The 810,182-nt window shown below is 41.6% G+C and overlaps 5 protein-coding genes, 3 long non-coding RNA genes and 1 pseudogene across 13 annotated transcripts in view; 3 read left to right on the forward strand and 6 right to left on the reverse strand.

Moving 5' to 3' along the window:
- Positions 1 to 4,218: 4,218 nt before the first annotated feature.
- On the reverse strand, positions 4,219 to 35,691 carry cimip2b (ciliary microtubule inner protein 2B). Its single transcript, XM_043701453.2, has 6 exons — positions 35,515 to 35,691; positions 31,227 to 31,465; positions 29,548 to 29,723; positions 25,805 to 25,943; positions 19,382 to 19,603; positions 4,219 to 4,611 (listed from the first exon to the last, which is right to left on the reverse strand). Exons 1-6 carry the CDS (start codon positions 35,580 to 35,582, stop codon positions 4,523 to 4,525), a joined length of 933 nt encoding a protein of 310 aa, XP_043557388.2. The 5' UTR covers positions 35,583 to 35,691; the 3' UTR covers positions 4,219 to 4,522.
- A 2,626-nt stretch (positions 35,692 to 38,317) lies between these two features.
- LOC122554900 (protein FAM221B-like) lies at positions 38,318 to 63,574 on the reverse strand. The gene is made up of 6 exons (XM_043700288.2): positions 63,327 to 63,574; positions 56,532 to 56,675; positions 55,320 to 55,430; positions 47,255 to 47,458; positions 46,544 to 46,663; positions 38,318 to 39,683 (listed from the first exon to the last, which is right to left on the reverse strand). Exons 1-6 carry the CDS (start codon positions 63,514 to 63,516, stop codon positions 39,499 to 39,501), a joined length of 954 nt encoding a protein of 317 aa, XP_043556223.1. The 5' UTR covers positions 63,517 to 63,574; the 3' UTR covers positions 38,318 to 39,498.
- A 36,082-nt stretch (positions 63,575 to 99,656) lies between these two features.
- Positions 99,657 to 102,030, forward strand: LOC148152191 (uncharacterized). Its single transcript, XR_015757899.1, has 2 exons — positions 99,657 to 100,605; positions 100,884 to 102,030. It is a non-coding gene; the product is annotated as an uncharacterized LOC148152191 (long non-coding RNA).
- Positions 102,031 to 117,525: 15,495 nt separating this feature from the next.
- LOC122548584 (uncharacterized) lies at positions 117,526 to 121,716 on the reverse strand. Its single transcript, XR_006311266.2, has 2 exons — positions 121,390 to 121,716; positions 117,526 to 118,115 (listed from the first exon to the last, which is right to left on the reverse strand). It is a non-coding gene; the product is annotated as an uncharacterized LOC122548584 (long non-coding RNA).
- LOC122548576 (uncharacterized) lies at positions 117,961 to 119,905 on the forward strand. Its single transcript, XR_006311263.2, has 2 exons — positions 117,961 to 118,099; positions 119,166 to 119,905. It is a non-coding gene; the product is annotated as an uncharacterized LOC122548576 (long non-coding RNA).
- Positions 121,717 to 131,682: 9,966 nt separating the features above from the next.
- Positions 131,683 to 679,171, reverse strand: pdzd2 (PDZ domain containing 2). Of its 4 annotated transcripts, XM_043687429.2 has the most exons (29): positions 678,977 to 679,171; positions 673,840 to 673,953; positions 561,004 to 561,106; positions 543,334 to 543,428; positions 533,776 to 533,853; positions 533,047 to 533,688; positions 355,293 to 355,752; positions 340,007 to 340,149; positions 333,465 to 333,597; positions 320,673 to 320,843; positions 299,677 to 299,788; positions 296,780 to 296,928; positions 288,973 to 289,092; positions 288,187 to 288,301; positions 284,295 to 284,368; positions 280,699 to 280,909; positions 276,768 to 276,885; positions 266,526 to 266,658; positions 227,272 to 227,359; positions 213,805 to 213,905; positions 198,129 to 198,300; positions 193,110 to 193,924; positions 190,950 to 191,094; positions 166,730 to 170,516; positions 160,462 to 160,579; positions 152,648 to 152,749; positions 148,244 to 148,517; positions 141,775 to 141,909; positions 131,683 to 139,834 (listed from the first exon to the last, which is right to left on the reverse strand). In XM_043687429.2, the coding sequence occupies exons 6-29, from the start codon at positions 533,529 to 533,531 to the stop codon at positions 139,671 to 139,673; spliced, it is 8,325 nt and encodes a 2,774-aa protein (XP_043543364.2). In that variant the 5' UTR covers positions 533,532 to 533,688; positions 533,776 to 533,853; positions 543,334 to 543,428; positions 561,004 to 561,106; positions 673,840 to 673,953; positions 678,977 to 679,171; the 3' UTR covers positions 131,683 to 139,670. The 4 variants fall into 4 exon arrangements, with proteins under 4 accessions (XP_043543364.2, XP_087845959.1, XP_043543371.2 ...); XM_087989833.1 differs by lacking the exons at positions 533,047 to 533,688; positions 533,776 to 533,853; positions 543,334 to 543,428; ... (1 more) ...; positions 673,840 to 673,953; positions 678,977 to 679,171 and adding an exon at positions 495,827 to 496,021; XM_043687436.2 differs by lacking the exons at positions 533,047 to 533,688; positions 533,776 to 533,853; positions 543,334 to 543,428; ... (1 more) ...; positions 673,840 to 673,953; positions 678,977 to 679,171 and adding an exon at positions 486,389 to 486,656.
- On the forward strand, positions 523,699 to 531,870 carry LOC148152192 (uncharacterized; annotated as a pseudogene).
- A 15,268-nt stretch (positions 679,172 to 694,439) lies between the features above and the next one.
- On the reverse strand, positions 694,440 to 760,834 carry golph3a (golgi phosphoprotein 3a). 2 transcript variants are annotated; one of them, XM_043687465.2, is made up of 5 exons: positions 759,871 to 760,385; positions 743,451 to 743,521; positions 722,289 to 722,420; positions 714,643 to 714,757; positions 694,440 to 695,443 (listed from the first exon to the last, which is right to left on the reverse strand). In XM_043687465.2, exons 1-5 carry the CDS (start codon positions 759,884 to 759,886, stop codon positions 695,019 to 695,021), a joined length of 759 nt encoding a protein of 252 aa, XP_043543400.1. In that variant the 5' UTR covers positions 759,887 to 760,385; the 3' UTR covers positions 694,440 to 695,018. The 2 variants fall into 2 exon arrangements, with proteins under 2 accessions (XP_043543400.1, XP_043543393.1); XM_043687458.2 differs by lacking the exons at positions 743,451 to 743,521; positions 759,871 to 760,385 and adding an exon at positions 760,434 to 760,834.
- A 32,301-nt stretch (positions 760,835 to 793,135) lies between these two features.
- Positions 793,136 to 810,182, reverse strand: part of mtmr12 (myotubularin related protein 12) — an 86,124-nt gene continuing 69,077 nt past the window's right edge. The window contains exons 14-17 of one of the 2 annotated variants that reach the window (XM_043687445.2): positions 809,309 to 809,479; positions 803,620 to 803,778; positions 799,057 to 799,113; positions 793,136 to 797,584 (exon numbers count right to left, since the gene is read on the reverse strand). In XM_043687445.2, the coding sequence (XP_043543380.1) occupies positions 797,006 to 797,584; positions 799,057 to 799,113; positions 803,620 to 803,778; positions 809,309 to 809,479 (966 nt within the window). In that variant the 3' untranslated portion in view covers positions 793,136 to 797,005. The remainder of the gene's footprint in view (positions 797,585 to 799,056; positions 799,114 to 803,619; positions 803,779 to 809,308; positions 809,480 to 810,182) is intronic. The other variant, XM_043687449.2, reaches the window with a different exon arrangement.

Genomic DNA, 810,182 nt, shown 5'->3' on the forward strand with positions numbered 1-810,182 from the left:
AAGTCACAAATCCTTTGCAATGCAGATATTGTCCAACTTTCATTTCCAATTCTTATAATCCATAAATATATATGTATTCCCAATGATGTGCCTCTAACATACACATAGCTACACTAGGTTTCAGGCTCTATGTGTTTCTCTTTTCTCCTTTAACTCTTCCCATGCTGTACTTTTTACATCCAGTGAGGGGTGGCTCTATGATTTCCTTTCAAGATTGTTTCAGGTTTCTAAACCCTTCAGGCAATAACCACTTGTTCAGGAGGCAGGGTTGTGGGGTGGGGGGAGGTGGAAAGAGGTTATGGCTGTTAGGAATAGGGTTTAGTTTTGACATTGTTTGGATTTCAATTGGGTCACAAAGAAGGAAACTTTCCAGCTCAGCTTCTGCCTTTCTGTAAAAAGTCCTCAATTTAAGTTCAGTATGGGAACTGAAAGCAGCTGATCTTCTGAGAACCACCTGACAGCGTTCTTCACAACAATTCTTGAGTGAATTGTATCTGCAGAAGTCTCACAGAGATAACTGCCTAACCTTGGTGGCACCTACCTGTTTGTGGCAGGATGTTGACTGAAAGTAATTTTATTTTCTAATCTTTTTTTCCTTTGAGAGATATTATTATCAATCATCTCAATCTCTGCAGGGAAAATCATTATGTTTCTTTACTTGGTGTGCGCTTGTTGACTTATTTATATTTTTACGTTTCAAACTACTCTGCATCATTACTGAATATATCATGCTTCTGTTCTTTATTAAAACACCTTACTGATGCATTTTTTAAACTCTGAACCTGATGTAGAGAAGGCATACAATTTGTCACAATGTGCCTAAATATCTGTTGTGCTTTTGAAGTATTGAGATGGTAGAGAGACCATGCACTTCTCCAACCTTGATCATAACAATATTATTTTTGTTTATTCTTGACACATGTACTTTACTGGCTATGTCAGAATTTATAGACTGTCCCCAACAGCCATAGAGATGCTGGTATTGAGTTGCCTTGCTTTCTTGAACCACTGCCACCCTTGGGATGTGCGATCACATACAGTGTTGTTAGGAAGGGAGCTCCAGGATATTAGCCAGAAAGTGGGTGATCGTAGTGGTTCCATACATCCACTTACCTTGTCCTTCCAGGTGATTGGGGTCATAGGTTTGTGTGAGTTGCTCTACCCTATAACCTTCAAGGATCTGCATACATGTAGCCCCTTCCCCTCTCTTTCTGAAATGTGCCATTTAATCTATATTGCCTTTCCCTATCCTTTCTCCCAAATTACATCAGTTCAAACTACTTTGTATTACCATTCACCTACCACTTGTCTGCACTTTTCTTTTGTCCTATTGCAGTCAATTGATATCATCATCGTAGTCAGCTCTGCCTCCAAATTTGGTATCATCTGAAAATTTTGTATTCCAATATTTATGTCATAAATCAATAGATTCAATTGCCTGATATATTGGAACTTTATTGCTCTGCATTTTCTATCCAACTTCACTCAGTATCTTTGGATATATTTCATTTGATTCTGGTGATTTATCAATTTGACCTAGGGCCAGCTCCTTATATATATTCTTCTTACCATTGAGTACATCCAGCACCTCCTCTTTCACTATGACTTGGGCAATATCTTCTTCCTTGGTAAAGGCAAAAGCAAATAATAATTTAGCTTGGCAGACATGCCCTCTACCCTCATGCAATCTCTTTTAGTCCATAATCAGTTCCATTCCTCCCCTTACCATTTTTGATTTGTAGTATTTACCTACCTACAGAAGACTCACATTTTTTTAATCATAGTTGCCAGGTTTCTCTCCTACTCTTTGTTTACATCTCTATTTTTTCTTTTCAATGCCCCTTTGAGCTTCCCACACTGCACATGCTTCTCAATTACATTACCCACCTGACATCTGTCATACAGTCAGTTCTTCATTAACGTGGTGGTTGCATTCTTGTGCAATTGCCTTACAGCCAACACCTACTTCAAAAGTTCTTGCTGTAGAAACAGTGCCCCAATTTGTCAATCGCGTTACAACGAATTCACATTGATGTAACGTGCGTTATAACAGAATGGCTTGTATGTACATTTTTTCTGCTTAATTTTACTCTCTATCTCTTGCATCATCTAAGAAGCTCAAGATTTATTTGCTCTACTATTTTCCTTTTGTGGACCTGTACTTTCACAGCATTCAAACTATGCTTTTCTGTTGTGAGGTTACTGTTTTGCCTGTCTATCTTTGATTTCAACTTATTTGGGGAAGATCCATTCCCACACCACTGATGTTTGCCCTCCCCCAATGAATTTCCTGGTTGCTCATTGTCCTTTTCCATAGGGAGCCTAAATTTTATGATACAATAACAACAGCCGCCTAAATCTTTCCTCCATTGGCAGTTGATGTAATTGTTAAAATAAAAAGTGGTGTTTGCACTTAACCTTGGGGAATATACAGCTTAGCATCCTTTTGTCTGAAAACAACCATTTACCATAACTCTAATGCAAAAGCAAAATACTGCAGATATTGGAAATCAAAAATAAAAAACACAGGAAGTGCTGGGAAAGCTCAGCAAGTCTGGCAGCACCTGTGGTGAGAGAAGCACGGTTAATGTTTTAAGTCCAATATGACTTCTTTTTTGGAACTCAGTCACCTTTGTTTTGTTGTTTTGGGTCCTTAGGGCATTTCTTTTAATCCAAGTTGACTCTAATGATTCTATTCCATTGTTAACCAGATTTTCATGTATTCAGCACATGCATCAACGGGTATTGATCAAGAATGAGACACATGGGCCAAGATGCAGAGAACCTATCATCTAATTTGATGGTGGGGCAGGGTAAATGAATTATTCATGAATTTAGAACACAAAAAATGAATTTCAATTGATGAAAGGAAGTCAGTCCCTCATTACATTTTTCTGAAAGCAAGGAATCGTCCTGGGAATCCGTGTGTTGGAGCTTCTTAACTTGGCAGTAGACTGGTGCTGTGTAGTTTATCCCCTTACTTTTAGCAATAGCAGTCAAATGTTGCTGAATGATGTGGACAGGCAAGAGATAGCCTAGCTGCAATGGTAATTTTCCTGTCTTACTACTAGAATCTTCTAATATAAAAGAAAAATACTGCAACTGCTGGAAGTCTGAAATAAAAACAAAATGCAGGAGAAACTCAGCAGGTCTGGCTGCATCTGTGGAGAGAGAAAAACAGAGTTCATATTTCGAGTTGGCTATCAGTTCGTTAGAACTGAAAAAGGTGCTGAAAATTATGTTTTTATGCTGTTGACGGGGGGTTGGTGGGACAGCAAGTGCCCAAAGCAAAAGATAAAGGTGGTAAAAGAGAGATAAAGATGTACACTAGGTGTGAAAATGAGTGCTCTGCTGAGACCAAAGCCAATGAAACTCAAACCAGACACAACAGGGGTAAGAGGCTTTTTAATTAAAATGGAGGATGATAACAGTCAGGCTCTGGAATTATTGAACACAATGTTGAGTCCTAGAGGCTATAAAGTGTCTCAGGGTAAATGAGATTTTGTTCCTCCAGCTTGCATTGAGCTGCCTACATAGAGCAAGATGGTTTACTGCATTTGTTTGCTTTGTATTATTCTTTCTTGCCTGTATTTCTCCAACTTCCCACATATCTCCCCGTCAACCTTCCCAATATTCACCTTCACTGAACATGTTGGGTCCTGTAATACAGTTTGAAAAATGTCTGCTGCCCTCTGGTGTCCTGACCAACTATTCTTCATGGTTTGAGAGTGCTACCAGGTTTTGCAGCTATGCAAGACATTACAACTGCTTGCCAAATATATTTTCCATGAACAAGAACTGGGCAGTGACTGGGAACAGACACTGGTGAACTACTTTCCTTCTACAGCTTGAGAGACGGTCCCTCTAGTGGAGATGGATATAACTGTTGATCATCGGTACAAGACAGTCACCAAGAAGTGTCACAGGGAATTTAGAAGAAACTGGAATGTGGAACCCACTCCCACATAGAGGCTGGTGGACGTGAATAGAACACAAACATTTAAGGAGCAGTTAGAAAAACACTTGAGGGAAAAGAGGAATCATGATAAATTTAGATAAGAAAAGATGGGAGGAGACTCAAGTGGAGTGTAAACACGTTAATGGAACTCAGAGCCTAAATGGCCTGTTTCTATGTTGTAGATCTTATCTAAATGTAATCCTGGGAATGTTCAGGTTGCTCTTAGCCCAAATTGTAGAGAAAACTGTCCAAAATACCTTCAAGTAGACTTTATTTCTTTATGCATAAGACACTGAACAATCAATACGCTTTAGCAATTCACAATGTGATTAAAGTGCCAAAATTATCCGCATTAAGTCATGTCCAGAGTGGAAGGACTGTTTTCTTAAGAATCCTTTTGAATCTTGTAAGTGCTTTAAATCACTTTAAAATTACAGTGGATCACTATCATCCTTGCAAGAAATTATAGCAGTCTTTTAGTACAAGTTAAATGTTCTCTAAATATTGATTATGTTTTAAACAATATTGATCATCAGTACGATATTAATCTGCTCCATTAGATTTTCAATCCAAGACTTGTTTCTGGATGGTGCTCATTCCTAATGCATTCTGAGTAAGATGTCCAAAAGTGTGGCCAAACTGGTATTTGTATCCTTGAAGTAAAATCAGAACAGGGTCATCATTTGCATTACAGTTACAGGTGCTTAAATCTATTACTTTAAATCTATTATTTTTTAGAAATGCATGAAACAGCTCAACCAAAACTGTATAAATAAAATTCTACAACTGCTTCAATTCAATCGAGGTCCAACGAACAATAAAAAGTAAGCAATTTTATTTTACTTCTACTAAATTTGCATATTTATTTAGAAAAGCAAAATGTTGTGGTTGCTGGAAATGCTCAGCCAACCTGACAAGACCTGAAACTGAGTAAATGTTTCAGATCCTGTCCCTTTCCTGCATCTTCCAGCATTTTTCTGTTGATCAAGACACATTGAGAACTTGGCATAAAAATAAGATGCTGGTAAAATAAAAGATAAAAAATAAGATGTTAACTCAACAGGTCAGACTAGCTTTTGTAGAGAGAAACAGGTTTCATGCTTGAGATCAAGGTAGCCTTTCATCAGAACCCAGACAACTTGAGAATTTGGTTATTGGGTCTGCCTAACATACTACTTCCTGGGTCTGAGTGCACACCTGACTCAGGAACAAGAATAAAAATAATTTAATCTATCTTCACTGACAGAACAATTTATTGATCAGTTCCTCATGGATTGTACTGCCAAGAGGTTTGGGACTTGGGAGTTCTGTCCTGTACTGCTAAGAGTCTATGCCCTTAGACTGGACTGTCTCCATCTTAAGTGCATCAGCTCTTGGCATAACCTAAGCATGATTATTGTCTGACTATCTGAAATTCTGGTGATCTCTCATACGTAATTCTGATGCTTTGTAACACAGTTGTTTGTACAGGTTAGTCTGTGCACTCTTATATCACACCTATCTTATCCATCATATGTTTTATTATAAGTTCTGTCATAAATCAACAATGGCAAATACATGTAAAAATAATGCCTGGGCAAAACTGGCGAATGTCACACTGCTGAGCTGGCATCTTCAAGGTTTGATGTTAAGAGGGGTAAGGGATTGGAAAGAGCTGTAATTTGTGTTTCTAGCAACCCTATGGGCTTCACTGCGTTGAACTTTCATGGATTTAAACTACAAAGACAATTGGAGCATGTGATTTGGAATAAACCTTTAATGGGAATCCTGTTTCACCTGTCACTGGATCAGTATTTAGATATTTAAGGTAAAGGTTGCCTGAGAGATGAAGGCGACAACATGAATGACACTTGGGACCTCAAAGCATTTTGTTAATAATCATTGGGTGCTACAGTTCTGTCATTTCTTCCAGGTTTACAATATAAACTAACTCTGCCATCTTGTTATATCCACTGCCAAATCCAAGCCACCCGACAATTGGAGGAAGAAATCCCCATCTTCCTCCTTGGGATCCTTCAACCACAAGGCATCAACATCGACTTCACCAATTTCCAAATCTCCCCTCCCCCTACTTCATTCAAGATCCAACCCTCTAACTTGGCACCACCCTCTTGACCTGTCTTACCTATCCATCTTCCTTCCCACCTATCTACTTCACCCTCCCCACCGACCTATTACTATTACCCCCCGCCTGCATCCACCTATTGCCTTACCAGCTACCTTCCCCTCAGCCCCACTCTTACCCCTCCACATCTCTCAGCCCCCTTCCCCCTCCACATTCCTGATGAAGGGCTTATGTTGAGTTTCGGATGCTGCCTGACCTGCTGTGTTTTTGCAGCACCACACTCTTTGACTCCATCTTGTTATAGCATGGCAATCAACTATTTCCAAATAACATAAAACAACGTTACATGAGTGGCAAAGGTGTCAAATACCAATTGAATCTTTTCTTTTACTCATAGGATGTGAACATCACTAGCTAGCTACCGTTGAGAAGGTGAGCTGCCTTCTAGAACTGCTGCAGTCCATGTGCTAGATCCACAGTGCTCTTTGGGAGGGAATTCCAGGTTTTTGAGCCAGTGACAGTGAAGAAACAGAGATATCTTTCCAAGTCAGGATGATTATTGGCTTGGAGGGGAGCTTGAAGGTGATGATGTTTCCATGTATCTGTGGCCCTTGTACTTCTCGATGGAAATCGTTGTGTGTTTGGCAGGTGCTGTCTCAGGATCTTTGGTGAATTTCTGCAGGGTAACTTTTAGATAGTACACGCTGCTGCAACTGAGCGTCAGTGCATCCATAAACAATTATCAGACTGCTTTGGCTTAATAGCATCAGCATCAAGGTTAAAAAAGTGATGTAGGGCAAGAGGATTGGCAGGCTAGAATCCAGCTTTAGGGACTGAGAGATTAGTACCAGGTGGGAGACAGTGTGTAAAGTCCTTATTTTTGTGGTTTGCAGTTTGTTAGCAATAGAATCTGATTGGGTGAGTACGGGGTAAGATTGAGTAATTTGCCCCTAGTTTAATGTTTGTAGTTGATTTGGCAGAAGAACCCAGCTCAATGAAATGACATATGTGGGAATTCAGGGACACTTCCAGTCTCCATGGTGACCGCATATGTAGGAAGTGTATTTAGCTGCAGCTCCTGATTGACCACATGGGGCCTAGCAGAGACCAAAAGGGCAACCTGTGCACAGAGCCAGTGGATGTGGGTGAAGTCTTAAATTAATACTTCTCACCTGTACTCACAGAGGAGAAAGACATTGTAGCTGGAGATTTCAAGGATGGTGAGATTCTAAAGCATGATAAGATTAATGAAGAGGAGGCATTAGATGTTTTAACAGCATAGAGGTACATAAAACCGAAGGGCTTAATATAAATATTCCAGGTTGCTATGGGAAGCAAGGGAAGAGACTGCTGGGGCACTGGTGGAGATATTTAACAATGCTCTGGCTATAGGTGAAGTGCCAGATGACTAGTGGATAGCTAATGGGGTTCCTGTTTTCAAGAAAGGCATCAGGGATAAACCAGGTAATTACAGTTTAGTTAGTCTGACAAAAGTGGTCCGGAAATTAATGGAAAACGTTCTGAACGACAGGATTAATCAACATTTAGAAAGGCAGCGATTGATTAGTCAGCACAGATTTAGAGTCATAGAGATATACAGCAAGGAAACAGACCCTTCGGTCCAAATTGTCCATGCCAACCAGATATCCTAAATTAATCTAGTGTCGTTTGCCAGCATTTAGCCCATATCCCTCTAAACCCTTCCATTCATGTACCCATCCAGATGTCTTTCAAATGTTGTAAATATACCAGCATCCACCACTTCCGCTGGTGCAGCTCATTGCATAAGTGCACCACCCTTTGTGTGAAAATGTTGCCCCTTAGGTCCCTTTTAAATCTTTCCCGTCTCACTCTAAACCCATGCCCTCTAGTTCTGGACTCCCCCAACTCAGGAAAAAGACCTTGTCTATTTACCCTATCCATGCCCCTCATGCCCCTAAGCCTCTGTAACTTCATCACTCAGCCTCAACGCCCCAGAGAAAATAGCCTCAACCTGTCCAGCCTCTCCCTATAGCTCAAATCCTCCAACCCTGGCAACATCCTTGTAAATCATTTCTGAACCCTTTCAAGTTTCACAATATCCTTCCAATAGGAAAGCAACCAGATTTGCACACAATATTCCAAACATAGCCGAACCAATGTCCTGAACAGCTGCAACATGACCTCATAACTGGTCAAAGAAGTGGCTAATGAAATTCAACGTGAGCAAATGCGAGGTCTTGCCCTTTGGAAAAAAAAGAATATTTTCTAAATGGTGAGAAAATTCATAAAGCCAAAGTACAAAAGGATCTGGGAGTGTTAGTCCAGGATTCCCTAAAGGTTGAGTTGCAGGTTAAGTCCGTGGTTAAGAAAACAAATGTAATGTTGTCATTTATCTCAAGAGGGTTGGAATATAAAAGCAGTGATGTGCTTCTGAGACTTTATAAAGCTCTAGTTAGGTCCCATTTGGAGTACTGTGTCCAATTTTGGGCCCCACACCTCGGGAAGGACATACTGGCACTGGAGCGTGTCCAGCAGAGATTCACACGGATGATCCCTGGAATGGTAGGCCTAACATGTGATGAAAGGCTGAGGATCCTGGGATTGTATTCATTAGAGTTCAGAAGGTTGAGGGGAGATCTAATAGAAACTTACAAGATAATGCATGGCTTAGAAAGGGTGGGCACTGGGAGATTGTTTCCGTTAGGCAGGGAGACTAGACCCATGGGCACAGCATTAGAATTAAAGGGGGTCAATTTAGTACAGAAATGAGGAAACATTTCTTCAGCCGGAGAGTGGTGGGCCTGTGGAATTCATTGCCACAGAGCACAGTGGAGGCAGGGACGTTAAATGTCTTCAAGGCAGAGATTGATAAATTCTTGATATCGCAAGGAATTAAGGGCTACAGGGAGAGTGCAGGTAAGTGGAGTTGAAATGCCCATCAGCCATGATTGAATGACAGAGTGGACCCGATGCACGAATGGCTTTACTTCCACTCCTATGTCTTATGGTCCTTTAACTCCTATACAGAGGAACTTTGATTATTCGAATGACACAAGCAACGAGTATTTTGTGGGATAATTGGATGCCGGATAATACAGTTTAGTCAAGCATCGGGAGCTTGCGATCTTGCCGGATAAACCGAAATTCAGGTAATCGAATGCCATATAATCAAGGTTCCTCTATACTCAATGCTCTGGCCAATTAAGGAAAGGAATGCCTTCTTCACTATCAAGGAACTATGAACCTGCACTCTAAGGTCTCTTTGTTCAGCAACACTCCCCAGGACCTTACCATTAAGTGTATAAGTCCTGTCCTGATTTGCCTTTCCAAAATACAGCATTTATCTAAATCAGACTCCATCTGCCACTCCTTGGACCATTGGCCCACCTGGTCAAGATCCTGTTGTACTCTCAGGAACCTGCTTTGCTGTCCATTACAGTCCAATTTTGGTCTCATCTGCAAACTTTCTGACTGTACCTCATATGTTCACATCCAAATTGATTATATAAATGATGAAAATCAGTGGACCCAGCACCAATCCTTGTGGCACACCACTGGTCACAGGCCTTCAGTCTGAAAAGCAACCCTCCACCATCACCTTCTGTCTTCTACCTTCGAGTCAGTTTTGTATCCAAAAGGCTAGTTATTCCTGTATTCGTGTGATCTACCTGTGCTAACTTGAATACCATGAGAAAACTTGTCAAATGCCTTACTGAAATCCATACAGATCACATCCATCACTCTGCCTTCATCAATCCTCTTCACTACTTCTTCAAAAAACTCAATCAAGTTAGTGAGACATGTTTTCCCTCGCACAAAGCCATGTTGACTATCCCTAATCAGTCCTTACCTTTCCAAGTACATGTACATCCTGTCCCTCAGGATTCCTTCCAATAACTTGCCCACCACTGATGTCAGGCTCACTGGTCTATAGTTCCCTAGCTTTTCCTTTTTCACCTTTCTTAAATAGTGGCACTATGTTATCCAACCTCCAGTCTTCCAGCACCTCTCCTGTGACTATCGATGATCCAAATGTCTCAGCAAGGGGGCCCAGCAATCACTTCCCTCGCTTCCCACAGAGTTCTAGGGTAAACCAGATCAGTTCTTGGGCATTTATCCACTTATGCATTTCAAGACATCCAGTACCTCCTCCTCTGTAATATGGACATTTTTCAAAATGTCACCATCTGTTTCCCTACATTCGATATCTTCCATGTCCTTCTCCACAATTAATACTGATGCAAAATACTCATTTAGTATCTCCCCCATCTCGTGCGCTTCCACAAATAGCCTGCCTTGCTGATCTTTGAGGGGTTCTATTCTCTCCCTAGTTACCCTTTCGTCCTTAAGGTATTTATAAAATCCCTTTGGATTTTCCTTAACCCTATTTGCCAAAGCTATCTCATGATCCCTTTTTGCCCTCCTGATTTCCCTCTTAAGTATACTCCTACTGCCTTTATACTCTTCTAAGGATTCTCTTGATCCCTGCTGTCTATACCTGTCATATGCTTCCTTCATTCTCTTGACCAAAACCTCAATTTCTCTCATCACCCAGCATTCCCTACACCTTCCAACCTTTTCTTTCACCCTTACAGGAATATAATTTCTCTGGACTCTTATTATCTCATTTTTGAAGGCTTCCCATTTCTCAGCCGTCCGTTTACCTGAGAACACCTGCACCCTATGACCGTCAAAATTGGCCTTCCTCCTGTTTATAACTTCAACTTTTAGATCCTGTCTATCCTCTTCCATCACTATTTTAAAGCTAATAGAATTATGGTCGTTGGCCCCAAAGTGCTCTCCTGCTGACACCTCAGTCACCTGCCCTGCCTTATTTCCCAAGAGTAGGTCAAGTTTTGCACCTCCTCTAGTAGGAACATCCACATACAGAAACAGAAATATTTCTTGTACAACTTAACAAATTCCTCTCCATCTAAATCCTTAACACTATGGCAGTCCCAGTCTATGTTTGGAAAGTTAAAATGCCCAACCATTGCCACCCTATTATTCTTACAGATAACTGAAATCTCCTTGGAAATTTGTTTGTCAATTTCCCACTGACTACTGGGGGGTGTTTAGTACAATTCCAATAATGTAATCATCCCTTTCTTATTTCTCAGTTCCATCCAAATAACCTCCCTGGACGTATTCCCAGGAATATTCTCCCTAAGTACGACCAAAAATGCCACTCCACCTCCTCTCTTGCCCCCCTTTCTATCCTTCCTCTCTCATTTGTATCCTGGAACATTAAGCTGCCAGTCCTGTCCATCCCTGAGCCATGTTTGTGTAATTGCTATGATGTTCCTAACCATGCCCAACGTTCATCTGCCTTCCCTGTTAGACCTCTTGCATTGAAATAAATGCAGTTTAATTTACGTCATTCTCTGCTTTGGACCTGTCTGTCCTGACTGTTTGATTTGCTCCTTTTCCAAGCTGTACCAATCTCAGACTGATCTCTTTCCTCACTATCTCCCTAGGTCACACGTTGTGCCTCCCTACCCCCCCACCTTACTTTGTTGGTGGGAGTTCTTGTCTGACTAATTTAATTGAGTTTTGTTTAGAAAAAGCGACGAAGTACATTGATGAAAGTATTGCATTTGACGTGATTACATGGACTTTAGTAAGGCCTTTGACAATGTCCCACATGCCCAAAAGTTAAGAACCCATGGGATCTAAGGCAAGTTGGCAAACTGGATCCAAAATTGGCTTACAAATAGGAGGCAAAGGATTATGGTGGAGGATTGTTTTTGTAATTGTAACTGTGACCAGTGCTGTACCACAGGAATTGGTGCTGGGGCCCCTGCTGTTTGTTACGTGCATGGCGACATATAATTAGTAAGTTTGCAGATGATATGAAATCTGGTGGTGGTGTTGATAGTGAGGATAGTCTCAAGCCACAGACTGATATTGTTCTGTTAGCAATTCGAGCAGAAGAGTGGCAGATGGAATTTAATTCTGAGGTAAATGGGAGGTAATGCATTTTGGGAGGTCCAATGAGGGAAGGATATACACAATGAATGGTAAACCCCAATCGAGTACTGGGGAATAAAAATACCTTGAGGAGAAAGTGAGGTCTGCAGATGCTGGAGATCAGAGATGGAAATGTGTTGCTGGAAAAGCGCAGCAGGTCAGGCAGCATCTAGGGAACAGGAGAATCGACGTTTCGGGCATTAGCCCTTCTTCAGGAATGAGGAAAGTTGGTCCAGCAGGCTAAGATAAAAGATAGGGAGGAGGGGCGTTGGAAATGTAATAGGTGGAAAGAGGTCAAGGTGAGGGTGATAGGTCAGACTGGGGTGGGGGCGGAGAGGTCGGGAAGAAGATTGCAGGTTAGGAAGGCGGTGCTGAATTTGATGGATTTGACTGAGACAGGCTGGGGGGAGGGGAAATGAGGAAACTGGTGAAATCCGAGTTCATCCCTTGTGGTTGGAGGGTTCCTAGCCGGAAGATGAGGCGTTCTTCCTCCAACCGTCGTTTCGCTGTGGTCTGACGGTGGAGGAGTCCAAAGACCTGCATATCCTTGGTGGAGTGGGAGGGGGAATTGAAATGTTGAGCTACAGGGTGGTTGGGTTGGTTGGTCCGGGTGTCCCAGAGGTGTTCCCTGAAACGCTCCGCAAGCAGGCGGCCCGTCTCCCAATATAGAGGAGGCCACATCGGGTGCAAAGGATGCAATAGATGATATGTGTGGAGGTACAGGTGAATCTGTGGCGGATATGGAAGTTTCCTTTGGGGCCTTGGAGGGAGGTGAGGGGGGAGGTGTGGGCGCAAGTCTTGCACCTCCTGCGGTTGCAGGGGAAGGTGCCGGGAGTGGAGGTTGGGTTGGTGGGGGGTGTGGATCTGACGAGGGAGTCACGGAGGGAGTAGTCTTTATGGAATGCTGATAGGGGAGGGGAGGGAAATATATCCTTGGTGGTGGGGTCCGTTTGGAGGTGGCGGAAATAGCGGCGGATGATGCGCTGTACATGGAGGTTAGTGGGGTGGTAGGTGAGGACCAGTGGGGTTCTGTCCTGGTGGCGGTTGGAGGGGCGGGGTTCAAGGGCGGAGGATCGGGAAGTGGAAGAGATGCGGTGGAGGGCATCGTCGACCACGTCGGGGGGGAAATTGCGGTCCTTGAAGAAGGAGGCCATCTGGGATGTGCATTTTTGGAACTGGTCCTCCTGGGAGCAGATGCGGCGGAGTCGAAGGAATTGGGAGAATGGGATGGCGTTTTTACAGGGGGCAGGATGGGAGGAGGTGTAGTCCAGGTAGCTGTGGGAGTCGGTTTGTTGTACAAGTTCATAGATTCCTGAAGGTGCCAGCACAGGTAGATAGAGTGCTGAAGGCATGCAGGATGCTTGCTCCTGTATTCTACACCTTGGCCAATGAAGGCAAGTCTTGTCACAATTTTATGAAACATTGGTTAGGCCACACATAGAATACTATGTGCAATTCTGGTAGCCACACTATTGGAAGGATGTGATTGCACTGGAGAGGGTACAGAGGAGATTCACCAGGATGTTGCTTGCGAATGAAAAGTCTCAATTATGAAGAGAGACTGAATTGGCTGAGTTTGTTTTCCTTGGAGCAGAGGAAGCTGAGGAGGGATCTGATTGAGGTAAACGTAATTACGACAGTCATAAATAGAATAGATCATGAGAATTTTTTCCCCATGGCTGATGTGTCTAAGGCTAGATGGCATAGGTTTAAGGTGAGCAACAGTGATTTAGAGGTTTCTGAGGAAGCGTTTTTTCATCTAGAGCATGGTAGAAATTTAGAATGTATTGTTTGAGAGGGTGGTGGATGCAGGTACCCTCACAATATTTAAGAAGCAGCTGGATGAGCACTTAAAACGTCAGGGCATGGTTGACAATGGACCAGGTGCAGGAAAACGGGATTAGTATAGTTTGGAGCTTGCTGGTCAACATAGATATGGTGGACCGAAGGGCCTGTTTCTAGGTAAAAACAATGACTGCAGATGCTGGAAACCAGATTCTGGATTAGAGTGGTGCTGGAAAAGCGCAGCAGTTCAGACAGCATTCAAGAAGCAGGAAAATCGACGTTTCGGGCAAAAGCCCTTCATCAGGAATACAGGCAGAGAGCCTGAAGGGAGGAGAGATAAATGAGAGGAGGGTGGGGGTGGGGAGAAAGTAGCATAGAGTACAATAGGTGAGTGGGGGTGGGGATTAAGGTGATAGGTCAGGGGGGAGGGTGGGGGAAGGTAGCAAAGAGTACAATGGGTGGATGGGGGTGGGGATGAAGGTGATAGGTCAGAGAGGAGGGTGGAGTGGATAGGTGGAAAGGAAGATAGGCAGGTAGGACACGTCATGGGGACAGTGCTGAGCTGGAAGTTTGGAGCTGGGGTGAGGTGGGGGCAGGTGAAATGAGGAAACTGTTGAAGTCCACATTTATGCCCTGGGGTTGAAGTGTTCCGAGGCGGAAGATGAGGCGTTCTTCCTCCAGGTGTCGGGTGGTGACGGAGCGGCAGTGAAGGAGGCCCAGGACCTCCATGTCCTTGGCTGAATGGGAGGGGGAGTTGAAATGATTGGTGCGGGTGTTTCCCTAAAGCGCTCTGCTAGAAGGCATCCAGTCTCCCCAATGTAAAGGAGACCGCATCGGGAGCAACGGATACAATAAATGATATTGGTGGATGTGCAGCCTGTTTCTATACTGTATGGCTATGTGTTGGAATGGCACTTGTTCAGACATGTGGGGAACATGCCATCACACTCTGGTCTTGTGTCTTGTAGATGGTGGACAGACTTTAACAAATCATAAAGTGGGTTACTCACTAGAGGATTCCTAGCCTTGGACCTGCGCTTATAGCTATTGTATCATATGGCTAGTTCCAGTTCAGTTTCTGATCAATGTAACCCCCAGGATGTTGATAGTGGGATTCAGCGATGGTAATGTCATTGAATGTCAAGGGCCAGTGGTTAGATGGTCTCTTACTGGAGATGGTCATTGCCTGGCATTTCTGAGGCACAAATGTTACTTGCCCCTTGTCAGCCCAACCTGGATATTGTCCAGATCTTGTTGGATTTGGAGGAATCCAAATCTTGTATCTGAGGAATCGAGCATAGTGCTTAGCATCGTTCAAAAGTTAAAATATTTGCAAGTTAATCTTACGAATGATTGTCCTATGGAGCACGTGGAATAAGTTATTGTGGAACTTGAATAAGTGAATTGTGTACCTTTTCAGCTCACAATGTTTACCTGCAGCAGACGCAGTAGAAGCTGTCCAGTGCCAGAGCGGGACTCCCAAGCTGCAATAGGGGCTAGCGAATTTTGAGAAGATTTATAGCTCAGGTTAAGGTTCTGGATGTAAATTTGCTCGCTGAGCTGGAAGGTTCATTTTCAGACATTTTGTCACCATACTAGGTAACATCATCAGTTAGGAGATAGTGAGATCGGCAGATGCTGGAGATCAGAGATTCCTGATGAAGGGCTCTGGCCCAAAACATTGATTTTCCTGATCCTCGGATGCTGCCTGACCTGCTGTGCTTTTCCAGCAACACACTCTTGACCGACATCATCAGTGACCCTCTGGATGAAGCACCTGTGGCAGTGCTAAACGCATAAATAGAAAGTGGGCCATGCCACCAGTGCTTCATCTGGAGGCTCACTGATGACGTTACCTAGTATGGTGACGAAACGTCTGAAAACAAACCTTCCAGCTCAGCGAGCAAACCTACCTCTGCAATAGGTGTTATTTTATCAGAGTTAACCATCACAATGCAATCTTGTCTGATGAGAGGAAGGCAGCTACAGTATTAGGGAAAGTTACTGGTGAAGAGTATAAATGGGTGCAACAAATGACCAAATGTAAATCTGGAAAAAGGATTTTGGAATATGTTGAAAAAGGTCACCAGGAGCTCAGAGTTATCAAGAAGTGAACATGTGTTCCAACAGAATTCTTTTAACAAACAAGAATATTCTATTTGTTGTTATTCCTTTCTCTACTTTGTGCTAAACAGTAAAATGTGGATTCACATTTGACACACTGATATGTTCTTCCTTCAGTCTGAGCTGGATTGTGTAGGGTTGTATGGCTGGGGGAAGAGTGCACCAACAACCCTACCAGCTATTTGTCAGGGATGTATAAAATGCAGCTCATCATGTATTGAAGTGTGGCCTGTGAAGGTGCAACTATTCCTTATACCAGAGGTATACCCCACCCCTCCAACCGTAACAAGAACAGATACACCCTGGTGCTCACCTTCCACCCTACTAACCTTCGCCTAAACCACATCATCTGTTGACATTTCCGCCACCTCCAAATGGACCCCACACCAGGGATATGTTTCCCTCCCCACCCCTTTCCGCCTTCCGCAAAGACCGTTCCCTCAGTGACTACCTGGTCAGGTCCACGCCCCCCAACAACCCACCCTCCCATCCTGGGACCCTCCCCTGCCATCGCAGGAATTGCAAAATCTGTGCCCTCACCTCCTCCCTCACCACCATCTAAGGCCCCAAAGGAGCCTTCTACATCCATCAAAGTTTTACCTGCACATCCACTAATATCATTTATTGTATCCGTTGCTCCCGATGCAGTCTCCTCTACATTAGGGAGACTGGATGCCTCCTAGCAGAGCGCTTTAGGGAACATCTCTGGGATACCCGTACCAATCAACCCCACCACCCTGTGGCCCAACATTTCAACTCCCCCTCCCACTCTGCCGAGGACATGGAGGTCCTGAGCCTCCTCCACCGTCGCAACCTCACCACCCGATGCCTGGAGGAAGAACGCCTCATCTTCTGCCTTAGAACACTTCAACCCCAGGGCATCAATGTGGATTTCACCAGTTTCCTCATTTCCCCTTCGCCCACCTCACTCCAGCTTCAACCTTCCAGCTCAGCACCGCCCTCATGACCTGTCCTTCCTTTCCACCTATCCACTCCACCCTCCTCTCTGACCTATCACCTTCATCCCCACCCCCATTCACCCATTGTATTTTTTGCTTCTTTCTCCCCACCCCCACCCCCACCCCCCTCTCATTTATCTCTCCACTCTCCACTCCTACCTCTATTCCTGATGAAGGGCTTTTGCCCAAAACATCGATTTTCCTGCTCCTCAGATGCCTGGCCTGCTGTGCTTTTCCAGCATCACTCTACTCCAGAATCTGATTTCCAGCATCTGCAGTCCTTATTTTTACCCTCTTATACCAGAGGTTGTCAACTTTGGGCATGTCATCCCCTCACGGTCCACCAAAAAGTTGCAAAGGATCTGCCAACGCACATCTACTGTATTGTGGCTTCTCTCAATATAAGAGTTAGATCAAGGGCTTAAAGTATGTTGTCAATTAATTTATGTATTCCAACTTGTGAAATCTTTACTGGCTTTATTTGATTCACTGGAATTATCTAATAATGCATTATCCTGCATGGTAAGTGTCCTAACTTCATAGTCCTGCATTTGCTGCATCTTTCTTAATAACTTTGCTTAACAAACATCTATTAAGTAATCAACCTCAGCTTTAAAATTAATAACTGATGTTGCAACAATTGCCATTTGCGGAAAAGAGTTCCAAATTTCCAATGAGTTCAAGAGTTCCAATGGAATGTCTCCCAGGGTACTAAAAGAGATGGTGGGAGAAAGAGCAGGTGAACTGCTGGTAATTTTCCAAATCGATGGAAGTTCCAGCAGATTGGAAAATAGCAAATGAGACACCACTGTTTAAAAAGGGAAGTAGACAAAAGGTGGGGAATTATAGATCAGTGAGCTTAACCTCGGTCGTGGGGAAGATGCTTGAGTCTATTATCAAGGAAGAAATAGCAGCACATCTCGAAAAACATTGTCCCATTGTACAGACACAGCATAAAGGGCAGGTCATGCTTCATAAATCTTTTGGAATTCCATAAAGACATTTCAATCAAGGTAGACAACGAGGACCCAGTGGATGTGGTGTACCTAGATTTCCAAAATCATTTGACAAGGTGCCCCACGTGAGGCTGCTGCATAAGGTCGGGGTAGGCTATTAGCGTGGATAGAGGATTGGTTGACTGATAGGATGCAAAGAGTGGGGATAAATGAGTGCTATTCTGGCTGGCAATCAGTGAGTAGTGGTGTGGCTCAGGGATCAGTGTTAGGACCACAATTATTCACAATTTACATAGACAATTTGGAGTTGGGGACTACATGTATGGTGTCAAAATTTGCTAATGACACGAAGATCAGTGACAGAGTAGAGTGTGCAGAGCACTGTGAAACTTTGCCGAGGAACATAAATACATTGAATGAGTGGGCAAAGGTCTGGCAGATGAAATACAATGTTAGTAAATGTGAAGTCATACATTTTGGTAGGAGTAACAGCAAATAGATTATTACTTGAATGGTAAAAAGTTGCAGCATGTTGATTTGCAAAGGGACCTGAGTGTCCTTGTGCATGAATCGCAGAAGGTTGGTCTGCAGGTACAACTAGTTAGGAAGGTGAATGGAATTTTGTCTTTTATTGTTAAAGGGGTTGAGTTTAAAAGCAGGGAGGTTATGTTGCAGCTGTACAAGGTGCTGGTGAGGCCACACCTGGAGTACTTGCATGCAGATTTGATCTCCTTACTTAAGAAAGGATGTACTAGCACTGGAGGGGATGCAGAGGAGGTTCATGAGATAGATTCCAGAATTGAGTGAATTGGCTTATGAGGAAAGGCTGAGTAGATAGGGGTTATATTCACTGGAATTCAGAAGACTTAGAGGGGATCTTGTAGAAACATATACAATTATGAAGGGAGCCAATAAAATAGAAATAGATAGGATGTTTCCACTGGTGGATGAGACCAAGAAAAGAGGGCATGGCTTCAAGATTAGAGGAAATAGGTTTAGAACTGAAATGAGAAGTAAATTCTTCACCCAGAGGGTTGTTAATCTATGGAATTCCTTGCCCAGGGAAGTAGTTGACGCTACTTCAGTAATCGCTTTTAAAGCTAACATAGATACTTTTTTGAAAAATAAAAGAATTAAGGGATATGGTGAAAAAGCGGGAAAGTGGATCTGAGTCCAAAGAAAGATTAGCCATGATCTTACTGAGAGGTGGAGCAGGTTCAAAGGGCCGAACGGCCAACTCTTGCTCCTAGTCCTTATGTTCTTATATTCTTTCTACCAGGTTTTGTGCAGATGTGTTTCCTAAGTTTACTCCTAAAGCGATTTGACAATAACGCCTGTACCAGATTCCCCAACCAGTGGAAATAGTTCCTCTCAATTACTATATCTGCTCACCTTAATTTATTGAACATCTAATCAAATTATCCCTTTCTAAATTCAAGATAATACAATCTTAATTTGTGTAACCTTTTCTTGCAATTAACACTTGAAATTAAGGTAACATGCTTGTAAATTGATGCTCTTTAAGGCTAATATGTCTTTCCTAAGCTATGGTGCATAGAATTGTATTAATCCTATATCTTACCTGGTATATGGCCTGTATATTGAGGCAACATGCCTATTTCTGAAGGATAAATGTGACTAATCCTGGGTAAAGTTTCATTCTCTTTCACTGAGTTCTCAGTTGGAATTGATGCAGATTTTGTCTTATTAAGCATTTGATCAAATTCAATCAACGCACAATTAGTCAGGGTAGGATAGCTGGATCCAAGCAGAAATTGAGCTCGAGGTACATACCCTGTGTACCCTGTGAAACAAAAAGTACAGCTTTAAACTCTGCTCACCAAAACACAGTAGTAAAGTTTGCAATCAATGTGCTGTCCTTGGAAAACTAAGTACCATGTGGCAGACCCTTTAAATCACATAGAGAAACAAAACGTGTTGGAGAAACTCAGCAGGTCTGACAACATCTGTTCTGAAGAAGAGTTATTGAACTTGAAACATTAACTTTGCTTCTCTTTCTCCACAGATGGGTCTCTCCACCATTTTCTGATTTTATTTCAGATCTCGAATATCCAGAGTTTTGCTTTTGTTTGAATCATATTCAAACATCCGTCCTCCTGGAATTCTGTGGCAGATAGCTCACATTCTGACTTCTCAAAGACTTTTTGCCATCTCCAAGGCACAAGTCAGGGACGTGATGGAATATTTGCCACTTGCCTAGGTGCTTGCAGATCCAACAACACTCAAGAAGCTTAACACCATCTAGGACAAAATAGCCCACTTGACTGGCGCCACATCTAACACCGTCAACACTCACTCTCGCAACCAGCAATGCACAGTGACAGTAGTATACAAGATGCACTGCAGTAACTCACCAAAACTCCTCAAACAACATCTTGCAAGCCTATAAACTCTACCACCTAGAATGACAAGGTGGGCATATGCATGGAATCTCCACAAGCGCAAGTTCCACTCCAAGCCACTCACCATCCTATCTTGGAAGTATATTGGCATTTTTTCACAGTTACTGGGTCAAACTTTGGGTTCCAACAGCATTGAAGGTGAATATATACTTCAAGGACTACTGTGATTCAAGAAAGTAGCTCATGATCACTAATTCCAGCACATTAGGAATGAACAATAAATGTTGACCCAGCCAGTGACACCCACATCCAATTAACGAATAAAAAGGAAAATTGGTGCAAGATGTAGCTTGGCAAAGGGGCTACATTAACTGGGAAGATGTCAACACTTCTCAGCTGGGTTTCCATTAATGCCTTGATGTTAATGCAGTCATTCAGATTAAGTGTATGGTTAGCAGGGTTTTATTCATGAACATCATGGAGATTCTGAACGTGATGCTGAGGAGGATAGTGAGAGCTGAGCTGCAGAATCTACAGAAAAGGGGGAGTCGTAAGGGAAGGAAATTGCGAAAGTTAACAGTCATCTGGCACATGGAGCAGAAAGGTCAATTGGGGAGGGAGATGGAGCAATTATGGTTGTTGCTTATACTAAGCCAATCAGAGGATGCTAAGGGATGCACAAAAGGGCTCAATAGAGTTTTACAACAGGGAGAATAATCTGGGATAAAGATGCTGGATGATTGAGGAGCACTAGGGGAAGAAATGGGGACAGCAGAGTGGACAAGTGGAAGGAGCCATGATCGGAGAAGTGAGGGGGAAATGAACAGTAACTGGAAAATAAGTTAAAAAAAGACCAAAAATGGAAATAGATTTTGGGCTTGTGCTTGGAGTGGGAACCAAAAATCACTTCTGGATAGATTGGGAGAATGCAAGTTTTTGGTTTAGTTACATAAACATGAGGAATTATAAAAGACAGGGTAAATGGGCAATAAGAAATAAACAGTAATAATTGGTAGGAGTTCAGAATTAAAGCCAGAAGATCATTAGTAGGAGAATGATAGCTTTGAATCAAAATGAAACATCGGTGAATTGATGCCCGGATTTGGAGACAGGTGAAGCGAATGAAGCCCAGAAGCTCTTTGGTGGATGGTCTGCTGAGGATGTTTTCACAGGAACGATGGTCTCAGGGATGGGACAGGATGATGACGATAAAATCAGAGGACATCATAAATTCCAACCCCTATCATTTTTGTCAATGACTGAAATATCGAGTAGGCTGTGTGTACATACTCCAGCTGCACTGTGGATGCCAACATGCATTGATGAAGTGAGTTTTTAAAAAGTCATTTTGGAAATTATGAAAACCAAATAGAACTTTTTCCAAACTGCATGTGAGCAGAAGTTTAATAAAGTTTGTGCAGGCAGTTGTGAAAGCCAGGTTACAAAGACTTTAAGTGGAGCAACTTCCTGTGGATCCTGATTGGCTCAGTTAGTAATTAATGGCACTCTTAATTCACTGTAATGGTCTCATTGAGAGATGATCTTTTATTTTAATTTTAATTTTAATTTAAGGTGGTAATAAATTGTGTTCAATAAACTCAGCAGGAAGTATTTAGATCAGGTAATTTGATCACAGCTCATTGGCAGATGGTTTATTCCATTACAAAATGTTTTAACTGGAATATTCTTTGGGAGTCTCTTGAATTTACTATGAAATAAAATTAAAATACTGGAGATCTTAAATAAAAGCAGCAGCTTCAAAGAGAGAAACAGAGTTAATGTTTTGCACCCAATATCACTCTGGACTCAAAATATGAATGTTTCTCTCTCCAGGGATGCTGCCCGACCTGCTGAGTTTCTCCAGCAGGAGACAAACAGGAGGCTGGAAGATCACAGCGAGCCAGGCAGCATCAGAACATTTCAGGTCAAAACCCCTCATCAGGCCTGGGAGGGAGAAGGAAGCTCAGAGATAAATGAAGGGAGAGGGTGGGGCTGGGGGAAAGGTAGGTGGCATAGTGATAGGTGGATGCAGTTGGGGGTTATTTTGGTAGGTCAGTGGGAAGGGCGAAGCAGATCGGTGGGAAAGAAAATAGGTAAAGTCAGGTCAAGGAGATGGGGAGGAGAGTATGGGTTGGGCACAGGATGAGGTTGTGGGTGGGGAGGTAGTGAAGCTAGTGAGGACTATGCTGAGGCCAGTTGGGTCGATAGGAGGGAAGAGTCGGGAGATGAAATGGAAGGGAGGAGGCGGGGCTGCAAGGGAAGTTGGGGGATGGGTGGGAAGGTTATTTGAAATTGGACAGCTCAACATTAAAACCTGTAGGCTGTAGGCTGCCTAGGCGGAAGATGAGATGTTGTTCCTGCAATTTGCAATCGAATTCACTGTGGCAATGGAGGAGGCCAAACATGAACATGTCAGAGGGGGATTAGGAGAGGGCATTGAAATAGATGGTGATCGGGAGGTCAGATTGGCTGTTTCAGGCCCGGTAATGAAATGGTCACCTAGTCTCCAGCATTTCCTGTGTTTGGGGAACCAGTAATAGTTGCTGGCATTGCTGCTACTTTCTCACTGGTATTTTCCTTCTTATTCTGTCATGGTTTAGCACTGCTGGCCTTCATTTTCAGGCATCTCTTTAGAGTGCGGTGTGCAGGAAATGCAACTTTAGCTCCTATCACTGTAACAATCTGCGTGAGAAATGCACCCTCGCGCACCGCCCCCTCCCCCGACACCCCAACCCCCACCCCACCTGCTATTACAGCACCAACAAATGTAATCAAATCTAAAGGCAGCATTTCACCATTGAAATATCTGGCCAGGAACAGACTGAACCTGAGAAACCAGTAGAACCAGTGGCCAGACACTGCCAAGTTCAGCAGGAGACCAAACTTGCTTACCAAAGTTGTGTTGGGGGAAGGGCACTAAGCTGATGTGACATTTTTTAAACTCACTCTAAAAGATGAAGGATTTAACAGCAACCTAGGTTTGTTCAATATATTATTTCAGTTGCATTACACTGTAATCTTTCGCTATAAATTCTGTGTCCTGCTCCACAGCTACCTGATGAAGGAGCAGTGCTGCGAAAGCTAGTGCTTCCAAATAAACCTGTGTTGTGTGATTTTTAACTTTGTCCACCCCAGTTCAACACCAGCTCCTCCACATCATTCTTTAAACAGCACAACCGTTTGGCTCTAACGACGTTGCAACAGGCGACTGATTTAATTGCTGAAGGAGGGTCGCTGGATATTAATTCTGCTTTCGTGTCACAGATGCTGCCGGACCTGCTGGGTTTTTCCAGCAATTTCTGGTTTTGCTTCTGACTTCCTGCATCCACAGCTATAGAGTCATACAGCATGGAACAGAACCTGCGATCCAACCAGTCCATGCCGAACATAATCCCAAACTGAATTGATCTCACCTGCTTGCTCCTTGCCCATATCCCTCCAAACCTCTCCTAGTCATGGACTTATCTAAATGTCTTTTAAATGTTGAAACTGTTCCCATATCCACCACTTTCTCAGGAGGTTCATGCCATGTGCAAATCACCTCTGTGTAAAACCACTGTCATGTATTTTTTTAAATCTCTCATTTTAAAAATATGACCCCTAGTCTTGAAATCCTTCATCTTGGGGAAAAGACACCTCCCACTAATCCCATCTACACCCCTCATGATTTTATAAATGTCAATAAGGTCACCTCTCAACCTCCTATGCTCCAGTGAAAAAAATTCTGGTCTTTATAACTTCCATACCTGGGAACATCTTGGTAAATCTCTTCTGAACTCTCTCCAGCTTAGTGACGTCCAGTTCTTTTGGTTTTTACAATAACGGTAGTGTCTGAGGAAAAATGGTGACCAATCATCTTGATTTTCACAGGGTTACCAAGATTTGGAGAAGGCAATGATATTATTGCCAGAGTATTAATCCAGAGACACCAGCAATGTTATGGGTATCTGGGTTCAAATCCTGCCCTGGCAGTTGATGGAATTTGAACTCAAGAATAAAAGAAATCTGGAATTAAGAGTCTAATGATTGACCCATAGTAGGAGAATAATAGCTTTGAATCAATATGAAGCATCGGTGAGTTGATGCCCAGGTTCGGAGACAGGTGAAGCGAATGAAGCCCAGAAGCTCTTTGGTGGATGGTCTGCTGAGGATGTTTTCACAGGAACGACGGTCTCAGGGATGGGACAGGATGATGACGATAAAATCAGAGGACATCATAAATTCCAACCCCTATCATTTTTGTCAATGACTGAAATATCAAGTAGGCTGTGCGTACATACTCCAGTTGCACTGTGGATGCCAACATGCATTGATGAAGTGAGTTTTTAAAAAGTCATTTTGGAAATTATGAAAACCAAATAGAACTTTTTCCAAACTGCATGTGAGCAGAAGTTTAATAAAGTTTGTGCAGGCAGTTGTGAAAGCCAGGTTACAAAGACTTTAAGTGGAGCAACTTCCTGTGGATCCTGATTGGCTCAGTTAGTAATTAATGGGACTCTTAATTCACTGTAATGGTCTCATTGAGAGATGATCTTTTATTTTAGTATTAATTTAAGGTGGTAATAAATTGTGTTCAATAAACTCAGCAGGAAGTATTTAGATCAGGTAATTTGATCACAGCTCATTGGCAGATGGTTTATTCCATTACAAAATGTTTTAACTGGAATATTCTTTGGAAGGCTCTTGAACTCACTATGAAATAAAATTAAAATACTGTGGTTGCTGACGATCTTAAATAAAAGCAGCATCTTCAAAGAGAGAAACGGAGTTAATGTTTTGCACCCAATATCACTCTGGACTCAAAATATGAATGTTTCTTTCTCCAGAGATGCTGCCCGACCTGCTGAGTTTCTCCAGCAGGAGACAAACAGGAGACTGGAAGATTACAGCGAGCCAGGCAGCATCACCTCGAGGCTCTCGAAACTGGGAGACTGCTTTGGAATCACCTCAAGGCCAGAAATCTACAATGAGACACGCTGGGCGGACAGACCCCTAACAGGCCACCGAAAGACCATCATGCCGGGCTGACAGACTGCCATGTACTGAGAGACCACCATGCTGGACCAAGGGGATGCCTTTCCAGAGACTGGGACTGGGAGTTCAGGATGTCACCGAGAGGAAAGACGAAAGAAAAAAAAAGATGAGAAATGAAAAGAAAAGAAAAAGAAACAAACGGATTGGACAAGCTCTGGCTGAAGCATCCTACTCTGCCGCCATCTTGGAAAGGATATAGAAACTTTAAACGAAGGCAGAAAAGCAAAATGTGAGTTAAAGGTAAAACAGCTGAAAGAGAGAAAATTAAATAACACAGAGACAACAAGCATTGCGACATTTGCTATCCAGTTGCATCTCCAAGAAGAAAGTGGATACAGAAAGTTGTAAGAGAGTTTGTAATAACAGTGATACTGAGGATACTTGTATGACTTCAACAACAGTCCTGTTTCAGACCAGCTAATTTAAATCAGTTGAGTCCTATTTGTGATTTTCATGGACAGTATGGATCAGTATTGCACTACATGGTTATCGGTCAGCCTTGAAAAAGATTCAATGCCGTTTTAATCTTAGGCATTCCATTAATCAATATTAATATCAGTATTAACAGCTACAAATTCACAAATCAGCAAACAACCTCACATACTCACCTGAAATAAAATGTTTATTTGGGTCTTTATTTTGCATGAAGTATGGAGAGGTCAGTGCTTTGTAAGAATTATCGAATTTCCAAGGAATGGGATTGTTCGTAATTGCTTTAAGAGGGGTCCTGTAATTGACTGTTAAAAGCTGAGAAGAAAGAAGAAATATTAGTTTCAAGTGCAAATGACATTAAAAAAAGTATGTTTTAATGTTCTGAAAACAAACAAACCAGCAGCCTAGTGGTGATATAGTAGCATGATAGTAATGCTGGACAACTAATCAATAAATTCAGACTAATGGCAGCTAGTGGAACTTAAATTCAATAAATATGTCTGAAATATAAAGATATTGACAGTAACGGTGACAAATTTCACTTTTTATTATACCATTCCAATAATACCCATTAGGGAAGTAAATCTGCTGTCTTTATCTGATCTGGTTTACACTAGACCCACAGCAGTATTGAAACTGCCTAACAAGTCCCTCAATTTTATGGCATTAGGGATAAGCAACAAATGCTGGCCTTGTCAGTGATGCCAACATGCCATGCTTCAAAAAAAATCATAAGATGTGGGTGTCACTGGCTGGGCCAGCATTTATTGCCTCTAAGAAGGTGATGGTGAGCTGCCTTCTTGAACCACCGCAGTCCATCTTTTGCAGGTAGACCCACAATGTGGTTTAGGAGGGAATTCCAGAGTTTTGACCTAACAACACTGAAGGAATGGCCATACAGCCAGGATGGTGAGTGGCTTGCAGAGGAAACTTGCAGGTGGTGGTATTCACACGTATCTGCTGCCCTTGTCCTTCTAGGTGGAAGTGGTTGTATGTTTGGAAGGTGCTGTTTGAAAATCTTTGGTGAATTTCTGCAGTGCATCTTGTAGATGGTACACAATGAACTTATTAGTGGTAGGCAACATGAGTTGTGTAAGGAAGGTCATGTCTCACCAACTTGATTGAGTTTTTTTGAGAAGGTGACAAGAATGTTGTCTACATGGACTTTAGTAAGGCATTTGATAAGGTACCTCTTGGCAGGCTGATACAGCAGGTAGAGTCTCATGGGATCTAGGGTGAGTTGGGTAGATGGATACAAAACTGGCTGAGTCATAGAAGACAGAGAGTTGTGGTGGATGGGTGCTTTTTGGAATGGAGATCAGTCACTGAGTGGTGTTCTGCAAGGATCATGCTGGGACTTATATTGTTTGTAATATGTATAAATGATCTGGAGGAAAATGTAAGTGGTCTGATTAGTAAGTTTGTGGATGACCCCAAAATTGGCAGAGTTGCAGTTAGTGAGGAGGATTATCAAAGCAATATTGCAGGATAAAGATAGATTGCAGATTTGGTCAGTGAAATGGCAAATGGACCTTAATCCGGACAAACTTGAGGTGATGCATTTTGAAAGATCAAATTCAGGCTGAAGTTATACAATAAATGGCAGAACCCTCAGAAGCATTTACATACAAAGGAATCTTGACGTACAGATCCACAGATCCATCAAAGTGGCAAAGCAGTTGGATAAGGTAGTCAAGAATGCATACATGCTTGCCTTCACCAGCCAGGATATCAAATATAAAAGTTGGCATGTTGTGTTACAGCTGTATAAAACTTTAGTTAGGCCACATTTGGAATATTGCGTGCAGTTCTGGTCGCCATGCCACCAGAAGAACATGGATGCTTTGGAGGGGGTGCAGAAAAGGTTTACCAGGATATTGCCTGGTGTGGAGGATTTTAGTTATGAGGGCAGGTTGAATAAACTCTGATTGGTTTCACTGGAAAGACGGAGACAGACTGGTGATCTGATAGAGTTCTACAAAATTATGAAAGGCATCGACAAGATGGATAGTCAGCAGCTATTTCTCAGGGTAGAAAAGTAAACAACAAAAAGGCACAGGTTCAAGGAGAGAGTGTGAAAGCTTAGGGGAGAGGTACGGTGCCTGGAATGCACAATCAGTGGAGGAAGTGGAAGCAGGCATATTAGCAACATTTAACATGTACCTTGATAGAAACGAGGTAGGGGACAGAAGTATAGAAACTGAATATGGGCAATAAGTAGAGGGTCTAAATAAGGATTAGGAATCAGGACAGGTTTGGTGGGCCGAAGGGACTGTTCCTGTGCTATATTGTAATGTATTAGTGCTGTTACTGAGCATCAGTGATGCAGGGAGTAAATGTTTATGAAAAGTAAATGAAAGAATGAAAAAAATGCAGCAATAACTAAAAAAATGTAATCAAACTTCATTATATTTGGGAGCAAGTCAAGAAACATAGCAAGGTAGTTCAATTAGTTCAAAAGATCAAAACACGATCTAGAAACCTATCACTTTTAATATCAGCTTTCAAGAGTAATATTTTATAAAACTATTTCACAGAATGTAGTAGGGAAAAGCCTGACAAGGCAGAACTTGTTAGAGAGCCATCAAAGTGTATTCAAGAAGGGAAAAATCCTGATTAAGGTCATGACTTGATCTTTGGCTACTGCCATGGTGAACAAATGGAATGCAACATGTGTAAAAACAAACAGAAAATGAAAATCTGTACATCTGCAACTAAACCAGAAGGTACGCAGCAGTTTGACCGAATACTGTACAAGCAATAACACAGGGCAGTGCATATGTCCCAGAAGTGTTCTCTGAAATGTTCCGCAAGTTGGCATCCTGTCTCCCCTGACCTGTGGCCAAAACTTTAACTCCCCTCCCACTCCGTCAAGGACATGCAGATCCTGGGTCTCTTCCACCACCAAACTCTAGCCACCTGATGCCTGGAGGTCCACCTTGGGACCTTCCAATCACACAGGATCAATGTGGATTTCACCAGTTTCCTCATTTCCCCTCCCCCGCACTTTATCCCAGATCCAACTATCCAACTCAGCACCACTCTCATGACCTGTCCTACCTGTCCATCTTCCTTCCCACCTATCTGTTCCACCCTCCTCTATGACCTAACACCTTCAATCCTACCTTCATCTACATTCGCATTCCCAGCTGTCTTTCCTCCAGCCCCACCCCCTCCCATTTATCTCTCAGCCCCCCACCTCGGGCATACTCCCACATTCCTGATGAAGAGCTTTTGCTCAAAACATCGACTCTCCTGCTCCTTGAATGCTGCCTGCCTGCTGTGCTTTTCCAGCACCACACTCTTCAACTATAATAGACAACTGGGTGATAAATAAAGAATCAAATGTGAGGGTATCAATAAATACATTTTTTAAAATGGAATAATTGTAGTTGCCAAGGAAATCAAATTTGATATCCCTGTTGTTTATAATATGCCATATCATAAATGGAGGTTTTGAAATTAAGATCTTGCAAACAACAAAGCAGGAATTGAAGGAACAATGTCGAAAATTGCAACTAGATACAGAGTGAAAATTAAATAATTAGATGACAAACTAAACCTAAATTAATCCACGATATGGAGCTGTTGGTGTTAGACGGGGGTGGATGTCAGAAGTTACACGACACCAGGTTATAGTCCAATAGTTTATTTGAAATCACAAGTTTTTGGATGCTGCTCCTTTATTTGGTGAAGTTTTCACCTGATGAAGGAGCAGCACTCTGAAAGCTTGCGATTTCAAATAACCTGTTGGACTATAATCTGGTATCATGTGACCTAAATGAATACAAATAGTGGTAGAAATGAAGGAGAGAAAGTGGGAAGGAGAATTTTTTTTTCTTTGGTGTGCAAGTATAAAGGTTAACAGGAATGTATACATTCTATTCAAGTGGTTAAAAATAAACAGGGATGCTGTTACTTTTTTCTCTTGCTCTGTCTGTGCTCTAGTTCTCCCAGTCTGTAATGCATTTATTAATTCCATCTCCTGTTTTTTCGCAGCAATCCTAAGCTGTTCTCTCTCAAAATCTGCAACAGCATCAGCACAGGTTTCTCTGTAAGTTTTTGAAAAATAGCTTTTCTTTCTGGGAATAAAGCCTGTTTTGAAATATGGAAAAAACAAAAACATACATTAGCTAAAGTTTGATAAAAATTTTGAATGTGCATAGTACGATTAAGGACTCAGAAGAGCAATTATAAAGTAATAAAACAATCTTATCATGTAACAGAAGAATGGAATAATAAAATGAGACTGCTATTTCCATAACTTGGAGGTGCTGGTGTTGGACTGGGGTGGACAAAGCTTAAAATCATACAACACCAGGTTATAATCCAACAGGTTTATTTGGAAGCACTAGCTTTCAGAGCACCACTCCTTCAGGAGGAACAGAGCTCCGAAAGCTAGTGCTTCCAAATAAACCTGCTGGACTATAACCTGGTGTTGTGTTATTTCCATAGACCGTGATAGTCAAAACATTAATCTCACCTCATTCTAGCCATATTTTCCTCTGTTATCAGTCAGTTCCTGTCTTATGTCAGACACCTTGTTTGGAGAGGGGTGGTGTTAAATGGGTAGGCATTTCAGATTAGTGAGGCAAAATACACAAGTGCTCATCTTCAGAAACAATATCAATCTTAGGCTTGGATCTTCTTAACTGTAGATTGAAATGACTGACTGCTGACAGGAGAAATTGAAGCAGCCCAGACCATTCTCCGCAGTGAGCTATGCCATTTTTGGGGGAGTCAGGTAGGATCTCACTGGTGGAAAGATGGAGCATCTCGGGGGGCAGTAGAGACTTGCAGGAGCTGGAGGAGCAATTGTTCTCCCTGACCCCACAAAGCCAGTATAAATCTAATTATTTTCATAGTCTTCACCTCATCACTGGTAGTTTTACATTGTGACAGCCAAATGACATCATAGAAATTTGATTTATAAATATTAATGAGATTAAGGTTGAACCAGACAGAGGACATTGCTGCACTAAATAAAGGGCCCAGTTAAACAGCAGAGTGTCTGATTTGACTGGGAATAGGGTGATGAATTCTTAAAGATGATTTTAACATTATTGCTATTAACCAGCCCTCTTCCAATCATTTCTTATGTGCTATAGGGTGTCATATTCTTGGTCATTCACCAGTGCTGCTTGGTAACTATTTTTTCGAGGAAAACAACAGTTGGTGATGAGGATATCCTCTGCTTTTTCCTTCTCTCTTTCTCAGAAGAGTTGCTTAGGTTAAAGTTAACCAAGCTGAATGATCCTACGTGGGAAGAAAACTTGTGAGTTGAGAGCTACAACAGATTTGCTAATAGCCCTGGTCTTGTAAAAATTAAGATAGGCTGGATGATTGCTGGTCTTAACTTTATATTACATTCTTCTATCACCTTTCTCCCCACCCCCTCCCTTTATTTATTGCACAGCCTCGTTCTCCTCCCCCAGTCCTGATGGAAGGTTTCGACCTGAAACATCGATTCCCCCTTTCCCCAATGCTGCTTGATCTGCTGTGCTTTTTCCACCTCCACTCTTTATCCACTCTTCTAACACCTAATCAACCTTTAATTTCATGAGGTAAGATAGATATGAAGTACAGTAAGTGACTGACCAGTGTATCCAGAAACCATTAAGTCAGTTGGTTTCTCGCCTTTCCTGATCACCTTGCGACTCTGAAGTAGACTTTGATGTTGTTCAGCACTCACGTCATTGATAGTTTCTTGATCCTGATTTGGCTGAAGAAGTAATTGTCGAGAATGTGCTATTGTAGGATCTGAGAGCAGTTTAGAGGTCAACTTGCTGTAGCGTTGTCCAATATTGTATTTATACTGAGGACAATAACCAGCATATCTACAAAGATATCACAGAGCAGCTGTTACGTTTTCTGAATATCACTATAGTTCGACTTCAGAACTATCAAGTCAGCAACCTGAAACATCAAGCTGAATTTTTAACCTCGAAAAATGAGTGGGCTGGGGTTATGTCAGAATTAAATTCAAAATATCTGAAGGAGAACTTCAATATGGGCGAGGAGCAGGAAGGTGGGACTAGTTATGTTTGGCATGAAAGGTCTGTTTCCATGCTGTATGACTCTATAACTATGACTCTATGATTCTATTGAGTTGTGGGATTCAGTTTGGTAATTTCAATACAATAATGGCTATATCAACTGACACCACGCACATGCTCACTCTGCACTGCTTCAACATTCACGTCCCAGAGTTGTGCACAAGTTCATTTGGGACAGGATATACATGTATTTGGAAAGACAAGGACTGATTAGGGATAGTCAACATGGCTTTGTGCATAGGAAATCATGTCTCACAAACTTGATTGAGTTTTTTGAAGAAGTAACAAAGAAGTAAGGAGTTTAACAAGGTTCCCCATGGGAGATTGGTTAGCAAGGTTAGATCTCATGGAATACAGGGAGAACTAGCCATTTGGATACAGAACTGGCTCAAAGGTAGAAGACAGAGGGTGGTGGTGAAGGGTTGTTTTTCAGATTGGAGGCCTGTGACCAGTGGAGTGCCACAAGGATCAGTGCTGGGTCCTCTACTTTTTGTCATTTATATAAATGGTTTGGATATGAGCATAAGAGGTATAGTTAGTAAGTTTGCAGATGACACCAAAATTGGAGATGTAGTGGACAGCAAAGAAGGTTACCTCAGTTACAACAGGATCTTGATCAGATGGGCCAATGGGCTGAGAAGTGGCAGAAGGAGTTTAATTCAGATAAATGCGAGGTGCTGCATTTTGAGAAAGCAAATCTTAGCAGAACTTATACACTTAATGATAAGGTCCTAGGGAGTGTTGCTGAACAAAGAGACCTTGGAGTGCAGGTTCATAGCTCCAAGAAAGTGGAGTCGCAGGTAGATAGGATAGTGAAGAAGGCGTTTGGTATGCTTTCCTTTATTGGCCAGAGTATTGAGTACGGGAGTTGGGAGGTCATGTTGCAGTTGTACAGGACATTGATTAGGCCACTTTTGGAATATTGTGTACAGTTCTGATCTCCTTCCTATCAGAAACATGTTGTGAAACTTGAAAGGGTTCAGAAAAGATTTTCAAGGATGTTGCCAGGGTTGGAGGATTTGAGCTATAAGGAGAGGCTGAATAGGCTGGGGCTGTTTTCCCTGGAGCATCGGAGGTTGAGGGGTGACCTTATAGAGGTTTACACAATTATGAGGGGCATGGATAGGAAAAATAGACAAAATCTTTTCCCTGGGGTGGGGGAGTCCAGAACTAGAGGGCATAGGTTTAGGGTGAGAGGGGAAGATAAAAAGAGACCACAGAGGGTGGTATGTGTATGGAATGAGCTGCCAGAGAATGTGGTGGAGGCTGGTACAATTGCAACATTTAAAAGGCAGCTGGGTGGGTATATGAATAGGAAGGGTTTTGAGGGATATGGGCTGGGTGCTGGCAGGTGGGACGAGATTGGGTTGGGATATCTGGTGGGCATGGACGGGTTGGACTGTAGGATCTCTTTCCATGCTGTACATCTCTTTGACTCTATGACTCTATTTGCAAGCCACACCAGGGTGTCAGCAGATATTGGTATCATAACTCAGCCTGCCTTCACCTTAACAATCATTCTATTTTTAAATTCATTAGCAGGTTTCTCAGGCCATGGTAACAGGTAAAAGATGACAAGAGGGGCTGAATCAATGAGCCAAATGCCTTTATAGCACAGAACATGGGTGAGGCAGAGAAGGGGTGTTTCCCTCTTGTTCAGCAAGCTACCCAGTAGACAACACTCCTACTCCCAGCACATCATTGAATTAACATCCAACACTGTCAAATCCTACCTGAATACCACTGACCCTGTGACTACTGCATCCCACCTCTTATGATGAGGAATTTGCGGTGTTTGGGGCACACCCTGCCCTTCCCCAGATCTTTACAATCAGAGCTCCACACTTTCAATTCAGACTCCCTTCCTAACCTGCCATGGGTGTTTATAGCAATAAGGGAGGCTATCAAATTGAAAGTGAAGGCCAAGATCATCGGGAAATTAGAAGAATGGAAAAGCTTCAAAGGTCCACAAAAAGCCACAAAAAGAGCTATAAAGGAAAGTAAGACAGATAATGAGACTAAACTAGCTCAGAGTATGAAGACATATAGCAAAGGTTTCTATAAATATATAAAATGAAAAAGAGTGGCTAAAGTAAACATTGATCCTTTAGAGGATGAGAAGGGAGAATTTAGTAACATGATGTGAGGAAATGGCCACGGCATTGAATAGGTATTTTGTGTCAGTCTTCACAGTGGAAAACACAAATAACATGCCAGTAATTGATGAAGAGACAAAGGTATGAGGAAAAGAGGTAATGTTGGGCAAGCTCATGGAGCTAAGGGTAGATGAGTCTCCTGGCCCTGCTGGAATGCATCCCAAAGATGGTGGGAGAATTAGCAAATGCACTTGTGTAATTTTCCAAAATTCACTGGACTCTGGGGCAGTTCCAGCAGATTGGAAAACAGCAAATGTGACACCACTGTTTAAAAAATGGAGGTAGACAAAATATGGGGAATTATAGACTAGTTAGCTTAACTTCTGTAGTGGGGGAAGTGTTTAAGTCTATTATCAAGGAAGAAATAGCAAGACACCTAGAAAGGAATTGTCTCATCGGGCAGATGCAACATGGATTCATGAAGGGAAGATCATGCTTAACTAATCGATTGGAATTCTATGAAGACGTTATGAGCATAGTGGACAACGGGGACCCAGTAGATGTGCTTTATCTAGATTTCCAAAAGGCATTTAACAAGGTGCCACACAAAAGGCAGCTGCATAAGATAAAGATGCAAGGTGTTACAGGCAATGTATTAGCATGGATAGAGGGTTGGTTAATGAACAAGATGCAAAAAGTGGAGATAAATGTGTGTTTTTCTGGTTGGCAATCAGTAACTAGTAGTGTGCCTCAGGGATCAGTGTTTGGACCACAATTATTCATAATTTACATTGATGATTTGGAGTTGGGGAGAAGTGTGTCAAAATTTGCAGATGGAGTACAATGTTAATAAATGTGAGGTCATCTATTTCAGTAGGAATAACAGTAAGAAGGATTATTACTTGAATGGTAAGAAATTGCAGCAAGCCACTGTTTTGTGGCCCGGTGGTACTGTCCTGCTTCTGAGCCAGAAGGTCCAAGTTCAAGACCAACCTGTCCATGGTCTTGTCATTGTATGCATGAATAGGATGACTCAAATAATTACATGCTTAATGTATGTGGGCAGATACTTTTAATTTAACCCTTTTAGCCTCAGTATCATTCTGATGAATATGCACTGCATTGTCTGCAGACCCAACAGATTCTCCCTGAGGTACAGAACTCAGAACTCTGCAATAATCCAGATGTCGGTTAAACAAGGCTTTATACAGACATGGCAAAACTTCCAGTCTCCTGGAGATTCAAGCGCCATTCCATTGGATGGTGTCGTCAGCAAATGGATAACTCAGATAAAACCAAGAACTACGAATGTTGGATGAACTTTAGGTGAAGAATCACCAGACTCAAAATATTAACTCTGCTTTCTCCCAACAGATGTTTCCAGACTTGCTGAATTTCTCCAGTAATTTGTGTTTTTCTCCTAAGTTGCTAAATAGAAGGAAGACTGAGTTCCCGATGATAATAGAGATAGTGTCCTGGTACTGAGTACAGAGTCATTGCTACAGGGATGAGATTGTTTTGATGTGTGTGTTAAAGGACTGCCAGGCAGGTTACTATAGAAACATTAAACACAGTATCGCCTCTGCTGCTCGGAATGTAAAAGATGATAAAAGTCGTTCGGAAAGGTTCATGTCAACATAAACAAAACGTAACCAATGCACCTATCGATCAGTACCATTTAAAACCGGAGTTTAAAACAGTTTAACTGTTAGTGAACTCGGTTACACCACTCACCCCGGGATATAGTGAGGCTCCAGAGTCAGCAGCGGGGCGCTTCCTTTCCGACGGTACACGGTTGCCATCTGGCAAGAAGCGGCGAGTCTGTGCAGCGGCTCTGCTTTACCGAGTGTCCGGGAGCTGACTCCGGGAAACCCTCTCTCTCCCGGGAATGGGTCAGTGCTGACTCCGGGAAACCCTGTTCCCCCACCGGGGACCGGTCTCATTGGTTCTGGGGGCGGAGAGATGGATCGCTCCGGCAGCACGGATACCGCCCACGTCTATTCCAAAAGGCAACTGATCCCGGAGAAACAACGTATTCAACGATCCCTGCAATGGGAGATCTCTCCCGCGTCAGAAACATTTAACCCAGCCAGACCTGCTCTGCCATTGCATTCGCCATGAACTGATCCCTTTTTATTTCAAAAATATACTTTATTCATAAAAAGTGTATATATATGTATATATATATATGATTTGGAGATGCCGGTGTTGGACTGGGGTGTACAAAGTTAAAAATCACACAACACCAGGTTATAGTCCAACAGGTTTAATTGGAAGCACACTAGCTTTCGGAGCGACTCTCCTTTATCAGGTGATTGTGGAGGGCTCGATCGTAACACAGAATTTACAGCAAAAATTTACAGTGTGATGTAACTGAAATTATACATTGAAAAATTGATTGTCTGTTAAGCCTTTCATCTGTTAGAATACCGTGACAGTTTCACTTCTGTCATGTGTAAATCACAAAATCTTTTTTTTAAAAAGTTGCATTCTCAGGTTAGCTGTTAACAATGGTGATACCACTGCTTTTTGTTATGTATATAAATGATTTGGATGCAAATATAGGGGGTATGGTTAGCAAGTTTGCAAATGACACCAAAATTGGAAGTGTAGTATACAGTTGAAAAGGTTCTTCCTGAAGAAGGGCTTATGCCCGAGTACATTCTCCTGTTCCTTTGATGCTGCCTGACCTGCTGCGCTTTTCCAGCAACACATTTTTAAGCTCTGATCCCCAGCATCTGCAGTCCTCACTTTCTCCTAGTTGAAAAGGTGACTTCAGAGTAAAACAGGATCTTAATCAGATGGGCCAATGGGTTGAGAAGTGGCAGTTGGACATTAATCTAGATAAATGAGGGGTGTTGCATTTTGGAAAGACAAATCAGGGCAGGACTTAATATAAAGCACGGTAACAGACCCCTAGATCCAACTTGTCCATGCCAACCAGATATCCTAAATTAATGGTAAGGTCCTGGGGAGTGCTGCTGAACAAAGAGATCTTGGAATCCAGGTTTATAGTTCCTTGAAAGTGGAGTCCCACGTAGATAGGAGAGTGAAGAAGGCATTTGTCATGCTTCCCTTTATTAGTCAGTACATTGCGTGTAGGAATTAAGAGGTCATGTTGTGACTGTACAGGACATTGGTTTGGCCACTACTGGAATACTGCATGAAATTCTGGTCTCCCTGCAAGAGTGGTGTGTGTATAGAATGAGCTGTCAGAGGAAATGGTGGATGCTGGTACAATTACAACATTTAAAAGGCATCTGGATGAATATATGAATAGGAAGGGTTTAGAGGGATATGGGCCAATGCTGGCAAATGGGACTAGATTAATTTAGGATATCTGGTTGGGATGGATAAGTTGGATCTAGGGGTCTGTTTCCGTGCTTTATATTTCTATGACAATTCTATGACTCTATTCCCTTCACACACAAGCACTCAGAAAATTAAAGAAGACAGGAGAGGACAGAGTTTATAAATGGTGAATTTTGATGAATTCTGAGGTATTAAAAATTAGATGGGAGTTAGAATTTCCCAGAGGTCAATATCTGATAATACTCAGCAAACTGGGCCCAGTAGTTTTTCTGCTTGCAGGTCAGTAAGCTTCTTACTAGGCAGCAATCTATGGAAGGTCTGCGATGCTCAGCCTACAGTCCTCCTCTCTGGAGGTCAAACAGCAACTGAATTGTATGCTTAAATAATTCAAGTTCCAAACTCCACCGTGTGATAAAAGACAGCATTTCAGGCGTTGTTGGCCCATCTCAGTAGTTTACTTGGAAGTTAATTCAGCTAACAGTGTAGCTTTATATTCCCCATCAGTGTTTCCATTACAAGGTGGAAAGGCGACTGAAAGCATCAATATGCATTTTAACATAATGGGTTTTGATGTTTTCCTTTGGTTCGAATTGGCTGAAGGTAGATGCCTTGTCTCTCAGCCCTTCGTTAGCTTTAGCTGGAATATCTATACAATTCAGGTTGGTTCCGAAGCTCCTGAAAGTATAATCATGTAATCAGCTTCAGCTTTTTTCTGAATCCAGCAAGGTTCTCCATTTCTTAAAATAAACATAAAAAAATGAAAGACACTGTTTTCTTTGGGATTTCTGTTCATGTCATGAGACTAGGAGATATTGTTGGAGAAGTCTCAGTATCTACTGAGATAGTACTTATCACAGCTACAGTACTGTGTCAATGGTAGAGGAGATGGATCCTGAGTCTGACTGAAATGCAACATATTTTAGGAAAACAACACAGCTATTACCAATCATCATTTTTTAATTAAAGTGTAAAGTTTACAAAGACATTGCTAAGAAAATCAACATAGAGAATCACAGTGATAAATATCCCACAGCAGATTACCAATCTTTAATCTTATTTTACTTTCCATATCAAAATCTATGGTTTTTGATCCTGTACGTATAATCTCTTATGTTTTCAATTCCATTACCAAATAGATTTATTCAACCTAGGTTTGTTCAATATATCGTTTCAGTTGCATGACACTGTAATTTTTTGCTATAAATTCTGTGTCTTAAGATCCTGTTCCAATGCTACCTAACGAAGGAAGAGTGCTCCAAAAGCTAATACTTCCAAATAAACCTGTTGGACTATAACCTGTTGTTGTGTGATTTTTATCTTTAAATTGTGTCATTAGTAGGTATCTTACCAAACCTCTTCAATATTAAAAAAGTACAATTTACCAAGGGGAAACTGACCAATGTACAACATGAAACAAATATCTGGTTCTGTATAGTTTCTTTAAAATTAATTTCAGACTTTTAAAATGAAGTTGTTCACAAGTAATTTGCCAGAAATTCCAATTAAAAAGGTCACTTTTTGTGATAATCTTAGTTTAAGTGGTTAACTATACGATGTACAAAATTACCATGCTTAAAAAATCAAGGATTTTTAAAATGCTAGAGAAAATAATAAAAACTGACATTTTTAAACATTGTTTGATCACAATTACGCAAATAGTTAAGTGACAGCTAGCTCACTTGGTGACTTCTTGTTAAGCAGTGCATCAGACACGTAGAGCTTGAGTAAGTATTTTAAAATCTTCTCACAAGTTAGAAATAAACAAGTGAACTAGCCTCCCTCAAAATGTTATTTTATTGCTCCGGGTGTCAGTTAGCAAACTATATTTTAGCAGGAACAAATCGGCATAATATGTTAAGTTAAACTGTTTTAATACGACAAGGGGGAACATAGGTTCAAACTAGTAAAAGACCAATTTTGGATTGATGTGAAGAAATTCTTTTTCTCATGAATACCAACATATTTAAGGAATAATCCTCTGTAAAAAGAAGGAGACGGGAGAAAAGCGCTTGATAAATTAAAAAACTGTTGGATGCTGTGGCCGGCAGACGTTAAGATCTTTCTGGGCAGATGAATTAAGTTTTGTTCAATAGTCATTTTTATCTGTTAACATCTTGTGAACTGCCACTATGTTCAACAACGTGATATGCTCATTGGCATGTTAAACAAAAAACAGGGGGCAAAATGTTTCCAGGTGCTTTTTGGTACACATGTTTCAATAGATTGATCAGTTTACTTTTATAATTCTAAATTGTTTTCCAAAAGTATTAAATGCTCATTCAAGTACTGCTATCAGTTTTTTAAAAGTGAGTTATAAATGTTATGGATCTTCAACAAAACCAGAAAAAAATGATGACATGAACTTTATTCAGACAGTGACATCAATTGATGCTAATTACAGATTGCTCAAATCCCTTTTGGATCCCTGTTTGGTGGTAAAGCAGGCCAGGCTGGTTCGGAAGAAGGCCCTAAACGAGAATAGGATCCAGTGCCACTAGTAATGGCTTGATATGCAGAATCATCCTCCTCATTCCCTGACAGGACTGCATTTCGTAAGTTGGGCATTTCTGCAAAAGGCAGGTAAGCTTCACCTGAAACCATGTTAATAATAAAAATATTAGGAATCACAAACGTTTTGGATGTAATGTTTGGGTGGGAAGTCTCGGATTCTGGCAGTGTAAACAAGAAATCTGTGTGCCTCCTGAACCAGTGTTTCTAATCACTTATTTTCACAGTTAAAAACTGGTAGACTTTTGGTATTTCCAACTTGCACTGCCAATGGATGAGGTCCCTGTTGACAGCATGAACTGCAAAATTATAGCTCCTGTATCATTAAAACAAGCTGTTACACTGATGACTGATGCTATGTGTAACTGACACATTATGTATTATGGAATGAAATATCATCACATTTCTACTTATTCACATACCTTCCCCATTGCATAGGAGATTGTGTATTGATAAACCCTCAACATTTACAGTGTCCTCAGAACGAGTTTTGGAATCTGTGTCAATAGGGCAAGCAGCTGTGTAGAAACACAAGCAATCTGAACAATACAATTTCACAATTAATGAATCAAAACAAAGCTTTACAGTGGATGCCACATCCAGTCATGAAGAGTGGTGACCAATTTAAAAACAAAGAGCAGAACACACCATGAGCATTCCCATCATAATCCATGAAGCCCTGCAACTGAGTGTAAAGGTCAAGGCTGAAATGTACACTGAGAACATGTCATTGACAGTGCTGTCAACCTTCTCATCCATAATCTGCTCTTTGTTCAGGTACAGTTTTCAAAAGGAAAGGTATAAGTAAAGTGAATGTTGGTTCTCTTGAGAATGAAAATGGGAAATTGATAAAAGATAAAAAGGAAATGGTAGGTGAAATTTTGCTTCTGTGTTCACGATAGAGCATGCAAACAAAACATTCCCATAATAGCAGAAGATCAGAGGGTGGGAGGGAGAGAGGAATCTGGTGAAACTACAATCATGAGTCAAGAGGCACTAAGTAAACTGATGGAACTGTAAACTAACAAGTCTGAATTCAGATGGATTTTACCATAGGATCTTGGCGGGAACAGTCTCCTTTCCTGGAGTGCCAGCAGCAGCGGTTCCTTTGGTGGTCCCAGGAGGCAGCAGTGGCAGCAACTTAAGCCAGAACGAGATGCCGGCTGCTTCATTGTGGTGGGCCCAGCATCAGGTTAGAGCCCAGTCCGGGAGCCGGCAGCTTCAGCGGTGTTTGTATTATCGAGGTCATCCCCAGCCTGGACTCATGGCGGTGATGACGTCAGTGCAGGTAAGATGGCGCCGAAGGATAGTGATAGGATTCCAATGGCGGCGGTGGTACAGCTCCAGGCCATGGCTGGGCCCTGATACCTGACGGTGGAGGCAGGGACTTGGGGCATCTGAGCATTTATAACTGAAGGATGAGCCTTCTGACCTTGTTTATCTTGTGGTGACGACTCATGGCAGAGGCGGGGGAGTGATGTGGACATTTCCTTTACTTTTGGCTGTTTCTTTTCTTTCTGTTTCTGTTTTTAATACTGTCTTTTGTGTATGAGGATGATGCGGGAGAATGGCGACTTTGGACACTTTGCACCCGAGTACATGTGACAACAAAATCTAGACATACATCTAAAAGAGGTTGCTGATGAGATGTAGATTTGGTGCTGTTAACTTTCCAAAATTCCCTAGATTCAGGAAAGGTTCCATCAGATTGGAACGTATCAAACAAAACTCTCCTGTTCAAGAAAGGGGAGTCAGTAACAAGAAACTATTGGCCGATTAACCTCTTGAAGAAAGTGTCAGAATCAATCTTAAAAAAAAATTGAGAAAATACAAAAGGTAATCAGCAAAGGTCAGTATGGTTTTATCAAAGGGAGGTTATGATTAACCAGTGGTGGATACAGCTTCGTTTACAACATTTAAAAGATATTTGGACAGGTACACGAATAGGAAAGGTTTAGAGGGAAATGGGCCAAATGCAGGCAAACTCAACTAGTTTAGTTTGGGAAACATGGTTGGTACGGACGAGTTGGACCAAACGGTCTGTTTCCATGCTGTATAATTCTGTGACTTTATTCATTGGAGTTCTTTGAAGAAGTAGCATGTGCTGTGGATAAAGGGGAGCAAGTAGACAGACAGACTATAGCAGAGTGTGCAGAAATTGGTCTTTATCTGATTGGCAGGATGGATAATAAGACTCCTACAGGGATCTGTGCTAGCTCAACTTTTTACAATTTACAATGTTCATTTTGACAGAGGGAGGGAAAGCATGGTTCGCTAAACTTGCAGACAACCCCAAAGTATGTTGTGAAGACAACATAATTAAGTTGCAGTTGGCCATTGATACTTAAGTGAGTGGGGAAAAATCTGGCAGATGGAGTAGAACATTGGAAAATTGTTGGAAAATATAAACTTGTTCACTTTAGCAGGAAAAGTAAAAAATGCAGAATATTACTTAAATGGAGTAGAAAGTCTGGTGCTGGAAAAGCACAGGTCAGGCAGCATCTGAGGAGCAGGAGAATCGATGTTTTGAGCACGAGCCCTTCATCAGGAATGAGGCTTGTGGGCTGGGGGAGCTAAGAGATAAATGGGAGGGGAGTGGGGTTGGGGGAAAGGTAGTTGAGAAAGCGATAAGTAGATGAATGTGATAGGTTGGAGGGGGAGGTGGAGCGGATAGATGGGAAAGATGATGGACAGGTCAGGAAGGCGGTGCCGAGTTGGAGAATTGGGAATGGGGTAATGTGGGGGGAGGGGAAATTATGAAACTGTTGAAATCCACATTTATCCTGTGTGGTTTCAGGGTCCCAGGGCGGAATATGAGGCGTTCTTCCTCCAGATGTCGGGTGGTAATGGTTTGGTGGTGGAGGCGGCGGCCCAGGACCTGCATGTCCTTGACACAGTGGGAGGGGGAGTTGAAGTGTTCAGCTATGGGGTTGATGGGTGCAGGTGTCCCAGAGATGTTCTCTGAAACAATCTGAGAAGGCGTCATATCTCCCCAATGTAGAGACCACCACATCAGGTGCAACGGATACAGTAGATGACATTGGTAGAGTTACAGGTAAATTTCTGTCGGATGTGGAAGGATCCTTTGGGGCTTTGGACCCCCAACCCTATCAGCATTCCGGAGAAACCATTCCCTCCACAATTCCCTTGTCTGGTCTATGCCCCCACAAGCCCACACCCCATTCCTGGCTCCTTTCTCTGCCACTGCAGGAAGTGCTAAACCTGTGCCCACACTACTCCCCATCACCTCTCGGGATAAGGTCTGTTTGGAGGTGACGGAAGTGGCGGAGGATGGTTCGATGTATGCGGAGGTTGGTGGAGTGGAAGGTGAGGACTGGGGGTCTTCTGTCGTTGCTGCATTGGGAGTGGTGGTGCAGGATATGGAGGAGATGTGCTGGAGGGCATCATCAATCTCATGAGAAAGAAAGCTGCGATCTTGGAAGAAGGAGGCCAGCTGAGATTTTCCAAGGTGGAATTTGTCATCCTGGGAACAGATGCAGTAGAGGCGGAGGAATTGGGAATAAGGGATGGCATTTTTACAGAAGGTAGGGTAGGAGGAGGTATAGTCTAGGTAGCTGTGGGAGTTGGTGGGTTTGTAGTAGATGTCCGTGGTTAGTTGGTCACCGGTTGCCTGCCTCTTGGTCGGGTACATGGAACAGTCTATCTTCCAGAGTTAGATCGGCACCAGTCCCCCACCTCTTCCTCTGCTATATCGATGACTGTATCGGTGCTACCTCGTGCTCCCATGAGGAGGTTGGACAGTTCATCACCTTTACAAATACCTTCCACCCTGACCTCATATTCACCTGGACCAGCTCAGACACCTCTCCACACTTCCTGGACCTCCCCATCACCGTCTCCGGTGACGGACTAACCACGGACATCTACTACAAGCCCACTGACTCCCACAGCTCACTAGACTACACCTTCTCCAACCTTACCTCCTGTAAAAACACCATCCCTTATTCCCAATTTCTCCCCTTCGCTGCATCTGTTCCTTCCCAGGATCCACCTTAGAAGATCCCAGATGGCCTCCTTCTTCCAAGATTGCAACTTCCTTTCCCATGTGGTTGGCGATGCCCTCCAGCACATCTCCTCCACTTCCCACACTAACGCCCTTGAACCACAACCATCCCAATGCAAGAACGGCAGAATCCCCCTGGTCCTCACCTTCCACCCCATCAACCTCCGCATATGTCGCACCATCTCCTCCGCCATCTCCAAACGGACCCCATCACCAAAGATATATTTCCCTCCCTACCCATATCAGCGTTCCAGAGAAACCATTTCCTCCACAACTCCCTCATCTGGTCCACGCTCCCCACAAGTCCACACCCTACTCCTGGCACCATCCACTGCCAACACAACACCTGGACCCACACCACTCCCCTCACCTCTGTCCAAGGCCTCAAAGGATCCTTCCACATCTGACAGAAATTTACCTGTACCTCCACCAATGTCATCTACTGTATCCGTTGCACCCGGTGTAGTCTCCTCTACATTGGGAGACAGGACGCTTTCTTGCAGATTGTTTCAGAGGAGATCTCTGGGACACCTGCACCCACCCAACCCAATTATCTCCTAATTTAAAGAATAATGTAAGCACATTTTATGTGGTTCAGAGAAGGATTTCTAGATTGATTCCTGGAACGAGTGGGCTTTTGAATGAGGAAAGGTTGGACAGGATTGACCTGTTTCCACTCAAATTTAGAATAGTGAGGGGTAATTTGATTTAAATGTGTAAGATCGTGAATGGTCTTGACATGATGGAGATGGAAAGGACTTTTCCTCTTGTGAGTGAATCTAGAACTAGTGAACACTGTTTTAAAACTAGTGGATGCTCTTTCAGGAAAGATGGGGGTGTGGGGAGAGTAAACAATAGGTCAAGATAGAGCTTAGAGAGAGAACAGCATCAGAGAGATCAAGGGATAGATAATGGTGAGTTGGGGGAAAAGAAAAGCTACTAGTGGTAACCTTTAGTGGGTGAAAATGATTTGGCTGTTATGAAAGCAGGCCATGTGGCAAGAAATGTTACACACAAAATGTTGACTTCTCCACCTCCTGATGCTCCTGGGCTTGCTCTGTTCTTCCAGCCTCATGTTTATCTCTCTTGGATTCCAGTATCTGTGGTTACTTTGTCTCTAATAATGTAACAGTAACAGCTGGTTTGTGTTGTCGCTTTATGGTACAAAAATGTTTATCAGCAGATGACCATGATTGCTCAGAAGCCACCAAAATTGTTGCCAAAATGACCAGTTTCCAGCAATTCATCATCAAAAAGTAATTTTTAAAAAGTTTCCATTAAGTCACATTTGCAACATCCATGGATTTTGATTGGCCCAGCAGTTAAATGGTAGAGTGAAAAGATTACAAAATGGTTTTGCTGATCATCACAGCACATGAGGAGACAACTTGCCAACTTGACCATCAAAATTAAGTTAAAGCCTATGGTAGTTCTTAAATTAAAGCCAGGCCAAAATCCCACTTCCTGGAGGAGTGTTTGTGTAGGGCCATGACAGTGGTTGGAAATAAGATGACGATGTTAATTTGTGGATCAATGAAGTATGGAGTAGTGTCCAGTTGCCTTTGTAAAGAATACAGCTTATTAGTGTGGAATATGGTTTCATTATCAAATGAGGACATGCTGTTAGTGTACAAACTGGCATCAGATCATTAATAAAGTTCTGAATATCCAGTTCAGTGGATGGAGAGGAGAAGGATGAAGGGGGGGACAGTTCTGAAACCAAAAGTGCTAAATCTGGTCCAGAGTGGGATCTTTATGACTATGTCATTGCTAAAGTGCCTTAATAAATTCAATGAAATCTTTTGCGTCAGTCAGTGAAGGCAATAAAGGTGATGTCTTTAGTGCCCTTTGGTTGTGGTTAATCTTTGTATATTTCCTTCAATAAACCATTCCATATTACTCTTTTTAAAAAATTATTATTCATTTATGGGGTGTGGGAATTGCCAGCACTATTGTCCTTGAGAAAGTAGTGAGCTGCCTTCTTGAACCGCTGCAGTCCACCTGGCAGGTTTTGGAAATGCTCAGCCCATCTAGCAGCATCTATGGACACAGAATCAGAGATCAATGACCATCAGAACTAATGTGGAGTACAGATCTACAGTGTTGGCTATGTTTGTTTGTCCATATATGCTGCTCAACCTGTGGAGTTTTTCCAGAATTTCCTATTTATTTTTCAGATATTCAACATCTGAAGTATTTCACTATCCTATAATTCCCTCCATAGTGGACATTTGTAAACGTTGTTAGTTTCAATTAAAAATGAAGAAATATCTATCATTCAATGCAAATTTTAATTTTTCTGATATCAAAGTGCATTTGTCTGGATAAAATAGCGCATTAGTACAATTGAATTGATTGATACTAATCTACTGCAAGATTTTGTCATTTTTCAATCTCAAAATGAAAACCAGGAGCCATGTGCCAAAAGAATTCATCACTGTTAGTTCAAGATATTCTCACTTGTACACAGAATTGTTGTCAATGGTGTTTGTGAGATTCAAGTCTTTTGGATGGTGCTGTTTGAAGCTGGCCCTATGCAGCATCCAAAGAAGCAGAGCTGACTTTGTAACATAAACAACCACTGTGTAATTTCCTGACAAAGCCATGGTTGTAAATTTATTATACCGAATCTGGTGCTTTTGTTGGTTTTTCTAAATAGACCATGGAGTGCAAAAGCTACAATGTTTTACTAAACCTATACAAAACCATTTGACTCCTATGCAACTATAGTTTCTAATTCTGAACACTTGAAGAATGTGAGAGAGAAGTTTAAAGAAAGAGAATAATGGGGCAGAGAAACAGAAGTATCATGGCTCATGATATTTCTCCATCTTCCTGGTCTTCAATCTGTTGAAGGAGATAATCACTTGTATGTGAGAACATGAACAAACATGGTCAACTACAGTGTCACCTCCTTACCGTATGGGAGCCCGGCTTCTTTTCTATGTGCTTCTGTTTCAAAGAATGTTTGATGTTGTTCCCAATGTTTATCGCAGGCTGCACAGAGGAAATTAGAATCAAAACCTTGGCAAGGGCAACCTGTTTAAAGAGCATATAGATTAAAACACAGTTTAAATTAATTCTATGGTACAATTTTTGGTGGATATTTTTATACTAAAATATTATTAGAACTTTAGACTTGTATTATTAAATATCATTCAAACTTCATTGTTGCAGAGCACTGTCATGTATTTTACTGAGTTGGGGAAGTTTCTCTTAATTTCTCATTCTTTACTGAATACCATTGGATAGACTGCTGTTGCACAAAATGAAGGTTACATGTAGCAACATATAGGTTGAAATGTATACCTAGGGAAAACCTTTAGAACATGCCTCTCACCATATCTTACTCAACTCATCTCACTAACTACCTGATCATACCCTTATGGGTATTGTACACCAAGACAACAAGTATCACTCTGGAGATACTCTGAATGTTTCCTGATGTTTGCTCCAGATTATAGTGACTTTGCTTTATCTATTTTCTCACATTTGATTAATATAAGTGATTCGAATGATGGAACAGTGTAATCTATTTTTCCTATGAAGGATTGTTAACTGACTCACTGTGTAGATACCAGAAATCTCATCCAAACCCATTAATAATAGATGTTTCACACGTAGACCTACCCCCAATCTTGCAACTATGGATTCCATCAGTATTATGCTCCTCATGGTTATGTTTACAACGACATTTAGCTCTCCACGTCCTTGGGTCAAAGTTTCTTCGTTTTCTCAGCCAGAATTCACCGACATCTTCAGGACGGGAAGGGATGAAGTTATAGGCTCTACATTGGCAACCAGCAACTGCACAGGGCACTCGAACACTTGTGCCTGTTGCAAAGGAATAAGGAGAACTCATCAACACAGCAAACTGCAGGAGGTCATCTTTCAAATTGATAAGATTCATCCTCAAACACAGGAACTTCACTTCTAATCCCGTCTTGCACAGAGTGCAGCTTAGAAAGTCAAGCAGAATAGGCAGTACTGTATACTCTGTAGTGTTCCTGATTTTCCAGCCATGGCCAGAAGAATTGGGCAGGCTGAATTCAATGCCTGAGTCTCCTAGCTGCATTCTTGTTGAATCAGCAAGAACAACCATAGGTGCTGAAAATCTGAAATAAAAACAGAAACTCAGCAGATCTGGCAGCATCTGTGGAGAAGGAAATAGAATTAAAGTTTCAAGTAGAAAACACAAAAGAACAGGATTGGTAGGGAAGCAAGGGTCTAATAAGAATGAAGAACTGCAAATAATTAATACCAATAAACAAAGTGTGCTGGAAAAAAAAATTAAAATCAAACAAAACCTGGATTCTAGCACTCTAAGGAAAGTAGCTGTAAAGAAAATAATAAAATTGATTGTGACTTTCCGATACTTACTAGATTCCAGGATTCAAAGTCAGTAAATGCAATTCCGATTATTCAAGAAAGGAGGGACAGAGAAAATAGGTAATAACTAGGGACAGTTATTCAGGAAAACGTTAAAATCCATTACAAAAGGAAATGATAACAGCACACTTTAAAAATCACAGCAAAATCGGCAAAGTTAACATGGTTTTATAAAAATGAAATTATGCTTGACCTAAATTTATTTCAGTTCTTGAAGATGTAACTAGCAGGGTGAATAAAGGAAAACCAGTGTATACTGGTGCATATTGACCCTCCGAAGAGCATCCCTCCCATCCAATCCTATAACCCTGCATTTCCCATGGCTAACCCACCTAGCCTGCCCATCCACTATGGGCACTATGGGCAATTTAGCTTGGACTGTGGGGAGGAAACCAGAGCATCTGGAGGTAACCCATGCGGACATAGGGAAAATGTGCAAACTCCACACAGACAGTTGCCTGAGGGTGGGATTGAACTGGGTCCAACGCACTGTGACGCAACTGTACTAACCACTGATCTATTGTGCCACCTGATATGGCCTTCTCCTACTCCTGTTTCTTATATTCGTATGTTCAGCTTTGAATTGTAATTAATTTAATCTGGGAATAAGACATGTATAAATAAATCAAACTGCTAACCTTGTAGTTGGGATAAAATTTAAAATGTGATTCCTGCTATAAACAAGTGCAGAAGGAGCAAGTTCATTTATCCCATCATGTTTCTTCTTGAATCCATGTATAATTGTTCCATCAAGCTCTTCCTTATTCATTAGCTGTTGAGTCTCCGTTTTGGAGAAAACAACCTTCCCAACCCCTAGCTCCTTTGAAATAAGTGAATATTTCTCTGAAATACTTAAATATAAATGGTTTAATTGTAACTGCTATGCTGAGATTGACAGTGATTACAAGTTAACCATTAGATTTGAGTCAAAGAAGCAGAATTTAGGTAATCTGTGCCAGCTTACTTGTTTTTATAAATATTTTTTATTGAGAAAAAAAGATTAAGTTTTTTTACAAAATTACAAAACCACTACAAAATTGTGTAACAACTTTGTAATTATAATAACAATAATAGGAAACAAACTACTCCTCTACTCCACAATCTACCGAAACGAGAGAAAAGAAAAAAAATCCCCTACAAAAACTACAATTCAATAAATAACTAAGAAAAATAAAAATAAATAAACAAACAAAATAAAATTAAACCAAGTTATACCAAGGTAACTTAAATCATATTCAATTAAATTAAATTACTACACTCAGCGCAATCTCACCGAAGCTTCCCACCACTGGGAGCATGAGTAAGCAAACGCGTATTTGTTCAGGATTCTTCGCCCCCAGGGGCCCGTAGACCACCAGACATAACCCTCACAGCTACACAAAGGCCCTGATCAGTATAGCCAATAATTCTGCATCAATATAATTCGAGAAGGGCCATGTTCTGTAAAACAGTTCCGTTTTCTGGGGCACCACACTCATAAGGAAGTCTGAGATGTGCGCTCCTTAACTAACCTATGCCAGCCCGAAAGGCCTGGGGGATCGGTCACCCAGCTCATTAGAATGTTCTTCCTCGCTCAAAATGAAAGAATATTTAATAATTTCTTCCCATGCATGTCCAAAGAGGGGAGATCTGGAAGACCCAAAAGGTGGGATATCGGATCCAACTTAACCTCAGTTCCTAAGACGATTTCCAAAACACTCGCTATCGCATCCCAATACTTGCGAAGCTTGCGGCATGACCACAAGCAATGAGTAAGAGCGCCAACATCCATTTTACACTTGGGGCACATTGGGGATACTCTTATCTTGAATTTCGCAAGCCATTCTGATGCCAAATGAGTCCTGTGGAGTACTTCCAATTGGATAGCCTGGATCCTATTGCAAATCAAAATTTTCCTAACATTTTTCCAAATATCCTCCCACATCTCCTACAAGATTTCCACCCCAATTCTTGAGTCCAGATTCTGCATAAACGCTCAATGTCCTTCAAGACATTACTTCCTAACAAGTGGTAGAGAGTACTAACCAAGAGGGCGCCCAAAGACCGGAGCACTCTCCTCTCTATATCTGACTTGTAGGGACTAACCATCAATGTTGTCTTTTTTGTTTAAAGTCTCCAACTTGGAAGTAGTGAAAGAGGTCTCTCCTAGGTACCTCAAATTTCGGACTCAGCTGCTTGAAGACATCATGACCTCACCATAAAATAAATCTCCCAAACAGGAGATTCCTCTAGATTCTCAGAACTTAAAGCCAGAGTCATCGCCCCTGGCTGGAATCCCAACATTCCCATAATGGGAGTGAAGGGGGAAGTTTTTTGTAAATTGCCCTCACCCTGCCATATCATTCTCCATGCTTTAATTATGTTTAGGTCAATCAGGTTTCTGCAGTGGTCCATAACAGTTCTCATCTTGTCCATAAACAACAAATTAATGAGGGGGCATTTTGTTTGGGAGGTCTCAATGTCCAACCAGATTGATTGCGGGTCTGGCAGGCCCAGTCAGCCACACAGGTTAGTAAGGAACTCAATTGCTATTTCTTAAAGTCCAGGCAATCCAGACCGCCCTTCTCCTGCAGAAGCTGCAATTTATCCAATCTAATAAGAGGCTGCCTATGATGCCAGATAAAAGATCCAAGCCAACTGTAAAACCTCCATAGTGCTTGCCTTGGCAGCATCAAAGGGAGCATTCATATGGGATATAATAGGCGAGGAAGAACATTCATTTTAACCAGAGCTATTCCACCCAACCAAGCTATCAGAAGATCCTCCCAGCGCCCGAAGGTCCTGTCTTATCTTCTCTAGCAACTGCACATAATTGGCTTGATATAACTGATCGAAGACCGGGATGATAAAAATATTCAAGTACAGGAAGCCTCTCTGTGACCACCGGAAAGGGAAATGGGTTTCATCCCCAAAACTGGATATACTGGTAAGGTTCCCCCACAGGCATCGCCTCTGACTTTAGGAAATTCATTTTATACCCTGAGAACAAATCAAATAGATTTATCATGATGTCATTAGATCAGTTAAAAAGGACATTGTCTGCATATAGGTAATTTTATGCCTGCCTGATCCTATCTCCGGGGCAATTATGTTGGGATCCCTCTGGATGGCCTCTGCCAGCAGCTCAATCACCAATGTAAATAATAGTGGGAAGAGAGGGCACCCTTGGCGGCAACCTCTGCTGACATTAGAACTATCTGACCTTATACCATTGGTGAGAACCACTGCATTCGGGTCACTATGTAACACTGCCACCCATTTGGCAAAAACCCCTCCAAGACCAAACTGTTCCAGGATGTAAAAGAGGTACAGCCACTCCACACAATCAAATGCTTTCTCTGCATCCAGACTACCAAACCCGGAATTGATCTTTGCTGGCATACTTGGACCATATTTAGTACTCTTCTAATATTGTTGGTAGACCCACGACCCTTGATAAAACCTGCCTGGTCCTCCTTTACAATAAAAGGCAATACTCCCTCCAGCCTTAACGCCAGTGTTTTTGACAGAATTTTAAAATCCACGTTCAGTAATGATATGTGCCTGTACGAAGTGCAATCTTCTGGCTTTTCCATTCTTAAGATAAATATTTGCTTCTCTCAAAGAAGATGGGAAGCAGTCCTGACTTCATGAGTAATTGTACATATCCAAGAGTGGCCCGGCCAGCTTGTCTATAAACGTCTTATAAAACTCACTTTGAAATCCATCTGGACCGGGTGTTTACCACTGGAGCAGCCTCACCGCCTCCTATAGTTCCTGAATTGTCAGGGGGGCATTCAGAAAGGACGTCTGCTCTGAGGTTACACCCATAAGGTCCAGGGTCTTAAAAAAGGATTCCATATTCATCATTCTGTCCTCACAGCCCTCCGACCAGTACAGCTCAGAGTAAAATTTCCTAAATGCTGCATTAATATTTTTGGCATTGCAAGTAAGAGTACCAGCACACACACTGATGGATTAGGAGTCATTCTTCTTTGTGGCTAAATACGCTAGATACCTAACTGGTTTATCACCATACTCAAATAACCTCTGCTTCGCAGAAGAGATTTCCCTCTTTGCTGTCTGGGTGAGTGCAGCATTCAAAGTAGCCCTAAGGGCTGTAATCCACAGCAATTTGATTACAGACAGTCTGTCAAAGTATGCTAACTCAGCTGCCGTCAGGTGAACCTCGAGCAAACATTACTGTTCTCCCTCCTGTTGCTTCCAGGTCGTGGAGTAAGAAATAATCAAACCCTGTGCATAGGCCTTGGCAGTCTCCCACAGCACTAAAGGTTTTGTGATGAAACAAGTGAAACTATCATGGTATTTGAACAGATGAAAGACTCAACAAACAATCAAGGTATTTTTCAATGTATAATTTAAGTTACATCACACTGTAAACTTTTGCTATAAATTCTGTGTCTTACAATTGTGTCCTCCACAACCACCTGATGAAGGAGCGGTGCTCCGAAAGCTAGTGCTTCCAATTAAACCTGTTGGACTATAACCTGGTGCTGAGAGATTTTTAACTTTGTACACCCCAGTCCAACACCGGCATCTCTAAATCATCCCACAGCACCGATGGATTACTGGCCGTACTAAAATTAATATCCCAAAAGATTTTAAATTCCAGCAAAAATTACTATCAACTTGCTATCTTTCAGGAGGAAAGGGTCCATGTGCCGACGCCAGGAGCCCGTCCTGCTACCACCGGCCTTAACCTCCATGTACACTGCCACATGATCGGAAACAGCTATGTTCCCTATTCTGCAAGACAGCACCGAATTCAAAAAGGTCGATAGATCAAATAGCATGTCAATTCCATAACACTTGTGAATTAGAGAAAAATGTGAAATCCCTACCTTCGGGGTGAAGACATCTCCACATGCCACCAACCCCAGCTCTGTGTTTAGGTCCACCAGCTGCCTGGATTGCGAAGACATACCTGCAAGACCCCTAGGAATCCTGTCTACCTCAGGGTCAATAATACAATTAAAGTCTCCCCCTAAAATTGTAATACTTGCACCAAGGGCCATCAATCTGGAAAGTGCATCCGTTAAAAATTTAAGGGGGTGCACCAGGGCGGGAGGCAGTATACATGCAGAATCCCATATTCCAATCCATGTATTAAAGCTTTTAAGATTTATAAATCACCCGCTGTCATCCTTAATTTGGCCTAGCATTTGAAATGGAAAGTTCTTCCGGATGAGAATAGCAACTCCTCTACTTTTTGAATTAAAAAATGAGAAAAATACCTGTCTGAATCCTCCCTGCTGTAACTTCAAATGCTCCTTATCAGTCAGATGAGTTTCTTGCAGCAAGGCTACATCGACCCTCTCTTTTCTAAGGCTTAACAGTATCTTTTTTCTCTTAATTGGTGAGTGACTCCCCTTAACATTCCAGGTGCACCATTTAAATTAATGGCTAGCCATGATCATCCAAAACAGTCTGTGGACCCCCCGGGAGGAAGAACCCCACTCATACTGTGCCGAGTGAAAACCATAATCAGTTCGTATAAATTTTAAAATGCAACTTCCAAAGCTACCAAAGCAAAACTTCCAACAGCTATTTCTGCAACACACCAATATCTAACACAAATGAAAGGAGACTTTCCCCCTTGCCCACAGGGGGCACTCGTACCACCATTAGCCCCTCCATGACTTCTTCTAGCTGAAGCCATGCCCCCACCCCAGACAACACAAAGTAAGTAAAAAAACAAACATAACAAGAAAGTTAAAAGTGGACACTCAACCTGTCCCATCCAGATTGTTACCTTAGGCACACCAGGTAGAACAAAAAAACCCTCTTCCTCCCCCTCCCCCATTCCCACACCAGAAAAGAAGAACAAAAAGGAAATAATAAGAAAAAAAGACAGGAAAACAAAGGGTGATGGGAAGGGAGAGAGAAAGGAGTGCCCCAATTTGTCTGGGTTCTGATGCAGAGCTCAGCAAGGCAGACCTACTGGGTCACCACCATCTTGAAACACCCCACAGCTTATTTTAAAATTCAATCAACTGATCTCCTGTCTTTCCAGTGCCAGTTGACAAGGCTCAAGTCAGGAGTATGATGGAATACTCACCACTTGCCTGGAAAGTTGCAGATCCAACAATATTTAAGAAGCTTGACACTATCCAATGCAAAACAATTGATTGGCACCCCTTCCACCATCTTCTTCATTCACCTCCATCACTGACGTTCTGTGCCACAATGTATACTATCTACAAGCCACCTTCAATACACCTTTCAAACCCATCGTCTCTTCCACGTATATATATTTTAAATTTATTCACAGTGCACCAATGGCTGGACCAGCATTTAATGCCCATTCCTAATTGCCCAAAGGGCAGTGAAGAGTGAACCACATTGCTGTGGGTCAGCAGTCATACATAGGCCAGACCAAGTAAGGATAATAGTTCCCTTCCATAAGGACATCAATGAATCAGATAGTTTTTTATTGTGATGATAGACAATGGTTTCATGGTCATCATTAGACTCTTAATTCCAGATTTTTATTTGAATTCAAATTCCGCCATCTGCTATGACGGGATTCAAATCCAGATCCCCAGAACATTACCTGGGTCTCTGGATTAACAGTCCAGCGATAATACCACGAGACAATTACCTCCTCTCCCTTTACCTCCACCTTGGAGGACAAGGGCAGCAGATGCTTGGGCTCACCAGCAAATGCAAGTTCTGCTCTAAGTTGCACATTACACTGGCTTGGAAATATACCACTGTTCCTTATCCTCGTTAGGTTGAACTTGAAGAACTCCCTTCCTAACTGCATTGTGAGTGTCCCTACATGACAATGTCTACGGCAATTCAAAGCTGAAACTTTATTGCTGGAACAGCACAGCAGGTCAGGCAGCATCTAGGGAAGAGAAGATTCGACGTTTCGGGCACATGCCCTTCTTCAGGAATGAGCAGAGAGTGTTCAGCAGGAGAAGATAAAAGGTAGGGAGGAGGGACTTGGAGGAGGGGCGTTGGAAACGCCCCTCCTCCAAGTCCCTCCTCCCTACCTTTTATCTTCTCCTGCTGAACACTCTCTGCTCATTCCTGAAGAAGGGCATGTGCCCGAAACGTCGAATCTTCTGTTCCCTAGATGCTGCCTGACCTGCTGTGCTGTTCCAGCAATAAAGTTTCAGCTTTGATCTCCAGCGTCTGCAGACCTCACTTTCTCTACGGCAATTCAAGACAGGAGCACATCACCACTACCTCCAGGGAAATTAGGGACAGGCTACCTCAACCAATAATGTTTTTATCACATAAACTAATAAACAAAATCAACAATACTCAATTCAGATTTTAAAAAAAATTCAGTTCATACCAGTAAAACGTCCATGTTCAGCGAGGAGGTGTCCACAAAAACATTTTGACTTTACTCCGACTCTGATGCAGTCCCAGTTGTTTTCAGAGCAACGCCATCCAATATAGATTCCTTTTGAGCAACATTTCGAATTGGTTACAAATACAATTGCTGAACAATCTGCCACCCACTTACAGTATAGGTGATGAAAATCCCTTCAAGTAACACTAAAATGTACTCAAATCCTGCTTGAAGGTGAGAAAGAAAAGGAGGAATTCATGCACAAATACACGGAAAATAAGATGTCAATCCTTTACATGATTAATAACTGCCAAAATGCAAGCCTAATGTTGTGCTTCATGGTTAAAGTCAACTTCCAGCTATACTAACCAAATATGTGCATTCAGCAAAGCTTTCAGGCAGAAACCTTCACTACCAATGGAATTTTCTGTCTCTACATCAAGGGAAAGATTTGCTTTGCAGTGTTTACAACAACATTCAAACATTTTTTTTAAGTTCACAATGTTCTAAATATTCAGAAATCTTTGCCATATGGCCTTTCCAATCTTGAGCAGCCAATTTAGTAACAATAGTGACTATTTTATATTGATAAATGAATGCTTAAGCTCATTTCATATAAACATTTATAAATTGCAGAAGGAACAGGTCTCATTTTGTCTGTCGGAAATTAAGCCCAGAGCTTTGAAATTAAAGGATAGTGTGCAATCTTACACAACCAATTCTGTTAACCTATTAATAGACATTCTTATGCTGACTTTTAAAAAAAATTCTAAAGAGGAAATAAAAGCACTGAAGAAGAACTTAATCAATTAAGTATTAAGTTCCTTTAACATCCTCACTATTCTGTACAGACCTGAGGCCTAAAGAAGTGACTTACTTGGGCACAATTATTGTCACAGATCTACTTTGCTGTAAGATGGTAAGATATTCAAACTCATGACAGACATGAAGCAAGACCCAGAGAGAAGAGAAATTTATCCTTCTCTAGCAACAAAGCAACTGAATATTTTCAAGAACAGAATAATTCCCAGGCTAAACTGCACTTCCCCTTTAAGAGGTACAGGCTACCTTTAAGTGGTATTATCCGTAAATGCAGCCACTTATTGGCTTGTGTAACACATAAACAGGTGTAGGGTAACCATGTACTGCATCAAATACCACCTTGCCAGTACGACCCACATCTACAGAACAAATAATAACAATTAAACTCACCTGTTTGAAGAGCATTCAGCGCTGCTTCTTTCTCAGGATCAAATAGCTCCTTTACCCGGGTACCAAATTCTTCTCTATGCATTGCTTTGGCAACAGAGATGAGCTCAGCCTTTTTGGCTGGAACAATGGGTTTTACTGTATATCCTGTAAAAGGTAATTGTAGGAAACCTCACAGTAGATAAATTTACTTTTTTTCCAACTACTTTTATACTGCTATTGTAAAATGTTATTGTTTTTCCTTTCTGGTTAATAGGAAAACAGAGAATAGGAGCAGGAGAAGGCCATTCGGCCCTTTGAGCCTGCTCCATCATTCATTATGATCTCAGCTGAGCAGCCAACTCAATAGCCTGTACTTGCCTTTCCCCCATATGCTTTGATCCCATTAGCCCCAAGTGCTACATCCAGCTCCTTCCTGAAATTACAATGTTTTGGCCTAAACTACTTTCTGTGGTCGAGAATTCCACAGGCTAACCATTCTCCGGGTGCCTTGTCCTTCCTAAATCTCCCTGGCCCTACACTCATCCCTGGAACATCTGGATAACAAGGACATCTATGTCAGACTCCTATTTATTGACTTTAGCTCCACCTTCATCACCAGAATTCCAACAAAACTCATCCCCAAACTCTAGGATTCTGCTCCTCCATCTGCAACTGGATCTTCAACTGCTTGACCTGCAGACTGTAATCAGGATCAGCAATAACACCTCCTCCACAATAATCCTCAACATCAGTACCCCTCCAGGGCTGCATATTCCACCCCTTGCCATACTCCTTTTACACTCACAGCTGTGTGGCCAAATTCAGCTCTAACTCCATTTATACATTTGCTGATGACACCACCATTGTAGGTTGGATCTCAAACTACAAGACAGGGTATGGGAAAGAGATGGACATTTTAATGGCATGATAGAGACAACAATCTCTCCCTCAATGTCAGCAAAATAAAGGAGTTGGTTATTGACTTCAGAAAGCAGAGTGGAGGACACACCCCTGTCTCTATCAAAAGTGCTGAGGTGGAGGTGATCAAGAGTTTCAAGTTCCTAGGTGTAAATATCACCAAACATCTGTCCTGATCCATCCATGTTGACATGACAGTGAAGAAAGCATACCAAAACCTCTACTTCCTCAGTAGGTAAGGATATTTGGCATATTCACAATGATTCTTATTATGCATCATAGAAAGCATCCTGCGATGCATAACAATTTGGTATAGCAGCTGTTCTGCCCAAGACCACAAGAAATTACAGAGAATTGTGAATGCAGTTCAATCCATCACAAAAATCAGCCTTTCTTCCATTGTCTCTGTCTATGTTTCCCGCTGCCTCTGGAAAACAGCCAACATAATCAAGATCACTCCCATCCCAGTTATACTATCTTCCATTGGGCAGAAGATGCAAAAGTTTGAAAACACGTACCAACAGATTCAAGAACAGCTTCTTCCCCACTGTTATCAGAATTATGAACAGACCTCTTCTATATTAGAGTTGACCTTTCTCTGCACCTGCTGTGTAGCTGTAACACTACGTTCTGTTCTATTACCCTAATATATTAATGTAAGGTATGATTTGTCTGGTTAGCACACAAAACAATACTTTTCATTGTATCTTGGTACATGTGACAATAACAAAACAAATCAAATCAAATACTGATTATCCCTGGATGTTCAGTTCCCATCTTTAGTCATCCTGCAGCCATGTCTCAAAATATCCTGACTATATCATAACCATTTTCATCTCTTTGCAAGATTAATTTATCCATTTTATTTCCAATGCTCCACAAAGCCTTAAGGCTTGTTTTTTTAAAATAATACTTGTCCGGTTCATGTTATTTTTCACTGTTTCCCTGTTTGATTATATTAGATTAGATTCCCTACAGTTTGGAAACAGGCCCTTTGGCCCAACCAGTCCACACCAACCCTCCAAAGAGTAACCCACGCAGACCCATTTATACCTAACACTATCGACAATTTAGCATGGCAAATTCACCTGACCTGCAAATCTTTGGACTGTGGGAGGAGACCGGAGCACCCAGAGGAAACACACGCAGACACAGGGAGAATGTGTCAAACTTCACACAGACAGTCACCTGAGGCTGGAATCGAACCTGGGACCTTGGCGCTGTGAGGCAGCAGTGGTAATCACTGAGCCACCGCGCCGCCCATGGCTCTTGTTTTCTATCTATCACTTTTTAAATTCACCTTTCTGTCTTTTGTTCTTTACCTTGATCACTCCTCCTCCTGAGTCCTTGCATAGGTTTCTGTCTCCTTGATTATTTGGTTTAAAGCCTCCCCAACCACTCTAGAAAATATTCCTCCTTGGACATCAAACCTGTTCCTGTCCAAGTTGTCCTGTTTGTACTGGTCCCACTTTCCCCAGACCTGGGCCCAATGCCCCAGAAATCTAAAACTCTCTCCCTTGTATCATCTCTTCAGCCATGTGTTCATCTGTTATATCCTGGATTTCTATCTACTCTTACTAGCATGTGGCACTGAAGGTAATCCTGAGATCACTACCTTTGAGGTTCTACTTTTCAGTTTACTTCCTAACTCCCTATATTCTGCAAGGAACACGGAGGTCGAGGCCCAGTCATCCCTGGAGTATCCTGAAGAGAGACCTTTGGGTATATGGGTTCTTCCTTGGGCTGGGTACCTTTTGGTACTGCCCTGTATTCCTGTGAGGAAGGGGCACCTGGAGTGAAGTCAAAGTCCCTTCTCCATTGTTGTCTAGCTTTGGTGCTGAGCACGAATAGCTAGAGAGATGGGGTGTAGGTCTGGATACATATTCAGGAGATTCTCAGATTTCTTGACTTGGCTGTCAATGGCAGCTGCCAAACTGTTCGTGGAGGCAACCTGATGTTCAAATACCTGAGGCAGCATTATCCCAACCACATTGCTGCAGTCCAGCTTTCCAAGTGCTCCTGCTACTCCTGTGCAGGCCAATGAAGTCACCAAGTACCCACACCAAGGAGATAACCTCCTGCCTGGCATTGAGGTGGTGCCTGGTCTCTGGCAGTTCTCTCAGTGCTAGTGAAGTGGGCCATTTCTTCCTCAACCAGCTGTGGAGATGTGGCAGTGAAGTGTTTACTATCAGGTGCTCTAATTTAGTGACAATACCCATTGAGGTGGCAGTGTCAAAACTGCTGGGTGGATTTGGGGGAGGGTACAGAAAGCAGCCTTGCTGCTGCTTCCACATATCTTCCTCCTCAAAGGGTGAGGAGGGGATATGTTGCAGTGAGAGAGCATGGAGATCCCACTGGTAACTGCAGGAGGCAAAGAGACCATGCATCAATGACCAAGGGGTATGAGTTGTAGCAAATGTCTCTAGCTGTACAGAACTGCTGTGGTCTTCTAGTGCTTGATTGGGTGCATAATGGCCTTTTAAATATGGTGAAAATGAGGACTGCAGATGCTGGAGATCAGTCAAAAGGTGTGGTGCTGGAAAAGCACAGCAGGTCAGACAGCATCTGAGGACCATTCCTGATGAAGGGCTTATGCCTGAACTGTCAATTCCCCTGCTCCTCAGATGCTGCCTGATCAGCTGTGCTTTTCTAGCACCACACATTTCAACTTTTAAATATGGTGCCAGTGGCAGTTTGCTACAGAGACATATTCAAAAATGAGGAGTAACATCTAGGAACTTGCAGTAACATCCAGGCAAAGACTTGCTCTCTTTGCCAGAACTGCCAAAAACTGATGAGGCCTGAGAGAAAACTTACTGTGAACCAATAACATTCAATAACTATAACATTCACTATGACTGACTGCATCCAAAAAAAAAGTTAAACAACCCTGGCGTTGTGTTCAAGAACCTTCAGCCTTAAAGACAACCAAAGAAGTCTAAACTGTGTGTGTGTGTCTGTGTCTCTCAGGGTGATAAATTGCCAAATAATAAAATTTCAATCAAGAAAACCTTGTTGATCGGCTCCTTAGTACTCATACTACACTTTTAATTGGACAGAAGCCTAGCCTTGGGCAAGAAAGAACAAAGTTTAGTTGTAACCAATCAAGGAGTTTGAAAAGAGGGGAGCTAGTTCACTCCTCAGCCGATCATAACGCATTGATCAACTTTGACGGGCAGCTAATTTTTTCCAGCAGCCTAAATAGACTGCCCCTGCTCACATGGCCGAATGTCTTGGATAAACTAATGACAGCAATACACAATGGTCCCTTTTGTTCATGGCATTTCCTTTACAGCTGCCAAAATGAGAAAATCATGTTAATTCTAGATCTTGCAATTCTGAAACTATGCTGGAATTCAGAATGGATACATCTAGCCAGGCTCTGCAGTTTCACAAGTGCATTACATTTTCCAGGAGAAAGTGAGGACTGCAGATGCTGGAGTTCAGAGCTGAAAATGTGTTGCTGGAAAAGCGCAGCAGGTCAGGCAGCATCCAAGGAACAGGAGAATCGACGTTTCGGGCATCTTCTTCCTGAAGAAGGGCTTATGCCCGAAACGTCGATTCTCCTGTTCCTTGGATGCTGCCTGACCTGCTGCGCTTTTCCAGCATTACATTTTCCACAACAGGCTGCTGGGAGATGTGTTGATAGTTGTTGTAATTGTTATAGTTATCCTTATTCCTGCACAAGGTCACAACCTTTACATCACATGTATCCTGGGACAGTGCCCCCTTTCTCTTCAGGGACATTGCCATTCACACAGATGTTGCAGGAATGTTGGTTATCTGCAAGCTGGTCAAAAGCTTTGCTTCACTCCTTAACATGGTTTCAATATCTAGCTCTGCCAGGTAGACTTTCTATGGTGACAGAGTTCTCCCTAGAGTACAACTCAAGGTAGTGTTTTATCCATCTCTTGAACTATTTATTGCAGTCAGTGATGACCCCCACTGCCCTTGTTTTCAGCAGAGTTGTCCTGTTTGGTGCTTTTTTGATACCTTTATACCTGTTCGTAGCAATCTGTGTCAATGGACATCTGGAGGCTATGTTAAAGCTATAGCAGTACTCAATGGTACATAGCGTTGCAGCTAGCTAGACTTAACACATTTAGACTCTCTTTGTCTGCAATGTCTTGTTAGTTAGAACACATTGCTTGGCTTCAATTATAAGTTCCATCTCTGTGAGTACTTACACTTGCCATAATTTTATTCTTTTCACTTGACATCACAGACGTGGGCTTCTAGTGGAACTTAACTGGATAGATTTCAACAGCACACATCTTGGCTCATTTTTCATTTTCTTAGGCAGGGGAGCGTTGATATCAGTTCTAATATGCTAATGGTTGAATTTAGATTACTCAATTTTTAAATGCATGTATAAAAAGAGTTATAAACATCCTGAAATTTTAACATGAAAATCTGCACTGGAGTTGCTGTGAACCATAATTCCAGACACGGCAGATCCAACCTCCACTTCGCACTACTCTGCAACTTCATGATAGAAGATTGTAAATTAAAGAGGCTGTCTTGGTAACATTAGGTTGATTCCATGATACAGTTAACATGGTTATCACTGAGTGATTGGAATGTTTACTACAGAGTCACACACACCTCGGCAGGTTTCAGTCCTCAAGGAGAGAGGAAGAAAAATAAATCTGCCCAAATGTTACTAAGGTTGGGTTGCATTTGCGTTGCCTCCTTAGATTCTCACAAGCAACAAACCTCTTAATAAACAGGAAATTTAACTTGAAATTCCTGACAATTGGTTCTTTAAGATTTCTGTGGCCTGTGCTTTAGCGTGGGAATGTTTATCATAGAGTCATAGAGCTGTACAGCATGAAAACGGCCCTTCAGTCCAACTGGTCCATGCCAACCAGATATCCTAAATAAATCTAGTCCGATTTGCCAGTATTGGCCCATATCCCTATCATAGAGTTATAGATTATACAGCATGAAAACGGGCCCTTCGGTCTAACTGGTCCATGCCAACCAGATATCCTGAATAAATCTAGTCCCATTTGCCAGAATTTGGCCCATATCTTTCTAAACCCTTCCTATTCATATTCCCATCCACATACCTCTTAAATGTTGTGATTGTACCAGCCTCCACCACTTCCTCTGGCAGCTCATTCCATGCATGCACCACACTCTGCCCCTTAGGTCCCTTTTAAATCTTTTCCCTCTCATTTTTAACCAATGCTCTCTACTTCTGGACTCCCCACACAGAGAAAAGACCTTGTCTATTCACCCTATCCATGCCCCTCATGATTTTATGAACCTCTACAAGGTCACCCCTCAGCCTCTGACGCTCCAGAGAAAATGGTTTCAGGGAAAATAGCCTCAGCCTATTCAGCATCTCCCTATAGTTCAAGCTCTCCAACCCTGGCAACATCCTTGTAAATCTTTTCTGAACGCAGTCATGTAAATATTTTTGGGGTTACACCAGAGGCCACAAAATAGAAAGGTTATATTTTCCACATTTCTATTTCCTATGACAGATATGCATTAATTATTTATTTATTTTTATCTTTAGAGGCTTTTTATCCCCACAAAGAAAACATTAGAAATTACTCCTTGACATAATGCATCTCCCCACACAATTAATGAAACAGGCTCCTGTGCTATGGTTCCATTGCTCTGTTGATATTTTGCTTGCTGCTTGGTTTTGATCTTGACTGGAGATGGCAGCTCTGAATATCTATGGTTACAACCCCAACTCCTGTCACATCTTTTCTGGAGGTTCTCCCACATGTCTGCTAAAAGGGCAAGAGACCAGCACAATCCATGTGAAAGTTTTGAGTCATCAACTATTGACCCAAACCCTCGTCCTTGCTTTTTTATAACATGATGCACTGCCAACCTAAAGAGATAACAAAGGTGAAGTTAAAGTATTTTTCAGATTACCTTTTGGAACAAGCATGGTGTTTTGTTGCTGAGTTTGTGATGGTTGGTGTGGGACCACAGCCTGGCTAGTTCCAGATGTGTTGCCTCCTTTGTTTCCTTGTACGATTTGTTTGGACTCATGACCTTCGGCTTTTGGGGTAAAACTTGCCTTTTTTGCCTTTTGCTTTCCTGAGCCTTGACCTGAAGACATTGTGTCTGGGGGTTCCACTTGTACTCAGCCACTGTAGCCAGATACTGAAATAATGACAATTAAAAATAAATTTCCATTATACAAGGTTTTTTAGAAAATCATTTGCTTTCATATTTTTGTTTCATCAGTACAGATGCTAACACTTTTTTTTAAAGCTTTAAAGATTCTGTAACATTATGAAGTGCTACCTGACTGGAAATGTAAGTATGGGAGGTAGCGTTGTGTTTCAGTTGCACAGTAACCAGGTTGCATTACTAACAACAATGTAGATAGCAGTCAATGGTAAGACACTTCTGGGGAGCACTGGCACTCATGTAGTGACAAAGCAAGGCAAACATTATATGCAGAAGTGGTAGCAGTTTAGTGTTTGGTTTAAGGTACGCATTGCAGATAGAGAATAAAACATTTTTTAAAAAACTGGTTGGGAGCCTATCAGACACTGATGTGGGTTAATTAAGGAAATATTGGTAAATAAAGGCAAATAATTTCTCTCAGTTTGTTGAGATTAAAAATAAAGTGTTGATGAGGCTATTACAATTGATGCGGTGTACATGCACTGCCAAAGAGCATTTGATAAAATGTCACATAACTACCTTGCCTGCAAAGTTGATGCCCAGTGAATAAAGAGGACAGTAGGTGGCAGCATAGAAGACAAGAAAATGTGTTAAATGGTCTTTTTGTAGTGTCAGAAATATTCAGTGGGATTCCCTGAATAGAGTAATAGAGCTTTTGTTTTGGTATGTATTAATAACTTCAAACCTTGGAGTTCCGGAGCTCAATTTCAAAATGTGCAGTTGATACAACACTTGGAATAATTGCAAACTTTGAGGAAGATGGGGTTAGACCTCCAGAGAGTGTAACAGATTGGTGGGGTGAGTGAATAATTAGCAAATAAAAATTAATGCAGATAAATGTGAAATAGTACACTTGGTCATTAGGAGTAATGTGGCCAATTGAAATACTGCAATGAAATGAAGTGAGGTTTGGGCTGCTAAGGAGAGTCAATGGGCATACTCTGTTGGAATACGAGCCAACAACAGCCTACAATTTAATAATGTATCCAATTATAACTGTGTCACAGGGTGTGCTCTCAGTGGGTAAAACTTCGCTCCTATGATCTCAAATGTGTTTAGGTTCAATAATTTGGTCCATTAAATTGAACTTTTTCTATCAGATTTCATCTTATTGCAATGGGAATTTATTGCTGCCTTAGTGAAAACATACTTCTTACTGAGGACGGGTCACAACCCAAAGAGCTAACCCTGATTTCTCTCCACAGATGCTGCCAGACCTGCTGAGCTTTTCCAGCAATTTTTGTTTTGTCACTCCTTACTTTTCTCCCTTTCAGAGAATGAACTTCATACCTAACCCATGGGGAGTTTATAGTATAATCCCGTACAGGGCTTGCGTGACTCAGCCACGATCTTAATAAATGACTACACTGGATGGACTGAATGGCCCATTCGTGTTCGTATATTCCCATGTGTGCATAGTCACACAAAGGTGCTTCAGAACATCAGTGCAATCCTATTTTATTTAAGGCACTCTGGCTAAATACTTAATGTATTCAGTACCTACCTCAAAACCATGATTTGGAGATGCCGGTGTTGGACTGGGGTGTACAAAGTTAAAAATCACACAACACCAGGTTATAGTCCAACAGGTTTAAGTGGAAGCACTAGCTTTCGGAGCGACGCTCCTTCATCAGGTGTTGTGTGATTTTTAACTTTGTACCTCGAAATCAGCTAACTCAATACAGAACATAGACAAGTGAGGGACTACATTAACCCAGGAGTCGGTAATTATACTAAATTTTTGATGCTTGTTGCACAACACTGGAGTATATCAGAAAGGCTCCCCAATAACTCACTTGTTAAATGCACTCCCTGGCTTGTAATCCAGATCCTCCCCTCTACTGTGCTACCTCCCATGTCGCTGAAGGCTTCACCGTCCAAATACAACAACTGTACAACTGTAATTCGAGTTAAATTAGAAAGTTTACCTGGTTTTTGTTGTCACACCTTCTTACAACACGAGCAATAACTTCTTCTATTGGTGCTGAGCTACCTCGCTGACTGAGTTGGCAGCCCCAGGAGGCAAGTCACTATTCTCAATTTGTCAATGATCCTGGCAGCGATCACTCAGGCTGCTGGTTAAATCCTGTCTGAGATGTACTGTCCATCCATGTGGGCTTGGATCCGCTTTCAGTCCCTGCAATGGAATAACCACAGGGGTATGGAAAAACTCATTCCACAGTGTCAGAACTTAGAATTTAAGGTGGCATTGAATTTTGCACATTTACATAATTTGAAAACTGAATTGGAAATATTGGACCCACTCTTGACACAAGAAATGAATTATCATACATCATGTCCTATGCTAAGATTTTAGTCAACTGAAAATAATTGTTCATTTAACATATTACACTTTTGACTGATCAGCATGAAATTATGACAATACCTATTTACCAAATGATATAACAGTTTATAGTAGAACTGGGGAAGGAAGAGCCTTATCAAATTATAGCTTTCTGAAATGTACTCTTTTAAAATCTTAAACAAACTACATTGGACAGTTTATTCTGTTTGTGCAAGCATTCTCAGTCTAAAATGTCAAAAAACACACGTCATCAGGTTATAGTCCAACAGATATAGTCCAACAAGCTTTCAGAGCTATGCTCCTTCCTCAGGAAGCTAGCTCATAAACCTGTTGGACTATAACTTGGTGTTGTGTGATTTTTGACTTTGTCCACCCCAGTCCGACACCAGCACCTCCACATCGGTCTAAAAAGGTGAGTGCCTTACAGGATAAATATATGAGGATGAAAAGACACTGAGGATAATGTTTAATACACAGTAAAGTAAATCATGATTTTTTTACAATTCTGCTGTACTTTTGCCTTGAAGTGCTTGCAGTCCTATGAGTGTCCAGGCACTTAACCTGATTTCCAATGAGAAATCTCCATATTGACACTGACTGCAATTAAATAGGTTCAAAAAGTGTGGTGCTGGAAAAGCCCAGCAGGTCAGACAGCATCCAAGGAGCAGGAGAGTCAACGTTTCAGGTGAAAGCCCTTCAGGGCCTTGCTGAGACCACACCTGGAGTATTGTTTAATTTTGGTCGTCTCCTCGAGGAAGGATGTTCTGGTTGTGGAGGGAGCACTATGAAGGTTTACCAGACTGATTCCTGGGTTGACAGGACTGATGTATGAAAAGAGTCTGGGTTGGTTGGCTTAGTGGCAGGAAGCAGAGGGTGATGGTCGAAGGGTGTTTTGTGACTGGAAGCATGTGTCCAGTGACATATAGCAGTGTTCAGTGCTGGGTCCTTTGCTGTTTGTTGATCTAGTTGTGAATGAAAGTGGTATGACCAGAATAAGTCAGGTGGACCTCATAGAATATGAATTCCTATTTGGAGCTGGTAACCTGGTTCAATCAGGGAGCCTTGACTGACAGATATAAACAGGAGTGTGAGGGTCTGTTCACTCTGAGAAAACCAGCTCAGTCTCAAGTATTATGCACATGTGAAAGGGTGATTTGCACATGGGAAACTGGCCTCTGGGTTTGTTTCAGATATGGGCCAAATGCAGATGGGGCTAGTTTAGTTTGGGAACAAGGTTGGTGTGGACTAGTTTCCATACTGTCTGACTCTTTGACCAGTAAATTCATCAATGACATGAAATTAGTGGTGTGGTAAATAGTGAGGAGCAAAGCCTTAGATTACACAATGATATTAGTGAGCTGGTTAGATTGACTGAACATTGGCAAATAAAATTTAATCCTGAAGAGTGTGAGGTGATGCATTTTGGCAGGACTAACAAAGCAAAGATTTACACATTGGATGGTAAATGTTAAAAAGTACAGAGGATCAGTGGGACCTTGGTGTGCATGTCTATAGACCCTTGAAGGCAGCAGGATGAGTAGATAAGGTGACTAAGGCAGCATATGGATACTTATTAGTTAAGACACTGAATACAAGAACAAGGAGGGCTATATAACTTTAGTCAGGCCACAGTTGGGATACTATGTTCATTTCTGGTCTTCACACTATAGGAAGATGTGATGCACTAGAGAGAGGGTGCAGTGGAGATTCACCAGGATGTTGCCTGGGCTGGAGCAATGCAGCTAGATAGGCTTGAAGTTATTTTCCTTTAAGTCGACAAGATTGACTGCAGAGGGATTGATAACCAGCGAACGCAGTTTTAATGTAAGCAGGAAGTTTAGAGGGGATTTGAGGAAAACAATTTTCACCCAGATGGTTTTGGGCATGTGGAACTCACTGCGTGAAAGGGTGGTAGTGGCAGAAAACCTCAAGACATGAAGAGCATTTGAAATGCCATAGTATACTGGAAATGGGATTGAAGTGATGATGTTTGACTGGTACAGACATGATGGGCAGAAGGGATTCTTTGCTGTAAAAACTCCATGTTGGTCAGTGTATTGAGTATAGGAGTTGGGCGGGTCATGTTGTGACTGTACTGGTCTTTTCCTTGGGGGGGGAGGGGGTGGTGGGGAGGGAGAGAGGGGGGCACAAAACTAGAGGGCATAGGTTTAAGGTGAGAGGAGAAAGATTTGAAAGGGATCTAAAAGGCAACTTTCATGCTGCGAGTGGTGCGTATATGAAATGAGCTGCTGGAGGAAGTGGTGGATGCTAGTACAATTACAACACTTAAAAGGCATCAAATGGGTATATGAACAGGAAGGTTTTAAGAGGGAAATGGGCCAAATGCTGGCAAATGGGACTAGATTTGTTTAGGATGTCTGGTTGGCATGGACAAGTTAAACTGAAGGGTCTGTTTCCATACTGTATATCTCTACAACCCTATGACTATGACTCTAGTCCCAATTCTTTGTGACCTGGTTTTCCCAACAGTGAGTCTTCTCTCTTTCTGTTGCTTTGTGCTTGAGACAAACAACATGCGAGCAAAATTATTTCATCATAAAATCATTTGTAATGTTCAACTTCTCTAGGGTTTTTTTATTGGATATCAAAAGCTTCTTTTTATTGAACACAGAAAAACCTAAATTTTATCCTGTCTTTGGAATTCTGCTTTTTACCACTCTGTAGGATTAGGATGTAAACTACATTTCATAAGTGACTTAAGTTTAGTTATAATCAATCACATAATTAATGTATATTCATTGAGCAACCTAACATTATATTGTTCTGCTTTGAGTAGTAGGTCCTTCAGCCCATTGAGTCTTCAATCCATCCACACTAATCCCATGTTCTACCACATGACTCATAGCTTAAAATGTTATGACATTTCAAGTGCTCATCTATGCGATTTTTAAGAGGTTGTGAGGATTCCTGACTCTACTACCTTCCAAGTAGACAGGCAGGAGGCTGGAAGATCACAGCAAGCCAGGCAGCATCAGGAGGTGGAGAAGGCTACATTTTCTGTGTAACCCTTCTTCAGGGCTGGAGATGGGTGTAGGGGGAAGCTGCAGATAAAGGGCGTGGTGGGGGCAGGATGGTGAAATGGGTATTGGTTAAGACAGGTAGAGGGTACAGCCTAGTTGGTCAATGGGAGGAATGAATCCGGTTGGCCGCAGGGAGGAGTGGAAGAGAGGGGGGAAGGGTCTGGGAAGGGAGGTTATTTGAAGTTGGAGAACTCGATTTGGAGTCCTCCAGGCTGAAGATGAGGTGTTGTTTCTCCAATTTGCAGTTTGGTTCACTGTGGCAATGGAGGAGGTCAGGGATGGTCATGTCAGAAAGGGAGTGGGAAGGGGAATTAAAATAGACAGTGACTGAGGGTCCAGTCAGCCCCTGCCTTCTGCAAGGAGTGTTCCCTTTGACAGTCCTTGGTTTGTACCACTCTCCCCACTAATGCCTCTGAACCCCCAGATGCCTTCCCCTGCAAGGAGAAAAGATGCAAAACCTACCAGTACACCACACCCCTCACCTCCATCCAGGGCCCTAAGCAGTCCTTCCAAGTGAGACAGTGGTTCACTTGCCTCTCTTCCAACCTAGTTTACTGCATCAGGTGCTCCCAGTGTGGTCTTCTCTACAATCAGGGAGACTGAATGTAAAGTTAGGGAATGGTTCACAGAGCATCACAGCTGGGCCCACAACCTCCCTTCCCAGACCCTCCCCCTCTCTTCTACTGCTCCATGCCACCAACCGGTTTCATTCCTCCCATTGACCAACCAGGCTGTACCTACTACTTGTCACAATAACCAAATTGGAGGAATAACACCTCATCTTCAGCCTACAGCCCAGAGGACTCAACATTGAATTCTCCAATTACAACTAACCTCCCTTCCCAGCTCCTCTCTTTCACTCCTCCCAGCCACCAACCCATTTATTCCTCCCATTGACCAACCAAGTTGTACCCTCTACCTATCTTCACCGAGACCTACTTCACCATCCTACCCCCACCACCCCCTTTACCTACAGCTCCTCCCAGTCCTGAAGAAGGGGTACACCCAAAACATCAACTTCTCCACCTCCTGATGCTGCCTGGCTTGCTGTGTTCTTCCAGCTTCCTGCCTGTTTACTTGAATTCTAGGATCTACAGTCTTTTTTTTGTCTCTACTACTTCCCCAGGCAGTGTACTCCAGATTCCCACTGCCCTCTGAGTGAAAAACATTTTCTTTACATCCTCTCTAAACCTCCTGCCCTTTATCTTAAAGTTACACCTCTCATTATTAACCCTTCAACTTAGAGGAACTGCACTTGTTTTAAGTATAGCCAATGTAGTTCTTAATTCTGGAACACCATGTGATTCCAGTTATCTTCATTTGACAAAGAGGTACACCATGGGATTGCAAACAGGATGAAACAAGAACCTTACGTTAGAGCCCGGATGTCCTTGGAGAAGGAGCACGCGGTGTCGACTAACACCCTGGAGTTGTTCAGGGAGAGGTGGGCGCCGCAGGGAGTGGAGTGCATCATTTCTCCCTCCAACTCTATTTTGATTTAGTCCCTACCCTCCCCTTCACTGTTTTGATCACACAGCACTGCCCTTTGATGTGAAGGGCAGTGCTTGTCACTGGCCACCCGGGTGTTTTCCTATCTTCCTGGTTTTGGAATTTGAATAAAGATTCGTGTACTTTGTATCTTTCACTGTGTCTCACACCTGCACACACACACACACCATGGGTGCTGGGGAAAAAAATAAGCACTACCGCACTTAGGTGGTAGTGTAGGGATTAAAAAGAAAAATTTTAAAAAATGAAACAAGAACCTAAAGACTCAAGTTACAGCTGCAAGGCTGAGAGATGGCTGTTTAGTTTCATATCCAGACTTCTAAGGTTAAATAAGACAGAAATGGTACACCCTTGAGCTTGTTAGCTCTAATGAAGGAATCATAACTACAACTGTGCCCATGTCCTGATATATTGGAAATATATAAATTAACTAAATTATAACCTTATATTAAAGTTTACTTTGTAACAATGAATTTAAGTTATTAGTTGTACAAACTTTTACATATCCTATATAACAATTTGTAGAAATTAGTATACTTTCTAATCTCTATTAAGGTAATGTAAGGAAAATAAACCATTTTCAATCTTTCATGTAACAAATGCAAATAGTCAGTGATAAGTAAGTGTCTGATTTAATGGGAACATTGCCAATTAAGTGAGGATTGAGACATGAGCTTATTGCATATGCCTCCTTTTCTTTCTAACAAGGAAGCAAAGAGTGTTTATCATTAAGTGACAATAATAAAACTTAATGAAGAAGATGGACCCATTGATAACTGGCAACTTAAGGAACCAGTCAGGAGATACTGGGGGTGGTGGTGACATCCATCAATGCCTGTCACCCTTAGGAACCGATTAGTGATTGATCATGCGTCCCTTAAATCACTCAGCTGAAGCCAATCAGAATGTAATCCTGTTGTGGGCCGTGGCTGGGAAAGGGTTAATAAGCAACAGCTTTTGATGATTGAAGTAAACATGAGAAAAATATAAATTATTCTGCTTTAAATTGAGAGTGTGAGGCTTTCAAGGCATTGTAGAGAGAAATGGAGGCTAGAGAAAGCAAGGAAATAAATGTTGCTATTTTGAAAACAATTCACATCAGAGGCTGAAGATCTTTGAAAATATAAAAGTGGATAAATCTACAGGACCTGATCTAGTGTATCCCAGGATATTGTGGGATGTTAGGGAGGAAATTATGGTGCCATTTGCAGAAATACTTGTATCATCTGTAACCACGGGTCAGGTATAGTCAGGAGAGATTGAGAGAATCCTTAGAGTATAAAGGTAGTTGGAGAAAATTAAGAGGGAAATCAGGATTGCAAAAAGAGGATATCTAATAGCTTTGGTCAATAGGATTAAGGATAATTCAAATTAAGGACAAAAAGGTAACCAGAGAGAGAATAGGGCCCTCAAAAATGAGTAAGGGCAACCTATGTGTGGAGATGCAGAAGATGGGGGAGATACTAAACATATATTTTGCATCAGTGTTTACTGTGGAGAAGAACAAGGAAGATATAGAATGTGGGGAAATAGATGGTGACATCTTGAAAAATGTCCATATTACAGAGGACGAGGTGCTGGATGTCTTGAAATGCATAAAAAGTGGATAAATCCCCAGGATCTGATCTGGTTTACCCTAGAACCCTGTAGGAAGTTAGGGAAGTGATTGCTGGGCCCCTTGCTGAGACACTTGTATTTTGTTTATTATTCATTCAAGGGATGAGGGCATCACTGGCTCGGCCAGCATTTATTGCCAATCCCTAATTGCCCAGAGGGCAGTTAAGAATCAAACACATTGCTGTGGATCTGGAGTCACATGTTGGCCAGACCAAGTAAGGATGACAATTTCCTTCCCTGAAGGACATTAGTGAAGCAGATGGGTTTATCCAACAATCAACAATGGATTCATGGTCATCATTAGACTCTTAATTCCAGATTTTTGTTAAATTCAAATTCCACCTTCTGCTGTGGTGGGATTCAAACCCAGGTTCCCACAACATTACCTGGGTCTCTGGATTAACAGTCCAGCGATAATACCACTAGGCATCACAGGTGAGGTGCCAGAAGACTGGAAATTGACTAACGTGATATCACTATTTAAGAAAGGTGGTAAGGAAAAGCCAGGGAACTATAGGCTGGTGGGAATGTTGTTGGAGAGAATCCTGAGGGACAGGATGTACATGTATTTGGAAAAGCAAAGACTGATTAAGGATAGTCAGCATGGCTTTGGGCATGGAAATCATGTCTCATGAACTTGATTGAGTTTTTTTTTTGAAGAAGTAACAAAGAGGATTGATTAGATTAGATTAGATTCCCTGCAGTTTGGCCCAACAAGTCCACACCGACCCTCCGAAGAGTTACCCACCCAGACCCATTTCCCTCTGACTAATGCACCTAACACTTTGGGTAATTTAGCATAGCCAATTCACCTAACCTGCACATCTTTGGACTGTGGGAGCAAACCGGAGCACCTGGAGGAAACCCACGCAGACACGAGGAGAATGTGCTAACTCCACACAGTTGCCCAAGGCAGGATGAGGGCAGAACAGTAGATGTGATCTATATGGACTTCAGTAAGGCATTCGACAAGGTTCTCCATTGGTGGCTGGTTAGCAAGGTTAGATCTCATGGAATAGAGGGAGAACTAGCCATTTGGATACAGAACTGGCTCAAAGGTAAAGGCAGAGGGTGGTGGTGGAGGGTTGCTTTTCAGACTGAAGTTCTGTCACCAGTGGAGTGCCACAAGGATTGGTCTTGGGCCCACTACTTTTTGTCACTTATATAATGATTTGAATGTATACATAGGACGTATACTGTAGTTAGTAAGTTTGCAGATGACAACAAAATTGGGGGTGTAGTTGATAGTGAAGAAGATTACCTTAGATTACAATGGGATCTTGATCAGATGAGTCAATGGGCTGAGGAGTGGCAGATGAAGTTTAATTTAGATAAGTTGAGTTGTAGCATTTTGAGAAGGCAAATCTTAGCAGGACTTATACACTTAATGGTAAGGTCCTAGGGAGTGTTGCTGAACAAAGAGTCCTTGGAGTGCAGGATTATAGATCCTTGAAAGTAGAGTTGCAGTTAGATACGATGGTGAGGAAGGCGTTTGATATGCTTTCATTTATTGGTCATTGAGTATAGGAGTTGGGAGGTCATATTGTGGCTGTACAGGACATTGGTTAAGCTACTTTTGGAATATTGCATGCAATTCTGGTCTCCTTCCTATCAGAAGGATGTTGTGAAACTTGAAAGGGTTCAGAACAGATTTATGAGGATGTTGTCAGGAGGGTTTGAGCTATAGGGAGAGACTGAATAGGCTGGAGCTGTTTTCCCTGGAACTTCAGAGGCTGAGGGGTGACTTTGCAGAGGTTTATAAAATCATGAGGGGCATGGATAGGATAAATAGACAAAGTCTTTTGCCTGGGGTGGGGGGAGTCCAGAACTAGAGGGCATAGGTTTAGTGTGAGAGGGGAAAGACATAAGAGACCTAAAGGGCAACATTTTCATACAGAAGATGGTGCATGTATGGAATGAGCTGCTAGAGGAAGTGTTGGAGGCTAGTACAATTAGCATTTTAAAAGGCATCTGGATAGATATATGAATAGGAAGGGTTTGGAGGGATATGGGCAAATTGCTGGCAAATGGGACTAGATTAGGCTGGAATATCTGGTTGGCATGGACGAGTTGGACCGAAGGGTCTGTTTCTGTCCTGTACATCTCTATGACACTAAGGTGCTGGATGACTGGAGAGTGGCTAATGCATTTGTTTAAGAAGGGATGTAATGAGAAGTCTGGGAACTATAAATCTGTGAGTCTGACTTCGGTGGTAGGTAAGTTGTTGGGGGTGATTCTGAAAGCTGGGAATTAGCGATGGGGCGGGGCAATTATAATGCGATTAGGCAAGAATTTGGGTGCATAGAATGGGGTAGCAAAATGCAGGGGATGCAAACAATGGAAATGTGGAGCTGGTTTAAGGAACAGATATTGCGTGTCCTTGATAGGTATGTCCCTGTCAGGCAGGGAGGAAGTAATAAGGTAAGGGAACTGTGGTTTACTACAGAAATTGCATCTCTTGTTAAGCAGAAGAAGGAGACATATGTGTTGATGAGGCAAGATGGTTCAGATGAGGCAATGGAGAGTTACAGATCAGCTTGCAAGGATTTAAAGAGAGAGTTAAGAAGAGCACAGAGAGAACGTGAGCTGTCTTTAGCAAATAGAATAACGGAGAATCCTAAAGCTTTCTATAGGTATGTGAGGAATAAAAGGACGATTAGAGTAGGAATAGGGTCAGTCAGGTCGGGTGCTGGCAGGTGGGACTAGATTAGGTTGGGATATCTGGTCCGGCATGGACAGGTTGGACCGAAGGGTCTATTTCCATGCTGTACATCTCTATGACTCTATGACTCTATAAGTGGGAAGTTGAGTGTGGACCCTGTGGACATCGGAGAGGTGCTAAACGAACATTTCTCATTGGTTTTCACTCAGGAAAGGAAGAATATTGTAGAGGAGAAGAATGAGGTACAAGATATTAGACTAGAAAGGATCGAGGTTAGTTACAAACAGGTGTTATCAATTCTAGAAGGAGTGAAAGTAGACAAGTCCCCTGGGCTGGATGGGATTTATCTAGAGGATTCTCTGGGAAGATAGGGAGGAGATAGCAGAGGTTTTGGCTTTGATATTTGAATCGCCATGGTCTACAGGTTTGGTACCAGAGGACTGCAGGATTGCAAATGTTGTGCCCTTGTTCAAGAAGGGCAGGAGAGATGACCCAGGTAATTATAGACCAGTGAGCCTCACTTTTATTGTAGGGAAGGTTTTGGAAAGGATTATAAGAGATAAGATTTATAATCATCTCGCAAGCAACAATTTGATTTCAGATAGTCAACATGGTTTCGTCAAGGGCAGGTCGTGTCTCACAAACCTCATTGAGTTTTTTGAGCAGGTGACCAAGCATGTAGATGAGGGTAGGGCAGTTGACATGGTATACATGGACTTCAGTAAAGCCTTTGATAAAGTTGCATATGGTAGGCTGTTGGAAAAAATGCAGAGGCATGGAATTGAGGGTGATTTAGCAGTTTGCATTAGAAACTGGCTTTCTGAAAGAAGGCAGCGAGTGGTGGTTGATGAAAAATATTCAGCCTGGAGTCCAGTTACTTGTGGTGTGCCACAAGGATCTGTTTTGGGACCACTGCTGTTTGTCATTTTTATAAATGACTTAGACGTAGGCATAAGTGGGTGGATGAGTAAATTTGCAAATGACACTAAAGTTGGTGGAGTAATGGTTGCAGGGGGACTTGGATAAACTGCAGAATTGGGCTGAGAGGTGGCAAATAGAGATCAATGCAGCTAAATATAAGGTGATGCACTTTGGGAAGAATAACAGTAAGGCAGAGTACTGGGTCAATGGAAAGATTCTTGGTAGTGTGGATGTGCAGAGGGATCTTGGAGTCCATGTACATAGATCCCTGAAAGTTGCCACCCAGGTGGACAGTGCTATTAAGAAGGCATACAGTGTGTTAGGTTTCATTCATAGAGGGACTGAGTTCCGGAGCCACAATATCATGCTGCAGCTAGACAAAACGCTGGTGCGGCCACACTTGGAATATTGTGTACTGTTCTGGTTCCCATATTTTGGGAAGGATGTGGAAGCATTGGAAAAGGTGCAGAGGAGATTTAACTGGATGTTGCCTGGTCTGGAGGGAAGGTCTTATGAGGAAAGGCTGAGAGACTTAGGTCTGTTCTCATTGGAAAGAAGAAGGCTAAGAGGGGATTTGATAGAGACATACAAGATAATCAGAGGATTAGATAGGGTAGACAGTGAAAGTCTTTCTTTTCCCTAGGATGATGACACCAGCTTGTACGAGGGGGTATAACTACAAATTGAGGGGTGATAGATTTAAGACAGATGTCAGAGGCAGCTTCTTTACTCAGAGAGTGGTAAGGGCATGGAATGCTCTACCTGCCAATGTAGTCAACTCAGCCACATTAGGGAGATTTAAACAATCCTTGGATAAGCACATGGATGATGATGGGATACTGTAGGGGACAAGCTGAGGCACAGGTCAGCGGAACATCGATTGCCGAAGGGCCTGTTCTGCGCTGTATTGTTCTATGTTCTATATGTATTTGGAGAAGCAAGGAACGATTAAGGATTGTCAGCATGGTTTTCCAAGAACTTCCCACCTACGTTCGTGACACCACCCACGCCCTCCACCTCCTCCAGGATTTCCGCTTCCCCGGTCCCCAACGCCTCATCTTCACCATGGACATCCAGTCCCTGTACACCTCCATCCCCCATCACAAAGGACTCAAAGCACTCCGCTTCTTCCTTTCCCGCCGTACCACCCAGTACCCTTCCACCGACAAAACCCTCCTTCGACTGACCGAACTGGTCCTCACCCTGAACAACTTTTCTTTCCAATCCTCCCACTTTCTCCAAACAAAAGGAGTAGCCATGGGCACCCGCATGGGCCCCAGCTATGCCTGCCTCTTCGTAGGGTATGTGGAACAATCCATCTTCCGCAACTACACTGGCCCCACCCCCCATCTTTTCCTTCGCTACATTGATGACTGTATCGGCGCTACCTCGTGCTCCCACGAGGAGGTTGAACAGTTCATCCACTACACTAACACCTTCCACCCCGACCTCAAATTCACCTGGACAGTCTCGGACTCCTCCCTCCCCTTCCTAGACCTTTCTGTTTCTATCTCAGGCGACCGAATCAACACGGACATCTACTACAAACCAACCGACTCCCACAGCTACCTGGACTACACCTCCTCCCATCCTGCCCCCTGTAAAAACGCCATCCCATTCTCCCAATTCCTTCGTCTCCGCCGCATCTGCTCCCAGGAGGACCAGTTCAAAATACGTACAACACAGATGGCCTCCTTCTTCAAGGACCGCAATTTCCCCCCCGACGTGGTCGACGGTGCCCTCCACCGCATCTCCTCCACTTCCCGCTCCTCTGCCCTTGAGCCCCGCCCCTCCAACCGCCACCAGGACAGAACCCCACTGGTCCTCACCTACCACCCCACCAATCTCCATGTACAGCGCATCATCCGCCGTCACTTCCGCCACCTCCAAACAGACCCCAGCACCAAGGATATATTTCCCTCCCCTCCCCTATCAGCTTTCCGTAGAGACCACTCCCTCCGCGACTCCCTTGTCAGATCCACACCCCCCACCGACCCAACCTCCACTCCCGGCACCTTCCCTTGCAACCGCAGGAGGTGCAACACTTGCGCCCACACCTCCCCCCTCACTTCTCTCCAAGGCCCCAAAGGAATCCGCCACAGATTCACCTGCACCTCCACCCACATCATCTACTGCATCCGCTGCAGCCGGTGTGGCCTCCTCTATATTGGGGAGACAGGCCGCCTACCTGCGGAGCGATTCAGAGAGCACCTCTGGGCCACCCGGATGAACCAACCCAACCACCCTGTAGCACAGCATTTCAACTCCCCCTCCCACTCCACCGAGGATATGCAGGTCATTGGACTCATCCACCGCCAAACCACAACAACGCGACGGTCGGAGGAGGAGCGTCTTATCTTCCGACTGGGAACCCTCCAACCACAGGGGATGAACTTGGACTTCACCAGTTTCTTCATCCCCCCTCCCCCCACCTTGTCTCAGCCGAATCCCTCCAGCCCGGCACCGCCTTCCTGACCTGCAGTCTTCTTCTTGACCTCTCCGCCTCCATCCTACTCCGACCTATCACCCTCACCTTGACCTCTTTCCGCCTATCACATTTCCAACACCCCTCCTCCAAGTCCCTCCTCCCTACCTTTTATCTTCTCCTGCTGAACACTCTCTGCTCATTCCTGAAGAAGGGCCTGTGCCCGAAACGTCGAATCTCCTGTTCCCTGGATGCTGCCTGACCTGCTGTGCTGTTCCAGCAATAAAGTTTCAACTTTGTGTGAGGGAAGTCGTGTCTCACAAACTTGATTGAATTTTTTTTGAGGAAGTAACCAAAACGATTGAGGGCAGATTGATAGGTGTTATTTTCTTGGACCTTAACAAAGCCTTTGGTAAAATTCCACATGGTAGACTAATTAGTAAAGGTAGATCACATGGGATTCAGGGTGAGCTTCCCAATTGGAAACAAAATTGGCTTAACAGCAGGAGAAAGAGAGTGGTAGAGTGTTGTTTATCGGACTGCAGGCCTGTCACCAGTGGTATTCCACTGGAATCAGTGCTAGGTCCACTTTTGTTTGTCAGTTATATAAATGATTTAGATGAGCTTCAAGATGGCGGTGGAGTAGAATGCGTCAGCCGGAGCTTGCCTGCTCTGCCCAGTCGCCGTTGTCTTTTCTCTTTTTCACCTCTTGGTTTTTTCTCTCCTTCTCCTCTGGTCGACCCCTGGCCTCTGGTCGTCTCCCGGCCTCTTAACACTCCCAGCTTCTGACAATGAATCCCAGCCTCTGACGACTCTCGGCCTCCAGTCAACTCCCAGCCTCAGCACAGACATGACAGGGGGCCTGCCGGTGTGGTGTGGTGACCTCCCAGCCTCATTGAGTATATGTGACAATAAAGCTAATTCGAATTATAAAAATATAGAAAGCATGGCTAGTTTGCAGATGACACAAAAATTAGTGGTAGTAAAAGCAGGTTTGACCCAATTGATCAAGATATCTTTATAACCCTGTTAAACACTTTCTTAACCACCCGGTCTCCCTGGAATACAAACTTCAAATAATTATATATATAATTCATTGCCCAGATTGTTGGGGATTGGAGCTGGGACATGATGTTGATGGGATGTTGGTGAGGCCTCTTCTGGAGTACTGCGTGCAGTGCTGATCACCCTGTTATAGGAAGGATATTATTAAGCTGGAGAGGTTTCAGAAGAGATTTACCAGGATGTCACTGGAAACGCAGGGTTTGAGTTATAAGTAGAGGCTGGGATAAGCTGGATCTATTTTCACTGGAGCATAGGAAGTTATGGGGTGACCTTATAGAGGTTTATAAAATCATGAGGGGTAGAAGAATTAGAATCAGAATATCCTTTGTTGTCACGTATAATCCATTTCAGAAGTTCTGTGAAAATCTTTTACAATATCTGCCTCTTATGGCGCCATCTTAGGTTCAAGTACCTAGATACACATCATGGACACAAAAGAGGAATAAAAAGTAGTTGCATTACTTGACAGTTTAAAAAATAAGTTAGAAATAAGACATCACTAAAGGATTGACATTACAAGTCAGGTAAAACATTTCAAATAAGTATTACATTGTAGTAGCTTAGTGCAGGGCCACTGCATGTGGTCTGATTGCCCGCACCACACCCCAGTCCAACAGCTGTCCCCGCTCCATTCCAAGCTTCCAGTCCACTCCATACCGGCACTCAGCTACTCCAAGGTAAGTTCCACGACTGCCTCCCCGCAACAGTCTCCCCCCGGGACTGGCTGCTGCTCCAGGATTTGTCTCTGGGGCTAAGGGGAGAGATAAAGAAAGAAAAAGAACAGATTGAGCAGAGGAGCTCCGGCAGGAGCGTCATACTCTGCTGACATCTTGCTGCGTATAGACAAGGTGACTGGCAGGTATCTTTTCCTTAGGATGGGAATTTCAAGATTAGTGGAAATATTTTTAAGGTGAGAGGAGGAAGATTTAAAAAGAAATGAGCAACAATATTTTTACAGTGTTTGTGTGTGAAATGATCTTCCAGAGGAAGTGGTGCATGTTCGGATTGGTATATAAGACCTCTAAAACTTATGACTTCTTCCCATGACCATAACCATCAACTGCTTCAGCAGTTCCGTGTTGACTGGGATATATTCATATTTAAAGATATATATTCAGCTAGTACACCACAGGTCATCTTTCTACGAATGTACATACTTTGCACAGATGTTTCAGCACGAGGTCGTTTTTCAGTTTCTGGTAAATTCCAGCCACTGAAAATTGGTGGTCTTGATTTTATATTGTACATGTCATTGTGAAACAGCATTTCTTTTTGATTCATCATAAACAACACCATTTGATCAACCTCTAATTTAAAACTGTAGCATTATTCAGGATAAATAGAAGTAGCCCTGAAGATGTGTTTTTGGCTATTCTGGAATAATGAAGTGCACAACCACATAACATAAAGATGGACACCAGATGGAAACTATTTACTTTTATAAATGTCCATTTGGAATCCTTCTTACCATGTATTAATGAACTGATATGATATGAATTGAGCTGAAGAACCTAAAAAGAGAAAAATTAAGGAGATACAAGTTTTCATGTTGATATAAAGAGATGAAGGAATAAATTATAGGGTAATTTTGTAAATTTACGAATCTTGAAATTCAACATAATGTAAAATTAAGGGAAAAATATAAAACTAATACTGTCATGTGACTCTCTTTTTATATCAGTATAAATTAATTTGTGACAGTTTATATCTAAATTAAATTTTGAAGGTTATAAGGTAGATTTTGCAAATTTGGACTCGTGCAGAACTTGAGCTGAGTACATATTGAGAATTTGGAGCAGAAAAGTCATTCAGCGGAATATTCCTCTTGGACGAGAAGATTTACAACATATCTTTACTATTTGTGGCTGATTTTCTAAAAAGAGGACTTGCTAAGTCAATTGAAAATTCAATCCACAAAAACATTAGTCAGCTAATTGTATGGCCATTTTCCACAATGTGCTAATCACATGCCAGAACAAGTGACAGCTTCAGACTAAGGACATGAATGAGATTCAGAATTCCACTAAGTGCAGAAAACTCCTGATACCTTGCTTTTTCTCCTTTCCCACTGTACCAACCAGTACCCTTCCACTGACACCCTCCTTCGACTGACTGAATTGGTCCTCACCCTGAACAACTTCTCTTTCCAATCCTCCCACTTCCTCCAAACCAAAGGAGTAGCTATGGGCACCCGCATGGGCCCCAGCTATGCCTGCCCCTTCGTAGGATATGTGGAACAGTCCATCTTCCGCAGCTACACTGGCACCACCCCCCACCTTTTTCCTCCGCTACATCGATGACTGTATCGGCGCCGCCTCGTGCTCCCACGAGGAGGTTGAACAGTTCATCCACTTTACCAACACCTTCCACCCTGACCTCAAATTTACCTGGACTATCTCAGACTCCTCCCTCCCTTTCCTAGACCTCTCCATTTCTATCTCGGGCGACCGAATCAACACGGACATTTACTATAAACCGACCGACTCCCACAACTACCTAGACTACACCTCCTCCCACCCTGCCCCTGTAAAAATGCCATTCCATATTCCCAATTACTTCATCTCTGCCGCATCTGCTCCCAGGAGGACCAGTTCCAATACCGAACAATCCAGATGGCCTCCTTCTTCAAAGACCGCAATTTCCCCCCAGACGTGATCGACAATGCTCTCCACCGCATCTCCTCCACTTCCCGCTCCTCCGCCCTTGAGCCCCGTCCCTCCAATCGCCACCAGGACAGAACCCCACCCACCAACCTCCATATACATCGTATCATCCGTCGTCATTTCCGCCACCTCCAAACGGACCCCACCACCAGGGATATATTTCCCTTCCCTCCCCTATCCGCATTCCGAAAAGACCACTCCCTCCGTAACTCCCTCATCAGGTCCACACCCCCCCACCAACCCAACCTCCACTCCCGACACCTTCCCCTGCAACCGCAAGAAATGCAAAACTTGCGCCCACACCTCCCCCCTCACTTCCTTCCAAGGGCCCAAAGGATCCTTCCATATCCACCACAAATTCACCTGCACTTCCACACACATCATTTATTGCATCCGCTGCACCCGATGTGGCCTCCTCTATATTGAGGAGACAGGCCACCTACTTGCGGAACTTTTCAGAGAACACATCTGGGACATCCGCACCAACCAACCCAACCACCCTGTGGCTCAACACTTCAACTCCCCCTCCCACTCCACCAAGGACATGCAGGTCCTTTGACTCCTCCATCGCCAGACCATAGCAACACGACGGCTGGAGGAAGAGCGCCTCATCCTCCGCCTAGGAACCCTCCAACCACAAGGGATGAACTCAGATTTCTCCAGTTTCCTCATTTCCCCTCCCCCCACCTTGTCTCAGTCCCAACCCTCAAACTCAGCACCACCTTCCTAATATGCAATCTTCTTCCTGAGCTCTCCGCCCCCACCCCCACTCCGGCCTATCTCCCTCACCTTAATCTCCTTCCACCTATTGCATTTCCAACGCCCCTCCCCCAAGTACCTCCTCCCTAGCTTTTATCTTAGCCTGCTTGGTACACTTTCCTCATTCCTGAAGAAGGGCTCATGCCCGAAACGTCGATTCTCCTGCTCCTTGGATGCTGCCTGACCTGCTGCGCTTTTCCAGCAAAACATTTTCAGCTTTTTCACATGAGTTTTGATTACCAGAGTAGACCATGTCTTTGACTGAGGAGTGAGTTTCAAAACAGAAGTAACTCTAATTGAATTGTTTAATTAAAACTTATAGTCATTGAAAAGAACTACACATTGACCTACACAATCAGCAAAAGACCAAAAACATTAGAAAACTAGCAACTTGGAGCAGGAGTATTTGACTCTTTTGAGCCTGTTCTACCATTAAATATGATGATGGCTGATTCTCTATCTCAATGCCATATTCCTACTTTCTCTCCACATCATTTTGATATCTAATATTATATCAATCTCTTTCTTGAATATACTTTATGGCTTGGCCTCCACAGCCTCTGTGCTAGTGAATTCTACAGGTTAACCAACCTCTGGGTGAAGAAATGTTTCTTTATCTCAATCCTAAATGGCTGGGTAGGCTGGGTCTATATTCACTGGAGCATAGGAAGTTGAGGGGTGACCTTATAAAGGTTTACAAAATCATGAGGGGTAGAAGAATTAGAATCAGAATATCCTTTATTGTCACGTGTATCCTAAAACTGTGATCCCTAGTTCTAGACTCCCCAACCAGGAGCTCTGTCAGAATTGTAGTCTTTTCAATTAGATTCCTTTTCATTCCTCTAAATCTAGTGAATACAAGCCCTGCTGAATCCACCTCTGTCCATACAACAGTCCTGCCATCCCCAGTATCAGCCTAGTGAACTTGTGCTGCACTCTCGCTGTGGAACGTATATCATCTCTTAGACAGAGAGACCAAATTTACAAGCAATACTCGAGGTGTGGTCTCACCAAGGTCCTGTATAACTGCAGTTAGACGTCCCTACTTCTGAACCCAAATCCTGTTACAATGAAGCCCAACATACCATTTGTCTTCCTAACTGCTTGCTGAACCTGCCTGTCCACTTTCATTGACTTGATGTCACCCAAATCCCTTTATGCACATTACCAGTGGCCCGGTATGGGTGGTCTGTTTCGGCAATGGCTTCCAGCCCGGTATTCCAGCTGACTGGTTTGGCGGTCTTACAGCGGTATTGTCTTTTCCCAAACCCAGGAGCTGGGAATTGAACTAAAATGGGCTTTGTCTTAATTTTTAAAAAAACCTTTGTTATCTATGCCTTCTGTTATTAATTTAGGTACCGTGGTATGGTGACTTCAATATATCACTATTTAAATTATACTTTTCCTTTCAGTTTTCACACCAATATGTATAACTTCACATTTATCCACATTATATTGTATATGCTGTTTTGTAGCTAGGGAAAAGGGGGATTTATACTAAAGATAGTTTCTAACTGCTAACAGTTCTAATGAAGAGTCACTGGATTCAAAACATTACTTCTGCTTTCTCTCCACAGATGCTGCCAGATCTGTCATGTTTCTCTAGCTATTTATATTTTTGTTTCAGATCTCCAGCATTTGCATTTCTTTGTTTTATTTATCACAATTCTGTCCAGTTCTGTGTCATCAGAAAACTTAGAAATACTGTCTTTGGTTCCTTCATCCAGACCATTTACTGTATATATACGTCATGAACATCTGGAGCCCAAGCACTGATCCTTGCATACAACGTTAGTCACCGCCTGCCACTCTGAAAATGACCAATTTATTCATACTTTCTATTTCTGTTTGGTATGATTTATAAAAAGTCTTGAGCTCTGTGTTATAATAGTTTGATTGTCACTAAATAAAGTACATTTACCTTTTAAAAAAATCTGTTGAGAACAAATTGTACTTTCACTGGCTGAAAATTGAAGGAAAGAATGATGACTATTTTACTGTGTTAAAGATATGAAAATGCTTTCATATAAAATACAATCATTGTTGTTAAATAGGCAAAACACAGCACCAATTTGTACACAGAAACATCCCACAAATGATAAGCAAGAAAGGTAGCAGTAAATGTACATGTTGATATTAACTAGGACACCATCAATGGAGGTTTTGTGGTGCAGAGGTGGCATCCTTACCTCTTAGTCAGATGCACCATGTTTAAATTCCATCCAATTCTTGATGGCCAAGGAAGGTAAGTTTGTAATGTGGCCAAACAGCTTGAGTATCAATGTGTAAGACCTTCCAAAATACAGTAATGGTAGGAGCGGGAGAAATTCATGATCAGCCATGAGATAGAAAGAAATCAGAGCCACTGTCATTGCCAGTGGGAGGGGAGGGGAGGGGGTCAGATAATCTGCTCAGATGACTGGACAGCGAAGGAACAGACCTGTTCTAGTCAGGGTCAATTCTAGACCTACCTTCTTTCTCTGCCCAGAATTGAGATCATGGCACTGGGGGTTGGATCTGCCTTTGGACAGGGAACACAAGGAAGACCCAGTTATTTGCTCCTGCCCTTAAGGATTCCATTGCTTTTCTTCAATTAGTGTATCAGATCTTTCACATCCACCAGGGGGCAGACTCAGTCACCTAAAAGTCAGCAACTCATTTTGTACTGATACATATCAGGAAAATAGGCATAAAAGCACAACTTTCTAACAGATAAGAAAAATATAATTGTCACTAATTAAAATACTATTGGTCAAAAATAATTTATATTTACAGCATAGGCTTTTTTAAAAACGTAAACAATAATTAGAAATGGAGAAATGACACATGAACAGGCAAGGAAAAGAGGGATACCATGTGCAGACAGTTGGGATTAGCTTCGAATGGTATCGTGGCCAGCACAGGCATGGTGGGCCGAAGGACATATTCCCGTGCTGTACAGCTCCATGTTCTATATAAAATAAGTAACGAAGAACAAAAGTGAAACCTCCTAGCAAAGAGCTATGTGAAGATGCGAAACAAATGTTGATTCATTCCCCATGACACATTCAAAACAAAATTTACTTTTGGGGAAGTACAAATACGTAAGTAAAAGCGCATTCGTAAGAACTTCACCTTTGGAGGGGCAACATTCCATGCCGCCCTCTCATTTTTATGAATGTGTGAAAATAAGTCTTTGTCAGTATTGTGGTTGGGTACAATTCCCGCCGATATTGATGTCCCTTTATGCCTGGGGTTGCACTGCTCCATCTGTTCAGAATCTATCCCACTTAACACAATGTGTGGGAGAAAATGACATACCCAGGGGGTGGTAACGGATAAATTTGATATTTTACCTGAAAGATCCAATGAAAAGGGTTACAGAATAGAACAGATATTTATTGTCTCGTGTACTTTTACATGAAAAATGCAGTGAAAAGTTTTGTAAGTCGCCCCAACTCGGCGCCTGCATCAATGACAGAAGTCGCGCTTAATTTAAAAAAAAAGTTAAATTAGGACAAAGTTCATCACATTTCAGTTAACAGCGCCCGGGCTCAGGGAAAGCCGATGAAGGAAAGATGGAACCAGCTGTTGTCGGATTTATCTGTGTGATAGTTCCCTCAGTTTGGGGACAAGTTTTCAGATGTTTGTGAGAAGATCCTTGCCGAGTTTCCTGGGCTCAGCATTGCCTTTCTTGTGTTTGGTTCCTCAGTTGGCGCGCCGCAGCCTGCCCTGTTTTATTCTGACTAGAGCTTTCTGGGTGGCTGGCTCGATAATTTTGGAGCGTGGCCACAAATTATGCGGACGGAACAGGTATAGACAAGGGACTATCTTCTCTAAACGATAGTAATGAACTGGATTTTTTTTTCATGACAACTTGGGGGTTTTATGTTCTTTCACCCTAGCTTTTTTGTAAAATTTTTGCTTTATTTAATTAACTGCATTTAGATTCCCCAGCTTGAAAAATGAGTTGAATTTATATCTCTGGATCATTAATCCAGGCCCTCGAATGACTAGCTCAGTACATTAACCACCATGCCAGTCTACCTGTGTTGGACCTCTGCAGAAATGGGGTAAATAATATTTTCAGCTGAGGAGAAAAGCAGAAGGAAATCAAGGACAACGTATCAATATTGTAGTTGGATGTTGTCGTCCACAACAATCTTTGTATCTGTTTAGACTAGGATATATAATTACAGTAGGAGCATGACATTGTGCCCAAGATTTTGAAAATCTAGAGTCTGTTGATTTTAACCAACAAATCTACTGTTTAATTAAATTAACTAAATTTGTTTAATTAAACAAAACCGTTTAATTAAATTAAACAGCACTATCAGTGGCTGTTAAAATGGGCACTTTTTTTTATGCACAACCTCCAGAATAGAAATTTGATGTCTTGGAGAAGGAAGGTGGAATACAGTTGAAGCTGAAACAACATTGTATACCGTAAGAGTCATAGTCATAGAGAGTCGTAGAAATGTACAGCAAGGAAACAAACCCTTCGGTCCAACCCATCCATGCCAACCAGATATCCCAACCTAATCTAGTTCCATTTGCCAGCACTTGGCCCATATCCCTCTAAAGCCTTCCTAGTAAGGAACTTGATTCCCAGCTCTTGCTGAAAGTTTTCACTAGCATCTCCCCAATTTCAGGCAGTACCATGACAGTGGATGGCAGTCCCCCATTGTGCATCATGCAGCAGAATATTGGCTAGTCTTATTTACAGCCATTGGATTAGAAGAGAATGGAGATCACTTTACATCTCCCAATGGATTCATAGAAGTCTTTTTTTATTATTTAAGAGTGCTCTCATATACCAGAGTGTAGACAGATTTAGTCAGTTACCGCAAAATCACACTAAGGAAATTAACAAAAATGTACAGGATGAAGTAGAAGCTCAGTAATATCGCCCACGTGAATATATTGTTTGTAACTGTTTATAAGTGTGTTAACACTAACACAAACAGGAAAACATCAGGGTTAGGAGGAGAACAGCCAAAACCCAAAACACATAAAATCTGTGCTCTTCCATTTCAAATAATATCTTACTCAAGGCCATTGCTAACTGTTGAGATACAGCTTTTGTTTAGCAGCTTTGCAGAGAATTTTCTATTAATCAATGCTTGTGACTTCCTTTATGTTGTTCCTAAATACAACTGGTTTATTTTCTTTGATCATGTTTTTAAATAAAACTCTCTCACCTTTTTTCTGCCACAATTCTTTTCGCCCTTATCTTCAAACCTTCATTGAGTCTTCATTTTTACTTGTTTGGACTTGTGGAGCTGACTTATTTTCCCAGCCTCTAACTGATAATCTCTACATACATATTGTATCATTACAAGTTAGTGACATTACTGACAGGTCTTCTTATTTCTAGACCTTTATGACATCATTATGGTTTGTCTTAATGACTCCATAGAAACTCCCATCTCTTCAGCTACACCCCAACAAGTAGCAACAATATTCCAGTATCTCACTTCAGACAGCACTGCCAGGCTATTTTCCAACAAATCTGGTGCCAATCCTAACTGCATTCGACAAATAGGGTTGTAGGCATCTGTGCAGAGTCAGTGGACTAAGAATGGGCAGGAAACTTGGTTAATTTTCTTCTTTTATAGAAACACTTTGTATAGTTGAAACTTTAAGTTCCAATACATCAAAATATTAGAAAAGAAAGCTAGTATGATAGAAATAGTTTATTTTAAAATCATAGTCCCGGAAAGGGAATAAGGATATTTGGAATACACTTATCACCATTACACTGATAGAAATAGATCAAACAATTGCTGTGTGTATGTTATACTCCAGTTTATATTCATGTTCTTGATATTTTGCAATTACTGCCTAGTGTATTTGTTTTAAAATGACTTCCCCCAATTTCTGCCCCTCGTCCCAACTTCTGTATTTTCTCAACTCTTATTCCTTATTGTTTTAATACTTTATGTATTATTTTAATGTAGTGTGAATAGTTTTAAAAATATTGATCAAAGTTAGATTTTCATGGTGTGCAATTTTCCTTTCTTTTATGTACTTTTTAAATAATAAAGCAGTGTACCCAAAATAAATTTCCAATAGATAATAAATTATATTTGCTGGTTAATACTGAATTGATTTTAATGGCAGGCCTTCCTCTTTGAACTCTTGCAGTCATTGAGCTGATAGAGGCTCCATGGTCTCAAGTACGAAACTCTAGGTTATTGACTCAGCAATGTGAGAATCCTATATGCCAAAGTCAGGCTGATTCATATTGAGGTAGCAGGTTGAACACACAGTATCAGTACCAAAGCTAAAATGAGGGGTGAGGTCTTAAAGGCATATTTTATGGAACTAGTAAAGGAATTTAGACATAGGACCTCAAAGGTAGCAATTTTTGAAACATGTCCAATGCTTTGTATTAGGAGCACAGAGATAGTAGAGAACAGAACAGCAGAATGCATGGCTTGGTCAGATGATGCAGAAGGGGGCTTTAGATTGCTGGGCCATTTGAAGGAAATCAGATATATTTGGAAGCTGAATAGGGTCAGAAATGGTTGAACTGCCCCCTCATCATTCATTATATTTGGTGTGGAATTGCACATTTACATGGCAGCACACGGGCACCAATAGACAGCACTGACAAAGCCAGTGTTCATGCTTGCAGGGGGAACATCAATGCACAATAACTGAAGTAGCTGTTATTGCAAACTTGACACTGATGCAAGAGGAAGCAATGCGAATCAAACTTGTCATTACAAGACAGTCTGTCAGAGGGTGAGACTTGTAAAAGATAAGGAGAATGTGCAATGATTTGGTTGTGTTAACACTCCCTACATCATGTCAGGTACAGGACACCTCTGTGGGCTCTTACTGCCACTGGAAACTGAAGGGAGACTGGAGGCCTTGTTTGTAAAACTACCTGTTTTATGTCAATCTTTCATCTCCCCTAGCAGATAAGGGGCAGGCTAAGAATACAGCCACCCTGAAACAGGCATGAGATATGATATCATCGGAAGAGACTATACATAGGGTCCTGTGCTACCCTCCACTAGCTCAACTATGCACTTGTTTCTGGTGTCTGTCATGCGTGTAAAATTGTTAAGACTACCTAGCGAGCACTTCATCGACATGCAAGAGGAGGTAATGGAGATAGTGACAGCAGCAGCCATTTCTCGTTGAAGGAGTGAGGAGAGGCCAAGTGACGCTCAGGTCCATGCTTATGGTAAATCTCAGGTGTTGTCAGCCAAACAACAAAGGATTCAGCTCACTGAGCATATTCTGAGCAGATGTCAAAGTTTCCTGAGGCAGCAAAATCCCATACTCAAATGATGTAACAGCCAGTGTCCTATTTGTAGGACATGGGAGCTGGTGGTGGAGGGGACAGCGGGTTGAACTGTTCCTACATATTAATCTTACAAAGAAGTACCGATAAATTTGGAGTGAGGTAATCGGAGAGCATAGGATGGGAGCGTTTGTTCATGTTATGGAAGGTGAGTATGAGGAGGGGGGGGAGATGTGGGTTTTGTGCAGCAAGTATTAGGAAGAAAATGGGTACAATCTCCAGGGTGGAACAAAAGGTACTCACACCCCCTTCCCAAAATATGATTGTACCTCCCACTTCTTCCCACTTTATTAAAAAACACTGTCTTCCACCTGCCTTCCCATGCCAATTAATATTATCTGCCATTCCAACTCTTTCAAGTGAAAACAACACCAGCTAGGTGTTGTTAAATATAGCCTGACATGACTTCCTCAATTAAGACAGTGACATGATACATACAGCATGACACCATGGGAGCAGCGCTTGTAAAAAGACAACAGAAGTAAAATCTCATCCATGAACTGGAATGACACATGGATGAAATGGACCAGCTAGAAATTGCCCAGAGCTCACACATTTAGGCAACCAAAGAGTTAATGGAAGGCCTCAAAGGGCAGAAGAGGACAGGCAATGGAGATTCTTCTCAAGGTGTTTCAACAGCTGAAGCTATATTCTCAACCCCTTCAACAGTGAAAGTACTCCTTTAATGACTAAGACAGCCTCTGCACAGACTAAGGCCATCACTGGGCAAGATAAGCAGCAGGAGAAAGTGAGGACTGCAGATACTGGAGATCAGAGCTGAAAATGTGCTGCTGGAAAAGCGCAGCAGGTCAGGCAACATCCAAGGAATAGGAGAATCGACGTTTCGGGCATAAGCCCTTCTTCAGGAATGAGGAAAGTGTGCCAAGCAGGCTAAGATAAAAGGTAGGGAGGAGGGACTTGGGGGAGGGGCGTTGGAAATGCGATAGGTGGAAGGAGGTCAAGGTGAGGGTGATAGGCCGGAGTGGGGTGGGGGCAGAGAGGTCAGGAAGAAGATTGCAGGTTAGGACGGCGGTGCTGAGTTCGAGGGATTTGACTGAGATAAGGTGGGGGGAGGGGAAATGAGGAAACTGGAGAAATCTGAGTTCATTCCTTGTGGTTGGAGGGTTCCCAGGCAGAAGATGAGGAGCTCTTCCTCCAACCGTTGTGTTGCCATGGTCTGGCAATGGAGGAGTCCAAGGACCTGCATGTCCTTGGTGAAGTGGGAGGGGGAGTTAAAGTGTTCGGCTACGGGGTGGTTGGGTTGGTTGGTCCGGGTGTCCCAGAGGTGTTCTCTGAAACGTTCCGCAAGTAGGCGGCCTGTCTCCCCAATATAGAGGAGGCCACATTGGGTGCAGCGGATGCAATAGATGTTGTGTGTGGAGGTGCAAGTGAATTTGTGGCGGATATGGAAGTATCCCTTGGGGCCTTGGAGGGAAGTAAGGGGGGAGGTGTGGGTGCAAGTTTTGCATTTCTTGCGGTTGCAGGGGAAGGTGCCGGGAGTGGAGGTTGGGTTGGTGGGGGGTGTGGACCTGATGAGGGAGTTACGAAGGGAGTGGTCTTTTCGGAACGCTGATAGGGGAGTGGAGGGAAATATATCCCTGGTGGTGGTTGCAGGGGAAGGTGCCGGGAGTGGAGGTTGGGTTGGTGGGGGGTGTGGACCTGATGAGGGAGTTACGAAGGGAGTGGTCTTTTCGGAACGCTGATAGGGGAGTGGAGGGAAATATATCCCTGGTGGTGGGGTCCGTTTGGAGGTGGCGGAAATGACGGCGGATGATACGCTGTACATGGAGGTTGGTGGGGTGTTAGGTGAGGACCAGTGGGGTTCTGTCCTGGTGGCGGTTGGAGGGGCGGGGCTCAAGGGGGGAGGAGCAGGAGTGGAGGAGATGCGGTGGAGGGCATCGTCGACCACGTCTGGGGGGAAATTGCGGTCCTTGAAGAAGGAGGCCATCTGGGTTGTACGGATTTGGAACTGGTCCACCTGGGAGCAGATGCGGCGGAGATGAAGGAATTGGGAATATGGGTTGGCGTTTTTACAGGGGGCAGGGTGGGAGGAGGTGTAGTCTAGGTAGCTGTGGGAGTCGGTCGGTTTATAGTAAATGTCCGTGTTGATTTGGTCGCCCGAGATAGAAATGGAAAGGTCTAGGAAGGGGAGGGAGGAGTCTGAGATGGTCCAGGTGAATTTGAGGTTGGGGTGGAAGGTGTTGGTAAAGTGGATGAACTGTTCAATCTCCTCGTGGGAGCACGAGGCAGCGCCGATCAGTCATCGATGTAGCGGAGGAAAAGGTGGGTGTTGGTGTCAGTGTAGCTGCGGAAGATGGACTGTTCCACATATCTTACGAAGAGGCAGGCATAGCTGGGGCCCATGCAGGTACCCATGGCTACTCCTTTGGTTTGGAGGAAGTGGGAGGATTGGAAAGAGAAGTTGTTCAGGGTGAGGACCAGTTCAGTCAGTTGAAGGAGGGTGTCAGTGGAAGGGTACTGGTTGGTACGGCGGGAAAGGAAGAAGCGGAGGGCTTTGAGTCCTTCGTGATGGGGGATGGAGGTGTACAGGGACTGGATGTCCATGGTGAAGATAAGGCGTTGGGGATCGGGAAAGCGAAAATCATGGAGGAGGTGGAGGGCGTGGGTGGTGTCCCGAACGTAGGTGGGGAGTTCTTGGACTGAGCGGGACAGGACTGTGTCGAGGTATGCAGAGATGAGTTCGGTGGGGCAGGAGCAGGCTGAGACAATGGGTCGGCCGGGGCAGTCAGGTTTGTGGATTTTGGGCAGGAGGTAGAAACGGGTGGTGCGGGGTTGTGGGACTATGACGTTGGAGGCGGTGGATGGGCGATCCGCTGAGGTGATGAGGTTATGGATGGTCTGGGAGATGATGGTTTGGTGGTGGGAGGTGGGGTCATGGTCAAGGGGGCAGTAGGAGGAGGTGTCCGCGAGCTGGCGTTTAGCCTCAGCGGTGTAAAGGTCAGTGCGCTCAAGATAAGCAGCAGCCTCCTTCCATATCAACCTGAGATGCAAAGGAGATATCTTGTAGAAGTTATTGTAATTTTGATCTAAAGACAGAGTATCATTGAGGGTAACTGTGATATTAATTTCTCCTTTAATAACTTAATGTATTAATAAATTATTGAGTTGCAATGTAGAAGAATGTTGATTTCATTGCAATAGTTGATTTCAGCCAGATGTTGAGTCCGATGAGTACTTGGTGTGTAAAAGTAAGGCATTCAAGATGTGATGGAGTCTCCTGATTAAGTCCAGCAATAATACCACTAAGCCATTACCTTCCCTCATTTCCCTCCCCTCAGTTCCTGTGTAACTGATCATTTATCTTTTTTGCTGCTTCTATTTACTGTGCACAAGATGCTGCTTTGCCTACATAAATAATATCAGTTAATTGATTTGGTATAAAGTACTTTGTGACAGCCTGAAGATATAATGGGAAGGTGTTAATGTTGTGATATGGGCAAGTAAAGGTTAATAGATATTTTAAAATAATGGCTGGAGTTGAACAAAGAATCACATGTTTAATATTCCTGACTGGAATCTAAAACCTATGCTGAAGAACAGACACATGCCTCATACTTATCTCATCCAGTAAGAACTAACCCAATCATGATACTGTGTGAAACTGAAGTTAGTTTGTGACCTGGGATGAAAAAGATAAGATGTATAGGAAAATGAAGGGAAATAAAAAATGTGATGAGGTCATTCAGTCAATATTACAGTCACGTACAGAGAAAGCTGGAAAAGCTCAGCAGATCTCACAGTATCTGTGGAGAGAGAAACAGACTGTTTCAGATTTCCAGCATTTGCAATATTTTGTATTCTGTACAGTTGTATAAGTTGGTGAATTGGATATATAGACACATAGCTTAAAGTTTAAAAGAGGTAGTTGCTTCAAAAATCATTTACATTCTCTGCAAGCCATTCATGATTCCATGACACAATAACCTGTATTCACAGTTATCTTAATTCTTTCCACTTTAGAGAATTTCCCAGTATCTTGTGCCAAATCTTGCCAAACCTACCACCTTATCTACCTCCCCTCCACTCTCACCCGATTCTAGCCCGATATTAACCACTCACTGTATCTGGAACAACTTGCCATTGCTGGGATATCCCAGAATAGACTAATATCCTTGGCACAGGTGCCACATTATGCACCTGGACAAGCACTGTCAGTCCACAGACACCCTGCACAGTTGTTGACATTTTCCTTAGACATGGCAGTGCAGTGAAAACTGGCTCTCTGCTTTGCAGGCAGGCACAAGCATATCAAATGCCTTCTTCACTATCCTATCTACCTGCGATTCCACTTTCAAGGAACTATGAACCTGCACTCCAAGGTCTCTTTGTTCAGCAACACTCCCTAGGACCTTACCATTAAGTGTACAAGTCCTGCTAAGATTTGCTTTCCCAAAATGCAGCACCTCACATTTATCTGAATTAAACTCCATCTGCCACTTCTCAGCCCATTGGCCCATCTGGTCCAGATCCTGTTGTAATCTGAGGTAACCCTCTTCGCTGTCCACTACACCTCCAATTTTGGTGTCATCTGCAAACTTACTAACTGTACCTCTTATTCTCGCATCCAAATCATTTATGTATGCTTTCCTTTATTGGTCAGAGTATTGAGTACAGGAGTTGGGAGGTCATGCTGCGGCTGTACAGGACATTGGTTAGGCCACTGTTGGAATATTGCGTGCAATTCTGGTCTCCTTCCAACGGAAAGATGTTGTGAAACTTGAAAGGGTTCAGAAAAGATTTACAAGGATGTTGCCAGGGTTGGAGGATCTGAGCTACAGGGAGAGACTGAACAGGCTGGGGCTGTTTTCCCTGGAGCGTCGGAGGCTGAGGGGTGACCTTAAAGAGATTTACAAAATTATGACGGGCATGGATAGGATAAATAGACAAAGTCTTTTCCCTGGGGTCGGGGAGTCCAGAACTAGAGGGCATAGGTTTAGCGTGAGAGGGGAAAGATATAAAAGAGACCTAAGGGGCAACTTTTTCACGCAGAGGGTGGTACGTGTATAGAATGAGCTGCCAGAGGATGTGGTGGAGGCTGGTACAATTGCAATATTTAAGAGGCATTTGGATGGGTATATGAATAGGAAGGGTTTGGAGGGATATGGGCCGAGTGCTGGCATGTGGGACTAGATTGGGTTGGGATGTCTGATTGGCGTGAATGGGTTGGACTGAAGTGTCTGTTTCCATGCTGTACATCTCTATGACTCTATGACCTGGAGGTCCTGGTGGACAGGGCGGTTCAGGGCACTAACCCTCCAAGACTGCCAGTGGAGGCTATGCCACCAGCCATCCACCAGCATGTGCCACTCCCTTCCCACTTCACACTCACTCACCTCCAACCAAGGCTCATCATCATTCTCGCTATTGTCTGCAACATCTTCCCTCAGTTGCTTTCATCCAACCCTCAACTCTGATGCCACTAACTCTGCATGTTCTCTGTCTGCAAAAGCATACTGTAAGTGGATGGCGGTGTGCCATGAGGTCCACTGGAGACTGTTACATGTCAATTGCCAATGTTCATGGACAAAGAATCCTTGTGTCAGGAGTCAGAAGTGGTGTTTATGTCTTGTTTTTAACATGGATGTCCTTTGAAGCAAGTGGTGAGCTGAAGTTCCAGGTAACTGCTCTGACTTCCAGGTCGAGAATTCTTAGCACCTAGTTTTCTTGTGGTAAGAAGTACAATAGGAAACTGCATATTGATTCGGTTATAAGTGCAGTTAATAAGGTCACCAACAACCAATAGTCCCCTTTAATGGGCAACTCACTATTGCCTAGTGAGAATCTCACCCCAACGCTCAGAACTTACTTAAAACATACAGTCGGTTGCTCCTGACATTAAGGCCTCATTGGACTTCTCCCACAATTTCTTACCATGGCCCTCATCTTTCAGCCCTGATAAGATTCCACCCATCATTTGTTCAAAGAAGTTCAGTAATTTTGTTAAGCAAGAACTCTCTCTCCTCATCTATGTGGACTCCCTCTGATTCTGCACTTATCCAGCTGGAGCCATTACATTTTCATTCAGGATATCCCTAATACAATATGCACAATAGATATTAGATTCACAGGCCTATAGATACCTTCATTGCCCCAATTAATATTTTTAAAGGTGCAACTGTAGCTACTTTCTAATCCATGATCACCCACTTTCATTTGCAGTGGGATGTACAGCATGGAAACAGACCCTTTGGTCCAACTCCTCCATGCTGACCAGACATCCTAAATTAATCTAGTCTTATAAGTGGTGACATATGCATAGCCAATTTGATTGGCTATTTATTCAAATAGTTCTATACTCATGGCAGAAGGTTAATTTTGAATTCAGTATTTAAAAAATCTGGAATTAAAGGTCTAATGATGATCATGAAACTGGGTCGATTGTTAGGAAATCCCATCTGGTTGGAGAAAGTGAGGACTGCAGATGCTGGAGATCAGCGCTAAAAAATGTGTTGCTGGAAAAGCGCAGCATCCAAGGAGCAGGAGAATCAACGTTTCGGGCATAAGCCCTTCTTCAGGAATGAGGAAGGTGTGCCATCTGGTTCACTGATATCTTTCACACTCACAGAGTCACAGAGATGTACAGCATGGAAACAGACCCTTTGGTCCAACTCCTCCATGCTGACCAGACATCCTAAATTAATCTAGTCCTATTTGCCAGCGCTTGGTCCATATCCTTCTAAAGGAAGGATTAGTCCTTACTTAGTCTGACTTACATGTGACACCCGACGCACAGCAATGTGGTTAACTCTGAACTACCTTTTGGGCAATTAGAAATAGGCACAAATAAATGCTGGCCATTTCAGTGACACTAACATCTTGTGAATTATTTTTAAAAATTTATACATTTGCCAAACTGTTTTAAAATAGATCTAAAGCAAAATCACCATAACTCCAGAGGACATAGTACTACCCTCCTTAGAGAGAGATTGGCGGTGGTTTAACCTGACGGTCTCCATGCCTCAGGTGAGGGGAGACGTTGAGAAGGAGACTCCTTCAAGATAACTTTAGCTGGTGTGGGAATTGATATCATGCTGTTAACATCATTCACCAGTCTAGCCCATCTGGTTCACTAATGTCCTTTAGGGAAGGAAGTTGCCATTCTTACCTGATCTGGCCTACATTTGAATCCAGACCCACATCAATGTAGTTGACTTTTAACCGCTCTCTGGACAATTCAGGATGGCAATAAATGCTGGCCTAGCCAGAGATGCCAATATCCCATGAATGAGTAAAAGCCAACTGAGTGAACTGAATCCCCCTTAAAATAGATCTAGGATTGAAGGAGGTATTAATAAGGATGACCAAAAGCTTCAGACAAGTTAGTTTCAAGAAATTTTGAGTAAGTGATGAGGCAGAGAGAACTCCATCGCATATAGTTTAGGGCTAGGCAGATGAAGGCAAAACTGCCAATTGATGGATTCACTGCAAGGCATAGGCAGGAAGCTGAAAATGTGGTACAGAGTAAGTGTAGGATTAGAGGTAAGCACAAAGATATTGCAATGCAGGGCTATGAAAGGATATAAACAAAGGGATGATACTTTAAAATCTAAATGTGGGGTTGAAATAAAATGGGAAAGAAAAGGTGATGCGATAAAATAAGATAAACAGAAGTTTCTACAAGCTGAATGGTTAAGATGGAAGGTTGGATGCGTCAGGGTTGGAATCATTAAGGTGGAGCTGATACTGAGGTGGAGCTAAGTGATGGTGAGCATTTGGAATAAGAAACAAACTGCCCGGCTTTCAGGACAACACCATACAACCCTGTCACAGCAGACGCTGCAAAATGTGTCAGAGTGTCAACATGGATACCACCATTACACGTGGGGACACCACCCACCATGTACTCAGCAGGTACTCGTGTGACTCAGCCAACATTGTCTATATCATACGCTGCAGGCAAGGATGCCCTGAGGCATGGTACATCGGCAAGGCTTTAGCAACGGATGAATGGACACCGCACAACAATCAATAGACAGGAGTGTTCCCTCCCAGTCGGAGAACACTTCAGCGGTTTGGGACATTCAACCTCGGATCTTTGGGTGACCATCCTCCAAGGTGGATTTTGGGACAGGCAACAACACAAAGTGGCCGAGCACAGGCTGATAGCCAAGTTCGGTACCCATGGGAATGTCACACTAGAGGTGACCCACACTGCACTACACACTCTCTCTCTCTCTCCCTCCCTCTCTCTCTCACTTACTCACACACACTCCTATAGACCCATACATTCATGCAGACCTTCTCTCATACACAAGCTCTCTCATATGCTCACATACTCACACCCACACATGCGCCCTCTCAGACTTATACCCCTTTACACTCACACAAATACACACAAGTTTGTGGGGTGAATTATATTTTAGAATTATATTTTATTTTGCTCGTAATCCATGTAAGATTCTGAAAATCTTATAGAATCATGGATGTAGGTTTGCTTGCTGAGCTTGAAGGTTTCATCACCCGACTAGGTAACATCTTCAGTCGGGCTCAGGCGAAGCACTGCTGAAAATTCCTGCTTTCTATTTATATGTTTGGGTTTCTTTGGGTTGGTGATGTCATGTCCTGTGGTGAAGTCACTTCCTGTTCCTTTTCTCAGGGGGTGGTGGATGAGGGTGTTTGTTGATAGAGTTCCATGCTTCTAGGAATTCTCATGCATGTCTTTGTTTGGCTTGTCCTAGGGTGGATGTGTTGTCCCAGTCAAAGTGGTGACCTTGTTCATCCATATGTAAGAATACTAGTGAGAGAGGGTCATGTCTTTTTGTGGCTAGTTGGTGTTCATGTATCCTAGTTGCTAGTTTTTTGCCTGTTTATCCAATATAGTATTTGTTACAGTCCTTGCACGGTATTTTGTAAATGACATTAGTTTTGCTTGTTGTCTGTATAGGGTCTTTCAAGTTCATTAGCTGCTGTTTTAGTGTGTTGATGGGTTTGTGGGCTACCATGATGCCAAGGGGTCTGAGTCAAACTACTCAGACACTCACGAGAATTCCTAGAAGCATGACATTCCAACCGGGACTCTAACAACACCCATATCAAGTTAGACCCCATCTACCACACACTGATAAAAGGAACAGGAAGTGACTTCACCACAGGAAATGACATCACCAAGCCAAAGAAACCCAAACACATAAATAAAAAGCAGGAATTTTCAGCAGTGCTTCGACTGAAGATGTGACGAAACATCTGGAAATAAACCTTCAAGCTCAGTGAGCAAACCTACATCCACCTGATGCTACAAATCTTCTCAAAACTCGCTAAGAAATAGAATCAGTCTGAACATTGTTAACAATCACCCAACACCAGGTTATATTCCAACAGGTTTATTTGGAAGCTCACCTGATGAAGGAGCGGCACTCTGAAAGCTAGCGCTTCCAAATAAACCTGTTGGACTATAACCTAGGGTTGTGTGATTTTTAACTTCGTCTACCCCAGTCCAACACTGGCACCTCCAGGTCAGTCTGAACATTGGGGCACAGACAGCCTCACACAGGGCACCTCACACCTTCAATGCATTACTGAAACAGCATGGCACCTATTAGATTAGATTACATTACATTACATTACAGTGTGGAAACAGGCCCTTCGGCCCAACAAGTCCACACCGACCCGCCGAAGCGAAACCCACCCATACCCCTACATTTACCCCTTACCTAACACTACGGGCAATTTAGCATGGCCAATTCACCTGACCCTGCACATCTTTGGACTGTGGAGTATTGTTAAAGTTCACTTGAGAATGTAACTAAAAATCAGTTCTGGAATTTACATATGACAGAATTGAGACCAACATGGTCATTCTAAACAATGAAAGACTTGACAAACAATCTAGGTCTTTTTCAATATATAATTTTAGTTGCATCACACAGTAAACCTTTGCTATAAATTCTGTGTTTTACAATCTTATACTCATCAACCACCTGATGAAGGAGCAGAGCTCCGAAAGTTAGTGCTTCCAAATAAACCTATTGGACTATAACCTGGTGTTGTGTGATTTTTAACTTGGAATGAGAAGCTTAGTTTAGAATCAAACAGGACATCAAAGCTTAAAGCTGTCTGAGAAATCAGTCTAGAAATGGAATGACACCCAAATTAGGCTGGCAGGAATATGGAGTGTACAATAGAGATTCATAAATCTAGAATGCAGGGGAGGTTGTTCAGAGTGTAACATAAACAAAATCATTTGGGTAGTTCAGGTTAATGTTGAAGTTGCTTTTTTTTTCAGAATCGCAAGTAAACTGACTTCTAGCTCTTGTTAAAAACCATTTATTATGCCCATATAAGGACGAATAACAGCCGACCAGGCCGCCATCACGATTCCTTGATGACGACAAGAATGACATTTTCAAAGCAGGTTCCTTTTCATCACGTCCGCTACATTCAGCTATAAATTAGCTAATTTCCTGGTTGCGTTTAGTGAGACATCTCGATCAGTGTTTGTTTATTGGAGCTTCCCTCATTGGTATTCCCCGACTTCAGGCAGCGGCCAGAACCGAGGGGGCTCTGTCCCGGTGACTACAGGCAGCGGCCAGGACCGAGGGGGGCTCTGTCCCGGTGACTACAGGCAGCGGCCAGGACCGAGGGGGGCTCTGTCCCGGTGACTACAGGCAGCGGCCAGGACCGAGGGGGCTCTGTCCCGGTGACTACAGGCAGCGGCCACACAGACAGAATGAAAGTCCGTGTGTATTCATCGGCGAAAAGCCCGGGCCGTCGGCCCAGTCCGGCCGGGAAAGGTAGGTGTCCCTGAGTACAGGGAGGGGAGCTGACCGGCCCGGGCTGGGTGTTGTGTCCCTGTGGGTCCCATCGGAGCTGGACACCAAATATATCACCAGGGCCCAGGGCCCAGGGCCGACCGAGTGTCTTTAATTGTTTTTTTTTAAAGCGGCACGTACCTCTTTTGTTATTTAAAGCGGTGACTCCCATTTATACACTTTCTTTAAAAAAAAGACAAACTTTTAAGTTGGCTTTGAACATAATCTTGAAGTAGAACAATCTTTTTGTTTCTTTTCAGATCCGAAGGTTCTTAAGGAGTGTGGAGTGGAGCTGAGGAATATTGGTGATTTGGTTAACTTCCGGCAGCTCATGCTGAACACCATCAAAGTCCTTCAGCTGTCTACCTGAGCTGCCCTGACACAAAATTAAAGAAGATACAACCGATGGTTATTACCGAAAATGGTTATATATTCAAAAAAAAAATCGCGGCCTGTGCTTTCTTTACCGGTTTCTGGTCTGAGCTTTCCTCCTTTTTAAGGTCTTGCGGATACAGGATGTCGTTGGGGCCCTCGGGATGATTCAAGCCTGAACATGTCAGTAACCCAGAGCGGGAACTCGGTAACGGTGGGCAAACCAAACAAAAACACACCAGAGGATTCAGTTGGACAGTGTGGTCAATAAATCATTGTGGAGGGAGGACTGGACCGCTCGGCAGAAAAAAGGTGCGAAACGTTGCAAAAATAGGAAGCAGTATGTTGCATCATACATTTGTGAAATGGCAATGGCTCAACACTATAAAGTGTAAACTTTCAATGACTTTGTGTCCCTTTTTAACAGTTGGAATTTCTACATTAATGGAAGTTTGTTAATAAAGTGGTTTTTCACGACTTGAGTGCACTTGACAATAATGAATCAAATCTAATTGTCACATGTATTTTTAGTGAGGAAATGCTTCCACTTGTCGCCATGACCCAGTGCCATTTTGAATAGTTTAATGAAAAATAATATATAGCTTCAAGATTGTGTCTGAGTCTGAATGTACAATGGTAAGATCTTTGTGGGGGAGAAGGTGGGAGAAGCTAAAAGTATTGGTTACTTATGAAATAAAATGGTTTAACCTGTATGACAGGTCTACGATGGATTTTTGAACAACTTCTGGTTTTTATGGTTTTTATTCTTGCTGAATATCTATAAAAGAGCATTTGAGAAGTGTTTGAATTTAAGTCATGCTGTGTGTAGTGTTAGTTTAATTAAATACATAATTGTTTTGATTTAATTGTACCTACTTATGAGATAAACATGTTGTAAAATGTTTTTAATGGATTCACTGGGTCTCCAGTTTAAAAAAAACTATTATGTAAGCTTATCATGTATGTCTAACAATTCTAAGTGTTTTATACTGTAATTCTTGGCAAATTGCATTAAATATTTTTAGTCAGCAGTCATTGTGACAACTGCTATGGTCTGATTTGTATTGTGTTTTATACCCTAGTTAGGAATTTGGTACCAGTGAGTCCATTCCATTATAATCTGTTGGCTTCAGTAAGACAAATTTTAGAGTTCAGGAACTAGACTCTGTGCTGGAACAACTGCACCAGAACTAGGTGAGATCTGTGCTGGAGGACCCTTTCAGAAACCAAGGGTAGAATAGGCCATATCAGTGCTGGAGTGACTGTGACATAATAGAGAACAGTTCTTTTGAGAAACTGGTTTTTGTTATGTGGATCTTTTGTAGGTAGCAATTCTCAGCGTCAGGCAGTTACTAGAAAGCAGTCTTCATTAACCAGATGTAAGACGTTCCAGGAGGAAGAGCAAGGGAGTTGTTCCCTACCACCTTGTCTGGAGAGCAGGATGCTGCCCCGTGACTTCAAGACCAAAACATTCACTTCTGTTTTGTCCTCCAGATATCAGTGAACCATCCCCAATTGTCACCGTTATATACTTTCTTTATCTAACTAATTAATATATTAAAGTTGCTTAACAAACTCATTATCTGAAAATTACTTAGTTACCTCATATAGGCAGTCAATGATTTCTATGTGATGAAGCTGTTTATTTGAAAGCAACAGCATAGATATGATACACGTGGGAGCCTGTGCCCCACAACCTGAGCCGCCTCCGAAATTTTAATTTTGTTTTGTTTAAGGAAATAAAAAGAAGAGCCCTGTATCGACTGCTGCTGCACACCATCCACCTCTTCTCCCTCATCCACCGTCCGGACACGTCTTGGCGTGCCCATTTGCCGCCGGGCGGTGGGGATCCCCAGTGGAGGGCTCTCTACGCGGGAGTCCTCCCCCTTTCGGGGATCTGGGGTGGAGGGTGCTGCACGCAGCAGTCCCCTGCAACCGCAGATTGCGGTGGTTCACGGACTCCCAGCCCAACTGCTTGTTCTGTGGCGCTGTGGAGTCCGTGGACCATGTATATATTGGGTGTGGGCGTTTGCACTCCCTTTTTGATTTCCTTAAAAACCTTCTCCTCTGTTTTTGGCTGCACTTCAGTCCCACGCTCCTGATCTTTGGGCACCTGGTACGGAGGAAGGAGGGCAGGTCTGAAGACCTCCTCGTGGGTCTGCTCCTGGGCCTGGCCAAACTGGCCATCAACAGGTCCAGGCAGCGGGCCGTGGAGGGGGTCGTTAGGGCCGACTGCCTGCCCCTCTTCCGCGGTTATGTTAGAGCCCGAGTGTCCTTGGAGAAGGAGCACGCGGTGTCCACCAACACCCTGGAGTTGTTCAGGGAGAGGTGGGCGCCGCAGGGAGTGGAGTGCATCATTTCTCCCTCCAATTCTATTTTGATTTAGTCCCTACCCTCCCCTTCACTGTTTTGATCACACAGCACTGCCCTTTGATGCGAAGGGCAGTGCTTGTCACTGGCCACCCGGGTGTTTTCCTATCTTCCTGGTGGTGGAAATTGAATAAAGATTGGTGCACTTTGTGTCTTTCACTGTGTCTCACACCTGCACACACACACCATGGGTGCTGGGGATAAAATAAGCACTACCGCACTTAGGCGGTAGTGTGGGGGTTAAAAAAAAAGAAAAATAAAAAGAAAAAAATATATATATATAAAAAAAAGAAAGGGAAAAAAAAATAGATATGATACATTAAACTAAATAGGCTGAGCAGGTGTATGGTTCCCTGTTTCTTCTTCTTTTTGAAAGAAGGATAAATTAAACAAGATGACAGTGATACCTGTAGTTTAATAATATTTTCCTCCAGAATAGTTCACTGCCCTAAATCAACAAATGGACAAGTGAAGTTTTAATTGAATCCCTACACTGTGGAAAGGGGCCCTTTAACCCTACAAGTCCACACCGCCCCTCCAAAGAATGTTTCACCAAACCCATTCCACTACATCTACCCCTAACCTACACATCCCTGAACACTAGGTAATTTAGCATAGGTGAATTGACTATGCTGCACATTTTTGGGCTATGGGAGGAAACCATATAGACACTGGGAGAATGTGCAAACTTTGTACACAGTCCCTGAGACCGGAATCTAATCCGGATCCCTGGTGCTGTGAGGCTGCAGTGCTAACTGCTGAGCCACCCTGCCACCCTTTAAGCTGGGGAATACTAATCTCTAAAGGTGGTGCCAGCAGTCCCTTATATAAACTAGAAGTAGGCAATTCAGCCCTTGAGTCTGCTCCGTCACTCAAGATTATGGCTGATTTGAATGTAACTCCAAATCCAAAGTCACACCCCTATCTTGATTACCTTGCAACCCCCTTGCTAAACAGGAATCTCTGCCTCTGTCTTAAGAATATTCGCAGTCTTCTTGAATCAACTAAACATATAGACTGAAGCCAGTGTGGCCTGAACTCAAGAAGCTCTTCTCAGTATAATGTTTTTTAAAAATCTCCTAAAAGGCCCATTTACAGAAATATTTCTACTCCATTTCTGGTGGACGGGACATGAACCTAGACCTCTGGACAAGAGATGGGGAATACCTCTACATTATCTATTTAGAGATGTTCTGACACCTCCAGGGCAGGTGGGGCTTGAACCTGAATCTTCTGGCCCAGAGATAGGGAAGCTAACTTCAAGCCCATTTATATTTTATAATCAACTTACTTAGAGATTTATTGCACACCTCTGCAACAGGTGGGACTTGAACCCAGAGCTTCTGATTTAGAGGTAGGGACACTATCACTGTGCCAAAGAGCCCTCAAAGACCAGTTATATGCTTTATTTCTAGGGAGCTAGTGCCTGGTGTGAGATAATCTAAGAGATATCAAAGGAATTTCTCACAGTACGGGTTTACATGAAAATATAAATAAAGATTTTAAAGTAGACTGCTCCATTTTCTGTCCAAAACGCACACTGTTTCCTGTGGCTGATGGCGTGTCAACACATAGAGATGTACAGCATGGAAACAGACCCTTCGGTCCAACCAATCCACGCCGACCAGATATCCCAACCCAATCTAGTCCCACCTGCCAGCATCCGGTCCATATCCCTCCAAACCCTTCCTATTCATATACCCATCCAAATGCCTCTTAAATGTTGCAATTGTACCAGCCTCTACCACATCCTCTGGCAGCTCATTCCACACACGTACCACCCTCTGCGTGAAAAAGTTGCTCCTTAGGTCTCTTTTATATTTTTCCCCTCTCACGCTAAACCTATGCCCTCTAGTTCTGGACTCCCTGACCCCAGGGAAAAGACTTTGTCTATTTATCCTATCCATGCCCTTCATAATTTTGTAAACCTCCATAAGGTCACCCCTCAACCTCCGACGCTCCAGGGAAAACAGCCCCAGCCTGTTCAGCCTCTCCCTATAGCTCAAATCCTCCAACTCAGGCAGCATACATATAAATCTTTTCTGAACCCTTTCAAGTTTCACAACATCTTTCCGATAGGAAGGAGACCAGAATTGCACGCAATATTCCAAGAATGGCCTAACCAATGTCCTGTACAGCCGCAACATGACCTCCCAACTTCTGTACTCAATACTCTGACCAATAAAGGAAAGCATACCAAATGCCTTCTTCAGTATCCTATCTACCTGCAACTCCACTTTCAAGGAGCTATGAACATCTATTTAACTTCTACTCAAGACAGTTTGGATATTGAGATTTTGGAGAAGATTTGTAGCTCAGGTTGTCGGTTTGCTTGCTGAGCCAGTGGGTTTGTTCTCAAGACATTTTGTCACCATGCTAGGTAACATCATCAGTGAGCCTCCAATGAAACGATGTCTTGTCCCACTTGTTATTTATCTTGGTTTATTGTGGTGGGTGATATCATATCTGGTTGTGTTTCTGAGAAGTTGGTAAATGTGGTCCAAATCTATATGTTTGTTAATGGAGTTTCAGTTTGAATGCCAGGCTTCTAGGAATTCCCTCGTGTGTCTTTGTTTGGCCTGCCCCAGGATGGATGTATTGTCCCAGTTGAACTGGTGTCCCTCTTTGTCTGTGTGTATGGATACCAGTGATAGTTGGTCATGTCTTTTGGTGGCTAATTGGTGTTCATGTATCCTGGTGGCTAGTTTCCTGCTGATTTGTTCAATATAATGTTTGGTGCACTCTTTGCAGGGTATTTTGTACATCATGTTCATTCTGTTGTTTGTGGGTACGGAGTCCTTTAACTTCATCAGTAGTTGTTTTAGTGTGGTAGTGGGTTTGTGGGCTACCATGATGCCTAGTGGTTGGAGTAGTCTGGTAATTATTTCAGAAATGTCTTTGATCTGTGGTAGGCTGACTAGATTCTCTGGGCCCGTTTAGGTCTGTTGTGCAGGAATTGATGGATTGCGCTTATTGAGTAACCATTGTTCCTGCAATATGTTGTATAGATTTGGATAGTGTTTGGGTTGGATGTCCCCACCACTAATGACCAGGATTTGAACTGGACCAGCCACAGAAATAGTGTGGCTACAGGAGCAGGTCAGAGTCAGACAGCACGGAAACAGACCCTTCGGTCCAACCAGTCTATGCCGAACATAATACCAAGCTAAACGAGTCCCATCTGCCTGCTCTTGGCCCCTATCCCACCAAACCTTTCCTATTCATGTACTTAACTGTTGTAACTGTACTTGCATTATCATTTCCTCAGGAAATTCATTCCATATGCGAACCACAGTTTGTGTTTGCCCCCATGTCTTTTTTAAAAAATATATTTTTATTGAAAAATAGGTTTTTAATATTACAACAAATACAAAACAATAGAATTCAAAACAATTCAAAGAAAGAACTTTAAAAACCCAAACCACCCTCATATACAAATGTATAAATATATATCAAAACATATTGAAAAAAACTGGAAATGTGTTGCTGGAAAAGCGCAGCAGGTCATGCAGCATCCAGGGAACAGGAGAATCGACGTTTCGGGCATAAGCCCTTCTTCAGGAAACGTCGATTCTCCTGTTCCCTGGATGCTGCCTGACCTGCTGCGCTTTTCCAGCAACACATTTCCAGCTCTGATCTCCAGCATCTGCAGACCTCACTTTCTCCTCCATATTGAAAAAAAACCCAATTAACTACTTAACTAAATAAACTATAACAACAAACTAATAAATAATAATAATATAGCTCAGCAAAACAAAACACTAACTCTCGAATATCAAGAGCATTAATTTTCACATATATTCTCAGTTCCCCCTCTCTGGATATTGGACTCGTAAAGCACAATTGTTATGACTATATAAAAGCCCTTATTAGTGTGGCAGACAAATCTGTGTCCGGGTATTCCAAATAGAGCCACCATGTCTGAGAAATTCTCAGTTTTGTGATGTACCATACTTGTAAGAAAGTCCAAGAGGCTATGCTCCATAACAATCTTACACCAGCCGATAGGCCTGAGGGATTTTCGGACACCCAACCTAGCAAGATATCCTTTCTTGCGCAGAAAGTAAGGATGTTGAAAAGTTTTTTCTTATACATATCTACAGGGAATACACTGGGCAGGCTAAGAAGAGAGATTGGGTCCTTCTCCACTCTTACACCCAAAATCCCCTCCATTGCATCTGCCACAGCGCTCCAGTATGTTTGAAATCTGCCACAGGACCAGCAATAATGGGTAAGAGTGTCCGTACTAACTTTATACTTGGGACATGTTGAAGATACTCCTGGTTTAAATTTTAACAAATGATCCGGAGCCAAATGGACCCTGTGGAGAATCTTCAACAAAAAGCCTGGGGCCTATTGCTAATTGATACCTTTTTGCGTTTTCCCAAATATCTTCCCTTGCCTCTGAGGAGACCTCAATGCCTAGTTCTTTCTCCTACACACTGCAGAGTCGATCAAACTCATCTGAGGGGCCGTCCCCCCAATTGATGATATAAAGTGCTGACAGAAAGTGTGCTCTTAGCACTGAGAACCCTCCTCTCAATGTCGGAATCAGTCAAAAGTGTAGTCTTATTTTGAATTAAATACCTAACTTGAAAGAAATGAAAGAGGTCCCTGCTAGCTAGCTCGTATTTCTGCGCTAACTGATCAAAATACATCATTGTGTCTCCCTCAAATAAATCACCCATTCAAGACACACCCCTAGCTGCCCAATATTTGAATGCTGAATTCATCATCCCCGGTTGAAAACCCGGCATACCCACCATAGGTGTAAGGAAAGATATTTTGCCAATATTGCCTTCCCTCTGCCAAATTGCCCTCCATGCTTTAACAGTTTTGATAACTATTGGGTTATGGCAATATTCCTTAACTGTCTTCATTTTGTCCAAAAACAGCAAACTAGTAAGGGGGCACTTTGCCTGAGAGGTTTCAATATCTAACCATATTGAAAAAAAGTCCCCACAAGCCAAATCACTCATCTAAGATAAAAGCGAGCCTAGTTGATAGTTTTTAATGTCTGGAAGATCCACTCCCCCAAGTCTGTGAGGCAATTGCAGTTTAGCTAATTTAATAAGGGGCCGCTTATGATGCCAAATAAAAGAGCTGAACCAGCTGGTCAATCACCTGAACATTTGCTTATCGAAAATCAGGGGGAGCATCCGTACAGGGTACAACAAACGGGGGAGAATATTAATAAGAGCTATCCGACCTAACCATAAGACCGGAAGTGCATCCCATCTTTGAAGGTCTCATTTGGTTTTGTCGAATAATTGATCAAAATTAGCTTTAAACAATTGATCAATAACTGGAGTTATGTACATCCCCAAACACATAAAACCCCCCGTGACCAATTTCATGGGAATCGAGATTCGCCCTCAAGATCTAACACATTTATATGTCCATCCAGAGGCACAGCCTCTGATTTTGCAAAATTAATCTTGGAACCTGAAAAGGTGCCAAATGAGCTGATGCATTGTATCAGGCGAGGCACCAAAACTGCTGGATTTGACAAAAAAATGAGGACATTGTCCATGTTCAACGAAATCTTATGTAATTTTGACCCCATTTCTGGAGCTGATATATTGGGATCCCTACGAATGGCCTCCACCAACGGTTCAATCACCAACGTAAAAAGCAATGGCGAAAGGGGCAGCCCAGTTGGCTGCCCCTAAAAATGCTAAAATTGCTTGATTGTATCCCATTGGTGATGACCACAGTGAAAGGATCACTAGAGAGAACATTTAACCATCTAGTAAAGGCTTTCCCCAAGCCAAACCTCTCTGGAGTGAAAAAAAGGTACAGCCACTCAACTTGGTCAAATGCCTTCTCTGCATCTAGGTAAACCACCTGTTGACACGCTTGAATTATATGAAGCAGCTTCCTAACGTTATTGAAGGATCTTCGGCCCTTTATTAAACCTGTCTGGTCCTCTTTAACAATAGTAGGTAACACAATTCCAGCCTTTATGCAAGAGTCTGAGAGAATTTTCAAGTCAACATTTCAGAGTGAAATGGGCCCATAAGAAGCACAGTCCTCCAGGACCTTCCCTTTTTTAAGTAACAAAATATTGGCCTCTCTTAGAGATGGCGGGAGACAATCATGGCTGTATGAGTTATTGAACATGTCGATCATCGGGTCTGACAATATGCTTATAAATTCCTTATAGAATTTGCTAGGAGGTCCATCAGGACTGGGCACCTTTCCACTCTGAAGATGCTTTACAGCCCCCTGCACCTCTTCTTCTGCTAAGGGGGCATTGAGAAAAGACTTCTGTTTGAGGGTCACACCCAGGAGCTCCAGATCCTTGTAAAAGGACTCTAATTTGGCCCACCCCTCCTCACAACCCTCAGATTGGTATAATTCAGAGTAAGATCTCTGGAATGCTGCATTAATCTTTTTGGAATCATGTTAGGTTCCCAGACCCTTCCTTAATCGACATAATGGCTTGAGGGCACTCCTTTTCCTGGCGAGATATGCTAGGTACTTGCCCGGTTTGTCACCATGCTCATGTAACCTTTGCGAAAGTAAGCTCCTTCTTTGCTGTCTGCGTGTGCATGGAATTCAGTGCAGACCACAGTGCTGTAATCCTCTGTAGCATGGCCAATGAGGGCCTGTCAAAGTAGGCCTTCTCGACTGTCTTCAACCGTGCTTCGAGGAGGCGTTGCTGTTTGCCCTTCTGCTGCTTCCTACTGGCAGAGTAGGAACTAACTAACCCACTGCTTTAGGCTTTGTCAGTTTCCCAAAGGACGAGCAGGTAACTAACTGAGCCTAAATTAATGAGGTAAAAACAATGACTGCAGATGCTGGAAACCAGATTCTGGATTAGTGGTGCTGGAAGAGCACAGCAGTTCAGGCAGCATCCAAGAAGCTCCTTGGATGCTGCCTGAACTGCTGTGCTCTTCCAGCACCACTAATCCAGAGCCTAAATTAATGTCTAGGAATGCCCTAAATTCCTTAGAGAAGTAGTCCACAAACTTATTATCCTGAAGGATAAAGGGATCCATTTGCCAGTGCCTCAGGCCCACTATAACATCCTTCAGCTTAACCAACAGATACACTGGAGTGTGATCAGAGATGGGAATATTATCAATTGTACAAGATGTCAACAAGTCCAGGGTTGCCACAGGGGTCAGAAAAAAATCAATCCTTGTATGACATCTGTGCGGATTGGAGAAAAACATAAAATTCCTGTCTGTAGGGTGGAGACGCCTCCAGACGTCCACCAACCCTAACTCCACACACAGATCCACTAACTATTTAGTTTGTACAGAGGGTATCGAGGGGCCTTTGGGAACCTGTCTACCATGAGATCCATAAGACAATTAAAATCTCCCCCTCTAATGATATGTCCGAACTCAAGACTGATCAATTTAGAAAACACATCTCCCAGAAATTTGAGGAGATGGGCTGAAGGGCAGTAAACATTTAAAACAGCATATTCTTCCCCATTTATCAGGGCGTTGAGGATTACAAACCTCCCGTGTGTGTCTTTAACACACTTTAGTAACTTAAATGGAAGATTCTTCCTAACCAATATAGCCACTCTCCTACTTCTGGTATTAAAAGATGAAAAGTAAACCCGATCAAAGCCATTCTACTGTAGTTTCAAATGTTCCCTATCATCCAAGTGTGTCTCCTGTACTAAAGCAATATCTACCTCTTCCTTTCTAAGACTCGAGAGTATTTTTTACCTCTTAATTGGTAAGTGACTCCCCTTGATGTTCCAGGTACACCATTTAATCAAGTCATTATCCTTAACCTCTGCAGTAATATTTAGAGTCCAGAGAGGAGGAACTTGAATTACAAATCGCCACGCCTTAATGTCACAAGATCCATTGAGTATAAAAACTACATAAATTAAAACCACTACAGTTAACAAACCTACAAAGCTATCAAAGACTATAATCAACAACAAAAACCAAAAAGCAAACTAACATATAAAGTGCCAATGGCACTGAACAGGGGAACTCAACCCCTGCCCAAAGGGGCATCTACGCATCCTAAAATCCAATTTCCTATCCCTCTGCCAATACTGCAGCCAGGGCATTTAAATACCTGACCCGGGCATAAACTGCCCATAAGTAGGCATCTAGCCATCACAATGCTTTTCTCTCCTCCTAGCTACAGCTTCACCACAAACACAAGCAGAAAAGAAAGAAAATACACCATGAAATAACAATGTGAACAAAGAAATTTTGAAAGGAAGGAAAGATAAGTACCCCACCCATCCTTTGGTATAACTTAACTTAGAAATTGAAAGTACACATACCAACTGCCCCTGAACATAGTTTAGTCCAGGTTATTACCAATAAAAAAAAGGGAAGGAAAGTCCCAGCCGAACTTCCTCTTTTTTTAAAGAAAAGCAGAGACATATACTCAAACAACATTACTATTTGTACATACTAAATTGTTCAGATTAAGTTAATTTGTCCACAAAGTCTCTTGGCTTCTCCAACGTGTCAAAGAGATATACAGATCTATCTAAGATGATCTGAAGCACCGTCAGATACCTCAGACAGTACAGGATCCCAAGCTCCCTCAGTCTTTTCTTGATGCCATCATAGGATTTTCTTTTCCGGATCACCGCCGCTGAGAAGTCCTAGAAGAACATGATCATAGAGCCCTCATAAACTAGGGCCTTTGGTTCCTGCCCCTGGATTCTGGAACATTCCACGATTCTCTCCTTATCTCTATAGTGATGAAACCGCACCAAGATAGGACGAGGATGTCGATGCAGACCTGACCTCCGCTCCGTGACCCAGTGAGCCCTCTCAATCTTAAAGCCTCTCATTTCAGCCTCTAAGTTAAGGAATTTTGGCAACCAATCCTCAATAAATTCCACTGGCCACTCACCTTCCTTAACATCCGGCAGATGATCCGAATATTTTTTCTCCTTTTTGCAAGGTTTGTGAAGGTTTTCTCCTGCCCTTGTTCTCGAGGCCATCGACCTGGTCAAGCAAATTACGGACCTACGTCTCCAGTGCCTGGATCCTATCCTGGGAAGAATTGGTATCAGCTTCCACCACTGTGATTCTGTGTTCTACCTCATCCGTCCTTTTCTCCACATCTTCCAGCTGCTGTTCATGCTTCTGCAGCATGTTAGATATCAGGGCCAGCTTTTCCTCTACTTGCTTGTCCAACATTTAGCGAGATTTTGTGAGCACCTTTACCAGGGCCTAACAGGAAATCGAGTCTGAGGATCCTGTAGGCTGGGCCGCAGACCTGGTCTCGGATATACCTGTTCCCTTCTTTGGCATTCCTAGACGGCGAAAACTGAGGTAAGTTGCTCTCTGACAGTTTCCTGGGACTCCATGACCTTTCCAGAGTCCCAGGATATCATGGTGGTCCGGGTTGAGCAGATTAGGACTTTGTCCCCCTTGTGATGCGGTGCGGAGATCTGCAATGTGATCTTCCTAGATCGTCGCCATTTTGATTCCCCCCCGTGTGTGTCTTTTTAAAATCTCTCTCCTCTCACCTTAATAGTACGCCCTGTAATCTTGAAATCCCACATTCGAGGGAAAGATACCTACTGTCTATACCCCTCATATCTACTAACTCTCCAAAGCTGTCCATCATCTACATGGCACAAGCCAGGTGTGTGATCAAATCCTCTCAATTTGCCTGATGGGTACAGCTACAATAACATTCAAGAAGCTTCAAGGAGAAAACAGTCTGCTTGACTGGCACTCTATCCATTACCTTAAACATTCACTCCCTTGAACACCATTGTAGAGCATTCCATCTACAAGGTGCACTGTAGTAACTCAGCAAGGCTCCTAACATAGCACCTTCCAAATCGGTGGCTTCTATAAACCAAAAAGATAAATACAGCAGATGCATGGGCACGCCACCAACTGTAAAGTTACCCTTCAAGCCATGCACTGCCCTAACTCGGAAAACAAAATCAAAGTTCTGGAGAAACTCACTAGATCTGCCGGCATTTGTGAAGAGAGAAACTGAGTTCACGTTTTGAGGCCAAAGACTCTTCTTTGGAACTGACTTCACTGGTGCTAGGTCTAAATTCTGGATCTCCCTTCCTACCAGTATTGTGGGTGTATCTATATCTCAACGGTGATGTTTCAAGAAGGTAGCTTACCACCATTTTATCCAGAGTAATTACGATGAGCAATACATATTGGCCTTGCCAGTGATTCCAGAATCTTGTGAATGAATATAAAAAAAAGTGTCGTGAGATCGCAAGTCAGGCTGGCAGAGACTTTGGTGACCAATGCTGCCAAGCAGACTGTTATATAAACTTTCTTAATAAGACTGAATAAGATTTCATAAAAGCAAAATTAAGCTGGAAATCTGAAATAAAAACAGAAAATGTTGAAAACAATTAGCAAACTAAGTAGCATCTGTGAAAAAAAACAAAGTTAACATTTCAGATCAAAGACCTTTCACCAAGAGTCTGATTCCAATCTTTTGCACATTCTCTATTCCCCTCAATACTCCTCCTTTTCAAATAAGTACCGAATTTAGTGAACTTGTATTGAATCTGCGCTACAAGTCGTCGGAAACAGTGAAATGATTTACAATATTGTATGCAAATTTCAGGAACTTCAGTTTTGAGAGTAGCTTGAAGAATCTGGTTGCTCTCCTTGGAAAAGAGTAGGTTTATAGGGAATTTGATAGTTGTTTTGAAAATGATAAGGCATCTAAGCAGACAGAATAGAGAGCTACAGTCATGAATCAGAGCAGATTTATGGTGATTGGCAAAAGGCAGAAAGGTTATATATAGACAAACATATGCAGTGAGTGGTTTGAATCAGACGTGTATAGCCTGACAGTGTGAAGGACATAGATTCCATTAAGGGTTTTAATGGAGAATTTCATAGTTACCTGAAGCACAAAAATTGTTGAACTATGGGAAAAAGTTGGGGCAGTAGTACTAAGTAAGTTGCTCCTGTGGAGAACCAGCATGGACATGACTGGCTGAATGTAATAACCACATTATGATTCCATAATGTGTCTTTGTTTTTGGCAATATCTTTGCAACATCAAGTATTGCACTGCTACATCTAGAATTGCCAGCTAGAATTTGTTAAAAATGAGACATATTTAATAACTTTTACAAAGGGGGAGCTACTTGAGCACATTTTGCTATTAAACTAGATCATGGCTGAACTGTTTCTTCATTTATCCTTAGTTTTGAATGTTTTAATTGAACACAAGAGCATTATTTCTCTGTTCTATGAAGAAATGCTTTCTGACATCATTGCTAAATTGTTTAGCTCTAATTTTCAGACTCTTTGTAGAGGACTCCTCCTAAGAGGAAACTGTTTCTCTTTATCTTTCCTGTCAAATCTAATATTAAACACCCTATGTAATCATACAGTCATACAGCACGGAGAAAAATCCTTCGATCCAATTTAATTCTTTTATTCTAAAAATCAAATTCTTCCCATCTCTGATTTCTCTTCTGTGAATCACCCCTTCACTTTCCAGTTCCCCTCTTTTCCAGTGTTGGTTTTTTTTTCCCCTTTACCCTGTCTCAGGTGGCCTCCCTGCTCTCAGGTACTGGCATGAAAATACAGGCAAGGACACTAAGCTGCTCTGATCCTAACCTTGATATGGTCCATACAATAACATTAATTTGCAAGTAACATTTCATTTTTACCACGTGAGCATGTGTCTTGTGAGTACATATCACACGATCAAGTTTCTAAGAATGCCCTCCACAGTGTTGGTAACCATAGTTTGGATCTGGACTTCCACATATAATGTGAATTAACTGCTGACTCTTTAAATTTGCTGAGCCAGTGAACACAATTCTCACTACATTTCTCAATGTGATTTCAGGCAATCAATGTTTACTGTTTCTAAGAAACTACAGAGGAACCTCGATTATCCGAATATTAATTATCCAAATTTCAGATTATCTGAAGGAAATCTCAAGGTCCTAATAGAAACAGTACATCAAAAAGCTGTTTTAACCCTGATCGTGCCTTTTGTTTACAGACACGATGATTAAAAACAAGTCAGCTCACTCAAATGCTGCCGAGAACAGCCCTGGACAGTCCAGGCACCATGTCCAAATGACTGACCGTCCACCCTCTCTCTCTCTCCCCCCCACACTTTCCCTGGAGTTCTACATAGGAGTGAACCCTAAACCCCCCTTCCCCAGATAATTTCCCCAACATCGTCCTGTACAGGGCAAAGATGGAACCTGTCAAAAAATTGCAGTAAAAGGATGTGTGTGCGCGCTATTTGGAGACTCACCTCACAAAGGTAGCAGCAGTCTTATTGTTGGTGTACAGTCCAGCTGTCCCGGGGTGGAGGGGGGACCTGACAGGGGGTGGGGTGGACGCGGGTGGTGCGCGTTGGGTGGGGTGGACGGAGGTGCGGGGTTGGGGGGATGGACAGGATTGGTGGACAGAGTTGGGGCAGGCAGACGGAGTTGGGGAACGAGCAAGGGGCGGATGGGGTTGGGGACACAGGTGGATGGGGTTGGGGACACGGGCGGGCGGGGTGACGAACGGGATTGGGGGCAGGTGGGGACGGATGGAGTTTGGGGTGGGTTGGGGGTGGATGGGTTTGGGGTGCAGGCGGGAGGGAGTGGATGGAGTTGGGGGGGCGAGGGGCGGATGGGGTAGGGGGCGCGGTGGGGCTCACGTGTGGTGTTCTGCTGCCTAGTCTCCTGAATGGGGAGGGGGACTTCACAGAAAACCCCGAGCCCCAGAGGAAATTAATTAACCGAATAATCAATTATCCAAACGAAATAGTGCCCACCCATCTTGTTTGGATAATCGAGGTTCCTCTGTATACTGTAACATTAGATCTGATTTATCTTACTTTATTGCATTTAAAGTGAAGTACTTTGTACAATATGTGTTCTGTGTGAATTTGTATCATTATGACATTATGCTTAAATAACAGCCACATCAATTTCAATTTATGAACATGTGACCAAATATAAATGCCTATTTAATTTTGGAATAAACTGAAATTTCTCATTGCATCTGAATGCCTGATATTCTTTGCAGCAACTCACTGAATGTACTTCAAGAGCATTTCTCTCCCCACTGACCATTACCACCAAAATGGACAAGTTTATGAAGGTGAATGTAACTTCTGAAGTCCCCTCAAGGTCTGGTCCATTTTTGACGTAGGGTGGCACAGTGGTTAGCACTGCTGCCTCACAGCACCGGGGTCCCAGGTTCAATTCCAGCCTCGGTGATTGTCTGTGTGGAGTTTGCACATTCTCCCTGAGTCTGCGTGGGTTTCCTCCGGGTGCTCCGGTTTCCTCCCACTGTCCAAAAGTGTGCAGGTCAGGTGAATTGGCCATGCTAAATTGCCCATAGTGTTAGGTGCATTAGTCAGAGGGAAATGGGTCTGGGTGGGTCACTCATCGGAGGGTCAGTGTGGACTGGTTGGGCCAAAGGGCCTGTTTCCACACTGCAGGGAATCTAATCTAATCTAATCATATGTTCTATCTTTGTTGCTGGGCCAAAAGATGTGCAGGATGGGTGAATTGTCCCGTGCTAAACTGTCTGTTGTGTCCATGGCATGTGTCGGCTAAATGGGTTAGCCATGGTAAATGCGAGGTTGCGTGGATATGGTAAGGGACTGGGTCTGGATAGGATGCTGTGCAGAGGGTCAATGCAGATTTGACGGGGAAATGGCCTCTTTCCACACAGTAGGGATTCTATCATTCTAATTGCTGGGAAACCATCCCTCTTCTGTGCTGTGTCAAATAATCTGTAACCATTGTGTTTACATTCCTATTATAATTTCTTCTGTTTGACTCATTTGTTCAGTTTAGTTTTAGTAATCTGATTGCTTTTTGGTATGATACTAGGCCAGTCGTCCTGAGAGCTGAACTAATAATAGCCATGAGTTCTTAATCCCAATATAGCAGTTGGGAAATTAAATTAAATCAATTAAATAATTTTGGAATAAAAAAACTTGTATCAGTAGTAGTGACCGTGAAACAACAGTTTGTCATAAACACCGTCTGGATCACTGGTGTCTTTTATTGATCCTAACCAGGCTGACCCATTTGATGGCTCAAAACTATCCTTTGTAATTCCCTGGCTGAGTCCTTCACCGGTAATTAAGAAGACAGCTCAATGCTATCTTCTCAACGGAATCCCGAATGGACAGGAGACAGCCACACACATCCTATGAATTACTTAGAATAACTTCATCACTCAAAAATAGCTACCTATCAATTTATTTTGGATCATTTATATTTTGAGTGCCTCAGTTTTTTTCTTGAATATTCACACAATCCCACAGACACATACGCCACTTAGTTTATCTCGGCAAATGTTGCTGACCAAACCGATGGCCAAATCGGATGAAAAGTCATTGAGCCAATAAATTCACACAGCTATTGCGTGACTTGCTGCGATTCCCCAGCTTCCTGTTTTTGTTTCACGGTGGGCGGTTTCCAGGTGTCTTATGACAACGTCGCTCCCTCCTGGGAGATGTTGAGAAGCAGTGGAATTCCCGGAAATGTCGCTTGCTAAGGTGCTTTCCCAACCACGGGGTATTCACAGAAATTGCCACATACACAACTCGTGTCCAATCAACATATTTACATAGATCGTAGCATCGATTACAAAAGCCGACTGAACTCAAACGAACCATTGACGAAAGTGAACTCTCTCGCTTCTGTTTACACAGTTCGGCTGAAGAATCTTGACTAATTTGTATCCAGAGTAAAAATTGATGAAGCCAATAAAACGGGTAAGCTTCAAAAGATCGGCGTCTCAGGATCTCCCCGCTGGTGAGTATACTGCATCCTGGAAAAAACAAGTCAAATATTGCATATGTGCAGTTTACGATGCTAATATTGCCAACAGTAGTCATCATTCGGAGATGCCGGTGTTGGACTGGGGTGTACAAAGTTAAAAATCACACAACACCAGGTTATAGTCCAACAGGTTTAATTGGAAGCACTAGCTTTCAGAGCGACAATTCGGTGCTTCCAATTAAACCTGTTGGACTATAACCTGGTGTTGTGTGATTTTTAATATTGCCAACAGCAGCCAGACCTTTACCATGCTTTTCACATTCTATGTTGGTGAGGTTTCTGCTGAGACTTAAGTTTCTATTACCAGTCAGACGCGCTTAGTATAATTGCCATCGAACATATTGTGTAAACATGTATTTATTTTATTGCACTTTCCGTGATGACTAACTTCTACAGTTTGTTTCCAAAGAGTCATAAGGATGAAGGTAGGATAGCATGTCAATACAATACTCTGTTATTTCCTAAAGACCAGGAATCCAAACTGATAGATGGAGTTTTCTCTCACACTCGCAATTTGTTTATTGAGGGACCTATTTGAAACGCGCCTTTGAATATTTTCACGCAATGAAACACTTTCAGTGCGGATCGCTGTTAAATTTGGATAATCTGAAATTTGTTCCTAATGAGGATGTAAAACTGCTTAAAATGTGAAGCAATCGGCACTGATGCAGAAACGGGAGTTAAAATAGAGCAACAGCAGAGTGGAAGTTTCATTCTGCATATAGTCTGCCTTATTGATACGAATAATGTGGAGTGAGTAGAAAATTACATTCTTGATCAGTTGGGAAAGCAACGGTTGGAGGAAAAGTGCAGGAAAGTGGACTGTGATGTCGGATTAATCGTGAACCTATTGAATGGCTGGAGTAAGCTCATGAGCCAAAGGGCTGACTCTTGCTCCTATTTCTTACCGTCTTATTATGGTCTGAAAAAATGCAAGTCTTCAGTACTGTATTCCCTAACTCTAACTAACATAAAACAAAAATACTTAATTTAGAAGCAGATTAAGTTGATAAAAGTAACAATGATTTGTTTATTTTAGATTCAAAAGTCATAAAGGAGCTGGCACAAGAGGTGAGGAAAATTGGAGACTTCCTGCACATGAGATATATACTACTCAAGTCTCTCCAAGCTGAACAGAACTCCAGGAAAAAAATGTCAAGCAATCAAGAAAATTGAAACATTTAACAGATTATTTTATTTCCAAGTTTTTGGAAAGCAGTAACAGATGGAAGTCATTCTTGGAGGACGAGAGAATGACAGGCTCAGATTCCTGGTACTTTCAACCATGTGACTGAAAGGAGCAGGGGAGATACAGCTTCAGTGAACTAATGCTCCCCTGTTAGGCTCCAAGGAAAATAAAACAAAACAGAGCCACAAAAATTACTTTGAATAAAGGCACAATTTTACAATTTCTTGAATAGACTCTAAAGTTGAGTGAACTTCTGCCATTGTTGGGAGCAGACAAACTAAATTGTGTGGACATTATGTAAAGTACTTTATTAACTCAAGAATTTGTAACAACAAAAAGAAATACTTGGTAAAGTTAATAAAATTGAGAGTTGAAAGAAATGAATATTTTTATGTTGGAATATACTTTGAAATTTTTAATCCATATACTGCATTGTTTCATGTTTCAATTAACGTGACTTTTTTGTAAACTAATTTAAATCACTGTTACTATAATCTGGTGATTGTTGTTGTTGGTACAAAGTTGTTTTCATAACCTTCACACTGTTAATGTATTAACTTACCTAACAAATAAAGTCTACAATTCCTTCATGTCACACTCTGTACTATTGTACTATCAACATATAGGGGAATTATATGCACTTTTTAAAAAAATCAAGGACTACTTCTAAATTCCAACTGTGTGTTCTCTTTCACGGCATCTACCTGGGAAATCTTTCTGGACTTGATCAATTGAAACACTGCATCCATGACTACCATCCAATTCGGGATGATAGCTATATCCTGTGGCTACAATCCAAACAGGCAGCCCACAGTCTTAGAAGAGTAGACGAATATCACTGCTCCTGTATCAGGAAGTAGGGTTGAGCAAACTGATGCAGCTGTGAATTGATAAGTTTCTGGGTTCTGATGCACTTCATCCTACTGTCTTAAAAGAGATTGCTAATGAGGTAAGAGATGCAATCATGTTACTTTTCCAAAATCCTTTAGGTTTTGGAAATGTTCCATCAGATTAGAAAATATGAACTTCTGGTAAAGAAGTGAGAGAGGCAAGAAACTATAGGTCAGTTGGTTTCACATCTTTTGCAGAAAGGTGTTAGAATCGATTATTCAGAAGGTTGCATTTGGGAACTTGGAAAACTCAAGGTGATCATGAAGATTCACAAAGGTTTTGTAAAAGAGAAAATCATTTAACTAGCTTATTGTAATTCTCTGAAGGAGTAATGTCACTGTGGATATAGGGGAGCCTGTTGGCTTCCAGAAAGCATTTGACATGTTGCCACATTTAGGTTTCTTTCTTATTTATTAATGGACCTCGGCTTTGCTCTCTAGAGCAGCATTTATTGCCCATCCTTGTTGTCCTTGAGATGCTGGTACTGAGTTGCCTTTTTGAACTACTGTAGCTCATTTGCTGTAGGTACAGCTACATGCTGCCATAAAGTCAGGAAGACTTAACAGGCCATTTCAGAGGGTCTCAAGAATCAACATCATTCTTTGGGTTTCCTCCCATTCAAGGCACTAATGGACCAGATGAGATTTTGTGAAAAAATATTTTTTGCATTGTTTTGTGGCTCATACTAGTCTTCAATTCCAGATTTATTTAATCAATTGAATTTAAATTAATTCAAATTCCCCATTCCCCAGTGCTAAAGGTAGGTACATTACCACTGCACTACAACAGAGTCCTCAGCATCCCCTATTTTTCTCAACCTGTTCACAGATGTTATTACACACATCCTGGAGCAGGTGGAACTTGAACCTCGGCTTCTTGGTGCAGGGATCGGGACACTACTATTGCGCCATAACAGGGCGTTCAGCATTTCCCCGCCACCAGTAAACCACTCTGACCTGGTACAGGGCTGTACGTCTTTTCTGCTTATTTAGCTAACATCTAAATTGTTGCTTTATAAACGGCTACAAAATTACCCATAATTTCGGCTTTTCTTGGGTAAAGTGCAACACTGAGACTAAATCTTTGATCTCTTCGCTCCATTAGCTTTCATCGAAGCTTCTTTTGCTCCTCTATTTATGGTCACTTTTAAAATTCTGACAAAAATTTATTGAACTTTGCTCACATTTCCCGGTGTACGAGTTCCATTTACCGCGTTTCTTTTCCGATGTGTGAAAAGTACCACACATTTCGCAAATTGTGTTTTAGAATATACGTCAGCATATCTGGAGTGACGAAGCCCGAATCTACACACAAAAAAAGGAAAGATTTGGAGTAGATAATGTTTTCGTTCCCGGCCAAACAAAAGGAATTTCCTCCCTTTTGAAACGGCAAACCTTTTTTACGAAAAGGTCAACGTTTGCCAAAGCAAGCAATACATACCACACCCTTCCGCATCACTGGCTTTCCATATCATCGGTGCACCCAAGAAACTGAAATGGAATCAACTGGACTGGAATAGACTGGGGTGTGTAACTGAACTGGAACAAAGTGGGTTGGATTGGAACTGGAATAGGTTAACATGCAATCTAGTCCGGATCTCTCCACCCCGAAGGCTCCCTGCCTCCATTCCTGATAATTGGCTTTCGCCCGAAAAGTCGATTTTCCTGCTCCTCCGATGTTGCCTGACCTGCTGTATTTTTCCAGCACCACTCTAATCTAACCTGCAATCTACTGGATTGAACTGAGCTGAGATGAGTGGTTGGACTGAAATGGAAATGGGCTAGACTGGAATCAGCATGAGGTCTGAAGAATCAAAGAATCTCTACAGTGTGGAAAGAGGCCATTTGATCCATCGAGTCAACATGGACCCTCTCGAACGGCCAACCCCAGCTTTTTCCCGTAACCCACATTTATCTTGGCTAACTCACCTAGCCCACACATCCTTGGACACTTTACTAAGGCCAATCCGCCTAACCTGCACATCTTTGGATTGTGGGAGGAAACCCACGCAGACATAGGAAGAATGTGCAAAGTCCACACAGAGTCATCCAAAGCTGGAATCGAACCTGGATCCCTGGTGCTGTGGGCCAACAGTGCTAACCACTGAGCCACAGTGCTACCCAAGGCAGGGTTACTTGACATGAAATGTTAATACTGCTTTCTCACCACAGATGCTGCCAAACCTGCCGAGTGTCTCCAGCAATTTCTGTTTTTGTTTGGAATCATCTGGACTGGACTGGAATAGGCTAGACTGAAATGAGCTGAACTTGATTGGGCTGAGATGGGAGTCTGGACAGGAATAGGTTGGGATGGATTGACTGGGATGGGAAGTTTTGGACTAGTCTCTACTGGAATGGGCTGAGCTAATACTGAAGAGCTTCCCGGAGAGTCATTTAGAGCAGTGAGCTATATTTAACAGAGCTCAGTGTTCACAATCTACATCTGATAATCAACACTTACAGAGACTTCCATTGTGAATAAAAAGAAGATACTACCTTAAACATAGCAGCAACTCAAAAGCAAGTTTATAGTTGGTGACGAGGAAGTGTTAGTGATGAATGAGCCTCCATCCTATAACTCGTCTCACCTGTTGTGAGCATTTGGATTTCTCTTCAAATAAAGGTAAAGAATCTGAAATAAAGGAAAGAATCTGACTGGAACAGGGAAAAATAGGAAATCTATTCCATAATGCATTAGTCATAAAGACGCCAGCTTTGACTTAAGCAAAACATTAGTTTAGTGATTGGAATGAAGTTGGCTAGGTGGATCTCATTGAGTATGAGTTCCCTGTTTGTGGCTGTTAACCTGGCCAATCCGGGATCCCTGGCTGACAAATATAAACTGGAGTGTCAGAGAGTCTCGTCACTACGGACTGGCTCTGAGCTAGCTGGTCAGAGTCCATGTACTGTGCACATGTAAATAAAGGGTGACTTGGTGATGGGATTTCAGCCTCCATGGAGTTATTTCAGTTAGAAAAACAATTTTAACCTGGCAGCCTCAACTCTGACAGTACTTTTCCAGAATCACAAGGCTTGTTCTCATCACCTGCATCTTAAAGACTTGACTACATCATCTAGTTAATGTTCTAAAGTCCTTCTTTGTACAAAGGTTTATGCTTGAGTATTCTCTCTACTGTATGTAAAATCTTCCCTCACTCACTTTCACCCACTCACTCTAAACCTGCATTCCACTCACTCTTTGGGATGCACAGCCTTCCCTCCCTTCCCTCTCGACCCCTCAGCACTAACACTAATAACTGTGCCACCTGCTTTCATCTCACTCAATCCCTCTCTTTCACATTCCATGCCACATTTCAGCAGAAAGGGCCATGACGGTAGTGGGATGTTCAACATTTACCCCACCCTGCCCCCACAATAAGATTAAGATCCTGACCTGAACCATCCCAGCAGCTGACCAATCATATCTAAGTCACTGGACAGATAAAATAGGCTGCCTCTGTTCTACTATGCACAGAATGTTTGATGTAATACTGGCTCCCTTGACATGACTGAGGACTGCTCCCTATAGCCTTTGAGATATTGGTTGAAGTTTAGGCAGTATGTCTGCTGTGTATGTAGCTGTCACCTCATGTAGGTGGGAGCTTGCTGTAGCACAGTGACAACACATTTATCCCTTTGATTGATTATTGCTGGCAACCATGACAGGCCGACTGGCTTTGTTTCTGCACTAAAACACAAAGCAAGGCAATGCAGACAAGCTGTAAGCATCAAAGTAGGCTCAAAGTGAGTGAATACTAAGAGAGCAAGCAGGCCTGTGATGCATCTGGTCTAATCTGTGAGTGGGTGCTTGTCCCTGTGCATACTCACCTGGGAGGAGAAAATGAGGACTGCAGATGCTGGACATCCAGAGTCCAGAGTGTAGTGCTGGAAAAGCACAGCAGGTCAGGCAGCAACCGAGGAGCAGGAGAATCAACGTTTCGGACAAAAGCCCTTCATCCTGTGCTTTTTCAGCACTACATTCCCATATTCACCCACCTGTAGCATTTAAATAAAAGCTAGTCCAAAGTGCAACATTATTTAATAAAACTGGATCAGAGATGATGCACAGAAGCTGGAATCGCCAAACTCACCCTCTCATTTTCATTTCAGGAATAATTGGCATCTAGTTTCTATCTGGCAATGGAGGAATTGGAGAGTGTTCATTTATGAGCTGAGATTAAGTGATAATGAGCAGTAATCCTGCTTAATATATCTCTTGCAACTCACTAGTGAGAATCATGCCTTGATGTCCTGGACTTGTTTGTAAATTGCAACGTTTTGGTCTTGATGTTGAGTATGGCCTTGCTCAGAATGTGGCCTAATTTACCTAAATTTCTCACCATAGCCAATGCTGTTCAAGGCCTGGGAAGATTTCATCCCTAGTGTAATCAAGATAAATTCAAAAAAGACTTAGGACTTCAGCACACTTGTTTGGCATGAGCATTCTCTTCTCCCTTCAATAGACCCCATTAACATCCAACTGGAGGCTCATTTCATTGAACATACTGGCCTCCATTACCACATTTCAAATGAGCCGGGGAAGTGATATTTTCTACCCGACAGAATTTCAATTGTTTACAACACCTGACAAGTAAGGTAGGCTAGAAAACCCCAATAATAATGGGCTTTGCCATCACATGTATTCCTAAAAAACCCTTGACTGAGTGATATCTAGAAATTTGCTGGTGTAATCTGGCCCGTGGGAGGAAGGATTATTGCAAAACAGGTTGCAGGCCATTCCTGAAGGTTTCATCACATGATAATCCAACCACATGACACTGGACAATAGTATATGATCTTGTGACACCTGATCTGTGATGTCTGAAAATGTTACTGCACCTAACTTAGAATAAATGGGTTTCCTGTAGTTGAGTACTTTTTATTTTCACAGCATGTGAAGTTTCAAGAAACAGACTGACATGCAGGAGCAGCTAAAGATGGAAAAATAAAGGCTGGGAAAAGAGTGAACCAAAGATGAGGAATTCACAGCAGGGAATTCAGAGATGGGAGAAACATTTTCATTCTATATTAACTTCTGGTAATTAATTTGTTATGATAACTAATACTGGTGACACTAAGATCAGTATTTAACAGCAGTAATACAACACTCAATAATTTATATATTAAAAAAGTAATGTTACATATAATGCCTTGATATTTTACCTGTAAATAGTTGAAATTCTTTACCCTGTTAAAAGTGCAGTCAGATTTTCCCTGTAATGTACACAATGAGGGTCATCAAGGTAATGACACTGGATTGCTAATCCAGTGACCCAGACTAGAGAAGATGGATTCAGTGACCCGCGCACCCCCATTGTTGACATTTAAGTTCAAGTAATATGATCTGGAATTGAAAGCTACTCTCAGTAAGGATGTCAATGAAATAACATTGATTGTTGTAAAAATCTATTTGGTTAAGTCCTTTTGGGAATCTCTTCTTTACTTGGTTTGGTTTTTGCAGCAAGGTAATAGACTCTATTACTGGTGACACTAAGATCAGTATTTAACAGCAGTAATACAACACTCAATAATTTATATATTAAAAAAGTAATGTTACATATAATGCCTTGATATTTTACCTGTAAATAGTTGAAATTCTTTACCCTGTTAAAAGTGCAGTCAGATTTTCCCTGTAATGTACACAATGAGGGTCATCAAGGTAATGACACTGGATTGCTAATCCAGTGACCCAGACTAGAGAAGATGGATTCAGTGACCCGCGCACCCCCATTGTTGACATTTAAGTTCAAGTAATATGATCTGGAATTGAAAGCTACTCTCAGTAAGGATGTCAATGAAATAACATTGATTGTTGTAAAAATCTATTTGGTTAAGTCCTTTTGGGAATCTCTTCTTTACTTGGTTTGGTTTTTGCAGCAAGGTAATAGACTCTTAGCTGTCTTTTGACATGACTGTGGAAGCCAAGGGAAGTTCAATGGATTGTCTGGGCAGAAAATACTGACTTTGTCAGTAATGCCTACAAGAGTTGCAAAACAAAGGTTTCGTGACTTCTGACAACGTCCACAATAATCCTTATTTCCTTGGCATAAAAAAAACATTTTCCGAACTACCATCAGTTCTGATGAAGGGTCATTGGAAATGAAATGTTAATTCTAATGTCTCTCCACACATGTTGCCAGACATGCTGAGCTTTTCAAGCATTTACTGTTTTTATTTCCTATTTCCTTGGGTCCTGGTTTCAACTCAAGTTGTTTGTGAGGGTAACAAATCTGAGCTGGAGTGAGTCACAGCCGATTTATACTTGGACATAAAATGGCAAACCTGGTTGACACACGTCAATCTGAACTAAATTGCGAGATCGCACAAAAAAAATGCAGGCTCAGTGTTCTGGCTACAGTACTTTGCACTGGGGTGGTGTCCTGGACTTGTACACTGAGGCACAGACTCTGATATTATAGTATACGAAGAAGCTGTTTAACCTACTCAGAAATTCTCATTAGATACAATAGCTAACACTGATTAACTGAGGAGAATCCATGAGTACAGAGGAGAAGAGATTCTTTTTTTTAAATAGATATTTTATTGAAAATTTAACATATTTTTACAAGTTTACAAGTAAAAAAGCCCAAGTATAAACATTAATTTACAATTAAATCTTAAATAAATAATAACCAAAAGCTATCAAACAGAAAAAAAGAGATACTGAGAGAAAAAAAAACAAAGCTCAACTAACTACTAATCTAACCTACAACTAACCAGCGTGTATAATTAAGTCTCTTACATTATTCAGGGGAAGAAAATGACGAATAACACAGAAATTGAGTAGTAAGATAAATGCTCGGAATGTGTTAACATCAAATCATAACAAAACCCGTATTCGTGCGGGATTCCTCTCCCAAGGGGCCCCAGACCAGCCAGGTTCGCCATCTCAATTAAATAAAAGCACTTGTTAGAATGGCCAAAATATCTGTATTTGTGTAATTCAAGAAGGGCGGCCATATTTTATGGAATAATTCGGTCTTTCGGTGCACCATATTTGTAAGGAAGTCAAGGGGAATACATTCCATGATTATTCTGTGCCAATTCAAAAGTCCAGGGGGGCCCTCAGCCATCCAGTTTACCAAAATATTTTTCCTTGCACAGAAAGAGAGAATGGAAAATAATCTCTTCTCGTGCATATCCAGGGAGGGTAAGTTCGAAAAGCCCAAAAGGAGAGATACTGGATCCACTCTAATTTCCGTTCCTAAGATTTCTGTCAGAGCACTTGCGACTTTAATCCAATATATACGGATCTTATAACAGGTCCATAAGCAATGTACAAGAGTGCCCACCTCTATTTTACATTTGGGACACATTGGAGATGCTCCTGCCTTAAATTTTGCCAATCGGTCCGGTGCTATATGGGCCCTATGAAGTATCTTCAACTGAATAGCCTGAGTTCTGTTGCAGATGGAGATTTTTCTGGTATTTTCCCAAATGTCATTCCACATTTCTATAGAGATTTCCAGTCCCAAATCCTGATCCCATGTTTTAAGCAGATTGTCCATATCTCCCGATACTTCATCAGGTAATAAATGATAAATAGTGCTTACCGAAGGTACCCCCATTGGCCATAACACTCTACGTTCTCTATCTGATTTATAAAGACTATCTAATAGCGTAGTCTTCTTCTGTATGTAATCTCGAATTTGGAGGTATCGAAAGAGATCACCATTGAGTAATCCAAATTTCTGATGCAGCTGTTCAAAAGACATCAGGACCCCTTCTTTAAACAGATCCCCTAAACAGGAGATACCCCTGGATCTCCAGAGTTTGAATGTGGCATCTGTAAGTCCCGGTTGAAACCCCCATGCTCCCACTATCGGAATATAGGGGGATGTTTTATGTGAGTTGCCCTCATTTTGCTGCATATTATTCCAAGCTTTAATTGTGTTTAGTATTATAGGGTTTTTACATTGATCCGTGATGATTTTCCTCTTGTCTGAAAACAAGAGGTTAATAAGTGGGCATTTTACTTGAGAAGCCTCGATGTCCAGCCAGATTGATTGCGGGTCAGACAAGACCCAATCGGCTATGTAGCTTAATAGGGAACTTAACTGATATTTCCTAAAATCTGAGAAATCCAGTCCTCCCCTTGCCTGTGGAAGCTATAGCTTCTTCAGCTTAATGAGGGGCATCTATGATTCCAGATAAAGGAACCCAGCCAGCCATACAATTTACGTAGTGCCAGCCTTGGCAGCATCACCGGAAGCATTCTCATAGGGTATAGGAGACGGGGTAGGACATTCGTTTTAATTAGTGCTATTCTACCTAGCCAGGACATTGGAAGGTCTCCCCATCGCTGGAGGTCCTGCCTTATCCTTTCCAGTAAATGCACAAAGTTAGCCTTGTATAACTGACCAAATACTGGGGTAATAAAAATGCCTAAATATAAGAAACCCTCCAGGGACCACCGAAAGGGAAAGTGTGATCCGTCTAATAGATGGGATATACTAGCAAGGCCGCCCATTGGTGTAGCTTCCGATTTTGAAAAATTAATTTTATAGCCTGAAAATGCACTAAATGTATTAATAACTTGGATTAAACAAGGCACAGACATCAAAGGATTACTGAGAAATAGAAGAACATCATCTGTATTGAGGGTAATTTTATGTTTACCTCGGGGGTGTTATATTAGGGTCAACCTATATCTTCTGTTAGAGGCTCAATTATTAGTGTAAATAGCAATGGCAAAAGAGGACATCCCTGACAGCACCCCCTATCCACACTGAAGCTATCCGAGCCTAATCCATTGGTAATCACAACTGCTTTGGGATCATTATACAGTGTTGAGACCCATTTGGTAAACACCTTTCCAACGCCAAACCTTTCCAATGTGTAAAACAGATATGACCATTCAACCCTGTTGAATGCTTTTTCCGCGTCTAATGAGACTACTACACCTAGTATCTTTCCCTGATGGCAGGCTTGAATCACATTCAAAACCCTTCTAACATTATTGGATGATCTACGGCCCTTAATAAACCCCGTCAGATCCTCCTTTATGATGTGTGGCAGTATCCTTTCTAGCCTCAATGCTAACGTTTTAGAAAGGATTTTAAAATCTACAGTTAGCAAGGATATTGGTCTGTATGACCAATCTTCTGGGTCCTTTCCTTTTTGAGAATAAGAGAGATATTTGCCTCTTTCAGCGAAGGCAGGAGACAGCCCTGACTGTATGAATAGTTAAACATGTCCATAAGTGGACCAGCCAATACTCCTGTAAATTATAGAATTCAGCTTGAAAGCCATCTGGACCAGGGGCCTTACTGCGCTGAAGTTGCCTGATTGCGTCAAGTATTTCTTGGCTTGTTAAGGGAGCATTCAGATCCAATACCTGTTCCGGAGTTAGGTCCGGAAAGGTCAGGTTTTTAAAAAATGACTGTATCCTCCTAGCTCTGTCTTCGCAATCCTACAATTTATATAAATTAGAATAAAATTTTCTTAAAGATTGTGTTAATTCTTTTTATGATCATGAGTCAGAATACCCGTACTTTCCTTGATAGATGTAATAGTTTGAGGGGCCTTTTTTTTCTTCGCGAGAAATGCTAAGTATCTACCAGGTTTATCGTCAAATTCATATAACCTTTGTTTTGCAAATAATATTTCCCTCTTAGCCGTTTGGGTAAGTGTGGTGTTTAGAGCTGTCCTAAAGGCCGTTCCTTTGTAATTTAATAACAGGAGGTCTGTCAGCGTATGCTGTTTCAGCTGCTTTTAAGTGAGCTTCGAGCAGATGCTGTTGTTCTCCCTTTAATTTTTTCTGGGTCGCTGAGTATGAAATGTTCAAACCTAGCGCGTAAACTTTGATGGTCTCCCACATCATTGATGGGTTGCTAGCTGTACCTGAATTAATTTCTAAAAAAGTTTTAAATCCTTGAGAGAAGTACCTTACAAATTTACTATTTTTCATCAGGAAGGGATCCATACGTCATGCCTGGTGAATGTCTCATTGTTCCTCGCCTTGATTTCCATATATACAGCAGCGTGATCAGAAATTGTTATACTGCCTATTTTACAGGATAATATGGAATTTAAAAAAATCGAGGGGGCAAAAAACATATCAATTCTGGTATGACATTTATGTGGATTGGAATAAAAAGAAAAATCTCTGCCCTGTGAGTGAAGGCATCTCCATACATCTACTAATCCTATTTCTTTGTTCAAATCCACCAATTGTCTGGATCTGGGAGATACTCCTGCAGTACTCTTGGGAATCCTATCTATTTCCGGATCCATAATACAATTAAAATCTCCCCCTATAATTGTATGACGAGCACCGAGAGCCATCAATTTTGAGACCTCCGTTATAAATTTAAAATGATGTGCCGGGGGACAATACAGATTTAAGATACCATATTCCTCTTCATTTATAAGGGCTTTAATCAGAATATATCGTCCAGATTCATCTTTTATCTGGTTTAGGATTTTGAAAGGGAAATTCTTCCGAATAAGAATAACAACTCCCCTACTTTTTGAGCTGAAGGAAGAAAAGAAGGCCTGATCAAATCCACCCTGTTGTAATTTCAAGTGTTCTTTATCCTGTAGGAGAGCTATATCAATCCTTTCTTTCTTGAAGTTTGATAATATTTTCTTCCTTTTGACTGGTGAATTACACCCCTTGACATTCCAGGTGCACCATTTAACCGACTGATTAACCATAATCGTCCGGGCAAGTCCGAGACCCCTCGGGAGAAGAAACCCGATCCAGAACATCCCAAGCATATAAAATTCACAAAAATAAAGGTTCTTTAATACACTCACATCAATATAATAAAAAACTATTTCTAAATAAAAAAAAACGTATTTAAATGGAGATTTTCCCCCTTGTTCCCAGGGGGCATCACTTCCTTTCCAAAAGCCCATCATATCCTCTCCCAACCAGTGCCCCACCCTTGACCCAGGCACCCCACGATAGGATGAAGAAAATTCAAATATACTGCAGAGCTAGAATTAACAGTGAGTACCCTACCCCACCTCCCCCAACACACACCAACACCTGGATATATTTGGTAATGTTAATCCCATGTATAAACATATATAACTATAAAATTACATAGTCTCAACAAGGGAGAAGAGATTCTGAGCAGCAAACAAATCAGCGAATTAAAAAAAATCCACTTAAATACAAAATAAAATGGAGTTGGACAGAACCACAATATATGATTAGGATGCATTTTTATTTCATAAAATATTGTTTTGAATCAATATAAAACCTTGTTTACAGATTTTCCAGCCTTAAATAATGAGCGCAAAGCCACTTTTAAAAATATACAGTCCATCTAGTAGTATTGCACTCTTTTATTCCCCAAAGTTCATGTAAGACAACTGTTGATAAAGCAGTCATATTAATACACAAATAAAAATATTTTTACAACAGTATTTTACAGATTATTGTGCACAAAAATGCTTTTTGAAACATAAGCAAGTTGGTCTAAAATTTGAAAAGTTATTAGATGTTACCTTTAATGACTTTTTCATTGAATCAGTGAGAAGTGTACAGTTGAATTGGTGAAATTATAATGCTAGAATATGCTAGTTTACAGAACTCATTTGTAACTCTAATGGCTGTCTTTACATTAAATTCATTCATGTTTTCAAAAAGGATGTGAATTCATTGCATTTCCAAATAGATGCTGGCAATTTGAACACAACAAAACAATGAAAATAAATACGGATGGGACAGAAATTAGAGGCTTAACTGTTCTTATTTGTTAAACACTGTGAAATTGAGGCTCCTGTAGTGCAATGGTAGTGTCCTTACCCTTGGGCCAGAAGATCTGGATTCAAGTTCCACCTGCTCCAGAAGCGTGTCACAACACTTAATTGAAAAATATCGACACTGAAATCTGGTGTTGTTTCTTGAGACCTATGTTGCATTTTTCCAAATCCTGACAAATAAGCTATTGATTACCGTCATATTGTACTTGCATGAATCTAGGAGCACTTAAATAGGTGTGCAAATTAAACTAAACTGGGATCTATAATAGGGGATTTCAACTATTATAAATTTAGGGAAAGAAAGTAGCATCATAGAAAAGTAATTTCAGTCCAGATATTCGCGTTCATAAATCTTTCTCCCGTTCATAAATCTAGTAACATGATAATAAGAAATTCTTAAAATAACGTGAGTACAGAGGCTGATTGATTAGTACATTGCTCAAACATAATATTAGCTCTTTGAAACTGTCGACTCCAAACAGGGGATTATCAAAACAACAGAGCACACCAGGGTAAACAAAATGATCAGAGTGGAAATTCAAATACTTGAAATACTCAGCAGTTCAAGTCGCATCTACAGAGAAAGAGTCAAAGCTAATATTTCAGAACAATAATCAGCTAAATAAATCAGAATTGATGAAAAAATTGACCCAAGGTATTAACTCTTTCCTACTACACTGTCAAATGAAATGATCAATTTTTATTTTAGATTTTGAACATTTGTGATGTTTTGGTTTTTTATTAGTCTGGAATGTAGTTGCTTTCAAACAGTCAGACATCCAAGTTAATAGCTTCATATGAGATTCCAAATAGATATTTCAGATTAAAGGTGCAACTATTTAATCTGTATACTGACTTATATCACCATGAATTAATTTAAAAGGGAAACTAATCTCATTCAGTTTCTAACGTGGCTTGATTCATAACAAGACATGCAGCTCCTCATCTGACCACTTCAGCTTTGCTAAATTTAGCTTCTTGTTGATATGGGTTAAAACACAACTTTAAACCATATTTACCTTGCTATAAAAGCTATCTTGAAACAAACACCATAAACTTTAAAATGAAAGATTGAATTGAGCTAATTATTTTTTAGGAACTCAATTACTGGTGTTTTGAATCTTGCATTTAAGTGATGCATCTTATCCTTTGCAAATGCACTGAGCTATATTGCTGCATGCAAGGGACAATATACACATAAAATTTTAACTAATGATAATATTTGGAACAGGAATAGGCTATTTAGCCCCTTGAGTCTGTTCTGTCATTCATTTAGATCATGGTTGATGTTTACCTCACTATTCAGAGAAAATCCTGCTAAGTAATGTGTGCTGAAGAGCTCCTGCTGAAATCTCATCTGGTTATAGTTACGCTATTTTGGAATGATATTTTATCATGTTCTATTCGCTAAGTTCTGGAATCTCTTCCCTAAACTTCTCCAACTATTTGTCCACTTTTTAAGATGCTAAGTAAACCCACCTCTGACTAAACCTTTAGTCATTTGCCTTAATATCGATGGCAAATTCTGTCTGATAATATTCCTGTAAAGCACTTTGTGATATTAATATGTTAAAATGCTACATAATGCAAGTTATTGCTTTCTTAGCACTGAATGCACGCATGGAATTGTTGGACTTCCTGTATAAGACCATTGTAGAAGTTCCAATGCCTTCAGGACTGCAGCAGTTTAATAAGTAAAAACTATTAAGGTAATGACAGATGGGCATAAAATGTGTTCTTTCCAGTGCAAATAAATTCAAAATGTTTTGATATCTTTATAAATGGAATGATAGCTTCCTTTACAGAAAGGGTTTCATGAGAAAAGATCTGGTACTACTGCCACCTACAGGCAAACAATCTAATGATATGACTCCAGGCACGGAGTAAACTGTTGTACTCTTGATTATCTGGCATTTGATTATCCTCATATCGGATTATCCGACAAGATTGCAAGGTCCCAATGCTTGGCTAAACCATGTTATCTGGCATTTGATTATCCAGAATTTGATTAACCAAACGAAACCCTTCCCGCTCATGTCCTTCGGATATTCAGTTGGGTGTTGATATTATAGAGCTGGTTATTTATTCATTCCTTTACATCTACAAATTATTGTTAGTGATTTACAAATGACATGAAATTTTACATGTAGTTTTTGTTATGAGTGATTATGCTTGAGGTTCCCATTCCATTATTTTAATGGTGAATTTAACCTATTTATGATACCTTTTGCATCATATGCTAATAGCATAGAGTATAATTCCACCCCATTAGTTTTATTCACCTTTTTACATTTGTTCCTGATATGGAGGTTCGAATTACTAATGTCACTTTAGTCAGGCTGCATGCACAATGCATACTACTGGCTTCGGGACATAACAGAATGTCTGGATACACATCTGGAAAAAGAGGGTGAACAACTAGTGTTTGTGCTTTCTGTGGGAACCAACAACATAGAGAGGGGAACTTGGAGATCTTGCAGAATTAGTGCCAGGAGTTAGGGAAACACAGAACCTCCAGGACAGAAATCTCAGAAGTATGACCTGTGCGATGTACTTCACCATTTAGGCAAAGGCTGAGCAGGGAAACAAATGCATGGCTTAAGGGATGGTGTAGGAGGTAATAGTTTAGATTTTTGGGACACTGTGATCACTTTTGGGAAAGGAGAAAGCTGTTCAGAAGAGATGGTCTTCAACAGAGGTGAAATGGAACTCATCTCCTGGGCTGAGACAGTAAATAATGCAGTGGGGGTGGATTTAAATTTGTAAGGCAGGGGAGCGGGTTGACCAACAGGCTGAGTTTTGGAAGTGCCAAAGAAGACAAAAGAAGGAAATGGGGAACAGGTAAAAGGAAGTGAGGGAAGGCTTTGAGTGTTGACAGTGAACAAAGAAGTGGTCACCTCCCAATGGGCATGAAAGAGATAAAAGCAGGGATAAACTATTTGTATGTAAACACATGGACTATACTGAACAAAATAGGGGAATTGCAAGTAGAAGTTGCTCTATGCGGATATGAAATGTTAGCATGATCAGAAATGTGGCTCAAGCCAGAAGAGGACTGGATGCTTAATATTCCGAGTTTTACGTTTTTTAGTAGAAACAAGGTGGGTAAAAAAAGAAGCATAACATTCTTGGTCAAGAGTAGTATCATAGCCTTTCAACAAGATGCAGTTCCTGAATTAGAATCAATATGGTTAGAAGTGAGAAACAGGAAGGAAAAGGTGACCTTGTTGGGTATTTATTTATAATCCTCCAAATAATGGGGAGGAAGTAGAAGATAGCATTAGTAGGTAGTTTATAGAAATCTGCAAGATAGTAAAGTTGTGATACATAGAGATTTCAATTATTCTCAGGTAGGCTGGAAAAAAGGTAGAGTAAATAGCATGGAAAAGGAGAAATTCCTGCAATGTGTACTGAAGAACTTTCTTGGACAGTACATTTCCTGTCCTACTGGGGAGGAGGCTGAGTTGGATTTGATTCTAGGAAATGAGGCAGGCCAAGTGGAGAGTGTCAAAGTGGGGGAGTATTTGGGAAATAGTGATCATAATATAATAAGTTTCAATATTAAGTTAGAAAAGGGTAAGAATTAAGGATCAAGATCCCAGACTGGAAAAGTGCAGATTATAGGAGTCTAAACGTTGATCTTGAGGAAGATGATAGGAAATAGCTTTTGCTGGATTAAACAGTGAATTCCAAGCTAAGGCTAGAATAAGGAAGGCCAAGAAGAAAGGATGGCAGGCTGTGTTAAAACAAACAGTAAAATGTTTTTCAAACATATTAACAATAAAAGCCTAGTGAAGGATACATTGGGGCCCATTCGGAACAAGCAAGATAAATTTGCTGAAGCAAAGGGTATGATAGAGGTACTAAATGGGTACTTTGCTTCTGTCTTTACCAAATTTGAAAATGGTGACAATAAGTTGAAAATGTGGGTGTTGAACAACTAAATAATAGAATAATAGAGAAAGGTATGAAAAAGGCTGGCAGCACTCCAGGCAGAGAAGTCACCAGGCCCAGATGGGATGCCACAAACACAAATTGCTGAAAAAACTTCAGAATGTTCTAAACAAGGGTTGCTAGACCCAAATGTTAACTCGATTTCTCTCTCCACAGATGCTGCCAAATCTGCTGAGTTTATTCCAGTAATTTCTGTGTTGTTTCAGATTTCCAGCATCTGCAGTTCTTTGGTTTATTTTTGTCCAGATGGGATGCATCCTACATTGCTGACAGGTGTAAAGGAGCAAATTGCAGAACCGTTGGCAAATTTTCCAAGCCTCTCTGAACACAGGATTAGTCCTGGGGAACTGCAGAATTGCGAATGTGATGGCCTTGTTTATGAGACAAAGGAAAACTGATGTAGGCCATAATACAGGAGAAGATAAATATATAAAAATAAGTTCATACTATACAGTCAACATCATTGTGTTAAAGGCAGGTCATGTATGACAAATTTAATTGAGTTATTTGATGAAGTGACATAAGCAGTGGATGAGGATGGTGCTGTGGATGTTGTATTTGGACTTTCAGAAATAATTTAATACAGTACATGGAGAGACAATAGTACAACTTTAATGGGAGAAGGAGGACATCAGGGTGCAAGTGCATAATTCTCTGAAGGTAGCCAGGTAAGTGGAAACAATTGCTAGGAAGGTTTATCGGATCATTGGAATAATAAATAGACACAATGAGTATAAAAACAGGGAAATGAGATGCTCTTCTACAAATCTTTGGTCAGACCATATTTGGAGTAATGAGTTCAGTTCTGGGCACCTTATTTAGGAAGGAGATTTACTAGAATTATACCAGGAATGAGAGATTTTACATATGAGAAAGGTTACAGAAGTTGGGCTTATTCTTTTAGAGCAGAGAATATTAAGAGGTGTTTATGAACAATTTCGACAGGATAAAGAAGAATATTCTGTTTCCACTAGTTGGTATGTCAGTAACTAGTTTCAAGATTGTCAGCAAGAGAGCTAAGAATGAGATGAGGATAAACTTCTTTTTTCATCAAGTTGTTTGATTTTGGAATGTGCTGCCTGGCAGAGTGGTGGCAGCAGATTCCACACGAGGTTTCAAAAGAGAGCTGGATATATATTTGAACATGATGAATTTAGAGTGTTACGCAGATAAGACTGGAGAATTGGATTAGCTGGGTAGCTCTTTCAGCAGCTGGCAGATGCATGATGGGCCAATGGCCCCCTTCTGTTCAGTAACATTCTATGATTCTATTCTTTACAACCTGTTCTTGGGGCTGGATTTTCATGGAGCTGGGGAAGCTTTTGAAACAATGTGGGCGGGATCCAGATGTGTAAGTCCTGATTGCTGAGACAGAAAAATTGATGGGATATGATTCACATTGGAAGGAAAACCAAACTCAGCAAGGCCACTTGAATTCAACATTGAATTAAAAGAGATCCCGTTAGACTTATCCAAAGACCTTAGTTCACAGTGTGAGAGTCACAAATTGATAAAGAAGCTATAAATGCTGCTTAGAATAAGGTCTGCAGAACTACCATAATTTTCAAATAAATTAAATCCCCTGCTAAATGTTAAAACAAAATCAACTACATTGACAGCTACAATTTGATTAATTGACAGGCCATCCGCTACATCCTCTTTCTTTAGAAAGAAAGGTTAGCATCTGGTTATGTGGTTTCAACAGAACTCTTCATTGACATTTTGTGAAGGGTTATCATCTGTCATTTTGAATACTTGACTGAATTTCTAAAGCTAAATTTATCTCCATAGGAGTTCTGGGTTCAATTTGATTGATGTTTAAAGAGATTATTAAAGGATTACAAAGTTAAAAATCAGACAACACCAGGTTATAGTCCAACAGGTTTAATTGGAAACACGAGCTTTCAGAGCGCTGCTCCTTCATCAGGTGGTTGTGGAGTAGAGTCCTTATACTCCGCAATCATCTGGTAAAGGAGCATCGCTCTAAAAGCTAATGTTTCCAATTAAACCTTTTTGACTATAACCAGGTGTTGTGATTTTTAACTTTGTACACCCCAGTCCAAACTGGCATCTCCAAATCATTAAATGATTTGTTGTCCTTGATGTGGTGTGTGAATAAAATATTTTTTAAACCATCTGAGATTTAAAAGCTTTGAATGGATTTCTAGAATGAGAGATGTGTAGAAATGACAACTGTGTTATTTTGTTAGAAATTTTCTTCTCTAGATGTTTCATGTAATCTGCCCAGGGTGAATACTGGGCCATTCAGAATTGAGCTGGCAATGGACAGTATGAAAGACCATATGCTCCAGCACTCATATACTCCTATAGTCTCCTATGCTCTGCTTTCAGGACTGGAGGCCCAACTATTTTGTACTTCTGCTCTTCATGGAGTGAAGTCTTTTTAGTATATACTTAACTGAGGTAGGTCCTGAGGGCTGGGACATTTCCCAACTGAAGCTACCCATTTTAACAGCAAGAGATGTCCTGATGTCACACTGTCATTAGCCAGTTTGAAGGAGTCAGGGAAAAAGTAGTCCTGTCATGTCATGCCAGTCTAAACTCCCTTTCAGCTTTTGAAGCACCACAGATCACTGCCTCTTGAGCTTTAATTTGATAACTACAGGACAAAAGTACCTCATTGCTCAGGATCATTTGCTAATGAAAAACAGCCTTTGCTCCTGTAGACACTGAGGCAGTGGAGTCAATTCCCTAATCACATTAACTGGGTGCAAACTGCTTACAATATACTGCCTATTGGAATAAATGGATGGAAGATTGTGAACAGCTGGCATGGCACTATGCAAGAAAAAAGCTTCCATCTTACCTAGTTCTTTTGCTGGGATCCTAAAGAGGAACATTGCCCCACTGTTCTGAAATATATTGAACAACTAGTTTTAATAAAGGGGTCTCTTACATTGTTTGAAGCTAGATTCACACTATTATTGCTGATGCATGATGCTTTCTTCACATGCAGAGACCTCATAAATTGAAATAACTGGCGTTACAAGGCGTAACATTTCCTGTTTGAGAATGCATGCTCCAAGATTTGTTACTTCTGGTGATCAAAGATGAATGGTTGCCAATGGACAAGCAGCTCCTGTATGTTTCAAATTTCCAACCAGTGGTGTCACAGTGCTCTGGACAAAAAGGTGGTGGAATGTTGTTTGCTGGTAGTTTCTGGTTCCTCCTGCCTTGAACTTGGCTGATATTTAAAATCCAACTAATGACTATTGTCCTTTGATTTGTGCAAGTGAGCAAAACTGCATTAGCTCAAAGTCTCCCATTGCTGTGTCAGTAAACTGCTTGGAAGTAAACATGGTAAACTCCAGCAGTACAACTGTACAACTGGAGGCTCCTTAGCTTTGGATTCTAAATATCTCTATAGATATCTTTCTACAGAGAAAGTATCTACTTCATTTCAGGCAACGACTTTCTGAGATTTTTAAGTGTGGTAAAGGTTGTGTGCAAGCATCGATGGTGAATTTAACAAATGTAAGTCCTTAGTGTTGGATTATTTGAACTCCAATCTCGGCTCTGGAATACAACAAAAGTCTCTGAATTTTGTTTTCCCTTTAACCTTTCTCTTGTCACAGATTTATTGTAATGGAAAGGTCTTTGATTCTGGAAGATACACAATTATGCTATAATCTGTCTTATTATTTTTACCAATTCTCTTTCTTCAAGAAAAACAGTGACAGAGGTCATTTTGATGGAATTTGAGGATTTTCATTTCACTTTGGCATAGCTATGTTATGGGTTGTGCTCCAATCCACCGAACAAACCTCAATCATTAAACTGTTTTAATTTTTCGAATCACTAACTGGACAGGTCCTTCAGGGACAGACTTGATAATGTTCCAAGCATCATAGTGCATAAGGCCATTCAGGAATTTTCCATTGATTGCAAGCAGTTCATCCCCGACATTGATCCTTCCAGACTGTTCAGAAGCACCACCTGTAGGTGACAACAGATAAAATATCATGTGATTAAGTCATGGAATTCAGCACTCCTGAGAAATCTGCCTGTTTTTAAGGGGCTTAGGTCTTTTTTTTGCCTCAGACAGAGTGCAGCTAGAACAGGAACTAAAAACATCTGTTGTGACATTACAGGGAAAGACAGAATACCAATTTTCCAATTGTATATCATCCTTTGACATGATTAGACTAAGAAGATATTGAATGCACAAACCTTATTAGAAATCTGCCAAAACTTTCATATGAAAATGTAACCCATTTTAATATATCTCACCCCTAAAATTAAACAATTTCCTGAAGTTTGGTCTGAAACCTTTTTGATCATCAACCTCGTTCCTGACAGTTCCCTTGTCTTGTCAATTGTATTTCTGAGTAAGGTGTTCCATTGTAAGTTACATCTTTTCAGAGATAATGAGGTTTGTAAGAGACCCTAGTGAAACTAAATATTTCTTGAGCAGAAAATGTGGAACATATTGAGGGACAACAACTTGGGCCTTCCAAACTCAGCCACACAGAATTGTTGGGTGACCATAGTTTGCCTGATTAGTATCTTCCTCGGTCTCTGACCCTCACCCTGCAGGTAGTGACCACAATATTGAGCCTGGCCATTATTGCTGGTCACAATTCACTTTCAAGTAAGGTACCAATTCAGGTAATCTTCCTTATACTCATTTCATGTAGCAGAAAATCCATTTGCCATCAACAATCAGCTGCCATAGGTCTCCATATTGGGTTTTACGTTATTTTGCTTTTCACCTCTCATGTCTTCGTCTTTCCAAACATTGTTTTCAAAACCAGCTAAGTTTTTTAAAGTAGTTGTTTAAGCCATTTGTACTTACAGATATTTTAACCAAACTTTTCAGATGTGTCACATCACATCTGTGCAGCAGGTGGAACTTGAACCTGGGTCTTCTAGCCTAGAGCTGGGAATGCTACCACTGCACTGCAAGATCCTCTCCTTTAGTGCATAGATTTAAGTGAGTGCAATAAGTTTCAGCAGTAGCCTTTTATATACATTTAGCACAGATTTATAACATGCACCATTCTCACGGGTAACGACATGGGAGAAGATGCTTAGGCCTTAACATTGATGCTGGTCTGCGAAAATATTTTAGTAAAGCCGGGAAGTTTAGACACTGAGAAAAATAACAGGTTAGACATGTTGGATTGCAGTATTCTAAATACTCGAGTATTTTGTTAAAAAATTCACCAAAGATCCTTCAACAGCACCTTCCAATTCCAAATCCACTACACATCTAGACAGATAAGGTTGGCAGATACGAGAACACCAGCACCTGCAATTTCCTCTCCAAGCCACACTCCATCCTGTTTTGGAAATATATCATTGTTTCTTCTGTGCCAATAGGCCCAAATCCTGGAACTCCCTTGCTAACAGCATTATGGGTCTCCCTACAACACACGGACTGCCGGTTCGAGGATGCATCTCATTACCAATTTCTCAGCCCGCAAAGCCCACTTGCGTGAATGAAGGCCAGTTTTCTGGCAGAGGGCTAAGCTCAATGGTTTTGCTGAAGGTGAGATAGCAAATACTTTGCCCTCAATTTTTAATTGTTTAGTTGATGGACAGCACTGAGTCAATGGCTTTTAAATATACACAGCCAGATAGGGTAGCAGATGTGGGTGAGATGGGCAGAAGAATTGCATGGCTTATCATAGCAACACTGTTCCTGGAAAATCAACCCATGACATACTTCTCTTCGCATAATGTTGCAGGTTGGAGGTTGCACCTCACGTTCAGATGGGCCTGTGGCAGTTACATTAACTGCTATAATTGGAGCTGGTTATTATCGCATCAATATAAAATTATTATTTAAAAGATTTCAATTAGTAGACTTTTGCTTTGATTGCATGTATTAAGGAAGGCTTTCATATATGCTGCATTTTTAGAGGGAATATTACCTTGAAATATTCGTTTAATATACAGAGGTCTGTCTCCATTGATTGAAGCCTTCCCACCATCGAGGCTGAATCCTAGGCCAGCAGATGTCTTCAGCAACTCTATGGTGATGGCCCCTCTAAGGTCCACATTCATGCCTGTAATACCCAAAACAAGTACAACTTGGTACAAATTACTTATTTCTATAAGTAATCACTTGACTTTGCTTGTCTCCTCTCACTTGATGCTAAAAGCCTTAATTGTGCCTTTGTTAGAACAAAGAAAGCACAAAGAAAATTTACAGCCGAGGAACAGGCCCTTCGGCCCTCCAAGTCTAAGCCGATCCAAATCTACTGTCTAAACCTGTTGCCCAATTCTTAAGCATCTGTATCCCTCTGCTCCCCACCTACTCATGCATATGACCAGACACATCTTAAATGAATCTACCGTGCCTGCCTCTACCACTTCTGCTGGCAACACCTTCCAGATGCCCACTACCCTCTGTGTGAAGTACTTACCACATGTATCCCCCTTAAACTTTCCACCTCTCACCTTGAAAGCATGACCTCTCGTTAGTGAATCCTTCACCCTGGGAAAAAGCTTGTCTCTATTCACTCTTTCTATACCTTTCATGATTTTGTAAATCTCAATCAGGTCACCCCCAATCTCCTTTTTTCTAATGACAACAAGCCTAACCTACTCAACCTCTCTTCATAGCTAGCACCTTCCATACCAGGCAACATCCTCGTAAACCTTCTCTGCACCCTCCCAAAGCATCCACATCCTTTTGGTAATGTGGCGACCAGAATTGTACACAGTATTCTAAATGTGGCCGAACCAACGTCTTGTACAATTTTAACATGACTTGCCAGCTCTTATACTCAATACTCCGTCCAATGAAGGCAAGCATACTATATTCCTTCTTGACCACTCTATCCACCTGTGCAGCAACCTTCAGGGTACAATGGACCTGCACTCCCAGATCTCTCTGTCCATCAACTTTTCCCAAGGCTCTTCCGATCAATGTATAATTCGCTCTAGAATTAGACTTGCCTAAATGCAACATCTCACATTTGTCTGGATTGAACTCCATCTGCCACTTTTCTGTCCAACTCTCCAGTCTATCTATATAGTCCTATATGCTTTGATAGTCCCTTATGCTTTCTGCTACTCCACCAATCTTTGTGTCTTCTGCAAACTTGCTGATCATACCAATAGCACCCTCTTCCAGATCATTTATGTATATTACAAACAACAGTGGCCCCAACACTGACCCCAGTGGAACACCACTGGTCACCTTTCTCCATTTCGAGAAACTCCCTTAAACTACTACTCTCTGTCTCCTGTTGCTCAACCAGTTCTTTATCCACCTAGCTAGAACACCCTGCACGCATGTGACTTCACTTTCTCCATTAGTTTACCATGGGGAACCTTATCAAATGCCTTACTAAAGTCCATGTATATGACATCAACAGACCTTCCTTCATCTGTCAACTTGGTCACTTCCTCAAAGATCTCTATTAAGTTGGTAAGGCACGATCTTCCCCGTACAAAACCATGTTGCCTACCATGGATAAGCCCATTCTTTTCGAAATATAAATAGATCTTATCCCTCAGTACCTTCTCAGCAACTTTTCCACCACCGACGTCAGGCTCACTGGTCTGTAATTACCAGGAATTTCCCTACTACTCTTCTTGTACAGGGGGACAACATGAGCAACCCTCCGGCACCTCACCTGTGTTTAAGGATGCCACAAAGACATCTGTCAGAGCCCCAGCTATTTCCTCTCTTGCCTCCCTCAGCAACCTGGGATAGATCCCATCCGGTCCTGGGAATTTGTCCACCTTAATAATCTCTAGCCTACCCAACACATCTTCCCTACTTATCAACACATCTAATCAAACTTCTATCTCTAATCTCAACATTCATCATGTTCCTCTCCTCAGTGAACACTGATGCAAAATAATCATTCAGAATCTCACCCATTCTCTTAGGTTTGACACACAGCCTTCCTTCATTATCCTTTACGGACCAATCCTTTCTCAAGTTACCCGCTTGCTTAGTATATAAGAATAAAATGCTTTGGGATTATCCTTAATTCTGCTTGCTAAAGCTATTTCCTGACCCTTTTAGCCCACTTCATACCTTGTTTAAGACTTGTCCTACTCTTCCAATATTCCTCTGGGGCCCATTCGGTTCTTAGCTGCCTAGACCTTATGTATGCTTTCCTTTGCCTCTTGGCTAGTCGTACAATTTCTCCTGTCATCCACGGTTCACAAATCTTGCTTTTCCTATCCTTAGCCTTCAATGGGACATGCCTATCCTGCATTATCTTTAACCTATCTTTGAAAGTCTCCCACATCTTACATGTGGACTTCCCTTCAAATAGCTGTGACCAATCCACATTTCCCAGCTTCTGCCTAATTTTGATATAATTGGCCTTGGCCCAGTTTAGTACTCTTCCCTTAGGGCCACTCTCTTCTTTATCTATGAGTGTTCGAAAACTTACAGAATTGTGGTCACTGTTCCCAAAGAAATTCCCCATCGCAACTTCTACCACCTGTCCTGGCTCGTTCCCCAGTACCAGGTCCAATATGGCCCCTTCCCTTGTCAGACTATTGACATAGTGCTCTAGAAAACTCTCCTGGATGCTTCTTACAAATTCTACCCCATCCAGACCTCTGACGCTAAGTGTATCCCAGTCAATGTTGGGAAAATTAAAATCTCCCATCACTACTACCCTATTGCCTCTACATCTTTCTATAATCTGTTTACCTATTTGTTCTTCTACCTCATGCTCACTGTTGGGAGGCCTGTAATACAGCCCCAACAATGTAACTACACCCTTCTTATTTCTCAGCTCCACCCAAAATGTCTCACTACCCAAGACCTCCATAGTGTCCTCATTTAGCAAGTGTCCTCTGTTACCTCAAGCCTTAGCTTTCCCTGTCTAATAAATGTGGGCCTGGCCAGCAAATACCCACATTCCATGAAAGAATAAAAATTAAAATAAAACCTCTCTGTAAACATCCAAAGCTCTGCCATCCATTCAGCAAAATTAGGCACCAAGCCACAAAAGGCAATATTAAGGCAGGTAATTAAAAGTTCCGTCAATGAAGGAGGTTTTATGGAGTGTGTTAAGGGAAGAAAGATTGATGAAGAGGCAGAGAAGTTTAGAAGGAGAATTCCAGAGTAGGCCTTAGGCAGCTGAAGTGATGACCACTTAAAGAGGAGTGATTAAAATTAGAATGCTCAAGCTCATGAGATCGGTCCAGATATCTTCAGGACTGGGGCTGAGGAGACTGAAGAAACAGGCAGAAATGACGGCATGGAGGAATTTGAAAACAAGAATGAAAATTTTAAAATTAGGATGTTGCTTGACTGGGAGCAAATGCTGATCTGAACAAAAGGGTGACAGAAGGACAGAACATAGTTGGAGGTCAGTCAGGAGGGCAGTAAAATAGTCAAGTCTGGAGGTAACGAAAGCAGGGATGAGGATTTCAGCAGCAGCTGACCAGCAGCAAGGATAGAGTGAAGCAATGACAGGAAGGTGGAAATAGCAAATCTATACACTTAATTGTGGAGTCGTGAGGAGTGCTGCCGAACAAAGACACCTTGGCGTGCAGGTTCATAGATGCTTGAAAGTGGAGTCACAGATAGACTTGCTGGCGAAGAAGGCGTTTGGTACGCTTGCCTTTATTAGTTAATGGGTTAAATATAAGAGTTGGGATGTCATGTTGTGGCTTTACAGGAAATTAGTTAGGCTATTTTTGGAATACTGCCTTCAATTCTGGCCTCCCTGCTATAGGGAAGGCGTTGTTAAACTTGAAAAGTTCAGAAAAGATTTACAAAGATGTTGCTGGGGGTTGGAGTATTTGAGCTACAGGAAGAGGCTGAATAAACTGAGGCTTAGGGGTGACCTTATCGATGTTTATAAAACCATGAGGGGCATGGATAGCATGAATAGCCACTATCTTTTTCCCAGGGTACTGTCCAAAACCAGAGGGCATAGGATTAAGGTGAGAGGGGAAAGATTTAAAATGGACCTAAGAGGCAACTTTTCATGAGAGGGTGATGTGTGTACGGAATGAACTGTCAGAGGAGTTGGTGGGGCTGCTACAATTACAACATTTAAAAGACATCTGGATGGATAGATGAATAGGAAGGATTTAGAGGAATATGGGCCCAAATGCTGGGACTGGATGAATTTAAGATATCTGGTTAGCACGGATGAGTTGGACCGAAGTGTCTATTTCCATGCTGTACATCTCTATGGCTCTATGATTGGTTGGAAGTTTATTGCAGATGCAAACATAAAACTAGGATTGTGAAAGTTAGGTTTGGTCTTTGACAGTTGCTAGAGAGAAAAATAGAATCTGTTATAGAGAATGACGCTTGTAGGAGGGATTGGAAACAATTACTTCAGTCTTTCCAATGTTTAGCTGGAGGACATTTGTGCTCATTCAGCACTTGAAATTGGACAAATAGTCTGGTAATTTAGCAAGAGTTCAGGAAGGATTAGAGGTGACAGTGAGATAGTGCTGGGTGTTGTTTGCTTTCTCATGAGAACTCACACTATGGTTTTGGATGATGTCACCAAGGGGAAGCATGTACTGTAGATGGGAAATAGGAGGGAGTCAAGAATAGAACAGAAAGCATTGTACTTAATTGGAAGAACTTCTTTCAGAGATGGGTGGATGCACAACATAAACTGGGTACACTCTACAGTTCTGTTACAAGTGGCGGGAATATTGGTTGAAATCAAAATCACCGAAGAAATGTGCTGTTGAAGATCAAAGAACTTGCATTTGCATAGATAATTTTACGTCCTCAACTTATCCAAAATGTTTTACCTTTTGAAGCTTAATTTTTAAATGGATATGCATGTCAGCAAGGTCTCATAAGCAGAGAATGAATAACAAGATAATCTGTTTCTTGTAATGTTGGTTGAAGGATGCATGTTGACTATGACATAAAGAGAATTCCTTGCTCATCTTCAAATTGTGCAATGAGATATGATAAATCTTCATTGCATTCCTAATAGATACATGGTTTTCAGTTTAACCACATTGTCCATATCAGTGGTGGAAGGAATTCTTGAGCCAGATCTAATGCAGGGGCAGGCTTTGCCACCTCAGAATCAGCCTTTGGGATATCACAGAGCTCAAAGATAATGGTCACAGCTGACTGACCCAGATTTCATGTATCATGCTTGCTGCCAGGATACCATAATGTCTAGCTGGGTCTGCATTTTCATGGCGAGGGATGCCTTGTAGTTGTGATAGATCTCCCCCAGTATATTTGGGGTCCGTGAGCAGTCGATGGTTCCTACACCATTCTGTACAATTGGAACCTGTATTAACCTGGGCAAAGCCATATGCTCATTTCTTGTATTTCTCTCCCGTAGGAGGAAAGATGATAAATTTTACTTTCCTGGCCTATAGGTCCTCTGGCACCTCCTGATTCAGAGGAGCACTGTGAACTGTGAAATACTGGCAGTGCCACCTGATCCTGCCTGAAAGAAGCTGCTGATATAGAAATTGAGGCCACATTAATCTCCACAGCCACTGTCCTGTTGTGAGCACGCAGATCCAATTGTAGAAAGTGAAGCAGCTCAGAGCCTACCTCCTTGGTGAGGCATACTTGCCTTGTGTTGACTGGGAAGTGGAGAAGTGCTGTCTGAAAACACTTTGTGTGTACACCTTCTATTAGGAACTCTCCTCTTTTTCCCTCTATACACAACCTCCTCCATTTCTGTTGACTAATCCATTTCCAAGCTATAATTCAGCCCAAAATGAACTATAACTACCTGCTCTTACTGAAAGCAGGCTTTGTCAAATAGCACCACTTCCCTATGAATCTAAGAAATGTTTCCAAACTGTTCCAATCACACACAACTGGGAATTTCAAACAAACCTAATTTAACTTTGGTTAGCAACTGGAAGAGCACTTAAAATGGCAGGGCATATTTGGCTATGGACCAATTGCAGGTAAATAGGATTACTGTAGTTTGGTGTTTGTTGGGCAGCACAGACACGATGGGCCAAAGGACCTGTTTCTATGGTGTATGACTCTATGATCTCACCTGGAAGTCGCATGCATGTCCCTTTATATAGAATGAATGGGGTGTCCCTTCTGAAGCATGTTCACCAAAGTAAAGGTAAAGTCACCATAGTCCCAGAGGAAATAGGGCTGCTCTCTCATTAGAGAGAGACAATTGGTGGTGGTTTAACCTGAGGATCACCTCAGGCGAAGGGAGAAGTTGAGGAGGGACCATTGTGATAACTCTAGTGGTCCAGGAATTGAACTTGTGCTATAGTCTCCCTGCATCCTGATTCTCCCTGATGTCTCTCTGCTTTGCAAACCAGCTCAGCCCATTGTGCTAACTGACCCTCCGATTAACTGTTTAGCTACGAGTGACTAATGCAAAGCATTAACAGAATGGACAACCTTCAGAACGGAGTTTATACTGAGAACTGATGGACTCCTACCTGTTCCTATTATTTCTGTAGTCGCATCTCTTCCATCTGTGAGATGGTTTCCTTTAGGAATTGGTAAATCTGGCTTGGAAGAAATTTCTTCCTGTTCCTTTCCTTTTTTAATGACAATGATGGCCTGTTTATGTAAGCGGGCCCGGTGAAGTGCATTCAGCACATCTACATGTGTAGTGCCTATTACAGACATTCCGTTGATAGATAGAATGTAGTCTCCCCGCTGAATGGTGCCTTCTTGAGCTGCCACCCCTCTTGAAAATACTCTGTGAATCTGCAAGGAAAAGAACTGTTGAAAGGAACAACTTTCTTTTGCAACATATTTAACAAAAATGTACCATACTGATTATTTGCAGCATATTTAAATTATACTTTCAATAGTAATAATTTACTATTAACATTTCCATCAGATGTTAATTTCTCTGTTTTTAGTATTTGGACCCTTGAATTGTAAAGTCATTAATGGAAAAATACTAGGTGGAGAAGTAGATCAGACATTTAATATTAATATCAGTTTTGGGCAAAGTCATATACCACTAATATTAATGGTTGACATAATATCAAACCTGTCAATCACCACAAAGAATAACTTTTTTACCTGCTCCTTCTATCTTCCCATCTATCTATTTCTATCTCTCATCATATACATATTAAACATCCTTGTTCTCTACATTAATTTGCATATGACCTTTAGCTTTTCTTTGTTTCTCTGTCTTGTTATTTTTTCTTTACATTCTGCTGTCAGTAAATTTGTAGCAGGGGCCCCAAAAATTCTCCTGAAAGACTTGCCCAGCATCTTCCCATCGGCTCCTGCACCTGTTTTTTGCACTCTTATGACCCACCCTCTCTTACCCGAAATGAAGCCTTCACGCTGCCAATGGGATTAGTCTTCTGTGGGTTTCCTGGGTCTCATTTTGAGCTTCAATTCAGGAGGAAGGACAGTGAGGAAAGGGTGGACAGAGGAGAAGGGAGAGTGCAGAGGGGAAGGAGGACAGAGGGGGAGGGTCAAAGATTGGTAGTTCACACTGCTATAGCGGAGTATCTCCCTCCCTATTCCCACTCTCTCATGAGGCTATAACCTTTTCTCCCATCTGAAAAATTCCATGGTTTCCACACAATGTCTTTATTCTTCACCGTTTTCCTCAATCTGTAACATTTCTTTTCTAGACTTCCTTCAGGTAGTGTCATCTACCTGAATCTTAACCCAAATTAACTCGCATGCCAAGTGAAAACAGCCTAAACAATTTCAGTGTATAGGAAATTAAACTGAATATTTTCATTTTAAAATACTGCCACTTGGCTTTGCTTATCACTTCAGGAGTCTGTCTTTCTTTGTTCCTGTAAAATATCCCTGAGGCCCTGCACTGATCTCAGCATAGCTTCTGTCCTATTTCTATCAGTTCATGTCAGCCTGATTTCCTTTTCCTTGTTTCTTCCCCCTCTTTAATTGCCATTCTGTTCTGTGCCCACTCGCTCAACACTGTTCCCCTACAATGTTCCATGTTTTATTTATCAAGAAATAAATGAATAAATTATCTTCACAGCACGATTCTTTTACTCCCTGCCAATCCTTGGATATGTTAATCAATAGAATACAACTCTGCAGCTGTTTCTGATGTGGAAACCTATTTTCATACTATTTACATCTTATTGGCTATATGTTCCTCTGTTACAGGCTGTAGCTGTCCAAATATCACCCTGAAGTCTCTCTCTCTCTCTTGTCTGAGCTGAAGTTGATGAGGGATGAACAGTATGCTCACCACTACTCTGAAGAAAGGCTTGGCAGTGAGCTGACATATTTAGAACAAGCCTGCTCTATAGTCATATCTTGCCGTGGGACGGCTCAATATTTGTTGATTCCAAGTAGATTACCTTTCATTCTTCTAAACAGAATATAGTCCTATCAACCCAACCTCTCATTAAAACCATAAGACCTGGGAGCAGAAATTAGGCCATTCAGCCCATCGAGTCTGCTCTGCCATTCAATCATGGCTGATAAGTTTCTCAACCACATTTTCCTGCTTTCTCCCTGTAACCCTTGATCCTCTTGATGCTCGAGAACCTATCTCATAGGACAATCCTGCCATCCCAAGGACCAATTTGGTGAAATAAAACAAAGAAATGCAGATTGCTGGAGAAACTCAGCAGGCTTGGCAACATCTATAGGGAGAAAACCAATTTAATGTTTCTAGTTCAGTGATTCACCATCACATTCCCATTTTGGAAAATGACCATTCTGGGATGGAAATCATAAGATCCAGGTGAATTTATTAATTTCTCCAATACTACTTTTCTACTAATGTTAATTTCCTTCAGCTCCTCTTTCGAGCCAGTTCCTTGGAACTCTAATATTCCTGAGAATTTTTTTATTTTCCTCCTTGAAGACAGTATTTAGAGTCTTACAGATGTACAGCATGGTCCAACCCGTCCATGCCGACCAGATATCCCAACCCAATCTAGTCCCACCTACCAGCACCCGGCCCATATCCCTCCAAACCCTTCCTATTCATATTCCCATCCAAATGCCTCTTAAATGTTGCAATTGTACAGTCTCCACCACTTCCTCTGGCAGCTCATTCCACACCCATACCACCCTCTGTGTGAAAACATTGTCCCTTAGGTCTCTTTTATATCTTTCCCCTCTCACTCTAAACCCATGCCCTCTAATTCTTGACTCCCCTGTTTCCTTACTCTCTATTATCTAACTCTCTTTTGTCTGTGTCTAGTGGCCTCATATTTATCTTTTCTGAATGTTTTACATATCTATTGAAACTTTTAACCTGTTTTGTTTATTCTTGCTAGTTCCTCTTTCTTTAACCACATCTTCATTCACTTTTACTAATTCTAAAAGGCTTTCAATCCTTAGGCTCACGACATTTTTGGCAACTTCATAAATCTCCACCTTTGACATAACAGATAGCTCAGCTGGGTGGATGGCTGGTTTGTGATGCAGAATGATACCAATTGCATGTTGGACTGAGGTTATAATGAAGAACACAACCTCTCACCCTCTCTTCTCACCTGAGGCATGGTGACCCTCAGTTAAACCACCACCAGTCGTCCCTCTCTAATGAGAGAGTGGTTTTATGATCTAATAGGATTCTGGTGATTTGACCTTTTACTCATCACTGATTGACAGCTTCAGGAGCTGCCTAACCCTCTGTTGTCCTTTTAGGGGTTATTGTGTCTAACCCTGAGCCAGACTATTCTAATTCTTCTCTTTCATCACAGCAGCAAAAAGCAGTGAGAGTATGAAAAACCTGAATTGAACTACAGACAGAAAGCTGGCAAAGATCTGGTCAGCACAGTCGATTTAGCTCTGCTTTCTGACAATGACCGTGGCCCAAATGGGAGCCCTTTGATGCACATCAACTACATCCACTGTGGTGTATCCTTGCGTCACCATGGTCAGATCTTCCAGCTGTCGCTGCTATGTCCCTGGACAACTCCCTTGTAAGGCCAGGGCTGCAAGCTATTTCCTTGCACCTTCTCTCAGTCACTGCTGTTCTTCCCTCTATCACCCCTAACCTTCCCTTCATCTCCCTAACCCTGCCTTCTGGGATCCTTCAGTCATTCCCTGATCATGCTAGAGCTGCTCCATTTATTGCGATACCCTACCCAGCATCATGTCCCATCCATCCACCATTCTAAACTCTCCCAAGCTTGACATTGTGTTGCTCCCTATAGCTCTTGATCTCTCTTCTATTATGCCTTCAGTAGAAGCTAACTTTCCATTGGTTAATCCAGTTCCCTCCCTCTGTTGTCTATGCCTTTTATTTGGGCCAGCACTAGTGTCCTTCCATTGTACTGCCCTCACTAGGCAGCCACCATCTGAGCTCAATGCACCAACTCGGCCTCCTTTCCCTTGGTCTGTCCAAGCTTGCCATCCAAGCAGATCCAAATCACCGGGCCTACTACCTTAAACCAGTTGTGAATCCAAGGACTTGTATTTCTTGTTTGCTGCTAATTTAGTGGCAAAATACAATTTAATCTGGTGAAATTTTGTTTTAACTGGCATACACAATATGCTGATACATGAAAAATGAGTTTTGCCATTTGTTATGGAACCACAATCTACCTTTAATCCACCACCAAATGAATTCCCAACTCTCATCCTGCCCTTGGGAAGCTGGTGTTTTTCCTCCTGCACAACTAAATGCCACTGACAGCTTCATTCTCTGCTCCTGGGAGCATCTCTAGATTTCATCCTATATGTTACGTTCACAGCAATATATCTGTAATCCTGCAGGTGGCGCCAGCTAGCATTTCCATTACAATAGATAATGTTGACCAGAACCTTACACAATAGCTGCTTTGTCAGAGAAGAACGAAAGATCAAATGAGACGAACCAGGTGAGTGTCAACAGGTTGTATTAAATGTAAATGGGTTTTCATGATACTTACAGTTACAGATTTATGTTCCTGGTCCACCCCTCCTGCGACACTAAAACCCAGTCCAGCACCTTCATCTTTGGTCAACACAACGATATTAATGTCTTCCTTATTCTGTTCTCATGAGTTAAAAGAAAAATAGTGCTCACTTATTTCTGCATTACAAACAATGAGTATTTTCTCTTATTATCAGCAAGTCCTACTCAGAGTGTCACATATCCAATTCAATGTAGAGCTGTGTGACCAAACCCTACATTTTCCCCAATTTTATTTGTTTAAAAGTTTGGTGAAGGAGTTCTGAAGTCTAAAATGTTAGCTCAGGGCTACAAAATGAACTGAAGAAAACCTGCAAATGGGAAGAATGGTGTTAGATGAAAATCTAATATCTGGAGGGAAAATTTGGACATAACTAAAGCAGAAGAAAATGAAAATTGACATGTAAGTTAATTACCAACTAAGTCCCCATGGTTGAATTATTGACATGCCTGGGAGGGCTTTGTCAGAGCCCCACTCCAGACTACCAAGAGTGGGTTGACAGCACCACTCAGTCCTAAATGTTCAAGGGACCCGTGGCAAGTGGCAAAAGAGAATTACCAAAAGGATAATGTACTTTGGCCTTATTCCCAACAACCAACCTCTAGCAGATGCATCTATCTATACATCAGAAAGAGTAAGCATTGCACAGCTCATTAATTCTCATAAGAAATAGTTCTAACCCTCACTGCGAACCCTTCTCTCTCTAGGTGCTCATCCAATCCTTTTTTGCAAATCTCAAAGTGAACTTGTCTCCACCACACTCAGGCAATGCCTTCCAGATCCTAACCACTTACTAATTCATGAGGAATTTCCTTATGTCATTATTGTATCTTCTGCTTTTCATCTTAAACCTATGTCTTTAAATTCCTGATCTTTACTCTAGTGATCAGTTTTCACCAGGATGTTGCCTGGGGTGATAAGTCTCAGTTATGTGGAGAGAATGGATAGGCTGGGTTTGGTTTCCTTGGGGCAGAGGAGGCTGAGGGTATACAGAATTATGAGAGGCATAGAGAAGGTAGATTGTAAGAATCTTTTATCTATATGTAGATATTAGATTTTCATCTAACACCATTCTTCCCATTTGCAGGTTTTCTTCAGTTCATTTTGTAGCCCTGAGCTACATATAGACCAGAGGAAATAAGTTTAAGGTAAAGAGTAAGTGGTTTAAAGGATATCGGAGGAAAATCTTTTCTCACCCAGAGGTTGGTTAGAATATGGAATGTGATTTTCAGATTAGATTCCCTACAGTGCGGAAACAGGCCTTTCGGCCCAACCAGTCCACACCGACCCTTTGAAGAGTAACCCACCCAGACCCATTTCCCTCTGACTAATGCACCCAGCACTATGGGCAATTTAGCATGGCCAATTCACCTGACCTGCACATCTTTGGACTGTGGGAGAAAACTGAAGCACCTGGAGGAAACCCACATGGACACAGGGAGAATGTGCAAACTCCACACGGACAGTCGCCCAAGCCTGAGAATCGAACCTGGGACCCTGGTGCTGTGAAGCAGCAGTGCTATCAACTGAGCCACTGTGCCACCTGAGAGGGTTGTATTACTCTTGCAATATTTCAGAAGCATCTGGATGAGCACTTAAAATGCCAGGGTATAGTAGGCTATGGATCAAGTGCAGGTAAACGGGATTAATGTAATTGGCGTTGTTGATCAGTGTAGACATGGTGGACGGAAGGGTTTGTTTCTATGTTGTATCACTATGGCTGAAGTATCTAATTCCTTGAAGCATTCATATAAATCTTTTCTGCACTCTCTCTAATGGCATTACATTCTTCCTCAAGTGTGATGCGAACAGCTGGACACAATATTCCGGGATAGCTGATATGGAGTTTCATAAAGATTCATCATAACTACTTGCTTTAGAATTCTATGTTTTTATTTATAAAGTCCAGGATCATTTGTGGATTTTTAACCACTTTTACAACCTGCCCTGCTACATTCAATGATTTCTGTGGATTTACATCAGACCTCTATATCCTTGCACCCATTTGTACTCCTTACACTGACTCATCTCAGCCTTCCTGATTAAAATATATCACTGGACACTTCACTGTATTAAATGTCATTGTCATGTGCCCACCCATTCTACCAGCCTGTCTATAACCATTATTCTCTTCACTATTAACAATACTTTCACATTTTGTATTATATGCTCACTTTAAATTATGTCATGCATGTCCCCATCTAGGTTGTTAATATCATCAAAAAAAGCAATGATCCTTGTACTGACATCTGGGGTCCCACATAGTTTCTTCCAGTAGAGGAGTCAATTGCTCATCATATCAAGCTAATGTTTAATAATTAGACGTCTAAACCCTCTGCTGAGTTGCTCCCTCTATAAATGTGTACTTGGTATAATTCATTTCAAGAGCAGAGACAGAATTACATAAACAAAGAGGTCTGACAAGAAAAGTAAACAATTCCATGGAAATTTCCTGGCACGGAGCTTGCTTGACGACCACCCAATTTTCCAATTATTAATATTAATTCTGTTAGTGCAACCTCAAAATGTATTATGATTTTCTGTGAAAATGACATACAAATCATTAGAAACTGATCTGTTATCTCCAGTATTTCAAAGTACTATATCCAGTGACAAGAGACAGAATTTTTATTATTTGACAAAAGAGATATGGCTGAAATGCAACAAGTGACATGCTGAATCCCCAGCAACATAGTACGAAAAACATGCATAGTACGAAAAACATGTTTCTCAATATTCTTTTATTGCACAGATCACTTGTGTGGCAAACTGGTAGCAGTGGAATACAAATAGCAAATTTGGTGAGGTAATGGTAATGCTGCTGACCAGGTAATCCAGTGGCTCAGAGGTCATGCTGACTCAAATCCCAATACAGCAACTGCTGAAATTTAAATTCAATTAATAATTCAGGAATTGAAAGCCAATCTTGTAAAAGCATAGTGGCTCAGTGGTTAGTATTGCTGCCTCACAGTGCCAGGGACCTGGGTTCGATTCCACCCTTGGATGATTGTGTGGAGTTTGCACATTCTCCCAGTGTCTGCATGGATTTCCTCTACGTGCTTCAGTTTCCTTCCACAGTCCAAAGATGTGCAAATTAGGTGGGTTGGTCGGGAGTGTCCAAGAATGTGTAGGCTAGGTGGATTGGCCATAGGAAATGCAGGTTTACAGGGACAAGGTAGAGGCTTTGGGTATGTGTGGGATGCTCTTCAAAAGGTTAGTGTGGACTTGATGGGCCAAATAGCCTGCTCCTACACTGTAGGGATTCTAGGATTCCATTCAGTATTCTCAGTGAATGTTGTAAAAGCCAAACTCTGATTCGCTATTGTCTGGTCCACTTATTCCCTTTACAGAAGGGAATCGGTCAGCCTTGCCTGGTCTAATTTACACCAGACTCCATAGAAATGTGGTTGATACTTAACTGCCCTCAGAAATGACCAAGCAAGTCTATCAGTTCAAGGGCAGTTAGGAATGGTCAACAAATGCTGGCTTTGCTAGTGACACCTGTCATGATAATGGTCTGATATTAAATGGTTAATTCCGTTGGTTTGTTTATTTAAATCGAGAAATAAAATTTATTGCAAGTCATGAAGCAGACATTATAGCAAACCAATTCAGTAGTGAATGCAGTTTGCAGACACATAGCAGAGCATGCTAACTACTAGGAAATGTTACAACATGACATACCCACAGCACGTGGAACTCTTAAAAGATGAGATATCTTAAGGGCAAAGTAGACATAAAACAGCAGACAAACCCCATAAAAGAATAAAGAAAAAAAAATCAAAGCCATTCCTGAAATGGTACTGCTGCTAAAATTAGCAGGCAATTCCCTTCTAAGGTGCTTGCAGGAGAAATGATTTAGTCTCATTGTGTCAGTGCTATCTATTCTGTCACCTTGACAGAAAATGCATTTATGGTATCACCATGCCATTAGCATCTATTATAAATATACCTGCCCTTTCAGATACCCATTGGAAAATCTCAGTTTAAGTTTCCAAGTCTTCATGTTAATCAGGCATTATTCATAGGAAGCCTGGGTTTGGATTTGCAATTGCATTTGGTTGCACTAAGTTTAAGATAGGGAAATGAGATATTTAGAACACCAGGAAAAAAGTGAAATAGTTATGGGACTTCAACCACTGTGACTTGGACTTGATCTAGTTAAAATGATGTGATGAAAACTTCATTTAATATTTATGTGAAATTCACTAGGAATATTCCATTATGTCACAGTGTACAGGGATCCAGAGCAAAGAATTGCATTGCTTTAGCCACGTTACTGCTGTGTTGCTTTTGTTGGGAGCACCAGCAGCACAGTAAAGAACAAACAGGAAGTAAAATTCCATTCCCTGTCCTCTGTGTTGAATTAAGGCTAAAAATCCTCATGCAACAGACTAAATCATGAAGATCAAACCATCTTCTGACTTATTGCTACATAAATATGATATTAAAAATCACACAACACCAGGCTATAGTCCAACAGGTTTATTTGGAAGTACTAGCTTTCGGAGTGCTGCTCTTTCATCGGGTGAAGGTTCCTGATGAAGGAGCAGCGCTCCGAAACCTAGTACTTCCAAATAAAGCTGTTGGACTATAACCTGGTGTTGTGTGATTTTTAACTTTATCCACTCTAGCCCAACCTGGCTCCTCCACATCCTAAATATAATATTGTAACTCAGAAAGGCCACAGAGCAAATTTGTTGGATAAGAGGAAAATGTTCTATCATCTGAGATTGAGTAAGGCTGAAATATTACCCATTAGTTTTCCGTATAACAAAAGAAATAAAATGAAAAGGAATAACAAAATATGTTTTTAAAAATTGCAGCAAAAACTGCTGCAATAAGCAGGGACAGGATAGCAAAAACTATTTCAAATCTAGCGAAAACACACTTGCCATAGAACATACAGCATTACAGCGCAGTAACAGGCCCTTCAGCCCTTGATGTTGCACTGACCTGTGGAACCAATCTGAAACCTACCTATCCTATCCTACACTATTCTATTTTCACCCATATGTTTATCCAGTGACCATTTAAATGCCCCTTAAAATTGGCGAGTCTACAACTGTTGCAGGCAGGGCGTTCAACGCCCCTTACTACTCTGAGTAACGAAACTACCTCTGAAGTCTGTGCTATATCTATCACCCCTCAATTTAAACTATGTCCCCTCGTGCTAACCATCACCACCCGAGGAAAAGGCTCTCACTGTCCACCCTATCTAACCCTCTGATTATCTTAAAGGTTTCAATTAAGTCACCTCTCAACCTTCTTTTCTCTAACGAAAACAGCCTCAAGTCCCTCAGCCTTTCCTTCTAAGACCTTCCCTCCATACCAGGCAACATCCTAGTAAGTCTCCTCTACACCCTTTCCAAAGCTTCCACATCCTTTCTATAATGCAGTAACCAGAACTGTATGCAGTACTCCCAATGGGCCACATCAGAGTGTTGTACAGCTGCAACATGATGTCATGGTTCCGAGAATCAATCCCTCTACCAATAAAAGCTAACACACCATATGCCTTCTTAACAACCCTGTCAACCTGGGTGGCAACTTTGAGGGATCTATGTACATGGACACAGAGATCTCTCTGCTCATCTACGCTACCAAGAATCTTACCATTAGCTCAGTACTCTGCATTCCTGTTGCTCCTTCCAAAGTGAATCACCTCACACTTTTCTGCGTTAAACTCCATTTGCCACCTCTCAGCCCAGCTCTGCAGCATATCCAAGTACCTCTGTAATCTGCAATATCCTTCAGCACTATCCACAACTCCACCGACCTTAGTGTCATCCACAAATTTACTAACCCATCCTTCTACGCCCTCATCTAGGTCATTTATAAAAATGACAAACAGCAGTGGCCCCAAAACAGATCCTTACCGTATACCACTATTAACTGAACTCCAGGATGAATATTTCCCATCAACCATCAGCCTCTGTCTTTTTTCAGCTCGCCAATTTCTAATCAAAACCACTAAATCACCATCTATCCTATGCCTCTATATTTTGTGCAATAGCCTATCATGGGGAACCTTATCAAATGTCTTACTGACATCCATATATACCACATCAACCACTTTACCCTTATCCACCTGTTTAGTCACCATCTCAAAGAACTCAATGAGGTTTGTGAGGCACGACCTACCCTTCACAAAACCATGTTGACTATCCACAATCAACTTATTCATCTCTAAATAAATATAAATCCCATCTCATATAACCTTTCCAATACTTTACCCACAACTGAAGGAAGGCTCACTGGTCTTTAATTACCAGGGTTGTCCCTACTCCCCTTCTTGAATAAGGGGACAACATTTGCTATCCTCTAGTCTTCTGGCACTATTCCTGTAGTCAATGATGACATAATATCAAAGCCAAAGGCTCTGCAATCTCCTCCCTGGCTTCCCAGAGAATCCTAGGATAAATCCCATCCTGCCCAGGGGACCTATCTATTCTCACACTTTCTAGAATTGCTGACACCTCCTCCTTGTGAACCTCAATCCTGTCTAGTCTAGTAGTCTGTATCTCCGTATTCTTCTCGACCACATTTTCTTTTCCTAGTGTGAATACTGACTAACAATATCATTTAGCACTTTCCCTGTCTCCTCGGACTCCACGCACAACTTCCCACCACTACCCTTGATTGGCCCGAACCTTTTTCTAGTCACTGTTTTATTCATGATATACCTATAGAAAGCTTTAAGGTTTTCCTCGATCCTATCTGCCAATGACTTCTCATGTCCCCCATGTTCAGTAATTTTACTACACTGATCCAGAAATAACTGGGAGTCATTTATATCCCATTTATTTTACTGAAATTCTTTGGATAAGTAACCTGGTTCTTTGTGTTGCACTCTAAATTTTATACAACAGAATCCTAGTTGACAGTTCATATTCATAACTTCAATATTCTAAGGTAGACCTTCTACAATGACAGCCTGTATATCCTGGTAATTTTCAGAACACACCTCTACAGGTAGGCCGTGATTACAACCTGCCCATAGCTAGAATAAACATAGATGATCTGCCAGTAAGCAGTGGGTCTGTAACAAAAATTAGATATTACCTTTACATTCAGCATGACTGGAATGACCAACACAAATTGCCCACAGGACCATTTATTGCAGTCAAATATGAAAAAAACTTTCAACTAAAAGTATGAACGGGATCATAAATACAGAATTGACTATTACTTCCTGATAATGGATTGTTTTGAGAACTGAACTTGCCATGGAAAATATTATTGCATGCCCACAGATCTCGCAATAGGACACAAAGGTGCTGAAATTGGCCACTGGTGGCAACAAGTCTATTTATAATCTAATGGGTGTTGTTTGGCATTTAGGGCAATGGAGGAAGAAAATCAGACAGAGTTTAAAGACCATCAATTCAGAATCATCCAGGTTGTACTGTCCACAAGATCTTTGTAGGTGATAAAAGACAACTGCTGGAATAATGCTACTATAAACACAAATTGCCATTTCTGAGTTACAGGCATACAAATTGAGACACAAGCATCTATTTCCCTGCTGTGAACTTTATGTAAACAACTGATATACATTGTTGCTAATAATTAGTTTACCCCAAAAGAACTGAAAAACTTGAATAATGCTAAAACAGGCAATAATGCTATTAGCACTTTTTTTCAACAGTTTTTGTCTTGCAGTGCTCTCTTCCATGGTTACAAGCACAAACAGCATACCTGCTCACAAGCAATGGGAACTAACAAAAATCTGCAATGTTAGGCTCCAGCTCTGACATCTGGGGATTCAGAATGTTGGAACATCTCACCTCAGCTACTGTTTCAGCTTCCTGTATTACTTTTTCGATATCTGCTTTAGCCATTATTGAGGACAAAACAGCCTGTAATTTCTGTTTCTCCTGGGTGGAATGGGATAAATCTTCAAGACTGAAAAACAGATTTTGAAGGCTTAAGAATGCTGTAGGTGAAAAGACATTACGAAACTTATCAAATAGACAACGCAGTTTAACAGAAGTACTTCATAATCAAAACAGCAACAATAGTGTATTTCAGCTGAAACATGACAGCCCAGATTGATTGGTTGCATGTTCTCTCCTCATGGATCATCTGGTTTAGAAATCATATTTTTGTGTGGAGTTTCAAAGCAGAATCCAGAATTCTGCTCCACAGGCAAAGTATGAGTGGCCTGTAGAGAATAGACAAGCAGAAGAAATTACCTCAAAACAAAAATAAAACTCTGACTTCCCATTTTGTACATAAATTTAATTTTATTTAAAGCTTTCACATAGAGTGTGGAAACTCAGAACTGAAATGCTTCAAAACAATAGTAAATATATCTCCCTGTCCCAGCAAGGGGCTGAAAATTAGCCCTGGATCTCTCGGTACCTGATAGAACAAAGAAAATTTACAGCCCAGGAACAGGCCCTTCGGCCCTTCAAGCATGAGCCAATCCAAATGTGCTAACTAAACCCGTTGGTCAATTCCTAAGCATTTATATCCCTCTGCTCCCCACCTACTCACGCATCTGTCCAGACCCATCTTAAATGAATCTACCGTGCCTGCCTCTACCACCTCTGCTGGCAACGCGTTCCAGACGCCCACCACCCTCTGTGTAAAGTACTTGCTGCGTGTATCCCCCTTAAACTTTTCACCTCTCACTTTGAAAGCGTGACCTCTCGTTATTGAATCCTTCACCCTGGGAAAAAGCTGGTCTCTTTCCACCCTGTCCATACCCTTCATGATTTTGTAAACCTCAATCAGGTCCCCCCTCAATCTACTTTTTTCTCATGAAAATAAATCTAACCTACTCAACCTCTCTTCATAGCTAGCACCTTCCATACCAGGCAACATCCTCATAAACCTTCTCTGCACCCTCTCCAAAGCGTCCACATCTGTTTGGTAATGTAGCAACTAGAACTGTACACAGTATTCTAAATGCAGCCAAACCAATGTCTTGTACAATGTTAACATGACTTGCCAGCTCTTATACTCAATACCCCGTCCAATGAAGGCAAGCATACCAAATGCCTTCTTGACCACTCTATCCACCTGTGTAGCAACCCTCAGGGTACAATGGACCTGCACTCCCAGATCTCTCAGGTAAAAACAATGACTGCAGATGCTGAAGCCAGATTCTGGATTAGTGGTGCTGGACGAGCACAGCAGTTCAGGCAGCATCCAAGGAGCTCTCTGCCCATCAACATTTCCCAAGGTTCTTCCATTCATTGTATAATTCGCTCTAGAATTAGACTTGCTTAAATGCATCACCTCACATTTGTCTGGATTGAAAGCCATCTGCCACTTTTCCGCCCAACTCTCCAGTCTATCTATATCCTCCGGTATTCTCTGACAGTCCCTTATGTTTCTGCTACCCACAAAGAAGTGATAATCAGCAATTAATACAAAAAACATGGTTTTGTGTGGAATAATTTCTGACTCTGACAACCTTGCCACTAGGAATATGCTTTTAAAGCAGTCTCCTCTGTGAAATCCTGCCTTATAAGCCTGAGTAAGCAAACAATCAACTTGCAAAAAGCATATTCCTACTTTAAGAGACACACAGTTTCTGTAGCACATTTCCATTATTATACCTCTATCCGTTATACATTAAATTTAAAACAGAAGTTTAATAAATACAGGGTACTCATTCTAAGTTACTGTAACATCTGGCACTCTGATAGTTTTTTATGGAATGTCAAAGATATTACCAGCAACAGTTATTGTTTATTAGTGATTGGATACCATCTGTGATTGTACAAACCTTTCAGTTCACTGGAAGGGTTGTTCTCTGTTGTTGAAACTTATTATTTACAACATGTGTTAATAACTATACAATGAAATGTATTATAACCAGGTTTAGAGATGACACAACAATAGGTGGGAAGGCAATTGATGAGAATGACACAAAGAGTCTGCAGAGGAATACAGACAGGTTAAGTGAGTGGGCAAAACGTTGACAGATGGAATATAAGGTGGGGAAATGTGAGGTTATGCACTTTGACAGAAAGGATAGAGGAACTTATTATAATTTAAATGAAGAAAAACTGCAGATAGTTACAGAACAGAGGAATTTGGGAGTCCTCACCCTCAGATGACAAAAACAACTAGCCTCCAAGTTCAGTGAGTCATAGGGAAGTCAAAGGGAATGTTCACCTCTATTTCAATGGAATTGTAAGGTTTTGTTAAAACTATACAAGGCACTAATCAGATTACAGCTGGAATGCTCTAACCACGCTTGGGCTCCTTATCTAAGGAAAGACATACTGATATTGGAAGCAGTCCAAAGAAGGTTCACTCAGCTGATTCCTGATATGGAGGGACTGTCTTAGTAAGACAAATTGAGTAGGTTGTACTCATATAAAACCTGTACCTGGTAAGGATTGAAATTTCGAAGAATGAGAGGCAACATTCTTAAGGGACTCAACAGGGTAGATCTGGCTATAGTACATTTCCTCATATTGTCATTAACATATTTAATAAGAGTTCTTGGACCAGAGGGCATTATCTCAGAATAACGGAATGAACATTTAAGCCAGAGATGGCAAGGGTAGCAAATCTGTGGGATTCTTTACTGCAATCTAGGTTCTTAAGTATATTCAAACCTGAATTAAATTTATAAGAGGCCTAGACAGAGTGGATATAGATTTCACTCCCCAGTAGCAAATTCAGGGTATATATTTATGGGATGGAAGGGGTGGGGGAAAACACAAAATTCCATTAGATGGTCCTCCCACCAATTACATGCCCTCCCCAACTTGTCTGAAATATTATGGCATGTGAAGGAGGTTTCAGGTGGCCCACTCACCTTTGGACATATTGAGGCCCTTAGTGGACAATTATTGGTCACTTATGGCCCATCAGAGGCACCCGTCCCAAGTCCCTCAATCCTTATAACTAACCTCTCAGACCGCTTGCACCTAGTTCTTCTTACCACCCCCACCAGCTGAAGTCCCATTTGCAAATCCCACTCCTGCTCACCAAGAAACCCAGACCCAGAGTTACCTGAGCTCCTTGGGAAAATGGGTCTGTAGTCCCAGCAAGTTTCACCATTCCTGCTGGCACTGGTGGGACTACAGAACAATCCCATGTAATGTCGTCCCAAGAAAGGTTGGGACTTTCACTTTAAAGTAATTAATATTGCTCCCAGTGATAAATTACTGCGTGGCAGCTGTCAGGATCATGCACCGACTCCTTCTGACTTTTTAGCCGGAGTGTGGGCAAAGTTGCACTCCATAAGAATCACGCTACAGTAATTGGAGATGTAGATATGAAGTGAATGGTAAAAGGGTTAGAGGGGAGTCGAGTAACATTTTCACCCAGAGGATGGTGGGGCTCTGGAACTCAGTCCTGAAAGGATGATTGAGGCAAAACCTTCATGGCATTTAAAAACATTTGGACATGCACTCAAAGTGCTGTGATCTACAGGGCTACATACCAAAAACTGAAGATGGAATAAGGTCGGATAACTCTTTGCTGAACGGTATGATCATGGCTGAATAGCCTCCTGAAATGCAAATAATTCTTTGTAGGTTGGACAGTGTTTCTCCCGTTAAAGTACTTTCTGTTCAGTAGCTTTCCTTAAAATTATTTCAAGGAAAGAACCAAAACAGGGCAATGAGAGTGAATGGAAAATGGGAAGGAGAATGAAGAGTAAAAAAGGTGAAAAAGAAAGAAGACAGATCACAAGATTGGAGTTGAGGGAGAGACACTGAAGCCTGCACCCTAACATGAGTGTAATACAACAAACAGGCTTCTATCTTTGGTGACTTTTACTTCAGCTGCACCAGGCCATCCCAATTACTTCCCCAGCAGAGAAAGAAGAAAAAGGCAAAGTGAAGAAAGCAGAAAGGATAGATTAGCAGGCCACTTCTGGAATATTGTGTGCAATTCTGGTCTCCTTCCTATCAAAGGGATGTTGTGAAACTTGAAAGGGTTCAGAAAAGATTTACAAAGGTGTTGCCAGGGTTGGAGTATTTGCACTATAGGGAGAGGCTGAATAGGCTGGGGTTATTTTCCCTGGAGCATCAGAGGCTGAGGGGTGATGTTATAGAGGCTTATAAAATCATGAGGGGCATGGATAGGATAAACAAACAAGGTCTTTTCCCTGGGGTGGGGGAGTCCAAACTAGAGGGCATAGGTTTAGGGTGAGATGGGAAAAATTTAAAAGGGACCTAAGGGGCAACATTTTCACGCAGAGGGCGCTGTATGTATGGAATGAACTGCTAGAAGAACTGTTGGAGGCTGGTACAATTACAACATTTGAAAGGCATCTGGACAGATATATGAATAGGAAGGGTTTAGATGGATATGGACTAAGTGTTGGCAAATGGGAATAGATTTATCTAGAATAACTGGTCGGCATGGGCGAGTTGTACCGATGGGTCTGTTTCCGTGCTGTACATCTCTATGACTCTATGACAGGAAGAGATGAGAAACAGCAACATGAAGACTTCAGAAGATTAACTAATTATTCTAAATATAATATTCACTAATTGTGAAGGATCAAAAGAATGGAAAACCAAGAATTTAACTCTTTTGCTCTGTCTCTAAATGTGATTGAGGGCTAATAGAAATAATACAAGGCAATACTGTAGACAGGCAGACTAAACTGACTGAATTATATCTGCCCAAAAGTGTTATTATGTTTTAACTTCTACTTAGAGTTGATTGTCTAGCAACAATGGATCACTACAACATATGGGCAAGATTGCAATTACATCAAAAGAGATTATTTGTCCAGGTATTGAACAATGTGTCATACGGGCACATAGAATATCAACCTTGACTCCTAAGTTTCAGTAATGAAATGAGTTGGGCAAGAAGGTGGTTCTCAAAGCTGGGTCCCTTGATCAAGCAGTGAGTGCCTTTGAACAGGGAATTCCTCCCTGCCCAACCCTGGGACCCTGCAAGAAATTCTGATCACCTTTGTTTTTCAGGTTTCCAGCTGATGTCCCCTGCCACCAATTGATGCCACGTGAGGAAGGGCATCAATTTCTAAATTGAGAGTGTGGTGCTGGAAAAACACAGCTGGTCAGGCAGCATCCGAGGAGCAGGAGAATTGACCTTTCAGGCATAAGCCCTTCATCAGAGATTTCCTGATGAAGGGCTTATGCCTGAAACGTCGATTCTCCTGGTCCTTAGATGCTGCCTGACCTGCTGTGTTTTTCCAGCACCACACTCTCGACTCTGATCTCCAGCATCTGCTGTCCTCAATTTCGCCCATCAATTTTTAACTATAGGTCAAGAAGCAGGTTCAATTTGTGGTTTAAGTTACTCAATCTTTTGTCTATACTTCAAGATGCATTACAATAGAGCTAAGTTTGTGTTAGTGAGGAGAAAGATTAATTTAGTTTCTGTGTCTGCTCGCTACTTAGAGAATGTTGCATGTCCAAATGGATGAAGGATGAGCACAGGGAAAGCACTCATTTTGTGCAAATGTGATCCAGACCTCTCAGGTGAGTGAAGGAAAAGATTTAAAAGTCTTCTTTTAAGTTGGGTGCAAATAACAATTATTTATGATTGTTGATTAAGTAATATAAAATTGATTTATAATTAGCTGTATTTTGTACTAAAGATAGTCAACAGTGGAAAATATTATCAAAGGTTTGGAAGACCTGGTCTTCCCTCGAGCTTTGAGAAGTTTGGCTCAGGTTCGTCCAAGACTAACCATCTCGGGGAAGTCATTTCAATTATCTGCAATAAGATGTCCTTTTGAGAGTCAGAAAGGATTCCTTAAATAATTTGAGCGTATTGTTCTTTTACACATGTGTCTGCTCTTGACATTTACGGAACATCAATGAATTACAGGGTGTTCTGGTATAACACGATGGTTGCGATCCTTTGCAGTCTCATGCAATAGAAAATCATGCGATGGAAAGCCGCTACAGAAAATCGCTGCAGAAAATCGCAATACCCGTTCAGTAGAAAGCTTGTGTTATCCAAACAATGTCCACAATTCGTCAATTGTATTACAGCCAATTTGTGTTGACAAAATACACATTATACCAGAACGACCTGTATTCTCTACTTTAAACCAATATAATCCAATATGCAGCTTCAGGCATTATTCTCACTAACCTGACTGACCAACTTCTGCCTTTGCTCTCTGACAAATTCTTATTATTTGCCAGCTCATCATCAGACCACGAATCTAGTGTTCCATTGCTGCTTTTCCAGGAATTCTTTGATCTGAAATTAGGAATTCCAGATCTATAGATTTTCACTAAACCTGAACCACTGGTAGCAGAAGCAGTTCCAGAAGACACATTTGTAAGGCTTTCAGCAGCAAGACCAATAGATGTTCTTGGCTTGACTTCCAGTTCAGTTTTAAAACTCTGGGTCATTGGATCACTAGAATAATCACTGCACAATTTGTCAAGATCTGGCATGCTTAATGCTCTCAGTTCCCGCAGTTTGGACCTAGACAAAGCATTTGGTCGATGGTTGACTGACGATCTACTTTTACTGTTGTTAACTTTGCATGAATTTAAGCCTTGCTCCTGAGACCTTTCGCTACTGGACTCACATTCCTTTTTAACTTCCTCAGTATGGTTCTTCGAATAATTTGGTTCAAAGTTGAGAAAAGCCACACCAGATGGAGACTTTTCTATTTGTGATGATGGAAAGGCAACCTCAGACCTTCCTTCAGTGTAGGAGCTCAAACTACGTCTCAATGCACGTGATGCATCAAGGTTTCGAATAGATGAAATGTTTGATGTTGTTAGAGGTATTGCACTTCCTGATATTCGCCTTCCTATTGCTGGCTTGGTAGAGGAGTTGGTATTGCAAATAACAAAGGATGAGTCTAGAAAATGTGTGTCTATTTTCCTGATTACTGGTTTGTCAAAGCTCGCTAGGCTCTCAAAAGACTTAATTCTCTGTCTGACAGAAAAAGAGCCTCCTTCTGGTGGACAATTCAGCTCATTTGTTAAACTTCCAATATTTGATTTGTCCTTGTCTCTTTGATAGAAGATAAAATCAGTGCTGGAGTGCTTTTCTTCACTCAAAGATTTCTTTAAGGTTCCTGTTGCCTCAACATTTGGTTGAACATTATCTATACTTTTAACAGTGGTGTGCAATTGTGATGTGTCAAATGATATTACCTTTCTCTCCGGTAACAGTTTCTGTCTTTGAGAAGTTTTAATGGGATAGGATTCAGATGGATTCTTATCAAATTGTGTGTCATCACTACTTAATTGATCTGGATTCTGTTCAAAGCCCACAGGAGGTTTTGGAGCTATTTTTGGTTTCTGGGCATTATCCTCAACTATAGACGATTTCTTTGACTTGTGCTCTAAAAGCTCTGTAGGGGTAGCCATGTTATTAATTTCTTTTCTTTCCAATGGAGGTGATGTTAGTTTTAATTCAATAAAGCTCCGTCGGGTTGCTATGCATTCACGATCATCCTCATGCAATGAAGTTGAAGAGAGAACAGTAGAGTCTTCCAATGATTTATATCCTGAAGGTGGTAAACGTTCCTCCACCTGTTCTTTTTGTAAAGGTTTCTGCTCTACTCTCTGTGCTTCATGAGCCAATTTGTCCCGATTTTTGTTGGTCATGTTAACATTCTCACATAATTCTACTGGAGATCTTATATGTAGTTTAGCCGATGTTTCACTGGATACTTGGGAAATGCTTTCTTCATTTCTATATTTTTCTGATTCTCCAGATGGTTTATGAGGATCTTTAATCCATACAGTTTCTTTGGGTTCTTTCTCTTTTAATTTATGATCCAGTATTAATTGTTGACCTGTCTCTTTTTGGTTTTTAGGATCTTCTTTCAAAGCTTGTCTTTGCTGTTCATTGCACAAATCCACTTTACCTGTGATATTGGAGGTCTTTGTCTCACCCTTATTTTTCTCTCCTGTTTGGAGTCCAGTATCTACTGGTAAATGCACTGAAAGCTGTTCTCCCAAAGAATGTACAGGAACATTACAGACTTCTTTCTCATTCTTTGTTTCAGATTTATTTTTCTCAGGATGTTTATTTGCTTTTATATTGCATATTAAGGATGCTCTTTTAGTGAAGAGTTTTGATAATTGATGATCACAAACTGGTAACTTTTCTGAACATTTCTGCAATGTTTCTGATTTTTTGAATCCTTCAGATTTTGTTGCATTCTTCTCATTGGTTTCAGATGGTGGTTTGTTTTTACTTTTAATGCTGAGCCCCTTTAATTTTGGTGCTGAATAAAACTTCTGGGCTTTGTCCTGAAACTTCGATCTAGTACACATTTGAGATGCTGTACCACTTTCATTTTGTCCTCTAGGTGGCATGGACGATTTCACAATTTGTGCGCCAAAGGATTGTTTGAACTGATTTTGTCTTTGTGGCGGGGGACTAGAATCTTTGCCACTACCTGACAAAGTCAGTCTTTCTTTTCTGACCTGAATCATGGATAACGCAACATCCTGAGTACCCAGATTTGGCTTACTTGTAGCGGATAACCTGGGCTTGGGCACTGGATACAAGGAATCATGATTTGCTTTTGTAATTTCTGCTTTTTCAGAATGCTCCAAGGAATCTAGCGATGAAGAAAAATCATGGTCTGTCCTATTCAATTCCAAACATGATTCTGACTGAAGTCTTGATACAGAAAAGGCAGAATCACTGTGATGTTCCAATTTTTCATCAAATTCTCTAGTGACTTCTTTGATACATTGGCCTTTGTCTGAATCATTTTGATTATGTAAGGTCATATCTGTGTCTTCCAAAGAATTTATTGGTAGATCCTGCTTGGAAGAAGGATCAAATCCCACTTGTTTATTTTGTGAATCATTTAAAAAAGAAGCTGTAAGGATACTTGTGCTTTCAGATTTGATTGGTTCAGCAAGTCTATGATTCACAGAGTTTAGCATTGGACTCTGTTTGGCAATCTCTATCCCCGTCATATCAAAATTGGAAGGTGGTGAGGAATAGCTTAAACTATGCTCATTTTCATAGGATGAGGAAGGCAGATTTGAATTTGTCTTTTTATCTGCCGAAATTGTCTCCTTACTTGTTTCTGGAGCAAGCCTAGTCATTGGCAAATCACTCTCGTGCACAACCTCTTGGTTCAGATTTGTTGGAGGTTGCACACATTGCTGTGATATTTGAGCTTGATCACTAGGCTGGAAGCAGATTTCAACCTCTTCCGTATCTGAATCTGCAATACTGAGGCTTTCACATTGAGTGAAACCAACATCTCCAGGTAAACCCACTTTAGTACAGGATGAGTGAGGGCTATCCAAAGATTCAGTCTCTGAATCAGAGTCTACTGCAGCAGCATACATAGATTGTTGTTTCCTATTTTCCTTGTTGGCTGTTAAACCCAATGGTTTGTCCTTCTTCTCAGTTCTTAAGTTTCTGGAATAGTTAGTCAGACATGTTTTGTTTACTGAAAATACTTTTCCTGTGTTGACTGAATTCAGAACAGAGTAGTCAAGAACTTCCTGTTTGATATCTATTAAAGAATCACCTTTATTACTGATACAATTTGTGTTGTTGGTAGCTTTTACTGTATGAGCAGCAACATCAACTTGGCTCCTTTCCGAATTCAAAGACAAACTATTTGGGATGTCACCCTCAGCAAAATCTAGCTGATTTATAACATCATCAATATCTGTAACTGGGATGTCAGGTTTGTTACCGTGTAGCAAGGTATTGCAATCCTGTGAATCTACTTTGTTCTCCACTACATTGTCCACAGTATGTTTTTCCAGAGGCTGCACTTTCAAGTTTGTTGTTCTGTTCTGCAGGAAGTCCTCCATCATTTGTGCACTGTTTTTGTTGGCAACCAAATTTTGATCAAGTTCTACAGTATCAGGTTCTACCAAATTCAAATCTGTGGAAGATGATGAGGTGAGCCTTGATAATCTGTCCACAGCTGCAGAAAAAAATAAACATCAGGCAATATTATCATGTTTCAAATCTCATTATATATTGGATCACAATTAAGTCAATCTGCAATGGTCAGCACTGGAATGACAGGATAACCCATGCCTTATACTAACCCTGTCCTTCCTACAGTTGGAACAGGAAGAAGAAATTATGCAATTGGTGGAAACATAATTTCTGAGCTCCTACCTGCATTATAAAGCTTATAAGTACAAGTAAGGTTGCAAAAAAAAATCATTAAAGGCTAAAAATTGGATTGTTCCAGTTGCATTTATGACCAGCCTGCACCCAGATATTGTTGAGGCAGGCTGTATGTAAACTACATGCTACCTGATTATTTCAATGATTGCAGAATTAATTGAATGTAACCTACGATCCTGGCAGGCTGAACATTCTATCAGGCACATGTGCCCAACATGTGTTTCAGCTGGCCCTGCCCCTCTTTAAGGAGAATTGTACTAATTACACAGAAGATACCACTGACTGCATGTAGTGTAAGTGGCTGCGAGGAGAGGGCCACGAAATGGTACAACAGGCAAGAGAAAGCTTTTCTCAAATGTGCCAATGGTCTTGGCTCCTCTGGGAAGAGACCCTCTCTCCTCAGGTAGAGGATCTCTGTCAACTCCCTGATGTAGGATTGGCTGGTGAACTGGGAAATGTGTGTTATGTTTCCTGTTTCTGCCTGAAAGGACCTACTGTTGACGTTGAGGGAAACAGTGACAGCTCCAAGCAATGCCACCATTGCCCTACTAATTTTCGATTCTGTTGATGAAGATGGCACAGTTACTTGATCATTGTAACATTTGTAATTCTGCAGAGAGCATGCTATAAAGCATATAAATGGCGTATTGTGGTTATCAATGGTGTTTAGACATTATTAAGGGTTATCTTTTGTTTAGCTTAAAATATTATTAGCCTGCTAATTAATGTTTAGTTGATGTTGCTTTCAGTTTGGTTGGTAGAGCAAAAGTCTTAAAATTTGAAAAAGTCATTTGGGAGTGCTATATTGCTGAAAAGAATTGTCAAAGTTTTTCATGTTGCATTCCTCTCATATTGCATAAATGTTGGTTTTCAGCTTAATCTGATGTTCTTGTAATGGTCCTTATGATGGCAAAATGAAAAGCTCTTATAAAATGAGCTGGATCTTAGTATTTTTGAGTAAGTGTTAGTTTGTTGAGCTTCTTTTGGAAGGATTTTTGCAATGAAGCTTGGCGTGTTCTCTCACGTATCTTTCCAACTTGTCTCATTAAGTACCTACCCTACTCCTATGGCATTCTTCATATCTACTTTACTCCATCTTACCAAAACTTGCCAAAAGACCAGTATCATCATCTTTAAAAGGTTGCTGAGCACCCGGACAAACATTGGCAGTCTGGTGTCGCCCCTTACCAGTAATGTCATAGCACAGAGCTGCTGTGGTATATAGCCAGCTTGGCTGACACACTCTCATCCATTCAACCCCATTCTCTCACACTAATGGAGTTTCTTGAAAGTGGAGTCTCAAGTAGATAGGATAGTGAAGAAGGTGTTTGGTATGCTTTCCTTTATTGGTCAGAGCATCAAGTTTAGGAGTTGAGAGGTCATTTTGTGGCCGTACAAGACATTGCTTTGACCATTTTTGGAATATTGCATACAATTCTGGTCTCCCTCCTAAAGGAAGGATGTAGTGAAACTTGAAAGGGTTCAGAAAAGATTTACAAGGATGTTGCCTAGGTTGGAGGGTCTAAGCTATAGGGAGAGGCTGAATAGACTGGGGCTGTTTTCCCTGGAGCATCAAGATCTGAGGGGTGATCTTATAGAGGTTTATAAAATCATGATGGGCATTGATAGGGTAAGTGGACAAGGTCTTTTCTCTGGGGTGGGGGAGTCCAGAACTAGAGGGCATAGGTTTAGGGTGAGAGGGAAACGACTTAAAAGGGACCTAAGAGGCAATATTTTCACGCAAAGGTTGGTACATGTCTGGAATGAGCTGCCAGAGGAAATGGTGGAGGCTGGTACAATTACAACATTTAAAAGGCACCTGGATGGGTATATGTGCAGGAAGGGTTTAGAGGGATATGGGCCAAATGCTGGCAAATGGGACTAGATTAATTTATGATATCTGGTCGGCATGGTCGATTTGGACTGAATGGGTCCATTTTCATTCTGTACATCACTATGACTCTAACTGCATTTTCTGCTGTTTTAAGCCCTTGGCATCTACCTTTCTATTGCTCTTTTTTTTTCTTATCCAATTCTGTACATTCCTTGACATTTTGAGTTCTCTTAATGTGTTAGTCTCACTCTTCAACTGTACAAGCACATGTTGGCCTTCTACTTTCACTATTAGAGCTGAAAATGTGTTGCTGGAAAAGCGCAGCAGGTCAGGCAGCATCCAGGGAACAGGAGAATCGACGTTTCGGGCATAAGCCCTTCTTCAGGAATGAGGAAAGTTTGTCCAGCAGGCTAAGATAAAAGGTAGGGAGGAGGGACTTAGGGGAGGGGCGTCGGAAATGTGATAGGTGGAAAGAGGTCAAGGTGAGGGTGATAGGTCAGACTGGGGTGGGGGCGGAGAGGTCAGGAAGAAGATTGCAGGTTAGGAAGGCGGTGCTGAATTTGATGGATTTGACTGAGACAAGGTGGGGGGAGGGGAAATGAGGAAACTGGAGAAATCCGAGTTCATCCCTTGTGGTTGGAGGGTTCCTAGGCGGACGATGAGGCGCTCTTCCTCCAACCATCGTGTTGTTGTGGTCTGGCGATGGAGGAGTCCAAAGACCTGCATATCCTTGGTGGAGTGGGAGGGGGTGTTAAAGTGTTGAGCCACAGGGTGGTTGGGTTGGTTGGTCCGGGTGTCCCAGAGGTGTTCTCTGAAACGCTCCGCAAGTAGGTGGCCGGTCTCCCCAATATAGAGGAGGCCACATCGGGTGCAGAGGATGCAATAGATGATGTGTGTGGAGGTGCAGGTGAATCTGTGGCGGATATGGAAGTTTCCTTTGAGGCTTTGGAGGGAGGTGAGGGGGGAGGTGTGGGCGCAAGTCTTGCACCTCCTGCGGTTGCAGGGGAAGGTGCCGGGAGTGGAGGTTGGGTCGGTGGGGGGTGTGGATCTGACGAGGGTGCAGAGGCGAAGGCGGCGGAAGAATTGTTCGATGTCACGCCGTGTGTTGAACTCATTAATCCGAGAGCATAGGGGAATGAAGGTGAGGCCTCTCCTCACCTACCACCCCACTAACCTCCATGTACAGCGCATCATCCACCGTCATTTCCGCCACCTCCAAACGGATCCCACCACCAAGGATATATTTCCTTCCCCTCCCCTATCAGCATTCCGTGAAGACCACTCCCTCCGTGACTCCCTCGTCAGATCCACACCCCCCCACCAACCCAACCTCCACTCTCGGCACCTTCCCCTGCAACCGCAGGAGGTGCAAGACTTGCGCCCACACCTCCCCCCTCACCTCCCTCCAAAGCCCCAAAGGAAACTTCCATATCCGCCACAGATTCACCTGCACCTCCACACACATCATCTATTGCATCCTCTGCACCCGATGTGGCCTCCTCTATATTGGGGAGACCGGCCACCTACTTGCGGAGCGTTTCAGAGAACACCTCTGGGACACCCGGACCAACCAACCCAACCACCCTGTGGCTCAACACTTTAACTCCCCCTACCACTCCACCAAGGATATGCAGGTCTTTGGACTCCTCCATCGCCAGACCACAACAACACGACGGTTGGAGGAAGAGCGCCTCATCTTCCGCCTAGGAACCCTCCAACCACAAGGGATGAACTCGGATTTCACTAGTTTCCTCATTTCCCCTCCCCCCACCTTGTCTCAGTCAAATCCATTGAATTCAGCACCGCCTTCCTAACCTGCAATCTTCTTTCTGACCTCTCCGCCCCCACCCCAGTCTGACCTATCACCCTCACCTTGACCTCTTTCCACCTATCACATTTCCGACGCCCCTCCCCCCAAGTCCCTCCTCCCTACCTTTTATCTTAGCCTGCTGGACAAACTTTCCTCATTCCTGAAGAAGGGCTTATGCCCGAAACGTCGATTCTCCTATTCCCTGGATGCTGCCTGACCTGCTGCGCTTTTCCAGCAACACATTTTCAGCTCTGATCTCCAGCATCTGCAGACCTCACTTTCTCCTCAAAGACTTTCACTATTACCCTTTTGAACGACTCCCCTGCTCTGATGTAGATTTTTCTGTAAACAGCTGATTCCAGTCCACTTTGGTCAGATCCTGTCTTAACATACTAAAGTCTGCCTTCCCCCAGTTCAGAATCTTTATCTTCTGTCATAGAATCATAGTGATGTACAGCATGGAAACAGACCCTTTGGTCCAACCTGTCCATGCCGATCAGATATCCCAACCCAATCTAGTCCCACCTGCCAGCACCCGGCCCATATCCCTCTAAACCCTTCCTATTCATATACCCATTCAAATGCCTTTTAAATGTTGCAACTGTACCAGCCTCCACCACTACCTCTGGCAGCTCATTCCATACACATATCACCCTCTGTGTGAAAAAGTTGCCCCTTAGGTCTCGTTTATATCTTTTCCCTCTCACCCTTAACCTATGCCGTCTAGTTCTGGACTCCCCCACCAAGGGAAAAGACTTTGTCTATTTATCCTATCCATGCCCTTCATAATTTTGTAAACCTCTATAAAGTCACCCCTCAGCCTCCGACGCTCCAGGGAAAACAGCCCCAGCCTGTTCAGCCTCTCCCTGTAGCTTAAATCCTCCAACCCTGGCAACACCTTTGTAAATCTTTTCTGAACACTTTCAAGTTTCACAACATCTTTCTGATAGGAAGGAGATCAGAATTGCACGCAATATTCCAAAAATGACCTAACCAATGTCCTGTACTGTTGCAACATGACCCTGTACTCAATATTCTGACCAATAAAGGAAAGCATACCAAACGCCTTCTTCACTATGCCTTTTCCATTATGACCTCCAATCTTACATGTCTCTGTGATAGCATTTTCCATGAGTAAAGCTGCATCCTCAACTCATATGCCTTACTGAATTGAGGGTTAAATGTTGGTCTGAACACCAAAACCTCTCCCTTGTTCATTCTGAATAGTGCAATGGGACCTATTATGTGTATCTGAGAGAATAGACAAGGTCTTAGTTTAACACCTCCCTTGAACATTTAAACTCTTGAATTAGAACTTAAATCTTCTGACCTGGAAATGGCAGTACTACCACTGAGTCATTGCCGACACCTGTTCTTGCACCATTTTCTAGTATTCCCTTTATGTGGTGTATGTGTGTGTGTGTGTCTCTCTAGAGGGGCAGAGGAGGGCAAGGTACTTGATTTCTCTCCTACAAAATGTGACCTAGTGACCTAAAATGACAGAGCACCTTCCATGAGTACGCTATTTGTGTCACAGTAAGCAGATTCTATTGGTTTACACTAACTCTGACACAAAATAGTTAAGCAAGTAACTTAATAGCTTAACTCAGAAATTCTGCAATCTTGTTAAAAAGCTTCCTCTTTTCTATTTGACAATGGATACAGCACTATCCACCCATTTAGGTGGATGAGAATCTAACTTCCTAACCTCTGTCAATGCACTCTTTCATAGAATTCCAGAACTGTGAATAATTTTCTCTTCATCCCTGTATGGAAATAACAAATGTCTCTGATTTGGGATCAATCAGTCTGAGACAGAGATGATGGAACTCTAATTCATCTGCTCTCAGGCTGCCAAATGATCTATAGGTTATTATTATGTGGGTGTGCTACATAGGGCAGCACGGTAGCTCAGTGTTTAGCACTGCTGCCTCACAGCGCCAGGGTCCCAAGTTCAATTCCAGCCTGTGTGGAGTTTGCACATTCTCCCCATGTCTGCGTGGGTTTCCTCCGAGTGCTCTGGTTTCCTCCCACAATCCAAAGATGTGCAGGTTAGGTCAATTGGCCGAGCGAAATTGCCCATAGGGATGTGTAGGTTAGATACATTAGTCAGGGGCAAATATAGGATAGGGGAATGGGTTTGGGTGGGTTACTCTTTGGAGGGTCGGTGTGCACTTGTTGGGCCGAAGGACCTGTTTCCACACTGTAGGAATTCTAATAGAAACTTTTTATTTGGTATTAGAGACTAAGTACTGGGAGCTATGTAGAAGTGGAGGAGAGGTATTTCACTTGGTCCCATTTGCTGATGTGAGGCCTCTTTCTAATCACCAGCCCCCAGGTTCCAAACATAGGGCATCCAATTGAAAGACTGCAAGAAGATGCTCCTCATTTGCAATACATGAGGGAGAGAAATAGCCTCTGATTGGAAGAAATTTGAGTAGCTTCATTCAGACCTGCACACAAGGAACATCGACAGCATGCCTGTCCAAGTCGGGGAGACACCACAAGGGTTGGCCTGCCTGCCAGCTGGCTGTAGTGACAGGAGGGGTGGAGAGACTCCAAGTCAATATCGGGGATGACAAGGTACCTGCATGCCATAAGAGAGACTGTGAATGCTCCTCTCTCTCCAAAACGCCCTTATCCACAAATTAGGGTGGAAAGAGCAGCGATTCCAAGCTGAAAAACAACCTGCTTTCAATCCTTGACTTAATATGAATCTCATTAAGGTTAGCTAAGAGTGTGCACTACTGGACGCAAAACAAAGCCAATGTTAGTTAAACCCTGTTGAACTCGGGCACTGATGTTCAGAAGGCCATAGTCATAGGGGATTCTATTGTAAGGGGAGTAGATAGGCAGTTCTGTTGCTGAAAATGGGACTCTCGGATGATATGTTGCCTCCCAGGTGCTCGGGTCAGGGATGTCACCGATCGGCTGCAGAGCATTCTAAAAGGGGAGGGTGAACAGCGAGTTGTCTTGGTGCATATAGGCACCAACGATATAAGTATAAAATGAGATGAGGTCCTGAAAGAAGAATTCAGGGAGCGAGGAGAGAAGTTAAAGAGGAGGACCTCAAAGGTAGTGGTCTCAGGATTATTACCAGTGCCACGTGCTAGCCAGCGTAGAAATGAAAAAATAGGCAGGATGAACATGTGGCTTGAGAGACTGTGTAGGAGGGAAGGGTTCAGATTTGTTGGACATTGGGATCGGTTCTGGGGAAGGTGGGACTATTACAAAATGGACGGTCTACATCTGAACCGGAGCGGAACCAACGTCCTTGGGAAAGCTTTTGCTACTGCAGCTAGGAAGGTTTTAAACTAATGTGGCAGGGGGCTGGGAACCAGACGATTAAACAAGTAGGCAGCAAGGTGGAGACTAGAGACTGTAAGAATCATGAAGACAGCATTAATAAAGGGAAGAATAGGCAGAGAGCAGGTGAGCGCAAAAAAGCTGGTGGCCTGAAATGCACCTACTTTAATGTAAGGACTATAATGTGTAAGGCAGATGAACTTAGGGCTTGGATTGGTGCCTGGGAGTATGACGTTATTGTAATCACAGAGACTTGGTTGAAGGAAGGGCATGATGATTGGCAATTAAATGTTCCAGGATATAGACACTTCAGACAGGGCAGGGAGGAAAGTAAAAGGGGGGAGGTGGAGTTGCAGTGCTGGTCAAGGACGATATCACGGCTGTGCTAAAGGAGTACACTGTGGAGGTCTTGGGTAGTGAGGCATTATGGGTGGAGCTGAGAAATAAGAAGGGTGCAGTCACACTGTTGGGGCTGCATTACAGGCCTCCCAACAGTGAGAGTGAGGTAGAAGAACAAATGGGTAAACAGATTATGGAAAGATGTAGAGGCAATAGGGTAGTGGTGATGGGAGATTTTAATTTTCCCAACATTGACTGGGATACACTTAGCGTCAGAGGTCTGGATGGGGTAGAATTTGTAAGAAGCGTCCAGGAGAGTTTTCTAGAGCAGTATGTGAATAGTCCGATGAGGGAAGGGGCCATACTGGTACTGGGGAGCGAGCCAGGACAGGTGGTAGAAGTTGCGGTGGGGCATTTCTTTGGGAACAGTGACCACAATTCTGTAAGTTTTAGAATACTCGTAGATAAAGAAGAGAATGGTCCTCAGGGAAGAGTACCAGACCAAAGCCAATATCAAAATTAGGCAGGAGCTCGGAAATGTGGATTGGACACAGCTATTTGAAGGGAAGTCCATATATGAGATGTCGGAGGCTTTCAAAGATAGGTTAAAGATAGTGCAGGATAGGCATGTCCCATTGAAGGCTAAAGATAGGAAGGGCAAGATTCGTGAACCGTGGATGACAGGAGAAATTGTATGACTAGCCAAGAGGAAAAGGGAAGCATACATAAGGTCTAGGCAGCTAAGAACAAAACAGGCCCTGGAAGAATATCGGAAGAGTAGGACAAGTCTTAATCGAGGAATCAAGTGGGCTAAAAGGGGTCATGAAATAGCTTTAGCAAGCAGAATTAAGGATAATCCCAAAGCATTTTATTCTTATATAAGAAGCAAGCAGCTAACTAGAGAAAGGATTGGTCCACTAAAGGATAATGAAGGAAGGCTGTGTGCTGAAACTGAGAGAATGGGTGAGATTCTGAATGATTACTTTGCATCAGTGTTCACTGAAGAGAGGAACATGATGAATGTTGAGATTAGAGATTGAAGTGTGATTAATCTGGACCACATTGACATAAGTAGGGAAGATGTGTCGGGTAGGCTAGAGGTTATTAAGGTGGACAAATCTCCAGGACTGGATGGGATCCATCCCAGGTTGCTGAGGGAGGTGAGAGAGGAAATAGCTGGGGCCCTGACAGATGTCTTTGTGGCATCCTTAAACACAGGTGAGATGCCGGAGGGTTGCTCATGTTGTCCCCCTGTACAAGAAGGGTAGTAGGGATATTCCGGGTAATTACAGACCAGTGAGCCTGACGTCGGTGGTGGAAAAGTTGCTGGAGAAGGTACTGAGGGATAGGATCTATTTATATTTAGAAAAGAATGGGTTTATCCGTGGTAGGCAACATGGTTTTGTATGGGGAAAATCGTGCCTTACCAACTTAATAGAGATCTTTGAGGAAGTGACCAAGCTGATAGATGAAGGAAGGTCTGTTGATGTCATATACATGGACTTTAGTAAGGCATTTGATAAGGTTCCCCATGGTAAACTAATGGAGAAAGTGAAGTCACATGGTGTGCAGGGTGTTCTAGCTAGGTGGATAAAGAACTGATTGAGCAACAGGAGACAGAGAGTAGTAGTTGAAGGGAGTTTCTCGACATGGAGAAAGGTGACCAGTGTTGTTCCACAGGGGTCAGTGTTGGGGCCACTGTTGTTTGTAATAGGTATGATCAGCAAGTTTACAGATGACACAAAGATTGGTGGAGTAGCAGAAAGCATAAGGGACTGTCAGAGAATACAGGAGGATATAGATAGACTGGAGAGTTGGGTGGAAAAGTGGCAGATGGATTTCAATCCGGACAAATGTGAGGTGAGGCATTTAGGCAAGACTAATTCTCGAGCGAATTATACAATGAACGAAAGAGCCTTGAGAAAAGTTGATGGGCAGAGAGATCTGAGAATGCAGGTCCATTGTACCCTGAAGGTTGCTGCACAGGTGGACAGAGTGGTCAAGAAGGCATATAGTATGCTTGCCTTCATTGGATGGGGTATTGAGTATAAGAGCTGGCAAGTCATATTAACATTGTACAAGATATTGGTTCGGCCGCATTTAGAATACTGTGTACAGTTCTGGTCGCACCATTACCAAAAGGATGTGGGCGCTTTGGAGAGGGTGCAGAGAAGTTTTACGAGGATGTTGCCTGGTATGGAAGGTGCTAGCTATGAAGAGAGGTTGAATAGATTAGGTTTATTTTCATTAGAAAAAAGGAGATTGAGGGCGGAAGTTTACAAAATCATGAAGGGTATAGATAAGGTGGATAGAGACAAGCTTTTTCCCAGGGTGAAGGATTCAATATCAAGAGGTCACGCTTTCAAGGTGAGAGGTGGAAAGTTTAAGGGGGAATACACGCGGTAAGTACTTCACACAGAGGGTGGTGGGCATTTGGAACGCGTTGCCAGCAGAGGTGGTAGAGGCAGGCATGGCAGATTCATTTAAGATGGGTCTGGACAAATGCATGAGTAGGTGGGGAGCAGAGGGATACAGATGCTTAGGATTTGACCAACAGGTTTAGACAGTAGATTTGGATAGGCTCAGGCTTGGAGGGCCGAAGGGCCTGTTCCTGGGCTGTAAATTTTCTTTTCTTTTCACTTTCTTCGCTTGACCTTGGTCCCCTTCCCTTCTATGGAACAGCAGTTAGGGCCTAATCTGTCTCTCTCTTTCAAACAGTCATAGCATTGTTATGGTTCAAATGGAGGCCATTCAGTCCATTCTGTCTGCACCTACTTGCAGAGTGAGCATTTTGACCTAGCACCTTTCTCCTGTCTTTTCACTGTAATGCTGACATCTCTGCTCTGCTTTTTGTCAGAAAAGCTCAAAACTAGTTTCTTAATTAGCTTTGACGCTTCACACTTTTCAATGGCCATTTTTATTAATTACTCATTTATATTATTCAGGGGTGGCATTGTGGCTCAATGGCTAGCACTGCTGCCTCACAGCGCCAGGTACCTGGGTTTAACTCTACTCTCAGGTGACTGTGTGGAATTTCCATGCTCTCCCTGTGTGTGCATGGCTTTCCGCCGTTTCCGTCCACAGTTCAAAAATGTGCAAGTTAGCTGGATTGGCCATGGTAAATTACCCATAGTGTTCAGGGATGTGTAGGTTAGGTGTGTTAGTGATGGGGAATGCAGGGCTATAGGGACAGAGTAGGGGGATAGGTCTGGGTGGGATGCTCATCAGAGGGTTGGTGTGGACTTGCTGGGCTGAATAGCCTGTTTCCACACTGTAGGGATTCTAAGGATTTAAATGATCAATTTAATAGCTTAGAGTTGAACAGGCTGGGGCTGTTTTCCCTGGAGCGTCGGAGGCTGAGGGGTGACCTTATAGAAGTTTACAAAATTATGAGGGGCATGGATAGGGTAAATAGGCAAAGTATTTTCCCTGGGGTCGGGGAGTCCAGAACTAGAGGGCATAGGTTTAGGTGAGAGGGGAAAGATATAAAAGAGACCTACGGGGCAACATTTTCACACAGAGGATGGTACGTGTATGGAATGAGCTGCCAGAGGAAGTGGTGGAGGTTGGTACAATTGCAACATTTAAGAGGCATTTGGATGGGTATATGAATAGCAAGGGTTTGGAGGGATATGGGCCGGGTGCTGGCAGGTGGGACTAAATTGGGTTGGGATATCTGGATGGTATGGACGGGTTGGACCGAAGGGTCTGTTTCCATGCTGTACATCTCTATGACTCTCTAATTGTTTATTTCTTGAAATCCACGAACTTTACCTAACTCTGCCAAACTTTACCTTTTTGAAATTTGGTAACCAACCACCTCCAATTAGAGTAAAATAGAAATAAGGCATCTTATGCAAACATTTGCCATTGAATCCATGTTCATTAATCCATGCCCAACTCTATCTTGGAGCTGGCATCAATCAAAGGAAGAAAAATTGTATCATACTTCTCATGACCGTCAGGCATCTCTGAGTGCTTTTCAGGCATTTTTAATGCACTGCACTGCTATAATATAGGAGACTCAACAGCCAACTTTGTCAATAAAAAATTCTTATAAATGTGATAATGATCAGATAATCTGTTTCTTGTGTTGTTAATTGAGAGGTAAGTATTTATAGACCTGGACACCAGAGATAGCATTGCTGTTTCTCTGCAAAACACTGACATGGGAATTTTTACATTCATCTGACGGCCTTTATTTAATATCTTGTTCAAAAATTGGAAACTCTGACAATTTAAAACTTCCACAGTACTGTATGAGCAATGAGTGATGATGGCCCAGGTGTGGGGAATCAGTCAAGTGCAGCAAGTGGACAGAAATAGAGATAATCAGGTAAGTGGTTGGGAGCGAGAGTCAAAATTCAAGTTACGAGGGAGGACCGGTACTCAGGGGTTGTTGAGTGAGGCTTGGTCAAGCATGCCTGACCACAACTTGGTACGTAAAGAAACTTCCATTTTTAAAACATTTATCGTTTTGACCTTTTTTTTTAGGGATTGTGCTCCTCAGGGTAGAATATAAAGGAGGATAGTAAAGGCTTTTTTAGGTATGTGAAAAGAAAAAAAAATGGTTAAGACTAAAATTGGGCCCTTGAAGACAGAAATGGGTGAATTTATTACGGGGAACAAAGAAATGGCAGAAAAGTTGAATTGGTACTTTAGATCTGTCTTCACTGGGGAAGACACAAGCAATCTCCAAGATGTAATAGAACATAGAACATAGAACATAGAAGAATACAGCGCAGTACAGGCCCTTTGGCCCTCGATGTTGCGCCGATCCAAGCCCACCTAACCTATACTAACCCACTATCCTCCATATACCTATCCAATGCCCGCTTAAATGCCCATAAAGAGGGAGAGTCCACCACTGCTACTGGCAGGGCATTCCATGAACTTACGACTCGCTGAGTGAAGAACCTACCCCTAACTTCAGTCCTATATCTACCCCCCCTTAATTTAAAGCTATGCCCCCTTGTAATACCCGACTCCATACGCGGGAAAAGGTTCACACTGTCAACCCTATCTAACCCCCTAATCATCTTGTACACCTCAATCAAGTCACCCCTAAACCTTCTTTTCTCTAATGAAAACAGCCCCAAGTGTCTCAGTCTTTCCTCATACGATCTTCCTTCCATACCAGGCAACATCCTGGTAAACCTCCTCTGCACCCGTTCCAGTGCCTCCACATCCTTTCTATAGTATGGCGACCAAAACTGCACACAATATTCCAGATGCGGCCGCACCAGAGTCTTATACAACTGCATCATGACCTCAGGACTCCGGAACTCAATTCCTCTACCAATAAAAGCCAGTACGCCATATGCCTTCCTCACCGCACTATTTACCTGGGTTGCAACTTTCAGAGATCTGTGTACATGGACACCAAGATCCCTCTGCTCATCCACACTACCAAGTATCCGACCATTAGCCCAGTACCCCATCTTTATTGTTATTCTTCCCAAAGTGAATCACCTCACACTTAGCTACATTGAATTCCATTTGCCACCTTTCTGCCCAGCTCTGCAGCTTCTCTATATCCTGCTGTAACCTGCCACATCCTTCCTCACTGTCAACAACTCCTCTGACTTTCGTATCATCCGCAAACTTGCTCACCCAACCTTCTAACCCCTCTTCCAGGTCATTTATAAAAATGACAAACAGCAATGGTCCCAAAACAGATCCTTGCGGAACACCGCTAGTGACGGCACTCCATGAAGAAACTTTGCCATCAACTACTACCCTCTGTCTTCTTCCATCCAGCCAATTCTTAATCCAAACCTCCAACTCTCCCTCAATGCCATATCTCCATATTTTCTGCAGTAGCCTACCATGGGGAACCTTATCAAACGCCTTACTAAAATCCATATATACCACATCTACCGCTTTCCCCTCATCAACCTCCTTCGTCACCTTTTCAAAGAATTCAATACGGTTTGTGAGGCACGACCTGCCCTTCACAAAACCATGCTGACTATCCTTGATCACATTATTCCTATCCAGATGTGCATAAATCCTATCCCTTACAATTCTCTCTAAGACTTTGCCCACAACAGAAGTGAGACTCACCGGCCTATAGTTACTTGGGTTATCCCTACTCCCTTTTTTGAACAAGGGAACCACATTTGCTATCCCCCAGTCTTCTGGCACTACTCCTGTAGACAAAGAGGACATAAAAATCAAGGCCAATGGCTCTGCAATCTCCTCCCTTGCTTCCCAGAGAATCCTAGGATAAATGCCATCAGGCCCAGGGGACTTATCTATTTTCACCTTTTACAGGATTTCCAACACCTCTTCTCTACATACCTCAAAGCCATCCATTCTACTTATTTGTGACTCAGTATTCACATCGACGACAATGCCCTGTTCCTGAGTAAATACTGAAGAAAAGTATTCATTCAGTGTCTCCCCAATCTCTTCCGCCTCCACACGCAACTTCCCACTACTATCCTTGACTGGACCTATTCCTACCCTAGTCATTCTTTTATTCCTAACATACCTATAGAAAGCCTTAGGGTTTTCCCTAATCCTACCGACTAAGGACCTTTCATGTCCCCTCCTTGCTGCTCTTAGCTCTCTCTTCAGGTCCTTCCTGGCTACCCTATAACTCTCAATCGCCCCAATTGAACCTTCACGTCTCATCTTGAGATAGGCCGCCCTCTTCCATTTAACAAGGGATTCCAATTCCTTATTAAACCACGGCTCCCTCGCACGACCCTTTCCTCCCTGCCTGACAGGTACATAATTATCAAGGACACTCAATAGTTGCTCCTTGAACAAGCTCCACATATCATTTACACTCTTGCCTTGGAGTCTACTTTTCCAAGCCACACATCCTAAGTCATGCCTCACCGCATCATAATTTCCCTGACCCCAGCTATAACTCTTGCCCTGTAGTACACACTTATCCCTCTCCATCACGAGAGTAAAAATCACCAAATTATGGTCACTATCCCCAAAGTGCTCACCTACCTCTAATTCTAACACCTGGCCTGGTTCGTTACCCAGAACTAAATCCAGTATGGCCTCACCTCTTGTTGGCCTGTCTACATATTGTGTCAGGAAACTCTCCTGCACACATTGAACAAACACTGACCCATCTAACGAACTTGAGCTATAGCTTTCCCAATCAATATCAGGAAAGTTAAAGTCCCCCAGAACAACCACCCGATTACTGTCACTCATCTCCTGAATCACCTTCCCTATCCTTTCTTCAATGATTCTAGGACTATTAGGAGGCCTGTAAAAGACTCCTAACAGGGTGACCTCACCTTTCCTATTCCTAACCTCAGCCCAAACTACCTCAGATGGCAAGTCCTCATCCATCGTCCTTTCCACCACTGTAATACTATCTTTGACAAGCAATGCCACACCTCCCCCTCTTTTACCCCCACCTCTGACCCTACTAAAACATTTAAATCCTGGAACCTGCAACAGCCAATCCTGTCCCTGTTCTAGCCATGTCTCCGTAATAGCCACAACATCGAAGTCCCAGGTACCAACCCACGCTGCAAGTTCACCTACCTTATTTCGTATACTTCTTGCATTGAAGTATACACACTTCAAGCCACTTTCCTGTTTACAGACACCCTCCTTGGAAATTGATGCCATGTTCCTAACCTCCCTACACTCCAGGCCCTGCACCCTGAAGCTACAATCTGGGTTCCCATGCCCCTGCAGAGTTAGTTTAAACCCCCCCCAAGAGCACTAGCAAACCTCCCCCCAAGGATACTGGTGCCCCTCAGGTTCAGGTGTAGACCATCCTGTTTATAGAGGTCCCACCGTCCCCAGAAAGAACCCCAGTTATCCAAAAACCGGAATCCCTCCCTCCTGCACCATCCCTGTAGCCACACATTTAAGTGTTCTCTTTCCCTATTCCTCGAATCTCTATCACGTGGCACAGGTAACAAACCAGAGACAACAACTCTGTTCGTTCTAACTCTGAGCTTCCAACCTAGCTCCCTGAAAGCCTGTCTTACATCCTCGGCACTCCTCCTACCTATGTCGTTGGTGCCAATATGGACCACGACTTCGGGCTGCTCCCCCTCCCCCTCCAGGACCCGGAAAACACGATCAGAGACATCACGTACCCTTGCACCTGGGAGGCAACATACCAAACGTGAGTCTCTCTCGTTCCCACAAAACCGCCTAATAGTGGCTGAGTGGACTTAATGGGCCGAATGGCCTTACTTCCACTCCTATATCTTATGAAGGACCTGAACTGAAGGGAATTTATATTAGGCAGGAAATGGTGTTGGAGAGACTATTAGGTCTGAAGGCTGATAAGTCCCCGGGACCTGATTGTCTGCATCCCAGGGTACTGAAGGAGGTGGCTCTAGAAATCATGGATGCGTTGGTGATCATTTTCCAATGTTCTATAGATTCAGGATCAGTTCCTGCGGATTGGAGGGTGGCTAATGTTGTCCCACTTTTTAAGAAAGGAGCGAGAGAGAAAACAGAGAATTATAGACCAGTTAGTCTGACCTCAGTGGTGGGAAAAATGCTGGAGTCAATTATAAAGGATGAAATTACGACACATCTGGATAGCAGTAACAGGATAGGTCAGAGTCAGCATGGATTTATGAAGGGGAAATCATGCTTGACTAACCTTCTGGAATTTTTTGAGGATGTAACTCTGAAGATGGACAAGGGAAATCCAGTGGATGTAGTATACCTGGGCTTTCAGAAAGCCTTGATAAAGTCCCACATAGGAGGTTAGTGATCAAAATTAGGGCGCGTGGTATTAGGGACAAAATACTGACATGGATTGAAAATTGGTTGGCTGACAGGAAACAAAGAGTAGTGATAAACGGCTCCCTTTCGGAATGGCAGGCGGTGAGCAGTGGTGTGCCGCAGGGATCAGTGCTTTTTACAATGTACATTAATGATATAGATGAAGGTATTAAAAGTAATATTAGCAAATTTGCTGATGATACAAAGCTGGGTGGCAGGGTGAAATGTGAGGAGGATGTTAGGAGATTACAGGGTGACGAATGCATGGCAGATTACTACCTAAATGGAGTTAAGTTAGGTAAAGGGGCAGTACAACAAGATCTAGGTGTTCTTGTACATCAATCAATGAAAGCAAGCATGGAGGTACAGCAGGCAGTGAAGAAAGCTAATAGCATGCTGGCCTTCATAACAAGAGGAATTGAGTATAGAAGTCCGTCTGCAGCTGTACAGGGCCCTGGTGAGACCGCACCTGGAATATTGTGCGCAGTTTTGGTCTCCAAATTTGAGGAAAGACATTCTGGCTATTGAGGGAGTGCAGCGTAGATTCACGAGGTCAATTCCTGGAATGGTTGGACTATCTTACGCTGAAAGATTGGAGCAACTGTATACACTTGATTTAATCAGGCTGAGAGGGGATCTGATTGATACATATAAGATTATTAAAGAATTGGACACTCTGGAGGCAGGAAGTATGTTTCCGCTGATGGGTGAGTCCCGAACCAAAGGTCACAGTTTAAAAATAAGGGGTAGGCCACTTAGAACAGAGTTGAGGAGAAACTTCTTCACCCAGAGAGTGGTGGGTGTATGGAATGCTCTGCCCCAGAAGGCTGTGGAAGCCCAGTCTCTGGATACTTTCAAGAAAGGGTTGGATAGAGCTCTTAAGGATAGTGGAATCAAGGGTTATGGGGATAAGGCAGGAACAGGATACTGATTGAGGATGATCAGCCATAATCATAATGAATGGTGGTGCTGGCTCGAAGGGCAGAATGGTATACTCCTGCACCTATTGTCCATTGCCAGATTTCTTCAGTGGGGCGACAACATATGTCAGTCGCTCAGTAAAAAGTTAAAAGAGTATTGATGAGTAAGTGGATGTTTTCAGACCCTCACCTTTCATATTTCACAAAGATCTTTGGCCTTTTCCTGCAAAGGTCTAATAAGTACTGAGACACACAGGAGTTAAAAGACTGTCAGGCACAAATGTGGCATCAACTCCTGGGCAGGACACTCCAGTTTTGTCCCATACACATCCCATTTCTTGGACAAAGCAACATGCTTAAGTAGAGACAAGGGAAGAATAAATTCTGTGATGCTGGCTGAATGTAGGTCTATTATTACAGGGCCAATTTTATCTTGATTTGGAGATGCTGGCGTTGGACTGGGGATTACAAAGTTAAAAATCACACAACACCAGGCTATAGTCCAACAGGTTTATTTGGAAGCACTAGCTTTCGGAGTGCTGCTCCTTTATCAGGTGGTTGTGGAGCATAAGATCGTAGGACACAGAATTTCTTGCAAAAGTCTACATTGTGATGTAACTGAAATTATATATTGGAAAAGACCTGGATTGTTTGTTTAATCTCTCACCTTTTACAATGGGCATGTTGGTTTCAGTTCTTTCATACGTAAATATCAGAACTTTCTTAAAGTTACATTCTCAAGTGAACTTTAACAACAGGTGCCATGTTGGCCCAGATAAAGCACTGAAGGTGGGAGTTGCCCTGTGTGAGGTGTCTGTGTGAGGAGCCCTGTGTGAGGTGTCTGTGCGAGTTGCCCTGTGTGAGACTGTCTGTGCCAGAATGTTCAGACTGTTTCTAATCTAAAAAAGGGTTTACAGAATCTTACATGGATTCATGCAGTTTTTGAGCAAAATAAAATGTAATTCTGCAAGTACAAGCTCACCCCACAAACTTATATATATGTGTGTGTGTGTGGGGTGGGGGTGGGGGTGGGGGTGTGTGGGATGAGTGTCTGAGAGAGAGTGTCTGTATGTGTGAGTGTAAAGGGGCATAAGCTGTGAGAGGGTGCATGTGTCAGTGTGGGAGTGTATCTGTGAGCATATGAGAGAGAGCTTGTGTATGAGAGAGGGGCTGTGTGAGTGTGTGCGCCTGTGCATATGTGTGTGTGCGCACGTGTATATGTCATGCAGTGCAGTGGGGTCACCTGTAATGTGACATGAACCTGAGGTGCCAGTTGAGGCCACCCCCATGGGCACCGAACTTGGCTATCAGCCTCTGCTCGGCCACTTTGCATTGTTAACTGTCCCGAAGTCCGCCTTGGAGGACGGTCACTCGAAGGTCTGAGGTCGAATTTCCCAGACTGCTGAAGTGTTTTCCGACTGGGAGGGAACATTCCTGTCTGTTGATTGTTATGCGATGTCCATTCATCCATTGCCTTAGCCTCTGCTTGGTCTTACTAATGTACCATGCCTCAGGGCATCCTTGCCTGCAGCGTATGAGATAGACAATGTTATCTGAGTCACATGAGTACCTACCTCGTACATGGTGAGAGGTGTCCCCATGTGCAATGGTGGTATCCATGTTGACCCTCTGACACACCTTGCAGTGTCTACCATGACAAGGTTGTATGGTGTTGTCCTGAAAGCCGGGTGGTTTGCTGTGAATGATGGTCTGTTTGAGGTTTGGTGGTGTTTGAAGGCCAGAAGTGCAGGTGTGGGGAAGACCAGGTTCGTGATAGGTACTCATTGTCTATCTCAACATTGTCTATCTCATACGCTGCAAGCAAGGATGCCCTGCGATTTACATATGAAAGAACTGAAACCAACATGCCCATTGTAAAAGATGAGACACTTAACAAACAATCCAGGTCTTTTTCAATATATAATTTCAGTTACATTACAATGTAAACTTTTGCGAGAAATTCTGTGCCCTACAATCTTTTACTCCACAATCACCTGATGAAGGAGCAGCGCTCCAACAGTTAGTGCTTCCAAATAAACCTGTTGGACTATAACCTGATGTTGAGTGATTTTTAGTTTTATCTTGAATTTGCTCCTGGAGTAAGAAAGTGAAAAACAGATTGCAATAAATAATGATTATCCTACCATTCTGGTTTTAAATACAGGCTAGATTTTTGGATAACTGCAGAATTAATTGCTGTTATGAATAGTCATCTGTACAATTCAGGAAATGAATAGTGCTGAAAAAAGTGAAAAGCTTTGACAAAATGTGTCACTTTCAGCAATATCGTTATTACAGAATTTGCTGGAAAATGTATAATAAAACAGTGCTTTTCAGTAAAACATCAACAACACAAGCAGCACTTTTTCAATCAACCTTTTATAAAAGTTAAGTTGCCATAGTCTTTCCAAACCCTAGGGCTGCTCCCATAACAGAGTTAAAAATCACACAACACCAGGTTATAGTCCAACAGGTTTATTTGGAAATAGAAATAAACCTGTTGGATTATAACCTGGTGTTGTGTGATATTTAACTTTGTCCACCCCAGTCCAACACCAGCACTTCCACCTCATAAGAGAGAGATGACTAGTAGTGGTCTAACCTGACGGTCATCATGCATCAGGAGAGGGAAGAAGTTGAAAAGGAAAGCCCTTTATTATAACCTCAGCCAGTGTGAGAATGGAACCCATGCTGTTGGTGTCACTCTGCATTGTAAATCAGCTCTCCAGCCAACTGAGTTAACCAAGCCCCTAATGTTATAACACATCCCTCGAGGAGGAAGGACTTGAACCCAGACCATCTGGCTGAGGAGGAGGATTACTACCACTGCACTATGACAGCCTGCTCATTTCCTCATTTATTGACTGAATTTAATCAGGTCAATTAAATAATTGGCATCAGCTTCCTGGACAGTCTCGTTGGCCATCTTGTGATACAGTGGCAGTGTACCTAACTGTGAACTGAGAGACATGGTTCAAATCCCACCTGCCCCAGAAGTGTGTAATAACATCTCTGAACAAGTTGATTGGAAAGTAGGTCCTAGACAGTCCTTTTGTGAAAGGGTTTTTATAAGATGAGCAAGTAAGTAATTTCTATTGGGTGCATTTGGTATACAATCTCATGGCTACACAATAGGAAAGCAAAATGGTTGCATTTACATTGGAATGCAACCATTTTGATTTGCTTGCATCCACCTTTCTCATGAGAGAAGGCACCCTAATAGGAGAAAATAATACTTTTTCACAAACACAAACTCTGCTCAAAACCTAACTCTTTACTTACCTGATATTGGTTTGCGTACTTCGAGTGTGATGGAAGGTGGGAGGTTGTACACAAAGTTACAGGTTTCTTGGTAAGACATGCTGAAGACAGGTGTGTTATTAATCAAGACAATTTCATCTCCGGGACCAAGCTTTCCTTTAGATTCCTGGAAAACATAATGCCATGGTTATGTGTGTAACTGTAATTGTCTCATAACAAACGGGCAAAGTGTAAAGTCTAGGTAATGAATAGTGAGACACACAATTACGATAGAAACTCAACCATCAGAAGTTTAAAGTACACCATTTATAGCACAATTCAGACACAGTAATGATCTGGCTACAATTTTGAATTGTTCTGAGTTTACTGGCTACAAGTGAAACTTTTGAAACAACAATTGCAAAATTTAAATATGGAAATGTAAGTTCACCATGTGAGATACTGCTTGATGTTGAGGTACAATCTGTCTCAGCTCGATAAGTGTTACCTGATTTCAAACATGAGGAGTAGAAATAAAGCTGGTTTCAGGTTACTGTTGGACTGGGTGGGGGAGGGTGGGGTAGATTAGGGCTTCCTGATCATCTTCCGGTTAACTCCAGCACTAAATGCTGGTATTGGAAGAGCAGAAGGTGACTGCCAGCTGTTATGTTGACTCACCTGCTCAGATAACTTGTCGAAACTCCCTATTGTCGTTGCTCATACATGACAACTGGTCACCCAAATAAGCATTTCAGTGTCTATGGAAGTAAGGTAAAGTTGCCATAGCCCCAGAGAACCATAGGGCTGTTCTCTCATTACAGCGAGAGAGAGAGAGTAAGATGACAGCTGGTGATTTAACCTGACAGTCACCACACTTCAGGTGAGGAGCAAAGTTGAGTAGGTGGGACCTTCATGATAAGCAGGAAGCAGTGCAGGAATTCAAATTGCGCTCTTGGTGTTACTCTGTCATCCAACTAATTGAGCCAACTGACTGTGGAAATAGACTCCAGTAAAGCATCAATCCCTACAGAGGGCAGGCATAAAACAAAGAGGGAAAAATCCCAGATCATATAAAAATGCACTTGGTCTCTATAGCTGCTCATGCGACTGAATTCAGTTAAATGTCGACATCAATGTTCTTGTTCCTTACAATGTTTATATGGCCTTTAAAATGTTTTTGGAACTCAGTGTCAGTGGCCACTTTCAACAGCACACCTCATATCTTCTATTGTCCATGGTAGATTGTTCACTCCACAGCATCTCAATAAATTAAAACAATGCTCAGAGATCATCTCCAAGAACTGATACTCAGTACAAGAGGCCACCAGACCCTATCATAATGTGCTAATTGAATCTTTTTCACAGTAGACTATGATGACATGCATTCTATTTAGACTGAGCCTTGGGTCAATAAATAGTCTTAATTAAAGAAAGTAGATGAATGAACCATATAGTACATTGAAATAGCCTTTCCTGTGTTCTGTAAAACATAAAATACCATAAGTGCCATTTATTGTCCAACATAAACTTCAAACTGAAATCAACTCCTCAATTTTATTCAGATTTGATCAAAATACCATGCTAATCTGACAAAATCAACAATTACAATTGCATATGTTGGTTATGATTCCAGCGAAGCCAGACTGTATATTGAACCACTTGTCCAATCCAATCCAAGCCATAATTCAATATCTATGGCCATTGAGCTCTCCAACAAAATGACTGCAGCTAATCATTGGCCTCATTCCTTGTTCAAGGTTCTCAGACATGTCTGTCGATTACATCCACCACCGAACCAGAAGTGGTGGAACATTTCACAAACAAACATCACATGATCTGCATTTACAATATTTCAGTTACGTTAATTGCATTATTCTTAATACCGGCTAAGGGAACAAACGCATATTTGCACCTGAAACAAAAACAGAAATTGCTGGAAAAGCTTAGCAAGTCGGGAAGTATCTGTGGAGAGAAATCAGAGTTAACATTTCAGGTCAAGTGACCCTTGCTCAGAACTCCTCTGCTTTTGTTTCTGATTTACAGCATTCGCAGTTCTTTCAGTTTTTATTCCATATTTTCACCTTTTTATTGTCACTTAGATTTACTAAATTCCCAGGTAGTTTGAGCGTTATTTCCCAATTAGTAGGTTAATTTATTTATACATTATAAATAATGAAACAAACAAGTAAACTGTTAACTTACTCTCTCAGCTGCTCCACTTGGTTGTAAGCCTCTTATCAGAACTCTTAAAGGAGAAACCTTGATTTCCAAATCCAATCCAAATGATTCTGATTTTTCCCGTGTGAGATGTATTGTTTCTGTGCAGCACATTACTGAGGTGTCTCCCATCTCAGTCTTTTTGCTATGAGGCAGTGGCCTTGCAGTGGGTTTGGTGGGAGGGGAATGATGCTCCTCATTCTTCTGCTTCAAGAGGTTTGGTGGGCATTCAATGCTCATCATGCTCTTCACTCGAGTGACAGCTTTGTGTTCAAGTTTGGGTGATCGCTTGGACTCCACCTGAGACTCCTTGATCACAAGGTTGCTATGATTAGTGTCAGTGGAACTGGATGATTCAAAGAATTTAAGTGGCATGAAGGGAGAGTCAACCATTTGCTCCATTGAACTGTCCTCAGACTCTAATGAGCTGCCGTACTGAGGTAGGGCACCATTGCTGCTGACATTTCTCAACAACTCACCATCTTGGCTTAAATCATCCACTTCAACAGAAGATGTGGCTATAATAATTCCTGAGTCTTCCTCGGGCATCTTCTGTGTGATTTGAAGCATTTTGAGTCGAGCGCTATCCTCAACCTTCACAAAGTCTTCATCATCACTGATGTCATCATAGCAAATGACCCTTCTCTGCCGTAGAAGAGGGCTGCGAATGGATTTGGGGCTCTCACTTGGACTGGCCTGTCGAGCCAATTCCATGTGTTTGTTCTTAGGTACAACAGATTTCCCATTGCTGAGGGACATGGAGGACACCTCTGGCTTCGGCACTCCAGTTTCCTTGGGCACTAAAAATACATGTAAATTTTTTTTGTTATATTCATTTGGAAGTACCCACCAAGTTATTTCCTTAAAGAAAAGTTAAGACAAATTATGACCAAACTCGGTGGGAATATAAGTTGTGAGGATGAAAAGGGGACTTGGACAGGCTAAGGGAAGGGACAAGAACATGGCAAATGGAATATAAAGTAAGTAAATGTAACATTACCAACAGTGAGACAGCGTATTTATCAATTAGTGACAGGTTGGAAAGTACTGCTGTCACAAGTGACCTGGGTGTCCCGTTCATGAGTTTGTAAAAGCTGTAGCAGAAAATTAGAAAAACTAACAGTATAATCATCTTCATTGCAAGAGAATTTGAGCAAAGATGTTATGGGAAGTTAGTAAAGAAATTGTGGGGCCCCTAGAATGATATTTGCATCATTCAAAGACATGGTGAGGTGCCAGAGGATTGAAGGGTGGCTAATGTAGTGTCTTTATTTAAGAAAGGCTGTATGAAGCCTGGGAAATGTAGCTCTGTGAATTAGACATCAGTGATTACTAAGTTGTTGGAGAGTATTCTGAAAGAGAGAATTTATGCGCATTTGGAGAGGCAAGGACTGATTAGGGATAGTCAGCATTGCTTTGTGAGTGGGAAATCATGTCTCACAAACTTGATTTGAGTTTTTGAGGATGTAACCAAAAGTAATGATGAGGGCAAAGTGGAAAACATTGTCTACATGGATGTTAGTAAAATCTTTGGCAAGTTTTGTATGGTAGACTAATTAGGAAAGTTATATCACATGGGATTCAGGGATAGCTTGCCAATTGGATACAAAATTGGCTTGATAGTAAGGGGCAGAAAATGGTGGTGAAGGGTTGTTTATCGGACTGGAGGCCTTTGACCAGACATCAGTGCTGGGTCCACTAAACAATTAGGGTGAGAATTTAGGAGACATGGTTATTACATTTGCATATGACACAAAAACTGGTGGCATAGTTGACAGTGAGGCAGTGAGGAAGGTTATCTCAGATTACAAAGGGATCTTGATTAATTGGGCCAATGGGCTGAGGAGTGCCAGGTGGAGTTTAATTTAGATAAATGCAAGGTACTGCATTTTAATAAAATAGACAAGGGCAGGACTTATACAGTTAATGATAAGTCTGGGGTACAGGTACATAGTTCTTTCAAAGTTGCATCACAGGTAGACAGGGTGGTTAGCATGCTTGCCTTCATTGCTCAGTCCATTGAATATAGGTGTTGGGACGTCATGTTGCGGTTGTACAGGACATGGGTGAGGCTATGTTCAGTACAGGATATTATTAAATTGGAAATGGTTCAGAAAAAAATTATGAGAATGTTGCTGGGATTGGAAGATTTGAGTTATGACGATAGCCTGGGACATTTTTCACTGGAGCGTAAGAGGTTGAGGAGTGATCTTACAGGGGTTTATAAAATCATGAGGGGCATAGCAAAGGTCCTTTCCCTAGGGTGGGTGAGTTCAAAACTAGGGGGCATATTTTTAAGGTGAGAGGAGAAAGATTTAAAAGGAACCTGAGGGGCAACCTTTTCACACAGGAGGATAGTTTGTGTATGGAAATGAACTGTCAGACGAAATTGTAGATGCAGGTACAGTTACAACATTTGAAAGACATTTGGATAGATACATGAATAGGAAAGGTTTAGAGGGATATGGACCAAATGCAGGCAAGTGGGATTAGTTTATCTGGAAAACTTGGTTGGCATGGACGATGTGTCTGTTTACAGGCTGTATGATCCTATGACTCTATGACTTTCTGCAATTCTATAGAGCACTGGTGTGACTGCATCTGTAGCACTGTGTATAATTGTGGTCTCTGCATGTAATTAAGAAAATATTTGCTTTAGAGGGAGTGGATCAGAGGTTCACCAGACTATTTTTGGTTGGCAGATATGTTTCATGGTGAGAAACTAAGCTTGCATTCTCTAGAGTTACAAATAATAAGAGGTGATCTCATTGAAACTTAGCAAACACATACAAAGCGGATGTGAAGAAGATGTTTCTGCTGGCTGGTGAATCTGGAACCAGGGCATGTAACCTTAAAATAAGGGGTAGACCATTTAAGACTGAGATTAGGAGACATTTTTTCGCTTGGAAGGCAGTGAATCATTGGAATTCTCTACCCTAGAAGTTGTCGAAAGTCAATCATTGACCACATTCAAGATGGAAATTAAGAGTCTTCTGAATCTAATTAATCATGTGATATGGTGGTTCTATAGCAAAGTGTGTTAAAGTACAGTCAGTTCTGATATAACGCGATAGTTCTGTTCTTGTGCGATCTCATGTTATAAGAAAATTGCGCAATAGAGGCACCATTTAAACTAATGTGGCTGGAATCGTATTATAGCCAATACAGGTAAAGAAAGTTCACATTCTACAAACAATGGTCAAAATTTTTGTTGAAGAAACTCATGTTACAGCAGAACCAACTGTAAACGATCAGTCGTGAGCAGGCTTGATGAGTTGAAATAGTCTACTCCTGTTTCTAATTGCCTATAATGAAAAAAAATTACTGTACGCCTAACAACCCATCAGTTAGAAGAAGGACTTTGTTCAATCCCTACTATTAAAGCCTTTGCTATTTTCAGGGCTACATTGACCAAGGCTGCTTTAATCCTTTTGACAGGTTAAGCTGGTCCTCAACTGCCCTTCAACTGAAGTCATGAAAATCTTGTGACAATCCTATGAAGTAACATACTTTCCCTCTCATTTTCTATATCTCATGGGGGAGATAGTAAAATTGGTCCCATCAGCTCCCACCTCTTTTTTCAATTCTATCATGGAAGATCAGCAATTGTTGGCTATCCCTAAATGTCCTTGAGCAGTTGGTGGTTAAGACGTCTTTTTGAATCACTGCAGCCAATGCAGTGTAGTTACGCCTACAGTGTTGTTAGGAAGGGACTTCCAGGATGTTGACCCAGCTACAGCAAAGGGGCAGCATTTGTTTCCAAGTCAGGATGCTGTATGGCCTGGAGAAGAACATGCACTTGATGGTCTTCCCATGAGTCTGAAGCCTTGTGCTTCTAGATGGTAGAGGTCGTGGGTTTGGAAGGTGCTGCTGAAAGGGCCCTGGTTAGTTGGTAAGTTCACCTTGTAGATAGCACTCTATGCCATGATGGAAGAAGTGAATATTTAAATTAGTGAATGTGTGCTAACTAAGCAGGGATTTTTTTTGGATGATGTTGGGTTTCTTAAGTGATGTTGGAGATGTATTCAACCAGGCAATTGGAGAGTATTCCACCAGACACTTGGCTTGTGCTTTGTAGATGGTGGACAGGCTTTGGAGATTCAGGTGGTGAGTTAGTTGCTGCAAAATTCCCACTCTTTGACCTTATCTTGTAGCCAATTTTTTTTTTGGCTATTTCTGGTGCGTTTCTAGTTAATGATAATCCTTGCTTTTTCCCATATCTTCCACAGATAGTACCAGGAAAATGGCTCATAATCCCAACATTTCTTTCTCAGATGTCCATAGATTTAAGAAATATTTCTAAACCAAAGACATCAATGAAATAGGGAGAGAATGGGATCAGCCATGATCATTCTGAATGGTGGGGCAGGCTCAATGGGAGGAATCACTTACTCTTACTCCTATTTTCTATGATGCTATGAATTAGTCAAAGAGACATCTACTGTTCTCATTTCCTGCATTTTCTGATTCACAAACTATATTCCCATAAGTTTTTAGTTTGTGCAAAGCTCAGTACAAAATTAGGAAAATTATTAACTGTAACTATTATTTAAACAGAAGAGATGAAATGGTAAATTTTGAAACAAGAACAGCTGGAAATACACAGGAGTCAATCAGAATCAAAGTGTTATTTAGAAGCAAAACTCTCTCAGAACTTTTCTACGAATCAGTCAACACGAGCATTTCACTGGGGTCTTCCTCAGATCAGGATGCTCAGATTCAAATCAAGCCTCTTTGATAGGTTGGACAAAGATCGTGGAGTCAATTTTAACCTGGCACTAATGGGCCTCAAACTGGATTGTTACGTTTTAGAAGTAAGTATAAGGGATTTGAACTCATCTCCCCAGAACATTACCTGGATCTCTGAGTTACCTGTTCAGCGATAATACCACTAGGCCTTCTCCCCTGATTCGCGCCCCCCCCACCAACTCCAAGAAAATAAATCCTCTGATTTCTGATTTCATCCCAGTATCATTAAGAAACAATAGTTAGAATAAGTCATACCTGAATTCAGAGGAGAAACAACACTGTCATCTAAAGAGTTACTTGTGCTCTTCTGCCGCAGGTGTTCTTCCTCACTGGAAGCTGTTAACATTGTGTCTGAGAGTGACGACTGGCTGGGAACATGGTGGGAAAAGTACTGGGAGAGTTCCGTTTCTGAACTCAGTGACCCTTGCTGAAAGAGAACAGGATTAGATGAAAAATTACAGTATATTGTAGAAACAAGCTTTTCGATCCAACATGTCTCTGCAATGTTTATGCTCTACATTATCCTCCTTCCATCTTACTTCATGTCACCTTACCAACACAATAATTATGAAATTCATGACAAAGTTTTGAGAGATTAAAGCATGATATAGGAAGACTATTTAAATGATCAGAGTCAGTGCAGGAATTCATGACTGGGAAAATACTTGATGTTTTTGAGAGTTATTAATTGAGACCTTAGATTGTCAATAAAAATCTCATCCTGGTTTTCAATTCTTTTCAATGGTCTTGACTCTATCTGTCTCTTCTCCAACATAATACTCTCTGAGATATTAGCATTCCTCTAATCCTGGCCTCATGGGTATTTTCAATTATAACTGCTCTACCATAAGTGGCTGTTTCATCAGATGCTTGGCCATAAGCTCTGAAACATACCTGTACCTACATCTCTACCACATTCCTTCTTTAAGACACTCTTTAAAATCTACCTCTTTGTGCGAGCTTTTGTTTATCTGACCTATTATTTCCTTACGTGCCTATGTCACACTTTGATTTATAAAACTCCATTGTTGTATGAGTAATTGTGTTGTGTAAGATGCTATAAGTTGTTCTTGTTATTGGTAGAACGCTCAAGAACCAAATTTGGGTGGATGGCAAAATAACAAAGGTAACATGAGGAAAATTTATTTTATGCAGTGAATGGTTCGGATCTGAAATGTACTCTTTGACAGTGTGGCAGAGACAGTCTCAACTGTAGCCTTTTTTTTGGATAATTAGTGGAAGAGAAAAGATTTGCAGGACTATCGGACAAGGATATAGGATAGCTGAACTGTTTTTGCACAAGGCTAGCATGGACACAACTGATTGCGTGGTCTCCTGCTGTGCTGTAACCACCCTAAGATTCAAGCTTTAATGAAAAAGTCAACTGCAACTTTGGCCCATATCACTCTCTCACTAATTTACTTTTATTGCTATTCATAAAAATTCCTACCTACAGCATGTTGCAACCCAGGAAACCTTTCATTAAAAGTAAGACTCAGAGTATGTGCCTGTGCTGGTTATTGCCAGAAAGTGATGATGCAGGCCTCAAATGTTAACTGTTAAGTGTGATATCTTCATTATTGCAATCACTGAGTGTCAAAAATGGCCCTGATTAATATGTTGCAATTTGCAGACCAAACTGAACACCGTAGGACAAAATCAATAAAACAATCCCACACTGGTCTCCTCTAAGACACACAGGCTGGTGCTTTTTGATACCTTCTCTGTAAAGTAGAAGGGGGGCAGGATGGGTGAGATCGGAATATTAATTCTGCAGACACAAGCCCAGTTACACAAGTTAAGGTTCCTATAAAATTTCTGTTCAGCAAATATGGGGGCGGATACTGGAGATAAGAACTCTCTGTTCTTTTATCCTGCACCTGGAAACAGGATGTCGTCAAGGTACAGGAAAGAGGAAAATCTCTCCTATATATTCTAATCAGATACACAATACTCTTTTGTAAGGTTGCATAAGCGGACCTTCATCTGATTATAAAAGGGTGTGATTTAGGAGTACAGTTACCAATCTTTTCACCATTGAGTGAAATGTACTAAGTCTGGCAACAACAGAGTAGCACTGTCTAATTGTATTCATTACTCAGCCTTTGATTAAAGATCCTAAGAGAGTTTGTTACTATATATCCCACTCCAACAATAAGTGTTTAAGTGAAACATGAATTGGATGATTCAAAGCTTGCAGGTCTTTTTAAAATAAGAACATGATGTACGGCTCATTTTTTGCAGTTACTTTCAACCCATGCCAAAAATTTCTTAATTTCACTACGTGAGTATCTTTAGGTCTCCTGATGCCACTTAGTAATTTGATGACAGCAAATTTCTCTCAGTAAATATTACTGTTTTGTCCTGTTGCTGAGCATGTGCTTGGAGTACCTTGTTCTCTCTCTGTTTGTTAGGATTGTATTAATTTATCACTAGGTCCCTCCCTCTGATTAATCCATGGCTAACATCCAGAACTCAGACTCCAGTGTTTTCAGGGAGGGTACAAGAAAATACTGTAGCATGAGTCTTACAAAGTAAAGGACTCTTCAGCCATGGGACCAGGGTTGTGAGTGGCCATAAGAGCTGGAGATATATGGGGAATGATGAGCCTGATGACTATCAGCCACTATGCACATGATTAAGGAAACAAAAAGGCAAGTGGAAGAGGAGACTTCCAAGTTCAGTCTCCCTTGGGCTGTTGAGATAACGAAAATTAGGGAGAATTGTTTAATTTATGGGACAACAGGTCAAACTGTGAGACCAACTTTGAAAAACCTGGTACACAGTTAGTAGCACCTCATTATTGGTAGTTTCCTTCACTTCTCACATAACCTGTGTTCACTTCACTCAAATATGCTAAACAATTGTGAACCAAAACATGCCTCCATAAAAACCACCATCAGCATGTATGACGAACTGAGAATATATTTCAGTTTTAAAACTTTTGATTATCTCAATACAAATCTATTTATCAATGGAGATGGGGGGAAAGAGATGGTTAATAGAGGAACATAAGAAATAGAAACAGGAGTAGACTATTCAGTCTCACCCTCCTGCTCTCCCATTTGCAAGATTATGGCTGGTTGTCTATCTCAATACCTTTTTCCACACAATCTGCATACACTTTGATATTTTTATTATGTAAAAATCTCTCAAATTCATCTCGAATATTCTCAATGACTGGATCTCCTCATCCCTATTGGGTAGAGAGTTTCAAGATTTACTGGCACTTAAGTGAAGAAGTTCCTCTTTATCTCCAGAACTAAAGTATATAACTAAGGGCAACTCATGCTTAAAAAGTTTGATGCTCTATTCATGCTTCACATTGAGTACACTGTCCAATGATGGTTCAAGACACATTAAGATATAAATACACAGCAGACAATTTAGAGGCAAGTCAAGCTGATTCCTAGGCTGAAATTTCTGGGCCACCACCAGTGGGAAAATAGTCAGGCATAAGTCAGACTACAAGACATAGGAGCAAAAGGTGGCCATTCAGCCCATTGCCATTCAATGAGATCATGGCTGGTCTGATAAACATGAACATTTGAACAAGAATCTAAAATAGGCCGCACGGCCCTTTGAGTCTACTCTGCTGATCAGTAAGATCATGGATGATCTGACATTAGCCTCAACTCTTACCAAAATTCTTTCATTCACTTGGTCGTCGAGAATCTGCCTACCTCTGCCCAAAAAATAATTAAAGATCCTGCATTCACTATATTTTGAGGAAGGGAATTCCAAAGACACACAACCCAGACAGAAAAAATGTTTCTTAATCTCTGTTTGTAATGGGTGCCTCCTTATTTTTAAACCATGGCCCTTAGTTTTAGATTCTTCCACAACAGGGAATCTTCAACATCCAACCGGTCAAGTCCCCTTAGAATCCTGCATTTTTCAACTAAGTCATCTCTGACTCTTCTAAACTCCAGAGGATGCAGGCCTAGTCCATCTAACCTTTCCTTGCAAGGTAATCTGTTCATTCCAGGTATTTGTCTAGTAAACCTTGTCCCTTTGCTTAAATATTCCATTTAGGTTCATTTTCCACGTGATATGTGTCTTTCCTACTTTACTAACCAAAAAAAAAATTTTATTTGTGTTTAAATTCTTTTGGCAATTTTATACAAAAAACAGACTTCAGATATAATCGTCAACTTCACTTTCCTGCCTTTTCCCTATAACACTTGATTTTCTGGCTATTTAAACATCTATTTCAGCATTGACCCATCTTCTACAGCCCCTTGTAGTCAAGAATTTCACAGATTCACTACTCTCTAGAAGGTCAAGTTCTATTAGCTGTACCACATGAAGAGAGGCAATTAATTCTCAATTTAGGGCCTCGTCTCGTAAATATATCAATTTGCCAGATGGCAGAAGAGGCCTGCACTCAATGTGTAACTGGGTAGGTTTCATCTTGCGGGCTGCTGATAGTGTAAGGGAGGGAGGGAGGATCTTGTAGTCCTGTGAGTCTGAGCCCCACTGAATCTGAGGTTCATCAAATCTTTATTTACAAAATCTCTCACGTGCGCATCTCTTAAGATTCAAATATAGAAAATAGGAGCAAAAGTAGACCATTTGGTCCATTAATGTCTACATTCCAAATATTATCCAGTTGCTTGAATAGTTTGGAACATATTTTTAAGTGAACTTTCCATCAATAGTGGGTTATCAATGTTAGGTAATGCAACAAATCTCTTTTTGGGCACATAGTGCTAGCATTAAACATGTTAACTAATGTACAAACAAGAAACTACATGTCAATAAATGTTTCTGTATTTAAAGAAAATGCTTTAATTCCAATGATAGCAACCTTCATTGTTGCTAGTGTTAGCCATCCCATATCAGACACAATGGCCTCTCTGAAGAAAGTTAAAAATCACACAACACCAGGTTATAGTCTAACAGATTTAATTGGAAGCACACTAGCTTTCGGAGTGACGCTCCTTCATCAGGTGATTGTGGAGGGCTCGATCGTAACACAGAATTTATAGCAAAAATTTGCAGTGTGATGTAACTGAAATTATACATTGAAGAATTGATTGTCTGTTAAGCCTTTCATCTGTGATACAGTGATAGTTTCACTTCTTTCATGTGTAAATCACAAAACCCTTTTTTTTAAAGTTGCATTCTCGGGTTAGCTGTTAACAATGGTGAAGAAGGTTGCTAATTTATGATAGACTTGTGAACAGTTTGTAATGTAGCTACATACTCTTTGCGGCTGTTATTGCATATAGGCTTCCTACAGTTAGCAGGAAGAGAAGGTTTTCATCCCATCAGTTCAGACTTTTTATAAACTTCCAGAGGCAGAAGCAGAATATATTAAATTTCTAGTTAACCAGAATAAGAAGGGAAATCCCTGGCTCAATGAGTGAAGAGAGAAACAGAGCTAACATTTTAAATTGAATATGTTTCTTCTTGAAGACTACTTGAAAAAGAATAATGATAATTGAAGAGTATTGCATAAGATAAAGATGCATGGCGTTCCGGGTTAGAGGATTAGCTAACTAACAGGAAGCAAAGAGTGGGGATAAATGGGTCCTATCCTGGCTGGCAATCAGTAATTAATGCTGTGCCTCAAGGACCAATGCTGGGACTGCAATTATTCACGATTTATATTGATGATTTGGAGTTAGGGACCACGCGTAGTGTGTCAAAGTTTGCAGATGACTCTAAGATGAGTGATTTGGAGATGCCGGTGTTGGATTGGGATGTACAAAGTTAAAAATCACACAACACCAGGTTATAGTCCAACAGGTTTATTTGGAAGCACTAGCTTTTTGAGCACTGCTCCTTCATCATCCCACACTCAAGCACATACGCACCGTCTCACAGACTTAAATCTCTTTACACTCACACTCAGACACATACACGCACTCTCTCACAGTCATTCATAACGCCCCAACACACCCACCCACATGTACGTGCACACACACATATAAATTTGTGGGATAAATTTGTACTTGCAGAATTACATTTTATTTTGCTCAAAAACTGCATGAATCCATGTAAGATTCTGTATATGCGTTTTTTAGATTAGAATCAGTCTGAACATTCTGGCACAGACAGCCTCACACAGGGCACCTCACACCTTCAATGCATTATCTGGGCCGACGTGACACCAATTGTTAAAGTTCACCTGAGAATGTGAAAAAAATTCTGCAATTTACATATTAAAGAACTGAAACCAACATGTTCATTCTAAAAGATGAGAGACTTAAACAATCCAGGTCTTTTTCAAGATATAATTTCAGTTACATCACACTGTAAACATTTGCTAATAAATTCTCTGTCTTATGATCTTATTCTCTACAATCACCTGATGAAGGAGCAGTGCTCTGAAAGCTAGTGCTTCCAAATAATTGTTGGACTATAGCCTGGTGTTGTGTGATTTTTAACTCAGAGGAGTGGCAGAGCAAAGTGTGCCGATGACTGTGAAACATTGCAGAGTAACACAGATACTTTAAGTGAGTGGGGAAAGGTCTGGCAGATGGAATACAATGTTAATAAATGTGAGGTCATCCATTTTGATAGGAGTAACAGTAAAAAGGATTATTACTTGAATGGTAAAAAGTTGCAGCATGCTGCTATGCAGAGGGACCTGGGAATCCTTGTGCTTGAATCACAGAGAGTTGGCCTGCAGGTACAACAAGTAATTAGGAAGTATAATTGGAATTTTATCCTTCATTGCTAAAAGGATCGAATTTAAAAGCAGGGAGGTTATGTTGCAGCTGTTCAGGGTGCTGGTGAGGCCACACCTGGAGTCCTGCATGCAGTTTTGGTCTCCTTACTTGAGAAAGAATGTACTGGCACTGGAGGGGATGCAAAGGAGGATCGCTAGGTTGATTCTGGAGTTGGGGGGGGGGGGGGTGTTGGCTTATGAGGAGAGACTGAGTAGACTGGGATTATATTCATTGAAATTTAGAAGAATGAAGGGGGATCTTATGGAAACATATAAAATTATGAAGGGAATAGATAAGAGAAGTAATAGAGGATATTTCCACTGGCAGGTGAAACTAGGACAAGAGGGCATCGCCTCAAGATTAGAGGGAACAGATTGAGGACTGAATTGAGAAGGAACTTCTTCACCCAGAGGGTTGTAAATCTAGGAATTCCTTGCCCAGTAAAGTAGCTGATACTACTTCAGTAAACATTTTTAAAGCTAAGCTAGATTTTGTTTTGAACAGTAAAGCAATTAAGTGATAGGGGTGAGAGGGCAGGTACATGCAGTTGAGGCCATGAAAAGATCAGCCATGATCTTATTGAATGGCGGAACAGACTCAAAGCGCCAGACAGCCTACTCCTGCTCCTAGTTCTTATTTCAGTACTTTTGGTTATTATTTCAGATTTCCAGCACACACAGTATTTTGCTTTAGTCTAGTTAACCATTTATTTTCAAATAACATTAACTCATTCAAACAGAACTAAATCATACACTGCAATACTTGGAAGAAGTTCTACTAAAATCTTATTAACCATTCTACAACAGATCTGGGTTCTGCCAGAGCCACTCAGTGTCTGTATTCAGTGTCTGGAGTTGAAGTTATAAAAGTCCAATAATGTTTATCATGTCATAGCAACGCATGAATCACTACAAGAGATTATACAATTATTGCATGTTATCTTGAATAGCTATCAAACAGGAATGTACAAAGTGAAACATTTTACTGCCTCAAAATTGGAAGGCTTACCCATCATAAGTTTTACTTTTAAGTTAAAGGTGATTGAGTTGATCTTTGATTTAGAAGTAAATGTAAGTCCAAAATCTGACAACTGCACTGTAACAGATATTATTGCTGGACTATTAATCCAGAAACTCAGCTAATGTTCTGGGGAACTGGGCTTGAATAGTAGATAGTGGAAGTTGAATTCAATAACAATCTAGAATTAAAAATCTACTGCAGACCATGAAACCATTGCTGATTTCAGAAAAACCCATCTGGTTTGGTAATGTCCTTCAGGGAAGAAAATCGATCATCCTCACACGGTCTGGCTTACATGTAACTCCAGACCCACAGCAATGTGGTTGACTCTGAACTACCCTATGAAATCTCAATAAAGAAATGAAATCTGACACACCACCTGGCATAGACCTAAGCAAGAGCAAAGACAATAGCAGAAACACCCTGTAAAATCCTTCTTACTAATATCTGGGGGCTTGTACCAAAACTAGGAGAGCTGTCTCACAGACTAGTTCAGCCATAGCCTGACGTAGTCAAACTTACAGAATCATACCTTACCGGCAATGTCCCAGACACCATCATCATCAGCTCTAGATTTGTCCTGTCGCATTGGCAGGACAGAGCCAGCAGAGATGGTGCTACAGTAGGAATGGAGTTACCCTGGGTGTCCTCAAATGTTACTCCAGACACTATAAAGTCTCACGGCACCAAGAAAAGCATGAGCAAGCAAACTTCCTGCTGACTCTTACATGCCATTCTCCTTCAACTGGAGAACCAGTTTTCGTTGATGTTGAACAATACTTGGAGAAAGCACTGAAAGTGGCAAGGGTGCAAAATGTATTCTCGGTAGGACATTTCAATGCCCACCGTCAAGAGTGGCTCAGTAACAACATGATTAATTGTGCTGGTCAGGTCCTAAAGGACATAGCTGATAGACTGGGTCTGTGGCAGGTGGTGAGGGAACCAAGAAGAGAGAAAAACATACTCGATCTTATTCTTATAAATTTGCCCATGGCAGATCCATCAGCTCTTGACAGCATTAGTAAGAGTGACTACCATAGTTTCTTTGTGAAGATGAAGTCCTGCCTTCACATTGAAAACACCCTTCATCATGCTGTGTGGCACTATCACCGTGCTAAATGGGATAGATGTTGAACAGATCGAGCAGTTTAAGACTGGGTAACTATGAGGCGCTATGGGTTGTCAACAGCAGCAGAATTGTATTCCAGCACAATCTGCAACCTCATGCCCCAGCATTTCCCCACTCAACCATTACCATCAAGCCAGGGATCAACCCTGGCTCAATGGAGAGTGCAGGAGGTCATGCCAGGCACATGTAAAAATGGGGTGTCAGTCTGGTGAAGCTACCAAACATGACCATTTGCATGCCAAATAGTATAAGCAGCAAGTGACAGAAAAAGCTAAGCAATCCCACAAACAATGGATCATATGTAAGCTCTGCAGTCCTGCCACATCCAGTCATGAATGACGGTGGACAATTAAACAACTCATTGGAGGAGGAGGCTCCACAAACATCTTCACCCTCAATGATGAAAGAGCCAGTGCAAAAGATAAGGCTTCATCATTCCCAACAATCTTCAGCCAGGAGTGCCAAATGAATGATCCATTTCGGCTTCCTCCAGTGGTCTCCAGCAAAACCGATTTCAGTCTTCAGCCAATTCAACTCACTTCATGCAATATCAAGAAACGGCAGGAGGCATTGATTACTGCAAAGGCAATGGGCCCTACCAACATTCCAGCAATAGTACTGATGACTTGTGCTTCATAAATTGAGGCTCACCTAGCCAAGCTCTTCCAGTTACAACACTGTTATCTACCTGACAATGTGGAAAATTGCCCAAATATGTCCTGTACATAAAAAGTAGGACAAATCCAACCTGGCCAATTACTGCCCCATCAGTCCACTCTCTATCATCAGTAAAGTTATGGAAGATGTCATCACAATAATGCTATCAAGCTGCACTTTATTTCCAACAACAATGATGACAATGAAACCATTGGATTATCAGGAAAGAAAAACCTACCTGGAACACTACTGTCCTTCAGGGAAGTAAACCTGCCACTCTTACCTGGTCTGGCTTACATGTGACACCAAACTGTCTTCTGAGCAATTAGTGATGCACAGATGAATACTTATCTAGCCAGTGATGCCCACATCCCATGAATGAATAATAAAAAAAACCTTGCTCACTGATGTCCAGTTTAGGTTCTGCCAGAGCCAGTGTCTGCACTCAATGGAGTTTAGAAGGATGAGTGGATCTCATTGAAACTTAGAGAATACTGAGAGGCCTGGATAGGGTGGATGTGGAGAAGATGCTTCCATTAGTTTGACTGACTGTGACGATGCTGTCACTTTAAAAAGGTTACTTTGTCCTTGGTTTTTTACAAGAGATGTTGTAAAGGTAGAAGTGCTGAGGAGTCTAGTTTAATAATGGAAGGAGAGTGCCCAGTTTTCCCAGTTCAGGTTTTTTCTGGATTGTTTTAGGTGTAGCAGTCACAAGATGTGAGTGTCCAGGGGAATTGCAAGCTTCAGTAAAGAACTCTGAGCTTTGTCTGAAATCTCTGTAGAAGTTGTTTCCACCTGCCTTTAAGATTCTGTGTTTGAATTTACCCGTTAGCCAAGGGGTGTGTTTATAGAATGTTACTGGATTGGAACAGTTAATTAGTCTTAGTTAGTATATCGGGTCAGTTAAGTTATTCTAAATTCCATTTTCTTTTGTCTATGTTTCAACTATAGTGCTTAAATACATTTTGTTTTGCTCAAAGCCAAGTGGTTTGATCAGCTAAACACACCTGGAATACCCACTTCACATCTGCCTTAAAATAAGAAAAAATTAGGGCCTTGGCTACCTTCTTAAAATATTTTGAGGGAGTCTGGCCTGATCCATAACAAAGACTAGGACCCGAGTGCACATATTCCGAACGGAGAGACAATCCTTTCGTCATAGAGTCAGAGGTGTACAGCACAAAGACAGACCCTTCGGTCCAACTTGCCCATGCCGACCAGATATCCTAATCTAATCTAGTCCCATTTGCCAGCACTTGGCCCATATCACTCTAAACTCTTTCTTTTCATATACCCATCCAGATGCCTTTTAAATGTTGTAATTGCACCAGCCTCCACCACTTCCTCTGGCAGCTCATTCCATACACTCACCACCCTCTGCATGAAGACGTTGCCCATTAGGTCTCTTTTATGCCTTTCCCCTCTCACCTTTACTTCTGGACTACCCACCCCAGGGAAAAGACTTAGTCTCTTTATCCTATCCATGCCCCTCATGATTTTATGAACTTCTACAAGGTCCACCCCTCAGCCTCTGATGCTCCAGGGAAAACAGCCCCAACCTATTCAGCGTCTTCCTATAGCTCAGACCCTCCAACCCTGGCAATACTCTTGGAAATCTTTTTTGAATCCTTTCAAGTTTTGCAACATCCTTCCAATAGGGATGAGACGAGGAAGGATTTCTTCAGACAAAGGGTGGTTAGTCTGTGGAACTCCTTGCTGCAGAGGGCTGTGAAGGCCATGTCATTGAGTATATTTAAGTCAGACATAAGTCTTGATTCATAAGGGGATGAAGGGTTACAGGCAGAAAGCAGAAGAATTGAGTTGAGAAACATATTAGCCATGATCAAATGGCAGAGCAGGCATGATGGGCTGAATGACCTAATTCTATCCCTGTAGAGTCAGACAGCACAGAAACAGACCCTTCGATCCAACTAGTCCATGCCTAGCAAGTCTCCCAAAGTAAACTGGTCCCATTTCTCTGCTCCTAACCCATTTCCCTCTAAACCTTTCCTATTCACGTACCTATTCAAATGTCTTTTAAATGTTGTAACTGTACCTGCATCGAACACTTCCTCTGATTGGTCCTCTGCAACAAACACTACATTGGACAAACAGACAGAAAGCTAAACACCAGGAAACTAGCCACAAAAAGACATGACTCACTATCACTAGTATCCTTACATACACTTGAGGAAGGACACCACTTTGACTGGGACAACACATCCATCTTAGGACATGCCAAAAAGAGACATGCACAAGAACTCCTAGAAACATAGCATTCCAAATGGAACTCGAACAACAAACACATTGATTTGGACCCGATCAACCACCCTTTGAGAAAAAGAACAGGCAATGACATCACCAACCCAGGAAATGACATCATCAACCCAAGGAAACCTAAACACAGAAACAGAAAATGGGACATAACACCAGCACTTCACTGGAGGCTGATGTCACCTAGTATGGCGTCAGAAAATGAAACTTCCAGCTCAGTGAGCAAACTTACATTCACACTTCCTCTGATGGTTCATTCATTTTACACAGGCTAATTTCTGTGTGAAAAATTTGCCCGTCTGATCTCTTTTAAATATTTCTCCCCTCACCTTAAAAATATGCCCCCTAAATTTGAATTCTACTCTAGGGAAAAGACCTTTTCTATTCCACCTTATCTATGCCCCTCATGATTTTATAAAACCTCTTTAAGGTTACCCCTCAATTTCCTATGCTCCAGCAAAGAAGTCTCAGCTTATTCAGCTTCTCCTTATAACTCCTTATCCAATCCCGTAAGATCCTTGTAAATCGTTTCTCTACCTTCTCTAATTTAATAATATCCTTTCTGCAGTAGGGCACCAGAACTGTACATAGTACTCTAAAAATGGCCTCACCAATGTCCTGTACAACAGCAACACGATGTCCCAACTCCTACACTCAATGGTTTGAACAATGAAGGCATGCATGCCAAATGTCTTCTTAATTGCCCTGTCTACCTATGATGCAACTTTCAAAGATCTATGTACCTGAACACCCTAGGTCTCTGTGTTCTACTACATTTGCCAGCGCCCTACCACTAACTGTGTAAGTCCTGCTCTTGTTCTTCTCACCAAAATGCAACATTTTGCATTTATCTAAATTAAAGTCCTTCTGTCACTCCTCAGTCTAGTGGCCCAACTGATCAACATCCCTTTATAATCTCAGATAATTTTCCTCACTTTTCCGGCACTTTTGCAGTCATTCGCAAATTTACTAACCATACCTCCTATATTCTCATTCAAATCTTGATATAAATGAGAGTGGTTTCAGGGATGTGGGACTTCAGTTATTTGGACAGATTGAGAAGGTGGGGCTGTTCTCTCTGAAGAGAAGCTTGAAAATGAGGTTTGTTAACAATGTCCAAAATCATGAACAGATACAGAAAGAGCAGGTAGGGAGAAACTGTTGGCAGAACCAGAGAACACAAATTTAAGGTGAATAACAAAAATCAAAAAGGCAGCATGAGGAAAATCTTTTTTTTACAGCAAGTGATTACAATCTCGAATGAATGCCCAAGAGTGGTGAAGGCAGATTCAATCATGCCTGTCAAAAGGGTAATTGGATAATTATCTGAAGTTTAAAAAACTACAGGGCAATGGGGAAAATACTGAGTTGTTCTCATAGGGAACTGGCATGAATGTGAAGGGCCAAATGGCCATCTTCTCTGCTGTAACCATAAATGATCTCAGGTTTTTGTGTTGTCTCTGATCAGTCAGAGCTTTAAAAGAAATAAGATCACGTTATCTACCAGCAGAGATACTAATTTACCAGTATTGTGGGTGGTGATGGGGTCAGATACACTGTCTTATACATTCATAGTTTTAGGTCAGAGGCTAGAAATACAGCATTGAGTAACTCACCCCCTGGCTCCCCAAAGCCAGTACACAAGCTACAAGGACTGTGACGGAATGTTCCCATTGGCTGGGCGGGTATATCTCCAACAGCACTCTTGACACTCAGCTTGATAACATCCAGAACAATGTAGCCTGCTTGATTGACAACAAATTCACAAACATCTACACCATCTATCACGGTGATCAGTATCAGCAGTAGGTACTATCTTCAAGATGCACTGCAGAAAATCACTTGAGATCCTTAGACAACACCCTTTGAAACCCATGACCACTTCCACCCAGAAGGACAAGGGCAGCAGATACATGGGAGCATCATTAGTTGCAAGTTCCCCTGCAAGCTACTCATCATCCTGACTTGGCAATATATTACCATTTCTTCATTGTCACTGGGTCAAAATCCTGGAATTCACTCCCTAAGGGCATTGTGGTTCTACCTACAGCACATGGATTGCAGCAGTTCAGGAAGGCAGCTCATCACCACCTTCTCAAAGTGCCCACATCACACGAGTGAAAAGGAAAAGCTTCACTTTATTGAGATCAAGAAAGTTTTAAACCAATTTTCCCTTTACAAACAAGGTATGAATTTATTTCCCTGCCCATTGCTTCGTTCCACTGAATGCCGGAATCTTGGCAAAATGTTTTTCTTTGTAAGAGCCTGAGCACTGAACATGTTGGTTGCCTTTCAGCAGGAGTGAACTGATAGCAGCAAAGGTTAAGGCTCATATGACATTTCACACTTACGCACCTCAGCGTACTCAACAGTAAAACACTATTATTGATTTCAGTTGAGGTTAGCTAATGTAACACACACCCAGTGCTTAAACATGATGTCGTCTTGGTTTTTTGTTGGCTCAGATCCAAACAGGATGCTGCACTTAACCAAAGAAGCCCTAGCGAGTTCAATAAATTTGCTATATTGGATACAAAGTGAACAGAAGGACAAGATCCAAATTTTTAAAATGTTGGAAATCTGATTAATGAAACAAAAGAGGGTTGCATAACCTATGTATCTAACTGAATAACTGGGAATTGAAGAACTCAAATGCATCACTGACAAGTAAAACTAGAGTACCATGAATTATTTGCACTCATATCATCCCAATGTGAAAATATACCTCAACAACAATGGGTTTCATCCTAGTTCAATGCTAGATTTGGTTTTGAGGAGAAAATCTCTGAAAATATCTTGGTTTTACATTGGTCTTAGAGATGTTTAAAGGCCCACATAATGACACAACAGGTCACATAAACATAAAGAGGTCCTTCAGCAGCTGTACAGGGCCCTGGTGAGACCGCACCTGGAATATTGTGCGCAGTTTTGGTCTCCAAATTTGAGGAAAGACACTCTGGCTATTGAGGGAGTGCATCGTATGTTCACGAGGTCAATTCCCAGAATGGCAGGACTATCTTACGCTGAAAGATTGGAGCGACTGGGCTTGTATACGCTTGGGTTTAGAAGGCTGAGAGGGGATCTGATTGAGACGTATAAGATTATTAAAGGATTGGACACTCTGAAGGTAGGAAGCATGTTTCCGCTGATAGGTGAGTCCCGAACCAGAGGACACAGTTTAAAAATAAGGGGTAGGTCACTTAGAACAGAGTTGAGGAGAAACTTCTTCACCCAGAGAATGGTGGGTGTATGGAGTGCTCTGCCCCAGAAGGCTGTGGAGGCCAAGTCTCTGGATACTTTCAAGAAAGATTTGGATAGAGCTCTTAAGGATAGTGAAATCAAGGGTTATGGGGATAAGGCAGGAACAGGATACTGATTGAGGATGATCAGCCATGATCATAATGAATGGTGGTGCTGGCTCGAAGGGTAGAATGGCCTACTCCTGCACCAATTGTCTATTGTCTATATTCACGTAAATTTAGAATATTAAGTATTTATCTATTTGAGGTATTTAAAATGATAAATTCCACTAAAAGAATCATTTTATTGGTGAATGACAAGGTGCACAAAGATGTGTTTGTATCATATAGTAAAGATTTTTGTTTTCATCAGTTAACACTGAAGCAGGTTGAGCAAAACACATAAATTAATTCTATCTTAATACAGATTGTATGATTCTGGTTGTATCTGGGAAAATGGGAGCAGAGTAGATATTCAGCACATTCACCTCTGCTCTGATTTCGAACTGTCATCTACAACAAAGTATAAAACCTTTATTCTAAATTCCTACTTTGTCCTTAACATGAAAACATGTCTGATTTCATTATGTCAACACCCCTCAACTACTGAATTGCCTTTGAGTTGCTTCACACTCACTAACTACAACTGCTATAAGTTAGTGCTGATTCAGAATTGGGCTATTAATTCATTGTATCGGCTGCATATGTTCAATCTTCTTCACAGACCAGTAACTGTGGAAGCAATGAACATCTGCATCTGACTGACGTGATAGAATTATACAATTTTGTAACTCAGCAAGAAACTTTAATTATGCTTTACGATTAATATTGAATAGAATAAAACCATTAAGTAAAAAGCTTTTGCAGAGATCATGTCTAATGATGTTACAATAACTATCATCCTGCAAAACTATAGAAAATGTTTCACTTACCCGACTTGTGGGTTCCAGAAAACGTTTCATTGTCCAACTGAGAGAAGATCCATCACCCTGCTTGGATTTCACACTAGGTGATGGACTCTTTGATGATAACCCTGTGGGCAAAGAACATATAAATGAACTTTATAAATGTATCCTCTGTAAATATTCTGAACAATAAATCAGGACCATTCCCATTTTATCATCTTGAACTATTCACTGGTCTTATATTGGCAAATTTCTATAGGAAGAATCTTGCAGTACAAAAAAATCTTGGCAGCCTGCACTGGAATCATGCCAATGTGAAAAATGCCTCATTCGCACTGGTTTTCATACTAGTACAATAATATGTTCAGTTTTGGGCTGTGAACCTCTGAAAATATACATGAAACTGGGTCTTAGAGGACAATATAGTGTGTACTGATGAGACTAATATAAGGGTTTAAAGGGATACTTAATGACCCAACAGGTCACATAAATAGGCTCATAGTCTTTCATTTAGAAGATTCAGCAATGATCTAAGTAAGGTATCAAAAAATCACTAGGGTAGATCAAGAGAAATTACTTCCTCTGGTCCTTCTTCAAATTCTATGTGATGATGCTGTCACTTTAACAAGGTTAGGTTTTTTTTTAAGAGATATTGTAAAGGCAGAGGCGCAAAGGGGTCTAGGAAGAATCTAGTTTCACAATTGGCAGGGAAGTGGCCAGTTCTCCCAGTACAGGTGTTTTCAGGTTTAGTTTAGTTGTGCCAGCCACAAGATTCTGGAGACCAGAAAGGTTACAACCTACAGCAAATGATTCCTGACTGACTTTCTCTGAAATCTCTTTGGATGTTGTTCCCACCTGCCTTAAGAATCTGTGTTTAAATACCTTTTTTCCAAGGGGTGTGTTTATGGGATGTTACTGGAATGGAACAGTTCCTTAGTTAAGTTGCTGTATTGGGTCAGTTATGTTTTCCAATTGTAAAGTTATTCTAAATTCCACTTTCTTTTGGTTGTGTTTTAACTGTAGTGTTTAAAATAAATTATTTTTTGCATAAAGCCGAGTGGTTTGACCAGCTGCATCCCACCTGAAATACTCACTTCACATCTGCATTTAAAATAAGGTTAGGGCCTAGGCTTCCTTCTTAAAATATTTTGAGGGCGTCCGACCTTGTCTATAAAATCTGGGCACAGGATATACCCCACTCCACCCATGATCTAGGCCAGAAATTCAGGCCATCCTGTTTCTCAATTCAATTTGATAAATTCTATTTTCAAACATGACTTTGAGGTGCCAGTGTTGGACTGAGGTGGACAAAGTTAAAAATCACACAACACTTGGTTATAGTCCAACAAATTTATTTGGAAGCACTAGTTTTTGGAGCACCGCTCCTTCATCAGGTGGTTGTGGACGTTAAGGTCATGCTCACAGAATTTCACCAACACATTCCACCCTGACCTTAAATTTACCTGGACCATCTCTGACACCTCCCTCCCCTTCCTGGACCTCTCCATCTCCATCAGTGACAACCGACTTGACACTGACATTTTCTACAAACCCACCGACTCCCACAGCTACCTGGATTACACCTCTTCCCACCCTACCACTTGGAAAAATGCCATCCCGTATTCCCAATTCCTCCGCCTCTGCCGTATCTGCTCCCAGGAGGAGCAGTTCCACCATAGAACACACCAGATGGCCTCCTTCTTTAGAGACCGCAATTTCCCTTCCCACGTGGTTAAAGATGCCTTCCAACGCATCTCGTCCACATCCCGCACCTCCGCCCTCAGACCCAACCCCTCCAACCGCAACAAGGACAGAACGCCCCTGGTGCTCACCTTCCACCCTACCAACCTTCGCATAAACCAAATCATCCGCCGACATTTCCGCCACCTCCAAACAGACCCCACCACCAGGGATATATTTCCCTCCCCACCCCTCTCCGCCTTCCGCAAAGACCGTTCCCTCCGTGACTACCTGGTCAGGTCCACGCCCCCCTACGACCCACCCTCTCATCCTGGCACTTTCCCCTGCCACCGCAGGAACTGTAAAACCTGTGCCCACACCTCCTCCCTCACCTCCATCCAAGGTCCTAAAGGAGCCTTCCACATCCATCAAAGTTTTACCTACACATCCACTCATATCATTTATTGTATCCGTTGCTCCCGATGCGGTCTCCTCTACATCGGGGAGACTGGGCACCTCCTAGGAGAGCGCTTTAGGGAACATCTCTGAGACACCCGCACCAATCAACCAAACTGCCCCGTGGCTCAACATTTCAACTCCCCCTCCCACTCTGCCGAGGATATGGAGGTGCTGGGCCTCCTCCACCGCCGCTCCCTCACCACCAGACGCATGGAAGAAGAACACCTCATCTTCCGCCTCGGAACACTTCAACCCCAGGGCATCAATGTGGATTTCAACAGCTTCCTCATTTCCCCTTCCCCCACCTCATCCTAGTTTCTAACCTCCAGCAACATGATCCCCTTGACTTGTCCGGACTTGTCCGACCTGCCCAGCTCCTTTTCCACCTATCCACTCCACCCTCTCCTCCCTGACCTATCACCTTCATCTCCTCCCCCACTGACCTATTGTACTCTATGCTACTCTCTCCCCACCCCCACCCTCCTCTGGTTTATCTCTCCACGCTTCAGGCTCTCTGCCTTTATTCCTGATGAAGGGCTTTTGCCCGAAACGTCGATTTCGAAGCTTTTCGGATGCTGCCTGAACTGCTGTGCTCTTCCAGCACCACTGATCCAGAATCTGGTTTCCAGCATCTGCAGTCATTGTTTTTACCTATAGCCAAAAGTGTCCAGTGTCATGGAGATGTGATACAGTAAACAATCTTAGATTAAAACTTTCATCTTTTAGAATGTGATATGGCTTCTGTTCTTTGATCTGTAAATCTCAGAAGTTCTTTTAAATTACATTCTCAAGTTAGCTCACGTTTTTAAACAATCGGTATGAAGTCTGTCTGTGTCCCAATGCTATGTCAGATTGACTAACCCTCTGTATAGTTTTACAGAGTTTTACTTGGATACAGTTTTTGAGCAAAATAAAATGTAATTCTACAAAAACAAATTCACCCCATAAGGTTATTTGTGTGCACATGTCGGAGCGACAGATTGAGTGTGCATGTCAGTGTGTATGTGTGGGTGTGAGTGCACATGATAGAGTGTGTTTGTAAGCTTGGTTAAGTGAGTGTGTGACTATGATGGGGAATGTGTGAGAGGGTGCGTGTGTTGGTGTGAGTTTGGGGGTGTATGTGCATGCATATGCGAGAGAGCTCACACTTAATCAAGCTTACACACACACACATATATATATATATATATATATAATATATACATACACACACACACTCTATCATGTGCATTCACACCCACATGCAACACTCACATGCATACACAATCTGTCATTCTTACATGCGCACACATATAACCTCATGGGGTGAATTTGTTTTTCCAGAATTACATTTTATTTTGCTCAAAAACTGCATGAATCCATGTAAAACTCTGTAAAACTACACAGAGGGTTTGTCAGTCTGACATAGCATTGAGACACAGACAGACTTCACACCTATTGTTTAAAAACGTGAGCTAACTTGAGAATGTAATTTAAAAGAAGTTCTGGGATTGACAGATCAAAGAACAGAAACCAGTATATCCCATTCTAAAACATGAAAATTTTAATCTAAGTTTGTTTACTGTATCACATCTCCATGACATTGGACTCCTTTGGCTATAAATTCTGTTAGCATGATCTTAACCTCCACAACCACCTGATGAAGGACCGGTGCTCTGAAAGCTAGTGCTTCCAAATAAACCTGTTGGACTATAACCTGGTGTGTGATTTTTAACTATTTTCAAACAGGACGTTTGATACAGAAACTTTGATAGATTCCTGCAGGACCCCTTTATCAATACAGATGCGCTTAATCTAGGAAATAGATGTCTTCTATGTTCTTTATCTGAACACAAGTTGTTGATCATAATCTTCTTAGCAATAAAATTTGTAACCAGTAGCTTGTAATCACAATCAACAGTTATAAACAATAGGTGGTCTAGCTTTCCAACTTTGCTATTTACAGTGTTGTAAAAGTCTTGCCACTATAGACTGGCTTTAATGTCGAAAAATAATTTGTTTTTCAGAGGTCGAGAGAAATAGATAAATTAAAGGAAATAAAAATTATGGTGCACCTATCAGGAACTAGTGAGAAACTTCTGTCCTTACCGGTCTGACCTATAGGTGACTCTAGACCCATAGCAATGTGATTGATTCTCAACTGCCTTCTGAGCAATCAGGGAACAAATGCTGGCCTTACAAGTTCCATCCAAATCCCATAAATGAATGAAAAAAAATTAAAATCCTAATTGAGAACTTTTTTTTTCCAAGTGTCTTTGGAAAGTCAGCCCATCCATAATTACCTTTGAGAAAGTGGTAGTGAGACTGGCCTCCTAAACCAATGTTGTCTATCTGATGCATGTATGTTCCCAGCTCTATTACGGAGGAAGTTCCAGGATTTTTTTCCAGCAATAATGAAGGAATGGTGATATCAAGCCAGGATGGTGAATAGCTTGATGGGAACTTGCAGTGTCCCATGCAACTATTGTTCTTTGGTTCGGCTACATTTGGAATACTGGTCATCACATTACCAAAAGGATTTGGATGCTTTGGAGAGGGTGCAGAGCAGGTTAACCGGGATTTTGCCTCATATGGAGGGCGCTAGCTATGAAGAGAGGTTGAGTAGATTAGGATTATTTTCACTACAAAGACAGAGGTTGAGGGGGACCTGACTGAGGTCTACAAAATTATGAGGGGTATAGACAGGGTGGATAGCAAGGAGCTTTTTCCTCAGAGTGGGGGACACAATTACTAGGGGTCACAAAAGAAGGGAAAGTTTAAGGGAGATATGTGTGGGAAGTTTTTTACACTGAGGGTGGTGGGTTCCTGGAACGCATTGCCAACGGAGGTGATAGAGCCAGGCACAATAGCGTCATTTAAGATGTAACTAGACAGATACATGAATGGGCAGGGAGCAAAGGGATACAGATCATTAGAAAATAGGTGACAGGTTTAGATAGAGGATCTGGATCGGCTCAAGCTTGGAGGACCAAAGGGCCTGTTCCTGCGCTGTAATTTTTGTTGTTCTTTGTTCTCTTTAGTGTTGTGAACCGGCATTCATCCAGACAAGTGGAGAGTATTCCATACACTTAACTCATGCCTTGTGGACTTTAATGGATCGTTTTTGGGGAGACATGAGATGAGTTATTTGTTGCAGAGTTCACAGCATCTAAACTGCTCATGTAGCCACTGTGTTTAAATGGCTGGTTCAGTTAGATTTCTGTAGGATTACTTGGCTCTGTCTTTTGCATGATGATTGGTTTGCAGACTGTTCCACTGATTTGTAAGTTCACTGATTAGGCATTTTTCTTCTTGGTTTTCGCTACGCTCAGTGTTGTTCCTGAAATGCTCTGCTGCATTCATTATTGAACCTGGGTTGATCCACTGGCTTGATGATAATGGTAGAGTGGAGAATATGTCAGTTCACCAGGGTAAATATTATGGTTACATACAATTCCTCTGCTGCTGATGACCTACACCATATCATGAGTACCCAGTACAAAGGAACCTCGATTACCGAACATCAATTATCTGAATATCGGATTATCCGAAGAGGATCTCCAGCTGCCGATAGAAACATTATGTCAAAGAGCTGTTTCAACCCTGATCGCGTCTTTTGTTTACAGGTACAATGATTAAAAACGAACTCGGCTCACTGAAGTGCTGCCGAGAACAGTCCTGGATAGTCCAGGCACCGTCTCTAAATGACTGACCTTCCACCCTCTCTCTCTCTCTCTCCACATTTTCCCTGGAGTTCTACACACAGGTGTACGCTAACCACCCCCCCCCCCCCCCCCCCTTCCTCAGATAATCTCTCCAACATTGTCCTGTTTTGGAGACTTACCCCACAAAGACAGCAGCAGGCTTACTGTTGGTGTACAGTCCAGCTGCTCTGGTCGGGGGTGGGGGGGGTGGGGCGGGGAAGTGGGGGGGTGCGGGGTCGCAGACTGGGTCGGACAGTGAGTGGGGATGGATGGGGGTGCGGGGTTGGGGTTGCGGGCGGGGGGCAGATGGGGGCAGTGTTGGATGGGGTTGGGGCAGGCAGGGGGGCGGAGTGGGAATGGACAGGGTTGGGGACAGGCGGAGGGGGTTGGGGCGGGCGGGGGGAACGAGGTGGGAGCAGACGGGGTTGTGGGCAAGTGGGGTGGGGGCAGGGTCTTGCGCACAGTGTGTTTTTGCCTAGTCTCCTGAACGGGGAGCAGACTTCACAGAGAACTCCGAGCCCCAGAGGAAATCAATTAATCGAATAATCGATTATCTGAATGAAATAGTGCATGCCCATCTTGTTCGGATAATTGAGGTTCCTCTGTATTTGTCCCACATCTACAGTACTTTGATTTGCATGTTCTTCAGATTTGCTTGGTCAGTAGTGGTGCTACCAAGCACCTTTGGGTCACTGAAATCCCTAATCAAAATGTACTCCATGCCCATGCTATGCCCTTCTTCTAAATGTGTTTAATATGGATGAGTACTGATTCATCAGCTGAGCGACATAGGTGGTAGGCTTCTTTATCTATGTATTTCCTGACACCATGAGACTTCATGGAGTGTGGTCAATATAACCACTCCCAACATAACTTTCTTTTGACTCTATTCCATTGTGCCAATGTCTCCACTGACAGAATCTATCCTGTCAATGGGACCGGATCTACCCAGGAATGGTGATGGAAATGTGATATTGGCTGTAAAGTAAGTTCCTTTGAAAATGACTAAATCAGTCTGAAGAAGGGCTCATGCCCGAAATGTCGATTCTCCTGCTCCTTGATGCTGCCTGACCTGCTGCGCTTTTCCAGCAACACATTTTCAGCTCTGATCTCCAGCATCTGCAGTCCTCACTTTCTCATAAATCAGTCTGTAGCTTGACCCATCTGGTGGGACAGCCTTCCCAGTTTTGGTATAGTCCCATCAGGTTTCACTGAAGAAGACTTTGCAAGGTTAGCAGGGCTGGTTGTATTATTATCGTTTCCAGGCACTAGATTACTGAGGTAACTGCTCCAGTTTTATTCGTTTTTGTCCTTTCTATAAAGTTTTGCTAGAACTGATTAGCTTGCTAGCTGTTTCAGAAACAACTAAAAGTCAAACACATCATCTGGGTCTGGGATTACATGCATACCAGATGAAGTAAGATTGGCAAATTTGCTTCAATGGAGGGCATCAGTGAACCAGATGGAGTTTTCAACAATCTGATACACTCAATGTTTCTATCACTGAGATTGGCTTTAAATATAGATAGTCTTGAATGGACTTTGCAGGGTGTAGAAATAGGAGACCCGCAAGGAAAAACTGGCAATAATTCTGATTTTGGATGACAATATAATATGTGTGCTTTCAGATCATTAAATCTTTCTCCCAAGTTCTGTTTTCACTGAATTGATTATGGTGGTTTTATATCCAGGACACAGGATTCATATTCAATACGAAGACATATTCAATATTTCAGCCACCACTGGAATTTTATTTAACAATTAACAGCATTGTAATATTGCTTTTGAAGAGGAATTATTTTCTAAATTTGGAAACTTATTAACTCAATCAGAAAACCAAACAAATCTTAGTTGATATCTCATGTCTATTATAATCCATTCCACTCTCAAGCAGAGGTGTACAAATCCACAGATCCCTGAAGGTGGTACCTTCATTAACCAGGGCATAGACTATAGGAGGAATGAAATCTTGTTACAACTTTAAAAAATATTAGTTAGACCACAGTTAGAACACTATGTGCAGTTCCAGTCACTACACTATCAGCAGGATGAGTTTGCACTGGAAAGAGTGCAGAGGTTATTAATCAGGAAGTTGCCTGGGATACAAGATGTGCCAGTTATAAGGGCAGACTGAATAGGCTGGGTTTCCTGAAGAACGGTTACATCCCAAATGCTGACTTCTCCACCCACTGATGCTACCTGGCTTGGTGTGTTCTTCCAGCCTCCTGTTTGTCTACTTGTTTTCCATGGAGCAGAGGAAGTTGAGGGGGAATGTGAATAAGGTATACAAAATTATGACAGACATAGACAGATTGGATTGTGATAACCTCATTCCCATGGCAGAGGTATCTAATAATAGAGGGTATAAGTTTAAGGTGAGGAACAAGTGGATTAAAGATCTGAACAATTTTTTTTTCACCCAGAGGGGGATAGATGTATGGAATATGCTGACTGAGGGTGTGATGGAGGCAAGTACTTTTGTGACATTTAAGAAACATCTAGATGAGGATGAAAAATGCCAAGGATTACAGTAAGCTATGGATCAAGTGCAGGTTAATAGGATTGGTATAGTTTGGTGTTAGTTGGTCAGCATATACCCAGTGGGCTATGACTCTGTTTTCCCTGGTATTAAAAGTAAAATCAGTTTTCAGGATTTGTCATTTGCTGTGTCAACTTCATGGAGTTGTGATTTATCAGGGCGAAGATGCACACAAATTCGATGTTTCTAATAAGTGTCTTTTACGTAAGGGTATTTGTGATCAGACTTACACTGAAATTTTCCAAGATTAGGGTTCACAAAATCAGCTATTTCCACTGAACTTCAACCTGCAAGTGTGCATTTTAATATATTTTCACAGACCATCGGTGAAGTCAGAGTGCTCATGAATACGGTAATTAGAACATAGAACATAGAACATAGAAGAAAACAGCGCAGTACAGGCCCTTCGGCCCTCGATGTTGCGCCGATCCAAGCCCACCTAACCTACACTAGCCCACTATCCTCCATATGCCTATCCAATGCCCGCTTAAATGCCCATAATGAGGGAGAGTCCACCACTGCTACTGGCAGGGCATTCCATGAACTCACGACTCGCTGAGTAAAGAACCTACCCCTAACATCTGTCCTATACCTACCCCCCCTTAATTTAAAGCTATGCCCCCTTGTAATAGCTGACTCCATACGTGGAAAAAGATTCTCACTGTCGACCCTATCTAAACCCCAAATCATCTTGTACACCTCCATTAAGTCACCCCTAAACCTTCTTTTCTCCAATGAAAACAACCCCAAGTGCCTCAGCCTTTCCTCATACGATCTTTCTACCATACCAGGCAACATCCTGGTAAACCTCCTCTGCACCCGTTCCAGTGCCTCCACATCCTTCCTATAGTATGGCGACCAAAACTGCACACAATACTCCAGATGCGGCCGCACCAGAGTCTTATACAACTGCAACATGACCTCAGTACTTCGGAACTCAATTCCTCTACCAATAAAAGCCAATACGCCATAGGCCTTCTTCACCGCACTATTTACCTGGGTGGTGACTTTCAAAGATCTATGTACATGGACATCAAGATCCCTCTGCTCATCCACACTACCAAGTATCCGTCCATTAGCCCAGTACCCCATCTTTTTGTTACTCTTACCAAAGTGAATCACCTCACACTTAGCTACATTGAACTCCATTTGCCACCTTTCTGCCCAGTTCTGCAGCTTATCTATATCCCGCTGTAACCTGCCACGTCCTTCCTCACTGTCTACAACTCCTCCGACTTTCGTATCATCTGCAAACTTGCTCACCCAACCTTCTAACCCCTCCTCCAGGTCATTTATAAAAATGACAAACAGCAATGGTCCCAAAACAGATCCTTGCGGAACACCGCTAGTGACGGCACTCCAAGATGAACCTTTGCCATCAACTACTACCCTCTTTCTTCTTCCGGCCAGCCAACTCCTAATCCAAACCTCCAACTCACCCCCAATGCCATACCTCCGTATTTTTTGCAGTAGTCTACCATGGGGAACCTTATCAAACGCCTTACTAAAATCCATATACACCACATCTACCGCTTTCCTCTCGTCCACCTCCTTAGTCACCTTCTCAAAGAATTCAATAAGGTTTGTGAGGCACGACCTGCCCTTCACAAAACCATGCTGACTATCCTTGATCACATTATTCCTATCCAGATGTTCATAAATCCTATCCCTTACAATTCTCTCTAAGATTTTGCCCACAACAGAAGTGAGACTCACCGGCCTATAGTTACTAGGGTTATCTCTACTCCCCTTCTTGAACAAGGGAACCACATTTGCTAGCCTCCAATCTTTTGGCACTACTCCTGTAGACAACGAGGACATAAAAATCGAGGCCAATGGCTCTGCAATCTCCTCCCTTGCTTCCCAGAGAATCCTAGGATAAATGCCATCAGGCCCAGGGGACTTATCTATTTTTACCCTTTCCAGAATTTCCAACACCTCTTCTCTACATACCTCAAAGCCATCCATTCTACTTAATTGTGACTCAGTACTCACATTGACAACAATGTCCTGTTCCTGATTGAATACTGACGAAAAGTATTCATTCAGTGTCTCCCCAATTTCTTCAGCCTCCACACGCAACTTCCCACTACCATCCTTGACTGGACCTATTCCTACCCTAGTCATTCTTTTATTCCTGACATACCTATAGAAAGCCTTAGGGTTTTCCCTAATCCTACCAACTAAGGACCTTTCATGTCCCCTCCTTGCTGCTCTTAGCTCTCTCTTCAGGTCCTTCCTGGCTACCTTATAACTCTCAATCACCCCAATTGAACCTTCACGCCTCATCTTTACATAGGCCGCCCTCTTCCATTTAACAAGGGATTCCAATTCCTTATTAAACCACGGCTCCCTCACACGACCCTTTCCTCCCTGCCTGACGGGTACATACTTATCAAGGACACTCAATAGTTGCTCCTTGAACAAGCTCCACATATCAATTACGCCCTTGCCTTGAAGCTTACTTTTCCAAGCTACACATCCTAAGTCATGCCTCACCGCATCATAATTTCCCTGCCCCCAGCTATAACTCTTGCCCTGTAGTGCACACTTATCCCTCTCCATCACTAGAGTAAAAGTCACCGAATTGTGGTCACTGTCCCCAAAGTGCTCACCTACCTCTAATTCTAACACCTGGCCTGGTTCATTACCCAGAACCAAATCCAGTATGGCCTCACCTCTTGTTGGCCTATCTACATAGTGTGTCAGGAAACCCTCCTGCACACATTGGACAAACACTGACCCATCTAACGAACTTGAGCTATAGCTTTCCCAATCAATATCAGGAAAGTTAAAGTCCCCCATAACAACCACCCTATTACTTTCACTCTTCTCTTGAATCATCCTCGCAATCCTTTCTTCTACGTTTCTAGGACTATTAGGAGGCCTGTAAAAAACTCCTAACAGGGTGAGCTCACCTTTCCTATTCCTAACCTCAGCCCAAACTACCTCAGATGGCGAGTCTTCATCCATCGTCCTTTCCACAGCTGTAATACTATCTTTGACAAGCAATGCCACACCTCCCCCTCTTTTACCCCCACCTCTGACCCTACTAAAACATTTAAATTAGTTTGAAGTTTGCTCAAAGCTCATGAGATGAAATTTAAATCCTTTTGCTTCTATTTTATGTGTTATGTGAGTAAGTGAGTAAGGGAGTGAAGGCCAAAAATCTGTTAAGAAAAGGTTGGAATAGAAGGAATAGCTGAGGATTGAATTGTAATTGAAATACTTCCCAAAATTTCAATTGAGCTACCATTTCAAATCAAGTAGTCTTCTTTCAACTATGTCAGCTTTCCAAAGCTATGAATGTCAATGCTGAAAGATAAAACTTCATATCTCAACCTTAACATAATGTATTGAAAGCAAACTTTGAATTGTGTTGGCAAGAAGAAGTTTTACCCTCCAACAGCAAATAAATTAATATTGAATGCTAGGAAAGATATGAAGACATTAGAGGGAGTCCTACAGAATGGTTCCAGGAATGAGGTACTTCAGCTATGGGACAGATTGGAGAACTTGGGACTGTTTACATTATGAAGATTTAACAGTGTATTTCATAGAGCCATTCAAAATCATGAGGAGACAGGACAGCGTCCGTAAACATAAACTGTCCTCATTGGCAGGAGGATTGAGATCCAGAGGGCCATGATTTAAGTCGAGAGTGTGTTGCTGGAAAAGCATAGCAGGTCAGGCAGCATCTGAGGATCAGAAGAATCGACTTTTGGGCATAGGCCCTTCATCAGGCGAAACGTCAATTCTCCTGCTCCTCGGATGCTGACCTGCTGTGCTTTTCCAGCAACACACTCTCGATTCTGATCTCCAGCGTCTGCAGACCTCACTTTCTCCTAATAATCCAGAAGCTCAGGTCAATGATCTGGGGATAAAGGCTCAAATCCCACGGTTGCAGCCAGTGGAATTTAAATTCAAATGAATAGAAGTCTGGAAAGTAAAGCTGGTCTCAGAAACGGTTACCATGGAACTATCATTAGTTGTCATAAAAATCCACCTTGTCCACAAGCATCCTTCAGGGAATGAACTCTGCTGCCTTTACCTCGTGTAATCTACAAGTGACTCAAGTTCCACAGCCATGTGGTTAGTGCTCAATACTCTGAAATATCTGAGCAAGCCACTCAGTTCAAGGCCAATTAAGGATGTCAAACAAATGTCAGCCTTGTCAATGACATCCACATCTCATAAAAGAAGAATAAAACTTTATTTTTAAAATTTTGAAGTAATAAAAAAAAAACAAAGATTGAGAAAGTCTGTGAATTTGGAGCTGTGATCAAACTCCGGTTTACAGCTGAAACCACTAAAGTGACCCCGGCCTTGAATATCAGTGGAGCATCTCTTCACAACACAATCAGATATCTTGCTGCCATTTGACCACTAATTGGTCTCCGACACTTGAGGCTGCAAGTTGAGACAGTGGGGTGGGAGCAAGCAGACCACTCAGTTTCTACTTACATTAGCCTACGCAAATATTTAAAATCCAGCCCCACATATTGATTGGTTTTAGCTTTTCTACCAAGCTTTTATCCTAACCATTGACAAACTCAAATATAGCAAGATTGAGCAACTCATAGGTTAAACAGTTCTTTTCTTTTTAACTTCTATTTTATTATTATGCCATCGCAAGCTGCTGATGGTAAATTACAATAATAGGGATAACCTTGTGGGACAAGGTTATTAGCAAGTTAAAATCCTGGGTAGAAGCAAGACTCTTAGTCTTCTTGACTCTAGATAAATAAAAATGAAAATTGTTCATTTTTGTTTCCATCATACTCCATTGAGTGTTGGGATACTCTCGGCTGAGTTCTCTCGCAGACAAGAAACTAGAGTTTTACATACAACATAGATTTTTTTTATGTAAGCTGTACTTCTATCGTCTGAGACGCCCACCACCTTGGTTACGAATGGATCATTTTTAAGACAGGTTTGTCAGATCAGAATTGAGTATAAGGTCATAAAATTTTCACGTAAGTTTCAATGCACAATAATCTTGTTTCCACCCAACAGGTTTGGTGAAAATTTCATCTGGGGTTTCAGAAAAGAAAATTTTTATATTGTTCAAAGCACATATTTCACAAGAAGAAAAAAATTGAAGGCAAAAGGAAATTCAAAAGCTGTTGGTACCTGTGGCATGTGATAGTTGTCCATCTTTGTTTATGTTCTCCCGGTGTGTAGTACGTGATATCACCTCATCCATTTCCTGTTCTGAGACCTGTAGGACACATGGGAATAGGAGAAATAAACTTACTTTTAATAAACCAGTTTACTGTCTGGTTATCAAAATAATTGCAGATTAAACTTGTCAGGATTCACTGTGGGATTCATATACCAGTACAGAGTGAACTAATCAGTTCATTGGAAAAAATTACAGACAGCAATTAGGGAAGATTTTATAAAGTCTTGCTCCCACCTAGAGCTTTATGCATTAGTAATGCACATTAGGAATTTGGATAGGGAGATCAGTGGGTTCCACTGGGTTTCCACAATTGAACTTCTAATATGCATGTCCAAGTTCACACCTTTACTCACTTATTACAACAATACTAAAATACTGTGAACCATTTTGTATTACCCTGAACAAAGTTAAATTCTCTGAGGTGCTATGCAAACTTTATTTAATTTTATCTCTGAACAAATGGATTCTATCAGCTTCTAAAATAGCATCTGTCTTCCAGGTGTTGTATTATCTATCCTTGATTTAACATCATAAGAAATAGGAAAAGGGTAGGCCATTCAGCCCTCGAGCCTCCTCCGCCATTCAATAGGATCATGGCTGAGCTAACATTCCTCATATCTACTTTGCTGCATTTTCCCATAACCTTTGATTCTCCTATTATCAAGAATCTATCTATCTTAGTCTTAAATATACACAAGGACTCTGTCCCCACATCTCCCTTTTGCAAGAAGTTCCAAAGACACTCAACCATCTGAAAAAAGGAATTCCTCATCATCTTACTCTTCAAATGCTGCCCCTTGAATTACCCCTTTAAATGCCTGGCACTGCTTGTTTACTGCCATTCCTGTTAATCTATCCACCCAGTTCACTTTTGCTAACTCTGTTCTCATTCAATTATAATTCCCTTTATTTAAGATAAACACAGTTTCCGACCCAAGTTTCTCACTTTCAATTGAATATTAAATTCCATCACATTATGATCACTAATACCTAGGGGATCTTTTACATTGAGCTCATTTATTAAACCTGTCTCATTACTAGATTCAAATGAAGGGCTTTTGCCCGAACGTCGATTTTCCTGTTCTTCGGATGCTGCCTGACCTGCTGTGCTTTTCCAGCACCACTCTAATCTAGACTCTGATCTCCAGCATCTGCAGTCCTCACTTTCGCCTAGCTTCAAAACAGCCTGCTCCCTGGTTGGCTCCAATCCATATTGCTCTAGGAGAACATCCCTGATGCACTCTATGAATTCATTGTTGCAGCTAGCTACCTTTTTCAATTTGATTAACCCAATCAACATGAATAGTGCTCTATTCTTTTTATATGTTCCTATTATTTCTTGATTTATAACCATGCCCACAGCATGGCTACTATTTGAGGGTCTATATACTATCCCGACCAATGTCTTCTTTCTCTTGCTGTTTTTTAACTTCAGACCTTCTGAGGCTGGATCATCTCTCACAACTATCCTCATTTAATTTCTTAGTAACAGTGCTACCCCACCAACTCTTCCAGCCCTCCTGTCTCTTGAAAGGTCAGATATCCCTGAATGTTACATTCCCAGTTTTGGATTTCTTTGTAGGTATGTTTTTGTAAGGGCAATGAGAACATATTCATTTACCTTGATTTGCATCTTCAGTTCATCGACCTTTTTCTGAACGCTTTGTACATTCAGATTCAAAAACTTTTAAGTTAGTTCTATTGTCAAATTTCCCTACATTCTTACGGCTCCTTAGCATGACATTCACATATTCCACCCCCATCCGTTTATATTCTGTTAACAAATAGCCCCATTACTAACACGCAATCCTACTGAAATAAAAACCGAAAAGACTGCAGATGCTGTAAATCTGACAAAAATACAAATTGCTCGAAAAGTTCAGCAGGTCCGGCAGCATCTGTACAGACAAATCAGAGTTAACGTTTCGGGTCGAGTGACCCTTCCTCAGTACTGGTACCAATGTCCCATGAACTCAAATCCGTTTTATCCCACACCAATCTTTGAGCCCCACATTTACCTCTTTTAACTGTTGACCCTGTGCCAATTTGCTTGTAGCTCAGGTAGTAACCAGAGAACTTTCTGGTTTTGCATTTTAATTTATTCATATTCCCTCAGCAGTACCTCATTCCTCTTTCTACTTATATCATTGGTGCCTACGTGGACCACGACAACTGAATTTTTCTCCTCCCACTCCAAGTTCCTCTGCAGCACAAATGAGATACCCTGAACAGGACACCAGGCAGGCAATGCAGCCTTCAGGACTCTTGATCCTGGCCACAGAGAACATTATCTATTCCACTGACTAAACTATCTCCAATTACAATTACATTTCTCTTTTCTCTCCCCTCTTGAATGGCTCCCTATACCACTGTGCAATGGTCATTTTGCTCATTCTCCCTACAGCCATCACTCTCATCCATAGTGAGCAAGAATCTCAAACCTGTTAGACAAGCTCAAGAGCTGTTTTTTTTATTCACTCACAGGATGTGGCCAGTATTTATTGCCAATTCCTAATTGCCTGGAGGGCAGTTAAAAGTCAACCACATCACTGTGGATCTGGTGTCACATTAGACCAGACCATGTAAGGATGAGTTTCCTTCCCTAAAGAACATTAGTGAACCAGATGGGTTTTTCCTGACAATCAACAATGGTTTCATGGTCGTTGTTAGAGCCTTAATTCCAGATTCTTTATTGAATTCAAATTCCACCACCTGCTATGGTAGGATTTGAACCCACCTTCCCAGAACATGAGCTGAGTTTATGGCTTACTTGTCTAGCATTAATACCACTAAGCCATTGTCTCCTTCAGGTGCTGCGGCTTCTTCAGCACTACCTCCTGGATCCCTCTATTAGCCATGCTCGTAGTCATACACTCCTATCCCTGACTACTGACTAAATTTGAGGTAGTTCATCGAAGGCATTCATCAGGACAGCCTCCTGAAACACAGCATCCAGATTACTCTCCCCCTACCTGATGTGTCACAGTGTTCGAAGTTCAAACTCCAGTACATCGACTCTGAGCCAGTGTTCCTCAAGCAAGCTATAGTTGCTCCAGGTGTGGTCACCATGAACCACAGTGTGGTCCACCAGCTCCCAAATCATGCAGGCACAATGTATCACCTGGCCCTGCATCTCTATTTTGTTTACTTGACAGCACTGTCCATTACTTTACTGATGATTGAGAGTTGACTGATGGGGTGGTAATTATCCAGGTTGGATTTGTCCTGCTTTTTGTGTACAGGATGTAGCTGGGTAATTTTTCACATTGTCAGATAGATTCCAGTTTTGTAGCTGTACTGACCAGCTTGCCTAGGGGAGCAGAAAGTTTTGGAACACAAGTATTATTGCTGGAAGTTGTCAGGACCCATAGCATTTGCAGTGTCCAGTGGGTCTGTTTCTTAAAGTCATATTGGGTGAATCAAATTGGCTGAAGATTGGTATCTGTGATGCTGGGCACCTTTGAGGAGGCAGAGAAGGATCATCCACTCGGCACTTCTGAATGAAGATTGTTGCAAATGCTGCAGCTTTATCTTTTGCACTGACATGTTGGACTTTTCCATTTTTGAGGATTGAGATGTTTGTGGAGCTTCCACCTCTCGTGAGTTGTTTAGTTGTCCACCATCAGTCATAACTAGATGTGGCAGGACTGCAGAGCTTAGAAATGATCCATTAGCTGTGGAACCACTGGTCTACCACTTGCCACAAGTAATCTTGTTTTGTGGCCTCTCTAGGTTAACATCTCATGTTTATGTGTGCCTGGTGCTGCTCCTGGCATGCCCTTCTGCATTATTCACTGAACTAAGGTTAATGGTAATGGTAGAGTGGAGAAATGCCAAGCAAGGAGATTGTAGCTTGTGTTGGAACATGATTCTGTTGCTGTTGATAGCTCACAGTGCCTCATGGATACCCAGCCTTAAGTTGCTAGGTATGTTTAAAATAATTCCCATTTAGCATGTTGATAGTGCCACACAATACAATGCAATGTCCTGTCAATGTAAAAGTTGGACTTTGCCTTTACAGGAACTGCGCTGTGGTGACTTTTACTGATCATTTCATGAATAGATGCATCTGTAGCTGGCACGTTGGTGAGACTGCAGTCTGGTATGTTTTTCCTTCTTATTAGCTCCCTCATCACCTAATGCAGACTTACTCAAGCAGCTCCGTCCTTTATGACTTGAGCAGCTCGATCAGTAATGCTATGTACAGCCATGCTTGAAATCCCCAACCTAGAGTACATTTTACCAGCCTTAGCCACCCTCAGTGTATCCTCCAAATGGTGCTCAATATGGAGGAGTGCTGATTCATCAGTGAAGGGAGGATGTTATGTAATAGTCAGCAAGAGGTTTTCTTGTCCATGTTTGAGTTGGTCCCATGAGACTTCATGGTGCTTGGAGTCAAAGGGAAATTATGTTTGACAAATTTATTAGTCATACAGTCATATAGTAGTGAAATAGGCCTTTCGATCCACCACATCTATGCTGACCAGCATTAGAGTTTGTTGACAATGTAACTCTTTGGGTACAGAAAAACATTTGATAAGTCAGGTTTCTGATTTGTCAAGGCATTGCCCTGTCACCTATTTTGCTCAGCTGAAACAGACATAGTTTGTATACATGTAGCTTCTAGTACACACCAATGTGCAACCCTTCAAGCCTGACTGACAATCCTAAATTGATTGTCAGTGTAATTCTTCACACACTCAGGATTAACAAAGAACAATACATCACACGAACAGGCCCTTTGGCCCACCCCGACTGCATTGACATATGAAGCTATTCTAAACTAAAAAACTTGTGCCTCTATGTGGTCCATATCCATCAATTCCCTGCCTATTCATGTAGCTGTCAAAATGCCTCTTAAATGTTGCTGTTGTATATATTTCTACCACCTCCACCGGCTGTGCATTCCAGGCATTTACCATGGGAAAAAGACTCCAACTATCAATGTTATCCATGCCTTTCATGATTTTGTAGACTCCTAATAGGTTGCCTCTCATTCTTCAATATTTAAGTGACAACCAGAACTGTACACAATATTCCAAATGTGGCCTAACTAAAGCTCTATAACATCCGCAACAATTTTTATACTCTATGCCCTGACTGATGAAGATAAACATGCCATATACCTTCTTCATCACCTTATCCACTTGTGTTGCCTCTTTCAGGGAACTGCAGAGCTGTACACTTAGAACCCTCTGTATATTGATGCTACTAAGGGTTCTACCAAAGGCCATTTAATGTATATTTCTCTTCTGCATTAGAGCTCCAAATTGCATCACTTTACATTTGTAATTCCTTTGCCTATTCTCCACTCAAGTCTCCAGCCTACCTATATCTTCTTGTAACCTCAGGCAATTCTCCTCATTCTCCCTTGCTCCAAATCTTTGCGTTGGCTGTAAACTTAATAATTAGGTCACCCACATTGTCCTTCAAATCATTCATATATATTACAAACAACTGGGGTCCAGCAATGATCACTGCATAACTACTGGTCACAGATCTCCAGTCAAAAATACACTCTTCCACTGCTACTCTATGTCTTCTAAGACTAAGCCAGTTCTGCATCCATCTTACCAACTCACCGTGGATCCCATATGACTTCACTTTTTCTATCAATCTGCCATGTGGGACCTTGTCAAAAGCCTTGCTAAAGTTCACGTAGACAACATCTATCGCCCTGCCCTCATCAATCAATCATTATCCAGCATTGTCTAATTGCAGAATCATATACAATGTTATACACCGAGTTTCTAGTTTTGTAAGCGCAGGCTGGATGAGTACAATCTGGTTTATTGAGAACAGCTGAAGGGATATGCTGTCTGGTCTGATCATCCAGTTGTTGGAATGTACAGTCTTCATACTTGGTATCACACCAGTATTGAAATTCATATACTATATTACTCAATTTTGCTGTAAGAATAAACAAGCAAAACATTGAAAATGGTTGTACTTGTACAAATAACACAAAGTTTGCATATAGGTACAGCTAGCAATCAGAAACGCAAATGGTATGTTGGACTTTATTGCAAGTTAATTGTAATTCATAAATCTGTCTTACTTCAATTTTACAGGCCTTGCTTGTAAAGGGCTTTGGTTTAACCAGATCTAGAGTACCATGTGCAGTTTTGGTTGCGATTTTTAAAGAAAAATATACTTCCATTGGAGGCCTCGCTGTGAAGATTTAGTAAGTAAGTCAGTGGGATGACAGGGTTGTTCCATGATGGACAACAGTGAAAACTAGTTCTACATTCTCTGGAATTTAGAAGAATGAAGGTGATCTCATTGAACCGTACAAGATTATAAGGGGGCTTGACAGGACGGATGGTGAGGAATTGATTTCTTCTGACCGGGGAATCTAAAATATGGGGGCACAGTCTCCTGGTCTAAGGATAAGGGGTCAATCATTTAGGACTAAGGAGAAATTTGTCCACTTAAAGGGGTGCAAATCTTTAGAATGATCTGCCCTAGAAGACCATGGAAGCTTCATCATTGAAGACATAAAAATGAATAACAGACTTTTGGCTTCCAAGGGTATCAACCACAGCATGCGTTGGACATGAGGCACATTCCTGATGAAGGGCTTTTGCCCAAAATGTTGATTTTCCTGCTCCTTGGATGCTGCCTCACCTGCTGTGCTTTTTCAGCACCACTCTAATCTTGACTTTGATCTCCAGCATCTGCAGTACCAACTCCGCCTAGGAGTGTACTGTATCCCATTCATCCTAAAATAGAGCTGTTAAATGAGGCTGACTGGGTAGGAAGGTGGATTTGAAGCTGAAAGTCAGTCATGATTGAAATGAAGGGTGGAGCAGGCATGGATGATCTACTCCTGCTCCTAGTTTTTATGTTCTTATGGAAAAGTGAGTGGCAAGTGACACCTCATTTTTAGGTTTAACTCTGCATACAACGTTAAAAGTCACAATACCAGGTTATAGTCCAACAGGTTTATTTGGAAGTACAAGCTTTTGGAGCAGTGCTCTGAAAGCTAGTGCTTCCAAATAAACCTGTTGGACTATAACCTGCTGTTGTGAGATTTTTAACTTTGTCCACCCTAGTCCAACACGGGCACCTTCACATTAGATGTGCATACAGCAACATGCATGTGAACACACCATACTCAATAACAATATTCTCTTTACCTTTGTCCGATAAGTGGCCAGTTGCACTACTGAAGTGTCAGCAACCCTAACATATGGGTTCAAATGAACATTGCCCTAAGCAAAGCCCAATCTCATGTGAACATTACGAGGGAGACCAGCCCTCTCATAAATCTGGTTCTATTCATTATGCAGGAGAAGATAGTGCACAGTTTGAGGAAAATGTATGAGACAGATCATGATATGCTGGTGTTCCACATTTTAACCCTGACAGAGAAGGTAGCAATTGAGATTCTGAAGGTGCCATCAGTCAGAACTTGGGCAATGTTAAGATGGAAGTCATCCAGAACAGGGTAATTTGATAGCTCTATACGTGGAAAATGTGAGGTTATTCACTTTGGCAGGAAGAACAGAGGAGCTGAATATTATTGAAATAGAGAAAGACTGCAAAAAGCTACAACACAGTGGGATTTGAGAGACTTCATCCATTAATCAAGAAAATCTATCATTCAAGTTCAAGAGCTAATAGGCAACGCAAATTGAATGAACGGCCTTTATTTCAAAGAGAATACACTATAAAAGAAGGGATGTTTTGCTGAAACTCTGCAAAGCAGTAGTTATACAACACCAACAATAAGGAAAGGTATACTGACACTGGAAGCGGTCCAGAGAATGATCACTAGGTTGAACACACGTTTGGGCTTTTTTTATACATGAGAGGTTAAGTAGATTGGGCATGTATTTAAAGTTTAGAAGAATGAAAGGTGACCTTATTGAAACATTTTAGATTCTTACAGGACTTGACAGGGTAAATGCAGAAAGGTGGTGTCCCCTTGACTTAGAGAGTCTAGCAGCAGAGTGCATTATCTCTGAATAAGGGGTCTCACTTTAAGACAGAGATGAGGAAGAATTCCTTTTCTCAGCTGATAGTGAATCTATGGAATTCTTTAACATGTGGAGTTATGAAGGCAAGGTCATTAAATACATTCAGGGCTACGATAGATTTTTAATCAGTGAGGGAATTGAGAATTATGGAGAAAAGACAGGAAAGTGGGGTCGAGGATTGTCAGATCAACCATGACTTCCTTAAATGGTGGAGAAGACTTGATGGGTTGAATGGCCTACTTCTGCTACTACATTTTATGGCTTTAGGGTTGGGGCAGAGATCAGCAGCCATCCAAAAGATTGCTCTTTGACGCAGGCAGCTACTCACAGTGTCTCTGGCCAGTGACATCACGGACAGTGCACCTGGATGCACAATAAGTGCTCCCTCTACTGCAGAGGCAGCATACAAGGCCTTCCCTTTTCCCCTGTAATGCTATGCGATCATTCAAATCAACTCCCATGGTAAATCATTCTCTGTCCACTGAGAAAGAATGAAACAGTAGTTCCCTCAACATTCCTGGGGCAGCTGCACTGCACATTTCAGATGATGGTAACACCACATCATCATACGACTTGTGAAAGTTGTAATATGGTATGCTAGCCAGTGTCAACCAGCACAACACAGCTAGTTCATGACTTAATATAGCATTGCAAGTCACCCCTAAAACCTCTAATAGCAACTTCTCAAAAGATCAATAACCCTAGGCAGTAAGTATGTGACATCTTATTCTTCCAAAACTCCCATTTACAATGATATAAATGTTCAGGCTATGTTTTGATTTCCATTCAGGAATTTACGGTAAATCACATTTATACTGGTTCCTTGTGCAGAACCAGCTGCATTCATTGCCTCCATTCACTGAGATTCACAAAGAGTCCCTATGTAAAGTTATGAAAAGCAAACAATTCATTACTTTATCCACCTGCACAAACATAATGAATTGTAAAAGGACAACTAATTAATCAACACTTGAGACACTCATTATCCATTGTGCTGCGAACAGTTGCATACTTATATTGCTTAATAGTTTTCTTTTGGGAGGGGGATTATATTAACATGTTTGCACTAGTGGCATTAATGTCCTTAGTTCTGTCATTTTGCTGCCAATATGAATCATTGACTTAAGAGCCTGCTTCTCATTTATCTTGAATGGTATGTACGTTGATCAGATTTCAAATACTTTGCAGTCTTGCTCCAGTTATTTCCTTCCAGCCAGGCTCTTTGGATTCCACACAGTAAAGGAATACATGCCAGAAGTTATGCAAGAGTGACTTGTTTTTAAGTGCGCTATGAGATCCTCAAAAAAAAAAAAAATCAAAGTCCACTCGTTTCATTCTCGGAAATTGAAAACCTACCACTTCATGTTAGTTTTTATTGGCATTTAAGACCAGTAAGTAGAGTTTGGTATGTCAATGGGGAAACATTTTCAATTAAAATATATTTTCCTTTGATTAAAAACATGGGATGATTTGAAACAATGCTTAAAATCATTGTGTGTGAAATCATTATTACAGTATACATGGAGCTGTGGCTCATCTCTCTAACTAAACAATTTTGAGCTTTTTAAAAGTAGAATGTATTCATTTAAAACGCAGGCAACATAAATGCCAGCTTCCGGTTAATGTCCGTAAGATATGTCGCAGAATCACAGCTGTTACTGAGATGCAATTCTACAGAGTGTAACCCAGGAATCTCAAACTAAATACCGCTCTCTAAAAATGTGGACAATGCTCCAACATGAGAGGGATCTGTTTTAGGGAAGGAATCAGTTTGGCAGCCACTGTAAGGCTGCAGTGCAAAGTTTTTGACTAACCAAACAAGCAGCCTTAACCTGTACACAATAATAAAAAACACTCTTTTCCAAAAGCATAATCTCTGCATAATTGATGCCAATTTATCAAGAAGAGCAACATATGTAGATGGATAATATTTTGGTCATTGTTCTACCGCCCATACAGTGAAATGCAGTCAAAAAAGAAGCAAATTCAATTGTGCAAAATAATTTTGAACTTTCTGGGGTATGTGGATCAGTACTAAGCCAAAAAAAGCATAAAGTTCATAAATTCAATTCCTTGTTGCGATTTTTTTTCCTTATTCTATCATGGGATACATGGGCCTCATTGGCAAGGCCCACATGTGTTGCCCATTACTAACTGCCCTTGAAGTGAATGTTTTGCTAAGCCACTTCAGAGGGCAGTTAAGAGTCAATGTATCTGGAGTAACATTTGTCTCATCAGGTAAGTCCCTCTCTACAGGACATTACATACAAACTGGAGCAGAAATAAGTCATTCATCCCTCGACCCTACTCTGCCAATCAATAAGATCAAGGATGATCTATTCGTGTTTCAAATTCCACATTCCTGTCTACCAATAACCTTTGATTCCAATGCCTAACAAGAATTTATCTACATCTGTCTTAAAAACATTCAATGACCCCACCTCCACCCCGTTCTGAGCCGGAGTATTCCAAAGTTGTGTAATACTCAGAAAATAAATTAATCGTATCTCTATACTAAAGGGTGACACCTAATTTTAAAACAGTGCATTCTAGTTCAGGACTCACCCACAAGAGGAAACACCCTTTCTAAGTCCACATTGTCAAAGATTATTCAGGATCTTATACGTCTTGATAAGTCACCTCTTGCTCTTTAAAACTCCAGTGGCTTCAAAACTCAACCTGTCCAAATATCCTCAGAATTCACAAATTCAAGGGATCTATCTAGTAATTCTCTTGTAATAAAGAAGTCTTCACATTACTGCCTTGATTACACACTGTATCACTTGTTGTGACCCATGCATCAAGAACATCTAAATCCCTCCCTTAAAATTCTACAGTCATTTTCGATTTAAATAATACTGTTCTTTTTCACTCTTGCCGACAAAGTGAACAACTTCACATTTTTCCACATTATACTCCCTCTGCCAGAAGGTTTTCACTCACTCGAGCTATGTATATCTGTCTGCAACTTCCTTCTAACTTCTTCACAATGTACTTTTCGACCTATCTTGGGGCTGTCTGCAAGTGTCTGTAGTGTGCCTTCACCCCCTCATCTAAGTCATTGATGTAAATTGAAAAACGTTGAGGGATGAGCACAAACAACTCTGGAACTCCACTTGTAGGGAACTCCTACCAATCAGACAAAGAGCAATTCATGCACACTTTCTATTTTCTGCCAGTCAGCCAATCCTCTGTCCAAGCTACTACGTTACTTCCTTTGCCGTGAGCTTATAATTTCTGCAATAATCTCTAACATAGCACTTTGTCAAATGCCTCTGGAAGTCCAGTACAGTATGTCTACAGGCTCCCCTTTTACCACAATACATGTTACTCCATCAAAACTCCAATAAATTGGTTAAATATGATTTACCCACCAGTTCTTCCTGATTATTTTGAGTTTTTCAAATTGTGCAGTTATCACCTCTTTAATGGTCAATTCCAACAGCTTCCCGATAACAGATGGTCAAGTTAACTGGCCTACAGTTTCTTGTTTTCTATCTGCCTGCTTTCTTGAATAGAGGCTTATATTTGCTATTGCTGAAAATGTATTGCTGGAAAAGCGCAGCAGGTCAGGCAGCATCCAGGGAACAGGAGAATCGACGTTTCGGGCATAAGCCCTTCTTCAAGACGTCGATTCTCCTGTTCCCTGGATGCTGCCTGACCTGCTGCGCTTTTCCAGCAACACATTTTCAGCTCTGATCTCCAGCATCTGCAGACCTTACTTTCTCCTTATATTTGCTATTGCCAGTCTAATGGGAACATTATCTCAATCTAAGGAATTTTAGAAAATTAGCACCTCATTAGACATACCTCTTTTAAGACTCTAAGATGAAGTCCATCCAAACCCAGCAACTTATCAGCCTGCTATCAGTTTGCTTAGTACTACTTTGTTCATGACTGCAATTTCACTTAATCCTCACTCTGAATCCATTTTGCCATGTGTTCTATAGTGAAGGCAGAAACAACATTTGATGCTTTCATCTACCATTTCCTTATAATTGATTAACTCCTCATCTTTCTCTAGATGACCAATACTTACCTGATTTAATTTTTTCTTTTTTAAATACCAGTAGAAACTCTTGCTATCCATTTTTACATTCCTAGCTAGCTTTGTCGCATATTCTAAATTTTTTCTCCTGATTAACTCAGGCGACAGTCTTTGTGGAGTTTGCACATTTTCCCCCTGTCTGTGTGGGTTTCCTCCAGGTGCTCTGGTTTATTGTCACAGTTCAAAGATGCACCGGTTAGGTGGATTAGCCATGTTAAATTGCCAATAGTGTCCAGGAAGGTGTAGTTTAGGTGAATTAGCCATGAGATGTGCAGGGTTATATGGATAGGGTGAAGGGGTAGGTCTGGATGGGATGCTCATTGGAGGGTCAGGGTGGATATGATGGGCTGAATGGCCTGCTTCCACACTTGAGGGATTCTATGAATTGTTTAGTGATTCTCTGTGGTTCTTTATATTCTGACCAATCATCTGAGCTGTCACTCATCAATGTGCAATTGTATACCTTTTCCTTAAGTTTGACACTTTCCCTAACTTCATTAGTTAACCACGAATTTAGATTAGATTAGATTACTTACAGTGTGGAAACAGGCCCTTCGGCCCAACAAGTCCACACCGTCCCGCTGAAGCGCAACCCACCCGTACCCCTACATTTACCCCTTACCTAACACTACGGGCAATTTAGCATGGCCAATTTACCTGACCTGCACATCTTTGGACTGTGGGAGGAAACCGGAGCACCCGGAGGAAACCCACGCAGACACAGGGAGAACGTGTAAACTCCACACAGTCAGTCGCCTGAGGCGGGAATTGAACCCGGGTCTCTGGCGCTGTGAGGCAGCAGTGCTAACCACTGTGCCACCGTGCCGTCCACTATGTTGCATCCTTCCCTTAGAATTTTTTTAACATAGTGGAATATATTTATTGAGTATTCTTAAATATTCACTTAAACATCTGTCACAATATTTCTATTGATCTAACCCCTAGTCTTGTACGCCAGTTCACTTTATCTAATTCAACTTTCTTGCCCACATACATACCCTTATTTAGATTTAAGATACTAGCCTTAGGCCCAATCTTCTCCCATTCAAACTGGATGTAAAATTCAATCATATTGTGGTCACTGATACATAGAGGTGCCTTTATTCTGTGGTTATTAATTTATCCTGACATATTACACAATACTAAGTCCACTTTAAGTGCTCTCTGGCCAGTTCCTGAATGTGATGCTCTATGTGTTCTATGATTCCCTCATCCAGACGACCGCTGCCATTCTTATTTTTTCAGTTTCTATTTAGAGCAAAGTTATCTATGATTATTGCCTTCCTTTTATCAGAAGCATATAGTATTTCTTCTAATGTGTTTTGGCCTACATTGTGGTTACAATTAGGAGACCTGTAAACTACTTCCTTAGTGACTTCTTTTCCCTACACTTACTTATCTCCAAACCACTGTTACATCCCCAACTCCTGAACAAACGTCATTTCTAACTATTGCATAAATACTATCTTTGTTGAACAGTAGTACTCCTCCACCTTTACCTAGCTCTGGTTTATTGTCTTCTTGGCTGTTGTATACACTTCAATACTCAGGAACCAATCTCTGTCATCCTACAGCCATGTTACAGAAATGGTTTGGTATTGAATGTTCATTTCAAATAGTGGCAATATCATATCACTATTATTAATTTACTAATGCAGTCTTTTATTACCTTTGCAATCAATTTGTATATTATGATAGTATTTAAGAATGGAAAAAACCTTAACCCCTCCTAGAGACTCACCGAACAGCGAGCTCTTTCCTCCATTATTGAACAAGAACCAGTATAGTCACCTCCAATAAATCTAGCTCAGAATGCCTGTCATGGTTCCATTTCTCAACTGCCTCTCTAGCTAGTGCTGACTGCCTGTCTCAGGTTCTTCTCTTGCTTACTCCTCTAGGTGATGTAACCTCCCTGTTTGAGGGTGCTATTGTCATACAACCACAGAAATGATAAAGCACACCTTGTCTATATTGATCCAAAAACACCCAATTGCCCTTTCAAATCCCATCTTCCTGCACATGGCTCACAACCCTGCAGCTTATACACACTTTTTAAAAGTGTAGGGCCTCCGCCTCCATCACTAACTCAGCAAATTACAGACATCCACCACCCTCTGCGTAAACCTCTTCTCCTCATGTCTCCTCTAACCTTTTTGTATGTACCTTGAATTTATGACCCTGGTTTTTGAACACACTGCCAATGGAAACAGGTTTCTGCTGTCTATGCTATCTCTGCCCCTCACAGTTTTGTCCACCTCAATCATGTCATCCATCAGCCTTCTGTGTTCCAAGGAAAACAACCTCAACCTCTCCAATCTCTCCTCATAGTTATAACTCTCCAGCCATGGCAACATTCTAGTAAATCTTCTCTGCACAGCAATTATATCCTTCCTGTAATGTGGTGACCAGAACTGTACACAATACACCAGTTATGGCCTCACCAGTGTTTTATACAGTTTCATTATTATATCACTGCTTTTGTATTCTATACTTCCTTAAAAGAATATAAAGGCAGTATACTTAAGAGGGAAATCAGGAGGGCAAAAAGGGCACATGAGATAACTTTGGCAAATGGAGTTAAGAAGCATCGAAAGAGTTTTTACAAATACATTAAGGACAAAAGGGTAACTAGGCAGAGAATACGGTCTCTCAAAGATCAACAAGGTGGCCTTTGTGTGGATCTGTAGGAGATGGGCGAGATACTAAATGAGTATTTTGCATCAGTGTTTACTGTGAAAAAGGACATGGAAGATATAAAATGTAGGAAAATAGATGGTGTCATCTTGAAAAATGTCCATATTACAGAGGAGGAAACACTGGATGTCTTGAAACACAAACGTGGACAAATCCCAGGACCTAATCAGATGTACTCTAGAACTCTGTGGGAAGCTAGGGAAGTGATTGCTGGGTCTCTTGCTGAGATATTTGTATCATCCACAGTCGCAGGTGAGGTGCCGGAAGACTAGAGGTTGGCTAACATGGTGCCACTATTTAAGAAAGGTGATAAGGACAAGCCAGTGAACTATAGACCAATGAGCCTGACGGTGGTGGTGCGCAACTTGTTAAAGGGAATGCTCAGGGACAGGATGTACATTTATTTGGAAAGACAAGGACTGATTAGGGATAGTCAACATGGCCTTTAGATTAGATTAGATTAGATTCCCTACAGTGTGGAAACAGGCCTTTGGCTCAACAAGTCCACACTGACCCTCCAAAGAATAATCCATCCAATCCCATTTCCCTCTGACCAGTGCATCTAATGCTATGGGCAATTTAGCATGGCCAATTCACCTGACCTGTACATCGTTGGACTATAGGAGGAAACTGGAGCACTCGGAGGAAACCCACGAAGACACGGGGAGAATGGACAAACTCCACACAGACTGTCGCCCAAGACTGGAATCAAACCTCGGACCCTGGTGCCGTGAGGCTGCAGCGCTAACCACTGAGCTACCGTGCCGCCCACGGAAATCATGTACCGCAAACTTAATTGAATTTTTTGAAGAAGTAACAAAGACGATTGATGAGGGCAGAGCGGCGGACATGATCTATATGGACTTCAGTAAGGCATTCGACAAGATTCCCCATAGGAGACTGGGTGGCAAGGTTAGATCTCAAGGAATACAGGGAGAACTAGCATTTGGATATAGGACCGGTTCAAAGGTAGAAGACAGAGGGTAGTGGTGGAGGGTTGTTTTTCAGACTGGAAGCCCGTGACCAGTGGAGTGACACAAGGACCAGTGCTGGGTCCACTACTTTTTGTCATTTATATAAATGATTGGATGTGAGCATAAGAGGTACAGTTATTAAGTTTCCAGATGACACCAAAATTGGAGGTGTAGTGGACAACGAAGAAGGTTACCTCAGATTACAATGGGATCTTGATTAAATGGGCCAATGGGCTGAGAAGTGGCAGATGGAATTTCATTTAGATAAATGTTGAGGTGCTGCATTGTGGGAAAGCAATCTTAGCAGGACTTATACACTTAATGGTAAGGTCCTAGGGAGTGCTGCTGAACAAGGAGACCTTGGAGTGCAGATTCATAGCTCCTTGAAAGTAGAATCGCAGGTAGATAAGATAGCAAAGAAGGTGTTTGGTATGCTTTCCTTTATTGGTCAGAGTATTGAGTATGGAAATGTGTTGCTGGAAAAGCGCAGCAGGACAGGCAGCATCTAGGGAACAGGAGAATCGACGTTTCGGGCATTAGCCCTTCTTCAGGAGTATTGAGTATACGAGTTGGGAGGTCATGTTGCAACTGAACAGGACATTGGTTAGGCCACTTTTGGAATATTGCGTGCAATTCTGGTCTCCTTCCTATCGGAAAGATGTTTTGAAATTTGAAAGATTTAGAAAAGGTTTACAAGGATATTGCCAGGGTTGGAGAATTTGAGCTAAAGGAAGAGGTTGAATAGGTTGGGGCTGTTTTCCCTGGAGCGTCGGAGACTGAGGGGTGACCTTATAGAGGTTTATAAAATCATGAGGGGCATGGATAGGATAAATAGACAAAGTCTTTTCCCTGGGGAGTCCAGAACTAGAGGGTATAGGTTTAGGGTGTGAGAGGGGAAAGATATAAACGAGACCTAAGGGGCAACTTTTTCACGCAGAGGGTGGTATGTGTATGGAATGAGCTGCCAGAGGAAGTGGTCAAGGAGAGTGCAATTGCAACATTTAAAAGGCATCTGGATGAGTATATGAATAGGAAGGGTTTAGAGGGATATGGGCCAGGTGCCGGCAAGTGGGACTAGATTGGGTTGGGATATCTGGTCGGCATTGATGAGTTGGACTAAAGAGTCTGTTTCGTGTTGTATATCTCTATGACTCTATGCTAATGAAGGAGAACATTCCATATGCCTTCTTTACAACCTTATCTACCTTTAAGTACCTGTGCAGTTGCAGGCAAGATGTCTCACTTCATCTGCTCCTCTCAGCATATTATTGTGTATTCCCTTTTACACTTTGACCTCCCCAAATGCATTATGTCACACTTATCAGAGTTGAATTCTACCTGCCATTTTCCTGGCCACTTCACCAATCCATTTGCATCATTTTGGAGCATAAAGCTATCCTCTAAATTATTCACTACATGCCCAATTTCTGTGTCATCCGTAAACTTCCCAATTGTGCTCCCCCCGTGTTCAAGTCGGAACTGTTAATGTATGAAACAATCAGAGGTCCCAACACTGAGCCCTGTAGAACACCACTTGAAACAGTTTCCATTCACAAGGGCAACCATTGACCATTACTCTTTGTTTCCTCTTGCTAAGCTAACACTGGATCCAATTCAATACATTAGCCTGTATCCCATGGACAGTTACTTTTTTGACCTGTCTGCCAATGTGGGACCTTGTCAAATGTCTTACTAAAAGCCATGTAGACGACATCCAGTGCACTACTGTCCTCCATCCTCCTCGTCATTTCCTCGAAGAATTCAATCAAACATGACCTTCCCTTAACAAAACTATGCTCATCAGTTCCTTTAGTGAATTATTGAATGAGATGGGTTTTTATAACAATTGATGAAAATTTCATGGTAAGGCTTCCAATTCCAGATTTATTGAATTTAAAATCCAACAGCTGCAATATTGGGATTTGAGCCTATTTCCCTAAATCATTAGTCTATGTTCCCAATCAGAGAAGGAGAAAATAAACAAGCAAAATCCATGGAACTGGTGACTGATCAGTGATGTCAGTTAAGAGTTGGATCAACCTTGGCAGTGATACCTCTCCACATTCAATTAACTTGCTGACACTAGAGTCATAGAGATGTACAACACAGAAACAGACCCTTCAGTTCAACCCGTCCATGGTAACCAGATATCCTAAACTGATCTAGTCCGACGTGCCAGCATTTGTCCCATATCCCTCTAAACCTTTCCTATTCATACACCCATCCAGATGCCTTTTAAATGTTGTAATTGTATCAGCCTCCAACACCTTCTCTGGCAGCTCATTCCATTCACACACCAGCCTCTGCATGAAAAAGCTGCCCTTTAGGTCCCTTTTATATCTTTCCCCTCTGACCCTAAACCGATATTCTCTAGTTCTGGACTCCCCCAGTCCAGGGAAAAGACCTTGTCTATTTACCCTATCCAGGCCCCTCATAATTTTATAAACCCCTGTGGGCGGCACGGTGGCACAGTGTTTAGCACTGCTGCGTCACAGCGCCAGAGACCTGGGTTCAATTCCCGCCTCAGGCGACTGACTGTGTGGAGTTTGCACATTCTCCCCGTGTCTGCGTGGGTTTCCTCCGGGTGCTCTGGTTTCCTCCCACAGTCCAAAAATGTGCAGGCTAGGTGAATTGGCCATGCTAATTGCCTGTAGTGTTAGGTGAAGGGGTAAATGTAGGGGAATGCGTCTGGGTGGTTTGCGCTTCGGCGGGTCAGTGTGGACTTGTTGGCCCGAAGGGCCTGTTTCCACACTGTAACTTATCAATTCAATCTGTAACTAATCTATTCAAGGTCACCCTTCAGCCTCTGACACTCCAGAGAAAACAGCCCCAACCCATTCAGCCTCTCCCTGTAGCTCAAATCTTCGAACCCCCAACATCTGTGTAAATCTTTTCTGAACCCTTTCAAGTTTCACAAATCCTTCCAATAGGATGGAAGCCAGAATTGCACACAAAAACTGGATTTTCCAGCAACATCCTTCCCCAGAGCAGAAAGCAGTAGAAAATCATAACAGGTAGTGAGTTCTGCCATTGCTACCATGTCATGGACTCATATTCCTTTCCCCTAACCTAACTTGGAAGACTGCTGGATGCGGCTTTGCCTCCTGCTACAAATACTCCAGCTGGGGGAGAGAGAGAGAGACAGGGAAGTTGCCTAATTTCTCTAGCTACTGCTACTGTGCAAACTAAGAATCACTTCAAGAAGGGTGCAAGTCCCATGCTCCTGTAGCAACTCAATCACTTATTGTACCTCTAAGCAGAAGGTTTCTTAATTGTGAAAAAGAAAAAAAATCCCCAGCACCATTCATGAAGTGAAGAATAATGATAAGTGCAGTAGCACTACAGGTTTGGGATGAAGAGTAGATTTCGGAAAAAATTCCAGCTCTAAATTTTAAGCATGATCATTCTGGCGGAGTGTTGAAAAAACCTGGCAATTGTGGTCCTATTTTCAGAAGTGGAAAAATACTTGTTAACAATTTCAATAATTTCACAATACCTTATTTTATCTGGAGCTCTGTGACTTCATGAACAAAAGTTCCATAAACATTTGATTTTTAAAACTTTATTGCCATTATGTTTATCATTTTAAAAAATTAAAACAAATAACTCAAAGCTATGGTATTTTTGTGAATAATGAACATTTGAAACACTCAAACAAAGAGCTGAATAATGTGCACACATTACATGATTATACCTGACATTTTAATTGTCCTCCATGCTGGAATGGAAACTATTTCTGATTAGATGCTTAAAAGGGCTTCTTTGTATTTTGAACTGAGATGTAATCTTTTGGGAACTGAGAAAATAGTATTTAGTTTCCTGATGATTCATTCAACATTCTTTTGGGAGAACTGTTTATAATTGTTTAATTTTTGGATTGCATATGGAAGAATCAAACTATTATATTCCACGAGCACATGGGAGTTTAGTCTCATGGTTTCTCCCTCATAAGAAAGTATTTCTGAAATGATAGTTTGTTGCCTACATAATTCTCTGAGAGTTTTTGTGTTTCATACCTATTAATAAGTATGTCATTTTGGTGAACTCACAAGTGGAAAGTGGACAGCCCCCTACCTGACCTCCATTTGCCTGGGTGAGTAATGACAAAATCTACCTCACCTAATGACCCACAGATTGACTATATCCTGAGTTTTAGGCCTCTAACTATTCGGAACAGTGTAGCTTTGTACCAGACTGTAATCTACCTATGCCAGTTCTCTCTGCACCAGTTACATGGAGATTTATAGCTGCAAATTTTATAAAGCTTTGCGTACTCATGCACCAACAAAAGCACATATTTTATATGATAAGCATCATCTACCAAACATATTGAAGGATGAGTACAATGAAGTTATAAATAGTAGAGCATTTCCAAATTCATGATTAACTGAATCTAGTCAGAGGGCAACAGAAGATCGCTCTAGTCTGAGTGAAATCAGTTGCTACAATTGTCCTCTGTATTCCTATGCTGGAAGAAAGGAAATATCAAAAAACATTCCTGTTCCTGATTTCAACCTAATGACAACTGACAGAAATACGTACATGTAGATATAGATGGAATTAGGCTTTAGCTGTGTTGTCGCATTAAGGGTGAATAATCACACAGAAAAAAATGTCTCCTTGTTTTCCAACGTAACCAAAATATGTACATTTCAAAAATAATTTATTGGTTGTAAAGCCCTTTCAGAGCCAGGTAAAGTGCCATATTACTCTAGTGTCTCCAAGGATCTAACCATTGCCTGCACCCCCCTCCCCCCCAACTATTACTCAACTACATGCTGCCCTTGCCAACATCATCTGAGAAAATTTGTTAGTTTTCACATGTACACTCATGATATCCAGCTTTACCTCATCAGCTACATATCCTCAATTATTTTCATAGTGCATATTTGTTTCTTTAAACAAGTAATAACTTGAAATGTCTTGAATGACAATCAACATAATGGACAAGCTTGGACAGTCTCTGTGGTTCCTATCGGTTTGCTGCTTATTGGTACATAGGTACATCAAATCAGGGACACTGCTCACGATGACTTCACTCCACTGTCACGAAGTTGTCAGATTGCTTGCTTGACTTCCAGTAACAAGTGGTCTGATTGTGGGGAGAGGCATCACCTCTGGCAGTTTTGGCAGAGGAGGGGTGAAACTTTGGTGTCGACTATCAGAGGGGAAAAGGAGCGTCACATCCTGGGGGATAAGGCAGGAATGTTATGTTTTTAGATTAGATTCCCTTGAGTGTGGAAACAGGCCCTTCGGCCCAACCAGTCCACACCGACCCCAGTCCACACCAACCCTCCGAACAGTAACCCACCCAGACCCATTTCCGTCTGACTAATGCACCTAATACTATGGACAATTTAACATGGCCAATTCACCTGACGTGCACATCTTTGGAATGTAGGAGGAAACCAGAGCACCTGGAGGAAACCCACGCAGACACGGGGAGAATGTGCAAACTCCACACAGACAGTCACCCGAGACTAGAATTGAACCTGGGACCCTGGTGCTGTGAGGCAGCAGTTCTAATCACTAAGCCCTATTGTCAGATCTTAGGTGAGAGGAGATGTCAGGTATCAGGTGTTGCTGGTTGCGTTGGCAGGAAAGGTGAGTGTCAGGGCCTTGGGGGAGAAAGAGGTGTTGGAACTGGGGAGATGTGTGGTGATGTTTTAGGAGTCTAGTGCCTTCTTCCCAAGATCCACAAGCCTGACCACCCTGGCCGACCCATTGTCTCAGCATGCTCCTGCCTCACTGAACTCATCTCTACCTACCTCGACACTGTCCTATCCCCTCTAGTCCAGGAACTCCCCACATACGTTCGAGACACCACCCACGCCCTCCACCTCCTCCAAGACTTCCGTTTCCCCGGCCCCCAACGCCTCATCTTCACCATGGATATCCAATCCCTCTACACCTCCATCCGCCATGACCAGGGCCTCCAAGCCCTCCGTTTTTCCCTCTCCAGACGTTCCCAACAGCACCCTTCCACCGACACTCTCATTCGTTTGGCCGAACTGGTCCTCACCCTTAACAATTTCTCCTTTGAATCCTCCCACTTCCTCCAGACCAAAGGGGTAGCCATGGGCACATGTATGGGCCCCAGCTATGCCTGTCTCTTTGTTGGCTACATAGAACAGTTGATCTTCTGTAATTACACCGGCACCACTCCCCACCTCTTCCTCCGTTACATTGATGACTGCATTGGCGCCACCTCATGCTCCCGCGAGGAGGTTGAGAAATTCATCAACTTCACCAACACATTCCACCCTGACCTTAAATTTATCTGGACCATCTCTGACACCTCCCTCCCCTTCCTGGACCTCTCCATCTCCATCAGTGACAACCGACTTGACACTGACATTTTCTACAAACCCACCGACTCCCACAGCTACCTGGATTACACCTCTTCCCACCCTATCTCTTGCAAAAATGCCATCCCGTATTCCCAATTCCTCCGCCTCCGCCGTATCTGCTCCCAGGAGGACCAGTTCCACCATAGAATACACCAGATGGCCTCCTGCTTTAGAGACCGCAATTTCCCTTCCCATGTGGTTAAAGATGCCCTCCAACGCATCTCGTCCACATCCCGCACCTCCGCCCTCAGACCCAACCCCTCCAACCGCAACAAGGACAGAACGCCCCTCGTGCTCACCTTCCACCCTACCAAACTTCGCATAAACCAAATCATCCGCCGACATTTCCGCCACCTCCAAACAGACCCCACCACCAGGGATATATTTCCCTCCCCACCCCTCTCCGCCTTCCGCAAAGACCGCTCCCTCCGTGACTACCTGGTCAGGTCCACGCCCCCCTACGACCCACCCTCCCATCCTGGCACTTTCCCCTGCCACCGCAGGAACTGCAAAACCTGCGCCCAGACCTCCTCCCTCACCTCCATCCAAGGCCCTAAAGGAGCCTTCCACATCCATCAAAGTTTTACCTGCACATCCACTAATATCATTTATTGTATCCGTTGCTCCCAATGCGGTCTCCTCTACATCGGGGAGACTGGGCGCCTCCTAGCAGAGCGCTTCAGGGAACATCTCCGAGACACTCGCACCAATCACCCAAACCGCCCCGTGGCCCAACATTTCAACTCCCCCTCGCACTCTGCAGAGGATATGGAGGTGCTGGGCCTCCTCCACCGCCGCTCCCTCACCACCAGATGCATGGAAGAAGAACGCCTCATCTTCCGCCTCGGAACACTTCAACCCCAGGGCATCAATGTGGACTTCAACAGTTTCCTCATTTCCCCTTCCCCCACCTCATCCTAGTTTCTAACCTCCAGCTCAACACTGTCTCCTTGACTTGTCCGGACTTGTCCGACCTGCCTAGCTCCTTTTCCACCTATTCACTCCACCCTCTCCTCCCTGACCTATCACCTTCATCTCCTCCCCCACTGACCTATTGTACTCTATGCTACTCTCTCCCCACCCCCACCCTCCTCTAGCTTATCTCTCCACGCTTCAGGCTCTCTGCCTTTATTCCTGATGAAGGGCTTTTGCCCGAAACGTCGATTTTGCCTGTCCTCGGATTTTGCCTGTCCTCGGATGCTGCCTGAACTGCTGTGCTCTTCCAGCACCACTGATCCAGAATCTGGTTTCCAGCATCTGCAGTCATTGTTTTTACCATATAACCATTGTCAGTTGTTGTCAAAACCCATCTAACTCAGTGATGTCCTTCAAGGAAGGAAACTACTATCCTTACCTTGTCTGGACTACATGTGACTCCAAACCCACAGCAATGTGGTTGACTCTGAATTAGGGATGGGCAATTAATGTTGGCCTAGCTGGTGATACACTCATCCCATGAATGAGTAAAAAAAAATTACTTGAAGTTGAACCCACTGAATTTTCCAATTAAAATAGATTTTTTTTGTGGGTTCTCGATGCAGGCATCTTCAATTATTCAGGTGATTTCCTCAGAGTCTGTTACGTCAGGGTACCTGCAGGGTCCTGACATGCAATTCCAGTCTACGCTGCAGAAACATCTGTCTGGACATTGGAAATATCTGAGCCAATATTATTTTACAGCTGCTGTATTAGTAAACTTGCTATATTGGGATTGATTCTGAGAATGTGATAAATTACCTGATCTCAGTAGATGATTCATAAATGTCATCACAGCACTGAACTAGAGGTGGGAAAAAAAACAGCAGGATTCCCACTGATTGCTATGTATAATCTTGCTGTTTTTGTAACAATGAGATTTACTCTGATATAAAACAAAGAACAATGAATACTGGAGATCTGAAACAAAAACAGAGAAAATCAGCAGGTCTGGCAACATCTATGGAAAGCAAAGTTAACATTTCAAGTTCGGTGACTCTTCATCAGAACAGGTTTATGTTGAGTTAATTAGTTGCTTGCTGGTACTGGCAGCACAATTGGCCTCAGTCTCATGTGTCAAGGAAGGATAGTGAGAGACAGCAGTCAGGTACCCAGATTTCCATCCACTTTTCATTCTATTGGAAAGTCAGATGCCATAGGAATTGATTAGACTGAGATTGGTTGCTCAAGGATTGATGAATAGAACATTAAGTTTAAAACTGAGATGTTAAGATGATTGATGACATGAGTCAGCATCTCTAGGAGAAAATCAAAACAAGGAGGGAAAGTGAAGTTGGCGAATGGGCCTAGATTTATTTAGGATATCTGGTTAGTATGGACGAGTTGGATGAAGAGTTTGTTTCTATACTGTACGTTTCTATCAGGAGGCTAGTGCAAAAATTGAGAGAGCTGTCTTACTGACTAGCTCAGCAACAACTTGACATAACCATACTTATAGAATCATACCTTACAGAAAATGTTCCAGTCACCACCATCAACAACCCTGGATATGTCCTGTCCCACTGGCAGGACAGACCCAGCAGAGGTTTGGTGGCACAGTGGTATCCACTGAAAGTCTCCAATATTGATGCTAAACCCCATGAAGTCTCATGGCTTCAGATTAAACATGGGCAAGGAAGCCTCCTGCTGATTACCATATATTGTCCTTCCTTAGATGATGAATCAGTACTCTTGGACGAAGCACCAAGGCTGGCAAGGGTGCAAAACAATACTCGGGTTGAGGGATTTCAATGTCCCCCAAGAGTGGTTCGGCAGCAGCAGCACTACTGATCAAGCTGGTCAGATCCTAAAGAACAAGGCTGCTAGACTGGGTCTGCGGCAGGAGGACCAAGAAGCAACAACAGGCAAAAACATACTTAACTTCATCCCTACCAACCTACTGACTGCAGATGCATCTGTCCATCGCTGTACTGGTAAGAGTGACCATCTCCTTGTGGAGATGAAGTCCCTGCCTTCACATTGAGAATACCCTCCATCGTGTTGTGTGACACTACCACCATGCTAAATGGGACACAGACTTCAGACAGGAGAAAGTGAGGACTGCAGATGCTGGATATCAGAGTCGAAAAGTGTGGTGCTGGAAAAGCACAGCAGGTTAGGCAGCATCCGAGGGGCAGGAGAGTCAACATTTTGGGCATAAGCCCTTCATCAGGGATGGGGAGGGGAGAAGGGGGCTGAGAGATAAATAGGAGGGTGGGGGTGGGGGGGTGAGGTAGCTGGGATGCTGAGTTGTGCAGGTGGGGGGGTGATTGTGATAGGTCAGACGGGAGGGTGCAGCAGATAGGTGGGAAGGAAGATGGACAGGTAGCACAGTTCAAGAGGGCAGTACCGAGTTGGAGGATTAGATCTGGGATGAGGTGGGGAAAGGGAGATGATGAAACTGGTGAAGTCGATATTGATGCCATGAGGCTAGAGGGTCCCAAGATGGAAGATAAGACATTCTTCCTCCAGGAGTCGGATTTGATGGTGGAGGAGGCCCAGGACTTGCATGTCCTTGGCGGATTGGGAGGGGAGTTGAAGTGGTGAGCCGCAGGCTGGTGGGGTTGTTTGGTGCATGTGTCCCAGAGATGTTCTCTGAAATGCTCTGCGAGTTGGCATCATGTCTCCCCAACGTACAGGAGACCACATTGACAGCAGTGGATACAGTAGATAAGGTAGGCAGAAGTGGGTACTGCAGATGCTGGAGATTAGAGTCAAGATTAGAGTGGTGCTGGAAAAGCACATTTCGGGCAAAAGCCCTTCATCAGGAATTCTGCCTGACTTGCAGTGCTTTTCCAGCACCATTCTACTCTTGACAGTAGATGAGGTGTTTGGATGTGCAGGAAAACTTTCTGCCAGATGTGGAAGAATCCTTTGGGGCCTTGGACAGAGGTGAGGGGGAGGCGTGGGTGCAGGTTTCACATCTCTTGCACAAGGGAAGGTGCTGGGAGTGGCGGTTGGGTTGGAGGGAGGTATCGACCTAATAAGGGAGAATTGGAAGGAATGGTCTCTGCGGAACACAGATAGGGGTGGGGAGGGAAATATACCTCTGGTGATGGAAATGGTGGAGGATAATATGGTAAATCCAGAGATTAGTGGAGTGGAAGGTGAGGACCAGGGTGTTCCCCTGGTCCAATGCCCCCTACCAACCCCACTCCCTCTCCTGTAAAAATGCTATCCCCTACTCTCTATTCCTCCATTGTAAGTGCTCCCAGGAGATGCAATTCCACTCCAGGACGTCCCAGCTGGCCTCTTATTTCAAGGACCACCCCTCCAAATGCAACAAGGATGGATTCCCCTTGGTTCTCACCTTCCACCCCACTAATTTCTGGATGCAGTGCATTATCCTCCACCATTTCTGCCACCTACAATCAGACCCCACTACCAGAGATACATTTCCCTCCCCACCCTTTCCTTTAGTGAGGTGACCAGAACTGCACACAGTATTTCAGTTGTGGCATGACTCATGCACTGTACAACTCCATCATTACTTCCTTGCTCTTACAGTCTAGACCATGAGTAATGAAAGCAAGTGTCCCATATGCCTTCTTAACTATCCTATTCACGTGTTCTGCTGACTTCAGGGATCTGTGAATAATTACCCCAAGATCCTTTAGTTCCTCTAAGCTATCCAGATTCCTGCCATTCATTAAATACTCCCTCATCTTATTTCTTCTTCCAAAGTGCATTACCTTGCACTTTTCAGGGTTAAATACCATCTGCAATTTTCCATCTGACTAACACATCTATAGGGGTTCATGTTCAAATGCCACAAGATCTGGACAATATCCAGGCTTTGGCTGACAAATGCTACAATCAACATCTTTGGAGTTACCATTGACCAGAAACTCAACTGGACTCACCAAATAAGCACAGTGGCTATAACAGCAGGTCAGAGGCTAGGAATATTGTGGCGAGGAACTCACCTCCTGACTCCCCAAAGCCTGTTCACCATCTACAAGGCACAAATCAGGAGTGTTATGAAATACTCCCCATTTGCCTGGATGGATGCAGCTCCAAAAACATTCAAGCTTGACACTGTCCTGGACAAGGTAGACAAGCAGGAGGGTAGAAGACCTCACAACCCAGGCAGCATCAGGAGGTGGAGAATGTTTCGGGTGTAACTTTTCTACAGGATCTGAAGAAGGGTTACAACTGAGACGTTGACTTCTCCACCTCCTCATGCTGCCTGCCTTGCTGTGTTCTTCCAGCTTCCTGCTTGTCTACCTTGGATTCCAGTATCTGTAGTTTTTTTGTCTCTAACCAATCTGAACAAAGCAGCCCACTTGATTGGCACTGCATCCACTCCCTCCATCACCGATGCTCAGCAGCAGCAGTGTGAACTATCTACAAGATGCACTGCAGTAATTTACCCATGGTAAATCCCGGAATTTACCTACTGGGTCAAAATCCTGGAATTCCCTCCTCAAGGGCATTGTGGACCAACCTACAGCTTGTGGAATGCTACAGTTTAAAAGAAGGTTCAAGATGGCAGCTTAGCACCAATTCTCAAGGGCAACTAATGACAGACTGGCCAGCCAACGATATCCATGTCTCACAAGAGAATAAAAAAACACTTCAACTGTAAAAATCTGACAGTTAAAAACTATTTTCAAATTAATACTTATAGTGACTAGCACTGTTTTTCAAGATGCTTCGTAAACCTTTTTGTTGAAGCATTTTACATGAGCTTCTTCTATTCCTCTGGTCTTTCTGAATGCCATCTCTGTTTGGTTAGCCTGACACATCAGAAAGCAAGATGTGTGGAAAAGCCTCCTCCTTAGCTGTCATCAGGAGTTGACGCCTCGGAATGACCAAGCACCATTGATCTCCCTGATTTTGTCTTCTCTCCTGGCAATTGCTGCAGCTGATGTTGGCACTTTCCCTGCTCAAGATAACTAAGCTTAGGAAGTGAGCGGAATGACACTAAAATCTGTCTTATCTGTGACCATTGAAAATATGTAGGTAGTTTAAAATATTCATTATGAAATTACTACAACTTTCAAAATTATGAGACATACCAAATAACTATGTATATCTATAGCATTTATAAATACTGTATTCCACCCCTGCATCTCAAATCAGACCAAATTAAAAACGTTCAATAGAAGAATGTGAAAAATCTTAATTAATAGATTTTCCAGATTGAAAAATCTTAGTCTTGAACAATAGTTGGAAAACTAGATCAGTAATACTTCATAAAGGTGAGGTCATGGTTACAAATAGAGCTCCTGTTGTGATGAATTTAAAGTAAGTACTTAGAAGACATCTGTAATTTAAAGTCACTTATTATATTTCCTGGCACTGAAGCACTGGAACATTTTTTCTTACAATTCATTTGGGTGTTTCTGTCTGATTTACACAGCCTTTACAGAAAGTAGAAAGGACAAGGAGTCAAACACCAGGCAAGTTGGGAATAAATTACATTTATGACAAGTTCAAATGAGACACATGCTCCACCACTGAAACGAAGGATTGGATTTTACATGGTGCTGTGGTCCTCTTGTCCCTCTCTGCCCCACTATCATATGGAAGCTGAATTTCCATGCCTCAGGGTCAGGAAATTCTGTTGAATTTCCAATTGAACTGCTAGCAGCTCTGTGATCACAGCCATACTCGACAGGAGTGCTGCTTACTTCTGGGACCAGAAAATCTCCCAGTGGAGCTGTCACTGACTATGTGGCAGGTATTTCATTGGAGTCAGACTCAGAGATCCTAGTGAGATGGGTGACAAGGAATGGATTTGAGAAGTAAACATGGGGAGTGAGAGTAAAATGGTGACTGTGACTGGGCAAGGTGTGCTGGTAAAGCAGTAAGGGTGACTGGCAGGGAATGGTTGTAGAGGGATTTTACAAAGTATTGATGGGTATGGGGATGACCACACCACCCACCCCAACATCAACTGGGCTACCTACTTAGTGTGGGCCAACCCCTGCTGTGGGTAAAATATTGAGGGGGCAGGATGAGGCTGGTCATGTGGTGCTCAAGTATCCATTAAGAGCCTTGTTATTCCATGGGTGGAAAAGCTGCTATCCATATACACAGCTATAAAATTTCACACAACATGGGGGTCAAACGGCCAGGTGACACGTAAACTACACACTAGAACTTAATGACCCACATCCTTTATTCAAACCCACCAGCTGGAGAAGCAAAGAATATAAAACCAATCCATACAGCAGAAACTGGGTTACTTCTCCACCAGAAAGCCATTTGCATCCTACTTTGCTCAATGTTAACCTGGTGAGGTCTGAATTGATAGATCTACAGATCAGGTCTGATTACATCAATTGGACACCAATATTTTTAAATTTGGTTTCAGCAGGGAAACTGCTGTGACTTCCCAACACACCCAAGCTAGTCCAAATAAGATTGGAATATGAAGAGGCCCAGAACAGTATGCCTTTTACTTTATTTCAGATGATCAAGGTGACCAGAAGTGATTGCTCAAGCCTGATGACATTTCTTCTTCAAGGTGATACAGAAACCCTGTTTCCCATACCTAAATGCATGCCCATTGGAAACCGTATGCTTGATTTTCAATCGGGCAGATAGTCATTCATACAACAGAAGCACAAGGAACAAGTGTAAGCTACTTAGCAAGGTCATGTCAGATCTGATTTTAACCTCAACTTTACATTGCTGCATCTCCCTGTTGACCATTCATTCCCCTCAGTAATCAAGAATATATCTACCTTAAAAATATTTAATGTTTCTGCATCCACTGCCTTTTGAGGAAGGGAATTCACAACCTTCTCAGAGAAGAAAATGTTTCCTCATCTCTGTTTTAACTGAGTGATTCCTTATTTCTAAATTATGACCCCTAATTCTAGATTCTCCCACAACAGGAAACATCTTCTCAATGTCCCCTCAGGATCTTAAATGAAACAAAGAACTGCAGATGCTGGAAATCTGAAACAAAAACAGAAATTGCTGGAAATACCCAGAAGGTCTGGCAGCATCTATGGACAGAAGGCAGAAGGAGGTGGCTCTAGAAATCGTGGACGCATTGGTAATCATTTTCCAATGTTCTATAGTTTCAGGATCAGTTCCTGCAGATTGGAGAGTGGCTAATGTTGTCCCACTTTTCAAGAAGGGAGGGAGAGAGAAAACAGGGAATTATAGACCCGTTAGCCTGACGTCAGTGTGGGAAAGATGCTGGAGTCAATTATAAAAGATGAAATTACGACTCACTTGTATAGCAGTAACAGGATAGGTCAGAGTCAGCATAGATTTACGAAGGGGAAATCATGCTTGACTAATCTTCTGGAATTTTTTGAGGATGTAACTATGAAGATGGACAAGGGAGAGCCAGTGGGTGTAGTGTCCCTGGACTTTCAGAAAGCCTTTGTTAAAGTCCCACATAGGAGATTAGTGAGCAAATTTGGCACATAGTATTGGGGGCAAAATACTGACTTGGATTGAAAATTAGGTGCCTGACAGGAAGCAAAGAGTAGTGATAAGGGGTCCCTTTCGGAATGGCAGGCGGTGACCAGTGGTGTACCACAAGGTTCAGTGCTGGGACCGCAGCTGTTTACAATATACATTAATGAAATAGATGAAGGTATTAAAAGTAATATTAGCAAATTTGCTGATAACACAAAGCTGGGTGGCAGGGTGAAATGTGAGGAGGATGTTATGAGAATACAGGATGACTTGGACAGGCTGGGTGAGTGGACAGATGCTTGGCAGATGCAGTTTAATGTGGACAGATATGTGGTTATCCACTTTGATGGCAAGAACAGGAAGGCAGATTACTATCTAAATGGAGTCAAGTTAGGTAAAGGGGAAGTACAATGAGATCTAGGTGTTCTTGTACATCAGTCAGTGAATGCAAGCATGCAGGTAGTCAAGAAAGCTAATGGCATGCTGGCCTTCATAACAAGAGGAATTTAGTATATGAGCAAAGAGGGCCTCCTGCAGCTGTACAGGGCCCTGGTGAGACCGCACCTGGAGTATTGTGTGCAGTTTTAGTCTCAAAATTTGATGAAGGACATTCTGACTATTGAGGGAGTGCAGCGTAGGTTCATGAGGTCCTGAAATGGCGGGACTATCTTATGTTGAAAGATTGAAGCAACTGGGCTTGTTTACACTTGAGTTTTGAGTTTTGGGAGGGGATCTGATTGAGACGTATAAGATTACTAAAAGATTGGACACTCCTGGTGGCAGGAAGCATGTTTCCGCTGATGGGTGAGTCCAGAACCAGTGGACACAGTTTAAAAATAAGGGTAGGCCAATTAGAACAGTGTTGAGGAGAAATTTCTTTCCCCAGAGAGTGGTGGATATATGGAATGCTCTGACCCAGAAGGCAGTGGAGGGCAAGTCTCTGGATACTTTCGAGAAAGAGTTGGATAGAGTTCTTAAAGATAGTGGAATCAAGGGATATGGGGATAGGGCAGGAATGGGATACTGATTGCGAATGATCAGCCATGATCATAATGAATAGTGGTGCTGGCTCAAAGGGTCAAATGGCCTACTCCTGCACCTATTGTCTATAATGTTTCAAGTGCAATGACCATTCTTTAGAACATAACAGTTTCCTCACACAACTGCAGGAGACAGAGAGTAATGGTGGAGGGTTTTTTTTTGGACTGGAGATCTGCGAGCAGTGGTGTTCCACAAGGATCAGTTCTGGGCTCTGTTTTGTTTGCCATTTATATAAATGACTTGGATGAGAATATAAGAGACATGGTTAGTATGTTTGTGGACGATACCAAAATTGGTAGCATTGTAGTCAGTGAAGGAGGTTTTCTAAGATTAGAAAGGGATCTTGATCAAATAGGTGAATGGCAGATGAAATTCAATTGGGATAAATGTGAGGTATTGCATTTTGGCGCAACAAACAAAGGTAGGGTTTATACAATTAACAGTAGGGCATTGGGTAGTAGTGTAGAACAGAGGGACCTAGGGGTGCAAGTACATAATTCTTTGAAGTTTGTGTCATATATGGAAAGGGTAGTTAAAAAGGTATTTGGCATGCCTGCCTTCATTGCTCAGTCCTTTGAATATATAAGTTGGAAAGTCATGTTGAGGTTGTATAGGGTGTTGGTGAGATGTCTTCTGGAACACTGTGTCCAGTTCTGGCTGCCCAATTAAAAGAAGAATATTATCAAGCTAAAGTGGTTCCAGAAGAGATTTACCAGGATGTTGTCAGGATGGAAGCTTTGAGTTAGAAGGAAAGGCTGGATAGGCTAGGAGTTTTTTCACTGTAGCGTAGGATATTGAGAAACAAACTGATAGAAGTTCATAAAATAATGTGAGGTATAGATAGAGTTAATAGCAGTTGGCTTTTCCCTATGATGGGGGATTTCAAGACTACAGGGCACATTTTTAAGGTGAGAGAAGAAAAATTTAAAACAGATATGAGACAATGTTTTTACACAGAGGATGGTTCACATGTGGAATGAACTTCCTGAGAATGTGGTGGATGTGGGTACAATCACAATGTCTAAAAGATAGCTAAATGAATGGGAAAGGTTTGGAGGGAATGGGCCAGGAGCAGGCAGGTGGGATGAGTTTTGTTTTGGATTATGTTCGGCATGGACTGGTTAGACCAAAGGATCTGTTTTCATGCTCTGTGACTCTATGGCTCTATAAGCCATAGAAAATGGCTTGAAATTCCAGAGAATACAGGCCTACCCTGTCTAGCCTTTCCTCACAAGGAAATCTGCTCATTCTAGGTATAAGTCTAGTAAACCTTCTCTGAACTGCTTGTAACCCATTAGTATCCTTCCATAAGTACAGTGACCAATCCTTTACACAGTACCTGAGATGCTGTCTCACCATGACTTGTATAACTTAAGCAAAATCTTCCAGCTCTTGCGTACTATTCCTGTCGTAATAAACCATAACATTCTATTAGCTTTCCTGATTACTTGCTGTACCTGCATACTAACCTAGGACACCCAGATATATCTGTATCTCACAGCTCTGCAACCTCGTATTATCGAGATAGCATGTTTCTTTTATATTCTTTCTACCAAAATTGACAATTTCACACTTTTCAATATTGTACTCTATTTTCCAGATCATTGCCCACTCACATAAGCTGTCTATGACTTTTTGTCGGCTCCTTCTTTCCTTCACAACTTATTTTCATACCTATTTTTGTGTCATCAGTAAATTTAGTTACTATACCTTTGATCACTTCATACACGTCATTTGTACAAACTATAAACAGTTGAGGCCCTAGTCAGCAACCCCTGTGACATACCACTAATGACATCCCATCAGTCTGAAAAAGACTCGTTTATTCCTATTCTCTGCTTCCTGTTACCCAAGCCAATCTTCTATCCATGCCATATGTTAACCCCTACACCATGAGCTTTTATTTTCTGCAATAACCTTTGTTGTGGGCACCTTACCAAATGTCTTCTGCAAATCGAAATACATTAGATCCACTGGTTCGTGTTTACCTACAGCGCAACTTATCTCTTCAAAGAACTCCAATAAATTAGTTAAACATGATTTCATGTTGGTTTAGCTTTAATATCTTAAACGTATTCAAGTATCCCGTTATAATGTCTTTAATACCAGTTTCCAACAGAATGGTCAATGGTACAACTTTGAGGAGAGTACAGGGACAAAAGGATCTCAGGGTTCACATGCATAATTCTCTGAAGGTGGGCAGGGAAGTGGAAACAATTGTTAAAAAGGCTTATAGGATCCTTGGATAATAAATAGAGGTATAGAATATTAAAGCAAGGGAGTGATGCTACACCTCTACAAATCATTGATCAGTCCACATTTGGAGTATTGTGTTCAATTCAGGGCACCTTACTTAAGAATGGATGTTAAAGTCTTGAAGGGAGTGCAAAGGAGACTAACTAGAATGAGAGATTTTAAATACAAGGAAGGAAGAGAGAAACTGGGTTTATTCATCTTGGAGCAGAGAAGTATAAGAGGTGACCTTATTGAGATGTTCAGAATTATGAAGAAGTTTCAGGGTAAAAGAAGATATATTGCTTCCACTAGTTGGTATGTCAGTAACTCAGGATCACAATTTCAAGACTGTCAGCAAAAGAGCTAGGAGTGAGATGAGTTGTTAGGATTTGGAATGCACAGCCATGGAGAATGGTGGAGGCGGATTTTGTAGGAGGTTTCAAAAGACAGCAACATACATTTGACAGGGATGAACTGGGAGGGCTCTGGAGATAGGGCGGGAGAATGGAACTAGCTGGGTAGCTCTTTTGGGAGCTGGTAGAGATATGATGGGTCGAATGGCATTCTTCTGTACTGTAATTTGATTTGTCCTACACTCCATGCTACCTACCTGCTCACCCACTAATAGTGGTGGTCACCAGTCAAAATTGTATCATCCTACTGCTGAACTGTGCAAGAAACATTGTGGGGGCTAAAATCAACCACAAAGACCCCTCCAGTCAATTGGTTCAATCAGGTTGGACAGAACACTAGCCTTAATAAAAACTTCTTGTAATTATCAGCTATTAGTCCAGATTTTGTGGGAGTGGTATATCTCATGTTACTCTGTTGAATAGACTTGTTCACACACATTTAGATTTTAAAACCTTTTGCCCATAACGTTAGTCAAAGTGCTAGTTAATAAATTTGTGGGAGAGAAGCATGGCATATGTAATGTTCATGACCAATAAGCACTTCTTCTTGACCAACAGATTAAACAGCTGAGAAATAAACAGTAGAAGGATTGAGGAAGAGGTTAGAGAGGATGAATTCAAGTACAGCAAGGAAGAACAATTTGGTTAAGACTGAGGAGAAAGAATGACAAAAAAAGTTAAGAAAACATAAGTTTAAAATCTCCATCAATTTACAACCTGAAATAATGAGGTTGTATATTTTTAATTTTCACTTTCTGGGCAGAAAGGTGGATTGGCAATTCCATACAATTATGTAACAACAACTTGTATTTCTACAACAAAAGGCTCCTCACAGAAAAGATTTAAAGAAAAATTGGGCACTGTGCCATGTGAAGCAACTTTGGAGTGGACAGTTAACAGCTTGGTCTAAGATTTAGTTTTAAGTAGTATCTTAAAAGGAAAATAGAGGGTAAAGAAGAGAGGCACATTTATCAAGGGAATTCCAGCGTTTAGCACTGAGCAACTGATATCAATGGAGCAATTAAAATTGGTGTTGTCCAAGAGGTCAGACTTGGATGAGGCCAGATATTTGCCATTGGGCTAAAAGAGGTTACAGAGATTTTGTAGGTGATTTGAAAATAAGGAATGAATAGGGAAAAGATTAAATGTGAGATGTTGTTTCAAGAAGGTGATTTGATTTGATTTGATTTGATTTGATTTGATATATTATTGTCACATGTACTGAGATACAAGAAAAAGTATTGCTTTTGCATGCTAACCAGACAAATCATACCTTAAATAAATACATCAGGGTAATAGAACAGAATGCAAATTGTAGTTTTACAGCTACAGAGCTCTCAAATATGAGAGCTCTGGTCATAAGTCTGTTAACAGAGACGAAGCTATTCCTGAATCTGTTGGTACAAATTTTCAAATTTTTCTTTTGCTCGATGGAAGAGAGTAGAACTGGGGTGAGAGGGGTCTTTGGTTATGCTGCTTGCTTTCCCAAGGCAGTGAGAAGTGTAGACAGAGTCAATGGAAGTAAGGCTGGTTTTCGTGATGGACGTTCACAATTCTCTGTAATTTCTTGTGGTCTTTGGGCAGAGCAGTTGCCAAACCAAACTGTGATGTATCCAGATAGGATGCTTTCTATCGTGAATCTATAAAACTGGATTATAGTCATTGTGGGGATGCCAAATTTCCTTAGCCTTCTGAGCAAGTAAAGGCTTGGTTTGCTTTCTTAAGTGCAGCATCAACATGGATGAGCCAGATCAGATTCTTGGTGATGTTTATTCCTTGGAACTTGAAGCACTCTTCTACATCCACCTCAGCATCATCTATACAGAGAGGGGCATGACCTCCACTCTGCTTTCAGAAGTCGACAATCAGCTCCTTCACTTTGCTGACATTGAAAGAGAGATTGTTGTCTTTCCACCATGCCACTAAGCCATCACTTTCTTATACCCTGTCTCATTGTTGTTGAGGTCTGGCACACTATGGTAGTATCATCAGCAAATTTGTAAACAGAGTTAGAACTGAATTTGACCACACTCTTGTTAGTGTATAAGGAATATAGTTGAGTATACAGCCGTGCAGAGCACTGGTGTTGGGGATTATTGTGAAGGGGGTGTTCTTGCCTATCCTTACCTGATTGTGGTCTGTGGGCCAGGATGTCTAGGAACCAGCTGCAGAGGATGGAGCAGATGGAGGAGATGCATAGCTTGTTGAAATTTACAATTCACAGGGGTATCTCTTCTTCATTGTAAGTTCCAAGCTGATTTGCATTTTGATAATTGCATGTATTGTCACATACCGCTATTTTTGCAGAACATACCAGGCAATTATGTTTTTCAAGGGCAAGTCACTAAGAAAATGTACAAGTTTTGAATATTCAGTTCATAATGGTTTGTATCAAACCCCAGACCAGACTGTTCTATCCCAAGTCAGGACAGTACAGCAGATGACCAGCAAAAATAAGCTTCTATACCAGTCTGCCACCTCTGTTCCTGACTTGGCTGAGCTTGCTGAGGATGGCAGGGTGTGGGGTGGGAAAGTGAAATTGCTATCTTGTTTATTGGGCTTTGTGGTCATTGGACAGCTCATAAACAGTTCAACTTCTGACTTTCCGAGATTTTCATGCAGCTAAGTGGCCGTTTGCACTTTGTGAAATTGCATAACTGTAGCCTGATGGGAACTGGGGTGGCTGTTTTGAAATAGTTTTATTTGATGGAAGAAAGTGCGATAATTTCCCCTACCATATCCCAAGTCCAAACTTTTCATTGGCTTTGGTCAATTTGAAGATAAAGACTCTCTCAGATTTTTAAATCTACACATAAATTGTAGTCACAGCGAGAGCTGCTAATTTAGATTTAAACATGCCCCTTTTGTGGTGTCCCACTTCCATTCCTTCTCACAATGTTCAGCACCATTTGCAACTCCTCATACACTGAAGCAGTCCATGCAAGTGCAACAAGATCTGGACAATATCCAGTCTTGGGCTGACAAGATGCAAGTAACATTTGAGCCACACAAATGCTAGGCTATGACCATCATCAATAAGAGACAAACTAACCATGCACCCCATGATATTGAATGGTATTACCATCACTAAATTCCCCCATTATCAACATTCTGGGAGTTATCATTGATCAGAAACTCAATTGGGCTCACCACATAAATGCAGTGGCTACTAGAGCACATCAGATGCTAGGAATATTGCAGCAAGTAAGTCACCTCCTGACTCCCCAAAATCTACAAGGCATAAGTTAGGAGTGTGATGGAATACTCAGCACTTCTCTGGATAAGTGCATCCCCAACAACACTCAAGGAGCTTGACACCATCCAGGACTAAGCAGTCCACTTGATTGGCACTGTAAACACAAGCATCCATTCCCTCCATTACCGGTGCTCACTAGCAGCTGTGTATACTATCTGCAAAGTACACTGCAGAACTTCACCAAAGATCCTCAGACAGCATCTTCCAAACCCATGGTCACTTCCATTTAGAAGGACAAAGCAAATATATAGGAACACCACCATCTTCAAGATTCCCTTCAAGGCACTCACCATCCTGACTTGAAAATGTTATTGGTATTCCTTCACTGTCGCTGGGTCAAAATCCTGAAATTCCCTCTCTAATGGTATTGTTGCTCCAAACCATATTCCCAGTACCTTCAGGTAGCCTGTCCTGACGGTGAAGGGGATGAAAGATCGGTCAGCTCAGTTCGCAAAGAACATGCCCTTGCTCTTGTCTCAATTTAACTTGGCTCCCAAGGCCAGTTCTAACTGGTCACAGATGTTCAGGAGTCTACATACTAACAGTGGACCCGAGCAGAAAACAGCAGAAAACCTGGGAGGTTTGACCTGCAGGCCTCTGGTGCCTGGAATAGTCACCCCTCTCACGATCATATCTTTCTTGATAGACTCAGCAAATAGCTCTATACAACACAGAAACAAGGCAGGAGAGAGTGGGCAACCCTGTTTGACTCCAGATATGATCAGGAAACATTCTGAGTCCTACTCATTGATTGTGACTGCACTACCGATGTTGGTGTAGAGCACTGGGATCCAATTATGGATTTTCTCCATCATACCTCAGCACCCCAGCAACAAAGGCAGGAATGAGAGCCAGCACTGGACCTAACTTTTGTCTGGAATAGGAAAATCCATTCCCTCATGAATTATGTTGATTGAATATTTTAATCTTAATATTAACCACCCAATGATGGATGGGAGGCATAGGTGACAGAATTAAACCATATGTGCAAAACTCAACTGAAACTAGTTGCAAATGCCATGGGATTCACAATGTTTTCTCTTTCCTAACCCACTGGTGCAGTAGTTAATGTTCCACTTCCCTAGCATTGGACTTCCTTTTAGCCTGCCAGCTGAAGGATCAATTTGATCGGAAGAAGAATTGGTTCCAAAGAGTGATAATAAATTTCTGTCATTAAGTTTGGCAGGAGTGCTGCACCTCTGAAAATACCAGTGATTTTTAGAAGCTCATTAACCTGTTAGCCTTATACCTCAATACTTGGGATTAGGAGATCTTTAAATCTAAGTCCAATTTCTGAAAATCATTAAATCAGTAAAATAATTGTACTAAATGCTCATCTGTGATGGTAAAGGGAACAGTTCAAATAGAAAACAGGAGGCACACATCAATAGCAGAATTTACTCCTTCACTATCAGCTGTACATGAAGGACAGTAAATTCATAATGATTCTGTAAACATGACATTTCAGCAAAAAATTATCTCAATGGAACAAACATCCTCGAGTGTCAGTGGAAGAAGTTAGCATGTAAAATGCAAATTAGTATAAATTCATTAAAATGCAAATTATACAGACTTTTTAATTAATATAATAACACTTTTGGACAAAGTATTTGAATAATTTGAGATTACAAACATAATATGTGTTGCAGATTTGGGAAATAACTGATGCCTGTCCACATAGTTATATCCTTTAATTTTCAATGGAAAAAGGAGAATTAGTTGTACTGATCCTCTGTTTGCAAAACATCTTTTCTATTTTCATATTCTGTTGAAAATAAATTCTATTTCAGCATTTTCTATTTTTATTTCAGTATCTATTGGATGCGTGGTCCTGGTCACATTTCTTACCTTTGGGTTTGGATGACGGCTAATAATAAGGCTGATAGGGCCTGGACCACATTCACTTAGAATTGCATATGCTTCACTCAGAGCTGCATGCCGCAGGCTCACTGAGTCCACCTCCAAAATTTGATCACCTCGGCTGCAATGAAAGAGAAAGAAACTTAGGTATTCGTGTTTAGTGTGTGGAACAAAATTAAGAGGTTATGGTGCCTTAATTGTGATGTCTGTATTTCTAAAGTGCATATGCACTAAAATTCAACTGTAAGAGCTAATTTAAATCATTTGATTACATACTTTTTTCTAGTCCAAAGTTTTGTGTGGAATACTATAATCAACTTTAAACTAATTTTAAACCAGATTATTTTGTTTTATTCTTTTAATACAGTAAGTACCACATGTCGGACTGGATTTAATGATGTGGTGATGCTCTGTCCACTGACTGCAGAGCATGAGGCAACGTCTCTGTTGTCAAAATGATTTGTGTTCAAACATACCTGCTTGCTGCTGGGACTTGTAGAGCCTCCAGAATGGACACCATACCTATGCTGGTGCTGCTGATCAATTAGAGGGTGACAACCTCTCAGTATCAGCACTGTCACCAGAGGCTGATGCAGAACAGCACTGGAGGATCCAAAATCCAGGTAAATGGAAAGGCCTCAACTGCACCAATGGGCAGGCCATAGGGAGAGGTGTGAGGGACATCAATGTAAAAGGTAAGAAGGAGGTGTGTGTTACTAATGGGACTCTCCTCTAGCTGCAGGTCAGCAAACAGGATGACTCCTCCCTAAGCCCACAAGCAGACCATCACAGCATCATAGGCTGCCACATGAAGTATGTGTATGTGCATGTATGTCTGTGGGTGTGTATGTGTATGTGTGTGCGCAGGTGTATCCAACCCTCACCTACTGTTAGCATACCATTGGCAGCATGATGAGGCCCTTACTTACCCACTTAAAGATCTCAATTTGCTTACAGCAGAAAAGCTGAAATCGATCAATTGACATATTTGATAATGTGATGGGGTCTCCTTGCACTACAATGATGTGCTCCCTTCTGGTGTCAGGTAGGCCATTTTAGTCTTTTCTGGGTTCCATTCTGCACTCAGTGGAAATATATTGGTTCAGGTACAATTTTCTTTTAAAAGGAAAACATTTTCCATCTTATAAAGTTGGCACAAGATCATTAAAACTCTTTGGCTGCTCTTGTGTCAACAATCCTTATACAAATAAGACTATACGAAGTAAGCAACATTGGCAAAATTGCTTTTTGAAACAACATACTTTTCAACTTAATGCCAACATCTGCCCTCTCTTATTCTTGTGCAAAGTGAGGGTCTTTTGAAAAATGTTACCCTTCACTTCCCTCCTCATTGAAACATATCAGACTCTCAAGGGGCTTGACAGAATAAAAGCGAATGTTTTCCTCCATGCGAGAGTCTAGGACCAGAGGGCATAGTCTCAGAAGAAAGGGATACCAATTTAGGACTGAGATGAGGATGAATTTCTTCCCTCAGAGGACTGAGAGCCTTTGGAACTTTTGCTACAAAGGGTTGTCGGGACAGAGTTCAGTGTATACTAAAGGCTGAGACGGATAGATTCTTGATCAGTAAGAAATGAGGAGAATACAGGAAAGTGCTTGAGGAATGCTAGATCAACCATGATGCTACTGAGTGGCGGAGCAAGCTCAAGGGGCTGTATGTCTACTGCTGTAACTATTTCGTATGGTATTATGCCCAATGCACCTTGGGGTAATGGAGATTATTAGCTCCACTGATTACTGCTCCTGGGTCATTTGACTTCATTGAAATTCATAGCACTTTGCCAAAACTGTGAAATGCAAGAGAGACTGAGAAGTAGCAACTTATTAATGGATTGCAAGATTGTTTTAAGGTATACCATCTAAATCAAAATATGAGGTTTCAGCTATAATCTATGTGACATTTAGTTATGACTGCTCACCCATCTACTTTAAAAATCAGATCAATGCACTGCTGTAGAATGTTGAAAATGACTTCTTCCCCCAGGAGGTTGTTGCTTGTTACGGTTTGCATGCAGCATTTTAAAAGTGTTAATGCTGTGGAGATTCAGCTGTTTCAGAATCTTTGAGAGATTTGTTGTAAAATCTGCAATCTCATGCATCGACTTGATTGTGGTTGCTGGAAGAGTTGACAAAGAATCCTAGAGTACTAGCAGTCTCAATCACAGCATTCCCAAGATATAGTGCAGCAGAGGTAGAAAATGCAATTCTTACCATTGAACATTCTGATTTACAATAATTGATCATGCTGTTTTAAAGGACAAATCTGTTGGATTGGGTCTGTGGCAGGTGGTGAGGAACCAGTAAGAAGGAAAAACATGCTTGACCTCATCCTTCCAATCTGCCAGCTGCAGAGGCACTTGTCCATATAGTATCAATAAGAGTGACCACTGCACAGTCCTTGTGGAAATGAAGTTCTGCCTTCACATTGAAAATACCCTCCATTGTGCTGTGTGACACTATGACTGTGCTAAATTGGATAGATTTGGAGCAGATCTCGCAACTCAAGACCTCATCCATGAAGCACTGTAGGTCATCAACAGCAGCAACATTATACAGCAGCACCATCTACAACCACAAGGCCTTGCTTATCCCCCACTCAACCAATACCATCAATTCAGGGTATCAATCCTGGTTCAATGGAGAGTGCATGCGGGCATGCCAGAAGCAACACCAGGCATACCTGAAAAAGAGGTGCCAACCTGGTGAAGCTACAAACAGGTCTACCTGCATGCCAAACTGCACAAGCAGCAAGTGATAGAGCTAAGCAATCACACAACCAACAGTTCAGATCCAGGATCTGCAGTCCTACCACATTCAGTCATGAGTAGTTGTGGACAATTAAACAACTCACTGGAAGAGGAGAGTCCACAATACGCCCATCCTCAATGATGGAAGAGCCCAACACAAAAAGTGCAAAAGATAATGCTGAAGCTTTCACAGCAATCTTAAGTCAGAAGTGCCGAGTAGAGAAAGTGAGGGCTGCAGATACTGGAGATCAGAGTCAAAAATGTGGTGCTGGAAAAGCGCAACAGGTCAGGCAGCATCCGAGGAGCAGGAGAATTGATGTTTCAGGTGTAAGTCCTTCATCAGGAATTCATCGAGCATAAGCCCTTCCTGATGAAGAGCTTATGTCCGAAACATCGATTCGCCTGCTCCTCAGATGCTGCCTGACCTGCTGTGCTTTTCCAGCACCACACTCAGAAGTACTGAGTGGATGATCCATTTCAGCCTCTTGCAGTGGTCCCTAGTATCTCAGATACAGAATTCAACCAATTCGATTCACTCCCATTATATCAAGAAACAGTTGGAGACACTGGATACTGCAAAGTCAATTGGCCAAAATAACATTCCAGCAATAGTACTAAAGACGTCTGCTGCAGAACTTGCCGCTCCCCTAGCCAAGCTGCTCCGGTATAGTTACAACACTGTTATCTAAGCATCAACATGGAACTTGCCCAGGTATGTCCTGTACATAAAATGCAGGACAAATCCAACTCAGCAATTATCACCCATCAGCCTACTCTTCAGCTTCAGTAAAGTGATGGAAGGTATCATCAACAGAGCTATTTAGCAGGACCGGCTCAGTGATGCCCAGTTAGGGTTCCACTAGGGTCACTGAGTTTCTGACCTTATTACAGACTTGATTCAAACATGGACAAAAGAGCTGAATTCCAGCCATGAGTTTGTAGAATCATAAGTGTTGCGTAGAGTTGTAATTGTATCAGCCTCCACCACTTCCTCTGGCAGCTCACTGCATACACATACCAAACTCTGTGTGAAACAGTTGCCCTGTAGGTCTCTTTTAAATTTTTCCCTTCTCACCCTAACCATATGCCCTCTAGTTCTGGACTCTCCCACCCTCATGATTTTATAAACCTCTATAAGGTCACCTCTCAGCCTCCAACGCTCAAGGGAAAACTGCCCCCGCTTATTCAGCCTCTTCCTATAGCTCAAACTCTCCAACTCTGGCAATATCCTTGTAATTCTTTTCTGAACCCTTTCAAGTTTCACAACATCTTTCCTATAGGAGGGAGACCTTGAATGCAGTATTCCAAAAGTTGCCAAACCAATGTCCTGTACAGCCACAACATGACCTCCCAATTCCTGTATTCAATGCTCTGACCAATAAAGGAAAGCATACTAAACGTCTTCTTCACTATCCTATCTACCTGCGACTCCACTTTCGAGGAACTATGAACCTGCATTCCAAGGTCTCTTTGTTCAGCAACACTCCCCAAGACCTTACCATTAAACGTATAAGTCCTGCCATGATTTGCATTTCCAAAATGCAGCACCTCACATTTATCTAAATTAAACTCCATCTGCCACTCCTCGGCACATTGGCCCATCTGATCAAGATCCTGTTGTACTCTGAGGTAAGCTTCTTCGGTGTCCACCACATCTCCAATTTTGTTGTCATCTGCAAGCTTACTAAGTGTACCATCTATGTTCATATCCAAATCATTTATATAAATGATGAAAAGCAGTGGACCCAACACCAATCCTTGTGGCACACCACTGGTCACAGCCCTCCAGTCTGAAAGGCAACCCTTCACAAGCACCCTCTGTCTTCTACCTTTGAGCTAGTTCTGTATCCAAATGGCTAGTTCTCCCCGTATTCCATGAGATCTAACCTTTCTAACCAGTCTACCATGAGGAACCTTATCGAATGCCTTATTAAAGTCCATATAAATCACATCCGCCGCTCTGCCCTCATAAATCCTCTTTGCTACTTCTTTCAACATCTTAATCAAGTTAGTGAGACATGATTTCCCACTCACAAAGCTACGTTGACTATCCCTAATCAGTCCTTGCCTTTACAAATACATGTAAATCCTGTCCCTTAGGATTCCCTCCAACAACTTGCCCACCACCGATGTCAGGCTGACCGTTCTATAGTTCCCTGGCTTTTTCTTACAACCTTTCTTAAGTAGTGGCACCACGTCAGCTAACTTTCAATCTTTCGGCACCTCACTTGTGACTATCGATGATACAAATATCTCAGCAACAGGCCCAGCCATCACTTCCCTAGCTTCCCACAGAGTTCCATGGTACACCTGATCATATCATAGAGTCTTACTCATGAATCATAGAGATGTACAGCATGGAAACAGACCCTTCGGTCCAACTTATCCATGCCGACCAGATATCCCAACCTAATCTAGTCCCACCTGCCAGCACCTGGCCCATATCCCTCCAAGTCCTTCCTATTCATATACCCATCCAGATGCCTTTTAAATGTTGCAATTGTACTAGTTTCCGCCACTTCATCTGGCAGCTCATTCTATACACGTATCACCCTCTGTGTGAAAAAGTTGCCCCTTTTAATTCCCCTGAATGCATTTTAAGACATCCAGCACTTCCTCCTCTGTAATATGGACACTTTTCAAGGTGTCACCATCTATTTCCCCACATTCGATATCTTCCATATCCTTCTCCACAGTAAACTTGTGCAAAATACTCATTTAGTATATCCCCATCTCCTGCTATTCCACGCATGGGCTGTCTTGCTGATCTTTGAGGGGCCCTTTTCTCTCTCTTGTTACCCTTTTGTCTTTAATGTATTTATGGAATCCCTTCGGATACTCCTTAATCCTATTTGCCAAAGCTATCTCATGTCCCTTTTTTGCCCTCCTGATTTCCCTCTTAAGTATACTCCTACTGCCTTTGTTCTCTTCTAAGGATTCACTCAATCTCTGCTGTCTATACCTGACATATACTTCCTTCTTTTTCTTAACCAAAACATCAATTTCTCTAATCATCCAGGATTCCCTACACCTACCAGCCTTGCCTTTCACCCTAACAAGTCTCTCGTTATCTCATTTTTGAAGACTTCCAATTTTCCAGCCATCCCTTTACCTGTGAAGATCTGTCCCCATCAGCTTTTGAAAGTTCCTGCCCAATACTGTCAAAATTGGCTTCCTCCAATTTAGAACTTCAACCTTTAGATCCAGTCTATTTTTTTCCATCACTATTTAAAAACTAATAGAATTATGGTCACTGACCCCAAAGTGCTCCCCCACTGACACCTCAGTCACTTGCTCTGTTTTATTTCCCAAGAGTAGGTCAAGTTTTGCACCTCCTCTAGTAGGTACATCCACATACTAAATTAGAAAATTTTCTTGTACACACTTAACAAATCCCTCTCCGTTTAAGCCCTTAACACTATGGCAGTCCCAGGTAATGTTTGGAAAATTAAAATCCCCTACCATAACCACCTTATTATTCCTATAAATAACTGAAATCTCCTTACAAGTTTGTTTCTCAATTTCCCGCTGACTGTTGTTGGTCTGTAGTCCAATCCCAATAAGGTGATCATTCCTTTCCTATTTCTCAGTTCCACCCAAATAACTTTCCTGGTTGAATTCCCAGGAATATCCTTCGTAAGTACAGCCATAATGCTATCCCTTATCAAAAACACCACTCCCCTTCCTCTCTTGCCCCCCTTTCTATCCTTGATGTAGCATTTGTATCCTGGAGCATTAAACTGCCAGTCCTGTCCATCCCTGAGCCACATTTCTATATATGCTATGATACCCCAGTCACATGTTCCTAACCATGCCCTGAGTTCATCTGCCTTCCTGTTGGGCCTCTTGCATTGAAATAAACGTAGTTTAATTTCTCAATCCTACCTTGTCCTCTGCTGTGTTACTGCCTGCCCTGACAATTTGACTCACTCCTTTCCCCAACTCTACCGGTCTCAGGTTGATCTCTTTCCTTGCTGTCTCCCTGGGTCCCACCCCCCACATTACTAATTTAAATCCTCCCAATCCTCTAGCAAATTTCCCTGCCAGTATATTAATCCCCTTTCAATTCAGGTGCAATCCATCCTTCTTGTACAGATCACCTCTACTCCATAAGAGATTCCAATAATCCAAAAATGTGAACCCTTCTCCTCTGCACCAGCTCCTCAGCCACAATTCATTTGTTCTATCCTCCTATTCCTACCCTCACTAATTCATAGCACTGGAGTAATCCAGGCATCACTACACTCAAGGATCTTCTTTTTAAATTCCTGCCCAATTTTCTATATCCCCCTTTCAGAAACTCATCCTTTTCTCTTCCTATATCATTAGTTCCAATGTATACAACAACCTCCTGCTGATCACTCCCTCTTTGAGACATTCTGCACCCTCTCCAAGATATCTTTGATCCTGACACCATTCTGATTTCTCGCTGCTGGCTGCAGAAATGTCTACCTGTGCCTCTGACTAGAGAGTCCAATCGATTGCTTGGAACCTGGGAAAGGTGAGGCGGACAGTCCTTGACACCAAGGCACCATGCGGCTGAGTGTGGCATCATGGAGTCCTAGCAAAACCGGAATCAATAGGTATCAGGGGACAAAGTCTCCACTGGTTAAAATCATACTAGCTCATGGTAAGATGGTTGTTGTTGTCAGAGATCGATCATCTCAGCTCCAGAACTCTCAGCAGGAGTTCCTTAGGGCAGCGTCCTAAGCTCAGCCATCTTTCAGTTGCTTCATGACCTCATCATGAGGTCAGAAATGGGAATGTTCGCTGATGACTGTACAATGTTCAACACCATTCATGACTCTTCAGATACTAAAGCAGTCCATGATCAAATGCAACAAGATTCGGACAATATCCATGCTTAGCCTGACAACTGGCAAATAACAGTGAGGCGCACAAATGTCAGGCCATGACTATCTCCAATAAGTGACAATATAATCATTGCCCCTTGACATTCAATGGTGTTACCATTACTGAATCACCCAATATCAACATCCTTGGGATTACCACTAACCAGAAACATATTTGGACCTGTCACATAAACACAGTGGCTACAAATGCAGGTCAAAAGCTGGGAATACGACGGCAAGTAACTCACCTCCTAACTCCCCAAAGCCTGTTCACCATATGCAAGGTTGAAGCCAAGAATATGTTGGAATACTTCCCACTTGCCAGATGGGTGCAGCTCCAAGAATACTCAAGAAACTTGACACCATCTAGAAGAAAGCAGCCCGCTTGACTGGCACTACACCCACAAAAATCCACTCTCTCCACCACCAGCACTCAGAAGCAGCAGTGTAAACTATCTACAAGATGCACTGCTGAAATTCAGCAAAGATCCTCAGACAGCATCTTCCAAATACATGACAATGTCCATTCAGAACAACAAGGGCAGCAGATATATGGGAACACCACCACCTGCAAGTTCCCCTCGAAGACACTCACAATTATATTAGATTAGACTCCCTACAGTGTGGAAAGAGGTCCTTCGGCCCAACCAATCCACGCCAATCCTCCGAAGAGTAACCCACCCAGACCCACTTCCCTCTGACTAATGCACCTAACGCAATGGGCAATTTAGCATGGCCAATTCACCTAACCTGCATATCTTTGGACTTTGGGAGGAAACCAGAGCACCCAGAGGAAACCCATGCACACACAGGGAGAATATGCAAACTCCACACAGAGTCACCCAAGGCTGAAATTGAACCTGGGACCCTGGTGCTGTGAGGTAGCAGTGCTAACCACTGAGCCAATGTACCACCCTATCCTGACTTGGAAATATCTCACCATTCCTTCAATGCCTTTGGGTCAAGATCCTGGAATTCCCTCCCTAATGGTATTATGGGTCAACCCACAGCAGAAGAGTAGTCACAGTTCAAGGAGGCACCTCACTACCACCTTCTCAAGGGCAACTGGCGATGGCCATTTTAAAAAAGACTGACCAACCAGCAATGTCCACATCCCATAAATGAATACAAAAATACTTTCTGTCTCTCTTACCTTTCAGTGAGGTTGACTGTGTCTTATTGAAGTATGAATGCATCTTCATTTATTCCTGGGAGGTAATGTACGGGACTCATGTGGTGTGGAGTTTAAGTTGATGTGGCTGAGGCTAAGGGAAAGCTCTGTAAGGAAGCCTAGGGTGACTAGCCTAGTAGACTTGGGATCAAGGTGAGAAACCTGTATTTCATGGGGAAGGAATAGTAACTTTCCCTTAATTCATCAATCCTGCTGTAGATTGACATAAATAATTTGTAAAATTCTGAGAGATGCTACTTGCTCTAGTTCAAATATTGTATGAAATGGCAATTTTCTGGATGCCTCAAGAAAGTAAATGTTGACATACTACCAGGTTGTATAAGAAATGAAGATCCCACAGTCATTTTTAAGGCTGTGTCAAGTCATCTAAACTCTACTGTTGAGGCAACAGGGTAATGCAGATTTCAAGCACAGGATACTTTGGAAAGGAAAACAAAGTTCCTAGTCTTGACCTCTATCCTGTAAAGCAATATAGAGGAAAACATTGATTTCAGAAGTTGCTTATGAGGAGAATTGGTTTCCTCTGTGATTGTACTTTTGGTTAAATTGTACTGAGATTCATTAAGAAACACATCTAAAGGGTAGACATAATCAGAAACTTTGGACTGGACAGAATTGGAAAGAAAAACAAACTTTTACAAATGAGTTCCTGAAATATATTGATTTGATTTATTACTGTCACATGTACCTAGGTACAGTGAAAAGTTTTGTTTTGTGTACGGTCCAGGAAGATTATACTATACAAAGCACATTAGGGTAATAGAACGGAGCAAAGAATCCAATGTTACAGCTGCAGAGAATGTGCACAAAGGGTGAGATCAACATTAAATTTAAAATTTGGGAGGTCCATTCAGAGGTCTATTAACAGCAGGGAAGAAGCTGTTCTTGAATCTGTTGGTACACATGTTTAAGCTTTTGTATCTTCTGCCCAACAGAAGAGGCTGGAAGGGATTATAACCAGTGTGGGAGGGGTCTTTGATTATATTGCCTGCCTTCCCAAGGCAATGAGAAGGATAGATGGAATCAATGGATGGAAGGTTGGGCTTGCATGATGGACTGGACTGTGTTCACAACTTTCTTTAGTTTCTCACGGTCCTGGGCAGAGCAGTTGCCCTACCAAACTGATTCATCTGGATCGAAATCTTTCTATGGTGCATCTATAAAAATTGGTTGGAGTCTTTATGGATTGCAAAATTTCCTTAGCCTCCTGAGAAAGTAGAGGCATTGTTGTGCTTTCTTGACTGCAGCATCAATGTGGGTGGACCAGGGCACTTGCTCTGATCTACAGTTCCTTTCAAAAGTTTCCAAGAGAAGACTCATCACCATGAGAGTGAAAGAAACATTCCACCTGTTACTTTCAATGAAGCACCATGGACTTTGAACTTGAGGAGAAAATAATTCACAGTTTAAGACTGACCTCAATCTGCCATCCAGTTTGGCAACTGATCCTGGGCAAAGGCTATGGATGTAGATTCCTGGTGTGCTTTTTTCTAATGTAAGACAACAGGCCCCAATCCCCAAACCAACTCCAGGCTCTGAAATAAAACAAATAACAATGGCAATACTGTGTAGATCAATTATATGTTATAAGGGGCATTATGATAGTAAACAGAAATAATTTTAATCTAATTGTACCAAGTACCTACTTAATTCTCATACAAACGTGCCTTGAAGCTATATAAATAGAACATAGAACAGTACAGCACAGGAACAAGCCCTTTGACCCACCATGTCTGCATCAACCATGTTGCCATTCTAAACAAATTCCATCTGCTTGTTCATGGTTTTTATTCCTCTGTTCCATGTCATTCATATGTCTGTCAAAATACTTGTTGAATAAAAGTAAAAGAACAAAGAAGAACTAAGAACAAAGAAAATTTGTTTTCCCATTGGCCCTCCAAGCCTGAGCCGATCCAAATCTACTGTCTAACCTGTCGCCCACTTCCTAAGCATCTGTATCCCTTTGCTCCCCACCTACTCTTGCATTTGTCCAGACGCATCTTAAATGAATCTACCATGCCTGGCTCTACCACCTCTGCTGGCAACGCGTTCCAGATGCCTACCATCCTCTATATGAAGTACTTGCCGCATGTATCCCCCTTAAACTTTCCACCTCTCACCTTGAAGTAAATAAAAATAACACTGACCTTGGTTCATTAACCAAATCAGAAATACTAAGCCCCAGACTATTCTTGTAAAGAGCATATTAACTGTACAAAATTTTTTCTCCCTTCCCCACAGACATTATTTTCAAAACTGGATAGGGTAAATAGAAAATCTCTTTTCGCTGGGGTGGGGGAGTCCAGAACTATAGGGCATAGATTTAGGGTGAGAGGGCAAAGATTTAAAAAGGACCTAAGGGGCAACTTTTCCACACAGAGGGTGGTGCATGTATGGAATGAGCTGCCAGAGGAAGTGCTGGAGGCTGGGACAAATACAGCATTTGAAAGGCACCTGGATGGGTATATGAATAGGAAGGGTTTAGAGGGATATGGGCCAAGTGCTGGCAAATGGGACTAGATTAGTTTAGGTATCAGGTCAGCATGGACAAGTTGGACCGAAGGGTCTATTTCTGTGCTGTCCATCTCTATGACTCTATGTTCTTTTTACTAGCTCTCTTGGTTCCAAATATATGGAATGTAAATAAGCGAGCAATTCATTGGCAAAAACCTACATTGCATTCTAGTAAATACAGACTCTCCACATATTCTATATTTTAGTGGTGCGCAAACACTTGTATAATGTCTTGTCAATGTTGAGTTGCTTGGTAGAGTTCAGGCTAAATAAAGATATGGTTGCATTCTTACAGAGGATGGTAATTAATGGGAGCATCTTTGTTAAGAATCCAGCTTCAGTGGTATCCCAAAGGCGTTCATGTGGAAGTGATATTTTGAATGAATGCATGATAAGAAGAAAATGTGGGCAGTGAATTGTAATTTAGATGTAATATATAATGCAAAGGCAAATACGTGGAGGGAATGAGCCCTTGTGTGATCTATGTCCTTGTAAATACAGTATGCTCGTTTAAAGTCTGGATAATTTCAAGTATGTGCATACCATATAAGATTACACGTTGAAGATTGCAGAGCAGGAGAAGGTCATAGTTGATTTTTTTTAAGAAACAGTGTAGAGACTTTGTGGAAAGTAAATAGGGTGTTGGGTATATCGCCAGCACTATAATACAAAATTATGTAAAAAACCTTGGCCAGCCAGAGTTAGAGGTTTGTATTGAATGTAATGTCCAGACACATAATAGCAGAAACTGAGGACAAGGGTTGGGGCTTCTTTGAAGAAACAAAGATGTCAATATTTACAGGGAGTGGGATTTTTAGTGCTCTGGACACATGGGGGTACGGTACACAGAGGCCTTATCAAAATTCCATTTTTCACTTGGTAGCTAGCCAGCTGAAGAAACTGATTGTTAGGCAGGAAGGTCTGCAGTAAAAGGCTGTAATTGGATACTTGAGAGAAGAAAGAGAAAGACCATGGGTGGCAGGACTGTGATGGGGCAGATTGCAGGGGCTGAAGATCAGATTGTGGTGGGTTGACAATAGAAGTGTCAGATGGTCGCGTGATAGGAGGGAGGCAGATTGTATTAGTCAAACTTGGAGGCACAGTGAACAAGTACCTCTGTTCTGCCTAGTCTAAAAGCAGAGTTTGAAGGATATATTCTTGCTGAATCCAGCAGTTCCCACATCCCTTCAGTTGTCTGATCTCCCAAGCCCTGGAAATGAATATGGTTTCTAAAATCAGAACTGCATAGCTTATTTAAAAATGATGCTTTCTAATCTACCTCTTGGGAACAAGTTAGTTGCCTTACAGGGCACTCAACCTTTTTGGTTAAACCAGAAATAGGTGCTCTCTTGGTAGGTTGGTATTGGATAATCCAAACTTAGGCAATAGAAAAGAATTTACACAATTTTCTATGAATAGTCTGTTTTATTCCACCCTTTTTCTGCAGTTTGCATTTATATGGAGGACAGACTGAGGGCACATACAGGCTGTACAAAGCCTAGATCAGATGTTTTTGATGGACTAGTCTTTGCTATTCTTTTGGTGGTTTTCACATTTCACGTTTACTATTTTTTATTCGCTATAGTGAAATCAGAAGTTCTAGTTGATTTATACATGGATAATCAGTAAAGGTTTTTTTGGGAAAAAGAGGCCCTTTTAAGCAGTTCCAATTGGTGAAATAATTCTGCATGCCAAACAGAATAACTTTTTTGTTCCATGATATTTGTAGAGTAAATGTTATGAATTATAGTCAGAAAACTCTGAGGAGCTTGTTGATTTGTACATTTGAATTCCTGATGCATGTTCCTGTTGGATAAGATCTTTGTAAGTTGTAAAGGAGTTACTTACATTAACTATACAGATAAAACAATGAAATTTTCAGTTATATGTAGCAATTGGTATACGTTCCTTGATACTGTTGTACAAATTGTAACCTCTGGCAAACAGCCAGATCAAATCTAGGCATGAGCCATTTCAGAAATCAGATATATTGGTGCCCTCCCATCAAAAACTATAGAAGACCAGGTACATAGGCTACCTGAAAAATAACTTTTCTAATTCATGTTTCTTGTGGGGAGCTTCACCCAGATTAACTCTTTATAGATACTTTGGTTGTGCATTCATTGCAATTGGCTGGCCATTAATCTACAAGGATGGAAAAATAATGGCAATCAGAGCTTGAATTTTCAAAATTCATTCCTAGAAAATTTGTTCAATGTCAGGAACATACATTCAGAAAAATATACACATCAGTTACTTGCTTGCTGTTAGCACACCCTTCATCATTGAGCATTCTCAGCTTCCATCTCATGTATTTCTTGTAAGAGAAGATATTTTGTCATGATCATGAGGCTTGGGTGTCATTAGCAAGGCAGGCATTTGTTGCCTATCATAACTGCCCTTGAACTGAATGCCTCACTTGACCATTTCAGAGGGCTGTTAAGAGTTAAACATGAGTCATTTGTAGGCCAGTCCAGATTTCCTTCCCTGAAGGACTGAAGTGAACCAAATCATTTTTTAATGTAAATCTATAATAGTTTAATGGTACCATTACTGAAATATACTTTGAATTCAAGTTTTATTAATTCACTGAACATGTTACTTAATTGAATTTAAATTTGACTAGCTGCCATGGTGGGATTTGAACCCAAGACCCAGGACACTAGCCTGAGCCTCTGGATTAACAGTACATTAGCATTACCAAAATTACAATGGCCTTGCTATTATGACTACATTTACAGCCTTCGTCCCTTTTCGGATGTTTGTCACTCTTAGAGTTCATGTAATTTGTACAGTTTTCGCCATTTTATTGGCCCTCACAACATTCGCATTACCTTTTTTTAATGTCACCTCCATTATGATACGATCTTTTGGCCCTGGTCCTTTGCGGCAGCAGTCACCTTCTTCTGATGCTGGGATTGGAGTTCCACCACTGGAATTGGGAGAGCTGGACCGGCTCATTAAGGTTGGTGTGGGACAAGGAGTAAGGCTAGGACTGCGCAATCTGGTACGAACGGTTAGAGTCACAACTCCTTTCTTCAATTGCTATTGGGAAAAATAGATACATATACATTCACATTAGGATAGACAGATGAATGTATCAGGAAGCAGATTAATATCATTGGTTAAGTTTTATGAGACTGTGCTGCCATTACAAAGTCATATTCAGTTGGAATGAAAGTTGGAGGCCAAGGCACCTACTTGATAATATTCCTGATTTGTCTGCCATTACAATTTAAAATTCACTTTCAAATGCCAAACTCAAAAAGGAGATTATATCATTATATGTCAGCTTGTTTGTATGGAGATAATAAAACAGGTAAACTGACATGAATGAAAAACAGACGTCCTAACTGAATAGTGAGGAGAATGCTCATCAAGTTGGAAGCTGGACAATCTTGGGAAACTTATCAGCCCTAAATAATTAATCTGACCATCTCCCAGACTACATTGGGCTTGATTTTCAATTACAGGGATAGTGAAGGAAAATTTTACAAGTTAGTAATCCTGAATGCCACCTGACTAAGTGAGAAAGAATGTGGTTACTTAAAGGAAGGAGTCAAATACAGAGTCAAAAATTGTTTTCTGCTGCAAATGTTTCCAATATCCTCTTTTAAGTCTTTGCAAAACATATTCAGAAAAGCTCAGATGAAAGAGAGAGGGAATGGTGTTTATGATGTGATGAAGTTCCACACTGTCTGTTTGACGGCGAGTTATGCATAAAGGATGTTGCTCTGTTTGATAATCCGAGCAATGTTCACCAGAGAACAGGAGTGTAACGTGCAAAGTATTTGTATTTAATACTCTCATGTGATTTAGGCATTGCTGGCTAGGATAACATTTAGTGTCCATCTTTAAGAAGGTAATGATGAGCTATCTTCTTGAAAGACAGCATTCTGAAAAAGAGTCACACTAGACACGAAACATACTCAGCAGGTCTGGCGTAATCTGAAAAGAAGAAAAGCAGAGTGTATCTCCACAGAGTCAAACAGCACAGAAGAAACCTTTCAGCCCATCATGTCTGCACTGATCTATCTACACTAATCCCATTTGTAGCACATTGCCTATAGACCTGAATTCTTGATTGGTATGGGGATCAAAGGTTACAGGGAGAAGGCAGGAGAATGTGGTTGAGAAACATACCAGCCATGATCGAATGGCAGGGGAGACTTGATGGGCCAAATGCCTAATTCTATTCTTATATGTTATGGTCTTATGTTATGTCATTTCAAGTGCTCATCCATGTACGTTTTAATGGTTGCAAGGTTTCCTATCACTACTAACCTCTAGGCAGTGCATCCCAGATTCTCACCATCCGCTGAGTGAAAATATTTTACCTCAAATCCCCTCTAAACTTCCTGCCCTTTACCTTAAAATTATACTTCCCTCATTACTTCCCTCCTTCCCTTCAACTAAGGGGAATAGTTGTTTCCTTTCCACTCTGTCCATGCCTCTTCTTTATACCTCAATCAGGTTCCCTGCAGTTTTCTCTGCTTTCAAGCCTATTCAGATGCTCTTCATAGCTATAATACTCCAACCCAGGCAACATTCTGGAGGACCCCCTGTGCACCCCGCTCAGTGCAATGACATCCTACCTGTAGTGTGGTGACTGGATAGTATTCCAGCTGTGACCTAACCAAAGTTCTGTACAACCTCCACACTCTTATAATTTGTGCCATGAACAGATAAAGGCAAGTGTCCCTTTTTAAAATTAATTTGCGGGATGTGAGCATTCCTGACTGGTCACCATTTGCTCCCCATCCCTAGTTGCCCTTGAGGTGATGGTGGTGAACTGCCTTCTTGAATTGCTGAAGTCCACCTGCCGTGAGTTGACCCACAATACCATTAGGGAGGGAACGTCAGGATTTTGACCCAGTGACAGTGAAGGAAAAGCAATATATTTCCAAGTCAGAATGTTGAGTGGCTTGGAGGGGAACTTGCAGATGGTGGTGTTCTCATACATCTGCTTTCCTTGTCCTTCTAGATGAGAGTGGTCGTGGATTTGAAAAGTGCTGTCTGAGGATCCTTGGTGAATTTCTGTAAGCACATCTTGCAGATAGTACACACTACTGCTACTGAGCATCGGTGGTGGAGGGAGTAGATGCATGTGGATGTAGTGCTAAACAAGCAGGCTGCTTTGTGCAAGATGGTATCAAGCTTCTTGAGTATTGTTTAAGCAGCACCCATCCAGGCAAGTAGGGAGCATTCCCTCACACTCCTGACTTGTGCCTTGTAGATGTTGGACAGGCTCTGGGGAGTTAGGAGGTGAGTTATTTGCCTTACTATTCCTACCCTCTGACCTGCTCTTGTCGCCACTGTGTTTATGTGGGAAGTCCAGTTGAGTTTCTGGTCAATGATAACCCCAAGTATGTTGATAGTGGGGATTCAGTGATTGTAATACCATTGAATGTTATATTAGACTGTCTCTTTTTGGTGATGGTCATAGCCTGGTATTTGTGTGGTGTGAATATCACTGCCACCTGTCAGCCCAAGCTTAGATATCATCCAGACCTTGTTGCATTCGAATGTGGACTGCTTCAGTATCTGAGAAATCACGAATGGTGCTGAAAATTGTGCAATCATCAGCAAACATGCTGACATCTGAGTTTAATACGGACAGAAGATTATTGATGAAGCAGCCTGAAATCGTTGGGTGTAGGACACTACTCTGGGGAACTCCTGCAGAGATATCCAGGAACATGACTGACCTCCAGCAACTACAATCATCTTTCTATGTGCCAGGTATGACTCCAACATGTGGAGAGTTTGCCCTCTGATACCCAATGGTTCCAGTTTTGCTAGTTATGTCTTCTTAACCATTCTATTAACCCATCCTGCCACTTTCAGGGATGTCTAGACTGCACCTTAAGATCCCTCAGTTACTCTGATCTTCCTAATATCCTGCCAGTCATTGAGTATTCCCTTGTCTTGCTACTTCTTCCAAAGTGTATTGCCTCACACTTTTCATGTTTAAATTCCATCTGCCATCTGGTCTAAATTTCTTTGTAACCTAAGACCTTTTTCCTCACTATTAACTACCTGGCCAATCTTTGTGTCATCCGTAAACTTAATTAAACTCTTTCTTATCTACTTCATTCATATACATCACAAACATGTTGTGGCATGTCACTGGTCACTGGGCTCCAGTCACACAAACCACCTTTTACCAGTGAGCTAATTTTAGAGTCATCATGCCAAGTTACCCTGGATCCCCTGTGTTTTTATGTTCTTTATCAGCTCCTCTTATTGGACCTTGCCAAAGTCTTTGCAGAAATCCATGTAAACAACATGAACTGCAATACCCTCATCTATGCACCTGGTCGTCATCTCCAGCACCTTCTGTTCCTATTATTTTAGCAAGAAACCATCTTGGCACCAATTTCATTGGAATTACTTAAAATAAACCATGGTTTTGTACAGGACATCTTACCTTGAAGGTCTGAATGGCCTGCTGATGGGTTAGTCCTTGCAGAGATTCCCCATTAACTTCTAGAATTTCATCTCCTGTTGAGTACAGTACACATCCATTAATCTTTAGGAGCATTTACATCCTTTTCAAAGTTCATTGTCTATGTTGTGTTAAATATTTGCCATAGCATCACTATTAATTTAAATTTGCTGTCTTATAGTTAAGAAAAGTTAAGTCACATTGTAATAGTGGTAAATTGTAATAAACCAGGGAAATAAAATGTGCTTGAATGTCAATTAGAAGACAAATAAAGCGTTTCTGAGAATAAATTTTAAATTTGCTTCCATTATAATCTTGGGAACTGCCATCACGACAATTCTCTGCAAATCCAGTAACTGACAATACCTTGGAAATGAGACGTAAAGGACAGAAACCTGTCAGGGGCTCCAGAGACACCTGACTAAAAATCAAACAGCATTAAAAAAATACATGAAACTATATAAACATTTGAAGTTGTATGATTCTGTACTTTAATGGTGGGAAAATTGTTGGAGGGAATCCTGAGAAACAGGATTTATTTGGACATGTATTTGAAAAGGCAAGGACTGATTAGGGATACTCAACATGGCTTTGTGTGTGGGAAATCATGTCTCATTAACTTGATCGAGTTTTTTGAAGAAATAATGAAGTGGATTGATAAGGGCAAAGTGGTGAACGTGATCTATGTGGACTTCAGTCAGGCTTCGACAAGGTTCCTCATGGTAGACTGGTTAGAAAGGTTAGATCTAATGGGGTACAGAACTGGCTCGAAGGTAGAAGACAGAGGGTGGTGGTGGAGGATTGCCTTTCAGACTGGAGGCCTGTGACCAGTGGTGTGCCACAAGGATTGGTGCTGAGTCCACAACTTTTTGTCATTTATATAAATGATTTGGATGCGAACATAGGAGGTATACTTAATAACCTTGCAAATGACAAAAAAATTGGAGGTGTAATGTACACTCAAGATGGTTACATCAGAATACACAATCAGATGGGCCAATGGGCTGAGGAGTGGCGGATAGAGTTTACTTTAGATAAATGTGAGGTGCTGCATTTTGGAAAGGCAAATCAGAGCAGGACTTATATACTTAATGGTAAGGTCCTGGGGAGTGTTGCTGAACAAAGAGACCTTAGAGTGCAAGTTTATAGCTCCTTGAAAGTGGAGTTGCAGGTAAATAGGTTAGTAAAGAAGGTGTTTGGCATGCTTTCATTTACTGGTCATAGAATTGAGTGTAGGAGTTAGGAGGTCATGTTGTGGCTGTCCAGGACATTGGTTAGGCCACTTTTGGAATATTGTGTGCAAATCTGGTCTCCCTCCAAAGGAAAGATGTTGTGAAACTTGAAAGGCTTCAGAAAAGAGTTACAAGGATGTTGCCAGGGTTGGAGGGTTTGAGTTACAGGGAAAGGCTGAATAGGCTGGGATTGTTTTCCCTGGCGCATCGGAGGCTGAGGGGTGACCTAATAGAGGTTTATAAAATCATGAGGGGCATAGATATGTAAATAGACAAGGTCTTTTCCCTGGGGTGGGGGAGTCCAGAACCAGATGGTATAAGTGTAGGGTGAGAGGGTAAAATTTAAAAGGGACCTACTGGGCAACTTTTTCACGCAGAGGGTGGTGCATGTATTGAACGAGCTGCCAGAGGAAGTGGCAGAGTCTGGTACAATTACAACATTTAAAAGGCATCTAGGTGGTAATATGAATAGGAAGGGTTTAGAGGGATATGGGCCAAGTACAGGCAGATGGTACGCGATTAGTTTGGATATCTAGTTTGCATGGACGAGTTGGACTGCAGCGTCTGTTTCCATTCTGTACATCTCTATGACTCTATGACTCTCTAAGTGTTCATACTCTCAAAGTGATATGCAATAAGACAGTGATGCCAATGTAAAATTAAATGCTTTTTGTGGTAATAAGAACTTCATAATGAAATGCTGAGTGACAGCAGTTATTTGGAACTTATTACTGCTCAACCCTACCTATCTATTGTTATGATCTCAACTGATAGTAATATAGTACAAGTTGGTTTCCAGGGCCAGAGCTGATTTGACAAGCCAAAAGTTTAATTCTTCGTTTTGTTTCTTGAGGAGATCAGTCATTGAAAATATTCACAAGAGGCTGCCAAAGTACCTTTAACAAAGTAACATGAAAATTTACTACAAAAATTAAAAACACAAACTACATTACTCTATACAAGAACTATTGTAATGAATTTGTTTCTAATATCAGAAAGAAAGATCCATCTCTTTTACTCCAGAAATTACCTTGCACAGGCTCAAACTTCATTGAAGGGTCATTCCTAGCTCTATGCTAAAACCTTGTGCTCCCAAGCTGGTTTCCTAGTCATTTTACTAAAATCACACGACTCCTTAGAAATGCATTTTAAAAAAACTCACCGTTCAAAATGGCTTTCTGACCTTTCAAAAAAAAACCTTCTCTGGAACGGAAAACTAAAATCTATTTTTCTTCCATTTTAGAATACAAGATCCCAAATAACAACAATATGTTATGAACTGTCAGCATTTGATTACCATAACAATTCAAAAGAAAAGTGGAGAAATATCCATATATGAAATTTTATAAAGGTGACAAAAAGCCAAATTCAAAAAAGTAAATTGGCATTGTGAGGAAAGAAAATAAAACTCATTTTTTGCCCTATTCACTGTAATTACTGCAGAGAAAGAGCAGGTTTATGCAGACTGTGAGACATTACACAAGTGCCCCAACTGATCATTTCAGATCCAACCATAATAAAATGTCTTATTGGGCTATTGCTTGATATCAAAACCAGCTTTTTATGTTATTTTATTTCTTAAATAAATTGTTTATTAAAATCAGCCAGGGCTTGCTATAGTTCAGATCATGCCAACTCTGAAAGGGTAATTCTTCAGCTGTTAAGAGTCTGCAAATCATATAACAAGTGGTTTCACATTTAATTGGAGCACCTGAGAGGCTTAAATATAATTTACAAAATGGCAGGCTCTGTTTTCTTAAGTTCTTTTAATGAGCCAAAAATAATAAGCTAAATTGAATAAGTCACTGCAGCATAACAAAGAGCTAAATCTCAAAATTATTTTAAAGTTGATATTTAAAAGGCACTATAAAAATCATGGGGTCATCAGATTTGGCTTATTACCTAGTTTGCATCGTCAACTGCCAATTATTTAGGTTGCAAATCACAAAGTTTGTTTTAAATGTTATCATACCTCAGTGTCTTTCTTCCCCACCAGCTTTCTTGGGCAAAGTTGTTTCCTTTCACTTTGTTGAAGTAACAAACATAAATGTGTGTTTGTAAACCATCAAAACTGACCAGAGTCCTTTCCACACTCACAATCCAACTTTAGATCAGTGAAACAGACTGTTTACGGGAAATACATTTGGATCCAACTTGGGTTCAAAATGTTTGATGCAGTTCCTAAACTCTTGCGAGTCCACATTGACTTTATTTCAACCATGTTATTACTAATGTAATTTCCAAACAGTTGACAATTTGGCTTCTTGAAGAAACTTAATGACCCAAAGAAAAGCCTATGCTGACTGTCTGTCATCTCTGACCAGGGACCAGCTGACAAAATCGTAAGGAAAGTAGCAAGCAAAATGTTATTGTACATTCACAACCACACTTGTAAAATAAACATAAATTGATTGGCAGGTGGTCAGACATCAGATATTGGCCAAATCCAAAAGTAAATTGAATTTGAGTCTCGATCGAACCCAGTTGCTGTAATATCAATAAAAATTGGGAACTTGATTGCACTTTGTTGAAATTTAAAATAATGACAATTTAAAAATAAATGACAAATAACCTTGAAACATTGCTCTACCCCATTAAAATTAATAAATAATTGGTGAGGATCAAAGGATCAGATTTCAGACCTTCTTTCAGTCTTCCATCAGCAGCAGCTGCACCATTTGGAAAAATAGTTTTAACAAATATTCCCATCCGGCCTCGAGCAGAATCCTGGCCACCAACTATACTGAAACCTAGACCCTGGAAAACACAGGTCAGACAAAATATAACAGAAAAAATATGGATAAATATATTCAAGATTGTATTTATTGATGTATCAGAAACATGCAGTCAGGATCCTTAAGTAGCAATTTTTGAGAAACTAAGGTGGAAGGTCAAAACTTGCAAGGTACCACCAAGGTGAAAGAAAATGCATCCAGTGAGAGTTGTAGTTGTTGGTTGTAAAAGTGAAGTAATATTCTGGATGTTTGATGGAAATGGAGGGTCACTCAATAGCTTTTTCTCCTTTTGGGATCATGATGGGTTGAACAGCTTTCTGTTAATCTTTAATTTCTTACAGAATCAATGTTGTGAGAAGAGTAGATTCATTTTCTAATTTTTCAAATTCATCTCTTGGGAATTATCTTGATGTTATTGGATGTATAAAGTTTCTTTTTCATGAAAAACCACTGATGATCTCATAAGATATGCTTATGAGAAAGTACCCGTAATCACTCTGATCTAGACTGAACTAGCTTAGTTGGGTTAACACCAGTGACTACAAGTTGCCTAAGTTTCCTCGGGCCAGATAAAATTGAGTCATTCTGCTTGCACACATTAGCATTAGGTGCAGTAAGGCAGAATACAAAGCATATAAATTATACTTTAAAAAACTGATTAAACCAGTGGCCCATGATAGTGTAGATGCTTACCTTTCCTTGCCCTTTCATGAGGACAATGTTAGAGATGATTGACGGCTGAGCTAGCCGCCATGGTGATTCCACTTGAACTGTGCTTAAAGAACGTGCTGACTTTTTAACGATTTGATAATCCTAAAAATGATAAGTAAAGAATAAGGTATATAGGCATGTTGTAATGTCAATGTCTCACTCGTCAGTTTACAACTTGAATTTCTGAAAAGCTAGTAACTCATACAAATACATGAACAAGGAACAATAGGCCATTTGGTGCTTTGAGCCTATCTACCATTCAATAAGATCATGGCTGATCTAATTTTAAGCTCAACTCTACCTGCATATTCCCAATAATCTTTCTTCCTGTTGGTAATGAAGAATGTATCTGCATCTACCTTTAAATACTTAAAGATTCTGCATCCACTGCCTTTTAAGGAAGGGAATTCCAATGACTCAAAACCCTCAGAGAAAAAAAATGTTTCCTCATCTCTGTTTTAACTGGGCGCTTCCTTACTTTGAAACCATGACCCCTAGTTCTGGATGCTCTCTCAAAAGGAAACATGTTTTCAGCATCCATGTGGTCAAGTCCCCTCAGGATTTTGTATGTTTTAAATAAATCACTTCTGACTCTTTTAAACTCCAGAGACTACAGGCTGCTGTACCAAGTTCACGCTATACAAAATACGGGATACAGTTTAGAACACACTAATAAATTTGACTGTCAACTTCAGAATGACATGGAGAAGTAAACTTTACTAATCAGTGTCTCTGGCTCAGTCCTACATGCAATGAGAGTATAGATCATTAAGTTTTATGTGGAGATCAGCACGCTCCATAATGGAAAATAATGCTGGTTCCCAGAATAAAATTCCTGACATGCAGACATGAGTCATAAAATTCACTTTTAAATTCAGTCTTTAAGAATGTTTGTAATTCCTCTAAGGGCAAGGTTTCCAGAAATAAGAAACTTCTGTCATGAAGGTGGATTGGAGAAATTAGGACTGTTTTCCTTGGAGAAAGAATGGTGCGAGGAGATCTAATGGAGATATTCAAACTCATGAAGGCTACGGACAAAGTGGGAAAAAACCTGTTCCCACTCATGAAATGATAAAGAATGAGAGGTAGAGATTGAAAGTAAATGAAGGAAAGAAACAAAAAGGACATGAGGAGAAACATTTTCACACAGCAGTCAATTCAGATCCGAAACTTTCTACCCGAGTGTGTTGAGAAAATAGGTTCAACTGAAACAATCAAAGGGAATTAAACTGTTATCTAAAAGGGAATAATTTGCAGGTTATACGGAGAATAGAGACATAGAGATGTACAGCGTGGAAACAGACTCCTCGGTCCAACCTGTCCACGCCGACCAGATATCCCAACCCCAATCTAGTCCCACCTGCCAGCACCTGGCCCATATCCCTCCAAACCCTTCCTATTCATATACCCATCCAAATGCCTCTTAAATGTTGCAATTGTATTAGCCTCCAACACTTCCTCTGGTAGCTCATTCCATACACGTACCACCCTCTGTGTGAAAAAGTTGCCCCTTAAGTCTCTTTTTTATATTTCCCCTCTCATCTTAAACATACGCCCTCCAGTTCTGGACTCCCTGATCCCAGGGAAAAGACTTTATCTATTTATCCTATCCATGCCCTTCATAATTTTGTAAACCTCTATAAGGTCACCCCTCAGCCTCCGACGCTCCAGGGAAAACAGCCTGTTCAGCCTCTCACGAAAGCTCAAATCCTCCAACCCTGGCAACATCCTTGTAAATCTTTTCTGAACTCTTTCAAGTTTCACAACATCTTTCCAATAAGAAGGAGACCAGAATTGCATGCAATATTCCAACAGTGGCCTAACTAATGTCCTGTACAGCCACAATATGACCTCCCAATTCCTGTACTCAATACTCTGACAAATAAAGGAAAGCATACCAAACGCCTTCTTCAATATCCTTCTGACCTGCAACTCCACTTTCAAGGAGCTATGAACCTGCACTCCAAGATCTCTTTGTTCAGCAACACTCCCTAGGACCTTACCATTAAGTGTGTAAGGAGAAAGTGAGGTCTGCAGATGCTGGAGATCAGAGCTGAAAATGTGTTGCTGGAAAAGCGCAGCAGGTCAGGCAGCATCCAGGGAACAGGAGAATCGACGTTTCGGGCAAAAACCCTTCTTCAGAAAAAGTCCTGCTAAGATTTGCTTTCCCAAATGCAGCACCTCACATTTATCTGAATTAAACTCCATCTGCCACTTCTTAGCCCATTGGCCCATCTGGTCCAGATCCTGCTGTAATCTGAGGTAATCCTCTTCGCTGTCCACTACACCTCCAATTTTGGTGTCATCTGCAAACTTACTAACTGTACCTCTTATGCTCGCATCCAAATCATTTATGTAAATGACAAAAAGTAGAGGACCCAGCACCGATCCTTGTAGCACTCCACTGGTCACAGGCCTCCAGTCTGAAAAACAACCCTCCACCACCACCCTCTGTCTTCTACCTTTGAGCCAGTTCTGTATCCAAATGGCTAGTTCTCCTTGTATTCCATGAGATCTAACCTTGCTAATCAGTCTCCCATGGGAAAACTTGTCGAATGCCTTACTGAAGTCCATATAGATCACATCTACTGCTCTTCCCACATCAATCTTCTTTGTTACTTCATCAAAATACTCAATCAAGTTTGTGAGACACGATTTCCCACGCACAAAGCCATGTTGACTACACCGAATCAGTCCTTGCCTTTCCAAATACGTGTACATCCTGTCCCACAGGATTCCCTCCAACAACTTGCCCACCACTGAGGTCAGGCTCACCGGTCTATAGTTCCCTGGCTTGTCTTTACCGCCCTTCTTAAACAGTGGCACCACGTTTGCCAACCTCCAGTCTTCCAACACCTCAACCGTGACTATCGATGATACAAATATCTCAGCAAGAGGCCCAGCAATCACTTCTCTGGCTTCCCACAGAATTCTCAGGTACACCTGATTAGGTCCTGGGGATTTATCCACCTTTAACCGTTCCAAGACATACAGCACTTCCTCGTCTGTAATCTGGACATCTTGCAAGATGTCACCATCTATTTTCCTACAGTCTATATCTTCCATATCCTTTTCCACAGTAAATACTGATGTAAAATATTCATTTAGTATCTCCCGCATTTTCTGTGACTCCACACAAAGACCGCCTTGCTGATCTTTGAGCGGCCCTATTCTCTCCCTAGTTACCCTTTTATCCTTAATATATTTGTAAAAACCTTTTGGATTCTCCTTAATTCTATTTGCCAAAGCTATCTCATGTCCCCTTTTTGCCCTCCTGATTTCCCTCTTAAGTATACTCCTACTTTCTTTATACTCTTCTAAGGATTCACTCTATCCTGTCTATACCTGACATATGCTTCCTTCTTTTTCTTAACCAAACCCACAATTTCTTTAGTCATCCAGCATTCCCTCTACCTACCAGCCTTCCCTTTCACCCTGACAGGAATATACTTTCTCTGGATTCTTGTTATCTCAGTTCTGAAGGCTTCCCATTTTCCAGCCATCCCTTTACCTGCGAACATCTGCCTCCAATCAGTTTCGAACGCTCTTGCCTAATACCGTCAAAATTGGCCTTTCTCCAATTTAGAACTTCAACTTTTAGATCTGGTCTATCCTTTTCCATCACTATTTTAAAACAAATAGAATTATGGTCGCTGGCTCCAAAGTGCTCCCCCACTGACACCTCAGTCACCTGCCCTGCCTTATTTCCCAAGTATAGGTCAAGTTTTGCACCTTCTCTAGTAGGTACATCCACAAACTGAATCAGAAAATTGTCTTGTACGCACTTAAGAAATTACTCTCCATCTAAACCTTTACACTATGGCAGTCCCAGTCGATGTTTGGAAAGTTAAAATCCCTACCATAACTACCCTATTATTCTTACAGATAGCTGAGATCTCCTTACAAGTTTGTTCCTCAATTTCCCTCTGACTATTAGGGGGTCTATAATACAATCCCAATAAGGTGATCATCCCTTTCCTATTTCTCAGTTCCACCCAAATAACTTCCCTGGATGTATTTCCAGGAATATCCTCCCCCAGCACAGCTGTAATGCTATCCCTTATCAAAAATGCCACTCCCCCTCCTCTTTTGCCTCTCTTTCGATCCTTCCTGTAGCATTTGTATCCTGGAACATTAAGCTGCCAGTCCTGCCCATCCCTGAGCCACGTTTCTGTAATTGCTATGATATCCCAGTCCCATGTTCCTAACCATGCCCTGAGTTCATCTGCCTTCCCTGTTAGGCCCCTTGCATTGAAATAAATGCAGTTTAATTTATTCGTCCTACCTTGTCCCTGCCTGCCCTGACTGTTTGATTCACTTCTGTTCTCAACTGTACCAGTCTCAGATTGATGTCTTTCCTCACTATCTCAGTGGGTCCTACCTCCCACCTTACAAGTTTAAATCCTCATAAGCAGTTCTAGCAAATTTCCCTGCCAGTATATTAGTCCCCTTCCAATTTAGGTGCAATCCGTCCTTCTTGTACAGGTCACTTCTATCCCAAAAGATATTCCAATGATACAAAAATGTGAATCCTTCACCCATACACCAGATCCTCAGCCATGCATTCATCTGCTCTATCCTCCTATTCCTGCTCTCACTAGCTCGTAGCACCGGGAGTTGTCCAGATAGTACTACTCTTGAGGAACTCCTTTTTAAATTTCTGCCCAACTCTCTGTAAACTCCCTTCAGAATTTCAACCTTTTTCCTTCCTATATCGTTGGCTCCAATGTGGACAATGACCTCTTGCTGGCCCCTCTCCCCCGTGAGAACATTCTGCAACCTCTCTGAGACATCCTTGATCCTGGCACCAAAGAAACAACACACCATTCTGTTTTTTCTCTGCTGGCCACAGAAACGTCTGTCTGTATCTCGGACTACAGAATCCCCTAACAAAATTGATCTCTTGGAAGCCGACGTACCCCTCGTTGCATTAGAGCCAGTCTCAATACCAGAAACTTGGCTGTTTGTGCTACGTTCCCTTGAGAATCCATCACCTCCTACATTTTGCAAAACAGCATACCTGTTTGAAATGGGTATATCCACAAAAGACTCCTACCATAGGTGCTCACCTCTCTTCTCCTTCCTGGAGTTAATCCATCTATGTGACTGTATCTGAGACTTTCCCCCCTTCCTATAACTGCAACATACTGTTGCTGTTGCAAATTCCTCATCGCTTCTATCTGTCTCTCCAACCCATCCACTCGATCTGATAAGACTCGCATCCAACAGCATTTATGGCAGATATAATCCGCAGTAACCCTTAAACTCTCTTTAAACTCCCACATCTGACAAGAAGTACATATCACTGCAAAGGCCATTTTTGCTCTTTCACAATCTACAGACCCAGAAAATAACACCGTCTTATTCCTCTACAAAACAATGCACCAGGTTAAATTAATAGCTGTGGCTTATATTTTAAGTTTAATCAAGAGACTTATCTCCAAAAACATATAATCAAGAAAGAACCCATTGTACTCACTAATGTAGCCTTTCTCTTGGACAGACTTAAAACAACAATTAACTTATCGGATTCTGTGCTGTGAACTTCGCCCAAACAGGTTCCTCCAAGATTAGTTGTGAAATTCACTGTTTGTTAATTTTCCCAGATGAACTCCAATGTCCAGCGACACATGAATTCAAAAACAGCAAAGAGAGTAACTCTGCAGGTTCTCTCTCTCTCTCTCTCTTTCTCCTGCACTGTCCTCACCATGTGCTTCCTTTGTCTGCTCTTCTCCCTTTTAAAACTGCTGTTGTTTTGACTTTTTTTCCCAAAGTTCCAAAACAATGCAAAAGTATATAAAACAGTAATTGCTGCTCCTGGAATTCAAGGAAATCACCTCCAGCACCTAAAATACCTCAAAAAAAGGAGCAGCTCTTACAGCTAGAAATTTTTCCCATCCTCCATCTTGGATTACCCAGAATCCTATTTCTAAGGTGGAAGAATGGCACTAAATAAATTGCTATTTAGGCAGACAGCGCAAACCTGATGGCTCCAATTTCAACCCTGCTGTCACCTTCATCTAGTCCATTTCTGACTTCTCCCTTCTCTTCCTCGACATCTCTGTTTCCATTTCTGGGCATAGGCTGACCACCAATATGCACTACAAACTCACCAACTCCCATAGTTGCCTTGACTATACAACCCTTACAGCCTGCTTCCTGTAAGGATTCCATTTCATTCTCCCAATTTCTCCTTCTCTGTCACATCAGTTCTAAAAATGCCATCTGTGGCATTGGGGAGGCATCTCAGAAACATCCATGTTTTCCCTCAACTGAGAATTATCCACACTGTGGTTGACATGGCCCTCAGCCAGGTCCAACCCATTTCCTGCACTTCAGCACTCACCCCTTTTTCTTCCCTCCCATAACAGGGACCCTGGTCCTCATTTACCATCCCACCAGCATCCACATCCAAAGGATGATAAAGTGCCATTTTCGTCATCTCCACTAGGATGCGACCACCAGACAGATTCCCGTCTCCTCTCTTGTCAGCATTCCATAGGGACCATTCTCTCTAGGACACCTTGGTTCTCTCCTCTTCCATTCCCAACATCTTGCCACATCTCTGTAGCACCTTCCCATGTAATCACAGAACGTGTAATACCTGCCTGTTTACCTACTCCCTTCTCACTATCTAAGGCCCCAACAAACCTTCTAGGTGAAGCAACAATTTACCTGCACTTTATTCAATCTAGTCTACTGTGTTTAATGCTCACAATGTGGACTGTTCTGCAGTGGGAAAATGAAAAACCGACTGGGTGACTGTTTTAAAGAACTACATTCTATCTGTAAAAATTACCCTGAGCTTCCTGTTTCCTGATACTACAACACACCACTGTGTTCCCACATCAACATTTCTGACACAGGCCTGTTGCAGTGTTCCAGCAACCCTAAGCGCAGGTCATACTCTCAACGGCATCTCATTTTTAGCTTGGATACTCTGTGACCTTCAGGACTCAATAATGAGTTCAATAATTTTAGAACATGAACACCTTATTCCTTGAGTTTTACCTAATCTGACACCCATTATATGGGTGTCATTATATGGACTGCCTTACGCAGATAACACATTTTCACCTACTTATGGGTCTCCATTATCAGCTTTTCTTTCTCCCTGCCTTACCAATATCCATCCCTTTGTCTGACTAACTTGTGCTTTTCGAGCACCACACTCTCGTTTCCAATATCCATCCCTTTGTCTGCCTAACTGCTGTTCTTTGAGGAGAAAGTGAGGTCTGCAGATGCTGGAGATCAGAGCTGGAAATGTGTTGCTGGAAAAGCGCAGCAGGTCAGGCAGCATCCAGGGAACAGGAGAATCAACATTTCGGGCATAAGCCCGAAACGTCGATTCTCCTGTTCCCTGGATGCTGCCTGACCTGCTGCGCTTTTCCAGCAACACATTTCCAGCTAACTGCTGTTCTTACTGTCTGGGCTCCTTCCCCAAAATAAACCCATCTTCAGCATATATACCACCTTTTCTTACCTATTATTAGTTCAGAAGAAGGATCACTTGACCTGAAACTTTCTCCAAAGATGCTGCCAGGCCTGAGTTACTCCAGCAATTTCTGGTTTTGCCCATAAAATAATGTTGATAAAGGCATGAACCCTTTTCAGTTAGAAACCATTTGGCGATGTTCTGTGATTAATAATAGGTATTTTGCTGTTCTGACCAAAGGCACAGTTATGGATTTAAATTTAGGAGGTCTTGAGAAAAACCATTTACAAGAAATATGACCAGCTGCACATTGATTACTCAGATGAACACAGTACAAATGCTGGGCACACACACCTGTCGAATACTGATCGCATCAAGCTGCTGAGGAAGGGAATGTTTGCGGCCTCCTCGCGCTGGCTTTTCTAACATGTCACAACTTGCCTCACCATTTTCCACTATCAGCTCATCATCTTCACCCACAGATTCTAAGCGGCTCCCTCCGCCTGTCAAAAAAGCAGAGTGAGAATCAGAGAGGAAATTGTATGCATTTGATAGAGAAATTTAGTTAGCAGCCTATGTCAGGGATTTGGGTTGATCCCTACAATTTTGTGGCAATTAATTTATGGAGCTGTATGCCCAAGTTCATACAATGCTTTTTTGACAAGAAAGATTTGCAGAAGCATGGATTTAGAAATGAGCCCAGTTTCTCAGTTACAATGTGATCGTTGAGCTGCAAACATCAACAGTGCAATTAATGCAGATAAAGCATGGCTATGTCAGAGTTTCAGACAAATAGGGATGGACTATCAATGCTGGCCAACCAGCAGTGCCCAAGTCCCACAAATGAACAAGTGTCAGTCCAATCCTGTTAGGGTGAAGCACTAGTCCAGATAACCCATTTGGAACCCAGAATAATTCCAGTGTTGAAGAATGAATCTAAAGATAAAACAAACATGAATTCTAATTGGTACTATTCCTTGAGAAGATGCAACAAAACAGAACAAGTGACTCAATGTAGCCATTTCTCATGTAGTATTTGTTTTATTGTTAAATAAAAATTACAAATTAGAAAATGATACATTTACACAAAAACATTCAAGACATTTTTACACAAGATGCAGTTTCAGACAAATTCACAAACAGATGTAATTCAGATAATCACCAGATGAAATTAATATGTGAATGAAAGTGTCATGGAGTGAGGTAGCAGCCTTAACAATTACAAAATGCTTCTGTTCTGCAGCTGAATTTGAAACAAGTTCATCTCAAGCAAAAGATTATGCTTTACATATGATTAAATGCCAGTTCTAAACCAGAAAAGTAGTCATTAGACATCTGTATAAAGGAAGATCATTAGCAACTTACTTTTACAAAACTACAGAAACCCAATGACTGCTAACACTTTGTTACCCATCTGCTCCTGCAATCACAGGCTGCTTTTCTCCAACATTTACAGCTAATAGCTAGTTGACCTATCAGCAGTAAAAGTGGGAGATGAACAGTTATTAGAGGAGCAGCTTCCTCCCCACTTCTCTCCGTTCTATTTCTCCAATTGGTCACCCAATGACTGAATTTTCCAGATGAATTTGGGACATGTGGAGCAAATTTAACTTCCAATCCTCATGTATTTTGATAATTGGTGGCCATGGGACGTTTAATGTTCTGAGAGAGGAGAGGGGAAGAATTGAATTGAGTCAAGCAGTATACTGGGGGAGGGTTGTGTGGAATGTAACTCTAATACCCAACAATATCCCAGTTTTCTATAACGTACAGAAACACTGGATAAATTTTTATACACTTGGCATGTCTCTTACCTCCAGATGTAATTTTCTCAGAATTGAAGTTACTTGAAATTATTCAAGGATAAGTTGCATGTGGTTTAGAACGTGTTGCATCTTACGCATTTTTGGCTCAGTGCTAGTTGCATAGAGCTTTTGTTTTGGAGGGTTTTTCAATATAAGGTGTCCTCTCATCTAATCCTATCCCCACCTTACCATGTGCCATTCCCAGAACAACCCGCCAATGAAGTATGTCCCAGAATTGTCTGGTATCCCTGACACTGGTGCTATCTTAATAGGCCATTGCACATCCAGTCAAGCACTATTAGTCTGGGGTCACACTGTATGATTCCTGACATTTGCCTCTGACAAGGTAGAGGAGGACAGTTTGGTGCCCCACTTTTGTGGATGGGCCCCTGGAAAACCTGCTGGATGGGGTGCTCCATAGGCATTATGTCCTCTTTCTCTGGACAAGCAGAGGAGGCCATAACATTAGACCCTGCCAGCCTGGTCCAAAGTTTCCATCTGGATCAGTGCAGTCTCAGCTAAACACATGAACAAGGACCAAAAGTAGGCCATTCAGCCCTTTGAGCCTACTCTGCCATTCAATAAGATCACAGCTGATCTGATTTTAACCTCAACTCTACATTCCTGCGTATTCCCAATAATGTTTCATCCCCTTCGTAATCAAGAATGTATCAACATCTGCCTTAAAAATATTTAACGATTCCACTGTCTTTTAAAGAAGGGAATTCCAATGACTCATAACCCTCTGAAAGGAAAAACAGTTTCCTCATCTCTGTCTTAACTGGGCGCTCTGTCGTTTTTAAACTATGACTCCTAGTTTTACATTCTCTCAAGGAAACATGCTTTCAGCATTGACCTGGTCAAGATCCATCAGGATATTGTATGTTTAAAATAAATGACCTCTGACTCTTCTAAACGCCACAGGATACAGGCCTAGCTTGTTTAGCATTTCCTCATAAGGCAATTCACTTATTCCAAGAAATAGTCTAGTAAACACCTGAACAGTTTCTAATAGATTAACATCCTTCTAGAAATATGGCAACCAGTACCAAACTCTGCATGTGGTTTCACCAATTCCCATAAAACTGAAGCATAACATCCTTGCATTCAATTCCCCTCGCAATAAATCATAATATTCTATTAGCTTTCCTGATTACTTGCTGAATCTGCATTCTAACCTTCAGTGTCTATCTCGAGGAATGCACAGCAATGTAGTAGGAGGGTCAATGACTCTGCAGGCATAAGTTCCTCCATGAGACTTAGCGGGAGGTGGGTACAGCAGTGGACATAAAGTGAGTGAGAGATATTTGAGGGAATGTTGTGGCACTTATGCCAGCAGAGTGGAAAAGGTAATTGATCCTCTTCTTACATTGCTGTGCATTCCTCCACAACAAACAAACACATGGTTAACAAAACACTGATAATGGCAGTAAGTACATTGCCTACCTTGAGATCTGCTCCTGAATTTTGTTACACTGCCGCCTGGTGTTGGACTTCGACAACTGAACTGAGGCATTTCTACACGCTCATGGTAATCGCCTTTCTCAGTTTCTGAAGCCTGGTGTACAAGGCCAAAAAATACAAAAATAGTAAGTAAAAGAAAGCCACTTGCTTTTATGCAGCAATTTTCATGACCTCGAGGGATCAAAGCACTTCCGTGACAATGAAATACTTTTGAGGTGCAGCCTCTGTGGAAGCATATCAGTCAATTTATGCACAATGTGTTCCCACAGGATAATGTAAACTTGCAATTTAATTAAGGAATGAATATTGACCAGGATACCAAGGAAGAGCTCCCACTCTCTTCATGATTGCATAAGTGGGAGGGTGATGCATCAGTTTAAAGTCTCTCCTGTAAAACAACACCTCAAGCATTGCAGCACTACCTCTGTATTAAACTGGAGGTTTATCCTTGATTTTTCAACTGGTACTTGAAATGGTAATTGAACACACAACCTTCTGACTTAGAACTACAGTTGGTACCTAATGGCTGCTAATCGCGATCATAATCATGTCTTTCATTTTCATTGAGTTTATACACCTTTACTTTGATTAATTTACTTTATATTAAAGAACATTATCACACATAGTTTGTTAAGAAATATTCAAGAAGAGACTATACGTTGCTCATAATAGCCATAGTAAAATACTGCAGAGAGTGGAACTTCATTAGACTAGACAGCATGTCAACTTTAATAATTTCTTTACAGAACACATGAGAGATGAGATGTCATTCCACAATAAAATAATATTTTGTAGCTGTCACCCTAGATGAAAATTTTGATTTCACTTCAATTTTAAGCATTGTGCATTTGCTCATTCTCATTTTATGGAACATAGAACATAAAACAATACAACACAGTACAGGCCCTTTGGCCCTCAATGTTGTGCTGACCTTTTATCCTATTCTGAGATCAAACTAACCTATATACCCTTCAATTTACTATCATCCATGTGCCTATCCAAGAGTTGCTTAAATGTCCCTAATGTATCTGACTCTAATACCACCGCTGGCAGTGCATTCCACACATCCACCACTCTCTGTGTAAAGAACCGACCTCTGACATCTCCCCTAAACCTTTCTCCTATCAACCGTAAAATTATGCCTTCTTGAGATAGCCATTTCCACCATGGAAAAAAGTCTCTGACTATGCATTCTGTCTATGCCTCTCAGCATCTTGTACACCTCCATCAAGTGATCTCTTACCCTTCTTCACTCCAATGAGAAATGACCTAGCTCCCCCAACCTTTCTTCATAAGACATACCCTCCGTTCCAGGCAGCATCCTGGTAAATCTCCTCCGCACTCTCTCTAAAGCTTCCACATCCTTCCGATAATGAGACGACCAGAACTGAACACAATATCCCGAGTACGGTCTAACCAGAGCTCTATAGAGCTGCAGCATAACCTCATGGCTCTTAAACTCAATCCCCCTGCTAATAATGGCCAATACACCATATGCCTTCTTAACAACCCTATCAACTTCGGTGGCAACTTTGAGGGATCTATGGACATGGACCCCAAGATCCTTCTGTTCCTCCACACTGTCAAGAATCTTGCCTTTAACAGTGTATTCTGCATTCAAATTCAACCTTCCAAAATAAATCACTTCTCACTTTTCCAGGTTGAACTCCATTGCCACTTCTCAGACGAATTCTGCATCTTATCAATGTCCTGTTGCTACCTACAATAGACCTCCACACTATCTACCACTCCACCAACCTTCAAGTAATTTATAAAAATCACAAAGAGCATAAACTAAAACTAGTACAACTAACCTACTAATAATTACATATAAAAACAACAGTCTCAACCAAATACAAGGCACTTAGTGAGGGGCTCTACCCCTGCCCACAGGGGGCACTTACATCTCTCAAAAACACCTTCACAACTCCTTCCAGCTTGAGCCGCAGCCCAGGCTCAGGCCAAAATAAGGAGAGAAGAAAAAAATTTTAACAAGGAAATTAAAAGTAGACACTCTACCCATCCCCAAATATACATTAACATCCGTTAATATCAGACAAAAATTCAGCAATGTTTTCTTTAAGAAAAGGTAAGAGAGAAAATGAAAAAGAAACATTATTGTCCACATCCTTTAAGTTATCTGATCTATTTTAAAGTGTCCAAAAAATGTTTCACTTTATCTGAAGAGTCGAATGAGTGCACAGACCCCATCATAAGTGAAACAAAGCACTGCCAGAAACCTCAGGGAATATTGGATACCAAGGTCTCTTAGCCTTCTTTTGGCTATCAAAGGGCTTCCTTTTATGAATAACAGCTGCTGAGAAGTCCTGAAAAAAGTCTTGGATCCTTCATAATTTAGAACCTGTGGATCCTTTCCCTTTATTCTGGAGGCTTCCATAACTTTAAATTTGTCACTGTAACTGTGGAGCCACACTAGGACCATTCGAGGGTGCTGGTCTGAGCTGAGCCTGCGCACAGCGACTGGATGGCCCTCTCAATTTTCACCTTGTCCGACGTGGTCTCCAGGCCAAGGAATTGCAGCAGCCCGCATTCAAAGAAGCTCGCTGGCTGGCCACCTTCTACTCCCTCCGACAACCCCATAATGTGGAGATTCTTCCGCCTACCTCTGTTCTCGAGATCATCGGCGTGTTCCAGTAAGGTAAGGACCTGCTTCTCCAGTACTCAAATCCTTTTCTTTGAAGAGTCGATCGTGCTCTCCGAAGCTGTGGTCCTTCTTTCAACTTCTTCCTTTTGGCGTCCAAGATCTTCCAGCTGCTCCTCGTGCTTGTGGAGCATGGCCGCGATCAGGTCCAGCCTACTGTGGAACGTCTCCTCAACTGATGACTTGATCATGTCTTGCAGTTTAGCAAACTCCGTAGCCAGGGCCTGGTGGGTGAGTGAAGCCAATAGACTAGTGGAGGAAGCTACAGCCACGGCCGCGGAAGTGTTTGATGATTCCAGTGAGTGTCCCGTGTGTTGGGACTTGTTGGAACCTTTGCCTTTTGTCATATTTCTTTATAGGATATTGGAAAAGTTCTATAACTCTTTAAATGCTGAATTTTCACAGAAATAACTTGAATGGGGAGGTGAGAGTGGTACTTTGCCTGAGTTGAGTTGCAGAGCTCAGCAAAGCAGACTTCTCAGATCGCTGCCATCTTGGATCCCCTTCTTGAAATCTTTCATGCTTTGGCCTCAGCTGCCTTCTGTGGTAGAAACTTCTATGGGCTAACCACTCTTGGGGTGAAGACATTTCTCATTATTTCAGTCCTAAATGGCTTAACTCATATCCTTAAACTGTGACCCCATGGTTCTGGATTCCACAGTTTTCTGAAATATCCTTCCTGCATTAACCGTACCTAAACATATTAAAATTTTATAGGTTTCTATGAGATCCCCCCTCATTCCTTTAAACTCCAGTGAACATGGGCCTAACCAATCCAGTCTCTCTTCATACATCAGACCTATCATCACAGGAATCAGTTTGGGAAACTTTTGTACCACTCCCTCCAGAGCCAGAACATCCTCCTCAGATAAGGAGACCAAAACTGCACTGGTTTTAGCAAGGCTAAGTATGAGAAGATTCTAGCAGGTAACATAAAAGAGAATCCAGAAATCTCCTACAAGCATATGAATAACAAAAGGCTGGTTAAAAAGAGGAGTACAGCTGAGTAGAGACCGAGAAAAGGCTTTGTTTGGAGGAACAGGGTATGGCTGATATATTGAAGCATACTTTGTGACTGTTTAAACCAAGAAAATAGATGCTGCCACATCATAGTGATGGACTAAAAAATTGGAAAGAGGATGTATTTGAAACTCTCACTAATCTTGAAGTTAACAAATCACCAGACCAGATGAGATGCACCCAATGACACTGACAGAAACAACAGTGGAAGTTGTGAAGGTACTACCATAACTTTCCAAACTACCTTAGACACCGAGGACTGGAGAATTGCAAATATTACAACTTTGTTAAAAATAGGTGCAACATTAACCTAGTAACTACAGATCAGTCAGTTTAATCTTAATGGTAGGAAAGCTTTTAGGAAAGATAATTCAAAAGATGCTTAACAGATGCTTCAAAAAAATTGTTAAGGAGAGGTTGATTCAGTATCGGATAACAAGCTTATTAGACTAACTTAAAGTTATTCCTCATGGAGTAAAATGGGCAGTGGCAACATAGATGGAAAAATAGCTGAATGACAAGAAACAGAAAATAGAAGTGAACTTATGTTTTTGATCTGGAAGAGAGTACACATTAGGGTTCGCCAGTGTGGGTGTTAGGACTGCTATTTTAATATTAATGACCCAGCTTTGGGTCTGCAGGGCACAATTTCAAAATTTGCAGATAACACATACTTGGAAATAGTCATAAACTTCAAGACGACAGACAGGTTGGTAGAATGGACAGTTAAGTGGCAAATAAAATTTAATACAGAGAAATCTAAAGGGATTAATTTTAATAGAAAAACGATGAGAGGCAATAGAAAATAAAGTGTACAGTTGTAAAAGGAATGCACAGGAACTGAAACTCGCATGTACAGATTGTTCTGCTCTAGCGCGACAGTTGTGTTCCTCTGCAACCTCATGCTATAGAAAATGGTGTTATGGAAAACCACTACAGAAAATCATGCTGTAGAAGATTGCTATAGAAAACTGCTATACCCATTCAGTTGAAAGTTTGCATTATCCAAACAGTGTCCACAATTTGTCAATTGCGTTATAGCCAATTTGCGCTGACGAAATGTGCGTTATAGCAGAATGACTTACACATGTATGTGTGAAAATCATTGAAGGTGGCAGGTGGTTGAGAAAAGTGATCAAAACATACTGGTTCTTGAGTTTTATATGGGAACAAAAGCACGAACAAGATAATAAAGCTGCAAAAAATACTGATTCAGCCTTGAGCGGAGTACTTTCAGAAAGATGTGACGATGCTGGAGAAGTTGCAGAAAAGATTTAAGAGAATAGTTCCATCAATGAAGAACTTCAGTTATGTGGATAGATTGGAAAGGCAGATACTGTTCTTCTTGAAGAAGGCAAGATTCAGAGAATATTTGAGGTTTTAAAATCCTTAAGGGTCGAGACAAATTTGTTAGTGAGAAATTGTGCCCCTTGGCAAAAGGGTTGAAGACAGGAGGACACCAATTTAAGGTGTCTCTCTAAACAAGCAATGATGACATGTTGAAAAACATTTTTCACACACTAAGTGGTTATGATTTGGAATTCACTGTCTGAGAGCATGGCAGAGGCAGATTTCAATCGTATAATTGGAACCAAGTCAGCACTATGGCAGATTACAAATAGGCTGAATGGTTACAGCACAGGAAGCCATTCTAATATTCTATAACTTCTAAGATATTCTGTACCAGACTTTCAGCTTATATTATTGTAGGGGGAAAAGTGTTAAACATGGATTATTTATATTGTACAACTTCTGTTGTGATTAGAATATCATGTATTGGCTTTACTTTTTAGAATGTATATTCAACCAAATGATTACTCCATTTATCAGTGTACAAACAGCAAGTTTCATAATTCGCAATGAAAGATTGTAATGATTTTCTGTCCTATCACATTCTGTAATGGAAAATTCTCTGACATGAAAGTTTCTGCCTTTTAAACAGTGGCTTCTTTTGATTAGTGAAAATAATGTAATTGTATCGTAAACAAAGGGTGATGTTAATTTGGGTTCATGTAGACAATATTAATTTTCTTGAAGTTCTATTAACTGAAGTGAACAGCTAAAAAATCCCATTAAGGGCAAAAAGTAAACTATTTGACTATAACATGTCTTCACCAATGGTCTTGCTTGTAAAACAAAGAGATAATAGGTTATCAGAGGTAAGTGGGAATGTGGATTTGAGGTTAGGATCATCCATGACCTTAATGAATGGCACAGCAGCCTTAAAGGGCTTGCTCCTCGTTTGTGAGTATACCAAATCTTAGTATTGACCTCCTTTTACACTAAGACCCGTCGCCCTTCAATAATTCTGGCAAGTTTATAGTTATTTTTAAAAAACTTGAGGATATATCAGGAGTGGTACCACAAGCACAAAAACAGTGCAATATAAAAGCCAATTCAAGAGCTTCACTGTTTTGAGAACAAGGCTAAACCCAAGGATAGTTTTAACTCAAAAAGCATTGCATAACAACAGTTGTGCAGCAGACAGCCGTTTTTGGTCTGGCAATCTTTAATCCAAAATGCACAGCAGCATGTAGCATCATGGGATATTATATAAATGTGGTAAATTTGCAATCTCACAGAATTAAGTTTACCCTTCTTCATCAGAAATATCAGACAACTGAAGATGACATATCCAATTGCACCAGACCCAGTTTTGCAGTCATGATGACAGCATAAAGACACAACGTGGCAACTGAAGGAAATTCCAGGCAAATTGCTCATTACAACAAAGAGTTCAGGCGCCAGGAGATACAACCGAAAAGTAAGGAATTAAAATGGAAGTCAGCCAAAACATTTTTATGGAAACAGAACAGGAATAAGTTGGCAGTGAGGATCATTAAAATGGATAACATAAATTTTTCAAGAGAAAAGTGTTACTAGAGAGAGAAAAAAGTTAAAGAATGTGATATGTATGTGGGATTCTGATCAAAGTACTCATTGGCCAGTATCTTCCCAAATAGTTGAAGGTAACTTTGGAGGTAGAAAACTAATAGAAAACCATCTCAAAACTCAATGGAGGCGGGCAGGCGAACGACACAATTCAGGTCTCTATTATCTGCCATTTTCTGAGATTAATTCGATTTTTCAGCCATTACTCAGGCACCTCCTCACAATGTGAAGCACCCTCCCACTAGCAGCTCATTGGGCCTTATAGGTATGGGGAGCTCATGCAATTTGATGGTCAGCAATGTGGATTCCTTGTAGCTCCCTTCTATAATGCTGAAATAGGTAGAGATCTGAAAATATCTTCAGAAACAGCTTTCCTAAACCTATAGAAGACATCCTTATCATAGAGCCCCTACAGTGTGGAAACAAGCCATTTGGCCCAACTCCACACTGGCCCTCTGAAGCATATCCCACCCAGATCCATTCCCCTACTCTATAACTCTACATTTCCCCTGACTAACACACCCAGCCTACATATCCTTGAACACTACAGGCAACTTAGCATGGCCAGTTCATCTCACCTACACAACTTTTGGACCGGGGAGGAAACCGGAGCACTGGAAGAAACCCACGTGGACATGGGGAGAATGTACAAACGCCACAGACGGTCATCCAAGGCTGGAATCGAACCCGAGTCCCTGGTGCAGTGAGGCAGCAGTACTAACCACTGAGCCACTGTGCCACCCTTGTGACAAGCTTTAAAAGTCAGAGTCTACAGTAAATGGTAAAAAAAACATTCAGACCTAGTATGGGATATGCAACAACAGCAGAATGTTTGGAACTCCCTGAAGCTGGAGCATTCTTCACTCCAAGGCAGTTACATGTTGCATTTAATGCAAATGGTCTGTTGGGGTGCTCCTGAGTCGAGATTTAGCTGAAGAGCAAACTGACATTGGACGTTCTGTGAATGATGTCGAATTCCTTGGTAATTGAAAACATTTGAAAAACAATGCAGTTTTATAGGTTGAAGGAAATACATGTACTTGCAGGTCATATCAAGCATCACCACCATAGCAAGTGGGCAGCTTGAGGCATAGAGTCAGGGAAAACAAAGGTCACAAAAGCAATTTAAAAATAAAGTGGTAGACCTAGGAACATCAAGAAGCCAAATTAAAGCCATAATGGGACATTTTAGAAACCCAAGCAGACAAGGACTAATGCAAGAAGGAAGCTAGGAGACTATTGAGGCTGGAACCACATTACTTAAACTGTGGTAAAGATAGAAAGCATTTAGTTAAAACCATAGTCAGCAGGACATGGCAGCAAATATAAATGTGACAGCAACAGGACTATGATTTAGAGTCACAGATCATTGAATCACCCTGTAAAATTGCCAAAGAAATGGGATTCATCTTATAAAACTGCAAAGGTATGAGGCAATAACAAACTCTGATTAGAACAGAAATTGTTTGTTAAAGCCTCAGGGAGTGGGATTTACTAAGAAAAGTATTTATAGAAATAGGCATAATTTATTAAGGGTACAATTGGTGGAAATCACCCAGAGATGGTGGAAGAAAGATACAAAACTTCGATTTTACTCATGGAATGCAGGAAACTTCCATTTTGACTTCAGAAATGTGGAAAAACCCTCAAGTACAGCATTGCAATGCTGCAAATTTAAAGTTTTTTATGCAAGAAGCTGAACAAATTAATACACCTCTGTATACAATAGCTGATGACTATAGTTGATGATGTAATCACTTTCCAAGGTGTAAAAGAAGCCACAAATATTTGTTAAGAAGCACCAAAAAACTTTGATAATTACTTTGGCCCTAAAACAAATAAAATTCTTGAAACAACAAGCTTTAACAGAAGGTTTAATGTACCCAGAGGAATCCATGGATGATACTAAACGTTATCTCTGCAGATTCATGGAAAAATGTGACTATGATGATTTAAAGTCCATATGAGACATAATCATTGTTGGAACTTCTATTTAGTCTTTGGTCAGATTTACCACAGTCTAAATAACATTTGACTGTAGTTGAAGCCATACAGGTGATGAATGTAACCAAAGACCAGGAACAACACAGATCAATTCTAAGAGGAGAAGATCAACTTTATCACAGAAAATCAACAGAATCCATTCAACTTTTAAGATATAAAACCACAAAAACAGACGAGAAACTGCCCAGCAATTAGGACAGACACTAGAAACTAATAGTAATTGTTAGCACAGTGGAGCAAGAAACCCTCACAGGGACAAGCAGAGTCAAGCAACTTATTTTTTAAAATGCTTTATCTGTAAAACAATTGATAATTTCTAGATAGACTAGATGCAGGGAGCATATTTCTCTGGTTGAAAAGTATAGAGCCAGGGGACAGAGTCTGAGGATATGGAGTAGGTCATTTGGACTGAGATGAGTAAACATTTCATTACACAAAGGATTGTGAACCTGTGGAATAGCTGTATAGGCCACGTCTCCAGATATATTCAGGAAAGAAATATATAAACTTTTAAATTTTAAAGACAACAAGGAGTACAAGGAGAAAGTATGAATGTGGCCTTGAAATAAAGGATTAGCCATGATCATACTGAATGGTAGAACAGGCTTGAAGGGCACGTTGTAAAGTTTTTCATATTGCACTTATCAGGACAACTTGCAAGAAATAATAATACAAAGGAAAATCAACTGCTTAACAAGAAAGTACTGATTGATTAGTGAGTGGATTCTGATTGGTAGATGCATTAGCATGGGAAATGACCCAATCAATGATGACTAACAGTTAACTGCTAAGCTTTATTTACATTTTCTATTGGGCAGGTTGACTGCTTGATCAAAGCACTGTCCTGAGAAATGAAACTAATGAGTGCAAGATGAAAAAGTTTGATAATTTTTTTTACTGATACTTAAATAAATACTTTGGACTCATGCATTACATTGGGATTAGTCTTCAAAGGCTTAAATCTAATCCTTAAATGCTTCAAGAAAACTCAATGAAAAACCTTTTCTGCTGCTCCTGTTGAAAGAGGTTAATTTAAACAGGATTTCCATACCATACCTTATCAATCCACTGGCCAGTCCTAACTGGAAATTCTGAATGGGGCTCCTAATTTGTCCAATACTAACCTTTGACAATATTCTTCACCAAAGAGGCAAGACAAAGTTGACAATCAATACAATACTGACAAATAATCCTGTGATAGGCCATCTGAAGTTGTCAAGGATTGTCTATGTTTGTGTTGCCAGTAACCAGCATACCATCTATTATCTTCGTTTTCTGCCTATTAATTTCAAAGATTCCAAGGATGCTACAGAGCAGTAGTGATCTGTAATCAAAAGAAAATTTATCCTCGAAATAAAAACAAAAAGATTTGATTCCTATTTCCTTTTTACAAAAGAAATACAATGATGAATCTTCACTTGGAAGATCTAAGGAATGTGTCCACTTGAAGAAAATCCAAACTGCTACATAAAAGACGCAATAGAAACCCATCATTTTCTAGATCAATGATTTGAAAATTATTGGTATGTTACATCTTTTGGATAAAGAATTTTCAGGACAGAAGAGGTAACTTCAATGAAGACAACTTGACAGCAGAGTAGGAAAAACTAAGGAAATGATTATGGCTGATAACTTTGTTTTAAAAATTTGCTTTGCTCAAGTGCTTGTCATGCAACAATTCTTCAGAGCACAGTGCAACATCTGACAATAAAGTGAATGCTGACAGAGGCAAAGCAAAGGATGGAACAACATACACATGTACAGTACACTAATTCTATGCAAGAATAATTAACCAAAAGAAATTTCAAATGACACATCTATAAGTCATCAGAATTTAAATGAGAATCTAAATTAGCTGATGACATAAAGATAGGTAGGAAAGCGAGTTGTGAAGAGGGCTTAAGGAGCCCATGAAGAGATAGATTGGTTAGGCAACTGAGCAAAGATCTAGAAAATGGAATACAACGTGGGAAAATGAAAAGAAGGTGCAAAACCTGACCTACTCTTAGGAAATAAGGAGGGCAGGTGACTGAGGTGTCAATGGGGGAGCACTTTGGGGCCAGTGACCATAATTCTATTAGTTTTAAAATAGTGATAGAATAGGATAGACAGGATCTAAAAGTTAAATTCTAAATTCAACTAAATTGGAGGAAGGCTACTTTTGACAGCATTAGGTCAGAACTTTCAAAAGCTGATTGGAGGCAGATGTTCGCAGGTAAAGGATGACTGAAAATGGGAAGCCTTCAAAAATGAGAGTCCAGAGACGTTGTATTCCTGTTAGGGTGAAAGGCAAGGCTGGTATGTGCAGGGAATGCAAGATGACTAGAGAAATTAAGATTTTGGTTAAGAAAAAGAAGGAAGCATATGTTAGTTATAGACAGCAGTGTTCAAGTGAATCTTAAGAAGAGCATTAAGGCAGTAGTAGTATACTTAAAGAGGGAAATCAGAAGGGCAAAAAGGGGACATGAGTTAGTTTTGGCAAATAGGGTTAAGGAAAATCCAAAGGGATTTTATAAATACAAATAAGAAGGTAACTAGGGATAGAATAGGGCCCCTCAAAGATCATCAAGGCAGCCTATGTGTGGAGCCGCAGGAGATGTGAGAGATACTAAACGAGTATTTTGCATCAGTGTTTGCCGTGGAGAAGGGCATGGAAGATATAGAATGTGAGGATATCTTAAAAAAGTGTCCATATTACAGAGGAGGTGGTGCTGGGTGTCTTGAAACGCATAAAAGTGAATAACTCCCCAACAGCTGATCAGGTGCACTCTAGAACTCTGTGGAAAGCTCGGGAAGTAATTGCAGGGATATTGTTGTTGGGATATTTATATCATCAGTAGTCACAGGTGAGGTGCCAGAAGACTGGAGGTTGGCTAATGTTGGGCCATTATTTAAGAAAGGTGGTAAGGAAAAGCCAGGAAATTATAGATCAGTGAGCCTGACATCAGTGGTGGGCAAGTTCACAGAATCATAGAATCCCTACAGTGTGGAAACAGGCCCTTCGGTCCAACTAGTCTGCACCGACCCTCTGAAGAGTGACCCATTCACCTAGAGTCATAGAGATGTACAGCATGGAAACAGACCCTTTGGTCTAACCTGTCCATGCCGATCAGATATCCCAACCCAATCTAGTCCCACCTGGCAGCACCCAGCCCATATCCCTCCAAAACCTTCCTATTCATATAACCATCCAAATGCCTCTTAAATGTTGCAATTGTACCAGCCTCCACCACTTCCTCTGGCAGCGATTCCACCTACCCCATTACACTACATTTTAACCCTGACTAATGCACCAAACCTGATTACTATGGGCAATGTAGCATGGCCAATTCACCTAACCTGTGGACCTTTGGATTTGGATTGTGGGAGGAAACTGGAGCACCCAGAGGAAACCCAAGCATACAAGGAAAGAATGTGCAAACTCCACACAGACAGTTGTCCGAGACTGGAATCGAACCCGAGTCCCTGGCGCTGTGAGGCAGCAGTGCTAACACTGAGCCACTGTGCCACCCATAATTACAGAGGAGTTGTTGGAGGGAATCCTGAGGGACAGGATTTACATGTATTTGGAAAGGCAAGGATGGATTAAGGAAGGGCTAATGCCCGAAACGTCGATTCTCCTGCTCCTTGGATGCTGCCTGACCTGCTGCGCTTTTCCAGCAACACATTTTCAGCTCTGATCTCCAGCATCTGCAGTCCTCACTTTCTCCTTTACAAGGATGTTGCCAGGGTTGGAGGATTTGAGCTATAGGGAGAGGCTGAACAGGCTGTGATTATTTTCCCTGAGAGTCAGAGGCTGAGGGGTGACCTTATAAGAGGTTTACATAATTATGACAGACTAAGGGGTGGGGGAATCCAGAACTAGAGGGCATAGGTTTAGGGTGAGAGGGGAAAGATATAAAAGGGACCTAAGGGGCAACTTTTTCACACAGAGGGTGGTGCGTGTATGGAATGAGCTGCCAGAGGAAGTGGTAGAGGCTGGTACAATTGCAACATTTAAGAGGCATTTGAATGGGTATATGAATAGGAAGAGTTGAGAAGGATATGGACCAAGTGCTGGCAAATGTGTCTGGATTAGGTTAGGACATCTGGTCAGCATGGACAGGTTGGACCAAAGGGTCTGTTTCTGTGCTGTACATCTCTATGACTCTAAAACATTTCAGCCAAATGATGAGAGTTGTAGAGCTCTTAGATAGAGAGATCTGAGTGTCCTAGAAGGTTAGTATGCAGGTGCAGCTAGTAATCAGGAATGAGAACAGAATGTTATAGCCTACTGTGAGGAGAATTGAATGCAAGAGTAGACAGGCTCTGCCTGAATTACACAGGGCCATTGGTGAGACCGCATCTGAAGTACTCTGTACAATACTGGTCACCATTTGTAGGAAAGGATATTAATATATTGGAAGCAGTTCACAGAAGGTTTACTGGACTAATACTTGGAATGAGTGAATGAAGACCAGACATGCTAAGCCTGTATCTTTTGGAGTTTAGAAGAGTCAGAAGTGACTTAATTGACAATATAAGATCCTGTGGGGATTTGACTGGATGGCTATCAAAAGGATATTTCCTCTTGTGGGAGAATCTAGGACTAAGAGTCATAAATAAGGGCTCGCCCATTAAAGATAAAGATGAGGAAAATGTTTTTCTCAAAGAAGGTTGAGAGCGTTTGGAATTCCTTTCCAAAAAAGGCAGTGATGATTGAAGTCTGAAATAAAAACAGAAGGTGTTAGGAAAACTCAACAAATCTGGTTGCACTTGTGAAAAGATAAACAGAGTTAATGTTTTGAGTCCGATATGACTCTTCTTCAAAACTGAAAGGCACTGTAAGAAAATCCCACAGTGGAACAATCCTACAGCAGTATTTTGAGACACACATCTTGGATTCAACATTCACAACATACATTCCAGTCTTTCCATGCCTGAAATATTTGTTAGGTTTCTCAACATCTGTTTCTGCAGTTTAGCTAAAAGTAGAATGTTACAGAAGATTGAGAAACTTGTAAACATGGTTGAGTTGAAGAACTAGTAATTCCAGCGTGAGTTACTAAAGGTAAGTGCGGGAGCTGAAATGCCTGCCCTAATGAAAGTATGCCCCTGCAATCATTGACTCCCTAAAGAAATCATAGAGTCAGAGAGAAGTACAGCATGGAAACAGACCCTCCGGTCCAACCCGTCCATGCTGACCAGATATCCCAACCCAATCTAGTCCCACCTGCCAGCACCCGGCCCATATCCCTCCAAACCCTTCCTATTCATATGTCCATCCAAATGCCTCTTAAATGTTGCAATTGTATCAGCCTCCACCACATTCTTTGGCAGCTTATTCCATACACGTACCACCCTCTGCGTGGAAAAGGTGCCCCTTAGGTTTCTTTTATATTTTTCCCCTCTCACCCTAAACCTATGCCCTCTAGTTCTGGACTCCCCAACCCCAGGGAAAAGACTTTGTCTATTTATCCTATCCATGCCCCTCATAATTTTGTAAACCTCTATAAGGTCACCCCTCAGCCTCCGACGCTCCAGGGAAAACAGCCCCAGCCTGTTCAGCCTCTCCCTGTAGTTCAGATCCTCCAACCCTGGCAACATCCTTGTAAATCTTTTCTGAACCCTTTCAAGTTTCACATCATCTTTCTGATAGGAAGGAGACCAGAATTGCACGCAATATTCCAACAGTGGCCTAACCAATGTCCTGTACAGCCACAACATGACCTCCCAACTCCTGTACTCAATACTCTGACCAATAAAGGAAAGCATACCAAACTCCTTCTTCACTATCCTATCCACCTGCGACTCAATTTTCAGGGAACTATGAACCTGCACTCCAAGGTCTCTGTTCAGCAACACTCCCTAGGGCCTTACCAGTAAGTGTATAAGTCCTGCTAAGATTTGCTTTCCCAAAATGCAGCACCTTGCATTTATCTGAATTAAACTCCATCTGCCACTTCTCAGCCCACTGGTCCAGATCCTGTTGTAATCTGAGGTAACCCTCTTCGCTGTCCACTATACCTCCAATTTTGGTGTCATCTGCAAACTTACTAACTGTACCTCTTATGCTTGCATCCAAATCATTTATGTAAATGACAAAAAGTAGAGGGCCCAGCACCAGTCCTTGTGGCACTCCACTGGTCATAGGCCTCCAGTCTGAAAAACAACCCTCCACCACCACCCTCTATTCCACCTTTGAGCCAGTTCTGTATCCAAATGGCTAGTTCTCCCTGTATTCCGTGAGATCAAACCTTGCTAATCAGTCTCCCATGGGGAACCTTGTCGAATGCCTTACTGAAATCCATATAGATCACATCTACTGCTCTGCCCTCATCAATCTTCTTTGTTACTTCCTCAAAAAAGTCAATCAAGTTTGTGAGACACAAAGCCATGTTGACTATCCCGAATCAGTCCTTGCCTTTCAAAACACATGTACATCCTGTCCCTCAGGATTCCCTCCAACAACTTGCCCATCACTGAGGTCAGGCTCACCGGTCTATAGTTCTCTGGCTTGTCTTTACCGCCCTTCTTAAACAGTGGCACAACGTTTGCCAACCTCCAGTCTTCCAACACCTCACCTGTGACTATCGATGATACAAATATCTCAGCAAGAGGCCCAGCAATCACTTCTCTAGCTTCCCACGGAGTTCTCGGGCACACCTGATCAAGTCCTGGGGATTTATCCACTTTTAACCATTTCAAGACATCCAGCACTTCTTCCTCTGTAATCTGGACATTTTGCAAGATGTCACCATCTATTTCCCTACAGTCTATATCTTCCATAAGCTTTTCCACGGTAAATACTGATGCAAAATATTATTTAGTATCTCCCCCATTTTCTGCGGCTCCACACAAAGGCCGCCTTGCTGACCTTTGAGGGGCCCTATTCTCTCCCTAGTTACCCTTTTGTCCTTAATATATTTGTAAAAACCTTTTGGATTCTCCTTAATTCTATATGCCAAAGCTATCTCATGTCCCCATTTTGCCCTCCTGATTTCCCTCTTAAGTATACTCCTACTTTCTTTATACTCTTCTAAGGATTCACTCGATCTATCCTGTCTATACCTTACATCTGCTTCTTTCTTTTTCTTAACCAAACCCACAATTTCTTTAGTCATCCAGCATTCCTTATACCTACCAGCCTTCCCTTTCACCCTGACAGGAATATACTTTCTCTGGATTCTTGTTATCTCAGTTCTGAAGGCTTCCCATTTTCCAGCCGTCCCTTTACCTGCGAACATCTGTCTCCAATCAGCTTTCGAACGTTCTTGCCTAATACCGTCAAAAATGGCCTTTCTCCAATTTAGAACTTCAACTTTTAGATCTGGTCTATCCTTTTCCATCACTATTTTAAAACAAATAGAATTATGGTCGCTGGCCCAAAAGTGTTCCCCCACTGACACCTCAGTCACCTGCCCTGCCTTATTTCCCAAGAGTAGGTCAAGTTTTGCACCTTCTCTAGTAGGTACATCCACAAACTGAATCAGAAAATTGTCTTGTACACACTTAACAAATTCCTCTCCATCTAAACCCTTAACACTATGGCAGTCCAAGTTGATGTTTGGAAAGTTAAAATCCCCTACCATAACTACCCTATTATTCTTACAGATAGCTGAGATCTCCTTACAAGTTTGTTTCTCAATTTCCCTCTGACTATTGGGAGGTCTACAATACAATCCCAATAAGGTGATCATCCCTTTCTTGTTTCTCAGTTCCACCCAAATAACGTCCCTGGATGTATTTCCGGGAATATCCTCCCTCAGCACAGCTGTAATGCTATCCCTGATCAAAAATGCCACTCCCTCTCCTCTCTTGCCTCCCTTTCTATCATCCCTGTAGCATTTGTAAACATTAAGCTGTCAGTCCTGTCCATCCCTGAGCCATGTTTCCGTAATTGCTATGATATCCCAGTCCCATGTTCCTAACCATGCCCTGAGTTCATCTGCCTTCCCTGTTAGGCCCTTTGCATTGAAATAAATGCAGTTTAATTTATTAGTCCTACCTTGTCCCTGCCTGTCCTGACTGTTTGATTCACTTTTGTTCTCAGTTGTACCAGTCTCAGATCGATCACTTTCCTCACTATCTCCCTGAGTCCCAGCCCCCCCACCTTACTAGTTTAAATCCTCCCGAGCAGTTCTAGCAAATTTCCCTGCCGGTATATTAGTCCCCTTCCAATTTAGGTGCAATCCGTCCTTCTTGTACAGGTCACTTCTACCCCAAAAGAGATTCCAATGATCCAAAAATGTGAATCCTTCACCCATATACCAGATCCTCAGCCATGCATTCATCTGCTCTATCCTCCTATTCCTGCCCTCACTAGCTTGAGGCACCGGGAGTAATCCAGATATTACTACTCTTGAGGACCTCCTTTTTAAATTTCTGCCTAACTCTCTGTAATCTCCCTTCAGAGTCTCAACCTTTTCCCTTCCAATGTTGTTGGTTCCAATGTGGACAATGACCTCCTGCTGGCCCCTCTCTCCCGTGAGAACATTCTGCACCCTCTCTGAGACATCCTTGATCCTGGCACCAGGGAAACAACACACCATTCTGCTTTTTCTCTGCTGGCCACAGAAACGTCTGTCTGTACCTTTGACTAGAGAATCCCCTAACACAATCGATCTCTAGGATGAATTCTGGGTAATCCAAGATGGAGGATGGGAAACATTTCTGGCTATAAGAGCTGCTCCTTTTTTTGAGGTATTTTAGGTGTTGGAGGTGATTTCCTTGAATTCCAGGAGCATTGCTGTTGCATTGTTTTGGAACTTTGGAAAAAAAGTCAAAACAACAGCAGTTTAAAAGGGAGAAGAGCAGACAAAGGAAGCACATGGTGAGGACAGTGCAGGAGAGAGAGAGAGAGAGAGAGAGAGAGAGAGAGAGAGAGAGAGAGAATGAGAACAAGAACGAGAACGAGAACCTGCACAGTTACCGCCTTTGCTGTTTGAATTCGTGTATCACTGGACATCGGAGTGAAATTCACAACTAATCTTGGAGGAACTGTTGTGCGAGGTTCACAGCACAGAATCAGATAAGTTAATTGTTGTTTTCAGTCTGTCCAAGAGAAAGGCTGCAGTAGTGAGTATAGTGGATTCTTTCTTGATTATATGTTTTTGGAGATAAGTCTCTGATTAAACTTAAAATATAAGCCACAGCTCTGAATTTAACCTGAGGCAGTGTTTGTAGAGGAATAAGACGGTGTTATTTTCTGGGTCTGTGGATTGTGAAGGAGCAAAAATGGCCTTTGCAGTGATATGTACTTCTTGTCAGATGTGGGAGTTTAAAGAGAGTTTAAGGTTTACTGCGGATTATATCTGCCATAAATGCTGTTGGATGCAAATCTTATCAGATCGAGTGGATGGGTTGGAGAGACAGATAGAAGCGATGAGGAATTTGCAACAGCAACAGTGTGTGATGGATGGCAGTTATAGGAAGGGGGGAAAGTCTCAGATACAGTCACATAGATGGGTTAATTCCAGGAAGGGTGAGAGAGGTTGGCACCTAGGGCAGGAGTCTTTTGTGGATATACTCATTTCAAACAGGTATGCTGTTTTGGAAAATGTAGGAGGTGATGGATTATCAGGGGAACGTAGCACAAACAGCCAAGTTTCTGGTATTGAGACTGGCTCTAATGCAACGAGGGGTATGTCGGATTTCAAGAGATCAATTGTGTTAGGGGATTCTGTAGTCAGAGCTACAGACAGACGTTTCTGTGGCCAGCAGAGAAAAAGCAAATCATATTTTCAGAATTTAATTCAAAGTTGTGTCTTCTATTGACAATCATGGAGAACAATTTTTTAAAAATTATTTCAAACATCTGGACATTGCAGTCTTGGCCAGCATTTATTACCCACCCCTGAGTGTCTGAAGAAGGTGGTGGTAAGTTGCCTTTTTGAACTGCTGCAGTCTATGTGGTGTAGGGACATCTATGAAACTGTTAAGGAGCGAGTTCCCTGATTTGGAGTTGGCGATAATGAAGTAACAGTGGTGCATTTCCAAGTCAGGATGGCACTGGCTTAGAGGGGAATTTATGGTTTTCCCATGCACCTGCTGCCCTTGTTCTTCTAAATGGTCGAGGTCATGGATTTGGAAAGTGCTGTCACAGGAGCCTTGGTATGTAGCTGCAGTGTACCTTGTAGATGAGACTCTAAAATCAATCCATAATGGGGGGTTCTAAATCTAAACAAAGTGCAGTAATGCAAGTTTGAAGTAGATGGTTAGCCATGATCATGTAGAACAGCATGATCATGTTGACAATTCATGCATGGATTCAGTCTTCATCTCCAGTGATTATACTGACTCTCAATACAATCCTTGCTCTGAGTTTTCTCAAAAGGGAGCCAAGTGTCAATTTAGCAGAATTTTAAGCAGTGTTTCCTTCTGTTGGCCCTAGAAACTTTGCTCAAAAGTTTACAATGCTCACATCATTAAGTATGCAATATGCATTTAGCAGTGGTGAAATACTCATCAATGCTGTGATCTTCTGGCATTTCCACCAAGAAAATTTATGGTCTACCACTATCACTATTTCATGCAGCTTCTTTTCTTAATAGTTCTTAACACCATCTATCCCCCAAATTACTAATCTTTCCTGCCCCCTGCATTTCTTAATTCCTCAGTCCTGACTAAGGACAAACACTCTGACTGATCACAGTTCCCCATTACAGTTCATTGCTGCCAAATATGAAAAGCTACCTTGCTACCTGTCTGCACTAACAGGGAAGGCAGACTTTCTGTGAGAATCCTAGTAAATGCTAAGTGAATAGCACGAAGAAAATAAACAAAGAGCCTTAAAATATATCCTGTTTTGATGCAGCAGATAGGTGGAAAGTGTCCTGGCAACAGCATTGCAATGTAAGGTATCAGTGAGCTCCAAAGCACAGTATCAAAGTGCTGAAGTACATTAAAATTGAGTTCCAAAAGGGCCAAGGTGATGTGGCTGGTGCTTTGCCAATGTCAACCTCTATGGATGGAGGTTGCAGGCGGTTGCTGCCTCAGGAGCGATTCCTATGGTGTTGGGGGATGCTGGCCAAGATGGAGGTCCTGAGAAGATGATGAGCTGAAGCCGCTGGTACCCACTCAGACCCTCATGTCAGGAATTATTATTGCCTAGTTTTTCACCACTGAAAATAGCAAACTGATAAGCTAAAGTGACAATGAGATATTAATGCAAGCAAATAGCCCCTCACCACACTCTGGCAAGATTCACATCTTGCTGTTAAAACCTCAGGTGGAATATCAGACTGTTTCCTTCCTCAACGTTGAGAATCACAGTTTTCAGATTGCAACATAATTTCCCAATTGGCCCATCACTGCACACATCATTTAGTGCCTGGGAAAATTCAGCGCACAGTATCTGTCAAAATTCTTTTTGAACAACCAGAAGTCAGTAATTTTGTAAAAGAAAACTGTGCAGAGTCTTTGTCCATGATTTTGGTTGAGCAGAAAACAATAAAACTCATCAAAATGCCTCACCTCATGAAGTTACAATAGGACTGAAGTTAACACCAATCCTACTCTTATCATCACAAAAGGCAACAATTTATCCTGATATACCATGCAATGTGTCAGCAAAACTGTCTAAATTCTCATGGTCAGGTTAAGCATCAGTTTTCACTTAATCCCAGCCCTTAAACTGCATAAAAGCAAAGTACTGCAAATGCTGAAAATCTGAAATAAACCCAGAAACTGCTTGAAACACTCAGCAGGTCTGGCAGTATCTGGGGAAAGAAACAGAGCACAGCTTTGCAACTCACCTTAAACATCCCTAACTTCAGTGATCCTGGCTTTAACAGCTTTAATAATAAACATCCTGGGGGGACCTTGTCATTCATCATCTAACCCGATGAGGTCTCTTGTGGGAGAATCAAGAAAGTGCAAAGACAAAGCTCTTAAGTGTATAATGTAGGATACAAGATTAACTAGATATTATGTTGTTTTACCAGAAATATCTTGCAGGGTGAAGGAAGGAAATTTTAGGTGACTGATGGAGATAAAGGGGGCTGGAAATAGACCAACCCCTTTTACAATGAACAAAAGGTTGAACAAGATTCAGGAGAGAAAAAAAAAGTAAGATTTCAAGTAGGGCCTTTGTCAGCTGGGTTTAGGATCATGAAATGTCTAACATTGAACAATAAATTTGTCTAAGACTTCTGGATCTCCAGCTTTCACAATGATTCTCTTTCAGCCACCCACATTGGAGATGGTATCCACCATTTCCCTTGCGCCATGTCTTTGTGCTGCTTTTAAAATATTAACAGTGTCATGTATACAGATACTGCAACAATTGTTGGACGTAAGAACTTCACCAAAATTTGTGAACCAAATATTTAAAAATAGCACAGAGAAGAATTTCTACCACTTTGTGATGCTTCCAACTTAAATGTTTGAAGTGACACAACATTTCTATGTCAGCACTTACACTTTCAGGATGGTGATGCACTTGGCAGTCAGCAGCTGCATCTTCACTCTCTGGTTTTACATTCTCTTTATTTTCTGTAGGAGAAGGGGAGTTATCAGCAACCACAAAGTTAGTCACCAAATCAGGTAAACTTGTAGAGGGGAACTTCTGGAAATGGATTTCAGATTCATCCTGTAAAACAGAGTAAAGAGTAATTAAAACTGGTTGCTTTTCATCCTAATAATGTTTGCACACCTCCACGATCAAGCAGCTTTGCATTATGAAATATTTCAAAAACATTTTCTTTCATCTCCAGGTTATTTTATTTCCTTGAATTATACGTTAAATCCCTGAGCAGTACATTCAGCACTGAGAGTAGGGATTCCAACCATAGCACCTTCGTATATTAGAACTAACTGATTTAAGTGCATATCCATTGGCAAGGTTAATGCTCAATTTTTTTAAAACCAATTTTACATCCTGCCCAGTAATCTGGATGAGAAATGGCACACCTTACTGTGTTTATTAGTGAGCATTGAAGTGTCACTGACTACAGGACGCAGTGAGGCAGCGGCTTTCCAACCCCTGAAATGTTTTACAAGCTGAGTCTGCAATGCAGATGCTAATGATGGGCAGAATTTAACCATGTTAAAAATATTTGCTGGTTGGGAGCAGTTCCTAGACTCAAGCTTGTTCCTGTTGCCTGCTGGTGAAATCCTGCTGGAAGCCAGCTCCTAACTGACTGCCTGGAAGACTGCAATCCATGTAAGTGCAGTAGGGGATTAATTGAAACTACAGACTCAATCAGAGACAGGAGGGGGACCTCATCAGTGCCTTCACCTTGAGGTGTCCTTTGAAGAGCTTTCAGATTTAAAAAAAAACTGCAACTACAACTGTTGAGGTGAAACACTGACCCTTGCAGCATAGGAGAGCTTGTGCTGGAGGACTAACCCAACCACCAATAGCAATGTACTGACATGTGCCAGACTTAGGCTGAACTGGAAAGTTGCATATTAAGAACAAAGAAAATTTACAGCCCAGGAACAGCCCCTTCGGCCCTCCAAGCCTGAGCCGATCCAAATGTACTGTCTAAACCTGTCGGTCAATTCCTAAGCATTTGTATCCCACTGCTCCCCACCTACTCATGCATCTATCCAGACGTATCTTAAATGAATCTACCGTGCCTGCCTCTATTACCTCTGCTGGCAACACATTCCAAATGCCCACCACCTTCTGTGTGAAGTACTTGCTTCGTGTATCCCCCTTAAACTTTCACCTCTCACCTTGAAAGCGTGACCTCTCGTTATTGAATCCTTCACCCTGGGAAAAAGCTTGTCTCTATCCACTCTGTCTACACCCTTCATGATTTTGTATACCTCAATCAGGTCCCCCCCATCTCCTTTTTTCTAGTGAAAATAAACCTAACCTACTCAACCTCTCTTCATAGCAATATTGCTGGGAGAAACCCAGCATGTTCATAATCTGCCTCTAAATGGCCACTTACAAATTCAAATTGATAACCGAATGCTGCCAGCAGGTAACTTTCCCACTTCCAGCCCCGCTACGGTTCGGTCAGCTGGACACTGGAACTCATTGACCTATCCTGCCTTACTCCCAGTCTTGCTGTCAAAGCTGCTTTGGTTGGACTGATAAGATCCCATCCCATCCATCCCATCCCAAGAATTCAGCTCCACAATCTTGCCACACCCCATTGAGAATAGTCTGGACAGTTGAACCACTAATGAGAAGTGGAGTCTTCATAAATAACTAAACCTTCAATAATTGCAGAGTCCAACATGTAAGTACAAAAGAGCACACTGTTGTGTTTGCAAACATCTTCAGACATAATTGTCAAATGCACGATTCATCTCAGTGACGTCCTGAGGCCCTCAGCATCACAAATAACAAATCTTCAATTAATCTGATTCATTCCAAGATCAAGAAATGGCTGAAAGCATTGAATATAGCAAAGGTTACAGCAAACGGCCCTGCTAAGACTTGCAATCCAGATTTTAGCCAAGATGCTCCAGTATGGCTACCACACTACCAATGTGGAAAATTGCCCAAGCATGCCCTGTCAACAAACTGCACGGCCAGTCAAAAATCAGGTAATTACCACCTCATCAGTCTACTTTTGATCATTAGCAAAGCAATGGAAAGTGTGGTTGACAACTCTACCAAGAGGCAATTTGTTAACAATAACCTGGTCCATTAACAAGGTCCAGAAAGTGAGCAGAAGAGCTGAATTCAAGAGCTGAGATGGGAGTAACTGCCCTTGACATCAAGCATTTGACTGGGTGCATATCAAGGAGCTTCAGTAAAATTAAAGTAATTGGGAATCCATGAGTAAACTATTTCCTGACTGGATACATACCTTTCACATGCTGGTTGTGGAAGTTGATCATCTCAGCCTCAGGACATCACTACAGGAGTCCCTCAGGGTAGTGTCTTGGCGAACCGTTTTCAGTTGTTTCACTAATTATCCTATTCTCATTGTAAATTTGGAATTAAGGATCTTTGCTGATGATTGCATAGTGTTCAGTACCATTCATAGGGATGAGTTTAGTAAAGACAATAGGTCTGAAAATCTTGTGTGATAAGGAATCATAACGTGAAACAACAAAGTCACTGATGCACATGAAAAGCCAGGAATTATAGCACTTTTTATGATGTGTAATAAAATACAAATGCTTCCGTGTCACTTCAAATGAGTGGAACGTTTAGACTTCAAGTGGGTAGAAACATTACTTTTCTGTTTATTTACTGTCTATTAACTTTAAGATTGTGCATCAATGCATTTGTACAAAATTATAAAAGTGAACACAGCATTTCAATATTTCAGCATGTAATATGGGCAATACGTGTAACACACATGACGTCCATACTAACAACAGAACATGACATTGTTAGATTATGAATGTACAAATCAAAACAAAGGGCTACAGATGGAAAGAGGTGCAGATCGGAAAAACATTTCATAGGGCAGAATTCCACAGCAGAAAAGTCAGAATTCCATCAAAAGACAAAGATTTCTCATCCCTGCATTCCCAGCTACTCAGATACCAAAGCAGTCCATGACCAGATACATCAAGCCTGTTTGCAACACATATGATATGTAATGTCCATCTCTAACAAGAGGAAATCTAACCAGTGCCCCTTATACCCAATGGCATTACCATCGCTCAATCCCCCACCTATCAAAGTTCTAGGCAGAGGTGGGGGTTTGTCCATGACTAGAAACTGACTAATTTTTTTCCTCTCTCCTTTTGCGTAGTTTTTCTTTTTACCTCCCATCCTCAGGCAACATTGGCAATGTCCAGGGTGAAAGTCAGTGCGGACACCTGGCCTCAGCATGGACTCAGACTCCCGGCCTCGGAGTGCACTCAGACTCCCAGCACTCCTGGCCTCGAGGTGAAGCCTGGCACAATCTGGGTTGGAAGAAATTATTCTGAACTCTTATTGCTCTATTGTTCTAAATTATTGCTGGGCATTTTTTTCTTTATTTTTGTAATTTCTTTTCTCTGAGAATTTGTACTTAAGAATCTATACCTACATACCTCAGATGGCATTGCAAGTGGTGACTTCTTATCTTTTCACTGTACTCATGTGAGCACATGTAGCAATAAAGCTAATTCTTATTCTTCTTCTCTTCTATAAGTAAACACCACCTACAAATTTCCCTCCAAGATGTACACAATGCTGACGTGGAACTCTATTGTCATTCCTTCATCATCGCTGGATCAAAATCTTGGAACTCCCTCCCTAACAGTTCTGTGGGTGTAGCTGTACCATATGGACTGCAGACATTCAAGTAGTTGTCTCACCACCACTTCCGCAAGGGAATTAAGGGTGGGCCACTTACCACATGAAGGAAAAAACAACCTTGGTGGTGCCGTGTAGTACCATGGATCTTCATTTAAGTTTACAAATGGAAAAAATCTTTTAAAATATGCTTTAAAATTATCTTGCTTTCTCAAGCTTTTCAGTTGGATAATGCTGTACAAGCTGCTACTTTCAATTTAATCTTTGAAAGAGATAGCTTTCTGTTTAATAAAGGGGAGGAATTCATAGATACAATCTCTTGAGGAATTGCAATCTCCGGGGGTAATGTATTATAAAAGCCAGATCATGAATAGAATTAAATTTAATATTCAAGCCATGAATTAAACATTATTAAACATAAAACCATTATTCATCAGCACATCTTCAGTTTTAAAGATGTTTTAATCATAGCATATTCGGATTAAGAATAATTCAACATTAATGAAAGGGCACTGATATAAAATGATGGCCACATGCAACATAATTTCCACTGATTAAGGCAATTACTAAGGCAATGAACTATCATATGAAACTTGCATATGAACACTGAGGAGTGGCAGATGGAGTTTAATTTGGATAAATGTGAGATTTTGCATTTTGGTAATACAAACAAGGACAGGGCTTATACAATAAATGGTATGATAGTGTTGTGGAACAGAAAGACCAAGGGGTTTCAGGTACATAATTCTTTGAAATTTGCATCACAGGTAGACAGGGTGATTAAGTAGGCGTTTGGCATGCTTTCCTTCATTGGTCAGACCTTTGAGTATATAAGTTGGGACGGCATGTTGAGGTTGTACAGAACATTGGTGAGGCCTCTTCTGGACTACTGTGTGCAGTTCTGGTCACGCTGTTATAGGAAGAATATTATTAAACTGGAGAGGGCTCAGAAAAGATTTCCAGGATGTTGCCTGGAAAGATTGGGACTTTTTCCATTCCATAGGAGGTTGAGGGGTGACGTTACTGAGGTTTCTAAAACCATGAAGGGCATAGATAAGGTGAATGACAAGGGTCTTTTCCCTAGGATAGTGAAGTTCAAAACTAGGGGTTGGATTTTTAAGGTGAGAGGAGAATGATTTCAAAGGGACTTGAGGGGCAACTTTTTTTTAAATGGAGAGTGGTTCGTGTACTGAACTACCAGAGAAAGTGGTGAATGCAGGTACAGGTACAATGTTTGAAAGACACTTGAATAAGTTTATTAATATCTTCGATGAGAAAGTGAGGACTGCAGATGCTGGAGATCAGAGCTGAAAATGTGTTGCTGGAAAAGCACAGCAGATCAGGCAGCATCCAAGGAACAGGAGAATCGACGTTTCGGGCATGAGCCCTTCTTCAGGAATGAGGAAAGTGTGTCCAGCAGGCTAAGATAAAAGGTAGGGAGGAGGGACTTGGGGGAGGGGTGTTGGAAATGTGATAGGTAGAAGGAGGTCAAGGTGAGGGTAATTGGCCGGAGTGGGGGTGGGGGCGGAGAGGTAAAAACAATGACTGCAGATGCTAGAAACCAGATTCTGGATTAGTGGTGCTGGAAGACCACAGCAGTTCAGGCAGCATCCAAGGAGCTTCGAAATTGACGTTTCGGGCAAAAGCCCTTCATCAGGAATAAAGGCAGTGAGCCTGGAGCGTGGAGAGATAAGCTAGAGGAGGGTGGGGGTGGGGAGAGAGTAGCATAGAGTACAATGGGTGAGTGGGGGAGGGGATGAAGGTGATAGGTCAGGGAGGAGAGGGTGGAGTGGATAGGTGGAAAAGGAGATAGGCAGGTAGGACAAGTCCGGACAAGTCATGGGGACAGTGCTGAGCTGGAAGTTTAGAACTAGGGTGAGGTGGGGGAAGGGGAAATGAGGAAACTGTTGAAGTCCACATTGATGCCCTGGGGTTGAAGTGTTCCGAGGCGGAAGATGAGGCGTTCTTCCTCCAGGTGTCTGGTGGTGAGGGAGCGGCGGTGAAGGAAGCCCAGGACCTCCATGTCCTCGGCAGAGTGGGAGGGGGAGTTGAAATGTTGGGCCACGGGGCGGTGTGGTTGATTGGTGCGGGTATCCCGGAGATGTTCCCTAAAGCGCTCTGCTAGGAGGCGCCCAGTCTCCCCAATGTAGAGGTGACCGCATCGGGAGCAACTGATACAATAAATGATATTAGTGGATGTGCAAGTAAAACTTTGATGGATGTGGAAGGCTCCTTTAGGGCCTTGGATAGAGGTGAGGGAGGAGGTGTGGGCACAGAGAGGTCAGGAAGAAGATTGCAGGTTAAGGAGGCGGTGCTGAGTTCGAGGGATTTGACTGAGACAAGGTGGGGGGAGGGGAAATGAGGAAACTGGAGAAATCTGAGTTCATCCCTTGTGGTTAGAGGGTTCCTAGGCGGAAGATGAGGCACTCTTCCTCCCGCCGTCGTGTTGCTATGGTTTGGCAATGGAGGAGTCCAAGGACCAACCAACCCAGCCACCCCGTAGCCCAACACTTCAACTCCCCCTCCCACTCCACCAAGGGCATGCAGGTCCTTGGACTCCTCCATCGCCAGACCATAGCAACATGATGGCTGGAGGAAGAGCGCCTCATCTTCCACCTAGGAACCCTCCAACCACAAGGGATGAACTCAGATTTCTCCAGTTTCCTCATTTCCCCTCCCCCCACCTTGTCTCAGTCAAATCCCTCGAACTCAGCACCGCCTTCCTAACCTGCAATCTTCTTCCTGACCTCTCCGCCCCCACCCCCACTCCGGCCAATCACCCTCACCTTGACCTCCTTCCACCTATCACATTCCCAACACCCCTCCCCCAAGTCCCTCCTCCCTACCTTTTATCTTAGCCTGCTGGACACACTTTCCTCATTCCTGAAGAAGGGCTCATGCCCGAAACGTCGATTCTCCTGTTCCTTGGATGCTGCCTGACCTGCTGTGATTTTCCAGCAACACATTTTCAGCTAAGTTTATTAATAGGAAAGGTTTGGAGAGATATGGATCAAGCGCAGGCAAATGGGGCAAGTTTAGTTTGGGAACAAGGTTGGCGTGGATCGATTGGACCGAAGAGTCTGTTTCCGTGCTGTATGATTCCATGACTTCAATTTTTAACAAAAATTATTTATGCGATTAAAAGGTTACACACTATACCATCCACAGACAAAAGAACAAAGTTGTAATTATACATCTCCTGCAGCACAAATATCATTAGATAACAACAAATAAAGAAAGCTATTCGGCCCATCTTTGCACATCCATATGTTGAAATGCCTGCATCTGTATTGTTTCAAATAGGAGATTTAGGCTTTTGTTTATTAACTTGAACTCCTGGAAAGTGAGAAGCCCAAACAAGAGTTCATATTTAAGATCAGATTCCTTGACTTCAATAATTAGGTGGCAACTCCATTATTGCTATTTCAAGGCCAGAGTGGTAGATAGGAAACTAGATTGATCTTGGCCTCTTTTATTCGAGCACTTCCTGTGTTCCTATACACTATAATTAGTCTGCCCTTGAAAAACATTTTACAGGATTCCTACAAGTTGTTGTGGAGCAGTGAAAGTGACAGTGGTATGGTTTCATGAAAGGGATAAACGCATAACCATGATCAGCTCCTGGAATTTCTGCATTGGTGGTCCCAATTTCTTTCCATTACTTAAACTCAATCCTTCTGCCAAATTCAGACAAGGCGGCCTAGCAGCTTAAGAGTAACCCTGCTGGAGGCACCTCTTATATCTGATGCTGAAATTCAGTGCAGATTCCTGGTGCTGACTTCAAAATTGGAACTCACTTCAACATTAAATACAATGAAAGAAGATTTAAAACCAGTAGCAGGATTTGGATTGGAGTCAAGTGAAATTGTTGCTCTTTAATTAAAGCAAACAGGAAGACATCCAAACAAATGGTACACACCATTTTCACAGGGGTTCTGCTATCCCATAAGAAGTTTTGGCAGGAGATATGGACAACATATTTAAAAATTCAAGGCAAAGATATTTCATGTTACCTTTGTGTTAAAATCCAATCATTGAGAGCTACTCCTGAGATTAAGGGCAACATTATTTATAATGGATCAGATGCATAGTTATCTTACCTCCTCTAACAAGGTCTCTCTTCACCTAGGTACAACATATAAAGGATAACTGCACAGGGTAGCTCACACAAAAATGCTCAATTAACCATTTATTTAAAGGGGTGGATATAAAACTGAGTGAGGGGTTCCTATGGTGCAATGATATTGTCTCTACCTCTGGGTCAGGACGCCCGGGTTCAAGTCCCACCAGATCCAGAGATGTGTAGTAGCAGCTGATTAGTAAATATCTATAAAATTGAGTGGAGTCAATAATAGCATTGACCCTCCCGCCTGATTTTCCACCAAGATTACCTTCACTCACAAATTCAGTAAGGAGAATGGGTGGAATTTAATGTCTCCGAACCTGGAGATAAGTTTCGAGGTAGGGTAGCCATTTGATCAGGAAGAAAGGATGGAGCACAACCTTCTGCCAGAGGTCAAAAGAAACCCTTAAGTAGCGACTTAATGGCCATTTATGTGCCTCATAGCACTGACACTTGTGTTCAACTTGCAGTGGTAGGGGATTTCCCAGGGTGGAGAGACTCAGTGAACCCTGCTGCGTTTGTCCACAGTTCAGTCGGGCAGATCCTTTTAGGGCACACAGTGCCTGTAAATCAAGAGACAATGCATTGAGAATGGGGGCTAGGGGTCATTACCAAAAGCCAGCCTCCTTTTGCCCTTGCAGTTAACCTTTTTCCTGTCCATGGTGGCTCCTCTCAACCATGCCCTCCCCACAATCCCAACCTGCCCAGGTTGACCTCTAAATGAGAATCCACTGGTAACTCACAAGTTAGGCCTGTGTGTCATACCAGTAGTGGCCAGAGCTCTCGGTGGCGTTGTTCATACTAGAGCTGTTTAAAATGTTGTCTTTTATGAAATGTGGGCTTTAAGTCAGCATTTTTGAACCTATCTCTAATTGACATAAAGAAGATCTTTTGAACTGCCTTGATGAAACACTGCAGTCCAGTAGCGTAGGTGCACACACAATGCTGTGAGGAAGTGTTGTATGTGCTGCCACTAACACCTTCTAATTTACATTCCTCAAAGGTCCATATTGTTTGGTTTGAATAAAGATTATTCTGGGCAAATTAGAGGAATTTCTTGTAGTAAACAAAATATAGGTGATTTCATCTCTGCAACAATTTATGCATTAAAGGGATTTGGTATAGATAATTACAGTATAGATGATTAGACTGGTGGGAGGGCATGGCTTTTGATCTCTCTCCTTCAAGATTCTTAGTTACTCTCCAGTTCTCATCACAGTGAGTGGTACTTATGATACTTAATCTGTATAAACCCTTTCAGGCTTATACACAACATCTCCCTCCAAACTTCATTTTTTCTTATTATATTTGGCTATACATTGACTGATGTAATTACATTTACTACCATTCCATCTATCCCCAAGTCGTTAACTTATAAATTCAGGCAATCTGGAGATTTTATTATTCTCCATAAACATGTTCTTTTGATCTTAGTAGCACGGTTGTTAGGTAAAAGATAGTTTCCTGGGACTATCTTGCAATTGAACTGTAGTTTTCTCTGAATTGGTGAACTGAACTTCAGTCTCCTACATTTCTTTCATAGATGGCATCATCGCTGCTACTAATGGCAATCTTTTCTTCATCTTTTTGTTCATCTCTTCTCAGTGGTGGTTTCTCTCTAGATGTATGCAACACATCTTCAACTGGTGTCAGTGAGTTTTTCTTCTCAAATTGCCTGCAGATCTGTGCTTGTGAAGAGAAAGCTATTATTTCAATTTTAATTAGTTTGGACTTTGTTGTTTGCCATCAGTAATTGAACTATTGATGAAATCAACATATTCACTTCTTCAATTGTGTTAATTGAAGATTCTGTCTTGCTTATTCATAATGGTGGATGAGGATTCTTCTTTGAAAGGTGAAAGGACGTCAGATATTCAACTTGAGCTTGACCTTCCTTAGTCATCTCAACATCTAACATATGTGTCTAGTATCATAACCAGTTGATCACTGTGCTGTGTTGCAATCTGATTCAATTCATTTGAACATTTGTCAATTTTTTTCAAGGAGAGTATATTGTTCTTTGGCTGTGTCTTTGACTGGTTGTTTCTTGACCTTTTGTAGTTTAAGCTTTTCTGCCTTTTGAGTGAGTGAGATGGATGTTAATTCTACTCAGGATCGAGAATCCTTGCTTGGGAAGTATGTATAGGCTTTCTGGTATTTCCTGTCCATAATACTGGAGAGTTGCTTATCACATTTCTTTATTAATGAGTGTAATGCCACCTGGTTTATGCAGTCACACATCTGTTAGCTGTAAATAGTGTTTTCTCAACCAAGGCTTGCTAATATGATAATGTGACACTTGCTTTGGTGTAACTTGAAATCTGTGAGATCCCTGCTGATTTAAGTAACAACTTAATAAAATGCAAGGTCTGGGTCACCTATTTCCCATCAAAAATCTTTCGGTTTATACTTTGCTGGGGGCTGCTGTATTTCATGCATCTATTTGTGTAGGTAGCTATTTGGATCTTTGTTTTTCTGTAGTCACCTTGGAACTGCAGATTTCTTCTGTTCCAGCATTTCTTACCGCGGCTGAAATATATTCTGTTGTTGTTTGAACTATGCTTCAACGTTACCACAAGGTATTCTCCTCCAGCGTTCATCAGATCTCTACCAAAGATCTTCTCAGCAATACTTACACTGCTGTATCAGTAGGGAGATCAATCTTCAAATCCCATTTTTATTTCCTTTTTAGATTACCATGTTTTATGCTGAAGCTAAAACAAATCTTCAGATCTACTGCTGCCACTTTATTTTCTATGCTGCCTCCAATCCAATCCTCATGTGTCTGTGGAGTCTCCTAAGGATGAGTATAGCTACCAATTGATCTAATTAGAAGACTCTCTTGTAGTAAACGACATGGTGGCTCAGTGGTTAGCACTGCAGCCTCACAGCGCCAAGGAACTGGGTTCAATTCCAGCCTCGGGCGACTGACTGTGTGGAGTTTGCACATTCTCCCTGTGTCTGCGAGGGTTTCCTCCAGGTGCTCTGGTTTCCTCCCACAGTCCAAAGATGTGCAGGTCAGGTGGATTGACTGTACTAAATTGCCCATAGTGTTAGGTGCATTAGTCAGAGGGAAATGGGTCTGGGTGGGTTACTCTTCGGAGGGTCATTGTGGACTTGTTGGGCCAAATGGCCTGTTTCCACACTGTAGGTAATCTAATCTAAACAAAATATAGGTCATTGCATTTCTGTAACAATGTAGATATTACACAGATATGGTACATGTTATTAGAGACTGTTAGATCTAAGGTAACACTCATTCAAGATGCTGAGTTACTTTCTCCACTAGTCTTCACGACATTATCACAGTGGGTGATGGACGTAGGTTTGCTCGCTGAGCTGGAAGGCTTGTTTTCAGACATTTCATCACCATACTAGGTAACATCATCAGTGAGCCTCTAATGAATCACTGGTGGTATGGCCCGCATTTTATTTGTGTTTAGATTTCCTTGGTTTGGTGATGTTATTTCCTGTGATGTCAGTTCCTGTTTGTTGTCTCCAGGGCTAGTTAATGGGATCCAAGTCAATGTATTTGTTGATAGAGCTCTAGTTGGAATGCAATGCTTCTAGGAATTCTCGTGCATGTCTCTATTTGGTTTGTCCTAGAATGAATGTGTTGTCCCAGTTGAAGTGGTGTCATTGCTCATCTGTATGTAAAGATACTACTGAGAGTAGGTCATGTCTTTTTGTGGCTAGTTGATATTCATGTTTCTGGTGGCTAGTTTTCTGCCTGTTAGTCCAATGTAGTGTTTGTTACAGTTCTTGCAAGGTATTTTGTAAATGACATTCGTTTTGCTTATTGTCTGTGTAGGGTCTTTCAAGTTCATTAGCTGCTGTTTTAGTGTGTTGGTGGGTTTGTGGGATAATAAGAGGTCTGAGTAGTCTGGCAGTCATTTCCAAGATGTCTTTGGTGTAGGGAAGAGTGACTAAGGTTTCTGACAGGAAAAGGCAGAAAACTAGCCACCAGGATACATGAACATCAACTAGCCACAAAAACACATAAGGAAGGACACCACTTTGACTGGGACAACACATCCATCCTTGGACAAGCCAAACAGAGACATGCGCAAGAATTCCTCGAAGCATGGCATTCCAACCGGACCTCTATCAACAAATACATTAACTTGGATCCCATTTACCACCCTCTGAGAAAAAGAACAGGAAATGACATCACCACTGGAAATAACATCACCAACCCAAGGAAACCTAAACACATAAATAAAAAGCTACCAGTGTTTCACTGGAGGCTCACTGATGATGTTACCTAGAACGGTGAGGGACGTCTGAAAACTAACCTTCCAGCTTAGCGAGCAAACCTACCTCCAGAACCTCAATTTGAGCTGTAAATCTTCTCAAAACTCGCTAACAGTGGGTGGTGCTTATGGCACTATCTGTATTAACTCTTTCAGATCCAAATGCCTGAAAGCAATACTAGGATTTTGACCCAGTGATGGGAAGGACCAGAAAAATATTTCCAAATCAGGTTAGTGTCTTGGAGGGAAACATGCCAGGGGTGTTGTTCCCATTTGTCTCCTGCACTTAACTTTTTGATTAGCCATCCTACTGGGGCACTGTTTGCACGGGAGGCCTGACAGTGTCCAGTTAACTAATTATGCAGGTCCTCCAAGAAATAAGCAACATGGGGTTTTCCAACAAGTCATAGAGTCATAGACTCCTATAGCATGGAAATAGGCCCTTTGGTCCAAACTTGTCCATGCTGACCAAAATGTCCATCCATGCTAACCCCATTTCCCTACACTTGGCCCATACTCTTTTAAACCCTTCCCATCCATGTATTTGTCCAAATGCCTTTTCAGGGATAAAGTTAAATTCTGCTCAACATCTGCTACACTTAGAATCATGCTTTTGGTCAGGGAGAAAAAGCAGAAAACTAAAACAAAAACTTCCAAGTGAAAAGGAGCACCTACCCTGCTTGCAACGATCAGCTGTACAAGTCCTGCTGCTGATCGAAGTAGTGCAACTGCCTCTTGGTGAGAGAGTCCAACCAGTGACTGTCCATTAATCATTAGCAGTTCATCACCAGATTTCAGTCTCCCATCCCTGGTAGAAGAACAGGGTCAAACCATCAAACAAGTAATCAGGCTGGACAGTGATTTTTAACGAGTAGACATCATGCATAACATGCTGACATTACAAAATTACATTACTTCAGTGTACTTTGGATATACTGGGGTGTGAAAATTGGTTTGACAATGAACATTGTGCTGAATACACAATCCAGATTCACCAAAATCTGGATGGTTTAGATTCATTCTCTAAACCTTAAAAATCCAAATGTATCAGCTCTACCTTTTGTAACCTTTTGCTTTAAATGGAATAGTGTGAATAATACCGAAATTACAGCATCACACTTACCACTCCACATGTACCTCACAAAAATATTGTCTGGTGACTGGATGCATCTGTTGTGCAAACAAAGTGTTAGAGATGATTTTATTTAGCACATTTTTTTTTAAATTGGAGAGTTGATCTGGCCTGGTAACTGAATGGGGAGAGGAGATGCAGGCTCAGGTTGGGTAATTAATTCCTCAATCTCTGGGGAGTAAGCTTGTTGGATGGAGTTGGTTCCATCAAGCATGTTGGCTCTTAGGTCAGACATGCATCTTTCCCTTCATTGGTACTCTAATAACGGCATGCAAAATTTCAATTGAGTGTGAAGGGCATATTGTGGTGACACTATGACTTTAAGTGATGCATTTTGTCCTTTTTTTAATGAAGAGAGGTTGAGACAGGTATTGAGCAGTCTGTTCCAAGCCAATAAAGTAAACAGCTTGTGAGGCTTTGGGTGTTTTTTTAAGTTGGAACAATAGGAGGAGCATGAAGGCATGGGGTCAAGCTCCCACACAAACAGCATTTTAGTTTAACTTTCTGTAGTTGTTGATGTTTGGAAGCTGCTATTCATCTCTCCCTGCTACAGCAAAACACTTGAGTTCTGAGTTTTCTCTTAATGTCCTTTCCTCCTGCACTGGAGAAGTGCATTTGAGACAATCTATTTTACTGAATTTGCCTTTGCCAAGGGTGTGTTTATGAGATGTTACTATATTGGAACAGTGCTGTTTCATAGTTAAATAATTTATTATTCTGTTAAGTTTTCCAGTAGAGTTAAGTTATTTCAATCCGTCTTTCTTTTGTTTGTATTATAACTTTAATGTAAGAATAAAGTGAGTCTTAAGCTTCAAGCCTGGTAGTTTGACCAAATGAATTGCATCCAAAACACAATGCTTTATAGTTGCCTTGAAAAGTAAGAAAACGTTGGGGTCTAGGCTATCTTCTTAATATATTTTGAGGGGTTTTGGTCTGATCCATAACAATATAATGTTTCATAGTTTCTACCCTTTGTTTTGGTAGGATTTTCCAGCTGACAGAAGGAATTCTAGTAAATGACATGGACTTCTAATTCCTTAGTTGCAATATTTTTATTTTGAACAGGTGGTGCATAAAAACGTGACACGGATAGTTGGAAGATGATTGCAGAGAATCAGAAAGACAGAAAAAGAGACTGTTATGTAGAGATGAAATTTAAGAGGAGTGATTGCTGACTATAGTCCAATTATGAGGAGGGAAACAGATTATATTGGAGGGGGTAGAGACCAGGAAGTTGACTGGAGTCAGGGGAAACAGTCCTGTTTTTCCTGGCTGACAAGCAGTGTTGAGAATAAACACTATTCCATTCAGCAGCCCTCACTAAGCTTCTTGGGGCCCTAGAAACCTATTTGCTTACGCTTTAAAGATGAACGTAACATCGTAATTGAGACCAACACAACACTCAAACCTGTGCTCCAGATCTGGAAACTTCCACACAGCCATAATTAAAACCTCAATTAATAGATTTCAGGTGTGTTGGGTTTAAAAAAAATTAACATTCCATCCTCTCCAACCCGATTCAGATGCTCAATGGATTCACCACCGTTGAAAGGCATATTAGTGAGGGTTTACCTTTCCAGCCTGACCAGAATTAGTACTGCAGCTGTTCCTTTCCAGTGTGTTGCATACACATGGAAGGAGGAGACACAGAGCTCACACTTCAAATGAATCATCCTCCTCTCTACCCATGTTGCCACCATTTAATGGTGCCACTTTATAAAAGGTGGTGATAAGGTCCAGAAAGCCGGCAGGGGTCAAGACTTGGAGTTTCTACAATGGAGGAGTAGGAATCTGAAGCAGCCTCTTCTTCCATTCAACACCAGACACTTAGCTGCTGAATAATTCATTCTCAGATGAATCCTTCAGTGGATGCCTTCTACTAGACATTTCTGTTCTCATCACCTCTTCTGCTACCGCATTACAGGGGCGGCACAGTGGCTCAGTGGTTAGCACTGCTGCCTCACAGCACCAGGGTCCCAGGTTCGATTCCAACTTCGGGCGATTGTCTGTGTGGAGTTTGCACATCCTCCCCGTGTCTGCATGGATTTCCTCCAGGTGCTCCGATTTCCTCCCACAGTCCAAAGATGTGCAGGTCAAGTGGGTTGGCCATGCTAAATTGCCCGTTTTGTTAAGTGCATTAATCAGAGGGAAATGGGTGTGGATGGGATATTCTTCAGAGGATCGGTGTGGACGTGTTGAGGCAAAGGGCCTGTTTCCACACTGCAGGCAATCTAATCAGTGCATTTTCACATATAATGCTAGGCTTCCTTCTCATAGTGGGAATCCAACCACCAATCCCTACATTTGCAATGAATCAAGTCACAGAAAACTGATTGAGACCAGGATGTAAATGAAGGTATGGACAAATGCACCAGCATGACAAGGAGACCATTCCCACATTAAGTCTGCAAATCTGACAGGTTTGTATATTCACATAATATTTATCCTTAAGTTAAATAGTTCCAAACTATATATCTTTATAGAGCTCCTCCACTTGACAAGACTGGGTATATAGTTGCACTTTCATTGCATTCACTCACTTTCTGTAAGTGCTCAGTGAGATACAAGGGACTGATAAAGAAACTAATCACTTTTTGCTTGAGAAACTAATATTTAAGTCAAGGACTTTGCTGATGGTCAAACATTATCAGAATGTCAGAATGTGGAGTTATGGCCATGAATGGCAAATTAGGTTTGAGAGACCAAATGGCCTACCCCTGATTATAATTCTGAAGTACGTATGTCTGAATTGTATTTCTTATGTACATCCAATTAATCAGTCTTATGAAATATAACAATGCCAATCGACACAAATGAATGCTCACATAGGCGGCTATGCTCACACCCCATGAATGAATTTAAAAATATGCTAATCAGAAAATTCAGATACATTGTACTTACGGCTACTGAAAAAAATTAGATCACAATTTTTTTTAAACAGTTTCTAATTAATTAAACATCTGCAATCTAACATTTTTCAGAATGAAAATTGTATCAGACTAATAAAGATAATTTGATTCAATTGCCATGTGTTCTATTGTCAGCCTTATCATTGACAGAATAGCACTCAGTACTGTCCCCACCATTATCCAGGTTACCAGGTTACATTACCAATTCAGTTGGATATAAACTAGAATTTATGACTTTGTGTCAAACCAGAAGCAACTAATAGTCATAATATAGCAGAGGTGCCAAATGCATCAAGAAGAGACATTAAGACAACGGAATATTAATATGAACTGAAATGGTGTGATGCACAGTGTTAGAACCACATTTTGGCAACTGTACTAAAGATGCCAACATTTTGGATCAAGCGTTATTTATTGTCTGGCTCCAACAACTATTTCCTCTGGATGTACTCCTGTTTCACCCCACTAATTGGATACTTGTGTTTCAAAAACCAGTTAGTCTCTTAAAGTCTTAGTTATGACTTTCATGTTGCTGTTTGTTTTATTGCCAAGAAAAGGACAAGCATTTCACAAAGGTCAGTGCAAGCTTATTAAATGATTTCCTGTTTGAACTGAAGGGCAGTGTAGCTTTCTGGGTCGCATTTCACAACTACAATCTAATCAAATAATCTACTGTTTACCTCTTGGAGCTCAGACAAGAAGCAAGACCACAGTGGGTTGCAAACCTGAAAGGGAAAAGGTACTGAACAATGTTATCATCTAATTCAGGCTGACATTACAGTGCTAGTGCTATGGGAATTGCTGAACTATCAGAAGTGATGTCTTTTCGATGAGAACTTGAACTGGTAAACAAAAAGGGTCCAATAAAACAAATAGAAATCCCAGGCATCATTTATCCTTCAGCTAACATCACTAAAACAGGTTATCGGCTTACTTACCTCATTTGCAGGATTTGCTAACCACAATTAAACTGGCACCTTTTTTCCCATAATAATGACAACAACTTCAAAGGCTCCCTTTGCTTGCAAAAGGCTTTGTGATAGCCTGCAATGATGACAGGTGCTTTTTAAATATGGAAGTTTCTTCCTTTAAATCTAGCACCATTAATTGGTGTACAAATGGGTGTAGACCTCTGGATCATAAATGTATCCACCGCATGCCCACACCCTCCCACCCCACCGACCACGATATGAGTTGAGATGCCACAGAAGTCCCAGTGCAATGACTCAACAGGAACTAGAGGTTTCAACTTCCAATGGACAAATCTCCCAGCTCCCCAAGATTTTCTGAAACTGTCTCCGAGTAATTTGATTTACTTATCTGTATTGTTACTCAGGAAAATGTAGATGGACAAATCCTGATCCTATTCTTGGGCAACTATACAACTAACCTTCGACTGACTCCCCCTCATGAACACTAAATTCCACCACAGGCCCACCCTGAAAACTCCCCATGACACTCCAGATTCTCACTGACCAACCCATCCCTAAATCTCAATATGCCCATGTTCCCACCCACTCCCCCAGGAAGCAATAACCCTCAGCTGCTCTTGGCCTTGTGGTACCCCCAGCTACCCCTTATCAAACAGCCTGTCCAAACCTAGAACAGTGACACTGACATCCAACTACTTCCTGATCCAAGTTCACTGCTTGAGGACCCTCCTTCCCTGCTGATCTCTCGCCTTCCCCACCTAACTTGACCTGATCTGAACCATCAGCTTGACCCCTGACCTCCAACAGTGAAGTAGGAAGCAGGTCCCAAGCCTGCCTTTACTAGTAGAGGGACTGGTTTGGCATGCAAATTAACCAGCTGCTAGTCCTCCACTTAGTTATAGACAGTAGGCTGGCTCAACAAGAGGGTCAACAGACCTGAAATTTCAGCAGTGTCAGCAGGAGACACTGTTGCTGCTGAAGAATGTGCCTCAAGAGTTTGGATAGGTAAGTTTTCAAAAAAGCATAAGAAATTCAGGGGGCTACAGGTTGAACAGAAAACTCATATGGGAACTGTAATGGAGCAGGAGGGACTACCTTCTCAGCCTCAAATTCTAGTTTATACCCAACTGTGCAGCTTTTGTGGCTTGATAACCCTGAGTGAAGCTACGGTCTGATAACAGAGATTATGGAAGGATTGCCTTCATCAGGTTTATATCATGACCATTCTGAAAGACACATGATTCTTTGTAAACATGTATCTATTGTAGCAAAGTGTATAAAGTTTGATCTATTTTATTTCCATAGTAATAAATGGATATAATACATCTGGACTTTTCAGAGTGCATTTCTGTCAACAATGATCTTGCATTATCTTTATTTCAACATATTGATTAATTTGATGTACATAAAAATTACAATTCAGAGGGAGGTCATTCAGTCCTTCTCATTGTGAAGTTCAGTCTCTGCTTTGATGGTTCCTTGAGTTACAGGGAGGCTGCCTCTATTAGTGTGGCAATCTTTCAATCTGATCGTGTTCACTATGCTGTCAGCAGAATAGCAGTGACCTAGTAAAATGATCTCTACAAGCGCTTTTAATTATGTTCATTGTCCACCCACCTCCATCAGCCAGTTCCCCACGCGGCAATCAGTCCCCTCACTCCAGTAGCAGCGCATCAGGGAGTTATCCTGACACAAATTCCCACTATTTTATCATCTCCCACTCCTCCCAACTGGTAAAATTCTACCTAGGAAGGCGTTAAAATTATATAAAATGGGAAGAACTGCAGATGCTGTAAATCAGAAACAAAAACAAAAATTGCTAGAAAAGCTCAGCAGGTCTGCCAGAATCTGGAGAGAGAAATCAGAGCTAACATTTTGGGTCCAGTGATCCTTCCTCAGAACTGGCAGGGTGGTGGCTTGATTGGTGGAGGTAAGAGGATGAAGAACATAATTACAGGCTTTGATCGAGATCATTTTACCAGGCCACAGGTATTTTGCTGAGGAAGGGTCATTGGATCTGAAGCATTAACTCTGATTTCTCTGCACAGATGCTTTTCCAGCTATTTCTGTTTTTGAGTCAAATTATTTAACCAAACTGGAGCTGTAATAAAATGCAAAACTAGCTTTGATATGAAGTTCTTGATTATTTCGTGCATGTTTCAGAACGGGTAACGACTAAGTAACACTGGGTCATTTTGTGAAGCATAGTGGCATATTTGCCATTGTCCTGATACTAAAGCTTACCTTTGTGCTGCTCCTCCTTCTTCAACACATGTAACAATGATGCCATGAGGTGAACGTTTGGATCCCCGACCTCCTGTAATCTGAATACCAAGTCCATCTGAACCTTTCACCATATGCATCTTCCATATTTGGCAACCTTCCCTCTGGAGAGAGAGGAATTAAATAAAAGTGTTGGCAATTCATAATTATCCATTGCAATTGTTTTTCTAAAATAACAAATATGTTGTGAATCAGTGTTAATGTCTACCATTTTTGCATCTTGCCCACAGATGATGCCGTGAAGAAGGTATGGACATTTTGGAGATCGAGACCCAGGGGCAAGTTCACTGGACAGAAGGTCATTGGCATATGGCCATCATCCATCCAATTAACATGACCATGGTAGTGCAGGTATCATTGGCTTAGCAATAAGTGTATGCTGATGATATGTGCAACCTCCAGGAATTCTGAACTGGTGATATTATTCTACCAAGAGATTGTAAAAATATGTCTCAAACAGCGAGAACTTGTTAAACACTTTATTAACAGCCCAGCCTGTTTCATTAATATTCAGCTTTCCACCTTATCAAACTCACCAATCAAGCTAGACATTTAGAAAACTCAATGCAGATGTCAGAGCAAGTACGTAGCAAATTCGTGCTTGCTCCAGGGGCTCAGAATCAGTCAGCTAGCCACTCAGGGAGGTTAGAGTCAGGATGCTCTCCACGTCAGGAGTAAGGAGCTGAAAGTTGGACAGCCCACCACCTGTTTTGACTCTTTCTGACCTATCCTGGGCTGTTTGCCTCCTGGAATGAGAGAAGGGCAGGTATTAAGGGAGATGAAAGTGAGTGGCACAGCTGTGAGTTTCAGTGCAGATACGGAGGAGTTCCAAGCGGGTGAGTAGGCAATGCGGAGGGCATGAAGGATTAGTGGTACAGGGATTGGAGTGGGAAACAGTGAGGAAGGGAAGATGTTGGAGGTGATAGTGGCAGTGATAGAGCATGAGTCTTGGTGGGAGTTGGTACAGCAGCAAAGTTGCAATAATTGTGAGGTATTGGAGAGAAGATGCTGGTACTTGTGCTAGTGGGGTGGAGAAAGTCACTGGCCTTCTTTTTACACTGCTGTGCATCCTACCAGATGGCTAAGACTGTTTTATTCTGGATGGCAGCCTCGGACCAAGCTGGCACAGTATGGTGCTGCACCTTTCACTGCTGGTCCTCGGTGACGAAGGAATCCTGACATCGTACCATCCATCCAGCAGGGCATCCAGGTCCCTGTCTGCTCAGCAGGGAGTCAATACCCCCTGTCTGCAATGTCTGGGCCAAATGCCAGGAACTATGAGGGCAAACTCAGACCTGCAAGTGTTTGTCTTGGTGCCCAAAAAGCTTTTAAAGATGGCGCAGAGACAAGAAATGGTGGTAAATTCTGGGATATCCATGGATTGGTGAGTTATTTTGTGAACGGAGTGTGGTAGAAGAGATTCAGAACTGGATGTGACACAGTACGGTAGGTAATTAACGTGGCAACAAAACCCTAGGGCTCTCGACAAAAATACTCCAAAACCTTGAGGCAACTCAAACTTAGGCAAACAAGCATAAGATGTAGCCCTTTGTGATTGACTTACAATATGCCAATATTTTGGTCAAAAAATATACTGGGGATCTTTTTGAACTGATTAAGCATACCTTTATAAATGAGACCAGTATTCCATTGAGACTAATTCTCTATTTTTTGCTACTTTACTATCTTCATATAAAATGTTAGCAGTCAAGATATAGATTATACAAACAAACATTTCATTATATGCTACAGTTTTAAGCAGAGTTATTCCAATGATTGCAAATTTAAGTAAAATGTCAACCGTATTATCTTGTGAGAAATGATCCATTCATCTTACTGAAGAGTTATTCTAAGTAGCAATTTAATTGGAAAATAGAATTTTCTATTGTGAACAAGCAGCCAATGTGGGGGATCTCAGAATGTGGGAAAATTCTTTCTATAACAAATATTACCATTAAAAGATTTACAATGTTTGTAAGTGTGACAGTATCATTTAAATTGAGAAGCATCTATGTAAACTCTCCATATTTAAAATGTTTTGATTGTAAAGGCTGAAAAAATGCATTAAAAGAATCATCAGCTAAAAAATAGTAAATGGATTTTTAACCATACTGTGCTATTTCCAACAGTGGAACAGGAAATGGTTTGTTTACTTGCTTTTTTTCAGATTGCCAAGAGATTCCAATTCAAATTTAAAATACTAGCAATGTGCGTCAGAGGCAAGCTTGGTAGTTAGTTGGGGAGACTTTTCATGTCCAGTTCATGTGAAGCTCTCTGTCAGCTGAAAACATTACAGCTCTGAACAGGCTATTAAAGAGCTTCCTGAATTGACAGGGAGGTTCTGCATCATAGCCATAATTTTACTGACCAACTCCACAGCACTGACAAGATTTGCTGACAGCACAAAGGTGGGATGGTATTTTTCAAATTTAAATCTCATTTGTAAATATTTCACATTATGTTAGTTTCAAATTATTCAAATTATACCGTGGTCATTTGTTGAGGTTAGTTTAATCAGAGCTAAATGGACTAACACACCTCATGACTGAATGACTGAAAACAAAAAAATGCCAGAGATCACAGTGGGCCAGGCAGCATCCATGGAGAGAAAGCAAGCTAAAATTTTGAGTCTGGATGACTCATCAGACTTGAAACATTAGCTTGCTTTCTCTCTATGGATGCTGCAGACTCACTGTGGGCTCCAGCTGTTGCTTTCAGTTCAGATTCCAGCATCTGCAGTAATTTGCTTTTTTATTGTTGATGGTTACAGGGGACTGGGGCATTTCATTCAGGTGAAAAAAAACGTTGTTTTTGTGCTCATTTTTTTATTAACCTATTTTTCTAATCAACCCATTCAGAGATGTTACTCTGGAGCAGGTGGGACATGAACTCATTCCTGAATAAGGGCTTATGCCCGAAACACGATTCTCCTGCTCCTCGGATGCTGCCTGGCCTGCTGTGTTTTTCCAGCACCACATTTTTAAACTATGAACCCAGGTCTCCCAGTCCAGCAGTAAAGACACTACCACTGCATCACAAGAGCCCCTTATTCTTCATTTATTGAACATTCACATTAGTATCCACTCTCCATTGGATGTACACTCCACTCTATAGGAAAAAACTGGACTTGAATGCTCCCTTCTATACATTGTAAAGGACATTGTTGAAGCTCACTTTCAGCAGATGAACTCAAAGCAGATGAAATATTGCACATGAACTCAAAGCCCTGTAAAGAATCTGCCAGATAATAATCTGAGATGGGTTTATATATGAGCATTATTATCACAGTCCTTTATGCACTTAATTTTCTTATCTTGATTGTTCCAACTAACCATCACAACCTCCAGATTTCCAAAACCTTCCTACTTGCCTCCTCCATGTCTCTGACCCCAATCTCTGCCTATTTATCCAAACTTCTTCCACTCTCCAATTCTCCAGATCCCACTCCTTACCCTCATCCCTCACTACTTATTAGCCCTTGTTGGTCCCAACATCCATGTAAGCTGCCATTCTCCTTCTGCCTTCCCACATACAACAGAACACTATAAGAAAAACAGTAACCTCAGGACATAAGAGCACAACACTGACGATGCATGTCGCCCCTAAATGAACATGAACTGCGTGCCTTGAGACTCTTGTACACAGCTAATTTTATCATAAGGACATAATTATAAAAATTTTCATTTTCATATATATTCATGGCATGTAAATGTATTACAAGGAGGAAATAGCTGTGGAGATAGTGAGGACTGCAGAGGCAAGTCAGAGTCGATAAAATGTAAAGCTGGAAAAAGCACAGCAGGTCAAGTAGCATCAGAAGAGCAGCAGAGTTGATATTTCAGGCAGGACCCTTATCAGAACTGCAGACACTACCAAGTTAAACTCTAAATTTGAAACTGCTATTAGGAAAGCAAAATTTCAGCACTGTGTAATTACTCACCCTGCTTGCACATGGATCGCCAATGGCAGTCTTACATTGTCCTTGTAGCAGATGGCATAAGTTTTGAAATTGCCTCTTTGCTAACCTGGAGCTAATTGTCCTCAATTATTGCCAGGTTGATTGAACAATAAAGGTTATAGATGGCTAAGGCATTGGATGAGATATAGTTGATATGGGTTTCTTCTCTTTTATAATACTGCAATCATGAATTTTATTCAGGTACTTTATATCGAATTTCATCATTAACCTGACAAGTGGCACGAGATTTTATGAAAAGCAAATACAGATAGCTTGCCCCCCATTAATGTACTAGCTGTGTCGACGTTTCAGTTACAGTGCCTTTGTAGGTAATGTTTAGTTGATGTAGTTTTACCAAAGTTTTATTTAAACCCAATAACAGATCCCCTTCAAAAAAATAAACAAACAACACAAAATGATTCAAGGAGGAGGAGGAAAACTGTCCATTCAAAGCTCGGGTAGCTGAAAGGCCTGAAAATAAACAGACATTATTGGAAAAACTCAGGTCTGGCAGTATCTGTGGAGAGAAAACAGAGTTAGAGATTTGGATTCAGCGATCTTTCTTCAGAGCTAACTGGAGCTAGAAAAATGTTGGTATCTGTACTGAAGATGGGGTAGAGGGAGGACGGAGGAATTGACAAGAGGTAGAGATGAACCCAAAGAGAGAAGCACAGTTGGGCAAACAAGGACTGGGCAAAGGTCAGCCTGGGAAAATCATAGGGGTCATTAGTGGCTGACAATGGGTTGGTTGTGGTAGCAGCCCATATGATGACAAGACATAATCTGTGGGATTAGGGTAATAACTTGGGAAAAGGTGGTCAGGCCCTAAAATTACTGAAATTGGGATTGAGTTCTGCAGGCTGCAGGATCCTCAAGTGGAAAATTAGGTGCAGTTTTGCCGGCTTGATCCTTGTGTTGTTATTTACTGATTCTGCCATGTGGAAAGTGGTGGTTGCATTTGGTAAATGACAAAGTCCCCTTGTGGAGATAAACGAACTGGTAGGTGCATCTTCTCATTCTAAGCCAGGTCTGCACGTCTGCCTTGGTCTTTGGTGTCAACTGAGCACTTCAATTGGAAACATTCCATTTTAGGTAGGGCTGCAGTTTCCCCTTTAATGTCACAACGCAATAACATTTTACATCTTTGTATTCAAATATTTCCTTCAGATGGTAGAAACCCCACTGAGAGTCCATCAGACACACAAGATGGATGACTATCTGGTTTGAGATGGGGCAAATTTGGATGGATCAATGGATGTCTTTTCTAACCCCTGCCAATGGAATCTTATACTGAAGAGAGGTGTATCTCAGGTTTATTTTTTCATTTATTGGGATGAATAAACATGAAAGTAAATTAACTTCATCAATTTATCATACAAAGCCGTACGTTTCTCAGCCCTCCCATTGAGCATAAGAGGAGATTAGTTTCTAGATTATCCTACTATATTTAACAAGCACACAGGAGTCTCCTTAACTATTCGCTTCCTGACACCAGGTTAATTGGCATAGAAACAAATGAATTCATCATGTAGTGAGACTTTGTAGACTCAGAATGAAAATTTTCTAAGCAAGAGCTGATTATTTTTAGTCCATCACCTTTGCAAATCACTTCCGATCTGCTTGGTATTTCTTATTTATTTATTTTTCTCCTGTTATGTTAGGTATTAATGTCTCGAAGCCCTATTGATAATCAGCACAAAATCCCCTTCAATAACTGAATATTCGAAGTAAATGATTCTAGATTTTCCATCTTATAAAGTTCCAATATTTATTTCCTCTATTTTTGACCCTTCTTATTTATACAGCTGCTACACTCACTCAGGCTGCTGTATCATATCAATGGTGCCAGCTGAGATCCACTTGATTGTCCAATCAGCCTCCCTTAAACAGCAAGCTAACTGAATGCTACAGTGGCTTGACAGTGGAGGACATTAAAGCCAAAGTCAACTACGCTCCTACTCATTGTTCACATACTAACAATTTCCAGCAGGTTACAAAATTCAGAAGGTGAACCAAAGCCCTGTGATTCTTTTCCCCTCCCTGTGATCTAGCCCAGGCTCACTGAACTCAACTGTGGTCAAAAAGACATAACTTTAATTTGTATTTTGAAAGATGGATCAGCGAAGAAAGTTCTTTATTTCAAAATAAAAATCCAGATACTCAGGTCACACCAACTACTCATCATATTTTAAATTTTACTTAATTTCCCTACCTTCTTTCCATTCTGTTGACTCTCATACCATCGGGATGCCTGGTCAATTGTGATGGGTGTCAGATTGAGTTAGACCCCCTCAGAAAGCAGATCTGAGACAGTCACAGAGGCAGGCAAGTGCTCAGGTGGACTGGCTAGAATACTGACAACTTTCTGAGACTCCTTTATATCCCCATGCCAACTCATGCCCCTCACATTCCACTGAACATGGACAAGATGTGTCAAATTGCTCACTTCGGTACTCAACATTCAATGTAATATTTCGCTGTATCTCTTCTGGGAGCCTAGCAGAAATCAATTACAAAAAAATTCCAGGATCCAGATACACTGAATGCCCAGTGAACGGGGTTTCATTGTAAGCTGTATGAAGGTTTGAACTCTGGCCCATCACCTATGAGACTAACAATAGAAAACAGCCAGAGCCATGATGGGGTCCAATAAATAGCTTTGGGCTGAAAGTGCTCAGCACACACTGTATAGACACCAGAAATAGGCTTCACCTATTTTGGGTCAAAGATATCATCAGCATGTTTCCTACAAATTGTGGGAGTCCATTTCTTGTTGGAATAGAAGTGGATAAAAATGAATCAACTGACCTTCAGATTTGTATGCCAGCCATTTACACTTTGTTAAGATATACTGATAAACCACATTACTATCATTTCTAAGTTAATGCTATGAATGTACTGATATTTACATGGTACTTTATATTTGTCAATTCTTCAGGGGTGTCCTAGACTCTCCAACAATTAAGCACAAGTTTTATAGATACTATGAAACAAGCAGGGGAAAAATATCATGGGGAAATTATTTTCTTTATAATTTTTTTGAAAAGCTTCACTTATTGGGAATGGGGGAGTTTGGAGGCAGGATGTCATGCATGGGATGTAACATCTAAGAATATGCGCAATGAAACTGGAAAACCTTAGGCAAATGCAACAGCTGTTCAGTTTCAAATAATGAGTCGCAACCAAGCATGCAATGAATTAGTAGCTATTTGTCTCAATTATGAAATGGCATTGTGGACTGAGGACAGTGCACATGTTCAGATGTCATTGGCAAAATGTCCTGAGAGAATGTTATCTAAAATGCCAGATATCAGGGAGGAAATGCTTTCTTTAAAAGATCCATTGTAATGAGAGATCCTTTCTCTTATTTAAACACAACACTGTAATGGTCAAGCTAAGTTTGCACACAAATTTCACCCAATGTGTACTTTTGGAAATAAAAAATGGCACACTTTGTCTCCATGACATGTAACAACAATATGTATCCTTTGGTGCCTTTTACGCTCAGCAAGCAGGAGTAACAAGTCATATCTTAGTTCTGTTTGTACTGCTGGCTTCAATTGATATTTGTCACTTGGAGTTAATTTTGAAATTAATTTTCATTGAAAATTTACCAGCAGGTGCTACAGCACTGTTGAGTGTTAGCACAATAATGTTGAACATCATGGGGTAGTTAAGGCTTGGGTTTAATTCTGGTTCCACCTAATTTCCATTAGGAAGCAAGTTTAGCAGAGATTCCAACAAAGGTAGGAAAAATAAGGTTATAGCACAAGACCAGCTAGACAAAGGGAAATTATACTGCCCCTGTCATTGGAGTTTCAGCAAAAAAAAGGGTAAAATACGGGAGATATGGGCTCTTGGCATTGTGGTAGTGTCCCTACCTCTGTGGCAGGAGGTCCAGGTTCAAGTCCTATTATCATGTCTGAACGGGTTGATTTAAAAAAAACTTAGGATTAGTGCATGGGAAGTGAGAGATGACCAAGGATTCTGAAAGCTTGTGAAGTTCAGCTGATTTTATTCGCTAGATTTCATTTCAAGATCTGAAATCAGTCACCTGCCTGGAGTCAGTGGGATAAAGGACAGGAGCTAAAAATAAGACAGGGATTGGCTGCCAAAAGAAACTCAAGGAATTAGTTCCCAACACAAACAGGACTAAGAACAGTTTAGAATAAAAAGTACTTGAATAGAGGTGGGCTAATTTCAGCAAACTGACAAGAGATCTGGGCCAGGTAGAAATGTTATGGTGCAAGGGAAAACCTTTAAAGAAATGATTCAGGTATAGTTGTATTGATTCCCACAAAAAGGGAGGGAGAGGGTTGGAGCTGTCTGGATGACAGGGGGCTATTGAATATGAAGAAGTAGGAAAAGGGTCAAGTGACACTGATAAGCTTGATAACACAATGAAGAACCCAGCTTAACATAAAACCTGCAGAGGACAAAAGAGAAAGAAGAGAAACAAACACGAATAAGAGAAGGAAAGAGACATTACACAAATAACATTAAAGTAAATCCAAAGGTACATATTAACTGGTACCAAAGGAGGAATTCAGCCAATTAGCAAACAGCTTGGAGATCTATAATTGGAGTCAGAAGACATTGTTGATGTACGCCAGGAGAACAGGACTTTGTCAAACCTACAGTAATCAAGGAAGGTGCCATGGTGCAACTGCCTAATCAAAAAATAGATAACGAAGGAGTTAGATATAGCTCTTCATGCAAAAAGGAGGAGAAGGATGTACCTGACAGCTATAGGCCAGTCATTTAGAATCAGTGATGGGGATGCTTTTAGTAACCTTGGAATAAATTAATTCCTAATTGGACAAACATGGAATAATAAATAAAAGCCATATTTGTTAAAGACAAATCATGGATGACAAACTTGATTGAGTTTAAAGATAAAATGAGATACATGATACATGAGAACATATGCTGTGCATGTTGAGTATGTGTACTTCCAAAAACATCTGAAAAAAGTTAAGCTCGTGGAACAAAAGGGGCAAAGGCCACATGTATATGACATTAGCTCAGGTTTAGAAAACAAGACAGTTGTGAGCAGTTGGGTTTTCAGCTGGATGGATGCATGTTTTGATACATGACAATATTATTACTCAATGGTCCAAGTGCAGTTGATTCCTATCAAATATTTGTACCAATGTTGTTACATAGAATTTATAGCACAAAAAGAGACCATTCAGTCCAACTGGTCTGTGACAGTGCCTGTGCTCCTCCTGCATATGAGCATCCTCCCACTCTATTTCATTTAACACCCGACCAACAAATCCTCTCTGTCATTTACATTTCTGTCTTTATATAGATTCCCTTAAATGCAGAGACTCATAGACATTTACAACGCAAAAGAAAGCCAATAAACCCATTGTGGCCCTGCCAATCACAAAGATCTGACCACTCTAATTCCTTTTTCCAGCTGTCAGCCATCGCCCTGGAGGCTATGTGTCCAGAACTGTGGCCTAACCAGCACTGTATACAGTTCCAGAATAATCTTCCTGCTCTTGTATTCTTTGCCACCTCTAATAAAGGTAACTATCCCACATGCCTTCTTAACCATGATATATACATGCACTGCCACCTTCAGGGATGTGGATATTCACACCAAGGTCCCTCTAGGATTCAGCATGTTCCAAAGTCCAACTGATCTGAAGATGAGTCTTTGGATCTGAAATGTTAACTCTGATTTTTCTCCAGAGATGCTGCCAGAAATGCTGAGTCTTTCTATTTTTGTTCATATCATTCATAGTTGTTAGGCCCATCAAGCACATTATCTCACACTTCTCTGGGTTAAATTCCATTTGCCACTGATCTGCCCAGTGAGCTATCTTCTTCATTCTTTACCATTACTTGTAGACTTTTACAGCACAGAAAGACACTACTATTTATTTGTCTATTCATCCCAAGGAAGAAGAAACATACTAAGGGGGGAAATAGGCAACAGTGGCTGACAAGGGAAGCTAGAAGTTGACAAGCCTTTAAAAACCAACAAGAGGCCAACTTAAAAAGCAAAGGGGTGGTGGGGCAGTGTTTGGAGAAGATTAAATATGAGAGTAAGCTAGCTATAAATATAAAAGAAGATTGTAAGAGTTTTTTTAATATCTATAAGATAAGAGAGAAACAAGATTGGACTGCTAAAAGAATGAGGTTGGAGAAGTAGTAGCAGGGATCAAAGTGGCGGAGGAACTGAATATGTACTTTACATCAGTTTTCATGGTGGAAGACACCAGTATCATACCAGAACTTCAAGAGAGTCAGAGCAGTGGCCATCAGTAAGGAGAAGTTGCTGGAGGAAGCTCAAAGATTTGAAGGTGGATAAAAGGATCAGATGGCCTAGACCTCAGAATTCTGAAAGAAGTAGCTGAGGATATTGTGGAGTTTTTGGAGGTGATCTTCCAGGGGAAGGAACTGGAGTCAGGAAGATCCCATAGTCTTAGAAAATGGCCAATGTAAGACCACTGTTTAAGAAAGGAGGGAGGTAGAAGACAGGAAATTATAGGCTAGTTAGCCTGACCTGGGTCATTGGTAAGGTTTTAGAGTCCATTATTAATGATGAGATTGCAGAGTATTTGGAAGTAAAATAGGGTTGAGTCATGGCTTTGTCAAGGGAATGTCAGGCTTGACAAATCTGCAGGAATTCTTTGAGGAAGTAACAAGCAAGTTAGTCAAAGGTGAGCCAGTGGACATGATCTATTTGGATTTCCAGAAAGGAGGCTGCTAAATAAGGTAAAAGGTCATGGTGCTAGGGCAAGGTTCTGGCATGGATAATGGGTTGGCTGACTGGCAGAAGGCAGAGAACAGGGATAAAGTGATCTTTTTCAGGATGGCAGACAGTGAGTAATGGAGTTCAACAAGGGTGAATGTTGGGACCACAACAATTCACATTACACATTAACGATCTGGAGGAAGGAATAGAGGGCATTGTTGCTAAGTTTGCAGTGACATGAAGATATCTCGATGGGTAGGTAGTGTTAAGGAAGTGGGGAGGTTGCAGAAGGACTTGGACAGGCGAGGAGAGTGGACAAAGAAGTACCAGATGTAATATAATGTAGGAAAGTGAGGTTATGCACTTTGGTAGGATGAATAGAGGCATAGCTGAAAATGTGTTGCTGGAAAAGCGCAGCAGGTCAGGCAGCATCCAGGGAACAGGAGAATCGACGTTTCGGGCATAAGCCCTTCTTCAGGAATTCCTGAAGAAGGGCTTATGCCCGAAACGTCGATTCTCCTGTTCCCTGGATGCTGCCTGACCTGCTGCACTTTTCCAGCAACACATTTTCAGCTCTGATCTCCAGCATCTGCAGCCCTCACTTTCTCCTGAATAGAGGCATAGACTATTTACTAAATTGGGAAAGACTTTGGAAATCTGAAACACAAGGGGACTTGGCAGTTCTAGTTCAGGATTCTCTTAAGGTTAACATGCAGGTTAATTGGCTGTTAGGAAGGCAAATGCAATGTTACCACTAATTTCTCGACTGCTAAAATACAATAGCAGAAATGTACTGCTGAGGCTGTATAAGGCTCTGATCAGACTGTATTTGGAATATTGTGAGCAGTTTTATCTAAGGAAGGATGTACGCGTCTTAGAGGGGGTTAAGAGGAGGTTTATAAGAATGATCTCAGTGATGAAGGGCTTGTCATATGAGAAGCAGTTGAGGACTCTGGGTCTGTACTCGATGGAGTTTTGAAGGATGAGGAAGGATTTCATTGAAACTTATAGAATGCTGAGAGGTCTGGATTGAGCAGACCTGGAGAAGCTGTTTCCACCAGTAGGAGAGACTAGGTCCTGAGAGTACAGCCTCAGAGTGAAGCACAGCCTCAGTTCAAAAGGATCCTTTTGAACTGAGATGAGGAGGAATTTCCACAGATGGTGAATCTGTGGAACTCATTGCCACGGAAAGCTATGGAGGCCAAGTATTAAAGACAGAGATGGATAAGTTCTTGATTGGTAAGGGGATCAAAGATCACACAAAGAAGGCAGGAGAATGGGTTGAGAAATCTATCGGGTATGATCGAATGGTGGGGCCTGAATGGCCTAATTCTGTTCCTATGTCTTCTGGTCTTATGTTCTGGTGACAAGATAGAGACAGAAATATAAAAGAAAAAAATTGACAAAAATCACCAAAAACAATGTTTTACATCCTTTTAATTTCCATAAATTTCAAAAAGCCAATAGTCCAAAGTATCTGATTGGTAATAGGAACAGATTATATTCATGTCCCTGCCATACTCCTTTGAGCATACATTAGAAAACAGTCTTCAGTTTTTCCAATGCTGCTTGGAACCAGAAGTACAGAAAGCAGAGGATAGTACATCAATGTCTAACTGATAATGGAGCACATGGTGACATGGGGAAGATCTTCAAATAAAGTATGAAGTAAAAGAATTGAACACATTCAAACTCATGATACAAAAGAATCAAGACCTGGGAGTGGGGGTGGGTAATGGCCATGTAGGTAGGTGTTCATGCTCTAAAATCTGTTACACTTTGTGTTGAGCCCTGAAGAGTGTACGGTCCCCAAACAGAAAATGAGGCGTTGTTCTTCCAGCTTGTGTTGATCTCACTGGAGCACTGCAGCAATCCTGAGACAGAGGGGAACAGTGGTGTGTTGAAGCTGTTTTATGTCTACACTCAATCCTGAGCTCAAGAACTACAATCTAGTTCTTCTTTTTATAACATTAACCTTTTGGCAGGATGGTAATTCTGGTTGCACGTATTTCTAGGGATCTTAACTTATGACCACTCACTGCCAACCATTCTATTCCATTGAATTGTTCTTCTTTCCCCCCACTCAACTATATTGAATTCTGCTTGAATAATGAACAAATGGAGGCTTCAAAGAAAATAAGAAGACATTCTTTAATTCTTGTGGGATTGGTCTTCTAGGTTTCTTATAGCACATGAGGAGATTGCTCCACAATTATTAGAAAATCCAGGACAATCCTGGAACTTTGGTAATCTTATTGAGGGACTGTGGGGCTACTGGGCCTGGATGTGAGTCTGGAATACTTACAAGGACTACATACCCGAGTTCAATGTAATTAGAGATGTGTGAAAAATGCTGGCCTTGATGGTGATGCCAATATCTCATGAAAGTATAAAGAAAACAAAATCCTAACTGAAATAGCTCAGCTGTTTTAATTCCAAGGCTTTCCATTTTAAGGGAAAAACAACAATAAGAGACCCTGCTTTAAAAATAGAGGTCAAAATCAGGAACAGAGAAAATGGATATCATTGAGCACAAAAGTCCTGACAAAACAATGAAAAGTATAATCAGGATTTTAAAATGTTTTTAAATTGAAATGGGAATGAGTTGCAGCTTCACTCCTGCCAAAATATAATCTATTTCTCTCCAAAGACCATTTGGCATCAGTGAAAAGCCAAAGATAGTAATATTTTTCATTCCATTTCTAATACGTATTATCTCCAAAAAGAGAGTGCAAAACTAAATTAAAACAAAGAACTGCAGATCTGAAACTAACAGCAATAGAATTGCTAGAGAAATTCAACTGGTCTGGCATTATATGTAGATAGAAAACAGTTAATGTTTCAAGTCCAGTAACACTTCTTGAGAACTGATGGCAGCTAGGAAATAGGTGGAGATGGACCCCAGAGAGAGACACAGAAAACAAAGTGGGGAGCTAAGGTGTTGATATTAAGCCAGCCAGGGATGAGGACAAGCTACTTTGGTGATAATGGGGGCTATTAGAAGTAGAAAATGGGTTGGCTATGCTAAAAGCAATCCATGTTGACAAGACCTGGGAGTGGTGGTGGGTAATGGAGGTAGGTGTTCATGCTCTAAAATCTGTTACACTTTGTGTTGAGCCCTAAAGACTGTAAGGTCCCCAAACGAAAATGAGGTGTTGTTCTCCCAGCTTGTGTTGATCTCACTGGAGCAGTGCAGCAATCCTGAGACAGAGGGGAACAGTGGTGTGTTGAAATGGCAGGTAACTGGAAACCTGGCATCATTTTCATGGACAGAACGTATGTGTTCTGCAATGCAATTGCCCAGTCGTGTTTCCTCTCTCCATTGCAGAGGAGACCACATTATGTGAGCAGTGAATACAGTAGACTAAATTGAGTGAAATGCAGGTAAATCATAGCTTCACTTGAAAGGTATGTCTGAGGCCTTCAATAATGAGGAGGGAAAAAGTAAAAGGGCAGGTGTTACACCTTCTGAAATTGCATAGGACGATGCTACAGGAGTGTGCTAAAATCTTAGGAGTGGGGGAGAGTGGACAGGATGTCCTGGAGGGAATGGTCTCTGCAGAAAGGTGACAAGGGAGCTTGTGCCTGGCATCCCACTAGAGGTGGAGGAAATGGCGGCTTATGATCGCTTGGATGTGGAGGTTGCTGGAGGAGAAAATGAAAACTGGAGGACTCTCTTGATCTTGTGGATGGGAAGAGAAGAGGTGAGGGCAGAAGGGTTGGAGGATTTAAACTATAGGGAGAGATTGAATAGGCTAGGGCTGTTTCCCCTGGAACATCGGAGGCTGAGGGGGTGACCTTATAGAGGTTTATAAAATCATGAGGGGCATCAATAGGATAAATAGACAAAGTCTTTTCCCTCAGGTGGGGGAGTTCACAACTATAGGGCGTAGGTTTACGGTGAGAGGGGAAAGATATAAGGGGCAACTGTTTCACACAGAGGGTAGTACGCGTATAGAATGAGCTGCCAGAGGAGGTGGTGGAGGCTAGTATAATTGCAACATATAAAAGGCATCTGGATGAGTATATGAATAGGAAGGGTTTGGAGGGATATAAGCCAGGTGCTGGCAGGTGGGACTAGATTGGGTTAGGATATCTGGTCAGCATGGACAAGTTGAATCGAAGGGTCTGTTTCCGTGCTGTACTTCTCTTTGACTCTATGACTCTAAGTGTGTGAAATAGGACAGAAACAGCTAAGGGCCCTGACAATCACAGTCACAGGGTTGAGGAAAAGGGTGGACATTTCTGAGGCTCCTCTGCAGAAGATGGCATCATCAGAACAGATGCGATGAAGACAGATCACCTGCTTGGCTTCTCTTCTTTCCTGGTTTACTATCAACAATCCTTTTGTCTGTCTACCTTTGCTTCTTTCTCTCTCTGCCCTTCATCTCCACCTATGCACTCATTCCTTTTCCCTCCCCCAACCCTGTCATCAGCATAATTACCATCCTTTCCTAGCGACTATCAGTCTGGAAGGATCACTGGCCTTGAAATATTAACTGTTTTCTCTCCATAAACCCTGCCAGACCTGCTGTGTTTCTTCAGCAATTTCTGCCTTAGTCTGTAAAATAAGTTACCTGAGTAGAGTATTCACTCTGTCTCGAGTCTGTCTTCCCAGTTTCTGAGAGTAGAGGTCGTTGATGCGTTGTCGATAGAGCAGAGATTCCATTAGCAATTTGCTCTTCTGTATTCTGGTCAACAGTTGCATCAGAGTCTTTGGGGTCACAATGAGTGTCAACCCCTTCAGCTTTTGAACATTCTGCCTCCATGGAGACATGATATCCATTCTCTTGTTCAGAGCTATGACTCTCCCGACTGTCCTGGCTATCTCGGTTGAGGGAAGAACGAGAGATGACACCAAACTTTCGAGTCCGTTTGCCGTTCTGTGTGGGACTTCCACTTGCCTCCGAGCTGCTACTGCTTGTCCTGAGTTCACTGTTGCTGCCATTGGAAGGAGGTAGAGGAGCTTTGCGTTTAATCCGACGCAGCATGATCAGGTAAATGTATCCGCCATTCCAGCATTGGTCAGCCAGGTAACTGTAACACAAACAGATCGCCTTCATCAACTAAATGTAGTTAAAAATCACACAACTAGGTTTATAGTCCAACTAAATGCAAATACAGCATTACAAGAAGCACTTTATATTTGGCTAGGTTGAAATTCTTCCTTTCATGAAGTTAGCCAAGTAGTCAGTTTGAATAATTTTTTTTACATTAATTCATGCAACTCTAGTTAAGAGTCAGCAACATTGCGGTGAGTCCTAAGTCACATGTCAGCTAAAATTATATTAAATGTGACATAAATCAGACGATTTATAGCACTACTATTGGGTGCATACTGTGTGCAATTTTTTTTTTTAATATTCTTTTGTAAAAACTCTTAAAAATCACACAACACCAGGTTATAGTCCAAGCAGTTTATTTGGAGCAATAGCTTTCGGAGCGCTGCTCCTTTGTCAGGTGGATGTGGAGTAAAAGATCATAAGACAGAATTCATAGCAAAAAAATTACAGTGTCATGCAACTAAATGATATATTTAACAAACCTGGATTGTTGTTAAGTCTTTCATCTTTTGGAATGGATTGCAGGTTTCAGTTTATTAATACGCAAATCCCAGAAATTCTTTTAAGTCACCTTTTTGACATAACTTAAGATTTTATAACAAAAAGTGACATCTTAGCTCAGACAATGCCTTAAAGGTGTGAGGTTAGAGTCTGCCTGTATCCCAATCTTGAGTCAGACTGGTTCTATTTCCAAAGTGGAATTTACAAAATACATGTTTTAACTGCCTGCAGATTGTGCATTTTTTGAGAATATAGAACGCATCTGCAAATATAATTCTGCAAATACAAATTCACTCCATAGACTTATATGTGTGAGTGTGTGTGCATGCATGAGAGAGAGAGAGAGAGAGAGAGAGAGAGAGAGAGAGTGTGTGTGCGCGCTTGTGAGTGTGTGCACATGAGAGAGTATGTGTTTACATGTGTGAAAGCTTGGAAAAGTGTGTATGTGGGTGTGATGGAGTAGAAGCCTGTGACAGGGTGTATGTGTATGCATGTATGAGAAAGAGTGTGTGTAATAGAGAAGGTCTGCGTGAGTATAAGAGTATGTAAGAGTATGTATATGTGTGCTTGTGTGTGTGCGAGAGAGAGATAATAGTATAGTGGGGGTAACCTGTAGTATGACATGAACACAAAATCCTGGTTTAGGCCATCCTCATGGATACTGAACATGACTATCAGCCTCTGCTCAGCCTTAATGCATTGTTGCCTATCCCGAAGTCCGCCTTGGAGGATGGTACCTAAAGATCCAAGGCCTCCACATCCTTCCTATAGTATGGCTGCTGAAATGCTTCCCGACTGAGAGGGAAATCCCCATCTGGGATTGTTGCGTGGTGTCCATTCATCCATTGTCATACCATCTGCTTGGCCTCGCCAATGTACCACGCCTCAGGGCATCCTTGCCTGCAGCTTAGAACATAGAAGAATACAGCGCAGTACAGGCCCTTCAGCCCTCGATGTTGCGCCGATCCAAGCCCACCTAACCTACACTAGCCCACTATCCTCCATATGCCTATCCAATGCCTGCTTAAATGCCCATAATGAGGGAAAGTCCACCACTGCTACTGGCAGGGCATTCCATGAACTCACGACTCGCTGTAAAGAACCTACCCCTAACATCTGTCCTATACCTACCCCCCCTTAATTTAAAGCTAATCCCCCTTGTAATAGCTGACTCCATATGTGGAAAAAGATTCTCACTGTCAATCCGATCTAAACCCCTAATCATCTTGTACACCTCTATCAAGTCACCCCTAAACCTTCTTTTCTCCAATGAAAACAACCCCAAGTGCCTCAGCCTTTCCTCATACGATCTTCCTACCATACCAGGCAACATCCTAGTAAACCTCCTCTGCACCTGTTCCAGTGCCTCCACATCCTTCCTATAGTATGGCGACCAAAACTGCACACAATACTCCAGATGTGGCCGCACCAGAGTCTTATACAACTGCAACATGACCTCAGGACTCCGGAACTCAATTCCTCTACCAATAAAAGCCAGTACGCCATATGCCTTCTTCACCGCACTATTTACCTGGGTGGCAACTTTCAAAGATCTGTGTACATGGACACCAAGATCCCTCTCCTCATCCACACTACCAAGTATCTGACCATTAGCCCATATTTTTTTTTCTTCAGGGTCAATACCCACACCTCACAGTGACACTGACTGTCTGTCACATTGGCCACACCCGTTCCTCTCAGGGACACTGACCGCCTGTCACAGGCACAACACCCATTCCTCTCATTGACACCGACTGCCTGTCACAGGGTCAACACCAACTACTCTCACTGACACTGACTGCCTGTCACAGCGGCCACACCCCTTATGAGATAGATGTCAGCCAAGTCACATGAGTACCTGCCGCATACACGGTGGGTGGTGTCTCCACGGGTAATGGTGACATCTGTATCGACACTCTGACACATCTTGCAGTGGTAGCCATGACAGGGTTGTACGGTGTTGTGGTCGATGTTGTCCTGAAGGCTGGGCAGTTTGCTGTGAACAATGGTCTATTTAAGGTTTGGCGGTTGTTTAAAGGTGAGAAGGGGAGGCGTAGGGAGGGTCTTGGTGAGATGCTTGTCCTCATCGATAATGTGTTGCAAGCTGTGAAAAACATAGCGTAGTTTTTTGGCTCCCAGGAAGTACTGGACAACAAAGGGTACCCTATCGGCTGCAACCCGTCTGTCGTGTGAGGAGGTCACTACGGTTTCTCAGTGTGGCACATCAAAACTGGTGATCGATGAGTTGAGCATTGTACCCTGTTCTTATGAGGGCATCTTTGAGCACCTTCAGGTGTCCGTCACATTCCTCCTCATCTGAACAGATCCTGTGTATGCATAGGGCTTGTTCATAGGGGATGGCTGTTTTAATATGTTTAGGATGGAAGCTAGAGAAATGTAGCATTGTGAGGTTATCCGTGGGTTTGTGGCAGAGTGAGGTACTGAGGTGCCCATCCTTGATGGAGATGCATGTATTCCAGAATGAGACAGATACTAAAGAGTAGTCCATGGTAAGTCTGATGGTAGGATGAAACTTGTTGATATCACTGTGCTGTTGTTTCTTCGCCTTGGGTCCAGAGGAAGAAAATGTCATCAATATACCTGGTGTATAGTGTTGGTTGGAAGTCCTGTGCAGCAAAGAAGTCTTGTTCAAACTTGTGCATGAAAATGTTGGCATTTAAGGGTGCACATTTGGTCCTCATGCCTCTAGATGAAGAACTGGTCATCAAAGGTGAAAACATTGTGGTCAAGGATGAAGCAGATGAGTTGTAGGATGGTGTTCAGAGATTGGCAATTGTTGGCATTGAGTACTGAGGCTGTTGCAGAGATGCAGTCATTGTGGGGGATGCTGATGTAGAATGCTGACAAGTTCATTGTGACGAGGACTGTTCCCGATTTGACTTGTCGGTGGGTGCTGAGTCTCTGTAAGAAATCTGTCATGCCACAACAGAAGTTGGGAGTCCCTTGTTTAATGGATTTCAAGATGCCTTCGACATAGCCAGAGAGGTTCTCACACAGGGTCCCAGTGCCTGAGTTGGCTTTGTGTATCTTCAGTAGGCAGTAGAAATCCCCTATGTGAGAAGTACATGGGATGAGAGTGCGTAGGGAACCCTGAAAGACTGGATCAAATGTCTTGATCAATGTGTTTAGTTCACAGGTGTATTCTTTGGCTAGATCAGCTGGTAGTTGCCTATAGTGTTCCTGGTTGTTCAGTTGTTGGTACACTTCCTTGAGTAGTCCGTTCTATTTTGAATGGCAATGGCTCCTCCTTTATCTGTTTGTTTGATGACAATGTTTCGATTGGTTTTGATAGCATGGATCGTTGTGATTGGGAGATGTTTTGCTCTGCTTTGTGGGTGTGGTTGATGAATCTGGCTTTCAGCAGTGGCCCTCTGGAAGGGTCCAAATCAAATCCTTTTTTGGTTGCTCCACTATGGATCTCTCTGATGACTGTTCCAGTTTGTCAGTTGGCTCATTGGGATCACTGCTGACATCTTGGAAGAATTCCCGGAGTTTCATTTGTCTGATGAATTCCTCCATGTGTGCCGCTAGACCAATGGAGTCCAATTTGGTGTGGGGCAGAAATTGAGCCTTCGGCTAAGAACTTCAATTTCTTCCAGTTGAAGGGTGTGGTCCGTTAAGTTGATGATCGATTTCCCCGTGGTGATAACGTTTTCATCTGCAGTGCGCGGGTGGGGGGGGGCTTGGCTACTGCTGGTTGTGATGCCAAGTTTCTCCAGTTTTTTGTTCTTGGTTTGCATGTACATGTTCTGTGTGAGAACCTCTCTGGCTATGTCGAAGGCATCTTGAAATCCATTGAACAGGGGACGTCCAACTTCTGTTGTGGCATGACAGATTTCTGACAGAGACTCAGCATCCACTGACTAGTCAAAGTTCTGTCACTTGTCTGCTTAGCAGTGTTGCGTAATTGTACTGCTGTATCTTGAGCACAAGCTGAGAATGTGGACTCTATCTTGATTTCAAAGTCCACCTCAGTCCAACACTGGCTCCTCCACATTATGAAAAACAGGATCAGGAGTAGATTAGTCAACTCTTTGAACCCACTCTACTCTTCAATGAAATCATAGCTGATCTTCTATTTCAATACCAATTTCTTGCACTATACTCATTTCCCTTAACAGTTGTGTATTTCTCTATATTTCAAAAGCATTGTATTGCATGGTAAGCACTTTGGGATAACTTGACAAAAAGAGCCAGCAATTTTCTCAAAGCCCCAGTAACTTTATTAGAAATATTACAAAAGCCGCTTTCAATCATAATAAATGGGATTTTTACTACATCTCCAAGGAAGCTATGGTAGCAAAATGGAAATAGCTCTGATGAAATTTTAAGCTATATAGCAATTCAAAAAAATATAAACAATATAATTCCTTGAAATGATCCTGTAAGTTATCTGTTGGAGTTTCAGTGATAAAATATGATCACATGGTGGTTATGCTTATCCCATGCCTCAGTGCTCAATACCTCCAGTTATTAGACAATTCCCAATCACCTTGTGGCAAAATCCAGTCGTGGTAACTATAGAATCTATCTCACAAGTAACCATTTAGTTCTGCATAAGGGACAAAAAAATCTTTACGTCATTCTCAAAATAAATACTTTTTAAAAAAATCAACTTGAGCTAATAAAATTGACTTTTTTTGTTTAAGAATTAGAACATACATAAATTTATCGTAGATAATATTCAGTTTACACACAGGCCAGATATTTTGTTAAAGCACCTACAATGGCAGTCTGGCTGCCCTCATCATGAATATGGTTTTATGGCAATTTTGACATTCTTTTGTTCACTTAAGATGATCAACTCAAGGTTCAATCTTAATTAAATACTGATTTTTAACTTTCTCCCTACAACTCACCAACTCCCTCCCTCCCCCCCACCTCCCCCCCACACCACATGTCCTTCCTATCACCTGGGTGCATTTTGCACACATCAATACAATTTAAACATGTGGAATCTAACCTTTTTTTTCCCAATTTCCATTCATTTTTGGAGATTAATTTCAGGCTTGAAAAAAATGCTCACAAATGTACGTTGTACTATCTGCATAATTTCCTTTGGGCTAATAGTGGTTGTAATGTTACAAGAAACAGAATTGTCTTAAAAGTATAGAAATTAGTTAACTGAAATGCTCCACTGTTTCCTTAGAGTTGTCTTCTAAGTGCAACAGCTCCAATGCAGTATTACTAATGTCCTAATGCAGAAAGTCATGACATTCACTTTGATGGACATGGCTCAGTCATTAAAGTATGGAACAGGATACTTGCATTAAATTACACAAGCTCCCACCAATGCATCGCCGGCATGGAAACACATCTTTGTGATATTGTGCAAACATTACTCCTCCATCCTTATTGGCTCACTGAACTCTGTGCTAACAGTAAAGTATTATAAAGAAAACTATGCCCACCACTAAAATCAGTGACAGTGCAATTTGATTAGAACAAATGAAAGTTCACACCTTACATGCTAAGAAGATTTGCTACTTGCTGAAAAGCGATAATTAAAGTAGACATTTTCATGATTAGGTTTTATTCCTTCAGATAATTTCTTGTCAAACTCACCTACTAATGAATACTGCACACTGCGGAGATTATGCAATCAAACATGCTATTTATCAGGGAGCCCATTACAGCAATATTACCATAACGGAAAGACAATTCAGAAACAGAAACACATACACAACATCCAATATCGGTGCACAGTAAATAGTTTTTGAATATCTTTTGTCCTACCTGCCTGAAAATCAGCAAAATAAATGCAATGTCTAGTTTTGAAAGAAGAAGGAAAAGGAGTCTATGTTAAGAATGAAGTATGAAAGAAATAGAAAGTAGAAAACAGCAACCACAGCCATCAGCTGATCACTGAGACATACAGAGAGGAGACAGGTGTTCATAAAGCAGTACTGAACCTCACGCTGAAGCTTATCCTTCTGTATCCAAAGGGTGTCTGTACAAAGGCTCCACTGTATTTGCATTTGAAACACCACTTCTAACGTCCTACAAATCCCCTATTCTTGGAGGCAGGCAACTGAAATGAAAACTCTACCGATATTGGTTGGTCAATGAATAAAGCACCAGAGTTTTTTTGTAGTTACTCAGCCATACAAGAACATTTTAAAAGCTTTCATCTTGTGGGCTTCCCCAAAGGAGAGGGTGGCTTCCAAACAAGAAAAGCACTTTATTTTTAGTAATAAACATATGGTTATATGCTTCAATTCATGAAAATTGACTAACAAACTAAATATTTTATATGAAAGTCCTTATTCTAAACAATAATTACTACATTTACATCAAAATATTGCTTGTTAAGACATCTCTGTACTTCATTGGAATTCATCAACACTATGGGAAAATTGTATGAAAAGATGCAAATGTGATTTCAGCTTCTCTAATCTGATGTGATTTCTCTTAACACTCAATTATCCATGTTCTTGTTGATCTTAGCAAAATATAACTATCTTCTTTCATGGAATGTCGGTCACACTGACAAGGCAGCATTTATTCCTCTTGATTGCTTAATTGCTTTTGAACTGAGTGACTTCCTCAGCAATTTCAGAGAACAGTTAACAGTCAGCTGCATTTGTCTGGTCTAGAGTTACGTGTAGGCCATAACAGGCAAATTTCCTTCCCTATAGGATTTTAGTGACCAGATGGATTCTTATAGAGACATAGAGATGTACAGCATGGAAACAGACCCTTCGGTCCAACCTGTCCACGCCGACCAGATATCCCAACCCAATCTAGTCCCACCTGCCAGCACCCGGCCCATATCCCTCCAAACCCTTCCTATTCATATACACATCCAAATACCTCTTAAATGTTGCAATTGTACCAGCCTCCACCACATGCTCTGGCACCTCATTCCATACGTGTACTACCCTCTGCGTTGCCCCTTAGGTCTCTTTTATATCTTTCCCCTCTCACCCTAAACCTATGCCCTCTAGTTCTGGACTTCCCAACCCCAGGGAAAAGACTTTGTCTATTTATCCTATCCATGCCCCTCATAATTTTGTAAACCCCTATAAGGTCACCCCTCAGCCTCCGACGCTCCAGGGAAAACAGCCCCAGCCTGTTCAGCCTCTCCCTTTCGCTCAAATCCTCCAACCCTGGCAACATCCTTGTGAATCTTTTCTGAACCCTTTCAAATTTCACAACATCTTTCCGATAGGAAGGAGACCAGAACTGCACGCAATATTCCAACAGTGGCCTAACCAATGTCCTGTACAGCCGCAACATGACTTCCCAATTCCTGTACTCAATACTCTGACCAATAAAGGAAAGCATACCAAACTCCTTCTTCACTATCCTATCTACCTGCGACTCTACTTTCAAGGATTAATGATAGCTTCATGGTCATCATTATTAAGACTATAGTTTATTAATTGAATGGTTAATAGGGTTTGAGCCTGTGTCACTAAAGCATTAGCCAGTGCCTCAGAATAACGAGTCCAGTGGCATTGCCGCTAAGCCAACAGATCCTCCACTGGACAAGCTCCAAACCTGATTACCCTACTAATTAGTTGAAAAAATGAAAGAAAATCTGCAAAAATAATTTATTTAATATATCCATTACCTTAGAAAAACATGAGCAGAACACTGTAGTGTATTCAGTTAAATCACTATCACTTCTCCCATCCTTCTTCCTTTTCTTCCATCCTCTATCCCAGGCCAGCATTTTTCTTCTCCAAACTACCCTCTTTTTATGGTAGAAAAACTATCACACTAAGACAATCAGAATTAGGCCATTCAGCCCATTGAATCTGCTCCACCATTTGACCATGGCTGATATGTTTCTCAATTCCATTCTCCTGCCATTTCACCATTATCCTTGATTCCCCTTCTAAATCAGGAACCTATCTGTTTCTGTCTTAAAGACACTCAAAGAAGACTAAGATAAATAATATTTTACTCAAACTTAAACTCTGTTTGTCTCTCTCCAGAGCTGTTGCCATATCTGTTGAGTATTTCCAGCACTTTGTGTTATCAGTGGGTGTATTTGTTGTGCAGCCATAAAATGCCTTTCTGCATTAAAACTGCAGTACCTTCAAAGTAACTCACTATGATGTTACTTCCTGATGTTATGAAGACATTTGGGTGTCCCTTCAAAGAGTATGGAGTAATAACTGGTAGTTTTGAAATCTACGACTTTCATACCTGCCATTCTAGAAATGGGGGAGCTGTCTGCAAAGGCACAGCAGACGTAAAAAAAGGTGCACATCAATTCCAACATAGTGCAAACCTTTCTTATTCTCCATCTCAACCCAATTGGGTGCTCTTCTTCCAAACTCCATTATTTAATTATTCCACATCCCCATCTGTTTAAACTATCATTCCTCTTTGCCCTCCTCAGGTCAAGTGATCATTGATCAACCCATAATTCAAACTTTCATTAATTTCTCTGTCCAAATAAAATACCATTTCCATTTTCCACTCCTATTCGAGACTGACATACTTTATATCTCAATTCAAACTGACAATCCTTCCCTCAAAGATCAAACCTAATGCTTCCACACTGTTTCTTTTGCTTGTATTCTCATTTTCCCTTTATTTTTCCCCCTTAATGCTATTTATTCTCCGATTCCACTTCATCATCACCAGTGTCCTGCTGCTCATGGAATGGATTCCAATTGGTGCACACTGCTCAGTTGGTACCATTTTGCCAGCAAATTCTAATGTATTGACTATCTGTGAAATGACTGACATATATGAGAACTAGACTTTCTTAGAATTGTTTGCTTCCACATAGCATCATCGAGATGTACAGCACAGAAACAGACCCTTTGGTCCAACTGGTCAATGCCAACCAGATATCCTAACCTAATCTAGTCCCATTTGCCAGCACTTGGCCCGGATCCCTCTAAACCCTTTTTTTCATATACCTGTTCAGATGCCTTTTAAATGTTGTAACTGTACCAGCCTCCACCACTTCCTCTGGCAACTCATTCCATACACGCACCACATGCTGTTTCCCTTTTAAATTTTTCCCCCCTCATCCTAAACCTATGCACTCTCAATCTAGACTTGCCAACCCCAGGGAAAAGACCTTGTCTATTTATCTTATTCATGCCCCTCGTGATTTTATAAACCTCTATAAGGTCACCACTCAGCCCCCGGTCCTCCAGGGAAAACAGCCCTAGCCTATACAACTTCTCCCTGTAGCTCAAATCCTCCAACCCTGGCAACATCCTTGTAAATCTTTTCTGAACCCTTTCAAGTTTCACAACATTCTTACAATAGGCAGGAGACCAGAATTGCACTCAATATTCCAAAAGTGGCCTAACCAATGTCCTGTACAGCCACAACGTGACCTCCCAATTCCTATACTCAATGCTCTGACCAATGAAGGAAAGCATACCAAACACTTTCTTCACTATCCTACCTACAATGAATCTGCACTCCAAGGTCTTTTTGTTCAACAAGCAAAGACACTGCAATCAAGTGCTGCTGAACCATCAATATTTATTATTTGATGTATTACAAGTGTGATTTTCAATTGAGTACTAAATGTTGTTTATATTGTTTGGAATGGAATTTTATGGTATGTATGCATTATAGATTAACAGTGTCACTGAATCTTATTGCAAATCTGAACTGGGGGAAACCATGATCATTATTACTGCCACATACTGAGCATTGTTTTAACACTTATCCCAACATTATCCCAAATTCTTTTCCTGTGCTGAATGCAGTGCTGTGTCCAGTATTGTATCCTGTAGACAAAGGACACTTTGTTTATAAAGCCATAGTTTATCCCACTCACCCAGATATATACCTTGCATGTGCCATTTATGAATGTATTAAACATTATAGGCTTAGATTTTCACTCCTGGGTTATAAGCACATAGCATGGACATTTCCCAGTTCCGCAAACCTGACCTGGGAGAAAGACACCTAGAAGTTGAGATTTTGGTGTTCCCTGGGAGTCGGGTCAGGCAACCCACAGCAAAGTTGGAAGACCTTCCTTTCAGAATAGAATATAATCCCTACAGTGTGGAAACAGGCCCTTTGGCCCAACAAGTCCACACCGATTCTCTGGAGAGTAACCCGCCCAGACCCATTCCCCTACATTTAACCCCTGACTAATGCACCCAACATACACATCACTGAACACTGCAGACAATTTACCACTGTCAATTTACCGAAACTGCACATCTTTGGATTTACAAAGTTAAAAATCACACAATGCCAATTTATAGCAAATGTTTACAGTGTGAGGTAACTGGAATTATATATTGAAAATATCAATATATAATTATATCCCACTGTAATCTTTTGCTATAAATTCTATGCCTTACAATCTTATTCTCCACAACCACCTGATGAAAGAGCAGTGGTCCAAAAGCTAGTACTTCCAAATAAACCGGTTGGACTATAACCTGGTGTTGCATGATTTTTTAAACTTTGTACACCCCGGTCCAAAACCAGAATCTCCAAATCAACTTTTGATTGTGTGAGGAAACCGAAGCAGCCACAGGAAACCCATGCAGACACAGGGAGAGCATGCAAACTCCACACAGACAGTCACCTGAGGCTGAAATTGAACCTGGGTCTCTGGTACTATCAGGCAGCAATGCTAGCCACTGAGCCACTGTGCCACCTTGGTGCTTTGTCACTGTTTTTCGTGAAAAGCTGAATGGATCACAGAATATTTTTCTATCATTGTTTGGGTGTTCCAATGTAACGACCATGTGCGTGTACTATAATTACTGAATACAGTCAAAACTATGACTCCATAACATCTGTAGAGGGCTCTTGTCCCTATGCCCCAGCCAGAAGGCTTGAGTTTAAGTCTCACCTGGTCTATGGATACGTCATACACCCTGAACAGTTTAAATACAAATTTATAATATCTGGAGGAATTAAATATTGCATTAGATTTTTTTTAAATTGCACAGTAGAAAAGCACAAGTAAATAGAACATCAGAGGAAAAAACTATTTTAATCAGCAGCACTTTTAAAAATCCCATGTTCTGTCATTGTCAGCTTATGTTGCACTGAAATACACACCCATCTGGTTTCTATAATAACAGATACAGTAAATAGCCAGCAAGCACTCTGCTCACTTTAACGAGTTCAAAATTAGTTTAGGTTAAATTGCTGGTTAATGGAATACATCACAATTGTAAATGCAGCCAGAAACTGGCTTCATTCATAGATAGGATGAAGGATACAGAATGCTTGTACTTTACAAACTGTCAATTAAATGTTGAGACAATACTACATTGCTGTAATATAGCATATCCTCTCTCTTTATCATTAACCATATTGGGTGGTATGGTGGCTCAATGGTTAGCACTGCCTCACAGCACCAGGGATCCAGATTTGATCCCAGTTGTGGGCGACCTGTTTGTGTGGAGTTAGCACGTTCGCCACTGTAGGTTTCCATCGGGTGTTCCAGTTTCCTCCTACAGTCCAAAGATTGGGCAGGGGATGGGGTCTGGGCAGGATGCTCTTCAGAGGGTTGGTGTGAACTTGATGGGCTGAACTTTCTGCACTTTGAGATTCTATGATTTGACATTGTAGTGAAAAAATATTTGCCTTTGTTAAATGCAGAATTCATGTTGCGGCTGTACAGGACATTGTTTAAATCACTTTTAGAATACTGCATTCAGTTCTGGTCAATCTGCAAAAGAAAGGGTTCAGAAAAGATCTACAAGCATGTTGCTAGGGTTGGAGAGTTTTAGCTATAGGGAGAGGCAGGATAGGCTGGGGCTATTTTCCCTAGAGAGTCAGCAGCTGAGGGGTGATCTTATTGAAGCTTATAAAATGATGAGGGGCATGGATGGGGTGAATCGCCAAGGTCTTTTCCCCAGGTTAGGGGAGTCCAAAACTAGAGGGCATAGGTTTAAGCTGAGAGGGAAAGATATAAATGGGCGATAGATAGGATAGTGAAAAAGGCGTTTGGTAACTGCTGTGCTTTTCCAGCACCTCTAATGCAGAATCTGGTTCCCAGCATCTGCAGTCATTGTTTTTATCTATGCTTTCCTTTATTGGTCAGAGCATTGAGTATAAGAGTTGGGAGGTCATGTAGCAGCTGTACAGGATATTGATTCGGCCACTTTTGGAATATTGTGTGCAATTCTGGTCTCACTCCTATAGCAATGTTGTGAAATCTAAATGGAAAGGATTCAGAAAAGATTTACAAGGATGTTGCCAGGTTTGGAGGATTTGAACTACATGGAGAAGTTGAATAGGGTGGGGCTGTTTTCCCTGGAGCAGAGGGTGACCTTATAGAGGTTTCTCAAATCATGAGGGGCATGGATAGGATAAATAGACAAGGTCTTTTCCTGGGATGGGGGAGTCCAGAACTAGAGGGCATAGGTTTCAGGTGAGAGGGGAAAGATATAAAAGGGACCTAACGGGCAACTTTTTCACACAGAGGGTGGGACATGTATGGAATGAGCTGCTAGAGGAAGTGGTGGAGGCTGGTACAATTATAATGTTTAAAAGGCATCTGGATGGGCATATGAGTAGGAAGGGTTTAGAGGGATATGGGCCAAATGCTGGCACTTTGGACTAGATCAGTTTAGGATATCTGGTTGGCATGAGTGAGTTTGACTGAAGGGTCTCTTTCCATACTTTGCAGATCTATGACTATGAAGATTCAAGTCCCACTCAAGAGGCCTATCCACATAGTCTTGTTTGATATTTCTGCACACAACTGAGGGAGTGTTGTACTGTCAAAGATGTATCTAGTATTAAATTGAGGCACAGCCTACCTAATCAAGTAGGCATATCACTGTTTTGAAGAATAATAGGGTAATTTCTCATGAATATTTATCCAACAGCCAACTTCACTGAAACAGATTATCTAGTCATTTATCAGATTGTGGTTTGTGGGATCTCGGGTGTGTATTTTGGCTGCTGTATTTTCTCCATTAAGACAGTGAGCACACTATAAAACATGCTTATTTGGCTGTAAAACAATTTGGTCATCTTGAAACCATGACAGTGATGTGATCCTGGTAAAGATCAAAACCCAGGAATTTACTAAGAGAATGAAGCCACGTGGTATGCTGTTTAAAACAAAGAATGAAGAAAATGTAAACACTAACACCTATATTATATCATAAATAGTCTAGTTAAAAAGGGTCATAGAGTCAGAGATATACAGCACAAAACAGACCCTTTGGTCCAACTCATTCAGGCCCCCATATATCCTAAATAAATCTTGTCTCATTTACTTGCACTTGGCTCATATCCCTTTGAACCCTTCCTATTCATATACCCAACCAAATGCCTTTTAAAATTTTGTAATTGGACCAGCCTCCACCAGCTCATTCCACACACGCACCACCCTCTATGAGGAAAAAGTTGTCCCTTTAATATTTTTCTCTCGCACCTTAAACCTATGTCCTCTAGTTCTGGACTGCCCCACTGTGGGGATAAAATCTTGTCGATGTACCCTATCCATGCCCCTCATGATTTTTATAAACCTCTATAAGGTCACCCCTCAGCCTCCAACGCTACAAGGAAAATAGCCCCCGCAAATTCAGCCTCTCCCTCTAGCTCAAACCCTCCAACTCTGGCAACATCCTTGTAAATCTTATCCGAACCCTTTCAAGTTTCACAACATCCTTCCTATAGCAGGGGTCCAGAATTACATGCAGCATTCCAATAGTAGCCGAACCACTATCCTGTATAGCCGCAATATGACCTCCTAACTCATATACTCAACGCACTGACCAATAAAGAAAAGCATATCAAACACCTTCTTCACTATCCTATCTGTGACTCCACTTTCAAGGAACTATGAACCTGCACTCCAAGGTCTCTTTGTTCAGCAACACTGCCGAGGAACTTACCATTAAGTATGTAAGTCTGATTTGCCTTTTCAAAATGCAGCACCCCACATTTATATAAATTAAACTCTATCTACCATGCCTTGGCCCACTGGCCCATCTAATCAAGATCTCATTGTATTCTGAGGTAACATTCTTTGCTGTCCACTATACCTCCAATTTTGGCCATAGAGTTCCACAGCATGGAGACATACCCTTCAGCCCAAACGTGTCCATGCCAACCAAAATGTCCATCCACTTTAACCCCATTTCCCTGCACTTGGCCATATCCTTCTAATCCTTTCCTATCCATGTATTTGTCCAAATGCCTTTTAAATGCTATTAATGTACCCGTGTCAACCACTTTCACTGGCAGCTCATTCTGTAGGCATCCAACTCTGCGTAAAAACGTTGCCCCTCAGGTTCCCTTTTATTCTTTCCTCTCTAACCTTAAACTTATGCCCTCTAGTCCTGGATTCCCCAACCCTAGGAAAAAGACTGAGTGCATTCACCCAGTCCATCCCTCTCATGATCTTAAAGACCTCTATAAGGTCCCCCTCAGTCTCCTACACTGTAAAGGAGAAAGTCCTAGCTTGTCCAATCTCTCCCTATAGCTTAGACTGTTGAGTCCACATCACACCCTTGTAAATTTCTTCTGCATTTTTTCCTGTTTAATAACATCCTTCCTATAACAAGATGACCGAAACCCAACATAATACTCCAAGTGCAGCCTCACCAACGTCCTGTATAACTGCAACATAACTTCCCAACTTCTTTACTCAATGCCCCAACTGATGGAGGCCAGTGTGCCAAAAGCTTCTTCACTGCCCTGTCTACATGTGACTCCACTTTGAGAGAGGTGTGATCCTGAACGCCAAGATCCCTCTGTTCCACTACATTGCTTAAGGCCCTACCATTCACCATGAAACTCTCACCTTGGTTTAGCTTTCCAAATGCAAGACCTCATAGTTATTTATATTAAACTCAACTTGCCATTTTTTGGCCCACTTCCCCAGCTGATCAAGATCCAACTGCAATTTCTGATAACCTTCCCTACTTTCCACAATGCCGCCTATTTTAGTGTCATCAGCAAACTTACTAATCATGCCTTGTACATTCTCATCCATATCACTGATATAGGTAACAAACAGTAATGGGCCCAGAGTCGAAGAGTGTGGTGCTGGAAAAACAGCTGGTCAGGCAGCATCCAAGGAGCAGGAGAGTCAACGTTTCTGGCATAAGCCCTTCATCAGGAATGGACCCAGCTCAGATCCCTTAGGCACTCCACTAGTCTCAGGCCTCCAGTCTGACAAGCATCCTTCCACTATTAGCCTCTGCTTCCTACCATCAAGTCAATTTTGTATCCAATTTGCTAGCTTGCCCTGGATTCCATGCGATCTAACTTTTCATTGCAGATGGCACTAAAGTCGGTGGTGTAGTGTACAGTGTGGAAGAATGTTGCAGGTTGCAGGGGGACTTGGATAAACTGCAGAATTGGGCTGAGAGGAGGCAAATGGAGTTCAATGCAGATAAATGTGAGGTGACTCACTTTGGGAAGAATAACAGGAAGGCAGAATACTGGGTCAATGGAAAGATTCTTGGTAGTGTGGATGTGCAGAGGGATCTTGGAGTCCATGTACATAGATCCCTGAAAGTTGCCACCCAGGTTGATAGTGCTGTTAAGAAGGCATATGGTGTGTTGGGTTTCGTTTGGAGGGGGATTGAGATCTGGAGCCGTAATATCTCGGTGAACAATTTCCAATATAAATTACAATTAGGCCCCAACTTACCTTCTAATTTTATTTTTTGTGAAGTTTAACAGGGCATTGATGAGATCACATCCCAAATACCATGTGCAGTTTTGGTCTCCTTATTTAAGAAAGAATATAAATGCAATGAAGAAGGTTCAGAAGAAATTCATGAGATTGATACCGAGAATGAGTAAGTTGTCTTATGAGGTAAGTTTGGACAGACTGGGCTCAAATTTCCACTGGAGTTTTGAAGATTGAGGGGTGACTTGATTGAAGTGAATAAAATTCCGAATGGTCTTCACAAGGTGGATGTGGAAAGGATGCTTGCTCTTGTGGGTGAGTCCAGACTGGGGGGAAATGTTTAAAGTTAAGGGTAACCCTCTTCAGATTGAGTTGAGGAGAAGGTTGTACAACTTTGCAACATTCTGTTTCAGAAAGTGATGAAGGTGTGGTTATTAAACATTTTAAAGGTAGCAGTAAATAGATTTTTGTTAGGGAATTAAATGTCTTTGGGCGTAGATGGGAATGCGGAATTTGAAACACAAACAGATCAGGCACAATCATCCTGAGTAGGCCTGAGGTGCCTAATGGCCTACTTCATTCCCTAATTCGTATTAGCAAATGTATGTTTGCAACATGCAGCTGTCTTAAAGGCACAACATCTTTGATTTTTTTTGCATCCTAAATTAGAAGAGCTGACTTGTGCATAGCTTGCACAGAAACCTCCAGATCTTACTGTGCAGTTGAGGGGAAACACTGGTTAGCTCTTTTTACAGTGAATTAAGGACACAATTCTCCTGACAAAGGTCAATCACCCTTGTCTGATTTCACCCTGAGTATGTTGAGACCTCCTGAGGAGTACTATCCTCTTGACTTGACTGAGGTCTGCTGACAATCATGACAAGCTTCTTGGCCCTGTGGTTGTGCTAAAAGGCATGGCAATACTGAAGTAATATTAAACAAGAACAAAAAGTTGTTGGTGAAACTCAGCAGGTCTGGCAGCATCTGTGGGAAGAAAGCAAAATTAATATTTCAAGTCCAGTGACTCTTCTTCAGGTTCTGCCAGACCTACTGAGTTTCACCAGCAATTACTGTTTTTGTTTCAGATCTCTGGCATCCACAGTTCTTTGTTTTATTTAACTGAGGTAATACAGCCTGGTATACCTGGCTGAGGGGCAAAGCCCTGGTCCAGTACATAAACTGAGTGCATATCACTGAACGCAAAATGTCCTTGCTGCAGAATTATGATCTTAGATGCTGGTACAGTCTACTATGCAAAACTGAAGATCAGAAGCATCCTCTAAGTGGCTTGGAGATATGCTGAGAGTTCTTACAGGTTGGCACATTTTGAATGACAATATCCACAGACTTGGGGTGCATGTGGCCAGTCTTCATGGAGTTTGCCCAGTTTCCAACATGGAGATTAATCAGAGCAGACAGTGAGCTCTGTTGGTCATATACCCGATCTGGTTTACTTGCCGAATTATCTTCACTTTCCAATTGTTTGGCCAGTTGGGAGCCTTTAACCAATATAATGAGTGGTGGCGTTAACAAGCATTTAATAAGCATGAATTCCTGTCAATTTGCATCATTTCACTGCTAATGAAGAATCCTGCCATGCTGCTTGTGAAAAACATAAATGACTAAAAGCATAAGATTAGCTCAACATTGAGATGGGCCTTGTTGCACTTGTCACCCAAATATGACACACACCTCATCATAGCTCACATCATTCATATCCCTATAAGGTTCCACTCTTGGCTTCAACTAGTGAGAAAAACAAGGGCAATACCACCACCTGCAATCTAGCCCCAAGTCCCACATCATCCTGATTTACAAATATACTGCCATTTTACCACTATTACTGGGTCAAATGATGGAACTGCCTTTCGAACACACTGTCAGTGTTACTACTTCAAATGGATTCTAGGGTTCAAAAAGTCAGCTCACTCCCACCTTCTCAATATTAATAATGTTAATACCCTGATTCTGTACTCATTCCTAATACAAGTATTTGAAATATGTGGCCAGACATAAAGAATACAAAAATATGTTGTTTTTTAAATTTGCATCAGAGCTTTGAAAACTTAAATTAGGTCACCTAATTACCATAACAGACCTGTAAACAGAGATTGGCACATTGAATGCAGCAGCTTACAAAAGTGTCATATCACCCATAACATCTGCTCAGAAAATAGAAGTACAACACAGACAGTAATCAAGTGCAAATTTATGCACCATTGCACAAAACAAATCTGTTACAGTGCAAACTTTCCCTATTATGTAATCTGCTGGGATTTCTGCAATGTTTCAATTTTTCTGCTTGGGCATTTAATTCATTTTAAAACCCGCCAATACAGTGACACTGTCCATTCCAATGTATAGTCAGCAGGATAGACTGCAAAAAAGCATTTTATTTTTATTTTGCATTACAACTTTATGATATCCTATTTGGGTTTCAGTCTTACTCAACTTCAAATGATCTTCCTCCTGGAGTACAATAAATTTACTAAATGTTAAGCGTAGCTCGTGAGAAACAAAAACATTTTGTGCTAGAATCTGTAAAACAAATGCCCTGAATATTGTTTTTTTCTTGTCAGAAACTCATCAAAAAGTGCAACAAAATTGCTTTGTTTCTTAGAACATAGAATAGTACAGCACAGTAACGGACCCCTCGGCCCACAACATTGCGCCGAACAAGATGCCAAATTAAACTAATCCTTCCTGCCTGTCCTTGGTCCACATCTCTCCATTCCTTGCATGTTCATGTCCTTTTCTAAACATCCCTTAAATGCCCCTATCATACCTGTCTCCACCACTACCCCTGGCACCACTTTCCAGTCTGTGTAAAAGAAACTTGCCTCTGACATACCGTTTGAATTTTCCTTCTTTCACCTTTAATGCATGTCCCCTAGTATTAAACATTTCCACTCTGGGAAAAAGATTCTGACTGTCAGCCCTATTTATGCACCTCATTAATGTTATAGACTGCCATCAAGTTTCCCCTCAGCCTCTGCTGCTGCAGCAAAAGCAACCTGAGTTTTCTAGCCTCTCCTCTAATCCAGCAGCATCCTTGTAAACTACTTCTGCACCTTCTCTAAAGCTTCCACATCCTTCCTGAAATATGGTAACCAGAATTGAATGCAATGCTCTAAGTGTGGCCTGACCAAAATCTTATAAAGCTGCAACGTGACATCCTGACTTTTGTACTCAATTCCCCAACCAATAAAGGCAAGCATGCCATATGCCTTCTGCCCTACCTAGCTTCAGGGAGCAATGGACTTGAACCTCAAGATCACTCTATACATCAATGCTATTCAGTCCTGTCATTAACTGTATACTTTTCCTTACCATTTGATCTCCCAAAGTGCAGTACCTCTCAGTTACCTGGATTAAACTCCATCTACCATATCTCCACCCATATTTACAACTGATCTATATCCAGCTGTATCATTTGACAACCTGCTACACTATCCACAATTCCACTGATCTTTGTTTCATCTGCAAACTTACTAACTCACCCATGTATATTTTCATCCAAACGATTTATATATATCACAAACAGCAGAGACCCGGTATGGATCCCTGTGGAATACCACTAGTCACGGACTTGCAGCCAGAAAAACACCCTTCCACCGCTACCTTCTGCCTTCTATAGGCAAGTCAATTCTGAATCCAAGCAGCTAAGTCACCATGGATTCCATGCATCTTAATTTTCTGAATGATCTACCATGAGGGACCTTGTCAAAAGCCTTACGAAAATTCACGTACACAACATCCACTACTCCACTCTCATCAATCACCTTTGTCACCTCCTCGAAAAATTCAATCAAGTTAGTAAGACATGACCTGCCCCACACACAGCCACGCTGACTGTCCTAATTGGCCATGCTTTTCCAAATATGTGTAAATCCTATCCCAAAGATTTCTCTCCAGTAGCTTCCCAAGCACCGCTGCAAAACTCATTAGTCTATAGTTTCCTGGATTATCCCTGTTTCCCTTCTTGAACAGAGGAACAACATTAGCTGGGACTTCTCCAGTGGCTAGCTCTTGGTCTAGGCCCCAGCAATTTCCTCTCTTGCCTCTCTCAATAACCTGGGATAGATACGAGCAGGTCTGAGGACTTATTCACTTTAATGCTCTTCAGGAGACCCAACACCACTTCTCTTGTGATCTCAAAATGCCCTAGCATATTAGCATGCTCCACTATCCTCCCTATCCTCCCTATCCTTCCCCTGGATGAATACCGATGCAAAACACTCATTTAGGATCTCGTCCACATCCTCTGCCTCTAAGCACAAGTTCCCTCCTTTATCTTTGAGGAGTCCTACCTTCTCCCTAGTTATGCTCTTATTTTTAATGCCTTGGGATTCTCTTTAACCCTACTTGCCAAGGTCACTTCATGGCCCCTTCCTGTTCTCCTAATTCCCTGCTTGAGTTCTTTCTTGCTTTCTTTATATTCCTCATGGGTCTGTCCAATTTTAGCTTCCTAAACCTTATATATGCTTCTTTTTTTTCCAACTAAATTCACAACCTCCCTCGTCATCTCAGGGTCCTTCCTCCTGATTGGAACATGCCAGTCCTAAACTCTAGGTTGAAACTTTATTGCTGGAATAGCACAGCAGGTCAGGCAGCATCCAGGGAACAGGAGATTCGACGTTTCGGGCACAGGCCCTTCTTCAGGACTCCTGAAGAAGGGCCTGTGCCCGAAACGTCGAATCTCCTGTTCCCTGGATGCTGCCTGACCTGCTGTGCTGTTCCAGCAATAAAGTTTCAACTTTGATCTCCAGCATCTGCAGACCTCACTTAGTCCTAAACTCTAATCAGTCGGTCTTTAAACAGCACCCACATGTCAAATGTGGACTTGCCCGATAACAAATCCACCCAATTAACACTCCCTAGCTCTTGCCTCATACTTATGTTGCCATCCCCCAATTTACTACCTTTCCCACAAGGTCCTGACCTATTCTTCTTCATAGCTATCTTAAAACTTAGGGAGTTGTGTTCACTGTTTCAAAATGCTCTCTCAATGCAAGGTCAGTCACCTGGCCAGGTTCATTAGCCAATACAAAGTCCAGTATGGCCCCTCCTCTAGTGGGACTATCCACACACTGTTTCAAGAAACCCTCTTGAAAGCACTTTAAAAAATTCTGCCCTGTCTAAGCCTCTTGCTCGAAGGAAGTTCCAGTCCATATTGGGGAAGTTAAAGTCACCCATTACGACAACCCTGTCTGCCTAACATATTTGTTCCTCAATGTCTCAGTGGCTGTTTGGGGTCCGAGAGTATAATCCAATCAGAGTGACTGCACCCAACTTATTTTTTAGCTGTACCCATATTGCCTCAATGGATCAGCCCTCCAGTATGTCCTGAGTGTAGCTGTGACATTCTTCCCAATTAGTAATGCAATCCCTCCATCTCTTTTACCTTCCACTCTATCTCATCTAAGACAGTGAAATCCTGGAAAGTTGAGCAGTCAATCCTGTCCCTCACTCAACCAAGGAGAAAGTGAGGACTGCAGATGCTGGAGATCAGAGCTGAAAATGTGTTGCTGGAAAAGCGCAGCAGGTCAGGCAGCATCCTTTGCTACAACACCATAGTCCCATGTACTGATCCAGGCTCTAAGCTCATCTGCTTTACCAATACATTCTATGCATTGAAAGAAACACATTTCAGCCCATTAGTATCATCATGTTCATTTACCTGTCTCTGCCTGTCCTTCCTTTCTGACTTACTAGTCCTAACATCTATCTTCCCCCTCAATCCCTTCACTTGCTGACCTGCTGCTCTCACTGATTCCCATTGCCTCCCTCCACTCTAGTTTAAACCCTCCCACCACTTTAATTTTAAACCATTCCAAGTAGCACTAGCAAATCTACCTGTGAGGATATTGATTCCTCTCCATTTTATGTGCAACCCGTCCCTCTTGTACAGGTCACCCATGCCCCAGAAGAGGTCTCAATGATTGAAGAACCTGAAACCCTGGCCCTGCACCAGCTACTCAGCCACACATTCGTCTGTCCTATCTTACCATTCCTTGCCTCACTAGCAAAGTATTCTGAAAGTATTTTTCCAAACCTGGAGCTAAGAAAATGTAACAGGCCCAGAAATTCCTATCAGGCTTTATCTGCAGGCCCCATGTATATCACACCCAAAGTTTTCTTAATCTGGCTATATTCATGCCATTTTGGTGGGATCAAGAAGAATGTTTGGAGCTGCAGTTCAGCCACCAGTCTGACAGGAGCTCTCTCTCAATTATATTGCACAATGGTAGCCATTTTGACCTGAGGCCTAAAGATTATCCAAGAGGATAAAGAAGTCCAAAAACCAATGATACCATGGTCAAGAAATTTTAAGCTCTGCCCCAACAGGTGAGGGTATTGAAATATCAACATTGAACATACTGATCTCAGCAATTCCAATTCGTTGCAATGTTTATACAACAGAATTAGGATATTGGAGAGTTTCCACAAAATGAGGCAGACAGGAGTTTAATTACATTCAAAAGGCACAGCATCAACATCATCAGCTCTGTAATTTAAATGTACTGCTGGACATGAGGGATACACATTGTAGCTTTTCAGAAGTCTCTTAAGTTCTTACTGTCTTGAAGTGTGAACACTTTACTTCAGCAAATACCTGCACCTCCCTTTAATCTTTAACAGATACATCATCCAAGCCTGTTGACAGGCAGACTGCAGAATAGGTCATATGACTCCCTTCATTTTATGCTGAATTCAAGACAGTCCCAAAATATAACAACCTTATGGAAAATCCTACTTAATACTGTATACTATATCTCCTGTCTTATCCCAGGGAAATGTAGCTGTCTTTATTCAATATTATACACTTTGACTTTATAGTTAAATAATTAATCTTTAAATGAAATGATTACAGTCACAGAGCATAGGCCTCCTCATTAGAGATTCTTGCAGTGCAATGTTTAATAAATTGGAAATTGGCCCGATATGGCCAATAAAAATGACAAACTCTGATTAAACGACTTTTGTTAAACAGCCTATAATTTACATTTGAAAGAACTGCTTCCTGCCTTGGATAAGTCTGTGCTTACAATTTGCATTTTATTTCCCTAATTCTACAGAATTGATTTTTTCAGACAGTCCAGTACAACTGAACATCAGTACAATTCTACTAAGCCATGGCAAACGGAATATCAGGCACAGGGAGTCGAGTGCCTTGTTATTGAATTTTAAAATGAAATCTGCAAATATATGAGGTAGTCAAACTTCAAAAAGTGCTCATACTAAAGAGGAATTAAACTGAGGCACCACCTATTCTCAAGGGTTGTGATAAAAGAGCTTATAGCACTGTGGATAATTGATGGAACATTGTAGAAGAGCAGGAAATGTCAAACACATGGTGTTTTATCTACATAACTCATTGTTGATAAAGTGGACTATTACATTACTAATAACTGTTCCATTCGCAAGGTTTGTGAAGGTTTGTAGCTCAGCTTGAGGTTTAGAGTGTAAGTTTGCTCGCTGAGCTGTAGGTTTGATATCCACGGATAACAAACCTAAAGCTCAGCAAGCAAACCTACACCCTAAACTGTTCCATTATTACCAATTATCGAATATGACCAACTATTGGCTTCTCTTTAGACGTGGATGAAAGTACAATGCCAAATATGTACCTTTTCATTTAGCATGAGAGTAGTTGGCAACTCAGTTTAATGCCTTATCCAAAAAGGTGAATCAACAAGAATAGAGGGAATTACAGAAAAAGGAGTGAGGAAACAGAAGACAAAAGATGAAGAAGCAGAAGATTGTTACCCACAGAAAATAAATACTGATTAACTGTGTTCATTGTCACAGTAAACCAGCCAGGCTTACTTTAACACCCATGTAACAATGGACTTCCACATTAATAGCAGGAACCAGTCTTTATCTTAAGTATTATGCAACATCTGCAAACCACAGTAGTAGAACTCATTAAGCTGTTTGGGATTGCACCTTTTAAGTTGACCTAGTTAGTAGCTCAGTTCACCCATTTTCAATTTCCTCAGTTGGCTATTGCAAAAATGTAATGATCGCTTCAAAACACAGCCATACCTTATACCAGTTAAAATGCCAACTACTGGATCACAGAACCAAATTCAAAGTTTTCTAGAGTGAAATGAAGTGCAAATACCAGCTAAGTATCAATTTCGGGGAATTTCATGGAGCTTTCCCTCTCTGGCAAGTTACCGTATGCAATTCTCCATTGCTCATCTCATTATCTATGTATCACAACTCTACAGAGTGGTGCTTGTACTATCGTGCTGTTGCCAACGGTGGAAGAACTCATGACTGCAGTTTCTTTCTGCAATTCCCACTGCAGCTGTGTCAAGCCCCGTCAGTCAGGAGCTGTCCTTCACAGTGCAATGTAAGAAGAATTTTCTCACAGATGTCTAACAGAGGCATGTCAGCAACCTGCACCATCAACCCAAAGTTCTGGTGGATCGGGGAGATGGAGAGGAGGGCTATCATTCCTTAAGATGGTCAAGGACTTTATTTCAAGTGCAATTAGAGATGACCAACAAATACCACCTTTACTAGTGATGCCCACATCCCACAACAGAATTTGTTTCTAAAAGTTCATGGGGCATCTGTGCTCAAAGGTAGTTAATAGTCAAGGGATTATGTACTAACGACAAGTCAGCAGCTATAGGAGATATGGGAAAAGGAAAACAAAACTGAAGGAACTTAAAAAGGAAAGGAACACCAACAAATACTGCTCTCTTTGTGACTGTGGAAATGTTTATGCTCCATTCCTTTTATCATGTCTGCTAAATTAACAGGAAACAGATTGAGATAATATTGGTATTCCTATCTTGGGCTTTATTTTGGGAATTATCTTACAATTTTTAAATTAATGGATTTGAGATATTTATGGTAATTATTCAGCAGCTATGTGTAACATTGCTGGGATATTTGAAACTTTATATTCTCATCTCTTATAGCTGCTGCCCTGTCATTCATTCATGATCTTGTTACCGTTTTCTTTTGCTGCTTCACCAAGCAAGGTTTTACTTTTTTCTTGTGTGAGTTGCACTTCCATTTAAAAAAATGTCACTGAACTAAAAAGCTGAATGAAATTCAATTGAGACCAGTGATGTAGCTGAGTGGAAAGTGTGCGGATAACATTGTGAAAAGCTCTTTCATGTCTTTTATGATTAAAAGAGCATTGGTGGAAAATGTTGATCACAAAGTAAGTACCTGAAGAAATATTGAAACAGATGCCCTTATTGGCAACACAGTTGATGTGCAGAAAATGCTTGACATTAATGAAGAATTTACAATAATGTCTGGAGGAACTGTGAAGGAACTTCCTATTGATCCCAATCCTGATGTAGGTATCCAAAATATTATAACTTCCTAGAATCTTTAAGTTTACTCTATTGTTGATGATGTGAAATTTTACTTTCTGCTAGAGATCCAGATAAATTATTGTCTGCAAAGGAGTAGCCTCAAGTTAAAAAGACAATGGAAGTCATCCCACTACCTATAGAAAAAGCAATTCTTACCCGAAGAATAGTAGGGAAATCATTGTTTCTTCAACTTCAGAAGACTCTTTAAATAGTCTTTGTTTCATCAATTCCCAGATGACTACACATTTTGTGTATAGTTATGGGCATCACACAAGAGGAATGATTTGAATGCACTGGAGGGATTGCAGGAGAGGTTTACGAGTATGGTTCCAGGGATGAGACTCTTCAATTATGAGGAAAGAATTAACAAGTTGGGACTTGTTTTTTTTTGGAGAGGAGAAAGCAAGGGGTAATTTAATGGATGGGGTTTAGACAGAGTAGATGAGGACAAACTGTTCATATTCTTAAAAGTATCTAGAATGAGAGGGTACAGTTTTAAAATGTTTTGCAAAAGAAATAAATGTGAGGTGAGATGAATCATTGTTTGCACAGCATGTAGTTAGGAACTGTAATATACTGCCTAGACACTTGGTGGAAGTAAGCTCAAAATGAGGTATTCAAGAGGGCACTAGATTAGATTAGATTACTTACAGTGTGGAAACAGGCCCTTTGGCCCAACAAGTCCACACCGCCCCGCCGAAGCGCAACCCACCCATACCCCTACATTTACCCCTTACCTAACACTACGGGCAATTTAGCATGGCCAATTCACCTGACCTGCACATCTTTGGACTGTGGGAGGAAACCGGAGCACCCGGAGGAAACCCACGCAGACATGGGGAGAACGTGCAAACTCCACACAGTCAGTCGCCTGAGGCGGGAATTGAACCTGGGTCTCTGGCGCTGTGAGGCAGCAGTGCTAACCACTGTGCCACCGTGCCACCCACTAGATGATTATTTAAACTGAAACACTATAAATGGATATGGGGAAAAGGCAGGAAATTTTTCGCCAAGTTAAAAATGCTCAACAAACTGGGGCAGACATGTTGGGCCAAATGGCTTCCTTTGGCAATGTAACAATTCTGTGACTCTGTGAGCAGCTGTGAAATTGTTCTAAAGTTCTGAAAATGCTTTAGCCCTTCCCTGGTGTTCAAAGGAGAAGGAAGACAAGCAGAAGGAAAGAATGAGAATTTCATTTTGATTTCTTCCTCATTACAAGTTTCTGATAGTTCAGGTACCGAAGATTTGCCTTTTTATATTAGTCATTTTTGGTCAGTTTTCATTGCCTTTGCCATTAAGTTATTGTCAGTCTCACAGTCCAGGTACCAGCTGTTGTGAGAAACTGGCATTCCAATCTGCCGAGTGTTTGTATTCTAAGGAGGAAATAATGGAGTCCATACACCCTTCATTTCCTCAAGATGAGCCAAGAACACTGTTAGAGATTGGCACCTTTGGCAAAAGAGACTTCTCTTTTGCACTAGCATGGTTTCAAGTCCTCATCTGCCAAATGCATCCAGAGCCAGTTTGTAAGGCTGTGTAAAGGGGCAAATGCAAGTAAATATGGCATGACATGTTAAACTCCCTTATGTGACATTATGGTCCGACTATTAATCTGGCAGCAGGGATATGATTTTGAGGGGGAAATAAACTTGTTGAATCTGCATCCTGCTCCAAATTACATGCCAAAACACTGCAAATGGACAAATGTTATCTTCATATTTTTGTTTCAAACAATCAAAAATCTATGAGATATTTATTTTTACCACTGCCCAATCTTTTTGATTATATACGCAAATTTCACTTAAACAGTCACAACAGAAAATGAGAATGGATTACATGTTCAAAGATAATATGCAATCATTAGCAATATAGGAGTAGCGTGCATACTTTTAACAGAAAATATAGAGTATACAATGGTCTGCCCAAATCATTTGTAAGCCATCTTCTATTGTCAAATGTCATAGAAAAGTTCTGCCACATATGGAGTAGGTTTGGCTATACAAAATCAAAATCACCATAAGTCATGGGAGTAGAATTAGGCCATTCAGCTCATCACATTTACTCCAATATTCAATCAGATCATGGCTGATTAGATCATTCTCAATACCTCTTTCCTGCCTTTTTCCTTTAAATCTCAATTTCTTTTATTGATTAAAAATGTCATTAATTCAGCCTTGAACATTAATTGTCATTAATTCAGTCCAACCTCTACAGTCCTCTGCAGTAAATAATTTGTCCGATTCACTACTCAGAGAAGAAACTCTGTATCAAATCATCTCTGTATTAAAGAGTGACTCCCTACTCTGAGTACTCTGCCCTCTGGTCCCAGACTCTCCTACAAAGAGAAGCAGCCTCTCAGCATCTGCCTTGACAAGTCCCTTAAGAATCTCATATTTTTCAATAATTCATTGTTCCAAACTCCAGTGACTACAGGCCCAAATCTGTCCACAACTTTCTCCTTCATCCCTCAGTATATCATTAACTTTTTGTTTTATTGCATTAATAAACTATCACCAAGCCACTTTACAAAGGCTCAAAAAACCACAACTTCAAGTTATGAAAGGTGATAATAGATCAGATGGACAACAATTTGATCAAAGAGGAGGCTTTTAAGGGGGGGGTCTTAAAGCGGAAAGTGAGGCAGAGTGGTGGAGAGACATAGAAAATATATTCTGGAGCCTGTGGGACTAGGCAACAAAAGATGCAACCACCTATGCAACTAAAATCCACCTGTGCACAAAAGACAGGAATTAGAGGAGATCGGGTATCTCAGAGGTTTATCAAACAGAGGAAGAGAAGAAGGGATTTGAAAACAAGGAGGAGAATTTTAAAATCAAGACATTGTTTGACTGTGATCTAATGTAGGTCAGTAGGGAGAAGGTCTTGGTGCAGGTTTAGACATGTACAGCAGAGTTTTGGATTTTTACAATTTACAGAAGGGTAAACTGTGAGACATCAGCCAGGAGTGCATTAGACTAGTGAAATCTATAGGAAACAAAGCAATTGATGAAGTTTCACCTGCAAATGAGATCCTACAGGGGTGAAGCAAACCAATTATACAGAAGTGGAAATAGATAGTCTCAGCAATAATGAATTTATGAAATCAGAAGCTCATTTTATGGTCAACTGTGAAACCAAGGGTGTGAACAGACTGGCTTAATTTCAGACTATTTCCAGAATCAGGAATGGTATCAGTAACTAAGGAATAGAGGTTAGAGTGGGGGCCAAAAGCAATGGCTTCACTCTCCTCAATATTTATTTGAAGGAAATTTCTGCTCATCCAGTATTAGATAAGCAATCTGATAGTTTACCAGCAGTGGAAAAGTTGAGAGAAGTAATAATGAGCAAGAGATGAGTGTCATCAAAATGTGCGTGAAGACTAATAAAAACGTAAGAATAGCAGCAGGAGTAGGCCATCTGGCCCATTGAGCCTGCTCCACCATTCAATGAGGTCATGGCAGATCTTTTTGTGGATTCAGCTCCACTTACCCAACCACTCACCATAACCATAATTCCTTTACAATTCAAAAATCTATTATTGCCTTAAAAACATTCAAAAAGGCAGCCTAAACTGCTTCATTGGGTAAGGAATTTCACAGATTCGCAGCCCTTTCGGTGAAGAATTTCCTCCTCAACTTAATCTTGAATCTGCTCCCTTTTACTTCAAGGCTATGCCCCCGAGTTCTAGTTTCACCCTCCAGTGGAAACAACCTCCCTGCTACTATCTTATCTATCCCCTTCATAATTTTATATGTTCCTATAAGATCTCCCCTCATTCTTCTAGATTCCAATAAGTATAGTACCAGTCTACTCAATCTCTCCTCATAAGCTCACCCTCTCAATTCCAGAATAAACCTAGTGAAAGTCCTCTGCACTCCCTCCAGTGCCAGTTCATTGTTTCTCAAGTTAAGGAGATCAAAACTGTACATAGTACTAAGGCGTTGCCTCATCAGCATCCTGTAGGGTTGCAGCATAACTGCCTTTTCTTTCAAATCCACCACCCTAGCAATGAATGACAATATTCCATTTGCCTTCTTAATTACCTGCTGCACCTGCAAACCACCCTTTTGTGATTCATGCACAAGAATACCTAAGTCCCTCTGCAGAGTAGCATGCTGCTATTTTTGCACTACTTAAATAATACTCCATTTTGGTATTATTCTTATCAAAATGGATGACCTCACATTCACCAACATTGTGCCCCATCTGCCAACTCTCTTAACCTATCTATATCCCTCTGCAGACTTTCAGTGTCATCTGCACACTTTGCCCTACCTCCCATCCATTGACTCCACTCACACCTCTTGTTGCTGTGGAAAGGCAACCAGTATCAAAGACCCCTCCCACCCCAGTTATAATCTCTTACAATCTCTTCCGTCAGGCAGAAGATGCAAAAGCTTAAACATGTATCAACATGTTCAAGAACATGTTGTCCACCATTATTTGACTATTGAATGGTCCTCTCAAATTTCAAATCTAATGTTAATCTCACTTTTGTACACATTTTGTGCAGGTGTAACTTTGTATGCCTCAATCTGTTCAATCACCCTATTATCTGTATGTCCTTATATATTATGAGATGTCTCTACTGCATAGAAGACAAAACTTTTCATTGTATTTAGGTACATGTGACAATAATAAATCAAATCAAATCATTTGTGTCACCTGCGAACTTTAACACACTACACTTGGTCCCCAACATTAAATCATCTATGTAAATTGTAAACAATTACAGTCCCTGAAGCACACCACTAGCCAGTGATCACCAACCAGAAAAACACACATTTATCCCCACTCTTTGCTTTCTGTTAGTTAATCTACCTTCTATCCATGCTAATATATTACCTGTTAATACTGCGCACCTTTATCTGATGCAGCAGCCTTTTGTGCGGCACCTTGTCAAATACATTCTGGAAACCCAGAGACACCATACCCGCCAATTCCCCATTGTCCACAGTGCACAATGTCCTCAAAGAATTCCAGTAAGTACGTTAAACATGACTTGCCTTTCACGAACCCATGCTGCGTCTGCTAATGGAACAATTTCTCTCCAGATGCATCATTTTTTTCTTCCTTGATTCAAGCATTTTCCTCATTACAGAAGCTAAGTTAACAGGTCTAGAGTTACTTTCTATTTTCCCTGCCATCTCTTTTAGTAGCCTAGGATGCATTCCATCGTGTCCAGGAGAGATGTTTACCCTTAGCCCCATTAGCTTGTCCATACTACCTCTTTAATGATAACAATCATTTCTAGGTCCTCATCAGTCAAAGTCTCCTTGTCATCAATTATTGGTATGTTATTTGTGTCTTCCACTGTGAAAAGTGACAAAATATCTGTTCAATGCCTTGGCCATTTCCCATTATTAAATCCCCCTTCTAAAGGACCAATGTTTACCTTAGTCACTTTTTCTCATTTTATAGCTTAGTAGAAACTGTTGCTACCTGTTTTTATATTCTAAGCTAGGTTTACCCTCATAATCCATCTTACATTTCTTTATAGCTTTTTTTTCCCGGCTTTCTGTTGTCCTTTAAAGATTTCTCAATCCCCTAGTTTCCCACTAATCTTTGCCACTTTGTATGCATTTCCTTTCAATTGATAAACTCCTTTATTTCCTTAGTTATCCATGGCTGATTATCCCTTTTCCTACAGTCCTTCCTTTTCATTGGTATATACTTTTGCTGAGCCCCGTGAAAAATGACTTTGAAAGTCCTCCACTGTTCCTTAATTATCCCACAATGTAATCTTTGCTCTCTGTCTTCTTAGTCAACCCGTCCTTCATCCCATTGTAATCTCATTTGTTTAAGTACAAGATACTGGTATTAGATTTTACCTACTCATCCTCCATTGGTACTTTAATTTCAACCATACTGTGATTGCTCCTTCCGAAAGGATCCCTAACTAGGAGATCATTAATTATTCCTGTCTCATGGAGCTTGCTTCCTCATGGATTCCATTCCATACTGTTCGAAGAAACTATTGCAGATACATTCTGTGAACTCAAGGCTCCCATGACCGATTTGACCAATCACATGTAGATTAAAAATTCCATGATAATTGCTGTACCATTTTTACATACATCAGTTATTTCTTCATTTATTGCCCACCCAAATATATTTTTATTATTTGGTGGCCTAAAAAACTACGCCTATCAGTGACATTTTTCCCTTATTATTTCTCCATAGAACCTATATCTCTCACTGCTGCCCTGATGCCATCCTAAATATCAGAGCTTCACCACCTCCCTTTCCTGTCTGTCTGTTCTTCCAAATAGTCTGATTCCTCTGGTTATTTAAACTCCCAGTGATGACCACTCTGCAACTTTGTCTCTGTAATGGCCACTAAATCATACCCATCCATGATGATTTGTGCTGTCAACTCATCTACCTTGTTTCGAATGCTGTGAGCATTCAGATAAAATTACCTTTTGCAAGCTTTTATACCTTCTCTCTGAAGCCTAATACCTCCACCAGAAGAATCTTTGTTTTCAAACATTCTCTCTTTCTCTGTTGCTACCTGGTTTCCACTCATCTTATTGCTTCAGTGCTCAGCTCCTTCTTGCTTTTTATTTATTGTCTTGATTCTCTTTCCCCTTAAGCCCTCACCCACTCTAACTTTGAGCCTCCTATTAGATTTCCATGCCCCTGCCAAACCAGTTTAAAGTTCACCCAACAGTGCTAGCAAAACCACCCGCAAGAATTTTGGTCCTCACTGTTTGGGTGAAGGCTCTTGAACAGGTCCTGTCTTCCCCAGAAATGATCCTAATTATTCAAAAACGTAAAGCCCTCCTTCCTATACCACTCCTCCAGCCAGGTATTAAACTGCCTAATCTGCCAATTCCTTGCCTCTAGCACATGGCACAGGCAGTAATCCAGAGATTATTAAGTTTGAGCTTCCAATCTGACTCCTAACTTCCTAAATTCAGCCTTCAGGACCTCATACCTCTTCTATGTCGTTGGTACCAATGCATACTACGACCACTAGCTGGTTTCCCCCCCACCCCCCAACAACAAATGCAACCGCTCAGTAACCTGCATGACCCTTGCAATAGTGAGGCACCACACCATCCTGTTGCCACTAGAGCAACTGTAGAAGCACCTCTCTACTCCCCTAACGATCAAGTTTCCTATCACTACAATCCTAATTGCTTTTTCCTCCACCCTCTCTGCCACTAAGTGACCTGCGGTACTGTAGGTTTTGCTTTAGCTGCAATTCCCTGAGGCATCACCACTATCTCCAGAATTTAGCACACAGTACTGATTGGCTATTGGGATGGTCTTAGGGGACTCCTGCCCCACCAGCCTCACCTTATGCTTGCATGCAGCGGTGTGGGGTGACCACTGCCTTCTATGCACTATCCACATAACTCTCATTCTCCCAGATGCCCCTCCAGACCTCGTTGAAACTCCATAACCTAACACTCTAGTCGGTGGTACTGAAGGCACCTCCCTCACGTGCATTGCTCATCGATGCAATCAACTTCTAAGAATACTTTAATTTCAAATGATGTCACTAGGGAACTGACTGCAGAAGAGAAATGAGAGCGAACCAAGGACAGTTCCTTGGAAGATATCAGACATAATGGTACAGAAGCAAGAAGAGAAGCCATTGGATGTATATAGATTAAAATGGAACCAGGAGGGAGCAGACACATTCAACTGGATGACTGAAATAATTTCAGAGGCCATCGCCAAGTTACCCTTTATTTACATTTGAAGAGTCCTTGACACTGATCCAGCTCCCTCAGAGCCAGCTCTCAGAGTGAACAGGATGTCTGATACTCCTGTTCTTATCTGTCAGCCAGGGCTCCTCGACTGGACCAAATTAACAACCCCAATCAGGGAACTCATATTCTATGAGATCCACCTGGCTGACCTCATTACAATCACTACAATGACCACTGAACACATTGGAGGGGGATGCTATGGTCAATGGTATCATAAGCTGAAAACAAATCAAGAAAATCAAATCACGTTGTCACAATCGGATATCATTTGTAACCTTGATTGCAGTTTTTTCAATAAAATGGCAAAGAGGGAAATCTGATTAGAGAGATTCAAGCATATAGTTTCAAGAAAGATAGCAGTGCGTTTTGAAGACAGCAGCATGCAGAAACACTTCAGGAGGGGTAGGGAGATTGGAGATGGGACAATAACTCAAGGACAGTTTCTCAGGTAGTGAAATCTGGGACTCGCTTTTTCATAGATCTAGGGAAATTGAGTCAATTGACATTTTCAAGGTTGAGATCATCAGATTTATGTTAAGTAATGACAAGAGATTGTGGTACAAAGGCAGATGATTGGAGTTGAGGTGCAAATCAGCCACATTGTAAGTAAATGGCTGAAGAGGGTTGAAATACTGATTGGTTTAGTTGTGTTTCGCTGATTTTTAGTTTAATATTTTGCCTGTAATTATTCACCACTAATGTAACTTCTCAATTTGCAGCAGCTTCCATAGCAACCTGGAATTATATTATGTTCTTTCACCGTGAGTTGCAGTAGACTGGAACATTCTGCAAAAGATACTTTAATGCCTTTGTGGCCTTAATAAAAATGTTTATGATTAACACTAGAGTAAATAAATGGCAATCCAGAAGTCAGCAAAACAAACTCTACTTAATGTCTAATTCATATCTCTTTCAAATTAAAACAAAAGTAACCAGTCTCCTCGAGACTGAAAGTAGCTGCTATATTTGGTTTTTTACAACTTTCTTTAACTGCATGTGGCTACTTTAAATCTTAATCCATTTTAACTGCTTCAAAGACCGTTTGCTGCGCTGTATTCAACAATCACTTCTGGCAACCAATCACTTAAAATGAATATAACATGCCCAATATCATCAATAGCATGTTTATCATTTTCAGACAGTTGTCTGCCCCATCTAATAACCAAATTATACTCCTTTGAGAGAAAAGGATTCCTAATAAGTTTCCTTTTGGAAGGTTGACTAATTGTAGAACCTGTTTACAGTCAAATTATACATATAAACATATAACATTAAATAATACCCTCTGCATTGCAACGGGAAAGGAATGTTTGCTAAACAGCAGCCACCAAGACAGTCGGAAAAGCATGTTATAAAGAACAGAAGTCCGAAAAGTACCCACCATAACCATATCTGTGCTGATGATAAACAGAATGCGCTAGTCACCGCATTAATTCAATCGAGCTGTCATAGAGCACAATGAGAACAATCTACTTTTCCAGCTTTTACTTGTCAGGAACAAAAGACCAATATTCATACATGTTCTCATTTGATGGTGGTTTCCATGGCAACCTGGAGCTACATTATGCCCTAAGCTGAATTTTAAAACCTGTTGAGCCTCTTGCAGATTTACAGCGACAAGTTGCTTTTACAAAGTCACTAATATTACGTAAACAGTAAATGGCAACAAATGGCCATAACTGAGTTGGATAATTAGCAGCTAAAATGTCTCACAAGTGAGGTGATAAGATATGACTCTTACCTGCAAAAAGCTACTGAAAACATAGTTTATTTCCCAGAGTGTATGATACTGTAATTTCTAAAAAGTCATTTTCTTTGCCTTTTGGCTGCAGCTAAAGAAACTGCAGACAATTCATTTGAATATGTTTGTGACAACTCAAATTTCCAATCCCAAAACTCTTTATACTGACATTCCAGCCAGTGTATAATTCCAAAATTTGCCATTTCACAGTCTAAAGCTATAAGACTTCAGAATTGTAGAAGTGACACAATAGTCACAAGAAGAAAAAAATTTCTTCCAAGCAGAAACTTGGAAGAATAAACAAGTGAATTCAACAATGAGACTGAAACAGAGAGACAGGCAGGTAAGAGACTAACTGTTGCAAAATAGCTTAAATTCAAGGATTACCACAGGGCAAAGTGGATATCAGCTTTGTTTGAAATATTGGGTGTAGTCAGAAAGTGGGGCAATGTCAATATGTATCACAGGCTACAGAACTAAACAAAAATTCTGTGCAGGAGTATTATATTCCCACTGTACAACATTGGAAAGGGAATATGCTCTTAGAAAACACACAGTGCCAAACAACAGTTAACATGCTTCCCATGAAGAATTGAAACAGATATAAAAGTACTCCCTGGGTCCCATCAACATGTAACTTTATGTGTTGGCAGTTATATAGAGAGATACGTAGTGGGAGAGACAAGTGAAATAATAGCCAGGAGAGGAAGGGATGTGATGCAGCAAGAGAAACTGGGTAAAGGAAGCATAAATGTCCCATCATTTTATAACATTTTAATTAGATTAGCTCTACTCTTTAAGATTCCTGTGGGATTTCATAAGGCAGTCTACAAATAGTTAGATATGGAAATATGTACAAAACGTAATCTAAGCATTCTTTATTAAATACTACAAAGATAGTAAATAAACAGACTTTTGAATATTTTAGTTGACAGCCTTCACAATTCTGAAGAGGAGTTTCAAACTTTCATCAAATTGTAGCATAATTCCAGTATATTGTTGTTGCTTCAAATTTCACGCACTTGAATGTTTATTCCCCTTCATTTACCTTAGTGATGCTTGCAGTCCTGAAAAGAAAAAGCTCACAATTCACAAACGACTTACCTCAAAAGAACCAATAATATTACTTTGTTCTGGCTGGTCCAGCTTCTAACAGTCATTGATTGGAGATATAACAATTTAACCCAATTCCCACACCTTGCCTTTGATATTTATGAGGTGGTGGGGAAGACACAAAGAAGCTGAAAATGACTAAAAGACCAAAAGCTGGTAGTCTAAATCATTAACATAATTTGGTGGTTCTGGGCCACACTAAAAACTGGAAGGAACAAGTAGCCACAGTTGAACAAAAGTTGAACGTGAGAGTGACAGTGACAGCTCTCTTACGAGTGAAAACCTGTTCATCAGAAGTGAGGTGCTCTTGGTGTAGCGCAGGCCTGGCCCAAGTCCTCAATGTTGTTCTGCAGCAATCACCAGAGCCATTCTCCAAATTATCTGGAGGTTGAAGATGAATAGTGTTTACAGGAACATGACGTACAAATCTCATGTGAAGGAAGGTGAAGGAAGAGAAAATCATGCCCAACACCGCCCTCATCCTGACTGCCACCTCTGTGTTCCATGCGGTGTGTAGATCCTCAGTATGCAAACAAGTATCGCTATATGCTAAGGTTCTACCTGTCCCCAGTGTTGCAAAGGCCACATTTCTGTGGAATCTCGAAGTAATTGGAACACACCATACCATCTTATGCAAAACAAACCTCTGACCAGTGTCCATCACATAATGGTCACCTCAGAACACCATTGAGATCCTGATGGAAAATAAGGTGGGAGATCCTGTCGGAAGATTCCCTGAAGAGACTGCCGAAGTCATTGACAGAATGCCTCATCACCAGACCTTCAAAACAAGGACCAAAGTCATTGCTTGGCTGGTGCTGAGGAAGGTACACTAAACCTTGTATGAACCGATGAGACCAGGAGTTCACTGTGGTTGATCAAATATTTTGGATAATCAAGAGGTACACATATCCGCAGTAAATCCTGACTAAGCAAAGCTACAAGACATCAACATTGCTCAAAACATCAATGTAAAGCATCAACACACCTCCTAAAATCAATGTAAAAACACAGTATATAATAGAAACTAATCTAGGAGGTATACTTCTTTATTTTATTTACAGCATAAATACTCAGACATTGCGGTATTTGAGGTATATAATTTTTGCCAGTTTATCAAGAGTGCTGTTTGAATAGATGCCAGTTAAAACAAAGGTTGCTGTGCATCCAGTCAGATCCTCCCTACATGCCTGGAGTGTCCTGCTTTCACATGTTGTCCTCACAGTGACTGTGCTGAAAAATGTGTTGCTGGAAAAGCGCAGCAGGTCAGGCAGCATCCAAGAAGCAGGAAAATCGACGTTTCGGGCATAAGCCCTTCTTCAGGAATCCTTGGATGCTGCCTGACCTGCTGCACTTTTCCAGCAACACATTTTTCAGCTCTGATCTCCAGCGTCTGCAGTCCTCACTTTCTCCTCACAGTGACTGTGGTGAGGAAGAGATTGTTTCCATATCCTTGTGGAATGTGCCATTGCATAGAATCATTACATGGTCTGCAGAGAGATGCAATGGTTTTGTCAAGGTTCATCCTAAGCAGCTCCATCACCCAGAACTTTGTGCTCCCCAGACTGTTCGCAGAGATGCACAGCAAGACAAACATCAACTTGCTGAAAGATATTCTTTGGTCTGCCTGAAATTTGTAAGTCTTCCACCGCAAGGAGCTGAGCTCCCCACCAAGTGGTGCATTTAGCACAGTCTAAGGTCCAGGACAGTGCTCAAGGAAATTCTAAAGCCTTGGGGAGCAGTCAACGGTGGGATTGGGAAAGGTCACTGTATTAGGCTTTTCAACTACTATAAACCAAGGGGTTGTAACATGTAGAACCCCCTCATCCTGGGTGCCTAATTGGAGTATTTACCTGGTAAGGCTATAATTCCCATATTCATTTTATTGCCATGGGAAAAGTAATGAGGGTGACACAGACATGCTATCACCAGGCTGGTTTGGACAGATATACTTTCTATAATAAAAGAACAGAGGAGGCACTGTCAAGTTAAATTTTATAAGTTTGGCACTAGGTAACCTCTCCATTTCAGTGTCACTAATCAGTTTGTGTTCCCAATGATCCAGAGTGACCTTGGCTGCTCAATACCTTATTAAAGGATGAAGTGATGAGAGAATTGTCACCTATCTTATGGATGTTGTTAACTGCAATCTTGAATGTACTTTCCCATGTGTTCAGCTGCCTTTACAGGACTGAAAAGCACTCAAGTGAAACAAGGCATAATTGAAAACCAGCAAATTGTTCTATCATACAGGGAGTAAGTGAACAGAATAAACATTCACTGTATGATTTGCTAATGTTTCATGAAAACAATAAAATATAACATCTTTTGGTACTTTGAGGTGGAATTCACTTTTTAATTAGCTAAACAAATTAGCTTGCATTTGGACATGCAGTCTGACATCTCTATGGTTGAGAATATTCCCTCGTACCTAAATCAATGCACATAAATGTGTTTCCTGATTTAATTTTCTCTAAAATGGATATTCCACCCAAATGGATTGAAAACAAAAGATGGCAGGAAAGGCTTCTCAAACTTAATTGGTTAAGTCACTAAGTTAGAGAAACTCATGGAGAAACTGCATTATAGCTGTCTGGATCCTCTTACACAGCTAATTAACACTTAAAATTACCATGACCACCACTACTACTTAATATTAGCTGATTAATGGTAAGTCAAAAGGTTCCCATGAGTGATAGATAACCTTGTGCAAACTGACAGGAACATCGGAGATTATGGGGCAGAATTCTCATCAAAAATGTCAGCAATTCATAATTGACTCCAAATCTGCATTAACATGTTTCTAGGTCGTTGTATTTGAACCAGCAGCAGGTGGCAATGGTCACTCAGGGCTAACTACCTGCTTTCTCTAAGCAACAAAATTTCTGTGGAGTGCTCAGACAGCAGTATAAATGGAAAATTCAAATATCAAGCCAAAAACTGGATACTTTCCAGTTTCACTGAATTGAAAAACAAAGTGAGTCGCCAACTTGTGCTTCTGACTCTGTGAATGTCTATGGCTTGTCACTACACACCAACTCGTCATCTGTATTCACAAAAATATACCTTTCAATTCAAGCCAAAAATGCTGAAATTGCACTGCAGGTCAGCTACCATTTACAAGCAACAAAGCAGCAGAAAATTTGGAATGCACATGCCTGGTAGAAGAGGTGATGCTGTTATTATGTGGTGAATGTCCTCCAAATCTATGCAGAGCAGGCAGATTATGATAAGAGAAAGCATGTAACATTGACATGCATGCCAATGCTGCCATTTTGGAGCTCATTGGTTCAGCCGACATAGACTCTTATTCATTCACAACTGTACTGTGCTTTTGGTAACAAGAAGGAGCTCTTGCCAACATTATTTAAAGGGATCAGGAATTATTTTCAGGTTAGGAACTGATTCATTTCTACTGATTGTTGCTCAGATTGTACACATGCTTTCCAGCATTCTTCAGATTTACTGAAGTCCAGTAGAGTTTCTAAGGCACCTGCTGAAAGAATGGGTTTCTTTCAAGGTTTCTGCACAAAACCAGTTACTCTCAGATAAACATACATTCCCTTGCAATGACGAACAAAACAGCTTGCAGGGTAGGTCAAGTTGCGAGAAAACTGAGAAAGATGGGGACAGGAGTTTTCTGCCTTTATTTTTAAAGTTGACCATGAAATTGGAGTTTCACAGCCTAGTCCGTCTTTTATTGCCCAGCCATAGTTGCTCTTGACACAATGATGGTGTACCACTACAGTCCATGTGGTGTAAGGAAGATCCCAGCAACAGTGAAGGAATGACAATATAGTTCCAAATCAGGTTGGTCTGTGCCTTGGAAGGGAACTGCAGGTGGTGGCATTATCTATTGTCCTTGTCCATTTAGTTGGTAATAGTAATGGATTTTTAAAGTCTAAGGGGCTTTGGTAACTTGTTGCAATGCATCTTGAAGATTATACGTACTGTTGCTATTGTGTATTGATGGTGTTGAGTGAATATGCAAGGTGTTTGAGGGGTGGTGTTTAAGGGGTGTAGGTTTGATCGCTGAGCTGTAGGTTTGATATCCAGACGTTTCATTACCTGGCTAGGTAACATCATCAGTGGCGACCTCCAAGTGAAGCAAAGCTGTTGTCTCCTGCTTTCTATTTATATCTTTCTCCTGGATGGGGTTCCTGGGGTTTGTGGTGATGTCATTTCCTGTTCGTTTTCTGAGAGGTTGATAGATGGCGTCTAGATCTATGTGTTTGTTTATGGTATTGTGGTTGGAGTGCCAGGCCTCTAGGATTTCTCTGGCATGTCTTTGCTTAGCCTGTCCTGGTGTTTAAGTTAGCAGCTTTATCCTGGATGTTGAACATACTGAGTGTTGTTGAAGCTACATTCACCCAGGCAAGAGGAGAGGATTCCATCACATTTCTGACTTATGACTTGTAGATGGTGTTTTACAAGTGAGAACTACCATTTCTGTTGCAGAAACAACCACTACAGGCAAATGGTTAGTGTTGAGTGCTGACACAAATCCTTTCTACACGGGATTATATTCTATATGACTCTCATTTTGTCAACAGTAGTAGAGGATGAACTACTAGTGAATCGCAGAGTCACAGAGTTGTGCAGCATGGAAGCAGACTCTTTGGTCCAACTCGGCCATGCCAAACACACATCCTAAATTAATCTAGTCCCATTTGGCATCATTTGACTCTTAACCTTCTAAACGCTTCCTATTTGTACACCCATCCAGATACCTTTTATTATTCTAATTGTACCAGGCTCCATGATTTCCTCTAGCATCTCATTCCATACATGCACCACCCTAAACCTACGCCCTCTAGTTTTGGACTACCTCACTCCTGGGAAAAGACCTTGGCTATTTACCCTATCCATGCCCCTCATGATTTTATAAACCTCTATAAGGTCACCCCTCAGCCTTAGACACTCCAGGGAAAATAACCCCAGCCTATTCAGCCCCTCTCAATAGCTCAAACCCTCCAAATCCTGGCAACATCTTTGTAAATCTTATCCAGTAGGTGTAGGGAAAGCTCAATGACTACAGAAATTGAGATTTTGGTTAAGAAAAAGGAAGTATATGTTAGGTATAGACAGGAGAGATTGAGTGAATCCTTAACAGAGTATAAAGGAAGCAGGAGGATACTTAAAAGGGAAATCAGGAGGACAAAAAAGGGACATGAGATTGCTTTGGCAAATAAAGTTAAGGAGAATCCAAAGGGTTTTTATAAATATATTAAGGACAAAAGGGTAAATAGGGAGAGAATAGGGCCCCTTAAAGATCAGCAAGGCAGTCTATGTGTGGAGCCGCAGGAGATGGGGGAGATACTAATAGAGTCAGAGCCATAGAGATATACAGTGTGGAAACAGACCCTTTGGTCCAATTTGTCCATTCCAATCAGATATCCCAATCCAATCTAGTCCCACCTGGCAGCATGCGGCCCATATCCCTCAAAACGGTTTCTATTTAAATACCTATCAAGGTGCCTTTTAAATGTTGCAATTGTACTAGCCTCCACCACTTCCTCTGGCAGCTCATTCCATGAGTACTTTGCATCAGTGTTTACTGTGGAGAAGGTCATGGAAGATATGGAATGTGCGGAAGTAGATGGTGACATCTTAAAAAACATACATATTACAGTGGAGGTGGTGCTGGATGTCTTGAAATGTATAAAAGTGGATAAATTCCCAGGATCTGATCAGTTGTACCTTAGACCTCTGCAGGAAGCGAGGGAAGTGATTGCTGGGCCCCTTGCTGAAGATATTTGGATCATCGATAGTCACAGGTGAGGTGCCGGAAGACTGGAGGTTGGTTAATGTGGTGCCACTATTAAAGAAAGGTGGTAAGAAAAAGCCAGGGAAATATAGACCGGTGAGCCTGATGGCAGTGGTGGGCAAGTTGTTGAAGGGAATCCTGAAGGACAGGATTTACATGTATTTGGAAAGGCAAGGACTGATAAGGGATAGTCAGCATGGCTTTGCGCGTGGGAAATCATGTTTCAAGAACTTGATTGAGTTTTTTTAAGAAGTAACAAAAATGATTGATGAAGGCAGAGCGGTGGACACAATCTATATGGACTTCAGTAAGGCATTTGACAAGGTTCCTCATGGCAGACTGGTGAGCAAAGTTAGATCTCATAGAATACAGAGAAAACTAGCCATTTGGATACAGAACTGGCTCAATGGGGGAAGACAGAGAATGGTGGTGGAGGGTTTCTTTTCAGACAGAATGCCTGTGACCAGTGGTCTGCCACAAGGATCAGTGCTGGGTCCACTGCATTTTGTCATTTGTATTAATGAATTGGAGTTAGTAAGTTTGCAGATGACACCCAAACTGGAGGTGTAGCGGACAGTGAAGAAAGTTACCTCCGAGCACAATGGGATCTTGACCAGATGGGCCAATTGGCTGAGGAGTGGCAGATGGAGTTTAATTTAGATAAATGCGAGGGCCTGCATTTTGGAAACGTAAATCAGAGCAGGACTTATACACTTAATGGTACGGTCCTGTGGATGTTGCTGAACAAAGACACCTTGGAATGCAGGTTCATAGTTCCGTGAAAGTGGAATCACAGGTAGACAGGATAATGAAGAATGCATTTGGTGTGCTTTCCTTTATTGATCAGTGCATTGAGTATACGACTTGGGAGGTCATGTTGCGGCTGTACAGGACATCAGTTAGGCCACTTTTGGAATATCGTGTGCAATTCTGGTCTCCTTGCTATAGAAAGGATGCTGTGAAACTTGAAAGGGTTCAGAAAAAATTTACAAGGTTGCTGCTAGAATTTGAACTATAGGAGAGGCTGAACAGGCTGGGGCTGTTTTCCCTGGAGCGTCTGAGGCTGAGAGCTGACCTTATAAAGGTGTATAAATTCATGAGGAGCATGGATTGGATAAATAGACAAGGTCTTTTCCCTGGAGTGGAGGAGTCCAGAACTAGAGGGCATAGGTTTAGGAGGAAAGATATAAAAGGGACCTAAGAGGCAACGATTTCACGCAGACAGTAGTGTATTTATGGAATGAGCTGCCAGAGGAAGTGGTGGAGGCTGGTACAATTACAGCATTTAAAAGCATCTAGATGGGTATATGAATAGGAAGGGTTTAGAGGGATATGAGCCAAAAGCTGGCAAATAGAAATAGATTAAGTTAGGATATCTGGTTGGCATGGACAAGTTGGACCGAAGGGTCTGTTTCCATTCTGTGTATCTCTATGACTCTAGGTACAGATGTGTACATGTTTGTTCTGTTTGCAAAGAACAGGATCCTGGTTTAATATATGTAGCTCCTAGCACTCAAAGGTGCACCATTCTGTCAATACATATGGCCACCCTAAATTGGTATCGGTGAAATTTTTCACTTACTAAGGATTTTCCAGCAAATGTTGTCCAATTGCAAAATTACATCTAAATGTTGAACACTGTTGCCAGTTTTGCAACATGGACTAGGTAGGTAAGGTTGGTCATTATGAACATTAAAAGGGACATGTTATTTGATATGATTCAACAGCCTTTGGAAAATACAGCCGACAAACATAGCATCAAACCAGCACTGATAACACAAACGCATTTATGTGACAAGCAGAATTTTTTTTGGCTTTGACGGCAGCATCCTGTTAGTGACATCATCCACTTGTGTTGCTATTGCATACGAACAGCATGAAACAGTTAAACTGTTGCTCAAACTCTTGAGATACCCTACTCTTCCAGTGTAATTCAAGGTAGACTGGTCACTTGTTAATGACTGAAAGTGATCGGCGTAGGGCTGTTCATGAGTTTAATATAAAGCTTATTCATGATATATTGCAAGAAATTATCTGAGCAGGGTAACCATTATCTTGCAGGATGGCTTTGATACTCCTTATTTGAGCATCAAGCTTCCATGGTGAATAAGTGGCTCAAAAAGGCATAATTTATTACATAATAGCAATGGGAAACAGTGGCTAGTTAGGCATACTTTTTTTAACTATCAAAAAGCTGGGCTGACATATTTGACACCATTGAGATCATAAGCTGGATTCCTCTGGTCCCTATCCAAGCTGTAATAACTGGGTGGAGCTAAAGTGGTCTCCAATTTTAACCCTAACCCCATTATCTTATAAAACAAGAATTATCAAAGTTTTGAGCAGTTCTGAAGAGATCTATGCAAACAAAGAACTATTTCTCTGCAACCAGTAAATATATTTACAGCATTTTCAATTTCAACTGTAGGTTTCCAGTATTTGTAAAAAAAAATCATGCTCTGGGAGATAATATTGTTAATTGCTAAGAAATTTCCCTCAATTAAAATTCAACACTCCCAATTTAACTCAGGACATTAGCACAGCTCTACATGGGGTCCAGAGCAGGTGGCAAAATTTCAAGATACATAGCATGAGGTCCTAAAGAGATTTTAACATCAGGATCTCATTTCCAGGTTCAATGTCAGACTCCTGCCTAAACCCAGCAGGAATAAATCCCTGATCAGCAAGTGGAAGCATCCCATGTTATATTTGGAACACGCTGCTTCACAACATGTTAATGTCCTTTAAAAAACAGTATAATTCCTAATGAACTCTGACTGGAGTTAAGATGAGAGTTTCATAAAGCAGAATTATTTATTTTCTGCTGGGAATTATCTCTTTGCCTCAACATTTAGCAAGCTTTTCCCCTTCTTTGACTCAAAGGGAGTATCTTGAAGTTATTGGCAGTGACAGTGAAATCTACTGTTTAGCAGCTGACTTAGAAACAATATCACATTTCACAGACAGAAAGCAAACTTCTGTAGTCTGCATTTCTTTGGCTGATGTGTGCTACTGGTTATAATCAACAGGAACTTTACAGCAAAGGAAGGTTTGACTAATGCTATGGTATTAAGGCATTGGATGGTTGCCCAGCATTTTAGTTGCCTATATACTGTTCGGAAATAGCTCATTGTTGGTTCCAGTACAACAATGTTAACCTTTTACTTTCCCAACATATGAAATACAGGTTTTACTCTGATTTAGCCAGTCAACCACTGTTGTATTATGCATACAAAATGACTTTGTTATTATTTAAGCTTATCCATCAGCAGCCTGGCCCAATGTAATGCCCCTCCGATTTACTGTCTTTTGTTCCTCAGACCCGACAAATATCATGTCTTATTCACTTTTTTTCCTCCATGCAATCTATTTTGAAGTCATGAGCTACACAGTACTTTTTAACTTCTTCTTTAGGAATATCAGAACTATCATTCTTACAAGCCTTAGTATTCTCTCCTGCTGACACAAACAGCAGGCGTTTAAACCCCAACCACAGCACCATTTAATCATTATTTGTTGACTGGTCTTGACATTTCAGTCTTGGTGATGGTATGCACTATGGGCTTGGCTCTTCACAACATTCACTGGCACAGCACATTCACACAAAGGGTTTATTGGCTTACCATCACCACAAAAACCAAAGAGTTTTTTTTTTAACAATGACCTTTTGTTCACACCCTGCCATGAATAACAGGAATAAACATTTCTGCCCTGTTTTTATTTCTATTATATGCTGCACAGGGTTTTTTAAAAAGCAAATACTCTTCACAATAATGAATGTGAGCTTCAAACATGTTTTGTTAAGAATTGCCAAAATCCACATTATGCACTTTGTACCAGTTCCAAAAACGACGATTGTGAAAATTACTTGTGTTTGTTCTGACAACACAAAACTGTGAGATTTGCAATTTTCTTTCCTTTCTTGTTACATGACAAAACGTGTTCCTCTCTTCTGTTAAAGGCTGAGCAAGCATTCAATAATGGTTAAATTTATTTAGCCATGCTCCTGTGAAGCAGCTTGGGACATAATCTGACATTAATGACAAGTTTCAGTTTTGAAGATATATTGAAGAAGTTGGGACTGTTCTTTTTAGGGAGAAGAAGTCTGACAGAAGATCTGATAGGAGTTTTCAAAATCATGCACGGTCTGGGTAGAGTAGATATGGAGAAGATGTTCCCACTCAAAACAAAGAAAAAACAGAAGGGGATAGATTTAAGGTGATATGCAAACAAAGAAAGTGTGATGTGAGAAAAAACATTTTCACAGAGTGAATAGTTAGGGTATAGAACATAGAACATAGAACAATACAGCACAGAACAGGCCCTTCGGCCCACGATGTTGTGCTGAACATTTGTCCTAATATAAGCACCCATCCATGTACCTATCCAATTGCCGCTTAAAGGCCGCCAATGATTCTGACTCTGCCACTCCCACAGGCAGCGCATTCCATGCCCCCACCACTCTCTGGGTAAAGAACCTACCCCTGACAGCCCCCTTATACCTTCCACCCTTCACCTTAAATTTATGTCCCCTTGTAACACTCTGTTGTACCCGGGGAAAAAGTTTCTGACTGTCTACTCTATCTATTCCTCTGATCTTATAAACCTCTATCAAGTCACCCCTCATCCTTTGCCGTTCAAACGAGAAAAGGCCTAGCACTCTCAACCTATCCTCATACGACCTATTCTTCATTCGAGGCAACATCCTGGTAAATCTTCTCTGCACCCTCTCCAAAGCTTCCACATCTTTCCTAAAGTGAGGCGACCAGAACTGCACACAGTACTCCAAATGTGGCCTTACCAAGGTCCTGTACAGCTGCAACATCACCTCACGACTCTTGAATTCAATCCCTCTGCTAATGAACGCGAATACACCATCGGCCTTCTTACAAGCTCTATCCACCTGAGTGGCAACTTTCAAAGATCTATGAACATAGACCCCAAGATCCCTCTGCTCCTCCACCTTACTAAGAACCCGACCGTTAACCCTGTATTCCACATTCTTATTTGTCCTTCCAAAATGGACAACCTCACACTTCACAGGGTTGAACTCCATCTGCCACTCCTCAGCCCAGCTCTGCATCATATCTAAGTCCCATTGCAGCCGACAACAGCCCTCCTCACTATCCACAACTCCACCAATCTTCGTATCATCTGCAAATTTACTGACCCACCCTTTGACTCCCTCTTCCAAGTCATTAATAAAAATTACAAACAGCAGAGGACCCAGAACTGATCCCTGCGGAACTCCACTTGTAACTGGGCTTCAGGCTGAATATTTACCATCTACCACCACTCTCTGACTTCGACCGGTTAGCCAGTTTTCTATCCAACTGGCCAAAATTTCCCTCTATCCCATGCCTCCTGACTTTCCGCATAAGCCTACCATGGGGAACCTTATCAAATGCCTTACTAAAATCCATGTACACTACATCCACTGCTCTACCCTCATCCACATGCTTGGTCACCTCCTCAAAGAATTCAATCAGACTTGTAAGGCAAGACCTACCCTTCACAAATCCATGCTGGCTGTCCCTAATCAAGCAGTGGCTTTCCAGATACTCAGAAATCCTATCCCTCAGTACCCTTTCCATTACTTTGCCTACCACCGAAGTAAGACTAACTGGCCTGTAATTCCCGGGGTTATCCCTATTCCCTATTTTGAATAGGGGCACAACATTCACCACTCTCCAGTCCTCTGGTACCACCCCCGTTGACAGTGAAGACGAAAAGATCATTGCCAACGGTACTGCAATTTCCTCTCTTGCTTCCCACATAATCCTAGGAGATATCCTGTCAGGCCCGGGGGATTTGTCTATCCTCAAGTTGTTCAAAATGTCCAATACATCTTCCTTCCTAACAAGTATCTCTTCTAGCTTACCAGTCCGTTTCACACTCTCCTCTTCAACAATACGGTCCCTCTCGTTTGTAAATACTGAAGAAAAGTACTCATTCAAGACCTCTCCTATCTCTTCCGACTCAATACATAGTCTCCCACTACTGTCCTTGATCGGACCTATCCTATGGAATGCACCGTTTGGAAACATGGTGGGGGCAGGTTCAATTGAGGCATTCACATAGGCATTGGATGGCTATTTGGATAGAAATGGTGTCAGGGATATGGAGAAAATGCTGGAGTTAGCATGGGGTTAGAGAACTAATGCAGGCATGATGGGCCGCATGGCCTCTTCCTGCACTGTAACAACTCTGTAATTAAAGGTGTTATTTGAATATAAGTGGTTGTTGAATGCTGGCATCACATTCAACTGGCAATTGCTCATTTTTGGGTGACTGTTTAACCTAAGACACCTGCCCACCCCACCAACAGCAGGGGTTAATCGAGGTGGTTAAAAATTGCAGAAGACTCCTTCAACAATCCCATTTTTACATGTCTTTTATTTTACAATGAAGAGCTTCAATTGTAAGCCTGTGTTCTGATCCTAAGTGGTAGGACTCTTCATTACAACATTTAAAACAGTTTCCTATGGCACAGTCAGGACTCTGATTAACATTTAACTCTGGCCAGCTGAGAAAAGCCAGTGACTGACAGAGGATGGAAGACAACGGATTAGGGAGATGGTTGCTTTTCAGAGCACTATTTGTAAGCTAGGAAGAGGGATACTTCCTCTGAACCTCTATCAAAACTTCTGTCATGATTGGTTGGCCTCTGCCCTGGGTCTCCTGATTGCCTTTCCTTCGCTGAATGCTGATCTAGCACCCCCATCACAGCCAGTTGCTGGGGATCATTTGTTACAGCCCTTAAATGCAGCCTCCTATTGCTGTTTTCCCAGTCGGCAGCTGTCCAGACTTTTAATCTGATCAGCTGCCAAGAAGGAAATAAGATCTAAAAATGGTAACGAAGTCCAGCCGTTAAAGTTGGCTGGACCTCCAATTTCCCAACATAATCTAAATCATTCTTTCTACCCAAAACAAAACTGCTCCTCCCAATCCCACCACAAATATTCATGCCTTTGAGTCTGTTTGGAGAAATGCAATTGTTTTAGTGCAGTGCCATAGTCCTGAGACACCTACATCTGTTGTAAGTGTCATTGTGTAAAGTCTGTGGCAACCAGTAAACATACATTAATCGAATCATAGTGTCACAAGACTCGTGCACCCAAAAGTGTGAAATTTCAAAGTCATAAAAGAGCCAACTACTAAACGAAACAGCAAAGAAGAAGTAAAACATAAAACAGCACTCTGCAACTTTGAATTTCTTGGTGACTCACACGGCTATGCACTTTCCACTCCTTGCTGCTGTAGACATGAAAAGTGATATGTGACAGAATAGAAATCATTTCCACACTGTGACAAAATTATGAAATAGCTACAGGATTAATTTTAAGAACTCAGCAATAATAATACCAACCCTGGTATCAGTGTTGGGGAAAATGTGCCACAATCTTTGAGCCACATATTAATGCAGAATGCAAACATCTATGCAAGTTCACTGCTAAGGATGTGCAATAGTATTTGTGCACAGAACAAGAAGTAGATTTCAATCAAATCAACCAATTAGTGATGACAATGCCACTGCTGAAGTACTATAATGTTCATGATGATTTCAACTTGCAGTATGATGTCAGTGAGATAGGACGTGAAGCAATATTTTTGCAACAAGGACAACCTGTTGCATTTGTATGCAAAGCATCTCACAAACTGAACTGACAGGCAAAGAATGGTTATTGTCTTTGATTGTGAACATTTTGCATGGGAATAGAAAGTGACAGTACAGTCTGACAACAACGCACTTTAAAGAAGCTTCCTCAAACTCTTCTATTGGCTCTAAAACATTTAGAAATAATGCACTTGATTACAACAATATCAAATGAAATAAAAGGGAAACATTACCATCATGCTGTTGAGAGCAGCACTTCCTAAAGGTGAAGATGATAAGACAACATGTGAGCACTTCCAGATTCAAGAGAAGTAACAGCTCGACATGCATTGAAAGTCACCAGAGACATTCAGCCCAAACAATAAGTGTCTTCTCAAATTAAGCAAATTCCACAACAAGATCTAACTGTCCAAATGCTGTAGGAAATCATTAAGAAAAAATGATCTGAAAGCATCAAGACATACCGGTTGCTATAAGAAAATATTGGGAACAGAGTTGAAGTAATAGCCCAAGATGGTATCTTATACAAAAGAAATAAAATCTTTATTACTCAGGAGATGATAAGAGATGGAGAACGACAGCCACACATAGTATCAAGGAATTGAGTCTTGTCTGAAAAAGAGAAAAAAAGTGCTCTTCTGAACAAATATAAGCAATGAGATTAAGGATGACATTGGCAAACGCAATGCTTATAACAAATGTCAGCTAAAGAGCTACACATGTCACATGAACATCCCAGACAGACCATGGATGAAGTCGACCTCTTCACTCTCACAGGAATTAATTACCTATTCACTGTTGGCTGCTATTCTAACAACTGGAAGTTGGACAATCTGTCATCAATGAGTATTGGTGAGACTGTAGAATGCATGAAAGCACATTTTAGTCATTACAAACATGATCAGTGACAATGGCCCTCAATTCATGAGTGAAGAATTTAACCACTTCATAAAGCTTTGAGAAATTTAACATGATACAACATTTCTGCACTATTCCTTGTCAAATGGAAAGACTAAAGCAGCAATAAAAATCATCTTAGGGATCTTAAAGAAATTGATCAAATCCAGCAGAGATTTGTATAAGGCCATCCTTGAGTGGAGAAATGCACCTACTGAAGTCAGAGAAAGTTATCCAGTACAAAACTAATATCATGCCACACCTAACCCCTTGATAAAATTATTAAAAATGACTAAAGCCACAAGTAGCAACAGGTGTCAATAACATTTTAAGGGGGAAACAAAGCAAGCCAAACTTTGCTTTGATACAGTTGAGCATTGGAGAGCCACAGTGCAAACATTCAAAATGATGTCAACATGACTCAGCCCATCGAGTCATTCGGAACCTGTACTCAGCAGTTGACATCTTGATCTTATGTGATGAATGTGACCAATCAACTATCTTGTTGTAACTGCAGATATATATTTTCAAATAGAGAGGCTTGTGTCTTCACTACAGAAATCTGATCAGAAAGATGTGACCTCACCACTTACATAGAATACAGAATGACTATTGATGCCAGAGGGAGATCATTAAATACTCTTCTATAATTCTGCCAGAAGTCTAGTTGTCAGTTGTAAATGCCAACAGCCGTTCAATGCTAGTCACTATTAAGAAATACAAAATACTTTAATCTCTGTAGTAACAATAGATGTAAATATTTTTAACAAAATCCTTCCTTTGCCAAATTTATATTTAACCAAGTCCATGGCCTTGACAAGTTTGTTAAATGTTGCATTTTTTCTGCACAATATCCATGTGCTGGTTTGGCAACCTGAATTCAGTCATCAATACAACACCTTTAATAAACATTTTGTAACTTTCAGCAGGTATTCTCAGCAGACATTTCTGGCTTGCCACTGGGCACTTCCTATTAACATCAAATAGACAGCAGCCAAGTCTAACCACAACAGGGTTGTATCATCTCATGCTGTGCTGTGGGAACTGTTGTTATTACCATGGATTTAGCACTGTAGGAACGGAATCCCAGTTTTCAATGATGCTCACAGATGCTCCAGCACAGAATGAGTTGGATCAGCACTCTACATGTGATTCTCCAAAAGGATATTCATCATCTGACTTGTGCTGTCAAGGGAGGAAGAAGTGCAATAGGCCAATGCCAAAGGGCTACTACACAAGGGAGTGAAAATACAGACATCACAGAAGTTCTCACAGTCATTTAGTTGGTAAAAACATTGTCCATGAAGCCTTGAGCCACAGAAACTAGAAAGTTCTCATGTTTTCTCTCTGGACTGTTCTGGAGTAATATTACCATTTTCTAATGTGGCTCAGCAGACACAGACTAGGAATAAATATAAAAAACCAAGATTTCCGTTGTCATATTGCATGTATCTCTGATCGAGCTATGTGATGGCATCATGTAATATGATGTTCTTGTAACAAAGTATCAGCTCCATCTTGAATAGTTACTGTTGTACATTGTAATTCATCAAGGAAGCCAGTTAGTCAAGTGGCTTGAGCTGATACTATATTAATGTCTGTGATACAGTTGTAATGCATTTGCCCTATGAGTAAATATCCTGATACTTGGTCTCAATCAGAACCGACACTCTGTGTAACTGTTACCAGACTTAACATATTGACGTCCACACTCCCCACCAACCCAACCTCCACTCCCGGCACCTTCCCCTGTAACCACAAGAAATGCAAAACTTGCGCGCACACCTCCCCCCTTACTTCCCTCCAAGGCCCCAAGGGATCCTTCCATATCCACCACAAATTCACCTGCACCTCCACACACATCATTTACTGCATCCGCTGCACCCGATGTGGCCTCCTCTATATTGGGGAGACAGGCCGCCTACTTGCGGAACTTTTCAGAGAACACCTCTGGGAACCCGGACCAACCAACCCAACCACCCCATGGCTCAACACTTCAACTTCCCCTCCCACTACACCAAGGACATGCAGGTCCTCCATCGCCAGACCATAGCAACACGACGGCTGGAGGAAGAGCGCCTCATCTTCCGCCTAGGAACCCTCCAACCACAAGGGATGAACTCCGATTTCTCCAGTTTCCTCATTTTCCCTCCCCCCACCTTGTCTCAGTCCCAACCCGCGAACTCAGCACCACCTACCTAACCTGCAATCTTCTTCCTGACCTCTCCGCCTCCACCCCCACTCTGGCCTATTACCCTCACCTTATCACCCTCACCTTAACCTCCTTCCACCTATCGCATTTCCAACGCCCCTCCCCCAAGTCCCTCCTCCCTACCTTTTATCTTAGCCTGCTTGGTACACTTTCCTCATTCCTGAAGAAGGGCTCATGCCCGAAACATCGATTCTCCTGCTCCTTGGATGCTGCCTGACCTGCTGCGCTTTTCCAGCAACACATTTTCAGCTCTGATCTCCAGCATCTGCAGTCCTCACTTTCTCCTTAACATATTAACTCAAGAGAACACATCAATTTCGACTGCAGATTGCAATGCAGCCACTCTTACATTCTTAGATGAGGACTGGGTTCAGCTGTAATACTTTCTGCAAATACAAACAATAAGCCAGAATGCCTGAACAGGGCCCAGGTTCCTGATCCTTAACCCATCCTTGTTTCCAATACTTCCCAACATCACCAAGTGATCCTAATACTACAAAATAGGTCTTGTAACTAATTTATACCAGTAACTTACCTGATAAATGTAAATGGATAACTTCCCCACCTTCAGGTTACTTAAGCCCCTTTAAAGTTTCTTATTGACTTTTCTGGTGCAATGGAATAACCTCATTGCAGCACTGTATGGATCCTGTGGACGTTAAGCAGCTCACTTTTGCTGACAAAAATGGTACTGGGACAGCAGCGTGAATATATTAATGACTCCTGACCCACCAAACCCAGCGAGCTTTAGTAGACATCCAGGGTAGTAGGTGGAAATTTCATGATGGCCCTTATCAGGATGTCTTTGTTGAATCATAGAATGCCTACATTGTATTTGCACTGACCCTCAAAAGAAAATTCCACCCAGATCCAGCGTCCTACCCTATCCTTACGTACTGCATTGACCACAACTAATGTATCTACCCTACACATCCTGGACACTGCGGACAATTTAGCATGGCTAACCCACCTAGCCTAAACATCCTGGATACTACAGACAATTAAGCATGGCCAATCCACCTAACTTGCACACCTTTAGACAGTAGGAGTAAACCGAAGAAGATGTGGGGATAATGTGCAAACTATATACAGGCACCTGAGGTTGAAATGCAGCTCAGGTCCTTAGTGCTAATCATTGAGCCACTGTGCTGCCTTTTTTTTCATTTGGATCTTCTACTAGTGATTAAGTTGCAATGTCAATTATCATGGAAATAGAAACCAGTATCACAGTGACAATCTGATCAACACTAAAGACTGAATTTTCATTATTGTGCTGTTATAAACTTAGCATCAAATACTGGGGCAATCAAGAGCATCTATTTAATTTAGTTAAATAAATGTTTTCATTATATGAGCAGCAACACTTTACTAAATGATCAAAGGTCATCTGGCTGATAATTCTAAAAACACAGTTTAAAAAATTATTGAGAATTTTCCTTGCTTCAGTGCTTTAAGGTCTGGCTGCTGTACATAATGGGGCGGAGGTTAATCTTCAGCAGCAACATTTTTGGTACCGTTAGAGGCCCTGTTGGACAGCCTGGTGAAGAAAATGAAACTGAATATCAGGAAGAAAGTATTACTGGCAGGAGATTCAGTACTACTCATTCTTTACTACTGGCTAAGATTAATTTCTAACCCATTGCTTATTACACTGAAATCACACAGGATTCTGGTGCTCTCACATTGTAAATTATAGTCAGAGTGAAGCAATCATAGATTTCACAGAATCCCTACAGTGTGGAAACAGACCATTTGGCCCAACAAATCCACACTGACCCCCCGATGAGTAACCTGTCCAGACCCATTCCCTTACCCTATAACTCTACATCTTCCCCGACTAATGCACCTAACCTACAAATCCCTGAACACTATGGGCAATTTAACATGGTCAATTCACCTAACCTGCACATCTTTGGATCATGGGAGGATACTGGAGCACCCGGAGAAAACCCATGCAGATACACGGAGAATGTGCAAACTCCATACAGTCACCTAAGGATGGAATTAAACCCAGATCCCTGGCGCTGTGAGGCAGCAGTGTGAACCACTGAGCTACAGGCATCTTATAAAAAAGACAGATGCACACGTTGCAAGAGCAAACCCACAATTTTCAAATCATTGCTACAAACCTGATCAGTATGGGGAAGCAGAAATAGGATTTGATCCACATGCAGTGATTTCTGGATTTGATGTCCCCACCAAACGTTACATATCTCTTAAAGATTAGGGAGGGTGGCCTGGTATTAGGATTATAACTGCTTCACTAGAAAACAGTATGAATGGAGCTCAATGGAGATGTACTCACCTCCAGAATTAGACTCCATTGGGAGGGAGGGACAGTGCTATAGCCAGGGAAGTGACCTGGGCCCCAAACAACAGGAAGATACTGTACAGTAAAATAATAGTCTTGGCCAAAGGGAAGCAAAACTCATTCTTATGAGATGATGATTATGAAATCTTGCAAAATGTCCAGATTACAGAGGAGGAAGTGCTGGATGTCTTGAAACGGTTAAAGGTGGATAAATCCTCAGAACCTGATCAGGTGTACCCGAGAACTCTGTGGGAAGCTAGAGAACTTGCTGAGATATTTGTATCATCGATAGTCACAGGTGAGGTGCCGGAAGACTGGAGGTTGGCAAATGTGGTCCCACTGTTTAAGAAGGGCGGTAAAGACAAGTCAGGGAACTATAGACCGGTGAGGCTGACCTCAGTGGTGGGCAAGTTGTTGGAGGGAATCCTGAGGGACAGGATGTACATGCATTTGGAAAGGCAAGAACTGATTCGGGATAGTCAACATGGTTTTGTGCGTGGGAAATCATGTCTCACAAACTTGATTGAGTTTTTTGAAGAAGTAACAAAGAAAATTGATGAGAGTAGAGCAGTAGATGTGATCTATATGGACTTCATTAAGGCGTTCAACAAGGTTCCCCATGGGAGACTGATTAGAAAGGTTAGATCTCATGGAATACAGGGAGAACTAGCCATTTGGATACAGAACTGGTTCAAAGATAGAAGACAGAGGGTGGTGGTGGAGGGTTGTTTTTCAGACTGAAGGCCTGTGACCAGTGGAGTGCCACAAGGATCGGTGTTGGGTCCTCTACTTTTTGTCATTTACATAAATGATTTGGATGCGAGCATAAGAGGTACAGTTAGTAAGTTTGCAGATGACACCAAAATTGGAGGTGTAGTGGACAGCGAAGAGGGTTACCTCAGATTACAACAGGATCTGGACCAGATGGGTCAATGGGCTGAGAAGTGACAGATGGAGTTTAATTCAGATAAATGCGAGGTGCTGCATTTTGGGAAAGCAAATCTTAGCAGGACTTATACACTTAATGGTAAGGTCCTAGGGAGTGTTGCTGAACAAAGAGACCTTGGAGTGCAGGTTCATAGCTCATTGAAAGTGGAATTGCAGGAAGATAGGCATAGTGAAGAAGGCATTTGGTATGCTTTCCTTTATTGGTCAGTACAGGAGGTGGGAGGTTATGTTGCGGCTGTACAGGACATTGGTTAGGCCATTGTTGGAATATTGCATGCAATTCTGGTCTCCTTTCTATCGGAAAGATGTTGTGAAACTTGAAAGGGTTCAGAAACAAGGATATTGCCAGGGTTGGTGGATCTGAGCTACATGGAGAGGCTGAACAGGCTGGGGCTGTTTTCTCTGGAGCGTTGGAGGCTGAGGGGTGACCTTATAGAGGTTTACAAAATTATGAGGGGCATGGATAGGATAAATAGGCAAAGTCTTTTCCCTGGGGTCAGGGAGTCCAGAACTAGAGGGCATAGGTTTAGGGTGAGAGGGCAAAGGTATAAAAGAGACCTCAGGGGCAGCTTTTTCACGCAGAGGGTGGTATGTGTATGGAATGAGCTGCCAGAAGATGTGGTGGAGGCTGGTACAATTTCAACATTTAAGAGGCATTTGGATGAGTATATGAATAGGAAGGGTTTGGAGGGATATGGGCCAGGTGGGGGTGGCAGGTGGGACTAGATTGGGTTGGGATATCTGGTCAGCATGGGCAGGTTGGAACGTAGGGTCTGTTTCCGTGCTGTACATATCTATGACTCTATGACTCTAATTGTTGGAAAAACCCATCAGGTTCACTAACAGCTTATAGGGAAGGAAATCTATCATCCCTACCTGGTCTGGCGTACATGTGACTCCAGAACACATCAATGTAGTTGACACTTAATCACCCCAGAGGGCGATTAAGGATGGGCACTAAGTGCTGGCTGGCCAGTGACCTCCACATCCCTTCAGTGAATTAAAAAAAAACGAAATGGCCCTGGCTTTCAGGAAAACCCTTGGATATGGAACTATATCATTGAGCTAACAATGTATCTCGCAATGTCTATTTCAAGACTTGCCTTCTCAAATACCCTAACTCACTATTCTACTGGATTATTAGACTAGGCCTCCAGACTTCCAGGCCTGTAATCACAAATATCTTGATAACTGAGCCCCCTAACTGAGCTGAAAGTAACTTGTGTGTGTGGGTGACAGCTGTCAAACAGAGAACTGCTTATGTTGTACAGTGAACAGTTGATTAGAGCAATAGCAATAACAATTTCATGTTTGAGAGAAGGTATGAAACATGTACATGATGGAACAAGGGAAGAAATTTGGCTATTGAGGGAAACCAAAGTGAAACTGACAGTTCATTGCGGACACACAGAGGCTCAAGGTTTGCTCTAAATTGGCTCTTCAACAGCGTCCAGGCAGCACCTTCAAGGACCTCTAACAAGGCAGGGAAACTAAGTGAAAAGAGGATAATGCAAGCTTTGATCAGTTTTTGACCGTGAAGCACTGGTGCTTGCATCAGGCTTTGATACTTTATCTAAGAAACTTAAGACCGATTTCAGAATCACATGATTTAAAATGGTGGCAGCTAAACCATGGGCATGACTCAGCTTGGGAGATCCCAGATGTGATTGTGGTAAGAGTTTCCCTTGTTTTATGCCGAGGAAGCAGGCAAACAAGATTGAAGATTTCTCCTTACTGTCTAATCTCACACATGAAGGTAGAAGACATGATCAAGTTCTGGCTTTGGAGGAAGAACAAGAACAAGGAGAAAAATAAAAGAATTAAAAATTTAGTCAAATGCAACTGAAAGCAACTGGGCAAGTATTTTCCACACTTATGTAAGAAACAGAGGTTGAGGCATTGTGGGAAGAGCAATTTAGACTGGAAGAATGACTAGATCCTTGCAGAATCTTTGAAATTTTTTAAAAAATCCTTAGACAACTTCCGGACCTTAAGGTAATCCCCAAGATACCAACAACCATAACATAAATCATAGGAATCCTTTCAGATGTGATTTGAAGAGCTGGAAATTACTTGCATGTGCAGGTAACCGTTGTCATTAACAGTTCGTTGTGAAGTAAAGGTATCCCAAAGCCTTGTAAGTTTGAGATAAAACTCACACATCTGTGTTTTTCTCTAAGCATAAGACAATCAGCATAATCCATAAGAAAAAAAGCTTCATCCTTTAAATTGCCACAGAGGATTATGGATTATGATAGCATGGTTCATGTTTCATAAGTTCAATATTATGCTGCTTCAATATTATGGTAACTACTATGATAATATGAGGGGGATTTCAATCTCAAAATAAGGTTGGGTTTGAGTGAGGTGGTGGGTGAGAGCTTAAAGTGGTAGAAATCTGAATTTGACTCTAATCTGTTTACGTATAGTTTTAATGGGGGCAGTGAATATTATAAAGCAGATTACGTGACTTACTTGTACTTGAAATTTCATTCTAGATGTCCAGAAAACCCAGTTAAATCAAGGTGACTGATTCAATCAATCAAGTTGACTGATTGCTGGAAAAAGATGGAAGTGCTTTTCCACTTAACTGTGAGATCAAGCATGTCAGCGTGGCTAACTGCCTTGATCGAACACCAGCCCCCTCCCCTAGTTAAAGGATACAAATAATTCCCCACCCGAAGCTCTCCTCACTCCTCCAAAAGTTCTATGTATCAAGTCTACCAGGACATTCTACAAATCTTTTAACTGAGCCTGGGACTATTGGGTAAAAGTGAGTATTCAGCTAATCATGGATTTGACCCCCTGAATCCAGACATTTTGGTGAGGGTCAGCAGTGAATGTTTTCACTGGGTGAACCGTGGACATTGGCTGAATACAATGGTTCCAGCAGGTTTGAGAACCAAGGTTCTAAACTTCGCAATGATCTTCAAGGTCACTTGGGGATATGTATGTATGTGGGTAGCTGAGGGGGGTGGCAGGGTGTGTAATTGGGCAATGAAGCCTGTGATTTTTGTGCACTAATTTAAAGCAGACAATTTTACATATTTTCTTACTTTCATCATGGAGGGCAGTTGAGATAAAATTTGGAAGTGAATCAAAATAAGTCGCCAAATTTGTTATCACTGATTTTACACTATTGGACAAAATCAAATCTACCCTCATAAATGCATGCGACCAAGACACTTGTTCAGTCAATGCTAAAAGGCAGTCCATAAAGGCATGTGTGATGACATAAACAGTTACATTATATGGCATTGGACAGGTGGTCAGTGAAAGCATGTGGCACACATGGATCAGTGAGGGAAATAAAGCATGAAATGGACAGTGAATGAGAACGCGCACGACAAAAGTCCAGCAGTAATACCACTGGGCCATTGCCTCCCATAATATTCGCTTAAAAGTCAAAATGAGGAAGGACAAGAAACCTAGGTTGGAAAGGTAATGGTTGAGAAAGAAAGGCAGAACAGTTTCATGAAGGAACACCAGAGAGCAAAATTTTGCCCGAAACGTCGATTTCGAAGCTCCTTGGATGCTGCCTGAACTGCTGTGCTCTTCCAGCACCACTAATCCAAAATCTGGTTTCCAGCATCTGCAGTCATTGTTTTTACCTCAGAGAGCAAAATGAGGCAGCAATGGAATGTATAAAAGGAAAGATACAGATGACAAGTGACAACATGTGAAACTGGAGGAAGTTTCAGAGTTAAAAGAGGCTATTTTGGATCTGGTGACATGTAATGAGACAGGTTTAATAAATGATGTCAGAGTAATAGATCCCTTCAGAAGCAGTGACCGTTACATGGTAGAATTTAGCATTCAGTTTTGAGGGGGAGGAACTGAGTTGGAAACAACTGTGCTAAGTTTAAAAAAGGATAATTACAAAAGAATGAAGTCAGACGTGACTGGAGGGGACTGGGAAAGGTGTTTAGCAGCAAAGTTGGTTGAGGAATGACAGGCTTTTCAGAAAATAGTTCACAACTCACAGCAAAGACATACTCAGTGACAAAACAGGATTCTAGGAAGGGATAAGTTAACCAGGGAAGAAAAGGATAGCATCAAATTGAAAGAAAACATATCCAATATGGAAAAGTCATGATTTGGATGCCAGTGTTGGACTACGGTGTACAAAATTAAAAATCACACAACATCAGGTTATAGTCCAACAGATTTAATTGGAAGCACACTAGCTTTCAGAGCACCGCTCCTTCATCAGGTGAGCGCTCCGAAAGCCAGTGTGCTTCCAATTAAACCTGTTGGACTATAACCTGGTGTTGTGTGATTTTTAAATATGGAAAAGATTATTGTTAAATTAGAAGATTGGAAAAGTTTTAAAAGCCTGCAAAAAAGAGAGAAAGAGCATGGAGCCAGAAAATATAGATACAGTTAGAATTGAATACTTTGTGTCAGTGTTCACTAATGGGTGAGACAATGTAGATATAGAAATTAGGGAGAAGGACTGGCTATATTTAAATAAGTTAGCATAGACAGAGAGTAGATTTTGGCAGGCTTAAAAGTAGAAAAATCTCCAAGATCAGATGAAACGTATCCCAGGCTGTTGAGTGAGGTTAGTGAGGTAATGGCAGGGGTATTGACAATAATTTTCAAATCTACCCTGGCCACAGAAGAGGTGCCAGAGAATTGAAAGAGAGCCATATAGTCCTGTTATTCAAGAGGAAGCAAGAGTTAAACCAGGAAACTGCAGGCCAGTCTATCTAACCACAATTGGAAACAATTCTGGGAGACAATAAATCTGTACTTGGAGAGGCAGGAATTAATCAAGAATAGTAAGCACAGTTTTGTAAGTGACGTCATATCTGACCAACCTGATTGAATTTTTTGAAGAAATAATCAAGTGTGTGGATGAGGCCATGCATTCCAATTAGTCTATTTGTACTTCAGAAAGGCTTTTGATAAGATTCCCCTTGGGAGACTAATAGTAAATGGGACCAAGAAACTTTGGCAAATTGGATACAGAATTGGATAAATGGCAGTAAGCAGAGGGTGATGATTAAGGGATATTTTTGTGACTGAAAGTTTGTGTCCAGTGGGATTCCACAGTAATCTGTTTTGGGGCTTTTCTTATTTGTGGTATATGTAAGTAATTTAGACTTGAATGTAGGAGGGTTGATCAGTAAATTCAACATGATATGAAAATTGATGAGGTAGTTAATAATGAGGAGGATAGCTTTAGATTATAGGAGGATATAGTCAGGCTGGTCAGAGTTGCAAATGGAAATCAGTCCAGATGAGTGTGAGGTAATGCACTTAAGAAGAACATAGAGGCAAGGGAATACATAATGAATGGTAGGACCCTAGGAAGCACTGAGGATCAAATGGACCTTCTTGCACATGTCCATTGGTCCTTTAAGGTGCTAAAGTGGTTAAGAAGGCATTATGGACTGTGGTGTTGATCTGTTAACTGTGTTTATTTGTTTTTTTGCTTTTTAGTAAGAAAATCCATAATATTTAACTTTTAAACTTTGTTTCTTTATTAGTCTTTGTACTTAAGATTCTGTGAGATCCTTGTAGAGGGAGGAGGTGAAGATAAGGTGTTGGGGGCCAGGGAAGCAAAAATCATGGAGGAGGTGGAGGGCGTGGGTGGTGTCCCAAACGTAGGTGGGGAGTTCTTGGACTAAGGGGGACAGGACAGTGTCGAGGTATGCAGAGTGAGTTTGGTGGGGCAGGAGCAGGCTGAGACAATGGGTCGGCCGGGGCAGTCGGGTTTGTGGATTTTGGGCAGGAGGTAGAAATGGGCGGTGCGGGGTTGTGGGACTATGAGGTTGAGGTGGTGGATAGGAGGTCCCCTGAGGTGATGAGGTTATGGATGGTCTGGGAGATGATGGTTTGGTGGTGGGGGGTGGGGTCATGGTCAAGGGGGCAGTAGGAGGAGGTGTCCGCGAGTTGGCGTCTAGCTTCAGCAGTGTAAAGATCGGTGTGCCAAACTACCACTGCGCCTCCCTTGTCTGCCGGTTTGATGGTGAGGTTGGGGTTGGAGCGAAGGGAGTGGAGGGCTGCGCGTTGTGAGGGTGAGAGGTTGGAGTGGTGAGAGGGGTGGACAGGTTGAGGTGGTCAATGTTGCGGCGGCAGTTGGATATGAAGAGATCGAGGGCGGGTAAGAGGCCAGCACGGGGTGTCCAGGTGGGTGGGGTGTGTTGGAGGCGGGAGAAGGGGTCGTCAGAGGTTGGACGGGAGTCCTGGTTGAAGAAGTAGGTACGGAGGCGAAGGCGGCAGAAGAAATGCTCGATGTCTAGCCCAACTTAAGATTCTGTACCTAGGTACCTTTGTACCTAAGATGGCACCATAAGTGATGACTTATAAACTTTTCAGTGTACTCATGTGAGTACATGTGACAATAAACCTAATTCTGATATGAGATACTTGCCTTTATTAGTTGAGGCATATAATTTTAAGAACAGGGAAGTGATGCTGGAGCTGTATAAAAGGCCACACCTAGGATATTGCGTGCAGTTCTGGAATCCACATAATAGGATGTGATATTGCTGGAGATGATTCAGAGGAAAATCACCAGGATGTTGCCTGTGTTGGAGAGTCATGAAGAGAAAGTGGTAGACTGAATTGTTTTTCCTGGAGCAGAGGAGGCTAAGGGAGGAAATAATTGAGATGTATAAAATTGAGGGGCATAGACAAGGTAGTCAGGAAGAAACATTTCCCCTTGATGGGTGGATCAATGAGCAGGGGATATGAGATTCAAGGTAAGGGGCAAGAGGTTTAGACAGGATGTGAGGAAACTCTTTTTCACTCAGAAGGTGTTGGGAATCTTGAACACACTATTTATAAGGGTGGTAGAGGTAGAAACCCTTATATTATTGAAGAAATATTTAGATGCGTATTTGTGATGTCAAAGGATTCAAAGCTATGGGCTCAATGCTGGAAGATGGTTTTAGAAAGTTAGGTGGTTGATTTGATCAGCACAGATTCATTATGGCCTTTTTCTGTGCTGCAGACCTCCACGACTCTATGTTAAATTTTGAGGACTTGCAAGTAATATCATGACGAACAGCAAGAATTAAATAAATATAAAGGAAGAGAGGGGCCAAAGTTAACATAGGTCCCTTCAAGAATGAGACTGGGGAAATAGTAATGTGGAACTAAGAAATGGCAGATGAGTTGAATAAATATGTTACATTAATCTTCGCAGTAGGATACACAAGCAATCCAAAAATACTAAATAATTAAAGAGTAGAAAGAGGAGAGGAAAGTGCCAGGGAATCAAATGGGACTAAAGGCTGAAAGGTCCCCTGGGCCTTATGGGATGCATCCTAGGATATTAAAAGTAGCTACAGAGACAGTGGATGCATTTATAGTAATCGTCAAAGATTTGGAAAAAGTCTCAGAGGATTGTTAAATGTAACACCCTGATTGAGAAAAGGGAAGGTGACAAAAATCAGGAAACCATAGGCCAGTTAGCTTAAAATGTATTACTAGGGAAATGTTAGTCAATTATAAGGGATATAATAGCAGAGCATTTAGAAATACATTGTATGATCAAACTGAGTCAGAATAGTTTCAAGAAGGGGAAATCATGCATAATGAATTCATTATAATGCCTTCACAAATTAACACGCAGCATAGCTAAATGGGAGGCAGTGCATGTAAAAATTTGAATATTCACAAGGTGTTTAAGAAGGCACCTACACATTAGGCTATTTAATAAAAGACATGCTCATGGAATTGGAGATTGTATATTAGCATGTGCAGAAGAATACGTAAGCAATAGATGACAGAGTTTGGATAAGGGGGCATTTTCAAGATAGCAACCTGTAAATTGTGCACTGGAATTGATATTGAGGCTACAATTATCTCCAATATACATTAGTGGCTTGGATGAAGCAAGTGTACGTAAGAAGGAAGAAAGTTGATGATTATCAGTATGAAGTATTCATGTAGAGAGGACTAATATACAACTGACACTTAATACATGATACAATAAAGGAACTGTGTTTATTTGTACTTCCATAAAACTGTCCAAACTATGAGCTGAATTTTAATAGTGGAGACAGAAGTTCCACTTGCCAGCCCAAAACTGGGAGGTGAACCCATTTCAGCGATCAGCAGCAGCTTAGGCTGCAGCTCATCAGCAATTGCAGTCTCTGTTAAACATGGCAGCCCAGCTATCAATGACCAGTCAGAAACCCAGCAGTACCAGCAACACCACCATGAACAATGGCCACTAAGGGGGCTGCACTTGAAAGTGGATGGTGTAACAATGGCCTACACCCCTACAAACAGGTAAGTAGAGTCTTGGCACCAGGGTCAGGGAAAGAGGCCAGGGCTGGGGAGGGTGCGGGCCTAATGAGGGCAGGCAGCACTGTTACATTTGAGCTAAAGAATGCCTGAAACAAGAACCCTATCTCTGGAGCTCACTGAAAAGCTATCAATCCATACTGATCTGCCCATGTGGTCAAGGGGCTCCTTGTTCTCTGACCAGTTGGCAGCAGAGGTATGAAAGACCCTTAATTGGCCTGTTTAGTGCCTCAGATTCAGGGCAGAAGTCATATCTGTTAATTTTCTCAATGCTGGCAAGTCGACATGGCAGAAGAAAGACAATCATGCCACCTTCTACTGCCTTCCCGTGCCAAGGCCAAGAAAAATTCAATCCCATAAGTTTCTTAGAATTCTCCTCCACAGCAAAACAACTGAAGTACTGCTATAATATCAGAAATTGCCAGAAAAAGAAAACAGCAGACTGTGCAGCATGATAATTTAACTTCTTTCCCTTCAATCTGAGTAATATATAGTAACCCACAGTGGTCCACTGTTAAACTCCAACTGGTAGCATGATTGAGCAAGTCCATATAACAAAAAATGCCTGACCAAAAGAATATACTGAACCAACTCTCATGATCTACTCAGTCTATGCTTTTTCAATTTTGTATACCTCAATCAAATCCGCCCCTCCGCTTCCTCTGCTCCGTGGAAAACAAACCCTGCCCATCGAGTCTCTCCTCACAACTTAGACTTTTCATTTTGGGCAATGTCCATGTGAATCTTCTCTACATCCTCACTAGTGAAATCACATCCTTCCAATAGTGCAACTACTAGAACTGCATGCAGCATTCCATCTGTGACCTAATCTCTACTTTACAAAGATGTAAAAGGACTTCCTTGCTCCTATATTCTATGCACTGACTAATGAAGGCAAGCATTCTGTATGCCTTCATCACCACCCCATCTACCTATGCTGACACCTTTAGGGTTCTATGGAATTGTAAACTAAGGTCCCTTTGTGCCTCTGTATTTCCTAGGGACCCACCATTCATTGTGTATATCCTTTCCTTATTAAACCTTCCAAGATGCATCATTTTGCACTTATCAGGATTAAACTCCATTTGTAATCCCTCTGCCCAATTTACCATCTGATCAATATCAGACTGTAGCCTGAGACCTTCCTCCTCAGCATCAACAGCACCTCCACAATTTTCATGTCATCTGCAAACTTAAATGTATCTTCTACTATCATATCAAATCATTAATCTACATGTCATACAGCGCAGACGCCCGGCACTGATCCCTGTCATACACCACTGGTCACAGGCTTCCAAATACAAAAATAAACATCCCCCAACACCTTTTGCCTCCTAATTGTAAACTAATTTTTGATCCAGTTTGCCAGCTTGCCTTGAATCCCATGGGCTCTTACCTTTTTGAACCAGATTTCCATGTGGGACGCTGTCAAAGGACTAAGTGAAGTCCATGTTAAATTGGTGGCATAGTAGGCAGTGAAGGTGGTTTTCTAAGCTAGCAAAAGGATCTTGATCCAATGGGTCAATTAGCTGAAAAACGGCAGATGGAGTTCAGAAGAGATTTACCAGGATGTTACTGGATCTTAAGGGTTTGAGTTATAGAGAAAGGCTGGATAGGCTGGGACCTTTTTCACTGGAGCTGAGAAGGTTGAGAGGCAATCTTATGGAAGTTTATAAAATAATGAGGGGTATCGATAGAGTTAAGGATAGTTGTCTTTTCTCTAGCATGGGGGATATCTAGACTAGGAGGCACATTTTTAAATCTCCTCTCACCTTAAAAATTGACATGAGAGGCAAATTTTTCACACAGGTGGTGGTTCGCATGTGGAATGAACTTCCTGAGGAAGTGGTGCGTACAACTACAACATTTAAAAGACATTTGGATAAGTACATGAATAGGAAAGATTGGAGAGATATGGGCCAGGAGCAGACAGGTGGGATTAGTTTAGTTTGGGATCATTTTCAGCATGGACTTTTTGGACCAAAGTGTCTGTTTCCATGCTGCACAACTCTATAACCACATCAAATGCACTACCCTGATTGAAGAGGTGGCTAAATGTATTTAAAAAAACTGAATTAAATTACTTACACAGGATCTCCCGCTAACTAATCTGTATTGACTATCCCTGATCATTCCCTACTTTTCCAAGTATTGATTTAATCCTCTCCTTCAGAATTTTTTCTAATAATTTCCCTACCACTGACATCAGACTAACTGATCTGTATTTACCCATCCTATCTCTGCTGCCCTTCTTGAACAAAGGAACTAGCTATCCTCCAGTCATTCGGCACTTCTTCTGTGGCCAGTTGGGGCCCAGAAATCTCCTGTCTTGTGTCCCACAGCAGCCTGGGATACATCTCATCAGGCTCTATATTTAGACCCTATTTATGCCCATCTAATACCACCTTCTTATTAATCTTAACATATTCCAGAAGCTCATCATCCCAACTGCAATCCTCAGCTGCAATGTCTTTCTCCTCTGTGAACACAAATGAAAAGTATTAATTTAAGATGTCATCCACATCCATTGGCTCCATGCATAGGTTGCTCCTTTGGTCTATAATAGGTCTCACCCATTCCCTGGTAGTCCTCTTACTCTTAACGTACCTATAAAGATCCTTGGGGTTTTCTTTGATCCCATCTGCCAAAGACACTTCATAACCACTCTTTGCCCTCCTAATTTCCTTTTTAAGCAACCTTCTACACTCTCTATACTATTGAAGAGCCTCCCCTGTTTTTAATGCACTAGCTATGCTTCTTTCATATTCTTTCATGACATATGCTTCTTTCATATTCTTTATTAAACCCTCAATAACCTTTGAAATCTAGGGATACCTGGAGCTGCACTTTGCCCTCCCTCTCAGACGAAGAGAACTAGCCCTGAGTTCTCACTACACTACTTTTGAAAGATCACGTTCCAAATGTACACTTATGTGCAAGTAGCTGCTCCCAATCTAGGTTTTCCAGATCCTGTCTAATGATATTGAAATTGGCCTACCCCCAAATGAGTCACTTAACTTCTGCACTATCCTTATGCCTTTCCACAAAGACTTTAAAACCTCGAGTTATGGTCACTATCCTCAAAATGCTCACTTGTATTCAAAACTCCAACCATTGACTGGTTTCGTTCACTAGGATTAGGTCTAGCACTACCCCATCACTAGGAGAACTATCTATGTGGTGGCACAAAAGGCTGTTCTGGATGCATTCTAAAAATTCCATCTCAGCTGTTCCTTTCATACAAGGTGACCCCTGTCAATATTAGCAAAGATGAATGGAGTACCGGACAGCTCAGATGTCTCTCAGACATTTCTATGATTTGCATATCTGCTCCTCTATCTCCCTCTGACTGTTAGTAGAAAGAGACTTGTATTTACATCATGCCTTTCATAATTTCAGGATGTCCTAAAGGACGTGATACTTTAAGTGTAGTCACTCTAACATTGTAGCTAAGTCTTTTACATATTGAAATCTGTCCTATGAATGATACTTTAAACTGATACTTTAAATTTGTCTCCTTTGTTGGATACAAAAGATCCTATGGCACTATTTTGAAGAGCAGCTAGGAATTTGTCTTTCAATTTCAGCCAATGTTTATCTGTTGACTAACATTTGAAAAAAATACTACCTGGTCATTATTCCCATTGCTATTTGTGAAACCTTGCTAAATGCAAATCAACTGCTGCATCCCTATGTGACAATGTTAGTGCACATCAATATTACCTCATTGGCTGTCAAGATTTCAGGATTCTGAAAGGTGTTTTATTGAAATTTATTTTTTTTACACGGCTCACCAGGTTCATTTAGCAAGTAGTTCAGCCCTACAGGTCAGGCAAGTCCCACACTCATTTCCCAAACTCTATTAAGTTAAAAAGCACACAACACCAGGTTATAGTCCAACAGGTTCACAAGCGATGCTGCTTCATCAAGTAAAACCACCTGAAAGGAACAGTGCTCCAAAAGCTAGTGCTTCCAAGTAAACATGTTGGACTATAACCAGGTGTTGTGTGCTTTTTAACTTTGTCCACCCCAGTCCAAAACCAGCACCTCCAAGTCTACTAAGTTAAGTGAACTCAGCTGAATGTCAGATTTTTGATAAAATTAATCATAGCTGGAGAGGGTACAAATAAATCAACCAAAATTTCTGGAGCCTTCTAATCAAAATTATTATATAGTTCTGGAGCTGGATGATCCCGAACCCGGGCCTCATAGTCCAGAAGTAGAGACACTACCACTGTATCACAACAGCCTTTAAATAGCTAGTTTGTTGATTAATAAAAATATCTATTAGATATCTCCATAAAAATATCCATATCTATTAGATATTTTTAATCACTGTGGTCGGACAGGTTGTGACACACCTATAGAGTAGGTGGGACTTAAACCCAGTACTGACTGCCAAGCATTTGGAACACTAGCACTGTGTCACAACATTGTATCCCCACTTTTTGCTCTTGGTTGTGATACCCAGTGATTGCTACTGGAAATACATCTGTCTAAACATCTAAACAATTCACTTCAGCTGTGAAAATTGCACAGACATTCATAGTTACGACTCATAATAGCTTCTTTAACAAAGTACCAGGTGATGGCTGGTACCAATGTAACTGTACCCTAGTACAAAATCAATGCTTTCAGGAGGAAGGTAGTAAAGAAGCAAGATCATTCTTTTAATAATACAGAGATATCATCATTTTAATCTTAATCTAATTATTTCATGCTTACGTGATGCTGGGTGCGTAATCACAGCCACTAAGCATGCCAAGAATTTTACACTAGTGGGAGCTGTGATACGCAATACTCAAAAACAGCCAAAGCAAAATGATACATCTGTGGCCAAGGAATTAATTCCATTTTAACAAACAACATTAGGAGGCACCCAAGGGACAGGCTTAACAAAATGCTTTGTTCGTTATTTGGTTTTTAAATTTTCTGGGCCCCTATCAAAGTTTTTCAAGTACTTTATGCCACAAGTACCAAAGTAAATGAGAAAATATTGGATTCTTATCAAGGTTATGGATGTGTACAACCAGAGTCAGTTCAGAACAAGCAACAAAAGCTTTGCTCATAGTTAATTGGGTAATTCTCCTCTTGTTTCTCAAACAGTGATGTTAAGGCACTTACATGATGGATCCAACCCTTCATGCATCCTTTGTGCACTAGGGGTTTTCAAAGGACTTCGAAAATAGAAAGCTTATTAAAATGGAAATGTCCAATCTCCTTAAAATTTTTAAAAGGACCGACGTGCCTCCTGCATGCATAGTGGCCACCAGCCAACAATTTCACCACATCACCCCCTGTCCCACATCCATTAAAACTTCAGGTGGCTAGGTTTGAATCATGTTTGGTTTGGGTTCAATGTTTCCCATTCTCTTATTTATGGTTTTTAAAATTATCCCCATGATCTCTGTTGAGTAAGCCAGTGTCTACTGGGGCAATTGTTGAGAAGATAGAGTTGGCCTCAGTGTTTTAGGATTAGGGAGGGAGAAACCAGCCCATTCTTTTTGTTAAGAACCTCTCCTGGTGTATTATATGTTGACATCAGATAAAGATAGAAATGGGTTTGGCTACAATGTGTCCACTTTGACACCCTTCCTCCACCACTGCATCTTGCCAGCATTCACGGCCTTCAATGTTACATTATACTTTCAATTTGAGTACCTTTTTGAACTTTAACAGCTAAGATTCATATATTTTCAAAATTGCGGTAAAAAATTGAAAAAATATTCAGGCTAAAACAGATTGTTTTCTTCTTATTCAAGTATTAAAGAAAGCTCCAAGTCATAACTAACAATGACAGAAAAACAGTCTATTTTATAAGGTCGTCATTAACAGAGGTAGTATCAAAGGTCACTGTGACAAACTGGTAATTAGATTATAATATCATGTGGAGGAGTAAGTACAAACCTCTTTAAACTTAAGAAAAACATATGATCTTGAAACTGTTTGCGAGAAGACTAATTTATTTTGGTCTGAAGCCTGTGGATCAGAAAGAAATGTAAAGAATTTCCTGCAATAAAAATATGATTCAAGTGTAAAGAGCAGCGGAATGAAAAAAACAAAATACAGAGGGAATAAAAAGTGCAGGTCCCAAGCCAAAGTTCTATTGATATTTTATTTTATGAATAAATACAAATTAATTTCAAATTTAACCACAAACAAGAAATAGCTACCAGTAAAAACATGGGCTGATAACCAGTCATAACATCTATAACAAACATTGAAAAGGCTGGGTTTAGGCTTGAGGCAGGATTTTCCTGTGGTTTTCCCTTGCCAGGGAGCCAGACAAGGGCAGCTATACTCTTGGAGGTGGCCTCCTAACTGCTCAGCGTCCACCAGCCTATTTAGAATGGAAGATGGGTATTCCATGTTGCATGTTCAATTAGAGTGCTATCGGCTCTGGAGCTGCAGCAGTCTTTAGGAGGAAGACGTGAAAGGTGGGTGATATTGAGTCAAGCTGGGCAGTGTGAGGGTGACTCAAAATGGTGGCACCCTCAGATCCATGAAAATATTGAAACACTTTAGATAGCGAAGGATGCATTCCCATGGATTGATGGGAAATCATCTCAGGCAGTAATGTATGGACCAGGGGTTGCAGCTCTTTCTTGCCTGTGGTACACTCTCTGGTTCCCGACACTGCTACAGAGATGCTGCTTTAATTCATTGAGGGAGGGAGAGAGACCACTTTGCCAGTGGTGCCACAAATCACCCCTAATTGGGGCCTTAACCTCCATGTAGCTGGCAGATGATCCACTTCCCAGGCCATCCCTAGAAAATTCTCCCAGCTGCTGGAAAGCTGGAAGCTATCCAAATATAGCCCTGATCTTATTTTCCAACCCTCAGCCTGCATCCCCCCTTTCCATGGAGGCAAAAAAGTTCAGTCTTTGAGGTTCATTAGCAATTATTAACAGAAAAGACTCAATAATGTTTTTAATATAGTGTATATTAAAAACACTATATTAAACAGAACATTAATAAGGCTTTTCTCTTTAAAAGAGTTAATGGACTAGCTGACAATTTTAACCCTGCCCAACTTGAGGAAACAAAGCACAACAGGAAATTAGTACACCCATTGATCCAGTTACCTTCCACAGTTATCATCTCCTCTTTTGAACAGGCCAGAGGAACAATTGGATGACAGCAGATTATTCTTTAAATTATAAACCACGCTCCAATGGGGGACCCTAGTCTGAAATCTGAACCTGAGTCCTATGAAGAGCAGTCATTGAGATTTCACAAGGACCCAACCGGGTGGCTTTATTGTTTCCTCATTGTAACCTTGGTCCTCCTCTGTCCCAGATTCCTCTCCTCATCTCCTGAGCACAATGTCCTCTCACCCTAATAACGAGAAGGTCATTCCTTCAAGTCCCTGGCAGTTAAAATCCCACTCTTCTCCACCAAGTAGCAACATTTTACACTGGATTTGGCCACATCTGACAGGACCTATACATGAATCCTATGAACTAAATTCAGGAAGGCACACACTGGATTACAAATCAGAAATAAAAACAGAATTTGCTGGAAAAGCTCAGCAGGGTTGGCAGCATCTGTGGAGAGAAATCAAAGTTAACATTTCAGGTTGAGTGACACTTCCTCAGAACTGAGAAGGATCACTCAACCTAAAACGTAAACTCTGATTTCTTTACACAGATGCTGCCAGACACACTGAATTATGTTGGACAATCTCCTGCCTACTTCAGGCCCCACCATCAACGCTAATGGAATTTAATTTCAGATTTTCAACTTCTCATTTAATCTAACATGTAAGTAAGTAATTTCACCATAGTCCCAGAAGATGATAGGGCTGCTCTCTCATTAGCGAGGGAGACACCTAGTGCTGGTTTAACCAGAGGGTAACCATGTGTCAGGCCAAGGGAGAAGTTAAAGACAGTCCTTCATGGTAACTTCAGCCAATGCGGGAATTGAACCTGCACTGTTGGCATCAGTCTGCATTACAAAGCACTTACACAGACAACCGGAGTTCCCAAAGCACAGCTTTCCTACATTAACATTAGAAGACAGCACAAATTAATAAACTGCAACAAGTTGCATCTATATAGTACTTTTAACATAAAACAAAATATAGGCACATCACAGAATTGTAAGTAAAATGGAATACTGAACCAAAGAAAAGATTAGAATGAGTTACTAAAAGCCAGAATAAAATAATGAATTTTACAAGACTGTTAAAAATGGGAGGGTAGAGAGTAAAACGATGTTAGGAAGTAAAGAGGGAAGGGGTGGAGCAACCACTGCCACAGTTGCCAGGGGGAGTGAAAAGGAGAAGAATTTGCACAAGAGGGCAGATAGAGGAATGGGAAGTTAATCAATACTGAAGGAATACTCAAGAATCAAAGCCACTGATAAATTGGCATGGAGGAAACAGGGGAAGAAGAAAACAATGGTTTTTTTCTCCAAAGTGAGACTAGAACCATATGCCCTCTCCTTATCCCATTCATTCACAAACAACTATTGGTGTGCGAAAAGGTGACTGATGGCATAGCCAAAAAAAATTCTGAGGCGATGAAACATATGGGAAGATTAAAAAGTTTATTAAGAGAATTCCAGAGTGCTGAAGCACAATGGCTGGAGGTTGTGCAATTAATAGTAAAACAGCAGGAGGGAAAGAATAGCAGTCAACTTTAAACTTACAAATATAAAGTATTCAATAATGGAATAGCTTTAATTACACTACTTCCAAGTGACATTTATTTCTTAAAGTCAGATTTTTAAAACTTCAGTGTCAGTCACAGCCATAGATTGTTGTTATATGTTGACTGCAGCACTGAATAAACATCAAGCAGCATATCTGAGAATGGAATTTATCTTTCACCAAATGGCTGCAGTAACTCTAGCTGAAAACAATCCCGATATTAAAAATAAACTTTAAGGCTAAAAATTTCAGATGTAGTTGTTTGATGTGGCAAGAAAAATCAATACTTAATGGGCAGAGTTTGCAAAGCCCCCGAATGAGGCAGAAAATAATGTTAAGTGAGTTTCACGTTTATATATTTACCAGCTCACTAAGGCCAGGTATCCTCCCATGGCTAAAAAGCAGATATAGTGTAATATTATTCAAATAAAGTATTTGTCTGCTGTTGGTACGACATAGGTTACACACAAATTGGCCATTACATTACAGCATTTATACTTCATAAACTGCTTTGTTGAGTGTGGAGCTATTTGCGACATTATGAATATGCAATAAGCTTTCTGTTTCTTTAAAGGAAACAGAATCCCACATCAAAAAAAATGCACGTTAACATTAAACATTAGTTTCAAAGAAAACGAGCAGAATTAAAGAACATGATCCCCATTACTGTATTAAGATTCTTTGAATATGAATTATGTCAGAAGAGTTTGTTTCCACCCTAATACTCACTATTTTTCAACTGTCCTATTTCTTTAATTACTATAAACCAGAGGACTGATTTTAAATAATTTTATTCAGTGTGGTTCCACATCCTGTTTTCACTCTGAAATCAAATTAATTTGCAGCTGTTAATTTACACTGAGTTAATTGTCTTTAGTATTCAGATTCACTTCTATCACAAAATATGCCTTTGCTAAATGGAACTGTTTGTTTTACAGGTTATCAATAAGAATTCAGTGTATTCACATGAATCTAATTCAGGATAATTTGCTGTCAGTCCATTTGAATTTGGCGACAAGATGCAGAGACTTGGGAAAGAGATGCAATTTTCATTCTTATCAGAATGAACTTATTCTGTTTGCTCCCTGTAGATTGGTTCAATACCTACCGTTGTTTTGAATCAGTCTGCACACAGCTGGACAATAAATGGTAATTTAGATACACATTTCTGGACATATCAATTGCAACGTCAAGCTTAGACTAGAAAAAGGTAACAAAGGCAGTTTGCAGATAATTGGGATCAGCTACTAGACACATGTCTCAATCCCCAGGAAATTACAAGAAAGCCTCCAGATATACCCGCAAAGTAGTTAATAAAGTAAGAGTAACTGAAAGAAGAACCACATATTCCGATATATAAATATTCCTTAAAGAAGCATATTTTATTATTATCTTTCTTCTTCTCATTTCCATCCCAAATTCCAAATCCTTCAAAGTTTTATGAAGAGATGAGACTAAATAACCAGGCTCAAGGTTCCCACCCCTCTTGCTAAAACATCAGAGAGGGAAAACCTAAGGGGAATGCCGGCTGGCCCATATCCACTTATTTGGCCATCCACAAGGCTGTAGATTTCCACCTCTCAGAAACCGGAGACATGTCTCAGACAGCTGCTTCCAGTCAACCCGAGTGGCCACCAGTTCACCATGACCTCACGACAGGCAGGCAGCATTGAATCAGGATTTAGAAAATTGTTTTAGGGTCTCTCTGGTTGCCAAGCTGCCAGATCCCAGCTAGGGTTTTGGAGGCTGGGGTTTTGCAGGCCAATGGTAGGCGGCAACAGGAGGCAATAAAATCTTGGGTAGCCATTTAAGGAGGAACCTGTGAAAATTGCCAGGCAGGCTGTTTGCTGAGTGTCTCTCTTGCTATTAGTTAAATCCCATTAACGATAAGGTGAGATCCTTACATGGAATTGATAGCTTACTCAAACTTCAATTAATACTCTGGCAGGTGTGCTGTCCAGCACTACCCCAACCACTGGTATAATTATGGTGGGGGCTCGGGGAGGCAGTTTGGCAAATTCAAGAGTCCAAACTTTAAACTGACAACTGTTCTTTTCAAATGAGAATGGCCCAGATCTCCCAGTCTCTGGACATCTGTGGCTAATAGGCGGATGACGATAGACATGCTTCAGAACCTGAAAAATTCCAACATACTAATTCCACTGGAATTGCCCAGGAAGTCTGATCTTCCAAAAGTTCAGCAAGTTCCTTGGACTTGATCTGAATGGCTCTGGCTTTCTTACATGGCATGTTATCCAAAAAATACTAGACTGAAAAATCCTAGATTAGCTCCTACACTCTCCTTCTGACTACCCCCTTGACTGCCCCACCAAGCAACCTTCCTGAATCCTAGACCTACCTTCCAACCCTTAATCATTGCCATTAATTTTGTGAACCCAACCACTACCAACTTGCCCACCTGCCCAAATAACTCACCCAGACTATTCAACAACACCCCCAAACAGAAAGGCGCTCACAACTACCCTGACACTGGCTATTCTACCCACCTAACAATTACCTCTCCACCTAACTGACACCCTTCCCCCTGACCCACTTATCTCTCCCACTCTGTTTCACTCACACACTAGCTAATAAACTGTTTAAATTTCCCAAAACTTATTATATTACTTAAATCAACATAATAGAATACACAGATTGAATGATCCAGAAAATTAGTTAAATTTTTGAAGAGACTGGAATTAGAAGTTCAGGTCAGAAATGCCAAGCTCTATCACAGCAGAGAAAAATAGGAGATGAAGTGACAATCTTCTCATTCTAAGAAGATTCAAACCTATATGTGAATGCAAAAATTTGGCATCATGCAGAGGCTTTCACTTGTAGGCAGATAGCATCATTTGAATTGGTCAATCTTATTTTACAGTTGTTGAGACTAATATCAAAAATGTTCACCCTTCTGTATTCAAATATAACTCTCTTGCATGGTTTTCATTATTGCAGCAAAAAATAATCTCATGATTACTTACATCATGATTAGTAAGAGCAGAACATGCATTAACTCTAGTTTTCTAGTTCAAGGTGTAATTGCTCAAAGCCAAAGATGGGCAGGTTTTTTAAAATGGCTACTTTTTACATTATGTTGGGTCTTTTTGATGCTTTGTAAATACAAACACACACAGTACAGAAGCAAGAATCATCTTGTAGTATTTTACCTATCTGAGACATTCTTTGTGTTACTTGCATCACCACACTAGTGGTTTCCATCATCCTCAACAGAATTTATCTCTGGCAAACATAGCCAGGTTCAAGTGAATCACTCAATGCCTTATCTCTACAAATTATATGACTAATTATTGATTTGACAGCTCTCTATTTCAGAAAACCATTTCAAATAAGTCCATAGAATTTGCAATATTAATAGTTTCAGGTTTTATTAGAGTTGGTTTATATATATTTACAGCCTTGCTGATCCTTTGTACCTGACATTTTAGAAGTCTGAACTGCTCCTTCCAGTGCAACTCTGGAAACTGCCAGATTTTTTTTTCCGGTGACCATGTTGTTCAGGTCATGGCAGTAAATTGTTTTTTTTTCCACAAGCATTGTCTCCCTCTTTCTTTTCTCCTCACTTAATCCTCTAAATGTCTTGTCGCGTAGCACGTATTCTCTTATAACACATCCAAGTTATTAGTCTGTATTTGTGAACCAAGATAGGTAACATCAGGAAGTAGATCAACGATCAGGAGATAACTTAGTTCAAGATCACTGCTGACCTCACATATCCAACAAGTGTTGCTGGATAACAATCCGGAATGAGAAGCTTCCCAAATCCAGTCTGACTGAAACTAAGTGTAGAATCCCAACTGCTCCAAAAATAAAATCAGCATAGTTGATCGTCCCGAAGAACTGTCAGCTCTGCACAGTCAGACCAGTAAGATGCATTCAATCAGGAAGGAAAGATCACATCCAGAGTAAGACTACGTGAGCATATATAGTTTGGAGACTTTGGAGATAGTGTGGGAATTTGGTGGAAAGGGGCAAGAGGTGCTTTTTGCCTACTTTATTGGCTCATATTTGTAAAGGTTTTCAAACAAGATAAATTGAAGTCCAGGATCAGGGACTGAACATAAAAGAAAGAGCAACATCAAAGGCAAACCCGAAGTTCATTTTCATTGGTTACCACTAATTGCTGCTAACTTGACTTTACCAGGTTACTTTCAGATTGAAGGAAAATAGCAGAATTTTTTACAGGCTACAAACTAAAATACTAGTAGGATTTTTAAAAAAATCAAATTAAGAACTAAGTGATTAAAAGAGAGATGCCGGCCAAGGCGATGTGTTGTACCTGTGTGATGTGGGAGCTGGTATACCCCATTGTAGTTCATAGTGATCACAGTTGTAACAAATGTTAGTTGCTTGAGCAATTCTAGCCCAGAGCTAATGAGCTGGAATCTGAGCTTCAACATTGCAACACAATCAGAGAGAGAGGGAGAGTTATCTGGTTGCTGTGTTTCAGGAGGCAGTCACGTCCCTTAGATTAACTACCTCGAAATTGGTCAGTGATAATAGACAATAGACAATAGGTACAGGAGTAGGCCATTCAGCCCTTCGAGCCTGCACCACCATTCAACATGATCATGGCTGATCATTCCTAATCAGTATCCTGTCCTGCCTTATCTCCATAACCCTTGATTCCACTATCTTTGAGAGCTCTATCCAACTCTTTCTTAAATGAATCCAGAGACTGGGCCTCCACTGCCTTCTGGGGCAGAGCATTTCACACAGCCACCACTCTCTGGGTGAAGAAGTTTCTCTTCATCTCTGTCCTAAATGGTCTACCCCGTATTTTTAAGCTGTGTCCTCTGGTTCGGCACTCACCCATCAGCGGAAACATGTTTCCTGACTCCAGAGTGTCCAATCCTTTCATAATCTTATACGTCTCAATCAGATCCCCTCTCAGTCTTCTAAACTCAAGGGTATACAAGCCCAGTCGCTTCAGTCTTTCAGTGTAAGGTAATCCCGCCATTTCAGGAATTGACCTCGTGAACCTACGATGCACTCCCTCAATAGCCAGAATGTCTTTTCTCAAATTTGGAGACCAGAACTGCACGCAGTACTCCAGGTGTGGTCTCACCAGGGCCCTGTACAGCTGCAGAAACACCTCTTTGCTTCTATACTCAATTCCTCTTGTTATGAAGGCCAGCATGCTATTAGCCTTCTTCACTACCTGCATGCTTGCCTTCATTGACTGGTGTACAAGAACACCCAGATCTCTCTGTACTGCCCCTTTACCTAAATTGATTCCATTGAGGTAGTCATCTGCCTTCCTGTTCTTGCCACCAAAGTGGATAACCATACATTTATCCACATTAAACTGCATCTGCCATGCATCTGCCCACTCACCTAACTTGTCCAGGTCACCCTGTAATCTCCTAACATCCTCATCACATTTCATCCTGCCACCCAGCTTTGTATCATCAGCAAATTTGCTAATGTTATTGTTGATACCATCTTCTATATCATTAACATATATTGTAAAAAGCTGCGGTCCCAGCACGGATCCCTGTGGTACCCCACTAGTCACTGATCAGGGAGAGGAGGGTATGACTACCAGTGAGGTAGTTAGAAGGATCCAGAATGTTAGTGCTGGAGCAACCTCAGCCCTTGAGCTTCTCTAATGGTTTGTGATTTTTGCTCTGTGTGGATGGGAGTGGGGTCTGACCATGGTACAATGGACTGGGAGCCATTAAAGAGGGCAGAGTAAAGAGAAATGTAATTGTAATCGGGGACAGTACAGTCAAAAGATATTTTGGCCAACAGAGAGTCTTGAGGCTGTGTTGCCTGCCTGATTCCCTGGGTTCAGGATATCTCATCTGGGCTGCAGAGGAACTTGGAGTGGGAGGGGAAGATCCAGTTGATGAGGTCTACATAGGTACCAATGAGAAAGGTAGAAAGAGAAAAGAGGTTGTACTGAGGGCATATGAGCAGCTAGAGACTAAATCAAGAAAAAACAAACAGCTAATTCTTTCTGGAATACTACATAAGCCAATAGGCACAGCATCAGCAAGGTTGAGGAGGTACACGCATGGCTTCAATATTGGTGTGGGAGAAACAGCTTCAAATTGTAGAGTTATACAACACGGAAACAGATCCTCCAGTCCAACCCATCCATGCCGACAAAGTTTCCCAGAGTAAACTAGTCCCACTTGTTCCCATTTGACCCATATTCCTCTGAACCTTGCTTATTCACGTACCTGTCCAAATGTCTTTTAAATTTTGTAACTGTACATGCACTTACCACTTCCACTGGCGCTAACCACTGTGTAAAAATGTTGCCCCTCAGGACCCTTTCAAAACTTTCTCCTCTCACCTTAAAAATATGCCATCTAGTTTTTGAGCTCCCCTACCCTTAAGAAAACACCTTTGCTTTTAACATTACCTACACCTCTCATGATTCAAAAGCCTCTATAATGTCATCCCTCAACCTCCTATCTCTCCAGTGAAAAAGGTCCCATTCTATGTGGCCTCTCCTTTTAACTGAAACCCTCCAGTCCAGCCAACATCCTGGTAAGTCTGTTAGGAACCTTCTCCAAGTTAATAATATCCTTCCTATAAAGGGCATCCAGAACTGTACATAGTACTCCAAGTAGCCTTACTAATGTCCTGTACAACCACAACATGACATCGTAACTCTTATACTAAATGGTCTGAGCAATTCAGGTAAACATGCTAAACACTCTGTTTACCTGTGACGCAACTTTCAAAGAATTATGTACCTGAACCCCTAGGTCTCTGTTTGTCAACACACACGAGGGAGAAAGTGACGACTGCAGATGCTGGATATCAGTGTCAAAAGTGCGGCACTGGAAAAGCGCAGCATCCAAGGAGCAGGAGAGTCGACGTTTCAAATATAAGCTCTTCATCAGGAATGTGGGATTGGGGTGGCAAGGGTGCTGACAGATTATTGGAAGTATGGTAGAGCTGGGGGGAAGGTAGCTACGAATTCGATAGGTAGATAAAAATGGGGGATGATGGTGATAAGTCAGAGAGGAGGGTGGAGTGGATAGGTGGGAAGAAAGATGGACAGGTAGTACAATTCAAGAGGGCGGTGCTGAGTTGGAGGGTTGGATCTGGGATAAGGTGGGGGAAGGGGAGATAAGGAAACTGATGAAAACGACATTGATTCCATGTGTTTGGAGGGTCTCAAGGCAGAAGATGAGGTGTTCTTCCTTCACTCATTGGGTGGGTAGGATTTGGCGGTGGAGAAGGCCCATGACTTGCATGTCCTTGGCATAGTGGGAAGGGGAGTTGAAGTTTTCGGCCACAAGCTGGTGGGGTTGTTTAGTGAGTGTGTCCCAGAGATGTTCTCTGAAACATTCTACAAGTTGGCAGTCTGTCTCCCCAGTGTAGTGGAAACCACATTGACAGCAGTGAACACACTAGATGAGGTGTTTGGATGCGCAGGAAAACCTCTGCTGCCTGTGGCAGGATCATTTGGGGCCTTGAGTGGAGGTGAGGGGGTGGGGGGCGTGGGGAATGTGGCACGGGTTTACACCTCTTGCAGTGGAGAAGGTGTCGTGAGTGGAGGATGGGTTGGTCGGGGGCCGTGAACCTAACAAGGGAGTCACGGAAGGTATGGTCTCTGCCGAATGCTGAAAGGGGTGGGGAGAGAAATATCTCTCTGGTGGTGAGGTCTGACCGTAGGTGGTGGAAATGGTGGAGGATGATGCATTGTATCTGGAGATTGGTAGGGTGGAAGGTGGGAACCAGGGGTTCTATCCTTGTTGCAGTTTGAGGGGTGGGATTCAAGGGCAGAGGTCTGGGAAGTGGGAGGAGATGTGCTGGAGGGTGGTGTTGACCACATGGGAGGAGAAATTAAGGTCCTTGATGTAGGAGGCCATCCAGCATGTTCTGGAGTGGAATTGATCCTCCTGGGACAGATGCGTGGAGGCAGAGGAATGGGGAGTAAGGAGTAGTTTTTTTTTATAGGGGGCGGGGGTTGGAGAAGGTCGGTTTGAAGTAGATGTCTGTGTTGAATCGGTTACCAGAAATGCAGATGGAGAGGTCAGGAAAGGGGAGGGAGGTATGTTAGATGGTCCAGATGAGCTTGAGGTCAGGGTGGAAGGTGTTCATGAAGTTGATGAACTGTTCAAACTCCTCGTGGGAGCACAACATGGTGCCGATACAATCATTGATGTAGCAGAGAAAAAGGTGGGGAATGGGGCCAGTGTAACTGCGGATGATGGACTGTTCCACGTACCTGAAGAAGAGGCAGGCATAGCTAGCGCCCATATAGGTGCCCATGGCTACCCCTTTAGTCTGAAGGAGGTGGGAGGATTCAAAAGAGAAATTGTTGAGGGTAATGATCAATTCAGCCAATTGAAAGAGTGTGCTGGTGAATTGGTCGGCAGGAGAGGAAGAAACGGAGGGCTTGGAGGTCTTTGTCACGGTGGATGGACATGTAAAGGATCTGGATGTGCATGAGAAGATAAGGCATTGGGTGCCAGGGAACTGAAAGTCATGGAGGAGGTGGAGGGTATGAGTCGTGTCACCAAGTGTATGTGGGGAGGCCCTGGACCAAGGGGAATAGGATGGCATCAAGCTACAAGATGATAAGTTTGGTGTGGTCGGAGCAGTGGGAGATGATGGGTCAACTGGGGCAGCCAGGTTTGTGAATACTTCAGGGCCCTACCAATAATTGTAAAAGTCCTGCCCTTGTTTGTCTTACCAGCATGCAATACCTCGCATTTATCCAAATGAAACGTCACCTGCCTCTCCTCGGAACATTGGCCTAATTGATCAAGATCTCTTGGTTGTCTAAGATTACATTCTTCACTGTCCACTATACCACCAATTTTGGTGTCATTACAAACTTACTAACTATGCCTCCTAAGTTCTCATCCAAATTATTTGCATAAATGACAAACAACCGTGTACCTGCTACCAATCCTTGCAGAACACCAGTGGTCATAGGTCTCCAGTCCAAAAAAACAACCTTGCACCCCAACTCTCTTGATTGATTTATTTATTATCATGTGTACCGAAGTACAGTGAAAAGCAGTAAAGGCAGATCATAGTAAGCAAGGACATTCAGATCAAAAATACTTAGACAGAGGCACACAGGTTACATTGCACAGGGTGTGCGCTAGGCAAGATCAACATTAGCAACATCAGCATTATTTGAGGCTGGACAGTCCATTCATCAGTCTAATAATGGTTGTGAAGAAGCTGTTCCTGAACCTGCTGGTACGCGTGTTCAGACTTCTGTATCTTCTGTCTGATGGAAGATGTTGTCGGAGATCATTAGCGGGATGTGATGGGTCTTTGATGACATTGGCAGCCTTTCCATAGCAGCGAGACATGTAAGTGGAGTCCATGGTTTCCATGATGGTCTGGACTGTGCACACCACCTTCTGGAGTTACTTACAGTTCTGGGCAGGGCAGTTGCCATAGCAGGCCACTATGTACCCGGACAGCATGCTTTCAATGATGTATTTGTTGAAGTTGGCGAGGGTCTTTATAGACATGCCAGATTTCCTAAGCCGCCTGAGGAAGAAGAGGTGTGGTTGTCTGTCTCCTACAGTCAAGCCAATTTTTTATCCAATTGGCAAGCTATCCCTGAATCTCTTTTAATCTATGAGGAGAAAGTGAGGTCTGCAGATGCTGGAGATCAGAGCTGGAAATGTGTTGCTGGAAAAGCGCAGCAGGTCAGGCAGCATCCAGGGACCTGGAGAATCGACGTTTCGGGCATAAGCCTGAAGAAGGGCTTATGCCCGAAACGTCGATTCTCCTGTTCCCTGGATGCTGCCTGACCTGCTGCGCTTTTCCAGCAACACATTTCCATCTCTTTTAATCTAACCTTATTAACCAGTCTACCTTGTCCAAGTCTTTACTAAGTCTATGTAGACAACATGGGACGTTGGCACCAATACTTGGATAGGAGGGAGGTGTTTCAATGGTATGGACTCCACCTGAATCATACTGGGGCTAGAGACCTGGTGGATCACATAACTAGAGCTGGAGACAGAGCTTTAAATTAGATAGTGGGAGTAGTGAAGTTCAGTTGCATGGAAAATTATGTTAAAGAGGGAGCGGAGGTTATTAAAGTTTCCAGAAGAAGTAATAAGACAGAGATTATGGAAAAGCTGAGGAATCTAACTTCAGGCACAGCAGGTTAGGGGACAAATATAAGAACGGAGGCAGTCAATGCAGGACAAAGGGTGCTGTACTTAAAAACACGCAGTCGACAAAACAGGGCATATGAACTTGTAACAGATTGAAATTGGCAAGTACAATGTTGTGGGTATCACAGATACATGGCTGCAAGGGGATCAGGGCTGGGAACTAAATATCCTAGGATATACATCCTATTGATCGGCAGATGGGATGGGGTTGCCTTGTTAGTAAGAAACTAAATTAAATTGATAGCAAGAAATGATATAGACTCGAAAGGCATTGAATCCACATGAGTAGAGTTGAGGAACCACAAAGGTAAAAAGACCCTGATGCTGTGATGATGCTATTCCTTTAACAAGGTTATTCTGTCCTTGGTGTTTTTTTCTTGAGAAGGGTAGTAAAGGCAGTGGTGTCTGAACTAGCTACTTTTATAATGGCTAACAGATGCTGCTAAATCAACAATCAGAAAAGGCTTTCGGGGATTTTTTTTAATACACTTGTACAATGAAAGGGCACTGACCAGTTCTCCCAGTTCAGGTTTCTTTTCTAGTTTTGCGTTAGTTTTAGCTGGGACCCAAAGAAACAGTTCCATGCTGATCCTCTCTCTGAGACATCACTCTCCTGTGAGAACCTGTGTTTCAATTTACTTTTTTGCCAAGGTGTGTGTGTATGGGATGATGCAGGAAATTGGAACAGTCTTTGGTAAGTCGCATTTCGTGTTGGTTGGGTTTTCAAATACAGAGGAATCTCGATTATCTGAATATCAATTATCCGAATATCGGATTATCTGAAGGGGAGCTCAAGGTCCCGATAGAAACATTACGTCAAAGAGCTGTTTCAACCCTAATTGCGTCTTTTGTTTACAGGTACAGTGATTAAAAACTAACTCGGCTCACTGAAATGCTGCCGAGAACAGACCTGGACAGTCCAGGCACTGACTCTAAATGACTGATCTCCCGCCCTCTCTCTCTCTCCCCCCACACTTTCCCTGGAGTTCTACACAGGCGTGTACTCTAAACACCCCTTCCCCAGATAATCCTCCAACATTGTCCTGTACAGGGCAATGGTGGAACCTGTCAAAAAGTTGCAGTTAATAGATGTGCGTGTGCGCTCATGTGTGTGTGTGTAAGCGCTATTTGGAGACTTACCCCACAAAGGCAGCAGCAGTCTTACTGTTGGTGTCCAGTCCAGCTGCCCTGGAGCGGGGGCGGTCAGCAGAGGGGCGGGGGCGCAGACGGGTCTGGAATTTGGGTGGGGGTGGATGGGGGTGCAGGTTTGGGGGGTTGGATGGGAGCAGACAATGTTGGGGGGTAGGGCGAGGGCGGGTTGGAGCAAACAGAGTTAGGGGTGGGGTGGGGGCAGGGTTGAGGAGGCAGGAAGGGGGCAGATGGGGCTGTGGGGGCGGGGGTGGGGGCTCACGCACGTCATGCTGCTGCCTAGTCTCCTGAACGGGGAGCAGACTTTACAGAAACTCTGATCCCCAGAGGAAATCAATTAACCAAATAATCAATTATCCGAATGTAATAGTGCCTGCCCATCTTGTTCAGATGATCGAGGTTCCCCTGTAGTTATGTTATTCTACATTTGACTTTATTTTGTTCACGTGTAAGTTAATTTTGTTTTGTTTAAAGCAGATTGGTTTGACCAGCTGCATCACTCCTGGAATATTCATCTTACATCTGCTTAAAACAACTGGAAAAGTTAGGTTCTGGGCTACCTTCTTAAAATGTTTTGAGGGGGGTAGGGTCTGGTCTGGTCCATAACAATGGGAATTATGAATAGGTCTTGCAACAGTAATAAGGACATGGGGCAGAAAATAAATCAGAAAATAGAAACGGTTTGCAAGAAAAGCACTATTACAGAAATCAGTGGGAACTTCAGTAAGCAGGTAGACAGGGAAAATCAGGTTGGTAGCAGATCTCAAGGAAAGTAATTCATGGAATGTATACAAAATGAAATTTGGAGTAGCTTGCAATAGAGAAACTTGGAAACAGGAAATTTTGGATTACATGGTGTATTATGAGGTAGACCTGAGCTTAAGCTGAAGAACCCCTCAGAGCAGTGACCATAATTTGATAAAATTCACTTTGCAGTCTGAGAGGTAAAAGCTTGAATCAGATGTAACAGCATTCCAATTGATTAAAGGTAACTGTAAAGACACGAGGGAGGAGCCGGTCACAGTTGATTGGAAGGGGATCCAGATAGGTGGAGGTACAGGTAGTGTTGAGGAAGCTGGAAAGCTGCAGAAGAACTTGGACAGGTGAGGAAAGTGGGCAAAGAAGTGGCAGATGGAATACAATGTGAGAGTGTGTGAAATTATGCACTTTGGTGGGAAGAAATGAGGCAAGAATTGAGGGAAAGGCTTTGGAAATCTGAAGCACAAAGGGACTCAGGTGTCCGAGTTCAGGATTCTCTTAAAGTTAACATGCAGGTTCAGTTGGCACATAGGAAGGTAAATGCAATGTTAGCATTCATTTCAAGAAGGCTAGAATATAAGAGCTGAGACTATCTAAGGTACATTTGGAATACAGTGTGCAGTTTTGTACCCCGTATCTAAGAATGGATGTGCTGGTGTTGGAGGGATCCAGAGGAGGCTTTCAAGAATGATTCTGGGGATGTAGGACTTCTCAAATGAGGACTCTGGATCTGTGCTTGATGTAGTTTAGAATGAGGAGGGGGAATCTCATTGAAACTTACAGAATACTAGATAGAGTGGATGTGACAAAGATGTTTCCACTAGTAGGAGAAACTAGGACTAGAGGGCACAGCCTCAGAGTGAAGGGGTGACCCTTCAGATGAAGAGGAATTTCTTCAGCCACAGGGTGGTGAATCTGTGGAACTCATTGTCACAGAGGACTGGGGAAGCCAATTCATTAAGTGCATTTAAGACAGAGATAGTTCTCGATTGGTAAGGGCATCAAGGGTTACTGGGAGAAAGCAAGAGAATGGGCTGCGACACATATCATCCATGATCAAATAGTAGAATATTATGTATGTTATCAAGTGCTCATCCAAGTCTCCTTTTAGCAATGTTTAAATTATAAAGTTTGCAGGTAACACAAATCTTGGCAGTACTCTGAACCGCAAGGAAGCTAGTGATAAATATTGAGAGGATGCAGACAGGCTGGTGAAATGGATCAACAAGTGGCAGATGGAATTTAATGCAGAGAAATATGAAACGATTTATTTCTGTCGGAAGAATGAAGAGAGACATTATGAAATAAAAGGATACAAAGTTAAAAGGAATCCAGGAGTACAGGGACATAATGTCTTCACATATCCTTTTATTGGAGGTGTGGCAGAGGAGGTTGAGAGTACAACTGGTAAAGCATACGGTATTGTGAGCTTCCTTAATAGGGTCACAATATATAAATTCAAGTAAACCATTAAACACTTCAGTCTCACCCAGAGTGTTGTATCTAGTTCTGAGCACTACACTTTAGGAAAGATGTAAAGGTCATAGAGCCATAGTCATAGAAATGTACACCATGGAAACAGACCTTTCAGTCCAACTCGTCCATGCCGACCAGATATCCCAACCCAATCTAGTCCCACCTGCCAGCACCCAGCCCATATCCCTCCAAACTCTTCTTATTCATATACCCATCCAGATGCCTTTTAGATATTGCAATTGTACTAGACTCCACCACTTCCTCTGGCAACTCATTCCATACACGTACAACCCTCTGCGTGAAAATGTTGCCCCTTAGGTCTCTTTTATAATCTTTCCCCTTTCACCCTAAACCTATGCCCTATAGTTATGGACTCCCCCCTTCCAGGGAAAAGACTTTGTCTATTTACCCTATCCATGCTCCTTATAATTTTATAAACCTCTAAGGTCACCCCTCAGCTTCCGATGCTCCAGGGAAAACAGACCCAGTCTATTCAACCTCTCCCTATAGCTCAAATCCTCCAACCCTGGCAACATCCTTGTACATCTTTTCAAAACCCTTTCAAGTTTCACATCTTTCTGATAGGAAGGAGACCAGAATTGCACGCAACATTCCAAAAGTGGTCTAACCAACGTCCTGTACAGCTGCAACATGACCTTCCAACTCCTGTACTCAATACTCTGACCAATAAAGGAAAGCATACCAAACACCTTCTTCACTATCATATCTACCTGCGACTCCACTTTCAAGGAGCTATGAACCTGCACTCCAAGGTCTCTTTGTTGAGAAACACTCCCTAGGACCTTACCATTAAGTGTATAAGTCCTGCTAAGATTTGCTTTCCCAAAATGCAGCACCTCACATTTATATAAATTAAACTCCATCTGCCACTTCTCAGCCCATTGGCCCATCTGATCAAGATCCCGTTGCAATCTGAGGTAAACATTTTCGCTGTCCACTACACCTCCAACTTTGGTGTCATCTGCAAACTTACCAACTATACCTCTTATGCTCACATCCAAATCATTTATATAAATGATGAAAAGTAGTGGACCCTGCACCGATCCTTGTGGCACTCCACTGCTCACAGGCCTCCAGTTTGAAAAACAATCTTCCACCAGCACCCTCTGTCTTCTACCTTTGGCCAGTTCTGTATCCAAATGGCTAGTTCTCCCTGTATTCCCACATACAAAGCCCTGTTGAACAACCCTAATCAGTCCTTGCCTTTCCAAATATACGCACACCCTGTCCCTCAGGATTCCCTCCAACAACTTGCCCACCACCGATGTCAGGCTCACTGGTCTATAGTTCCTTGGCTTGTCTTTAACACCTTTCTTAAACAGTGGCACAACGTTAGCCAACTTCCAGAATTCCGGCACTTCACCTGTGACTATTGATGATGTAAATATCTCAGCAAGAGGCCCAGCAATCACTTCCCTAGCTTCCCACAGAGTACACTTGATCAGGTTCTGGGGATTTATCCACTTTTATGTGTTTCAAGACATTCAGCACTTCCTCCTCTGTAATATGGACATTTTTAAAGATGTAACCATCTATTTCTCTAGTTATTAGAGTGAGAAAAGATTAATCAGAATGTAAGCAGGGATGGAGAACCTCAGTAATATGGATTGATTAGTGAAGTTGGGCAGTTCCCCTGGAGCAGAGAAAAGTAACAGAAAATTTGATAATTGGTGTTCAAAACCATGAGATGAAGACAGAGTACACAGAATAAAACTTTCTCTTTGAGAGAAGGATCGGGAACCAGGGAACATAGATTTAACAAAAATAAAATACTACAGATGCTGGAAATCTGAAACAAACACAAAGAGCTGGAGAAACTCAGTGGCAGCATTTGTGGAGACAGAGACAGAGTTAATGCTTTGAGTCCAATATGACTTGAGTCCTGAAGAAGAGTCAGACTGGAATCAAGATATTAACTCTGTTGCATAGATTTAAGGTGGTTGGAAAAACTTCATGGCGGAGCAATTAGGATCTGGAAAACACTGCCTTTCCATCTAGTGCAAGCAGATCTAACTAAGGCCTTTGAAAAATAATTGATTATCTGAAAAGAAGTAAAATGCAGTGCTGCATAAAAAGATTGCAGAGTGGGACTAGTTGAGCATGGGCTCAATGGTGTCCTTCTGTGCTGTTCAGATCTGTTACAACCTACCTTGAGAGGAGTTGGGACTTGAACCCAGATCTGCTGGCTCTAAGGTAGGGACATTACCACTGTTCCATAAGATCCTCTTTCTGTCTGGAACCATTCTATGATTCTGTACTATTTGCGACTCTTAGGAATACTCAAAACTATTGTGCTATGTGGCTAATTATAACATTGAACAATAATTCTTGGACCAAGTTTTTTGAAAATGGCTGATGGGCATTTCAACGCCACTGACCCACACTCTCCCTGTAGCCCTTAATTCCTTGTGAGATCAAGAATTTATCAATCTCTGCCTTGAAGACATTTAATGCCCCGTCTCCACTGTGCTCTGTGGCAATGAATTCCACAGGCCCACCACTCTCTGACTGAAAACATGTCTCCTCATTTCCATTCTAAATTGACCCCCTCTAATTCTAAGGCTGTGCCCACGGGTCCTAGCCTCCCCGCCTAATGGAAACAACTTCCCAGCGTCCACCCTTTCTAAGCCATCAATATCTTGTAAGTTTCTATTAGAACTCTCCTCAACCTTCTAAACTCAAATGAATACAATCCCAGGATCCTCAGCTGTTCATCGTATGTTAAGCCTACCATTCCAGGGATCATTTGTGTGAATCTCCGCTGGACATGCTCCAGTGCCAATATGTCCTCCCTGAAGTGTGGCGCACAAAATTGGATACAATATTCTAAATGAGGCCTAACTAGAGCTTTATAAAGTCTGATAAACACATTGCTGCTTTTATATTCCAACTCTCTCAAGATAAACGACAATTGTAACTCAGAAGAATTACTTTCCAATAAATGTCATAGGAGAAAGCATCATCCAAAATAAAAAAGCCTTTCAGCCCCTCAGTTTCATAAAAATTATTTTTAAAAAATGCTTACTTCTTTACCTGTGAAAGCAATACAAGTTGAAAGAACAATAACTGGTTTCAGTGTTCTTGATATAGCAAGGAAGACTATTTGCTCAAGTTCCTGCTACTGATTATTACCTCCTTCAAGGAAGTGCCTATTTACAGGGATTCGTTGAGAATGAAATCAGGATCAGTTGCAGTGTGTTATTTGGTAAATATATGCAAATCAGTCATTATCTGTGTCCCTACATCAAGTTAGGTCACTTAAAATGAGGCTGTGGGGTGTCAATGGTGTGAAATCATACCTGACGAAATGTTCCTTTTATCAAAGTGGATGTGACTAGGAGTAAAAACAAATTAGAATAGAATGCTCAGCAATATAATTAAACAAAGGTTATTTGATCTTGAATTTAGGAAACATCTGCTGCAATTAAATGAATTCTGTGAAAGTAAAGATACCACTTCATACCAGGCACTTGGTATATACCAAGGAGTGATAGTGCTTGAAGATGATAACTTCAGAATAGGTTACCTAGGCAATGGAAGGAAAGATTAATAAATGGATATCAGCACAGAGTGACTAAGTGGGAATTAGGTTGACAGGGGAATCAGCATCAACAAAGAATGGTTGAGCCATTTCAACTAATTCTGTGTTGTATTTTCATACAGTTCTGCGTAATTTGATTATGGATATTAAACAGTAGATTTTATAAAGATTCATATTTGACATAGAATCTTGCCAACTGGAATGCTCAATAGGAAGTCACAACATGTAAGTTATTTCCCCACCACCACCCTTCGACAATAAATTTAATGAATGAAAAATTGTTGTGAAGCACTGTGAACTTCCTCCTCTGCTGAAAAGACAGGTGGCCTGGTTACCAGTTGTGTCTCTCTTTGTCTATTACATTATTGTGAGCAGCTAGAAATAATTCCAAAAATAGTATATAATGGACAGAACTTTCACAGAAGTGTCATGGAGTAGAAGACAACTATTTCGGTTCATTATGCCTGCACCAGCTCTTAAATGAGCATCATTACCTAGTGCCTGGTATTGTATTTTCCCACACCTTTAGACACTAGTTTTATCCAAATAATTATCAAATGTCCTTTGAATGCCTCAATTGAACCTGTCTCTGCCACAATTCCAAGCAGTGCATACCATGACTTAACTACTCGCTGTGAAACATATTTTCTCACTTCACCCTTGCTTGCTTTGCACGTCACATTAAATCTATGATCTCTTGTTCTTATTCACTTATGTACAGGAACAGCTTCTCCCAATCTACTGCATCCAGCTGGGCCATGATTTTGAATACCTCTATCAGATCTCTTCTTAGCCTTCTTTTCTTCAAGTCCCAACGATTTCAATTTATCCTCATAATTGAAGTTTCTCATCCCTGAAACCGCTGTGTAAACTCTTTTGCACTCTCTCCAATGCTTTCACATCCTTCCAATAATGTGGAGCCCAGAATTGTACACAATAGTCCTGCTGAGGTCTTACAAGTGTCTTTTACAGGATAAACATCACCTCCCTGCTCTTGTAATCGATTCCCCTATTAATAAAGCTAAGGACAAGGTATACTTTATTAACTGCTCTCTGCCATCTTTGACGATCTGTGCATATACAAACCCAGGCTCCTCTGCTCCTGCACTCCCTTAGAATTGTACCCTTTTTTAATTGATTTCAATGTTCTTCCTACTAAAATACATCGCCTAACACTTCTCTGCACTGAAGCTCAGCTGTCACCTTTCTGCCCACTCCACCAAATTGTCCATATCCTTTTGGTGTTCTACATTGTCCTCCTCACAGGGTTGTCTGCAATCTTTGAAACTGTCCCCTGCACACCAAGATGTATATCATTAATATATATCAGGAAAAGCAAGGGTTCCAATACCAACCGCGTGGGGAACTCTATTACAAAACTTTGTCCAACCTGAAAAATACCCATTGACCATTATTCTTGTTTCTTATCACTCAGCTGATTTTGTATCCATTTCACTACTGACTATTTCAATCCATGACATTCCTGTAAGTCCATTGTGTGGCGCTCTATCAAATGCCTTCTGAAAGACTATGTACACATAATTAACAAAATGCCCTTGACAGATATAACGTATTTGGATTTCTCAAAGGGTGTTTGATAAGGTACAGCACATTAGACTAATTATTGAGGGAAGAATCCAAGAAAGAAAAACCATGGTGTTTATTAACATAGATAGAGGATTGCAGAATTAACAGAAGACGAAGAGTTGGAATAGACGGGTTATTTTCAGGATGGCAGCCTGTAACTAGTGGGGTGCCACAGGGATCAATGGTGGGGCCACAAGGAAATGATGTATCAATGACTTTGATAACAGAAGTGAACGTACTAATGCCAAGTTGACAGATGGCACAAAAATAGATGGGAAGGCAAGTAGTGAGGATGACAGTCTACAAAGGCACATAGACAGGTTAAGTGAGTGAGCATACACACTTGGCAGATGTAATATATTTGAGGCTGTGCACTTCAGCGGGAAGAATAGAGGAGGCCAATATTATTTAAATAGAAAAACACTGCAGAGAGCTACAGCACAGAGGGATTCGGCCATTCTCATGGATGAATCACAATAAGGTAGCATTCAAATTCAGCAAGTAATAGGGATGACAAATGGAATGTTGGCTTTTATTTCAAAGAAATCAAATATCAGAATTGGTAAGTCTTGCCAGAACTATACAAGGCTATAGAATATTATGAAAAGTTATGATCCACTTATCTAAAAAAGATATAATGCCCAGTGGAGGCAGTCCAGAGAAGGTTCTCTAGTGTGACCCCAGTTAAGAAAAGACAGCATGTTGAAATTGAGTTGAACAGGCTGGACTGTACTCATTGCAAAGGAGAGGGATGAGAGTCTATCTTTTTGAAACATATAAGACTGTAACATACAAGGGGTCTTAACAGGGTAAGTTCAGAAAAGTTGCTTTCATTTCTGCAAGAGTCTGGGATGAAAAGACCCAATCTCAGAGTAATGGTTTAAGGTGGAGACGAGGAGAAACGTTTCCTCTCAGAGAGTAGTGAATCTGTTGAATTTTTTACTGCAGGTGGCTGGTGAGGCTGGATGTTCAGTACACTCAAGGTTGAGGTACACAGGTTTTTAATCAATAAGGGAGTCAAACGTTCTGTAGAAAAGGCAAGAAAGTAGAGTTGAGAATGTCAGATCAGCCATGATCTCACTGAATGGCAGAGCAGAGTCAATGGGCTGAAGGGCCTACTTCTGCTCAGACGTCTTATGGTTCTACAATTAATTTCAACTTGGTTACTGTTTTATGTAATGCCCACTGCAGAGATTTGCAGAAACTAATTTAGTTCTGGAAAATCCTGGGGATGGCTTTATAAATGTGTTCTTCCTGCATAAGTCACACCTGTCAAGAGCACTCATTGGACATTCACAGAGCTCTCAACAATTCTTCATTCACTAACTTTTCTGGGGAAGGGGAAGTGGTGAGAACATGACCGCATGCCTGTGACCTCCTATCATGCATTCCCAGTCAGCAAGATTCTACATCAGACATGAGTGTTTATAAAATCTGCTGTTCAATGCTCTCAAATTACATAGAACTCCATAAAAACTTAAAACACAGAATTGTCTGAATGTCTCCGCCAGTCTGTGTTGGTACTAGTCCCCCACATCAGCTGTTGTCCTAATCCCATTTCACCACTTTGTGCCTACATCCATTTATTACTCTTCCCTTCAACTTCCTAGGTAACCTATTCTTAAAAGTGTCATCATTCAAGCATCATTTCTAGTGTGAATTCAGCAGCTTCATAACACTGTTTAAAATGTTTACTCCGCTATTTCTTCTAAATAAACAGTTTGCATTGATGTATCCTGATTCTAGATGCCGTGATCATCTGTCTGTCCCATCCTTTCATCAATTTAAACAGCATCTGTGAAAGGTGCTACGTAAGTACCCTGTTAGAATATGCTGCAGCATTGTTTTTATATCCAGTCACCCCATAACATTACGAGTTCAAACAAAAGCAGGCCTAATTTTTAATATTTTTTATCCATTCATCTAATTGTGGTCTTACAAAGCTTTACCTTATAGATTCACAATTCCATTTTGATTTTCTATACATCTTGCTAGAACATCCAGTACTCTACTAGCTTTCTTTATTGTTTTAGTGATTTGATCCTAAGCACACAATAGTGACAAAGCTGCCTGCAGGATAATGTAATCCCAGACAGAAAAGCACAGCCCAAATACCTGTCTCAAATCTCACCGCTTCAAGAAGTTAATATCTGAAATTCCCATAAATCATATCAAATACTAAACATTTTACTGATATTTTCTTGGAAGCCCTTTGAACTGTGACACCTTCCATTTCTAACAAAACCAAATTTTGGACAGCTGCCTTTCTGCTTAAAGGAACATTTCCACTGTCTCTTTAAAAATATCCACCCGCAGCTTACATTAAATCAAATCGGATATCTCCCAGTTTTCATTAAATGCTTTTTCCTTAAAAGAAGTGGCAGATCAGAAAGTATTTAATGTATACTAAAAATATAAACTGAAACTCTGTTCAAATGCTTAAAATAATTCAATTTTCATTGCCATGCTAATTTATTTCTCTTAGCTCCCTCTTAATAATCTTGGCAGTATATTTTCCATAATGGCAACTGTGTGGTGTTTGCACATTCTCCCCACACCTGTGTAGGTTTCCTCTGGGTACTTCGGTTTCCTCCCAAAAATCCAAAACTGTGCAAGATTGGCCATGCTAAATTGCCCATAGTGTCCAGGGATGTACTGGCTTGGTGGATTAGCCATGGGAAATGCAGGGTTTGAATTGAATTGAATTTATTGTCACACGTACCGAGGCACAGTGAAAAGCTTTGTCTTGCGAGCAATACAGGCAGATCACTGAGTTAAGTAGCATAGATAAGTAAATAATAGGTAAACAGCGGCAAAAACAAAAACACAGGTACAGGCGAATGTTAAGAGTTTGTGAGTCCATTCAGTATTCTAACAACAGTAGGGTGGAAATTGTTAAAAAAAACTGGCTGGTGCATGTGTTCAGGCTTCTGTACCTTCTCCCTGATGGTAGAGGCTGTAAAAAAACATTGCCAGGGTGAGATCGATCTTTGAGAATGCTGGCAGCTTTTCCTTGACAGCAGACCTGGTAGATGGATTCTATAGATGGGAGGTTGGCCTTTGTAATTGCCCAGGCCGAGTTCACCACTTTCTGTAACCACCTCCAATCTTGGATGGTACAGTTGCCATACCAGGTAGTGATACATCCAGACAGAATGCTCTCGATGGCGGACCTAAAGAAGTTGGCAAGGGTATTAGCCGTCATGCTAAATTTCCTCAGCTGCCTGAGGAAGAAGAGATGTTGTTGGGCCTTTGTAACCAGTGTGATCACATGACGAGCCCAAGAAAGCTTGTTGTGGTTGACCACTCCCAGGAGCTTGACACTCTCCACTCGTTCCACCTCTGTGCTGTTAATGCCTAGGGGGGCATGAGTAACAACCCGCCGAAAGTCAGTAATGAATTCCTTGGTTTTGGTGGCATTGAAAGCTAAGTTGTTCTCAGTGCAACATTTTTCCAGGTCTTCCACCTCCCATCTGTAGTCTGTTTCGTCGCCATCTGAGATTCGACCAACTATGATGGTGTCATCAGTGAACTTAAAAAGTATAGGGTGGGGGGATGGAACTAGGTGGGATGTTGTTCGGATTCGATGGGCTGAATAGCCTGCTTCCACACTGTAGGGATTCTATGATTTCTATGACAACACAAATGCCTAAAAGACAGCTAACACTTAAGTATTTGGAGGATTTAATTAACAATTGCTGACCATATCTTCAAAATGCCGAGATAAAACTCAAAAAAGCATCTTCATGGGCAAAGCAAACATAATGACGGGAATTTCATATCCGTATTCTTAAAAATGTCAAGGTCAAGGCTGAAAGTACTTGTTGCAGGCAAGTAGCTGAAAAGAGGAAAGCAGAGCCTGATGATATATTTTACACGGTCCAAAGTATTTACACCAGTTGTGTAATTTACACCATATTATGGATAACTGCTCATGAAGTCATATACAGCATAGAAAGAGTCTATTTGACCTGTTGAGTTCATGCCAACTCTGCGCAACCCAGTCAATCCCTCTCTTCAACTCAATCTTAGTATACCTGCTAGTTTATTTTCCTCAAGTGACCATCCAATTTCCTTTTGAATTCATTGATCATCTCTGCTTTCACCATTCCATAGGCAGAAAGATCCAGATCATTACCACTTGGATGTGTAAAAAAAAAATTCTCACATTGCCCTTGTAACTCTTGCCCAAATCTTATATTATTAGATTAGATTACTTACAGAGTGGAAACAGGCCCTTCGGCCCAACAAGTCCACACCGACCCGCCGAAGCGCAACCCACCCAGGCCCATTCCCCTACATTTACCCCTTCACCTAACACTATGGGCAATTTAGCGTGGCCAATCCACCTAACCTGCACATTTTTGGATTGTGGGAGGAAACCGGGGTACCTGGAGGAAACCCACGCAGTCACAGGGAGAATGTGCAAACTCCACACAGAGAGTCACCTGAGGCGGGAATTGAACCCGGGTCTCTGGCGTTGTGAGGCAGCAGTGCTAACCACTGTGCCACCGTGTCACGCATAAATAGTAGATTTATTATTATGTATGATATGATTCTAGGACCATTAATTAATGGAAATAGTTTTGCTTTGTGTATTTTGTTCAACCCAGTCATTTCCTTGTACATATTTTTACGCAATCTGTTCAGGGATGTTATGACACATGTCTAGAGCAAGTGATAGTTGAATGGAGATCTGCTGGCCCAGAGATTGAGCACTATCACTGCACTACGAAAGCACTTTATCATTATCTTATACATTTTGATCAAGTGTCCTTCAAAATCCTTTACTTCAAGGAGTACAATAAAAGCATTTGCAATCTAATCTTGTAATTAAATTCTTTTATTCTAAAAAGAGACAGTGCAAGATAGCAGACGATGACATATCCCTCCCAAATCATTTCAATGACATCTTTTCTCGCTTTGAGCAGAATTTCAGCGGAGAGGTAACACCGATTCCAACAAGTCCTGATGAACCTATCCCAGCAGTCACTGCATCAGAGGTCAGATCAGTTTTCCTTCTTGTGAATCCAAGGAAAGTGATGGGGCCAGAACAGAGTACCAGACCGTACACTCAAAGCATGCGCAGATCAACTGGCAGTAGTCCTCTCGGACATCTTCAACCTCTCCCTGTAGCAGGCCACTGTCCCTGCCTGTTTCAAGAGGGCCAACATCATCCCTGTGCCTAAGAAGGCTCATGCAGCATGTCTCAATGACTACCGCCCAATGGTCCAAACTTCTGTGATCATGAAGTGCTTTGAAAGGCTAGTCATGGCATTAATCAACTCCAGCCTCCCCACTACTCTTGACCCATTCCAATTTGCTTATTGGACCAACAGATCTATGCCAGATGCCATATCACTTGCCCTTCACTTCTCCCTAGAACATCTTGACACCAAGAACAGCTACATAAGAATCCTACTCATTGACTACAGTTCAGCCTTCAACACTATAATCCCCCCGAGACTGATTACTAAACTTAGTGATCTCGGACTTAGCCCCACTCTCTGCAACTGGATCCTCAATTTCCTGACATAGGCCACAATCAGTGAAGATTGGGAACAATATTTCATCCTCACTAATACTCAACACTGGAGCCCCCTAGGAGTGCGTACTCAGCCCCCTACTGTACTCACTATATACCCATGACTGCATCGCCAAATAATAGACTATTGCCATTTACAAGTTCACTGATGATACCACCATAGTCGGTCAAATCTCAGATGGCGATGAAACAGACTACAGACAGGAGGTAGAAGACCTGGAAAAATGGTGCACTGAGAACAACTTAGCTCTCAATGCCACCAAAACCAAGGAACTCATTATTGTGTCAGGAACTCATTAATGTGTAGGGGGGCATGTTACTCATGCCCCTACACATGAACAGCACTGAGGTGGAATGAGTGGAGTGTCAAGCTCCTGGGAGTGGTCAACCACAAAAAGCTTTCTTGGACTCTTCATTTGGAACCACTGGTTACAAAGGCCCAACAACGTCTCTTCTTCCTCAGGCAGCTGAGGAAATTTGGCATGATGGCTAATACCCTTGCCAACTTCTTTAGGTGCGCCATCGAGAGCATTCTGTCTGAATGTATCACTACCTGGTATGGCAACTGTGCCATTCAAGATCGGAGGTGGTTACAGGAAGTGGTGAACTCAGCCTGGACAATCACAAAGGCCAACCTCCCATCTATAGAATCCATCTACCAGGCCCACTGTCAAGGAAAAGCTGACAGCATTCTCAAAGATCCACCCCACCCTGGCAATGTTTTTCTACAGCCTCTACCATCGGGGAGAAGGTACAGAAGCCTGAACACACACACACACACCAGCCGGTTTCGTAACAGTTTCTACCCTACTGTTAGACTACTGAATGGACACACAAACTCTTAACATTCGCTTATATCTGTGTTTTTGTTTTTGCCGCTGTTTACAACACAGAACATAGAACAATACAGCGCAGAACAGGTCCTTTGGTCCTCGATGTTGCGCCGACCCCTGACCTATTCTCAGCTCGTCCCCCAACACTATCCCATCGTCATCCATGTGCTCATCCCAAGGATTGTTTAAATCTCCCTAATGTGGCTGAGTTAACTACATTGGCAGGTCAGGCATTCCACTCCCTTAGCACTCTGAGTAAAGAACCTGCCTCTGATATCTACCTTAAATCTATCACCCCTCAATTTCCTCCCATAGTCCAAAGATGTGCAGGTCAGGTGAATTGGCCATGCTAAATTGCCTGTAGTGTTAGGTAAGGGGTAAATGTAGGGGTATGGGTGGGTTGCACTTCGGTGGGTCGGTGTGGACTTGTTGGGCCGAAGGGCCTATTTCCACACTGTAATGTAATCTAATCTTGTAGTTATGCCCCCTCATACAAGCTGACGTCATCATCCTAGGAAAAAGACTTTCACTGTCGACCCTATCTAATCTTCTGATCATCTTGTGTGTCTCTATTAAATCCCCTCTTAGCCTTCTTCTTTCCTATGAGAACAGACCCAAGTCTCTCAGCCTTTCCTCATAAGACCTGCCCTCCAGACCAGGCAACATCCTGGTAAATCTCTTTTGCACTTTTTCCAACGCTTCCACATCTTTCCCGAAATATGGCGATCAGAACTGTACACAATATTCCAAGTGTAGCCGCACTAATATTTTGTATAGTTGTGGCATAATATTGCGGCTTCGGAACTCAATCCTTCTACAAATGAAACCTAACACACCGTATGCCTTCTTAACAGCACTATCAACCTGGGTGGCAACTTTCAGGGATCTATGTACATGGACTCCAAGATCCCTCTGCACATCCACACTACCAATAATCCTTCCATTGACCCAGTACTCTGCCTTACTGTTATTCTTCCCAAAGTGCATCACCTCACATTTAGCTGCATTGAACTCCATTTGCCACGTCTCAGCCCAACCTGCAGCTTAACTAAGTCCCCTTGCAATCTATAACAATCTTCCACATGTCTACTACTCCACCGACTTTAGTGTCATCTGCAAATTTACTAATCCATCCACCTATGCCTGAGTCTAAGTCATTTATAAAAATGACAAACAGTAGTGGTCCCAAAACAGATCCTTGTGCCACATCACTAGTAACCGGACTCCAGGCTGAATATTTTCCATCAACCACCACTCGCTGCCTTCTTATAGAAAGCCAGTTTCTAATCCAAACTGCTAAATTACCCTCAATCCCCTGCCTCTGCATTTTCTCCAACAGCCTAACATGTGGAACCTTATCAAAGGCTTTACTGAAGTCCACGTATACCATGTCAACTGCCCTACCTTCATTGACATGTTTCTCAAAAAACTCAATGAGGTTTGTGAGACACAACCTGCCCTTGACGAAACCTATTATTTACTTATCTATCCTACTTAACTCTGTGATCTGCCTGTATTGCTTGCAAGACAAAGCTTTTCACTGTGCTTCAGTACATGTGACAATAAATTCAATTCAATTCGATTCAATTATCGCTGGTGCTCGAATTAGAGAGTCAGCATATTCCATCCTTTTGTACTCAATGTCTCTATTTATGAAGTCTGAGATCACATATGTTTTTCCCATCATTCTCTCAATATATCTGACAAAATCAAAGATTCACACAAATGTGCCCCTAGACACCTCTGTTCCTGCATTATCTTTAGATTTGTATCATTAAATCATTGCATCTCTCTATACCTTCTTTCAAAATGTATAACCTCAGTGTTTGATATTAAATTGCATTTCCACTTGCCTGCCCACTCTTCTAGCCTATCAATTGGTAGTATGCAATAGATGTGACAGGGGTCTCACCTATTGACTGAAAACCTGAGAGGAGCCTTGAGCTGCCTCTTTTAATGAGGACCTGCCATTCAGGCACTTAATTGGATGAAGGTGGTTCATTGTGAGCATCAAAATCCCAGCGCCAATCAGAATTTGGCAGCTCTATTAAGTGGCAGGGCCACCAGGAAGGCAGTGGCTGGTTCATGTATGATACCTCCCAGTGACCTGGTATCACACCAGGACTGGAGGCCAGAAGTGAATAATGATAGGAGGAGATTATGAGTGAGATTTTTGCTGGAAAGGGGACCGACAGTGCCTCCCTTTCCTAGCACTAGGTTCCTTGATCATACACTGAGGGTCTTTGAATAACAAAAATTCCCCCATCCCAACCCAAGACCTCACTCACCTCCCACTCTAGTCACCTGCTACCCTCATCTCACCCACTGATCCATCCTACCAATTCATTCATTCATCCACTTACCCATTCACATTGGACAGTTAACATTTGCATATGGCAGCTAAGGGGCATAGCTCATCTTCCTGGCTTGACTGCTGTCCAATGGAATGCTCTGATGGACACTGCCCTCTACATTTCTGGAGGAGCCAAGTTCAAAACATCTCTCAAGAAATGCACAGCAGTGTTTACTCCGAGGGAAGTTCAAGCGAGTGGCAATCCAATGTTGACTGCTACTCCTTGGCAGATCTGGGTCTATAGTTTTGACATATGAAATATTCCACTCTATCACACAAGTTGCAATTGGATTTTACTGGAGTTTAGCGGAGCTCCATCTATTCAAATTGAACATTGGATCCTGGTGAATCCAATAAACTGTAAAATAAAACTATGTGAAGTTTTCCAACATCCAAAAGATAAACAATATAATTTAAAATGGACTGCGCAGTAGCTCCTTCAACTTTCCTTTAGTCCGATTGCCATGATACTGTTGATACAATGCAAGACTACCTCCTGGACATGGTCTCATATCACTCAATTAAATTGGATTCAGACAACTTTGTAATCTGACTTTTATACAAAGCAGTTTGTGTTGAGTTACTGTAAACTCAAAGCCACAATGTCTGGACTCAAACATAGTTTGTATAATTAGCTGAAAATTAACCATTCCCAGAAACCTACTTTTCAAAATTTAGACAATGCGCTGGGATGCAACGGAGCTGCTTTCTTTAAATGGTCCACTACACAAATTAAAAATGTTCTTTTCTACTTAGGGCAAAGACCTTTAAGAGCTGTTTTATTTCATTAGCACTTACTTTTCCTTTAATGACAGCTGCAGTATTGCTTTACAAAAGTACTAATTTAATCTGCATTAATGACTATATAGTTTCTTAATCCCATGTTTGGCCTAAACTGCAAAGTGATCTTTAATAATCCATATATATTCAGTTGGGTAGTACCAGACTGCAACCAAATGCCCATTGATTAATTTTTATGAACGTTGTTGCATTTCCACTGAAACAATCTTGAAGGGTCAAGTCCATAGGCCACAGAACTATAACCAATGCATTGAAATTTTTTAAATGAGCCAAGTAATCCAAGAAAGGCTTATCAGCCTAGTGAATATTAAAGTATCTATAGAATTCATACTGCTTTCATTTAAGATCAGGAAAATAAATTATCAGATATAAAGGAGGATAGTTAATGTCCCATCCCAGGATCAAGTAGGATCTCCAAGAGGTTGCCAAAACAATAATGGCACTATCCTTTAATGTCTGAACTCTGCACTGGGAAGGAACCAAGATTCCCATCTCCAATTATTATTTAATTCATGCTATCTAAAGGCTGGGAGTTTATTCTGATGCAACCCACCCTCCCCATCTCTCCTTCAACCCCAACACATTAATTGTCAACAGGCTATTAACACCCACTGAGATTTATTCATTCATGGGATACAGATGTTACTGGATGGAGCAGCATTTATTGCCCATCCCTAATTGCCCTTGAGGTGGTGGTGATGAGCTACCTTCTTGAACTGCAACAGCCCATCTGGTGTAGGTACACCCAAAATGCTGTTGGGGTGGGAATTCCAGGCCTCTGAATCAGTAACACTAAAGGAACAGTTACAAATTTCCAAGTCTGGATGGTAAGTGGCTTGGAGGGGAACTTTCAGCTGGTTGTGTTCCCCTGTAACTGCTGCCCTTCTAGATGATAGTACAAAATTTAAAATCACATAACACCAGGTTATAGTCCAACAGGTTTAATTGGAAGCACTAGGTTTTGGAGCGCTGTGGTAAAAACAATGACTGGAAACCAGATTCTGGATTAGTGGTGCTGGAAGAGCACAGCAGTTCAGGCAGCATCCGAGGAGCAGTAAAATCGACGTTTCGGGCAAAAGCCCTTCATCTGCTCCTTCATCAGGTGATTTTTAACTTTGTACAACACCAGCATTTCCAAATCATGACTAGATGGTAGCGATCGTGAATTTGGAAGGTACTGTCTAAGAAGCACTAGTGAATTTCTGCAATGCATCCAGTAAATGGAATACACTGCAGCTACTGAGCTTTCATAGTGAAGGAATGGAATGTTTGTGAATGTGGTGCCATTCAAGCTAACTGCTTTGTTGGATGGTGTCACGTTTCTTGTGTTCTGTTGGAACTGGACTCAGCCAGGCAAGTGGAGAGCATTTCATCACTCTCTTGACTTGTGCCTTGTAGATAGCGAATAAGCTTTGGGGAATAGTAGGTGGGGTATCCACTATAGGATACCCAGCTTCCAAACCCAGTGCTTATATGGTTAGTCCTGTTCAGTTTTGCTCAGTTGTGACCCCCAGAATGATGATAGTGGGGGATTCAATGAAAGTATTGCTTCTGAATGTCAAGGGTAGTGCTTAGATAGTCTCTTGTTTGAGGTGATCACTGTCTGTTTGGCGTGAATGTTACCAGTCAATTATCATTACAATTTGGACACTGTCAAGATTTTTCTGCATTTGAAAATAGATGGCTTCAGTGTGTGAGGTGTTGCAAAGAGGAAATACTGCACACAATCATCAGCGAAAATCCCTGCTTCTAACCTTATGATGGATGGGAGGTCAGGGTGAATGATCAGAAAGACCAGTTAAGTAAGAGCCTGGAAAAATTGTCAATTGAACAAAGTACCAGAGGGCTCCCAAGACCCATGAGTTCAATATTATTATTCAATTCAGTAGTCAATGTAAATAAGTGAGTGCCTATTAGATAAAGAAGGATAAAGTGCAAAATCTGGGAGACAAACTAAAAGCAGAAGAGAAACCTTGAAGGCACTGAATCACACCACTTGATGTCAGTCAGGGGTGAGTTGGGTGTGGCAGGAAGCACTGGCTGATTGATAGTAGTCGAGCATTCAGAAACAGCATGTCCAGACATGCAGGAGATTCTGTAAGGTACATGAAGACCAAATTTAAAGCCAATAAACTGTCAGTCATAAAGCTTTATCCTGTTCCAAGAAGATATTCATGACAAGAGTCTGGGAATTCTTTTCTTTGCTTAGGGAGATAGATGAGATGAACAGCATTGCACAATTTTCAGTGATTGTGCTCCTCAACTACTTTCTACAACAATCACCATATTTATGAAATAAATAGAAGAGATGGCAATGTCCCATTGGTGCAGAATGATTATTTTACATTAAAGGTGCTGTATTAATTTCAGCAAAAAAACTCACAGTAATACATACAACTACAAATGCTGACAGACAGTTGACTGTGAGAAGTCTTAAGTAGCTATAACACAGTTATTCCAAAATGATATAATTATTATTTGTATTTTTTTTCTGGTGGAGTATTATGAGGAAGGACAAAGCATAGTAACTAGTGGTGAAATTATTAATCACTGTAAGCTGGGTAAATCATTGTTTCAAGACAAAAACATATAATGAAATGCATGTGCAGAATTACATAACAATGACATCTTTCCTGAATTTTTCTACATCCCCATTCATAGTAGCCAGTGCTTTTGACTAAAAGACACATTTTGGTGTCTCTTAAAGCTTTACTTTGATTTGGTCACTGAATGGCAAGATAGCTTTGAGAAAGCTTACTGTGGAGGTGGGAAACTTCACAATGTTCAAGGCTATGGGTCAAGTGCTGCAAAGTGGGACTAGTGTAGATTTACAGTAGTTTTGTCAGTGCAAACTCAATGGGCCAAAGGGCCTCTTATGTACTCTATGATTCTACAAATCCAGTCATTGCTTTGAGTCCTTGGAGGTATTTTTGGCACTTCCAAATGAGGTGAAAGAAAGCTTAACACTGCTGAACCTAAAACTGCTTGTGAAAATTGCTGTTGTGACAATGAAAAGGGAATGATGATGGAAGCATTGTGAAGAATTTGGGCTATTGATTTGGATGATCAAGGGTCTTTCTCATTTAATATCAGGGAATTGCAATATGATTGCTTCTGTTACTCAAAGATCAAAGCTGTGAAGACATAACCATTGTTGTCAGTTGTCTCTCAATTTCAGTTTGATATCACACTCTGACTGTGAAAGGTCTCTATGTTGAGCCTTCCCACGAGGTTTATAGACTCGACATCCTCCGCAGACCTCAACTTCCCAGACCATTCCTAGAAAGAGGGCATTCAATTTTGAGCAGAGACTGGAAATCCTTACCTAATTATAGAAATGATCTTTATGAAACCCGGGGTGAAATTTTCATTTGCCCCTGTTTGTGAGGATTCAAAAAGTTGTACACTCAGATCCTTGGTGTATATCAGTCTTCTTCTACCTCTGGGATGTGCTGACAGTTTTTAAAGAGAAAGCCATTATTGATTTTGGCTGCTGATGAGAAACTATCTACAAAAAAAAGAGTTAAGTAACTCTTGCATTAGCATAAAGTTGCATGTCTTCTGCAGAGCAGCTAGAGTGCCTGAAGATCCAGTGTTGGGAACTTGTGTGAACTGGGCAACTGGTTCTCTGCTCTCCTGCCTGCTTCATTCCTCAAGCAACATAATGACTGCTATTTGTTTTTCAGTATTGCCTTCCAGTATGAAGTCTTGCTTCCAGGCTGCTCCTGGCATTATTACTTCTGGTTCAATTAATGCTTTTGCCTTTAAAAGTTTCATTGAATTACTGACACCAAAACAACATGGGGTTGTGGCCTGGAAATAATCCAGCCACTGAGTTCCTGACCTCAGACTGAAACTCTAGATCCCAATTGCTGCAGGAGTAAGCTTTAGGTTCAGAATAACTTTCCGTGAGAATAATCCTCCACTGTGAGAATAATTCTCTTAATAGTAGCGGTAATTTTCAGAACAGTGGGAATAGCGCTTTTCACTGGAAACAAGCTAAATGTACTATTCCTTTCCAATATTTCCATGAAGAATGATGGTTTACTGTTCAGGCATTGGCATTTCAGCTTTGCAGTAAATCAAACAGCTGCATAAAGAACAAAAACAGAAACAGTGGCCAAACCATTTACTAAACACATTGAATTTTCCTCTTGAGAACACTGGAAGCTAATGATGATCATATATAGGGAGTACAGCCTTGTTTCGTTAGACACTCAGGAAAAACGAACATATCTGTGGTCCTTTTAGACAAGTCAGATGGTTACACAAAAGTGTGCTAAAGCAAGTGAACATTATGGTCACTCTTCTAGTTACTTCAGATACTACTTCCCAATCTGTCCCAGAAGAGAGAAACTTCATACAGAAATTACGTCAGAATCCTGCTCAGAATTTTTAAATGTTCTGAAGAAAAAAAAACAATTTGCTACTTGAATTTCAAACTATTATTTTCTTGTTTGTACTAAAATCTGTCATCTTTTCAAAAGAATTACAGAAAGGTTGTGGCAACTACAATTCTGCAGAAGATTAATCAAAATCACCACAAATTACATGATCCCTAAATGTCACCAGGGCTCAGCAGTTCCTTTCTTTGACAGTATTTTGGTATACAGAACTGCAACAGAGATTGTGGAAACTGGACCATAACTTCTATTGTCACTGGTTTTGGATGATACCTCTGCTACCTTTCTCCCACAGCTGCTGGATACACATAGCTCAGTAAAATACTTATTACACTTAGCAACTTCCTTGTCTCTTGACATTTTTCTGTCAAGCTCCATGTACACCAAGCAAAAGTGACATTGTTAGCTGATGGCTCGAGAAGATGAACTGGTAGCTTGTCAACACTACATGTCTTGTCATCCCCTGCTTTCAAGAGGACATTCAAGATGCACCATGTTTGAGGGTGGATTTGCAGTCGTACTACTGACCGGTGGAGTTCAACCAGTATCTAGTGGGGACCTTTGCTCGGGACAATCACTCTTGCACACATAATAAAATGCTGTCCTCTATGGTGATCTTGTCTCACTGGATTCAGGAAGGTTTCAGCTCTGGATGTGATGACCCTTTTGTTGCCCCTATCACCACTAGTTGTTTTAGCTTTGCCAGGACGAGATCCTTTTGCGTCTACAATCTGATATTGTCAGCACTGATCAGAAGGGTGTTCAGAATGTTTAAAACTGGAATGGACTCTTCCACCAGCAGCAGCATCACCGGTAGTGTATCTGCCAGCAGGAGGTGGTGCAAGACAACTGCATTTGTTACATGGCCTCCCGGATGGTGTTCCACCTTGTAATTGTGCACACTTAGAATGAGAGCTCACCTCTGCATTCGACCTGAAGTTATAGTCACAGTGACCTTGTCGTCTTTGAGCAGCCTTAGCAAGGGTTTGTGATCTGTTACTATTACAAATTTATGTACATAAAGGTATTGGTGGAATTTTCTCACACGAAAATGATCGCCAAACCTTCCTTCTCTATGTGAGTGTATTTCCACTCTGTGTCAGCCAAAGTCCAGGAACCATACACTATTGGGCGTTCCTCTTCATTGGGCCATCTATGAGCCAACACGACCCCGATACCGTATGGGAAAGCATCACATGTCAGCACTAGATCTTATTTAGGATTATAGTATGCCAACACCTTAGATGATGATGATTGCTGCTTCTTCACTTCCCTAAAGATTATGTCTTGGCTACAAAACCATATCCAAGGCTGACCCTTTTTCAATAGTAGATGTAAGGATGCCAGGATGAAGGCCAGTTTACGTATAAATTTTCCATAATAATACACAATCCAAGGAAAGACCTAACATTTGATCACCCTCATTTTGTCTTCCAATGGGTGTAACCCAGTCTTGTTGACTCTGTAGCCCAGTAGGTCTCTTGGGGTGCCTGGAACACACATTTCTATTCTAAGGCCTGGATGAAATGTCTATGGACTATGTTCAAGTTCTCTAAGTGCTCTTTATTGATCTTCCCTGTTATTAGTATGTCATCCAGATAAATGGTGAACTGAAGCAGACCTTGTAAAATGTTCTCCAACTTTCGCTGAAAAATTGCACAGGCTGATGATACCCCAAATGGCAGTCTCGTATATTGATACAAGCCCCGATGGGTATTAATTGTAGCATAATCCTGGGAACTGTCATCCAACTGCAATTGGAGATGGGCATGGCTCATGTCCAGCTTCATGAAGGACAGCCTCCCCACCAGCTTTGCGCACAAGTCTTCTATACGAAGGATTGAGTATTTATCCAGCTGTGAGGAGTGGTTTACCATTTGTTTGAAATCCCCATTAAGACGAACCGACCTGTCAGGCTTCACAATCGGTAAGACCGGTGCTGCCCATTCCACAAACTGTACTGGACTGATGATTCCTTTGCTTTCCAGTCTTCTGATTTCTACTTCTACCTTTGCACGTAAGGCAAGTGGCACTTGATGGGCCTTGAAGAATTGAGGAATTGCTTCCTAGTCAACAGGCAAGATGGTTTTGTGTTTTTTGATTGTCGCTAGACATTCCTGAAAAATGTCTGGGCATTTAATTAGGACTTCACTCATTTCTATTTGAAAAATGTTGAGCCAATCAAGGTGAATCTTTCTCAACCAATTCTGCCCCATCAAGCTTGGGCCCGAGCCTTTTACTACAATCCATGGTAACTGAACAAGCTGCTTCTCATACAAGACCAGAATCAAAGTCAGACCCTTAATCGGTAAAGATTCCCTGGCATAGGTTCTATGTCTAGCTGAGATCTTACGCAAACTTAAGGGTTGGAGTCCAGAGCAAATTTTGTTAATGACAGTATCAACCTCCATTAGAACAGGGTGACCATATAATCAGACATTTATTTTCATTGGTTTTGATTTGATTAGATTAGATTCCCTACAGTTTGGAAACAGGCCCTTCAGCCCAATAAGTCCACACCAACCCTCCGAAGAGTAACCCACCCAGACCCATTTCCCTCTGACTAGTGCACCTAGCACTATGGGCAATTTAGCATGGCCAATTCACCTGACCTGCACATCTTTGGACTGTGGGAGGAAACCGGAGCACCCAGAGGAAACCCATGCAAACACAGTGAGAATGTGCAAGCTCCACACAGGCAGTCACCCGAGGCTGGAATCGAACCTGGTACCCTGATGCTGTGAGGCAACAGTGCTAGCCACCGAGCCACTGTGCCGCCCAAACTGTTCTAAACCAGATGCAGATCGGCTTTTCAGGGTCTGCACTTTCCTGGATACTGGCCAAGATGTTCTTTTACTCAATTCAGGCCTAGCGGGACTCTTTTGCTGTCTTATATCCACATACCAGGAGCAACTACAATGGTTTGCCGGCCCGGATCCTGAAGAAAATGTTAATTGTTTGGCCGAGTCTTGGCTTTGTTTTGGGGTTTCATTATGGGCTGACCTAATGTCCCTCGTTCAGGATATGTCCTGAGTGAGGCTATGCAATTGCCTTCACTCAAGTAGTGTTCCCCAAGCTCAGACAGACTGGCAAAGGGTGTCCATTTCGAATGGAATACCCTGCAATTCAAATGCTCCACTTGCCGAATTTTCCAATGATAAAGCCAATTGTTGTGCCTGTTTGAAATCCAGTTTGACTTTAGCTAGTAGGTGCATTTGCATGGTTATATCATTCATCCCACATAATAAATGATCTCTCAGCATCTCATTAAGATTTAAACCAAAGTCACATGCCTTTGCTGGTCGTCTTAACCTCATCAAAAATCCCAACATGGGTTTTCCTGGTTCTCGAACTGCTGAGTAAAACTGATAGCATTCCAGAATTAGAGAAGACTCAGGGTCGTAATATTCCTTAACCAAATCCATAAAGTCTTGAAAGGTTTTAGTATCTGCTGCCTCAGGAAAAGTTAGGCTTCTAATAACCGAAAAAGTTGCAGGCCCACAAACTATCAGGAGAATTACTCAATGCTTTTCATCTTCCCCAATGTAATTTGCCTGAAAAAAAAAGCATTCATTTCACGTACTGGGCACAGTCTTCAACGGCAAAATCAAATGAGTCAAGCTTCCCAAATAACAGCATGATGCCAGAAATGCTTACCCCAATTCAAAGATGATTATTGCAAACAAATTTCTTCAGTAGCATATTGTTTTTCTCTTGTCACCTCTGAAACAACTCCACAGAGGCCGGTATCCCATCACCAAGTCACCCTTTATTTACACGTGTATAGTACTTGACACTGGTTCAGCTTCCTCAGAGCCAGCTCTCAGAGTGAACAGAATTCCTGACAGTCCTGTTTATATCTGTCGGCCAGGGCTCCCTAACTGGACCATGTTAACAGCCTCAATTAGGGAACTCATCTTCTATGAGATCTACCTGGTTGACCTCATTATTAACTACAGTGGCCAAGTAAATAAGGAATAATTATTTTCTGTGGTGGAAAGATTGAGGTGAGAGGACATAAATTTGAAGTAATCAGCAAAAGAAGCAAAGGTGACAGGAATTGATTTCATATAACCTGTCATTACTTTCTGGTTAAAAAAATGAAGTACTTGAGACTATGATGGAGGAAGGTTCAATCGAGGAATTTAAACATGGAATTTGAATGTTATCTAAAAATTAACAATGTACAGGGCGCTGGGCAATGGCAGGACAGCGGTACTACATTTCTCCTATGAAAAGAGACACAGAACAGATGGGCTGAATATCCTCCTTCTTTGTTGTAACAATAATATGTTCTTGTGATCTCGATTGGGCTATACAGTACAGTCCAAAGCAAGGAATCAGAGCAGTCAAAACAAACCACACTGAACATCCTCTGACAGCCAACTTAAGATCAGGATTTATAGAAATTTTGGCACAACTAACTTGCTGTCTTTTCACTCAGAGAATTCAACCGCGCTGGAGTTAATCTCATACCCCGTCCAAAACACAAACCTATCCTTTTTCATAAGCTGACCTAGCTACTCTGTAATTACAGCATATTTTCATTTTGCTTCAGGAAGTACAACTATAACAGAAATAAAACAGAAAAAGAGCAGTTTCACTTATCCACAATGAGTCTTAATTTTGAGGTTAAAACAATGATGTTTTCTCTTTGCTTTGTACCTGCTTTAAATCAAGCAGGATAAATTTGAAATACTTGGACATGACGAGAGTTGGCTGATTTTCTGTAAGTCATTTACACAGACTGGGTGTCTGACAAGAAATGTATTCATTTCAGATAAGGGAAGATGAACATTTCTCCGACTAACTGCACCAATCCTGTTTGAAACAACAGCTAGATGGCATCAAGCTCAGTCAATTTTCCTTGCTGTCTTAAATAAATCTGAACCTTATCTTTCTTTGGATCCAAAGAGATTGCTAGCTTGACCCTGTGCAGATCATATTGAAGGGACTGGATGCAAAGTAACAACCACTTTCTCTGTTCAGGTGAAATGATGATTTTGTTACCATGTTACAGGTATGCCGATTGTTGGCGAAGCCTCCTTTTCTGAGCCTAATCTTCAACAGAATGTACAATTTTTAAAGTTATCCTTTATTTCTACACATCCCTGAATACAATGAACAATTCAGCACAGAAAAGGGGAGGAAACCCACACAGACAGGGGGTGATTGTGAAAACTCCACACAGGCAGTCACCCGAGGCTGGAATTGAACACAGGTCTCTGGTGCTGTGAGGCAGAAGAGCTAACCACTGAGCCACTGTGCCACCCTACTACAATGTGAAAGTAGGACTGCAGATACTGGAGAATCAGAGTCAAAAAGTGTGGTGCTGGAAAAGCACAGCAAGTCAGGGAGCATCCGAGGAGCTGGACAGTCAACATTTCAGGCATAAGCTCTTCATCAGAAGTCCTCAGAGGAAGGATAAGCTAGACTGCCTCCTGATGAAGGACGTATGCCCAAATGCTGACTCTCCTGCACCTTAGATGCTGCCTGACCTGCTGTGCATTTCCAGCGCCACACTTTTTGACCCCACTACAATGAGTAGAGAATCCTGACCCTAACAACAGAAAACTGATATTGCAGAATGCCAAGACATCCACTTCCACATCCACTGGTACCACTGCCAGTCTTCATTCCACTTCAACTCTCATATTAAACCTGCTGCCAGTGTCATTCATTGCACATCACTTCAACTATTGGCCACGATGCCATCTCTATCTCTTGTGTCTTGCAGGCACTGACAGCATCTCTACAACTCCATAGTCAAATGCTCACTCCTTCAGAAGCAACTACCTCTACTTTTAAGGAGGATGAGAGTCCTCAGAGGAAGGATCAGCTTGACTGCCTCCTCCACAAGCTCAGACACTGACAACTCAGTGAGAATGTCAGGTTTACAGAGTATGGTAGCACAGTCTGGTGAGCACCTCATTATGACAGCTCTGGAGCTGGCTGAGGAAGAAATGGCCTCGGCAGGGTAGGATCTGGTGATGTCAGCAATCATGGTCCACCTGGACAGAGAGCTACAGGAGCAGCAGATAGACGTGAGACAGGAGTGTATTGCCCTCATTGCTCAGAAGCTGCAGTAGTTCAGCAAGTCCTGCGACAGGTTGGTGCTGCCATGAAGAGCCATGTTTAACACATCCAAGGTCTGCTGGACAGGTACACTTATCTGCACTCCATCACCCTACCCACTGGACTTAAAGCATGGCAAGAGAGGATAGGAAACTTGTGCCCTCCACGTACAGTGTTCCCACTCCACACTGACCCTTGGATGTCTACTGCAAGGAGTGTCAACAACCTCTGGTATGAAGACTCTCAGCATGTTAGGAGTGTGCAGACACATACTTAGGCTCCACTATTGAACAGACTCCATCCACCCTTGCTGTACACTAAGACTTAATGGGAGAAAGAGAAAGAAGAAAACATATTGAGGGCACTCTGGTAGTACAGGTGACAATGCACAGTATGTGATTTTGTACTTTTTTATTCACTGCTTCCAACTTACGTCTGATGGTTCACTTCTCTGTCTATAGGCATGAATGTAATTGTCACAGCCTGAGGCCTCCGTTCATGGCCCCAGGCAATGACCTATAGATGGAGGTCTGTGCTAACAGACTCCTGCATCATGTAGAAAAAAAAACAAAGCATATACAGGGCAAAGGGTGCTGCAGATCCCCTTGATTGTCTTTCTATGAAATCCCTGTTCTTTTGTGATCTCTGCCCCCAAAGGTAGAAGTGTGAATTTGTTGTTCAATGATGCTTAGTAGTTTTTTCTTGGGGGGGGGGGGGGGGGGGGGGGGCGGGGGTAGCGCCTGAAGGAAGAATGCCTCATCTTCTACCTTGGGACCCTCCAACCATATGGGAGCAATGTGGATTTCACCAGTTTCCTCATTTCCCCTCTCCCCACCTTATCCCAGATCTGACCTTCCAACTCGGCACTGCCCTCTTGACCTGTCCCACCTGTCCACCTTCTTTCCCACTTATCGGCTCCGCCCTCCTCTCCGACCTATCACCTTCACCCCCAACTTAATCTATCTATTGCATCCTCAACCAACTTGTCCCCAGCCCCAACCCCTTCCATTTATCTCTCAGCCCCCTTGGGCCATCCCCCCATTCCGAATGAAGAGCTTATGCTCAAAATGTTGATCCTCCTGATCTGCAGTTCGGTGTCCTGTACAGCACACAGATCCGTCTTCTTTCACTTTGAAAGGCCCAACGTTGGTGGGTGCTGCAGGCCTTTCCCTCAAAGATCGAGCCACTTACCCTGCTCATTCCAATTCTTGTCGCAACCAGTTTCCTCTCCATTTCATACTTTCAACTTACAGCACCATGGAACATGACACGGAGCCAGTGGCTAGCAGCATCTACCTCATTGTGTCAGTGAACCCCGCAACATCCGCATCCTCTTCCTAGTAGCCCTTCCTGTAAATTCCACAGGTTTTACACCTCTGCAGGTCTCAACTCATCTTGTCTGCATTAGCCAGCATCTGCCCACCTAGTCCCCCAGCCAGCGTCTGCCCACCTCATCCCCCAGTCCAGACCTTCACATAAGATATGACCACAGCAGGTGTGGTCATATACAGCCCAGTTCCCCTCACCACCAACTACCTAAAGCCAGGGTTCTCCTGACCATGAAATAGCCCCAGCTCTTGCATGCACCAATAGAACATAGAACATTACAGTGCAATGCCCTTGATGTTGCGCCAATCCGTGGAACCAATCTGAAGCCTGTCTAACCTCCACTATTCCATCCTCTTCCATATGTTTATCCAATGACCGTTTAAATGCCCTTAAAGTTGGCAAGTCTACTACTGTTGAAGGCAGTGCATTCCACGCCCCTGCTACTCTGAGTAACGAAACGACCTCTGACATCTGTCTTATATCTATCACCTCTCAATTTAAAGCTATGTCCCCTTGTGCTAGCCATTGCCAGCTGAGGAAAAAGGCTTTCACTGTCCATCCTATCTAACCCTCTGATTATCTTATATGTCTCAATTAAGTCATCTCTCAACTTTCTTCTCTTTAACAAAAACAGCCTCAAGTCCCTCAGCCTTTCCTCATAAGACCTTCCCTCAGGCAATATCCTAGTAAATCTCCTCTGCACCCTTTCCAAAGCTTCCACATCCTTCCTATAATGCGGTGACCAGAACTGTACACAATATTCCAAATGTTGCCGCACCAGAATTTTGTACAGCTGCAGCATGATCTCATGGTTCCGAAACTCAATCCCTTATCAATAAAAGCTAACACACTGTATGCCTTCTTAACAACCCTATCAACCTAGGTGGTAATTTTCAAGGATCTATGTACTGGACACCGAGATCTCTCTGCTCATCTGCTACCAAGAATCTTACCCTTAGCCCAGTACGCTGCATTCCTGTTACTCCTTCCAAAGTGAATCACCTCACACCTCTCCATGCTTTACTGTATCCTCCCTCCACAATCAGACAGATATTGTAGCCCCTTTTGCAATGGTCATCTGCCCTTCCCCACAGCCCCCAGTTCTAAAGAATAACTTGCAAAGTCTCCTTCCCATAGCAGCGGCCCCCATTATCTTTCTCTAACCTCCTTTCCCCTTTGTTTCTGTGGGCAGACCCAACAGACTGACCGTCCCTTGAGAAACCAAATCTGACAGTCCTGAACAGGAAGTGACCAGGCCCCTGACTGTGGCTGTACATCCCCTTGGTCATCTTAGCTCTACCTCCTGGTTTGGCCATTATGAAGCCACAGGATTGACCATGACCCACTCTCTGGACAGTAGAGGCACAGATCCCCAATCAAAAAAACCCTGATGCTCTGAATTGCCAATGGCAACTGCCCTTGAATTACTGTACTGTGATTCCCTGACTGAAGGGTGCCTCCAAAGACTTTGATGAGGACTAACCCCCTAAGACTTGAGATATGGCTGCTTGATTGCTGCATATGCAATGTGCTTGCCAGATACACTGCTGTTACATGGTGAAGCTGTACATGGTATACAGCAAAATATATGCCCGCTTGACTGAGCACTGATGACTAGGAAAGCAAGCTGCCTAACTGTGTGACTTCTAATAAATGGCACAGCAAGGTAAGGAAGAGGCAAGCATGAAGGCAAGTGCAGATTAAGTGAGCAAATGCAAGGACAGGAAATGCAAGGAGAGGAAGCAAGCAGCCCTGAGATGCAGCCTACATCCCTATATGTAAAATGTCCCTAGCATGTCTTCAATGTTAGTTTGAAATGCACCCAGCAAAGCAATTCTGAGCTTCCAGAATACCCTGCTAGTGTTTCTGTGGTGGTTATGAGGATTAATAAACAATGTTCTCTCTAAGCTGTGCAGAGCATGCAGCTGCTACAAGGTTCCACGCACAGTGCCAGCATCGTTGCATTGACGGTGGCATTGGCTACTAGTTGCGGACCTCAGAGGCCTGTTCAGCCAAGAAAAAGAATTAAAGGGAATGCTGTCGGCAAAGTTCTGATGCTAGTGTTTATAGATGAGGGGTATCTGCAGCTAGTCCCGGTGGACCATGCCCTGGACTGTAATTTGTTCATAGGCATCATGGAGGTTGGTCAGAACAAGCGGTGAGCTATATCCACTAGTTACCCACACTAGTTTCCTTGTCAAGTTCTTTAGTGTTTAACTTGTTTGGCATGTTTGGGAAGACAGAAATTTGAATAATAATTAGGCTTGTTGATCTGTTAACAGGGCATTTAATGTGTAATAATCCTCCTTAATTCAACACTTGCTGCTGCTTAGCGCGAATCTTGCCATACTATTTATCAAAAGGATACATGATGGAGAAAGTCAGCAGGTCAGGAAGCATCCGTGGAGAGAAAACAGAGTTAATGTTTCAAGTCCAGTGACCTTTCTTGAGAGCTGCTGGAATTATTTCTGTTTTTATTTCAGATTTCCAGAATCGATAGTTTTTTGTTTTATTCAAGAGTAGCTTCTTTGATTGGCCCTAAAATGTGCTGCTCTAAGAAACACTCCCAAAACACAGTCTGTGAACTCATCTTCCAATCTACTTCTGATAATCTGATCTGTTCAATTCATTTGTAGACTAAAATCTCCAAAGATTTTTGTTGTACATTGCTCACATTTCTTCCTGTGTACTTCATCTATTGCAAGTAATTCTTAGGGACCTAAAAAAATGGCTCCCACAGGTGACTGCTTATCTTTACTTTTTTGTTCAGCAAAACTGATTCTACATCTTGATCTTTATAACTAACGTTTAAGACAAAACTGAGGTCTTGCTATTGAACTTACGTCACCCTTAATTAATAGGGCTAATAGGGCTAACCCATCATCCTTTCCTAGCCCACCTACCTATTCCAGATTATATGTTCTCCCAACCCAGAGAGTCAGAATATACCCTTGATAAGATCAATGTAAGGACAATTCATTGGCAGCTCACAAATCAAACTTTAGACTGGTGATTTTACTTTGTTTTGAGATAGTTATTCAAGTACGACATTAAAAATCACATCTGAATGATGTTAGATCCTTACGACAAAGCTGAAACACTGTGAAGACTCAGTGAATGAGTCTGGCACATTGACCTGATCTGTTGTTTACTATGAATTAGCTGCCAATGTTTATAAGCTTCATCTTGCTGCACTGGCCCATCAGAAGATATCAATTTATTGCATTGGTCATTGCACTGTTTGTAACAGCTTGAAAATTCAAACAGATGTAAAGTTTTTCCACAGAAACCTTGTCAATCCTTCCTTTAAACCAGTCTGGAATGTCTAGTAAGTATTATCCTTTAGCAAAATCACATCTCAAGTTAGGCCCTATGATCAGGGTTTTGCAAGAACGGACTGGTTGAGCAAGGTTAGCATGCTGCCTACTGAAACTGTATATGTAATTGTATGGCATTCAGTGCCAATGTGATGCCAGATATATAGACCAATAACTGGCAGACATATTAACTATATGTCCCTTGCACTGTGACAGATGATGAATGCAAAGCTAAAAGCACTAACCTTGTGTCTCTTTTAACAACATAAGTTCTGTAATACTAAACAATTTAAACTAGGGTGCATTGCTTAAGAAGCGGTCACCGTTTTAAGACAGAGGTGAAAAAATTGTTTTCTCTCAATGGCTTATTACTGTGTGATGTGAAGGTTCCAGTGTTGGACTGTGCTGGACAAGGTCAGAAGTCACATGACACCAGGTTATAGTCCAACAGGTTTATTTGAAATCAGAAGTTTTTGGAGCACTGGTCCTTTACTTAATGAAGGAGAAGCACTCCAAAAGCATAGAAAGTGGCAGAAGCTGGGTCTCTCAATGGTTTCAAGGCTGAGTTAGAATTTTGGTAGTCAGGAGTGCCACAGGGGAAACTGGCAAGTGGAGCTGAGATCACAACAAGATCAACCATGTCCTGATTGAATTTTGGAGCAGTTGTAAAGAGCCGATAGCCTACTCCTGACTTGATTATGTGTGCAGGCATGAATTGTTCCTACCACCGTTTGTAAGTTTTCCGCTTTAATATCATCCACATGCTCTTGTTCACGACCATCATAACTAACCAAATTTTATATGTCTCTTACCCAAGCAGGACCATTCCCATGGCTCCTACACCGAATTTTGTCCCATGAAATAAACTGTCGCTCTCACTTAGCGGATTCTTGTAACCGTCATTGACTTTCCTGATGCATTTCATCCTCCGCCTCCTCCCCCCAGGTCCAAGAAGATCAGGTTTTACCTGGTGCAGAGTCTTCTCTCCATGAGCAACTCTGCTGGAGCTATCCCTGTATTAGCATGAGGGGTGGTCCGATAATCAAATAGGAACCAGGATGGTTTGGTATCGAGTGAAGCTGTAGGCTGTTTCTTTAAGCCCGCCTTCAAAGTTTGGACTGCTCTTTCTGCCAGAACACTGGACGATACATGGTATGAAACTGTACTTACATGTCAGAAACCATTCAGCTTTAGGAAATACCCAAATTCCTTGCTGGTTAACAATGGCCCATTCTCTGTGACCAACACTTTGGGGAGTCCATTTATTGCAAAGGATGTGCACAGTTTATTTATTCATCATCCCCATATTTGAAGAATGAACTTTATACATGTCCAGTCACTTTATCATGCATCCACAATGACTGAGAACATTAAGTCCATGAAAAGACCTGCATAGTCAGTCAATGTGTAACTGAGTCCATTGGTTACCTGGCCATTCCCACGAATGTGGGGAGCTGCAGGTGATAACGTTTGAATTGTTGGCACTCTGGGCACTGCCCCACCAATGCGACTATGTCTGCATCCCATCCTGGTCACCAGACATAACTTCATTTTGGAAACCCCTTGATGACCCTGATGGAGTTCAGCCTGTATCTGGTGGCAACCTTTTCTCAGACAATCACTCTTGCTCTTCTCAATAATATGCCGTCCTCTACTGTAATCTGGTCTCTCTGGGTCCAAAAAGGTTTCAATTTTGATTGTAATGGCACTTTGATTCCCCCATCACCACCAGCTGTTTCAGTTTTGCCAGGAACAGATATGTCTGATATTGTCAGTAGTGACTGGAAGTGTTTGAAGCCATTTAAAATGGTTTTTAAAACCAATATGGACTCTTCTAGTGGCGGTACCAGCAGTGGTGTATATGTCAGTGGGAAGTAGCTTGGCTCATGTCAAGGTTTGTGAAGGACAGCTCCCTGCCAGCTTTGTGCATAAGTCCTCTATGCATGGGATTGGATATTTATTCAGCTGCGAGAAGTGGTTGACTGCTTATTTAAAATCCCCACAAAGGTGAACCGATCCGTCAGCCTTCACAATCAGAATGACCAGTGATGCCCATTCCACAAACTGAACTGGTTTGTTAATTCCTTCACTTTCCAACCTTCCGATTTCTGCCTCTATGTTTGTCCATAAGGCAAATAGCACCAGACTGGCCTTCCAGAATTGAGGAATTGTTTCCTAATCAGCCTGCAACTCATATACTCCATTTGCTGCATTTTACAATGATAAAGCCAATTGTAGTGTCCATTTGAAACCCAGTTGGGCTTCAGCTGTAGCAGTATTGCATGGTTACATTATTTTTCCCTCATACCAAATGGTCGCTCAGCATCTCATTAAGAGCTAAGCTAAAGTCACATGCCTCTGTTGGTCATCTTAATTTAATCAAAAACCCTGAATTGGATTCTCCTGGTTCTTGAATTGCCAAGTAAAATTGATAGCATCTCAGAATTAGAGGAGGCTTGGAGTCGTAATATTCCTTACTGAAATCTGTCAAGTCTTGAAAGGTTTTAGTGTCTAATACCTCAGGGAAACTAAGGCTAATAACCAAAAAGGCTGTGAGTCCACAAACTGTCAAGAGAATTACTTGTTGCTTTTTATCTGCCCCAATGTCATTTGCCCATAAAAAATAACATTCTTTCCACGTACTGGGCTCAGTCTTCAAAGTCAAGCTTCTCAAATAATGGCATGATGCCAGAAATGCTTACCCCAATTCAAAGACGAGTGAGTAAATTTCTACTTTTTTCTCATCACCACTGAAATACCTCACAGAGGAAGGTATTCTATCACCAAGTCACCCTTTATTTATCTGTGGAGCGTCCTTGACATTGATCCAGCCCCCGCAGAGTGAACAAAATGTCTGACACTCCTGTTGTTATCTGTCAGTCATGGCTCCTTGCTTGGCCCAGACTAACACCCTCAGTCAGGGAACTCATATTCTACAAGTTCCACCCCTCTGACCTCACTACAATCACTACATAAGCATTTTCAAAAAATTGTAAAGAGCTAAAAATTAAAGATTGTCTTGTCTTCCTTTGCCCCATCTGCAACATGAAATTGAGAAAACTGTAGTGAACCCCAACATTGTACAAAATGGACATTTTGGATTTTGTGATCTGCATAATTGCAAACTATAAAAAATGCTGCTGAGCCATTCCAGATACATAACCTTGTAGTTTCTTCTCAAAAACTAACCATTTAATTTACTCAAGTTCACTTTAACAAAAGTCTTGACCAAAAATTCCTTGAATAAGATAACACAATGGTGATGTATAATTTTTGAATTCCTGCAATATCTTTCACTATTATCGATGATGGACAGGGATTTTGGTAGCTTGTGAGATTACAGTATGTGATATTCCTTCATCTGAAAATTCACTGAACAAGAAAGTTAGGTCAGCAGCTATCTTAGAACAGAACATCACGGTCAGAATGCCTGTCTCACATAATTAACATTTGAATTCACTATCTGCAATTTAATCTGACATTCCTGCTGATGTAACTGAAGGCAAATAATCCTCTGCTATTATTAACAGGTGTGAATTGACCCTTCAAAGGCCAGAAGCATTTCTACCTATATTAATCAGTTTGATGTCTTTGTGACCTGAGAAGATTACAGCATTTCTGAAACCCACTGATATTACAGCAGTACTTATTACAGAAATATCTTTGCCTTTATAGATATAAGTAAGAAGTGGCAAACATGCCTGCAGAGAGACAGATCCTTCTGAAATATCCTAGAAAGGGTAGTAATGTATTCACATTGCTGGGATGCACATTCCCAAATCACTTGGAAGATCAGAGACGAGAACATTAACCAATTAGGAGGCTCAACATTAACCCCACAGTGGGTGAGAGAGTTTTGCTGTGGGCGAGATGTTCAAAATTAAAAATCAGATGACAAATTTCTAATCTGCCACTGAATTGTCTTCCACCAATTGTATGAAGGATGTCACGTATTTCATCTTAGAGAAGGTGAGAAGCAGAGAAAAATGGTTTTGAGCTTCAGTCATCACATTGGCATCCTTGGGCACCCAGGTTTCAATCAAATTGTCCAGGACCCTCCCTGTGACCCTTAAATATTGGCTCCAAGGTTACTGTTAAGTTTAATTCGAGCTCCCAACTACCCGGTGAGCCTGGGAGGTGGAGGGTGATTTAAATATTGTTAAAAATGGAACATATTCATGCTTTACTATTATCAGTAAAAAATAAAGATAGGCACTAAGGCATCAGGTGGGAGATGTCCTGGTCGATTTTTAACTTTTAACATGCCCCACCTATGTGGATGCACAAGAAAGACAAAGATATGATCATCATATGCAACATTCAGTGCAAAAATTTGGATTTAAAACTGAACACATGATCAAAATAGGAAGGAAGGGGAATGGAAACTGAAAGTGGAAACATTCCTGATTGTTCATGGTGGCCTTCTGGGAGCCACTTTAACAACTTAGATCAATGGCCAAGATGGCTGACAGCTTTATAGACAAATGGTAAGTAGTACAAGAAGAGTTAAAGAAAAAGGACAAACAAACAAATTTTATGTCAAAGTATTCTATTCACTGAATAAGTGCAATAATAGTAGTCACATTATTGTACTCATTCCAATAAATAGATGGATCACATCAAATAAACACAGCCAAAAGTCAAATGGAGCCTATTTTCAAAGCAGCAATCAATAAGAATGTCCTCCAACTTCGTACAATGTCATGTTCTTACTTTTTTGTCAGGTTTTAGATTTCCTTTGTGTAAATGTTCCTTCTTCCTTTATGTGTAAATTTGATTTTCTTTTATAAGAGGGATTGACTTCTGTAGTGAAAAATACAGGAGCCATTTTCCAGTTATCTGGGGTCGGGGAGTCCAGAACTAGAAGGCATAGGTTTAGGGTGAGAGGGGAAAGATATAAAAGAGACCTATGGGGCAATCTTTTCACACAGAGGGTGGAACGGGTTTGGAATGAGCTGCCAGAGGAAGTGGTGGAGGCTGGTACAATTGCAACATTTAAGAGGTATTTGGATGGGTATATGAACAAGAAGGGTTTGGAGGGATATGGGCTGGGTGCTGGCAGGTGGGACTAGATTGGGTTGGGATATCTGGTCGGCATGGATGGGTTGGACCGAAGGGTCTGTTTCCATGCTGTACATCTCTTTGACTCTCTAACTTGGTTTCACCACTGTAGAAAATGCATTTCAGGTGCCGGGAAATCAGACAGAACTCCAGAGCTGTACTCACACAGTGACACAGTGGTTAGCACTGCTGCCTCACAGCGCCAGAGACTTGGGTTCAATTCCCACCTCTGACAACTGTCTGTGTGGAGTTTGCACATTCTCGCCGTGTCTGCGTGGGTTTCCTCCGGGTGCTCCGGTTTACTTCCACAGTCCAAAGATGTGGAGGTTAGGTGAATTGGCCATGCTAAATTACAGAATTATTAATGACTTGGATGAGGGGATTGAAGGATGTGTCAGCAAGTTTGCAGATGACACAAAGGTTGCAGGTGTCGTTGACAGCGTAGAGGGCTGTTGTAGGCTGCAGTGGGACATTGACAGGATGTAGAGATGGGCTGAGAGGTGGCAGATGGAGTTCAACCTGGATAAATGCGAGGTGATGCATTTTGGAAGGTCGAATTTGAAAGCTGAGTACAGGATTAAGGATAGGTTTCTTGGCAGTGTGGAGGAACAGAGGGATCTTGGTGTGCAGGTACATAGATCCCTTAAAATGGCCATCCAAGTGGACAGGGTTGTAAAGAAAGCATGTGGTGTTTTGGCTTTCATTAATGGGGGATTGAGTTTAAGAGTCATGAGATCTTGTTGCAGCTCTATAAAACTTTGGTTAGACCACACTTGGAATACTGCGTCCAGTTCTGGTCACCCTATTATAGGAAAGATGTGGATGCTTTGGAAAGGGTTCAGAGGAGGTTTACCAGGATGCTGCCTGGACTGGAGGGCTTATCTTATGAAGAGAGGTTGACTGAGCTCGGACCTTTTTCATTGGAGAAAAGGAGAAGGAGAGGGGACCTTATGGAGGTATACAAGATAATGAGAGGTATAGATAGAGTCGATAGCCAGAGACTATTTCCCAGGGCAGAAATGGCTAACACAAGGGGTCATAGTTTTAAGCTGGTTGGAGGAAAGTATAGAGGGGATGTCAGAGGCGGGTTCTTTACACAGAGAGTTGTGAGAGCATGGAATGTGTTGCCAGCAGCAGTTGTGGAAACGAGGTCATTGGGACATTTAAGAGACTGCTGGACATGCATATGGTCACAGAAATTTGAGGGTGCATACATGAGGATCAATGGTCAGCACAACATCGTGGGCTGAAGGGCCTGATCTGTGCTGTACTGTTCTATGTTCTAAATTGCCCATAGCGTTAGGTGAAGGGGTAAACGTAGGGGAATGGGTCTGGGTGGGTTGCTCTTCGGAGGGTCGGTGTGGACTTGTTTGACCGAAGGGCCTGTTTCCATACTGTAAGTAATCTAATTTTTAAAACTAATGATAATGAGCACTTGCAATTTCGTAAACTTCATGTGTAAAATTTACACATGCTCAGGTCACCCATTCAAATAAATAATGAAAGCCAAAGTTATACATACTTATCAAATGAGGTGTGCAAAGTTCTAAAGCAGGATCAATATCTATTTAAGCAACAAAATCAAGTACAATGTTAGCCAATCTAGCCAATTGACAGAAAATATCTATTTTATAACCCATACAAAGGCAACAACATCATGTAGAATTTCATTGAGTTCAAGAAACCGAAGCAGGCATAAACGTTTTCACGCAGAGGGTGGTAACATGTATAGAATGAGCTGCCAGAGGTGGAGGTTGGTACAATTGCAACATTTAAAAGGCATCTGGATGAGTATATGAATAGGAAGGGTTTGGAGGGATATGGGTCGGGTGCTGGCAGGTGGGACTAGATTGGATTGGGATATCTGGTCGGCATGGACGAGTATTCCAAAGGGTCTGTTTCCATGCTGTACATCTCTATGACTCTTTAAATCTAACTAATCCTGACATTTGTGGTGGGTGAACTGTAAATCACAAGGATAGAGATAAAAATAAATAATTAGAATGATTCAAATCTAAATTAGAAACAGAATATTCTGAGTCAAGTTCTGATGAATGGTCCAATTTAAAATTCTAGAAAATTTTTTTGCACTTTATACCTGATATAGACATTTTCATTATTTCCTTTGTGGCTTAAGATAGGACCAGAAATTCCAGGATAGGGCTATTGTACTAAAATGGTGAATTTGTAACTCCAATACAAATCCGTGAGGTGTAATTCAAGACGGTAAGAAATAATATCCTTTGCAGAATGGTGTTGCTGCATATGTAAGATTGGTGACAAGCTTTTTTGAGTTAAAGAGTCATAGAGGTGAACAGCACGGAAACAGACCCTTCAGTCCAACTCATCCATGCCGACCAGATATCCCAACCCAATCTAGTCCCACCTGCCAGCACCTGAGCCATATCCCTCCAAACCCTTCCTTTTCATATACCCATCCAGATGCCTTTTAAATATTGCAATTGTACTAGCCTCCACCATTTCCTCTGGCAGCTCATTCCATACACATTACCACCCTCTGCGTGAAAAAGTTGCTCCTTAGGTCTCTTATATCATTCCCCTCTCACACTAAACCTATTCCTTCTAGTTCTGGACTCCCCCATCCCAGGGAAGAGACTTTGTCTATTTATCCTATCCATGCCCCTCATGATTTTATAAACCTCTATAAAGTCACCCCCCAGCCTCCGATGCTCCAGGGAAAACAGCCCCACCCTGTTCAGCCTCTCCCTATAGCTCAAATCCTCCAACCCTGGCAACACCCTTGTAAATCTTTTCTGAACCCTTTCAAGTTTCACAACACCTTTCTGATCGGAAGGAGACCAGAATTGCACACAATATTCAAAAAGTGGTCGAACCAATGTCCCGTACAGCCGCAATATGACCTCCCAACTCCTGTACTCAATACTCTGAGCAATAAAGGAAAGCATACGAAACGCCTTCTTCACTATCCTATCTACCTGTAACTCTCCTTTCAAGGAGCTATGAACCTGCACTCCAAGGTCTCTTTGTTCAGCAACACTCCCTAGGATCTTACCATTAAGTGTATAAGTCCTGCTAAGATTTGCTTTCCCAAAATGCAGCACCTTGCATTTATCTGAATTAAACTCCATCTGCCACTTCTCAGGCCACTGGCCCATTGGATCAAGATCCCATTGTAATCTGAGGTAATCTTCTTTGCTGTCCACTACACCTCCAATTTTGGTACCATCTGCAAACTTACTAACTGTACCTCTTATGCTCTTATAAACAATGAAAGGTAATGAACCCAGCACCGATCCTTGTGGCCTTCCACTGGTCACAGACTTCCAGTCTGAAAACAACCCTCCACCGCCACCCTCTGTCTTCTGAGCCATTTCTGTATGCAAATGGCTAGTTCTCCCTGTATTCCGTGAGATCTGACCTTGCTTACCAGTCTCCCAAGAGGAACCTTGTCGAAAGCCTTACTGAAGTCCATATAGATCACATCTACTGCTATGCCTTCATCAATCCTCTTTGTTACTTCTTCAAAAAACTCAATCAAGTTTGTGAGACATGATTTCCCACGCACAAAGCCATGTTGACTATCCCTGGTCAGTCCTTGCCTTTCCAAATACGTGTACATCCTGTCCCTCAGGATTCCCTCCAACAACTTGCCCACCTCCGACGTCAGGCTCACTGGTCTATAGTTCCCTGGCTTGTCCTTACTACCCTTCTTAAACAGTGGCACCATGTTAGCCAACCTCCAGCCTTCTGGCACCTCACCTGTGACTATCAATGATACAAATATCTCAGCAAGAGGCCTAGCAATCACTTCCCTAGCTTCCCACAGAGTTCTGGGGTATACCTGATCAGGTCCAGGGGATTGATCCAATTTTATGCGTTTCAAGACATCCAGCACTACTTCTTCTGTTATATGGACATTTTTCAAGATGTCACCATCTATTTTCCTACATTCTATATTCTCCGAGTTTGAGACCACATTTCAATGTCTTCCTGATTGGCCCACCTGATATCCAAAGGGTATGCATCTTTACAAAGAACACTACCAGCTGACAGCTAAAAACTGATTCCCTCAGAAACATGCCCTCAAAATAAACCATGCATTTATCTGAAATCCTGTGATCTCTATATAATCCCATGTAAAACCTGAACAATCATCAGCCTCTTGAAGATGTATTAGGGAAGATATGGCCACTTGTTCCAAGAGTGGAACATAAGGAACAGCTCAAGTTGTGACCATCAAAGTTAGACAGTTGTCCACAGCCTGAACTTTTACAGTAAGAGAGCCATTCACACTCCGTTAGCAAGAAATTAATCATAATACAACAAAACAGTCCATCTTACACTATATTTAAATATATAATCCCCAAAGTTGAAAAACGTGTCATTTCAAAATTGTGTCTTCTGCAGTTTAGATTGCAGATTATTCATCAAGGAGAAACAGGCATATTCCCATATTTCAAAATGCAGGTTTTGATCAAAAATAAATTTGAATTTAACTATAAACATCTTGCCTCTATAAAGCTCCTTTAGCATAGTAAAATGCCCCAAATGCTTTTTTGGAGCATAATCGGGTCAAACCTTTGATCCATAGAAAACATCAAAACAGGTAAGGGCAAATTTTAAGACAAGTTTCAGAACAGGAGACAGAAGTGAAGAAATTAAGGGTTGGAATCAAAAAGCTGAGAATTTAGAAGCTAAAGTACTAGCACCAAATGGGTGGTGAAAAAAATTAAGATGTGCAAAATGACAGTCTTGGAAAAACACAAAATATTGTTAGCAACCTCCTCCAGCTTTACAAAGGGCCCTTAGTAATTGTTGACATCACATTTAGGTAAACCTATTGCACAGGTTTTCTAGTGTATAGTGAAATCAACAGGAAAATCATAGAGCTCAGTCTTCCCAACCAACAAATGACACAGAAGTCAGAGCAAAAGCCTAGAAACTCCAATTTTCTGCTTTCTCCTCCAGTTCTCTATCTTGGACACTTGGCCTTGCAATCTCAGGAAACACTCTATGGGCAGGGACCAAGTGCAGCTTTGCTCAGCAGAACTCTAGGTATACATGAGCAAAGTAGGGTGCTCAAGTCCGACATATCTGGGGCAACTGACAAAAACCGAGCAAGTTATCTGCAGACTGCCAGTGCTTGACCAGGTGCACAGTTGGTCTTTACAGATGTCACTGGCATCAGGAATTGTGGGAGGTCCTAACAGTAGCAAATGAGAGAATATGACAAGGGGGCACATGGCGCACAAGGAATCAGGCTAGTTTGTAAAGAAAACTTGAGAAAACTCACTAAGATTCACAGAAAGAAATCCTCCACGAAACTCAACAAAATTGGCACTTCACTAATTTCTGGTAAAATTCAGCCCACGGTATTAACTGGCCATTTAGTTTTTCTTACTGAATGAACTCACTGAGCATGGCACAGTGGCGCAATGGTTAGCCTCACAGTGCCAGGTGCCTGGTTCAATTCCAGTCTGTTTGGAGTTTGCAGGTTCTCCCAGCATCTGTATGGGTTTTCACCAGGTTTCCTTCCACAGTCCAATGATGTGTAGGCTAAGTGAATTAACCAGAATTGTTGGGGTAGGGTGGGAAGTGGGTCTGGGTGGGATGCTCTGTGAAGGGTCAGTGCAGACCCGATGAGCCAAATGGCCTCTATCTGCATTGTAGGTATTCTAACTGCTGCTGCTCCTGTGCAGCAGATCAACAGTTTTGTTTTCTTCAATACAAAGTTAAAGAAAGCTTCTCCTGATCTGAGAATGATTCAATAAAATAATTTCTGTTTAAATTTGTACAGCAAAACTGATACTGTAATGTGTACTTAATACCATATGTTTATATACTTAGAGCCAACCTGGCCTTAAGCTGTATGCTAAAAGGAAAGAAAAGACAATGATCTATTTGCCACACTTTCAACAGTTCTCTTAGTGTAGATTATTTTCCTCTTTTGTTGGAAATAAATTTTGCTGGTGTTACTGATGGGACTGAACCTATCTGCTTGATTGGTAGCTATGATGCATGTCCCTGATCTTGCTGACTGGATTTCCTGTTTACAAAAGCTAAAGGAAGCACTGGAACCTCTCTAATCCACGGTACACGACACACTACGCTGATGGTCCCGAAATCACCCGGAGGTGTTCGCTTAACTGGTGTACTGCCTAGTTTTGACATGTCCCCTACATACATGAAACAAGGTTGCAGCTGCCTGACAACTTCATTGCCTTGCCGGTCACTAACCAATTGCTAAATTAGCCAGGGGGCACAAATTCAGTTGCTATTGTAGAGTTATGCACACACAAAAATTACAGGACATGCAGAACAACATTTGTAAACTGTCCCAAATATTTTGGAAATTAAAGTCAGTTTGTTTTGGAATTTATTACCCTTTTGATGAGACTGGATTCACAGTCGCTCACTCACATATTAGGTATTGCTGGATCCTGCAGACCATGGTAATTAAAAATATCAATGATCTGTTTGTTTTGCCAAGTGTTTGAATAGGACATTATGAGTCAAAAGTCTGGCCATGTGCCTCACAAATCATTGTTGAATCTCTCACTTGCTAATTGGCATTTCTCATATTATTGTTAGAAACATTGCATTTTTCATTACTCGATGTATGTTATGCACACATTTACATTTCTGTTAATCTTAGCAAATGAATGAAGGTAAACCTTATACTTCAGAGAATCTTGTCTCTTAATGTCACCACCAGTTGTTAATACTGGAGCATTTTCTAAAGCCTATGTTATGAGGAAACAAAAGATAATGATCTATTCGCCTGCACTTTCAACAGCTCTCTTCGTGTAGATACTTTTCCCGTTTTTGTCGGAACCAAATTTTGCTGGTGTTATGATGGGACTGAGCCCATCTGGTTGATTAGTAGCTATGATTCATATCCTTAATCTTGCTGACTGGATTTCCCATTTATAAAATCTAAAAGCAGTATGGAAACCTGTCTAATCCATGATCCACAACACACTATTCTGATGGTCCCAAAATCACCCCCAAACTGGGGCAGTAGTTCAGTTGAGAATGAAAGGCCCCTCTCCTAGTATTTATGTTTTTGATGTGCAAAATGATAAATCTCACTTACATGAGATGCCTGGGAGCTGCTGGCACTACATGAAGCACAGTTACACATTTTGCTACCTGGGACTCGATGTCAGTGTGAGACGCATAGATGCACATCGTCCATATATTTGGTTATTTGCTGTATTTGAAGTGCTAAGCAGCCAAATACATTCTGGAAATTCTTTATTGTTTAACTGATATATTACAACTGCAGACTATCATTAATCAAAATATCTGTACTGGAACACAGCAGTTTTTGTTTCATTTTGTCCTAAAGGTTTCATTGACTCCGGCCACCCTCCATTCCCCTCAACCAAATTTCATGCTAGATTGATTCTCCACTTGTAGTCCCAAAAGGTACACACTCTGTCCATTTGATTCCAAAAATCATAAAAAGGATAAGGAACTTGATTATAATCTAGGCTGACATGCCATTGCAGAACTGAGAAGCTTTCGCCATTCTGCCCTCTCAGGTAGATTTAATGGAGTAAATCGGCAATCATTTTTTCCATTTCTTTTTGGAGGTTTCATTGGCATAATTCATCCTCACTTTCCTCAATGGAGTAACTTTTCTTCAAACGTGATGGTAAACTTAGTGTTAGCAGACTATTCAACAACAGCAGGCATAACTCCTAACCCTCATTTTACCTTCACCTGGTATTCCCACTTGTGCTCTCCAGAGGATCACTGGACAGTGATGAGGAAAAAAGAAAACTGGCTAATTTTTCCCCTTGTTTCTCAAGATAGTTGTTCACCAGAGCAGTAATTATTTCCCAAATGGTATTAAACTGCATAACAAACAATTTCTTGTGGTATTTATATTGTCCCTTGCCTAGTGGTACTACCCAGCACCTGAACTACTTACCGACCCAATTAGGGAAGCAGAACACTCTGTATAGTTACTCCCATGGTTACTATCAGTGACACTCTGATTGACCAACAATTTGTCTAAGAACTGCCAAAACTCACCCAACTGAAGCAAGCAAGTTTATTACGATTCAGTTTCACAAGTTTCTTGTATAAATTTGAACATTCAGTCGTCTTCTAATCACACAAAAATACTTTGCAACCTACTATGATTATTCTTGGAAAAGAATGCATATTTACCTTGCTCTCTTCCGCCTGAATACACACAGTTAGTACATTTTGAGTCTCTGTTAAAATCGACCACAATATATAACATATTCATATTCTGGTGTTAAACTCTTCCAAATTTCTCTGTCAAGAATTTTAAAAACACACATTGTCTGAAATCAATCCTGCTATGAAATGTTCAAAGGTTAACTATACTTTTGGGAACTCATTTTTATAAGAAACATCAGTAGAAGAAATCAGTAAAATTAGCTTCAGATAACATTCTAACTATGGAATTCCATGTATTTATTCATTTCCCATTTCATCCTTATACAGCCCAATAAAATTTAATTTTCTCAACACACTATTACTCCCAGTCACACACAATTCCTAATCCCAGGGTTACAGGATCTGCAGGTTTAAAGGTATACCCAGTTGTTCCCATCACTTGTCCACACTGGTTTTGCCAGTCCAGCGCATGCCAAGGTCTTTCCTCCCCACGATATTTTAAAGGGATCATTGGCACATAAAGGCCTAGAGATTTTTAATTCCCAATGGGCTATACAGAAAGGACTATACTGGGAGGACCAGGGCAGCACAGTGCCTCAGTGGTTAGCTTTGCTGCCTCACAGTGCCAGGGACAAGAACTCAATTCCAGCTTTGGGTAACTGTCTGTGTGGGTTTCCTCCAGGTGCTCCAGTTTTCTCCCACAGTCCAAAGCTATGCAGGTTAGGTGGATTGGCCATGCTAAATTGCCCCATAGTGCCCAGAGATGTGCAGACTGAGTGGGTTAGTCATGGTAAATGTGAGGTTACAAGATGGGGTGGGTCTGGTGGGATGCCCTTTGGAAGGTGGGTGCACACTCAATGGGCTGAATGGCCTCTATCTGCCCTGTTAGGATTCTATGATTCTTCCCAGTTTCTGACAAATAGGCAGAGTTAAAATCAGCCATGGACATTGTAAAAACATCACATTTGTAATAAGCCATTTGTAAAAATTCTGATGTAACTGTAGCATATTTATTCTGATGTAGTTGGTAGTGAGCCACATCAAAAGTATCGATAGCAGTGAGAAGTATGCATAAAATATTCCCAGCTAATAATAACTAACCAGACAGAAATCAATTCATGGCAAGCAACACAGCTTAAATATGAAAAATATCTATTACATCATTTAAACTTTGATTTTATTTCCCACTGTGGTTAGACAGGTCGTAGAAACTTTGGAAAGTGACGCTTTAATTTAGGTAACAGTTACATTCCATGCTGAAACAGACTGTTGTGTACCTGAATTAATTAGAATTCTTTACCATATGCCTAGGGCATGGCACAAACGTCAAAGCATTCACTCGCACTTAATGCAAACACACCCACTGTCCAAAAGAAAATCTCTATGCTTTGCAAAGTTGTCCTTGTACCTGCTTTTTTGTCGGGAATCCCATAGTTTTTCTTTCTGTCAATTCACTTCAGCATTCACTGCTTCGTTGGAATCTCTGTCCAAGGCAGCTGGTGCCCTGAGCTGATCTTGTCTGAGAAGGTTATCATTCTCATGTGGCTGTTAATTGGTATAATCACCTACTGGCTTTTACTGCAGAGTCTGAGGGGGAAGGGTAACTGTTGTCTGAAGTGTGCAGCCCAGCTGCTTACTGACTGGAGCGTGCTGTCCCACTGAGCTCCTCGACAACACTGTTTTCTATTTTCTCTGGCATCTGCCTGCATGTGCTTGGCTGCTGGGTGCTGCAATCTTATTTGCACTTGGCTGTTTTCTTGCGCGTGACGTGTTCCTGAGAGGAGGACCTTATCCCTGACCCGATACTGGAGACGCTTTTCTTCTGTTCTATTTCCACTGATGGCCCTCCCCTTTCTCTTGCTTCCCCCTTACTTCAATCAGCCTCCAGCCTCTCTAGATTAAGGAAAAGCTACTTCATGGGCCACACATAAGAAGCCTAATCTAGGCAGTGAAATGGTTTGTAACACACCCATTTAATGCTTCCTGCCTGGAGTTAATGGGAACATAAATAAAACAGGAAAAGAGTATTTTGCTTTGGAAAGCAAGGTCACTAGCAATGCTTACAAAAGGCGTCTTCTTTGTGCCTTTAAAAAATGCTGAAACAAAAACAGGTTTTTCAGTTCAATGGTCCAAATTTAAAAACTTTTTAAAAATCTTTCTATTTTCTTGTCTGTCCTCCATGATCCTTGACTCACTTATCCATCAAAATTCTAAGTCTTCCCTGAAAAAATCCAATGATCTAGTTCCTGCTATTTTTTGAGGAGAAAATTCTACAGTCAGCCACAGACTTAACATCCTCTTGACTTAAAAAACTCTTCTCATTTCCATCTAAAAATGGAGACCATTTATTCTTAAACAGTCCCTTAGATCTAGTTTTTCTATACAAGAGGAAGCGTTCTCTCAGTTTCTACCTGGTCAAGTTTCCTTGGTATCTTAAAAAAATTCAAACAGATCATCTCATTCTTGTAAGTCCAATGGAAATCCAACCTGTTCAATTTTTCTTCCTAAAATAAGCACTTCAATCCCTTGAATGAGTCAAATTATCCTTTTCTGAACTGCTTCTAATGTAAATGTTATTCTTTTTCAAATAAAGAGGCCAAACCTCAGACCAAAGCTCGGCTTTCTCACAAGGCTTCACCACAGAAGAGGTACATTCAATATGGCCAGGTTGTTCTGAAGAACTTCAAAAACGAACTTCCTCTTTCTACAAGAAGTTGGAGATTATTGCAGCATCATATGTTGTAGCCCAATGAGTCAAATATGAATGAAATACACAAAAGAGTTCCAGAAGGCTCTTGTGGCACAGTGGACCTACCTGGGTGAAGTCTCTGCATTCAAGTCCCACCTGCTCCAGAGTGTGCAGTAACATCTTTGAACAGGTTATAGTCATAGATTCATAGAGATTTACAGCATGGAAACAGACCCTTCATCTAATTCGTCCATGCCAACCATTTATCCTAAACTAATATAGTCCCATTTGCTAGCACTTGGCCCATATCCCTCTAAATCCTTTCTATTCATATACCCATCCGGATCCCTGTTAAATGTTGTAATTGTACCAGCCTCCACCACTTCCTCTGGCAGCTCATTCCATACATGCACCACCCTTTGCATGAAAAGGTTTCCCCTTAGGTCCTTTTTAAATCGCTCCCCTCTCACCTTAAACCTATACCCTCTAGTTCTGGACTCACTATTAAAATGGCAGCAAGGTTACACTTAAAAACCATGCACCTTATCTGCTCCTGTGCTGTGAGCTGTCCCACACAAGTTCATCCAAATTGATTAGAGATGTTCCAGTGATTATATTTTGAATGTAAATATTACAGATACTGAATCTTCTCAGTCCTCTTCACATTAAATAAACACAGAAAATGCTGGAGCAACTCAACCCATTTTTAAAAAAATCATTCAGATGATGACGGTGTCACAGGCTAGGCCAGCATTTATTGCCTATCACAGAGGGGCAGTTAAGAGTCAACTACATTGCTGTATGATTTTTTTTATTGGCATGACTATTTTACGGGGAGAGGGAAAGAGTAAAATACTGTGAAAAGCATTTCCACTGTCATCACGATCTGGCACCATTTTGAATAGTTTTAGGAATAAGGAAAAAAAAGATATAGCTTAAAGAGAAACCATCAGTCATGGGCCAGCTCATCATCAATGCTGTGGGTCTGGAGTTACATGAAGGCTTTTCCTAAGAGACTTCAGTGAACCAGGTGGTCATTATTAGACTTTTAATTCCAAACTTTAATTGAACTTAAATTCCACCATTTGCCATGGTGGGATTCAAACCCAGGGCCCTGTATACCACTAGGCCATCACCTGCCCCAGGTTTGACAATGCATGTGAAGAGAGAACAGAGTTAATGGTTTGAGTCTGGTATAACTCTTCAGAACTGAAAAGGATTTGAAAGTGGTGCTTTTTTAACACTTTTGATAGGAAGCCCGGTGTAAAAGACAAAGAGGTTCCTAACTGGGGTGAGGAAAAGAAATAGATGTGTAAAATGGGTGTAAATTAAAGTTTGAAAGGGTGAAAATGGGTCCTCTCACTGAAAACAAAGTCAACAAGATACAAAAAGGATTAGCCGGGGATGGGGAAACAGACGTAATGAGGTCAGGCTCTGGAGTTATGAAATTCAGTATTGAGTCTGAGAGACTGTAAAGTTCCCAAACAGAAATTGAGGTTAGCGAGTTTTGAGAAGATTTGTAACTCAAGTTGAGGTTCTGGATGTAGGTTTGCTCACTGAGCTGGAAGGTTCGTTTCAGACATTTTGTCACCATACCATGATGAAAGCATGGCATTCTAACCAGAACTCTATCAACAAACACATTGACTTGGACCCGATTTACCACCTCCTGAGAAAAAGAACAGGAAATGAAATCACCAAAGGAAACAACATCACCAACCCAAAGAAACCCAAACATATAAACAGAAAGCAGGAATCATCAGCAGAGCTTCATCTGGAGACTCACTGCAGATGTTACCTAGTATGGTGACAAAACATCTGAAAATGAACCTTCCAGTGCAGCGAGCAAACCTACATCCAGAAATTGAGTTGTTATTCCTTGAGCTTGTACTGTGCTTCAGTCGAACAGTGCAGCAAGCCCAGAACAGAAATGTTAGCATGAGAACAAATTGGTTTACAGAACTGATAAGCAACTGGAAGATTAGGGTCATTTAGATAGGCAGAACAGAGATGTTTCACAAAATATTCACCCACACCAATGTAAGGGAGGCCACGTTGTGAGCAGCTGATGGAGTACAGTATATTGAAATAAGAGCTGAAAATGTGTTGCTGGAAAAGCGCAGCAGGTCAGGCAGCATCCAGGGAACAGGAGAATCGACGTTTCGGGCATAAGCCCTTCTTCAGGAATGAGGAAAGTTTGTCCAGCAGACTAAGATAAAAGGTAGGGAGGAGGGACTTGGGAGAGGGGCGTCGGAAATGTGATAGGTGGAAAGAGGTCAAGATGAGGGTGATAGGTCAGACTGGGGTGGGGGCGGAGAGGTCAGGAAGAAGATTGCAGGTTAGGAAGGCGGTGCTGAATTCGATGGATTTGACTGAGACAAGGTGGGGGGAGGGGAAATGAGGAAACTGGTGAAATCCGAGTTCATCCCTTGTGGTTGGAGGGTTCGTAGGTGGAAGATGAGGCGCTCTTCCTCCAACCGTCGTTTTGTTGTGGTCTGGCGATGGAGGAGTCCAAAGACCTGCATATCCTTGGTGGAGTGGGAGGGGGAGTTGAAGTGTTGAGCCACAGGGTGGTTGGGTTGGTTGGTCCGGGTGTCCCAGAAGTGTTCTCTGAAACGCTCCGCAAGTAGCCGGCCTGTCTCCCCAATATAGAGGAGGCCACATCGGGTGCAGAGGATGCAATAGATGATGTGTGTGGAGGTGCAGGTGAATCTGTGGTGGATATGGAAGTTTCCTTTGGGGCCTTGGAGGGAGGTGAGGGGTGAGGTGTGGGCGCAAGTCTTGCATCTCCTGCGGTTGCAGGGGAAGGTGCCGGGAGTGGAGGTTGGGTTGGTGGGGGGTGTGGATCTGACGAGGGAGTCACGGAGGGAGTGGTCTTTATGGAATGCTGATAGGGGAGGGGAGGGAAATATATCCTTGGTGGTGGGGTCCGTTTGGAGGTGGCGGAAATGACGGCGGATGATGCGCTGTACATGGAGATTGGTGGGGTGGTAGGTGAGGACCAGTGGGGTTCTGTCCTGGTGGCGGTTGGAGGGGCGGGGCTCAAGGGCGGAGGAGCGGGAAGTGGAAGAAATGCGGTGGAGGGCATCGTCGACCACGTCGGGGGGGAAATTGCGGTCCTTGAAGAAGGAGGCCATCTGGGTTGTACGTTTTTGGAACTGGTCCTCCTGGGAGCAGATGCAGCAGAGTCGAAGGAATTGGGAGAATGGGATGGCGTTTTTACAGGGGGCAGAGTGGGAGGAGGTGTAAAAACAATGACTGCAGATGCTGGAAACCAGATTCTGGATCAGTGGTGAGGTGTAGTCCAGGTAGCTGTGGGAGTCGGTCGGTTTGTAGTAGATGTCCGTGTTATATTGAAATAAGCACAAGTAAAATGTTGCTTCACTGGAGATGTGTTTGGGCCTTGGACAGGGAGGATGGAGGAGGTGAGTAGGCAAGTATTACACCTTCTGTGATTGCATGGCAAGGTCAATGGGGGTGTGAGGAGTTATGGAGGAGTGAACCATGGTGTCATGGAGAGAACAATCTCTGCAGAATGCTGATAATGGAGGGGAGAGAAAGATGTGTTTAGTGATGGCATCCTGTTTCAGGTATATAAATGGCAGAGGATGATCCTTTGGAAATGGAGATGGGTGGGGTGGATAGTGAGAAGAAGGAGAACCCTTGGGAAGGAGGGGAAGGGATGAGTGTAGAAAGACTGGACATGGCTGACAGCCCTGACAGCCACAACAGTTAGAACAAAGAAAGCTGAAAGGACTGACAAATTATGAGGGCAGAGGTAGATTAGATAGATAAGGCATTTCTTCTCTGAGTAGAGGGTTCAATAACTACAGGGCATAGGTTTAAAGTAAGGGGAAGGAAAGATTTCATTTAAAATATTATCATCCAGAGGGTGGCTCTCACTGCCTGAAAGGATGGTAGTGGTAGGAATCAACACAACAAACAAGCAATATTTAGATGAAAACAAAGTGCCTGGAAATGGAATGAGAATAGACACATGCTTGATGATCGACCAGACAAGATGGGTTGAAGGGCCTCAGGCTATGCTGTAATACTCTACAGCATCATGCTCTATAGCATCAACTTGCCGGCTGTAAAAATATCTGTCCGTGACAGTATTGCTAAGAGTGACCACCACAATCCTTGTGGAAACAAATTCCCATCTTCACACTGAAATACCCTGAATATACTGAAGCAATCCATGTCCAAGTGCAGGAAGACATGGAGAATGCAAAGGATTGGGTTAACAAGTGGTAACAAGCCACACAAGTGTCAGACAATTTCCAACAAGAGAGTATCTAATTATCAGCCCTTGAAAGTCAATGGCATTACCATCCCTGATCCCCCTCTACCAACATCCTGGGTGTTACCATTTACCAGAAACTGTTCTGACCTAACCATATAAATTCAGAGGCTACAATAGCAGATCAGAGGCTCGGTATACTAAGTGAATAATTCACTTCCTGAATCCCCTGTACATTGTCTACAAGATGGGAGTGTGATGGAATATGCTCTCCGTTGGCCTGGTGGGTGAGCTCCAAAAACACACAAGAAACCTGACACCATTCAGGACTGGGTAGTGACTTGATTTTGGCACCATATCCATGAACATTCACTCCCTCCATCAACGATGCTCAATAGTAGCATCTGCAAGATGCACTACAGAAATTCAACAAAGCTCCTTGCACAGCACCATCTAAACTTATAACCACTGCCATCTAGAAGGACAAGGGCAGTAGATACAGGGAATACCACCATTTGCAAGTTCCTTCCAAGTCATACACCATCCAGACTTGGAAATAGATTGCTGTTTTGTCAGTGTCTTGGAACTACCTTCCCATCAGCACTGTGAATCTACCATCAGCAAATGAATTGCGGCAATTCAAGAATGCAGTTTACCACCACTTCTCAAGGGAAATTGGGGGTGAGCAATAAATGCTGGTCCAGCCAGTGACAGCTACAATTCATGAATGAATTAAAACAAGGGCAGTGCTTATCTCTCCCAGTACAGCTGCTGAACAGTTAACATTGTGGACTTTAGTATCAGTCCTGTTGGTTCCCTTATCTATGCATTGTATTTGATTGGAAGGAGAACCCAGAAGACGTTTCTTAATGTTCTGCCTCCAGGAGGGATCATAATTGACCACTCACCACAGTCACCATCCAGAATTGAGGTGAATGTCAGGATGCTGACAACCTCATCAAATTCAAAACTAGAAGTCAGAAATGCAAGATAGCTCCTGATCAATCCAATAGGGAAATAAAAGGAGATCTATCTAGGAAGAGAGTAATTAGAATAAGGAACTCTCTACCACAGGAATTGGTTGAGGCAATTGGTTTAAATGCTTTCAAAAGGAATCTAGACCAGTATGTGAGAGAAAGGGAAAACAGGTGAACGATGAAGATGAGGAAGCCAGACTGCAAGCTGACTACGTGTGACATATAAATACCAGCACAGTCTAGTTGGGCCAAATGACCTGTTTGTGCATGGCATTTCCATGTACTCCCATGCATGCAACATTACTCTCCACCACTGATGAATTAAAATGATATGTTCAGACAATTGCTCTCAGGTAGTAGTTAAAATACAAGAGTATCCATCAAGGCAGGTTCCTTCAACCCTTCCTCTCCAAATGATATTTAAGTGCACATCTTCCTCATGGATTTAATCATCCATACATAGTTCAAATGGAGCAGATGGGTGACAGAACAATCTACCTCTCTGTCAGTAAATTACAGCTATAAACAATATATTTAGTCCAATCAAGTTATTAGATTCTAGATGATTCCAATGAATCATCGGACCATTAATTCGGACAGTTAGACTGAAAAACATCCAGTCACTGGTTCAGCTTCAGATGAAGTAATATGTCAAATTCTGGGCACTGCATGGTAGGAAGGACATTCAGACTTGACAGAGAATGTAGCATAGACTTACAAGCATGATTCCAGAGACCAGGCACTGGAGAAACTGGGATTATTCATAAAGAGAAAATTAAGAGGAGATTTGATAGAAGTATTCAAAATAAAGAGATTGAAATAAAATATATCGAGATAAAGTGATCCCATAGGTAGCCATGTCAAGGACCTAAGGACACAGATTTTAAAAGATTGGCAGGAAAGCTAAAGGTAGCATAAGGAAAAATATAGCAAGTGGCTGGGATCTAGAATGCAGTACCTAAGAGTGTGGTTAGTGGTTAGGATCTGGAATACATTGCCTAAGAGGGTGGTGGAGGCGGATTCAATCACAGCTTTCAAACAGGAATTCAACAGTCAACTGAAAAGAAAACTTCTGACGGGCTTTGGGAAAAAGGCAGAGAGTGGAATTAATTAAATTGCTCTTGCAGAGAGTCATCGTGGGCCATCCACAATGAATAACCTCCTTCAGTGCTGTAACCATAAGAACATAAGAATTAGGAGCAGGAGTAGGCAATTCAGCCCCTTGAGCCATCTGTACCATTTAATATAATCATGGCTGACCTCATCTCAGCTTCAATTGCACTTTTCTGCCCGGTCTCCATTGCCCTTCAACACATTAAAAATTACAAATTTGCCTACCTTCTAAATTTACTCAATGCCCCAGCATCCACCACACTCTTGAATTGCACAGATTCATGACACTTTAAGAGAAGTAATTTCTCCTCATCTCTGATTTAAAATTGCTACCCCTTATCCTAAAACTATGACAATGTTATGCCTAGCTATTTGTACCTGAATCATAGGGTGGCATTCTTCATAAAATTTATTGCGAAGTGAACAACTCAGACTATAAATTACATGGCAATTCTGGTACTCAAGTTTAAAATTCAGCTGAAAAATACTATACTACCCAGCAACAGATGTGTTCATAGAATCCTTACAGTGTGGAGGCAGGCCACACTGATCCTCCAAAGAGCAACCCACCCAGACTCAATCACCCTACCCTATGGTTAATTTACCTAACCTGCATATTTTTGGACTGTGGGAGGAAACCAGAGCACCTAACAGAAACAAGGAGAATGTACAAACTTCACACAGACAGTCAACAAGGGTGTAATTGAACCTGGGTCCCTGGCACTGTGAGGCAGCAGTGCTAACCACTGAGCCACTGTGTCACCTCCCCCAACTTGCTGAATAATCAACATCTTGCATGCATTTTAACTTGACATTCTATTTACATTAACATTCAGTGGTCTTAGGTTTTCCTGACAATACAGCTTCTCAGTTCGTCTTTTTCTCTGATAACTGTAATGAGGAAATTCTGTAAACTCCATATTGATCTTGCAAACTGTACTTCCTGGTATCCTTGAATTAAGCATTCAATTTTTCTATTTTACAAAAAGATCTTCTCTTTTGACTATCAAATTAACTTTCCTATCTGCCTTCAATAAACATTGTAACTGAAGTTAAGAAGAGACAGTTCTTAAATAAGGGATATATATCTTTCATAATTAACTTGTTACTAACATCATAGCGGCTGTTCACAAACTGTACAGAGCTGGAAATGTGTTGCTGGAAAAGCGCAGCAGGTCAGGCAGCATCCAGGGAACAGGAGAATCGACGTTTCGGGCATAAGCCCTTCTTCAGGCCCGAAATGTCGATTCTCCTGTTCCCTGGATGCTGCCTGACCTGCTGCGCTTTTCCAGCAACACATTTCCAGCTCTGATCTCCAGCATCTGCAGACCTCACTTTCTCCACAAACTGTACAGACCATTACAAATAAAAGGTGGTGATCCAATAATTTTCTTTGAATGACCTGAAATTCCTGTTTGATTCAGCAAGTCTATACAGAATTTAAATATATACAGACCTCACTTTGGCTTTGTAGAAATTTATGAAATTCCTTACGAGCTTGCAAACGTCTGAATGTGTAAAATTAAATATCTCACATGCAAGATAGCATAACTGATGGTTTCAGCACAGTCATTGTAAGGTACAGCTTTTGTTCATTGATGGGTTGTATCAATTTCTTTCTCCATTGTAGTACTGCAAAGCTCTGAAAGAAGTCACCTTTCTTAAAATATTTCCTGCATTCATTTAGTTTTTGTTGATAATGCAATAGTTTACAGTGTACTATTAGTGTGGCATCTTGGGTCACCAAAAAGCGGTAATCATTTGTAACCCCTGCAACTGTGCATTTTGTTACTTTCAAACAAATAAAGAGCTCCAGCTACTTACCCTCTACTCGGCAATCCACAACGACATTACATAAATGTATTCACATTGAGCACCTAAGATGGGCTCACAGGTATCCTTATTGGTGAATTACAGATTTTACGGAGCCTTAATCTGTACAGTTTGTAAAGAAGGATATTTACATTTGGCACAGATGCATTAAAGAATGCTACTTTCATAGGACTCTCAGGCCCAGCAAACAAGGAGAAAAAGGTCCGGCAGCAAACACTGAAGTCAGTGGTCTGCAACTAGGCGTGCTGTGTGTGGATGCTTCTGAATAGCTATAAGCAAACCTGGTGAAACTAGATGAAACATGCCCAGAATACAATATGAAAATCAGTCTTAGTGAATATACATCCAAGAAAGGCAAGCAGTTACATGTTCTTAGTGGGGGAACACCATTGGAGCACTGTAATGCTCTCTGCCTCAAACAAACAAGTGTACTGAATAAAGAAATAGATAAATAGAAATGCGCAGATGTAATAACAGTGATCTGTGAAAAGTTTATGAAGGTTGTGCACAGCAGTCATCCTTAATAATAGCACCTATCTCCTCGTTGGCAAAGTATACCCCAGTTTATAAATCTGTGCTTCCTTCATGTGCTGTTGTGTATAGGTTATGTAGTTTTAAATATTTCAAAATGAGTTTCTGTGGGACTTTTTCTCATGGCAGCATTGCTACTGCTGGTTATTTTGAAATTGTGTGGGTGTTATCCCTCAGGAATTGTTTTTGATATATAAAGATAAATAGACATCTCTAGCACCAAGCCTCAACTACTCGGAGAAAATCAAGAATTCCAGTTTGTAATATAATTCTTCATCTATTGTAGATGCAAAATCACCAGAGCTATGACTATTACTTCCTAAGATGTACTTCTCAGTGAGTGAGACTCAATGTCTTCAGTTTGCATTCAGGTTAACTTAATTAATTGTGTTTCCATCGTGCCAATTTTATTTATTATTAAGTCATCGCTTTTTTTAGCAATAGGCAGCATGGCTTCGTGTGGGGAAGGTTATGTTTTAGATCAGATTACTTACAGTGTGGAAACAGGCCCTTCGGCCCAACAAGTCCACACCGACCCGCCGAAGCGCAACCCACCCATACCCCTACATTTACCCCTTTTAACCTAACACTACGGGCAATTTAGCATGGCCAATTCACCTGACCCGCACATCTTTGTGACTGTGGGAGGAAACCGGAGCACCCGGAGGAAACCCACGCAGACACGGGGAGAATGTGCAAACTCCACACAGTCAGTCGCCTGAGTCGGGAATTGAACCCGGGTCTCTGGCGCTGTGAGGCAGCAGTGCTAACCACTGTGCCACCGTGCCGCCCACTAACAAACTTAATTGATTTTTTTTGAGGTAGTGACAAAAATGATTGATGTGGGCCGACCAGTGGATGTTGTGAGTATGGACTTTAGGTAGACCTTTGTCAAGGTCCCTCATGGCAGGCTGATACAGAAGTTGAAGTCACATGGGATCCACAGTGAACTGGGAGTCACAGTGAAAGGGTGTTTTTCAGATTGGAGATATGTGACCAGTGTTGTTCTGCAGGGATCCGTGCTGGGATCTTTTTTGTTTGTAACATATTTTGAGGTGAATGTAGGTTGGCTGACTAATAAGTTTGCAGACAACACAAAGATTGGAGAAGCTACAGATAGCAAAGACAATTGCCAGACGATACAGTAGGATAATAGGCTGAAGACTTGGGCAGAGAAATGGCAGATGGAATTTAATCCAGACAAATGCAAGGTGATGCAATTTGGAAGATCTAATGCAGGAGGTACAGTAAACAGCAGAACCCTCAATAGTATCAGCATACAGAGGGATCTAGGCATACAGGTCCACAGTTCCTGAAAGTGGCAACACCACTGGATAAATATGGTCAAAAGGGCATTTGGCATGTTTGCCTTTGTCATTTGGGGCAAAAAATATATTTTAAAAATTAAAAGAATCTCTGCCCCTTCTGGAACCATGAAATGTGGTTCTGCTCTCTGGGATTAGCCCTTCAATGGCTATGACAGCTCAGCAGTAACTCATTCTAACCTTACTTCTACACCTCCAACATTTACCGAAATTGACATTTGTGGTGTTGAGAGCAATGGCAGCACCACAGCTTTTAGTTCAACTAACCTAGGTTTGTATAATTTAATTATAACTATAATATCAAAAGAACCATAATCCCACTGAGTTTTTTATTCATTCATGGGATAAGGGCGTTGCTGGCTAGGCCAGCATTTAATTGCCCATCGCTAATTGCCCAGAGGGCAGTTGAGAATCAAACCACAGAGTTAAAATCACTAGGCAGCTGCTGAGCCTGATATTTACAATTAGTATTACTGCTAGAGGTGCAAGCAATTTTGTGCAACCATAGGAAAAGTGTCTTATTCTGATAGATATCATAACATGATCTAAAATGAAGACTGTAGAGCCACTGAACAAGGTGTCTGTTCAGGCCTGCTTTGTCTCACATACTCATCTATTTAGTTTGAAAGTGTTTAACTCAAATAGTTCCATGTCTACACTTTGCAGTAGGATAGTGACAAGAATTGAGAACTCATGCTATTTCCACACACTAAACCATATGAGCAATTGATGTGTCTTCTTATTGCTACAACAGGGATCAATAAGTCATCACATATCATGGGGCCAAATCTGAAATTTTCCTGATATTTTCGGATAATCTCAATTCTTTAACTGATTCTACAATTTCTACTTAGAATATTGGTGAATTTAGGAGGTTTAGAACACAATTTTCGAATTAAGACGAATGGATATTGTCATGAACTGTGAGAATAAGTCACCAAGCAATAGGAATTTATTTCACAATGTAGAATATAAGTAATGCAAGTTGCATATTACTGTTAATATAATCTTAAAAAGTAATCATGCTTCGAGTCAAGGGCAAGACGAAAATTAAATCATAATGAAGATGCTTAATATGTAAATTAAAGCTGAACCTCATAGGTTGCTAGGAGCTCGCAACTGCAGTAAGGATACTTTGTGAAACAGTATTAATAACAATAATTTTAGAAATGTATACTTCCAGCAGGGAGCTGTGTCTACCAGGACGGCATATCAGAAGCAGAACAAGTGCTTGGCACACTTTTCCAGTTAATATAATGAACTAGCAGAAAATCATGGTAGCAAACTATGGTTGCATGGTTTGTTTGCCTGGTTGGCAAGAATTTCCATCAAAGAACAAGATTTTGTAAAACTGACAATGAAAATACAAAATAGATGTCACACTCAGAAACGCTCAGAACACAATCCTGCTAGCAAAGTACCTCTGTGCAATTAGAACCAGGCAGATCTTCTTCATGGTAAAAACAAGAACTGCAGATGCTGGAAACCAGAGTCTAGATTAGAGTGGTGTACTGGAAAAGCACAGCAGGTCAGGCAGCATCCGAGGAGCAGGAAAATCGACGTTTCGGGCAAAAGCCCTTCATCAGGAATAGAGGCAGGGTGCCTGCAGAGTGGAGAGATAAATGAGAGCGGGGAAGTCCTTGAGGGTTGTAATATCTGGATTACTCCTGGTGCCTCCCTCTCATTTATCTCTCCACTCTGCAGGCATCCTGCCTCTATTCCTGATGAAGGGCTTTTTCCCGAAACGTTGATTTTCCTGCTCCTCGGATGCTGCCTGACCTGCTGTGCTTTTCCAGCACCACTCTAACCCACATCTTCTTCATGAAGCAGCCACTTCACCTGATGAAGGAGCAGGACTCTGAAAGCTTGTGATTTTCAATAAACCTGTTGAAGTAAAACCTGGTGTCATGTGACTTCTGAGTCCACCCCATTCTAACACCAAAACCTCCACATCATGGAGCACTGGCTCCAAGGAACTCTACTCATAAATGACAGTATTTAGAACTTTGACATAGAACACTTTGAAGTTGCAACATTATAGTCTTCATGATGGAGTTGTTGTGGAGGTAGCAAACTAATTTATGTCTGTAACAAAAAACAGAAATTGCTGGATAAAACCAGCCAGTCAGGCAGCAGAATTTCAAAAGGAAGTCCTCGAGGGTTGTAATATCTGGATTACTCCTGGTGCCATGAACTAGTGAGGGTTGGAATAAGAGGATGGAGCAGATGAATGCATGGCTGAAGAGCTGATGCAAGGGAGAAGGATTCACATTTTTGGATCATTAGAATCTCTTCTAATGTGACCTGTAAATGAAGGACGGGTTCCGCCTGAATTAGAAAGGTACTATTATAGCAGTGGGGAGATTTGCTAGAGCTGCTTGGGAGGATTTAAAGGGAATGGGGTGGGATCCAGGGAGATACTGAGGAAAGAGATCAGTCTGAGACTTTTACAGCTGGAAAAAGGTGCAAGTCAGTCAGGGACAAAGCAGAGAACAAGTAAACTATATTTATTTCAATGCAAGAAGCCCAACAAGTAAAGGCAGATGAACCCAGAGCATGGTTTGGAATATGGGACTGGTATAGCATAGCAATTATAGAGACATGACTTAGGGATAGACAGGACTGGCAGGTTAATATTCCAGGGTATAGATGCTATAGGAAAGATAGAAAGGGGGTAAGAGAGGAGGGGAGTAGTGTTTTTGATCAGGGATAACATTATGGCTGCACTTAGGGAGGATATTCCTGGGAATATGTCCAGGGACGTTATTTGGCTTGAACTGAGAAATAAGAAAGGGATGATCACCTCACTGAGATTGTACTATAGACCATACAAGAGTCTGTAAGAATAATAGGGTGTTTATGGTAGGGGATTTTAATTTTCCAAACATAGTCTGGGACTGCCATAGTGTTAAGGGTTTAGATGGAGAGGAATTTGTTAAGTGTGTACAAGAAAACTTTCTGATTCAGTATGTGGATGTACTTACTTGACCTACTCTTGGGAAATAAGGCAGGGCAAGTGACTGAGTTGTCAGTGCGGGAGCACTTTGGGGCCAGCGACCATAATTCTACTAGTGTTAAAATAGTGACAGAAAAGAATAGACTAGGTATAAAAGTTAAAGTTCTAAATTGGAGAAAGGCCAATTTTGATGGTATTAGGCAAGAATTTTCAAAAATTGATTGGGGGGTGGATGTATGCAGGTAAAGGGACGGCTAGAAAATGGAAAGTCTTCAACAATGAGATAACGAGAGTCCAGAGACACTGCGTCCCTGTGAGGGTGAAGGGCAAGGCAGGTAGAAGTAGGCAATGTTGGATGACTGGAGAAATTGAGGTTTTGGTTAAGAAAAAGAAGGAAGCATGTGTCAGATATAGACAGCAGAGATCTGGCGAGTCCTTAGAAGAGTTTAAAGGCAGTATGAGTATACTTAAGAGGGAAAATCAGGAGGGTAAAAAGGGGACATGAGATAGCTTTGGCAAATCGGGTTAACGAGAATCCAAAGGGATTTTATAAATATATTAAGGACGAAATAGCAACTAAGGAGAGAATAGGGCCCCTTAAAGATCAGCAAGACCACCTATGTTTGGAACTGCAGGAAATGGGGGAAATACTAAACGAGTATTTTGCATCAGTGTTTACTATGGAGAACGATATGGAAGACATAGAATATGGGGAAATAAAATGTGGCATCTTGCAAAATGTCCATATTATAGAGGAGAGGTGCTGAATAGCTTACAACATATGAAGGTGGAATAATCCCTGGGACCTGATCAGGTATACCCAAGAACTCTGTGGGAAGTTGGGAAGTGATTGCTGGGTCCCTTGCTGAGATATTTGTATCATTGATAGCCACAGGTGAGGTGCCGGAAGACTGGCGGTTGGCTAACGTAGTGCCACTATTTATAAAAGGTGGTAAGGAAAAGCTAGGGAATTATAGACCGGTGAGCCTGACATCACTGGTGGGAACATTGTTGAAGGGAATCTTGAGAGACAGCATTTACATATATTTGGAAAGGCAAGAACTGATTAGGGATAGCCAAATGGCTTTGTGTGTGGGATACTGTGTCTCACTAATTTGATTGAGGAGTTTAAAGAAGTAACAAAGGGGATTGATGAAGGCAGAGCAGTGGACGTGATCTATATGGACTTCAGTGAGGCGTTCAACAAGGTTCCTCATGATAGACTGGATAGCAAAGTTAGATTACATGGAATACAGGGAGAACTAGCCATTTGGATCAAAACCGGCTGGAAGGTAGAAGACAGAGGGTGATGGCGGAGGGTTGTTTTTCAGGCTGGAGTCCTGTGATCAGTGGTGTGCTACTGCTTTTTGTCATTTATATAAATGATTTGGATGTGAACATAGGAGATTTGGTGAGTAAGTTTGCAGTTAACACCAGAATTTTGGAAAAAGGCAAATCAGGGCAGGACTTATACAATTCATGATAAGGTTCTAGGGAATGTTGCTGAAGAAGAGAGACCTTGGGGTGCAGGTTTATAATTCCTTGAAAATGGAGCCACAGGTGTTTAGGATTGTTAATAGAATGCTTGCTTTTATTAGTCAGTGCACTGAGTGTAGGAATTGGGAGGTCATGTTATGGCTGTACAGGACAGTGGTTAGGCCACTTTTGGAATACTGTGCGCAATTCTGGTCTCCCTGCTATAGGAAGGATGTTGTGAAACTTGAAAGAGTTCAGAAAAGATCTACAAAGATATTGCCAGGGTTGGAGACTTTGAGTTATAGGGAGAGGCTAATAGCTGGGGCTATTTTCCTTGGAGTGTCAGAGGCTGAGGGTTGACCTTATGGAGGTTTATAAAATCATGAGGGGCATTGATAGGGTAAATACACAAGGTCATTTCCCCGGGATGGGGGAGTCCAGAACTAGAGAGCATATGTTTAAGGTGAGAGGGAAAAGATTTAAAGGGATGGAAGGGGCAAAAGTTTCACACAGAGGGTGATGCATTGTGTAACGAGCTGCCAGAGGAAGTGGAGGAAGCTGGTATAATTACAACATTTAAAAGGCATCTGGATGGGTATATGAATAGGAAGGGTTGAGAGAGATACAGGCCAAAAGCTGACAAATAGGACTAGATTTATGTAGGATATCTGGTCGACATGGACAAGTTGTACTGAAGAGTCTGTTTCTGTGCTGTACACCTGTAAAGAGAAAGCAGAGTCAATGTTCCGGGTCCAGTGATCTTTCTTCAGAAGCGTCTGAAGGGACACTGGACCCAAAACTTAACTCTGCTCTCTCTCCATAGATGCATCTAGACCTGCTGAGTTTTTCCAGCAACTTTTATTTTAGTTTCAGATTTCCGCCATTTGCAGTTCTTGGTTTTATTTTAGTTTAAGTCTGTGTCCTGCTACATCCATTACAAGACGAAAAGTGAAAGAAACAGCAGCAAAACCACAGACCATCCCAAATCTTCAGAGTTCCACCATGCATTGGAATAGGAATCCTTTTACGTATAAAAATTGGAAAATAATACAGAACTGGCATTAAAGATGTCCTTGCTCAGTCCGTTAAACTGACCCCCATAAAATTCTCATACTGGAAAACAAAGCAAAGCAACTTTTTTATGTTTGTTCAGAATGAGCAAGGCTTCTAGTATTTTACCACTCTCCTCTATTTTAGGAAATACACTGTATCTTCAACTTTACCATAAAAGCACAGCCAGGTAATGCAAAATTCCACAACGGAGTTGTCATTATATGGAGACCCATTTTATAAATATCCTTTTCAGTACAAATCTGGACCTCCCAATTCGCTCACAAGGTATAGCTGTTTGCTTTGTCAAGAAGACAGAATTTTGTTTCAACAATCTATGTCAATGAAAGCAAAGACTCTCAAAACTAAGTGAAGAAAGCTTTTCATGAAGTGTGCTCTTCATTGGGATGTGTGAACACGACATCATCTGTCTTTCTTTTGGATCCTGCCCTTCGATGTCTCAAAATATTTACATCAGTGTGCTTTCCAGACTCCTACATAATAAATAGTAGGAGTCTGGAAAGCACAGAGGATCAGAGGGACCTTGGTGTACATGTCCATTAGTTCCTTAAGGTATTAGGATAGGTAGATAAACTGTCGATAAGGCATATGGGATACTTGTCGTTATTAGCCAAGATACAGAGTTTAACAACAAGGAGATTGTGCTGGGACTGTGTATAATGTTAGTTAAGCCACAGCTAGTGTACTGTGCATTGTTCTGGAATCCACATGATAGAATGGAGGTGATAACATAGTGGAGGGTGCTGAGGAAATTTACCAGGAGTCACTTAGGCTGGAGAGTTTTAGTAATGAAGAGAGATTGAATAGATTTGGGTTGTTTTCCTTGAAGCACAGGAGACTGAGGGAGACGTGATTGAAATATATTAAATCGAGGGACATAGAGTAGTTAGATGGGAAGAAACTATTCACCTTGGTGAAGGATCAGTGATGGGGGGGGGGTGTGGATTTAAGAAAAGGGGGCAGGAGGTTTATGGAGGATGTGAGGAAATTTCTTTTAAGCCAGAGGGTAGTGAGAATCTGGAACTCACTTAACTCTCATAACATTTAAGGAGTTCTGATGTATACTCACAATACAAGGTATGCAAGTGCTTGAAAGTGGGATGAGAATAGTTGGTGACAGCATGAGTCAAAAATAGACTTGATGGGCTGAAGGGCCTTTTTCTGAACTGTAAGCCTGTATGACTGTACTCTATGATTCCTGTCCTACCAATGATTTCATAGAAATCTTAAGATCATAAGACATAGGAGCAGAAGCCCATCATGATGATTCTGCTCTGTCATTCAATGAGATCATGGCTGATCTGATAATCCTCAACTCCACATTCCAGCCTTTTCCCTATAACCTGGATTCCCTTGCTAATTAAATAGCTGTCTAGCTCAGCCTTGAAAGGGAAACAGCATTTCTGTGTCTATTCAGTCAACTCTTCTGAAAATCTTGTATGATTCAATGAGGGCACCTCTCATTCTTCAATATTCCAGTGAGTAAAGGGCTCAATTTACTTAATCTTTCCTCACAACAGGATCCCTCCACACCTTTTAATAGCCTAGCGAACATTCTTTAGTTTGCCTTCCCTTGATAAAGGCCCTAAACTGTTCACGGTATTCCATGTGTAGGGTGACTAATGCCTTGAATGGTTTTATCAAAACCTCCCTATTGTCAGACTCCATTCCCTTTGAAATAAATTTGCCTTCTCTACTATGAGAAAAACTTCAATTGTAGTTTTTTGCAATCTGTGGATGAATACTCCTGAATCACTTTGTTAATGTAGCTTTCTGCAATTTTTCTCCATTAAATTGTATTCATCTCCTCTAACTTCCTGCCAAAATGCATAACCTCACATTTCCCACATTGTATTCCACTTGTCAGATTTTCACTCACTCGTGCAATCACTGTGTTTCATCCTCACCACTTGCCTTCCCACAGATTTTTGTGTCATCCATAAATGTGGCTATTGTACATTCACTTACTTCATTCAAATCATTAATTATACTTTAAATAATTTTGTCCCCTGAACTGCACCCTGTGGAACACCACTATTTACAATTACTAGGCTAAAAATGCCCGCCTTATCTTAACTCTCATTCTATTCATTACGTAATTCCCTATCCATGCTAATATACTAACTCCATGGGCCCTTATTAAGTAGCATGTGTGGCACTTTATCAAATACATTACATCTCCTTAATCCCCTTTATCTATGCTGCTGTATTCTCCTTAAAAAATATTCCAGTAAATTTGTTAGGAATGATTTCCCTTCATGAAACTATAGTGACCTTTTAGTCATGGAGGAGATCTTGTGGTGCACTGGTAACATTCCTATTACTGGGCTAGAAATCCAGATTTTGAGTCCTACATTGAAATTGTTAAACAAACACACTTGTTATGGAACATTTGTAGCAAGTTGATTATCAGTGTTCAATTGCTACCAAATCTCAGATGGTAGGCAATGAGCCAAACCTGTTTTCCAAGTTTTAAACAACAAGTGCTCTCCTCCAACCTCCATATGGGTCAGCAATCACTAGAAGGCAGAGGAAACACAAGGACACCCTGAAAGCCTACCTAAACAAATGCAACATTCCCACTGACATGGAGAATTGCTTATCCAAGAATGCATGAACTGGAAAAGATGCATCCACCAAAGAACTAAAGACTTCAAGCATCACCCAGTGGTCATTTGGAAGTCCAGCACAATCAAAGAATCCAAAGAACCCATCCACTACCTCTGCATTGCATTTTCAGATGATATGAAAAGAAATTGCAGTCGTCTTTTATTTAAAAAAGACTTGCATTTACATAATGCTTTTCATGGCCTTACAGCATTTTAATTTGAATATGCAAATTCTCAAGTTCCAGAATGCAACACCATCTGATCCACATCCATGTTTCACAGCATTCAAGGTTGATAACAGCGCACAACATATGGGAGTCAGTTTTAACAGGCTGAGGAAGGAGCTTCACTGATTATGAATCAAGCTAGTTTTACATTACTTTTGGTTATGACCTAAAACTTACTAGAGGCTTTCCAAGGGCTTTATCAAAATCAATGAAAAACAGATTATCTCCTATTCCATTTTCATCTGACAAACTGGCCTCAGTATACAAATAGTCTGCTGTGGTTGCTAAATTACATCAAGGACCCCATTTCTAAAAATATTTTGTTGGTTTTGAAAACACTTTGGAATGCTGTAAGGCCATGAAAAGCATTATATAAATGCAAGTCTTTTTTAAATAAAAGATGACTGCAATTTCTTTTCATATCATCTGAAAATGCAATGCACATATTAAATGCACTATTTTTCAACAGTGAACTGCCAGATGGGACTTTGCAGAACGGATGTGAATTTCTAAAATGTGCTGACTGACAGAAAAAGTTTTTGTTTCAGAACATCTTTTAAAAGTTAATATTTTTAAAACATCTAATCCTAGAAGCTGGTGTGAATATTAAAGGTAAACAGCAAAATTGTAACAACAGTCTTTAGGACAAAAAGAGATGACAGACTCATGTTTAAGGAACATTTTATTAATACAGCCCTTTCTATGTAAAGTTACTCCTTTGCGTCATTAAGGAATATCGTAATGTTTCTGTTCTGTTTATATGGTAAAACTATACCAAGCAGAACAACTTGTAAAATAGCCACTTATAGACAAACACAAGGATTGACATGAAACACAATAACACAATTTCAAGCAATCACAATAATTCATTTCAAAAGAGAAAAATATGTAATTTTGTTGACCGATCAACTCTGATTGGGGTGAGTGTAGACAGAGAGAAAGCCACAATCAAGAAGCCAGGGTTGGAGGATTTGAGATATAGGGAGAAGCTGAACAGGCTGGGGCTGTTTTCCCTGGAGCATTGGAGGCTGAGGGGTGACCTTATAGAGGTTTACAAAATTATGAGGGGCATGGATAAGGTAAATAGACAAAGTCTTTTCCCTGGGGTCGGGGAGTCCAGAACTAGAGGGCATAGGTTTAGGGTGAGAGGGGAAAGATATAAAAGAGACCAAAGGGGCAACTTTTTCACACAGAGGGTGGTACATGTATGGAATGAGCTGCCAGAGGAAGTGGTGGAGGCTGGTACAATTGCAACATTTAAGTGGCATTTGGATGGGTATATGAATAGAAAGAGTTTGGATGGATATGGGCCGGGTGCTGGCAGGTGGGACCAGATTGGGTTGGGATAACTGGTCAGCATGGATGGGTTGGACCGAAGGGTCTGTTTCCATGCTGTACATCTCTATGACTCTATAACTTGCAAGTTACTCATGCTCCTAGAAATACAAAAAAGGTGCAATGTCTGAGCCCATTCCTTTTATTTGCAGAGGTCAGGTCCCTGCATACGAATGTTTGCTCAATAGCATCCTTTTTGAAGTACCCAGGAACCCGTTGCTTTCCCATGGCAATTAGAGTCAACATGTCAACCAATTAGCAATCCTTCCTACAGTTTTCTAAATTGCCATCCTCATTTGAAATTTGGCATTCTTGCACTTGTCCTGATGGGTAAAACTTGAAAGGTTTTTGCAAAGCCTCTACAAAAATACCCTTTTTCTGGGGCTTGGGAATCTATAAATCTTCAAAGTTTGTGAGAAGATTTGTAGCTCGGGTGCTCGTTGCTGTGGTTCTGTTCGCCGAGCTGGAAGTTTTTGTTGCAAACGTTTCGTCCCCTGTCTAGGTGACATCCTCAGTGCTTGGGAGCCTCCTGTGAAGCGCTTCTGTGGTGTTTCCTCCGGCATTTATAGTGGCCTGTCCTTGCCGCTTCCGGTTGTCAGTTTCAGCTGTCCGCTGTAGTGGCCGGTATATTGGGTCCAGGTATATATGTTTGTTGATGGAGTTTGTGGATGAGTGCCAAGCTTCTAGGAATTCCCTGGCTGTTCTTTGTTTCGTTTGCCCTATAATGGTAGTGTTGTCCCAGTCAAATTCATGTTGCTTGTCGTCTGCGTGTGTGGCTACTAGGGATAGCTGGTCGTGTCGTTTCATGGCTAGTTGATGTTCGTGGATGCGGATCGTTAGCTGTCTTCCTGTTTGTCCTATATAGTGTTTTGTGCAGTCCTTGCATGGGATTTTGTACACTACGTTAGTTTTGCTCATGCTGGGTATCGGGTCCTTAGTTTTGGTGAGTTGTTGTCTGAGAGTGGCTGTTGGTTTGTGTGCTGTTATAAGTCCTGGTGGTCGCAGTAGTCTGGCTGTCATTTCAGAGATGTTCTTGACGTATGGTAGTGTGGCTAGTCCTTTGGGTTGCGGCATGTCCTCGTTCTGTTGTCTCTCCCTTAGGCATCTGTTGATGAAATTGCGATGATATCCGTTTTTTGCGAATACCTTGTATAGGTGTTCCTCTTCCTCTTTTTGCAGTTCTGGTGTGCTGCAGTGTGTTGTGGCCCTTTTGAACAGTGTCTTGATGCAACTTCGTTTGTGTGTATTGGGGTGGTTGCTTTCATAGTTCAGGACTTGGTTTGTGTGTGTGGCTTTCCTGTGTACCTTAGTGGTGAATTCTCCGTTTGGTGTTCTCTGTACCCTCACGTCTAGGAATGGGAGTTGGTTGTCCTTTTCTTCCTCTTTCGTGAACCGGATTCCTGTGAGTGTGGAGTTGATGATCCTGTGTGTATTCTCTATTTCCGTGTTTTTAATGATTACAAAGGTGTCATCAACGTATCTGACCCAGAGTTTGGGTTGAATTTGTGGTAAGACTGTTTGTTCTAACCTTTGCATTACTGCTTCTGCTATGAGTCCCATGGGATCGGTGAGCCCATGGGTGTTCCGTTGATTTGTTCGTATATCTGGTTGTTGAATGTGAAGTGTGTTGTGAGGCACAAGTCCAGTATTTAAGTATGCCGTCTTTGTTGATGGGTTCAACGTCCTGTTGTCTGTTATGTCTGTTCAGCAGGTTGGCTATTGTTTCTCTGGCTAGGGCTTTGTCAATAGACTCAGACCCATAGTATCACTACCAGGGACACCATCACACAAAGTGGCGAAAGAACTACAGCAGAAACTGAAACACCTGATCAGCGGATCCAGATACTCTATACAATCAACACAGGAATTCTTGGACATCATCAGAAATATACACATAGACAAGGAAAAAACCATGGTCTCATTCGACGTAACGGCACTGTCCACGTCTATTGACAAAGCCCTAGCCAGAGAAACAATAGCCAACCTTCTGAACAGACATAACAGACAACAGGACGTTGAACCCATCAACAAAGACAAGATACTTAAATACTGGACTTGTGCCTCACAACACACTTCACATTCAACAACCAGATATACGAACAAATCAACGGAACACCCATGGGCTCACCGATCCCATGGGACTCATAGCAGAAGCAGTAATGCAAAGGTTAGAACAAACAGTCTTACCACAAATTCAACCCAAACTCTGGGTCAGATACGTTGATGACACCTTTGTAATCATTAAAAACACGGAAATAGAGAATACACACCAGATCATCAACTCCACACTCACAGGAATCCGGTTCACGAGAGAGGAAGAAAAGGACAACCAACTCCCATTCCTAGACGTGAGGGTACAGAGAACACCAAACGGAGAATTCACCACTAAGGTACACAGGAAAGCCACACACACAGACCAAGTCCTGAACTATGAAAGCAACCACCCCAATACACACAAACGAAGTTGCATCAAGACACTGTTCAAAAGGGCCACAACACACTGCAGCACACCAGAACTGCAAAAAGAGGAAGAGGAACACCTATACAAGGTATTCGCAAAAAACGGATATCATCGCAATTTCATCAACAGATGCCTAAGGGAGAGACAACAGAACGAGGACATGCTGCAACCCAAAGGACTAGCCACACTACCATACGTCAAGAACATTTCTGAAATGACAGCCAGACTACTGCGACCACCAGGACTTATAACAGCACACAAACCAACAGCCACTCTCAGACAACAACTCACCAAAACTAAGGACCCGATACCCAGCATGAGCAAAACTAACGTAGTGTACAAAATCCCATGCAAGGACTGCACAAAACACTATATAGGACAAACAGGAAGACAGCTAACGATCCGCATCCACGAACATCAACTAGCCACGAAACGACACGACCAGCTATCCCTAGTAGCCACACACGCAGACGACAAGCAACATGAATTTGACTGGGACAACACTACCATTATAGGGCAAGCGAAACAAAGAACAGCCAGGGAATTCCTAGAAGCTTGGCACTCATCCACAAACTCCATCAACAAACACATAGACCTGGACCCAATATACCGGCCACTACAGCGAACAGCTGAAACTGACAACCGGAAGCGGCAAGGACAGGCCACTATAAGTCCCGGAGGAAACACCACAGATGCATTTCGCAGGAGGCTCTCAAGCACTGAGGATGTCACCTAGACAGGGGACGAAACGTTTGCAACAAAAACTTCCAGCTCGGCGAACAGAACCACAGCATCTATAAATCTTTACTGAAGGCCAAAATTCATGTCAGCACTGACCAAGACTTGTGAAAAGATTAGATTAGATTAGATTAGATTACTTACAGTGTGGAAACAAGCCCTTCGGCCCAACAAGTCCACACCACCCCGCCGAAGCGCAACCCACCCATACCCCTACATTTACCCCTTACCTAACACTACGGGCAATTTAGCATGGCCAATTCACCTAACCTGCACATCTTTGGACTGTGGGAGGAAACCGGAGCACCCGGAGGAAACCCACGCAGACACGGGGAGAACGTGCAAACTCCACACAGTCAGTCGCCTGAGGCGGGAATTGAACCCCGGTCTCTGGCGCTGTGAGGCAGCAGTGCTAACCACTGTGCCACCATGCCGCCCACAAAAGTTTATTACAATCACAATTATTTCTAATCTGCCCCAAACTGTCCACACAATCCTTTGTACATTAACAATGACCAACACAGGTTTCAGTTTATCACCATGGATGACCAATATGGCAACTTCACCATTGGTGCAGATCAAGTTGACAACTTCACCATTGATAATTAAAGTGTTGTGCCTGTTTTATACCTAAAATATATGCCAATTTTGCTCATCTTTATCCTTATGTGTGCACGTTTCAAATTACCTTACTTGGTGTAAAAAGCTATTTTCCAGTTTCTGCTTCAGACTGAGTGAGACTCTTTCTTGGGAACATAAAGTCAAAAAATCACATCAACATTCCTACTTATTGTCACACGTACATAGAAATTTGATATTGGCACTAAATAGAGGACAACATATATTTTTAAAATTATAACACCATTTTTTAAATTACAAGTGTCACTGCTTTATTTGATAGACCACATCAGTGGCTGCACAGCTATATAAAAACTCTTGGAAAGAGGATTCCAAGCACTGAAGCTATTAGGTACAAAGCCCTCAGGCTTTGGAGCCAGAAAACTGCAATTTCTTTGACAAATCAAACACAGGCTGCTATCGACAATTACACAGCAATGCACTAAATTCTAAAAAGATGTTTACTAGTTTGTTATAGTTTCTTAAGGCAAATGCAGTTAGATCATGCAGAAATCCCCAGCAGTATAGAGAGAAAACAAGACTCGAAATGGGGGTCAAGCAGAAAATCATCAAGTATCAAGTATCAGGTGTGATCCAACATGTTTTAACCCCTTGATTTCTCTCTAACTTTTGTATATGTTTTATTCATGGAATGGTATAACTTACAACTACACTACTCCATTAGTGGTTGGAATTATTTATAGCAACTGGAATTCCCAAACAGTTGGAAACCAGTAAGTGTCCTAAGATGCTTTTATGGGAGGTCATCAGATGCTATTTGAGGGCCCTCATGCACTTAATTGGTCAGCGTTGAGCCTTGAATTGAATTGAATTTATTGTCATGTGTACCGTGGCACAGTGTCTTTGTCTTGTGAGCAATACAGACAGATCACATAGTTAAGTAGCATAGATAGTAAATAATAAGTAAACGCAAAAACACAGGTACAAGTGAATGTTAAGAGTTTGTGAGTGCATTCAGTATTCTAACAACAGTAAGGTAGAAACTGTTGCAAAACTGGCTGGTGCATGTGTTCAGGCCTCTGTGCCTTCTCCCCTATGGTACAGGTTGTAGAAAAACATTGCCAGAGTGGGATGGACCTTTAAGAATGCTAGCGTCCTTTCCTTGACAGTGGGCCTGGCAGATGGATTCTATAGATGGGAGGTTGGCCTTTGTGATTGTCCAGGCTGAACCTTCCATACAATCAAGCCTTCAGTGTGCTAGAATCATTGCCCCTAGAGTTGGCAGACAATCAAAGACCTGTAGCTTTCCATTACCTATAGAATCACTGGAGACGTTGCTGCTTGAGTCCTACCTTGAGTCCTACCCAGAGGATCATCATTGGATCCTGAGAGAAAGCTCAGAGGAGCGAGATAGGGTCTAGATGAAGGGATTATGGGATTGAGCGGGGTGGGGCAGTTGGCAGAGATTCAATGTCACTGTCATGTTCACAGCACCCCATTAGTAAAGGAAGAATCCAAAATGGGTCTTATTTTGGTCAGATTTATTCACAGAGTAAAATATTACAGCTATGTACAGTTGTGATTGTAATGAGTCCAGCCAAATAGACCTCATAGAATATGAGTTCCCTGATTAGACAGATTAACAGTCCCAATCAGGGAGCCCTAGCTGGCAAGTAAGAGCAGAAGTATCAGGGTTCTGTTCACTCTGGATACTGGCTCTGAAGGAGCTGGATCAGTGACAAGGACTCTCCACATGTACATAAAGGGTGACGGGATACTGGTCTCTGTGGAGTTATTTCATACATCTCCTGACTCCACTCTATTCTTGTACCAGTAGTGTTTCATTTTACTCTTTTAGAAACTAAATAAGAAAAAACTACATTAAGCCAAATAACTAAGTAACAGTCCCTTAAATGGTCAAAGTGTCTCTTTACATATACGCAATGTACTCAACTTCAATTAACACAATTAATATCAAGTGGCTCATCTATGAACTCAACTGAAATCCAGTTGTCATCAGGCAGGATTGCCACATTGGGTCATCCTTACTCCAACTTAACTGGGACAGTTTTTCCAACACCTGGAATCTAATGCATGTATTCCTGCCCAATTCTCCTGACCATCACCATGGTCAGTTCAATTAAATAGTTTGTAACAATGAGTGCATAGATGTACATGAGTGGCTCTGTCCTCTACCTCATTTATCACTATCACCAGCTGAACTTGTTCTTCAAGCACAACATTGCATTCTGGCAAGTACATTTTTAATATAAATATCTTTAATTTTTTTTCCTGAACTTCACTTCCCTTTCCAGGATTTTATAGAACACAAATCATTAGAGCACAGGAACAGGCCCTTTGGCCCACGATGCTGTGCCAAACATGACACCAAATTAAACTAACCCTTTCTGCCTACCCTTAGTCCATCTCCCTATATTCTTTGCACATTCATGCACCTATCTAAAAGTCCCCTAAACATCCCTATCTTATCTGCCTCCAGCACCAACCCTGGCAGCACGTTTCAGACTCCTACCACTCCATGTAAAACAAAACTTGCCCTTCTAACCTTAAATGCATGCCCCCTAGTTTTAGACATTTCAACTCTAGGGTAAAAGATTCTGACCATCAACTCTATCTATGTATCACATAATGTTATAGACTTCTATCAAGTCTCCTCACAGTCTCCACTTCTCCAGAAAAAACAACCAGAAGTTTTTTAGTCTCTTCTTATAGGTCATATGCTCTAATCCATCCACTTTTCCTATCATTTCAGAAGATAAAAGGCTGAGATACAGTAGATGGAATGTAAGGAGACTCACATGAACATCAACACAAGCACAGCGTTGGGCTAAATGGGCTTTTGCTATACATTCTATACAGTTCTATGCAATATGGCACCACTGGTAGATCTTACACTCTGACGTTGCCATTTTTCCTGTGTGACCTTAGTGAGTTTTGACAAGCATACATGACATCCACACAAAGGGGGTGAAGATTTTCCTGTACCATATCTAATTTCTAGGGGCTGTTTCAGTTGCTTGAAGATGAATTGGAGTTGGCAGCATCTGACATCCAAACTCCTCCAGAAGTGCTTTAACTGCACCCTGTGGTTGCACATAACCCCCATGTCTTGCTCTTCCTATCCACCCAAAGTACTTCCCTTTGAACTGGATCAACATCTGAGAAGACTGATGCTGTCTACAGCTCACTGGCTTCATGAAAATTACACCCAGTGATGTGCATCTTAGGCTGATTTCTCTGAGCACATATTAGAGACAGTTTCTGTCAGAAAATCAATTTTTCATTCATAACTTTTGGAAGAAATCACTGGATTGCAATCTACATTTGAAACCCTAAATAATGTTTCCCATCCCCTGAGCTCAGTCATACTGAGACCAAGTGTAGTTATAGATTGTTACCAAAGATTTCCAAGATCTGCATAAGATAAATTTTCCCAACCTTTTGCACATTTTCCAATTGCAAAGCTTAGGAAATTGCACTGGGACAGGAAGTCAGTAAATTCCTTCTTGTGGTTGCAAAGGAGTAAATAAATTGGGCCTACACTGGAACGAGGTGCATATTGAATGTCAAGTTGCACGTGAGGAGCAAAGGGAGTTTCACTTCTGGTTATTACAGTGGTCTATCAGTTGCTCAACTGGAGGCACAATCAGAAAGCTTAGCATCAGTACACTGAATTGGGAGCTCTGCACAAGTCCTGGACCATTATTAATCCAACCCTTCTCCTAAACATTATTCAGGCTTATGATATTCTGGGTACTAGGCTATATTGCAACTGAATTCAAACATCCTCGCCTGCTCCCTGTACTAAGTTGACTTGCATCAAGGGAACACCTGCGCCATGTTGACAATCAGGAAGCAATACTGTTACTTAATTCTGTACGATGGTACATTGAAAAGTTGACTAATCAGGATGTCTTAAACACAATTTTAATTGAAGACAGCAATCAAAACCAAAATCAAAGCAAAATTTGTACACAAAGTATAGCACAGTCCCATAAGCAGCACATGCAATTAAATGGGGTTTTCTGTTCAAAATTTCATCCAAATATTCTTTGCATAAAAATATGTACTCACATTCTGGTTTTTACATGTTTCAAAGATTCTCATATTGTAAATTAGTAAAATGTTACTGACACTCACTTAGCCCCAGACCGTTTGTCAAAATTTAAACATGCCCCAAGTGCAAGATCTGTACGGGTACTCTTACCCATTGTCTTTGGTCTTGTGACAGGCTTCGAACATATTGGAGCGCTGTGGTGGGTGCAATGGAGAGGATTTTAGGTGTAGGGGTGGAGAAGGACCCTATTTCACTCCTTTTGGGCCTATCCATTGTATTTCATGCAGACTCGCATAAGGCAAAACTTTTCAATATTCTTACATTCTGTGCAAGGAAGAATATCTTGTTAGGTTTGATATCAGAAAACCCCCCAGGCCTGTCGGGTTGGCGGAAGATTGTTATGGAGCATTTTCCCCTGGATTTTCTCACAAATAAGGTACACCACAAAACTGAGAATTTTTACAAGGCATGGCAATCCTTTTTGAAATACCTGGACACAGATTTATCTGCCACACTAACAAGGGCTTTTATATAGCCGTAACGATTGTGTTTCATGAGTCCAATATCCAGGGAGGAGGAACTGTGAATGTATGAGTGTTTTGTTTGGCTGGGCTGAGTTATTACTATTTATTTGTTTGTTGTTAGGTATTTATTTCGTTAGTTAAAGAGCTAGTTTAGTTTTATTTTAAATTTTATGCTTCTCTATATATGTTTATACATTCGTATAGGAGGGTGGGTTGGGGAATTTTTTTTATTATTTGGGTTTAGTTTTGTACTATTTTTGTACTGTTTTGAATTGCATTGTTTTGTGCTTGTTGTAATATTTAAAAATCTTTTTTTTAATAAAAATATATTATAATTTAAAAAATGTTACTGACACTATTGCTAATGTTTAAAATATTTACTATGTCCACACAGCAATCTTGTCTATTCAAGTTTGTATGGACAAATTATAAATTATACTTTATTTTTCAAGAGGATACATTCCTCAGGGCAGACATCGATCTCTTTTTCAAAATTCTCTGAAGCAGTCTGAGTCTTTGTCTGATCCTCACCAAATACACTCAGCACATGCCAAATAACTGACTTTTTTTAGATGACACGCAAAGATTTGTGTTTGTAGTTTGGTTCTTCCTGGTGTTTTTTTTATTTGAAGTGGGGATTCAAATGGATTTTAAGTTAATCAAGGTAAAGTTATCTCTAATTAGGGAGCATTAAGTTTTGACATAGCACTTTGCCATTTGGCATTATATTCCATTTTCTGTTTTTATTCTGAATCCCAGGCCTGGACTGTCTGGGCTCTCACACACAGCATGGTCTCGAAGTGCTGATGAGACCACTCGTGTTGTCATACAGCGTGCATTCAATTGGTGAGGTCAGCTAGACAAAAACAGATAAAGAAAAATCTAGATATTGTCTAAAGACAATAGCATATGTTCAAAGCTTTAATATGAAACAAACTGTTTGAGACTACACTATGCGTGGTCCCAAAGCTTTTTGCCTGTCCTGGAAGCTTCAGAAATTATTGAGTCATGTATTTGAAATCATTTATATTATTTAATGATAAATGTAACTGTATTTTGTCTAATATTTTATCATTTAATTTAAGTGACTACATGAAAGCATTTGAGGATCTTCAAGAAAGCCAGTTAAAACCATGATAATTTATCATATATCAATTATCATATATTATGTTAAAAGTTTTGAAGATGTCATGGAGTCTTCTTAGCTTAATGCAAGCTACAAAAAACAGACTAGGTTTGTAGAATTTCACTTTGAAAGATAGTTGACACCAGACCATTGACCCCTGAAGAACCAGAGTTCACACAATTGATTCGCATATAATCAGGTGCATGTGAGTTAAGCAAATGTTCTTCAGTTTATTTCTTAGATTAAAAAAAAGAGTGCTTTGAATTGTTTTACCATGAACGTTACATTAAAACTGATGATCCTGGAAATAGCATCTGAATTGCATCAGTGTCCTGCATGTGATCTACATGAAAACTGGCAAAATCTGGAGCTGAATTGTATCACCCATCCAGAAATTGGCTGAGGATAGGAATCCTTATAACATGGTGGATAAAGTTTATAAAAGGGGATCACAATATTGTCCTGCCACTATTCTAAGTGGTGAACTCAACAAACTGGAGGTGGGAGGATAATGGAATAAATTAATTAGTCAATTAAGGTGTGTGACAGATCTCCAGGCAGGCTGGTGTTGATAGTGAGTGATTCAGTGATGGTAATGCTACTGAAAGTTAAGGGATAATGGTTACATTCTCTTACTGTTGATGGTCATTACCTGGCACTTGTATAGTGTGAACATCACTTGCCACTTGTCATTTGTGGCACAGTGGCTCGCACTGCTGTCTCACAGCGCCAGGGACTTGGGTTCAATTCCAGCCTCAGATGACTGTCTGTGTGGAATTTGCACATTCTCCCTGTGTCTGCGTGAGTTTCCTCCTACAGTTCAAAGACGTGCAGATTGGTGAATTGGTCATGCTAAATTGTCCAACCAAGGATGTGCTGGCTAGGTGGATTAGCCATGGGAAATGCAGGGCCAGGGTAAGGGAATGGGTCTGGGTGGTTTGCTGCTCAGAGGGTCGGTGTGGACTTGATGAGTTGAATGGCCTGCTTCCAAATAGTAAGGATTCTATGATTCCAAACTTCAATATTGTCCAGGTCAAGCAGCATTTGGACATGAAATTCTTCAGTATCTGAGGAGTCATGAATTGTGCTGAACATTGTGCTGTCATCAGCAAATATCCCCATCTCTGACGTGATGGAAAGAAAGTCATTGGTGAAGCAGTTGAAGATGATTGGGCTAAAACACTACCCTGAGGAACTCCTGAAGCTAAGATGACTGACCTCCAACAATTACATTATTTTTTCAGGTATAAGTCTAGCCAACAGAGAGTTTTCCACTATTCCAATTGACTCCAAGGCTCCTTGATGCAACACTCATTCAAATATGGCCTTGAGGTCAAAGACAGTCACTCTCACATCACCTGTAAAAGGCAGCGCCTTTGTCCATATTTGGACCAAAGCTGTAATGAAGTCAGGAGCTCAGTGGCCCTGGCTTCAAGGATATCTGGAGCAGACAGACCTAGGTGTATACATACATAAAAGTTATTAAATGTGGCAGGACAGATGGAGAGATGTTAATAAATTAGGCACAATTCTAGACTTTATTGATAGGAAAAGTGCAGCAGGCCAGGCAGTATCCAAGGAGCAGGAGAATCGACGTTTCGGGCATAAGCCCTTTTTCAGGATCATTCCTGAAGAAGGGCTTATGCCCGAAACGTCGATTCTCCTGCTCCTTGGATGCTGCCTGACCTGCTGCGCTTTTCCAGGAACACATTTTTCAGCTCTGATCTCCAGCATCTGCAGTCCTCACTTTCTCCTCCTTTATTGATAGGGTCATGTACAAGACCATGGAGATTATGCTGAAACTATACAATAGCTTGGAAAACTGACTGCAACAATAAGTTGAGGCTTTGCCCATGTTCAGTGTTTAGATTCATCCCCCTTTAAACAACAATTCCCTGGAAATTCATTCCTGCCAAATTGAAACTCTGGGGAAGTAGATGCTTAACTCTGAGGAAGTAGATGCATCAAGTTCTCCAGATGACTGAAATATTCTAAGTCAGGTCAATCATGTAAAAAGAAGTTTTCTTCAGTTATTAGGTTAGTTCATAATGGTTTCATCAATCACAAATCAAATCACATAATTATATTGGTTACATTCCTCCAACCATACACTTAGTTTTAAGGGATCCAGCTGAAAGAAATCTCTGACAGCCCAGTGAAAATCAGAGCCAGAAGTACCTGTCACCACTTATATTTTAGCTAAAACAGAAACAGCTGCTAAAATATCAAGAGACACGTGGTATCAGGGCAACTGCCTTGAATGCATTAATCGTTGCGATGTGCAGTCTGTTCTCAGCTTGCTTATGCCACCATTAGGAAATAAATAGAGATATCACCACCATTGTCAATAGCACTTTGGAACAAAACTATCACTTCATTTAATTGTACTCAGATCAGAAACTCAAGGACTGCAAATAAATAGTGTACTCGGGTAGTCTACTTGCACATAACAGTTGAGAAATTGCACATAACAGTTGGAGAACATGTTAATAACTTTCTTTGGATACTACAAATGCTCTAGAGCTCTGAATAGTGTTGACACACTTTCACACTTTTAGGGTGCATTACATCAGCCATCATATTGCTACGGATGTTAAACTCTATGGACATCTTGCAGAAACATGCAGAGCAGGCAGGCGATGATGTTAATTAGCAGGCCTCGCTGATTTGATGCTGGAAGGGCTATTTTACAACTCATTGCTGCAGCTAACACCATATCTAACACCTGAGCACGTACTCAGTGGCACCAGTGCTACTTTGCTACTTAGAGGGATCACCAATTTCGTCTAGCTGTTGTCATGCCCCTACAAGTGCACAGTGTTTTCTATGGTTGCTTAATGTTGCAAAGTCTACGTGAAAAGACTGAACACTGTTTTGCTTAACTTCAAGGATTCTGTAGCAGATTGTTAGTCCCAGATTTGTGGAGCTATTTCCCTGAAATAACTTGGAGAATGGAATCCATATGGATCAGGACAAAAGGCTGGAAGAGGCAGGTGAGGGAGAAATGTTCTCGGCAGAAAGCTATATCACTCAGGATATAAAGGGAACAATACTCCAGATTGAACATCAGCAAAAAGTTATTTTTCATGCTTTAGTAACAATGCCTTCATTTAAATCTTCTACCTACAGCCATAACTCCAACTTTAGACCATAAGATCTATAGAAAAATTAGGCTTTTTGGCCCACTGAGTCCATCTCAGCCTCTTCTCGTGGTCCCGAACAGTACAGATACCAGTCTTCAGCCAATTAGATTCACTCCACATGACATCGAGAAACAGTTGAAGTCGTACCTGCCACATAAGAAGATGGCTGTGGTTGTTGGAAGTCAGTCATCTGAGCAGGAGTTCTTCAGGGTTGTGTACTAGGCCCAACCATCTTCAGCTGCTACAACAATGACCTTCCCTCCATCATGAAATCTGAAGTGGGGATGTTCATCGATGATTTCACAATATTTCAGCACCATTCACGACTCCTCAGATACTGAAGCAGTCCATGTTCAAGTTAAAGATCTGGACAATATCCAGGCTTGGGCTGACAAATGGCAAGTAATGTTTGCTAGAAAAAAATAACATTCTGGCCAAGAATTATTACTTTCTGAAATGAAAAAGGAAATATTAAAGATGGCAATCAGTTAGCGCCCTGACACATATAGGCAACAGACACAGGCAGTTAGTGCTGGGTCCTTTGCAGGCGCCATTCCACCAAAATGTTGAGAAGAATGCTCTTACAATTTTTAGGAAAACAACTGTTTCAGTATTTCAGTTATCATACTGATCTCTATCTATCTCTTTCAAAACCTATGTCTCAATGACTCCTTTTGTCACACTTTTTTAAAAAGAAATAATCAAGATATCTCCTCAGTCTTTCAAGTAAACCACTGTCCACAAATGTTCAAAACAAAATAATAATGGAGCTTTTTCATAATAATCTTAAAGCAAGGACATCACTGTAGGGGTTCCTCAGGTTGTGTCCTAGGACTAACAGTGATTAGCTACTTCCAGCATCACTATCCTTCCATCAAAGCTTCAGAAATGGAGATGATTCATTGATGATTGCACTTTGCCTATCATTTTACAACTCTTTAGGTAATCAAACAAACCATGCTTGTTTCCAGCAAAATCCAGGAGAAAGTGAGGACTGCAGATGCTGGAGATCAGAACTGAAAATGTGTTGGTGGAAAAGCGCAGCAGCTCAGGCAGCATCCAAAGAGCAGGAGAATCGACGTTTCGGGCATGAGCCCTTCTTCAGGACCGTTCCTGAAGAAGGGCTCATGTCCGAAACGTCGATTCTCCTGCTCCTTGGATGCTGCCTGACCTGCTGCGCTTTTCCAGCAACACATTTTCAGCTCCAGCAAAATCCAGACAATACTTAGTCTTGGGCTGATAAACAGCAAGTCACATTTGAACTTTTCTAATAGCAGGCAATGACCATCCCCAACAAGAGAAAGGTTAACCATCTACCCTCAACGACAATAATATCACTGAAGACTCATCATTAAAATCTTGGGGATGTTATCGTTGACCAAGAACTGAATTAGACTCATGTAGTGATTGGAATCAGGTTGGTCTCATTGACTACAAGGTCATTGATTGGCATTGTTAACTGGGCCCATCAGGAAAGCCCTGGCTGACCAATATAACCAGGAGATAAATGTGATACTTGTAATCAATAGAAAAATAAACTGTTCAATATTGGAAAAAAAATAGAAGTTTTGAGTCTCCTCAGTAAAAAAAATAACCAGGAGATTAGAATCTCCCCACTTCAGGAGACTGGCTCCGAGCTGGCTGGCCACAGCCAGTGTACAAAAAAGAAAAAAAAATTTAAAAAAAAACACCAGGAGATCAGATTCTCCTCAGGAGGACTGACTCTGAACTGACTGGCTATCGCCAGAAAAAAAAACAAAAAATATAACCAGGAGATTTGAATCTCCTCAGTACAGGTGACTACCTCTGAGCTAGCTGGCCACAGCGAGTGTATTGTGCACAAGCAAATAAAAGGTGGCTTGGTGATGGGATACTGGCCTCTGTGCAGTTTTTTTCAACTAGCCATAAAATTACTGTGACTGCAAGAACAGGTCAGAGGCCTGAATCCTGTGATATATAACTCATAGCTGACACCCCAAATTCAGTCCACCATCTGCAAGGCACATGTAAGGAACATGAATTATCTGAATGAATTCTGCTCCAACAACCACTCATGAAGCTTGTCACCATCCCAGACAAAGCAGTCCCACTTGACTGGCATCCTGCACAGCAGCTTAATTATTTACTGCTCCATCACCTACAATGTTGCCCCAATTCAAATTCTGTGCAGGTTTCAGAGTTCTGTGCATGGCATGTTTAAATGGAAATGGAGGTCATATACCAGAGAATGAATGAATATGCGTGAGATTTCCGAACAGATGTGCAGCCTACAGGGAATAATGCTACCAACTCACATTCACAGCAATGTGTACCATTTTCAAGATGCACTGCAGCAACTTGCCAAGATTCCTTTAACTGAATCTTCCAAACCTGCGATCTCAATTGTCAATAAGAACAAGGGCAACAGATGTGTGGGGTCACCACCTATAAAACCCTTTCCAAGTCACACTCACCACCTAGACTTGCAACTACAATCTTTCAGAGTACATCAGTCAAACCCCTGAACCCCCTCTGACAGTTCAGGAAGGTTATCCACAATCATCTTTTCAATGGTGATTAGGAACAGGCAATAAATGCTGGCCTTGCTAGTGACATCCATATCCCAAGAATAAACTTATAAAAAACACTTTAATGAAACAATGAGTTACTAGGCCACTTGCAGGAATCAAGCAAGGGTTGACAGCAAGTCACATAAGGAATTTATTAACTAGATGACAAAGTGGCAGGTTTTATGGAACTTTATAAAGGAAGAGGTGGAAAAGCAAGCAGCAATTCCCCAGGATCTATTAAAACAATAATGTTATGAGTTTGTTCTTCTTTTGCACTTGGTATCCATCAATGCCAAATCCCGGTCAGATAAAAAAAGTTCCTGTGTTTGTATAAACCTCACCAGATACCATTAGTCCTCTTGTGAATCCCATTTTGCACATATTTTCAGTTCCTGTTTGTCATGAAGCAAACCACTGGATCAATGCCAGTTAGGGCTGAAGTTGAGGGCAGCTTTGTGGTTTCCAATCCATTAAATTAAATGATGCTGTTCAACCCTATTTGAACTTAGATCAAAACACCAGGGAGATATTAGAGTTGGATTCTAACTCAGTTCCCAGGTGTATTAACCGCATTATAACACCCTGCTCCTAAAACACAGGTTCAAGTCCCAGCTGCTCTAGAGGTGTGCAATAACATCTGTGAACAGGTTGATTAGAAAATATCCGCACCTAAAGCACAGATCTTCAAATTACAATTGTACCCATGAGATTTTTAAACAATTTGCAACCTTTTTACCATTAAGCTCTACTGTCAGTATTCAGAGTTGCAGCTGTTATGTATTTCCAAGATTAAAATAATTTGAAAGCCAATATTCTTTTATCAGTTCTAGCTGGGGTAATGACACTGCAATACACCAGAAATTCCTGGCTGGTGATACAGGATCAGGAAGACTGGGTGCAATTCAAACCTTAAAGGCTGCACTGTTAAAGATAATGAGAAAGGCAATTATTGGAACAGGGATGCAGGGAGTGGTGACTGTAAGAAACAAACTGGAATTTTTTTTTGGGACATCTTTGCAAAAGCATGTGGTATGTTCTTCATTTATCCGCTACCAGAGTTTCGTGGTGCGTTTTAAATTAACTTAATGATGTTTTCCGAAATGAATGAGTTTCTGGTGCTGTGCCATGGTTAAGAATGGCAGCAACACCAAAATGGGATGTGAGCAATCCAGCAACCAGCTACGGAGATGGTAAGAAGACAGCACTGAGGAAGTAATAGGTGTAAGAACAGGTGAAATGAACAAGAAATATTTGACTGTGAATATCTCTTGAGTAACTACACCTACCTTCCCTAGAGTGTATAAGAATGTAAAATATTAGGAGTAAAATTAATCCACACCAGCACATGGAACAGTCTCAAGGCAAATCAATTTTTCAGCGTATTGATTGTGATTTTTTTCTAAAGAGTTCTAGTTCAGATCCTCTTTCATGACTCATTTACTCAGCACAATTTGAACAGAAGTCTGCAATAGTTTCAAGGTCAATGGAAAATAAAAACTGGCATAATAAGCGGCTGGGGGTTAACTACAAGCCTATTGTGCATTGCTAGCACCCAGACAAAATTCTCAAATTAGGTTGGATGCTGAAAGGACGATTGGTGCAAGATTGCAATGGCTGTGTTGTTGGGAATTCTGAAGGCCATCAAGAAGCAGAGTGAGTTACATCTCACTTGCATGGAATGAACAATAACTGCTGAAGGATACAAAGTCTTTGTACATTGCTGAATAGTGAAGAGAGCAAGCAGTCAGGATCCATGCAAGATTGGCCTCACCATGTTGAGATTACATAGGGCAGACTTTCACTTAAGTTAGACATAGACTATAGAATCCCTACAATGTGGAAACAGGTCATTGGCACTGGGACCTTTGCAGGAGGTTTGCTAACGTGGTGCCACTATTTAAGAAAGGTGGTAAGGACAAGTCAGAAACTATAGACTGGTGAGCCTGATATTGGTGGTGGGCAAGTTGTTTGGAGGGAATCCTGAGGGACAGGATGTACATGTATTTGGAAAGGTAAGGACTGATTAGGGATAGTCAACATGGCTATGTGTGTGGGAAATCATGTCTCACAAACTTGATTGCGTTTTTTGAAGAAGTAACAAAAAGGATTGATGAGAGCAGGATTGATGTGATCTATATGGACTTCAGTAAGGCGTTTGACAAGATTCACAATGGGAGAATGGTCAGCAAGGTTAGATCTCATTGAATACAAGGAGAACTAGCAAATTGGATACAGAACTGGCTCGAACATAGAAGACAGAGGGTGGTGGTGGAGGGTTGTTTTTCAGAGAAGAGGCCTGTGCCACAGGGTCTACTACCTTTTGTCATTTATATAAATGATTTGGATGTGAGCATAACAGGTATAGTTAGTAAGTTTGTAGATGACACCAAAGTTGGAGATGTAGTGGACAGTGAAGAAGATTACCTCAGATTACAATAGGATCTTGATCAGATGGGTTAATGGGCTGAGGAGTGGCAAATGGAGTTTAATTTAGATAAATGCAAGGTGCTGCATTTTGGGAAAGCAAATCTTAGGAGGACTTATACACTTAATGGTAAGGTCCTAGGGAGCGTTGATGAGACCTTGGAGTGCAGGTTCATAGCTCCTTGAAAGTAGAGTCGCAGGTAGATAGGATCATGAAGAAGGCGTTTGGTATGCTTTCCTTTATTGGTCAGAGTATTGAGTACAGGAGTTGGGAGGTCATGATGCGGCTGTACAGGACATTGGTTAGGCCATGTTTGGAATATTGCGTGTAATTTTGGTCTCTATCCTGTCGGAAAGATGTTGTGAAACTTGAAAAGATTTACAGGGATGTTGCCAGGTTTGAAGGATTTGAACTATAGAGAAAGGTTGTATAGGCTAGGGCTATTTTCCCTGGAGCATCAGAGGTTGAGGGGTGACCTTATAGAGGTTTATATAATCATGAGGGGCATGGATAGGATAAATAGACAAAGTCTTTTCCCTAGGGTGGGGGAGTCCAGAACTAGAGGGCATAGATTTAGGGTGAGAGGGGAAAGATATAAAAGAAACCTAAGGGGCAACTTTTTCATGCAGAGGGTGGTAAGTGTATGGAATGAGCTGCCAGAGGAAGTGGTGGAGGCTAGTACAATTGCAACAGTTAAAAGGCATCTGGATGGGTATATGAATAAGAAGGGTATGGAGGGACATAGGCCAGGTGGTGGCAAGTGGGACTAGATTAGAATGGAATACCTGGTTGGCATGGACGAGTTGGACTGAAGGGTCTTGTTTCCATGCTGTACATCTCTATGACTGTAAGTCCACACCAACCATCCGAAGAGTAACCCACCCATACCCATTCCCCTACCTATTATTCGACATTTACCCCTGACTAATGCACCTAACCTACATATCCCTGAACGCTATATCTTTGGATTATGGGAGGAAACCAGAGCACCCAGAGGAAACCCATGCAGACATGGGGAGAACGTGCAAACTGCACACAGACAGTCACCATCGGGTGGAATTGAACCCGGGTCCCTGGCGCTGTGAGATAGTAGTGCTAACCATCGTGCCGCCTGTAACCTGTTAAGTGTCCACAGTTTAGTTTGACTACAGCAAAGAGAAACCACACTTCTCTTTCCTGATATTCATTCACGGATCCTTACTATAATGCAAAATAATTGGCCAGCAAAACTCCAGCTCCATGGATTTATTGAAACTCTGGAGGAGGTGATACCTAAAGATTGCGCAAAGCCAACAACACCAAAGTCTCAAAAGGCTCAGGGGTATCCAGTGTGGAGTATCAAGCTGTTTCAGACATGGGGAACCAGGGTTCAGTGCTATCAAACAGAGGTTCCACCAAAGGCATTACAGCTAAATCCAGTTGTCAATGCTGCAGTCGCCTTTGCTTGACCAGGCACACAGTCACCTGTATCTGTCATTTCCTGAAGGAACATCTATAGCTGCATGATTTGGGAGGAATACTAATGGCAGCAAAAATCATAGCAATATATCAACTCCTTCCCATCGGCTTCTTTCAAAACACAGCTGGGGATTTGTGTGGTATCTGCCAAATGGTCACCCATAAATGAAACTGAAAGTTTACACAGATGCTTTTCTCAGGAAAGCACATCAATTTGTCCCATTCACAATGGACCCAGATTGCCAAGCTGCCTACATCATCAGATTTGGATTCTTTCAGGTACAAGGGGCCATCGACAGCTTGCACGTGGTGCTCTGAGCTCCATGGCACCATCCAGTCAGATTCTTGAGCAGGTATCCAGGGAGCTAACATGAGGCTTACATTCTACACAATAATCGTGTGCCACAAATTTTCACTCTCCCACATCTTCTCCAGGGCTGGCCTGTGGGTGATTAGGAATATTCTCAGAGGGCATGGCATATGTATAACATGACTAGTGTATAACACCTAAACTGATGCTGAACAGTGGTACCATACTGCCCATACATTCACTAGGGCAACTGATCAACAGGTTGTTCCACTAAAGATGCACCAATGACTTCTGCAGTTTCTCGGCCAGGACACCAGTACAAAGTTATGCTGAAATACATGAGGGGGATTTGTATTCATGTCTGAAACATCAGCAAATAAAAGGCAGTTATCTATTGCAGATATATAGAAGACATACGCAATATTGAATGACTTTCCAAATCCACACATCTAGCTGAAGGTTACACTTCTTTTATGTTTGTCCATGAGAAACAGTACATCCCTCTTTCTAGGATGGCTTGCTGGAGAACTCTAGGGTTGCATCATTTAAGCATGGAGCCACTTTCTGTTTGGTTGCAGGCACCTTCAGGTGGAAAACAACACTGCTTCTGGATTGCAGTGAGTGCGGTTTTGGTGCTTTTTAAATCTGGCCAGACAGTGGAGTCAGGGATGCCTTGGCAGTCATCAGGACCTCCTGCTCATTCTACCTGCATGTGCATATGTAATGAGCTGAGGAGAATGTAATTGAGAGAGTCAACTACTCTGTCCCCAAATGGACATACCTCCTATCTTTAGGCCCGATGCCACACTTAGTCTCAAAAATAATCTGCTCAATGTTGTCAAGAAGCAGCACGTAGATAAGAATGAGTGGTCTCTTAAATAAAATCTGTGTATAACCTTCTGACATTCAATCGCATGAAATTTACTTTACTGTGTTCTCTCGAAGCACAGTTAGGTACAGGCATGAGAAAATCTATGAAGTAAATTTATATACGATAGCATCAGAAGCAAAATGGACCCTTTTGTGTTAAATACCCCTGAGACAGTAATTTTCAGTTTTCTCTGTGTTGACATGTTCCTAAGTATAGAGTGAATTATTTTTTCCTCAGAAAGACACTTTGTACAGCAATCACTGCATTAAGGTTATGTTGCAATTATGAAAAAGGCTTACTTAACAGACCATATAAATTTAAAACATAAACATTCAAAGGAAATTGTTAGGTTAATTGCAGTATTCTCTCTAATAACACCCTTATTATGAGTGGAAGAGGACTGTTAAAAAGAATCTAAAGCTGCCTCGATACTGTGAAAAGGCGAGTTCTCTTAGAAGTAGGCATTCATAACATGCACAGTATCAGGCTGCATCCCAACTTATTTCATCGAACCCGATTAATATACTTTCTATTCCCTTTCTCATCTAGTTTTTGCTTTATGTATCTTTGCTACTTACCTCAAATTACTCCATATAGTAGAAACTTAACTTATTAAAAATTGTGATTTTCACTTCTTTGTAAACAGAAATATCTGATAAAATATTTGTATAAGTAATAGTGAATTTATATTAATTACGTGCATTCTTGAGAAGCAAACCAATTAACATTAATTACACATAAATATAGATGCAATTAAACAGAAGAACAAGACAAATTTCTGAAAACCCAAGTATAGAGGAATGATCTTTAAACCAGAAGAGCAAATTAGATATTGCAAGATATTTTTGACTCCTTTTCTAATTAAGTGCAAAATAATGTTTTCACACATGTCCTTTTCTTCATAATCAACACCTGAGTCTCACACATCCACCAGAAATGTGAGAACCACTACATTGCCAGCAGCTCAGGCTCAAATTATTCATCATAGACAACAAATACTGAACTTTGAAAATATTCAATACTTAACAGAGATTTAGCTGATAACTCCAAAGCTGTTAGCCCATAAAAGAAAATAGTTAAGTAAATAGTGAGTTTTGAGAAGATTTGTAGCTCAAGTTGAGGTTCTGGACGTAAGTTCGCCCGCTGAGCTGGAAGGTTAGTTTTCAGACGTTTCATCACCATACTAGGTAACATCATCAGTGAGCCTCCAGTGAAGCACTGGTGTTACGACCTGCTTTCTATTTACATGTTCAGGTTTCCTTGGGTTGGTGATGTCACTTCTTGTGGCGATGTCATTTCTAGTTCTTTTTCTCAGAGGATGGTAAATGGGGTCCAAGTCAATGAGTTTGTTGATAGAGTTCTGGTTGGAATGCCATGCTTCTAGGAATTCTCATGCATGTTTTTGTTTGGCTTGTCCTAGGATGGATGTGATGTCCCTGTCAAAGTGTATGTAAGGATATTGGGTCACGTCTTTTTGTAGCTAGTTGGTGTTTGTCCAATGTAGTGTTTGTTACAGAACTTGCAAGGTATTTTGTAAATGACGTTCATTTTGCTTGGTGTCTGTATAGGGTCTTTTAAGTTCAGTAGCTGCTGTTAAAATGTATTGGTGGGTTTGTGGGCTACCATGATGTCAAGCGGTCTGAGTAGTCTGGCAGTCATTTCTGAGATGTATTTGATGTAGGGGAGAATGACTAGGGTTTCTAGATGCATTTTGTCTGCTTGTTTGGGTTTGTTGCTGAGAATTCAGTGGACTGTGTTCATCAGGTACCCATTCTTTTTGAATATGCTGTATAGGTGACTTTCCTCTGCTCTTTCATAGCAGTGTGTGTTGACTCATTGAAATAATGTTCTAATGTAGCTTTGTTTTGTGGGTGTTGGGATGACTACTTCTGTAGTTCAGTATTTGGTCCGTATGTGTTGTTTTCCTGTAGATGCTGGTTTGAAGTTCCCCATTGGCTGTTTGCTCTACTGTGACACTTTGTTGTTGTTTTCCTCTTTGTGAATTTTATGCCAGTAAGGGTATTATTGATGGTCTTGAAGGTTTCCTCTAATATGTTTTGTTTAGTGATGACAAAGGTGTCATCCACATAGCGGATCCAAAGTTTGGGTTGAATAGTTGGCAGAGCTGCTTGTTCGAGTCTCTGCATTACTTCCTCTGCTAAGAATCCTGATATTGGAGATGCCATGGATGTTCCGTTGATTTGTAGGTTATGTTGTTGAAGGTGAAGTGGGTGGTAAGGCATAGGTCCACTAGCTTGATAATGTTGTCCTTGCTGAAGAAGTTGGTGGCCTTTAGTATATGTGTCTTTGGCCCTTCTAATAGTGTAGTCAGTGTTTCTTTGGCCAAGTTGATGTTGATGGATGTGAACAGGACTGTTAAGTCAAAGGAGACCATTATTTCATTGTCTTCTATCTTGGTGTCTTTGGTGTTCAGGAATTCTTGGGTGGAGTGAATGGAGTGTCGTGAGTCTTCTACTTAATGTTTTAATCTTTGGTGTAGTTCCTTGGCTGTACGTTGGTGTTCCAGGTAGCGAGATTATGGGTCTGAGGGGAGGTTCCTGGTTTGTGAATTTTGAGTAATCCGTAGAATTGTGGCATGTTGGATCTGCCTGGTTTCATTTTTTGGAAGTCTGTCTTGTTTAATTCTCCAGATTTCTGAAGTTGTTTTGAAAAGAGCTATGATTTGGTTCTCTAGTTGTGGGGGCGGGTCTATCGCCACCTGATGGTAAGTGTCGGTATCTGCAAGCATGTGTTCACGTTCTCAATGTAGTGTGTTCGGTTTAAAATGGCTATGAAATGTCTTTTGTCTGCAGGTAGGATAACAATGTTTTTATATTTTTTGAGTCCTTCTAGTGCTTTCCTTTCTTCTGTACTACGTGTGTTTCTTTCCTTTTTCCTGCTTAGTGTTGGTGCAACTGTCTGCTTGATGGATTGCTGGGTTACTTCTGTGAGTTCATTGTCTTTCAGTGTTGTCTCTAATGCTGTTAAGAAATTTTTCTTGTTCACATCCCACATTAAATGTTGTAATTTAATCCTCTTACTAAGATGGCTTTTTCAGTGTTAAGAGTCAGTCAGTTATGTTTTTTATCCATACTTCTAGGTTGTCTGTGTTGCTATTTTGTGTGAGTTTGTAGAGTTTTTTCTGCAAGTCTAGCTTTTTTCATTTTTTTGTGTTTGTTGCTGTCTAAAATCTATGGCTTGTTCTACTGTGTCTGTCCATTCATGGTCTGTCACATTAGCGAGTAAAGTTTTTTGGCGCAAAATTTCCTGTATTTATGGACTCTGTTGTGGGCATCATTAATCATAGCAGCATTAGAAACAACACTGAAAGACAACAAACTCACAGAAGAAACCCAGCAATCCATCAGACAGACAGTTGCACCAACACTAAGCAGGAAAAAAAGAAGGAAACACACTCAATACAGAAGAAAGGAAAGCACTAGTAGGACTCAAAAAAATCAAAACATTATTATCCTATCTGCAGACAAAGGATGCTTGACAGCCATTTTAAACCGAACACACTACATTGAGAACGTGAACACGCTGCTTGCAGATACCGACACTTACCATCAGGTGGCAATAGAGCCACCCCCACAACTAGAGAACCGAATCACAGCCTTACTCAAAAAGCTTCAGAAATCTGGAGAATTAAACAAGACAGATTTCCAAAGAATGAAACCAGGCAGATCCAACATGCCACAATTCTACGGATTACTCAAAATTCACAAACCAGGAACCTCCCTTCAGACCCATAATCTCGCTACCTAGAACACCAACGTACAGCCAAGGAACTACACCAAAGATTAAAACACTAAGTAGAAGATTCATGACACTCCATTCACTCCACCCAAGAATTCCTGAACACCAAAGACACCAAGATAGAAGACAATGAAATAATGGTCTCCTTTGACTTAACAGTCCTGTTCACATCCATCAACATCAACTTGGCCAAAGAAACACTGACTACACTATTAGAAGGACCAAAGACACATACACTAAAGGCCACCAACTTCTTCAGCAAGGACAACATTATCAAGCTAGTGGACCTATGCCTTACCACCCACTCACCTTCAACAATATAACTTACAAACCAACGGAACACCCATGGCATCTCCAATATCAGAATTCTTAGCAGAGGAAGTAATGCAGAGACTCGAACAAGCAGCTCTGCCAACCATCCAACCCAAACTTTGGGTCCGCTATGTGGATGACACCTTTGTCATCACTAAACAAAACATATTAGAGGAAACCTTCAAGACAATCAATAATATCCTTAGTAGCATAAAATTCACAAACAAAGAGGAAAACAACAACAAACTGCCATTCCTAGATGTCACAGTAGAGCAAACAGCCAATGGGGAACTTCAAACCAGTGTCTACATACAGATCAAATACTGAACTACAGAAGTAATCATCCCAACACCCACAAAACAAAGCTGCATTAGAACATTATTTCAATGAACCACCACACACTGCAGCACAGAGGAACTATGAAGAGCAGAGGAAAATCACCTATACAGCATATTCAAAAAGAATAGGTACTCAGGTCCGCCGAATTCTCAGCAACAATCCCAAACAAGCAGACAAAATGCATTCTGAAACCTTAGCCACTCTCCCCTACATCAAAGACATCTCAGAAAGGACTGCCAGACTACTCAGACGTCTTGGCATCATGGTAGCCCACAAACCCACCAACACACTAAAACAGCAGCTAATGAATTTGAAAGACCCTATACAGACACCAAGCAAAACGAACGTCATTTGCAAAACGAACGTCATTTACAAAATACCTTGCAAGGTCTGTAACAAACACTACATTGGACAAACAAGCAGAAAACTAGCCGCCAGGATACATGAACACCAACTAGCTACAAAAAGACATGACCCAATATCCTTACATACAGATAAGGAAGGACATCACTTTGACAGGGACATCACATCCATCTTAGGACAAGCCAAACAAAGATACGCACGAGAAGTCCTAGAAGCATGGCATTCCAACCAGACCTCTATCAACAAACACATTGACTGGGACCCCATTTACCACCCTCTGAGAAAAAGAACCAGAAATGATATTACCACAGGAAATGACATTATCAGCCCAAGGGAACCTGAACATGTAAATAGAAAGCAGGTCATAACACCAGTGCTTCACTGGAGGCTCACCGATGATGTTAACTTGTAAGGTGACAAAACGTCTGAAAAGTAACCCTCCAGCTCAGCGAGCAAACTTACATTTAGTTAAGTAAATGCTTATATTAATTCTTCTTCATAGATGGTGTCCTGTTTACGCTTCATATATTTACACCAGACCTGAGAGATGATGACATTGGAATTAGTCAGCCTAATTCTTGACTGAATGAACAGATATGAATTAGGACATCTTCAAACTATATTTTTAAGAAAATACAGTACTTACCTGGCACCTGCAACATCTACACCAACCATCAATTGTCCATTCAACAACAACACTTCATCTCGAATTTTTATCTTCTCACACTTTGCAGCAGGACTATGCTTCTTGACTTCTGTCACCCAGATATATCCAACATCCAACACAGGGCCTTTGCTATTTTTGTTCTGTCTTGACATCCCACATTCTTGATTCCCTGGAGAATCCCAATAGATTGGGATGTTCCCAAAACGTATTCCAAAGTTACCTTCATCTCCCTTTGTTCGGGTCAGGTGAGCTGTACAAATTTCAAAATTTTCTCTTTCCTTTTGGTCAGGTTGCACAGCACTTCCTCCCACTCCAAAATTTAAGTGTATATATTCACAAAGCATCTGTATGGCTGACTGGCATAGCTGAAATCCTGGAGGTTGCTCTTCTTCCCTCAACTTAACATGGAGCCAGCGTTCTAGGAGAGGGAGATAGAGCTTAGCACTTTCTGCAGTTATTGGCATTGTGGATCCTTCAGCATTTCCACATTATTCCAACTGGTGGATAATATTGCTTGTACATGGATCATAAATCTTCAGATAATTATAGATAGCCCATTTAGGCTCTCTCACTTTAACTTAACAAATCTTTTTCGAAGTGTCATGATGTTCTTCCCTGCTGCTGGTACAGAGAAAAGTTGGATATCAAAATTACTAAGTTATTGTGGCAGAGGCAGCTCTGAAACCTAGACTTATAAAATACACTTACTGACAGTGGGCAGGATGTAATCTGGAACATTTCAGAAGAAAAATGGCTGGTCATCTTTAACTTCAGCAAGGCCTTCTTCTAAAAAAAAGAAAACAATTCAGAACATTAAACGTAACTCAAGGAAACAATTTTAAGAATTATTTTGGTGATGATATCAATTTCCTCATCAGAAAGTATCATATATAAAAATATTTTTTATCAACTTTTCTTTCTCTTTGCAGTTATGACTCCTTGCATCAGAGAATGGTTTATATCAAATGGTTCATATCCTAGGTAATCTCACTTCTGAGCCAAAAGATTGTGTCCAAGTCCCAATCCAGAGAACTGAGCACATCTAGGCTGGCACTTCAGTGCAGAATTAGGCTGTGTTGCTGTTATTGCTTTGAAAATAGGGTAGTAAACTGAACTAAAAACAAAAAGCACTCGAGTGACTCAATAGATCTGGTCGTGTCTGTGCAGAGAGAAACAGAATTAACACTTTTTTGGGTGCACTGACTTCCTCAGAATGTAAACTGAACTGCTATCTGCTTTTTCAAACAAAAAAGGTCCTCTGGCAGTATCTGAAGAAGTACAGAGAATTCTTTCCAGTGCTCTGGCTACATCAACCAACATTACTATAACAGATAATCTTGTTGTTACCACATTGTGTTTATGAGCAAGCTCTCTGTGCATCATGGCATAGACAGAGAACACAGGGGGCCAACACCTTCAACATATTGTCTAGCTATCACCATTGTTAACAGCTAACCTGAGAATGCAACTTTTTTTTAAAATGGTTTTGTGATTTACACATGAAAGAAGTGAAACTATCACGGTATTCTAACAGATGAAAGGCTTAACAGACAATCAATTTTTCAATGTATAATTTCAGTTACTTCACACTGTAAATTTTTGCTATAAATTCTGTGTTAGGATTGAGCCCTCCACTACCACCTGATGAAGGAGTGACGCTCCGAAAGCTAGTGTGCTTCCAATTAAACCTGTTGGACTGTAACCTGGTGTTGTGTGATTTTTAACTCTGTGCATAATGGCTGCTATACTTGTATTTCAACACACTTCACTAGCTGTGAAACAGTTTGGGAGATTACAATGTTGTGAACCACTATATAAATCTTTAAGATGTTCGGAATTGTGCTATTTAAAAGTAAAACTCATTAACTGCGTTAAAACATGAATATCATGCCACAAAGCAAACTTACCTGATTTTGAAATGGATTAAATACAAGGAAGTGGCAAGCAATTAATAGAAAAGGAGATATAATATCTTCTACTATATTTGTTTTTGGTAAATGATAGGATGGCAATAAAGCCCCAGAAAAAAAGTAGAGTAGCATAATTGCATAAGGCAGTTACTCTTTAACTTCTTTAATGTGGTTTTCAGAAATTCTTATGTCACAGATGCATCATTACTTGTAACACAATATTCAGTAGAATCTCAGCTGTAAAATGCTGTTTGAAAAAAGATGTTCCTGCCTAATAACCTAATAAATTAGTGCACAAATATGCCTGGAGGGCGGGTCTGCCCCTGTGAAGCCCGAGCCATATGTATCCAAAATCTATTGGGTCAACTGGAGAAGACACACTAGCTTCAGAGGAAAAGGAAGAGCATTCATTCTGCACCATTTCAATTTAGTAATTGATTTTTGGACACAAAAGCAAGTGTTCAACAGTGAGATTTCACTGAAGAAGACAAGTCATTGTTTTACATACAGCAAGTTAACACTTCTGTAGAACTGACTTGGAGTTATAGACAATAGACAATAGGTACAGGAATAGGCCATTCTGCCCTTCGAGCCTGCACCACCATTCATTATGATCATGGCTGATCATCCTCAATCAGTGTCCTGTTGCTGCCTTATCTCCATAACCCTTGATTCCACTTTCCTTGAGAGCTTTATCCAACTCTTTCTTAAACAAATCCAGAACTGGGCCTCCACTCCCTTCTGGGGCAGAGCATTCCACACACCCACCACTCTCTGGGTGAAGACGTTTCTCCTCATCTCTGTCCTAAATGGTCTACCCCGTATTTTTAAGCTGTGTCCTCTGGTTCGGGACTCACCCATCAGCGGAAACATGTTTCCTGCCTCCAGAGTGTCCAATCCTTTAATAATCTTATATGTCTCAATCAGATCCCCTCTCAGTCTTCTAAACTCAAGGGTATACAAGCCCAGTCGCTCCAACCTTTCAACATAAAATAGTCCCGCCATTCTAGGAATTGACCTCGTGAACCTACGCTGCACTCCCTCAATAGCCAGAATGTCTTTCCTCAAATTTGGAGACCAGAACTGCACACAATATTCCAGGTGCGGTCTCACCAGGGCCCTGTACAGCTGCAGAAGCACCCATTTTGCTTTTATACTCAATCCCTCTTGTTATGAAGGCCAGCATGCTATTAGCTTTCTTCACTACCAGCTGTACCTGCATGCTTGCCTTCATTGACTGGTGTACAAGAACACCCAGATCTCTTTGTACTGCCCTTTTACCTAGCTTGACTCCATTTAGGTAGTAATCTGCCTTCCTGTTCTTGCCACCAAAGTGGATAACCATACATTTATCCACATTAAACTGCATCTGCCATGCATCTGTCCACTCACCTAACCTGTCCAGGTCACCCTGTAATCTCCTAACATCCTCATCACATTTCACCCTGCCACCCAGCTTTGTATCATCAGCAAATTTGCTAATGTTACTATTAATACCATCTTCTACATCATTAATATATATTGTAAAACACTGCGGTCCCAGCACTGATCTCTGTGGTACCCCACTGGTCACCGCCTACCATTCCGAAAGGGAGCCGTTTATCACTACTCTTTGTTTCCTGTCAGCCAACCAATTTTCAATCCAAGTCAGTACTTTGCCCCCAATACCATGTGCCCTAATTTTGCTAACTAACCTCCTATGTGGGACTTTCTCAAAGGCTTTCTAAAAGTCCAGGTACACTACATCCACTAGATCTCCCTTGTCCATCTTCAGAGTTACATCCTCAAAAAATTCCAGAAGATTAGTCAAGCATGATTTCCCCTTCATAAATCCATGCTGACTCTGTCCTATCCTGTTACTGCTATCCAGATGTGTCGTAATTTCATCCTTTATAATTGACTCCAGCATCTTTCCCACCACTGAGGTCAGACTAACTGGTCTATAATTTCCTGCTTTCTCTCTCGCTCCTTTCTTAAAAAGTGGTACAACATTAGCCACCCTCCAATCCGCAGGAACTGATCCTGAATCTATCAAACTGGAAAATAATCACCAACGCATCCACGATTTCTCGAGCCACCTCCTTCAGTCCCCTGGGATGTAGACCATCAGGCCCCGGGGACTTATCAGCCTTCAGACCTAACAGTCTCTCCAACACCAATTCCTGGCAAATATAAATTCCCTTAAGTTCAGGTCCTTCAGCCACTGTTACCTCAGGGAAATTGCTTGTGTCTTCCCCAGTGAACACAGATCTGAAGTACCAATTCAACTCTTCTGCCATTTCTTTGTTCCCTGTACTATATTCCCCTGTTTCTGTCTTCAAGGGCCCAATTTTAGTCTTAACCAATTTTTTTCCTTTCACATACCTAAAAAAGCTTTTACTATCCTCCTTTATATTTTTGGCCAGTTTACCTTCGTACCTCATTTTTTCTCTGCGTATTTCCTTCTTAGTAATCCTCTGTTGTTCTTTAAAAGCTTCCCAGTACTCCGTTTTCCCACTCATCTTTGCTATGTTATACTTTTTCTCTTTTGACTTTATATGTTTCTTAACATCCCTCGTCAGCCACAGCCACCCCTGCCTCCACATAGGATCTTTCTTCCTTTTTGGAATGAACTGATCCTGCATCTTCTGCATTGTACCCAGAAATATCTGCCATTGTTCCTCCATTGTCATCCCTGCTAAGGTATTGCACCATTGAACTTTGGCCAGCTCCTCCCTCATAGCTCCATAGTTCCCTTTATCCATCTGAGTTACTGATAGAATGACATGGATTGTTTTTATGATGACATAACTTGAAAAATTTTATTCCTGCACAAGAATCCCAGTTGCAATGAGCAAGAAATTTCTGAAAGGAAGGTAATGACTTTTAAGTGAGGATTAACAATGGAATGTACAATGGAGGGAATTTCAGATTGCTCGATGACTGAAAAATCTCATAATTTATGTCCTTTTTCAGGAGACCTGAAGGATAGAAATATGTGCGGCACATTAGGGGAAGGATAATGACACCATACAAGCTGCTTCATTAATGGATACTGACCCCTTGTGCAAACAGGATGCAAAGTGAACACTAATGACTGTATCAAGATCCTGTATGTTTAATTTTAATTGCCATCTGTAAAGCTCAATGGATTTAATTTCCAAACGCCTTTTAATTCGGTTTACCATGAAAAGAATACCGTTGCTTTATATGTGGGGACACAGACAAATTCCTAACCTCTAATGCCATATGAAAGCAATTTATGCATTCATGATTTTCTGTTATGACGCTTAACAAGCTGGTAGCAATTTCTTTGCTTTCTTGTGCTGTTCTTAAATAATATCAAATTGTGATCCATTTTTATTACCATAAATGATCACAACTGAACCCATTTTTATTGTTTGGCTGTCTTCAGGCTATCGGGTGCAGGTGTTTTAAATAAAAGCGGCACTGAATCTGACTACATAAAATCGCAGCTGGTGTTTCCGTGAGTGTAACCCAATTTCCCTTTCACCCTACTGGAATGCACAAGTCATAAATTATACTCTTATTTACCATTATTACTTTTCAGTAAAACTTGCAATCTACCACTACACAGAAGCTGACATTGTATTTGGAAGCACCAAGATTGTTTGAAAGGCATATTCCAGATCACTCCAGGCAATGTATATACTAGGCATTTCAGCTTATTAGAGTGAACTGTATTGACATATATAATTCTTATAGTATAAACAAAGAGCACAGATGCTTTTGCTAGGTATTTTCTTTTTGTCCCAAGTGTCAATTAATCGTTCCATTCCTCCCTATGCTGTCTACATTTGATCTCCTAAGTTTGAGTTCCTGGCCTCGTTCGCTTCCACCTACTTTTCTTTTTTTTTAATTTTACTTTTCTTTTTTTCCCCTTTCTCTTTGAAGTCTTTTACTTCGGCAAGGCATCATTGACAGGCCCTGCCCGACCATGTTCCAGAACCTGGTGACTGGAGGCTTCGAGCAAGCCCTGCAATGTTCTGGGACCTGGTGATCAGCAGCTGTGAGCGGGCTCTGCAATATTCTGGGACCTGGTGATCAGCAGCTGTGAGCGGGCTCTGCAATATTCTGGAACCTGGCGATTGGAGCTGTGAGTGGGCCCTGCAATGTTCTGGGACTCACACCAGTGCCTACATGGAGATAAAACTTAAATAAGACTCTAGCATCTGGATGTTTTTCATTCCGTTTGGCTTTGTATCTATTATTTCTCAAGTGTGTGGTGCTGGAAAAGCACAGCGTCCAAAGAGCAGCAAAATCGACGTTTCAGGCATAAACCGTTCATCCCAATTCACTCTCGACTCTGATCTCCAGCATCTGCAGTCTTCACTTTCTCCTTTCTTTTATTTCTGCTGATTTTTTTATAAGCAAGTGTGTAACCAAGATGGGCACCAGAGAATGGTAATTAATACACTTTTCACTGTGTTCCTATAATTCAGTGCATGTGACGATAAAGTCTATTCCTAAATCTAATTCAGCACAAGCTTTAAAAATAATATCTTTTCTCCTGGTCACTCTGCAGCCATCTGGTCTGAACAGTGACATTGGTAACTTCACATCTTAACTATAATTGATTTCTCTTTATGGCAGTGGCTGATGCAATGTGATGAGGATTTGTTGGTGTCCATGATCAGTAAATGTCACCCAGGAGTTAGTGATCCAGTTTATCAGCACATAGTATTATTAGGGCCTCATTGTAGATCCTATTTTTTTGCTTTGTTGCTTTTTTGATCTTTATTTAATTTAGATTAGATTACTTACAGTGTGGAAACAGGCCCTTTCCGAAGAGCAACCCACCCAGACCCATTCCCCTACATTTACCCCTTCACCTAACACTACGGGCAATTTAGCATGGCCAATTCACCTAACCTGCACATTTTTGGACTGTGGGAGAAAACCGGAGCACCTGGAGGAGACCCACGCAGACACAGGGAGAATGTGCAAACTCCACACAGACAGTTGCCTGTGGCAGGAATTGAACCCAGGTCTCTGGCGCTATGAGGCAGCAGTGCTAACCACTGTGCCACAATGCCGCCCATTAAACAAAGGAAAAGCATATTTTTATTTTACACACATACATGAAACCGAGTTTTGTCTTTACGCCACTTAATTCTTTCAACAATTTTGATAATTCTATATTTTCAGTGTTACCTTATTGATGTCTTTTTTAAAATCACATTCCTATTTTCTATTCGGAAGTTTGCAGCTAAAGCATCTTTTAAAATATTTGTTCATGGGTCACAGGCTAAGCCAGTATTCAATTCAATCTTTCATTTTCCTCAAAAAGGTGGTGGTGGTGAGCTGCCTTCTTAAACCACTGCACCTACAGTTCTGTTAGGAATGGAGTTCTAGGCTTTTAACTCAGTAGTGAAAGAACGGCAATATATTTCCAAGTTCAGGAGGCTTGGAGGGGATCTTCCAGATGGCGTCTTGTCATTCTAGATGGTAGAGGCTGTGGGTTTAGATGGTGCCGTTGAAGTAGTTGCTGTAGTACAATATGTGGATTGTACAAACTGCTTCCACTGTGTAGCAGTTAAGATGGAGAATGGGGCATCAATCATGCAGGTTGCTTTGTCCTGGATGATTTCAAGCTTCTCGAGTGTTAGAACATAGAACAATACAGCGCAGAACAGGCCCTTCGGCCCTCGATGTTGCGCCGACCTGTGAACTATTCTCAGTTCGTCCCCCTACACTATCCCAAAATCATCCATGTGCTTATCTAAGGGTAGTTTAAATCTCCCTAATGTGACTGAGTTGACTACATTAGTGTATTCCACACCTTTACCACTCTCTGCGTAAAGAACCTGCCTCTGACATCTGTCTTAAATCTATCACCCCTCAATTTGTAGTTATGCCCCTCGTACACGCTGACGTCATCATCCTAGGAAAAAGACTTTCACTGTCTACCCTATCTAATCCTTTGATCATCTTGTATGTCTCTATCAAATCCCTTCTTAGCCTTCTTCTTTCCTATGAGAACAGACCCAAGTCTCTCAGCTTTTCCTTATAAGACCTTCCCTCCAGACCAGGCAACATCCTGGTAAACCTCCACTGCACCTTTTCCAATGCTTCCAAATCCTTCCCGAAATATGGGGACCAGAACTGTACACAATATTCCAAGTGCGGCCAGACTAGCGTTTTGTATAGTTGCAGTATGATATTGTGGCTCCGGAACTCAATCCCTCTACAAATGAAACCTAACACAATATATGCCTTCTTAACAGCACAATTCACCTGGGTGACTCCAAGATCCCTCTGCACATCCACTCTACCAAGAATCTTTCCATTGACCCAGTATTCTGCCTTCCTGTTATTCTTCCCAAAGTGCATCACCTCACATTTAGCTGCATTGAACTCCATTTTCCACCTCTCAGCCTAATTCTGCAGTTTATCCAAGTCCCCCTGCAACCTATAACATTCTTCCACATTGTCCACTACTCCACCAACTTTAGTGTCATCTGCAAATTTACTAATCTATCCACCTATGCCTGTGTCTAAGTCATTTATAAAAATGACAAACAGCAATGGTCCCAAGACAGATCCTTGTGGCACACCACTAGTAGCCGGACTCCAGGCTGAATATTTTCCATCAACCACGACTCGCTGCCTTCTTTCAGAATGCAAGTTTCTAATCCAAACTGCAAAATCACCCTCAATTCCATGCCTCTGTATTTTCTCCAACAGCGTATCATGTGGAACCTTATCAAAGGCTTTACTTTAGTTCTTGGAGCTGCACTCATCCAGACAATTGGGGACTATTCCATCACACTCCTGATTTGTGCCTTGAAGATGGTGGATAGGCTTCGGGGTATAAGACTCTTTCGTCTCTGTTGTATGGTTAGACCAACTTAGTTTCTCGTCAATTGCAACCTTCGGTATATAGAGAGATTTGGTGACGATAATACCATTGCCCTTCAAGAGGGGATGCTTAGATTGTCTCTTATTGGAGAAAGTCATTGCCTGGCATTTGCGTGGCAGAAATGTCACTTGCCACTTGTTAGACCAAGCCTGAATATTGCTGCATTTGAACATGGATTACTTCAGTGTCTAAGAAGTATTGAATGGTGCTGAACATTGTGAATTCATTGGTGGACATTCCTACTTCTGACCTTATCATCGAGGAAAGTTCACTGGTGAAGTAGCTGAAGTTGTTAGTTCCTGACATACTATCCCAAGGAATTCCTGCAGAGCTGTCCTGGGGCTGAGAGGATTGATCTATAACTACAACTATCTTTCTTTGTGTTAGGTATGATTCCAACCAGCAAAGTTTTGCCCCTGATATCCAATGATATCCAATACAGGTCATTGAAGCCACACTTGGTCACAGGCAGGTCACTCTCAGCGCACTCTAGAATTCAATTGTTTTGTCTGTGTTTCAACCAAAGCTGTAATGAGAGAAAGGGCTGAGTGATCCTAGCAGAATCTAAACTGAGCATCAGTGAGTATGTTATTGCTCCCCACTAATTTTATTACTGATTGCTGTATCTAGTAATTTCTGAACTCCTCCACCTAACACTTCTGTCTCTTTTCCAGCACAATTGGGCGGCATGGTGGCACAGTGGTTAGCACTGCTGCCTCACAGCGCCAGAGACCCGGGTTCAATTCCCGCCTCAGGCGACTGACTGTGTGGAGTTTGCACGTTCTCCCCGTGTCTGCGTGGGTTTCCTCCGGGTGCTCCGGTTTCCTCCCACAGTCCAAAGATGTGCAGGTCAGGTGAATTGGCCATGCTAAATTGCCCGTAGTGTCAGATAATGGGTAAATGTAGGGGTATGGGTGGGTTGCGCTTCGGCGGGGCGGTATGGACTTGTTGGGCCGAAGGGCCTGTTTCCATACTGTAAGTAATCTAATCTAATCTAATCTACTTAGCCTGCTTGCAGCGAACATCATCTATGCAATGATCTGTGAAACTGGGGCTGGAGCAAGCTGGTAAGCAGTATTAATAAAGGCAACAAACAAAGCAATAACAAGAGGACAATATCGATGGCAGCATCATTCTAATAGTCCAACAAATCACCAATTCTGTTCATACACAACACTGACTCTGGAGTTACTACATTAAAATTTTCTCAAAGAAATTAAGGCCAATAATTACTAAAAGCTGCTCTTGTTTTAACTTTTGATCAGGTGGAACTGTAAACCTTGTTCAAAGTGTGTAAATGAAGTTTTTGTTGCTCATCTGGTTAAGGTAGATGAAGGAAGGACAGCTCTGAGAAACTATTGGCCAACATCAGCATCAATATGCAGACCAAAATCCATCAACCCCTCCAAGGTATGCACAGAATGAGAGCAAGTTTCCCCAAAGATTTTGACATTACATAGACAGGTTTAAAGGTGAAGCCAGTACAGAACATACCGACATTGCAATGCTCAGAATACAGTCCAGATGCAGCACCACAGAATGCAGGCAGCTTCACTGAACAAAAGCAACATACTGTCAATGCTGAAAACCTGAAATAAAAATAAGAATGGTAGAAAATACATATGCAACTCAGGTGGCATCTGTGGAAACAGAAACAGAATTAACATTTCAGATCTATGACAGGTTTTTAATATATCTGCTTTCGCTTCATAGGGCACCCCTGAACTCATAGTCCAGGATACTGCCTGGACTCGAGGGCTTGCCTTATGAAGAAAGGTTGAATAAGCTTGGACTTTTCTCTCTGGAGAGAAGGAGGAAGAGAGGAGACCTGATCAAGGTATACAAAGTAATGAGTGGAATAGATAGAGTCAATAGCCAGAGACTTTTCCCCAGGGCAGGATTGACTGGTACGAGGAGTCATAGTTTGAAGATATTAGGAGGAAGGTATAAAGGAGACGTCAGAGGTAGGTTCTTCACACAGAGAGTTGTGAATGCATGGAATGCGTTGCCAGCTGTGGTGATGGAAGCAGAGTCATTAGGGACATTTAAGCGACTGCTAGACATGTACATGGATAGCAATGAGTTGAGGAGTGCGTAGGTTAAGTTATTATATTTTATATTTGGATTAATCCTCGGCACAACATCATGGGCCAAAGGGCCTGTTGTGTGCTGTACTTTTCTGTGATCTATAACAAAACCTAGTTAAAATGAACATAGGAAGTAATTCAATAATGCCTGGGAAAGGAAGCCATGGTGAAAACTAAGAGCTCCATCTCAGAAAGTAATAGAGGACATGATGCATGATGGCCATGACTAATTTCACTGTTATGATTTAAGTGGACTACTTTCCATGGAAATGAGCTATGGTCACAATGATCCAGAAAATGCAAAATCTCAGTGATCTCAACTAACTTTACTTGTTTAGCTACTCGGAAAAGACTTAGAAAAAGGTGATCAAGTGTTACCTTCAACATCACCTCAAGAACAATGATGTCTTAAACTCTTGACAAGAAAATTTCACACAAGAGCAAAATACACCCACGAAACTTATTGGGTCAATTAATGCACATCCTCTTTACATTCAACAAGAAATTCCACACATTAGCATTGTTCCTTATGGCTTACATCAAAGTTTGGCTTTAAATATGACATCTCTCAGCTTGACATTCCTAGGGAGCTGATTCAATGGTATTGAATTACCTGCCACAGAATACAATGGATGCAAGAACTGGCACAGCAATCAGAATCAGGTTTTTTTTTTGATTAGATTACAGTGTGGAAACAGGCCCTTCGGCCCAACAAGTCCACACCGACCCGCCGAAGCGAAACCCACCCATACCCCTACATTTACCCCTTACCTAACACTACGGACAATTTAGCATGGCCAATTCACCTGACCCTGCACATCTTTGGACTGTGGGAGGAAACCGGAGCACCCGGAGGAAACCCACGCAGACACGGGGAGAATGTGCAAACTCCACACAGTCAGTCGCCTGAGGCGGGAATTGAACCCGGGTCTCTGGCGCTGTGAGGCAGCAGTGCTAACCACTGTGCCACCGTGCCGCCCATTTGCTAAATGGTTTAAGTGCATCAGACCTTATCAGCTCATTCCTTTTTTTCATTTATGTCTATGATATTCCAGCACCTAAACAAAGGATTGGGCTCGCTCACAATTATGTACTATTGATTTAATTTGATTTGATTTGATTTATTATTGTCACATGTACTGAGAAGCAATGAAAAGTATTGTCTTGTTGCTAACCAGGCAAATCATGCCTTACATTAGTACATCAGGGTAATAGAATAGAATACAAAATATAGTGTTACAGCTACAGCGATGGTGCAGATACCACATCAATTCTAATATATAAGAGGTCTGTTCATAAGTCAAATAACAGAGGGCAAGAAGCTGTTGTTGAATCTGTTGATACATGTTTTCAAATTTCTGTATCTTCCATCCGATGGAAGAGGGGGGAAGAGAGTACAACCGGGATGGAAGGGGTCTTTGATTATGTTGATTGCTTTCCTGAGGCAGCTGGCAGTGTAGACAGTCAATGGAAGGAAGGCTGGTTTTCGAGATGGACTGGGCTGAATTCACAACTGTTTGTAATTTCTTGCAGTCTTGGGCAGAGATGCTGCCATACCAAGCTGTGATGCATCTGGATAGGATGCTTTCTGTGATGCATCTAAAAGGCAACTCAGAAATACAACTTTAGAGATACCTGGCCAATCTGGGGAAATTGTTTGTGAATCAGCAAATCCGACACAAGAAAATCAGAAGATACACCATTCTATACAACAAAATTGAGGCACATAGATAGGAAGTGAGGAATAAACTCAAAATCCTGGAGAAACCATTCTAGACAAATTTGGTTTAGATATGTCTCGCTGACAACAGACAGCATACAAGATTCTGAGGAAGTTTGATATGGTTGATGTTGAGAAGATGGTTCCACTAGTGGGGGCACTTTGAACTAAGGGATATAGTTACAGAATAGGGGACATGTATTTAAAACTGAGATTCAAAGAAATTTCTTCTCCTGGAGGATAATGATAGTTTGTATTACTCTATCCCAGATGAAAGTGAGGACTGCAGATACTGGAGATTAGAGTCGAGAGTGTGATGCTGGAAAAGCACAGCAGCTCAGGCAGCATCCGAGGAGCAAAAGAATCGACATTTTTGCCTGAAACATCAATTTTCCTGCTCCTCAGATACTGTCTGACCTGCTGTGCTTTTCCAGCACTACACTCTTTACTCTATCCCAAACAGTTGTGGAGGTTAGATCCCTGGGAGTATTTAAAGAGAAGTTAGATAAATCTTTGAAGTATCAGGGAGTTAATGGCAATGCTGAGCTGGCATGGCAGAAGAGTTGAGGCCTAGGCCAAATCAGCCATGAACTTGTTGAATAGTGGGGCATGTTTGAGGGGGCAAATGGCCTTCCAATGCTCCTATTTGTGTTCTTATGAAATAATTCTGAATCCTCTGTGTAAAGAAGCAGAATCAGCTCAACAAAAATGGAATCATTTCCCCCAAAAGTTCTCACATTGTACAAAGCCCAGTCCAACCAATCCTGGAATAAGTTCATCAAGACTGGTTAACAGTCATATTACAAGTTAAATCAATCCAGTGTCACAATTAAAGACATTTTAAATCCGAAGACTAATGTGGTCAATCAATCTATACAACATCTTTCACCCACTACCACTGGAGGATTGGTTCTTCAAAGTTATCTGAACCAGGAAAGGAGTAATGCAGTACCCACTGACTGAGGAAGACTGAACCCATTCTGCTACATTGGAAATACTGCACATATTGATGAAAGCTGTTAACCTATTTCTATTTCTACAAACACAGCCTGACCTACTTCCTATTTCCAGCATTTTCCGTTTTGAGTTTTGAAAAAAAAATTTAAAAAAAATGTATTTGTCTTATTTATATCCTCAACTTTAGAGTGTTTTATCATGGCATTAACTCCAAAAGCAAAAATACTTGTATGAATGCCACACCAGTTCAACTAACTAATCAAATTTCTAATTGTCAGCTCAGTGCAGTTGACAAAACTGATTGTGAACCTGAGTTTGGGTAGTGGTAGAATTCAGTGAAGTGGTGTGATGGGAAGTGGGGCAGAGATGTTTCTATTGTTTCCCTTTTATTTTTCTATCCTTCTTCCCATGTAGGAATTCATTCTTGGTCGTCTTGAAATAAAGGAGTTTGGTATTATGATGATACTATGGCTTTCACAGGTGTATTTTGTAGTGGTATTTTTCTGAAGAGAGGTTGAGACAGAGGTGCCGAGCAGTTTGTTCCAAGTCAATAAAGTAAATAGCTTCTGAGGCTTTAGGTTTTGTTTTAAAGTTGGAACAACAAAAGCAGAATGAAGGGGTTGGGGCGAGTTCCCACAGAAGGGGGATTTCAGTTTAACTTTTCATAGCTTTTGCGTTTAGAAGCTGCTATATATCTATTTCTGCTACAGCAAACACTGAATTTCTCTCTCTCTCTCTCTCTCTCTTCCCCACCTCCAGAATTTTCTCTTGAATATTCTTTACTCCTGGATTGGAGAACTGCATGTGACACAATCTGTTTTACTGAATTTGCCTTTGCCAATGCTGTGTTTATGGGATCTTACTATATTGGAACAATTGTCGTTTAATAGTTAAATAATCTATTATTCTGTTAAATTTTCCAATCGAGTTAAGTTATTCCAATTTCTTCTTTCTTTTGTTTGTATTTTAACTATAGTGTAAGATTAAAGTATGTTTTGTGTCAAGCCTGGTAGTTTGACTAATTGAATTGCATACGGAACACAATGCCTTACAATTGTCATTAAAAATAAGAAAAAGTTGAGGTCTAGGATATCTTCTTTAATATATTTTGAGGGGGTTTAGACTGGTCCATAACAGTATGTGGTAAGTTGTTACGGTGGTTTTAAAATAATATAAAAATTGGTGTTAAATTTAATAGGATACAATTAAATGAAACATCAATAAGTGAATAATATTATTAATGAATTAATTAAAACTCATCAAGAATGGCAGGAAAAGTGATATTACAAGGCTGCAGCACGTGTGAGTTCTTAGACCCTTTGTGATCCAGGAACAGTAAGGAGCTTTGCTTTTGCCTCGGACTCTGAGTCGGAGGTACAGCTGCACACTTGGTGACACACCAAGGAAGGTTATCTGGATGGTTTATACCAGGAGGCAGTCATATCACTTAGGATAAGGTTGGTCATCAGGGATTGGAGGGTGAGGAAGCAGTTCAGGGGCCCGGAGTCTAATAGTGCAGTAATATCAGCCTCTACATTTGTCCAACAGGCCTGAGGATCTCTCAGCCTATTTGGATGAAGCCAGGGATACAGAACGTATGAACCAGCTAATCATGGCATCGTGATACAGGGAAGCATTAAAGTTGGAAGGAACACAGAAATATAGTAAGAGCAAGTGATAGAATAGTGAGGTAAATTTACAATATTCTCTGCAACAAAAAGAAACAGTTCCAGATGACAGTGTTGATTGCCTGATGTCATTGTTCAGGATGTCTGCTCAGAGACAAATTGAAACTGGGGAGGGGGATCCATTTGTTGTCACTCATGTAGTTATCAACATAGGTTGAACTATGAACAAGGTGAAAAAATTAGAGATGAATATATGGCTCAAAGACTGATGTAAGGGAACATCATTCTAATTTGTGGGCCTCTGAGAAAAATGGGAGCCACGTCATTGGAACTGTGTACACCAACAAACAGCGTTCTTGTGAACTGCAAAACTAGAGAAGTGGAGAGCATTTAAAACTAATTAGTGGGAGCAACGTAGCAAATGTGGAAAAGCATGATATATTAAAAAATAGAGACAAGTTAAGAGAGGAACATAACAATGTGGGAAATGAGGGTCTGAAAATGGGAGTAAGAGACAGAGAAAACAAAACCTCGGAATACACCAATCAAGACAAAACGTTACAAAGGTAATGAAACAACAATACTAAACGCTTTGTATCTGAATGTGCGAATCATTTATGACAAAGTAAACATATTAATCACACATAATGAAGTAAGTAAATATGGTTTGATGTGGCCGCAGAAATTAGGACCTGACTATTGAGAAGTATATAACTAACACTCAAGAAAGCTAGATAAATGTGGAAGCATAGCACTGTATCAAGGATGGCAGTGGTGCAGTAGTTAGAGATGACCTTGTTTCAGGAGATTAGGATATAGAATTGGTTCAGGTGAAGATGAGGAATAGTCAGAGAAGGAAGAAATGATAGGGGATGGTCTTCACGCCCAACAATAAGCAAAATGTAGGACAAAGTATAAAAGAAGGAATACTAGGTAATTCTGATAACGGGTTGGCAACAATATTGGGTGACTTTAATCTACCTATGAACTGGAAGAATCAGTAGCCTCAATAAGAAGTTCACAAAATGTCTTTGAGATGTATTGTTAGAGAGAAGTTATATTAGAGTTGGTACTGTTATGAAGGTGTAAGAGACACTGTACCTTGAAAGGCACACAGAGTACTGGAAAATTTACAATATAACATTTTATCCAGCAGCTAGCAGTATGAGACAAAAAACAAGTTTAAATTCAGCCAATCAGTTTAAATTATGCCCCAAGAAACTAAGCTCTAATCAAATTTGAACTTGGTACTTTGACAATATTAAAACCAATAAAACGATCTGATGCTTTGGGGTAAAAATATTAAACAAATTGAACAGTTGGGGGAGAACTGCCAAAAGACCAACAGATGTAGGCTGCTAGTCAGAACTCTGTAAGAGGTACCTGTCCAAGAGAAGGTGTTTTCATAGACAAAAAATCAACACCAACCTGGAGAGCAAATCTACAAAGGAAGATACAAAAAGAAGATTCAATAGCTGGTTGGTTTTGAAATTTGAATTTTTCTGTAAATTTTCATTGGGGGTTTAATCAGACCAGTATTGCAGAGGGGAAGGTAATAGATAGGTTTAGATCAATGAGTTGTAATTAGTTGTTAATTATTCTCTGTTAGACTTCAACAAAGTTGTTAATTTTTACTTCAAATAGTGACTTTTGGGATAGTTCTTTGCCTCTCAAATTTTCACATATTACAGCACGGGGTAAATGTTTTCTGCGTTACTGATTTATATTAGCGGAGGTGGGGGGGGGGGTTACCCCATGTCATAACTGTACTGTGTGATGTCATAGGGTTAATTAATAACCTCAGAGTAAAGGTGCCCTAAGGTAGCAGAGACCACAATCCAGTTGAATTATGAACAAAAACTGAAATTACTGAAGAAACTGATTGAAATACACCCTATTTGAAAGACAGGACAATGACTTAAACTATGTGGGCATGAAATTGAGCTAACTGGCACACTAGTCCCTTAGAAAGTCAGAATGGAGAGTTAATAGTAGGTTATAAGGAAATGACAGAAAAAATTAACAAATACTGTACTTTAGTCCTCACTATAAAGGATCCACAAAACATTTCAGTATTAGTTGGAAATCAGGAGGTGGAAAGGAGAGAGAAAAACTGAGTGAAATTACAATCACGAGAGAAGTGGTACTGAGCAAACTGACAAAGCTGTGAGCTCATGAGTCTCCCAGAGCAGACAGACCTCATTTTTCTTAAAACAAGTAGTTAATTAGGCAGGAGATACTTTGGTGTTAACTTGCCAAAATTCCCTAAATTTATGAAATGTTCCATCAAACTAGAAAGTAGCAAATACAACCCATCTAATGAAAAAGTGATGGAGGCAGAAAACAGGGACTTCACGGGCCAATTAGCTTGATGCATGTTGGGAGGAAGATGTTAGAATCAATCTTTGAGGAGGATGTAACTGCAACATTTGTAGTACTGGCCACCCTGTTATTAAACTCGAAAGGGTGCATAAGAGATTTACAAGGATGTTACTGATACTGGAAGGTTTGAGTAATAAGGAGAGGCTCGATAAGCTGGGTCCTTTTTCCCTGAAGTGTAGGAGGCTGAGGGGTGACCTTATAGAAGTTTATAAAATCATGAGGAGCATCGATAAAATGAATAGCCAAGGCCTTTTCCCTCGGGTAGGGCTGTCCAAACTTAGAGGGAATAGGTCTAAGGTTAGAGGGGTAAGATTTCAGAGGGACTTGGGGGCAACATTTTCATACAGAGATACATATATGGAATGAATTGCCAGAGAAAGTGGTAGAGACAAGTACAACTACAACATTTAAAAGACATTTGATCAGGTACATGAATAGGAAAAGTTTAAGAGGGACATGGGCCAAACACAGGCAAATAGGACTAGTTAAGTTTGGGAAAACTGGTTGGCATCAATGAGTTAGGCCAAAGCTATTTCTGTGCTGTTTGACTCTTTCACTCAAAGTTGTGATGGATGCCCTAGTGACTATGTCAATTGAATACATTAATTCCTAAATTGATGAGGACTTTCAGGCTGAGACAACCAGAGGCTTCAATGCCATGCAGACTGCACACAATGGCCATCAATGGCTGCTGCAGGGCAGCTAGGGCCTAAGATCTATTGGAAGGTATTTTATTTTCTCAATGCCAAGTAACGTAGAACCGTCAACAATGATTCCTACAGGTATGTGTTTATTATGCTAAGGAGAGCAGTTATGTTTTTTTTCCTAGTGTGAATACTGACAAAACGTATCCATTTAGCACTTCCCCTACCTCCTCTGACTCCACGTACAACTTCCCACTACTATCCTTGATTGGCCTAATCTTTCTCTAGTCATTCTTTTATTCCTGACATACCTATAGAAAGCCGTGGGGTTTTACTTGATCCTATCCACCGACTTCTCGTGTCCCCTCCTGGCTCTTTTTCACTCTCTATTTAGGTCTTTCCTGGCTAGCTTGTAACTCTCAAGCACCCTAACTGAGCCCATCACATCTCATCCTAACATAAGCCTTCTTTTTCGTCTTAGAACATAGAACATAGAACAGTACAGCACAGAATAGACCCTTAAGCCCACAATGTTGTGCCAACCATTGATCCTCATGTATGCACCCTCAAATTTCTGTGACCATATGCATGTCCAGCAGTCTCTTAAATGTCCCCAATGACCTTGCTTCCACAACTGCTGCTGGGAACACATTCCATGCTCTCACAACTCTCTGTGTAAAGAACCCACCTCTGACATCCCCTCTATACTTTCCTCCAACCAGCCTAAAACTTTGACCCCTCGTGTTAGCCATTTCTGCCCTGGGAAATAGTCTCTGGCTATCGACTCCATCTATACCTCTCATTATCTTGTATATCTCAATTAGGTCCCCTCTCCATTTCTCCAATGAAAAAGGTCTGAGCTCAGTCAACCTCTCTTCATAAGGTAAGCTCTCCAGTCCAGGCAGCATCCTGGTAAACCTCCTCTGAACCCTCTCCAAAGCATCCACATCTTTCCTATAATAGGGCGACCAGAACTGGATGAAGTATTCCAAGTGTGGTCTAACCAAAGTTTTATAGAGCTGCAACAAGATCTCACGACTCTTAAACTCATCCCCCTGTTAACGAAAGCCAAAACACCACATGCTTTCTTAATAACCCTGTCCACTTGTGTGGCCATTTTAAGGGATCTATGTACCTGCACACCAAGATCCCTCTGTTCCTCCACACTGCCAAGAATCCTATCCTTAATCCTGTACTCAGCTTTCAAATTCGACCTTCCAAAATGCATCACCTCGCACTTATCCAAGTTGAACTCCATCCGCCATCTCTCAGCCCATCTCTACATCCTGTCAATGTCCCACTGCAGCCTACAACAGCCCTCTATACTATCAACGACACCTCCAACCTTTGTGTCGTCTGCAAACTTGCTAACCCATCCTTCAATCCCCTCATCCAAGTCATTAATAAAAATTACAAACAGTAGAGGCCCAAGGACAGAGCCCTATGGAGCACCACTGACTTCCTGGCAGAATGTTTTCCTTCTACTACCAGTCGCTGTCTTCTGTTGGCCAGCCAAGTCTGTATCCAGACAGCTAAGTTCCCCTGTATCCCATTCCTCCTGACCTTCTGAACGAGCCTACCATGGGGAACCTTATCAAATGCCTTGCTGAAGTCCATATACACCACATCCACAGCTCAACCCTCATCAACTTTTCTAGTCACATCCTCAAAGAACTTGATAAGGTTTGTGAGGCATGACCTGCCCCTCACAAAGCCGTGTTGACTGCATTTAATCAAGCCATGCTCTTCCAGATGGTCATAAATCCTATCCCTCAGAATCCTTTCTAACACCTTGCAGACGACAGACGTGAGACTTGACAAGAAATTCAACTTCCTTCGTAAACCACAGCTCCCTTGCTCAACGACTTCCTCCCTGTCTGGCTGGTACATACTTATCAAGGACCCGCAGTAGCTGTACCTTGAATACGCTCCAAGTTTCAATTGTGCCCATGCCCTGCAGTTTCCTTCCCCATCCTATGCATCCTAAATCTCACCAAAACGCATCGTAAGTGCCTTTCCCCCAGCCCTGCTGTATATACCTTTCCTTTTCCAACACTAAAATTAACATAACTGAAATGTGGTCACTACCACGATGATGAAGACAACCTAAATTATTAGTCCAATATTTTCTACAGTGGTAGCATTTCTCCATGTAAGTTTCAACCAATCCAAGAGGTCATCTCTGCTGCCTCCCCTCGTTATTGTGAGAATGACATGTAACTTTAATTAGGCAAAAGTGAGGACTGCAGATGCTGGAAACCAGACTTTAGATCACAGTGGTGCTGGGAAAGCACAGCAGGTAGACAGCATCTGAGGAGCAGGAAAATCGACGTTTCGGGCAAAAGCCCTTCATCAGGAATCATCATTCCTGATGAAGAGCTTTTGCCCGAAACATCGATTTTCCTGCTCCTCGGATGCTGCTGTGCTTTTCCAGCACCACTCTGATCTAAACAGATGTAACGTTAATTGCAAAATCCCCACTGCTGAGTGCCAAGGTGCTGATAGAATGTGGGTGCCATGCAACATTCACAGGATCTCATAATACTCTCACTATGCTGCTTTACTGGTATTTAAAGTTTGTGTGAAGATTTGTGTGCAGCCAGACTACTGCGACCGCTAGGACTCATAACGGCACACAAACCAACAGCCACGCTCAGACAACAACTCACCAGAATGAAGGACCCGATACTCAACATGAGCAAAACTAATGTAGTGTACAAAATACCATGCAAGGACTGCACAAAACACTATATAGGACAAACAGGAAGACAGCTAACAATCCGCATACATGAACATCAACTAGCCACGAAACGACACGACCAGCTATCCTTAGTAGCCACACACGCAGACAACAAGCAACATGTATTCGACTGGGACAACACTACTATCATAGGGCAAGCCAGACAGAGAACAGCCAGGGAATTCCTAGAAGCTTGGCACTCATCCACAAACTCCATCAACAAACACATCGACCTGGACCCAATATACCAACCACTACAGCGAACAGCTGAAACTGACAACTGGAAGCGGCAGGGACAGACCAATATAAACACCGGAGGAAACATCAAAGAAGCGCTTCGCAGGAGGCTCCCAAGCACTGATGATGTCGCCTAGCCAGGGGACGAAACGTTTGCAACAAAAACTTCCAGTTCGGCGAACAGAACCACATCACTGGTATTTAATTTACACCAATTAAATTACACCGGCGGCACGGTGGCACAGTGGTTAGCACTGCTGCCTCACAGCGCCAGAGACCCGGGTTCAATTCCCGCCTCAGGCGACCGACTGTGTGGAGTTTGCACGTTCTCCCCGTGTGTGCGTGGGTTTCCTCCGGGTACTCCGGTTTCCTCCCACAGTCCAAAGATGTGCAGGTCAGGTGAATTGGCCATGCTAAATTGTCCATAGTGTTAGGTAAGGGGTAAATGTAGGGGTATGGGTGTGTTACGCTTCGGCGGGTCGGTGTGGACTTGTTGGGCCGAAGGGCCTGTTTCCATACTGTAAGTAATCTAATCTAATCTAATCTAATCTAATCAATTGCCTACTTGACACTGTCAAGCAAATACTGTCAAATTGATTTCATCTCTGGCAATATCACTTGGAGATGGAACTTGTCAGGGAGTCAATCCAACCCAAAGTTTTCAAATTTTATCTCCAGTCCTGTCCTTCTTTGCTGTAAACATAGTTCAACATGATCACCTATAATATTATCACATTTAAGTTTACTACCTTGCCAGGGAGTACTGAAGGTTTCACAACTACCAGTTAGCAAATCTGAATCACAGTAACAACTACAATATCTTGTGCACTTTATAAGATTAAATGCTGTTTTGATCATCTCATTATTTTCCAGAATTTCTTTTCAATATATCATGTATTTATACCAGCATCTAACAAGAAGACCTCTATACTGAATTCTGAAAGCTGTGGTTGCAATCTAGTTGATCTATACCTTACAACAACATTATGTGGTCTCCTTTTAAACTAGCAGCAACTTATAATATGCACACACAAGAAAAGGTTTCAAACAAAACAATAGTACTTTGTGCAATGGACGTCTTGGATGAAATGTTCTTCTATCTGCTACAGCTCACTATTAAATTAAAAGCACAGCCCAGGGAATCCCAAATGTCTCAGGATGTCTGGGAATCTCCCAGTTTGAACTTTGTTACTTCTCTTTCTGTTAGTTATTTTACAACATGTTTCAGCCCAAAGCAGTTATTAAAGAAGAAAAATAAAGTATGAGACAAAGTATCGCTAAAATCTTTGGTTCCACCCTTGGCAAACAACTTAAGCCAGTTTTTGAGTTTCTCAAGTTTTTTTTGCCTGTTGACCATCACAAGCACCCACTCTGAAATAGCACTTTTCTGTTTCAAATAGGTTTGCTATAAATATAAGTGTACTATCATTGAGGTGCACTCAATATAGCAAGCCAATTTTGTCTAGTAAATATTAAATTTCCTAAAAGTCCTATCACAAAGAGCTTCATCAAGTTCAATTATTTATTTATACTATATAAAGAAATATCTAAAATGTACACAAATCTTTTATGTGAACACACTTAGAGTGAAAGGTAACATAGAACATAGAACATAGAAGAATACAGCGCAGTACAGGCCCTTCGGCCCTCGATGTTGCGCCGATCCAAGCCCACCTAACCTACACTAGCCCACTATCCTCCATATGCCTATCCAATGCCCGCTTAAATGCCCATAATGAGGGAGAGTCCACCACTGCTACTGGGATGGCATTCCATAAACTCACGACTCACTGAGTAAAGAACCTACCCATAACATCTGTCCTATACCTACCCCCCCTTAATTTAAAGCTATGCCCCCTTGTAATAGCTGACTCCATATGTGGAAAAAGATTCTCACTGTCGACCCTATCTAAACCCCTAATCATCTTGTACACCTCTATCAAGTCACCCCTGAACCTTCTTTTCTCCAATGAAAACAACCCCAAGTGCCTCAGCCTTTCCTCATACGATCTTTCTACCATACCAGGCAACATCCTGGTAAACCTCCTCTGCACTCGTTCCAGTGCCTCCACATCCTTCCTATAGTATGGCGACCAAAACTGCACACAATATTCCAGATGCGGCCGCACCAGAGTCTTATACAACTGCAACATGACCTCAGTACTCCGGAACTCAATTCCTCTACCAATAAAAGCCAGTATGCCATATGCCTTCTTCACCGCACTATTTACCTGGGTGGCAACTTTCAAAGATTTGGGTACATGGACACCAAGATCCCTCTGCTCATCCACACTACCAAGTATCCGACCGTTAGCCCAGTACCCCATCTTTTTATTACTCTTACCAAAGTGAATCACCTCACACTTAGCTACATTGAATTCCATTTGCCACCTTTCTGCCCAGTTCTGCAGCTTATCTATATCCCGCTGTAACCTGCCACATCCTTCCTCACTGTCTACAACTCCTCCGACTTTCGTATCATCTGCAAACTTGCTCACCCAACCTTCTAACCCCTCCTCCAGGTCATTTATAAAAATGACAAACAGCAATGGTCCCAAAACAGATCCTTGCGGAACACCGCTAGTGACGGCACTCCAAGATGAACCTTTGCCATCAACTACTACCCTCTGTCTTCTTCCAGCCAGCCAACTCCTAATCCAAACTTCCAACTCACCCTCAATACCATACCTCCGTATTTTTTGCAGTAGTCTACCATGGGGAACCTTATCAAACGCCTTACTAAAATCCATATACACCACATCTACTGCTTTCCCCTCGTCCCCTCCTTAGTCACCTTCTCAAAGAATTCAATAAGGTTTGTGAGGCACGACCTGCCCTTCACAAAACCATACTGACTATCCTTGATCACATTATTCCTATCCAGATGTTCATAAATCCTATCCCTTACAATTCTCTCTAAGATTTTGCCCACAACAGAAGTGAGACTCACCGGCCTATAGATACTAGGGTTATCCCTACTCCCCTTCTTGAACAAGGGAACCACATTTGCTAGCCTCCAATCTTCTGGCACTACTCCTGTAGACAACGAGGACATAAAAATCAAGGCCAATGGCTCTGCAATCTCCTCCCTTGCTTCCCAGAGAATCCTAGGATAAATGCCATCAGGCCCAGGGGACTTATCTATTTTCACCCTTTCCAGAATTTCCAACACCTCTTCTCTACATACCTCAAAGCCATCCATTCTACTTAATTGTGACTCAGTACTCACATTGACAACAATGTCCTGTTCCTGATTGGATACTGATGAAAAGTATTCATTCAGTGTCTCCCCAATCTCTTCAGCCTCCACACGCAACTTCCCACTACTATCCTTGACTGGACCTATTCCTACCCTAGTCATTCTTTTATTCCTGACATACCTATAGAAAGCCTTAGGGTTTTCCCTAATCCTACCAACTAAGGACCTTTCATGTCCCCTCCTTGCTGCTCTTAGCTCTCTCTTCAGGTCCTTCCTGGCTACCTTATAACTCTCAATCGCCCCAATTGAATCTTCACGCCTCATCTTTACATAGGCCGCCCTCTTCCATTTAACAAGGGATTCCAATTCCTTATTAAACCACGGCTCCCTCACACGACCCTTTCCTCCCTGCCTGACGGGTACATACTTATCAAGGACACTCAATAGTTGCTCCTTGAACAAGCTCCACATATCAATTACACTCTTGCCTTGAAGCTTACTTTTCCAGGCCACACATCCTAAGTCATGCCTCACAGCATCATAATTTCCCTGCCCCCAGCTATAACTCTTGCCCTGTAGTGCACACTTATCCCTCTCCATCACTAGAGTAAAAGTCACCGAATTGTGGTCACTGTCCCCAAAGTGCTCACCTACCTCTAATTCTAACACCTGGCCTGGTTCATTACCCAGAACCAAATCCAGTATGGCCTCACCTCTTGTTGGCCTATCTACATATTGTGTCAGGAAACCCTCCTGCACACATTGGACAAACACTGACCCATCTAACGAACTTGAGCTATAGCTTTCCCAATCAATATCAGGAAAGTTAAAGTCCCCCATAACAACCACCCTATTACTTTCACTCTTCTCCTGAATCGTCCTCGCAATCCTTTCTTCTACGTCTCTAGGACTATTAGGACGCCTGTGAAAAACTCCTAACAGGGTGAGCTCACCTTTCCTATTCCTAACCTCAGCCCAAACTACCTCAGATGGCGAGTCTTCATCCATCGTCCTTTCCACAGCTGTAATATTATCTTTGACAAGCAATGCCACACCTCCCCCTCTTTTACCCCCACCTCTGACCCTACTAAAACATTTAAACCCTGGAACCTGCAACAGCCAATCCTGTCCCTGTTCTACCCATGTCTCCGTAATAGCCACAACATCGAAGTCCCAGGTACCAACCCACGCTGCAAGTTCACCTACCTTATTTCGTATACTTCTTGCATTGAAGTATACACACTTCAAACCACTTTCCTGTTTACAGGCACCCTCCTTTGAAATTGATGCCATGTTCCTAACCTCCCTACACTCCAGGTCCTGCACCCTAAAGCTACAGTCTGGGTTCCCATGCCCCTGCAGAGTTAGTTTCAACCCCCCCCCCCCACCAAGAGCACTAGCAAACCTCCCACCAAGGATACTGGTGCCCCTCAGGTTCAGGTGCAGACCATCCTGTTTATAGAGGTCCCACCTTCCCCAGAAAGAACCCCAGTTATCCAAATACCGGAATCCCTCCCTCCTGCACCATCCCTGTAGCCACGCATTTAACTGTTCTCTCTCCCTATTCCTCGACTCTCTGTCACGTGGCATGGGTAACAAACCAGAGACAACAACTCTGTTCGTTCTAACTCTGAGCTTCCAACCTAGCTCCCTGAAAGCCTGTCTAACATCCTCAGCGCTCCTCCTACCTATGTCATTGGTCCCAATGTGGACCACGACTTCGGGCTGCTCCCCCTCCCCCTTAAGGACCCGGAAAACACGATCAGAGACATCACGTACCCTTGCACCTGGGAGGCAACATACCAAACGTGAGTCTCTCTCGTTCCCACAAAACCGCCTATCTGGGCCCCGAACTATCGAGTCCCCAATTACTATTTCTCTTCTCTTCTCCACCCTTCCCTTCTGAGTAACGGGGACAGGCTCCGTGCCAGAGGCCTGAGCCCCGTTACTTACCCCTGGTAAGGCCTCCTTCTCTTCTTATTCATGTCATTGTCATACCACAAAGTTTTATCCTTGCTCTGTTATCCCACTTTTACTGTCACTAAACAATGTAGTAGGAGTTCACAAGTAAACTTGAATATTTTTATTAAGAAATAAATAAGGTGTGCTGTACTACAAGTATTGCTTGCTTGGATCATCAGTTACAAGTCTGCAATAAAAATATTAATAAAGCTGTCAGGTTCAACTGGCTTCAGAAAGAATGCCCAACTTTCATCTTGTGGTTTATGGCATCCTCTGAACTTGTTGAGTGTGTTACAATATATGTCAACATATAATTAAATAGTTAAAAATCACACAACACCAGGTTATAGTCCAACAGGTTTAATTGGAAGCACACTAGCTTTCGGAGCGACGCTCCTTCATCAGGTGATGAATGAGCGTCGCTCCGAAAGCTAGTGTGCTTCCAATTAAACCTGTTGGACTATAACCTGGTGTTGTGTGATTTTTAACTTTGTACACCCCAGTCCAACACCGGCATCTCCAAATTATAATTAAATAAATACACATCTACTTGTTTGTACAAGTAGATTTCCGAGTAGTGTTTCAATCGCTTGTCTATAGCAATTATTCTCTGACACAACGCATCTATATTATTTTCACAGCAAATACTGTGCACAGTACACTGTAAAGGAAGTGAACCTTACGGAGTGGTTCAAAGGTGGCCCTAGTGACTAGCTCAGTGAATGGTCATTATGTTTGGATTCATTTCTCTCATTATGAATGGTGCTGATACTTGGTTAATTTTGCACAATTCCACCACAGCTTTGAAAGTTCCCACAGGTCAAGAGCAAATCCAATTCGAGTAGTGCCGAGAAAAGATATATTTTGAAGAAGCTTTTCATCTTACACTCATCAGGACAATTCATAAAGAATTCAATTCAAGACGAAAGCCAGAAATAATATTGCATGAAAAGAGAGTCCTGATTGGTTGGCAAGTAGGCTCTGGTAAGTGTGTTGCCAAGGAGGATGGTTCACAACACTTGCTCTCAGGATGGCCAGAGTGTCCTATGAAGAGAGATTGGGCAAACTGGGCCTGTATTTGCTAAAGTTGCAAAGAATGAGAAATGATCTAATTGAAACTTACAAAGTATTTATAGGGTTAGACAGAGTAGATAGAGGTAAGGTAATCCACTGGAGAGTCTATAACTAGGGGGCACACGTTAAAAATAATGGGGATGCCACTTAAGTCTAAGATGAGAATTTTTTTTTACACAGAGGTTGGCGAATCTTTGGAATCCTCTGCATCGCCCTCAATTTTTAATATTTCAAAAATCGATCTACCTCTTCCTCAAATACTTTTGGTGATCTAGTCTTCACATGTCCCTGGTACAGAATTCCAAAGTTCACTACCCTCAGAGAAGAAATTCATTTATCTCAGTTGTAAATAGGTGTCCCATAATTTGAGATTCCCAGACCCATTATTTTGTCTGTGCGCACAAAGGAAAGAAAAAATCAATTTCAATGTGGTAGAGTAAGTGACTATAGCACAGGACGAACAACCCAAAGATTTTGAGCTCAAAAACAGTTCCAATATAAGTGATGAACAAGTGGTAAACCTGTTCTACTCACCATTGAGCCACTGCTGCAATTGTGGATCAACTCTTCAACTAATTCTTTCCTCTTGATTTACTGTCACCAACAGAGGCAAGAAAAAACAGGAAATGCAGCAGGTCTGAAAGTACAAAAGCAAAACAATGGTTCAGAAGAGAGTTTCATGACCAGAACTTGGACTTAACTACATCTTCACCAGCTCAGCCATACTTTAATATTGCAAGAAGTTGCAGTATAATAGGTGATTGACAATGCAATGGTTAATATTGCCTTTCAAAGATATGACAGAAATACAGATTGGGTTATTAACTTGTATTCTAAACTCACTCATAAATTGATCAAATAAATAACTAAATGCAAATAACTAAATGGGGGTGTTGCTATATAGTAGTTATGTCATTGGAATACTAACCCAGATGCATGGATCTGGAGACATGAGTTCAAAACCCATTATGATAGCAAGAAATCTAGAATGAAAGGCTGGTATCAGCAATGGTGATCACGAAACTACCACATTGTTGTAAAACCCCATCTGGTTCACAAATCTCCTTTAGGAAAAGAAATCTTCTGACTTTACTGGTTTGGTTTATATGAGACCCCAAATCCACAGTAATATGGATGTATCTTAATTGTCCTCTGAAATTATCTAACAAGCCACTCAGTTGTTTAAGGGATCAAAGTAAAAGCTTGTCTTGTCAGTGACACACAGATCAACTTGAACAAATAATAGTTAAAACAATTTTTTTGTCCAATAATTGTCTCTGGCTAGAGCTATAAGTGAATGAAAAGTTTGTTGGGTGCAATTCTTCCAGTTTTACGCTTTTTGGTAAATATTTTTCATTAAAGCCTAATCTTCCACTAAAATAAACGTTTCTAAATTTTGTCTCAATTGCAGGAAACAACTCAGTATTCCCTGAGGAGCGCACAGTTAAAATAAACCATTGGTGTCAGACTAAACACGACAAAATAATTTCTTGCATTTATCAGCACCCTAAACAGACTTAAAGTGGATGTGGTTGCAAACATACCATACTGTGAGGTGTAGAATTGCTTAAGCTGCATATACAACATGATAAGACCATACTCTCTGCCTGGTTTGCAACAACATTAATGGGACAGAATAGCAACAAGATCTAAGTGTCCAGAGACAGATACAAAAAACATCAGACACTGAAACATAGGAATACAGGAGAAGAGGATCAATGAGCTGGTCAAGTCTAATACTATCATGGCTGACTGAAAACCATAATGCCTTCTACCCACATTATCCCATTACCTTTATGCTATTGATAAAACTTTATCAATCTCTTGTTTAAGTATACTCAAAAACTCAGCTTCCACAACCCTCTGAAGCAGAGAATGCTAATGATCCACTACTCTCTGAGTAAAAAGATCCTCCTCATCTTGGTCCTAAATGACATTCCCTAATTTTTAAATTGTGGTCTCTGGTTCTAGACTTCACAACCAGGTAATCATTTTACCTATCTATTCCTTTACATATTTTGTGGGTTTCAATAAAATCATCTCTCATTCTTCAAAATTCTATGGAACACAAACAATTCTATTAGAGGACAAGCTCAGTTTGACCAATCTCTTCATAGGATAGTCCTGCCACCCTAGGAACAAGTATGAAGAATCTTTGTTGCCCTCCCTCTGTGGCAATAATATCTTTCCTAATGGACTCGTCTGTTGACCCTGAAGGTTGATGACAGAACGTTGGCAAAGCAACGTGGTTTAGTTGACAGCACTTAACATCTGGGGAAAGCAGGGATAGTGAAGATTTCCACTGCCTGAGATGTGTAATTTATTAGTGGGGAAGGATATGAAGTAGTGTGCCCTGAAGAGAATGGCATAAGTTCATCCCAAAGATATTTACAGGTTGAAGTGTGGAAGATGCCACACAAGTCCCCATTTGCTCTTTGAAACAAAGCTTTGGCGCAAAAATTCAGACATTTGAGACCTTGACAGACACAATAACAGAACTGGTGTAGTGCTGGTAACTAAACATCCAAAAATACATGTCCTATCATACAATATGTCAAAGATTAATAGGAAACCAGAGGAATGCGAAGTCTTGAAAAATCAGCAGAGAATAACTAAAAATGTAATAAGGAGGGAGAAGATGAAATATAAGAGTAAGCTAGATAGTAATAGACAAGAAGATTTCAAGATTTTTTTTCGATATCAAAAAGATGAGGTAGGCAAAGGTGGACATTGGACTGCTGGAAAATGAGGCTGGAGAAGTAGCATTGGGGAATAAAGAAATGGCAGATGAACTGAATAGGTACTTGGCATCAATTTTCACAGTGGAAGACACCAGCAGCAAACCAGAAATTCAAGAGAGTCAGGTGAGTGTAGCAGCCATCACTAAAAACAAAGTGCTGGGGAAGCTGAAAGATCTGAAGGCAATAAATCATCCGGATCAGGTGGACTACACGCCCAGAGTCCTGAAGGAGACAGTGTAGGAGATTATAGAGGCATTGGTGTTGATCTTTCCGGAATTACTCAGGGAGGGTCCTAGAGGACTGGAAAATGGCTAATATGACAACCTGTTTAAGAAGGGAGAGAGGCAGAAGACAGAAGACTATATGCCAGTTTCCTGATCTCAGTCATTGGCAAGATTTTAGGGGATTTAGAGGATCCATTATTGAGAATGAAGTTGTAGAGTATGTGGAAGTGCATGGTCAAATATAATGGAGTCAGCTTGGCTTTGTCAAAGGGACATCACTCCTGACAAATCTGTTAGAATTCTATAAGGAGGTAACAAGCAAGATAGTCAAAGGTGAGCCAGTGGACATAATCTATTTGGTTTTCAAGAAGGCCTTTGACAGAGTGCCACACAGGAGGCTGCTAAACAAAGTAAAAGCCCATGGGAGAATTGGCTGACTGGCAGAAGGCAGAAAGTAGGGATAAAGGAAGTCTTTTTCAGGATGGCAGCCAGTGACTAGTGAAATTCCACTGGGGTCCGTGTTGGGACCACAATTATTCACATTATACTTCAACGATCTGGATGAAGGAACTGAGGGAATTATTATTAAGTTTGCTGATGACACAAAGATATGTGGAGCGATAGGCAATATGGAGGAAGCAGAGAGGTCATGCTACACAAATAGGCAAAGAAATAGCATAGATAGAATACAATGTGGGAAAGTGTGAAGTTATGCACTTTGGTAGGTAGAATAAAGACCGAGAAAATTTTCTAAACAGAGAAAGGCTTTGGAAATCCGAAGCACAAAGGAATTTAGCAGTCCTAATTTAGAATAATCTTAAGGTTAACATTCAGGTTTAGTTGGCGGTTAAGAAGGCAAATGCACTGTTCGCACTCATCTCAAGAGGGTTAGAATACAAGAGCAGAGGTATACTGCTGAGGCTGTATAAGGCTCTGGTCAGACCACAGTTGGAATATTGTGAGCAGTTTTGGGTTCCATATCTTTGAAGGAATGTGGATGAAGGGCTTGTTATATGAGGAGCATCAGAGGACTCTGGGTCTGTACTCAGAGTTTAGGAGGGTGGCAGGTGGATGGGGGTGGGTGGGGGGTTTGGGGGAGAAGAGACCTGAATAAAACTGACAGACTATTGAAAGGCCTGGAAAGAATGGATATGGAGAAGGTGTTTCGACTAGTAGGAGAGACTAGGATGCAAGGGCACAGCCTCAAAGTGAGGGGACAACCTTTAGAACTGAGATGAGGATTTTCTTGAGCCAGAAGATAGTTAATCTATAGGACTCATTGCCACAAAGTGCTGTGGAGGCAAGTCATTGAGTGTCTTAAAGACAGAGATGGATAGGTTCTTGATTGGAAAGGGAAAAGACACAACAATGAAGTTGGGAAACAGATCAGCCATGATCAAATGGCACAGCAGACTCAATGCGCCAAATGGCCTAATACTGTTTCTATATCTTAGGGTGTTCTATTTCAATAAGATCTGGAATTAAAAGTTTGTTGATGACCATTAAACTATTATCAACTGTAATAAAGACCTATTTCATTCTTTAAAGACCTTCACAGAAAGAAAACATCTGTCCTTAGCTAGTTTGGCCCACATGCGTCACCGGGCCTACAGCAATGTGGTTGACTCCGAACTGCTCTCTGACACCAGCATCTCCGCATCTCTGAAATGGTCTAGCAAGTTATTCAGTTGTAACAACTACTAGAAGTCTCAAAAAAGGAACGAAAACACATGGACTATCTGGCATGGACGAAGGCACCAACAATCTAGATTAGAGTGGTGCTGGAAAAGCACAGCAGGTCAGGCAGCATCTGAGGAGCAGGAGAGTCGATGTTTTGGGCAAAAGCCCTTCATCAGGAATGAGGAAGGCACCAACAATAGCAAACTCAGCCACCAATCCTGCAAAGTCATACTCAACAACTTTAGATTAATGCCAAAATTGGGAGAGCACAAAAATAAGCAAGTGCTATAAAAGCAAGTGATGAGCCATAAGATGGATCCTATATAAGCACATGAAATGAGTGTGTATCTCTGCATGCAAAGCAAGCGGGCAGAAGAATGCAAGCCAGAGGTGTCCCTGAGCTCCAAAGCGTTGGATATCTAAATTGGTGCCTGAATTAGTCTAACATCAGGCATGATGATGTAGTGACGACGTTTGAGGCTTGCCAATGATGACTTGTGTGGACAATAGGTTAAGGGATTTGGTGGCCAATAAGACACGAGGCATGTTATGAAGAAGCAGATAATGATGGCCAGGACAAGCAATTGGTGAGTTGCAGCTGCCAGGAAATCACTCTGGTGAATTTGCACCACCTAGCTTCTTGGTGAAGTGGAGGAGGATTTGAATTGGCGTTTCAATAAGGCAAAACTAGGTGGTGAATGAGATGCAAATAAGATAGTTGTTGTTAAATGGTAAAATTCTGAATTTACTAGTTTGGGCTTAAGGGGAAAATTGGAAAACAAAAAGTTCTTGCTGTTAAGAAACTGATTGTTCTTATTCTCTCCATATTTTCCCCACTGCTCCCCGAATTGCTCATTGCATGCCAGGGAAGGAAGATTCCACCCTTAAAAGTGGGAAGTTTTTCATTCTCCATCTCTGATATAGTTTGTTTTATACAAAAAGAAATGCCTAGTAGGATTCTTTTTAATATAAGGATTTGTTCCAACATTCTACCACATTGTGAAATAACCAGAAAACTGCTAATGCTGAAAATTTTAAGTCAAAGCAGAAGTCAGAAACAGAAAATGCTGGAAAATTTCAAACCATTAGTAATTCTATTCTGTTTAGCTGCTAATTGAACTGCCAGTTATTTCTAGGCAACCTGCCTACCTTATATGAAAAGAGCTTTATATTTCACCGATTTAGTGCCAAGATTTACAAAACTTGGACCAACATGAACACAGAAAAGGATTCTAGAGCAATGGTCTTACTCTCATCATAGGGTATACGTTAATATTAATGGTGTAATTTAGAAAGAATTGCCACGTGTGTTTTCTTTTAGCAACTTTTAAAATTTTGGTTTATAGTGTACATGTTAAAGAACACTTTCTAAAACGCTAGTGGAATGTAATAGTAATTAAAGAGTTAGTTAAGGCGGGAATGAAATACTCACTTTTCCTTAGATCGGCATTAATCCAAGAATAGGAAATTGCCAAATGTCTGTTAACACCTGACAGAAATAATTGATGCATAAACATTTGTGAATGGAAACATTCAGCACTTTCATACAAGTGCCGTCCTATACTGTATAACTATAGTTCATCTGGTGATGTTACTAATAAAGAAGTATTTGTTATACAGGCTGCATCATTATTAAGCAGTAAGTCATTTCCCTCAAATAATCAATTCTCTAAGGATGGTAGAGCTTAACTAAAGTTGTGTTTTTGAATACAATTGGCTCTTTGCAATAAACATTAATACTATAGCTCAGTAATAGGAAGAAAGTAATGGGATTGCTTCTGTCCTTTCTAGGTGGTTTTATCACTGGACTATTAATCCAGAGATGTGAGTAATGCCCTAGGGACCCAAGTCCAAACCCCACCATGGCAAATAGTGGAATTTGAATTCAACAACGAAAAGTCAGGGATTGATAGTCTAATGATGGCCATGAAATGGTTTCTGATTGTCAGAAAAACCCATTTGGTTCATTAATATCTTTTAGGGAAGGAAATCTGCCATTCTTACCTGGTCTAGCCTACATGTGACTGCAGACCCACAGCTATGTTATTGAATCTCAGCTGTCCTCTGGGCAGTTAGGAATAGGCAATAAATTCAGGCCAGGCCAGAGACATCCATGTCTCATGAATAATGTTTTAAAAATACATCGTCACAGAATACTGTGTAGTTGAAAAGCGTGGTGCTGGAAAAGCGCAGCGGGCCAGGCAGCATCCAAGGAGCAGGAGAATCAACGTTTCGGGCATAAGCCCTTCTTCAGGAATGAGGCTGGTGTGCCAAGCATGCTGAGATAAAAGGTTGGGGGGGGGGGGGGGCAGGCACTGGGAATACGATAGATGGAAGGAGGTGAGGGTGAGGGTGATAGGCCAGAGAGGGGGTGGGGACAGAGAGGTCGGGAAGAAGATTGCAGGTCAAGAGGGTGATGCTGAATCCGGGGGTTGGGACTGAGATAAGGTGGGAGAAGGGGAAATGAGGAAGCTGGAGAAATCTACATTCATCCCGTGTGGTTTGAGGGTTCCTAGGCGGAGGATGAGGCGCTCTTTCTCCAGGCATCGTGTGGCCAGGGTCTGGCGATGGAGGAGGCCAAGGACCTTCATGTCCTTGGCAGAGTGGGAAGGGGAGGTAAAATGTTCAGCCACAGGGCGGTTGGGTTGGATGGTGCGGGTGTCCCAGAGGTGTTCTCTGAAACGTTCCGCAAGTAGGCGGCCTGTCTCCCCAACGTAGAGGAGACCACATCAGGTGCAGCGGATACAGTAAATGATGTGTGTGGAGGTGCAGGTGAATTTGCGATGGATATGGAAGGATCCATTGGGGCCTTGGAGGGAGGTGAGGGGGGAGGTGTGAGCGCAAATTTTGCACTTCTTGTGGTTGCAGGGGAAGGTACCGGGAGTGGGGGTTGGGTTGGTGGGGGGTGTGGACCTGACGAGGGAGTTGCAGAGGGAGTGGTCTCTCCGGAACACTGATAGGGGAGGGACACAAGATTTGGAACACAAGATGGGGCAATCCTACCTCTTTTAAAAAAGAATCATTCCAGTTGAACAACATATTAGCAAATTCTCACTAACAGTGTAACAATAGGATTTAGTAACATCATATGGAGATATTAAAATTACCTTTAGCATACTTTCACCTAAGATAATAATGCAAAAGGAGCATTAATACTGCCTGTGATTGAAAGCCTGCTGTTGAGCAGGGAGGAGTGCGGTAATGAGGGTGTCTACTGCAAACTCTGGCTCTGTAGCAGCTTAACAACAACATTAACAACATTTATAAAATGCCTTTACATAGTAAAACATTCCAACATATTTCACATAGTGTTAGTCAAATATGACTTCATCCAAAACTTGGTCAGAGGTTTTAAGGTGCGACTGAAGAAAGGAGAGATGAAGTCAGGTAGAAAGGTTTAGAAAGGGATTTTCAGAGCTTAGAGTCAGGCAGCTGAAAGCGCCAATGATAGAAGAATCGAAACTTTAGATGTGCTAGAGGCCAGGATTGAAAAAACTCAGATAAATCAGCAAGATTGCAGGACATTACAGAGAAAGAAGTTGCAAGGCAAAGCAAGGATTTGAGAACAAGGTTCAAGACAATAAAATTGAGCTGTTGCCAGGTCAGGGGCCAATGAATCAAGGGTGATGAGTGAATAGGACTTGGTAGAGGCTAAAATCTGGATAGCAGAGTTTTGAATGAGCTGAAGCCTATGAAAGGTTGAAAATAGAAGGCTAGCTAGGACAGCACTGGAATAGTCATGTTGAGAGTTAACAAAGGTGTGGATAAAGGTTCATAGCAGATTGGTTGAGGCAAGGGCAGATATAGACAATATTACCAAGCTGAAAATAGGCAATATTGGAGAGGGAGCTGATATAGGATCAAAAGCTCAGCTCAAGGCTTCTGCAGAAGACTCTGGCCAAGGAGTAGGATTTAGTCAGTAAAGTAGGGAATAGATTCAGTAACATAGGCTTCCGTCATCCCCCAATTTTTTTTTTGAAATAAATACTTTCTCATCGAATAGTAGATATTGGATGGCAATGTTAAAAGTCACAGGTAGTGGAGGCATTAAGAACAGCAGTTTCAAGGGATTTCTCCAGTCTGGAAAACAGTCCTGTCTCTCCAACATCTAACATGAATTGAAGACAGGAGAAAACAAGCAAGAAACTAATCAATGATTTTCTTTTCCTTGTCAATTATTAACAACTCTACAGACCCGAGTAATCCTGAACACCTCTTGCTCATTGTACCATAGCAATGCTGGATGTAACAATAGAAAATATAATTTTTTTAACTAGCTTATTTATAGTATTCATGTAGATGGGTACTTCCAAGGTCAATAAAGAGAGACGACAACAAAATAACAGTCCAATTTCCTGCTCTGCCTGAATTACATTAAAAATCCAATTAACATGATTCAAACAGACTACTACTTCAATTTCAAATTGGCTTTCATCAGGACTTCACTGCATGTACAACTGGGGGTTATGATTAACCAAAAACTGAACTGGACTAGTTATTTAAGTATTGTGCCTACGAGAGTAACTCAGAGGCTGGAAATTCCACAGCAAGGAACTCACCTCCTGATTCTCCAAAGTTTGCCAAGGCACAAGTCAGGAATATAATGGAATATTCTCCCCTTGCCTGAATGGGTGCAGCTCCAACAAAGCTTGACACCATCCTCAGCCTACTTGCTGCTTAACATCATTTGGGATAAAGCTCAGTTATTATTATCACTTGCAATTTTACATCATCCTGCTTTGGAACTATATCTTCATTTCTTTGCTGTCACTAGGTAAAAATCCTGGAATTCCCTTCATAAAAGTAGTGTGTGTGTGTACCTATACACCACATGGACTGCAGTGTTTCAAGAAGGCAGCTCACCACAACTTTCTCAAACACAATTAGGGATGGGCAATAAATCTAGCTCAGCTAGCGATGAGCACTTCCAAGAAGGAACAAAAAAACACAGAAAACCTAATCTGGTGTCACGTGTTGTGAGATCACATAACAAATCAAAATCAAGCAGCTGAAAGTTAAAACAAGAATCACAAGAAACATACACCATGCCACTCATCATCTGAAGAGGTTACAGACAAGATAACTCTTTTAGCTGCAAACTTCCACAGAACCTCTGCCGACTCAAAATATAAATACACCCACAAATGAGAATTCCATTTCATCAGAATTCCAAGCTCCTTCTTGGACTGTGATAAGTTACATAACTTGAGAACCAGCTGCCAGTGGGAGACAGCCAGACGTCTGCAGGTGGGGGGTATCCAGACTGACTTACATGGGGAACTGAGATTAATTTATAGGAGGTCTTATCCTCATAGAATCTATGAAGAGCTTCTATGAAGAAGGAGGCCATTCAGTCCATCATGTCGGCTGATAGGTATAGGGAATGCTGGATGGTTAAAGAAATTGAGGGTTTGATTAAGAAAAAGAAGGAAGCATATAGACAAGATAGATCAAATGAATCCTTACAAGAGTATAAAGGCAGTAGGAGTATACTTAAGAGGGAAATCAGGAGGGCAAAAAGGGGACATGAGATAGCTTTGGCAAATAGGGTTAAAGAGAATCCAAAGGGTTTTTACAAATACATTAAGGACAAAAGGGTAACTAGGGAGAGAATAGGGCCCCTCAAAGATCAGCAAGGCGGCCTTTGTGTGGAACCGCAGGAGATACTAAATGAATATTTTGCAACAGTGTTTACTGTGGAAAATGACATGGAAGATATAGAATGTAGGGAAATAGATGGTGACATCTTGAAAAATGCCCATATTACAGAGGAGGAAGTGCTGAATGTCTTGAAATGCATAAAAGTGGATAAATCCCCAGGACCTGATCAGATGTACCCTAGAATTCTGTGGGAAGCTAAGGAAGTGATTGCTAGGCCTCTTGCTGAGATATTTGTATCATCGATAGTCACAGGTAAGGTGCTGGGAGACCGGAGGCTGGCTAACATGGTGCCACTATTTAAGAAAGGTGGTAAGGACAAGCCAGGGAACTATAGACCAGTGAGCCTGATGATGGTGGAGGGCAAGTTGTTGGAGGGAATCCTGAGTGACAGGAGGTACATGTTTTTGGAAAGGCAAGGACTGGTTAGGGATAGTTAACACGGCCTTTTGCATGGGAAATCATGTCTCACAAACTTGATTGAGTTTTTTGAGGAAGTAACAAAGAGGATTGATGAGGGCAGAACAGTAGACATGATCTATATGGACTTCAGTAAAGCATTCAACGAGGTTCCCCATGGGAGACTGGTTAGCAAGGTTAGATCTCATGAAATACAGGGAGAACTAGCCTTTTGGATACAGAACTGGCTCAAAGGTAGAAGACAGAGGGTGGTGGTTGAGGGTTGATGTTCAGACTGGAGGTCTTTAACCAATGGAGTGCCACAAGCACCGGTGCTGGGTTCACTACTTTTCATCATTTATATAAATGATTTGGATGTGAGCATAAGAGGTACAGTTAGTAAGTTTGCTGATGACACCAAAATTGGAGGTGTAGTGGACAGCGAAGAAGGTTACCTCAGATTACAATGGGATCTTGATCAGAGCAGCCAATGGGCTGAGGAGTGGCAGATGAAATTTAATTTAGATAAATGTGAGGTGCTGCATTTTGGGAAAGCAAATCTTAGCAGATTTATACACTTAATGGTAAGGTCCTGGGGAGTGTTGCTGAACAAAGAGATCTTGGAGTGCAGGTTCATAGCTCCTTGAAAGTGGAATTGTGGGTAGATAGTATAGTGAAGAAGGCATTTGGTATGCTTTCCTTTATTGGTCAGAGTATTGAGTACAGGAGTTGGGAGGTCATGTTGCAGCTCTGCAGGACATCGATTAGGCCACTTTTGGAATATTGCATGCAAATCCCGTCTACTTCATATCGGAAGGATGTTGTGAAACTTAAAAGGATTCAGAAAGGATTTACAAGGATGTTGCCAGAGTTGAAGGATTTGAACTATAGGGAGAGTTGAATAGGCTAGGGCTGTTTTCCCTGGAGCGTCGGAGGCTAAAGGGTGACCTCTGATCCTAAAATGCTTGAGAAGCCTTATAGAGGTTTATAAAATCATGAGGGGTATGGATAGGATAAATAGACAAAAGTCTCTTCCCGGGGATGGGGGAGTCCAGAACTAGAGGGCATAGGATTAGGGTGAGAGGGGAAAGATATAAAAGAGACTCAGGGACAACGTTTTCACTTAGAGGGTGGTACGTGTATGGAATGAGCTGCCAGAGGAAGTGGTGAAGGCTAGTCCCAATAGAAACAGTTAAAAGCCATCTGGATGTCGAAATGAATAGGAAGGGTTTAGAGGGATATGGGCCGGGTGCTGGCAAGTGGAACTAGATTGGGTTCGGATATCTAGACGGCATTGGACTGAAGGGTCTGTTTCCGTGCTGTACATCTCCATGACTCGATGACTCTATGTCTGCACAGGCTCCTTGAGCATTTTAACTTGGGGCCAATCTTCTGCCTTTCCCGGAACTCTGCACATTGTTTCTCTTTAAAGGATTATCCAAAGCCCTCATGAATGTCTCAATTGAACCTACCTCCAGCACAATTCCTGGCAGAGCATTCCATCATGACTGAAAGTTTCAATTTCCTCTAAGCCTTCTCCAAGAAAAACAGTCCCACATATTCCAATCTTACCTCATAACTAAAATGTCTTATCCTGGAACTATAAACCTCTTCTACACTCTTTCCGATGCATTCTTATCCTTTTCAACATGTGACACCGATAAACACCCTGTGCCATGATTCTCTGTTTCCTGTACCTCAGCCAATTTTGCATCCACGTTGCTACTGTACCTTTTCTTCCATTCCGATATCGTTTCTCATAAGTGTGCTGTGTAGTGCATATTGAACACTTTTGGAAGGCCATATACACCACATCAACTATCTTCCCTTCATCAACCCTCTCTGCTACCTCTTCAAAAAAATTCCAGCAAGTTAGTTAGACTCAATGTTCCCTTAACAAATCTATCCACATTTTTCTCCTTCCAAATCAATCCACATTTTTCTATGTTGCTTTTAATCCTACCATGCACAATATTTCTAGAAGTTTCCTCACGACCAAAGTTAAATTGACTGGTCTGTAAGTGACCACCTGTAAACCAACCATGTAACAATCTGGCAGCCAGGATGACCTCAGATGATAGACAGCAGTGTTCGCCAACCACTACACACTTGAAGAGATAACAGGATTATGCTGATTAGTAAACTACCAATCAATGTGGAGGATGGTGACAGACAAGGTTGGTTGCCTATGGCGCATTCATCCAAACTTCCTATTGAAAGATCACGAGCTTTCCAACTCTAGCTTCGCTCAGGGTACAGATAAAATTTTCCAGATTTGAAGTGTGTAGATTGGAAATAGTTTAAAATCCAGCTTCTAGATTAAAATGGCCGCTGTTAGAACCCAATGTGCAAATGAAAATAAATAAGGCATTTAAATGGAGATGGCATTTAACTTTAAGATATAGCAGAACAGAGGATTCTGGGATCTTGTAGTAAATTATGTCCTAGTTCAGCTTACTTTAAAGAAAGAGACAGAAGCATCACTGAAATAAAAATCTGCAGTTTTAATCATAACCATCAGGAATTGGGTGCCTAAGCAGGGTTGCCAACGCTAGCGGGACATATTCCAGGACATGTCATCACGTGACCTCTGACCTTCAGCTGCTCCTTGCCAGAATTGTTTGTCCAACATGTCAATTATCATGGAGCCATGCCTTGCCACGGTTTTGTGTGTGTTGTCCCGCTTTTGGTTTTCGAAAATCTGTTCACCACATTGGTATCTCAGTAGTGGTACTACTGTTGTTAATCAGAAAAAAGGAAGTGAGAAAATGGGATTGAATAAAGGAAGAGTCAATCTGCCATGCAATTAAACTCTTCCCCATAGCTGATGACAGAAAAATCTTGCATATCATGAGGAAATAGTCACAACATTCATTATATTAATCATCTTATTCTCTGATTTTGTGTTTTCAAGTTCCAGTAAATTACTAAACACAGCTGCATCTGAGCTCCCCCACGTGGCTAATGTTAGTACTAGATAATATTTGTTTTAATCAACTTTCCTCAGATGTGTTACAACACAGATTTGAAGCTCTGGACCAAAAGATCTGGGTTCAAGGTCTACCTGTTCCAGAAGTGTTCCAGAGACCATGACATTTCTGAACTGGCAGATTAGATAATATCTAAATTATTAAATGTACAGAGATCTTGTGGTTCAGTGACAGTGTCCCTCCCTATAAGCTGTGTAACATAAATACCAGCTAATACTATTTTATGCATTCATGCAACTTGTGATGGATAGCAGGTCCAACATTAATTGCCCATCACTAATTACCCTGAAGAGGTATTGGTTATGGAATTGTTTAGCCTTCTCTATCACTTTCTGTTTGGCATGCCAGTAGCCATGTTTTGTAGCATCACCAAATGACACCTCATTTTCAGATATGCTTGGTGATCCTCCTGATATGCCCTCATGCACTTTTCATTGAACCAGGCATATCCCCTGGCTTGATATAATGGCACAGTGAGGTCAAGAGTTTGCAGACTATGGATGAATACAATTCTGCTGTTGATGGTAATCCATTGCACCTCAGTGATGCTCAGTTTTGAGTTGCTAGACCTGTTCGAAGTCTTTACTGTTTAGCACATTGGTCATTCAACACAATTGAGGATAATAAGACGACAGGACTTTGTGCCTACAATGACAATGCGGCTGTCAACCTGCTGATATTGTGAAGGATGGATGCAGGTGTCGCAGGTAGATAGGTGAGGATCAGGTCAAGTAGATTTTGTCCTCTTGTTGCTTCCCTCACCACCTGCTGCAAACCCAGTCTACCAGCTATGAATTTTAACACTCAGCCAGCTCAATCAGTAGTGCAGCTACTATTCACCAAGGCTCCTTAGACAGCACCTTCCAAACTGAAAACCACTATTATCTAGGAGAATAAGGGCAGCAGATGCAACTGGAATGCCACTGCCTGCAAGTTTCCCTCCAAGCCACTAACCATCCTGACTTGGGAATATATTCCTATTGAATGGCACTAGGCCAAAAGCCTGGAACTTTCACTTTAATAGTGTTGTGGTATACTATATAAAATGGACTGCAGTAGATCAAGATGACAACTCAACATATCCTGCTCAAGGACATTAGGAACAAACAAGAAATTCTGTGAAGCCCACATCTCATGAATGAATAATAATAAAATAAACTACCAAGCCATTTTTGGTAACAGATTTTGAAGTCCCCTACATAGAATATATTCTGTATCCTTGCCCATTTTTGACCTGATGCCATGTGATTTCATGGGTCCAGAGTCAATGTTGAGGACACCCAGGACAACACCCTTCCTGTCTGTATTCCATTGTGTCACCATCTCTGATGCATCTATCTTTCCATTAGGACAGAAATACTAACAGATGGTGATGGTGATGTCTGGGATATTATCTGTAAGGTATGCTTCTGAGTATTTGACTGTGCCATATTGACTGATCTATGGGATTTGAGGTTGCATTCATGCAATTTGTGATGGATAGCAGGTCCAACATTAATTGCCCATCCCTAATTAGCCTGAAGGAGGTGGTGGTGATGGAATTGTTTAGCCTTCTCTATCATCTGATAGATGCATCAGAGATGGTGACACAATGTAGGTTCAAATCCCACCAGCTCAGAGTTGTTGATTAGGAGGGTTTTGCAGGATTTGATGAGTCATACTGGATTTAAAACATTAAATCTGTTTCTTGCTGCACAGATGCTACCAGACATGACAAGTTTTTTCGGCATTTTCTGTGTCTAATTCTTTATAGGGGCAACGGGGCTGTATTTGCTGTTGTCATTATGGTGCCTCAATTGATGCCAGGAAATTGGGGGTGCGGGGGGTGGGGGGGGGGAGGTTGTCTAGTTTCAGTCCTTTGTTTAGATTTTGTATTGGGTTTACACAACTAAGTAGCTTGCTGAGCCTTTTTGAGAGGGAAATTAAGAGTCAAAGATATTGCCCTGGGTCTGTAGTCTCATGTCAGCCAGACTGGATAAAGATGGCAAATTTCTTTCTCTACAGGACAACATTGATCAGATAGGTTTCTATGACAATCAAAAATGGTCGCATTGCCACCCTTAGGCTAGCCTTTAATAAAATATTTTACTGAACTCATTGATGCCCAGTAACATGTTTACCAATCAAGATAATGTTAAAAATCACACAACACCAGTTATAGTCCAAAAGATTCATTTGGAAGTACTAGCTTTTGGAGCGCTGCTCCTTTACCACAGCTACCTGATGAAGGAACATCGCTCCAAAAGCTAGTACTTCCAAATAAACCTGTTGGACTATAACCTGGTGTTGTATGATTTTTAACTTTGCTGAAAAATGTGTTGCTGGAAAAGCGCAGCAGGTCAGGCAGCATCAAAGGAGCAGAAGAAGATTGCAGGTCAAGAGGGCGGTGCTAAGTCCGAGGGTTGGGACTGAGAAAAGGTGGGGGGGGAGGGAAATGAGGAAGTTGGAGAAATCAACATTCATCCCTTGTGTTTGGAGGGTTCCTAGGCGGAAGATGAGATGCTCTTCCTCCAGGCTTCGTGTTGCCATGGTCTGGCGATGGAGGAGGCCAAGGACCTGCATGTCCTTGGCAGAGGGGGAGTTAAAGTGTTCAGCCACGGGGTGGTTGGGTTGGTTGGTGCAGGTGTCCCAGAGGTATTCTCTGAAACGTTCCACAAGTAGGTGGCCTGTCTCCACAATGTATAAGAGGCCACATCGGGTGCAGCGGATGCAGTAAATGATGTGTGTGGAGGTGCAGGTGAATTTGCGACAGATATGGAAGAATCCCTTGGGGCCTTGGAGGGAAGTGAGGGGGGAGGTGTGGGCGCAAGTTTTGCATTTCTTGCGGTTGCAGGGGAAGGTGCCGGGAGTGGAGATTGGGTTAGTGGGGGCTGTGGACCTGACGAGGGAGTCGCGGAGGGAGTGGTCTTTCCGGAACGCTGATAGGGGAGGGGAGGTGGTGGGGTCCGCCTTCTTGACCTGCAATCTTCTTCCCGACCTCTCCGCCCCCATCCCCTCTCCGGCCTATCACCCTCACCTTAACCTCCTTCCACCTATTGCATTCCCAACGCCCCTCCCCCAAGTCCCTCCTCCCTACCTTTTATCTTAGCCTGCTTGGCACACCCTCCTCATTCCTGAAGAAGGGCTTATGCCTGAAACGTCGATTCCCCTGCTCCTTTGATGCAGCCTGACCTGCTGCGCTTTTCCAGCAACACATTTTTCAGCTCTGATCTCCAGCATCTGCAGTCCTCACTTTCTCCGAGTTGATTTTTAACTTTATCCACCCCAGTCCAACACTGGCACCTGCACATCATAACTAAGATAACATATATTACATATAAGTTAATGATTTTGGCTGCCCATAGGTAATGAATGTGCTAACTTGGGAACTTATCAATAATAACACACAATTCCTGATGAAGGGCTTTTGCCTGAAACGTTGATTTTCCTGCTCCTCGGATGCTGCCTTACCTGCTGTGCTTTTCCAGCACCACTCTAATCTTGCCTCTAATCCCCAGCATCTGTAGTAACACAGAAACCATCTACCACACATACAAGTTAACAATGATACTGGCTGGTGTAGGTACTGATTAACCTCGAAGCAAGTTAACACAAGTACTGACTAACAGATATTGGTTAAGATTGGTTGGGACAGAATTCTCCCCTCCCTTGTATTGCACGAAAGGTAGAGTGAGACTGAAAAAAATCAGATTTTCGATGTCACAAACAACTTTCCCCTCAAGCCATAAATGGTAACTTCAGCACGTTACCATTGAATAGTAATTATTTTATTTCATATACATCTTATTAAAACCTAATCTCACTGAATTAATATGCTACTTCCATTTCTCCTCTCCCTCTGAGAAACAAGATGACACAAGTTTCCAATCACAGCAGGGACCCAGCAGCTACAGCTTGCTGAATGGCCCAACCATCATCCAACTCGTCTTCACAGCAATGTTCCATGGCCACCATCCTCCAACACAGAACCATAGAAAGGTTATAGCATAGGATGGCACCATCAGGGCTGCACTCGCTGAATAAACCAGCTACCCATTTCTAATCCTAGGTAGTATCCCAACCTTTGAACAAGGAAATCTGGGTTCAAGTCCCACCTGCTCTGAAACTTGGTTCAGATATATTCTAATCAATCTGTTCAGAGATATTGTTACTTTATGCCCAGTTGCATAATAAATAAGATGAAAAACAGAAGATTGCAGAAGAGAATTTCAGATGTTCACTCCTCTCTGAGTGATAGAAACTTCTCATTTTAGGCCTAAATAGCCTACCCTTACTCTGAGACTATGTCCCTGATTCTAAACTTGAGCCGGGGTAAACATCCTAACTGCATCTGCTCTGCCTGACCCTTTGAGAATCTTGTAACCTCAATGCTCTAAACTCTAGAGAATACAGACCCAGTCTCCTCTATCTGCCTTTAGATGATAGTCCCACCATCACAGTCTCATGAAATTCAGCTGCGATCCCTCTACAAAAATGATATACTTCTTAAGCTAAGGGTATGAAAATTGCGCACAATACTCGGTACAGTTTCATACAGAGTCTATATATTGGAAGCAAGACATCTTTACTCAGATCCCCTTGTGATAAAGCCCAACATATCATTTTCCTTTATATAATACAAGTGAATTCCAAATTACGTTTCAATGCACAAAACCGAAGTCAGAAACAAGAATCTTGAGCATAAATAAAGCCAAATGCTTGGGTCTAAAGGGGAACCTGGATAGGTTTGAATGAGAAAACAGAGTAAATGGTATGCTATTAAACAACCAGTGAGCAAAATGTTTTTGAAGATATTTGATGAAAATATATTCAAAGAGATAACAAAATCTTCACAAGAAGGATACTTTCATAGCTTACTAAAGAAATTAAGGATGATATTGGATTGAAAAAGTAATCTGGAACTAACTGCTTGAAGGGTAGTTGAGTCAGAAATTCTTGTAACATTTAAGCAGTAGTTAGCTAGTTATTTGTGATCCCATAGTGTTCAGGTCTATGGACCAAAAGGTGGAAAATGGGATGAGTATAGTCAGATCTTTGTTGACTATGCCTCCTTCTATGCTATAATCATCTATGAGTCCATGGGTCTATTAAGAATGAAGCACATTTTATTTTTGTAGTTACACTGTTAAGGACAACTATTCCAGTTTGTTTCGTTGGATTTACTGTTGTGTATGTCCATATTAACCTTGACGCCTTGCAATTCTGCTAGACATTCACACTGCATGTAAAAATCAGACATTTCATTCAAAATCCCACTCAATCAACTGAGCAAGTCTTCAATGATTCACTGCCTTCACTGGATACTAGCTTGTGGAAGGACAGCTAGTGGAGTAGAGGAATACAAACTCAATAAACAGAGAGGATAAGCCCAAACATAGGAGCAAGTAGCAAAGTTGCATGGAGATAGACGATCAATTTTTAAAAATTTATTCATTTGTGGGATGTGGGCATCGCTGGCTGGCCATAGTTGCCCTTGAGAAGGTGGTAGTGGGCTGCCTTCTTGAACTGTTGCAGTCCATCTGCTATGGGTTGATGCACAAAGCCAATAGGGAGGTAATTACAGGATTTTGACCCAGCCCAACAGTGAAAGAACAGCAATATATTTCCAAGTCAGGATGGTGAGTGGCTTGGAGGGGAACTTGAAGGTGGAAGTGTTCCCATATATATCTATTGCCTTTGTCCTTCTAGATGGAAGTGGTTGTATAATCATATTGAAAGAAGGAGCAGTGAGTGGTGAGTGGTGAGTGATGAGTGGTGAGTAATGAGTAATGAGTGGTGAGTGGTGAGTGGTGAGTGGTGAGTGGTGAGTGGTGAGTAATGAGTGGTGAGTGGTGAGTGTCTGGAAGGTGCTGCCCGCTTCGTGGTATAATTGGAAACCCTCAACTCATTTAAAAGGAACCTGGATGAGCAATCTGCAAGGCTATGTGTCAGGTGCTAGGAAGTGGGATTAGAATGGACAGCTTGTTATGATGGTCTAAATGACAACTTTCTGGGCTGTAACTTTTACAATAGTTCTATGGCTCATTAGAGAAAAACATTCATTGTTTGATTTATTCTCTTACAATTGCAAAATCAAAAAGTAATTGCAATTATGTCTAAAGTCAAAATATACCTATTTTTTAACAATTATTTCATGGGATGTGAGGGCTGCTGGATAAACTAGCTCATCTATAAATGCCCCAGGTAAGTTGGTACTCAAGCAGTAAAGGGCTCTGATGATTCCTTCCATCAAGGAGCAGATGAAGCAGCAAAGAGTTTATCTCTGAAGCTATGAAGAGTCATACCAGACTTAAGAGTCATAGAGCTGTACAGCTTTGAAACAGACCCTTCAGCCCAACGCATCGATGTCAACCAGATATCCTAAATTAATCAGCATTTGGGCCATATCCCTCCAAACCTTTCCTACTCATATACCCATCCAGATGCCTTTTAAATGCTGTAATTGTACCAGCCTACACCACTTCATCTTTCCCCTCTCACTCTAAACCTATACCCTCTAGCTCTGGATTTCCACACACCAGGGAAAAGACTTTGCCTATTTATCCTATTCATGCCCATCATGATTTTATAAACCTATATAAGGTCACCCCTTAGCTTCCAAAGCTCCAAGGAAAACAGCCCCACTCTGTTCAACCTCTCCCTATAGCTCAAATCCTCCAACCCTGGCAACATCTTTGTAAATCTTTTCTGAACTCTTTCAAGTTTCACAACATCCTTTCTATAGCAAGGAGACCAGAATTGCACGCAATATTCCAAAAGTGGCCTAACTGATGTGCTGTACAGCCGCAACATGACCTCCCAACTTGTATACTCAATGCACTGACCAATAAAGGAAAGCACACCAAACGCATTCTTCACTATCCTGTCTACCTGCGACTCCACTTTCAAGGAATTATGAACTGCACTCCAAGGTGTCTTTGTTCAGCAACCCTGCCCAGGACCTTATTATTAAGTGTACAAGTCCTGCACTGATTTACCTTTCCAAAATGCAGCATCTCACATTTATCAAAATTAAACTCCCTCTGCACCTATTTGGCCCATCGGTTCATCTGATCAAGATCCCATTGTAATCTGACATAACCTTCTTCGCTGTCCACTACACCACCAATTTTGATGTCATCTACAAACTTACTAACCATACCTCCTTGAAACATTAACCCTATTTCTCCCTCCACAAGTGCTGCCATACCTGCTGAGTTTTCCCAGCATTCTCTGTGTATGATAAAGGTTCTATTTCTCTGTGCTTACTTTCAACACTTTCACATTAGTCAGTATGAATGAATCTATCACAAATCAAGATCTGCATTTTGTCACTTAGGCCGTATTGTTGTTGGAGCTTATATACAGGTGTAAAGGTGGTACAAATCTGCCATTTCAATTAGATAACAGATGAGCTTGCCTTGGTTCTCTGGGCTTCAGACCACTGTTTTAAGATACAGTTCCCAAATTGACCTGCACCTGTAAAGGTTTTTCCCAAGATATTTCCTATTGGGAAGTGCCCTGAATACTTTCATAAGTCAACTAGGCGCTTGCAAGTTTCCCTTCTATCCCAAGCTTTGAGAAATTAAACATATTTATGAAAAAAAGGTGATGTCATCTTAGACAGTGGAATACTTTGCTTTCCTATTCTGAAATGTGAAGCCCTTCCTCTATTCAACATTTCATATTTATTTAATGTCTTCACTGTTGTGCGGTGCCTTTCAATTACTTACTGAGGTAGTATCAAACAATTTGACACAGAGCTGCAAATTAACATCTATACCATTGAAATTTGAGGTTATCAATTATATAATTTTAAAAATATACAAAATACAAAAATATAATAAAATGTTCATCCTCACCCCGAGTTCTGTGCATATTTATGTGGTTAATTATTATTAATGATTGTGCTATTCAGTACCTGCCCTAAAAAGGCTGTGACGGACTTACTAGTGATGATCTGTATTCCTGTCCTTCATGTGTCTCCACTTTCTGTTCTCCCTGCAGCATGGGGTGGTATAGCGGCACAGTGGTTAGCACTGCTGCCTTACAGCACCAGGGACCCTGGTTTGATTCCACCCTTGGGTGACTGTGTGGAGTTTGCACAGTCTCCCCGTGCCTGTGTGGATTTCCTCCAGGTCCTCTGGTTTCTTCCCACAATCCAAAAATGTGCAGGTTGGGTGGATTGGCCATGCTAAATTGCCCATAGTGTCCAGGGATGACAGGCTAGGTGGGTTAGCCATGGAAAATGCAGGGTTACAGGGATGAGGTGGATCTGGGTGAAATGCTCTTTGAAGAGTCAGTATGGACTCAATAGGCCAAATGGCCTGCTTCCACAATGCAGGGATTCTGTGATTATGCAGTGCACAGCACCACTACATACAGAATCATTGAAGGTCTATGTTGGATAGCTCCTGAAAATATCAACATCTTTCAGGGCAATTGCTGAAATCAGGTCTCACCACAATTGGAGTCTTCTGTTAATTCAGTTTTCCCCAGCTCCCCTAAAGGTGCTGATTTAAGCTGGAGTACTATGCATGGGAACTAATAAATCTTCGGTGCCTCACCATTCTACTCAGGATAAACTTATCAAGCCTACTCTGTCAATGAACATCCATCCTTAAAATGTGGCAAAGTTTGGAGATCAGGCTATAACACCGACATCTCTCTTAAACATGGCTTCCTGGTGGAACATGTTATTGGAAGATTGGCCCTCATTTCAGTCTTAACAATGGGTATTGAACAGGGCTACCAACTCAGAAGTTATTCTAGGACCTTATTCTTCCTCTGAACACAATGAACTCATCGTGGCATTTGACCTGTGACTTCCAAACCTGTGCACACTAGAATCAACGCTTCTTTTTATTTTGTTGTGGTCAAGAGATTTGAAGAGCTTATTTATTCCACCATTTCTTATTTTAATGCAAGTTATGAGAAACAATCGAAAGGAAAGGCAATGATGTAATGGTATTGTTGCTGGACTAGAGACTTACTTAATATTCAGGGGTCACGGGTTCAAATTCCACCATGGCAGATAGTGGAATTTGAATTAAATTGAGAAAATCTGAAACTAATTCAAATTAAATCTAATGGTGACCATGAAATCATTGTTAACAGGCATAAAAACCCAACTGCTCAAGTAACGTTCTTTAGTGAAGGAAAACTGCCATCCATATTTGGTCTGGTCCACATGCTCCTCTGAACCCACAACCAAGTGGTTGACTCTTAACCTTCGAAATGTCCAAGCAATCCACTCAGTTCAAGGGCAACTGGAAGATGGGCAGCCACTGACACACATCTTATTTCATTCCAATTATGTGTTATTTATCCTGTGGGTTCTCTCTAGGAACCAGACGAGAAGGAGTTTCAGTCACTAGTCAGAGCTTCACCACCCTTTCATGTCAAGTCCTGTCTCTAAACAGAAAGCTTTCTGACTCTTTTCTTGCAATTTTGGCAGAGGATCAGCAGAAACCCAAGGGAATACAGTAAACAGACATTGACATAATTTCTTCAATTTAATCGTCCACCCAACTCATTGCTGTTGATCAGAACGTTTTTCAGACATTCCCCACAACTCCTCTCTGATTTCACAGTTCATTGGCCTCACCCAAACTGCAGTAATTTGCCTCAGTAGCCTCAGCAAAGAAAGTAAAAGAGAATCAATGGGGTTCAAATAACTGCTGTGTTAATGTTCAGTTGGGTGAGTGCTGGGTGAGGACAACATCAGGCTCATTTATAATACCCACTTGCTATAGTTGAGTATCCAGTCAGAGATTCTCAACTCTTTCCTCTTGCATTTTTATGCTGCCACACGATGAGTTGTGGATATGAGACAGACTGGTTGAAGAGAAAGAGGAAAGTCAAGGATTATCTTCAGGCTTACTTTAAAAGCAACACTGTTTATTAAAACTGCATACTGAGTACTATTGTACCTGTTCAGCTACATTAGTTAATTACTAATCTATCGTTACCGAGTGTTTATGTCAATGTGCTTGTGTCCTTCAGAGATAACAACAACCTGCAGCTATAGCAGGTCAGGAATCTGAACTTTTATTGGCTTTCCCATCTGACACCTTGGCCTGGGTTTTACCAGCCCTCAGGAAACAGGGTGGGAGACAGGGGAAGACAGAAGTACAGACTGCCCATCACCTTGCCCCCTCATTGGCACACTGCTAGCAGTAACAAGGATAGAGGATAGTCCTCCACCCAGAGGCAATCTAAGCTATTTAAGGAGCCAATTCCCATCGTCCATACATGGTAGCAGCAGCAGCAGGTATGCCTATAACAGGCAGAGAGATCATCTGGAGAATCTAGCCAGCCTCCTTACAATTTCCAGATGGTGAGACCCTCCAATTCAAATACTCTATGGCCTACACACTGTGCCTCCGCAGTATTGACCATCCATCTCTCACGAAAACCACTTCCACTTCAGCCCGGAAACCTCCATAACTCATCCGGCTGATTCAGAGGTTAGGGTGTTCACTGTCCCAAGTGCAGGCCAAGCAGCAGAGCTCCAAGGGGCAAGTAATCAGTTAAAGTAAAAGCGAAACTGACTAGTTAGCTGGAAATCCTTCTCAAGTGTTTGAAATCAAGGAGGCTGATTACACTGGGGCAAGATATCACCAATTCAATGTTCAACCTGCATCAATCTTGTAGGCTCCACTTCCAAGCAGGAGTGGTCTGATTGCTTCTTGTAGCTTAGATTAGAGTGGTGCTGGAAAAGCACAGCAGGTCAGGCAGTATCCGAGGAGCAGGAAAATTGACGTTTTGGGCAAAAGCCCTTCATCAGGAATAGAGGCAGGAAGCCTCCAAGGTGGAGACATAAATGGGGGGGAGAGGGGTGTAAACACCAGGACAATAGGTCCACGCCCCCCAAAAAACCACCTTCCTGTCCTGGCACCCTCCCCTGGAGGAATTGCAAAACCTGCGCCGACACCTCCTCCCTCACCTCCATCCAAGGCTCCAAAGGGACATTCCACATCCATCAAAGTTTCACCTGCACATCCACCAATGTCATTTATTGTATCCGTTGCTCCCGATGCGGTCTCCTCTACATTGTGGAGACTGGACGCCTCCTCGCAGAGCGCTTCAGAGAACATCTCCGAGACACCCACACCAATCAACCCCACCGCCCCGTGGCCCAACATTTCAACTCCCCCTCCCACTCTGCCGAGGACATGCAGGTCCTGGGCCTCCTCCACCGCCGCTCCCTCACCACCCAACGCCTGGAGGAAGAAAGCCTCATCTTCCGCCTCGGAACACTTCAACCCCAGGGCATCAATATGGACTTCACCAGTTTCCTCATTTCCCCTCCCCCCACCTTACCCCAGTTCCAACCTTCCAGCTCAGCACTGTCCTCATGACCTGTCCTACCCGTCAATTTCCCTTCCCACCTATCCACTCCACCCTCCCCTCTGACCTATCAGCTCCACCTCCATCCCACCCCCATTCACCTATTGTAGTCTTTGCTACCTTCTCCCCAGCCCCAAACACCCCCCACCATTTATCTCTCCACCCTGTAGGCCTGCTGATGAAGGGCTTTTGCCCGAAACATTGATTTTCCTGCTCCTCGGATGCTGCCTGACCTGCTGTGTTTTTCCAGCACCACTCTAATCTTGACTCTGGTTTCCAGCATCTGCAGACCTCACTTTTGCTTAGTTGCTTCTTGTAGCTGTACATTTTCTCAAATGGTGGGCGCCAGAGACAGTGCATGCGAGAATACCAGTTTCTTTGGTGCAGAGACTTAGCAAATGGTTCAGATCTGGAATACACTCCCAAGAGTCGGAAGAGGCAGATATGAAGATGGATAATTTTCTGAAGAGAAAATGAATTTTGAAGGCAATGGGTAAAAGCCAGTCATGGTACTAACTAAATTACTCTTGCCGAGAGTCAACGCATACACTTAGGGCCAAGTTGGGCCATCATTCTGTACTGTAAGCACTTTTTGGTTCTATAGCATGAGTCTTCCAGTCTCATTCCCCTCCTCATGTAATCCTACCTATAACAATTTCACTGGTAACCCAAAGAAACTCAGGGATCAATTCTATACACAAACATATTTGAACTCGGGTGAGACGAGCACCATCAGTGCCTGCCTTAAATTTTCAGATTGTAACTTCACGTCATGTAACTTTACCCAATGGCATCACGCACATCAGTGAATTGTGCTGGTGGTCCATAATTTTTCATTCAAATGCAAAGGACATCACTGTCAGTTGCATTCCTCCCAAGTGGAACAAAACAACCCAGTAATTTTACCTGATGGGTAGTAATTTTAAGACCGAGCAAATTAGGAGAGAAAAGCAAGTAAAATTTATAAAACTGTTGCCTTACTCCTGAGTAATAGATTTTAAATATATCAACAGTATACCATTCTGAAGCATGGTATGTTATTCACAGCAAGTCCAAGGCCAATAAATAGCTGATTATGTCATTGTCATCTCATTTGTGTGCCATTCTTACAGATCAAAGCATAATTTTTGAAATTACAATAAATGCTCTTCCACTTTATGAATATGGTCATACCTAGAGAAAGCATTAACCAGTGCCACAGAGCTAATAAATTATGATCTACTTTCTTTTTATAGAAAAGGCATTTTACTCTCTTCAATCACTGGAGAGAGTAACATATGGAGGTCTATCAGTTGAGGTGACCAACTTTTAAGAAGAAGTTGAATAGGGATGTGAGAGAAACAGGTTTAGAATACTTGATTAGATGAGATGAAGTAAGGTGGGAGAAGACTCATGCTATAGAACCAAAAAGTGCTTACAGTACAGAATGATGGCCCAACTCTGCCCTAAGTGTATGCGTTGACTCTCGGCAAGAGTAATTTAGTTAGTACCATGACTGGCTTTTACCCATTGCCTTCAAAATTCATTTTCTCTTCAGAAAATTATTCATCTTCATATCTGCCTCTTCCGACTCTTGGGAGTGTATTCCAGATCTGAACCATTTGCTAAGTAAAAAAGCTGTTTCATTTGGCATTTATCCTAAGTCAGTGTCCTCTGGTTCTTGAGCTTTCCAACAATGGAAAAAGTTTGCCCCTATCCACTCTGTTCAAGCACCTCATTATTTTAAACAACTCAGCCAAATTTCCTCCAAGAAGAACCATCCTGAATCCTCCAACCTATCCATATTACTAAAATTCCTCATTCCTGGAAACTTTCTTGTGAATCTTTTATGCATCCTATCTAATGTCTGCAAATCCTTCATAAATTATGGTGCTAGACTGGATACTATATTTCACTTGAACTCAAATCTATGGCCAAAACTCCATTATCATAACTTCATTGCTCTTAATGCCCTGTATCCCATCCACTTATCAATCATTTTCTCAACCTGCCTTACCATTTTCTATAAGTTATGCCCATACATTCCAACTCCTTTGTTTCTGCATCCCACTTTAGAATTGTATTCTTTAGTTTTTTTTACCTCTCCCAGCTCTTCCTACCAAATTGAATCACTTCATAATTCTCTGCATTAAACTTCATCAACCTTTTCTCCATCCTTTCCATTAACTTATCCTAATCTGCTTGAAGTTTATCACCGCCCTCCCCATAACAAAACATGCAGGTTTTTGTGCCATTTGCAAATTTTGAATTTGTGCCCTAAACACCCAAGTCTAATTCACACTAAATATGTTTTTTTTTATGGCTGAGTCACTTATTTATGTGCTGCAAAATTATCCATCATGATATCACATTCATGTTAATGTCAGCATGGACATATTCTCATAACAATCTATTCCAAGAGGTAAGATCTCCCAGGCAAATCTCATTCACAAATTTCATTCTTCCCAAGCTCCCCTGTATTTCCCTTTGGTTGTATACAAGGAGAAAATGAGGACTGCAGATGCTGGAGAGTCAGAGTCGAAAAGGGTGGCGCTGGAAAAGCACAGCAGCTCAGGCAGCATCTGAGGAGCAGAACAATCGGCGTCTCAGGCATAAGACCATCAGGGATGTGGAGCGGGAAGGGGGATGAGAAATAAATAGGGGTTGGGGGTGGGGCTCGGGAAAGGTAGCTGGGAAGGCAATAGGTGGATGCAGGTGGGGGGTAATTGTGATAGATTGGGGGGAGGGTGGAGCGGTTCGGTGAGAAGAAAGATGGACAGTTCAAAAGGATGGCGCCAAGTAGGAAAGTTGGATCTGGGATGAGGTCGGGTGGAAGGGAGATTTGGAAACAGGTGAACAACGTTGATGGTGTGTGGTTGAAGGGTCCCAAGGTGGAAGATGAGGCATTCTTCCTCCAATTGGCGGGTGGCTTTGATTTGGTGATGGAGGAGGCCCAGGACATGCATGTCCCTGGGGGAGTTGAAGTGGTTGGCTACAGGGCGGAGGGGCGGTTTGGTACGTGTGTCCCAGAGAGGTTCCCTGCAACATTCTGCAAGCTGGAGTAAAACAAGAGTTCTTTAAATGATGCTGAACAGTTCCCAATTAAAACCAGTTAAACAAAAAGAAATAGGAGCAGGAGAAGGTCATCATGGCTGAACTGACTGTAGGCTTAATCCCATTTTCATACATGCCCCACTTGGTCTTGCCTCCCTTGTCAAAGAAAAGAGTGTCTAACTCAGCCTTGAATATACAGCAAACTTTATTTTAAACAACTCATTAAAAACTGGCACTTTCAACAAACTTGCAAAATTTTTATAAACCTGGAATACTGGAAGTTTAATGTATTATCACCATCTTCACAATGTCTGAGTACTTAGTTGTGGGTGGAAGTCAGAAGGCTATTTGCTAATAATTTTTATTTAAGGCAAAGTTACATTATTATTGAAGTGACTTAGGCAGTAAATAAAGGAAAACAGTGATGTGTATAGTTGAGAGTGTGGTGCTGGAAAAGCACAGCAGGTCAGACCACATCCGAGGAGCAAGAAGATCAACGTGTCAGGTAAAATGATGTGTATATCCCATACATGACACTTCTATTACCTAGTGTGTGTTTTTATGTTGATTATGGGGATCTCTTGATCAAGGAATTTGTTAAATGTATACAAGAAAATTTTCTGATCCAGTGTGTGGATGTACCTACTAGATAAGGTGCAAAACTTGACCTACTCTTAGGAAGTAAGTCAGGGCAGGTGACTGAGGTATCAGAGGGGGTCTGAGACCAGTGACCATAATTCTAATCGTTTTAAAGTTGTGATGGAAAAGGATAGACCAGATCTAAAAGTTAAAGTTCTAAATTCAAGGAAGGTCAATTTTGACGGTGTTAGGCAGGAACTTGCTTGGGTCAGATGTTTGCTGGTAAAGGGAGGGCTAGAAAATGGGAAAAAATTGAAATAATGAGAGGCCAGAGACAGTATGTTCCTGTTAGGGTGAAGGGCAAGGCTGGCAGATGTTGATGTTTTAGTCAAGAGAAAGAAGGAAGCATAAGTCAGGTAAAGACAGCAGTGATTGAGTGATTCCTTAGAAGGGTATACTTAAGTGGGAAGGGCAGAAAGGGGGCATGAGATAGTTTTGGCAAATAGGGTTAAAGAGAATCCAAAAGAATTCTACAAATACATTAAGGACAAAAGCGTGACTATGGAGAGAATAGGATCCCTTAAAGAACAGCAAGGTCACCCACGAGTTGAACCGCAGCAGATACTAAACAAATACTTTGCAACAATGTTTACTGTGAAGAAGGACATAGAAGATATAGAATGTGGGGACATATATAGCAACAACTTGAAAAATGTCCATATTACAGAGGAGATGGTGTTGAATGTCTTAAAATGCATAAAGGTGAATAAATCCCCGGGACCTCATCAGTTATATCCTTGAACTCTGTGGGAAGCGATGAAAGCCCCTTGTAGAGATATTTGTATCACTGATAGCCACAGGCAAGGTGCTGGAAAACTGGGGATTAGCTAATACGTGCCACAATTTAAGAAAGACAGTAAGGAAAAGTCAGGAAACTACAGACCTCTGAGTCTGACATTGGTGGTGGCCGATTGGAGGGAATCCTGAGGGACAGGATTTACATGTATTTGGAAAGGCAAGGACTGAATAGGAATAGTCAACATGACTTTGTGCGTGGGAAATCATGTCTCACGAACTTGATAAAATCTTTTGAAGTAACAAAAGGGATTGATGAATGCAAAGTGGTGAATGTGATTGATATAATCTATATAATCATCAGTAAAGCATTCAACAAGGTTCCTCATGGTAGACTGGTTAGCAAGGATAGATCACTCGGAATAATGATTTGGATGTGAACAGAGGAGGTTTGGTGAGAAAGTTTGAAGATCACACCAAAATTGGTGATGTAGTGGACAGCAAAGAAGATTGCCTCAGAATACACTGGAATCTTGATCAGATGGGCCGATGGGCTGAAGTGTGGCAGATGCAGTTTAATTTAGATAAATGTGAAGTGCTGCATTTTGGAAAGGCAAATCAGAGTAGGACTTATACACTTAATGGTAAGGTCCAGGGGAGCATTGCTGAACAAAGAGACCTTGGAGTGCAGGTTGATAGTCTCTTGAAAGTGACGTCACAGGTAGATAGGATAGTGAAGAAGGTGTTTGGTATGCTTGCTTTTATTAGTCAGTGCATTAAGTTTAGGAGTTGGAAAGTCATGTTATGGCTGTGCGTGCATCAGTTAGGCCACTTTTGGAATACTGCATGCAAGTCTGGTCTGCTTGCTATTGGAAGAATGTTGTGAAACTTGAAAGGATGTTGCCAGGGTTGGAGGGTTTGAACTATAAGGAGAGGCTGAATAGGCTGGTCTATTTTCCCTGGAGCATTGGAGGCTGAGGGGTGACCTTATAGAGGTTTATAAAATCATGAGGCGCATTAATAGATTAAATAGACAGGGTGGGGGAGTTCAAAACTAGAGGGAAAAGGTTTAGAGTGAGAGGGGAAAGATTTAAAAGGGACCTAGAGGGCAACCTTTTAACGCCGAGAGTGATCTGTGTCTGAGATGAGCTGCCAGAGGAAGTAGTAGAGGCTGGTACAATTACAACATTTAAAAGGCATTTGGACGGGTATATGAATAGGAAGGGTTTTAGAGGGATATGGGCCAAGTGCTGACAAAAAGGACTAGATTTGTTTAGAATGTCTGGTCGACATGGATGAGTTAGACTGAAGTGTCAGATTCTGTGCTGTACATCTCTCAGTGCCTCTAACTGAAATATTTGATCAAACAGCACAGTCCTGATCCCATACATGCCAGTTAATAAAGTGCTTGTTGTATTAAATGATGCAGCTTTCATTGCTCACTGAAGAACAGAATTCCTTTGAAGAAATTCTTCCTCATCTCCATCTTATATGGAAAACTCTTTATTTAAGGAGTGTACACTCCTAGATACCACCTCAAAGAGACAACATTGTCTCCGCATCCACCCTGCCAAATGATTTTAGAAACTTAAATGCTTCAATGAGATCACCTCTCAATCTTCTAAACTTTAATGAGTATAGGTCCAACCTTCTCAACCTTCAGACTCAAGATAAGCTCCTATTCCCAGGAACAAACCTAGTGAACTTTCTGTGAACTGCTTCCAATGTATGTATATTTTGCTTTATGTAAGGTGAGCCAGCTAGCCAATCTGATTTTACATCAGGTATGGCACAGGATTGATTAGAAATGTAGCTAGCAATACTTTATCATGACAATATCACGAAGAAATGGCCAGTGCATACAGTTATTTAAGTAAGTATTTTAGCCAATCTATAATTTTAACTTTGAATTCTTGTGGCTGAATAATTGTTCCCTTGACTATATTATTTGATTAATCTCTCTTTCCCCTTTAAATTCCAATTCCTTCCTTTCTCAGCCATCACAAGCATATGTGCTTCCAGCTCTTTGCCAAAGCTATCCTCTAAAAAGATGCTGAGGTGAACAAAAGCTCCCTTAAGTGGCTTGATCCTCATTTCTTTCTCACTATATAACTCCAAGGCTTTGTTTAGTCCCAATTATTAAGCCAAAGTCCATTGCACAGTATTACAGCCCTGAAGATGCTCTTGAGCAAAGATTCTTACATGTTTGTTTTATATGTAGTTATACATACTTAAACATTTACTTCATCAACAATTTGTGCAATTTTTAGAAATTACTACATTAAATGAAAATTGTTGATACTGGTGTATCGTTGAAATGTTTTGCATGATTTGGAAAAATGGTTCAGAAACTAAGGCCCTGAAATTTCATCCTTGGAAGAGGAGTTGGATATTGAACTCGTCGCAAATATTAAGGATGAAGTCCTTAAAGTAGTCAGAGTGGCAGAGTGTGCTTGCTGGCAGCCGAAACAACCCTAATGAAGGGTACAAGAAGCCTTTCAAGGACGAAGGATTGATTTCTCATTGCAGAGATAGTATAGGTAGCTGTGATGGACTACAGGATTACAGTAACAATTGACAGCCGATTAAAGGGAAATCACCATAACAGCAATCCCATTGCAAGCGGTAGGCTGTGTAGTGATTGGAATGATACCATAGAATATGAGTTCCCTGACTGGGGATGTTAGCCTGGCCCAATCAGGGAGTCCTGGCTGACAGATATAAACAGGAGTGTTGGGGTCTGCTCACTCCAGGAGCTGCCTCTGAACTAGCTGGGTCAGTGTCATGCCCTATGCATGTGTAAACAAAGGGTGACTTGGTGACAGGATGGAGTTAGCTTAGATGAGAGTAGACTCCCTACAGTGTGGAAACAGGCACTTTGGCCCAACCAGTCCACACCAACCCTCTGAAGAGTAACCCACTTCCCTCTGACTAATGCACCTAACACTATGGGCAATTTAGAATGGCCAATTAACCTGCACATCTTTGTTGTATGCCCGGAGGAAACCCAAGTTACTTCGAGTTACTTCAGTGGAGATAAGAGAAAAAGACGCCCCTGAAGAGATTCATTCACAACAGTTGTCTTTGAGTTGGGGTAAGTATTTGTGGCACCATGCCATTAATTAGGAAGCTTGACTTGTTCGATTCTGCCGTGGAAAAGTGGGCCCAGTATGTGGAAAAAATACATTATTTTTTCTAGGCAAATGACATTGGGGTAGACAAAAAGCAACAAGTAATTCTTCTGACAGTGCGTGACTCCACAGCTTTGTTGGTTATTAGGAGCCTAACGTTCCCTGATGTACAAGATACTAAACCTTTCAAGAGTTGACAGATTTAGTTAAGAATGTTCTGATCCCAAGACTCCTCAAATTCTGAGATGCTATCAATTTTATTCTACAGTTCAAGAACCAGGGAAATTCATATGAGGATTTTTGACAAGGTTAAGATGACTGGTAGAGGCATGTGATTTTAATCCGAGGTGACATGCTGAGAGACTGTTTGGTATATGGGATTAATGATGTGACCATGTAAAAGCAATAGCTGAAGCCCAAATGGACTTCAAACCAACACTACGATGGGCTTTGTCATTAGAAAATACAGCAAGTGGAGCATATGAGTTACAGGGTATGCCGATGGAAATGGGCACCTTCACTAGGCCACCTGAGCTTGGGTGAAGGCAATGGCGTAGCCTCACTCAGAACATATCCTGGGCAGACGGACCCTAGGTCAGCCCACAGCAAAACCCCAAAATAAAGCGAAATCTCACCCAAATGCTAAAATTTTCTGAAGGATCCAGGTCGGGAGACCATTTTAGTTGTTGCCGGTATGCAGATTCAAGACAGCAAGAGAGTCCCACTAGGCCTGAACTGAGCAAGAGAATTCATAGGTCAGTATCCAGAAAAGTGCACACACTGGAAAGTCTACCTACAGCTGAATTTGGAACGAGTTAAATTGCAACATCCAAATCTGAAACAATCAAAATAAACAGCTGGTTAAATAGTCACCTACTTCTAATGGAGGTTGGTATTGGCACAGATGTACCGTGTTTACCAAAATTTCCTCTGGACTCCAACCCTTCAGTTGTTATAGGGTCTCAGCCGGGTTGAAAACCTGTACTGTGGAATCTTTACAGATTAAGGGATCGACTTCGGTTCCGGTCTCTTATGCAAAATAGCTGGTTCAGTTACCACTGATGGTAAAAGGTTCAGGCTCAAACTTGATGGGGTAAAGTTGGTTCAGGAAGATTCACCTAGATTGGCTCAGCATCTTTCAAAGAAAATGGCTGTTGGAGTGAAATCCTAATTAAATACCTGGAAGATTTTCAGGAAGGTCTAGCATCTATAAAAGGGGCTAAGGCCACCTTACATAGAAAATAGAACATAGAACAATACAGCAAAGAACAGGCCCTTCGGCCCACGATGTTGTGCTGAACATTTGTCCTAGTATAAGCACCCATCCATGTACCTATCCAATTGCCGCTTAAAGGTCGCCAATGATTCTGACTCTGCCACTCCCACAGGCAGCGCATTCCATGCCCCCACCACTCTCTGGGTAAAGAACGTACCCCTGACATCCCTCCTATACCTTCCACCCTTCACCTTAAATTTATGTCCCCTTGTAACACTCTGTTGTACCCGGGGAAAAAGTTTCTGACTGTCTACTCTATCTATTCCTCTGATCATCTTATAAACCTCTATCAAGTCACACCTCATCCTTCGCCGCTCCAATGAGAAAAGGCCTAGCACTCTCAACCTATCCTCGTATGACCTATTCTCCATTCCAGGCAACATCCTGGTAAATCTCCTCTGCACCCTCTCCAAAGCTTCCACATCTTTCCTAAAGTGAGGCGACCAGAACTGCACACAGTACTCCAAATGTGGCCTAACCAAGGTCCTGCACAGCTGCAACATCACTTCACGACTCTTGAATTCAATCCTTCTGCTAATGAACGCGAATACACCATAGGCCTTCTTACAAGCTCTATCCACCTGAGTGGCAACTTTCAAAGATCTATGAACATAGACCCCAAGATCTCTCTGCTCCTCCACCTTACTAAGAACCCTACCGTTAACCCTGTATTCCGCATTCTTATTAGTCCTTCCAAAGTGGACAACCTCACACTTGACAGGGTTGAACTCCATCTGCCACTCCTCAGCCCAGCTCTGCATCATATCCAAGTCTCTTTGCAGCCGACAACAGCCCTCCTCACTATCCACAACTCTTCGTATCATCTGCAAATTTACTGACCCACCCTTTGACTCCCTCTTCCAAGTCATTAATAAAAATTACAAACAGCAGAGGACCCGGAACTGATCCCTGCAGAACTCCACTTGTAACTGGGCTCCAGGCTGAATATTTACCATCTACCACCACTCTCTGACTTCGACTGGTTAGCCGGTTTTCTATCCAACTGGCCAAATTTCCCTCTATCCCATGCTTCCTGACTTTCCGCATAAGCCTACCATGGGGAACCTTATCAAATGCCTTACTAAAATCCATGTACACTACATCCACTGCTCTACCCTCATCCACATGCTTGGTCACCTCCTCAAAGAATTCAATAAGACTTGTAAGGCAACACCTACCCTTCACAAATCCGTGCTGGCTGTCCCTAATCAAGCAGTGGCTTTCCAGATACTCATAAATCCTATCCCTCAGTACCCTTTCCATTACTTTGCCTACCACCGAAAGTAAGACCAACTGGCCTGTAATTCCCGGGGTTATCCCTATTCCCTTTTTTGAACAGGGGCACAACATTCGTCACTCTCCAGTCCCGTGGTACCACCCCCGTTGACAGTGAAGATGAAAAGATCATTGCCAACGGCTCTGCAATTTCCTCTCTTGCTTCCCACATAATCCTAGGAGATATCCCGTCAGGCCCGGGGACTTGTCTATCCTCAAGTTGTTCAAAATGCCCAACACATCTTCCTTCCTAACAAGTATCTCTTCTAGCTTACCAGTCCGTTTCACACTCTCCTCTTCAACAATACGGTCCCTCTCGTTTGTAAATACTGAAGAAAAGTACTCATTCAAGACCTCTCTTATCTCTTCCGACTCAATACACAGTCTCCCACTGCTGTCCTGGATAGGACCTACCCTCGTTCTCGTCATTCTCATGTTTCTCACATACGCATAAAATGTCTTGGGGTTATCCTTGATCCTATCCGTCAAAGATTTTTCATGCCCTCTCTTAGCTCTCCTAATCCCTTTCTTCAGCTCCCTTCTGGCTATCCTGTATCCCTCCAACGCTCTGTCTGAACCTTGTTTCCTCAACCTTATGTAAGCCTCCTTCTTCCTCTTTACAAGACATGTTGACCAAGAAGCAAATCCGTGATTCAACAAAACCCATCCAGTACCATTACATGCAAAAGTTGAGGTAGAAATCAGAAGGCTGGAAAGTGAAGGAATCATCAAACTAGTACAGTTTATGGAATGGGCAGCACCGGTCGTGCCGATTGTGAAGCCTGATGGGTCAGATCACCTTTATGGGGATTTCAAAAAGATAGTAAACAGCTTTTCACAGCTGGATAAATACCCAATCCCTCACATAGAGGACTTATAGGCAAAACTGGTGGGGTGGGTGGGGCTGTCCTTAAGGAAGCTGGACATGAGCCATATGTATCTGCAATTGTGATTAGAAGAGGATTCCCAGGGTAGGCTACAATTAATACCTGTAAGAGTTTGTACCAATATATGAGACTGCCTTTTGGGGTTTCCATGATCTGGAGGTGCCAGTGTTGATCTGGGGTGGACAAAGTTATAAACCACACAACACTAGGTTAGAGCCCCACAGGTTTATTTGGAAGTATTAGCTTTTGGAGTGCTGCTCCTTCATCAGTTAACTAGTGGTGCAGGATCATAAGACACAGAATTTTGCTATTACATGATGAAAAAGCAGTACTCTGAAAGCTAGTACTTCCAAATAAACCTGTTGGATTATAACCTAGCGTTGTCTGATTTTTAACTTTTTGAGGTATCATCAGTCTGTACCATTTTCCAGCAGATGATAGAGAACATTTTGCTATCCTAGGAAATCCCAGGTCACTATATATTTGGATAACAGGGGCTTCCAAAATAATCGTGAGACGTTGTGCCTAGTGGCCAGGATTTGATGTCAACATAGCCACATTGGTGGGGCAATGCCCCAAGTGCCAACAAGGACAAAAAGTGCTGCTAACAGCACCCCCAGATTCGTGGAATGGTTGGTAAACCCTGGACTTGGTTACGCATTGACTACGCCAGTCTTTTTATGGGCTCTATATTTTTAGTCACTATGGATGCCCATTCAAAGTGGTTGGACATGCATGAAGCTCATTCACCAAATACAAGGATGATGATTTGAAAGTTGCGAGCATCTTTTACAGTACGTGGACTCCCGGAGATGTTGGTCACAGACAATGGGCTATCATTTATCAGCAGGGAATTCAAGTATTTTAGGACAGCTCCACACTATCTATCATCCAATGATCTGGCAGAAAGAGCAATCCAAACTTTAAACACAGGCTTAAAGAAACAGCCTACAGCTTCACTAGATACCAAACTCTCCCATTTCCTGTTTGATCACAGGACCACTCCTCACACAACTAAAGGGACAGCTCCATCAGAGATAATGGGGAGAAGACTCTGCACTAGATTAAACCTGATCTGCTCAGACCTGAGGGGGGAGAGTCAAACAGCATCAGAAATGCCAATACCTGACATACGACTCCTCTAAGAGGAAATTTACTTTAGTGGATGACGTTTGGTGTCAAAACCATGGAAATGGCCCTGCATGGGTAAGAGGCATGGTCAATGCATGGTCAGGTCATGTGATGTACAAAGTTTTGGTAGCAGAGGCAGTTGTAAACAAGCACGTGGATCACAAGAAAGCAACTTTACAAACAGGGTCGGAACACAATATACCCTTCCACCTCACCTCACAGAAACCTGAGGATGAGATGGACATGGCAAGTGTCACAGCCTCGACACAGTTATTGCTTGAATAGGAAGAACTTTGGCCGAGACACTCCAGGTGCAAAAGATAGGCTACAATCCAGTATGTGCCAACAACACCAGAGGCAGAATTGGAGAACCGAAGCCTGGTGCAAAAATGCCCCAAGTGAAGTAAAAGGAAAAAGAACAGGACTATGTTCCAGGACTTAGAAGGGGGGTGATATTGTGATTGGAATGAGGTCAGTCAGATAGATCTTATCGAATAGGAGTTACCTGATTGGGGCTGTCAACCTGGTCCAATCAGGAAGTCCTGGCTGACAGATATAAACAGGAGCAACACAGCACTGCCCTTTGATGTGAAGGGCAGTGTTTTCCTATCTTCCTGGTGGTGGAAATTGAATAAAGATTGGTGCAATTTGTGTCTTTCACTGTGTCTCACACCTGCACACACACACCATGGGTGCTGGGGAAAAAAATAAGCATTACCGCACTTAGGTGGTAGTGTGGGGGTTAAAAGAAAAAAAAAGAAATATAACCAGAAAAGAAAAAAAAATAAACAACAGTGTTTCCCTACCAAGAAAAAAAATAAAATAAACAGGAGCATCATTATTTCCCCCTCCAACTCTATTTTGATTTAATCCCTGTCCTCCCCTTCACTGTTTGATCACACAGCACTGCCCTTTGATGTGAAGGGCACTGCTTGTCACTGGCCACTCGGGTGTTTTCCTATCTTCTTTGTGGTGGAAACTGAATAAAGATTCGTACACCTTGTGTCTCTCACTGTGTCTCACACCTGCACACACACACCATGGGTGCTGGGGAAAAAAATAAGCACTACCGCAGTTAGGCGGTAGTGTGGGGGTTAATAAAAATAAATAAACAGGAGTGTCATTATTTCCCCCTCCAACTCTATTTTGATTTAATCCCTGTCCTCCCCTTCACTGTTTGATCACACAGCATTGCCCTTTGATTTGAAGGGCACTGCTTGTCACAGGGCACTCGGGTGATTCCTTTCTTCCTGGTGGTGGAAATTTGAATAAAGATTTGTGCACATTGTGTCTCACACCTGCACACACACAACATGGGTGCTGGGAAAATAAAATAATAACTACCACAGGCGGTAGTGTGGGGGTAATAAAAAAAACAGGAGTGTCTAGAGTTCTGTTCACTCTCTGAGCTGGCTCCGAGCTTGCTGGGTCAGTGTCACATACTATGCATGTGCAAATAAAGGTTGACTTGGTGACGGGATACTGGCCTTCAGGGGGTTATTTCAGACTGCCTCTCCAAAATACTGGCCTAATCAGAGAGTGTGCTCTGCAGCCTTAGCAACGTAACTGTTAGAGAAGGCCACCACTGAGGCTGCAAGGGGAATCAGACGGTGGCTCCATTTTGAGATGCACTTGAAGGGAAGAATCTTATTGCAACTGGAAGAGTAGCACTAAAAATCAGGGTTGGGTTGGTCAGGGACTTTTTTTGGGCCATGTTGCCTTTGTGTGGCTTACAAAGGTTCCCACTGTAAGCCAATGAGTGACACTTGCATAGGAGGAGGTATTTCACAGCCAATAAAATTTCACAGGCTGGGAAAATGACCTCAATTAGTCTGTAAATAATATAATCGGTTGTTTGGAAGTGGGCAACCAAGCCGCTGCCATTATTAGGAAAGTAGCCACATTGTTACTCTCTCTGCCACCCAGCACATCTGTTTGAGATTCTGGTACTGATAAAATCCTAGCCCTTATCTCAAACCCTCAATCAAGTTTTGGTACCCCAGACCAAGATTTCTTAACTGGGTCCTCAAGGATCTGCCAAAACTACATATTTCAAGAATATAATCATTTCAACTGGCTTAACAAAAAGAAATGAGACTGATCACGATAGATGTCAGCAGTGCCCTTTAATTACTAAAATGAGAACTTAAAATGAGCAATATATAAATCGTTATATTAGCAATATATAAGCCAACTGCAAGTCAAAGTAAATTTGATTTAGTGTAAGGTTAGACTGATGAGTCCAAGGCTCGTCATTCATTTGGATGTGGGTTACAATGTAATTTAAGCTTCTACATTGTGAAGTGAGCCTGGAGCTTAAATGCTCACCATATGTGGCTATTTTTGTCTTATTCATTCCTGGGACATGGGTGTGGCTGGCTTGTCAGTATTTATTTCCCTTCACTTGTTGAGCTCAAGAAGGTGGTCGTGAGCTGCATTCTTGAACCGTAGTAGACCCATGATGCCCTTACGGAGCAAATTCCAAGATTTTGACCTAGTGACAATGAATGAACAGTGATATATTTCCAAGTCATGATAGTGAAAGGCTTGTAGGGGCCCTTGCCAGTGGTCATACTCCCAAGGATCTGCTGCCCTTACCCTTCTAGATGGAGGTGGTCATAGGCTTGGTCAAAGATCTGAGGATCTTTGCAGTGCATTTTGTGGATAATATACACAGTTGCTACTGAGTGTCGGTGGTGGAGGGATTAGATGTTGGTGCTTTGTCCTGGAGGGCATCAAGCTTCTTGCATATTGTTGGGGTGCACTCATCCAGGCAAATGGGTAGTATTCTATCACACTCCTGACTTGTGATTTGTTGATGCTGGGCAGGCTTTGGGAATTCACGCGATGAGTTACTCACTGCAATATTCCTAGGCTCTGACTTTCTCTTGTAGTCACTGTATTTAAATGGAGAGTCCAATTGAGTTTCTGATCAATGGTAACCCATGGATTGTGATAATGAAAAATTCAGTGAATGGTAACGCCATTGAATATCAAGGGGCAGTGGTCAGATTGGAGATGGTAATTCCTTGGCATTTGCATGGCATGAATGTTACTTGCCGCTTGTCCAAGTCTGAACGTCATATCCAAGGAGTCATAAATGGAATTGAATATTGCCTCTTCTGACCTTAGTGAAGGATGGAAAGACATTGATGAAGCAGCTGAAGATGCTTGGGCCTAGGATACTGCCCTGAGGAACTCCTGCAGAGATATCCTGGAACTGTGATGACTGACCTCCAACAACCACAACCATCTTCCTATGTGCCAGGTATGACTCCCAATCAGCAGAGAGTCTGCCCTCTGATTCCCACTGATTCCAGTTTTGCTAGGGCTCCTTGATGCCATTCTTTAGTCAAATGCAAACATGATTTCTAGGTCTCACCTCTACAATTCAACTCTTTTGTCCACGTTTGAACCAAGGCTGTAATGAGGTCAGGACCTAAGTGGAGTCCAAACTAGGTTTCAGTGAGAAGGTTGTTGCTAAGCAGATGCTGCTTGATAGCACTGTGTCCACTGACACCTGCTATCACTTTACTGATGTGAATAAACTGATGGGGCAGTATTGGTCAGGTTGGATTTGTACACTGCACAGATGCCAGTGTTATAACTATACTGGAACAGCTTGCTAGTGGTGCAGCAAATTCTGGAGCACAAGTCTTCAGATCTATTGATGAAATGTTGAGACTGCCCAAAGCCTTTGCAGTATCCAATACCTCCAACCGTTTTTTAATATCAAATGAAGTGAATCAAATTGGCTAAAGACTGGTGTGCGTGGTGCTGGGTACCACTGAAGGAGGTTGCGGTGGATCATCCAGTCAGCACTTCTGGCTGAAGATTGCTGAGAATGATTCACCCTTATATTTTGCACTGATGCATTGGGCTTCTTCATCATTGAGGATGGGCATGTTTGAGGACCCTCTTCCTCCAGTGAGACTTTAGCTGCAATATATAGCAATCCATTGGATTTCTGCTGTGTGCAAATAAGCTGTTGGTTAGTTATTACCACCTGACAGGAACCACCTTTAAAATACAATTGCTCGGTAGTACATAATTTAAGTATTGCTGAGAAAGGAGGCATTCTGCCCAAGCTTGCATTCATCAGGGCAGATGTCATGATATCTATTCTGATCGATGTGAGACAATAAACCTCATCGAAATATCTCTTTACTCTTAAGAAAAGGTTGTGGTGTTCCATCCATAGAAATTTTATAACCTACATGAGGGAGTCCTCTGAAACAAAAGGCTTGAGAACCCTTCCTCTAGACTATCTCACCATATTCCTTATCGGGCCTCAATTTCCCACCCTTCATTCCTCACTAACTACTTCAACAATCCCTTGGTTCAACAAATACAGGATTATTGGATTTGATCCATAACACACCCTCTTACAAGAAATTATTACAATACAGGAACTTTCTGCAAAAGAACAATAGCTGTCACTAAGAATACTCTTTATTGTTATTATCTGAGAGCCATATTCATTTCCCTAGGGGATGATCTACTTCCTGCAGTTAGTGACAGACTATGTTAAGCATGGAACACCACAAATCAGTTAATCGAGCATAAGGAGCGATATGCTTTTGTTTTGGACAGTTTCCTTCCTATACCTTTGGGTTCTTTGAATCAGGGCCAATGCAGCACTCAGCAAAATAGACAGATCCCCAAAGCTTCTTTTCAAATCAATTAATAAGAGGCTAACAGCAGAATGCAATGCACTTTGGCATTCATGTCTTGTACCTCCAATACTAATTGTAGCTTTTAACACTCTATTTTAAAATGTTGATTCAACTGCAAGCAAACTTTTAGGATCTGCTTTCACTGTAATTGTAAATCTACAAATTGCATTATTGTTAATGATTTCACCTTCCTTTCTAAACGACTTGATGTTTAGCACAGCCAACAAAAAAAATGCTTCAGATTTAGATCATGATATCATCTTGCATACCAAATAGGAAATTAGCTACAGGAAGGAGTGTGAAATGCAAGAGAATCAACATGGCTGGTTTCTCAGCAGACACCAAAACAGAAGTCTATTTGTTGAACACTCAGACCTGTGATTTAGAACATCACAAAAATTATACTTATGCCAGAGCAGTGTTATCACAAGCTGAGATGTTTTGTTTCACTTTAGCCCAGTACATCAAGTGGGAAACATTCACTTGCATACATTATAACAGGTTAATCAAGGAGTGAATATAGCAGACACTAAATAGCAAATCAGTGTTGTGATGATGGCTTTAAGAGGTTATTTTGTTTTGGTTTTGTTTTGAAGAGAGGTTGTAAGATAGAGGTGAGAGCAGTCTACCAAAATCACCAGAATAAACAGCTTGTGAGGCCTTGGAGTTTTCTTTTGAAAGGTTGGAACAATAGAAACAGCCAGGGTGGGTCTGGCCAGGATTTCTATTTTATTTTAGTTTTTTGGCTTAGCTTTAAACAGTTGCTGTGATGGGCTTGAAGAAGTGGAAGCTATTTTTCCCTGTCTCGATTACAACCGAAAGCTAGGGATTCTCTTCCTGGTCTGCTAAATTTCTTACGAGACAAAATCTGTTTCTCTGAATTTTCCTTTTTGCCAAATGGTGTGCTTTTGGAATGTCACTATATTGGAACAGTTAACTAGTAACAGCTACTGTATCTATTATTGTTAAGTTTTTCAATGGAGTTGTTATTACTCTTTCTTTGGTTGTATTTTAACTGTAGTGTTTAAATAAACAGTGTTTTGCTTATTTTTAAGTAGTTTGACCAGTTACATTCCACCTGGAACACAGCACTTTATACATTTGCCTTAAAAATAAGAAAACATGAGGGTCTAGGCTACCATCTTAAAATATTTTGAGGGGGTCTGATCTGGTCCATAACACAGTTCAAATGGTGGTTAGAAATTATCTGAAAGTCTCAATTAGATTATATTAGAATCAATAATTCTCCAAATGTTTTGCAAGGATAAGCATTGCAACCTTCCAGATACAGGGGATTTATAGATTGATAAATGCCTATATGAATGCACTTCACTCAATTGAGTGTACTGCATTCTCTGCTCACAATGTGGTCTCCTCTACACTGGGGAGATGAAATGCAAACTGAGCAACCACTTTGCAGAACACCTAGGTTCTGTCCACAAAAATTACATTAAACTTCCAGTCATCCTGACACTCCAGCCCACACCACTGTGATCCCCAGCCAACATCTCTGTGACAGGTTTGCTACAGTGCTCCAGCAAGACTCAGTTTAAGCTGGAAGCATAGCAAATCATTTTCTGGTTAGGGACCCTGCAGCCTTCAGGACTCAATAGCAAGTTCAACAAGTTCAGAACCTAAACATCTTCTTCCATGTCATTTATCCACACCACACCACAGACCCTGCCATGACATGGAGTGATTTCATAAACACACACACAAATCATCACCACCACCACTCATCCTCTGCACGCCCCCCCCAAAAAAACTTCCATGTCTGACAAAGTCACTGAATCCTTTTTAAAGTTCCAACTAGTACAATAGATAGAGGAGAAACTTTCTTTCACATTGCTTTCAATATAGTCCCACATCACAAATTAACGTGCAAGATTGAAACACAGGGTGCTGTGGTTATTGACATGGATTGAGCAGAAAATAGAGAATATGAATAAATGGGTCTTTTTTCAGAGCTGTATGCTCTTGGATCAGTTTCCGGAGCCAAACTATATAATGAACAATTTGCATGACAGAATCAAATTTAATACTTCCAAGTTTGCTGATAACATGAAACTAAGAGAAACTGTGAGTTGTATAACACAACTGAAAAGGCTCAAAGGTGATTTAAACAAATTAGGTGAGGGGGCAAATACAAGGCAGATTCAATTTAAAATGGATTAATGTGAAATTATCCAATTCAGTAGGAAGAACAGAAAGACAGTATTATTTAACTAGTGATAAATTGAGAAATGCTGATGTACCAAAGTTAGCTGTACTCAAACCTATAGATCTGCTGAATAAGTTACTATAGGCATCTCTAAAATGTAAGTTTTTTTTTAGTTTCATCTGAAGTTATTAAAGACCCTACACATTAAGGTTTTTTTAATTTCTTAGTGTTCATCGATTATTTCACCCGGGCATCAAGGTGACCCAGTGGTTAGCACTGCTGCCTCACAGCACTAGGGTCCCAGGTTCAATTCCAGCCTCGGGTGACTGTGTGGAGTTTGCACATTCTCCCTGTGTCTGCGTGGGTTTCCCCCGGGTGCTCTGGTTTCCTCCCACAGTCCAAAGATGTGCAGGTTGGGTGAATTGGCCATGCTAAATTTCCCGTAGTGTTAGATGCATTAGTCAGAGGGAAATGGGTCTGGGTGGGTTACTCTTCCGAGTGTCAGTGTGGACTGGTTGGGCCGAAGGGCCTGTTTCCACACTGTAGGGAATCTAATCTAATCTAAAACTGAATTTAATGCAATTATTGGTGGATTAAGTAATGAGCAAAATTCCTGAATATTGTTTGCCATTAAAAAAACAAATGAAGTTAAATATGAAAAGCAAACCGTAGAATAAAAGTTAGATATCAAAAAAATTTACATTTTACCAGAGTCTTGGGATGCACAGCATGGAAATAAACTCTTCAGTCCAACTCATCCACAATATCCTAAATTAATCTAGTCCCATTTGCTAGCACTTGGCCCATATCCCTCTAAACCCTGTCTATTCATATATCCATCTAGATGGCTTTTAAATGTTCTAACTGTACCAGCCTTCACCACTTCCTCTGGCAGATCATTCCATACACACACCCTCTCTGTGTGGAAAAGTTGACCCTTAGTTCCCTTTTAAATCTTTCCATTCTCACCTTAAAACTATGCCCCCTAGTTCTGAACTCCTCCACCCCAGGGAAAAGACCTTATCTATTTACCTTATCCATGCCCCTCATGATTTTATAAACCTAATAAGGTCACCCCTCCAGGGAAAATAGCCCCAGCCTATTCAGCCTTTCCCTATATCTCACACTCTCCAACCATAGGCAACATCCTTGACAATTTTTTCTGAACTCTTTCAAGTTTCAAACATCCTTCCTATAGGAGGGAGACCAGGATTGCACACAGTATTCCAACAGCGGGCTAGATGATAACTTTCTTTATTACAAGAAAAAAATTCAATTTTATAGGTATCAATTCAGGTTCCACAGTATCAATCAGTCCCTGAGGAATCACTTTAGATAAAACAAAAGCAGAAATTTCTGATAAAACTCAGCAGTTCGGGAAGAAAGCAGAATTAATGTTTCAATTCTGGTGATTCTTCATCAGAACTGAAAGTAGCTAGTTATAAGTGGCATTTATATTGAAATTGTGGGCATGTGTCTGTGTGGTTGTGTTGCGAGGGGGGCACTGCTAACCAGATAGGTGAAGACGGAGCCCAGAGAGATAGATGTGAAAGGGGTAAGGAGATGAGGGGATTATTGATAGTAGGCCGGGACAGAAGAGAAGCTGAATAAGGATACTGAGAGCTGAGAGTAGCAGAGAATAGGTGTGCTGAAAGCAACTCCTCTCATGACAGGACAAGGTCGTGGGAGTGAGTGAAAAACATGGAAGGCTGGAATCAACTCTAAAGTTATTGAACTCAATGTTGAATCTTAGAGCTGCAGGGTACTCAGTCGGAAAATAAGATGCTATTCTTCGAGCTTGCACTGAAAGCCTACAATAGGTCTACAACAGAAGTATTGGCATGGGTACACGTGTACTGAAGTGGCAGGCATGTGGAAGCTTCGGTAATTTTTTTTCTTACAGATAGTTCTGCAAAGCAGTGCCCAAACTAGGTTGCATTTCTCCAGTGTAGACCATACCACAAACTGAACCATGAATACAGAAGATTAGATTAAATTAAATACAGGTAAATTGCTGTTTCATCTGGAAAGCATGTCTAGAGCCTTGGATGATTAAGTGGGAAAAAGTAAATGGGCAGATGTTACATGTTCTGTGATGGCACGAGAAAGCACTGTGGGGATGTGAGAAGGTGTTGGGAGTAGAGGAGAAGTGGACCAGGGTGCCCCAGAGGGAACGGTCTCTACAGAATGCTGACAAAGTAGGGGAGAGGAATCCCATTGGAGGTGACAGAAACAGCAGGTTACGATCCTTTGGAAGTGGAGGCTGGTAAGGTGGCAAGTGAGAACCAGGGAGACCCAATCAGTATTATGGGAGGGCAGAAGTACTGGAGATGGGTCAGACACAGCTAAGTACTCTGTCAACCACAACAGTGGGGAATCCTCAGTTGAGAAATAATTTCTAAACCTCTCCCTACAGAAGGTAGCATCTTCAGAACAGATGAGCCAGAGATGGAGAAATTGGGAGAATTTGGATCCTTACAGGAAACTGGTGGGAGATGAATTATCCAAATAACTGTGGGAGTAATGGATTGCGGTTTGTAATAGATATTGGTGGCCAGACCATCCCCAAAAATGGAAACATAGATGTTGAGGAAGGGAAGGGAGGTTTGAGAGCAGGGTAAAAGTTGGAAGCAAAATTGTTTAATCCTTTCTAATTCCATACAAGAGACAGAAACAGCACCAAAGATGCCATCAATGTACCAGAGAAAGAGTTGTGGGTGGGCGCGGGAGTAGGACTGGAATAAAGAATATTCCAGGTACCCACAAAGAAACAGATATGTCACTTTTCTTGTTTTTAATTAAAACAGAAGTTGCCTTTCACTGCTCCATCTACTCAAGACATAGGAGGATAACAATGATAGCCCCCTGTCATTTGGACCTGATTGCTGCAAGTTAAGTGGGCATTCTCCTTGATTTTATCTAAAGGTTTGAATTAGTACTAGGTTTAATTTGATATAATTTGGTTTATTATTGTCACATGTACTGAAATACAGTGAAAAGTATTGTTTTTGTATGCTGTCCAGATAAATCTTACCTTTCATAACCAGGGTTACAGAACAGAATGTAGAATATAGTGTCACAGCTACAGAGAAGGTGCAGAGAAAGATCAATTCTAATATAACAGTTCCATTCATAAGACTGATAACAGCAGGGAAGAAGCTGTTCTTTAATCTGTTGGTATATGTTTTCAAACTTTTTTATCTTCTGCCCAATGGAAGAGGGTGGAAGAGAGTATAATCGAGGTTGAAGGGGTCTTTGATAATGTTGGCTGCTTTCCTGAGGTAGTAGGAACTAGAGATTTAGTCAATGAAAGAAAGGCTGGTTTTCGTGATGGACTGAGTTGCATCACAACTCTCTGTAATTTCTTACAGTTTTGGACACAGCAGTTGCCATAGCAAACTGTGATGCATCCAGATAGGTTGCTTTCAATGGTGCATATATAAAAATTGGTTACAGCCACTGTGGACATGTCAAATTTCCTTTAGGTTCCTGAGGAAGTAGAGGCTTTGGTGTGTTTTCTTGACTCTGGCATCAACATGGATGCAGCAGCACAGATTGTTGGTGATATTTACACCGAGGAAATTGAAGCTCTTGACCATTTCCACCTCAGCACTATTGAAAAAGACAGGGCGTGTCCTCCACTCTGCTTCCTGAAGTCAATGACAAGCTCCTTTGTTTTGCTGATACTAAGGGAAGAGATTGTTGTCTTTATATCATGCCATGAGAAAGTGAGGACTGCAGATGCTGGAAGTCAGAGTTGAGTGTGGTGTTGGAAAAGCACAGCAGGTCAGGCAGCAGGCAGATGAAGGGTGTATGCCCAAAACATCGATTCTCCTGCTCCTCAGATGCTGCCTCACCTATTGTGCTTTTCCAACACCACACTTTACATCATGCCCACTAAGTTTTCTGTGTGATCCCTATACTCTATGTGGTCATTTAAGGTCCGAAGTGGTATCATTACAGTGGTGTCATCAGCAAATTTGTAAATAGAGAGGAACTAAATTTGGCCACACAGTCATGATTGTATAAGAAGTATAGCAAGGGGCTGAGTACGCAGACTTGTAGGGTACCGGTGTTGAGAATAATCGAGGAGGAGATGTTGTCGCCTATCCTTACTCATTGTGGTTCGCACATCAGGAATTCAAGGATTCAGGTGCAGAGAGTGATGCAGACTGCTAGGTCTCAGAGTTTAGAGTTATTGGGATTATGGTGTGAAGGTGCAGCTAAACACAATAAGTAGGAGTCTGATATAGGTGTTCTTGTTATCAATATGTTCCAAGGATGAGTGTAGGGCCAGAGAGATGGTGCCTGCATTGCAATGTTTGGCTCAGTTTGTAATCTGCTCAATTATACATCACACAAAGCTGTAGCGTGACATTGAGTATGATGTGACTCTTCTGTGCAATCAGTTCAATACGCTGATACACTAATAAACACCTATGGTTCTATGATTTAGAAAAACAAACAGCACACATAAACTAACCACCTTCAGAGGATCATTACTGCATCTAGAAAGACAAATTTATGTTTCTATCTGTCCTGACAACAAAGGGGATGTTATTTCTCCTGTGCAATCTTTCTGCTGTTATTTTATCTTTCCTCAAACTTTCTATTACCTGTCTTAGCTTACTGACATTTTAATGATGAACACAGACATCCAACGTCTCCATTGACAGATATTAAAGAAGTTAGTGGTGGAGGGTTGTTTATCGGACTGACAGTGTTCCAAAGGGATTAGTGTTATGTCCACTTTTGTTTGTTATTTATAAAAGATTTGGATGAGAATTTAGGAGACATGGTTAGAAAGTTTGCAGATGACACCAAAATTGGTAGTATAGTCGACAGTGAAGAAGGTTATCTAAGATTACGAAGAGATCTTGATAATTGGGTCAATGGGCTGAGGAGTGGCAAATGGAGTTTATTTTGGATAAATGTGAGGGGTTGAATTTTGTTAAAACAAACAAGGGCAGTATTTGTTGATGGATTATTAATGATAGGATCCTGGGGAGACCTTGGGGTTCATGTACACAGTTCTTTGCAAGTTGCATCACAGGTAGACAGGGTGGTTAAGAAGGCGTTTAGCACTCTTGCCTTCATGCCTCAGACCATTGAATGTAGGAGTTGGGGTGTCATGTTGAGGTTGTACAGGATGTTGGTGAGACCACTTTTGGAATTCTGTGTACAGTTCTGGTTGCTCTACTGTTGGATGGGTTGAATAGGCTGGGAAATTTTTCACTGGAGAATAGGAGGTTGAGGGATAATCTTATAGATTTTTATAAAATCATGAAGGGCATAGATAAGGTGAATACCAAAGTTATTTTCCCTAAGGCGGGTGATTTCAAAACTAGTGGGCATATTTTTAAGGTGAGGGGGAATGATATAAAAGGGACCTGAGGAACAATACCCTACAATGGGCAAAAGTACTTAATTTTATATTTATTTTTGTCCAGCACACACGAGAAACCAGAACCAGAGATCACAATCCAAGGATATAGTGTAGGCCATTTAAGGCTAAGATGAAGAGAAATTTACTCACCCAGAGAGTGGGGAGCCTGTTGAGTTCTCTGTCACAGAAAGCGGCTGAGGCCAAAACATTAAACATTCTTAAGAAATTATATATAATTCTCAGGGATAAAGGGATCAAAGGAACAAGGTACTGGGCTAGATGATCAGCCATTTTCACATTGAGTGGCCAAGCAGCCTCGAAGGGCTGAATAGCTGATTCCTATTTTCCATGTTTTCTATGTGGAAGGTTACTAAGATGGGGAGCAGGGATGTGAGTGCATGGAATAGGAAAATTTAACTTGCAGCAATATAGTCAGAAAGTAAAGAAGTAGGGATAGGATTTACATGTATTTGGATAGGCAAGGACTGATTAGGGAAAGTAAACATGGTTTTGTGTGTGGGAAATCATGTCTCACTAACTGGATTGAGTTTTTAATCTAAAAAGTAACTGAAAGGATTGATGAAGGCAGAGCAGTGGATCTGTATGGACTTCAGTGAGGCATTCGACAAGGTTCCTCATGGTAGACTGGTTAGCAAGATCACATGGAATACAGGGAGAACTAGCCATTTGATTACAGAACTGGTTCAAAGGTAGAAGACAGAGGGTGGTGATGGAGGGTTGCTTTTCAGACTGGAGGCCAGTGACCAATGGTGTGCTACAAGAATTGGTACTGGGTCCACTGCTTTTCGTCATTTATATAAATTATTTCAAAACATAGGAGGTATAATTAGTAAGTTTGCAGATGGCACCAAAATTGGAGGTCTAATGGACAGCGAAGGAGGTTACCTTAGAGTACAATGGGATGTTGATCAGATGGGCCAATGGGCAGGTGGAGTTTAATTTAGATAAATGTGAGGTGCTGCATTTTGCAAAGACAAATCAGGGCAGGATTTATAAACTTAATGGTAAGATTCTGGAGAGTGTTGCTGAACAACGAAACCTTGCAGTGGAGGTTCACAGTTCCTTGAAAGTGGAATCTAAGGTAGATAGGATAATGAAAAAGACGTATGGAATGCTTGCCTTTATTGATCAGAGCACTGAGTATAGGAGTTGGGAGGACAAGGATGAGTTCAAGGTTCTGAAGGATGGAAGATAGGAGATCAGGCTGAACATTAGAATTGTGTACCTCAGAAGTTTCATAAAGCATGGATGAAATAGATGTTGATGATGACGATATGGTTTAGAATTTGAGCTCAGGGTGAGGTAGAATGCCAAGATTGAAAACATCATTGCTCAGCATCAGACAGTGGCCAGAGAGGGGGGAGATCAGAATACTCAACTTTGTTTTAAACTTAGGATAAGCACTGAACAAAGCACAATTTTGATGGCCTTCACCCCAAAAACAGTGCAGTAAGGAAAATCTATAATATCTTTATAGAGTCAATGGAGTCTGTAATCATTTTTAAGAATGTCTGAAATAAACTTTTAACAGCTTACATCAAATCTAAAGGGACCAATTGTAATCTTTTTGATTAAGAAATACTGGTCCATGAGACTTGCTGACCTTTGACCAGAAAACAGTACTGATAGGATAAGATACAGATGTCTGTGGCAAAGGTGATAGAGTTGTAGCAGGGATAGAATAGAGAAGGCATATTTACAAAGGAGCTTTAAGCATGATACAGTTAAAAGGGAAAGAAAGTTGAAGACAGTGTTAGAACAAAAATTGTGAAATGGACAAATCCACTTCAGTTTTGCAAATGCCAAGCAGTTAATATAGTTTATAAAGAATTCAGCTAAAGCAGTCCCTTGGGACGTTGTGCCACCAAGACTGTAATGAACCTAGCTAAGGAGGTTCTGCAAGAGTGTGTGGTTTGAATAACAACCATCTTGCGAGCTCGTAAAGTACTGGTAATTGGTAAACTCGCAGAAAGGACAGTCAGGATAAAGTATATTTTTCAATATGACAGCCAGTGACTAGTAGAGTTCCACAGGAGTCCGTGTTAAGACCACAACTATTCACGTTATATATTTAGGATCTGGGCGAAAGAACTGAGGACATTGTTGCTAGGTTTGCAGCTTACAAAAGGTTAAGGATCAGGTAGCATTGAGAAAGCAGGGAGGCTGCAAAAGGACTTGGACAGGCTAGGAGAGTGGGCAAAGAAGTGGCAGATGGAATACAATGTGGGAAAGTGAAATTATGCATTTTAGTAGGAAGAATAGAGGTACAGACTATTTACTAAATGGGGACAGACTTCGGAATTCTGAAGCACAAAGGACTTGGGAGTCCTAGTTCGGGATTCTCTTAAGGTTAAAATGCAGGTAGTTAGCAGTTAGGAAGACAAGTGCAATATCAGCATTCATTTTGAGGACTAGAATACAAGAGCAGAAATGTACTGCTGAGGCTGTATAAGGCTCTGGTCAGACCAATTTAGAATATGTTGAGCGGTTTTGGGTCCAATATCTAAAGAAAGGTGTGTTGGCATTGGAGGAGGTCCAGAGGAGGTTTACAAGAATTGACCCCAGGGATGAAGGGCTCATCAGGTGATGAGTGGGTAAGGTCTTTGGGTCTGTACTCGATGGAGTTTAGAGGTCTTGGGGGGGAGTCTCATTGAAACTTACAGAATACTGAAAGGGCTGGATAGAGTGGGCGTGGAGAAGATGTTCCCACTAGTAGGAGAAACTAGGACCTGAGGGTACATCCTCAGAGAGAAGGGACAATCTTTTAGAACTGAGATGAGGAAGAATTTCTTCAACCAGAGGGTGGTTAACCTGTGAAACTCACTGCCACTGAAGGCAGTTGAGGCTAACTTATTGAGGGTATTGAAGACAGTGATAGAGAGGTTCTTAATCAGTAAGGGGATCAAGAGTTATGGGGAAGCAGGACAGTTGGGGTGAGAAACATATTAGGCATGATGAAGTGGCAGAGCAGACTCAATGGGCCAAATGGCCTAATGCTGCTCCTATTCAAGAGTGTAGTGCTGGAAAACCACAGCAGATCTGGCAGCATCTATGAGATACAGGAGCAGAATTAGGAGAAAGTGAGGACTGCAGATGCTGGAGATGGTGGAGAGATAAATAAGAGGTAAACGAGAGGGGGGTGGGGTTTAGATTAGATTAGATTAGATTAGATTAGATTAGATCTAATCTAATCTAAATGAGAGGGGGGTGGGGTTGGGGGGAAGGTAGCTGAGAATGCGATAGGTACACAGAGGTCGGGGTGGGTTGGAGAAGACTCGTGATGGTGTGGTGATGGAGGAGGATCAGGTAGCACCACTGAAGGCCCAGGACCTGCATGTCCTTGGCAGAGTGGGAGATGGAGTTGAAGTGTTGGTTGTGGGGTTGGTTGGTGCAGGTGTCCCGGAGATGTTCTCTGAAGCACTCTGCATTGAGGCATCCTGTCTGCCCAACGTAGAGGAGACAGCATCGGAAGCAACAGATACAGTAAATGACAGGTCCTGGGCCTCCTCCATCGCTACACCCTCACCACCCGATGCCTGGAGGAAGAACGCCTTATCTTACGCCTGAGGAACCCTCCAACTACACTATCTTCCTCCCACCTTACCCCAGTTCTAAACTTCCAACTCAGCACCACACTCATGACCTGTCCCACCTGTCCATCTTCCTTCCCACCTATCCGCTCTACGCTCCTCGCTAACCTATCACCATTACCCCCATCTCCGCCTATCTATTGCATTCTCAGCTAACTTCCACACAGCACCACCCCCTCCCATTTATCTCTCCACCCCCTCTGCTCACAAGCCTTATTCCTGATGAAGGGCTCTCGCCTGAAATGTCGATTGTCCTGCTCCTTGGATGCTGCCTGATCCGCTTTTCCAGCACCCCGCTTTCAACCCTGATCTCCAGCATCTGCAGCCCTCACTTTCTCCTAATTCTGCTCCTATATCTTACGGTTTTATAGCTTCAGGTCTGCAGTCAGAATATGGCTCCTGGTGAACACAACACAAAGAGCTGACTAGATATAGATCATGTGCAGGCAGATGGGATTAGTTTACAATGGCATCATGGCCAGTACAAACATAGTTGATTGAGTGGGAAAGCAAAGAATCCAAAGGCAATGTTAGAGAACTGTGCACGTGGTACCACATGCCTGTAGGGATTGATGCATGCACGTTAGAGGTTTTAGAGAATATAATTTTGTTGCACTAACTATTTAAAACTATATTTTACCTTATTTGAACTATCATTTGCCTGTTAATTAGTGTTTAATCTGCATTGATACTGATGGATGTTAAAGCAAAAGGTACATAAAGTTGAATTTTGTTCATAAGTTCTTGATTTGAGGTCATACACTAAGTTTGGATAACTTTGTTTATAGTTACCCCACAGTGATCAAAGCAAAATATTCTGATTATTACTTCCAACAATTGACAAGGGAAAACATGAACCATATAACATCATTCAGTAGAGCTGCCAAAGTAAGTGGTAGAGCCAGGTACAATTACAATGTTTAAAAGATATTTGGACAGGTACATAGATAGGAAAGGTTTAGAGGAAAATGGGCTAAATGCAGACAAATGGAACGAGTTCAATTTAGGTAAATTGGTCGGCATGGACATGTTCAGGGATGTACAGGTTAGGTGGATTAGCCATGGGAAATGTAGGGGTACAGGGATAAGTTAGTAGGGGTTGGGTCTAGTTGGGATGCTCTTCAGAGGGTCAGTGTGGACTCAGTAGGCCGAATGGCCTGCTTTCACACTGTAGGGATTCTATGATTCTATGAGTTGGGCCGATAGACCTGTTTCTGTGCAGTATGACTCTATGACTCCATTAATGTTTCATGTTAATGGCACTTAAATGGTTAATGATGGGATTAAAAGAGACCAGAAATGTAAACATTCAGGATGTACAACAATGCAGACGGAATCAACAAAGCTGAGGTAATATTCAATAACATTGCCAAAACAGCAGAATACAGGTTAGAGGAAATGATCAAATTGAACAGTATTCTGGACCAAACAAAGCTTGAATAACACATCCTGGGAAACAAGATTTTTGGAGACAATACAGAGAAAAGCAATGACACCCATCCCTTGTGTCAAATATCTAAGTTATTAAGAAAAACAGGAGAGACTTTGCTTTTCATCAGCAAACAGAAGCATTTTTTAAAGTTAGTAAATGAGAAGGAAATATTAACAGATTACAAGGGACAGGTGTTCAAACAGCAGATATCAGAAAATTCTTTACTCAAAATTGACAATTTTTATTAGAATAGACAAATACATTGCACCAGATGGGTGAATTTAACTATATATTTCTAACCATCAGATCACATCATTGATGACCTTCGACTTTTCCCCTTCACCATTTTTGTGCTATTAACCAGTGATGCTGTTAACCAATACATACCGATAGACAATTAATAGAGGAAATAATCTGAATGCAATAAATTTGCTTACTGTAGCATTTCCTTGCCAGGCCATAACCCTCAGTTTCTCTGTGAACCAGTTTCTCTATGAACTTTATCCAATGACTCAGATTAAGGAAATTTTGCTAACAAAAAGAAAATGGTAACAATTTTCATAATCCTCAAACTGTAAAATAAATGAACCACTTTGAGATTATAATACTTAGAACATAGAACATAGAAAAGTACAGCACAGAACAGGCCCTTTGGCCCACAATGTTATGCCGAGATTTAATCCTAATGTAAAATATAGTCACAATCTATGCACCCCTCAACTCACTGCTATCCATGTGCATGTCCAGCAGTCGCTTAAATGTCCCCCAATGACTCTGCTTCCATCACCACTGGTGGTAACGCATTCCATGCATTCACAAATCTCTGTGTAAAGAATCTACCTCTGACATCTCCTTTATACCTTTCCCCTAATATCTTCAAACTATGACTTCTCGTACCAGTCAATCCTGCCCTGGGGAAAAGTCTCTGGCTATTGACTCTATCTGTTCCTCTCATTATTTTGTACACCTCTATCAGGTCTTTTCTCTTCCTCCTTCTCTCCAGAGAGAAAAGTCTGAGCCTATTCAACCTTTCTTCATAAAGGCAAGCCCTCCAGTCCAGGCAGCATCCTGGTAAACCTTCTTTGCACTCTCTCCAAAGCCTCTGTATCTTTCCTATAGTAGGGCGACCAGAACTGGACACAATATTCCAAGTGTGGCCTCACCAGGGACTTATAGAACTGCAGCAAAACCTCACGGATCTTAAACTCAATCCTCCTGTTAATGAAAGCCAAAACACCATATGCTTTCTTAACAACCCTATCCACTTGAGTGGCAACTTTGAGGAATCTGTGTACTTGCACACCCAGATCCCTCTGTTCCTCCACACTGCCAAGAATCCTGTCTTTAATCCTATATTCAGCATTTGAGTTCAACCTTCCAAAATGCATCACGTCGTATTTATCCAGGTTGAACTCCATCTGCCATTTCTCATCCCAGCTCTGCATTCTGTCTATGTTGCGCTGCAGCCTGTAGTAGCCCTCTATACTATCGACAACACCTCCAACCTTTGTGTCGTCTGCAAATTTACTAACCCACCCCTCAACCTCCTCATCCAAGTCATTTATAAAAACTACAAAGAGCAGAGGCCCAAGTACAGCGTTCTGTGGGACCCCACTTAACACTGTCCTCCAGGCAGAATACTTTCCATCTCTTTGCCTTCTGTCAGCCAGCCAATTCTGAATCCAGATAGTCAAATCTCCCTGTACCACACACTTCCTGACTTTATGAATGAGCCTACCATGGAGAACCTTATCAAATGCCTTGCTGAAATCCATATACACCATATCCACTGCTCGACCATCGTCGACCTGTCTTGACATCTCCTCAAAGAACTCAGTAAAATTTGTGAGGCATGTCTGCCCCTCACAAAGCCATGCTGACTGCCTTTAATCACACTCTGCGTTGCCAAATAGTCATAAATCCTATCCCTCAGAATTCTTTCCAAACCTTTGCTGACCACAGACGTTAAGACTGACTGGTCTGTAATTGTCAGGGATTTCCCTATTACCCTTCTTGAAAAGAGCAACAACATTCGCCTCCTTCCAATCCTCCGGTACGACTCCCGTGGAGAGTGAGGAGGCAAATATCCTCACCAGTGGCTTAGCAACCTCCTTTCTCGCTTCCCGGAGCAGCCTAGAATAAATCTGGTCTGGCCCTGGGGACTTATCAATCTTAATGTTTTCCAAAATTTCTAGCACATCAACTTCATCAATCTTGATCTGGTCAAGACTGTATCCCATCTCCTCTAAGTTTTCATTTATAACAAGTTCCCTTTCCTTGGTGAAAACCAAAGCAAAAAACTTATTTAGGGCTTACCCTATCTACGGTTAGAACAAAAGCAAAACACTGTGGATGCAGGGAATCTGAACTGTAAATAGAAAATACTGGATATATTCAGATGATCACAGAGCTCCTGGACACTTTGGGGGCAATTTACTATGGTCAATTCATTTAACTTGCACATCTTTGGACTGTGGGAGGTAATCAAGAGCACCCAGCAGAAACAGGGAGAAAATGTAAACTCCACAGTCTCCCAGGGCTAGAATCAAACCTGAGTCCCTAGTTGTGTAAGGCAGCAATGGTAGCATTGAGGAGGCAGGAAGGCTGCAGAAGGATTTGGACAGGTTAGCAGAGTGGGTAAAGAAGTGGCAGGACAACGTAGGAAAGTGTGAGGTCATGCACTTTGGTAGGAAGAAAAGAGGCATGGACTATTTTGTAAATGGGGAGAAAATTCAGAAGTGTGAAGTGCAAAGAGATTTGGGAGTTCTAGTCCAGGATTCTCTCTTGCAGGTTGAGTCGTAGTTAGGAAGGCAAATGCAATGATGGCATTTATTTTGGGGAACTGAAATATAAAAGCAGAGATATTCTTCTGATGCTCTATAAGCTTTGGTCAGACCACATTTGAAGTACTGTGTGCAGTTTTGAGCCTCATATCTCAGGAAGGATGTACTGGCCCTGGAGTGTGTTCAGAGGAGATTCACGAGAATGATCCCAGGAATGGAGCCTGACCACCCTGGCCGACCCATTGTCTCAGCATGCTCCTGCCCCATCGAACTCATCTCTACCTACCTCGACACTGTCCTATCTCCCCTAGTCCAGGAACTCCCCACATACGTTCGAGACACCACCCACGCCCTCCACCTCCTCCAACACCTCTGTTTCCCTGGCCCCCAACACCTCATCTTCACCATGGATATCCAATCCCTCTACACCTCAATCCGCCATGACCAGGGCCTCCAAGCCCTCCGTTTCTTCCTCTCCCGACGTCCCCTACAGAACCCTTCCACCGACACACTCATTCGTTTGGCCAAACTGGTCCTCACCCTTAACAATTTCTCCTTCAAATCCTCCCACTTCCTCCAGACCAAAGGGGTAGCTATGGGCACCCACATGGGTTCCAGCTATGCCTGTCTCTTTGTTGGCTATGTAGAACAGTCCATCTTCCGTAGTTATACCGGCACCACTCCCCACCTCTTCCTCCACTACACTGATGACTGCATTGACGCCATCTTGTGCTCCCGTGAGGAGGTTGAGAAATTCATCAACTTCACCAACACATTCCACCTCGACCTTAAATTCACTTGGACCACCTCTGACACCTCCGTTCCCTTCCTGGACCTCTCCATCTCCATTAATGACAACCAACTTGACACTGACATTTTTTACAAACCCACCAACTCCCACAGCTACCTGGATTACATCTCTTCCCACCCTACCTCCTGCAGAAGTGCCATCCCATATTCCCAATTCCTCCGCCCTATCTGCTCCCAGGAGGACCAGTTCCACCACAGAACACACCAGATGGCCTCCTTCTTTAGAGACCGCAATTTCCCTTCCCATCTGTTTAAACATGCCCTCCAAAGCATCTCATCCACATCCCGCACTTCCGCCCTCAAACCACACCCCATACTGTAACAAGGACAGAACCTTCTACCCTACCAACCTTCGCATAAACCACATCATCTGACGAAATTTCCTCCAAACGGACCCCACCACCAGGGATATATTTCCCTCCCCACCCCTTTCCGCAAAGACCGTTCCCTCTGTGACTACCTGGTCAGGTCCACGCCCCACAACAAACCACCTTCCCTTCCTGGCACCCTCCCCTGCCACCGTGGAAATTGCAAAACCTGTGCCCACACCTCCTCCCTCACCTCCATCCAAGGCCCTAAAGGAGCCTCCACGTCCATCAAAGTTTCACCTGCACATCCACCAATATCATTTATTGTATTTGTTGCTCCCGATGCGGTCTCTCTACATTGGGGAGACTGGACGCCTCCTAGCAGAGCGCTTTAGGGAACATCTCTGGGACACCCGCATCAATCAATCCCACCGTCCTGTGGCCCAACATTTCAACTCCCTCTCCCACTCTGCCGAGGACATGCAGGTCCTGGGCCTCCTCCACCGCCGCTCCCTCACCACCTGATGCCTGGAGGAAGAATGCCTCATCTTCCGCCTCGGAACACTTCAATCCCAGGGCATCAATGTGGATTTCACCAGTTTCCTCATTTCCCCTTCCCCCACCTCACCCCAGTTCCAACCTTCCAGCTTAGCACCGTCCCCATGACCTGTCCTACCTGCCTATCTTCCTTTCCACCTATCCACTCCACGCTCCTCTCTGACCTATCACTCCATTCCCACCCCCCTCTCACCTATTGTACTCTCTGCTACTTTCTCCCCACACCCACCTCCCTCTCATTTATCTCTCCACCCTGCAGGCATCCTGCCTCTATTCCTGATGAAAAGCTTTTGCCTGGACAGAGGAAATGTTGGCAAAATATTTCCATTGATAGGAGAGATGAGGAACTGAGGGCATAGCCTGACAGTAAAGGAAAGGCATTTCAGAATGTAGATAAAGAGAAACCTCTTCAACCAGAAAGTAGTGAATCTATGGAATTCATTGCCATGGAAGGCTGTGGAGGCCAGGTAATTGAATATATTTAAGACTGAGATAGATAGGTTCTTGAGTATCAAGGGGATCAAGGGTAACAGGGAGAAAGCGGGAGAAGGGGGTTGAGATTGAATGGCAGAGCAGACTCAATGAGTTGAATGACCAAATTTCTGCCCCTATGTCTTAGGGTCACTGAGCCACAATGCCACATAGACAGAATCTGTGAAGAGTGAAACAGCATTAATATTAAAGGCCAACAATCTTTTATCAGAACTGGGAAAAGTTAAATATGTAATTGAGACAGGGAAAGTGGGGAGTGGAGGAAAGAACAAAAATCAAGTCCTGAGATCTCATGGAAGACATGAGTGATGAAATGACAAAAACAGATGGTGATGAGACAAGTAACAAAAGATGTCTCTTGAAGAGGTGTAATTTAATGGAATGTATCAAAGTACTGCCAAAAGCTGCTACCAAATTCAATTGGAGTTATGTTTATCATTTGAAATTGTTAAGCAAGCAGTTGATTCCGGAGGGTGTAATGTATATCAATACTGTGGATTGCTGCAGTTAAGATAGTGCAATTCAATTAACAGTCCTGGAATATGTAGGGTAAATTGAAACTAGTCTGAATGCACTGAGTTCTGCTAGGACATATACATTTTGTCTGAGTTTTATATGGCCCTCCTTTCTCCGTATTCTACCCATGCTCACACTCGTGCATGAAGGTCACTTCTTATGAGTGCTTTTGGTGCTCATAGAGCTGTTAGTGTCTTCAGAACACTAGCAAAGAAAAGGTCAAATTAAAACTAGGGGGAGGAGGTGTCGAATCACTCACTTATGCATACAGGTTGCCTTTGATCATATCAATTTAATGTATGGTTCTGCTATAATGTGGTAGTTCCATTCTCGTGCAATTCCATATTATAAGGAAATCATGTAATAGCAGCATTAATGGGGTCACACATTATAACTAATACATGCTATAAACATTTGCACAATAGAAAGAGTATCCCCAGTTCGTCAATCGTATTATAGCGAATTTGCGTTAACGAAACATGCGTTATAGCATAATGACCTGTACAGGCATTGGATAGTAGTTGGCTTTTTTTATCCATTCATGGGATGAGGGCATCACCACCTAGGCCAGTATTTATTGCCGATCTAAAAATAAAAGGCAATCACATTGTTGTGGGTTTGGAGTCACATGTAGACTAGAACAGGTAACGATGAGTTTTCCCCTCTAAAGGATATGAGTGAACCAGATAGGTTTTTTTCCTGACAATCGGCAATAGATTCATGATTGTCATTAAGCTCTTAATTCCAGATTTTTATGGAATTCAAATTCTACCATGTGCTGTTGAACGAAACCTCTCAGATATCATGTCAGTCTGGCTTCAATATTTGGACAAAACAAATAAATGCAAACAGATCAATGGCAACTGTTACATTCCCCATGGGCTCTTTTCAGCACTGAGGTTGTGTTGCTGCTCTACTCATTCTTTCCAGCTGAGGTGAAATGCTCATGATTTAAATACACAGCCTCGGAAGGAAACCACTTCAGACAGGTTAACTGACAGATGTCAACAAAGGTTAAAAAAACATAATTAGAGGCAGTGCAACTGAAAGCTATCGCCTTGTGAATAAGATTGTCCTTTAAATTCTGTCCCTATTGTTTTGAGTGTATTATCATTCACAACATACCATATTCCATTTCACCAAATAAAAGAAACTTCAGTCCTTTCTGAAATGCTTTTAAGAAACACTCCTACATTCATAGGATGGTAGAAGTTTGGAATTTTCTTCCACAAAAACTGATGCTGGTGTAATTATTACATCTAAATTGATTGATGAAGTCTAAGAACAAAGGTATACCTGCGTATATACAGTTTGGTCACAAATGAGACACAAACTCATTGAATGGCAGAACAGGCTCCAGAGCCTAAACAGTCTACTCCTGCTTCCTTGTTTCCAATTCTACCATCTACATGCAAACCTGTAGTGGTTGGTACATGCCACAACTGTCACCACTGATAAATCACATCAATAATTAAGGCAGAAGCAGGAATCCCAAGACTGTTGAGCTCCACTTGGCCATGCTTTGGGCCCATCATTCATCTCAGAAGCAGCAGATTGAAGTTCAATCAGAAATTACAGAAGTGAATCCAGGTCAGCCTCACTTCCTTGAAGCTCTGCCAGGAAACTCAGAAGAAGGATTTCAAGAGGAAAGAGGACAAAAATCTTGAGAAAAAAGCTAAGGAGACTGAGTTCTAGAGCAAAGCAAGTGATAGACCAAAGCTAAAGACTAGCATGTAACACAAAACAGACAATCATAAAAAACTGAATCAACGGCAAATAAAGTCAGTCCCAGGATTAGTATTATCCACTGTAATGAATCATATAAAGGCACTACCCACCAATTCACAACTGAAGGTAATCTAAATTTCTAGTTCTGTACACATTATAAGCAATACTGTGAAGAAATTTCATGACATTATTGTTATTTGGAAACTTGAGTTCTAAAGTGGGAGAATCATGTCTAGTTTTAAGTTTGATTTTATTTCTATAATTTGTGTTAATTAGTGGCAATATAGTCAGTTCATTTCAGGGAGTTTCATGGTGGGTATCCTGACACAGCTCACAGTGACATTCCTCATGGTGTCTCCTGTTCTCCCCTTTAGTAATTATGTAACCAGCCTCTCTGACATCCTTCTGATGAAATCATGCAGCAAGAGAGGCAAAATTCCTGGCACCACAGGAACATTCCAGTGCACAAGCCATGATGCCATAAGTTCAAATCCAGCTGCACACCAATTCAGATGCTGCAAGCTGGGAAATATCACACCTAATTTGGAAGCAAATGTGTCAGCAAAGGATGCTGGCACACTGATTTCCAGATACTGGACAGGATGGTCAAGTTGAGCACCTTCCTCTACCCAGTGGACTACCAGAGGAGGCCAAAGCATCAAACACAATAAGCCTGGACACAGAAAGTTGCCCCCAAGTCAGTGCTTCGTCCAGGATCAGACAGAATGCCAGCAGCATAGGAAAAAGGTGAATGACCTTTCCTAAACTTTCACTCCCCAGTGGTCATTCCCCAAACTTTTCACAGGAAGAAATGCCACCACCATTCTATGCTACCACTCACACTGAGAGCCAAAAAATGCAACTTATGTCGATGGCTGTGTGTTCCTGTGAACAAAGCATCCTGGTACAAGCATGAATGTCAAAGGTGTCCCTGAGTTCCAAAGTCAAGCACTGAATGGTGAAACACAAACAGAAATTGCTAGAAAAGCTCATCAGGGCTGGCAGCGTCTGTGGAGAGAAATCAGAGTTAATATTTTGGGTCCAATGATCCTTCCTCAGAACTGGTAGGATGAAAGTGGATTCTGATCATGTCATTCAAAGCATAGGAAAATTTCATCCAAGATGTTAATTTCACTTTTCATTTTTCACTTTCAAGACTGGTATTAAGTTTTTTCTGGAAGTCCATTTACTTGCATTGAAATAAGTATTTACAACTCCTGAGGTGAATATTTCAGCGCTTTAAAAACAAGAGTAGAAGGAAGAAAATAAAATTGAGCTGTGATCAACCATGGAACCCATTTTAAGAAATAATTGAGTTATAGAGCCATAAAGTCATAGAGATGTACAGCACGGAAACAGACCATATATCTGTTGTGGTTCTGTTCGCCGAGCTGGGCATTTGTGTTGTAGACATTTCGTCCCCTGTCTAGGTGACACCCTCAGTGCTTGGGAGCCTCCTGTGAAGCGCTTCTGTGATGTTTCCTCCGGCATTTATAGTGATTTGTATCTGCCATGTCCGGTTGTCAGTTCCAGCAGTCCGCTGCAGTGGCCGGTATACACACACAGAAGAAGTTGCATCAAGACACTGTTCAAAAGGGCCACAATACACTGCAGTACACCAGAACTGCAAAAAGAGGAAGAAGAACACCTATACAATGTATTCGCCAAAAACGGATACCCCCGCAATTTCATCAACAGATGCCTAAGGGAAAGACAACAGAATGAGGACATGCCACAACCAAAAGGACTAGCCACACTACCATACATCAAAAACATTTCTGAACTGACAGCCAGACTACTGCGACCACTAGGACTCATAACAGCACACAAACCAACAGCCACTCTCAGACAACAACTCACCAGGACGAAGGACCCAATATCCAGCATGAGCAAAACCAATGTAGTGTTTAAAATCCCATGCAAGGACTGCACAAAACACTAAATAGGACAAACAGGAAGACAGCTAACGATCCGCATCCATGAACATCAACTAGCCACGAAACGACATGACCAGCTATCCTTAGTAGCCACACACTCAGATGACAGGCAACATGAGTTCAACTGGGACAACACTACTATTATAGGACAAGTCAAACAGAGAACAGCCAGGGAATTCCTAGAGGCATGGCACTCATCCACAGATTCAATCAATAAGCACATCGACCTGGACCCAATATACCAGCCACTGCAGTGGACAGCTGGAGCTGACAACCGGAAGCGGCAGATACAAATCACTATAAATGCCGAAGGAAACATCACAAAAGCGCTTCACAGGAGGCTCCCAAGCACTGAGGATGTCACCTAGACCAGGGACGAAACGTCTACAACACAAATGCCCAGCTCGGCGAACAGAACCATAACAACGAGCACCCGAGCTACAAATCTTCTCCCAAGCTTTGTAGACCATATATCTCAACCCAATCTAGTCCCACCTGCCAGCACCCGGCCCATATCACTCCAAACCCTTCTTGTTCATCCAGATGCCTTTTAAATGTTGCAATTGTACTAGCCTCCACCACTTCCTCTGGCAGCTCATTCCATACACGCACCACACTCTGCGTGAAAACGTTGCCCCTTAGGTTTCTTTATATCTTTCCACTCTCACCTAGGCCCTCTAGTTCTGCATTACCCACCCCAGGCAAAATACTTTGTCTATTTATCCTACCCATGCCCCTCATTATTTTATAAACTTTATAAATCTTTTCTGAACCCTTTCAAGTTTCACAACATCTTTCCAATAGGAAGGAGACTAAATTGCACACAATATTCCAAAAGTGGCCTAACCAATGTTCTGTACAGCCGCAACATGACCTCCCAACTCCTGTACTCAATACTCTGGCCAATAAAGGAAAGCATACCAAATGCCTTCTTCACTATCCTATCTACCTACGATTCCACTTTCAAGAAACTGTCAACATATACTCCAAGGTCTCTTTGTTCAGCAACAAACTCTAGGATCTTACCATTAAATGTATAAGTCTTGCCCTGGTTTGCCTTTCCAAAATACAGCACTTCACATTCAAGGAGCTATGAACCTGCACTCCAAGGTCTCTTTGTTCAGCAAGACTTCAAGGACCTTACCATTAAGTGTATAAGTCCTGCTAAGATTTGCTTTCCCAAAATGAGTTGTTTTTAGTTTGTTTATGGGGCCCAAGAAAATATATGAACTAAAGAAATAATGCTGAGTGAATGCAGAAATTTGCTGGAATATAACCAATTTCAGCCATGTCAACTGAATTTTAGAGTACAGACAGGATGACTCTTCATTGAGGTTTGAATATATGCAAGTTTGTTGTTAAAGGAACATGAATTCAATCTTATTTCTGATATCAGTAATAAGATGATTTCAAACAATATAGTGTAATATGTGTAAAAAAACCTTTTATACTTTATGCTCAGTTGGAGCAGCGGTGACTGCAGAACAGGAATGAAGCAAACCTCAGGGAGCGAACCTGATAAAAGCCTGAGGATTGGGGCCCAGTTGAGGTCAGTTGGAGCAGTGGGATAGGAGCAAACCTGGAGGCATGTGGGAGCTAAACCTGGAGGCAGAGTTCCTGAAGTGATGTCACAATTCAAAAAGTGGTGCAGGGATAGAGGATTGTCTGCTTAGGAACCAGGTCTAGACATCGTCTCCCTCCTTGTATTACTCAGTCAGAGTGCAAAGTCCTTATTTTTCTGGTTTGTGGTTTGTTAGCAATAGAGAGATAGAAATCTGATTTGAGTGGTGGGTGAAGTTGAGTAATCTGTTCCTGGTTTATTGCCTGTAGTTGATAAGGTGCATAATGGCAGGAGAACTTGACACTTTGGAATGCTCCTCCTGCAACATGTGGGAATTCAAGGAACACCTTCAGGGTGGGGGGTAAGAGATTTGTGGCATTGCATTATTGATAAAGAAAACCATCATTGCAGTAATGAAGGAGAATATCGTAGCAGGATCTCCAAATGAAGGCATCTGGGTAGAGTTTAGAAATTTAAAAAAAGTGATTACGTTAGTGGTATTTAACTATTGGCCTCCCAACAGTCAGTGGGAGATTGAGGAGCAGATGTGGAGGCAAATCACAGAAAGGTGTCAGCGAAATAGGGTTATTGTTGGATGGGACCTGCACTTTCCTAATATTCACGGGGATTACCCTAGTGTGCAAGGATCAGATGGGGTAGAAATTTTAAAGTAATCCAGGAGAGCATTTTGTGTCAGTTCATAGATAGCCTTACTAGAGTTGGGGCAGAGATAGATTAATCCCAGGGAATGAAGCCGGTCAAGTGGTTGGAGTTTCAGCAAGCAAGCATTTTGGGGAGAGTGACCATAACTCAGTAAGTTTCAAAGTCTTCATGAAAAGGTGTAAGTATAGTGGAGAAGTTATGTCTAAATTGGGGAAGGCCGATTTTAATATCTTGAGACAGGATCTGGCAAACCTAGACTGGGAACAGTTAGTTGCAGGTAAGTCTACATTTGTAAAGCAGTCTTTTAAAAGTAGTGTAGTGAGAATTCAGGGCTAGTGTGTTCCTCTAAGAATGAAGGGCAAAGGCAGATGGTGGGCGGCATGGTGGCACACTGGTTAGCACTGCTGCCTCACAGCACCACAGACCCGGGTTCAATTCCCACCTCAGGCAACTGTCTGTGTGGTGTTTGCACATTCTCCCCGTGTCTGTGTGGGTTTCCTCCCACAGTCCAAAAACGTGCAGGTTAGGTGAATTGGCTATGCTAAATTGCCCGTAGTGTTAGGTGAAGGAGTAAATGTGGGGGAATGGGTCTGGGTGGGTTGCTCTTCGGAGGGTCGATGTGGACTTGTTGGGCCGAAGGGCCTGTTTCCACACTGTAGGTAATCTAATCTAATTCTAAAATCCAGGTAAGGCTGGATGTCAAGGGTTATTGAGAGTTTAATAAAGAATTAGAAGGAAGCATATGTCAAGTACAGCACATTAAAAACAGGGGAGACCTTCAAAAGTATAAGAGAGTGTAGGAGGTTACTTGAAAGACAAACTATGAGGGCAAAGAGGGACTGTGAAATATCTCTAGCAGATAGAACCAAGGAAAACATCAAGCGTTTTTATAAATACATTAAGAGTAAGAGAGGATTACCAGAGAAAGAGTGGTACATATTAGAGACCAAAAGGGCAACCTGTGCGCAGAGCTAATGGATGTGGAGGAGGTTTTAACTAAATACCTGTCATCGATATTCACAGAGGAGAAAGACATTGTAGCTGAGGATTGCAGTTGGGATGGTGAAGTTCTCGAGCACTATAAGATTAATAAGGAGGAGTTATTAGACATTTAAATGGGCATACAGTTGAACAAATTCCCAGGGCCTGATGGGTTGTATACCAGGCTCCAAGGGAGGCAAAGGAGAAGATTGCTAAGGTGCTGGCAGAGATTTTTAATACTTTGCTGGCCACAGGTGAAATGCCATATGACTGGAGGATCGTTAATGTGGTTCCTTTGCTTAAGAGATGTAGGAGGGATTGGCCAGGTAATTACAGATCAGTTACGTTGACTTCAAGGGTAGGGAAATTATTGGAAAAAGTTCTGAGGGACAGGATTAATCAATTCTTAGAAAGGCAGAGATCGATCCGGGATGGTCAGCACGGGTTTGTTGGAGGGAGATGCTGTCTTACTAATATTATTTGAAAAAGTGAATAAACATACTGATGAGGGCAGTGTGATTGCTATGGTTTACATGAACTTCAGTAAGGCCTTTGACATAGCCCCACATGGAAGGCTGGCCCAAAAGGCAAGGGCCCATGGGCAAGTTGGCAAACTAGATCCAAATTTGACTTATAAATAGGAAGCAAAGAATGATGGTGGAGGGTTGTTCTTTTAATTGGAAGGCTTTGACCAGCAGTACACTACCAGGTTGGTAATGGGACCTTTGCTGGTTGTTGTTTATATTAACCACTTAAATGTGAATGTAGGAGATATGCTTAGTAAGTTTGCAGATGACATGAATATTGATGGCGTTCCTGATAGTGAGGAGGGTAGTCTCAGTCAAGAGAATCGATGTTTCAGGCATAAGCCCTTCTTCAGGAATGAAGAAGGGCTTATGCCCGAAATGTCGATTCTCCTGTTCCTTGGATGCTGCCTGACCTGTTGCGCTTTTCCAGCAACACATTTTTCAGCTCTGATCTCCAGCATCTGCAGTCCTCACTTTCTCCTTGTAGAATATAGGAGCAAGGAAGTCTTGTTACAATTTAAATAAACTGGTTAGGCCACAGATGGAAAACTGTGCAGTTTTGATGGCAACACTGTTCAACTGGGATCATAACAATACCTTATAACAGTCACTTCATATTTAATGTTCTAAAGGCTTCATTCTCATCTTGGCTTTTGGTCACCCCTCGAAACATAGGCTAGGATTTTCTAGGTATTTTAAGGTCCGAGGTGATGAGTGGTATCAAGGAACACAGCAAAACTGGAGTCAATGGAAATCATCAGGAAAACTCTGCTGGTTGGAGTAATACCAAGCACAGAGTCAGAGTCATAGGGATGTACAGCATGGAAACAGATCCTTCAGTCCAACCCGTCCATGCCGACAAGACATCCCAACCCAATCTAGTCCCACCTGCCAGCACCTGGCCCATATCCCTCCAAACCCACCCAAATGCCTCTTAAATGTTGCAATTGTACCAGCCTCCACCCCTTCCTCTGGCAGCTCATTCCATACACGTACCACCCTCTGCGTGAAAAAGTTGCCCCTTAGGTCTCTTTTATATCTTTTCCCTCTTACCCTAAACCTATGCCCTCTAGTTCTGGACTCCCCGACCCCAGGGAAAAGGCTTTGCCTATTTATCCTATCCATGCCCCTCATAATTTTGTAAACCTCTATAAGGTCACCCCTCAGCCTTCAACGCTCCAGGGAAAACAGCCCCAGCCTGTTCAGCCTCTCACTATAGCTCAGATCCTCCAACCCTGGCAACATCCTCGTAAATCTTTTCTGAACCCTTTCAAGTTTCACAACATCTTTCCAATAGGAAGGAGACCAGAATTGCACGCAATATTCCAATAGTGGCCTAACCAATGTCCTGTACAGCCACAACATGACCTCCCAACTCCTGTACTCAATACTCTGACCAGTAAAGGAAAGCATACCAAACACCTTCTTCACTATCCTATCTACCTGCGACTCCACTTTCAAGGAGCTATGAACCTGCACTCCAAGATCTCTTTGTTCAGCAACACTCCCTAGGACCTTACCATTAAGTGTATAAGTCCTGCTAAGATTTGATTTCCCAAAATACAGCACCTCACATTTATCTGAATTGAACTCCATCTGCCACTTTGCAGCCCATTGGCCCGTCTGGTCAAGATCCTGTTGTAATCTGAGGTAACCCTCTTCGCTGTCCACTACACCTCCAATTTTGGTGTCATCTGCAAACTTACTAACTGTACCTCTTATGCTCACATCCAAATCATTTATGTAAATGACAAAAAGTAGAGGGCCCAGCACCGATCCTTGTGGCACTCCACTGGTCACAGGCCTCCAGTCTGAAAAACAACCCTTCACCACCACCCTCTGTCTTCTACCTTTAAGCCAGTTCTGTATCCAAATGGCTAGTTCTCCCTGTATTCCATGAGATCTAACCTTGCTAATCAGTGTCCCATGGGGAACCTTGTTGAACGCCTTACTGAAGTCCATATACATCACATCTACTGCTCTGCCCTCGTCAATCTTCTTTGTTACTTCTTCAAAAAGCTCAATCAAGTTTGCGAGACATGATTTCCCACGCACAAAGCCATGTTGACTATCCCGAATCAGTCCTTGCCTTTCCAAACACATGTACATCCTGTCCCTCGGGATTCCCTCCAACAATGTTCCCACCACCGAGGTCAGGCTCACCGGTCTATAGTTCCTTGACTTGTCTTTACGCCCTTCTTAAACAGTGGCACCACGTTTGCCAACCTCCAGTCTTCCGGCACCTCACCTGTGACTATCAATGATACAAATATCTCAGCAAGAGGCCCAGCAATCACTTCTCTAGCTTCCCACAGAGTTCTCAGGTACACCTGATCAGGTCCTGGGGATTTATCCACCTTTAACCGAGGAAGAATGTTGTAGTTCATAATGGGATTTAAGGGCAGACTCTGGGCTGACTTCCTCCAACATATAAACTGGGGATTTTAAGCAACTTGATTAAAAGTTTAACTTTTGTGACAACTCTTGAAGTAGTGAGGCTCGAGCACCAGCGTACTTTCCCAAGTGGATTATAACACACGGCATTAATTTATTTTTGTAAAATGGCAAAGCCACTCTCAAGGAGTTGGCATTCTTCTTCTGGGTTACACTTCTGGAAGGAAGTGCATCTGCCACCTTGTTCACTGAGCTAGCCATCTTCATCCTGGCATCTCTTAACTGGGGTAGTGATGTCAATGTCAGAGTTCCTAGGATATAATAGGAGGGCAACATTAAGGTCTGTTGCTGCTGTTATCTGTGATAGTTCTGATGTTCAAGATCTCAAACCTCAATTTGAGGCAATGGGCGATGCTGCTATATGGGTTCCTTTAATGTAGGATGACCGATGCACACAAGCTACTACAAGGTCACTGTCCCATGGCAAGGGTAGCTTAAATAATTGGAGAGCAGATTTCTCAATGTAGACATTGACTAATACATGCACATTCCGTTATCACTAACGCTTCCCCAATCGAGATATACATTAACTACGTTAACTATTTACAGCAGCTTCAAAATGGTTTGGTCCTCAGATGATTTGACACTTGTCAAAGTGTTTTAAATCCTTAGGAGAAAGTGAGGACTGCAGATGCTGGAGATCAGAGCTTAAAAATGTGTTGCTGGAAAAGCGCAGCAGGTCAGGCAGCATCAAAGGAAAAGGAGAATCGACATTTCAGGCATAAGCCCTTCTTCAGGAATGAGGAGGGTGTGCCAAGCAGGCTATCCTTGCCAATCCTTGCTTATTAGCAATGCAAGATGAATGAGTAGATTCTTTCTTAATTTAATTGAAATAAAGGTTGCATGGGTTCCTTTATATGATCACAGTGGCTCACATGATTTTCCAGTATTATCCTGACCCAGGCAATCCAGCACTCAACCACTGTCTTTTTATTTTGAAAGCTTAAAGTGCACTCGTCCGGCATCTAATCATTTTATCTTTTAATCTTATAATGGAGTTCGCAAAAAACTCTAGGATAAAAGCCATACGAGAATAAGTTTATAAAACATTTTAAAATTATCCTGTTTTTAATGCATTATTCCAGCATGACATTAACATTCAATACATTACAGACAGGTAATACGAACCCTCCGAAGAGGATAAAAGAGCTATTATTCTTTACTCATTATTTATGTGTGGCAGCATAATAATTTATCATGTTCACAGTACATATACAGTGTCTATAAAAATACTGTACTATATTCCTTTAAAAATATGAAAAATACACAATGTCAAGCTTTAAGTTTTGCACATATCAAATCTCCACAACTCATTAGTCTGGGTTTTCTGAAAACAGAAATAGTCATTTCTGTGGAGTAGATGGAAATTGCAAGTGCAGACTCTGTGGAATCTCCAGCACCGCAGACTCCAAAGAATTGTCCAGAATACTGACGACTCAGATTGGCAATTCCTCACTAGCTGCTCAGGGAAAATTAAACTATTAAAAAACTAATCCAAGACACAAATACTATTCAGCTGCTGTCCATACCCCCTCACTGCAAAAACAGACTTTCCATCCCCGAAGGATGGTCTGGCCCCTCCCAAAAACCAAATGCTCTCTCCTATATCCTCTACCAGCCTCCTCGGACATTTTTTATCTCTCTACCTGATCCTCCCTGTGCAGGACCCAATCTCACTTTGACTGTGAGCCTGATATCTCAGCCCACTCTGATGTACCCAAAACAATCTATCACTTACCTAGCCCCCATGCTACCTTCCTTACACACTACCACCCCAAGTTCACAATGCTCTTAAGATTAATGTGCAGTTAGGAACGCAAATGTGATGTTAGCATTCATTTCAAAAGGGCTAGAATACAAGAACAGAAATGTACAGCTTAGGCTGTATAAGGTTCTGGATTAGAGTGGTACTGGAAAAGCACAGCAGGTCAGGCAGCATCCAAGGAGCAGGAAAATCAACGTTTTGGGCAAAAGCCCTTCATCAGGGCTTTTGAAGGGCTTTTGCCCGAAACGTCAATTTTCCTGCTCCTTGGATGCTGCCTGACCTGCTGTGCTTTTCCAGTACCACTCTAATCTAGACTCGGGTTTCCAACATCTGCAGTCCTTGATTTTACCTTGTATAAGGTTCTGGTCTGACTACATATTGTGGACAGTTTTGACCCCATATCTAAAGAAGAATATGCTGGCCTTGGGGGAAGTCCAGAGGACATTCACAAGATATTCTCAGGAATGAAGGGCTTGTTGAAAGGGTTCAGAAAAGATTTACAAGCATGTTGCCAGGGTTGGAAAGTTTGAGCTATAGGGAGAGGCTGGATAGGCGGGGGCTGTTTTTCCTGGAGCATCAGAGACTGAGAGGTGACCTTATTGAGATTTATAAAATCATGAGGCACATGGATAGGGTGAATAAACAAGGTCTTTTCCATGGGGATGGAGGAGTCCAAAACTAGAGGGCATAGGTTTAGGGTGAGAGGGGTAAAAGATAAAAGATAAGGGGCAACTTTTTCACGCAAAGGGTAGTGCATGTATGGAATGACCTACCAGAGGAAGTGGTAGAGGCTGGTACAATTACATGATTTAATAGGGATCTGGATGAGTACATGAACAGGAAGAGTTTAGAGACATATGGGCCAAATGCTGGCAAATGGGACTGGATTTATTTAGGATATGAGGTCGGCATGGATGAGTTGGAAACAGATGGTCTGTTTCCATGCTGTACATCTTTATGATTCTATATGAGGAGCGGTTGAGGACTCTGGAAGTGTACTGGATGGATGAGGGGGAATCTCATTGAGACTTACAGAATACTGTAAGTACTGGATAGAATAGATGTGGAGAAACGTTCTTATCAGAGAAGATTAAGACCTCAGAGTGAAGTCATGACTAGTCAGAACTGAGATGAGTAGGAATTTCTTCAGCCAGTGTGATGAATCCTTTTGCTGCAGAAGGCTGGAGGCCAAGTCATTGAGTGTCTTTAAGTTAGAGATTGATAAGCTCTTGATTAGTAAGGGCATCAAGGGTTATGGATAGAAGGCAGGAGAATGAGGTAGAGAAACATATCAACTATAATTGAATGGTGAAGCAAACTTGATGGGCTGAATGGCCTAACTCTGCTCCTATGTCATGTGATGCAGAGGTAGTTTCTGTACTTGTGAGCCAGGAGATCTAGATTCATGTCCCACTTGCTCCAGAGGTGTGTAATAATGACTGATAACAAAATATCTCAAAGTCACAAACCTGTTTATGAATTAACTTTAGTAAAATATTGTGCGTGGGAATCTAGCAGCATTCAAATCAGCAATGAGGTAACTCAGGCTTGTATTTTCCAATTAGCCTGATTATAATCTACAACATACAATTTAATCACATTACTGAACATCACGTGGAAATAGCATGTTGCAGCAGTTCACGTGTAGTAGATTTTTAAAATGTATTTTTCTATGGGTTAATGTAAATTAAATTCTTAAATGAATGGATAAAGATTCTAACATAAAATGTTATAATTAAAATAATTCTAATCCATGCACAATAGTTGCAAAGACTCTCCAATTCCAATCAAGCTGATTTATCTACAAAGGTTAGAACAGCTACCAGATTTATTATCTCCTAATTCTACTCTTGATATCGCAACTCAGACTTGGATACAGATTAAATGTTGTCCGTTATCCTCCCCTCATTGTCCAAATTCATGGATGAGCAAGATAATAAGTGCAGGTGTTCACAGATTATTCAATGCTAGAAGGTAATGTAATCAAACCCAATCCTATACTTTTTGCAACATTAACACATGATTTCCCATAATTGGAATGGATGGGGCATCAAGAATTTGGCTGATTTTTTTTCTCCAACCTTAGTTCAGGCCCTGAACAAATCAATGTTAGCCTTTGCTCTAGGATTGCATTTGATACCAAGTTAGAATCAAAAACTCATAAGACTGACATTGTTGTGAAACCAAAATTTATTTCATTTTGAAGCCATGCAAAAATTATTGATTAAAATTTTAACATTCCTTTCATCTTTCAGCCCTGACTACATATGTTTGAAGTTAAATGGTCCTTACAAAATGCCTCACTGGTCAACTTACCAATATTTTGGCTCCAACCTCAAAAAATTTGTAAAGTATTGCTCATAGATTCATGCATGGTTTCAAAAAAATTTGATATGAGAGTAAATATAAAAGAGTGAAATATGGAGAGAATGGTGTACAGTATGAAAGGTACTACTCACAGCTCTAAATACATGTGTAGCCAGAATGCAAAGTACTGCAGGTCTGCATGCACTTTAGCAGGTCATTATTCAATAGAATATTTGTAAAATATATATGTGATATATTGTTTATTTGACATTTTACTAATAAATTAATTGGCACAATGTTCCCAAGAGTAAACTGCACAGAAAAAAAGTCAGATTGTGAAAAGCATTAAAGGGAATTGTGGAAGCTTCATGCTTCAAAACCCCATTGCTTCAGATCACTATGTGAACAAGACCAACTGCAGAAAACATAAATAGAAAGTTCCAAAGAGAAGCACAATATATTTAAACTTTGCTGATGGGATTTCATCTGGTTTCATATATCCAAATCATCCATTTTTCACCTTCTAAGCTTGAGGTCATCCAAACCTCCCATGCCAATGTCATAATTTGCAAGAAAGCCTGTTTGCCCTGCACTATTTAAAGCTTGTATTAGCATCTCAATTTTAAATTATACCAATTCTGACCTATGTATCCTCCACTAAAAATGTGCAGGTTAGGTGAATTGGCCATGCTAAATTGCCCGTAGTGTTAGTTCGAAGGGGTAAATGTAGAAGAACGGGGTCTGCGTGGGTTGCGCTTCAGCGGGTCGGTGTGGACTTGTTGGGCCGAAGGGCCTGTTTCCACACTGTAACTAATCTTATCTAAAAAAAAAATTTGAGGCCATCCTCCTGTATCGGCTTTAAGCTGGATTTCTTCCCTGAATTTCTCTCTCTCCCATCTCCTTAAAACCAACTTCTTCTTTGACTAAGCTTTGATCATTTGGCCTAACATCTGAACAAATTCCTGCAAAACGATGCGTTTGTTTTACCTTAAGGATTGTTGCTTGAAAGTGTAGCAGAAGCAAATGATTGGAAAGTTTAAATATCAATTGGTATTTACTTGACTGTACTCATTAGCAGGGTTATAGGGGATAAAGCTGGTGTGGGCCAAGGGGGGGGGCAGTTTTTCAAACAGTTGGCACAGGCATAATGGGCCAAATGGTTTCTTTGTGTATTGTAAGATTCTATGTTTGTATGGAGTTTTGAGGTTTTGTGACATTTTGTGCAACTGCCATGGGAGAAGGGTTACCTCAGTCCCATGACTGTTCTGTAGAAGCATAAACATCAACAACCTTCCAGAACCCGAAGCGACATCTAGGAAGTGCACTATAACAGATGAAATAAAGGTGATTGTCTGCACTTGGAGAAAGTTTTTTTTGGAAGATATGCATTAGCATTCAGTTCACTTTGAGGGGGTACACAGATATCAGGCTTTGTTTCTCATGGAGGTAAAGAATGAATGATCTTATTGGCACTGAATTTTCACTCAGATGGTGATTACTGGCACATTCATAAGAATGATATTCAACAGACTGATAATCACATATAGGCAGAAAATTCTCAACTCCTTCCACTTGTCAACACAAACTGTGGGAAGAGTTTCTTTGATGTTGCCACTGAAATTTTCTCCTCCACGAAAGACCTTTGTTGTTCAAGCATTTCTTATGGTTAACATCTCAGTACTGAATTTTTTGGCATGATGCATTTAAGTCTGTTACATTTAAGGGACTAGGAACGGGAGGTAATGGTCTAGTGGCATTATCATTAGACTATTAATCCAGAGTGCTGGTGAAGTTCTGGGGACCCGGGTTTGAATCTTGCCTTGGAAGATGGTGGCATTTGAATTCAAGAAGTATCTGGAATTAGGAATTTAATGACGACCATGAAATGATTGTTGGAAGCAAAGCCCATCTGGTTTATAAATGTCCTTTAGGGACTGCAGCTGGGTTACATGTGACTCCAGATCCACAGCAGTGTTGTTGACACTTAAGTGCCCTCTGGGCAAATAGGGATGGGTGATAAATAGTGGCCTGGCCAGTGACACCCACATCCCATAACATGGAAACTATTTGGGTCAGTGTGCTCCCAATTGGAGGTGCCCATCTGATTTTCAATTGTTATTTTAAAGTGTGATGGGGCAGGGTGACTGTTTACAGCTGTGCCCCTCTGATCAGTCCAATCTTTCTGTGGGCTGAATGTTACCAGGTGCCATGGATCCATGATACCAGATAAAAAGTCAAAGTAAAGGGGTCGCTTGTGGTGCGGTGATAGTGTCCCCACTCCTGAACCATGAGGCCCAGGTTAAAGTCCTACCTGTTTCAAAGGTGTGTAATAACATCTTTGAACAGGTTAATTAGGAAAATAGGTTAATAGAAAGTCAAAGGAGGGCCCACCTAGAATTCTGGTGAATGCCCCACAGCAAGTTAAAGCTGGGAAGGCAGGATTCTCACCTTAGAGTACTGTAAACTACTTGGATTGGCTGGCAACTCTATCATCTCAGCAGCACCATCTGGGACTGCAAGCAGTTCATAATGTTGAGAATATGATCTGACAGGCATGTCCAAGGTTGGAGGTCTCAGGAAGGGGATGAGGGTGGGGAAGGTTATGGGGAGCTGGGTTCAAGTGGCTGCAGGGAAGGTTGAATGGCAGAGTGGGCCTCCATTTGGCCTGAGGATCCTCAAAAGGAAACTCCTTTCACACCCACAGCCAGACACCAGTCTGTACAGCAAACCTTAGTGCTTCCTACATGTCTTGACTCTTCACCCGACAACAGGTAAAACATTGTGGTGATGGTTGCGGCCCTGAAGTTACCATTAATTGAAATCCCAAGTCCCACCCTGGAATTCAGCGCTTTTCATTTTCACTGGAGCAAAGTTGAGATTCACTACCACTATCATTATAACTATCACTAGAGAAAAAGTACTAGGGAAACAAACTAGGCTAAAAGCCCATAGGTTCCCTGGACCTGATAAATTGTGTTTTAAGTTTGTAAAAGTAGCAGCTAAAAAGACAGTGGATACATTAGTTGTGATCTTCCAAGAATCCTCATTCAGAAAATGTCCCAACGGATTTGAAAATAGTCAATGTAACACCTTTATTTAAAAAGAGAGGGAGACACAAATTAGGTGACATAGGTCAGTTAGCCTAACAACTGTCATTGGGAAAATGATAAGAGTCTTTTGGAAAGGATATGATAGTAGAGCATATAAAAAAACTAATATAATCAGCAAGGTCAGCATGGCATCATGAAGGAGAAATCATGCCCAACAAAATTATAGTTTTTTGAAGAAGTAACAGGCAGAGTAAGTAAAGGGGAAACCACTAGATATATTTGGATCAACTTGATAAGGAGGTACTGCAATAAGGCTGCTTAACAAGACCTCATGGTATTGGAGGTTGTATAATGGCTTGGATCGAGGATTGAACGACTAATAGAAGATAGAGTTGGGTTGGAGGAGCTGCATTTTCAGGATGGCAAGAGGGAGAATGTTGGGGTCTTAATTAGTTACAATACATATTAACGGCTTGGACGATAGAAGTGAATGTACTTTCACTAAATTTACAGATGACACAAAAATAGGTGGGAAGGCAAACAGTGAGGATGAAACAATGCATCGCAGAGAGATATCAGCAAGTTCAGTGATCAAGGTTTATAGCTTGGGTGCCGGTTGTTAAAGTGTGGGTATGTTCGCCGAGCTGGGAAGTTGATTTGCAGACATTTCGTCCCCTGTCTAGGTGACATCTTCAGTACTTTGGAGCCTCCTGTGAAGCGCTGCTGTACTATGTTTTCTGGAATTTGTTTGGCTCCATTCCTGCTACTTCTGGTTGTTTAGGAGAAAGTGAGGACTGCAGATGCTGGAGACCAGAGTTGAAAAGTATGGTGCTGGAAAGGCACAGCAGGCCAGGCAGCATCCGAGGAGCAGGGGAATCGACGTTTCGAGCATAAGCCCTTCTTCAGGAATGAGGCTGGTGTGCCAAGCGGGCTGAGATACCCCCCTACCTTTTATCTCAGCCCGCTTGGCACACCAGCCTCATTCCTGAAGAAGGGCTTATGCCTGAAACATCGATTCTCCTGCTCCTCGGATGCTGCCTGACATGCTGTGCCTTTCCAGCACCACACTTTTCAACTTCCAGTTGTTTGTTGCAGTGGCCGGTGTATTAAGCCTCACAGGAGGCTCCAAAGCACTTAAGGTGTCACCTGGACAGGGGACAAAACATCTGTTAAATAAGTTCAGTGAGTGGGCAAAACTTTGGCAGACGGAATTCAACTTTGGAAAGGTTCCTCCAGGTTCAAATGATAATAGGGCAGGCAAATGTTATGTTGGTCTTTATTTCAAAGTGTGAAATTAGGGAAGTTTTATGAAAACTATGCAAGGAATTAGTCAGACCAAAGCTGAAATACTGTGAATAGTTTGGAACCCTTATCCAAGGAAATATATCTTCCATTAGAAGCAGTCTGTGGAAGGTTAACTGTGTTGATTCTGCATATGGAGAAATTTTCTTACAAGGAGAGGTTGGGCCTGTAATCAAAGGCACGTAGAAGAATGCGAGACAATGAGGGCGGCATAGTGGCTCAGTGCGCCAGGGACCCGGGTTTGATTCCAGCCTCAGGTGACTGCCTGTGTGGAATTTGCACATTCTCCATGTCTGCGTGGGTTTCCTCCGGGTGCTTCAGTTTTCCTCCCACAATCCAAAGATATGCAGGGTAGGTGAATTAGCCATGCTAAATTGCCCATGCTAAGTGCATTAGTCAGGGGAAATGTAACGTAATAGGGTAGGGGAATGGGTCTGGATGGGATACTTTTCGGAGAGTTGGTGAGGACTTGTTGGGCCATATGACTTATTTCCACAATGTAGGGATTCTATTCTATAAAACCTTACTGAAACAGTTAAGAGGTTACGGGACTTGATAGGGTAGATGTGGGGAGGTAGTTTCTTCTTGTGGGAGCATCTAGGCCCAGATGGCATACTCTCAAAATAACGGGTCACCTATTTTCTTTCAGAGGGTAGTGCATCTTTACTGTAGTGGCTGTTGAGGCTGAATCATTGAGTATATTCAAGACTGAGTAAACAGGGAATGAAGGATTTTAGGGAAAAGTCAGGAAAGTGGGGTTGAGGATTATCAGCTGAGTCATTATCTCATTGATTGGCAGATCAGATGCAAAATGACTGTATGATCCACTTCTGCTCTTATGGTCTAATGGAGTAGCATACAAGATCCCAACAATTGTATTTTGCATTAATCCATTATATTCAATTTAGTAGCTTAACCAAATAGTATATTAAAGACAACAATGCTGACATAGAAAGAAGAAATGATGTTATACAAATCTGGGCAAGTTAAATCTAAAAGCTTCAGCATCCACTGGCAAATCTGCAGTAATAGACGAAGAAATTCTAGGAAGGAAAACATGCAAATTTAACCCTTGAACAAAAATCATTGGTTTTACTGTATGAAGGAAATGTGCCTTTTGTTTGCTCACAATCCCTACATTTGATTTGTTTTCCCACTTCAATTTTTTCCCCTTTGTCCATCCTGGATATTCCCCTTACTGTGTTCATGAAACTCAACTTTCATCTCAAAGTAGTCACAGGCCATACTTCCATACGTACATTACAGATATTTAGCTCTACCTTTCCATTGCCTAGCCTAACCTTTTCATTGCACCTGAGCTTTCAAACTGCTTGTTGGATGAAATATCTTGGATAAGCTGCATTCTTAACCACTAAAATATTGGAAAACAATAGAGAAAAAAAAAACTTGTATTTGATTAACTTGCACTTTTCACTTTGCCCAAAGTATTTTGCAGACAAAGAAATTGTTTTGATGTTTAGTCACTATCGTAATATCGGGAAACATGGCAGTCAATTTGTAGATAGCAAGGTCTAATTGATGGCATTGAGGTAAATGACCAACCAATCTATGTTGGTAAAGAGTTCTTGTGGTTAAGTAGGGATAATATCCATAACTCTGAGCCAGGAGACCCAGGTTTGAGTCTCATTTGCTCCAGAGATGCGTATTAATATTTCTGAACAGGCTGATTAGGAGAAAAAACATCTATATTATTCAATGCAAAAATATTGGCCAGCATATCAGAAGTGTTCTCATGCTTTTCTTAAAAGTACTTTGGAATCTTTGTTGATACATCTAAGTTGGTACATTTAGTTTTTCTGATACTGCAGTACCACCACAGTGGAGCACTGAAGTATTAGTCTAGATTATATGCTCAAGTCTCTGAAATTAGTCTTGAACCTGTAGCCTTCTCACTCAGAGCAAAAGGTCCAACAACAGATATGATTAATATTCACTGCCGATCTCTTATAAATGCCTGTACCCTTTCCATCGATTTCATTCCCCTAGATTCAATTAAACTCTTCATATCTGTGGCATTCTATTCAACCATAACTGAGCTTCTAGCTCACATGTTATCTATCGCAAGGGCTTTCATTGCCATAACATCAAGTACCTCCACCCTTGCCTCAGCTCATCTGCCACTGAAACCTTAATACCTTCATTTGGCAACTCCATACCTTACCATTCCAATGTACTCCTGGCCAGATGACAATGCTCCAGTCTCCAAATCTTTGAAAACTCTATTGCTGTACACTATCCCACTCCAAGTCCCAATCATCCATGACTTTTATCTTTGCTGACTTACAAGGAGTCAATTTAAAATACTATCCTTATTAAATTTTATCACAGCCTTGCATATCTCCATCTCCTACAATTCCTTCATAACTCTCAGTTCCTTAGATACTTATATCCTTCGATATGGTCACTCAGACTTTGGTACACATATTTAGACCCATTCTCAAACTGCTTCTGTAAAACCTCACCTCTCCACCCTCTTATTTTTAAGGCACCCCTTCAAGCCAACAGCTCTGACCTGTAAGTCATGCCTACTAAAATCATCTATTTTGGTTCTGTGTCCCTTTTTGTCTGATTATTCCTCTGTGAAGCACCATGGGACATGTTTTTATGTTAACGATGCCTATATATAAATAAACAATATTGATATAAATTCACAATCTTGATAAATTTGACCATTTATTCTCAATCCAATAGATCTGACCTTTTCCATGATTAAAACCACAACCATAGCAAATATAAAGCATATCTGACATAATAAACAACCCAAGGCTTCATAGTATTATCAAACAAACATGACACTAAAGTAAATGAGATTATGCATCAGGACAGGTGACCAAACATTAATGAACCAAATAATTTTTGAGGGGTGTGGGAAATAGAGGCGAATACATTCAGGGCAGGAATTCTAGAAATTAGAGGCCTGAACAGCTAAATTCACTGTTATTATACAATGGGAGATTTACTGGTCTTTCATATTTACATTAACAAATTTGTTCTTTAGCTATATTCAGAAAACTAAGCACCAAGATTAGAATCAACCCAATAGACGCATGAAACTATCTGGTACTAAAGCCACCATAATGTTCACTAGCAATTTACCCAATTCTAATGAACCTACATTATGGCTTTACAGATGAACTGCCTTAGACATTATTCCAATTGGCAATATTATATAAGTAGATTCTATATTGGTTGGCTACAAGCTGATTTTAGGTACAGTTTCAGAATTCACTTTCAGTTGATTACAACTTCCAAAGGAAGAGGAAGATTAGACCTAGCCTAGTATGCTAAAGTAAAATAACTTATAGGATTGCAAAGTTTCACGAGTTTTTAGGATCATGTGAATGGATGGCAGGCGTTTAAATATTATTTTTGAAGCCAAAACCAATGAGCTTGTGATTGCCTAAATGTGAGCTGGCCAAGCTAGAAAACTGTAACAAGCAGCTCTGACATTCATTTGTTTTTGTTCTAAATACGGAGCTAAATCATCAAGAACAAATGCAAGCAATAGTTTAAAAAGTGGCAAAGAATGTGAAATATAGGTAATTCTGCTTAGCAGATACCTAAAACTGCCTTTCATGACCAGGACCTTTATGGCTGCGCCAGCACATTGCTTTACACAAGTATTATAAAATATTATGGGTGGCCATGCTTTTCTGTCCATGTACTTTACTCAAAAACAAGAACAGTTTGATCTTCTGGTCATCTAAAATGAGCAACAACAAAATGTTCCAGGTGCACAAAATATATTACCCAACAAAGAACTGAGAAAAAGATCTAATATTTCATTTTTTTTTAACAAGTCAATGCATAAAGATGGCTGTTCAGAGTGTATTTTGAAAACATCCACTCAAGGCATGGAACCTTTCTCAACTCAAAGTGAATCCAAGATAAATGGTATAAAATCTGCACTGCCCTGACCTGTGTAACTTGCTTGCCTCTAGCAACAGACTGTAACTTCCACTTTTTAGCTTACAGTGTTCTTCAGTTTCTGTCACCAATATTTCTCTTAAACCATCTTTCAGAATATCTGAATAAAAATACTATCTGATAATAGATCTTCACAGAATCAGAGATGTACAGTACCAAAGATCATTCAACCCATCATGTTCAATTAGCTGAAAAATGGTTTCATAGCCTCATTCCACACAAGCCAAATATTTTTAAAAAGCTGCGCAGCCAAATATTTTTTAAAATGTGATGGAAGTTTCTGCCTCAACAACCCTCTCAGGCAGTCATTTTAAATTATAGCACTCCTCTGAACATTTTCCAAGAATTTATTCTGAGAACACATGGAGGATTACCTAGGCAATAAAAGCCACATAATGTTCCAAAACAAACATGAAACTAGCGATAAGAATGCCTTGCCCGCAACATTTACGCATTTATCAAAAAAATCTGGAGCAACATGACATTGTGACTGAATTTGTTGATCACATGCTCTATGGACCAGGCAATAAACCTTGCTTAGACTATTGTAAATACATTGCCAGCAGCAAGCATCATGTCCAATGCTACCAATCTTAGTGAGATGACAAACATGAGGCTCTGAATGATAAATATAGGTACATGCAGAGAGAAACAGTGTGACGTATTGAATTGTTGATTCATTTCTTGATGCTCTCAGGAAACAAAAGTTTATTATGGTTTTACTGAAAGAAGCCCTGTTTGGGTTGGCAGATCTGAATTCCAACATTCGCAAAATTCCATCACAGTTTTCAAGAACTGAAACATTAATCAGATGCAAGGAACTGGACATGGATTTGTTTCCTGACCCCACATGCCTTTAAGCACACTCACAGAAATTTTCAAATCTTGAACCAATTAAATTCCAGTCATAGATGGCAAGTGGGCTCCAATTTCTGGAGAGCCAGGAGAAGGCCCTCTGTACTCATAAGCTCTATCAGCTGATGTGAGACTGCCAATCTAAAGAGGGGGACAAGAAACAAGTAGAGGTCAGTTTGTTCTTACTTATTAGAACACCACAGCTGCTTAGTGATTATTCTGTAGGGGGTAACTTCTCCAAGGCATAAAACCCAAAAAAAACCCAAAGAACTTGGGATGCTGAAAATCAAATAATAACAGAAATTGCTGGAAAAACCCAGCAAGTCTGGCAATATCCGTGATGATAAGGTAGACATAATGTTTTGGGTCCTGAGACCCTTCTTCAGAGCCTTTCCAAGGCATGTCAAAGAGCTAAGTCTGTGGACCACAGCCCATTATGGGAGGAATGTAACCTTACAAATTCATCAGTCTCAGCCCCACAAACCCAACAGGCCAAATGGGCTCCTGCAGTGTTATGGAAATCATAACTGGCTCAAAAATAGGACCTTCACATCTGTGGCTATCCAGGCCTGATGGGCAGGTAGCCAATTCAATCCTAATAGCCCTCATTCAAAATGACTCAGGACCAGGATCACGTAAGAGAACAGTCGAGGATGCCAAAAGCTCCAAATTGTGCTTCTGATATGGACCCCAATCCCTTGATAATCACAGCTTTAAAACAACTACTGCAATCTTACATTAGCAACAATGAATTCATGTCTGCCTGTTTATAAAGCACGTGACATTTCCAGCTAATTCCTGCACTTTTGTTGTTCTTCGTGCAGGAAATATTATGGATATTGCTACCATTAAGCAGCTTTTCACTCCTAATGAAGCTACCTTCAATTATGTATGCAAGGAGACATTTGTAGTTAAAGAACAAACTGCATTTATGACGTTTGCTATGCCTTTCTGCATTTCAGGTGTGGCAGCATTTGTGGAGAGAAAGCAAAGTTAATGTTTTGAGAAAAGTGATCTTCATCAGAACCAGGCCAAAACTAGAACTATAACTTCTAGCATCAAAGGAGTTAAAACGCTTTGTGTTGATATATGATGTTTTAGTGTTTTTATACATTTGTAAATTTACTAAAGTTTGATGAGCTACATTGGTTTTCTGTTCCCCTGAATTCCTTGAACAGTTTTCAAGTGTTAAGCTTCTTTCAATGAGGGCTGATCTAATTGGAACTTACAGAATACTGAATGGCCTGGACAGAATGGACCTTGGTAGGAGAGACTACAATCTGAGGCACAGCCTGAGAGTAGAGGGAAGACATTTTAGAATGGAGATAAGGAGAAACTTCTTCAGCCAGATAGTGGTAAATCTCTGGAATTCACTGCCACAAAAAGCTGTAGAGGCCAGGTCAATGAGTGTATTTAATACTGAGGTAGATAGGTTCTTGATTGTCAAAGGGTTCAATGGTTACAGGGAGAAGGCGGAAAAATAAGGATGAGAAACTTATCAGCCATGATTGAATAGCATAGCAGACTTGATGTGTTGAAAGGCCTATTTTTGCTCTAATGTCTTATGGTCTTCACAATTTGGACAACTATTTCCAATGCGTGAACCTCTTTTGATTGTCATATATCTTAAATATTCTTTGCATCCATATGTCCCATGAAAACAAAGTGCACTCCTATTGATCCATTCACCCCCACAAGTTCTGCTACCACCAGTGCTCTGTATTTGCTGGGTTCCTGCTAGAAGACATAATCTCTGACATGGCTTAGAGGCCAAGGTGAAAACTGGCCTAAATAGGATCAGCCAAGAGAAAGGAGGTAGGGGACTCCAAACATGAAATGGCCCAAGATTTTCCAGTCTCCAGCCTGTTGCAGATTGGCATTAGGACCTGACAAAAATCCCAGCCTGCTGACCTCTGCAGGATTTGCCCAGGAAGTCTGACTTTCTGTGGGTAATTCTCCTGCTCACTGGGACTCTTTGAAAAATCTCTGACTCAGAATTAGAATAGAAAACTTTGATCGGTTCAGACATACTCACCTGGATAGTCACTAAAGAAATGTTAAAAATAGTCCGAGCCCAATCCTGCATAACTAATGTGTGTATATATCTCTAATCACTCAAACTGACCCACCCAGCCACGCAACTACTCTCCTGACCCAACCAGAGAACAGCACTTGACTACATTCTCGGCCAACCAGCCTGCAACCTGACAACCTGTCCCAACCCATTGCACTGCGCCACCTTCCTACTTACCAATCACCCCAACAACATACAAACTCACTCAAACTCAACCTTTACTCACTCATTCATCCATTTACTAACATTCCTACTAGATATTTAAAACTTACCTTCAGCAGTTAGTGCCATAATGGAGAGAGGGAGGGTGCTGACGTGTCTTCTTCACTACAATGAGATTATTCACTCTGTACGTCTGTCTGTCTCAGTCTCAGAAGACTCAGCCAGAAAAGTGCAAGTGTCAGAGCTCAGGAAAATAGGATTAAAGCAGCAATCCAACAGTGATTGCCACTTTGTGAAAGATCTGGGTTCATATTTCTTGCACACTAGATCTTCACAAAACATATTTTTGAGACCACAACAGGGACAAAAGTGGAGTTATTTGGTCCCAGACTGTCCTTAATTCTTGAATTCTAAATGGTAAAAGCTCATTTTTCACTAAACAAAATGTTTCAAAAATACCAGGAAGTCACTGGGGCAGTTCTGTGGGTTAGTGTTTTTTTCTCACTTTGTTGGCATAGAAACATATACGATAGGAGCAGGAGAAGGCCATTTGGCGGCACGGTGGCTCAGTGGTTAGCACTGCTCCCTCACAGCACCAGGGTCCCAGGTTCAATTCCAGCCTCAAGTGACTGTCTGTGTGGAGTTTGCACATTCTCCCTGCGTCTGTGTGGGTTCCTCCGGGTGCTCTGGTTTCCTCCCACAGTCCAAAAATGTGCACGTCAGGTGAATTGACCATGCTAAATTGCCCATAGCGTTAGGTGCGTTAGTCAGAGGGAAATGGGTTCTGGGTGGGTTACTCTTCGGAGGATCGGTATGGACTGGTTAGGCCGAAGAGTCTATTTCCACACTGTAGGGAATCTAATCTAATTTGGCCCTTCAAGCTTGTCCACCATTCATCACAATCATGGCCGCTCATCCAACTCAACAGCCTAATCCTGCTTTCTCCCCATAACTGTGATCCCATTTGCCTCAAGTACTATATCTAGCTGCTAGTTGAATACATTCAATGTTTTGGCATCAACTATTTCCTGTGGCAATGAATTCCACAACTCACCATTCTTTGGGTGAAGAAATGTCTCATCTCCATCCTAAATGGTCTATCCGAATCCTCAGACTGTGACCCATTTCTGGAAACACCCACCGTCAGGACCATCCTCCCTGTATCCACCCTGTCTAGTCCTGTTAGAAGTTAATAAGTTTCTATGAGGATCCTCCTCCCTCCCCCCCCAGTTTGTCTGAACTCCAGCGAAAACAATCATAACCAAGTCAATCTCTCTTCATACGTGAGTCCCGCCATCCCCAGAATCAGCCTGTCAATATTGGGAATTGCCCTAGATGCACCCAAGGGATGTGGGTGGCTGCTACTTTCAGGATAATTGAAGAACACATCCTTAACTCAGGAAGTTCAATATTGTTATCAGGGAATGTTCCCGTTAGCTCAGTTGGCCAGACTGCTGGTTTGCAATGCAGAGTGATGCCAACAGTGTGGGTTCAATTCCCACATCAGCTGAGGTTACCACAATAGACTCTCCTTCTCAAATCTCTCTCCTCCACTCAGTTAAACCACTACCAATCATCTCTCTCTTATGAGACAGTAGCCCATTGATCTGGTACAACTACAGCAATCTTACCTTTTTATGAACCTAATCCCAGGTTAAGTGCTGAGACATTTGTCCTGTGAATTTTCAAGACTATATAATCTACAGTGCAACTATGTCTTGAATTTTTTGTTACCAAGCTGAGGAATGTTGGTTATAGAAAATAGAAACATATTTTTCCTATTTCAGGCGCCCAGAATCAGCAACAAACATAACAGACCACATACAGCACAACAAAGCTCGCTTACAGCTCGTGAACCTCAATCCTATCTAGTCTAGTATCCTGTATGTCAGTATTCTCCGTGATAACTCTAATACCCGGCTGGGTTCATTACCCTGTACCAAATCTAATGCAGCCTCACCCTTTTTTGGCGTGTCTACATACTCTGACAGGAAACCTTCCTGCACACATTGGACAAAAACTGACCCATCTAAAGTGCTTAAACTAAAGTACTGAAACATGTAAAATCCTTAAGCTACTAGACATAGTCGATAAACGTGGTTGCTTCCCGTTGTGGGAGAGTGTAGGACAAGAGAGCAAAATCTCAGAATAAGGGGTCACATATTTAAGATAGAACTGAGGAGGATCTTCTTCCCTCAGAGGGTAGTGAATCTGTGGAATTCTCTACTGCAGAAGACTATTGAGGCTGGGTTGATCAGCAAGGCTGAGATAGACACATTTTTAATCAGTAAGTAAATCAAGGGTTATAGGGAAAAGGCAAGAAAGTGGAGTTAGGCATTATTAGGTCAGCCATGATCTCATGAAATGGCAGACCTAGTGGGCTGAATGGCCTACTTCCACTCCTATATCTTGTAGTCGTATGGTCTTATGTATCCTATTGCTAATTGGTTTTGAACTAACAGCAGCTATCAAGTTACTGCCTATCAGGCTGTGATCACTATCATTCACACTAACATTAACAGTAACTGCAGTTGCTGGAAACATCTTGAGATAAAAACGTCTTGCTGCCAAAACAGACTGTTCTAATGCTGATAAATCCAAAATTAAAACTCAATTAAGTTAGAGACTAACTGGAGGAATGTGAATTTCTGATGAGAAATATTGACAGAAGAGGAATTAATTAATAAAAACACTAAAATGCAATATTTTGACACTGTTGCATAGATTTTAAATAACATGATTTTATTTATTTACATTTAGGACATGGTGGGGGAGGGTGACATTAATGTGGGCGGTATCTATTGCATATCCCTAAATGCCCAACAATAGAAGCAGTGTTTCTTTTGTAATAGGAAAACAGTTGTCCAAATTACAGGGCAAGTTCAAATACCAGCCATATATTATTGCTTACAAATAAATCACTGAGCCAGCTAGCTGTTGGATTAGGGATTTAAACATTTATGTAGCAAGTAAATAGTAAGTTACCAGTGTGCCTTTTCTAAAATATTCATCTTATTTGTCTCCTAGAATAAGAGACATATCTGACCAACACCCATTACTCAGGTTAGCAGATTGTTCATTTCTGGTTATCTGGAAATCTTGCTAATCCACAGAAAGACTTTCCAATAATATTCATTTACTGGTCATATGATTGTTCTCCAGAAAAATGCATTTTCAGTCCCTAAAATAGCCAATTGATAAGCATACTGTTTAGTCTAAAAATGAGCCATAAAAATACAGAATATTTAAGAATTAACCAATGTGGACTAAAATCACATTGATGTTTGCAGGCAGATGGTAAGACTGTTACAGAGGGTCCAATCACATGCAAAGTAAGGGGAGAAAAAATTTCAAGTAGTAATGCAAGAGAGGGCCACCGCTGAGGTACATTTTCAGATAATTCATCTGCTACTCCATGGGAAACAACCTGCTAACACTCCAAAGCAATAGCATCTTAATGGGATTCTTCTGGTCATTGATCCAGCTCCTGGCAGAGTTTGGCCTGACAGAGAAACTCTGCAGTTCTAGCAAGAATTTGGTGTTAAAAAAAGGATCTCACTGATTTAAGAAAGGTATTCTAAATGGTATGTGGTCAAGTGGGGGTGGATGATAGAGATTTAGTCCTCTACTCCCTTGTAACTGCCTACTGCTCTCCTACAATTCCCTACCTCTCCACCTTGATCCTGGTTTCACCTGGACACAGCAATTATATTCAGAGGGATTTTAACTGTTCAGAGAGATTAAGGGTAAGAAACCAGATAGCTTGGTAATAGCAATCTTAAGATGTTACGTACAGTTTATTATCTTATGCACAGAGTACTAAAAATTACATTTATTTCATTGGAAAAGTGGATTTGGTACATTCATATATATCAGGTACATTCATATATATAATTGCAACTGTTGTGGTTCTAATCGCCGAGCTGGAAGTTTTTGTTGCAAACGTTTCGTCCCCTGGCTAGGCAACATCATCAGTGCTTGGGAGCCTCCTGCGAAGCGCTTCTTTGATGTTTCCTCCGGTGTTTATAGTGGTCTGTCCCTGCCGCTTCCGATTGTCAGTTTCAGCTGTCCGCTGTAGTGGTTGGTATATTGGGTCCAGATCAATGTGTTTGTTGATGGAGTTTGTGGATGAATGCCATGCCTCTAGGAATTCCCTGGCTGTTCTCTGTCTGGCTTGCCCTATGATAGTAGTGTTGTCCCAGTCGAATTCATGTTGCTTGTTGTCTGCGTGTGTGGCTACTAAGGATAGCTGGTCATGTCGTTTCGTGGCTAGTTGATGTTCATGTATGCGGATTGTTAGCTGTCTTCCTGTTTGTCCTATATGGTGTTTTGTGCAGTCCTTGCATGGTATTTTGTACACTACATTAGTTTTGCTAATGTTGGGTATCGGGTCCTTCGTTCTGGTGAGTTGTTGTCTGAGCGTGGCTGTTGGTTTGTGTGCCGTTATGAGACCTAGGGGTCACAGTAGTCTGGCTGTCAGTTCTGAGATGCTCCTGATGTATGGTAGTGTGGCTAGTCCTTTTGGTTGTGGTATGTCCTCGTTCCGTGGTCTTTCTCTTAGGCATCTGTTGATGAAGTTGCGCGGGTATTCGTTTTTGGCGAATACTTTGCATAGGTGTTCCTCTTCTTTTTGTAGTTCTGGTGTACTGCAGTGTGTTGTGGCCCTTTTGAATAGTGTTCTGATGCAGCTTCGTTTGTGTGTGTTGGGGTGGTGACTTACATAGTTTAGGACTTGGTCTGTGTGTGTGGCTTTCCTGTATACCCTCGTAGTGAATTCTCCATTCGGTGTTCTCTGTACCATCACGTCTAGGAATGGGAGTTGGCTATCCTTTTCTTCTTCTCTCATGAGAGAAGAAGAAAAGGATAGCCAACTTTCACAAGAGAAGAAGAAAAGGATAGCCAACTTTCACGAGAGAAGAAGAAAAGGATAGCCAACTTTCACGAGAAAGTTGTTGGAGGGAATCCTGAGGGACAGGATGTACATGTATTTGGAAAGGCAAGGACTGATCCAGGATAGTCAACATGGCTTTGTGTGTGGGAAATCATGTCTCACAAACTTGATTGAGTTTTTTGAAGAGGTAGCAAAGAAGATTGACGAGGGCAGAGCAGTAGATGTGATCTATATGGACTTCAGTAAGGCATTCGACAAGGTTCCCCATGGGAGACTGATTAGCAAGGTTAGATCTCATGGAATACAGGGAGAACTATCTATTTGGATACAGAACTGGCTCAAAGGTAGAAGACAGAGGGTGGTGGAGGGTTGTTTTTCAGACTGAAGGCCTGTGATCAGTGGAGTGCCACAAGGATCAGTGCTGGGTCCACTACCTTTTGTCATTTAGGATGCGAGCATAAGAGGAATAGTTAGTAAGTTTGCAGATGACACCAAAATTGGAGGTGTAGTGGACAGCGAAGAAGGTTACCTCAGATTACAACAGGATCTTGACCAGATGGGCCAATGGGCTGAGAAGTGGCAGATGGAGTTTAATTTAGATAAATGCGAGGTGCTGTATTTTGGCAAAGCAAATCGTAGCAGGACTTATACACTTAATGGTAAGGTCCTAGGGAGTGTTGCTGAACAAAGAGACCTTGGAGTGCAGGTTCATAGCTCCTTGAAAGTGGAGTCGCAGGTAGATAGGATAGTGAAGAAGGTGTTTGGTATGCTTTCCTTTATTGGTCAGAGTATTGAGTACAGGAGTTGGGAGGTCATGTTTCGGCTATACAGGACTTTGGTTAGGCCACTGTTTGAATATTGCATGCAATTCTGGTCTCCTTCTATCGGAAAGATGTTGTGAAACTTGAAAGGGTTCAGAAAAGATTCACAAGGATGTTGCCAGGGTTGGAGGATTTGAGCTACAGGGAGAAGCTGAACAGGCTGGGGCTGTTTTCCCTGGAGCGTCGGAGGCTGAGGGGTGACCTTATAGAGGTTTACAAAAGTATGAGGGGCATGGATAGGATAAATAGGCAAAGCCTTTTCCCTGGGATCAGGGAGTCCAGAACTAGAGGGCATAGGTTTAGGGTGAGAGGGGAAAGATATAAAAGAGACCTAAGGGGCAACGTTTTCACACAGAAGGTAGTACGTGTATGGAATGAGCTGCCAGAGGATTTGGTGGAGGCTGGTACAATTGCAACATTTAAGAGGCATTTGGATGGGTATATGAATAGGAAGGGTTTGGAGGGATATGGGCTGGTGCTGGCAGGTGGGACTAGAGTGGGTTGAGATATCTTGTCGGCATGGACGGGTTGGACCAAAGGGTCTGTTTCCATGGTGTAGATCTCTATGACTCTAAATCTGTGGTTTTTCTTCATGAACACGTAATGACTGAAAATAGTCTATGGATTTACTGAAATAATATCATTACATAGTCCATGTTGATTAAGTAAAAAGGATCAATTGCACATTTCAAATCTTTTTTGTACTTAAATTTCCTCAGAAAGGTTGTATTGAAACTTTATTATAAAGTATCCTTCTTATAATTTAACACCAACAACTACATATACATTCCAATAGAAGTATAGATTCATCTATAAAATCCAGCCTGGTCAAACCTGAATTTTAATTTGAAAAGAATCAACATGGAGTTCATGCAGAATTTTGTTTTCGTTTCAGCTTCTAAGCATATCTGCTCCTAAGCATATCTGCTCCAGGATGTTCCCAGCTGTTATCAGGAACCTTTAACTTCAGTTAAACTTCACGCTTACTTGGTTCAACTAATGAAGGCCTAAGGTCAGGAAGCAAAACGTCCTAGCATGTGTATTCCGTTCAGTGACACCGAAAGTAAAACAAAAATACCGTGGCATCACTACACTGTAAAATCTAATCCTGTTGCTTACATTTATAATTTATTTTTCCTAGTTCTAGAAAAGTATTTTACCACTGTAGAGGTATAAAATATCAAAGGGGAAGACAAATATATATTTATCAATGTGCCCCAATATATGTCTGTCTGCACAGACAAAATTACATCCTATGGCCAGGTTCAAGAGTCTTAAAGTCTGTGCTTGTGTTCAGGATATATGGGCTGCAGAGGAACTTGGAGTGGGAGGGCAAAGATCCAATTTTCATGCCCCATGTCGGTGCCAGTGACATAGGTAGAAAGAGGAAAGAAGTTCTGCGAGGGAATGTGAGCAGAGGCCAAATTAAAAAGCAGAACCACAAAGGTAATAAATTCTGCATTACTACCTGAGCCACAAGCAAACTGGCACAGTGTCAACAAGATTAAAGAGGTAAACACATGGCTCAAAAGCTGTTGTGGGAGAAACGGATTCGAATTCATTGGACATTGGCACCAGTACTGAGAAAAGAGGGTGCTATCCGATGGAATGGGCTCCACCGAAATCATGCTGGAGCCAGAGTTCTGGCAAATCACACTACCAAGGCTGTGGATAGGACTTAAATTAATTGGGAGGGGGTTCAATTGCATGGAAAATATGGAAAACATTTAAGGGGGGTTTAGGGATGGAGAGGAAGGCTTAACAGAAGTTATTAAAGTTTCCAGAACAAGTTATAGAACATAGAATATGGAAAGGATCAGGAATCCAACTTCAGACACAGCAGATAGGGAGAAAACTATTGGGGGGGGGGGGGTTTCATTCAATGCAGGTCTGAGAGCATTGTACTTAAATGAACGCAGTAGATGAACATGGGTAAATGAGCTTGTAGCACAGATTGAAATCAGCAGATACAATATTGTGGGTATCACAAAGACGTGGCTGCAAAAGGGGTCAGGGATAGGAATTAAATATCCAAGAATATACATTCTATTGATAGGCAGATGGACAGAGGGATAGGGTTGCTTTGTTAATAAGAAATGAAATTAAATCAATAGCAAGAAGTGATATAGAGCTGAAAGGCGTAGAATCGGTTTGGGTAGAGTTGAGGAATCGCAAAGGAAAAAAGGTGGGAGTTGTTACAGGCCTCCCAGCAATAATCAGGATGTGAGGAAGAAAGTAAATCAGAAGAGAGAAAAAAACATGTAAGCAAGACTCTATCCAGGCCACTCAGTAAACAACTCCTCAAACTGACAAGTTCTTTGTCCCTGGGATCATTCTTGTAACTCTCCTCTGGACCATCTCCATTGCTAACACATACTTCCTTAGATATAGAGTCCACAATTGCTCACAATATTCCAAATGCAGCCTGAGCTTTATACAACCTCAGTAGTACATCTCTGCTCTTGTATTCTAGCCCTCTTTTAAAATTAATACTAACATTGTATTTGCCTTCCTAACTGCCAACTGAACATGCCCGCTAACCGTAAGAGAATCCTGAACTCTCAAGCCAACTTGTGCTTCAGATTTCCAAAGCCTTTCCACATTTAGGAAAAGTTTCTCTGCCTCTACTCTTCCTCACACTTTCCCACATTGTATTCCATTTGCCACTTCTTCGCCCACTCCCCTAGTCTGTTCAAGTCCTTCTGTACTTCCCCACTTCCTCAACACTACCTGTCCCTCCCTCTATTTTTGTGTTATCTTCAAACTTAGCAACAATGCCCTCAGTTCCTTCATTCAGATTGTTAATGTATAATGTGAATAGTTGTGGTCCCAATAAAAACCCATGTGGAAATCCACTGATCACCAGTTTCCATCCTGAAAAAGACCCCTTTATCCCTGTTCTCCACTTTCTGCCAATCCTCTCTCCACAGCAGCTCCTTGCTCCTCACATCATGGATTCTTATCTCATTTAGCCGCCTCCTGTGCAGCATCTTGCCAAAGGCCCTCTGGAAATCCAAATAGATTGTGTCACTGCCTTTTCTTTGTCTAACTTGCTTGTTACCTCCTCAAAGAATTCTAACAGATTTATCAGGTATGACCTCCCCTTGATGAAGCCATGCTGACTCAGCCCTATTTTATCATGCACTTCCAAGTACTCCACAATGTCAAACTTAATAATGGTCTCTAAAATCTTACCAATGACCAAGGTCAGCTAACAAGCCTTTAATTTCCTATCTTCTGCCTCCCTCCCTTCTTAAATAAGGGTGATATATTAACTGTTGTCCAGTCGTCTGGCACCCTTCCTGACTTTAATGATTACTGAAAGATTACCAACAATGTCTCTACATTCTCCTCAGCTATCTCCCTCAGAACTCTGGGATGTAGTCCACATGGGCTGGATGATTTATCCACCTTCTGATGTTTCAGCTTCCCCAGCACCTTCTCCTTAGAAATGGTCACTACCATCACCTCTGCCCCTGACTCTCTTGAAGTTCTGGAAAACTCCTGCTGTCTTCTACTGTGAAAACTGATGCAAAGTATCTACTGTATTCAGTTTCTCTGCCATTTCTTTGTTCCCCATCACTACTACTAATTTTCTAGCAGTCTAGTGTCTACACTTGCATCTGTGATACGTTTTAGATATCTAAAACAACTCTGCAATTTTTTTCACTTACTAGCTAGCTTACTTTCATATTTCAACTTTTCCTCTCATTGCTGATTTAGTTATCCTCTTTTGGTTTTAAAGGCTTCCCAATCATCTTCACCACATTGTATGCTTTTCATTTTTTTAGAAAACTGCTATTCCTTTTAAATTGCCATACCACTGCCTTAAAAATATGTAAAGATTCTGCATCCACTGTCTTTTTAGGAAAGGAATTCCAAAGACTCAATCTTCTGTGATTAAAAAATTTTCTTTCATCTTTGACTGATGTGCCCTTTATTCTTAAACTATGAACTAGTTCTAGATTCTTTCACAGGAGGAAACATCCTGTCTACATTCACCCATTTAGTGTGCTAAAACAAAGGCATTTTTTAGGTTATCTTAAGATGTTAACTAAGAAATAGTATTGTCCAATTGCCTGATTGTCCTATTAAACTTTCACAAGATAATGTTATCACTGTAGCTAAAAATGTAACTGCATTGAAGATGATAAATCACAGTGAGAATGAAGAGAGCCCCTGTGAGTGAAGGAGTCAAAAGAATACAATGAAACTTCACATCTGATAGTAAGGAAAAAGTAATAAATACAAATTCTGAAAATCTAAAAGAAATGCATCAGCTGTACTGCAGGGTCAGAGCAATAGTGTTTAGGAAACTCACTAATTAGGGGCACAGACAGGCGTTTCTGAGGCTTCATTCAAGACTCCAGGATGGTGTGTTACCTCCCTGGTGCCAGGGTCAAGGACATCTGAGTGGTTGCATGAAATTCTTAAGAGGTCATTGTGCCCATTGGAACCGATGACATAGGTACAAAGAGGGATGAGATCCTGCAGAGTGAGTACAGGGATTTAGGAAAGACGACCTCAAGGGTAGTAAACTTTGGGTTACTACCAGTGCTATGTGCTAGTGAGGAAAGGAATAGAAAGATAGGACAGAGTCGAGCTGGAAAAAGCACAGCAGGCCAAGCAGCAGAGGAGCAGGGGAGTTGACGTTTCAGGTCGAAACCTTTCATCAGGACTGGGGAGGCAGAAGGGGGCTGAGAAATAGAGGGAAGGGAGTAGGGCTGGGAAAGGAAGATGATGGAAACAGGTGGATGCAGGTAGAAGGCGATTGTGATTGGTCAATGGAAAGGATGGAGCGGATAGGTGGGAAGGAAGATAGACAGGTTAGGACAGATCAAGGGAGCAGGGTGGAGAGGGATGACTGGATGTGGGATGAGGTGGGGGATGGGGAGATTTGAAAGCTGGTCAATTCTATAAATCCTCCTGCTTCCAACATAACAGTGGGGTGGCTATGGGTACCCACATGGGTCCAAGCTATGCCAGCTTCTTCATAGGATATGTGGAACAGTCCTTCTTCCACAGCTACACTGGCACCATCCCCCACCTTTTCCTCTGCTACATTGATGACTGCATCGGTGCTCCCTTGTGCTCCCATCCTTGTGCAGGTCATGCACTTCACCCACACCTCAAATTCACCCGACTCTGACACCTCCCTCCCATACCAGGACCTCTCCTTCTTCATCTCCGGCAACCGACTCGGCACGGACATCTATTTCAAACCCACAGATTCCCACAGCTACCTCGATTACACATCTTCCCAATGTCCCCCCTGCAAAAATGCAATCCCTTGCTCTCAATTCCGCCACCTCCACTGTATCTGCTCCCAGGATGAGCAATTCCATGCAAGACATCCTCGTTGTCCTACTTCAAGAACCGCAAATTCGCTTCCCCTGTGACCAACAATGCCCTCAACCAAATCTCCTCCATTTTTCATACCTCTGCCCTCAAATCCCCATCACCCCAACCACAAGGATAGTCTCCCCCTGATCCTCACATTCCACTCCACTAATCTCCAAATCCAGTGCATCATCCTCTGCCATTCCCACCACCTGGTCGGACCTGGGTCTGACCCCACCACCCAAAATGATATTTCTTTCCCCACCCCTGTCCACTTTCCACAGAGACCGCTCCCTCGGTGACTCCCTCATTAGGTCCACACTCCCCATCAACCTCTCCTCCATACCTGGCACCTTTTCCAACCTACCCTCACACCTCCCCCTTAACCCCCATCCAGGGCCCCAAAGCATCATTCCAAGTCCAGCAGAAGTTCATCTGCATTTCCTCCAACCTGACGTATTGCTATCATTGCTCCTGATGTGGTCTCCTCTACATCAGAGAGGCTGAGCACAAGCTTGGGGACCGATTGGAATCCATATACTCCAGAGCTGAAAATGTGTTGCTGGAAAAGCGCAGCAGGTCAGGCAGCATCCAAGGAACAGGAGAATCGACGTTTCGGGCATCCTTGGATGCTGCCTGACCTGCTGCGCTCTTCCAGCAACACATTTTCAGCTCTGATCTCCAGCATCTGCAGCTCTCACTTTCTCCTCGAAGATCCATATACTCCAATCAATCCCACCTTCCAGTTGCAGCCATTTCAACTCTCCTCCCACTCCCACAACAGCACATCCATCCTGGGCCTCCTCCACCATCAAAATAAAGCCACATGATAACTGAAGGAAGAACACCTCATCTTCCCCCTTGGGAGCTTACAACCCTATGGCCTCAACATAGAATTCACCAGCTTTCAAACCTCCTCATCCAAGGTCCAAGTCTCCCTTTCCACCCCACTCCCTTGACCTGACCTAACCTGTCCATCTTCCTTCTCATCCATCCGCTCCATCCTTCCCACTGACCAATCACAATCAGCTCCTACCTGCATCCATCTATTGCCATTCCACCTGCCTTTCCTCTAGCCCCTCACATCCTATTTATTTCTCATCCCGCTCCCCAGTCCTGATGAAAGATTCTGACTTGAAACATCGACTCCCTTGCTCCTCTGATGCTGCTTGGCCTGCTGTGCCTTTTCCAGCTCCACACTCTATCGACTCTGACTTTCCAGCATGTGCAGTCCTCACTAACTCCAAAGATAGAACCGATGAGTGCGCGAGTAAGGAGCTGGTGTAGAGGGCAGGGTTTCAGGTTCTTGGATTATTAGGACCACTTCTCGGGCAGGATTGACCAGCACAAGAGATATGGGTTGCACCTTAACTGGAGGGGAACCAATATCCTCATAGGGAGGTTCACTAGTGCTACTCAGGAGGGTTTAGACTAGAGCAGCAGTGGGCTGGGGAAACAGAGCAGGTCAGCAAGTGGAGGTGAGGATCTGAAACCTGAATACAGACTGAAGTAACTAGTTGTTGTCAGGAACAACCACTTAACACATGCTCTTAATAATTTAGGCAGCAACAAGATGGCTTCTTGATGCAAATAACATGACAAATTGGTTTCTCGGCTGCAAGTTGACAATTCTGCTAAAGCTGCATAAAATGGCGTTTAAGTCACTAACTGCTAATTCTGCTATAGCTGCATAATTGACTAACCACAGCCTGCTTCAATACAGATTAGCAGACAGTGCTCCCTTTAAAGCATAGAAATAACTAAACTAGATAAGACATTACCGACCATCCTAACTGACCTTCAGATGCAGGTGCAATGGCTCGGTTAGTGACATAAGGGTGGCCTCAGTGTTGGAAAACAGAGTTGCTTCCCAGGAAATATCATTGGACTAAGTAAGTAACTGTCAAATAAAGCAGTATCATGTATTGATCGGTAATTGTTTGAATGTACTATCCGATCATGGCCTGTACCCTTCTTTAAGAAAAGTATAAAAATGTCTTTGTTTTAAGCCATGTGCGCAGCTCCTCTGAGGAACATGCAAGTGTATAACCTCTGTGTTTCTGGACGCTCTGTGTCCAGCCGTACGAAAAATAAAGAGTGAAGTCAGACCAATTGAGAGTGTTTATTGACCGATCGTGGATCTGAGACACCCCCATCGGGGGGGGGTCCAGATCTTCATCTGGTGCCGTGACTCAGATTTGGTACGGACGGATTGTGAACAGCGATGCAAGAGCCTTGGGTCCTCCACTATGGAGTGTAGAGGAATTGGCCAGCCAGACTGGAGTAATTTCTCCGTTTGGTTTTCCTCACATTCAAGTCAGGTTGACTTGACCTCTTGCTGTCTATCTTCTAAGGCCAGCCCCAAAAGGTCCTGGTAAGAATTCATTAAAAAAAAGAATCGGGGACTCCCACTAACAGGTCAGGGACCAGCGGATTGCAGATCTGAATGGAGTTGGGGACTCTTAAAACAAACGGAGTCGGAGACTCCGCTAACAGATCAAGGACGTGAATAAGGAAGTACTTCAAATGAGTTGGAGACTCTGATTCGTCGAATTGGTGTTGTCTAAATTGATTTCTAAATTGTTCTGTGAAAGATGAAATAAGGAAGTATCGTGATACATTATAACAAGATTGTCAAGGGCTTTGGAAAGTTGAGAAGGGTTTGCGGAAGTCATTAATTTTGTTGTTTGTTGTTGGATTGTTGAATCGTGAAGGTTTTAAGTCAGGATTATAAAAAGGTTGTTTTAAGATGGGTAATAATATAGACAAGATGGAAGATCTGTCTTCTTCATTGGTGAAGCTATGTGAAAAGTATCCGGAAAAGTCTGAAAGCCTGCAAAAACTTTCTGGCATCTTAATAAGACACTGGGTGATGAGCAGTGGCCATTGGGTGGCCCCAAAAATACTCAATTGGTTAAACGAGACCAGCAACTAATTGTCGACAAAACCTGGGCTCAAAAATGAAAGAATTGATTGGAATGTGGCAGCAATTTTGTTGCGTAAATCACAAAGAATCAGTTTTGCGCTCATGGCAGGATACTGCCACCAAATTGGGAATTTAATTAACTAATGATGGTACCATGAAATCTGTTGATGTCCTCAAAAATGAATGTGCTCGAGTCAAACATCAACAGAAACAACAAGTCTCCGGCGACTGATAAACAAAAGGAACTGTGCCATTCAATGGTTGGCCTTGGTTTGGGTGCGGGAGACAACGGAAATTCAGATTTAGGTGATTGGTGTTCTTATCCGTGCCTCTCACTACGTCCGCCTCCCCCACCCCCACCTAACCCGCAAATAAATGTTAACACATCCTCAGTTATTCCAGTCCCTGCTGGATTGACAAGTCAAGTGCCCCCAGCGCCCCTTGCCCTAACCCCTTTCCCACAGATTATTCAACCCTCCTGCTTATCAAACTGTTCTTGCACCTAATTCTCAAATTCCCATTGTTCCCTTGCCTGGATTTACCCCCACTAATGCCATTTCTTCTCATATTCCTCAGATTCCCTTTAGTTCAGCAGCTGCAGCTCATCCTCAGACATACGCTACTGCTGTAGCCAAGCCTGTTCCCCCGTCCCCTCTTCAGTTTATTGACCCTGTTGCTTGGAACACTCGCAGTGAACGAAAATCAAAATCTCGCCAATCTTCTAAAAAGTCTTACCCTGCCATGCCACAACTCGTTCAACGATCAGAAACTCCACTGAGTTCCTCTTCTGAGGAATCGGGAGATGAAACACCCGCTCCGTGCATGTTCCCCATGAGAGAACTGCCAAATCCACAGGCTGGCGCTGCTGGTCAAAACACCACCATCTGTGTTTCCTGCCCCCGGAAGCCCCATGAAATTATGTCTATTAATTATGTCTATTCTCAGTAATGCGCCGGATCGCCACAAGGCTCCTCAACAGTTTGTTGATTTCCTAAACACCACGATTAAAGTTTATGACGGCACTGCCCAGGACCTTTGGGCCCTTAATCAACAGATCATTACCTGCACTGAACATGCCCGTTTCACTGAACGCGTTGGTTATAATGACCTTGCTGCCCTCGCCAATGCCATGGTTAAGTATCAGCAGTAACAGGATGATATCCTTGCTGCTGCATCCACCATACTGACAAAACCTATTGACCTTACTCATATCCTCGAACTTCGCCCTAAAAGTAAGGAGTCTGCTGAAGATTTTCTTGAACGCTTCCGAGAATGTTATGACTCCTATTCTGGGGATCGGGCTTTGAATTTCAATTCTAAATGCTAAATATAACTCTATGTTATTGAACTGTCTGCCACCCTCTGTTGCCACTGCAGTTAAGACAAATAACTTGGACTGGGTCGACACTAATTCTAATCAACTCCATCATTCCATTAAGGCTTTGTGGAAACATCAGAGTGAACATAAAGCTCCGACCCACAAAGTCAGAAATTGTTGTTCAGGAGGAGACTCTGCAACAATTACTTATGTGTTATAGTAGCAGCCCTACACCCATTCGAGGGAACGATTGTGGACATGGCGAGGGGGTCCCTCCCAGACAACTCCCTCAGATGTTTCAATTGTAGCGGCCCATATCACTGGGCTCATGACCGCAAACCCAGGACTTCTTTAATTGTGGCCACCCTTTTCATTGGGCTTCTAATTGCCCTAAAGGGGCAACAGGGGTGAGCCAAGGAGGCAGATATGAAAATTACCCTCAGGACCCTTTTGACAACTGTGGGAAACTCCCGAATAATAATCACCCTCGGACGCGAGAGGCAGAGGATGACTCACTACTTTTTCACAAAATAACCTCTTCTCCCAATGACTATGTAACTTTCCTTTGAAGTCTGTGTCTGACAAAGCAGGAACCTACAGTCTTACTTAAAGTTGAAAACAGATGGTAACCCTTTCTGATTGACATGGGAGCCTCAATACCCTCGGTGAAATTTGACTTGAATCTCCCAATCTCTAACAAGACCCAAAAATTATCTGGCTTTCAAGGAGAAACCCACCGTTATCCAGTTTCTGATCCAGTTCCTGTCTATTTCCAAGGGTATTCTCTGGATCACCGCTTTGTGATTACTACCACATTATCCAGCAATCTAATGGGACTAGATCTGCTGTGTGCCTTTCACGTTAATCTCGCCTGTTCCCCGATGGTCTCCAACTTGATTCTGACACAGTTGAATGTGTCCAGTAAACCCCAATGGTGGGCACTTGACCTTGACCCCCAAAGTTCTGGAAGTCATGTCACCCTTGCTTACGATCAGACAGGCCAAGACCAGTACCTTGGAGATTTTTTCAAGGATTTAATTGGTACTGAATGGACTATACAGAGCCTGGCTCAGGTCACCAGGCTGGAGGGTGAGGCAGATTATGTTCAAATACCCATGCACCTATGGAAACAGGCAGATACCTCAGCCCCTCACATCATCCGGAAGGTCAATCCACCTTATTATGCTAAGTACCTGGGCTCTTTGGTCCACCATGCAATCACCAGGGCTATAACACAACGCTATCATCTGCAAATAGTCCAAGGAGGGATGACTATCATCTATTATTCAAATCCTACCTCTCAGTGCCACACTCCTGCACCATGAAAGTCAGGATGTCCTCGATTTAATCCACCCTGATGTATGGGCTGAAACATCCTCCCATGTTGCATTTATGGAATGTGAACCCATTCAGATTGCTCGAAAACCAAATGTTACTCTACCATCCATCCTCCAATATTCACTGAAACAACAGGCGATACCGAGCCTTACCGCTCTCATTGATGATTTGCTCCACAAAGACATCCTAGATCTTTGTCAATCACCCTGTAACATTCCAATTATGGCTGCCCCAAAACTTAGCAAGCCAGACCAGTATAGACTGGTTCAAGACTTAAGAGCTATCAACACTCTTGTACAGCCCCTTCATGCCCTCATACTAAATCCAGCTCATAGTCTAGCCTCAGTACCATCAGATGCCAAATCTTTCGCTATTGTTGACTTGCAACATGTTTTTTTTTCTCCTTGCATCTTCATGAAGACAGTCAGTACCTATTTGCCTTTACTTTTAATGGCCACCAGTTGATGAGGACTCAACTACCTCAAGGCTTCATACATTCTCCGACCCTTTTCCCTCAGGACTTACAGAAACAATTGGGGTGTCTCACCCTCACAGGTGGGTCTGCACTGATCCAATATGTAGACGATCTCCTTGTTACCAGTCTAGATGAAGAAACAAATAGCGCAGATGTCGCCGGCCTCCTTAACTATCTGAAAGGCCTGGGCTATGTTGCCTCTCCCAAAAAGATCTCAACTGCATAATGCCAAATAAAGTTTCTAGGTTTCATCCTGTCAGCTGACTCTCACTCGCTTGAACAGAGCTACATCACTCCTATTGTCAACTTCCCGGTCCCAACAACTGCGAAACAGGTTCGCCAGTGGCTGGGCATGGTCAACTTCTGCCAACAATGGATCCCTAATGCTGCCCTCCTTGTTCTCAATGCCAGCAAAACCAAGGAACTCATTATTGACTTTCGGCGGGATGTTACTCATGTCCCCCCCGAGACATTAACAGCACATAAGTGGAATGAGTGGAGAGTGTCAAGCTCCTGGGAGTGGTTATCAACAAGCTTTCTTGGACTCTTCACGTGGAACCGCTGGTTACAAAGGCCCAACAACATCCCTTCTTCCTCAGGCAGCTGAGGAAATTTTGCATTACGGCTAATACCCTTGCCAACTTTTATAGGTGCGCCATTGAGAGCATTCTGTCTGGATGTATCACTACCTGGCATGACAACTGTACCATTCAAGATCAGAGACGATTACAGAGAGTAATGAACTCGGCCCGGACAATCACAAAGGCCAACCTCCCATCTTTTGAATCCATCTACCAGGCCCACTGTCAAGGGAAGGCCGCCAGCATTCTCAAAGATCCATCACACCCTAGCAATGTTTTTCTACAACGTCTACCATCAGGGAGAAGGTACAGAAGCCTGAACACATGCACCAACCAGTTTCGAAACAGTTTCTTCCCTGCTGTTGTTAGAATACTGAATGGACTCAAACTCCGAGCATTCGCCTGTACCGGTGTTTTTGTTTTTGCCGCTGTTTACCTATTATTTACTATCTATGCTACTTAACTACTTAACTGTATTGCTCACAAGACAAAGCTTTTCACTGTACCACGGTACACGTGACAATAAATTCAATTCAATTCAAGATGCTAATCCGTTTTATCTCCTACGAAAGTACCTTCGAGCTCTCAGAGGCAAAGCAAGCCTTCGATGAACTTAAACAAGCCTTGTTTCAAGCTCCAGCTTTGGGAAGGCCCCTCTATGACAGACCTTTCCAACTTTACTGCACTATTCTCGATGACTGTGCTTCCTCAGTTCTCACTCAAACACACTGAGATGCCTATTTCTCTACTAAACTTGACTTTTTGCCTTAGGACATCCCCGTGTGTTCGTATCCTTACCGCTTTTTATTTAGTTTACTGTCCGCAGAAACCCTCACACTTCAGCAGGACATTGTCGTCTATAGTTCTCAAGCGGTAATCACCCTATTGGGACAACTGCAAGGTCAACATTTGACAGCTGCTCGCCAAAACTGTTATGGGGTTTACCTCCTCAAAAGCCCCTGACTGACCTTTAAATACTGTACCACCATTAATCCTGCTGATTTCCTTGCATCACCCGGATCCACTCCAGATCATGACTGTTTTCTCCTCATCAATGAGGGCATTCAAATTCGTCCAGATCTTTTCAACACCCCTATCCTAAACCCTGATATCAATATATTCACTGATGGTAGTTCTTCTACTGACCATACAAGTGTTCACCATTCAGGCCACTCGATAGTTGATGACCATGATTCCATCCTGGAATTGACTTGTTTTGAGACTCCCTTTTCTGCCCAACAAGCTGAACTTTTTTGCCCTGGATCATACCTACGTCCTCAGGATGGGCCTTAGTGTTAACATTTACACTGACTCCCGCTATGCTTTCAGAATTGTGCATGATTTGGGTCAGCTCTGGAAACGTAGAGGGTTTTTGACGTCTTCGGGTACACCCTTTTCTTACCGCCAGCTCGTCTCAGACCTTTTAACCGAACTCCTGCTCCCAAAAGAGGTTTCTGTTATCAAATGTGCTGCCCATACCACTGGCCAATCCCCAGTCGACATTGGTAACTGTGGTGCTGGTGAGGCTATAAAAGAAGCCTCTAGTGGCCATCTTATGATTGTTTTGGGCACAATGAGCCAGACTGAAAGCTGTGACAAGGGTTAGTCATCCTCAAACAAACTAATGCCAACCATGAAAGATGTTGTTATCTTGCAGGGGAATGCCTCTGACTCTGAAAAGTCCAAGGCCGGCTGTTATTGTAATCCTGTTACTAAACTCTAGACCACTCCGGCTGGTCAAATTTGTATGTCTGATGCTCTTACCTTATGGGCCATTGACTGTCTCCACAATGCTACTCATTGTGGTGCTCGCTCAACATCTGACCTCCTTTTGATCACCTAGTGGCACCCTCCCCTCCAGCAGATGGCCCAGAGTGTCAGTGCTCGGTGCCTCATCTGCCAAAAACACAACCCGGGCAAGGGTGTGCCTTGGGGCAGACACCCCTCCCTGAAGGGCCATTCCAAACCCTTCAGCTTGACTTCATTGAGTTGCAAAGGTGTCAGCACTATAAGTATGTTTGGTCATTGATGATGTTTTTTCTAGATGGGTTGAAGCTTACCCCACTTCCAACACTACTGCAAAACCATTGTAAATATTTTATTCAAGGAGATTACTCCCCGCTTTGGAATTCCTTTTTGCCTGCCTTCTGACAACCATCCTCATTTTATTGGTGATATTAATGAGGAATTATGCTCTCATTTTGGGATCCACCACCAACTTCACTGTACTTATTGCCCACAGGCTGCAGGGCTCATGCAGTATTGTAACCAGACACTGAAAACTAAACTTGCCAAACTGTCTTCTGAGACAGGTCTTTTCTGAGTTAGGTTATTGCCTCTGGTATTGTTCCACCTACGATGCACTCTTTGGGTAAAGCTTGCTTATCCCCAGCTGAAATCATCTATGGTTGAGCTTCCGCACACCTTGGATTGATGCCTCCTCCCCTATTCACTTCCACCACATGACTGAGGACATGTCCTCCTGTGTGTTTTCCTTGACTAAAGTTTTGCAACTCCCAGGTCCTTGCTGCTCATAAGTAGCTCCCCTCCCTTGACAGTGTTCTGACTGTTGAACCAGGCTCCTTTGTTCTCTCCAAGAATTGAACATGCCGAGGTCTCCAACCTCGATGGGAAGGACCCTTCCAGATCCTTCTCACCACCCTGACTGCTGTTAAGGTCACTGGGCATCTTGCCTGGGTTCACCTCCATCATTGCAAAGTCATCGGATGAGCTCCTTCCAAGGGGGGAGACGATGGAGAGGGAGACAATAAGGGAACTGAGAGAGGAACCAGAATTCAACCAGACTACTAAGATATAGCTACATGTTTTGAATAGTAATTCTTCTTCTGTTTTAGATATCCCAATCCTTGATCCAGAAACAACCATTATGATGAAGATCGAACTTCCCTGTTATATGGACCAGCAGTAGCTCTCAAGAAAGGACAGTTTATCTGTGTGATTCTGAACAACCAGAGACTGTGCACCATTTCTGCCGAAAAGATGACCTTGTGTGCCGAGAGACTGATTCCTTAGATGCATGGAATGTTACCAAGAATGACTGTCACAATGGGAAGCCAAATCAAGAAGATCGGACAGTTCATTTACAGAACAAATCTCAATGGTCATTACTCTGTCAAGGTGTTTTGTGCCAGTTTGATTTCAGTTGTGCTATGGGCGGCTCTGATAAGCCTTGCCCCTATTCAAAGAGGTCTAAATCGGCACACTACAAAAGAGAAAAAGGGGGAAATGTGATCTTTCACTAACAATTTGGTTTTTCAAAGTCATTATAAAATATTCAGCCAGGATGAAGTTACACCCTCATATCGGCAAAGGACTCTGACCCCTTCCGAATCCCAAATGATGGAATATGGAATACTTCTAAGGCATTTACCGGATGTAACGCTTCCTTTGATTATTACTTATTCCCACCTGCTAGCTGCTTGTGGACTTCCTCTAGTAAGTCCAGGTTAGTCTATCCCAATTGTTACAACAGTACGGGAAGGGGGTGCACTTACGTGAATGTGACTAAGACTATTCCATGTGCTTTGGTCAAATGTACCAACCACTACTCCCCTGTGGGGCCTCACATCTCATGCGTATGCCTACTGGAGGATTGTGTCTCTGTTATTGCTGGTATTCAGGCCCTTTATAGTATGGGTAATGACACCGACCTTCACTATGAGAACCCAATGGCACTTCCATCTTCCCCCATTGTGGGATGGAAGGAACCAGTCTGGGAAAATAACCACATCTCTTACCTAAAGATCCACATTTTATTGAGCAGCTCTCCCCTAAGCGTCCAGGGTGACTATACTTTGTAGCCATGGACTACCCATACATTCGGGGCAGTCCCAAAGACAGGCCTGTTTTTTATTGGGAAGCCTCCTCCATTATCTACATAAAACCCTGTTATTATTTTTTCAGCTAAGGCAAAGTGACCAACTTCCTTGTACTTGATGAAATAGGTACTCCCCCTGCTGTGGCTGTAGGGACACTTGCTGACTGCTGTTCCCTGTCCAACTACCTGGGAATGGGGTTGGGGTTTCCCGACTAAACACTCAATTTCACTGAATTCTGCATGCATTGGAGGGATGCTAAGGCTTTGGGCAACAGTAAAGCTAGGTCTGTGGGCTACACCTTTCTTAGTGCTTTTTCCTTAGGAGGATCTGCAGGAATTATTAGCCACTAAAACTGAAACTATGTTACTTGCAGTCTCACCCTCCTGCGCAACAAGATGGCCTCGGCCTGAGCAGGAGTTAAGGACGCGCTCTCAGAATTACGTCTATTTTCCCAACAAAACCAGTATACCTTCGAATACCTACTCGCTAAAGAGGGTGGGGTTGCACCATAGTTAAAGGCAAGTGTATGATGGGGTTACTGACCTCATCGAGAACATTACAAAGCATGTAGATAACATCCGCACCTTCGTCAGCCAAATGAAAGAAGGCACTGGCTGGGGAGATTGGGATTTTGGCTCAAGGTACAACTGTTTAATAAATCTGGCCATGTATATTGATATTATTTTAATTTGCCTCTTTGCTGGCATTGCCATTGTTAAATGTATTATTGCCAAGCTATTAACTGCAGTTGACAACATCAGTTCCCCTCAGAAAATGCTCCTTCTCCATCCAAATGAAGAGGAGGAGGAGCAGTAGCCTACCCCTGCTTTCTCCTCCTCTGAGGAAGAGGAAGTATGGTAGTCTCTAGCGTCCATTCAATTGGACTGATCTAGCCTACGCCCTCCCATCCTCTGGTGTATCATGGAATGACCAAAGAAGGGAGGTGAGGATCTGAAACCTGAATACAGGCTGCGACAACTGGTTGTTGTCTGGAACAACCACCCAACATGCTCTTAATAACTAAGGCGGCATTAAGGTGGTTTCTCGATGCAAAGAACATGACAAAATGGCTTCTTGGCTACAAATTGACAATTCTGCTAAAGCTGCAAAAATAGCGTTTAAGTTACGAACTGCTAATTCTGCTATAGCTGCATAATTGACTAACCACAGCCTGCTTCAATACATATTAGCAGACAATGCTCCCTTTAAAACATAGAAATAACTAAACTAGATAAGACATTACCGACCATCTTAACTGACCTTCAGATGCAGGTGCAATGGCTCGGTTAGTGACATAAGGGTGGCCTCAGTGTTGGAAAACAGAGTTGCTTCCCAGGAAATATCACTGGACCAAGGAACTGTCAAATAAAGCAGTACCGTGCATTGATTGGTAATTGTTTGAATGTACTATCCAATCATGGCCTGTACCCTTCTTTAAGAAAAGTATAAAAATGTCTTTGATTTAAGCCATGTGCGCAGCTCCTCTGAGGAACATGCAAGTGTATAACCTCTGTGTTTCTGGACGCTCTGTGCCCAGCCGTATGAAAAATAAAGAGTGAAGTCTTTAAAGCCAGACCAATTGAGTGTGTTTATTGACCGATCTTGGAACTGAGAGATCCTGCCAGGGGTCCAGATCTTCAGAGGGATAGAGGGGAAGATAGATGTCAGAATGGAAGGATAGGCAGAGAACGGTAAATGAACATGATGGTGCTAATGGGCTGAAATGTGCTTATTTAAACGTAAGGAGTATTATAAGTAAGGCAGATGAGCTTAGAGCCTGGATCAGTATATTGAACTATGTTGTTGAGACCATTACAGAGACTTGGTTGAGAGGGGGACAGGACTGGTTTCTCAATATTCCAGGGTTTCATCGTTTTAAGATTAGATAGAGATGAAGGTAAAGGAGGTAGAGGAGTTGCATTACTAATCAGAGAGAATGTCACATCTGCACTTAGGACTCATCCATTGAGGTACAACTCAAAAATTAAGATAGGTGCAATCATTATGATAAGATTATACTCTCAGTTCCCCAACAGTTGAGCATGGAGGAATAAATATGTAGACAGATTATGTAAAGAAGCAATAACAACAGAGCCATCATAGTGGGTGACTTTAACTTCCCCAGTATTGACTGGGACTCCCTTAGAGCAAAAGGCTTAGATGGGTCATCCAAGAAGGTTTCATGAAACAGTATGTGGACAGTCCAACTAGAGGAGTGGCCATACTGGATCTTATACTAGCTTATGAGCCTGGCGGTGACTGACTTTCAGTGGGAGAGCATTTTGGAAACAGTGATCACAAGTTTTAAGAAAGCAATGAGTAAGGGTAAGTCAGAACCTTGTAGGAACCTTGTACTAAATTGGGGAAGGGCAAATTATATCAGTATTAGGCAGGAGCAAGGGAGTGATAATTGAGAATAGCTGTTATTGGGCTAGTCCACATTTGACATGTGGGAGTTGTTAAAGACCTATTGATCATGTTCAGGATTGGCATGTTTCAGTAAAGAGGAAGGATAAGGATGGCAAGGTAAGGGGCCCTTGGATTACAAACGTGATTGTTAATTTAGTCAAAAGGGAAAAAAAGAAGCATAAGGAAGGTTTAGGAAGTCAGAATCAGACAAGCAGGAAGAATGGGCCATGAAGTGACCTTAACCAGGACAATTAAAGAGAATCCCAAAGCATTCTATACATACACTAAAAACAAGAGGACAATTAGGGAGAAGGTTGGACCACTCAAAGATAAAGAAGGGAACTTGTGCTTGGAGGCAAAGGATGTGAATGAGATCCTAAACTAGTATTTTGCATCGGCACTCACCAGAAATGTATGGAGGATAGTATGATTAGTGTGGAGCATGCTAATATGCTAGGAAACTTTGAGATCAAGAAAGAAGTGGTTTGGGTGTCCTGAAGAGCATTAAGGTGGATAAATCCCCAGAACACGATGGTATCTACCCCAGGTTATTGAGAGAGGCAAAAGGAGATTGCTGGGTCCTTGACCAAGATCTTTTTATCCTCTCTAGTCACCAGTGAGATCCCAGAGAACTGGTAAGTAGCTAATGTTGTTCCTCTGTTCAAGGAGGGAAATAGGAATAATCTGCGAAACTATAGACCAGTGAGTCTCACATTAGTAGTTGAGAAGGTGTTGGAGAGAACTCTTAGGGATAGGTTTTATGCATATTTGGAAAAGCATAGCCTAATTAGCGACAGTCAGCATAGCTTTGTGCACAGCAGGTCATGTTTTACTAACTTGATTGAATTTTTAAAGGAGGTGCCAATGGTGATCAATGAGGGTAGAACAGTGGATATTGCATACATGGATTTTAATAAGGCTTTCAAAAGGTCCCTCATGGTTGGTTCATTCAGAAGATTGAGATTTATGAGATCCACACTAACTTAACAAACTGGTTTCAGAATTGACTTTCCCATATAAGGCAAAGGGTTGTGGTGGAAGGTTGATTTTATGGCTGGAGGTCCATGACTAGTGATGTTCTGCAGGATCTATATTGGGACATCTGCTGTTTGTGATATATATATATATATATATATATATATAAAAGACTTGGATGAAAATGTAGATGGTTAGTTAGTAGGTTTGCAGATGACACAAAGAGTGGAGTTGTGGATAGTGTAGAAGGTCGTCAAAAGATACAGCGGGGATATAGATCAGTTACAGTTATGGACGGAGAAGTGGAAGATGGAGATTAATCAGGGTAGGTGTGAGGTGCTACATTTTGGGAGTTCAAATGTTAAGGAAAAATATACAGTTAATGGCAGGATCCTGAACAGCATTGATGCAGCATAGAGGGATCTGGGATTCAAGTCCATAACTCCCTGAAACTAACAAGTAGATAGGATGGTAAAGGCAGCATACAGCATGCTTGCCTTTATTGGTTGGGAAATGGAGTACAAGAGTCAGATGTCACATTGCACCTTTACAAGACTTTGGTTAGGCCACACTTAGAGTATTGCATACATTTCTGGTGACCACATTTCAGGAAGGATGTGGAAGCTTTGGAGAAGGTGCAGAAGTAGTTTACAAGGATGCTGCTGGATTAGAGGAGAGGCTAGAAAGACTCAGGTTGCTTTTTCTACAGCAGCAGAGGCTGAGAAGAGACTTGATAAAAGTTTTTAACATAATGGTGTGCATAAATGAGGCTGACAGTCAGAATCTTTTTCCCCCAGAGTTGTGATGTCTAATATTAGGGGGCATGTATTTAATGTAAGAGGGGTAAAGTTCAAAGATGATGTCAGGGGCAATTTTGTTTTGTTTTCTTTTTAAAACAGAGTGTGGTAGGAGTCTGGAAAGTGCTGCCGGGGTGGTGGTGGTGAAAGCAGATATGATAGTGGCATTAAAGGGACTTTTAGAAAAACATATGAATATGCAAGGAAGGGAGAGATACAGAGCAAGGGCAGGCAGAAAGGACCATTCCTGTGCTGTGCTATATTGCTCTATACTGTGCTATACTTGTCTCTCAAAGAAAACAAGTTAATTGTCTGGATGTCTAAACTGTCCATAGAATCGTACAGAACAGAAGAGGTCCTTCAGTCCATCAAGTTTATACCATCAAAGCTATACTAAATCTACAGTTGTTCCACTTTACAGCACTAGGCCCACAACCTTTAATGTTGTGACATTTCAAGTGCTAATCCAAGTACTTTTTAAAGGCTGTGACGTTATTTGCCTCTACTACCCTCCAGGCAGTGTTAGTCTGTCTTTTTCTATTAGTAGACTAATTAATTTACTGTATACGTCTCATATTTTCACTTTTTAAATACCGGAAAATCAACTATGTGCTATACAAGAAACTTTCATTTATACATCAGCTTCCACAACATCCAGACATGCCAAAGGAAGACAATTCTAACTTTTGATGTGCAGAAACTGCTGTAATCCAAGAAATGCAGCAGCCAATCTGCATGTAGCAAGGTCCCAAAACAATAAATGTATAACAAACAGGTATTTATTTAGAGATGAATTTTACCTCTGGCCACAGGGAAGAATTCCTCTGCTGTTCTTCAAATCTAGCCACACAATCTTTTATGTACACTTAAGGTCAGACAGGGCCTCTTTATTGCCTCATTGGAAAACCATCCCTAAAGCAGTATGGCATTCCCACATTCCTGTAAATTTCATCTTTGTTAATTATGGCATTTCTACATAAGCACTGGGATGTCTATCACAAATAACATTGATATGCATCAATTCCCAGGATAACAGTCTAATGAAAAGTGAAAATAGAAAGTTTAGCTCATTACTCATTGACTAATGAATTCCTATTTGATTTGAATCATTTAGCTAAAATTTTGTTTAAATAGTGACCACAAAGTAAACTGTTAATGTTATCACTAAGCATCCCACAAAAGCTGAATCTACAAGTGTGACCTTTGACTTTGTTCCAGAACATTTGTGGGATGTCATGTCAGATTTTGAGAGACTCTGCACTTGTGCTAATGTGTTGTGTTAATATTCATCTATCAAGTCACCTTTGGATCTACGCTGAAGGCTGTAAACTAAGAAACTACTCAACCCTGTTTATCTTTGAGTTCAAAAGTACAAAAGCATCTATTTAATTCAAGCCATCAGCATGCCCGCTCCACATTACTTTAAGATTTAATATTCAACTTACATCAACATAGCACATTTAAAAGGCCCACATATTTAGACATATCATTCAACACAATTTTTTTTTAAAAAGTGTCCAATAATTTTTACTAAATCATGTCTGAAATAAAATGAAAATGTATACCAAACATTTAATTTATCACAATTAATAAATCACATTAATTTTAGTGATTGTAACAAGGTCAGTCAGGTGGACATCATAGAATATGAGTTCGCTGGTTGGATCAGATTTACAGCCCCAATCAGGGAACCCTGGCTGACAGATAAGAACAGGACAGTCAGATATCCTGGCACTCTGATGAAAGGTCCTGACCTGAAGTGTCGACTCTCCTGCTTCTCCAATGCTGCTTGACCTGCTGTGCTTTTTCCAGCTCCACATTTTCTCAACTCTGACTTTCTAGCTTCTGCAATCCTTACTATCTCCAGACTCCTGGTTCTAGACATCCTAGCCAGCAAAAGTAACTAATTTGTATTTGGCCAATCTATCCCTTTAAATATTTTGCAGCTTTCAATCAGATTATCTCTCATTCATTAAAACTCTAGTGAGTAGAGGCTAATTTGCCCAGCTTTCTATACTTGAAAAGAACTATTTAGTGCAACAGATTCTAACCATAGGTAAACAACTCTGAACTGTCAAAATACAACTCTACAAAAGCCCTGATGAAGGGCTTTGCCCAAAACATCGATTTTCCTACTCCTTGGATACTGCCTGACCTGCTGTGCTTTTCCAGCATCACTCTAATCTAGACCCTGGTTTCCAACATCTGCAGTCCTAACTTTTGCCTATATAACTCTACTACATAGTACACTAACTCCCTTCTAAATGACACCCTGCAGATACAACACAAGGGGGTGGTATTAACACTGGACTGTTATTCCAGAGACCCAGGTAATGTTCGGGGGACCCAGGTTCGATTCCTGCCATGACAGGTGGTGGAATTTGAATTCAGAGTTTAATGATGACCATAAGTCCATTGTAAATTGTCAGAAAAACCCATCTGACTCACTTATGCCCTTTAAGGAAGGAAACTGCCATCCTTACCTGGTCTGGATTACATGTGACTCCAGAACTACAACAATGCGGTTGACTCTTAACAGCCTTCCAGGAATATAGAAATGGGCAACAAATGCAAGGCCAGCCAGCGATGACCACCTCCTGTTAATGAATAAAAGATATGTGCGTGCGCACAGACAAATAAATTTGGTATTACGCAGAAAAGGGCAGTAAAATATAGGAAACTATTCAATAACAGCAGGATTCGATGGAGTGTTCCTTTTGTTTCCTAAAACCTTACGTGCTTTGATTTTTTTCCTATCAGATTCATACACATCTGCACGAGGCATGGAGCTACTGGTTCACAAGCAATAAAGTCTCTGACTTCTTCGTTAAAAACAATAGGTTATAACAACTAAACAAAAAAAAATCAGAAACAAAGACAGAAATTGCTGAAAAAATTCAGCAGATCTGGCAGCATCAATGGAAAGAAAACAATGTTAACGTTTTGGATTCAGTGAAGGTGGTCTGGCGAAGTGACACTAGACCAAAATGTAGATTTGCTTTCCCCACTCATGTTTCTAAATTCCATCGAGTACAGACCCAAAGGCCACAACTGCTCCTCATATGACAAGCTCTTCATCCCCAGTATCATTCTTATAAATCGCCTCGACATCTTCTCCAACACCTGTACATCCTTCCTTAGATGGGGAGCCCAAAAATGCTCTCAGTATTCCAAATGCAGTCAGAGCAGAGCCTTGTACTGTTGAGCCAGTATACTCCTCCTTGTATTCTAGGTGTCTTGAAATGAATGCCAACATTATATTTGCCTTTCTAACTGCCAAGTGAACCTCCATGTTAACCTTAAGAGAATCCTGAACTCGGACTCCCAAGTCCCTTTGTGCTTCAGATTTCCGAAGCCTGTCCCCATTTACAAAATAGCCTTTGCCTCTATTCTTCTGATCCAAAGTGCATAACCTTACACTTTCCTACATTTTTTCCATTTGCCACTTCTGTGCCCACTCTCCCAGCCAATCAAATCCTTCTGCAGTTTCCTCAACACTAACTAGACCCCCACCTACCTTTGTGACATCTGCAAACTTAGCAACAATGCCCTTAGTTTGCTCTTCCCATTAAAACAATCTGTGTCTCCTTCAATATCTAACAATTAAATCACCCACACTTGCTGTAAACAGACAAAATAAATCACGTTCGCTTTCATTATGTTCCACAACATAAGTCATATAAAACTCAAATGTAACATGAATGACATAACTTCCAAACTCAGTTATCTGACTTCAGCAAAAACTATATTATTTCAATTCCCTACTTCTAGCAGGAGAACAAAGGCATCACAGATCACAGATACAGTATGTGACACTAAAATTTTTTCTTGGCAAAAGGGCGTAGGTGGTAGCGTGGGGCTGGTGATGAAGGGCTCCTGCCCGAAATGTCGATTGTCCTGCTCCTCGGATGCTGCCTGACCTGCTGTGCTTTTCCAGAACCACTCTAATCTAGACTCTAATCTCCAGCATCTGCAGTCCTCACTTTCGTCTACTAAAATTCTTTCTGTAATGTTAACTCAATCAGCTAAGGCTGTCTCAGCAGAAGATCTATTGATATACATTAACAATCAGTGGGTCTGCGTGAAATCTTGAATCCACATAGAGATTGCAACCAGAGATGGTTTTCTGACTAAAATGGAATATATTTCTGTAATAAATAAAACTTGAATCTTGATTAGACTAGATTCCCTGCAGTGTGGAAACAGGCCCTTCGGCCCAACAAGCCCACACCGACCCTCTGAAGAGCAACCCACCCAGACCTATTCCCCGACGTTTACCCCTGACTAATGAACCCAACACTACGGGCAATCTAGCAAGACCAATTCACCTAACCTGCACATCTTTGGACTATGGGAGGAAACTGGAGCACCCAGAGGAAACCCACTCAGACACGGGGAGAATGTGCAAACTCCACACAGACAGTTGTCCAAGTGGGATATGAATCAATTTAGTTTCATGATTTTGTCTTTCCAAATCGCAAGGAATATTTTTGTTCAGGGGCATCTTGATCTTTTGAATATGAATAATTTCAATTATTAGATGTATACAATTTTCTAGAATTCAAACCTTACGAAAATACTTACCAATATAGACAATAGAGAAACAGTGCTTACTCAGGCTCTCAAATTTTCCTCCAATTTTCTGCATCAGATTGACATCTGGCATTTTTAGAACTGACTTTGGAGTCCAAATACTTCCAGTTGAACACAAGGAACTTTTTTAAAAAAAATTCTAGTCCATTTTCTACTCATTTGTAACTTGAAAAGATACCTTGATGTTTTTAAGAATTTCACACATTTTACTTGTCAATGCAAAACAAATACTTAAATACAAGACGCAACATCGCACTCTCACTTGCCCTGCCATACATCATCCTAGCCCTGCCTAGTTTTATGCTTAATAAAAACTTCTAATTATCTGTTCTTAAGATTATCAAAATTATGCAGTATAGCAACAAACATGAAACATAATCCCTCAAATTCATTCATAACTGTCATGCCTTCCTCTCATTGGGAAGACAATTTAAACTGATGAGTCACATTCTTACAATGGCAGTAAATCTGAAATTAACAAAAGTTCGTTGTTGCTCTGTTTAACTGCCTGAGAAAAATTGCTTACTTTATAATTAGAGCCTGACAGCATGTCAGAACTTAAAAGTTTATTTTGTTACTCATCCCAGACTAAGCCAGCACAAGCAGTTAGAAGCTTGACAAGTTTTGGGCTTCCAAAAGTCTGGGAACTGACTAGAATTAAATTGAAACTATTGTGCAAATAAATCATGAAGTTTTTGTAAAATGAAATCTGCCTACTTCAGCCTTTGGCAGACAGCAGGTGTTCTCGTGCCGTATGTAAGCGCAATGCAAGTGAACCCCGGTGGAGGTCACATGACTGCAAGTCTTGCTTACAGGTGGTTTGTGTAGGATATAATCTAAAGAAAAGTCTTTCCACAACCTCAGGACATTACAAAGCACCTTAGAACAAGCTTTGTACTTTTGAAGTGTGGTCACTGTTTAATACAAGACATATGAACATCCTGGGGATTACTAATGGCCAGAAAGTGAACTGGACTACCATATAAATACAGGTCAGAAGCTAGGAATTTTGTGGCAAGTAACTCATCTCCCGATCAATATTCACTCTAAGCCGTACAGCCAGAGTATCCATGCAGGTCTAATTGGCATGAAAAAGCAATAACTTCCTTTTCCAGGAATCACTGTTGTGGACCTAGAAGGTCTGTGCAAAATTAAAGAGAACATAGCTCCAAATTCCTCAAAGCCTGTCCATCATCCACAAAGCAAAAGTCAGTGTCATGGAATACTCTCCAGTTGTCTGAATGAGTGCAGCTCCAACATTACACAAGAAGCTTGACATAATCTAGAACAAAGCAGCCTGCTGGGGTACCATCACATCTACAAGTCTGCACTCCTTCCACAATCTATACTCAGTAGCAGCAATATGTACCATCTCCAAGATGCACTGCAGAAATTCACCAAGGCTCCTTAAGCAGCACCTTCCAAACCCAAAACTACTACCATCCAGAAGGACAAGGGCAGCAGATAAATGGGAACACCACCAGCTGCAAGTTGCCCTCCAAACCACTAACTGTCCAGACCTTGAAATATATTGTTATTCCTTTAGTGTCACTGGGTCAAAAATCTCTAAGCTCTCTCCCTAACAGCATTTGTGGGTCTACATCTTCATTAAAAGGACTGCAGACTTTAAAAAAGGCAGCTCACTTCTCAAGGGCACCACGGATGGGTAACAAACACTGGCCCCATTAGTGAAGTCCACATCTCATAAATGGATAAAAACAAAATAGGAAATGAAGAAATGAATAGATGGAAAATAGATTAAATTCATTCTGCAGTCGAGATTTAGAAATAAAGATTAAACTAATTTAGAAGTACAAAATTGTACAGCTAAGATTTGCGCACGCAAGTTTGAACAAATATCTATTCTAGACCTCTATGTGGGCTGCCAATTTCACTGAGTCCCTACTGGTTTTGAGTGTGCAGAGCTGTATCACTGAGCATTGAAGAGATTTAAAATTTCTCCAATTGGCGCAGCTCAGTAGGATACAGACTTCTGTTATTTTATAATACTATTTGTCCAAAGCAAAAAGCTGCCAGGAACTCCTAACAACATAGAATTTAGGTCCAATCTTCTCCAAGCTCAGCAGGCTTGGCCTAGTAATTTTTCAACAGCGTACAAGAATGAAACAGCAATATCAAACAAGGGATATCAGAACCAGAATTGAGAAATAGCTACTGAACATTTGATTTTAAAAATGGGCAGACTTTTTGTTTAACTGTGATCATTATTTCTTCATTTACAATTTAGAGATGCCTGAGTTGAACTGGGGTGCCTGATGAAGGAGTAGCGCTCCGAAAGCTAGTGCTCCCAAATAAACCTGTTGGACTATAACCTGGTGTTGTGATTTTTAACTTCATTTACAATGACAGCCATATTGTATGATTAAACAGACTGCTGTCTATGAAAATGTTAAAAACTAATATCAGCTCGCAAGGTTGAAAAGGTCAAGACATTTATCTCTGTACTTTCCAACTCTTCCCTCTTCCACAAAGTTTTTAATTACTCCTAAAATTATTTCTGCAGCTGAGGTTTGGTGCCTGCACTGATCTGGTCTCAAATCTCAGGCATTCCCTCTCTAAATCTTTCCACTTCTTTCTCCTCCCTAAAGATGCTTCTTACCAACATCTTTCACCAAGTTTTGGTCACCTGTGTTAACAGATTCTTAAATGATTCCAAATCAAAATCTGAGAGATAACGTTCTCGTGAAGAAATCTGGGGTATGTTACTACGTTACTGCCCTTTGTAAATTTAACTTGTAAATATAAACCAAAACGGGCGGAAATCTGCACAAGCCATCGTCCTGCGATGTACCGGAGAGATTAGCCTGTAAACTGCATCCAACTGCGTCTTAATCATGACTACCAGGTTGCGGATCCTAATCAAACACAACATTACTGCTCGAGAGTTCGTATTTCAGGAGAAGTAGCAGAGCACTCCACAAACAGCCTACCCAACAACCAAGATAAATATGCGCAGGAAAACCTTAACCCTCGGAGATGAAAATAAGTTGGCAAACGATCACTTACCTGAATTAATTCATACTGCGCTTTCCTTTCTGTTGTAGCCCAGTTACGGTTTTCCTCAAATACATCTCATTATCCTAATTCCTCCCCATTACCCGCACCTACTAAAAAAAAGTTATCGGGGGTGGGATATCCAATCAGTAGCTGGTGAATGGAAATGAGGGTTGGAGATTTTTGAGCATTCCCTGTTCCTTGTGGGCGACCCTTGCCCGCTCACTGAGGAACTCGGTGCCCTCTCCTCCCCGCGGGGTCTGGGTACACAAGCTCTTCCTTTGCACTCGCTGCATCACCAGCCGTTCCCGCCCTTACAACAACAAAACCTGCTGATTGACAGCTCGCTCGGGCCAATCGGCTCTGCGGCTAGACGGAGGGGTCCAATGAGAGCAGCGGGGCGGGTCTCCGGGGCTCCAGAGGTTGTGGTGGTGGTCTGTCTCCTAGTGACCTGTAGGGATCCGCTAGCACTGCTGCTTCTTTACCCCCCTCCCCGGACTTTTACTGACTGCATGATTATTAGCAAGCGTGGATCGGCTGTACGTTTAGTATGCAACAAAGCAGAGCCAACCTATAATTTATTGTAACAAATAATATAACGTTTTAATGTTCCGGAATTTCGTTTTTTATGCGTTACTTCAGCGATAATTGTTTAATGGTCAAAAATTAGGCAAAGATTAAGTAACAAAAGTGGAAATTCTGGAGAAAAATCAAGTTCTAATGAAAAGTCACTGGACCCGAAAAGTTAACTCTGCTTTCTCTCCACAGCTACTGCCAAACCTGCTGAGTTGCCAGCAATTTCAGTTATTGTTTAAGATCTCCAGCCTCCGCAATTATTTGTTTTAGCAAAGATTAAGTAAATTGTTTTTACACATTAGGGGTAGTGGGGAGGAAGCAGCTTAAGTAAACATTAATGGATGAATTACAGGAACTATGAACTAATCGACTGATGTCTAATTCCCAGGCAGCAAACTGCAAACCAGTCACTGCACAAAACAACTTCTGCGCTTTAACACATTGTTATTTGATTCTGATTCAGGCTTCAGTCACAGCCCTCAGTAGAGAACTCAAATCGACTACAGCCTTCAAAATAAAGGAAGGTTAACCTCACTAGTGGATATAAACTTCATAGGTTTGTTATATAGAGACGCTGCCTATTTATTTTGTAGGCATCAAAAAAGCCTGTTGCAGCGCCGCAGATCCACCAACAATCGCAGATGAGGAAGGGTTACCGTGAAAACGTTGGGGAGGATTTCTGAAGGATATTCATTGCTAACCTCTTCTGAGTCCGGCATTTTCTTCAACTCCAGCAGCAGGCAACAATAACAAGAGAGAGTTTACACTGAAAATGGAAAATAAAATCTCCAACGCGCAGTTTGGCACTTCACTACAAAATAAACACTGTCACACCTTTTACCGTATAGATTCTGTACAAGCATTACTCCACCTTTTCAAAACATCGGTTCTCCGTCTGTGGCCTGCTTCTAATGTTTTATAGTGTGAGTAATTGAATCTCCGAAATTCAACTACTATAGCACAGTCTTTTCCTAGTTATAGCAATATTTGTAGTATTTTGGGGGGTTTTAAAGCTAGGATTTGAAGTAATTGATCATAACTCCAACATTCACACGAAAATCTGAAGTATTATCTTCAGCCTAATTTAGTACACGTATTCAATTATCCTGGCAAAGTGAATTCCAAGGATAAACTCCATCCATGCCAATACTTTTTAGCAACACCCTCTCATGAAAGTAAATAGATACTCTCGTCCTTGTTTGAAGCAAAACATCCTATCAAAAAGCCAAACCATTACAATGGTGTACAGTTAACTGAATACATTTGAATGATACTGTTTCAAATAATAATTGTATGTTGTTGCATATCAAGAACACACTTTCATTTACCAAAAACTGCTCGCGATTTTAGGATAACCCTGAAATGCAAAGACAATTCTTGGATTTTTCACAACAGCAAACGTTCTTCCAAAAATCTTCTGCCCCGCCTCAACCAATCTCCAATCGCATGTGACATATTCATAGGATTCTTTAGCACTAATGATCAACTTCTTCCGCCATTCCAGTCCTTTCCCTATGTCACCATGCAAAAATTAAACAACAGTTCCTGCCCCGAACTTCAACTTTACCCCAGTTTCTCTCCATCTAACATCAGTAATAAGAATATAAACTACTAAAGAAACTCAGGTCTGGCTACACCTGTGGAGAGAATAAAAGAGTTAATGCTTGTAGTTCAATACAACTCTACTTCACAATTGACTAAACTCTGACCAGTGAACTACCACTTCGTGCTCCCACACAAATGATAGGTGTTCACCATCTCCAATGAGAGAGAATTTAACCATTGCCCCATGACATTTAATGATGTTACCATCACTGAATTCCAAACGTCTGGTGGTTACCATTGACCAGAAACTCCACAGGACTCGCTCCATAAATAATGACAACAAAAACATTTCAGAGACTAGAAATGCTGCAGCAGGCAACTCACCTAACTTGCCAAAGCCTGTCCCCATCTACAAGGCACAGGTCAGAATACTGGAGGTAAAAACAATGACTGCAGATGCTGGAAACCAGATTCTGGATTAGTGGTGCTGGAAGAGCACAACAGTTCGGATGCTGCCTGAACTGCTGTGCTCTTCCAGCACCACTAATCCAGAAGAGGTCAGAATACTCCCTACTTGCCTGGATGTGTTCAGCTCCAACAGCACTCAAGAAGTTTAATACCACCTGGACAAAGCAGCCCACTTGATTGTCATCATATCCATAAATATCCATTCCCTCCACCACCAACAATCAACAGAAGTGGTGTGTACCAAAGTGCAATGCAGAAATTCACCAAAGATACTTAAGCAGCACCTTATGAACCTACAACCACTACCATAAAGAACAACAGGGCAGCAGATACATGGGAATGCCATTATCTGCAAGTTCTCCTCCAAGCTACTCATCATCCTGACTTGGGAAATATATCTCCATTTCTTCACTGTCACTGAATCAAATCCTGGAACTCCTTCCCTCATGGCATTGTGGATCTACCCACAACATGTGGAGTGGAGCTGTTCAAGAAGGCACTCAATACCACCTTTTCAAGGACAGCTAGAATGGGCAATAAATGTTGACCAAGCTAGTGACACCCATACACCATGATTTTTTTTTTAAAGTTGTCTCTTGTTCCTTAGACTCTCTTAAAGGCTCCTTTAAATATAATAATCACCCTTGTCCTCCTCAACATACAATCTCCTCCATCCTCACAAACTATCATCTCCATTTCCTCTCCAAAGTCCTTGCACGTCATCATCTCCAAAATCGGTGCTCATCTTTCTCAACCTCTGTTTGAGTCACTACAATCAGTCTCCATCATGCCACAGTACTGAAACATATCTCAGGTGACAAATGGCATCCTATGTGATTCCAGCAGAAATTATTTTTCTACCCCTACCCCTCTCTATCTTTCCTTAGCCTGTTGGTGTTCCAATGAAGTTCAATGAAAGATCCAGGAACAGCAACTCATTTCCCAATTACAGCTTTTCAGACACATTACTGAGTTCAGCAATTTCAGACCATGAACTTCGTCCCTCATTTTGATAAGTTTTAGTTTTGATTTTTATATAGTTGCTTTGAAATAATTGTATATTACTTTACCTCACTCACTCTGGAAAAATGCTTTAACTACAATCAGTAACACTTAATTTACTTTTTGTTCCACATCTTTATCATGCCAATATTCCCACCCTTTATTCCTGTTCTTGACCTCTTATGTTCTCACTCATGCCTTCCTCATCTCCAAACTGGATTATTCCAGCAAACTCTAAACTGATTTCCCAAATTCTACCTTCCATAAAATTGATGACTTCCAAATCTCTGCTTGTTTTGTCTTTGTTTGCACCAAGTCCTGTAGTTTAGAAAAGATTTACAAGGATGTTGCCAGGATTGGAGGGCTTGAGCTATATGGAGAGGTTGAACAGGCATTCTTCCCCAGAGCTAAAGGCTGACCTTATTGAACTTATAAAATCATGAGGGACATTTTCTCTGTGATAGATGTTAAGCTAGCTAGACATTTTTCAAGATGTCACCATCTATTTCCCTACAGTCTATACCTTCCATACCCTTTTCCACAGTAAATACTGATGCAAAATACTCATTTAATATCTACCCCATCTCATGCGGCTACACACAAAGGCTGCATTGCTGATCTTTGAGGGGCCCTATTCTCTCCCTAGTTACCCTTTTGCCCTTAATGTATTTGTAAAAACCTTTGGATTCTCCTTAATTCTATTTGCCAAAGCTATCTCATGTCCCCTTTTTGCTATCCTGATTTTCCTCTTAAGTATACTCCTACTGACTTTATAGTCTTCTAAGGATTCACTTGATCTATCCTGTCTATACCTTACATATGCTTCCCTTCTTTTTCTTAACCAAACCCTCAACTTCTTTAGTCATCCAGCATTCCTTATACCTACCAGCCTTTCCTTTCACCCTAACAGGAATATACTTTCTCTGGACTCTATCTCATTTCTGAAGGCTTCCCATTTTCCAGCCGTCCCTTTACTTGCAAACATCTGCTCCCAATCAGCTTTTGAAAGTCCTTGCCTAATACCATCAAAATTGGTCTTCCTCCAATTTAGAACTTCAACTTTTAGATCTGGTCTATCCTTTTCCATCACTATTTTAAATCAAATCAAATAAGGCCCAAAGTGCTCCCCCACTGACACCTCAGTCACCTGCCCTGCCTTATTTCCCAAGAGTAGGTCAAGTTTTACACCTTCTCTAGTAGGTACATCCACATACTGAATCAGAAAATTGTCTTGTACACACTTAAATTCCTCTCCATCTAAACCCTTAAGACTATGGCACTCCCAGTCTACATTTGCAAAGTTAAAATTCTACCATAACCACCCTATTATTCTTACAGATAACGGAGATCTCCTTACAAATGTGTTTCTCAATTTCCCTCTGACTATTAGGGGGTCTATAATACAGTTCCAATAAGGTGATCATCCTTTTCTTATTTCTCAGTTCCACCCAAATAACTTCCCTGGATGTATTTCCGGCAATATCCTAAGTACAACAGTAATGCTATCCCTTATCAAAAATGCGACTCCCCCCCCCCCCCCTCCTCTCGCCTCCCTTCCAGTCCTTCCTGCAGCATTTGTATCCTGGAACATTAAGTTGCCAGTGCTGTCCATTCCTGAGCCATGTTTCTGTAATTGTTAAGATATCCCAGTCCCATGTTCCTAACCATGCCCTGAGTTCATCTGCCTTCCCTATTAGGCCTCTTGCATCGAAATAAATGCAGTTTATCAGTCCTACCTTGTACTCTGCTTTGTCCCTGCCTGCCCTGACTGTATCAGTTGACTTTGTCCTTCTCGATGGAGGTGGTTGTGGGTTTGGAAGGTGTTGTCTAGCATCTTTGGATTTCTACAGTACACCTTGTGCTGAGCGTCAGTGGCAGAAGTAAACATGATGCCAAGCTACTTGAGCATTGTTGGAGCTGCAGCCATCCAGACAAATGGGAGTATTCCGTCAGATTCCTGACTTGTACCTTGTAGATGATGGGCTGGGTGGGGAGGTTCTGGTTTAAAAAAAAAATTGAACCCAGGAATATGTTTTCTATTTTGAGGAATGCCAAAACTATAAAACCATTTCATAAGAGGAGAAATGCTTTCTCAGATGCTCAGTAGTATGAAGCAGAAGAGATAAAGTAGGGGAGAGATTTAGACAGTAAACAATAGCCAATGTTCCAGCTGTGCACAGTATCCTCAAGATGCAGCACAGACTCCGTTCCACCTGTCTCAGAGGTTAGAGATTCTAGTAATTAGCAAAAGAACCAGAGTGAAGGAAGAGTTTTACACAGTACTTGAGAGTGTGTAACTCTGTTCCCTAGAGGGTCTTGGAGGTTGAGTCTTCAAAATTTACTCAAGGCTGTGCTACAGTGACTTTAGATAAACAAGAGTCAAAGCTACTATGGTGCAATTAGGAAAATGGAGATGAGACTACAACCAGCTCAGCCATGATTTTATTGAGTAGTGGAAAAATCTCAAAAAGGGCCAAATGGCCTATTCCTGCTCCTAATTTCTCAGCTAATTTCCTAACCTCAGAATGACCAGATATTCAAGTTTTGTAATACTTATTCTTCAGTCAACATTAAATACAACATAAATGCTAGTTATTTCTGACTTAACCAAGCATTTTAAAACCCAATTTCAACTCCCTCAGCAAGTTGCAATAATTTAAACTTTTTGTTTCCAGCAACATAGTAAAACTCGGAAATCAGCGATTTCTAGACATTCTTATTCATCAGAATTCAAAACAAATTTGGAAATCTGTAGGTCAATAGCTGAAAAACAAGAATTAGTGTAATTAGATCCTTTGTTGGTGGGTATAGACATAGGATCCTGAAGAAGGGCTTATGCCCGAAACGTCGATTCTCCTGTTCCTTGGATGCTGCCTGACCTGCTGCGCTTTTCCAGCAACACATTTTCAGCATAGACATAGGATCCACTCAGCGCAGAAAGAGGCCATTCTGCTTATCGGGTCTGCATCAACCTGTCGAAAAGCATCTACCCAGACCCCCACTATATACCCGTAATCTCAGATTTAGCATGACCAATCCACCTAACCTGCACATTTTGCACTGTGGGAGAAAACCAGAGCAACCAGCATAAACCCACAGACATGGAAAACATGTGCAAACACCACATCCAAGGCTGGAATCAAACTCTGGCCCCTGACATTGAGCCACCATGCCTAATGGGCTGAATGCCCTCTGTGCTATTAAGATCAATTGTCTAGGATACTGCGAAAGTGCACATTGTGAAGAAGCTGTTGAGTCAATGACTGCAACTTCTGAATATAATTTGTTTTTTTATTCAAACAGGATATGAACGTCACTGGCTAAGCCAGCATTTATTGTCTATCCCTAGTTGCCCCAGAAGGCAGTTTAAAAGTCAACCACATTGCTGAAGGTCTGGAGTCATATGCAGGCATTACTGGTCAGGGAGCAGACTCCTTCACTTAGCGCATTAGTAAACCAATGGGTTTTCTGACCATTAACAATGGTTTCATGGTCATCACAAGATTTTATTGATTTCAAATTTCACCATTTTCCATGGCAAAATTTGCACCCAGGTCCCCAGATCATTACCCGGGTCTCTGAATTAAATTGTCCAGTGATAATACCAATAGGCCATCGCCTCCTGTATCTGCACAGATACCAGAAGTTGCCAATCTCAGAGCAACAATAATAATAAATGCTTACAGTCCCAATATAATTAGAACTCAAACTTGAGTCATTAGTAATCTATTCATTCATTTAATAAAAGACAGCAATTTATATTAAAATATGAAACAAACTTGAAACTTTGATTTTTCTGATTTACATTTTAAATTTTAAAAAGTTGAATAAAATTGTCAAGAACTGCAGCCAAATGTTTGATGCCATATAAACCTAAATCCCACACAAAATACAATCACACAAGTGATAGAATTGAACCATCATTGCTTTTATCTCATGACATGGCAAGAATTACATTTTAAAAACTGTAACATTTCAAGAGGATCCTGTGGGAAGATAAAAAAAACTATTTGATATTTTTGTTTGAATCACTACATTTGACCTAAATGAAAGAAAAACATTTTTTTGGAAAAAGGCCAAAAGAGACAAAGTACTGCACAGAATTAATCTTAAGATTGTGTTGATAAATGATTTAATGCCTAAAGCCAAAACCAACTCTAATAAAATTGAGTATTGCTGACAAAAGATATTTTGCTGGAATTTTTTGATGCACACTCATCAAGGAAATTCATGAGGTTATCACAGAGAAAAATCAACATTCATATTGCACAGGAGGAAAGCACAGATTAGTTAAGTGGATTCTGATTGGTAGATATGTTGCCATGGAGAATGCACTAGTTAAAAATGATTGATAGTTAATTGCCAGGTTTTGGTTTAAAATATAGACCAGGCAGTTTGAATCAGATTGATCAAGGCATTGTCTTGGAAATAAACCAGCGACTGGCTGTTCCCGATATTGCTGAGTTGTGACTGTGTGCATACCTTCTTTCTGTCTGCAAAGAACATAACCCAGAATGACCAAACAATTATGCTGACAACAAATTTAGATTGTCAGTTGGGTTGACATGGTTGCAAACATGCATATACTGGAATCCACACATTAAAACATAGGATCCTGCTTCTCTAACCAATCATGATCTAAATCACTGAGCTGGGGTTTTATCATCTTGTAATCTTGAGTATTTTTAAACTATTAATTGCCAAGATTTTAGATATTTCATAAAGTAAATGGAATTCATCATACAATTCTGAAAAACTCACTGCTGAAAATAATCAAATCTGCCGAGGAAAGTGTGAAATGTTGAAGTTGAAAAACCCAAAAGAACTTTCAAAAGCTGACTGGGGGCAGATGTTCACAGGTAAAAGGGACAGCTGGAAAATGGGAAGCCTTCGGAAATGAGAAAACAACAGTACAGAGACAGTACATTTCTGTTAGGGTGAAAGGAAAGGCTGGTAGGTGTAGGGAATGCTGGATTACTAAAGAAATTAAGGGTTTGGTTAAGAGAAAGGAAGCATGTCAGGTATAGACAGGATAGATCGAGCAAATCCTGAAAGAGTATAAATGCAGTAGAGTATACTTGAGGGAAATCAGGAGGGCAAAAAGGGGACTGTTTAGGGATAGTCAATACAGCTTTGTGCATGGGAAATCATGTCTCACAAACTTGATTTGAGTTTTTTGAAGTAACAGAGGATTGATGAGGCAGAGTAGTGGACATGAGCTACATGGACTTCCGTAAGGCATTCGAAAAGGCTCCCCATCAGAGACGGGTTACAAGCAAGTTTTGAGAAGATTTGTAGCTCAGGTTGAGATCCTGGATGTAGGTTTGCTCACTGAGCTGCAAGGTTCATTTTCAGACATTTCAGCATACTAGGTAAAATCATCAGTGAGCCACAAAAAGATGTCAACTAGCCACAAAAAGACATGACCCACTCTCACCGGTATCCTTGCATACTGATGGAGGACACCACTTTGACTGGGACAACACACCCATCCTAGGACAAGCCAAACAGAAAGACACATGAGAATTCCTAGAAGCATGGCATTTCAACCGGAACTCGTTCAACAAACACATTGAACTGGATCCCATTTACCATCCCCTGAGAAAAAGAAGAAATGACATCACCACAGGAAATGGCGTCACTGATCCAAGGAAAGCGAAACACAAATAGAAAGTGGACCATGCCACCAGTACTTCATCTGGATGCTCGCTGAGGATATTACTTGGTATGGTGACGAAACATCTGAAAAGCCTCCGGGTTCAGTGAGCAAACCTACATCCACTGGTTAGCAAGGTTAGATCTCATGGAATACAAGGAGAACTAGCCATTTGGATACACAACTGGCTCAAAGGTAGAAAATAGACAGTGGTGGTGGAGGGTTGTTTTTCAGACTGGATGCCTGTGACCAGTGGAATGCCACAAGGATCGGTGCTGGATCCACTACTTTTTGGCATTTATACAAATGATTTGGAGATGAGGATAACAGGTACAGTTAGTAAGTTTGCAGGTGACACCAAAATTGGAGGTGTAGTGGACAGTGAAGAAGGTTACCTGATTACAACAGGATCTTGATCAGATGGGCCAACGGGCTAATGGGTGGCAGATGGAGTTTAATTTAGATAAACAAAAGGTGCAGCATTTTGGGAAAGCAAATCTTAGCAGAACTTACACACTTAACGGTAAGATCCTAGGGAGTGTTGCTGAAAAAAAGAGAGACCTTGGAGTGCAAGTTCATAGCTCCTTGAAAGGAGAGTTGCAAGTAGATAGGATAGGGAAGGCGGCATTTGGTATGCTTTCCTTTCTTGGTCAGAGTATTGAGTACAGGAGTTGGGAGGTCATGCTGTGGCTGTACAGGACATTAGTTAGGCCACTTTTGGAATATTGCGTGCAATTCTGGTCTCTTTCCTATTGGAAAGATGTTGTGAAACTTGAAAGGGTTCAGAAAAGATTTACAAGGATATTGCCAGGGTTAGAAGATTTGAGCTATAGGGAGAGGTTGAATAGGCTGGGGCTTTTTTCCCTGGAGCTGAGGGGTGAACTTAGAGGTTTATAAAATCATGAGGGACATGGATAGGATAAATAGACAAGGTCTTTTCCCTGGGGTGGGGGAGTCCAGAACTAGAGGGCATAGGTTAAGGGTGAGAGGGAAACGATATCAAGGAGAGCTAAGGAGCAAATTTTCCACGCATAGGGTGATGAGTGGAATGGGCTGCCAGAGGAAGTGGTGGAGGCTGGTACAATTGCAACATTTAAAAGGCATCTGGATGGGTATATGAATAGGAAGGGTTTGGAGGGATATGGGCCGGGTAATGGCAGGTGGGACTAAATTGGTTTGGGGTACCAGGTCGGCATGGACAGGTTGGACTGAAGGGGTCTGTTTCCATGCTGTACATCTCTGACTCTATAACTGAAAAGTACAAACTTCTCTAAGTGAATTTGAAATGATGAATAGTTACATTGAAATTTTGTATGTATTGTTTAAATAAAATTTTAAAATGATATGATGGAAATTTATTTGGCAGGGTAAGGTCTTCAGAAATGAAAATCAATTAAAAGCTTATGGAACAACGAAATAATTAAAATTAAAATTAAATATTGGGAAAGCTAAAGAGGTAGTAAGAAAAGACTTTAGATCTAAACAGTTGATATGGGCATACAGGCTCACTTGTGGGTCAATGGATGTGGAAGAATAAGCCACGATGTTAAGAATATATTCATATCTCAGTTAAAAACATAACTATGCCTCTAATATCTAGCAAGAGGAGGTGCAAGATTGATTGTCGTTTGAGCCTGAAAGAGGTGTCAACTTATACAAGAGCAGGATAACTTACATTGTGAGAAAACATTAAAAAAATTTGCAACATGAACAAGGAGCATAGCATGAAAGGGAGCAAAGGAACAGCTAACTCAAATAATTAAATCACTGCCTGCCTTCCTCTTCAGATCTACACTTCCTCTCATGAGATCTCTGTTCCCCAAGCATCTCAAAACCCCACATTCTTAGTCTTCTGCCTTTTGGTCTCAGCCCTACCAGACATCTCCCTGTTTATACCAGACCCAGTCTTGGGCCAGAGAGGGTAGCTATTTTGGAGCATAGTACTGGGATCCACACCAACAAAAAATTCCCCGAATCACCCAACCGTGGTGCTGGGTAGTGGTGCTGCTGTCCGCGTTTGCACAAAAGCTGCAGGTCAGAATCAGATTTGCAGCAGCACCAATACCAACCAGGAATGGGCAGTATCAAGAGATTACCTCCATCAATGTTTTCACTCATTCAGAGAAGCCAGAGACAAATGGCATATGGAGAAGTCCATGCCCATGATGTGAATCAAGCCAAATTCCTGGAAAATGTACAATTGATCAGAGTGCTTTAGCACTGCTTGTTGTTAATGGTGCAGCTATTGGCTTAACTGGAAAATCAGGATATCAGCATAGTACAAATATCAGTTTGATATACGTTAAATTAAAATATCCCACAAAAAATGCTGTGTTAGCTAAAAGGGGCACATGAACAATGGTACTTAACTGGCAAGTAACAAGGAAAATGCTCTCAACTTAACAGCAACAACAGTGCTGACAAAGTTGGCTGTTGTCTCAGACTAGAGGCATAAACAGTAGAAACTCTCAGTTACATCAAGATTAATCAATTTCTATTTAGACAATATTAATATATATTGGATTCATATGCTCCCATTATAGAATGATGGAGAATGTATAAATGCGTTTACAAAATATCCACTGACCTCTGATGATCATCTGCACAAAAATCAAGATTTATCATTATAAATTTATGAAGTTTTGCAGTGCCCTGAAAATGATTAACTTTTGATGTGTTCAGCTCAGTTTAAAAAGTACACCAAACATTAAAGATAAGGCAGTTTACCCATGAGAATTTGTTTTTTTAAAAAGAGGCTCTCCCTGCTCCGTCCCCCCATCTCTCTCTCTCTCTCTCTCTCTCTGTAATGCAAGATATGGTTTCTCATTCTGTTCAGTTTTAATAAAGATACAGTACGGTTTGCAAAATAATTTATGAAATGTTGTAACATGTACTTTGGCAGAATACAAATAGCAAATCTTGCCTCAAGACATTTGAAACTAATCCATTCATCATAAACTTCTACAATTACATCATTTTTGGGCTTAACAACATACTCCCATTAAACACTGAAAGCTTTCAATTCAGTGAAGCAGTAAGCACCTGCAAGTACACTGATACCGTCAGCATTTATATAAATGATGCATCAGCCAGATAGCCCATAACTCAGATGCTGCCAGATACTTCGCTGTCTATATTTATTCTAAGACATATGGCCACAGGAATACACGTAATTTCTCAGGAGATGTGAGAAGGAATTTAAGCTTGTTTCTCAGAGGTTTAATCATTAATTTACCCTGACTCTGTTTAGTCTATTAAAAAGATTTTTAAAAATAGCTTTGCAATTAGCTGTGGCACTCAAGGTTTCATCGGTAGGGAGACAGTTCATAGGGTCAGCAGCAATGCACACACTGTGGCTGAATAGCAAAGTTATGCACCACATTTTTAGATACAGAAATAACATACTCTATATGGGAAGTTGTCTGACCCACTGTGATCTTCGCCATTTGTTGTTTTCAGGTAGCACAACACATGGAAGAGTGAAGAGGGGAGACTGAGATACTTCTCTCTAAAATAGCAGGTGCAGACAACTTGCTAAAAAAAAAAAAAAAGAGGTTTACTAGTGATTTCTGAAATTGTATTTCATTTTCTGGCACAATTCCCTTGTTCTAGGATGTTTGGCTTTACACATAAGTCTAGCTTGAAGTAAATCTGTGGGAAGCCAAGGGCAGGACAGGAGGGCAGGAACAATTACTGAGAACCTTTTTAAGCAATTTGATTTGTTGGCCAAGTCGTGTTTCCTCATTGCTCAGCTTTACTTTCAAAACTTATGTTTTTTATTGGATTATTCCCTAAAAATATTCGTCTTCTGCTATTTCACAATGAAAAAGTAGATTTTAAATACAGGAGAATGGAGTCGCTAAAAATATGAACATTTTAAAAATAATAGATTCAATTCAATTAATTCAACTTAATTGAAATACATGTATGAGTTCTACTTGTACTCAAAATTAATATATATTATGATCTTACTTGGCAATTCAAAATATCAAACAACAAATTAAAATAATTACTAAAAGTCTCCATGGATTATAAACATTTTTCATCTGATAAAAACAACTCCATACTAGCCAGCTGTTAGGACATCTGCACAGAATTAAATACTATCATGACCAAAAAGTAAAATAGTTACAACTAGCATTGTTTAAGGTGTTCACAGGAAAACACCACAGTTCAAAAAGGTTGCTTTTGTTAACGAGGAGGGCAGGAATTGTCCTTCTGGCTGCATGAATGACAAGTTATGAAATAGAAATGAAAAGCAAACAAAGTTCAGCTAAAATTGAAATAAGATTAGTGTCTTTTCAAAAAAAAAAGAAATATGAAGATAATTTTGAGGCAAGTAGTTACATTCAGTTCGACAATTCATGGACAAAACATTCTCTCAAAACGATAGGTTTAATAGGCACAACTCTCTGTTCTACAGAACACATCTTCATGTCCAAAATTCCAAGTTAGGATCCTAAGGGTCCCTGCTTTCTACACAATCACTAGTGTATTATAATAAGCCAACAATATGACAGCAGCTTCATTACCATAAGTTAGAGTTAAGAACAGAGAAGGTCATTCCCACCTTAAAACTTGGACCTTAATGCTAGAGATCTCAGATTCAATCTGAGCTTCTGCATAATTCTTCCTTGCATGATACATCAAAACAGTGACCACCGCTATAAATAGTGAGAATGAATAAATGCATAAATGATGTGCTCTCGTTCAGGCACTTTCAAAATCATTGTTTATTAACTGAAAGGTTAAAAAGCTAGTATACAGATCAGGAATCCCTTTAATTTCAGGTCTACAGTTCTACACCATCTAGCATTTTTGCTTTGACTATTTAAACAAAAATAATTTCCAAACACCTGTCAGCCCCATCATTAAGATGCAGTATATCTTGAATCACTGTATTTGTAACAATCTCGTTTTATATACACATACACACACACACACACACACACACACACACACATACCTGGTGAAACCAGCAGTGAAGCAAGGAATGGAAAAAGCTCACAGGTTTAAAAAAAGGCAATAATTGTATAAGATAATATGTTAAAATCAAGTTATATATAAAATTAAAATCTGCCATTATTTGAATATTTGCTACTCAACAAAAAGAATACCCTTAATAATTACGGTGAACATCCATTGCTACAAACAATTCACATGCCATGCCTATAAAGAATGTTTCTAAAGCTGGATATTAATTAAAAGTTGGTAATATATGCGCAAAAAAACTGTGATTTCACATCCTTTTTCAGTGTACAAAGAACAGAGAAATGAAAAAAAATTGCACTCAATTTGCCAGTCACAAGTGTTCTTTGACATGAAATATATTCTTTACAATGACATAGAACTGACTCTTACTGTACATTGATTAACATAATAAAAGGCTATGCATAGGTCAAAGTACCTGCTCGGTACTTTTCCACATACATCAAAATCACATACAAGAGCTTTGCACATGCTTTACAGAAGAAGCCCCTTTCCACCATAAATCAGTGGCTAAGCACAGATGAGGTCAGGTGTAGAATTCATTGTGTCTTGCAAAAAACTAGGATGGAGTAGATAAATATACAAGTTGAACTATATACATAATGTACTGGAATGTTGGCTATCCCAGAATTGCTTCCATTTAAAATTGTGAATTCATGGACCATTGTTAGAAGGCACTCTCTGCCAACTAAGTTGATGTAATAATTTAAAAACAGAGATGCCTTACAAAAAAGTATATATGTAACACAAACATATAAACTTACAAAAATTTAACAGAAATCTTCAAACTTTAAAGAAACTGTTATTCTTCTGTTACAGGGCCAGAATTGAAAAGAGAAGAGAATGCACACTCAATCTATTCTCAAAGGAGAATGTCTCTAAGATAGGAAAATGCAACTAAATTGTGACTGTACTTACTCGCTTTGAGACGTGAATCAGAATAAAATAATAATTCAACTTCCTAATCATTTGTTATAATTTATCAGGCATGTGCAAGTTCTTTTTAAAGGTCTTCTAGTTTTATTACTTTGCATGGGAAGACCTGTTTTCCAATGTCCATTGAAAGCAGTACTGCCACAGTAGCCAATAGTTTCACTCGTCATCACAACGAATAAGTCTGATGACATTTTACAGCTGATGACACAGTGGATAACATAATAAGGCAAAGCTTTACTTAAATATCTAATAACGTAGTGTGAATGGGCCTCCTAAATTTAGGTAACTGGTTTTAAAGAACGGGGTGGAAATAAACACGAAACATTTTTATCTTGCATATCTCTCCTTCATAACAATATTAACATTTTAAACCAGAGCAAGAAATACTGCAGTAAAAAGGCAGGTATTGAACATTTTATACTGCAGTACTTTTATTGAAAGTGTAACTTCATATGATAATTATTGAAAAGAGCAATGCCATTTATAGTCCAGATAAATACATATTTGATCAGTTTTTAAAGTCTACCAATCTCATTCATTTCTATCACAGAAAATCGCTGACAAAATATCTTGATAGACTGATTATGAATTTATCAGGAATAAATTGCATTTGCTTTTCTCTTCACACAATCAATCACTAATGCACGTGGGTCAAGAACCAGACAGGCCACAAAACAAAGTTTACGTATTTCTTTGGCTGTACTAAATGCTGTGTTTCATGGGCCATTTATGATCTTCCTGGATTAACTGGAAGCAAAGCCTTTAGCAGCTTGAAAAGGAAAGGACAAGTTTAGCGGAGAAAAAAATTGTTTTAGAAGGACATGAATAACATGGAAAAGGAAAAACAGGAAAAAGAATATACTTCATACAGTTCGATACATTTTACTTAGTAAAGGCTGCCACGACAGCCCAGAGCAATTCATTTGTATTAGGCTTCATAGATTCAACTTCAGGATCCAAGTCCAGTAATTGTCGCACTCTTTTCATGGCCAAGTCATAATGTTCATCCAAGAGTGGGGCAAAAGCATTTTCCAGTACATCTGAGGCATGGGCTAAGTAAATGAGGGCAAGCAGGCGCTTGTCCATCCGGTGAGGATCATTCACCCACTTATCCAGCACTGCTTCCTGCACTTTTTTGATGAGACGTTGCTTGATGACATTGTTGGTCAGCGGATGAGTTGTCATATCGAACAGCAGGAAGTTTTGTTTCTCTGTAGTCAGTACACCTTTCTCCACCAGGTTTTTAGCCAATCGCTCACGAACATTTCGTAATTGATAGTGTAGTTTTAATGGATTCCACGTTTCACCTTAGAATACAAGAGAAAAAAAGAAAAATATATAATTAGTATATTAGGTTTATGTATGAAGCAGTTAAAATGAATGAACTTGAAGTTCGAATTCGTGAGAAGTGATCTTTGCTGTAAGTATGATTGCCAGAGGACCAAAAATCCAGATATTAGAAAAAACTGTTTAAAATGACATTGTTTAGAAAATAACTGAAGGAATAAAGGAACATATTAACATTGAGCAGAGAAATCTCTCTCTCAAATCGGTCCCTTCAAATTAAATTTAAAAATGCATCAAGAATGCAAATGCATTGTAAGCCATTCAGAGGAGGTTTACCAGAATAACACTCTGAAAGACTGGGCTGGCTTATGAGCAGCATCCCACTTAATTTTCTTACTGGCTGTGTGGGTCTCCAAAGCCAGTGTGCCACAGCAACCTCCAAAACTGAAGTCAATGCCCATCACTGTTCACGGAGCATCAGAAGAGCTGCGCGTGCAGTGGAAAGGGAATGAATGCATGTGCAGTATAAAGGGAACATTGTTTATGAGGAAAACGTTGGATGGGATAGGCTTGAAAGTCATTGACTAAAATATACAAGATCCTGAGGGATTTGGACAGAGCGGGTACGGGGAAAAGGTTTTCTCCTCTGCGAGAATCCAGAACTAGGGATCACTGTTTAAATATCGGAGGTTACCCGTCTGAAACAGGTTAGGTGCTTTTTACCCCTCCTCTCAGAGGAAGTGAATCTGTGGAACTCTTCCTGAAAAAAAAAAAGGTGGTGGACGTAGAGTTCTTGAACATTTTTCTAAGGCTGAGATCGATAGAATCTTGTTAAGCAAGTGGGTAAAAGGCTATCAGGGTAGGCAGGATAGTGGATTTGAAGTTACACAATCCTATTAATGACAGAGTATATCTGTATTTTTTCATACATTCATTCAACCATTGTACGGAACCTTGGGTTTACAATGAAATAATGTTATCCCCTTTTTACTGATGGGACTGAGTTTGAACTCTATTCATTTTAATATAAGGTGGTTTCTGGAGTTGCATCACTTGATGCGAATTTCAGCTGGTTGCTGCAAAGACAAGAGAAACGTCGATTCTCCTGCTCCTTGGATGCTGCCTGACCTGCTGCGCTTTTCCAGCAACACATTTTCAGCTCTGATTTCCAGCATCTGCAGTCCTCACTTTCTCCGCAAAGACAAGAGAAACTAGTTTGTATGAATAATAGGGAAAAATTCATGTAGTTGCAGTGGGGTGCCATTCTGTGGTTAGGGTCAAACACAGGTAGGAGAAGATAGTTTTAGTTTAGGAACTAGCCGCATTATTCCACATTTGACAGTATTTGACCTGAACAAGAAAGTGAGCCATTCACTGGCATCAATATACAAGGATATCACACACTCACCACCATTAGCAAAAATACAGCTACAAAATTAAGAACTGTATTAAGAAATTAGAACTGACAAGGTGCAACAGAAATCAGCAAAATATTAGCGTGATCATTATCAAACTTTATCTGTAGATGGTAAGAATCCTGAAACGAAAACATGGCACACAAATTCTCACAATCTTCAAGGCCTGAAGCAATGAAGTACATCACACAAGCATCAAAGGCTATGGTTTACAGAACAAATGTCGATTTTTAAATTGTATTGGTAAAAAAAACTTCATACTTGAGGTGGAGCATGTTGCAATTCTAAAACTGAGAAACCACATATTGCTAGTTTGCACTCCTATTGCTACTTGAGCTATAATGGAAAGGGTGGCAGGTGAAGGCCAGCTTACTTGCAAGGTAGGGCAGAAACAAATCATCAGGGCAATCAACAAGTTTCACTCACCCACCAATTTTAGTGGCACTGGCAGAGAAGCAATCCAATGATCATTAGTAGTCCAGGATAACAACAAACTTTAAGTAAGACCAAGGAGAGTAGACAAATGTCAGTACAGAAAAGGCCATTTCAGCCAAACCTCATTCTTTTATTATTTGAATCGGTCTTTTGTTAAAAACAAAACCTAACAGTCGCATTGACTTGGTAGATTACACAAAACACTTAAGTAGTAAAAAATTTTACCATATTATTGATTCTAAATATATATTTCACTAATTTTTAAGCTATATCCCTGACTTGAAATATAGATTACTAGGTCTTGAAGCATCACAATGAGCACAGGAATATTTGTTCCTTCAGACTCCATTGTGAATAGCAGCCACATATTGTATATTTGTGTGAGTGGCTTGCACAATTATACTTGATGAACATTAACCAACTAAGAAAGTATGCAAACCAAAAAGGGAATGGTTCTCACACCATCAAGCTTTGCATCTCATCTAAACCAAGAACTTTAGCTTGATACGCATAGATTGAATAATTGTCAATATTTCCATATTTTGAATAGACAAATATCATTCAATATAGTCTAAGCTACATCAACAATCCCTAGATTAAACAGTCGACTATATAGAGCCATAAAATTGATAGTTTATTTACTCTATTATATGTCATGCTACAGTTCACTATTTCACCTTCAAAGCTTTTCGCAAATTTGTACATGCTTTATTAAATAACTCATTCCAGTCCAAAAGCGTAAATACAAAGCAGAACCTTTAGTTTAAAGGACACACATCAAGATCAAGAATAGCACTTCTTCAGTTTGTATGCAGTGAATCTTGTCAAATTGCTTTTTGTTAACACTTGTTGTGATTTCCACTCAAGCTGAAATTTCCATTTCACAGAGATCTGGAGATTGTATACAAGTTGACTTGGTGTCTAAAAGGCCAATTTTTCCCAGCACCAATCATCAGCCCATGTTCAGTATATAAGTCAACCTCAACAGTCAACAACTCTTAAGACACGCTATACTTATATTATGATATAGCCTAAATTTTCCAAATCAAATGCTTGTTTTACTCATCTTATAAACTGGCACATGGGATCAAGCAGTCAAGCCACAGGAAGGTCCAGGACCTGATTGCGTACAGGACCTTGTTGAGATTGGCTGAGGAACGGTAGATGGACTGTTTACCTGATAAATACAGCTGTTTATTTATTGGGCATAATTGGAAAAAGTTTTTTTATCACTGTCAAAACTCAGATGTTTCACTCTCGCAGTTGGTCAAAGCATGCGAAAACTCTGTTGTACATAATTTATTCCAAAATGCAGCTGCATCAACTCGCTGACCTGGAGACAGCACTGAAGGGCCACGATCTGCAACCAGGCCAGCTGTTTCGTGTGTTGACCTCCTTTGTTATTTTTATAAATGACCTTGATGAGGGTGTAGAAGAATGGGTTAGTAATTTGCAAATGACACTAAGGTCAATGGAGTTGTGGATAGTACCAAAAGGATGTTGCAGGTTACAGAGGGACATAGATAAGCTGCTGAGCTGGGCTGAGATATGGCAAATGGAGTTTAATGCGGAGAAGCATGAGGTGATTGACACAGGAAGGAGCAACAGGAATAAAGAGTTCTGGGATAATGGTAAGATTCTTGGTAATGTAGAGGTGCAGAGACATCTGTGTCCATGGACATAGATTCCTGAAATTACCACCCAGGTTGATAGGTTTGTTGAGGATTATGGTGGGTTAGCTTTTATTGGTAGAGGGATCAAGTTTCAGAGCCACGAGATTATGCTGCAGCTATACCAAACTCTGGTGTGGCCGCACTTGGGGTATGGTGGACAGTTCTGGTCACCGCATTATAGGAAGGATGTGGAAACTTTGGAAAGGGTTCAAAGGAGATTTACTAAGATGTTGCCTGGTATGGAGGGAAGGTTTTATGAGGAAAAGCTGAGGGACTTTAGGATGCTTTCCTTAGAGAGAAGATTGAGATGTGACTTAATTGAGACATACAAGATAATCAGACATTTAGATAGGGTGGACAGCAAGAGCCTTTTTCATCAGATGGTCATGGCTCGCATGAGGGGACATAGCTTTAAATTGAGGGGTGATAGATATAGGTCAGATGTCAGAGATAATTTCTTAGAGAGTATTGGGGTGTGGAACGCACTGCCTGCAAAGTAGTAGAGTCACCAACTTTAAGGGCATTTAAATTGTCATTGGATAAGCATATGGATGAAAATGGAATAATTTGGATAGATGGGCTTCAGATTGTTGCGTGACCTGTGGAACCATCGAGGGCTGAAGGCACTGCACTGCGCTGCGCTGTTATGTTCTATGTTCTTTGTGGTCCAGTGGATAGAGGATGAACCTCTCCTCAATCACCCCACCCCCCAAGTCCCTATCTGGAAAACGTCTTCTTGTCATCTTTCGAACTAATTCTGTTTCCTAAGAGGATAACGTTTAGCATAGCTCCAGGCTTGCAGCATCTGAACAGGTGAAAAGTGGGACTTCAAATATGGCACCAGCAGTTTGTACACCAAAAAGGACCTGGAAGTGGCAGGAATTCCACTTCATTTGGTAAATGATTGCATAAGAAACACTCTAAAAGAGCTAGTTACATAATTAATGAGGTGACAAGTGAAAGAAAGCAGGGGAAATATTACTGAGCCATAATAGGACACTCACATGAAACCCCCCAGAGGTTCTTCAGAGATTAACTTTAAAAAAAACATTTTGGCCATAGAGACATGCAGCATGGAAACAGACCCTTTGGTTCAACTTGTCCAACTCCTAAATTAATCTAGTCCCATTTGCCTGGATTTGGCCCATAAATCCTCTAAACCCTTCCAATTCATAGACCCATCCAGATGCCTTTTAAATTTTATAATCGTGCCCGTCTCCACCACTTCTTCAGGCAGCTCATTCCAGTTGAGGCCAAACCATAGAAAATTAGATATAGGAATAGACATAGAGATCAAAGGGTATTGGGAGAAAGCAGGAATAAGGTACGGAGTTAGATGATCAGTCATGATCATATTGAATGACAGACAAGGGTCATAAAGGGCTAAATGGCTTATTCTTGCTCTTATATTCTATTTTTGTGCATCACTGGATACAGGGGGTTGTCCCTGGGATCTCCAGACACAATTTGCTCAGGAGGAGATGTCCAGAAGTCTTTTAGGTCTCACATGTAATCCTCAGGAAGGTTTCTCAGAAAGGCAGAGGCTGAGTTGGAGCCTCATTGGGGCCTCATCTCACAAAATATCCATTACTCTTGACAGCCATAAACCCAAACATGAGAGTTTAAGCAGTTAGTGGAAGACACACAACTTAAACAAATTCAAGCAGTCATGTAATTTCCAGTCTTTACTAAAAGATGTACCAGTGTTCCTTCCAAATTATAATAAAAGCCTACAGTATTTCTGCAGTCCTTCAAATTTTCACAACCCTTTAGAATACAAGGTCTAAGAAAACAAAATACTTTCAAGGTAGTACTTCGTAATATCGTACATGTTGGAGGTTTTTACTTTCTAAAGCAAACAACATTCAGATAACTGTAGATAACAGCAGCATTGAATCAAAGCTTAGCAGGAATAATGGAAGCTCTCACCACAACATTACACTCCTGTTTTACTGGTCAACGTGAGATCCGTATTTAAGCTGTAGAAGAATTCTGAAGAAGGGTCACTGGAATCAAAATGTTAGCACTGTTCTTCTCAACAGATACTACTGGATTTGTTGTGTTTCTCCAGAACACACTTTTTGTTGCACTAGGAACTCTGGACAGACCTCATTGAGAGACAAAGGAGATACTTAAGCGCTGGAAGTAGTGCAGAAAAAAAACTCCCAAGCCAACTGCAGTGTCAGAGGTTGGCATGAGAAAAGACTGAAAAAACCTCTAGCCGGTCAGCCTAAAAAGAATGAATTTGAATTCTCAAATGTAAAGTCCATTAATATATAGAGAGAAGAAAAGTGTGGCACTGGAAAAGCACAGGTCAGACTGCCTGGTCTGCTGACCTTTTCCAGCACCACACTTTTTGACTCTGATGTCCAGTACCTGCAGCCCTCACTTTCTCCCATTGTTATAAACAGTACATACTGAGAAGAAACAACACCTCAGCATGTATACTGTCAAGTCCTCTAAGTCAGACGTATGTTTCAATAAGATTGCCCCCTCATCTCTTATAGCAGTTCCTTCACATTGGATATTAGCCTCATAAATCTTCTTTGGACAGCCTCCAATGCTAGTTTAACTTTCCTTAGATGAAGAGGCCGAAATTGTTCACAGTATTTCAGCAGTGGTCAACTAGTGCTTTGCATAGTTTTAGCAAATCCTCCCCACTTTAATACTCTATTCCCTTTAAAATAAAAAGATTAGTATTCTATTTTCTTTCCCTATTGCCCACTGAATCTGGGCGCTAGCTTTTTGAAGATTCGTGGACAAAGGTTCCCAAATTCCTGTTCTGAAGCTTTCTGCAGTCTTTCGCCAAATAGTATTCAGCTTCTCTATTCGTGTCAAAGTAAAAAAACTCACATTTCCCACATTATATTCCATATGCCAAATTTCTACCCATTGGCTCAACCTCCCTATATTGTTCTGGAGATGCTTTATGACAGTGATAAATTAGCTAAAGATGGTTGGGTCAAAGACATTACCCTGGAGGAACTCCTACAGTAATGACCGGAAGCTTAGATTACCTCCCATCAACACATTCACCTCTTGGGCCAGGTTTGACTCCAGCCAGTGGAGAGCTTTTCTCCTGATTCCCATCGACTCCAGTTTTGCTAGAGTTCCTTAATGCCATTTGGTCAAATGCAGCCTTGATGTCAAGGACTGTCCTTCATACCTCACCTCTGAAATTCAGTTCTTCTGTCCATATTTGGACCATGACTGCAAAAAAGGTCAAGAGCGAAGTAGTCCTGCAGAATCCAAACCGAGCACCAGTGAACAGATTATTACGGAGTTTGACAGCACTGTTGATGACACTTCCATCACTTTGCTGATGATATAGACATAGCATAGACATGGTCGACCGAAGAGCCTGTTTCTATGCTAAATGACCCTATGATTCTATGGAAAGTAGACTGCTAGATGGTAATTGACTGGGTTGGATTTGATCTGCTTTGTGTACCTGGACAATTTTCCACATGGTTGGATAAACTCACTGCTGCAGCTGTACTGGAATAGCTTGGCAAGGGACATGGCAAGTTCTGGAGGCACAACTCTTCAGTACTATTCCAGGAATGTTGTATGGACCAATAGCCTTTGCAGTATTTAGTGCCTCCAACTGTTTCATGACATCACATGGACAGACTCAAATTGGTTGAAGACATTTTTGATGCTGGGAACCTCTGGAGGATGCTAAGATGGATCATCCATTTGCTACTTTTGGCTGAAGACTGTGACAAATGCATTTTGCACTGATGTGCTGAGCTCACCTATTATGGAGGTCAGGAATGTTTGTGAAGCCTCTTCCTCCAGTAAGTTGCTCATTTGTTCTCAACCAGTCACAACCAGATATGGCAGGACTTCAGAGCTCAGATCTGATCCACTGGATTCATTGTGGAATTGTGTAGCTGTTTATCACTTGTTGCTTGGCACACAAGTAGTCCTGTGTTGTAGGATTACCAGGTTGAAGCCTTCTTTTTGCTATACCTGGTGCTGCTCTTGGCATGCCTTCCTGCACTCTTCGGTATGTCATGATTCACATTAATAACGCAGAGGTTTAAATGCAAAACTGTTTAGCACCACATATTAACATTTCAATTCACCATGCTGCTGTACCACATTATTTTCAGTGGTTTTAAAAAATAATTTGCGCCCAGTTTGTGTACATTTACAACTCCATATTAATTGCCCGTCCTGGTTTGATGCTGTGTCTCTGTATTAGACATGTTACACGTTCTTGGGGAATCACAGCATTTCTTAGGACATACACAATCCTCCTTGACAAGGAATACAGGATAATGATGCAGCAATACAGGATTAGAAACAGATGTCATCAGGCAGCTGTGCAACTTTGAAAGGAACTTTAATGATAAAGGAAAACACTGAATGCTGGAAATCATAAATAAAAACAAAAAGCTGGAAAAACTCAGATCTAGCAGCAGTGAGGGAAAGCCAGGTTAGGAGAATGTATCATTCAATTATGCATCGTCAGAACTCAAGACTCCAGCTCTCCTGGAGAAGTATCACTGTACTCTAACTGTTAACTTTGATTCTCTCTCCACAAATGCTGTAATACCTGTTTTTTTTTCCAGTACTGTTTTTTTTTGCAATGATGGATGTTCGCATACTGTCTTCTCAAGTAGACATGGCTAGAAAAAGTACTGAACTTTCCTTAAGGTTCGAGGAAAGCTCAGTGAATTTGCCTGTGTGTATTTCTGAAACAGATGGAGAGAATTAGAGAGTGGATAAAAAAAAAGTGAGAAATTTTGAAGTGAAGGTATGAGGGGTGACATCTCACTGGGAGTTAAATGCCTGCAAGGCATATTGCTGGGGCAAAGAATCAATTTTTTTCCTCTGTTCAGGATAAGATCTTTCACGACAGAAATGTGGAGGTTGTTTAGGGAGCACTTGCTGCGAATGCTGGATAGGTTTGTCCCACTGAGGCAAGGAAGGGATGGTAGGGTGAAGGAACCTCGAATGACAAGAGCTGCAGAACACCTAATCAAGAGGAAGAAGGTAGCTTATTTAAGGTTGAGGAAACAAGGATCAGCAGGACTCTGGTGGGTTAGGATGTAGCCAGGAAGGAACTGAAGAATGGACTTAAAAGAGCTAGGGGAGAATGAAAAGGTCTTGGAAGGTAGAATTAAGGAAAATCCTAATTCGTTTTACACTTGAGGAACGAGATGATGGCTAGAGTGAGGGTGGGGCCGATAAGGGGTCGTGGAGGCAACTTGTACCTCAAGTCAGAGGAGGTAGGGGAGGTCCTTAATGAATACTTTGCTTCAGTATTCACAAAAGAGGGGGACCTAGTTGTTTGTCAAGACAGTGTGAAACAGACTGATTTTAAGGAGGAGAATATGCTGAAAATTTTGAAAAACATGAGGATAGATAAGTCCCCTGGGCCAGATGGGATATACCAAAGTTACCAAGAGAAACGAGGGAAGGGATTGCTGTGCCTTTGGCGATGATCTTTGCTTCCTCACTTCCCACTGTAGTACCACCAGATGATTGGAGGGTGGCAAATGTTCAAGAAAGGGAATAGAGATAACCCTGGGATTTACAGACCAGTCAGTCTTACGTTGGTAAAGGGCAAATTATGGGAGAAGATTCTGAGAGACAGGATTTATGATTATTTGGAAAAGCATAGTTTGATTAGAAATAGTCAGCATGGCTTTGTGAGGTGCAGGTCATGCCTCACAAGACTTAGTGAATTCTTTGAGGATGTGACCAAAGACATTGATGAAGGTAGAGCAGTGGATGTGGTGCATATGGAGTTTAGCAAGGTGTCTGATAAGGATCCCCATGATAAGCTCATTCAGAAAGTAAGGAGGCATGGGATACAGGGAAATCTGGCTGTCTGGATACAGAATTGGCTGGTCCATAGAAGACAGAGGGTGGTAGTAAATGGAAAGTATTCAGCCTCGAGTTTGGTAACCAGTGGTGTTCTGAAGTGATCAGTTCTGGGACTTCTCTTTGTAATTTTTACAAATGACTTAGATGAGGAAGTGGAAGGGTGGGTTACTAAGTTACTAATGACACAAAGGTTGGTGGAGTTGTGGGTGGTGTTGAGGGCTGTTGTAGGTTGCAATGGAACATTGACAGGATGCAGAGCTGGGCTGAAAAGTGGCAGAGTTCAACCTGGAAAAGTGTGAAATGATTCATTCTGGAAGGTCGAATTTGAATGCAGATTACACGGTTAAAGGCAGGATTCTTGGCAGTATGTGGAACAGAGGGATCTTGGGGTCCATGTCCATAGATCCCTCAAAGTGGCCACCCAAGTTGATAGCGCTGTTAACGCGGCATACGTTTGTTGGCTTTCATTAGCAGGGGGATTGAATTTAAGAGCTGCGAGGTTATGCAGCAGTTCAACAAAGCCCTGGTTAGACCATACTTGGAATATTGTGTTCAGTTCTGGTTGCCTCATTATAAGAAGGATACAGAAGCTTTACAGAGGGTGCAGAGGAGATTTACAAGGATGCTGCCTGGACTAGAGGGCATGTCTTGTGAAGAAAGGTTGAAGAGCTAGGGCTTTTCTCATTGGACCAAAAGGAGGATGAGCGATGACTTGACAGAGGTGTACAAGATGATGAGGCATAGATAGAATGGACAGCCAGAGACTTTTTCCCAGGGTGGAAATGGCTATAACAAGGGGGCAGAATTTTAAGGTGACTGGAGGAAGGTTTAAGGGACATGTCAGAGATAGGTTCTTTACACAGAGTGGTAGGTGCGTGGAACGCACTGCCAGCAGTGGTAGTAAAATCAAATACACTCGGGACATCCAAACCCTTGGATCGACACATGGATGATAGTAAATTGAAGAGTATGTAAGTTAGCTTGATCTTCGTGTAGGATAAAAGGTTGGCACAGAGGGCCAAAGGGTCTGTACTATGCTGTACTCTATGTTCCCAAATTGTCTTATATGTTTACATAACAATTTTAAAATTTTATGTAATGAATTTATGCTCTTTTGCTAAAAGTACATGAAAATGAATGTGTCCAACATTAGAACCAAATTGCAAAAATAAGTTTGTAGTCTATTGAGCCAGGTTTCACGATGGAATCTGAATTTACAGGAATCAGTTCCAAAGTAGGGCATGAACCCACAACCTTCTAACCCAGAAGCAAGAATACTACCCTGAAGCCATGGCTGACATCTAGGATCATAGAGATAAAACCATAGAAATTTACAGCATGGAAGGAAGACATTCAGCTGACCATATCTGTGCCAACGTATTACCAAAGTAATCCAAAACCAAAGCCGCTGCATTGCTCTCTCCCGATAGTTGTTTCTTCCTCTTCTGCTTTAACATTCATCCAACATTTCCTTAAACAATTCAATTGTCTGGCAAACAATCCCTATGGTAAAGCATTAATGCTGTTACATCTCTGCACAAATTTATCTTAATGTCTCTATTCAGTCCCAAGAACAGCAACTAGCTGAAGTGCGAAATTACCCTTGTTTAACTAGAAAGTAATTTCTAGCAGCAGAACATTAAATGTTGGTATTGTGGTTTTCATGGACACTACCTCAAAACTGTTTGCAGTTAGAGACAGCGAATCTAGGGAAGGAGTCAGAGCAGAGAATCATTACTAGGATGCCTCAATAGACTACTGATGAATGTTTCAGTTAAGCTGGACAAAATATTTTCCTTGCAATTGATAAAGTAATGTAAAACAGAAAATCAAACTTCAATATTGCCTTTTAAAACTTCTCAAGACGCAATTTTGCATGTTTAAAAGTGCCAAAGAAGATATCAAAGCCAAAATACTTTAGAATACTAGTACAAACAATAATGCATAATGCAGATGGCTATCACATTTTCCAAAAGTCAGTTGGCTCTGAAACATAATATGCACAACTGATCAGAACATAATTTCAAAAATTGTGTCTGGAATGATCAGTGCACTGCAAGAACCATGGAATGTTTTTAATGGAGTTTGCAATGTCTCACTGTTCAAAAATAAATATTACAATTATAAAAGATAAGAATGCAAAAGCATTTATACTGCCAGTTCCACACATGCATAAGAATACCTTCAATATGTTTTGACAGAGAATCTGGAAACCAAGATCAGCAAGCAACAATAAGGACGTCCTGTGTAACAAGATTAAGTCTAAATTAGGATTCAAATACAATTATCCTCAATAAAACTGGAGATGGCATGTGAGCAGTGTAATCTGCTGACATCACCCATGATGGGGAGGAGGAGGATAAGGTAAGAGTATTAAAAATAGTAACCAGCATGCCTAGCTTACAATGTAATAAAAGTGCATTTAAATAATGTAAAACCATATCCACTTTGAAAACAGATTACACAAGTTCAATTTGCAATTATAATGCATTTTAGCTCTCCTGGTTAATAGGCTCAGTGGTTAGTACTGCTGCCTCACAGCACCAGGGATCCGGATTCAATTCTAGCCTCGGGTGACTGTCTGTGTGAAGTTTGCACATTTTCCCAGTGTCATTGTGTGGGTTTCCTCTGGGTGCTCCGGTTTCCTCCCACAGTCCAAAGATGTGCAGGTTAGGTGAATTGGGCATGCTAAATTGCCCATAGAGTTAGGTGCATTAGTCAGGGGTAAATATGGGGAATGGGTCTGGGGGGTGGGGGTGGGGGTACTCTTCGGAGAGTCGGTATCATACATACACATCTTGCTTCCCATGAGAAATCAGTGCATCATTTAGTGGGTGGTACAGTGGCTGGCACAGTGGATAGCACTGCTGCCTCATAGCACCAGGGTCCCAGGTTTAATTCCAGCTGTGTGGAGTTTGCACATTCTCCCTGTGTCTGTATGGGTTTCCTCCCACGATCCAAAGCTGTGCAGATCAATTGAATTGGCCTTGCTAAATTGCCCATAGTGTTAGGTGCATTAGTCAGAGGGAAATGGGTCTGGGTGGGTTACTCTCCGGAGGGTCAGTATGAACTGGTTGGGCGTAAGGGCCAGTTTCCACACTGTAGGGAATCTAATCAAAATCTAAATTAAAGTCCCAATCTGAATATCCAACCTTTATAAAAACAGATTTATGCTGACACCATGTGGACACCGTTGTAAAGTACAGTTACTATTACTTTATTATTAATAATTGGCTATTAAGTTATTACTTAAATAAGAGAACAGTGAGAAAGAATAGTCATTTACACAAAAATAATTATATAAAGGCCATAATATATCATTGTCCTCTGCCTAAATAGGCAAAGGTTTCCGATTTCCCAAATAGAAACAGTAAATACTGGAAAGACTCAGTAAATGTGATAGCACTTGAGACAGAGAAATAGAATTAAAATTTCAGATCTGTGACCTTTTCACAGATCTGTCGGCTATATTCACATCATTGGAACAATACAGATAATTAGAAAAAATGAAACCTGACTGACCTCACTAGTCTACCGATTACAGATGCATCTAGGTCTCACAGTATTGGTAGGAGTAACAACCACAGTACTATTGTGGAATGAAACTCAACTTCACTCTACTGACACCTACCAGTATTATCACCACTAAGTACTGTGCCATCAAAAGTGATCTAGGAGCTAAAATTGGGCACTTCAACACTGTGAATCATTAGAAGCAAAAATGTATTCAACCACAACCAGTAGCTTCAAAGCTCAGCACGGGACTACTGTTAATATTACCAAGGATAGGGTTCAATGATACCTGTAGGAGAGCATGCCAGGACCAGCACCAGACATCCTGCACCATATCCAAAAAATGACAAGTCAACATCACAGTGAAGCTACAATGTAAGATTGCATACATGCTAAATAAAAGCAGATGCTACAGACTGTGGTAAAATGACCCCACAACTAATTAGAGTCTAATTAAACCCGTCACATCTCTTGAAAGTTGATGGACAAACAAGAGGAGGGGGGACTCCAAAAATACTCTACTCAATTATGTGGGTGCCCACCACCAGTGCAAAAGCCGAAGTGAAGGCATTTGTAATATCCTTCATGCAGAAGTAACAAGTGAATGTTCCATCCCTGCCTCCTCCAAGACCGCCAACATAATGGGTTCTAGGCTTCAGGCAAGTCAATTCACTTCACACGATATCAGAATACAGTTGAAGACATTGGATACAGCAAAGGCTATGAGTCTTGACAATGTTCCAACTGTAGTACTTAAGTCTTGTGTTTTGTAAAACTAGCCGCACCGTTAGCCAAGTTGTTCGAGTACAGCTACAATATTAGCATCCATCACTGTTGAAAACTGACCGGTTTTTCCTGCCTGTAGAAAACTCGACAAATCAAATCGAACCAATTACTGCTCCATCTGTCTAGTCTCAAGACATCATTGACTGTACTATCAAGTGACGTTTATGCAGCAATGTTTCAGTTGCAGTTCCAGCAGGACAACACAGCTCCATAGCACATTACAGTCTCAGTGCAAATGTGGGGAAAAAAGAAGACCTGACAGTAGCAGCTCTTTTCGTATAGGGTATATTTGACAATCTGACATTAAGAGCCCGTAGTGAAACTGAAGTCAGTGGGAATTAGAGGGAAATCTCCATCGATTGGAGTCAATCTCAACACAAAAGAAACTGGCTGTGCTTGTTTATCCCCAGGATATCAGTGCAGGAATCCCCAAGGGTAATGACATGTGCCAAACCATCTTCAGTTACTTCATTAATGACTGCCTCTCCATCATAACATCAGAAGTAGAGATGTTGGCTGATGACTGCAGTTTTCACCACCATTCATTACTCCTCAGATATGAGGAGCAGCCTGTGCCTGCATGCAGCCAGCCCTGGACAACGTTCTGATTTAAGTTGATGTGTGGCAAGTAACATTCACAGCACAGAAGTCTTGGGCAATAAGCATCTCCAACAAGAGAGAATCTGACTATTGCTATTCAACATTCACAGCTTTACCATCGCTAGATCCTCCACTATTAACATTGGATCTTATCACTGACCAGAAACTTAATCAAATTAGCCATATAAACACCGTAGCTAAAACAGTAAATCAGAGTTTGGGAATTACAACTGTATAGCACAGGAACAGGCCTTTCTGCAGACATCTGCGCCGAACATGATGCCATTCTAAATTAACCCCATCCGCCTCTATCCCTCACCTGTTCATGTGTCTAAGCGCCTTTAAACATCGTTAATGCTTCTGCTTCTATTTCTACCACCTTCCCTGACAATGTATTCCTGGCACCTATCACATTTGTAAAAAACGTATACTTGCAAATCTCTTTAAAACTTATCCCCACACCTTAAACCTGTGCTCCCTAATATTTGACATTTCCACTTTGGCTCAGTGATTAGCACTGCTGCCTCACAGCGCCAGGGACCCAGGTTCGATTCCCACCTCGGGCGACCTTGTGTGGAGTTTGCACATTCTCCCCATGTCTGCGTGGGTTTCCTCCGGGTGCTCCAGTTTCCTCCCACAATCCAAAGATGTGCAGGTCAGGTGAATTGGCCGAGTTAAATTGCCCATAGTGTTCACAGACGTGTAGGTTAGGTGCATCAGAGGTAAATGGAGAGGAATGGGTCGGGGTGGACTTGGGCTGAAGGGCCTGTTTCCACACTGTAGGAAATCTAATCTGAAGGGAATCTAATCTAATCTATGACCCAGCCAATTTTATAATTCACCATGGATTCCATATGACCTAATCTTCTGGATCAGCCTACCACGAAAGAGCTTGCCAAAAACTTTTTTTTGGTTTAAAAAGAAGTGTTTAATGGTAAGTAAGTCTTTCAAAATGTAAAAAGCAAGTTGTTCTATACTATTGAATTTAATTATACAGCCATTGAAGTTATACACCCAGAATGATCATCCCCTTGCATTCGTGAAATAACTTTCCCTATTTCCAAAATTGTGTCACCCAGGAAAATTCTTGACTCCAGTGATACATTGTCATACGGTTTTGTTGCAACATGGTACTTCATGCAGTAATGAACACTCCAGATAGAAATCAGCAATCAAGTCAAAGTCCACAAGTCTATAAAGCATGCCCTGTAGGTATAAACTCTCCAGAGCGTAACTGATCAGGTCAGGCCTCCTCAAAACATTTCAAGCAAGTAGCCCTGATCCTAACTTTGCTAGTTATTTTAAACAGGCGCAGAGTGGATATTCCAGGAGTGATGCAGCTGGCCCAACCATTTAGTTTTAAACAAACCAGATTTATTTGTAAGATTACCAAATGAAACACAAACAAAGGAGAACAGAACACAGAATAACTTAACGCATCCGAAAACCAAACAGACTATCCCAACTTAAATGATGCTCTTCCAACTACAGAATAAACTCGATTATCCAAATGAGACGGGTGGGGAGTATTTTGTTTGGATAACTGATTGTTTGGATAATGTTTTTACGGGACATTGAGACCTTATTCGGATAATCCAAAATTTGGATAACCAAGGTTGCTCTGTACTTGCAACAATCCCCATAAACGTCCCTTGCAAAAGAGGGGAAAAAAAATCAAATACAGGTTCTCACAGGAGAGAGAGAAATGGCAGAGAGATTCAGTACGGAACACCTACTTCCATAGCTGTTTCTTTGACCAGCAGCCTCAAACAAACTGACTGATTGCTTACTTTGAACAGCCAGATTGCTAAAACCCAAACCAAACCAGACCAGGGAAAAGCTGAGCTGGGTTAACTGGCCAATCCCCTTTCATTGTACATGTGTTTTTTTTAAAACAAAGTTTTTTCAAGTAGATCAAGCCAGACTTTTTGGAACCTGTGTCGTAAGACACTTTTGGAAAAAAAACCAAGGACAACACAACCTTGTTAAAGCAGCAAAGTCATCACAAGAGGCTCCTTGGTTGCAGAAATCTAACCCAGAATCAGGCTACTGGCCCACGCAGGCTCAACTCTTTGTCCTTCAGCCACTGGCAATGCAACTTAATCAGCTGCAGAAACTGGACCTTCCTGTTGGGCATGTAAACCCAGTGCCATTTTGACAGCAGCAGAGTTGTAATGAAGCCACGGTCATTTAGACATTAGCATCAGCGCGATACCCACTGCATGGTGATGGTGTGACACCGAGCATGTGCTGCTACCTGCCAGAAAAGGACACCACAGAGTGTCACCTCAGGTCCACTTCCTCAAAAAATTCAATCAAGTTTGAGACACAAGACATCCCCTTATAAAGCCATGCTATCTCTAATAATTCAAACCTTCTCCAAATACGAGCAAATGCTATGCCTAAGAATCTCCTCCAATAATTTCCCCATCACAGATGCAAGGTTACCCGGCTTCTAATTTCCTGGATTATCCCTGTTGCGCTTCTTAAACAAAGGAACAACGTTGGCTAATCTCCAGTCTTTGAGGACTTCACCTGTGACTAAAGAGGATACAAAGGTATTTATCAAGGCTCTAGCAATCTCCTCTCTTGGCTCCTTCATCCTGGGATCAATCTCATCATGCCCTGGAGACTTAGCTACTTTCACATTTTTAAAAGCCGTCCAACACCACCACCTTCTCAACAGCAACGTGCCCCAGGAGTATCAACATACTCCTCCATTATCTTACCATTATCCAGTACTTTTCCTTGCAGAATAATTGATTCAAGTACTCATTTAGGACCTCACCCCACTTCCTCTGGCTCCACGCATATATTCCTTTCTGTGTCTTTGAGTGGACCGACACTTTCCCAGGTACCCTTGTGATCCCAATAAATGGTAAAAATGTCTTGGGATTTTTCTTAATGCTACTTGCCAAAGACATTTCATGGTCCCTTCTAGCTCGCCTAGTTTATTGTTTCAGTTCTTTTCTGCTTTCATTATACCTAAGGGGCTTGTCTGATTTCCATTTCTTAAACCTTACATCGGTACCCTTTTTCTTTTTAACTAAAAGAATACCTCTTGGCATCCAAAGTTTCCAAATCTTGCCATCCTCAGCTTTCAACCACAAAAGGAACATGAACAAGATCCTGAACTCTGGTAGACATTGTTAGGCCACTTTTAGAGTACTGTGTTCAATTCTGATCTCCCTGCGAGAGGGAAAATGTTGTGAAACTTGAAAGGGTTCAGAAAAGATTTACAAGGGTGTTGCCAGAGTTGGAGTTTTTGAGCTTTCGGGAGAGGTTGAATAGGCTGGGCTATTTTCCCTGAAAGTAGTCAGGTGACCTTATATAGGTCTATAAAATCATGAGGGGCATGTTTAAAGTGAATAGTCAAGGTCTTTTCGCCAGGACAGGCAAGTCCAAAACTATTGGGTTCATTCCCCAATACAAGATGAGTATGACCCTCTCTAGTTGAACGATCTAACTATTGTTTCAAGAAACCCTCTTGGATGCACCTAACAAATTCAACCCCAACTAAGCTCCTGGCACGAAGAGTCCCAGTCAATATTGGGGAAGTTAAAACCACTCACTGCAACAATGCTGTTGTTTTTACGTATTTTCACATCTTTTCATGATTTGTTTACATCCTATGGCAAATATTTCCACTGCTGACTCTTCAAAACCTGCCCTCCACTTACAAGGTACAAGTTTGTATTAGAATATTCTCCCCTTATTGGGATAATTACAGCTTCACACAATACCCTCAACATGCATTGCAACAACTCACCAAGCTCTTTCAACTGCAGCATCCAAACCCTCTACCACCCAGGAGAATAAAAATAACACAATCATCTGAAAGTGTGCCAATTCATATAATATCTTGACTTGAAACTATGTCATTACACCTTCACTACTGCCACTCAGTCTTGGATCTCCATTTCTAACAGAAATGTGGACATACATGCATCTTTGAAAACAGATGCAGGAGCAAACCATTCGGCCCTTCAATCCTGCACCACCATATGATCATGATATGATCATGGCTGATTATGTGATTTCAGTAGCCCATTTCCACTTTCCCTCCACACACGCTGATCCCTTAAGTCACGACCAGCTCCCTCTTGACAACATCTAACAAACTGCCCCCAACAGCTTTCTGTAGTACAGAATTCCACAAGGTCACAACTCGAGTGGCTTACCAGTTATTCTTAGACTGTGACTCCTATTTCTAGACTTCCCCAACATCTCGAACATTCTTCCCACATTTAGCCTGTCCAGTCCCTTCAGGATTTTACATGTTTCTATGAAATCCCTCCTCATTCTTCTAAACTCCATGGAGTACAAGCCCAGTCGATCAGACAAGCTATTGCTGTTCAAAGTCACAGTTCATCACCATCTTCTCAAGGGCAATTGTGGATAGGCAATAAATACTGGTCTTGGCAGTGCGGGTCATGCCCCAAAACAAAATAAAGTAGTTTAAACATCAAGTTTTATCAAGCAAGGTCTTCATGACACTTAAATCTGAATACAAAACCAACTCATTACATATTTGCAAAATTAATTTTCCATTTTTAACAATAGTTATATTATTTGCCAATAACATTTTAGCAAAGACTCAAGAATTTAAAACTTTTTCTCACTTTTCTAACAAAACTATCAAAAACAAGGGGTACAGTTTTGATAAGGGTTCTCGGATTTCCCCTCTAACTTTTCTGGAGACTCCACAAAGACAGAGACAATGTAAAAGTCAAAGTCTCTGCCAATCTTAAGTTGTGGCAAAATATAAAACATCTCCATGGAAAATTGATGTTTTTTTAAAAAAAAAGCATGCAGTTGCATTCATAAAACTTACTTAGTTAACAACTCAAATTTAACCTTTGGATATTTGAAATGATTGTTTTGCATGCCTATCAACTCTGTTTTGAATTAGAACATTTTTCATTTGCACCCTTGAGGGTTCTTTTGTTTATTTACCACTGAGAAGCTCAATCCAGCTTTGCACAGCTTCTGGAGGCTGAGTTTCTTTAATATGTTTCAAGGCTTCATCAAGTAAAACATCTCCAGTTGGAGTATCTGACTTACAGATGACCTACGGGAAACAAAAGCAAAGAAATCAAAGTTTTAAAACTAATTTCCAAAACTTTTATATAAAACTTACAAGTAGCAACTTTTTTGCAGTTTGACAAATCACACATTTGTGAATATTTAAGCCGATACAAAGATCGCAGATTAAAAACACAGATTGCAAACAGACCCAGCTCTAGTGAGGGAGTGAGCACTTCTCTGACAAATGTTGTGTTACAATAGATAAGTGGATCTTCACATACTTGCTAAGGACATGTTCATACAAGGATTGGAACCCGAGTATTAAAGTGGTATATAACATTGAATAAAAATAGGATGCTAGGTAAAGATGCAGGATTAGTATTGTTAATTCATGATGATGACATTTGCACAATAGTTGGAAATGGCAAAGGAAATGGAGTACAAAATTATGAAGTGTTTGCCAAAATTATACATGGCACCAGTTAGACCACACTTCTTGGTCCACCTTATCTAAGGAAAGCTTTACTGGCATTGGAAGAAGCCCAGTGATTTTCTTACAAGGACTTATACACTTAATGGTAAGGTCCTAGGGGCTGTTGCTGAACAAAGACCTTGGAGAGCAAGTTCATAGTTCCTTGAAAGTGGAGTCGTAGGTAGGTAGGATAGTGAAGAACGTACTTGGTATGTTTTCCCTTTATTGGTCAGAGCATTGAGTATTAGAGTTGGGAGGTCATGCTGTGGCTGTACAGGACATGGTTAGGCCACTTTTGGAATAGTGTGTGCAATTCTGGTCTTCCTCCTATAGAAAGGATGTTGTGAAAGTTGAAAGGATTCAGAAAAGATTTACAAGAATCTTGCCAGGATTGGGGGGATTTAAGCTATAGGTAGAGGCTGAGTAGGCTGGGTCTGTTTTCCCAGAACATCGGAGGCTGAGGGGTGACCTTACAGAGGTTTATAAAATTATGAGGGGCATGCATAGGGTGGGGGAGGCCAGAACTAGAGGGCAGACGTTTAGGGCGAGAGGGGAAAGATATAAAAGGGACCAAAGTGCCAATGTTTTCACGCAGAATGTGGTGCATGTATGGAAAATAGCTGCCAGAGGAAGTGTTGAAGGCTGGTACAATTACAACATTTAAAAGACATCTGGATGGGTATATGAATAGGAAGGTTTTATAGGGATGTGGGCCAAGTGCTGGCAAATGGGACTAGATTAATTTAGGATATCTGGTCAGTTGACATGGTGTACATGGACTTCAGTAAAGCCTTTGACAAGGTTCCACATGGTAAGATGTTGGAGAAAATGCAGAGGCATGGAATTGAGGGTGATTTAGCAGTTTGGATTAGAAACTGGCTTTCTGAAAGAAGGCGATTGATGGAAAATATTCAGCAGAGTCCGGTTACTATTGGTATGCCACAAGGATCTGTTTTGGGACCACTGCTGTTTGTCATTTTAAAAATGACTTAGACGCAGGCATAGGTGGATGGGTTAGTAAGTTTGCAGATGACACTAAAGTTGGTGGAGTAGTGGACAGTGTGGAATAATGTTGCAGGTCTTGGATAATCTGCAGAATTGGGCTGAGAAATGGGAGTTCAATGCAGCTAAATGTGAGGTGATTCACTTTGGGAAGAATAACAGGAAGGCAGAATACAGGGTCAATAGAAAGATTCTTGGTAGTGTGGATGTGCAGAAGGATCTTGGAGTCCATGTACATAGATCCCTGAAGGTTGCCAGCCAGGTTGATAGTGCTGTTAAGGCGATATACAATGTGTTAGGTTTTATTGGTAAAGGGATCGAGTTCCAGAGCTGTAATGTCATGCTGCAACTATGCAAAACGCTAGTGCGGCCGCACTTGGAAAATTGTGTACAGCTCTGGTCGCCCTATTACAGGAAGGACGTGGAAGCATTGGAAAAGATGCAGAGGAGATTTACCACGATGTTGCCTGGTCTGGAGGGAAGGTCTTACGAGGAAAGGCCGAGAGACTGGAGTCTGTTCTGATTGGAAAGAAGAACACTAAGAGGGGATTTGATAGAGACATTCAAGATAATCAGAGAATTAGATAGGGTAGACAGCGAAAGCCTTTTTCCTTGGACAATGATGTCAACTTGTACGAGGGAGCATAGCTACAAATTGAGGGGTGATAGATTTGAGACAGATGTCAGAGGCAGGTTCTTTACTCAGAATGGTAAGGGCGTGGAATGCCCTGCCTGTCAATGTAGTTAACTCAGCCACATTAGGGAGATTTAAACAATCCTTGGATAAGCACATGGATGATGATGGGATGGTGTCCGGGGATGAGCTTAAACCAGTTCGCAGGTCAGCGCAACATCTCTTACTGAAGGGCCTGTTGTGCCTTGTATTGTTCTATGTTGTTCTATGGTTAGCATGGACAAGTGGGACCGAAGCGTCTGTTTCTATGACTCTGTGAGAGTTAAGTAGATTTGACTTGTACTCATTGGGAGTTTACAAGAATGAGATGTAACCTCAATAACTGCTGAAAATGTGTTGCTGGAAAAGCGCAGCAGGTCCGGCAGCATCCAGGGAACAGGAGAATCGACGTTTCGGGCATAAGCCCTTCTTCAGGAAAGGGGTGTTCTGGTGCATGAGTCACTAAAGGTTAATATGCAGGTACAGTATATAATCAAAGCAGCAAATGGGATGCCATATTTTCAACTCCAGTTGTAATAAAAGAAAGTAAAGACTGTTATATTTAAGTTCTACAGGGCTACCACATCTTGAATACTGTTTGCAGTTTTAATCTCCTATTTATGTCCTGCTACAAATAAGAGCAGAAGCAGCGCACAGGAGCTTTACAAGATTAATGATAAGAAGCTGTTAGAGAATCTCGGCCAGTCTCTCAGCATCTGTGAGAGAAAAGTAATTAATGTTTAGAGTCCAATATGACTATTCAAGTCATATCACCTATTGATCAAGAATTTAATTCAGCCTTCAGTATACACAAGGACTGCTCCCCATAGCTCTCTGTAGCGAGCAGTTTAAAAGACTCTTAAACCTCAGAAGAAACTCCTCCTCATTTCAGTCTCAAATTGGTACTAAGTCTGGTCCCACACTCTTCCATGAGGGGTAATATCTTCTCCACATTTGACATCAAGCCTCTTAAGAGTCACACATGTTTCAATGGGATTACCTCATTCTTCTAAATTGCGGTGAGTACAGTCCCAACCTGTTTAGCTGTTGATCATAAGACAATCTCTCTACACCTGGATCATCCTGGTGAACCTGGTAATTCCTGAAGGGCTTATGCCCGAAACGCCGATTCTCCTGTTCCCTGGATGCTGCCTGACCTGCTGCGCTTTTCCAGCAACACATTTTCAGCTCTGATCTCCAGCATCTGCAGACCTCACTTTCTCCTGTAACCTCAATAAAACATACAAGACTCTGAGTTTGACAAGGTATTTGCAGGAAAAAGATTCCCCTCTCTTGTGGGAATGTCTAGGACCAGAGGAAATCTTCTCAAAACAAGGTACTTCCCACATAAAACAGATGAGGAGGAATAACTTCTCTCAGAGGGTAGTTACTCTGCAGAATTCTTTACCACAAAGATCTGTTGAGGTTGAGTTATCAAATATATTCAAGGTCAAGATAGACTTTAAATAAGGAAAGTAATCACGAAATAGAGGGAAAAGATAGGAAAATGGAGTTGAGGGTCATCAGATCACCAATGATCTCAATGGAGAGTGAAAAAGACTCATCTTATGGTCTCGAGCCATAGGGATGCAGAATCTGGATGGAGAAGAACTGATGGGTAAAGAAGTCACTGTGAAGTTGTCTAAAGGTTCCTTATCAGTAACCATAACGTGGGACAGTATACAAGCAGAAATATTGGATGCTTGTGATAAAAGAGTAACAATAATCAAGAGCGACATTAATCTACATAAACATAAAAAAAATCAGCAGCATTAGTATGCCCTTTTAGAATACTTTTGAGATGGTTTCTTCTAACAGCACACTCTAGAACTAAGTACAGAACAGATTATATTATACTTTTGATTGTGTAACAGAACAGGATTGATTATTACCTCCAAATCAAGGCACGCCTAGGGAGCAGAAACCACAGTCAGACTGCGTTTTACATCCAGTTTGAATGGAGAAGATTGGATCCAAGACAAGTTTCTCTTTTAAATTCACCCACGTGAGATGGGTGTTGCTGGCTGGACAGCATTTATTGTCTGCTCCGAGCTGCCCTTGAGAAGGTGGTGGTTATTTACCTTCTTGAAACATTGTAGTCTGTGTGCTGCATGTTGCGCCACAATGCCCGTAGGGAGGAAATTCCAGGATTTTGACCAAGCAACAGCACTATGCTTCCAAGTCAGGATGAGGAGTGCCCTTTTCCTTCCAAATGGAATGGTCATGATTTTGGAAGGTGCCATCCAAGGATCTTTGGCAAATCTCTGCATGCATCTTGTAGATGGTATACAATACATTGCTGGAGGAGGATGTGGATGTGATGCCAATCAAGTAACCTGCGTTGCCCTGAAATGGTGTCAAACTTCAGGTGTTGTTGGAGCTACACTGATCCAGGTAAGTGGGGAGTATTCTACCATACTCCTGATTTGTGCCTTAAGGATGTTGGACAGGTTTTGGGGAGTCAGGAGGTGAATTACTTGCAGCGGTATTCCTAGCCTCCCACCTGCTCTTGTAGCTACTATGTTTACACAGCGAGTCCAGTTGAGTTTCTAATCAATGGTAACCCCAAGGATATTGAAAATGGGGGATTTAGTGATGGTAACATCATGAGGCAGTGGTTAGATTGGAGATGGATCTTGCTTGGTATTTGCATGGCATGAAGATAACTTGCCATTTGTCAGCCCAAGCCTGGGTGTTGTCCACATCTTCTGCATTTGATCATGGACTGCTTCAGTATCTGAGGATTCACGAATGGTGCTGAACGTTGTGCAGTCATCGGTAAACATTCCCACTTCTGACTTTAGGATGGAGGGAAGGTCATTGATGAGGCAGCGGAAGATGGTTGGGCCTAGGACACTCCCCTGAGGAACTCCTGCAGAGTTGTCCTGCAGCTGAAATGACTGACCTTCAACAACTATTGCTACTACTTCTATTACTACTACTAACAGTATCTTTCAGGTGACAGCTGAATCAGCAGAGAATTTGCCCCAATATCCATTGTTTCCAGTTGGAGCTTCTTGATGCCACATTTAGTCAAATGTGGCCTTGATGTCAAGGGCTGTCACTCTCACCTCACCTCTAGAATTCAGCTCTTTTCTCCATGTTTAAAATGAGGTCAGGAGCTGAATGGCCCTCATAGAATCCAAACTTGACATCATTCCATCACTTTACTGATGATTAAAAGTAGACTGGTGAGGCGGTAGTTAGCCGGATAAATTTATTGTAATTTAATGCTAAATAAGGGCAACCACGTGGGTACAAGAACAGACCTAGCCAAAATGAACCAACGGGATAGATTAACAGAGACAGTGGCAAACATTGAAGAGGATATTTCAGAATGCTCAGAAATTGAAGATTCCTATGAAGAAACCTCTAAGGGGAGGACACACCATCCATGGTTAACCATACAAGTCAGAATATAAAGAATGGCAGAGAATGACAAAATTCAATCATGAGTAAGAAATTATAGTTAAGAAGAATTTAGTTAGGAGTGTAGAAACAGGTAGAGTTTTGCCACATATGTAAAAATGAACAATGAAAGCAAAGCAAGTGCTGATCCTCTAACAAGAGTGAGAATGGGAAGTTAAGAGTAGAGACTAAGAGAACGGTAGATGAGCAGCCAAATGCTTTGCTTCGTTCTTCATTCTATACAAAAATCATTTTAGCAAGAGCTGTAAATCAGGAGTTGAAAGGGGAATTAACTTACTTAACATACACTTCCATAACACATTAGCATGGATAGAAGATTGGCTGGCTGGCAGAAAAGACACTACACATAGATGATTCTTTGCTTGATTGATAGGATATGGCAACTGGAACCTGGCAGGGGTGTGCACCAGGGTAACAACTTTTTAGAATTTACATCAATGACTCAGAAGTAAGGATGTAAGGAAAGATCTTTAACTAAGCAGAAGACACCAAGATAGTTATTAAAGTACATTGTGAAAACATAAGGAGGTTGCAGACAGATATAGGCAGGTTGAAGAATTGGGCAAAAATCTAGCAGAGGGCGCATAATGTGGAAAAATGTGAAAAACAGAGCATGATTGAAATGGAGAACATCTGCAGAAATCCGAAATGCTAAAGGGGTGTTCTGGTGCATGAGTCACTAAAGGTTAATATGCAGGTACAGTATATAATCAAAGCAGCAAATGGGATGCCATATTTTCAACTCCAGTTGTAATAAAAGAAAGTAAAGACTGTTATATTTAAGTTCTACAGGGCTACCACATCTTGAATACTGTTTGCAGTTTTAATCTCCTATTTATGTCCTGCTACAAATAAGAGCAGAAGCAGCGCACAGGAGCTTTACAAGATTAATGATAAGAAGCGGTTAGAGAATCTCGGCCAGTCTCTCAGCATCTGTGAGAGAAAAGTAATTAATGTTTAGAGTCCAATATGACTATTCAAGTCATATCACCTATTGATCAAGAATTTAATTCAGCCTTCAGTATACACAAGGACTGCTCCCTATAACTCTCTGTAGCGAGAAGTTTAAAAGACTCTTAAACCTCAGAAGAAACTCCTCCTCATTTCAGTCTCAAATTGGTACTAAGTCTGGTCCTAGACTCTTCCATGAGGGGTAATATCTTCTCCACATTTGACATCAAGCCTCTTAAGAGTCACACATGTTTCAATGGGATTACCTCATTCTTCTAAATTGCAGTGAGTACAGTCCCAACCTGTTTAGCTGTTGATCAGAAGACAATCTCTCTACACCTGGATCATCCTGGTGAACTTTCAATGAACTGCCTCCCATGAAATTATGTTTTTCCTTCACTAAGGGGATGAAAATACACAATTTCCAAATGTAGTCTCTCTCATCAGCACAGGCATCTTACATTTATGAAAACTCTCTCAAGATACTTCATCAATAAAAAAGTTAAAAGTAATCTAATGTATTACCTAGGTAAACTAAGGTCATTCCACCGTCTCTAGATGGAAAACTAGTTCTTAGTTAAAAGAATAAATATGAACTAATATAAAAAGAACAGTACTTTACTTTGCATAATGCCATCATACCTCAGGAACACCAATGCAAATAAACAACATCTGTTTCAGTCAAGGATTTCACCTGAAGGACAAACCTAGACAGGCAGACAGATGTTATGCCTCCATAAAAAGGCACTGTGTACATCCTAAATATACAGAAATTGCAATGGGTCCATTATAGATGGACAAATTAACCATAATTATTGTATACTGTAAACTGTAAATACACATTAATTTACTTAAAGAAGGCACACAGACTCAAGATGTGCTCAATGATTTATAACAGTAGCTAAAACGTAGAACACTGCATGTAGAAACAACTTATTCAAAAGATGCATATACTCTTTGTTGTAATGTATGCTGGTAACATGTACTTGCATGATTGTTTTACAAGTAAAACAAACTCAAAAATTACAATGCCAAAACTGCACTTACCTTTCTTGTTAGTAAACTTTTGCGTCTCATCCCAAAAGATTCCAATTGCAAACGCCCTCGAAGTGCTAATTCAATCAGCATGCATCCACGCAAACCAGATGAGATGCAGTCATTCCAAAAAGACGTGTAACCCTGTAGCACAAGCAAAAATAGTAAAGTTAAGAAACAAAGTGCGTACGTATTTGGACACTCTAATGATATTCATTACATATCTCGTGAACTTGCAACACATTCTCAGTCAAAATTCAAATATCTAAATTCTTGAGGCCCCTCGTCATTCTAAAAACATTCTTTTACTTTACAATGCTCCTGCAGCCAATGCAAAGAGTCTTAGGTTTGAAAATTTCTCCATATTCAAGTACAATTTCACATTTTTTCATTGAGATGATTAGAACTGGGGGGTTTCCACCAAAATCACCATCTGTTGCTCACGTCTAATTGCCCTTGAATGAAATGACTTGAAGCCATTTCAGGTGGCAGTTAAAAGTTAATTATGTTACTCTGGAAAGAGTGGGTAAGTTTTTGTTTTAAAAATATATCTGTTCTGGTAATTCTATACATTCCTGACTACCAAAATGAGAAACTTGCTTTCACTTTGACTGGCTTTCCAATAGCATTTGAGAAGGTAAGGGCTCATGCAGTCAGTAGGTAATAAAGGGAACCTAGAAGGGAAGATGGTGAAGCAGCAATGGAGGAAAATTTCAGAGGCACAGCAGAAATTTATCCCAAGGATTATCTCTTGAGTACATTATTTGTCAATATCTTACTTCCTTCCAATTATCAAACTTTCTAATAAACCATACTAAGGGAAAGATGAGCCAACCATAGCTGACAAGGAATGTCAGGGACAGCGTAAAAAGGAAAAAAAAATACAATTGGTTTAGAGTCAGAGTTACACAGCATGGAAACAAACCCTTTGGTCAAACTCATCTGCAATGACCAGATATCAGAACTGACCAGGTATCATTTGCCAGCATTTGGTCCACACCTCTCTAAACCTTGCCTATTCATATCGCCATCCATTCTGACGCTTTTTAAATGTTTTAATTGTACCCACCTCCATACCTCCTCTGGCAGCTCATTCCATACACAATTACCTTCTGGGTGGAAGAATTGCCCCTCAGGTTCTGTTTAAATCTTTCTCCTCACACTAAACCTATCCCCTCCAGTTTTGGACTCTCCCTACCCTGGGGAGTGGAAAAAAAAGACATTGGCTATTCACTTTATTTGTGCCCCTCATGATTTTATATACCTCTAAGGTCACCCTGCAGCCTCTGATGCTCAAGGGGAAAATGCTCAGCCTATTCAGCCTCTCTAACTCAAACCCTCCAATCTCGGCAATACCCTTGTAGATCTTTCTGAAGCTTTTCAAGCTTAGCAACACATTTCTTATAGCCGGCCCGACCAATGTCCCATACAGCCACAATACGGCCTCCCAACTGCTATACTTAATGCACTGGCCAATAAAGGTAAGGTGTACCAAATGGCTTCTTCACTACCAGGCCTACCTGTGACTCCACTTTCAAGGTACTATGAACCTACACTCCAAGGCCTCTTTGCTCAGCAACACTCCCAAGAACGTTACCATTAAGTGCCTAAGTTCTGATCTGATTTGTCCTAACACAAGGTAGCACATCATATTTATCTAGATTAAACTCCATCCTCTACTCCCTCAAGGCCCAGTCATATTCTGATGTAACCTTCTTGACTGTCCACTACTTCACCAATTTTGGTGTCATCTGCAAACTTACTAACCATGCCTCCTATATTTGCTGCTGTAAGATACTTTCATTATTTTATATGAAGATTGTTGTGGACTAGTGACACATTATAGAAAACGTGCATACAAAAGATTCGTATGCAAATGAAAAAATGCAGTAAGTGCATGAATTCATATTCACACGAACTGTTTGTCAAGTTAACAAACAGTTAACTGGGAGAAATCAAGACTGACTTTGATACCAAATTAATATGGTCCTTTATATTTTCCCTCGCCAAATAGTCAGATTGCATTATGTAACAAATGTGAACCTTTGGGGTCTTTTACAGAAAAATGCAAATAATTCAAAGGCACTGGTTACAAAACAAAAAAAAAACACCAGGAATATCATCCTGTTGCACTAAGATTCTGCTCAACTACAAAATTGAGTTGTTACTACAAAAACGATGACCAGAATTTTGCCAATTAAGAAACTAAGAAACATCAAGACAAGTAAAACTTAACGCATTATTAATTTGATGTGAACATTTATTCAGAACAAATAGGTGGTCTTGCTGTCTTGAACAATTTCTACTTACCTTTGATGTCACCAGACCCAGTCATCTGCAATTTACTTTTACAGTTCAGCTAAAACCAAGACACTAAAGTCTTCTTAAAAACAGATGGATTGAAGTAGGAAATAATGATGTTTGTCACCAGGCAGGTTTTCCCACCAGCTACCCCAGGCTAAGCCTCCTGTAAATGACAACTTTAGCTGGCAAAATAGATATGCTGGCTAAATTATGTTCAAGGCAATTTCTATATTGGTATAATGCTTCCAAGTCTAGTATACAGGTACACTACATTTACTAAAGTCATGAAAACAATAACCAGAATCCTTCCAATCTGATATTTTCTTTTTTTTTCAGTCAATGGAGAGCTGGCTAGAACAGGGCAAAGCAAAGCTAGGCAGGATTGACTGGAACAAGTGGTTGGCAGACAAAACAATAACTGAACAATGAACTAACTACCTTGAAAGAAATGGTTCAGCTACATTCTAGGCATGGAGGACAGGCAAAATCGACGTTTCAGGCAAAAGCCCTTCATCAGGAATAAAGGCAGAAAGCCTGAAGAGATAAGCTAGAGGAGGGTGGGGGTGGGGAGAGAGTGGCATAGAGTACAATAGGTCAGTGGGGAGAGAGTGGAGTGGATAGGTGGAAAAGGAGCTGGGCAGGTCGGACAAGTCCGGACAGGTCAGGGGATCGAGTTGCTGGAGGTTAGAAGCTAGGGGAAATGAGGAAACTGTTGAAATCCACATTGATGCCCTGGGGTTGAAGTGTTCCGAGGCGGAAAATGGGGCGTTCTTCCTCCAGGCGTCTGGTGGTGAGGGAGCGGCGGTGGAGGAGGCCCAGCACCTCCATATCCTCGGCAGAGTGGGAGGGGGAGTTGAAATGTTGAGCCACTGGGCGATTTGGTTGATTGGTGCGGGTGTCTCGGAGATGTTCCCTAAAGCGCTCTGCTAGGAGGCGCCCAGTCTCCCCAATGTAGAGGAGACCGCATCGGGAGCAACGGATACAATAGATGATATTAGTGGATGTGCAGATAAAACTTTGATGGATGTGGAAAGCTCCTTTGGGGCCTTGGATAGAGGTGAGGGAGGAGGTGTGGGCGCAGGTTTTACAGTTCCTGCGGTGGCAGGGGAAAGTGCCAGGATGGGAGGGTGGGTCGTAGGGGGACGTGGACCTGACCAGGTAGTCACAGAGGGAACGGTCTTTGCGGAAGGCGGAGAGGGGTGGGGAGAGAAATATATCCCTGGTGGTGGGGTCTGTTTGGAGGTGGCGGAAATGTCGGCGGATGATTTGGTTTATGCGAAGGTTGGTAGGGTGGAAGGTGAGCACCAGGGGCGTTCTGTCCTTGTTGCGGTTGGAGGGGTTGGGTCTGAGGGTCTGAAGGATTAGATCACGATTTGGCAGGGGAGTGAAGTGTTGTCGAATGCAGACTGCAAGTGGCTAACAATAGACAGCATGTAATGGCAGTATATGTGATAACAAGGCCTGGTGTGTGTAGTTGGGGGCTAGGGCATGGAAGAATTCAAGCCCTAAAATTGTTGCACTCAATATTTAGTCCAGAGGACTGCAGGGTCCCAAGTGGAAAGTGAGGCGTTGTTCTTCCAGCTTGCGCTAAGCTTTGCTGGAACACTGCAGCAAGCCAGAGACAGAGATGTTGGCCAGGGAATAGGGTGGTGTGCGAAAGGCTAGATTAGAGTGGTGCTGGAAAAGCACAGGTCAGGCAGCATCCGAGGAGCAGGAAAATCGATGTTTCGGGCAAAAGCCCTTCATCAGGAAGGAGGCCATTCCTGATGAAGAGCTTTTGCCCGAAACGTCGATTTGCCTACTCTCCGGATGCTGCCTGATCTGCTGTGCTTTTCCAGCACCACTCTGATCTCTACTCTGATCTGCAGCATCTGCAATCCTCATTTTTGCTTTTGGTGTGTTAAAGTGGCAGGCAACTAGAAGCTCAATCTTTTTGTGCGCGCAAAATATAATGTTCTGCGAAACGGTCTCCCAGTCTCTGCTTTGTTTCCTCAATGCAGAGGGGACTACATTGTGAGCAGCAAATACAATAGATTAGATTGTGTGAAGTGCAGGCAAAGTTCTGCTTCACCTTGGTTGGACCCTTGGATGCAGAGGGAAGAGTTAAATTGACAGGTGTTACACCTTCAATGACTGTAAGGGAACGTCCCATGGGGGAAGTGTTGTGAGTGAAGGATGTGTTTCTTAGTGGTGTATGATATGATCTTTGACCTTTGTTTTAAAGTTAACCACAGAGAGCAGGTCCATCCCTTAGAATTATTATTTGTTAGAATGCATCTATTCTATGCTTTCTGGAATATTCTCTTAAATGTTTGCCATTGTATCTCTACTGATCCACCCCTTAAACTAAATTGCTAGTTCACTTTCATTAGCTCTGCTTTTATGTCCTTTTACCCTTGTTTAAATTCAAAATGGTCTTGGACCCACAATTCTCTCTCCCTTAAACTGTATGTAAAATTCAATCATAGTATTGTTGCTGCTACCCATGAACACGGAGGACAATAAATGTTTGTTTGGTCAAAACTAGGTCTTGACTGCCCCAGTTAATTATTCTTAGTCTGGATTCATCAGTATACTTTTTGACTGTCATCTTAAACCTTCTGATAAAATTATCACTGACCCTGATATGTTCTAAAACAGATAGTTGTTCCACTTGGCCCTTCTACTACTTCTAATGGTTCTACATTTGCAAAAACTAAAAACGGTGTTTCAGTAGACTGGACTGGACCCGTTGTGCTGTAGAAACCAACACTGCCCAACTCTGCACGGTTAAGTCAAGATCTGCCGTTGTTACTACTGATGCTTACACATCTCTAATTTCCCTGCAAATTTGTTCATCTACATTCCTCCCACTGGGTGGCAGCCTTAAATTGCACCAAGCAAAGTAACTATCTTTTTGCTCCTTCGCTCTCATCAAATCAATTCTGCCTGCAACCTTCTGGGACATCTACTTTCTCCAGCACTATAGTGCTTTTCCTAATTAAATCCATCCACCTCCCCCTCCATAGATCCTCTTTGTTTCCTATTTATCTTAGATAAACTCTCTTCTACCCTCTTCCATCAGGCAGAAAAGTTTAGAAACACATACCAACAGATTCAACAACAGCTTCTTCACTGCTGCTATCAGACTGATGAACAGACCTCTCAAATTAGAGTTAATTTTTCTCTGCACTTTCTCTGTATATTCTGCATTCTTTTCTATTACCCTAATGTACTTATGTAAGATGCAATTTGTCTGGTTAGCACATAAAACAATACTTTTCACTGTATCTTGGTACGTGATGGTTAATAACTCAAATCAACTCTAACCAGGGAAATTTAGCCCTCAGTCTAACTTCTCTGATCGAAGTCTCTGTTACTGCAGCCACATCATAATTCCACTGAGCAATCTGCAACTGAAACACTCATATTTACTGAACTCTGTGCATTACTTGCACTCTCGCTGCAACCTCGATTTAGAAATGTTTTGACTTCTCCCTTACTCCAACCCCACAAAATAATTTATCATTCTCTATGCTCCTACCCTCTCCCCCAACACAACCCACCCACCCAATTTCCACACCCCTAGAGAGTTAGGTTTAAACCTTCACAGCAACACAAGCCAAATACTCCATAAAGAACTCAGGTCCAGTTCTGGCTTGCATAGGTACCATCTCTGCCAGAGCCAGTTCCAGGACTGGCTGAGTCTTGGAACTGGCTAGATAAGGGGAATTCACTTCAGGTGTTGTGAATCTTCTATCCCAAAGGTTTTTGGTTCTCCTTCTTTGAATAGATTCAAGGTTGCATGGAGGATTTATTTTTGTCTCTCTGAAAATCAAGAGGTGTCGCAAGCAGGAGGAAAAGCGGAGATGAAACCCAACATCAGCCATGATCATGTCAAATGGCAGAGAAAGATCAACAGACCATATGATCTACACCTGCTCAAATCCTTGAGATCTCTTGCATTAGATAACCTAATTCAGAGTGTGTGCATCCTAGGTAACTGAAAGTAGAAAAAGTACTTAAAGTGAGGTACCGGTTTCAATTCTCACAGGGTACCTAAGGAAAGCCAGAATCTAAAATGGATAGGCTGGAGTTGTTTTCCTTGAAGCAGTGAGCGTTGAGAGAGGATCTGATTGAGGTGTATAAGGTTATGAGGGACATAAATAGGGTGAATAGGAAAGGCAATTTTTTTTCCTCCAATTAGTACTGGGGCAAGGCAAATCTTGATAGAATCAGACAGGATCTTGCAGGGGTTGACTGGAATAGTTTGCTTGCAGACAAAGGGATTTCTGGCAGGTGGGAGGCCTTTAAAAGTGATATAGCTAGAGTTCAAGGTCTATATGCTCCTGTGAGGGTGAAAGGCAAGGGAACCTTGGATGGCGAGAGCTATTGAGGCTTCGACCAGAAAACAAAAGGAGGTATGGCTTAGGTACAGGCAGCTGGGATCAAGGGAATCCCAGGAGATATAGAGGGGATACAGGAGTTTACTGAAGGAAGGGGGCACAAGATTACGGTGAATCGAGAGAGAGAGTGCGCAAGAGGACCCCTCAGAGACCGAAGCGGACATATATGGATAGAACTACAGGAGATCGGCAGGTCCTCAATGAATATGTTTACTGTGGAGAAAGACTTAAGACTTGGGGAAAGTTAGTGGTCATACCTTGGGGAAAGTCCATATTAGAGTAGAGAAGGGCTGGATGTATTAGAATGTATGAAGGTGGATAAATCACTTGGTCCTGACCAGATATATCCAAGAATACTGCAAGAGACGAGGGAAGAAATTACAGGGGCCTTGGCTGATATTTATCCACCAGCATTAGCCAGGAGTGAGGTCCCGGAAGACTGGAGGGTAGCGTATGTTGTGGCATTATTCAAGAAGGTCTGCAAAGAAAAACTGAACTGTAGACCTAATATCTGTGGTAGTTAAGTTATTTGAGAAGATTCTGAAGTTAGATATACATACATCTGAAACGATAAGAGTTTCATAAGGAATAGTTAGCATGGCTTTGTGCATGGGAGATCATACTTCTCAAATTTATTACAGTTCTTTGATGATGTGACCAGGAAAGTTGACGAGGGCAGAGCAGTAAATGTAATCGATATGGGTTTCAGTAAGGCCTTTGATAAGGTTCGATCATATAGAATCCTGGGGGAGCAGGAAAATTGGATACACAGTTGCCTTGATGATATGAAGCAGAGGGTAATTAGTGGAAGGATGCTTGTCAGACTGGAGGCCAGTGCCTAGTGGAGTGCCTCATGGGTCAGTGCTGGACCCATTACTGTTATCTATATCAATGATTTGAATGTATAAGACAAGATTACTAAGTTTGTAGATGACATTGAAATAGGCGGTATCGTGGACAGTGAGGAAGGTTATCAGAAATTGTAGCACGACCTTGATCAGCTGGACAAGTGGGTCGAGAAATGGCAAATGGAGTTTAATATAGATATGTGTGAGGTCTCACATTTTGGGAAGTCAAATCAAGGTAAGAGTTTCATGGTGAGTGGTAGGGCTTTACGGAGTGTCGTGGAACAGAGTGATCTTGGAGTTCAGGTGCATAGTTCTCTGAAAGTGGAGTCACAGGTACACAGAGTGAAGGCAGCTTTTGACACACTGGCCTTCATCAATAAGGGCATTGAGTATGGAGGTTATTTGGTAGTTGTACAGAATGTTGGTGAGGCCACACTTGGAGTACGGAGTTCAGTTTTGGTCACCTTGCTATAGGAAGGATGTCATTAAACTGATAAGAGTGAAGAAATTTACAAGGACACTGCCAGGACTCAACAGTGAGTTCTAAGGAGAAGTTGGACAAGCTAGGACATTTTTCTTTAGAGCATAGGAGACTAAGGGGGCTCTTATAAAAGTGTATAAGATCATGAGAGACATGGATAGGTGAATGAACACAGTCTTTTTCCCAGGGCTGCAGAATTGAGGACTAGAGGGCAGAGAGGGGAAAGAATAAAAGTGAACCTGAGGGGCAATCTTTTTTTTTTTACAGAGGGTGGTACATGTATGGAATGAGCTGGTTGAGGTGGGTATATTAACAATATTTAAAAGACATTTGGACAAATACATGGATAGGAAAGGTTTAGAAAGATATGAGCCAAGTGCAAGGAAATGGATTTAGCTTTGATGGACATCTTGGTCGGCATGGACCAACATGAGTCAAAGAGCCTGTCTTCTGTTGTAGGACTCTATGACACTAGTAGAGGGATCAATAACCAGGAGCACAGATTCTATGAAACATTCTGAAATGCAAGAGTTCAATCAAGATAGACAACTCAATGTTGCAAATATAGACTCAAGTAACTTTCCAATATGTCACACAGGAAGCTTATTAGGAGATTAGAAACCCGTGGGATTAAGGGGGAAATGGCAATACAGATACAAAATTAGCTCAATGCTACAGAGAAGTATGGTGATGGATGTTTTAATGATTGGTGACTGCAATGTTTCCCCAAGGATTAGTGTGGTGACATTACACCAATTCCTTTATCAGACTTGGGCATAAAGAGCAGCAGTGTAATGTTTGCAACTGAAAACAAAATGGCATATTAGTAAATGAGGACAGTAATACACTGTGCCTTAAAAATGCTTCTTGAAATCCACCTTTTTGCCTCAACTGAAGATACTTGCTACTGTGGTGGGAAGGACCCTTAGCTATGTGCGTATTATTCCCCGCACTTCTGCCCTCACTCACTCCTTTCCTCCCCACAACAATAATAGGGTCTCTCTGGTCCTCACTTACCACCCCACCAGCATACACATCCAAAGGACTGTAAGCTGCCATTCCCATCACCTCCAATGGGATGCCACCACCAGATCCCTGTTCCTCTCCCTTCCCTTTCTTTCCAATTTATTCATTCATAGGATGTGGGTGTCACTGGCTACACCAGCACTTATTGCCCATCCCTAATTACCCAGAAACAGTTGTGTCAACCACATTGTTGTGGGTCTGGGGGTCACATGTAGGCCATCAGCAGTTTCCTTCTCTAAAAGGCATTAATAATTCTGATGGGTTTTTCTGACAATCAGAGATTGTTTCATGGTCATTAGACTCTTAATTCCAGATTTTTATTCATTTAAAATTCCACCATCTGCTGTTGCAGGACTCAAACCTGCGTCCCTAAAACATTGCCTGGTTCTCTGGTTAACAGTCCAACGATAAAACCATCACCTCTCATTATCAGCATTCCACAGGGATCATTCCTACACACATTCTCACTGGAGGGAAAGAGTGATGTTTGAAGTTTTATGAAACAAGAGGTTCAGTTGAGCATGACTTAGATCAGATAAGAACTTGCAGTTAACAATGGGGTGCTGGAGGCAAGGGTAATGGGTTAACAAAGTAGAAAAGCATTCATTATGTGGAGCCATTTAACAATATTGGAAGCATTCAGTATGTAAGGTCAGTTTAACAAGGCGAAAAGTATCCATTATGTGAAGCCACTTAAGGTTAAGAACATTCATGGTGTAACAGCAGATGGCTAAATCTTTTCTACTGACACTTGCTGATTATAATGGTCATCCAATCAATATGTATTTTGCCTTATCTGAATGCCCCTCCCTGTAAAGTGACTAAATAATCATCAAGAAACTGCTATTCCAGAGCTGACCGTGAATTCATGTCTCCGTGAACATGAGCAATCATTCTCTCTCTCTCTCTCCAGGGCCCAGAATAAAGATGAAGGTGTAAAACTACACTGTCTCTCTGAGCATTTTCCTTCGACCGAGAGGGGAACAAGACAACATCAGGAAACACTATACTCTCCTCCACTATTCCTGTCATAGAGCATGGAGACAGGCCCTTTGGTTCAAACTGGCCCACACCGATCAAAATATTATCCACGCTAACCCCATTTCCCTGTGCTTGGCCCATATCCTTCTAAACCCTTCCTATCCACGTATTTGTCCAAATGCCTTTTAAAATGTTGTTAATGTACCCGCCTCAACCACTTCTGTTGGCAGCTCATACTACATTCTGTGTAAAAAAAAAAGTTGGCCCTCTGATTCCCTTGATTTCTTCTCCCCTCACCTTAAACTGATGCTCTCTAGTCCTCAATTCTCCAACCCCAAGAAAAACATTGAGTGCATTCACCCTATCCACACCTTTTACGATCTTATGCACTTTTGTAAGACCCCACCTCCTCAGTCTCCTACATGGTCAAGAAAAATGTCCTGGCTTGTCCAACCTCTCCCTATAAATCAGACTCCCACTGTACCTTCTCATGCAATTGCAGACTGTGTAATATCGGTTTACATCCTCATAATCTAAGACCCCAGACATACTTTCCAGGTGAAGCAGTAATTTACTGTACTTCATTCAATCTAGTCCACTGTATTTGCTGTACTCAATGTGGTATGCTCTACATTAAGGAGATGAAACGCAGCTTGGTGACTTTTTCGCAAAATACCCAAATCTGCAAACATGACCCCAAGGTTCCAGTTGCCTGCCACTTCAACACAGAAAAAAAGAAATGTACAATTAAGGATGTAGCGCAAGGAAAGGAGACTAATTGGATAGTTCTTTTGAACAGCTAGCATAGTCACAATCTGTATAATTCTACAATTTTGCTTTGCTCTATCAGTTGTCAATTACTTATGTTAATCATCGCCTTCTCCTGACTCCTTTTCCATGATGGAGAAAGTGAGGTCTGCAGATGCTGGAGATCAGAGCTGAAAATGTGTAGCTAGAAAAGCGCAGGTCAGGCAGCATCCAAGGAACAGGAGAATCGACGTTTCGGGCATAAGCCCTTCCTGAAGAAGGGCTTATGCCCGAAACGTCGACTCTCCTGTTCCCTGGATGCTGCCTGACCTGCTGCGCTTTTCCAGCAACACATTTTCAGCTCCTTTTCCATGATGCTGTTGCTCCCAAAAAGCTAAACATCTGTATTATCTGATCGTAACAAAAGACAGACTTTAACCCAACCTTCCTTTAACTGCAGCTCAAACTCTATAAACATTCAGCATAGAAACAGCTATGTTGTAAATATGTGCACCATACTGATATGGGCCAGACTAACCTTCCCCAAAATATTTCAAGGGGATAGCAGAGATTCAAACTTTTCTTATTTTAAAAGGCAAGCGCCAGACATTGCATTCCAGATGCAATTCAATTGGTCAAACTTATTAGGCGTGAAGCAAAACACTCTTTATTCATACACTATAGTTAAAATACAGCCAAAAAAGGTGAATTCAGTAACACAGATTGCCTCATATGCAATTCTATCAGCAGAAAGAGAGCCCCAGCATTTGGCTTTGAGAGAGCGAGAGCTTCCACATCCAGCTTCAGGACCCCAGCAATCGCTACTGAAAGCTGAACTAAAAATCCTGGTTCTGTGGGAGCTAGACCCCACACATTCAGACTGCTTTAATTGTTCCAACTTACAAAAACAAATCCCAAATCTTCACAAGCTGTTTATTTTATTGGCTTGAAGCAAACTGCTCTGCATCTTGTCTAAACCTCCCTTCTTTTCAAACTAAAAGAACAAAACACACCTCTTAAAGCCATAGTATCGTCATAATATGATATTTCTCCCACCTCTCTTTAATGTATCCTTCCATCCCTTTCTCCAACACAAATTACTTAGCTTGCTCTTAAATGCTTCAATGTTGCTTCTCTTAAATACCCCTTGTGGTGCTAAGTTTCACATTCTAATCATTCGTTGGATGAATGAAGTTTCTACTAAATTGGATTTCATGAATATTCTACATTTGTGACACTGATCAGGCATACCCTAGAACTCTGTGGGAAGCTAGGGATGTGATTACTGGGCCCCTTGATACAATATTTGTATCATCAATAGTCACAGGTGAGATGCCGGAAGACTGGAGGCTGGCTAACGTGGTGTCACTGTTTAAGAAAGGTGGTAAGGACAAGCCAGGGAACTATAGACCATGAGCCTGACCTCGGTGGTGGGCAAGTTGTTGGAGGGAATCCTGAAGGACAGGACGTACATGTATTTGGAAAGGTAAGGATTGATTAGGGATAGTCAACATGGCTTTGTGCATGGGAAATCATGTCTCTCAAACTTGATTGAGCTTTTTGAAGAAGTGACAAAGAGGATTGATTAGGGCAGAGCGATAGATGTGATCTATATGGACTTCAGTAAGGCGTTCGACAAGGTTCCCCATGGGAGACTGATTAGCAAGGTTAGATCTCACGGAATACAGGGAGAACTCGCCATTTGGATTCAGAACTTGCTCAAAAGGTAGAAGACAGAGGATGGTGGAGGAGGGTTGTTTTTCCAGACTGGAGGCCTGTGACCAGTGCAGTGCCACAAGGATCAGTGCTGGGTCCATTACTTTTCATCATTTATATAAATGATGTGGATGTGAGTATAAGAGATACAGTTAGTAAGTTTGCAGATGATTTCAAAATTGGAGGTGGAGTGGACAGTGAAGAAGGTTACCTCAGATTACAACAGGATCTTGATCAGATGGGCCAAAGGGATTAGAAGTGGAAGATGGAGTTTAATTTATATAAATGCAAGGTGCTGCATTTTGGGAAAGCAAATCTTAGCAGGACTTATACACTTCATGGTAAGGTCCAAGGGAGGGTTGCTGAACAAAGAGTCCTTGGAGTGCAGGTTCATAGCTCCTTGAAATTGGAGTTGCAGGTCGATAGGATAGTGAAGGCGGCATTTGGTATGCATTCCTTTATTGGTCAGAGTATTGAGTACAGGAGTTGGGAGGTCATGTTGCAGCTCTACAGGACATTGATTAGGCCACTGTTGGAATACTGCATGCAATTCTGGTCTCCTCCCTATTGGAAGGATGTTGTGAAACTTGAAATGGTTCAGAAAAGATTTACAAGGATGTTGCCAGGATTGGAGGATTTGAGCTATCAGGAGAGGTTGAAGAGGCTGAGGCTGTTTTCCCTGGAGCGTCGGTGGCTAAGGCCTGATCTTGTAGAGGCTTATAAAAGGTCAAGGTTCCTGAAAGATTCCAAGATGACACCTGGCTTGATAGATCATATTTTCTTTTTTGTTTCAGTGAAAGACAGCAATTTTCAACTAACAGACAAGACTGCAGATTTGGTCCGAACAATAAAGCAGATGTTTATGATACAAGAATAAAAACAAAAGCTAAATATATCAGAATTTGTAAAATCTCAAAAATTGGCAAAATGTATTTACCCCTCAGCCTGTGACCCTAGCAAAAACAATCCAAGTTTGTCCTGCCTCTCCTTAAAACTAATATACACCAATCCAAACAACGCCTTAACAAACCTTCTTTGCACTTCTCCATGTCCTTCCTGTAGTGTGGTGACCAGAGCTACACAATACTCCAAATGTGGCTTAAAGTTTTACACACCTGCAATATGACTTGCCCAATTTTATATTCAATGCTCCAACCCTATGAAGGCAAGTATGCCAAATGCCTTCTTTCTCACCTTATCCACTTCTGTTTCTATTTTCAGGGAGCTATGGACTTGCACCTCAAGATCCCTCTGTATATCAATGCTCCTAACATTCCTGCCATTTGCTGTAGCATTTAACCTCCCAAAATCATGGTTCCTGAAAGACTAGGAGAAAGTGAGGGCTGCAGATGCTGGAGATCAGAGCTGAAAATGTGTTGCTGGAAAAGCATCCAAGGAACAGGAGAATCGACGTTTCGGGCATAAGCTCTTCTCCTGAAGAAGGACTTATGCCCGAAACGTCAATTCTCCTGTTCCTTGGATGCTGCCTGACCTGCTGCGCTTTTCCTGAAAGACTAACCTAGTTCATTATTAAATCACTTTACACAAGAAACAAAATTGTTTGAAATCAGACCTCAAAACAAAAATTTATATAAATGACATACCTTTCAGACTTTCCACCATGTCTACCCTATCAAATGCTGCCAGAATTTTAAAGACTTCTGTCAGGTTATTCCTTATAGTCTTCCCTTTTCTAGAGAAAAGGAGTCCCAGTTCTTTCGAAATTTCCTGATGGATATACCATGAGTTTTCCACATTTCACCTCATTGTTAACACTTGATAGCATTTCAATTTGATAATGAGTATCCAAAATGGAAAGTATTCTATTCCAAGCTGCCTGAGGAAGTGTTGGGAAGTAGGCATGATTACAATATTTAAAAGACATCTGGATGGGTACATGAACAGGAACGGTTTAGAAGGATATGGGCCAAATGCTGACAAATGGGACTAGTTCAGTTTAGGATACCTGGTTGGCATGGACAAGTTAGACTGAAGGGTCTATTTCTGTGCTATATAACTCTATGACTTAATGACTTAATACTAACATGCTTCACCTACTGAGCAGAAAAACAGAGTAACAAAAATTACATCTTCAAATTATGAGCTTCCAGGACTTCATGCAAAACTTTAGCAAACATATTTACTCACACATGCCATGAAGTTTAAGTCCTATATTCACATGCAGTAGTTTGAACAGTTTAATTACACAGTCAATGTTGAAAAACTATTAATTAAACATGACCAGCCTTGGACTTCTTTGGCCAAACAGAATTTTGCAAGGTAAAAACAAGATATGACTTCAAAACAACTTTGACCATTGAGCTATGACAAACATTTTACTGATCCCAAAATTCAAAAATCAATGCCTTTAACTGCTGAAATTTCAGGAAGGAATGACAATTCCACACAGCAAAATAGCCAATTTTAAAAAAGTACTTGACTAAATAAAGTAACATTGGGCTATTGAAGGATCATCTAAAGGCAATTTTACCACAAATCTAGCGACCAGAAGCTACAAATCATTGCAATGAGTAAAACAGGGTTTGCACTGAATTAATCATACCAGCCACGAAAATGTTAGAACAGTGTTTCACACATTTTATTTCTCTTAAAGAAAAATTGGGTCTTTGTACTGCTTTGTCATTTATGTAAATAGTTTGAATGTGAACATTGGTTAGTAAGTAAGTTTACAGATGATGCCAAAATTGAAAGTGTGGTGTACAGGAAAGAAGGTTACATCAGAGTACAACGACCACTGAAGAAACAAAACAGCGAAACAGTTTGAACTCAGGCCATGCTCTCAACTTAAAGGACTGTGAGATACAATTGCTGCTAGCTTTATATCGGTGTTGACAATCCCCATCTCCATAAGCATATTACATGTTTGTGTGTGTGTGTTTGATGTGACAAATTTACTATTTTCTTTTGGAATAATAAGTAATAATAAGATGGACCAATTAGCCAAGGAGTGGCAGATGGAGTTTAATTTAGATAAATGAGGTGCCGCATTTTGGAAAGGCAAATCAGGGCAGGACTTATACACTTAACGGCAAGGTCCTGGGGAGTGTTGGTGAAAAAACAGACTTGGAGTGCAGGTTAATAGTTCCTTGAAAGTGGAGTCGCAAGTAGATTGGAGTGAAGGCGGCATTTGGTATGCTTTCTTTTCTTGGTCAGAGTATTAAGTGTAGGAATTGGGGGGTCATATTGCAGCGGTGTAGGACATTGGTTAGGTCTCTCTTGGAATATTGTGTGCAATTCTGGTCTCCCTCCAATCAGAAGGACGTTGTTAAACTTGAAAGGGTTCAGAAAAGATTTACAAGGATGTTGCCAGGGTTGGAAGGTTTGAGCTATAGGGAGAGGCTAAATAGGCACGGCTGTTTTCCCTGGAGCGTCAAAGGCTGAGGGGTGACCTTATAGTGGTTTATGAAATCATGAGGGGCATGAATAGGGTAAATAGACAAGTTCTTTTCCCCAGGATGGGGGAGTCCAGACCAGAGAGCATAGGTTTAGGGTGAGAGTGGAAAGACATAAAAGGGATCCAACGGGCAGAGGGTGGTGCATGTATGGTATGAGCTGCCAGAGGAAATGGTGGAGGCTGGTATAATCACAACATTTAAAAGACATCTGGATGGGTATATGAATAAACTGCACAATAAAATAGTGTACACAATACATTTTCCAGTGACTAATATATTAGAAGAAGACTACATACAACTCTATGATCCCAACTGATGACAATGCTGGATGAGTCAGATTCTCCAGTGAATTTTGACTTAACAGGCCATAAAATCTTATTTTGTTTTGTTTAAAAGTGCAAGTCACTAAATATATGCAAGAGAATCTATTCACTTTTATTAAAGCACGAATCTATTATACAATGAAAATATGAACCAGATTACATTGCACATAAACTATTAAAAGGACGTCATTCCAAGAATTGGGAAGATGCATACATCTCTTTTTCCCCAACAATACCCTTACAAACACTTGAGGCTCAAAGAAGAGTCACCCGTATCTGTACAAGAAATCTTCAAGTGCAGCCTACATGGCTGCTGCCAGCTTTCTTCCATAGAATTATATAATCCCTACAATGAGGAAAGAGGCCATTTTGCCCATCAAGTCTGTACCAACCCTTCAAACGAGGCAGCAGTGCTAACCACTGAGGTACCATGTGGCCCTTTCAGCAAGTTGTTGTGTTCACTTAATGCTTTTCTTTCAAATAATGTCTCTCAAAGACACTTAGAACAAATGGCTAACTTAGTACTTACAACTAAACAGTTCCCTCAACACGTCTTCAACAGGGTTGTAGAATGTCGTCCTCTGACAACCACCTCCAGCCCTTTTCTGGAGCTCTCTCTTCAATTCTTCCCAGTGTTGACTATTTGGAGATAGCTAATAACAGCACTGGTTTTGCGGACTTCTCCCTGCATGAACCTACTTCTGTCCCTTTCTCTAGAGGCATGAGCACTGCTGCCTCATAGCACCAGGGACCAAAGTTCGATTCTGTCCTCGGTTTACTCATCTGTACCTGCTTGGGTTTCCTCTGGGTACTGCGTTTCCTCCCACAGTCCAAAGATGTGCAGGTTTGATGGACTGGCAGTGCTAAATTGCCCATAGCATCCGGGGATATGCAGCAGACTAGGTGGATTAGCCATGGTAAATGTAGTGTTGTTGGAGGTGAAGGATTTGTGGGATGCTCTTTGGAGAGTCCATGAGGCTCAATGAACCAAATGGCCTGTATCCGCATTAAAAAGAGATACTATGCTTGTGCCTTTGAAGGTTGCAAAGCTCTCATTAGCGAACACTCCAGCAATAATATCCCCAGATGACTTGCTGGCCACTTTGCTAAATTCGTATGACTTCCTTGAAATGATTTTTGAACTCAAAATGAATTTGGTCTATTAAAAAGATCAACCAACAATAACTTGAAAACTCTAAGTTCATTTTAGAACACCATTTCTAAGCACAGTCATATTTGAACTGCCTTCATCACATTAAACACATAACATTTGCTTTGTCACTTCATTGGCCACGGTTTTGTCTTAAGCCAAATCAGAACTGATGGAACATGCAATATAATCTAACAATTGTTTCAGTTCTGTTACTTTTGAACAATGAATTAATGAACTGAAACAAAAAAACACCATGACCAGGCAGAAAACTGCAAAACTTAGATTAAAAATCCAAATTAAACACTTAAAATATGTCAGACTTTTTTCTTGAGCAACTGAATTCTTTTTTTAAGTGTTCCAAATAGGTAGAATCAAATTTAAAAAAAACACAAAATCACTATAACTATGTTAATGTAGGAAATTATCAAGTTTTTAAGACAACAGTGGCCTGGCATTATTCCAATGTAGATGGGATTTGCAGACAAAGACTCTGCAGAAAACCCATTATAGCATACTCCAAAGAAATTATCTGCAAAATTGAATATTTCAATGGACACTCCCTTCATGCCTGGTATTCTGAATTCTCCAACTTTAGTGGAGACTGTCAGGGAGTTCCAATGAAAGTAATCGTCACTCAGGAAAATTTAGACTATTAAATACAAAGTTTAACTCCCAAGTAAATATTCAACTGACCACCCTATTTATCTCACACTCCATATACACTTTCGCCAGATTATCTACATCTGAACTGATCCTTCCTTTCACCTGTGGAACCAAGCCTTCCCCTTTCCTCCAGACAATCTCGCTTAGATTGCAATGCTGCTTCTTGGTTTTTTTTAAAACTTTGTATACATCCTGCAGTGAGAAAGATCACATATATATTGTGACCCTGACAAACATCTGCAGGAAATGTCAGCAGCTGCACATACTTGAGTTCAAGATTCTGAAACTTGAGCAGCAGTTGAAGTCACTGTTGTGCATCCACCAGGCAAGGACTACATAGATAGCACACACACAGGTGTGGTCTCACTGCAGATTAGAAGTATACAGGTTAGGTAACTAACAGGCAATCTATAAAATCCAGACAGGTAGTGCAAGTGTCCCATGAGACTACGATGTTTACTAATCTGTATTCCATTTTTCAAACTGGTGAGTGCAATAGTTCCTCAGGGAACTGCAGCCAGAGCCAAACCCATGGTACCATAGATGACTCAGCTGTACAGGGGAGGAGGAAAAAGAATAATGGAGCAATGGTCATAGACGATTCCATAATTAGGGGTTAAAACTGTTGCTTCTGTGGTCGTAAAAGTGACTGCTGGATGGAGTGCTGCTGCTGCCTTGGAGCTGGGTGGTGATTGGGTGCTGCAGGACATCTCTCTAGAGAAGAGGCACTAGATATTAGATTATATTAGACTGGATTCCCTCGTGTGGAATCCAGGCCTTTCGGCCCAACAAGTCCACACCAACCCTCCGAACAGTAACCAACCCAGACCCACTTCCCTCTGACTAATGCACCTAACACTATGGGCAATTTAACATAACCAATTCACCTGACTTGCACATCTTTGGATTGTGGGAGGAAACCAGAGCACCCGGCGGAAACCCTCGCTGACACTGGGACAATATGCAAACTCTACATAGCCTGAGGCTGGAATTGAACCCAGGTCCCTAATGCTATGAGGCAGTAATGCTAACCACTGAACCACCGTGCCGCCCATGACACATAATGCTACCAACAACATAGGCAGGATGAGGTCCTGAAGGCAGATTTCAGGGAATTAGGAAGGACATTCCAAAGCAGAACCTCAAGGGCAAGCAGAACTTCAGATTACTTGGTTCCATGTGTAGGTGAGCAAGTAATGGTGAGTAGGAAGAAAGGAATCAGTTGAGGAATTGGAACTAGTACTGAGGCAGGCGGGGCTGTGATAAAATGGATCTGTTAATCTTAACAGGACTGAGACTGATAGACTTAATAGGGAGATTTGCCAGAGCTGTTAGGAGGGTTTAAGCAAGCTTGTCAGGGAGATGGGAACCTTATGGTAGTAAATGTCACCCAACTGTTCAAGAAGTAGTGAGACAGAAAATAAGGAACTACAGACTGTTATTCTTATAATTAGTGCTAGGGAAAATGCTACAAGCTTATAAAAGAATGGAATAAATGATGTGGAGACCACATTGGGCCAGGCAGCATCTATGGAGAGACAGCAAGCTAACACAGAGTCTAGATGACTCTTCAGAGTCTGAAGAGTCATCACAACTCAAAACATTAGCTTGCTCTCTCTCCATAAATGCTGCTTGATTGGCTGTGATCTACAACAGTTGTTGTTTTTGGAAGAGATTCCAACATCTGCAGTAATTTGTTCCTGAATAATGATCTGATTGGGCACAGTCAGCATGGGACGTGCAAATAGAAAATAGTGTATGATAAACCTGGGAGTTTTTTTTAAAGATACCATTAACAAAATTGATAAAAGGACAGCCAACAGTAATAGCATATGTAGATCTTCAAAAGACTTTTCTAAAATTCCTCACAGTAGGTTGGTAAGGAAGTATAACCAGGAAGTATATAGAAAGAACAACCAGGAATACTAAGTATAAAGCATAAGTGATAGCAGGTAATATTCTGGCGGAATGGGACTATTTGGCGCCACTCTTTTGGCGCCGCCATTTTGGCTCTAAACTATTTTGGCGCTCGTTACTTTGGCACTGAGCTGTTTTGGCGCCAATTCAGACTTTTAAAAAAAAGTCTTTCAGAATAAAAAAGTCTTGTACAGCCCAAAGATATTTGTTTTTATTGCATTGTAAGAAATAAAACTAATTCTTTTTTATTCATTATTTTTAACCTATTCATTATAAAAACAAATTTCTACATTTTGCTATATTTATCAAACACATAGATAACCATCGTGTGAAAATTTTGGTTTGTCTCTCTTGCTTAGAATGTTTTCAGCCATTTCTGGTATAGGCTCTACAAGAAAATAGAAAGAAAATTGTATGACAGCTTTCCAATGTGAAGGGAGAAGGGCTTAAGTATCATCAACGCAGTAGATGACTATTAACAATTGTTAAATGAGAAAATGATTACAAAACTAGATTTGAATCTACAGCTGGTCATTACAGCTTTGACTATCAACTCTTGCTAGTTGAGAAAATTACATCAGGTCATTAGTCATCCTCTTTTCTTTAACAAAAGACGACTTTTTTTTATTCTGAATTGGCGCCAAAACAGCTCAGCACCAAAGTAATGAGTGCCAAAACAGTTTAGAGTCAAAATGGCGGGGCCAAATGATCGCGCCAAAACGTACCCGACCCATATTCTGGCAAGATTTAATGCTTGGCTAACCGACAGAAAACAGCACAAATAGTTAGGTCACTCTCACATTGTCAGGCTGTAATTGATGGTGTACTGTAAGGATCTGTCCTTGGGCTCCAGCTATTCACAATGTATACCAATGATATGAAGGAATGGACCAAATGTGCAGATGATACAAAGTTGAGTGGGAATGTATGTTGAGATGAAGATGCAAGGTTAATTTAGGAGGATTTGAAGACAAAAGCCTGAGAGATGAAATATAATGTTGAAAAACTTGAGGTTGTCCACTTTTGTAAGAGAAACAGAGTGCACAATATTGCTTACATGCTAAGAGATTGAACAGTAGGAAGGCTAATGGAATGTTCGGCTTTATTAAGAGGGGATCAGACTACAGGGCTACCCCTGTAAAGTTTTACTTCAATTAAATGGGAATTTGGTTATACCACACCTGGCATACTGTATGCAGTTTTGGTCGCCTTACCTCAGAAAAGATGTTATTGCCATAAAAGGAGTGCAAGGTTCCAGACTTGTTCCCAGGATAGCAGGGATGTCCTATGAAAAAAGACCATGCAAATTTGGTGTCTACTCTTTAGAGATTTGAAGAGAGTGTGGTGGTTTCATTCAAAATTACAAAATACTTAAAAGGGAAAGACAGGGTGGAAGCAGGTAAGCAAGTTCCCCTGGCTGGGGAGTCCAGAACCAGGAAGCATTGTTTGAGAATATGTTGATGCATTTAGGCAAAACTAATTCTAGAGCGAATTATATAATGAATGGAAGAGCCTTGGGAAAGGTTGATGGACAGAGAGATCTGGGAGTGCAGGTCCATTGTACCCTGAAGGTTGCTGCACTGGTGGATAGAGTGGTCAAGAAGGCATATAGTATACTTGCCTTCAATGGACGAGGTATTGAGTATAAGAGCTGGCAAGTCATGTTAAAATTGTACAAGACATTGGTTCGGCCACAATTAGAATACTGTGTACAATTCTGGTCGCCACATTACCAAAAGGATGTGGACGCTTTGGAGAGGGTGCAGAGAAGGTTTACGAGGATGTTGCCTGGGATGGAAGGTGCTAGCTATGAAGAAAGCTCGAGTAGGTTAGGTTTTTTTTTTATTAGAAAAAAAAAAGATTGAGGGGGGACCTTATTGAGGGTTATAAAATCATGGAGGGTATAGACAGGGTGGATAGAGAGAAGCTTTTTCCCCCAGGGTGAAGGATTCAATAATGAGAAGTCACGCTTTCAAGGCGAGAGGTGGAAAGTTTAAGGGGGATACACGTGGTAAGTACTTACACAGAGGGTGGTGGGAATTTGGAACGCGTTACCAGCAGAGGTGGTTGAGGCAGGCACAGTAGATTCATTTAAGATGCGTCTGGATAAATGCACGAGTAGGTGGGGAGTAGAAGGATACAGATACTTAGGAATTGACCGACAGGTTTAGGCAGTACATTTGGATCGGTTCAGGCTTGGAGGGCCGAAGGGCCTGTTCCTGGGCAGTATATTTTCTTTGTTCTAATAAGGGGATATCATTTAAGTCCAAGAGGTAAAAAAAACTTTATTTACCCAGAGGGTTGTGGATCTCTGAAATTCTTTATCACAGAGCTGTGGAAGCTCAGATTTTAAGTAGGTTTAAGGTGGATTTCTTATTTCCAATTTGTGCAGGGTTATAGAGATGGGGTAGATAAAAGGCATGGAAGTGTTCAATCAGCCACGATTGTAGTAAATTATAGAGTGAATGTTCCCACATTCCTGTACCCATTGGCTGAAGTTAGGTCCACGAATTATCTACATGGAAAACGAAAAACTGAAGAATTACCGGCACATTTGTTTAGCAACTTTTCTGTAACTAAAGTTAATGTGGGTCATGAGAGATACATTGTTAAACAGTTATAGAGAAAGGATTAATACAGAATTTCAACTGTTTGTCTCATTAAAATGCTATAATTAGTAATTTATCAGAATGGTGTGTGTACGAGCAGTCTGGATTAGTGGTGCTGGAAGAGCACAGCAGTTCAGGCAGCATCCGAGAAGCAGTAAATTTCGACGTCGATTTTACTGTTCCTCGGATGCTGCCTGAACTGCTGTGCTCTTCCAGAACCACTAATCCAGAATCTGGTTTTCAGCATCTGCAGTCATTGTTTTTACCTTGTACTGGCAGTCTGTTCAATTAACTGGTCTATACTTACAAAGGCCTTTAACAAGGTAACACACAGTAGGGTACAAAATAAAACATTTCTATCAACATTAGTGGGCTGATTTTGTGCTTGATAGCAAACTAGGTTACATTCACAGGCAGAAATTAATTATTTGGCAGTTGTGCAAAACTATTCAAAATGTGTCCAGTTTTGGTTGGTTCACACTGTGGCAACTATCGAGACCCTGGAACAAGGCTCAGACAAAGCTACTAAATCGATACTTACAAACATATGAATTAGGAGCACAAATAGGGTATTTGGCCCCTTGAGCCTTCTCCAATCTGACTGATCTGTTTCTGTTTAAAAGGTATTTATTGGAAAAGTGCTAAGGAACTAAAGTTTTAAAAACAAGAATTCCTAAAGAGAAAACTTAGGTCTTTAGGAAAAACAAATGGATTAGGTTCAGTCCAGTCATTGGTATTTGAGTTAAGTAGGCAAGGAAAGATCAGGGACATTCATTAATGTTAAGCAAGCATGGAACTGTCAATCAGCTGGACAAGAGGTTTGCAATGCAGTGATACGAATACTGCAGGTTCAATTCTGTACTGGTTGAGGTCACCATGAAAGTTCCACCATCTATATATCACCTAAGGCATGGTGATCCTCAGGTCAAACTCACCGTTAATTGTCTAAGAAGAGAGTAGTCTGTGGTCTTCTGGACTACGGAGACAGTCGTTAAAATCAAAACATTTATGAAAGAAAGTCTTATTTTCACTGAGAATCACAAGTTCTACACCAAGTTGCAGATGGATTCCATGCAGTGAATACAGATTTGATGCAAGCAAAGAGCTCAGGAGTTAGAGTTGCCCAACATAATATAAAATGCAGATTGACATGAGAAGCAACTCTAAGCTTATTTTGTCCATGATGCTCACCTCCAGATTTCTCAAATCTGTAATAGCTAGTAGTTCAACATGTTGACCGTGACAATGTAATACAAAGTTTTTTGTTGAGGAGAAAACAATTTGTGGCCTGCTTTTCAAATCACTCCCTCTTGAAACCCAACCACCCTGCCTTTTTCAAAATGTTTTGAATGTATTGTTGACTCCAATATCCAGGCCCATTTTAACACCCTCCAACTCTATATTCAAATCAAATTTTAGCCCAGCTGCCACAGCATTGAAAAATCCAAAGAAAGGTTATACAGATAATCTGCAGCTATGACTATAATGCAGCACTTCCTGCTAACCATCCTTTTCAATCTATATAACCAGTGTCAAACAATTCCTCAAATAACTCTATCTCCCAACAAAGTGATGCAATCTTTGATTTGTTCAACTTTGACCCATTCAGACATCGAAAGTTTCTCATCTACCACAATAACAAAGACCAAGAACAAAGAACATTGACAACCCAGGAACAGGCCCTTCAGCCCCCCAAGCCTATGCCAATCCAAATCCACTATCTAAACCTATCGCCCAATTCCTAAGGATCTGTATCCCTCTGCTCCCCACCTACTCATGCATTTGTCCAAATGCACCTTTAATTAATCTAACGTGACTGGCAACGCATTCCAGGCAACTAACAACCTCTGTAGAACATATTTTATGCATGTATCCCCCTTAAACTTTTCTCCTCTCACCTTGAATGCGTGGCCTCTCATTACTGAATCCTTCACCCTATCGCTATCCACTCTGTCTATATCCTTCATGATTTTGTAGACCTCAATCAGGTTTCCCACCCCATCTCCTTTTTTTCTAACCTTTAAGATTAGATCAGATCAGATTCCCTACGGTGTGGAAACAGGCCCTGCGGCCCAACAAGTCCACACTGACCCTCCGGAGAGTAACCCACCCAGGCAGATTTCCCTCTGACTAATGCACCTAACACTATGGGCAATTTCGCATGGCCAATTTACCTGCCCTGCACATCTTTTGGACTGTGGGTGGAAACCGGCGCACCCAGACGAAACCCACACAGACATGGGGAGAATGTGTGTGTGGAGTTTGCACAGTCACCTGAGGCTGGAATTGAACCTGGGACCCTGGTGCTGTGAGGCAGCAGTGCTAACCAGAGCCACCGTGTGGTCCCCTTGAAGAATGATTGAGCTCAATCTTATTTCTCATTATCTTGCTGTGGGCAGAATGACAATCTGAAAATACAGCACTGTCCCAGGACTAAGACTGTTTCCTTTCATTTCTTATCCTCCCCTTTGTTACTAAGGCAAACATTTGATGCCTCTCCAACTGCCTTTGAAATGAACTACTTTCTCTAGCATCTCTTCAGTTAAGAATCAACCATATTGCTGAACACAGGCCCAAGTAGTGAAGTTGTGCATCAGTTGTACAGGGCACTGCTGATACCGCATCTGGAATACTGTGCAGTGTCAGTCACCTAACTTTAAAAAATGGAGACAGTTCAGGGACAATTTTTCAAACAAATAGAAGGAATGGAGATGCATTTTTTTAAAATTTAATTTGTGGGATGTGGACGTTACTGGCTGGCAAGAATTTATTACCCGTCCCTAATTGCCCTTGAGAAGGAGAAGGAGCTGCCTTCTTGAACCGCTGCAATCCACCTGCTGTGGTTTGACCCAGTGTCATTAGGGAGGTAATTGTTGCTGGGTCAAAATCCCAGAAACAACGAAGGAACAGTGATGTCTCACCAAGTAAGGATGGTGAGTAGCTTGGAGAGGAACTAGGTGGTGTTGGTCTTCCCACATCTATTGTTCTTGGCCCTCTAGATGAAAGTGGCTGTGGCTTTGGAAGGTGCAGTCCGAGGATCTTTGATGAATATCTGCAATGCATCTTGCAGACGGTACACATTGCTGCTACTAAGCATCGGAGGGAGCAGATGCTTGCGGATGTAGTGCCAATCAAACGGGCTGATTGCCCGAGATGGTGTCAAGCTTTGGCAGTATTGTTGGAGCTGCATCCACCCAGGCAAGTAGGGAGTATTCCATTATATTCCTGACTTGTGCCTTATAGATTATGGACAGGCTTTGGTGAGTCAGGAGAGGAGTTACTCGCCACAGTATTCCTAGTTTCTGACTTGTTCTTGTTGCCAGTGTGGCAAGCACAGTTGAGTTTCCAGTCAAAGGCACCCCCAAGGATGTTGATAATGGAGGATTCAGTGATGGTATTGCCATTGTATATCATGGGGCAGTTGGTTAGATTGTCTCTTATTGGTGATAGTCATGGCCTGGCATTGGTATGGCGTGAATGTTACTTTCATTTGTCAGTGCAAGCCTGGATATTGTCCAGACTTTGCTGTATTTGAATATGGACTGCTTCGGTATCAGATGAGTCATGAATAGTGCTGAACATTGTGCAGTCATCAGTGAGCATCCCCATTTCTGAGATGATGGAGGGAAGGTCATTGCTGAGGCAGCTGAAAATGGTTGGAGCAAGGATACTACTCTGATGAATTCCTGCAGATATGTCCTGGAAATCAGATGGCTAATCTTCAACAACTACAGGCTATGTGCCAGATATGATTCTGACCAATGGAGAATTTGCCTGATACCCACTGATTCCACCACTACATTCTCTATGGCAATGCCTCTACCAGAGTCCATTTGCCAACCAATGAGCATTTTCATACAGTATACATGTAGTTTTCCTTTGACTTCTGCAATTCTTGCAAATGCCCTAATCAGGACATTTGCAAAAGCTCAATACCATACTTGGTCGAATGCAGCCTTGATGTCAAGGGCAGTCACTCTCACCTCACCTCTAGAATTCAGCTCTTTTGTTGTTGTTTGAATGAAGGCTGTAGTGCTGTCTTATGAGAAAAGGTTAGACAGGCTGGACTTGGGTCCTAGTAGAATCAGAAGAGCAAGTAGTAATTTATTTGAAAATGTACAAAATCCCAAGAGGTCTTGACACAGGTGCGCAGTTTATAACTAGGATTCGCTGTTTAAAAATAAGGGCTCCTGTCATTTATCTCTCCACCCTTCAGGCACTCTGCCTGTGTTCCTGATGAAGGGCTTTTGCCCAAAACGTCAATTTTACTGCTCCTCGGATGCTGCCTAAACTGCTGTGATCTTCCAGTACCACTAATCCGGGATATGGACCAGAAGCAGACAGGTGGGACTAGTTAGTTTGATATCATGCTCAGCATGGAATGACTGGACCGAGGGATCTGTTTCCATGCTGACTATCTACTGTCTTTTCTGACCATGAGATTTTATTCCTTCTATTCAGGTCTATAAAAGCCTGTCAGAATACAAAACTTGGGGAAATCAGTTTCAGGACATCAGAAGTAATCATGCTTCTTTGTATATGTTCCATAAATCAAAGGCAAAGAAGTAAAGTACAAATGTTTCTAACTTTTCTGGGAACAAAAAATGTATTAAACAAAAGAGTATGGTTCTCCCATGCTACAAGCAAAAGTTGATTTAACTACCATAGGAGAAAAGCCCTTATTGTGGAAAGCTAGTGTCTTTACAAGAGCCAGAAGTTCCAGATCCAAATCTCACATCAGGGCTTGATGGCCCACAAGCGGTATTCACGCTAAGCCCAGGAAGCCATTTTACCACTCCACAATCATGTATAGGTAAAAAGTATGGAGACATAACTGGTTATTGGTATATCTGTACACTGATGGAAAATGCTACTTATTTTTGCAAGAAATAACAGTTCATTGTTTCCAAGGATTTCTTGCAAGTTCACCTCACCACCGCTCCAAGCTCCTTAAATGCTGATATGCAGTCACACATCTCCACAATACACACAACCAAAGGAACACAGAACATGTGAATGAATAAAATGTAAGGCCAAGATTCATTACATACTAAATGGTGAGAAAATAATGAGACGCATTCAGAAATACAACTGGTGGCTTGCTAGACATTTAAGGAGAAAGTGAGGTCTGCAGATGCTGGAGATCAGAGCTGAAAATGTGTTGCTGGAAAAGTGCAGCAGGTCAGGCAGCATCCAGGGAACAGGAGAATCGACGTTTCGGGCATAAGCCCTTCTTCAGGAAACATTTAAGTCAAGGCACATATTTTGTGCAAGCACACAAACAAAAACTACTTAATAAAGATCAGGTCTATGTTTGGTCCATCACACCTGAATTGTTCAAGTTTATAAAAATACACTCTCAGCATAAATAGTAGTAGGCATTGCATGGCCAAACCTACAAAGGCCTCATCAAACAAATGGAGACTTTTGTCTAAATTGGGAGAGCTCTCTCTCTCAGACTAGATAAGCAACAATCATACTCAGCAAATCATAATTTATAGCTGAAGTCCCAAAACCCTCCAACATCAGACCCAACAGAGGTTGGAACATAGTGGTATAAAGCTGTCTTTAGTGCATGGCCTTCGAAGTCCAAAAGGTTGACTCCAGACCTTATAAAGTCTCATGACATCAGGTTAAAAACAAGTGAACCTTTCACTGCTTGCCTGCCCTCCCTTGGCAGATTGATCAATATTGCTCAAATTTTGAACTAGAAGTCACACTGTGGTTAGCAAGGACATATAATGTACTCTGGGTAGAGTTCTTCAATGCCACTCTTGATAATGGACAAAGTCCTTAAGGATTGCTGCCTTACTAGGCAGATGGCAAATAGTGACTGAACCAATACAGAAAAAAAAAAGTATATTCACCTCAGGATCAGAACATTTTTTCAGTAGTTCCTTAGGGTAGTGTCATAGGCCCAACTAGCATCAGTCGCTTCATAACGTCTGAAATGGAGAAGTTCACTGATGACTTTAGTGTTCAGTGCCATTCATGACACCTCAAATATGAAATAGCGCATCATCATATACAACAAGGCTTGCACTGTTAAGTGACAAGTAATGATCACTCCTCAAAAGTGCCAGGCAATGAACATTCCATCAAAAGAAAATCTAACCCACTCCACTTAACACAATGGTATTATTGCTGACTCTCCAGCCATCAAAATCTTTTTGGTTTAGGGCTTGGAGGATAATCACTATATGGGTTATGTACTCCTTCAATCATGGTGTCTACAAAATCAGATTAGTGGCTGGATATTTCTTGCAACAATTTACCTCCTGAATCTGCACTACCCGCCACCTATACAGCAGAAATCAGAAGTTTGATGGAAATCTCTCGTTTGTCTCAATTGGTGCAGCTCAAATAACAAACGAGAAGTTCACTACCATTCAGGATAATGCAACAAACTTGTTCAGTACCTCACCTTCCGCTCCCCCCCCCCCTTTAAATGTTCCCTCCCTGCAGTGATGCACAATAAAAGTCCTTCAACAGCACCTCCACAATTTGAGAGTAAAACCACTGAGAACGTCAACAAATGTATGGAAACACCTGCGAAGTCCACTTCAAGCTACACTCCACCTTGACTTGGAATTCCATTGCCATTCCTTTGCTGTGATGTGGAGATGCCAGTATTGGACTGGCGTGGACAAAGTCAAAAGTCACATGACACCACAAGTTGCATTCCAACAGATTTATTTGAAATCACAAGCTTTCAGAGCGCAGTACCTTCATCAGTTGCACTGGGAGAGCAGGGCATACATAGAGTTAATAAGCAGAGACATCAAAAGATCATACAACTGGTGAGCGGAGTGTCAGATAATACATCTCTGCAGGCGAGCAAGAAAGTTAGACTGTGTGTAAATTGTTTACAATGTCAATGTCAGTGCTATGCTGTCATGACGATCAGGAAGAGCGATAGGAATTTACAAAAGGTGATAATTCCTGCCTGACCCTGGATTGTAGGTGTTAGACTTTGTTCAAAATCTGTCCGAGGTTTAGCCTAGAATCAGGCTGGTTTTATTCCGAAAGCTGGAATTTATAAGATGCCACATTGACTGAGTGTGATTACAAATTGTGTTTTTTGAACAAAATAGAATATCTGCAAATAAAAAAACATCTTGGATGAAATGATTCAGCCCATAGATATATAGGTGTGTCTATGTGCACGCATGGAAGAGAGTGTGCGTGCTTGCGAGAGAGTGCACGATTTCATACAAGACATTTGTTTATTTGTAGTTATATTCTATATCTCTATCTCTCTCTATTTATAGATGTACATACACTCACCAGACTGATTCAAACAAAAAACAGCATAGTCTCTAACTACTCAACATTACAGAGTGCAAAGTTACTAACTATAAAGTTGTCTATTAGTGTATTCAATGCCATCAAATGAAGCACATTAGAATATAGCCTGTGAAAAGAGTCTCTTAACGGAACATTTGCCTTGCTTATGCCAGTAACATCCATGCAACAAAGGCAAAAAAAAAATCAGAAGGTACAAAAGAAAATTCAAGGATTTGGAAACAGAGATTTGAGAGTTCACTCCAAAACTGACTAGTTCACACTAATGAGACTACAAAATAGTTCAACATGCTTTATTGTGTCAAGTAATTTTTAGTGTTTACAAAAAAAAAATCAGGGTGCTCAGTTGGTAAAGGCTGAACATTTATTAAAAAGGGTGTATTTTTAGCTGCATTCAATGAAACTACATTAGTCTACTACACTTGAAATACGGTGATGTCTTCTAAATTACAGGTTCAATTAAGATGTCAAAATTTGCTGGCTCTTTGAAGATTTTACTCAATTATGCAAATGGAATGCTAAATTGTAAGCTAATGAGCACAATTCCAAACTAAAAGCTTGGAATCCTACAAAACTATACCAAGATACAAAATACATGCTCCAAATATTGCTTGTATTTCTCAAATTGCACTCTCTATCAGAGTAGTTAAAGGGCTGGGGGAAGCTGGCAGGAAAGTGGAGTTGAGGCAGAGATGAGATCAGCAATGATCATATTGAATAGCAATACAAGTTCAAGAAGCTGAACTGTCTACTCCTGCTCCTAGTTTTCATACAGAGCATCAGAATAAACCAAAATTAACACTCTGAAAGCAAAGCATCTAATGTAAATAACATATTCAGGAGACAAGGGTTACAACAGTTAAGGCAAAACCATTCTGATTTAACCTCCTGTATAACATACTATGACATAATAACCAGCTTTCTTTGGGGGAAATTTTTTTAAAATATGACAGCTTTTTTAAAAATCCTCCTTTCTGGGAACTTTTGAAATAAGTCCAAAGGGCACAATTTGTTTCAAAGCAAACAGTGTAAAATATCTGGGCTGGTAAGATGATGCAACAGTAATCTGGATGACCTTGGCATTCAACCCCATCTGTTTCTTGTGCTGCACTAAATGATCGGAGTACAAATCAGGAACTTGCCGTGTAAGATTAAGATGAAATCCCAAAATACTTTCCTACATTGCAAGTAGAATATACTGAAAATACTTAATCTGGTAGAATGTGTGGGTACAGTAATAATTAATCAGATCAATTATTTTGCAGGTTTTGAAATGTGAAATGCTGGGCCAGATTCTGTTGTTTTCTGACTTGCAGACTCTTGGTATAAAGAGCCTGAAAACAAGCAATTTTACTCCAAGAAATTGTTTTGGGAAAGTTAATCCTGTAGGCTCTAGAAGGGGAGTGAAGGCAGGCTCGGTGGTGGCAGAGTGCCAAAGCAGGCTGGTTAGAAGTCCTATCTCTATGCCTTGAGAAGTTCTTAGGCATCCTTAGCTCTCATCCCAACTTCCTGTTCCCCATACTCACCCATTCTGAGTGGAATTTGTAGAGCCATATAACACTAGCAAGTCTTGAAATATGGAGGAAAATAATAAACCAAAAACAAATTATTCTTGCAACCATACACCTTAATCAAGTGAAACCATTCATAGTACCTTTCCCTCACTGCACACCTCTTAATATTGTGCAGAATAAACAGACAGAATTGACATTAAAATAAGTAAACCATAATCTGAAATATACCAAACGTTCCACTTCCACTTGACAAATCGTAACCCCGCACTGCCCGGTTCTACCTCCTTCCCAAGATCCACAAGCCTGACCACCCTGGCCGACCCATTGTCTCAGCATGCTCCTGCCCCATTGAACTTATCTCTACCTACCTCGACACTGTCCTATCCCCCCTAGTCCAGGAACTCCCCACATACGTTCGAGACACCACCCACGCCCTCCACCTCCTCCAAGACTTCCGTTTCTCCGGCCCCCAACGCCTCATCTTCCCCATGGATATCCAATCCCTCTACACCTCCATCCGCCATGACCAGGGCCTCCAAGCCCTCCGTTTTTTCCTCTCCAGACGTCCTAACAGTACCCTTCCACCGACACTCTCATTCGTTTGGCCGAACTGGTTCTCACCCTTAACAATTTCTCCTTTGAATCCTCCCACTTCCTCCAGACCAAAGGGGTAGCCATGGGTACACGTATGGGCCCCAGATATGCCTGTCTCTTTATTGGCTACGTAGAACAGTCGATCTTCCGTAATTACACCGGGACCACTCCCCACCTCTTCCTCCGCTACATTGATGACTGCATTGGCGCCACCTCGTGCTCCCGCGAGGAGGTTGAGCAATTCATCAACTTCACCAACACATTCCACCCTGACCTTAAATTTACCTGGACCATCTCTGACACCTCCCTCCCCTTCCTGGACCTCTCCATCTCCATTAGTGACGACTGACTTGACACTGACATTTTTTACAAACTCACCGACTCCCACAGCTACCGGGATTACACATCTTCCCACCCTATCTCTTGCAAAAATGCCATCCCATATTCCCAATTCCTCCGCCTCCACCGTATCTGCTCCCAGGAGGACCAGTTCCACCACAGAACACACCAGATTGCCGCCTCCTTTAGAGAATGCAATTTCCCTTCTCACGTGGTTAAAGATGCCCTCCAACGCATCTCGTCCACATCCCGCACCTCCACCCTCAGACCCCACCCCTCCAACCGTAACAAGGACAGAACGCCCCTGGTGCTCACCTTCCACCCACAAACCTCCGTATAAACCAAATCATCCGCCGACATTTCCGCCACCTCCAAAAAGACCCCACCACCAGGGATATATTTCCCTCCCCACCCCTTTCCGCCTTCCGCAAAGACTGTTCCCTCCGTGACTACTTGGTCAGGTCCACGCCCCCCTACGACCCACCCTCCCATCCTGGCACTTTCCCCTGCCACCGCAGGAACTGTAAAACCTGCGCCCACACCTCCTCCCTCACCTCTATCCAAGGCCCCAAAGGAGCCTTCCATATCAATCAAAATTTTACCTGCACATCCACTAATATCATTTATTGTATCCGTTGCTCCCGATGCGGTATCCTCTACATTGGGGAGACGGGGCGCCTCCTAGCAGAGCGCTTTAGGGAACATCTCAGAGACACCCGCACCAATCAACCAAACCGCCCTGTGGCCCAACATTTCAACTCCCCCTCCCACTCTGCCGAGGACATGAAGGTCCTGGGCCTCCTTCGCCGCTCCCTCACCACCAGACGCCTGGAGGAAGAACGCCTCATCTTCCATCTCGGAATACTTCAACCCCAGGGCATCAATGTGGACTTCAACAGCTTCCTCATTTCCCCTTCCCCCACCTCAACCTAGTTTCAAACTTGACTTGCCCGGACTTTTCCAACCTGCCTAGCTCCTTTTCCACCTATCCACTCCACCCTCTCCTCCCTGACCTATCACCTTCATCTCCTCCCCCACTCACCCATTGTACTCTATGCTACTCTCTCCCCACCCCCACCCTCCCCTAGCTTATCTCTCCACGCTTCAGGCTCTCTGCCTTTATTCCTGATGAAGGGCTTTTGCCCGAAACGTCGATTCTGCTGAAGCTCTTCGGATGCTGCCTGAACTGCTGTGCTCTTCCAGCACCATTGATCCAAAATCGTAACCCCTGCCAAGCTAATCCATTGTAATATGGTGGAGCTCAGCTCTACAAAACAGATTCACTATGAAGACATCTAGGAACTGTACCAACAAAAATAGATGGCCAGGCATCCATTTCTTCCTATAGTGCACACTAGGTGAATGGGCATGGGAACCCTTTAAACAATTTGCAAAAGATTCCTGAATATTGACAATCGTTCTTGACTATTCTAACTATAAAATCACAGGTTGCCCTGAAGCGGTCTCGAGGCCACAAAAATTGAGGGAATAGGATTTCGATTTTGATTTAATTTATTGTCACATGCATATAAAGATGCAATGAAAAGTGTTTGTTCAAGTGCTGAAGCAAAATGTTGCCACACTCCAGTGCTACCTTGAAAGAGTGAATATAATGTAAGATTTGACTGCAACAGAATTCATCTTGTTACCTATCTCAACATGGAGTTGATTCGGCCCTGTTTCTCTTCCCATAGATGCCACCAGACTTGTATTTATAGTATTTCCAGCATTTCTGTTTTGTTTCATTCCCAATCTTAAACACCAGTATTTTACTTTATTCACAACACAACGAAAGTGTGCATCTGAAAAAAACCTACAAATAAATCTTGAGAGAACATGCTTTCTTTTAGTATCTAACATCCGAAAACTGGTTTAAAAGCAGTTTCCATGGAAGCACATTATGCTCAGCTGCTGCACTAAAAGCAGAGATGGTAACATATGTTTGGCTCAACTTCATGGCTGCATTTTTGACTTCCCCAATCTCGCAGCACATTGAGTATACCTATTCTACATTACAACTAATTTTAAAATAAACTTCAAACCCTCATTAGCTTTCCCTCACACCAAAGAACTTGGTATAGATAAGCATTTCTAAATTTATTCTAAATACAGAAATTGTACAAGGAAGGTACTTGATGAATGGAGAAGTCTGTAAACACCATCTAATCAATTTATTTTATAAGTAAACTTTACTGTAAGGCTGCTACTGCAAACAAATTACAGACAATCAGATTCTTTTTACACCATTTACAGCAAACTGGGCAAGTCTTACTTTATTCTTGGATTTAGATCACGACTACTCCAAAATAAAAGTCACTTAGCAAACACACTGACCTAAAACAGTTGTACAGCAATTTTTCCTAAAAATATTTAACTTCATAAATACTTACAAAATAGTAAAAGATCATTATTCAACAGCCTCAAACATTTTTCAGAGTAACGGAAATCATATGGTCATACAACTACAACTTGAAGTATTTTTAAACTATATCTAACTCCTGTATTGAGACTCAATTGCTACAAAATTAGTATTTTGGCAAGCCTTTCACACATTTTAAATTTTAGCTCTAAATATAGACCTGCAGTGATTATTAAATCGTGCCTTCCATGCTAATCAAGCTCAGACACAAATATAAATTAGCATTGTGAAACTACATGGCATGCCTATCAATATTTGAAATTAAATAAAGTTAATGTGTCATGTTGTGGATGTACAGGACATTGGTTAGGTCACTTTTGGACTACTGCGTGCAATTGTGGTCTCCCTGCTATAGGAAGGATGTTGTAAAACTTGAAAGAGTTCAGAAAAGATTTACAAGGATGTTGCCAGGGTTTGAGCTACAGGGAGAAGCTGAATAGACTGAGGTTATTTTCCCTAGAGCAAAGGTTGACAGGTGACCTTATAGAGGTTTATAAAATGAGGGCATGGATGGGATAAATAAACAACAATTTCCCTGGGGTGGGGCAGCCCAAAACCAGAGAGCATAGGCTTAGGGTGAGAGGGGAAATATTTAAAATGGACCGAAGGGCAACGTTTTCACGCAGAGAGTGGTGTGTGTGTGTATGGAATGCGCTGATGGAGAAAGTGCGAAGGCTAGTACAATTACAACATTTAAATTGCACCTGGATGGGCATATGAATATTAAGGACTTAAGAGGAATATGGGCCAAATGGGACTAAATTTATTTAGGATAACTGGTCAGCCTGAACAAGTTGGACCAAAGAGTCTGTTTCCATGCTGTACATCTTTATGATTCAATGTTTCAAAATCGTCCCCACAATCTATACCAAACTGTCTCCAACCTGGAGGGCTTCACATTTAACTTTTTCCAATCAAATTTCTGCCTCTGCCACAATACTAAAATAGCCTCTTATCAAAATCATAAATTACATCCTTCATGTTAATGCCAAAGGCAAACTATCCCTACAGATCCATATCTTCCATCTCCAACACCTCACTAGATAGAAAAGCCTATGACTGATTACCAACTCATATTCACAAGGTCACCTGCAATATTTCCAGATCATTTGGTGTTCTTTAAAGGATCTTTGGATCACCACCTTTCACCTACCTGTAAATGTGGCCCAAGACAATTAATCAAAAATGTCAGTTTTCACATGCAGGTCGACAACACTCAGCTCTATCCTGTCACCAGCCATATGACATTATATCTGCACTGTCCAGATTCTTGCCCAATATCCAGGATTGTTTAAGTGAAGATTCCAACACTTAAATAATAGGAAGATGATCACCCTCCCTGGTAAGTTCCTGGGACCAAATAAGACTGTTCATAACTGCAGCATCGTGTGGCATTCTTAGTTGAGCTGGTCTACAATAATTCTAGAGTAATTTCACCTATACAAATAAATCTATTGAATTGTTCTAAAACCATCAACAGCTTCAAGCATTTCTTTTTTTTTAAAGTGAAACATACAGTCATGCAAATGCAGAAGCTGAAGTATATTTAAGCTAAACCCAGTTCCTGTATCGGAGATATTAAAGGGTTAATTTGCTCTGCTGACCTGTAGGAAATTGGATGCCCCGAGGCTGGGGTGGGATGTCTCTGTCTTACAGGTAGAATGTAAGGAATTTACATCCCTATCCTTTGCCATTCAGAGCTATTTGCATGGCCACTTCCTAGTTATTCAAAGTAAAAGAATTACATTATCATCCCCTATTCAGCATTGCAATTAAAAAATTCTGACTACTTCTTGTAGTTAAGAGACAATTCACAACAGATTTGGCCATTGAGGGATGATTTACGTTACACTGTTTCTGGAGGTAATCAAGCGTCATGTCTTGAGTAGCATGTGACTATAGGGGGGATGGCTGGAGACTGTCTTTTGGGCATTACTGACTGTGATGCAAAGATTTTGTATAAAAGAAGGACCATTTCCTTTGCCAGAGAGATCCCTTGACATGGCTTTTGCAAGCATTGCGCAGTGTGTTGAAGGGTTTCTCCAGAAAGCTTGTACTGTACTGTGCTAAAGAAAACTTTGGTTGTTCACAAAAGCTGGCATGCTGCAGTTGCATCAAGTGTGTAAGAATCTCAGGAAAAAAGACCATAACATATCAAGGCTCAGACTTCCTGCAAAATTAAGATTTTTAGTCAAGAAATCTATCGCTGTCTCTGGCAAGTTGTTGGGGCCAAATCCAACTGTTCACAACTCCACCATCTTCTGATATTCTTAGTTGAGCTTCTGACCACATGTTGCGCCATTACTAACAACCTTTATTTTCACATAATTACAATGTCCAGCTTCATCTCAATCTCATCTGCTTTTGCAACCCTCATCCATTTCTTTGTTACCTTGACAATGAAAACACATTCTTGGCCAGTGCCCCATATTTATCTTCCATAAACATAGGATCATTCAATTTTCCACCTCCCAAATAATAAGTCTCAGAATTCCATTCACCCATCACTGTTTGTTAACCTAGTGTGGCTTTTTGTTGAAGCCACTTAATTTTAAAATAGGCAACTTTGCCTTTAAATCCCTTCACTGCCTCACACATTCCTGTCTCTACCTCCAGCTAACAAATCGCTAAGGTATGTGATCTTCTGGTTCTGCCCTTGAGCATTCCTGACTCTAAATGCTCATAACTAGTGACCCGGCCTTCAGCTGTCAGTGACTCAAGTTCTTGCATTTCTGCCTTATTTTCCAACTTTTCCGACCTCTTTGATCTAACATTTAACGATTATCTCTTTGCGCAGCTTAGCATCATTTTGTTTTGCAAAGTTCCTGTGATGTGCCTTGGGACGTTTTCCTACCTTGATCCTGCTGCATAAATATAAACTGGTATTGTTGCGTGTTTTCTGCACTTGTCGGTCCTAGGTTCCTCTTAATATTTAGATTTCCTGTCGTCTCTGTTCCTTTGCAAACAATTGTTCTATTCAGTTCGCCGCCCCACTAGAAAAATGGCAAAGTCTTTCTATTTAACGGCTTGATAACTGTTGAGTTATTAAGTCTTCCCAGCACCAACGTTTGGCTCAGTCAGCCTGCAACAGGAACTGAACTGGTGTTCACTCAGTGCAGATATTGTGTACAGAAGAAAGCAACCACACTTGATGTGCGGAAGGAACCACCCTCCGTCAGTCCTATTGGACTAACTCCATCCCACCTGCTATCCCAGCAACTACACCCTTCAGTACTGGTCAGGAAACACCTCAATCATTTCTCAAACCCGCCTCTCCCTTCAAACACCTTCCGTTCCTGTTAGGTTGGCAATCTTGCGAGCCTACACTTTCATACAAAATCAGACTGTCTTTTATCTAAAGAGGCAGACATAGTCATGTTATCGCAGCTCATGGAAACGGAATAAAATAAACTAGACCTCCCGGTCCTTCAGGCCCAAGAGCAGGACCTCCTCCATCAGGGTCAGGCGAGTTTCTTTAGAGTCGCCTTTCTCGTCTTCCTGCTCATGCTCGGCCCTCCGGTCGTCGTCGCCGTCAGGGATTTTTTCCGCGTTCCTCGAAGCTTCGGTTTTCCTTTGGACGAGGCCGGAGTTCCTCTGAGTGAGAGTCGACATGGCTCGAGGAGGATCGGGGTCAGCCGCTACCGTTTCTGTCTTGTCAGGAAGGAGGCTTCATAAATTTGATAAGGAGGGGAGCGGTTGTTTTCGCTCAATGCCGGCGGTACAAGGTGGAAACTCCGGGCGAAGGGGAAGCCGAAAACCCCGTCGCTGGATTTCTTTCCAGCAATATGGCGGCGGCTAAAGAAGCGGCCAGTCGACCCTGCTGACGTCACAGAGGGATGTGGCAGACGCTGCCGAGTCGCTTGAAGGGAAGAGGGAGGGGCGTGCGCGGGATTGAGGGGGCGGGACTTGGTGCGCATGGTGGGGAAGGGCCCTGGCTTGGAAGGCGGGGCTGGAGGTTTCCATTGAGGGATCGGGTCTAGTCTGGAGGGGGCGTGGTTGGAGAGTAACCGGGAGAAGGCGGATCTGGGCGGAAGGGGGTGGGAGGGTGAGAAGGGGCGGGGTTGTGGCCGATACGGAGTGGGCGGGGCTGGGGCTGAAGTTGAAGTGAAAGGGCGAGAGAGAAGCCGGGGGAGCGTGAGGGTCGAGGGTGGGCGGTGTGTGCGCGCGCGAGATGGAGAGTTGAGGGAACCTGGCAGTATTTCGAGCTCGAGGGCGGTGCAGAGTCTTACTGGTCCAATGTTGCAAGCGAAGTTTAATAATCTGAAATTAATACTGTATTTGAAGGAGGTTATGGTGTTCAGGTTTGGAGATGCCGGTGTTGGACTGGGTTGTACAAAGTTAAAAAATCACACAATACCAGGTTGTAGTCTAACAGGTCTAATTAGAAATGTGTCCAATTAAACCTGTTTTGGAGATGCCGGTGTTGGACTGGGGTGTACAAAGTTAAAAATCACACACTACCAGGTTATAGTCCAACAGGTTTAATTGGAAGCACACTAGCTTTCGGAGCGACTCTCCTTCATCAGGTGACTGTGGAGGGCTCGATCGTAACATGTTTACATCCAAATCATTTATATAAATGATGAAAAGCATAGGCCCAGCACCGATCCTTGTGGAACACTGTTGATCACAGGCCTACAGCCTGAAAAGCAATCCTCCACCATCATCTTCTGCCTTCTACCTAGAGCCAGTTCTGTATCTAAAAAGCTAGTTCTCCCTTTATTCCTGTGGTCTAACCTTGCTAACTAGTCTACCATGAGAACCTTGTCAAACGTCTTACTGAAGACCATATAGATCACATCCACTGCTCTCCCTTCACCAATCCTCTTTGTCACTTATTCAAAATGTCAATCAAGTCAGTGAGACACAATTTCCCAAGCACAAAGCCATGTTGACTATCCTTAATCAGTCCTTGCCTTTCCAAGTACCTGTAAATCCTGTCACTCGATTCCCTCCAACAACTTGCCTACCAATGTCAGGCTCACTGGTCTATAGCTCCCTGGCTTTCCCTTACCACCCTTCTTAAATAGTGGCACTACATTAGCCAACCTCCAGTGACCAACAGCTCACGTGCGACTATCAAAGATAAAATAATTTTAGCAAGGGGCCCAGCAATCTCTCCTTGCTTCCCACAGAGTTCCATGGTACACCTGATCAGATCCCGAGGATTTATCGACCTTTATGCATTTTAAGACATCCAGCACCTCATCCTCTGTAATAAGGACATATTTCAAGATGTGGCTATTTATTTCTTCACATTCTGTATCTTCCATACCCTTCTCCACAGTAAACACTGATGCAAAATATTCGTTTAGTATCTCCCCTATTTCCTGCAGTTCCACATGTTGGGGCCTTGCTGATCTTTAAGGGGCCCTATTCTCTCCCTAATTACCCTTTTGTCCTTAATGTATTTGTAGAATCCCTTTAGACAAGACCTTTCAAACATTGAGTGGGGGTCGGATATTCACAAGTAAAGAGATGGCTGGAAATGGGAAGCCTTCAAAAATGAAATAATGAAAGTCCAGAGACAATATGTAGCTATTAGGGTGAAGGGAAAGGCCGGTAGATGTCGGGGATGCTGGATGACTAAAGAATTTGAGGTTTTAGTCAAGAAAAATTGGACACACTATTCTAACAGGGGCCTAAATAGAGCTTTATAAAGTCTTAGAAGCACATCACAGCTTTTACATTCCAACACTCTTGAGGTAAATGATGTTAAATTCGCTTTCTTAATCATGGACTCAACCTGCAAGTTAACCTCTACAGAATCCAGGACTAGCACATCAAGATCCCTTTGTACTTTGGCTTTATGAATTTTCTCACCGTTTAGAAAATAGTCCATGCCTGTATGCTTTTCTCACATTTGCTCACATTGAATTTCATCAGCCATTTCCTGGACCACTCTTCTAAACTATCTAAATCTTTCTGCAGCTTCCTCACCTCCTCAGTACTACCTGCCTGTCCACCTAACTTCGTATCATCAGCTAACTTCACCAGAATGCCCCCAGTTCCTTCATCCAGATCATTAATATATAAAATGAACAGCTGCGGCCCCAACATTGAACCCTGCACGACTCTGTGACACCACTTGTCACGGCTGCCATTCCGAAAAAGAAACTTTTATCCCAATTCTCTGCCTTCTGTCAGACAGCCAATCCCTAATCCATGCCAATAGCTCACCTTGAACACCATGGGCTCTCACTTTACTCAGCAGCGTTCCATGAGGCACCTTATCAAAGGCCTTTTGGAAGTCTAGATAGAGAACATCCACTGGTGTTCCCTGGTCTGATATACTTGTTACCTCTTCAAAGAATTCTAATAGGTTTGTCAGGGCATGACCACCCCTTACTAAATCCATGCTGACTTGTTCTAATCCAGCCTTGCGCTTCCAAGAATTTCAAAATCTCCTTAACAATGGATTTTACCAATAACCGAGGTTAGGCTATTCGGCCTATAATTTTCCATCTTTTGTCTTGATCCTTTTTTGAACAAGCGGGTTACAACAGTGATTTTCCAATCATCTGGGACTTTCCATGACTCCAGTGACGTTTGAAAAATCACAACCAATGCCTCCACTATTTCCTCAGCCACCTCCCTCAGAACTTTAGAATGTAGCCCTTTGGGGCCAGAAAATTTATCAATTTTTATTCTTTTTAGCTTTTCTACCACTTTCTCTTTTGTAATGGCTACCACACTCAACTCTGTCCCCTGACTGTCCTTAATTGTTGGGATATTACTCATGTCTTCCACTGTGAAGTCTGAAGCAAAGTACTTATTAAGTTCTTCAGCTATTTCCTCATCTCCCAGTACTAGCCTTCCTGCATCAATTTGGAACAGCTCAATGTCTACTTTTGCCTCTCGTTTGTTTCTTATGTATAAAAGAAACTTTTACTATCATTTCTAATATTACTGACTAGCCTACCTTCATATCTGATCCTCTCCTTCCTTATTTCTCTCTTTGTTATCCTCTGTTTGTTTTTGTAGTCTTCCCAATCTTCTGATTTCCCAGTGCTCTTGGCCACTTTATAGGCTCTCTCTTTTTCTTTGATACCTTTCCTGACTTCCTTTCTCAGTCATGACTGTCTGATCCCCCAAATATCCCCTCCACTTCACCAGATAATCTTTCTTTTCTTTGGGATGAACCTCTGTACTATGTCATCAATTACACCCAGAAACTCCTGCCTTTGTTGCTCTACTGTTAGGCTCTGCTTGCAGTTGATTTTCATTAGTTCCTCTCTCATGCCCTTGTAATTACCTTTACTTAACTGTAACACCATTACATCCGATTTTGTCTTCTCTCTTTCAAACTGCAGACCAAACTCTACCATATTATAATCACTGCCTAAGTGTTCCCTTACTTTAAGATCTTTTATAAAATCTGGCTCATTACATAGCACTACGTCCAGAATAGCCTGCTCCCTTGTGGGCTCCATTACAAGCTGTTCCAAAAAGCCATCCTGTAAGCATTCCACGAATTCCCTTTCTTTGGATCCACCTCGTCCACCTGCATATTGAAGTCCCCATGATCACTGTGACTTTGCCTTTCTGACATGCCCTATCTATTTCCCAGTACATCTTGCACCCCTGTCCTGACCACTGTTAGGAGGTCTGTACATAACTCCCATTTTTTTTTGTGCCTTTGTGGTCCCTCAACTTCACCCACACAGACTCCACATCATCTGACCCTATGTCATTCAATGCCATAGATTTAATTTCATTCTTAACTAACAAGGCAATCTTGCTCCCTCTGCCCATCTCCCTGTCTTTTCAATAAGTTGTAAATCCGTGGATGTTTAACTGCCAGTCCTGAACCCCTGCAATCCCATCTCTGTGATGTCTACCACATCATAATCATTCATGATGATTTGTGCCGTTAATTCATCTACTTTGTTACGAATACGACAAGCATTCAGATAAAGTGCCTTAATGCTAATTTTCTTATCCTCATGATTTCCAACATCTCTCGTAATATGTCCTAAGTTATCATTCCTTTCGCTTCATTCCTAGTCTGCCTTGAACTTAAACCCTGCACACATGCTAACCTGCTGTTTATCTTTCTACTTGACTCTATACTCCCTGTCGCTTTCCCTTTCCCTTCCCCCCGACTCACAAGTTTAAAGTCCTAGTGACCATCCTATTTATCCTTTTCGCTAGAACACTGGTTCCAGATCGGTTCAGGTGGAGACGGTCCGATCGGTACAGATCCTCCCAGTTCCAAAACTGATGCCAATGTCCCATGAAATTTAGCAGGCTAAAAGGGGTCATGAAATAGCTTTTGTGAGCAGAATTAAGGAGAATCCCAAAGCATTTTATTATTATATAAGAAGCAAGCGGGTAACTCGAGAAAGGATTGATCCACTAAAGGATAATGAAGGAATGTGTGCCGAACCTGAGAGAATGGGTGAGATTCTGAATGATTACTTTGCATCAGTGTTCACTGAGGAGAGGAACATGATGAATGTTGAGATTAGAGATAGAAGTTTGATTAGTCTGGATCACGTTGACATAACTGGGAAGATGGGTTGGGTAGGCTGGAGGTTATTAAGGTGGACAAATCCCCAGGACCGGATGGGATCCATCCCAGGTTGCTGAGGGAGGCGAGAGAGGAAATAGCTGGGACCCTGACAGATATCTTTGTGGCATCCTTAAACACATGTGAGGTGCCAGAGGGTTGCTCATGTTGTCCCCCTGTACAAGAAGGGTAGTAGGGATATTCCGTGTAACTACAGTCCAGTGAGCCTGATGTCAGTGGTGGGAAAGTTACTGGAGAAGGTACTGAGGGATAGGATCTATTTATATTTAGAAAAGAATGGGCTTATCAGTGATAGGCAACATGGTTTTGTGCAGGTGAGATCGTGCTTTACCAACTTAATAGAGTTCTTCGAAGAAGTACCAAGTTGATAGATGAGGAAGGGCTGTTGATGTCATATACATGGATGTTAGTAAGGCATTTGATAAGGCTCCCCATGGTAGACTAATGGAGAAAATGAAGTCACATGGTGCGCAGAGTGTTCTAGCTAGGTGGATAAAGAACTGGTTGAGCAGCAGGAGACAGAGAGTAGTAGTTGAAGGGAGCTTCTTGAAATGGAGAATGGTGGTGTTCCACAGGGGTCAGGATTGGGGCCACTGTTGTTTGTAATATACATAAATGATCTGGAAGAGGGCGCTGTTGGTATGATCAGCTAGTTTGCAGATGACACGAAGATTGGTGGAATAGCAGAAAGCATAAGGGACAGTCAGAGAATACAGGAGGATATAGATAGACTGGAGAGTTGGGCAGAAACGTGGTGGATGGATTTCAATCCAGACAAATGTGAGGTGATGCATTTAGGCAAGACTAATTCTAGAGTGAGTTATACAATGAACGGAAGAGCCTTGGGAAAAGTTGATGGACAGGGAGTGCAGGTCCATTGTACCCTGAAGGTTGCTGCACAGGTGGATAGAGTTGTCAAGAAGGCATATAGTATGCTTGCCTTCATTGGACGAGGTATTGAGTATGAGTTGGCAAGTCATGTTAAAATTGTACAAGACATTGGTTCAGCCGCATTTAGAATATTGTGTACAATTCTGGTCGCCACATTACCAAAAGGATGTGGACGCTTTGGAGAGGGTGCAGAGAAGGTTTACGAGGATGTTGCCTGGTATGGAAGGTGCTAGCTATGAAGAAAGGTTGAGTAGATTAGGTTTATTTTCATTAGAAAAAAGGAGATTGAGGGGGGACCTTATTGAGGTTTATAAAATCATGAAGGCTATGGACAGGGTGGATAGAGACAAGCTTTTTCCCAGGGTGAAGGATTCAATAACGAGAGGTCACGCTTTCAAGGTGAGAGGTGGAAAGTTTAAGGGGGATACACGCGGCAAGTACTTCACCCAGAGGGTGGTGGGCGTTTGGAAGGTGTTGCCAGCAGAGATGGTAGAGGCAGGCATGGTAGATTCATTTAAGTTGCATCTGAACAAATGCATGAGTAGGTGGGGAGCAGAGGGATACCGAAGCTTAGGAATTGACCGACAGGTTTAGACAGTACATTTGGATCGGCTCAGGCTTGGAGGGCCGAACGGCCTGTTCCTGGTCTGTAAATTTTCTTTGTTCTTTCTTTGTTCTTTGAAATGGAAATCCTGACTTTTCCTTGTTGATGGTTGAAAGGCATTGGGAAAAGAAATGAGTTATTTGTTGTCGGAGGGGAGAGAGTAACCCTGACATTCAACCGTAGTACCATCATTGATTTCCCAACTTTCAATATCTTGGACTCACTAACGAACAGAAACATGACTGGACAAGTCACAAAATTTTATCTGCAATAAGCAGATGAGGATATTTGATGTCTTCGGATAAAATATTGGTTTTCAACTTGACCCATTTTCCGAGCAACATGAATTTCTGTTAGTGGAGCATTTTCTACAATCACATTGGAATTTGTAACTACTCTGTTCATTTTTGGACGAAGGCTGTTATATGAGCCAGGGTCAAATGGTCCTGCCCGAATCTAAGCTGAACAGATCATCAACAGCACCTTCTATTATTTTGCTGAAGTATGATCAGCAACTGATACTCACCAGCCATTGACATTTATTATGTTTGAGTTAGAAAGCTCCAATGTGAGAGAAGTATAGCCGTGAGAGTTTCAAATTTTCAGCCTAATGCCCTAAATTACCTAGTCTTTTACCTCGTCATGCATTAAAAAGCAATCATTTTCTTGCAAATTATATTACCTGCTTAACTTTTGCTTTGGTGCTGTGAGCTTATAAATTAGATTCTATCATCTATTTACAGTCAAGTAGTTTTGTCTCTTACTTACAAACATATACTGTATCAGTTAAATGTATCCTGCTGTGATTTTTGTGTAAGCTTGCAGCCTTATCTCATCTTCACATATCAATTATCTTTATGCCCTAATTTTATGTGCAAATTTTGCATGCACCTTTTTATTATTAGGTATGAAATAACTTTATAATTTTTGTATTAGTTTTAAGGTTGTGTACTACTTAGTTTCCTTTGCTATTTTTAAATAAATTGCGCCAGGCACCAACAGTCGCTATGGAAATCCACATCAGAAAGAGAATGTCAATCAAAACACACTGATAGCTGCCAAAATTCTACAGGGCATACAATATGATACATATGCAGCAATTTGGTGAGTTAATCGTTTATATTTAACATCACACACTCTCTTACCTTAAATAAGTCATTACAGAAAAAAAATTGTAGTGGAAAGCCATAACACTTCATGAAAAAGGGACAATTCCACAGCTGGCTGACATCTTAGGAAACAAGTTAAGAGATAATAAGAAGTTGTGTCTGTAAATTACCATCACTTTTAAGAAACTAGTTTAAAGCAATCAGTGAGTGACAATGCACTGGTCAAACCATTCCAAATCTCAGGAACAGTTTTGATTACGAACATTTGGCTGTCGTGGGAAAAAGGTTAATGATTGCTTTATTTGTGCTACAACCAAAATACTTGAAAACCAAAAGAACTATGGATGCTATAAATCAGAGAAATAAATAGAAATTGCTGGAAGAGCTCAGCAGATCTGGCAGCATCTGTGGAGAGAAATCAGAGTTAATGTTTTGTGTTGAGTGACACTTCCTCAGAGTAAGAACAAGAACAGAAGTAACTCTGAACAATTAAACTGCATTTATTTCAATGCAAGGGGTCTTACAAGTAAGTTGGATGAATTCTTGGCGTATATGGGAACATGAGACTGGGAAATCATAACTTACAGAAACATGACTGAGGGTGGGACAGGATTGGCAGCTCAATGTTCTGGGGTTTGTATGCTATAGGAAGGATAGAAAAGGATGTAAGCAAAGAAGGGATGCGGTGTTTTAGATTAGAGAAAACATTACCGCTGTATATAGGATACTTCTGAGGGATAATCCAGTGAATTTATATGGGTGGAACTCAGAAATAAGAAAGGGATGATCACCTCGTTGGGAATGTACTATAGCCCACCATCCCCCTCCCCCCAGTAGTCAGCAGGAAACTGAGAAGCAACAATGTAGAGATATTTCAGATATCTGTAAGAATAATAAGGTTTGAATAATAGGGGATTTTAACTTTCTAAACATAGACGAGGACTGCCATAGTATGAAGGGCTTGGAATTTGTTAAAGGTGTTCAACAATCTTCCCTCCCTGGATGCGCATGGGAAGAAATTGTTTAATATTCTTTCTGCGTGAGGAAAAACATTCTAATCAGCTGGGTGTCAGAGAATCCCCTATGATTCTCAAGTTGGCATAGGATAGTCATGGAACACATCCTCCAGACTTTCTTGTGAGTATGTGCACCAGAAAATGGAATTGTTTTACAGAACATGATGGCCCTTTTTGAATTATATCGATACAGACATATCGGCTATACTATTCAGGCTATACTGTGAGGGTTGTGTCTGTCGGTCTGGGGCCCATGGGGGGGAGGAATCCCTAACAAATACGGGTTTACTTACTATTGGTCCCAGTGGTGGGGAGCTGCGATGAGATTGCGCTGAGTGCAGTAATTTAATTGAATATAATTTATCTTGTTATAACGCAGTTTAATTTTATTTCATGTTTATTTATTTTCTTCTTTTTCCTTGATTATTTATTGAATTGTAGTTTTTATAGATTTTGTGTGTTTTTTTCTTGTTTTGGTAGTCTGTGGAGTAGAGTAGTAGTTTGTTTTCTATTATATTATAAAGTTGTCATACTACTTTGCACTGGTTTTGTACATAGAACATAGAACATTACAGCGCAGTACAGGCCCTCGATGTTGCGCTGCCCTGTCAAACTAATCTGAAGCCCATCCCACGTACACTGTTCCATGTACGTCCATATGCCTGTCCAATGACGACTTAAATGCACTTAAACTTGGCGAATCTACTACCATTACAGGCAAAGCATTCCATACCCTTACTATTCTCTGAGTAAAGAAACTACCTCTGACATCTGTCTTATACCTATCTCCCCACACTTAAAAGTTGTGTCCCCTCGTGTTGCCGTCCCCATACTTGGAAAAAGGCTCTCCTGTCCACCCTATCTAACCCTCTGATTATCTTGTATGTCTCTATTAAGTCACCTCTCAACCTTCTTCTCTCTAACGAGAACAGCCTCAAGGCTTTCAGCCTTTCCTCATAAGACATTCCTTCCATACCAGGCAACATCCTAGTAAATCTCCTTTGCACCCTTTCCAAAGCTTCCACATCCTTCTTATAATGCGGTGACCAGAACTGTACACAATACTCCAAGTGTGGCCATACCAGAGCTTTGTACAGCTGCAGCATAACCTCCTGGTTCCGGAACTCAATCCCTCTATTAATAAAGGCCAAAACACTGTATACCTTCTTAACAACCCTGTCAGGGATCTGTGTACATGGACACCGAGATCTCTCTGCTCATCTGCACTCCCAAGAATCATACCATTAGCCCAGTACTTTGCATTCCAATTACTCCGTCCAAAGTGTATCACCTCACACTTGTCCATATTAAACTCCATTTGCCACCTCTCAGCCCAGCTCTGCATCCTACCTATGTCTCTCTGCAACCTACTACATCCTTCGTCACTATCCACAACTCCACCGACCTTCGTGTCGTCCGCAAATTTACTAATCCACCCTTCTAAGCCCTCATCCAGGTAATTTATAAAAATGACGAACAGCAGTGGACCCAACACCGACCCTTGCGGTACGCTGCTAGTAACTGGACACCAAGATGAACATGTTCCATCAACTACAACCCTCTGTTTTCTCTCAGCAAGCCAATTACTGATCCAAACTGTTATGTCTCCCACAATCCCATTCCTCCGCATTTTGTATAATAGCCTACTGTGGGGGAATTTTGTAATTTTGTAAAAAACTTCACGTCCTTTTTTCAATAAAAATATTTTCTAAAAAATGGCATTCAACAACATTTTCTTTATCAATATGTAGATTTATCTACTAGAGAAGAAGCAAAACTTGACCTTCTCTTGGGAAATAAGGCAGGGCAAGTCATAGAGTCACACAGCATAGAAACAGACCTTGGCTATTCACTCTGTACATGCCCCTCATGATTTTATAAACCTATATAAGGTCACCCCTTAGCCTACGATGCTCCAGGGAAAATAGTTCCAGCCTGTTCAGCCTCTTCCTATTATTCAACCCAGCAACATCCTTGTAAATCTTTTCTGAATCCTTTCAAGTGTCATAATACTCTTCCCAAAGCAAGGAGACCAGAATTGAACACAGTATTCCAAAAGTGGCCTCTTCAATGTCCTGTAAAGCTGCAATATGACATTTCAACTCCTATAATCAATGCTTTGATCAATAAAGGCAAGCATACCAAACATCTTCTTCACTACTCTGTCTACCTGTGACTCCACTTCCAAGGAACTATGAAACTGATCCCAAGGTATCTTCCTTCGACAACACTCCCCAGGGCCTATCATTAAGTGTATAAGTCCTGCCCTAATTTGCCTTACCAAAATGCAATACCTCACATTTATCTAAAGTGAACTCCATCTCCCTCTCCTCAGCCCATCTGAATAAAGGAAGCCAGTCACAGTGAATTCCGCTATATGGAGTGTCAAGAGAATAAGATAGGCTGGATGGTCTTTAATGCTAAGCATGTAATAGATCAGACTGATGAGTTAATGACATGGATTGAGACATGGAACTGTGATGTTGTTGCCATCATGGAAACATGATTGAGGGAAGGGCTGAACTTGCAACTCAATATTCTGGGGTACAGGATCTTTAGACAAGACAGAGGAGGGTGTAAAAAGGGTCTGGTGTAGCACTATTAATTAAGGGTCTGGTGTAGCACTATCAATTACTTCAGTAAGGAGAGGTGATATCTTGGAAGGGTCCTCAAAAGAGGCTTTGTGAATAGAACTTGGGAATATTCAGGGGGCAACCAATTTACTGGAGTATGTTATAAGTCCCCAAGAGTCAGTGGGAAATAGAGGAGCAAACATGTAGACAGTTCACAGAGATGTGTGAGAGTCATAATCAGGTAATTATACTAAGGGATTTCAACTTTCCCAATATAAATCAGGACTGTCATAGTTCTTGAGAAGATTTGTAGCTCGAGTTGTGGATGAGGTTGTGGATTCGTTCGCTGAGCCCATGTGTCTTTCTGCAAACGTTTCGTCACCTTGCTAGGTAACATCATCAGTCCATCTTTGATAAGGTGTTTGTGCTCTGTCCGGCCTGCTGTTTATAAGTCTCTGTTTGTTGGTACTTCACGAGTTCTGTATTTGAGTGGTTTGTATGTAGGGTTCAGTTCAATGTGTCTGTTGATTGAGTTCCAGTTGAGTGCCAGGCTTCAAGGAATTCTCTAGCGTGTCTCTGTTTCACCTGATGGTTACATCGTCCCAGTTGAATTTGTGTCCTTGTGTCTTTGTGGTTGGAAATGCGAGATGTCTGGTCATGTCTGGCAGCGGCAAGTTGATGTTCATGCATGCGTATGGTCAGCTTTCTTCCTGTTTGTCCTATATAGTGTTTTTCAGTCTTTGCAGGGTATCTTGTAGATAATGTTTATCCTGATTGATGTAGGTGTCAGTCTTTAACATTTGTGAGGAGCTAGCGGAAGGTATTTACTGGTTTGTGGGCCAGTAACATTTCCAGGGGTCTGCATAGTTGGGTGGTTATCTCTGATATGTCTTTGAAGTATGGTATGATCACTATTGTGTCTGGTCATATAGTGTTTTCTTACTTGAGTTTGACCCATAAGTAATTGTGTTCCTATTCTGCCTTCTGGAATTCTGGGTTGCTGCAGTGTGTCCTTGCCTGTTTAAATAATGTCCTAATGCAGTTCCATTTTTGTGTGCAGGGGTGGTTGCTGTGATGGTTCAGTATCTGGTCGGTATGAGTATTCTTCCTGTACATACTGGTCTGGAGCTCCCCAGTAGGTGTGCATTCCACTAAAACATCCAGGAAGGGGAGTCTGTTGGTGTTTTCCTCTTGGAAGCTGAAAAATGTATCGCTGGAAAAGCGCAGCAGGTCAGGCAGCATCCAAGGAGCAGGAGAATTGATGTTTCAGGCATAAGCCCTTCTTCAGGAATGTTTTCCTCTTCTTTAGTGAACTTTATACCGGTGAGGATGTTATTGATGTGGTGATGGTTTCCTCCATTTGTGTGCGTTTAATGATGACAAAGGTGTCATCTACACACCGGATCAAGAGTTTGGGTTAGATGATGGGGAGGGCTGTCCATTCTAAGCATTGCATTACTGCTTCTGCTATCAGTCCTGATATTGAGGACCCCCATTGGTGTTCTATTGATTTGTGTGTACACTTGTCCATTGAATGTAAAGTGAGTTTGCAGGCATAGGTCTAGTAGTTTCAATGTGCTGTTTTTGTTAATGCTGCTGGTGTCATCGGGTATCCTAATAACCACATTGTCCAATAATGTGGCAATGGCATCCTTAGCTAGGTTGATGTCTATACATGTAAAGAGTGCTGTTAAATCAAATGAAAACATTATTTCATCCTCTTCTATTTTGGTGTTTCTGATGCTGTTGAGGAACTCTTAGGAGGAGTGAATGGAGTGGTTGGAGTATTCTATTCGGTGTTTCAGTCTTGTTTGCAGCTCCTTGACTCACCTGTAGGTAGGTGTCCCTGGGAATGATATTAATAGGCCCGACGGTGTTCCTGCTTTGTGAACCTTGGGTAGTCCATAGAATCGGGGTGTGTTGGATCTATTGGGTTTCTTCTTTTGCAGGTCTGTTTTGCTGATGTCTACTGTGCTGTGTAGTCGTTGAGTGTCATGGCAATCTGTCCTCAAGTTGTGGGATTGGGTCTATTGCCACCTGTTGGTAAATGGCAGTATCACTGAGTAGTTAATTTGCTTTCTCTGTGTACTGGTTTCTGTTGAGTATTATCGTCATCCTTCCTTTGTACACTGATAGTATCACTATGTTCTTGTTCTTTTTGAGTTTCTCCAGTGTTTTCCTTTCTTCTGTGGTGCATGTGTTCCAGTTTCCTTTTCTGGTTAGGGTCAGGGCTATCATCTGTCTGATAGACTGTTGTGTTTCTTCATCCAGTCCGTTGCTTTTTAGTGTGGACTCTAGGGCTGTGAGGAAATTGGTTTCCCTGGCATCTTTGTAGTTAGAATTTAGTCCGTGTACCAGGATGGATTTCCCTGAGTCTGTGAGTGGTCAGTCTGAGAGATTCTTTATCCATATCTCTGTGTTGTCTGTATCATTGTTGTGGGTGAGTTTTAATAGTTTGACAGACATGATAGTGACCATACCATACATCAAAGACATATCAGAGGTAACCACCCGACTACTCAGACCCCTGGGAACCTTAGTAGCCCATCAGCTCCTCACAAAGGTTAAAGACTCGACACTCACAACCAACAGGACGAGTTATCTACAGGACATCCTGCAAAGACTGTGAAAAACACTACATAGGAAAAACAGGAATAAAACTGACCATACGGTGCATGAATATCAGCTTGCCACTGCCCAACATGATGAGCACTCTCTCATTTCCAACTGCACAGACAACAAAGGACACGAATTCAACTGGAATGATGTAAACATCCTAGCACAGGGGAAACAGGGACACGCCAGAGAATTAGAGTCAAAGAGATATACAGCACGGAAACAGACCCTTCGGTCCAACTCATGCCGACCAGATATCCCAACCCAATCTAGTCCCACCTGCCAACACCTGGCCCAGGTCCCTCCAAACCCTTCCTATTCAAATGCCTTCTTCACTATCCTATCTAGCTGCAACTCTCCTTTCAAGGAGCTATGAAACTGCACTGTTTGTTCAGCAACACTCCCTAGGAACTTACAATTAAATGCATAAGTCCTGCTAAGATTCGCTTTTATCGCATTTATCTAAATTATACTCCATCTGACACTCCTCAACCCATTGCCCCATCTGATCAAGATCTGTTGTAATCTGAGGTAACCTTCTTTGCTGTCCACTACACCTCCAATTTTGGTGTCGTCTGCAAACTTACTAACTATACCTCTTATGCTCACATGCAAATCATTTATATAAATGATGAAAAGTAGTGGATCCAGCAGTGATCCTTGTGGCACTCCACTAGTCACAATCCTCCAGTCTGAAAAACAAGCCTCCACCGCCACGCTCTGTCTTCTACCTTTGAGCCAGTTCTGTATCCAAATGGCTAGTTCTCCAGTACTCCATGAGATCTCATCTTGCTAACCAGTCTCCCAAGGGGAACCTTGTCAAATGCCTTACTGAAGTCCATATATATCACATCTACCACTCTGTCCTCATCAATCCTCTTTGTTACTTCTTCAAAGAACTCAATCAAGTTTGTGAGACATGATTCCCCATGCACAAAGTCATGTTGATTATTCCTAATTCCAAATACATGTACATCCTGTCCCTCAGGATTTCATCCAACAACTTGCCTACCACTGACGTCAGGCTGACTAGTTTTTAGTTCCTGGCTTGTCCTTACCTCCCTTCTTAAACAATGGCATCACGTTAGCCAACCTCCAATCTTCCAGCACCTCACCTGTGACTATCGATGATACAAATATCTCAGTAAGGAGCCCAGCAATTACTCTCCTAGCTTCCCGCAGAGTCCTAGGGTACACCTGATCAGGTCCTGAGGATTTATCCACTTTTATGTGTTAAAAGACATCCAGCACTTCCTCCTCTGTAATATGGACATTTTTCAAGGTGCCACCATCTATTTCCCTACATTCTATCCCTTCCATGTCTTTTTCCACAGTAAAAGCTGATGCAAAATACTCATTTAGTATCTCCTGCGGCTCCACACAAAGGCTGCCTTGCTGATCATTGACGGGAACAATCAGTCCTTAGCAAAGGACTCACCTTTGTCCCCCTCCGTCCACACATCAATGAATTTAACACACGCCGTGACATCGAACAATTCTTCCGTCACCTCCGCCTCCGAGCTTACTTTCACAATCAGGACTCCCGCCCACCTTCCGAGGACCCCTTCGCCCACCTCCAACACACTACATCCACCTGGACACCCCGCGCTGGCCTATTACCTGCCCTCGACCTCTTCATTTCCAACTGCCGCCGGGACATTAACCGCCTCAACCTGTCGACCCCCCTCCCCCACTCCAACCTCTCACCCTCACAACGCGCAGCCCTCCAATCCCTCTGCTCCAATCCTGACCTCACCATCAAGCCAGCGGACAAAGGGGGCGCAGTGGTAGTCTGGCGCACTGACCTCTACATCGCTGAAGCCAAACGCCAACTCGAGGACACCTCTTCCTACCGCCCCCTTGACCATGACCCCACCCCCCATCACCAAACCATCATCTCCCAGACCATACACAACCTCATCACCTCAGGAGATCTCCCACCCACAGCTTCCAACCTCATAGTCCGGGAACCCCGCACTGCCCAGTTCTACCTCCTTCCCAAGATCCACAAGCCTGACCACCCTGGCCGACCCATTGTCTCAGCATGCTCCTGCCCCACTGAACTCATCTCTACCTACCTCGACACTGTCCTATCCCCCCTAGTCCAGGAACTCCCCACATACGTTCGAGACACCACCCACGCCCTCCACCTCCTCCAAGACTTCCGTTTCCCCGGCCCCCAACGCCTCATCTTCACCATGGATATCCAATCCCTCTACACCTCCATCCGCCATGACCAGGGCCTCCAAGCCCTCCGTTTTTTCCTCTCCAGACGTTCCCAACAGTACCCCTCCACCGACACTCTCATTCGTTTGGCCGAACTGGTCCTCACCCTTAACAATTTCTCCTTTGAATCCTCCCACTTCCTCCAGACCAAAGGGGTAGCCATGGGCACACGTATGGGCCCCAGCTATGCCTGTCTCTTTGTTGGCTACGTAGAGCAGTTGATCTTCCGTAATTACACCGGCACCACTCCCCACCTCTTTCTCCGCTTCATTGATGACTGCATTGGCGCCACCTCGTGCTCCCGCGAGGAGGTTGAGCAATTCATCAACTTCACCAACACATTCCACCCTGACCTTAAATTTACCTGGACCATCTCTGACACCTCCCTCCCCTTCCTGGACCTCTCCATCTCCATCAGTGACGACCGACTTGACACTGACATTTTCTACAAACCCACCGATTCCCACAGCTACCTGGATTACACCTCTTCCCACCCTACCTCTTGCAAAAATGCCATCCCGTATTCCCAATTCCTCCACCTCCGCCTTATCTGCTCCCAGGAGGAGCGGTTCCACCATAGAACACACCAGATGGCCTCCTTCTTTAGAGACTGCAATTTCCCTTCCCACGTGGTTAAAGATGCCCTCCAACGCATCTCATCCACATCCCGCACCTCCGCCCTCAGACCCAACCCCTCCAACCGCAACAAGGACAGAACGCCCCTGGTGCTCACCTTCCACCCTACCAACCTTCGCATAAACCAAATCATCCGCCGACATTTCCGCCACCTCCAAACAGACCCCACCACCAGGGATATATTTCCCTCCCCACCCCTCTCCGCCTTCCGCAAAGACCGTTCCCTCCGTGACTACCTGGTCAGGTCCACGCCCCCCTACGACCCACCCTCCCATCCTGGCACTTTCCCCTGCCACCGCAGGAACTGTAAAACCTGTGCCCACACCTCCTCCCTCACCTCCATCCAAGGCCCTAAAGGAGCCTTCCACATCCATCAAAGTTTTACCTGCACATCCACTAATATCATCTATTGTATCCGTTGCTCCCGATGCGGACTCCTCTACATTGGGGAGACTGGACACCTCCTAGCAGAGCGCTTTAGAGAACATCTCAGAGACACCCGCATCAATCAACCAAATCGCCCAGTGGCTCAACATTTCAACTCCCCCTCCCACTCTGCCGAGAATATGGAGGTGCTGGGCCTCCTCCACCGCCGCTCCCTCACCACCAGATGCCTGGAGGAAGAACGCCTCATCTTCCGCCTCGGAACACTTCAACTCCAGGGCATCAATGTGGATTTCAACAGTTTCCTCATTTCCCCTTCCCCCACCTCATCCTAGTTTCTAACCTCCAGTAACTCGACCTGTCCGGACTTGTCCGACCTGCCCAGCTCCTTTTCCACCTATCCACTCCACCCTCTCTTCCCTGACCTATCACCTTCATCTCCTTCCCCACCTACCTATTGTACTCTATGCTACACTCTCCCCACCCCCACCCTCCTCTAGCTTATCACTCCATGCTTCAGGCTCTCTGCCTTTATTCCTGATGAAGGGCTTTTGCTCGAAACGTCGATTTTGCCTGTCCTCGGATGCTGCCTGAATTGCTGTGCTCTTCCAGCACCACTAATCCATGATCATTGACGGGCCCTATTCTCTCGGTAAAAACGATGACTGCAAATACTGGAAACCAGATTCTGGTTAGTGGTGCTGGAAGAGCACAGCAGTTCAGGCAGCATCTGAGGAGCAGTAAAATCAACGCTTCGGTCAAAAGCCCTTCATCAGGAATAAAGGCAGAGAGCCTGAAGCGTGGAGAGATAAACTCGAGGAGGGTGGGGGTGGGGAGAAAGTAGCATAGTACAATGGGTGAGTGGGGGAGGGGATGAAGGTGATAGGTCAGGGAGGAGGGTGGAGTGGATAGGTGGAAAAGAAGATAGGCAAGTCGGACAAGTCATTGGGACAGTGCTGAGCTGGAAGTTTGGAACTAGGGTGAGGTGGGGGAAGGGGAAATGAGGAAACTGTTGAAGTCCACATTGATGCCCTGGGGTTGAAGTGTTCCGAGGCGGAAGATGAGACATTCTTCCTCCAGGCGTCTGGTGGTGAGGGAGCGGCAGTGAAGGAGGCCCAGAACCTCCATGTCCTCGGCAGAGTGGGAGGGGGAGTTGAAATGTTGGGCCACAGGGCGGTGTGGTTGATTGGTGCAGGTGTCCCGGAGATGTTCCCTAAAGCGCTCTGCTAGGAGGCGTCCAGTCTCCCCAATGTAGAGGAGACCACATCGGGAGCAACGGATACAATAAATGATATTAGTGGATGTGCAGGTAAAACTTTGATGGATGTGGAAGGCTCCTTTAGGGCCTTGGATGGAGGTGAGGGAGAAGGTGTGGGCGTAGGTTTTGCAGTTCCTGCGGTGGCAGAGGAAGGTGCCAGGATGGGAGGGTGGGTTGTAGTGGGGCGTGGACCTGACCAGGTAGTCACGGAGGGAACAGTCTTTGCGGAAGGCGGAAAGGGGTGGGGAGGGAAATATATCCCTGGTGGTGGGGTCTGTTTGGAGGTGGCGGAAATGTCGGCGGATGATTTGGTTTATGCGAAGGTTGGTAGGGTGGAAGGTGAGCACCAGGGGCATTCTGTCCTTGTTATGGTTGGAGGGGTGGTGTCTGAGGGTGGAAGTGCGGAATGTGGACGAGATGCGTTGGAGGGCATCCTTAACCACGTGGGAAAGGAAATTGCAGTCTCTAAAGAAGGAGGCCATCTGGTGTGTTCTGTGGTGGAACTGGTCCTCCTGGGAGCAGATACGGCGGAGGAATTGGGAATACGAGATGGCATTTTTGCAAGAGGTAGGGTGGGAAGAGGTGTAGTCCAGGTAGCTGTGGGAGTTGGTGGGTTTGTAAAAAATGTCAGTGTCAAGTCAGTTGTCATTAATGGAGATGGAGAGGTCCAGGAAGGGGAGGGAGGTGTCAGAGATGGTCCAGGTAAATTTAAGGTCAGGGTGGAATGTGTTGGTGAAGTTGATGAATTGCTCAACCTCCTCGCGGGAGCACGAGGTGGCGCCAATGCAGCCATCAATGTAGCGGAGGAAGAGGTGGGGAGTGGTGCCGGTGTAATTACGGAAGATCGACTGTTCTATGTAGCCAACAAAGAGACAGGCATATCTGGGGCCCATACGTGTGCCCATGGCTACCCCTTTGGTCTGGAGGAAGTGGGAAGATTCGAAGGAGAAATTGTTAAGGGTGAGGACCAGTTCGGCCAAACGAATGAGAGTGTCAGTGGAAGGGTACTGTTGGGGACGTTGGGAGAGGAAGAAACGGAGGGCTTAGAGGCCCTGGTCATGGCAGGTGGAGGTGTAGAGGGATTTGATATCCATGGTAAAGATGAGGCGTTGGGGGCTTCCCGGGAAATGGAAGTCTTGGAGGAGGTGGAGGGCATGGGTGGTGTCTCGAACATATGTGGGGAGTTACTGGACTAGGGGGGAATAGGACAGTGTTGAGGTAGGTAGAGATGAGTTCAGTGGGGCAGGAGCATGCTGAGACAATGGGTCGGCCAAGATGGTCAGGCTTGTGGATCTTGAGAAGGAGGTAGAACCGGGCAGTGCGGGGTTCCCGGACTATGAGGTTGGAAGCTGTGGGTGGGAGATCTCCTGAGGTGATGAGGTTCTGTATGGCCTGGGAGATGATGGGTTGGTGATGGGGAGTGCGGTCATGGTCGAGGGGACGGTAGCAAGAGATGTCCTCGAGTTGGCGTTTGGCTTCAGCGGTGTAGAGATCAGTGCGCCAGACTACTACTGCGCCCCCTTTATCTGCTGGCTTGATGGTGAGGTTGGGATTGGAGCAGAGGGATTGGAGGGCTGTGCGTTGTGAGGGTGAGAGGTTGGAGTAGGGGAGGAGGGTAGACAGGTTGAGGCGGTTAATATCCCGGCGGCAGTTGGATATGAAGAGGTCTAGGGCAGATAATAGGCCAGTGCAGGGTGTCCAGGTGGATGCAGTGTGTTGGAGGTGGGCGAAGGGGTCCTCAGAAGGTGGGCGGGAGTCCTGATTGTGAAAGTAAGCTCGGAGGTGGAGGCGGCAGAAGAAGTGTTCAACGTCACGCCGTGTATTAAATTCATTGATGCGTGGACGGAGGGGGATGAAGGTGAGTCCTTTGCTGAGACTGATCGTTACGGGCCCTATTCTCTCCATAGTTACCCTGTTGTCCTTAATGTATTTGTAAAAACCTTTGGATTAGATTAGATTACAGTGTGGAAACAGGCCCTTCGGCCCAACAAGTCCACAGCGACCCGCCGAAGCGCAACCCACCCATACCCCTACATTTACCCCTTACCTAACTCTGGCGTGGCCAATTCACCTGACCTGCACATCTTTGGACTGTGGGAGGAAAACGGAGCACCCAGAGGAAACCCACGCAGACACGGGGAGAACGTGCAAACTCCACACAGTCAGTCGCCTGAGGCGGGAATTGAACCCGGGTCTCTGGCGCTGTGAGGCAGCAGTGCTAACCACTGTGCCACCGTGCCGCCCACTGATTCTCCTTAACTCTGTTGGCCAAAGCTATCTCATGTCCCCTTTTTGCCCTCCTGATTTCCCTCTTAAGTATACTCCAATTGCCTTTATACTCTTGTAAGGATTCACTCGATCTCTCCTATCTATACCTGACATATGCTTCCTTCTTTTTCTTAACCAAACCCTCAATTTCTTTAGTCATCCAGCATTCCCTATACCTACCAGCCTTTCCTTTCACCCTAACAGGGATATACTGTCTCTGGACTCTCATTATCTCATTTCTGAAGGCTTCCCATTTTCCAGCCATCCCTTTACTTGAGAACATCTGCCCCCAATCAGCTTTTGAAAGTTCTTGCCTAATACCCTCAAAATTGGCCTTCCTCCAATTTAGAAGTTCAACTTTTAGATCTGGTCTATCATTTTCCATCACTACTTTAAAACTAATAGAATTATAGTTGCTGGCCCCAAAGTGCTCCCCCATTGACACCTTAGTCACCTGCTCTGCCTTATTTCCCAAGAGTAGGTCAAGTTTTGCTCTAGAAGTACATCCACATACTGAATCAGAAAATTTTCTTGTACACACTTTAACAAATTTTTCTCCATCCAAACCCTTAACACTGTGGCAGTCCCAGTCTATGTTTAGAAAGTTAAAATTCCCTACCATAACCATCCTATTATTCTTCCAGATAACTGAAATCTCCTTACAAATTTGTTTCTCAATTTCCTGCTGACTATTAGGGGGTCTTTAATACAATCCCAATAATGTGGCCGTCCTTTTCTTAGTTCTCTGTTCCACCCAAATAACTTCCTTGGATGTATTTCCGGGAATATCCTCCCTAAGTACAGCTGTAACGCTATCCCTTATCAAAAACACCACTCTCCCTCCTTTCTTGCCTCCCTTTCTATCCTTCCTGTAGCATTTGTATCCTGGAACATTCAGCTGCCAGTCCTGTCCATCCCTGAGCCATGTTTGTGTAATTGCTATGATATCCCAGTCCCATGTTCCTCACCATGCCTGAGTTCATCTGCCTTCCCTGTTAGGCCTCTTGCATTGAAATAAATGCAGTTTAATTTATCAGCCCTACCTTTTTCTCTGCTTTATCCCTTCCTGCCCTGACTGTTTGACTCACTTCTTTTCTCAACTGTACCAGTCTCAGATTGCTCTGTTTTCTCATGTATCCCTGGGTCCCACCCCCCACCCTCAACCACCACCACCCCCCATTCTTACTAGTTTAAATCCTCCCAAGCAGCTCTAGCAAATCTCCCTGCCAGTATATTAGTCCCCTTCCAATTCAGGTGCAATCCATCCTTCTTGTACAAGTCACTTCTAGCCAAGAAGAGATTCCAATGGTTTAAAAATGTGAATCCTTCTTCCACACACCATCTCCTCAGCCATGCATTCATCTGCTCCATCCTCCTATTCCTGCCCTCACTAGCTCATAGCACCAGGAATAATCCAGATATTACTACTCTTGAGGACCTTCTTTTTAATTTCCTGCATAACTCTCTGTATTCTCCCTTCAGAATCTCATCCTTTTCCCTTCCTATGTCGTTGGTTCCAATGTATAGAATGACCTCCTGCTGGACTCTCTCCCACTTGAGAACATTCTGCACCCTCTCTGAGACATCCTTGATCCCAGCACAAGGGAAACAACACACCATTCTGATTTTTCGCTACTGGCCACAGAAACGTCTGTCTGTGCCTTGGACTAGAGAATCCCCTAACACAATTGACCTCTTGGAACCCGACATATCCCTCATTACATTAGAGCCATTCTCAATACCAGAAACTTGGCTGTTCGTGCTACATTCCCTGAGAATCCATCATCCCCTATATTTTCCAAAACAGCATACCTATTTGAAATGGGGATAACCACAGAAGACCCCTGCACTTTCTGCCTACCTCTCTTACCTTTCCTGGAGTTTACCCATCTATGTGACTGTATCTGTGACTTATTTCCCTTCCAATAATTGCCACCCATCACACCCCCACTCTTGTAAATTCTTCATTGCCTCTAACTGTGTCTCCAACCGATCCATTCAATCTGATAGGATTGGCAACCAACAGCATGCATTGCTGATATAGTCCGAAGAGCATGTCACTCTTCTAAAGGCCATTATTGCTTCTTTCAGTCTTCGACCCAGAGAATAGCACTGTCTTATTCCTCTACAAAACACTGCTGCTTGAAGCATGGCACTCCAACCGGAACTCAATCAATAGCCACATTGAACTGGACTCTGTAAACAAACCACTCAGATACCAACAAACAGAGATATATAAACACCAGGCAGGACAGAGCACCAACACCTTATCAAAAATGCACTGATAGTGTCACCTACTGAGGCGTCAAAACATTTGCAGAAAGACACAGCAGCTCTGCGAACGAATCCACAACTTCATAGTCACAGTGTTAAGGGTTTAGCGGGAGCAGATTTCTTCAAATGTATTCAGAGGAGTTTTTTGTATCAAATCATAATAGACCCAATAAGGGATGGTGCAGTGATGGCTCTTGTTCTGGGTAAAGAAGCCAGACAATTTTTCGATATGACATTGGGGGAACATTTTAGCGATAGCAACCACAACACGGTACAGTTCAAATTTGTCCAGGACAAGGAAAAAGATGGCCTGCAAAAGATGGCTTTGGATCGGGGGAAGGCAGATTTTATTAAAATGAAGCAGGATCTGGCCACAGTTGAATGGGAACAGCTCCTTGCAGGTAAATCTGTAGCAGAGTAGTTGGGGGGAGTAGGTAGATAAAGTTCAGAGAAGTGTGGATATCTAGGACAATTCAGGACTGGATGAGGAAGAAGAGAAGGGCTTTTAGCATCTTAGCTGTGGCCCTGTGGAATACAGGAAATGCAGAAGAGAAATTAAGAGCAAAAGGGGGCAATGAGGAAAGGACTTGAGAACAGGATTAGGGGAAATCCTAAGATATTTTATAAATAATTAAAGGCCAGAAGTTAACCAGTGAAAGAATAAGGACCAAGGGAGCAACATTGAAGCTGCAGGATATTGGAAGGTTATTAAATGAGAAGGTTATTAAATCAGTCTTCACTCTGGAAAAGGGGAATGTAGATACAGAATTCAGGAAAAAGGACTGGGAGGGACTGCACTGTTTGACATAGGAAATGAGCAGGTAGTGAAGACTCTATCAGGCTGAAGAATGGACTAATCCCCTGGCCTGGATGGTTTGCATCCCAGGTTGCTGTGGGAGTTGAGGCAGGAAATTACAGGGACTCTGACACAAAATTTCAATTCCTGTCTGGCCACAGGGAAGTGCCAAAAGTCTGGAGGGTGGCTAATGTGGTTATACTTTTCAAGAGGTGTGATAGAGATGAACCAGGAAATTACAGATCATTGAGTCTCACATCAATGGTAGGGAAACTATTGGAGAAAGTTCTGAAGGAGCAAATGAAAACCTACTTGGAAAGGTATGGGTTAATTAGAGATATTAACCATGGCTTTGTCAGAGGGAGGTTATGCTTAACAAATTTATTAGAATTTTTTGAAAATGTGATCAAGTGAGTGGATGAGGGATGTTCACTTGATGTAATTTATATGGTTCTTAGCAAAGCTTTTGACAAGATCCTACATGGAAGACTAGTTGAGAAGGTGAAAGCACATGGAATTCAGGGAAACTTGGCGAGATTGATCAGCATCTAGGTTAGTAATAGGACTCAAAGGATAGTGGTAAAAAGCTGTTTGAGTGTCAGGAAGCTGGTGTATAGCAGTGTACCACAAGGATCAGTCCTGGGACTATACATAAATGATATAGATGAAAGTGTGGGAGGAATGTTAAGCAAATTTACAGAAGATGCCAAAATTGGTAGCATGGTTAATAGCAAAGGAGATGGTTTTACAGGAAGATATAGATGGGTTGGTCAGATGGTACGTAATTCTCCTATAATGCCATAGTTGCAATCCGGCGAAATTTTGCTTAGTAGAAAGTCACTTAATAGAAATAATGGGGCCTATGGGAAAAGTGGGGTTTGGGGCAGACCAGCAAAAAATATCACTCACAATTGCTCAAACATTACCCAAAAGTCTAATGAAAACTCTTGCATAGCCCAAATGAAGGTTGAGATCATATTATTAACAAAACAAAAGTAAACTTAACACAGTACATTTAAAAAATGTACGAAAGCTTTTCTCTGTACAGTACCTCTCACAGAAAGCTGCTCTGTTGGTAGCTGACATCAGCTCATGTGCAGAACGGCACCAAGATCAACACCAACACCATGCATGCCCAGAACAGCAAGAATATTAGTGCATGCACAGAACGGCGCAAATATTTTGGCACACAGAATAATGCATATGAACTAATACCCGCTGGAATTGCGCTATTGCCAACGGAGGTAAACGTTCTCCAAAATACTGTTTCCTAATTCATCAGCGACGGTATAGCCAAATCGTGTTGCCGAAACAAGCTTTATCCCAGAACTACCTGTATTTAATTATGATCAATGCGAGTTGATGCACTTTGGAAGAAGAAATAAGGTGATGGAATATTTAATAAATGGCAGAACATTGAATATCTTAAGAGGAACAGAGGGATCTTGGGGTAATTATTCACAGATCCTTTAAGTTTGGCAGAGCATGTGAATAGGATAGTTAGCAAGGCATATGGGACACTTTCATCAGTCATGGCCTGGAGTATAAGAGCAAGGAGGTAATGTTGCAGTTGTACAGAGTATCAATCATGCCATACCTGGAGTGTGCAATTCTGGTCACCTCAGTGCAGGAAAGATGTGTTAGCACTCAGGGAGGTACAGAGGAGGTTCACCAGAATGTTTCTTGGGACAGAGACATTGTGATATAACGAGAGACTGGATATGTTGGGACTGTTTTCTTGACAGCAGAGATGACTGGGGGGAGGGGAATTTGATTGATGTGTATAAGATTATGAGGGCTATGGGTGAACAGCGAGCAACTGTTCCCCTTGGTTGAGGGGTCATCGTGAGATGGCATAGTTTTAGGTTAAGGGACAAGAGCTTAAGAGGGAATTTGGGAAAAAACTTTTTCACTCAGTGGGTAGTAGGAATCTGGAATACACTGCCTAGGAAGGTAGTAGAGGATTGAAATCTTACAACCTTCAGAAAATACTTGGATGAGCCCTCCAACTATCATAACATTCAAGGATATAGAACAAGTGCAGGAAATTGAGATTAACCACCTAGAGTGATAGTTATGTCAGTGTAGACTCAATGTGCTGAAGGGCCTTTTCTGGGCTGTTTGAGTCTATGTATCTATCTAAGATCTATGAATCTTACTGGTCAATACTCCATGATATCGCAGACTTCTTCCTTGAAGTTGGTGAACATCCTATGGAGAATTGAGTTACACATGGCAGAATTCCGAAACTTTAACCTGCTCTTGCAGCCACAGTATTTAAGTGGCTGATACAGTTTCAGGTCCATGGTAACCCCAGAATAATGATAATGATGGATTCATCAAAATAATGCCTTTGACTATTTAATGTTTATTCCCAGAGGAAGTGGTACAAACAGATAAAATTGCAATTGCAAAGACATTTGGACAGGTACATGGATAGGAAAGCTTTAGAGGGATATGGGTCAAACGCAGGCAAAATGAGCTTTTTGAGGCTTCAGGGTTATCCTGCTCTTTCCAGGGTGCTAACTTGAGCTCATCTTCTGTGGTTTCCTGAGGCAAGGTACTCTGTGCCATGGATCTGCTTCTGAACAGTCAAAACGTGTACCCCTCCACGTACATCCAGTGCATTTAAATCACAGAGCTGATGATGTTGATGCTGTGCCTTTTGAATGTAATTAAGCTCCTGTCTGACATCAGGCAACCTCCCCGATTGCTTAATTCGGTTAATAAAGTCTAGTCTTAATAATGATGACCATGCTGCTATCATTGATTATCATAAGAATCCATTTGGATAACTAACATCCTATACGGAAAGAAATTTGGTTGGTCTGGCCTACAACTAACTCCAGACCCACACCACTGTAGTTAACTGTTCTCTGAAATTGCTGAGCAAGCCGCTAAGTTCAAGGGCAATTAAAGATGAGGAATAAATGCTGCCTTGTCAGTGTCACTCTCATTCATGAAATAATAGGGCGGCACGGTGGCACAGTGGTTAGCACTGCTGCCTCACAGCGCCAGAGACCCGGGTTCAATTCCCGCCTTAGGCGACTGACTGTGTGGAGTTTGCACATTCTCCCCGTGTCTGCGTGGGTTTCCTCCAGGTGCTCCGGTTTCCTCCCACAGTCCAAAGATGTGCAGGTCAGGTGAATTGGCTATGCTAAATTGCCCGTAGTGTTAGGTAAGGGGTACATGTAGGGGTATGGGTGGGTTGAGCTTCGGCGGGGCGGTGTGGACTTGTTGGGCCGAAGGGCCTGTTTCCACACTGTAAGTAATCTAATCTAATCTAATCTAATAGTTACTTTTTGCTAAACCCAACAGTAACATGAACAATTGAGTCTTAAGTGAATTAACATCAGATTAGAGAAGCTGAAAACAAGCTTGCATCCTTTCATAGAACTTTCCCTTGGTGTTGCTAAATTATAATGAAGTACAGAGACAGCTTAACAAGCAATGTTTTGATTTAAATGTATTAATTATTGTTTAGAATAAGGACTTTTTAATAATCAGTTTGTTAGCCAATTTTCATGAATTGAAAAATATAACCATATATTTATTGACAGGCATAAGATACTTCTCGTTTTCTCTTCTGCTTTAAGAATGCCCACAAGATGAAAGCCTATAAAATGTTCTTGTATAGTTGTGCAACATTTTCACTGACGCGCTGAATAACTACAAAAAAAACTTGACCAGCCAATATCCATTGAATTTTCATTTCAGTTGCCTACCTACAAGAATAGGGGATTTGTAGGACATTAGAAGTAGTGTTTCAAATGCAAATACAGTGGAGTCTTTGTACAGACACTCTTTGGATACAGAAAGATAAGCTTCAGCGTGAGGTTCAGTACTGCTTTATGAACACCAGTCTCCCCTCTCTCTCTCTCTCACTCACTCTCTCACACACACACACACACACACACACACAGGTGTTCACGGTGGTTGCCATTTTGTTGTTTCCATGGCTTTTATTTTTCATTCTCAACGTAGACTCCTTTTCCCTCTTCTTCTGAAAATAAGCATCATATTTGTTGTGTTGATGTTCAGACAGCTAGGACAAAAGTATTTAAAACGTATTGACTACACTGCTATCGGTTGTAATTGTTTCTAAATTATCTTTGAGCTATGGCAATATTGTAGTAAATGGGTTGACTAGTAAGTAACATACTGGATAATTAGTGTGCAGTATTCAGTAGTAGGTGAGTTTGAGAAAAAAAAAATTGAAAGAATAAAACCTAATCATGGGAATTGCTTTAATAGTTTTCAACTATGCTTGCTACTGAGGAAGTGGAAAATCTTCTCAACATGCAAGATGTGAATTTTCAGATGTTCTAATCAAATTGCACTGTATCCCTGATTTAATGGTGGGATAGTTTTCTTTACAGTCACATGCAGCATATAGAGACATAGAGATGTACAGCATGGAAACAGACCCTTTGGTCCAACCAGTCCATGCCGACCAGATATCCCAACCCAATCTAGTCCCACGTGCCAGCACCTGGCCCATCTCCCTCCAAACCCTTCCAATTCATATACCCATCCAAATGCCTCTTAAATGTTGCTTCCTCTGGCAGCTCATTGCATACACGTACCGCCTCTATGTGGAAAAAGTTGCCCCGGAGGTCTCTTTTATATCTTTCCCCTCTCAGCCTAAACCTATGCCCTCTAGTTCTGGACTCCCCAAACCTAGGGAAAAGACTTTGTCTATTTACCCTATCCATGCCCCTCAATCTTGTAAACTTCTATACGGTCACCCCCTCAGCCTCCGACGCTCCAGGAAAGACAACCCCAGCCTGTTCAGCCTCTCCCTATAGCTCAAATCCTCCAACATCCTTGTAAATCTTTTCTGAACCCTTTCAAGTTTCACAACATCTTTCCAATAGGACGGAGACCAGAATTGCACACAATATTCCAACAGTGGCCTAACCAATGTCCTGTACAGTTGCAACATGACCTCCCACCTCCTGTACTCAATACTCTGACCTATAAAGGAAAGCATACCAAACGCCTTCTTCACTATCCTATCTACCTGCGACTCCACTTTCAAGGAGCTATGAACCTGCACTCCAAGAGCTCTGTTCAGCAACATTCCCTAGGGCCTTTCCATTGTATAAGTCCTGCTTAGATTTGCTTTCCCAAAATGCAGCACCTCGCATTCATCTGAATTAAACTCCATCCGCCACTTCTCAACCCATTGGCCCATCTGGAACAGATCCTGTTGTAATCTGGGGTAACCCTCTTTACTGTCCACTACACCTCCAATTTTGGTGTCATCTGCAAACTTACTAACTGTACCTCTTATGCTCACATCTAGATCAGTTATGTAAATGACAAAAAGTAGAGGACGCAGCACCAATCCTTGTGGCACTCCACTGGTCACAGGCCTCCAGTCTGAAAAACAACCCTCCACCACCACCTTCTGTCTTCTACCTTTGAGCCAGTTCTGTATCCAAATGGCTAGTTCTCCCTGTATTCCATGAGATCTAACCTTGCTAATCAGTCTTCCATGGGGAACCTTGTCGAATGCCTTACTGAAGTCCATATAGATCACATCTATCGCTCTACCCTCATCAATCCTCTTTGTTACTTCCTCAAAAAACCTCAATCAAGTTAGTGAGACACGATTTCCCACGCACAAAACCATGGTGACTATCCCTAATCAGTCCTTGCCTTTCCAAATACATGTACATCCTGTCCCTCAGGATTCCCTCCAACAACATGCCCAACACTGACGTCAGGCTGACTGGTCTATAGTTCCCTAGCTTGTCCTTACCAATCTTCTTAAATAGTGGCACCACGTTAGTCAACCTCCAGTCATCCAGCACTGCACCTGTGACGATATATTCCATACCCTTTTCCACAGTAAATACTGATGCAAAATACTCATTTAGTATCTCCCCCATTTTCTCCAGCTCCACACAAAGGCCACCTTGCTGATCAATGAGTGGCCCTCTTGTCTCCCTAGTTATCCTTTTGTCCTTAATGTATTTGTAAATATAACAATTTACTGTTAGCACAGAGTTCAGTGAGCCACGGATGTGTTTGTTGAGTGTTCTAGTTGGAATGCCATGCTTCTAGGAATTCTCGTGAGTGTCTCTATTGGCTTGTCCTAGGGTGGATGTGTTGTCCCAGTAGAAGTGGTGGTGCCCTTCCTTATCTGTATGTAAGGATACTAGTGAGAGAGGGTCATGTTTTGTGGCAAGTTGATATTCATGTATCCTGGTGGCTAGTTTTCTGCCTGTTTGTCCAATGTAGTATTTGTTACAGTTCTTGCACAGTATTTTGTAAATGACATTAGTTTTGCTTGTTGTCCATGTAGGGTCTTTCAAGTTCATTAGTGTGTTGGTGGGCTACCATGATGCCAAGGGGTTCGAGTAATCTGGCAGTCATTTCCACGGTGTCTTTGATGTAGGGGAGTGTGGCTAGGGTTTCTGAACACATTTTGTCTGCTTGTTTGGGTTTGTTGCTGAGAAATCGGCAGACTATTTTCATGACATCTCGGAAATTTCTGCCAGACTACTCAAACCCCTTGGCATCATGGTAGCCCACAAATCCACCAACACACTAAAACAGCAGCTTATGAACTTGAAAGACCCTATACGGACAACAAGCAATACTAATGTCATTTACAAAATACCATGCAAGAACTGTAACAAATGCTACATTGGACAAACAGGCAGAAAACTAGCCACCAGGATACATGAACATCAACTTGCCACAAAATGACATGACCCTCTCTCACTAGTATCCTTACATACAGATAAGAAAGGACACCATTTCGACTAGGACAACACATCCATCCTAGGACAAGCCAAACAGAGACACTCACGAGAATTCCTAGAAGCATGGCATTCTAACCGGAATGATTTCAACAAAAAGAGTTCGACCCCATCAACCACTCTGAGAAAAAGAACAGGAAATGACATCACCACAGGAAATGGCATCACCAACCCAAAGAAACCCAAACATATAACTAGAAAGCAGGAAGAGGTTACCTAGTAGGGTGACAAAATGTCTGGAAATGAACCTTTCAGCTCAGCAAACAAATCTACATCCAGAACCTCAATCTGAGCTACACATCTTCTCAAAACTCAATAACCCCATTTATATGATTGAAAGTATATTGAAGATTCCATAATATTTCTAATAAAGTTACTGGGCCACAAATGCTGAGGATATTACTGGCTCTTTTCATCAAGTTACTGCAAAGTGCTTAACATTCAATGTAATGCTCTTGAAATATAGGGAAATATGAATATTAAGGGAAATGAATATAGTGCAAGAAATTGGTGTTGAAACAGAAGATCAGCTATGATCTCAAAGGGCAGTGTGGGTTTAAAGGGTTGACTAGCCTACTCCTAATTATTATTATTTTAAAAAACAAATTTGCAGACAATATGGTCCTATGGATGCCTGCCTTGAAGTTTTCCTCCTCTCTGTACAAGAATCTCTGAATGTCTCTCTCTCACTGCAACCCCCAGGTACCTAATCAACTCCATCCCCACCCCCATTCACCTATTGTACTCTATGCTACTTTCTCTCCTCCTCACTCTTCTTTCCCCCCCCCCCCCCCCCCACCTCACATTTATCTCTCCACTCTGCAGGCACCCTGCCTCGATTCCTGATGAAGGGCTTTTGCGAGAAACGTCGATTTTCCTGCTCCTCGGATGCTGCCTGATCTGCTGGGCTTTTCCAGCACCATTCTAATCTAGACTCCAATGGGCCAAAGGGCCTTTTCTCTACTGTATGAATCTACTAGTAACCTGATAAGTGGTTATTTCACATCAACTGTTCAATTAAAATTTGAAGTAATAATCCTGTTGTTTTGACAATCCAATTTAATTTATGATAGTGAAATATTAAAATTGTTGAAACATTTACCAGAATGAATAGGGAGTCATATCAAAATTCAAGATTCTCTACTAGAATATACTCAAGGTAGTTTTCTACAAAGAAAGCACCATATTTGTGTGTCAACATTTGTCTTATTTGCTTCATGTTAATAGCCCTTATTTTACAGTGCAAATAATGGCGTGGGTGTTAGTGCTTGGTGTTATTACTGGGCAAGACAGACAATACCTTCTGACATCCACACACATGCAATTACTCACTGAAAGTTGGTATCAATATTCTTCCTCAGAGTGCACTGATGAAATCTTCACAATTGGAAGATCAGAATCAGAGTCACAGACCGATGAGAGAAAAAAATCCCAACACCATTTTCTCTTCATTACATTGTCCATTTCCATCTGAGGGCACTCACTTCTGCATGTCTCAGCTCATCTACTGCAAAAGACCTCACCTAATCACTTCCAGATTAAAGTATCCAAATACTAGTCTAGCTCACCTTTAACAAAGACAGTCAATAAAACCAGCTCATCCAAAATTCCATTTTGTGGAAGAGTTCCACTCACCCACGCCTCTATCCCCATTATCTATATTGGTTGCAATTTAAAATTCTCATCATCCTCCATTTTCCTTCACAGCCTTGCCCCCTCTCCCTTGCCAATAGTTTTTCTATAAATACTGTATCCCATATTATATTCTTCAGACTCAGCATTATGTAAGCCCCCTTCCTTCGTCCCACCATGATGATTGTGTCTTCAGGTGGGAAATACACAGGTGAAGCAGGATGTGTGAAACAGTCAACTTTTAAGATTGATGATTTTTCATTAGAACATTGGATTCTTTAATGGATTCCATCAGATTTGAAAAAAAACAGCATTGCAGCAAACAGTGATGTAGAGTCTCTTTACAAACTGTTCAGATGTAGGTTTTTGATTGAGATTGCAGAACGTACATGCTGTCAATTATCAGGTTTCTATGTTAAATAAAGAACTTGGACTTACTTTAAGCAATTCTTGGAGGAAACGCACGTAAATAATGACATTCCAAGAGAGACGCTCAAAAAAAGCTCTACTGCACAAGTTATTTTGGTATAATGAGAAACTGTCCTATAATTACAGTACTAAATATAAACATAATAAATTGACAGCATCTGAATTTTTCAGGCGTTTAAAGCCTACAGCATATCCGAACTATGCTCGGAACTGGTAACCCTGCAAATAAAAACTTCTGTTTTAAAATTTTAAAGGCGGCTTCATTTTATTCATCTCCAATATGAACCCAAAACATTTGGTATTAAACCAAAGCTACCCGAGTGCAACAGGCAACTTAAAAGATTAGTTTAAATCAAGTTTGTACTTTTAACAAGTTTGCTTCAGAACAAAATGATATTATTTGTTATAAAAACATTTAAGTGTAACATTGTACACATACAAAAAACCATTTAATTTGATGCTTTAATTGGGTAAACATTTTTAAAGCCATCTAAATGGAAACAGAACCCAAGATTAAAATGACAGTAGCAAAAGAAACAAAAATACATATATACACACACACACACACAGTGTGGCACTGCTGTCAGAGCTATAAAAAAGCACAACTCACTTTGCAATGTGTTTAAATTACAACTTTGCAACTCAGTTTTATTAACAAGGCACAATGAAGCAATTTGATACAATTTACAATAATAATAATATACAGTATATTTAAGGCTGTTCATGATAAATTCAGTAGTCAAAACCTCAAAAAGAATCAACATTGAAAATGTCAGGTTGATCAAAGTATAGAAGCACTAAAGTTGCACATCGAGAACCATCATATACTTCATACAATGAGATACAGATTGTTTTGCTTCTCAAAAAAAAAATCAGCTTTTGTGCTACATAACATTTGTAGATTTTTTGTTTAAATATGATGTAGGATAACTGAATTGAGAGAATGTTTTAATAAGCAAAGATTATTATATGTTGCACAAAAATTAATGGAGGGGTACTCTCAAAAGCCATCCATTTCTAAACAAAACATCCTCAGTTCTCTGGTCTATATCCATGTCATACCTGACCAATTCAATGTTCATTATGGATCAATGATCTACTTCTGGAGAAAACAAAACATGGTCAAACACATCTCTCTTTTTTAAAAGCTATTGTAAGATCATTGTTTAATTAACACAGCTGATGACTCCTGTGTGCCCATTTTCCATTCATTTCCATTGTATAAGTAGACCCCAACCCCTCAAGCAAATAGTTTTCTTTTGGTATATTGTGCAATCAGTACAATCCATGCAACATGGTCAAATTCTACCTACAAAATACTAACAATTTAGCCACATAGTTTATGTAAAAATGGTGATTAGCTTTTAGTGATTTTCTGATTATACTTTATTTGCATTTGTTCAAAGCTCAAATAATGCATGTTCAGCAGATTCAAATAAGCAGGTGGAAGAGGATTTTATGACAAGTAATTTGTTTCAGTTCATCCACATAAAAGGAAAGCTCCCCCACTCCCAAAAGGTAGATCTTGTTCATGCAAGTTCGAATGTATTATACCAAGTTGCAACTTTCAGTGAACTGTAAAATTTCAAACCACATCTTAGTGAAAAGACAGAGAGGGAGAGAGAAAATTTAAAAAAAATAAAATTAAAGGAAAAGTGATACACACTATAAATAAAGCTTCCAGTTTTCCAAAAGAAAATTTGGGGTCAACAGTTCTACTTACTTCAATGGTTTCACAAGTTAATGCACATTGTGATTTTCTACAGGCTGAATCAGAGCAATAATTACAGTATAAAAAACCTACTTCATGTTTTCCCTGTGTATTTTCTACAATTTAGAAAAGACAAAAGCAAGTATTGCAGTGGATGGTATCGTAGAAACTGAAGTGCAGAGCAAAGAAATTGTTAAAAGCATCAAGAAAGTTTACTCTTCACATAATAATCAGTTTAGAAGATTTAAAACAAACAAAAAAAGTGCAGTTTTGAAAATTAAACTCATACATGCTTCCTAATGGGTTAGATATTGTCTTGTATATAGGACAAGACAATAGAAAATGCCCAAATCAAAAAGAATTGGTACAGTGTTGATATAAACGCACCATATGTTTTGCTTCCATCTGATCATTCAGAGAAGCCATTCAACAGCACATTTTGATAAGCCTATAAAATTTGCAACCCCTGAGCAATCTAATTGATATTCATTTTACATACAATCTTCACAAGTAGTTGATGGTATTGAGATGCCTATTCACTGGTTTAATTAAGGTAACTACAAACTAGATTTAGATCTATGAAAATACTCCAGTTGGTTTTCAAACAAGTTTAATAGCTTCAGTGCCTTTTATGGATCAGACCAATTTAGAAATTGGACAGAAGTAACCAATACTTAGCATATTACAGTAACTTATTTTACAGCACAAAATTAGAAATAGGCTTATTGCAACTTAAATATCATAACTATATGGTACAACTATATGGTAAGTTAGTAGTCAAATTCTGAAGGTTATTCAGGAACATATAGAAAATCAATTTTAGCTAATAACTGCATTAAATCCAGACAAATACACAATTAATTTTCAGGAGAGAGTCACATAAATTGAGAAAGGGAGACACAAATGCCCAATGAAATACCTACTTGGATTTTTAAAATCCTTTTTTTGCCCTTCTCCTGAAGGAAACAAAATACTGAAGTACAGAGCTATGAAAGAAATCAGCAAGCCTTTAAGTGAAGCTCTTTAGGGTTGTTTTCAGATAATATTAACATGAACCCTCTCCATTTGGGCTTACTGGATTTACCATCAAGCCAAGATTGAAATCCTAGCTGAATTTTCTGTCTCCACCTCTATGGAACTAACTAGTACTTCATCTGATATTGGTTTCTTTATTTCAGATTGGTAATAAAATTGCCTAAAGGACCTACTGCTACTAAAACCACATTATGGCTGCCAAGCTAGCGGTGTCTGAGCTGTTTAAGCAGACTATTTACATTGCCACTTGGAAGAGAAACCTATACAAAGTTTAAAATCTATATCTTGTACATAGACATATTTCACAAGTTGGTTAAACTCCGATGCATTGATGGGAAGTTATTTCAATGATGAGGCAATAATCACAAAGTATGACAAAATTCAAATATAAAAAGCAAATCAGCCAAATAGGATTATAAATTTGCCAAAGCTCCAAGGTGCACTTGAGCTCAATGGCTACAGACACCTCCAAGGTAATACTGCAGTAGACAGGAGGGTTTTTTTTTTTTAAAAACACTAATCATATCGTACACGCAATTTCAATAAATGTCATTTGATTCATCATTGAACACTGCCATGTTTTCAGTTTAAACTTGGCGTCATTGTTACTTATTCCTTTCCTAATTTTCAGATTTTTTTTAATTCTAGTTGGGAAGAAATTGTAATATTTAAATTATAGATGCAAATCCAAATGTAACGTTTTCATTACACTGGTTTGAGAAACGTGAATATATATTTAAAGAAAGAACAATCAAAGAAATTTTAAACAACCCTCCACCATTTTAACCTCCTATAAATACAAACAGCACCAATAATGAAGGAGATGGATTATTTTTAATACACATTTTGGCAAAACCAGGCCTTGTATTTAGCTTTGGAATTAAATTTGTTTCAACTACCCGAACAAATGGGCAAATACTCATAAGCAGCCAATATAGCCGAAATAGCTTAGAAAATCAAGGTCAAGTGGTTTGAATTTTGGCCCTCCAAACACAGGCCAAGACTTTTCGGTTAAGAAACCAACTGCAGTTCAAAATTTGCTACGCAAAATTGGAAAACAGTATACAAAACAAAGCAAATCAATCACATAAAACACATTAGACTGGTGACAAAGTTTTGCAAAATACTTTGAAATTAAACACTTGCAGCATTTTGGCGAGATTCACAGCAAAGAATAAAATCAAACCGTTACAGGTGAGGGCAGGGCGGAGGGTTGAGGTGAAGATTATAACACACCTAGATCTTCCTCATCTGGCAAGTTCTCCATTGACCCAAAGCTCATTGAGAGATTTGTAGAGACTGGGATGCGGGGCTTTATAGATTGCCTACGTATTGTGCCAAATGGAAAAGTTGAAGACAGACGGCTTGCCTGATGAAACGGTGTGAAGACTTCACCACTCCGAGAGCTTGTGTGCCTTTTCAGTACCCTCTGTGATACTTCTGTCTGTAAGGTGTTTATCTCATCTATAATTTCACAGATTTTGTTCACAGTGGTTGTTGATCCACCACCTGGTATTTGAACCTCTGGAATCCAACGCAAGTATCTCTGGCCCCACACTTTTAAAGCAGGACCATCATACAGAGGAAGAAGCAGTCCATGGTGATCTACTGGTTTACTGCGCCAATTTTCATAAAACTGTTTGTAGTTAACTGAATGATCTTCACTTGTCAGTGTCCACCTGCTTATCTTTTTGCCTAGAAAAGTCTTTATCAAGTGATCAGTCTCTTCCCTGAAAAACCCTTTTTTGGATGAAGACCTATTGTGATAGGATGGACTTGATGGCAGTGACATCTGACGTTGTGGCTGAGAAAAAAAAATGGATTTTAAATGAAAATTGAACCATAAATCTACTAGCAAAATAGCTTTTCTCCAAAAAAGAAAACTGAACAAGCTTTTAATGGATTTGAACAAGATCCACATGCATGACTAGTACAGATGACCAACGAACAGATAAGTCTAGAATTATACAGGTTTATAGATATGTAACAAAATAGTTATGTTGTTGAGCCATTCAGTAGCACAGCAGGTATTTTCTTTCAAGCAAAATCAGCCAGTGAATCAGCATTGCATGCACACAGGCAAAATTAAAGGCAGTAGTGAGAGGTAAATTCCATTTCCAGATAGATACTTCAAATCATTACATTAAACCCCAACTGTGATTTGAATTTCTAAATGAACAAGGAGAGACCATTTCTGTCCAATGCTATTCTTCCATTAGGTAGTTCAGAAAGCTGTGGGTAATATCACAAATTATTTAAACGACACCAAAAGGATGAAATTGAAGTTACAACATATCAAAAATGTAGTGTATCAACATATTTTCCTTCTCTTCCCCCTCTAGAAGAGTCCAAAAGTTGTTTCTTAGATACTATTAATCCTCAAAAATATTGTCCAAATAACAAGTGGTCACCCTTTATTCGATATCCATTTAACAAAGAGAGGGCATAATTCTTAAGTACAAGTTGTTCCCCTCATGTATGCAAGGTAAGCTAATCAGCACAGATCAGCAGCAGATAGAAGTTTTCCAGTCCTTTTGGCAATGTTCCACATTTATGTATTGAACATAAGCTGTTGGTGGGATGGACGGGTGAAAGATCGGTAGGAATTTGTTCAATTAAGTTGGTATAAATGACAAAAAAAAAAGTTCAGTTTGAGCAATTTAATTGACCTTGCATTTCTCTTCTTTAACTGAACTGGTAGTTTTTGAGCATTTTTTTGGTCTATGTTCCTAATTAAAGAGAAAACAGATGACAATAAATTTGCATATAGCAATGATTAGGACAGAGTATTGCATGCAGTTTTAGGCATCCCACTGAAGGGCATGAAAGCCATGGGGAAAGTGTACAGTGTTGACATATCAGTATGACACCAGGGAATAAAAAACTTCAGATACTGGAATTATTTCCACTGAGGGAGAATTTTGAAAGTACAGATTTTTAAAAGAAAATAATTTCTGATTCCAAATAAAAGTTTTTCCTTCAATGTGATGTCAGTTCTGGAAAGGTGGCACTGAATAATGGACAAAATGTCCTTCTTTCCATTAAGCTTCTTTGCAAGAGAATGATAAAAGGTAGCTTACTCAGAACAATTAATCATAGTTTATGCTACCACGATTATGAATACAAGCTTAATTGAGATGATTACATATTAGAAAAATGGCTTAAGAATTTAGGCAATACTTTACAGTTAATTGTAATGCAAGTTTACCCCACATGCATCCTCCCAATCAAGTTAGTAAATGGATGTGGTCAAAAAAATCAAAGACCTTAAAATACCTCTGACATATCGAGAAAATTTTCATGGACAATCTCCAAGCAGTTCAGTGCAGGGTCCTTTGATGATATGAATAAGGCAAATTTACACAGTGATGAAAAAGAGTTTCTGTATGAACACTGCACTAATGGCAGACAATGTTAATTCTATATGGCTAATTTATAGCAGATTGCTTAATCTTCAATATTTATTCCATATACTTTGGTGTGGTTTTAGTTTTACACTTGCAATTTCTCCAAGCAAGTCCTCTGTTGCATCCAAGTAAGACAAATGCAATGGTGGACAGACTCACAATGAAATGGAATAAAGTCTACACAACTTATTAGATTTTCACACATGCTTTTGTTTCAAAAGTCTGAATTGATGCTGGTCTAAGACAAGGTCTCAGATGAAATGATAAACATGGATCCTTGTTGCAGACGTTATTCAGCTACCAAAGCACAATAATTGGCAGGAGTAGGCCATTTGGTCTAGCAATATGATCACAGTCAACCCTCTGTCTCAATGTCATACCCCTTTACAACTATAGCATCTTGAAATATGTTTATTTCTTTCTTACAGATATTCAGTGACTTAACTCTACAACCTTCTAAGATAGAGAATTCCACAAGTTCACCATCCACAGAGAAGAAATATTCTCATCTCGGTCCAAAGTGGCCTTCTGCACATCCTGAGACAGCAATCCATTGTACCCCCAGTCAGGGGAAACATTGTCCAGACATCAATTCTGTTCAGCTTGTCAGAATTTTACATGATTAAATGAGATCCCCCTCTCATTCTACTCAACTCGTGAATGTGTCAACTAGGCCCATATTCACTCCTCCTATTATAAACTTACCAACCTAATCAGCATAACAACTATTTGCTGCACTCCCTCTTTTTTTTTCCTTCAGGAAGACAGCCAAAGTACAGAAAGCCCCAGCTATGCTGTCACCAAGGCATACAGTTGCAGTAAGACTTCCTTGCTTCTGTACTCAACCCTCTTCTAAATGAAGGCCAACATACCATTTACCTTCCTAACTGGTGCAGATGCACACTTGCTTTCAATGACCATGTAAAGAATGCTTTGGTCCCTTTGTAAATCAACCTTTACCAATTGCCACGTAAATAATACTGACATTCTCTCTTTTCTAGCAATGTGAATTTCAAGCCCCTTGAGATATTTGTATCAGGAATAGCCACAGGTGAGGGGCCTGAAGACTGGCTTTTGTGCCTTTATTTTAGGAATGTTGTAAGGAAAAGCTAAGGAATTATAAACCAGTCAGCCTGAGGTCCCTGGTGGTTAGATTCGAAGGAACAGGATTTACATGAATTTGGAATGGTAAGTACTGATTATGGATAGTCGCATGGCTTTGTTGATGGACAATCGTGTCTCACTAATTTGACTGAAGGTCTGTTTTCATGCTGTATGACTAACTTAAAGTTTATTCACATACTACAGCAGTTGCATGTATTTTCCCATTCATTCAATGTCTCAAGGTTGCTCTGATGCCCTTCTATATTCTCACCAGTCATACTCCCATCTAGTTGTGTCATCAGCAAATTTGAAAATGTTACACTCGATTCCCTCATCCCAGTTATTGATACTGGTTGTGAATTATCTACGGTCCAAGCAGGGATCCTTGTGATACACCTCTTTGTCACCACTTTGCACTCAAAATAATTCATTTATTCTACTCTGCTAAAATTCTTAACCCACACAAGAATGTTAACACCAATCCCATAGGTTTTGAATTTGCACAATAACTTCTTTTGGGATTTCAAAAACTTTCTGAAAGTCCAAATATAACAAATCCATTTGCTCTCCATCATCTATGCTGCTAGTTAAAAGTTTAAAAAAACTCCAGTAGTTGTCAAAAATGATTTCCTCACCAAAGATCCATGTTGACTTGGTGTAATAAAAAATTTTGTCATTGTCCTATCATAGCCTTAACAATAGAATCTTGCATTTTCCAAACCTTAGGCTGGTTAATTTTTTTTCTTGATATTTGACGACACTACTTTGGAACTAAATACAATCCTCAAATTATTTTGTTAACCACGGTTGGGTCACTTTTCCTGTTTATTCTTCTGTCTGAAAATAAAGTACAACAACTACTGCATTGCATGTATCAGTTCCTTAAATATTAACCATTCCCTGTCCACAATCATACCTTTTAATGAGGTCCCATGGCCTCAGCCAACTAACCTCTCAACTTCATAGTTTCCTGTTTAGATTCAGGACCCAAGTTTTGGATATGATTACTTTACTTTCTATCTCAGGGAAGAATTCAATCAGATCATAGTCACTTGATTTTTACTCAAAAAAAAAAGACTTCTCACATTAAAGATTATTAATTAACCACTTTGCAAAGCATAAACTAAATCTAGGATAACCTAACCCAAGTTGATTCCTCAAATTACTAGTCTAAAAATCCATTTTATTCACATTCCAGGAATTAATCTCAGTATTATTGCTACTGTGGTTTGCCCAATTTGTCAATTAAAATCAACCAATTATTTTGTATTGTGTGTTGCTAAGCAGTAATTATATAAATGAGTCCCAGTACCGTTAGTTATTAAAGGAGGGGAGAAGCGGATTCTTTTTGTTAACATGTCAGAAAATGGAGTAAGTTAGTTGATGGTAACATTTTACTGGTTTAAGAAGTTTTGAATTTATTTTGGGTGTGGCGTCACAGACTTAACTCAGCTGCCTTGAAAGAATTTGGGGAAAGAAATCATGCTATATAACCAAGATAATTTTCTCATCAAGGTCTAGATAGGTACGCTGTTCAGAGGGTCAGTGTGGACTCAATAGGCCAAATGGCCTCCATTTGCACTGCTGAGGTTCTATGATTCTACAGTTATCACATACCTGTTTCCACACTAAGTAATCTAATCTAATCTAATCTCGAGTTTCCTGATTAATGTCATTCCCCTACCTCATCACTATAGTTTAGAGGACAAGTCCCACAAATTTCTTCTGGTAGTTGTTGCTTTTGTCTCCATTCAAGACGGATTTCATACCCAGATTCCTTGGGCCAACATTCTTTCTTACTAGGACACTTATTCTATCTTTCATCAACAATGCCATCCCACCTCCTTATCCCATCTGTTCCTCCTGAAGGGGGAATATCTTTGGATGTTCCATTCCCAAACTTAGTCACCCCACATTTTCACCACAGTAATCATATCATACCAATGTACATTTGCATGTGTCTAACCATATTGCAAATGCTCCCTGAATTTAGATACAGCATCTTTAGACTTTTTTTTTAACATTTTTACTCATTTACTTTTAAAACTCCAGTACCCTTTGCCATCCACTTAGGTTTTCAACTTTACCTTACATTTCCACCTCTTCCATCTTTGCTTCCCTCACTCTTACTTCCTTGCTAAAGTTTCTGTCCCCCTCGTTTAAAATCTTCCCCAATTCATATGAGGAAATGCCACTGTTTAAATATTGGTTCCATTGACTTTCTAAAGGTCCCTTTTTCCTAGAATCTATCCCACCCCTCTCTAGCCATACATTCATTTGGTCCATCATCTTATTCCTGATCTCACGACGTGGCACTGGAAGTAATCCTGTGATTACTACCTTTGAGATACTGCTTCAAATTTTTTTCCTAGCTCTCTACTTTCTGCTTGGAGGACCCCATCCCAGTTTTTATCCATCATTGGTACTAACATGGAGCACAATCTCTTGCTGTCTTCCTTCCACCTTCAAAATGTATTATATTCCGAAATCACTGACTCTGGCACCAGAGAAGCAACTATCCTGGCCTTATGTCTGCAACCAAAGAACCAACTGTTCCCCTTACAATCAAACCCTCTATCACAATTATTCTTGTAACCCTCATCCTTGCCATGGAGCTGAGCCACTCCTGGTGCAGACTTAGCTCTTGCTGCATTCCCTGAGAAACCATCTCCCTCAGCAGTATCCAAACTGGAAAATGTAAGATTGACCCTTGCACGACCTTTGATCTTTTACAATCTGGTGGTCACCCACTGTCTTTCTGCTTGTGAACACTTTACCAACTACTGTGATCATGGAAATCTCAGCCATGTGCATACTAGACAGTGAATCCAACTGCTGTTCCAGATCCAAAACGTGGCTTTTCAATAGCGGAGGTTGGATACATTTCCTGCATACTTAGGATACTGGAAACATACCTGACTGAACATTGCACAGGTGGAGAATTTAACTAGGTTGAGCTGCCTTGCCATGATTTAGCATACCCTTTTCCTATTTACGATATATATAACATATAACACACACACACACACACACACACACACACACACGTCACGGGGGGGCTCCCCCCACACACTCCTTGCAGATATTGCTGAATGAACATCATGGGCCTTCAATTTACCAACATCTTTCTGGTCACTGGGTGTACACTAATCAAAACCAAGCCTCCCTCTCCCAATGATACCTCACAAAAGCAAAGATACTTGGATATTTCTACATTACTAAGCAAAGTATCAGATTTGCATGTGGTATAGTTTTTTTTCTCCTGTACAAAAGTATCAACTACATATTTAAGCGTGTGCAATTCTAAAATAAAATTTATGATAATTACCTTAATGCGTTGGGTCCTTCTAATCTTATCAGTTTTTGGCTTTCCAACATAAACTGGATTATAAAAGAGTGCTTGAACAGAGTTCTCAAACTGCACAGACCACTCCCACACACAGGGAAGTTTCAACGATCTGCTAAGCATTCGCCGATCTTCATCAAGCTGCCAAAACAAAGAAAACACTAATTTGCTGGAAAAATTACTCCTCTTCAACAAAAACATTATTTGGATGAGGAGAGCAATGAGGTCCTTGCAGGACATATTTCTTCTGACTACTCTGCAGTACACAGCAGTGTTTTGCACAGTTATTTTACTAATCTTCAATAAATACTTCTCCCAAATTCAAAGTGTTAAAATATATTCCAACAATACAAAATTTAAATTGTAAGATGATTTTGTTTATTACAGTACAACCTAAAGCATTGATGAAAAAGACACTGAAGTTCATAACTCTATAGATAGGAGGGGTTTGATGTTAATTTTTTTTAAAAAATGGGGAGTATTTTGTTTCAGGAAATTTTCCAGCACTAAAAGGAGATTTGTTTCGGAATAGCTCTCCACCTCCAGCATGCTGCCACAAACACCTCTTCCCTTCCATTTCAGCAATCCGAAGAGATCATTTTATCCACCATGGAAAGCCCAAACATTACCCCTTCTTTCCACAACATTTTTCCATAAAAGCAAAGATGATACATTACGTTCTATTTATCTCCTCACATCTCACTGCACAAAAACCTAAATACATGTACTCATTTCATTTTCTGTTCATTAATCACAAGGTATTCTCCTCTATTCTCGAGGAAGATTAAACACAGGTTAGCTGACCACTTTGCGGAGCACTTCACTCCGTGTACAAGTATGATCCTTAGGTCTTGTTCATCCATCATTTTAATTCTCTGCTCAAGTATCATTCTCACCCACAAATTTACAAACCTATGAAATAGGGGCAGAAGTACACCACGAAGCCTGCTCTGCCATTTAAATAAGGTCATGGCTGATCTGTTTGTGTTTTGAACGTCACATTCCTAACTATCCCAATAAATCTTCAATTCTCTGAACGACCTGAAATCTGTCCATTTCCACCAACTTCTGGTAAGAGTTTCAAAGTTTGATTATACCTCAAAAATTCTTATCAGTCTTGAAGGGGAATGTGTAATTTTAAAACAGCACCCCTAGTACAACCCACAAGAGGAAAATCCTTTCCACATTTATATTGTCAAGACCATTTAGGATATCATTCCTCAATCAAGTCACCAATCACTTTTAAACTTGTGGAATCAAGTCCAGTGTTCAACATATCCTCACAAATAAACAATCCTTCCAGATATTAATCTCTCAAACTTCTCCGAACTGCCTCTAATGTCCTTACATCCCTGCTTAAGTATGGAGACCAAACTGGACACAATAATCAAGATGTGGTCTCACTAATCTCCGGTATAACTGGAGCTTCACATCATTTCTACTTCAATTCCTTTCACAATGAAAGGATAGCATCTTATTCACCTTGATTACATGTTCTACCTGATTATCTCTGGTGACTCCTGCACTGAACTTCTCTGCACCTCAGATTTCTATGGTCATTCTTTGTTTAAATAATATTTTGCTTTTGCATTCTTCCTGCCAAAATGAACGATTTCACATATTCCCAAATTATACTCCAAATGCTAGATTTTTGCCCATTCATTCAACTTATCAGCAAAGCTGGCAGCATCTGAGGAGAGAAAACAGAGTTAAGCCATCAGTGCAGTGTCCCTTCTCCAGAACCTTGTGTCCTTATATTTTAGGTTCGGTGTCTGCAGTTAATCTACGTTGTCCGTATTTCTGTAGGCATTGTAATTTCTCAAATTCTCAGTTTTGAGGGCTGGCTTTAGAATTAATGGCTTTTTATGCCCCACTAATGGATTTTTGTTTAATTTAGATCAGTTTGCAACCTGCAAGGTAAATAATGTGGCCTCAAGACTTCGAAGATTATTTTGGAATCTTTTGCCCAAGCTTAAGGGAAACACAAAAAAAACTTTGTTTTTTAAAGTAAGAAAAATTCTTATTGAATCTTGGCAATTCCATGAAGTCATTAAATGAGAGAGAGTGTATAGACCAGTGCTTCTGCACCTGGATTTATATAGTAAAATATGTTACCTAATAGTTAAGAGGTAGAAATTGTTCAAGACCAGAGGTTTTAGAATAAAATCCTGAAGAGGTTAAAGCAGGGTATATTTAAACTCTGATATAGAAGCTATCTGCCATTCCAGTCTATTTGTTGTTAAGTCATTTAAACCTACTGCAGTGTTAGATTCACAGACTCAGATTCTGGAAACTGTACAAGGTGTATGCTTGGGTACTCAAAAGCTAGGGGTTTGTTCCTCCTTTAGCAAAAAAATATTTTGCAAATCATGACATTAGACTTCTGCTGTGTTTAAGAAATCTTTCAATACATGTCATTAGTACATAGTTTCATAGATTATGGGGTGAAAGGGGAACAGTTAGGAGCAAAACATTTGTTCACTTCATCGATATTTCCTTATTTTCTACGATTAACACCCCATTCAGACTGTCTTGTGACCAATTTCTGTAGTTACTCTTGTTTAAAAAAAATTTGCAGAATCTCTTGCCATCCATTTTTACACTTCCAGCTAGCTTCCTCTTGGACTTGAATTTCTTTGACCTGAATCATCTTCCCATCATTCTCTGCCATTCTTTTATATTCTCACCAAATCATCTGACATACCACTCATCTTTGCACAGTTGTATGCTTTTTCTCCCCCCCCCCCCCCCCCAATCAGGTTTGATGCTTTCACTAATTTTAGTTAACCATGATGGATCCTCCTTTTAGAAATTCTTTATAGTAGGAACCTACTTATTCAGAAACATCCTCTGAAATATCTGGCACCATGTCCCTATTGATCTTTCAATTTGCCTAGGTTGCCAGTTAATTTTGATCAGCTATGTTCATGCCCATAGATATTCCCTTATTAAAGTTTAGGATGCTCATCTTAGATTCAATATTCTCCCTTTAATCCCAGATGTAAACTTCAAGTCAGTTTTATCACTCCTACCTCGGGGTGCCTTTATTCCAAGATCTTGAATTAATCCTGTCCTATTATACAAAGTCTAATGTAAACTGCACTCTAGTTGGTTCCAGAATGCACTACTGAGAAACAACCTTGAAAATATTCTACAAACGCTTCACCCAAGCCACTACTGTCAATTAGATTTTTCTAGGTTACACGTACATTACAGTCACCCATGACGATTACTGTCCCTTTATCAGAAGCACCCATTATGTATTCTTGTATACTTCGTAACATATTTTAGTTATTGTTAAGGAACCTAAAGAGTTCTCCAATTAATTACTTCTGTCCCCAACTATTCTTCATTTCCATCCAAACTGATTTCACATCCTGATCTCTTGAACAAAGATAATCATTAACTATTGAGCAAATGCCATCCTTGACTCCCCTGCCTCCAATCACACCACCACCCAAGCTTTACCGAGCTTCCCATTTTTCCGAGTGTCATAGATCTCAGTGCCTCAGGAACAAATCATGGTCACCCTGCATTCTGTAATGGTTTTCAAGTCACTTTTTTTTGCCATTTGATCCCTTGTCCCAACCATAGTTATGCATTTTGTAAGCACACTGGCACCAGGACAATTCAAGAATAGACTGTCACAACTACACAGCACCATCTCCACTAGCTTTGGTTGAGTTACCCATGATCTGGTACCCACCTTTCCCACAATAGATTTTAAGCCATATGTGCATTTCTCAAATGCTATGTATCTTGTGCCAATTAGTATGCAACTCAATAATCCAGTGGTTATAACCTTTGAGGTCCAGTTTTTTCATGTCATTTCCTTGTACTCCAGGCAGAACCTTTTTCCTCGTGCTCCCTTGGTCACGGATACCTACATAGACTATGACAATTGGTTCTCTCCACTTCCCTTGCAAGTTCCATTCCAGCCCCAAATAGATGTCCCAAACTCTGGCAGTGGACAGACAACAGAGATCTGGACTCTTGTTGTTTGCTGCAAGGGATTATATCACTACACTATCCTCTAACAACATTCCATGTTGCTCCCACATTTGAATGGCTTCCCAAACCCATGGTGTCAAGGTCACCTGGCTTGTGCATCCTATCCAAACAAGCGGAGACCTCAAACCTATTGAGCAATTTCTTAGGCTGACATTCCTATCCTCTAGATTCTATTATCTTCACATGCTGTCACATACTCCTAATTCACCAAATTAGAAGATGCTATTGAAAGTAGCAATGACTCCCTCATGATGCAAAGATTCCAGGTAACCTTCCCTCTATGATGTAATACTGTTTGTTGTTCAGCTTCCAGTTCAAAGTCGAAACCCAAGCTGTTCAAATTTCAAGCACTTGCTACAGATATGGTGTGCTGGATCATTGAAAATATCTAGAAACTCCCACACACTTCATTCCTGACATCACTTGTTCTGCCATTCTTAATTAATTGTAATTAGTTATATTGTAACCTCAGACTCCTAAATTGTTCCAATAAATCTAAATGCAAACTCCAGGAACTGCATCTCATCTTCTGATTAAGCATTTTATAGTAATCCAGATTCCACAGAGTTCACCAATTTCAGATAATAGCCTCTGCTCCTTTTTTTGTAAAGAGGTTTGAACAGTTGCAGTTAGTAACAATCCTACAGTTTCCATTCACAGTTCCTCTAGATCAATCTTCTGTTTCTTGCTTGTTCCATTATCCATCTCCTTTCTTTTTCATCATCCATGGACATTTGATCAATGTTAACCCCTACCCTACAAGGTGTAAGGTATGTCACTTGACTGGTCCTGAAATCTAGATTAATGCTCTTGGAACAAGAGTTTAAAATCTCACCAAGGTAGCTGATGCAAGAGAAAACTCAATCTATAAAACAGAATAGAAGACTGGTGTCAACAATATTCAAAATATTATCTGATGTCATTATGAACTCAAAACATTAATTCAGTTTCTCCATAGATTTTCAGTGCTGCTGGGTTGCTGTGGTATTTTGTTTTATTTCAGATCTTCAGCATCCACAGTACTTTGCTTTTATATGAAATTAACATCCAGATTCATTAACGGCCCTGAGGAAAAGAAATCTGCCAATCTTAGAGTCTGGGCCTTCATGTCATTAGAGACCCACAATGATGTAATTGGCTCCTAACTAGCCTCTGAAATAGCATAATCAGCCATTTAATTAAAGGGAAATTTTGAACAAGCAATATATACTGGCCTTGTCAGTGGTACCCATCTCCAAACAAAGAATAAGGATGGAGAGAAAGACAATTCCTTGTTTGCTCCACCTGTTTCTGCTTTCTCTGCCTCACCTGACCTTTTCCCAACTCTGATAACGGGGCAACCTGAAACATAACTCCATTTTTTTCCCCCTGTAGATTGCTGCCAGATCAGCCAAGCATTTTCAGAATTTTTTGCTTTTATCTTTGATTCCTGGCAACTGGATTATTTTGCTTTTATGAAAAAAAGGATTGCTCCAATTTAAGTTTGAAATTCCTTTTAGCAGCATAAACTTAGAAGCAGATCTCCATTTATGTAGGCTTTAGAAATGTATTTTACTAGTTTGAGAACCATGATTAAAATTTGGACACCACAAAATCTGGCAATTCAAAAGAAATTGACTAATAAAGAATTTAAAAGGTATTTCATAACGAGGACACTTACCATTTGGTTATTATCCCTTTGGCATGGTGAATTGAACAGGAAGGTGCTAAAAATAGGGATGTACATGCTGTCTGATAATATAGTCAGGTAGGTCTCTGTAAACTCAAAGGCTGGTGGGTGTTGCTGAAGTAGCTGCCACATACATTCCAAGAACAGAAGAAATACTGGCACCTCCGATGTAAAAGGAAAAATGCAAAAAGAATTACATTACTTTTGTCAAAGCATATGCTATTTTTCAAATGAATAAGAATAAGACAATTACTATTTTATTCTTTTTAACTTTTATGGACAAGACAAATGGGCTCACACCTCAACTTTTCCATTAAGATTGCTCACATTTTTCATTTAGAAGACTTTGTGATGGGAACACGTGTTCCAGTGCTGCCCACTTTATCATGTCCTCTTTTGCTAGTATAATGATATATTTGTACCACATCCTCCTCTCATTATAACTGCAAAACTTGGCTTCTTAAATTTCATTTCACCAATTCAGAATGCATTTCAGAAAGAGACCATTCAGCCCATTGAGACTGCACTGACCCTCCAAAGACCATCCCATCCAAACCCAACCTCCATCAGATCCTCATAACCCTGCATTTACCACAGCTAATCCACCTAGCCCACACACTCCTGGACATTATGGAGCAATTCAGTATGGCTAATCTACTGAACAGTCACATTTTTGGACTATGGGGAGAAAACCAAGCTGACACAGGGAGTGTGCGCAAACTTCACACTGACAGTTGCCCAAGGGTGGAATCAAAGCTGAATCCCTGCCACTGATAGGCAACAGTGCTAACCATTGAGCCATCTGTGTTTCTCCAGTCTCCACATTCAATGGATGATCATCTGGTGAAGATGCAAACGTCCTCCT

The sequence above is a fragment of the Chiloscyllium plagiosum genome, unplaced genomic scaffold, assembly GCF_037043375.1.
Source record: "Chiloscyllium plagiosum isolate Xiang-an unplaced genomic scaffold, Cpla_swu_hap1 HiC_scaffold_1, whole genome shotgun sequence".
NCBI classification, from domain to species: Eukaryota; Metazoa; Chordata; class Chondrichthyes; order Orectolobiformes; family Hemiscylliidae; genus Chiloscyllium; species Chiloscyllium plagiosum.

Excerpts from the sequence above, each read along its gene's own strand:
- cimip2b (XM_043701453.2), bottom strand. The coding sequence starts at position 35,582 with ATGGCAACCGTGTACCGTCGGAAAGGAAGCGCCCCGCTGCTGACTCTG. Across the intron at positions 29,724-31,226 it reads AATGGTTTCTGGATACACTG|GCTTTATTCCCAGAAAGAAA; the intron begins GTCAGTCACTTA and ends ATTTCAAAACAG. Across the intron at positions 4,612-19,381 it reads ATATACAGGCCATATACCAG|GATACAAATACCAGTTTGGC; the intron begins GTAAGATATAGG and ends TTTTACTTCAAG.
- LOC122554900 (XM_043700288.2), bottom strand. The coding sequence starts at position 63,516 with ATGTCTTCAGGTCAAGGCTCAGGAAAGCAAAAGGCAAAAAAGGCAAGT. Across the intron at positions 56,676-63,326 it reads CACCATGCTTGTTCCAAAAG|GATATACAGTAAAACCCATT; the intron begins GTAATCTGAAAA and ends TACCTTTTACAG. Across the intron at positions 39,684-46,543 it reads AGAAGCCGGGCTCCCATACG|GTGAAGCTTACCTGCCTTTT; the intron begins GTAAGGAGGTGA and ends ACATGGTTTCAG.
- pdzd2 (XM_043687429.2), bottom strand. The coding sequence starts at position 533,531 with ATGCCAATAACTGCAGAAAGTGCTAAGCTCTATCTCCCTCTCCTAGAA. Across the intron at positions 288,302-288,972 it reads TCATGAAAGGGCAAGGAAAG|GGTCTAGGTTTCAGTATAGT; the intron begins GTAAGCATCTAC and ends TGTGTTTTCCAG. Across the intron at positions 198,301-213,804 it reads TTCTGGAACCCACAAGTCGG|CAAGGGTCACTGAGTTCAGA; the intron begins GTAAGTGAAACA and ends GTTCTCTTTCAG.
- golph3a (XM_043687458.2), bottom strand. The coding sequence starts at position 760,628 with ATGTCGACTCTCACTCAGAGGAACTCCGGCCTCGTCCAAAGGAAAACC. Across the intron at positions 722,421-760,433 it reads TGGGCCTGAAGGACCGGGAG|GGTTACACGTCTTTTTGGAA; the intron begins GTCTAGTTTATT and ends CTTGTGCTACAG. Across the intron at positions 714,758-722,288 it reads AAAGTTTACTAACAAGAAAG|GTCATCTGTAAGTCAGATAC; the intron begins GTAAGTGCAGTT and ends TGTTTCCCGTAG.